At 40.3% G+C, this 897759-nt stretch overlaps 4 protein-coding genes and 3 pseudogenes across 16 annotated transcripts; 4 read left to right on the top strand and 3 right to left on the bottom strand.

Annotated features, from left to right (window-relative positions):
* The first annotated feature begins 11670 nt into the window (after positions 1-11670).
* On the top strand, positions 11671-281268 carry TSEN15 (tRNA splicing endonuclease subunit 15). Of its 8 annotated transcripts, XR_009563307.1 has the most exons (17): positions 11671-11815; positions 14010-14091; positions 14373-14508; positions 47262-47403; positions 50257-50390; positions 54159-54267; positions 105490-105636; positions 106429-106753; positions 121554-121736; positions 133302-133480; positions 142127-143092; positions 146537-146591; positions 152969-153390; positions 243313-243436; positions 248962-249031; positions 277222-277439; positions 281167-281268. XR_009563307.1 is itself a non-coding variant. In XM_030851810.2 (5 exons), the coding sequence occupies exons 1-5, from the start codon at positions 11693-11695 to the stop codon at positions 50314-50316; spliced, it is 543 nt and encodes a 180-aa protein (XP_030707670.1). In that variant the 5' UTR covers positions 11671-11692; the 3' UTR covers positions 50317-50910. The 8 variants fall into 8 exon arrangements, 2 of the variants coding, with proteins under 2 accessions (XP_030707670.1, XP_030707671.1); XR_009563299.1 differs by lacking the exons at positions 277222-277439; positions 281167-281268 and adding an exon at positions 253347-256087; XR_009563305.1 differs by lacking the exons at positions 54159-54267; positions 277222-277439; positions 281167-281268 and adding an exon at positions 253347-256087.
* A 9284-nt stretch (positions 281269-290552) lies between these two features.
* C1H1orf21 (chromosome 1 C1orf21 homolog) lies at positions 290553-522349 on the top strand. Its single transcript, XM_030873069.3, has 6 exons — positions 290553-290903; positions 368624-368842; positions 401472-401566; positions 485030-485106; positions 493003-493063; positions 512996-522349. Exons 2-6 carry the CDS (start codon positions 368749-368751, stop codon positions 513032-513034), a joined length of 366 nt encoding a protein of 121 aa, XP_030728929.1. The 5' UTR covers positions 290553-290903; positions 368624-368748; the 3' UTR covers positions 513035-522349.
* On the top strand, positions 448150-449791 carry LOC132593559 (geranylgeranyl transferase type-2 subunit beta-like; annotated as a pseudogene).
* Positions 522350-529671: 7322 nt separating the features above from the next.
* On the bottom strand, positions 529672-534188 carry LOC115861679 (serine/threonine-protein kinase PLK1 pseudogene; annotated as a pseudogene).
* A 67847-nt stretch (positions 534189-602035) lies between these two features.
* On the bottom strand, positions 602036-698630 carry EDEM3 (ER degradation enhancing alpha-mannosidase like protein 3). Of its 6 annotated transcripts, XM_060295386.2 has the most exons (22): positions 698256-698630; positions 693688-693733; positions 680497-680597; positions 679925-679964; positions 675519-675631; positions 674399-674552; positions 669595-669729; positions 666779-666884; positions 654147-654244; positions 652407-652532; positions 652120-652203; positions 650958-651041; positions 650294-650418; positions 646084-646249; positions 645677-645831; positions 644246-644402; positions 641999-642190; positions 640524-640689; positions 638257-638442; positions 636936-636983; positions 605753-606183; positions 602036-605157 (listed from the first exon to the last, which is right to left on the bottom strand). In XM_060295386.2, exons 1-21 carry the CDS (start codon positions 698414-698416, stop codon positions 605774-605776), a joined length of 2853 nt encoding a protein of 950 aa, XP_060151369.1. In that variant the 5' UTR covers positions 698417-698630; the 3' UTR covers positions 602036-605157; positions 605753-605773. The 6 variants fall into 6 exon arrangements, with proteins under 6 accessions (XP_060151369.1, XP_060151367.1, XP_060151377.1 ...); XM_060295384.1 differs by having other exon boundaries at positions 602037-606183; XM_060295394.1 differs by having other exon boundaries at positions 602037-606183; positions 636936-636980.
* A 30878-nt stretch (positions 698631-729508) lies between these two features.
* NIBAN1 (niban apoptosis regulator 1) lies at positions 729509-891242 on the bottom strand. Its single transcript, XM_030873055.3, has 14 exons — positions 891098-891242; positions 826364-826494; positions 822146-822277; positions 816329-816443; positions 811969-812136; positions 760336-760451; positions 754218-754322; positions 753756-753918; positions 747388-747575; positions 744051-744212; positions 742363-742473; positions 739896-740003; positions 735951-736062; positions 729509-734036 (listed from the first exon to the last, which is right to left on the bottom strand). The coding sequence occupies exons 1-14, from the start codon at positions 891150-891152 to the stop codon at positions 732937-732939; spliced, it is 2766 nt and encodes a 921-aa protein (XP_030728915.1). The 5' UTR covers positions 891153-891242; the 3' UTR covers positions 729509-732936.
* A 5112-nt stretch (positions 891243-896354) lies between these two features.
* On the top strand, positions 896355-896587 carry LOC132593557 (reactive oxygen species modulator 1 pseudogene; annotated as a pseudogene).
* The last annotated feature ends 1172 nt before the right edge of the window (positions 896588-897759 follow it).

The following is an 897759-nucleotide window of genomic DNA, read 5'->3' as shown; positions in this document are numbered from 1 at the left end:
AAAAGAAAAGAAAGAAAACTAAAAAAAGAAATAAAAACTCAATCAGGCATCTTCTATCCTTAAAGAATTAAAAAACAAAAAATCTTGGCTCTCTTTCTAGCAATCCCCTCTCTTGGCCAAGTCCCTTTGAAAGAGAGCTCTACACTTGCTTTCTCCACTTCTTCATTTTCCTTCTCTCCTACCACAGTGCATGTGGTTTCCCAGTTTTTTACTGAGGTTGTTCTGGCAAAGCCATAGATGACCTCAATATTGGAAGATTCAGTGAACTATCCTCAGTTCTCACCTTCCTGGATTTGTTGTGTCATCTCTCCTCCTTGGTCTCCTCTGAGTCTACTTGGGTGCAAGCCCCTTCACCGTGTACTACTCTTCTAGCCCTACATATTTTCCCAGGGTGATTGCAGCCTCCAAATCTCTGTCTCCTGCTCTAACCTCTTTGCTAACATTCATACTTTTATGTTTAATGGCCTGCAGACATTTCCTTCTGCTCCATCCTCCTACAGGAATTGCCCTCACTCTCAGTTTTGTAGGGCAGGCTGAGAGTTAAACACCTGTCAGAGGTGTCCTGACAGGCATGTACGCCAGCCACATTGGAGGCACAGACAAAGGCACAGCCACTTATGCAGGGGACATGTTGCTGGAGGGACTATTCGAAAGGTTCCATGGAGACCATCTCCATGTTGTTCTGTCTTCCTTCTTTCCCTTTCTTGGCCTGTTTCCCTCATCTTTCAAGACTAAGATCCCCACTCCAGCAAAACTTGGTTTAATGCCCTGCATTTGTAAATGCAGGGCATTAAAGCTAGGGAACCATGTTTCTGTCTTATTTCACTTCTGTTACCAAAGCTTATCCAAATCCATGTTTTTTTGAAAAATGAAATGAGGCACCAAAACTACACTGGTGTTGCGCCCTGTATGACCTCTAATGACATTTTAATGAAAATCAGCTGCACAGAGTTCTAAAATAATTACGGCCTGGTCTACAGATAAAATCAAGTTTCACAGCCATGCACCTTGAAAAACACCTATTTAAAACTTTTAGTCAATTTAGAGTGTTCATTTAGTCACTGAGGATATTGAGGGCATGATAGGGTAGGTAACAGTGGATCATTTTAAAGACGGGGGTTGAGGGGTGGGGAGCGAAGAGGGGAAGCTCCGGGAAAGTTGCATCCTCATCTTATTAACGGATTTATGCCACAAGTTCTTTAGAAATCAGTGATGCAAGTCTTGGATGATTTTCTTTCCTCATACAATCAATGTTATAAAACAGTTAATTTGTAAAAACTAATTTAAAAATAAAAGCTAACTATGCTTCAAAATATTCATCACTTATAATGCTCTTTCCATGGAAAACTTGTTGAATTGAAAGCCACGCGCATCTCCTTGTCTCTGCTGCTAACAGACTGTCCCCCATAGTTCTTGCATGCATGTTAGAAGTAAGCACTTATGCTCACCTCCCCTCTCCACACCGTGCCAGCCCAGGGAACTTCCCTCTTAGTCTTTCCCCAGGGACAAAAAAACCTCTTTGCCTCTCATTCTCAGCACAGCTGTGGCAGGGGCAGGGCCTCTGAGGTGGACAGAGGGCTTCTTGCAGGAAAGAGTCTTGAGGTGTCTGTGGCTCCAGCAGCCAAGAAGAGGAAGAAATAAATGACTTCGGGGCAGAAGTAACACTAGAAAGAGAAATGGATGCTTAGAGTTGGAGCTAAATTTTTGTCTCACATGCGTCACTTATTATATGTGTGACTTTGGAGACTTGACCTCTCTGGACATCAGTTTCTCTCTATGTAAAAACATTTTTAAATGCTTGCCTTATTTCTTCATTCCACAAACATTTATGAAATTACTAAGTGTCAATCATTTGGGTGTTGAGTGTTTGAATCCTTCTTCTCTAGAGAAAGGGGCAGAAGGTGTCCTGCCCTGGTGTCCTGCTGGGTCAGAGTTGGAGAAGGGAGTCTCTTGGATGAATCAACAGGGATAGTTTTTCCTGCACCGAAATACCTTTTTTTTTTTTACTACTTGGATCTTTTATTCCCTTTTCTTAACCTGCCTAAAATCCTACAATGTAAACATTTATCTGAATTGACAATGATGCCAATTTCAACACAAAAACACTTGAGAGAAGAATCTTAGGCAATAGTTTCTGTCATTCCTACATTTGTGTGAATTAAATCAGAGTTCGTAATCTCAGTACCTAAACTGAGGTGCACTATAAGAAGCTTTGATGAAGGGAACAGAACGGGATCCTCATTTGGAGCACGGAACCCTTTGATGACAAAGCAAATCCTGTGGATTTCTGATATGTGGGCTTGAGGCCTCCAAGTCCAAGAGGGGGAAAGGATATGGGAAGGTAGAGGGAGGAAAAGAGCCATGACCAAGGTGGAAAGGGCTAAAATTAAACTGTTCCACTTTCAAAGTTTTGTCTAAGCTCTGGCCTGCATCCAAGAACGATATAATAGTCACCATAGGAAAATGTTTTTCAATTCCAAACACGTTTACACAAATTTAAAATACATGCCTTTATCTTATTTGAAAAGACTAGATATGTTTCTTAAGTTGTATTCACTTATTTGTTTCAGGGTTTCCTCACTGCCTGCTGTGTCAAGGCACAGGTGCTGGAAATGCATGGATAATTAAGATACATCCAATGAACGAATAAATGTAATAAAGTGGTATACATCTTATGGTGGAAAAGGAAGAGAGTGAAGGTGGTTGGGAAATGCCGTATTAAAGAAATGCCTTTGAACTAAGTATTGAAAAATGAGGAGCATGTTTTATGCCAGTGGGCAGAGTGTAGGGAGAGGTTGGAAATTCAGGCAGATGGAACTATAAAAGCAAAAGAATGAGAGAACATAGCACATGAGAAATCACAATGAGTACAGCATGACTGGAGGGTAGGATAGGAAGTGGGAAGAGAGAAATCTGGAATATTACATGATTTTTATATAATTATCATATATAGACAATCATTTCTAGAAAAGCAAAAATTCAGTTAAAAATGGGAAAAAATGAGCTAAATAGCTGATGTATAGTTAACCTACATAGTGCTTTCAAATGTTCATCTGTTTTTAAAGATACTGAATGGTCACAATCATATGGCAGTTGCAGGTTTCAGGTGATTAAAGTATCAAAATCAAAATTTTAGTTTAAATATACAAATTTTCAAACTCAGTAATTTTGAATTTACATGGTTAAATATCTTATTTTAAACAGATAAAAACCATTCTATTTTCAACATATAAAAACATCTTACGAGCATATAAAAGCATTTAGTTCTTCATTTTATTATCTAAAACAATAGTTCCTAATACTTTTTAGAATGAAGACCCTTTTTCGAATATAAAGAAAAAGAAGATAAGACCTTGCACATGACAGTAGTTGTATTTTTGGTAACCACCAAAAGTACCTAATGGCATGATCTGCTCTGGCCTCAGCCACTGTGTGCAAGGAGTCTCTTGGACTACCCTGCATAGGCCATAGGGACTTTTTGACATTGCCTTTTCTCTGGGATGAGATGGGATTGATGGACAGTTGCTGGTGTTCTTCAGTGTATTTTAGTTTTCTGAATGTTCTCCTTACTGATTTACAAAAAGAGCCTGTTAATTAATTATGGCCTGGCAAAGAGAATGGAATTTCCCCTGATCTTGGCAGGTTCTAAAACATATTAACAGAATTAACACAACATTTTAAATCAACTATACTTGAATTAAAAAATACTAACAGAATGTATATTTTATTAATCATAACTGCATGTATAAAATATGAAAACAGGGCTTCCCTGGTGGCACAGTGGTTGAGAGTCCGCCTGCCGATGCAGGGGACACGGGTTCGTGCCCCGGTCTGGGAAGATCCCACATGCTGCGGAGCGGCTAGGCCTGTGAGCCATGGCCGTTGAGCCTGCGCGTCCGGAGCCTGTGCTCTGCAATGGGAGAGGCCACAACAGTGAGAGGCCCACATACCGCAAAAAAATGAAAACAGAAATTTATACGTATGAGATGTAGTGCAGATTTAATTAGTCTGTAGATAAACCTTGGTGCAGAAGTTGTTCCACAGTGGAGTAGATTACACAGTCTTTGCAAAACTCTTTTATCTGCTGGGATAACTAATAAATGAATTCAGTAAAGTTGCAGGATACAAAATTAATATGCAAAAATCAGTTGCCATTTTATACACTAAACACAAACTATCTGAAAAAGAAATAAAGAAAATAATCTAATTTACAGCAGCATCAAAAACAATAAAAAATTTAGAAATAAATTTAACCAAGAAAGTAAAAGATCTGTAAACTATAAGACATTAATGAAACAGAAGAAGACACAAATAAATGGAACTATACATCTTTATGGATTAAAAGACTTAATATTGTTAAAATGTCCATACTACTCAAAGCCATCTATAGATTCCATGCAATCCCTATCAAGTTTCCAATGGCATTTTTTATAGAAATAGAAAAAAATTCATAAAATTCATATGAAACCATAAAAGACCTTGAATAACCAAAGCAATATTGAGAAAGAACAAAGCTGGAGGCATCATACTTCCTGATTTCAAACTATATTACAAAGCTATAGTAGTCAAAGCAGTAAGGTACTGGCATTAAAAACAGACACATAGACCAATAGAGCAGAATTTAGAGCCCAGAAATATGCCAATTAACATTTGACAAGGGAGCCACAAATACTCAATGGGGAAAAGGATATTCTCTTCAATAAATGGTGTTGGGAAATCTAAATAGTATTCACATGCAAAAGAATGAACTTGGACCCTTATCTTAGACCACTTGAAAAATTAACTCAAAATGGACTTAAATGTAAGACCCCAAAATGTAAAACTTCTACAAGAGAACATAGGGGAAAAGCTCCTTGACATTTATCTTGGCAATGATTTTTTTTGGATATGACACCAAAAGCACAGGCAACAAAACAAAAAATAAACAAGTGGGACTACATCAAACTAAAAAGCCTCTACACAGCAAAAGAAATGATCAACAAGATGGAAAGGCAACCTACAGAATGGAGAAAATATTTGCAAACCATATATTTGATAAGGGGTTAATACCCAAAATAAATAAGGAATTCATGCAATGCAATAGCAAAAAAACACAGACAACAAACAAAAAACCCAACCACCAACAACAAAACCAAATAACCCTATTAAAAATGGGCAAAAAACCTGAATAGATATTTTCCCAAAGAAGATATACAATGGCCAACAGGTACATGAAAAGGTGCTCAACATCACTACTCATCAGCAAAATGCAAATCAAAACCACACTGACATATCACCTCACATCTATTAGAATGACTATTATCAAAGAGACAAGAGATAAGTGCTGGCAAGGATGTGGAGAAAAGAGAACACTTGTACACTGTTGGTGGGAATAAAAATTGGTACAGTCACTACAGAAAACAGCATGGACGTTTCTCAAACAATTTAAAATAGAACTACCATATGATCCAGCAATTTCTATATGTGTGTGTGTGTATGATGTTATATATATCAGTCATAAAAAAGAAGGAAATCCTTCCATTTGTGACAACATGGATGAAATTTGAGGGCATTATGCTAAGTGAAATAAATCAGATAGAAAAAAGGTTAATACTGTATGATCTCTTCTAGCTGGAACCTGAAAAGCCAAACTCATAGAAACAAAGAGTAGATTGGTGGCTGCTGGGGCAGGGGATGGGGTAAATGGGTGAAGGTGGTCAAAAGGTACCATCATCCAAAGAAAGAAAAAAGGTACAATCTTCCAAATCTTCCAAAGGCAATCTATAGATTCAATGCAATCCCTATTAAAATACCAATGGCATTTTTCACGAACTAGAACACATAACTTTAGAATTTGTATGGAAACACAAAAGGCCCTAAATAGCCAAAAAAACTCGAGAAAGAAAACCAGAGCTGGAGGTATCACACTCCCTGACTTCAGGCTATACTACAAAGCTACAGTAATCAAAACAGTATGGTACTGGCACAAAAAAAGACACATAGAGAGCCCAGAAATAAACCCACGCACCTATGGTCAATGTAACCTACAACGGAGAAGGCAAGAATACACAATGGAGAAAAGACAGTCTCTTCAATAAGTGGTGCTGGGAAAACTGGACAGCTACATGTAAAAGAATGAAATTAGAACATTTTCTAATTCCCCATTGGATATTCTTGCCTCCTTTCTTGTAGATTAAATTGACCATCGGTGTGTGGGTTTATTTCTTTTTTGTTGTTGTTTATTTATTTCAGGATACATTGCCTGAGGCAAAGAAAACAAAAGCAAAAATAAACAAATGGACCTGATTAAACTTAAAAGCTTTTGCATAGCAAAGGAAACCACTGACAAAGTGAAAAGACAACCTGCTGAATGGGAGAAAAGATTTGCAAATGATACGACCAATAAGGGGTTAAAATCCAAAATATATAAACAGCTTAATATAAAAGAAAAAACCAACCTGATTAAAAAATGGGCAGAAGACCTGAATAGACATCTTTCCAAAAAAGACATACAAATGGCCAATAGGCACACGAAAAGATACTCAACATTGCTAATTACCAGAGAAGTGTAAATCAAAACCACAATGAGATATCACCTTACACCTGTCAGTATGGCTATCAAAAAGTCTACAAATTACAAATATTGGCAAGGATGTGGAGAAAAGGGAACCCTAGTACACTGTTGGTGGGAATGTGAATTGGTGCAGCCACTGTGGAAAACAGTACGGAGGTTTCTCAAAAAACTAAAAACAGAACTACCATATAATGGGACAATCTCACTCCTGGATATATATCTGAAGAAAACAAAAACACTAATTCAAAAAGGTACATTCGCCCCAATGTTCATAGCAACATAATTTACAATAGCCAAGATATGGAAGCAACCTAAGCATCCATTAACAGATGAATGGATAAAGAAGATGTGGCATATATATACAATGGAATATTACTCAGCCGTATAAAAGAATAAAATTTTGCCATTTGCAACAACATGGATGGACCTAGAGGGTGTTATGCTTAGTGAAATAAACCAGACAGAGAAAGATGAATACTATATGTTATCACTTATATTTGGAATCTAAAAAATAAAACCAACAAATGAATATAACAAAACAGAAACAGACTCACAGATATAGAGAACAAAGTAGTGGTTGTCAGTGGGGAGAGGGAAGGGGGTAGGGGTACGATAGGGGTATGAGATTTAGAGATACAAACTACTATGCATGAAATAAATAAGCACAAGGACATATTGTACAGCACAGGGAAATATAGCCATTATTTTATAATAATTTTAAATGGAGTATAATGTATAAAAATATTGAATCATTATGTTGTACATCTGAAACTAATGCAAAATTGTAAATCAAGCGATACCTCAATTTAAAAAGAGTGGAAAAAAAAGAAGAAATCAGATTTTGTTTATGGTGCAATTAGGGATCCAATTTCTTTTTATACATACATGTATATGTATATGAATATATATGAATATACATGTACATATATATTATGTATATGTATACTTATATGTATTCATTGCCTCAACCCTGCATTGTGTCTGCAATGTCATCTCTGTCCATATTTGTATGACTCTCTACTTGATTCTGTCGGTTTATCTACCCCTGTAGAAATATCACATACTCTTTTTTTTTTTTTTTCCGGTACGCGGGCCTCTCACTGTTGTGGCCTCTCCCGTTGCAGAGCACAGGCTCCGGACGCGCAGGCTCAGCGGCCATGGCTCACGGGCCCAGCCGCTCCGCGGCATGTGGGATCCTCCCGGACCGGGGCACGAAGACGTGCCCCTTGCATCGGCAGGCGGACTCTCAACCACTGCGCCACCAGGGAAGCCCTCACATACTCTTAATTACGGACCTTTATAAGTTCCCTCAGTTTGTTCATCAGAAGGGTCTTGGTTATTTTGGGCCCTTTATGCCCACATTTCAGAATCAGTTTATCGAGTATTAGAAAATCCCTGTTGGGACTGTGATTGAAATTTACAGTTTATACAATTTATAGATCAGTATTATAAAGATGGCAATTTGCCCCAAACTGACCAATAAATGTTATTGAAGCTCATTAGAGAAGACCTAAATTAATGGACAGATATACTTCTCTAATGAGCTTCAATAACATTTATAATGTTCTCCATAAAGGGTTTGCTCATTTTTATTCTAGGTACCTTATTTTTGTTGGTTTTTTCCAAAGGTAAGCAGTATTTTAAAAAAATTAAATATACTATATTCTGATTTTTTAAACGGGGAATTTAGATTGCACTCTTAAATTTATGAGAAATTGGAGAGAACATATTTTGATTATTCTGAATTCTTTTCTATATGTATGAGATTCTTCATTCATGCTCATACATATGAATAGTAAAATATCATAGCATTCTAAATATTTTACTTTAAGTATCAGCATCTCACCTATTCTCCTGGAAACACAGAGAATGGGGAATTGTATGCTTTGTGTACAAAAGAAGGAACGAGATATATAAGAACATTCTTACAATCAGTGAATTAAAAGCTGATCCAGAATGCTAGCCTACATTTTTCAGCTTGAGATCATTGTCTTACACAATACTGTGTCAAAGCTTTTTCTTTTTCACACACTAAACATTCGTATCACAATTCAAAGTTCATTTTTCCTCTGAAGACTCTAACTGAATTAATGTCTCTGCCTAAACCTTACAGACTTTTTGGTAGGAATAAAATGGTCTGGTTCAGATATCAACATGGGAAATCAGTAGAGCAAGTGCCAGATTACACTGAATTTGATTTCACCCAGTATACTCAGGGGGAATTTTACTTGTTACTTACCTAGCTTTTTTCCTAACCACTTTGGTTCTCTGATATAGTGAACCATTGAAGCATTTATAAAAGGAGAAATTCTTCAGTCTATCAGAAGCTGAAACTCTAACTTGTCCTTGGTGGATTTTACTCTAGATAGTCACAACAGACATTTTGACTATACTTTAAATACTAGGTTAAGTGTTCCTAAATATTTTGTTTTCTTTCTTAACCATTTCCAATCACCAAGACTTATTTATGTTTCCATTGTTTAGTACGAATGGCAAAAGACATTTTATTTTCATTCTTCAACTCTTTATAATAGATGATGACATCAAAAGTCAGAAGCATTTAATATTTATGCTTAAATATACCATGCTTTTTCTAAGTAATAGAACTTCATCTATTTACCAAAGGATAGCATTAGCCTGTTTTTTTGTTTTTTTTTTTTTCAGTTTATGGTTCTTTCTGTATACTTTTGGGATTCCCTAACCTCCCTGCCCCATACACCTTTTTTTTTTTTTTTTTCTGAAGTTGAAAATCTTCCCTTGAAGATGTCTGAGCTTTGTTCACATAGTACCTAATTCCACTGGATCTCCTTACTGATTTATAAAATTTCCCCTTTCCTCATATGAGGAACAGAACACTCTTAAATGCTTCTATAAGTACCATCACCTGAACTGATTGGGATCTTTAGAGGTGAGAGAGAAAGATCTACTTACCTCTGATTATTTGAATTAGTGTCAGTGCTCAGTGCTTCAAGGAGCCTACTAATTTCAGTGTCATTTGCTTCTTTAGGGCTTAGCAGCTGCTTGTAGAAGCAAAGGTTAATGACTTCATTCAAATGTAATACATTCTAGGGCAATTTACGAATCTTCATGCACTTCTCCTTATATGTAATGCATTTTTAAAAATGCATTCAAGCTTTTTATCTGGTTTTAAACAGTTTGACTTCAGCATGGACTTCATTGTGTTTATTTTACTTGGTATTCATTTAGCATTTTGTACCTGCAAATTTCTTTCATCAAATCTGGGGAATTTTTAATTTCTTCCATTTTTTTCCGTCCCATTCTATTTCTTTTCTCTTTCTGGTATTTCATTTACATGTATGTTGGATTGACTGATATCATGTGGCAGGTCTCTGAGGCTCTGTTTATTTTTAAAAAATCATTTTTTTCCTTGTTCATCTTGGATGATTTCTTGGATGACTGCTCTACCTTCAATTTCGTTTAATTTTTTCCTCTGTAATTTCCATTTGGCTGTTAAATCCAACCAGTGAAATTTTTTTTATTTCTGAAACTTTAATTTTTAGGTCCAGAATTTCCATGTGATTCTTTTTTCTTTTTCTCTGATGAGATTTTTTTTTGTCTCCTGAGAGTTTCATTCACTGAAAATATGTTTTGTTTTACTTCATTGAGGATAGTTATAATAGTTACTTTAAAATCTTTATCTGTCAGTTTCAACATCTGATTCATCTCAGGGTCAGATTTTACAAAATGTGATCCACTTTCTTGATTTTCATTTGTCAGTAGTTTTGAATCATATCTTGGACTTTATGAATAATAAGTTGTGGAGGTTCTGGATTCTATTACTTTTCTATGATGAGTGTTATTTCCTTTGCATTAGCAGGTTATTTTCTTGGCTAAATTTGAACTGTAAACTCTGTTTCTTTGAGGATAACCCTAGTCTCAGTTCAGATCTTTTGTTTTTTAATTCTGTTTCAGGTGGTTCAGAATCTGTCAGAGATGTGAGCAGAGTTAGGGGATCCTCTCTCTGGCTCCTGCCCTTTTGGGATTTCTTAATTTCTTCAGCATTCAAAGTTTCCTGGCTTCACATTTTTGGTTCTCCAGAAAAGAAAAACTGGGAGTTTTCCCACATGCACCCCTGCTGCCAAAGAGCCTGCCTCCTGGACTGCACTTAGCTCCAAGCTAAACTCCAAGGAAAGGGCAACTTTCGTTTATGGTTCCTCAACTGCCCTTCTCCAAGCAAGCTTGCCCTCCCCACCAGAGTCATGCTTCTGTTCGCATTCCAGGGCATTCTGGTAGTTGCTTTTTGTATTATGTCCCATTTTTCTAGATGTTTTCTGCTGGGGGATAGTCCAGTAGGGTCTTAGTCTGTCATATTTGGAAGCAGAAGTTCTATCCCTGCCTGGTACTTTGACTCTGGAGAGTCACTTTTTGCCTTGGTTAATGCAATACCCCCTAACCAGCCCCTGCTTCCACCCTTGACCCCTAAGGTCTATTCTCAACACTTCAGGAAGAGGGATGCTGTGAAAGCGTAAGAGCAACTTCTAGCGTCCCCCCATTTCACTTTAGGGATTTAGGTAAATGCTTAAAATGTCCTACTCTGCCTGATTGAAACTCCTCGGCCTTGACTTCCACGTCACATGCTTACGCTATGCTGGTTTGCATCCTACTTTTCTGACCGCTCCTGTTTACTTTCAACAACTCGTGTTTACTCTTGCTCCTCTAATCCTGAAAGGTCGGTCCACCCTAAACATAAGGTCCTTGGCAGTCTGGTCTTTCTCCTTTCCACTTTCTTCTCTGGAGATCTTATCCACTTCCACACTTTAAGCTTACATGTCAGGGCAAAGAAGCCTTAAGTTTCCCCCACTTTCTCAGCAGAGTTGCAAACAGCGCTGACGTAAGAAGAATTAAGGGCTTCTGGACTCGGGGTATCCTTGAATCTTCTTCTCGCTAGCATCTGCCCAGATTTGAATAAGCGCAGACCGAAAGCTGAGTGCGTTTGCCCAGGTTCTAGCTATGTTTGTCTGAAGATGGGTCTGAGAGAACTGTCCTCCCAGCATCTGAGCTCTGCTGCGCCAGCGCAGCGGACGACTGGGAAGCGGAACCCAAACGCGCGCGTCTCTGCTTCTGGCCGGGCGCGGAGAGCGCAGCGCGGTGCACCACGGGCGCACCGCACAGCAGGGCATGGAGGAGAGCGGCGAGTCCCAGCCGACCGCGGGCTGCAGCGATGTGCGCCCGAGCGGCGATCGCGGCGGCGGCGCCCTCTCATGGGCCCCCGAGGACGCCTGGATGGGCACGCACCCTAAGGTCAGGAGGCGTGAGAGGAGCAGGGCGCCGGTCCAGGCCTCTACCCCAGGCGGAACCCACGGGCCGTGCTCCCCTTTGGGCCCTTGACTCCCAACCGCATGGGATCGCCGTTTACGCGCGAACCTCGCCTTAGGGGATCCTTTATGCTCACTGCTCGCTGCAGGCAACCTTGTTTTTGTTTGTTTAAATGAGTTGAACTCTTGTTCTGACACCGCCCCCTTCCCCCTCCCTCAGACAATTCTTAGCTGGAGGGAACAACATTGACTACATTGCCCCTCAAGGCCAGATAGTAACCACTCCACTAATCTGAGTTTTGCTGTCTAGGGCTCGTTCTGGGGATGGTCTCATTTAATACTCACAGTAACCAAGCAAAACAGTTTGTGGGCCATGGATAAGATGTAGTAGTCTACAATGATTAAGGTTTACGCACAATCCTCATTTGCCTGTGCTTGGCAAATTGCTGCCCTGTACCAGTCATGGCCCAAACAATGAGCGGATAGTGAATGGATATAAGGGTTTTTGTAGGAATATCAGGGACTAGATACTTTGGTCTAGTAACTTTAGTAGAATTGCAGTCTTCTGCTGGAGAGCAATATTTCATAGATAATAATCTAAAAACAGTCCAGAAAAGGAACAATTTGAAGATCTTTTCATCTTCTCTTGCTTGATTTTATCCTCCTGCTCTGATCCCCTTATTTCCCCTCAAGGTGAGAAAAACAAACACTAGCATGGAGGTGTTATTCAGTGCCGTAAAAGAACCAAAACATGGTGGTTAGGAGCATGAACTCAAAGTTAGACTGCCTGGGTTTGAATCCTGGTTCTGTCACCAGCTTTGTGATTTTTTTTTTTTTTTTTTTTGGTGCAAGCTGTTTTATCTCATTGTTTCTCAGTTTTCTCATCTGTAAAATGGGGATAAGAATAGTACTAACCTTATAGGGTTGTTACAGGATTAAATCAGTTAATATTGGTAAAGCACTTGACATATAGTAAACATTACCTAAGTGTTTAATAAGTGGAACAACAGTAACAAATTTTAAAAACTTCTTCTAGATTTCATGTTACTATTTATATTGGTTGTTTGATTTTTCAGTTCTGCATTTGTATTATTCAGTTTGAAAATTACTTAGGTCGATCCAGTAACGCAGTATCAGATTTATCATCCTCAAGCACCATTTTGATTATATTATTCCCATGCTTAGAGAATTTCCTTATGGGTAAAATTCAAACTATTAGCTTGACCATCAAGACCTTGCCACCTGGTCCCCAATTGCCTTTTCAGTGTCATTTTCAAACACGTTTAAGGTTGGAGGAGGACAGTTAATAACACCCCTCTTTTCCTGTACCTGTGCACACTTAGGAGGACTCCGATGGGGAAGTGTGACTTCAGATCTGCACCCAGGCAGGTCTGCTGGCGCCTCACTTCTGCTTTGTCCCTGCTTCCCCACCTAGTCACTGACATAGCTCGAATACCTCAGGCTTCTCTTGCAGGGGCAGGCTCCTGAAGAATGTTTGCTCAGTGCTGACCAACAAGTCTGAAAGCAGCAGCAGCTTGTTTGGTCCTTTAAAAACCAACAATTAAATAACTCCCTACTCTTGAGTGAGCAGGGGTGGGGATAGAGGCCAGGAATGGTCTTCTTGCAGACTTTCTCCACAGGCAAATAAGAGACCAGGGAAATAGAGGCTCCGACTAACATGCGCCAATAAAAGTTATATTAAAAAATGTCTCTACTCCTGGCAGATATGTTTCTTTATAGGCCCTTGAATATGTGTTGCTTATTCCCACCTTTGTGTGATTACTCACACTGTTACTCTACCTTCTCTATTTATTCAAATCATACACGACAAGTCCTTCAGGGCCCAATTTGCATCCCACTTCTGCCAGGAAACATTCACCAACCAAGCCACCTGAGTGGAGCTCCTTTGACCTGTTTCATGTTTTTTTATTCCACTCACTTGGTTTTTAGTCACTTACTGTCATGTATTTTTATTTACCTACAATTGCAGGTGTGCGTGTGTTTACCCTAACAATCCATAAGTTTTTTATTGATAGGGATCAGGGCTTAATTGCCATGTAACTCCCACTATACCTATAAGAGAGTCTTATATATTATCTATTTAATGAATAGTTGTTGATTGAAAGAAAATATTAAGAGATTCTTCCTTCTCTATTTGACAATTACATTTTGATTTTCAGTATTTAGAAATGATGGAATTAGATATAGGAGATGCCACCCAAGTGTATATAGCATTCTTGGTTTACCTGGACCTCATGGAGAGTAAGTATTTGTTTTATTATTGTTTTGTTATTAGGGCGGTGGTGGGGGGATGAGGAGTTGGGTTGGCATATAGCGTTTATACATTTGCTATTAATGTTGTCACTGTTGTGATTTCTTTATTCCTTTACATTGGGAATTACTGGGTAACAGAAAATACTAGAATGATAAGGAGACATAGCTTTATAAGTGATGTTTGCTCAGCTGAGTATTAGGTAGATGTTTGGAATTTTTATCTTTTATTTTTGATAAACATTATTGTCCATTCAATGATGCACTTTCAGGTAAGAGTTGGCATGAAGTAAACTGTGTGGGATTACCAGATCTCCAGCTCATCTGCCTTCTTGGTACTGAGATAGAAGGAGAAGGGTTACAGACTGTGGTACCTACACCCGTCAGTGCTTCCCTCAGCCATAACAGGTGGGCAGGTGATTTTGATCTTTGTTTAACAGGTTAGTCCCTTTCCTGAATAAAGTGCTAGGAATCATTAAATTAGAGGTAGTAATATGTATATAGTATTTGTATACATTTTGTAAAATTTTATATTCCACTTTTTTAGTTAACTCCAGGTCACAGCAATGTACACTTACATACAGATACAAACAGAGCATTTGTCATTTACACTTTTCCTTTGAAAATAAAATATCTTAATAGTCTGTCTAATATTGACATATCACAGATGCTTCAACAGGTTGGTTTTAATTAATGACAGAGATTCTGTAGAGACAGACATTGGAAAGTTTTGAAACAAGGAATGTGGTTGAAAATCTTGATTTTTCCCTCTCACAATGCCACACATTGTTAACATTTTCAGATAATCCGCTGTTCGATGACTGTAAAAATTTGGAGGTTTTGTTCCTTTCCTCTCAAAGCATTTGTAGAAGTAGTAATATATTTTAAAAGGAATTTGGGGGGCTTCCCTGGTGGCGCAGTGGTTGAGAGTCCGCCTGCCGATGCAGGGGACACGGGTTCGAGCCCCGGTCTGGGAAGATCCCACATGCCGCGGAGCGGCTGGGCCCGTGAGCCATGGCCGCTAAGCCTGCGTGTCCAGAGCCTATGCTCCGCAACGGGAGAGGCCACAGCAGTGAGAGGCCTGCGTACCGCAAAAAAAAAAAAGGAATTTGGGGTACAGGGATCATTGCTTTACTTTTGGTTATTTGAGGAATAAGTTAAATATGAGTATTTAACAAGTATTCATTTACTGTAAAGTATTACTGTATTTTTCATGTTCATTGGGAATTGTTTCATTTTAGATCTTTTTAACTTTATAAAAAGGCATGTAATCGTTTGAGGCTCACTTTATGTACTTAATGTCATACTGCTAACATTGATCTATTGTGTATTTTGGAGGTGGGGAGCTGCCATATAGCATTCCATCGTGTGATTGTACCACAGTTTTCACACCTACTCTCTTGATGATGGAGTGTTGCTAATGTTCAACTTCAGGGGGTAATTTCAAACTGTTTTCCAAAGTGGTTGCCTCAATTTACTTTCCCCTGCAATGTAAACAAGATCTTTGGAAGCTGTGTGGTCTCTTATATTTAGTATTCTCAGACTTTGAAATTTTTGTCAGTTGAATGGCTTATCTCATTGTGGTCTTAATTTGCAGTTCTCTGATATTGAACATTTATATATATATTTAGTATTTCCTCTCTTGAGAAATGTATTTTCATATCCTTTGCCTACTGGATTGCTTATAGTTTTCTCATTGACTTCTAGGAGTTCTTTATATATTCTTGATAATAATCCTTTGGGTTGTGTTTCTGAGCTTTAAAATCTGTCTTTCAGGTATCTTTTGATGAACACAGTTCTTAATTTGAATATAATCCTGTTTATCCATTTTCAATAATCAATATCTTTGTATCTAATTTAAGAACTATTTCCTGTCTAAAGGTCTAAGAAGTTCACCTATATTTTCCTAAGAGTTTTAAAGTTTGCTTTTTTTAATTGTATGAGAGGAAGGCTAGGAACCCTATTTTCATTTGGATAACCATTTTTCTCCACCTCCGTTTACAGAATATTCCCTCCTTTCCTTATTGTCCTACATATCATCTCTGTCATTTTCCAAAGCTCCCTCTATGCACTGATTTGTTTCTGGGCTCTCTTTATATTCCATTAGTCAATATATTTATCCTTGTGCCAATACCACATTTTCCTAATTGGTAGCTTCATAGGAAGTCCTGGTATCTGGTTAACAAGTCTCCCTTTTTGCTTTTCTTCTTTAGAAGCTGTGGCAGGCAGCCTCTAAGATGGCTTCTTATAATCCAGCCTTCTGATGGTCACACTCTTGTGTATTTCTGTTCCCTGGAGTGTGGTCTGGAGTTAGTGACTTGCTTTCAGTAAATAAAATTTGGCAAAAATGATGGAATGTTACTTCTAAGATTAGATTATAAAAGACTATGGCTATTTGGGGTCTTTTGTGTTTCCATACAAATTTGAAAATTTTTTGCTCTAGTTCTGTGAAAAATGCCATTGGTAATTTGATAGGGATTGCACTGAATCTGTAGATTGCCTTGGGTAGTATAGTCATTTTAACAATATCAATTCTTCCAATCCAAGAGCACAGTATATCATTCCTTCTGTTTGTGTCATCTTCAATTTCTTCCATCAGCATCTTACAGTTTTCAGAATACGGGTCTTCCTGACTTCAGACTATGCTACAAAGCTACAGTAATCAAAACAGTATGGTAGTGGCACAAAAACAGCTACATAGATCAATGGGACAGGATAGAAAGCCCAGAAATAAACCTACACACTTATGGTCAATTAATCTACCACAAAGGAGCCAAAAATATACAATGGAGAAAAGACAGCCTCTTCAATAAGCAGTGCTGGGGAAACTGGACAGCTATGTATAAAAGAATGAAATTAGAACATTCTTTAATACCCTATACAACAATAAACTCAAAATGGATTAAAGACCTAAATGTGAGCCTGGATACTATAAAACTCCTAGAGGAAAACATAGGCAGGACACTCTTTGACATAAATCTCAGCATTCTTTTTTTTGATCCATCTCATAGAGTAACGGAAACAAAAGCAAAAATAAGCAAATGGGACCTAATTAAACTTACAAGCTTTTGCATAGCAAAGGAAACGATAAACAAAACGAAAAGACAACTTATGAAATGGGAGAAAATATCTGCAAACATTGCGACCAACAAGGGCTTAATTTCCAAAATATACAAACAGCTCATACAGCTCAATATCCAAAAAACAAACAACCCAATCAAAAAATGGGCAGAAAACCTAAATAGACATTTCTCCAAAGAAGACATACAGATGTCCAATAGGCACATGAAAAGATGCTCAGCATCGCTAATTATTAGAGAAATGCAAGTCAAAACTACAATGAGGTACCACCTCACACTGGTCAAAATAGCCATCATCAAAAAGCCTACAAATAATAAATGCTAGAGAGGTTGTGGAGAAAAGAGAACCCTCCTACGCTGTTGGTGGGAATGTAAATTGGTGCAGCCACTATGGAGAACAGTATGGAGGTTCCTTAAAAAACTAAAAATAGAGTTGCCATATGATACAGCAATCGCACTTCTGGGTATATATCCAGAGAAAACTCTAATTCTGAAAGATAATGCACCCCAGTGTTCATAGCAGCACTATTTACAGTACCCAAGACATGGAAGCAACTTAAATGTTCATTGACAGATGAATGGATAAAGAAGATGTTATATATATGTGTGTGTGTGTGTACACACACACACACACACACACACAATGGAATATTACTCAGCCATAAAAAAGAATGAAATAATGCCATTTGCAGCAATATGGATGGACCTGCAGATTATCCTATTAAGTGAAGTAAGTCAGATAGAGATAGACAAATATCATATGATATCACTTATATGTGGAGTCTAAAAAAATGATACAAATGAACTTATTTACTAAACAAATAGACTCACAGACATAGAAAACAAACTTATGGTTACCAAAGGGGAAAGAGGGGAGGGACAAATTTGGAATTTGGGATTAACAGATATACACTACTATATGTAAAATAAACAACAGGACCTACTATATAGCACAGGACACTCACTATATTTAATATCTTGTAATAACCTATAATGGAAAAGAATCTGAAAAAGAATATATATGTCCACACATATATATTTTTTTCAGGTATACAGCAAAGTAATATATATATATATATATATATATATATATATATGGAGTAAACAACTATACTTCAAGAAAAAAAAAAGACTATGGTTTCTGTCAGGCACTCTCTCTGACTTGCTTGTTCTGAGGGAAGCCAGCTGCCCTGTGAACTGTCCTGGAGAAAGTCTGAACATAGAGGAGTAAAGGTAATTACTGATGGAGCAAGATTCTTGAGAGGTGGGGAGTGGTGGATTCAAGAGACTAGTTGAAGAGATTAATATTGAGCTAGAGGAGGAACACCTGAACCACTGAGGCTGTGGGGCAGGTAGAAAGGACAGAGGAAGACATAGGTGTATCTGAGTGGGTTTACACGCAGGGAAGAGGACAGAGCACCGTAAATTCTAACATGAAGCACTTTGATAAACACCTATTCCTTTCCTAATTCTCTGTGATAAATGCATATTGATTTAGTAGAAAGACCACTGGACCAAAGCCATAAGACCTAAGTTCTGGTCTTGACACTGACACAACATTTTCTTTGATGATTGGAGACACACCTAATTTTTCTGAGTTTCTGAGTTTCTGCGTCTTTTATTGAGGGATATAGATTATCAGTAGATAACATGTAAGATCCCTTCCAAATCAATCAAAGGAAAATAACCATAATTGGTTATTTTCATTGTGTGTATTGCATAAAATTAAATTTTTAGATTTCTATTAAATATTTTTTGTATGTGTGATTTGTTATGAGAATTGTTTTTTGATATATCAGGCTATTTATACCCTTCTTTGAGAGGCTCCTTACTCTGAGATTTTTCTATGTGTTTGAATATCAACACACAATTTTACTAGCATTATTTCCAATAATGCTTCTGTCTAAAAGACTTAATAATTCACTCCTTAAATCTCTCCCTTTGTGTCTTTTAATTACTCTAACAAATATCATCCTACCTAGTATTATTAATACATTATTTGTTTGGAGAAGGAACTACCATTTAGAGTTTACCTGAATTTAATCCTAAAAAATAAAATCAATAGCCTGTTTGAATCAAATCATTTCATAAGTCTAGAATAAATTTGTGTCCTATTTATTTCTAGTTTTTCCCAACTGGTGATTATTGCTTTTCTAGCTTTTTAAGTTTGTTTTCTTCTTCTTTTTTTTTTTTTTTATAACAAAGTGAATCAATTATACATATACATATGTTCCCATATCTCTTCCCTCTTGCATCTCCCTCCCTCCCACCCTCCCTATCCCACCCCTCCAGGTGGTCGCAAAACACCGAGCTGATCTCCCTTTGCTATGCAGCTGCTTCCTACTAGCTATCTACCTTACATTTGGTAGTGTATATATGTCCATGCCTCTCTCTCGCTTTGTCACACCTTACTCTTCTCCCTCCCCATATCCTCAAGTCCATTCTCTAGTAGGTCTAGTAGGACACAGTCTTTATTCCTATCTTACCCCTAGGTTCTTCATGACATTTTTTTTTCTTAAATTGCATATATATGTGTTAACATACAGTATTTGTCTTTCTCTTTCTGACTTACTTCACTCTGTATGACAGACTCTAGGTCTATCCACCTCATTACAAATAGCTCAATTTCATTTCTTTTTATGGTTGAGTAATATTCCATTGTATATATGTGCCACATCTTCTTTATCCATTCATCCAATGATGGACACTTAGGTTGTTTCCATCTCCGGGCTATTGTAAATAGAGCTGCAATGAACATTTTCATACATGACTCTTTTTGAATTATGGTTTTCGCAGGGTATATGCCTAGTAGTGGGATTGCTGGGTCATATGGTAGTTCTATTTTTAGTTTTTTAAGGACCCTCCATACTGTTCTCCACAGTGGCTGTATCAATTTAAATTCCCACCAACAGTGCAAGAGGGTTCCCTTTTCTCCACACCCTCTCCAGCATTTATTGTTTCTAGATTTTTTTGATGATGGCCATTCTGACTGGTGTGAGATGATATCTCATTGTAGTTTTGATTTGCATTTCTCTAATGATTAATGATGTTGAGCATTCTTTCATGTGTTTGTTGGCAGTCTGCGTATCTTCTTTGCAGAAATGTCTGTTTAGGTCTTCTGCCCATTTTTGGATTGGGTTATTTGGTTTTTTGTTATTGAGCTGCACGAGCTGCTTATAAATTTTGGAGATTAATCCTTTGTCAGTTGCTTCATTTTCAAATATTTTCTCCCATTCTGAGAGTTGTCTGTTGGTCTTGTTTATGGTTTCCTTTGCTGTGCAAAAGCTTTGAACTTTCATTAGGTCCCATTTATTTTTGTTTTTATTTCCATTTCTCTAGGAGGTGGGTCAAAAAGGATCTTGCTGTGATTTATGTCATAGAGTGTTCTGCCTACGTTTTCCTCTAAGAGTTTGATAGTTTCTGGCCTTACATTTAGGTCTTTAATCCATTTTGAGCTTATTTTGTGTATGGTGTTAGGGAGTGATCTAATCTCATCTTTTACATGTACCTATCCAGTTTTCCCAGCACCATTTATTGAAGAGGCTGTCCTTTCTCCACTGTACATTCCTGCCTCCTTTATCAAAGATAAGGTGACCATATGTGTGTGGGTTTATCTCTGGGTTTTCTATCCTCTTCCATTGATCTATCTTTCTGTTTTTGTGCCAGTACCATACTGTCTCGATTACTGTAGCTTTGTAGTATAGTCTGAAGTCACGGAGCCTGATTCCTCCAGCTCCATTTTTCGTTCTCAAGATTGCTTTGGCTATTCGGGGTCTTTTGTGTTTCCATACAAATTGTGAAATTTTTTGTTCTACTTCTGTGAAAAATGCCAGTGGTAATTTGATAGGGATTGCATTGAATCTGTAGATTGCTTTGGGTAGTAGAGTCATTTTCACAATCTTGATTCTTCCAATGCAAGAACATGGTATATCTCTCCATCTATTTGTATCATCTTTAATTTCTTTCATCATTTGTCTTATAATTTTCTGCATACACATCTTTTGTCTCCTTCGGTAGGTTTATTCCTAGATATTTTATTCTTTTTGTTGCAATGGTAAATGGGAGTGTTTTCTTGATTTCACTTTCAGATTTTTCATCATTAGTGTATAGGAATGCCAGAGATTTCTGTGCATTAATTTTGTATCCTGCTACTTTACCAAATTCATTGATTAGCTCTAGTAGTTTTCTGGTAGCACCTTTAGGATTCTCTATGTATAGTATCATGTCATCTGCAAGCAGTGACAGCTTTACTTCTTCTTTTCTAATTTGGATTCCTTTTATTTCCTTTTCTTCTCTGCTTGCTGTGGCTAAAACTTCCAAAACTATGTTGAATAAGAGTGGTGAGAGTGGGCAACCTTGTCTTGTTCCTAATCTTAGTGGAAATGCTTTCAGTTTTTCACCATTGAGGACGATGTTGGCTGTGGGTTTGTCATATATGGCCTTTATTATGTTGAGGAAAGTTCCCTCTATGCCTACATTCTGCAGGGTTTTTATCATAAATGGGTGTTGAATTTTGTCAAAAGCTTTCTCTGCTTCTATTGAGATGATCATATGGTTTTTCTCCTCCAATTTGCTAATATGGTGTATCTCGTTGATTGATTTGTGTATATTGAAGAATCCTTGCATTCCTGGAATACACCCCACTTGGTCATGGTGTATGATCCATTTAATGTGCTGTTGGATTCTGTTTGCTAGTATTTTGTTGAGGATTTTTGCATCTATGTTCATCAGTGATATTGGCCTGTAGCTTTCTTTCTTTGTGACATCCTTGTCTGGTTTTGGTATCGGGGATGGTGGCCTCCTAGAATGAGTTTGGGAGTGTTCCTCCCTCTGCTATATTTTGGAAGAGTTTGAGAAGGATAGGTGTTAGCTCTTCTCTAAATGTTTGATAGAATTCGCCTGTGAAGCCATCTGGTCCTGGGCTTTTGTTTGTTGGAAGATTTTTAATCACAGTTTCAATTTCAGTGCTTGTGATTCGTCTGTTCATCTTTTCTATTTCTTCCTGATTCAGTCTTGGCAGGTTGTGCATTTCTAAGAATTTGTCCATTTCTTCCAGGTTGTCCATTTTATTGCCATAGAGTTGCTTGTAGTAATCTCTCATGATCTTTTGTATTTTTGCAGTGTCAGTTGTTACTTCTCCTTTTTCATTTCTAATTCTATTGATTTGAGTCTTCTCCCTTTTTTTCTTGATGAGTCTGGCTAATGGTTTATCAATTTTATCTTCTCAAAGAACTAGCTTTTAGTTTTATTGATCTTTGCTATCGTTCCCTTCATTTCTTTTTCATTTATTTCTGATCTGATTTTTATGATTTCTTTCCTTCTGCTAACTTTGGGGTTTTTTTGTTGTTCTTTCTCTAATTGCTTTAGGTGCAAGGTTAGGTTGTTTATTCGAGATGTTTCCTGTTTCTTAGGGTAGGATTGTATTGCTATAAACTTCCCCCTTAGAACTGCTTTTGCTGCATCCCATAGGTTTTGGGTCGTTGTGTCTCCATTGTCATTTGTTTCTAGGTATTTTTTTATTTCCTCTTTGATTTCTTCAGTGATCACTTTGTTATTAAGTAGTGTATTGTTTAGCCTCCATGTGTTTGTATTTTTTACAGATCTTTTCCTGTAATTGATATCTAGCCTCATAGCGTTGTGGTCGGAAAAGATACTTGATACAATTTCAATTTTTTTAAATTTACCAAGGCTTGATTTGTGACTCAAGATATGATCTATCCTGGAGAATGTTCCATGAGCACTTGAGAAAAATGTGTATTCTGTTGTTTTTGGATGGAATGTCCTATAAATATCAATTAAGTCCATCTTGTTTAATGTATCATTTAAAGCTTGTGTTTCCTTATTTATTTTCATTTTGGATGATCTGTCCACTGGTGGAAGTGGGGTGTTAAAGTCCCCTACTATGAATGTGTTACTGTCGATTTCCCCTTTTATGGCTGTTAGTATTTGCCTTATGTATTGAGGTGCTCCTATGTTGGGTGCATAAATATTTACAATTGTTATATCTTCTTCTTGGATCGATCCCTTGATCATTAGGTAGTGTCCTTCTTTGTCTCTTCTAATAGTCTTTATTTTAAAGTCATTTTGTCTGATATGAGAATTGCTACTCCAGCTTTCTTTTGGTTTCCATTTGCATGAAATATCTTTTTCCATCTCCTTACTTTCAGTCTGTATGTGTCTCTAGGTTTGAAGTGGGTCTCTTGTAGACAGGAAATATATGGGTCTTGTTTTTGTATCCATTCAGCCAATCTGTGTCTTTAGGTGGGAGCATTTAGTCCATTTACATTGAAGGTAATTATCGATATGTATGTTCCTATTCCCATTTTCTTAATTGTTTTGGGTTCGTTATTGTAGGTCTTTTCCTTCTCTTGTGTTTCTTGCCTAGAGAAGTTCCTTTAGCAGTTGTTGTAAAGCTGGTTTGGTGGTGCTGAACTCTCTCAGCTTTTGCTTGTCTTAAAGGTTTTAACTTCTCCATCAAATCTGAATGAGATCCTTGCTGGGTAGAGTAATCTTGGTTGCAGGTTTTTCCCCTTCATCACTTTAAATATGTCCTGCCAGTCCCTTCTGGCTTGCAGAGTTTCTGTTGAAAGATCAGCTGTTAACCTTATGGGGATTCCCTTGTGTGTTATTTGTTGTTTTTCCCTTGTTGCTTTTAATATGTTTTCTTTGTACTTAATTTTTGACAGTTTGATTAATATGTGTCTTGGCGTTATTTCTCCTTGGATTTATCCTCTATGGGACTCTCTGTGCTTCCTGGACTTGATTAACTATTTCTTTTCCCATATTAGGGAAGTTTTCAACTATAATCTGTTCAAATAGTTTTTCAGTCCCTTTATTTTTCTCTTCTTCTTCTGGAACCCCTATAATTCGAATATTGATGCATTTAATGTTGTCCCAGAGGTCTCTAAGACTATCCTCAGTTCTTTTCATTCTTTTTTCTTTATTCTGCTCTGCAGTAGATATTTCCACTATTTTATCTTCCAGGTCACTTATCCGTTCTTCTGCCTCAGTTATTCTGCTATTGATCCCATCTAGAGTATTTTTCATTTCATTTTTTGTGTTGTTCATCGTTGTCTGTTTCATCTTTAGTTCTTCTAGGTCCTTGTTAAATGTTTCTTGCATTTTGTCTATTCTATTTTCAAGATTTTGGATCATCTTTACTATCATTATTCTGAATTCTTTTTCAGGTACACTGCCTATTTCCTCTTCATTTGTTAGGTCTGGTGGGTTTTTATCTTGCTCCTTCATCTGCTGTGTGTTTTTCTGTCTTCTCATTTTGCTTATCTTAACTGTGTTTGGGGTCTCCTTTTTGCAGGCTGCTGGTTCGTAGTTCCCGTTGTTTTTGGTGTGTGTCCCCAGTGGCTAAGGTTGGCTCAGTGGGTTGTGTAGGCTTCCTGGTGGAGGGGACTAGTGCCTGTGTTCTGGTGGATGAGGCTGGATCTTGTCTTTCTGGTGGGCAGGTCCATGTCTGGTGGTGTGTTTTGGGGTGTATGTGGACTTTTTATGGTTTTAGGCAGCCTCTCTGATAATGGGTGGGGTTGTGCTAGTTGTTTGCTAGTTGTTTGGCATAGGATGTCCAGCACTGTAGCTTGCTGGTTGTTGAGTGAAGCTGGGTGCTGGTGTTGAGATGGAGATCTCTGGGAGATTTTTGCCATTTGATATTATGTGGAGCTGGGAGATCTCTTGTGGACCAGTGTCCTGAAGTTGGCTCTCCCACCTCAGAGGCACAGCACTGACTCCTGGCTGCAGCACCAAGAGCCTTTCATCCACACGGTTCAGAATAAAATAGAGAATAAATAGAAAGAATTAGTAGAAGTAGGAAGAAAGGAAGAAAGGAGGAAAGGAGGAAAGGAAGGAAGGAAGGAAGAAAGAAAGAAAGAAAAGGAAGAAAGAAAAAGAAAGAAAGGAGGGAGGGAGGGAGGAAGCAGGGAAAGAAGGAAAGAAGAAAGAAAATAAAGTAAAATAATATAAAGTAAGATAAAATATAAAGTTATTAAAATAAAATAATAATAAGAAAAAAAATTAAAAACAAAACAAAACAAAAACCGCACGGATAGAACCCTAGGACAAATGGTGGAAGCAAAGCTTTACAGACAAAGTCTCACACAGAAGCATACACATACACACTCACAAAAAGAGGAAAAGGGGAAAAAATCATAAATCTTGCTCTCAAAGTCCACCTCCTCAATTTGGGATGATTCATTGTCTATTCATGTATTCCACAGCTGCAGGGTACATCAAGTTGATTGTGGAGCTTTAATCCGCTGCTTCTGAGGCTGCTGGGAGAGCTTTCCCTTTCTCTTCTTTGTTCTCACAGCTCCCAGGGGCTCAGCTTTGGATTTGGCCCCGCCTCTGCGTGTAGGTCGGTGGAGGGCGTCTGTTCTTCCCTCAGACAGGACGGGGTTAAAGGAGCCGCTGATTCGGGGCCTCTGGCTCACTCAGGCCGGGGGTGGGAGGGGCACGGAGTGCGGGGCGGGCCTGCGGCGGCAGAGGCCAACATGGCGTTGCACCACCCTGAGGCGCGTGTGCGTTCTCCCGGGTAAGTTCTCCCTGTATCCCAGGACCCTGGCAGTGGCGGGGTGTGGAGTGTGACCTGTGCTCGCGCAGAGGCTTCTTGGTGGCGGCAGCAGCAGCCTTAGCGTCTCATGCCCGTCTCTGTGGTCCGCGCTTTTAGCCGCGGCTCGCGCCCGTCTCTGGAGCTCCTTTAAGCAGCGCTCTTAATCCCCTCTCCTCGCGCACCAGGAAACAAAGAGGGAAGAAAAAGTCTCTTGCCTCTTCGGCAGCTCCAGACTTTTCCCCGGACTCCCTCCCGGCTATCCGTGGCGCACTAGCCCCTTCAGGCTATGTTCACGCCGCCAAGTCCAAGCCTCAACTCCCAGCCCCGCCCGCCCGGGCGGGTGAGCAGACAAGCCTCTCGGGCTGGTGAGTGCCGGTCGGCCCTGATCCTCTGTGCGGGAATCTCACCGCTTTGCCCTCCGCACCCCTGTTACCGTGGTCTCCTCCGCGGCTCCGAAGCTTTCCCACTTTGCCACCCGCAGTCTCCACCCGCGAAGGGCCTTCCTAGTGTGTGGAAAGCTTTCCTCCTTCACAGCTCTCTCCCAGAGGTGCAGGTCCCGTCCCTATCCTTTTGTCTCTGTTTATTCTTTTTTTTGCCCTACCGAGGTACGTGGGTGGGGGGGTTTCTTGTCTTTTCGGAGGTCTGAGGTCTTCTGCCAGCGTTCAGTAGGTGTTCTGTAGAAGTTGTTCCACATGTAGATGTATTTCTGGTGTATCTGTGGGGAGGAAGGTGATCTCCGTGTCTTACTCTTCCGCCATCTTCCCGGAAGCCCCGTTTTCTTCTTTAAATAGAATTAGTTGGAAGGTTAACTTAGTAATCCATTTTTATACTCCTGCATTTAATAACACAGAGGGCTTAAGTCTATGTGTTTTGTTTTTATATAAATATTCATAATTATATTATGCAGTGGAATAATAATATACAAAATAGCACAAATGAGGCCCAGTACACATTAGATTTATTATGCCTTTTATGGCATGAAATTTTCTCAACTCCAAGTATGCAAATAACCTTTTAGCAAAGATTTGTGTGTGTTTGTTTGATTTCATTCCTCAGTTTTTAACAGGAGTGATATTTTTAGGTAGTAGGCAAACTTTTATCTATTTTTACTTCTATGTGTACTTTGTATATAAAATGTTACATATCTAACAGAGATGCTGCAATTTCAGACGTTTGTTGTTAATGTAGGAATTTTCCTTCATTAATAACACAAAGAAAATTATTGACTTTGAAGCTTTGGCAGCCTTGTATAGGGAAGAAATTCATTAAGCCAAGTCCTAAAAGTATTTGGGTAGGAATTTATGAAGGTAGCTCACCTTAAAAAAAATACATTTTTTTAAAATTTAAGGGAACAAACAGCTCTTAATTTATCTGATAATAAATCACCTACGAAAATAAATAACTCTGTGTTCACTTTTGAATATCATTACTGTCAGATAATATTGCTTGGACTTTTTAGTTTAGCAAATATTTATAGACAATTATGTGTCAGGAAGTGGTCTAAGTGCTAGGAATACCGTGTTGATCAAGACAGCCTCTTTCTTTTTTTGAGGTATAATTGACAGGCAACATTATATTAGTCTCAGGTATAAAACATGATGATTTGATATATCATGTATTGGGAAATGATCACCACAATGAGTCTAGTTAACATTCATCACCATACATAGTAACAATTTTTTTCTTATGATGAGAACTCTTAAGATCTACTTTCTTAGCCACTTTCAAATATGCAGTAGTGTTATTAACTGTAATCACTATGCTGTACACTACATTCCCATGACTTATGTATTTTATAACTGGAAGTTTATACCTTTTGACTCTTTTCACCCATTTCACCCACTGCCTCTGGCACCCACCATTCTGTTCTCTGTATTTATGAATTTTGTGTGTGTGTGTGATTCCACATCTGCATGTGGTATTTAAGACATTCTGTTGAAAGTAATGTTCTAGCACTAAATGTTGGCTGGAAAATAAATTTTATTTCATTTTTTGGTAATTGTTAGATGAGATCTGGTAAAAACAGAATTGTCCTTTGTTCAGAGATTTAATTAACTGTAATTTGGGACCACCTCCACTTATTTTATTGTTAGGTAATTGAATAACAAGGGTAGTGGAGTACTGATAAGTACTTTACACTAGGTTGTGTCAGGACCCAAAAGAAGGACAGAAAAAGCCTCCTGAAAGTTGTAAGACACCATGTTTTAGTAGGACAAGTGCAAGTAGTTAAATGTGCCTGCCTGCCTAGCATGGAATCTAGTTCAGAGTAGGTGATTAATGGCATTGATTAAGGCCGCTAATGAACAAATGAATGTATAGAACTCATGAGAAAAGAAGGGAAGGATGGGAAATGAGGCTGGAAGAGTTACCTACATCATGAAGGCCATCACTGTTTTCACTTTTTTGCTGTTACAAATTGTACTGTAATGAATAGCCTTGTAAATATATCCTTGTTCTCATGTATGAGCATTTCTCTAATATAGAAACCTAGAGGTGAAATGGCTGGGACATATAGCATTTATACCTTCATCTTTACTGGTTATTACTAACTTGCTCTCCAGAAGGTTATCAGTTTATGATCCCACTGACAATATATAAGTTGCCATAGACTAGGAGAAGAGATTTACTGACATATAGCTGACAAAGATTAATTCAGAATGTGTAAATAACTTCTCTGCCTCAAGGAAAAAAACAACCCAAATGAAAAACATGGGCAAAGAATGTGAACAGGCAGTTCATAGAAAAGGAACTGAAATGCTCAAATCTATTTGTAATCAGGGAAATACAAATATAAGACGTGCTTGTTCATGTTTATCTTGATGATGCAGAAGTTTTCAGACAGTTTATGTTGTTATTGTTTGACAAAAAGAAGACATGGGGGTATCTTTGAACAGGGCTATAGCTAGCTCATAACATGCCTTGGAGCGAATTAGAAAAAGGGACTCTCTCTGGACATACAGAAAAAGTCTCTTCACCAGGATTCAAGGTTTGGCAAGCACCATAAAACAGATTTCAGACGCACTTGTACCTGGCATCCTTGTGCAAGGCACAGTCTGTACAATATACATGATTCCTTACCCCTGAAGCATGTCTGTTGAGTCCTAGGTTTCCAGAAGGAACTCTAAAAGTTGCTGGTACATGGATGGTGTTATTGAAGGGCTTTAAGCAGGGGAGTGATGCTGTAGGTTATTCCATGTGGTTATAAGAGTATTTTGCATTTGTAGAGAAGGTACAGAATTTCAAAGTACCTTCACATGTATACTCTCGTTTCATCAGCTCTAAAATCCTTAGTGGTATATAGGGTACTTGTTTTATCCTAATTTCACATATAAAAAGCTTAGATTAAAAATGTGGTTTTATTTATGCTCTACTGTTTCCAAAAGATAATAAAGGATTAAATGAGTTGCGCCAAGATCTCATAGTAGATAACAAAGTCTCATAGCTATAGTTCTTCTTACTTTGTTGGTGATTTTAAAATCTTTTACTGTAGAATAAAACCAGATACAGAAAACTACATAATATAAATGCATAGATCGAGTTACAAGGCAAACATTTTGAACACTTGTAACCCACCAAGTCAAGAAATAGAACTTTTCTAGCCATCCCAGAACCACTTGAGTGTGCCCTGTCCTAAGCATTACCTTTTCCTTTCCCGTTATTCTTACTTTTATAATAATAACTTTTATTTTGGCTATACTATTTTATGGTGTACTCATGGTACATTTCAACGTTTCCCTGTCTTCTGTATTTTCTGAAAATTGGCAACTGGAACCAGGGCCTTGATTATATTATATTAATAAGACTGTAGCTGGTGGTCTGTACTTTGGTCAGGAGGCATGTAATGTCCTTTTACTTTTTTTTTTTTTTTTTTTTTGCGGTACGCGGGCCTCTCACTGTTGTGGCCTCTCCCGTTGCGGAGCACAGGCTCCGGACGCGCAGGCTCAGTGGCCATGGCTCACGGGCCCAGCCGCTCCGCGGCATGTGGGATCTTCCCGGACCGGGGCACGAAGCCGTGTCCCCTGCATCGGCAGGCAGACTCTCAGCCACTGCGCCACCAGGGAAGCCCCTTTTACTTTTTATATACATTTTAAAATCAACTTAATTTCTACAAATAAAGCACTTCTTTATTTACATCTCAAATTTTTCCCATTAAAAAACGTTTTTGGTTATATCCTGTAAATCTCTGTTGATCTGCAGTAGAGTCCAGCAAACTCTTTCCGTAAAGCTTTAGATAGTAAATATTTTGGGATTTGCAGGCCATTTGGGCTCTATTGCAGCTCCTTAGCTCTGCGATGTTATGGTGAAAGCAGCGTTAGACAATACATAAGCAAATGGTGTGGTTTTTATAACTTTATTTACAAGAACAGAGGGCAGTCCAGATTTGGCCCATAGACCGTTGGTTTACCAACTCCTGATCTGTGGGTTTTGCCTCTATCCTTCTCTTTTCCTTACAATTTTTCTGTTAAAGAACCTGGGCTGTTTGACATGCATACTCTCCCATAATCTGGGTTTGTCAGTTACTCACGGTGCATTTCAGCGTGTCTCCCTGTCCTCTGTATTTTCTGCAAATTAGCGGCTGAAACCAGCAGCTTGATTAGATGCAATTGGATCATGTTAGTAAGACTATAGCTGGTAGTCTTTTCTTTCATCAGGCAACATATAATGTCTGGTTACCTCTCTGTGTGACCTTAGTAGCATTGATGCTTAATGCCTAGCTTTGACTGGTGGTTTTAACCTTTGTTGTCCTTGTTGTTCTGACCTATGATTCTAGTCCACTTCCCTTGAACTGCAGCACAGATACAGTAGAGCTTTGGTTCATATATTGTTCCCAGGACCTCTTAGTGCTGACTTCCCCCTTTGACTTTCACTCAAGAAAGCACAGTAGAATGGGTGTAGGTGAGAATGATGATATATTATGGGGAATATTAATTTTATATTAAAATATGACCTGCCAACTTTGATGCTTTGTTGTTAGAAACAAATTACTTTCTACACACTGCACAACCAACCTGAGCAAACCAGCCGTACATCACTGTCCTAGACTGTGTTGCTTAGCTGCTTGATTATAGTGCTTTTTTTTTTTTTTAATGCTCTTTATTCCTCAAAAACTTTAAAATGACGTTTTTATTACTAGGGAATCTGGGTAGTATACAAAGCCTGAGAGCCAGAGGAGCTGGCAGCTGCTGCGGGTGCAACTTCATGTTATCTACAAAGGGCGTATTACACATTAAGGCATGATAGCTGTCTTCTTTATTGAAGTCCCAAGTTTTGGAGTCTGTTGTTTGTAATACTGGACCACACTCTTGTCATTTACATAGTTAACTACAACTTAGTTATAAAATATTTCCCCAGTGATAACAATAAATAATCTCACTGTAGCTCTTAAAGCTACAGCAGTAGCTACCTTGCTGCTTGCCTGCTGAGCGGCAGAGTGGCATATATATTTGCAAGGCTTATGCTTTCCATTGTTTATTTTATGGTGTATATGTATTTGGTGACTCCTTAAAAGGTAACAAATCTAGACAACATTTAATGTTATATCTGCGTCAGTTTCTAAGAATGCCCAAACAGTTTTTGTATCCATTTCCTATTTATCTTCCCAGGCTTTGGACCTAGTGATTTTATGTACATAGTTTCAGGCAAGAGTACAGACAGATTCCATTACAGAGCAAATGTGTATTTGAATAGCAGTGAGTGAATGCATTACTTTGAGCAAAAGTACAGTTTATGATTGGTGTTTTCTGTAAAGCAGTTATGCATAATATTTGCTCATAGTTAAAACACTTTGGCGTATTTTTCAAGACTCAGAAGGTCTTATGTATACTGGTCCCTTGTGAAAATATTGATTTAATACTACTTGCTGATCTCCAGTGGCAGAATAGAATTGGTAAAATGCCTATATCTGATACCTAGTGGGAAAATTATGTTGATGGAGTGTGAAGTTGTTTGTGTTTCTTGAAGGGAAAGACACAGCTCCTTTTTCTCTCATCTAAAAATACTTCCTAAAGCTAATGTAAAATAATCTTTAGCTTACATTTTAAAATAGTAAGTTATGTATTCGGATGGCATACGGAAAGTACTCTAGATTGTTTCTCACTAAAGTGAATCTAAGAATCCATGTAGCAGGTTTGGTCAGTGACGGTAGAAGTATGACTACAGTTTGCCCAGACTTCGTGATGGTATAAAATCATAGTAATAAATTCACAGAGGTCAGAGAGATCTGATGAATTTAAAAATGAGACAACCAGAGGAATGCTAATGAAAGACAAGGGCCTTTTTCAGAGCTAAGGAAGCAAATGAAGTCAAATTTATGTTCACATGGCTTAATTAGCTTCTCTTTGGACCATCCTGCCATTGATATTTGTTGAGTGTCCCTAAATGTGTGAAGTATATTACAACAAAGTTAGGATAATAGTTTTACAGGCTTCTGTAATTATTAGTATTATAGGTAGTTACAAATGGGAAAATATCTTAATAAACTGACACAAGGACCCATACCAAATTGTGAGGAAAAAAAATGTTTTTCTGTTTTTTAGCTATCGGTTTTGGGGTTTTTTGTTTGTTTGTTTTCTGATAGAACTTATGTTGTCTTCCAGTTTCAATGTCAATTTAGTTTCTTCGGTAAAATATGAGAGATGTGCTGAAAACTGAAACCCCAGTTGCCATATTTTAAGCTTATCTGCTTTTATACATAAGTTTTTAAAAAAAAAACTTAGCAAAGTGTTTTCTACAATCATGAGATTCAGGGACAGTTAAGATACTGTTTTTTGAAATGCTCTATAAATCTCCTTTGTTACAAAGGACCATAGTACTTTGCTTAGTAATATCAGTGAATCATTCATCTTTTTAAACCCAACTAAATTATAAATGGCTGTCTTCTCTCAGTGCCAGAGAAGGATAGTGGACAGTTTATGTGAAGATGGAGCCTGTCTAATGACCATTTTATCCACCCCACTTCCACAAATTTGTGACATTTCTTTTGATGTGTGGTGATTGATAACCTCTCTAAAAGAGTTACCTTCAGCCAGTTTATCTGAGAGGCAATTTTTCCAAATATTCTCTTTCTTAGCATCTTCCAGTCTGAATAATACTCTAGAAATTTAGAAAAAAAAGCCTTCAACATTCCATATACCAAATTGGTCATCTGCTAGTTCAGCAGCCATAAGGCTAAAAGTCTAAGAACTTTTGTCATTTGGTTTGATCAGAACTCTTTTGGCAAGATTCTTGTACAATTTATGCTTTAAGAGAACTGAAGACAATTCATTCAGAGCCAAAGTTAGGATTTCTAGCCTGTGATTTTTTTTTTTTTTTTTTTAAAGTGAGTCCAGAAATGCTCTTGCTCATCTACCTGCTCTTACTGGTCTTTCAAAGCTCACTCTTTTTTTTTTTTTCTGCGGTACGCGGGCCTCCCACTGCTGCGGCCTCTCCCGTTGCGGAGCGCAGGCTCCGGACGCGCAGGCCCAGTGGCCACGGCTCACGGGCCCAGCCGCTCCGCGGCACGCGGGATCCTCCCTGACCAGGGCACGAACCCGCGTCCCCTGCATCGGCAGGCGGACTCCCAACCACTGCGCCACCAGGGAAGCCCTAAATACAGTTTTTAAAGACTGTAAATAGTAATTTCTCTTTTCTTAAAGGTCATGATTATTTTTAAAATATTTTATTAGCTGTTTATGTGTTATCACAGCAGTAACCCAGGTAATAAAATAGACCAACTGTTTATTTTTAAATTCATTGTACCATTGTTTTTATGGGGAGAAGAAGAAGAACTTATATTTTAAAACACTGAGATGTGTAGGAAAAATTAAAATTTTATTTATTGTTCTTATACTAAAATAATATAACTTTCAGTAAAAATACTATGAACGTATATAATTATACTTTTTCTTTAAGCATTAAATGTAATGAATATAAATGAATATTAATATAATTATAGACTATCTAGAGTCAAAGAAGCATGTTTTGGTTTGGGGGGAAAGTATAAAAAAAGTAAATTGCATATTACTCCAGCATTTTCTAGTTTGCTCATTCATTTACTAGGCATCTGTTGTGTGCTGGACTCAAGGGATCCAAAACATCACAAGATGCTCACAGTCTTTAGCTGAGACGGACAGACATTTATAGCCATCGTGATGAATGTAATGAGAGACGTGTACGAGGCACTGAGGAGGATTGCAGAGGGAGGAGATAGAACTTGGCTGGTGGTACAGGAGGTGCGGGAGGCTGAGAAAGCTTCCTGCAGGACGAGCTATTTGAAATATGTGTAGGCATTCCATGTGGAATGGAGTTGGGAATGGATGTTCCTAACAGAAGTAATAACATGAGCAAGGTATTGAGGTCTGAGAGGGCATGGAAACTGCAAATGGTTCCTTAAAACGGGGTATTAGTAATGGCAGAGGGAGGGCGTGCCTGCAACTGGTGAGAAAGCCCTGGGTTAGGGGTGTGTGTGTGTGTTGATGTGAGAGAGATGGGAATGGGAGAAGGAGGAGGGAGGGAAGGAAAGAGAGACAGAGATAGAAAATATGGAAAAAGTACCCCTTCTCCTGGTAAGCAATACATCAGGAGAGGCTGAAGGGGTTAGGGAATTCAAAGATAAGAGAAAGTTAAATCAAGTGTTTTGCCACTTTGGGAGATGCTGGTATATCCTGAAAAAAAAAAAGGGAGGAAAATTATTTGAATCAGAGTATTAGGAATTGTAATGCTTGTTTCCATTTTCTCTAAAGATACCAATTAAAATATACAAATCTGCAAGGATATAGGAAATGACCAGCAGTTAGTGCAAAACCAAATTTTAGGGATTTGAGGAGATTAAGTAACTCCCTCCATCTCTTGCTATTTCACAAGCTTCCTTTGTTGAACCTTTTCAAGTTCCTGGCCTCAAAATGTTAAAATGTTCTAGGGCTTAGGCCTAGAACTTAGGCTTTTCTCTTCTTAGGTAGCTTCATCTGGTTCCATGGTTTTAAATATCATCGATATACTGATGACTTCCAAATTTATGTCTCTTCCTCTGCCTCTTCTATGAATCTAAGACTCATATTTAACTGTCTACTTGACATCTCCACTGAGATCTAAATGGCATCTCAAATTGCCATGTCCAAAAAGAACTCTTTCTGTTTTGTAAATAAGTTCATTTGTACCATTTTTTTTTAGATTCTGCATGTAAGCCATATCATATGATATTTGTCTTTTTCTGTCTGACTTACTTCACTCAGTATGAGAATCTCTAGGTCCATCCATGTTGCTGCAAATGGCATTATTTCATTATTTTTAATGTCTGAGTAATATTCCACTGTATATATGTACCACATCTTCTTCATCTATTCACCTGTCCATGGACATTTAGGTTGCTTCCTTGTCCTGGCTATTGTAAACAGTGCTGCAATGAACATTGGAGTGCATGTATCCTTTCAGACCATCTTTTTCTCTGGATATATGCCCAGTAGTGGGATTGCAGGATCATATGGTAGCTATGTTTTTAGTTTTTTAAGAAATCTCCATACTGTTCTCCACAGTGGCTGTACCAATTTACATTTCCACCAACAGTGTCGGAGGATTCCCTTCTCTCCACACTTTCTCCAGCATTTATTGTTTGTAGATTTTTTGTTGATGGCCATTCTGACTGGTGTGAGATGTTATCTCATTGTAGTTTTGATTTTCATTTGTCTAATAATTAGTGATGTTGAACATCTTTTCATGTGCCTCTTGGCCATCTGTATGTCTTCTTTGGAGAAATGTCTATTTAGGTCTTCTGCCCATTTTTTGATCGGGTTGTTTGTTTTTATGATATTAAGCCACATGAGCTGTTTGTAAATTTTGGAGACTAATCCCTTGTTGGTCGCATCCTTTGCAAACATTTTCTCCCATTCTGTGGGTTATCTTTTCGTTTTGTGTATGGTTTCCTTTGCTGTGCAAAAGCTTTTGAGTTTAGAAGATAAACTGATGGTTACTGGGGGGAATGGGTCGGGGGGGAGCAATAGTTAGGGAGTTTGGGATTGACATGTACACACTGCTATATTTAAATTGGATAACCCACAAGGACCTACTGTATAGCACAGGGAACTCTGCTCAAAATTTTTCTTATTTTAAAAGAATTTTTGTTTTATATTGGAGTATAGTTGATTAACAATGTTGTGTTAGTTTCAGGTGTACAGCAAAGTGATTCAGTTATACATATACATGTATCTATTCTTTTTCAAATTCTTTTCCCATTGAACTCTGTTCAATATTATGTAACAACCTAAATGGGAAAAGAATTTGAAAAAGAATACTACATGTTAAAAAAAAAGAAAAAAGAATTCTGTATTTGTCCCCTAAACGGCTCCTACTTTCAGTAAATGGCAACTCTGTTCATTCTGAGGCTCAGGCCCAAAACCTTGGAGAGAGTTATCTCTCTCTATCTATCTATCTATACTTTATTTTTTAGAACAATTTTAGATTTACAGAAAAATTGAGCAGATAGTACAGAGGTTTTGCATATAAGCTTCAGTCCAGCACAGTGTTTATTAGTTGTTACTATTGTCTTGTCTTAGTATGGTACATTTGTTGCAAATAATGAACCAATATTGATATATTATTGTTAAGTAAAGTCCATAGTTTACATTAGGATTCACTCTTTTTATTGTACAATTCTATTGATTTTAACAAGTGCATAATGTCATGTATCCACCATTACACACAGAATAGATTTCCCGCCCTAAAAATCCCCTGTGCTCCATAGATTCATCCCTTTGCCCCGACCCTGAAGTGCTGGCAGCCACTGAACGTTTAACTTTCTCTGTAGTTTTACGTTTTCCAGAATGGTATATTTGAAATCATACAATATGTAACCTTTGCAGATTGTCTTCTTTCACTTAGCAATACACGTCCTGGCCACCATGGTACTGTTAGTTTTTTGAATTTTAGCTATTCTAATTCATGCATAGTAATGTCTCTTTTTTTTTTTAATTTGCGATTTCCTAATGACCTATGATGTTGAGAAGTTTTTCATATGGTTATGTGCCATCTGTGTATCTTCTTTGATGAGGTATCTGTTTGGATCCTTTGCCTATTTTTTATTTGGGCTGTTTGTTTTCTTTTTGTTGAATTTTGAGAATTCTTTATGTATTTTGGATACAAGTCCTTTATCAGATATGTGTTTCGCAAATATTTCCTCCCAGTCTGTGGCTTCTCTTTTCATTCTTTTAATAGAGTCTTTTGGGGAAGAGAAGGTTTTAATTTTAATAGAGTGCATCTTAATTATTTCTCTTACAGATCATGCTTTTGGTGTTGTATCTAAAGGCTCATCATCAAACCCAAAGTCATCTAGATTTTTTCCTATGTTGTCTTCTAAAAGTTTTATAATTTTGTGTTTTACATTTAGTTCTATGTTCCATTTTGAGTTTAATTTTTGTGAAAGATGTAAGATGTGTGTCTAGAGTCATTTTTTTGCATGTTAATGTCAGTTGTCCAGCACCATTTGTCGACAAAACAGCTTCTTCATTGAGTTGCTTTTGCTCCTTTGTCAAAGATCAGTTGACTGTATTTATGTGGGGTCAGTCCTGGGCCCTCTATTCTAATTCATTAACCTATTTGTCCATTCCTTCACCAATACCACATGGTCTTAATTACTGTAGCTTTATAGTAAGTCTTGAAGACAGGTAATGTCAGTCCTCTCACTTTGTTCTTTTCGGTATTGTGTTGGCTATTCTAGGTCTTTTGCCTTTTCATATAAACTTTAGAATCAATTTGTCAGTATCTACAAAATAACTTTCTAGGGTTTTGGTTGGGATTTTGCTTAATTTATAGATCACAGTGGGAAGAATTGTCATGTTAACAGTATTGAGCCTTCCTCTCCAGGAATATGGACTGTTTCTCCATTTATTTAGATCTCCTGTGATTTCTTTCATCAGAGTTTTATGGTTTTCCTTATACAGATGCTGTACATATTTTTGTTAGGTTTATACCTAAATACTTCACTTTTTTGATGCTAATGTAAATGGTGTTATGTTTTTCATTTGAAATTCCAATTGTTCATTGCTGGTATGTAGGAAAACATTGACTTTCATATATTAACCTTGCTATGTCTCTTATTGGTTTTAGTCTACCCAGTTCTCAGACCTCCAAATTAATTTGTTAACAAATTCTGTCAGTTCTCCCTTAAAAGTATATCCAAAATCTGACCATTTCTCACCGCTTCTGCAATACTCTGTCACTCTGGTGTAAGCTACTATTATCTCACTCTCTGTACTATTGCATCCTGAGAAGTGGGCTTCCTTTAATAACACAACATTTGTCACTACTCAATATACTATATATTGGTTATTTTTTGTTTGTTTGTTTGTTTACTCTCTTCTTCCCCCACTTCCTCCATGGAAGCAGGAACTTTGTTCTATTCGTTGCTGTTTCCCCTGTGCCTAGCCTGGTACCTGGTATTTGGGGTTAAATATGTATTTGTTGTATGAGTGAACTCACTCAGACTACTCAGTTCCTGCAACAGAGACTTGCTAAATAATATCTTAAAGACCATAAGGGTGCTACAAGCAACCTTCCAAGAGTTTCTAAAAAATTAGAATGTCTGCAAAATTCATCACTATTTCCCACACTTTACACTGTAACTCTAACTGGTATACATCTGAAGAGAGAACAATCACAGATCTGGAGAGTCACTCTGCCAATGCTATGAATAGTCTCCTTACCTTTTAGTTAAATTTGTTTTCATCCATATCTTCCCCTCCTCAACATGCCCACCCCCACTTCAACCCTTAGTTTTCCTTAGTGCCTTGGAAAAAGAACTTGTATTAATGGTGCAGTAAAGGGTTAATAGAACTGAGTTCCTTCTTTACAACATGTTTAAAGTTATGAAATCTAACTCTGAAAAGCTATATTTTTTGAATGATACTCCATTATTATTTCCCTGTAATCAAAAATATTCCTCTCTCCAAAAGTATATTCTTTATTACAAATTCATTAAATGATCATTATTTTATATGAGGCCTGAAGTCTAATAACTAGTAAAACGATTTGTCATTTGGCTTCCCTGCATATCAGGATGTGTGTCCTCATACTACCTCTGTTGGAAATCTGTTTCTGGTGAAACCCCCAATTCTGGCAGCTTCTTTCAACTGACATAGCATTTTTTTCTTACCCTCAAAAAAAGCTTGCAGTTTATTTTAGAATGGCTTCCCACTGGGGTGAATAGCCACACAGGCACTTAATTGTTCAATAAACCCCCTTGGGCTTTTAGCTGCCTTGATTTTTTAGGAGGAAGGCATCGGCATGATTGCTAAGGAGGTGGTCTGTTATTCTTGAAACTTTCTTCAGGACTGAGCCTGTGGATGAATAAGGCACCGTGGGCACCAATTTAATTTTGCATTGTGTTTCAGAGTTGCATTATTGCGTGTCGTTTCAATATATCATAATGAGGCAGATCAGGGAGTTAATGTCTTTTATTGATGAAGCTACAGTGTGTATCAGTTTGGCTACGTTGAAGAGGACAGGAGGAGATATTGCTTTCTGTGGATTGAAATTAATAATAATTTTAACCCATGATGCATTCTAGTTTGACAACATTGAGGTTAAAATTAATGTTGTCTTTAACTTTCTTGTCCTCTGTGCAAATCTCCAGAGATTACTTAGTCTCTATTGTAGGATTGTTACCCAAAAAATGAATGCTAAGGTTTATGGAAAGCATTTGAATAGCTTGGAGAAAGGGCAGTAGTCAAATAATGTTCCCTATGTGTTTGCCTCTGGCACATTCTCAAGTTAGCTTTGTTAAACTTGGGAGCCACTCTGTTTTCAGTATGCTGAGCCCCTCTCTGAACAATTACGAGAAAGAAAAACCTGTTATAAACATCAAATTCTGTTGCTGTTCATGAACAACTATGATTATTACTGATTTATCTCTTTCTTTAGATGGGATTTTTTCCCTTAAAATATAATGAACTCAGAACCTGAAATTTTTATTATTAATACATAGGTTATGTTTTACATATGTGTATTACTATCACATATGAACCATAAAGGGTTTTATTATCTAAATTATTATTTTAGATTTGTGTGATGAAACTTCTCTACAATATTTTTGCAAAGAACTGAGCTTTTAAAAAATATGCGTATAAGGAAGCTTTGTTCTGTGGTTTCTAAATTAAGATTTCAAGCTGTAAGCTTGTTAGAGGTTAAGTGAGACTATTGTATTTTAGTGATGCTTCAGTGTCCCCAGCATCTTTACAACCATGTGTCGTTTTTAAAATAGAACTTTGGAACCTGTTGTTGTTACATTGAGATTGTGCACTCTGTTGACTTAAAGGCAAAGTAAACATTTTTAGGAGTTTATTAGTATCCCATAAAGGAAACATACAGGACAGATCTCAAATGGGCAAAGATGATGGCATTACTTTAAACATATGTTAAAAATTGACTAGAAGAGATCCTGAACAAGAATCTTTGTAAGACTTCCCAAGTGTGCTTTGGGTAACAGAGGCAGATAAACTATTTTATTCTGTTATTACTGCGAGGATTCATTGGTAATTTTCCCCTACGCTACCAAGTAGGATAAACAGAGCTCTGAGAGGGGAACTTCTATTTCATTTGGACAGTGATTTCCCTCAACTCCAAAGACAATACCCCCTTTACAACTCTGAGCTAATTTTCAAATGTTAGCATTTCCCACATGGGTGTTTTGAGTAAGTCTGAAAATGTTTTGCTATTTATATCAAAGAACTCTGGAAACAAATATGAATGAGATGGAAATTTCTATCCTAAATTTTAGTATATGGTCTAGAGTTCCCACACAGTTTACATTAGGAAAACAACCATGCACACGCACACACGTATGTATGTACATTTCTGATTTAAACCACGTCCTATCTTGAGAAAAAGAAAATACGTAAAAGTTGTCTTAATAGGTTTTATTTCCCTTTCCGTCTGTGTCCCGTCTTCGTCATGCTCTGCCAGTTAGGTATATTTAAAGAAACTTATTTTTAAGTTATGTGTATTACAGTGGCTTCAGTGTTACTTTCCATCAGTGCTGTGTAATAAGGTTTCTGATTAATATTTATGGTTGCTTTATATCTTTCTAAAGTAAACCTCTGATATGAACAGTAATCTAGCCAATTGTCATACAATTCAGCATAGGTGGAAATTATTTTTTAAGGGGAAGGTAATGGTTACACTACCTTTGCAAGAATGCAAATCTGGTATAGATACTATATATAATAATACTGTATTCAGTGACTACTTGACAGTTTGCAAAGCCTTTTCATGTATGCCACCTCATTGATTCTTAAAAAAATCCTATTTGTAGACATAGAGGTATACTATCTTCAGATTACAGCACCATTTGTTAAAAAGACTTTCTCCATTGAATTGCCTTTGTCAAAAATCAACTGATCACACTTATAGCATATTAAGAAGTAATACTTATGACAATATTAACACAAAGGATGGGGCTATATTGAAGCAAGGAAATGATATCAGAGATAACAGAGACTAACTTGAAGAAATGAATAGTATCAGAAATATTAAATATGTAGGTTAATATATTTTTTATCCTTTTTCCTCTTAACTTTTTAAAAAGACATAAGATTGTATAAAGCAATAATATAACACTGTATTGAGTTTATAATATATAGGCATAATATATATGACAATGATAGCACAAAGGAGGAAGAAAGGAATGAAAGTTATACTGGAGTTTCTATATTTGTTTTAGAATTGAATTAGTATTAATCTGAGGTAAATTGTGATAAATTAAGATACTAATATATTATAGTGATCTCTAGAACCACCACTAAGAAACTCGAAAAAGTACAGTTGACCTTTGAACAATGCAGGGGTTAGAGGTGCCAGTCCTCTGCACAGTTGGAAGTCCAAGTGTAACTTTACAGTTGACTCTCTGTATCTGCAGTTCTGCATCCGCAGATTTAACCAACCAGGGATCATGTAGTACTATAGTACATATTTATTGAAAAAAATCCACATATAATTGGACCTGCATAATTCAAATCTGTGTTGTTCAGGGGTCAACACAAATTAAAATTACAATGGTACACTAGAAAACATCAATTTATTACAAAAGAAGGTGGTAAAGGAGGAACAGAGGAACAAAAAAGACATGTGATATATAGAAAACAAACAGCAAAATGGCAGATATAAATCCAACAATATCAGTATTAATTTTAAGTGTGAATGGATTAAACACTCCAGTCAAAGGACAGAAATTATAAGACTGGATGTAAAAACAAGATCCAACTACATGCTGTCTGTAAAAGAGACACTTTACATTCAGAGACAACAATTTTGGAAAAGTCTCAGCTGTTTCTTCTATACTGCTATAGTCTGAATGTATCCCCTATGTTTCATATGTTGAAATCCTAAACCCTGAGTATTAGGAGGTGGGACTTCTGGAGGTGCTTAAGCCGTGATGGTGGAGCCTTCATAAATGGAATGAGTGCCTTAAAAAAAGACCTCACATTTCAGATAGCTCTGAGAAACTGCTCCAAAGAGGTAGGGGGGAAAGGTCAGTATATATATGTGATTTTGGTGAAGGGGGAGTACCTGCAATTAAGCACACATTTTTTGCAGAAGGTTTCTGCTAGTCACGAGGAGCAGACGTCACCACAAAGGATTTTAGTGCTTTTCTAGATATGAGGAGACACAAGAATTGGGCTCATAAGATCAGCTCCTGAAAATATCTAACTATCGGAAGACCTGTTCTGCCAGTTTTTCCCAGAGCACAGGGCGCCTCATTTCTGCTCTCCACACTGAACTCCTTTCAGGGGGTGTCGAAAGTCAGCAGCTGCAGCAGCACATGACTTAATCCTTGTAGAGGGAGATGGCAAGTGCTAATGGCAATGCCAGTTTGTAGTTGACAGCGCCCACAGCCTAATACCAGAAATCTGTGAATATGTTATGGCAAAAGAGACTTTGCAGATGAGATTAAGGATCTTATGATTGGGAGATTTGCCTGGATTATCCGGGCGGGCCTTATTAAAAAAGAGAGAGAGAGAGAGACCTTACAGAGATCCCTTGCCCCTTTTACCCTGTGAGGACACAGTAAGAAGGTGCTGGCTATGAGCCACAAAGAGGACCTCCACCAGAATGAGACCATGCTGGTGCCTTGATCTGGGACTTTCCAGCCTCCAGAACCCTAAGAAATAAATATCTGTTGTTTATAAGCTGCCTGGTTCTGTGATATTTTGTTATAGCAGCCTGAACGGACTAAGACACACACCATTCTCTCCTTATTTTCCTCTGTAATTCTATTTACACATATGTTAAACTGATACTGCATCAAAGGCCTCTGATGTTTTATTTAAAGAAAAAAAATTTCTCTTTGTACTTCAGTTAAGTTTCTTGTGACCTGTTTTCAGGTTCACTAAATCCTTTCTTCTGCTGTGTCTAATCTACCATTAAGCCTAGTCTATACTTTGAAAATACATTTTTAAATTCTAGAATGTTCATTTTCTTTAGAATTTTCATTTTTTTGCTTATATTTTTCATCTTGTCACTCATTTTGTCTGTCTTTTTCCTCAATGCTATAACATTTATTGTAGTTATTTTAGAGTCTTTACTAATTCCAACATCTGTTTTTCAACAGCCTTAGTTTTCTGACAGCCATCTTGTATTGACTTTTTGCTCTTGATTATTAGATATATTTTCCTGCTTCTTCGCGTAGCTTAGAGTTTTTCACTGGATGCTGGACATTGTGTATGAAGAAAAGACTGATGTTGATAGACGGATGTCGATTCTACTCCCCGCCTCCAAAGAGCTCATCCTTTCCTCTATCTGGCAGGTAGAGTTAGTGTCTAGTTTAGTCAAATCAGAAGTCAAGAGGAATCATGGCTGAATTGCAGCTTCAGTTATCTCAGTTCTCTTCTTGGTTTCAAATGTCTTAAGAATGGGATCAGCCCTCTCTCTTCAGCAGGGCTTAGTGATTAGGGCTTACTTGCCATTTTCCAGTCCCTTCCCCAGCTTCTCATGCTGTTGCTTAAACACAGCAAAAGTGCCATGAGTGAGAGTTGGTGAACTGGAGGGATTGGTGGCTTTTAAGATTCCATTCCACCATGCCAGTTCACGTGCCATTTTTACAAGTAGTGCTTTTTTCTCCTGGTCCCAATGAAGTTGCTTGTGTGTGACTGGCTTACTCTTCCAGCCACTGTGGCCAGACTTGGCAGTTGCCCTCAGGGATGGAAATGGCCGTGTCTTGGTCTCTACCCTGGCAGGGCTCATTGCTCATTGGAATTTAGTTCCTTTAAACTTCTTTGTGTTTACCTCTCTTTTATGGCATTAAAGAAAAATGGCATATTGTTAAGCAAATCAGGTGTTTTCTCTTTATTATCATAGGAATGGTGGTCTTTTGAGCTCTTTTATATCCTCATTAGAAGTGAAAACTTCTGTGCTGACTCTTGAATAAATAGTATTGAAAAAAAAGGGAACACTGCCTTGGTGATCATATCTTACCATTTTTATTCTTAACCTTTTTTTTTTAATAAATAAATTTATTTTTATTTTTGGCTGCATTGGGTCTTCGTTGCCGTGCGCAGGCTTTCTCTAGTTGCGGTGAGCGGGAGCTACTCTTAGTTGTGGTGCGCGGGCTTCTCATTGCGGTGGCTTCTCTTGTTGCGGAGCATGGGCCCTAGGCGTGCAGGCTTCAGTAGTTGTGGCATGCGGGCTCAGTAGTTGTGGTTCGAGGGCTCTAGAGCACGGGCTCAGTAGTTGTGGCACAGGGGCTTAGTTGCTCCGTGGCATATGGGGTCTTCCCAGACCAGGGCTCAAACCCATGTCCCCTGCATTGGCAGGCAGATTCTTAACCACTGTGCCACCAGGGAAGCCCCCTTAACCTTTTTCATAATGTAGAGTAGGGGTCAGCAAACCTTTTCTTAAAGGGCTAGATAGTAAATATGTTGGGCTTTGCGGACAGAGTGGCAAAATCGAGGCTATTATGTAGGTATTTATATGACCATTCAAAAGGTACCATTTAAAGATGTAGTAAAGATTATTCTTAGCTCATGAGCCATAGAAAACAGGTCACCATAGTTTGCCAGGCCCTGGTATAGAGACAAATGATAAAACAATTTGACTGTTTTGATGAACTAAAAGCAAGCAAATATCAGATACTTTTTTTTTTTCGCGGTACGCGGGCCTCTCACTGTTGTGGCCTCTCCCGCTGCGGAGCACAGGCTCCGTACGCACAGGCTCAGCGGCCATGGCTCACGGGCCCAGCTGCTCCGCAGCATGTGGGATGCCCCCGGACCGGGGCACGAACCCATGTGCCCTGCATCGGCAGGCGGACTCTCAACCACTGTGCCACCAGGGAAGCCCCAGAAACTTTTAAGAAATTAAATTCTAAGGACTTCTTTGGTACACCATCTACCACTGTCATCTACAATAATAAGTACCAAAAATGATGATCCTGAGCTGTCAAGACACGTTTAACTTTTATTTAGTGTAATTGAATTGCATAATAAATTTTAGAAAAATGTTTATCAGAAATATTTTAAAGTTTATATGCCTGAAGAGTTAGTTGTAGCCATATGGAAACCTTCATTCAAAAAGCCTCATTCAGGGACTTCCCTGGTGGTCCAGTGGGTAAGACTTCGCTCTCCCAATGCAGGGGGCCCCAGGTTCGATCCCTGGTCGGGGAACTAGATCTCACATGCGTGCGGCAACTAAGAGTCCACATGCCGCAACTAAGACCCGGCACAGACAAAATAAATGAAGTAAATAAATAAATATTATAAGGAAAAAAAAAGCCGCATTCATTCTACCCAAGTATTCTACTATATATTGAGCATTAACAATTTTTATAAAAAAGCTTTGACCCTCAAAATGGGTACAATCCAGTGGAAAACAGACACTTAGATGTAAATATAAATACAAGGTAGTGATTGCAGTAATGTAGGTTTGCACAAGGTGCCTCTGTAGGGTTGGGGAAAGGTGGCAGGGAAGACTTCAGAGAGAATATGATGCTTTGCTGACTCTTGAAAAGGAATTAAGATTTTGTCAGGTAAACATTTTATTTATCCAGTATTACCATATTGTTGAATTGACTCTTTCAAGATCATTTTAGAAATGGTTTGACTATGAGGAAACAAACTTAGAAACTCATTCTCTCCTTATCTGATTACATACCTGTGAAATTTAAATGATAGTAGGTAAGCAGCTTTTTGTGACTGTTTTAAGAAACCAGTTATCACTCTGTAACATGTAGTGACTAAATGATGGTTTAGCAAGAACAATTTAATTTCAACTTTTCTAGAAGTTTATTGCTGTTTTAAATCACTTTTAAAATCTTGTCTCCACCACAGGTTTTTAAAAAAGCATTATAATTACTATAGGAAGAATATTTCAAAGCAGAGACTTTTCTTTTTAGATACTTTATAGATTCAGTAGCTAGTAGGTTGGGTGAAGAATCACAAGAATTTTTACTTAGGGTTGGGAGTAGAATTTAAAGGGACAAATCAGACTTTTGTTAAAGAGAATATAGTGTTGAGTTATTTATGTATTCAGTTGTAGCATGTTAATATGCTAGTAAATCTTTTTCTAATTCCTGAAAAATTGGTTACCTTCATGAAAAAACAACTGATCATTTTTTAATTTGCCTTTTTAAGAAAGCTCCTCTGGAGATTATATTTTACTGAATTATTGAATACAGGTTTTATTGAGTAGGTAATAAGGATTTTTATTTTGTGGTAAACAAAAGCTAATAGTGTTTTGAAGACCTAGATATTGGATTTAGTAGATTATTTTCCACAGCAAGCAAGGTGAAATCCTTTATAACATTGATGTTTGATATATAATTTTACAAAAAAGTTTTTTCTCTCTATATTTTTCTTTTAGCTTTTATTAAGTAACAGAATACATATTGAGAGCTGCAAAAATATCTATATTCGTATCTAATAATTCTGATACCTGGAAAGACCCAACAGAATTATTTAAAAAGAAACAACTACCTGCAGAAAGATGATTATTACAGCTTACCTTTATTAGCACCCTCCTCCTCACAAAAAACCTGAAAGAACTTTACAGCAATAGGGGAATGATTGGATAAATTATGAAGCAATAGAATATTATATAGCCATATAAAGGTTGTAATTATTAACACCAGTAGAAACATGGGGAAATGTTTATTATAATCTATTTTTAAAGAAACAAACCTGAATACCAAATTGTTCCACTGTAAGATACCAAGTTGGAAAATGGAAAAATGAGTAACCGGGATCTTTAGCTAATTTAGATGCCCTAAATACTGTTAGTGTCCCATTCTGTTGGTTCCTAAATGCAGTTTTGATTCTCTCAGGTATGATGATCAGGAGAGATGGGTGAATACAAAAGAGAAGGACTGAAAGTCAGTAGATGGCTCTTATTTGCAAGATTTTCTGTATAAGAAGACAACTTTAAATGTTTATATTTGAGCCTTCATACATTTCCTGAGTCCGCATTATGGAAATAATGTTATTGCCTACCTCTTCTCCAAGATTTTACAGTATTTGATCTTATTATTAATTGCGTGATTGTGAATGCTAAATGTGTTGTGACTTTATTTTCAGGATAAGGGAGATCTTGAAGGCATCTCGAAAATTGCAAGGTGATCCAGATTTGCCGATGTCTTTTACTTTGGCCATAGTGGAGTCTGACTCCACAATAGTCTATTACAAACTTACTGATGGATTTATGCTGCCAGATCCTCAGGTCAGTTTTGGGGCAACTATCAGTAAACATTGAAAAAAGAAGAAAGTTATGACATGATTTTAAGTGTGAATCAGTCCATTCACAGAACCATCACTTCTTTTGCAATATGAACATTCAAGGAAAAAAAAATGACTTGGTTTTTCATACCTCAGAAATGGCTATGTTCTGTTCAAAGTAACATGTTCCTAGCTGTTTTCACAAAAATAATTTGACTTCCCTACTCTACAGAAAATTTCATAGTTTCCCAGAGTACTTCATGAAGTCATGATGCATTTAATGATTTGATGAGTAACTGGGATGGAATGTAAAGGCTTATAATAGTAATAGTTCTGAGAACACTTAAACACTTCTTTAAGGAAATGTTAAATTGGTTGACATTTTGACAGGAACAATTTAATAAGTAAATGTGTTTTATATGATTTCTTTACATATATTGTTGGCATAATTGGCATAATCACATTACATGTCTTCCTAGTTTTGCTTTTAAATTACATTATCTATTGGGGAAAAGGTCCATCCTTATCTTTTTTTTTTTTTTTTTTTTATGTTGCAGAATATTTCCCTTAGAAGATGACACCTATACTTCCCGATGCTTGCTTTATTCACACAAGATTGGATTGAGACCCATCAGCCTGATTCATCTTTTATCTCAGAGATAGTCAGGGTTGACTTAGCTGGTCCCATTCCATAAGTTTTCTTTTTGAAGAATAAAACTTTCCCAGATAGAAGAATTTATTTTATTCAGAAATATAGGGTAGTTGCTCTAGAACTTTCTCATCTGGAGACAGTTTAATTATAGTTGTATACAAGTTTATGCCTAGGGTGTGTTCAGAAGGGTAGAACATTGTTGAGACTGCCACCTCTTTCCCTTACTCAACCCTCTCAGTGCCTTTTGGTCACTACAGCTAGCCTGGAATGGCATTTCAGGTACACCTTGACACCTGGAGAGTTTACTTTAGTCTGCTTTTTCATCCCCAATAGAAAGTATTCTTTCAATTGGTTTTTTCATGTTGCAATTACTGTCACTTCCCTCTTTGGTTGACTTTAAATCAAAACTAAAAATATGCTCATCCAGAGTGTAAAATTACATGTCTAGATTAATAGGGACCAGAGAATTGCTACCTACAAGAGTACTGGGTCTTTTTCTTCTGTTCTTATTACCACCACCTGTACTGTATCATAAGCTAGAAGATTATAAGAGAGATAGTAGGGGACAGTGTTAACCTTAAAAACATCTTTCTTAAGTAGACCCAGTTTTTCCACTTTTGTTAATACCTCCCAATTAAGTTGCCTAAGGTATAAACAATTATATGCACAAAGATGTTTCAAGTGACATTTTGGGGCATATAATAATCCAAATTATAAATGACTTAAAAGTTTAAGGCAAGGGTCAGCAAAATTTTTCTGGAAAAGGTCAGAAAGGAAATATTTTAGGCTTTTCAGGTCATATAGGCTTTCTCACAACTTCTCAGCTCTGCTGTTTGTAGGACAAAAATAACCATAGACAGTATCTAAATGAATGGATATGGCTGTATTCCAATAAAAGTTGTTTGCAAATACAGGGCCACAGTTTGCCAACCACTGGTCTGGGGAGATAGTCAATGAACATATATAGCTAATGAATGGTGTGTTATGTACCCATTAAAAATTAGTAATTACCGAAAAACATGAGAAAATATTTAGTAACAAAAAGCAAGATACAAAAGTATATGAATGTGTATGACTATGGCTATAAATAACACACCAAGTATATAATAAAAAGATGACAAAATAAATTACTAACTGGTTATAATAGGATGGCAGGGCAGGAAATGGATGACTTTGTCTTTCTTCAATATTTTAGTTTTTCTCTATTTGTATTACTTTTATAATAAAAATGTTTTAAAATAAAAAAGTGTCCTGAGATCTATATTAGTTATCTGTTGTTGCATACTAATATCACCACAAACTTAGCAACTTAAAATAGCACACATTTAATATCTCAAATTTGGGTCCTTTGTAAGGTTGCAGTCAAGGTGTTGGCCAGGGCTGCAGTGTCATCTGAGGCTTCACTGGGGAAAAACCTGCTTTTTCACTCATGTGGTTGATAGCAGCTTTCTGTTCTCTGTGGGCACTTGTACTGAGGACTTCAGCTTAGTGGGGTGTTGGTAAGAGGCCACCCTCTTTGCCACATGAGCCTTGCCAGCACAACTGGTTGTTTCCTCAAAGCCAGTGAGGGAGAGAGAGTCAGCAGGATGGACCTCCTAATATCATGTAATGTAGTCATGTATATCCTGTCACCTTTGCCATATTCTGTTGGTTAGGAGCAAGTCATGGCTAATTACGCTGGGAAACAACAATTACAAGAATGGAAAAATGACCAAAAGTAGGAAAATTACAAAATTGTATAAAGCATCATTCTTGATCTATAGTAGTTCCTGAACTCCTTTCCTTTGATATGTTTTGAATTTTACTTTCCTTCTTGATGGAAGGTCTTAGCAACTCCAGACTCCCTCTGCTTCCCCAGAAGGCCCAAAGATGCACCAATTCAGAACAATATGGGTTTCTGTAACCCTAGTCAGCAATTTGCAGATCTAAGGATCCTAAAACAGTTTATGATCAGTTCTTAGCATCTCTGCCATTTGATTCCTTTTGAGGGCTTTCATTACAGTGCTAGAAAAACAGTCTGCATTTTCAGAAAGAAATGTAAGGCTTAATGAATGTTAGATTGGTGTGTCAGATCTGGTGACCAGTGGGCCCCTATGTAACTACAAGACCAGAAGTGTCTTGACTGTGAAAGGAGCTTTCTTACAGAAATCTTTAAAACTAGGTCTTAATCTCACTGTATGTCCTGGGATGTCTACTCTTTTTCAGAATGTTCCCTGTGTACTTGACCGAAGTTGTTCTGTCCAAAGCCAGCCAGATACCTGCTAGTGTGAGTAATGGTCCAGGACAGTTTGGAAATGGAGATGACCCGCCTCTGTCAGTCTCATTTTAGTGAAAAATAGGTAAAGTGATTTCTTTTGCCTGATCAAGTAACTTTGTAATTGCATTTACACTTGTCTTTCTTGTTAGGCTATGGGCTCCTTAAGAACAGAACAAAGAACTGTATCTTTAAAAAATTTTTTTAATTGAAGTATAGTTGATTTGCAGTATTATATTTTATCAGTAGTTTCAGGTGTACAACATAGTGATTCAATATTTTTATAGATTATACTCCATTTAAAGTTATTACAGCATGATGGCTATATTTCCTTGTGCTGTACATGTATCCTTGTTGCATATTTATTTTACATATTTATTTTATTAATCCCCTACCCCTGTTTTGCCCCTCCCTCCTTCCCTCTCCCCACTGGTAACCACTATTCTGTTCTCTGTATCTCTGAGTCTGTTTCTGTTTTGTTATATTCACTAGTTCATTTTATTTTTTAGATTCCACATATAAGTCATAACAAACTATGTCTTTTTTTATACATCTGTGTATCCCACCACCTTCCACAAACTGGCATATACAAAGTGCTCAATAAATATTTGGTGAATGAATGAATGCTGATTGTAGACTTGTTTAATGGTTTACTTTTTGCCTGAAGGCAAACTAAAATGATCCATTTGGACACCAGAGGGCACTGCTAAATAAGCACAAAATTTTCAGACTTCAGGAATGAATTAACTTGAGAAGTGGTGCTCTTGAAAGTTTATTTTCAATCTGTGGGAAATAGCATAAATAAAAATATAAATAAGTTTTATGTGCTCATACCCCCCTCCCTTTTTCTTTCTGGCATGACTCTAAAATTACGCTGTCTACTGACATTAAATATGTGACTTGATTCATGCTTTACTCAAAATATAAATCTATATTTAAAAATCAAAGCTTGGGGCTTCCCTGGTGGCGCAGTGGTTGAGAGTCCGCCTGCCGATGCAGGGGACATGGGTTCGTGCCCCGGTCCGGGAAGATCCCACATGCCGCGGAGCGGCCCGTCCGGAACCTGTGCTCTGCAACGGGAAAGGCCACAACAGTGAGAGGCCCGCGTACCACAAAAAAATAAATAAATAAAAAATCAAAGCTTGTTTGGGGCCAGGGTGGGTGTTTTTTCCTAGATTATGGTTTTGTTCATATCCATATGCCATGATGCATTTCATTTTTTCCTTGCAAAAGCCCAATATATTAGATAAAATTTCAAGAGCAGATCACCTAGCAACAGATCCCAGCTCTGAAACACTCATTGAACTGGCGAAATCCCAGTGGTGAGAGACATAAACTGCTGCTGTTATACCTATAAACTTTTCCGTTAAAGGGAAGCCCCTCTCTAGATGGGAGCAGGGTGGGGGAAAGGGTATGCAATGATTCCTCTCTAGTGCTGCCTTTGCCTGTGTATTTTGGGGTCCCTAGTGAGTGCACCCTCTGCGCTGGGATGGCTTAGTAGAATGCTGAGTGATCTAGGTCCAATGACTCCAGACTGACTTATTTTGCTTCCTTGCCTGGGCCCCTCTAGGAGAATGTGTTCCTAAACACCACAGGTCTCTTGTGAAGAACATGAGGGTGGAGGCACTTTGGAATTCTAAGCTACAACTAGAATAGAATAATAATCTACAAAGTTCATGTAATCTGTGGTTTTTTAAAAAACTGAAACAGCTTTACACTTTTATATTCCTGGAACCAAGTGACTTAACCAAAACTTCGTGATATTTCATCTTTCTGAGCATTTTAGTTCTGAATTCCTCTCTGAGGTCACTTTTTCCATTGCAGCCCCAGCAGGAGGCCTTTCACTGCTGCAGCACAGTGGTTCCTGCCAAAGTTTATAGTTCTTCTAGACAGAAGCACTTTACTCATCTGCTGTATTTTACCTTGACTGTTCACATATGCAGAGTAGTGTCGTATTCTGAACAATCAGTACAATTTTCCCTCCTTTCAGACCAAGAGCTGTCCCATTCCTTACCACCGACACTCCAGCAGCCTAATCGGCTTAATGATCTTTGAGTAAGAATTTGCTTGGGCTAACTAAGGGAAGAGTGTGGGGAAATCACGTGACTTATTGGACAGGTCTGCTTTTAAAATGTTTAGATGATTCTGGAAGATTAAAAATCAGTTTAACTAAAATCAAACAAAGATTGGCTTTTTAGATTGCAGAGTACTAAATGGAGGTACTATTAAGGAAGTATTTAATTAAAGTTCATTAATTTATTAACATGCTAATTTATCTTCAGACATTAACTGTGCTTAGATGACTGTGGTAAGTGCTGAAGTAACAAAGGTGAATGAGATATGACCTGTGCTCTCAAGGAGCTCAGATAGCCAATTACAACTCTCCTAGCCAAACTCTAAAAGACTGTTGCCAATGTGAGTGAGGAATACCCATCATGCAGTGTATGAAGTCTGAAGTTTATGCGGTTTACTTAATGGTGAAGGGGTTCAACAACTTTTGGTAAATTAAACAATTTTCAAACAATCATTGTATGTATATTATTTGTCCCATAGGACTGAACATACAGAGAAATATTACACAGTGCACCTCTCAAAGACTTATTTTCTGGCTTAAAAGGAGAAAATCTATGTGTACAAGTTACAGAGAAATATTACACAGTGTACCTCTCAAAGACTTATTTTCTGGCTTAAAAGGAGAAAATCTATGTGTACAAGATAACTGAGAATGTTACAAGGCAGTATTACATATAAATGCTAAATGATAGTTGTAAAGCAATTTATTCACTACCAAGTACTTCAGTACTCTTTATTTTGATTCTCACAACAGAGCTTATATTATTTACTTGCTATTATTAATTTATTATGCTTATTCAGTAGGTGGAGAAATTAGGGCACCAAGTGGTTAAGCAACAGTTTCATGTAGTAGCAAGTGAGTGGGTAATGAGGACTAGAGCCAGGTCTCTTAATATCTAGCCCCCTGTTCTTTTCAGAGTCTTGTATGGTGCAGAGAAATATATTAATGTGTGTCAAACAGGCTTTGGGAAGAAAAAAATTAGCTCTACTTAGTCCTGGAGGGAGTTTTTTTTGGTTTTTGTTTTTTTTAGCGGTACGCGGGCCTCTCACTGCTGCGGCCTCTCCCGTTGCGGAGCACAGGCTCCGGATGAGCAGGCTCAGTGGCCATGGCTCATGGGCCCAGCCGCTCTGCGGCATGTGGGATCTTCCCGGACCGGGACCTGCATCGGCAGGCGGACTCTCAACCACTGCGCCACCAGGGAAGCCCATGGAGGGAGTTTTTTAGTGATTTAGGGATCAGTTACATTATCCTCTTGGACTCTTGAACAAATGTATCAAAATGTCAAGCTGTGTGCAGATAATTTGGAAAATCATATTCATAGGCAATATATTTATAAGTTTTATTCCAAAGAATAAATACGATCATCTGAATGCTGTTATGTAGGCAAACCTAAAACAATAATTAATGTTAAATGAGAAAGAGCTCAGAAAGTTTCTTTGCTTGTTGGAGCTAAATTTTGTGCTGGTACAAAGAGTAGACTCAGGGAATTTTTAAATGATGATTTCACACTCAATGAGGAAGGGTCTTACACCATAAATATCCCCCAGATATGCTTGCTATTGCTTAGAATCCTACCGTAATTCGATTTCTTAATCATGAAGCGTTGATCCAATTTAATTTGAGAAGCATTTTTGCAGGACCCCATGGAAAGGCGCAGTGCTAAGATTTGGGGGGACTACAAGCCCAAATATTTATTATTAGAGAGTCAACAGATTCAGTTGAATTGTTATATGAATTTCTAAATGTTTATTCTCAATTTCTGTACTTGCCTAATTGCAGACCAGCGATATCTTGTGGATTGACACCTGTATACAGACCACACTTTGAGTAGCCTGTGTTAGAGCTCAGATGAGAAGTGATGAGAGCCTGAAACCCAACAGTAGCCCAGGTATGTTAGGATGGGCAAGATTATGATGCTGCTGGTTTACAACCTAAGGAATTTCCCAGGTGAAATCTGCAACTGGCTCCTGTAGAGAGAGCAAGGAGAGACTGAAGAAAGAGGCAGGCCACTTCTATTGGTAGGTGGCAGTTTTAATAAGCAAGGGCACTTACATACAAGGCTTATCTTGGGCAGCCGCAAGATAAGTAGATCTCTGTACCCACCCTCCAGGATCTTAAAAGTTTATATAGAGGCCTTAACTGGATTCAGTCATGTATTCAGTCCAGATGGTCTCAACAACACATTACTATCTCAAGGCTGCATCCTTGAAAATGGCTCCCACTGTGGGAACTGTGGGCAGAGCATACGTTATAAGGACGGGGGAGGGGTGAGAAGCCTCCAATTGCCCTGGTCCAGCTCGTGGGTCAACGGGGGGTCGTGTCCTCTTGTAATCTTTTCCAACAGATTCAGTAAAAACCAGTGAATTAGTTAAACTTATGTTTATTTCTTGCTCACATTACAAGTCCTTGTACATAGACTTGGAAACTGGGAATCAGATCAACAGAACCTCCAACAGCTAGAATGTTGCTGGTTCCAATGGTCGGAAGAAGAAAGTGCTGTAGTGTCACATACAGCAATTGAATACTTCCAGGAGAAGCAGCATGTCATCCCTGCCCACATTTTTTTGGCCAAAGCGAGTCACATGGCTGGCCATGATGAACTTCAAGAAAGAGGAAGTGCAAGTCCACTGTGTTCCTGGACTGAGAAGAGGGAATAGTCAGAGAACAGCACTCCCAGATAATGAAAAGCAGAGGAAAGGTAGCAAGGAGGTAAATTTAACAACTGATTAGCTGTGGGAGCAAAGAAGGAGGGGAAGTTAAACCTCAGACTATTCCGAGTCACTTACTTATATGTGAATGGGTTTCAGGTTGCAATGGGGAGATAGTGAGAGGACTTTATAAGAGGGACACAGAGGTGGGAAAAGGGCCGACCTAGGGGCTGAGGGGCAGAGGGGAGTTTGGAAGAGAAACTTCCCCCGCTTTTATTGTCAGGTTCTAGATTTAATAGCTGAGCTCCAAAGGGAGATCTTTTATGTAGCAGGAACCCAGGATCACTGTAGACCTTACTCTTCTCTCTCTTCTGATGCACCATGGGCTGTTGCACAGACTATGTTGTCTGGTCTTTACTTCCTAAGAATGGGGGAATGGGGGGGAAGTATTTGTGCTGGTAGCGTGGGGGATTTAGTTGAACCCTGCAAGAATATTTCTGAAGGAAGCTGGTTAAATATGGATGCGTGGATGGGACTGGGTTTGTGAGGAACTGGGGGCTTTTTTCAGGGGCTGGATTATTATCTAATGAGATCACAAACCTGGGGTATTCATGTAGATCTAGGGGGCTTTCAGAGTGTGTTAGCATGGGCTAGGGAGAGAAAGTTGGGAGTAGACACCAGTCCAGGGATTCCCATCAGTCCATGCTGGCACTGGCTGAATTGAGTATCATCCCGCAGTGCTTCCATTCCACCTCAGTCACCGCTGTGTCCTGATCTCTGGCCACAAGATCTTTCAGTACTCTTTCAATACGCTCGGGCACTTAGAAAATATTTCGTTCTTTCCCTGAACTCCATGGCACGTGGGGGGAGCTTTTCAGCCATCTCGGGTCCTCTCCATCCCGATATTCTTTCGTAGCCAGACCTTCTTCTCTGCTGTCTCAGTAAAATGCTAGGTGAACGACCATAAGCGTCTGGGGTCTGTGAGGTTTCACCCGAGCCTGGAGGCAGCAGCGGGTGGCTGGGGGACGGCTGCTGGCCACAGATTCTCATCTTGAATGAGAGGATTTCCCCTGGAGTGTCTACTGTTTCTCCTCTGCAGTGGGAACTCAGCCAGAGGGGGTCAGGGCAGAGGGAATGGAGTACAGGCCTCTGCTTAGTGACCCAGTCAAGGGTCTAGCTCTTCTGCTTTTGCTCTCACGTCTCCCCGCCACCAGTTTTTTTTTCTTTTTTTCCTAGTTTTATCTTATTTTAGGAGTAGGAAAATACTATGACCATTCCCAGATCTATTTTTCTTCCAAACATATTGTTTTTGCCAAGATTTCACGTTTTGAAACTCAAAAGGCAAGAATTTTCCTCTTTTGTTCTGTAGTATAATCCCATCCCCAAAGCAGTGTGCCAAGAAAGACTGTATGGGAAGAGGTTCACAGGTAACAAGAATTACTGAGAAGGGAAAACATTTCAGTTAATACATCAAAATATTATCCTTCTACATTTGCCAACAGAAGGTGTTAATTATTGTTAACATGTATATTTATACTCACAAGAACTACATAATTTCCTTAGTGTATATCATATCTTACCAATCAGACCGTACCCTACCTATTGGCAATATAGTACTTGGCACAGGAATTCCCTGGCAGTCCAGTGGTTAGGACTCAACACTTTCACTGCTGGGGCCCAGGTTCAATCCCTGGTGGGGGAACTAAGATCCCGCAAGCCACCAGGCATGGCCAAAACAAAACAAAACAAAAACAGTACAAAAAAACACTTGGCACAGAGTAAGAGCTCAATAAACGTTTTCTTTGATCACATTCGAGTTTATAAATGGACTGCTCCTTACCCAGTCCTATCCCTGCCATTCTAGGGGATAAAACTGCCTTTCTGCCCCGTCAACTGCCTGTAGAAAGGGGAGCCCCATGTTCCATGGGCCACAAGAAAGATGCTATATGCTCTTGTAAACATGCTTATGCTGTGAGATACATTATATTTTGATCCTTTCCCTTAGTAGTTTTGAGAAATCAAGACAGAGGTTTCTAAACAAAATATATCCACTTAATATTTTTATTAATATTTATTAATATTACACATTCTTTAAAACTTAATATTACACATTCTTTCCTATGCCAAACCTGTGCATTTTTACTTATCCAACAGTTTTTGGAGGGAATGTAGACATGAAAACGTTGCTAAATTTGGAAACTCTACTTAGAAATGGCAATTCCCTACTCATAATTATTAAATTAAATTTAGGTTTAAATGAGTATAATTCACCCACTTTGGGCCTTACTGTTCCACTTCTGTAAAATGAAGGGGTTTGTGCAGACAGTCTGAGATCCATTCTGTCTTAAATGTTGGTCCACCTGTAATTGAAAGATCTTGCTGCATAAACCTTCCCTTTTCATCAACACTTTCATCACTTCTTCTCACCTCCACCACTGTATAAAAAAAAAAAAGTTCTTCCAATCATGGGCTTTGATAATCTACCATGAGAAATGTGCTAATTTGAAGTTTTGAAGCTCAGGAGGCTTGAAGGGCAGAGCTTTGACTTCAGACCATCCAGAGTGACATGGGAGAGGTAGGTAATCTCTTTGAGCCTCAGCTTCCCATCTGTAAAATGACGGACAAAATGTGTCCTTCTAGGTTGTATTTTCCTTGCATGATGAAATGACTGTGCGGGGATAAACAAAGCCTTGCACATAATGAGCTATCCGTATGCCATTCCTTTGCAGTCTCTAAGCACTTCCCATTGATGTGCAAGTTGCCACCTTAGGAGGGAATACATGTAAATCGCTGGGAGCCAGGCCTCCAAGGAATGGGCCCTAGGTGCCCACTAGGGTAGGAAGAGGATGCAGGAGGACACCAAAGATAAACTTGGCTCCTGTCAACTTTATCAGGCCTAACCCTGCTGCTGCTGCTGCTGTTGGTGATGATGATGATGGTGATAAAAGTTTTTGGTCCCATTTTGGGGAACCCTTTGAAGTCAGATAAACTGCACAAGAATAAGACAACTACTAGCTATGTAGTTGGCGGCTTACATCAAGTAAGGGAAATTTCCACTACAGGGAAGCTGTACTGGGATAATTCACTGGGATTGAAAGCAACTGAGTTAAACTTAGCTCAGCACAGCACAAAAACACATTGAAAAATTCCCTCAAAATAGAAGCTGGAATGTTCAGGGTGGGTTTAAGTCATGGGCCCTGGCATGGAGCCCTCTGTTGATGGTAGGGATTGGGCCTCTTCTTGAAGGAATGAATAAGTAAAGAAACATGATATAATAACTAACAAACTGTATTTGTAGAGCCTGCTTACATTAGTGTGGGGGACATAGGGACTTTATTTCGTTTTCCTCTGTGTCCCCAGACCTTAGAACTGTGCCTGACATATAGTGGGTGTTCCCTAAATATTTGTGGAAGGAAGTAAACAAATGAATACATCTAAAATAATGTCAAGTGGTAATAAATGTTATGAAGAAAGTAAAGCAGGGTGAGAGGATAGAATTCAACAGGAATGCAACTCTAGTTAGAGAGGTCAGGAATGGCTTTTCTCTGCAGGTGACCTTGGAACAGAGACCAGAATGCAGTGAGGGAATGAGTCTTGCAAGGATTAGTCATACAAGGACTAGCTTTGCAGGCAAAGGAAACAGCAAGTACAAATGTTTTGAGGTGAGAGCATGATGGGGTCTTAGATTTTGCATATTCAACAAGCTTTCAGGCAATGCTGATGCAGCTGGTCCGTGGACCACACTTTGAGGAGCAAAGGTTTGGTCTAGAGCCTGACCATGGAGTCTGTAGCTGATATGAGGAGGTCAAGGAACTGAGAGGCAAGGTCATTGCATGAGAAAAAGAAGATGAAAAACTGCATATGCAAGATAATATTATTATGTAAAATTATATGTGAAATGGATACTAAAAATATCAGTAATGTTTTCCTCAGTGAGGTCACATGTCAGGTGATTTAAATTCCCTTCTTTTTAGATTGTTCCAACATTTCTGTGTGTATTTATCAGAAAACTTTTTATTTCTAAAAAGTTAATTTTAAAACAGGAAATGTTTTTGGATAAGACACTGAATTCAAAATGTGTGAAAACATTTCTAATTAAAAAATTTTTTATAGACATATGGGAATCTACTGGGGTTTGTTAGAAAAAGTTTCATAGAGGGGATGGTTTTGAAGTGAATCTTGATGTCTAAGTAAGTGAAACCTAAGTTTGAGCTCTTAGCAACTTCTCTTCTCTCTTCTTTTCCTATCCTCGGGTGGAAATGTGGAGGGATTTAGGGTATGAGTGGTGTACTAGTTATCTATTGCTATGTAACAGATTATCCCAAAACTCAGCTGCTGAAAACAACAAACATTATCTCACAGTTTCTGTGGTTCAGAAATTTGAGAGCAGCTTAGCTGGGTGATTCTGGCTCATGTTTTCTCATGAAGTTACAGTGAAGACACTGGCTAGAGCTGTAGTCATCTCAAGGCTTGACTGGGGCTGAAGGATCCACTTCCAAGATGGCTCATTCACATGGCTGTTGTCAGGAGGTGTCAGTACTTTGTCATGTGGAGCTCCCCATAGGGCTGATTCATTGAATCTCTTAATGATAAGGCAGCTGGCTTCACTCAGAGTGAATCATCGCTAAGAGAGGTGGGTGGGGGAGGGGGAGAGGAGGAGGAAATTCCAACACTTTTTATGACACACTGATATTTCTGCTTTATTCTATTTATTTACTTAGTCACTAAGTCCAGTCCACACTCTAGGAGAGGGGAATTAGAGTCTACCTTTTAAAAGGAGGAGTGTCAGGGGATCTGTGCCTATATTTTAAAGCCATCACAGGAGGAATAGGGTATGATAGTTCAAGGGCATTCTAATTTTCATTTAAAGTGTGCTGTATAAGATTATAAAATACCATAGCTTGCTTTGTTAGTCACTGAGCATGCCTGGTGTTTAGCAGAGTATGAGATGGAAAACATAAAGGGTAAGAAAAACATCTAGAACATAATGCAAGCCACATATGTATGTTTAAGTTTTCTAGAAGCCACATTCATAGAGGTACAAACAAGTACAATTAATTTTAATAATATATTTTTAACCCCATATATGCAAAATATTTTTATTTCAACATGTACATATTCAATACAAAAGTTATTACTGAAACGGTTTACATTCTTTTTTCTCTCTACTAACTCTGAAATCTGGTGTATGTTTTACACTTACAGCCTCAGTTTGGACCAGCTCTGTTTCAAGTGCTCAGTAGCCATATGTGGCTTGTGGTCACCATAGTGGACAGTCAGGTCTAGAGAGCAGGCCAGGAACAGGTCATTGAGAACCTTGGGTGGAATCCATGATGCAAACAGTGGGCCCAATAAAGGGTTTAAGCTGAAGAGGAACGGGAACAGACGTCTGTTTTAGAAATCACTCTGACTATGCTATGGTTAGAACCTAGAGGGATGGAGTAGGTAGGACTGGATGTAGAGAGACTGCTAGAATATTCTGTGTAAAAGATTGAACTAGATTGGTTACACAAATGATAGAGAAGATGGCATGTAAGAAAGATAGTGCTAGGCTGTGCCCCACAGGCCTGCAAGCCCAGTACTTACCCAGCCTCAATACTGAAGAAAGAGCCCAGAGTCAGTGACGGAGACATCAGTGGTTTAATGGCTAGGGGGAACTTACATATCTGAAGCAAGGTCCTGGAGTGACACCTCCCCCTCCCCAACTGTGGCAGCAGAAGCAGGCAGGACCTCACAGCAGTCTCTGCTCCTGGTGGGAGGGGGAAGTTACCACTTATAGGGGGAATTGAGTTTGGCTCATCCGTTGCCAGGGAAACCAGCAGGTGGGCGTGCCCCTCACCACTCCTTTGACAAACTATCACAGTGGAGATAGTTCTGATCTAAAGATTAGAGCTGGCTGGGGCCAGGGCCAAGTACATAGGCATTTACTGATTAGGCTCTATGATTTAGAGGGAAGGTCAGTCAGGTGAGTAGGGTGTAGGACGGGTCAAGCAGGGGATGTACACAGAGCAAGAGAACAGCCGTCTTGGGTGGCCTGGTCATACGGATAGCAAGGAGGTGGGTTGTTCTTGGATGTGGAAAAGTAGGTGGTCAGAAAACAGAGAAGCCTAGAATGATTCCAAGGTTTATGGCTTAGGTGATTGAGAGGATACGAAAAGGAAATACTGGACACAGAACATATTTTGTTCTGGGAGGATGGCAAGGGAAGATTACAAATGTAGATTTGGAAAAGTTTTGGTTGAGGTAATTGTGGAGGACAGAGGTGGAGATAACCGTGGACAGTTGCATGGGTGGATCTCGGGCTTAGCAGAGAAAACTAACTTCAAGTAGAATCATCACAACACTTCTTCCTTCTATATAACACCACTGTGAAACACTGTAGAAAGTTCCAGTCTTCTCACTTGCTTACGGTGGAGGCAGAATAAGCTGAAGAGGAAGGAGCAGAGCCCCTCAGGATAGGCCTGGGGGGCCTGCTTTCCTGGCCCATTGACCTGGTTCCTTGGGAGCAAGAGAGATGCCACAGGAGCCACACTAAGTGGTCATCTTAGAGAGAGGCAGGAACCCCTCAGCCTCCCATTGAGGGGGAAAAGGAGAAGGAAAGTGTCTGGATAAGATATTAGAAGCTAAGAATTCCTGTCCTGGAGTGTGGTTGTTCACCTCGTATGTTGTCTCCACCTCTGACAGTACGTTTCCTGTCAGTGAAGTGTGTCCAGCCACTTCTTTTCATTGCTAGATGTGATGCTTTGATGCCAGAGTTGCAAACCAAAGTACCTACAAGGTAGACAACATGCAGGAGTGAAGTAAGTGCAGAGAGAGCGTGACACACTCGGCCAAAGGGAGCAGTTGCCTCTCACCTCCTGGAGATTTTTGTGAAGTGGCAACATGGACCTAGTTGCCAGATATTCTTATTTTTGTGTGTGTGAGTTTTTTGTGTGAAGTTTTCACACTTTTAAATGTCGGATAAATTTTATTTAAAACCCAAAAACCAAATAAAACATGTCTTCAGGCTCCAACTAGCCCATAGTCCACCAGCATTTGACATTAGTCTGAACACCTTTTTTGTGTCTATATATCACGCTTAATTGTGTTTTTCTACTTATGTTTCCTACTGTAACCACCAATTTTGTGTGGGTTGCTTTTGTGTGTTTGCTTTTTTGTTTTGATTCTCTAAGAAAAAATATAATGGGTCAGACCCTATTTGTTGATTAACCTGATTTCTGGAAACTGGACAGAACTATGTGAGGTAATGAGACCCTTCAGTCTTTTCGGAACCTGAAACAGCAGACCACACAGAAAACGGCATATTCCTCTGGCAGATTTCGGCCTCACAATTGGGGTGGGAGAGGAGTAGCCAAAATGCACTTGGCCGTGTCTTGGTGATAACTCCTCTAATAAGGTCACAGATTATTTAAAGTAGATCCTGTGTTTAATAGCGGGATGAAACATCAGAGTCATTCATGAAGGTATTAGGTCTCATGATGAAAAAACACTCTTTCCAATGCTCAAGGCTAAATATATATATATTTTTTAAGTTGAATGAAGAATGAGGTAAGAGAAAATACAAGAAGAAAACTAGTGAGGGAAAATAGGAGAGAAATACATGGGATAAAATGGACATAATATGCATTACCCATGGATATGGAGCTATATGCCTTAGATTTACAGAAGAGAAACAATGCTTCTCTTACCGTGCTCCTTATTCCTCTTCCTTCTTTCCTATCCTATGGGGCAGAGTTGCTACAGATTGGCAAGATTCTAGGACACTGCACTGTGTTTGCCAGTAGGTGCATTAAAAGATCATGGACTGGGCTTCCCTGGTGGCGCAGTGGTTGCGAGACCGCCTGCCGATGCAGGGGACGCGGGTTCGTGCCCCGGTCCGGGAGGATCCCACATGCCGCGGAGCGGCTGGGCCTGTGAGCCATGGCCGCTGAGCCTGCGCGTCCGGAGCCTGTGCTCGGCAACGGGATAGGCCACAACAGTGAGAGGCCCGCGTACCGCAAAAAAAAAAAAAAAAGATCATGGACTGTCCATTAAAAGATTGTGCACAATGTCCACAAAAAGACTTATACACATATGTTCATAGCAGCTTTATTCATAATAGCCCAAACTAGAAACAGCTTAAATGTCCATCAGTAGGTGACTGGATACTGAGCAATAAAAAGGAACAAACTACTTTTATATATTTTATATATATATAATTCATAAAACATTGTGTTGAACAAGAGAAGTCAGAGCCCAAAGAGTTCATACTGTATAATTCAATTTATGTAAAGCTCTAGAGAGGCAAATCTCATTTATAGGGACAGAAAACAGATCAGTGGTTGCTTGGTGCTTGCGGTGGGGGGCATGTAATACAAAAGAGCGTGAAGGAATTTTCAGAAGGGATGATGGAAATGATTATATCTTGATTGTTGTGGTGGTTACATGTGTGATTATAGTTTCAAAACTCGTCACACTTACACTTCAAATGGGTATATGTTATTTTATGTAAAGTATACCTCCATACACTTGATTTAAACAAAGAGGTCCTGAATAAAGATAGAGTTCTCTCTGGTGCTCTCCTGTACCTCTTTCACCTGTGCTGCAGAAACTGTCAATAGATTTAGCTCACCTTTCTGCTTCCATGTGACTTGAATGAGGGAAAAGTCAGGGCCTTCCTGCTTAGAACATGCCCAGCTAACCTTTTGCTCTTATCTTGCATCATGAAGCCTTTTCATTTGTTTGGTTTTCGGTCTTCATTTTTGGCAGGTGAGGTGTGGTAAAATCCTGAAGTTGGGTTTGGACTTACAGGGAGAAAAGGTGTTCCGTCTCTAAGCCCTCAGACTTGCTCATGTGCTCCAGCCCAGCTTACAAAGCCTCTGTGCTGGGATAAGAGCCCAACTTTAGCTGAGAATGGGACACTTACTTTCCTTTACCATTGTTCTTTGGGTATATAGCTCCCTCAGGGACGTTTCGGAGAAAGATGGCTGAGGTTTAGGACGTGATTTTGGTAATCCTAAAACACTTGGATAAATACTATCTAAACATCATAATTCTTTTTAAAATAAGTCTTCCACAGGCATACCATGCTTATTCAGGCCTCACTGCCTTTGCACATGTTGCTTCAAGCAGGAACCTCATTCTCCAGTCTTAATACCTCTCTGGGCTTGTCAGATACTTACTTTTTAAAAATCCAGCTTGGGTCATTGTCCCTAATCCTTTCCACCCCCTGGTCTCAAAGCAGATCTGTGTATTTCTTGCTACATCGTGCAAAAGAAGAGACAGGGCCTTGAGTGTCATACAAGTCTGAGTTCACATCTTGACCTGCCACTTGATCTGCCACTATATATATATAGTCACTGAGGTTTAGAGATTGATACACATATTTACGTGTTCTTTTCATTTCTGAAATGGCAATGATAATTCCTACTTTTTAGGCTGTTTTATATACTGTATGAAATAATTAAAGTACACAATTTGCAAAGTGAAGATGAATAATATATTCTAGCTATTATTATTAGACACTGGTGGCAGAAACAGCTCACAGGCTGTTCTTGCATCTGGGTGTGGACATATGGCATGGAGAAAATGGAATGTGAGTGCTGTGTGTCACTCCAGGGGCAAGGATTTTAGAAGAGGGTGTCCCTTCTCCCCTCTCTTTTCCTTTCCATTGGCTAGAAGCAGAAAACAAAGGGACCATAGGAGATGGTGGGACCACAAGATAGATGGAGCTTGGGGTCCTTAAATCACCACCTGGAAGAAAGCTGTCTGTCGCCCAGTAACACCTGCGTTGGACTGTATAAGGAAGAAACAAGCTTATTTTGTGTTGGGTCCCTGAAATTCTGGGGTTTATTTATTATAGCAGCTTGTGTTAATTACCTTAGTGAATTTAGAAATGGGCACTTTGAAGTGAGGGTGAATGTAAGAAAAACCTAAAATATGTTGCATTGACTCAGCAGTTGGATGGTGGGTGGCACAGACACTGATAGTGAAGGCTGGGAAGATGGAGACCAGTGGAAGTGATGGCAAAGCATTTGGTAAATCTGTTGTTACTGATAATTTCAAAGGCAGGCCAAGTGCCTTACAAGCCTTTTTCTCCAAGTGAGAGATAGCTTATCACTTATTGCGTTTAACAAAGTATCACAAGATAGAGAGATGCTGCTCAGGCAAGAACTGGTTTGTATGACAGCAGAAATGAAAGGGACCAGATAGAGGCCAGAAATTTGAGGCTTCACAGGACTGGAAGGGAAAACTACTTATTGGCTCAAACCAGTAGAAGATGCGACTGAAAAAAGGCTTGAACAAGAGGTGCATTTAAAAATCTCAATTTACTAGATGCCATGCTAGCTTCTATAGAGGTTATAAAATAACTAGGGACTGTTCTCTGCCCTCGAAGAGGGCAATTTACAAAAGTGCAATTTACAAAAAAGGATAAAACATTGTACAAGTGACTGTAGTGGACACAGTTAATGATTGAAATATTTGTTGCTATGAATAATGGAGGAATTACAACCCTCCTGCGGGAGCCCAGAGAAGGGGTTCTCAAGGGCGCAAGGAAGCTTGGGCCTTGTTTACCCATCAAGCCCTCAGAATCATGAATGAATGAACCTCAGTTCATCTTTCAAATTCATCTTTACCTTTTCGAGATATTAGAGTTCAAGTTTGGTCTGTGGAGTAGCAGCTGATACCTGGCGCACTGGAGGATCCTTCCAGGCAGCCCATGACTTCCCTATTGACATTCTTCCCTGACTTCACAAGTAGTTCAGGCTGAGATCTGCTCAGCTTGCCTCCTTAGGGCCTCATTTCTGTAAAGGTAGAAGAGGACCCTGCTATCCTCATCCCTCCTCAACTGCCCCGAGGCTATGAGATGGTCCAGATCTTAAAGCACTGTGTGTTTGCAGAGATTGCTTGTTTTTACTGTCTCTTGTTTTTTGTTTTTTTACATCTTTAGAGTATAATTGCTTTACAATGGTGTGTTAGTTTCTGCTGTATAACAAAGTGAATCAGTTATACATGTACATATGTCCCCATATCTCTTCCCTCTTGCGTCTCCCTCCCTCCCACCCTCCCTATCCCACCCCTCCAGGCGGTCACAAAGCACTGAGCTGATCTCCCTGTGCTATGCGGCTGCTTCCCACTAGCTATCTACCTTACATTTGGTAGTGTATACATGTCCATGCCACTCTCTTGCTTTGTCACAGCTTACCCTTCCCCCTCCCCATATCCTCAAGTCCAGTCTCTAGTAGGTCTGTGTCTTTATTCCTGTCTCTCTTGTTTTTTTAATAATCATCTTTGGGCAAAGAATAAGAACTTACAGCTTCTTAGTGTTTCCTGGCATGGGCCTAGTACATTTTTATCTTGCTTTTATTGCCTCTTTGGCTGCAGAGAGCACTTATCTAAATATAGAAAGGTACACCACTATGGAAAGGACTGGAATAAAATAACATTTTCTTTCCAATCAATTCCCTTGCATCTTCTAGTGAACACCAGGTACTGTTCTTTTGTCAGAGTGGCAAGAGTGGGCAGCAAAAAAGAAACGATATTGAATTGTGGAGCTTTCCAAAGTAGAAGTCAGTGACTGCAAGGCTTTCCGAGGTAGCGGGGCCAAGGTAGTTAGTGCTCTGGGCTGGCTCTCCTGTGACCTTGGGCGAACCACACAATGACGGTAGCAGCACACACCTGTCCTTTGGAGGAAGGGCAGTGTAGTGGAAGGGGCGCAGGCTTCAGCAGACCCAGATTGGATCTCCTGCCCAGCTCCTTATTTACGGGTGACCCTGAATAAATTACTTAAGCTCATCTATAAAATGGGTGGTACTAATAAAACCTATCTCTTAGGGCCCTTATAGGGGTTAGATGAGGTGAATATATGTAAACTATTCAACACATTTTCAAGAAATGGTAGCTATTACTTTTTGTAGGCTGGTATTTTATAGCATTAATGTTTCAAATGTGACCATATTTTCAATTTTGTTTCTGGGGAAATTATATAAGTTTATTCTTGATCATAACAAAAAGCAGCTCTTATCTACCATATGAATCAAATACAAGTCTCTAACTACCTTCATTCATTCTGGGGAGAGGGTTTCATTGCTGGAGGCAGTGCTGTGTAGTGGTTAGAGCGGGGGCTGTGGCATGAATCTTTGGGGCTCAAATCCTGGGGTGTGATCTTAAGCAAGTTGCTTAACTTCTCTGGGACACAGTCCTTTATCTGCAATTCCAAAATGAGATTTTTTATGAGCTTTAACCCACTTTGCATAAGTCTTCCTAGTTTTGTACAGAAATATTGTGATTGAGTCTAGGGGACTCCCCAAGACCCTGAGGGGGTTCTGTAATATATGTTACATGTGCCATGGTATCTTTATTAAATCTGAATTCTGAATTTCAAAACTCATCTGGCTCTAAGGATTTTGGGTAAGTGACCCATGACACACCCTCATAAGGCTGTTTTGAGCTACATTAACTTCATGTAAGCCTCTGGGAATCCTATTGGCTATTATTGTCATCCTTGGAACAATTCTTTGAGGCAGCAATTATCATCCCATTTTATAGATGAGGACAATAGGATATAGAGACATTAAGCAGCCAGATGGCTCATATGTGGTAGACCTAGAATCCAAACAAGACATTTCTGACACCAAATCCCATGCATCCTATTGAAAGATTTATTCCCAGAGCCCTGCACTTGCCCTGGTAGAATTAGTCCCAATTAAGTTTCCACTCAGAGAAGTTAGGAAACACCGTCAGCTGGGGCTGCCCTTTCCAAACATCTCCGCAGGGAGACCAGCTCTGACGTGGGCTCCCCACCCTCTTCTCATGGCCATGCAGAGGAGGGAAGAGTAGGGGTGCTGGTAAGGCTCCCCACAGGGGACTGCCAATGACACAGCATGATGAGAGAGCCTGGCCTGTACACTGTCCTGCTGCACGCCTCTGTCCATTTCTCTGATGGCCACCCTTTCTCAGTTTGCTTCCCTCTGGAAGATGACACTGAGAAAAGGGCTTCAGTGCAAGTAGTTGATTTGTGAAACACAGGAAACACCATTTGCCATTTGGCAGTGAAGAAGGGAAGGGGAAGCAGCCAATAATAGGTATATTATTATTCATTTTCTACTGCGAGTAACTGAAACTCCACAGGGAAACGTGAGGTCACAGTGTAAAACATATGCCTCAAAGTGATCCCACCCAAGGGATGAGGGAGCTGAGTTATTTATACCCCATCCCTGGAGAGTCATTGGTTGAGGGTTACTCCCAGGGACGTCCTTGGCAGACAACCAGAAGCAGCATGGCCGTCTTCATTCTGGAATATGAAGTCTGGGAGATAGGAGTGAAGCACTGACAGGGGCTGGTACACACCCTTTAGCCCAGTTCTGTGTAGTAGCAGGAATAGCCTTATTTGTGAAAAGCCCAGGATGAATGATGTCTCATCCACCGTGGGTTTGATGCCCATTGACAGACTCAACTACCCTCAAAAAATTCCCACCATACTGCCTGCTGTGGTGCCTGAAATTGTTGCCAGTCTCCAGAGGCCACCAATAAAACGTCAGGATGTTACCCAAGAGAAGGAACAAATGAGCTATGACCTTTCCTTTCCTAGCCAGACTTGCCTCAAGGGAGAGGGACTTGGATCAAAGATGTTTTAGTGGAAGAAATATCAAGAGATTTCTGATGGGGTGAGTCATCACCAGCGAAGACCCTGGATAATCAGGGGTGCCAGCTGCCAGATTGGAGGTAGACATGGAAAAGGTGGCCTCTGAGGAGAGTGGCACCAATGGGGGACCCAAAAGTGTGACTCAGAGAAGGAAGGAGCCCAAAGGGAAAATTTCCTACTTCCCAGTTGTATCCAGATCAGGGGGCCCGGAAAGGAAGACTCCCTTCACCGCTGCCGAGACTGTGAGTGCCCGGAAGATAGTGACCACATCTTCTTGTCTTAGTATTCGGAGCTCAGACACAATGACCAGTGACTCGTCTAACTAAACTCATCTTTCTTTTTTTCCCAGAAAGAAATATTTCATTTTAAAATATATTTTCTCCTTGTGCTGTGTATACCTGAGCCTATGAAACCCCTATGAATGCAGGGGAAAGCAGTATTTTGGAACCGACCCCAGTCGAGACTCTCCTGGTCTTCATGTTCACGCAGTTGAACCACCAGGCTTCTCACACACTTTACATTCTCCTTTCAGGCGGTGATCTGCTGGACGCCAAGTTCTTAATCCCTTCTTCAGTTTCTGCAGCACTGGAGGCCATGTCTGGCCTTTCCTATGGCCTAGCTTCTTGCTCTTACAGAGCCTTGAAGCGAAAGGCTCTATCCCAGTGAATTCAGTGCTTTGCTCTTGCTTCCACCTGCCAGTTCCTTTCTGACTTTTCTACTAGCAACCCTACATTCATACCAATGAGCTCTGTGTATTTCCACTTCTCCTTCTATAAAAACAAGCAACACCAACAAGTTACTTATTGGCAGTGAGACTTTGGGCAAATTACTTAACCCTCAGTTTATTTAGCAATAGAAGGTAGAGAATGCCCCTGACTTCCCAAGCTTGTGGAGAGGACTCAGTGAGGTTATTATGAACTGAATTGTGTTCCGCCAAAATTCATATGTTGAAGCTCTAAGCCCTGGTGTGACTGTATTTGGAGTTAGGCCCTATAAGGAGGTAATCAGATTAAAATGAGGTCATAGGAGGTAATCAGATTAAAATGAGGTCATAATTCAATAGGACTAATGTCCTTATAAGAAGAGGAAGAGACACAGGGATCTTTCTCTGTCTCTCCTTGTGTGCACAGAAAAAAGGCATGTGAGGACACAGTGAGAAAGTACCATCTGCAAGCCAGGAAGAGAGGCCTCACCAGAAACTAAATTTTCTGGCAGCTTGGTCTTGGACTTCTAGCTTCCAGAACTGTGAGAAAATTAATTTCTGTTATTTAAGCCCCACAGGCTGTAGATTTTGTTATGGAAGCCCTAGCAAACTAATACAGAAGTAACTCACATAAAGGGCTTTGCTGTGGCACCTGACACAAGGTGGAGAGTCATTAAGTGTAGCTATTGCTGTTACTATTGCTTCTAATAAAATACCCACCCTTCTAGGAGAGAAAGAGAATTCTAGAAATCCTGTACCAAACAGTTGCAAATCCATATTAAGCTTCCAGTGAGAAATTGAGGATGTCAGAAAGAAAGCAAACCACACTCCCTGAAATCTTCCAATCCTATTTCTGTATATAAGTCATAATGATTTGGGTCAAATAATATGAGTGCATCTTTCCTCTGAGGAACTTAATGTGCTTTTGCCAACTACTTATCCATCAGGCAAATGTCTGCATCCTGAGGCTGAGCTAAGAGAATGTCTTCGATGGCCAGGTGCCTGAGACCAGGATAGTGCACAGGGGGGCACTAATAAAATATGATAATTGCATTTGTTCCACTCTCTCTTTAGTTTAGGTTGTGCAGTCTGGAAGCAGGCCAGACTGCTCCATTTTAGGAATTGTGGGGTTGAGCTTACAGTACAAGACATATTTTCCTTCAAGTTGGCCTTGACTAATGGCTGTTCTGTCTCTTAGAAGCATAGCTAACTCTGACTCATGGACACATCAGGGAGAGGGACCTCCCAAAACTCCATTCTCTCACCAAAACTCTGAGGTTCTGGTTTCATAATGCTGTTTACATTCCTCAGGACGCCTCCACCAGGGCCCTCCAAGTAGACTTCTGGGCTTCGGACCTCCTATGGACAGATCGGGGAGGGGACAGAAGAGGCCTCTTAAGCAACTGTAATTCTTTTTGTCTTTATTTTTAATCCAAATGAATGCATTAGAGATGGTACTAAAATCTATGTGGGAAAAAAGAACCATCTGAGATCATTGGTCAGAGTTCTAAGTGGTGTGGAAAGAGAAAAAAAAAAAAGTGCTGAGTCCTGATAAATGGGAAGGGGGTTACATTGGCTAAATTGAAACCAGTTGAAGGGGTTCTTTTGTCTGGGTTTTTTTTTTTTCCCCCTCAAATTTCTCTTTAAATCAGTGTTGTCCTGCTGTCCCCAGAAACTACAAAAGACACAGATCAAATTTCTATTGTTCTTTCTTGCTACTGCCTCTCCACCGACCCTGGCTTCACCCAGAAGGGTGTTGTAGCCTATAGGATCCCTTGCCATTTATTCCTCTGTCACAGATGGATGAAGTACTCGAATATGAATCATTAAACCTACTGCTTTTTGTATCTCCCAGATGCTAAGTATTTGTTCTCTGATTCAACGTTGATTCAATGTATTCATTAAATCCAAACATTTACTCAACACTCACCATGTGCTAGGCCCTCTTGAAGGCACTGGATATGCTAAGGCAAATGAGACACAGATCCTGCCTTCAAAGAGCTCCAGTTTAGTGGGAGAGCAGAGAAATAATTACTAACACATTGTGGAAGAGGAGGACGGAGCATGGAAAAAGGCTTTGAAGAGAGTACCAAGGGATATGGAGCTCACCTTCCAGGAGGGAAGAAGAAGAGAAGCCCCTTAGTGGGAGGGCAAATGTAATGGGGAAAAAGCAGCAGCCAGCTGATTGCTTGTGAAAGAATCAATCTTTTTAATATACGGCTGAAGGCAGCTAGGGATGTCGGTGTAGACTGCAGACGGCTTTAGCTTGGGCACCAAGAAGCAGCCTCGGAAGGTGAAAGCCTGAGTGGAAGGAACTTTCTCATATTGAGCAGCACTGCGTAATCACTTGGCTCAGAATGGAAAAGAGGGAGGGAGGAAGGGAATCACCTTACATACTTGAGAAAATATCATATGAATCCATTTGCCACCATTCCATAATCCCAACCCCTCTTCCCAGGAGGAGTTGAGAGATTGGTCCACTGGAGTTTCTCTTTAACTTTCATAAGATACAACTAACAAATGCCAAATTCATTGATTCCCTTATTTCTCAGAAGACTAAGGAATGGACTGACCCTGTACCAAACCTATGAAAGTTGTTGATTTAGGAAAAGCAACGATAAGATGATGTCTTTTACTACATAGGGTGATATTAAGATGGACAAAATGAAGTATATATTATTATCTGGTTTGAACAATATAGTTAATTAGCATGTAGCTTTACGTTGGTGGCCAAAATCTGCTATAAACAAGTCGGAATGCTATTCAGATTGTGTCATTCTAAAAAAAAGGTATCCAGAAAGGTGCCCTGGCGTATACCTACACACCTGTCTATGTACTAAGTTAAAGCTCAATTTAAGGATTGCTGTAAGGATTTCACATGAATTGAGGCCAGTGGTAAAACTTGTACGATGGCCATTGGGGAGGAAGAAGAGGCAGTGGGAGCAGGAAGTCTTCCTGAGAGCACCCACACCCCTCTAGAGCTACATTCCCCTATTTTTTCTGCTTTCTTCCCATTAACTCATTGGGCTTAACTAATGGGATTTGGTTTTGACTTTATCTGCTTAACATTTTTTTACATATCTATAGACCCAGATAGTGGTGGTAAAGAAGTTGACTCAGACTTTCTCAGGCCAGACATTAGATGACTGAAATCATGTCTTATTCATCTCTGCACCCTGAGTATCCAGAGTAGGTGCTCAATATGTTCACTGTATACATTAATGGACCTCCTTGCTCCACCTAGTTCTACCACTAGAAAACCAGGTTCTTCAACAAATACTTATTAATTACCTCCTCCTTGCCAGGTGCTGTATCCGGCACTAGGTTTATAAGAGTGAGCAAAAGAGACATGACCCTGTCTTCCAGGAGCTTGTTGCCCTTAAAGAGAAACAATTAAATCTGGAATTACAAGAAATTATGATAACCTCACAGCATGGGAAGTGGGGTGTTGATGGGGTCAATAACATGGGACCACGTCTGTTGGGGAGGTGGATCAAGCAATGTTTCCTGGTATAAGTGACTCAGAGCAAGTTAGAGTTCTCAGCTCTCCTAGGATTTATAACCTATTTAGAGAAAGAAAACTGTCATACATACGAAAGTAAGAAACAGAATGATGTAAGACACTCTAAACTCAGTGTTAGGTCGTGGATTAGAGATGGTAGAAAGGGTGAGATCAGAGGGCAGAAGTAGACATGGATGTTTTCAGGAGGAAGGGGCTCTTGACTGTCCTTGAAAGATGGGTAGAGCCAGTAGAATGGAATAAGGGGAGAAAAGGCTGAGGTGAGAATTGCACACAATTGGACAGGTGAGGCCTAGATGAAAGAGAGAGGCTGAATTAGGCGAGACCTGGAAAGTCGGGAAGAAATAGAAGTACAGTAAGCACAGTCATATTGTAGTTATTATTCTTCATAATGTGATAAAAGCTACTATCTGTCAAGTTCCAGTCTGGGTTAGGTTCTAGGCAGGAAGTGTTTAACAATAGGCCTACAACCCATCCTCCCTCTTTACCGGGGGGAAGCCCATGGGAAAGACAGAAGGAAGGTAACTCAGTCAAATCTTCATGTAAGCATGCTAATGATAGACATCCAACTAAGCATACTAATGATATTTGCTAGTTGCAGGATCCTTATCTATGAAATGCTTTTATAAGGAGCTACCTGATCTGCCTGGGTTGCTCATTTGTTACAAATCTAGAACCTATGGATACGTTGAGCATGGTTTCTGGGAAAAAGTAAAGTAAATTAGGTAACTATCTGAATATAAATATGAAGGTACTTCCCAATGACTCTTTTCCGTGTAGGTGATGTGGCCGTATATATGGCTTAAAGGTTTTCTATGTTCATCTGGGCAAGAGAATATCTTGATGTGGCATAAAAGGGCCTGGGCGGCTGCATTAGTCTCAGACCACTCATTGCTTTATCTGAACCTTGCAATGACCTGTTTCACTGATGTTATTAGTAAAGCTTGACACTGGGTAAGATCTATTCTTATGAGTATGCTTTAACAATCTGATCCTTTGTGTTTTCTTAGGTACGTTACATATATTGGCTCACATCAACCCTCTAAGATGCTCAGAGGAATTAGTGAATGTGTCCAATATCACACAGTGAGGAAGTAGCAAGCTTAAAATTTAATCACAGATCTGACTCCCCAGACCTTACTCTTCCCACTGCTCTATATTTCCCCCTTTTTAAACCTGAGTAAAACAGAACAGGTCACGGGGTAGGGGTTGGGGGAGCAGTCAGGCCCTAGGGCAGCAGTCCCCAACCTTTTTGACACTGGGGACCGGTTTCATGGAAGACAATTTTTCCACGGACCGGGGTGGGTGGGGAGGGTGTTTCAGGTGGTAGTGCCAGCGATGGGGGAGCGGCAGATGAAGCTTTGCTCACTGCCCTGCCACTGACCTTCTGCTCTGCAGCCCGGTTCCTACCAGGCTGTGGCCCAGTACCGGTCTGTGGCCCAGGAGTTGAGGACTCCTGGGCCACTCCTGCCCTGGAGGACCATCAGGAAGCCCCACAAGCCCTTTGAGAACCACTTCCCCAAAGTACAGTTTTAATGAGAAAAGTCTTTCTGGCATAAGATCTGATTCATTTGAGACCCAAAAGGTAGTGTTTGTGTCACATTTTCCATGGAAGTTCATTTTCACCAGAGGCAAAACACTTACATCTCCACTGGGACTCTGCAACTCATGGAGAGTTTGTGTGCTATCAGGGGAATAATAGCACATTCCTTGAATGCTGAGAGAATAGCCCAAAGACTCTGCCCTTGATCAGATTAGATGATATGAGTTGGTGTTTCTCATTCCATTTTTAGCCTTAGAGCAAGCTGGGCCTTGTGGGAAGACTCGCTAATTCCTGATGTGTTGGATCAGCCATATTTCACATGGGCTGCAGTTTTATGAGGACATTTGTGTCATTCATTCACAGCTCTGAGTTTTGTGGGTTTTTCTTTAAACAATGCTTTGCCAAACATTAGGATCAGCTTCCTTTCGGGGAACTCAAGTTTCCCTTTTTAAAAAACTAGTGTGTGAACAATGGGAAAGGAGGTAGACCATATCATGGAGTCCACTTCTTTTTTTCTGGAGAAGTAAGTGGTTTAATTCTAGTTGCCTCAGATCAAGGAGTCTTATTCTTAGGGGACAGCTGCCTAGTGCAGCACCTTGGTTCCCGTTAAAAGCACCACAGGACATTCATAACTGGGATGTGACAGATTGCCCCATGCCTGGATCTCTTGCTCAGGGCTGCCAGCATCATTAATGGACAGATGGAGCCATCCTCCCTTCCTTGGCTGTGTCTGTTTAATCAACTTTGGAAGTAGCTATAATACCACCAGCTAATAAAAGTGCTTAATAAATACCTAAATTGCAGTACCCCCAGGAAGATGTTCATCTTGGTAGAAAAATCTGACAAAAGAGTGTCAGAATCTTTATTTCAAATCAGAGCAGACCCATGCAGACCTTGTATCTATATGTAGCAGTATGTTGAGGGGCACTTTAACTTGGGTCTTACTAAGAAAAGCAGAAAGCTTAGTTGAGAATTACTGAAACCTATGGAGCTGAGCTGAGAGAAGACAGTGGTCTGATGCAGACCTTAGGTTTGTCTTCTGGATTCCACTGACCCTCTTCTTAGGCTACACTGTTAGTATCCTGCTCTGATCTGCACTGGGTTATTGCTTTCTTGCTTCTAGACCCTTACTGTTTTCAGAGAGTTCTCAGTCTTTGTTTATACTTTTACCCAATGTTCCCTTTAAATACAACCTTTCTCAGTTACAAAGGAGAATGTTATTCTTTCCAGTGTGTGGCAAAATACTGGCTATTTACTTTGTTTACTACCAGCTTATTTGCTGATGGTCCTATGCCTTTCCAAACCCAGCACTAGCTATTCTTTTTGTCCTGCTCTTTATGTTCTTTATTTTGCCTGTCATGTAATGGAAGAAAATTATAATTTTTAAAGGGAAGAACAATCTCCAGCTGAATACGAATTTCCTGCAATGTGTTGTAGGGCTGTCTTTGTAATACCATAGTCCATTGGAATCATCTTGGCTGCAAATAAACAAATAACTAATATTAACTTAAACAAGGAGGAATCTATTTTATGAGGGTGATTAATATAGTAACAAGGTAGTAAAGATTCCATATTGACTTATCTGTCATTCTTTAGGCTTTCCCATATGGATGTAGGTTAGCCATCTAGCATTAAGCATTATGTCTTCACAAAAATATCCAAAGGAAGACAGGGAGAAAGTGCACACCATTCGAGTTTTATCTCTTTTTTAAATAGGGAGGAAAATTTTTTCCAAAATTTTACCCCCTGGCAGATTTCTCCTTAGTATCAAGGGTCAGGATAGGGTCACATGCCTATGTTCTACCTATGGTGAAGCTGGGAAAGTAACTGGCCTCTCTAGTGGAAGTGGACTTCTGTGTGTAAAGAAGAAGGAGGGGAAAAGCTGCTAGGTAGTCAACCACTGTTATGGACTGAATTCATATGTTGAAAACCTATACCCCAGTGTGAGGATATCAGAAGATGGTGTGGGGCCTTTGGGAGGTAATTAGGATTAGATGAGGTCACAAGGATGGAGCCCTCACAAATGGGATTAGTGCCCTTATGAGACTCAAGAGAGAGCTTGCTTCCTCTCTTTCTGCCATGTGAGGATACAAGGAAAAGTCTGAAACCAGAAGAGGACCCGATCACGCTGGTGCCCTGACCTCAGTCTTTCAGCCTCCAGAACTGTGGGAAATGCATTTCTGTTAGCCATCCAGTCTATGATACTCTGTTACAGCAACCTCAACAGACCAAGATGACCACAACCATCAAATACCTTTAAAGTGCAACAGCCCAGGGATGGATTATATTTAATAATTTCACACTTGCTGTCACATGGGCCACACATACAGTTAACATGGAGTCATAAAAGAAGAGACCTCACAAGTTCAATATAAACTCATCCTCTCAAAAATCTATCTAAAAATCTATCTCAATTTTTAAAAATTGTGGTAAAATGGGTATAATATAAATTTACCATTTTAACCATTTTAAGCATGCAGTTCAGTGTCATTAAGTACATTCATTGTTGTGCAGTCATCTTCTATCTCTAGAAAGACTTCATTTTCCCATACTGAAATTCTGTACCCATTAAAGAATAAATTCCCCACTTTGCCCTCCCCCAGGCAACCATCATTCTACTTTTTGCCTTTTTTAAATTTGGCTACTCTAGGTACCTTATATAAGTACAATTATGTATTTGTTCTTCAAGCTTATTTTCAAAATATCTGATAACCTCTCTGGAAATACCCTTCCTGCTTCTCCTCCTTCTCTCCTCTTCGCAAAACCCTTTCCATCCTCCAAGGCTTAATACCAAGATTTTCCAGTTGCTTCAGCCCGTGGGGATCTCTCCCTATCCTGGACTCAGAATGCTCAGAGTGCTCAACTCCCGTACTCCCTTGGCCCTTGTGTATACTGTCTCAAGCCATATCTTGCATTATTATTCTATATTACCCGTCATTTTGTGAGTAATTCTCTCCTCTCTCCAACTAGATTGTGACCTCCTAAAGGGCAGAGACTGAACGTACCTTGCTTTTCTTTTCATCCTCCACAACCTAAGCCTTCTATGCAATAGACACCCAGTAAGTACTTGTTAAATCCCCTGCTCCTCTTTAGAGAAGCTGCATAAACCAGCTGTCTAATCAACAAGCTCTCGCTTAAGCCTGATCATACTCTCTCTGGTTGAAACTTAAGTCCATTTTTTCTTATTTGATCTTCCTTGAAATGGACAGCAAACGTCCAGTGTCCTCATTAAACCTCTGTCTATACTTGAGAAAGGTTAATGCATCTTTGTTAGCTTCTGCTTTTCCAGGCTAAGCCAAGATAATAAGACAGAACCACTATATTTACACAACAGTTTTTCCTAAGAAACCCATAACATTTCCCTCACATTAAGATCAGTTCTTTTTAGTAGTTAAAAGTCAACAAAGTTTTCACAATCTGGGAAGGAATTCCTCTGTTGTAAGTCATAGTTGGGAATTCCAGAGCCTCTGGCAAGCCTTTATATTTTGCAAAAACTCCTTTATTGATCTGGTGTGATATGTACTGATACCCTGAGGATAGCACACACAGACATACACACACACACACACACACACACACACACACACACACACGCACACCTGACCCCCTTTACTCAGCCTTGATCGCAGCGATGCACATTACTGGATCATTTCTATTGATAAAATCAGAACAGGAGTTTACCAGAAAGTAATCTAAAAAACTCAAGGATTCTAATTTTGTGTACCAAAATCTTAGATGTGCAAGGGCTGGATGTGGCTTTTTCTCTGAGTATTGCTGATTAAGTGACTAGTAGAAGATTTTAGCAACTAGGATTTTCTAAGGATGAAATATTGCTCCTGTGTAATTGATACTAACAAATTTAACTGAAGTAATTCCAAGAAATGGTAATTATAGATGTATTTCCAACTCAGTTTTTCTTCCCCAGCCTATAATGAAAGAAACAGAGCTCAGGCCGCTAGGGAAAGTGAGAAGCAGCTGGGGTTGTGTACTTTTGGTGAAGACACCCAGGTTCCCATCTCAGATGACGTGTCTGCAGAGTCATGTGGAGGGGCAGATGTGAGGAAGATTAATCTGCTCGCTTAAAATATCCTGAAGTATCAAGAAAAACAATTTGAATCTCAGAATGTTTGCAAGCTAACTGAAGGTTAATTAATATCTGGTTTGTTGAAGTGGCTTGTTGAGGGGTTTCATAGAAACCATAGAAATAACAATAATGGTTGGGTGATCAGAGGGTCACCCTAGGGCACCTGGAGGGAACCTCTGTGGGATTATTTCATGAGGTTTCTCTTTGGTTTGATTGTGTTTTTAAAGGTCTGAGAAATATTAAGAAATTTTAGGCCTGCTTCAGATTGGTTTATAAAACCCTCACATAGTGGTGTACTAATGCTTAATGAAGAAATTTTATATCTTACGCACGACAGTTTTGACAGCGGTCGTAAACATGAAAGTTGGGAGGAATGGCAAGCACTCTAGCAGCACTGAGGTCATTCCCCAATCAGAAGAAAGAGCTGCCTGTGACACATGGCATTTAGAAATGAAGTATTTGATCCTTGAGTTTTGGGTAGTCACAAAGGAAGGCTCGCAGGGACAAAAAAAAATCTTCTCTAGGAAAAAAGAGCAGAAGGGATATTTAGAGCAGGTTAAAAGTATGAATGTTAAGAAAAATAACATTTTCTCTTTGAAAAGAGTAAGTAGATAGTTATGCTCTTTTTATTCCACTTTGAAGTTTGAGAACCAATGCATCCTCCCCGGGGAACTGCAGACAGGCCAGGCACTTTCATAATATTCATACATTTATTCACTTATGTATTCGTCCAATCATCATTCATTAATCATCTGTCCAAAATCATTTATTGGGGACTTATTATATTTCAGGCATTGAGGCTATGATGATGAATAAGAAGTAGCTATGGGCACACAGGACAAAGATCCCCTCGCTTATCTGGGATTGCCGGGAAGGAGTTCACAGAAAATGATACTTGACGTGGGTTTGGTAGGATGAATGAGAGTTCAGGGTAAGAGAAATAAAATCCCACTGAGAGAAGGGTATGCAGAGGACAGGGGACAGCATTAGAGCAATATGGTAGAGGACCAGGTACAGAACACGCAGGAGCAGTGATAAGGGAGAGCTGAAACTGAGACCTTAGTGCACAAAGAGGCCATTTGTCCTCCAACTCAAGGGCTAGAAGGCAGAAGTGCAGCCCATGGGCCCTCCTGCCATTTTACACACACACACACATGCACACACACACACGCACACACACACAGGAACCTCTCTATCAGTTAACCCCCTCTTGAGAGCAGAGTTGACTCTGTCTGCTGTATCCCCCAGAGCCCAGAATTCTAGGAACAACACTGTAGAGTACTTTGGTAGAGGACCCAACATTAGTTTTGAAGCGTGAGAATGACATACACACATTATCTCCAGCCTGTAAGTTCACAGAGGCAGGACTAGGTCTGACTCATGCCCTGCTTGGTCTCCTGTGAAGACCTGGCATGTATAAGGTTCTCCTTAAATATTTGCTGCATGAATAAATGAACTAAATGAATGAGGCAGAGTGGAGAATGGACTAGCACGGGAGGAGGCTACTCTCAGGCCACTTAGGAGACTGTTATAAGAATCCAGGTGAGGAATCACGGTAGGGTTGGAGAGAAAGGGCCAGAATTTAGACCAGCACTCCCCAGTAGAACTTTCTGCAATGATGGACATGTTTTATTCTGCACTGTCCGTTACACTAGCCACTAGCCACATACAGCATTGAATACTTGAAAGGTGGCCAGTGAGACTGAGGAACTGAACTTTTAATTTAAATTTAAATAGCTATATGTGGCTATTGACTACCATATTGGACAGCACAATTCTAGGGTTTCTGTGACAGAATCAAAAGAACTTTTAATAAATTGTATTTATTTATAAATTCAATCAACAAATATTCATTGACTGTTTACTAGGTTCCGGAGGAGAAAATTGGGGCCAATCTGTGGCAGTTGTGTGTGTCATGCCAAGGTGTTTCGACTTTGTAATAAAGAGTGGGAGGCTGGACAAGCTATTTTAGCAGGATTGGTCAATGAAATCTCACTGAGAGATGATAAGCTGAGAGTTGGATGATGAGAAAACTATGGGGATTAGGAAAGAAAAAACCTAAAACCCGAAACAAGAACTAGAACAATCATTGATGAAAGAAAGCAATAAGATTCAGCCTGAAGACACTTAATAATTTAGTGTACAGTTGTTGAAAACTGGGGAATACGTTCCAAAAGTTTTCTCTACCTTATCAAAGCAAAAGAAGACAAAAATGGAACATAATAACCAATTATCCTCTTTCTCAAAAAGAATATGTAAGAGGGGAGACAGGATCCTGATGGACTCTCAGCCATTTTGGTCAGGACCACCATCACTTACTGTCAGTGATGTCTGTAGTTATTCATACTGGCAAGGATATTAACCTGCAGCACCTATGGAGTTTTATGCTTGACACTGTATCCTTATCTCACCACTGTGAGGTGGGTTTTGTCAAGATCACAAAGCAGTGAGTGATAGACTCCGATTCACTGCTCCTCACTTCTTCTCTACCCTGAGGACACAATGGCTGGAGGCCATGTAGGGTAGCAGGACAAGACCATGCTGCGAGCATGGAGAATTGCTGGTCATGTTAGCCTCTAATCTGTTAGGTGAGTTTAGGTAAGTCACATAAACTCCCTGAGGTTTTGCTTCCTGTGAAGCAGAAGGGACTCCTGTTTTTTCTAACTCCCATTGCGAAGGCTTGTCAGATAATAGCTGTGAAAGTTTTTGGACAGTCAACCATAAAGTCATAACAATAGGACATTATTTTGTATTGTGATCACTATGATGATGTGGCAAGATTCTCATATGAGACATGGTAGCTGCTCTGGGGTAAAGATTCGCAGAGGAGTCAAATTCGAATGTCACATCCAGTGAGGTTGAGATTCAAAATGAATCATTTGATATGCTGACATGCCAGGGAATCAGATAATTCACAGCCAGGAAGCAGCAGGAATCATGAACGTTGTGGATCTGACTTGATTGATGTGGTGACAGATGTATTCAAAGCATCACCAGGCTCCCTAAACAGATCTCCTTCTAGGGAAGCTGATGTCTGTGGGAGGCTCCCTCCAGAGACTGCAGGCCAGGAATTGATCATAACAGATCATGAGGGAAATTTTTACAAGACTCAGGGGCTCTTCACAGTGATCTTGCTGACGTTATACTGACTCAGGCTCTGCCGTGCCTTGAACAATTACATCTCAGTCTTGGGTTTCTAAATGATGGAATACTTCCATAGCTGATCCAGGCAGCAGGACATGAAGGCAAGGCAGAAATGTCATACTTCATATAATCCCAGTAGACTGGTGGGTCTCAAACTCCAGCGAGACTAAAATCCCTTAGAAAACTTGTTCAAAGGCAGATTTCTGGGCTCCATTCCCAGGGATAGAGAGATCCCATTGGTATAGTTTGGGGCCCAGAACTGTGCATTCAAACGAACTCTTAAGTAACAATGCAGGTAATGTAAAATTAACATTTTCAGGGAAAAAATGTAGAAGAGAAGGGCCCTGAATGAGAGTTACTATGATAAAAATTAAAAATCTAATATTTATTGAGCACTTACTATGAACCAGGCACTCTTCTATACATAAATTACTATAATACCTAATATGCCATATGTAAATTAACTCCTTCCATCCTCACCATGATCCCATGAGATATACAATAATATTTCATCCTTTTTTTTTTTTTTTTTGTGGTACACGGGCCTCTCACTGTTGTGGCCTCTCCCGTTGCGGAGCACAGGCTCCGGATGCGCAGGCTCAGCGGCCATGGCTCACGGGCCTAGCCGCTCCGTGGCATGTGGGATCTTCCCGGACTGGGGCACGAACCCGTGTCCCCTGCATCGGCAGGCGGACTCTCAACCACTGCGCCACCAGGGAAGCCCTCATCCATTTTTTAAATGGAGTAACGGAGGCACAGATTGCTTAAGAAGATCCTAGCACCTGTGAGTTCATGTCTTGGTTTCACAGTAAAATGTAAAAATGTTAATATCTCAGAAGAACTTTCTAGGAAAGGGATAGATTGTTCAAATCCCACCCAGAGGGAGAGTCATTACTCCTATAGCTCTAGCAATATAGCCTGATTCTAATATTAAAATTCATGCCAGCCTGGTAACTTACAGTAGGGATGGAGCTTGGGGAAAACTGCTCACCGTAGAATCTGTTTCACAGGATCCAAACATTGAGATTGGGGACCATGAAACCCCAATAGTTACAGCTTTATTCATAGGGCCCCGGCCTCTAATGCAGAAGTTGCTCTTCTCCCAACCAACTTTCTCTTTGATAGAGTCCTGTTGAAATGCTGCAGGCCTCATACTTGCCTACCAGGTTTACAGAAGGAGGAGTTTGTAAGCCTCTACTAATTAAAGTATAATGCTAACCATCTATGGCCAGTTAGCTCATTTAATTAGAGCCTATTAAGAATAAGGGTAAACTCACTGAACCCTACATTTACTCTCTGTTACGAAAGAATTCTTTGGATTTTTTCCCTTTTCCTTGGTTAAGAAGAGCAAAGAGGCAGGAGACTTGGAAGACCCTCTTAACTGGGCGTAGTTACTGAGACAAACAGGCCAGCCCAGAGAGGAGGTAGTACTTGAATGTTTGTTTAAAAACGCTCTTTCCTGGTTTAATTATCCATGTACCATGATTTAAAGAACGTTGAAGGTGGCTGATCATTGCTTAAAATTTCGGAGCTCCAGAGTTCCAGGCCTACATTTCTAAGTGCCTGACTGCTAGAATGTTCCATTTGATTGCTCTGCCAGAATCCCTTCCTCCAAACATATCCCAAACTGAATCTATCATGTTCTCCACCAAGTCTCTCTTCTCCAGATGAAACTGTTTCTGTTCCTGATGACACTGTTCTCCCAGTCCAGGCTCAGAACCACAGCCATCTTTGAATGCACCCTCCCTAGATAGTCATCCGTGAGAGAAATTCACAAATTCTCTCTGTTCTGATTTTATTCTTCCAACACTCTCATCACTGTCAGTATCACAGTGCAGATCCCTTTTCACCTCGTGGTATCTGGACCACACTCTGGAAGCTAATGTTGTCTTCCTTTGTTCATCCTGTGGCTTCTTCCTACAGTGGCTCTGGGAAATTGAAACCATATCATTCTTGAGCTCAAAATTTCTCCATGATTTTTATTGCCTATGAAAAGGTTCTGCAACCAATTCCATTGTGTGTGTTTGGGGCGGGTGCAGGGGGCAGGGCAGGGTGGGCGTTCTACCCACACCACCAAGCAATTCTTGGACACCAGCTGGGTATCCTACAGTTCAGCTCAATTTTGACTATCTACCCAGATGGCATCAGATTCCACAAGTTAAGGGCTCAGTCCCACAAGATGTCCCTCTACTTCTGATGTCAATTGCAAGTCCAGGTTGTCACCTATATTTCTGACCAGCTGGCTATAAATCAGAGATTTCCTCAACCCTTTCCTTGGGTCTGATTAATTTTCTAGAACCGTACACAGGACTCAGGAAACCAGTTTACTCACTAGATTAAAAGTTCATCACAGGGACTTCCCTGGTGGTACAGTTGTTAAGAATCTGCCTGCCAATGCAGGGGACACGGATTCGAACCCTGGTCCGGGAAGATCCCACATGCCGCGGAGCAACTAAGCCCGTGCGCCACAACTACTGAGCCTGCACTCTAGAGCCTGCGAGCCACAATTACTGAAGCCCACACACCTAGAGCCCATGCTCCACAACAAGAGAAGCCACCGCAGTGAGAAGCCTGCGCACAGCAGCAAAGAGTAGCCCCTGCTCAATGCAACCAGAGAAAGCCGGCACACAGCAACGAAGACCCAATGCAGCCAAAAATAAATAAATTTATGTTAAAAAACCCCAAACAGTACATGGCGGGAAAATGAAGCACAAGTATTGTTTTTAATCTACATGTTGATCTGTTAAGTGACTGTGATGGTTAATTTTATGCATCAACTTGACTGGACTAACAGATGCCCAGATAACTGGTAAACTATTATTTCTTGGTGTGTCTGTGAGGGTGTTTCTGGAAGAGATTAGCATTTGAATCAGTAGGCTGAATAAGGAAGAAATAAAGAAGATTGCCCATACCACTTTGGGTGGGCATCGTCCAGTCTAGTGAGGGCCTAAATAGATCAAAAAGGTGAAGGATGGGCAAATTTGCTGTCTTTGCTTGAGTTGGTACACCATCTTCCCCTGCCCTCAGCCATCAGTGCTCCTGGACTTCAGACTCAGACCAGGACTTACACCATCAGCTGCCCTGGTCCTCAGATCTTCAGAGGTGGATTGAATTATACCACTGGCTTCCCTTCTCCAACTTGAAGATGGCAGGTAGTGGGACTTGTCCTCCATAATTGTGTGAGCCAATTCCTATAATAAATTTCCTCTTAAAGATACATATATATATATATATATTCTATTGGTTCGATGTCTCTGAAGAAATCTGACCTGGATCAAGACCCTGGTCTCCCCATTATGCTCACCTGTAGTATAATGTTGTCTTCTACCATCTGCTGGTAGCACTTCTCATCACCTACCCTCTGAGACCCCATAACCAAGCCACCATCACCTCTCTTTTTTTATTGAGGTGTAATTACATACTATAAAAGTCACCTATTGTAAATGTATAATTCAACGATTTTTAGTAGTCATTTAGTAATAGAATTGTGTAACCATCATCACAGTTTTAGAACATCTCCATCACCCCAAAACATTTCTTTGTGCCTATTTGCAGTCATTTCTGCTCCCACTTTCAATCCCTGGCCACCACTGCTCTGCTTTCTATATCTGTAGATTTGCCAAGCACTGCTCTGTTTTCTGTATCTATAGATTTGCCTTTTCTGGACACTTCATATAAATGGAATCATACAATATGTAGTGGTTTTTTGTGTGGCTTCTTTCATTTAGCATAATGTCTTTGAGGTTCATCTATGTTGTAGCATGCACTGGTAGTTTGCTCCTTTTCACTGCTGAATAGTATTTCATTGCATGGACATACCACATTTGTTTATCTTTTCATTAGTTAGTCAACATTTGGATTGTTTCAAGTTTTTTGGCTATTGTGAGTAAGTCTTCTCTGAACTTTAAGTCTTTCTGTGGACGTATGTTTGTATTTCTCTTATGTAGATATCTAGATGTGGAATTGCTGGGTTGTAAAAATATATTTAACTTTATAAGAAGCCGCCAAACTGTTTTCCAAAGTGGGTCTATCGTTTTTCATTCCCACAGGTATAAGGGTTCTAATTTCTCCACATCCTCACCAATACTTATTGTTGTCTGTCTTTTTGATTATAGCCATTCTAGTGGGGGTATAGTAATACCTCATTTTGGTTTTAAACTGCATCTCTTAATGATTTATTGATGTCAAGCATCTTTTCATGTGCTCATTAGCTCTTCTTATATTTTCTTTGGTGAAATGTCTATTCAAATATTTTGACTATTTAAAAATTGAATTGCTTGTCTTATTATTGAGTCATATGAGTTGTTTATATAATCTGGATACAAGTTCTTTATCAGACGTATGATTTACAAACCGTTTCTCCCAGTTTGTGCCTTCCCCCTTTCATTTTTCTAATGGTGCCTTTTAGAAGAGCAAAAGTCTTAATTTTTATAATGTCCAATTTATCAATTTTTTTCTTGTTTTTGATATCATATATAAGAACGCTACATCTAAATGTCACTACATTTTTTTTTCTTATGTTTTCTTCTAGAAGTCTTGTAATTTCACTTCTACATTAAGTCTATGATCCATTTTGAGTTAATTTGTGTATGGTGTGAAGTTACTATCTACATTCTTTTTATTTTCAATTTTTTTTGCATATAAGTGCCAATTGTCTCAGCCCTGTTTGTTGGAAAGACTACCTTTCCCCTATTGAATTGCCTTAGCATATTTGTCAAAAATCAGCTGACCATAAATGTGAGAGTTTGTTTCTGGACTCTCACCTCTGTTCCATTGATCTATTGATTATCCTATGCCAGTACCACATTGTCTTGCTTACTGTAGCTTTATGGTTAAGTTTGTAATTGGGCAATATAAATTCTTTTCTCTTTTTTTTCAAGACTGTTTCAGCTACTGTAGGTTCTTTGCACTTTCACATGCATTGTTGAGTAAACTTGTCAATTTCTATAAAAAATCCTGATGGCAATTTTATATGGATTGTGTTAGATCTATAGATCATTCTGGGGAGAATTGCCATCTTAATAAAATTGAGTCTTCAGTTTATGAACATGGAATGTAACTCCATTTATTTAGCAATGCTTTGTGGTTTTCAATGTACAAGCCCTATCTTGCACTTCTTTTGTTAACTTGATTCCTAAATAATTTATTCTTTTTGACGCTGTTGTGAATGGAAGTCATTTCTTAATCTTTTTTTTTTTTTTTTTTGCGGTATGCAGACCTCTCACTGTTGTGGCCTCTCCCGTTGCGGAGCACAGGCTCCGGACAGGCAGGCTCAGCGGCCATGGCTCACGGGCCCAGCCGCTCCACGACATGTGGGATCTTCCCAGACTGGGGCACGAACCCGCATCCCCTGCATTGGCAGGCGGACCCTCAACCACTCCACCACCAGGGAAGCCCCATTTCTTAATCTTGATTTTGGACTGTTCCTTGCTAACATGTAGAAATATAATTGATTTTTGTGCATTGATCCTGTACCTTGTGACCTTTCCAAATGTGTTTATTAACTCGAATATATCTTTTAATGTGAGCATTTCTCAAGATTTTCTACATACAAGATCATGTTGCCTGTGAATAAAGGCAGTTTTACTTCTTCCATTCCAATTGGTATGCTTTTAATTTTTTTCTTGCCCTATTAAACTGACTAGAACTTTGGTACAATGTTGAGTAGAAGGAGTAAGAGTAGGTATGCTTGCCATATTCCTAGTCTTAGTGGGAAAACTTTTGTCAGTGAATCCATTTGGGCGTGACTTTGTCATTGTGGGAGGATTTCAAATTACAAATCAGTTTTTACCTTACTATATATCAATTCAGATTTTCTATTTCTTCTTGAGTCAGTTTAGGTAACATGTCTTTCTAGAAATTTTTACATAAGTTGTCTAATTTGATATAAAGTAGTAGTTTATAATATTCACTTAAAATCCTTTAATTTTTTGCAAGAATGGAAAGGATTGCCCCTCTTTTTTGGAGGGGGGTGGTAATTTATGTCTCCTCTTTTTATTTCCTGGTTAGTCTAGCTAAAGATTTATCAATTTTGTTGGTCTTTTCAAGGAAACAACTTTTGGTTTCATTGATTTTTCGCTACTATTTTTCTGTTTCCTATTTCTCTGTTTTCTACTTCTCTGTTTTCTACTCTCCTCTTCATTATTTCCTTTCTCTTTCTTGTTTTGGATTTAGTCCCTCTATTACTAGTTTCTTATGGTTGATGTTTAAGTTATTGATTTAATAACTGTCTTCTGTTCTAGTGTAGACATTTATAGCTATATATTTCCCTCTAATTACTGAATTAGCTGCATCCCATAAATTTTGATATGTTGAATTTTATTTTTACTCAGCTCAAAATATTTTTTAAAATTTCCTTATGGTGTTTTTCTTTGACAAATGGTTTATTTAGAAGTGTTTTGTTTAATTTCCAAGTATTTAGTAATTCCCCCAATTTCCTTCTGTTGTTGATTTCTAATTTAATTGTATTATAGTTAGACAACACACTTTGTATGATTTTGGACCTTTTAAATTTATTGAAACTTGTTTTATAGCCTGACATATGGTCCACTCCAGACAATGTTCCATGCATGTTTGAAAAGAATGTGTATTCTGCTGTCATTGAGTGGAATGTTTTATAAATATCAGTAGGGCAAGTGTTTTTAAGTCTTCTCTATACTTGCTGACTTTCTGCCTAGCTGTTCTATCAATTTAAAGTGGAGTACTAGGATCTCCAACTGTGATTTTTGAACACTATCATCTCTTGCTAATGTTATTGTAATAGCTTAGCACTCCCTGTCCACCCTCCCTGCTTTATTTTTTTCAATAGGACTTATCATCATCTGACCTTGTATATATTTTACTTATATGTTAGAATATATAGGTCCTATTATGGCAGGGATTTTGTCATTTTTCATTGCTCCTGTAACCATAGTACCGGTAAGAGTGCCTGACACATATGTCACTCACAAATATTTGTTGGATGAATAAACTCATCACTGAACAAATGGCACCCACTATTCTCTTGGACAAGTACAAAACTCCTTACCCTACCATCTGGAGGATAACCGTGATGGATCAATACCAGTGGAATACTGAGAGGGAGTGGCCATAGGTGGAAACTCTCCCTTCTCCCTCATGTTTTTCCTTAGGGTTTCTCTCTCCTTATATTTTCTAGTCATCAGAGTAGTAGGACTTGAGGACCAGGACTGGATGTAGATCTTGAGGAACTAGGCCACTGTGTTTGATTGAGATCCAGGCTGTTTGGTGGCCTTCTCCAGGCAAAGGAATCCCCCTGGCATCAGGTGGCCCTGTGCAGCTCAGTGGGGATTAATTTCCAAGTGGAGAGGACAAGGAGGGGCTAAAACTTCACAGTAACAAACAGAGCAGCTTTCCCCTGCACCTACACTTTTTCCTCCTGAACCTGAGACAGCTAGCCATAGGGGGCTGGTCCAAGATTGGGTGTTCAAAATTCCAGCCAAACATCATTCCATCTCAGCACAATTGACACTATCTACTCAGATGTACATCTTGATGTAGCTTTGAAATTTTATGTTTATCCTGCTTTGGAGGGCTATATTATATATAACAACATCAGAAAAAATAATACCCCAGCATGTAACATTTACTGAGTCCTTGGCATATGATATCAATATTTTTCACATTTATGAAGTGTATTGGATACTTTATATATCTATATGCTTAATCAGTTAAAAATAAAAGACTGACTAATATTTTTCTTGTACTCATTAAAGTTAGGTCTAAGTCTTATAAACTGTTCTTGTGTGGTGTGCATAACCAACTAGAGCTCAGAGGAGTGGTCTGAGCTAGAGACAACAATTTGGGTATCATGTATAAATGTATGATAATTAAAGGTATAGGGATAGATCATATGCTCTGGAGAGTGATAAAAGGAGAGAGCCTAGCTCAAAACTTTGAGGAATTTAATTTTTAATGGTTGAGTAGAAGATGATGAGCCTGAAAAGGCAGAGAAGGAGCACCCAGAGAGGTCACAGGAACACTGGGAGGATGTTACACACAGGAAGGTATGTGTCAGCTGTCTGAAAGCTTGCAATTCTCATAACACACTTTGCTTTGGGGGAGTCTAACTCCTAATAAAGTACCTGTCATTTAATTAAAAATTATCATTAAGCAGGTGGTCCTGAAATTGCGCTTGACACTAGATAAATAGTTCTCATTCAGATGTACCTGCAACACTGGAAGGATGTAGATTTTTGCATTATTAAGATGTTGTGTCTTCATCAAAATTAGTTTATTCCAATTCTTGCATTCCCCCTCCGAGTGTGGCATATCCTTTCCAGTTACCCTATTATTCATCTATGGCTTTTTGGCATTCTAGTAGTAAATTTGAATATTTGATGTCAGTGAAACTTGATGATAAACACTGTACAAATAAAGTTGAATTATTATTGCAGCATTCCTGGGAATGAGGTTATTTCTTATTTTTGTGTTTAATGCTAGTGGCAGTAAATTCCCAATGAATTTTTATTGCTTTAGACTCAGCAACAAATTTATTTTGCTCATTCATACATCAAATGTATGTTAAGTGCCTACTATATGCCAGACACTGGGAGCGTTAAGACACGTCAGGCATGATTTTCAAGCTTTGGTATGCATTGGAACCACCTGGAAAACTTGTGAAAAATACATATGCCCCAATGCATATGTATTTACAAAAATGAGGTAAATACAAAATTAGGTAAATACCAAAATGAGATATTACTATACCCCCTCATATTCAGTCCAGGGTCGTTTCTGGGAATCTATATTTAACAAGCTCTCTGTGTGATTCTGGTGCACAACAAAGTTTTAGAACTATTGTTCTATGTAAAAACATTTATAGTGAAAACTTAAATATACTAAAATGTAAGAGGTGTCAGATAGAAGTATACATGGGGTAGAGTGTATATTAAATTTTATTATATTTGTATCTTCCTATAGCAGTAGACTGTACACTCAACAATATTATTGCAAATTTTCAGCTATAGTGGAATTTTTGTTTGGTCTTTAAATCCTTAGCAATATGTTTATTTTCATTAATATTGCAGAAAATTTTAATGTCCTTATAACTGATCATAAAGGTAAGAGCATGCTGTAAACATACGAATATCATTATATCCATGCATACAACTTCCTTTAGTAGGAATGAGGAAAGCATCTGGCAGTTCTTACTTAAATGCTGGAGAGCATATTCTGTGGCCATTATAGGACTGGTCCTGTTATAAATGAAAGGGTTCTTTCCTTTTCTTTTATTCCTTTGTCTACTGGGCTCTTTTGCAGCCAGTTGGTACAAACAGCATTAGAGGAGTATCAGCAGTTTCTAAAACACTCACAATAATGCAAAGTGCAAAACTCTGAGTCTTGCATTGAGGAAAATAAGCTTTCTTTTAAAGAATAATTGGTGTTTTCTTCTTAAGAGGAGGCACTCAGTTACTGTGCCATTCACAAAGAAACTTAGGCTGTGAGGGATGGATCAACTCCACTTTTATTGTAGGGAAGCTGTGATGTTCCTTGACTACAAGATTTAATAGGAAGAGATGTAGGTTAGAAGCAACTATTTAACAAGTCTGATTCAAAATTGAGTGAAAACAGCACAGGAAATTTGAAAAAAATTCTAGAATTTTTTCCAAATGTCAATTCAAAATGTCTCCTGGTCTCTTGAAATAGCTTCAAGAAGCTCAATATGGTGGCTGCTGATCCCCAAAATTCTTGATTTTCCTCTCTTTCCTGGGAACACAGGTAAACTACACGTCCGAGCCTCCTTTACATTCTCTATATGGTCATATACTAAGTTATAGCCAATGGAATATGAGTGGAAGTTATGTGTGATAGATAGATAGATAGATAGATAGATAGATAGATAGACCTCTTCTAGGCTTGACCCATAAAAACTTCCCACTGTGGTTCTCCATGCCCCTTTCTGTCTACGGGATGATGACACCCAGGCAAACTTGAAAGCCACAAATTGAAAACTGCAGGGCTTCTGTCAGCCTGGGTTCTTAAATGACTGTATGGAGCAGGGACATCCCACCCCCACTCCTCCCCATCCCAATGCCAATGGACTTTGCTTGAGAGAAAAACAACCCTTCACCCTGTTAAGGCTCTGAAGCATTGGGGTTAGTCTGTAACAGCAGTTAGCCTACTTTAATACAGGATGTAAGAATACGGGCAAGTCTGTACCATGAGACCATGCACTACCTATTATTTCTGGAGCCAGAGTCCTGAACATAGTCCCATAATTCTCCTGCAGAGGTTGCCTTTACCATAATCCCCCTGACAAAATTCTGTAGAAAAGACTCTTCTAGCTCCAGGGGGCAGTACTTAGGCTGTCAGGAGTATTCTAGTCCTGCAAGGACAGTTCAAAGCGAACATTTCTCTTGGTCAGTGGGACATGGTCCTAGCAGCACACAGAGTGTGAAATACACGGAAATTCTCACTTCAGAATTTGGAGACAACGGGATTGGATAGAAGGAAACCAGAGGCACAGCCACAATGGAGCATGACACGCATGCAGAGAACCAGAGCACAGGACCACCTGCTAGGTCCCTTAATGGCACTTGCCACAGACTGGCAGGTATTGTCATTACAATTTAAGAGAAAATCCTCCTGGCTTTTAAAAAGTTTTACTGCGTGGAAGTCAGATAGCAAATTTCACGATGTTCGAAGTCCTAGTCCTTAGGAAAAGATAGATTTGCCTTCCCTTTTAAGATAATGACCGAGCCCCTCCAGATTGTCTCCTTCCTCTCCCAGCAGCCAGCCTTTCACACACCAGCACCCTTCCCACGGTGATGGCTTTCCACTGGGTAGCTATTTATGGCATCGCCCATTCCAAATACAATCTCGGTGGATATAGGAACTACTTAAGAATTTGCAACCTGACTTTATTTTTAATTTTGGCTTGGTTTTTATCCGAAATGTTCCTCCAAGCCTTAATGCTCTTCAGCCATTTTACAATAAGTACCTCTCTCTCCTTCCTAGTCCATTAAATAAAATAGCCACCATCCAAGCAACAGTTATTCTGTACAAGGCACTGGGCATGGCCTTTACCTACATTACATTACTTAATCGTCACAGGAGAGTATTATTGTTATCCCATTTTGCATATGAAGAAACTGAGGCAGCAAAAGGTTAAATAATTTGGCCAAGCTCACATAACTAGTAAGGGGCAAAACCAGGGTTCAAACCTGAGCACTCTAGCCACAAACCTCCAACCTTAACCACTGTACTCTACTGCCTCTATTTCTATTTCAATTTTTGCTCATGGAAGACATCTCTTGAGAGAGTAGTTGATCCTTCAGAAGGAAGATAAATAATTCCAGTTCATCAGAACTTCTTCTCTGCACCTTTGTTTTTTTTTCATTCCAGCACTTGTGGAATTTGGGAACCTCTTACCATGGTACCAGTGTTCACTCTCTGAGGTACCTCCCTTCTCTAAATCTTAGCAGTTCTCTGGCATGGCGAGATCCTGGGGCTGTTGCCACAGTCTTCCGGAAAAGAGAAGCTTCTTGGCTGCAGCATGTTCTTAACGCTCAGAAGAGCTGCACTGAGGGGCCAATCTGTCGCTGTGTCTATATTTAACACCATATGCCAAGAATATTTCAAACTGCCTATTTTAGTACATGCCATTTCGTGCAAATGCGACTGCTCCACCACTACTAGTTCGTGGGAAACCAAGGGCATTGGTGGGATAGGGAGTTTCTGCTCTTTATGTTAAGTGTTGTGAGTCGGCCCTTCAGGCAACCTTCCAATGAGACAAGGGAGAGGATGGAGGGAGGGTTTTCCCAGGGTGTTAGTCCCAGGGGTCCACACTTGTAGGGGCTCAAAAGCGATCCAGGGGTGGCAGCTGCCGAGGAGGCGGGGGGGGGTTCTGGATTGGGGGAGGAAACGTAAAAAGCCCAAGGCTTTTATACAGCATCCCTGAGGCAACATGCTGGCCTTTCCCATTTCAGAGCTCCCCATTCCAGCTCCATAAATCACTGGGCAAACTCTTCCAGCCTTAACCAACCCTGTGCAGCCTTTGTGATCCATCTCAGGGAAAGACAAGGGCTCCCGTTTACAGAGGGCTTCAGTTTTCAGTGTTGGCTTGTACAAGCATCAGTTCAACTCGTCCATATGACATCCTTATGAGGGAGGTTCTAGTCTTAGTTCCACCTTACAGCCAAGGAAACTGAGGCTTGGAGAGGCTTAGGGACTTGCAGAGTTAGAATCTGAGCTCGGGCTCTCTGAAGCCAGACCATGATCTTAACTATTGTTATCATACTGACCAGTTCTAAATCCCCTACCCAATCAGTCTCTCTGCAATAGACACTGTATTTTTTGCATATTATTTCCACCTGCAGCTTATTTTCCAGAATCAATGCTTAACTGTATTTGAGAGGTTCTGACCATAGGTTTGTTATCAAGCCCCACTGTGACTGTGTTGACTTCCCTAAAAACCCCTCCCAGACTGGGCCCAGAAACAGCCCAGGGAGGTGGGGGGCTCTTGGTTTTGCCCTCAGCCTTGAGTAAGAACTGCTTGGAGGAAGCAGTTGAACAGCCTTATGAGAGCCTGCCCCAGCTGCATAGAGGTGCATAGAGATGTATGGAATTCGTCCTTGTAGATGGCAAGAGCTGCTGGAAAAGGAAATGCTACCAGGGACTGGCGTGGGGCCGGAGCTGAGAAGACTGACAGTGGAGTGCAGTTCATTAACCCAGCTGTCCTGGGTGACTTATTTCTCTTCAGAGTGGCTGAATCCAGGCAAATTCTGAACTGTTATAATAGGAAAATATCAAAATATATGTGTACTTTTTTCTAAGCACAATTCCTGAGGATGACCAATCACCCTAGGATGAAAGTTAGAAGAGGTGGTTACATGCATGCTCTGGTGTTGTAGGTTGGAAACTGAGTCCTTGGGAAGTAGAGTGAGTGGTACAGAATAGAGATTAGAAATCAGAGCTTTTAACAGACAACTCCATATCCCATCTGTTTCAGTTGTTTATTCCTATATACCAAGCCACCCTTAAACTTAGTGGCTTAAAACAAAAACAATCATTTTATTATTACCTCCCATGGATGTTGGTGGGTGGCTGTCTGGCTAGGTGGTTCTCACTGGGGTCTCTCCTTCAGTTGCAGCTGGACAGTGGTTGGGGCTGGAGTCATTTCAAAGGCTTCTTCATGTATCTGGAAGTTGGTGCTGGCTGTGAACTGGGACCTCAGCTCGGCTGTGTGTCAGGACAGCTGTACATCATCTCTCCATGGGCCTGACTGTCCCCATAGGAAGAGAGCTGTGTTCCCAGAGGGAGAGACCCAAGAGAATGAGGCAAACACTATATCACCTTTTATGATCTAGCCTTAGAAGTCACGTAGTGTCATAGCATACTCCCATTGTGGTCGCAGGCCAGGCCAGATTCAAGAGGAGAGAATATAGACACATTCCTCAAAGGAAGGAGAATCAACATTTGTAAGAGGAGCATGTGAGATGGGATATATATTGTGGTGGCCATCTTTGAAAGATACAATCATCCATACCAATGACAATGGACTAGGGAACAACTTGGATTTGGGAGAAATTGGACGAGGTACTATAGCCAGTATTAAGTGCCGAGGGCTGGAAGGGCAGTGGAGAATCAAGACTCCAAGCAATTCCTTCCTACATTCAACAAGTGTTTACTGGGTACTTATGAGGTGCCAGAAACTGGGGATACAGCAGTGACAAGAGACAAGGCTCCAGCAGCTTTCATGTAATTTAGAGTCTGGTGGGGATGCGATGAACAACTGCTCAAATAAATACGGAAGTGCCACGAGGAACTATAAAGTTGGGTAAGAAGACTAGTAATATTGGGGCAGGGTGTCTATTTTAGGTAAAGAGCTTAGGGATGACCTCTCTGAGGTGGGGACATTTGAGCAGAGACTTAAATGGACGGAGTGAAGCATGCAAACATCTGGAGGAAAGGCATTCCAGCCTGGGGAAGAGCAAGGGCAAAGTCCCTACAGAAGGATAAACTTGAGTATTCAAGGTATAACAGGAAGCCCTGTGACTAGCATTTAGGGATTAAGTTGGAGAAGGGTAGGAAATGAGGTATAAGAAGTTACCAGTAGTTGGGGCAAAATCTATCACAAAACATTGCTTTTGCTGGTGTTTGGTTCCCTCGGTGTTAGGATGGTAGAACAAATCCTCCTCATTAGAAAGTATCCATCATGAATATAGGCTTCCTGTTTTCTAAACATAAATGACCATGTTTCCATTTGGGGCAGAGCTGACTGAATACGAATGTCAGAAAACATCTCTGACATGAATGTAGAAGCATCTGGCCGCCCTCAGGGTAACTTCCCACCACTTACCACAGTCAATCTGGTCTTTGTCAGGGCATCTTCCTTTTCAGAGGGTAACTATGACAACGGAGCATGATGCTGATGCTGTGGCTGTGCAGCAGCCCTCTATTTGCACACATGATGCTGTGGGAACACAGAACTGTGAATCAGGGTAATGTCGGCCTCTCTCTTTGTAGTGAACAAGTTATCTGCTATTTGATTCAATTAATGTTTTTTTACTCACTTTGTTTTTACTATGACTCTCTCATAACAAAATGATTAACATGTCCTATAATCTGTAACGTCATTTCCCAAATTTATTTGATCAAGTTTTCTGTTGCTGCTGTAACAAATCACCACAAACTTAACAGCTCAAAAAACACAAATGTATTATCTTACAGTCTGTAGATCAGAAGTCTGATGTGGGTCTCTACAGGCTAAAATGACAGTGTCAGCAGGGCTATGTCCTTTTCTTGAGGCTCAAGGGGAAGGTCCATTTCCTTGGTCATTCTAGTTCTTGGCAGAATTGAATTCCTTGTGGTTATAGGACCAAGGTCTCCATTTTCTTGCTGGCTGAGGGCCATTCCCAGCTTCTAAAGGCTGCCCAAATTCCTTAGCTCACGGCTCCGTCCTCTATCTTCAAAGCCAGCAATAGCAGGTCGAATAACTCTCACACCTTGAATCTCTCCTCCATCTTCTTCTGTCTCATCTCTCTCTGACCACAGCCAGGGAAGATTTTTAACTTTTAAGAACTCATGTGATTAGACTGGGCCCACCTGGATAATCCAGGGTGTTCTTTCCACCTGAAGATCCATGCCCTTAGTCACATCGGCAAAGTTCCATTTACCATGTAAGGCAACACAGTCACATGTTCCATGGATTAGAGTGTGGACATCTTTGGGAGAGTCATTCCCTACCACAACCTTCATTCCCCAACCCCATTAAACTAGAGTTTAATGCAATGGAGTTTGGGAAGCCCTGTGGTAGAGGTATCCAGAGGGTTGATTCTTGACAGGAAAGAAACTATTTCTTGAGGGGCTGTTGCAACAGCCAAAGCACTGGGCGAGCACAAGACCAGGTGAGGTTGGATTCCTCCACGTGGTTGGCGCAGGGTGGGGGGGCAGAGGAATAAGGTTTCAGTGATGGGTTTAAGCTTCTTGCTTACCTCGAGTATGAATCAGGTAGATTTTTCTGATTAGGCTTGTCTGTCAAGAACTTCTGCCTCTAATGCCAGAAAGGAGAGGAAGGGACAGTTACTGCAGCAGGTGCTTTTCATGATCACCTCATATAACGGTCATGCTAACTTGTGAAGGTGAACCCTGCATTTGAAGCTACATGAGGCAGATTCATTTGGTGCCTCACTCAGTTCCCCTTTACTGGGCTGGTGCACCCGTCCACAGAGGTGGTGAACTAACAGCTCCCAGCTCCCCCCTTTCTCTAGAAATTACCCTTACAGCTGATGGGGGCTGCCTCAGCTTTGAGGTTATGCCACCGACCACCTCCTCGCTCAGCGGGCGCACGCACACACACACACACACACACACCCTCCCAACCACAAAAGTCTGGCCCTCTTGCCTCATGGTGGGGACATTTCTGTGATGCTCCAGAGTCCTCTGGGGATCAACTTCTTCCTCGCTTTACTCTTTTCCCTTCACTTTTCTGCTTCCCTTCTTCCCTTACAAGTTTTTCCTGAATAAATCACGTGTTCCCAAACCCCTACCTCTGGCAGTACTTCCACAGAGCCCAACCTAAGATGTAATAAAAAATTAATTCAAATATCGGGACCCACAAAATGGAGGCTGCCCGAGCGGTGGGGGTCCACATCACAGATCTAAATGAAAGTCAGTTCCCACTCACAAGAAATGCCTCACTGTCAAGGACACCTAACATACACCAGTCACAGTCCTCCAACTCAGCTTTAGCTGGCTCCCCTCACCCTGGAAAACAAGACCTGCTAGCCTTAATACCGGACCTGCTAGCCAATCATGCCATTTCCTTGTTGCCTCTTCTAACTCTCTATAAAACGTAGCCCTCGCTTTTTTGCAGGTTCTTGGGCTAGACTCAGACAGCGCCAAGAAAAAAACAGGAGAAAATGCTGCTATCGCCCCTGGTACCTGCCCCTTTCCGGATATGTAGTTGAATAAATCAAATGAAGTTTGATTATTTCTTTGTAGAAGTGGGGCGGGAATTATGTGTAGGATTCTAAAGACTAAGTTTATAGGAAAGGACAAGCAGTGAGAGTGGAGAATAAGTATGAATTCAATGGTCCCTCTCACTGTAAGCTCCGTGGGGGTAGGGGGCTGTGTTCATCTCATGCACACTGTATCCCTGCGCCCAGCACAGGAGCTGAAACGTGGCAGATCTGCAGCAGTAAGTGAAGGAAGTTGAGAGAAGGCAACCGGTGAGGTTTCTGTAAGTCCGGAGGTTAAGCCAGGAGAAAGTTGGGGAAAGAGGATCTGTTCTCCGTAGCACATGCTCCTCTGCACCCTTCCAAGCCCTTCTGTGATGACCTCACCTTTCCCGGGAACCTGCTCATAGTTCCCAGGAAGCTGTGGACTCAGGCCCTCACCCAGAAAGTGGCACTTCCGGTCAGCCCCTCCTCCGCCTACACCGGGATGGAGTGTCCCAGCTGCTCCTTAACCTAGGACAATGCTCCGCCCTTCAGAGATCTAGTGGACCCTTGGGTTAGACTTAAATTAGGTTTATTAATATATATATATATTTTTTTTATTTTTATTTTTGCGGTACGCGGGCCTCTCACTGTTGTGGCCTCTCCCGTTGCGGAGCACAGGCTCCGGACGCACAGGCTCAGCGGCCATGGCTCGTGGGCCCAGCCGCTCCGCGGCATGTGGGGTCTTCCCGGACCGGGGCACGAACCCGTGTCCCCTGCATCGGCAGGCGGAATCTCAACCACTGCACCACCAGGGAAGCCCTATTAATATATTATTTAAATCTGTACATCAAAAAACTAGGTAGTATTAACCCATGTTACCTTAGTGCTCATATAAGACTAAAACAAATTTATGATCTAAACACCAAAAAAGTCACAAAACCAGTAAAATGAGCATTAATAACATTAATGAAATGTGACATCATATTGTTTTCCTAAAACCAAGTCTGTATTCCCAGCACAGTGTGGTCCTAACTGTCCAAGCCCAGCTCTTTCCCAGTCAGCCCATCTGTATTATCCTGGACCAAGTGCAGGCATCCTCTCTTGCACACAGCTTTTCTCTCTTCCTACCACCTCTAAACCTACTTTTGGATAAAATGCACCCTGCTGTTTATTAGCTTCCAGCAGATGCAAACACATTTATATGTTAAGCCCACCTCTCTCTATTCCTCATTAGAGGAAAATAAATGAAGTGGCTTTACTTGGCATTAACGTGATCCCAGACACAAACTGGAGGCTGCAGTCATGCAGTGACTGTGGATTATACGTTGGATATTCAGATTATTTAGAATATGTGTGCTTATAAGAATATATATCATATTTATTATATATACATGATATATATGTATGTATACATATGCATTTATGTACATGAAATAATCGTCAAGTTTTAGTTTTAAAATAAAAAAGTAAAACATTCTCTTAGAAAATTTGTGGCCCCTTGAGGAACAACACTGTTTTAGGCATAGCCTCATCTGGAATGCTGCATCTCTGTATGTGCTATTATTTCTCCTTCTGCCATACCCGTGCATTCGGTCATGCCCAAGAAATAAAATTAATTTTCTTTACCTCCCCTGTTTGCGTATCCAATCATCATCCTTATTTATTCATCTATTCTAGAACAACCAATCAGCCACATTAAGCATGTATCATAACCACTCGAGACTTCACAAGAACTCTGCAAAGTAGATATTATTATTATTCTTGTTATGGTACCAGTTTAAAAATGAAAAATCTGGAGCTCAGTGAGTTTGAGACTTGGGTTGCATTGGAAGTAGGGCTTTGATTCAGTTCTGCCTGACCTCAGATCCCACACTCTTATTCTTCACTGTATCCCCAAGGTATTGAAAAGTGTGTGGTACATAATCAGTACTCAGCAAATATCTTTTGAATGAATACAATAACAGTGAACTGTTTCCATTGTGCCAGTTGCCTCTACTCACAGCCCCACAGGAGCTGGACTCCACTATAGACCCGACATAGACCCTGTATGTTTCTCCTTTACAGGCAGCAAGGCCCTGCAGAGTAGAAACTAAGGATCCCTACCTGGGAATCCCCATCATGCCTGGCACGTAGTAGGTGCCTAAATATTTATTAATCAGAATTGGCTCGAGCTCTTAGGTAGTCATGGCCCAGCCTGGGATCTTTCTTCAAGGTTAACTTAGAATTAGAAAAAAGACCTTGAGGAAGAGAGTGGGTTTCTGACGACTCCAGAAAGGCACCACCAGCAGCCTTGGTAAAGGAATGGGAAGCTTTGGCAACTTCCTTCTAAGGTTGGACTCCAAGCCCTACTACGTAATGAACGCAAAAGCATGTGATTCAGAGAGCAGCAGAACCATGGAGCAGCATGCCAGGTTTAGAGTCATTGAAGCAAGTGGTGTAAATGATGAAATTTAAAAGGCAGAGACCTTTTTAGAAAAAGCCAGGGTGCACAGAAGTGACAGCATTGCAAGCTGGGTGGAAATGACAAATCTTCCCCATTCCCCTTGCAGGAGGGCCTTGGAGAATGGCTTTTTAAATGCCCTTTTAAGTCGCTGAAGGAGCCGTCAGGGGGATCAGCTAAGGCTGGGAAGTTCCTCGTGATCATCTGCAGCATAACTGAGGTTCCCACATTCTTTCTGCCCCGGCTGCTCCTCGGGTCAGATAAAATGCACCGGGGGCTCACGGTTCATCTGTGTTTACATTTTCCCCTCTTTGCTGTCCTTGTTCTTCTGCTCACCCCAAATCACCAGGCTCTTGCTGCCCCTATTTCAACAGGAAACTTTCTTTCCCCCCAGACTGTTTACAGCTTCCTCTCCATGCAGTTTTCCAGCCAGTGGAAGCCTGGCCCTTACTGGTTTGCGGCGGGTTTATGGTGGGTTTGCGGTGGGCACCCACTGAGCAGCAGGCAGCTTGACCTGAGCGTGTTCTCTCCTCACCCACTTGCTTGGGGTGGGGGGGATGGACAGGGCCTCCTTGTGCTTCTGGAGGAGTCCCCAAACGTCTGATAAATTGCAGGGTGTTTTCAGTGACTGGGTACCTTTCCAGAGCTGGTGCATCTTTCCCTACCTCAATGAGATGGGTCGGAGAGGGGGAAGGAATTGACATCATGCGTAACCATCCACGCCAGACATTGGACCAGGGACCCAATGGACATTAGCTGGAATTCTCACAGCCACCTGGCAGGCTCAGTTCTGTCTTCACTCGGCAGATCAGGGACCCCAGATTCACCAGAGACACAGCTAGGGTGTCAGAGAGTCAGGACTCAATTCTAGGTCCCGGGCCCCAGAGCCCAAGCGCTTTTCACTTGAATACGCGGGAGGGACTTTGGCTTCTCCCCTGACACCCACACTCGCAGAAGGGAGCCTGCTCTCCCTCTCTCCCGACCCATCGCTGATTCATGCAGAAATTATAATAAAGTCAGGATTTGTAAAGTTTCATTCGCCAGCTCTTCTCAGGTACACTTCAGTTCAAACACAGTTTGGGTTCCTGCCAGAGTCTCCAGCATACTTCCAATTTCATGCAAAGTCACCTTTTCTGATAAGTTCATTTTGTTACATTTATGACTAAGTATGATTTCACTTTATACCATTTTAAGGCATCTCCTGTATGCAAATTCAGAAACCAGAGGAAAACTGTTTTTGTTAGATGCCATGCCCTGATTTTTGGATCAGAAAATGCATCCCCTCCCCAAGCTCTGCACCATGTCTTATCATCATCGTGGTAATCATCGTGGCTTAGTTTTCCTTTTAGCAGCATTTTTTATTTTTAAGTTCTCTGTTCCAGGCACTGGAAGAACTGTTGTGTATCCCTCATTGCAGGTGCAGCACCAGAATATCCCAGCCCCTTCTCCAAACAGATTCTTGACCACGCAGTCTCAGCCTCCCGCTCCATACTAAGAGTTAAGATGCTTTTCTCAATCCTGTAGCAGATGGAACAGCTGCTCCTGCCTGAGGATCCCCTTCCCAACCCCCGTTCCAGGGAAATGTGTGTGGTGGGGGGAACCCCAGTGGAGGATGAGGTTGCTCTGTCTTGGCACCAAAAAGAAAGTCCTGCCCTTCCCTGGTGGGCCTCCTCCAGACTGGCTACCCTCCCTCCCCAAGGATGAAGCTCCAAGTGGTACCTCCAGCCCTGCCGGAACCCACTCTTTCCAAACCACTGAGTCATTTCCCCTCAAGGACTTTCTCATTAAAACCTTCCTGTTTGCTTTAGCTCTGGAGCTCCGTTCTGAGTTACTGTTTCCTTCCCCATCCCCACTGAGCTGGAATTAATGGCCCGGCACCTTTCAGCTCTCCCTCCCTTTGCAGTTTTCCTTCCCACTCTCATCTCTTGGCTGGAGTCTCCACACTTTGTACACATTTGTGCAAAGCCCCAGAGTTTCTAAAGCTGTGAGGGAAGATATTGTTTGGAGGATAAATTGGGAAGATGAGCATCTACGAAGAGGCACCAGGGAGAAAACCCTCTGACCAAGAGCTTGTCCCAGATCCATCTGACATAGCGAGCAGAGCAGTTGGCAATAGCAACCTTTGACTAATGGCCTCTGAGCTGCTGGACCTTGAGCAGCTGCTGAATCCCCTGGAAGGCAGCTGTGGTCTCCTCAGAGCCCTGGTTAGGAGCGTTGCATGCACGTCTGAGACCTGCTGACCAGGGGATAGTTTGCTGTGTGGTCAGTAGCCACAAAGCAGGACTCCGTGGGGCAGTAGAGGCCAGAAGACATCGGCCCTTTCTGGTTCAGTGATGGAGTGATGGGAAGAGAGTACAGAAAGAGAAAAGAAATGGTCATAGTAAACAGTGCACCTTAGTTCCTCTTCTATCAGTCTTAACTTTTTAGGGAGGCTGTTCTCTGTTCCAGGCACATGGAGAACCGTTTTATATTTCTCATTTCAGGCCAAAAATATTCCGCCCCTTCTCCAAACAGATTCTTGATTGAATAGAATGTCACGGGCTGTACTAAGAACAGTGTCCTTTGTGCCCTGTATTGAGTAAAAGTTCATTGAAGCAAGTCAAGCTGAAGTTCAAAAAGTGTACGTGACAGAAGAGAAGGGCCAAAAACTCGTCTGCTGACTCAAAACCTTTTATTGTTTATTCATTCCATCACAGTGTCGTTATGAAAAGCTTTGGGGAGATTTTCCTGGGGTGATGGGTCCACCCCTCAAGTCCCATCACATTGACAATCCCCTGCCCCAGTAAGTGTGAGGCCCCCATAATCTAGTGACCGCTGATGTGGCTTTGCAGAACTCCAAAACACTGCCACTTGGAAAACCTGCTCTCAAAGTATGCTTATCGTTGCTCATCATCACCAGCTTGGTGACTTCCACAGAAGGTGAGAATTCCATGGTTTGGGTCCTGGCTCTCTTCCTGCTGATTCAGAGATCCTCCACAAGGCTCATCGGCCTTGTCTGCTGCTCGCCACGTTATTCCCTGCTCTGTGAACTTCTGCATCCTGTGCCATAAGTGATCCTTCCTTCTCTTCTCAGATTTTCAATCTCTGCATCCCTACTGACCTTTTCCAATTAGTCTACAAATTGCTTAACTCTCCATTTCCAAACAACTCTGTGTACTCTGCCTGCTTCATAAGCCCTTCCCTTTGCGTCCTCCAGGGGGCGCCACCCACACTGTATTCTGGGTACAGGAGTAGTTTCGAGGAGTTTCATTTACCCAGGATACAACCTGAATGCAACTCCTCCTCTTCCACCTCCTCGTGCAAAGATGGACACCGTTGCTTCCCTCCAGTTACTGTCCTGTGTTCTTCCTTCCTTCTAATACCATTCTTACAAGAGCCATCTCTGTTACTTGCCTTTCCACGTGCAGAAGTCTCCGAGGACTTCCTACTGTAATATCAGTGGCCTCCTTTTCATCCTCCCGCTCGCCTGTCTGTAGCGTATGATACACCTGACTTTTCCCTCCTTCTGGAAACACCCTTCTCCCCTGGCCTTCCTGCTTCTTCTGTTGTCTCCTGGCTCCTCGTCAGTCCCCGACCAGCTCTCCACCTCCAGTGTTCTCTCTGAAATCTTGATGTTTCTGAAGGCTATGTCCTCAGGCCTTTTTTTATTCTTCACAGTCCCTTCCCTGGACAGTTGCATTTACTCCCAGTTAATGATCTGAAACTTTCCATGTCAATACATCTTAATAATAACCAGTCCATATTTGATTATCTAAATCATCCCCCAAATGTCCTTTCTAGCTAGTTTGTTCAATGAGGAGCCAATTAGAGCATGTACATCACATATCCAATTTTAAGTCCTTTTTTAAAAAAGAGCAAGTATAGACATGATAGCATGCTTGTTAAACGGATTTGGCCAGTTATCTACAGAACATCCCATCTTCTGGATTTGACTAGGTGCTTCTTTGCAATATCATTTAGCTTGTTTCTCTAACCCACTTATTTTTTTATAAACTGGAAGGAAAAAGCAAAGGCATGATGATTCAATTTAAATCTTGTTACCTAGATTATGTCATAGATGTGGACTTTATATTGCATTTCATCAGAAGATACATATGTTCTGGTTGACTCACCACTGAGGATCCTAGCATTGAACCATCAATTAAGGCAAAAGGTAGTCTCATCCTTCCATTGTAGCATGATGTTTTCCCCATGTGACTAGCAAGTAAACGATGCGATGTTATTTTGGCAATATACAAATGTCCAGTGCCCCATCAGCCATATGCCTAATGCTTTCTATCACCAGTTTATACTCACTGCATAAGTCAATAATTCCATTAAGAGTTTAAAGTGATTATCAGCCAGGGTTCTTGGTAGGATATGGATGCCACACTCCAATTAATTAAAGGTTAATTAAGAACATTTTTAGGATGGAGCTATATACTGAGGTGTGGGCCATCAAGGGGTGGGTGATGAGTGCCAGGTGGGCAGCTGTTACCAGCCCTGGTCCTGAAGGGGCAGGAGAAGAAAGTGGTACTCCTGGTGCTGGGCAAGCTGCAGCCCTGGGAGGAGAGCTGCCCACCGGGAGGAGTGGCTGCTGACAGAGGAATGCAGTTATAATCCAGACCTTCACCTGGCAGGGCACTCAGATGAAATGAAACTTTTCTGACAACTTTATTTTCTGCTTCTTACCTGAAGCACAGTAGCAGGACAGGGGGTTACAGTTGAGGTGCTGGAGGCAGGTATGTCCTTTGAATAGCTGTTTCTGCACCAAGCTGACTATTGGTATTGAGAGCTATCAAGAGAAACAAAGTGGACAGCGCTCTCAGGTGGAGGTTGACCTCTGGTTGCCAAAGCACAGAGTGTATGTGGGGGGGGAGGTATCACATTTACAAAGGATAATTGTATTTGTCAGCAGGTCGGGGCCAAAGCTGTGTTGTCTCCCTGCAGGAAGCAATGAAAACAAGACGATGTTAGTCCCAGGGAAATACATCCTCACTCCTGAATAATTGTTTGTTTCAGCCCCCGGACACTTTTCATTCAAACGTGTAAATGCACAGAAGAGAGAAGTTAATGATCACTAACCTTTTACCATCTTGGGAGGAGCGACTTCTGGTGCTTAGTATCAGGAAACTTCTGAGGGAATGATTCCAGGTGCCCTTAGCTCAGGTAAGTTTCCTCAGCTTGGGAATAAAACACCCCTGCTTTCACTCACTGCAGGTTAAAAGAAATAGCACTGATAACGTGTGTCATGTCATTCAATCAAGTGTTGGAGCCTGAAGGCATGCTGGTTCTTCTGGTCCCTGGGGGAGGGTTCATTACTGAGTTCCTTCTCGCTGACAAGCGATTTGAATGTCCCCCTATTACATGGGATGCCAACAGCCTGGGGCTGAGAAAGAGAAGATTAGATTGATGGCTGCTCTATCACTTACCAACCAGGTGGCCTTGAGCGTGTTACTTGATCTCCCCAAACCAGTGTTTACATCCATAAAACAGTAATAATCATCATTCCCCTAGTTACAGGAGAAACAGCTGTCTTGAGGTAAGGTGTGTAAGAATGGATTCTAGAATCAAAAGACTGGAGCTTAAAATGTAGTTACGCTTCCTAGTGATTGTATAAAACTGGACAGTCACCTGTAAACCAGGTAAAACAGGGAAAGCAATGGAATTTTCCTCATAGATTATTTTAAAGATTAAATGCTGAAAAGCACCTAGCACAGTGCAGGCGAGGAATACGCACTCAAGGGTTCATGGTTATTAACATCAGCTGTCCCGGCTGCTGGTGCTAGGCAGGATGCCCTGGTGTGATGCCCTGTTTAACATCCTTGGGCAAAGCGGAGCCTGTGAATATGACGAGCGACCACTCCCATGGCTGTGGTACGTAATATGGCAAAAGGGAGGTCATGGGGTGGACCTGACCTAGTCAGGTTAAAAGCACAGAGCTTTCTCCGCTGGTCACAGGTGAGAAATCCTAGAAGTGGGCTCCTGCTGGCCTGGAAGAAAGTAAACATCCATGCTGTGAATAGCATGGGGACCACATGGCAAGGAATACCGATGTCCTCTGGGAGCTGAGTGTGATCCCCAGATGACAGCTAGCAAGGAAACGGGGAACGTATTCCTACGAGGTCATGAGAAACTGAATTCTGCCAACAACCCGACTGAGCTTGGAAGGGGACCCCACACCTCAGATGAGAACTCAGCCTGGCCGGTGCCCTAACTGCAGCCGTGTGATCCCCTGAGCAGGGATCCAGCAAAGCTGTGCTCAGACTTCTGATCCATGGAAAACGTAAGATAATAAGTTTGTGTTGTTTTAATCCACTTAGTTTGTGGTAATTTTTTCACAGCAATAGAAGACTAATATCCTACCTAGAGTTAATCAACACTACTGCTATTGTTCTTGCTGTGTCAGGTTCTGTTCCTAATTGCTGTCATCTGCAGCAGTACCTCGCTGCTTAAATCATGACATTGCAAGAATGGCAAGAGGTGCTTTTCTTCAACACACCCCCCTTAGACGGGAAGTATTCGCTCTGACTGTCTTCTGCTAATGGGCTGGTGATGGTCACGGGGAGGAGTGGCTTATCGACCTCTGTGGCTTTAGAAAGGCACACAAATATCATCAGAACTGAGTCTTTCCTGGAAGACTTGACTTATTATGTGAAAGTCCTTTTCTTCAGAGGCTTCCTTTTGACACTACAAGTTTCTCACCTACCAAGGCCTTCTCTGCACCATAGACCAAACGTAGCCAAATGATCTGTTGAAGAGTTTTTAGGTCCTCACTGAGCTTGCAGCATGTTGGGAAAGGCAGATATTAAACAAGTAATTGCACGAACATAGGAGTATAAACTGTATGGTGTGCCTTAAAGAATAACGAAGTATCAGAGAAACTTGAGCCTGGAGGTTCAGGGAAGGCTTTTCTTGAGGAGATGATCCTTGCCAGGAGACCAGGAGGATGAATAGGAGGTAACTCGGCCAAGGGATGATAAAGATGCTCTTCATCACAGGGAACAGCTCGTGTAAAGTCCCTGAGGCAGGAGAGGTCATGGCCAGTTTAAGAAACGGCAAGACTAGTGAAGTAGCAAGGAGAATGAGGAGAAGAGTGTGTGTGAGTCGAAGGTGGGGAGGGAGCAGAGCTAGATCTTGCAGGTCCTGTTAGGCTTTGCTAAGGATTTCAGTCTCAGTCAGGCTTTCCCTTTTAAGAGAGCACCCCAGCTGGGATGGAGGGAAGGGATCGTAGGGAGAAAGACAGATGTGAAAATACTAGTTGGGAAGCAATTGCAACTATCCAGACAGGAGTTCAGGGTGGCTGTGACAGAGATCATTATGTGGACAAGGAGAGAAGTTAGATAAAACTAATCTAATTTGGGGAGCCTTAACTTTGCCAGTTTTAAAAATTAAGAAAACGTTTTCAGTCCACCCTACCATTTTGAAGAATTCACATTCATTCACTTACTTATTTGATAAATATGTATTGTGTTATTTTTATGTGCCAGGCACTGTTCTAAGCATGGTGATATAGTAATGAATAAAACAGGCAAAAATCCCCGTTCCCAAGGAGCTTGCAAGGGATTTAGATCATAAGCAAGAAAGATAAGGAACATATAAAATATATTTGTTAGCAAAAAATGCTAAGGAGAAAGTTAAAATTAAAAGAGGGAAATAGGAAGTGTTAGAATAAGATTGTATTATATATGGCCAGACAAGATCTCACTAAGAAGATGATATTTTTTTTCCTATCTTGATTAAACTTTTTTGTAATCGAAGTATAGCTTGATTTACAATGTTGTGTTAGTTTCAGGTGTACAGTACAGTAATTCAGTTGTACATGTAGATATACATATAGATATAGATATTCTTTTCAGATTCTTTTCCCTTATAGGTTATTACAAAATTTTGAATATAGTTCCTTGTGCTATACAATAGTTCCTTGTTGGTTATCTATTTTATATATAGTAGTGTGTAAATGTTAATACCAACCTCCTAATTTATCCTTTCCCCTTTGGTAACCATAAGTTTAGAAGGTGATATCCTACACTGTTGGTGGGAATGTAAATTGGTACAACCACTATGGAGAACAGTATGGAGGTTCCTTAAAAAACTTAAAATAGAACTACCATATGATCCAGCAATCTCACTCCTGGGCATATATCCAGAGAAAACCATAATTCGAAAGGATGCATGCACCCCAATGTTCATTGCAGCACTATTTACAATAGCCAAGACATGGAAGCAACCTAAATATCTATCGACAGAGGAATGGATAAAGAAGTTGTGGTACATATATGCAATGGAATATTACTCAGCCATAAAAAAGAATGAAATAATGCCATTTGGAGCAACATGGATGGACCTAGAGATTATCATACTAAGTGAAGTAACAGAGAAAGACAAGTATCATATGATATCACTCATATGTGGATGTGGAATCTAATTTTTAAAAAAAGATACAAATGAACTTATTTACAAAACAGAAGCAGACTTATAGATATCAAAAACAAACTTATGGTTACCAAAGAGAAAATTTCAGGGGGAGGGATAAATCAGGAGCTTGGGATGAACACACGCACACTACTATATATAAGACAGATGACCAATGGGGACCTACTGTATAGCACAGGGAACTCTACCCAGTATTCTGTGATACAGGGAGATCAGCTCAGTGCTTTGTGACCACCTATAGGGGTGGAATAAGGAGGATGGGAGGGAGATGCAAGATGGAGGAGATTTGGGGATATAGGTATATGTATAGCTGATTCACTTTGTTATAAAGCAGAAACTAACACACCATTGTAAAGCAATTATACTCCAATAAAGATGTTAAAAATAAAATTAAATTAAATTTTTAAAAATATTCTGTGATAACCTATATGAGAAAAGAATCTTAAAGAGAATGACTATATGTGTATGTATAGCTGAATCACTTTGTTGTGAAACTAACACAACATTATAAATCAACTATTCTCTAATAAAATTAAAATATTAAAAGATAGAATGAAATAAAATAAAATAAAACCTTTACCCACTATTGGTCAAGAAGACAGATCATGTAAAATTTTTTAATGTAAATTGAAATTAACATTTTGATGTAAATATATGATTTCTCATAGGAAAGATAAGTATCATTCTATGAATTTTTAATTTTCATATTTGTATACATAGACATAGTGTGTGTGTTCCAAATGATGATTAAAAAGGTGTTTTTTTTTTAATGTGGATCACAATTTTAAAAATTTGAAAGCCATTGCTTTACCTCATTGAATTGTTACAAAAATGCTGCAATAAAAACATTATTCCAGTTTTGCAGATGAGGAAACTTAGACTGAAAGAAATTAACTCAACTTCCTCAGCACTGTGGAAGTAGAGAAATTAGCATTCAAATTCAAGTAAAATGAATCCAAAGTCAATACTATGTCCACTGTTTCATACTCCCCTATATTCTACAACTAAATTCTAGACTCAAATTTTAAATGCTATGATACATATGAACGTCAAATTTCTTTTGGAAGATATTGTTGATGAATTTGTCTTTGTTACCCCAGTTGAAATCATGTCAGCAAAGCAAAACTAGATTTTAAGAAAAAAAAGTTTAGAAGGTTATATTTGAGTAAAGATCTGAGGGAGGTTAGGGATTAAGATGTGCAGATATTGGGGGGGCTGGGTCAAGGAAGAGTATTCTAGTCAGAGGGAACAGCAAGTACAAAAACTCTGAGGTAGAGATGTGACTAGTCTTTTCCAGAAGGCTACTATGACTGAAAAATGTATCAGTTATCTATTCCACAATAATGCTAAGTAACAAGCTACCTCAGACCCCAGTGTTGTATCATAGTAAACACTTAGTTTTACTCATGAGTCTGAAGATCACCTGGGTGTTTCTGCTGAGCTGAGCTGAGCTTAGCAGGGCTCATTCATGCCTCTGCAGTCAGTGGCAAGCCAGCATAGCTCTGATCTTGGGCTCTCTCACATGTGTTGAGACTTGGATAAGACAACTGGGTTGACTTAGCTCTGCTCCACATACCTGTGTGTCTCTCATCCTCCAGTAAGATGATATTCTGTTCTCATGCCTAGCAGGGAGGGTGGGGAGAAAGGTGAGGAGAGAAAGAAAGAAGAGCGGGAGAGACCGTAACAGGAGGAAAGGGAGAGAGGGGATGGAGAGAAAGAGAGAGAGAAACAGGGTGGGGAGAGGGAAGAAAAGAGAGAGCGTGCATGTACACAAGACCTCTTGAGCCCTGGGCTCAGAACTGAAACAACGGTACTTCTGCCGCATTCTGTTGGCCAGAGCAATTCATAAGACCAGCTTAGTTTCAAGGGGTCGGGAACAAACTTCACTTCTTCACGGGGAGAGCCTTGAAGTCACATTGCAAAGGATGTGAAAATAGGGAGGGGTGGAAAATTAGGACCGGTTTTTGCCGTGAATCTACCACATTGAGCTGGTAGGAGATAAGGCCAGAGAGGTAATGGGAATCGAGGTGGTATAGGGCCTTGCAGACCAGTGTAAGTCTTTTGGCTTTTACTCTGAGGTGAGAAGCCATTGGAGGGGTGCCAGGAGAGGAGTAACACAGCCTGACTTGTATTTTAATGGAATCACTCAGGCTGTCAGGTTGAGAGTAGACTGAAGAAGGGAAGGAGACCAGTGTGGAGGCTACTGCAGTGAACCAGGCAAGAAACGATGGCGACTTGGCCAGGAAAGTAGTCACAGAAGTGCTGACAAGTAGTCAGGTAATGGACATAATTTGAAGGGGGAATGGCCAGGATTTGCCTACAATGCAAATGTAGGATATAGAACGAAAGAAGAAAAACAGATGACTCCAAAGCACTGGCCAGTTAGTTACTCTAGAAAAACTGTGTTGCAGTGTACTGAGATGATTAAGGTTATGGGAAGAGTAAATTTCAGAGGAAATATTTTTCAAAAATCCTTAACTGCCTGACAGTTTCTTTCAGTACCTTGAGATGCAATTAAGTTAGACCAGAAGATATGACTTCAGTCAGAGCAGCCAGGGGCTCTCCTACAGTCCTTCCCTTGACCTTAGACACTGGTTCTCACAGATCCAGAGCTGGCGGCCACTGGGACGTACTATGCTGTACAGCCTGACCAGTTGTTTACAGCCAGCATTTCTGACGTTGGTTGCGGCATCTGCTCTGATTGGTTGTAGAATCCACTCTTGTTTCACCCTCCATTTTGATTGGTTGGAGCCCAGTTTAATTTTCTTTCTCCTTGGCAGAACCAGGAGAGGTAAAATATGGGTGGAAGTGCTCTACTTTCTAAAAGGCAGGGACCGTATCTCATCCAACTTTGTACTTCCAGATGGAAGAGGGTGGATGGATTCACTTAGATTCACTCCATTCATAGCAAAAGCATCTCAGGTTTCACACTCTATTGAGGATTGACATATGATTTTTTTCTGTTAAAAAAAAAGGCACTTTGAAAGATAATCATGATTCTATGTGATCAGTATAAAGCGTCGAATACTCTGTGCAGTCTTAAAAACCCCCTACTTGGATAGGTAAGGAAAGTTACTATTGGAAGGGAGGAGTGTTTGTGTTCCTTGTCTCCCTAAGTTCCGTCTTGGCTCATGGAGGGGGCAACTGACACCAACATTTTAGTGCTGTCTTCACGGGGGCGGGGAGAAGTGCAGGAACGGGAGGTTCCACCTCTCTCCGCTCCTCATTGCTTACTCCGCCTCAGACAAAAATGGCAAATCCGATGGGTGAAAATCTGACATGTACTAAGCCACGCTTTCCTAATGGGCAGGGACTTTCGTCTGCTGAGCAAAACCAGTTCAGTGCGTTCCCTTCACCTGAGCGTTCTCTGTCCCAGGGAGCAGGCTCCGACTCTGCCACCTTGTGGTTGGAGCAGTGACGCAGCTCTGTTCCTTACCGCCGGCTGCTGAGTGAACCTGGCTTGGCTCTGCACACCCAACCCCTTTCTCAGATACACTGGCTGAGCAGATCCCAAAGTCTGGCTGTGATGGGAGTAGGAGGACTCACTCGGCCCCAGCCATGCTGCCTTGCATTCAGAATCCCTGAGCCAGTGCCCTACTCAGCTCCATTTGTGTGAGTCCCCACTGGTGATAAGTGAGGTGAGTCCTAGACCCTGAATCCTCAACATCAACAGCAAACCCAACTGAGATTCTTAAAAAACTGGAAGTTGCTCTCATGTTTATCTTCAGCATAGTCTTCCTTCCTCTCCCTTTTTTTTTTTTTTTTGCACTTCTGGAATAGTCCTTCTTTATGCCTCCATCCTTTTTTCTGAACCACATTTGAGAGAATGTGAAATTGCATGTTTATTATTGGTTTCAACTAACAGAAACACACGTGAGCTCTCTTAAAGACAAGAGATAGAGCTTATTTTATTTTTCACAAATTTATTTATTTATTTTTGGCTGCATTGGGTCTTCGTTGCTGTGCGCAGGCTTTCTCTAGTTGCGCCGAGCAGGGGCTACTCTTCGTTGTGGTGCGCGGCCTTCTCATTGCGGCGGCTTCTCTTGTTGCGGAGCACGGGCTCTAGGCTCTCAGGCTTTAGTAGTTGTGGCACACGGGCTCAGTAGTTGTGGCTTGCGGGCTGTAGAGCACAGGCTCAGTAGTTGTGGCACACGGGCTTAGTTGCTCCGCGGCATGTGGGATCTTCCTGGACCAGGGCTCGAACCCATGTCCCCTGCATTGGCAGGCAGATTCTTAACCACTGCACCACCAGAGAAGCCCCTAGAGTTTACTTTAGAGACAGGTTTATCTCCGAACCCAGGGGCAGGTAGCTAGTGTACTCTAGAAATAAACTAGAGCCAGAGCCTCAAATGCAGTCAGGACCTTCCCTCCCGTCTCTAGAGGAGGCGACCATACATTTCAGTTTCTGTAGGAACATCCTGGGTTTACTCTTTCACTCTGCCCACAATCACTGTATGTCAGTCTCGGTCCAATCAAGAGGCAGAAACCTCAAGGTGACTTAAATAGGAGAAATTTCATGTAAATATTTTAAATTTTCTGATAAAAGAGCAATTATAAGATATAAGGGAACTCTATGTGGTACCCTAAAGCTGAGGGCGAATACCCAAGGAGGAACAACAGCAAAAGAGGACTCCCTTCCCGAGGCTGGGATTGCAACCACTGGGCAGCAGAGAGGTCTGCTGATCCACCCAGTCCAGAGCTGGTCTGCAGTCACTGGGCAAGCAGGAAGCAACTCTCTGAGACATAGTGGGGTGTAGAAAAACCACATCCAGTGGCCTGACACATGGGCGTGCAGAGCGAGTACAAGTGCCATTGCAGATGGGAGGCCTGGAGCATATGGTGTCCATGTCAGGAAGCCCACAGGAAGGGGATTGTTAGGGCAGGCCAAGGCTGCAAGGACACCAAGGGACCATGACTTTGGGGCCTGTGCCAGAACTGGGTCAGAGTACCACCAGCTGATAATGGAGCTGCCAGAAACAGCAGGAGGGCCCCTTCCTCCTGCCTTCTCCCTTGAGTGACCTCTACTGAGAAAGCTTAACAAGTGCTCTTTGTAAAGGAGAAATGCTTAAAGGAATTCCATCTATCATTGCAGAGCACGCCTTGAGGGGTGAATTCGGATGTGAGTGACAATAAATTGCTAACTGGCACAAATTTCAACAGTACCCTGGTAAGAATGATTAATTCCCAGGCTTGTCAGATTCATAGAGAAGGAGAGCAGAATGGTAGTTAGCAGGGGCTAGGAGAATGGGGAAACAGAGAATTATTGTCTAATGGGTACAGAGTTTCAGTCTGGGAAGATAAAAAATTCTGGAGATGGATGGTGGTGATGGCTGTACAACAATGTGAATGTACTTAATATTAATACCACTGAATTGTTCACTCAAAAAGGGTTAAAATGGTAAGTTTTCTATTATGTATATTCTACTACAATTTTTAGAAAGATTAATTCATGGTTACTATATTCATGCCTCACTTTTGCTCCTCTCCATACATCCACTTTCTTCTTCCTTTCACTGTTTCTCAGTCCACACACTAAAAACATGGACACCAACAGCTCCTCACCTAAAACAGCTCTCCTTGTGTCAAGAAACCAGCCAGACTGAGTCTGGACTCTCACCATGTCCTCTTCCAAATTCTCCTGGAAGTTCTTCCAAAGCAGCAGCTTTGGTCCAATGCCCACTTTGGTTATTTGGGCCAGTATTATCTGCTATAGACCTGTTTTCAGAAGTGTTTATTTGTCGTTTTGGGGGTAGGATAAATGAGGAGGGAACTTTACTGACAAAACAAGAGGAATCCACTATAATCATTTAAAGACTCCCCTCCAGAGTTTTAATCAAATGGGGAAGTCAGGCAAAAGATACACACACACACACACACACACACACACTCACATCAAGAGTAAAATCAATAGGTAAAATGATGCCAGATCAGTAAAAGTTTTTTTATCCTTTCCACCTATGCTAGCAGTCTGAATTAATATTAGAGGCATATGGCAGAATAATCATAATTATTTATCAAGCTAATTAGCCATATTTAGTTTCCTAATTGGCCATAAAATGGCAGAAATCTTTATATATACAGTGAGACTTAAAAATGAATTATGGTTGTTATAGGGATTGTCATTTTTTATTTTTGTAGGCACAACTCCTTGAAATGATATATATATTCCCATCAGGTGCTTCAGAGAAGCACTGGTCTTTCTCTTGACAGACAATGTGCATTTTGGCACCAAATTATTGGATGGAAAAATACAGGCATTTTCCAAGCTCTAAACACAGAGCATGTCATCTATTCGTTTGGATTTCTTCCTAAACTATTGTCACACCAGTGGTTTTTCTAAGAAGAAATCAATCCAAATCTGTCTTTGGACTCAGAATCCAGGAAGCCTGGGTTTTATCACTGGCTTGGTCACAGATGCACTGAAAAATGCGCAAGTCACTTCCATCTTTGTCTGAATTTCTCCATCTGGCAAATGTAGATTCTGACACTCACCATCAGATAATGTTTGCAAAATGTTTGACAGTCCTTGATGGTAGACAGTATGTAATTGCAAACTGTTGCAATGTTTCTTCTGCCCTAAAAATTCTTCTCTTTTCTAGAAACTATTTTTAAATTAAAAATATCACTTTTAAAATATGGCTACCTGGCAATAACAATTCAGTTGGTAATGGAGAGTAATTTGAAAAAAAAAGAAAGTACAGGTCTTTTTCCGTGGCATACCCCAGAGGTAACAGCTTAAAATTGCTCTAACTTTAATCCTTCTGAGACCAACACCCACAATAATAATTTATTAGCCTTTTATCTTCGATGTATCAACTTCAAAGTACATCTGATGGGTCCCCTCATGAAAGATGAAGATCTTTGCTCATTTACACTTCAACAACCACTGCCAGATGTATTTCATTTTTTATTATTCTGTTACATACTTCTATAGCTTTACCCAGTACATCCCTCCATTTCTTGATCCATCAATTTCAGACGGTATCTCTTGACTTCCCTCTAAGACGAGAGATTTAATAGCCCTGTGTTCCCCTCCTCCCCTCATGGCTACCCCCAATGTCACAGCTTCAGTTCATCATATAGTTAATTTTACATTGTCAAAACTTATAGAATTTATACTTTCTTATATAATTAATTCTTCTGCATTTTGGCTGTTTATTAAGTTTAAAAATAACCAGGACTTATTTTAATTAAATGAATATTAGTCATTATTTGGTAAATTTCATTCTATTCAAATAAAAAAATATTTATTGATTACATACTCTGGGCCAGCACCATTCTAAGTGCTAGGGATAGATCAATGAAGAAAACAGACAAAGTATCCCTGCCTTCATAGAGCTTACATTTTAACGTATGTTTGGACTCATAGAAAAAGTGAAGAAATTCTATGGCATATAACCTTGCCAGTAGAAAAAGAAATGCACATACCTAAACTGGGAGGAAGAGGGAAGAAGTAGAGGAAGCAAGGTGCTGAATTTTTATAATGTATTATTGTCATATGCCTTCACTTTCTCACTAAGATAATAATCTAGAATCTGCAACACTTTAGAGGAAATTTATTTTCTTCTTGAAGCTCTTCTTTCCAGAGCCTCCTGACTTGCTAATCCAACTTGGGTTGCTAACTTTTGAGGCTTAGTTTTCAATGTCATTTTACTCCAGGAAGGGAGCGGTGTTGTTCCGTTTATTGCAGGGATTTGTTTTTGTTTTTTTCCAGATTTACTTTGTATCGAGCAGCTGAGTTTAGTCAATTGCTATTTGAATTGCTTGTTTTTCTCTTTTCTTTATCTTTCTGGAATAAATTCTCAAATCATTATTTCAAGAAGCAAAATTATGAAGATAGTAAAAAAATCAATGGTTGCCAGGAGTTGGGGGCAAGGAGGGAGGGATGAATAGGTGGAGCACAGAGGATTTTAAGGCCAGTAAAAATACTCTATGGTACTATAACGATGGATATATATTATTATACATTTGTCCAAATCCAAAGAATGTACAACACCAAGAGTGAACCATAAAGGAACTGTGGACTTTGGGTAACTGTGATGTGTCATTGTAGGGGCATCAGTTGTAACAAGTGTACCACACTGGTGCAGGATGTTGATAACGGGGGAGGCTATGGGTGGGGTTTGGAGGCATATGGAAAATTTTCGTACCTTCTTCTTAATTTTGCTCTGAACCTAAGACTGCTCAAAAAAGTCTTTCTTTAAAAATTATGCTTAACCTACTATATAAAAAATAAATTAATTAAAGTAATTTTTAAAAAAAAATTATGTTAACTGAAAAAAGCCAGTCACAAAAGACCAATATTGTATGATTCCCTTTATATGAATTATCCAGTATAAGCAAATCTATAGACAGAAAGTAGGATAGTGGTTGCCTAAGGCTGGCAGAACGGTAGGTTTAGGAGTTGATGGCTAAAGGATACAGGGTTTCTATTTGGTGATGAAAATATTACCAAATTGGTTTTGGTGATGTTCGTACAACTCAAATGTACTAAACATAACTGAACTGTACGCTTAAAAAAGTAAGATTGGATCAGGAGGCAATATTGAATAAGGTTTAAGGATATAGATTTTGAAATTAGGCTGACCTGCGTTCAAATCCTGGCTTTACTACTTACTGGTTGTGTGACTTTAATGAGGTACTACATTCTCTGTGAACTTCACTGTCCACATCTGGAAAATACAAATAAAGATATCTGACTCAAAACATACACACATACCCCATCCTCAAAGACTCTGGAAAGTGTCCTGAGGAAGCAGGACAGTGGTGGCCAAAGGCTCCCACCCCCTCCTCCGCAGCAGCTTCACCTCACTGATTGACTGCTTTGGCATGGAGGTAGCTCCTTGCTGCCATCCTTGCCTCGAGGAGGGAAGACAGATCAAATTCAGTGAGAGATCAACTAATTGTCACCCTCTCTTGGCCCTTTCTTTCCGTCTGAGTTTTATCAGTCTCAGTCCCATGTCCATAAATCCCCTCCCTCAAATTTCAAAAAGAGGGATGAAAAAGAGGAAGAAATTTAAAATCTCCATCATGATGTTATACCCAAGGTTCCAGGTTCACTGTAGACAAGGATTGGACACTTATCAAGTACAAACTCCAGACTAGGATGAATTACATCATTTGTTGTGGAAATTACAAGTGGTACTTAGTTGCTAGCTTACTTTAGCCAGACCAAGTGGATTAATCATTATAGTGTAATATAAAGTCCAGATGAAACAAAGTCAGCCTAGCAATTTTAGCTAGAAAGAGCAGTGTAAACACTTCAAAAACACCCAGGCAAAAAAATATAAACTGTGGAGAGCAGCCACTTCCAAAGCCACAGCAAACTCAGGGACCAGTTTTCCAAGAGAATGTTTTATCTCAAGCCAAGTGGACCTAATACTAAAGCCCTAAGATTAAAGCCTGTTGTATCTACCAGTCCATAGTATCAATAAAGGACCACTCATCCAAGGAAAGAGCATTCCCAACTCCTTTTTTTAGCCTACTTTACTCTGATCGAAAATGGACTCTTACAGAGAAGTCGACACGGAAGCCATGACTAATATTTGGGCAGGAAGCAGATACACCCTACCGTGGCAGTACAACACTAGAACTAGCCATCAGGGATGGTTGGTTCTTAGCAAGATGATAATGATGATATAGAGTCATGAAATTTCCAAGCTGAAGTGAAAATAAGAATATTAAACATGATGACAGTGATACAGTAATTAGAGCAAACATTCATTAAGACCTGATTATGTCCAGGAAGTATTCTAAATACTTCACATGTTTTAAATCACTGAATCCCAACCATAACCCTATAAGGTAAGTACAATAAACATTCCCATCATACAGAAGAGAAAACTGAGGGTAGAGACCAATTCTTTCTTTTGGCCCTTCTCAATACTGCGGCCAAGTGAGGTGAGGGATCTTGTATATAGTTACTGAGGTTGGTTTTATTTGCCTTCAGACTTCCTTCTTCATAAATTCTTCATCTTCTTCCTCTTTACTCCATTTCAGAGGCTCAATTACCCCTTTTATAAGTAAAGAAGACTATTTTCATGGAAAGATCCTTTATCAGCCCTTACTTGTCAAGATCACTGACATCCAAATGATGTGAGCCAAATCCAGTGTTAAATTCTCCATCTTCCTTTTGCTTGTCCCATCAGCAGGATTTGACATAATTGATCACTCTTTCCCTTCCTCCTCGGAAATCTTTTCTTCCTTTGGCTTCTGGTACACTATTCTCTCTTGAATTTCCTTCTACCTCAGTGGCTGCTACTTCACTGTCTCTTTTACTGGTTCCTTTTCTTTTCCCTGACTCTAAGCTGGAGGCTTCATCATTGGACCGCTTCTCTTCCATAACTACACTCACTCCCTTCGTGATTACTTCTAGTCATGTGGCTTTAAATATGATTCCTCAATTTATACTTGCAGTCAGGACTCTGTCCCAGAAGTCCAGACACATATTCAGTTGCCTACTTAACATCTCCACTTGGATGTCTAAGAGACATCTCAAACTTACTAGGACCAAAACCAAAGGTGTGGTTTCCCCTATCAAACCTGCTTCTCATACACTTTTCTCCACATTGGTAAATGGTAACTCCACCCTTCCAGTTGCTTAAGTCAAGAATCTTGAAGTCATCCTTGGCTCCTCTCTTTATCCCATATTCAAATGAACAAACCCTGTGTCTCTACTATCAACGATATCAATATAGTTCAATATCAATATATCTCCAGTTCTCACCATCTCCACAACTATTGTACTGGTCTGATCCAAGCCTCTACCATCTTGCCTGATTTGTTATAATGGCATCCTAACTACTCTACTCCTCCACTCCTGCCCTACTAGGGCAGCCAGAGGGCTCTTTTAAAAGTATAATGGCTTCATATGTCACTCAAAGCAATGACCAAATTTCTTCACTAGTTCATCGGCTCTGTGTGCTTTGCAAGTGTCCTGATCCCACCCAAATACCTCTCTCCTAGAACTTCTCTTATCTCACTTGTTCTTGGTTTCCTTGCTGTTCTTGAATTATGAGTCATGCCCCTACCTCAGGGTCTTTGCACATGCTATCTCTCAGTCTGGAACACTCTTACATATATGGTCGGCATCCACTCTTACTTTACTTACTTTTCACTGTGCTCAAAATCACCTTATTACAGAAGGCACCTACTATAAATAACAATCCAGAACTTCTGCATTCCTGATACCCTTTCTTTTGATTTATTGTGAGCCTTGGCAGTTATGACCACTTGATTATTATATGTTTAATTGTTTATTGTTGGTCTCACCCAATTAATTATCAGCCACATGAAGGCAGGGACTTTGGTTGTTTCGTTCACTATAATATCCCCAGCACCTCAAACAGTGCTTGACACTATTAATGAATGAATGAATGATGTTGAATCAGACTGTTACCTATCGCAGGCGTACTTGCAATTAAGATTTATCTCTCATTGCAAAAATAAATGCATCTCTCCTCTCAAGGAACTTCATGATTTAAATACAGTGAGGGTGAATGTATCCATGAAATTATCTTTTTGCGGTCTCCAACTCTGCCGTCATATGGATCTATCCTGAGTACTGTTTTCTCTAAGAATTCACTTCAAAATTAAAATGAATGATAAAAGGGTAACTGTATTGCATAAGTTTGGGCAGGGTTCTTTCAGGCATTAAAATGAGTTCATCATTATGGCCACTGGCTTGGCTTGAGTCCTTGTGCCACCTATGTGCTGTGGGAAGTCTTTTTTTTTTCCCCTCCACATCCTTTGGGGAAAAACCTGAAGAACTGAAAGTACAATGGCCACAGCTATTCTCTGAGAACAGACTTAGGACTGTGTCCCTTCCTTTGAAAAGCACACCACACATACCCACTCCCAATATAAATACAATAACCATGAGTCTGACTGCCATGGAGATCCAGCTGCATCACAGACCTCATGCCAGATGAACAGAAGGTTAAAAGAAGGAATCTGCTGAAGAGGCCAAAAGTTTGGTTTGCTTGTGGACTGTTTTTTTAACCTTTGCCCATTCAGCAACTGTTAGTAACTGTTTTGTCTCTCTCCTCACCCCACAGTATTGTGCAGGGTCAAGCTTCCATTAGAGAGCACCTGACTTATATTACCCTTCTTCTTTTTTGATGTTAATATGGTTGGGCTTGATTAGAGTAAACAGAACAGGAGATTTGAATGAGTTCCTGTTTCCAAGGAAAGGAGGATCTGTTGATGCCTCACCCATATCCCCTCCACTTACCCTGGAGGTCAACTGCCTGTGGTTCCCACACACTCTGATGAATTCCTGTGACTCTGCCTGATGGCTTTGTCTAGCTGCAGGACTAAGCTTGGCCGTGCTCTCTTATGCTCTAAGGAATGGAGTGGCCAACAGTGCTGAGGGCCGATGCCCCAGGTGCAGCACTCGGCCAATGAGGGATGGGAGTAGGTGAATAAAGTATTCAGCTTTCTATTCCTCCTACTCCTGAGGAATAGTTCTCAGGTATGTTCCATCCATTTTCTTAGAATGTCCCCAGTAGTATTAAGCCCCAGTCACCCACAATTCATTAACTCACAATTTATTGTCTTTATCCCCTTTATGACTCAATTTCTTATTCTCTCAATGTCCATCCTGTAATCACCTCCCAAGTAAATTACTTGTACTGAAATTCTTCTTTCAGATTCTGATTTTGGGGAATACAAACTGAGATAGAGGCATATTTTGTTACCTGAAATGGCTTGGGCTGAAGCTTGCTCTTGAGGAGAATAAGCACCTGGAGCTACAGTGTCTGAACTAGCAGCTGCTGCTGCCACCTAGACATTGTCACTGAGCTGTGTGAAGCTATATGGCAAGGCTGAGTCTGGTAATATATTTTATCACTTGGATAATAATAAAATTACTTGGTTAGTAAATACCAAAGAAATGATACTCATTTCTTCACTTACTTTATTGACTTAAGCATACAGGTGTAAGTTATCAATATGAATAACATAGTAATGCATGTTATCATTTGATGATCAGTTAGTTGTTTGTTATGGTTTATTATTAGTTGTCTGTAATAGTTACATTGTATGTTTGTTATGCATGTTTAAGAAATGATAATCATTTATGAATTTAATTTATTGAATTTAAAAAACATGTTTAGGAAGCTCCAGAAATGAGGAAGCTTTTCAAAAGAAACCCTCCAGAAATCTATATTAAGGTCCCTTTGAATCTTTGCTAAGTACTGACCTACACATGCACAGAGTGAAATTATACAAAGCTGTTCAAAGAATGGTAGGGAGCTGTAAGCTTGCACAGGGATGAATGTGTTCAAACTCTGATCATCCACAGTGGAGGATCATTGGGATCACCTGGGGCATTTAGTGGGGATTCCTGAGAGGTCACACCTTAGAAGTAAGTATGAAATATTCCTGGAGTAAAAACTACTTTAGCACTACTTACAAAAGCTTAAAAAGAGTTATCAAGAAGATTATTTGGGGCTTCCCTGGTGGCACAGTGGTTAAGAATCCATCTGCCAATGCAGGGGACATGGGTTCGAGCCCTGGTCCGGGAGGATCCCACATGCCCTGGAGCAACTAAGCCCGTGTGCCACAACTACTGAGCCTGAGCTCTAGAGCTCGCGAGCCACAACTACTGAAGGCCACATGCCTAGAGCCCATGCTCCGCAACAAGAGAAGCCACCACAATGAGAAGCCCACGCACCACAACGAAGAGTAGCCCCCGCTCGCCGCAACTAGAGAAAGTCCGCACACAGCAACGAAGACCCAACGCAGCCAAAAATCAACAAGTAAAACAAATTTTTTTTAAAAAAAGATTATTTTGATCTGATAGTGACTTAAGTGTCTACAAATATAAAACCCAACCCTCTTTAAAAGAACACAATGAAATCCAGACACTTAACAATGTAAGATTTACAAAGTCCAGAACCAATAAGTTTTTTTTTTAAACTAGATGTGACAAGAAAATGGAAAACGTGTCCTCTAACCAGGAGTAAAGACAATCAGTAAAAACAGATCCATAAATTACAGTGATGCCAGAAATTACAGGGTGATAGAACAGTTATTAATGTAATATTCAAGTATATAAAGAAAGACATAAACGTAGTGAGAAGAGAAATAGAACATATAAAAAAGAATCAATGAGAATGAAATTCTGGAGTGGAAAAATAAAATATTTGAAATGAATTCACTGGAGGGGATTAACAACAGATGTCACACTGCAAAAGAAAAGGCTAATGACTTTGAAGACATAGCGATAGAATCTATCCAAAAAGAAACAGAGAACAATGACTTTAAAAATAAACAAAACCTCAGTGACCTGTGAGACAATATCAAGAAGTCCAAGATGCATGTAATTGGAGTCCCAGAATAAGAAGAGTAAGAGGTAGGGAAAGCAACCATATTAGAAGACTCAAGGCTGAAACATCTCCAAATTTGATTAAAACTATAAACTCACAGATCCAGTGAGCTCAGAGAACATCAAACAAAATATCACACACACATACAAATACCCACATACAGGGTCACACAAGGCACATTATAAAGTGCTGAAAACCAGTGATTAAAAAAGAAAAATCTTAGCAGACACCAAAGAACAAAGATAGTTTATAGAGAGAAACAAATAAGAATTATTGTATACCTCTGGGCAGAAACTGTGTAAACCAGAAGAAAATGAACTAACATCTTCAAAATACTAAAAGGGCAAAAATCCATATGCAACTAATATATTCTTCAGAAATATGGTAAAAAAAATTTTCAGACAAACAAAAGCTATGACAATTCATCAGGAGATCTATATTACAAGAAATGTTTTTAAAAATCTTGCTCATAATCAATAAATTTGGTAAAGTAGCAGGATACAAAATTAATGCACAGAAATCTCTTGCATTCCTATACACTAATGATGAAAACTCTGACAGAGAAATGAAGGAAACACTCCCATTTACCATTGCAACAAAAAGAAGAAAATACCTACGAATAAAGCTACCTAAGGAGATAAAAGACCTGTATGCGGGAAACTATAAGACACTGATGAAAGAAATTAAAGATGATACAAACAGATGGAGAGATATACCATGTTCTTGGATTGGAAGAATCAACATTGTGAAAATGACTATACTACCCAAAGCAATCTACAGATTCAGTGCAATCCCTATCAAACTACCAATGGCATTTTTCACAGAACTAGAACAAAAAATTTCACAATTTGTATGGAAACACAAAAGACCCTGAATAGTGAAAGCAAACTTGAGAAAGAAAAACAGAGCTGGAGGAATCAGGCTCCCGGACTTCACACTATACTACAAAGCTACAGTAATTAAGACAGTATAGCACTGGCACAAAAACAGAAATATAGATCAATGGAACAGGATAGAAAGACCAGAGATAAACCCACGCACATATGGTCACCTTATCTTTGATAAAGGAGGCAAGAATATAAAATGGAGAAAAGACAGCCTCCTCAATAAGTGGTACTGGGAAAACTGGACAGCTACATGTAAAAGAATGAAATTAGAACACTCCCTAACACAAAAATAAACTCAAAATTGATTAAAAACCTAAATGTAAGGCCAGACACTATCAAACTCTTAGAGGAAAACATAGGTAGAACACTATATGACATAAATCACAGCAAGATCCTTTTTGACCCACCTCCTAGACAAATGGAAATAAAAACAAAAATAAACAAATGGGACCTAATGAAACTTAAAAGATTTTGCACAGCAAAGGAAACCATAAACAAGATGAAAAGACAACCCTCAGAATGGGAGAAAATATTTTCAAACAAAGCAACTGACAAAGGATTTGTCTCCAAAATATATAAGCAGCTCATGCAGCTCAATAACAAAAAAACAAATAACCCAATCCAATAATGGGCAGATCTAAATAGACATTTCTCCAAAGAAGATATACAGATTGCCAACAAACACATGAAAGGATGCTCAACATCACTAATCATTAGAGAAATGCAAATCAGAACTACAATGAGGTGCCACCTCACACCAGTTAGAACGGCCATCATCAAAAAATCTACAAACAATAAATGCTGGAGCGGGTGTGGAGAAAAGGGAACCCTCTTGCACTGTTGGTGGGAATGTAAATTGATACAACCACTATGGAGAACAGTATGGAGGATCCTTAAAAATAGGGCTTCCCTGGTGGCACAGTGGTTGAGGGTCCGCCTGCAGATGCAGGGGACGCGGGTTCGTGCCCCGGTCCGGGAGGATCCCACATGCCGCGGAGCGGCTGGGCCCGTGAGCCGTGGCCGCTGAGCCTGTGCGTCCAAAGCCTGTGCTCCGCAACGGGAGAGGCCACAACAGTGAGAGGCCCGCGTACCGCAAAAAAAAAAACAAAAAAAAACTAAAAATAGAACTACCATACGACCCAGCAATCCCACTACTGGGCATATACTGGATGTTTGAATGCTAAAACACCATGAATTAATACAAAAAAGACAGAAAGAGAGCAAGTAAGTAAATAAATAAGTGGTGGATGGGTGAATAGAAAAGAATAACAAAATTTTAAGTTTTAACCCAAACATACTGAATATTTCATTCAATGTAAATTGTCCAAATGCCTTAATTAAAAGACTCTCAGATTGAATAAAAAGCAATATCCAACTATATGCTATCTATAAGAAACCCATTTTACATATAAGGGCACAGCTAGGTTAAAGGAAAATAATAGAAGGTTTGATACAAGAAACAGAAGAAAAAATAGATAAATTGGACTTCAGCAAAATTTAAATTTTTCTGCTTCAAAGGACACCAGCATGAATGTGAAAAGACAACCCACAACATGGGACAAATATTTGCAAATTGTATATCTTATAAGGGACTTTATTGAGAATATATAAATAACTGTTACAACTAAATAATAAAAGATAAATAATCCAATTTTTAAATGATTAAAGGATCTGAATAGACATTTCTCCAAAGAAGTTACAGAAATGGCCAATAAGCACACGAAAAGATGTTCCACATCATTAGCCATCAGGGAAATGCAAATCAAAACTGCAATGAGATACCATATCACTCCCACCAGCATGGCTGGAATAAAAAAGACAGATAATAACAAGTGTTGATAAGAACACAGAGAAATTGGAACCCCCATACACTGCTGGTGGGAATGTAAAATGGTCCAGCTACTCTGGAAAACAATCTGGCAGTTCCTCAAAATGTTAGACATTGAGTTACTATATGAATCAGCAGTTCTACCCCTAGGTGTATATGCAAGAGAAATGAAAACATATATCCACACTAAAACCTGTACATAACTATTCGTAACAACATTATTTATAATAGCCAAAGTGAAAACAACTCAACTATCTATCAGCTAATGAATGGATAAGTAAAATGTGAGAAATCCATATAGTGGAAGATTATTTGGCAATCAAAGGGAATGAAATAGTGATACATGCTACAACATGAATGAACCTTTATAATATGCTAAAGGAGTCAGACACAAAAGCCTACATATTGTATTATTCCATTTGTATGAAATGTGCATAATAGGAAAATCCATAGAGACAGAAAGTAAATTAGTTGTTGCCAAGGGTTGGATGGGTAGGGAAAATGGGGGTGACTGCCAGAGGATATGTGGTTTCTTTATAAGGTGATGAAAATGCTCTAACATGGTGGGGATGGTTGCACAACTGTGACTATGCCAAAAAATACTGAATTGTACATTTTAAAATGAATTAATTGTATGGCATGTAAATTATATGTCAACAAAGCTGTTATTTAAAAAAAGAAAAATGATGGGAAAAGTTATGTCAAGCAAAAACCAATAAAAGGAAGCTGAAGCAGACTTCAGAAAAAATATTACCAGGGATAAAGTGAGACATTTTATAATGATAATGAGTCAATTTACCATGAAGATATAACAATCCTAATGCATTTGCACCTAAAAATAGAGCTCCAAAATACATGAAGCAAAAGTCAACCAAACTGAAAGAGAAATAGGAAAATCCACAAATATGGTTGGAGATTTCAAAATTTCTCAGTAATTGAGAGAGCAAGTATATAAAAATTAATAAAGATATTAAAGTCCAGAGCAACTTTGTCAATTAACTTGACCTGATCAACATTTATAGAATACTCCACCTAATAACAGTAGAATACACATTCTTTTCTAGTGCATTTGGAACATTTATTAAAATAAGCCATTTTCTGGGCCATAAAACAAATCTCAATAAAGTTAAAAAGCAAAGAAATCATACAAACCATGTTTTGTGTCCAAAATAGAATTAAATCAGAAATCACAGGAAGAAAGTATTTAGATATTGGAAAATAAAGTAAATATTTCTAAATAATCCATGGGTCAGAAAAGAAATCACAAGAGAATTTAGAAAATATTTTAAATTGAATAAAAATGAAAATACAACATGTCAAAATTTGACACAGCTAAAACACTTAGCTGTTTAGTTTGTAAATCACTCTTGGAGAAAAATTTAAAGCTTTAAAAGCTTGTATTTAAAAAGGTGAAATGGCAAAAATAAATTATTTGAGCTTTCAATGTGAAAATCTAGAAAAAGCATAGTAAATTGAAATGAGTTATGGAAAATACAAGAAAACTAGAGAAAATGAGATCAAAAGGAAGTTCCTTAAAATAATCAATAAAATTGATAAACCTCCAGCTCGATATATCACGATTAAAAAAAGGGGGGGAAAATCACAAGAGGAGACATCACTACAGATCCTTCAGATACTAAAAGGATAACAACAAAAAACTTTTTAGAAGGAAATATAAGAGAAAATCTTCATAGCCTTCAGATAATCAAAGATTTTTCAGATAGTTCAAAACATGTAAACCATAAAAGAAAAAATGATAAAGTGTACTTTATCAGAATAAAAAAAAACTTCTTTCAAAGACACGATTAAGAAAATGAAAAGGCAAGCCTCAGACAGGGAGGAAAGATTTACAATGCATATATCTGACAAAAGATTTATATCCAGAATATGTAAAGAACAAACTTTTTCAAAATCATTCAGTAGGAAGAAAATAACTTTAAAATGGAGCAAGATTTGAAGTCACTTCACACATATCAAAATGATGCAACAGTCCTCAATAAGCACATGAAAAATGCTTAACACCAATAGTAAAGAGGAAAATTAAAATTAGAGCCACAATGTGATACCACTAAAATGATCCAAAATACTGACAAGTGTTGGTGCAAATGTAGAGCAACTATAATTCTTGTACTGCTGGTGGGAAAGTAAAATGGCACAACCACGTTGGAAAGCAGTTTGGCAGTTTCATATAACTTAAATATACGCTATCACACAAACCAACAATTCTATTTCTAGATATTTCCTTAAGAGAAATGAAAACGTGATTCACAATATACAGATGTACACAATGTACACAAATTTTCATGGCAACTATATTCATAATAGCCTAAACCTAGAAACCACCCAAAATATCCATCAACAAGTGAATGTATAAACAAATTGTGATATATTTGCACAATGGAATACTACTCAGTAGCAAACAAGAATGAACTATTGATATATACAGCAGCATAGATGGTAAAGATAGTAATGAATATCAATTTTTTCATCTGAGGTATATCAGTATATATATCTGAGTGTATATATCTGAGATATATCAGTGTATATATCAGTGTATATATATCAGTATATATCTGAGATATATCAGTGTGTATATCTCAATATATACATTTTATGGAGAAATAATTGACATACATCACTGTGTAAGTTTAAGGCAGACAGCACGATGGTTTGATCTACATGTATTGTGAAATGATTACCATGATAGGTTTAGCTAACATCTATCTTCTCATATAAATACAATAAAAAGAAAAGAAAGAAAAAAATAGGAAAATATTTTTCTCCTTGTGATGAGAACACTTAGGATTTACTCTTACCAACTTTTCTATATATCACACAGCAATGTTAACTATAGTCTTCATGTTGTACGTACATCCCTAGTATTTATTTATCTTATAACTAGAAGTTTGTAACTTTTGACCACCTTCCTCCAATTCGCCATCCCCCTACTCTCTGCCTCTGGTAACTACAAGTCAGATCTCTTTTTCTATGAGTTTGGGGGTTTTGTTTGTTTGTTTTTTGGCTTTTTTTTTATTCCACATATAAGTGAGATCGTACAGTATTTGTCTTTCTCTCTCTGACTTATTTTACTTAACATAAGGCCCTCCAGGTCCATCCACATTGTCACAAATGGTAGGATTTCTTCCTTTTCATGGCTGAATAATATTCCATTGTATATATACACCACAACTTCTTTATCCATTCACCCATCAATGGACACTAGGTTTTTTCCATGTCTTGGCTATTGTAAATAATGCACAGCAGCATAGATAAATCTCAAAAACATTATTCTGAGTGAAAGAAGCAAGACACAAAAATGAACATCTGATTTCTTTTTGAAACTTGGTATATGCTTTGAATGTCTTTTAATCTACAGGTTACTTCTCCATCCCTCTGTTGAAGAATCTATGCCATCTTTTTATCTATGTCATTTGAACTGTAGTTTCCCATAATTTGGATTGCCTACCCATAGTGCAGTTCAACAAGACCCATATATTTCTGCAAATTGGAAGCTGGATCCAGGGGCTTGATCAGATTCAGGTTTGATGTATTTTGAATCAAAGGATGGCATGTTCTTTCATCAACAAACACGTAATATCTGGTTATTGTTCTTTTATGACATTAGCAAAATGGTAATATTCTAATTCTCTCATTTTACTGGCCTGAATAATTTTATAAAGAGAAGAGTCTCTTCATTTGCTATTCAGTTTTTCCAGTGGTACAGTTCTCAAAGGAAAGCAAGGATAAATGTTTGATTTTTTCCTTTTATTTAATCTGTTTTCAAGATGATTCAATTGCTTATCATCCAATTTTTAAAATATCTCTAGAAATGCATGGACTTAAAATATTTGATGGTTTCAACCCATTACAATTCTTATCCTTGTTGAAATTCAAATTGTCTTATCTTTGGAAGTAGAATACAGGAATGGAATGGAATGGAATTGAATAGAATAAAGTGGGAGCCTCTTTAAATTGGCTTCTGAGTCCTTTTGACATAACCCTAGTGGTCTTTAATAGTTTCCTTGATATCTGATATGTTGAAACATATGAAGAATATGTTATTTCTTTTAATAGGAAATGGCATTTCAAGACCACATTCTGAAGACAGTTTTTCAGGATATCACTGGTTAGTCATTGCTTCAAGGCCTTTTAAGTGGATATAATATATCTAATATATATATTAGATAGATGATAGGTAGATAAATAGATAGATACACAGATACATAGATGATAGATAAGTAAGTAGATTGATACAAAGAAAGAATATGTTGCATGTTTATGATATTTATTCTGATATTTCCAATTAAATTCAGAAACACAGGATTTGCATTTAACCTCTTCTGGATTACATCTCTATCTCCTTTCTTCCACATTGAGAATCCTTATTCTCAACAATACAAGGGAAAATACAATTAGAACATCCCACAGTTATTCATTTGCTTTATCTCATATGACACATAACAGTCACAAAAAGGCAATGCTAATACTATCACCACCAATTATTATTACTAAAAAACAGTATAAATTTTTTGCATATAGAATCCTATTTTCCCTACAATTTTTTATGCATATACATGCAACCTTTTCATATACCATCTGGGTTCATATCTGTCCTGAAGCTGATATATGGGTCTCAGTGTAAGAATGACTGCCATTCATTTAGCTCTCTTACAATCTCTCTTCATCAAGAAACAGATGTGATTAAGATACATTTTCCTGGTGCAGTCCCACTTGGATCTCTTTATTTATTATCATGCACCATTTATTGAATAAACCATCTTTTTCCCAGTGTCTCAGTGCTACCTCTATCATATATCAACTTTCCATATATGTGAGCATCTGTTTCTCAGCTCTGTTAGTCTAGTCTTATGCCAAACCCTACATGATCTTAATTACTATAGCTTTATAATAAGTATCATATCTAATAGGGCAAGTGTCTCTGGCTACAAGAAACAAATGCAAATTGTTTCCAAATAAGTAAACTTGACAAGCAAGCCCCAAAGAAATACCATAGTTAAAGTTCCATGTTCCATATACTCACCAAAATACCTCTACACACATACAAAGCATACAACTATGAATAAGATTCAAAAAAACAGCAAAACACAGAATCAGACTTATAAAGACTGATGATATTATGATTATCAGATACCAAACATACAATAAAAATAAATATGTATAAATTAATATAGAGAGAGATATAGAACTGAAAAAGGGGTTCTGGATGAATCTGTAGAAATAAAAATTATAATAGTTGAAAGTAGAATCTGGATGAATGGATTTACCATTATATTAAACACAGTTAAAGAAACAGTTATTTGGAAGGTAAAGTTGAAGAAGTTACACATAACATGAGACAGAGACAAAGCAAAGAGAAATATGAAAAAGAGATTAAGAAATATGGAAGAAAGACTTAGCAGGTCCAACATACATATAATCTGAGTTCTAAGAAGAAATGACAATTGGGGACATTCAGTGTTAAACGACATGAGTGAGTGTTTTCCAGAAGACCATCAATCTTCAGATTAAGGAAGTTCCCCAAGTGCCAAACAACAGAAGTAAAAAGAAATACATAACAGAGTGAAAAATTCAGAATAATAAAAACAAAGAGAAAGTAACAGATGCAGCCAAACAGGGAAAAGTTGGGGTGGAGTGGGTGGAGACACATCTGCAATGACTAACTGATAGGTGACTTCTCAGAAATGAGAGTGGAACTCAAAAGAATTGAAAACGAATTTTCAAAGTACTGTAAGAAAATAACTCTCAACCTAGAATTGAATATTTATTAATACAATCTATCAAAAATCAAGGCAAAACAAGACATTTTCAGACACAAACCTGAGGACTTTCTACCAACACATCTTCACATAAGGAACTTCTAATGAAGATACTTCATGTCAAAAGGAAGATTTGCAATACATGAAAATGGAAAGGATAAATACTGACTGTGTATAATGGTAAAATTAATGTCTAATGTATGAGGCTAAATATCAAGAGAGAATAACACATAACTTAGGGAGGGTGATGACTGGCATGACAGTATTCTAGTATTCTTATATGATTCAGAAGAAGATTATAATTATTAATATTGAACTCTGTTAATTATGTATGTTAAAATTTCCATGACTATCACTAAAGGAGTAGAGATAGCTATAAATGTTAGCTATTTTTATTATTATTATTGTTATTATGATTATAATTATTATATTCCAGTAGTATTATAGAAAAAAAGAGAAAGAGAGAGGGAGAAAGAGAGAGAAAGAATTCTGTAGTCAAATCAGTTTTGTTTAACCAAGTTAAATATATTTCCTGCTTGATTTCTGTTTTTTCTCAAGTAATGTGCTTTATAAATCCCTAGAGATTTAGAAGGTTTGCAGCGTTTCTTTTTATTATTTGACATCACTTTATCTCGTGGAATATCTATTAACATCTTGAGAAACTTGACATTCTGGGGAACACGTTTTAAGTTGAATCTGAATCCCCTTGGGCTTGGATTTGCCTGTTTAAGAGGGTAATATAGCCGTATAGGCTTGAAGAGAATAACAGACTAGAATAACAAGGTCAGTTTCAGAAAGACCTTAGGTTTGGGAAAATAAGACATAAGGAAGAATTGAAAATACGATTGTCCAGTGATACCAGGAAGGGTGGGACATATTGCAGTCTGTTAAATGGAAGGAAAAAAAATAAAAGCTCTGCCTAGCAAACGGGTTGCAAAGCTTCTGCTACAAGACTGTTGGAACATCTGGGAACACTGCCAAGCAATTCTAGGGAACAGACTTGGCACTGATTGTGGCCTTGTGTTCTGTATGAAAGAAAAAAGATTAATTTATTTTATGTCATAATACACTACCTAGAAGCCAAATTGCCAGTTAAAATTCTATTTGCAAGCAGGTGTAGGATTTCGATATAGCTTTCACCTAACATCATGGAATGCTGCTTCTCCATGATCAAACATGATGCAAGCTGTCTTTTCAACTACCTTTTCAGTGTTTCAAAATGTTTAGAAAAATGGCAGGTTAGTAATGTCTGTAACTATAATTGAATCTTATGTATCTGCTCTAAATGCAGCTGTTTGGTTTATACAGTGTGGAGGAAATAAATCACCACATATAGAAAGGAGTGTTTGCTCTTATCCATCCAATTAATGTTTTCCTCTAGAAGTTAACATTTTAAACGTGTCCAAGCAAAGAGATGTGTAAAAGGTATTTGATGGTTAGTTTTTCTAATTCCATGCTATTAGGAATATAGGATGTTACCTTTTTTTAAGTCCAGAATACTTTAATTGCAACTGATGTAATGCAACCCCACTGATGCTTTTTTGTAACTCTGTGTATATACTTGTTTTCTCTGAAGATTCAAAGATACCTGCAGGCATTAATCTTCACAGTTCTCATGGTGGAAGACTACAAGGGCAAGCCAGACCTGAGCTGACCTGAAAAGATTTTGATAGGCGGAAAGATGGGAGGACTTTCATCCACTTCTCCACCACTGGAATGCCCTCAGAACTTCTCTCTTTTGCTCTCCAAATCCTAGTAAGTTCAAAGTCGGCCTCCTCCATGAAGCTTCCCTTGATACCTCCGGTCCACCTTAATCTTTTTTCCTTTTTCTGAAGGAAAAGCCCATATCTCTAGTTCTCCTCAAGGTAGCACTCAGATCTTACTGCCTTGCATTGTCCCCTAATTATCAATCTGACCTTCTCTCTAAACAATGCATTTCTTTTATTTATTATTTTGTTGAAGTATAGTTGATTTACAGTGTTGTATTAATTTCTGCTGTATAGTGAAGTGATTCAGTTATATGTATATACATTCTTTTTCATAATTCTTTTCCATTATAGTTTATCACAGGATATTGAATAGTTTCTTGTGCTATACAGTAGGATCTTGTTGTTTATCCATCCTATATATACTAGTTTGCATATGTTAATCCCAAACTCCCACTCCATCCCTCCCCCACCTGCCCCTCCCCCTTGGCAACCACAAGTCTGCTCTCTATGTCTGTAAGTCTGTTTCTGTTTTGTAGATAAGTTCATCTGCATCATATTTTAGATTCCACATATAAGTGACATCATATGGTATTTGTCTTTCTCTTTTTGACTTACTTTACTTTGTATGATAATCTCTAGTTCCATTCATGTTGCTGCAAATGGCATTATTTCATTCTTTTCTGTGGCTGAGTAGTATTCCATTGTATATATGTACCACATATTCTTTATCCATCCATCTGTCAATGGACATTTAGGCTGTTTCCATGCCTTGGCTATTGTGTATAGTGCTGCTATAACATAGGGGTACATGTCTCTTTTTGAATTATAGTTTTATGTGGATATATGCTCAGGAGTGGGATTGCTGGATCATATGGCAACTCTATTTTTAGGTTTTTTGAGGAAACTCCATACTGTTTTCCATAAGGGCTGCATCAAATTACATTCCCACCAAGAGTGCAGGAGAGTTCCCTTTTCTTCACATCCTCTCCGGTATTTGTTATTTGTAGGTTTTTTAATGATGGCCATTCTGACCCATGTGAGGTGGTACTTCACTGTAGTTTTGATTTGCATTTCTCTAAGAATTCGCAATGTTAAGCATCTTTTTATGTGCCTGTTGGCCATTTGTATGTCTTCTTTGGAGAAATGTCTATTTAGGTCTTCTACCCATTTTTTGATTGGGTTGTTTGGTTTGTGTTGTTGTTGAGTTGTGTGAGCTGTTTGTATATTTTGGAAATTAAGCCCTTGTCAGTTGCATCATTTGCAAATATTTTCTCCCAGTCCATAGATTGTCTTTTCATTTTGTTTATGGTTTCCTTTGCTGTAAAGAAGCTTGTAAGTTTGATTAGGTCTATTTTTGCTTTTATTTCTATTGCCTTGGGAGACTGACCTAAGAAAACATTGGTACGATTTATGTCAGAGAATGTTTTGCCTATTAAACAAAGAGCTTCTTGAAGTCACTTCCAGGTCCTGTGTTTCCGATTCTTGCTCAGTTCAGTGATGGGTTTACAGAGGGTAGCCCATAAATACTTATTAATAAAGTGACTGATGAAAGAACCAGAGAGTTTAATTGTTTAGGAACCAATTATTCAGGCTGCTCCCTAATGGTAGGGAGGTTTGGGGTTATCGGTGGTTTGGGGATTACTTATATGTTATCATTTTTTCATCCATTTTCAAAGAGTTTAAGGAAACACTCAGAGCTCCTGAGAGCACTTATTTCTCATCTGTGCAAATGATTGGATTAGACCATAGGCAAAATAAAGGCCTTTCCCAGGTATCCCAAGCTCTTTTTGTGACAAGGATCCTCTGGGAGGGGATGGTGGAGGAGGGAGGGCAGGGCAGGAAGTGGGGCTGGAGATCCACCTCTATTTTTGTCTCCCTCTGCCCCTTAGCCACCACACCTTGCTACATTGTTTGTTCTTCCATTCCCCCTCACAGGCCCCTAAACCTTTATGTCTTAAAGGACTGCTTCAGAGATGAGGATTTGGAAACATGTGTTTAGCACTTGTAAGCTCCTCCAAGGCTTTGCAGAGTCAACAGGAGGCATTTTGATTATAGCTATTGGTTCTCAGCATACAGCACGTTGGCAGAAAATAGAGGTTAGACCCTGTCTCTTCTTGCTGCTCGAGAGGAGTCTACACAGCCAGGGCCTGGCTAAGATTGCAGGCCTGAACCAGGGAACACAGTCCTGAACCCTGGGGCTTTGGGACAGTGTGACACCTGTGTGAGAGGCCTCCTCTACACTGAACAATGAACACGGGAGGCTCCAGAACGTGATGCTGACTGAGGCAGAGGCCCACAGAGCCTCTGCCTCTGATTTATTTCTGAGGCAGCGTTTCCACAGGACTCGGGAATGATTTAGTCTCTGATCCTTAGGTGGTTTCCTTTTACATCATTTCTGCCTCTTTCGATTGTTGGCACATTTGGGGAGTTCTAGGGTCCTCAACCTTACAGGTGTGTAATTTTAATAAAACACAATTCATTAAAATCTGAGCTTACAAAATTGGTAAATTATGGGGATGGATTATTTTTTCTACCACCAAAGGGTCTTGTGATCAGAGTCCCTTTTATTAATCCATAATTCTCTTATTATATATAACACTACATTTGTGGGTTTCTTTTTCCTGATTTCAGAAGTAATCTGCGTTTCTAGCTAAAGTACACCTTGGTGATTAAAACCATGTTCTTTCATTTCAACAAGACCTAGATTTGAGACTAGGCTCTGCCACTTACTTCCTATGTGTTTGGATAAGTTTCTTATTGGCTCACAAATACAACATTAAAATTTTTGCACGTATTAAATGAGATAGCATACCTCAGGCGCTCAGGGCATAATAAGTGTTCGATATATTAGTGAGCAATTCTTAGTCTTTTTGTTATTAGAATATTTATACATAAAGGTTGGTTTACCCACATCTTATTTAAATGCAGCTTTTTTGAGACTTCCCTGGTGGTCCAGTGGGTAAGAATCTGTGCTCCCAATGCAGGGGGCCGGGGTTCAATCCCTGATCGGGGAACTAGATCCCGCACGCATGCCACAACTAAGAGTTCACATGCTGCAACTAAGAAGTCCGCAGACTGCAACTAAAAAAAAAAGGTCCCCATGCTGCAACGAAAGATCCCACTTGCTGCAGTGAAGATCCCGCATGCCACAACTAAGACCCAGCACAGCCTAAATAAATAAATTTTAAAAAAATAAATAAATGCAGCTTTTTCTGTTTCATTTAACTGTGAGATCTACCTTTATTGCTGTGACATATCTCCTTAACCATTCTGCTCATTGCCCCTCCTGACCAGTGGTTTTGGTCCTCTGGCTCTGGGAGTCCCCCAAGTGCCAGAGTCCTCCTTCGACCCACCCATCACAGAATGGAGTAGAACATGGCTTCTCCCAAATCATACTGGCTAGAGACTGAGAGTGTGAAGTTAGATGGGGCTTCTCTCTAAAATAATGCTTCTCACTGTGAGGCCCATGAACCTCTCTATCAGAATCACCTAGGAATGTTTATTAATTGCAATCCCTAGGGTCTTGTGCCAGCGCTTTCGGCTTTCGAAGTAGAATCTTTTGTGGGCTTCTGGGGTAGAACTCTGCATTTGTATTAATAATAAGCACCCAGGCTATTCTGATGCTAAATAAATAAAATTCTAGAACTGCTCCAGTGCAGTTTTCAAGCTTGCCCAATTCTAGTGGGGGGTACTTAATAGAAGTAGAGCTTCCTGAACCCCACCCCAGCGTTTCCAATAGAGGAGCCTGAGGATGTATATATATGTTTTATATTTATTTATTTATTTAGCTGCATCAGGTCTTAGTTGTGGCACTAGGGATCTTCGTTGTGGCATGCAGGATCTTTTGTTGTGGCGCACAGGCTTCTCTCTAGTTGTGGCATGCGGGCTCTAGGGCACACGGGCTCTAGGGCGCATGGGCTTAGTTGCCCATGGCACATGGGATCTTAGTTTCCAGACCAGGGAGCGAACCCGTGACCTCTGCATTGGAAGGTGGATTCTTAACCACTGGACCACCAGGCAAGTCCCAGGATGTGTATTTTTAATAAGTAGCCCCAGATGACTGTCCGGCTGGCAAGTATAGGAATGCTGCTGTAGAATGACTGGCCAGTGACGTGATTGCTGCTGGTGGTGGTGGCGACAGTAATGGGGTTGGGTGGTGATTAGGGAGGTTTGAATGATCCAGAGAGTGACTTGGGTCAAGGGCCCATCTTTAGCTCTCTAACATCCCCTTCAGGTATGAGAGTCTGTGTCCAACCATTCCCATGGTGTTTGAGAAAGCAAAGCCAAGCCAGTCTGGAGAGAGTGAATAGTGCAAAAGTGAACAGTGAAGCTCTTGGGCAGACACCAGCAATGCCAGATGAACTGCCATGGGACCCTCGGTAAAGGAAAGAGCAGCTGCTTATCGGAACAGCCGTTCCTGGTGTTCTCTTGTAGCCTGGCTGAAGTTCCTACCAATATCTTTCCCACAAATTGCCTCCGTGCTTTAAGGCTGTCTGGGTAGGTTGGTAACCCAAGTGGCCTTAGTCAAAACAATGCCCTGCCACCAGCTGCCGGCCATTTAGTGACCCGTGACTAAGCTGCACCTCCCTACGCTCCTCTGGGCCTCTGGGCCAGACTCTGCGGTCAGATTCATTCTCTCAGAGCCTATTCTGCCTTCTTAAGGGGCTCATGCTGGGTCAGAGCTTCTCCTCAGCAACCCCAGTCGTGATGACAGACTGACATGCTTTGTGCACAAGTCTTATCTGTGGCAAGTAAAACAGTAATGCTTCAATCTCATATTTTATTGACAGACGTGGCTACTGGGTTGAAAAATCTAGTTGTTGTAAAGATGTTCTCTTGGGCTACTCATCCCCTCTCCATGGTGGTCTCCTTCCTCCCAGCAAAGCTGGACAATACTTTTCTCAGTCTGCTGCCTACCCAGTGATGGGAAGGCAACCTACAATCAGATCAGGGTCTGCCCTCTCTCCGTCTTCATGGCCACATGGGTTCTGTACTTTTGTCCCCAACAACTTTGGGTGTGGGCCCAGCCCTTCGTGACAATACTGCTTTTTCCTTTCTCTTCTTGGAGTATCAGCTGTGACCTCAGAGGGTGGTAGGGCTTTGCAATGAGGACGACTCTGATACCACTGTCATCTAGCTTGTTTCATGACATTCCAGCCAGCAAACATTTAATGATGAGGGATCTTCCTGGCGAGATATTATAGTAGGCTCAGAGGGGCATCCAAGATAAATAGGATAAAGTACAAGCCAGAAAGAAATTCAGATGAAGAGAGCAGTGACATTCCAGTGGATGATACATGCAAGGGTCAACCATGCTATGAAAATATTAGAGTCAGGATATTAAGGAGAGAAATAATGTGGAAATTTTTTCATTGTGATGTATGTATTTATATCTTTATCTACAGAAATCTGAAATGTCAGGAAAAAGCAATGATAATGTGCGTTGTATTAAGTGCTGTGTTGTCAGCTCATCTAAGCCAATTTAGTCATTCACAACTGTTGGGTTCTTTTGGCAAATAATGGTGGCCTCCAATGTTAAAGGTAGAGGAAGTGTCTAGGTCTCATTCCCAAGAAACTTGCTACCAAGTGGTCCATTACAAAGAAAACAAATCCTGCAACGCACACCCAAACATTTATCAGCACACAGACACAAGGAGTCGTACAATGTGCTCTTATTGGCCCCCTGCCTTGGTTCCTCTGCTAGGCCCCCTGTAGGACAATTTCACTAGTGGCAGATACAGAAATATTATCTTGGGGGGATCAGCTAGCCATCGAGTCAGAATCCGACAGTAAATCCTCTGGTTAGAGATGGGACACAGGACCAAATGGGACTTCTAGGCTGGGGCATCACACTGAGAGGTATTAGGATGCTGAGTGGGACAGATTCATGCACAGGTGGAGATGTCTGTACCTTGCTAGTCACAATTGGACACTACTCAAATTGTCTTTGAAAATTATTTCTAACTCCGCTAAATGCTACTGAATAACCCCTTCACTGCTGATGGAGATAGAGATAATGGAAGCACTCAAAGTACTCTGGAGTGTGGACTCCTCAGTGTGACTTTTAAAATCTAACTAAGCACATCTGGACAGTTAATTCCAGGTTAGGATGTTAATCACCTACCCCTAGCATGTAGAGTAAAACCAACACACACACACACACACACACACACACACACACACACACACACACATTTATATCACAGTACTAAGCTAAAGTATTTTCCAGTAAATTTTAGACATCATCCAAGTGGACAATGTAACAAATCTTCAATTGAATTATCATAATAATCTCAACAAGAAGATTAAATGAGAATGACTAAATTCACACTTAGTGAAAAATAAATACAGCTACTTACTAGTTAATTTGAACAAGCTTATCTTAACAGACAGAAGAACAAATAATATACGCTTTATTTCTGATATTCAGCTCTAATTCCATTAAGGAAAATCACATCTGACCAAGGGAAATTACCCTGCCCTGCTTCTGTCTGGATCCTCATCCTTCGTCATCCAAGTTTGCTTATTTATTCATTGTTTTCCATCTGACAGCATTTACTGAGTCTCTGCACTATGACTGGACTGGGGTTACAAAGATGAATACAAATAGTCCCTGTCCTCCAGGAGCCCACAATCCAGTGGAGAAAGCTGACTATTAAACAGGAGCCACAAGTAGTAATTCTAAGTCACAGATTCAAGACAGCACGAATTATAACAGCCTTTTCTACGACGACATTAAATTTCTATCTTGGTCTCTCATTATGCTTATAGTGAGAAGTTTACTTCTAGCCAGTTCAGAATGATAGACAATTCGAGGTTTTCCCCTTGCCCTTCGTCCTCGGGACTACATTCAGACTCCATTGGCTCCACATCAGGGGGAGGAACACCATTGTCTAACATGTGTGGGCATCTGCTCTGGGGTCTGGGCTCACATCTGACTTTCAGTGACCAATTCATGCAGGACACACTGTACCCTCCCACTCCCCGCTGAAAGTTCCCTTCAGAGCCACCGACTCACTCCCAGCTCCTTCGGTTCCCTTCTTGGATGTGGGAAGTGAAACTCTTAGAAGCTCTCCTCCCCTATATTTAAAATGCGTAACCAACAAGGACCTGCTGTATAGCACAGGGAACTCTGCTCAATGTTAGGTGGCAGCCTGGATGGGAGGGGAGTCTGGGGGAGAATGGATACATGTGTATGTATGGCCGAGTCGCTTTGCTGTGCATCTGAAACTATCACAACATTGTTAGTTGGCTATACTCCAATATAAAACAAAAAGTTAAAGAAGAAAAAAGAAAAAACAGCTCTCCTCCCTTCCTGGGCCACCCTTACCCACCCTCAGAGTCACTCGCCAGTGGCTTACTCACTCTTGCTTCTGCTTCCTTTTTCTCTGGCGCCAGTCCATAAAATCTTCCAAATCAGAATGAACTTTGTGCTGTAAAACATTCCTGACCTAGGCTTTTGATCTTTTAAAATATTCTCCTTTAAACAATGAACGGCCAACTTGAGTCTACTTGCGGAAACTCAAAAAGCTAATATTAACTGATTTCTTGCTCTTTGAATTTTTCACTTAGTGGCCTTACTCTGAAGGGTATTGAGTAGAGACTGCCCATCTGATCTAAATGGAAGAAAGGACAGGGGTATCAGCAGAAATAGAGGCGCAGATGTAGAGACCAAACGTATGGACACCAAGGGGGGAAAGTGGCGGGGGTGGTGGGATGAATTGGGAGGTTGGGATTGACATATATACACTAATACGTATAAAATAGATAACTAATAGGAACCTGCTGTATAAAAAATAAATAAAATTCTAAAGTTCAAAAAAAAAAAGAAAATACTAGAGAAAGAAGTATAGGGTTTTTTTTCCTAAATGCTTTCTCTCTATATTGGCAATTTCGGTAGAGTGGGCTCAGTAAAGGTTTTGACCGAGTGGACCCATAGGATGTCATGAGCACACAAGAGAGGGGCACTGAAGGCTAACTGGGAGGTTCCAGGAAGGCCTTGTGGGGGAAGAAATTAGCGAAGTGGATAAGTGAGTTCAAGAGGCAGAGACAGTAGCACAACAAAGAGCTATGGCCATAACGGAGAATATGTCATATTTGGGGATCTGTAGCAATTTAGCGTGGCTGGCATAAAATTTATGGTAGGATGAGAGCCTGGTAAAATATGGGATTGAACTGGTAAACTGGGCTCAGATAATGAAAAGCCATGGAAAGACACAGAAGGATTTTTTGTAAAAGAGAGTGACATTATCAAATTTACACTGTACAGAGATCAATCTACCATTGGTGAGAATTGACTAAAAGGCAGGTAAACCAGTTAAAATGAGCTTTCAGGAACCAAGAAAGAGATTTTGAGGCCCTGATTTGATATAATGGCAAGAGAGGATGAAGAGAAAGAAGACAATGGAGACATAATTAGGAGATAGAATAGATGGGATTTAGCAATGGATTGGACATGTGTGAATAAGGAAGACGTAAGAATAATTCCCATGTTTTTAGTGGATGATGGTGTCATTCTCCACAGCAAAGAGTGTAAGGGAAAGAGCTGATGGAGGGGTGGGTGCGTGAGGTGGGAGGATGAAGAAAACACATCAGTGTCTGTGAGAGATATCCAAACAGAGTTGCCCCAGTAGGGTCAGGAGCTCAGGCAAGAACTCTGGGCTAAGGTGGGACCTGGGATTCTGTTCCACAGAGGAGGTGGCTGAAGTCCAGGGAATGAATGAAGGTCAGCGAGAGAGAATATACACACCACAAAGAGAAGAGGAGTAATTCCGGATTCTTAGAGATCACCAACATGTAACAGTCGATCCCTTTCATGTTTTTTCTCTTCTGTTTTCAAGCTGGTTTGCATCAGAATGGTAATTCTCTCATTTCAAGATTTTAATGCCAACTGCAGAGAATTCTGTGTTTCGGTTTATAATTGTTTAAAGTTCTGATTTTGAGCACAGCATCTTCAACAACTATTTTCAACCACTGTGGAGATCTGTTTGGAACATAGTTTTTCTCTGTTAAACCTATTGTGTGTGGAATGTCACAGCCCCCTGATAACTGGCACTTGGGATCTCCTACACTGGTCTGCCCTGTAGTAGTGGAGGGGGCAGGAGGGTTTTCATGGCTCCCAAACCTAAAGGTAAGAAAAAAGTCTAGATTTTGTGCTGCTAAAAAGACCTCCATCTTTTTTCAAAAGTCCTCAACTCTTATACTTTTTGTGTTACAGGATGAAGGTTCCAGGTCTGTAACAGAACATCTATTAAAGTTTTGATATCACGAAACCCCACTGATAATATTTTTATGCATAGGCATATAAGATGTTTCTGTAAAAACTGTTTTCTTAGGACAACAACAAAATCCCCAAAGTTATATAAGGTAAAAACAAAGTGATTTGATCTTGAAAGGTAAGGAAATAAAATTGCTTCGATAATTATCACTATCATGATAAAATGGTTATCATAAGACTTGAAAGTATTTTTCCATTTATCACAGCACATCTACAAGTTATTCACGGAACACCCGTGTTCCCTGGCACGCAGTATGAGAAACACTATCCTAGTGGTTTGATTGTGATGGTGCACAATACTATGCTCACCGAACGGGACCCCATTATCTTTACGTTTAAAAGGCAATTTCAGAAAAGAAGAGGGATGGCTCCAGAAAGCTGGTTAGTTCTGTCCTTCAGTCTCTACTGCCCTTGTCTTTAGCACTGTTGGGGAAAGCAGGGCTCTGGAAGTCTATAGACAGACCCTAAAAAGACTCTGCAAAATAGGAGGCAGCTGGGCAATGCTCTGGCAGCAGCTGCAGCAGTGAGAGGTGTAGGAGCAGTCATTAGACAGGCCACCCAGAGGGTAGAGCAGCCAAGCCAGTGATTGCAACCAGCTTAGTTAGCAGCAGGCGCGACCACCACATCACAGATGTGAGAGGCAGAGAAGGCTGGTGCACTGGCCTGGCCTGGCCTCATCTCCTGCTGTGCTCACACACACCAGCGGCAGCAGCCATGCTGCAGAGCTGTGTCACTGTCTCCCTCTCTAAGAACACATGAATGTGCATGATACACTGATGAAGGATATATTTTTTAAAAAGGGTAAAATCATGCTGTCCTACAAATATAAAATGAACACGTGTCAAATATTGTGTTTAATTCAGTAAACAAATGAACCAATAAGACATTACGACTGGTTTAAAGAATTCCAAGAACCATACAGAAATAGAGCATAAGGACTTCAGAAATGAATTTACTAATAGATGCAAGATGTGTCCACCCACAGGGCAATAATCAATTAATTTGCATTTCTATGGATATGAATAATTTGTATTATTATCTGTGTTTTACAATTTACAGGGTTATAAAATAGCTCAAAGGCAGGGAAAGATGGAGAGAATCCAGATGGGTGAGCTGCTTAGACTAGTTTCTAGTTCATAGTAAGTTCAATGCAAATTTTAGCTATCATTTATTATTACAATAATAGTGTATTTAGAATCAGACAGGCTTGGTTTTGAATCTCATCTCAGCCACTCACTAATTGGGTGACCTTGGGCAAGGAAATTTATCTTTCTCAGCCCAGTTTTCTTATCAGTGTGCCATTATTTTGGGACTAATGAGGAATAACTAGAATAATGTTTGTAAAATACTCCATATAGGGATTAGCACAGAGTAAACATTCAATAGTGGTCATATTATTTTTATTATTAAAATTGGCAATTTTAATAGTGCTGAAACTTCTGTTTATATAACCAGCCATTGCTGTTTTCATTACTGGTGTAATCAGCTAAAATTCCTTTCGGATATAGTTAAAGCTGTAAATCATAAATAGATAAATAAACCAACCTCAAATATTGAGTCTGGCAAAATGGTACTCATCATTTCTGTACTTATTTCCAAAGCTAATTATTGAGTAGGTCTATGTTTTTGCTTTTCTTCTCTTTTTCTCTTTTCTAAAAATTAGGCACCCTTGTCCTTAGACATGGAAGGGAGGTTGTCAATGCTCCTTACAAACAAAGCATACAGCACAGAAACTTTTATTAAGGATCATTTATGAAACAGATCACTCAGCATCATGAGTCATTTATTGTCATTTCAAGAAACTCATTGACTCAGAAAATCGTAAGACTGACCGGAAGCTTCAAGATTACCAATCCATCCATCTCTTTGTTTTAGAGATGGGAAACTATTATTCAGAGAGGTTAAGTATATTGTCCAATGCCACACAGCTAGCCATCAGCAGAGTTGGGACCAGAAGCCAAATCTTTTGATTCCTAGGTTAATTTCCTCTGAATCTGCCTAATGAGAGCTTCATCTAGTTGGCAATAGCTAAAAACAGAAGTACTAACTTTCCTCTGCATATACTGAATTGAGAAATCAAGACCCACAGAAATGTCATGCCAGCTTCCCTACAGCACTCAGGACAGATTGGAGATGCCAGAAAAGGAGATTCCACTTGACTAGAGCTCAGCAGCCATTGTCCAGGGTGGAGTGAGCGACCCACTTGTCTGCAGCGCCTCATGATTTATTAACTGCTACTGGTGCCCATAAAATATTCATCCACTCTCCTAGTCACTGCTCCACTGCATCAATAAACCATTGCTCCCCCATCTGTCTAGGTGTGCAGCTTGGGGAAGAAAAGCTTCACACAAAATGGAAAAGAGTCCTCTTTTCGTGTTTAGCTCAGAGACAGAACACCAATGCACTTCTTAGTTTTGTTTTTTTTTTTCAAAGGCAAAGTCAGGGCTGTCTTCCTGGACTCCTGGACCAGGAGAAACCCCAGCACCTAGGTGAGGAAAGGCCAAAATAGCGAGAGGGAAGGGTGAAAGCCTTCATGAGGTTGGCTTGTTGGTTGTCACGCTCCCAGTTTCAGCCTGAGTTTATTTTTGCCCATAAGCAACAGAGCAGGGCACAGGGAACCACGGCTTGCCTATCAAGGATGCTTCCCTGACCTTGAATCGGGTTCAGTGTGAAGCCTTGAATACAGCCTCCACTCTGTGATCAGAAGCACTGCTCACCAGGAGCAGAAAGGGTAAACTCTCTGCCCTACTTCCCTGCTCTCACTTCTTTGGCGGCTTCTTCATGGACTTTTTTCTGCTACCCATTGTGATTGTTCCTCTTGAGCTCTCTTCTCTTCTTACTTATGTATATTCCCCATAGGTGTTTGTATCCGCAGTCATGCAGTCTCCCTCCGTAAATATCATTCGCATACCTCTAGTCCAGATCTCTCTCCAGTTGCAGATACCTGTGTGTCCAACTGTACCATCTATCTCTACCAGATAACCCCTTGCTTCTCAAACTCTGTAGGTCCCCAACTGAACTTATCATCACCCTCCAATGCCCCTCTCACCTCCTCCACTCTCCAAGCCTGCTCTACCTCTAAATCTTATCTTTGAGAAAGGAATCTCCATCGTGTTACCTATACCTGGAGACCTGGGGGTCTGATCCTGATTCTCCCCTCTTTTTACCTCCATGTTTCAGTAATTACTGCTAATTTTTAATGTAAAACTTAGTGACTTAATGACACCTCACTCACATGGCTGGCAAGATGGTGCTGGTCATCAGCAGGGAATTCACCCAGGGAATCTGAGTTCCTCTCCATTTGGGTCTCTTCCTGAGGCTCCTTGGGCTTCCTCACAGCATGGTGGCTGGGTTCCAAGAGACAAGAAGTAGAATATACAGGTCTCTTAAGGCCTGGGCCTGAAAACTGGCAGAGTGCCACTTCTACTGTATTGTATCGGTCAAACAGAGCCCACCCAGATTCAAACATAAACCCCACCTCTTAAGGGGGAGTATCAAAGAATTCAGGGCTATCTTCAATCTATTACACTCTATTCCAATCCAACTCTTGCAGTCCTCTCCCTACTTCTGTGCATTTTTACATGCTGTCCCTTCGGTCTTGAATGCTTTTCTCACCTCGTCCTGTTTCCTGCTCTTTCTTCAAGATTCTGCTCAAGAGTTATAATATCTCCCCAAATCTTACTTAACCCTACTTCCTCCAGGGTGTAACATAACACACTATGTTAGCATTTGTTATTCTGTATTATAATTGTTTGTGTGTCTTTCCCATAAGACTGTGAGTGCTGTGAAGGCAGGGACTGTCTTATTCTTTTTTTGTGTCTCCAGAACCTGTCATGGAGCTGGGCAGAGTAAAGGACCTCAGCAAACATTTGTTGAATGGGTAAATGTTTCCTTATTTTAACCTCTCCATGGTCCTGTAAGGTGGCAGAAATTGAGTATTATTCCTGTGTAACTGCCTGACTTCCTTATCTTAGATAAAAGAAAGAAACAATCATGACGAAGAATAATGACATAACCCAAGGTCACACAGCCTTGGAAGATAATTCAGTATAGTCAATAAGAGTTCAGTTCCCCAAAGTAAGTTGAAATCATAGACCCAGAGACAAGGTCGGGAAAGCAAAGAAAGAGCCCCACCATGAATGGACTCAGTTGTCTAGCAGAAAATGCCCCTGAGGCTTCCCACTCTATTCTGTGTTTACTGGGGGCTGCAAAAGACCTCTGTCCTCTGCCAGGAAACTGAAAATGCCAAAAGAGATGGAAGATAATCTCAGAATCTGTTAAAAAAAAAAAGAGAGGGAGTGGACACCGTGCAGTGCTTTGTGCAAATAGGAAAGGTAGATTTAATGTAGATTCTCAAAATGACAGTGGGAGAATGAGAGTTTGCTAGTAATTCTCAAGTGACTCTTCAGAGCAGAGAGACACAGCTATTATCAGAAAGAGAGACTGTGTCTAGAGGCCCAAGTGTCAGGGTCAATTGGATAATTCACTGGAGTTAAAACCTCAGCTAAGATAAAACATCCCTCAAGGACATCTGACTTTCTGTGCTCTGATTTCATGCTTAACACGTCCTTTCTGTTCACTAATTTGGTTTCTTACCTATTCTTTTATTAGGAAAATATCCTGTAAGGTGTCAGACATTGAGTATTATTCCTGTGTTACTGACAGTCACTAGGAAGAAACCTTCTTTCTTGTAAATTCACACATTGGTATTGCAACTTGTAAGCCAGTTTCTTAGAAAAAATTCCCTGTATACAATGGATTTTTTTTTAAATAGCACAAATAATTTATATATACGTTCTCATTATAAGAGATTCAAACAATTGAAATAAATATACATGAAAGCCCCTTTCACCACGAGGCCCCCATCCCACTTCCAGTCTCAGAGATAATCATTGTTACAAGTCCAATATGCAGCCTTCAGTCCCTTTTCTATGCATTTATAGAGAGATATGTGCAGATTTATGTGTCCCTTTTGATTTTTATACAAATTAGATCATACTGTACATTTCCCTATTTCCCATGACTCTATCCCATGAGGATCCTTCTACATTGGTCCACAGAACTCTGTCTTCTTGTTTCGTAGGGCTGCACTTTTTCTGGAGGAGGTATTAGTCAGTGTCCTCCAGAGAAACAGAACCAATAGGATGTATATATTAGAGAGACAGAAAGAGAGAGAGAGATTTATTATAAGAAATTAGTTCATGTGATCGTGAAGGCTGGCAAGTCCCGAGATGTTCAGGGTGAGTCGCAGCTGGAGGCCCAGGAGAGTCAATGCTTTAGTTCCAGTCTGAAGGCCTACGGGCTCAAGATCCAGGAAAAGCTGATGTTTCAGTTTGAGTCCAGAGGAAGGAAAAAACCGATGTGCCAGGTGGAAGGCCATCAGGCAGGAAGAATTGTCTCTTACTAGGGGGAGGGTTAGGCTTTTTATTTTATTCAAGCCTTCAACGGATTGGATGAGGTCCACCCACATCAGGAAGGGCAACCTGCTTTATTCGGTCTACCAATTCAGATATTAGTTGTATCCAAAAACACCCTCACAGAGGCACCTAGAATAATGTTTGACCAAATATCTGTGTAACTCGTGGTCCAGTCAAATTGACACATGTAATTGACCATTACATGGAGTTATGTAATTATTCTACTTTTGATGATATTTAGATTCTTTCTTTCCCTCTTTCTTTCTTTCTTCTTTCTTTCTATTAGAAACACTACTGAAATAAAAATCTTTGATCATACATTTTGTGGCACGTGTGTGTGCGCAATTCTGTAGGGTATATTCCTAGAAGTGGAATTTCTGGAAGTGGTAGGAAGACTAATGACCTCCCCTGACAAAAATGTCTATGTCCTAATCCCTGGGACCTGTGAATATGTCAGGTTACATGGCAAAGGGAAACTAATGTTGCAGATGGAATTAAGATTCCTAATCAGCTGACTTTACAATAGGGAGATCATCCTGAGTTAGCCAAGTGGGCCTAATGCCAAGGGTCAAGGGTCCTTAAAAGTGGAAGAAGAGATCAAAAGACAGAATCAGAAAGATCACAGTGTGAGATGGACTAGCCCGAAGTTGCTGTCTTTGAAGGTGGAGGAAGAGGCTCACAAGCTGAGGAATGTGGGTGCTCTCTAAAAGCTGGAAAGGACAAGGAAACAGATTCTCCCTAGAGACTCCAGTGAGGAACGTAATCCTGCCAATACCTGGATTTTAGGTCCGTGAGACCCATGTCATTCTTCTGAACTACAGACCGTAAGATAATAAATTTGAGTTGCTTTAAGCCACTAAATTGGTAGTAATTTGAAACAGCAGCCACAGAAAACTAACATACTGGGTCCTAGGAAATACATATTTAAAAATTTGATGAATAATGAAAATGGCCTTCACCAAATATAGCATCTTCAATTGACAATTCTTTCACCAGTATAAGAGAAAGCCCATTTCCTAATACCTTCACCATCACTACATTTTATCAACCTTTTGTATTTTTAGTAATTTAATTGGGTGAAAAATTATTATTGCTTTGTTGTTGAGATTGAAGTTCTTTTTATGTGCTTACTTCCCTATTGACAGTTGGAATATTTGTCTTTCCTATTTTTAAACAAGTTTGATGATATTTTTTTCTTATTGACTCATAAGTGCTTTTTTTTAGGTATTATGACTTTTAGTCTTTTGCCTGTCCTCTATGTTCAAATGTTTTCTCCCAGTTCATCACATCTATATTAACTCCAAAAATGGTATCTTGTCCTGTAGACAAACATTTCCTTCATGACTATGGGTTTTGTGTCTTCTTTAGAAAGAAAAGATACATCTTTACTAGAAAAACTGCAGATGCCTATCTGACCCAATTAATAAACAGCTTGAGTGACTTTCAGTAAGTCCAGCACTCCCTTGAGCATTAATTTTCTTATTAAAGTAACAAACATATTCATTCAAACATTATTTACTGTGAACCACTTTATGCCATGCCTAGATGCTAGCAAGACATAAGTGAATACAACATTCAAGGAATAGACAGTCTCATGGGAGGTATGGATGATTAAACGACCATAATAATAACAACAGAGAATACATGTCCTGTGATAGAGTTTGTGCAAAATTCCATGGGAATCAGTGGGAAGAGCCCCACGTCCAGACCAGGAGGTTTTGTAGGGTTGGTCCAGGTAAGGTAGGAGAACAGGATGCTGGGCAGACAAAGGTGCGGGTACAGAGGCTTGGGAGCAAGAGAGACGACCTACCAACAGGTCACAGAATGGGGTGATGATAGTGGTGAGTTATGAGTCTGGATAGATAGGCAGAGACTGTTGCTGCCAATGTCATTCAGTTTAGCCTTTTTCCTAAGGACACTAGGAAGCCTTTGAAGTTTGAAGCAGGGGAGTGAGATATGGACCAGCATTTAATAGAGACCATTTTGGCTGTTCGGTGGAGACGGGGCTAAAAGAGAGTGTAATCAGAGGCAGGGAGGTCAATGAGGAAGGAGGCCATCGTACTAACCTAGGAAGGAGATGGCAAGAGTGAAAATAAAGTAGTGGCAGAGGAGATGCACACGCTGGACAGATTGAGAGATTTGTGTCCACCTTTTCCACCACTCATATTAGTTGTGGGTCAAGAATAACATGTCACATTTTTCCAAGTAGAAGTTCTTTATAAACTAAAAGAATCAACTTAATAATAGAACCGCAGGCAATAGAGATATTTCTGAACAGAGAAGACTTTCCAGAGAGAAATAAAAGTCACTATTTTTAAAGTGCAAAGTCATTATATATTTGGACCGTGCGTACTTTTTCCTTTGTATTTTGATTGTCTTTATGTGACTATGTTGTATAACACAAGCTCAGCCTGTCTGCCTACCCCTCTTTTTCTTTGTTGATTATCTTCCCATGGATGGGTCAGGAAAGAATAGGGCTTATTGCCCATCTTTCCTGAGATTTCTACCATTCTCAGCCCTGCTATTGGCAACCATTCACCTCACTGCCTTTCACTACCTACAGATCCTGGACCAGTGGATAAGAGTCGGCTTCCAAAGGGCCAGTGAAGGTGTGAACAAGAAAGAAAAAAATTTTTCTGATATTTTCCCATCCCTTTATTCTACATGACATCACTTCTCAAAGTGATATAGGGACTTTACACTTTATTGTGACATTAAACTAGTCAAAGGGAATTACAGTAGAAGAGCAAACCATTAAAACTATAAACTAATATTTTTACCTTGCTTTAAGGGACAAGAGCTTCCCTCCTCTCCACCCTCATCCCCAGCTCTGCTTCTGTTTCCTCTTCCCAAGCAAGTGACTGGACAACATGGGGGGACAGGACACGCCCTCTGCCAGGAGTAAAGCTTTCCTTATCACACAGTATTATTCTCTCGGCTCTCTGTTTCATTCAGAAATGGAAAAAGATATTGAACAGCATTTCCCAGGCCTACTGCTGGCTAATAGCCTCAACTGCCAATGTTTTATGAAATCCATCTCAGCCAATGTGGTGTATTAAGCAGAACCCACTGGGTTAACACTGGCCCCCTTTCCTGCTCTCTCACATTGTTGGGCTTGTCCTGCTATGTGAAGAGGCTCTGTAGGATCCAAAGCTCTGTGTCTGCCTGGCAACAGTGATGGAAAAGGAATGCCACCCTGAAGCTGCCCGTTGCGCTTTGGGGCTGACGTTTGCTGGGCCTTCCAAAGAAGGCTGAGTTTGTCGACACTGTGAGTTTGGTTATCACCCATTTTTCTAGGACAAAGGCCTGAGGCAGCTCCTAGTACCATTTAGCTGACACTAATTTCATCTATTTCTGTTTCTCATGGTGAAAAACAGAAGCTGAGTCATTGGTGCTTTGGCATGAAGATGTCCAGTCTCACCCATGAGACATCTGGCCTTATTAAATGGCAACATGTAGAGGGTGAGGAGGGAACCAACTGGAAATCCATTCAGAAACTGTAAAAATAATCATAATACATTTACACATCCTGTCTTATTTGATTCTTAAGTGAGGTAGGTATTTTTATCCTTATTTTAAAGATGAGAAAACAGGCTCAAAGACTTCAGAAACTTTCCCAAAGTCATACATCTTGGTGGGAAGAGGTATATAGATTTATGTGATTCTAGGCCTAAATGTTCCAATATTTAGGCTGGATGCCATTATATCCCTCTGCCGAGACCAAAGCATGCCATAATCCAGGAAAGTCAGTGACCAGGTCCAGGTGAGTATTGAGTTTGGTTTTGAAGATGTAGAGAAATGAGATCTTGCAAACAGGAAAGAGTGACATTTGTTTTGGGGATGGGGGTAAGAGTTTATTAAATCCTGGGCACTACATGCATCTGATTGGGAGGTAATATTGACAGTAAAGATCCTACCAAGGAGGGAGCTCCTGCATTCATCATTGTTCTCAAGGAACTTTCCTGTTTCACCTGTGATCAGGTTAGTCTCAGGCTCCAAACATGGTCACAGACTCAAGTACAATGGTCTCCAGTACCATTAGGAAGTGGGAGCTGAGGAAAGATAGGACTGAAATGGGCTGGGTGACGGAAATGTGACCTTTTGTCTTAGAGCTTGAGAGAGTAGCCAGTGTCACAACCAGGAGCATCAGCTGGGCACCATGGGGCTATTTGCAGCTTGACAGCCTCTGCTGAATTATTGATGCCCCTCACTACCTCGGGACCTCTCCCTTGTTAACAAATCGCACTCCATATGAAAATTTAAAGAGGCAAAGGAGTGCAATCTCTTGTCCTATTATTACCCTCTTCTTTTGCCATCTGAGCTCTAAGTCAATCAGCCTGATAGGCATCTCTTGGGAGATGGAACAGCTCATAGAGCCAAGCCCAGGACAAGAAAACTGAAGGCCACGAGTGAGACCGTGACCTGAGTCCCGAGTCAATTCATGGAGCCTGAGTGACGCTAAGCTGGGTGAACGCTGACTCTCTGAGTTACTGAAACACAATAGGGAAAAAAATCTGTTCCCTCCTTACTGGGATAGCAATGCCCCTGCCCCATTAGCCACATCCCTAAAATTTCCCTAAAGCAAAGGACAAAAAAATTAAGTTAAGGTTCAAATTTGGATTTTGGATGTTTTGTTTGGCTTGCAGGGTACTGTTATTTTTAAAAAATGAAAATAGTTGTCAACATTTTTTAAAGTAGGAGGTTTTACAGAAATATCCAATTTTCTGACTTCTCTTGAGAAATCGGAGGACTTGGGCTTTCATTTGCTCATTGCAGCACTTACTGGGGCTTATAGTAGCTGCTCCTTTAAGTGAAGGATTGGCTGTTTGCTTTTTCACAGTTCCTACCACTTGCTATGAGTGCTTGCACCTGTGACCCTTGGTCTCGAGAAAGATGGCGAACAAGTTTTTCTGTGTGCTGCCTCAAGTCTGCTAGTAGGACTGCCTGGAGTACCGTAATGGATCTGATCTGTTATGGTAGATTGCACTGCGGTTGGCAATTATCCACCTCCCCTTCCTTGTGAGGATTAGACATCCCTGACCATTGCCTTGTGACTCTGTGTGTGGATCATTCAAGCAGTGGTTTTAAGAGGCATCATGGATTATCACCGGCTCTCTGGCTCTTTCCCTCTGCCGTGGGAATAGCACACCTCATGATCCTTCAGCCTGGATCCCAGAAAGTGCAGCCCAGCAGCCAACTTCCAGCGTGGAGCTGAGCCACACACTGGAACAGAGCGGCAGCCAACCCTCGGCCTTCAGTAATGTGAGTGAACAATAAATGTCACTGTATGCCACTGAGAATTGGGGATTGTCTGTTACTGCAGTAGAACTGACCAATACAGCAAGACTAGGCTTACTATGAAAGGGTACTGTGATGAAAAACCAATGTTTTCCTATTTTCTGAGGAGAGAAAAATGATGGCATTAGGGAATTCTTAAACATTAATTTTAATTGTCTTTAATTTAAAAATAATTTTAGAGGATTCTGGAAAGATCACGGCAGTGGCATCAGAAGAACTGGGTTGAGTCCCTGAACCCACGTTTAATGACCATGTTATAAAAATTTTAATAATTTTCCTTTTATTATAGAGAATTATCTTTTAAAATCTTACACGTATTAAAGTTGTATTTGTAGTTAATATCATTTTGTGATAGTAAGAGGACATTACAAAATATTTGTTCTATAAAGGGTGCCTAGCATCTGATAGAGTTTTAACCACTGCCTTATTGTGAGGATCAAATGGCGTAAACTATCTGAAAATCCTTTATCAATATTGAGTGATTACAGATTCTAGTTCTTACTAGGTTTCTAGTGATGTGACGTCTTTTTCTCATTTTATTAGGAGGCAGGTCAAGCAGTACTGTCCCCATTTGACAGATGTAAATACTGACGCAGCAAGCAGGGAAGGGACTTGAGCTAGTTAAGCGGAGCTTTGAGGGAGAGCCAGTTTATCACCCCGTCTCCAGACCACCAGGAGTCTGTCCTGTGTCTTACACAGAAAGAGGGTCAACGGAGAACTTTTGAACACTTAGGCTAATACACAGATTTCTAGTCTAATGGTGTCAGTTATAATGAGATTTGGCCTGGGCTGATTTCTTGGAAATAGTCAAAACCTAATTAATGTCAAGATCTACTTCCATATCTCCCTCCTACCTCCTTTGGCCTATAGTGTTGCTTCTAATTTATACTTTCAGTTTATAATGTAAATATTCACCAGCCCCTTTCAATCCTTGATTAACCTGGTCATCCTCTGAACCATCTAGTGGTAGGCATGGTAGTTGTTTTTATTTAAGATAGTCAAGATTTAATTTGCACATGGATAATGTTAGTTTGAAAATAACGTACAAAGTTAAATACCAAGAGTTGGGATTTGTATAGTTTGGTATCATCCAGTAATTTTGGACTGTGTTTACTGTTACAACTCTAGGTCATCCTTTTGGACATCAAGGGCATTTTGACCCATTTGGGAGGCACCTCCGTGTAATGTCCCATGGGTGGCCAGAGCGCTCTGAAGGACAGGGACCTACCTAGTGCTAGCGGATACATCCCCCTTTTAGGGGATGCTGCTTTGGGGCAGAAGCTGGGTCACTGGTTAGATTTCCTCTGCTGTCAGGATCCCAGGAGTCTACTGCTGCATATTGCCCTCTGGAATCCTCAAGGATTTGGGAATGCCATGTCAGTTGCTCAGGATTTGAGGGCAGCCAGGCTATGTGGACTGGTCCTTGCTTTGGAACCATGGTACATTTTTAATGATAACTTCCATTCCCTGTGTTCCTCCCTGACTTCAAACTACTTTATGGAAAGTAGGCTTATGATGTGGCCCCACTGGGTAATAGACATCTTTCCCATTGACTTAAAATTGATTTGTTTTTTAAAAACGAGTGCACTGGATCAGAAGGAGGCAGGTCAGCAACCACCAGGTCTTGGAGATGTTTCCCAGGGGTCAAGGAGAACAGGGAAGATCTGTTGCAGATGGAAGGAGTGAGGCTAGAGGTTCTCCTCTCACACAGAAGGGAGCAGAGACCTCCAGGCTGTCTGGAGTACGCTCCAAGTCACCAAGCACACTGGCAAGCAATCTTGGCCAAGTCAAGATTGATACCAAAAGCTGCTGTTGATAGGGTCTATCCTCCAACCACCAGCCTGGGTTGATGAGTATGTTTTTAGAACATGCTTTGCTCCTTGGCTCCCTTCACAGCTCCTAACCAATGTTTTCTTATTTACTTACTTTCCATGTAATCTGCTCCTGCAGACTTGCCCTGTGTGAGAGGAGGCCCATGGGGGCTTTCACTAAGGGAAGAGAATCAGTGTGGTCTGGAAGAAAGAGCACAAGCCTATTAGAGGGCTTTTGCCCTGCCAGGGGTTTGGGGACATCTAAGCTTCCTGAAGGCTGGACGTGAGGAGGTGAGGAGGGCAGTGGAAAGGAGTCACAAAATAAACTAAGTGTACTCTGGATTCCTCCAAGGACAGTTTGTATGCCTGAGAACTTGATCTCTTCTCACTGCTTTTCTTTCACTGTCCAGTATTGCAAAAAAGCTTTGGCAAATCATGTAATTTCCCCACATGTTAGTCCTTCGTCTCTAAGGTAGGATTATAGCCCTGCTGGTCCTAAAATGGGGCCACAGCTGTTAAGGCTAACATGAGGCACCATTAAGTCAGCACCTAAAGTGATTAGAGGAAGGTGGTGAATGCAGGAGAGATTAGATGGGGGCTCTCTGGTGGTCTTGCCTACTCCTCCAGAGCTGTAGGAGCTGGAGGAAGATTGCAAACCAGGCCCACACCTCAGAGGGATTGCAATGCTGGCTGGAGGCCTCAGGAAGGAGACTGGCCCGGTCCTGCCATCTGGAATGAGCCTGTTTCCTACTGGTTTTGATATTAATGAGGTAATTATTGTGCGTGTTTATGCACCTGTGCCTCAGCCTCTCTGCATTTCTTCTCCAAGCAATGTGGTTCCCTCTGTCCTTACCTTCCTCTAGCAGGAGGGGATTGAAAGGAAGGGAGAAAAAAAGAAAGGTTTTCCTCTCTTTAATTTTGGCTTTGACTTCTGACTTTATCTCTGGTCATAATATTTATAGTTTTTTGTTTGTTTGTTTTTGGTTTTTATTTATTTGTTTTTGGCTGTGTTGGGTCTTCGTTTCTGCGCGAGAGCTTTCTCCAGTTGCGGCGAGCGGGGGCCCCTCTTCATCGTGGTGCGCGGGCCTCTCACTGTCGCAGCCTCTCTTGTCGCGGAGCACAAGCTCCAGACGACGCGCAGGCTCAGTAGTTGTGGCTCACGGGCCCAGTTGCTCCGCGGCATGTGGGATCCCCCCAGTCCAGGGATCGAACCCGTGTCCCCTGCATTGGCAGGCAGACTCTCAACCACTGCGCCACCAGGGAAGCCCTATTTATAGTTTTATTCACCATAATAGTAGCTACTAATAGTAGCTATTTAAGTTTTTGAATGTCCAGGTGAGCCCTGGCATATGGTTAGAATGGGTTAAAGGGGGTGTGCTCTGGCTATGCCTCATTATAACCCTGGAACTTTGGCCAAATGACTTAATCTTACCCATCCTCAGTTACTTCAACTAGAACAAGAGAATAATAATTAGTACCTACCTCACAGAGTTGTTATTAGGTTTCAGTGAGTCAATGTATAGCACTTAGCATGTGCCTGGCACTTCTTTAGTGCTCACTATAGTAATAGCAGTCAGAGCAAAGATGAAGTCGCTCTGGTGTCTAGAGTGATGGGTCTAGTCTATCCATTGCCTCATGGTACTTGACAAGCTAATATTGAAATATATATGGAAGATCAAAGACAAAGGATTATAAGTGGTAGTTTTGAAAAAAGAACGAAATGGGAGATTTCCCTTGCCAGAGAGCAAGACTTTTATAGTTTATAGCAATGGTGCAGATACTGGTACAGGAATAGAAGAATAGACCACTGGAATAGAGAGCAACAGAAGACCACACAAAGTGAAGATTTGATACGAGAAAGCAGGAAAAGGATGGGAAACTGGTTATCCATATGGAGAAGAATAAAAACAGATCACACACCCAAAAATCAATTCCAAGTGCATGATAAAGCTCTACATGAAAGCAAAAACGTAATACTTTTTTTTTTGAGGAAGAACCATAATTTATTCAAGCACTCTTTGTTTTGTAATTTTAATTATAACATTTATAAAAATACTGTGGTGATCATCAGTGTACCTTGATCTTTGCATAAATCTGGAATTATTTTCTTAGGATTAGTTCCTTGAAGTTTCATAGGTGGTTCTAAGCTAGCACCTGGCTTGATTCTTACTGATGGGCCACATGTGCTTAATGATAAATACCACTTTTTCTTTCTTTTTTTTAACTGAAAGGTAGTTGATTTACAATGTTCTGTTAATTTCTGCTGTACAGCAAAGTGATTCAGTTATACATAATTTTTTATTCTTTTTCATTATGGTGTATCACAGAATATTGAATATAGTTCCCTGTGCTATACAGTAAGACCTTGTTGTTTATCTATTCTATACATAATGGTTTGCATCTGCTAACCCCAAACTCCCACTCCATCCCTCTCCCACATCCCCTCCCCCTTGGCAATCACAAGTGTGTTTTCTATGTCTGTGAGTCTGTTTCTATTTCATAGATAGGTTCATTTGTGTCATATTTTAGACTCCACATATAAGTGATATCATATGGTATTTGTCTTTCTCTTTCTGACTTCACTTATTATGATAACTCCTAGGTCCACCCATGTTGCTGCAAATGGCATTATGTCAGGTTTTTTATGTCTGAGTAGTATCCCATTGTCTGTATGTACCACATCTTCTTTATTCATCTGTTGATGGACTTTTAGGTTGTTTCCATATCCTGGCTATTGTGAATAGTGCTGCTATGAACATAGCGGTGCATGTATCTTTTTAAATCATAGTTTTGTCCAGATATATGCCCAGGAGTGGGATTGCTGGATCTTATGGCAACTCCTATTTTGAGGAACCTCCATACTGCTTTCCATAGTGGCTGCACCAATTTACATTCCCACCAACAATGTAGGAGGGTTCCCTTTTCTCCATGCCCTCTCCAGCATTTGTTATTTGTAGACTTCTTAATGATGGCCATTCTGAATGGTGAGAGATGGTACCTCATTGTAGTTTTGATTTTCATTTCTTGAATAATTAGCGATGTTGAGCACCTTTTCATGTGCCTATTGACCATCCATATGTCTTCTTTGGAGAAATGTCCGTTTAGGTCTTCTGCCCATTTTCTTGATTGGGTTGTTTGTTTTTGTTGTTGTTGTTGAGTTGTATGAGCTGTTTGTGCATTTTGGAAATTAAGCCTTTTTCAGTCACATCATTTGCAAATATTTCCTCCCAGTCCGTAGGTTGTCTTTTCTTTTTGTTTATGGTTTCCTTTGCTGTACAAAAGCTGGTAAGTTTGATTAGGTCCCATTTGTTTATTTTTGCTTTTATTTCTATTGCCTTGGGTGACTTATCTAAGAAAACACTGGTACGATTTATGTCAGAGAATGTTTTGCCTATGTTCTCTTCTATGAGTTTCATGGTGTCATGTTTTACAAAAACATAATATTTTTAGAAGGAAATGTAGGGAAAGCATCTTTGACTTAAGAGCTAGGGACTGATTTCTTAGATGATAAATAAAAAATAAAAACAATATAGAAAAATAGTGACAGATTTGACTACATTAACATTAAATCTAAAACTTCTTTTTAACAAAAGACACCATAACCAAAGATTAAAGGTAAGCCCAAGACATGCAGAAAATATTGGAAACACAGATAATTGTTAAAGGCCTAGTATACAGAATTTTAAAAGAACTACAACTCAATAAGAAAAAAAAAAGAAAACAGGCAAAATGTAAGATGATAGTCATTAATTGCCAATAAACACATGAAAAGATGCTCAAGGTCCCCCCTAACAAAATACAAATTAAAACAACCAAAAGATACCATTACTCACTCATCAAGTTGACCAAAATTTTAGAAGTCTTATCATAAAAAGTGTAAGCAAGGATATGGATAGATGAAAATTCTCCCACACTGCTTTGTTACTGGTTGCAATCACTTTGAGCCAGAGACTGCACTTCTAGGCATACAATCTAATGAAACAATAAAGGTATATAACGAAATGGGAGATTTGTAGAAGAGCACTGATTACAACATTGTTAGTAACAGAATAAAATAAGAGGAAACTACCTAAATGACCATCAAGAGTGGATAGATAAGTTATGGGATAATAATACAATGAAATATTACATAAGAATTGAAATTAATAGACTAGAATTACATGCATTAACATGGATACATCTCAAAAACATAATGTGGAATGACAAAAAGCAAATTACAGAATAGGTGTTATAAGGTACCATTTATATAAAGTTTGAAAGCATATGAAACAGTGCTACCAGTTACTTATGGATTCACCCATGAGACACATATTGTGGAGAGTAATATAAAACACGAATGGGGGCTTCCGTGATGGCGCAGTGGTTGAGAGTCCGCCTGCCGATGCAGGGGACACGGGTTTGTGCCCCGGTCCGGGATGATCCCACATGCCGCGGAGCGGCTGGGCCCATGGGCCATGGCCGCTGAGCCTGCGCGTCCGGAGCCTGTGCTCCGCAACGGGAGAGGCCACAGCAGTGAGAGGCCCGCGTACTGCAAAAAAAAAAAAAAAAAAAACACGAATGGGAATGATAACCATCAAATTTATGATGATGGCTCCCTGTAGGGAAGGTTTCAATTATAGTTGTAATCTTTTATTTAAAAAAAAAAAAGAAAAGTAAAGCAAATCACTTAAAATGTTAAGATTTGATAGAGGTAGATAGTGGGCAGACAAGTGTTCATTATGTTATTTTCTCTCACTTTGTGCATCTTTACAGAATTTTGTAATCCACTGTAAAAGATTTAAAATTGGCTTTTACTTCCAACACAAAGGAAGATGAAAGTATAATGGTTTGCTGTTACAGTGCTGATGTATGACCTGCCACATCCTTCCAATGGCCTAGGACAACTATCCCTAGTACCTAGCACAGTGCCCAGGTCCAAAAGAGCATACAATAAATGAAGATGGAAAGAATGAATGGATGAATGGGCCTGTGTTTGGAAATACAGTATGCCTGGTCACACGTACGCTGTGCCCCTTCTATCATTAAATCACACTTGGAGAGTCATTTCCTCCCCATCCATCTCACTCAGCCTGAGTTGCCATCTAGTATAATAATTCAGGGGAATTACATTTAGGGACCATTTCTTGCAGGACAGCAAGGAGCTGCAATTCAGTCCTGTCTGTGCTCCGAATTCATTTTAGTGTTTTTTCGGCAGCGTGTGGTGCTCAGAAAAATGATCCTCTCTCAGAGCGGGTCACTACTGTCTTTCTCATACTATAACAATAATAATAACCAAAATAAACCCAAGGAAGTAACATCACCAGGGAGGCCTTCCTCTTTAATTAAGGCGTTCTAATGAGTCACAGTCCCACCATGCATGGGACTCAATTCTCCTTTATAAATAGAAGATTATCAATGTGGGGTGTACTTTCAAAAGAAGCCCTGCTGCTGTTTCTCCTTCATTGCCTTGTCCTGGTGCTTCAGTCTGTACATGCACATGCACACGTGTGAAATGGGTGACATCAAGAAGATCCAAACCTCTTTACTCACTCAGCCAGCTGGGAAATCTTAGATTCTTTGGGTGTCATCCAAGGAAATGTAATATGGACCAGGTAGCTTAATTGGTTGGTAAGGGTGCTAATGAAGGTAAAGTCTTAGGTTCCATCCCCCAAAGCCAGAATGATGAACTCTGTTCAACAGACACAGAGAGCATCTCAAACACTGGCAAATGTAGAGTTGTTTATGTGAGAGTAGGGCCGGACAAGGCAGGACGGCATGAATCATGGCAAATGTACCACCACCAGTGGAACTCAAAATTGACCTCACCCTGGTGAGTCTGTGGATTCCTTTTATGAGAAAAGGAGAGTACCTTACGTGGGTAAAACCAATTAGTGACGTCCTAGCTCACTTACAAATGTGGAACTGAGAAAGTGGCCTGGGCCGAGATTCCCATCTTTATTGCTAAAGAGTAGAAAATAGAGTCCTGGTCTTTCTTACTGTCATTTTTCTGAATCTGAGGATACATAATGAGGAAAAATGTGACAGACTCAAGTAAAGAGAAATTTGGGCTGAATCTCTGGGAAAAAAGTAATCATGGTAAAATCCATTAGACGGTGTAATAGTTTCCCAAGGGAAATGATGTAAACCTCATAGCTGCAGTCATTTAAATTTGATTGAACCATACATTTGTGAGCAGACCCCAGGGAACAATCCTGCATTGAAGAGGGGATGGGAAGGTGATAGGCCAGATGACCTAATAGAGCTTTTTCAACTTAATTTCTAGGGTTGTAGAATCCTAATTAAAACGAACTATATTGCCTGTTATGAACTCATTACATTAATATTCTGTAAGGTGTCTCCAAACAGGCCAAGGGGGTTTTATCCTTTTCTTCTTTCTGTGGAGCCAGAGTCCAGGAACCCCTTTAACTACATACCTGCTGCCCATGTACCGACTTCTTCCCAACAATGCTTGACAAAGCCTTTAAAAGAAATTAGAGCACATATTAGGAATTAACAGTTTCTTCAATGTAATCCAGTGGAATGAGAAGCATGCTTTAATATCCTTGAGATGAACTGTGACAATAAATATTCTTCTGGCAAATAACACAGTAGTGCTCTGGCTCTGTGATGGTAGCAGTCGTCTCCACATAAGATCCAGGACTAAAATCTGATTGCTCGCATACGGCCCTGACTTTTCCCTTTAGCTTCAACTGATGGTTGAAAGGGAATGTTGATCACTGGAGAAATCTTAGCAGAGGTCTTGCCATCAAGGACCAGCCCACTTTTCCACTAATGTTAGCCTCTCTTCCTTGACTGTCCTCTTGAAATGGACTCCAGTGAGCAAGCTCAAACAAGACCACTGGTGGGCTGGCCAGGGCTGGTCTGAGAACCATCAGTGAAGGCGCACAGGGCACTGCAGCTCCCAAAGTAGTGGCAGTTTAGGGCAAGTGGAAGAGCTAGGTGGCTCCACTGTCCATTTGGTATTTCAGGTGAATGTAGCTGCAGGATAAAAAGAAAGGGTGGTAACAGCCAGCTGGTAAGCTACTTTAACAGTCTTTTCTCATCCTGAGGATTCCCCAAAAGGTTCTTGATGAGCCACAGAATCCTACTGGCAGGGGTAGACATTGGCGTGTATCAGAGAATATCAAGCTCTACCTATTTTAAATTTATAAACTGGGCTTTAATTAGCCTTCAGGGAGTTTCCGTGGAAATTGGAGAGATCACTTTGCAACAGCACAAGGGTGCACCATCAGGTAGGCGGGAGGACTGGAAAACCCCTATTCCTTCAGGAGTCAGAGGGTGTCACCTCACTATGAAATTGTCCCTGGCTCCTTCAGGCAGATCCCAGGAGCTCCCACTTCCATTATAGTATTTCTAATACATAATTGTCAGTGTGCATAGCAAATCCTACAGGCAAGGGAGAGACTGTGTTACTTCATCTGTTTCCCCCAGAGTATAGCTCAGTTCCTGATATAGAAGGCACTTAATGAAAATTTGTTAGGTTATTGTAGTAATATCTTAGAACCTTGGTTTCTTCATTGTGAAGTGGTGTAATAATACTAACTCAAATGGCTGTTCTCAGGATTAAACGTCAGAATAAAGTACTTAGGACAATGGCCAGCACTCAGATAACATGTAGTTCATTTCCCCACATTTTTGGTGTTGGAAGGTTATTTCTGGTTCTGATAGATAACAGGCAAAAAGTATTTTTAAAGCAGCAAAGAAACCAGAATGTTGCACACTTGAATTTTGTGTTGCAGTGTTATTGGGTTTCTAGAATAAGTCAGCGTTTGTACTCCACTTAGCATGGTAGAGGTTTCTAGAATAGGTCAGCGTTTGTACTCCACTTAGCATCGTAGAGGTTGTACTCCACTTAGCATGGTAGAGGCTGTTCTCAGGATTAAACGTCAGAATAAAGTACTTAGGACAATGGCCAGCACTCAGATAACATGTAGTTCATTTCCCCACATTTTTGGTGTTGGAAGGTTATTTCTGGTTCTGATAGATAACAGGCAAAAAGTATTTTTAAAGCAGCAAAGAAACCAGAATGTTGCACACTTGAATTTTGTGTTGCAGTGTTATTGGGTTTCTAGAATAGGTCAGCGTTTGTACTCCACTTAGCATGGTAGAGCTCCAGCCCAAGTACCTGGGTATTCAATCTTCTCCTCATCATATACCATAAATAAGGGAGATTTCTGAGATATTCAGACTTATTTCTATTTTAGATATCCATGAAATAAACTTGGAGAATGAGTAAGCAACTGTCATCAGTAATAATAAAAATGACTTTTAGGAGGTGGCCCTGTTTGTTTGTTGATCATCAGAATTTCACCTTTGTTGTACCAGAATACCTCCAGGCCCTTCCTGTAAACACCCTTAGAGGCATCTTCTTCTTTGCTTTATTTCTACAAAACAAAGAGTTCCTATAGGGTGACTTGTAAAGGAGGTTTGTATAGTCAAAACGCACCAGAGTGTGATGCTGGGTTTGCAGGGCCATCCTGGGACTGCTTGGCAGGAACTCACACATAGGATAGTCTGCTTCTAACCAAAGCCAGGTTTCCACTTTCCCACCAGCTCTGAATTTCACCTCTTACATCACTGCATGCCCTGCAGCTCAGTCCTTGCAGCTGTCCTCTGATTGCTGTAGTAGGCACTGGACCCATAGGAAGCAAAGTGAAGGCTGAGAGGAGGAGGTGAACACTGCCGGAACCCAGCTGCTACTTGAAGGCATTTCCGAGGCTGATTCCCTCTAGCTCTGTTGTGAGCACAGTACCTGGCAATGGATCTGGCTCTCCACCCAGAGCCCCATGCCCGCCCTGGCCTATCATCCCTGGGTTCCCAGTTCTTCCACGGTCTCATCTCTCAGCCACGTGAAATCTGTGTTGTCCTGGAGTCAGTGAGCAACTGCCTTCTCTTTTTCCTGCTTTTACTTCCAGTTGAACTCCTGACTTTTGGTATTGAATCCTCATCAACGGAATCGCCTCCCTGAAGGGCAGAAGTGCCCCTACTCCTGCTCTGTTGCCTCAGCTGCCCTCTGCTGGCCGTCAGTGGGTACTGTGATCAACCCTTTGTCACGCCTGGCATGGAACAGGAGCTCTTTCTTTGCTCTTTCCCAATTCTCATGTTTTCTTTTCCTTCTTTTAAAAAAATGTGGTTGTACACTCAGAATTTTGCAAGTAACACTGAAACACCTCCCCTCCCCATGCTACCAATGACTGTCTCCTTATGTGCCATAAAGCATCCGCCATGGTGTCCAGCACTGGCCAGGCACTTGGTCAAGTTGGCCCTGGTGACTGGAAGGGGACATTGCTGAACGGGCTACGGAACACTGCTTGGGTGTGGGCTTTATAAACTGGAGGGTGTTATGTCAGAGCAGGGTTTCTCAAACTTGGCCTGATTGACATTTGGGGCCAGATAATTCTTTGCCGTGTGGGTCTCTCCTATGCGTTGTAGGGTGTTCAGCAGCATCGCTGGCTTCCACCCTCCAGATGCCAGTAGCCCCTGTCCCAAGTTGGTTGTCCTCCCAGACAACCAAAAACATCTTCTCCAGCCACTGCCAAACGCCCCCTGGGGAGCAACATAGTCACGGTTGGGAACCACTGCATTTGGGTGATGGAGGAGAAGGCCTGCCTTCCTCAGAAGGACTTCTAAACACAACACGTGCAGGTCTGTTCTCTGGGCCACTCAGTGCTTTGAAGTACGCCCTAACTGACTTTGGAGATTGACACTCAACTGCTGAATTGCTGTGGGGAGTGAGGTGGTCTCATGGAGAGCCTCTCTCATAAAGGCTTTAGATCCATCCTCCCGCTTCCTGCCGCCTGTCCTACTCTAGCACTCAACTCTGTCAGGCCTGAGCTCTACCTTCCGAGCCTTCCTGAGCCTTACTGCACAGTCATGTCCTCCCCTCCTGTCCCTCTCTCAGCAGCCACCTCTGGTGCTCTGGGCAGCTGCAACCTCCACCTTTCTTTCCCAGGACCTCTCCTCCATCCACTTTGTCTCTCCCGTTGATGGGCTAAAAGTCTCTTGTCTGAAGGTATTTCTCCCCATTCTACATCATTGTGAGTTTATACTCATTTGTACTCCATTACAATATTGGTTATGATCTCTTAAGAGAGAAAGGGAAGTTAACCACGTGGGGCTGACCAATCATCTTTAACCAGAAGCCATTCCTTCCACCATGATAGAGGCCCCTTGTCTGTCTCCCTGGACCTGGGCCACACCCTGGACTTACATCTGCACAGCACATACTTAGATTGTCTATCTTTTGTCAATCCTCCTGACTGGACTATAAGCTCTTTAATTCAAGCATCATGTCTTTTTCATCCTTAACATCTTCAGTGCTAAGGACAGAGGTGCTCACGATGCATAGGACGTGCTGAGCAAAAGATCACTGAATGCACGAATAACTTCAGTCTTGGAAAAAAATTCCTTAATTGAAAGTCAGAAGCAGTAGGCTTCCTTGAACTTTAAGAAAGCTGAGGACAAAAGGCTTTGAACATTTTGTACATGTGTCTCCTCAAGGAGCATATCTCTGCTTTAAGTTGTCAGAAGCTGCATTCAGCCTCTGGGATTTCCCAGAATCTTGGACTGGAAAGCTCCTGATCTTGTTTGTGATCTGCTGCATTGTACAGTGGGATGAAGTCCATTCCTCTGACATCCTAGCTGGCATGCCCTGCTGATACCGCTACAACACTAATGCTGCAGATTAATGGCATGCCCTGACACAGAGATGCCTTTTTCACAGTTGTGACTAATGGTATATTGATGGTGTCCCCTTAGACAGCCATCTATATATAAATGAAGCAGGATGAGCTAAGAGAATAAAATGCAAATATCACTTTCTTTGTGTAACAGTTCCATAATATTATCTGGGAGCCAGCCCAACTTTATGGAAATCACTCAGAAGAATCAGACAAGCTTTTCCTAGGACACTTTTATATTTGCAAAAACACCATCAGTGTCAGCTTTGATTAATATTTATTGGTGTGGATCACAGCTCATTTTATAAACTCTTCCCCAGGACTATTAACAAACTAAACTATTAACAGACTAAACTATTAACACTTACGTTATATTTGAGGAAGCAGAGGTATGAGACGTTTGGCAACTTGCTTAAGGCCAGGGGGTAAATCTTCTGTCAGGCTGAGACTGGGAGGCTCAAACCTTTAATATCCTGTTACCTCGCTGAGAAGGGCTGCTGCCCTGGGTCAGCTTTGGGGGGGTTGCCTCACCTTGGTCCACTCATCACACGAAATGAGCCACCTGGTAACTCTCCAGGACTCGCACAAGGAGCAAGCTTCTGAAATGAAGAGGAAGCCAGCTCATTTTCCTGACACATGTCACATCTCTCACTGAAGGGAGAGACCCACTGCTGCCTGGTTGTCCGTTGGGGCATGTCAGAGTCTAGATAGCGTATGAAAGATAAAAAGCTCCCTTGTCATCTGCCTTTCACTGTACAGAGAGACAGCCTGGAAAGTGCTGTGAAACACCACATCACATATTAATTAGGAGGAGCATATGTAGCATTTCTGGGCCATGTGTGTCTATGGCAGCCACACAGGAGGGAGTGAAGACGGAGCTAAACAGAGATTTGCTCAAGGTTTAAGGAGACAGATCCTAGGGTCAGATGCTGAGACTAAATCAGTAATATCATCTTGCCTGCCTTTCTGCTCCTTGCTACTCCCCTTTGCAGCCCGGCTGGGTTCCTATCCCATCAGAAGCTTCCTGGGCGGAGGTCACCTTCTTGTCCTCTGCTCCATAGCCCTGTGAGACGGGTGGGGGAGCAAGGACGCATGCGCAGAGCAGTCTGGGGGCAATGCACTCACCTGGAAATGCTGCTGAATGGTGAGACGAGTCACACCCCCGTTCCCCGCCCCCACCTCCTCCTCCCCTCTGTGGACATGGCTTTCTGTGAGTGTTCATGAGAGGAAAGTTATCCAAAGCCAGGGACAGAAGTCCGAGGCCCCATTGCTGACTGCTGCCTGCCCCTTGCTAGCTGTGTGGCCTTAGGCAAGTTCCTTAACCTCTCTGAGCCTCTGAGTCCTCCTTAAAATGAGAATGGTAATACCATCTCATCTATGATGCAGGGTCCAAGGAGATACTGAGTATTGTATAGAAAGCGTGCTCCACAAATATGAATGATGGTGACAGTGCTTTTATATCAGCTATGTCAGGTATACCCTTAAAGTCTTAAGCTGAAGTTAAGAGACACAGGACCCCTTAGGCACCCAGCTACTGTGATTATCCATAATTATCATAACTCTGAGGATTTGCTGCCCTTCTTGTATCATTATGCCCTGTCAGCTAGAAAGACTGGGATGTGCCGATCTGTGACCCCAGCAGACTTTTTTAAGCACTTACAGTGTTTTTATCACTAGGTAGACCTTGTGGAGGATAGAAGAACAGACTGAACACAATCCCTCCCCCTAGAGAATGAACAGTCTAGAAACTAGACAACAAGGCAAGAGTTGGAAATATAGCATCTTCTGGCCCAGCAGTATTCAACATTTTAGAAGCACCATGTCCTTTTCGTCACCTAAGTGTCCAGAAAGTACATTTTATATCGATCTGCAGTGCTGTCCCCTGAATATCACAAAGTCTCTCTTGTCTTCTTAACAGAGGTGCGGAACAAAAACATGCCTCAGGTTTCTCTTAGGTCAAGAGACCTCTCACCCTCTCGCTTAAGATTCTCTCTGTGGATCCTATTTCTTTCATCTTGATTTTGAATAGAACAAGTCCTTTCTCTTCCTCAGGCCCGTCGTCCGGCTGCCGGTGACAGGTCACTGACCATGGCTCTTGCGTCTCCTCCTCACCAGCCCCTGTTCCCAGCTTCTTAAGCCAGTGCGCCACAACACACGTATACTTTCCCCACTCTGCTTCAGAGGTGGCCTGGTTGTTCTCTATCCCTGTTAATAGCATTTGGCCTGCAAAAGCTGAGACCAAGAAAAGATTTACCTAACAGTTCAAGGCAACAGAGGATTTGTCATAAGGCAGCTGGTGATTAATTGCCAAATGAACTGCACAGACAGCCTCGTTGTTACAGGAGCGGAGCCTCCTTGGGTCCTTTTTGGAAGAAAGCAGAGCATGCATTATAAACAAGCATAAATGAACAAGCTGGCTGAGAGGAAAGAGGTCGGAGTGAACAGAGGAAATCTAAGGAACTTGCCTCTGAGTGGTCACTGACCAACTGTACCAGACAGGCAGTATTGGGCCATGAAAAGTTACTGCCATTTTATTTATTTCTTTTATTTTTTAATTTATTTATTGTATTTGTTTATGTTCGGCTACGTTGGGTCTTCATTGCTGCACACGGGCTTTCTCTAGTTGCAGCGAGCGGGGGCTACTCTTGCGGGGCGCAGTCTTCCCATTGTGGTGGCTTCTCTTGTTGCGGAGCACGGGCTCTAGGCACGCGGGCTTCGGTAGTTGTGGCTCGCGGGCTCTAGAGCACAGGCTCACTAGTTGTGGCGCACGGGCTTAGTTGCTCCGCAGCATGTGGGATCTTCCCGGTCCAGGGATCAAACCCGTGTCCCCTGCATTGGCAGGCGGGTTCTTAACCACTGCGCCACCAGGCAAGCCCTGCCATTTTAATAAGTCAAAACCAGTTGAATATTGATTGTTTCACATGGTTCAACTTAAACATTTTGGGGTTTGGCAAACATTTTTATGTTTACGTGAAAAGTTAATGTGGCTCTTCCTGAGGAAGAAGATAAGTCTGGAGCATATTTTTGGTATCTTATTTGGCCACTGGTACTGATGGCTAACATGTGTAGCATCCTTTCTGTGTACCGTACACACCACATGGTTTGTCTCATTTCAAACTCACGAAACCTGTGAATTAAGTAATTTTTATTCTTATTTTATATAGGAAACCGAGGCTCAGAAAAGTTCATTAACTTGACCAAAGTTATACAGTTGATAAGTGGTGGAGCTGAGACTGGGACTTGAACCCAGGACTCATCTGGTTCCAGAGTCCACATCATTAATGCAGCAGTGCTTCACAAGGATGCATCCCGCACGCTTTGCTGCCCAAACCTCAGCTGCTCAGTCAGCTCTCCTATTTATAGTCTATGTTCAAGAAACATCTTGAATCAAACTAAATACACACATTCAAAGGTTCAGTCACTGCATCTTCTTCCAAAGCACATGATTCTCACACACATATGTTTAATGCTTATGCAGACCATCTAAAACATTTCCCTTTCCCTTATGCAGTTACTGGGTATCTCTGAACCTCATTTTCTCTTCCAATAAACAAATATTTATTGAGCACATACTATGTGAAAAGGCCCATTCTTTCTGCCTCTCATGTCCTTAATCTCCTCAATTAAAAAGATACACATGCAAAATATTTATATATGTATATGTTTGTGTATATATATATCTCAACACCCACTATGTGCCGGCCTCTGCACTCTGAAGATACAGAGATGAATGAATGAGGTCTCCTGCTTTCCATGAACCCAGAGTCAAGCAGAGGAAGTAAACCATAAACCCAAGCCAGTCCCTGTCCAACAGTGTGAATTGGAGCAAAATATTGATAATAGAGAAATAGATGCAGTACATAGGGTAGGATATCGGGAGATATGATAAACTAGAGGACATCCAGGGGACTTCACAGAGAGAGCTAAGCTTGACAGCTCTACAAACCCAGGACACAGTGCCAGGCATGTAGTAGGCATGCAGTACATTTTGATAAACAGAATTACATTGGCTAAACCTAAATGTGGAGTGGAACATGACATGGAATGTGGCTTGAGAGTTTCTACAGCTCTATGGATTTTTCTCTGCTGGGCAGTGGGGATTCCTGAAGAAGTTTAAATAGAAGAGCTCAGGATCAGATTTCTGGATGTGTGGCTTGTATGCGTGACATAGAAGAAGAGGTGAAAGGTGATAAATGTGCTGAAGGACACCACTGCTTGCCAACCCAGAGCCAGAGACAGGACGGCAGAGATGCATGTCATGCAGGGGACTAAGAAATGGAGAGATTCTTTCAGGGTCACCAGACTGACCTGCTGTGCCTGGTTTTCTCTAGGACTTCTCTGCTTTCTTTCTTTATTTGAGTATTTACATTTATATCCTACTTTCTAAATTTGAAATGGTTTGCAATACAAGAAACATATATAATAAATTTTTATTTTATTTTTTAATTAAAATTTTAAAAAATTTTTATTGAAGTATAGTTAGTTTACAACACTGTGTTAGTTTCAGGTGTACAGAAAAGTGATTCCATTATATATATATTTTTTTCAGATTCTTTTCCATTATAGGTTATCACAAGGTATTGAATACAGTTCCCTGTGCTATACAGTAAATCCTTGTTGTCTGTTTTACATATAGTAACGTGTATCTGTTAATCCCATACTCCTAATTTATCCCTCCCCCTTCCCTTTCCCCTTTGGTAACCAGAAGTTTGTTTTCTATGTCTGTGGGCCTATTTCTGTTTTGTAAATAAGTTCATTTGTATTTTTTTTCAGATTCCACATACAAGTCATATCATATGGTATTTGTCTTTCTCTTTCTGACTTACTTCAGTTAGTATGATAATCTCTAGGTCCATCCATGTTGCTGCAAATGGCAATATTTCATTCTCTTTTATGGCTGAGTAGTATTCTATTGTGTGTGTGTGTGTGTGTTTATGTGTGTGTGTCTGTGTATCACATCTTCTTATAATAAATTTATTAAAATAGAAACAGATTAGGTATATATCAGAGAGCTACATTAAATATATATATCAGAAAGAGGCAGAGAGATTCTAAAACCACAGCCTAGGCCAACATCACTACTATTACTGAGTATTAAGTTCGGTTCTCAACTTCCACGCAGCCAAAGCAAAAAGTACAGCACACAGCTATTTTGTCCTCATTGCGTTTTAGGAGAGACAACCTTTTTCCTGGTACTAAATTCCGAAAGAGATTTCTCAAATTGGACCTTATTCGTGATATTAATGGCAACACTGCCTTCATATTTCATCCCTGTCTGTCCTCAAACGTTGCATCTTCTGGCTGTCCCATATGAATCTGCACCCTGCACTCAAGTGCTAAAGGAGATACAACTCTCTGATTCTGCACTGTGTCTGGACCTGCTTTCCCTTAGTTACGACTTAAGACTGTATCCTCAGTTCCTGTCAGAAATGGGTATGAACAATAACACATGAAGAATCTTTCTGTATTTACAGGAAAACTGGACACTGTCCATTGTTCATTCAACAAGTACTTACTGAGAACCCACTCTCAGCAGGACACTGTTTTAGGCAAAGATCGTGCAGTAGGGAACCACACAGGTAAAGTTCTTGCCCTGTGGAGGCTGTATATTTCTGGGAGGGCAGACAACACATAAACAAATAAATATATTTTGTCAGGTAGTGACAGGTACTGGGAAGACACATGAAGCAGGCTAAAGGGACAGCGTGTGCTCTTTTAGGGATGGCTTACTCAGGAAGCCTCCTTTACACGGCTCAGCTTTCATCCCCATGCCTTTCTATCTGACTACATCACCTTTTCCTTAGCAACAGAACACAGAGTAAACATTGCAGAACCAAATACCTTTTGCCAAGTTGACCACTAAGGATGGCAGGAAAATATTCTGCTACTATTTGAGGCAGAGGTTTTGGCCAAATTGCTCCTAACAAAAATAACCGTTCATACTAGCCTGGTCGTTTCAATGGTAAATCTAATCTGCACCTAAGCTGTTGACTCCACGCTCTTTCTGAATTCCCTTCCAAGGCGCCAGAATAGAGTCATTTATGCAGCACTCGTATGACTATGCCCTTAACATATGTTAGCTCATTGAATGAGATTCTTGGTAATCACGAAAGGAAAGCGGCAATAGAGAAGACGGTTAGAAAACTGGGTTCTGGGGCCAGACTACCTGGGTCTACACCTGAACCTCAAGAATTCTTCGCTGGTGATCTTAGGCAAGCTATTTATCCTGTCTGAGATTGGTCTTCTTGTTTGTAAGAACAGTTAATACCTCAGAAGTTTATTGTGAGAGTAAATTAGTTAATATGTGTATGACACTTAGAACATATCTGGCATATTACAATTAATAAGTGTTGACTGTTATAACTCCAATTTACAGATGAGGATATTAAGGCTCTGAGAGGTTAAGTAACTTACCTGAATTCATACAGGTAATGAGTGGCAGATTCAGAATTTAAACCTAGGTTTTTCTGACTCCAAACTCATGCTCTTCCTGTTATGACTGCCTCTGTCACCAACAATAGAAATTAAAATAATGTTTCCTATAAGAGATTTAGGTCCAAATAACAATAGCAAAACAGAATCACTCACGAGAAACTGGGGTCATGAGCTATACTGGTGAATCAGTCAATCGGCAATATTTATCAAGTGCAAAGTGGATTTTGTCTTTGCCTGATTTTTCACTTTATTCCTTAATTTGTTTGTTTGTGTAGCACTTACTGGGCTGCGGGAGATTCACAGGAACAGACGAAACGATCCCACTCTCAGTCTTGGGGAGGAAAGGGCAGAAAACATCTAGAAATGAAAAACCAGTAGCGAATATGATCAGACTCTCGAGATGGTGGGCCCAGTCACAACGGGACTGGAATGAGAAGTGAGAGCCCAGTTGGTCCAGGGTGGGACTAGTCACAAAGAGTTTGATCTAGGCCCTGCAGGAAGTGACCAACATAAATCAGCCAGGGTTCTCTGAAACAATCATGTCACATTTAAGGCCTAGTGAATGAAGGGATACTGAATAAAGTTAAGGGCAAAAACATTGGAAATTCAGTGCATGTTTTGGAGGGAAGCTTTTATGTGAAGGTGCCACATTTGTAACATGTTTTTTAATCCATCAGTGTTTTTATAAGAAGAACTCTGAATTAGAAACCCTTATGCTAAAGGATTTCTTTGGTTCAGTGACTGTATCAGTCAGGGTGAGATCAGAAAATTTTAACAGTAAATTTAGTAAAAAGAATTGTTAACCAGATATGTTGTTAACTAGGTAACTAAAAGTGTAAAAAGGAGAACTCTATAGTATCATGGAGGTAGAAACTGCAGGAAGCAGCTTCTATGCGGGGACCAGGAAAAAGGTTGGAATTATTAAAACTTAGAAGCTGGGGAGCAGGGGTCCTAGGGGCTGGGACCCAGACCTCTGAGGAGAGGGTGCTGGCCCACACTGGTGTCTCTTTGGGGACACAAGGAGGCTGGTTCCATAAGGGTTGGAGAAATTGCAAACTGGACTCAGCTGCTACTGCAGAAAAGTGAAGAAGCATGTCTGGACTGTTCCTCACAGGAATAAGAAGCAGACATGAGGCCAGCAAGCAGCAAGTCCCTTCCCTTTGGCAGAGCCTAACACGGAACTAGTTGCAATACAAACATGAACAGAATACAAGGATGAACATGGTGTCATCCCTCATCTTCAGCCTAGAAGGGAAGGGAGACGTGGAAACCAGAAAGCACAATACTGTATATGTGATACCAGACAACTGAACAGCTTTGAAGGGAGCACTGAATTAGAAATGATTACTTTCAAGGGAGCAGATAGGAAAGACTTCACAGATAATTCCTGAACTGAGCCTTTAAAGGTGAGCCAGGCAGTTCTGGTCACTCAAGAGAACATTCTACACAAGAGCAGCCTGAACAAAGACATAGGAGCGGGAAGGAGGAGGGTGCCTTCAGAGTTCATGAAAATAATTCAGCCTGGCTGGACTGTGGGATAAGAAATGAAGGATGTGGTAAGAGAGAAAGTTCACAAGGCAGGCAGGGGTCAGATCATGAAGATTTTTCTATGCCCATTGAATTGTTTGAACCCTATTCTAGAAGCAGTAAAAGATTTCAACTAGGGGAGGAACATGAACAGAACTGTGTTTGAATGACAACTCCTGATTCATCATGGAGAAGGGGTTACAGGAGAGCAAAGGAGACCAGTTAGGAGACTGTTGTAATATTCCACTTGTGCAATGGTGAGAACCTGATCGATGGCGGTAGCAGTAGGGATGCAGTGGAAGGGACAGACAGGAGAAATGCTAAGGGAGTAGAAATGAGAGAAGCAGGAACTACAGGGAGGAAACAACACAGGAGTCTGGGCTATTGGCTTAGGTCACTGGATAGATGGCTGTGCCGTTCTCCAAGATGGGAGGTTAGTAGAGGTTGCTCTATGGGTGAGGGAAGAAATAAAAAGGATAAGATCATGACTTAAATTTTGTGCACATGGACATTTCAAATGAAGAGAAGAGTTCCTTAAAAGGCAGATGAGTTGATGGTGAACTCATCTTTAATAGGATGCTACGCACAGATGACATCAACTACTGCCTTCCTAAGGAAGTGTTGCTCATAAAGGAGATGGAAACCATTCAGCGATTCCAGGAAAGATCTCCAGGATCTTTGACACTTAAGAAGATGTCGTCATCATTTCCCATATTATCACTTTTCCCTTCTGTCCACATGACGATAGTGAGGCCTGTGTTGGCAATATGTCAGGTGACCACAAAGATTGACATGTGAATGGATTTGTCCCCGTGCTTAATGCCTAATTCCTTAATGTAACTTCTGACCTGAAAGCTCCTCCTAAGCAGATGTTCAGAAAATTCTTTTAAAACTATTTTATTTTGTGCCTGAAGTAAATTCAAATCTCAGGTGATGATGCTACTGCTATTCTTAAATTCTTGGAAGGGACTGCTATTACTGCTGCTTTAGTGAGCTACTATAATTATTAAAGCCTACATTTTTCCTCTCTTCGTGTCTTCTGCATTGACATAGCAAGTATACACTAGAAGTAATTGAAAGCTAGCACTACCATAGAATTCTTTTTAAGGGTTTCTAGAAGGCCGGCACTTGGTCTCCTTTTGCTTTTCGTTCACATCATCTTCCTTTAACATTGTTGTTTGAAAGGGAGAGGAGGGAATAATTTGAGGGCACGCAGGGGGTCTGTGGATGTCCCAGAATCAGCAGGGGCCACCTCGGCTGTCTTGTCCCTCTACCTCTGTGACTTCTCTTCACACCCATCTTCATCCACCCAAGCATTCAGCACTACTCTGCAAAGCCCAGCTCAAAAGCACCTCTTCCTCCCCAGCTACTCAAGCCCGCAGCAATTCTCTGAGCTCCTGCAGCATCAGGACTGTAACTCCGATAGCCCTGAAGTGTCAATATTGAGCATGCTCGAGCATATTTCCATGGGCGTGATCCCTTTTCCTAAACAGAGTGCAAATCTCAGGAGGGCAGAGACTCAGCTACCTTTTTATGTACCCTGTGTATACATTTCTTCACTGATAGCCTTGACCTGAGTTCTCCTGGGCTAAGCCCCAGAGGTCGCCAATATTTACTTAGGGGCTCATCTCTGTCCTCTCTGCTGTTTACACTCACGCCTCCTTGTAGCAGGGCACACAGGCACTGAGTAACCTGCTTCCTTGCTTTAATCACCCCGTTTATCTCATTTATTCCTCCCCACACGTGAGCTGCTTTAAAAAATTTGCACTGTACTTATTAACTCTGCTTCCTAGTAACATAACACACACACCTCCAGGTACACACCAGTTGATAAGTGGGATACACCACAGGCTCTCAGAAGGAAATCAGCCGCCATAAAAGTTAATGTGTTTTCTCAGGGTATATGCCCAGAATTGACTTGAGGACACGGGGAGGGGGAGGGGGAAGCTGGGACGAAGTGAGAGAATGGCATGGACATATGTACACTACCAAATGTAAAATAGATAGCTGTGGGAAGCAGCCGCAGAGCACAGGGAGATCAGCTCGGTGCTTTGTGACCACCTAGAGGGGTGGGATAGGGAGGGTGGGAGGGAGACGCAAGAAAGAGGGAATATGGGGATGTATGTATATGTATAGCTGATTCACTTTGTTATACAGCAGAAACTAACACGCCATTGTAAAGCAATTATTTTTCAATTATATTTATTTATTTTTTTATACAGCACGTTCTTATTAGTCATCAGTTTTATACACATCAGTGTATACATGTCAATCCCAATCTCCCAGTTCATCACACCACCACTCCCTCACCCTGCCACTTTCCCCCCTTGGTGTCCATACGTTTGTTCTCTACATCTGTGTCTCAATTTCTGCCTTGCAAACCAGTTCATTGGTACCATTTTCTAGGTTCCATGTATATGTGTTAACATAAGATATTTGTTTTTCTCTTTCTGACTTACTTCACTCTGTATGACAGTCTCTAGATGCATCCGCATCTCTACAAATGACCCAATTTCGTTCCTTTTTATGGCTGAGTAATATTCCGTTATATATATGTACCACAGCTTCTTTATCCATTCGTCTGTCGATGGGCATTTAGGATGCTTCCATGACCTGGCTATTGTAAACAGTGCTGCAATGAACATTGGGGTGCATGTGTCTTTTTTTTTTTTTTTTTTTTTTTTGCGGTACACGGGCCTCTTACTGCTATGACCTCTCCCGTTGCAGAGCACAAGCTATGGACACACAGGCTCAGCAGCCATGGCTCACGGGCCCAGCCGCTCCGCAGCTTGTAGGATCTTCCCAGACCGGGGCATGAACCCGTGTCCCCTGCATCGGCAGGCGGACTCTCAGCCACTGCACCACGAGGGAAGCCAACATGTGTCTTTTTGAATTATGATTTTCTCTGGGTATATGCCCAGTGGTGGGATTGCTGGGTCCTATGGTAATTCTATTTGTAGTTTTTTAAGGAAGCTCCATACTGTTCTCCATAGTGGCTGTATCAATTTACATTCCCACCAACAGTGCAAGAGGGTTCCCCTTTCTCCACACCCTCTCCAGCATTTATTGTTTGTAGATTTTTTGATGATGGCCATTCTGACTAGTGTGAAGTGATAACCTCATTGTAGTTTTGATTTGCATTTCTCTAATGATTAGTGATGTTGAGCATCTTTTCATGTGTTTGTTGGCAATCTCTATGTCTCCTTTGGAGAAATGTCTATTTAGATCTGCCCATTTTTGGATTAGGTTGTTTGTTTTTTTGATATTGAGCTGCATGTGCTGCTTGTATATTTTGGAGACTAATCCTTTGTCAGTTGCTTTGTTTGCAAATATTTTCTCCCAATCTGAGTGTTATTTTTTCATCTTGTTTATGGTTTCCTTTGCTGTGCAAAAGCTTTTAAATTTCATTAGGTCCCATTTGTTTATTGTTGTTTTTATTTCCATTACTCTAGAAGGTGGATCAAAAAATATCTTGCTGTGATTTATGTCAAAGAGTGTTCTTCCTATGTTTTCCTCTAAGAGTTTTATAGTATCCAGTCTTATATTTAGGTCTCTAATCCATTTTGAGTTTATTTTGGTGTATGGTGTTAGGGAGTGTTCTAATTTCATTCTTTTACATGTAGCTGTCCAGTTTTCCCAGCACCACTTATTGAAGAGACTGTCTTTTCTCCATTGTATGTCCTTGCCTCCTTTGTCATAGATTAGTTGACCATAAGTGCGTGGGTTTATCTCTGGGCTTTCTATCTTCTTCCATTGATCTGTATTTCTGTTTTTGTGCCAGCACCATACTGCCTTGATTACTGTAGCTTTGTAGTATAGTTTGAAGTCAGGGAGTCTGATTCCTCCAACTCCGTTTTTTTCCCTCAAGACTGCTATGGGTATTCGGGGTCTTTTGTGTCTCCATACAAATTTTAATATTTTTTATTCTAGTTCTGTAAAAAGTGCCATTGGTAATTAGATAAGAATTGCATTGAATCTGTAGATTGCTTTGGGTAGTAGAGTCATTTTCACAATATTGATTCTTCCAATCCAAGAGCATGGTGTATCTCTCCATCAGTTGGTATCACCTTTAATTTCTTTCATCAGTGTCATAGTTTCTGCATACAGGTCTTTTGTCTCCTTAGGTAGGTTTATTCCTAGGTCTTTTATTCTTTTTCTTCCAATGGTAAATGGGAGTGTCTCCTTAATTTCTCTTTCAGATTTTTCACCATTAGTGTATAGGAATGCAAGAGATTTCTGTGCATTAATTTTGTATCCTGCTACTTTACCAAATTCGTTGATTAGCTCTAGTAGTTTTCTGGTGGCATCTTTAGGATTCTCTATGTATAGTATCATGTCATGTGCAAACAGTGACAGTTTTACTTCTTTTCCAATTTATATTCCTTTTATTTCTTTTTCTTCTCTGATTGCCATGGCTAGGACTTCCAAAACTATGTTGAATAATAGTGGTGAGAGTGGACATCCTTGTCTCGTTCCTGATCTTAGAGGAAATGCTTTCAGTTTTTCACCATTGAAAATGATGTTTGCTGTGGGTTTGTCATATGTGGCCTTTATTATGTTGAAGTAGTTCGCTCTATGCCCACTTTCTGGAGAGTTTTTATCATAAGTAGGTGTTGAATTTTGTCAAAAGCTTTTTCTGCATCTATTGAAATGATCATATGATTTTTTTTTTTTTTTTGCTACACGTGGGCCTCTCACTGTTGTGGCCTCTCCCGTTGTGGAGCACAGGCTCCGGACGCACAGGCTCAGCAGCCATGGCTCATGGACCCAGCTGCTCCGCAGCATGTGGGATCTTCCCGGACCGGTGCACAAACCCATGTCCCCTGCATCGGCAGGCAGGCTCTCAACCACTGCGCCACCAGGGAAGCCCGATCATATGATTTTTATTCTTCCATTTGTTAATATGGTGTATCACATTGATTGATTTTGTATATTGAAGAATCCATCCCTGGGTTACATCCCTGGGTACATCCCTGGGTACCCATCCCTGGGTACATCCCTGGGTTAAATCCCACTTGATCATGGTGTATGATCCTTTGAATGTGTTGTTGGGTTCTGTTTGCTAGTATTTTGTTGAGGATTTTTGCATCTATATCCATCAGTGATTTTAGTCTGTAATTTTCTTTTTTTGTAGTATCTTTGTCTGGTTTTGATATCAGGGTGATGATGGCCTCATAGAATGAGTTTGGGAATATTCCTTCCTCTGCAATTTTTTGGAAGAGTTTGAGAAGGATGGGTGTTAGCTCTTCTCTAAATGTTTGATAGAATTCACCTGTGAAGCCATCTGGTCCTGGACATTTGTTTGTTGGAACTTTTTTTTTTTTGCGGTACGCGGGCCTCTCACTGTTGTGGCCTCTCTCTTTGCAGAGCACAGGCTCCGGACGCACAGGCTCAGTGGCCATGGCTCATGGACCCAGCCGCTCTGCGGCATGTGGAATCCTCCTGGACCGGGGCACGAACTCGTGTCCCCTGCATCAGCACACGTACTCTCAACCACTGCACCACCAGGGAAGCCCTGTTGGAAGACTTTTAGTCACAGTTTCAATTTCATTACTTGTGATTGGTCTGTTCATATTTTCTATTTCTTCCTAGTTCAGTGTTGGAAGGTTATTATCTTTCTAAGAATTTGTCCATTTCTTCCAGTTTGTCCATTTTATTGGCATAGAGTTGCTTGTAGTAGTCTCTTAGGATGCTTTGTATTTCTGCAGTGTCTGTTGTAACTTCTTCTTTTCATTTCTAATTTTATTGATTTGAGTCCTCTCCTTCTTTTTCTTGATGAGTCTGGCTAATGGTTTATCAATTTTGTTTATCTTCTCAAAGAACCAGCTTTTAGTTTTATTGATCTTTGCTATTGTTTTCTTTGTTTCTATTTCATTTATTTCTGCTCTAATCTTTATGATTTCTTTCCTTCTGCTAACTGTGGGTTTTGTTTGTTCTTCTTTCTCTAGTTCCTTTACGTGCAAGGTTAGATTCTTTATTTGAGATTTTTCTTGTTTCTTGAGGTAGGCTTGTATAGCTATAAACTTCCCTCTTAGAACTGCTTTTGCTGCATCCCATAGGTTTTGGATCGTCGTGTTTTCATTGTCATTTGTCTCTAGGTATTTTTAAATTTCCTCTTTGATTTCTTCAGTGATCTCTTGGTTATTTACTAACGTATTGTTTAGCCTCCATGTGTTTGTGTTTTTTACCTTTTTTATCCCTGTAATTCATTTCTACTTTCATAACATTGTGGTCAGAAAAGATGCTTGATATAATTTCAGTTTTCTTAAATTTACTGAGGCTTGATTCGTGACCAAGATGTGATCTATTCTGGAGAATGTTCCATGAGCACTTGAGAAGAAAGTGTAACCTGCTGTTTTTGGATGGAATGTCCTATAAATATCAATTAAATCTATCTGGTCTATTGTGTCATTTAAAGCTTCTGTTTCCTTATTAATTTTCTGTTTGGATGATCTGTCCATTGTTGTAAGTGAGGTGTTAAAGTCCCCCTCTATTATTGTGTTACTGTCGATTTCCTCTTTTATAGCTGTTAGCAGTTGCCTTATGTATTGAGGTGCTCCTATGTTGGGGGAATATATATTTATAATTGTTATATCTTCTTCTTGGATTGATCCCTTGATCATTATGTAGTGTCCTTCCTTGTCTCTTGTAACATTCTTTATTTTAAAGTCCATGTTATCTGATATGAGTATTGCTACTCCAGCTTTCCTTCGATTTCCATTTGCATGGAATATCTTTTACCATCCCCTCACTTTCAGTCTGTATGTGTCCCTTGATCTGAAGTAGGTCTCTTGTACACAGCATGTATATAGGTCTTGTTTTTGTATCCATTCAGCAAGCCTGTGTCTTTTGGTTGGAGCATTTAATCCATTCACGTTTAAGGTAATTATTGATATGTATATTCCTATTACCACTTTCTTAATTGTTTTGGGTTTGTTTTTGTAGGTCCTTTTTTTCTCTTGTGTTTCCTACTTAGAGAAGTTCCTTTAGCATTTGTCGTAGAGCTGGTTTGGTGGTGCTGAATTCTCTTAGCTTTTGCTTGTCTGTAAAGCTTTAGATTTCTCCATCGAGTCTGAATGAGATCCTTGCTGGGTAGAGTAATCTTGGTTGTAGGTTCTTCCCTTTCATCACTTTAAATATATCATGCCACTCCCTTCTGGCTTGTAGAGTTTCTGCTGAGAAATCAGCTGTTAACCTTATGGGAGTTCCCATGTATGTCATTTGTCATTTTTCCCTTGCTGCTTTCAATAATTTTTCTTTTCTTTGATATTTGCCAATTTGATTACTATGTGTCTCAGTATGTTTCTCCTTGGGTTTATCCTGTGTGGGACTCGCTGCGCTTCCTGGACTTGGGTGGGTATTTCCTCTCCCATGTTAGGGAAGTTTTCGACTATAATCTCTTCAAATATTTTCTTGGGTCCTTTCTCTCTCTCTTCTCCTTCTGGGACCCCTATAATGCGAATGTTGTTGTGTTTAATGTTGTCCCAGAGGTCTCTTAGGCTGTCTTCATTTCTTTTCATTCTTTTTTTATTCATTCTGTTCTGCAGCAGTGAATTCCACTATTCTGTCTTCCAGGTCACTTATCCGTTCTTCTGCCTCAGTTATTCTGCTATTGATTCCTTCTAGTGTATTTTTCATTTCACTTATGGTATTGTTCATCTCTGTTTGTTTGTTCTTTAATTCTTCTAGGTCTTTGTTAAACATTTCTTGCATCTTCTCGATCTTTGCCTCCATTCTCTTTCTGAGGTCCTAGATCATCTCACTATCATTATTCTGAATTCTTTTTCTGGAAGGTTGCCTATCTCCACTTCATTTAGTTGCTTTTCTGGCGTTTTATCTTGTTCTTTCATCTGGTACATAGCCCTCTGCCTTTTCATCTTGTCTGTCTTTCTGTGAATGTGGTTTTTGTTCCACAAGCTGCAGGACTGTAGTTCTTCTTGCTTCTGCTGTCTGCCCTCTGGTGGATGAGGCTATCTAACTGTAAAGCAATTATACTCCAATAAAGATGTTTAAAAAAAAAAAAGTTAATGTGTTTCATTCATAAAGAAAAACACTCCCCACGCACAAAGGTAGCTTGGAAATTGGAGTATTCACTTTATGACCTCGTTTATTAGCGAGAATGATGCTTTGTTTGATCTCTGAAATTTGTTTAGGATCATTAGGAAAGGGCTGCTGGGTGTCCCTCACTGACACTTTATACACTAGCCTTGCACACACACCCTGGATATAAAGACTAAGGAAAACACAGTTTTTATTTCTTCTAGGCCATAATTTCTTGTCTCTAACCAGTTAGTACCTGAGTCCTCAAGTAGTTTATATGTGCAAATTTTCCAAACATCTTTGCAAGACTGTGTTAGTTTATTATCCCCACTTTGGAAAAGGGAGCATTCTTACCAATAGTAGAAAGCAACAATTTAGGATACAGTGACTCCTTAGAAAAGTCAATATCAGAACTGAGCTCTAATATTACACTACTGGATATTATTTTCCCTTTTAGGTAGCACCCTCTGCCCTGAAAAATTAGAATTATACTATCTTCTCCCTCTTGTGACCTGCTGGCTGTCAGAAATAGAATTTGAAAGAGCTGCTGAGAAAACCTGCTTGCTGAATACTGCTTCTACCTCTTCAGATGCTTTATCTCTGTCACAGAGGGTGAATGGGAGGGAAAAAAAACCCATATAACTTTTTACTTCAACTCCTCACCTCTAATGGTCACCTAGCCTCATCCCCCAAACCACCACTCTGCAGACACAAACACATGACATTGTTACCTTTGCTTCTAACTTTGGTTTTTTAGCAACAGTATGTATTGGATGAAATGCGTTTATTCCCCTCCATCCTGTATTTTAACTGGGTATTGTCTATGTGCCCGAGGATGTGGTAGGAGATCATTTTCGAATAAGGGGATAAAATTTGCACAATTAACTCTGCTAGTAAGGCCTTCTGAGCTACACCAACACCATTATCAGTTTGCAGCTATTTCATGATGAGGTCGAATTTGGTAAATCTGGGGAATGTTTGAACTTCAGAGGAGGTTAATCCAGTGGCTCTGTGTTGTCCTTGATGAGCTGCTTTTCTTGCCTTCCTCAGGTAAGCATTGTCGTAAGGCTCTTTTCTCTCATGGTGTCAACATGGTTGCTGCAGTTCCAAGCTTCAAATCCATAAAGCACACCATCCAGGAAAGAGTCCTTCTCTTTCCAAGCATTTCAACAAAGGCCACGTGGCTGTCTCTGAACCAGTGGCTGTGGCTAGGGTTATGGGCTATGCTGATCAGCTTAAGCTAAGGAGAACCCATCCCTGGCGCTGTGAGTCAGATCAGTTTCTCCTGAGGTAGTGACCTGTCCCTAGTACTCATCTCTTTTCCAATCATATCCTATCATCCGAGGCCAAGCCTTCTCATATCATACCTGGTTACTTTCTAAAAATTTCCCAGCTGAACTCAGCGATGTTTCTTCTCCATTCAGTTTATTAGGTGTTGCTCACACTTCTCTCCTATACTGTTACCTACTTTTCATCTTTACTTCCTCTTCTTTGACATGTCCTAGGGTTCTGTTTATTTTCCACTACTTTTTGCAGTAGAGATTAGACCTTCTCTCCCCTACTGGCAGGATTATTCCTCAATCTCTTTTTTTTTTCCAGCAAGTTTTCCCCAGCTACGTGCTAATCCCACCTTCCCTAGGAATCCCAAAACACACTCTTCCATCCCTACTTACCCATTAAGATGTGATGCAGAAATAAAATCATGCCAGAACCCAGACAAATGGCACCAAGAGTAGATGTCCCATATTTTAGAGTTGGATGTAAACTGTATTTATACTTCCAAAATGGCTATGTTACGTTTCTTCTACTTCATTACGTTTGCACCTAAAATTTGACCAGCCCTGGCTCAACATCTTTTCAACAAGTGAGCAAATCAACAAGAACCCAAATCTTAAGTTCCGGGACTTGAACCAGAATCATAAATCTCACAGTGAAATCTAGTCAGTAATAATGGAATGCAACTTGGGATATGTAAATTACTTTGGTATTCAAATAGCCCTCAAGAGTTGAGATGCTTATCCGTTTCTCAAGATGGAAGGTATCCTACTTAGGGTCTTAGTCTCCTCCAAGATTTGGTGATCAGATGTGAAAATCTCTGTGGTAATTGTGAATTAGATTTTGGACATTTTTCAAAACCTATTATTCTTATTATCTAGGAATTGTTCATCCACATACTTCTCTGGTTTGGGGTCACTTCAGTCAGTGAATTTTCCCTAAGAACTCTTCCCCATTATTCCAAAAGCAGTTCTCCGAAAAATCTATTTTAGACGCATAGTTAGAAATGATAGGAATCAAGGAACCCATCAAAAAGAACAGATGGTTACTTTCTGTGAGAAACAAATCCTTTAAAAACTTCTATTCAAAGAATTAACCAAGAGAGACTGACGCATCCCCAGTTGTTGCTGAGATATCTGTCAGCTGGTTCTTTGTTAACATTGATATCAAAGCTTTGGGTTCATTGTAAAAAAAAAAAAAAAAAATCTGTATTAATCCATTAAGTTACAGTGTTGTCAAAAAGGGGCTCGAATGAATACGTGAGTGGATACATGGATGGATAGGTATGCCATAAACCAAATAACCTAAAAGATTAATGATAGAATCTAGATGATGCATTTATGGGTGTTCACTGTCTATTTTCAGTTTTTCTATATGTTTGAAATTTTTTTAAATGAAATGTTGGAGAAAAACAGGGCCTTGAACAACAATGAGATGAACCAGATGAGGGTGAGGTAGTACACGGACAGACTGTTGGAAGAAGCCTACAGGCAATGGTGGGGCGTGGGAAATCTATATAAGCACAGGCATTATGGACTGGGGTTGGCAGTCACTAGGCAGAACAAGAGGAAGAAAACATCAAAGATTCCTGCGAGAAGCTATCAGAAGGCAGACAATAGATACAGCTAGTAGAGGATAAATTCCCTCCAATATACTCCTCTCGCTACTATTAAATTCCCCGTTTCTGAATGCTCAGGCAGGAGGGAAGAGAAAGCCCTGCTCCCTGTGTCAAGCGCTCTGCCTAAATTATCTCCTTTGCTTTTTGCTGTATGCATGAAAACAGGTTTTAAAGTGTTTGCTTAGTTGCTTTTTGCCTTCACAGCCTCCCTTCATCCCTTACCCACTTTCTAGGTAAAATCACAGGGATCTTCTTTGGGAAACTAATGCTCGATCACTGAATGCAGACCCGGTGCCCTATCTTATCTGGTTAAAGTTGTGGACAAGTAACATGAGCAAGTGAGGCCAGGGAAGCCCCATCTCTAGGGAATTTGAGTCTTGAGCACAGTCAACCATGAATGGAAGATGGTTGGAGCTGACAACATAGGAGCCTTGAAGAGTGCATTCATTAATTGCTGCTATCTGGATCCTTTAGAACTCTCTGGATTCCTGTCATTTTGGGCAGTGTTGTTTCTGTTGCTTGCAAACAAAGACTCTCTAACTGGCAGAGGCAATGTAATTTCCATTTCAGCAATAAGGAAACCTATGATCAGAGGGATTAAGTGTTTTGGCTCAGGTCACCATTTGATATCTGTAGCCAAGTCTCTCTCTGACTTCAAAACCTGTCTTCTTCTATACTTATTTTGCTATGCTCCCTCAAATGCTACATCTTTCCCCTTGCTTTGTTAAATATTTATTTTTTAAATTGTGGTTGGGGTTTTCAAAGTGCATCGACAATGTCCTCATATGCAAAAGCTCTTCTTAAAATGAGAGGTGGACACACGCTCGTAAAGAGGTCCTGCTGTATATTGCAATATCTTTCCATACATATTTGAAACCTACCATTACTTTTTTCTCTGTACTCTTTTTTTATTGAAGTATAGCTAATTTACAATGTTGTGTTAGTTTCAGGTGTACAGCAAAGTGATTCAGTTATACATATATATCTATTCTTTTTCAGATTCTTTTCCCTTATAGGTTATTACAAAATATTGAGTATAGTTCCCTGTGCTATACAGTAGGTCCTTGTTGTTTATCTGTTTTATGTATAGTAGTGTGTATATGTTAATCCCAAACTCCTAATTTATCCCTCCCTACTTTCCCTTTGGTAACCCTAAGTTTGTTGTCTATGTCTGTGAGTCTGTTTCTGTTTTGTAAGTAAGTTCATTTTTATCATTTTTTTTTCAGATTCCACATGTAAGTGATATCACATGATATTTGTCTTTCTCTGTCTGGCTTACTTCACTTAGTATAATAATCTCCAGGTCCATCCATGTTGCTGCAGATGGCATTATTTCATTCTTTTTTATGGCTGAGTAATATTCCACTCAGATGTGGCATATATACACCACATCTTCTTTATCCATTGGACTATCAGTGGGCACTTAGGTTGCTTCCATGTCTTGGCCATTGTAAATAGTGCTGCAATGAACATTGGAGTGCATGTATCTTTTCAAATTATGGTTTTCTCCATATATATGCCCAGGAGTGGTATTGCTGGATCATATGGTAGCTCTATTTTAAATCTCATCTTCGCCACTTACTAGCTGGGTAAGTTTGGGAAAGCTATGTGCCAATTTGTAAATGTCAATTTCTTGATCTCTAAAATGGAGTAACAATAGTCATGCATCTCATATAGTCGTGATAAAGATAAAATAAGCTAATTCATGTAAGGTGCCTGGGACATAAAAAGAGCTAAGCAATGTTAGTTACTATAATGATAATGACAATGATAATGATGATGGTATCAGTCAGGGTTCTGGCAAGGAAAAGGGAGTATTTGAAGAGAGTTAAATGAAGGGTCTATTTAGAAAAGTGGGGGCAGGGTTAAGGGTTAGGAGAAGAACCTCAGCAAGCTGTAAAGGAGGGCTACCCAACGTAGGCTGGGATCTCCAGCTATGTTTCTAAAATAGTGGGTGTGGCAGACACAGTCAAATGTAGCCTCACAAAGAGGGAGTCAGGAAAATAAATACCCTGCCCTTTTCCTCTCAGCTTACCCTCTAGTCTCTTGCCAGTGCCTCGAATGGGCCAAACCCAGCTAGAAGCCAGAGGATGAGGAAGCGTGGTTGATGTGGTCCATAGAGGTCAATGTCTCAGGACACAAAGCCGGGTGGAGAAAGGTGGAGACACGCTTCACGTGAGCATCCTTTTATCTGCGTGAAAAAACATGTGTCCCCAACACAGAGCACCCCCAGCTACCATTCATTGTAGGTGATACGAATTCAGTCAAAATCTCCCCTACACCTAAAATGTTAGCCACTACCAGTGCCTTTTATGTAAGGTAGCAGGGAAATAAAGTCGAAAAAAGAAATGATTAATATAAAACATAGCTGCACAGTCCTGCTTCTGAGGCTGGTCATGAGGACTAAGTTGATAAGCATAGCTTCCTTCATTTACCACCAACCCCATGTTCTCCAGCCCCTCTACTGGGTTGGGGGGATTATATGCAAGAAAGTTTTAAGAGAATTGGGAGGCTCAAAGTTCTTGGTCTTGCCTGTGTCTGTCGAACGTTCCCATCCCACAACCCAAGTCCTCAGCAAATCAGATTTTGATGTTGCAATTCTCAGATTCTGGATTGATCCTCACTCATATCAAACGTGCTGAAGAGGATAAGCAACGTTTTTCAAGCTGCCAGAGAGGTTTTCTACTTGGCTCTGACTGGACCTTAAAAGCTTTTAATTAGTACTTTTATCTGTGCACATTATTTAAAGCTGACAGAAAGAACCAGCTCACACCACTATCTTAATAATTACCATTGTCACCATAGCAACTAAGGACCATTGCTAATTGATCTTTCAACACCTTGCCCTCCACCTACACTGCATCCCAACCTTCGTTACTTGTAATAATTTGAATAACATACAATGGATTATACATATTTTATTTTCCTTCATCAAGAAGGTTCTATGTTCCCACCAAACATGTTAGCAATCTGTATCAGATTCCTATTGCTGCTATAACAAATTACCACAATCTTACTGGCTTAAAACAACAGATTTATTATCTTACAGCTCTGTAGGTCAGAAGTCTGATATGGGTCTCACTGGGCTAAAATCAAGGTGTCAGCAGGGCTGCATTCTTATTGGAGACTCCATGGGAGAACGTGTGTCCTTGACTTTTCCATCTCTAGAGTCTGCATGCATTCTGTGGCTCAGGGCCCCTTCCATGTTCTAAGTCAGAAATGGCTGGTCTGTCTTTCTCACATCACATCACTCTGACACTGATTCTTCTGCTTTCTTCTTCCACTTTTCAGGGCCCTCGTGATTACATTGGGCCAACTTGGATAATCCAGGATAACCTCCCTATCTTTAGGTCAGTTGATTAGCAACCTTAATTCCATCTGCAACCTTAGTTCTCTTTTGCCATATAATATAACGTATTCAAAGATTCCAGGGATTAAGGTGTGGACATCTTTGGGAAGCCATTGTTCTGCCTACTGCTCGATACAACCCCGATGTACAATCTTGGAGGTCCGTTTCCTGAGGCCATTCATAGCGATATTACTGTATCATTCTGGGTCCTCTCAGAAAACAGGTGGCATATTCTAAAGAGATGATTGGAGAACATTTAATGGAGGGACAGTTTATAAAGTTGTGGGCAGGATTAAAGAAATCAACAAAGGATGAGAAAGAACACTAAAGACAGTAACAGCAGAAAAGGGCAAAGACTGGGGGAAGCAATTACCAGAACCAGGTGAGGGCTGTGGTTTTAGGTAAAGAAAGACAGCCAGTGTCAAACCAGGGTCCAGCCGGGAAGGAACTAGGGGAATAAATACCTTGCCCTCTCTCTCCTCCCACCCTTTGATCTCCCCCCACTGGCCAGTGTTGCTAGCTGGCCAAATCTGCCCAAGCCAGAAGGCAAGGGACCTGGGTTGATGTAGCCAATAAAGTCAACATCCCAAGACACGAAGCAGCCGGAGAAGGCTAAATAACTGGCCTGCAGGGACAGACAGACTATAATGCGCATATCATTTAGTTACATAATTCTTACAAGAGTATGAATGGGACCTACTGCGCAGCAGGGCATTTGTATTTTAAAATAGCCAGCTTAGACCAAATTAAACAACAAGTGGAATTTATGGGGAAATATTTTTTTATTTTATTGAAGTACAGTTGATTTATAATGTTGTATTCATTTCTGCTGTACAGCAAAGTGAGTCAGCTATACATATATATTCTTTTTTGTATTTTTTTCCGTTATGGTTTATCACAGAATATTGAATATTGTTCCCTGTTCTGTACAGGGAACTATACTGGGTCCTTGTTGTTTATCCATTCTATATATAATGGTTTGATCTGCTAATCTCAAACTCCCAGTCCATCCCACCCACACCTCCTCTCCCCCTTGTCAACCACAAGTCTGTTCTCTGTATCGTTCATTTGTGTCATATTTTAGATTTCACATATAAGTGATATCATATGGTATTTCTGGCTTACTTCACTTAGTATGATACTCTCTAGGTCCATCCATGTTGCTCCAAATGGCATTATTTCATTCTTTTTTATGCCTGAGTAGTATTCCATTGTGTGTGTGTGTGTGTGTGTGTGTGTGTGTATCACATCTTTTTTTATAAGTTTTTTTTCAAGTTGTTTTTTCATTTACTTCTCAATGCATGAGAGCTCTTATTTTTTTTTTTTACATCTTTATTGGAGTAAGATTGCTTTACAGTGTTGTGCCAGTCTCCACTGCACAAAAAGGTGAATCACCCATATGCACACATACATCCCCACATCCCTTCCCTCCCGCATCTCCCCCCACCACCCTCCCCATCCCACCCCTCTAGGTGGCCGCAAAGCACCGAGCTGATCTCCCTGTGCTGTGCAGCCGTCTCCCGTCAGCTATCTACCTCACATTTGTAGTGTATATATGTCGATGCTACTCACTATTTACAATAGCCAGGACATGGAAGCAACCTAAGTGCCCACTGACAGATGAATGGATAAAGAAGATGTGGCACATGTATACAATGGAATATTACTCAGCCATAAAAGGAAACTAAATTGAGTTATTTGTAGTGAGGTGGATGGACCTAGAGTCTATCACACCTTCTTTATCCATTCATCTGTCAATGGACATTTAGGTTGTTTCCATGTCTTGGCTATTGTAAACAATGCTGCTATGAACATTGGGGTACATGTATCTTTTCACATTATGGTTTTGTCTGGATATATGCCTGAGAGTGGGATTGCTGGGTCATATGGCAACTCTACTTTTAGTTTTTTGAGGAACCTTCATACTGTTTTCCATAGTGGCTGCATCAATTTACATTCTATGGAGAAATGTTTTTGAGCCGCAAGGCCTAAAGCAAGTCCTATCCAGTCACACTACATAATGTGTACATCTACAACTAATAAAAATAAAGAAGTACCATATAGACATAGAAATATATGGACTTGGAAGGATTTCATTCCATCACAGTGATGACAGCAGTGATTCAAAGGGTGTAGCCATGAAGGAACCATAATTTTCCTGCCATTTCACCAGGACTTTGTAAATAAACATAATGGTGGTCATCACATTCAGAACAAAATACTAGTCTGTCAACGCATGCAAGTTATATATCGCTTTTTCATCTTGCCTTGGTTACCCCAGACACATCAAGCCATATTTTCCAATAACTGCGATGCAAGTATAGGTCCAAAAAACAGGGAATGCAAGGAAATTAATGAGTGTTTGTCAGTCACTCACATGCCACATGCATGAAAAACTTACAAACAAACCAAACAAAAAAAATACCAACTTGGCTAAATACTGCTCAGAGAAAAGAGTTTTTTTCACAGTTGAAGAGGTTTCCAGTATGAGACAGACACAGTTGTCTGTCACAGAGGAAAGAGCCTTTGGGTAAATGAGAAAATTTTTCAGGGAAAAAATGCAGAAGAAATTCTTTTTCCTTCCTCAAACCATAGAAGCCTATAAATTCCTACCTCCAGAGTGTTTAGAAGGGAAGGACCTTAGAGCAATTGCTCTTCTTATTCAAAGTGAAGTTCAGGGAAGAATTACACTTCCCAAGGCTCTGCACTGCATATACCTACAGAACAATTTCATTGGTAAAGAAATAGTGAGAGCATTTAGACATACAGTAACTGAAGTCTGGGTAATTGAAGCCAAAGTAACCTCCCGCCCTTGATTTTCTAAAAGATGTTAAGAACAATTCATGCTTATTATTCAAAAACATTTAAGCAGTACAGAAAAATATAAATTTAAAAGTAAAAGTTTTCTTCTTGTCTTTCTTTTTCTCTCTTTCCCTCCCTCTATCTCCCCCTTCCATTCTCTCTCTCTCTTTCCATATCTGTATCTATCGATAACTACCTGTATGTGTGTATACATATATGCATATATACACATAGACACACATTTTAGGAGCCCCAGTCCGGGAGGATCCCACATGCTGCGGAGTGGCTGGGCCTGTGAGCCATGGCTGCTGAGCCTGTGCATCCGGAGCCTGTGCTCCGCAATGGGAGAGGCCACAGCAGTGAGAGGCCCGCGTACCGCAAAAAAAAAAAAAAAAAAGTCTGGGTGAGACCTTGGCTAAGGACTAGGCTGTGCATGTTCCAGGTGAGATCACGCTAGGTTTACCAGAGAGTGGTTGCTATGGGGTTGAGAGGAGAAAGGAATATTAGAGATCAAGCAGTGCTGGGAAATATTAGAGGGCTGCTCCAGCCAGAGTGTAGAGACCTCATTAATACCATGGGTATCCAGCTGAGACACCAGGAAGGCCATGCTTTAGATGTAAGGACCATGCTACAGAAAGGCCTACAATAGACCCACCCTAACAAAACCTAAAAATAAGACTTAAACAGATCTGTAGGGGCAACAGAGTTTGGAAGTTGACTCTACGCAGCTTAGAGAGTTTTAGAAAACACCTAGCACTTTCCACATATCTGCCATAACAAAGCATAAAACAAGTCCATATAGATTCAAGGTGTTCAGCTAATAATTGAGCTACCTTCTGGAACAAAAATCATGCTCTTCAGAGGAATATTACAGAATCCCAAGAATCTACAATATTGCCCACAATGTCTATTATACAATTAAAAATTACTTAAAATGCAAAGAAATAGGAAAATGTAAATCATAGTTGAGGAAAAAAGTAATCAATAAAAATTGATTAAAAGATAGTTCAAATATTTGATTTGCAGACAAAGACCTAAAGCAGCAATCATAAATATTTTCAAAGATTTAAAATAAACTATGGTCTTAATAGTTTAATGAGTGATCAGTTAGGGAATCTCAACAGAAAAGTAAAAACTATTAAGAAAGATAAAAATTCTAGAACTAAAATGTACAATACCCTGAAATAAAAAGTTCACTGGAAAAGATTCATAACTGAGCGGAGATGGCAGAAGAAATAATCAGTGAACTTGAAGACATATTAACAGAAGTTATCAAATATTAAGAATATTAAGTGAAAATATTAAAGAACACTAGTCTCAGGGGTGTATAGGATAATTTAAAACAGTCTGACATATGTGTAATTGAAATCAAAGAAGAAGAAGAAAGTGAGAAAGGTGCATAAAAAATAATTTGTAGAAGTAATAGCATGAATTTTCCCAGATTTTATGATTAACATTGACTTACAGATCCCAGAAGCACAATAAATTCCAAGCAGGCAGACTATAAAGAAAACCACACTTAGACACATCACGATCAAACTACTGGGTATGATATGTGAAGAAAAAACTCCCAAATCTAACGAATAGTGTTAGAAAACAGACCATTGTTTCCCTGGGGCTGGGAGTGGTGGGAGAAGATTGAGTGGAAAGGAGTACAAGGGAACTTTCATAATAATAGAAATGCACTGATTGTAAGGGTAGTTAAATGCATTTGTCAAAACTCATCACACCACATGCATTTGTCAAAACTCACTTAAAATGTGTATATTTTATCATATGGAAATTATTTCTATGTAAATTTGACTCACAACACTGGAGGTAACACTTAACACTTCAAACACCCTAACTTGATTATTTTCTGTCTTATTTTCATGGCTTTAGTCTCTATATTTTTATTCATATAAATCTGGGTTTTGTTGCTTTCTGTAAAAGAATGAGCTAGACCACAGATGAAAATTGTCAACACTCAAATGACATATGTTATTTGCCTTTTTCTCCTTATTAAGTAGCAGATCTTAGCCTAGTCAAGTTCGCTCACACAAAATTCACCCTACTACTCTTTTTCTCCTGTCATTGAATATTGAATCTCTTAATAGAATGCCTTGGTTTCCGCATATATCCATTGGATATTATGTATATTACTGTTACTATATGTTAAAATGCAGATTAAATAAAATTTTACTTTTAAAATATTCATACATTACAAATGAATATGAAAGTGCTATAAAAACAACATGTGTTTATAATTTGCCATTTTGTTTCTCATGGAATTATTTAAAAAATTAAAATGCCAGTATTTTTAATGTGATGTAATCTTTCATCTCATTTTTTAAACATATGCTGAGAATTTTATCCAATGCAGACAAATTTAAGGTACTTCATGTGGGAGTAAAATGCTTTAAATTACTTAACAGCTATAATTGTTTGCAATTAGTTCTTCCCTTCCAAAGGAATGCTTTAGCTGTAGATGAAGGCAAATTCTGTTTGAGGTTTATGATGTAAAATTAATGATCAGTAATGTGCTAGAAAAAAACAGAAGAGATATAGTCTCAGTACACAAAACAATGGTACCAACTATGTCTGTGATGTTATTTTGGTCATTTCTACTAAATTTTTTTTGAAAAGTTGAGCCTATAGGAATTAAACAAGGTGATATAAACAGAGAAGAGCAGTACATTTGATAAAGTATCTGCTGAGGTAGAGATCTTTTATATTAAATAATACAGAGCAGGAGAAGAACGATGATAAACAATAAGGCTGACAGTAGACTGGACAGTTGTTTTTAGTCCAGGATTTGGAACCAGGCAGATAGGTTTTAAATCCTGGTTTCATTGCTTAATACCTATTTGACTTCTCTAAGTCTCAGTATCATGTTTGAAAAATAGATCTAGTAATAGCCCTTGCCTCCTAGAATTATTGTGAAAATTAAAAGAGATAATACATGCAAATTGCCTAACATAATGCATGGCACTTAGACACATTCCTTAACAGTAGACTAAAATAAAATGACCAGTATCCTTTTAATAGATTAAAGCTTGGTACAGAGTGTGGCAAAGGATTTTCTTTCTGGCTTCTACAAACTTCTAGAAAGTCAAGAGATATGGAAAAGATTTCTGTCATTGTGCTTGTCAAGCTTCAAGTAGCCCAAATGCCCCAGAGGGAATCTTATACTCTAGATTTTCTGGGATCCAACCATTTATGCTGCAGAAGGAAGCTGGAGCAAGGTGAACTTCTTCTGAATAACAGGAAAATGGTCTTTATGTGCTATGATGATGATAAGAATAGCAGCCATTTCCCTACCCAAGTTGACTATTGAACCAAAAGTGAGATAAAAATTTTATATTTTTTTCCTGAGTCCTGAAAACCCTGAGTTGAGGATTAGGGAAAGGAATAAGCTTGAGACCTGAATTTTGTCTAGATCAGTGGCATCTTCAATTAGAATGCTCTTCTAATTGTTATGTCACTACAAACTTAATGCTCACAATGTCTGCACATTTTTATTTCAGACATGAAATAATAATTTAATTATGACAGGCAATTAAAAATGGTGACTACCATTTTCTGTTCAGTAATCTAAATAGATCAGCTACTAGTAAGGAGATTGAATCAGCAATCAAAAACTTCCCAACAAACAAAACTCCAGGACCAGACCACTTTACTGGTAAATTCTACTGACTCTTCAAAGAATATATAATACCAATCCTCCTCAAACTCTTCTAAAAAATAAAAGAGGAGGGAACTCTTGCAAACTCATTTTATAAGCCCAGTATTACCTTAATACCAAAGCCACACTAGGAGGCCACAAGCAAATAAAATTACAGGCCAGTATCCCTGATGAACATAGATGCAGAATCCTCAGTGAAATATTAGCAAACTGAATTTAACCATATATTAACAGGATCACACATCATGATCAAGTGGGATTTATTCCAGGAATGCAAAGATGGTTCAACATCCACAAATCAGGCAATGTGATACACCACAGTAACAAAATGAAGGATGAAAATCATATGATCATCTCAATAGATGCAGAAAAAGCATTTGACAAATTCAACATCTGTTTATGATAAAAACTCTCAACAAAGCAGATATAGAAGGAACGTAATTCAACATAATAAAGGCCATATATGACAAGACCACAGCTAATGTCATTCTCAATGGTGAAAAGCTGAAAACTTTTCCTCTAAGATCAGGAACAAGACAAAGATGTTCTGTCCAGTCTCTCCACTTTCACTCAACATAGTATTAGAAATTCTATCCAGAGCAATTAGGCAAGAAAAAGAAATAAAAGGCATCAAAATTGGAAAGGAAGAAGTAAAACTGTCACTATTTGTAGATAACATTATATGTAGAAAACCCTAAAGATTACATCAAAGCACTCTTGAGGGGCTTCCCTGGTGGCGCAGTTGTTGAGAGTCTGCCTGCTGATGCAGGGGACACGGGTTCGTGCCCCAGTCTGGGAAGATCCCACATGCCACAGAGCGGCTGGGCCTGTGAGCCATGGCCACTGAGCCTGTGCGTCCGGAGCCTGTGCTCTGCAATGGGAGAGGCCACAACAGTGAGAGGCCCGCGTACCACACACACAAAAAAAACACTCTTGAGGATAAATGAATTCACTAAAGTTGCAGGATACAAAATCAATGTGCAAAAATCTGTTGCATTTCTATATGCAAATAATGAACTATCAGAAAGAGAAATTAAGAAAATAACTCCATTTATCATTGCATCAAAAAGAATAAAATACCTAGAAATAAATGGTTTGGTTAACAAGGAGGTGAAAGATCTGTCTATTAAAATCTACAAAACAGTAGTGAAATTGAAGAAGACACAAATAAATGAAAAGATATTACATGCTCATGGATTGGAAGAATTAATATTGTTAAAATGTCCATATAACCCAAAGCAATATACAGATTCATGCAATCCCTATCAAAATTTCAATGGCATTTTTCACAGAAATAAAACAAACAATCCCAAAATTTGTGTGAAACCATAAAAGACTCCAAATAGCCAAAACAATCTTGAGAAAGAAAAACAAACATGGAGGCATGACATGCCCTGATTTCAAACTATATTACAAAGCTATAGTAATCAACACAGTATGGTATTGGCATAAAAACAGACACATAGATCAATGGAACAGAATAGAGAGTGCAGAAATAAACCCATACATTTATGGCCAATTAATTTATGATGAAGTAGGCCAGAATATACAATGGGGAAAGAAAAGTTTCTTCAATAAATGTTGTTGGGAAAATTGGATACCACATACAAAAGTATGAAACTGGGCCACTATTTTACACTAAATACAAAAAATAATTCAAAAAAGATGAAAGACTTGAACATAAGACCTGAAACCGTAAAACTCCTTGAAGAAAAATATAGGCAGTAACCTCCTTACGTAGGTCTTGGTGATGATTTTTTTAATTTGACAGCGAAAGCAACAAAAGCAAAAATGAATGAGAGTACATTATACTACAAAGATTCTGCACAGCAATGGAAACCATCAATAAAATGAAAAGGCAACCTACTGAATGGGAGAAAATATTTCTCAATCATATATCTGATAAGTGGGTAATATTTGAAATATATAAAGAACACATACAACTCAATAGCAAAAAAATCTAATTAAAAAATAGACAGAAGATCTCAACAGATATTTTTCCAAAGAAGACATACAGATGGCCAACAGGTACATGAAAAGATGCTCTACACCATTAATCATCAGGGAAATGCAAATCAAAACCACAATGAGATATCACCTCACACCTGTTCAAATGGCTATTATCAAAAAGAAGAGAAATAACAAGTGTGGGCAAGGATGTGGAGAAAAGGGGACCTTTGTGCCCTGTTGGTGGGAATTTAAATTGGTGCAGGCACTATGACAAACAGTATGGAGGTTGCTCAAAAAATTGAAAATAGAACCACCATATGATCCAGCAATTCCACTTTGGGGTATTTATCCAAAGAAAAAGAAAACTCTAACTTGAAAAGCTATACTCACCACCATGTTCATTGCAGCATTATTTACAATAACCAAGATATGGAAACAATGTAAGTATCCATCAATGGATGAATGGATAAAGAAGATGTGGTATATATATACAATGGAATATTATTCAGCCACAAAAGTGAATGAAATCTTGCCATTTGTGACAACATGGATGACCTCAAGGGCATTATGCTAAGTGAAATACATCAGACAGAGAAAGACAAATACCATATGATCTCTCTCATATGTGAAATCAAAGAGATAGATTGCTAGATAGATAGATTAGATGATAGATACGTAGATAGATAGGTAGATAACCAAGGTCATAAATACAGACAACAGATTGGGGGGGGCTGGGGGGGGTTGGAGAAATGGGTGAACTTTTTTTTAGTTTAAATACATTGAATTTTAAAAATAAAGTAATAAATCAAGGGTAATAAAAAGAAAAATAAATAATATATTTAGTACAATGATATGAAAAAACACATACATGGAAATAAGCAACAGTGGTAATGGTAGTTACCTAGCTAAATATGAGAATCATCATAATAGACTGTCTAATATATATAACTTTATACTGTACAATGGTATGTAGAATAATAGCATTCTTTTTGTTTGTGGCTTCCCATTTATTACTATACGATTTTTTAAAACATGCATAATATATATATATATATAAATCTAGTTTAATAAATACAAAATGTATAAAGATGCAATTGAGACAATAGCAACATGAAGGAGGTGAGAAGATGCACATGTGCTGAGACTTAGTGTCCAATTTAAATTAAGTTGGAATGTGAAAAAACTGACTGCTATATTTGTGTCTCCTTAAGAAACCTGACAATTTTCTTATCCATTCTGGCATATAGTGTGTGTTTGTGAGAGAGAGAGAGTGAGACAGACAGAGATTGAGAGAGAGGGAGAGGGAGGAGGAGGGTGCAGCAGGGGAAGAGTTGAATGTGAGTCAGGCAACCTTCTGCCTCACTGAAGGGACAAAGAACCTAAAAAATGTAAAATCTACTCTTCTAGGAACTACATGTTATTAAATTGCTATGGCAACCCCTATCGCCTTAAACAATACAAGTTTAAGGCTTTTCTTTTGTTTTTAATTTTAGTTTTTTTTTTTTTTTTTATCAAAACAACACTTGTACTTGGTAAAAATCAAATAATACAGAAAAACTCACAAACACTGGTAGTTTCCCAGCCAGCTCTGGATATAGTCTCATCTCTTTTAATTGTTTCTGTACTTAGTTCTTTGGCTAGTAATTTCCACAAGTATTGTTACTATAATCATAAATATATACCCTGATTATCATTTATAGTCATCAACTCATGAGAAATGAAAATTTTTCTCACAGTAACTTCTTTGCCATCATCTTCCCAATATTTAGCACTGTATTATTTTTAATTCTTCTATTAGTTACTTTTGTAACATTAAATAATATGATTACATATTTGTTTCCATCAACCTTCTATGGGGTCATTCCAATTTGAAAAATGACCTTACCCTTCTTCTGCATACCTCCCTGGACCCTGCAGTCCACCTTCCACCAGCTATATATTATTTTTCATGGTCAAATGTTTTTTGACAATTACATGTTGTCTTAAAATTTCACCAATATTCCTGTTGTGTCCATGGATTGACTCTGAAATTTGAAAATGAAAAATTAGTGTTTACATTAGTATAGCAATGTAAATATTGTTTACTGCTTGGCCAAGTAGTATATTAGGATTACTTTTCATTTTCTATAGGTTCTGTAATTCCAGGGTTGAGCTGCTTTCAAGAGGTTGTCCCTAGCATCAAAGCCAAATAGATTTTCCTTTTTTCCACTATGTCATTTGCCTAAATCGACACCACATTTTGGTTTACTTCTTATTTCACCACACTTTTCTTACAGAGTTTTTGTTTCTCCCAGAGTCCTTTTTGCCCCCCTCTTATTTGATAGGAGGGGGCATTTCAGCCTTTTATTATATCCTCAATTATCTCGATCACATGTTTTATTCCATTGCCTCTTCCCTCCTGGTCCTGTCTTGTCTCTTCCTCCAATCAGGACTAGAGCTCTCTAGATCTGCTGCAGATATCCTGAAATTCCCATCTTGTTTTACTTGGTTGAACTGACTGTTTCTTGAATCATATATCTTCCCTTTTCTTTTTTATTCTAATTATGTTGGAGTACGTCCTCCAGTAACTAAGACAAGTTGCTTACAAATTACATTTTCTGAGTGTTTTCATGCTTTAATCTTCTCCCTTTGTTGGCCAGATAGAGAATTTTAGGATGAAAATAATTTTCTTTAACATCTTTAAAGCACCGCAACTTTTGTTTTCTAGCATCCAGCTGCTCTTTAGGAGACCAGTGACAGTCTGATTCTCATTCCATTGCACATGAACTGTTGTTTCTTTCTGAAAGCTCTGGGGATCTTCTCTTTTTAGTGTTCGGTGATTTTACGAAGAGGTATCCAGGTGTAGGTCTTTTTTAATTCATTGTGCTGAACGTGCTCAGTTTTCAGTTCTAGGAATTTCTCTTGTCTTTGTAATAGAATTTTCTTCCTTATCTCACCTCCCTTTTTCTGAAGCTCTTATTAACAGGACAATGGCTTTCTTGGATTGCTCTTCTAATGTCTCATTTTAAATTTTCATATATTTAATATTTTATATCTCTTTGACTTATTCTACATTTTGAGATATTTTCTCAACTTTAATTTTCAATCCTTCAGTTGAATGCCTAATGTCGTTAATCACATTTAATATCTGAGAGCTCTTTCTTCTTCTTTGATTGTTCCATTTTGTAGACAATCTGTGGCAACTATGGAGGTGCCCTGCTCAGATATCCCTTCAAGGAGAACCTGCTGGAAGGAGTGCAGTTGACTGAGCGCCTCCAGGTGCAGTACTGTTGGGCTCCACTGTAGCATTCAACCCGAGCCCCACTTCCTGGGAAGCTCCCAGGCAACGACTGAGCACAGTGGGAACTAGAGCCTGGGTGGTCATTCGCCCCAGTGGGCTGGCTGAGACCTTCTCAGACTGCACTGCAGTCTGGAAAGGAAGCCCTTCCTTTCCAATCCTTTTTCCTTCCCCGTCTCCTTTCAAAGTTGTTAGACCTACATCACAGACTGAAGGTTCTCTCTGTCTACTCCTGTTCCCTCCCCTGTTTATCTTTCATAGGCATTACCCCCAATACATCGTTATACTTCTTACTTTTTCTTGGCTTCTGTTTCTCTGAGGACTGAAGCTGGCAGAGCATCCTAGTCTTGCTTTATGAATATACTATCTTCTCACACCTCTCTGAATATATTTAACTTATTCTTATAATGCCCAATACATCTAACAGAGTGCATTTTACCTAGTAGGCTCAAACCACACCACAGTAAACTGAAATTAACTAGGAAAAAGCGATGCCAGCAACACATCAAAAAAAGAAGGGGGTACAATAGTATATGAAAGTATGGTTCTGTTCCATCTGCTACTCCATAAAATTTTCAGATTTCATGGCAAGGTATGCTGCTACCTCATTCAAATAATCCTCAGCAGGAATCACACAGTGCCTTGCACTTCTGCTTATCCTAGTACTTGCCCATGCCTTGTCTTGCTACCGGATTTTAGGATTGTTGAGGGCAGGGACCTTGTCTTCTCTTCAGTGGCCTGTAATAGCAACAGTAATAATTGCTGTTTGTTGTATGCTGAAGTATTTACCACCTTACCTTACCAGATATGGTGGTAAATACTTTACAGCCCTTGTTTCACTTAATCCACGCAAACAATGCAATTTTGCAAAGGGATACACTAAATCTCGGACAGGTTATATAAGTGACCCGAGTTCCCCCAGTCAGGAGGAGACACACACCTGCCCCCTGCCCCCAGGATCTTTGCTGTCAGTCACATCCATGCACTGACTCTGCCTGTGCCCAGCACATAGAGGACACTCAATAGCTTCAGCTGTACACACAAATAGGTCATCAAAACATCATTTAATGTCAGGTAATACGTCCTCGATAGACTTGTGATGGGGAAGGAATCCATGTGCAAAGCTAAGGAAGCCTCATACATTTTGAAATGATCTTCTGGGGAAGAAGTACACTGTTTATCAATATCAAATCTTGTTTCATTTGAAGTTCCGTGATCCCATGGAGCTCTAATAATGTCACTTTTTTAATCTTTGAAATACAGATGCTGATTAGAAGGCAGAACATAACAAGTCTTTTATTTTCCCTCTTCTGTCATGCAGGGCCTCTGTGGGAGGAGAGGTAATGTGTTAACATATGCAGAACACAGTCTCTTATAGAAAACCATCTCTTTACTTATCTGAGCATCTCCTCATGCCCCTGGAGAAGTAATTAAACCAAACCATTAACCTCTTCTGGAGTAGTTAATGAGTCAGTTTTCTTTATACGAAACAAAGGTTTTAGGAAAAAGAAAATGTCATTGGTCCAGAATCAGAATAAATGAGTTTATACAGAAAATATGCACAGGAGATTTGTCAGCAACTTTTTTGGTCTTTTTTCCCAATATAAAATATGAACTTTTAAAAAAAAAGTCATCCTTTTTGTTCTTGGAATTCCTTTGTGCGTCATACATAGCTCATCAAAGGTTGCTTGTCATGACAGTTACAGCTTTGCATTCTGCTGTTTATTAGAAGGTTGGGATTTGCCCAAGAATTGAATATGGGACTCCTCTCCTCCTCCTGGAGTTATGTAGTTATTTGGAGGCAAAATTGCTTTCTTTTTCCTCCTAATCTTTGTTAGCACCAGCCCATAATACCATAACATGTGTATTCACCTCCCTTAACTCATCCCTTCAGAAGTTATCAGAGATTAGCAGTCATAACCCCAGAATATGAAGTGGTGATCCCAGTCTTTAGAATTGAGCCATGACTTGGACAAGGGACTGGTACGCAAAGGATGTTTGGAAACTAAGGCTGGCTAGTGTCCGGGTACTAGTTCAGTTGTGGCCAATCTAAGGGTCCATGGACAACATATACACTAATGCTCTCTCAACTCCAGTTGCTGATGTTTCGCTTGTCTGTTTGAAGGTATCACGTCCCCTAATCTAGAGCTAATCAGGTTGCTTTTTCCCAAACCTGACAATGCCAGCAAGACTTTAAAAATTTAAAACATTTTTATGAAAGATGGAATTTATCTGAGGGACAAAGAGACAGTTGCCTAATGATCTGAAGTTCATTCATTCTATAAATATTTATCAGTTGCTCACCCCTTTTAAGGCAGTGGGCTGGATACCAGGGGTACGGTGGAATAAGACAGACCTGGTTACTGCCATCATGGGGCAACGGCAGACAGATCATCATATAAACAGACGTGAATTGGGGTTACTCTAGGTCCTACAAGGGCAAGGTCTAGGGAGCTTTGGGAATGAGTAACAGAGGGAAGCAATAGTGCTTAGGGGAGACAGGGAAATCTCTGAGAAGGTGGCATTTAGGCTGAGGGGAGCTGAGTTAGCCAGGGAAAGAGTGAGAGACAAGAAGTCTGGCCTGTGTGAAAGCCCAGAGGTGAAAAGGAACCAGAAAGTCAGTGTGTCTTCAGAGAAGCATCTGAGGTTCTTCTTCTGGGGTCCACAGGCAGTCAATGAAGAACAGAGACTTCCATGACCACAGAGAGCAAACCTCAGTTATGAACACCTGCACAATATTAAGTACACATAAATAATGAGCCACTTGCCAAGGTGCCACAGCACAGCATGGTGGTGAAACATGGACCCTCTGCCACAGACACACCTGCACTCATACCAAACAATGTGCACACGAGCTTACTCACTGCAGCCTTGTCTGTCTTAGCCAGATGGAAACAACCAGTCAGTAAGGGACTGGTTAATAAATCAAGATATGGCCACACAATGGAATAGTATGCAACTGAAAAAAAGAATGATAAACTCTCTACACACTCAAATGAAAAGATGTCCAACATTTCATATTAAGTGAAAAGGTAAGATCCAGAAAAATGTGTACCAAGTGCCACCACTTATATTTTAAAAGATAAAAAGTAAAGAATGTTCACAAGAATAAGAACACCAGCCACAGACTGGGAGAAAATCTTTGCAAAAGACATATCTGAAAAAGGACTGTTATCTAAAATATAAAGAACTAAAAAAATTCAACAATAAGAAAATGAGGAATTCAATTTAAAAATGAGCAAAAGATCTGCACAAACACATCATCAACATATATATACAGATGGCAAGTAAGCATATGAAAAGATTTTTAATGTCATATGTCAGCAGGGAATCGCAAATTAAAACAATAATTAACAGAATCGTGTAAAAAATTAAGATGTTAAAAGTACAAGAAGTAGATTTCCACAAGGAATTAGAAGTAAGATTTTGTAGTAAACATCATATTTTAAAAACGAGATATGCTGTGAATGTATTTCCTATAGGAGTTTTTTCTCTTTGCTGTTCTCCCTCAGCATCTGACTAGTAAAAACATAAATAAATAAATAAATAAATAAATAATGAGATACCACTACACACCTATTAGAATGGCCAAAATCCAAAACACTGACAACACCAAATGCTGGCAAGGATATGGAGCAATAACAATCCTCATTCATTGCTGGTGGGAATGTAAAATGGGACAGCTACTTTGGAAGATAACTTGGCAGTTTCTTTCAAAACTAAACATGCTCTTACCATATGATCCAGCAATTTCCCTCTTTGGCATTTACGCAAATGAGCTGAAAACTAATGTTCACACCAAAAACCTGCACACAAATGTTTATAGCAGCTTATCATAATTGCCAAAATTTGAAAGCAACCAAGATGTCTTTCCATAGGTGAATCTATAAATAAATTTGTGGTACATCCAGACAATGGAATATTATTCAGCACTAAAAATAAATGAGCTCTCAAGCCATGAATAGACATGGAGAAACCTTAAATGCATATAACTAAGTGAAAGAAACTGATATGAAAAGGCTGCATACCATATGATCTCAACTATATTAAATTCTAGAAAAAGGGAAACTATGGAGAAGGTAAAAATATCAGTGGTTACCAGGGGTTAGGGGAAGGGAGGAATGAATAAGCAGGGCACAGGAGATTTCTAGAGCAGTGAAATTTTGTAGGGTACTAGAATCGTGGATACATGTCATTATAGCTTTGTTCAAACCTACAGAATGTTCAACACTAAGAGTGAACCCTAATATAAACTATGGACTTTGGTTAATAATGATGTGTCAATGTTGATTCATCTGTTGCAACTACTGTACCACTGTGGTGGGGGATATTGATGATGGAGGAGGCTGTGCACGTGGGTGGACAGGGGTTATGTGGGAACTCTGTATTCTCCACTCAATTGTGTTATGAACCTAAAACTACTAAAAAAAAAAAAGGTAAGCAGAAAAATAAGCAAACAAAATACAGAGTATATTTGTGTCTGGTTGTATTTGCATGAGAAACTCTTGAAGGTACCCCCAAAACTAATAAAAGTGGTTACTTATGACGGGGGGGCATGAAACAGATGGGGATGGAGGTGGGAACAAGACCTTTTATTATACCTTCTACATTCTTTTGACTTATGTGAATGTATCATTTATTCTAGAATTAAATTATGTGGCATGGGTGCCCTAGAGCCAGCCAACCTAGGTTTGATTCCAGACTCCACCAACTGTTACTGGCCAGTGTCGTAATGTTACCTAAATTCAGCGCCTGAGTTTTCTTGTGAGCAAAAGGGGAGTTAATAATAGTTTCTACCTCACAGGAGTGTTTTGAGAATGCAATGAAGTAATTACATGTAAAGCCATGAAATCAGTGTCCAGCACATAGTAGGTGTTCAATAAATCACGATGATGCTCATGATAATGCTGCTCTCTAGAGGTATATCATTTTTCAGTTGGTATGTGTGGCTCTCTCCAGTGATTGGAATTATTGATAGATTTGTGGATGATTTTTATTTTCTTTGCTGTGCTTAAAATATTTTCCAGATTTACTATTAAGATCATGCTGGTTTAATGAAAAAAATCAATTTTTTTATAGTGATAAGAACACTTAACATGAGACCTACCCTCTAAACACATTTTTAAATGTACAATACAGTATAGTATATTATACAGCAGATCCCTAGAACTTAATTATCTTGCAAAGCTGAAACTTTATACTCATTGAATAGCAATTCCTCTTTCCCCCTACCCTCAGCTCTGGCAACCACCATTCTACTATCTGTTTCTATATGTTTGACTATTTTAGGTATCACATGTAAGTGGAATCATGCAGTATTTGTCCTTTTGTGATTGGCTTATTTCACTCATCATAATGTCCTCAAGGTACCTCCATGTTGTTGCATAGACAGAATTTCCTTCTTTTTTAAGGCTGAATAATATTTCATTGTATGTATATACCACATTTTCTTTATCCATTCATTTGTTGATGGACATTTAAGTTGTTTCCACATATTGGCTATTGTGAACAATACTGCAATGAACATGAGAGTGCAACTATTTCTTCAAGATTCTGATTTCAATTATTTTAGATAAATACTCAGAAATGGGGTTGCTGAATCATATGGTACTTTTATTTTAATTCTTTTAGGGACTTCCATACTGTTTTCCATAGTGGCTGCACCATTTCACATTCCCAACAACAACAATGTACAAGGGTTACCAGTTCTCCACATCCTCATCAACACTTGTTATCTTTAGTTTTTGTTTTGTTTTGTTGATAATAGCCATCCTGATAGGTGTGAAGTGATATCTCATTGCGGTATTAATTTGCATTTTCCTGATGATTAGTGATGTTGAGCATCTTTTCACATACCTATTGGCCACTTGTATGCCTTCTTTGGAAAAGTATCTATTCAAGTCTTTTGCTCATTTTTAAAACAGGGTTATTTTTATGCTTTTGAATGGAAGTAGTTACTTGTAAATTTTAGATCATAACCCTTTATCAGATATATGACTTGCAGATATTTTCTCCCATTCCATAGGTTGCCTTTTCACTCTGTTAATTGTTTCCTGTGCTGTTCAGAAACTTTTAATTTGATGTAATCTCACTTGACTATATTTGCTTTTATGGTTTATAAATGCAAATGCAATGTCTTGAAGTTTTCCCCTTATGTTTTCTCTGAAGAATAACAGGTTCAGGTCTTCTGCTTGTCTTTATTCCATTTTGTATGATGATAATAAGTTTCTTTAAAAAAACAAACTGAAGTCTGTTCCTTCTCAGTCTTAAACACTGCCCAACTTTCACCTCTGCCCTGCTTCTGGCCCTTCTAGATCGACTGACCCACTCATTGGCTTTTATATTCTCTAGTTTTTGAGATAATTACCCCTTCGGACTACACCCTTTTTCTTTGGTTCACTGTTGTTCGCATATAAGTCCCACTCCTGGCTTTAGGCTCCTAATTTCAGCCTTACCTCTGAGCTATAGGACTAATGTTTGCATTTGTTTACTATTTGAACCTTGATTGTACTTAAACTTGGGTATGAATCCCACCCTAGCTTTGTCCCAGGAAATCACCCCTGACAAATCACACTTTATCACAGTGGCTACACCAACCCTGACCATCCCCTACATTGGGGGAGGGGGTGGCAGGTGGGAAGTCAAGATGATTCACATTTTATGCAGAAAATATATTTATTGGCACAATAAGAGAGTTGGCATCTGGGCATGATTTCCAAACAAGTATAGAATTTATAAAAGAGTCATTTGACTTTCTAATGATAAGCATGTCTCCTTGTAAAATCACTTTACAGAAAAACAGAATGGCACAACACCAGGTTGACAGTAAAGGGAATTCTGTCAATAACGACTGGAGCTGTTCCATGCAGCATTCAAGAACTGCTTGATTCAAATAACAAATAATTTGGGCTTCCCTGGTGGCGCAGTGGTTGGGAGTCCGCCTGCCGAAGCAGGGGGCGCAGGTTGGTGCCCCGGTCCGGGAAGATCCCACATGCCGCGGAGCGGCTGGGCCTGTGAGCCATGGCCACTGAGCCTGCGCGTCCGGAGCCTGTGCTCCGCAACGGGAGAGACCGCAACAGTGAGAGGCCCTTGTACCGCAAAAAAACCCACCAAAAACAAATAATTTTTTAAAAACTACGTAAAATTATGAAGATGAAAGAGCCATAGTATTGCCTGGAGCACTAAGGAAAGAAGGGCAATGGGGGTGCATTTCCAGCCTAAGGTGCACACTGAATTTGACAACCAGAAGTAACTTGTCCTGATGCTTGGTCCTACCCAAGGTCTCTGTATTCTGTGCATTCTCTGCATTTCCAAGAGGCAGGAAAAATGAGGTGTCATTATCGTGTTTTATGTTAACTATCAAGAGGCAGAATTTGTGCACCTGGCACATGCTTAACATTCGAAATAATTCCCTTTACATTGACATAGGAAAGAGAAAAGAAAAGGTTTTTTAAAAAGTGAATATTTCTGCTAACGTGGAAACATTTATAGCCTGGCATTTCTAGCCACTAGCATGGAAATATCTACCTTTGTAACCCTCAATATCATTTTTATGCTTATAGAATTTTCTAGAGAATGCTTAACTTTAAACTGGTAATGTAATGTTCTTTTCCTACAGGTATATTTCCCCCTGGTATATGTGTAAACCCAGGCATTATAAAAGCAAATATACATTTTTATTTCTTCTCCTCCTCCTCTTCCTCCTCCTTTTTCTTCCTCATGAGTTGTAGAAAAAGCAGCAGAAAGTGTGCTTAATAGTGAAAATCGAGATCAAGAGAATGCAAAGTCACATAAATTCAGGTTTGATACTCAGCTAATGGTAGTAGTAATAATTAATCAGCAATTCCAAAGTGTTCTGTAAATGGCCCTATGTGACACTTACATGTAGGCTGGGTAGTTTGTTTTGCTTCACAGCTATGTCCTAAGGGTCCTCCATAAACAACGAGCAATATAAAAAAGCCACAAAAGAGAAGAGGAAAGGAAATAACATTTACCAAGTACTTAATATACACCAGCCCTGTGCTAGATGTATTATATACCTTAACTCTTTTATTCTCCTCAGGGCCCTATAAGAGGGCCACTAGTGTCCCAATGATGATGAAGATGTTGACAATGACCATGGTGGTGGTGATGGCTACAATTATTAAGACTTTCTTTGTGCCAGGCACTAAACTATCTTCACTGGACTGTTATTCACTTATTGAGTGCCCACACTGTGTGCCAGGTACTGTTTTAGACACTTGAGATATATCAGCGTACAAAACACACAAAAATCCTGGCTGTTGTGAAGCTATATTGGGGGGTGAGAGTGGCACTGGGGATTTCCAGGCAATATACATATATATAGGGAGCTAGAGAATATGTTAGGAGGGGAAAAGTACTTTAGAAAAATAACAGATCAGAGTACAATGGACCAAGATTTTACGTGTGGGGTTCAAATTACAATTTAAAATCAGCTGTCCGGGGCTTCCCTGGTGGCACAGTGGTTAAGAGTCCGCCTGCCGATGCAGGGGACACGGGTTCGTGCCCCGGTCTGGGAAGATCCCACATGCCGCGGAGCGGCTAGGCCCGTGAGCAATGGCCACTGAGCCTGCGCGTCTGGAGCCTGTGCTCCGCAAAGGGAGAGGCCACAGCAGTGAGAGGCCCGCGTACCGCAAAAAAAAAAAAAAAAGAAAAAAAATCAGCTGTCGGTATTAGTGTTTGTGGCAGCAGACTTTACTGAGAACGAGCACCTTCAACTTGCAGCAGTTGAAGAGGCTGGCCATATGAATAGAATAGGACTCCATGCAGAGGGAATGGCCAATGGAAAGGATGCTTGGCGTGTCCAATGAACAGCAAGGAGGCCAGTGTGTCTGGGCAGAGGAGAGCAGTACAATGGGCCAGATCCTGTAGGGCCTTGCAGGCCGGTGGGAGGAATTTGACTTCTACTATGAATGAATTGATAAATCACTGGAGAGATCTGAGCAGACAATTGACATGGTCTAAGGTATATTTTTACAGAACTGTAATAGTTCTTGTGCTGAAAATAATACTCCACCCGGCAATAGTTCTCTGAGGTTTCTAGAATTCCCATCTTACAAATTAGCTGGAGAGTGGAAAAATCAAGTAACCTTAGGTGAGTGATAGAGCCAAGACTCAAACCCAAACCAAGCATTGGCCGTCTTCCAGACCTGGGCTCATTTTATGACCACCTTGAAAGAAGAGCTTCTAGGTTCATGCCGGTTCAAGTTCATGATGACTGAAATACAGGTTTCAGGTATGGGAAGAGGTCCTCTGTCCTACCTGGCCTGGTAAATAGAAGGCAAAAAAAAAAAAAAAATTAATTCAGCCAATGACTACTGAGTTCCTATGTTTGTAGTTACCACGTGAAGGACTGGAGGTACAAACTCACCCATTAGGTAGATTATGGTCTGAAAGGAGAGAGATGGATATGAACAAATATGTGCAAAAAAGTATTATAGGGATCATGTGAAAAGAATCTATAAGCTGCAGTTTAGACCAAGATGGGAGTGGTCAGTTCTAAGACGGAGCAGGTAGGCTCTTGACAGTTGTCAAAATCCTTTCTCATATTTAATGTCTTGTATTGTTAGGTTGTCCACTGGCTCTGACTTTGGTTCAGATGGCTTAAGAAAGATGTTTCTTCTCTTGAGGTACTTTCCAGGAAAAAAGCAGATATTTTCTCATTTGAAGCTTCCTCCCTGGGTGTTGCCATTGACTAGTTTTGCGATTTCAGTCTCTTGAATTCTTCTGTCTGGGACACGTTGCAGACTGTTGGAAATCCAGAAAACAGAAGGGAACAGAAAGCTGTCTGTGCCTTTGATGTCAGCGAACTCTGCTTCATCGTGTGCGTCTGCATGTCTGTTTCATGGCGTGTGTGTTTGTGTTAATGTGTGTGTGTGCGTGCACATGCATCTCAGATTCTTGGAGAGCCCGCCAGGGCTGGGCAGCCCACCCATGGTTCTCCCCAAGGAAATTTTTTTGTTTACGAAACTTAATTGGTATCACATCACCGAGTTGGAGCGGGTGCCTCTGTTGGATAAAGCATTCATGTTCCAATTTCCTCCAAATAAACTCTTGCCTCTCTGCCACTTTTCCATCCTGCTGCCTTGGTGATTCCTTTGGACATGATTCTTCCAAAGCTCCCTTGCCAACCGTCAGAGAGGCAGTGCCGTGAAAGAGAAACAGGATGGCCTGTGGACCTCTGGTCTATGCTGGGTTAGAATTCCCAATTCTGAAATTTCTTAAACTGGCTGACACTGGGAAATCCATGTAACCCTCTTCATCTGTAACCCAGACATAAAAGTACCTACTTCATAGTGTTGTCTTAAATAAGATAACCCATGCAATGGGCCTGGCTCGTAACAAAGGCTCGATGAGTGTTAGCTAGTCGTAGGCTCACTTTAACAACATTGTCTTCCCACGGATGAACCGGTGGCAGTTCTGAGCACTGGGTCATGGCCTTGGTCAACAATAAGAACCGTCGGTCCATCTGAGGAGGACCTCCAGATGGCTGGCCACTGGCTTGACTTATATTCCTGCTGGAAGGGAAGAGGTAGAAGGTTGGGGAATCACAAGCCCCCTGCTGAGATTTCACCTCCGCTGCTTCCATCAGTAGATTCACCCCAGGGATTGTAGAGATATTTTGTGTTCCTGGAACCTTGCTCTGGGCACCATCCCAAGAGAGCTCAGTGTTTAAAACGCTGTATCCTCAGCAGTCTGGTCTCAGACCTTACAAGACAAGATAAATTGCAGCAGCAGATGGGAACCTTCCTTGGAGGGTTTCTAGGGAGGGCATGAGGAGACCATCGCCACAATCACCAACAGGCACTGACTTTGTCGACGGCAGTTTGCTGGGTGTCCAGTCCTTAGCGTCAGCTCGGTGCCGACTTACTCCCTCTTCCACTCTGTGGTCACAGTTGCTTATACCCCATCGCTCTGACATGAGACAGCGGGGACAGACACCAGCCATAAATGTCTGAGATGGCTGCTCCCTGAAAGAGTCAATCGCCGATTCATGAGCTTGAGGATGAAGCAGAATCCAAACTCCTCAGCAGAACCCACAAGTTCCACACAGACAGTGCTTTTCTGTTTTCCTAAGAGGCACCCCCAGGAAAGCAGAGTTGAGGCACCCAGAGGTGGAGGCAGGGGCCGGCAGAGGGGGCTTTCTCGGGGAGTACATCCATTCCGCAAACAAGCAGGCACCATCCCCGTAGGCACCCCCTGCAGGCTCTGGAGCTCCCAGCCTGGAGCCTGGCTTGGGGAGGAGGAGGGCAGCAGGTGAGACAGGTACGTGGGTATGAGACAATGGGATACATGCAGTGACGGTGAACAAAATGCTCAGGGAGCACAGTGGAGGGCCTTACAGGAAGGTAGCTTGGTAGGATCTAGAAAATAAACAGATTCCCCCAAGGATTTAAAACATGCTGACTCACAAACTCCTGCAAGGGCAAAGCTTAAGCATCTTGAATTTGCTTTGTATCTTAGCTGCCATGGAGTTGAAAGCATGTGAACAATGAATATGGAGGAACTGCTGCACCAGTAAATAAAAGGAGGCATTGGCTGGCAGTTGTGAGAGGTTGGGGGAGGGGTGCCCTAAATGTGGACTAACGGGCTCAGTGCTGACTAGGGATAAAGTCACCTCTCCGCCCGCCAGAATAACCTTCGCCCGTCTTCATAGGTGATTCAGGCTAAATCAATTAAACTTTGGGCACTAATCTGTCTAACCACAAAGTTGGAATTTGGCAGGTTACCTACTCCTCCAGAAGCATCTAGGAGGCCGGTATTCTTAGAAAGGTGCTTTGTGTTTCCAGAAAGAAAGATGTTTTGAACATCTGAGGTTTTATCCTTCGCAGGGTGTGCTCAGTAAGGGCATCATTACACTTGGGGAAGAAAACCAGACCCGAGACACGTGAGATGGGAGAACATGTTCCAGCATGTCAGAAATAGACCAGAGAGTCATCATCAGAAATAACCCCCAGAGCAAGCATGGCATTGGAATGGATACCTAGAATGTAGGAACACCAAAGCAATCTTCTATTTATGCTCAGGTAACATCAGACCCCTCTGGGGTCACGTGTCTAACTCCAGGAGCTTCAGTTGAGAAAGGGCGGCAGAAATTGGACAGGCTTCAGAGGACAGTTGTCAAGATGATTGAAGGGCTGGAAATAATACCTACCAGAAAGGATAAGGGAGACAGGTCTGGCACCAACTAGCTGTGCCATTTTAGACGAGTCACTTCAACTCTGAGGAGTTCCATTCCCTCTTCTATGAAATGAGAATGGTGGCCTGACTGAGCGCTCAGGACCGCCTGGGTTTCACAGTACATTTGTAGTCCAGAAAGAGAGAAAGCTAGGCAATAACTTTCTCATTCATTTTAATTATATGCCTATCTGTTACACATCTCCATCTTCTTCCTTACTGGAGACAGAATAAGAGAATAAAGGTTGAGACTATAGATTCAGATATTTTGTTGAAGTAAAAGTGATGCAGTAGAGGGCTTTTCCCAAACAGGGCAGAATTCAGAAAATTAAATAGAGCTAACCTTTGAAGTTTTTGTTTAAAATAACATTTCAGTTCTCACGTCTTCAGAAATTGTAAGCCAGCTCTCTCACATGGAGCCCTTTCCCCTTACCCAATCCATGCTGCCATGAGAGCTTCTGGTTTCCTCCGCTTGGGTGAGGTGAGATGGGAATGGTCATTTACTTGCTCCCAAAGAGATGCCAGTAATCTGTGCCTACAGATTACTTTTTTGTAGGGTACAAAATCCATGTAAAAGCGAGAGGAGAGAAGCACCTACAGGAAAGCCTCGCCCTTCCTTTAATGACGTTCCCATAGTCAGAGACTGCCTGCTACCTGCTTTCAGCACGTAGTGGAGAGGAAGCCCAAAAGGGTGACTTGCCCCTCATGGCACCAGCCTTAGAATTCTGCCCCCAGGCTCTGCTTCCTTCTCTCCAGAGGAGCCATGGATTGGGGAGCAAGAGTAGGAGACACATGGAACAATCTGAGACAGTAGCTGGAAAACTAAACTCTAGAGCCTATGGTTCCCACTCATCACTGCCTGGGGTGTGAGGGACTCAGTCTGATCCAAAGGCGCAGGGCCATGTCGCATGGAGTGTGGAGCCCAGCATCATGGTCACACTGACCTGGGTGAACACCCAGCGTCCAAGTGCTGGTAGTACTCTCGGTCAGAATGGTTCCCAGCCTGGGCTGCATTTTGCAATCAGCTGAGGCGCTTTAAAAAGAATACTGATGCCGAGGCTTCATCTGAGATGAATTAAATCAAGATCTCTTGGATTTCAGGAGGAATTTCCTTACACTATAGACTGGACCATGAACCACTATATGCTTCCACTGGCAAATGAACTTAAAACACACAGAACATCAGAAGAATCACAGAGGAATAGAAAATCCCGTTTATCATATCCTATCCCTAACATATATAACACGCCTTAAAAAATCCTCTTCTTGTGGAGATGCTATGTTTGTTACGCCTATGATAAGCATGCTTTTACTCAGTACGCTTTTATTAGCTTTGATTATCTGATGTACCTGAGGAACATCTGCCCCAACGAGTTGTCTGCAAAAAACTTGGTTGCAGGTCAGTCTTAATAGCCACTTTTTTTTTTTTATTTTTTTGCAGCACGCAGGCCTCTCACTGTTGTGGCCTCTCCCCTTGCAGAGCACAGGCTCCGGATGCGCAGGCTTAGCGGCCATGGCTCACGGGCCCAGCCTCTCCGCGGCATGTGGGATCCTCCCAGACCGGGGCACAAACCCGTGTCCCCTGCATCGGCAGGCGGACTCTCAACCACTGTGCCACCAGGGAAGCCCAATAGCCACTTTATTGCTCTTTCTCCCAACTAATGTGATTTTGTCATAGTGCCTGGCACTTAGTAGGAACTCGGTATGTTTTTGATAACTGATGGGCAATTCTTGATCTTGGCCCTGAAAATTTCAGCTCACTGGATGCTTAGATGCTATTAGGATAATTTATTCAGAACTTAGAATGATGGTAGCACTAAATCAATATTTCATATCCATAGGGGCTACTGGCTATAGTGTAGATTTACAGAATTTATTTCCATCTACAGTTTTCCTGCCCTATCTCATCTGTCAGATAAAGGGCTTCCATTTGTACTCTCACTGCAGGATATTTTCACCTTGTCTGTATATGCATCATTAAATAGTTCAAGATTAATTGCAGAAGAGATAAATAGCAATCTTTCTTGCTGTTGATGGCAAATTTCAGAGCCAGAATCTTTGATTCCCCTTAAACCTGGGTTTTTGTTGCTGTTGTTGTTATTTAACATTCCTTTGCAGCTCTCCTATAGGTGCTAGATGATGGATGGGGCAGGAGTACAATCTATCAAAGCATTCTGCTGGCATACAGATTGCAAAATCTATTATGCCAACCATCGGTACCCACTTCAAACCTCTGTTTCTCAGCCCTATTCATCTTTGTTCGAGCTTCTGTCTCTTGAAAGGCTTCGTTCACAACCACCCTCTTTGCCTCATCATCTCCTGGTCATTCTTCAAGGTACCTCCTCTCAGAAAGCCTTCCTCAGGAGGCTTTATCCTGGTAATATCTACCATTGCTCCCTATAGGACCAACCTACCACTGAATTTGAGCTCCTTGAGGACAGATATCGTGCTTATTCACTTCTGAATTCACAGCATTTAGCAGATTTTAGACATTTGATAAGTTTTTAATTAATATGTACACTCAACATATAATTGTCCAGCCATCGTCCAAAACTACAGTCTTCTAAGAAAAAACATTTTCTATCTCCTAAAAATAAAAACAAGTCACTGTTCTTTGCTACACAAGTTCCCAGGCTGGAATGGTGGTTCCTCTTTGATTCGCTTCTCTTCCCATAGCAAGTCCATCGTTTCTTTGGAATATGCCCTGTAGCCCCCGACTCGCCACATGATGCCCCCCGAGCCTCGGCCGTGACCTCCTCGCCTTCCTCGTGCAGCTCCGTTCAGTATTGCCTCCTCACTTGCCTCCCCTCTTGGTAGGTCTCTCTCACCCCCACCCAGTGTTGCAATCAGCTCTCATCTAATCTTCACAAAGGGAAAGGCTTCCTTTTGCTTTGCGCTTTGCTCAAGAACCTATGATGGCTCCCTATTTGTGTTTGTTTTTCCCTAAAATGCTTCTTTTATTCCTTGTCTGACTTCATTCAAACTACTTATCCTAAACCTATTTGCTCCTCTCCTTCTTGCACCCACCCAACATAGATCGTCCACTCCAGTTCAGTGGGTTGTTTTCCATCCCCTCCCATCGGCATGTCCAGCGCCCTCCTACTCTGCTCACTCTGACCAGCCTGCTGTGGAGCTCTGTTCAGTTCCTCACTCAGCAGGCAATGCCCTCACCTCCACTCTATGCCTGAGAGCCCACCTACCTTCAAGGCTCAACCATACCCCCTCTCTTCCAGGACACCCGCCCTCATCACTCCAGTCCCCACTCATCTCTTCTCTCCCTGGTTTCCTTTTACGTTATTAGCTGGTACCATGACTGCTTAGAGTTCCCAAAATATTACATATGTTTTAGTATCTTTTCCCCTACTTCATTTTAAGCTCTGAGATCATACATAACATTTCTTTGGTATTCTTCCCTTTGCCTGTCACAATGGATCTGGCAGACTTGTTGATGGTTATAATCTCTTAGTCATTGTGACTGATGGGAATGTTAGGAGAGGTCTGGTCGAAAGGTTATCAAACGCCAAGAAACAAACTCTGAACTTGTGTGGGGAAAATAAAGTTGGTCCATGTAGATTATTTTTTATGTAATTAAGACACATATTAGGCCAACTATTTAGATGATGCTAATAATCATCATCCTAGTAAACTGTAACCATTATTTCAATTTAATTGAGCACACATGACAGCATTTAATGAGTATGTTCCACGTGCCAGCATTGTGGTGAGGTAGAGCTAGAGGTTCCCAAAATGAATAAACTGTAGGCAGGTAATAACAACACTAGGTAGACTATGGGTAAAATTATAATAGTGGTTTAAAAAATTTTAAGCATATTTTGGTTTATAGTTTATGGAAAAACTCTTGGACTCAGGGCATTGATATAGGATGTAGGAATTTTAAAGGAAGAGGTAGAACCTCACAGGATAGTAGGGGGCTAGGGGGCTGAGGGGAAGAGTGAAGTAAGGTAAGAGTGCTAAGAGGAGCAAACTGAATGGAATTTGAAAGTGCAGGAAAACAGTTTTTAGAAAATGGTTGATTATATGCCATTTAGTTGGAGCATAAGGTATTGGGAAAAGGGAGGGAGTGGCAGAAAATCTGGAAAGGTAAAAAGTTTCATTTGTACCAGGATTTTTGGGCGTCAAGAGTTTGGACTTTTCCTATAAGAAAAAAGAAGCCATTGAAAGGTTTTGAGCAAAGTCCTGATTGCAAATTCTTGCAGAATTCTGTGGCATAATTCCCTTTATGATGTTGGAGAAGTAAAATCTTGGCCTATGGCAACCAATTTCCTTTTTGCTTGAAATGCTAGACTTGAAAGAAATATGTCACATAAAGCTGAAAACTGTCGAACATCTCAGAGAGCCAGGAGTTTGCTCTCTAATGTGTGGGATTTTGCTAAATGTATAATATTTGCATGTTTCCAGCGTTGTCATAGAAGCAAATGGCATGTTTTTGAGAATGTAGCTCTCCTGTGGTGTTTCCTGGCTAGGACAGGATGTACTTTCACTTGGAGGGTTGGATATCTGGAGCCCAAACTGGGGTCGACTTGTACCTTCCAGAGTTGAAGTGATTGGAGTTGAATGGCGGCCACCATCTGCAACACAAAACATTCTTTCAGTCTTTAGCAAGAGGGTCCCACTAGTGGAAAAGTACATCAGGGAGGCTGAAGTCAAAAGGAATTCACTTTCACTGAAAATTTCATTTGCATTTATTTATTCAGACTTAATATTTGCTGGAAGTGGAAACTTGTGTTCATTTTCTTTGGATCATTAAAATGTGCTCATCTGAGCCATAAACAAAGCCAGCCGTGCCCAGATATCAACTAGAACAACTCGATTAGTGATAATTGCATCACAGCTCCCCTGTGCATTTCACGGAAGCTCATTTGATTACAGTTACTAAAGACAATCTTGACAGATGGAGGGGATTAGACAAGTGGTTCTTAGTAGTTTCCACCCTCAGACAGATTTGACCAGGAAAGGATGCAGTCATACAACTGCTCTCCCTCAAAAGCATTTCAACACCTCAGCTAAACTGGTGGGGAGAATAGAGTAATTGTTTAATAAATTTTTAAAAGTTTATTTTAGCTATGGTTTATGGTAATACTCCTAAAATCAGGGGCTTAAGACAAGATACAAAATTTTGACAGGAAGAGGTAGGACCTTGTAGAGTATTGGGGAATGAGGAAAGAGGTGGAGTAGATTAATAATGCTTCAAGGAGCAAATTGCATGGGATTTGAAAGCATAGGATCAAGCAAGCGATTATATCTGGAGAAAATGTATTGTTATTGTCCGACTTCAAGTATGAACATTTAAACTTTAAGGAACTGGTGTTACCGATCGGAATCCCATGAATTGTATCGTGAGGGCCATTTCTCAGATAACTGATCAATGAAAATCAAATTGAAGCACTCTAATAAGGCAAGGAGAGGTGAAAGAATGGGTGAGAGGGGCTTCCCTGATGGCGCAGTGGTTGGGAGTCCGCCTGCCGATGCAGGGGACACGGGTTCGTGCCCCGGTCCGGGAGGATCCCACGTGCCGCGGAGCGGCTGGGCCCGTGAGCCATGGCCGCTGAGCCTGCGTGTCCGGAGCCTGTGCTCCGCAACGGGAGAGGCCACAACGGTGAGAGGCACGCGTACCGCAAAAAAAAGAAAAAAAAGAAAAAAAAAAGAATGGGTGAGAGACGGCCCAAGGGCACATTTTGGAGAGAACCAGCCCAAAGGGTCTGGGCGTGCAGGGCTTCTAGGAATGGAGCAATTTTGAATCTTGACTTTCAGATTCTTAGCTGTAAATGCCTCACTTTACAGCCCCTCAAGTTCAAACCTGACCTGAGACACACCCTCTTTCTGTGTGATCACCCTTCAATGGTGTGCACGTAGCAGGTGCTCAAAGATCCTTCGCTGAACACATCTGCACAGATACTTCAACCTCACACATTTAAGTGAAGCTAAACCTGAATGAAGAGAGCTCCGTGTCTGCTGAGGATCCCTGCCCTGTTTTCAAAGGACGCAAAGGCTGAATGTCTCTCTTTGTTTTGTGCATAGTAGTTATCTCTTTTTTGAACGTTGGTTTTTTCCCATGTTTTTGATAAATCTGAGTTGATTGCAAAGGTAAAATGAGAACTTCCTTTCCCCAGGGCTTCATTCATTCTTCCAAATTGAGCTGGAAAACACTATTACTAATTTTACCGACACTTGGGAGAACTTTTCCCTAATATATCGCTTCTAGGGGACACTGGCAAATTCTTAAGCCTGGGTAACCAACATGAAAGATCTGGAAAGAATCAAGTATAATGAGAATGTCTGAAAGAATTTGTTCTCTTGAGCAAACCAGCCTATTCCTAATAATTTCATTATTTTTATTAACATTATTTTTTTTTGAACTTCTAAAATAAATTTGTACCATAGCAATCTCCTCTCCTTGTGGCTTTAGAAATAATATCCACCATCTATGGAGCATTGATTGTGTTCTGGTCGTTCAGCACAGACCTCATTTGACCCTCACAGTAACCCTATGAGAAACGTGCCGGAAACTGAGGATCAGAGAAGTTAAATGACTTGGTCGCATCTACTAGGGGATGGAGAAGGGGTTTGAACTCAGGACAGAATGAAGCTAAAGCCCATTTTCCTACCCTACTGTGCTACTTCTCTAAGACCTGAGGAAACTGCTTTGTACCCCAACATGAACCGAACTCCGTTAAAAATAAGCACAGAGGCCAAAGACTTATCTCTCACAGGGTAGATTGCTTGGTGCCTCCCAGAAAATTTCAGCCTAACACCCTGAGATTAGTTAGCCTTGCATCTCTGATCCATGGAGGTCTGTTTAATTCAAGTCACATGTGGGCATTTTGACTCCAATTATAACGTCAGTTCTAAATCTGTTGGTATGTCACAGAGGCACAAGTTAAAACCCAGGAAAGAACTTGAGCTGTTACTGTTCCCAAGCAGAAACATCCTTGGAAGCTTATCTGAACAGAAGGCCTATCTGAAAACTTGGAGGATTGCCCAGCCTTGGTTTCCTGTCTAACTGCAAGTAGAGAGACCCAGACGTGGAGCCAAGAGGTTCACACTTGTGGGATCAGCGATCTAAATTTGAGGATTTGGACCAGTAAAGCCAGATGCAGCCTGCAGCCAGGACCCTGCCAGCATTACCACGCCAATGGGCCCAATGGTACGAGGAAAAACTGGCAGAAGAAGATAAGAGTTATAAATGAAGTAATAATACAACAAGGCAAATCAACCTCCCAACTGGCAGAGATGGGGAGAAAGATCCCCTCTGGATTATTTTTGTAGATTATTCTGCTATCCTTGGCATCCAAAAAGGATCTTTTGCTATCGGTGACAATGCTGGTAACTAACGTGTATTGAGCACTCGCCATGTTTGTGATACTCTACTTAGCACCTTACACATATTATTTCAATGGTGAGTGATTATAATGAAAGTGGCTGAAAAGGCAAATGTGCACCTTAAGGGTTTCTACAGAGGGTTTCCTTTTGGCACAATCTTTGCTATAAAGGAGACAACTCTGTTTTTAGAGCTGCATCACCTCAACTGCCTGCACTGTTTTCAAAATCCCAGCCCAAGGTCACCTTGAGTCAAGATGCTTCGCTGTTGCCGTGCCACGGCCATGACTGCAGGAATAACCCCATCACCTACTTTGGGAAGCAGAACCTCTGATGCACCCAAGGTCCTTTAGCAGATATTTCCAGCCACCTCCCGGTGATGCTTCCTGCTCTGGCTACACTTAACCCCACAATCAAACCATATCTCTTCCCTGCTCTACACCCTCCCTTTGCTTAGAAGAGACAGGGCAACATCTGTGAGAGAAAGGGCAACCTTTCTTCATGTGTTGTTTTCTCAGGAGGGAGGAAGATGTCCTAGATATTCCACAGAAGACTTCCTGTCTCATTGGCCAAAATACAGTCATGTACCCATTTCTAAACCCAACCTTCACAGGAATGTGACTGCCATGATTATCTTAGACCCATTGGGATCTACCCCTGGAGCTGGGGATGGGGGTGACTTCCCCAGAGTCATGTGAGCAGGGGTAGACACTGGAATAAATGGAGGTTGGGAAGGGAGAACCGAGGGGACCAGACACTGTGTAGTAACCACCAGTGTCCTACACAGGCCTCCATATTTCACAGCTGGGACTGTCCTTCCCACCTCTGCCCCAGGGAAAGTCTTACTTTCCCTCAAGTATCACCACTCCAGGGCTGAGTCCTGCTCTTCTTAAGGAAAACAAACCCGTCCCTCTTTATGTTTCCACGCCACTCTGTACCTACCTCTATTGCAGCACTTACACCCCCATCCTCCTCCTCTTCGTCCTTCTCCTTTTTACAGGTATCTTCTTTTTACACGTATTACACATATCTCTTCCAGGCGGACTAGGAGCTCTGTGATCAAAAAAACCATGTATTTGGGCTTCCCTGGTGGCGCAGTGGTTGGGAGTCCGCCTGCCGATGCAGGGGACACGGGTTCGTGCCCCGGTCCGGGAAGATCCCACATGCCGCGGAGCGGCTGGGCCCGTGAGCCACGGCCGCTGAGCCTGCGCGTCCGGAGCCTGTGCTCCGCAACAGGAGAAACCGCAACAGTGAGAGGCCCGCCTACCGCAAAAAAACAAACAAAAAAATGTATTATTCAATGTGGTATTTCCAACACCTAGCTGGAATAAAATAGGTGCTCAATAAATGTTGGCTTGAAATTATTTCTGAATTTCCTTTATGAAAGTCTATTTCATCATTACCTAGAATGTGGGGCAGGGTGCAGAGTTGATTTAAAAAGTGGGAGAGAAGAAAAGATGACTCTGCTGTTGGTTTGTTTACTTGTTTGTTTGAATTTATTTTTTTTTATTTATTTTTTTTTTGCGGTACTCGGGCCTCTCACTCAACCACTGCGCCACCAGGGAAGCCCTGTTTGAATTTATTTTTAACCTGCCTAATTCAAAAAAAAGGATGTAAGGGAGCAGGGGTGCCAGCTGTCATGTACTATGCTGAATGTCACTATGCCTGTATTCCCCATAGCACACAGGAGAGGGTGGGGTACAGCGATTCAGACCTCATCCGTCTGTATTCGAATTCAAAGACTGGCATATTTCCTAACTTGCCCAAGGCTCTGGCAGGGAAAATTCAGATCCCCAAACTCAGGTCATTCTAGTGCAGCAATAACCATCTGGGTTTTCAGCAACTTGGATGGAGCCATCTGTTTTCCCAGCCCACATAAAAATATGCACAAGAAGGGTGCAAATCAGCAAATCTACAGCTTCCAGGGGACCCAGCTGGGATGAGCCCTCCCTTTGAGGACCGCTGAAAGGTAAATCCGGCACTGGAAGACAGAGGCCAGCAGCAAGACTAAGGGGCCAAGCAAATCCAGATTCTGTCATCCCTTCTTGCCTTTGCCTAGAATAGAGCCCACCTGGCTCCCCGGCCACGTGGCCATTGTGCTTGTGCGAGGGTCACCGTGGAGCATGCTGAGAGCCCGGAAAATTACCAGCAGACTCACACAGTTCCCACCGGGCCACCAGGAACTGACCACAGAGGAGCTCCCTTCTCTGACCCTCCTGGGTCCTCTGACTGTCCAGTCAACCCTCGCGTTCTCACATAACGAGCATGGTGAGCCCAGGTGGTCGGGAACAGAGGGGCTTTTTGTGTCCTGGTCTTAGAGAAGAGACCCCCTTAGCTTTTCCCACATACCCCACTTCTGTGGCTGCGGCTTCTCCTCTCCTACCACGCCACATCACAGAAGGGAATTTAGAGCCGTCTTGGCGCCCCAGCGAAGACAGAGAGCAGTGGATTCCACACGAAAAACGGAGTAAAATGGGGGTGCTGTTAGCCAGCCACCCAGGTGCAGGCGGCTTTTGGCAGCCCAGGACCTTGGCGGTTATTTAGAAGGGCCTTTCTCATGCTTATTACAGTTAATGGTCACAGAGTTACAGATTCATCCGTAGGCAAAGAGCCAGCTCCAGAGCCCCAGGGAATTTCAGATGGATTAATAAGCAAAATGGCATGCACGTAAGGCAGCCGATTTTCTATAAGGAAATGATTTCATTATTTCTTTATTCCTCACTCCTGGATCCCATGCTTGTTACATGTTCTCCTTCACATCTTGGAAGACATCTGTCCAACAGGGCTCTGGGTCAGGGGAAATTACTGTGTTCCTTGTTTTTAATTTGGCAACACACTTCCACGATGGGACTAGTGCGTTTTTCATGACTCCTGATTCATCTCAGAAAGATGCATTTCAACCTGGCCAGCTTCTAGACTCAGTGGTATTTTGCTGTTAAACCAAAATTCTGCAGAGTGACAATGATGCAGTCTTAACAAGATAGCATGAATGGCAGCATCGCCATTTGCGTAAAGAAAGCCCATGCGCAGTTGGGAGCCAGAACAGTAGCTTAACTGACATCACACACAGAAACAGGGGATCTGTTAATTAGAGCTGGTGCTGAGCAAAAAGACACGTACTGAGCTTTGAACGTAACTTCCTCTTCCAGTTTCTTTTTCTCTGATTTTTGTGCTAAGGTCTCTATCATTACTCCTGAGAAGCAGGAATTATCTCAGAAAGTATACTGCTCTTTGGCATCAACCCCTGCTGGTTCAACTCTGTCCCACAAACCCTACTAGTCCAGTGTAGAGGGAGAGAGCTGTGTATCTGCTAAATCCCCCTCCATTGCAAATGATCAGTGCCTGGATTCATCTTTCTTTGCTGCTTGTGAATTTCCATTTCCTCTAAGCCTTCTCTCCATCACATAGCCCCAAGAAGCACAGGTTAATGAAAAAATGAAGAGCTTGACTTTATAAGTGAAACATTCTCTAAAAAAGCAGAAACTAAGTGAACTAATATCTGTGCAGGAAAAAGAAAAGTTTTTCTGAGCTGTTTAAGAGTAATGATTTAATGACCATGTTGCTACTTAAAGATATTCTTATTTTGCTCATTATTGCTATTTCCCATTTAAATTTTTCAGTGTGACTGAGGAGTCTATCATACCAAGTCCAAGCTTCTTGTATTTAAAAAATGCATGAAAATAATGCGGAAAATAATTGGGTTGCTCCCAGCACATAAACTAGTCAGGCAAGACCTGGGCAGAATAATACTTTATGGCAGTGGTTGGCTATGTGTGTTTTCTGTAGGGGCCAGAGAGTAAATATTGTATGTTTCATGGGCCATGCAGGTTCTGTTTCAACTGTTCAACTCTGCCCTTGTTAACACAGAAGCAGCCATACCCAATACATGAATAAACGAGCATGTCTGTGTTCCAATAAAACTTTATTTTTAAAAACAAACCACAGACCAGATTTGGCCCATAGGTCATAGTTTGCTGACCTCTGCTTCATAGCAAAGCCCTAATAAATTTTCTTCTTTGGCTAAACAGTGAGTGGGAGCTTGCAAAACCAAAGTTGTTCTGAGGGGATGACACATCCCCACATGAGATGGTAGCCAGCACACAATAACTGGGTTTCTTCCTTTTACTTTCTAACAATTAATAACTGACAATTTAACAGCTATTTTCAGCTTAGAAAGTACATGTTATCTACTTGAACTGCAAATTCTGTGAGGTAATATCAACATAATGCAGATTATTTATTATCTTGGACTTCCAGTTTCTGGGAATAGCAGATAGGTTATCCAGACCAATTATCCTATGGAAAACAACTGAAAATACAAAAGGCATCAACCTAAAAGCACCCAAGAGCTAACAAAGTAGGAAGCGACTACCAGACCTAAATGGAGACAAAATATTAAGCAAACACAGAAACAAATTTTGCCCTGATAACATGTGCTGATCCTGGCAAAATTGAACTTTCCTTTTGGTGACTTCATGGGGTGATAAGGACAGAAATCAAAGCCTCGGGCCTGTACAAGCTAGAAAATCTACTAAGAAATCACCACTACAGTAAACTTGAACCTCAAAGGAATAACCTCTGGGGTAAGAGAAAGCCAGAAGTGAAGCACCCTTCCTGCAAGTAAGCAGGTAGTTTTCACATCCTCAGGTAGATCTAGGACCCTCAAGCGTCAAACTTGGTTTAAGGTGATAGTTCCTCCAGACATCTTTCCGAAGAAAATATAAATCATATCTGGAAGAAGATACATGTAATTTATCCTGGGCCTTGAATTACTCCTACAAACTGTTTTCCAAGCACAAGAACCTAGCATATAGTCAAGAAAACTAGCTAACAATTAAAGCATCAGGATGTCAACTAAAAACAGATTTGCCAATACTTTAGCTATTAGAGTTATCAGAGACAGGTTAGAAAGCAAGGATATTTACTGTTTTTAAAGCAAAAAAAAAAAAAGAGCAGGCTTGATACCAGAAAACCGTAGAAATGACAGCATAAATTTTTCTTTAAAGAACCAATTGAATATCTAAAAAGGGAAAGTGAAACAACCAAAAATTTAAAACTTAATAGAAGTTTTTAATAACAGATTAGACATACTAAAAGAAAGAATCAGATATTAGTAGCCCCATATTTGAAAAAGAGGTGCCCAATATCCCACAATTAGCAAGTGTTCAACAATGATGTTTATTTTTTTGGATTGGAAGTCCCACTAACTTTTCAGTACGTGGCCAACTTTGTAGTAATACGTAGTTATATTGCTAAGGGAGAGAGGAAACCTCATCTTCTTCTCTTGCCCACCTTAAACTGTTAATTTTCAATCCAGTTTTGGAGCCCCATTCTGCCTAGTAACAACAAACTCCCCATTGGGTCACCAAAACATTGATCCCTTTGTCCTATCTAGGAATTTTGGTCTTGTGATCAAATTCACTTGGTCTGCCACAATGGAATTCAAGTTCTTACCTTTAGTTTCAGTTTGTTCTAGATAATGAAATGAATAAAGGACAGCCTGCTACCCATCAAAGGGCCCTTGTGTTTAATAATCAAACATAAACAAATTTGGTAATTGAGAAAAAAGCAATGAAAAAAGTGTTAATGTAATATTTCTTCATCTAAAATTATTTAAAAATCTATCCATGAGAGTGTTCGATCCACTGGAAGTCCCACTGCTTAGAGAGAGGGCTATGTAATCCTGTAGTCAAACTGCCCTGGACACTGCCCTTAGCCTGATGCTCCCAAGGTCCTCTGACCCCTTCTGTAACTCACTTCACTGTGGCTGAACTCTGCCCAGATACCTTCCCAGGGATCACAGAGACTTGACCAAATCAATAGGATTAAGTTTTTTGGCTTCTAATAATAGACTACAGTCCAAACGATACCCCTGTCCTAATTTTGTATTATAGTTTTCATGAATTGTAATTCTCTGTATATTTTAAGCCCCACAAAACTGTCAATATGCATTGTATTTACCATCTGTTCTACCTATTGCTCTTCGTTCCTTTTGGGATTTCTGGTATAACTTTCCTCCTGTCCAAAGAATTCCCTTTAGCATTTCTCTTAGTGTGGGTCTCCCGGTGATGAATTCTGTGTTTTTATTTGTCTAGAAAAACATTTATTTCACTTTCACATTTGAAAAATATTTTCACGGGGTAATCAATTCCCTGGTTGACATCTTTGTTTTTTCCTTTGCCCTTTGGAGACATTGTTGCATTGTCTTCTGGCTTTTATTTCTCTTTTGAGAAAATAGTTATAAGTCTGATTGATGTTCCTTTAAAGGTAATGAGTCAGTTTTCTCTGGATGTTCTTAAGACTTTGGTTTGCAGAAATTTTACAATCATGAGCCTAATTGTGAGTTCTTTTGTTCTTATCCAGCTTGGAATTAGTAGCACTTCTTTGATATCTTTCATTAGTTTTGGGGAAAAAATCTCAGCTATTATTTTTTTCATATATTGCTTCTGCACTATTATCTCTCTCCATTTCTTCTGTGACTCGTTTTATGTACGTTGGATCTTTTCTCCATGTTCTACATATCTCTTATGTGACTTTCTTCATTTTTCAACCTTTTGCTCTCCGTCCTTCAATCTGACTGTTTTAACTGATTTATCATCCAATTAACAAATCCTCCTTTGTTATGTCCAATGTATGATTAAACCTCCTATTTAGATCCTAATTTCAGTTATTACGTTCTTCAGTTGTAGAAATTCCATTGATGCTTTTATAGACTTTAATTCTTTAGTGAAATTCTCCCTCTTGACATCTATTTTTCTTGAATATATTAATCAGGTTTTTAAAAAATCTATGTCTCATAATCCTAATATCTAGGTTAACTATAGATCTGTTTCTATTGTCAGATTTTGTTTAGAATTCCGTTTCTTGGTACGTCTAGTTATATTTTATTGACTGTACAACATTGTTTATGAAAAATTGTAGATGTTCAGAATGATGTTATCTTTCTCCAAAGGAAATTTATCCTGTCCTCTGGCAGACAGCTATAGTAGCAAGCAACTTGTAGTCTCTGTTAGTCTTTACGTGCCTCTGGCATATCAACTGAGAACCTAGGGTATTTACTGGTGAAACCGAGGGTAGACATCAGTTAGATCCATTAAACTATAACTTGCTTAATAAATAATAAACTGTAAACTGCCTTCAATTTTCAAGCTCGCTGCAATTGTTTTTACAAAAACTTACATATCCTCCAAGCGTCACGCAGCCTAAACAATAAGATGTTTGCCCAAGTTGTTTTTCAAGAACTTGGAGTCAGCTGTGTCCAGTTCAAGCTCCAGCTGGTTAAGACGGGTTGGGACCACCAACCCGTCAACTGGGCATGTGTGAGTATCCGATTCATGACCTTTCGGTGTCAGAGGGACCAAAACTTCACCCTCAGAACATGCTAACACTGCCATTTCCTGAATATGCATCCCGTGAAGAAGCATGTGTCTTCGCTGTGCCTGCACAGAATGATTACCTCACCTTTTTCTTCCCTGCAATCACCTTTCCTCAGCACACCTCAGACCACCCTGCTTCTTCATCACATAAATATTCCAAGCCCCTCACCTTCAGGGAGGCAGATTTTAGGTTTGTTCTCCTGTCTCCTCACTTGGCTGCCTCGTGAAGAAACCTTTTCTCTGTTGCAAACCTCAGCATCTCAGCTTTTGGCTTGCTGCACGTCAGGCAGATGAGCCTGGTTCTGGAACATGAGAAGTCCTCCTGAGCAGACCCTGAGCTTCAGTTTTTATCTCCTCACCCTCCTGAGACTGCTCCAAACTCCTTTTTGTTTTTAACCTGCTTTCTGCTTGACTTGTACACCTTAAGAATGTGATCAATGCCTCTAGATGAACACCAGAGGATCCTCTACACCTCTCTTATCTCAGGAGATCTTGGCCTCGGGTGCCGTCTCCCCAGGTAGTCCTGAACTCCACCGTTTGTCTCCCTGGTTGCGTAAGACTGCTGAAAGCTCGGATGGATTCGCTGCCTCTTAGCCTCTACCTTCTGTCCAATTCTCAGCTTTTCCTTCTGTGCCAAAAATTGGCAAATTCCCTGAACGTGGCACAGAGAATGTTGGCCTTACCTTAGTGAGTTTCTCTCCTTCTGGGATCTTGACTCCCCGAGTCCTGGGTATTTTGGCTGCTCTTTGATGTCTTATAAAAATGTGTATTTTGTGCTTTTCTATGGACTTTCTAGGTGTTTTCAACAGGAGACTTGATCTGTTGTGAGATACTCCATTATAGTCAGAAGTAGGATAAGCTTCCTATAATAGAAACATAAAATTTTTATCTCTCTGCTTTCATCTTTCTTCTTTTGTCGGTACAAGAAAATTAGGCTCCAGATTCCTTCTCGATACATTAGAATCTTCTTCCAATACCACTTAAATGTCTTATGCCTTCATTACTTTAGGGTTAACCCTACGTTGTTGATGCTTCTGAATATGCCCAGACCTTCAATAAGAGAATGTATCTGTCACATGTTTCTTGAGATGTGGGCTTCTAGTTCAATGTCTGGGAAGACATAGTTTCCTAATCTTTGTTATCAAGCTTCATGTTAATCTCTGCTAACTTCTAAATTTCTCTAATTTAGTGAGTTTCTTCCTGTTGTGTAGAGATGGAGTTTCCTCATTTATTCTGCAAACATTTACTTGGTCCCAATTATTTCTTGGTCCTTTGTTTTTGAGCCTATACTTGCATTACAAAATGCCTCAAAAGGAGGAAAATATGAGACAATTCTATGTAAATCTGTTCAAATGCCCATTGCTATTCTCCCTTTTTTTTTGTGACTCTTTTAAAAAATACCTTTTAACTATATTTAGAATCCATCCCATAAGTCATTATTAAATCAATTAAAATATATCATTCAATAGACATTGTATTGAGCCTCATTTAAAATGCATATGTTGGAGCCATAATGGATCACTGTGTTGTCAGATATGGTGGTTCTTCATCTGTTGCTGATAAAAGTGAAACTATGTTTTGAAAAGTAAAAGCCATCTGCAGCCGCTTTGAAAGTCAATTGACATTTTGTTAATTAGCATTTATTTACAGTAGTTGAATAACAATATCAAACTACAATAAGGAATGAGCAGTTAACATTTAAAAAAAAGCTGGTGACATTAAGTTTCATCGTTTGGCATCAAGTTAAAAGCACAAATTCTCTCACTTCATCCCATCTTACCCTTCCCCCTCCCCGTGTCCTCAAGTCCATTCTCTACGTCTGCATCTTTATTCCTGTCCTGCCCCTAGGTTCGTGAGAACCGTTTTTTTGTTTGTTTGTTTTTTGCGGTACGCGGGCCTCTCACTGCTGTGGCCTCTCCCGTTGCGGAGCACAGGCTCCGGACGCGCAGGCTCAGTGGCCATGGCTCACGGGCCCAGCCTCCCCGCGGCATGCGGGATCTTCCCGGACCGGGGCACGAACCCGTGTCCCCTGAATCGGCAGGCGGGCTCTTAACCACTTGCGCCACCAGGGAAACCCTCGTTTGTTTGTTTTTTTAGATTCCATATATATGTGTTAGCATACGATATTTGTTTTTCTCTTTCTGACTTACTTTACTCTGTATGACGCACTAGGTCCTTCCACCTCACTAATAAATGGGAAGCAGCCGCATAGCACAGGGAAATCAGCTGGGTGCTTTGTGACCACCTAGAGGGGTGGGATAGGGAGGGTGGAGGGAGACGCAAGAGGGAGGGGATATGGGAATATATGTATACGTGTAGCTGATTCAGTTTGTTATACAGCAGAAATTAACACAACATTGTAAAGCAATTATACTTCAATAAAGATGTTAAAAAAAAAAAGCACAAATTCTTTCAGAGACTAAAAGGGGATTCATTGAAGTCTGTTTAAATGGAAAATAAACTAGAAAAGGGAGTGAGAGATCTCAGAGAGGTGGGGTTAAGGTGTGGCTCTTGGGTCTTAGAAGGGAACAGATGAGCAAACCACTAGTTGAGTAGCTAGTTAAGCAAAAGGGGAGAATAAGAAGTAGACGAAATTATTTCCTTATTTAGTGGCTTTTTAACACAAGCCAAATTATCACTGGAATTTTGGCAGTCAGCAGATTCCAAATGACTAGATGATCAAGTTAAGAAATCACATTTAACTCAGGTCCTGAACCGTTACCATCAACCTCTGGACATGAAGCAGTCAGGGAGTGAGGGGAAAAGAGAGGGGCTGATTTTATCAAGAACATTTTGACATATTAAAATTAGATATCAGGAAAAAAATGCCCACAGTTTTTACTTCTTGCTTGCTTTCTTCTCTCCCTATGACTCCTAGAAGTATGAAAGTCAAAACTCAAAGCAACTGGGATATTTCCATAAAAAATAACCAGTGCTATGTTACCAAATTTCCAGGTGATCTTAAGTGATGTTATCAATAAACAAAAAAATCACAATTTCACCGTAATCCATAGAGAAGGACATTTACCACTTCTGTTCATCCCCTATAATTGGCACTAATACTAAATGTTCATTGAAGAAGGAGAAAAAATAAATTATTCTGCTATTTTATCTTTTAGGAATGTTAATGCACTTTCTAACACAGAGGTCCAAAGTGTCTAAACTTTTGCATTGATATACAGGGCTGTGCCCTGCTTTTTCTTTCTTAAAAATGCTGACTTCACCTCACAATTTCAATACTCTAGTGTTATTTTCTTCCAAGAGTGCAGCAAAACAAAACATATTGCCAGTAAACAGCTAATGATTTCCATGGTTGTAAGCATGCAAACAGCTATGCATTTATGGAACTAGGTATCCATTCTCTCATATCTCTGCAGGTTTGGTATGATTTTCCAACCCAACCATGATTCCCCCTCCGTGAAATAAGATAGATAATTAGTGATCTGGGGGACTGCCTGTCAGTACTGCACAGAATCTGCAATTCTGCCTGTCTTAATGGTCATGTACAAATTAGGAATACCAATATAGCACATTTTAGCAGAAAAAAATGCATCAACTTTTCCATTCTCCAGCTCACTCCAGCCAAGTGACACTGACGGACCAGATCTGACCAGGAGTTCAAAGCTAGTTTTTCTTTTTTAACATCTTTATCGGAGTATCATTGCTTTACAATGGTGTGCTAGTTTCTGCTTTATAACAAAGTGAATCAGCTACACATATACATATATCCCCATATCTCCTCCCTCTTGCGTCTCCTTCCCACCCTCCCTATCCCACCCCTCTAGGTGGTCACAAAGCACCCAGCTGATCTCCCTGAGCTATGTGGCTGTCAAAGCTAGATTTTTAACCCACCCTCATTTATTGACAAGCAATTGATGAGAGATCATAAAGGCCAGTTACTCAGAGAATTTTCATGCCACTGAAGCCAATAATTGTAGCTTAAAAAGAAGTGGTGGCTATATATTTTAATTATTAATCTCACTTTCAGCAGATGTGCTCTGAATCTGCCCAACTACCCGTTGGCTTCAGCCAAGTGAACTGTTTCCCTTGTTATGCATGCAGAATGCTAGTAAATAAAATATTTGTCCTACAAAGTATTTCTCTTATAAATATGATTAGCTAAGATCCATCAGTTTTCCTAAAGATTTGAGACAGGGAGATGTAAAAAAAAAAAAAAATACAACCAGCCTAAAGTGTGGTATGATGACAGGGCACCATCTTATTTTCTTCATTGGATCTCCATTTGGTGTTAATATTATTCCAGTTACTCTTTCACTTCAAAGCATGGAAAGGCTTAATTTTTTTATTAAACTTTCCCCTTCCGCAGTAACTTTATTTGAGATCTAGATAGGCCTGAACCTGCCTACCCTTGTTCTCACACAGGAGAACAGTGTGAGCATCTTTTTCATGATAAGTTACCAATCATTTTATATTAAATCAAAGTGTGCCAGGCACTCTAACAGACATCATCTTCTTTAATGTAATTCAATCCTTCAATTATCTTGTAAATTAGGCATTATTATTTCCATTTTATGTGTTAGGAAACTGAGGCTCACAGAGGTTAAGAGAGGAGTTCAAAGTGACACAACTGAAAGCAGCTAACTACAATTCAAACCTCATTCCATGATGCCAGTGCCAATGCTCTATCAGAGTATTTGGCTTGCTTTATGAAGACAATCAGAAAGAGAGTTGATATTACTAAGGTGATGCCCTTATCCCTAAGTTTTTAGCACAATTTTGAGCTATACTGTCTTTTATTTGAATTGGACCTCTTCTTCTATTAAAAATCAAAACTAATGCCAAATGCTCCATTATCATTAGATATTCAGAAAAGGCTGGCTTAGGCTTCTGTTTCACCTTTTGTCAATTTAAGAATAAATTAAGCATATCTGCTCTTGAGCTTTCAAATTCAGAAGTCAAAGGAGGTAAGAAACCCAAAATGATCTCTGGAAGCTAACAGAAACTCCCTTAGCCTACCATAGATTATCCATCTCCCTTGTTTTGTTAGGGACCGTTTCTTCCTGCTTCCTCTTCCCACAGCTGAGCAGTGTTTGCTTTTTCTTAGATGTTCCTACGTATGGAGGTAGGAGTATTTCAAACTCAGTGAAAACTAGCCCTTTAAAGAAAGTACCGTGTAGAAGAGAAAGTGGGCTTTGTCACAGACAGACTCGACATCAAATTCTTTACATGATGAAGAAGAGTAGACTGTAAGAATAGGCAAGCTAGCGACCTCTGTGCCTTGGTTTCCTGATGACCTTTGCCCTACAGAGTTTTTGCTGAATGAGATGACATTAACTTAATATCTGAGATAGCAGGACCCCTTTACTGTAAAAATTACTCCATTTGCCTGTGTTAGTTCATCTCGAGGTGGCTCATTTTCTATGAAGCAATTTTCTCCACTGCTGTTCTTTCTGGCCTGGACAGGTGTTTTTATTATTATTATTGTGGTGGTGGTGGTGGTGGTGGTGATGGTGGTGATGGTGAAACACACATAACCTGAAATTTGCTATTTTAACAATTTTTAAGTCTACAGTTCAGTGGTATTTAGTACATTCACGTCGTTATACGATCACCACCATCCGCCTCCAGAACTTTTTCATCTTCCCACACTGAACCTCTGTACCCACTACACAGCAACTCCCCATTTCTTTCTCCCCTCAGCCACTGGCAGTCATCATTCTACTTTTTGTCTCTGCAAGTCTGACTACTCCTGGTACCTCATGTAAGTGGAATCTCACAGTATTCCTTATTTCCCTCAGCACAATGTCCTCAAGCTTCATTCATGGTGTAGCACGTGTGAGAATTTCCTTCCTTCTTAGGGCTGAATAATATTCCATTGTATATATGTACCACGTTCTCCTTATACATTCGTCTGGACTGATAATTTTGATCGTACGGATGCTTGGGCAGAAAAAATGTGATGGAGACCATCTTCTTTCTTTTCTGAAAAAGAGTTGGAGAGTTTGAGAAGAGAGGACCCCCCGCCCAGGAAAACTAGTGTGGGGTGGATTGCCCTCAGCGTCTCCCCCTCACTTTCTCCTCTTACTATTCAGTACTTTTTGTTTATTATCCTTTCCTGGCTCTGTATTTTTTGCATCATTTAAATAGCAACAGCCTAAATTAGGAGGATAGGATTAACGTATACACACTACTAAATATAAAAGAGATAACCAACAAGGACCTACTGCATAGCACAGGGAACAATACTCAATGTTTTGTAATAACCTATAAGGGAAAAGAGTCTGAAAAAGAATATCTATATAACTGAATCACTGTGCAGTACACCTGAAACTGACATTGTAAATCAACTATACTTCAATTTAAAAGAAAAGAGCAATCGTCTAACCCAAACCCTAAGCTCACGCTTTTATTCCGACACTAACTTAGGGAGTCACCCGTTGTGAGGACAAGGTAAATAATATTTACTGTGAGTTTAAAAGTCTTCCTGAAACAAAGCTTTGGCTATCGATGGCTCAGGATTTTTATGGCTGTGAGATTAGGAAAGAACCCGTTTTCATTCATTGGTTTCTCTGTCTCCCTTCTCTCCTTCCTCTCTATCTTTCTCTCCCTTGCCCCCTTTCATTTCCCACCTTCAAGATATTTGTTTTGCTATCATGATACATTTGAGTCTATGTTCTTTCCCTGAAATGGCTGCAAAGAAACATAGTAGTAGCCTAACTAAATAATTTTCTAGTTAAAAAGATATTCCTAAGAAATTCTCCCTTTTTTGTTCATTTCATTTTGTATCTCTAGATCTCCAAATCTTAGGAGGAAGAGAATAGTGAAATGCTAAATACCACTGAACGATGTTGTATAGTTTAATGGGAATTTGAAATAATGGAAAATCTGGTACAAATACAATCCACTTACGCCAAACTTCCAGGTTTGTCCTCAAGACATATATCTTTTTAAAGAATTGTTTCGGGCTTCCCTGGTGGTGCAGTGGTTGAGAGTCCACCTGCCAATGCAGGGGATGCGGGTTCGTGCCCCGGTCCCGGAGGATCCCACGTGCCGTGGAGCAGCTGAGCCCGTGGGCCGTGGCCGCTGAGCCTGCGCGTCCGGAGCCTGTGCTCCGCAACGGGAGAGGCCACAGCAGTGAGAGGCCCGCGTACCGCAAAAAAAAAAAAAAAAAAAAAAAAAAAGAATTGTTTCAACCCTAAACCTGCTGTAGGTAAAAAGAGCACACAGAACATCCATCTTCCTCTTTAGAAAATGCAGTGATATAAATCAATCTTAGTTTCTTGCCTTCAGAACACTGTGAAAAATCACTGTGGGAAATGCGTGTTCTTCCCAACCTAGGCAGCTCTCTAATTCTCTCTTTAAAAAAGGGAATGAGTGATTTTGATCAGAAGGTCTTTAAAGCCCAACTCCCAAAGCAAAACTTTTTATAATCAAACTGTCCCTAGAAACACGTCTACCACAAACACTGAATGGTTTGAAGCCATAAAAAGAATTGTAGAATTTTAGAGATGGAAGGATCTTGGTCCAAACCTCTAAATGGAAGCTTCTCTTCTAGTTTACAGAATGGAAGAGGTAGCGCCATAAGAGTAGGAACTGTGGCTTGTGTGACCCGTGATCGCTGTAGGATGCTAGGAGTAGGATCAGTGTATTTGGAAGGCATGAAGGTGGAGGAAAGAAAGGGAGAGAGAGGGAGGAAGGAAGGAAAGAGGGACAGGAAGGTAAATAGTATTTATTACATGTTATATACGTTATTTTGGGCCAAGAGCTTTTACTGTTTAGATTAACTAATTGAATTATCCCAGCAAACCACTAATGAAGATATTAATATCCCACACTTAGAGTTGAAGAAGTTCAAGTTCAAAGAATGTAAACTCAAGTAATTCTAGCACATTGGAGAAAGGAGGCAGTGATACAAGAGGCAGAATTCCTCTTGAAGGGGACACAGGGTGAGAGAAAGGCAGAGAGGATGTGTGTGCAGACCCACACTTATTGAATGCTTCTACCTTTGACTACAGTACTGTAATGACATCATAGCCATGCCCATGAGTTCAAAGACCCTGAATTAATACTGACTGAAATTAATTTCCTCCTTCTTTGTCAGATATGGCGAGAGAAAAGGTGATAGTAGGATTTATAATATTTTCCTTTCTACAAGTTCTAGTATACCACTAATGTCTCCGTGAACCCCTCACCAATTGCAGTGCATAGTACATTATAGAAACATAGGAGGAAATGGCCTAATGCCAATATATAATGCTAAAAAGAAGAAAAACATCACTTTGATCCAAGCAGTGTTTGTACCCCAAGGTGTGAGTTTTGGTTATTCTGATTTCAGCTCCTAGAGCAATGGGTGCTACGACCAGTTGGCCTAATAACTCATTTCAGGAGAAGAGAAAAGACCCCTGAAGCACCCTGTGTCTGATTTGTAAGCAGGCCTTTGCTGACACATTATTTAAATAAGTTAGGAAAAGTGAAGGGCTCTCAAATTCACCAGCGTCCCTGGCCTCAAGGCACACAAATCTCTTTTCAGCGTCTTACATGTAAGGTTCTGAGGCTCCAGGCAGACTTCTCTGGCAAATCGTTTAACTTCTGCGTGTCTCAGTTTCCTCCACAATAACGTGAAAAAGCGAGGCTGGTCTCTAGGGCACATGCCAGCTCCAGCTTTCTGGGCTCCTGTGATTCCCCATGTATGGAGTGTCATCTGTGTACAGAGTATTGGATTCACTCTTGAATTTTCTGTACCAGTGGAAAGATTTATACACAAATTTTCATCACCATCATAATCATCCAGTAAGTTTCAGAGAGTAGGCTAAGAATTATTTCTACTTCTATTTCTGATTCTCACTATAATCCTTAAAATAGGCATTATTACCTCCAATATACTGATGAAAAAATCGCACTAGTTCAAGAGTTATTTGATATTAGTGATGAATTTGGGGTGCTGTAGAAATGCTGTAAGATATTTTCAAAGTTGATTCGCCAAAAAAGATTTTTGTTTGTTTTCTTTGTTTTGTTTTTTGCTTAATTCTTTTTATTTAAGATTACTTCCTTAGGCTGGACATACAAGAGAATAATTGTATTTTCAAACATACAAAGATCAACTCCTCTTCAAGGCAGCAGAAATCTCACTCTATCTATCAGGTAAATTCCTGTTTGTGGAATTTAACTTTCCACAAGCAGAATGAACCACTTCTTCCTTGGTGTCCTTTCTGGACACTGAACATATTTCTGTCACAGCGCCGTAACACTTTAGTGAATTTAATCACTGCATGCCTATATATATATATATATATATATATATATATATATATATATATATATATATACACACACACACACACACATACAGGTTTATATTTCCTCTATTGGATACATCTAAACTTATTTTTCCATCAGTATTCTTTCTTAGTTTATGCCCTCAATTTGTTGAGGAGCACATCTTCAAGTAACTTCCTAAGAAAGGTACATGAGAGGTAGACTTCCAATATAGTGGTATATTTGAATATGTTTTATTATTGGACTGATCATTTGGTTGAGAATTCTGCTCTAGATTGAAAAAAAAATTTCCCTCCTACTTCAAAGACATTGATTCATTTTACTTTAGCAACACTGTTATTGTTGAAAATTTTGATGCCAATCTGGCTCTACCCATTTGTGTGTGCCCTCTCTCCTACCGCTTTGTTCCTGCCCCTGCTGCGGGAAACCTTATGACCTCACATCCAGAATTTCACACAGGTAAGTCTAAGTGTGTATCATCATCCACTAACTCTTCTTGGCATCCAGTAGGCTCTTTTTTTATAGGAAATTTGTGATTCTCTAGTGTCTCAAATGTCACCATCTGACACCCAAATGTTTTTGTCCGTAGCACATATCAATCTCTAAAATATGGAATAGTTTCCTATTTTTCCTCTTCCATCACTAGAATGTAAGCTCCAACAGAGCAGGAATTTTGGTCTTTTTTGATCACTATTGCATGCCAAGAACTGTGCCCAGCATCAAGTGGGTATTTAATAAATACTTGTTAAGTAAATCTTTGTTTCATATTTAAGAAAGGAGCAATAAAAGCCACATCTGCATATGTAGGTCTTGTCAACAGGCAGACTTCACTTTCTTTTTTAATTGTATTTTACTTTTTATACAGCAGGTTCTTATTAGTCATCCATTTTATGCACATCAGTGTATACATGTCAATCCCAGTCTCCCAATTCATCACACCACCACCACCATCCCCCCGCTTCCCCCCCTTGGTGTCCATACGTTTGTTCTCTACATCTGTGTCTCTATTTCTGCCTGGCAAACTGGTTCGTCTGTACCATTTTTCTAGATTCCACATGTATACGTTACTATACGATATTTGTTTTTCTCTTTCTGACTTGCTTCACATTCACGTTCAGATTGAGTGAATGGGCAGCTGACCATGCGGAGAGCCAACGATTACACTGGGAACTCTCAGATGAGAGACTGGAGAAGAATTTACACTAGGGTGCAAACACCAAAGTTATTTCCAGAGAGTTCATTCTGAAAAGCAATTGTGGTAAAAAATTTTATTTAGAGTATTGAATAAGTATCTTTAAAAATAACATGCTGATGAAGCAACCTACAAAGGATTAATCTCCAAAATTTACAAGCAGCTCATGCAGCTCAATAACAAGAAAACAAACAACCCAATCCAAAAATGGGCAGAAGACCTAAATAGACATTTCTCCAAAGAAGATATACAGACTGCCAACAAACACATGAAAGAATGCTCAACATCATTAATCATTAGAGAAATGCAAATCAAAACTACAATGAGATATCATCTCACACCAGTCAGAATGGCCATCATCAAAAAATCTACAAACAATAAATGCTGGAGAGGATGTGGAGAAAAGGGAACACTCTTGCACTGCTGGTGGGAATGTGAATTGGTTCAGCCACTATGGAGAACAGTATGGAGGTTCCTTAAAAAACTACAAATAGAACTACCATATGACCCAGCAATCCCACTACTGGGCATATACCCTGAGAAAACCAAAATTCAAAAAGAGTCATGTACCAAAATGTTCATTGCAGCTCTATTTACAATAGCCCAGAGATGGAAACAACCTAAGTGCCCGTCATCGGATGAATGGATAAAGAAAATGTGGCACATATATACAATGGAATATTACTCAGTCATAAAAAGAAACGAAATTGAGCTATTTGTAATGAGGTGGATAGACCTAGAGTCTGTCATACAGAGTGAAGTAAGTCAGAAAGAAAAAGACAAATACCATATGCTAACACATATATATGGAATTTAAGAAAAAAATGTCATGAAGAACCTAGGGGTAAGGCAGGAATAAAGACGCAGACCTCTTAGAGAACGGACTTGAGGTTATGGGGAGGGGGAAGGGTGAGCTGTGACAGGGCGAGAGAGAGTCATGGGCATATACACACTAACAAACGCAGTAAGGTAGATAGCTAGTGGGAAGCAGCCGCATGGCACAGGGATATTGGCTCGGTGCTTTGTGACAGCCTGGAGGGGTGGGATGGGGAGGGTGGGAGGGAGGGAGACGCAACAGGGAAGACATATGGGAACATATGTTTATGTATGACTGATTCACTTTGTTATAAAGCAGAAACTAACACACCATTGTAAAGCAATTATACCCCAATAAAGATGTTAAAAAAAATAATAATAATAAAAAAAATAAAAAATAAAAAATAACATGCTGGGGGGAGGCTGCAGGTAGAGAAAGAGAGAATAGAAATCAGAAGTAACTCCACTTAAATAGATAGTAGGATTATTGGTGATCATTTTTTATCTCTGTATTCTCCAATATTTTTCCGATTTTCTATGTATTATAGAAATATATAAAAATTAACAAACTGTGTTTGCAAGATGCTCTAGTGAGGATTATCCCTATGATTTCTGTATGATATTAACTGTTCATGTCAGTATCTATTCAGTACTTCCTCTTCATTCCAAGTTACTACCTGATTCTCTTCAGTTTTTTCCATGTCTTTTAATTCTTTAACCATTTGGAAATACCACTTTAATTTAGGCATAGGTCTATATTTGATACAGTTGTTATCATTTTTGCTACCTAGGCAACAAAGCATGATTCTGTCACTAACATCTTTTCATTTTTAGCAAAATGAAATCTTAAACTCTGTTAACAAACTTGTAAAAATCAAAGCCAAACTTAAATATATTCCTTTCTCTTAAAGAATAAAATGGGGAGTGGGGATAAGTATAAGGGACTGCATATATGACTATGTTTCTTGGTGAAAGCAGAACAAGTTTGGAAAGAGAGAGAGAAGGGTGTATGTTTCAAAATAAAAGAAAAAACGTCTGGAAATATCAACAAAATCTACTTCTAATTTCCAAAGTTTGATTAATTTCTTGAAGAGGATACTGACTACCCATATTGTACCTTAAATACACATAGACCCACATATGCTATTTTTTTTATTATGGAAGCAATGCATCTTATTATAGAAAACAAGAAGTATTAAAAATGCAAATAAAGATTCCAACTGAAATAGCCTACCCTAAATTCTAGATATAACTTCTCTTGGATGCACTTTTGAATTCTACACTTTTACTTTAAAATTATATTGTCAGGGATTTCCCTGGTGGTCCAGCGGTTAAGACTCCGCCCTTCCAATGCAGGGGGCACTGGTTCAATCCCTGGTTGGGGAACTAAGATCCCACATGCTGTGTGGCCGAAAAGAAGATAAACAAACAAATTATATTGTGAACATTTACATATAATTAAAGTTCTTCAAAACCAGAATTTTTCAGAATCATCAATATACCATAGTCTACCATTCCAATACAATTTTTGTTGAACTTATTTCCAGTTTTTGACATTATAAATAGAAAGTAAAGAATATCGCTGTGCAAAAAGCATTGTCCACATCTCTTTTTCATTTCTAATGACAGAATTCTAGAAGAATTCCTGGGCCAAGTGACCAGAGGTTTTTGGGCTCCTGAAACATACTGCCAAATACATCCCCAGGAAGATGGTAACACTAGACATTCCTTCCAGGTTACCTAACAGTATCCACCACCTGACCATCTCTCACCCTGAGTTGGCAATTAAATAGGTAAAATGATGTTTAATAAAATAGAAAACTAATAGCACAGCGAACTCTACCCAATACTCTGTAATGACCTATATGGGAAATAATCTAAAAAAAAGAATGGATATACATATATGTATAACTGATTCACTTTGCTGTATACCTGAAACTGACATAATATTGTAAATCAACTATACTCCAATAAAACTTTTTAAAATAAAATGATGTTTAGATTTGTGAGATTATCAGGAAAGTTGAACTTTCCCCTATCTTTACTGACCATTCATAATTCCTCCATAAATTACCCTTGTCTTTTTATCCATTATTTCTATGGAAGTGTCAGTAATTTTCTTACAGATTTATAAAAACTCTAGAAACAAATATTACCTCTTTGTCTATCATCAGTGGCAAACATTTTTCCAACTTTGTCATTTTATTATTTCCCATGTTATTTTTCTTTTTTGTTTAAGAAATGATAGTTTTAATAGACAGCATTTAAAACTTTGTCACCGATTCTATTGATTCTGTCCTTTGGTGAAAGTTTCTTCCTCCTGAGGGTCATTTTTATTTGCTTCTAATATTTGTGTTGTTTTATTTGCTATATACATTGTTTTATATAGACATCACTGGTATTGATTACTGTGTGTGACATATGGGATAAGGTAAGGACTTAGACTAATATTTTCCATATTCCATTTATTGACTTCCATTTATTGACATCCCTTCCTTTGTTTTGAGGTCAACTTTATAGCATCTCAAGCCATTGTACATAATAGGGAGCTTTCTTTTTTGAGGGCTAGTGTCTTTTATTGATCCATACTTATGCAAGTACCACTCTTTACCGCAGCTTTGCAATATATCTTCTATCTGGTAGGACAAGTTGCACCCTGCCTCATTAGCTTTCCTTTCCAAATTTTCATTGCTATTCTTATGTATTTATTCTTCCAGAAAAACTCCCAAAGGAAAATCCCATTGAGAATGTATTGAGTTGCATTAAACCTAAAATTTAATGTGGGTAAACTTGATATATTTATAATAGTCCACACAGACACACTCTATGGCTTCCTGTTTATTTAAGCCTTACTTTATGTTTGTCTAATTCTGTGGTATGTCAAAGGTCTGACATATCTTTTTATTAAGCTTATATTTCTGGGTGTTTTATATTCCTGTTACTATTGTAAAAGAGATTTTTCCCTCATTATATTTTCTGATTGTGTCTGGTGCGTTTGAAATCCATCGACACATATTCATTCATCTTGCTGAACTCACTGCTAATTATTTTTTAGCTGATTCTCTAGGGTTTTCTAGATATATGATGATATCATCTGCAAACAATGATAACTTTGTTCTCTTTTTTCTAGTAATCACACTTCTTATTTTTGTTCTGCTGCGACCAAAACTTATAAAATAATAATTAACTGTAGGGAGAATAGCAGACATTCTTGGTTTGTTCCTGATGTTAATGGAAATGTCTCCATTGGTATTTTTGCAATAAATTATATGAGCTGTCAGTGTAAAACATTTTTTAATGTGTTAAGGAATTATTCCTTTATTCATAAATAACAAAAATATTTTTCCCATCAGAAATGATTTTAATACTTTACTAATGCCTTTCAAAATTTAATGATCATATTTTTTTTTATTTGACCTCTCAGTATGATATAACAATAAATATTATAATATTAAACTAAACTGATAGTTTCTACTTGGTCATGGTAGATTATTCTTTTCAAATATTTCTTTTTAGTCCCAGTGGCTAGTATTTAGAATTTTTTTAAATTTAATTTAATTTTATTTATTTATTTTTGGCTGCATTGGGTCTTCGTTGCTGTGCGTGGGCTTTCTCTAGTTGCGTCGAATGGGGGCTACTCTCTTCCTTGTGGTGCGCGGGCTTCTCATTGCGGTGGCTTCTCTTATTGCGGAGCACGGGCTCTAGGCATGCAGGTTTCAGTACCTGTAGCACGAGGGCTCAGTAGTTGTGGCTCATGAGCTTACTTGCTCCGTGGCGTGTGGGATCTTCCCAGACCAGGGCTCGAACCCGTGTCCCCTGCATCGGCAGGCGGACTCTCAACCACTGCGCCACCAGGGAAGCCCTAGAATTTTTAAATATATAAGTTCTTTTCTTTTTATCCTGTCTTTGTTAGGTTTTATTATTAATAATAATAATGGCAGTTGTGATAAATTTGTAAGCTCATACCATGTTCCAAACACTACATTTTCTCCTATATTTTCTTACAACATTTACCAATGAGATACAGCATTATCTACATTTTGCAGATAAGGAACTGAGGCTAAGATCATACAGCTCGAGGGAGGAGCCTGCCTCTCCAGGCTGTGCTCCTTAGTTTTGAAGAGTTAAAAATGAGTTAGGTAGCTTTCCATGCTCTGGAATAGACTACATAGAATAGGAAAAATCTGTTCCTTGAAAGCATGAAAAGAGCGATCCATATGTGTACAGGAGGCAAAATGATGCTGTGAAAGTGCTTGGGCTTTGAAACCAGATAAATGCTGGTTTGAATTCCAGCTCTGTCCATCACTTAGCACACAATAAATAGAAACTATGGTCATTATAAAAACATCTTGTCCCTAAGCCTTCTATGACAACATTTTCATTTATGCCTGGGTCTTTTCCTAATATTTTTTTTCTATAACACCCTGTTGCCCCAAGATCATTTATTTCATCTGGATAATGAAATGTATTTTTTCATCGTCATAGGTACTACTCTCTTATGGTCTTAAAATCTCCATATCTTTTGTTATATTCCTGTTGGTCTTTGGTATTTAATTGTGTGCTCCCTTTTTGTCTCAGCTAGATTTTCTAAGTATTTGTCTGTTGTTTTTATTAAATAAACTTTTAATTTTAGAGTAGTGCAGTAAGCTGAATAAGAGCCCCACAAAGACGTCAATGTCCTAATCTCCAGAACCTGTGAATGTTATCTTATAGGGCAATCATACAACTTTGCGGATATGATTAAATTAAGGATTTTATGATGAGGAGGTTATTCTGGATTATCTGAGTGCGCCCTGTGTGATCACAGGGTTCTTAAAAGAGCGGCCCAGGAAGATCAGACAGAGGAGAAGGCAACATGACAACAGAAGGAGAGTTTGGAGTGATGCAGCCACAAGTAAATGAATGCTGGCAGTCTCTCAAAGCCAGGAAAGACAAGGAACAGAATTGCCTCTGGGGCCTCCAGAAGGAACCAACCCTGCCGGCTCCTTGATTTTAGCCCCCCTAAAACTCATTTTGGACTTCTGACCTCCAAAACTTCTTAAATTTGCATTATTTTAAGCCAATAAATCTGTGATAATTTGTTACAGTAGCAATAGGACACTAACACAAAGTTTTAGATTAACAGAAAAGTGGCAAAGATACTACAGAATTTCCATATGCCCCATCCAATTTTCCCCTATTGTTACTATCTTACGTTAGGATGGTACATTTGTCGCAATTAATGTTGATACCTTATTAACTAAAGTCCATACTTTTTTCAGATTTCTTTAGTTTTTTACTTAGTGTCCTTTTTCTGTTCCAGGAGCGCATCCAGGATACCACCTTACGTTTAGTTGTCGCGTCTCCTTTGGCTGCTCTTGGCTGTGACAGTTTCTCAGACAGACCATGTTTTGAATGACCTTGACAGTCTGAAGAATACTGATCAGGTATTATTTAGCATGCCCCTCAGTTGGGATTTAACAGCTGTTTTTCTCATGACTAGCCTGGGATTATGAGTTTTGGGGACAAGGACCACAGAGATAAAGTGCCACTCTCATCACATCATTCAAGGATACATACTGACAACATGACCCATCATTGTTGCTGTTGACCTTGATCATCTGGCTGAAGTAGTGTGTGTCAGTTTCTCTACCATAAAGTTACTCTTTTTCCTTCCTTTGTTTAGTGTTTTTAAAATAAGGAGCTTTTAAAATTTGTCAGTTCCACTGTTTTTTTGTTTTATAAGTAATTAATGTCTCCTTTATGTTGATTAATTACTTCTGTTATGCTTGTGGCTCCTTTTTTTCTTTTTCTAACTTCTTAAGTCTTAGGTTGACTTATTTTTATTCTTTTTCTAAAAATACATAAATCATTTAAGGATACATATCTCCAGTTGGCAAGGAGTTGTTTGTTTAAATGTTTAAACATTTATTATTGAATTCTATGTTTATAGCATAGTGGTAAAAGAGTAATTTTATATAACTTTTGCCTTTTCGAGCTTTGTTTTCATTCTGTTCTATTATATGATTACTTTCTGTGCTTTCTGTATTTCCATGAATACTACGAAAGAAGTTATATTTTCTGTTTGCAAGGTATAAACTAAACTCTAAATTTCGCAGTGGGTAGGGACATGTTTGTTTTGATTACCACTGAATACTCAGCTTCTCAAACAGGGCCTAATTATTTAGTGAAGTATGACTTCACTAAATAATTACTTAGTAAATGACTACAAAATTTTGACACTCTCAGTTGTGACAAACAGAAATGTCTCCAGACGTGGCCAACTGTCCCCTTGTGAACAAAATCACCGAGTGAACCACTGCTCTAAGGTGAGAAGATTGTCCACATACGAAACACAAGTGAATCTGCTCAAAAAGTATCAGAATTAATATTTGAATTCAGCAAAGTTAGCTGATAGATTAAAAATATCAATATTAAAATAAATTACATTTCTATATAGCAGTAATAAACCTTTAGAAAATGTAATTTTTAAATAAATAACATGAATGATAGCAATAAAAATTAGAAAGAATAAATCTAATAAAAGATATGCAAGGGCTTTAGGAAGAAAATTACAAAAATGTAATGAAAGATATTAAAGACATAAGAACAGAGAAATTTACAATAATCCTGTATGAGAAGATTCATTGTCATTGAGGTGTCGTTTCTTCCCAAACTGATCTATAAATGCAGTGTAATTCCAATCAGAAGCCAATAGGGAGTTTTCATGGGATTTGACAAACTGATTCTAATTGGGGAACATGGAATAAAGATAGCTAAAGCACTTTTGCAGAAAACTAATTTGGGAACCTTGCTATATCATATATCAAAGTTTACTCTAAAGCTATAGTAATCAAGAATGTAGGCGGAGCTAGGCAAATAGAACCAGGAAACAGAATAGATATTTTATTTATAGACCTGCACATATATGGAAACTTGATATATGACAGAGGAGGCTTTCAAAACAGTAGGCAAAGGATATAACATGCTGAGATAACTGACCTTATATTTTGAAAAATTATTTTTATTTGTTTATTTATTATCTGTCTTTTCCCACTGCAAAGGAAACTCCATGAGGGCAGTGATTTGATCCATTTCCTCCACAGTTGTGTTTCAATGTTGCCTTGGATAACTACTGTTCAGTTACATTGTAACTCATCAACATAAATATTTTGCTTTTGCTTTTGAGTCTTTGTGGCTTCTGGTCTCAAATATTCCCTTGTATTGTGGGAATCCCAAAGAACAAAGGGGTCCACATTTAGTTCTCCTCCACAGCTTTCTGACTGGGCACTTTATGCTACTGAGCAGTTATGCCCACCTGCGGGTCCTTTGGCCTGGCTGGCTAGAGCATGGCCGTCATCAGGCCCGCCCCGGACTGAGCCCCTAAATGGGTCAGTCACTTCTCACAGATGAAAGACATTCACAATCACACAAGGTGCCCTCATCCAGGCCCCTCTCTCCCACGTACGGGTCTAAGAGAGTTTGCCTAAGAGAACCAGGTGATATTAGTAGCTCAGGGCAAATCCATTAACCCTCCAGGAAAATTGAATAAATCTGCATGCCTCTCAGACATTATTCACTCATTTACCATGAATTTGTGAGCTTTTTTATTTGCCAGGCACTACCCAATCATTAATACTTCTGACTCCAAGAGTTCTGTTTTCTATTACAGGGTCTGAGCACCTCAGCCAGCTGACATATCAAGTTCAAGATCTAAAGCCATAAGTAGTGGCACAGGGATGTGGCAAAAGTCTTGAAATGGCTCTCTGAGCCTTTCAAGCGGACCATAAACACCTAGCATTCAAGGTTCTCCTTCATCTTGACCCAACAAACCCCCTCCGCACACTGCACACAGGCCCCTCACACTCCAATCTCTCCATCCCCTCACTACCCAGCAAACATGCCAGCATCCCTCCTGACTCTGGCTCCATGCTTCTGCTCTGGCTACCCTCTCAGTCTACAAAACCCTCCGTGTCCTCTGTGCCCATCCAAATTCTTCTTTCCTCCAGGACCCAGATGCTTTGATCAGTGTGTGCCCCATTGAATGTAGGGCACTCTGATGGCCCTGGTCCTGAGTGTGGAGGCTCGTGACCCCGCCTAGACGTCTGTCTGGGATTGCTCTTCCAGTGCCTCATGGGTTGGTCTAAAGATGATATTGAGTGAAATTCCACTCCAGGAAAGAAACCTCTGTATTTTATAGTATAGGAAACTAATGCATGGAGTGATTGAGTGACTCATTCTAGGAAACAAACTAGAAATAGGAGGTAGCTGGGCACAGTGGAAAACACTTGGTTCTCTAAAGTTAGAAACACCTGACTGTGAATCCTGCTTTGGGAATTTACTAGCTGAGTGACCCCAAGCAAATTGCTTCACCATCCTGAACCACTTTTTCTTTATGCATAAATTGGGAAGGATAATATCTTCTTTGCAAGATTGTTGTGAAGGTAAGAGATAAAGTACATAAAATACCGGACGTACGATATTTAACTGCAGGTTTCCATTCTTTCTTAATTTTATTACACTGTCTCTTTCTACAAGACCAACCTCCTTGAAAGTATGTTCTATGTTGTGTCAGTGCCCTATATGCTCCATAACACCAGCGCAGTTCAGAGCATACCGTGGGGCTCTCAGAAATACATTTTTAAGTTTAAAAAAAAAAAAAAAAGGTTGTTTTCTGAAAGAACAATATTAACTTAAATGAACAATAAGTTGAAACCTACTCTCTTGTTTTTTCCCATTCTTATTGCTCTGGTATGCTCTTATCTTTTACATATATTCCCATATGTGACAAAATATTATGTAAACAAAGAAAATGTTAATAATGAATGAGATTTATAGCCTACAAGAGAGTCGTGTTCTTGAACAGGATTTGGTTTTAATCCATGAAAAATAATGAATTATTCCCAATGTTAATTTATATTTTTGTATAAAACCCCCAGATATCAGAACTGAAAAGGTTTCCTGAACCGTGCCAGAGGGTAGCTTCTAAGTTTAGAAGTTTAGTGTGCTCTGGCACAATGCCACTTACACGGTGAGAAAAGTTCATGATTTCCCATTGTGTGAAGTCACATGTACAAAGTCCTTTTGTCCAAGTGGCCTTGTCATGTGACATCATTAAATATTTTTCACTTGGCCTTCTAATCACGTCCAAAATGTCATACCCTTAGAAGCAATTCGATGTATGAATAAATGGAAATTTGAGGTGAGGCTCAAAGGGGTCACCAGAATTATACTGTGACTAGTGAACCAAACGCAGACATCTCCAAGTTTACTTAAAACATGTACAAAGTGAGAAAAATTCAAATTAAGAGCTAAAGTCATATCAGGGTTAAGAGGTAAAAATAGCAGATGGGTCAGGTTATTGGAGGACAAAGAGTGAAGGAGGTTCTTTTGTTTGCGAATAGAGTTTGAATCAGGATGGAGTTCATAGCATTTGAGGACTTGTTCATTTTTCCAAAAGGAAACAAAAGCAAACTGATGATTTAGTAGAAAATAGAAGACAAAAGAATTGGAATTTTACTTCTCACATGACATGAATACAAACATGCAACATTTTTCTTATTTTGAAAAATCACCAAGGGTTATTTGGCAGGAATATTATTTTTAAATTTCTGCTTTAAGCTATTCATTTTTACCTTCTGAAGCAGTCTTTGTCTCTTACACCAGACGATCCCCCTATCGCTGTTAAATCACATGAACCCACAAAAGCCTGTGTCTGCTTGTTTCATTCTACAGATTCTCAATCAGCCTTCATGAATGCTTGTTTTGACACTGCGCTGTTAGCAATTCTGTGTGCACTCCCCAGGCTCCTCCTTTCCTTCAATAACAAATCTTCATTAGACTTCAATTTTTCAGCCATTTAAACCCTGACTACACATTTTAGAATATTATCTAGCTCATCTATTTGCCAAAATTATATGGTAACTTTTTCAATAAAAGATACAGTTGTTGTGACACAGCTCCACAATTTCTACATGTTAAAACAATATTCTTTTAACAACAATATTAGCACGCATTTGAAAAATTATTGGACGGGAGGAGTGTTATTTTCTTTAAGGATTTCTTGAGAAGGAGCCACATACCAAGTCTGTATTACACTCTCTAACAGAAATAAAGGAGATGAAAAGAAATTGTAAGTGGATGAGCTATTCCCCCAGTGGTGTTAATTATGGAAATGAATTCTGGGGCCCCTGATGAAAGCTTTTTTTCCCTCGCTTTCCTGCCTAGAAGGGTTAATAGAGCTAAGGCCACTTTAAGAGTTGAGCAAAGGAAACACAGCCCAGGTCTTCCACAAATCTCTAAAGGGCTTCCAATATCCAGAATCATCTAGTTCTTTGCCATTACCCAGGAGTCTCAGGGAACACTGATCTTCCTTTCATGGTGCCCTTGTGAATACTGGTCTTATTGATTTAAAACTGATGGCACTGGAATTTCTAAAGAAAGTGGTGCTCTGGATAGGGAAAGTGACACTTTTTGAAGCTGCACAAATTTCAAAGAAGACTGAGAAAACATCAGTTGACCATCTCAAAAAATGATTTTTAAGAGGTTTATGGAGATTATGGGGGGACTAGAGACCCCAGTATCTCCCACACTTGCATACACTGGCTTTTCTTCCCCTTTACATATTTCTCCTTAATAATGAACCTCCCACCTCCCTGGCAATCAGCCAAACTGAAAAAGCCTACTGCACCATACTTTGAAGAATATGTCATACTGTATTAATACAAAGTAAATTCCAGGAATCATGTACTTTTGTAGAGTTCTGCTTTCCCTAACTTTAAAGAAAATACCTTTTATTTTTCTCCTTGGATTCACTATGTGGAGCTAAGACGAATGTGATGCTTTCAATATTTGATATGTGAATTTGATATGTGAATCTAATATTTGATATGTGAATCTAATAATATGAATTTTCATTGCCCATTATAGTTTACAATGCGCTTCCTTTTATATAACATTGTTTCTCAAACAGAGCTAATCATAGATGTCATGGGGGAATAGAAGATCAAAGAATAAAGAGCATCAATTTATTTTTCCTGCTGGTAAGACATTTAAAATGTTATTTTGTATTAAAACAAATACACATCTATTTTAAGTATAATGCATAATTCACATGAATTTCTCAGATGAGACTTCAAAGACATGTCAGGACTAAAATTTGCAGCTACAAGCTTTGCCCGTGGTCTGCTAAGAGCATTAAGGGTGCTGGGTAGAAATTTGAGTAGGATAGGTAAACATTTTTCTTATTTTATTCCCCCATGCCAAAAAAATGTACAGTAAATAACATGTTTGTCCATTTACCAAACTAAACTTAGCTTAGAAAACTAAGGCTTGGAAGGTTCAGAAATTCTCCAAATCAATTTCCCACTTTCTACTTGACAGGGCTCTTTCTGGCTGCTTCTCCACGAGTGAGACCTCAGTTTACAATGGTTTCGCTGGTATGGAAGGCTGGATAATAGCCTTCTCAAAACTTCCACATCCCAATACCCAGAACCTGTGAATACATTACCTTACAATTATCTTATTTTTCTGATGAGCAAACTGTGGCATGGAAAATATTAAAAGCATGACCAAGAAACATGAATATACACTCTACAAAAGAATATTAAAGTGTCAGTGGGCATATAAAAAGATCCTCAGCACCCTGGTCATCAGAAAAATGCAAATTAAAATAATAGTAAAGTACCTACATATGCATTAGAATGGCTAAAGACAACATTAAGTGTTGACAAGGCTATTGAGCAACTGGTGCTCTCATATATTATTGATATGGGGTGTAATATGATAAAAATCACTATGAAAACATTTTCACAATTTCTTGTATGGTAAGCATATACTTAGTGACACCCAGCATTCCCACTCCTAGGAATTTACTGAAGAGAAATAAAAACATATGTCCGCACGGATATTTGTTATTTTATTATTATTAAATACACAAAACAAAAGTTCCTAGGAGCTTTTTTCACAATAACTTAGATTGGAAATAACTCATAAGTCCATCAATAGATGAGTGGACAAATTCTGGTATATCCATGTAATGGAATACTTCTGAACAATGAACAGGAATAGTGAAACACGCAAAACATGCATGAATCTCAGAAACATGCTAAGTAAAAGAAGTCAGATACAAAAGAGTACATACTGTATGATTCCATTTACTCTAGAAGAGACAAATCTAATCTATAGTGATAGGAAAGCAGATCAATGATTGCTTGGGTTGGAGGTTTCCAGGTTAACTGGAAAGCAGTACAAGGAAGCATTTTAGGGTGATGGAAATGTTCTTTATCTTGATAGTGTTGGTAGTTATACAGGTATATAAATTTGACAAAATTTGTAGAAATTAACCCTTAAAATGAGAACACTTCACTGCATATAAATTATACCTCAATAAAATTGATTTTTAAACAATTTACAGAGCCACACAGCTAAAGTCATAAGGCTTGGATTTGAAACCAGGCCGTCCAACTCTAGAGTCTGTGCTCTCACCACTAGATAATACTGCCTCTCAGGGCTATTCAGGTACCATCAACGCAAACAATTGTCCCTAACTGTGTGAATTAAAATTCCTTGACACTCCTCCCACCAAGAGATGGAGTCTAGTTCTCCTTCCTGTGAATGTGGGCTGGCCTGTGAGCACCTTGACCAATAGAGTAAAGCAGAAATGGCACTATTCCAGTTCTGAGATACCCTTTAAGAGGCTGGCAGCTTCTACATTGGTCTCTTAGAACTCTGAGATGCCTTACAAGAGGCCAAAATACCCTGCTTGAGAGCCTACATGGCTCAGAGCCCTGAAACTTCATAGAGTGGGAGAGGGCTCCAGCCGAGCCCAGCTTCCTGCCATTCTCCAAAAGACACAAAGTATATGAGTGAAAATGTCTTAGACCCTCCAGGCCAGACAACCCCTGCATGAGTACTACTGAATGACCCCACACAACATCATATGGGGCAGTAGAATTGCCCAGCTGAGCCCTGCCTGAATTCCTGACGCACAGAATCATGAGATATAACTCAGAAGCTATTGTTTTAAACATTAAGTTTTGGGTACTCTGTTGTGCAGCAGTTAACTGGAAAACTGATCGAAGGGCATTATTCCCTTTTTGTTGCTGCTGGGGGTTTTCAGTGCTTCATGGAAACCTCTCTCTCTAGCATTCCAGATGTGCTACTATAATTGTCCTACTCATAGGCTCAATAAAGGATGAACAGCTGAATTATGGAGGTCCATCATCACTTGTTACAGCAAGTCTATAAATAAAGAGAAATGTGAAATTAGAACCACCAGGACGCCCTGCTCAGCTACCGCATTAGGGCTACTGATGGTTCTTCATTGTATTTACGGTAAGGTATAGGTGATCTGTAGCACTCCTAACCCCAAAATTAAACAACTTCAAGCTTTTGTGCAGTAACTAGATACTTATATAATTGTTCTATGAAAGGTGACCTTTTCTGAAACACTGCATCATTTACTGGATACAGAGAAGCCATTGGATGCAGCAGAATGAAGATTATTTTCTGAAATATTGGGCGATGTGTGACTTCAGCCTCTGTGCTAATGCAGTATGATAAATACAAAGTACTGAGGCTTCACTCTACGGGCTTAGCTATAAAATGCCAGCTGTCCCTAAGCACCAATCACTTGCCACTCAAGAACACTCAGTGTAAAGAATAGACCTGTGCCCAAACTGGCAGAGGAGCCCTTGTGGGTACTGCAGATGCAAGAATTGTCCGGACTATGCTAATGCCATTCAGCTAAAAATGCTTCCACTTGTTATAATTTCTGAGTGTATTCTCCTGAAATCAAAGTTCTAAATTCAGTTGTTTGGTTGTGTGTGTGTGTGTGTGTGTGTCAGACTCTTTATCTACAGTCTGAAAAAACAATATTGAATGCTAATGCTTAAATGATCTGCCACTACTATTAGTAATGCCAGGTCACGTCCCTCCTGGCATAAAAGCCCCTACGAGCCACTAACTGAAAGCTACTTACCACAGCTGAAAAATTCTGACATGGTCTCCCCACTGCCAACCTCTTTCATCTGACGTTGTCTTTCCCTTCCCTGTTCTCTAGTTACAGAGGCCTTTATTAAGCACTTATTATGTGCCAGGTTCTGTGGCAAGTTCTTTAGATGTATTATCTGATTTAATATTCATAACAGCCCTGGGAAGCAGATCCTATTGCAATGTTACAGATAAACAAATTAAAACCTAGAAATTGTGTATCTTGGCCAAGGTGACATAAATATTGGGAGTTAGAGCCAGATATTTAACTCTCTATAGACTGATTCAATCCCCAAGTGTGTATCTTCCTTGAATTCAGACCATATATCAAACTGCCTTATTGATCTCGCCACTTGAATGTCTAATAGACGTCTCAAACTTAACGTGCTAAGTGATCCAACTCAGAAATTTTGTGTTGGCAAGGATGTGGAGAAAAAGGGAACCCTTGTATACTGCTGGTGGGAATGTAAATTGGTGCGGCCCCTGTGGAAAACATTATGGAGGTTCCTCAAAAAATTAAAAATAGAACTACCATATGATCCAGCAATTCCACTCCTGGGTACATACCCAGAAAAAATGAAAACACTAATTTGGAAAGATACATATTCCCCAATGTTCACAGCAGCACTATTTACAATTGTCAAGATACGGAAGCAACCCAAGTGTCCATCAACAGATGAATAGACAAGGAAGATACACACATATAATGTGTGGCATATAATGGTACACACACATATATGTACCATATAATGGTACACACATATAATGGAATATGACTCAGCCATAAAAAGAAATGAAATATTTCCATTTGAAGCAACGTGGATGGACCTAGAGAATATTATGCTTAGTGAAATAAATCAGACAAATACTATATAATATCACTTACATATGGAATCTAAAAAATAATACAAATGAATGTATATACAAGACAGAAACAGACTCACAGACATAGGAGAAAAACTTGTGATTACCAAAGGAGCGGGGAGAGGGACAAATTAGGAGTATAGAATTAACACACACAAACTACTATACATAAAATAGATAAATACAAGGATTTATTTTGTAGCACAGAGAATTACACCCAATATTTTGTAATAACCTATAATGAAATATAATCTGCAAAAAAAAACCTTATTATCACTTAGATGTACACCTGAAACCAACACAGTATTGTAAATCAACTATACTTCAATTAAAGAAAAAAGCACATGGAACAAAAAAAAGAAAAAGTGAAGTTTTGGTTTCCCCTTTTTATCCCCATCTTCCCAGCCTCAGTCAGTGGCACCACCCAGTTGCCAAAGACAAAAGCTTACGTGTCATTTTTCATTTCTCTCCTTCCCTCAACATCAACATCCAATTTCTCAGCAGCTCCTGTTAGGTTTCTATCCAAAATGTAACCTGAATCTGCCTACTTCTCTCATCTCCATTGCTACAAGCCTAATCTGAGCCATCTTCAACCTCCTACCTGAGATGAGAGTCTCCTGCCTGGCTGCCCTGCATCCTCTCATTTGGTCATCCTGCAGTGGCCATAATGGTCTCTATGAAGAGGTACCGCTCACTCCTTAAGACCCTCCCATGCTTTCTTCCCACTGCATGTAGAATGAGAGCTAAACTCCTCTCTATAGCCTCCAAAATCACTTGATCTGGCATCCCTGCCAGTTTTCAACCTCTCATTGCTTGTTATTGTCTTTTTTTGTTATTGTTGCTGCTGTTGTTTGGGAAGGGGAACTCAAAAACTGAGAGTTGTGTCAATCATACTCCTTAATACGTGGTGTATTATCATCTTTGATCAACATAGATCCCTCACTTGTTTGTTAGTTGGTTGGCTTATTTCCTTTTGTCCAAATTCCCCACTTGCACTTCCTCTTCCTAATGTGTTTCATTTTTATGTCTTACTATAAATTGTGTATTGATGTTTTGTGTACATATATTTCTAATTTATGTAAATGATACTGTGTAATAAATCACATTCTCCTTCTTTTCAAATCCAGTGCTGTGTTTTGAAGATACGTTTATGCTGCATGTTGCATGTTGCCTCTAGTCTATCTTCTCATTGCTGTATATTACTCTCTGGTCCATCCATGACTTTTTGACTATCTGTCCCCTGGGGAGTGGACACCCAGGTTAGCCTGGCTCCCACTCTGGACGACCACAAACAATAAGCATCCCATTATTGTGGACTTATGTGAGAATTGCTTTGCAATATATTTCAGAGTGGAGTGGCTGGGTAATCTTGTATATTTAATTTGAAAATATACTCCCAAATTGCTCTCCAGAAGGCTACAGCCTATGTCCCCCCCCAGCAATGCATAACAGCACCATAATCCCTGACCCAGTGTTCCTGCCAACCTAGGCATTATCCCACTTTCTGAATTTCATCACTCAAATAATGGAAAGTTTATGATAGCTAATGACTTTGAGCATCTTATATGTATCATAGCACTTTAGGTCTCCTCTTATGGAAATTGCCTGTTCATGGCCTTTGCCTATTTTTCCCACTAGGATTATGTGTTTTTCTTGCTGATTTTTGCAAAAGCTCCCTTCTAATGCTGGATATAATTCGCTGAATGATGTTAGACAATGAAAATATTTTCTCCCAAAGTATCATCTGTCTGTTAACTTTATCAATGTTATTTCTTGTTAAGTAGGAATTTTTGGCTTTGATAAAATTGAATTCACCTTTCTTTCCTTCATGATTTATGTTTCTGAATATTTTTAGGAAGTCCTTTCTCACCACCAAGATGCAGGTAATAAGGCTTTTTGTTTTTCCCTTCCAGGGCTTGCAGCTCTTTTTTCCCATTTCTTATTGCTTGGAAAAGCCCTCCAGTTTATGTTACATAGTAGCAATAATAGCATTTTTTTCTTTTTCCCAGTTTTAAAGTAACTGCATCTTCAGTTTTTCCACAAGTATAGTTTTTGTTGTGAGTTTTCAGTTAAAGTGAGTCCCTACAGTTCCTTTTCTTCTGATAGACTGACCATAAACAGGTATTGACTTATTTATGTTTTATCAAATGATTTTTCTACATCAATTGAGATTAATAATATTTTAATAAACAATTATAAATGTTTTACGTTAGTCTACTCATGTGGTGAATTATGTTGATAAACTTTTCTCATGTTAAACCATCCCTTCATTCCAGGGATAAGAAGGATAACTAATCTTTTATGTAGAGTTTGACATTTATGATCATAAGTAAAACAGACCTATCATTTTCTTATGTGTATTTTTTTTGTCTTATTCCTATCTACTTCCAAAGTCATTACACTGGCGTCACAGAATGATCTGCTCAATTCATTTCCTATGTTCTGTAAGTACTTATATAAGATAGAAATTGACTGTTCCTCCAAATGTTGCTAATACTAATGTAAAAAACCATCTGTACTTGAGATCTGAGGGGACGGTTTGTCTTTTAGACACCCTTTTAGCTAGTAGTTATTGATATTTAAGTATTAGGTACTATTGATATTTAACTGGTATATCTAAGTTATCCATTTCTTCTTGTGCCAATTTTGACATCTTGTAATTTCTTGGCATTTGTCTATTACATATAGGTTTTCAAATGCTATAATACTCTTTTCTTATTTTTTTAAATCTTTCTTGAGACTGACCTTATTTCTGCTTTTTAATTTTGATTCTTATTTGCATTCTCTCTCTTTTACCTTTTATTAAGTGAATATTTTACTGAAGTATAACATACACACAGAAAACTCTATATCATAGGTGTGTAGCCCTATGAATTTTTGTGAGGCATATATTTTGGAATAGAAATGGTGGATCAAGCATACATATGTACACAAAAACACAGGTACAAAAATTATTATAGCAGTATAATTTGTAACTGCCAAAAGTTAAAATAACCTAAATGGTCATCAATGATAGGCTAGATAAAGAAACATTAGTATGTTCACATCATGGAATACTATGCAGCAATAAAAAATATAAACCACTACCACACACAAAAACATGGAAAAATACACAAACATAATGTTGGACCAAAGAAACCAGATACAAGTGGGGATATACAATATGATCTCATTTATATAAAATTCAAAATAGGCAAAAGTAAATTCTGGTTTTGGGGGTCAGAACAATGGTTAACTTTGGGTGGTCAGGGACTGGGAGGGGCTTCAGGGAGGGATCTGGGGTGCTGATATTGTTCTATGTTGTGATCTGGGTAGTAGTCACAGACGTGTTCACTTTGTAAAAATTCTGTGAAATACATGTACTTATGATTTATGCACTTTTCTATGTATATAATATACTTTAATAAAATATTTACAAAAGAGACACCGACTGTCACAGTGGAGCAATTACAAACCCTAGGAGGAACCCACCCATGGTAAGAACGTTTCAAAAAAGCGATTTCAAGAGGTTAAAAATAAAGACTTGGCAGAGTTACAAGACAAATGCATACAAATAAGCAAACAAACAAAAGGAGTGGTAATATTAAAATTAGGCAAGGTGGAAAATAAGGTTAAAAGTACTGCACGGGATACAGATGAATATAATGTGATGGTTAAAAAGCACAATATTTATCAAGAAGTCATGATGGTCAAAAGCTTTCTTACACCTAATAAAATAGCTACATACATAAAGCAAGTCTTCTAGAACCTACTTAAAAGGCAATTAGAGGGCTTCCCTGGTGGCGCAGTGGTTGAGAGTCTGCCTGCCAATGCAGGGGATGTGGGTTCAAGCCCTGGTCCGGAAAGATCCCACATGCTACGGAGCAGCTAAGCTTGTGTGCCACAACTACTGAGCCTCTGCTCTGGAGCCCACGAGCCACAACTACTGAGCCCGTGTGCCACAACTACTGAAGCCCGCACGCCTAGAGCCCGTGCTCTGCAACAAGAGAAGCCACCCAATGAGAAGCCTGTGCACCACAACAAAGAGTAGCCCCCGCTTGACGCAACTAGAGAAAGCCTGCACACAGCAACAAAGACCCAATGCAGCCAGAATTAAAGTAAATAAATAAATAAAATAAATAATTTTTTTAAAAAATGCAGTTAGAGAGGGAGAAGTCAGCACACTTCTTTCAGAATCAGAGAATCTGGTACTCAAAGACAAGGAGAGACTGAACAGTATATCAACAAATTCAAATTAATAAATCTTTAGAATAAATTTGGAAATCTCAAGTAGAAATATACAGTCTTCATATACCATTAAATATTTACAGAAATCAATAATATAAATATCCAAAAACTGTATAAATTAAGTTTATTAATAACCCATAAAATTAAGAATAAATAATGAAATGTTGAGCCAAAGTAGAAAATATTAACTACTTGGAAAGTAAAAACATATTTTTAAATAGCCATTAGGTCAAGAAGATCTCAAAGCTAAAATGATAAACTCTATAGGAAGCAATAGAAAAGGAAAACACTTCATACATGAACTTATGGTACACAAAGATGTATTCAGAGTTAAAAAATAATAATGCATAGTCACAATGCCTTTATTATTTTAAGTAAGAAAAATAAAAGATGAAGAAAAATTTGCTGTCTATCTAGGAAATTTTAAAAGATTATTAAAACTTTTTTTTTTTTTTGCAATTTAGGAAGAGAGAATTTATAGAGAAAAAAATTGAACCTAACAAAATAAGAAACAAAATTTAGTAGAATGATTAATGAAGCCAAATGCTGGTATTTCAAAAGAACCAATAAAATACACAACCTATTGCAAACTTGATAAAGAAAATAAAAGAGAAAGTAAAAATATGAAAAATTAGGGATGAAAAAAGAGACAAATTACAATGTAAGAGAGTTTTTTAAAAATTATGAGACAGAATGATATGAAACTCCATGGCAACAAATTTGCAAATCTAGAGGAAATGGATAATTTCTCAGTAAAATAAAAATGACCAAAATTAACCCAAGAAGAAGGCATGAAAATTTTTGAATAGACCAATTACCACAGAAGACATTGGAAAGGTCAAAAAGATCTTCCACTGAAAACGTTACCTACTGGTTTCACAGCTGAAATCTATCTAACCTTTAAAGAACAGCTAGTTCCTATATCTTTTAAATGATTCCGGGCCATAGAAAAAAATACAGAGGTTCCTGATACATTTTACAAAGCCTGCACAACTTTAACACCAAAACTTTGAAGAAGAAATAGATGACTGTAATCTCACTTATGTATATAAATGCAAAAAAATCTTTTTTAAAAAAGTAAATAGAATCTAGCAGGATAACTAAAGAATAAAGCAACACAAATAGGATTTATTCAAAAAATGCAAAGGTTGTTGCACATTAGGAAGTCTATCAAAGTAATTTGTTAGAGCAAAAAGGGAAAAATTTGATCATATCAAAGACGCAAAGAAGGCATTTAATATATTCAACAATCATTCCTATAACACTCCAGGGAGGGGGTGGAACCTCCCGAAGGCCTGAGTGAGAAGCTCAGAAAATACTATCCCCCCAAAACAATAATAAAACTTAACAAAATTGTCAAAAACAATCACTTCAAACTCTAGAAATTAACCAAAGCATAAAACAAATTTAAAAGTATTATTTACTCCTGGTTACATTCCTTGTTGTGAAATCTCTTTTGTCTGATATTAATATAATCACTCCAGCATTCTTCAGATCAGTTTTTTTTTTTCTTTTCTATTTTTATTCTCTTTGTATCTTTCTATGCAATGTGGACTTCTTGTAGAAATCTCATGTCATTTACATGTAATGCAATTAGTAATATGGTTGGGTTTAAATATACCCTTTTGCTATTTGTTTTCTATCTGTTCCGTCTATCCTTTGCTCCTTTTTTCTCTCTTTCTTACATTAAAAAAAAAATTTTAGTATTCCATTTTATCCACCATTGACTTATTGATATACTTCTTTTGTAGCAGTTGCTCTACAGTTTATAACATACATCTTTCTTATCTTCTACCTTCCAATAATTTTCTAACACTTCCTACATATTTTAAGAACCTTACAACAGTATACTCCTACTTCTCCCCTCAAACACATTTTTGTCATATATTTTAGTTCTGCATATGTTATAAACCTCACAATACATGCTTATTTTCTTTAAACAGTCAATTATCTTTTAAAGAGATTTTAAACGTGAGAGAAATGTATCTCTGTTTAACCACATATTTAACATTTTCAGTGCTTTCTATTCTTTTGTGTAGATCCAAACTTCTTCTAGTATTATATTCTTCTCTCTGAAGAACTTCTTTTAACATTGTTTATAGCATAAGCCTGCAGGAAATAAATATTCTCAGTTTTTACTCACCTTTAAAAAACTTGTATTTAACTTTCATTTTTGAAAGAGAGGTTTGTAGTTTATAGAATTCTATGTTGACACTTTTTTCCTTTGACAATTTAAAAATACCACTTTATTGTCCTCTGGCTCTGACAAGAAGTCTGTTGTCTTCCTTATCTTTGTTCTTCTCTCTATATTGTGGTCCCCCAGGCCCCTGTCTGCATTTACAGTTTTCTACTTATCGACAATTTGGTCATGATGTGCCTGGGTGTGACTTTCTTTGTATTTAATCTGTGGCTCATTGGGTTTCCTATATGTGCAACTTTAGAATATTGATCAAATTTAGACATTTTTCAGCCATTACTACTTCAAATTTTTTTTTTCTCCTCCTCCATTCTAGGATTCCAATTACACAAATTTTAGACTGCTTGGTATTGCCTCACTACAGTGATGTTTTGTTCAATTTGCCCTCAGTTTTTTTTTTTCCCCTTCTGCCTTTTATTTGAAGTTATGTCTTTTTACTGTGGTGTCTAAGCTACTGTTAATCCCATTCAGTGTGGTTTTCATTTCAGGTATTGCATGGAGAAAAATAAAGTAGGGAAGGGAGATAGAAGCCAGGTGGGTATTTGAAATATGGCCATCAGGGAAAATCTTACTGATAATGTGAGATTTGAGCAAAGTCCTAAAGAAGGTGAGGTCAGGAGATTCAAGTCTTCATCATCCTCCAAAGCTTTTTCTATTATACTTTTAGCACCTTTTCCTACTTAACCTGTTCTTTTCCTTTAATACAGTAAGGATAGTTTTCCATTATCTTCTGTATGTTCCTTCTTGTCTCAGAGTCTGTTTAATTATGTTCTTTTGTACTTGTCTCTCTCCTGTCTTCTTTTCCCTTATTATTATTATTATTATTTATTTTTGTGTGTGTGTGTGTGTGTGTGTGTGTGGTACGCGGGCCTCTCACTGTTGTGGCCTCTCCCGTTGCGGAGCACAGGCTTCGGACACGCAGGCTCAGCGGCCATGGCTCACGGGCCTAGCCGCTCTGCGGCATGTGGGATCTTCCCGGACCGGGACACGAACCCGTGTCCCCTGCATCGGCAGGCGGACTCTCAACCACTGCGCCACCAGGGAAGCCCTTCCCTTATTATTGATTCCTTTTGCTGCTTCTCTTGTGGCTTCTACATCTATAATGGTTTTATTTTACTCTTTCATCCTTTCCAAAACTTTGACTACTCACTCTTCATCTCCTTTCACCTTATACTTGAATACTTTTATCTCCTCTTTAGTTTCTTACTTCTAGGAACCACATTTTTTAAATTTAATTGTGATCAGGAGGAAACATTCTGTGGCATAAGTCTTCACATGGTGAATATCCTTTACCTGATTTTTGCTTGTCATGTACTTTTTTCTTTGTGGCTGCTTTTTGGTTATTACTCAACTTTGAATGAGACCAGTTCCTCCTGGAGCAATTACTTACAAAAGCTTGTGCAGGAATGGTTCATGAACTGAATAGAGACAGAAGGCAGCTTGGGCTTAGGACTTTCTCACACTTTCCTACCATGTACGTGCCAACACTGCCTGTTCTCAAAGTTTAATGTTCTGGACCACTTTGGGGGTAAGCAGAAAGTTCACTTGTCTCCAGTATGCAATGTTTTTTATTTAAATGATGATTTAGTAATTATTGTTCCTCGTTATTTTATTATCATCAGTAGCTAAACTGATTGTCACTTATGCTTGTTCACTCATCTACCCTATCAAACTGACAGCTTATTCTTGTAGAAATGGCAGGTCAACTCAGATTATCATTCAACCCCTCATCTCTTGCCTCTCTCTGGTGTTAAGTCAGGTTTGGGATACTCCCACAACTCCACCTCCACCCTGCTAGATCTACTGATACAAGAAAGTAAATAATGGTTTGGCTCTCAGCATGGCCTATTTTGAAAAAAAGCATGTGCTTCCCAAGTCTGTCAAGGTATGTGCCCACCCTTGCTGGGTCCCATTATTTGGTCCACATATTACTATATTGACAGCTACTCCTCATAGACTGTTGTTCCCTGGCTTTGCTCCTTCCTTATTTCATATTCTTCTCTGTGGTTTGCTATTGTTCTTTTGGTATTGTTGGTTTCATCGAGCAGAGTAAAAGAGAAGCGTTGATTCAAATCTTTAATTGGAAGTCTCAACAGTTTATTTTAATGCAATTCAACTCAATAAATATTGCGTGCCGTGAGGAAAAAGGGTCTGTGTTTAATGCCAAGGAGAGTAAAAAGATAGAGGTAGAAACCCATAGCAAGCGTCTGAAAAACACAAGTAATCCCATTCTTTTGGTACACAAGTGAAAAGAAAGAAATCCACATCTATCACTATAGTGGCGATAGGACTGTTGTTTCAGCAGAAAAGTCTTTGCAACTTTGCCTTAAGCAAAATAGTCCAGTTTCTGTTCTGGGAACCCTCAGAACTATCCTAATAATAACAGTGCTTGGAATTATTAATAAATGATGCTGAACCGTCTAAATAATTATGGTAACTAATATTCAGTAGGTTTTTTGGTTGGTACTTTCAGAACCATGTGGGCCACTTAACAAAATAGAGTTTCATGAAAAAAAAGACCAAATGTAGGATAAACACTTCTCTGGAGTGGTTCCTTGCCTAGCTAGGAATGTGTGCCTAGCTAGGAGTGTGCCTGTACCCAGCAGGTTGAAAATATTGATCACTCTTCTGTGGTAATTAAGCCAAAAAAGACTTTGTGTCTCTTCAGGAGGCCAGGTAAAAAATAAATGGGATCAAGGGGCTTTGGGGACCCTGATGATGCTGCAGGCAAGGAAATGGATTTCAATACAACTAAGCAGGAAAGGGAGTTGGTGGCCACTCTTTATTCTCCTTAAATCTGGGAGTATTGGGACCAAAAATTAAACTGCAAGATTTCATGAGGTTAAATTGCTCCTCCTGTCTGCCCCAAATCATGACAAAAAGCCTTCACCTCAAAGAACTGGTAAATGACTCTCAAAGCATTTACTCATTCATTTACGCCCCCCCCCCCCCTTATCTTCCTGTCCATTCCCTTTTATCTGTCTCCTCTGTATTCACCCAGCAGCCATATTCTTCTCAGTCTCTGGGTTCTGGGAAGAAACCAATGAAGCTCTGACCTGCTATTTGTAAAACAGATCTTACAAGGTGAACAACGGGCTTTTTGTTCTGTTTCTGAGTCTTGTGGGATGTCCTACAGATGGACTAGCTATGGGAGCCCTTGAACTGGAGAGGAACCTGGGATGAAAAAGCTTAAGCCCTGCTGACCTAACATCAGCTCTTGGCTTTCAAAAATGTTAGCATAAGCCCTTGTCAAATTTGTGATAGATGGTTCTGGATTAGAAATAACTACATGTAAGTAGATTTCTAGAGAATGTATTTGATTAACACATTAGCAGTAATAACTAGATGGATCTTATTGGGAGAGATGGAAGGAAGGGAATTGACAATTATGGAGCTAAAACCTCTTATGGAACAATGGTTCTCTGAAATGTGGTCCCCAGACCAGCAGCTTCAGCATCACCTGGAAACTTGTTAGAAATGCAAATTCTCAGGCCTCTCTTCAGACCTAGTGAGTCAGAAATTTTGTGGGTGGGGCCCAACAATCTGTTTGCACAAGCCATCCATTCTGATGTACGTTAAAATTTGAGAACCAGTACACTAGGGGAAGAAAAAGAGCTCAAGGTATAGATCAATAGTTTTCAAGGTTTCACTAGCATCAGAATCACCTGGAGAGCTTATTAAAACAAGGATCAATGGACCCTACTCTAAGAGTTCCTGATTAAGTAGGGCTGGGTAGGGGGGAAGATGCTTTGCATGCTAACAAGTTCCTAGATGTTATTGTTGCAGCTGGTCCAGAGACCACACTTTGAGAACCACTGGTCTACACAAAAAAGGTGAGTAAGTGCAAGACTTCCTTGGCTCCAGGTTAAAAAAGGATTTTCTGGACTGAGGAGTTGGGGTCGGTGTGGGGTGGGAAGAGAAGTGATCACTGCACACACGTGTCAGTGATTTATACAGAGAAAGGCTCGGCCTGCTTTGGGCTCTAGGGAGGCAGCAAGGCCTTGGAAGTCAGGGGTTTAGTTTCACTCACCAAGTTTTCTGCTGTCCGTGTGTGAGAGAGATAGGAAAGTAGTAGAAAGCCAGCAGTCCAGAAAGGACCAAGGAGACAATCTTCAAAGTGACCTGCATGAACCAAGCATCAAGGACCAACCATGGTGGTGACAGGTCAGTAGACACCTACGGGGAGAAATCAGTTTGTAGAGCAGATCCCCCTCCTCAGACCCTGACTACCTAGCTCCTCCAGAAGCCTCCAGAACTCACTCATGAACTGGGGAAGAGTGGTGACATTTCCAAATGGACTTAGAGTGTCTTCACCACCACGTAGTGACAGGACCGACACCATCCCTAAAAGGGTGAAGGAAGCGGGGGTCAGGGTACAACCAAGAGAGTATATTTGAAAGGGTCCATTCTGTTAGCACCTCTCGTAGCCTCTCTGAGATACTCTCTTTTTTTGGAGTATAATTGCTTTACAATGTTGCGTTAGTTTCTGCTGTACAATAAAGTGAATCAGCTATGTGTGTACATAGAGCCCCTCCCTCTGGGAACTCCCTCCCCTCCCATCCCACCCATCTAGGCCATCACAGAGCACTGAGCTGAGCTCCCTGTGCTATACAGCAGATTCCCACTAGCTAGCTATTTTACCCATGGTAGTGTGTTTATGTCAAACCTAATCTCCCAGTTCATCCCACCCTCCCCTTCCCCCCCACGTCCTTAAAGATAGGGATTTTGAAAATTTAATTCCACTGATGCTTAGTCAACAGGAGTAAGGTGTAGCACCTAATGATAAACCCTTCAAGCTTGGACCTGAAATGACTGCCTCAGTTACCCTACCCAAGGGACGGGCCTGATGGAGGCATAAAGTAGAAATTGAGTTCTAAAACACGAAACGACTAATTACGAGGAAACAATTGGTAAAACTCAAATCGAGGGACATTCTACCAAACAGCTGGCTTATACCTTCAGATACGGACTGCATTTTAGATTTTGGAACTGTAGCAACAGTTTCCTAAATTTGAACAAAAATGAACCTGACTTTGTCTGTGGGTGTGGTAGATACAAATCTTAATTCACAGAACAGAATAGTGAAGTTCATAATTCATCACAAAGAACTTACACACCAAGAAATAGAAATTGTTTTCTTTTTTTTCATTTTTGAATTATTTTTGAGCTTTTAATAGTTGGTGGTTGATTTCCTTCTTTGGGTGGTTAGCATGCTGTTCTCAGAGTGGGGTGTGCTGGAATTGTCCAGGGCAGGTGTGGAATATCACACAGTCTTGATTTCAGTCTTTCCCAGGGCGATAAGCGCCACAGAGTTTACTGCTGACATCTGAGACAAGGAAGAGTGGCTTCTTGCAATCTCTTTCAGAGTGACCGCTCTTTGATTTCTCTCCTACTGTGATCTTTCTTGCTTCTGAATTTCTGTAGCGCTTGCAATCTGAACCCAGCACCCTAACACTTGATTTTATCCGGCCCGGTATTTTTCACCAGTTGTTTCATGTACAAATCACTCATCTCCCAACCCAGATGTAACCTTCTCAGAGGCAGGAACTGTGTCTTCCATTACTTTTGCATCCTGAATAGCATTGCACTGTACCAGACCCCTGTAAGCACGGAAGGAACAATGATCAACTTATTCACAGAATGCAGTGAAGGAATGAATAAATGAGTGGTAGTGTCCATTTTTCCTATTATTCAATTTAAAAAGCAGCTCCTCTCAGAAATATGTCTGTTGGATTTGAGAGAAGTTGAATAACAAATTATCTACTAAAAAGCTTAAGAATTCTCCATCTGCACATGACAAGTTATTATTTGATCATTAATGGTTACCTGTATATTCCTTTTAACTCCTTGTTAGAGAATTACTGCATGCCTCATTGTTTAGGGCCAATAGTGATGCATCTATAAGCTTACTCGTTGCTCATCTCAAGTGAGCTGTTGGACAAACCAGGCAAGACGGTGAAATAAGCAAAATCTAGCTCTGATGTCCCTCCTTCTTCCGGCTACTCATACTCTCCTAAAATATCCCCCTAACCCCACTCTCCCATCTTCTTCTTAACTGTCAGTCAACCAATCAATTAGCTGGTAAGAGCTACAGTATTACCCTTCTATAGGACTACTTTTCTTTTAGAACAGGAGTCCTTAAGAGCTAGCTTTTAGACTCTAAATAAATGTATCTCTAAATTGTACACTTTCATATATTGAAAAGCCAGTGGGAGAGAGATTTAGGGACCAGGTTCCTTAAATCTCTCCTTCTAGGAAGAATCCCATTTTACCTGTTCAGGAAGCCAGTGCTAGTAAGATTTATGAAAAGAAGCCCATTTCTATATGAAGTTTAGGAATGCAATTTTTTTTCATTTTACATAGCTATGGTCATGCTTTGGGGAATGGATTTGGGCTAATGATACTTACATATCACTGGTTTATAAATCAGAAAGACATTTATTAATTTGTTTATGCTTGCTTGTTATTAGAATATTCACGTATTCTGTTTAAGACATAGATGTCACATACCTGGTAGAAGTGTCAACAATTTCTCCTAGTATGCTCACAGCAGACATTGCTAATTAAGCAAGCATCCTTTCCTTCTTAACACAGTGCTCCAGGAAACCGTTGCCATTGCTCTGGACTGGTATGCAAGATAAAACCTTTCTGCCATGGCTATTCTTTCTAAAATCAAAATACCTAGGAAGTAATAATTTATCAGAATATTATTTGGTAAGAATGGAACCAGAGCAAATGACCTATTACAAAAAAAATTTAGGAAATAAAATAACACAAGTGAAAATAAATTAGAACTAAGGAATTATAGAGTAGGAAGTCAAGACGAGAGGAGGGGCATGGCTTTATGTAGTTAATGTCATTAGAACTTGATATAAATTAACTGTATTCAGAAGTTAAGAAGAAAGGAAATGAAAGAAGGGAGTAGGGAAGGGAGGGAGGGAGGGAGGATGTTTTTGGATGGATTGTCACACGAGGGATGAGTGAGTTGTTAGACAGTGTCCTTATTTCTGTGACACATGCAGCAATGAACCTCTTAAGGCTATCCCTCAGTAAATGCCAAGGGCATAAGCCATAGGCAGAATTCAAGGAAGGCAGTTTCATAGTGGGTCAAGATAATGTGTTCTAATTTGATACCCAAAAAAGAACCTAGACTACTGAGAAGTGTGGGTGGATAATCCCAAAGGGAATTTGATGGTTTTGCAGAATATTTTCTACGTTTGGGAAACTACTGCCAACCCACTATACAGTACAACTTTGCCAACCCACTATATAGTACAACTTTGCCAACCCACTATATAGTACAACTTTGCCAACCCACTACATAGTATCACTTTCTAATGATCATAATACCAAAAAATATTATCATCCTTGGGTAAGACCTGATAAAATATTACTCTTCCTTTCTCCCTTTTAAGTAATTTTTAGAGTTTGCCAGAAACTTCTGTCATTGCATTCCCTCATACCATTGCTATGCCCTATAATAAGATATTTCTGAATTAGTTATATTTTAGAAGAATTGCATCTTGCAAACATATGAAACATATTAAATTGACAATGTTTTTCTACTCCATAGAGTAGCACATACTGGTACTGTGTTCTCAAACATAGCAGTTGTAATGTCAGTCACTTCCCAATCAAGAACAGTTCCTGGTACACCTAAGTGCTCAATAAATATACATTGAATAAATAAATATCAAGGAAAAAATAGATAAATAAATATCAAGGGCCCTCTTATATTATTTTCTCCCACATGCTCTAGGTTTTGAAAGAGTTTGTCTAGTAAACAATTTGCATTTGAAAAATAATGAATTTGCATTTTCAGATCAGCATGACATAACTTTGGCCCTGTTAATTCCGATTTTTTGTGCTGTTTGATTCTTACTGAATTTCACTTACAGAGAATGAAAGACCCTTCCTGTTTTGGAACATTGCCTTCGTTTTGAATCTTCTCTCAATAATATGTGCATGATACTTACCGCATACCATAAACAAAACTAAATTCCAGAGGCAGGGGACTTCCCTGGTGGTCCAGTGGTTAAGATGCTGCGCTCCCAATTCAGGGGACCCAGATTCGATCCCCGGTCAGGGAACTAGAATCCGCATGCCACAACTAAGACCTGGCACAGCCAAATATATACTAAAAAAAAAAAAAAAAAATTCCAGAGGGATTTAAGAGGTAAATGTAGAAACTTAAAAAAAAATGTTTTGGGCTTCCCTGGTGGCGCAGTGGTTGAGAGTCCGCCTGCCGATACAGGGGACATGGGTTTGTGCCCCGGTCTGGGAAGATCCCACATGCCGCGGAGCGGCTGGGCCCGTGAGCCATGGCCGCTGAGCCTGTGCGTCCGCAACGGGAGAGGCCACAACAGTGAGAGGCCCGCGTACAGAAAAAAAAAAAAAAAAAGTTTTAATTAAAAAAACTAAAAGAAAATTTAGATGAATAGTATTTATCTTGCCCACATTTAAGAAAGGAATCTAAGCATTAAAACATTAAGAAAAAATTAGATTTTATTGTGTAAAAGTTAAACTCTTCTGCACATAAACAACCCAAAGACAAACAAAAAGTAAGACTATATTTTCATTAATATGTAAAGGTTTACTAGCCTTCATTTACAAAGCATTCATACAATCAACAAGAAAAGTAATTTCTCAATGGAAAGATTGGCAAAAGACATTGACAATTTTAAGAAGAAAAAGTAAAAATAGCTATGAAAAACATTTAAAAGTGGTCAGCACTACAGTAATACATGGAAATTAAAATGACATACTCAATCTGACCTATCACTTTAGTACAAATTCAAGGATAATAATACTTAATACTGGCAAAGGTATAGATTTTCCGGAAAGCATTTTGGCAATATGTGCCCCAAACCTTTAAAGTTCCTGGGCAAACCAGGGCAAGGTTGTATGTATGATGTTATTTTTTATCATGTTATTTACAATGGCCAAAAACTAGGAAAGAAATCTAGATATCTAAAGAGAAAGGGAATGGTTAAATTAAACCATGTCATGGGAAAAAATTTTGATGAAATTGTGAAATCATGAGAAAATTCATATGAAGTAATATTAAATGATCAGAAAGAAACCGTGTATAGATATACATACAGTGTCATTTCAGTTATCTAGAACCTATATATCTGTATATGCATAGAAACAGTTTAGAAGAAAATATACCAAAAGATTAATTCTGTGTTGTATTAATATAAGTGATTTTTTCTTCTTTGTACTTTTCCTTCATTTTCCAAAATTTTCGCCAAAGCTCATGTATTGTTCTCCCAGGTTTTATTTATTTATTTATTTTTGAGATGTTCTTTTTTTTTTTACATCTTTATTGGCGTATAATTGCTTTACAATGGTGTGTTAGTTTCTGTTTTATAACAAAGTGAATCAGTTATACATGTACATATATCCCCATATCTCTTCCCTCTTGCGTCTCCCTCCCTCCCACCCCTCCAGGCTGTCACAAAGCACCGAGCTGATCTCCCTGTGCTATGCAGCTGCTTCCCACTAGCTATCTACCTTACGTTTGGTAGTGTATATATGTCCATGCCTCTCTCTCGCTTTGTCACAGCTTACCCTTCCCCCTTCCCATTCCTCAAGTCCATTCTAGTAGGTCTGTGTCTTTATTCCTGCCTTACCATCTCCCAAGTTTTAAAAGGTACCATATGGAATAAAAAATGGAATGCCTGATCTAAATGAAAAATTCTAGAATGCTTCCCTATAACCCCTCAGCTCTTTCTAGGTGCGTACATTCTCTGGGCTCTGTTGTTCTCTGGGTTCTGGTGTTTTATGCCCTGAAGCTGTTCTCAACTTACCTCCCCAGGTGCAGGTGCACTTCAGTGATGGATGATAAAATTTCTCTAAGACTATATACCTAAGTTACTAAAAGCCAGGTCAAGCCAGATGTGTTGTTTGCAGTAAGAAAAGCAGACAGACAGTCACAAAGAGATAATCAAAGGGATCCCCGTCAGACTTCAGGAGCAAGCTTTCTGTCCCTCCCAGGAGCCTTCCTTGAATCCCGCTGGAGGGTTAGGGGTTCCTCTTCTGGCTTCTCGTGTTGTCCTGACCTGGCATCAGCATTTAATTCCTTGTACTGAGATCATCTATTCGTGTGCCCTTCTCCCCTCCCGGCCCAGGCTGAGAATTCCGTGTCGCAAATCTCTGTTTGACTCATCTCTGTAGCCTCAGAACACAGTAGTGGTCAATCAGGAAAGCATTTCTTGCCTAGTGCTTTCACCTGCACCTCGACCCTTAAAAACAAATTCAAATGATAAGTGAAAATAGTAGTTTCTTGAAACTAAGATCAGGGAACGACGTTGAATCCTGCCTGCTTCCTCAACTCCACATGGCAAATCAGACATATATAAAATTGGTGGTTTCGGATTGTTCTGGCCCAAAGCGGCTCTATGAAACCCAAGCCTTGCATCATTATCTCATGTTCACTTACAACTCTCTCCATCCAACACACTAATCATTAATTTAAATAACCCCTTCTTTTAATAACTTTGCTTGGAAATGACTGCCTAAAACCATGAACTAGAGTTGAAAGTTTCTCATTTCACTGAAATTGGACCAACATTTCCTGTTATACACTAACTGCTGTGGTCACTGGCTGTTCCTGGCCTGTTGAGCCAGGGGCCTCTTTTCTGTTAGCTGCCCAGTTGTCTCATTTGTACAGCAGAGGCCAAGGCGACAGTGTGCTCTGCGGTCTGCAGGAAGATTCTGCAAGCCAGTAAAATCCTTCCATTTGGGACTTGCCTATGCTGGAATATCAGTGCTGTCTGCTCTGCTTGCAAACCTTCCCAAGCCTTGTCCATCTGGGACACTAGAATCCTTAAAGGACCTCTACTCTGAAGTCTGGCCTGACTACTCTGGTCTCTAGGCCCTCCTCTGACTTTGTATGGGTTTCATCCCATGTCTGTTTCTCTCACTAGACTGTAAGTTCCCTGAGGGCAGGGATAATAGAGCATGTATTTTTGTAGCACAGAGCCTGAAACACAGTCAATAACAAATTGAATTGAACCACTGGGGGGAAAAATAGATGTTTTTAGTGCTTATTATATTTTTAGACTCACTCTGGGAGACATGCATTTCTAAACAGAATTCTAAGCTTTTCTAGGACACAGTGTAGTTGATAGAAATCTTTGATTCATAGTTCTATCATCTCTTAGCTTTATATACTAGTAAGTTAATATCTCTTGACCTTCAATTTCCTGAGCTATAAAATGCGAGTGATAATAATAGCATTGTTGTCGGGATAAGTGAAATTATGTCATTCTCCTAGCACATAGTAGGGGGTTAATAGTTGTTCAGCTGTTGGATGAAAGACTGTTGGATGCAACCAAGGCATAGGTGCTGAAATCACCTACAGGTGATTCAATGTATAGCCAGAGTTGGGAACCACTGGTATAAACTTGGGGGATAGGTTTTGCACCTGTAAAGTAAGCTTTAATACTAATGATATTGCCAAGGTAGCCAGTAAATTTGGGTCTCTTCCTGTTTTGAAAATTTTATGAAGGAATCTCACTGCAATCCACTGATCAAAAGATAGCTATTCATACTACATGTAAAGCACTATGTTAGGTATACTAGGAATATTTTTTAAAGTATATTAATAGGTCCCATCTACCTTTGAGTAATTTGCATATGAAAAGCAAACTTGTCCATTTCAAAGAAGCTCATAATTTCAGTTTTACAAGGAAGGACCAACTCAAGAATCACCACCCATATTTCCTTTTTCACTGGGTTTAAACCTGGTCACTGGTCGCTATTTCCTCACTCCCCTTACCACTACTACAGTGGGCTGGGTCCGTTACTCCATTATTCCACGTGGAGTAAGTTCTAGGGTGTTTCATTCTTGTTTCAAAAACACATTTTCCTATAAATATTCTGTGGAAAAGCCTTTGCACGGTTTTATAGTGGTAAGATAATTCTAGAGTGCCACATTTGACAAATGACATCAGCTAGCCTACCCTAGCCATAAACCATTTTAGAACTCTTATGCATAACTTGGCTTCAGGTCAAGGTGGTGTAATATGAACCAGCAGAATATACAGCACAGGGTGTCCTTAGCAGCCAACCTAAAGATCAGCAAAACTCATTCCTGTAAGAGAAGCTCATCTGTGAGGCAAGGTCGAGCCCAGTGTTCATCAGAGAAGGTTCGCTTAATGGAATTTCTCCTTGCCTGTAGGTACTTCTGCTTTGAAACTCTGTGGTGGTCCCTCTGGTTGCATACCTTATACCCATTCCCTCCCACCACCAATTACTGCCTTGTGTTCTTTGCTATAGGTATATCCATTTTGTTCAGGAATCAGATAGCCATATTCTTCAGGGGATGCTGGCCTCCTTTCCAGCTCCCACAGCGTCCAATCTTTTTTTTTTTTTTTAAAAAAGGGTTTCCTCATCAGCCTTTTTTTTTTACTAAATTTATTTATTTATTTTTGACTGCGTTGGGTCTTTGTTGCTGCGTGTGGGCTTCCTCTAGTTGCGGTGAGAGGAGACTACTCTTTGTTGCGGTGCACGGGCTTCTCATTGCGGTGGCTTCTCTTGTTGCGGAGCACAGGCTCTAGGTGCACGGGCTTCAGTAGCTGTGGCATGCGGGCTCAGTAGTTGTGGCTCGCGGACTCTAGAGCGCAGGCTTGGTAGTTGTGGCGCACGGGCTTAGTTGCTCCACAGCATGTGGGATCTTCCTGGGTCAGGGCTCGAACCCGTGTCCCCTGCACTGGCAGGCAGATTCTTAACCACTGTGCCACCAGGGAAGTCCCCAGGGTGCAATCTTGTCGGTTTAGATAAATTGTGGTAATTCAATTTCCTTTGCCAGTGATTGGTTTAGGAATAAGCATGTGACTCATAATTCTGGACAATTATGAGAGTAGAGGGAGCTTCTGGGAAGTTCTTGCTGTTCAAAAGGAACACAAAGGAAGATGTTTCTCATTAGGCCACTGGATATAGATTTGTGAAAATATGATGCTTAGCACTGCTGTAATTATCTTGCAACCATGAGAGAATATGTCTGGAACCAAAAGCCAACACAGTGAAAATGGTGTAATAGAAAGAGGGAAAGAATCTGTATTCCCCCATGAATTCCCCCATGAGTTCATTCCCCCATGAACTCACTGAGCTGCTGAATTAAAGACACGGATACCACCTGACCTCCATATTTCATTGTTATGTGAGATTATAAATGTCCTTCTTATCTAAGCCACTTTGGGTGGATTAGCTGTTCTTACAGCCAAACGCATCCCAACTAATACATCTGTGTTAGCCATATAAACAGATGTGGAAGAATCTTGTAGTAAGTGGTTGCTTACTCCAAAAACATGCATCTTAGTACTGGGGAATTTTCTGTTGGGAGAAAAATGTTTTTACTCATTCCTTTCTTAGTTTCTTCCCTTACAGACATAGCTTGTCTCCAACACCAGACTATGTCTCCCTAAGTACTTTACCACTGTTATTCACGAAGACCTGAGTGAGCCACTGACTTTGATATTTCATCAACATAAAACAGAATGGTAGTGCCATTTACACCAGACACAGGTACAAGGAAAGATGGGCCATAACAAGCCACTGCGGGCATTTTTTTATCTGTTGTTGTTGTTGTTGTTAACATTGACATTGAGCATTACCATAACCATCAGTCTGTCAAAACCTTCTCTACGTGTTCTACGCATAATAGATGTTCAATAAATGTTTGTTGGATGAATGCATGAATAAACTATATTTGCAAATAGCATGTCAAGAAGGATTTAGAGACTTGGAGATATTTGAGGCTCCATTTTTGAGATAGAAACCCAAATACTAACTATTCTTTTTCTGCCACATCTAGTTAAAAGCAGCGAGTGTTAAGTAGTGCCCCTCCCTTTTTAAGAATGAGGTGCCCCCTCTCTCCTCTCTTGCTCCGATTCTCGTGCTTTCTCTCTCTCTGGAAATTTCAGAATTTAAGTGATCTGATCCTGTGAATATTTTTTTAAAAGCAGATATTTTCATGTCTGCAAGCAGATCTTTCTTTGAAGCCCAAAGAATTCCATCATTGCTCATTAAGAGTTTCTGATGCATAGGGGTGTGTGTGTGTGTGTGTGTGTGTGTGTGTGTCTGTGTGCATTTTAAGAGGGCTATGCGGTCATGTCAGTTCTATAGTAATTAGTTTACTGGATGACTTAAAGGCAAGGGACTGTATATAACAGTGCTTTGAAGAAGTGTCTTTGTCAGAAATATTTCATCCAGCAGACTGACTTTGGGATCTGGGGTAAAGATTGGCTTTGTTCAACATCCAGTGTACTTTCCCCCAGGGAAGGGCAGATTTGTGACATTCAGGGTGAGCCTGGGCAAGGAAGAAAATGTCTTCCTGTTTTATTGTGGAAACTTCATCATCTGTCTCAGAGAAGTGAGTCACTTCATACTAAGATTAAATGTCTCCAGAACCAGATCCTTCTCCCTGAGAAAGGTAGAATGACCTCAAAGGAGAGAAAGGAGCATCATGCTAAGATCAGGCTTCTCTGAAGCTCCTTCTGCTTCAGAAATTAATTCCTCAGTGGATAGCGCTTCTCCAATAGTCCCATGAAGGAGGACAACGTGCTGGAGCAAAGGAAACCTGCAGGTTAAAGGTGCTTCCTGCAGTCCCTTGTCACCTGTGCGACGACACAAAAATTATTGGCTGAATCCCATTAATTAGTATTAATACTTCCACAGCAGAGTTGCTTGAATCTCAACCTAATACTTAATATTTCCTTATGAAACAGTGACTTGCTTATATGTCTGTCTCTCCCATTAAATTTTAAGTGCCTTGAAACCTGGTCCACGTTTCAAGTCATCTTTGAACTCAGTGCCTGAAATACTTACAGTAGCAGACACTCAGTAAATATTTGGAAGTGGAACTAACTCATTATGTAATAGTGAAAAGGCCCAGGCTCAATATAGTTGACAGGTATTTACTAAGCCTAGAAGAAATAAGGCAGAGACTGTAAATAGAGGTATTTTGCTTATATAATGAGAAGAGTCTGGAATTTGGAATGAGACAGGCCATGTTTCGAATCTGAGCTTTGCAACCCACTGGTTGTTCTACTTTGAGTTCATTGCTTAACCTCCCCAGCCCTCAATTTCATCCTCTGTGAAATGGGAATAATGACAAATTTTTAAATGAGCTGTTGGGAGGGATAAATGAGGTGGTGTTATGGGTTGAATTGTGACCTCCACATTCATAAGTTGAAGTCCTAACCCCCAGAGCCTCAGAATGTGACCTGATTTGGAAATAGGGTTCTTGCAGATATAATTAGTTAAGATGAGGTCATACTGAAATAGGGTGAGCCCCTAATACAACATGACTGGTGTCCTTATAAAAAGGGGAAATTTGAAGACAGACATACACTCAGGGAGAACACCATGAGAAGCAACCCTGGGAGAAGCAACCCTGTCTGAGAAAGGGAAGGAGAGCTTCACAGAGGGACTACAGTGAATTTCCATCTTGAGGGATGAGTAGAAGTTTGTTTAAGTAATATGGAAAGTGCAGATATGGGGAGCTGAGTTAAACATGACGAGTCAAGGGGGGGACTTCCTGGAGGAGGAAGTCTGAGCTGAGATTTGAAGGAAGGAGGATGGCATGGAACCCCACGGTGAAAGGAACATAGTTCAAGTACCTTATCATAGTCAGGGAGACATGTGGGAGAGGAACCTGGAGGTATTGACAGAGGTGAGGACATGAAAGGTCTTACTGGCCATGCTAAGTAGTCTAGACTTTATCCTGTTGACAGTAAATAACGTATATATATATTTTTAAAATAAATTCATTTATTTATTTTTGGCTGCGTTGGGTCTTCGTTGCTCTGTGTGGCTTTTCTCTAGTTGCAGCGAGCAGGGGCTGCTCTTCGTTGCGGTGCACGGGTTTCTCATAGCGGTGGCTTCTCTTGTTGCGGAGCACAGGCTCTAGGCGCTTGCGCTTCCGTAGTTGTGGCTCACAGGCTCTTGAGCGTAGGCTTCAGTAGTTGTGGCATGTGGGCTTAGTTGCTCCGCGGCATGTGGGATCTTCCCGGACCAGGACTCAAACCCGTGTCTCCTGCACTGGCAGGTGGATTCTTAATCACTGCGCCACCAGGGAAGCCCTGACAGTAAATAACATTTTTATTGTGGTAAAATATACATAACATAAAATTTAACGTTTTAATCATTTTTAAGTGTGCAATCCAGTGGCATTAAGTACATTCACAATGTTGTATGTACATCACCCTCATCCTTTTACAGAACTTTACACCCTCATCCCAAACAGAAACTCTTCTCATTAAACATACATTCCCCCACTTTCCCGCTCCTATCCCCAGACTCTTTTCTACTTTCAACCACTACTTTACTTTCAATCTCTATGAATTTGCCTATTCTAGGAACCTCATATAGGTGGAATCATGCAGTATTTGTCCTTTTGTGCCAGTCCACATCACATAATGTTTTCAAGGTTCACCCATTTGTAGCATGTATCAGAAGTTCATTTTTAAGCCTGAATTTTCTTCCTATCTATCTATTATCTATCTATCTGTCTATCTATCTATCTAACCATACATACATTTTGTTAATTCACTCATCTGTTGATGGCATCTGGTTTTTTTCTACCTTTTGGCTATTGTGAATAACGCTACTCTGAACATTGGTGTACAAGTATCTGTTTCAGTTCCTGATTTTAATTTGGGAGGTATATGCCTAGAAGTAAAATTGTTGGATCATATGGTAATTCTATGTTTAACTTTTTGAGGAATCATCAAACAGTTTTTCACAGCAGCTATACCATTTTACATTCTTACCAGCAATAAACAAGGATTCCAGTTTCTCCATATCCTCCCCAACACTTGTTATTTCGCGGGTTTTTTGATAGTAGCTATCCTAAAGGGTGTGAAGTTGTGTCTCATTGTGGTTTTGAGTTGCATTTCCCTAAGGACTGATGTTGAGTATCTTTTCATGTGCTTATGAGCTATTTGCCTATCACCTTTGGAGAAAAGTCTATTCAAATCCTTTGCCTTTTTAATTGTGTTGTTTGCCTTTTTTGTTGTAGGATTGTAGGAGTTCTTTATGAATTCTGGATATTAATTGCTTAGCAGATATATGATTTGCAAATATTTTCTCCCATTCCGTGCGTTGCCTTTTCACTTTTTTGATAGTGCCCTTTGATGCACCAAAGGGGACTAAATAATTTTAAGCAGAGAATTGATATTTCCCAGTTGGTATGTAAAGGGTGGATTGGAGTGGAGTGAGGTCAAAAGGCAGGGAAACAGATTAAATAGCCACACTATCCCGGCAAGACATGGTAGGTTCTGAGTTGAAACAGAGAAAAACTTGAAAGGTAGACATTTAGGAAGCAAAGGCAACAGGATTCTGGTGATAGTGTAGAGAAAAAAAGGGACAGAGGGAGGAAAAAGTGTTGGGAAACTACTTCCATATTCAGCAAGAGATGAGGAGAACCTGAAAAGGGAACATTGATGAGAGCAGAGAAGGGGCCACATTTGAGGAGATTAAGTTCCAAATGATTGGACAGGTGTGAGAAAGGGAGGAGTGATGAGTAACCCCAAGCATGGGCAATCCAGTAAAATATGACCGTAATTTACAGTTAACAACCTAAATTAAATTAGTCTCTGACACAGACTAGCCTAGATGTGTTGGTTCCTGTAGTAGCCGGGTTTACTGGAGCCTGCCCTGAATCATCCTTCCCTCACTTTCCACTAAAGTCATTTCTCCTTGTGAAAGTATCTTCTATGATTGATCACTATGACATGATTTATCAACCTCGAATCCTTTTTTGGGAGGGTATGGAATAAATAAATGTAAAAAACATAAGCCCATATTGTAATCTGGAGCTTTGTGACTTTGAATAAGGACCTAAACTCCATAAGCTTCTGTGTGCTTCCATGTTTGTTAAATATAATATAATTTATATTAATGAATATAAGTCTGTATTTTAATGGCACCTTCCCCATGCAGATGCTGTGAGGATCAAACGGAAATAATTCAGATCAAACCCTTAGCACTGGGCCTGGACACAGGAAACCTCAATACATATAAGCTGCTGCAGTCTTTGCTCTTCCACCCCCATATCCGATGGCCAAGCCCAGTTGGATCTAAAACAGCTTGAAGGCTGTGGCACAGCAGTGAGCAGTGCAGGCAAGCTGTGCAGGCCAGAGCCTCTGGCTCTTCATCCAGTGAGTATTGTGAAAGAATCACACCCTTGGAATCAGAAAATCGTGGGTTGAAATCTTGAATCTTCTGTTGACTAGCTTTATGTTAAGCTGTTCTCCTTAAGACTCAAGAGGGGGTGACAGCAGGTCAGTCCCAGTGGTGAAGGGAACACTGGTCGCTTCTCACAGAAATTTGTCACTGTGTTTTGTCTGTCTTCAGAGGCATGACATCCAGTAGAAATGGCAGCTTCTCTCACTTGGAGCCCAGATCTAGAGTTGAATCCCCTACCTATAGGAATACGGTGGTCAACCTGGATGGTACACAGGATTGCACTTCAGAATGTTTATGGTGCTGGGTAAGAGAACTAGCACATATTGTGTATCAAAGCCCACTGATCATTATCACCTATAAGGTGCATCTTCCCCCACCCTCAGGGGAAGTGACACCATGGAGAGCTCAGTCCCCAGCTTGTTGGCCACTTCTGAACCTCAGGAGTGTGGGTTACAGCCGTCTAGCTGTAACAGTGCATCACAAGGTGACTTCCTGACAGGCTATCTCTGCCAACAAAAGGTTGCAGCTGTTTCATAGCTGAGAGTGCGAAGGACTTTGAAATGACTGCATTTAAATAAGCATTTTCTGCCCCATGGGTTCAGTTAGCAATGGTTATGTCAAGCATTTAAAGGTGTTGTACCCCATCGAGCTACATTTCTACAGGGAAATGTTAAGGAAAGATGCAACTATACGTGTACAAAGAGAGATTAAGAAACCATAGTCTGAAACCACATGATTTTAATATTTCTAACACAGGCTAACCCAAGCTCTGGAGAATATGTGACACCACCCCTCCCCCTACAAAAAAAGGGCTAAATGGCAGCTTTTATGATTTTTTTGTTTAATTCTCTTAATGCGAATTAGCTTGTCCGTGTATTTTGTCTACCTTCAAAGGAGTTAAATACAGCGGAGAGTGCTAGTCACAAACACGTGTATTCCACAAGCTAGCACTGACCCATACACATTTCAAATTTGAATTAATTGCTGACATTAAAGATTGGGGAGGGCAGCAATATTCAGGGTTTCAAAACTGCTGGGAAGTTATGTTTGCTGGGTCCTCTGACAAAGCAAACGCCAAGATGGGATTAAATACGCAAAAATTTTATTAGGGAAAATGCTTCTATGAGGAAAAAATAGGGAGAAGCCCAGAGAAGGCTGGGAGGGCAAGTCTGAGCAGCAGTGAAGGAGAGAGGAAGGGAAAGTTGGGTTGAAGTGTTCTAGGCTGCCGAGCAGTCTGAGGAGGGTTCAGCAAAGAGTGGAGAGTCCTGGGGGCAAAGCTGGCTGTCAGAGGAGTCCTGTGTCTCCCAGGAATGGGTCTGCTAGTACCCCTGCTGCCCTCAGCCATTGGCTGGGCACAGACACTGGGAAGCATGACTTCTGCACAGACTCAGCCATGGGTTTCAGTGTGCAACAGCTGGGGCATTGGTCAATTGAGCTCTCTCTGGTTGGAGGTCTGCAAGTGCAGCCCAATGTCTGCCACTGAAGCCATCTCCGGGTAGACGGTATCTAACAGGCCGTTAATCAACCTAAAAAAAGGATGCCCAGAATATTCCCTGCCAGGGAGCAAAGACTTAAAATAGCCAGCCACTCCTTCCTCTCATCCTTACATCCTTAGAACACTGTCTCTTTACCTGTCCACTAAGGTCTTGTATTTGTACGACACTCCTCTGAAAACTCTAGATAAACAAATACATATATATACATATATATGAATGTATATGTGTATGTACCTAAAGAAAAAAGAGCAATCTCAAAACGTATTAATTATAGTATAAATGCTAAATGAGTTTGCAGTGAGCAGAATGGGGGTTTGAACTAAAAATCTTAAAGGTCATTTTCAGTCCCAATAGCTATACTTCTTTAATTGTTCTTAGGGAAAGATTCTTAAAGGAGTAGACTGTTTTCAATACCCTTTTTCTCTAACTATAAAAGTAAAATGTGCTCTTTGAAAAATGAAGAAATATATTTTAAAATCAATCACCCCAAATTCTATCACAGAAATCATTAACATTTTAATATTTTTCAGAGCATATGTGTATATCTTTTAACTTTTTTATGACCTTGCTAACATATAATTTGATATCCTTTTTTTATAGTATAATGTATCAAACATTTCCCCATATCATTAAAAACTCCTTAGCACGGTATGTATTAGCATACATCTCTGAATATTTCCTTATGATAAATTCCTAGAAGGCTAGTAATTGCTAAGGCAAAGGGCATGCAACCTTCTAATGCTTTTGATCTATATTGATAAATTACTTTATCAGTGGCATATAAGGGTACCTGTTTCCCTAAACCTTCCTTAACTCTAAAGACAGTATTTAAAAAAAAAAACCCTTGTCAGTTAGGGAAAAAATGGCATCATGTTTTTAATTTATTTCCTTTAAACACTAGTAATATTTAACTATTTATTTTATTAGTAATTTATAGTTCATCTTTGATGAATTATTTCTTCACATCCTTGACCAGTTTTCTATCAAATTTGTGCATTTTTATTATTGGTTTACAGGACTCTTTACATATTAATGACCTAACCATTTATCTATCAAATATATCACAAATATTACCCATGTGTCATTTACTTTTTAATTTTGTTTATGATGTTTTTCTAATGTACAATTGTTTCATGCATTCAAAACTAGTGATCTTTTCATTTATGATTTCTGCTTAGATAAGCCTTACCTATTTCAAGATTACATAAAAATTTACCTATGATTTATTTATTTTTCTACTGAAAAGAATATAAAAGTGACTTTACTTTTCACATTTAAAAATGTCAGCCATCTGGGATTTATTTTTATATATTTCTCAAGGTAAGAATCTAATTTTGTCATTTTGTAAATTGTTACCAGTTTGTTCCAACACTATTTATAGCATAATCTAGCCTTTCCCATTTATTTGAATTTTCATCTTTATTACACACAAGGATAGAATTTTTAAATTTTTGTGGGTTTAAAAAATCTCCTTTTGATTCATTTCCAGTTTTCCTGCACTGCCATCAAAGAATGTGGCCTATACATTTCTCTACTTTGGGAAATATACCAGCCTTTCTCTTTTGCTGACCACAGTGGATCTCAGCCACTGTGAACTACTGTGTGGTATTTTGAAAAGTAAATTGCTACTACTCATAAAATATTTAAATTTGTGATTGGCGTACATATGAATTAGAGTCTATTTGATATATCACCAATAATAATATCATTCTCATTCACTGGCATTACAATTGTTTTTTCCTCAGTTTTACTGACATATATAACACTGTATAAGTTTAAGGTACAGAGTGTAATGACTTGACTTACATATACTGTGAAATGATTTCCTCAATAAATTTAGTTAACATCCATCATCTCACAGAGATACCAAAAAAAAGAAAAGAAAAGAAAAGAAAAAAAATATTTTCCTTGTGATGAGAATTCCTAGGAGGCATGACAATTCTTTACAGTGGGGCAGACATGTAGGAGCAGTATGGAACCCTATCAGTTGTGGGTTCCTGCTTTTGCTCCTTACCCTGGTGTCCACGAGGCCTACTCATTATAGGGTTCCTGTTCGTGAATTTCCAGAAGGACTCTGCTTCCTATGATGCTTTCTAAAGTCTTACAGTAATTCTTCCTAGTCCCTCCAACTCAAGCTAGTATGATTAAGCTTCTATTCCTTACAATGAACAAAGCCTAACTAAAACACCACCACTTTCTTCAGCACAGGAAGAAGGGAGCAGTTTATACCCATCAGAGCAGTAACCTGACAAGGTGGACATGAAACTCAAGCATGGATCTCTAAGGAAGGCAGGCAGCCCTGGTGAGTGGGAGCCTTCTACTGGGGGGCGGAGTTTGCCTGTTGTGGGGTAGCCCACCATTGCCTGGGCTAGGCTCTCTCTCCAGTATCTCCCTTACCACCTGGCCCTGAGCACTACTGCAGTGGGATCTGACTCTGCCCTTGGCTGTTTGGTACACTTCCAAGAGGTTTGTAGGGATGATTCACTACTCCCTGGCAAGTCTAGCTCCAGCCTCTCTGCATGGGTGACAGTGAGATTCCATCACAAACTCCTTCTTCTAGTTCCTTGGGTCTTGCTTTTGCATTTAGCAGATTGAGGGTTGCCTTTATTATTCTTTCAAATGGGTCTCACTTCGTTTAAAGAAAGTATCTAACAAATATTTTTTAGATTTTTCTGGATTGTGGTAGCATCTTAATTGAGTTTCTCAGATAGTTACAGATTTCCTCCTATTTTAAAAAATTCCTTTGAAGGAGCAGGAAGGAGTTAAGCCCTTGTGCTCAATTATTATCATGAGTTGAAAATTACATTTTCCAGTTTAATTCTTTTTTTCTCTCACTTAAAACCAAAAAGTTTTAATTTTTACATAATACCTCCTTATTGAATCTGCCCAACTAATCGAGGGGAAAATGCAATGAAAGCAAATCACCTGGTAGAAATATCAGGAGATCTTTAATAGCTGTAAAGTATTATTTAACATGTAATTTGGATACTCTCAGAATAATAGGCACTGTATTCTTTGGGGGTTTTTGCTCTATTCTTTTCTCCACACATTCTTTTTTTTTTTTTTTTTTTTTTTTTTGCCGTACGCGGGCCTCTCACTGCTGTGGCCTCTCCCGTTGCGGAGCAACAGGCTCCGGACGCGCAGGCTCAGCGGCCATGGCTCACGGGCCCAGCCGCTCCGCGGCATGTGGGATCTTCCCAAACCGGGGCACGAACCCGTGTCCCCTGCATCGGCAGGCGGACTCTCAACCACTGCGCCACCAGGGAAGCCCTCTCCATACATTCTTTGTTCTCTCTCTTCTCTCCACAGTCAGTTCATATTAGGATACCTAGTGGGTGATTTTAGGAATAAATAACTCATTCATGAAACACAATTTGAGCCCCACCATTTACAAAGCTTTCAGCAAAGGGTTGTAGGAAATGTAAAGGGTAACCAGGTGCTGGCTATAGCAATTGCCATTATAAGCAAGCTTCACGAGAAGAGCACATGAAAAGGTGTTCAGCATGATTAGTCATTAGGGAAATGCAAATCAAGCCTACAATGAGGTACAACTTCACACGCACTAGGACAGCTAGAAGAAAAAAGGCAGGCAATAACAAGCGTCTGGGAAGATGTGGAGAAATTGGAACCCTCCTATTCTTTGAGGTGGTGAAAATGTTCCAGAATTACAGAGTGGTGACGGTTGCCCAGTCATGTCGATATACTGAGAACGACTGAATTGTACAATTTGCAAGACACGTATTCGACATGTATTAGTCAGAATGGGTTAAGTACTATAACAAATAAATGAAATCTCAAAGGCCTTTAAAAGAACCCTAAAACTTCAATAGGAAGTGGGGGAGGAAGAGCTCAATTCTGACAAGGGGGACTTTGGAAAGCTTCCCAGAACGAGTGACTTCTAAGCCATACCGCAGAGAACAAGTGATAATACAGTAGCCATCTACAAATAGCTAAGTGTGCCAAACATCAGCCTTTATTTCTAATTCTCTATATACATAGTATGGTCACTCTGCTGCAGATGAAGAACCTGAGGTTCAGTGGTCAAGATGCCTTCCCCACATGACAGAGCTAGTGAGTGGCAGAGAACACTGGGATCAGCTGAGAGGCAAGCTCTTGATATGTGTAGGGGTTTGAGTAGTCTACACAGAGGGACATGAGCAAGGGCACAGGGGTAGAACACAGCACAATATGGAATGGGAAACAGCAAATCAGCTGGGTAGCTGGGCCATCATCCATCCAGTTAGCGATTGGAACTGAAAATCGGCCTGGAAAGGTAAGCAGAGGCCAAATTATGGAAGGTCTTGTGTCGTGATGGAGAAGTTTAGAATTCATTCTGGACCATCAAAGAGCTGGAGGCATGTAAGCTAAATGGATCTGTGCCTTAGAGAAGGGACTCTGACAGCAACAAGGATAGTGTTCAACCAGAGGGTCTGAGGCCAAGGTGACTGACTAAGAGTCCAGCAGAGAGGGACTGAGGCCCGGACTGGGGTTGCAGAACTAAGCAAGGAGGAAAGGAGGAAAAGAATAAAGCCACCATTTCAAACTGGTGAAAGCATTTTAAATGTTCATGCTAATGTTTACCTTACATCGACACTGAGCGTTCTGAATAAGGCACAGCTGTTCATCGACAGAGGTATTTTGGACCAAGGACTGATTGAATTAAACTGAATGCTGAAGCATAGAAATGTCATCATGTCTCAAGCCTTCTAGCCACCTTTGCGCTGTAATCTCCTACCTCTGTCAATAGTCTTCTGGCTAGAAGAACCCACAGGAAGCTTCTGATTAGCCAGCAGGTGTCACGGCCTGACAGGGTTAATCCTTTTTTCTTGTTCTGGCCCCTCGCAAGTGATAAAGACCACTCTGGAGAAGACGGAAAGTGTACTGAGGCTACCTATCATCTAGCAGATTCCAGAAGATAAAATTGTTCTTTTCTGTGCCCAGTGGCCACCGTCAACGTGTAGTCTAAGCAGCAGGTCTAAGAGCAAACCCCAGCTCTGTCACTTATTAGTTGGGGTAAGCTTGGTGTTGGCCATATTACTTAACCTTGCTGTTCCTCAGATCTCGCCTCTAGAAAATGGAGATATTCCTAATAACTTTATTCCTTTATAGCATTGCAGGGGGGCTTAAATCAGTTAAAACATGTGGGGGAGATTAGAAAACTGCTTGATATACACTAACACCCAAAAACCACTTGAAACACTTGTTTTGGAATTTTTCAATTCCTTCCTTTAAGAATATGATCTGAAAAGAGTAGGTTGTTGATATCTCAATGACAGCAATATTTTCCATTAACTTGTAAAAACTTTAATTCTCCAATTATATCTCAACTGAAAATAAAAAAGAAACTAACACTTTGTAACAGAAAAATAAAATAAAATAAAAACTTTAATTCTCAATAATTGAATCTGAAATCAGTCCATAACATCAGAACCAGTATAGCTTTTGAACTGCAGTGTAATGAGAGGTAATGACTTATTAGCTTTTTTAGGGGTTCTTGGTTAATTATGGTGAGGGAAGCTGCAACTTTTTATGTTTACCTCCTCAATATTGTTTCACTTTCTGAAAGGGAGTAGGGGAAGGAGAGGGGGTTTTCAAAGAGGGAAAGTTGAGATGGAGATGAAAAATTTTTGTTTGTTTCTGTTTTTACTTTCTCTTTTTCACATACACGCCCACACTTACGCACACACACGCACACAATTTCCTTTTCTACTTTAGCCACATTCCTTTGGTTATATCACAGTTGCTGAAGTTTCTGGATGTCAATATTTCCTTTCCATTGTCACTAAGAGGAGCCCACATAGTGACTTAATAAGTTAATAGCAACCCTTACTCCTGAGGCTGTATAGAGTTCCCACTGTCTGGCTCGAGTGCTATAGGAACATCAAGGTCTTCAGTTCTCACAGAGCTTACAGTTGATTGGAGAGACAAGACCAACACGTGAAATAACAATACTATTAGCACATATAAGCTGGAAGCAAGATAGGACTCTAGTGGATACCAGTAAGAACCAATGACTTCAGCGTCTGGAGATTCATCTGTTACACCCACAGTGGTGGAGCTGTTGTGTGACCTGAGAAAAGGGGCTCCAAGCTGGAAAGCGAACTTCCGCTATGTGGAGAAGGCCATGAAACAAGGAGAGGAAGCAGACAGCCTGGGGGCGGGGGTGGGGGGTGGTGGTTGGCCGACCCCTCCCAGGTACCGGGAGTTCCCCTCCCTCTGCTCCATTCTTCTCTTTGACCTGTGGCTGAATCTCACTCCTTGGTCATGGATTCCTAACACTTCTTGCTCCAAGTGACTATGTTCCATGTTTTCATCTACTCCAATTTTGAAAATGAAATAAAGAAAATACATACCCTAAGGAGAAACCAGAGGAAGAAAAAAAAAACAGATGTAAGAATCATAATTTTCCTATCTAGAAAATCAGGTTACTCAAAGTACTTCACACACAGTTGAGAGACCAGTTAGAACCATTAGCAAGTTGTTAGCACTGACTTTAAACTCCCTGCTCTGATGTAGCCCCAACCATTCAGAAGGAGCTGTGTGGTGTCACTAGAATTAACCATTAAAAGAAAAATACAAAAACAACACTCAATCCACAACTGCTTTGGGTCCATTACCTGGGTAATGTGCATTGTGGTACCCCCAAAGAAGATTTAAACATTTAAACACACACACACACACACACACACACACACAACTATCTAGTCTCAAATCAATAGCTACTGATCTTGATGCCACCATAAAGATATGGAAGGACCCCAGTAGTATAAGTCTGTAAAATTTCAGCAAGTGAGAGCAACTATGGATTTTCCAAAGGTTCAGAAACTCAGAGGCTGGGGTTCTTCAGCCATTGTAGGAGTTAGACTGAGGTATAAAAGTGGGAGAGGTTGAAGAGAAAACATGTTTCCAACAGTTAAGAATGTGGGCTCTGGCATTTGACTGATGAAAATCAATCTTGGCCTTGTGCTAATTAACTCACCCCTCTGTGCTTCCATTTCCACATCTGCATGGGAATGATGATAATATTCATATCTCTCTGATTGCTTTGCCGGGAAGATGAAGTGAGTTAGCTCATGTACATTATGAATTACATAATACCATGCTTACCACACAGCAGACAATCAGTGTTAGCTGTTATTGCACGGAGCAAGTACAAAGAAAGCACATTTCAGAGTAGTACTTATTTTAGGATCACTTGTTTCTGAATAATCCTGCCAAAGCTACTTTTGACTTGATTATTCAGAAAAATTAACCAGATTGGAAGCTTTTTTAAAATAAATCACATAGGGCTTCCCTGGTGGCACAGTGGTTGAGAGTCCGCCTGCCGATGCAGGGGACACGGGTTCGTGCCCTGGTCTGGGAAGATCCCACATGCCGCGGAGCGGCTGGGCCCGTGAGCCATGGCCACTGAGCCTGTGTGTCCGGAGCCTGTGCTCCTCAACGGGAGAGGCCACAACAGTGAGAGGCCCGTGTACCGCAAAAAAAAAAAAAAGAAAAAAGAAAAAAGAAATCACATAAATTGAATTCATTTAAATTCATATGAGAAATTATAGGAGGCAGCAGTGTATAGATTTTACTATCTTTTATTCAATCAACCTGTACTTTCATTGGTTTCTTTTTTTACAGTCAGTGGTAAAGGGACCCTATATGTCTTAGTCAGTTTGGGCTGCTAAAACAAAATACCGCAGGCTGGGTAACTTAAACAAGATATATCTACTTCTCACAGTTCTAGAGGCTGGAAGTCTGAGATCAAAGTGCTAGCATGGTCAAGTTCTTGGTAAGGGCCCTTTTCCCGGTTTGCTTGTGTTCCGGGTGGGGAGAGGCGGAGTGGAGGAGAGCTCTCTGGGTTCTTCTTATAAGAGCACTAATCTCACCATGAGGCCTCCTGCTCCCCACCATGACCTCATCTCCCAAAGGCCTACCTCCTCCTAATACCACCAGCATCGGGGATTAAGGCTCCAACGTATGAATTCGGGGATACAAACATTCAATCCATAACGCTGTACTTAAAAGAAACATAAACAAAAATTTCAAACTTATGTGTTATAAATGGTTCTATAGAGCCAAATATTTATAAGTTAAAGCTTTAGAAATAAAAGAAAATCAGTTATGAAAGAAGTGCCTTTGAAGGTTAAAACTTAACTTTTCTGGGCAAAAGATTTTTTTTTTGAAAATTGTATTTAGAGTGTTTGAAGATACATAAGCACAGAGGGGTGAAGTAATTAGCACAGTCTAATACAAATGTATAGTAGATTGAGATTGTGCTGACCAAACAGATGTGCAGGCAACTCCTGCTGTGTGGTTTAGGGCAGGGGTCCCCAACCCCCGGTCCATGGACTGGTACCGATCCTCGGCCTGTTAGGAACAGGGCCGCACAGCAGGAGGTGAGTGGCTGGCGAGTGATTGAGGCTTCATCTGCCACTCCCCGTTGCTCCCCATTGCTTGCCTCACTGCCCAAACCCCCCCCAGAAAAACTGTCTTCCACAAAACCAGTCCCTGGTACCACAAAGGTTGAGGACCACTGGTTTAGGGTACATACCTAAGCCTCTGCAGCACCTCAGAGGCCCATCCTGTCTGCACCCCGCCTCCCACTGTACCCTTCCTACCCTCTCTTCTGCAGTCCTTACCCGAATCACCATGGTCCCACTGCCCCTGCTGTGGCTACGTGCAAGAAAATGTGTGTGCAGGGGACTTCCCTGGCGGTCCAGTGGTTAAGACTCCAAGCTTCCACTGCAGGGTTCAATCCCTGGTCTCGGAACTAAGATCCTGCATGCGCCCTGGCAAGGCCCAAAAAACAAAAAAAAGAAAGAAAATGTGTGTGTGTCATGGTTGTGGTGGTGATGGGAATCTCCACTCCCATGTCCTCCACATTTGGGGGAGAAAGGAAAGGTGCCCCAGGGATCCCAGGTAAATGAGAAATGAATGTTCACATTAAAAAAAATGTTTATCAGAGCAGTTAATTTCTACAGAAATACCAGCACCAAACAGGGTTTACTGAGAGGCAAAAAGGGCTTAAGTTCCACGACACCTTGTTCACATGAGCCTTTCCCGGGGGGCTTTTGCACTTTTAGCTTCCTTATCTGGAAAGTGGCTCCCCAAATTGTAAGTGATTCAAACCCTACAAAACCTGGATTGTTTCTGGTCAGCATTATAGGTTAATTATGGGATTCCTTTCATGGACTTTTGTGACTATCCTGAGAACCTTACTACCACATAAAATGTTGCTTCTAAGGAGTAGTTTCTAGTGAGAATTAACACAACATACCACCTGTTCTCAGCCCTGGGAAGATGTCTGGTCCCTAAACTAGGTTCTTAACAAATGTTTGCTGATTGAATAATAATGAAATAAATGAAGGGAAAATGGATATACTTGAAGCACTTACTGAGTACTTCTCTCTGGAGGGTAGGATTATGGTGATTTTTATTTCCTTCATACCTGGCTGAGTTTCTGAAATTTTTCCACAGTGAACATGTATTATTTTGAATAATTAAAAACTTGCTTTAAAAGTTCATAGTATGGATTTTGTAAACTTATACATTTATGGAGTGCTTGCTCTGTGGCCTTCTGTACTTCTGAGGTTATCAATTCAGAGGATACCTACATTGCCTTGCTCTCAAGAAATCTATGGTGCCAGTCGCTGTTCTGAGCCCTGAAAAGATAGATTACAACACAGGTCAACATTTATAGAGCTTGGTCTATTCAGGTGGTAGTGCGGGAAGGAGAGAATTGGGGAAAGAGAAAAACCTGGTTATCCTCACGCATTCTTTTATATAGAATTATATGTAAATAAACACACACACACACACATCTTAGTGATATACTTCTTTCATCTTACCATAGGAGGTTTTTAGGAGTGGCCTAAAAACCCCAGAGAAATGTTGACTACATTTGGATAAACCCAGCAGATGGATTTTCACTCCCAACTTTAAGAAGGAATGCAAAGAGAGAAAAAAAAAAAGTCTACCAAATTACCAAATCTGGGATTAAACTATATATTTGAAAGAACAGCTCATATTTATTGAGTTCTTACCATGTGTCAGGCATTATGCAAAGTTTTTTATATGCATTGCCACCTCATTTTATTTTCCTTTTATTTTGACAACATGCCTATGAGATAGGAACTAGTATCACCAATCCCATTTTACGGATGAGGGAAGGAAGGCTGAAAGAAATAACAAGTCACCTAAGGTAACAGAGATGGTGGCTGCAGTGCCTGACTGGAATCCTAATTGGCCCACCAGCCCTTCTAAACCACTCCTCTTCGGGAGGCCAGATTACAAAGAATTCTGGTTCCAAAGTGAAAAATAAACCAGAATATGGATAATTAAAAAAAAATGGAATACAAAGGAGTTTCAAAAACAATGTGATACCAGCCTTTCAAATTAAAAAAGTAAAAACACTGGAAAACCATTTTCTTTTTTCTTTTTGCTCAAAAAGGCCAACTTCCTAGACATTATGGGTGGGTTATTAACTCATTTCATTAAACTAAATTATGAATTTGCTTTTCAAGTAAGTGTCTCATCACTGTCACAGCTCCGATGTGTCCTTTCCTGTTTTCCAACTTCATCTTGGCTCAAAGTAAGAAATGATTCGGTTTGTGTGTAATCCACGGGACCCAGGGAGGATCTTTTGCCCCTTTTGTTTTCTTGGGTGTCCTCACTCTGGAGGCCTGGCATTCCTCACGTGTCTAGGGCAATGCAGGAGCAGCGAAGCGCGGGGAAGCCACACAAAAGACATCCAACCACTATCAATGTTGAAAGATCAATTCAGGGCGCACACGAAACACCCAGTATGCCCAGGAAAAGAAGAAAAAATACCTTCTCCCAGAGGGTGAGAAACTGGTTGACCTCTTGTGAGTGTCCACAAAAAACTGAGCAGGTAAAATGGTGGGCGGCGATCTTTGTGGATCCCCAATCATCCCAAACGCGCCTTGCAGGCGCGGCCTCCGCCCTTTAGTCCCAAGAGGCCGGAGAGGCAAAGAGAGGGCGCAGGGCGCGAAGTCTCAGGCGGTGTCTCCTTCCCCTCCCCAGTGCAGCTTCTGCCCAGTGGCCGACGCTTCATTCATCTTGCAGGCGCCGCGGCTCCAGGGCAGGGTAGCGGGGCAGGGGCCGGGGCTGCTGGGCAGCGCCCGCCGGTCCAGCGAAGGGAGGGGCCGCGCGGCGCGGCGAGGATGCCCGGCCTTCCCTCCCTCTGCTTCCAGCAGGCGCAGCCCCGCGGCTGGGCCCAAGGGCTGGCTTGGGTTTCCCGCAAAGCTGGGCCGCCCCGGCCTCCGAGCTGCCCCGTGGCTTCCACGCCACCGCCCGGGTGTCAGGCCCAGGACGCAGCTTTCGCACACACACGCCCGTCCTCACCCTCCTTCCCTCTCTGCAGCCCTGGCAGACCCGCTCTCCTGGTCCCTTTCTCCGGGGTGCGCGGCACCCTCGCGGCCTCCGCAGGCCGTTCCCAGGGGCGAGGCTGGGTGCTGGACGCGCGCGGGAGCCGGGCGCGGGGAGGGGCCGGCGGTGGGGGAGTGTCTGGCTGCCCCCGCCCCTCGAGTGAGTGACTGGGCGAGGAGGTCCCCTCCCTCCCTCCCCCTCCCTTTTTCCAGGTCCCCTCCCTCGCTCGCTCGCTCCCCACCAGCTCCGGCTTGCTCCCTGCCCACTCCCACGGGGACGTTCCGTGCAGCGGCCGCCGCTTCTTTCACACTTTAGTTAGGAGCCGCGCGCCGCGCTCAGATACTGAAGAGCTGGCCGCGCGCCGCCGCCTCCCGCACGCACGCACGCGGGCCGGGCTTCGGGGGTTTCGGCTCTTACTCCCGGCGTCTGGGAGGAGGGGGAGACCCGGACTCACTGTGGGGAGGAGGAGGAAGAGGAGGAGAAGGGAGGAAGAAAACAAGCGAGGAGGATCCGGGCGGGGGGCGGGAGGCTTACCACCTTCAGCCCCCCCCGCGAGCGCCCAAGGTAAGCGTGAGCCCACGCCGACCTGGGGCGGGGGGAGTTGGCGGCGCAGCCCGCCCGGGTTCCGCTCCGGGCGCGCCCGGGTGGGCTGTGAGGGAGGCCTGCGGGGTGCCTGCCGCGCGGCGGGGATGGGAGCCGCGGTCGTGGCGCTGCCGGCGCGCGCGGCCCGGGCCGGGGCTGCTGCTGCTACTGCTGCTGCTGCTGCTGCTCCTGCCGCTGCCGCCGCCGCCGCTGCCGTTGCGGGGCTGGCGGGGACGGAAGCTGGGGTTGGGGGGAGCTGCTGGGGGCGTCTGCTGGCCGGGGCGGAGGGGTTGGGATGCGGTTGGGGCTGCTGACGACTTTCGTCACATTGAGGCCTGGGTGTCTGGGATTCGACTCCCCTCCCTTCCCATCCGCACTCCCCGCCGCCCTCAGCCTTTCCTGCTCCTCTCGAGCTTTGCCTGTAGCCGCCGTACTTTGCAAGCCAGAGCTTGAAAGAAAAAGCAAAATTCAGAATTCTCTGCTAAATCTCCGAGTCTCTTCTCCCGCTCCGGCTGATTGATGTGTTTGTGTGGGTGCCGTGATCCCCGGGATTTCTGAAGTTTTGACCTTTTTGGGGTGACTTGTCTCGATGCAGCGATTTGCCCACCTCGATGTATTTATTATTCGTGCCCATGCGAGGCAGCCAGAGGGTGCCTGGTTATTGTACTGGGGAAAGATTTCACTCCCTTCTGCAGGCAGTTCGCGAAGTGCGGCCGCCGCAGCTGCCTCTGGTTTGTTGCCTGACGTCCTTCGCCGGTCTTCCACCCTGCCCCCACCCCCTCGTCGGAGGGAATTTTTTTTTTTCTACTTACTGTTTGTGTGAGAGAAGCCCATGGGCTTAGAGCCTTTCATCTCCCATTCATCCCTCTTATAAAGCTCTGAATTGTCTCAGGCACGACGGTAAAAATTGGGGTGGCTTTCTCTGCTCCAAGAGTTGCACGGTCAAGGATAAAAATATATACACATAAACACGCATTAATCCTGGGAGGTGACAAACACAGTTTGCGATAGAAGTGATTGTTTTCCAGTAGGAAGTTGACGACCTATGTATGAGGTATCTCCCATCGCATGTGAGGTAGGAAAATTGTTTTAAAATAGATAGTTGCTTATTTTGTACCGTGGCTGGAAGACGGCCCTAAGTTCAGCTATTGGAGCAAGTCTGAAAGTGATACACCCTGGTCACCCAGAACTTCACTAAAGACACATATACTCTGACTCAGACTTTGGGAGGGGGACTGACACCATACATTCCATGTAATAGTTTTTTTTTTTTTTTTTTTTTTTTAAGGAAACAGTTGGGCAGTTTGGGGAAATGACACGTTCATTACACAGACAGATCTTATGAACACTTCCTTACTTCATGGGCTGGGCTCACCTTCCACCTAATGGAATAAGCTTTCAGTTGGTAGAATTGGGATGTACCAGGATCGAAAAAAATTATGGGTAGAGTGGGCCTGGGCTACTCTAGCTTTCTTGGGGGGAGAAGGTGATGTTTCTGAAGGGTCTTTTTCAAGATGCTCAATCTGGGGGTTTCCCCCCCTTTTTCATACTTCTAGAGCTGGATTGTAGGATCAATAGAACATGCTCTGTGTTGGCTGTTTGGAAATGCCACTGATCAGGCATGGAAATTAATTTAGACTTAATTATCTATTTTTCTTTTGCTGCTTATAAAGTAGTAAGTGCCAGTGATAGGACAGCTGAGTGTATTTATCTCTGCATTAAACTAGCAGTTCACGGATCAGAAATGCAGCATTGAAATGTAACCTCCCTTAGTGTTTCCTGCTGTGCAAACTGGGTTCAGAGAACCAGCAGCTCCAGAGGGCTACTCGGAAAAGCGACAAAGACAAGCGGACTCAGCACTTGGATGAGCAGATGCCTGCGAAGGAGTGGGGTGCTTCTGTTGTCAAGCTTATCTCCATTCGGGCATTTTTCCCAAGAAAAACTGGACTTGGTTGATAGGGAGGAAAAGTTCATCCTAGAAGGATCCTGAGGTTCTAGCTTCCCTTTTCAGCTGACTCAGTTTCAGTGGTTGAGAGAGCTGATAATTTTGTTTTATTGGCTAGTAATTTACCCTTTATCCTCTCACCCCTGATCTCACTTTATCATCTAGCATGGATTTCTGGGAATTAATAGGCCACAGCTGAAGTGGTTTGAGCTTCTTGAAGAATCACAGAGTACACATCAAAAGCTTGTTCATTAATTGGCACTATTTGCTGTGACTGATGCAGAAACTCTACCCAGGAGGAAGGTGGTGTGTCCCATTGTGAATATCATTTCCAGGTTGATGGTGCCTCAGCACTGTGTTGGATTTTTGACCAGGCAAGACTTGACTGTCACATCCTGAGTGGCTTGCTCCAGGCTCCTTGTGGCCCCTTTCTTCTAGCTATTTTCTGTCAGGGAATGAGATGCCCCAGGTTGGAGAGAAAGAATCATGGTACCACCCTAGAAAAGGAGAGGGCAGGAGATTATTCACAGAGGGTCTTAAGTGTGATAAGTATCACCAGCTTCACATGAACTTATCGATAGAATTTGGAACCCTGTGAGGCACAAGCAAGTGCATTTTTGGACATCTTTGGAATTTTAGAAGCCTTGGAGCTTGGGAGAAGAAGTAAAAGCTGTGATTACTTAGGCTCTCATTAAAACATGAAAGGCAGGGGCTTCCCTGGTGGCGCAGTGGTTGAGAGTCCGCCTGCCGATGCAGGGGACACGGGTTCGTGCCTTGGTCCGGGAGGATCCCACATGCCGCGGAGCGGCTGGGCCCGTGAGCCATGGCCGCTGAGCCTGCGCGTCGCAACGGGAGAGGCCACAACAGTGAGAGGCCCGCGTACCGCAAAAAAAAAAAACAAAAAAAACAAAAAAACCCATGAAAGGCAGATTGCAATAGATCAATATATAATACTTGGAAAACTGAGAAGACAGGGATAGGGCCTGTGTGCAGGGAGAATTGTACACTGAAACTGTATTTTAAAGTTGGTGACAGTTGTGACTTTAAGAGATCGTAAATCAAGAGCTTATCTAAAGTGACATGTAAATTATATACATACATATTTTTAAAGTAGGCAATTATTTTGCTTGACTCCCTTAGTTATGAAGTTTAATTTTACAAGTTACAATTGCAACAAGAAACAACTTGACATGCTGTGGTTATGCAATCAGGGCAAGAGTGGTTGCACGTAAACTGGGCTAGGATGAACATGGAAATGAACACGCAGCAGTGTCCGCAGTCACCAGGTATTAAGAAGTCTCTTGTTTGGGCTTCCCTGGTGACGCAGTGGTTGAGAATCTGCGTGCTAATGCAGGGGACACGGGTTCGAGCCCTGGTCTGGGAGGATCCCACATGTCGCGGAGCAACTAGGCCCGTGAGCCACAAGTACTGAGCCTGCGCGTCTGGAGCCTGTGCTCCGCAACAAGAGAGGCCGTGATAGTGAGAGGCCCGCACACCGCGATGAAGAGTGGCCCTCGCTTGCCACAACTAGAGAAAGCCCTCGCACAGAAACGAAGACCCAACACAGCCAAAAATAAATAAATTAATTAAAAAAAAGAAGTCCTTTTTTTTTTTCCTTTTTAATTCATTGTGTTCCTGGAAAATGCATTTCCTAGTTTGTAGGGTAGTCACATAATGTCAAGATTGCTTTCTCTCTATACTTGTGAGAGGAGATGCAGCTGCCCCAATCTGAATGGAAACTGAGAAGATTAACTAACCGAACTAGGTAGTTAGAGGCAGACTGTTTTGCTCATCTCTGCAACCCCCATGGCGGCTTGTACACTACCTTGCACTTGGAATAACTCAATGAGTGATTGAATTGAATGGAATTAACCTAATTAGTTAAGATCTGTGATGTGTCAAAAACCTCCTTGGAAATGCATTAGATGCGGATTTCCATTTTAATAAATCAGTAGGATAGTTTATCAAGAGCTCCATATTATGCCTCAGGTCGGGTTTTTAAATGTTGAGAAGTATTGGACAGGAAAGTAAACATACCAAGCATAATGTCTTCTCAAATAGGAATTTCTTGTTAGGGTCATCTTGATTTGGAATATAGATAATATCCGTAGTTGACAAATATTTCTTCACTCCTGATTGTGACTGTGGTCTTTCTTTTTTTGTCCGAGGCATTCAGTGAATAACAATGCTTCCTATTTATAGGGTGCTTTATGGTTTTCAGAGTTCTTTCATGTACCCTTGTCTTACTTGGCATTGTACTGCAGCCATAGCACTCAGGGCTTTCCATGCTGGGGTCTCTCCCAGAAGATGCCTGCGTCACGGAGTCGGGGAGAGGTCCTGGGGAAGCTCACAGGTAGCCCCACCTCTTGGTTACTGGATTTTCTCAAGGGAGCCGTAATTGCTATTCGCTGCTGGTCCCTCTAAAATAAAACAAGCAAAGTTGAGACTTGTCTCATGCAGCGAGCACACTCAACCTGCCAGCATTCATTCTGTGGCTCTGCCCCTACATCTGTTCGCTCTCCTTGGGCTGCCTTTTACCTTGCCCCTTTGCCAAGCGTCCCTTTCATCTACCTATCCTTTCTGAAGTGTTGCCATGTTTTTCTGTCCCACAGATTTTCATCCATAGGCTCTCCTGCTTCTTCTCCCACCACCTTACTTTTGCCTGCAAGACTTGGGTTGTGTGTTTCAGAATGACGTTTTCCAGTACTTGAACCGCATCTCCAGGCCCGCTTTCCCTCTGACTCCTCCCACCTCTCTGCTCCAGTGTAGACTTTCTGCTTCCAGCCACTTCTCCTTTCTACCCTCAGGGCCCCTCTGCCTTGCCCTACTTTGCCCCCTACACCTCCCTTACTCCTTCCACCCACTTCTCTCCATCAAGCCCTCAGATCTTCCAGCACATGCCTGCCTCTGCCTGTTTCACAGGCTCACGCCACCTCAGCAGATGTGTTTAGCATTCATGAGTTGAAGTCCGCATACATGCTTTGTACCTTTAGAAGAATGGAGTTAGAACACCCCCAAGTTGGGGGATCTTTCTGCTTTTGTTTTCACTTTTGATTGCACAATATTTTTGACTTTTAAAGGCTCTTAAGCCCTTTAATCGTAGCAGAAGCACTTGCTTCTTCACTTCACTTAGCTATTACAGCCTATGTTGGATAATAGATAAAGGAATATCTAGGCGACTATTGTTATTTTTAAAGATTGGACAACATATCTTGAGAATATGGCACCATTGAAAGGCTTTCCTGTACACCCAAATCTACTTACTAATCACAGAAGTAGAATGGTTTGTTTAATTTCATCCTCAGTACCTTATTTTTTTCTCCTTTGGTTAAATAAATGTTGGTTAAATGAATGTTGGTTAAATAAACATTACTGTAATTTGAACCAAATTTTTTCTCATTTGTGGTGGTTTCTGCTCTCCATGAACATTTTATAAGCTCACTTGACACATTTCTACCAAGCAAGGATTCTTTAGCTAAGACCTAACATTGTTGCTTTCCCTTATAAATTTATAACCTTTGTTGGCCCTACCAGTAGGGTCAGTGGGAGAAAGAGGACTGCTACTGGAAAAACACAGCCTATTGACTCATTGCATACGTACTTAGATTGGTCTTTTTACAAAACGGTACTTCAGAAGCAGATCCAGCACTAGTTACGCAATATCCTGAGTGCTCCAGGGCTTTTGGAAGAAGGTGCTTTAAACGAGGACAATTGTTTTTAAGTAAGAATTCCCTTTCTTTGATGGATCTGTGTTTTATTTGAGTGCAGTGGTTTTTGCAGTAGTTTCAGCTTATTGTTACACCAGATATTAGGACGTTTTCTACCTTACTTGGTGACATGTTTTTCCCTGAGCAGGTAAAGGAGGAGAATGAGAGGTTGGTGGTCTTTGCTGGGTTGTGAGGGCATTTTTCATACCCATCATCACAGATGCCGGTGGAGTAGGTGACACCCACTCAACCATCCAGTAGATGCAGTGTGTATCATCACAGGCACAGCTAAAAGCTTCTCCCTGAACCCCACAGTTGACAAGGAGATCTACACATGTCGTTGACAGTGCAGGGGAGCTCCTATATCAACACTACAGTTTCTTTCAGGAGAGGATTGAAAGGCCAGATGTAGAGTAAGGAGATGCTGCAGGCTCAGGCTGAGGTTTGCAGAGAACTTTTCAAAGACACATAATTAATACATGCCAAGGGGTGACTTCAGCAGCTCTATCTGAAAGTTCTGCCAAAAGCAATTTTCCTAAGATAATTTTGTAACAGTTCTTACAATTAAAAGGTTATAAAGGAATAAGCTACATAATATCTAACTCTGTCTCAGGCGGGTACTATTACTATTTTGAGGAAGGAGGTGAGAATCCAGGAACCTCTTTGAGTTGTTTAACATCTACTGAAAATTCAGGTGTTCTGGTTTCTATGCCAGGAGTCCATGACAGTCTAGGTACAGCTCCCAAAACAAACGCTCTGCTTACCCTTGGTGGCCGTCCGAACACCCACCCCTGCCCGACCCTGAGCTTTCCTCCCTCAGTGGCTCCTCTTGGGGTCCAAGCCATTTCTCGAGTCTCAGTTCAAATCCCTTCTCCTTCAGGGAGCGTCTTCTCTGACCATCAGAGTGGTTTCTCCCTTGGCTTCCACGAACTCCTGCAACACTTATTTGTTGTTTATTTTATTTCATTATTAGTTTTGGTCTTCATTTATGTTTATTTGTCACCCCACCGAATTATCAGCTCTTCTGTCGTGCCCACTGGGCCTTAAGAGTATAACATGCTGAATAAGTAGCTGTTGGTTGATTGACAGCTGGTCATTGGTCTGAGGCTTAGAATTTTTCTTTGTGAAGACCTTGCTCTCATTTAAAACTCTTTAACCAAATGAGGAAGTGGAGCTTCTCAGGAATGAGAAAAGATAGTGGGAATTGTTTAATTCCTTTGTTGCCCAAGGTTAAAGCATCTAATCTCTCTTAGTCTCTTAGATAATATATTAAACAAACATTTACTTTTGTTGATGACACTTTGTGTCATCTCTGTGCCTGGCACTGGAGAGATGCTGGAGATACAGATAAGAAGGCCTGGCCCTGACTTTGTGGACTTCTCAGACAGGTGTGGGAATCGGCAAGCACATGGTATGTCGTAAACAAAGAGTCAAGGTGCTTTGGAAGTTGAGGGGAGAAAGCAGCCAACTCTGTCTAGAGGTAGGCTGACCCGGCACCCTGTCTCCCTGGGACAGTCCTGGTCTGTGCCCATTGTTCAACATAGTTATTAATGCACCCCCTTTGCCCTCAAAAGTCTCCCAGCTTGGACAATGAATTATACGATTCCCCAACATAAAGAAGTCATAGACGGCTTCACAGAGAAGGAGGTATTCTGGATGACACTCGAAAGCTGCACAAGGGCCCCCTAGGGTATTGCTGACATTTCCAAAAATACTGGGGGACCAACATTGGTTTGCTAACTGTTTTTCCTCATTTACTATGGATTCGTAGACTAATTCACAGACTGGCATTTGTGGATAAAGGGATTTGGGGGCAGATGGAAGATGAAGTAGGGCATTCCAGCAGAGGACACACGGTGATGTGGAGAAACGTGGATGTGGGCCATTGTGGCTGGAGCTGCTGCATCTTGCAGCACGATGCAAGAGAAGACTGATCAACCGTGCAAGGCTTCACAGTACATAGTTTGGACTCATTGCCCAAAATAAGAGGCATTGAGAGATTGTAAACAGGGGAGAGATAATTTGTTCAGCATATAATTTGCATGATAGATGGTTCCTTTGTGAGTGTGGGTAAAAGACTGGAGGGGAACAGAGAGTGTCCCCAGGACACCTACCACACAATTGGGGCCCAGCACATATTTGTTGAATGAATGAATGAGAGAGAGTTTTTGAATCTGTGGTAGTTGAAGCTACATGGTTTTGTATGAGATTGCCCAGGGAAAGTAAATATTATAGAAGGAAAACACTGAACCATGAGTTCCAGGGAACACCAGCTCTTATGGGCTGTGGATGGAAAGGATAGTGAAGGAGACTGAAAAGTGCAGGCTCCTCACTGAGACAAGAGAACCAGGCAGGTGGTGTCAGGAAGAGAGGACGGATCAAGAATTGGTGTGTGCTTAGAATTGGTCCATGAAGAAGTAAAATGGCATTGAAGAGTTTTTCTCAGAGTTTGTAATTCTATTATTAAATAGAAGTGGAAATATTTACCTTATGGGAGATAACAAGATATAGGTACTTAGTATTATTATTATATTCATGCTGCATGCAAAGTTTGAAGTTTTATCACTTTGTTAGTTTTATATGTCGGGATTCTGAGGTTTGCCTTATATAATTTATGCCAGTACCTGGTGCAGTAAAAACCTGAGGCCATGTTTTGGGAGGATGACGAAGTAACACAGTGTTTAATCATTGTGAATTTATGATTGTGCATAGTGATTTATAAAGGGGTTAAAACACTTGGGTGTTTACATTGCACCAGATGAGGAGCCATCCACAGTAAGGACACGTTGAGTGACAACATTGTGACAAAGGACGGCTAGTTGCAGGAGCCAGGCTGAGTAGCAATGTCATTAAAGGTTTGTGGTAGAAATAGAGACTCTTGTTGCAGAGTGAATTGTTACTTGTCCTCCGTCTCCACTGAGAGACCCTGGATGGAGATGGGGGCAGCATCATAAATGTATTGGAAAGAGTGTGGGCTTTGGATTCAGCAAATTTTATCCCTTTTCCACCACCTCCTAACTCTAGCTTCGTGATCTTGAATATCAGTGGTAATAATTGACAGTAGTAACAATAAAAGCTAACATGTATTGAGTGCTTACTCTGTACCCAGGTGCTGTGCTAAGTACCTCACGTGCATTGTCTTTAATGCTTGCGACAACCTTATGAAGAACCTACGACTGTTACCTCTACTTTATGGATAAAGAAGAACTGAGGCTTAGGGTCTCTGGGACCTTGACCAAGGTCTTGTAGCCAGCAAGTGGTAGTGCTGAGACTGGAATCCAGGCCTTCTGACTCTAAAGTCAGGCTTTTAATTATTCACTTCTGGGCAGTTGTCTTTTCGCCATTCCCGCTGCCCTTCCCACCACACACACATTCCTTTCCCCTCACCTACTGCTTCTCTTTGAAGCAGATCACAGACACTATGTCATCTTGTCTGTGTATACTAGATTATATCTCTAAATGATAGCAGCTTTTTTTCCTTTTAACATAACCACAATATCATTATCATTCCTAAAAACTTTTAACGATAATTTCTTAATATCAAGTATGCAGTCAGTAACCAAATTTTCCTGGTGGGGCCAAACATTTTTTTAATGATTTTGTTTCACACTTGAGAGATGGATCCGTCTTTCTTTTTTTTATGTTATTTTAATTTATTTTTATGTTTTTATTTTTTTGGCTGCGTTGGGTCTTCATTGCTGTGCGGGCTTTCTGTAGTTGCGGCGAGCAGGGGCTACTCCTCATTGCGGTGAGCGGGCTTCTCATTGTGGTGGCTTCTCTTGTTGCGGAGCACAGGCTCTAGGTGCGCGGGCTTCTGTAGTTGTGGTGTGTGGGCTCGGTAGTTGTGCCTTGCGGGCTTAGTTGCTCTGCAGCAGGTGGGATCTTCCCGGACCGGGGCTCGAACCCGTGTCCCCTGCATTGGCAGGTGGATTCTTAACCACCGCGCCACCAGGGAAGTCCCCGTCTTTCTTTATAGGCTTCCTTTCTCTATTTTCCCCTCTTCTTTTTCTCCCCTAGCAGTTTATTTGTTAAAGAAACAGGGATTTAATCTATAGGATTCCCTGCATTCTGTAGTTCGCTGATTGCATCTTCTTTCTTAGTGTTCTTCACTGTATTCTTCAGTTTCCAATATTTCCTGTAGTTTGATCTAGACTGGAAGCTTGATCAGGTAGTTTGGCAAGAGTACCTCATAGAAAGTGTTCTTCTGTACTTCCTCTTATATCACATCAGGAGGCCTTCTTGTTTCTTTATTTGTGAGGTTAAGACTAATTGGTGGATTTAGGTGTTGTCAGCCTGACCTTTCCATTCTAAAGCTTCCCCAGGCCCTTCAAAAACCACTTTGGCCATTGCTTAGATGTATTATTTCAGAAACAGTTGAAAAATGATGATATTCTGTCATCCCTTCTGCATTTGTTAGCTGGCGTTTTTCTATTAAGAAGAAATTTTCCACATCAATTACTTGGTTACCTCGGGATATAGGAAAATTAATGCTCAGTTTTGTTCCCTCTGTTTTAAATAATGTTCAGAATTATGAGTTGACTTTCTAACATCTTCCAAAGAAGACCAATGAGGTTTTTTTAAAAGTATCATTATGAGCTCATAGATTTTAGCACAATTCATGTGTTTATAGTCCTTTGAAGTTATTTCTTTTGAAGTTCAAATTATCTTTGGCCTGTAGGAGACTCTTTAAATTGGCTTCTGAATCATTTTGATATGACTCTCGTGGTCTTTGAGGACGTCTTTACTTTGTGGTACAACAAGGTATTTCAGGCTGATCTAGTACTTTTCCTGTTCCAGATCTTTTTATTGGTAAATGGTATTTAGATACCACAATACGGGTGTTAGTAGTTTTCATTGCCTCTGGGCTGGTCATTGTTCCTAGGTCTGTTCAAGTGGACAAAGTTAGAAAAATATATAAGTATGTATATCTAGCTACTGAGATATAGATATATACATATGTTTGTGTATGGATATGTTTTTGTATGTACATGGTGTATGTATGACATGTATATATACATATGTGCATATTGTTTCTATTTAATGTAAGCAAACATATCTCTATTTTTTCCTTTTAGAAAAAAGGTTACTATAGTTACACACTTTGCCTTTTGCACTTAATGGTGTTTTTCAGAGATCACTCAGAAGCCATATATGAACATTTCTTAGTGCCTTTTACAACTTCAGAGACTCCACTGTGTAAATAAACCAAACTTTGTTCATTTGGATATATACTATTTTCAGTCTTTTGCTCTTACGTTGTATTGGGAATGATTTGTTTTTGGTGGTGGGGTTTTATTTGCAAATCAGACATAAAGCCTGAACGGAAACATTATTTTTCCGTAGCTCAGTGGACAGCTGAATGAACAGTGCTGCAGTGAATAGCCTTGTGAATATTTATGTACGTATTCTTGCCCGTTTATCTTTAGATAGATCCCTAGAAGTGGGATTGCTGGGTCAAAGGATGAATAGATTTGCAGTTTTGTTCAATATTGCCGAAGTCCCTTCTGTGGGTGCTACACAATTTTGCATTCCCACCAGAGGTAATGAGAGTGCCTTCTTACTCCACAGTCTTACCAGTAGACATGTTGTAAAAACCTTTGGGTCATTGCCATTTAAATGATACTTCAGTGTGATTATAATTTGCATTTCTTTTATTATGAGCTAGCTTGCGTTCTTTTTCATATGTTTTGGGGCCACTTGCATTTCTTTTTCTGTGAACTGCCTTTTCATATTTTTTGCCGATTGTTATAGGATTTTAGGTCTTTTTTTCCCCTTTATTTTATGAAGCTTTTTATGTATTAGGAATATTATATACTAGGGATATTATCCCTAACATTTGACAATTTTCCCCCGGTTTATCATTTGTCTTTTTCCTCTGATTATGGTTTTTTTAGTGTAAATTGTTTTTCCTTGATTTAGTTATATCAGTCTTTTTCTTTATTGCCTCTTGGATTTGAATCAGGATGTGGAAAAACTTTTCTTCTAGACTGTAGAGCAGCACTATCCAATAAAAACATAATAGGAACCACATATGTAAATTTTTAACAGCCACAATAAAAGAAGTAGAAAGAGGTGAAATTAATAACATTTTATTGAAGCCAATATATCAAAAATATTGTTATTTCAACAAGTAATCAGCATTTTTAATTACTAATGAGATATTTTACATTTTTTATGCTAAATTTTTGAGAACTGATGTGTATTTTATTTATTTATTTTTATTTTATTTTATTTTTTTTTGCGGTACACGGGCCTCTCACTGTTGCGGCCTCTTCCGTTGCGGAGCACAGGCTCCGGACGCGCAGGCTCAGCGGCCATGGCTCACGGGCCCAGCCGCTCCGCGGCATGTGGGATCTTTCCGGACCGGGGCACGAACCCGTGTCCCCTGCATCGGCAGGCGGACTCTCAACCACTGCGCCACCAGGGAAGCCCTGATGTGTATTTTATACTTAGCACATCTCAATGTGGTCACTAAATTTTCGTTGTAAATACTTAATCTGTATTTAGACTATAAAATTTACAGTTGAAAAAGTAAATTCACATAACCAAGTTGTTCTAAGTGTACGTAAAAGTTTTCTAATAACTGAGTTGAGTGTCAGTTTTTTAATTTCAATTTAAATTATTCAAAATAAATTAAAACTTCAAATTCAGTTCCTAGCCACATTTCAGGTACTTGGTAGCCACGTATGGGTAATGACTCTCATTTTGGACAGCACAGTTATAGGATAGTCACTCATATTTTCTTTTAGCACTTGTGTGGTTTTATCAATTAACATTTAAATCTGTGACCATTGGAATTTATTTTGCTGTATGGTCTGGGGAATGGACCCAATTTTCTCTCTCTTTTTTTTTTAACATGGCTATTTGGAAATCACAAGCCACTTACTTATTAAAAAGTTCATCTTTTCCCCACTGATTTGGGATGTGCCCCTATCCTATAGTTAATTGCTATAAGTAATTAATTAGCTATATTTCTGCATTTTCTATTCTCTTCTATTGGTTTGTCACTTCATGTTCCAGTACCCTACAGTTTTAATCATAGAGGCAGTATAAATATGTTTTAACATTAAAACCATGTTGAGGTACCATTTCATACCTAGTAGATTGGTAAATGTCTGTCAACATCAAGCATTGGGCAAGAATGTGGAGCAAAGGGAATATACATACAATGGTGATGACAGTATAAATTAGTATATGATTTTTGAAAGACATTTGGAATGCCTTGTGAGATGGTCCCCTGACCCCGTTAGCCTTCAGCGTAGCAGAGCAAGGTAGCAGAGCAGATCCAAGCCTGGAGTGGGAGCAGTTTTGTCTAATAACTTCAGTTTGCCATTCTAATATTATCATTTTCTATATAAATTGGATGGTGAAAAAGGTTGGGAGGGCAGTGCCTTAGAGAAACTTACACATGTGCAAGAATGCTCATAGTAACCCTATTCATAACAGCAAAACACTGGAAACAACCTATATGTCAATCAGCAGTATACTGAATAAAGAAATTGTGGTACATTTATGATGAATAGTCGTGGGAGTAACCTACAACTGTGTGTATCCATAAGGATGAATCTCACAAGCACACGATGAGTGGAGAGGCAAGGTAGAAGAATAATACAGTGTGATTCCATTTATGTAAAATTCAAAAAAAAGTGCTAAACCAAAGCAATACATTGTTTAAGGATTGATTCATGTATGGGAAGACTAAAGAAAAGCAAGGGAACTATTATCGTAAAATGCAGGAAGATAGTAGTTACTTCTGGGGGCAAAGGGGAGGGTGTGGTTAGGAAGGGCTACACACAGAACTTCCAAGGTGCTTGTAAGGTTCTGCAGGTAGCTACATAAGCATTTTTTTAATATACATTATATTGTACATGTGTTATGTGATTATTTCATAGCAAAACAACAACAAAAATCCAGACTCAGGAGTAGGCTAACCAAAACTCAAATAATTAAATTTATGCTCAACAAAAACTTCTGTTAGATGTGAAACACTTGGCTCTTACCATGTCTCATTTAGTGACAATGACTTTTTAAGTGGCTGGAATAACAGTCGAAGACAGGTTTGCTTTTAGTGTCTCGGTCGGGCAGCAAGAAATATGTTACTGTGTGTTATACACACACAAGTGACTGTCACATCACCAGGTACAACTATGGGTAGAGGCATGGGTTCTTTGACACTGAAGCAGGTTTTTTTTTGGTACCAGGCAATTATTTTGGGTACCATTTTTGCAAAATATAATCATGGCCAGTTTTAAACTTTATTCAGAGAGAATATTTTTGAAGGGACAGCATCATAAATAGCAAACATTTATGAAGCATATGCTATACACCAGATGCAACACGTACATTAACTCATGTAATCTAGATAATAGTCCCATGTGAAGCCACACAGGGAATACATGTTGTCAGAAAGTCAACACAGGAAATACATGATGGGATTTTCATGAAAGCTTGTCTGACCCCAAATCCCATAGTTCCCAATTTATATTCCAGAATATCTTTTTAAGAACTTCAGGAACTGATCTATCCTTTGCTCAGTGGAGGCCTGTCCCAGAACGTTTGTATTTCTAGCCTTAACATTTCGGAGAAGGAAATCCCTGATTCTAGTGTGGCAGTTCTTCACAATGTCTGTGAATTTTTTTTTTTTTTTTTTTGCGGTACGCGGGCCTCTCACTGCTGTGGCCTCTCCCGTTGCGGAGCACAGGCTCCGGACGCACAGGCTCAGCGGCTATGGCGCACGGGCCCAGCCGCCCCGCGGCATGTGGGATCTTCCCAGCCCGGGGCACGAAGCCGTGTCCCCTGCATCGGCAGGCGGACTCTCAACCACTGCGCCACCAGGGAAGCCCTCTGTGAATTTTTAACATCAGTTTTAAGTTTGCTGTCTTCAATAGCATTAAGCAGTTGCTCTCTACCCCTCTGTGTGATAGGTCGGTCCTCTTATCCACTTGGTGGTCTTAAAGAATTTGATTGGCTGGGCAGTGGGAGAACTGCCAGGGTTTCTGCTGGTTTTCTGATTTGAAGCCTTTCCTAATTTTCCATCCCCAAGATTAGCCTGAACCCTAAAACCTCTCTTGACCATGCCTGTGCAAAACCTTTGCAGCCCATTTCCCCTTCTGGCATTAAGATTGTTTGCATCTCTTTCTCCAGCTTGTCAAAATTTTAAAACCTTTTTTTATTCTTGGTTCTTCAAGAATTACCTTACGTATCCCAAATTGTGATATCAACAAATGAAACGTATTCCTGGTCTTTTATCTGAGTCGTTATTTGGCATATCATTATCAGACCCAGCACTAATAATTGTTATTATGCTTTGAAGTTACATCATGTTTGGCTTCAAAGTTCCCCCATTCCTACCCCTTCTTTCCACTGGTATTTTCAGGAGAGAACACAGCTGATGAAGGGGATAGGGTGGGAAGGAGCATTCAAATGAGCATTTGGTTGCTAGGTAACCTGGCTTACTCAGGATTTGTGACTTCCTAAAGTTATGTAGAAATTAAATGCAGAGCTATTTGGAATCTCTGTCCAATGGCACATTCCTCTTTAGATTACTGTGCGTTCACTTTGGAGATGACAGTAGCTTCTAAATGTACGCAGCCTCTTTCTCTGGGGGCTATTAGACTCGCTGTTTCAAGGGAACGTATGTGGTAAAAAACATTTTTTTAATAAAAATGAGAAGGTCAGTGCACAAGTGAAGATGGTGAATCCCCATCACATCTTGTGATCTGTGGATGTGTATGTGCCTTTCTGAGCCTTAGGAGGATGGTTTTTATAATGATACTGAAGCCATCCTTGTATCTTTCTTCTATTTTCATTATATTTGAACTCGCATCAAGTTTGCTTTAGGTTTTAATGTCAAGAAATAGACTTGCCCTTTGTATAATCTCAAATGAGAGCTCTACGGTATTCTGTGTGAAGATAAAATCCCTTGCATGTGTTTTGATATTTCACTTTTTAAAAAGCATAATAGCTAAGACTAACAAAGTTAAAAAGGAATCAAATAAAATTAAATAAACTCCTATGATTAGGAAGGAAGTAAAATGAGTATAACCAGAAAATGAAATGCCTGTGAGATTTATACTGGTTTTCTAGTACTTGGTTAGATCCTATAATAATGATTTTTGAGGGCTCTTCTTTGGATCTTAGATGTCAGTTACAAAGGTGGCATTAGAGTGAGGGTGAGGGAGAAATGGCCTTGGAAGAGAATAAAAAGAGCAGTGGTGTTTATGATCAAGTGTGGTTCTTTGGAAAATAACATTTCTATTAGAACTTGTAGCAGGTTATTTGTTAAGTGGCAAAGAGGGTCAGAATTACGAGGGAAATTCGGTTCAGATAGCACTGCTTGCCCACCTAGCCTGAAGATAACCTTGTAATTTACAGAAACACATTCAGACTGTATTTTCCTGATTGCTCCTTTAAAGGACTCTTCCGGAAGGACTTGAGCCTCTCACTCTGTTACATTGTGCTTTAATGGGCCAGCTGCTTGCATGTGAAAGAGTAAGAGAAACTCTGAGAGGCTGTGGTCTAAATTTGGATGCATTCGTGAGATTAAGTGGGGTTTTTCCTCCTTTCTACACTGCCCCCCTCAGCCCCATTTCTCTATGGAATTGAGTCTTTGATGTGGAACTAACAGTGGCTGTAACATTTTACATGTCTAAAAATGAGTGCGCAAAAATTAAATAGGTACCTAAATGGTATTTCCCATAATTGAATGACTACAGCTACATTTGGTGACATTTAATATGAAAAACTCAGATAACCTCTCAGGTAAGATCTTCTTTCTAAGCTGAACAGAACTTTCCCCACGGGTCACATCCTGTGCTCTGCCTCCTCCACTTAGTGCCATGAATGCATCTGCTAAACAAACGCATGCACAGTAGTTCAGAAATCGACAAACACCGTTTTCTCTCTGAAGTAAATAAAATACATCATCTTGGGTTATTTTGATAGCTCTAATAAACCTCTTACCTTTGAAGTATATTGCCATTTTTTTTTAGGGTGGGAGGTAGGACTGGGGCATTTAAGGAAGTATACCAGGTCTCTAGCAAATCATTCATGATGCCCAATGAACATTGTATTTGATATGGCCATTTATCTTTTTTATCCAGTGTAAAGAAGTCTAAAATAAAAAGTTCTGTGTCTTCCTTGCACTGATAAGTCATGATAAGGCCGTCATGATGAAGAGGACTCAGGGTCTGGTTTTTGTACTGCATGGGCACAGGGATTCCATAGCAGACGAGCTAACGGGTATCAGGTGAGGAAAGGAGCCGTAACCTTCCATTATCAGGGTTTTAGAAACCGTCAAGTGGGCCACAAGAAGTCAGAGTTCTTGTTTTCACTTTTTACTAGACTGGCTCTACCTTTTGTTACCTACGGTCAACACAAGAAAGAGCAGTTGGAGAATTAATAACTCAGTGATATTAATACTGAGATGGGGCAGCTAAGAATGAGAAACATGTCCTAAATCGAAATCATAGCAATTCATTATTTCCTTGCTGAGTAGGTAGATAACTCGATGCACTTGGTAATACCTTAGAATTGCTCTATTAAAACTGGAAAATGTATGCTAATATTGTAACATCACAGTCAGGAATGGTTTATTTTTGTTGGTGGTAGTTTATTTCCAAATCAAACATAAAGCCTGAACTGAAACATTACTTTTCATCAACTAGACAGACAGCTGAATGAACAGAGAAGGTGAGTGAGTTTATTCTACAGCAGCAGAAGCCCTGGGTGTGGAGGGTTTGTGCTTCTTGGCAAAACCCTGCCCCCAAAGAGACTTCTGTGTCTCAACAGTGGGACCCATTGTATTGGTGAGAAAACACTACTCCACTGGGCTTTTTCTTACCTTGATTTTTAAAATTCATTATTCATTATTTTGAATCCAGCTCAACAAAGGGTTATTATTTGGGTCATTTGCTAGGGCCCGGAGCGTTGCTAAATTCAGCTGTAGGTTAAAATGTTTTGTCTATGTTAGGTATTTGTGAGGAATGAGAAATCCCTGATAAGCGCTTAGAAATAGGAATAGTCACTGAACTGCTAAATAGATAGAATGTGAAGGCACATTCCCCTGAAGGCTTTAACCATCCTTTGGGGATAGTATGACCTTTGAAAAAGCTGTTGTGGTCAGATTTCACCACCTTTTCTCTTGCATCCCAATCTGATGAAGTCTCATGCATAACAAAAATGGTGAATTGGGATCCTTTATTTAATTCTGACAATGACCCACCAGAAAATTTTAGAACAAAGTCTGTTCCTTAGTCACAGGGCTATTCTCACAGTGAACTAATGGGTTTGAATGTCAGTGTTCTTTCAGTACAAGACTACCAAGAGTTATTTCAGTTGAGAAGGTGAAATATGGGTAGTTTCCATCTATTCAGCACTTTTTTTTTCATTCTTACTCAATTTTCAAAGAAAGTTTCCATTGGTGTTTGTAGTGTAGGGATGACCTCAGGCCAGCAGTTGGGTAAACTACTTGCTGTAGTTTCTCCTTGGTCCAGGTGAGTTACAGCTGAGGGATCAGGAAGCTGCTCTCTTTGTACTTTTCAGTGAGTGGGCTCTTGTGTTGGAATTGATTCTGATCTTCAGCCTTTGAAGAAAGAAATTACCTCCCAGTATTGGGGAAGAAGTAAATGAAATGAGGTAGTAATGGAATGTATGTGGGGTGTGCAATGTGGGCTTGAGATGGGGGATGGGAGGGCTGCAGGAAATGACTGCAGATAGATTTTTCAGGTCTTCTATTGGAATAAAGGAATTCGTAATGGATTTTGGTGAATTAAAACAGAAAGAGCAAGAAAGTGACCTATAACAAAATAAAATAACTCTCTTAGTCATGAATTAACAGCTCTTTACAGACCCATTAATAACTCTCTGCAGAGTGAGGGTTTCAGTCCACCTGGCCCACCACAAATTTGTAAGCTGACTGTCTACCTAACACGTTGCCTGGTTAACTGCAGGCCTCGAGAAATACATGCGGAATTGAATTAAATGTTATGGTGACTCCAGGGGCTCTGGGTATTCATTGTTTCATTTCCCTTCTCTGTGGGTTTCTGAGTAATATTTTACTGTTCTAAACTGTACTCTCAGTTGGCTTTATTCTTATTTATGCCCTTTCTCAAGCAGCACTGCAGAGTTAGCTATCAACAAGGGGATCAAACCATTTATATAAATTTGTATAATGGAAGGGAAAGACTTATAGCAGAATAAGGATAAAGTATAAAAAATAGGCAAACTTATGAGAATTAAAAGTGATAGACTATGGTGAAGAAAGTGTAGGGACAGTAGGAAATTTATTTTTTCAATATAATAGAAATAAAGCATCTGTTCTTAAATTTTAAAATGATAAATAAATAATATGCTTCAAGATTGTTCTTTTTAAAGAATTTATTGTACTGGTCAGCAAAAGGAAAAAAAGAACTGTAATAGATAAAAGGTCTGTGAATAGTTTGTTTATCTAGGAAATATGGCTTTGGAAGCAGTGTCCTGATAATTATGCCTGTGTCCGGATAGTTAAAAATGTTTCAGGACATTAGAATTTGTCTTGGGAGGAAGGGTTATACTAAGATTAAGGATTTTTTCAGGTGGATATCTTGGATTTCATACTTTAGTCGTAACTTTTGAACATGTTGAATGATTTTGACCAAATTTGTAATAGCACAAGAAATGTCTTAGATTCAACCTGTGATTTGGTGTGCAGTGTTGAAACAACATGGAAAGCCAGTCCATTTCCAAGTGAATATATTTCCGTAAATTAAAATGAATTACAGTGATTTTTTTTTTGCGGTACGCGGGCCTCTCACTGTTGTGGCCTCTCCCGTTGCGGAGCACAGGCTCCGGACGCGCAGGCCCAGCGGCCATGGCTCACGGGCCCAGCCGCTCCGCGGCATGTGGGATCTTCCCGGACCGGGGCACGAACCCGTGTCCCCTGCATCGGCAGGTGGACTCTCAACCACTGCGCCACCAGGGAAGCCCTCTTTGTGGTTTTGACCAGTTGCAGAGCTTGTCAGTAAGTCCCTGAAGGAGTTCTGGTCAGACCTGAGTTATCAGAAGAGTATGTTTCTGAAAAACGCTCAGTAACGGGAGTCATTGAGTCTGTAGCTGGTGTTGGCTGTCTCACCGACCACGAGTTTACAGAGAAGACTGCAGGGAATCTTGGAGAGGGACGCAGGAAATGAAGTGAGAGTGTGTGTCAGCTTTGCCCTGATCCCTAGAGCCTTGTGAAGAATTCTCTCTGCCCTTGAAATATGGCCTGTGTGTATGAGTGTATGTGTGGTGGGGACATCTTCAAACCTCTTTTTTCACCTATAGTTTGACAGAGAAGTTGGAAGGAAAGAGAGGAAGGGCAAGGGAAGGTCACTCGGCCTCACATTTGAATATTTCCCAGGGAAAAAAAGGTCCCCTTGTGTGCACATTGCAGCTGCTTCCTTCTTTCTTCCAGGTAAATCCGTTGGCCATTGTGTACCTGCTTGAGTGATTATTAATAATAACCTTACACTTATGCAGACACCGGGAAATCTTTGTAATAGAATATGTGACCTGAGAGCTGCAGAGTCTGGTTGTATCTTCTCCCACTCTCCAAAAGCCTAACACTAGACCCAGAAGTTAATAGTTGCTCAATAAATGCATATTGGATTAATATGATTTTAGACTCTGGGAAAACCATCCTTGGGCTGTTTTTGGAAGAGGGAGCAAACATTACTCGGTGGAATCCTCGGAGATCGCTGGTCATGCCATAGGTATTCCTGTGGCTGTGACTAAAGCTTGACCCATGTAAACCTGAACTAACTGGAGGAGCCCTTCAGATGGAAAATTTGATTTTAGAAAGGCAAAATCACAAAGCCTAACCAAACCATGGATTTGGCAGTAAACCTTCCAATTCCATGGTCTATTTTTATTCTCTTACATATAGCTTTAGTGTGCTAGATTGACTTGCTTTTTGTTGATACTGTTCCTTTGTTAAAATCTGAGAAAACCATTTGTAAGTTTTGTGATTTAGGAAGTAAAAGTGATGCTTCTCATTACTCATTTTTTTGCTTCTTTTGGCCACTGTTCTATCATTTATGTAAAGTTTTCTTTTTACTTCTATGGAGGGAAAGCATAGCACTTTTGCCTCCATTATTTCATTTTTCAATTTTGGAGATAATTTGTTTTGTAAGTCAGAGGTGCATTTGATGAGGATCAGTACTTATTAAACAATGTGCTGGTTGTTGGATTGGCCATATGTGTGATTTTGCACTCTTGTGTTCTTTGAACTTTAATTTTCAAAATGATACGACATACATTTCTGTGGTTCTTCCTTATCTCCACCCACACCTGGCACTGTGCTAGGCATTGGAGATACAGCAGTGAGCGTGACCATCGAGTAAAGTTGTGGGACACTGGATCACAGATGGGCATGAGTGGTCTTTATGTACGTAAAGAACACTACCCAGGAATACAGCTGACAAGGATCCCCACTGTTGGCTTCACTACTAATTAGCAATGTGACCTTGAAAAATCATGAAGCCTCTTTGGACCTATTTGCCTTATAACTCATGACTGGATTGGGGTCTAGATGAGTTTCTAAATTTCATTGCACATCAGAATCACCTAGAAAGCTTATGAAAATGACAGGTCCTGGGCTTTAACAACAGATAATCTGTTGCAGTAGGTATGGGATGGAGCCCAGAAATTTTTTTGTTTTTTCATGTTCTGTTCTGATGGAAGTGGTCTGTGGGTCACACTGTCAGAAACACCTGGTGTAGATCATTGTTTTTCAAACCATGGGAGGTGCCCCATTAATGCGTCATGAAATCAATTTAGTAGATTTTGAAAAGCTTTTAAAAATGAAATAGAAGAGTGGAGAAATTATCAGAGGCATTGTAGAGCAAAGATAAATAAAATTAGAAAGCCATTATGTACATTTTTGGGTGTTTGTTACAGCAGCACCCTACTTCCAGGAATCTAGAAAACTATTAAGCCTGCTCTCTGCCAATTGATTTGACTGTGCAAATAGATTTGGAATTCATCTTATTCCTGGAGCACTAATTATTTCAAGAAGGTGAATTTATATGGAATAGGGGTTTTAATATTGACAGTACCACCCGACCTGCCCTAGGATAGAAGTGTTGATCTCACCATCGCAGGGGAAACTCCCTCAGTATCATAACAGAGTAAGTAGATCCTTCCTGAGTCTTCTCCTCATGAATATAATAAGAAGCCCTGCTCCCTTTCACTTATTGAAAACAACTTGGATAACATGGAAATAATAGTCCCAGGCCAAAAATAATGCCAGGGACAAACTCACAGCAGCAAAATCATCTTCCTTAAGAGAGGATTTACTGAAAGGAGCTCTAGATGGTTATTCCCGGAAAACTGAACATCTCTCTCTTTGGTAGTATTTGCTCAGTAAGTATCTTTTGGGTGAATGCTTTCTAGAGCCATTTCAATTCTAAGATGCTAAATAAGACTTTTCTTTATTCATTCAATCCACTTGTTCCTTGAAAGAATCATATACTTTAATTTTTTTTTCTGTCAGTGAATGATTTTAACTTATGAGAAAGATAGTGGGAAAAAAATTAAGTTTTGGGAAAATAATCAAAATGTTAAATTTGGAGGCAGTTGGCAGAAATTAATCATTTAATTTAACTTATTATATATACTCATATATGTGTGTCCGAATGGGAAACACTGTCTTCAAAGTAGCTTTGGTGATTTTGTACTAATTCCAAAGATCTTGCCACTGCTTAAAAACAAGAATATCTATCAACTAACACGATTTGAACTCTTTATTTTTTGTATTTGCCTTCAGAATCTAGTTATGATCCTCATAAGAAAACCAGTTTTATCACTTTTACGGTCACACCTCGTTTTTATGAAAAACAGTATTACTCAACATGATAACCTACCTTATTTGACAAGCGTGGCTCGGAATGCCTGTTGATTGCGTCCCAAAGACATCTTCAGAGAATGACAGTGTACTGTCACTGAGCTATTGAAATGGGAGTTCAAAACATATTTGAGCAACCCTCTTCGTCATGTCACTGGAAGAAATACTAGTTTCTAAAGGTGACCACTCCAAAAGGCTGATACTCTTAAATGTAACATTTTTGAAGCATTTGTTTTAAAACAAAACTTGGTCACGCTTACTCCATTTTGATTGACAAGTTGCCAATGATGGGTCCAAAAAGACCCAAGGAATGGTTGGAAGTTAGGCCAGTTTCACCAGTGACAGGAACCTGAATAGGCCTTGTCTGTGATTCCTTCTTTTGCTGGTGAATGCTCATATTCCGGTTCATCTGTACTCTACCTGCATGTTTGTGGCTCAGCTAAAAGAGTGGTGCTTGAACAGTAAGAGGGAAGGGTGACTGCCTAGGCAAGGCAGGGCTTGCTACAAACTAGGTGGATTACTGTCAAAGCCCTTTGCAGTGAAAAGAATTGCATATAAAGAATATGGCCTTTGCTAGCGTAAGAAAAAACAGCCAAAATTTTGAGCTGCTTCCATAGCGACAATGCTATTTTTCAAGTACAGTTAGAGCCTAAGTACTCCCCTCCCCCAAAGACATCCATGCGTCAAGACAGCTCTCAGAGTAGTTGTGGAATACTTGTGAAGGCTTTTAATTAAATTTTTTTTCCTAGGGAAGGCGTGTTTATTTTACATTACTAATAAAGTAAAAATGTCTGCAAATAAGAGACTTCAAAAATTAAGACTTAAGGATTGCCATCTTGATTAAAACAGTTTAAGCAGGCATTTTAAATTTGGGATTTTTAACAGTTATCACTAAAGGAATTCTTGGCATTTATATGTGTAACCTAATTTTAGATATTTGAGCTCACAATTTGGAATTGTCAAGTGAAAGAAAAACTTCAGTTATCCATAGGATACGTTGAAGTTTCAGACATTTCATGTGGATGAGACAATTTCCAACATCAGCGTCTGCTAGATCCTCCTTTTACTTCTGTCCCTAGTCACTGAGGTTGCCACCTCACATCTAGGGAAAGGTGAAAGCAGATATTTTCTTATGGAATGTCTGAGAAGCCACCAGGCGAATCTGTGTAGAAGGTCTAATGAACTGTGTTGGAATAAGGCCAGGTCTCGCTGGGGACAAAACATTGTCATGCTCTGTGTGTGGGAATCAGCAGAACCCTCGGTTGATCTTTCTCCCCATTCCTCCCAGTGTCTGTAGTTCAGAAGTTGGTTAAGGTGGTGACAGTAGCTTGGGGAGGACATTCCGGCCTTGTCTAACCACACAGCCTACGCTGAGCCATAGAAGTGGGTTTGGACTGCTTCCTCCTCTGCCTGAAAAGAAGCTGACCCTAACAGAAACTTTTGCTTATGGACCCTGTCTCCTTTGTGGCTTGGTGGCAACTAAGACTTTGGTCCACCACTGAGATGATTCAGAGAAAAGAGCCTCCGTTAGAGTTACTCTATTTCTGCCACTGTCTGGGGGCTGCTGGACTTAGCTGCCTGAGTTGACGTAGGTTTTGCTCTGTTGGCCTTGGGTAATGGCTCTCAACCGACTACTACCAACCTCAGAAATGGTGATCAGGAGATAATTGAACTTACAGAGTGCTTTTCTTTTGTAAATTCATTCATTCTGCAGATGGATTTTTGTCATCGTGTTTCAAAATCTGCAGGCAGTACATAGGCTGGGGTGGCTTCACGCCAGTTAGTTGAGGCTTAGTGAAGGGGTCAGTTCATCCTGGTCACACAACAAGTCTTCAGGGAGACCAGTGCTGAAGTTAGTAGGTCATGCCATCTCCCTTTCTTTTTCTGTTACTGTGGGTTTGATTGTAACAGTAACAGAATGATTTCATAGGAGTGACTGTCTTATTATAAAAGTACAGTTTCTTTCACAAAATTTTATTGCATTTTTTTTTTTAGTCCAGGTTTTCTCTGTGTAATTAACTGCACTCTGGATTCTTTCTATAACACGTCTGTGGAGTCTCTCTGTTATCTGCTGCTATTGAAGAAGTGAATCCATCTTAAAACGAAGGAGGAAGAATGGGGTGTCAGACTGTCCTGGGTCTGTAGAAAGGCCCACAGAGGCTCTCATAGCAGCATGGTCTTCGGTTACTTAATCTTTCTGAGCCTGAATTTCCTTAGGCTCTATAAGACAATAGGGAGGAACGGAATGTCTTTCTAACTGGCTTTTGGTGAAGATTAAATGAGAAAAATACATGTAAAACAAGGTATCAGGCCCATGGCAAATTCTCAATACGTGGTGCAACTAATCCAGTGTTTTCCGACTGTACTGACTCCGTCTCATGGCTTGGCTTCTGTGGGGAGATAACTGGTTACCAGCTTACCAAGCAGGAAGTACTGGATACTTCATGGAATCGTAAGCAGTAAGAGCAAGAAAAGATCTTATTCGTTCATTCTGCAAATATTTATTGAAGACCTACTACATACTAGGCTCATGAGATACATCACTGAACAACAAGGCAAATCCGTGCCCTCAAGGAGTGTTTACTTCAGCTGGGGGAAACAGACAATAAATAAGAAACAATAAATAAGTCAGTTGTGTCATTTGTTGGAACGTGATGTACCATGCAAAAAAGAAAAAAAAATAGAGCTTAAAGGCCATGTGATTTTATAATTTATTTATTTTTGGCTGCATTGGGTCTTCGTTGCTGCACATGGGCTTTCTCTAGTTGTGGCGAGCGGGGGCTACTATTTGTTGCGGTGCGTGGGCTTCTCATTGCAGTGGCTTCTCTTGTTGCGGAGCACGGGCTCTACGTGCGCGGGCTTCAGTAGTTGTGGCACGCGGGCTCAGTAGCTGTGGCTCGAGGGCTCTAGAGCGCAGGCTCAGTAGTTGTGGTGCACAGGCTTAGTTGCTTCGTGGCATGTGGGATCTTCCCGGACCAGGGCTTGAACCTTGTCCCTTGCATTGGCAGGTGGATTCTTAACCACTATGCCACCAGGGAAGCCCAGCCATGTGATTTTAAATGAATCTAATTGGAAGGGATACATTTAATCAAATATCTGAAGGTGACAGGGTTAGCCATGCAGATATTTGGGGGAAGAACATTCCAGGTGGCAGGGGTGTGGACAGCCAGTGCAGGGAGAGACCAGTGTGTCTGGAGTAGGTAGCAAAGGGAAGGGCAGGAGGTGAGGGCACAGGGGCCAGAATATGTAGTGGCCTGGAGGCCAATGGTAGGGCTTTGGTTTTACTCTGATAGGGAAGGTGAAGGGAGAGTTTTGAGGACAGGACTGACAGTATCTGACTTAGGTTCAATGGCATCACTCTGGCTGCTGCTCAGAGAGCAGTGGAGATGAAAAGCATAGATCTTGGGGGTCACCTTTAACCCCTTCATGTTAGAATAGAATTTGGATTCAGCCTTTGAATCTGGGTCTGCTGCTGCACCACCATGGGTGTCAGAGATCCCCAAGGGAAGGAAATCTTCCAAATATCCTGTTACTGCCTGAGAACCAGGCTTTAGGCTGTGCAAGAAGGGGAGAAAAATGCTGATTCCATTGTTTTACTAACAATGTGTCTTTGGGGGATAGAAAGCTGAGGCATTTTTGTAGCCTAAAATTACTTTTGGGGTGTTTGTCCACAGAGCTTTGGGTTTATAGATTGGATACTTCAGATAAGAGATGAGATTTCATTAGGTTGGCTGTGACATTTTATTAGACTTAAATTCTCTAGTTCTGGTTAGCTGTGAAGTTAGCTGACAAGAAGTTGGGGAACCAAAATACTTCAGTGCTGTTAAAAAGGGAGGTTTGTGATATCGTTTTTACCTAAAGACAGCAAGCATTGCTGAGGTAGCTAATTTTAGACTGTTAGGAGGAAAAAATAACTTAGTTTGGTAGACTTGCCTTCCTGTTAGGCCTTTTTATTTTTAACCTTGGTCAATATTCCATCCCCCCCCAGTCTTTCTCCTTTGGAGAGCCCTCAATATGTCTTATTTTGCATCAAAATGTACTTTTATCCTCCCTTTTGCTTAAACTGAAGTTGTTAAAAATAAGCTAATGCCTTAAAAAAAACCAAACCCAAAGCAAAAAAAAAAAAATTCTTCAATTTTAATTTTCTAAGTATTTTTAAGACCATGATTTTTTTTAAAATAAGGAAACTGTAATAAATAGAGATTAATCAATGCTGAGAGGCCAAGTTAATTCTTTGAAGGAGAGCTGATTATCTAATTTTGGATCTTCTTGAACTTTCTACTACTTTTCTGTTATTTTGACTATATTGTGATCACAAATCTGCCTACTCCTATAATTAGACTGAAAGAGGGAAAAGAGATGAAATTCATATTTGTCCATTTCATCCATTAACTACACAGTTTCACCATTTTTGTTGCACTTTCCCTCTGACCTGCTATTATACTTTGGTTTGATTGCATTCTTGAGGTGTTTGATCAAAAGTTGGCCATGAGGGGCTTCCCTGGTGGCACAGTGGTTGGGAGTCCGCCTGCCGATGCGGGGGACACGGGTTTGTGCCCCGGTTCGGGAAGATCCCACATGCCGCGGAGCGGCTGGGCCCGTGAGCCATGGCCGCTGAGCCTGCGCGTCCGGAGCCTGTGCTCCGCAGCGGGAGAGGCCACAGCGGTGAGAAAGTTGGCCGTGAGAAAAATAAAATTCCTTCAGTCTTTAAAATAAAACAACATTTGACATAGGCTGTCATTAGGAAATTTTTATTATGCTTCTGATAATTTTTAATATAAAATTCCTTCCTGCTTTTTTCCACCCCAGCTTACAAGGAAGCCAAGAAAGCAAATGTGACAATTTCAGATAAATGTGTATTTGAGAGAAGTTTCTTTAGTTTCAAGTTCTCCTTGTCCATTTTTTAAACTATTTAGATGGAGTCACAGTTTTAAATAATAAATCACAGTTTACCTCCCCCATCAGTGAGATATTCATGATGAGTTAGGATGATTAGGGAATCTTGTTTACAGTGGAGCTGTCTGCAGGTTGGGGGTAGTTTCTAAATTCAGCTCTGGAATGGTAATTAGTAAAACAAATATCTCTGAACTGGAGCTGAGAACATTATCTGTGGGGCTTTATAAAGTACCTGCTCCATGAATGTGAGGCATTCTGGAAGCCTTGAAGATTTCTGTTTATATGCATACATGTGTGTGCATACTTGTGTAGATGAAAGTGTATAAATACAACCGCATACATAAGACTAACCCTGACCAGAGAGGTATCAACCAAGTGCATGGGAAGGAGATCAGGGGCACATTCATCGAAGAAGTCTAATATGATGGCTTTGTTGGCTGATGGATAGGATTTCAGTGGGTCAGGGTTGTTGGAGAAGGACAGGCAGAGAAAAGAATGAGCAGTAGTGCAGCAATAAGGCGTTGTGGAATGTTGGCTGTCCCCAAAGCTGATCGTACCCTTCCCTGCTCTTATCCCTTCATTTGCCTTTCAAAGCCCAGCTCAAGCATCACCTTGTCTTAGGTGCATTCTGGAGGCAGGCTTTGTGTGAAATGGATGTGAGTACTGGCATCAGACATTTACGTGCAATGCTCTTGGTCAGTTTTGTAATAATAAGTGAAATTTATGTAACACTATATACCAGGAGGCATTTTTAATGCCTTGCATAGGTTTAGTCTTTAAACACTACAGCATCCCTCTGAGATAGGAACTACTATTCTTCCCATTTTACAGATGGGGGAACTAAGGGGCAAAAAGCGTGAGTAACTTGCTGAAGGGCACACAGCTAGAAAGTAACAGTACTGAGGGTAGAACAATGGCACTTGGACACCAGAAACTATTGTCTCAACGCTAAATGCACCGTAACCTTGCTGGGCCACAGCTTATTTATTTGTAAAGCCTTGTGATGTGATTTTCAGCACCCTTGTTTAGCATGCAGTGGGTGCTTGTTAATTGGAAATCATTGCTATAATTAGTATTTCCTGTCTTCCCAATTTGATTGAAATGTTTTTCTTTTTGTACATACCTCTCTGATAGCATTATTGCACTGCGCCATAATTGTCGATTTGTCTGTTTCACACATTGAACTGTAAGCTTCTTGAGGGCAGGACCCCTACATAGAGAACCTGTCCCCCGCTAATGGCTCAGTAAATGCTTGTTGAATGAGTAAATGGATAACATGTTTGGGCTATCATGGATGGTCTTGCTGCCCAGAAAGCAGCACTGTAGAGTGGTTCCTATCCAGGAATTTAGGGTGTGCAGTACCAGGTTTGACTCTAGCCCCTGCCATCTATTTGCTTTGTGTCTTGTGCAAATTATTTATCTTCCCTTCAGTCTCCACTTCCCTGTTTATTTAATGGGGCCAATAGAGTTGTTATAAAGATCCAGGGAAGATATTGCATATCTTGAATTTAACAGAATTCCTGGTTTCAGATAACTAATTCCTATTTTACTATTATTGAATAACTGCTGAAAGGCAGGTTCTGTGCTATTTGTTGGAGTACAGAGGTGAAGATTCCTCCCCCACACAGGAGCTTCACAGCCTCATAGAAGAGAACTGTCACCAAATGCATTATAATTGTGTGCAATAGTATACAACAATGACACGATTCAGATAAACTGTGGGGGAAAGGTGAAGAGTGGTCATTTTCTTGACGGAGGATATATCCAAGTTGGGTTTTGAAAAATGAGTAGAAGTCCTTAAGGCAAAGTCAAACGAAGCCCTCAGATATCAGGATTGTGGACCTAATTGAATAAGCAATGGGGAGCCAGTAAATTTTTTGAGTAGGAGGGTGACATCAACAGAACTGTCTTTTAGGAAGATTAATCTGACAAAAATATGTAGGATGAGTTAGTGGGGAGAAAAGTGAGGAAGTAAATATCACATAGACCTTCAGTGGAACCTCCCACACGGGATAGAAATCTATTCTGCAGCACCCCTTACAGATAGATGGTCATCCAGCTCTGCTGGAACACACCCAGCAAGGGGAAGTTCACTACCTCTTAAGGCAGCTCCTTCTTTCCTTCTATCCTCTTTCATCCCCTCCTTCCTTCCGTTCTTCCCATCCGTCCACCCACCTATTCACTCATCTACCCGCCCATCCACCCACCCACCTACCCTCCCATCTACCCATCCATCCATCCTTTCTTAAGGGTTTCCTTTGTGCCTCTTACTGGGCTAGGTGACGAGAGTGCAAGGTGAATGCAATATTGTTCTGCCGTTGAGGATCTCCAGTCTTGAATGATCACATGTCCATTACTGAATAATCAATGTCCATTATTGAATAATTTTTATTGTTGGGAAGTTCCTTTCTCCTTAGCCTAAGCCAAAAGCTGCTTGCTTTTGAGCCTCTCTCCTACTGGTCGTACTTTTCTCCTTATTTCTTCTAAAACACACTAAGTGTGCTCTTCTTTTATGTGACTGCTTTTATTATTTTAAAAACTATCATGCAGCTTCTTCTCTCTTCTTTTGGAAAATCTACTTCCTTTAAAAGGTCCTCGTAAGGCAGGATTTATAAAATTTAAGGACTTTTGGACATGAATGGGACTTTAGAAGTCAATTAGAATTTATAGCTTAACCTTCATCATTTTACAGGTAAGATCTGAGTCACAGGTTAAGTTGTGACTTGCCTAAGATCACAGAGCTAGGTAGTGGCTAAACTGGGACAAGAACTCAGGCTTTAGGTGTCCATACTTGCAAGGGTAGTGCCCTCTCAAACCTTCTCTGCTGATAACCCTTCCCAAACATTCTATAAATTTTCACTATCTCTCACAGAATGTGGAACCAGAAGTTGAGTGAGGTGTCTCAAATGTGTTCCGACCTTGAGAGAGAGCTGTAATGAGAGTTAATAAAGGCCAACATTAACAGAATGTGCCAGGCTTCGTGCCAGCCTCATTACCTGCATTTTCCCATTCAGTCTCCCAATAATCCTTACAGGATGGGTTTAGTACTTCAATTTGAAGACGGGGGAACTGCACTTAAGAGGGAAGTAATTTCCACTCCATGGCCATACAGCTCGTAAGTGCAAGCGCTGGAAATCAAAGTGAGGGCTCTCTGACTTCATGGTCATAGAAGGGCCATTATTAAATGATTTCTTAATGATATATGTATCTTAAAGAAGCTTGCATTGGCTGAAGCGTAGTATTTGTGAGCATGTGGTCACCTTGCATTTCTGAAATTTTATAAAAATTTATTGTGGTCTTTATTTTTCTTTCTATTAAATGTTGCACTGTTGGTCTTATCTGGCCTCATTGGTTAAGAGTGGAACAAGGCTCATGCATGGGGCCGGAACACTTGGCTGTGACTGCTGGCTCTATCCCATGTGGTTGGGTCAGTGGAGCGTCAGTATTCTCAGATGTCAATCACAACCAGTCCTACTGACCTCGGTGTGGATGTGAGATCAAATTAGACAGTATATGTGGAAGGGCATTGTAAACCGCAAGTTCATGCTAATCCTGATTTTTTTAGAACGTGGATTGGGGCCTGCCTTGCCCCTGGGCTCTAGCAAACTTGCTCCTCTCTGTTCTTGCAGGTTTTTCCTGCTCCCAGGAATACCTCCCTCCCTGCCCTCCTCCAACCCCTCAAAATGTTACTCAGCCCTGAAGGCCAAAGTCAAAAGCAAATTTTGGGGAAAAAAACTTCCCTCACTTCCCTGCCAGAATTAACTTTTTATTGCCAGTGTGTGTTCATACAACTTTTTCTTTTTCCTTTCTTTCTTTCTTTCTTTTTTTTCCAGCCGCACTGTGTGGCATGTGAGAATCTTAGTTCCCTGACCAGGGATCGAACCCGTGCCCCCTGCAGTGGAAGCGTGGAGTCTTAACCGCTGGACCACCAGGGAAGTCCCCATACAACTTTGTTTGTAGCATCATTATAGCCCTCATCTCAGTTGGCCTTGTATTAATATTTGTTTTGCTCAGATATCCCTACTAGCCTCCTGAGAGCTCCTTGAGAATGGAGACCTTATAGTTCTCATCTTTATGAACCTTCTCTTTCCCTGAGCCTACAAGAGAGTCAAATAGTAGTTCATAGCCATTCCTCCTAGATTTATGTACTAGCAGCTTTGCTAGTTTCCCTTCTGACCTTATTCCCATCAAGATAAAGATGTTGGAAAGGATGGATGGAGTGGAGCTAAGGAGATATTGTGGCCCTGTGTGATGAAGATCTTCCTTCAAGTTGTTGCCCAAGCTTGAATGAACTCTTGGGTTATTGTTATATAATGGTGACTCCTCAGAACAGTGCTCTTGTCAATTTGTCTGTCCTTTCAAAACTGGCCAGGATTAGTGCAGGAGCCTCCTAGCTGGTCTCCTTCCAACTTTCCCCTTCAGTTTATTCTGCACACATAGCCAGAGTGGTCTTTTAAAAAAGCCTGTCTGATCATGTTGCTCCCCTGCTGTAAGCCCTTCAGTGACATGCCTCTTTGCTCTCTGGGCAGGAATCTTCAATGGGACCTGCCTGCCCCTCATGCTTGGCCCTGTGCACTCTTCCTTATTCCAGCCCCACAAGCCTTTTTTTCAGTTCTCTGAAAGCACCCTGTATCTTCCTACCTTGGGGATTTTATGGGGGATAGAGGGAAAGGGCTCTTTTTTTCTTCTAGAAATGTTCCTCCCCATATCTTTTAATTTGCTAGTTCCTATCTTGATTCTTAGCTTAAATGTCATTCCTCAGAGAAGTGCACCCTCACGAAGCATCTGGTACTTTCCCTTAGTAACTCTGATAATTATTTGTATAATTATTTGCTTTATGCCTATCCCTCCCACAAGACTCTTAAGTTCCCTGAGGACAGGGACCTTGTGTGTCTTGTTAAGCAAGGCACACTGGGTACTTAGCACAATGCCTGACACACTGCAGGCGCTCAATAGATCACGGCTCTGTAAACAGAAGTATGAATTCATTCACTGGACTGATATTCTCCGGATTCTCCTGTGTGCAGGGGCCTTGGATCCATCAATTCACAGACCACTTAGGGGTTTCAACCAGGTAAACAAGCCACAGGAAGATGTCACCTTTGCTCACAGAGTGAGTGTACAGGCCTCTGAGAGTGGAGAGGGTGGGGTTTCCAGGTCTGCGGTGGGGCTGGCGAAGGTGTCTTGAGAAGGTTATGTTTGAGCTGAATCCAGCCCATATTTTGCCATTTTCAACTCCAGGTATCAGACTGCCACGTAGCTTGCCTAAATCTTGACACCTTAAGTGGACCAGACTTTTCCTGCTCACCAAGAACTCTGTCAAACACCGTATATAAAGTTAACTTGACGTGATACTCTTAGTGAATTATTAGTGTGTAGTGTTTGCAAAAATCTGCTAAAACTCCTTTATGGCTTGGACAGGAGTCTTTCTATGGTTTAGTTTCCTGGATCTACCCTATTTGAAAAAGAAAACCACCTCTATCTCCTTTCCTTAGTCTTTGGGGATCCCCAAAGATTTCCCTAGAGAGGCTCTGAGGTCAGGATCTTCTATGTGTCCTGGATTGCTTTTTTTTTTAAAGTTATTTGGCCTTTCACTTCTCACCAGCAGGCCCAGGGAGTTAGTTGGGGGAAAGGAACCCTGGAGTGGAGTCTGAAGGCAGGAATACTCTTCAGTTGGGCCATCTTGAACAAGTTATTTAACCTTTCTTGGCTTTGGCTTCCCATTGTTTTAAATTGCGGGGGGTGGGGGTGGTTTGAAATGAATGAACTTGGTGTCTCCCTCTGGCTCCTGGCGTTCGGAAGCTTTCCTTTCTAATACAGTGATCCTCCAGTTCCCAAATAATAGGTGCAATAGCTCTGCCTTCAGTTTGGGAAGTGTGCATCTTACCTTTTCTATCTTTCCCATCTTCTTTGCTTGGAAAAATCTCTTTGGTTGTCTTTCTTTTCTCCCCGCCTCCCCCCAGACTTCGCTCATTTTGGGCATGGCCATCCTAACATTTTTACAGGTTTGAATCATTCTTGGGCAATGACCCTTTGTCCACTTGACTCCAGGACTGGAGCAATCCATGACGTATCTAAAACAGGACCAGGTTTTCCAAGTTTACATCCTGGCTCAGCGTGTGGCCTCTGGCAAGGTACTTAGCCTCCTCTAGGTCCCAGTTTCCTAGGCTGTACAGTGAAGATGACCATTGGTCCCACCCACTTCAGCGGGTGTCGCGAGGCGTCAGTACCCTCCCGGAACACAGTACTTTACACGTGGGGAGCACTCCTTAAGAGCCATTTTCAATATTTGTGCCTCTTTTTGTGCTTCAACCATTAGAACTTTTCCCAGCAAACTTAACACTGAATTCTTTAGCTGTCCCGTAGGGCACCTCGCTGTAGAAGACTGTATAAAACTCTACAGGTAAACAGATGTGCTGCATGAAGCAGCATTTAAAATCAGGGCATTTCTGCAGCGAGCAGCTTTGAGGAGGAAGAGGATAGGAGACAAGGAGGGACCAGGAGAAATGATTCTTTTTCCAAACGTTGTGGGACCTGCTCTACGTGCTCTACCAGGTCATTGACATTAGAATAGCTTCAGATGGGAGGGAGGAAGGAGCATGGACAGGGCTGGTCATACGTCACAGTGTATCCTAATTCATAACATGTACCCATATCTTATATTAAATATCCTTTATATTTAACTGTGTGAGCATTTGATTGTTGCCTTAAAGTAATATTTTGTAGACATTTAAGCAAACATTTGCTAATTTTGGTAGTTCTAATTTCCTTTTGTGTTCTGGAGTCAGTGTTTTTCCCCCTCGTTGCAGATGTTTCTGTAGTTCGGTGAGAGCCTATGGGCCACTACCTGTGCTTGTGGTGGATGAGGTGGTCCTAGAGAGGGCAGGCAGCTGGCTCTGAGCAGACACTGGGCTGAGATCAGGTTGCCTTCCTGAAAACCCACATGCAGGGAGTGATGACATCTTTGCACCATTATTGGGGGAATTACAATCAAAGGGATTTGGTTAGGAAGATGGACTTGGGGCAGGAGCTGTGGTCATCCTGCCTTCTTCCATCACCCTGCGCTCAGGCTTCCCTACGCGTTGCTTTTCCCCACCTCACTCTCTCTCCCAACCAACACACATTTGGTCTCGGTGACTCAAGACCGTATCCACCATCACGCATTCATTCATCAGACATTCACTGAGTGCCCACCAAGTGCCAAACTCTGGGATTACACAGATGAATTCAATACCCATCCTGTCCTCAAAGAGTTCACAGTCCAGTTCTCCTCGGCTTATATCACCAGTTGTGAAAAGGGCCCTTAATAAGTTGCTGACACTGGGAAAATAAATAAATTCTGGGAGTGGAGAGGCACCGGAATCTTCTTGGCTCTCCTGTGGTTAAATATGGTGCTCACATCACTCTCCTCACTCCCACGTTGGTAATTGGTTGTAGGAAAGTTCTTTGCACTTGGGAATGACATAATTTTTTTCTTTAAAAAAAAAAAAAAAAAAGGAATCTGTGCAAGTCTCCAATTCTAAAATTCTGTAATTGTATGATTCTAAATTAAATTAGGAAAGCAGGCAGACAGTTTCTGAACGTGTTGCCATGGATGTTGTGTTGAGATGTCTGCTTAGTCACATTTGGTGCCATCTGGCATGAAAGAGTGACTGGATTTTGGTCTGAGGGCAACTCAAGGTACTTAGGGGGATCTGCTGTCCTTCCAATATTCAGTTGAAATGTCCTAGCACCTTAGCAGACCACCTGCCAGATAAAATACAGTATATTAAAACATATGAATAATTTTTTTAGTGTAAGTATATCACATGTGGAATACTTTGGGACGTACTTATACTAAAAAATGAGCTGTTGTTTATCTGAAATGCAAATTTAACTGGTGATTTTTTTTTTTTTTTTTCGGCCTAAATCTGGCAGCCCTGGCAGCATCCACCTATAATCTGTGATCTTGGGAACATTTTGGTACAGGTAATACTGCACAAAAGTATCTATCAGATAGTAAGAAAGTTTTCAGTCAGTCAAGTCTGCCTCATGTTCCACTGAATGTTCTGCACTCTCAGTCCCTCCTCACATTTTACTGTTTGTGGAGCTTTGATGAATGTTTCTCTTTCCTGCACTACTAATGAAGTGACAAACAACCATTCTAATAAAATCCTTAAAATGTCCATAAATGTAATTTATATTTCAATTAGCAGTCAGTTACTTACATTTTGAAAAATAGGCTTCTCTTGACTAAATAATATTTGGTGAAATTTCAATGCACAGTAATTTATGAGTACTTTTGGGCTTTGTTTTTCTTATCTGATAAAATAGCTCTGGAATTTACGTGAGGTCGGGACCTTTTAATTCAAGCACACGCCAGGAGCTATATCCCCAAATACCAGATTTTTCTACAGTTCATCTTTGGTTCTCATTAGCCTTGGAGTATTTATAACTATGCCCATTCATCATCCTTTCTTTTGAGATCTGGTGCCTCTGCAAGGAAGAAGGAAATTTACAGCTCTACATTCTTGCAAAATTTATAGGCTTTTGGTGAGTTAAGATATTTGGTGAAGATAAATGGAGAACATGAGAGTTTTGCAAAATCCTTAAGATTATTAGGGACTCTTCTGCTTTGCTTTTCCTGATTTTAGTGAAGGAAAAGAGAATATGGAATAATGAATTTGCTGGTTTTCATTATTGTATTTGATATCAAAAGAAAAGTTTCAGAATATATTTTTTAAACCTTAATTCAGTCATGGAATTTTGGCACTAAAGTTCAGGATCAGTGGTATCCAAGTCAGACCCAAGAGGCACATGCTTTTGTTCTCTCAAGTTTGTAGAGTGAGGAACCATATGTAGTGCTCTGTTTTTGAGCTGTCCCCAGACGTAGGTGGGTGAACTTTCTTCAGAGCCATGGATTCATCCTCACTCTGGCCATTGCTTAGGCAGGTAGATGTCTGCCACAGCCCAAGGCAGCAGTGCATGACCATCTCCTCTTGGCCTCCAGTGGTACAGCAGATATGGCAGCCCTTTGCCTGTTTGCAGGGGGAGGTGGGTTGGGGTAAGATGTGTGTGCATGGTATTCATCCTGGATCTTCCCTGCTCTGGTCCAAAGCCATAGCTGTGGAAAACCCTTTTTCTCTCTGCTCAGGCTACCAAGAGTAGTGCTGGACCAGCAGAGAGAAGGGTAGGTATGCAGAAGGCTTTCTTTCCCAATTCCCTCTTTGCAAGGGACTGAGAAAGGACTGATTTAAAATATACAGTGCATATGTGATGTCCCTTATCTTTGTAAAGTGTAGATCTGAACATACTATTAATACTTGCCTACATAGATGCTTCCAGTGGCTCCCATTACCTATGGGAAGAACTGTAAACATCTAAGGATAGCAGCATATTGGGGACCAAGGCCCAACAGGGCTATGAGGAGAAGAAAGTAGGATGTGAAGACGAGGATGATCCAACAGAAAGGGAGGTGCTGATGATGCAGGAGAAAGAGGATGATGCAAGAGAGACAGCCTTGGTCAGGTGAGAAAGGGAGGGGAGGTTGGCATTCATTAGCAGAAGGAATACTACTTGCATGGCCACCGGCCGGAAGGCAGAGTATGTGGAATAGATGCAGCGAAGTTGGTGGCGTTATCATCGGAAAGACGCCGTAATTCTCTTTTCATGGCACCTGTTTTCTTTATTATGCGTGTAATAAATATCAGCTGAGAGCAGCGGGGGAAATCTGAGATTTGAAGCAGTGGGAGTGGTCAGTGTGGAGAGTTGGCAAGTGCACAGACACAGGGAGCATAGGGGAGCGCGTGGCAAAGTTGGCTTCCCGTTAGAAATGCTCAGCGTAAGGAGAAGTCATCACTCGCGTGGTCTGAGGCAGAGTGGCATTGGAACCCACCTCCCAGGAGCCCATGACTTAGCAACACGCTTCCCTGAAGGTCAAAAAATCGATCTGATCTGTGCCATACCGCTCCGTGCCCCACTGAATTGACTTGTTAGAACACATGCTGCCCTTTCCTCCCCTTTGCCCTTCCTGGGCCTTCTCCCACTCCGTTACCCCTCTAGCTCTCCCTTGGTCGTTCATTGATCACTCAGCAGCAGGAGGCATTGGTCTGTGTGCTGGGAATTCAGCTGTGAACAAGGCAGATGAGGGCCCTGGAACAACTGTTCTAAGAAGGGGTAGCATCCATCATCAAGGAACAACAATTGCACACAATACTTTCAGATACCAAGTGCCGTAAAGTCAGTAAACTGAGACAGTGAGCTTGAGTGACTGGGGCGTGAGAGGGGAAGGAACTTCAGAAGGTCCCTCTGAGGACAGGATCTTGGAGTTGAGACCTGAAGGGCAGGAAAAAGCTGGCGGTGGTGGTGAGGGCATCTTCTGTGCCTTGTGGGGAAGAGGAGACTAGATGAAAGAGCAATCCTGTGGGAGTGAGTGTTAGCATGGGGTGAGGAAACCCTCTTGACGTTTTTGTTCAGGTGATTGTTAAAATGTTTCGATCCCATCATGGAAGAAATCTCTCGCTTCTCCCTCCTTCTCTCTTCAAAGCTCTTGTTTCAGTAAGGCAAGCAAAGAACAATAAATAAGGAAATCTTTCTCTAATAAGTTTCATCCAGACCTCCCCTTGGCTCGGTTTTTCCTCCTATCTTAACTCGGTATGTTTGATTCCTATCTTACCTGAGGCTCTTTTTCACTTTTTCTCCCTGGTGTCACACCCTGGATGGAAAGATAGCCGCAGCTGAGGGTGAAGGTGGGCTGGAAGGCTGGAGGTACCAGGTTGTCTGTGTGCTTGTTGGGTGGGACCCAGAGGAACTTAGGTTCCATTTGCAGCTATAACGTCACTATACGGACCTTTTCCAGTAGGGGAAAGGAAAACAAACCAGGAAGGCTAAAAGAGGTCGCGTTCTTAGGCACTCTCAGAATTGACTCTCCTCCTCATTTCTGACAAATATCGTAGAGAACTTAGCTTAATTCCCAACCCTGGGTTGCCCTGGAAGTCCTGAGCAGGTACCATTCCAAGAAAAAATTTCATTTGCCAATTATATTTCCCCTTCAGGGATTTGAGAGCCAGAAGGGATCTTGGAGCTTGTCTAGGTCACCCAGGGCGGTCCCTTGTTTCTCCTTCTGTGGCAGTGCTTTGTCTGGTTGACTTGGTGCAGGCAGAGCAGACTGGCCCCTCTAGTACCATAGTGCACTGCTTCCCGATCTTTTTCTACTTCACGGGACCCGTAGAAAATGATCATCTGGGCAAGGCAAATTGGGGTTCATAGACAAGGTTGCTCAAGGCTAGAGATGGGAAGGGGAGCCTGGGTTGGGGCGGATGCGCAGAGCAGGGGGTTTGTATCTTGGCACATGTAGAATCCATTGGTGGTATCTTTTTAGGAAACACTCCTGGTAGACTGTAGTCCTTTACTAGATTGCGGGCCCCTTAACAAGTAGGCTGTATTTAGTTGTTCTTGAATACTTTAGGCCCTTGAAAAGTCCTTTACAACTGGGAGAGAGCCCAGGAATATGGTTGCAACAAGGATCTCTTCGGTGAGAAATAACCACAGAGAATTCTTGCTAAGTCTCATTGATAAGTTACATCTTTGGGCTGCCTGGAGTCACACTGCTCAGGTTGGAGTTCCAGTTCTGCCACTCATTGGCTGTTCCATCCTAAGCAGATTGCTTTATCTCTCAAGGGCATTTCCTCATCTGTGCAATGAGCATAACACTATTTGGTATGTGACAGAGTCCAGACCCTACCCTAGAACTATCTGACTTAAAAGCCCTTGCTCTAAGTCACTCTTTTATTAACACAAACACATTTAGAAGACGCTGGAAAAGTCAGAGGTTGCATTTTTGGGGGAAAGATTTTGTGGGTTAGTTAAAATAGATATTGTCCAATAATGCCTGGATTTGTAAAGCAGTTGAGAGTCATCATATCAATGCATTATTGGGCATAATATTATGTTTTAGAGTTACAAAGGTGGTCAAAATAAAGATGTTCTGAAAAAGTAGGAGAAGTGAGCCTGATGATTTCTTAAGATTTTTGTGGTTGTTAACTTAGAAGAAATGAAAATAAAGTAAGAATTCAGCTTGGTTACAAATCAATTTATCTAAAGAACCCCCCCTTCCCCCCAAATAATATTAGACTTGTTTCTTGCTTCTACTTTCCCAGTTTTGATTGGGGCTGAGTCTCATGAGTGAGGGTCCACTATGCTGGATTTAAAATGGTTGTTGGGAGAGGACAGTGGGAAGTGATATCTGATTTCTCCACAATAGATATTGCTTGCTTTGGTAGAAATTAGCATGATTGAGACTTGCCTTAAGAGGAATAGCCCCAGAAACTATGTCAATTTCCTTATTTTCTTTTTTTAGTATTAGAGGAAACTGTCTAAATATTTGCCCTGAGGAAATCTGATGATTCTAAAAGCTTCTTTGAAAGAAGTTTACTAAGAAGTTGAACAAACATTCTAATATAGTAAGTTTGGGAAAACATTTCTGACACTTTAAAGGCTATAATATGAACAACAAATACACACACACACAGACATATATAAATATATATATGAAGGAGAGGGGAGTGCTTTGTAAAGTTTGTGAAGTGTATGTCCCTTAAAAGTATGTATTAAGTTATGCATTAAGCATTTATGTTTAAAAAAAAATTACCTTTCTCAATTAAAGGAGCCTGGCTGAGAGACCAGCCAGATTCTACATTTTGCAAGAAAATCAAGTCCTAGAAATGTTGCATTTCCTTTTGAATGTTGGTGCCAGAGATACATCAAAGATACCGGGGGAAAATCTTACCAAGTTCTCCCTGTAATTTGAACTGAAGGGTTCTATCTGATGTTTTTTTGTTTGGACCCAACATCCTGGGTAAACTGAAATTCCACCTACTCCCTTTGGAGAGTGTCAGGGGAGAAGTACCTCCTTAAAATTATAAGTCTTCTGATAGAAGAAAGCTGCTTCTTTTGGTTGGTGGAAATTTCCATTCCCAGGATACGTATTCATTTTTTACCTCAATGCCGCTTCCTCTTGGTTTTGTGATTGAGTTATTTTTAGTGAGTTACCATGCTTCTTCTCATTCCCTGCTTAACTATGCTGCATCTTTTACTTCTCTTTCTCCATTAATTAATTCCCTCAGTTCTTTTCTTAAACCCTTCACACACTGAGGAATATTTTAATTTTTTTATGTTCCTTTTGAAAAAGAGGGAGATATCTGGTTTGTCTAGAAATGAGGTATCAGACCTGCCCCAAACCAGGTGTTTGATTCCAGGCTTATATTTGTGTGTCTTATAACACAATTTGAATTTATTCACTCTTTTCTTAGATTGTTATTCTTACTCGACCTAAAAGACCCAATTAAAAAGTAAGAGGGCGGTAGCAGTGTTGTGAGCTGATTATGTGCCAATGCTGTGCACATTCATGACTTCATTTATGATAAGTGATATCATCCCCATTTTATAGATGAGTAGGCAGAGCTAGTTATCTTAACCACTGTGCTTATACTGTCTAGTAAAGGCACAATTCTGAGCTAGTTGGAAATTTATTTGTGTAGTTAAAGCTGCTATAAACCCAAGATAATGTTCAGTTTTTTGACTCGGTTTAGAAGCTGTTAAAGCATTTGGCAATAATAAAAGAAATGTATAGGCCCATTTTGCAATGCTTCATGTCCAGCAGGTACTGATGTTTATAGGGGTCGATAATCGTTAGTAATATTATGAGTAGATATCAGTGAATGTCACAGCCAAACTCTTGTACTCCATTCAGTTATATTGTGGTCGATGGATGGAACAGTCCTAGTAGAGGGCACCATGGATTTTTAGGTCAAATAGAATCCCAACTTTTCCCCTGCTCTTGGATGACCTTGCAAGTTACTCACCCCTTCTAACCTCAATATATTCATGTGTAAATGGGAATAATAATACCTCATATTGCTATGGTGATGATTAAATTAAATGGGAAAATGTACATAAATTGCTTAGAGCCTTGCACATAATATTCAGTATAATGGCAGTTGTGAATAATAATTGTCATAATCATACAATAGAATCTCTGAGTTGAGAAGGATCTTAGGGTCAGATGGACTTAGTACCAGTTCTCCTTCTACTAGCAGTGACGATAGCCAAGTCACTAGCCTCTGTGAGTTTCTATTTCCTCATCTGTACAACGGAGATAATATTTAACAGGGGATTATGATAAAGATTATATGAAATGTGACATCTGTAAAGTGTTTAGCACTAATTAACCCTCATAAAGGGTGATGACCTCCTTCGTTTAAGCCGCTAACCTGTGGGGACAGGGCAGCTCTAGCTACAATTGTTAGAGCTTTACTAACACTGAACCTTAGTTTCCCTGTGACATTTGCCAGTTTGGCTCTAATCCCATGATCTGATTGGGAAAGTGATTTTTGCTCTCTGGGTCATGATTTTGATTAGATCTAGAAATATTGTTAGGACCCTAAACCCACTTGCTTGATTGTTAACATTAAAACTCTTATTCTTCTGCAGTTGATCTTTATCTCCATCTTCCTGGATACATTCTGTGCTGAACAAAAATATTTGTGTACATGAAAAAGAAAAAGTTCTAAAGCAGAGGAATGTGACAGGCAGCGTATCAGTGGATTGGATCGTTGAGTGCTCTGTGTGGTTGTTGCCTGTGACTCAGAATTTAACATGGAGATCAACATTTTAAATAATTCAATGCTGAGTGTGACATTTTAATTTATTTGATCTCTGCTCCGTTCTCCCTTTCTGTCTACCTTCATATGAAGCGCTATAGTTTGAAGTCAGTTAATAACAATAGTATTATGCTGGGCTTTGAATGTGAAGAAAACATGAATAAACCAGCTAAATAAAGCATTTTCCTGAACGGAGTTCCCCTGCTTGCAGGATCTTCCCTAAGGTTTAGGTGCAAAATCCCTTAATCATATACTTAGCGTTTCTACTCCTTACGTGCAAATTTATTTGATTTCTCTGGGCTGTTCCTGTGTGCCCTGCATAAATAGCTCTGGGTGAGATTATTATGTGTAATGTTAGATCTTACCTAACCTGCTTTTCAATGTTTTGGAACTGAGAGTGCAATAGCTGTTCTGATGTGAATAGTTATCTGGTTTTAAAATCCAAAGTTGTTTTCGACACTGGATGCCAGATTTTATATTCCACCGGCTAACAAGTCTATAAATACCATGTTAACTTTCCTCCCTTCTGTCTCAGAAGGAGACTTCATCTCCAGTAGCGATCATCATGAGTATATACCCAGTGGTGGGCTCCTGGAGCCCTCAAAGCAAGATTTCCTTTATAAACACCGTACCTGTAAAAGACAATTTGACTGCTTGGTGTTTTTTCAGGAGCAATTGGGAGGATTCTTCACCCCAAGTTATTTTCCCTGCGAATTACACTGTTAGACATTTATTCCTCTGGGGTACACATCTCTCCTTCCCACCATTCATGTTTCCTTGGAGGGACAGTACTTAAGTCCCTAGTACTTGTCTATTCCATCATGACCCTTTAACTATCCCCCTTTCCCAGAGCTGCAGAAGGGATGGGTTCCCACTGGTCTGGAGTCCCTGAAATGGGGGTATCAGGCACTGAAATCCAAGCAGTGCCTGAAGTGCCTGGGTTCAACCTCCTAAAATACCTTCCATCCCAATTTGTTTAACTTGTATCCCTTCGGAGGGCTCTGCCTCCCAGTGAAGGAGTCCTGGAAAGAGATGCCAGGGCCCAGTCGGCACAGTCTCTGCAAAGGAGGATTCTGAATCTTTTACCTCCATCCATCTGTCCTCTTGCTTATCTTTATCTACTCTCAAAATGGACTGGGTTCCAGGGGTCCACTTACTAGCTGTGAGACTTTAGGGAACATTACTTTTGAACCTGATTTCCTCATGTAGAAATGAATAGGTAGTCTACATTCCTACCGTCCACCTCGCAAGGTTGTTAGGAGGAAACTAAGGATAGTGCTTCATCCAAGCGTTTGACAAACACACGATGAACACCGAGTAGTGGTTTATGCTAGTATTGTACAAAGGTGTAATATGGTTCCCTATCTGGGGAGATAAAGAGAGCACTCTTCCAAGCAGAGAAGATTCCGTCTCACCTGTCATATCCTCAGTGTGTAAACACCTAGTATGGTTACAGTATTTGTTCAGTGGTCATGTGTAGTGTGCTTTGTGCTCTAATATTATATGTGACTCCATATGGGACGATAGCAAGATGGCAGATGAGTACTACCATAGGTGCGGAAAGACCTCCCAGCAGAGATAATGTTTGAGTGAAGCCATGATGGATGAGTGAAGTTTTATGAAGAATTTAATATGTTGCCCAGGTATTTTTGCATTTCACTGTGGGCTGTCACGGGTCTCTGGACTGGCATCTGAGAAGCACTCCTTGATTTTTAACTTGTCCATTAATCCTAATAAAATAATCTCACCAATGTGTTTATAAATGTTTTGAGCAGGCTTGTTTTCAGATGAAAGTTTTCAGAATATAAAATTTTATAATGAAAAACCTCTTAATTTATATGAGGCCCTTTTTTTAACCTGATACTACTGCACTTTAAATTAAACCATGCTTTGTTTTTATTTAGGCCTGGCATTTGTTCCTAATGGCAGGGTAATTATAGTGCACAGGAACACTCAGTGAATGGGAACATACTTGCTATAGATGTTCAAATAGAATTTGTTCTTTTGAGGCAGGGACAGGAGAAAAGTCACAGACAATGAGACAGATTTTCCAGAGGGCAGGTTGACAGAATGAATGTGTCCCTCAGGGGGCATCAGTTAATGGAGATCTGTTTCTTACGGGTGCATTTTGTAAAATGAAAGTTTTGGTCCCTAGAAAAGAATGTCATGTGAGGATCATGGTGAAAATTAATTAAAAGGGTATACATAACCTTAGATCTTGCTCCGTATTACTGTTTTACTGTAATAATTACATCAGTGTTATATTATCGGCTAAATATTTCCCTTGTGGGGTTGAGGGATGTCATTATATGGACTTTGTGTTTATAAGACAAAAATAGTTACCCATATGAGTTATATGGTAGAGCTCCCTCTTCCATGCATTTTCTTGAGAGATTAATTCTTTAAGCATAGAAACTTCTAATTCTGAAAATTTTAATGATAGACTTTTTAAAAATCAGGAAACGCTTCACACTTTTCATCAAAGTAAATGCAAAATAATGTAGTCTTTTCTTCTTTATGACTTTAGGATTACTGTGATGAGTGCCAGTTATTACCTTGATGCTCTGGAGAGATGCTCAGGGCGGCTTGAAGTGGTCCGAGAGCGTGGTGCTTGATGAGTAGAGGAAGCAGTTGCTTTTTATATTTTTCTGTTTCTTTTTTCATCATCCACTGTCTTCTTTGCTGTGCTTTTTACTGTGCCTCAACCTCACCTTTTGCACTGGCTTCTGTGCCAGAGCAGATAAGCATGATTTGTCAGCTCCACCTTTTACAAAATCCTGCTTGTAGATCTCCTGTTGGAACTCAACACCCCCTTAGGAAGTATGCTTGCCAAAATATCGACCCTGAATTAATCAAACCTCTATATTCGAGTACCAATATATAGGACACAGAGGAATAAAGCGAATGTTAAATGATCTGTCAAGGATGCAATCAGCAAAATTAAACAAAACAACTTTACAAAATAAATGACCAAAGGGGTAGGGAAAAAAAAAAGAAGAAAGACATTCATAGAACCTATAGATGAAAAGAGATTCGTCAGCTAGTTACAATGTGTAGACCTTATTTGGATCTTGATTTAAACAAACTGAAAAAAATATGAGGCAATTAGGGAAAGTTGAACACTAACTGGATACTTGATTTTAAGGATTTATTAGTATTTTTTAAGATGTGATAGTGTTGGCATGATTATGTGCGTTTTTTTTTTTTTTGGTGGTACGCGGGCCAGCCTCTCACTGTTGCGGCCCCTCCCGTCGCGGAGCACAGGCTCGGGACGCGCAGGCTCAGGGCCATGGCTCACGGGCCCAGCCGCTCCGCGGCATGTGGGATCTTCTCGGACCGGGGCACGAACCCGTTTCCCCTGCAACAGCAGGCAGACTCTCAACCACTGCACCACCAGGGAAGCCCAGAACCTTTTGTTTCTTTAGATTCCGTACAGTGTTTTGATTAGGACATGCACCATCTCTCATCCGGCTATTAGACTACCATTGGAATCCTTGTTACTAACCTTCTTGCCCTCAGCCCAATCCCTTCTGTTCCCAGAAATGATGTTGCTAACACAAAAATCTGATCGTTTCACCTCTCTGTTGACATCAGTGGCTTACAAGGTCTCACAAGGCCCTTCATTATCCAGCCCCTGTCTCCCTAAGCAGCCTGATTTCCTGACACTCCTCTTCAGACATATTTAGAGCATGACATAGTTGTCAGATCTCCTGGGCTTTGCTTACATATTCACTCTGCCTGGAGGTCAACACCCCTTCCACCAGCCTACCTTACTCATCAACATGGGAAGTACGGCTTTACCCTTCAAGCTGTTAGGATAACTCCTCTCTCAGAGGCATCCCAGATGTTCCTCTTAGAGCACTTGGGAGCTGTTCAAATGCTCATTCTGCCATTTGCACAAACTACCATTAAGTGGTGTTGTTTTTAATTGCCTTGTAATTGTTTACAGGCTATAAGCTAACCCGTTATTACCTTTGTAGCATCTTTGAGACTCTAACTTTTGCCCAGTCATGAGGGCATGAGTGTTCAGTAAGTGATTGCTGATTGCATGGCCTTGGTCCCCAGAGACCTTCTTTCCTTCATGTGGGTGCCACCTTGAGCTCTTTCAAGGAGATATTGGCAGGGAGACCGCAGGGCTCCTTTTCCTCTTGGATCCCATTTCCTGAAGAGAGAGGTGTCCTGAGTGGCCACTGGGAGAGGTAGGTAGGAGACTGTTTTCCAGCACAAGTTTTTCTTTGGTGACTTGATTATTTCCCTCTCTTTCTAGGTTCCTCTGTTCTCTCCCATTTCTTTTCTCCTTTTTTAAAATTGAAGTATAGTTACTGTACAATATTATATGTTACAGGTGTACAATATAGTGATTCACAGTTTTTAAAGGTTATATACTCCTTTTATAGTTGTTATAAAATATTGGCTAGATTCCTGTTCCCTCCCATTTCCTAGTGACCCCTTTAAAATATGAGTAAAGGGTTTGAAATAAGACTACTCTCTTCCTAAACATCTTGCCTACATATACGTATTTTTTAAATGAATTAGGGTGATTGAATTTTGTTTTCAACTTATTTTGAAGTATTTTTAAAATGAATTAGGGTGATTGAATTTTATTTTCAACTTATTTTGTAGTATTTTTAGCAATGAAAATTGGAGTTTAACTATCTTACTACCCAGGAGCCACTGAACTCAATATTGATAGTGGAGCCGTTTTCCCAGAAAATTATTAATTAAGTATTCTGAGAGCAGTTTTAGTCAGAAAAGGCTTTGTCCATGATCACAACATTATCTCAAAATTAAGATCTCTATTGCTTATATTTTTATAAGCCTACATATTAGCAGCTGTGAGTTTATATCTAACTGTGTTATCTCCATATAGTTTTCCTTCAGTGTTTAGTAACCTCATCCTGCCAGGTCCATGGTGGAGAAGGCAGGATCTGCTAGCCCTTAGTCATGATAGGAAAGCAAGGCTTACACTGAATTTGGGACATCACATAAAAGTCTTTCTGTCTGGTGTGTGGGGTGTGGGTGATACAGAACACAAGATGGAGGGAGGTATCTTTATGGTAGGATCAGGGTGTGTGGTGTCTTTGATTCCAGGCGTATGAGTCACTTGTTTAGAAGACAGCACAGTGAGGTCGTAGGTGGATGCCTGGTACATTCATTGAGGGGATGGTGCACAGAGGTTGCATGCAAGTTTCGTTGCCCAGGGTTCCATCAGAGAAGCACCCCTTTACTTGATTCCCTGGGGTCATTGAAATGCAGAGCACGGCCTCCACATGGTGTGCAGGCCTCTCTGGGACCCTCCAAGCCCAATGCTCCCCAGGCAGGGTGCTCATCGCCGCCCTTTCCCGGACTCCCCCTGCGCCCAGTCAGAACTTGCTAGGTGTCTAACCAGTTAACCTGGAGCACTAAATCAGGGAAGGGTTAATGGTAGAATATGTTGTTAGCCCAACAGTATGTGCATTTTAATGGATATCAACAATGCTTTAATACAAAGAATAAGAAATCTGTGAGTTTTATGGTGACAAGCAGCAGAGGTGAGGTACCTACCTGGTAGGTTGTGGCATGCCCAAAAGGTGTACACGCGCGCACACACGCAAACACACATAGCTAGATAAAGGTTACCAACATAAACATATAACCAAATTGCCTGTCCTTTTCTTTAACTTTCCTGCTCTCTGCTGTGTCCATATCAGTATTGAACTTAATTAAATTTCATCTGGATGAAAGGCTTTATAAAGGTCAGGAAGAAAATCTAACTCATTTTTCTGTGCTAATGAGTTCTTTTATTCTTTAAAATCAGAAGTGAGGATGGAGAAAAAAGAAGTGTCAGTTGACTTCTGAATTCACTAGCATAAAAATTGCTTATTAAAGCTGTGATTTGAAAAAATGAAGGACACAAAAATAATCGCCATGCCCTTTTCTTTTTAAAATTTTTTATTTTTACCCAATTTGGGGACATTGGTTTTAATCTCAATCTGCTCATCAACAGTTGTAATATTGTGCTTTGAGGCTCTGAAAAACTCTATACACACACACACACACACTTCTCTAAAAACTTAGGCATGGGTACACAGTATGTTCAAAAACAAATGAATTAAGTTAGCAGCTGATTTTACCCCCCAAGTGAGTATCTTGCAAGCGCTGGAAGCCTCTTCTCCAAGTTCACAAAAAGGGCATTAGCAAATGATAAGCATCTGAAAGCGGAAGTTTTCCATGTTTATAAACTTCAGGAGCACATGCTCCATTGAGTGATTACATCCTTTATAAATAATTTCATTTTTAGAAATAGATGTTAATGTTAGTTTGTTACTGGAGATGAATAAAAGTGCCAGCCAATCCCCAAGTGATCTTTTGCTTTCCCTGGAAGGTGAAATATTTCGTGACATTGAAATCAGAAGTCGAAGCCGACTCCTTAAATGAAATTCCCCTCTGGGTAGTGTACAGAATGCATCTTAAACGCCTAGACGTGTGTGTGTGATACAGAAGTGTTCCTGGTGAAAATTTTATGGACTGCTTCTTGGAGGGAACTTACTTCTCATTAACAAAAGGTAGAAGGTTCGGTTGGCAGGAGTGATGGTATCACCACTGTGTCTCCTATGAAAGGCTTATCCCCTTTAGAAAGATTTTGGTTTCTAGAATCCCCAAAGCCTAGTGCAGAGCAAAATTCCCCATCTTTGCAATTGTGGTCTTACCAGTCCAAAGGGAGACGGCACTTCTCACATCATTGGTGGGGTCACCGTCGGATGTGGGTCACTGGATAATGTTGTGTTTATCAGAAGCAGCAACATTAAGGGTTGCCCCAAAGTAAGCTCTGTGGTTTTCTGCTTGGGAAATAAGGTCATACTTGCCTTGTGTATTATCAGCCTGACGCCAGCGTGGACTGGTGGCAGAAGAGGGTGTAACCACCACATGTGTTGTTTGCACGTAGCCGGGCTGTGATTTGTATTCCTTTTCACGGACCTGTTTGTGTGCCTGGTGGCTCAGAACAAACTTGGGTTGGCCTTTTTCTAGCTAAATAACACATAAGAATGTCTGTGAATCACTTTGTTTGCGGTGTCACACTAGATGGGTGGGATTGTTCGGGTTCTAAGAGGTAGGAACAAAATCTGTATCTTGCTTGTTGATTCCGCCTGTCCCCTCTTGAGCTCTCTCTGTCTTTCTTGTGACCCAGCACAGTTTTACTATAAACTGCTCTAGTTGATGAGCAATTTTGAAAGCCTTTTAAAAATTTAGTAGTTTTGCCTCACCTCTATTGTTTGTGGCTGGCCTTTCCCTGGCCTAGTGAGTGGAAAACTTTCAGTCAGAAGGAAGTATAAAGCCCTTTGCTGAGAGGATTGCTGTGTTCCAGGGACCACTGGTGTCTATTCGGCTAGGATCATTTCCCTCCTCAGTGGTAAACAAGCTGCCTCACGAGGAGCCACAGCCTGTTTCTAGAAAAATCTTAGAGCTGGGAAGCATACTATGAAATGTCTCTTAAGTGGTGAGGCCCACAGCCCACATCACTTCGGGGAGAGGATGCCAGAGTTGTGTTGTAGCCAAACTCATCTGGAAGAACTGAGCCCCATTCGGTCCTCCAGAGATTCTATGAGCAGAGGGGAGAACTCAGCTGGCACCCATGGAGCCCCAGGTAAATGCAGCATTGCCGTAAGTGCAGGTAGAGCCCAAAGCCATGCCTTTGCCTGTGCTTTGCTTTTGTTTTGCAATTCTTTCTTTGCTTTCCATAAGATTTCAAAGGAACACGTTTTTGCTAGATCCACGTTTCTCATGAAACTACTGTCTCGTTTTCCTAAAGGAGACAACCCAGTGTAAACATAGGTCTGTGTTTCAGTGTTTTGTCTTTTCCGTCTTTTGCTGAACCTACCGATGTTAATATCCCCTTTTGTTCCAAAGCCTTGACTTTCTTTGACATCGCCACGTATTTTAGTCTTTAATCTCTAAAGAAATCCCAACCCAAACTCTTTTTTTATTAGGTTATTTGTTCAGAGCTGCCGTGTTTGACTTGCTGTTCAAGAAATAGCTGTTAGTTTTATGTGTGAAACTTCAGGGATTAAGGGACAGCGAGTGCCCGATATGTTACAGCTTTTGTCTACCTCAGTTAGAGTTTAAGGAGGCTGCTCTCCAGCTTCCCCCAGAATGGGTTTTTAAATTGCAATTTTGAAAAGTCAACTCCGAAAGAGAAGAGAAGGTTATATTTAATCTTTCTTTCTGGTGGTTGGAGAGATGGATTGAAATTTCTTTCTCAACTTGAAAAACAAGAAACACAGCATTGGGACTTCCCTGGTGGCGTAGTGGTTGGGAGTCTGCCTGCCAATTGAGGGGACACGAGTTCAAGCCTTGGTCTGGGAAGATCCCACATGCTGCGGAGCAACTAAGCCCGTGCGCCACAACTACTGAGCCCGTGCACCTAGAGCCCGTGCTCCGCAACAAGAGAAGCCACCATGATGAGGAGGAGCCCACGCACTGCAAGGAAGAGTAGCCCCCGCTCGCCGCAACTAGAGGAAGCCTGTGCGCAGCAACAAAGACCCAATGCAGCCAAAAGTAAATAAATAAATTTATTAAAAAAAAAAAAAAGAAACACAGCATTGTATGAATAGAAGGCTAACATGCATCATGTGGGGACTCCGAGTGCTTTATGCTAAACATAAACCAATAGCAGCAGATCCATAAGGAAAACACTAAAAATTTCATATAGAGAGTGAATTTCTTTTGTTTTATTTACTTTTGGAAAGACCGTAAGTAGGGAATTGCGTATATTTAAAACGTAATCCTTATACAGTAATTGAAGCTGAAAATCAAAGGAAAGGCTAGGAATATTTCAAGGTTTTTTTTGGTTTTTTTTTTGCGGTACGCGGACCTCTCACTGCTGTGGCCTCTCCCGTTGCGGAGCACAGGCTCCGGACGCGCAGGCCCAGCGGCCACGGCTCACGGTCCCAGCCGCTCCGCGCCATGTGGGATCTTCCCGGAGCAGGGCACGAACCCGTGTCCCCTGCGTCGGCAGGCGGACTCTCAACCACTGCGCCACCAGGGAAGCCCTCAAGTTTTGATATTTTTGATATATTTGATACACTTCATTCAGTAAGATATGGTTGAGTAGATTAGGAACTTTGAATTTTGTATGGATAATCTATTATCAGAGTTGGTGTAAATCAAGTCAGTAATTACAGTCACAGATAAATTAGAGGTAAATTTAGTGGTAAATCCAACAGCAGTGGGCAACATCACCCATGAGTCTCAAACATATGAAAGAGACAGGATCTCTCAACATTGTCTGGTACCATGGTGTAGTTTCCCTAAATTCCTTAGAATTATAAATTACTGATCCCAAGCAAGTAACAGACTGTTCTCAGATACTGACATTCTTTGGAGGAATTAGGGGGTAGTAAATATATTTCTTTTATATAGGCTATTTTTAATAAGTTAATTATATCCTTATTTCAAAACGGTCTAGATTCTGACATTAGGGATTAGAATTTATGAAGTGTGATGGGTCGTGTATGTCTGTTATAACTATCCTGTCATCAGAATTTTGTATTCCTCCAAGTTCCACTTTGTAAAGAGCGTACAGTATTTGTAGGTTTGTCCCTAACCTGACATTTTAAAAGGCTTACGTGAGCCCTCTCCAGACTTTCGGGGCCAGTGTCACTGTACTGTCTCAAAGCTGGAAGGAGCCTTAGAGGTCACCTTCAGCCACAAATGTAAGGTGACCTGTCTTGTAATTCAGCTTGTAATTAAAACCTGTTGGAACAGTGCTTATGAAACTTCTTCGTGCGTACGAGTCACTGGGGATCTTGTTAGAATTGCAGATTCTGAGGTCTAGGGTGGAGCCTGAGATTCTGTTTTCCTAAAAGGATCCCAGGTGAATCCCAATCCTGTTGGTCCCTAGATCACAGTTTGAGAAATAAAGTCTTAGAAAGTAGCTGTGAGATAGCCAGCTTCCCTCCCCGACCCGCAAATTAGAATCAGTCTTTCTTTTCTCCCTTTCTATGTTCCTTTCTCTCTCTCTCTCGCTCTCTTTTTCGTTCTTTCTTTCTTTCTATTGAAGTATGGTTGATTTACAATATTGTGTTAGTTTCAGGTGTACAGCAAAGTGATAAGGGTATACATATACATATATATCTATGTTCTTTTTATTCATTCTCCCTATGGTGTTGTGTTTGCTCCAGTATTTTCTCTCTTTGGGGAAAGCAGTGAAAATACAACCATAAATGGTTACCTTTCTGGGGTTGCTAATATCAAGATTTACCATAATCTCTTTCACAGTGACCACTTAAAGCTCCATGTCTTTCTTGTTCCCATCAGATCTCAAGCACCTAGAATTACTCCTGGCCCATGCTGGGCCCTGAATAAATATCTACTGAAAGAGGTTATGATTACATGAATGTATAACCTTCAGATTTGGGGATATTATGAGTCTTCATTTTGGGTTCTCACTGTCAAATTTTTAATAGACCCTGGGAACACATCAGGAAGCTACGTAATTCTCTGATGTGTGTAGCGTGTATAGTTACTCAAGTTCTTTTTCCCTCTTTTACACCCTTCTGTCCCCTTTGGAGCTTTACCTTTACAGACTGAAGAAGACTCATTGTATCAGCCTTTCCTAAAATCAGAGTGTTTTCATTCTGTTCTGTTTTTCTCTGGGCTGTTTCTCCTTTCATCATGTCATTTGTGTTTAGATCAGTGGACCTGATATGCTGTATCACAAATATGGCTTGTACAAGATGAGGTCAGAGTGTAAGAAACCCTTTATGCTGAATTTCCAATAAACTTTCCAAGGATAACCAAAATAAAAAGCAGCTGCATAATTCTCTGTGTATATACTAGAGAGAGAGAGAGAGAGAGAGAGAGAGAGAGTGTGTGTGTGTGTGTGTGTGTGTGTGTGTGTATGTGTATGCATGCACTGGAACATGGTTCTTACTTGCTGTGAGTTGTCAGGTTGACACGTGATGTCTTTTCATTGCTTCCTGCTTAAGTTTAACTTCCTCTTTGATTAATCAAGTTAGGTAATTTCATTATCATAGCTAACAGCTTAAAGGCAACATGAAGAGTTCACATCTGCAATAGAAACTTGATGATCTTCAGAAAGGTTATGATATGTTTATCTTCTTTCATAGTAAAATATTCCCACTCTTCCCCTTTAGAAACAATTATGATAACACAAGCCCCAGATTTGATATTTTTCCTGCTGAAAGTCTCCGAGTGTCCACTCAGATCCCACTTTCTGCAGTCTTTCTTGAATCCGTCCAGGCATCCTTTGTTATTTGGCTTTATGCTAGCCGTATCAACCATCTCATGGTATCACAGTTTCTTACTTGCTCATCTCTTTTACTCTCTAACAATCGCTCCACTGGAGGCAAATACTTTTATCTGTATAGATATATATATGTGTCCAGGTGTGCCTAATCTAGTGCTGGCCCACAGCAGCAGTAAATGTTGACTGAAAAATTGAATGAACGGTCGCAGCATTTGGAAGGAGAGAGAAGACCAAACCAAGCGAAGTTATCTGGGGCAGCTTGGTGGAAGAGGTGATGCTGATCATTTGGTTTGATGTTATGCCTTGCCTTATAATTATGATAACATGGCCGCCAAAATGTTAGAATTGTAAATAAATGCTCCATAAGAAGATGGTGTTGTTGCGTAAAGCAGTGAGCTGCGGATATTTACAGTGTGTTCCGAATTGAGTTTCTTACTCGTAGGAGAGAACTTGTTGGGGACGTAGAAGTTACTAGAATTGCATCTGTCATCTTGAGAGGAAAATTGGCACATTCAGCAAACACTTACTGGACAAAGATGAATAACAATGGTTACCTGCTTTCAAGAAGCTTATGTTCTCCTGACATGTAGACTAACACCAAATAGACTGTAAGGAATGGATAAAGAAGATGTGGCACATGTATACAATGGAATATTACTCAGCCATAAAAAGACACGAAATTGAGCTATTTGTAGTGAGGTGGATGGTCCTAGAGACTGTCATACAGAGTGAAGTAAGTCAGAAAGAGAAAAACAAATACCGTATGCTAACACATAGATATGGAATCTTAAAAAAATATATGGTTATGAAGAACCTAGGGGCAGGACAGGAATAAAGATGCAGACATAGATAATGGACTTGAGGACATGGGGAGGGGGAAGGGTAAGCTGGGACAATGTGAGAGAGTGGCATGGACATATATACAATACCAAACGTAAAATAGAACGCTAGTGGGAAGCAGCCACATAGCACAGGGAGAGCAGCTCAGTGCTTTGTGACCCCTTGGAGGGGTGGGATAGGGAGGGTGGGAGGGAGGGAGATGCAAGAGGGAGGAGATATGGGGACATATGTATATGTATAACTGATTCACTTTGTTATAAAGCAGAAACTAACACACCATTGTAAAGCAGTTATACTCCAATAAAGATGTTAAAAAAAAATCAAAAAAAAAAAAAAAAAAAGAAAAACCGTAAGGAGCTCTGTGGTGGAGAAGCAAGCAAAGTGCTACGAGAACCCGAAGGAAAGAGACCTGGATTCCAGCTGCGGGTGGTAGAGGCGAACTAGTAGGATAGAAATATTTTTTTTTACGTAGATTCTCTCTTGCTTTCTGAAGTGGAATCAATATGCTGCAGGCAATCGGACCTCTTTGTGATCATCCACGTGAAGACTGGTTTGGGGGCTCAGTCAGCTGAAAGCCGCTGTCCCTGTGCTGCGTGGCTGGACTCTTGCATCTGCTGATAGTTCTTTTTTGTGCCTCTTTGATGGGAATCTTGCCAGCTGTCAGTGTGCTTACTTCCCCATCTTCGGTCTGATTTGTTACAGGCTGTAACAGATAAAGGGAAAGTGAGATTGCATCAGTTTTGAGTGTCCTGAGGCATTTTTATGGGGGTGAAGCTTAGTGTAAATATCATTTAGGCAGTCGTAGCCTTTTTTATCATTTAATGACGTGTAGTTCCTGATACATATTCCCTTATTTATAATGAGAGCTGTCTTGTATAAGGATCTACTAAGTGCATACATGGTAGTTGCTTTGTAGACACTGCTTCAAATGCTCAGAACTACCCTCCAAGGTAGATGGTTTTATATTCATTTTATAGAAGAGGAAACTGAAGTTTAAGAGATTAATTAACTTTCCCTGGGTCTCATAGCTGGTAAATAGTAGATCCTGTTTCTTCCCTAATCTGTCTGACTCCAAAGCGTGGGTTCTTATAAACTGCTCCATCCTGCCTCTGTAAGTGGAGTCGAGTGTCCTGTGCTAGGTGTGGGCGATACTTGGGCCCTAGGAGACTCATGGTCCTGCCCTCATGGAGCTTTGGCTGGGGGCCAAAGTATTTAAAGTGTGGCCAACTGATCTCAGTAGAAGAACTATTACTATTTTGTGGTGTTGAGTACAGATTGTTCCAGTGGCGTTTGGCCTTTTGTCCATCTTCTGCTAATATTTGCTTCTCTTTGGGAATTTAACCAAAGATTGATAGGGGGAAAAGGTTTGTTACAATCTTCTAGTCATTCATTCATCTGTGTTGGGTCCCAATGGGAAAACAGATAAAATGAATCTTCTCTAAAGGAGTTAACATATACACTGCTAGATCTAGACTATTTGAAGCAATAAAAAACTATATATTATGCTTGGCATATGTGTACTGAATGGTAAATGGATATGGTTTTGGCTCTGCTATAATTTGAAACAGCTCCAAAAGTATTTCAATTTAACATCTTCATTTATTTACACCAACTCTGGCTTTTACAACAATCTGGCTTGTTGCCAGTTATCACAAGTGATTGGAAATTTCTCATAACAGAATTAATTTTAATTCATGTCTAAATGTATGCCATAAAAAGAATTTTAAACGAATCAAATTTAGACTAATTCAGAATTTAAGGGGCCTTAAAATTTGTGTCAGGAAACAAAATGATCATAGAATGCTGGAACTTCAGAGAGAGCGAGAAATTTAACTCTTGCATAAATGAGTCTGTGGCAAATTTAAATAGGAATTAGAGTAGTATTCGTAGCTTTATCATGTGTCTCTGTTTTATAGGGAATTCTATCAAAGATTTTGCCATTCCTTGAGTAAAGTGTATGTTTTAAAAAAAAACTGCAGGGTATCTTAGTAATAATCATATTAAACATTATTTGACTGCATTTTCTGCATATCACGTTGTGTTGTATGTTATGAGATAATTTTGTTTCTGCAGGGGAACACTCACATGATAGATGACTTTTCCTATCAGCTTGTACTGTCTTCACTAGAAAGGTAGATTAGAAAGTGGTTTGGGGAGTAATTTATTTTAGTAAATAGCTTGACATTTAAGAAATTCATTACCTTAACAGAATGGGCTATATTTTTCTAACATATAAGTTGTTCCTGGGGAAGGTGAAGGGTTAGTCAGACACTTTTAAAGCTTGCTTGTAACACTTTTAGGTCAAAGAGTACAACGTGTGAAACCTGTACCCTTAGGGAATTGATGCCAGTTATAAAAATGCCTCATTTGGCCTTGTGGAATACTGAATAAACTGCACGCAGCTCTCCGTGTTTATTTCCCAGTGACTGAGTGACTTTCTTTTTTTCACTTTTTTTTTTATTGGAGTAAAATTGCTATTACAATGTTGTGTTAGTTTCTGCTGTACAATGAAGTGAAACAGCTATATGTGTACATATATCCCCCAATCCCACCCATTAGGTTGTCACAGAGCACCGAGCTGAGCTCCCTGTGCTATACAGCAGGTTCCCACTAGCTATCTGTTTTACACATGGTAGTGTATTTATGTCAGACCTAATCTCCCAGTTCATCCACCCTCCCCTTCCCCCACCCCCGCTGTGTCCATATATCCGTTCTCTACGTCTGCGTCTCTATTCCTGCATCCTACAAATAGGTTCATCTGTACCATTTTTCTAGATTCCACTTATATGCGTTAATATACGATATTTGTTTTTCTCTTTGTGGCTTACTTCACTCTGTATGGCAGGCTCTAGGTCCATCCACATCTCTACAAATGACCCAATTTCGTTCCCTTTTATGGCTGAGTGATATTCCATCGTATATATGTATCATTTATCCATTCATCTGTTGTTGGACATTTAGGTTGTTTCCATTTCCTGGCAATTGTAAATAGCGCTGCAGTGAACGTTGGGGTACATGTGTCCTTTTGAATTACGGTTTTCTCAGGGTATATGCCCAGTAGTGGGATTGCTGGGTCATATGGTAGCTCTTATTTTTAGTTTTTTAAGGAACCTCCATTACTGTTCTCCATAGTGGCTGTATCAATTTACATTCCCACCAACAGTGCAGGAGGGTTCCCTTTTCTCCACATTGCTCTCCAGCATTTACTGGTTGCAGATTTTTTGATGATGGCCATTCTGACCAGAGTGAGGTGATACCTCATTGTAGTTTTGATTTGCATTTCTCTAACAATTAGTGATGTTGAGCATCTTTTCATGAGGGTTTTATTAGTTTGTTGTGCTCTGTATTGGTTTAAGATTCCAAAGCTGCCCTGGGATTGTTACGGCCGCTGTTTATTAACATCTCCATGTTTAAGATTCATACCGTTTGGCAAACGGGTGTTGAACACCTTCTATGCAGCAGTGACTGTGCTAGGAGTTGGGGATAGATTATTATTTTCTGGGTTTTTTTGGTGAATAAGAGAGTCTGTGCTTCTGTCCCTCATGGTCTAGTTTGGGAGACAGACATGAGCAGGCAGTGTGGACGCGGTGTGGGAAGTGCCGGAAGAGCTGAGGGCACCCGGGCGGTGGGGGCAGGGAACAGAGATCACAGGAGGCTTCCTAGAAACCCGACACTTAGAGTGGAGTCTAGGGATTGAGTTGACTCTGCGAGGAAAGCAGTGGTAAAAGCTTTTGCCTCCATCCCCTTATTTTTCACTTTTCCTGTGGTGGCTTCCAGGCTCCTCCACCCTGACGGCTGCTCAGCATGTCTTTTCCTTGCACCCCATTTCTCTCCAACTCTTTCTGTTCTTCAGGACTTTTCCGTGCCGGGACTACCTGCACAGCCCTTTCCACAACCAAGAGAGCAGAGAGCGCGAGGGCGCATCCTAGAGAGAACAATGCATTTCCTCTCTGTTATGCTGGAAACCATCATTGCTTTTCTCTAGACATCTTAGCCACAGATTTCATTCACAATCATCTTGGTAGGTAGTGATAGAAACAGGTTAGGGGTGGGGGACTAGCAAGCCGTGGAGGGAAGTCACGCAGTGTGTCCCCCAGTCCAAGTGTTCACTCTGCTCCTTCAAGCAACTGCTGCCGTTGTCAGGAGAATCAGGATCCTTCATGGATGTTTACATCCCCAGTAAAACGCAGCTTCAGTAGACATTCAATAGAGATTGAGTTGCGGAGGTGCCAGCAAGAGGTAACAAGGTCAGTGATGCTGTAAATGCCATTGAATATGCTCTGATACTCTTATTGATGCTTTTCCACTAAAATCCTGTTACTCTCAAGCAGAGGAAATCAAAATGGGGTGACTACCCCTTTACCTAAGGGAGCATTTCCCCTTTCTAACCTCTCCAGCCAGGGGTGCCCTAGATCTGGATTAACTTTACTGGCGTCTAGGGTTGCGTTGTCAGTGTCTTCTGAATCATCTGCTTGAAGACCCTGGCAGATTGACAGAGCCAGCGTGTGTGAAAGGCTCCACACGTGGTAAAGTGGTATATAAGCATCAGTTGTTCTTATGTCTGTGATGCCAGCAGGGGCCCTGAATTCCCTAGCTCTCCATCACTGTTTGACATTGAGGACAAGTTTCCTTCCATATCTCCAACTCATCTCCATTTTCCCTGTCTTCTTTGTCTCCATTTTTTCTCCAGAAAATGTTGATGCCTGCCGTCATCTGAGCATCACTGCTAGGGGTAGCGTTCTCAGTATCAGCACCTTGCCCTGCTCCCATGACCCAGGAGCACCCACATCATCCATTCTGTCGGCCAGACCTCTTGCTTAGGACCTCGGAGCACCAGTCAATCAGGACTTGAACTGGGTGTTCCTTGTATGCCAGTGTGGTAGCCTTGTCCATCTACTAGACTGTCCTAATGTCAGTGGACAGGGCTTCCCCATGTCTTACATACTCTGTCTTGAGTCTTGACAGAATGTTGTTGGTGTCCAGCTTCTAATAATAGGTGGTTGAGTTGGAGGGGGGAGAAGTACCAACTGCATACTTCTTACTGGATTCAATGAGTCTAAGATTTTTGACTTTAAGCACACTGTATAGGCGGCCACCTGGTGTGGAGAGCCGTGGCAAGTTTGGGTCTCCCTGTCCTAGGGTACTGCTACCAGTAAATCCTCCTTTTCACTGCTGCTACCCAAATACCTCTTATCGGTGAGCCCGTTTCCCGCACAGCAGAGCCAGAGCCACCAGCCAGGGGTCAGCTCATGTTTAAAGAGGATGCAAGTCTAGCTGCTGCATTTCCTGTCTTACAGATTGATGATCTTTGACTGTTTTGCTGATGTCATTGTACATCTGTTTTTTGGAAGTGAGTGTAACAAGGAAGGAGAATGGTTAATCGCAAGAGCTCATTACACCATGAATGATGAAGGGTAGCCTCCTGTTTTATTTCTATTTCATTTGTTTGCTTCCTTGGGGAAAACAAATGATCGTGTCACCCTATGGGGAATTTCACTTTCTCTTTGATATACTAATAAACAGCCTCCCACATTTCATCTCTTTTTGCCACTGCTGGAGTGGTTGATTAAAAAACCACATTGTTGGGCTTCCCTGGTGGCGCAGTGGTTGAGAGTCTGCCTGCCGATGCAGGGGACACGGGTTCGTGCCCCGGTCCGGGAAGATCCCACATGCCGCGGAGCGGCTGGGCCCGTGAGCCATGGCCGCTGAGCCTGCGCGTCCGGAGCCGCAACGGGAGAGGCCACAGCTGAGAGGCCCACGTACCGCAAACAAAACAAAACAAAAAAACCACATTGTTATGCTGCTTTCCTATATCATGACCTTCACTATTGGCTAGAGAAAGGAAACCAGTGAAATATGTATATTTTTTAAGAAATGGAGGACCCTTCACTACAAATGCCTCTAGAAACCCCAGGTCCATTAAAGCGAGATGGATGAGGTGATGATAAAACCAAACTAAACAACGGGGAGGAGGGCATGAGTCTTCATTTTCTTTCTGGTAATACGTCTCAGAGATGAGAATTCAGTTTTCATTAATTTATTAGAAAAAAAATTAAAGTGTCCTTTTCTCTCCTTCTTGTCTTCAGCTAGGAGAACGTTCCTGGTAATGGAACTAAAATTCATTTTCACTAAAACGTGTGTTCAGCCTTTGGCATATAAAACCCATGTGAGGTGGGGGTTGTTAGAGGGTTCTAGATGCTGACTAACTTGGATTTTCCCAGGACCAAATCCTAACTGGCAACTCTGTGGCCTCTAGTTCCTAGTCGTGTGTGTGCTTCCTAGGTTCCTATTTATATCCCTTTATCCCCTGGCTTTTGGAGCCCAGCAAAGAGGCTCCTCTGTTCTGTGATATTTCTGTTGCTGGCCACTATCGATTTGTGATTAGCCAACCCTGATCTGAACAGTGGGTTTACAGGCCCGTGTCTTGGGGGTGTGTGGCCATTTGGTAGTTGAGGGTGTAGATTAGGAGGTCTTGACATACTGTTGCTAGCTTACTGAACCCTGAATTACTGATCCCCCAACACAGCATTTGTATTCTAAAGTTGCTATTTATGGTTGAAAGCAGCTGCTGTACACATTGCGTGGGGAGGGGGGGCGGAGTATGGTGAGATATAAAATAAATAAATAGTTAGGCACAGTCCATCAAAAACTAATTACTGTAAGGAAATGTTTATGGCCAAGTAGGAAAAAGAGATTGGTACTCCTCCCTCCTCTCCCTGCAACTCTGGAAGAATTATTTTGTTCATGTTCAGGGAGTTGTTGGGCAAGCGTTTGTAGAAAGCCATGATGTTAACTCAGTCATGAACTAGACCTTGTCATAAAAGTCAGCTGATGCAGTTGTGGGTGCTACAGCCAGCCCTCCTGATGTAGGGGTAGGGGAGTGTGTGTGTGTGTGTGTGTGTGAATCTTGGGTATATGTTTTTATTTCTTTCCTTTTTTATTCCTTTTCTGTTGTTTTCTATTCATAATTTTTTATCATATGGACAAAAGTTTCTATTTAAAAGTAACCTTTATTCAGAGAGTAATTTTACCAAATGATGGTGTAATTATACTATCACCATTTGACCTTATTAGACAGCCTCTAATAATCAGAAACTTCAACTTCACTTTTGGCAAAAGTTACTTTTTATAATTTTCGTAGTTCTCTCCTCCTGCATATCTTTGCTTTCTAGCTAACATGTCAAGTAACGAATATTTATTAATTTCCTACTTTGTGCAAAGAATTGCAGAGGATCAAAGACATCGAAAGCATGACTTGCCTTGAAAAATTTATAAGTAGACTAGGATAACAAGACAACAATATAAAACAATGGTGCAGGAGATGTCCCAAGACCATGTATATAATTACGTCCTAAATGGAGAGGTAAGAGCTGACTTCAGAGGAAAGGGGATTCCATAGGCCAGGTTCCACCGAGATGGAAAGATAACTGTGGACTTGCAGCAACATGAACAGGCGATGAATGAGCCATGTGAACACATGCTGATGAATTTAGAGAAGAGGAAGATCTGTGTGGCCTGGAGCAAGTTTTCTTAGAGATGATAAGACTTGTTCTGGACCTTGAAGGATGGGTAGAATTTGAAAACAGGCGGAGATGAATAACAGGAGGGCTTTCTATCTAAGGTGAGACCATGAGCCAGAGGCAGTTCGGGTTAGAATATGAAAGTATGTTCAGGGGTTAGTAGCTAAAGACTAGACTGGCTAGAGCAATATGCCTGTAGAAAGCTGGATGAGATTGGAGATGTGCATGGAAAGCCTTGATTTCCATGAGGAGTTCAGACTTTCTTCTGGGGGCCTTCATTCCTTATTTATTTCCTGAGCTAAGCACCGTTAGAAGCTAGGGATACAGTAGGAAGCAAGAAACTCATAATCTGTGTCTCCCAAGGAGTTTATACCCTAGACTTATGGAACCAATAGATGGGCAGTTAGGAATTAAGAATATTCTGCACTATATGAGGGCTGCGAAGGGTTCTATCAGGTATTCTGAGACCTTTGGGGAGGGACAGCTCATACCAGAATTTCAACCAGGCAGAGGTAAGGAGGGAGAACCTTCAAGGCAGAGGATAGCAGGTGCAGAGGTGGGAAGACAAAGCCAGCCTGCTGCTGGCTATTTTGAAGCGCGTTTATTGAGTTCCTACTCTGTCTAGTTGGGCCTCCAACATAGCAGGGGAGACATACAGGAGATGGTTTCTGCCCTCCAAGTACTTAGTGTCTATTTAGAGAGAGATGCCTGAGAAACACCAAATAATTGACTCTACAAGTAAGAGTTTAGGAAAGAGAGGATTGAAGGAAGGCATGAAATGGTGTGAAGTCTTCTTCCTGGAAGAGTAAAGACTTAAGCAGAAGTAGAGAGGCAGGCATGTGAGCAGAATATCGAGGGAGAAGGGTGGTCTGTGAGACCCACCTGATGAGATGAAAAGGATGCTGGTTACCTTGGAGCAGTAGCAAGAGGCAACAGTGAGTCCATGGGTCTGGGTCCTCGGGGACCCTGAGTAAGTTGCCTAAGCTCCTTAGACTTCAGTCTTCTCATACGTAAAATTAAGAACCTTGACCTCAGTGGTCCTTGAGGCCGTGTCTAGCTTGAAAGTCCAAGTATCTTGGGCTTTACCCTAGAGGCAGAGTGAGTCTTGGAGGGTTTTGGACCAGGGGAAGGACTTGACAGAATCAATGCAATAAGCATCTTAATTTGTCTTAGTTGTAGAAAATTAATGGGATAATTACTAACTTATGAGAAGTACAGTTTTTTACTAAAAATTTGAATCATGTTCTGATGTTTTTAAAACTGCCAATAGGACCATCCTGATGTCCATTGGACATTGCCTTGTGACTTTTTCCTTTCTCAAAACAGCAAAGACACAAAATCTGTGGCCTGGAAAATGCTCATGAATGGTGAGAGGTTTAAAGGGTTCAGAACACGATTTACAAATACAAAATTGAATTTGTGAATCGTAAAAATTCCTTAACATTTTCAGGGAGATCTTGGAGTTAGAAAATTTATGTCTTTTATTTTTGCAGTACCATTCCTAGGGTGGTAATGGCAGTGATGTCGTAGAGACGATATGGGCGTGACTTCCTTCCAGATATGGGAATACTAAGCAGCTTGCCAGATGTGCCTTTGTCATATCCAGGACCAAAACTGCCTCAGCCTGGACCCCGCTAGAGGTCCCACAGAGATGACAGCTGGCCAAAGGCCTTGTTAGAATAGAACGGGGTCAGACCCTAAACGTAACCCATTTCTGCCATGTCTTTCTCCAACAGAAGTGTTTACCATCAAGCCATGCATTTAGTTCTCTTTTTCAGACAAAGACTTGAAACCTTCATGTGTCAGACTGGAACTGAAGGTGGATCCTTGGAGAGTGTTAATGCCAAGAGGTGCTGGCCAGGTTGTCTGGATGCTGAGCTATGGTCTCCTGTTGGTGGGCCCCAGTCGTGTGGCTCCTGCCTGCATTGTCGGGTCCTACCAGGCTTGTCCCTCTGGTCTCTTTCTCTAAGTACCTTGTGTTGGACAAGCGGGAAGGAACACCATGTTCAGTAATTACGCTACTTCAAATGGGGAACATTTGGGCTGATTTCAAATAACTGTTTTAGAGTAGACTGCAAATTTTGGTAACATTTACAAGGTCCTAATAACTCACAACCTGTAATCCTAGATGTTCCTCAATAGCTTTTCAATGGCTGAAGATGAACGTCAAGGCCAGGGAAAAGCTTCTTACCCTCCCTTTATGTGTTTGTGGTCTCAAACCCCACTAAACATCACCGAAACCATGGTAGGTATGTGGAAAGACTGCCCAGTGCAGAGTCAGGAATGAACTCGTCAGGAGCAGAACAGCATCTGCTGGTACATTAGGGAGGAGTGGTTATTCCTCACCTGATTTTGCTTTGTCCTCCTAGGTCTGTTTTCTCTCAGCTTCTTACCGTTTGTTTTCTTTAAGTAGATGATCACACAGAATGCGTTTTTTGACTGAGCTGTACAAAATCGATGAAGTTCCCAAAAGTCCTATGCATTTCTTGAGAGCAGCATGAGAACTGAAGTGCTTTTTTTCGTTTTGTTTTTTAAAGGGACATTGATTTGTGCTACCTGAAAATGGTTATTTATACTTTCAATTTGTTTGGCCCTCTGAGGACATCGTCCTTAAAAAGTTCCTTGTCATGGAAAGCTTAGCAAAGATTTAAATTTCAGCAAAAACAAAACCAAACCCTTGATTTTTCAGATGGTTGAGTTTTAGAAGCGCGGCTCTAGACTCTAACTGACAGTCAGGACATGCACAGTCAAGGTTGGCTGACTTATCCATTTTGGAATCTCTGGTCCCTAGTGAAATGTTGAGAACTAAACAAGTTACCAAAAAATGGTTGTTGAAATAAATAAATAGCACAGTTTTCTTGGGCAGATTAGGGACAAGTATACAAGTGCCAGATGCTTCCAAGATTCCATTATACTAGTATAATATTACATATAACTCCCTTCCTATCTTTTTAGGGAGTATATACTGAACATAATTTTAAATTGTCTTTCATGGCTCAGATGACCATTTTTAACTATAGCTATTGGTGATACGCTAAAGAGGTCACTGACCACGCAGGTGACCTAGGACCTGAGGCGGAGGAGAGATAGATCCCTTCTTTTTTTTTGAATTTTATTTTCTTTTTTATACAGCAGGTCCTTATTAGTCATCCATTATATACACATCAGTGTACACATGTCAATCCCAATCGCCCAATTCATCACCTCCCCACCACTACCACTTTCCCCCATTGGTGTCCATACCTTTGTTCTCTACATCTGTGTCTCAATTTCTGCCCTGCAAACCAGTTCATCTGTACCATTTTTCTAGGTTCCACATATATGTGTTAATACATGATATTTGTTTTTCTCTTTCTGACTTACTTCACTCTGTATGACAGTCTCTAGATCCATCCACGTCTCTACAAATGACCCAATTTCATTCCTTTTTATGGCTGAGTAATATTCCATTGTATATATGTACCACATCTTCTTTATCCATTCATCTGTCGATGGGCATTTAGGTTGTTTCCATGACCTGGCTATTGTAAATAGTGCTGCAATGAACATTGGGGTGCCTGTGTCTTTTTGAATTATGGTTTTCTCTGGGTATATGCTCAGTGGTGGGATTGCTGGGTCATATGGTAATTCTATTTTTAGTTTTTTAAGGAACCTCCATTCCCACCAACAGTGCAAGAGGGTTCCCTTTTCTCCACACCCTCTCCAGCATTTGTTGTTTGGAGATTTTCTGATGATGCCCATTCTAACTGGTGTGAGGTGATACCTCATTGTAGTTTTGATTTGCATTTCTCTAATAATTAGTGATGCTGAGTAGCTTTTCATGTGAGAGCTCCCTTCTTTAAGAGCCCCCCATGTCTCTTTGTGAAAAGAGGTTTCTAAGAGAATTCATCTGCTCACCATATATTGCAGACCTACTGTGTGCCTGACCTGTGCCAGAGGAAATCTAGAGAGGAATAATTAGGACATGGTCATGACCTTGGAAATCTGTCTGGTGAAGGAGACAGACACATAAACACCTAAGAGTGGAAGATGTGAGTGGCACAGTCATCCAGGCTGTGACAAAGTGTAGGAGAGCTCACTGACCTTCGATTTGTCTGCACACAGCGGCCTCTGCCTTCACAGCCCTGGCATGTCCACACAGAGGCTGGCCTGCCCACCCCCAGTGCTGCAGAAACAGCGGCACTGCTCAGGGCTCTCTGTGCAGGAGCTGCAGTGGGGCCATGAGCCTCTCCTGCTGCAGAGCTGCTGTTTCTTGGCTTCTGTCTGTATTCGGTCCTGCCTGCTTATCTTTGGTTTAGTTCCTAAGGAGAACTAAGCTGCCACAGTTTACCTCTCATCTCTCTTTCCATCTCTTCTTTCTAGTCTCTTTTGCCTCTGCCCCTTTCTTCGTAAAGTTCATCACCATCCCATTAAGTCATGATGATGGTGATGATAATGACAGTAACTATCATGTATTGATTTTTTTTTACTAATTGCCAGGGGCTGTGCTAAGCACTTTACATATATCGTCTCATCTGCTCCCCTCAAAATTCATGCAGTCTTATCCCATCTTGTATATGACAACCCAAGGCCCTGTGAAGTCAATAACTTGCCCAAAGCCACACAACTCCTTTCCTTTACAAAATCACAAAATGCTGGAGGTAATCTTTGCATCTCTAGAATTTTTATTGTGTGTGTGTGTGTGTGTGTGTGTGTGTGCGTGTGCAACAGAGGAAGACTGAGTCCTTCACCAACAAAGTGGTTTTATCTGTTTGCTTTCTCTACGTTTTTGGGCCACTTCTAGAAATTGAGCTGTTCTGGTTGGAACTTGAAGGTTCTAGCAGGCAGAATTTCAGATGGCCAAGGCTTTCCCTTAGGGACACTCATTTCAGTGAACAGCTCTCAGTCCAGCAGGCAAGTAATGGGTTTACTCAATCACTGGGTCATTGCTGACTTCCTCTCAGACCTGGGATTGTGTGGCCTGAGGCAGAGCACTGGGAGGAAGAAAGCACTGTTAGGCCAGACTTTGCCGCAGTCTCTGATGGATGAGTTCATTTGTTTTAGAAGGGAGGGGAAAAAAGGAGGAAAGGGGTTATTGTGAGAGGAAAGAGGAATGCACGTTTATATTTTGAGAGAAACACTTTTTCTAGTGTTCGCATCTTATCAAAGTGTTACTACATTGCTTCGTTCAAAGTTTTTATAATTCTGAGGATACTAAACATACATGTACTCAAATATTAGCACCAGAAGCCACAAATAAAATAGCAGCAGGCTTTTCTTGTTTTTATACAATTCTCACGTTTGCTTCTAATGGTTAGTTTGGGTAATTTGTACCTTTTGTATCTGTTGGTCATATTTCTTTGTATCTACCACAGTAACCAGTTTAAGGCTGAGATACAAGTTTCTGCATTAAGTTTAGAGATTGAATTGAATCAGAAATGTGGACTACAGTAGCCTTGTATAAAAGTTGAGTCTTTGTAATTCAGTAAGGAAAACATCCCATGTCTTTTTTCCAGTGTGTGCATCAGACAAAGGTCAGTGGCATTCAACCCTTGTCCTTAGCACCACGAAAGTAACATCCAGATTTCCAAGGGATTAATCCAGCTGCAGTTCTGTTCTAGTTTATGTTGTTAAAGGGGATCAGCTGCTCAAGACTGACGTGACATCTGTTTCACTGTCCTCCTCCTCGGTAAATGAGGGTCTCTTACCCGAGGGTCTCTTTCCAAGGGTCTGCTAAGAGTAGCACATTTGCTGGATGTTACTACATTTCTTGTTGCATAAAATAAAGCTGAGACAAGCACTAATTTAATTAGCTTGAGATATGCTATGACTTTGAAGAACATCTCTGATCCCTATTTTCCTTGCCATGTCCATTAGTCATTGGAATTTTATTTTACTTTACTTTATTATGTTTATGATCTGTTAGCCGTTTCTGAATGCTGGCCCTTCAAAGGCAAGGAATCGTTATCTGTTCTTCACAATGCATTTCAACACACAGGTCGCCCAGGATGTCCTTCATTGGCCATTCAGGAAGGATCATGACTTATCTGCTTAGATTAGAATCAAATTGTGCTTTTTTAAGTAACTCATACTTATTCTATTTACATGTTCTAGTCATTTCTTGATTTTTATTTTTTCCTTTCCAACTGTTTTCTCTCGTTTTCTCCAGGGCCACATATGGGGGCAAACTGATTCTACCCAGTGCTCCTGAAAAGCCATGAGTCTGATAGGTAATGTCAGGCATCTGGCAGAGCAGAGTATGCACAGAACATTACCTTGCATTTTATAAGTGCTTTGCGCAGCGTTTCATAATCTACCTAGATTTTCAAAACAATCCAAAAAAAGAAGGAAAACAGCCGTTACTACTAGGATACTGACAAGGAAATCACATGGATTTGTCCCAAGTGACATGCTGAACCAGCAGCACAGCTGTCAAAAGATCCTGGTCATGGGTGTCTTGGTACAGAAGATTCCCCACTGATGCAGGTTGGCAGCTTCCCGCAAATCCCCTTGGTATTCTGAGTCTTGGAGGTGGGAAAAGAAGGAGAACTCAAAAAGTCCATGAATAGCCGCCATTGGCCTTGATCACAGAGGAGCAAATCCAGAAACGGCCTAATTCTTCTGCATAGGTTCACCCTGGTGTGGATGGGTGGCTTTAATCAAGATCTGGTATTTTCGTCTCTTGCCTTCACAGAAGTAGTGTCAGCCATGCATGAACTGTGTGAACACATATAGGTAATACAAGAATAGAGTTTTCCGCTACAGGGTAAAGGCACCAAACTCCTAAGTCCTTAGCTGAAGAACAATTATTCCACAAGCTTTTTCTATCCAGCTCTCTATAAGAAACATTTAAAAATTTTTATTTTTATCCATTAAAGGCAGAATAGAAAAGAGGAAATAAGAGAGCTAAGCCTTGTTCATTTTTTCACTTGATACACAATTGAAATCAACACCCTTGGGCCAAAACATAATAAATCTTTAGACCTCATAGGGCTTCCTGAAATATTTTGGGAAAAAAAAATTTGCAAGTATATCCTAATTGGGTAAGTGCTGAAACAAAGTTTCTAAATAAACCGAGCCTAGGTGAGAAATGGCCTTTTTATAAGTGGTAATTTCATCCTCGGCATCACTTGGACATAAGTTCAGGTAGGTCATAGAATAAAAGGAAGAGGCTCAGGGCTTCCCTGGTGGCGCAGTGGTTGAGAGTCCGCCTGCCGATGCAGGGGACACGGGTTCGTGCTCCGGTCTGGGAAGATCCCACATGCCGCAGAGCGGCTGGGCCCGTGAGCCATGGCCGCTGAGCCTGCGCGTCCGGAGCCTGTGTTCTGCAAGGGGAGAGGCCACAACACTGAGAGGCCTGCGTACTGCAAAAAAAAAAAAAAAAATTGAAAAAGGAAGAGACTCAGAGAGAGGCAGCCCAGCCTTGGTACTGAGGCAGGCATGTAACCCTTGCGACCAGGGCTCAGCATCCCCACTCCCTTTCCAGTGCTCCTTCCACTTGTCGCCTTGTCTCCTTGTCCTCATACCTCACTGCGGAGACCCAACAAAAATGTATCATCTCGCATAGGACTTACTATTGTTATGTTTCGGAGAGACACCTCTGTACAATTATTACTTGTGGAAGTGAGCGTTTTCCCATAAAGAAAACAGAAGCAGATATTCCTGTTTCTTTGGCGTTAATAGCATATTGTCAATTGTCATGCCACTAAATGAGTGTGATACGAGGAATAAATATCTTCTGTGATGCCAGCAATTGCTGGGTGATAGGAAGATTTGACTTTTCCAGAGTATCCTCACGTCAAATGTGACATCTCTTTGTGTATTATCTTTAACATGCACAATGAAATGTGAAATGGTGTTAACAGTAGCCCAAGGATACCAAAGCTTCAAGATTAGGAATCACTTTCAGGCTGTCTTTCTTCTTCCCCCCAGTGGGCTGCTGTATTAACACTCATTACAGCGAAGCAGAACAGATGGGCAAACAGACTGATTAGTTATTTATATGTATATATTTTTCTTTGTGAAGCTTAGATGTTGGCTCTTTCTTCAATAAAAGAAAGGAATTTTTAGATGTTGCCTTGTCTTGATTTCCCTTTTTAATCAAAAGAAGAAAGGGGGTACTTTGCTCCTGATCTAATAATAATGTGCCTATTATCCTTTTCTTAACTGCTGACTTCATAGCTCTCTGTACCCATTGCAATCAGAATTCGATTTTCTCCAACCCTCCAAGCTGCATGTGGTGTCTTCGTGTTCTTTCTGGCCTAGGATTTCTTTATGGAGTTTATCACTTTTAATTCATTTTTCGGAAGTGTCCTTCTTGACAAGGAAACTGTCTATAGTTTTTTTGGCTTTTCCATCCAAAATTAAAAAATACATGATTAATTGGTGGAAAGTGAAATTATCCATAATATTACATAAATAGAAATATTTTCCATAGCCTTTTTTAAGAAGGTCAGATATTGCTTTGATTTTTCTTAAAACAGATTTTGCATATTTTATTCCTTCCCAATTTTATAAAAGTAGGTTTTTTGATGAAATTATGCTTCCAGTTCAAAAAGTTAAGGTAAAGAAAAAAGCCATCCACAGTTCCATTTCTGGATATATATATTCAAAGGAAATGAAATTATTATCTTGAAGAGATATCTGCACTCCCATGTTCATTGCAGCATTATTCACAGTAGTCAAGGTATGGAAACAAGTGTCCTTCAGTGAATGAATGGATCAAGAAAATGTGAGACAACACACACACACACAGAGGAATATTATTCAGCCTGATTATGAAAGAAATCCTGCCATTCCCAACTGTATGGATGAACCTGGAAGGAATTAAGCTAAGTGAAATAAGCTAGACAGAATCTTATGTGTAGAATCTTAAAAATAAAAAAGTCAAACTTACGGAAACAGAGAGTAGAATTGTGGTTGCCAGAGGCTGGGGAGTGGGAAAAATAGGCAGAGGCTGGTAAAAGGGTACAAACTTTTAGTTATAAGATGAATAAGGTCTGAGGTATAACATGGTGACTGTAGTTGATAACACTGTATTGTATAATTGAAAGTTGCTAGAAGAATAGAACTTGTGGATGCATCAAAAAAAAAAGTAAATATGTGAAGGGATACATGTATTAATTAACTTGGTGGGAATCCTTTCACAATGTATATAGTATATTGAATCATCCTGTTGAATATAGTATATTGCAGTTTTGTCACTTATTCCTCAATAAAGCTGAAACAATAAAAAGAGACCCATCTGCACTGGAAAAAAAGAAAAAAGCCATCATAAATCCATAATCTTTTCTTATAAAAGGGCAAATGTATCACACATATATAACATGCATAAAAAAGTAATGGACTTACTTGTATACAGAAAAGAACGTCCTCAGGTTATAATGTGAAGTGTCCTGGAACAATAATTCCCCTTAGGATATCTAAAATAGTCTGCAGAGTCTTGAGGCATAGTGTAAGGAGAGGAGGGATAAACGTGCACAGTTGAAGGTTTTTTAGTCTTTTGGAAAAATTTTGAATTGGATTTACAGATGTGCTAATGTATTTTATCAAAGCAAGAAAATTATTCTATAAAGATGGCACTGTATGAGGTTAATGCATAGCATTATGAAGGGACTACAGCTTCTAATTTCATGATATAGGATAATATAGCCATATAGCCACTTGGGGAGATTTTTACACAAAGCCGTGGGCTATTAATTGGAGCCCGTGTTTTTGAGGTGCCCAGTGATCCTATCATATAGATTATTTAGTTTTAAAAAATCATCCTCAGTGGGACTTGGTATTAGAAGATTCCATCAAACATCAAAGAGATGCTTCAGTTTAATTCTCACACTGTGATCTGTGACTTCAGAAATAGCATGCTGTTAATAACAATATGTGAGAACGAGACTCAGATCTTCTTGTTGCTTTCGGTCTCTGCATGCTCATTTGCACCCTCAGTTACCTCTCTAAGTGGGCTGGTATCAGGGAGGTGAATGAATAGATGTTGTGGGAGTTGGGAGAGAAAAGCTGAGCAAAACTAATGGAAAAATGGAAGCTAAAAAATATGCTCGAATTTATGTGAAGGATAGTAGAAACTGAAGGGAAACTTGCTTGAGCAGATGATGGTGGCAGTAATTAGGGGTACATTTCTGAAGGTCTCCTCAATTTGAGGTCTCAGTTAGATTGAGGTTAATTAAGAGAATTTTCAGTAGAAATGAAACCTTGACATTACATCAGGCTATAAAAGAGATGCAGTTCAGAAGTGTTTTAATGATGTTTATTCAGCTATGTTCGGGACTCAAACTCAACCTTTCTTGACATTCCCAATCTCGAGGCTGAATCAGGTGCCTGTGGGGTGAACTACCCTGTCATCCTATATTTATCCAGCAGTTGCTGTACCACATTGTTGTGAAACTGGTCTTTCTCACGATCACCTTTCTCTGAGTGTTCATATTCTATGGGGATGGTTGGGGAGGACACTGTATCTTGTCCTGTTTATCTCTATATACCCAGTGTCTGCCAAAAACGTGTCTGTCGGTTTAGTAGTTTTCAATAAATATCTGTTGATTAAATGAATGAATGGATGGACAATTGTTTATGTGCAGAATCCAAATGACATAGTAAAAAACTTTCCCCAGTGACCAATGGTTAATTTTGAGTGTTGGAGATCCTCTGCCTCTCAGATAACTTCATAATTATCTCCTTCGAAATGGGCAAAATATTAAAATATATTTCTGTCAAGGTTGTAAAACTTGAAAACCTCACTCTTAAAATTAACTTACTGCTATGAAATACATAATGTGTGTGTTTCAAAAACAAAACCCACACCTAATTGTGATTTGGAGAGAACTCACATTGAGTGATAGAGCTTTTTTTTTTTTTTTTTTTGCAGTATGTGGGCCTCTCACTGTTGTGGCCTCTCCCGTCGCGGAGCACAGGCTCCGGACATGCAGGCTCAGTGGCCATGGCTGACGGGCCCAGCCGCTCCGCGGCATGTGGGATCTTCCCGGACGGGGGCACGAACCCGTGTCCCCTGCATCGGCAGGCGGACTCTCAACCACTGCGCCACCAGGGAAGCCCCGAGTGATAGTGCTTTTTAAAAAATATAATTAAATGAAGACTTCTCAAGTCATCACTTGAATTGGATGTGTCTAATTAGAATCGCGTCTAATCTGCTTATTAACATGCCTCTCACTTCCATGCCTGAATAATAGAGAAGTCCTTTGAAAAGGTTTTTTATGTTTTATTTTTGTTTGCCTGCTGCAGTGTGTTTGATTTTCATGTGATTTCAACTTTTTTTTAATTCAAGTAAGATTTGTTGCTACAAACAGAACTTCTAGAACAGAAGAAACAGCGCACAGTGCTTTTCGGGAATAGCAAAGAGTAATTCACGTCTTAGATTCTTACATTAACTTCTTGGGTAGATGGTGAGGCTGTCAGCGTGAAATAGGAATGAGGAACAGCAAAGGAAGAGGACGCCCAGAGAGGAGGGTTGTAAACTGTCTCTGGATTTCTACTGTCCTTCTGGATTTTGCTAGGGTTTCCCACTCTCCTTTCCTGTTTTTACTTTGTTTATTCTGAAGAGGCGGCAACAGACTGGGAGGGGAGGCGAGGTTTCCCCTCTCACTTCGGGTTGCTCTGCGGTGTACTATGTACGTGTGAGGTGGTTTTCCCACATTCCTTTTTGAAAAGTAAGGAATTCATTCTGGGAGCCCACACCTGTCACCTTACGTGGTGGTGCTGAAAGGGAACGAGGGAGATGGGCCAAGCGGCAGCAGCAACAACCCTTAGCCGCCACCTGCTTACAGAGGAGTGTTCTCCCTTCTGCCTTTAGAACTGATTCCTGTCTCCTATCCTTCTTGTCTCATATTTCAGCGCTGTTTCTTTAAAAACTGTAATAGGTCGACAGAGTGGATATCAGCACTACTAATTTAATGTCTCTCAAAGTGTGCTCAAATTTGGATCAAACGGACTTCCTACATCGTAGGAGGTTTTATAGTTTATCTTTAAAGTTGGATAAAGTTAGCAAGGCCTCCTCCAGGGCCTTCACAAGCATCAGCAGTGCAGTCCTCTTCCCTGCCCCGCCCCGACCTTGACCCCTCTGGACACACACACACACACACACACACACACACACACACATCCGCCACGCACTTCCAAGTTCCAGTGTCATAGCTCGGGCAGTTCTTCACATCTGGATGATGGTACTGTCCTTTCAGCCTGGCAAGTTTCTACCAAACGTTAAGACCCTACAGAATATCACTTCTTTTAATTCCTGCCTTTTCCCAGTCATCATTTAATCTGTTTCCTTGAATTCTACCTTGCTATAGATTCCTGTGAATCATTTATCGTGGCACTTAATACACTGTATTGTGTAGGTTAAAAAAAAAAAGTCAGCACATCTCCCCCATCTGGCCTGGGAGCTCTATAGACGAATATGAGTAGACCATCAGTGGAAATACTGTAGCTTTAATGACATTGCTGCTAACTATTATCAGAATAGTTGTGTGTGTGTTTTCCATATAGCTTTAAAAAGGGGAAAATGTGTTAACATGAGGTTACCTAATAGTGTTGAGAAACTGATAAGCATTAACTAGGAAAAAAATCATCCTTGTTTGTAAAACATTACCAACTAACCCTATACTTTCTGTTAATGATTTTATATAACCAGTGATAGAAACTAGTCTGGAGAACTATACAAAGACATGGTTAGTATTATAGCCATTGAGTTGATGTTGAAATTTGTATTTGCTTGGCTTGATGTAAGATCATTACCTGTGTTATCTAAGTTCATTTATTAGATTGATTTAGAATTATCTTTTAGTATTGGGCTAATTTGAAAATTTCCCTTTGCTGAGATTAGGTGGTTTAAATGATAGAATCTCTATGTCCATAGATGTCAATGCTCTAGGAAGGAGGGCTTAGGGGAACCAATTTTGTTGGAAGAGAAAACTTGCAGCTGCCTTTGGGTAGCACTGTTCTTGACACTGAGAAACGTCAGTTGTTCCTAAAGTGGAGAGGAGAGTGGTGGAGTATGGGTGCTGATGTGAGGGGTAAGGGCCTGTGTTACAGTGGGATGGATGGAGATGAAGGCATCGGTAGATGTTTCAAAGTGAACATCTACAAGACTGGAATGGTTTGATAAGGATGATGAAAAAATAAAATAAATAAAAATGAGCAACCTGAGCATGACACACCTTGAGAATTTGGATGGTGACCTTGAGTGGGGCAGGGGAAGGTAAATTCACTCCAGGTAACTAGGGGATTATATCCTTTGTGGTTTATCCATAAATGCGCTTGCAGCCTTTAGTAGAGGTCAAACAGAGGCATAAAGGCTCTGAAAGAGGTGGACGAGCACCTCATTTTCTTCCCTTCATATTCCTACATCTGCTCAGTCCTTAAAGCATTCAGCTAACTAAGCAGAAAATTGACAAAAAGTACATTCAAGTCCTTTCCTCCATCTCCTTCCTTCCCAAACAGTATCGCCTCAAGTAAAATAAAGTATTGAATCATTTATGGAACCCACTGGAAATGCTAGCCCATGTTCCAACCCACCTCCTCCTGGCAAAATCTGAGGAGCTAGGAAGAGCTGGCCTGTGTGCAGGACAGGATGAGGAGGTTGGAGGACTTCTCCCAGCCTCTGGAACTCGATGGATCTCATCAATGTCCTTTCCTCCCTCTGAAGCTTTTTGAGATTGCGGAACATTAGCAAACCTATATAGCCCATTAAGTTTGTGTGTGGCAAGTAGGAGTGCTCAAATATTTATTTGAATAAATAAATAGAAATTTTTTAGCTCCTGAAAAAGTCCAGCCACACCTAGAGTCTGTCATACAGAGTGAAGTAAATAAGCAAGAGAAAAACAAATACCGTATGCTAACACATATATATGGAATCTACAAAAAAAAAAAAAAGGTTCTGAAGAACCTAGGGGCAGGACAGGAATAAAGATGCAGACATAGAAAATGGACTTGAGGACATGGGGAAGGGGAAGGGGAAGCTGGGATGAAGTGAGAGAGTGGCATGGACATATATACACTACCAAACGTAAAATAGATAGATAGTGGGAAGCAGCTGCATAGCACAGGGAGATCAGCTAGGTGCTTTGTGACTACCTAGAGGGGTGGGATAGGGAGGGTGGGAGGGAGATGCAAGAGGGAGGAGATATGGGAATATATGTATATGTATAGCTGATTCACTTTGTTATAAAGCAGAAACTAACACACCATTGTAAAGCAATTATACTCCAATAAAGATGTTAAAAAAAAAAGTCCAGCCACAGAACACTCTAAGACATAAATCACAGCAAGATCCTTTTTGACCCACCTCCTAGAGGAATGGAAATAAAATCAAAAATAAACAAATGGGACCTACTGAAACAAAATCTTTTGCACAGCAAAGGAAACCATAAACAAGATGGAAAGACAACCCTCAGAATGGGAGAAAATATTTCCAAATGAAGCAACTGACAAAGGATTAATCTCCAAAATATACAAGCAGCTCATGCAGCTCAATATCAAAAAAACAAACAACCCAATCCAAAAATGGGCAGAAGACCTAAATAGACATTTCTCCAAAGTAGACATACAGATTGCCAAAAAACACATGAAAAGATGCTCAACATCACTAATCATTAGAGAAATGCAAAGCAAGACTACAATGAGGTATCACCTCACACCAGTCAGAATGGCCATCATCAAAAAATCTGCAAACAGTAAATGCTGGAGAGGGTGTGGAGAAAAGGGAACCCTCCTGCACTGTTGGTGGGAATGTAAACTGATACAGCCACTATGGAGAACAGTATGGAGGTTCCTTAAAAAACTAAAAATAGAACTACCATATGACCCAACAGTCCCACTGCTGGGCATATACCCTGAGAAAACCATAATTCAAAAAGATAGATGGGGCTTCCCTGGTGGCACAGTGGTTAAGAATCCGCCTGCCAATGCAGGGGACATAGGTTCGAGCCCTGGTCCGGGAAGATCCCACATGCCGTGGAGCAAGCAAGCCCATGCACCACAACTACTGAGCCTGCGCTCTAGAGCCCGCGAGCCACACTACTGAGCCTGCGTGCCACAACTACTGAAGCCTGCACGCCTAGAACCCGTGCTCTGCAACAAGAGAAGCCACCACGATGACAAGTCTGCACACTGCAACGAAGAATAGCCCCCACTCGCTACAACTAGAGAAAGCCCGTGCACAGCAATGAAGACCCAACGCAGCCAAAAATAAAATAAATGTATATAAAACAAACAAGTAAAAAAAAAAAAAAAAAAAGATATACCACAATCTTCATTGCAACACTATTTACAATAGCCAGCACATGGAAGCAACCTAAATGTCCATTGACAGATGAATGGATAAAGAAGATGTGGCACATACATACAATGGAATATTACTCAGCCATAAAAATGAACAAGATTGAGTTATTGTAATGAGATAGATGGACCTAGAGTCTGTCATACAGTGAAGTAAGTCAGAAAGAGAAAAACAAATGCCGTATGCTAACGCACATATATGGAATCTAAAAAAAACGGTGCTAATGAACTTAGGGGCAGGACAGGAATAAAGATGCCGACATAGAGAATGGACTTGAGGACACCGGGAGGGGGAAGGTTAAGCTGGGACAAAGTGAGAGAGTGGCATGGGCATATATACACTACCGAATGTAAAATCGATAGCTAATGGGAAGCAGCCGCATAGCACAGGGAGATCAGTTTGGTGCTTTGTGACCACCTAGAGGGGTGGGATAGGGAGGGTGGGAGGGAGACGCAAGAGGGAGGGGATATGGGGATATACATATAGCTGATTCACTTTGTCATACAGCAGAAACTAACACAACATTGTAAAGCAATTATGTTCCAATAAAGATTAAAAAAAAAAAAAGTCCAGCCACGTGTTGTGCAGGGCACAGGCCTTCTGACCTTGCTTTTCAAGTGGGGGTCAGATGAGAGTGACCCGTGCTGCATTTCCTTCTTCGGCGCCTGGTCGCACCCCAGTCCAGCGGGGTCGGGCGGGAATCACCACGGAGACTGAGACACTGGCTTCGTGTCCCATATTCTGATCTAGCGCTCTCTTCTTGCAGGTGCGCACATTTTGACCGACTCAGCAAGAAGGTGGCTTTTCCTTGTGTCTAAAGAGAAGAAAATGTCCCCGTGTCTGTAGAGATGCTTTGCAGTTCAGCCCGGCTGAAGCTGACCGAATGAGACTATGGGCTGTGCCTCTGCGAAGCATGTTGCCACTGTTCAAAATGAAGAGGAAGCCCAGAAAGGGAAGAACTACCAGAATGGAGACGTGTTTGGTGGTAAGTGCAGTTGAGTTTCATCCTTGGCCCCTCCATCCAGGCCTTTCATGTGAACAATTGCAGTGTTCCTGTGTTCTGTTTGCTGGGGGGCGGGGTGGGGTGCAGGGGTGATGGGGGTTGTGGGTAGAGGGCTGATGAGAGATGATAAAAATCAAGGCAGATCTTTTACATTGGACAGTTTTCATAATTTACACCTAGAAGACTTTGAGGAGGATCATGGAGGTTTTATGCAGAGCTCACATTTAAATCAAGCTTTGAAGAACTAGTAGGACATAAACAGGTGCACGGGACAGTGGCCACAGGGTGTCCTGGTCCAGAACTGTAGGACTGAGCACATGGAGGTACAAAAGCGGGCAAGGATTTATAATGGAGGGAATGACATATTTTTTGGAGTTTATTATAAGTTTATAAGGAATTACTCTTTCTGTGAATTAGAAATTCTCGGTTTCAAAAACACAATTACAGTGAACTTAGAAATCGTCTTTTAACCATCCTGTGATGATTCATAGTGACTTGAGACTATCTAGTAAAGAGGTCACAAACTACCAACCCATGGCCACATCTGGTTTACAAATATATTTTCTTTGGCCCCCAGAGAATTTTAAAATAAAAAAGCAAGGCGGCCTTTAAAAATCAGGATGTTTCACACAAAACCCCAAATTTCTTGAGAAGGTCTGACAACACTGATTTTCCATTTCCTTAGGCAACAGTTGGTGGAACGGGGTAGCAGTTGCCGGTTCAGTCCGAGTATGGCCTCCAGTAAACGGCTGAGCCCTCCCCGTGAACGCACATCAGGCCCAGTTCACTCACTGACGTTCCATGCCTGGCCACTTACAGCCTTTTGAGTTTGTCTAATCTTGAGTTTGTCCTTTGGAAGATCAATGATTACCCTGATGCAGGGTGGCTATGGGTTTGTACAAAATTCCAGTTAGTCCAGGCAGATGAAGCAGTTTTTGCTGAATTACTTTAACAATAATACCCAAGACTTGACATTTTCATGGTACTTTTATTCATAAAAGCACCTTTACATCTCTTATTCAGTAAAGAACCTCATTGCAATGATGTTTACATGTCAACAACTCAAGTTGCACTATTCAGTCTCTGTCAAGGAATTCTATCGCGTTTCAATCTCTAGCTTTTGATCCATTGCATTGGTTGTTTCAGTCCCCTGGGAAAGAATTGGGAACAGTGTGGAAGGGGTAATGCTCTGTTACAAGTGGACTCATGTATGTGGACGGAGGAAGATTTCATTTTGGTTTGTTTTAAGGAGATGTATTTGTTGCCTGGAACAAATTTGCTTCTAGTGGTCACTACCAATAGAAACAAGAACTGTGGAGAAGAGGGACATATGAGCATCTTAATAAAGTAGAATCCAGCTCTTTGAAACCACACCTTCTGGGAAAACAGCTAATGGGAACTAGAGTCATTACTGTTACTCGCAAACACTTAACTTTTAAGAGGAAATAATCTAATATCAGGGATTTGTTTAAATTAACTTCTGTGTGAGGTTCTGTGTCATTGTCATTTTTGTAATTAGAGCTACCACTTATGGAGCCTTCACCATATGTCAGACACCAAGAAGCATTTACATTCATTTTCATGTTAAATTTTCATAACAATCCTGTGAAATCTGTGCCATCTTAATTTTACAGATTTGGAAGCTGAGCACAGTGTGACTAACTGATCCAGAGTTACTCAGCTACTAAGCGGTAGAATCAGATGTCTCAGACTCCAAAGTCCACATTTCTTTCTCAATGTCATTTCCTGCTGCCTCCCATCCGTCAGTCATTCCTTAACGCGAAAAAGTATTCACTGGCCGGTACATGGTGTGTCAGGCCCTTTGCTAAATGCCATGGAGGATACAGAGATAAACCTTGCTTTCTAGGAGTTCGTAAGAGGATGAAGAAGTGTTATGAGGCAGAATAAGCCAAATACCAGAAAAGGAAAAGACATACACATCGTGATAAGAGTCAGAGGGTTGAGAGACTGCCTTAAAAGGTGGGATCAGAGCAGATTTCTTATAGAGGTGACAGCTGACCCTGGCCCTAAAGGACTGGAGAATCTAAACCTGTCGGATGAAGGGTGTAGGAAGGAACTAGATGAGGAAAGGCTAGACGTGATGTGACCCATATTCAAGAATTACAGGTAATCCAGTTCGAATGTAATATAAAATATAAGTGAGAGGGAACTGGGTACAAAACTAAGTTAGAGTTATTAAATTATGGAGAATGTGGAATACCAAATTACAATCTGTAGAAAGGTAACCTTAGATTTGTGAGAGCAAAAATTTAGTGATATTCAGTATATTGTATTAATATTTTGCTTGTCAATGAGACCATCTAACCATTCATTTGCTAATATGGTTACAACTTTTATAGCTAAGAAGGCGTTCTGTTGTTCTAAAGTACCATGTGTAGTTTGCAAATGTTAGCATCTAATAAAGGAGTCTTGTATTAGTCAACTATTGCTGGGTAATGGACAGCCTCAAGATCTTAGTGGCATTCAGCAATAATCATGTCTTTCTTGATCACGAGTTGCTTGGTCAGCTGGATTGGCTCTGCTCCATGTCTCTCTCAGCTTCCTCCTGGGACCAGTGAGCCAAGGTGGGGGGTATGCTCTTCTTTTGCAAAAGGGTAAAATTATAAGTGATACACATGGTGCCTCTTAAGCTTAGGCTTAGACCTGGCACACTGTCACTTGCACCCACATTTTACTAGCCAAATCAAGTCACATGAACAGGCTCAAAGACAAGGGGCAGAGAAGTCCATCTGACCACAGCACATTCATGGGAAGGGTATGGATGTAGAGAAGGGTCAAGAATTGGGGCTAATAATTCAGTCTACCCCATGCCTGCCCAGTCATTGCTGTCTGTGTGGCTCCATGCCATAAAGTGCACTCAAGGCCTCTGCCAGCTTCTCTTCATCCTCCTGGTACTCACACTGAAGTTTCATTCACTCCAGCATTCGTCATCTTGTTACTCTCTCTTACATCAGCATTTGCAGGTTTGTGGCATTGTGTTAGATAAAGCAGGAATACAGGGAGGGAGAGAGCTTCATGTACCAGTCCAGGGAGAGTTTTCCTAGCCCTACAGGGTTCTGGGAGTAGAATTGTCAGAATCCATTGTGAACGTCAGTACCAGTATCCTAGATGTTACTGAATGCTAGAGTTTGAATATGACAAGAGAAGGTCCTATCTGTTTCTCCACTTGAATTAGTTTGCAAGCAGAAGTCTACAAAATCCCAATAGAACCACAGATGGTCACAGATGAATGGTAGATCTGGCTCACTTTTAGCCATTTGATATCTTTTGTCACCCATTGTTTCAGTGATCTATTATCACATAGCAAAGGACTCCAAACTTAGCAGCACTGATTTATTATTTTCCCCAATTCTGTGGGGTGGCTAGGGTTCATCTGCTGTTTTTTTTTTTTTTTTTTTTTTGCCTGGGCTCAGCCATGCAGCTGCATTCAGCTGGGAGCTCAGCTGGGCTCGACTGACCACGATGGCTTCAGACCTCTCTCCCTCTGGGTAGTCAAATTTTCATGTGGCAGCTAGCTTCCAAGAGAGGAAGTAGAAGCTTCCAGGCCTCTTAAGACCTGGGTTTGAAAGTACAAGAATGTTATTTGTGCCGTGTTCTGTTGAGCAAAGCAAGTCACAAGACCAACCCAGAGTCAAGGGAGCACAAAGGCTCTGCATCTGTTGAGTCTGTGCCTATAGGGAGGGGAAGAACTGCTGGGAGCTGTCTTTGGAGATGGGTTACCACACCCATTGACAGAGGCAATGAGAACTCATGACTGGATTGTATTCCAACCTGGACAGTTATATTCTGCTTTCTAAATCACGCCTCTATTTTCCACCGAATAAAATGGCCTTATTCACTTGTCAAAAGCTTAATGCTTGAAAGACGTTATTACCACATGTTGTTGAAGAGTTGACCAAGTCTGTGAAAGGTGGCACATTTGGGGATAGCTCTGAAGTATATGTCTCTGAGTGTGTGTACATACACACATTCGATCCTTTTCCTAAAAGTGTTAATTTAATTTCATAGCTTCTAAGGACATGCTGGGAAGCGTTGATAAGCAGTGTGTTTTTACAAATAGTAATTTCCATTTGTATGAAGCATTTTGGTCTCTGTGATATTTTGGTTATTTAGGAGATGATGCCAAAAGCTCAGCTTCCCTCTACACCGGTGCTGAATTGAACCCAGAGACATATTTTTGGGTGAAGTAGAAAAGGATCGCTTTATTACTTTGCCAGGCAAAGGGGGACACAGCGGGCTCCTGCCTCGGAAAACTATGTGTCCCCACTTGGAGAGGATAGTGAGAAGTTTTATTGTAATGGTTCAAAGAGGGCATGATGAGCTTGTGGACATTCTTCTGATGGGTTGGTGGTGAGGTAAGTAGGAGTCAGCATCATCAACCTTCAGGTTCCAACTTGTCTGGGGTCTACATGCTTGTGGGTAGCTACCATCGTTAACTTCTCCCACCTGGAGGGGGTTTCAGTATTTGCAAAACAGCTCAAAGATGTTGTTTGTATCCCTTGATGGGGAGCCAGGACCTTGCCCCAAGGCTGCACTGTTGTTTCTCTTGACTGTTTGTTTCTCCCTGGTCTCGCATCCCCTCCCTTCCCTAATTAACAACTGTTTGAATCTGCCCACTGGGACTCAGGGAAGGTCATGGAGGCTGAACCGAAGGCTCCTTCCTATAATCAAAGAAATGGGGGAAACAGAAAGGCTTTGTGCCCAGGAGCCCCACAGGGCCCTGCTTGGTATCAGAGACCCACCACTCAAAATGTGTGGAACAGAATTGCTATAGAATATTCCACCATTGAGGATTAACTGACAAATGGGCATCTTGACTCCTAGATTTCATAGACTTCAGGAGATCATTGACAAGGAACTTTATCACAGACGTTGACCTATAGACTTTCTTTCTATTTTAAGTATAGGAGCATAAAAAGTTTCAGATCTAAAGTTGTGTCTCATTTCTGTGGCCCTTTCAGAAGTAAAAGCCGGGCCAGAAAGCGCCATCTCCAGATTGGAATTTTCCTTCCCTCAGTGGTTAGGGCAGATGTGAAAAGTGATCAGCATATCTGCTGAGGTCATTCAGAGGACAACTGAGCAGATTGCCAAGACCAGCTTGCATAAAGTAAGTGACCAACAGGCTCAAGTTATCAGGAACTAGTAAGGCAAGTTCTAAGAAAAGCCAGGTGCTTATTGGATTTCTTTCAACCATCATTCACTTAGACTATTAAAGTAGGTGCACAAAACAGATTCAGGCCTTATTAGGGAAATTTTCATATCCAACCTGAGATCATTATGTCTTCTGCTGCCCATCCCCAAGGGGGGAAACTCTTCAGTTATATTGACTTTCCTATGTGCGTGAAGGTCGCCATCATTCTTCCAGTAACGTAGACTTTAATCTTGCAGAGGCTTTAAACTTGAGGCCTTTGTCTCTCCCAGTTCCCAGACCTGTGAATCTCACTCTCTCCTAGCATCACTTTTCCTACCACCAGCATAGTTTAGGTTGTTATAAGTCCATAACCCAGAATAAGGCAGTGTCCTCTGAACTGATGCTCCATTAGCTCTCTTTGTTGTTTGTTCGCTTCTTTGCTTTTGTTTTTAACTCTCAATTTTTTTGCACCCTTGCAGATGGTAGCAAGTTTTTCTGAAGTACTCCTTTGTCGATGTTAATTCTCCTGCACTCAGTTCTTAGACAGTAAAATCCTAAATCCTTAGTGAACATTCAAGACCTCTGACTATGGCTCTTACCCTCTTACCCACCTTGGCAGCCTTGTTTCATACTCTGTCCCTCATGTTTCCCTGTTCTTCGGCCAGAGGGACAGCTCACCCTGTGACTGCTTTGTACGCCTGTGTCCTCCAGGTCAAATACACCATGACCTCTGCTTGGCATGGGCCCTTTCTCCTGCGTTCATCTCTTTAAATCCTGCTCTTTTTCCAAACTTGCATAAAGCTTTCCTAATAACTTCAGAAAGAATCTCTTTCCTGCCATCCCAGAGTATATTTTTACATACTTATGTATTTGGTTTATTTGCTTATATGTTTAATCTCATTATCTGTGTGTGTGTGTCCTTTGTCTTATGAGCTGCAAAAAGCCCCTGGAGGAAGGGACTGTTTGACCTTGAGAGGACGCAGGCTTCCAGAAGCCGGGGCCTGACCATGCCAGCTCCCCTATGATGAGGTGGCCTTGACTGACTAAGGACCAAGACGGTCCTCTTGTTTGTATGTGTCCCCTTAAGTGGAAGTGCTTAGATTATTAGAGTAAATTCTTCTGGAATGGTGGTGTATAAAAGAGCAGCAGTAAAGCTTTCTTTCACTTGGGCTCTATATTGCTGTGTGGCTTCAGTTCTGATCTGGTCCTTGGCTACATAAATTGAGAACATATAGCAGGGTGTGTGTGTGTGTGTGTGTGTGTGTGTGTGTGTGTGTGTGAGAGAGAGAGAGAGCGAGAGAGAGAGAGAGAGAGAGGGCGTTATGCCAATCTGTTACCCATCTAAAATACTATAGGGAAAAAGAATACTATAGGGACCAACTTTACAGGTTATGGTGAAGATTAAATGCGAAAATAGATTTATACAGAAATTCAAAGCAGTTGGAAGCAAAGTAATAATTCACTGTTTCTTCCTGTAATAATTTCTGGTTGTGTAAAGTGAAGATTAATTAAAGATGAATTAATCTGTGTTTGTGTTTGTGAGATAGTAGTAGAGAGCATAATGTTTAACTCTCTGCCATCCAGTACAGTAGCCACTGGCCACTTGTGACTATTAAGCATGTGAAATAAGGCTAATCCTAATTGACATGTGCTGTAATGTCACACGCGATTTTGAGGACTTACTATGTTAAAAAAGTATAAAATAGCTCACTAATTTTCTATTGATTGCATGTTGAAAGGATAATATCTTGGATATATTGAGTTAAATAAAATCTATTATCAAAATTAATTTCCCTGGTTTCTTTTTACTTATTTCATGTTGCTGCTGGAAATGTTTCAAGTACTTACATAACTCACATTATATTTCTATTGGATACTGCTAGTTTAAGTCATTAGAAGGTAGTGTTGGTGTTGACAGTTTCCTTCCCTTTCAAGTTTCAGTTTTGGAGTTTACTTATTATTGAATCGAAGAGGAGAGGGGTTCAGCTGAGGCAGCAGCCCTCATTTTGTGCTTTGACTCTCCAGGTGGGAGGTGCATGCGGCACGCAAGACCATGAGCGAGACAGAGATTGGGAGCCAGCCTGGCAGATGAGGTAGAGCAAACTCTAACTTGCTCATCTCTCAATGCTAATTAGTGGTAGTCTCTAGCTGCCTCCCCTGTAGCTTTCCTGCTGGCCTCCAGAAGCTTCTTTTGACTTCTGAAGTTATTTCCCAAAGGTCAAAGAGGACATCTTCCCCTTCCCCCCGTCCTTTTTTTTTTTTCAGTGAGTTGGTAAAGAACCTTAAAAGAGAAGTGTTTGATGGGTGTGTGATAGAGCTGGGTCCCAGTCATAAAAGCTGAAAAATATTTAAGTCAAGATGAGTGAGGAACCTGGCCCTGGGTTTAGTCTTTGCAGATTCCACAAGGTCTTGAGCTGAGCCTCAGAAAGGTCTTACAGGCTTTTAGTACACATGGGGCTAATGAAATGATAGAAGTCAGCCCACCTTGGCCCTGAGTTTCCATCTCACACTTCCGACAGGAAAGTGCTTAGGCCAGTGTCTGACTCAGAGAAGGTCTCACAGTATCTTAGTTTCGTTTTCTGCTTTTAGATCGTTCCTGGGCCATTCTGATAGGTGCTTATCACTTTGACAGGAAAGAGGAGACAGGCCCAAACCGTGAGCATGTAAGGCAGTGATTGTGAGTTCCCTCCTACCAGCTGGGTTTCTTCCAGCTTCCCCACTTCCTGTGTTGTCTTTGACAAGGAGCCTCGTCAGTGCCTGAGTTTCCTTGTCTACAGTATAGCGATGATAATGGTATCCACCACTCAGGGCTGTGTGGAGGATCAAACCACGGAAAGCACTTAGAGAGATGTCGGGTGTAATTAGCAGCTGAGCATGAGTTGTAAACAGGAGTAGCCTGGCCCAGCCTCTTCCCTTTGGCCCCTTGCCACCTCAGAACAGCCCGCACTGGAATGCCACGTGATGCAGGATTTAATCGAGCTGAGGTAGAGTCAGTCTGAATTTCTGTTTGGAAAAATTTTCTATGACAGAAAGTCTCGAAATGCACTCTACTTTATATATTTAAAGAAAGAAAAATCCAAGTGCTATTTTTCCTTCCCTTGCCAACGGTACCGTGAGCGTGTTCTTTTAATATTATATACAGAGGTAAGCCGAAAAGTAGGCCCGTCTGTTGCTTATTGCTACAAGGCAGCCTGACTGCAAGAGGAGGGACCGTCCGAGTTCTCAGATGCCATAGACGGGGACGTGCTGGCAGGGCCCTCGGTGGTGTCACTTCAGTTTTATGTCTTGAGGGTTTCCTTCAATTGCTCCCTTGCCCCTCTAGGTGCCTGGTCTTCTCTGTAGCTGCCTGGAACCCTTCCTCAGGCAGAAAATAGGACTGAATTTGGCCCTGGAGAAGGCAGCAGAGATGCTGCTGGGTGCCTCCCGGTGGCCTGGTACCATCCAGTGGAAGGCACAGGGGACTGGAGCTGTGGGCAAGGCTTGTTCTCTGCTGGGGGAAGTTCTAAAAAAGTGACTCAGCCACAAGAGAGAAGGTAGGAGGGTTTCTGTACCCATAACACTTCTCCTCAGAGTTATTTTCTCCTGAATGACGTCAAAGAATTCAGAAATTCAAAACAATGTCCTCTTCCTGGAATCCTGGCTGATGCGGCAGAAAGGACCTGTTTTGCCATCAGCACCTGCCAGGTAGCACTTACCTAGCAGCACCTACCTGGTAGCAGCCACCTGCAGTGCACACCTGGCCATACCTGTCTGGTGCTTAGACCTCATTTAGGCCCCAGCTCTCTACGGAGAAGCGCAGTACCTACCTTCTGCACCTGGAGCCTTAAACGTGGCTGTTTCCTTTGCCCCTGAATTGTTAGCTGGCATCAAAAGCACAGACTCACACTTTACAGTTTATAAGGCTTTTTCACGAGCAGTTATAATCCCCACTTGATACAAAAGGAAACTGAAGAGCCCCGCCAGTTCACTTAACTGAAAAAGTGGGACTGTGCCTAGAATTAAGGATGCAGACTCTTGAAGAAGGGTGATTCCACTCTCAGGAATAAGATATCTGTCTTTGTCATTAAATCCGAACCCACTGCCAGTGCAGGGGACTCAGGTTCGTGCCCTGGTCCGGGAAGATCCCCCACGCCGTGGAGCAACTAAGCCCGTGCACCACAACTACTGAGCTTGAGCTCTAGAGCCCGCGAGCCACAACTACTGAAGCCCGCATGCCTAGACACCTAGAGAAAGCCCACGCAGAGCAACAAAGACCCAACACAGCCAAAAATAATAAATAAATAATTAAAAAATAATACTAACCCACTTTTGCTCAAGAGTCTTTACGAAGCAATTGTTAACTGGCTGCCCGAGTTCAGCCTCAGCTTTTTTTTTTTTTTTTTTTTTTTTAACATGAGGATGTTGCAAGACTAATGTGGTAGTTAGGGCTATTTTCAGTGAACCTGAAGTTCACTCGTGGTGAATGCACAGGCCTGGAATCTGACTAATGGGTTTCAAAGCCTGTCTCGGCTACTCACTAACATGTAGTCTTGACAAATTACTAAGGTTCTCCTTGCCTCAGTTTCCCCATCTGTATAGTATGCAGAATACAGTACTAGTACTTACTGCCTTCAGAGGACTTCAATGTATCAGTGAGTGGAAAGCCCTTAGATTAGGACCTGCCACATGATATGCACTGAGTGAAGCCCATTTATTTATTTATTCATTCATTTTTAGCATTTTATAAATTTATTTATTTATATCTGGATGCATTGGGTCTTTGTTGCTGCATGCAGGCTTTCTCTAGTTGCGGTGAGCGGGGGCTACTCTTCGTTGCGGTGCACAGGCTTCTCATTGTGGTGGCTTCTCTTGTTGTGGAGCATGGGCTCTAGGCACACGGGCTTCAGTAGTTGTGGCATGCAGGCTCAGTAGTTGTGGCTCATGGGCTCTAGAGCACAGGCTCAGTAGTCGTGGCGCACAGGCTTAGTTGCTCCGCAGTATGTGGGATCTTCCCAGGCCAGGGCTCGAACCTTAGTCCCCTGAATTGGCAGGCAGATTCTTTTTTTTTTTTTAATGTATTTTTTTAAAATTTATTTTATTTTTGGCTGCGTTGGGTCTTCGTTGCTGCAAGCGGGCTTTCTCTGGTTGCAACGAGCAGGGGCTACTCTTCCTTGCCATGCTCGGGCTTCTCATTGCAGTGGCTTCTCTTGCTGCGGAGCATGGGCTTTAGGCACGTGGGCTTGAGTAGTGCTCAGTGGCCTGTGGGATCTTCCTGGACCAGGGCTCTTACCCATGTCCCCCGCATTGGCAGGCAGATTCTTAACCACTGCACCACCAGGGAAGTCTGGCAGGCAGATTCTTAACCACTGCACCACCAGGAAAATCCCAAGCCCATTTATCATCATCATCATCATCATCATCATCATCTGGCCCTAGTTTCCCTTGACTGTGCTGGGGAAAAAGCATAAGCATAACCAGTCTATTGCAGATGTGGCATTCTCCAAACTTTAAAAGTTTATTGATTGTCTACATAATACTTAGCTCTTTCTTTTGTATTTTAGAATATTTGTGTCCCTGTGATTTGTTCTTTCTCTGTTTTGATCTAGACCAGCTTATGTTCTGTGTAAAATGTGAGTGTGTATGTGTCTTTAAATCAAAAGACTAAAGTATATGAATAAGAGTGGTGAATATAATATGCCTCATCACTATAAAAGTGTGGTTTAAAAAATAGTACTAACATAGAAGTTAGCAAACATATTTTCATTTATCAAACATTAATTTGTGTGTGTGTTGTATTTTTGTATATGGTGTGATCAGCATTTTCCTAGTCTTGGGTTTATCATGTACAGTGAGGATGTTTATAGAAGGAAGGACATTTCTTTGTGAAGCACTGTGGAGAGGCCAAGAGGCAACAGACACAGATTGTCATTGGATAAATGCATTCATAGCTAACTGAAATAAAAAGATGCACCAATTAGATACTATTTCAGTTGATGTTTTATTCTTTATTCATATTCAACTCTATTTTATTCTTTAAAATATGAATCATTTTGTAGAATTTATATGAACTTATATTCATAAGTATAATATTAAAAATTGAATTTCTAACTCATCCCTTCATACTAGAGTTTTCCAGATGAATCTAAAGGTTGAACTGTAAAATATGAAACCATAAAAGTACTATAAAAAAATGAATGTTTTTATAATCTTAGGTTGCAAAATGTCTTCATAATGCCACAAAACCCAACGCCCTAAAAGAAATAGTTGACTACATAAAAGTTTTAAATCTCTGCATGGCAACAAACACACCACCCGCCATGAACTGAGTTAAAAGACAAATGTCAAAGTGAGTGAGAGTAGTATCTGTAACACAAATAGGGTTAAAATAACTAGTATAAAAAGACTAAAATCTATTTAAAAATTTCCTTAAAATCTATAAGGAAAGAACTAATAACTCCAATTGAAAAATAGATGAAATTTGTGACCAGGCAATTGAAAAAGAAAAAATTTAAAAGGCCAATAAACATACAGAAAGATATTCAACTTCTTAGCAATCAAACAAACCACACCAAAACCCAAAGCAAAACAAAGCATTTGTCAGCACTCACATTGGCGGGAATAGGCATCTGTCTCGTGCTGTAACTAGGAATGTCAAACCAGAACAATTTTTCTGGGGCACCAAATGGTAATATATAATATGTAAAATTTAAATGAGCGCAGCCTTTGCCCCAGCAGCCCCACTTCTAGGAATTTATCATAAGGAGATAATTGGACAAGCATGCAAACGGCTATGCTCAAGGGTCTTTCTCACTGATGAAACATATATGGAATGCAGCCATTAAGGATTAAGGTACTCTATTTATTGAGATGGAAAGAGGTCTATAACATGTCGGTAAAGGGTTTTACACAGCATATCTTGTTTGTAAATTTTATATGTTTAAAATATATGTAAAATTCTGTGCAAGTTCATAAAAGAAGTGTTTGGAAGACTGTTTACCAAAGCGTTAACAATGGCAGGCTCTCTATTGTGGAGGTTCAGGTGATGCTTAATGCCTTTTTTTGTATTTTCCTGTATGATTTAACTCTTTTGTGGCTAACATTTATCATTAATACAGCCATTTATTTTGATAAATATAATTTTATGTTCCCATCTTCTGAAGGCCTTCAGTTGTGCTTTCAGGGTAATGTGAACTCTATCCCACAGGAGAGAGCGCTATCACTGGGAATAGCCCCAGGGCAACAGGGATTGAACGATAGTCTTGTTTGTCCAGGTAAATAGAGTCTGATCAGTGGTGCTTGTTGGTTTCATTTAAAACCTAGCAGTTCGTTCAGTCCATGAAGTGCTTAGTAGCTCATGTGGCTTAGACAGGGTGCGAGGCACTGAGGCTATAAAGATGGATTAAATCTGGTCCCTTTCTTTTAGGAACTGATAATGATGCAACAGATGGGCATCTCAACAAAAAGTGTCAGTGTCCTATGATGATAATGCAAAAGGGTCTCTTATCTTAGGAGTAGGAAAAGACTCATAAAGAGGATGATTGCAGTTATACTCCAGTAAAGATGTTACAAAAAAAAGAGGATGATTAAGGCCTCAGCTGGGTCTCAAACGATGAAAAACAGACAAAGGAACAGAGGTGTGGCAGGAGTTTCAGGCTGAGAGACAGTGAAAAGGCTCAGAGGTACATTATGCATCAGGCATGTCAAGGGGAGACTGGGAAGCTTTACCAAACCAGTGGGGAAATAACTTTAGAAAATTTCATATTAGGGCAAGTATTTTAATATTTGGAAATTTTACACTGTAATTTTTTTTTCGAAACACCGAAAACCTCACACTGACAGTATAGGAACCATAATTATGTTACCTGGAAATTGGCCGAGCATTTATTTATTTTTTAAAATTTATTTTATTTATTTTTGGCTGCATTGGGTCTTCATTGCTGCGTGTGGTCTTTCTCTAGTTGCGGCGAGCTGGGGCTACTCTTCGTTGCCGTGCGCGGGCTTCTCATTCTAGTGGCTTCTCTTGTTGTGGAGCACGGGCTCTAGGTGCACGGGCTTAGTTGCTGCGCTGTATGTGGGATCTTCCCAGTCCAGGACTTGAACCCGTGTCCCCTGCATTGGCAAGCAGATTCTTAACCACCATGCCACCAGGGAAGCCCTGGCCGAGCATTTAGAAAACACTGGACAGATAGTGTAGGAGATTAAATAGCTTAATTCCTTAAGCTATTTAAATGATCAGCCTCACATCAGGTTAGATAATTACAGACCTTGAAATACTAATGCCAGTACATGATCTTGCATACATGTTGAGACTGTATTATCATTAAAGCATCACAGAACCAGCCAAGACAAAGTATGGTAGTGTGGTATTTGTCCCATGCAGGGATCAGAACATGACAGTTATTTATTATTGCACACTGGTGATGTCTCCAAAGTTGATTTTATATGTGTCATATGTCACGTGTCAATTCTTCACATCTGGTGAAATAAGAAAGACAAGTTATACTGCATTGAGAGGCATGTTGTAGGAAGTTGTGGCACATGAGCCCTGAATCTTTGCCCAGATTTTAAAGGGGGAGGATTGGGACAGAGTAGGAGATAGCAATAGCAGGTCCATCCCCATGGGACAGAGCAGAAGTAGGTCTAGCATTCATTCACCCACCAGGCCTTCCTGAGCTTTCAGCTGTGAAATGTTTCCAGTTGAGTAGTTTGTGATCATAAATCGGTGTCACAGTTGAATTGTGTTTCTGATGACACATTCTAAACAGTGAGGAAAATTGCTTCATCCAATTCAGTGTTCCTAAGGTAATAATCCTCATTCAGTGGCTATTGATAGACCAGTTACAAGGTTAGAATGGCTCCACTTGAACCAGTGTTTATAAACAGGCCCTGTGTGCTCGTGGGTGGTGGATACACAGGAAACAGAATCAAGTGACCTGCCTCAAAGAAGTTACCTTATTTTAGAAAAGACACCATTTATGCACGGGAAATATTCAGCAAGAAATAGAAACTTGAAAATATGTAGCAAAGTGCTACACTGAGTGTCTGTTGGCACAGAATATCCTTGGGTACCATGGGTAATGGGACAAATTAATGTAGGCCTGCATTTGGGGTAGAGAGAAGAGTGAAATGTGATGGGAAAATAAAGACATTTCCCTTCTAGAGAAAGATCTAGCCACTCTTCAGTAAATCGTTATTAGTTCATGATCATTGACTCTGAGCTCCTTGAAGATAATGCTTTTAATTTAATCATACACTGCTCTTACCTAACATAATATAATGTCCGCTATGTAAGTTATTCAATAATAATGAACTGAAATTAATGATATCTAGTATTTACCGGGGGCTGTTATGCCCACTTATAGGTGAGGGGATGGAGATGGTGAGAAGTTAAGCAACTTTCCTAAGTTTACACAGGGAATATGTTAACCTAGGGAACTCGGCTGTGTCTGGTTTCAGAACTTAAGTGAACAAATGTGTGTTTTTATGAAGGGGAAGCAAGGAAGGCATTCTGTTAGTCATAGAAAGGGATTTTAAAAAATATACAAGATACAGTTCCTCTGTTCCAGGAACTTTCAATCTAAAGGAAGAACGAAGCCGTGGATCACCTACCTCTTCCTTTCTCAGCCTGGCTGTCTGTCCGTCAAGCACTGATTGCTGGAGCCCTGATATATGTGGGGCCCTTTGGTCCTGGCCCTCACCCTGTGATCTGATGGCAGTCCTCTGGCCCAGTCCTCTCAGTGCCATCTTCACTGCCATGGATCATCCCATGACAGTGAACTTCAGGGCTCCACAGATGTGATGCGCCATGCTTCACACTGAATTTCTTTTTGTTGTTGCTGGCAAACAATCACTGAGTACTGGTAGGAAAACACCCCCTCTTATTGTACCCTGCTTCTGAGCCAGCGCCTGTTGACTAGGGTCTGGGAAACTTACATCTGAGCCAGAGTAAGGTCAAGGGCACCTCTGTTTTAGAGTCTGGGAACTCATCTGCATGTCTGGCTCTGTCTGGCTTTGCAGTTCCTTGGACCAAATGAAAACCTAAGTGTATCAAATAATTAATCTTAAACTCTCTAGACTTTGGGATAGGAAGACAGTAGAGTTTACTATAGTTGCTGCTTCATTTCCTTGTTCGGGTATTTCTGTTTGTTCGTTTCATTGTATTAAGATGCTCTGATGTTAAATGGGGAAAAACTGGTTATGAAACTCATATATATAGAATGTCATGGACTGAAAACAAGCCTCTAGGTATTTACCAGGAAAGGTGAGTGATGATTATCTCTAGGCGGTGCTTTGCACTTCTGTTGTATTTCCAAATATCTACTCCTTCTTTTCTAAAGGAAGTTTTTTGAAAAATTAAATAAATTTTATTTTCAAAAACATACTATGATGACCATTACTGTTTAAGATGAATATGCTGTTTATGAAAGAAAGAATAACCTAGAAAACTTTCTTAAAGGAGTTTATTTAGTACTTTTTATGTGCCAGACGTTATTTCAAGCATTTTGTTATTTATTAATTCGTTTAATCCTCAGAATACCTTATGAGGTAGGTTCCAATAGGAACCTATCAGCATGGTCCCCAAATCTGTACCTCCAGCCACTATGCCATGCTATTTTATCTTCAAGTCCTTTTTAACTTAAAGTTACCACCTGCATAGGTTATAAAATATGAAAAGCAATGTGGTCAAGATGCTGGCTTATTAAGAAAGTTCTGTATTTTCATATACCTGTTGCCACTGGAAGTATCAACACGTGTAGCACTTTCCCTCATTAGGAATTATTGCTGATAGCAAAGTTCTTCTGTCTCATGCTTCTCAGTGCCAACTTCACCGTGAACCATCACACTGAACTCCAGGGCTCTGAAGAAATTGCTCACTTTCCTAACTCCTGGTACACTAAACAGTTCGGTTTCATTCTGCCTGTCTTCAGCCCTGCACCCAATTGGTCACATAAGATTGAGAATAAATTGAAAGATAGGAAATAAGTATGATATAATTCCCTCTGTGAAGTTTATTTTTAGCTAATGGGCCTTGTCTTGCTGTTCATTTCATAGCATAAAGAGGAGAAGTCATGTGGGGCTTGACAGATTACTAATTCGAAATTGAGCCACCTTAATCCTTTGTGACTTGACTCTCAGTCTCTCATTTCTCACATTTTCTACTGTAAGTAATTCTTTGCAGAAGTAACTATCTTAGAGCGCACAGTGGGCTACATACGGCGTAAGGTTTTATTAAAACAAACAAAACAAATGATTGTGGCCCAGGAAGCCCAGTTTATAGAGAAGTCCTTGACTCAGTGGCTGGAGATCTTGGGTGTGGTTGGGTGCTGCTGCAGATTGGCTGCTACAAGGCGATCTCTGTCATCCTCAGTTCCACATTTTGGGAGTGAGTGTTGAACTTAGGTGGGAGAGTGTTGAGCACTCATGTTCAAAGTTTCTACTTTACCTGCTTCCCAGACTGTGGACGGTTCACAGGACTCTGTGGTCTCAGTTTCTCTCGAGCCACGGGGCCATTGGAAAGACTATATATGATACTGGTTTTTTTTTTTTGCGGTACGCGGGCCTCTCACTGTTGTGGCCTCTCCCGTTGCGGAGCACAGGCTCCGGACGCACAGGCTCAGCGGCCATTGCTCACGGGCCTAGCCGCTCCGCGGCATGTGGGATCTTCCCGGACCGGGGCACGAACCCGTGTCCCCTGCATCGGCAGGCAGACTCTCAACCACTGTGCCACCAGGGAAGCCCTATGATACTGTTTTGATGAGTTTTTTTTTAAGAAAAATGATGATGGTGGTAGTGGTCAACAAATAACAGCTTTATGGTCCCAAGTTGACCAAGTGTTGATTGCTTTATAATTGTTTTCTTCTAAAAATTTAGAGAGAATTATCCCCAATATCTTCTGTAGCTTCAAAGCATTACCACAAGTAGAAGGCAAGAAAGCTGGAAATATGGGTGTTAACTATCCCTGGTTCCATCTTGGCTGGCTGGTTGTTAGTTTATCTTTCGTGCAGCGATGCTTGAATTGGTACAGTGTAGGTGCTGGTCAGTGTGAGATTTGTATTGCTGACTTTCTGTTGTAAAGTTTTGTTAGAAGTAGTAGTGGGATATGTTAGTTCTACTTTTGAAAAGGGTAATAAAATGTATGATAGGACATAGTTTTAAACAAAATTTAGACAAAAGGGAACATTTAATTTCCCAGGTTGATGACTTTTCCCAGGTTGATGACTCTAACCTGGTCACTTTCAGAGTGTGATTTTGTTGTTGACTTAACGTAGCTATACTGTGTTGGTCCAGCCAGACTCTAAAAAAGCAAGAGAAAGTCACAACTTATAGAAAGTCAAATTCTAAAGGATAACAAAGAGATAATAGTCTTGTGGCTGTTATATTAAATATATGCATAAATAATATTCTACTAACATATAATTAACGATACAGTTTTAAACAATGAATAAAAATGGTCTTTGGTTTATAAAGGTTGCATAATTAAAGTTTTTATTGAAGTATAGTTGATTTACAATATTGTGTTAGTTTCATGTGTACAGCAAAGTGATTCAGTTATACCTATAAATATTTTTCAGATTCGTTTCTATTATAGGTTATTACAATGTATTAATTAAATTTTCTTAGATAAAAGGGCCATTGCTGGGAAAGGAAATTGGTGGAGAGAGGGACAAGTATATGCAGTTCACTTCCTTAAAGGTAATAGTCCATGCTTAAGTTATAATGTAAGTAGATATTTACATTTTCATTTAAAATATATTTTCAAAAGCTATGTGCATGGCTATTAAGAACTGAAGGTAAAAGATTAAGGGTGAAGTGAAAAAGCATGGTGCTAAAATACCAATCTGTGAAACTAATGAATTTTTTTCAGATTGTAAAACAAAGCCAAAGTGGTACAAATCTGTATTTACATTATGTTGCATTTCCATTTTGAAAACCACATTCAAGCCAAGCTAAATTGCATTTAAATTCCCTTCTAGCTACAGGCACCCATGCTTCACTGTGTAAATGTCACTGTTGATTTTGATCTATAACCAAAGAAGAAATGATCAGATTATATATGAAATAGGATTTTATTTTTAATGTTGCACCCAGCATTTTGGCCTTTATTGTGTCAGCTGTTCAACACAATATTTATTCATTAATCTTTTACTTCCCATTGCCTTCTTTCACTCCAGAAATGTCTCTTTATTTAAAAGTGTTTAGGTCTTGGGCTTCCCTGGTGACGCGGTGATTGAGAGTCCGCCTGCCGATGCAGGGGACACGGGTTCGTGCCCCGGTCTGGGAAGATCCCACATGCCGCGGAGCGGCTGGGCCCGTGAGCCATGGCTGCTGAGCCTGCACGTCTGGAGCCTGTGCTCCGCAACGGGAGAGACTGCAGCAGTGAGAGGCCCGCGCACCACAAAAAAAAAAAAAAAAAAGTGTTCAGGTCTTGAGTTTTGACCACGGCTTTCCTCCTTTGTTCCTTGCCTTGTTTCCTCTAATGCAGTTGTTCAGTTGCCAAGCATTAAAATGAAAAGCAATATGCTTTTAGCTCAGATAAAACTCTGAAAATCACAGTTATTCATTCAAGAAATATTTATTGAGCAATTGCTAGAAACTGGCTTTTACTAGGGGACGTAACAGGTAAAAAGACAATGACTGCCCTCATTTTGTTCACATCCTAGGTAGTGACCCAGGCAGTAAACAGAAAGACATATAATACACTATCGGGTGGGGATGAGCACAATGAGAAAAATAACAAACGCAAGAGACAGTGATACAGTGGCTTTTTTTTTTTTTTCTGGGCTGTGTTGGGTTTTCATTGCTGCACGTGGGCTTTCTTCAGTTGCGGTGGGCAGGGGCTACTCTTCGTTGCGGTGTGCGAGCTTCTCATTGCGTGGCTTCTCTTGTTGCGGAGCACGGACTCTAGGCACACAGACTTCAGTAGTTGTGGCATGTGGGCTCAGTAGTTGTGGCTCACGGGCTATAGAGCGCAAGCTCAGTAGTTGTGGTGCACAGGTTTAGTTGCTCCGCGACATGTGACATCTTCTTGGACCAGGGCTCGAACCTGTGTCCCCTGCATTGGCAGGCGGATTCTTAACCACTGTGCACCAGGGAAGCCCCGCGGTGGCTATTTTAGATTCATAGATCAGAGAAGGTCTGCCTGAGCAGTTGACATTGTTGAGCAGAGACCTGAAGGAAGGAGCAGGCCAGGAGAACACGCAGGAACAGTGTTTTAGGCAGAGGAACACCAGGGCCAAATCCCTGAGAGGGGGCAGCTGGTGGTTCCCAGGAAAAGTCTGAGGCCCTCAGGTGGGGAGAGTGGTGGGTGATGAACTCAGAGAGGCAGCCTGGGGTTAGACCAGGGGTCCCCACCCTCTGGGCAGCAGACCGGTACCGGGCCTCACAGCAGGAGGTGAGTGGCAGGCTAGCGAGCGAAGCTTCATCTGCCGCTCCCCCCCATCACTGCGCTGGCATTACCGCCTGCACCATACCCCCCTCCCCCCACCCCCCCAGTCCGTGGAAAAATTGTCTTCCACGAAAGCCGTCCCTGGTGCCAAAAAGGTTGGGGACCGCTGGGTTAGACTGTGTGTTGCCCCCAAGCTCAAATGTGGGCTCTGGATTCTATTCTAAATGTAATAGAAGCCAGGAGAGGGTTTTGGGAGTGGGGGAGTAATGTATTCTGACTTTGGTTTTAATGTTATGGCTTACCCTGGCTGCTGTGTAGGGAGTAGACTGTCAGACCTGGCCAAGGCCAAGTCTACCCATAGAGCTCCCTGAAGGAGACAAGTGAATCATTTCTAGGCCCTCCCCAGTTGAGGGGAGGTCAAAAGGATTTCAAGGCTTGAAACCCACGCCTAAGAGCGGGTGACATGGCTTGATCCACGGGAAACAGGTTCCTCAAACGGTGATGTCGGCTGTTTCTGGAAACTGACATGGTGGTGGTGTAAGAGGGGTGAGCTTGCAGTCCTTGCCCTTCTGGTCTGGCAGATACTTTGTACACCCAGACGTCGGGTGTACCTCTACCAGATCCTGCAGGAGCAGTGGGGAACCTTAGCACCCACTGGCCTTGATCAGGTTAAAAGCCTCTTTACACCATGTAAAAGAAACTTTGGAACATGTCCAGGTCATGCATTATACTTTAAGATCTTTGAACTCTCGAGATTTTACCTAACTCAGGCCTTTGGGTGCAAGCAGTGTCTTAGAAAGGTAGCTGAAAGAATACGGTACAGAAGATGTGCTGAGGAACTGTGGCTGTTCTGTGTCTCTGTGTGAACTGTCCTCCCAAATTCTCCTTTGGCCTGTTTGTATAGAATGGTGTGGGCCTTTCATACTTTTCTATGTGTTGAAAATGTCTGATTTAAGTCATTCAAAGGCTTAGAAGTTACAGCAGTTATTTAATTTAATTAATTTATTTTTTTTTACTATTTCCAGCTTTATTTACATGTAATTGACATAGAAGGTATAATTGAAGGTGTACAATGTGACGATTTGATGTACATATACATTGCAAAATGATTATCACAATAAGGTTAGTTAACACTTCCATCACGTCACATAATTAATTATCTTTTGCGTGTGTGTGCACATGTTGAGAACATTTAAGATCATTTCGTTAGCAACTTTCAAGTATATAATACAGTATTATTGTCTAGAGTCACCATGCTGTACATTACATCCCCAGAACTTACTCATCTTATAACTGCAAGTTTGTACTCTTTGACCAGCATCTTCTTATATTCCCTCACCCTCTAGTTGCTGGCAACCACTATTCTACTCTCTGCTTCTATGAGTTCAACTGTTTTAGATTCCATATGTAAGTGCTATACAGTATTTGTCTTTCTCTGACTTAGTTCACTTATCACAGTGCTCTCAAGGTCCATCCATATTGTCACAAGTGGCAGGATTCCTTCTTTCTCATGGCTGAATACTATTTTATTGGCTATATGTGCCACATTTTCTTTATCCATTACTGCATCAATGGACATTTAGGTTGTTTCTATACCTTGGCTCTTGTGAATAATGCTGCAGTGAGCATGGGAGTGCAGATATCTCTTCGAGATCCTGACACCATCTTTTTCGGATGTATACCCAGAAGCGGGATTGCTGGATCATATATATGGTAGTTCTCCTTTTAATTTTTTGAGGAACCTTCATACTGCTTTCCATAGTGACCGCATCAGTTTACAATCCCACCAACAGTGCAGGAGGGTCCCCTTTTCTCCAAATCCTTGCCAACACTTCTTATGTCTTTTTGATGATAGCCATTCTAACAGGTGTGAAATGATTCAGCAGTTCTTTTTTGCTACTGTACATCCCCGTTGAGGAAGCAAAATGGACCGTAGAGAACTTTCACTATCGTAATCTACATTTAAGTAGCTTACATATAGATGGTGGGTGAGGGTCACTGAAGACCACTTACCCATCAGCTCTGTGTCCTCAGGTTCGCACTGCAGAGCCTACCTCACAATTGCGATACTGCACAATTTGAATTTAACTGAACCACTCAAATGCCCTTATGAATCCTTCCTGAAAGATAAATAATAAAAAACAGCTGCCATCTCTTACAAACAAATTGAGCAGAATGTGTTACTAAAATAGTCTCGTGCAAACCGACCAGGGTGTGGAAGATGGTGTGTTCTTGTTTACTGTGCTGCTAGCCATTATAGTGTCCTCGAATATGCTGTTCCCCCCACTCACCCAGACACGTTATCCCTAAAGAGCTATTCTTTGTCGCTGTCAGAACACACTTTAGTCTCTAAGGGGAATCTAACTTGGCGATTCATGGCAACTGGAAGTGATCTTTTGTTCTATGTGAATGAATCTCTTGTGAGAAGAGGTAGAGACTTGGCAGGAGAGAGAGGAAGAGGGCGAGAGCCCTCCTCGCCCCTCATATGCACATGTGAACGAGCTCTCTCCTCGCCTTCTGGGGCCTTTCTTCATGAGACCCGCAGTGAACGTCGAGTCATGAATATTTTTTATAAGTAGGGAAGCTGTACTCTTTTATCACAAATTGTATTTTAGCTGTGCTTTTCCGTTTTAAAAATTCAGTGGCAGTGCTTGTAGCCTTGGGAATTACTTTAACTGAAAACAACTCTATCCAATTTCTTCCTATTCTTGCTAATGATTTTGCTGCCACTAAATTATTTCTAATGGCTGTAGCACCCAGAAGTGAGCTTCAGTCCAGAGGCATATTAAAAGAATCACCAAAGATCACTGAAAAGCAATTTAAATTTTTACTGAATAAAGAATCCCAGAGGCATCTCATTCATAAACCTACTTCACAATGTACTGAAATCTATTCCCGTGAATCTCTAGCTCTCTGCCACTCTGGTGACTTTTTGTCTGTCTTTCTTTGGACTACCTCCAAAATCTCCCCTCTCTAATCTTCTGCAAAACTTTCCACTCCAGCCCAATTCTTCTCATTAGCTCTGCTCTTTCTGGTGTAAATCCAGGCTGCTGCAGTTTCCCGCTAACCTCCTCACCCCATCGCCAGACTGCATCACAAAAGAGCACAAGCACGTCTGGCCTGCTGGTGAGGTGCCTTGGGAGAGGGGGAGGGGACTAGGATGCGTAAGCATCCGGAGTATTATCTGAGAATCTTTTCCTTAACAGAAATCCACTTAAGTCAGAACCCAGTTAAAGGAATTACATCAGATCAACATTAAAATGTCCTTCCTCCTTAACACACACACACACACACACACACACACACACACACACACACACACTCATTGGCCAAATTGTTCAATGTTTTGGTTTACTCTATTGCGGCCACATTAAATGGGAAGAGTTTCTGGAATGATCATAGAATTTCCTAATCCTGACCAGCCATCCCGCAAATTCATGACCCTTGATCTTGGGCAGCAGTGAAGGATTAACTGTGAATGAATCAGCAGAAATTTATTGCCAGTCCTAGAAAAGCAACTCTCATTTCAAGCCCTCTTGACAGTGGAATGACATTGGAGTTTTATTGACTTCATGTACAAAGGAAGGCATGTGAGCCGCTCTCTTAGTATCTGTTCGTAATTGCTGTTAGTGCCTTATAGTTTACCCCTAAAAAGAAAATAACTGTTTGCATTTATTTTAGATCTTATTTTATCATAATACATTTTCTAATGCCTGACTGAAAAGGTTTATCTTTATCTTAAAGGTGACTTCCATTCGGGGAGAGGATCCATATTGTGATAACATTTTCTAATAGTTCTGTAGTGGAAATCAGCAAACAAAGAGAATTTTTGTTTTTATCAGAAATTAACTTTACTACACGTTTGTGGGAAAGTCAAGTAAGAGCCTGGGATCTGAGTCAGACTGCCTGGTTCAAGGCCTGGCCCCATTCCCACCACTTACTGGATGGTATAGCTAGCTGGATGAGTGAACATTTCCTTAGGATGGAGACATTGACGGTTCTCTTCCTTAGAGCCCTGTGAGCATTAAATGGGCTGTTGTATAACAGCTTTTCTGAACTGGATCTGGGACATTTAAAGGGCTCTATAAGGGGGCTTCCCTGGTGGCGCAGTGGTTGGGAGTCCGCCTGCCGATGCAGGGGACACGGATTCGTGCCCCGGTCCGGGAGGATCCCACATGCCGCGGAGCGGCTGGGCCCGTGAGCCATGGCTGCTGGGCCTGTGCATCCGGAGCCTGTGCTCCGCAGCGGGAGAGGCCACAACAGGGAGAGGCCTGCGTACCGCAAAAAAAAAAAAAAAAAAAGGGATCTATAAACGAAAGCTCTCATCCTCCTCCTCTTCCTCCACCTCCAGTGAAGGAAGACATCCTAGATTTGTTGCTTGGTCTTAATGCTAAGATCATATATCAAAATTGTAGTGTATAACAGAAGGCTTAAAAGGAAGTTATCTTTCAGAATACAAATTTTTTGTAAAGACATTGCAATATTTACTGTATACTGTAGAATAGCTTCCGTTTTCTTCCATTAGATGCAGTGGTGGTCAAATCGCCATTGTAATGAAAAGTCTCACAACCCTTACTTTGATTGGTATATTAATTCCTAACTTAAGCAGCACAGGGATGGTATCTTCCACCGACAGAAGCTCCAGACGCCTGACAAGGGAGGCTCTGATAGTTTTCCTGATGTTACCCATGAATGTTAGTTGCTTTATAACTTTTATTTATGTCACTGTGATTTGCAAATATGTCCAAATCCTTTCTGAATCCATTCATACTTCATGCCTGTACCATTTCTCAGAGTAATTATTTCCTGTGCTTTGCAGTTTAAAAAAAGAACTGGCTTCGTGGTTAGGAGCCTGGCCCTGGATTCCAACCAACCTGGGTTAGAACCAGCACTGCCACTTGACCAGCCAATCAAGAACTAATCTCTGCAACTGGAAAATGGGTTATAATACCAGCCTCATAGGGCCGACATGAGGATTAAATCAAAGCAGGGGAGAGGACAGCTGGGCAGGCTTTCTCTTGAACGGTTATCAAGGATAAGAGGAACCGCACCAAGAATAGTAGAGAGGACTTAGCTGGCCTCCAGCTTTTCTGTGGTTGGTGGAAAACCAGCACTCCATAAGAGTCAGAGCGGGGCTCTTGAGAAGCTGGGTAAATGGCTGTCAGAGCCACCATGCATGCCCTCCCTCTCTGGGAGTGGCTCGCCACGCATTCTCTTTCTTGGTTAGGAATTATTACTGTATGATACAAAAATTAAACCCCCTCTCCATGGGAAAGCCTTGGTTGCATGTGCATTCCTAAAGGAGTCCAGGCTAGATTTGCCTCGGATTGCATGTCTTTTGTCAGAGCATGTCAGAAGATGCATGTTCCAGGGCCCTTAATGACTGGCCAGTAGTTCCCTGGTCCCTGAGTGAGCCTCAGATGAATGGAGGAGATGTGCTATCTGGCCTCTGAAATGATGCAATGATTCAGGAATGAGGCCTGCAGGTCCAGTCTTCATTATTAAGGGTGCTGTAATGAGGGAAGCTTTACCACCCTCTCATCCTTGCAGCTGTGGACACCTCTCAGCTTGTCCTCTTCGGAGGTGTGGACAAGACCCTAAGAATGCTAAGAGGCCATAGCAGCCGTGCACAAGCATCGCAACGCACTCCGTTCACCCAGAGAAGTCTATCCCCTGCCTCCACGGCACACGGCTGGGAAGTCACCAAGCCAGGTCCAGAAGAGAAAGGCCCTTTGAAGCCGGTGCTCTGTCCCTTGTGGTTCACTGCTGTCCCGCCAAAAGGGAAGGAGCTGGGATCAGGTTCAGTGGCAGCTTCTTTGCCCCTAGGATGGATCACACCCCATCCCAGCCACTCCTTGTTCTGCATGCTGTGATATCTCCCCATCACCAGTTGAAGGCATACCTGTCGGGGAGGCGGGAAACAGGTTCTGGCAGATGTCGTGTCTTAAGCTCCAGCCCCACCAGTGCCCCACCAGCTGACTCCAGGTGAAAACTCCACCCTCGTGAGACTCTTTGCGGCTGCTTTCTCTGGCTCTTGGCCAGTCTTCTCCGTGTGTTCTTCCTCACCTTCCTCACCTGACTGGTCCACCTCCACTGCTCCATGTAAGTTCCACCTTTGCTACACCTTCTTTCAGAGAGAGGGAGAAAACCTTGGATTACGGTGGTTGGGGGTCTCTCCAGAGGAGATGGTTGAGGACAGGCCAGAGGACAGAAGCTTAGCCTGTAATGGTGGCTTCAGTCTGGGCCTTGGTTGGGGAGACCGTATCCCCTCAGAATGGAGCCTGCCTCTGGTGGGATTCACATACCAGGTCTTCCTGCACTGGCCCTGGCAGCCTCTGCTCCCTACATCCCTCGAGGCCCCCTGGAATCTGCGTGTTGGCCGTACTAGACCACTTGCAGTTGTTCCTGTCTGCCATGCTCTCTCTGGTTGTTGAACTCACCGTCCCCTTGCCTAGACCTGTCCTTCCCACACACACACTAGTGTTCCTCAGCGCTCCAGTGAGATAACGTCACCTCCTCCAAGACTCTCCCCATCCTTGCTTAGGGAGGTCCCTCCCTTCTGTTCTTACTACAGTCACCCCACACATCTGCTTCATGGCTGCAGACATTCTGCACTCTATTTGCTCATTTTCTTAAATCTTCCCCTACTAGCTGTGAGCTCCTTGAGAACAGGATCTGCTTCCCTTCCCTAGGCATAACCCCAGGACTGAGTACTACGTTCTCTGGCATGCAGTAGGTGCTCAATGAATATTGCTGAAACGAAGAAGGAAAGAAACACAGAAAAGACAACAGGGGATAGCCCAGCACTTGCCTCAAAGACAGAAAGCAGCTAGATCCTTCCACCACCTCATGTCTGAATGAAAATCAAGAGGTGTTTTTGCCCAGACCTTTTGGGGCCAGAAGTATGTCCATAAATTGGTATAGTTTACAGAGAGCTCATACCACAGTCAATAGGAAAAATGCTACAACTCCAATTAGAGAAAAGAGGCAAAGGATATGAAGAGATATATCACAAAGGGCACACATGAATGATCAAAACAGGGGGAAGTATTCAGTATCACTAGTAAATTTTGAAACATCAAACTAAAATAAAAATTAGATACCATTTTCACCCTTCAATTCATTGCATATTTTTAAAAAGCATAATACCCCTTATTAGTGAGGGTGTGCTGAAATGAGTTTTACATGAGTGAAGCAAGACTATATGTTTTAGCTATCTCTGATTTTCAAATATATCCAAGCATTAGGTTTCACTAGTGAATAAGCATACAGTAGACATATGAAACTTGCCCTCTTAGTGATATTAACAGTTTTCAATTATGAGATATCATAAAGGGGGATATGTACAAATATGTACAATCTTCCTAATTCCCCTAGTGGAAACCCAGTGGCCAGGGTTTAATCTTCCACAAATATGAAGTCTGAGAACATAATTTCCCTGCTTGTTATTTTTTAACAGTTTATATTTTTAGGCCATGAGCACTTCATGTATTAGACAATCCTATTTTGAAATTAGTTTTCCTTTATTAGGTTGATTTGAGACACACTCTGAGAAAAACTGAGAGCATTTTGTGTTAAATGCACCAAAGCCTTATTTTAGAAATATTCAAAACATTTAGAACGAGCAGTTCATAATTACCCTAGAAATTGCTTAATGATAACTATTACATTGGAAAGGGCGAAATCACTTTCTGCAAGTGAGGATATAGTCATTATCGTGAAGGGACTGCCTGACTCAGAGAATTGATACTGGTCTGTGAGGTCCTTCAGCTGAGTCTCTACTTTGTGCATAAGGTTTTCCAGAGTTAGTCTGTCTTGGTGGATGTGGCGGAGTGGAATAGGGTCAGCCTACTTGTGCGGTTGGTCTAGCCTGAGGAACGTGCTCCAGGTAGCAGAAGGGTTCTCAGAGCATAAGCCTCCCCCCAAGACAGTGGTTTTCCCCGGGCACTGTCTCCCCCCTCCACCGCCCCCCCCCCCCCCGCATTGCTTATCACAGAGCCCAGCCCCTGGTAGGTTCTCAGACTCTCCTGAACCTCACCCATTCACTCTTGTGCCCTCAAGGAAGGCCGAGACTAGGAGCTGTGCCAATGGCAATAATTGAGTTAGGATATAAAGGAAGATAGAGGAACATTATTTTCTTGTAACCCTGGTTTCACTCAAATAATGATCACTTTTCTTTTTCCTGTCATAAAAGTTATTTATTGTTCTTTTAAAATTATGTTTTATTTTAATTAAAGCACTATATGCATTTAGTTAAAAAATGCTAAAGGCTTATCCTGGACAATAATATTCCCTTCTCACTTTATTTGTTAGCATAGTTAAGTCAGAATTTTCAGTTAAATTAATTTTTGATGTTTACATTATGCTTTTTGTTTTTATACCTTGATGGATTTTGTGCATTAGAAATAGTGTTCCCTGCAGAACCAGCACAGTTTTTCTAAAACAGCAGCCAACATTTATTGAGCATTTATTATGGGCTAGGCACTGTTTTAAGTGTATTCATATATTAATTCATGTGACTCTATGTGAGAGATTAGGTACTATAAATATTCCCATTTTACAAATGAAGAAACCAAGGCACAGAAAGCATGAGTAAGTTGCCCAAGGCCATATGGCTAGTCATTCAAGCTCTAGAGGCTAAGCTCTTAGCCACCGTGAATACTCACCTCTTGAAAAAAATCTCACCAAGTAAAGAAAGAAAGATCCTAGGCAAGAATTTGAAGTCGTACCAGGATTTGGGGACTTGAATTTAGTTAGCATGGGGGACAGGATGTTCAGTGGGAGAAACCCAAGGGAACTGAGTTTACACTAAAAAATAGTTTGGTCTTTTAATTGGTTTGTTTATTTATTTTTTTTGCGGTACGCGGGCCTCTCACTGTTGTGGTCTCTCCCGTTGAGGAGCACAGGCTCCAGACGCGCAGGCTCAGCGGCCATGGCTCACGGGCCCAGCCGCTCCGCGGCACGTGGGATCCTCCCGGACCGGGGCACGCACCCGTGTCCCCTGCATCGGCAGGCGGACTCTCAACCACTGCGCCACCAGGGAAGCCCTGGTTTGTTTATTTTTATAAATACTTCTTTTACCTCTTGTTCCAAGTCCTCATATTTTCCTGAGCATATAATAATAATAAGTCTACTAGAGAATCTTCACGCAAAATTTGGATGATGAAGCAATCCAGTGAAGATGCCCAGATGTTGGATTGTTTTGGTATGAGGACATTAGCGCAGAGTTTTTGAAATCGGAACAGTCCTGGGAAAGGTTCATTCTGGTACATATGTCATTGATCAGAAGAAGACTTGAGTGTGAAAGTATCAATAGATACGAATTTCACCGTTCTAGGAAAGAACTGTAAGATCCCTTCCTACGGGCTTCCCTGGTGGCGCAGTGGTTGGGAGTCCGCCTGCCGAGGCAGGGGACGCGGGTTTGTGCCCCGGTCCGGGAGGGTCCCACGTGCTGCAGAGCGGCTGGGCCCGTGAGCCATGGCCGCTAGGCCTGCGTGTCCGGAGCCTGTGCTCCGCGACGGAAGAGGCCGCAGCGGTGAGACGCCCGCGTGCGGCAAAAAAAAAAAAAAAAAAAAAAAAAAAGATCCCTTCCTACCTCAAAGAGTAGCATTTCTAGAACTCTTGCCTGTCTTCCTCCTTCCCCATCTAATATGTACTTTTATGAGAATTGTTAACCTTTTAATAGTTATGGCATTATGAACTCACTCCGGCACTCATCTTCTAATTCACTCATTTTGAAGTCAGTTCCGTTGTTTATGAATGTAACCTTGTAGCAGATCTTCCATCTGCAAAACTTGGGAGGACAGGATAGGGGCCAGTGAGTTGTTGACAATGGAAGAATTGACAGGATCCTGAAAATGGGGATGATTCCATAACATCTGAAGCAAGTCCAACCAACTGATCACCTTCTAGTTCTAAAAACCTAATTTTATATATGTATATATGAGGCACTTTACGTCAAACGTGAGGCGCAGAGATTTGGTGGGCAACAGTGTGTCTTTAGCATGATAGAGCTGCCACAGAAAGTGTAGCCCTTTCTGATGGAATCTGAGGAATAAAATGCTAAAAATATCACCACAGCAGTGCTTTTACCCCAGATCTATTTTGACTGGCACAGCCTGCAACTGTTTACATAGGGAGAAAGGGGAGCAGGTTCGAAACCGGGTGTTAGCCTACAGCTCCTGACGTGCATTTTAAGAAGCCACCTGACAAGATCAACAGGAAGAAAAGAAAAATTGTGAACAGGTGTGAGGGAGCCAGAGGAAGACAGTCTGCTCGTGGCTCCTCTTAATTAAGTTGGCAGGTTGTTCTGTTGCCGGGCGGGGCTCTCTGGCTTGTAACAGTGGCTCTGCTACTTGCAGTTGCCTCCAGTGTGTGATCTGATGAAGGGGCTAAAGTCCCACACGGATTCCCCTGTGCCCTCACCAAAAGGAAAAATGGATTTCCGTAGTGGTTGTGTCACTGCCATAACCCGAAATGCTCCATTGGTCCACACAGAGTGCCGTTCCTGACGGCTGCATCGCCATGGAAATGTGTGACACGTTGGTTGGCGAGTTGTCTGTTCCCAGATGGGCATCTTCATCCCCAGCACCAGCCTTTGAGAGACTTGACAGACCGTTTTTAAGTATTTGCTTTATACAAATTGTGGTTTATCTAAGGGTCTTGCTGGCTTTTTTGTTTCATACCACGATGGATTCTGTGCAGTGTGTTATGTAAGTAATAATGATAGGTCTGGCTTTGCAGTCGTGGCTGTTTGTTTTTCTTTTTTATCCAGTTATAGCGTGTTCCACAAAGACAGCATTGGCTAGCCAGGCGTGTTTGTTAATGACACGCTAAAACCTATCCTCTTTCTAAATTGGTGATATTATAAAAAGTCTGTATGTGGGATAACACTGCTTTGAAAGACATGTGGCCAGCAGCTTTTCTTCATTGAAGAAAAGTATTAGAAAAATATTAATAGTTTGTCTACTATTGATACTTTGAATTCAGCTGTGTTTCCTGTAGGGATAAAAAGAGAATGAAGATTGAATATCACTCAGCTGTTTAGAGAGTGTCTACTGTGGGCTGTGGCTTAGGGGTGGGAGAGGACAGCGGGCAAGGCAAGGGTGGGTCTCCTCTAGACGAAACCTTTTGCTGTGCTGCAGGCAAAGGACCGTCTTTTGGAAGGCTCTTTCAGAAGGTTCTGCTTAGGTCCTAAAATGTTATGCGTTCGCCATCTCATCATGTGAGGTTTTGTGTCCTCTAGACAAAATGATAGAGTCCACTGGAATTGTGTTTAAAACAAATAATGTATGTATGTGTGTTTATATTTAAATAACTAGAGACTCACTGTAAGTAATTAAGATCACAATTTAGATCAGTTAAATGTTAGTAATTATCCCAGTGAACCATCATTTATAAATATTAATGTTCCAAACTGAAGTTAGGGAGACCCATCTTTAGCTATTATTTTTTTCCTTTATTTTTTGTCTCTGTTTAATTGTATGGGAGGCATAATTAGGCAGTATCTTTTCTTTTTCAATTAACAAGTGCTTTTCCAACTTCTGAGTAAATAATCCTTAATTAAATGTGCCAAATTTATTAATTTTCTCTTATTTTTTCCTCTTCTGAGTACCAAATTGGAATGTGAAATTCTGTATTTTGTAATTGTGGATCAGAACCCATTGATTAACTTAATACATTTAGGACGTGGTATTCCTAAAGGACTCATTACTGTAACCTCATACCAGTCTTTCTAATTTCTTTAGAAAGAAGCAGAATCAATAACTACCTTGAATTGTCAGATGGAAAAAACAATTGGCTCAGCTGTGAACATGGAGTCTTTATTCAGATATATGCAAATGTATTACTTTCATAAGGATGATAATTTTGAGAAACATTGGAACAGCATAATTACTTGAAGAAATATTAACTGTAACAAACATCTTTGGGGGTAGCATGTTAAGGGATGGTATGAGGAAACCTGAAACTATATAGGAAATGGTATTATAAATAGTAAGGCAAGAAATTATATAAGCATATAGTCATTGTAGCAAATTAACCACAGGCAATAAGAAAATATATTGCAACTTCCTAGTGATAGACATCTGTCTATTAGGTAGCCTTTTATAGACATTATTCCATGTCATATGCTAGGCAATCATCAGTTTGTTGGTTGATGAAATTTTCTAATTCCATAATGTCTGGGATTTTTCCTACACACTGGACTAAAGGTGACTCAAAGTCACACCTGTTTTTGACCTTAGTGTGCCCAAGTCATTTCCTATTGACAGAAATCTGGTGAAAATGTCATCATTGGCATCACCAAACCTCTACCCTGGAGAGGAACTTTAATTGCAAGTTTTCCCAAGTTTGTTCTATGATGTGTTTTGATATTGGAGTTTGTTGTACTCTCTCTCTGGCTGTTGCAAAGTCCAGGTCCCGTCCATGGTCCACTATACTGTCCCGCCTTGAGTGATAGATATACCTACCAGTTAGAGCCATGTGATATTATGGCTCTTCATGTGTGTGACTTTACAGAGAGATTAAAGTCTGTATGAATCCTATGAAATCGTTGCAGACTGTTCCACATTTAATATGGGGATCACCAACAGGAAAATTTCAGTTTCCAATTGTTTATATCTATTTGTTGATCAGTTAAGCTCTTCAGTCTTACTTTGTTTTTCCAAAAGAAAGAAATTCAGGTGTGAACATACTGCATAACTTTGCTGCCACAAGCATTTTGAACGAATATTCTCAAGGAGAAAAATCTCCTTAAACCATTATGCGATATGCCCTAATGCGTATAAATTCCGAATAGGCTTTAGATATGGAATAACCTCCGTTTCTGCTGCCACCATCTGCTCTCTGTGAAAGGACCAGGCAGTGCCACTTTCATTAGCTGCCTTCGTGGTGCTGAGCTTTGCCCAGTAGACAGAGGAGAGCGCCTCATAAAAAGAGGCTGGTGAAGCTTCTTCCAGATGGTTTCAAATGAACCACATAGAAAGGCCGCAGGGAAAGGGCTCTAACAAATTATGCTGTTGGACTTTTCTTACTGACACTTTTCTCCCATTGTGAAAAAAGTTATAAAATGTCTTTTCTTTTTTGGCACTCAGATGAGTATAGGATCAAACCGGTGGAAGAGGTCAAATACATGAAAAATGGGGCAGAAGAGGAGCAAAAAATAGCAGCCAGGAACCAAGAAAACTTGGTAAGCATTGAATTTCTCGTGTAACAATGAATTTTGGTGACAGCATTATAATAAAATCCTCACTGCATGTTTAAACTGCAGCTTACACACTGGCATGAGATTTCTTGAAAATGCCGTTGCTATTTATAGCTTGCCTGGAAGCTGTACCAGTACTCCTGTATCCTGTTTGTTTCTGAACAAGCCCTTCTTTAGTCTTCATAGAGAATGTTTCAGGGGAAATGTAGCAAAATTATTAGCATTTCAGAATGGTTAAATTTAAAGGAAAAAGCATAAAGTAGGAATGAGTTTTATGGGGGTGGGGGCATTACCTTTTTTCTTTTTCTCTGCATCCTTTAACTCGTGTCCAGATCACAGTGAATGGCTAAGTTTCATTATTCTCGTAGTGTTGTTAAGGAAGTTGCCTTTCAAAGGAAAATAAGGTACTTTGAAGGCAGGTCTTTATCAAATTTGTACTTCACATTCGCGCTGTTAAGGTATTGTGGGTTTTGAGTTAACGTGAGAATTCTAATGATCTGAAACAGATAATTAGGAACCTCTTTCTCTAATACAAATCAATATACATGTTCCACCTTAATATTCCAACTCTTAAACAAACAGTAAGTTATCATATTAGCTGATTTCTTAAGAGATTACAGATTGTTAAGAATATGCATTTATTCAGTTATGTTGGAGCAGAATTGTTTTTCTCTTTTGCTTTGGGATTAATTGCTTGCTATTTTTTTCATGTTTGAGTGAATGTATTTTTAAGAAGTTTGCAATGTCATAAAATATTTTCACTTGACTTAAACTCCTTTTTCCGTTTTGTGCTTTGTTTTTCTGATTTCTGCTACAGCAGAGGGAGTCAGCAGAATATTCACCAGCGCTCATGAGTATTTAAGGCTGTCATTTTTCCATGATACACTAATGAACATAACAGTCTCACTGTTTTTCCTCTATTCTTTTCTGAACATATGATCTACAACTTGAAAAACTCAAGTATCAACAACTGAGTATTTTAGATCATTTTAAAGGAGTGAAAAATACTCTGATAAAATTTTGCTTTATAAATGGGATTTGGATTTTAAGGTATCCCTTAAGTCACAGAGGTTCATCATACCTGTGGTATATTTTAACATCAATACTTAAATCCAGAAAAGGTAGCTATGACTAAATAGTGAAGTTAATATTATCAGACTTTTTACATGAATTTTTTTTTTTGCTTTGAATAGATAAATAGAAGATCTGAGTAGTTGAAACATCAGTAGTCAGTTTTCTACTGTATTTTATTGAACACAGTTTGTCCTTGCTTGATATAATTTCATCTTAAGTTATGAATCTCATCTTTAGTAATAGTATTTCCATTGGAGGCTAAAGAGACTTTGGTGACCAGTCCGCTGGTGGCTCTTTCTTAGATGTAACTACTAGTGTCCATCTCTACTTCACATGCTTGTATCTCTGAAATCCTAAGGAAGGCAATGACTTTTATCTTACAGCTTGTGAGTTTTTCCTCAGTGTTGCTCTCATCGTATTTAGGGCCAGTACAGCGTTTTTCCTTCTCTCTCAGATTCACAGTCTATCAGTTCCTTGGTGCTAGTGTATTCTTTTTCAGCACTGTGGTCAGAATTGGTGCTACTGTTTCCATGCAGACTGAATGGAGATTCAAAAAGAGAGAAATTCTGGCCTATTTACTCATGGATTATCTATGTCAACCCTACACCCCTTTACTCTGCCAGCAAATCAGAGTCCAGGCCACCAAGAGGAGTTTTCAAGTATATGAAGACTTACAGGGAGAATGGGGACTAAATGGTTATTTTTGGTTCTGAAATTTCTAGACTGCGTTCCAAAATTAAATGATTTTCAGTTATTTGGAAGTATGTTACCTTTGTCACCTCCATTTGGGGGGATGCATAATCAAGTACTGACCATGCATACCATTTGAGAAAACAGCCTCCTAAATTTGAAGCTTACATTGGAAGGTGGATGAGATAGACTTAACAATTCTTTATTTTTACGTCCATTAAAATAATCTGAGAGTCAAGATGTTCTTATGTTTCAAAGAATGATTTTAAGATGTGGCTTGAAGTACTTTTTAAAAGATGTTTTTTTTACGCAAACTGTTGAAATTAAGAGGGTTGGCAAACATAACCAAGGCATATGGCATGATGGTGACAACCATGGGTTTTTGGAGGCAGAAACTGCCTGGATTCAGATCTCAGCTCTGCCACTTACTCATTGCAGGATCAAGTTACTTCACTTCTCTAAACCTCCTGCCCATCCACTGGGGAAAAAGACAGTGCATCATGGTGCTCTTGGGAGGATTACACGAGGTGATTGTTGTAAAACTTTGAGTGCAGTGCGTGGTACGTGATAAGCACCTAATAAGAGTTAGGCATTATCACATAAAACGAAAGGAAAGAATAATGAACATTGGAGTCAGTGTTCCTTTTCTTTTTCTTTTACGGTAATTGGTGAGAGAGATTTAAGTGAATGTTTTAGGTTAATGCCAGTGTTACATCTGTTTTGAAAAATCTTGCTCTGGAACCATGAAATTACTTAAACAAGTATGTTTTGAGTACCTGTTATGCACAAGGCCCTTACCTGGGTTGAGAGACACTGTGTACTTAAAGTCACTGTCCTTAAGGAGCTTACAGTAAAGTTGAGGGAACTGTTCAGGTCAACCAGTAGCTTACTGGGTGCCTCTGTGTACAAGGCTCTGTCCCAAACTCTGCAGATATACACAAAAATAAGGAAACCACTGACTCTTACCACAAGGCGCTTGTATTGCAGTAAACAAAGTATGTACCAAATGACTATAAATAAAGCAAGGTTAGATAAATAAAACAAGATTGATTCCAAGAAGACAACACAAAGAGCTGCCGATATCAAAGAAGGCAGATATCTTGTCTGTTGTGGCATCGGGACCTACGGGATGAAAGAGCTGGTGTTTACAGTGGGCCTCAAAGGATGGAATGAGGGAGAGTGCCCCAGGCTGAAGTAACAGAGATGGAAAACCTAACGCGTATTTAATAAAAAGCACATGGTCCTGTTTGATTGGCGAGCGGGAGGGGTCAGGAGAAGGCATCAGTAGGAGAGCAGCGGGAAATTAGAGGCAAAACGTAGATGGGGTCATACACAGAGCTTTGATGTCCAGCTGAGAGGTCCAAAATCAATTCAGTGGATTAATGGGAGCCTTTGAAGTTTTTAAGCTAGGGGTTGTCAGAATGAGATTATGATTCAGGAAAGTTTATGTGGAATCAGCAGGTGTACTATGGAGTAGGATGGGGAGCCTGGGTGGGAGCTCATTCATAATAGTTTTTGCAAGAGATAGTGAACCTGAACCAAGGTAGTGGCAGGGAGAATAGAAAAGGTTTAGCAAGATTGCAATAGAAGCAACAAGATTTGACAGCTTATTATAGGTATTAAAGGAAGACAGAGGACTCAGGAGATAATGGTAATAACAAGACTGTGACACCTGGAAAGATGACCGGTAGTGGTGAGAATAAATAGTGACCTCAGTGAAAAGGTAAAATCACTAAGAAGGCTCTGTTTGATGAGAATACAAAGTGTTCATTCATTCATTATTCATTACTCATTCTTGCCCACCCTTAAAAGATCAAATGTGGTCCACAAGAGAGGAAGTGAAGCGTCCATCACACGACAGTGTAGGAACTGCAGTAACAGAACCCCTGTACTGTCAGGGCCTTGGGCTCTGTGCTCTGGGGGATGCAGAGGAGCATAATGTAAATCTCATCACCCTAGTGGGCTCACTTTCTGGTAGCAGATAGAAGGCATGTGACCTAAATGACCCCAACTCAAGGTACATTGCGAATGCAGAGGTTGGTTTTGAGCAAGCAAAGCTTTAGGAACTTGCGGACTATCCATGCGAAGGAGTCTAGCAAAGTCCACATCTATGAGTGTGTGGCGCTTGTTACCTGGGACATGCTAGGTGTTCGGTATATTTTTGTTTGCTTGAATGTGGATGGAGGAATGTATGAATAAGAGAAGTTGGACCTCGAGGTCCAACTATTATTTTGTACCTGGTAGTTGCTCAATAGTATTGAGATGTCCAGTCACTTGGGACATCTAAATTCTATTGACCACAGTTTCTGTGGGTGGAAGAGGTTGTGCTGGTTTTCTGTGGCTGTTGATGAGTCATTTATATGTCAACCATTTACTCAGTACAAACATGTGCATTCATCCAATTTTTACCACTGTTGGACATCCATGTATTTCACTTTACTTCTCTCAGACTTTAATTCCTTCTTCAGGAAAGTAGTATAAAGTAGTAGCATTGGCTTTGGAGATTATATATAAATATATATCAATATGGATCCCGGGTTATTTCTAGCTTTATAATTTTCGTCAAATATCTGAAACTTCTGAACTTCAAGTTCCTCATCTGGAATCTGGGAATTATAAAATTATTGAAGTATTAGAAGAAAACATAGGAGAATATGTTTAGAATCTTAGCAAAGCAGGGGAGGCTTTCTTAAGACATAGAAAGCAAAAGCTATGAAGAAAGAAAAATAGTGGGACTTCCCTGGTGGCGCAGTGGTTAAGAATCCACCTGCCAATGCAGGGGACATGGGTTCGAGCCCTGGTCCAGGAAGATCCCACATGCCGCAGAGCAGCTAAGCCCATGCGCCAGAACTTCTGAGCCTGCGCTCTAGAGCCCACGAGCCACAACTCCTGAGCCCATGTGCCACTACTACTGAAGCCCACGCCCTAGAGCCCGTGCTCCACAACAAGAGAAGCCACTGCAATGAGAAACCCACGCATCGCAACGAAGAGTTGTCTCCACTCACCGCAACTAGAGAAAGCCCACACTCAGCAACGAAGACCCAATGCAGCCAAAAATAAATAAATAAATATATTTAAAAAAGAAAGAAAAATAGTTTATTTCGTTAGATCAAAATTAAGTACTTCTGCAAGACAGAATAACTACAGAAAAGTAGTTAATAGATAGGCAACATCCTGGGAGAAAATATTTATGACATAAAAGACAAAGGATTAGTACTGGGATTTCTAAAGAACACTTGTAAATAATTAAGAAAAGGCTAATCCACTAGAAAAATAGGTAAATGAAATGAACAGATGGTTCACAGTAGAGGATATTGGGTAATAAGCATATGAAAAGATGTTCCACATCACTAGTACAGTGGCTACTCTCTTACCCAACCTCCTGCGTTAGAAGACTCTCCCAAACCCCTCTGAAAGAGGCTGACTTCAGTCTAGGGTGGGCTCACAGAATGGCTGGTGGGCTACTCTCTAGAATACCTCTGTGCTTTTGCTCTCTCAGTTAAATGTGTGTTTTCCAAGCGCCAGTGCGATGGTTTCCAAACCTGCTTATACTGGATGAATGTCATTGTAATTATGTAATTTAGTTAGGTAATATATAAACCAATGAAACACAAGTGTGGAAAGAGCTGTTTTTGTGAAAATTAAATTAAATGCTTGGAAAATCTTGATGAAGCCAATTACTAAAAACTTACGGTTAAATTAGATTAAATTCTGCACTCAGATTATTTCACAAGGCTTTTACGTTCTCACTTCACTTAAGAAACCAAACCAGGGAATCTTAGATGTACATTATAAGGATGTGGTTAATGCAGAAAGTATATGTAGAGCCCCAGTCAGTGATCCCTTACTTGAGAAGCCTTGTTCCTGTGTCAAAAGATGGGAGGGGGAATGCACATCTATGTATTTTAAAATAAATAATACGCTTAATGTATATATACATTTTTTTATGTTGCCCTACTTTAACTCACTTTATCATTTAATTACCAGTCCAGATGGTGTTGCCTAACACAACGTTTATTGTAATCAGGGAAATGCATATTAAAACATGATTCCTTAGCTTGGCAAAAATTTGAAGATTGATAATATCAGATTTTGGCATGGTAATAGGAAAATATGTATTTACATACTAGTGGTACATATCTTGGAGGACAATTTAGCAGTATCTATTAAAATTTAAACATGCACTCAGCATCACCCAGCACTTCCATATCTTGATATCCACCCAAGCAGCTGCCCTTGTGAATGAGAAAGCTTGCACAAGGCTTTCACTACAGCATTGTTTCTATAAGTGAAAAATCAAAAATAACCTTCATGCTTGTCACTAGGAGAATGCTACAGCTGTAGTATACTAGACAGCAATTAAAAAGAATGAGTTAGAATTGACGAACTGTCAGGGAGAAATGCAAATTGTAGATTGGATATGTATAGTATGATACCATTTAAGGTTTTTTAATGAAACAAAACAGCAACACCCTACATGTGCTATGAGTACTCATAAATGTACAGGGATCCATAGAAAAGCCTGGATGGATGTGTCCCTAACTACTAAGAGTGGGCACCTGGGGCTTCCCTGGTGGCGCAGTGGTTGGGAGTCCGCCTGCCGATGCAGGGGGACGTGGGTTCGTGCCCGGGTCCGGGAGGATCCGGCATGCCGCAGAGCGGCTGGTCGCGTGGGCCGTGGCCGCTGGGCCTGCGCGTCTGGGGCCTGTGCTCCGCGGCGGGAGAGGCCCGCCTACCGCAAAAAAAAAAAAAAAAAAAAAAAAGAGTGGACACCTGAGTTAATGGGGGACATAAGTGTGCCATGCCGCAGTTTCCTCTTCTGCAAAATGGGGATAATAATTGAACCCACTGTAGCCGGAATTTGTGAAAATTAAAAAGATATTCCTGTAAACTCTTAGCACAGTTTCTGGCATAGAAAATGCAGATAGATGTTGGCTGTTGTCAACAGTGGAGTTAGATTGGGTGTGGTGGTTAGGGGATTTTTAATCCTTATAAAAATATTTTAAAATTTTAATTTTTTAAGGAAAATATGAGTATATTATTTGTGTGATTTAAAATTTATTTTTAAAGGGGATAATAATAAAAAAACTCCAGTAACTACTTGCATACTTGGGGATCTGTAATGTAAGTAGGATTGTCATTTTCTCATTATCTTAAATACCCTCAGGTTTTCACCATTCTCTGATATCTGATTAACAGCAGGCAAGCTCAAGGAGCTCAAGGAAGCTCAAGGATCATCCAGCTTCATTTTATGTAGGTTAATAGTTCTGCATATAAGTAATTTAAGGGTAAATTACTCCAGTCTTGGCACTATTCAGTCCCCTTCCCTCTCCAAAGACAAATAAAAGACATAGTTTTGAAGTGCTCCCTCTCACTACACGCTAAGACATTGTCATTTTTTCCTTGATTAACATTTGTCATTCTTAAGCTGTCCTCCCTTAGGAGTTAATGAATCATTTGATGCTGGTTTTTTGTTTTGGGGGGGTTTGGGGTTTGAGTTTGGGGTTTTGTATGTATTTCCTAGATTTACACGTATTATAATAGTTTTTGACTCACTATTTCCAGATATCTTTGTATAAATGAGAAGGCACTTTTCTGTCAAATGAGACGTATCATGGTTGGGTGAGCTTTTGATTTTAGTATTATCCAGAGAGTTGAAGACTGAGTTGAAACATGCTTGTCTAACTCACCAATTCCTGAGGACAATCAAGTGACAAGATAAGAAATAGAGCATTCTAATGGGCTTTAGTGGAAAAGGAGAATGAATCAAGCTCTAGGTGCACCCTCTTCCCGCCTGTTGAGTTTGTGAGAGCTCCTATACCTATCTCCGGTACATTACATTTCCAGTAAATGTCAGGACATCCAGTTGCAGAAATGAAGACTTAGAGATTAGGAGACATCTTTGATAAGAGGAAAATTTCCAGCAACCTACCAGAGCTCTCTTTGGAGCAGTGGCATTCAGCTGGTGAAAACTGGGAAGTGATTCTGACCCACGGAATGTGCTGTGGTTGAAGCAGTCCCCTGGAGGGGGGCTAATGTTCTCCAAAGCATTGGAGTGATTGACAGCCTGAAACAAACCAGAGAACAGTCTGCAATTTCACTCATTACCTGTAGGTCAGTAGGAAAGCTAAGTGCTCAAGACTACAGTCACCATATCACTCTTTCTAGAATATGCCGGTGAGGAACAAGTCATATGAATGAACATTGTAAACTTTGACTCAATAATGTTTATTATGCTAAGATATATAATTCCCGTCCAGGTATTCTCTAATGAGGAACCCTCTTAAGGGTCAATTTAAACTCTTTTTAACAGATACGACCGTGTTTACTTATCCTATGACTCTGCAGAGCAACTAATATAATAGCAAACTGACTTTTTGATTTAAAGGTTGTTCTTGGTGATCTTAGGAGTGACTGTTTATCTTTGAGTGCTCGTCTCACATGGAAGGTCAAGTAATTATTTTTGGAAACCAGATAATGCAAAAGACCATGACTTTGAATCGTCCCAGTTTCCCAAGTCATTTATACATTCCTAGCACTCTTGAGAATAAGGTAAAATAAACTGACAAGGGTAAAGCTGATATTACAGACAAAGGATCAAGCTCCTACAAAGCACCTCCTTTCCCCTCCCCTCCCTCCTTCAAGGTGCAGGTTGGATTTGAGCTCAGGCTGGGGCTGGAATGAATTGTGGAGGTGGGAAGAAGTGGGATTTGGACTTGAAGGAGTTACTTCCTGGTTTGCAGACATTCTGGTTTGGTTTGGGTTGAGGGTTCCCAAACCAAGGTGAAGATAGGGGGTGAAGATGCTCCTGAGAGCATCTGTTTTAGACAAGAGAAACCTCTTCCTAGAGCAGCTTCATAAACATCACTTTAGCCCAAGACTCATCCCCAAGATTCCCTGCTTTTAACTCAGTGGTCTCACTCTCATTTCCTGTTCTCGCATGCATAGGACATGGGCACCAGCCTCGGGTTCTTCCAGATAATTAGAGAAACAGCATCAGGATCTCAGACACGAGCTACCTGACCAGAACCGTTTAGTTTCTGGGGAGAAAAACAGCGCATGTGAGCTTTAGTTCTGGCAGCATCTTTCTCTTTTGTTGCAGCACAGATGGAACAGGAGGGAAGAATTCTGTCTCTTCACTGATCTTGGAAAACATTCTTCATCCAACTAGTATTTTTGTGTTACTTGAGCCAGGCACATTCAAGGTCTTACAGTTTCTCCTGGCACTGTGGTAGTTTATTTTAGAGTAGAACAGGAGTAGAGTTTAATTCACTAAGAAGGAGGGATTTGTTGAATCAACCCTCTAAATTTTAAGTGTTGAACAGAAGCAGAGTTCCTAATTCAGGAACAGAATGTTATGAGAATAAAAGAATACCCACAAAGTGCTTTGTAAACATAAAGTCCAACACGAATTATAGTGGTTATTGTTGTCACTAGTTAAAAGGCCACTTAGATTCGTTTCTGAGATTAGTTGCTATTTCATGGTGGAAACAAAGTTAAGGAACAGCATTCTTCTGGTTCTAAGTAAGAGTTAATACCTAGTCCCCTCGAAGAAAGACTTATATATCATCATAGCACACTTCATTCTCTCTCGGAGAAAGGGCAATATTAAAGTGTACACAGGTTCCCCCCGCTATCCGAAAGTAGTGTTACTAGGAAAGTTCCTGTAACCTGGAATGGTGCAAAGTGAAGAAGCAATTACCTTCGGACACGTCTTGCTAACGGATGCACAAAATAAATTGAGGTAAAGCACAGACACAGTTCACAGGTACAGCAGCTTCATGCCGAGATGCTGAGTGTAGTTTCTGGGGAAGGAGCCGTGGTAGTGCCACTCTCACTGCAGGGGGAATGCACTGCCTTTATAATGGCTCCTGCAGAACAAACACTGAATGCTATTTTCGCTTTTTGCCTTCTTTCCTAAAAGCAAAAATCCTCTTCACATTTCTTTCGGTTAGCGAAAACAGGTACTAATTCTTTTGTAAAAGCAAAGTGGTGTAAAGCGAACTTTGAAAAAGCAGGGGATACCTGTACCCAACAGATACAGAAATCAATGAATCGAAGGTGGTTTTTGGAGCAACTACTATAATCATCCCAAAAGCTAGGCATAGCAGAACATGACTGAAACCCTATTTCAAATAGCTTTTTCTCTTTTCCATGCTAATACACTGACACGACCTTATGCAGGTGAACACGGTGTTAGGGTCCTGGTACAGCATCTCTCTTTTTTCCCATAACTATTTTTTAAGTTGACGTATAGTTAATTTGCAATGTTGTGTTAGTTTCAGGTATACAGCAAAGTGATTGAGTTATATATGCATGTATATATATTTTTTCAGATTCTTTTCCATTATAAGTTATTATAAGATATTGAATATAGTTCCCTGTGCTATACAGTAGGTCTTTGTTGTTTATTTTATAAATAGTGGTTTGTATATGTTAATCCCAAACTCCTGATTTGTCTCTCTCCTCCCCTTTCCCCTTTGGTAACCATAAGTTTGTCTTTCATGTCTGTAAATCTATTTCTGTTTTATAAAATAAGTTCATTTGTGGAATTTAGATTCCACATATAAGTGATATCATATGATATTTGTTTTTTTCTGACTACTTCACTTAATATGGTAATCTCTAGGTCCATCCACCTTGCTGCAAATGGCATTGTTTCATTCTTTTCTATGGCTGAGTAATATTCCATTGTGTGTGTGTGGGGGGGTATACACACCACATCTTCTTTCTATCCATTCATCTGTTGAGGGACATTTAGGTTGCTTCCATGTCTTGGCTATTGTAAGCTGTGCTGCTATGAGCATTGGGGTACATGTATCTTTTTGAATTATAGTTTTCTCCGGATGCATGCCCAGGAGTGGATTGCAGGATCATGTGATAACTCTATTTTTAGTTTTTTTTACAGTATATCTCTTGAATAAATTCCTATTTCAGTGTACTCAGTTCTCACTGTCAGCTAAGTATTGTCTGGGTGCTGACGGAAAAAAAGGATTAACGAGGCACCAGTGTAACTCAGGAAACTCAAGGGGCGACAGATACGTACACAGGATGTCTCCAGTAGAGGGTCTAATGCAGTCTTTTGGGAGAATGGGAATGGAATGGTGGACCCTGATTGGGAGATCTGAGGAGATTCACAGAGAGCTAGCACTGCAGCAGGGCCTTGAACGAAAGCAGTTTGCATTGGCAAATGAGGAGGGGAAAGGGATTTCAAGCAGAAGGGGTAGTGGGAGCCAAGCACAGAGACGTGACATGAATAGTGAGTGGATGGGGAGGCTGATGGAGCACATTGTGAAGTGTTCATTGGGTAGTTAGTGTGTTTTAGCTGTTTTTTTCCAAACGAGCACATTAATTTCTGGTATACAGATAGCCACATTCTTTAGCCAGTTTACAGCTACAGAATAAATAGAACAGATCTCTGCTCATCTAATTTAAAGGTTGAGGGTGTTGATAATGACTTCCCTTTTCCCAGCATTGTTGCAAAATGTGATTGCTTTTAAATATGCCTTCCTTGGATGCAAAGTGTTTTCTAAAATTTGCTGAACATAGTAACCCTTGATCTCCTCTGCCCTGTAAAGCATAGCTTCTTATTTATCCTCCAGAACCTTCCCTGTTTAACTTTGGGAAGTACAGCAAACACAAACCTTATATTTAAAATTATACCTTATATTTAAATATTAAGGTATAAGGTATACCTTATATTTAAAATTTTGGCCTCTTCTCCAAGAGCCATACCATGATATTTAAATAGACAATGGAAAGAAGCCCTCTTCAAACCTTGATTCTGTTTGATCCACATGGTCATTTTAGATATTGGATTTATTTGTCTCGCTGTTTTAGCCTGGGTATTTTTTACCCAAGTGGCCCAGGTACAACAGTGGAGTGGGGGAAATGAGTGACAAGTGAGAGGGCCACCTAAGGCTCACCACCGATTAGAGTATCTAGAACAATAACACAGTCATGTGCCTTTTCTGCAGGTTGTTCGTATTTCTCTCTTATCTCCCCTGTGATGCTAAAAATAAAACCAAAGCATATAAGTTTCACTCATCGATTCGCAAACTCAGTGAGGTAGCTTCACCCAAAATTAATAATTTATGCCCTGGAGGTGAGAATATCAAAAACTGTGGTAATGTTTCCAAGAGTCTGGGCTTTGAGTAGTGTCTCTTCTTATAGACTTTATTTGTGAGTAATTAACACTTAGTATTAACAGAGGTATAGTACTCAACAGCCTCATGATTTGTTTCTAAAAGGTTCTTGGTAATTTTGACAATGGATTCTATACCTGTCATTCCGAAAAGATAGAAATAAATAACCAGGCATAAAAAATTCATACATCTTCTTTGAAAGGGGGGGATGTATTGTTTAGCTTGTCAACATTATAATAGATACATGAAGATGCCATTGTAACTGCCTACTTCACATTCACAATAGATCTAATTTATTTACTCTATGATAATAGGTGCCAAAGTTCCTCCTTCTTTGAAAATTAAAACAACTGATAATGACAGATATATTGTCTAAAACTTAATGAGCTGGTTTCATTTTTTTGTTCATGTCAGAGTGTGATGTTATACTGCAGATTTTCATTTACTGACAAAACATCTGCTCATAAGTAGATTATTTGAGGGCTTGCTTGATTGGAGGCAAACCTTTTTTTTTTTTTTTTAATACGTTATGGATTTGTACAGTTGAGGGCACTTAGACCAGAAACAAGACAGGAATCTAGTGACTAAAACTGGAAGATGAGGTTTAAAGGTTGGTCTCAGAAACAAGGCAGAAGAAAGACAAGTATCACATGATACCACTTATATGTGCAATCTAAAAACATGATACAAATGAAAACAGAAAAAGACTCACAGACATAGAAAACAAACTTATGGTTACCAACGGGGAAAAGGGGAGGAGGGATAAATTAGGATTTGGGATTAAAATATACACACTACTATATATAAAATAGATAAACAATTCAAGGACCTGCTGTATAGCACAGGGAACTATTAATATATTTGGTATCTTATAATAACCTATAATAGAAAAGAATCTAAAAAAGAATGTGTGTGTGTGTATATATATATATATATATACACACACACACACACACACACATATCACTGAATCACTTAGCTGTATACCTGAAACTAAGAGGTTTTATAAATTTAAAAATAAATAAAAATAGAAACAGAACAGAACGTTCCTTATTAGAAGTGGAGTCCAGGCACACTGACAGGAATCTGGGTCTCCCAAATGCTGACCAGGGTTCCATTACTTCTCCTGAGTCTGAGATAACACAGAGCCTAAAACGAATGTCAGGAAACACCAGCTGTAGACAAAGAACAGAGAATCTCTTTACAGTGAAATGCTTCACAGGCCGTGTGATGCCTTAACAGTCACAGTGCGTAAGCTCGTATCAGAGAATCCCTGCTGGCCAGGAGCTGGTGGTCTAGTGAAACAAGATAAACAACACAGAGCCATTGGATTTGGTTTACTCCTGTTACTCTCTTACTTAATTGTACGTTTTAAATTAATTTTCCCCTGATTATAAATGTACTGCTTGCTTGAATTACTTAAAAACATCCTGGGAAAATACAGAAGTGAGTAAAAAATAAATAAAATTGGTCATAAATCCCATCACAGCTGTTTATGTTTTATGCCTAAATACATAGAAATATAATCTTTTTCTGAACAGAAGTGGACCTGAATTTCTTACAGAGCTATGTATGGTATTTCTTACCATATGTCCAACAGCCATACTTCTAGGATATTGAAAAACTGTGATCCCACAAACATCTTCATGTGAGTGTTGATAGTAGCTTTATTCACAATCACCAAAAAACTGGAAGCATGTAAGATGTCCTTCACTGGTGAATGAACAAACTATATACAATGGGGTATTATTTAGTGATAAAAAGAAATGAGCTACTAAGCCATGAAAAAACATAGATGAGTCTTAAGTGTACATTGCTCACTGAAAGAATATAGTCAAAAAGGTACAATACATACGATATGATTCTATTTATATGACATCTGAAAAAGGCAAAACCATCCAGATGGTAAACAGATAAGTGGTTTCCAAAGGTTTGTGGGAAAAGGAGGGCTGAATAGGAGAAACACGGGGAATTTTTAGGGGAGTGAAACTATTCTGTATGAGACTGTAATGGTAGATACATGACACCATGCATTTGTTAAAATGCACTATGCATTTGTTAGAATGCATAGAACTTTACAACAAAGAGAGTGAATTTTAATGTTTGTAAATTAAAAAAAAAAATTTAAGAGGTCAGGGGATCCCAAGATGGAATGTAGACTGACGAAAGAATCTAACAGTATTACAAGTATATGAAATAACCTCACTGAAGAGGGTGACCTAAGTAACTTTGGAAATGATGGATGGAGACTGTAAAAGTAAAAGAAATTTTACATAAGCACTGAACTCTTTTTTGCAGTGGAGCTAAGAGTTAACAATTCTGAAAACACTGTAATTAATGAATTTGTGGATGCTGGATGGTGGAGGCAGGTTTCTCACTGTTGGAGTGAGAGGTTAGACACACACGAGAGGTGGCTAGAAGCATCCGGTGGCAGTGGTATAGAGTTGGTGATATCAGTGTGAATTAATGTTTAGCCAAATATAGATATAGATGGATACATGTAGAAATATTGATAGATATGTGTAAACACATGTGTAAACATATAGACACATGTATGGGCATGCATATATTTATATACATGTGTGTACATACGTGTGTTGACACCTGTATTTGTAGTATATGTATGCACATGTGTAGATATGCATGTACACACACACACCACTTTCTTGCTCTCTCAGCTGAGAGGACCTAGAGTCAATGACACTCCAGTAGCAACAAACATACCCAGCACCCGGATCTTGTTTCTAGTACCATTCTCCAAAAAAAGGAACCAAGACTTTTTGGACAAATGGCTGATTATAGGGCTGGGGAATATGTAAGATGATCCTAGAGTATTTTGTGGTACCCAAATTAGGAAGTGCTAACAGTATATACACACAATGATGGGGTATGTCACAGGGACACAGGAGCCAACTGAAAGAGCTCCGAGCGGTCAAAGCTGAAAGAATTGAAGCAACAAAATTAATCATACAGTATTAGATTGTGCTATAAATATGCAATAGCGCACAATGCATTTACTTTATACAAATTATAAAAATAAATACCCATGGGTCCATACTGATACACATAAATGATTGAATAAATAGAGAAGAATTGATAAATCTCCTATGCAGAATAATTCCAAATCATTTATGTATTACTCTACCCTCAAGGAGGCGGAGCGTAACTTCCCACTTCTTAAGTATGGGCTGTGCGCAGTGACTTCCTTAGAGAGAGAACATTGTGAATATGGGGCAAGAAAGGTAACATTAGAGTGGAGAAAACTGACAAACACTACCCCAGCCAGGTGATCAAAATTAACAGTGACAGTGTTAAGTTTATGTTGATAGCATGTACCCTTGTTATGATGTGATGAGAATGACCTCTGTGGTCTTCCTCCCGAACACCCATGACCTCAGTATAATCATGAGAAAAAAATTAGACAAATCCCAATTGAGGGACAGTCTACAAAATACCTGGCCAGTACTCCGCAAACCTTTCAGGGTCATCAAAACCAAAAAATAATCTGAGAAACTGTCACAGTCGAGAGGAGCCTAAGGAGACATGACAACTAAATGTAATGTAGTGTCCTGGATGTACTCCTGTAACAAGAAAAGGGCACTAAGTAAAAACTATGGAAATCTGAATATCGTTTCAATGTTTGGTTCATTAATTGTGACAAATGAACCATCCTAATCTAAGATTTTACCAGTAGAGGAAACTGGATGTAAAGGTATATGGGAACTCTTTACTATTCTCACAACTTCTCTGTAAATGTTAAACCATTCTAACTTATAAAATTTAAGTATAAAATAATGGACCTGTCCTATACACACTATGAATATACTGTTTGAATATGCCATAATTTAATACTTTATAAAACAATTTTTTTAATTTTATTTTTTTTATATAGCAGGTTTTTATTAGTTACCTGTTTTATTTATATTAGTGTATAGATGTCAATCCCAGTCTCCGAATTCATCACACCACCATCACCCCTCCCCCCACTTTCCCCCGCTGGTGTCCATATGTTTGTTCTCTGCATATATGTCTCTATTTCTGCCTTGCAAACCGGTTCATCTGTACTATTTTTCTAGATTCCAAATATATGCGTTAATATACGATATTTGTTTTTCTCTTTCTGACTTACTTCACTCTGTATGAAAGTCTCTAGGTCTATCCACGTCTCTACAAATGACTCAATTTCATTCCTTTTTATGGCTGAGTAATATTTCATGTATACATGAACCACATCTTCTTTATCCATTTGTCTGTCGATGGGCATTTAGGTCACTTCCATGACCTAACTGTTGTAAATAGTGCTGCAGTGAACATGGGGGTGCATGTATCTTTTTGAATTATGGTTTTCTCTGAGTATATGCCCAGTAGTGGGATTGCTGCATCATAGAGTAACTCTATTTTTAGTTTTTAAGGAACCTCCATACTGTACTCTATAGTGGCTGTATCAATTTACATTCCCACCAACAGTGCAAGAGGGTTCCCTTTTCTCCACACCCTCTCCAGCATTTATTGTTTGTAGATTTTCTGATGATGCCCATTCTAACCCGTGTGAGGTGATACCTCATTGTAGTTCTGATTTGCATTTCTCTAATAATTAGTGAGGTTGAGCAGCTTTTCATGTGCTACTTGGCCATCTGTGTGTCTTTTTTGGAGAAATGTCTATTTAGGTCTTCTGCCCATTTTTTGATTAGGTTGTTTGTTTTTTTAATAATGAGCTTCACGAGCTGTTTATATATTTTAGAGATTAATCCTTTGTCCATTGATTCATTAGCAAATATTTTCTCCCATTCTGAGGGTTGTCTTTTCGTCTTGTTTATGGTTTCCTTTGCTGTGCAAAAACTTTTAAGTTTCATTAGCTCCCATTTGTCTATTTTGTTTTTTATTTCCATTACTGTAGGAGGTGATTCAAAAAAGATCTTGCTGTGATTTATGTCAAAGAATGTTCTTCCTATGTTTTCCTCTAAGAGTTTTAGAGTGTCTGGTCTTACATTTAGGTCTTTAATCCAGTTTGAGTTTATTCCTGTGTATGGTGTTAGGGAGTGTTCTAATTTCATTCTTTTACATGTAACTGTCCAGTTTTCCCAGCACCACTTATTGAAGAGACTATCTTTTCTCCATTGTATATCCTTGCCTCCTTTGTCATAGATTAGTTGACCATAGGAGCGTGGGTTTATCTATGGGATTTCTATCCTGTTCCATTGATCTGTATTTCTGTTTTTGTGCCAGTACCATATTGCCTTGATTACTGCAGCTTTGTACTGTAGTCTGAAGTCTGGGAGTCTGATTCCTCCAGCTCCGTTTTTTTTCGCTCAAGATTGCTTTGGCTCTTCGGAATCTTTTTTGTCTCCATACAAATTTTAAGATTTTTTGTTTTAGTTCTGTAAAAAAAAAAATGTCATGGTAATTTGATAGGGATTGCACTGAATCTGTAGATTGCTTTGGATAGTATAGTCATTTTTACAATATTGATTCTTCCAGTCCAGGAACATGGTATAGCTTTCCATCTGGTCCTGGACTTTTGTTGGAAGATTTTTAATCAGTTTCAATTTCATTACTTGTGATTGGTCTGTTCATATTTTCTCTTTCTTCCTGGTTCAGTCGTGGAAGTTTATACCTTTATAAAAATTTGTCCATTTCTTCCAGGTTGTCCATTTTATTGGCATAGAGTTGCTTGTAGTAGCCTCTTATGATGCTTTGTATTTCTTCAGTGTCCGTTTTAACTTCTCCTTTTTCATTTCTTTTTGTTAAATTTTTTTTTTTAAATTTTTTGGCTGTGTTGGGTCTTCGTTGCTGTGTGCGGGCTTTCTCTAGTTGTGGTGAGCAGGGGCTACTCTTTGCAGTGTCCATTGTAACTTCCTTTTAATTTCTAATTTTATTCATTTGAGTCCTCTCCCTCTTTTTCTTGATGAGTCTGGCTAAAGGTTTATCAATTTTGTTCATCTTCTCAAAAAACAGCTTTTAGTTTTATTGATCTTTGCTACTGTTTTCTTTGTTTCTATTTCATTTATTTCTGTTCTGATCTTTATGATTTCTTTCCTTCTACTAACTTTGGGTTGTTTGTTCTTCTTTCTCTAGTTCCTTGAGGTGTACGGTTAGATTGTTTATTTGAGATTTTTCTTGTTTCTGAGGTAGGCTTGTATAGCTATAAACTTCCCTCTTAGAACTGCTTTTGCTGCACCCCATAGGTTTTGGATCGTGGTATTTTCATTGTCATTTGTCTCCAGGTATATTTTTGATTTCATCTTGGATTTCTTCAGTGATCTCTTGGTTATTTAGTAACGTATTGTTCAGCCTCCATGTGTTTGTGTTTTTTATGTTTTTTTCCCTGTAATTTATTTCTAATCTCATAGGGTTGTGATCAGAAAAGATGCTTGATATGATTTCAGTTTTCTTAAATATACTGAGGCTTGATTTGTGACCCAAGATGTGATCTATCCTGACCCAAGATGTGATCTATCCTGGAGAATGTTCCATGTGCATGTGAGAAGAAAGTGTAATCTGCTGTTTTCAGACAGAAGGTCCTATAAATATCAATTAAATCTCTCTGGTCTATTGTGTCACTTAAGGCTTGTGTTTCCTTATTACTTTACTGTCTGGATGATCTGTCCATTGGTGTAAGTGAGGTGGTAAAGTCCCCTATTATTATTGCATTACTGTTGATTTCCTCTTTTATAGCTGTTAGCATTTGCCTTTTGTATGGAGGAGCTCCTATTTTGTGTGCATATATATTTATAATTGTTATATGTTCTTCTTGGATTGATTCCTTGATCATTATTTAGTGTCCTTCCTTGTCTCTTGTAACATTCTTTATTTTAAAGTCTATTTTATCCGATATGAGTATAGCTACTCCAGCTTTCTTTTGATTTCCATTTGCATGGAATATCTTTTTCCATCCCCTCACTTTCAATCTGTATGTGTCCCTAGGTCTGAAGTGGGTTGCTTGTAGGCAGCATATATATGAGTCTTGTTTTTGTGTCCATTCAGCAAGCCTGTGTCTTTTGGTTGGAGCCTTTAATCCATTCACATTTAAGGTAATTATCGCTATGTATGTTCCTATTACCATTTTCTTAATTGTTTTAGGATTGTTTTTGTGGTCTTTTTCTTCTCTTGTGTTTCCTGCCTAAAGAAGTCCCTTTAGCATTTGTTGTAAAGCTGGTTTGGTGGTGCTGAATTCTCTTAACTTTTGCTTGTCTGTAAGGCTTTTGATTTCTTCATCGAATCTGAATGAGATCCTTGCCAGGTAGAGTAGTCTTGGTTGTAGCTTCTTCCCTTTTGTCACTTTAAATATATTCTGCCACTGCCTCCTGGCATGTAGAGTTTCTGCTGAGAAATCAGCTGTTAACCTTATGGGGGTGCCCTTGTATGTTATTTGTCGTTTTTCCCTTTTTGCTTTTAATAATTTTTCTTTGTCTTTAATTTTTGCTCGTTTGATTACTATGTGTCTTGGCATGTTTCTCCTTGGGTTTATTCTGCCTGGGGCTTTCTGCACTTCCTGGACTTGGGTGGCTATTTCCTTTCCCATGTTAGGGAAGTTTTCAACTATAATCGCTTCAAATATTTTCTGAGGTCCTTTCTCTCTCTTCTACTTCTGGGACCTCTATAATGTGAATGTTTGTGCATTTGTATTATGTTTAATGTTGTCCCAAAATGAATGTCTTCATTTTGTTTTCATTCTTTTTTTTTTTATTCTGTTCTGTGGCAGTGAATTCCACCATTCTGTCTTCCAGGTCACTTATCTGTTCTTCTGCCTCAGTTATTCTGCTATTGATTCCTTCTAGTGTATTTTTCATTTCAGTTATTGTATTGTTCATCTCTGTTTGTTTGTTCTTTAATTCTTCTAGGTCTTTGTTAAACATTTCTTGCATCTTCTTGATCTTTGACTGCATTCTTTTTTTGAAGTCCTGGGTCATCTTCACTATCATTATTCTGAATTCTTTTTCTGGAAAGTTGCCTAGCTCCACTTTGTTTAGTTGTTTTTCTGGGGTTGTATCTTGTTCCTTCATCATGTACATAGTCCTCTGCCTTTTCATTTTGTCTATCTTTCAGTGAATGTGGTTTTCGCTCCACAGGCTGCAGGATTGTAATTCTTCTTGTTTCTGCTATCTGCCCTCTGGTGGATGAGGCTATCTAAGAGGCTTGTGCAAGCTTCCTGATGGGAGGGACTGGTGGTGGATAGAGCTGGGTGTTGCTCTGGTGGGCAGAGCTCAGTAAAACTTTAATCCGCTTGTCTGCTGATGGTTGGGGCTGAGTTCCCTCCTTGGTGGTTGTTTGACCTGAGGTGACCCAGCTCTGGAGCCTATAGACTGTTTGGTGGGGCTAATGCGGACTCCAGGAGGCCTCACACCAAGGAGTACTTCCCAGAACTTCTGCTGCCAGGGTCCTTGTCCCCGCAGTGAGACACAGTCACCCCCCGCCTCTTCAGGAGACCCTGCAACACTAGCAGGTAGGTCTGGTTCAGTCTCCTATGGGGTCACTGCTCCTTCCGCCTGGGTCCTGATGCACCCACTACTTTGTGTGTGCGCTCCAAGAGTGGAGTCTCTGTTTCCCCTAGTCCTGTCGAAGTCCTGAAATCAAATCCCACTAGCCTTCATAGTCTCATTCTCTGGAAATCCTCCTCCCAGTGCCGGACCCCCAGGTTGCAAAGCCTGATGTGGGGCTCAGAACCTTCAGTGGGTGGACTTCTGTGGTATAAGTGTTCTCTAGTTTGTGAGTCACCCACCCAGCGGTTATGGGATTTGATTTTATTGTGATTGCTCCCCTTCTACTGTCTCATTGCGGCTTCTGCTTTGTCTTTGGATGTAGGGTATCTTTTTTTGGTGAGTTCCAGTGTCTTCCTGTCGATGATTGTTCAGCACTTACTTGTGATTCCAGTGCTCTCGTCTGAACAATTTTTCATAATACTTTGTATCTCCAGTCATTCCCTTAGCATAAATCCCTATGTGTAAGATGACTGAGACAAAGAGATTTTTTTATATATGTATTCCAAATTACCCTCTCTCCTAAAACAATCTTTTACCAACTTACCTTCCCATCACCAAAGTATGAGTGTCCATTTTTCTTGACCCTTTACCACGTGGGGAACTTTATAACTTTTAGTTGTTGCTACCCTGTATCTTTTTGTTTTGATTTGCTTTTTTTTGGTTACTAACGAGTTGACACTTTTAAAAATGTGTTTATAACTTAGAATGTAAGGTCCACAAGGATGAGATCCTATTTGTTTTATTCAGGACCTAATATTAATACTAATAATACTAATAAACATTTAATGAATAAATCATATTTCTTATGTTTCATGTTTGCTGGAATTGAACGTTTTCCTTTCATTGGACCCTAGGGGTAAAAAGGCAGGAGAAAAGAATTTGTTAATTTTATTCTTACACGTGAATATGAAACTATAAAACTGGATATCTTCATGAGGAATTCCTAAGTAATGGCCTCCTTGGATCTTATTCAGTTAAGTTGGCCCATCCTTTATTATTCTGCATTTGAGTTTTACCCAAGATCCTGGCTATTGCAATAAGAACATTGCATATGATGGGAACAATCGTGACCTTTGGGGAATCATGACATTAGGTGAAATTAATCCCAGATTAAAATCTTCTTCTAGAATCAGTCATCCACCCATCCATCTGTACCTCTTTCCAGTCAATTGGGATAAAGAACTGGGACAGCAGTATTTTTTAAACAGGTTTGAAATATTCATCAGTTATTCCAGTAGTGCTGAATTAAACATACAAATATGGTTAGGCAGCATCGCTTCCCTGACTGCTGAGAGATTTAAGTCATTCAATAGGTTTCATACTCCTGAAGAAGAGTGCCCTTACCCAGTGTTGTGCACTGAGAGAATCAAAACTTATGTGGGGCTTCCCTGGTGGTGCAGTGGTTGAGGGTCCGCCTGCCGATGCAGGGGACGCGGGTTCATGTCCCGGTCCGGGAGGATCCCGCGTGCCGCGGAGCGGCTGGGCCCGTGAGCCATGGCCGCTGAGCCTGCATGTCTGGAGCCTGTGCTCCGCGATGGGAGAGGCCCGCGTACCGCAAAAAAAACCAAAAACAAACAAACAAAAACTTATGTGATTCCCGCTAACTGAACTGAGATGAACTCTTTGAACTGGATATTATTGGTCTTACTCACTTAGTCATAGAAAATATGCTCAAAAGTTACTTCTTAAGGTATCTCTCAGTTTGGGGAGTACATTGACATTACCTGCTAACAATAACAGTATTTTCTGAGTTGGAGCAATGGTGAATTTTTTTACTCCTTAAATAGTTCTGCATCTACGTTTCTGTAGTACAGTGATATTTTACTTTGTTTTAAGGCAAAGATACATGTACCTGCAGAGATGAATGGAAAAAATAGCTTTTATTTTAAACTTAACATTAGCTATTAACACCTCCTTTGTTTTATTTTTGTATAAATTTTGGTTATTATAATAATTATTTTCATACCATTGGTTTCCATGGAAAATTAACTTCCAGTGTAACATCTTAATTTGTCATCAAATTTTCATAAAATTTATGCAGTGTACTCTTCAGTGTGGTTGGATCATAATTTTATTCCTTTGTTTCATGACATCTTTCTTTTCCATCATTTGATTTTGTGGTTTTTTTTTTAAACCAAGAAATCATATCAGCATTAAGAAAGATTGGCTTATGGTTCTGATTGTGTAAGCAGAAGCCATATCAGTGTTGTGACGTACACAGGAATTTTGTGATCAGATCATGAAATGCATCTGAAGAATCCACAAGAGAAGTTTGCTTGTGTCAACTGACCAAAAAAACAAAAAAAGTTATGGGGGCAGGGTATCTCTGGGTTGCAGGGTTATGGAAGATTCTTCTTTTTTAAAAATTCCTTTCTGTTTTCCTCCTTAATGAACATTTATTACTTTTACAACTCAGGGAAAGGAAATTATACAAAAAGCATTTAAAACACAAGGATTCACAGCAGAAGAACAAAATTCATGCTACCACAAATATTAGTTGCTTTTTTTCTGGAAATGCACATCTCTGTGAGAAGAGGGAAAAGGACCGTTCATCCAATTTCCATCTCAGTTGAGAACCAGTGGAAACGTCATTCTGCTATAGGTGGTGTGGTAGATGAATGAATGCAGCCCTATAACTTTTCAGGGCTTTGTAAACTAGGAAGGGAGAAACAATTTGTCCATGTGGACAAATTGCTTTACTTTTTAGGAATTCTTTAAAAGATCCAATGAAAGTAATGTTGTGAAACTATTCCCATTATTTAGCAAAGTGGCAATAATTTAAAATTTTTATTGTTGGAGTTAATGAAAGAAAACTTGAGTTAACCAAATTGCCCAGGGTTTAGAGTATATCGATCAAGCACCATCATTCCTTTATTCTTGCCTTGTTATTGAAAGTTTTTTGAAATATATTTTAATTGCCCTCTTTTTGTTAGTAAGTACAGGATTTTGAGTATTAGTAAATTTTTCTTTCATGATTCACTATCTTGCCCTGGCCTTAAGGTTGTTGTTAAAAACACCAAAAACTGAACAATATATCCAGAGGCTGAGGAGATTTGGCTAAATCTGTGCTAGCCTTCTGACATCCCCTAGAAAAGAGTTTATTTTTTATCTAAACATTATTTTCTCTTATACTTAACCTACAAGTATTTTTGGAGTATCCTCTGTTTCCAAAATTTTATTTTTTTACTTTAGAATCATTTAGTGCTGAATTCTCTCTTATCAACTCAGGTGGAATTTGGCAGGTAATACAAGCATAAATCAGGTTATTGGCATCCTGAAGTTGTTCAGGGACTAAACTGTGTTTGATTACTGCTTTAAAAAAATGAGAATTGTTTGGCAGCCATATGGTAAACTAACTCAAAATATATCTAATTTTGCTGTGAACGCACTGTGTTTAAGAATGTTCACATAGGTACATTTTCATAGTCTCTCAATTCTTTAAAGGAATAACCCTCAACAGGAGAATTTGCTTAGCTACCATGGCAGGGATGTATGATATTTGAATATATACCCCCAAATATCTACTCCCAGTTGCTTAAAAGAAATAGTTGCTTCACCCCATAGAAGAAAACCAGTACCACCACTGTTCTGATTATCTATTATTGTTGCATCACAAACCACTGAAAAATGTAGTGCTATAAAATAGCAAGTTATTATTATCTTGTGGTTCTGTGGAGCAACTGGGTTTAGCTAGACAGTTCCTGCTTAGGGTCCCTCACGCATTTGCACTTAGTTGTTGGCTGGGGTTGCAGTCATCCTAAGGTTCAACTGGGCTTCGTCACAGGGCTGGCAATGGATGTTGGCCATGAGGTCAGCTGGGGCCGTTGACAAGTACCTATATATGACTTTTCCACATGGCTTGGGCTTCTCACAGCATGGTGGTCTGAGGGTAATCATGCTTCTCACCAGATAACTGGCTTCCCAGAGGCAGCGGCCCTTCTTCCAATTCTATTTGTCAGGGCAGTCACAGAGCCTGCCCAGATTCAAGGGGTTGAAATTATAGGCTCTGCCTCTTGATGTGGGAGTGGCAAGGTTATATTGCGGAGCACAGAGCATGGGAGATACTATAGCAGCCGTCTTTGGGAACTGCCATCTGCTACAACCACCAGCCTGTTCAGATGTTTCCATGGGTAGGGACCACTTTATGTGAAAAGCCTTGTGGGAAATCCCACTGACTTCAGAAACCTGGATTGTGTCCTTGGATCTACTTTCTATTTTAAAAGAAAAGCTGACAGAGACACATCTACCTCATGCTTGGGTCCTGAGCAAAACACCTCTATAAGTACCAGATACCCCAAAGGCTTAAATGTATCTAGTTACATCATTCCTAAGTCTTCTCAGATATAAGATGACATCTAAACAAGCCTAAGAAAAGCAATCTTCGGCATCAAACCTAGCCAGGCTACTTTCTAACTGGATGACCTTCCTCAGACCGCATGAGCCTTGGTCTCTCATCTGTAAAGTAGGAATAACGATTTCCCCAGGTTGATTTGAGGAATTAGGTGATTTTTGTAAAACACCTAGTATGCTGCAGCACACCGTTAAGCACTTAACGAAAGATAGCTGTTTTCCTCTTACCTCTATCTTCCTGCTTTCTATGTGCTTCATATGCCCTCAAAACCAGCTCCTAGAGAGTTCCAGGCACTTCAGTGTTTACTGACTTAGGTTTTACTGTTCTGTTGAACATCATCCATAGAATTTTTTCGTGAAGTTTTCTAATTAATTTCAATTTCAGGTCTTTGAACTTATTAGTATCAAAATCAACATTAATAATTTTTTACTTTCCTAAAAACGTTTCCCATGTGGTGGCTGATGTTGGATCATTGGGTTTAAAGTGGAAGATCTCTATTTTAGTCTTAATGACTAATTTTCAAGTTTAAATTAGCTCATGTTATTGGAATTTAAGAAAGGACAAATAAAGTGAATTTATAATGGGTGTTTAACTAGAATTTGTCATCACGCATAATGAGGAAAAACTGTGTAGCTCTAGGCAGCTCTCTTGTCTCAAGAGTCTGCTAATTAGCTAAATGTTTGGCATATCTCAGTAACCCTAGTAGCCTGTATAATTAAAATTAGCTTTGAACACACAGTATCCCACATCTTGTTTTCCTTTTTGAAGGCATCTTCTTCAACTGGGAGCTTTCCAATAATAGTTCCTCAGCCCTGAACTGATCTCAGGATAAGGAGGGAACATGTCCACCAAATGAATCTTTTTATTTTGTGTGTCTTTAAAGAAGGTTCAAGTGGGAGGCATTTTTTAGAGAAAAAAATAAATCCTTTATGGGGTTAGAGTTCGCAGTGATTTCCCAATCATTGAAGAGAGCACAGAAAGAGTCAACATAGATGGACAAGTAGTTTATCCTTTTTAGTTCATTTAATTTTTTCACAAAATTTTAGGAATATCAGGAAATTGAAGATTTTTTTTAAAGTCTGGCACTGGTATAATAGAGCATGCTACAGGTTGAACTGTCTTGTCAAGACTGTAAGGAAGAAAATGTCTCAACCCCATTCATTCAATCAGTCACTCGACAAATATTCCTTAGTCAGTTACATGACAGTTACTGTCCTTGGATTTGGAGATTATGAGGAATACCCACATTTCTGTCCTTGAGGAGCTTACTGTCTAGAAGGAGAAGGTAAGCCAGTGAACATGCAGTTTCCAAGCAGCAGGCTAACAGGTCTAATGAGTAAACACATGGTACCATGCACACTGAACCCAAACTTACTACATCTGGAAGTCTTCCTCCCAGAAGAAAACCTTCTTCTATCAAGAGACATCCCTTTTATATTCTCATTTAGCTAAACTACCTTCAGCATCAAAGCTCTGTGAAAAAGAGTATTGAGAAATATGGGCTCTTGATTCTCCATCCTTTGTACATAGCATATGGTGCTTTGATGTTACAGGTGATTCTTGGGAATATCCTCTGCGCCGGAAGTGTGTGTTAATTCAGCAAGTGGTTGTTCGGTCCTTGTCATGTTCTGGGAATTGTGCTGAGAGCCAGGAATACAATGTATACCAAATTGTATAAAACATGGTCTTTGCCTTTGTGAAAGTCATAATCTGTAAGAAACAAGCTGGTAAAGAAATGTAGAAACAATATGGTACGTGGTGACTTACAAGCATAAATTTCTAACTGAAAGAGCAGCAGATAAGGGAACAGTTAACTGTGCCTCTGGAGGTCCGGGAAGGTAGGAGCCTTGAGGGATGAATAGGAGTTTTGAGGAAGACCAGGTGAGGAAAAGTAGGAGCAGAGGCCAGGGGCTTAAAAGGTCTTGGTGTCAACTCAGAACTCTCCCAGATCTGGAGTGAGGTAGGTGTGGCAAGGTTCAGGGTCTGAAAGACTGTACACCATCATAACAAAAAGGAACGAACTGTCATGTAGTGACGAAGCCTCTGAACTCCCACAGACCCATGTTCAAATCTTTGCTCTCTCGCTCACGAGCATGTTACGTAACCTCTCTGAGCCTGAATATCCTGAGGACACACTTATAGTACCTACCTAAGGGGCTGTTGTAAGGGTTATAGAAGACAATGCAAGGAAAGCACTTAGCACAACTCATTGCACATTAGCAGACACTCAGTCAATGTTAGCAGTTGCTTTTACTGCTGGATTTGATCCCCTGGACATCGGAAAGCTAGTGAAAGTTATTGTTCTCTTGCTATTGTCACTGTGGATTACTGAACCTCTTTTTGCTTCATCTTAAAATGTTGTTTTGATGATTTTAAAAGGTAATATTTGTAAAGTGCTTAGAACAGTGCCAGGATCATAGTAAGTGCTATGTAAGTGTTTATTACATAATTTAATCTGCTAAGGGATAGAAATATGGTTTCCTGATTTTATACGTGAGTAAGCTAATTTCAGGGAAGTTAAACTTCTTGCCTAAGGTAGTACAGCTAATAAAGTGCGGAACCTGTGTTTCATTTCATATTATAGCAATTGCATCTTAAAATTTGATTTAAAAAGATGTAAAGTCTGACCATCACAACACGTTTTTAAATTTTGTGAATTCTTGTCAGGTGCTTTCTGTCTTCACTCAGGTACAAGTAATAGTTGTTTTACAGAGCGGGAGTCATAGCCAGCGTGTAACTTTGCATTCCAGTTTTTTCTTAGCATCATATCATTTTCCATTTTCCTTTATAGTCATTGTGTTAAATTTTAATGGATGTGTAAAAGTACTTCAAATTGATTTTCCTTAGCTTTTATCCTGCTGTTGGGTATTAGTCTATTAGTCTAGTCTATTTCCATTATCATATAGTACCTGATGCCACTGTAAGCGTATCCCTAAATACAGCCATTTTCTTCTGTTGATTTATTTCCTTACATAAGTTTCCAGGGGTGGGATCATTGGGTTGACCATTATGAATAGTTTTATTGTTTTTGACATACATAACCTGGTGCCTTCCACCAGCAGTGAATGGAGACTGCCAATTTCAACACCGAGATAAAGGGACAGAATTGATGACCTCTCTAGCAATGAGTGTTTTATTTTTTTAAACTCTTGCTAATTTAGTTAAGAATAAAAATGATACCCCAAGGCCAGTTTATTCTTTTGCATGTTTTGATTATTTTTATTTTTTGAAATGGGTTGTCACCTAATTTGTAATGCCCTCTTTTATGCCATCTTCTCTTACCCTCTTTTTCAATGTCTAATTACTTTTTCAAGCCTCCATATATGTACCTCTTTTATCTATTTCTGATTGACTAACCCAATTTTCTGCAGCACTGATTTTAATATTTATGCAATGATGATCTTATTGCTTCTGTCATGGAGTGAGTGCATCCTGCCGTTTCTGTTTCTTTATAGGGATGTTTCTTTTTCTTTCCCTGAGAATGAATAACAGCTGTTCCCTGAAAATTTCTCGCGTGGTGTGCAAGACTTATTTCAGGGGGTTGATAATTGCTTCTAAGACTTTTCTTGTTTTTCATTTTTTTTCTGGGTACATAGCTTTCTCATTAGGGCCAGATTTTTTTTTTTCTGTTTTCTTATACTTCCTCTTCAATTTTTGGAGTGTTTACTATAAGGAAGCTAATTTTAAATTTCATTTCTACCTGTTCGGAGGTTGGGATCAGGTCTGTCAGAGGTGCTCTTTTGTTCTCCATTATCCCATTTGCTATTCAGTAAGCAGCGTTGCAATTCTAGTTGAGCCTGTAGACCAGACCATTTGAAGGGTCTCTTTTCATCTTGTTCCGGCATGTGGTTGTTGCCAATATGTATCTCCTGAAACAGGCCGATGGAGCATTTTTAAAATGTGCCGTTAGTGTGGTAGATTAAAAATAAAAATTTTCTTCTGAAGTTTTTCAGTTCTTACTCCTTGTATTTAGCTGTATATATTTGATTTATTTATGCACTCAGTTAACTTTTCAGAAAAGTTCCTGTAGGTGTTTTTACTTTTTAAAATTTATACCAGGAAATCTTTTCCTTCCCATTCTGATTTTTCGCAAAAGACAAGAATTGGGCATCAGATAATGATACAGTCGAGAGTGTGTGTGGCATAGTAGCATTGGTTTGGAGCCAGAGGAAAATGGATGTGGACCCTGATCACACTTAACTACCCGTGTGACCTTGGCAATTTAAAAAATATTTCTGAACCTCAGGTTTTTTCAACTGTAAAACAGTAAAAAATCATACCCACCTTACAAGATGGTTATGAAAATTAAATATGGAAAGCACCTAACAGGTTGCCTGGCACAGGGCAGGTTTCTAATAAATGATTGTTGCTCTTTTTAGTAGTATCATGACGTTTAAAGTGGCGAGAAAGCAGTCAGTGCTATGATGATGTAGATGCGACTGGAAGGGTAGGAAAGCTATGACTCCACATTCACAGTTAAAGGGTAGAGGTTGTTCTTATAGAGAAAATTAAACAAACCAACAAAAACCCCATTGGACCAAGAGTCATAAAAAGGAAGTTCTGCCAGTATCTCTCCCTCTGTGTTCTTGGTGAAGTGACTTCACTTTTGGGGCTGTGTCTTCATGCATAAAATGAAGGGGTCCTGCAACCATGATAGCTCCGGACTCTCAACTCTGTCCAAATTCGCTATGCTTCTTACCACTCTCCTAGGTATGAAAGTCGCCTTTTGTTTTTGCTTTTTACTGCATATCTGATCATGTTAGTGTTTAACGCCCTTCCTCCAATGGCTTTGTGTTGCTCTCAGGTTCTGACCTGAGGAGGGGTTGACCCCCCGCTGCCTCTCTGGGTTCCTCCCCACCACACACACTTTGGCCAAACTCCTTCCCACCCGGAGCCTGCAGTCCTGCAGTTCCCACCCCTGATTGCTTTCTCTCCCACTTACCCTGACCAGCTCCACCTACCCTTGTCTCAGCCCTGAGGTCCTTGCCTCAGGAAAGCATCCTCTTACTCCTCCACCATCTTTCCTTCCTCCCCACAGATTTCACTGTACCGCTTGGAACCCCGTACAGCTCTTTTGTAATGCTTACCACAATGGTAATTAAAGTTGCTTGCGTAATATTTGCTGTAGGCCACCTCTGGTTGTTAATGGCTGTTTCCCCAGTACCTCACTTACTGCCTAGCATGTTATAAGTGCTAAATAAATATTGGTAGGATGAATGAACGAATAAACGTAATCTTTAACATAATGCTAAAAGAGGCAAAGTCTTTGATTTTTAATACTTCCTGTAGATCCAAGACTTAGCCAGGTTGGGTGCGAGGGAAGAACGAATGCTTCATAAACAATTTTAAAAATAAATTGGTTAAGAATCCGCCTGCCAGTGCAGGGGACACGGGTTCGAGCCCTGCTCCGGTAAGATCCCACATGCCACGGAGCAACTAAGCCCGTGCGCCACAACTACTGAGCCTGCTCTGTAGAGCCTGCGAGCCACAACTACTGAAGCCCGCGTTCCTAGAGCCCGTCCTCCTCAACAAGAGAAGCCACCACAATGAGAAGCCCATGCACCACAACGAAGAGCAGTCCCTGCTTGCCACAACTAGAGAAAGCCCGCATGCAGCAACGAAGACCCAATGTAGCCAAAAATAAATTAATTAATTTTAGAAAAATGTGCTAACGTGATATTTGGAGCTGTTGGTTCTTTCACATTAGAAAAATGCAAAATTAATTTCTATTTCAGTCCTCAGTTCCAGTAAGAAGTGACCAGCTCTGCTATACCCTTTCAAATTGCGAAGTGAGGGGTGCTTGGTGGTGGTTCATCGTGGAGCCTTTTCTTCTGTATTTGGTGCATGTCTTGGCCTTGGAGGTGCATCTGTTCCTTTGCTGTATCCAGACCTTCCCTCAGACCATGACACCCAGACCCATGGGGACTGAATCAGTTATAGAGTGAGTACACCTGAGAATAGGTGAGATCTGTCTGGGGGAGAACCTGCCAGAGCAGTCCTGATCTCCATATTTTCTTTGAATCCCTAATACCTGCTACCTTGCCTGGTGCACAGTAACCACTCTGAAGAGGATTGTTGAGTGAAAGGTACTTGTTTCCTTTTCTTTCCCGTCTATGGATAATGACGCCTTTCATTTACATCTCATTCTATAGTTTATAGAGTGCTTTCACGGCCACCAGCTCATTGGAAGCTTGCATGCCGTGAGGAAAGTACGGCAGGTATTTTCATCTCCATTCTGAACTGATTTTAAAAAGGAAAAGAAAATATCAGAGGAGTATTCCTTGCCAACTGTTGCCTGAGAGTTACTTTGTGTTTTTTTTAGAATGAGGTGGGATTTATATTTTAATTTTATAACTGTAAACTGCCTAGAGTTAAGGGGCTGAAACTCAAAAACTCTCTGCCTTCTAATTCCTAGGGTAAAGACATCCATTGCCTCTCATGCAACTTTTCTGCTCCATAAATTTTTTGCTGCTTTCTCTCAACATAAAAGATGGGATAAAGAGACACTATTATAAATTATGATTTCTTTTACACATTTAGGGTTTTTTTTCATTTTAATGATTTAGACTCTATAGTTCAGGAACTTTTCTGTTCCTTTTATTGCCAAGTATCTATTGATTCAGCAAGCATATATTGAACATCTTCTATGTGCCAAGAACTGTACCAGATGTTTGGAGTAAAATTAGGATATGATTCCTCTCTTTGAGTTGCTCACAACTTAGCAGGGGGTGCAGATACATAAATAATTAAAATACAGGTAAACCAGTGATATTGTAGAGGTAGGAAAAACTAGGAGAGAGGCCAAGCAAAAAGATAACTTCTCAGAGAAAAAAATGGGTGGGGGGGCAGAGGGGATCACCCCAGGCAGAAAGTACAGAAGGATGGGTCCCTGATGTGGAGAATAGTCCAAGGTAGTTGTAGCAAAGAGGAGCAATGGGGGACGATAGGGCTTGAGAGGCAGGATGGGTAGACTTGAAGGTCTTATGATGGTAAAGCTCAGGCATTCTCTAGGTAACAGGGAGCACTTGATATTTTTTAAAGCAGGTATGTGACATCAGATTTTTAAAAAATAACTGATATTAACGTGTTCCCTTCTAGCAATTCTGAGTTCCAAATTAGAGATTTTGAGAGCAAGAAGTGAAGTGAAGCAAAAAGCAATGATTTGTTGTGGGAAAGTGAACCCCACTTACACTAGCTGTCATTTCTGCTAGCAGCGAAAATGACTCAGGACAGCTGTGTGGGAGATCAGAAAGAGGAGTGGATAAAATCGAACCATATGGCTTTGGCTGGTCCCCTGAGGTCTTAGTTGTGATGTTAGGACTCACTATCAGCCATCCAAACACAAGGACAACTAAGTAGAACCTAAAAGAAACTCCAAAAGTATATTCCTAAAAGTATATTCCTAAAAGTATATTCCAAAGGAGAAAAAGAATCCTCATTTTCCATAAACTATCCAAAGCTTAAACCAACAAGGTCAGATGATTTTGCTCTTTGAAACAGTTCCCAGTCATTTCGCAACTCTTTACAGCATCAGATGCTCAAACCACGTCAAACAGCATAATTCCTGTTGAGTGGCACTTTAAAACAGCAAATGAGATGTCAAAGAAATGGTGAATTGAGAACCATTTTTTTCCTCCTTTCTTATGAAAAAGTTAACTGAAAGCAACTGTGGTTCAATGGGTGGACTTCAGTTTAGGTAATTAAGTTTGTGGTTTCTTGTATGTGTACTAAAAGCTGGGTGCTTACACGATCAAAGCCAAATTCAAATTCCATCTGAAGCCTTACTATCCCTTCTCGGAAGGAAGGACAAATACAATACAACCCACTGATTGTGTTCCGGTAGACTTTGGGAAATGTATTTCGAGAATATTTTCCAAGAGTTTGACTGCTTCCTCAATCTTCAGAATTTCCCATTAGCTTTGAACCCTGGCAATCTACATTGAATTAAATAATTTCTATTAATAGGACATGTTGATTATCCTAGGAAACTTGAAGTGATGTAGTTATTAGCATTAAGTTCTATTGTTCCCTCTGCTGAATATGACATTAAATCATTAGAAAAGAAATTGTAAGAAATTTTACTCTCATGGCCATTAACATGAGAGATGAGACATTTTCCATCATTTTAATGTACAGTCTACAGAGGGGATAGCTGTATGTCCATGGACACGTCTTTTAATCTCTCTGGCCTCAGTTTCTTCATCAGAAAACAGGAGATTTGAACCAGCTGACATGGAAATAGTTGGCACTTTATTATAAACATGTATTTCTCTTACATATAGTCCTTGCATACACACTCCAGGGCTGTCACGGAAGCTTCATAGTTTCAGAGACTCAGAGTCCTTCTCTCCTGTTGCTGCGCTATGTTCTACACACAGCTTCGCATTAGCTTTTTAACCCTGGTGGTTAAAAATGCTGCCCTAGCGCCTGCCATCATGTCCACATACCAGCCAATGAGAAGAGAGAAAGGGCCAAGGGGAAGACGCATCCATTCCTTCAAAGGCGTGATCTAAAAGGCGTGATCTAGCTTCCACTCAGCCAGCTAGTCATGTGGTCACAGCTAGCTGTGAGAGGTGTGAGGTGCTGTCCTATCACGTAGTTGTCATCTATACCTCTCCATATGGGAGGAGGGGGGCAGATGTCTGAGGACAACTAACGGTCTCCTGGCATGACATTTGAGGTCCTTTCCATTTTTAAAATAAAATGATAACAAGTGATAACAAGTGATAACAAGTGCAAGTCCCAGGTCTAATTTCTCATCTGCCTGTGAAAAAAATTCAGACCATGTCTGTTTCCTGCAAGTACCTGTTTGAAAGTGCTGGTAACAGGGGAGGCAGACGGAGAAAAGCCCAGCAGAGGGTGACATTGTAAAGCCCGTGGAGAGTAGCCCGATGGAGCACATTCTCTGTGTGAAAAAAACTGATTACTTGAAAACAAAGAAACGTATTTGTTCCTCTCTATACTTCCCTTATCACTCAACAAGAAACAAATTAACTGAGACCTTAATTTCTTCGTACTACTTTCATATCCAAGTTTTGTTTCCAGTTAGAAGGGAGAATCAAGTTAGTTTCTGTTGGATACAAATTACTGATTTCCTCCTTTGCCCAGCCCAGGATATGGCTGGATAGAGCAAGGGGGCATTGTAAAGGTAGACGTGTTATGGCTGATGTTTGAATTAGCTACAGCTGCATGTTTAACCTTTAAAGGTAAAAGGATCCTGCAGAACTCCTTTTAACATTGTGTATGTTTACCACTGGGGATGTTCGCTAAATCTCCTCCTTCTGAGTCCATGGGGCACCTCTTTGCCCATGGGACCATGTGACTTGCTTTTCCTAAGGGAATATGAGTTGGAGATGATACGTGTCACATTTAAGGGAAAACCTTAAGAGCCAGTGTAGAATTCTACATATTCTATTCTGCCTGCCATGGCGACCGACAAAGTTCTTGCTTACTGGTCACTTTGCCTCTGCATCCCTGAGTGAGGACATGACATGGTGACATGGAACAGCTCCCCTGCTGACCTGTGAAGGGCATGTAGCATGAATAGAAAGTAACCTTGTTTATAAGCCACTGAGTTTGGGGGATGTTTGTTACCACAGCATAACCCCCTGGCTGATACAAATAGAAACTAAAAAATGCCCCCACCTCTGATGGGGGTGGGGGACAGTTACTACTCTATTCATGAAAGTGAAATCATTAAACAAAAACCCATTATTGTTAATAAGTGCCCAAAAAATCCAGTGTATAATGCACACATCTTTTTGTCCCTTCTAAAAGCTTTTACCCAAATACTAATAACTAGTGCTCAAATTATTAAGTCAATTTAGTTGTCTTTTCGTAGTAGTTAGTGACAATATTTTAAGTAAATTCCAATTCCTAAACTCTCATCTTAACAATTTTTAGGGTATATGATATACCAAGGTTTTAAAAGAAATTGACAGACATAGTATATATATCCTTGAGTCTGGCAGTTTTCAGTATTTTGAGTTATAGAGACTTGTAATCTAGTTTTGGAAAAAAGCTTTTTATGCTATAAAGTTCTGTTTGTAGTTCTGAGGCCCTGTACCTTGGAGCAGAAATGGTGACTTTTTGATTTGTAACCTGTGAATGGTAGTGCCATGAACAACATAAATGCCATCATACCAGTTTTTCCCCCAAATATTTAGCATTTTTTAACCATTTAAAACAAGTATCAAAGTATACTTGTAAATTTTCAGATAACTTTAAAAAATTATTTTATTTGAAAGCCAACTCCAAAAACAAATAATAATAGCTAACATTCATTGCATGTTTACTATCCACCAGGTATTCTAAGTGATTCCACAAATTATCTCTTTAAATCTTCATAACAGTCCTCTTATACGTAAGAAAATTGAGGCGCAGAAAAGCTAAGAAATTTACTGAAGCCCATGTAGTTGCCAGTGAAGGAATTGGTTTGAACCCATGTCATTTGGCCCCCGAGCCTCCCTTTATATCCACAGTGCCTCCTCTGGGGGCGGGAGTGTTGGGAATCCCCAAAGTCCTCCTGTCTATTGTTGATTTTGCCCAACTGTGTAAGTAGCAGCGCAAATGAAATATTGATTACACTTCTTTCCTAATTTCCAATTACAACCAGTATGTGATCACCACCCCCCACCTCCCAGAAATACTAGTTTTATTTGTTTGGTTTTTGTTCATTTATTTTAAGTAAAGCTCTCTAAAGGACTAACTTACAGCATCATCCTAAGTGAATATGCTTCCATTGTTATTAGAATAAGCCTTGACCTGGTGATCTGCTGTGCATCTGGCCGGCCTTTCTCATCTCAGCAGGTAGAATCATGACTTCACTTCAGTAGGTCCTAGACTAGGACATTTACAGGTGGCCTATCTGGATCTCTTCAGGTGACAGAATAAGGATATAAATCTTGTGCTCAGACCCTAGCAAAAATGATAGGAAGAAAATATCAGATCCTTAAATATTTACTTAGGGATCTCATTGTGGTCCCCTGATGACGCTGCAGATCCAGAGAGCCTAAATTGCTCAGCGCGTTCTCCAGTTAAAACTTTAAAGGCAGGGCCCTGGATTCCTTCTTTTGCGTGATAAGCATAGCAGACTTGGCAGTCCAGCTGGGAAGTGCATGGTCTTGGTTGGCTTTTTGAGAAAGGTGTACCGAGGAGTGTGTCTCCGTTTAATGATCTGGAAACCAGCGGGTGTCACAGGCTGGTGTGCAGAGTTACTGAGTCAGAACTGGCTGAGCTTGAGTGGAAAGGTGACAGCATTCCACGTGGCTTCTGGCAAGTGTGGCGTGTCCACGTGGCCAGCCATCCTTTTACAATCTCTTGTGCAGTAATTGCTGAATTTGCTAAAATTGAATGTTCTGGGGGAAAAGGAATGAGGGTGATTAATCGCCTGAACTCTGCTCTTGTTTTTGGTTTCAGGCAAATTCCTCCTCCATACAGGGTGCAGTCATCTTTAGCTTGTCAGCATGTTATTGTCACAACATGTTGGGAGGCTCATCAGCTTAGCCACTTACAGCTAGGCAAGTGATGGAGTGAAAACCCCATCCCTTCTGCATGATTTCACCTGCAGATCTCACCAGACGTAGGGATCCTGCGGTATAGTACAGCACAAGGTGATTCATATAGTAATGCTAATAGCGAATACTGTGTGCCAGGCCCAGTTCTAGACACTTTACATGCCTTAACTCATTTCTTACTAATAACAACCTACAGAGAAGATTCTTTTACTGTCTCTACTTTACGGATAAAGGAATTTTAAGTACTTAGGGAACTTGCCTGGGGTCATGCAACCAGTAAAAGTTGGACCTGGATTCACACCCAGGCAGTTTGGCTCTAGTAGCTGAAATGACCCAATCACAGTTCACAGTAGTGTTCACTAGAGGATGGTAAAGTATAGGATCAATAGTGATGCAGAGGACGGAAGGAGGTATTTTAGCAGAACATGTTACTTGTTATCAGCAGAAGGTTATAGATTTACCGGACAAGCAGGTCAGAATTCTGAGCTGCTATTGGATGAGACAGTTTCATGTAGGAGAATCTTTTATCCCCTCTATATGCAGAGTTAGTGGAGTTTTGTGGGTATAATAACAGAGAGTTGTTGCATAACAGAGAGTTATGTATAAGCCCTAGCGAGCTTATGCATAGGTAGCTCATTAGAAAATCTCTACAGAGTACGTGTGTGGATCATGTAGCAATGACGAGACAGCACTGGTGGTCTTTGTGTTTGCCTGAGGATCCAGCAGACCTTTGGGGAGAAGGAGTAATGTCCACTGTAGTGGACCCTGAGGTCCTGCAGAGCTCAGAGACTGCTGGCCTCCACGGCCACAGCATCCTTAGGGAGGAAAGAAAGAGTTGCAGTTCCATGGCCTTATCCAAAACTCTCTTAGACTGTGAACAGGGAAGAATGCTTTAAGGATGATGCTACGGAGTATGACTGGAACATTCTCCCACCCAAACCATGGAGGATTGAGAGCATGGCATCCACCTTACTGTGGGAGCTGAAGATGAGGGCTGAGGCTCACTGAAAGAGCAAAGTCCCATTGGGCAGTGGCCCAGATGCACCACTGCTGGGGAGGGAGCCCTCCCTCACCTCAGGAAGGACAGACCTGAGTGCTGACAGAGGGGGTGGTGGATGGGGAGGAATGGCTGGAGCCAGACACAGGAGCCAACAGCCTTGGCAGGAGCACCTAGGCTGACCCGGGTCAGGGCCAGCTGGGGCAGGGGCTGCCCATTAGAGGTGACTCCGGAACAGGGCAGGGCAGCAAGGAGACCTTAGTGCCCTAATACCCGCCCTGGGTTTCCCTGCCAGGAAAACTGGGAGGAGTCCTGGGGGGGTCCCAGAGCCTCTCCTGAGAGGAGGCCATGTTTTTACTCACATCCTTGGGTTTTCCTTCCTCAGACCAGTGTAGCCTGGGAAGCAACAATGATAATCAAATTAGATTGTCACGTACTTGTCATGTACTAAGTGAGAAGTCAACTGGTTGGTTTAATAACCATTCAGGGCCTTCTGAGTTGCTCATTTATGTGTTTAAAGTGATCATTTGATATAATCTGTAACCAATTTGTCTTGGTTTTTGGCTCTAGACACCTGGATATTTTGGCTCTAGACATACTGTACCAGGGAAATTCTAGCTTTCTAGAATTTCCCTGGTATAGTATGTCCACTGTATTGTTACAAGAAGTAGATTTTTTTTTTTCTAAAAAAATTTTTTATGACTTCTGGAAGTAGAAACAGATAGATGTATTTAATAATTTGGTGAAATGTCATCAGGAATATCGTTTATTTTAAAAAATAACTAAATATGTATTTGTCTTCATTATTTTGAAACTCAAAGTTTGCTGGTGGTGGAAGACCTGTAGTGATTTCAAATGCTTTTCTCTAGTAAGGAGGATTATTTTTGCTATTCTCAAGCACCACTGACTTCTAGTCCTCTGTATAGTTTTTTGTAAAAGATAAGAGGTTTTTCCAGAACCATTTATTCTTCCCAGGAATTGAAGCCAAATAAGGAAGGAGTTAGTTGAGTTCATATTTGGTTTGAGACTATTATGATGTTTCCTTTAAGTAGTTTTGGAAAATACAGATACATTTGATCCCCATCACTCACTCTATTTTTGTTTTTAAACTTCTGGTTCAGCAACATTAAAGGGAATTAATATTTGGATTTAGATCACTTCTGATTTAAGGCTGATAGCTTTAAGGTTCAAGGTCACACGTCTTGAAATCACTTAATGTTCTGTGCATTTTTGAGGAAGCAGTCAAAACGAGATGTTGACTTCTACTGCCAGACTCAAACTTCAGTGGTTATTTCCTTTATAAAATTAATCATTTAATAGAAATTTGAATGATAAGATAGTGGCTTAGAGCTTGAGGCATGGTGGCTCGCTCTGTCATTTTGTAAGAAATCATTTAGAACTCTGCAATGCACCTTTTCCTTTTCATTTCTGATGATGCGTGGTATGTGTCCAAAAAAATTTTGAAATTCAGGAAACAAAGCAACCAGATGCCATTTTTCACCCATTGATCTAGCAAAATTGCTTTAGTTTGACCATATCTGGTGCTGCTGAGGTTTGAAGAAACCAACACTCTTGTGCTTTGTTGGCGGATTATAAATTGCTACTACTCTTTGATAGACAATTTGGCAATATCTTTCAGATTTTTGAATGCATATACCTTTTTTCTAAGTAGTCCACTGCTAGGACTTTACTGTATGTGGTGTATTAGTCATCTGTTACTGCATAACGAATTACCACAAATCTTAACAGCTTAAAACAACAAACATCTATTATCTCGCACAGTTTCTGAGTTCAGGAATTGGGGGCAGTTTAGCTGTGTGGTCCTGGTTCAAGGTCTCTCATGACGTTTCCATCAAACTGTTGGCAGGGGCTACAGTCACCCCAGGGCTCGCCTGGGGCTGGAGGGTTCTTCTCCAAGCTCACTCTCCTGGTTGTTGGAGGCCTGGGTTCCTCATCACATGGGCCTCCCTACAGGCTACCTGAGTGTCTTCCTACCATGGGTGCTGGCTTCCCCCAGAACAAATGAACCAAGAGAAACAGAGCGAGCATGTGAGAGAAGCCCAAGAGGGAAGGCACAGTCTTTTATAACCTAATCTTGGAAGTGACATACCATCATTTCTGCCGTAGACTCTGGGTCACATAGACCAACACTGGTACAGTGTGGGAGGGGGCGATGCAAGGTGCGAAAACCAGGAGGTGGAGATTCTCAGGGGCCCCTTGGAGGCTGCCAACCACATGTGGCTACTTTAAAACAAACAAAAACTAGAACTGTATCACCAGCCTGAATGGTCGTCTCTATGTTACGTAAATTACAATATACATTATACTGTAGGATGTGTTGCAGGTGTTAAACAAAGGAAGAAGATCTCTGTGTAGCTATAAAAATCTTTAAAATATGCTATTAGGTAAATAAAGAATTCACGTAGAGGAAGCTTTATAGGATGATATATTTTATATGAATGTTTTAAAAGTATGTATGTGATCTGGTAGAGCATACTTTTTTTTCTAGAATGAGAAACTGTTACTGGTGATGGACCTTTCCTCTTTTTCCCTCTCTCCATTTTCCCAATGAGTAATTTTTTAAAATTTGGAATTGGGGTACGGACGTCTGCCCTAACACTGCTGTTGTCCTGCCCCTTTACCATCAGTGCCTCAGCCCTGCCCCACACTGATCTTTCTTTTCCAAGTCCCTGAGGGCTGCAGGAGTTGCTGGGCTGTGACTGTTCCTACACTGGCCCCGGCCGTTCATTTGCAGCCCGTTTTCCTGTGGCGCACGGACTGGGTGACACGTGGACACTTTCTGCCTCAGTGTCTTCAGCCAACTGGGCAAGAATTTTTGTTCGAACAAATTTTGCAAGTTCCAAGATGCCTGGTCTACCTGGAATCTCATGAATCATTGGGTTTTTGTCTCACGGAGGTTTCCTCCCAGCTGGCTATCCTGCCTTAAAACTCCTTTTCTTCGGAGGCAGGCTCTTGAGGCATGACTGGCCTGACTGCTTTCTTCTAGAAGCAGCATGTTTCTTTCTAGCCCTGGGGTGAAATGCTTCAATGAAAATTCTGCTTTCAGTTACGAACTCAGTGTTTTGGTCTGCCAGCTTCTGCTTCTTACTATCTTTCAAATCCTCATTTATTCAGTAAGAGTAAGTAAATTTGCTAGGTACTTCCATTGTGCCCAGAGTCTGCTTATTTCTTCCATTACAGCATCTCCATGGCTCTCCTTTTCATTAATTCATTCCACAAATATGCAGTTAGCCTCGAATCTATGCCAGGGCACTGTGTTAGGGACTGGAGAGAGAATCGTAAGCAAAAAGCCACGTCCCCTCCCCGAACCGACCTTACTGTTGAGTGGGAGTGACCGATACTACCGAATTAAGCATACAGATCGATGACTACAGACTGACGATAAGTGCTATGAATGAAAAGCCCAGTTGCATATGTCAAGTAGGCAGACTTGCAGAGCCAATGATAGGATATACAGTGTCTTTGTGCAAGTTAGAAAAAGCCATCCCCTCTCTGTGGACAAATTAAAAGGCAGCTCCTTCAGGTATATGCAAGCGTATAGGCACAGAGTTCGGCAACAGATGGAGCCTGTTTCTAGTTCACACAAAGGAATCATTTTTTCCAGGCGTGTGTAGCCCAGTACCAGGGCATGTGATTTGGCCAGTAGAGCAGCCTTCCCCTCGCCCACCTTTATCAGGAACCCTTATATCGAACACAGTCTGCCCAACCAAAGGGGAGCTGGCTGATCTGGAGGATTGGGTAAGGCCTAAAGGCTAAGTTAACCAGACAAAGGGGAGGGGGGCGGAGTGATGAAGAAGACAATCCAGAGCCTTCCAGGCAGAGAAAACTGCACGCTAAGGCCCCCAAAGTACAAGAGAGCCTAGGATATTCCAGGAACAGAGACTAGAGAAGGAGAGTGAGCGGAAGGGTAGGTTGAGCCGAAGCCGGAGCAGCCAGAAAAGGCCACACCACGCAGGGCAGGGTCTTCCTGGACCAGTCAGGAGGCCCAAATTGAGGATGGCCCCAAATGCCAAGCTAGGAAATTTGGACTGGAGTACCATTCTTTTATTTGCAGAGGGTCTGAATTATTCTGCCTCCTTTTTGTCTTTAAGTATAATCCTTCTTTGCTTGTATCAATTTGTGTTTATGATCCTCCTTCCTTGCCAATTAAAGGCACATAAATGCTTCTTTCTCTCCCAAAGAACTGCAAATGGCATGCATGCTCAAGGCAGGTTCTTGGGCTTGCTGCTGGGCACATGGTTTCTGAGAACCCCAAGGAGGAAATGTAAGGAAATCACGAGGAAAGTCTGTGCCTTCCCCCATGACCAGCTCCCACACACACATACACACATGCACGCAACCACAGGAATGTTCTCTGCAACGTACCAAGTCGAGAAAATAAAGCCAAATGTGTTTGTCTGTTTTACTCTGGCAGCATTTCAGGTATTTAAATTTTTAGATAACATCTTAAATTAATTTAACTTGAATATGTTAAGTGAACATATCCTATCAGTTATGAGGAGAACAATCAAAATGAATATGCTGTTCTCTAGGAACTCGGTGTGGGTGAATATCAGACATTGTTTGACATTCACGACGACCATCTGAAATATTGACCTCGGGCATCAGAATATGCAGCTGCAAGGCAGGCGAATCAGGTGATTGGAAACAGATACCTGCCCCCTGCTGCCTCCTCTGGCACCCACTCCACTGACTGCTACCCCTCGTGACCACTGCTGGAGGTTGCTACAGCCCTATGAAGGCCATTACTCTCTGCTGGGCCTCACCTCCCTCCTCCTCCCCCCTCCTCCCTCCTCCTCCACCCTCCTCCCCCTCCTCCACCCTCCTCCTCCCTCCTCCTCCTGCCCCTCCTCCTCCCCATCCTCCTCCCTCCTCCTCCCCCTCCTCCCCCATCCTCCCCCATCCTCCTCCCCCTCCCTCCTCCCTCCTTCCTCCCTCCTCTTCCATCCCCCTCCCTCCTCCCTCCTCCCCCTCCCTCCTCTTCCTCCCCTCCCTCCTCCTCCCTCCTCCCTCCTCCCTCCTCCCTCCCTCCTCCTCTTCCTCCCCCTCCCTCCTCCTCCCTCCTCCTCCCTCCTCCCTCCTCCTCCAGGTACCCTAATAAGGTGTGCTTCCCAAAGACCTGCTGACACCTCCTGGTGGTGGTACCTCAGCTGCACACGGTGAAGGAGAGAGTCGGCAGGTACCAGACACTGGTCAGGCAGGACAGTAAAGGTGCCTTTTGGAAGTGTAGTAACTCACATCTCCCATCTCCAACACACACACACTCACACACACACACACATACACACACACACACACACACACAGACACCCATGTGCACGCACAAGCCCACACTAGTCGGGAAGGCGAGGCTGGTTACATTGGCCCTGAAAGAAGTGGGCCAGCAACCTATACTGCCTGACCCTGCTTAGTGTTCTGGTGGGGACGTTCATTTGTTTGACTCACCCTCATCACAGTTTCATTGTAGGTGTCTTCGTGCTGTATACATGGAATCTACGTTGAGTACTTAACTGGTTCCTAAGGGGTCTGTAGACAGAATTCAGGAAGTCTATGACATGATTGAGGGAAACAAATTAACATCTTTATTTTCACTAACCTCTGATGAAAATTTAGATTTCTGATTAGGACAAATAGGTAGGGTACCTTCCTTTGGAGAAGGAAATAAGGTGTCTAGGAAAACAACACAGTAATTATGAACGTAGGCAACAAACCAGTAGCACTACCTGTGACTTTTCAACAATAGAAATCAGATGTTTGCGTAGTACTTTAAAGTTATTGTAGATATTATTATTTGTTAAAGTCGTTGAAATATTAATGCTCATCACTGCTTCAAAATTACCATAGTTATCAGATCCTATAGTGTATCTTCTTATTTAATACATTAATAAAGAATATATATTGCTATATCACATATTTTTTTCCTAAAAATATTTTGATAACTCTATTTTGTTATAATTTTTGTCCTTTATAACCCCATGTGTTTATTTTAGGAATCTCAGAACACAATTCCAAGAAAAGGTACATTGGCTTTACCAGACTGCCAGAGGGGTCCATGGCACAAAAAGGTTCTGAACCCCATGTGGTGGAAAGCACTTGAGCTCCAGGCTTAAATCCTGCTCAGTCCCCTAGCTGTGTAACCTTAGAATAGTAACTTCTGAGCCTCAGTTTCATTATCTGCAAAATGGTTTAATAATAGTGATGATGTAGGTAAAGTAGGTAAAAATCTCAGTTAAGGAAAGGACTTATTCTTTTCCCTCTAGTTATATACTAAAAAGTGTGAGGCCTTGTTTAGAGTACTCTGCTTTTAAATTGATAAAGTAGAATCACTAAGAAATCACTTAAAATCCTCAAATCTGTTTTCTTTGCCTTTTGTTTTCTCTCTTAACAGCAGTGTTTTAAAATATAATAAACCTGTATTTAAACATATGTATTAAATATATAAAGTCAGGGAAAGTATCATATATACTAACATTTATACCATTTTAGTTGTTGCATTTTAAAATATTTTAGTCTCTCTTTTTCTGTTAAGGAAATAACATTGGATTCCCTACCCATTCTCTGCATGTAAGATAGTATCTTTGTCGGCCTTTTTGTTTGATTGCTTTTGTGATGTGTAGAAATTCAGGAGTGGAGCAGCAGGGATGGTACTGCCAACTAGGCAGTTCTGGGACGTTCCTGGCAGGTGTTTTTTCCCTAGTCCATCACTTTTCTTTCTAATGAAAAATTTATCAGTAAAGTCCCAAAATTATTCTGTTTTATGTATTCATATAGTGCTAATTTTAGATAAGTATATACGTCACCAAAAAATCTAATTATATATAGAAAGTGCCTTTAGAATGATAGTTAAAAAGCAAAATGTAGTAGTTGCTTGGAGATGTTAATGGTTATTTTTCCTTAATGTACCAGTAACTATTGTATGTTGTTGTATAAAAACAAATGGTATAAATAGATGTTTAAGTATCAAAAAGATTTAAATATCAAGGAAAGCATTTTGTGCTAGATCAGATTGCAAGGCATGTTAACGTCTGTTTTTAAAAACCTTTTGAAAGGAAAGTACATTAATTTGTTTTAATTTTGTCGACTACCCAATTTTCTTCACCCAACTTTTTAAAAAGAGGCAAATTGTAATGCTGCCCACAGCACGTTTGCTACCTAAATCTCTCTTAGCTACCTTCTGGATTTAATCTGCAGGACCGATGAGCAGAATTTGTGGCAGTAAACCTGGCCGTCCAGAAGTCAAGTTTCTTCTAGTTTTGTGAAGATGGACTTATTGGACTTGGTTAAACCATAACTGGCTGTTGAGAGCTTGAGATAGTCTAGTCTAGTCAGTGACATGACGAAAGACCAGGACATGTATTTTTTAATGGATTTTTTCAGCTCTATTGACGTATATTTGATGTGTCTATACTTAGGTATACAAGGTGATTTAATATATGTATCCATTGTGAAATACCACAGTCAAGTTAATTAATACATCCATCACCTCACAGTTACTTTTTTTTTTGTAGTGAGAACACTTAAGAACTACTCTCTTAGCAAATTTCGAGTATACAATACTCTATTGTATAGTAGTATTCACTATAGTCGCCATGCTGAACAGTAGATCCCCAGAACTTGTTCATCTTCTGAGAGTTTGTCCCCTTGACCAACATCTCCCCATTACCGCCACCCCACAGCCCTCCACAAAAGATATATTCTGATAACCCAAATAATTCTGGACAGGGTGGCTATGAAAAATTTTAAAAGAGCAACGAAAAGGAACTTGGTATCTCAAATATCAAAATACATAGTAAATCTGCAATAATTAAAACAATGTACTGCAGGCATAAGAATCAATGCAACAGAATAAATAGCCCTGAAATACACAGAAAGACACACACACACACGCACACACACACACAAAGTTGGTGATCACTTGGAACACAGCAAACCAGTAGGGGAAGAAATGGATTATTCAGCAAACCACATACCAAAATACACTCCAGAGAAATAGAGAATTATGTGGGGTTTAAAAAAAAATTTTTTTTAATCTAGGAGAAAAAAATAGGTGACTATTTAACCAATACTGGGATGGGAACATATTTTGAAATGTAAGAGCAGTGGAAGAAACCACAAGTGAAAGAATTACTTTATTTCACCATGTTTCATTAAAGATATAATAGTTATGAGAGTGAGGGACTAAACCAAGAATACCACAAGTAAATGGAGGGTTTACTAGAAAGGGATCTTGGATTAATCCACAGGGAAGGACAGTGATTGGGCTGGGCCTTCCCAAGGCTAAGACAGAGAAGCTACTCTAGAAGGACCAGGGATCTGAGCACTGGACCCGGGCTCAGTTACACAACCAATGTCTGCTGCTTTCTGGCTAGCTGTTCCACCCTGGACCAGCTATTCCAACCAAGGCCAGCAGGAGGGAGGACCCACTGCCTTCTCTGGACAGGAGCAAGTTCTCTGAGAAGAGAATGTGAGTTGGACAGAAAAGGGCTCAGAGCAGGGCAGGGATGATGCATGCCTAATATATGCAAATTTGAAACTCCTTAGAACAAAAAATACAGCAAACGTTTAAAAGATAAATACCACCCAGTAAAAAAAAAAAAAAAGCAACAAATATTACCCCCCAAAATATTAATATCTTTAACATAGAAAGGGGTTTTGTCAGATAATAAGGATATCCTGAACAATCCAGTTTTTCAAATGGGCAGAGGACATGAATAGACAGTTTGCAAAAAAAAAAAAGAGAAGAAAAGAAAATAGTGTAGTATACATGGAAAAAGAAGATTAACCTTATTAGTAGCAAAAAAAAAAAGGGGAGCAGATTTAAGAAAACAATAAGGTACATTTTTGGCTCTAGGAAATTGACATTTTTTTATGCCTTTTTTTTTTTGGTGTTTTTAAAATCATGCTGTCAATTCTGGCAAGGGTAGAGTGGGCTAGACACTCATATCCTGCTGAGAGTGTAAATTGTTACAGCCTTTCTGGATGAAAATATTTTAAGCCATGAAAATAGGTGCTCATGTTCAAATTGATCAAATAATTCTTCGAAGAAGAAGGCTGTCAAAGATATGTATAAAGATAACTATTGTAGCATTATGTGTAATGGTAGAAATCTGGAAATAACCTAAATCCCCAATATTACCTAATGGTTACTTGATAATTTATCCATATAATGAAATAAATGAAATAGTGTAAGCCATTAAAAATCATTTGTTCAAGGAATGTTATTTACATAATTCCAATTTTGTAGATAAACAGAAGAGAGAGAGAAAAAAACAGAAACAAAGAGATGTAAAACCAACAAAGAAAATATTCCAAATTGTTAAGGCACTTGGTAGGGCAAGGTATTTATTTCCTACAATGAAAATGTTACCTCTTTTCGGTCTCAGACATGGGCACACCGCAGAAGGATGTTATTATCAAGTCAGATGCACCCGACACCCTGTTAGTGGAGAAGCATGCAGATTATATAGCATCCTGTGGCTCAGAGAAAGATGATTATGAATACTGTGTGTCTGAATATTTGAGAATGAGTGGCATCTATACTGTAATGGATCTCACGGGACAGCTACCTCGCATGAATAGAGAAGAAATTCTGACATTTATTAAGTCTTGTCAACACGAGTGTGGTGGAATAAGTGCTAGTGTTGGACATGATCCTCATCTTTTGTACACTCTTAGTGCTGTCCAGATTCTTACTCTCTATGATAGTAGTAATGTTATTGATGTAAATAAAGTTGTGGAGTATGTTCAGAGTCTACAGAAAGAAGATGGTTCTTTCACTGGAGATATTTGGGGTCCCACTAAGCAGCTGGTCTAACTGGAGTTAATGGTCTGCTGGAAGTTCCAGCATGCACTGTGCTAGTTATATCAGCGTACAGGAGTACTGGAACAGAGGGGGCCAGTCTAAAAGATAAGGGCTGAATACAGTGCAGGCAGGAGAGACCAGCTGCTTCATGGGATGTGAAAATCTACTTTTATATAATAGGGAGAAATCGACACAAGATTCTCCTTTTATGCGGTGGCAACTTTGGCTCTATTGGGGAAGCTGGATGCTATTAATGTGGAAAAGGCAATCGAGTTTGTTTTATCATGTATGAACTTTGATGGTGGATTTGGTTGCAGGCCAGGTTCTGAATCCCATGCTGGGCAGGATTCCTGGCTATTACTAGTCAGTCGCTTCGAGTAAATTCTGATTTACTTGGTTGGTGGCTTTGTGAATGACAGCTTCCATCAGGTGGACTCAATGGAAGGCCAGAGAAGTTACCAGATGTATGCTATTCTTGGTGGGTGTTGGCTTCCCTAAAGATAATTGGAAGGCTTCATTAGATTGACAGAGAGAAACTGCGCAGTTTCATTTTAGCATGTCAAGATGAAGAAACGGGAGGATTTGCGGACAGGCCAGGAGATATGGTAGATCCTCTTCATACTCTATTTGGAATTGCTGGATTGTCACTTTTGGGAGAAGAACAGATTAAACCTGTTAGCCCTGTTTTTTGCATGCCTGAAGAAATACTTCGGAGTGAATGTTCAGCCTGAACTAGTGAGCTAGATTAGACCCCTTGATGCAAAAGTTGCTTAGTGTAGTTTTACTGTTTTAACATTTCAGTATTTGAAGTGCTTAACAAACTTAATGGCTGCCATGTTAATATTTTGTACATGAATTGTGTTGATTTTAATAAATTATATAATTATACATATTGTAAATTAGAGACCTTTATTGTATCTTCAGCTTTCCGTTTTCTTCTGGAATGCTGTTATTCTGAGCGTTAATATTTTGTTTATGCTTCAATGTATTTATCTTGTTTGTCTCCATAACAGCAAACTGAGTTGAACTCTATTTAGCTGATGAAGTCTTGTGTTCTGATTTTCCCTTGATATGTTATATATAACTATAGTTAACATAAATTGGTCTTTGTCAATGAGAATGTTAACTGATAAAGAATTGATGAACCCCATAGGAATTAAAAGATGAAAAAAAATAAAGGGCTGAAATTTGGGAATATTTCAAAAAAAGAAAAGAAAATGTTACTTTGGTTATCAGAAAAACAACAGCAATGACGTATTTGATATTTGTATCAAAAGTAAGATAGACATTTTTATCATTTGGCCTAGAGAAGGGACATACCTGTTCAGGAAAGTTGTTTCCATATATTCCTGGCATATTAGTTTAAAAGGATTAAATTAGTGAATCCATCTCTAAAGATCTAGGTCCATGCCTGGTACTCATCATAGTACTTAGAAAATGTCCACTGTACATTCAGATCTCAAATCTCTATTCATACATGTGCAGAGAGCCCAAAGCCTGCTGTGTATATCTCCTTGATTCTTCATGCAATCTGGATGTGACTTTTCACAGGTACCAGGATGAAGGAAGATGTATTTTATTATTTTAGGTTAGGAAAGAACAGTTAACTTTAAAAATAAATCCAAGAGAAATAAACTAATGCCATTTTTTTTCTTGAGAATGACTGCTGGATTTCTATTAATAATCCTAGGCTCAGTAGTTATTTCACAGTCTGTCTTTAAATAAATTTTTATTTTAAAAAACTATTCATAGTTTAGAATTCACAAACATGACATCCTGCTGTTTATTCTTAAATCAGTGCCCGTTTACTGTTTGCCTGGCTCTGTGCTACACACTCTAAAGGCGCTATCTTATCCTCACAATCCTATGTTTATGGTTTTTACTCCTCTTTTCAGAAATAGAGGTTTCAAAGTCAAGTTAATAAGTGATGGCTTTGAACCTGTCTGCTTAACCGGACTATCATGCGTCATTCATTCATTCATTTATTCACTCATCCAGTGAATAAAACACATCAATTCAAGGAAGTCCGTGTAAAGCAAAGATTTTTAAACTTTATGGTCCACTTCCTTTGTATCATAATTTATAAAATAATATCTATAATAAAAATATAATAAAAGTATAATAAAAAAGTATAATAAAACTTATGAACAGTCCCTTAATCATTTCTTGTAACTTAAATTGGCCTATAATAAATTCTTTAAATTGTGATGGTTGGAAATGGACACAAAAATTGAAGCTTTTTTATTGTTTACTATTAAATTCAAAAGTGTATGTTATGTGTGTGTGTCTAAGAACAACATAAACATTTTTTCTAACTCTGGAGACTGCGACCTCTAGCTAAAGAGTAGTCTTCTCCACCAACCCCCCACTCTGTATTATCCTGTTGTATTTTCTTCTTACTACTTCTCACTACCTGACTTGATATTATCCATGTGTTTGCTCATTTGCATTGTCCCTTGCTTCACTACAATGAAAGTTCTGTTAGGGCACCAGGTTTTTGTCTTTTTTTTTTTTCCCGTACTTGCTCAGAGCTACTCGGTTCCATTTATGCAGAATCAATGAATGAATAGATGGATGAATGAATTTCTCTGCCTCCGTCTGCTATGTTGGAGCAGAGGACTCCCCCCACCCCCACCATTTTGAGGTTTCTAAGCTGTACCAGGGCTTTCCAGGAGATACCTGATGGGTGACTTTTCCCAACACTACCATGTGGCAGCACCATTCCCCCTACCCCTCACTCTGCTCTGACTTCCTGTGGAACCTGCTGCTGGAGCCCTAAACCCAGGAAGCCATGAGTGCCAGGCAAAGCCCCCATGAGCTGCTGCTGCTTCCTGCACCTACACAGCCCCTCAGGGCCCAAGCGGAGGGCACTGATGTCCACAGCCAGAGGCTGCTTCTTTCATTATGGAAGAATCCTCACCAAAGTCCACCATTTCGTGGAACTGTGCTGTGAGTCTTCTCTGCTGGTGTGGGAATGAGCGCACACACACTCACACCCACATTGCAGAGACACCTGTTACCTTTCTATCCCAAAGTTCTGGACCAGAGCCACCTTGTGCTCCTGAATTCTTTCAGGTTCTGGTGAAACCTCCCTTTCTATTTTTATCCCTAGGGCAGGGATTGGGACTAAGGGGAGAGATTATTGTGAGGCGGGGTGGGAGGCTTGACTCAATCAGAAGTCCTGAGTGAGGAAAAATTCATCACAGCTCCACTTCAACACTGAGGCATTAGCTAACAAGCCTCCGGCAGGAGAAATAACTTCCCTGCAGGCCACGTGCTACCTCCTACAGATTGTCACTGTGTGGAACGGCCCGCTGACCCTCCAGGCCATCTGGATACAATGGACCCCTGAGATGAACTCACTTTAGCCCCGGCTAGGACGGCTGCTAGAGGGAGATAAAGCTTAGCTGCTTCCTTTCTGCTTCATTTTGGACTGTACTCTAGAACGATATGTAAGAGATGGTATTTCTTATTAATAATTGCCCACTCCACTCCTTCACTCCCCAACACACACACACACACACACACACACACACACAGACATTCACAGTGTTCACCACAGTATATATTCTCACGGAGTTTTATTTGGCTTCTTGGACAAATAAACCAAGGCAGGTGAGAGCTGGATAAGCCGTGGGGTAGGTCAGCCACAGTGGTAGGATTTGAGTCTCCCGACCTAAGGAAAGGAACATGCAGTGCCTGTTGACAGGCATGACCTTGTTCCATGCATGCGTCTTGCAACTTAAAGCGTATCCAGAAACCTGTTCTAGCTTCCAGCGCAGAGAGTCACAGAGCCTCTGCTAGTAAAGGAGGCTTTGTTCTAAGAAGGCTGGTGCCTCTCGTGGATCTGGGCAGAGGGGAGGGCAGGGGCCTTCTGCCAGAGGCTAGGCCAACCCAAAGAAAGGGAATCGGGGGGCTATACCCCCTATTTATTTAAAGAAAACAAGAAAGAAGGAACCTTCCACCATCACCACCACTGTGACCACTGCTCACTATTTTTTCAGGTTTGTGTACCCATATAATGCTTTTAACCGGAAAAGGCTATTATGTTTTATTTTGAAACAATTTAGTATGTTGAAGAAGATGAAGGAAGGCAAGACAGAACCAGCCTTAGAAATCCTGGAATAGTGACACGGCCCAACAGGACCAGACCTTTCCTATGGAGAAAAACCATACTCCATGCTTTGTAAAAACATGGTCCTTACTATTAAGGAGGATGACTATAATATTAGAAAGGAAGAGATGAATGGAAGACTGTCTTGGCTTAGAAAATCTATTTCTTTTTTTTGTTCAACTGAGTCACTGTGATAAAAGTGGCCTGAGCATCACAAGATTTGCTAACCTTTTGTCATCTCCCCTCCCACTCTGTTCCCAAAAATGTTAGTGGTTTTTTTTTCTATCAGCCTTTCTCTTGCTTCAAACAGTAGCTTCTCCTCATAGACAAACATTACATCAGTTTATGAATTATCACTGATTTTTTTTTTTTTGGCATGTATATGAGCTGCCCTCTGCTCCCATCTTTGCACTATCCAATTGGAATTCTTAACCAAATGCCTTGGCCCCCTGACTCTCAAGAATGTCAGTTTGGGGGTCATGAATTGATCTATTATTGTTCTTATAGTATTGAGTTAGCCTAAGAAGCCCCATTTGCAACATCATTCCCATGCAGTTTTAATCTCCACTTAGGAAGTATTTAGATTAATTCTGGTGCTCATTGATTATATATTAGTTTGGATTATTTTAAAGTAATTTTGTTTTAACTTTAAAAAACCACCACCAGTAGCTTGGCAGTACTACCACAGAATGTTCTGAGTGAGGAACATTGTTTTCAATAACCCCACTGTGATTTGGGTCCAGCCATTCACTCATGAAGTGGGGAATGGCAGTGGAACTTCACCAACGTGCAGTTGTCCTAAAAGGACATCAGGATAAGCCCGTTTGTTAAACGAATTCAGGCATAGGTCTATATACAAAATCTAACACATGTCCTGCTTTACCCGCTTGGTTTTCGGAATGCTAAGAGCTAAGGGCCGCTGGCTGCAGTGCCCAGGTCCAGCTTTCTCAGGGCCAGGCCATTCCAGCCCATTTCCTGTCTCCTCTTCCTTCCCTTCTCACTAATTCATTAGCAGTCATTAAAGTGGAAGCTTAGCTTACAGTTTTCACCTTAGCTTTCTGTTTTCCTCTTCAGCTACCATTTCACAGCTTCCCCAACACTCACCAATAAGAAACTTTCAGCACGTGTGTCGCAGAACACAGTCCTTAACGTTCATCGATAAATGATTTCTGTGGCCCTGATTTGTGTGAATAATGACTGCTAATTTCACTCAGGCTCACCAAACATTTGATCTTGGCAAGGTGACAAGTTGTAGATTTTTTCTTTTATTTCCTGGGATAGCCACTAGGGTTTTTTTTTTTAACATCCATTTTCTATGCCAGGAATTCCAAAGTCAAAATATACAGAAGCATCTAGCAGGAAGACAGTCTGAGGTCAAGTGTAACCATCTACTACAGTACAGGGACCTCTCTCCAGTACCCCCAACACAGGGTCCTTTGGCGGCCAACTGCCACCCCTGTGAGGGGAGAAAACTCCCAATCACCAGGCTGTACACTCTGGTTGCTGGGTTGTCAGATGCTTTGTGTGAGCTGAGGCCAGGATCTTAAGCTCTCTGTTTCTTCATATGAAATGGTGACTGTAATAATAGCAGTTATTTCCTCATAGAATTGTTGAGTGTGTTAAATCAATTAACACACATAAAACCTGTGGACAGTTCCTGGCAAGAGCTAGTGCACAATCACTGCTTGTGGGTAATGCTGCCTCTGTAGGTGGAACCCTGGAGTAGCAGAGAGAGGAGGGGTGAGAGTCAGTCTGACTGGTGAGAGCTCAGACTCTGCCAGTACCTAGTTCTGTGAACATGCTTAATATTTTCTGAGCTTGGATTTCCTTCTGTGTAACATGTGGATAAGGAGTCCCTGGCACGTACTTGATGTAGCAGGCAGTCAGTCAAATGCCAAGTGCTTTAAAGGGTTAGCGAGAATTCATGTAAGTTGCCTGATACAGGGTAGACATACATTAAACAATCACGATTCGTCACATTTCCTGCTTAGTTGAAGAGGCCAAAAAAGAAGGTTCTGTTTGCTTTGCCTTAGGAGACAGTATAGCACTGTGCTTGTCACATTAGTGCCTAATAGATATTGGAGTATTTTGCTCAAAGGAGTAAATAAAGGAGAATAAAGATGAAATTGAAGAGTAATTCAGGTTTGGAGCTTCTAAGAACCGAAGAAAGGACGTGAAAGATTTTTGCAAACCTAGAAATGAAAAACCTGTTACATTAACCTATTAGAATGTATAAGATTCTCTGATGTGTATAAGCTCAGAGTTTCTAGTAATATTTCTCTTCAATGATAGCAAAGCTACACTGGTTCATGCGAGCCAAAAGAAAAGGCAGATTAGAATACTTTTAAGGAAATTCAGGCTTTTTCCTTTCAAGTATTACAGTAACCCCCCTTTCTGGAGAATCCAGCTGAAAGAGTCTTTGTTAGGTGTCTTTTCTGCAGGTAAAGGAGATCCCAGCTGGTGCAACCAACCTCTTCCCCACCATCAACTCCAGACACCCCAGACCAACAAGTCATGACCTCCAGAATCCTCAAATATAATGCTGTGATCCCTGACTCCTCTAAAAGGAGCCAGTTCCTGGCAAAGATGCCCCCGTGACATTAATTGTTCTCTTTACCTTGAATGATCTTTGATTGTAGATTAAAGAGATGGTGACTAAGGGCAGCTTTTACATTGCCTGTTTTAATGAATAAACGGGAATTATTTTTAATTAGTGCTTCAGTTGTCTGTGTAAACGATGCCCTCTGATTTGCTTAAGGGCCTTTTGAAAAACGTTCATTTCCCTAATTTTGTTAAGCATGGCTTGTTTGCAATGCTATTTTTGTTCTCTGTGAGAAATCTTTTAAGTAGAGATCATTTCCAGCCTTTGTGGACTAATCCAATTTTAGTGGAGATCATCTCGACAAGAACATTTACCATATTTAGAATACATTGCCGGGCAGTGGGTTTGCCTAGTCCAAGGGGAGTCTACCAGTGCAGAACAAGAAGGCACTTTCATGTAAGTCAGAGCTGCCTCCATCTCCCAACCCTCTGCTCTCCTCAAAGACACGAGTGCGCCCCCCAATTTCCATGGCTGCAGGGGTAGGGAGTGCAGATCCGCGGTAAACCTTGCCAGACCACCTTGAGCAGGGCTATGCTATAGGCCCTTGGTCTGATAAGATGTTACCCAGGTGACAGCACACATTCCATGACAAGATGAAGCCACAGTTTGGCATTTTGGGATGAATAGATGTGAGTTAGTTATAGGACCTAATCAGATCACTTGTCTTAGCCCCAATATCATATTCAAAATGTTTTCTCTCCTAAATTCTTGAAATTGCTCCCTGAGAAGTAACTTTTGGTTCCAAAAGTCCGATGTTGCCTATTAATAGATGTATTTTTAGGATGTTTTTAAATATAACACTTGGGTATTTCCCCCAGTTTCTTTTTTTAAAAAATCACCCTAGAATCAGTTTTCACCCACTAAAAGCCTTTTCGAGTTTTCTTTTTTTAGTCTATATTCCAGAATAGTAGCTTCAGAGTTGCCAACTGAAAAAGGACCTGTGTGTTGTGTATGCTGCTGGAAGCTATTTTCAAGCACAAACTAAATAGTTTTAAAATACTAGTACATGGAGTATCTCAGGTGGTTTTGTGTCTAGCAGGAAAAACCACTTGGCCTCAGTGCTCTAAAATCTGTCAGGTCTTCTGATCAGGAGCAGTAATTATCTTGAGAACCGAAAGGAAAAAAAATTACATTTGTCTTAGTAATTTCCAAGATGGTAAATAAATGGTCCTTTTAGCAAAAGGGTGTTAGGCTGTTCACTGCCAACTTTAAACCGCAGTGATAGAGTAATAGCTCTCCCTGAACTGTAGGAATGCTCCCATCAACGTGGGTAAACTCCGTAGGAACTAGCCCACATTTCTGTCCATACCATTTGTCCATCAGCAAGTGTTCACTGGGTTCCTTTTGCCTAGCACTGCTCTAGCAGCTGCATAAAATATCAGAACAATTCATTTACTCCATAAGGGGGAGTGATGTGCTGGAGTTAATAGATAATTGTTATTCATTCAAAAAAATTTAAACATCCACTACTAGAATTATTTTGTGTAGAACTTGGCACAAGTCTAGAATAAATAATGTTTTAGACCACAATTGAAAGTTCAGAGAAGGATATCTATCTATACATAGGCTTAATTCCTAATTGTGTGGCCTTTGGGGGTGGTTCTGCATGCTCTTTGGCCTTTTATGTGTTTAATTAACTACATCACATTTTCTATTTTAGACCTGAGCTCATGTGGCCAAAATTGTATCAGTTCAGCACAAGCACTGCTGTGCTTGCTAACCTTCCTAATCCTGTGTATTTCCTGCATCATGATTTATTTAACAAGTATTTAGCTCATTTAGCTTAATTGTGGAGCCAAGGTAGTTAGAACTAAGATTTCCTGATTTCTAGTGTTTTGGTTCCACTAATTTGATCTTGTGCTTCCTTTAGCTCACAGATTCCATTAACTACCCCAAGACACAAGTCTTTACACCATGCGTAATGCCCTAGAGACATTTCCACCTTCTTTTGGTTTAACACCTACATCTCATTATCTTTTAATTGAGTTCTTGGACATACAAATGGAAAAGAAAATAATGGGTGATTAATGCTTCGGCCATGAATAAGAGCTAACTGTACATATAAAGAATATAACTTATTTTAAAATTTCTTCTGCAGTGAAATATTGTGTTGGTTAACAGTTACCAGGCTGAGGTTAAACAGACTTTAATTAGAAATTACAAGCCCATAGCACTACTGCATGCAAATCTAAGAACACCAAATGGACGCAAACCCTAAACTTGTTCAGCAGCACCCCCTAGCATATATAATTTTAAGCTGTCAGTCTAGGAAGCAAATTCTAGTTCTCATGTCCTATCTAAAAAGTATATGTCTTTTACACATGTCTAGTTATATTGGCGCATTCTTCACATTATTCCTGAATTGAATGTCTGAAGGTAACTATAAACAGAGGGTAGTGTAATCTAGTAGAATAATTTCTTGTGCAAATATTTTCAAAATGATTTTACTTTAACTGTGACTGTCTTCTATTCATTGTCTCTGCTTTGGTTGGCTGATGTAAAGAGGTTTTTGTTTTCTTTTGGAGTCAGTCATCTAGGAAGGAGGAAAAGCATAGCTGGGGGAGGTTCCTCAAGCAGATCGTGGAAATCCACAAGGTAGACGTAGTATGTTTAATTGCCTTTGGTAAGTGTTAAGAACACAGCCTCTGGAGCCAGACTCTCTGAGTTTTGTGATCTTGGGCAGGCTACTTAACCGCTCCATGACTTAGTTTCCTCCTGTGTAAAATGGGTTAATAGTAATAGTACCTGTCTCAGGGAGCTGCCACAGTTAATACAAACACTTTGGAAACCTAGCTCCTAATGAGTGCTCAGTGATGATCGACGGTCATTGTTATCATTATTTCACCATGAATGCTTGGATGTGGTCATGATCTACAGTTTGGGCCCTGACATCAGAAAGACCTGAGTTCAAACCCTCTGAGAGTCCTTGGACAAGTTGCTGAAACTCAATTCATCACCTCTAAGTGGGCATGATAATAACAACTACTTCATAGAGTTGTCGAATTAGACAACTTATGCAAGGTGCCTACGTTAGACTAGGTAGGACAGGTGGATCATAGCTGTTACCCATTATTTCCTTCTGAAACACTGATAAAGCAACAGTTAACGAACTCTACAGAATAGCAATAATCCTCTATGACTAAGAACAGGAAAAAATACCAACATTCTGTAAGATGGAAAGCTAAGTCAGGAAACTGACTTAGCAAACCCAAGAAAGCCAGTTACACTGTAGAATGAGCAAAAGGCTCAGGAATTGCTAGCAGAGATATCTCTGGAAATGGAGGCGAAAGTGGGGCTGAAAACAAGAGGATTCATTGAAAGTCAGTGTAAAAAGCAGATTCCCAGGTCCCCTTCTACATTCCTTCCAGCCGGGCACTATTGAGGGCTAGGATGCCAAAATGAAATCAGGACTTTTAAGTGAAAGTCTGCATTCTGAATGCCAAGGTCCTTGGTTGTCTTCCCCTATCTGGCTCCCAGGGTACTGGCAAGGAGGTTTAGACTCTCCAAGATGAGATGAGATGCGCCTTCTCTGGGATCCCTACCAGCCCAAGTAAATAGATCCAAGGACGCTGCCCTTGGAGGTTATTGAGCTAAAAAGCCCTGTCATATCCCTGAAGCCCACAGTCCACATGCCAAGCCTGTGTGCACAGGACTTCCAGTCGGCGGACTAGCGTCCCACGCTTCACTGGGACAGAGAGTCAGGGATCCTAGACCACAGTCCCCCGCGGGTGCATCATAGTGGGGTGTACATGAGGCAGATCATTTGCTCGTGCCATTTAGGCCTCTTAGGTATGTTTGTTTAGGTTTTAGGATCCATTCATTGCTTCAATCCTAGCATGTTCCAAGCGTACCCCTGGATTTGTCTTCAGGTATACCTCATACCTAGCTGGCACTCAGTGACTGTCAGCTGGCATCGTTACGCATTCAGCCATCACAGGACAGAGCAAATCACCTTCCACTTGTTTCACCTACTTCCAGAATTAGAAGATATGATTTGAACATTCACCTGCTTTTATAACTCTGCCACTTGTGGAAGTTCCACAGCAGAGAGGAAGAAACCCTGGATTAAAGAACAGGTTTTTAATTCTGCCACTAATAGTATGACCTTCACGAAATCCTCTGATCTCTCTAGACCATGGTTACCACCAATCTAAAGGGGACAGATTAGACCACCTTTAGACACGGCTTCCTTGCTCCCAAATACCCCACAGTATCAGGCCAAAAAGTGTTTCAGAACAAGTCTTTGAGGCTGACCTGGTTACTTTTCAGAAGTGTACATGCATACTACTATAATTATAAAAAAATGTATCTGTAGTAATAAATAACTTTAAATCATGAAGATAAAAAGTAATAAAAAATGATCCAATATCTACCATTTCATGGGACACTAGTGCTTTATGAAAGACATTCTGTTACCCCATTTTGCAGAGAAAGTAACTGAGGCTCTAAGAATTTTTACGTACAAAATTTACAGACAGTACGTGGCACAGTCTGGATTTTGAAGATATGGCCACATCTAGAGACCCAGTTCTCCAAACCTCACCATGCACCTCTTTTCTGAACTCTGTTTCGTGCTTCCCCAGTAAGATCATTACACTCATTCTAGTTCCCTCTCAACTGCTGTCAGTTTTTAGTCTGGCTTTATTGCCTTTCCCTGGAAAGTTATATGTTTCCCCCTAAAGTTGACTGGCATTGGAATCATAAACAAATCAAGACCTACAGGCCTTTCACAAAGTTAGTTTGCTCTCGGGGCTTCCCTGGTGGCGCAGTGGTTGAGAGTTCGCCTGCCGATGCAGAGGACACGGGTTCGTGCCCCTGTCCGGGAAGATCCCACATGCCGCCAAGCGGCTAGGCCCGTGAGCCATGGCTGCTGAGCCTGCGCGTCCGGAGCCTGGGCTCCGCAACGGGAGAGGCCACAGCAGTGAGAGGCCGCGTACCGCAAAAAAAAAAAACAAAAAAAAAAAAGTTAGTTTGCTCTGAGTTCTCAAAGTCCAAGGGCATTTAAAATATTCTGCCTGTGTGTGGGACTTCCCTGGTGGTCCAGTGGTTAAGACTCCTCACTTCCACTGCAGGGGGCGCAGATTCAATCCCTGGTCATCGGGGAACTAAGATCCCACAAGCTGCACTGTGTGGCCAAAGAAAAAATGTTCTGCATGTGTGAAATAACACAATGTTAAAATTTCTGCATAGCTGAACTTCTATAGGATGTGTAGTTTCTCCCAGTGCGGCCAAACTGGCAGATTCATTGTTTTTCAGTGGATTATGTGACATACCAGTTGCCCTTTGAGATTGCAGACTATATAAACGTACAAGGAAATATTTTAACAGATCTTGGTACATAAATCTGTTTTCTGTTTAATGTTGATTTTGAAGTGTATAAAAATAAGGAGAGAACATAAAATAGATTTGATGAAGCAAACAGGAAAATCTTTTAAAGAAGTTTGGGGGCGGCTGGAGGTGAGAACTCCCTCCAAACTTGGCTGTGCATTTTTTTCAATTGGGTAAAAGATACTTAAAGTTAGCTATTTTAACTAATTTTAAGTGGACAGTTCAGTGGCATTAAATACACTCACATTTTTGTGCAACCATCACCATCATCTATTTCCAGAACTTTTTTCATCTCGCAAAACCGAAACTCTGTACCTGTTAAACGCTTAACTCCCCATTCTCCCCTCCCCCTAGCCCCTGGCAACAACCCTATGCTTTCTGTCTCCATGAATTTGACTACTCTAGTTTGCTGTGCATTTTGTAGGTCTTACGTGACATGATCAGTATTATAATTAAGAGAGTAACAGCTGACGTGTGCTGGTACCCAAAAGGTTTATGGTGAAAATATTTCAAAGGTATTTAGAGTGAAATGACGTATGTTAAGCTCTTTATCCTTCTTTGAAATAAGTAATGAACTATTTGTTTTGAAACTCCTGAGGTTCTTATAACTCAGCTTCTTAAAAGTGATGATGCCCATGTGCTCAGACAGGTGTTATCCCTTGCTCTTTTCTCCCATGGGGCCCCAACCACAATTTTAGTGAAAACTACAATAAAAGCACCATTCCTTCCTCCCTTTGGTCCCCCCAGCCCCATGCCCCCGCTCCAAAGTTCATTCCTGAGATCCTCCTGCCTTTTCAGGGCCCAGCCTCATATTCTGAGTGGGATTAATGTTGCGAAACAGTGTAGCACGCAAGTAAAGGAGGACAAATGTTCATTCATTCTTTCCTAAAACAGACCTTTATTGAACACCTACCACTGTCGCTTACTGCATGCAAGGATAGACAAGACACTAGCACTGTCTTTAAGGGGCTTACATTCTATTAGGTTGAAGCATTTAGAACTCGTGTGGTAAGAAGAGATGTGTGAACAGGTAAGCCAAGGCGCCATCACAGAAGTCTGTGCCAGCAACACTGGGAGAGGAAGTGCTTCCACCCAGAAGGGTGAGGGTGTCGTCATGGTATTTTCTTTGGCCTTTTGGCCTTTCTTCACAAGGCTGTTGCAGTATACCATGCAACTTGACTTGCTTCTGCAGCTCCTGTTCATGGTGTCCAGATAGATTTGGAGTTGTCTGGAAGACACAGAAGCAGAAGACTAGGTGGTGGTTCATTCATTTGGACAGGGAAGCAGCAGCTCCCATTGCCACTTGTCTCGCATTTCCATCCTCCTCAGTCATGGAATGCAAGTGTAAGAATTTTCTAGAGCAGGGTTGAATGTCCTATTGTACATGCATTAGCTGAATTCTGTCATTCGCCTCACATTTCGTTGGAGCTGAACTTTTCTTTAGAAGGTTAAACAGAGAGCGCTAATTCATATCCAGGTTAAAGTGTTCTCTCAGAGAAAATTCCTGAATAGACAGCTGCCTGATTTGGGGGAGGGCAAGTAGAGCTTTCTACAAGACATGATGATAGAAACGGGTCTTGCTTAGGTGGTAATTGGAGATTGGGACCCAAGGTGACAGAACAGGGAGATAGGGATGGAGAAGGATCTCACTGCCATCCGTACAGGAAGAGGTCGTATGCTGTGGAGAGGGCCATGGCATTGTCCTAAGAAAGCCAAGAATTTAGGTCCTCTTAACCCAATTTTTAAAAAGTAGCATGATGACACTCCAGTCTGGTCCATCTAAAACATTCCCCTGGATTGAGGTTTCCTCTTGACCACATATAAAGTGTATTTATTTTAGGGGGAAAATACACACACATACACACACATGCATACACACACACAGTGCTGGTAAACCAGGTCTCTGGGTGAAAAAAGTCCTGATTTATACCATTTGTGAATTTCCATAGTGTAAATACACCCACAAAGGCTGATTTCAAACCACCAGCAGTTCACTCACAGAATTCCTGAATATTTAACAGTTGGCACTCCCTAGTAAGAGCCAGCTCCAGCATACCACTGGATGTGTGTATTATGTGCGTAAATAACCATTTTCAAAAATTTAAGTTTGAGTGCCTTTGGACAGGCACTCACTGATGGCTGTTCTTACCAGTTGTACCTGCTCCCTCTGTTCCCTCTTGTTTACTCAAGGCCTCCGTCCCCTCTCATTACTTGCCTGGCCTTGACTTGCTTTGGTCTGGGAGGTGCAGATGCTGTTTCTCAGTCACGGCCGTGGGAGTATTGCCAAGGTTCTTGCCTATGTCTTTAAAATTGTATGTGCCTTCCAGGCCTGTGTCTCATCTTTAGGTATTAGAACATAAAGGGGAAGTTTGAGGTTGCGTGAGCTACTGTTACTCCCACCTTCTTTAATTCATATAGATTTGGCTTTTTTAAGAATGTGAAATACTTATTGAAAGATGTATACGTGGAGTTCTTATCCCCTTTCAGCCAATAACACTCTGACCTTGGGCAACTTATAAAATATCGGTTCACATTTGAGATTTTATGTCAGTATCCCATAAAGTCTTTAATGCAGGAAACCTTGGATTTTGGTCAAGATATCCTTTAAATCGCCTTCACGTGGTGTTTCCACAGTGCTGTGGTATATGCCAGGGTACAAACAGGGTTGTTTGTTTTGTTTTTTAAATTATCCTTCAGAAAAGGGATGCCACCTTGTATTTGAGTCACGTGGTACAGGGCTCTCTTGTTGTTGTAAACGCCAAGTTTGAGAGAGACATATTAGCCTAAAACACTTGACTTTATTAGTTAGGGATCACTTTAGATGCTTTTAGAGATCTTCTGACAGAATCAGTTTTGCTTCTAAGTGAGAAAAAAATCACTGTGTCATTGTAAACAACCTTTTAACAGTGATTTTAAAAGAACCATGCAGTAAGTGGTGAACAATGTGGCGATCACCACTCCTAAATGTTTATTTATGGCTTGGAATTAAATTTCCAAGGCAACAGCATACAAAAATTCAAAATGCATTTTATTTCAAACAAATTAGAAGTGAAGATGGAAACATTAGAAGACTCAAAAAGTTAGTGACTCTGATTGTGAAAACACCGATGTCCGATGCACCTGAAAAGTTTAAATTAATTCCTGAGATATTAGTGTGAAAAAAGTAGTATTTCTAAATTAATATGATTTTTTACACAGTATGTGATTTTAAATATATATGTGTAGCCGAATTAATAAATTATATATTACAAGAGTCACCTGAAGGTTCCAACCACATACCTAAAAGATTATAAATTTAAGCTTCCAAGACACATTTCTGAGGATATTTTATTTGGAAGAACGGAGATCACCTTGTATTTAGGCCTGTGTTGTTCATTAAAGCTCTTAAACATGTATTTTAACATATTTTTCTCCCATTGCCAGTTACCTTTTTTTCCCTAATACTCAGATAGGGAAAGATTTTCACCTAAATAAGAGGCTAAGAATGAGGGAACAAGCAAACTGGCTCTTAAGACTTATTTGTGGGACTTCCCTGGTGGTCCAGTGGTTAAGACTCTGCGCTTCCACTGCAAGGGGAGTGAGTTCGATTCCTGGTTGGGGAACTAAGATCCCGCATGCAGCACGGCCAAAAAAAAAAAAATTTTTTTTTTTAAAAGACTTATTTGCGTAGGAGGATCTAGAGAGTAAGAAGAATGGAGAAAATAGATCGAACACTCAGAAACCATTTTACATAAGGTAGACTTAGTAAACTAAGGCTTATTGCACCATTAATAAACCCTAATTTGAAAGCCTCATAATAAAAGAACCTCAGAGAGATATGAAATGACAGCAGCTGGGGACATAGGTCGCTTGTTCTTACCTTTTCTCCCCAGCTTGGTGGCAGGCTGCCGAAGGGGGCCCAGTCCCATCATGGTCCCACGTCAATAGCAAGTGCTTGGCTCTGACGTTTGATGGGAATGGACACCCAAGTTGAGGGCAAATGTGGAGAAGGATCAAAATGAGAGCTTCTCTAGAAAGCTTCCGAAAGACTGAGAAGATAAGCAAATAAAGACAGTCATGGTCAAACACACTCCTTCTTAAAGCATCTCAGGATCAATTCTATTTGTGACATTTAGAATGAAGATATTTCTAGCGGCACATTTCTCCAAAAGGGAAAAAAAAAAAAAAAAGGATGTGCTTATTACTCTTTATTGCCCTAAGTACCATATTTCAATTTTAAAGAGCTTTTTCAATCCAGATGCTAGCTGCGACCAATCATTCTTTTCCTAGCTCTGGGCTAAAAGTACGTCAATTAATGGAACAACACCAGCTTTGATTATTGACTGTCAAGTCTGTGTATAAAAATCTAGTGACTGTGTCCACACTGTAAAATAATCGTACCATGGCAGAACTAATGCTTGTAGTAGCAAGACAGCTGGGGGTACTATTGAAACAACGATTTGCCCTCATTTCCTCTGACTTCTGGTGGAAAGAGGTTACAGAAGGGTAAAGGAGAGAGTGTACGGGCTGGGAGCTAAATTTAGAATTAGCCAGGATTCATCATAGAAGTGAAGGAAGAGATAATAAATGAAAAAAAGAAATCAGTTCTTTTCCACCAATCAGAAACTTAAAACATCTGTATGCGAAAACATAAAAAGATTTTTTAAGCATACTTTAAAAAAGTCATAAAGGCCAAAACAGTGAGAGGCCTGCATACCACAAAAAACAAACCAAAAAAAGTCATAATACATGCAACAGAGAATTTCTATTGAAATTCTAAAGAAATTCATACAAAGAGTTCATAGGCAGAAGAGTAAAAGATGTTGTGGTCTCTATTGCTTCTCTTCCCCCAGCAAGCCCCCTGACTCCTGCTAAGAGATCCCACCCCACTTTCCTAGTGGTCGGCACCCAGGAAAGGCAGGCTCAGCAGTGTTTCCTTGGGATCCTTGTAACTGGAGCTAACAGGGGTCCCTCTTGCCTGTTGGGTCACAGAGTTGGAAGGATTGAATCTGGGGTTGCCATAGGGTCTTTCTTCTTTTTAATTTTTATTGGAGTATAGTTGATTTACAATGCTGTGTTAGTTTCTGCTGTAGAGCAGAGTGAATCAGGTATACATATACATATATCTACTCTTTTTAAGATTCTTTTCTCGTATAGGTCATTACAGAGTGCCATAGGGTCTTGAAAAATGAAACCAAGGTGGTAAGCAGAGATGAGAGCCAGGGAGAGAGGGAGCATTGCTTGACCACCTAGATCCCTTTCGGTCTGAGGTCAGATTCACCCCTGTGAAGTAAGCCAGTAAATTCTGGGCCTTCAGACAGGTGTTCTGTCCGTCTGTAGTACTTCTCTGCCATCCCTCTGATACAGATGTGACCCCACTCTCATCTGCCTTTGCTCCTACATGAATGTCGCTTAGGATCCACATGGATAGACTACGTGTAATAAGTAAAGGATTTATCTGAAAAATAATTGCATTCTAATATACCCATTCAGAAAGACAGCACTGTCTCCTAATTTATTCTGATTCTTTAGGACATCTAGGAACAGGCCCTCAAGCTTCCGTTTCATTCCCTTCCAGAAAAATGCACCACTGCCCAGATCATTTCTGCATTAACAGACGTGTCAGCTTTCCGTTGCTTGCCCAAAAAGATACCTTTACTTGAAATGTCAACCCACCCATTATGCATTTGTAGCAAGAAAGTAAAAGCACTTGTTTATATCCATATTTCACCCTTTTAATCAGTAACCCTAAACCTCCTTTATTTCCCATTTAGTCACCACCATTTCCTGCTGTCAGCAAAGCCAAAAATCTGGCTGTCATCTTTCACTATACTTTTCCTCTTCCATCTCCTGTATACACTCAATTAGCCTCAAGTCTTTTCTATTCTTATATTATCATTTTGCATTTGGAGTTTTTTCTCAGATATTTGCAGTTGCTTCCTGAGGGCAGGGATCTCATTGGTCTTTTCTTGTTGTTACCCTCAAAGCCTAGCAAGGTGCCTAGTACATAGTGGACACTCAGTAATTTTCTTGATAACTCTCAAATCTGTTCCCTGGTCTCTAATTCCCAGAGTAATTAGCTATCTTATCAACACTAGCATTTGGTATGCACTAGCTAGCTAGCATTTGGTATGCACTTCCTATACAACAGGCAACCCAGTGAAGTAGGTACAACTTTTATCCCCATTTCATAGGTAAGGAAACTGAAGCACAGAGGTTACATAATCTGCTCAAGGTGACACAAGTAGAAAGTGAAGAGGAAGTCTGACTGCAGAACCCATACTCTTGTTATCTGCTGTGCTGTCCCCTGTTGTCTTGCTAGCTTCTCAGAGAATCTCTTCTGACTTACAGGGACAGCTTCCTGACCAGCTCTCTGATCCCATCTTTTTTTCAATGGAGTATAGTTGATTTACAATATTATATTAGTTTCAGGTGTATGACATAGTGATTCAGTATTTTTATAGATTATACTCCATGTAAAGCTATTATAAACTATCGGCTATATTCCCTGTGCTGTACATTATACCCTTGTATCTTATTTTACACCTAGTAGTTTGTACCTCTTAATCCTCTTCCCCTATTTTCCCCCACCCCCGGAGCCCTCTCTGATTCCATCTTTGAAACACAATTCTGACGTGACAGAAGCTTCATAAACTCCTGCAGTAGTTCCACGTTATGTCAAAGGAAAATCTAAATGCCCAACATGAACCATTCACGGGTCAGCCTGTGCCCACCTCACCACCCTATCTTTCACACAGCTTCCTGGCACCCCATGCTCTCTGTGGATCTCCCGGGGTCCATACAGCTATACATGCCTGGTTCTCTTCTCTCCCTGCCAGGTATACGTTCTTCAAGACCCAGTCCTGCCTTTCCGTCTGCAGGAAGCTTCCCTGATCTCCTCCTCCGGGTTGTGTCATTGCAAGTGCTTCCACCACGCATACTTGTATCTTCTTTTTAACTTCTATTTTTTTAAATGTCTGTTCACTTCGTTTTTAGTAGGTGAAGATCATACCTTTGATTCCCTAGTACAGCCTGGCACATAGGTACCATTAAATAGTGATTTAGTGAAGAATGGGCCATTGGGTTTCTCTACTATAGTTTTCTACTAGTATTTTTTAATATATGTTTCTATCCCTGTTTGACTTTTCATTGTGAGCCATGAACCTGGGTTTTGATATTTGTTTGGCCTGAGATGACTGACTGAGTTTTGCAGATGTGACAGGCTGAATAATGACCCCCACACACACCTCCCAATTTGGCCACGCCCTAATCCCTGGAACCTGTGAATATGTTCCCCTACATGGGAAAAGGAACTTTGATAAAACTAAGGATCTTGACGTGAAGAGATTATCCTGGATTATCCCAAGGATCCTTACAAGAGGGATGCAGGAGGATAAGCATTAGAAAAAGAAGATATAAGGATGGAAGCAGAGGTCAGAGAAGAGAGATGCTAAGCTGCTGACTTTGAAAATGGATCAAGGAGCCATGAGTCAAGGTAAGCAGCCTCTAGAAGCTGGAAAGCAAATATACTCCTAGAGCCTCCAGAAGCAAGAAAGACTTGAACACCGATTTTAGACTTTTGACCTCCAAATTTATGTTTTAATCTAAAAGTCTGTGGTAATTTGTTAAGCAGCGGTAGGAAACCAATATAGATTTTGTTACCTTGAAACATGGCAGTGCTGTAATAAATACCTAAAAATGTGGAAGTGACTATGAAATTGGGTAGTGGACAGAGACTAGAAGAATTTTAAAGAGCATAATAGAAAAAGCCGAGATTGCACGGAACAGCTAGTAGAAATATGGTTATTCAAGAATCTGCTGCAGGGCTTCCCTGGTGGCGCAGTGGTTGAGAGTCCGCCTGCCGATGCAGGGGACACGGGTTCGTGCCCCGGTCCGGGAAGATCCCACATGCCATGGAGCGGCTGGGCCCGTGAGCCATGGCCACTGGGCCTGCGAGTCCGGAGCCTGTGCTCCGCAATGGGAGAGGCCACAGCAGTGAGAGGCCTGCGTACCACAAAAAAAAGAAAAGAAAAGAATCTGCTGGTGAGGGATCAGAAGGAAATAAGGAAGATGTTATTTGAAACTGGAGAAAGGGGGCCACTGTCATATACTAGCAAAAAGCTTAGCTGAATTGTGTCCTACAGCATTGTGGCAAGCAGAATTTATAAACAGTGAACTTGATTATTTAGCTAAGATTTCCAAGCAGAGTGTTCAAGTCACAGCCTAGTTTCTTCTTGCTGCTTATAGTAAAATGCAAAAGAAAAGAGATAAATTGAGGGAAGAGCTGTTCCTTAATCAAAAAGGAACCAGGACTTGATGATTTGGGAAATTCTCAGCCTACCCAGATTGCAAAAGACACTAAAGCTAAGAGATTCACTCTCTGGAAAGCATGCTCTGGAAAGAAAACCAAGAGTGTAGCTGAACAATATGTTGCTAGTTTCTGGAAAGGATTAAAAAGTCAGAGCATTTAATCACACAGATGTCTCTTTGAATAGATTAGGCATGTGATTTAGGCATGAATTCCTTCAGCCATCTTAGCAGAAGCCAGGAATAGAAATAGGATTATTCAGGAAAGATCTGTGGAGGAACATCCTGTGCTATGGAGTGAATACCCATGGCATACACAGGAGACCCATGAGGATCTCAAGGAAGTTATACCAACAGAAATACTGCTTCTCTGAACTGAAAAGAACAGAGAGAGGGTGAAATGAAAGAAGGTTGTTGCACTCCCAAACTTCTGTAGGCAGGAAACAATCTGATAAAACAACTCAGCTGCAAACGTGTGCTACCCTTCAAGAAAAAGGAAGAAAAACTACAAAGATGGAGCCACAGGCCCAGAGGGCAGAGTCTTAAACCACAGAGGATTATCCCAAGGCCTTGAAACCTGATGAAGTTCGCACAGTTGGATTTTGACATTGCTTGGGACTGATGATTCCCTTTTCCCTTCCATTTTCTTCCTTTTTGAATAGGACCACCTGTAGCTGTAACTTGATGTCTGTCCCACCACGTATTTTATGATCAGATATCTTGTTCTGAGTTCCACAGGTTCACAGATGGAAAGGAATTCTGCCCTAGGATAGATTATACCCAGAGTGTCATCCATATGTAATTTAGATCATTTAGGTAATGAGATAATTACATAATGGGACTTTTAAGCTGATGAAATTTAAGTTAGACTTGAGACTTGAGTTGATACTGTAATGGGCTGAGACTTAGGTACCTAGGGATGGAGTGAATGTATTTTGCATATGGGATGGGTGTGAATCTTTGGAGCCACGGGGAACAGTGGTAGGCTGCATAATACCTCCCCACAAAGATGTCTGCATCCTAATCCATGGAACCTATAAATATATTACCTTCATGGGAAAAGAGATTAAGGATCTTGACCTGTAAAAATTATTTTGAATTATTTGAGTAGGCCCAATATAATCACAAGGATCCTTATAAGAGTAAGGCAGGAGGGCTTCCCTGGTGGCGCAGTGGTTGAGAGTACGCCTGCCGATGCAGGGGACACGGGTTCGTGCCCCGGTCCGGGAAGATCCCACGTGCCGCGGAGCCTGCGCGTCCGGAGCCTGTGCTCCGCAACGGGAGAGGTCGCAGCAGTGAGAGGCCCGCGTACCACAAAAAAAAAAAAAAAAAAAAGAGTAAGGCAGGAGTGTCAGAGTTAGAAAAAGAAGGTGTAAGAAGCAGAGGTCATAGAGGAGAGACGATGCTTCACTGATGCTTTGAAGATGGAGGAAGGGACCGTGAGCCCAGGAATGTAGGTGAAGTCTAGGAGCTGGAAGAGGAAAGGAAACAGGTTGTTTCCTAGAGCCTCAGAAGGAAGGCAGCTCTGTGAACTGTTTTTAGACTCTTGCCCTCCAGAAATGTAAGATCATAAATTTGTGCTCTTTTAAGCCACTAAATTTGGGTTCATTTTCTATAGCAGCAATAGGAAGTTAATACACCAGGTTTTCTGGACACTGACATATTTGGAATTAAAGAGAGTTGTGGGTATGTCCAGCTAGATCAGGAAGGCTGGAGTCTGATTTGGGGCTGGCTTAGCACAGTGAATGCAAGAAAAAAGCTCATGCCTGTAGGAAAAACTGGATCATTTAAAGTTTTTGTTTTTAGCTTTGACATTTACAGTTTCTCAACTTAGGAAAACCTGCAAGATTTTGGTTTACCACAGGAAAAGGTTAGGAATTCTGCACAAATGATGGCTTTTTATTTGTTAAAATATTAAAAGCGTGATGGATGATACAGTTCTTTGTTCTAAGATTTTGTTAACTTTGATTTTGATTTTTCTGCCTATGTTTTTACCTACCAGAAAAATCTAGCATAAATCATGTTTATTTTGGGCTAGTCAGCTCTTAAATGCAATCTTTTAGGACCATAATCCATTGATAGTTGGATTCTTAAAATCTTTGGTCTTCTTATTATGGATCACAATGATTATGATTCACATTCCTATGTGTTTTGTTTTATTTGATGGGTGGAGAGGAGAAGTGAAAAATGGAAAAATCAAGAGAGGTGTAGGTGTGGGTGTCGGTGCAATTTTCCGAGTGGGGGAATAAACCACAGATTTTTGTCTCCATTCTGTCTTACTGTGTCTAGGTGGCATTTAACATAATTTATTAATGTCAGCTAACCAACTAGTTTCAGCTTTGTTTTGAAATCTAAACTCTGCATGGCATTTTGGCCCTTTCAGTAATTTCAAGAACTTTCAATAATTGTTTTCCATGTTTAGAACAAATAAGATACTTGATGGATTTACACATGAGACTGTTGAGAAAGGAAGATCACAATGGTTAATGTTAGGTAGTTCTTGATTAAGAAAATATACTTTTCAAAAAAATTAGCATTATGGTCATCATTAGGGCTATTGGTAAATATTCCAGTTCTGCTCCTTCTAATCAAAAAAGTAGGATTGTGCTTCCCTGGTGGCGCAGTGGTTGAGAGTCCGCCTGCCAGTGCAGGGGACGTGGGTTCGTGCCCCGATCTGGGAAGATCCCACATGCCGCGGAGCGCCTGGGCCCGTGAGCCATGGCCTCTGGGCCTGCACGTCCGGAGCCTGTGCTCCGCAACGGGAGAGGCCACAGCAGTGAGAGGCCTGCATACCGGAAAAAAAAAAAAAGTAGGATTGTACTTTCTCCAGTCTCTTGACTACTGTGGTCCTGTGACATGCTTTGGCTGAGTATATATGAGCACTTAACCTTGCTCAACTCTATCCTCCCCGCCCCTGCCGCGGTGATTATGAGAGCACATGTGAACACATGGCCTCCACTGGCCTGAGTCCCTGAGTGATGAGGATGAGCAGAGCTCTCCTGCCAGCCTGCACTGGACATGTAGCAGGTGTAAGACATAAACTTGTATATTATTAAACTACTGATACCAGGGGTTGTTTTTTACTGCAGCATAACCTACCCTGTCCTAACTTTTCGGCATCTTAGCCAAAAACTGAATACGGTTCTTCGAAATTAGAAAAACCTGGAAATAAATCATCTTGTGGAAAACATCCTTAACTTATAATTCTCAGTGTGATTTATAACATTATAGCTTGTTTTTTTTTATTTTTTCCACAACTGACACACACACACACTCTCTATTTTATTTTTACAAGAGATAAACTGACACCGAGCATTGTAAATGGATGACCACAACAAAAGCAACAACGACTGCAATTATCAAACACGAAACACACACATACTGTGTCATAATATTGACATTCAGTCCAGTAATCCTCCACTGTAGCAGCTCCTTTACTTTGCAGTGAAAACTGATTTGTATATCTTTTGCCTCTGAGTCCTTGTGGGATTTTTTTTTTTATTCAAACAGAAAGTCACAAATAATATAATCATCCTCATCAGTTCGCTCAGTCCCATGTAATTAATTCTTTTTTCATCTTGATCTTTTGTTAGCACTTTTATGAATTCATCAGTTTTCCGTTAGAGTTCTGAAAATGCTTACTCATTCAGTTCAGCAGTAAAATCAGTTACCAGAAACCTGTACTTGTCAGAGTCTTTTCCATGAATTCCTTGAAGATGAAACCTTTTTATAGGAACATTTTTGCAAAAGCATCAGAGTACACCTAGAACTGTCTGTAAATGACAAAAGACTTAGAAATGACCATGGTTAAACATTTGATGAAAGTTCATAATAATGCAATTGACAAGGAAATTTAGTTATTTCTAAGATATACATTTTAAAGTAATAACTAGAATTATGACTTATAACATTATACCAGAACATATAAGATTTTTAGAAATTTCATGTAATGTCTGAAACATTTATATTAACATATTTCCATACAAATAACCCAAAGAAAGTTTAGTATTAGTTGTTTTTTTGTTTCTTTGTTTTTTTATACTGCAGGTTCTTATTAGTCATCACTTTTATACACATCAGTGTATACATGTCAATCCCAATCAACCAAATCAGCACACCACCATCCCCACCCCCACCACAGTTTTCCCCCCATCGGTGTCCATACGTTTGTTCTCTACATCTGTGTCTCAACTTCTGCCCTGCAAACTGGTTCATCTGTGCCATTTTTCTAGGTTCCACATACATGCCTTAATATACGATATTTGTTTTTCTCTTTCTGACTTACTTCACTCTGTATGACAGTCTCTAGATCCCTCCACGTCTCAACAAATGACTCAATTTCATTCCTTTTTATGGCTGAGTAATATTCCATTGTATATATGTACCACAACTTCTTTATCCATTCGTCTGTCGATGGGCATTTACGTTGCTTCCATGACCTGGCTATTTTAAATAGTGCTGCAATGAACATTGGGGTGCATGTGTCTTTTTGAATTACGGTTTTCTCTGGGTATATGCCCAGTAGTGGGATTGCCAGGTCATATGGTAATTCCATTTTTAGTTCTTTAAGGAACCTCCATACTGTTCTCCATAGTGGCTGTATCAATTTACATTCCCACCAACAGTGCAAGAGGGTTCCCTTTTCTCCACACCCTCTCCAGCATTTGTTGTTTGTAGGTTTTCTGATGATGTCCAATCTAACCTGTGTGAGGTGATACCTCATTGTAGTTTTGATTCGCATTTCTCTAATAATTAGTGATGTTGAGCAGCTTTTCATGTGCTTCTTGGCCATCTGTATGTCTTCTTTGGAGAAATGTCTATTTAGGTCGTCTGCCCATTTTTGGATTGGGTTGTTTGTTTCTTTAATATTGAGCTGCATGAGCTGTTTATATATTTTGGAGATTAATCCTTTGTCCGTTCATTTGTTTGCAAATATTTTCTCCCATTCTGAGGGTTGTCTTTTCATCTAGTTTATGGTTTCCTTTGCTGTGCAAAAATTTGAAGTTTCATTAGGTCCCATTTGTTTATTTTTGGTTTTATTTCCATTACCCTAGGAGGTGGGTCAAAAAATATCTTGCTGTGATTTATGTCATAGAGTGTTCTTCCTATGTTTTCCTCTAAGAATTTTATAGTGTCTGGTCTTACATTTAGGTCTCGAATCCATTTTGAGTTTATTTTTGTGTATGGTGTTAGGGAGTGTTCTAATTTCATTCTTTTACATGTAGCTGTCCAGTTTTCCCAGCACTACTTATTGAGGAAACTGTCTTTTCTCCATTGTATATCTTTGCCTCCTTTGTCATAGATTAGTTGACCATAGGTGCATGGGTTTATCTCTGGGCTTTCTATCTTCTTCCATTGATCTATGTTTCTGTTTTTGTGCCCGTAGCATATTGTCTTGATTACTGTAGCTTTGTAGTATAGTCTGAAGTCAGGGAGTTTGATTCCTTCAGCTCCGTTTTTTTCTCTCGAGACTGCTTTGGCTATTTGGGGTCTTTTGTGTCTCCATACAAATTTTAAGATGATTTGTTCTACTTCCATAAAAAATGCCATAGGTAATTTGATAGGGATTGCATTGAATCTGTAGATTGCTTTGGGTAGTATAGTCATTTTCACTATATTGATTCTTCCAATCGAAGAACATGGTATATCTCTCCATCTGTTGGTATCATCTTTAATTTCTTTCATCAGTGTCTTATAATTTTCTGTATACGGGTATTTTGTCTCCCTAGGTAGGTTTATTCCTAGTATTTTATTCTTTTTGTTGTAGTGGTAAATGGGAGTGTTTCCATAATTTCTGTTTCAGATTTTTTCATCATTAGTGTATAGGAATGCAAGAGATTTCTGTGCATTAATTTTGTGCCCTACAACTTTACCAGATTCATTGATTAGCTCTAGTAGTTTTCTGGTGGCATTTTTAGGATTCTCTATGTATACTATCATGTCATATGCAAACAGTGACAGTTTTACTTCTTCTTTTCCAGTTTGTATTCCTTTTATTTCTTTTTCTTCTCTGATTGCTATGGGTAGGACTTCCAAAACTATGTTGAATAATAGTGGTGAGAGTGGACATCCTTGTCTCCTTCCTGATCTTAAAGGAAATGCTTTCAGTTTTTCACCATTGAGAATGATGTTTGCTGTGGGTTTGTCATATATGGCCTTTATTATGTTGAGGTAGGTTCCCTCTATGCCCACTTTCTGGAGAGTTTTTATCATAAATGGGTGTTGAATTTTGTCAAAAGCTTTCTCTGCATCTATTGAGATGATCATATGGTTTTTATTCTTCAATTTGTTAATATGGTGTATCACATTGATTGATTTGCATATATTGAAGAATCCTTGCATCCCTGGGATAAATCCCACTTGATCATGGTGTATGATCCTTTTAATCTGTTACTGGATTCTGTTTGCTAGTATTTTGTTGAGGATTTTTGCATCGATATTCATCAGTGATATTGGTCTGTAATTTTCTTTTTTTGTAGTATCTTGGTCTGGTTTTAGTATCAGGGTGATGGTGGCCTCATAGAATGAGTTAGGGAGTGTTCCCTCCTCTGCTATTTTTTGGAAGAATTTGAGAAGGATGGGTGTTAGCTCTTCTCTAAATGTTTGACAGAATTCACCTGTGAAGCCATCTGGTCCTGGACTTTTATTGTTGGAAGATTTTTAATCACAGTTTCAATTTCATTACCTGTGATTGGTCTGTTCACATTTTCTATTTCTTCCTTGTTCAGTCTTGGAAGGTTATACATTTCTAAGAATTTGTCCATTTTTTTCCACGTTGTCCATTTTACTGCCATAGAGTTGCTTGTAGTAGTGTCTTAGGATGCTTTGTATTTCTGCGGTGTCTGTTGTAACTTCTCCTTTTTCATTTCTAATTTTATTGATTTGAGTCCTCTCCCTCTTTTTCTTGATGAATCTGGCTGATGGTTTATCAATTTTGTTTATCTTCTCAAAGAACCAGCTTTTACTTTTATTGATCTTTGCTATTGTTTTCTTTGTTTCTATTTCATTTATTTCTGCTCTGATCTTTATGATTTCTTTCCTTCTGCTAACTTTGGGTTTTGTTTGTTCTTCTTTCTCTAGTTCCTTTAGGTGTAACGTTAGATTGTTATTTGAGATTTTTCTTGTTTCTCGAGGTAGGCTTATATAGCTATAAACATCCCTCTTAGAACTGCTTTTGCTGCATCCCATAGGTTTTGGATCGTCGTGTTTTCATTGTCATTTGTCTCTAGGTATTTTTCGATTTCCTCTTTGATTTCTTCAGTGATCTCTTGGTTATTTAGTAACGTATTGTTTAGCCTCCTTATGTTTGTGTTTTTCACATTTTTTCCCCTGTAATTCATTTCTAATCTCTTAGCATTGTGGTCAGAAAAGATGCTTGACATAATTTCAATTTTCTTAAATTTACTGAGGCTTGATTTGTGACCCAAGATGTGATCTATCCTGGAGAATGTTCCTTGTGCCCTTGAGAAGAAAGTGTAATCTGCTGTTTTTGGATGGAATGTTCTATAAATATCAATTAAATCTATCTGGTCTATTGTGTCATTTAAAGCTTCTGTTTCCTTATTTATTTTCATTTTGGACGATCTGTCCATTGGTGTAAGTGAGGTGCTAAAGTCCCCCACCATTACTGTGTTACTATTGATTTCCTCTTTTATAGCTGTTAGCAGTTGCCTTATGTATTGAGGTGCTCCTGTGTTGGGTGCATATATATTTATAATTGTTATATCTTCTTGGATTGATCCATTCATCATTATGTAGTGTCCTTCCTTGTCTCATGTAACATTGTTTATTTTAAAGTCTATTTTATCTGATATGAGTATAGCTACTCCAGCTTTTTTTGATTTCCATTTGCATGGAATATCTTTTTCCATCCCCTCACTTTCAGTCTGTATGTGTCCCTAGGTCTGAAATGGGTCTCTGGTAGACAGCATATATATGGGTCTTGTTTTTGTATCCAATCAGCAAGCCTGTTGGAGCGTTTAATCCATTCACGTTTAAGGTAATTATCGAAATGTATTTTCCTATGACCATTTTCTTAATTGTTTTGGGGGTTTTTTTGTAGGTCCTTTTCTTCTCTTGTGTTTCGCACTTAGAGAAGTTCCTTTAGTATTTGTTGTACAGCAGGTTTGCTGGTGCTGAATTCTCTTAGCTTTTGCTTGACTGTAAAGCTTTTGATTTCTCCATCGAATCTGAATGAGATCCTTGCTGGGTAGCGTTATCTTGGTTGTAGGTTCTTCCCTTTCATCACTTTAAGTATATCATGCCACTCCCTTCTGGCTTGTAGAGTTTCTGCTGAGAAATCAGCTGTTAACCTTATGTGAGTTCCCTTGTATGTTACTTTTTGTTTTTCCCTTGCTGCTTTCAATAATCTTTCTCTGTCTTTAATTTTTGCCAGTTTGATTACTATGTGTCTTGGCATGTTTCTCCTTGGGTTTATCCTGTATGGGGATCGCTGCGTTTCTGGACTTATGTGGCTATTCCCTTTCCCATGTTAGGGAAGTTTTCGACTATAATCTCTTCAGATATTTTCTCGGGTCCTTTCTCTCTTTCTTCTCCTTCTGGGTCCCCTATAATGTGAATGTTGTTGTGTTTAATGTTGTCCCTGAGGTCTCTTAGGCTGTCTTCATTTCTTTTCATTTGTTTTTCTTTATTCTGTTCCACAGCAGTGAATTCCACCATTCTGTCTTCCAGGTCACTTATCCGTTCTTCTGCCTCCGTTTTTCTGCTATTGATTCCTTCTAGTGTAGTTTTCATTTCAGTTATTGTATTGTTCATCTCTGTTTGTTTGTTCTTTAATTCTTCTAGGTCTTTGTTAAACATTTCTTGCATCTTCTCAGTCTTTGCCTCCATTCTTTTTCCGAGGTCCTGGATCATCTTCACTATCATTATTCTGAATTCTTTTTCTGGAAGGTTGCCTATCTCCACTTCATTTAGTTGTTTTTCTGGGGTTTTATCTTGTTCCTTCATCTGGTATGTAGCCCTCTGTCTTTTCATCTTGTCTATCTTTCTGTGAATGTAGCTTGTTTCTTTTAATTCCTGACATATTAACTTAAAGACTTGGTTCTAGGTTTGTTGGTAAACAAATCTGTTCTGAGCAATTTCTTAAAACTCTGTTTACTTTTTAAAGATTATTTTAAATGTTTTCAATCTACCTTGTGAAACAACTATGTGAAAAATACTCGATGCTTTACAACTGATTTGCTCCACTTAACATTTACTTGATATAAAATGAGGTACATGGTTATATTTTAATTTATAGAAAGAATTTCCATGAAGTTGAGACTTCCCATGCCAATTTCATCACTACTAAATAATTCTAACAAAACACTAATAATTCTAATAATCTCCATGGACAGGTAATTATAATTATGTTGACCTCACGTAATCATGATACCGGTGGGCCCAAGTCAACAGTTGCATTGTGTAGCTTGGGCCTTGCCATTGGCTAGCATCCAGAAATTCTGGTAGAATAAATGTGGCTCAGCTAATCACCATCTCTCTGAAGATAGAAGATACTATTCCTTTATATTTGAAGGAGGTGGTGTCCTACTTGTGTTAATACTACTTAGGAAATCACACAAATTTGTACAACATCAAATGAGATTGTTTTCTCAGAGAGTATATCGTATGGGACACTCCCCAGAAGCTGGAATGATTACTCATTATTTATGTTATAGCTGAACGTGTTCTTATTTTTAAATGTGTGTGTACCCCCCAAAAGTCTCCTAATTCTAGTTAAAGTATTTACCTTTTCTCGTTTTCAGGTACTTTCTGAAATGCAGTGGTTAAAATGCACACACACACAGAGTTTTGTATAGAGGAAAACCCACTGAGAGTTCGTGTTTAGTGCTTTTGTATCTTTTCTCTGTGTGGCCCCTCATTAGCAGGTTCCAGAAGCTAGTACTCCAACTCCCACTATTTTTCTCTAGGCCTCCAGCTTCCTCCATCCACCTGGCCCCTGAGATTTCTTTATAAGACAGAACTTCCTGCCGTTGGGCCCAGAAAAAAGAAAAAGAAATTCCTCCTCACACTTCCAACCCAGACCAACTCTGGGAACCTCCCAGGACCCAGACTCAGTGGGACGACACAGGCAAAGAAGTGATAGGAGGAAAGAAGCTCCTTCCTTCACCAACAGGGAGTGGGGTACTTTCTTCAACTCCCTGAATGTGTTGTGTTGCTTCCTTCAGAATTAAGGAGCTGAAGTTCAAGAGGACTTTGTAAAGAAGCTGTCAGTTTCTCTTGGAATTCTGACTTTCCCTTTAGGAAATGCCCCCCGAGATTGGAAGCAGCAGAATAAATATATTTTGGTTTGACTGTCTTCAACATGAGAGAAGCTAAGAAGAGAATGATAAGTTTACTCTAGACACTGACAAGTGTGTTCTGTTCATAAAGAAATAAAATTGCAAGCAAAGGAGAAGTTGTTTGATTTGCTGTTTAAATAAACCTGTCACTACCTGACATTAGTTTGCAAACATTTTTGAGAAATGGATGTTTTTGTCCAGCATCAGTTGAAAGCCCCTGAATGTACAGTTCAAGGGATTGCTGCTCTGAGAGACCTTGTTATTGACCCCTGAGGCAGCTCTGCAGAACCCCAGGGCTCAGTTTGAAAACTGCTCTGTGGAAGGCCAAGAGGGAGAATTCTAAGGTACAAAGGTACCTTTTCTCTGAAATAAAAGTCCTCAAACTTTTTTGAGTTAAGAGTCACCTAGGACTCTTGTTTAAAATGCAGATTCCTGGGCACAATCCCAGAATCTGACACTTAGGAGGTATTGTGTAGGGCCTTGGAATCTGTATTTTGACAAGCATCCTAGATGATTCTGATACCAATATGGATGGATCATAAAAACACAGCTCTACAAACTGCCTGCTGAGGGCCCTTTCAGTGGCTTCATCTTAATCCCGCTTGGTCCCAGTTTATTTTAGTACTTATTTTATGAGTGTCAAATGCCATTAAAATAGTTTTTTCTTGCCAAGGGAAATAATATCTTAGTTACCTCTTCCGTCATCTCCCAATTTAGTTCTCTGTTTCTATTCCTGGAGTACCCCAAATGTGGCATGGCTCTCAGCCCTCTCTGTTGGATCTGCTCCATCTGAGACTCCCATCAGTCTCATCCTTCCTCTCGCCTTTCTTGGTTTTGTTTGTTTGCTTGTTGTTTCTTTTTTTCTTTTTTTCTTTTTGCGGTATGCGGGCCTCTCACTGTCGTGGCCTCTCCCGTTGCGGAGCACAGGCTCCGGACACGCAGGCTCAGTGGCCATGGCTCACGGGCCCAGCCGCTCCGCGGCATGTGGGATCTTCCCGGCCCGGGGCACGAACCCGTGTCCCTTGCATCGGCAGGCAGACTCCCAACCACTGCGCCACCAGGGAAGCCCTGTTGTTTCTTTTTTTAAAGACAGGTCTCTTTAAACTTCTCCTTCCCCAACAAACAAACCCAAAGCAGAAGTTAATTGGTGTTTGTAAACAAATATAAAACTGACTTCTTGATGTAAATACAGCGAGCCAGTAAGCATATATATGCTCCCATGTAGCAAGGTACTAGGTGTTCTGATAGAAAGACATATAAGAACAAATCCAAATAAATAAAATTTGTAAAATAAATAAAGCCCACAATGAGACACCCACTTGAATGACTGTAATTGAAAAGACAATACCAAGTGTTGACAGGGAGGTAGAGAAACTGCAACCATCATGCACTGCTGGTGGGAATGTAAAATGACACAGCCACTTTGGAAAACAGTTTGGTGACATCTTAAATAGTCAAATATAAACTTATCATATAATCTAGCAGTTCCACTCCTTAGAGTCTACCCAAGAGAAATGAAAATGTATGTTCACACAAAGACTTGTATACAAATGTTCATAGCAGCATTATTCATAATAGCCACAAACTGGAAACAGTCCATATGTTCATCAAGTTATGCATGGATAAACAAAATACAGTATATCCATACATTGGAATATTATCTAGCAATTAAAATAAATGAAACACTGAAATATGCTGAAGTATAGATGAACCTCGAAAACATTATGCCAAGTGAAAAATGCCAGATGCAAAAGGCTATATATTGTATGATTCCATTTATGTGAATCTAGACAAAGCAAATTTGTAGAGACAGAAAGCAGATCTGTGGTGGCCGGGGCCTACAGATGAGAACAAATGGGTATGATGAAACTTTTGGGGCTGATCTAACTGTTCTAAAACTGGATTGTGGTGATAATTGCACAGCTCTATAAATTTACTAAAATCATTTAATCATACATTTATAATGGGGGAATTGTATGGAATATAGATTTTATCTCAATAAGGCAGTTAAATATTTTTTGTTAAAGCGTATGCCACAATTAAATAATTGAAAGTTCTTTTCTATGCAAAAGAAATAGAAAGGCACTATATATAATTCAGGTGTGGCCTGCAGACCCCTGGAGTTTCCTGAGATATTCTCAGGGAGTCTTCAAAGTCATTTTCCTAATAATAAAGAAGCTATTTGCCTTTTTGAAGGCAAATAGCTGTTGACATTTGTAGTGATGGTGCAAAAGCAATGGTGGGTAAAACTGCCTGTGCCTTAGCACAAATCCAGGCATTGGCACCACACCTTATTAGTAGTCATAGTAGTACTATTATTAGTAGTACTAATAGTAGTTATTAGTAGTCACCACCACCAAGCATAGTGGAAGAATATATTCTATTTTCACTTAAGAATGCCCTTGATGGGGACTTCCCTGGTGGCGCAGGGGTTAAGAATCCACCTGCCAATGCAGGGGACACGGGTTCAATCCCTGGTCCAGGAAGATGCCACGGAGTAACTAAGCCCGTGTGCCACAACTACTGAGCTTGTGCTCTACACCCCGCAAGCCACAGCTACTGAGGCCCATGCGCCACAACTACTGAGCCTGCGCTCTAGAGCCTGCGAGCCACAACTACTGAAGCCCACATGCCCTAGAGTCCGTGCTCCGCAACAAGAGAAGCCACCGCAATGAGAAGCCCGCTCACCACAACTAAAGAAAGCCCGTGGGCAGCAACGAAGACCCAACGCAACCATAAATAAATAAAATTGATTCTTAAAAAAAAGAATGTCCTTAATGAAGCAGTAGAAATTATTGAAGTTTTTAACTCTTAGATCTTAGATGCATATCTTTTTATTTTTTAATAAGATCTTTATCTCAAGGAAAAGCACTTCTGCAATTGATTGAGTTGCAAGCTGAACTTGCAGCTGTTTTTTTGTGGGACACCATCTCTACTGTAGAAAAAAAGTGCCTGGCAGACAAATTATGGATATTCAGACTTGGGTATTTGGCAAAGAGTTTCTCAAAAATGACCAAATAGAGCCCGTTACTCCAAAGAAAACAATTGTCAGTGTTTGTTGCTGGTCATAAAATTCGAATATTAAACCAAAATTAGAATTTTGGAAAACTTGTATCCACCACTATGAGCTTGACCTTTTGTCAAGACTTTTCTCGTGAGGGACTTCCCTGGCGGTCCAGTGGTTAAGACTCTGCACTTCCAATGCAGGCGGCACGGGTTCGATCCCTGGTTGGGGAACTAAGATCCCGCATGCTGCGCAGTGCAGCCAAAAATTAAAATTAAAATTAAAAAAAGGAAAGATTTTTCTCATGAGATTGATGCTGATTTTAACAAATGTGATTTTTTTCATATTGTGTAATGAAGTGTATCAAAATTTGCAGAATATAGGTAAGAGGTCTTGATACTAAAAACTTTGAGGACTACTGGCCTAGTGGCTAATAGCATGAACTCTGGGGCCATTCTGCATGGATTCAAATCCCAACGCTATTACTTATTACTTGTAGAATCCCAGTAAGTGTTTCACCTCTCCATGCCTCAGCTTCCTCATTTATAAAATGGGGAAAATAATGATACCTATCTCTGAGAGGTATGTGGGCATAAAAGTAAATTAATATATATGTACTTGTGAACGTTAAAATGAGTTGATGTATGCAACCAGTTAGAATAACGTGGTGAGTTGTTACTGATCTTGATGAGTGGTAATTTGTAAAAACAAATACATTATAAGTACAAAATAGATAGAAATCTCTATGTAATTATATATATATTTGTAACCAGGAAATCCCCAGCTGCTTCCTCCCCATCCCCCATGCCCTCACCCCCCCATCTCTGCCTCACCTTGGGTACTCTCACTTCCTGGAAGGGCACGTCTGTGCCTGATGTCCTAAAGTGTCCTCGCCATCTATTGAGTCTCTGTTTGGGGCAGTTCCTTCTTTTTTTAGCAACCACACAATGTGTTTTTAAGGAAGATTTGGTGAGACAGTATAGTTATGAAGGGTACAGTTTAATAAATTGAATAGAAACAGAATATAATTATATGTCTTTGCATTCTTAGAATTAGAAGTCTCTTTCCTGCCTTAGCAATGTTTAAAATTATGATGCATCATTTAAGTTCAAAGAGTTTAGCAAATTATGTGAATAGAGAAAAAGTATAAGGTTCTGTCACATCAAATACATCCATTTTCAGTGCTTAATCCAAGCACACATAAAGTTTAAGGGAGAAAATGACTCATTTGGAGGGAACCTACATCTTCAGCCCTGCAGAGAGACTACAGCTGAGCTATTTTTATCTATGTTTAGAAAAGTTAATTATGTGCTGACATCATTTATTTGTTCTACCAGTATTCGATGAGTGACTCCCATGGAGTGCCAGGCCCCTAGCCAGGCACTGTTGTCCCAGTTGTAAAGAAGGGATGTGGGTCCCGCCCTCCTGGACTTAGTGCATTAAAGTTTTCTAATTGTTCTCCCACTTTCTTTGTAAAAAAATAAGGTGGTTCATCTGTTGTTCACTGACTACATCAGCAGAGGGAACAGTATATATTTTATACTTTTTAAATGTTCATGAAAACATTCTCGAGTTAAGTGTGAGGTAAATAAGGTAAGCTAGACTGCAAAAGAACTGTAATGATTGTTTCTTCTCCTGGAAGATCACAAACAAAATTACTGTCTATTTTGGAGGACTGGCGTTATACAGATATGCTCATGTTTGATGGTAAATAGCAAACGACCAGGCATGTACGTCGTTGCAGTTTCACTGATTTACGTGGCTTCTGCTATCGTAGGAGAAATAATGAGCTCTTGAAAGAGCTCATTTGGGGACCATCTGTTTATGTGCCATCCCACATCGGTCTGCCTGTGGTGAGAATGGTGGGTCGGCCCACAGGACTTTTTATTCCTTACCCCTACCTACCCCAGGTCTTTAATTATTGCCACACCTCAGGTTCCTTGAGTGTATATAGTCACCTGTTAAGTAGGTTTAGAACAGTCCTTCCTTTCATTTTCGGGGGTATATTTAGAGAGCAAATTTTAGAGCACCTTAAATATTTTTTTAAAGATAATGTAAAAGCAGTAGTAGTATTGAGACAGTGTGCTTACTGATATACTTGTATTTTAAGATTTGAGAGTATTTCTTTCCTATGCGGCTGGTTTACTGGGAATAAGAAATCAGATCAGGCTAAAAGCCAAAGAAGTATTTCTGGAATACAGGCTAGTATTGATTTCATTAATTTAATTAAATTCAATCTCAATATTTATTATATATGGAAAATATTGGCTATTTTTAGTCATGTTCTTGTCCCTGTCACTGCTAGGGCCTTATGCAAACTTTACGTGTCAGTAACTGCAGTTGTCTCTCACAAATAAAATGCACAAAGTCACTTAACCTGGGCAAGCAAACAATGGCTGTGGTTGAACTACCGCTGTTCTTTTTCACTAGAATCTTCTGTTCTTTGATTCTCTTACTGTTTTCAGTAACTCCACCTAAAAATCAAATATTACTCACACGTTATTTTCTAAAAGGAGCCATAGCTCTTATAAAAGTTAATTCCTCTTTTCATGACAACGTTCCCTGTTCAAATATTCGGCAGTTCTCCTTGTACTGTGTGACATCTTTGTAAGGACTTTTGTCCTCCCCAACCTCAGAGGCTCCCAAACAAATCTAACGTTTTGTTGATGAAAATTTATGCTCTTGTTTAATTGCTGATTCTCATCTTGTCTTTTACATGTGCGTTTATGTGTTTCAGGAAAAGAGTGCCAGTTCAAATGTAAGACTTAAAACTAATAAAGAGATTCCGGGATTAGTTCATCAACCCAGAGCAAAGTAAGTTCTAGTTCCTATTTTCCTATATTGTCTTTAAAGCTAAAGATGTTTTTAGAGTGAGCTCCATTTTGCTTGCCATGTAACCAAGCCTTATGATAAAGCCTCAGTAATTGAGACAGTGTGATTTAGTCTAATGGAACAAAATAGAGAGACCCAAAACAGACCCACAATATATGACAGAGCTGACACTTCACATCAGTTAGAAGAAAATGAAGGGGAATATCTTTATAACCGTGGGGTATGGAAAAACTTTGAATAAGTCACAAAGGATGCAAATCTTAAGAAAAATGATTAATTTTTGTGAGTACATTAAAATTAAGAACTTCTGTTTATCAAAATATACTATAGGAGAGTAAAAGGCCACAAAATGATGGAATATATTTACAATACGTATAATTAACAATACTTGGGTTTCCAGAATATATCAAGTAATTCTATGAATCAATAAGTAAAAGACAGAACTCATAGAAAAGCAGGCTAAAGACGTAAACAACCACTTGACTGAAGAGGAAACATGAATAGCTAATGCATATGAAAAAATACCATTTCACACCACAAGATTGGCAAAAATTTAGAAGGCTAATGATACTAAAATGTTTACCAGAATGTAGGGATATAAACTGGTACAATTACTTTGGAAAACAACTCCACTCTCAGGTGTATACCCTAGAGAAACTCTTGTGCATGTGTGCCAGCAGGCATATTTTGAAATGTCCATAGCAGCACTGTTTACATGAGCTCTTAAAGCTCTTGAAGATATGGGACTTTCCTGGCAGTCAGTGGTTAAGACTCCACGCTTCCACTGCACAGGGCGTGGGTTCCATCCCTGGTCAGGGAACTAAGATGCTGCGTGCCTCGTGGCGGTGACATGGCCAAAAAAACAAAAAAAAAACAAAAACAAAAAAACAAAGCTCTTGGAAATAAAACCCAAATGTCCATCAGACATGTAATGGATAACAAAACTGTGGTATTTTCTTATGATGGGAATGCTACATATCAGTGAAAATGAATGACCAATAGCTACCCAGATCAAGATAGAGGAGTCTCATGAAATGTAAGGTTGTACCAGTAAGGTAAGTGGAAGTACCTGCCTATGTACAGTTTCATGCATATAAAGTGCAAAAACAGGCAGAGCTAAGCCATATATTATATATATGTACGTGGTAAAACAATAAAGGCAAGCAAGGAAATGAAGAGGCATTGAATTCAGAATAGTGGTTCTTTCTACTGGATAGAAGACAATGGGACCAGAGGTTCTATCTCTTAATCTGAGTGGTGGTTACATGCATGTTCCTTTAATTATTATTATTTGAAAATGTGCAAATAACATTTTATGTTTCCTTTTCTATGTGTTAAGTATTTCACAGTTAAAATGCTAAATTAAAATGCTAAAGAGAATAATGAGTAGTTTCTATATTGTTCTAAAACTGAGTCTACCTTGGTGATAAAATGCACTTGCGTGACTTTGAAGCTACCTGCCCTTTCTTCAAAGAAGCTGTAATCCCAGAGGCTGCAAACCTCTTTTGTGTTGTTCTGCCTAAATATGAACAAATTCCCTAGGGGTGCTGATCACACAAGTACATCTGACACAGTCACCACCATCCCCAAATAATTTTAACTAAGACATATATGTAAATCAATATCATAAGTGGAAAAACTTGTGTTCTTTGGTTCTTCCCAGGAGGTTGAGACAAAAATAACATAATCACTTTAACCTGGCTGAGTGTCTGGAACTGCTGCAGCCATGGCTACTGTGATATGGTGGTTAGGACTCTTCAAGGGGTGGTGAATGATCTCAGGGATTGAATTTTTTACTTTCAAAGAAAACTGGACATTTTAAAATCCATTTATCATTTACAGTGTCAGTATAATGGGACAACTGATTTTTTTCACCCTCAGGTAAATGTCATGCTATAATCACAACCTACCTAATCCACTTCACTTGTAATCACTTTTATCTACACTAATTTTATCTGCCTCTGAGGATAGCAGATACCTGATAACACTACCAAATCATCTTTTCGTCCAAGCCATTAGATATATGCTCCTTTTAAATGCTTCTAGAAAAAGACTCTATTGAGAATTTCTTTTTTCCTTTAAAGCAAATACTTACTTAACTTTGACACATTGAAATAGCATGCTTTGCAGACACACATGTGCTGAAGCTTTCAGAGAAGTTGATTAAATTGGCTCATGTGTTTACATTAAAATTATGAAGAAAATCCCCTGTTCTTCACACAGCATAATGCTCGTGTGTGCGTGCGTGTGTGTGTGTATTTTAAACTGTGAGTCAGATCATTGGGTTTCTGGAATTCAACTAAGAAATATTTCTGGAGGGCTAAGAGAAGGATTTTACTTTTTCTACTCATTGACATAATATAGGTTCCAGGAAATTATTCTTTATTATGCAGCTGTATAAAATAAGATGAGGCTTTTTCCCCATGAGTGGAAGGACAATCCCATACCTGATAATGGCAGATTTATTAATAATGAAGGCAGATAATGCTCACATCTTCATTTGATGCACCACGTAGAGCACATTCTTACTGACTTTGTAATCTCAGGCCAGTGACCTTATGTCTGTGAGCTTCAGTTTTCTCCAAGAAAAATGTTGGTGAAAAATCCTGTCTTATAGGGCTGGGGCTTAAATGAAATAACGTATGCCCGGTTCTTATCACAGTGTCTGACACTTGGTAAGAACACCTTAACAATTAGAAAAAACCCAAATGCCCTTTGACAGGAAATTGGATAGATGAACAACACTGTATTCACACAGTGGAATATTAGCAGTTAAAACGAATGCACTGCAACAATGCACAAAGCTGGATGGACCCTAGCAGTATAGCACTAGAACAAAGAGTAAGTCCTGCAACATTACACAGAGCATAATGCACTCTATAAAGTTAAAAAAAACTAAAATAAATCATCTGCTTTTTAAGCACATAGAGAAATAGAGTAAAGCTATGTAAAAGGAAAGCAGGGGCATGATGGTTCCCTTGAGTTGGGAGTAACACACATGGGTGGGACGTAAGTAACCTCTAGGTTCTTGTTAAGATTGCAGCTTTGTAGAGGGAACTTAAGTTCAACATATTAAAGGCCATACATGACAAACCTACAGCCAACATTGTTCTCAATGGTGAAAAACTGAAACCATTTCCTCTAAGATCAGGAACAAGACAAGGTTGCCCACACTCACCACTATTATTCAACATAGTTTTGGAAGTTTTAGCCACAGCAATCAGAGAAGAAAAAGAAATAAAAGGAATCCAAATTCGAAAAGAAGAATTAAAGCTGTCACAGTTTACAGATGACATGATACTATACATAGAGAATCCTAAAGATGCTACCAGAAAACTACTAGAGCTGATCAATGAATTTGGTAAAGTAGTAGGATACAAAATTAATGCACAGAAATCTCTTGGATTCCTATACACTAATGATGAAAAATCTGAAAGAGAAATTATGGAAACACTCCCATTTACCATTGCAACGAAAAGAATAAAATACCTAAGAATAAACCTAAGGAGACAAAAGACCTGTATGCAGAAAACTATAAGACATTGATGAAAGAAATTAAAGATGATATAAACAGATGGAGAGATATACCATGTTCTTCGATTGGAAGAATCAACATTGTGAAAATGACTATACTACCCAAAGCAATCGACAGATTCAGTGTGATCCCTATCAAACTACAAATGGCATTTTTCACAGAACTAGAACAAATAATTTCACAATTTCTATGGAAACACAAAAGACCCCGAATAGCCAAAGTAATCTTGAGAAAGAAAAACGGAGCTGGAGGAATCAGGCTCCCAGACTTCAGACTATACTACAAAGCTACAGTAATCAAGACAGTATGGTACTGGCACAAAAACAGAAATATAGATCAATGGAACAGGATAGAAAGCCCAGAGATAAACCAACACACATATGGTCACCTTATTTTTGATAAAGGAGGCAAGAATTTACAATGGGGAAAAGACAGGCTCTTCAATAAGTGGTGCTGGGAAAACTGGATAGCTACATGTAAAAGAATGAAATTAGAACACCTCCTAACACCATCCACAAAAATAAACTCAAAATGGATTAAAGACTTAAATGTAAGGCCAGACACTATCAAACTCTTAGAGGAAAACATAGGCAGAACACTCTATGACATAAATCACAGCAAGATCCTTTTTGACCCACCTCCTAGACAAATGGAAATAAAAACAAAAATAAACAAATGGGACCTAATGAAACTTCAAAGCTTTTGCACAGCAAAGGAAAACATAAACAACACGAAAAGACAACCCTCAGAATAGGAGTAAATATTTTCAAATGAAGCAACTGACAAAGGATTAATCTCCGAAATTTACAAGCAGCTCATGCAGCTCAATATCAAAAAAAAAAAAAAAAAACCCAATCCAAAAATGGGCAGAAGACCTAAACAGACATTTCTCCAAAGAACATATACAGATTGCCAACAAACAAATGAAAGGATGCTCAACATCACTAATCATTAGAGAAATGCAAATCAAAACTACAATGAGGTATCACCTCATACCAGTCAGAATGGCCATCATCAAAAAATCTACAAACAATAAATGCTGGAGAGGGTGTGGAGAAAAGGGAACCCTCTTGCACTGTTGGTGGGAATGTAAATTAATACAGCCACTATGGAGAACAGTATGGAGGTTCCTTAAAAAACTTAAAATAGAATTACCATACGACCCAGTAAACCCACTACTGGACATATACCCTGAAAAAACCATAATTCAAAAAGAGTCATGTACCACAATGTTCACTGCAGCTCTATTTACAATAGCCAGGACATGGAAGCAACCTAAGTGTCCATCGACAGATGAATGGATAAAGAAGATGTGGCACATATATACAATGGAATATTACTCAGCCATAAAAAGAAACAGAATTGAGTTATTTGCAGTGAGGTAGATGGACCTAGAGTCTGTCATACAGAGTGAAGTAAGTCAGAAAGAGAAAAACAAATACCGTATGCTAACACATATATATGGAATCTAAAAACAAAAGGTCATGAAGAACCTAGGGGCAAGACGGGAATAAAGACACAGACCTACTAGAGAATGGACTTGAGAACACAGAGAGGGGGAAGGGTAAGCTTGGACAAAATGAGAGTGGCATGGACATATATACACTACCAAAGGTAAAATAGATAGCTAGTGGGAAGCAGCCGCATAGCACAGGGAGATCAGCTCGGTGCTTTGTGACCACCTAGAGGGGTGGGATAGGGAGGGTGGGAGGGAGGGAGATGCAAGAGGGAAGAGATATGGGAACATATGTATATGTATAGCTGATTCACTTTGTTATAAAGCAGAAACTAACACATCATTGTAAAGCAATTATACTCCAATAAAGATGTTAAAAAATAAATAAAAATCGCAGCTTTGGTTTTTTGTTTTGGTTTCATGGGTGCTTATTATACTGTTATTTTTTAAAATAACTAAATAAAAGTGAGCCATGAACTACTAGCTAGGGTGTGTCCTGCTGTGAGGATTAGGATTACCCCACTGCCCTGAGGTGCAATTGAAAAGTAGTAATGATGATCATGAAGAAATAACTGTGGGGCTTCCCTTGTGGCGCAGTGGTTGAGGGTCCGCCTGCCGATGCAGGGGACGCAGGTTCGTGCCCCGGTCCGGGAGGATCCCACATGCCGCGGAGCGGCTGGGCGCGTGAGCCATGGCCGCTGAGCCTGCGCGTCCGGAGCCTGTGCTCCACAACGGGAGAGGCTACGACAGTGAGAGGCCCGCGTACCGCAAAAAAAAAAAAAAAAAAAAAAAAAGAAATAACTGTGTTTAGGCTAAGATTTGTCAGGAGTAATGGAATTTCATTTTTGCAGGTGAAGTGTTTGGGAATTAAGACCTTGCCTTCTTATACTTTCGCAGCTTAGGTGTTTATTGTTTGGAAGCTTATTTTTTTAAGTCACTTAAAATGGGAGCCGTGTATCTTTCAGCTCTAGAGCTCATTTTGTCCACCTTTCCTTCGTTTGATTACTTGTCATTAAGATTCCATAGCATCATCACCCTAGTCTCAGGAAACTGACAAGTCACAGAAAGAAGAGCCTCTGATGGCAGGGTTAACTCACAAGAGCTTTGCTGGGACCCCTGGGAGCCACAAGAATGCTCCAGGGTATAAATGGAGTATAATCTATCAAAATTTTGAGTCACTGTGTTGTACACCCGAAACTAATATAATATTGCAAATCAACTATACCTCAATAAAAAAGAAATGTTCCAGGGGAGCATTGTGTTTTCCAAGGTGGGATTTTAGTAATTAGAGAGAAATAGGAATAGCCGAAATTGTTAAGCTGTAGTAGTTAAATCCCAACATACAGGCTTTTAGAAAAGATTTTTAGATCTAATTAATCTTAGCATCAAGTATTCATACCTTTTTTTGTTTTGTTTTGTTTTGTTTTGCGGTACGCGGGCCTCTCACTGTTGTGGCCTCTCCCGTTGGGGAGCACAGACTCCAGACGTGCAGGCTCAGCGGCCGTGGCTCACGGGCCTAGCGGCTCCGCAGCACGTGGGATCCTCCTGGACCGGGGCACGAACCCGTGTCCCCTGCATCGGCAGGCGGACTCTCAACCACCGCACCACCAGTGAAGCCCTTAGTATTCATACTTTATAAACTAAATGAGAAACAATCCAATTATCGCATCCTAAATCTTGAAGAAAGACAGTAAAGCCAGCCCAGCATGCTTTTCCATCTCCTCCCCTCACTCAACAATCATCAACTTGTCCATCAGAAGGGGTTTAAGAATCAAGTTGTTACCTAGGGACTGTTTCTCACAGTGCGATGTGTACCCTCTTAGGTAAGAACTATTATTAATGCCACTGTGTTGATAGTTTCCACGTGAGAGGAGGGCATCCCTGTTTACCTAGGCGGGAGTCAGTCGATAGGGGGTAATTTACTTCATCAGAGTGAAAGTTCTGTCTCTGTCCCTATGGAAGAGATTTAGGGCTTCTCTCTGAAAGGAGCGCATGAAGAACAGCAGAGTAAGCCTCACGCTGTCTGGCTACACCATCTCTAAGACAACACACAGGTAACGAGGATCTCCGTGGTGGGCGTTTGCTCCACCTGGCAGGGTCTGCTGCACCTCCAGGGATAACAGTTTATCTGAAAGAGCTCAGTTAGTGCATCGGGATTTGAGAATACATAAGTCACCCTTCCATTCAAGACCCTTTCCCTCCTGTCCGTGAATCCTCTCTGCTCTCCTTACCTTCTTAGTTTTGTCCTCACCAACCACGTCCATCTCATTAAGTATGCCGTTAAATAGCAAAGAACAGGTAAACACACAGGGCGGGGGCTACTCAGACTTGCCTCCTCACTTACTCTCACGTTCCAGTGGATTTCAGTTCCAAAGAGGTGCATTTGCTGTCACCAGGACAGGAGATATTCAGGTCAGGTTCTCGGCTCATTTGCTGCCAGCCCACACCTATACAGTCAGCGGAATACCATGCTGATGCTGACAGCCTGTGTAAAATACACATTTTAATATAATAACTAGGATATATTTTCTTGTTATGGTTACACACAGGGTTGAAATATGCCATGTACTGCTTGCCTGTGCTTTTTGTTTTAAGTACAAGACAAAAATTGGGCACACACCTCCAAGTAACACCACTATAAATAACGTGTACGTTGAAAGGAAATTGCGTTCCTTAAATCATAGGAACTGATAGACTGTTATGAAACAATGTTTGCAGGGTTACTGTAATGACATTTATCCTTAGTGTGACTTCAGAGTACTTCCGTGGAAAAGTCTGCAAGAAATAAATGACTGCCCCGAAGTTTAGGGACTCGGCATTTTTCATCTGAGGGAGCTAGGTTTAAGAAAACACTGAAATACGCACTTACCTACTCTCTGTTTTTCAGCATGCACATCTCTGAAAGCCAGCAAGAATTCTTCAGAATGCTGGATGAAAAAATTGAAAAGGTAAGAAGTAAAATTACATGTTTCAAGGGAAATATTGCCTCATGAGTTAGAGTAACGGTATTCTGGTTTCTGTTACAAAGCTTTTCTTACAAGGGGATGGTTAGAGTTAAAACAAACGTCCACACATCACAGCGTGGCTAGGAGAATATTTAATGTATAACAGAGCTTCCCAGGATCCTGGGCTACCGCTGATCTTTCATTAAAGCGTGGAAAGTCAGGTAGAGACTGGTAAGAGCCTTTGCCTAGAAACAGAGCGTTGCTATCTATCACTGTGTATTGTCTGCACCTGGTGCCCTGCTCGGACCTCAGACTGCAAGCAGGGAGGTCCTTAGTACCTGTCTACTACATACCCAATGTTGACAAATGTTGCAACCATGTTGCAATCAATACCTTACCTCAGGGAAGTGGCCATGAGACCGGTAATATTTGCATTTTACAGATAAGGAAATTGAGGCTCATGCTTGAGTAACTTACCCAGGTTTGCAAGGCTAATAGCGGTCGTGTTGGAATTCCAGCCCACGTCTGTCTGACTCCAAAGCAGAGTCTCCAGGTTGCTTCTCTAAAACTGTGTGGTTTTTACAGTGACAGTAAGACACAAAGTTGATTCATGTGGAAATTTAACCCATACTTATGATCTCAGAGTGCCATATGAGAATTAACTGAATGAAGGGTTCAATATGGTAATCATTAAAGGCTTACGTGCTTAGAGAATTTAAATTTATCACTGCAGGGTGTGAATTTTAAATACTAAAGTTATACATCTGAGAATTATAATTTGAAAACCTTATTCTGAAGAAGAGTTAAATTCTAAATTCAGAACATATCACGACTATGGTTAAGGCATCACGGGCCAATTTTACCTTTGAAATTTTTCCACTTTAATTTTTACTTCTTTTTTTACTTTTTGTGGCCCTTGAGCATTTCTTCATGAAGTCCTAGGTTATGTGTATATCGGTCAATGGAAGATAGTGAAGGAGGTCTTAAATTCATCCGTACTTCAGTAACAGACTCCTCTCTGAGGTGGACCTCTCCTGAAAGAATCATTATATAATCTTCTAATGCACCATTAAAAGACCAGCATCTGTTACCAATGTGAAAAATAGAAATGGGTAACGAACTAAAGTAATAGTTTAATCTATAGTGTTCCTTGGCTATGCTTACATTCTCATTTGAGTATATATATATATTTTTTACTTTTAGTGAAATTTTAGCTTATGCATGACTTTTTAGATTGAAAACATCATCTTAGGAATAATTACCAGGTTTCACATATTGGTTCAAAAGCTGTTCAACTTGCCAGTAACATTTTGTTTTCAGTAAAGAGAAGCATAAAAAGCAATATTTTGTTCCTACTGTAATGGTGAATATCTTTTCTTTCTCTGGATTATTTCTCCTCCACTAGCTTTTTGGCAATAAAAATATTTGCTTAGTAGTCAGACGTAGTCTGTAAAAATTGAGACCTGAATTGTAAGTTATCTTTTTAAACAACATTTACAGACCCAGACAAGGTGTTTTAAGTGATCTAATCTCTTTCTGGTGTGTTTCCATAATTGAAATTCTACATCTTGTTACTCAAAACTGAAATTCATTGTTCCCATCTGAAATTCTACCTCCCTTCTTACTTTGCATCCAGGATGTAGACAGTGATGTGTTTAGCACAACAAAAGCAAAGTTTATAACTTGATCATTTATTGGATGAAACTTTCCTTGGACAAAGGAGCATTTGTAGATTCAGGATACAGTGTTCCCACTATATATTGAATACATTTATATTCAAAAATTAGCTCTTATATAATCTGTGATACGTGCCCAGTTACAGATTTCTAAGGGAATTTTGTATCTTCTCTGAACCAAACTTTCCTATCTCTGCTCTTACCTAAAGTTCATCCTTCTGAATTTTGTGAATATGCTATCCTATGTATCATCTAAACATTAAGCCTCCCCAAATTAAAATGTTCCTTTTTAATATATGTGTTCAGCTTAATATAGTCTTCACCATAGTTTATATAATCAAAATTGGAAGTTGGATTCTTATGAATCATTTTCCTGACTTTTTACCATTGCTAAATATTTCTTTGGTCCAACTAATATTTAGACAACCATAAATGCAATTCACATCTATTCTTTAGGTTATATAGGATTGATTTAAAAAAAAACTAAACTCAGAGCTTCATGCTGCAAATTGGAGTCATTCTGAGAGGCCTTGAGTTTTGAGATATAATCTTTCTCAGAAATGTCCAGGAATTCCTCTTTTCTTCCTTAAGTTGGCAAGAAGCAAAATTGAGTGAATCTGTAGAGATTTAAACCTGCCGTTCCTTGATTCATCCTTTGTATTTATTGAATGTCTACGGGGCATAGTTTGATTTACCTTTCAACTCTCCTCTCCATACTAAGAGAAATCTCTGTTCTGTCTCTCTCAAGATATATGCAAACGTACCATTAGTATAAGGAAACAAGGACTGCTAGGTGGTTTAATACTTACAGTGAAACTTAATGTGGACTACTCTAAATCAAAAATGATCATGGTGCTGAGCTGCAGTGTACTTTTGCACCACAGCTGGGCAAGCAGTTTTCTAAGAAGTTACTGGTGTCAAAGAAAAGCAAGTAGCAAAAATGCATTAACAAAGTATTTAGCACTTTCGATGCTAAATTATTTAGCATCGTTTAATTATTTAGCATACCAGGCATTATGCTGTGACTCGGGATAGAAAAACAGATAGGAACTAAGGGATACAGAATAAGTAGGAAAGAGTCCCTTGACTTGAGGAGCTCAGTTTTAAATGCAGATTTCTTTGAAAAGGTAATTATTTTACCAATGGAGGTGTCCTTCTTCCATCACCCCTTACACCATTATCACCGTGAGTCAGATCCTCCTGTATTGAACGTAGGTGTTTCAGGGGTCAAGTGCTGAAACTTGAGGTCCGTGAACCAGGCAGTTGGGACATCCTTGGACACTTGACACCGTTTCACTATGCTGGCGTGAAGAAAGCCAGGACACTGAGCTGCATCTGGAGATGACCACGAGAGAGATTTTTGTCAGGAGAGCAGTGAGAGTTCAAAAGAGCATCGTAAGCTCTGATCAACTTTTGCTTTTCCTTTTGGAGAGTAAAAAAATGCTGTGAAACAATGGGAGCACCTCATTTATCTTTACCTCATTCTTTTTCACTTGGATACCTAACCATTATTCCATTACAATCTATAGTTGTTGTCCCTGACAATTCACAGGCTCCTGAACTTTATGTGAAGTGGTGACATTTGCCTAATTTTACAGCTTAAAGAAAATGACAGTTTACTGCAGAGCAAGGTAATGATTTTAAACTCTCGTCTTTCACTATATTTAGAGGAGAAAGAAGAGATCTAGATGATTAAAACTTGGCCCTGTGGAGGAGTTTCTGAATATCATACCCAAAGACAGATCACATCAGATTTTAAGATATGCTTTCTATGGTATATTTGTGTACTTGTAAGAAGCAGAAAAAGTAAATACATTTTTTAAGTATCTGCATTAATACTGTCTTTCCCAGGCAAACGCAGGGATTTATATTTTGCTTTAGGAAGATGTAAGAACAGCTGACAACTGAGAAGTCTTTTGCTCTCTCAGAGAGAGCCCTGAATGTTAAAGAATGTCTCAGTGCAATGCCAGTTGCATCTGGTTAGTTTTCCTCGTGAAAAGCATCTTAAGCTCTGTTGGGTCATGGGCATTTTTTTGGAATGTTGTAAAAGTTAGAAAGACTCTCCCTATAAAAATGCACATGATATCATATACACAAAATTCTTAAGTAAAATTTTAGAGTTTTTTAACTGTCTGGAGCCTGTCCTCGGGCCCCAGGCAAAGAACCCGTGCATTTCACTTACGGGCTTTGCTCAGATCCAGGGCCCAACTATACCCATGAGCACCCACGAGTCTCGTCAGGGTCTGATCTTATCCATATGTATCTCTGACTGTAAAGAAAATTAGGAAACTAAGCACAGATAACTCCAAGAAAACCCATTCTCCTTCCTTTCATCGCTCCCTTCTCCTCTTTGAGAATAGCTCATAGTACTTCACCCCCCGAGGGTGAGCTATCAGCGTGCCACCATGACTCGCATATTCCTGTACGATTTTGAGACTCCGCCTCTGCTGACTGGAATTATTCAATGTGACCTTTTGAGGAAATGTCTTAGAAAGAGCAGCGGATGGATTTAAAATCAGCTGATTTTAATATGTTTATCTATAGACCTTTACATCTGTTGAAAAATCATTTACACTTAGAAAATGTTTGGGTTCCTGAAGTGGCCTGATTTCCTTGGCCCCAGAACTAACCTAGTTGGTGAGAAAAATGGTAAGTCTGCATTTATAAATTTATTTCAAGGGCTCCTTTTCTTAATATTATGTCAGATCAGTCTGAACTACGCTATGAATCAGTGTGTCAGAGATCCGAAGGTGTTTGCTTTTCATCTGGTAAAGAGAGTGACTTGTGTGTAATTATGAGCCGTGATTTTTGGTTCTATATATAAACTCTTCCTGAAGTAGACTGTTTAACTGCAGAGCTGCTATAGAATCGAATATAATATTTGGCACCTGCAGTTGATGATAGGTTTTACTTTCTGGTGGTGCGTTTAAAGGTCTCCTCAGTGCCGCTAGTGATGAGAAACATGGGACTGTTGTATCAGATCCTGAAGAATGTCACCTGGCCTGCTCCATGTGTACGGAGGAAGTCATAGCATGTCCCTCCCACTAGCTTGTCAATTTCCGTAACAACCAGGGCCTTCAGCACTGGCAGAGAGATGCTCTTGCTGACACATGTGTTTTGGAACTGGGCTGGGCTGCCGTTATTCCATTAAACAGCTCCTTGCTCCATGGGAAACACAGCAGGGCCTTAATTTTGCTAATAATCAAACCCTGCCTTGTGTATCCTTCCCCATCATCCCCCTGCCTTGCCTGCTCTCTCTCCTGTACGTACCTTTCCTCATTCGCTGGTCAAAGTAAAGCTGTAATTACAAGGGTAAGGCTGTGACCCAGCCCTGTTTTGTTTCTCTCCCTACCGCATAGCTTTATGCAGGTGACTTCTTAATAGTTACTATGATAACATTGGTGCAGGAGCCACTGGCGAAGTGCGTGCACACCATGGACTTTGAGGATCCTAGCGTTCCCCAGCATTCCATGTAGCTACTAGTCATAGGTCACGCAGCCAAGGAAAATAAAGGAGGCAGCAAACCTAGAAGAATGCAACACACCCAGTCTCTTCTCACTTTCTTTTTTCTGGAGGGCTTGATTTTCAGAGAATTCTTGAGGTTCTATCAGCCTGGTGCCTTAGGGAGTAGCAAAGGAGAAGAGTCCAGGTTCCAGAACAGTGGAGTACATGAATACAAATAAAAACCATGCCATTTTTATGAATGCAGTGAGGCCGACAGTGCTCTGAACTCAACAGCAACCTGGGGCACAATCGGTGAATGGTGTCATTTTGCCATGGGTGTAGTACTTGGGCAAAAGAAGGTGGCCCAAGGTACCACTCAGAGCAGAGAGACAGTGATGCTGGCTTGTGTCGTTTTTTTGTCTTGTTCCCATTCGGTTTCTCCTTCCCTTCCTCTTCCTGGGCTATCTGTTTCCCCTCCTCCCCATGGCCTTTCCACTCTTCGCGCTTAGCATCCAGGGGCATTGTTTTAGCCCTACATAGGGCCCTTGGGGACAGAGGGTACCAGCCTCTGTCACTGCTAATTTATTATTTAAGAATCTCTAAAAGAACTCGAAGCATTACATAGACGGTTCCCTAAGGATAAAAATTGGGTCTCTTTGTTTGCCTAGAACCTAGCACAGGGCCTGGGACAGAACAGAGGCTTAATAAATTTGTTGAAGGAGTGAATAGGGCACATGAGACCACTGGGCTTAGCAGAAGCAGAAGCACACGAAGGAAGGAGATGTGATGGGGCAGACTCCTGTAGCAAAGGGCTCAGCGTGATAGGAGGGGCTCTTAACAGTTAGGAGCCCCATGGCAGGTATGTAGTAGGTACAGTGCCAAGAAACAGAACTGAGAAAAGTCAAGAAAAGAGGCAGCACGGAGCAAGTGAAAGAGCCTGTGCTTCAAACCCCAGGCAAATCCGAAGACCCACTCCAGTAGTAGCTGTGTGACCTCAGGTTAATTGTTTAACCTTTCTGATCCTCAGTTTCCTCACCAAAATTTTGGATAGTAACACTAACTTGTCCGGGAAATTAAAGAAAATTCATGTAGAGTCTGTAGCAGAGTGTTTGATATGTTGTATGTGCTCTGTGATTGGTAGCTTTTATTTTGGTTGAAGTTGCCTGTATCCACATCATAAAGGCCATTTGTAGAGGAAGGATTTGGGGGAGGTGGTGACTGAAACTGAACATGCAGAACTTATCAGATTGAACCTTGCTTGAGCAAGTGCCTTCCTGTGGTATAGATGTCTCCTTGTAGAGAGAGAATTAGAACAGGATATTTTCCGGTGTACTGGCCCACCTCCCTCCTGTGTGGTATAAACATGTTAAGGAATTAGATTCGTGTGAACATTTATAGAGCCATTAAATAACCTGTACCAGCTTTTGAGCTGATGACAGAATGAGTCCATGAGTCAGTGGCCCGGGTACAGCTGAATCCCTATCTGTATTTTTGCTGTTTGGAGGGTTCATTCTTTTTTAATTCTTGTGGGTTGCTTAAAACCTGCTTTTGCAAATATTCATTAATACTAGTCTTAAAATGTTTATAACAACAACAAAAAGTTAGGAAAGGGGATCCCTAACAAGATCATTAAAGCAGTAAGATTAACTTCTTTGATTCATTTAACAAGCTTATCTGGAATGTGTTCTCTGGACGCAGAAATGAGCCAGGGCCATGGAGCTGCACCATGAGGAATTAGGAAATTGGGTCCTTGCCTTTAGGGAGCTTCTAATCTAGCAGCATAAAGTTTTCAGTTGGGAGGAACTTCAGAGAGTATCTTATCTGATTTACCCGCAACTTTCCAAACTCCCACTAAACAGAACCCTCTGTAGCAAAGAATGAGGCATGCCCCTTTATATCAATTGGGAAGGAATTATAAAACATATTATGTTTTGTACATTTCTTGAAATGTTTATTCTGATATATCTTGTTATTTGTGGGATACTTATTCCTCTCTTTGAAATTCTGTGGAGAATTCCTAGAGAAAGCATTGTTGGGGTAGACACTTCTAGATTGCCCTCATTTTAATCCCATTTTTCTAAATAGAGTCAAAAGAGGAGTACCAAATACTTTAAACTCATATTATCGAAATTGGTTGTTGGAGGTTTGGAGATGTTTAATCATATTCTGCCTCCCTTCTGGGTTCTTAACAAATTTAAAATAGACACAGAGAGTCAGGTGAGTATCATGGGTCAGTATCTATCTTATTAATAAGTCTCATAATTCCCAAACGCAGAGCTTCTAGTAAACTAAGTTTGGAATATATTTGCAATACTTAAAACATGAAAAGGATCTGTAGCCAGCATATATAAGGAAGTACTATTAATGCTAACCAATAAAAACCATCAATTAAAGTTATGAGTCTGTATCCTTGAAATTCTCTTACGTGTGTGCAATAAAGTTCACTGAAGCATACATACTGTGCTCAGTCGCAAAAAAAATTTTTAAAACCTGGAAGCAGTTTAAGCACCTAGCGCTAAAGGAATGAATAAATAAAATCCTTTATAGACCCACAGTACAGTATCATGCAGCAGTTAAAAGAAATGACCCAGGCGCATATATATATATATATATATATATATATATATATATATATATATATATATCTCCACAATTATAGATCTCAAATCATATTATTAAATGAATAGAGGAATAGAGCAGAATGATAAAAAATTGTATGACACCATACAAATTAAAAAACCATACACTGTTTTTAGATGGACATTCAACAAATATTTATTAAACACCAGTTATACATACACGTGTGCGTGCACACATTACTATAGTACGTTTTTATACGATATATTTATAAATGGCATGTATTTATATCTGTTTTATACGTAAACATTCATATAGAAGATGTATAGTTTATTTGGTATATTACGAATATTATACAGTTATTAAAGTATCAAAATGATCATACCAAACCCATGATCATTGTTGTACCTGGGGATGGGGGAAGGGGAATGGGACTGGGTTTCATTTCTTTTCATTTCTTCAGGGAGAGAGTGGCAGCTAGAAGCAGTGTTACAAAATGTTACTAGTTCTTATGCCTGTGATTGAAATGCAGTGCTTGTTACATTCATTATACTTTTCTGTATCTTTTAAATTTCTCAAAATTCAGAGAAGTCTATGGAAAGAGGAATATGTGTATGACAAAATGTCAGGTGGAAAACAAGCAGATTACACAGTGGTCACTGGCGTTGCTCACACCTTCCACTGCATCCACATATGTACAGTTTGGTGGAAGAAAACCTTCAGGAGGAACTAATACACGGGCACCAAGGCATGCTCTAAGTCACCTGAAGTTCTTCTGGGTTTTTGTTGTTGTTGTTTTGATTGACTGATTGATTGATTGATGGCTGCATTGGGTCTTCGTTGCTGGCTTTCTCTAGCTGTGGTGAGCGGGGGCTACTCTTCCTTGCAGTGCATGGGCTTCTCATTGCGGTGGCTTCTCTTGTTGTGAAGCACAGGCTCTAGGTGCGCAGGCTTCAGTAGTTGTGGCACGCAGGCTTCAGTAGTTGTGGCTCGTGGGCTCTAGAGCGCAGGCGCAGTAGTTGTGGCACCTGGGCTTAGTTAATCCGCAGCACGGGGATCTTCCTGGACCAGGGCTCGAACCCGTGTCCCCTGCATTGGCAGGCGGATTCTTAACCACTGCACTACCAGGGAAGCCCAGTGCTCCTGTTTTAATTTCATTTGAAACTGCTCCCATTTCCAAGGGCTCTGATAGTCATGGCCGCAGATGGAGTTAACCTCTATTCATTGCTGTTCTTATTGGCCAGTTGATCAAATGTGTGACAAGCCTTAATATAATCAGAGCTTCATAACTTATTAGGCTAAACAGTCCCCACAAATGCAGTTAGTTCTGTTTGCCCAGCTTCTCATATGTCCTCTGGGCCTCCCCCAGTTTTTATCCTCCCAAAGTGTTAATTCCCAGGAAATGTATTAGATTCATCAGGCCAATGGAAACCTCAGGATCCATCATGAAATCCCATGGACCCTGCTTTTCTTCCTCTTTTTAGGGTGCAGCCTGCCCACCTTAGCCATGTCCTGGAAGAGGAAGGAAGCCAAACGGACATGTTCTCCCCAACCATGGGCCCAGGACACCCACTCCTCACTGCTCTCTGGGCCTTTTCTCCCTCATATCTAGCTAGTTCACTCTTCTGTGCCTTCTGCGGGCAGGGACATCCCATCAGTAGCTGCAGTCCTCTCCCTGGCCAAATGCATGTGCTTCCCATTCTGAAAGCAAAGAAGAAGGAAAGGGAAGGTGAGTGCTGTGGTCCAGCAAACAGTGTTGCTCCTCTGTGTAGGCAGGAGGGAAAGGAACCAACTTGTCACATTCTCCCCTGTCTGGTAGGCTAGCCCATGGAGCATTAAGACGGGCAAACCCAGCATTCTCTACTCTCTCCACCTGTGACTGGGTGAGTCAGTCACCATCCATAAGGCCTCAGGGGGTTGGGAGGAGAGGGGATAAGGAGAGCCTGCTGGGTTCTCTAATCCAGCAAGAACGCTGATTCTCATCTGACTGACTGTTCTCAGTTAAAAACTATAAGGAAAGGAGGTGTGTTCTTAGTCTCCCCAAACCTCCAGCCATGTTCAAAATAAATTCTAGGGTATAAGCAATTAGTTCAGAACAAAGAGCTCTAAAGAGTTTGTCTGGAAGGCACATCTTTGTCAAGAGGCATATGGATTGAAATCCCAGGCCTGCTAAAGCCATTGTCCTGAAGGAAGTGAGTCTTAGAGGAGACCCATGAAGCTTCATGTCCTAGAGGAAGTGAATCCTAGGGGAGACCCATGAGGCTCCAGTCCACCAAGTGGGTTCTCCTGGCTTAGGGGTGAGGGGTGGTATTTAAATCTTAACTCTTATACCTGAGAATAGACTAATTTAAGACATCTCTTTGAATTAAGTCCATCAAATGACCTGGAAATCTTCTGCAAAGAATTACGCAAAATTTTATGGTGTATCTCTTTATCATTATAAGGAATCGGGTATAACAGGGAAATTTTTTTATAAGATAATATCAAGTAAAAAAAATAAAATTAAAAAATTTGTTGTCTATCATAGGATTGAAACTATATAAAAGTGACATACATACGGACAGAGATTTAAATGAAACTTGAAAACTTTCTAATTTATTAGCAAGACAGGGTTGTAAGAAAACTTTTTAATTTAATTTTGATTTTGATCGATGGTTTTTTGGTTTATAAGAACAATTTTATAAAACAATCTTTTGGAGAAGAACCCTGGCCCCATCTTGAGAGAAATGTCTCTCAAGGTGGAATTTATCTCTGCTGTGTGAGCTCTTAGGAAGAGGGCCCGAACCCGTGACAGAGTTAGCCTCTGAACCTACAGATGGTAATTGTATTTTCTGTGACAAAAGTGGGCAGAATACAGCCCATGGGCCAAATCTAGCCTGCCAGACAAGAATAGTTTTTATGTGTTTAAATGGTTGGGGGAAACAAAAGGCCAAATAATATTTTCTGACATGTGAAAAATCATGTGAAATTCCAACTTAAGGGTCCACAAATAAAGTTTTGTTGGAACACAGCCATACTCGTTCTTTTACTTTTCTCTGTGGCTGCCTTCATGCTTATAGCTAGAGCTGAGTTGCAACAGAGACCCTTTAGAATGCAAAGCCTAAATTATTTACTCTTTGGTCCTTCACAGAGAAAGTCACCAACCCTGCTCTAGGACATCGGTTCAATATGGCCCAGAGACATGGGCATCCTGCATTCTGTATCCCTGCTTTTTTTTTTTTCTTTTCTTTTTTTGGCCTTGCCATGCGGTGGCTTGTGAGATCTTAGTTCCCCGACCAGGGATCAAACCTGTGCCCTCTACATTGGAAGCACAGAGTCTTAACCACTGGACCGCCAAGGAAGTCCCATCCCTGCTTTTCCCTGTCCTCACTCCCGCTCGCCTCCTCGTGGGGAAAGGAGCATCATCGAAGTCATCTGAGTGCCAACATCAGGCAAAGCAGGACCTTGAGAAATAGGTCCCTTGAAGCTTCTAAAATATCCTTCTTAGAAGGATAGAATCAGTAGAATGAGGATTTGGGTATAATAAACACTTCATGGGAGTTGTAAAGCTGTTTAGTCAATACATTCTCTCTTGGAAATGAAAAGGCCAGTATACTAGGGTTCTTGTCACTGTGGTTGTTATCGTGGTGATCATTCCTCTACATGGTCAACAAAACAGTCAGAGGCTGTCATACCCCTACTGGTCATTACGGACGATTCCTTTTTCCAACTGAAATGATAACGCACAAGTCTAATTAGAATAAAGCTCATTAGAAACAGGCTTGGCCATTAATGCCTTGATTGATTTTTCTAATGAAATAAGCCAGGGGAGGAGACTTGAACAGCACTGCTAATTATTTTTGCTTTTCTTCGGCATTGCCTCAGAACTTGTTATAAATTGTTGTTGTGCTGTTATGAAAATGCTGCTGAAACACTCCCTGACCGAAGAGGCTCTGACACTTGCAGCCCTGAGGAAGCAGTGGAGGGCGCCTGACTCCTGGCCCACAGCCCTACAGGAGGAGGATTCAACAGCAGCCCCTGGGGGGTGTCCTTCATTTCACTTTTCCACCCTCTTCCCGCCTCCTCCTCGTCATCTTTGTTCTGGATTCTGGCTGGTGGTTCACAGATGCTCAAGCTGTGGAATGCAGCTCTCGTGCCCCTGTATTCCTGGTTCGACAGAGTTTAAATGTTCAGGCTCCCATAGAAACTTAGATCCGAGGTTGCCGCTGGATGGTGATACATGCAGGAAAAGTTTTGGGGAAAAAGATGTTAGGTGGGCAGAGAAGCAAGACGGCCCATTAAGTGTCTGTACCAAATACTGTTGGGATAATTGTGTTTCATTAATCAAGATGTTCTTTGGTGCCCAGAAAGCCAGACTGCCCCACAGTGCAGGGTAGAAGGCTACCAAAGAGGCGCGACTAAGTCAAGAAACAGACTCACTAAGCCCACAGTTAGGAAGAGAGAGGAGGAAGATGAATCATGTAAAGGAAGCAGACAGGTGGTAGGAGAATTCAAATAATGCACAGGTCAGAAACCTTTGGAGCTTCCCAGTCATCCAGAGAGGTTCAGGAGAGGAGGGGGAAGTCTTCATTTGTCAGTTAGCCTGCTGTATGATGAGTATAACAGGGCACCCTTCCAGGCAGAAATAAGCCTTATTAAAGCACACTTCTATGGGCCACGCAAGGATTCCATTGAGTGTCAAAAAGATGAAGAGGAGAGAGCAGTTCTCATGGGTTCCCTTACCCTGCTCCTCTCCACCCGGGTGCCCCTTCCCAATAAAGTCTTTTGCTTTATCAGCAAAAAAAAAAAAAAGACAAAGGGGAATAAGAGACGTGTTCTGTTCTGCCCCCTGTAGTAAGGGAAGCAAACATTTTGGCTAAAATTACTTTTAATACGTGGTGGGATGGAAGGATGACTGAGGGGAAGAGACCAATTCTCCCTAGAGCTTTCACTTGAAATTATGATGTTGAACAAGATCGTAAGACTAAGTAACCACTAAGAGAAGTCTGGGGAGGAGGGAGTATGAGAGAAGAAAGCAATATATGTGGAAATGCAGGATGTACAAGAAGGATCTGCCAGTTTCGGACACAGTGGATGACCGATCCTGTTGTTTTGTTCGTCTTTTATATGTTTTAACCATTTTTTCTTTGGGATATTAGATGGTTTTTTTCCATGCCTAATAAAAATGCTGCAATGAAAATATTTGTACACTTCTAAGAATTTTATAAAGGTATAGTTTACATGCCATAAAATTTACTTATTTTATATGTACAATTCAATGATTTTTAGTAAATTTACCAAACTGCATGACTATCACCACATTCCAGTTTTAGAACATTTTCATCACATCAGTAAGATCCCTCCTGCCAGCATACAGCCAATCCCCTTTCCCATCTCCAGCCCCAGGGAATAAATGCATATATTTTTAAAAACATATATTTGGGAGTTTATCATTAATATTGATGTCTATGATTGCTATAAGAAGGGTATGAACGTTCTTATGACTCATAATACATATTACCACATTACTTTCCAAAGCAGCCCTACCACTTTACAAGGCTGCCAGCAGTGTATGAGAGCTGCGCTTCATTGTACACTCCCAAGAATTGGGTATCGCTATTTTTAAATAATATCTAATTGTCTTCATTTGGATTTTTTTATTACTGAAGCAGACCGTTTTTCTATTTGTGTGTTTGCTGATTTTATTTGTTCTAAATGAATTTCCACTCTGTGCCCTTCCCTCTTGTTGAAATCCTCTTACATTAACTTTTTTTATTGATATGAGCTTCTCATGTAACTTGTCACTTACACATTGTATGCTGCAGGTATTTTTCCCATTGAGGTTTGCCTTTTTATTTTGTTTTATTCTTTTTCTTTTGGTATGCAAAGTTTCATTTTTACATGATGACATATGTTCATCTTTTTATTTTCTACGTGATCTTTTTTATGGCTTTGAGGCTAAGAGTTATTTCCTTCTCCAGAGCTTTGACAGAAGCTCAGTTTTATGGTCTGTTTTGTATTATTATTAAGATTTAGCACATCATTTCTCTTGGAATCTGTCATTTCTGGTGACCCTCTTTGTCAAATACTTTATTCTTACATATCTTAGGCCATATTACCAGGATATCTTATTCTGTACTGGTGATGTTTTTGACGGCTCCACTTTAAAAAGAACATGAGAAAAGTGACACACATGCAAGGGAGTAAGACCTAGGTGGAAACCTCATTATTCACAGGTAATGGACCGAAGGATGCTATCAGTCTGGGAAGACCTAGCCTCTGGTTACAAAGGCCCTGACCGTGCCATTCTGTGGGAGTTACAGAGAGGCAGGGTTTGGGCTCAGCTGTGAACAATTTCATGAGTAGCTGGAAAAGTATCTGACATGTTCCAGTCGTAAAGAGAAGGCTCCCTGCCTATAATATGGTCAGTGGAGGTCTGTTCTACATTAGATGCAAGGTAGGGGAGGAAGACCTCTGGGTCCCCTTCCAACTCCAAAATCTCAGAACTCTCTAGATACTGTTCCTCCTTTCGTTTATTCAGCAAATATTTAGTGGTCATCTAATATGTCGCCAGCACTAGTCTAAGTCCTAGGGATGCAGCAGTGCAGAAAACACTTTCAGCCCACTGGATGCATCTATTCAAGGGGGAAGACAGCCAATAAAGGAATAAAGCAATACGTTAATGATGTCAGGTAATGATAAGTAATATAAATAAAAATGAAACAGAGTAAGAAGTGCTATTGTATATAAGGAGCTCAGGGAAGACAGTGAGGTGACATTTGAGCAGAGGTCTAGAAAATGTGAAGTGATGGATGGGGTGAGGGCTGCAGGCAGGAGGAGCCAGCCAGGAAGTTGGAGGAAGGACAAGCATCCAGGCCCTGAGGTGCCAGCTTGTTTGAGGGCCTGGATGTAGATGAGTAATCCAGTGGTGGCCCAATTTCTCACATAGTCAGTTTATTAACAGTTGGATCTGTTGACCTCATTTTTCAATATCATCATAAGAGCTATAATTTATTAAGTACCATGTGCCAAGCTTTGCCAAACACCTATGTGTATTACTCCTAAGTCTCCCAACAGCACTGCAAGTTAGGTCTTACTGTCCCCATTTTACAGATGGGGAAACTGGAGCTCACTGCTTCCTCTCTGGAACTTTCATCTTGTTCTAGTCTACTCCATTGGGGAAATACTCAGTTCACAGCTGACTCTTACATGCTTGAGGTGTATGTATTAGGCCAGATGCACACACATCTACAGAGAAGTACTAGAGACTCCTGTGATAAACTCACCCCTGAAACTGGACAGCCAGCCCTAGACTATTTGCCTGCGTAAACTTGAGGAGAAGAAGTACTGTAGGCACTTTGGAGGAATAATTCCTTTATTTGAAGTCACTCTTTGATCTGTTCCTCTTTAAACTAGCAGAATTAGGACAATGTCCTTTCCTTTGCTACACCTTAATATTGCTAATTCTAAGCCTAGACATTTCAACAAACAAAAAAATCCTGACCCTAGAACCTCAGAAATGTATGAGTTGACATAAACTTCCAGTTTCCAAGAAAATAATGCAGACAGTTGAAGAGGGCATGGAAACTCTACAGAGTAGGGCTGTGGTCAGGGAAACTGGTAGGCAAAAAGCTCCTTGAGATGTTTTGAGTCTACACCAAAACACCTCTGTGGTTCTTCATACGACCCTTCCTTGTCAGCGTCCTCGTGCGTTTCCATTCTTCCCACACGTGGGGTCTCGTGGGGACCTGGCTGTCTGTAGCTTTCAGTGTGTCCTTTGCACAAGGGTGGAATTGTGTCTAACAGTCCCTAATGCTGGCTGCATACAGTGTCTTTACAAAGACTTCCATTTTGTAGTCCCTTTAAGGGGAAAGGGCATGCTTTGGACTAAGAGAATTGCTGTGTAGCTCCCAAACCCAGCTCACTCCCACTTCCTGCCGTCTGACAGCTGCAGGTTTTAAGGTTCTCTTTTTAGCATCGTTCTTTAAAAATTTCAATGAGACGTGAAGTCATATTATAGAAACAAGCTCCCTATCTGGCCCAGTAGAGCCTGTGTGCAGGTGGGGCCCTTGTGATGCTGAGATGGGGCTGCTTCAGTACGTTTTCTTGGGTTCCCCTTAAAAATGACACTGGCCACATGGGAGCTCTTACTCTCCTTGTTTTTGATTTCCAAGTTTTCTGTTCGTAAAATAATTGCTTCTCAGAGCTGCTGACAGGTGATAACAAAAATAAAACTGATTTGAATTCAGTTATCAACTCACTACAGTCATAACAAAAGAGGCAAGGATCAGCCCTGTGTTCTGGGCTTCTCTGAGGTTTGCCCACAAGTAACAGGACGCAGGACTCCTACCTACTTTGCAGGGTTGGTGTGAATAACCAATGAAATAGTGTCTGCAAAGCAGCTGATGCAATTTTCCTTCTCCTTCTCATAGTAATTATAATAATTTCAGAGGAGCAAATGCTTGAGAAATGGAAGTTGCAGTTTGGGTTGACGCAGAGCGTTTACAAGAGATTTGCCCCTCAAAAGAGGGCACTTCCTTATGGTGACAGTAAACTTGGAGGGTCTGTTTAACCCTATAACTCATTTACAGAGTTGGAGACACCGCTTTATCAGCGATTGCACCAGTTCATGTGTGTGTGTGTGTCTGTCTGTCACTGCATCCAAGTTCTTCCTTGTGGATAAGATGCCCTCTGAACCCCAACATTGGCCACCTAGGCCCTTGCTTTGATTGAGGCTTCTTAAGAAGGGAAGGGATTGAGGTGTCTGCCATAGAAGCTTTATTTGAGCACATGGGGTTCTGGCCCGTCTGGGGTGCAAGGCTGAGGTGGAAGGAAGGGCTCCCTGACACCTGGCAGAGTACAATTTGTGACGACAGTTCTCACCCGCCCAACCGCCGTAAGGAAGGTGGTCCTTATTCTCCTGCCAGGGCCTGGACAAACAGGGGGTTTAATAGCAGTAGTAGTAATAATAGCAGCAGCTAATATTTATTGACCACCTGCTAGAAACGGTATTTTTCCCATGTAATCCTGATCACAACCCTATGAAACAGAGACCATGATTCTCCCCAGGAAACCAAAGCCCGAAGATTTGCCCAGTGTCTCACAACAGTGTGTGTGTCCACATATACACTGGAGAAGTCCTCTCCTTTCCTAACGTAAACTCCATGAGCCCACCTTTCCCCTCCAGCCAGACGCTCAGAGGCCACTCGCAGGTCTACTGTCTGAGCCCCATGAGTTGCGGATACGTGGAGAGCATCATCTGATATATTTCTGATAGGTTTGGATGTGTCCTGTTGCCCACAATGGAGAATAAACTCCCAACGGTCAGGGTCCACGAGGGTCTCCTTTCTAGCTCTCCACCATGTGGCTCAGGGAGTGTCTCCTGGGTGGTCTGGGCCAAGGCAACAGCTGGCATCTGCTTGGACACTGTCACCAGGGAGGTGTCATTGGGGACACACTTCTCTTGTCAGGAAGATTGCTCACCCAGCTTCCCTACCCAGGAGACTTTTTTTTGCAGCAAGTAAAACAAGCCTGGAGATGACACCAGGCTCAAAAACTCTGCAAGGAGCAGGGATGAGAGTTGGCGATGTGATAGCAGAAGAAACCAAAATCTGCTAATTGGTGAATCATTCAAAGAGAACACGCAATCTGGGGCCGGTTAGCACGGGAATGGGCCACGCTCGTGCTTTTGCAGGCCCCGAAGACTTCTTGGTGTGGCAGCACTTTTTTATTTGTCAGACACACGTGTACACATGTGTACACACATACATGTATAAAATTATGTGCCAGGCCCGATTTAATCACTTTACTACTATTAACTCACTTAATCTTCAGCAACCACATGAAGTTGGTACTGTTGTTATCTTCGTTTTACAGATGGGGAAAGTGAGACACAGAGAGGTAACTTGATCAAAATCCCAGAGCTAGTGAGTCACAGAGCCAGGATGACTGCCCAGCCAGGTGGTACCGTCATGCATTAGAATGATGCTGAAATATTAGGAGAATGTGAGCTACTTCCAATATACAGATACTGTGACAAAGAAACATGTCATACATTTGAGAAATAGTTGTATGCGAAATTATTATTTTCTTTATGTTTTAGATACTTTTAGTAATAAGTCCCAGTTCTAAAGAAAATTTTATTTTTAAAGGAACTTTCCCCCCAGAATTGAAACATGTAGTGTGTATTTAAAAAGAAAGAAGTCGGGGCTGCCCTGGTGGCGCAGTGGTTGAGAGTCTGCCTGCCAATGCAGGGGACGTGGGTTCGTGCCCCGGTCCAGGAAGATCCCACATGCCACGGAGCAGTTGGGCCCGTGAGCCATGGCCGCTGAGCTTGCGCGTCCGGAGCCTGTGCTCCGCAACGGGAGAGGCCACAACAGTGAGAGGCCCGCGTACCGCAAAAAAAAAAAAAAAAAAAAAAAAAAAATCACGAGGAAAAAAAAGAAAGAAGTCAGCCCCCTCCCCTTCCACTGCTGCTGAGCTAGCTGTTTTTGCTCCTGCCCATAGCCATGGTCAAGCCTACTCTCCACATGTTTCTCCCGCCCTTGTCTAGGTTGTGGGGAGGCTTAGATGCCAAGCGCTTTAGACAGTCAGGACATGGCTCTGACTTCTGTTGGAAAGAAGATGTGGACTTTGATCACTCATGCAAAACCCTAAGGTATTAACATGGGATGTTTGCAGAGACCAACTCCAACTACCACCTATGCTGTCTAGTCAGAAAGTTAAAGATATGTGCATGGCATGCCAAAGATTGGATGTCGGGTAAAAGCTTTATGACTTCGGAAAACTTCTGGGCCTCTCTGGGCTTTGTTTTTCTCATCTGAGGAATGGGAGACACAACAGTACATAAGACATAGGGCTGTGGTGGCAGAATCAGCAATACTTGAAAAGTGCTAAGCACAGTACCCAACATGGAGAGAGCATTCGGCAAACTTGAGCATCGTGGGATGTTACCTGTTCACACTTGTGTGATCCAGGAGTAGAGGGCTCAGTCCAGTTGAGCCAGTATGATTGTCACTCCAGGAAATTTGAAACAACAAACAGACACAGAGACTGGAAGTCACTGGAACTAGAGCACATTAATAGCCACTCTCAGGAGGTAAGGTCCATGTTGTTCCCACATCTGTCCTTTCCAACCTTGGTTACTGAACCTTCACTTCTTTGGGATACCTTTGTATCTTTCCAATACATTCCTCTTTTTTTTTTTCTTTAAAAAAAAAAAAAAAAGAAAGTGGTCAAAGGATATAAATAGTATGAATACATGACTTTACACAAAGCCTTTATCTGTGACACAGGCAGGACAGGGACTTGTTTCCGTGCTCTCTGTGAGAGACTACAGACCAAGGAGCCATGTGCTTTGACCAAGACAGCCCGGTGATGTCAGACGTGGAGCTTAAATCCCAGGCCTAACTGTGCCTTCATAGAGTATATAACCTGCTGGAGAGAGGATGAAATGTGTTCAAAAGTAACGGCTGGATATAGTTCTTAAGCCCTCAAGTAACCTGTTTTGTTAGGGGATGGATGCATTAAAAGCATTTTTGCCTTCCTTGTGCACCCCACACATACCAAACATAGTCCTAGATATGTTATACATATTCAGTGAACCTTTGTTTTTTAATCCCTGTTTTAACTTAGAATGGATTAAGGGACTTCCCTGGTGGTCCAGTGGTTAAGACTCTGCACTTCCACTGCAGGGGGCGAGGGTTTGGTCCCTGGTCGGAGAACTAAGATCCCACATGCCACACAGTGTGGCCAAAAAAAAAAAAAAAAACCACCACATTAGGGTGGATTAAAACTAAGACATCCCTAGATTATGCCATCCTCCTCTGTAAAAGTGTAATAAGTTCTGGGCTTGGAGATATAGCTGTGGAATGTGAACAGCCCGAGCAGAAAGGGACTCCGTTCACTGTTCATTTTGGTTTCTCCTGTTCATGACAAATTGGTCTCCAGAATGGATACTCCATTTGGTAATGACTTGGTGAAAGGCTGAGTCTTTCCTGTGCCTAGTATAAGTTCTTACCAATACAAAATAAGGGCTTACTGGGGGCTTGGTAAAACTTCCATGCTATGAGGTATATACAGTTTATAAATCAGCCAGCACGTATTTATGACTTAACCTTCCTGGTGCTCAGTAGTCAATGACGGAGCCTGGCTCCTGTTGCAGGGAGACATATACTGAGAGAAAACCGATTGCAAGTAACTATCTCAAGCCTTGCTTTGGATTCTCAGTCACATCTTATTCTTTTCTTTTCCTCTCAAGGGTCGAGATTACTGTTCGGAAGAAGAAGATATCACATAGCACCAATTCTACCACTCAAACTGGGAGCTACTACTGTGTAAATAGGTTACACCCCACGTTGAAATCTTTGCAAAGGTCGGTTCTCTTCAGCGAACAGCACTATAGCAAAAGAAGATCGTTCCATATCGTATGCCCCATTAAATTACAATGTTTCTTAATGAACTTGCAAAGGAATATTGCTAAAAACAAACAAAAAAAAAACTGTTATCGAACTTTCTTTGTTGCTGCTAGTTAAAACTTGTTGCAACTTTTCACTTCTCTCAGTGTCCAGGTCTGCAGCAAAATTCTGCAATTTCACCTTAAAGATACTGTTGGTTTTACAGATGCTCTCCAACCTATTTTCTATAAGATAAGGTAGTGGTGAACTCAGATATCCAACTTCTGTCCTAGACCGGTTCCGCTTCTAAGACAAGCGCCTCCTTCCCTCTCTCCTCCTTCCCTGCCTTCCCCTGAGCAGTCCAAAGCCTTGCTTCTCACTGGCAGTGTCGCGCTTTGGAGAGGGGACGGTTGCTATGGCAAAAGCCTTGTTTCTCTGTGAAGAAGAAGTAGAGACGCTGTTGTCGATTAAAAGCATGTTGTGACATGGCTCCTGGAAGTGACATAGGAGCGAACGGCAGGTGGTTTCATTTCCTGGGTCTCTTAATCAAAGATCAAGCTTGCAGCGTCAGTTTTGCTCCGATGCAGACGGAAGTGTGATCACAATCATTTTGAATCCCTCTTGCCTACTTTTTTTTCTAAGAAAATAAACATTTTACTGTTTTTATGTTTCCTTGTCTTCTCCCATTCATCCAGCTCAGTGTTTTATGATGATCCTGGGTGCGGAAGACGAGCCCTCCTTAGCAATGACTCCTCAGTGGCTCCCTACCGTCCCATTTATAACCCACCAAGCATTCGCAGTGCTGACAGTGGTCAGAGGAGGCGAGGGGACGTCCCACGGCTTTTTAGGAGGGCCTGAAACCACCCTGTTAGCTTTCATCCTGTTAGCCAATAAACCACCCTACTTCCCTTCAAAATGGCACGTGGGCCTTGCCACTTCCTTTCTCTTACTTGCAGCACTGGATGGTGTGGTGAAAAGCGTTTGCCGACTAGAAAACATAGTACGTGGACACTGGTGATGATACTCGGAGATGCGAAAGCCAAAGCCCCGGGCAGTCGTGGGGAACATGAACTGTGGGTTTGGTAGAGTTTATTTTTCCATAATTCTATGAAGAGAATGGTCTCTTCTCAAAGACAGAAATAATATTTTTAACAAATGTTGTCACAAGTAAATAGCAATCAAAAGGAGAAAATAACTTTTGTATTTTTTTAACACGTTCGATAGCTTTGACGAGGGTTCTCTTTGTTACTTTCAGGGGAGGGCACCCTATTCAGTGCCACGCCAGCAGTCCAGGTGTGGGTTTGGCCCACAAAAAGAAACACAGCAAAAGCACTGTGTGTTTCTCTGTTTGCAGGGTTGTGGACGCGAAAGGCCTCAGCGTCAGCCACACTGCCACCCTCCGAAGGTGGGTAGTTAATACGCTCTGGGTAGTTGAGAGATCACCTGCCGCAGAGTAGAATAAGAAGCTTAGTGTGTTCTTGCTGTGAAGATGAGCCTTGACCTGAAAATCCATCCACAGAGCTGGTGGCACCAGTAACGTGTTCAGGGGGAGATTCCTTATCTCCTTTTAGACCCGGCACACACCAAAAGTGAGGGGAAGGAAACTCAGTCAGGCACTAGAGAAAATGGACTCAAACGTTAGCAACAAAAGCCCTTCCTTCTTTCAGCCGGCAGCAGCAGCTATTTGGGGGAGCAGCTGTGGTTGTTACATAAATAGAGACGCAGCCAAAATTTCAGGCTTTTTATCCAGCTTCGAGCAGAAAAAACGCAGGGAGAGTTCGAGTCGCCTAGGGTTTTATGTCCCCTCCTTTTCTATGGTTTTTGGCCAAGTGACTAAAATAGTTTTTCCCAACTGTAAACGAACTGCCAAGCCCCACCTTAAACTTGTGCGCCAGTGACTTGTTCACTGTTCCGAGGGTGACCTTTTCCCGAGATTCCTTGTTCTTATCCAGCAAGAATGAAGCAAACACTGAATGTCTTCCATTTCGCTCCTCTATTTGGTGTCTCAGATAGTGTCTTCCCAGAAAATCACCACCTTCCACGTGGAGATGAAACAGGCTCACATCATTTTTCTGACGGTCACGTTTAACATTTCGACATGATACACGTGTACACAGAACCACGTGTCTCTGGGGAATCTGATTTTTGGGGGTTTCGTGACACCTGAAGTGTTGTGCCCGTGAGCCAGTGGCTTTTCACCTGGAGTTCTGTCTCCCGGGTTTAACACGGGGTACCTCTTTGATGGGCAAAAGTGATGTCATCTGCAGACACATTCGGTACATCTAGAAACAGATCTGAGAAATGGGGTGACGGAGCCAGTTGGCGTGAAATACTTGACTATGTTAGCAACGCTCAAAACTGTCTGTTTTCCATTTGTTGGTTTTAATCATAAAATTGTCAAGGGATCTGTGTTTGTACTTTATTTTTTTATGCCTTCTGTAAAGGTCTAATGCAAAAACATTTGCCTTTTTTTTTCCCCTGTGTATCTGAACATGAAGCCCGTTGTCTCAGATACAGTGAAAGAATAATCCAGAAGCTGGTGCTCCTGCTGGCTGTCATCTCTGAGGACTCAGGGGGATGAAGGAAGGAGGGAGGGAAATGGTCTGGCGGATGGAGGTATAGAAAAAGAATGAGAAACGGGCCGAGAAGCATTTAGGACAGAGAAGGGCGATGGCTGTGCGCCCGGTGCGATTCAAAATCCAGCTGCTTTAGTGGCCAGTGGGTGGGGCAGACTGGAGGCAAGATTTACAGCTAGATTACACACGCCTTATGGGCTCTGAGTTGTAGAATTGTACAAGTTCAGCAGTATGTGCGTAGCTTTCTTTTGGTTGGCAGAGATTCAGGATCACGGAGTACTGCTGTCATAATTGAATGCGTGTTTGTTACTGGCAGAGAAGCCTGAAAGAGGCTTTTACCTCACGGTGCCTCCTAGCCCCAGGCTGGAGCGTAGGGTGGTGTTACGGTCTATTTAGGACAAAGAAGGTACAAAGTCTGGAGACAGAAAACTAGGTCGGCCCTCAGACATAGCAGCGGCCACCCACCAGCCTGCTGGGAGACAGGTCTCTCCCCGTCTGCAGTGCCCAGGGTCTGAGACGGAGCTTTGATGCCCTGATTGAGGAGCCTCGGCTCCTTAGTCCTCCGTGCTGGTGCCAGCCTCCTGCACCTCTGTGTCAGGGGCTCACCCAGGGTCAGAAGCGGCCATAGCTGCAACCTGACAGACCCCGGGAGCGGGTCCAGGGATGATGACGCCCCCCTTTCGGTCCCAGTTTGAGTTATAACTTTGTCTCCCTCACAGTCTCGTTGAGACTTATTTTCTCTTAGGGCCACACTCTCCCCATAAGCCTGCTAAGAACAGAGGTTATACCTCTTATGCAGTTTACCTCAGCAGCCTATGAGGCCCGTTGGCATATTGATTACAAGTCCTGCTTAGACACTGGGCAAGAATTTAAAAGAGCGTTTCCATGTCTGTTGGTCTTGTCAGTATCATAGGAAGAAAAATTATCAAATTCTTAATCTAGGAAAATACTGACTCTGAATCTTGGACTCCGGGACTCTGATATATTTTTTATGAAAGGCAAAACAATTGGTATCTAAGGCTCTCTCCTTCCTCCTCCCAACTCCTTCATTAAAAAAAAGGTATCAGATTGCACTCTATAATTTTACATAAAATCTGCCCTGCATGCTTTTCCCCCGGAAGACATGCTCAGAGCTTTATTTCTTTGTACGTCTCAGAAATTAAACTTTTTGCTAAGTTTTGCTTAAAACCCTAGTAGAAGAATAAGGCCTGGTTGGGGACAGGGACTATATATTTAAGGGCATAATGAAAGGGTGGCTCGAAGCAGGAACATGGCTTCTCAATGTCATGGGTGGATTACTGGACCTCCCCACCTCCACTCCCGGCACTTGTATAAAGCCGGGTGAGGCAATTGGCTTCCACCCTGCAAATATGTCCCTGCCGTAGACCTTTGGAATTTCATGGATAAGGTCTATGAATTGCCTTTTACCAATGAATGGACATGTTTTTCCAAGGGGGGAAAAATGCCCTTGACTTCAATCACCTTTTTGTATGTCTCTGGAAGAGGGTCGAAAGCTGTGGAAGAAAATGAGGATTGTGGGTAAACAGATTTACTTTTGTCACAGACCTTAGGACTCGCTCACTAGCTATGCCATGCTTTTCAGAAGACTCTTGTACCTTATCTGGGATCTAATCTAATCTTGGGGAAAGAGGAAAAGGAACTAACATTTATTTTTTAAACTCACTCTGTGTCAGATACTGTGCTAGGCATTTTTATAATTGTCTTGTCACAATAATCCTGGGAAGTGTATTTATTACCCCCGTGTTCTAAGTTGTGTATCTTAAGTGTAGAATTCATATATCCAACATAAATGGCCATGTTGAAAGAAGGAAAGATGTCACTCAAGTGTTTTCCTAATTTTTTTTATTACTACTATGCCCTTTGCAACGCGACACTGTGAAAACAACCCTTTGGGGGCATCTCCCTTTTCCAGAATCTCTCCTTGGCTCACCACCAGCTTGGTTTCCTCATGGGGAGTGTTTTACTTGGCCTTCCTATATCTGATAAGCTACACACAAACCAGGAGAGGCTAGCAGGGTGTTAGTGCCCAGAAGGGAACGGCTTTGGGATTTTAGGCGCATATCTCTTTCCTTGGAATCCTTCCCGCACGTGGAAAAGGAGGCTGGTATCTGCAGTTAGGTATCAGATGTGACCAGAACAGGCTTTTGAGTACTCTGATTTCTTTCCTGGGTCCCAAGGCTTGTTTCATCCCAGGATGCATCTTTTTAAGGTGAAAAGCCTTAACCTCCGGAGAAGTTTAGGAGAATCTGATCTCCAAAGGTGGAGGAAAGACAATGCCTGGACCATTAACTTGAAATCCTTTCTTGTGAGCTAGGGTTTGACATCTCTTTTTGATCTTTGGACTGGGGCCTCTGTATTTTCCAGGCTAGTTTAAGCATTGAAACTAGATGTGAATCTCTTTCAAGACCTTAAATGTTTTAGATAGTCAGGTAGTGACTTGGATAGGCATTTAACTAATTTGTTCCAAGGTCAGAAGAGCCCAAGAATTCCCCAGAGTTTCTCTCTTTGCTTCTAAAGGCACAACCTCTAAAGAAGATGACTCATGTCTCCATGGCAACTGGTAAAGGTGCTGCCTAGAGGGGACCCGCCTCCGCCCTCACTTACTTAGCTTGAAAGAATCAAAAGAATTTCCTGTGTCAAGGGGGTGCTATGTCCAGTTTTCTTATGAAAACCGTTGCCAAGATTCCTGCCTCTTTCTAACATGGTAGCTGTCAAATTCCTTCAAGATGATGTAGGAAATGGCTCTTATCTCTTCGAAGCCAGAGAAATTGCTTTAATTCACCAAGACTCACCCCTAAACCAAAGGCCCTATTCTAATACTGTCTTCCCTCTCTATTCTGAATTCTCCCTTCTTTCCTTTCCAGGGGTTGTTTTTAGCCCAAGGCGTTGCATCTGATTGGGTAAGACTTAGAGGCAGTAAAAAGAACACCATGAACTCAGCCAGAACTGCCTTAGGGTCCCTAGGGTTGAGAATAACTCTAGAACCTCGGAGACCCCTGGGCTTAGACCCAGAAGTGATAGAACAGCCCCTGGTTTCTGGCATTTCAGTCCAGATCTTCAGGGACTGTTCTCTCTTGACAGTCAAGTGAGCAAGGGAAGTTTCGCAGTAGATTGCAAGCCAGCTTTTCTGTATCTATTTTCCTAGAGCAGAACAAGGCAGCTGCCTTATAGGACTCTAAATTTGGATCAATTTCCTAACACACACACACCCCACAGAAAGATACATGGAGAAAAAGTATATAACTACTTTATCATTGAAGTACTTCAAGGAAGAGCTGCATTTTGCCGTATTGTAATCTCTAAGATAATGCCTAGGAAAGCATTAGTGTGATTATAATAATACCAAACTAGGAAAACCTGGTGATCACTCTCACGAAAGTTTGAATTAGACTCGAATAGGAGGATGAAGGTCTGCTGGTCGTCTGGTCTTGTGCCCTCTCTGTGCCAGGATGCCTGCCACTAGCATCTTTCACTCACCTGGGTTTTAACCTGGACTCTGGCAGCCTTTCCCAACCCCAGGCACATATAGGACCCATCCCTCAGGACACGTGCCAGGTCTCGCCATATACCCCAGCACTTCTCACACACTCTCCCACGCAGCCAGTATGTCCCTGACTGTAGCACTTCAGCAGCTCCACTGGGACACCAGCGGCTGGGGTTGGGGCCCCTTCGTCTAGGTTGGCCCAGAGGTAACATTTTTAGCATTGCCTCTTCCAGTGTCGGGGACTCACTCATTCACCAGATTATATGGAGCACCTAGTATACTCCAGGCACTGAGCTAATCCCCAGCAATACACGGTTGACCCAAGCCCAGCTCCCGCCCTCAAGGAGCCCACCGTTAGTGGGGCAGACAGTGTGGGAAGTGCACTGTAGGGAATTACTGGGTGCCGCGGGAGGCTCTCAGAGGGGCAGCCGCCCAGCTTTGGAAATCAGGGGCTTCCTAAAAGAGGGGACATCAAAGCTCAAGGTTGTCAGAGGCCTGAGGGAGAGCATTGCAAGGGGCCTTCCAGGCTGAGGGGACAGCATGGGACTCAGCCAAAGGAGGGGCAGTGTGGGTTGTCAGGGCCTGTGTGCAGAGAAGCAGCTGGCGCTAGGAGTTGAGGAGGGAGAAGAGAGGGATGTGGCCAGGGCAATCAGTGACCCAGCCCAGGGGGCATAAAGAGAGCTGTAGGTGATGCTCTGCCCCCTCTGAAGCCCACTGCCGAGGCCACCCAGAGAGGTAAGTGTGATCCCCGTCAGGACCAGAAGTCCCCTCCGTGCTGTGGAGGTACACAGTTTCTTGCCGAGATGATTTACTCCTGTGTATCCTCCACCCCTGCCCCAGCTCTTTGTCCTCTCCCCCAGAGCTGTTTGATTTCAAGAGCTTTAACCTGGGCTGGATTTAGAGACATACAGGGGACAGCTCTGGGTCATCCTGACCTCGCTGTAGAACCACCAAGGCTAAAAATACCTCTAGGGAACAGGCCAGCCTAGACCCCGGGATGAGGGTGCACCCTAAGATAAATACACGGGAAGCCGCCTAGGGCTTCCCAACTCGGGATGTGAGGTCTTCATTCATTCTACCAAAGGGCAGCCTCCCTTGCACAGCCTTTCCCCGGGTTGGGTCATACCTGGTGGCCGAGCCTCTGCTGTGTCTGCAGTGTGCACCTGTGTCCTGCCAAAGAAAGGGGAATTAAAAAACGAAAACAAAAAAGCACACATGGTTTGTGTGCACATGGAAAATACCCGCAAGCCTAGACAGCTGCCGTGAGCCTCGTGGGGACGGGGAGGCCCCTGGAGCCCCGCGCTCTTTGGGAGTGACGCAGGGAAGGCTCAGAGACAGCAGACAGAGTCTCTCTGTGCAGACAGCTCGCGGTGCCAAAGAACCTATTCAGGGCTCAGAGCATTGGGTTTCTCTTCCCTTTGCCCCCAGACAAATAATTAGAAACTTTATAAGGAGAAGAAAAAGAATTAGATGAATCAAAATACCAGCTGTGAGGCAGCATGGTTGCTAGAAACTCAAGAGAAGGCCACAATAGGTAACATAATTTCCTTGAGAAGTTGGAGGCACTGGGGGCTGAAGGCAGTTTTCCTAGCTGAGGGGCTCAGGTCTCCTGACCCCAGAGGGCCCTGAGGACGACTTGGGGCTCACCTATTGGCTCACCTATTTTGCAAGACCTCCGCACCTGCCCTCCTGGGTGCAGCCTGGCATATTCACTAGCCATCTGGACCCTTGGAAAGATTGTCGCTCAAACACCTACTCTTTTCCCAGATATTCCTCTGGCTCCTTACTGAGCAATTTCTGATTCTGTGTCTTGTGGTTCCCACGCGACTATCCCACCAGCCTAGACGTTTTCATTAGAATTCGGCCTGTAGTAATCACGATGCTGGAAACTGACAGAATATTTGGCCTCAAATACACCTACTTTAAAATGAAGGTCCTGGAAGGTCCCCTTGGTCGGGGTGTGGTCATGGAATACGGCCAGGTTTGCCTTAGGGCACCCTCTCCCCATTGTCTGCCCTGGTCCAGTTCCCTCTCCATCACCAGGAAGAGATCAAAATGCTTCCCTGCCAGGTGTCAGTGGCTGTGTATTTGCGCTTCCCAAGGGCATCTGTGTTTTATTTAGGATAAGGCGTTACATTCAAGGAAAATCTAGCAGCAGGATCAGGAGGCATCAGCTCTCATTCAGGTCTGGGAGATGATCTTGAGGCGTTGCTCTTCTGAGCACCGGCAGAGGCTTCCTCAGGTGGGCGTGGGAGCCCTGCAGGGAAGCCTGCCCAGCCCTCCACATGCACGTGAATTCTGTAAAGCCGTGGGTGCCCATCTGTTTGGACCACACGTGCCTGTCAGCAAAAACCTTGTGAGATGCATCCCCTCCCCGTATGTTTATTAAAGTATATATTCATATACTTCTGTACTAAAACATTAGGCACATTTTTTAAAGCGTACAACATAGAAATTTTTAAGGAGTAAGATACAAAATATTACAGACAGAGGTTCTGGTATTTTCACTCTGAAGCCCTGAGGGTCTGGGTGCCCCCTATATGTGCACAGCCACTTTGGACACCAACCACCTTTTCAAGAGCAAATCCTCACACCTTGATGGCATCCATCCCAAACTGCTGTGCTGGCACGTGGCCTGAAGAATAGGAAGGTCTTAAAGCAAAATCCCCAGGAGATTGTAATCTGGGAGACAGGGCAAGCAAACTCTCAAATAGCATAAACTTAAACAATTCAAAACCCCATCCGACAGGAGAGCGGACTCCCTAGGCAGTAGTGGCTGTAGGTGCTAAGAAAAGATCAGGTACACTGTACAGAGCCATGGGGTTGCTCATATTCCCTCTCTGGGTCTCCAGAAAAGGACATTTGGCAATATCCCCAGCTCTCTCATGATTGGAATTCTTTGAACCCTCAAAGTTCTTCAGTAGTACTATTATTCCCCGCAGCACCAGTGGGTCCACGTCGCTTGAATATTATTTTTGATTTGACCACCAAGATATGATGATGATTCTGTTTCATTTGAAAAGGGTCTGAGAAAGTATACAGGTCTAATTATATATATACATATTTATACATGTGTATTTTTGTTTATTGTTACATTTTGACATTGGACTTTCTATTAAATAATTTTTAACAGATGACCTGGCTTTGTTCTCTTTTGTGCCTTTCTTTCTCCCTGGATCTCAGGGAAGGGGCTGTTATAAATGTCTGCAAAAGATCTTGGGGCCTTCCTGTCCCTCTACTCTTCTGTCTTCTTCCCTACTGTGTGTACGTAAGTTCAAGTTCTGTTTTTACAGGAGATGTACTACCTCAAGCACCCACTTGGAAAGCCCCCAACCTTGTTTTCATTGCCTCCAACTTTCAGGGACAGCCCGCTCAGCTGTCCCATCAGCTTTCAGGGACTGTCCCATCAGCTTTCAGGGACAGTCCCATCAGCTTCTGCAAATTCATAAATTCATAGATTTGATGAAGTTGCAAAAAAGAGCAATGACAAAAAATGATGCCATGAGCCTCTCAAATCTCTTGTACACCCCTTTCCCCCCACCACACACACACACACACACACACACACACACACACACACACAGTCCTAGATGTGAGACCTTGGACAAGTTACTTAACCTTCCTGAACCTACTTGAAAACAATACTTTTCTCATAGGTTTGATCTGAGGAGATCCCATAGTAAATGCTCAGTAAACAACCACCCACTTCCCAAAGGCACTCATTCAGCCAGCTGACATTTGTTAATTGCACAGTGTATGCCGGGCACTGGGGTCTCCCAAGTAGGGCGTCAGGGATGTGAGGAATTAAAGAATTCCCCTCTCTCCAAAGTCAGATGCAGGGGGAGCAGTATGAAAAATGAGGTATGTGCCTTAGAGTTTCTCTCGTTCCCCACCCTCAAACTCCATGACTATCTGGCACATTCTGGACGCTGAAAACAATTGATTCTCCTACTACGCTCGCCTTCCAGGATCTACCAGAGAGAAACACACACACACTAGTCTCAAAGCATGAAGCCAAAAGCAGTTTCTCTTGGCTCTGTCTTCCCTGTAGCATCAGCCTGTTCGCCTCTGACAGGTTGTCAAACAAGGCAAAAGCCCAGGCTTCTGCCCAGAGGAAACTTGGGACCCAAGCTTGTTCTTTCGAAAACAGTAAGCCTGTTTCTCCCTGCAGAAGCTCGCTTGAAATCACAAGGCCAGCCAAGCTTGAAGGGTTTCCTAACCCCACCTCACTCCCGACTGCACCCCACACACATACACACATGCTGGTCCCCCGTAGCCCTGATTGGGAACTTTGGGAGCTTACTTTAATCTCAAGCCACAGAGAGGTCAAGCTGCAGAGAAGACTGCAGGACTGCCCCTCGTGTCCGCTCCCCGGGCTCTTGTAAGCAATGTCAGCGTCCAGTCCACTGGTCGTAGCTGGACTGAAGCCTGCACGTGGTTGCCTGGAGTTCTCTTACTTGGAAGCGGGAGTGGTGGGAAGTGACACATGAGTGATGGAGGGAAGAGGAAGACTGATTTGATAAAGGCTCATCAACAAATTGGAGGGAAATGAGTGAAACGAGACCACAAGTGCTCACACTCAGCCTGGCCCAGCAGATGGCTGTAAAGGATGGGAGCTTCTCCTCAGGGGTCTCCTGGCCACCATCACCCCTGCCACGGGCACTGCCCACCCACCATTTCCATCCTGAAAGCTCAAAGTCATCTGGTGAGGAACATGAAGTTTTAACTTACTAGCTTCACATCATGTTACCCACTCTCTGACAGAATCCAGCTTCCATTGGCCACTGCTCTTAGCCGGGTCCTCACCCTATACTACCCTGCCATGTTTATTTTCCTACTCTGGTTCCTTCTCTCCCCTCAGGAAAATTCTCCCATTTCTTCTTATTACAGAAGATTGAACTTCCTTTGAGGTCCAGTTAAAACTGCCCACTTGTATGAGACCTCGTCTTATGGCCCAAGACATGCCAATCTTTCCTGCCAAAGAACTTCCCTTCAGCAGAGGCCAGGTGTTGGTGGGGGGTAGAAGCCCTGAGAGGCCTGAGCCACAGAGAGTTGTGGTGTAAGACTAGGTCTCCAAGTGTAAGGTGAGGCCTAGAAACCGGGTCAAGTTCAAACACTAAGAGCCGAGTTGCCGGTACTGAGGAAGGGTGAGCCCATGGCAGAGCCCGGAGCAGGCGGGTAGCAGGTCTAAAAGCTGTGATGGTCATGGAGGGAGTATTCAGGGAGAGAGTGGAGTGGAGCCTCTGTGTGCAAGGAGATGCGTAAAATAAATAAGCAACGAAGAGATAATGTACAGCACAGGGAATTATACCCATTATCTTGTAATAACATAATGGAGTATAATCTGCAAAAACACTGAATCACTATGCTGTACACCTGACACCAATACAATATTGTAAATCAACTATACTTCAAAAGGAAGAGAAAGGAAGGAAGGAAAGACAGGTAGAGAAAGGAAGGGAGGGAGGGAGGAAGGAAGATGTGCGCCAAACTATACATTACAAACAATGTTGTAGCATTATTTCTAACGGAAAAACAGAATGCACTCTTAATGCCCATCAAAAAAGAGAATGGATACAGGCTTCCCTGGTGGTGCAGTGGTTGAGAGTCCGCCTGCCGATGCAGGGGACATGGGTTCGTGCCCTGGTCTGGGAAGATCCCACATGCCGTGGAGCGGCTGGGCCCGTGAGCCATGGCCGCTGAGCCTGCGCGTCCAGAGGCTGTGCTCCCTAATGGGAGAGCGGGAGAGGCCACAACAGTGAGAGGCCCGCATACCACAAAAAAAAAAAAAAAAAGAAAATGGATAAACAATAGTTTAGTTAATTTTGTATCAACATGAATAAACCTCAAAAACAGAGCAGTGAGTGGAAAACATGCAGAGGATACAGTATGATGCCCCTCATATAAAGTTTGAAAGCTTTCAAAATCATATCATATATTGTGCGCGAATGCCCTACGTGTATAATAACGTGCATAGGAAAACATACGTGGGAAAGACAAATACCAATTTCAAGAAAGGGAGGAGGGAGGGAGGACGGGAAGTGGCACAGGGGAGGGTTAACAATGTCTCAGTCTTTTAAAAAATTAACTGAAGCAGATATGGGGAAATAGGGTGTGTGTTTGGAAAATATTCCCTATACTCTTTTGTGTGTTCAAAAAAAGACCTCATGCCAGTGACCAGCTGCAGCTGGTTTAGACTCAGAGGCTACCGCCAGCCACGGATGAGACACCAAAGCTTTACAGGAAATGGACATCACTCCTCTCAGAGCTCTGGTAGCTTTGGAAATCTGTGCTTCATCTCATATATTTAGGTTCTCTTCTTTGGTTTTCCCATACAGAGGGCAGATCCCCTGAAGTCCCACAGCCCCTAGCAGTGAGCTGCGCATAGAACTGGACTGGACAAACTTTTTTTTTATTGAAGTATAGTTGATTTACAATGTCTTAATTTCTGCTGTGCAGCAACATGATTCAGTTATACATATATACATTCTTTTTCATATTCTTTTCCATTATGGTTTATCACAGGATATTGAATCTAGTTCCCTGTACCATGTAGTAGGACCTTGTTGTTTATCCATTCTGTATAAAATAGTTTGCATCTGCTAATCCCAAATTCCCAATCCATCCCTCCCCCATCTCCCTCCCCTTTGGTAACCACAAGTCTATTCTCTAGAGCTGTGAGTCTGTTTCTGTTTCGTAGATAGGTTCGTGTCGTATTTTAGATTCCACATATAAGTGATATCGTATGGTATTTCGACAGACATTTTGTGGTCTGATTTCTCTCATCATTTTCCCCCTGAATGAAACTCTATCAATCACTTCATGTAATTCCCATTTGCATAACACACCCTGTCCACATGCATCTCCCTCCAGGCTGCTCGGCCCACCTGGGGCCTCACACATGGCCCCTCAGGCTTGCCCACGACCACTTCCCACAAGGCTCAGAAACCGTGGTCTGCAGTCTAGAAAACGTTGAGGAAGAGGTTTAGCTGGTATGGAGTGAGGCTGAAGGACGAGAGAGAATCCCGCGGGCTGGAGGCAGGAACTTCCTAAGACTTAGTGAGTTGTTCAGCACAGTTCCAAACATCAGAGGAGAAATGCCTGCCAGTAGCCCTCCTTCGAACCTGGTTCCCCCAAGAGTTTTATGGCTCCAACAAATGGTGTTAACGGGATGAATGCTAGGGGTGAGTAGGGCTTGAGGATCACACACACACACAAATAAAAGAGAAGGTATCACTTGGACAAACGTCATTGGTTCATTCTAAGACAAGCTTTCATTAACGGTCGACTCTGGGGGGGGGGTCTCAACAGGGGCTTCACATTGGGTCACGTGGGGAGCTTTTCAGACCACCAGCGTCCAGACCTCAGGTCACTTAAGTCAGGGTTTCTGGGAGCGGGGCTGGGCATTTTTAAGCATCTCCCCAGGCCACTGTGAGGCACAGGGAGGGTCCCCGGGCTACTTGTCCACCTAGCATGCCACTGAGATGGGCACCAGCAAACAGAGCTGGACAGAATAAACCCTGCCCCCAGGGAGCTACAGAACAGCAGGGCGTGGGTCTGTACACACACTCCAAGGGGCTGTGAGAGCCCGGAAAAGGAAGCACTCAAAGCTGCTACCAATCTCGATGGCGAGAATGAGACAGGAAAGGCGGGGAATGTGGAGGACTCCCAGTGACACATGAAGGTGAGTCTCTCTTGTTGATGGGACAAGAGAATGAATCAACCCCTAGAAGTCGAAGAGCTCAGGCTAGGGAAAGGCCTCAAGGGTTCATCTGGTGTCCAGACACAATTTTGCTCAAGCCATTCCAAAGAAAGAGAATTTCGTGAACGCACCCATCCTGGGCAGGAGGTTTACCTCTCATCGCTGACCTCAGGCAGAAGCCTAAGCCTGCTCCTACCTTGTGGTGTTCCTCACCCAGCTGCCCTCAGCCCTCGGTACACCCCTGGCTCTGGGAGATGCCTTCAGGATAAAGCACAGCGTCTAGGGAATGAGTTCCTTCCCCGCAAATTGACAAACCTCAGGGAAGGCAGATTCCACCCCCAGAAAAGCGGGGTCCCTGGTTGCAAGGGACTGAGGGCAGTGGCTGCTCGTCCTCTCTGCAGCATCTCTCAGCTGAATAAAAAGAACAGGATTTACACACCCAGGACGTTCCGTGGGGCAGAGCTAGAGTGGGGTGATGGGTGGTGTTATAATGATTAAAATTGAGGCTGCAGTGGTTGAATGCCTGGTGAGTTTGGGAATTGCCGGCTGGGATGTTACCCAAGATATATGCATCCCCCCATGTGGGTCAGACGGGCTCACGGCTGGAATTTCAAGCACTTGCTCCAGTTGTTCCCGGAGTTCTGGTCATTGATATGCTCAGCACTTGGTCACTGACCTGACGCAGGGTTCTTGTGGTTTGCTCTCATATCTGGGACTGAGAGCCTTGAATACAACCAATACAGACAGGATCCAATAAAAAGCAGTTGTAAAGGCTGACCTGCCACCACCCTGCTTCCCAGGGCCCCAGCTGTGGGGTGAGGCTGCTGGGAGGGAGGGATGCTGGCTGGTTTCCCCACAGTCCTTTTATGTCAGCTGAAGGCTCCCCTGAACACTTCCCGTCTGCTACAAACCAAGGCTGGGGCCCACCGGGATATGAGTCTCCCATGATCAGACTGGAATACAAATGGAGTCGCCAATTTAAAGATCAGGTTAGATGGCGTGGAATGGGAGGGGCACACAAGGAGAAACTCCTTTCCAAAGCCCCGTCATTCTACATGTGAAAATTCAAGTCACTAACAAGGCTCTGTCTGTTTTCAGTTCCCACCCCCTCTTCCCAGGCCCTTGCCCAAAAAAGGAGAAAAGGAAGCTTTAAATCGTCACCCTAAATCCTCTTTTATCTTTGACATAATCTGCCAGGATTTGTGCCCCTGCCAATGCAGTAGGATTCTGGTGCCCCACGGCCCCCTTTGACTCCTGCCAGGGCCCATAAACATCTTCCCATTCCCACCCCTCCTCCCCCCAGCACACAAGTGGAAGGAAAAAGCTTGAAGATTTTTCAAAATATAAGTAAATAGAGTCATCGGGATAAGTAGGAAGACCTAGGTAAGCAAATCTCTTCACATACTGAAACTTGGTCATAGTCAGAGCTGAGTTCCCTCCCTCAAGTCCCAGATGAGATGAGCTTCTTAGCAGAAGCTGAGTCTACCAAACACTGGCAGAGTCCACATCATTGGGGGGAAGTGTGACATCAAAGCCATCAACTGGTCCCCAACTGATCCATCCTCCTAATAGTCACTGCCACATATGGAACAGAGACTAAATGTTCTCTCACATATTCTTCCAGATAACCCCTATAAAGTAAGTTCTGTTCCCTCATTTTACAGTTGGGGAAACTGAGCCTCAGAGAGATTGAGTAACTTGCCCAAGGTCATACAGCAGTATGTGGTAGAACCAGGATCAGGTCATCTGACCCAGAGGCCTGGCTTGTAACCATTCGGCCATAGTGCCACTGACATGTGTGCCTTGGGTCAGCGTGCCATGTCATCTCAGTCTGGTCATATTCTTTGCCTGGGCCACCATTGAGCCAGCTTCTCGAACTTCTTTCCAGTGTACTCTCGCCTTCCCTTCCTTCAGCTGAAACAATGTGTCTCTCCTGGACCGAATCCACGGAGTGCTCCTCACTAGCGGACATATGCTGCTGTGAGCACACGAAAGGGACCCCAGGCAGCCCTTCCCTCGCAGCACCTACCACAGGGGGTTCCTTGCTTTTCTTCCCTCCTTCCTCCCTTCCTCTCTCTCTCCCCCTCTCTGCCTTCCCAAGCTTTCGGCTAGCGTTTCCAGCTTTTCTACATGCCAGCTAGATGAGCCATCGGAGTCGGCACTGGCCATTCAAAGGAGGTCTTATAAATTCCATCCTCTTCCCCGAAGACCATTCCTGACAGACCTGTCCCCATGACAGGGTCACTGTAGCATTCTCAGGGCCCTGTCAGCTGAGAGGGTCCCACAGCTCTCAGCAGGCGACCATCTTTTGTCAAAGGCACTTTGTGAAGGACTTAATGTGTTGTCACTGACTTTGTTTACCATTGCTACATGACTTATTGGGCTAAGAGACAATGAAAGCAGGCATCCCATGTAGCCCATATAGCCACCTCTGCACAGCACCTCCAGAGCACTCAGGTCTTGCCGCTAACTGGCTGAGCCAGGTGGCCACTGAGTGCACATGACAACTAGTAGCCAATCAGCGCTCCCCGCACCTTTTTAAAACGATTCGCGCGTGTTTAATGTGTATAAAAGCCAAGAAAAAGACAGTCCTGAATTCAATAGCAGTATTCTGTACAATTCATACGGTGGGGTTGAGAGGGAAGGTGAAGAGGCCGTAGAACCTACACCCCAACATGTACAAAAATAATAGCAACTCCCACCTGCAAGGAAGACATAGCTCTATTTCCAGCCACCCGGTCGGAGTGAGGGGACATATCACAGAAAACCCAGCACAGCGGGGGCTAACCCATAGGGGCCCAAGGGGCTGGTGGGGGTGAGGACGGGCAGTAGTCCTGGGAGGGGCTGTGAGGAGGTCCTGAGGCGATTGTTGGCTGAGGGAAAGCTCAGCAGCTTGTCCACCATGGGTGGGCATAGAAGAGCTGACTTGCCAGACTCCTGGGGCGGCTGTGCTCCTCCAGGAGATTCAGGCAGTTCTTGTGGAAATCCGGCTTCTAGTCGATGTAGGTCACAGCTGCCATGCTGGGCACAGGACAAGTTTGCTGTGGTGCTGGAAGACGTTGCAGGATGCAGGGTGATGGTTCTGTGCTTGCAGAATCAGGTAGGCAGGTAGGATTGCTGGACTAGTTCATCACCTTCCCGTGGGTACCCACCTTCAGCAAGTGTTCACTCGTGTGGTTTTGGAAGTACTTGGAGAGTGATCTTCATGGAGGAGTTAGGATGGGAACTCATGGCGAGGGAGAACTCTGCACCACCATGCTCTATGAACCACAGACTGTCACCAAGGCACCAGAGGATGAGGTGAGTCCAATCATCGGAGAACACGGCTGATGCCCGAGGCTGCACTTGTCCCAATAGTCCCCCACTTGCTGACTCAGAAGAAGGGGATGCCGGAGGGATCCTCAGCCTCCTCTTGCCTCACCAGCCCCCTCTCAGAGGGCTTGGAGGCACTCACGCTATGCAGCCACTACAGCTGGTGGTGCAGTGGTTGGGGAGTGCAGTGGCACTCTCTGGTCTCCTGGACCACTGGAAAGAGTTTCCCCAGGGAGTCTTGGGCATAGAGTTCTCTAGGCCTTTATTTAGGACTGTGAGTGGCTTCCTGTTGCTGGGATCCAGGCTTCTGAGAGCGATTGAATACCTTGATGGAATGGTGGGGCAGGTAATGGGAGATGGGCTGGGATGTAGCCATAAGTAAAGAACTCGTCTTGAGCTGCTCATGAATGATCAGGTGGGCAATGCGACCTGTCTGCGGCATCTTCTGGAAGAGGGAGGTGGCCACGGGGTTGATGTGCTTGGGAATCCTGCATACATTCTTCTTGATCCAGAAGTAGGTCAGTTTTAGGCAGGAGATCTCAAAAGGTGATCTACCCACCGACAAGGTATATATCAACATGATGCACCCAACAGGCCCCCCGTCCACCAGGAAACGGTGCCCTTTCTTGCTCAGCACCTCAAGAGCTGTGTATTTAGACAGGGTTTCCTTCTTCTGCTCCCCATCATATTCACCTTTGGTTGCGGGGCCAGATCCCCTATTTTCACCTCCAGATCGTCATTCAGGAAGAGTTTGCCCAGCCTGAGGTCCCAGTGAATAACCTGGTTTGGGTGCGGGTACTGGCAGCCGAGGACCATGTGCTGCAGGTAGCAGCGGACCTCGGGCTGGGTCGCCGCCTTCCTCCGCTGGTGCGGCTCCAGGGTAATCTTCGGCAGCGGCAGCGCCCCAGCACCACCAGTATAAAGTTCGTGTCCACGTGCATCTACGACTCCGTGCTGGAGGGCGAGAGGGGAATGAATAGACATCTCCAAGGACATCTTCTCCTTCCGGTGCGGCCTGAGCAGCCGCGACTCAGGCAGGATCTTGCGGCCAAACGCCTCCTTGGCGTCCTCATCCTGTCAGAGATCTCAAAGCACTTCCCTCCCCCAGGAAGCGGCCCGGCAGGCAGCACCGCCGACCGCGCGGCTCCACTAGGACCTCCGGGATCTCTTTTGCCTGCTGGATGGCGGTCGGGGGCCCTGGGAGCCACAGCTCCAGAGATCCCGGCTTTCCCCGGTGGGCTGGTGCCCGCGCCAGCGTCTCTGCAGCGCCGCCGCGCTCGTGCTCCTGGAGTTGCTTGGCTGCATCCTGGCAGAGATTTGACACCGCTCCGCTGCTCCCCGAATCAAATGCTGCACCGGGACTGTTGCAAAACCCTCTCTTCTTTCTCTCTCTCTCTCTCTCTCTCTCTCTCGCTCGCTTTTTTTTTTTTTTATCACAACCGGGTAGGAAGAAGCGGGGCAGGGGTGGCTCAGGTACCCTGGGCGGCCCCGCCCCACGCGCAGCCTCCAGCCCCAGGACTGGGTCCTCCGGCAAAGGGGAAATGTAGGAAAGGTGGCTTTATCAGATTAAGTCTCACTAGTGCAAATGCTCAGTCTCCCAGCCTCTGTGAGCAAGGCGACCAGCCTCCTGTGTACACAGTGGTTTCCAGGCTGGTAGGTGGTGGTTTTTCCTCCAAACCCTTGGCTAGCTCGGCCTCTCACCCGAGGGCTGTGGTTTGGGGAATGTTTTGACTTGAAACATTCAGGCCCCTGGTGGTATTTGGAGTTGTGAGACCCTTCTGTGCTGAAAGGAAAAATGAATGGTCTATTTAGAGACTGCTAACAATTCCCAGTATAAAGCACGGGCAACAATTCTGCTGCTGACAGGCTGGGTTTCTCAGGGTAGTCCCTGGGGAGCTGGCTGGGCGGCAGTCACGGCCCCTACTCTGGGTAGTTCATCTGGAAGACCCCCTGCTAGGGATGGCAGTGCTTCCAGAAAGCCTCTGCCCTGGCTTTTTCTGGGCCTCTCCTCAATCGCTTTCCAGAACACGCTCCTCCTGGGGCCTGTGCTTGGGCTGTGAACGAGACCACTTTTCCTAAATCAGACGAACTTTGCTCTTGACAAAGGAGGGAAGGGTGATTATTTGGCAATGCCTTGAAACAGCTTCTCTGGGGTTGGAGTTGTGAGATGTTACCTATCACAGACATAGACAGAGTTCACCTGAAGGAGGAAACTGCCTTTCCTCTCCAGGACAAAACACACTCCCGGGTGTTTCTGTCACCAGGGCGATGCCTCTTTCCATGGCATCCTAGACTCAGAAGAGAAGGTGAGAATCACAGGCTTCGAAATCAACATCCAACCTAATGAAAAACTGAACAGTTTTCTAAAATACCAAAGCTTGTTTCAAAGCTTGACCAAATTAGGAATGGTGTTCATCTAATTTATCAAAATGAATTCCTTTATAGATACAAGTAATCCCCATCAAACTCCGGATAGGCTTTTGTGTAAAACTTCACAAACTGATTCTGAAGTTTATATAGAAATGCAGAGGATCTAGGATAGCAGAAACAATTTTGAAAAAGAAGAATGAAATTGGAAAACTAACACTACCTGATTTGAAGACTATTTTTAAGCTACAAAAATAAAGACAATATGGATTTGGACACACACACGTAGCATAGGCACACAGTATAGAAAGATAGATTAATGGAATAATATGAGTCCAGATGTGGGCCAACATGTGTATAATCAACTGATTTCAGACAAAGGTGTCAAGGTAGTTTGATGGGGTAATTTGATGCCTTTTTAATGCATTGTGTTGGTATGTGATTGGACATTCATATGCCTAAAACTAACATTGACCCTTACTTCAAACCACATACAAAAATTGACTTGAAACGGATTATAGTAGTAAATGCAAGAACTAAAATTATAAAGCTTCTGGAAGAAAAATAGAGGATAAAACTTTGTGACCTTGGATTAAATACAGATTTTTAGCTACACACACACAAAAATCATATATCATAAAAATAAAAATTGATAAATTAGATTTCATCAAAATTTTAAACTCCTGCTCTTCAAAAGATAGTGTTAAGAAAAATGAAAAGACAAGGCACAGACTGTGATAAAATACGTGTAAAACACTCAGCCAATGGGGGTGCAAAATCATACCCAGTCTGCAGTTTTTTAAAAAGTTAAGCATCCCCGTATCATAGCACCCAGCAATCCCATTCTAAGGTATTTATCCAAGAGAAAGGAAAGCATACATCCACGAAAAGACATGTACTCTTAATGTTCATAGAAGCTCTATTCATAATCACCAAAAAGTAGAAACCATTCAAATGCCCATCGATTGGCGAATGGTTTAACAAATTGTGGTATCTTTGGTATAAATTGGTAAAAAAAAAAAAAAGTTGATAAATGGATAACTACTGAAACTGATACATGTAGCTGTATGGATGAATCTCAGAAGTATTATGCTAAGTGAAAGTCAATCACAAATGACCATTTATATGACATAATGGACATAATGGAAAAGTCAAAATTGTAGAGACAGAAAGATCAGTGGTTACAAAGGGCTCGGAGAGGGGAGAAATGGCAAAGGGACATGAGGGTACTTTTTGGAGCAATAGAAGTGTTCTGTATTTTGATTGTAATGGTGGTTGCACGACTGACTATATACCTTTGTCAGAACTCCTTGAACATATATTGAACACTTTGAAAGGGTGAATTTTATGATATAGAATTATACCTCAATAAATCTAATTTTTAAAAAATGAAATCCCCAAACCAGTTTTGATTAATAGAAGCTCATGAATTTGGATCCCCCTTATCCCTATTTAGTAACAATTTATACCCACAGGAGCCAGAGTTTATACTTGCTCCAACTAAGTGGTTGTCTTAAACCTTTAGTATCCTACTAGCAGGAAAGAGGGGGGAACTCAAATTTGTAGGATGTTACCGTGTGCCTGGCAGACATCATGCTGGGCATTTGCACGTGATTTTATTTGGTTCTTGTTATGGGCTGAATTGCGTCCCCCAAAATTGATATGTGGAAGCCCTAAGCCCCAGTACCTCAGAATGTGACTATACTAGGAGATGGGGCCTTTAAAGAGGGGACTGGGTTAAAATGAGGCCATTAGGGTGGACCGTAATGCAACCTGAATGGTATCCTTATAACAAGAGGAAATTTGGACAGACAGGGAGACACCAGGGTTGCGTGGGCAGAGAGGAACGACCATGTGAAGAGGCAGCAACGGGGTGGCCATTTGCAAGGCAAAGCCTCAGGAGAATCGCAACCTGCCAACACCATGATCTCAGACTTCTCACTTCCAGAATTGTAGGAAAATTAATTTCTGTTGTTTAAGCTACCCTGGCTGTGTGTTTTGTCTTGGCAGCCCTCGTGGACTAATACAATCCTCCCAACAATCTGAGGTGAGGAAGGCAGGAGGAAAAGCTCTGTGAGTGCTGGTAGCTTGCTCAACTCCAGTGGCTGGTAGGGCAACCTGGGGAGAAACACAGAACTGACACCCAAAGCTCACCACCACCTAGATTGCAATCGTTAGGAAATCAGAGCTAGTTTCTTCTCATCCTTGAACAATCTGTACTCCTTTTTCTCAGTAAATGTTGAATTGATGTAAATAGAGTAACAAGATTTCAGGATGCAGGAGAGACCTACTTTATTTATTTTTATAAATTTATTTATTTGTTTATTTTGGGCCGCGTTGGGTCTTCGTTGTTGCGCGTGGGCTTTCTCTAGTTGCAGCAAGAGGGGGCTACTCTTCATTGCGGTGCGCGGGCTTCTCATTGCAGTGGCTTCTATTGTTGCAGAGCACAGACTCTAGGCATGCGAGCTTCAGTAGTTTCGGCATGCGGGCTCAGTAGTTGTGGCTCGCAGGCTCTAGAGCGCAGACTCAGTAGTTGTGGTGCATGGGCTTGGCTGCTGCGTGGCATGTGGGATCTTCCTGGACCACGGCTCAAACCAGTGTCTCCTGCACTGTCAGGCAGTTTCCTAACCACTGCGCCACCAGGGAAGCCCTTGTCAATGTTTTTAAATAGACAAAAGAGGGGGCAATAAACAGGAAAGGCCCGTAGTCTCTTCCTAGTACCAAGTCCCAGGGAACACATTCCAGGTGAGGAAAGGGATTCTATTTACATTTCTTTCCCTTCTACCACCAACTTATCAGCTTTAGATCATTAAAAAGTCACAGGGGGGCTTCCCTGGTGGCGCAGTGGTTGAGAGTCCGCCTGCCGATGCAGGGGACACGGGTTGGTGCCCCGGTCCGGGAAGATCCCACATGCCGCGGAGCGGCTGGGCCCGTGAGCCATGGCCGCTGAGCCTGCGCGTCCAGAGCCTGTGCTCCGCAACGGGAGAGACCACAACAGTGAGAGGCCCGCGTACCGCAAAAAAAAAAAAAAAAAGTCACAGGGCCATTGTGTTTCTATTATAGTGATCACAACTTTTTTGTTTGCAAGTGACAGAAACTTAAACTCAAGCAAAAGAACTAGCAAGTGCAGGAGCAGGTTCTTTCTATGTTTCTGTGTGTGTGTGTGTGTGTGTGTGTGTATCTATCTATCTGTCTTTATCTATCATCATTTATCTAGAGTCTGTCTATCTAGGGTTTTCTTCCTTCAAGAATAGCCTCATTTTCTCCTACTATAAATAGCTTCCTCTTTGCAGTCAAGGAAGCCTGCTTCTTTGGATCCATCCACATAAAAATCCCAGGAAAAGCCTCTGATGAATTCTGCTTGGATCACATGCCCACTCCAGACCAATCCCTGTGACTGGTGACCAACCCGGGTCAAGTGTCCTCCCATGATGAACAGCGCCTTGACTGACAGATCCAGGAAAATAAGAGAAGCGTTCTCCCAAAGGAAGAGATGCTGAGGAAAATCAAACCACGCGTCACCCCACGGCAGCCTTGCAGGTGTCCCAGGCAGCCAGGTGCCATGTGTGGGTGGACATGCTGACATCATATCCTCATTCAGCGTAGGAGAAGGTAAACTTTGCATGTGCATTTTTCATTTCTTACTGTAACCTCTTTTCTGGGTCTCAGTTTCTTCACCCGTAAAGTGTGTATGTTGGACTAAATTCACCTTTAAAAGTCCGTTGCAAATATGACCTTCTAGTACTTCTGAGATATTTACACTTAGAGTCTTGCTAACATCTGAATAATGGAAATGTCTGTTTCCTTGGTTGATTAATTCATGAGGTAGTTTTGGATATTTTAACTTTGTTGTTGTCAGTCATTAAAAAAAAAAAACTTAATCTGTTATTCTGCAAAGAAATCTAATCTTCTTCCAAAGAGCATTTTTCAATCTCATTCAGAATCTTGATTATTCAGATCATCATCTTTGAAAGAATGAGATATTTGGGGGTGAAGTACTTTAGATCCACCCCGATTTTTAATTCTTAGCCCCAAACATTTTATTATTTCTAATCTACCCTGGAAGCTGCAGGAAGGGAAATCATTGCTCCCTTAGATTATCTGGAGCCCCCTTGACCTTGGTAGAGAATAGCATTCCAGGAGGGGAGGTCTCTGAGCCTGAAACAGTGGCTGTGTTATATTTACTGAGTATCCATCATGTGCTTACGAAGTGCAAGGAAATCGAAATCACTGATGCGTCAGCGCTTCACAGTGGTGTGGGACTCTGTGCCTCTTCCAAGCCTATCCGTCTGCCCTACTCCCACCCCCACCAAACCTGGGCCAGAGCAGGACAGGTGTAGAAAAGAGGGCCCCAAAAAAGGAAAATGACTTACGGTCAAGCGCTAGATGGCAAAACTTGAAATTAAAACCCAAGTCTTCTGACTTCTCTCTAGTTCTCCTTCAACATGATCCTCCTCTGTCTCACCTTCACCTCCAGCCACATTCAGAGCCTCCTTCTCCAACACTTAAAACCAAGCCCAATCCTTCCTCACCCTCAGCTCCCAAGACCTGCTTAGTAGCGCCGCGACCCTGACCACCTGCCATGCTGGGCCTTTCAGCCTTGCCTCCCACAAACATCTTGAGTGGGCAGCATCACTTCCAGGCACCTGTTGTGTTTGCAGAGAAAGCCCTTTCCTTAACCCAAGCCTAATAATCCAAAGTCTCACTCCCCAAGGGATCTTCTAACAGCCAAGCCTTTGTTTAATTGTGGAGCCTGCCCCCACCCCGAAGTGTGTCTCGGCTCTGTCTGAGGCTCCCCATCTACAGCCCCACTCCCCTGCACACAATGGAAGACCTGTGGCTTTCTTTCACACCCCTGAGGATGTGACAGCGGATGCTGGGGCCGCCTGCCAGCCCCTGGGGCTGCAGAAGCTTCCGCTGGCTGGCTGGGGTGACAGGCAAGGTCAGCATCCAGGTCGATCCTGGACCACAGGGGCTGCCACCTGTTTGGTGTTTCCTAGATCACTGGCTCAGGGAAGGGGTGACCTGACTTCTCCCAGAACCTCCCACTCACATCCAGCAGAACCTTATTCCTCAAAGATCACAGCTTTCTTCAATGGGCTTGAGTGGCCAAAACCTGATATAGCAACAGAAACTTTCCAACTTGAGAAGAACCCCCAATTGTCCTCCCATTCATTCTTCCGAAGAGACTAGTACAAACCATAGCTAACTGTCCATTTCATAATTTATTTTTTCTTTCATAATAATATTGATTGGACTCACTAGATTCTTGGCAAATTAATGAAGCTGACATGCTTTTTCAGGACCTTCATTTTCCTCATGTCTCAAAGCCCATCATAAATGCTCCCTCATCCAGGAAGCCTCTCCTATAGTTTCTATTTTAATTCAGTTTCATAGGACATAGAACCCTCAAGGGTTTGCTACTCACCGCTGTCTCCTCCACTCAGGCCTTGCCTTGGTGACTGGTACTGCAGCTGACTCTGTTATCACTAGACTAGACTTGGACGGAAACATCCAGAAGCAGAGTTTCTAATTCTCCACTCCTCATGCAGACGCCCCCAACCCATCAGCCTTTTGAAGCCCATTCCTTCCCACAGGACATCTCTACCCTCAGTCACAGAGTACTTCGCCAAGAAACCCAGTCTGTCTTTGTCCTGCTGGCCCTGGCCTTCTGAACGTGATAACCAGATTAGTCTTAATGAAACACCGTGATGGTGCCTTGCACTGACTCAGAAGCATGCATTAGTTTTCTACTGTTCATAGAATTTTTTCAGTCGTTCATCAAGGATTTGTTGAGCACCTACTATACTAATTACTCTGCAAGACCCTGGGGATATAAAAGTGAGCAAAATATAATTGCAGTCTAGATGGGAAGACAAAAATAGGCAAGGAAAACCATAAGTATAATTGGTGCTGTGCCAGGCACACAGAATAGGAGCACCTAGGCTGGCCTAGGAAGGCTTTGTCAGGCAAGGTGGAGGTAAGACAGATAAGCTGAATAAAACCTCCCTTACCTGCGTTCTGTGTCCTTCCATCCTCCAAGCTGTCCCCTCTAAGAGTGTCTGCTCTGAGTATGCCACCCCGCCACCAACTTAAACACATTGGCCCCCCTGCCTTCCTCCTTCTTCCTCTAGTCTAAATGGTTTTTCCTGGTGTGGAACTTAAATCTACAACTAAATGGTGAATTCCAGCAGAGCAGGACAGGCAGTCTTTGAGCCAAGTTCAGCTCTATGGTCTGCAGAGGACTGGTTTAAGTGCTTGGAGTAAGTACTCTGGCAGAGATGGTCAGGGTTACAGCCAGGCGATGGTTGCCCAGCTAAAGATGACATTTCCCCACCAATCAGAGGGCATGTAAAAGTGGAACATGTAAAAGTGGAGGTGCACCGCTTCCGGGTCTGGACCTTAATGATGCTCCACGTGCTCTCCTCCATGCCCTCATCCCTCTTCTCCTGGCTGACAGCCACATGTGGCTGTGGCGCTGCCTTGATCATGACCTGCAAAAGAAATCAATATCCTGGTCCTTAAGCCGTTGTATTGTTGGCTCTGTTTGTTGGAGGCTTACCACACCTAATACAATTTCCAGCATGCCGGCTTTCTAGCTTCCACTGCAAGCATGGAAAATCTAGCAACGCTATGCCTGCAATCTTGCAGGGCCACAGTCAGCAGGCCATGAGCCCCAGCCAGGCACAGACCCCACGGTGCCCAGTGAGGCTGAGAGCTGGTGCCCCTGCCATGGCCCTTGAGCTCTTGCTTTTCTGCCCCTGTACTCTTCCCCATGAACTGCCTGATTCTCGCAGGCACATCTGCAGAAGCGTTTGCGCCTCAGAGCAGAACATGATTCAGAGAGTCCTGTGGCTGATGGTCCATTTGCCTGGCTCTTCTCTCAGGAGTTTGTCCTGTTTTAAAATGTAAACCAGTTATTTCACCCCTGTTTTAGGACCTGGATTAGACCCAATGCCTCCCCCACAACAAATATTCTGTAATAACCCCTTTATGTTCCTTAAAGTAAATTAATATTATCCACCTACGTACCATTCTAAAAATCAGTATAATGCCCTAATGGAATATAAAGGCAAAATAAAACCAAAGTCGCTTAGGAGAACATCAGATGTGTTTCAATATGTAAAGGTTTGGTGCGACTGTGTCAGGAGCCAGCAGGAAGTAGTCAGATCCTCCCGTGCGGAAATCTGACAGCTGCAGACGCAGACCGGCACAGGTATGTGGTTTTGGTAACAAATACCACAAGTGTCATTGCCATCAGGGATCTGATTCTTCCAAAAGATGAACAACTCTTGGTAAAGGCCCAAACAAAACAAAAGTCTGTCTTTCCTTGATTTTCCACAACCGTTAAAACATGAAACAAATACTCTCTATGTTGATGCGTAAAATGGAGTTCATGTTTACTCTCAGACCATTCCAAACACATCCTCTGCTGAGAATACACAGAGGGGCCCCAAGTAGTCATGCAGGGCAGGGGCAGTTCTTGGTTGGGGACACCAGCCAGAGCGTTTCAGCCTGTCCAGCATCTCTGCCCTTTCCCACTAAATGGTAAGATCATCCCAGGCCACTGTTAAGACGGCCAAATACACTCGGGCATTTCCAAAGGTCCCCTTCCAGCAATTCTTTCCCCATGAGAACCACTGCTTCAAACCCAGAAGATGCACAGAGAGGCGACGGCGATGTCGAAGCAAATATGAATCTGAATCGAGGCATCGCCTCATCTTGATTTTCTGTGACTCTCTGGACTTGGTAGGCTTGTGTTCAGCGAAGCCACGGGCGATGGTCAGAAAGGACTGTGCTGGGGCCCGCGGTGAGTGCGCTGCTTTTCCCTCTGACTTGGGAGAGGAGGAAGTGGCCGCTTTCTCCTTGCTCCCCTGGAAACGCGGCAAGACAAGCTCTCCCTCCTCGTTCCTGTGTTGAAAAAGGAGGTATAGATAAAGCCAGAGTCCGAACCTGAATGAAATTCAGTGCTCCCATCCCTCTCATCTCCTGCCTATTAATAGCCTCTTGGAACAAGTCACATTTGAGACGTTTATTCACCACCTCTGAGAACGGGTTCACCTAAAATAGTTCCCGGGCCATTTTTCTCGGCTGCTGTGATGCTGCGCAGCCCAGAGGGACACCGGTTTCTCAAAGAAATGTGCGTTCAATCCGGTTCCACCCGGGCTGAGGTGGAGCCCAGAGTCAAAACACCAATAGGCTTCTCACAAACTTAGAAAACATGGCATATGAACGCTTCATCCTCTGGACCCTTCCCCAGGCACCAGCCTCTTGGCTTCTCCTTACTGAAGAAACCCCCTACTTTCTCCTCAGGCCTTGGTGTTGTCTAAGTTCTTATATGGCTCCCGGTGGCCTTCTGGACAAGTGCTGCAGTGATTACAGATGTGTGCAATGGAGGAACAGTGACAGAGAGAAAGTGAGCAAGGTGTACTTCTCAGGACCCTCCTTGGTCCTCAGATCCAATCCCCTCTGAGCAAACGTCTCACTTTCCTCATTTCATGCCATTCCACCACCTCATTTCCTCCTCTGTCCAAAACCATCTTTAACTGTCTGATGGCGAAGGATCTGACCTGACAGGACAATTAAATATTAATACCGTGATTGAAGAGTCTGTGTGGAAATCAATTAAAAATAGGACATGTGGAGCTGAGACGTTTTCAATCTATTTTTTTCTTTCTGTCAGGAAAGCTGTGGAGCTCAGACCCCGGTGCCCTGGGGCTGGGATGGATCCCAGAGAGCATCCACACCTTCTGCCCGTTGGGTACCCGGTCACCGCCCTCCTCAGGTGGGGCAGGTGAAGGGGCTGATGTGGCCTTTCTCCTGCCAGGAAGACGAGCAGGGACTTGAGCGCAGACCACCCTCTCCATCAATCTCCTCCAGGACAAGATGCCGCCCTCTCTGGCTCCCGTCCCGTGCCAGCTTTCATCAGATGTTTGTCATTATTTGCTAGTTTTGTTTACACCTTGTTCTAGAATGTGAGGGAGTACATTAAGGGCAGGGACTGTCCTCTTCATCTTTCCACACAGATCCCCCCCAGTCCCTGGAATCTGGTGCACAACGAATAATTGTTTGTGAAAAGAATCAGGAGGGCAGAAATCTGCCACTTTGTTACTACTTCCTGTTTCCAGCGGTAAATCTGTTGAAAAACAATTAAAAGCTCAATTCTTCTACTTTCTTCCAAGTCGACTTGAGGTGGCGTATGAGTGACAATACAGCGTACTCTGAGAAAGTCCAGAACAAATGAGGATTTATTTCTGTAAAAAAGAAGAGAGGACAGCTCCTTCCAAACCCCTGACACAATGTGGTTCTTAGGTAGATGGACCCCAAAATAAATTCATCGCCAAATAAGATCAGAAAAGGCATCAAGATCCATTGCAAAATAAAGGCTCTGGGACACTCTGTGGTCAAGAAATCCACTTAACATCCTTTAAGTTGGCATTTCCCAAATTTTGTTTTGTGGAAACGTGTTAACATCCTGTAGAACCAGGCAAAGGCTGGCCCAGCAGATCTCTAAGTTCCCTTTCAGCTCAAGTATCCCATAGTTTTAGGTCTTTAAAAGGCAACAGTAGGAACAAGGAATTTGAAATCAGAACACTTAAGCTTTGATTTCAAGCACTGCCTCTCATTAACCGAAAAACCTGGGTAAAGTCAGTCTCTCAGAACCTCAGTCTTCTTATCTGTGAAATGGGGATAATGATGGTATCTGTACCATTATGCTGCTTTGAGGATCACATTAGGTAACTAATGTATGCTAAAGCAATTTATAAACTGGACATGGCAGATATATATCAGCTATTACTATTATAAATTAAGAACAAAACAGAACTAGAAGTTGAACCTGAACAATTTCTTATCACCTAGTCACCTGCTGGAAACTGGTTTCCCACAGCCCTGACTGCTCTTAATACTTCAGAGTAAAGACACATATTTTTTTAAATGGAGCAAATCCCTTGAATTCTTTCTTTTTCTTTTTCAGATCAATACTTTCAACATCATTTCAATTTAGTATTTGTGCCAGGAAAGGAAAGAAATTAAAAACAAACAATGATTTGTTCTTCTATGCAGTGACCCTCCAGTTGAGTGAGTTTGGGGCTTTTCATTCAATGCCAAATGCTGGTGGTCAAATTAAAAACAGAGTACAAGACAAAGAAGACACTGATGGAGAAGAAATTCATTGCTGAGAACCAAATTCCACTACAGCAAGTTCAATACAGACAGTCCTAAGACACAGTTCTTCAGCGGGAAAAAATTGTCCTGCTGCGTTCAGAACAGCTCTCTTCCCGGGTAGAAGGAATGTTGCTTTTTCACACCTCGTGCTGGTACCTGGTGAGAGTCATCCTGGCCCAGACAACACTTTCCTGTCTTCTGCACATAATAAATAATATAAATTTATGCCATGAAAAAAAAAATCACATCCCAAATTCTTCCACCTTGTTTGTTTATTTTCCTTCTTGGTCTTTACTCAAAACATGACTCTTGGCCAGTTCAAACCTATTTGTGCAATGTGTTTAGTTTTTAAAGAATTGTTTCTTTAATGATACAATGAAGTTGAAGGTCCAATATTGAGTCTGCATGATGCAACTTTCTAACTGATTTTTTTCTGTTTATTTTTTTTTTCTGTTTTTTCTAACTGTTTTTTTATCTGAATATTTCAGATTCTGATTGAATCACTGACTTAACATTGAAGGATATTCTCGGACAGGCTGGTTCTCAGCAGCAACTGGAATTCCTCAGAGAAAATGTTACAATTGTCAAGAAATGAAGTAGCTCTCCTCCCAGGGCAAGATGTGGCCCTGCAGGTACAAAATGATGGCATCAGGATTGGGAAAACATGGTTTCCTGCATTTTATTTGATTTATGGTATAAAATCAAAAGCACAGATTCTGCATTTCTAAAATGTTCTGGTTGATGAAATTCTGCTCATAACTTTTATTTCTTTCAATTTTATGAAAAATGTGGTGCATTAGCACAGGGAAGAAAATGTAACCTCTCAGTATTGCTGAAACCCAGGAAGGTCTCATTCAGCAGTACCTGTTTGTGTGAACTTGGACAAATCTCTCCAAAATAGAAAAGTTCCACTGGTAAACTGTTTAGAAATAAATTCTCTGAAAAAAACTGCAAAGATATTCTGCTGTTTCATCACTTGCTGATTTTCTCCCATTGAATTTCATATCCTATTTTTAAACTGTTTCACCTTAAGATGACAAAGCAGAGCTTTGAAAATACTATGGAGTCCATTATTTTAATTTGCTTATTAAAGTAACTTGTCTCTTAATTCGCATTAGATTCAAAAATCAATGCTGGTATGTATGCTTAGTCCTTTATGTTTATTTTCCAGTCAATTCTTATGATTTTATAATATAATTTTTATTTTCCCATTTTTCAAACAAGGAACCTCATTTTTTGAGAGTTTAACTCTTTAGCCCGAAGATGTGCAGTAACAACAGCCTTGGTATTGAACCCAGTGCTGTCTGATTCTACAGCCTATGGCCCCCCTCTGTACCTCATGCTGACTTTCTCACAGCTAACAATACATCAAATTCTGGAACGGAAAGGAACCTCAGAGATCATTTGCGGAAAACTCCATTTTATGTGAGGAATTGGAGCCCAGAGACATGAAATGATTTGCTCAAATTCATGTGGTTATTTACGTGATAAGAGCCTTCACTTCTCAGCACCTTCTGACTTTTCTTTCAGAATTTTTCTTGCACAGTAAGCACTCAGTGTGAGCTTTTGTTGGGATTTCCCTTCCCAAATGAAACTAGTTTTATTGTATTATATTATATACATGTATATAATATATACATATACACACACACAAATGATAAAAACAGCATTCACGCTTGAGGATCTGTTTCGACACATAACATTTCTGATGCCAAATGTGTGGGTTTTCCACACCAAGCAATTCTCCAGTTCTCTGTGGAGACCAACAAGGTATCCTCCGATTTAATTCAATTCTGACACTAACTTCCTGGAGTGAGTGCAGACCCCAGAGGTCAAGGGCTCAGTCCCACCAGACTCCCCCCATTCCACTGCTTCAAATGCTAGTCACAACTAGTAGGTCCCCAGGTGACCCGCACTTCTATCTGACGTGGCCACAAATCACGGGTTCCCATGACCCCTTCCTCCTCGGGTTTGAAAATTTGCCGGTAATAAATGGCTCTCAGAACTCAGAGAAGCAGTTTACTTACTATTACCAGTTTATTACAAGGCTATTATAAAGGATACAAATGAACATCAGATGAAGAGATACATAGGACAAGGTCTGGAAGGAGCTTCTTCTGACCCTACAGAGTTTGGGGTGTATCACCCTCCTGGCCTGTGGATGCGTCTCCAACCCAGAAGCTCTCTGAACCCCATTTTCTTTGGCCGTGCCACACGGCTTGTGGCATCTTAGTTCCCCGACCACGGGTTGAACCCGGGCCCCAGCAGTGAAAGCCAAGGCTTAACCACCGGACCGCCAGGGAATTCCCCTGGATCCCATTGTTGAGGACTTTTATGGAGGAGGTATTACTTATGCACAATTGATTAAATCATTGGCAACTGGTGATTAACTCAATTCCCAGCCCCTGTCTCCTCCTAGGAGGTTAGAGGTGAGCCAGTGATCTGTGAATCCTTCCAGCACACAGACCCTATGCCTCTGATCCTTGTGACATGTTGGAAGAGAGCTTGCTGTGTGCATCCATTCTTCATCTCCTTCCCACAGCCTTCTCCTTGGGCAAGGATTTCTCTCCAACTGTGAGCTTCTTATTCACTTACACTAATAGGTCCTTGTCACTCCAGTTGACAAGTGTCCCCATCTCCTGCACTTTAATCCTCTAATCCAGTTATTTCTGTTTTAGGAGCATAAACAAAGCTCTTCTGGTTTGCCCTTTTGGTTCCCCGTTGCTTAAGCTTCCCTATTCCTCCTTGCAGTTAAAGCAAGAGAAATCAGACCAGGATCTCAGCTCATGTTAATCCCTTTCCATTTTTGCAAAATCGACTAATGATACACGAGCCCTCAGAAGCATTTTCTTCAGGGCTCCACCACTTTGAGAAGCAGCAAAGCTTGTCTTTGTGTCGTCCCTACCAGTGGTGTGCTGCTAAAATACATACATAAGGAAAGAAACAAACAAATAACCCTGATTTGTAGCTTTTGCTGATTTCCAATTTCTGTGGTGTAAATGCTCCCCTTGTGACAGATTTCAAGCAACCAATGGTTTTATAACTTTTACCGCCAGGCTGAAAATTTCCTGAGTATTTAACAATTGGCTTTTGAGAGCATATAAGAGCTGATTCCAGCACACCACTGGCAGGGCTGCCCTCCAGTTCTCCAGGGCACTCCAGGGAATGCCCACCTTGTTCTCCTTGCATTGTCATGGACTGACACAATTCTATCATTACTGAGCACTCACCATGGCCCACACTCTCCTGGGGACATTGCATACCTGATCTCATTTAATCCTCACAAAATCAACTATCCCTAGCTCCACTTCGTATGTCATGGTTATGCTGGGAGAATATCACCCTCCATTTGGCCTGAGTGAGAAGTAAAACATGGGACACTACACCTGTTGGGCAAAGCAACACACCCCGCTCAGAAATATATTTTTTAACACAATGAGTTCTTTTAAGCATCATGTTTTTCCATTACAAAAGTAATGAGCCACTTTGTGAAGAAAATTGGAAAGCAACTATTCATTCTCATATATTTTTAGAATTATTTGGTGTCATGGTAGTGTTCATGATACATTGCATTTTAAGTGTGGGATATAGTACAGTAGCATGCAATACGATACCAATTCTATTTTTAAAAAAAAATATATATATATATATTTAAACGAAATACCAGAAAAAAAGAAAAAATGTCTTAACAGTAGTCATCTCTGAATAGTGGGAAGTAAATATTTTTCTTATTTTCTTTTTTACAGTTTCTGTATTTTCCATAATTAATGCATCAACATGTATTACAATTTTAATGAGAAAAATATAATACGTATGATCTTAATTTGGACAATATAAAAATGAAATGGGGCTTCCCTGGTGGCGCAGTGGTTGAGAGTCCGCCTGCCGATGCGGGGGACGCAGGTTCGTGCCCCGGTCCGGGAAGATACCACATGCCGCGGAGTAGCTGGGCCCGTGAGCTGTAGCCGCTGAGCCTGCGCGTCCGGAGCCTGTGCTCCGCAACAGGAGAGGCCACAGCAGTGAGAGGTGTGCGTACCGCAAAAAAAAAAAAAAAAGAAATGAATTGAGACAATTGCTCTCTTCTGTCTTGAAAATCTTTCCATTCTGATTTAAGGTAATGTTTTTGCAAGAGATTTAATTTAAAAGAAATAGCACCAATGAGCATGGGCTCTGTAGTTCTCTGCCCAGGGAGGTATCGGGGACTCTCCCTAGCCCTTAACCTTCAAGTAACTCTCCCATGTCCCTCTTTATATTATCTCTAATTTTCACAAAAACCCTGAAAGATGAATATGGTTAATCCCATGTTAGAAATGATGAAACTAAGAAACTCATTCTCCATGAGGACAGGTGTTGTCTCAAATATCATGTCGCCACAGAAAGCATCTTTGTATGGGAGGCCTAATGGTCAAGAGCATGGCCTTCCACCAGGCAGCATCAAGTTCTAGGCCTGGCACTGGTACTCTCGGGTACATCTCCATGGGCAAGATGTTGAACTAAGCTTCCGTTTCTCATAAAATAAAGATTAAAAGATAATTTCCCTTAAAGGGTTGTTGTGAGAACTAAATGACATATTGTTCAAAGCCCTTAGCACGATGGTTAGCTAGCTTAGCTACAGGCTGCCGCAGCGCTGAGGTTGGAACATGGATATATCTGGCTACAAAGTCCACAGTCTCCACTCTGCAAAACTTCTTTTCTCCAGCAGGACTCCTCTTCTCTGTGAGGGTTTTGTTTTTTTTCATCCAGGTCAGGGAACTTTGACTTGCTTCCAGCATAGCAGCCCCAACCGTCACCAGGCCCTGTTTTTGTCTATGTGAGGTAAGGTGTTTGCCGGGGACCTGGGGCTGGGGGCTGAGGGCTGGGAATTGGGGGCTGGTGGCTGGGAGCGGCCTTCTCTTCAGCCATGTGGTCTCCCAGGAACCTGGGGGCTCAGGATCCTTCTGCCTGGCAGGTGGATGGAGGACAGGACCAGCTCTCTCTGTCCCTCTAGGAACTCCTTTCTCTCTCCAGGTCGAGTCTCCTCCTTGCTGACCAAGCATCTTGAGCAGCTGGATTTCAGCTGCGTCCTTTCCTCTGGGGGAATCTCTGCCAAGCTGTCAGGACCTGAATTTCCGTGTTTACCCTTTCCCTGTTACACCTTCCTCAGGCAGGTGGCCTCGCCCGCCGGGCACCAGAAAATGTCAGAGCGCTGGCTGGGAACACGCCCTCCCGCTCCGAGCAGGCAGCTCCCATGCTCTTTAGTCTCTGGAGCAGCCCTGCCAATTAGCTTGTACTCTGCCCACATGCCCAGGGCTAGAAGGGAAGCAGGCCACGCTAAGCAAAACCAGACAATGGGCTCCCAGGACACCGAGGGCGGCGGGAGCACCTGCTGTTCTCTCCTCTGGGATGAGGTCGGGGTGGGCTTGGAGGGGGGGCTTGCAGGGAGGGGGTCCAGCTGTGCACTCGCCCCAGGAAGTTCTTCCTCCACATTCCATTTGGGGCTCCAAGGGGGCTGCCCAGAGGAAGGGGGTGGGAAGGGGATCTCTCCGGGCCCGGACGTGTTGGCGCTCACACCTGGGGGCAGTCACATTTCTGTTCAGCCAGGAAGAACGCCTTTAGAGCAGGGCTGTGGCTTCTCCATCTCTGTGTCCTGCGGGGTCCCCGAGACTGCACTGGCCACTGAAACGGTGCAGGTGGAGGGCAGTGTGTGCGATGGTTGAGGACGAGAACTGCGCGAGGGACGCGGATGTGGGCTCTCGTCCCACCTCTCTTGCTCGCCCGCCCTGTAATCTCAGCTACTTGGCTTCTCAGGCAAGGTTCCTTCCTCGAAAAAGCAGGGAGAATAAAAATGTCTACCTCACAGTGTTACTGTGAGGATGAAAAACAATGCAATGTGGGAACACTTGGCACATAGAAAGCACTCGATAAATTGTGGCCGTTTTATTTACAGAATCCATGTAGTCTCTGTTTATAGATTTACTGGACTCTCTTCCGGGATGAAGAAAAACATAAGCCTTACCAAGGTAGTATTTTATCTCCGAGGGTAACTAAAGCACCAGAAGTCAGAAGACCGAGATAAACAGGAAGATGTAATGAACATTCTCAGAGACCCCTCAGGTGTCACACACTGGGCTAGGTGGCTTACGGGTGATATCTCATTTTATATGGCAGGTAATATTTCTGAAAGATCAGGCAGCTAAAAGTCAGACAGCTTGCTGCCACATTAAAGAAACAAAAGAAATGTTCATACTGGAATGCCTGCTGTGTCAAGACACCTAATTAGAAAACAACGTCATAGTGAATAGTAGACTGGGACGTCCCTGGTGGCGCAGTGGATAAGAGTCCACCTGCCAATGCAGGGGAAACGGGTTCGAGCCCTGGTCCGGGAAGATTCCACATGCTGCGGAGCAACTAAGCCCATGCGCAAGAACTACTGAGCCTGCGCTCTAGAGCCCGCGAGCCACAATTACTGAGCCCGTGTGCCACAACTACTGATGCCTGCGTGCCTAGAGCCCACGAGTCACAACTACTGAGCCCTCGTGCTACAAGTACTGAAGCCCGCGCGCCTAGAGCCCGTGCTCCGCGACAAGAGAAGCCGCCGTAGTAAGAAGCCGGTGCACCACAATGAAGAGTAGCCCCCGCTCGCCTCAACTAGAGAAAGCTCACACTCAGCAACAAAGACCCAACGCAGCCAAAAATAAAGGAATAAATTTTTTAAAAAATTTGTTTAAAAAAAATAGTAGAGCAAGTCTCCAGCTCTGCCAGAAGAGCTAAAATAAATGTGCCAACAGGGGAGTCACAGAGTAAAGTCAATTATCATCCTGGTGATTCCGCTGATTCCACATGCACGACTCGGAGGTTTGACAGAACTAGACATGTGTTGGGTCTTGCTAAACGGTAGTGCTTCCAGACACACTTGTCATATCGCCGAGAGAATCCTGTTCCAGTCGGAGATCTTCACGTCTGTTGAACTTGTCTAATTATAAAGAAACATCATGGTAACTCAAACCACCAAAATAAAACGCTTTGACAATGACGAAGCAACAACGGGATGTTGGATTTATAGAGAGATTTTTATTTCCAGCTCATCGAGACATTTTACAAAGGAAAGGTAATCATTTCACAAAGATTATCTTCACCTTCCATATTGGGACTCAGAGACATATTCTTACAAAGACAGTGCTGGTATCATTCCTTCATTCATTCATTCCATCTCTCACTTATTTTTCCATTCATTCAACCATGTGAGTTGAGTGCCGTTTCCTAATGGGTAGAGGTAGGGTGAATAAAATGCCAAAAAAGAAATGGTACCTTCCTTTAGGAGCAAAGTCTGTTAGGGAATAACCCAGTGGCAAAGACTGGCAGTTATGCAAACAACTGTGAGCCAGGTTTATGCTAGGATGGGATGTCTGTGCTAAGAATTTTGACATTTATCGCACAGGGGATGATGGCACTATCGAAGGATCGTGGGCCTGGGTGTGAGCATTCTAGGAGCAGGTGGTATGCAGGATGGAGGAGAGGCAAGGAAGCCAGTGAGGAGGTGAGTGCAGTCACGCGTCATGGAGTCTACTCCCACTCCCTGGCTGCCTCATTATCAGTTCCCTTCTCCACCCGTGGCATCCAGGCCTTTCCTCCACCTCTTGGCTGGAACTATGTTTCCTGTGTCATGAATGAACTTCTGGCCAAAGCCCAAAAACTACTTGCCCAGTTTTAGCTTATCAGATCTCCCTACCCCACTTGTATGGTTAGCCACTAACTCTAGCTGGAGACGTTTCTCCGAGCACAGCCTCTTGCTGCTGTATCTCCTACTTCTCCCGGAGGCTGCTGCTGATGGGCAAGATTTTTCATGACTTGCCCATCCATCAACAAGGCATGGTGTTTGTAAGTCGCATCTAAAACTCTCCCTGGGAAATGTCTTGCTCGTAGTTGCAACTTCTGCAGCTAAAATCCCTCCTCTGTAGATCATCTATTAATACAGAGAATCTGAAAATGAGGACTCTCTGAGGGAACTTTTTATCACACAGGTGGTCTCAGCATGATATTATCATGAACCCATCTCTACTTATCTATCTTAAGATGATTTGGGATCAGATAAACAACATCCTCCTCCACTTTGCCCTGGTCAAGCTGTACTGGGGCCTATTGGTGCCTACCATTGAACTAGTAGATTGAGTAGTTAAGAAGAGCAGTACGCAGAAGGAGACTTTCTTTCTGAAAGTCTTTAGAGAAAGATCTAATCTTCTGGGTGACTTTTTGATGAATGAAGGTCATTTAAACATCATCTCTGGGGTTTTAAAACTACGTCTGGTCCCTCAAGAGATGTTCTGCTTCTCTCTGGTCTCCATAGTGAATTGTTGACTAAAACACGAAGGGAAGCTCCATGGGGGTTGGAACCTCACTTTGTTCATTGCTGTTTGCCTAGGACCTAGAAAAGCACCTGGTACAGACTACGGACTCATAATTAGGTGCAGAGTGTTTCATGTTTGGGGAGATGCAAGTGGTCCCCACGTGTTCCTGGTTTGTCAACACAAGGGAAATAACAATAACAAAAACTTTGGGTAAACTGTTGAGATCATGGATTAAGAGAATTTAGAAGAGGTCACTTTAGGATTTATCAGCTTCAAATCTTACGTAAACTTATTATGGCCTCCAAAAAACTTGAATCTTTGTGGGAGGCCCAGGATTTGGCAATTACAACCACGAATGAGGTAAGACCCTGGGACATAATCAACCAGGCACGAACTGGCCAAGTGTAAACACGGAAGCTTAAATCGAGACAGACACCTTTCTTCTTTCAACTCTTTGAGCTCAGCACAAATGTCTTGAAATTCGTAGATCACAGGCTCCTCTCTGGTTGGATTTTGATCGTGTCTTCTCATAGAGTTTAGTTTATTTTAAAGCCTAAAAAAAAAAAAGTAATCTTCGAATAAAGACTTTCCACCTGAGACTGTTTGTGGTCTGCTCTGCCAGGTAGGGTCCCAGGCAACCTGCTTACCAATCTGAACCTACTGGACGGTACAATGAATGGAGTTTATTCCCTTTGAATTAGTGTCCTATCCGTTTGCTAAACATGTTACCCAGATGCTGTGCTTGTTTCCTTCCTGGTGAGGGTCCGCTTGAAATTTCCAGGGCTGCTTGGCCTGATTCCAGGCCCATGGAGAACTGATAGCTTCTTGGTCCACTTGTGCAGGAATCTCTCATGAACAGTAGGTAAGATGGTCTGTTGTCCCCAGGTTGAACTTTTCTCAACCTTTCATTCTGTAGCTTGAAATCAGTTTTTGGATTTAGCTGCTTATATTCAAAATAGAAGCCTGATAACTGATTCTTATAATGAACCAGCATTTTACACCCCCTTCAGAGGTGGAGTCAGTTAAATATTGTTTCTGGAAAACACACACAATTTTCTTTTTTTAGTCAAGGAGTGGTACCAGATCGAACAATGTTATGTTTTATGCCCTTTGTTAAAAATACGTGCTGATTTATGGCCCCTTTATGATCCTGGCAAAGAATGGCTGCATTCCCACCTGCTGTTGAGAACAGAAAAGAGAGTGCTCTCTTGGGCACTGGTAATCAGGAACCAATTGTGCGGCTTCTACCTCTCTACCTTCTGGTAGAATGACTTAGCAACAATTGCTGCTAAGCCCAGATCATTTTTGGCATATGTCCTTAAAAACATAATGTATCTATTTACAACTCCAGATAGCAGGTGAGCTCATTCAATTTCCTAGAGTTTCATTTTGTTGTAGGAAAGAATCTTTGTACTCTATTACAAGTTAATCACTAAAGGGATGTTGCCTGTAAGCTTAAATTATACATAATGGCCCATCTCTGGGAACCCTGCCTCCCAGGTAATGAGCATTAAGCTAAAATACCATCATTTAGCTCACATGAAGCATCTTGACCAGGCCCACCTGTGAATGACTGCAGGCAGGAAGAAATTAACACGACCCCTCTGGAGGCTGACGGGAACCAGGAAATGTTTGGCTTTACTCCCTCCCCTTTTAGTATAAAAGAAGCCTGAATTCTGACTCAGGCAAGATGGTTCTATGGGGGCACAAGCCTACCGTCTTCTTGGTCTGCTGGCTTTCCGAATAAAGTCGCAATTCCTTGCCCTAACAACTTGCCTTTCAGTTTATTGGCATGTTGTGCGGTGAGCAGTGTGAGCTTGGACTCAGTAACAATTTTTGGTGGGCAGCTGGCCCCAGTTGGGGAATTTTGGGGTAAGGTTCTAGCAGCTGCCAGGACCACTTGTCGTGAGGACCTGCCCTTCAAAGTCGAAGAACCCCCCCTGCCCCAGAGCTTGGCAGTTGGATCAAGGAATCAACATTTAAGAACCAACAGGCTCCATACACTAGGGTAAGTCGCTCCGGTGTGTGCAGCTGGAAACTTTATTTTCTCTCTGTTTGGGGCTTTTGCTCCAGAATAAGCAAGTTTGTTTTGTATTTGAGTGGGGTACCCTGTTGGAAAGAGGGAAGGGTTGTTGGACTTTTACCTGATTTGTGAACCAGTTCATTTCTTTGGATGCTAGCATTTGTGTGTGCTGTTTGTGTTTTGTCTTGTATTCCTGTCTCAAAAAATGGGGAATATTTCAACTATCCCTAAAAAGTCCTCTGAGGCACATTTTGCATAAGTGATCTGATTACAGCCATGAATCCATGAGTGAGAAGATACTGTTTTATTGTAGGTGCTATTTTATTGTAACAATGTGTAGCCACAGTACCTGTCAGGATCTCCAGAGGGGTTTAGGCAGGATTATCTTGGGACCGTGTGCACCGTGTACTGCTACCCTTGCTGTGTTAATTACATCATTTGCAGTCTCCTGTGTCTGTGGTATACGTAAAACCCCAAGACCAAACTTGAGGGTTTATTTAGGATTTTCTGTTTTGTTCTTTGGATTGTTCATTTCAGTTTGTTTGGTACTGTTTCTCCATGTACAACCAAATCAGTTTTGTGATATTTAAAACGTTTACTGATGCCAAATGGGGGAAAGGAACAAAAAAGAAAAAACCTGTCTGTGGGACATTCCCAGGGAGAAGAGAAAAGTTCTACTTGGTTCCTAAAATCACCAAAAGCCCTAGCCCAGAATTCAGCCTGGTTGGTTGATGCCAAGGCAAAAGGGCATCCTTTTAATGGTTAGAGATGATCAATTGCTATTCATGGTTTTACAGTGGCTTTTGAATGACTCTATAGCTATTTTCTGAAGTGGGGAAGAATGACGAAGTCCTTTATATGCAAGCATTTGTGCTACTACATCAAGGAAAGTAAGGAAGGGAATGAAAGGGAGGATATGTTGCTTCAAACCTTAATTCCTCCACCTGGGCTAGCAGTCTTAGCCGCTCTGATATATCCACTCCTTCCCCCACCTTCCATTCATATCTAGGCCCAGTTCCTGACACTGGGGCTCAGGACTGCCCCTCCTTATAGGGACCAATTAGAAAATCCTGTGTTAGCTCCTGGGTTACAGGGATTTGGTCTGGTATTGCCATCTAAGACCTGACAAGGCACCCAGGTTGGGCCAGGAGCCACTCTGGGGCAGAGCAATTTCCTTTATGTTTTTATCTCATGGGAGGTTAAATGCAAATGACCAGCCGCCTGGGTTTCTCAGGCTTGTTTAATTGGGAAGATCGCAAACCTCCTTATGGGAGGATCCTCTACACCTGAAGCGCATTTGGCAGTACCCACAGCTGAACCAAATTGGGACCCCAAGGAGGGAGGAACACCACTATTAGGGCACTGCTGCTTTGTGCATCTTTGGCAGGGCTTTAAAAAGGGGAACCAAAGCAAAAGAGTTTGAACAGAATTCAAGAAATGCAGCAAAAAAACGAAGACCCCTCTGAATTTTTGGAAAAGATTTATCAGGCCTACAGACATTATACTAATGCAGATCCTGAGGCCCCTGAAAATATTAGAATGGTAAACTTTCAGGAGAAAGTTGCAAAGATTAGATGATGCATTTGGAATGAACCCTTCTCAATGGGGTAGATGTTGCTTTTAAAGTGTTCAACAGGGAACAGCGACAGAAGGAAGATGCAAAACGAAATGCCACTTCCGGGGCAGCAGCATTGGATTCCCGGGAGGTGAGTAACCCCGAGAGAGGAGTCACCATTGGGGAAGGAACAATGTGCTGCCATAAGGAGGAAGAACATGGGAAAACAGATTGCCTAGACTAAAACAACATAAGCTAAAATACCATCATTTAGCCCATATGAAACATCCTGACAAGGCCCTCCTGTGAATGACTGCAGGAAGAGAGAAATTAAACTTCCCCTCCAGAGGCTGACTGGCCAGGAAATGTTTGGCTTTACTTCCTCCCCTTTTAGTACAAAAGAAGCCTGAATTCTAGCTCAGGCAAGATGGTTCTTTGGAACACAAGTCCACCATCTTCTCAGTCTGCTGGCTTTCTGAATAAAGTCACTATGCCTTGCCCCAACAATTTATCTTGCGATTTATTGGCCTGTCATGTGGTGAGCAGTATGAGCTTGGACTTGGTAACAATTTCACAACCAATTTCTACTGGAAGGAACCATTGCCGTTTAAAACGAGATGTGTGACAGGTATGTTAGAATTTTTCTGTAGATGAGGTAAATGTTTGCTAATTAGTATTCTGAATTTTTCTTCATTGTGCTCTCTGGTGAAAAACTTGAGATTTTCCTGTGTGTGTGTGTGTGTGTTTTTTGGAAAAATCTTAATTATTTTATAAAAAGACTCTTGGTCCTGCCCACAGGATATGTCTCCCTCCATCCTTCTTCTTTCTTCCTTTCTCAAGTCTTTCAACACCGATTATGTACCAGGCACTGTGCTAGGCACACAAGACAATGGTGAACAAAAGTGGCACAGATTCCTTCCCCCTAATAATTTTACTCATGTTGAATTAAGAGTCTTATGTTCAGCTCCTTAATTTTTATCAGAAGAGTCAAGCCTTATTTCCCACTTGGCTGGTCTTGCAATCACATGGACCTGCCTTCTGCAACATAGAATCCACGTCTAACTTCATCTCATATAACTCTGCTGTTCCAAAGTGTTTCAGATCTCTACCTCTGTTACTCTTAGACCTTAAGATCTAAACATTGTCAATGGTCTCTGAACTTCCTTTAAAATAGAGGACTATTGGGAATTCCCTGGCAGTCCAGTGGTTAGGACTCTGTGCTTCCACTGCAGGGGGCACGGGTTTGATCTCAGTCAGGGAATTAAGATCCTGTAAGCTGCATGGCCAAAAAAAAAATTTTTTTTCATAAGAAAATTGATTTTGGCCAAATATGTTAAAGACTTTTTGAAGCTACTCTATTTCTATCTCAAAGTGGGTTTCTAACTGCCTCCCTGACTCTTCTTTCTCCAGAGCGCTGAGAGGACCCTGCTAAACCTAGTTGGAAAACCACTGTCCTGAGGCAGGCTGATTTACCTTGTAAAATTGCTGTGGAGCTCTGCCTCCGGGGTCTGCCCTCTAGGCTGAATGATAATTCCAGGCTGAGAATCAGTTTGGCCCTCAAGCTTATCCTGGTTGTTTTTCTGTATATTTAAAAGTGGGCTGCCTACCTTTCTCAGAATCAATGGGCAAAATCAGATTCTCATGTCCATCTGGTGTTCTGTATCATGTCACAGGCTACTGCAAAGTGATAGAAACTAGGACTCAATTTTGAAGGGAGAGGCAAGCAGTGCTGCTGTTGAAATAGGTTTGCCAATTCTTATGGTTCTGAATTTCTCATTCTCTGCAATGCTTGTTCAGGGGACCCCTCACCCCATTTAGTGTAACCGGCAGGTTCTTACTCTGTAGCCAAGAAAAAAGAAAACACTAGATAGCAGGTCAGTTCTCTGATATTTGCAGAGGATTGCAAGGTGAGTATTTTAGGAACATACTGCAGAGAATAAAAATGATATGTCTGGTCCAGTGTTTGTATTTCGGGAGAGAAAGAGGAAGAGGTGGAAAGACAGAGACAAAAAGAAAGAGAGAGAGAATAAGAGGTTTCTAATTTTAATTAGAATTCTAATTCTAATTATTCAGAATAATTTCACCATCTGCTGGAAAGAGTCCTCATGACACAAAATTCTGCAGTTTTCCTACTTCTCACACCCCCACACTGTTTCCAACTCATTGCTAGAAGAGGGTTTCTAGAGCTAGAAGAAGGTGAAAAGCTGTTAGTGGAGGAATAGTTTTATATACCACTTCCTGTGCTCCGAATCTTTCCTGGAGTTTGGGGGAAGGGAGGGCAAGGCAGTTTTGTTTTTGTTCTTAGTTTGTTTTAGAAACCTTCTTTTCCTGAATATAAAAGCAATACATCTGGCAATACCAAATGCTGGTAAGGATACAGATTCTTAGGATCTCATACACTGCTGGTGGGAATATGTATGGACTGATGCGACCACTTTGGAAAAACAGTTTGAAGTTTCACATACCCTATGACAAGCATTTCCACTCACAGGTTTATATCCAAAATGGTATACAGGGACACTGGGAAGACATGTACAGGAATAGCCATAGTACTGTTCATAACAGGAAACGTCTGGAAATAACCTAAAATACAAAAAGAACAGTAATATAGTTGCACAATAGAATATTACATAGTAATCAAAATAAATGATCTCCAGTGGCATACACGTCAATACAGATGAATTTCAGCAATATTAAGTGAATAAAGTCCTAGAAGATAATATATAACATACTACGCTCTTAAAGTTGAAGCCACCAAGATAAAAAATATATGGCTTATATAGCTTTACAAAAGCATGTATCCATATACAACTTTATTAAAAGGAAAAGAAGGGAATTATGAGATTTGGGAAAGTGGTTACCTTGAGTAAAGAAAAGTAGTGAGTGGGATAGGAGAAGATTCATACCTAGATGCAAATTTTTATTTTAGTCCTATCTTTTAGATTTAGCATTGTGTATATGAGTACTTACTACACTGTAATAAACAAGTGAATAAATAATGGCTATGCATGGACCAATGAGGAGACTGTTTACTGAATTAAGATTAACCCAATTCAGAGTGTCTCTGCATCCGAAAGAGAAACTGAAAGCTAAACTCATACATTCCTGTGAAGAATTTAGAACCTCGGCAAAGAATGGAAGAAAGACTCATCCCTAATTGTATCACTCCAGAGACAATCATTATTAACATTTTGGTATATTTCCTTTTTTTGATTGTTTCTTTTTATAATTCAGGTTCTTATTTGTCATCACTTTTATACACATCAGTGTATACATGTCAATCCCAATGGCCCAATTCATCACACCACCATCCCCACCCACCTACGGCTTTCCCCCTTGGTGTCCATACATTTTTTCTCTACATTTGTGTCTCAACTTGTGCCCTGCAAACCAGTTCATTGGTACCATTTTTCTACGTTCCACATACATGCGTTAATATACGATATTTGTTTTTCTCTTTCTGACTTACTTCACTCTGTATGACAGTCTCTAGATCCATCCACATCTCAACAAATGACTCAATTTCGTTCCTTTTTATGGCCGAGTAATATTCCATTGTATATATGTACCACATCTTCTTTATCCATTCGTGTGTCGATGGGCACTTAGGTTGCTTCCATGACCGGGCTACTGTAAATACTGATGCAATGAAAACTGGGGTGCATGTGTCTTTTTGAATTATGGTTTTCTCTGTGTATATGCCCAGTAGTGGGATTGCTGGATCATATGGTAATTCTATTTTTAGTTTTTTAATGAACCTCCATACTGTTCTCCATAGTGGCTGTATCAATTTACATTCCCACCAACAGTGCAAGAGGGTTCTCTTCACACCCTCTCCAGCATTTGTTGTTTGTATATTTTCTGATGATGCCCATTCTAACTGGTGTGAGGTGATACTTCATTGTAGTTTTGATTTGCATTTCTCTAATAATTAGTGATGATGAGAGCTTTTCATGTGCTTCTTGGCCATCTGTATGTCTTCTTTGGAGAAATGTCTATTTAGGTCATCTGCCCATTTTTGGATTGGGTTGTTTGTTTCTTTAATATTGAGCTGCATGCGCTGTTTATATATTTTGGAGATTAATCCTTTGTCCGTTCATTCGTTTGCAAATATTTTCTCCCATTCTGAGGGTTGTCTTTTCGTCTAGTTTATGGTTTCCTTTGCTGTGCAAAAATTTGAAGTTTCATTACGTCCCATTTGTTTATTTTTGTTTTTATTTCCATTACTCTAGGAGGTGGGTCAAAAAAGATCTTGCTGTGATTTATGTCATAGAGTGTTCTTCCTATGTTTTCCTCTAAGAAATTTATAGCGTCTGGTCTTACATTTAGGTCTCGAATCCATTTTGAGTTTATTTTTGTGTATGGTGTTAGGGAGTGTTCTAATTTCATTCTTTTATATGTAAATGTCCAGTTTTCCCAGCACCACTTATTGAAGAGACTGTCTTTTCTCCATTGTATATCCTTGCCTCCTTCGTCGTAGATTAGTTGACCATAGGTGCGTGGGTTTATCTCTGGGCTTTCTATCTTTTTCCGTTGATGTATGTTTCTGTTTTTGTGCCAGTAGCATATTGTCTTGATTACTGTAGCTTTGGAGTCTGAAGTCAGGAGTCTGATTCCTCCAGCTCCGCTTTTTTCCCTCAAGACTGCATTGGCTATTCGGGGTCTTTTGTGTCTCCATAAAAATTTTAAGATGATTTGTTCTAGTTCCATAAAACATGCCATTGGTAATTTGATAGGGATTGCATTGAATCTGTAGATTGCTTTGGGTAGTATAGTCATTTTCACGATGTTGATTCTTCCAATCCAAGAACATGGTATATCTCTCCATCTGTTGGTATCATCTTTAATTTCTTTCATCACTGTCTCATAGTTTTCTGCGTACAGGTCTTTTGTCTCCTTAGGTGGGTTTATTCCTAGGTATATTATTCTTTTTGTTGCAATGGTAAATGGGAGTCTTTCCATAACTTCTGTTTAAGATTTTTCATCATTAGTGTATAGGAATGCAAGAGATTTCTGTGCACTAATTTTGTATCCTGCAACTTTACCAAATTCATTGATTAGCTCTAGTAGTTTTCTGGTGGCAGTTTTAGGATTCTCTGTATAGTATCATGTCATATGCAAACAGTGATAGTTTTACTTCTTCTTTTCCAATTTATATTCCTTTTATTTCTTTTTCTTCTCTGATTACTGTGGCTAGGACTTCCAAACTATGTTGAATAATAGTGGTGAGAGTGGACGTCCTTATCTCGTTCCTGATCTTAGAGGAAATTCTTTCAGTTTTTCTTTTTTTCTTTTTTTTTATACATCTTTATTGGAGTATAATTGCTTTACAATGGTGTGTTACTTTCTGCTTTATAACAAAGTGAATCAGTTATAAATATACATATGTTCCCATATCTCTTCCCTCTTGCATCTCCCTCCCTCCCACCCTCCCTATCCCACCCCTCCAGGTGGTTACAAAGCACTGAGCTGATCTCCCTGTGCCATGCGGCTGCTTCCCACTAGCTATCTACCTTACGTTTGGTAGTGTATATATGTCCATGCCTCTCTCTCGCTTTGTCACAACTTACCCTTCCCCCTCCCCATATCCCCAGGTCCATTCTCTAGTAGGTCTGTGTCTTTATTCCTGTCTTACCCTTAGGTTCTTCATGACATTTTTTTTTAATTCCATATATATGTGTTAGCATATGGTATTTGTCTTTCTCTTTCTGACTTCACTCTGTAAGACAGACTCTAGGTCTATCCACCTCATTACAAATAGCTCAATTTCGTTTCTTTTTATGGCTGAGTAATATTCCATTGTATATATGTGCCACATCTTCTTTATCCATTCATCCGATGGTGGACACTTACATTTTTTCCATCTCTGGGCTATTGTAAATAGAGCTGCAATGAACATTTTGGTACATGACTCTTTTTGAATTATGGTTTTCTCAGGGTATATGCCCAGTAGTGGGATTGCTGGGTCATATGGTAGTTCTATTTGTAGTTTTTTAAGGAACCTCCATACTGTTCTCCACAGTGGCTGTATCAATTTACATTCCCACCAACAGTGCAAGAGGGTTCCCTTTTCTCCACACACTCTCCAGCGTTTATTGTTTCTAGATTTTTTGATGATGGCCATTCTGACTGTTGTGAGATGATATCTTATTGTAGTTTTGATTTGCATTTCTCTAATGATTAATGATGTTGAGCATTCTTTCATTCTTTTAGTTTTTCACCATTGAAAATGATGTTTGCTGTGGGTTTGTCGTATATGGCCTTTATTATGTTGAGGTAGGTTCCCTCTATGCCCACTTTCTGGAGAGTTTTTTTTTTTATCATAAATGGGTGTTGAATATTGTCAAAAGCTTTTTCTGCATCTATTGAGATGATCTTCTGGTTTTTATTCTTCAATTTGTTAATATGGTGTATCACATTGATTTGCGTATACTGAAGAATCCTTGCATCCCTGGGATAAATCCCACTTGATTGTGGTGTACGATTCTTTTAATGTGTTGTTGGATTCTGGTTGCTAGTATTTTGTTGAGGGTTTTTGAATCGATATTCTTCAGTGATATTGGTCTGTAATTTTCTTGTTTTGTAGTATCTTTGTCTGGTTTTGGTATCAGGGTGATGGTGGCCTCATAGAATGAGTTTGGGAGTGTTCCTTCCTCTGCAATTTTTTGGAAGAGTTTGAGAAGATGGGTGTTAGCTCTTCTCTAAATGTTTGATAGAACTCACCTCTGAAGCCATCTGGTCCTGGACTTTTGTTTATTGGAAGATTTTTAATAACAGTTTCAATTTCATTACTTGTGATTGGTCTGTTCATATTTTCTGTTTCTTCCTGGTTCAGTCTTGGAAGGTTATACCTTTCTAAGAATTTGTCCATTTCTTCCAGATTGTCCATTTTATTGGCATAGAGTTGCTTGTAGTAGTGTCTTAGGATGCTTTGTATTTCTGCAGTGTCTGTTGTAACTTCTCCTTTTTCATTTCTAATTTTATTGATTTGAGTCCTCTCCCTGTTTTTCTTGATGAGTCTGGCTAATGGTTTAGCAATTTTGTTTATCTTCTCAAAGAACCAGCTTTCAGTTTTATTGATCTTTGCTATTGTTTTCTTTGTTTCTATTCCATTTATTTCTGCTCTGATCTTTATGATTTCTTTCCTTCTGCTAACTTTGGGTTTTGTTTGTTCTTCTTTCTCTAGAGTCTTTAGGTGTACGGTTAGATTGTTTACTTGAGATTTTTCTTGTTTCTTGAGGTAGGCTTGTATAGCTATAAACTTCCCTCTTAGAACTGCTTTTGCTGCATCCCGTAGGTTTTGGATCGTCGTGTTTTCATTGTCATTTTTCTCTAGGTATTTTTCGATTTCCTCTTTGATTTCTTCAGCTATCTCTTGGTTATTTAGTAACCTATTGTTTAGCCTCCATGTGTTTGTGGTTTTTACGGGTTTTTTCCCTGTAATTCATTTCTAATATCATAGCATTGTGGTCATAAAATATGCTTGATATGATTTCAATCTTCTTAAATTTACTGAGGCTTGATTTGTGACCCAAGATGTGATCTATCCTGGAGAATGTTCCATGCACACTTGAGAAGAAAGTGTAATCTGCTGTTTTTGGATGGAATGCCCTATAAATATCAATTAAATCTATCTGGTCTATTGTGTCATTTAAAGCTTCTGTTTCCTTAGTTATTTTCATTTTGGATGATCTGTCCATTGGTGTAAGTGAGTTGTTACAGTCCCCCATTAGTATTGTGTTACTGTTGATTTCCTATTTTATAGCTGTTAGCAGTTGCTTTTTATGTATTGAGGTGCTCCTATGTTGGGTGCATATATATTTATAATTGTTATATCTTCTTCTTGGATTGATCCCTTGATCATTATGTAGTGTCCTTCCTTGTCTCTTATAACATTCTTTATTTTAAAGTCTATTTTATCTCCTATGAGTATAGCTACTCCAGCTTTCTTCTGATTTCCATTTGCATGGAATATCTTTTTCCATCCCCTCACTCTCGGTCTGTATGTGTTCCTAGGTCTGAAGTGGGTCTCTTGTAGACAGCATATATATGGGTCTTTCTTTTGTATCCATTCAGCAAGCCTGTGTGTTTTGGTTGGAGCATTTAATCCATTCACGTTTAAGGTAATTATCGATATGTATGTTCCTATGACCATTCTCTTAATTGTTTTGGGTTTGTTTTTGTAGGTCCTTTTCTTCTCTTGTGTTTCCCACCTAGAGAAGTTCCTTTAGCATTTGTTGTAATGCTGGTTTGGTGGTGCTGAATTCTCTTAGCTTTTGCTTATGTGTAAAACTTTTGATTTCTCCATCGAATCTGAATGAGATCCTTGCTGGGTAGAGTAAACTTGGTTGTAGTTTCTTCCCTTTCATCACTTTAAGTATATCATGCCACTCCCTTCTGGCTTGTAGATTTTCTGCTGAGAAATCAGCTGTTAACCTTACAGGAGTTCCCTTGTATATTATTTGTCATTTTTCCTTTGCTGCTTTCAATAATTTTTCTTTGTCTTTAATTTTTGCCAGTTTGATTACTATATGTCTCAGCATGTTTCTCCTGTATGGGACTCGCTGTGCTTCCTGGACTTGGGTGGCTCTTTCCTTTCCCATGTTAGGGAAGTTTTTGACTATAGTCTCTTCAAATCTTTTCTCTGGTCCTTCCTCTCTCTCTTCTCCTTCTGGGACCCCTATAATGTGAATGTTGTTGCATTTAATGTTGTCCCAGAGGTCTCTTAGGCTGTCTTCACTTCTTTTCCTTCTTTTTTCTTTATTCTGTTCCACAGCAGTGAATTCCACCATTCTGTCTTCCGGGTCACTTATCCGTTCTTCTGCCTCAGTTATTCTGCTATTGATTTCTTCTAGTGTTGTTTTCATTTCAGGTATTGTATTGTCCATCTCTGTTTGTTTGTTCTTTAATTCTTCTAGATCTTTGTTAAACATTTCTTGCATCTTCTCGATCTTTGCCTCCATTCTTTTTCTGAGGGCCTGGATCATCTTCACTATCATTATTCTGAATTCTTTTTCTGGAAGGTTGCCTATCTCCACTTCATTTAGTTGTTTTTCTGGGGTTTTATCTTGTTTCTTCATCTGGTATATAGGCCTCTGCCTTTTCTTCTTGTCTATCTTGCTGTGAATGTGTTTTCTTTCCACAGCTGCAGGATTGTAGTTCTTTTTGCATCTGCTGGTGTATTTCCTTTTGGCTACTTTTTTCTAATCCCTATTTTTGAACAAAATTGTAATCATGTTTAAACAATAATCTTATACTTTACACTTAATATTATATACATTTTCCCATGTGATAAAATAATCTGAATGTTTTTCACAGCTGAATAGTATTACATTATATGTATGCATCATAATTTAACAAATCCTTTATACACATTTATTTTGGTTCCACTTTTTTTGTTATGGGTAAAGCTGCAATAAGCAATTTGCACATAAATCTAGGTAGCTTCTCTGATTTCATTAAGACTCTTAAGAGGAAAATCAAGGTGTGAAAATTTTTTGGTTATTGTCACATGTTGATAAATTGGAGGGCACTATTTCTGTGAGAAATTGAATAAGATAGTGCACATAAACGTGCCTAATATATACATGATAGACCTTTAGTATCCGTTGGATATGAAGCTGCATATAATTACAAGGTTAGTTAGACTATATTGGAAAAGGATAAATGAATATCTTCCTCATCTACCAGGCTATGAAAATTAGAAGACTTAGTATTGTGTCTTAACTTTTAGTGGAAATACAAGTGCATGCCATGGGAGTTTATTTTTATTAACTTTATGTTGCATTAATGATAATATAATTTATATATCATGTTTATTCTTTCAAAAATGTTTTCATATACATCATCTCATTTGCTTTCCATGACAATCTTCTAAGGTATGTTAAATCACCCCCACTTTACAGATGAGGAAGTTGACACATGGGTTAGAATATTTACCCAAGATTATGAAGCTTAAAACTGAGTTCCAGGGACTTCCCTAGTGGCCCAGTGATTAAGAATCCACCTGCCAATGCAGGGGACCACAGGTTCGATCCCTGGCCCGGAAAGATCCCACATGCCACGGAGCAACTAAGCCCATGCACCACAACTACTGATCCTGCCCTCTAGAGCCCGTGAGCCACAACTACTGAAGCCTATGCACCTAGAGCCCATGCTCGGCAACAAGAGATGCCTCCGCAATGAGAAGCCCGTGCAGTGCAGTGAAGAGTAGCCTCTTCTCGCTGCAACTAGAAGAAGCCCGTGTGCAGCCAAAAATTAAAAAACAAAACAAAACTGAGTTCCAGTTTCAGCAGTGGCAGAAGGGCTTATACTGAATGACTATTCTGAAGATAACACTTATACACTATGGACAAAATATTTTACCTAGTTGTTTCAAAGGCACCAGAGAAAAACTAAAAGCAGGCAGAAACTGAAACGGAAATGTTTAAATCCAATAACCTAAGTTTCCACCTTAAGAAACTAAAAAAATAACTAAACTAAACTCAAAAGACATGGAAGAGATGAGACCAAGATAAGAACAGAAATCAAACAGAAAAAAAGCTGTGAAATTTAACAAAACCCAAAATTTGTTAATTGAAAAATTTAATAAAATTGCTAAGCCCCTAGTGAGACTGATAGAAAAAAAAAAAAGGAAACAATTTATCAATACTGAAAATGAAAGAGGGAGTATCATTACAGATTTTACAGACAGTAACAGAATAATAAGGGATTATGGTGCACAACTGTCAATAAACTCGACAACTTAAATAAAATGCACAAATTCCTTGAAAAACAACTCACCAAAACTGACAAAAGAAGAAATGGAAACTCTGAATATCCATATATCTGTTATTTTAATTGAATTTTTTATTAAAACCTTTCCACAAAAAGGATTCCAGATCCAAACGGTTTCACTAGTAAATTCTATCAAACAAACAGTGAAGGAAGACATAACACCAAACTTAAATTCTTTCCAAAATTAGAAGAGGGAATATTCCTAACTTGTTTTGAGGCCAAAATAATCCCAACACAAAAGTTTTTTAAAGACAATACAAGAAAAGAGAAAAAAGCATATCTCTCATGAATAGTGACACAAAAAGTCTTATCAAAATATTAATAAGTCAAATTCAAAAAGAAAAATACATCATTATCACATGAGGTTTATCCCTGGAATACAGGTTGGTTTAATATTCAAAAATCAATCAATGTAATTCACCATTAATAATGAGAGAAACCACATGATCATTTAAATAGCATTAAAAGCATTTGACAAAATTCAGCAACTATTCACAATACAATTCTCAGCAAATTAGAAATAGAGAGAAGTTACTCAACCTGAAAAAGGGCCTCTCTTAAAAAAAACTAACATCACATATAATAATGAAATATTGAGTACTTTATCCCTAATTTCATGAACAAGGCAGTAATGTCAACTCTCACGGCCTCTATTCAACATTGTACTGGAGATACTAGCCAGTTTTATATGGCCAAACAGTGAAATACAGTCATCAAGATTGAAAAGGGAAAAGTTGTCATTTTTTCACAGACAGCGTGAATGTTTACATAAAAATTCCTGTGGAATGTACAAAAAGTTACTAGAACTAATCGGTGAATCTAACAAGGCTCTAGGATATAAGAACAATATACAAAAATCAATCATATGTCTACATATTAGCACCAATATATAACATTAATTTTTTAAATGTAAATAAAACTTTAAGACAATTTTATATCATAAACACAAAATAGGAATCAATTTAATCAAAGAAATGCAAAAACTTTAAAAACTACAAAATATTGCTGAGAGAAATTAAAGACCTAATTAAATGGGCAGATATGCCATGTTCATAGAAAAGATGACCCAATGTTAAAAATGTCCATTTTCCCAAAATTTCATCTCTCAATTCAGTACAATCCCAATCAAAACCTCATCAGACTTGTTTTTTGAAGTGACAAGTTATTTGAAAATTTATGTGGAAACGCAAAGGACCTAATATAACCAAAACAATCTTGAAAATAAGCTGGAGGATTCACACTACCTAATTCCAACACGAACTAGAAAGCTACATTATTAAAGAGAAAGTGAAATTTGCATAATTGCCATAAGAACTTATTTAGTGTGACTGTATAAGTATTGTTTAAGGCTCATTTCTGTGCAGTCTATCATTTCTTACCTCAGGACAAAAATGACCTATCTCTATTTAAAAAACAAAACAAAAAGAGGCAGTATAGCATAATGGAGTGTTTTCCAAAATAAAACTCACATACCACTGATCTGAAGATGATTTTAAGTGGTAGACAAGTATATTTATTTTTAACAGTCATGTATTTAAAGTTTATGCATGCTTAATGTTAAGAAGAATCTTTTTCCATTAGTGATCATATAAAGTTTCCTTCTGAAATAAATTGAAGTTTTTAAAAAAGCAGATGGATTTTAGGACTAATACGGGAATGCTAACACCTCATTTCAGAATTAGGCAGAATTACCTGTCCCAGGACTGGCACAGCAGGAAAACCCAGACTTCCCTTCATCCACACACCTCTCCCCTCATAGGCTTAGACTCCTTTTACTACATAGTAGAAAGTAGACTGGGAATCATGTTTTCCATAGATAAGTTGGCTCGCAATTCAGTGATCTGGTGACATGGAGAGGCAAGACCGGTGTTACCTTAGGGAGGCTCCTCCCCATGGAAACACATGGAGTAGAAAATGTGTGCTCCCCCCGCCACACACACACACACATACTGGGCATAGACCTCCCAGCATCACCACTTTCCCCAGCATCCCTGGGCCCAGTTGTTGTCACTGAGTCTCCAGAGACTGAATTTAATGGCTGACACCACTCTCATGTGAATAGATTCCAGGTAGATCCTGCCTGGAATTCAGAGCTCCAACTCACAGAATTTAAACTATAAGTTCACCCATGGCTGCAAGAGAGGCTGCAGAAGCAAGACCGCAGCAGAGAGCTTTTATTTCTACAGCGGCAACGCCATGGTTTGTGAGATGGAGCCCACCTAACGGAGAAAATGGAGGAAGGCACGTTGGGCAGAGAAAGTCAGGACTCTATAGAGGAGAAACCAAGTCTCAGCAAAGTTTGGTGACTTGCCAAGGTCATGAAGCAAGCAAGTGGTTCTGCATTTATAACATCAAATTCTTCCTAAGCAAGTTCTGGGAACCAGAGGCTTCAGGAAGGAATTTTGGTTCTTTGATGTAAGAGGAAATTTAGGAACAAAAACAAAAAAGATGCATCTCTCATGAGCCAAGGAAAAATGATGTCCCAAGCTGAATCTATAAGGCCCAAGGTTATGCCAGGGAGATGCTTTCCCCTACCTTTTCCGGGGAGATGAGTTGTGCAAAGTCCTTTTTTGATGGTGAGATTAGAATTCCTGGGAAAGTACCTTTGTTTTTGTTTTCCTTGTAAATTTAGTGTTTTATTAGAATAATTATCTTTTTTTTTAAGTCTCTTCTTCCTCTGTTCCCATATAGCTCTTTGGCAAATTTGGGCTCTTTCTCTGGTTTTAGAGCTTGTGCAAAGAGGCCAGCACTCTGCAGCTCAGACACTCTGGCAGTGGTCATACCACCCTCTCTACATGGTGGAGGTTCTCCCCTATAATGCAGTTGCTTGGGCGGTCACCCTGTTTATCTCTGCCAGACTTATTAGGAGGCAGCCTTAGGGACTGCGTTGGAGAGCTAGTGAGCGTCCCTGCTTGGCAGGCCGGCTCCTGGGGATTCGTGGTGTAGCAACTACACTGGAAAACAAAAGCTGATGTCCCCAGTTCAAGCCTTCCCTCGTGTGTACTTTGTTTCATGCCAGGATTCAATTTATGACTTCAGTCTCCAGTCACAGGAGATCTGTATAAACAATCCAGGCCATTCCTTATTGTTTATCCTCCAAATACTTGTCTTTTGAAAGATCCTTATGATTTCAAGGAATATTTTCTGGTGTTTTTTGAGAGATTGAGATGATTAGGTCTGTTTCCATTGGTGGAATGCTCTCCCTACATCTCTGCCTGGACCAATCAGAGGTTGAAGGACATATCACTGGGCCACAGCTGCCACTAGTGATGACCAGAACTGATTAATACAGTTAGAGTTTATAGGTGGAATTCAAGGGCAGCAATCTGCTGGGAGAGAGGCTGACGCAAGGAGGGGACTTGAAAGCACATTTATTGGGGTGGCCAAAAACTTTGTTCAGGTTTTCCTGTAAGATGTTTTGAAAAACCCAAACAAACTTTTTGGCCAACCCAGTACATAGCACTTTATACATTAGCTGATGATAACTATCATGTTGAGATCCCACAGTGAGTATGGCACTGAGCTAACTGCTTTTAAACACAGCTGTTCTTTGAGATAGGTTCTATTATTATACCCACTTTACAGATGGGGAAACTGAGAGACCCAGTTCAAGGTCACATAGAGTAAGGGGTGGAGCCAGGATTCTAATCTCAGCAGTCTGGCTCCAGAGTCTATACTCAACTTCCACATCCTACATAATAAAGATTGAGAAAATCTTCCCTCCCCCAGCTCCCCTTGGTGTCACCACTAAAACCCTTCAAGATATCTCTCCTCTCCAGTATCTCTCCACCCCACCTCTACTTTACTTAGCCAGAGTGTGTTTCTTTGAGTTAACAACTCCAACTGCTAAGCCTCAGTTTTCTCATTGGTAAAATGAGAATTATAATGGTACTTGTCTCATATGGTTGTGTAAATTCTAAGCATGGGGTAAACATCCAATAAATGATCCTTGTTATTACAAGCTATTAGGAAGTTTTACAGAAAATACTGGCTTAAAATGAGATGTCTCTGGCTTCATTAGTCTAGAATTCTCCATCACTGCTTTACCAATATAGAGATAATCAGGTTGTTTATCATTCTTTCCTGCAGCTCTCTGTCTTACTCAGAATTTCAAACTTAGAAATTTCAGACTCAGCGATTCAGGTCTAAAGGGCACCGTTTTGCCATCACCGCAAAGCAAGCTTGGGCCCCCTTGGGTTTTTGAGACCAAGAGGGTCCTCCCAGCAGAGGATCTTGGTCTCACCACTTGAGCTCTGCCCACACACATGTTAATTCAGATGGATAACAGCACAAAAGAAAGTACACAGCACATTCTTTCATTAATGGGTTTATTCATCAGGAAAGGAAGAGAATAAATGCTGCCAATGAGAATAGCCAGTTTTCAGGGAATTAAAAGACATTTTAGCTTGAATGCGCTAAAAGTTTAAATGACCAGCGATAAATTGTCTAAGTTTGTAGTTTTCAAACTGTGTTCAGTGGAGCCCTGGAGTTTTGCAAAGGCACCTCAGGGGCAGAGCTGAAGTTAGTAATTATCTTACCGGCTGAATGTTAACTTGCAAAGGAATGAACATACTGAGGCTATAAAGCATGTGGAATGTCATTGAAACAGAAGAACCAGAACCTTCCTGCATCCTAAAGGCAACATCAGTCCTAGATATGTGTGACCTTGGTCAAGTCAATTCCCACCTCTGGCTTCTGTTTCTTTTCTGTCCAAGGATGAGAATCAGCGATGTGATGATCAGAAAGATCTTTTGGCTCCAAAGCTCCGAGACCACTACCTGTTCTCTTCAACGTCTACTTCCAGCAAAAAATATTTTTAGGATTATCTTTATACAACTCTCTTCAAAGCTGGTACATCACTTCTTTGACATTTCTCAGTGATTGCAAATCCTAGCTCATTCAGGATAAATGTGATTTTTGGAACTGACCAAAACAAAACCAAACAACACCACCAAAAAAACCCAAACAAAAAACCAAAACACCCCACATTCACTATTTCAGAACCAGACTGTGAAATTCATATTTTATGGCAAGACAGGAAAAATATAAACATAAAACGATTTCTCTGCCCTTTGGCCTCCTCTTTCCCCTCTGCTGTGCATTGTGTATCTGCATTATGCATTGACCAAACCTCCCCACTGGCAGAAATATCTGCTCATCCATAAAGAGCAACATTCTCCTAGCATTGACAAGAAAACTCCTTAGAAGATAACATTCCCTTCTAATCTTGTAAGGGGCCACAATGACCCAGAACCCACTACCCGCTAGATTGTGTAAACTGTCAATAATATACCATTTAATGGATAACCCTCTGTCTCAAACTTATATAACAGTGTTTTGACTTCTAATGGGCAGAACAGTTCTCTGAGTTTTCTGAGCTGTTCCTGGGTTATAATCTTCAACTTGGCTCGAATAAAATTTTACATTTCTTTCTCTTAGAATGATTAATTTTTTCATTGACAAAGTATTTCATTTAGTTCTGCACAAGTGTTTAGTGAGTACCTTTCAAGAGCCAGGTACTGGTGTAAGTGAGACAAAGGTGAATAGGCCAGACTTTTCTGTTTTCTCAAGGGGGTCCCAGTCCAGTGATGAGCTGGTGAAACACACTTGTATTAATTTCTTTTGTGGTTTATAGATGTCTCCTAGTTCTGGCCATTCTGACTAGAGAAGACAAAATGTTTAAGCCAATGATTATAGAAACGAGTAGTTGCCTTGGAAAGAGGGAGAACTCTCTCTCCTGTCTACCATTTGGAAGGGTTTCTTATAAATATCCTCTAACTCAGAGACCATAACGCCTGAATCTGTAAGCAGTGCCTTCTTCTATTCCCACCCCTTCAGTAAGTGCCAAATACCTTCAATTCCCAGATCCTTTTGCTGGCTGGCTGGTTGGCAGTAAAACATTGTTTACAAGGATCTCTAAATCAGCCTTGTTTGGCAGCCATATTACACTTGGTTCAAATGGATCATTGTACAGAGATAGGAAAGGCAACCTGTGTAATAGAAATCTGATTAACCTAGGCTCAAGTCCCAGATCCATCTAACTGGCTTTGGGGCTTTGGGCAAACCAGTTAACTTTGCTGAATTTGATTTTTCCTTATCTATAAAATGAAATTACTGACATTTCACAATGTTGCCAAATGGATAAGGAATCACCTCTATTGAGTGCCCACTATATGTTAATACCTAGTGAGGATTCAAAAAGTGGAGGTGGCATGGACATATATACACTACCAAATGTAAAACAGATAGCTAGTGGGAAGCAGCTGCACAGCACAGGGAGATCAGCTCGGTGTTTTATGACCACCTAGAGGGGTAGGATAGGGAGGGTAGAGGGAGATGCAAGAGGGAAGGGATATGGGGATATATGTATATGTATAGCTGATTCACTTTGTTATACAGCAGAAACTAACACACCATTGTAAAGCAATTATACTCCAATAAAGATGGCTAAAAAAAAAAAAGTGGCAGTTCTTTTTATTATCAGGTCTGCAAGGAGGGCATTTGTCATCACACTGCCTGTGAGAGGAAAGCTGACCTGGATCAGTTCTCTTAGTGTTGCTGGAACTTGAGGGAATCACCATTGAGCTGAGCAGAGACTTATAAAGGTATCCTAGGTGGGTATGTGACTCTGATGGGGGCTCCTGGAGATGGGGAACTCCCAGGAACAACAGAAGGAAGAAGTTGAGGTGAAGCTGAGTCAGCATTCTGGCCAGAGCAGCTGATGGAGGCAAGGTCTGAACTGGTACCTCCATGGTTGACATTAGAACTGTAGGAAGGTGAATGGATGAGGCACATTTTTCCATTGACTTACTTGATTAAGCCAATCACCTATAGTATTTGGAAAGCCACATAATCACCATCTGAGACGTTAAGCCATCAGAAAATCTCAACAGTTGGAGGAGGCCTTCAGGGTCCCTAATAGGTATAGAACTGGATATTGGCAAATGGTCCCTTGAAAATGAAGTCTTCTCTCCACCTAGACAGGTGGAGGTAAGGGTCTGCCAGCTCAGAGGTTGCAAACTGGAGGCTTTTGTTGTCACATCTGTTTTGACTTGAACACTGTTTAAAATAAGATTTCACTGGGATTTCTGGCTTTTCTCAAATGTTAGAAGGTGGAGCTACACTGAACCTACACTCTGGTGCACCAGAGGTTCACTGACACCAACTCGTTTGGGGTTTCAGGTTATTCACAGCTCCTTCCTTGAAATGATTATTTCTTGTGGTTTTTATAACACTGCTCTGTCCTCATCTTCCTCCTCCCTCTCCAACTGCTTTTCCATTCTGTTTCATACAAGCTCTTCTTCCTCTGCTAATCCTCAAATGCCGGCAGTCTCAGGGCTCTGTTTCAGATCCTCGTTTCTTTTCCCCAGTCCACATGCTTTTCTTGATAAACCTCATCTCCTCCCAGTGTTTTGAATCCCAGCTATATGATGCTACAGGCAAGGAAAACCTTAACCTTCTTCCGTTCTAGGTTCTTCGGCTGGTCTAATAATTAAATTGACATAAGACAGATTAACAGTAGAGAAAACAAATTTAATTCCTATGTACAGGAACTCACAAAAATATGAGACTCAAAGAAGTGACCAAAGTAGGCAGCTTTTATACCTTTTAGACACAGAAACAAATTTGCGAAGAATTGACGAGACAAAGTGGTTTGGGCTTGGGGTTAGCAAATTAGTGACGAAATAAAAGATTTGCTTATATAGCCTTTCTTGTCCCTAAATTGCCTGTCTTTGGCGATAAGGATGTCTTGTGCCCTCCTGGTACAGGGAGGGTAGCTTTGACATGGGAGATTTATTTCCTGCTTTCAGGAGGACAAAGGAGGGTCAGAGTGTCCTTGCACTGACTGTTTCTTAAGTGACTTTAATTCAAAATAATCAATAAGCCAAAGCAGCATATTACGGAGGTGGCATATTCTGCTCCCCTTCATTGCTGATGTCCACAGTAGCATGTGGTACAGAGGGGACTTGAATTGTGCAAAAGCACAAGATAGGAGGATTCTGGTGTGATGTTTTTCTTTTTCCCTTTCATCCTTTAACTGACCTAGACTTGTTGTTATGTTTTTTTGCGGTACACGGGCCTCTCACTGTTGTGGCCTCTCCCGTTGCGGAGCACAGGCTCCGGACATGCAGGCTCAGCGGCCATGGCTCACGGGTCCAGCCGCTCCGCGGCATGTGGGGTCTTCCCAGACCGGGACACGAACCCATGTCCGCTGCATAGGCAGGCGGACTCTCAACTACTGCGCCACCAGGGAAGCACTAGACTGTTTTTTAAAAATTTTATTTTATTGAAGTATAGTTGATTTACAATGTTGTGTTTAATTTCTGCTGTACAGCAAGGTGATTCAGTTACAGATATATGTATTTTCTTTTTCATATTCCTTTCCATTATGGTTTATCACAGGATACTGAATATAGTTCCCTGTGCCATACAATAGGAGGACCTTGTTGTTTATCCATTCTATATATCAATTGTTTGCATCTGATAATCCCAAACTCCCAATCCATCCCTTCCCCAACCCCCCCTTTCTTGGCAACCACAAGTCTGTTCTCTATGTCTGTGAGTCTGTTTCTAAGATTAGTTCATTTGTGTCGTATTTTAGATTCTACATGTAAGTGATATCCTATGGTATTTGTCTTTCTCTGTCTGACTTACTTCACTTAGTATGATAATTTCTAGATCCATCCATGTTCTTGAAAATAGCATAAATTCATTCTTTTATGTGGCTGAGTAGTACCCCATTGTGTGTGTGTATATCATTTAGGTTGTGTCCATGTCTTGGCTATTGTGAACAGTGCTGCTATGAACATAGAGGTGCACGTATAGTTTTAAATTATAGTTTTGTCTGGATATATGCCCAGGAGTGGGATTGCTGGATCATATAGCACTCTGTTTTTTCTTACAGTTGTCCACATAGATTAATTTATTATCATTAATGGACTTCATTCATTTATCATTTCCATGCTGGGGTCTGTGCTGTGGACACACAGATAAATCAGGCATCATCACTACCTTCGGAATTCACACTCTCTTGCCAGGAGTTGAGGTAGGTAGGTAGGACGTAGGGAACCAACACATACATAGTTATAGCCCAAGGTAACGGGACAGCAGCCAAAGCAGGTACGAGGCTCTCTGTTGGCCCTGGCTGGAGTGATCACAGAATCCTTCCATAAGGACAGGTGTTACACATCTGTGCATCCATTTGATTATACAGATATTCACTGAGCACGTCTCTGTGTCAGACACTGCCAAGTGCTGGGAGGGGATCTAAAGATGAATAAGAGTTGGTCCCTGCCTTCAGGATCTCACACCAGAGCAGATGTGAGTGGGAGCTGGGGAAGGGTGGGTGCACATAACTCGTCAATGTCTTTACGTGAGGCGGAGCGTGAGAGGTGGTGAGAGCAGTATGGCCGGGTGCTGTAGGGGTGCCCGCAAGGAACAGGGATTCCTCTCTGGCAATGATGGCCTCTAAGTCGATGTTTGGAGGCTTGAGTAGAATTTTCATGTGGCAGATGGGGAAGGGCTTTCTGGGTTGAGGGAACAGCCTGGGCAAAGACATGGAGGCCAGAAACTTCAGGGCACATTGAGGACTACTGGTGAGGACCAACCTTGGTCATGAGCCCATGGGTCACCTGACCATTTATGACAGCAAGTGCATGGCTGCAGCACGGACATGGGGTGGGGTCGGGGCAGCCATAGAGTGAGAGATGAGTCTAAGGAACTTGGCACTAACTAAACCGTGGGGGCCTTGAATGCCATGCCAATCTCTTGGGCTCTGTTCTGTAAACACTAGTTTTTTGGTTTTTTCTCACACACACACACACACACACACACACACACACACACACACACACTGTATTTTATTTTTACAAGGGATAAATAAACTGTCACCAAGCATTGTAAATGGATGACCACAGCAAAAGCAATGATTGCAATTACCAAACATGAAACACACTCATACTATGTCATAATGTTGACATTCAGTCCAGTAATCCTCCCCTGTAACAGCTCCTTTACTTTGCAGTGAAAATTGATTTGTATATTTTTTGCCTCTGAGTCCTTGTGGGATTTTTTTTTATTCAAACAGAAAGTCACAAAAATTAAAATCATCCTCATCAGTTCACTCAGTCCCATGTAATTAATTTTTTTCATCTTGATCTATTGTTAGCACTTTTATGAATTCATCAGTTTTCCATTAGAGTTCTGAAAATGCTTATTCATTCAGTTCAGCAGTATAGTCAGTTACCAGAAACCTGTACTTGTCAGAGTCTTTTCCATGAATTCCTTGAAGATGACACCCTTTTATAGGAACATTTTTGCAAAAGCATCAGAGTACATCCAGAACTGTCTGTAAATGACAAAAGACTTAGAAATGACCACGGTTAAACATTTGATGAAAGTTGATAATAATGCAACTGACAAGGAAATTTAGTTATTTCTGAGATACACATTTTAGAGTAATAACTAGAATTATGACTTAGAACATATAAGATTTTTAGAAATTTCATGTAATGTCTGAAACATTTATATTAACATATTTCCATATAAATAACCCAAGGAAAGTTTAGTATTAGTTGTTTTTTTTGTTTGTTTGTTTTATACTGCAGGTTCTTATTAGTCATCAATTTTATACACATCAGTGTATACATGTCAATCCCAATCGCCCAATTCAGCACACCACGATCCCCACCCCCACCGCGGTTTTCGCCCCTTGCTATTCATACGTTTCTTCTCTACATCTGTGTCTCAACTTCTGCCCTGCAAACCGGTTCATTGGTACCATTTTTCTACGTTCCACATAAATGCGTTAATATACGATATTTGTTTTTCTCTTTCTGACTTATTTCACTCTGTATGACAGTCTCTAGATCCCTCCACGTCTCAACAAATGACTCAATTTCATTCCTTTTTATGGCTGAGTAATATTCCATTGTATATATGTACCACATCTTCTTTATCCATTCGTGTGTCGATGGGCACTTAGGTTGCTTCCATGACCGGGCTATTGTAAAGAGTGCTGCAATGAACATTGGGGTGCGTGTGTCTTTTTGAATTATAGGTTTCTCTGGGTATATGCCCAGTAGTGGGATTGCTGGATCATATGGTAATTCTATTTTTAGTTTTTTAAGGAACCTCCATACTATTCTCCATAGAGGCTGTATCAATTTACATTCCCACCAACAGTGTAAGAGGGTTGCCTTTTCTCCACACCCTCTCCAGCATTTGTTGTTTGTATATTTTCTGATGATGCCCATTCTAACTGGTGTGAGGTGATACCTCACTGTAGTTTTGATTTGCATTTCTCTAATAATTAGTGATGTTGAGAGCCTTTCATGTGCTTCTTGGCCATCTGTATGTCTTCTTTGGAGAAATGTCTATTTAGGTCTTCTGCCCATTTTTGGACTGGGTTGTTTGTTTTTTCAATATTGAGCTACATGAGCTGTTTATATATTTTGGAGATTAATCCTTTGTCCATTGATTCGTTTGCGAATATTTTCTCCCATTCTGAGGGTTGTCTTTTCGTCTTGTTTATTGTTTCCTTTGCTGTGCAAAAGCTTTGAAGTTTCATTAGGTCCCATTTGTTTATTTTTGTTTTTATTTCCATTACTGTAGGAGGTGGGTCAAAAAAGATCTTGCTGTGATTTATGTCAAAGAGTGTTCTTCCTATGTTTTCCTCTAAGATTTTTATAGTGTCTGGTCTTACATTTAGGTCTCGAATCCATTTTGAGTTTATTTTTGTGTATGGTGTTAGGGAGTGTTCTAATTTCATTCTTTTATATGTAAATGTCCAGTTTTCCCAGCACCACTTATTGAAGAGACTGTCTTTTCTCCATTGTATATCTTTGCTTCCCTTGTCATAGATTAGTTGACCATAGGTGTGTGGGTTTATCTCTGGGCTTTCTATCTTGTTCCATTGATCTATGTTTCTGTTTTTGTGCCAGTAGCATATTGTCTTTCATTTTTTAATTAATTAATTAATTTATTTATTTAATTCTTTATTGGAGTATAATTGCTTTACAATGGTGTGCTAGTTTCTGCTTCATAAGAAAGTGCATCAGTCACCCACACACATATGTTCCCATATCTCTTCCCCCTCGCGTCTCCCTCCCTCCCACCCTCCCTATCCCACCCTTCTAGGTGGTCACAAAGCACTAAGCTGATCTCCCCGTGCTATGTGGCTGCTTCCCACTAGCTATCTATTTTACGTTTGGTAGTGTATATATGTCCATGCCACTCTCTCACTTTGTCACAGCTTACCCTTCCCCCTCTCCATATCCTCAAGTCCATTCTCTAGTAGGTCTGTGTCTTTATTCCTGTCTTACCCCTGGGTTCTTCATGACATTTTTTTCCTTAAATTCCATATATATGTGTTAGCATATGGTATTTGTCTTTCTCTTTCTGACTTACTTCACTCTGTATGACAGAATCTAGGTCCATCTACCTCACTACAAATAACTCAATTTCGTCTCTTTTATGGCTCAGTAATATTCCATTGTATATATGTGGCATATCTTTTTTATCCATTCATCCGATGATGAACACTTAGGTTGTTTCCATCTCCGGGCTATTGTAAATAGAGCTGCAGTGAACATTTTGGTACATGACTCTTTTTGAATTATGGTTTTCTCAGGGTATATGCCCAGTAGTGGGATTGCTGGGTCATATGGTAGCTCTATTTCTAGTTTTTTAAGGAAACTCCATAGCGTTCTCTATAGTGGCTGTACCAATTCACATTCCGACCAGCAGTGCGAGAGTGTTCCCTTTTCTCCACAACCTCTCCAGCATTTACTGTTTCTAGATTTTTTGATGATGGCCATTCTGACTGGTGTGAGATGATATCACATTGTAGTTTTGATTTGCATTTCTCTAATGATTAGTGATGTTGAGCATTCTTTCATGTGTTTGTTGGCAGTCTGTATATCTTCTTTGGAGAAATGTCTAGGTCTTCTGCCCATTTTTGGATTGGGTTGTTTGTTTTTTTGTTATTGAGCTGCATGAGCTGCTTGTAAATTTTGGAGATTAATCCTTTGTCAGTTGCTTCATTTGCAAATATATCCTCCCATTCTGAGGGTGGTCTTTTGGTCTTGTTTATGGTTTCCTTTGCTGTGCAAAAGCATTTAAATTTCATCAGGTCCCATTTGCTTATTTTTGTTTTTATTTCCATTTCTCTAGGAGGTGGGTCAAAAAGGACCTTGCTGTGATTTATGTCATAGAGTGTCCTGCCTATGTTTTCCTCTAAGAGTTTGATAGTGTCTGGCCTTACATTTAGGTCTTTAATCCATTTTGAGCTTATTTTTGTGTTTGGTGTTAGGGAGTGTTCTAATCTCATACTTCTACATGTACCTGTCCAGTTTTCCCAGCACCACTTATTGAAGAGGCTGTCCTTTCTCCACTGTACATTCCTGCCTCCTTTATCAAAGATAAGGTGACCATATGTGTGTGCGTTTATCTCTGAGCTTTCTATCCTGTTCCATTGATCTATATTTCTGTTTTTTGCCAGTACCATACTGTCTTAATTACTGTAGCTTTGTAGTATAGTCTGAAGTCAGGAAGTCTGATTCCTCCAGCTCCGTTTTTCTTTCTCAAGATTGCTTTGGCTATTCGGGGTCTTTTGTGTTTCCATACAAATTGTGAAATTTTTTGTTCTAGTTCTGTGAAAAATGCCAGTGGTAGTTTGATAGGGATTGCATTGAATCTGTAGATTGCTTTGGGTAGTAGAGTCATTTTCACAATGTTGATTCTTCCAATCCAAGAACATGGTATATCTCTCCATCTATTTGTATCATCTTTAATTTCTGTCATCAGTGTCTTATAATTTTCTAGATAAAGGTCTTTTGTCTCCTTAGGTAGGTTTATTCCTAGATATTTTATTCTTTTTGTTGCAGTGGTAAGTGGTAAATCAAATGTTCTCTTGATTTTACTTTCAGATTTTTCATCATTAGTGTATAGGAATGCCAGAGATTTCTGTGCATTAATTTTGTAACCTGCTACTTTACCAAATTTGTTGATTAGCTCTAGTAGTTTTCTTGTAGCATGTTTAGGATACTCTATGTATAGTATCATGTTGTCTGCAAACAGTGACAGCTTTACTTCTTCTTTTCCGATTTGGATTCCTTTTATTTCCTTTTCTTCTCTGATTGCTGCGGCTAAAACTTCCAAAACTATGTTGAATAATAGTGGTGAGAGTGGGCAACCTTGTCTTGTTCCTGATCTTAGTGGAAATGCTTTCAGTTTTTCACCATTGATGACGATGTTGGTTGTGGGTTTATAATATATGGCCTTTATTATGTTGAGGTAAGTTCCCTCTATGCCTACTTTCTGGAGGGTTTTTATCATAAATGGGTGTTGAATTTTGTCGAAAGCTTTCTCTGCATCTATTGAGATGACCATATGGTTTTTCTCCTTCAGTTTGTTAATATGGTGTATCACATTGATTTGTGTATATTGAAGAATCCTTACATTCGTGGAATAAACCCTACTTGATCATGGTGTATGATCCTTTTAATGTGCTGTTGGATTATGTTTGCTAGTATTTTGTTGAGGATTTTTACATCTATGTTCATCAGTGATATTGGCCTGTAGTTTTCTTTTTTTGTGACGTCTTTGTCTGGTTTTGGTATCAGGGTTATGGTGGGCTCATAGAATGAGTTTGGGAGTGTTCCTCCCTCTGCTATATTTTGGAAGAGTTTGACAAGGATAGGTGTTAGCTCTTCTCTAAATGTTTGATAGAATTCACCTGCGAAGCCATCTGGTCCTGGGCTTTTGTTTGTTGGAAGATTTTTAATCACAGTTTCACTTTCAGTGCTTGTGATTGGTCTGTTCATATTTCCTATTTCTTCCTGATTCAGTCATGGCATGTTGTGCATTTCTAAGAATTTGTTCATTTCTTCCAGGTTGTCCATTTTATTGGCATAGAGTTGCTTGTAGTAATCGCTCATGATCTTTTGTTTTCTACAGTGCCAGTTGTTACTTCTCCTTTTTCATTTCTAATTCTATTAATTTGAGTCTTCTCCTTTATTTCTTGATGACTGGCTAATGGTTTATCAATTTTGTTTATCTTCTCAAAGAACCAGCTTTTAGTTTTATTGATCTTTGCTATTGTTTCCTTCATTTTTTTTCATTTATTTCTGATCTTTATGAATTCTTCCCTTCTGCTAACTTTGGGGTTTTTTTGTTTTTCTTTCTCTAAATGCTTTAGGTGCAAGGTTAGGTTGTTTTCCAGATGTTTCCTGTTTCTTAAGGTAGGATTGTATTGCTATAAACTTCCCTCTTAGAACTGCTTTTGCTGCATCCCATAGGTTTTGGGTCGTCGTGTCTCCATTGTCATTTGTTTCTAGGTATTTTTTGATTTCCTCTTTGATTTCTTCAGTGGTCAATTCATTATTAAGTAGTGTATTGTTTAGCCTCCATGTGTTTGTATTTTTTACAGATCTTTTCCTGTAATTGATATCTAGTCTCATAGCATTGTGGTTGGAAAAGATACTTGATACAATTTCAATTTTCTTAAATTTACCAAGGCTTGATTTGTGACCCAAGATACGATCTATGCTGGAGAATGTTCCATGAGCACTTGAGAAAAATGTGTATTCTGTTGTTTTTGGATGGAATGTCCTATAAATATCAATTAAGTCCATCTTGTTTAATGTATCATTTAAAGCTTGTGTTTCCTTATTTACTTTCATTTTGGATGATGTCCATTGGTGAAAGTGGGGTGTTAAAGTCCCCTCCTGTAGTTGCGTTACTGTCGATTTCCCCTTTTATGGCTGTTAGCATTTGCCTTATGTATTGAGGTGCTCCTATGTTGGGTCATAAATATTTACAATTGTTATATCTTCTTCTTGGATTGATCCCTTGATCATTATGTAGTGTCCTTCTTTGTCTCTTCTAATAGTCTTTATTTTAAAGTCTGTTTTGTCTGATATGAGAATTGCTACTCCAGCTTTCTTTTGGTTTCCATTTGTATGGAATATCTTTTTCCATTCCCTCACTTTCAGTCTGTATGTGTCCCTAGGTCTGAAGTGAGTCACTTGTAGACAGCATATATATGGGTCTTGTTTTTGTATCCATTCAGCCAGTCTGTGTCTTTTGGTGGGAGCACTTAATCCATTTACATTTAAGGTAATTGTCAATATGTATTTTCCTATTCCCATTTTCTTAATTGTTTTGGGTTTGTTATTGTAGATCTTTTCCTTCTCTTGTGTTTCTTGCCTAGAGAAGATCCTTTAGCATTTGTTTTAAAGCTGGTTTGGTGGTGCTGAAGTCCCTCAGCTTTTGCTTGTCTGTAAAGGTTTTAATTTCTCCATCAAATCTGAATGAGAACCTAGCTGGGTAGAGTAATCTTGGCTGCAGGTTTTTCTCCTTCATCACTTTAAATATGTCCTGCCAGTCCCTTCTGGCTTGCAGAGTTTCTGCTGAAAGATCAGCTGTTAACCTTATGGAGATTCCCTTGTGTGTTATTTGTTGTTTTTCCCTTGCTGCTTTTAATATGTTTTCTTTGTATTTAACTTTTGACAGTTTGATTCATATGTGTCTTGGCGTATTTCTCCTTGGATTTCTCCTGTATGGGACTCTCTGTGCTTCCTGGACTTGATTAACTATTTTCTTTCCCATATTAAGGAAGTTTTCAACTATAATCTCTTCAAATATTTTCTCAGTCCCTATCTTTTTCTCTTCTTCTTCTGGGACCACTATAATTCGAATGTTGGTGCATTTATTGTTGTCCCAGAGGTCTCTGAGACTGTCTTCAGTTGTTTTCATTCTTTTTTCTTCATTCTGTTCTGCAGTAGATATTTCCACTATTTTATATTCCAGGTCACTTATCCGTTCTTCTCCCTCAGTTATTCTGCTATTGATCCCATCTAGAGTATTTTTAATTTCATTTATTGTGTTTTTCGTTGTTGCTTGTTTCATCTTTAGTTCTTCTAAGTCCTTGTTAAATGTTTCTTGCATTTTGTCTATTCTATTTCCAAGATTTTGGATCATCTTTACTATTATTATTCTGAATTCTTTTTCACGTAGACTGCCTATTTCCTGTTTATTTGTTAGGTCTGGTGGGTTTTTATCTTGCTCCTTCATCTGCTGTGTGTCTTTCTGTCTTCTCATTTTGCTTGTCTTAGTGTGTTTGGGGTCTCCTTTTTGCAGGCTGCAGGTTCGTAGTTCCCGTTGTGTTTGGTGTCTGTCCCCAGTGGCTAAAGTTGCTTCAGTGGGTTATGTAGGCTTCCTGGTGGAGGGGACTAGTGCCTGTGTTCTGGTGGATGAGGCTGGATCTTGTCTTTCTGATGGGCAGGTCCACGTCTGGTGGTGTGTTTTTGAGTGTCTGTGGCCTTATTATGGTTTTAGGCAGCCTCTCTGCTAATGGGTAGGGCTGTGTTCCTGTCTTGGTAGTTGTTTGGCATAGGTTGTCCAGCACTGTAGCTTGCTGGTCGTTGAGTTAAGCTGGGTGTTGGTGTTGAGATGGAGATCTCTGGGAGATTTTCACCATTTGATATTATGTGGATCTGGAAGGTCTCTTGTTGAACAGTGTCCTGAAGTTGGCTCTCCCACCTCAGAGGCACAGCACTGACTCCTGGCTGGAGCACCAAGAGCCTTTCATCCACACGGCTCAGAATAAAAGGGAGAAAACATAGAAAGAAAGAAAGAAAAGAAAGGAAAAAGAAAGAAAGGAAGGAAGGAAGAGGATAAAAGAAAATTAAAGTAAGAAAAAATAAAGTTATTAAAATAAAAAATAATTATTAAGAAAAAATATTTTTCTAAGTGAGGAAAAAAAAAAACATGGACAGATAGAACCCTAGGCCAAATGGTGAAAGCAAAGTTATACAGACAAAATCTCACACAGAAGCATACACATACACACTCACAAAAAGAGGAAAAGGGGAAAAAATAATAAATCTTGCTCCCGAAGTCCACCTCCTCATTTTGGGATGATTCATTGTCTATTCAGGTATTCCACAGTTGCAGGGTACATCAAGTTGATTGTGGAGCTTTAATCCGCTGCTTCTGAGGCTGCTGGGAGAGATTTCCCTTTCTTTTCTTTGTTCACACAGCTGCCAGGACTCAGCTTTGGATTTGGTCCCGCCTCTGCGTGTAGGGAGCCGGAGGGTGTCTCTTCTTTGCTCAGACAGGACGGGGTTAAAGGAGCCACTGATTCGGGGGCTCTGGCTCACTCAGGCCAGCGGGAGGGAGGGATTTGGATGCGGGGTGAGCCTGCGGCGGCGGAGCCCAACATGACGTTGCACCAGCCTGAGGCACGCCGTGCATTCTCCCGGGGAAGTTGTCCCTGGATCCCGGGACCCTGGCAGTGGCAGGCTGCACAGGCTCCCCGGAAGGGAGATGTGGATAGTGACCTGTGCTCGCACACAGGCTTCTTGATGGAGGCAGGAGCAGCCTTAGTGTCTCATGCCCGTCTCTGGGGCCCATGCTTTTAGCCGCGGCTCGCGCCCATCTCTGGAGCTCCTTTAAGCAGTGCTCTTAATCCCCTCTCCTCGCACACCAGGAAACAAAGAGGGAAGAAAAAGTCTCTTGCCTCTTTGGCAGGTCCAGGCTTTTCCGCGGACTCCCTCCTGGCTAGCCGTGGTGCACTAACCCCCTGCAGGCTGTGTTCAGGCAGCCAACCCCAGTCCTCTCCCTGCGCTCCAACCGAATCCTGAGCCTCAGGTCACAGCCCCTCCTGCCCTGGCGGGTGAGCAGACAATCCTCTCAGGCTGGTGAGTGCTGGTCGGCACCGATCCTCTGTGTGGGAATCTCTCCACTTTGCCCTCTGCACCCCTGTTGTGCTCTCCTCCGCGGCTGTGAAGCTTCCCCCCTCCGCCACCCACAGTCTCCACCCACGAAGGGGTTTCCTAGTGTGTGGAAACCTTTCCTCCTTCACAGCTCCCTGTCACTGTTGCAGGTCCCATCCCTATTCTTTTGTCTCTGTTAATTCTTTTTTCTTTTGCCCTACCCAGGTACGTGGGGGAGTTTCTTGCCTTTTGGGAAGTCTGAGGTCTTCTGCCAGCGTTCAGTAGGTGTTCTGTAGGAGTTGTTCCACGTGTAGACGTATTTCTGGTGTATCTGTGAGGAAGAAGGTGATCTCTGCGTCTTACTCTTCTGCCATCTTCCCCCTCTCCGTCCTTAGTCTTTTTTTCCATATTGTCTTGATTACTGTAGCTTTGTAGTATAGTCTGAAGTCAGGGAGTCTGATTCCTCCAGTTCCGTGTTTTTTCCTCAAGAATGCTTTGGCTATTTGGGGTCTTTTGTGTCTCCATACAAATTTTAAGATGATTTGTTCTGGTTCCGTAAAAAATGCCATTGGTAATCTGATAGGGATTGCATTGAATCTGTAGATTGCTTTGGGTAGTATAGTCATTTTCACTATATTGATTCTTCCAATCCAAGAATATGGTATATCTCTCCATCTGTTGGTATCATCTTTAATTTCTTTCATCAGTGTCTTATAGTTTTCTGCATACGGGTCTTTTGTCTCCCTAGGTAGGTTTATTCCTAGGTATTTTATTCTTTTTATTGTAGTGGTAAATGGGAGTGTTTCCATAATTTGTTTCAGATTTTTTCATGATTAGTGTATAGGAATGCAAGAGATTTCTGTGCATTAATTTTATATCCTGCAACTTTACCAAATTCATTGATTAGCTCTAGTAGTTTTCTTGTGGCATTTTTAGGACTCTCTATGTATAGTATCATGTCATATGCAACCAGTGACAGTTTTACTTCTTCTTTTCCAATTCGTATTCCTTTTATTTCTTTTTCTTCTCTGATTGGTATGGCTAGGACTTCCAAAATTATGTTGAATAATAGTGGTGAGAGTGGACATTCTTGTCTCCTTCCTGATCTTAAAGGAAATGCTTTCGGTTTTTCACCATTGAGAATGATGTTTGCTGTGCGTTTGTCGTATATGACCTTTTTTGTGTTGAGGTAGGTTCCCTCTATGCCCACTTTCTGGAGAGCTTTTATCATAAATGGTGTTGAATTTTGTCAAAAGCTTTTTCTGCATCTATTGAGATGATCATATGGTTTTTATTCTTCAATTTGTTAGTATGGTGTATCACGTTGATTGATTTGCATATATTGAAGAATCCTTGCATCCCTGGGATAAATCCCACTTGATCATGGTGTATGATCCTTTTAATCTGTTGTTGGATTCTGTTTGCTAGTATTTTTTTTGAGGATTTTTGCATTGATATTCATCAGTAATATTGGTCTATAATTTTTTTTTTGTAGTATCTTTGGTTTTGCTATCAGGGTGATAGTGGTCTCATAGAATGAGTTTGGGAGTGTTCCTTTATCTGCAATTTTTGGAAGAGTTTGAGAAGATGGGTGTTATCTCTTTTGTAAATGTTTGATAGAATTCACCTGTGAAGCCATCTGGTCCTGGGCGTGTGTTTGTTGGAAGATTTTTAATAACAGTTTCAATTTCATTACTGGTGATTGGTCTGTTCATATTTTCTGTTTCTTCCTGGTTCAGTCTTGGAAGGTTATACCTTTCTAAGAATTTGTCCAATTCTTCCAGGTTTTCCATTTTATTGGCATAGAGTTGCTTGTAGTAGTCTCTTAGGATGCTTTGTATTTCTATGGTGTCTGTTGTGACTTCTCCTTTTTCATTTCTAATTTTATTCATTTAAGTCCTCTCCCTCTTTTTCTTGATGAGTCTGGCTAATGGTTTATCAATTTTGTTTATCTTCTCAAAGAACCAGCTTTTAGTTTTATTGATCTTTGCTACTGTTTTCTTTGTTTCCATTTCATTTATTTCTACTCTGATCTTTATAATTTCTTTCCTTCTGCTAACTTTGGGTTTTGTTTGTTCTTCTTTCTCTAGAGTCTTTAGGTGTACGGTTAGATTGTTTACTTGAGATTTTTCTTGTTTCTTGAGGTAGGCTTGTATAGCTATAAACTTCCCTCTTAGAACTGCTTTTGCTGCATCCCATGTGTGTTGTATCATCGTGTTTTCATTGTCATTTGTGTCTAGGTATTTTTTGGTTTCCTCTTTTATTTCTTCAGTGATCCCTTGGTTATTTAGTAACGTATTGTTTAGCCTCCATGTGTCTGTGTTTTTTACTTTTTTGTGTTTTTTTCTGGTATGCGGACCTCTCACTGTTGTGACCTCTCCTGCTGCTGGTCACAGGCTCCGGACGGCATGCTCAGCGGCCATAGCTTACAGGACCTGCCGCCCCACAGCATGTGGGATCTTCCCGGACTGGGGCACAAACCCATGTCCCCTGCATCAGCAGGCAGACTCTCAACCACTGCTCCCCCAGGGAAGCCCTGTTTTTTTTTTTTTCCCTGTAATTCATTTGTAATCTCATAGTGTTGTGGTCAGAAAAGATGCTTGATATGATTTCAATTTTCTTAAATTTACTGAGGCTTGATTTGTGACCCAAGATGTGATCTATCCTGGAGAATGTTCCATGCGCACTTGAGAAGAAAGCGTAATCTGCTGTTTTTGGATGGAATGTCCTATAAATATCAATTAAATCTATCTGGTCTATTGTGTCATTTAAAGCTTCTGTTACCTTGTTTACTTTCATTTTGGATGATCTGTCCATTGGTGTAAGTGAGGTGTTAAAGTCCCCCAGTATTACTGTGTTACTACCGATTTCCTCTTTTAGAGCTGTTAGCAGTTGCCTTATGTATTGAGGTGCTCCTATGTTGGGTACATATATATTTATAATTGTTATATCTTCTTCTTGGATTGATCCCTTGATCATTATGTAGTGTCCTTCCTTGTCTTTTGTAACATTCTTTATTTTAAAGTCTATTTTATCTCATATGAATATAGCTACTCCAGCTTTCTTTTGATTTCCATTTGCATGGAATATCTTTTTCCATCCCCTCACTCTCGGTCTGTATGTGTTCCTAGGTCTGAAGTGGGTCTCTTGTAGACAGCATATATATGGGTCTTTCTTTTGTATCCATTCAGCAAGCCTGTGTGTTTTGGTTGGAGCATTTAATCCATTCACGTTTAAGGTAATTATCGATATGTATGTTCCTATGACCATTCTCTTAATTGTTTTGGGTTTGTTTTTGTAGGTCCTTTTCTTCTCTTGTGTTTCCCACCTAGAGAAGTTCCTTTAGCATTTATTGTAGAGCTGTTTTGGTGGTGCTGAATTCTCTTAGCTTTTGCTTGGCTGTAAAGCTTTTGATTTCTCCATCGAATCTGAATGGGTTCCTTGCTGGGTAGAGTAATCTTGGTTGTAGGTTCTTCCCTTTCATCACTTTAAGTGTATCATGCCACTCCCTTCTGGTTTATAGAGTTTCTGCTGAGAAATCAGCTGTTAACCTTATGGGAGTTCCCTTGTATATTATTTGTCATTTTTCTTTCGCTGCTTTCAAATATTTTTCTTTGTCTTTAATTTTTGCCAGTTTGATTACTATGTGTCTCAGCGTGTTTCACCTTGGGTTTATCCTGTATGGGACTTGCTGTGCTTCCTGGACTTGGGTGGCTATTTCCTTTCCCATGTTATGGAAGTTTTCGACTACAATCTCTTCAAATATTTTCTCGGGTCCTTTCTCTCTCTCTTCTCTTTCTGGGACCCCTATAACGCGAATGTTTTTGCATTTAATGTTGTCCTAGAGGTCTCTTAGGCTGTCTTCATTTCTTTTCATTCTTTTTCTTTAGTCTGTTCCACAGCAGCGAATTCCACTATTTTGTCTTTCAGGTCACTTATACGTTCTTCTGCCTCAATTATTCTGCTATTGATTCCTTCTAGTGTAGTTTTCAGTTATTGTACTGTTCATCTCTGTTTGTTTGTTCTTTAATTCTTCTAGGTCTTTTTAAAGAATTTCTTGCATCTTCTCGATCTCTGCCTCTATTCTATTTCCGAGGTCCTGGATCATCTTCGCTATCATTATTCTGAGTTCTTTTGCTGAAAGGTTGCCTGTCTCCATTTAGTTGTTTTTCTAGGGTTTTATCTTGTTCCTTCATCTGGTATATAGGCCTCTGTGTTTTCATCTTCTCTCTCTTTCTGTGAATGTGGTTTTTGTTCCACAGGCTGCAGTATTGTAGTTCTTCTTGTTTCTGCTGTCTGCCCTCTGGTGGATGAGGCTATCTAAGAGGCTTGTGCAAGTTTCCTGATGGGAGGGACTGGTGGTGGGTAGAGCTGGCTGCTGCTCTGGTGGGCAGAGCTCAGTAAAACTTTAATCCACTTGACTGCTGATGGGTGGGGCTGGGTTCCCTCCCTGTTGGTTGTTTGGCCTGAGGCAACCCAACACTGGAGACTACCTGGGCCCTTTGGTGGGGCTAATGACAGAATCTGGGAGGGCTCATGCCAAGTAGTACTTCCCAGAGGTTCTGCCACCAGTTCCCTGTCCCCACAGTAAGCACAGCCCTCCCTCCCACCCCCGACCTCTGCAGGAGACCATCCAACACTAGCAGGTCGGTCTGCTTCAGTCTCCCCTGGGGTCACTGCTCCTTCCCCTGTGTCCCAATGAACACACTAATTTGTGTGTGCCCTCCAAGAGTGGAATCTCTGTTTCCCCCAGTCCTGTTGAAGTCCTGCAATCAATTCCCACTAGGCTTCACAGTCTGATTCTCTAGGAATTCCTCCTCCTGTTGCCGGACTCCCAGGGTAGGAAGTCTGACGTGGGGCTCAGAACCTTCCCTCCAGGGGGTGGACTTCTGTGGTATAAGTGTTTGCCAGTCTGTGAGTCACCCACCCACCAATTATGGGATTTGATTTTACTGTGATTACGCCCCTCCTACCATCTCATTGTGGCTTCTCCTTTTTCTTTGGATGTGGGGTATCTTTTTTGGTGAGTTCCAGTGTCTTTCTGTTGATGATAGTCCAGCAGCTAGTTGTGATTCTGGTGTTCTCGCAAGAGGGAGTGAGAGCATGTCCTTCTACTCCGCCATCTTGGTTCCTCTCCTCCATATAGCACTTCCATTTTTAGTTTTTTGAGGAAACTCCACACTATTTACCATAGTGGCTGCACCAATTTGTATTCCCAGCAACAGTGTAGAAAGATTCTCTTTTCTCCACACCCTCTCCAGCATTTGTTATTTGTAGACTTTTAATGATGGCCATACTGATAGGTGTGAAGTGGTACCTCATTGTAGTTTTGATTTGCATTCCTCCAATAATTAGCGATGATGAGCATCTTTTCATGTGCCTATTGGCCATTTGTATGTCTTCTTTTGAGAAATGTCTATTTAGGGCTTCTGCCTGTTTTTTGATTGAGTTCAGTTTTTTGTTGTTGTTTTTCAGTTGTGTGTGTATATATATATATATATATGTATATGTATATTTGTAAACATCATTATTGGAGTATAATTGCTTTATAATCGTGTGTTAGTTTCTGCTAAATAACAAAGTGAATCAGTTATACATATACATATGTTCCCATATCTCTTCCCTCTTGCGTCTCCCTCCCTCCCACCCTCCATGTCCCACCCATCTAGGTGGTCACAAACCGAGCTGATCTCCCTGTGATATGCGGCTGCTTCCCACTAGCTATCTATTTTACATTTGGTAGTGTATATATGTCCATGCCTCTCTCTCACTTTGTCACAGCTTACCCTTCCCCCTCCCCATATCCTCAGGTACATTCTCTAGTAGGTCTGTGTCTTTATTCCCATCTTACCACTAGGTTCTTCGTGACTTTTTTTTCTTTTCTTAGATTCCATATATATGTGTTAGCATACGGTATTTGTTTTTCTCTTTCTGACTTACTTCACTCTGTATGACAGACTCTAAGTCCATCCACCTCACTACAAATAACTCAATTTCGTTTCTTTTTATGGCTGAGTAATATTCCACTGTATATATGTGCCACATCTTCTTTATCCATTCATCTGTTGATGGACACTTAGCTTGCTTTCATGTCCTGGCTATGTAAATAGAGCTGCAATGAACATTTTCGTACATAACTCTTTTTGAATTATGGTTTTCTCAGGATATATGCCCAGTAGTGGGATTGCTGGGTCATATGGTAATTCTATTTTTAGTTTTTTAAGGAACCTCCATACTGTTCTCCATAGTGGCTGTATCAATTTATATTCCCACCAGCAGTGCAAGAGTGTTCCCTTTTCTCCACACCCTCTCCAGCATTTATTGTTCTAAATTTTTTGATGATGGCCATTCTGACTGGTGTGAGTTGATATCTCATTGTAGTTTTGATTTGCATTTCCCTAATGATTAATGATGTTGAGCATTCTGTCATGTATTTGTTGGCAGTCTGTATATCTTCTTTGGAGAAATGTCCATTTAGGTCTTCTGCCCATTTTTGGATTGGGTTTTTTATATTTTTGATATTGAGCTGCATGAGCTCCTTATAAATTTTGGAGATTAATCCTTTGTCACTTGCTTCATTTGCAAATATTTCCTCCCATTCTGTGTGTTGTCTTTTCATCCTGTTTATGGTTTCCTTTGCTGTGCAAAAGCTTTGAAGTTTCATTAGGTCCCATTTGTTTATTTTTGATTTTGTTTCCATTTCTCTAGGAGGTGGGTCAAAAAGGATCTTGCTGAGATTTATGTCATAGAGTATTCTGCCTATGTTTTCCTCTAAGAATTTGACAGTGTCTGGCCTTACACTTAGGTTTTTAATCCATTTTGAGTTTATTTTTGTGTATGGTGCTAGGGAGTGTTCTAATTTCATACTCTCACATGTAGCTGTCCAGTTTTCCCAGCACCACTTATTGAAGATGCTGTCTTTTGTCCACTGTATATTCTTGCCTTCTTTATCAAAGATAAGGTGTTCATATGTGCATGGGTTTATCTCTGGTCTTTCTATCCTGTTCAGTTGATCTACATGTTTGTTTATGTGCCCGTACCATACTGTCTTGATACTGTAGCTTTGTAGTATAGTCTGAGGTCAGGGTGCCTGATTCCTCCAGCTCCATTTTCTTTCTCAAGATTGTTTTGCCTATTCGGGATCTTTTGTGGTTCCATACAAATTGTGAAATTATTTGTTCTAGGTCTGTGAAAAAATGCCAGTGGTAGTTTGATAGGGATTGTATTGAATCTGTAGATTGCTTTGGTAGTAGAATCATTTTCACAATATTGATTCTTCCAATCCAAGAACATGGTATATCTCTCCATCTATTTTTGTCACCTTTAATTTCTGTCATCAGTGTCTTATAATTTTCTGCATACAGGTCTTTTGTCTCCTTAGGTAGGTTTATTCTAGATATTTTATTCTTTTTGTTACAATGGTAAAAGGGAGTGCTTTCTTAATTTCACTCTCATATTTTTCATCATTAGTGTATAGGAATGCCAGAGTTTTCTGTGCATTAATTTAGTATCCTGGTACTTTACCAAATTCATTGATTAGCACTAGTAGTTTTCTGGTAGCATCTTTAGGATTCTCTATGTATAGTATCATGTCATCTGCAAACAGTGACAGCTTTACTTCTTTTCCGATTTGGATTCCTTTTATTTCTTTTTCTTCTCTGATTGCTGCAGCTAAAAATTCCAAAACTATGTTGAATAATAGTGGTGAGAGTGGGCAACCTTGTCTTGTTCCTGATCTTAGTGGAAATGGTTTCAGTTTTTCACCATTGAGGACAATGTTGGCTGTGGGTTTGTTATATACGGCCTTTATTATGTTGAGGAAATTTCCCTCTATGCCTACTTTCTGCAAGGTTTTTTATCATAAATGGGTGTTGAATTTTGTCGAAAGCTGTATCTGCATCTATTGAGATAATCATATAGTTTTTATTCTTCAATTTGTTAATATGGTGTATCACGTTGATTGATTTGCATATATTGAAGAATCCTTGCATACCTGGAATAAACCCCACTTGATCATGGTGTATGATCCTTTTAATGTGCTGTTGGATTCTGTTTGCTAGTATTTTGTTGAGGACATTTGCCTCTATGTTCATCAGTGATATTGGCCTGTAGTTTTCTTTTTTTGTGACGTCTTTGTCTGGTTTTGGTATCAGGGTTATGGTGGAATCATAGAATGAGTTTGGGAGTGTTCCTTCCTCTGCAATTTTTTGGAAGAGTTTGAGAAGGATAGGTGTTAGCTCTTCTCTAAATATTTGATAGAATTTGCCCGTGAAGCCATCTGGTCCTGGGCTTTTATTTGTTGGAAGATTTTTAATCATAGTTTCACTTTCAGTGCTTGTGATTGGTCTGTTCGTATTTTGTGTTCCTAGTTCAGTCTCGGCAGGTTGTGCATTTCTAAGAATTAGTCCATTTCTTCCAGTTTGTCCATTTTATTGGCATAGAGTTGCTTGTAGTAATTTCTCATGATCCTTTGTATTTCTGCAGTATCAGTTGTTACTTCTCCTTTTTCATTTCTAATTCTATTGATTTGAGTCTTCTCTCTTTTTTTCTTGATGAGTCTGGCTAATTGTTTATCAATTTTGTTTATCTTCTCAAAGAACCAGGTTTTAGTTTTATTGATCTTTGCTATCATTTCCTTCATTTCTTTTTCATTTATTTCTGATGTGATCTTTATGATTTCTTTCCTTCTTCCAACCTTTGGGTTTTTTTTTTTTCTTCTTTCTCTAATTGCTTTAGATGCAACATTAGGTTTGTTATTTGAGATGTTTCCTGTTTCTTAACGTAGGATTGTATTGCTATAAACTTCCCTCTTAGAACTGCTTTTGCTGCATCCCATAGGTTTTTGGTCATCATGTTTTCATTGTCATTTGTTTCTAGGTATTTTTTGATTTCCTCTGTGATTTCTTCAGTGATCTCTTGGTTATTAAGTAGTGTATTGCTTAGACTCCATGTATTTGGATTTTTTACAGATCTTTGCCTGAAATTGATATCTAGTGTCATAACATTATGGTCAGAAAAGGTACTTGATATGATTTCAATTTTCTTAAATTTACCAAGGCTTGATTTGTGACCCAAAATATGATCTATCCTGGAGAATGTTCCATGAGCACTTGAGAAAAATGTGTATTCTGTTGTTTTTGGTTGGAATGTCCTATAAAAATCAATCAAGTGCATCCAGTTTAATGTATCATTTAAAGCTTGTGTTTCCTTATTTATTTTCATTTTGGATGATCTGTCCATTGGTGAAAGTGGGGTGTTAAAAGTCCCCTACTATGATTGTGTTACTGTAGATTTACCCTTTTATCCTTGTTAGTATTTACCTTACGTATTGAGGTGCTCCTATGTTGGGTCATAAATATTTACAATTGTTTTATCTTCTTCTTGGATCGATCCCTTGATCATTATGTAGTGTCCTTCTTTGTCTCTTGTAATAGTCTTTATTTTAAAGTCTATTTTGTCTGATATGAGAATTGCTCCTCCAGCTTTCTTTTGATTTCCATTTGCATGGAATATCTTTTTCCATTCCCTCACTTTCAGTCTGTATGTGTCCCTAGGTCTGAATTGGGTCTTTTGTAGACAGCATATATACGGGTCTTGGTTTTGTATCCATTCAGCCAGTCTGTATCTTTTGGTTGGACCATTTAATCCATTTACATTTAAGGTAATTATTGATATATATGTTCCTATTACCATTTTCTTAATTGTTTTGTGTTTGTTATTGTAGGTCTTTTCCTTCTCTTGTGTTTCTTGCCTAGAGAAGTTCCTTTAGCATTTGTTTTAAAGCTGGTTTGGTGGTGCTGAAGTCCCTCAGCTTTTGCTTGTCTGTACAGGTTTTAATTTCTCCATCAAATCTGAATGAGATTCTTGCTGGGTAGAGTAATCTTGGTTTTAAGTTTTTCTCCTTCATCACTTTACATATGTCCTGCCAGTCTCTTCTGGCTTGCAGAGTTTCTGCTGAAAGATCAGCTGTTAACCTTACGGGGATTTGCTTGTGTGTTATTTGTTGTTTTTCCCTTGCTGCTTTTAATATGTTTTCTTTGTATTTAATTTTTGACAGTTTGATTAATATGTGTCTTGGCGTATTTCTCCTTGAATTTATCCTGTATGGGACTCTGTGTTTCCTGAACTTGATTAACTATTTCCTTTCCCATATTAGGGAAGTTTTCAACTATAATCTCTTCAAATATTTTCTCAGTCCCTTTCTTTTTCTCTTCTTCTTCTGGAACCCCTATAATTCGAATGTTAGTGCATTTAATGTTGTCCCAGAGGTCTCTGAGACTGTCCTCAGTTCTTTTCATTCGTTTTTCTTTTTTCTGCTCTGCAGTAGTTATTTCCACTATTTTATCTTCCAGGTCATTTATCCGTTCTTCTGCCTCAGCTATTCTGCTATTGATCCCATCTAGAGTATTTTAAATTTCATTTATTGTGTTGTTCATTGTTGCTTGTTTCATCTTTAGTTCTTCTAAGTCCTTGTTAAATGTTTCTTGCATTTTGTCTATTCTATTTCCAAGATTTTGGATCATCTTTACTATTATTATTCTGAATTCTTTTTCAGGTAGACTACCTATTTCCTGTTTATTTGTTAGGTCTGGCAAGTTTTTACCTTGTTCCTTCATCTGCTGTGTGTCTTTCTGTCTTCTCATTTTGCTTGTCTTAGTGTGTTTGGGGTCTCCTTTTTGCAGGCTGCTGGTTCGTAGTTCCCATTGTTTTTGGTGTCTGTCCACAGTGCCTAAGGTTGGTTCAGTGGGTTGTGTAGGCTTCCTGGTGGAGGGGACTAGTGCCTGTGTTCTGGTGCATGAGGCTGGATCTTGTCTTTCTGATGGGCAGGTCTATGTCTGTTAGTGTGTTTTGGGGTGTCTGTGGCCTTATTATGATTTTAGGCAGCCTTTCTGCTAATGGATGGGGCTGTGTTCCTGTCTTGGTAGTTGTTTGGCATAGGATGTCCAGCACTGTAGCTTGCTGGTCGTTGAGTGAAGCCGGGTGTTGGTTTTGAGATGGAGATCTCTGGGAGATTTTCACCATTTGATATTATGTGGAGCTGGAAGGTCTCCTGTTGAACAGTGTCCTGAAGTTGGCTCTCCCACCTCAGAGGCACAGCACTGACTCCTGGCTGGAGCACCAAGAGCCTTTCATCCACACAGCTCAGAATAAAAAGGAGGAATAATAGAAAGAAAGAAAGAGGATAAAGTAAAATAAAATCAAATAAAGTAGGATAAAATAAAATAACATTATTAAAATAAAAAATGATTATTATGAAAATATTTTCAAAGTAAAAAAAACGGACAGACCGAATCATAGGACAAATGGTGAAAGCAAAGCTATACAGACAAAATCTCACACAGAAGCATACACATACACACTCACAAAAAGAGGGAAAGGGGAAAAAATAATATATCTTGCTCACAAAGTCCACCTCCTCAATTTGGGATGATTTGTTGTCTATTCATGTATTCCACAGATGCAGGGTACATCACGTTGATTGTGGAGCTTTAATCCGCTGCTTCTGAGGCTGCTGGGAGTGATTTCCCTTTCTCTTTGTTCGCATAGCTCCCGGGGTTCAGCTTTGGATGTGGCCTCACCTCTGCGTGTAGGTCACCTGAGGACGTCTGTTCTTCACTCAGACAGGATGGGGTTAAAGGAGCTGCTGATTCAGGGGCTCTGGCTCACTCAGGCGGGGGCAGGGAGAGGTACGGAGTGCGGGGTGAGCCTTCAGCCACAGAGGCCAGCGTGACGTTGCACCAGCCTGAGGAGTGCCATGTGTTCTCCCAGGGAAGTTGTCCCTGGATCACAGGACCCTGGCAGTGGCGGGCTGTTCAAGCTCCCTGGAGGGGAGGTGTGGATAGTGACCTGTGCTCGCACACAGCCTTCTTGTTGGCAGCAGCAGCAGCCTTAGCATCTCATGCCCGTCTCTGGGGTCCGAGCTTATAGCTGCGGCTCGCTCCCGTCTCTGGAGCTCCTTTAAGCAGTGCTCTTAATCCCCTCTCCTCGTGCACCAGGAAACAAAGAGGGAAGAAAAAGTCTCTTGCCTCTTCGGCAGGTCCAGACTTTTCCCCGGACTCCCTCCCGGCTAGCCGTGGCGCACTAGCCCCCTTCAGGCTCTGTTCACGCTTCCAACCCCAGTCCTCTCCCTTTGATCCGAGCGAAGCCGGAGTCTCAGCTCCCAGCCCCCGCCCACCCTGGCGGGTGAGCAAAGCTCTCGGGCTGGTGAGTGCTGGTCGGCACCAATCCTCCGTGCGGGAATCTCTGTGCTTTGCCCTCCACACCCCTGTTGCTGCACTCTTCTCCCCAGCTCCAAAGCTCCCCCTCCGCCACCTACAGTCTCTGCCCGCAAAGGGGCTTCCTAGTGTGTGGAAACCTTTCCTCCTTCACAGCTCCCTCCCACTTGTACAGGTCCCATCCCTATTCTTTTGTCTCTGTTTTTTCTTTTTTCTTTTCTCCTACCCAGGTGCGTGGGGAGTTTCTTGCCTTTTGGGAGGTCTGAGGTCTTCTGCCAGCGTTCAGTAGGTGTTCTGTAGGAGCAGTTCCACGTGTAGATATATTTCTGATGTATCTGTGGGGAGGAAGGTGATCTCCGCATCTTACTCTTTGGCCATCTTCTCTTCCACGTCTTGTTATTGAGCTGTATGAGCTGTTTGCACATTTTGGAAATTAATCCCTTTTTGGTTGCATCATTTGAAAATTTTTTCCCATTCTGTAGGTTGTCTTTTCATTTTGTTTGTGGTTTCCTTTACTGTACAAAAGCTTGTAAGTTTGATTAGATCCCATTTGTTTACTTTTGCTTTTATTGCCTTGGGAGACTGACTTAAGAATTAATTGGTACAATTTATGTAAGTTTATATTTTGCCTATGTTCTCTTCTAGTTTTATGGTGTCATGTCTTTAAGTCCTTAAGCCATTTTGAGTTTATTTTTTGTATGGTGTGAGGGTGTATTCTAACTTCATTGATTTACATACAGCTGTCCAACTTTCCTAACACTGCTTGCTAGTGATGGACTGTCTTTTCTCCACTGTATACTCTTGCCTTCTTTGTTGAATATTAATTGACCATAGGTGAGTGGTTTATTTCTGGGCTGTCTATTCTATTACATTGATCCTTGTCTGTTTTTGTGCCGATACCATGCGGTTTTGATTACTGTAGCTTTGTAGTATTGTCTGAAGTCTGGGAAGGTTATGCCTCCAGCGTTGTTCTTTTTCCTCAGGATTTCTTTGCCAATTCTGGGTCTTTTATCATTTCATATAAATTTTAGGACTATTTGTTCTAGTTCTGTGAAAAATGTCATGGGTAATTTGATAGAGATTGCATTAAATGTGTAGATTGCTTTGGGTAATATGGCCATTTTAACAATATTAACACTTCCAATCCAAGAGCATGAGATATCTTTCCACATCTTTGAATCATATTCAGTTTCCTTTATTAATATTCTATAGTTCTCAGCATATAAGTCTTTCAACTCCTTTGACCTAGACTGTTTTTATTTTTAAGACCATAATGTTCATTTTGGAAATTTATCCAAACACAGCTAGTTATAAATAAACAGAAATTGCCTATAATCCAGAGATAACCATTATTAATATTTTGGTTATTTAAAGGAGAATTGTTTGCTATGCTGATATCCATCACTATCCTCTCACTGTAAGTTCTTTTTCTTCATGAGCTCATTATCATATTTACTTACTACTTTGTTTTCTATCTTCTTTATTATGTTTAGCCCACTGCTGCAAACCCCAGGCCCTATAATAATGACTGGGACACGGGAGGTGCTCAGTAAATTTCTGTTGAATAAATGAGTCTCTTTTTATATATAGAACAGAGCTGAGGTCATACTTTACATACAGGTCTAAATTTTTATTCATTTAGCATTATATTTCATCATGCCACTGACTAGTTTAAAACCCTTCAGTGAAGGGTTTAAAACCCTTTCTCATTACCCTTAGAGCAAAGCCTAAAATCTTTACTACATCCTGAAAGATGTTGGTCTTTGGAAAGACACACAATCCTTATCTTTGGAGCTACAGCATCTCAAATCCTCAGAATCAACATAGCCCAGCTCCAGGCTTTCCTTCCCATTTTCTCCCTTCCAGCCATGCTGGGCTCCTTATAATTTCCACCAACACACCATACCCTCTCTTGTCTTGGGGTATATTCGTTTTCTAGTGCTGCTGTAACAAAAGTACACTGGGTGGCTTAACAACAGACATTATTTTCTCACAATTCTGGAGGCTAGAAGTCCAAGACCAAGGTGTCGGTAGGGTTCATTTCTTCCAGGGCCTTTCTTCTTGGCTTATAGATGGCTGTTTTCTTCATGTCTTCACATGGTCTGTCCTCATGCGTATCTGTGTCCCAATCTCCCCGTCTTATGAGGACACCAGACACTCTAATTACCTCATTTAACCTTAATTACCTCCTTAAAGATCCTGTGTCCAAATACAGTCACAGACTGACGTATTTGGGATTAGAACTTCAACATAAGATTTTGGGGTACATGATTCAACCCATAACACAAGGCTTTGAACTAGTTGTTCCTTCTGTCTCTCCTCTTATTTGAGATCTCAGCTTAAATTTCACTTTTCAGACAACTTTTCCATGACAGCAACCAGACTAGGTCCCCACTTTATATGCTCCCATAGCATCAGTGTCATCCCCTTTTAAAACCCTTATCATGGGCTTCCCTGGTGGCACAGTGGTTGAGAGTCTGCCTGCCGATGCAGGGGACACAGGTTCGTGCCCCCGTCCGGGAAGATCCCACATGCTGCGGAGTGGCTGGGCCCGTGAGCCATGGCTGCTGAGCCTGCGCGTCCGGAGCCTGTGCTCCGCAGCGGGAGAGGCCACAACAGTGAGAGGCCCATGTACTACAAAAAACAAAAAAACAAACAAAAAAAACCACAACCCTCATCACATTTGTAATTACTTGTTCCATGTCTGCCTTTTGGATTCGACTGTAAAATACATGAGAACAAGACTTGGAACTGTGTTGAACATCACCTTCTTCCCAGAGCTTAGTTCAGTGCATGGTGAATAGGAAGGGCAATAAATCTTTGCTCAATTAATCCAAATTGAAGAGCATGCTCTTACATATTAAAAAACTTTTTATAAACATTGTTTTAATGAATGCACATTATTTTTATTGATGGGCCCTACTGTTCTTAATATTTACTCCATAGACATCTATATTATATCCAAATTTTTACTCTTATTCACAATATTAGGATGGAAATCTGTATCTGTCCCTCTATTTCCTTAGATTCCTAGTAATAGGTAAACTGAGTTAAAAGGAAATAAACCATTTTAAGGCTTTAATGTATACTGCTGAGTTGATTTCTAAAAAGATTGAACGAACTTAATACTTCTGTTAGCAGTAAAAATAAAACAAAAATAAGCATAAACTAATGAAAAGTATATGGAAAAGAGCTTGTTAAATAAAATTTTGGTGAATATTTTATTGCCCAGTTTCTCAGAAAGGAATGTAAATCTGTGTTTTGTAGGTTTGGGGGAGAATTAGATTTCTGGATCTTGAGGCATCCCTGTGTATGTATGGTGTCCGATATTTATTTTCACAACTCCCAGTGATGGAGATAATTTAATGTTCCCTTCAGTATTAGAATACACATATGGGAGGGAATAGTAAGGCGGGGGTGGGTGGGAATTCCTTCACCTTTGTGTTCGAGTCTAGCGGCCTGATTCTTCTATTTTTCAGTACCTCTAGTTCGAGTCTGGGGGTTCCTGCTCTCCAATTATCAAAGTAGAAAAAGTGGATGATTGTCCTAGAATATGTGTAGGGAAATTTCCATCAAAATAAATGCAAATAAAGTCATGTGGATTCAGTAGGTAGAGAAGTTGGTGGAAGCTGAAGTCATTCTCATCTGCATCTATTTTCTCAATGAAATGTATGTGGTGAGGTCATCACGTGAGTGACGGGAGGAGCATAGGATATTTGAAAAGAAAGGTGGTGTGAAACTGTAGTCTCAGAGTGGGAAAATAAATTAGCTAGAGAAATGTGGTTGGAATTGCAGGAAGTATTGAATCTCATTTGAGATTTGTGTTCATGATTTAAAGTCAGGCCAGTCAGCACTGGTGGTGTGATTTCATCCAGTTCCAACAGCTACTTACGTTTAGGTGAAAATCAGTGAGTAGTTGGGTTTAATAAGATTTAAAGTTTTGCCAAGTTTGTTCAAAAGAAGAAGAGACATTAATGGTGGGTAAATTGGGAAGTGAGGTCATGGGGAGGGGTGATGGATTCTGAGAAACTGGAAGAATCAGTAGATTGGAGGTCCTGAAGAACTATCCAAGTGAGTGGACAAGACTGAGTTGAAAGTAATGATTAGAGACTGAGATCACAGGGCTTAAAAATATTTACATATTTTATTATTAATATTAATGTAATAAGACAATTGGGGCTGGAATTCTCTTAGCTTAAGACCTCACGTAATAAAGGACTAATGAACAGATTAGTCCTTCTAAAGGTAGCAGCTGTCTAGGACTGCCTTGAGAACTTCATCTACTCTACAGTGGAGGAAGCTGGATGGGAGAGTGGGGAAAGGTTTAGGACAAGCTAGCTGGCAGTGTTTGTCAGACTGCCTCTTGACCCAAGGTCAATGGCTTTTCCCAGAAATTGGGAAAAGATAAAGTAGGGGCTTCTTGTGTAGGATGTGCCTCCAGTTGCTGCACAACTCCCAACACCAGCGTGGTGGTGGTGATGGTGGTGGGAGGGTAGCAGCCAGTCCCTTGGTGTTAAGTTCTTCTTCCTCTATTTAATGACTTTGGTTCTCTCCCTTAACCTGTGAGGAAGGTTTTCAATCTTTTAAGAAACCCCATCCTACTATTACATCCAAAGTATTTTTTCGTTATTACCTGCTGCTGCTATTTCTTAAGACAGTACCACTTCTTAGACAGCTGAGACTGAAACAAGGATAGAAATGCGCTCTAACACCATAGGACTTCTAAAGTTATTTCTCCCACTATCATCTGGGATGATGAGTGCATTCTTTTATGGATTAAGAGAATCACCAGGGTTCTATCAATCAGTGGCCTCCCATTGACTACTTCACTGTAAAGGATGGATAGAAACTATAGACCTCCAGGCTTATTAGGCTAAGTTAAGAGCAAGGCTTTGAGACGTATAAGCCTTCCTAGCAGGTAGATGCTGACACTTACTCGTTTCAACCCTTAAATTACTTAGCTTCTCTTAGTAGACAGACCTCTTAAAGCTTGCTTTACCCAGAAAAGAGAAGCAACCTCCCCTTTGAAATCTTCCAAGAGATACTCCTGGATCCTTTAACTCTTCCTGAAATAGCGGTGCTTTGTCCTAGAGGAATGGAGGCACGCTGAAACTGGAATTAATGCCCAGAGAACCTGAGAATGGATGCTAACATTTCTAAACTTCAATCCCAGGTGGGGAGAAAGTGGTCAGGTGGGAAGGTAGTGGCTGAGCAAAAGGTGAGCAGAAACTGAAATGGGGATGGAAGGAGGGGTGAGAAGGGCTGAGAAAGGAAGGGAGAGGGTGGCACACCGGAAGGAGCATAGGCTCTGGAAATAAACCAGGGCTCCTGTTCCATTGCCCAGGCACAAAATGTCGGACTTCACGTAAGATGCTTAGAACTTGTTCAACTCTCAGCTTGCTGATCTTAAAACAATTATCAATAAATAATAGTGATTATTATCAGATCTTTCAAGATATCTGTGTTCAGAAACCCTGAAACAGTACAGATGAAAAGCATAGTATCACAGTATCTGAAAGTGGCTGCTAAATGAAATGGTCTCACTGGAATTAACAAGAGAGGTCAGTATTACTCTTGATGACAATATTAAAAGGACAAGTGATTTTATTAAATATTAGTAAACTCAAAAAATAAACACGTTACCAATATTGACACTGTGAATTACTAACTCCACTCTGAGGGTCCTAGTTGAGTTGTGGAACTGTTCAACATATGTTTGCATGTCTATACTCTAAGTTGTCCCCCAAATTTACTCTCGTAGGGTAAAATGAAAATTAAAGGGAAGACAGTGGTGAAAAAAATGTAAAGATATCAAAGTATAAAGATATGCAAAATGATGCTAAAAATTAAAATTAAAACTAGACCAGGATATTTACATATTTTATTAATCTTTACAATCAGTCATTATAATCAAATACACAATTATATACAAGGATTATATACATTTTGCCCAGACTTTTACATCACAGTACATAGTTTCCCTTAGAAATATTGTATACATTTATCACCAAACAATAAAATCCAACAACAGTAGTGTTACAGCACCTGTTAGTACAGACATCTTTTTCATAAATTACATCATAAGAAAATATACGGCTGTAAATTGGGCTTTTAAAAATGTCTTTTATAAAATCTGAACATACAATATTTCATTCACAGAATGTTATTTTTTTCTATGTTCTGACTGAAGCCTTGTGCATAAAACGACCGGTTGGAATATTTATTAAATGCCCCCACCCCCGCCTCTACAATTATAAGCACTATTTGAATTACTGACGCTGAGCTTTCTTTATGATGAATTTGGCATGGGGTTTGGTGAGGGAACAAATGCTGGTTTTACTATTATAAGGGCTGTGAGATGGTAATTTAAATTTAAAAAATCTCGAGAGCATATTAGAGAAGTTAAAATCACAGAGTGCACAATTTTTTATTTTACCCTCTTAACACTGTGAAGAAAAAGGGAAAAGTATAATGTTAAAAAAAAATTGTTCTGAAACAACTGTATTCTTGTTGGAAGCCTATTAAAAGTTAAAAAGAAAACCTACCCAACAAAATATCCCATCCCAAACATATCTGGTAAATTACAATTCTTTCACATCTAAAACTTTATGGGAAAAGCACTGCAAATTAGGGTATATCATTTTAATGGACCTTCCTAAGCAGAAAAAACTATAACTATTTTTAGTAGGTAAACAAGTGAAGTTTTAAAACTTGAAAATACCTGAATTAAATACTTTCTCTAATATCTAACTTTTAACTTTCAGATAAAATCCTTACTTGATTCCGGGTTTGTAAACACTGTATAAATCCTTCTTAGTCAATCAATCTTATGGCTGTGGTGATCACTTCAGCTCTATCTCTATGCAGTCAACATCTAACTGAGGTAGACCAGATGTTTCTAAAATTCAGGGTTACATAGAATCCCCTGAACCTTTAGGAAGTAAATAAAATGCTATAAAAGATTTAAAAACAAAACATTTTTAAAAATGCCTAATGATGTTGAAATTTTTTAATGAAATAAAAAACTTTGTGGCAGTATGTCAATTAAGAATGGCGAGTCAATGACAATGTTGGAGTTTTGAAGCTGAACACTATACCTTCTTTTCCTAGCTAGGGAAAAATCACATATAATTCCTTCTGGGTATTAAGTATAATTTGTTAAATTTTTTTCCTTTCTTTTTTTTTAAGGATTCATTTTTCTAAACAAGCCAGCAATTTGCTTCTAAACCACAATGAATTGCAACAACTCCCCCTAATGGCCAAAGAAAGGGTAAGTGGCAGTAAGCTGGCTTTTCCTTGTATGCCACAAGATCTCTGCTGGAAATAAAATTATGTTGCTTTGATAACTTAGAAAATTTAGATTTAGACAACAATGGCTCTGAGATACAAAAAGAAAATCAAATCAATGTATATAAGGCTTCTGTAATCCAAGTCTTAAAAGGAACATCTCCTTTTCTCCAAGCCCCAGTCCTATAACTCAAGGCAAGTCAAGTAATTAAGCTTCAGCTATTTTGGCAGCTTTGAAACTAAGATGAACAAAGCACTATGTCTATCCTTCTGTATACTATATGTATTATAGTTCTATCTTCTTACACCAAATTTCACATGCAGAGAGACTAAAAATATCCATTTTGGTGTCAGGTTTAATTAAGGGCCAATAAAGGTCTGGTATACTACTCTTTTTTCCCCCCCTCAAAGTGAATTCTCTATTAGGTTTATTACTCACTGACCCAATTAAGTTTAGCTGGAATTTTTGAAAGCAGCTATTTATCCCCTTATAAAATAACATGTTTACCTGGGATCTAAGACATACTGTACATGAATATACACAACTACAATACAGCACTGCTGTTCTTTTAACAGCTCCATATACAGTTTAAGTTCATCAGTACCTCAAAAACTATGTTTTAAGAAAAAGGGTTGTTATACAATGTCATGGTACAGAAAAAAGAAATTAAGTCTCAAATATTCCTTTAGAACTGGTTCAGGTAAGTTTAAAAAAATAAATAAAATGAGTAAAGCCATGATTTCAATTACAGGGCTGTCTACAGATATCAACAACAAAGTTTTTAAAACTTAAATGTGGCCAGCACCAGACTGCCACACACACACACACACACACACACACTCAGGCAAAGGAAAAAAAATTCTCATTAAGCTATATGGCTATATGTTAGTTGCTACTGTGTGTTTTACACAGGTTACTGTAGACTAATTTTCAAGTCCATATCAAAAGGAATATTTGTTTAAACAAAAAGCAAACTTAAAAAAACCATGATTCAACAGAAAATGTGACAGACTCCTTAGGTGCAACTTTAGAAACTAGTTTCAAAGGAGGAAAATAGTAGTTACTCCAGAATTTTTAGATCACTACCACAGTTTTATCATGGCTCCCTAAGATAGAAAAATGGAACAAAATGTATTCAGCTATTGGCAACATAGGCCTTGTGGCTCAAAATGCATTCTAAACATGGGATGGAGTAAGGCTGATGGCTAGAGGTAATCACCTCCAATGAAATGAACTGGAAAAGATTTATAATTTACCCTACAAAGATATTAACTTTAAGTTCCATTTCAGAGTAGTCACAGCTTTCCTTACGGAAGGCCCAATGGCAAGTTCATATTGCAACATTATAGTTTCTCCCTTGCTCCATTTTTCAAAAGTATTAAGTAACCAATTTCCACGATATATGACCTTTTTACCTGGTCCCAATGATTAGTCTTTATGCAGAGAACTCACTGAGAAAGTACACTGGCTTCACCTTTGGTTTAAATGAAAAGGACACTGTTAAAGAGGGGAAAAAAAATCAAGTCATCTTGATCATGTTACACAATGAAGCAAGTGAAAATGATTAGCAAAGACTGTTTTCACCATGAATGTATTTGCTTCATAACCACTTAGGTCACTTTTGAGTGTTTCTGTGAAGGCAGCATAACCAGAATGCCCAAAATACTCCTATGTGTTTTCCCCAAAGAGCCTCTAACCCCAGAACCAAGAAAACCGAGAGCTTCCTTCAATTAGAAAGTTGTACAAATTCGTATTCCCCACCTCACAGTTAACCGAATTTGTTTCTTATCTACCATCTAGAGAGTGCAGAAATCTGGTTCCTAGAAACGCCCAATAATCTTTTCCTGGCCTGAGATGCAGCAGGATGGTGCAATGCTGTCACCTGAGGGGGAAACTGTGAGTTTGCATTTTTGATGGGACAGTTATAAACAAGGTCAGTTCTAACACAGCATGTTCCAGATTCCTATGATAACTAACTCTCCCAGTCAGAACGTGGTTGTTCATCACCATACTCAGAGCCTCCCATGAGAGAGCCTGCTTAGTATTAGGGTATCTATTATCCACAGTTTACCTTTTCTTTTGAAATACCTACCACCAGGTAGACTTTAGTGAGTCAGAGCTCATCCTTCTCCATCATTTCAAATGCTTCTATATCTTCATTCCAGTCTGCTAATATGGAGTCTATAGGTTGGACCTTTTTACCCCAGCTAACATTAGGATTGGAATCCTCCTCAGTTTCTGATTGTTCTTGAAGTTGGTTATCTAAATCTGTACATTCACCATCAAGACTTGTAGTCTCATGGTTTTCCGTGGGATTAGAATTCTGTTCAGAAGGAGAAATGCTTGCAGCATTGTCCGTATCTGCTGGAGACAAAGATTCTGGGTGAGAGTTTAGAGAACTTTCCTCAGGAGACTCCTGACCAACCAAATCAACCTCCTGAGAACTTGATGCAATCTGTTCAGCACTCTGATTCTGAGAATCATTTTCAGAGGATGGTTGTTCTTCATTTTCCATCTCAGGATCTGTATATGAAAGAAACAAACTTCATGCTACTTTCCCCACAAAACATGTACTATCACATTCTCAAAACCATACTGGTTTTGATAATAAAAGTTAAAGAAAATCATGTTAATGCAGAATGACTCTAATAACTAATAAGACTGCCTTCAATGGGTATTAGTAAGTGCCAAGAAATATACTAAACAATAATACTATGAAAATGCATATAAATTTGTATTATGTCTCAGATTTATTAAATATTTAAGTTCAGGAAAGCCTGCACATGAGAACATATTAAATAGAATACATTTTATTTATTTTAATTATTTATTTTAAACATCTTTATTGGAGTATAACTGCTTTACGATGTTGTTAGTTTCTGCTGTATAACAAAGTGAATCAACTATATGTATACATATATCCCCATATCCCCTCCCTCTTGCATCTCCCTTCCACCCTCCCTATCCCACCCCTCTAGGTGGTCACAAAGCACCGAGCTGATCTCCCTGTGCTATGCAGCTGCTTCCCACTAGCTATCGATTTTACATTTGGTAGTGTATACATGTCAATGCCACTCTCTCACTTTGTCTCACCTTACATTTCCCCTCCCAGTGTCCTCAAGTCCATTCTCTACAACTGCGTCTTTATAACTAGAATACATTTTAAACAGCACATGACATTGCTGTATTTTAAGATAATATTCTTTGAAAAATGAAATTCCCACTCAGTAAACCATGAAAATGCAGATAATACAAAACTTTGAATGATTCATGGATATCAATGTGATTGATCAAATACAATATTTTCATAAACACAAAACCAGTTTACAAAACTTCTATTTCATTATTGGAGATCTATGAATTCTAAGATATAATCATCAAATCCACTGGAAAGATGAAAAGCAGTTTAAACTTCTTGTAATGAATATAAAATAAAACCACTAGAGGCATTTTATTTAGGGTTCCTACAAGAAAGTGCTTAAATATTAGCGTCGACACCCACATGCTGCATTCTCAGACTGCCGTCAGTTGGTAAAGATCTCCCGAGTGTCCACCGTGTGGCAGACACTGTGCTAGGGATAAAATGAGGTGAAAACAAACATGTGACCTGCCCTTCTGAATCTTATAGTCCAGCTGGGGAAAACAACGTTTAGGAATAATCACATAATAGAAAACTCTGTGACACATGTCATGGTGTTAGGAAAGAATATGGAGATTTGAGGGCTTCCTTCAGAAAGTGATACTTAACTGTGATATAAAAGATAATAAGAGTTAATTAGTCAAAGAAGAACGGGAAGATGGACTTATTATAAAACCAGAAAAACTGAAGGAAAATACAGGCATTCAGCGAGGTAGAGGAGGGTGTGTATACATATACCCTAATTAGGTAGGATTACCTGACTAGGGAAGTTTAAGATAGTTCTTAGGTGGGGTTTGTCAGGGGGAAGGAGGGCAAGCGGGAGGAGTCCCCACACATTCTCTCAGCTGTGGAAAGGGTACATTTTAATTTGACATCAAGGCAAACTATGGTGGGGCCCAAAGAAGAGAAAGCAGTGTCTGGCTGCTTAGGGCTCATTTATGCTAGGCTACCCTAAGTTTGAGGGAGAAGGGAGAAGAACCTTCAACTTTGTTTCTAGATTGCATTAATCTAGCTTAGAAGAATAGGAAAAAGTGTAAGGTTATTTCTTCTAGTAATAAAGACTGATTTTGGCAAAAAATCACTCTAGGGTTACATGTTATATAATATTATTTTGGAAATCTAGTTAATAAAATGGAATAAGAATAGTATAGGCTCCAATCAAGATGGCAGCAGTGAAGAACGTGGAACTCACCTCCTCCCACAAATACATCAAAAATACATCTACAAATGGAACAATTCTCACAGAACACCTACTGAACACTGGCAGAAGACCTCAAACACCTGAAAGGACAAGAAAGAGCTCTACGTAACCAGGTAGGACGAAGCGGGAAAAAAAAGAGGAAGTGGGACGGGACCTATGCCCCTGGGAGGGAGCTGAAAAGAGGAAAGGTTCCTGCACCCTGGGAAGCCCCCTCAGATCAGCTGGGACAGAAAGGCAGCTTCAGAGGCGCAGAGGAGAGTGCAACAACCAGTTTGTGGCAGGCAGGAGAGAGATCCACACAGACTGCTGTACCGCTACCCTGCGCGCCCCAGCCTGAGACATGTGCCCGCTGGTACAGGCAGGGGCCGAGTGCTGATACTCAGAGTTTAGAGGACAGACCTAGGGAGAGGACTACTGTTGGACGTTCAGAGAAAGCCTGAAGGGGCTGGAGTGTGGTATGGCTACAGCCGGGGGTGTCTGCAGAAGCCCAGACCTGCCACAGAACTGAAGAGCCATTGTCAAGTGGGGCACAAAGGGAAGGGTGCCATGGCAGCCCCTTTCTCCACATGCCAGCCTCTGCCCCCACAGACTCTGGGACACTGCACACCAGCCACAGCCTCAGGGGCTCCACACTCAGCAGATTCCTGCAACCCAGCTGCCGCCTCAGGCTCCCACCTGGCCGGGCTCAGGGGTCCCAGCCACCGCCTAGGCTGGCACCTGCACCAACCACCACCTCGGCAGGCCCCAGGAGCAGACACCAGTGAGCTGCCCACGCACAGAAACAGGCCTGAAACCACAGCGGAGCCCCAGGGGCCGCGTGACTTGGATGCAGGGTTGCAATCTCTCCCTGCAGCCGTGTGAGCCGTGTATTTACACCCTCGCTGCGGGCTTTGTAAATTCAGCATCTGCAGGACATCTGAGTAGACCATAGGTGCTCCCATGCTGGGCTGGGTCTGGCCTTAGCAGCTGTGGGCTTTGCGGGCGCGTGCACATGGGGGCTGGGCTGGGCCTGGGTTTGAGCTGCCTCCATAGCTCCCACAGCAGGTCCAGGTGTGCAACTACTGCAGTCCTGGGACCCGGCTTTAGTGGATCTGTGCTGGTGGCCTTGTGAAGACAACACCTGAGGGACACCAGGGCTGACTGCCAGCATTCCCAAGGTTGAGATGGGGCTGAGGGCAGTATACTTTGTGAGCCCACACAATGGGTGACAGGTGACACAACAGAGCACACTCACTGGTGAACAGCTCTGGTAGAGGAATACTCAGTGGCTCCTCTCCCTGTGGGAACGCTCCAATCCCACCTACCTCACACTGCAGCTCAGAAACGGATCTGGGGGCTTCTACTCCAACAGCTAGGGAACAGACCCAGCCCCTGACAGGGAAGTAACAACCACAGAGCAAAAGAGGAGGCCCCGATCAATATCCAGTGCAGGCTCTGGTCACCACAACACCAGTCACACCTCCTATCAAGGGGATAACAGCCAGCATACACAGGAAAGAGGCAACAGGCATCCACACTAAAAACAGCCCTCACACCAAAAAATATTAAACCCACACAGGCTATACAGGGATGCTCCCACATAAAAAGAGCCCTCCAAGACCACATAGATAATTGTTTCTCCTAAACTCATAGAGCAAGAGAAGTATAAGTAAAATGAGGAAGCAGAGGAACCACTCCCAATTATTAAGATCAAGAGAATTCCCCTGAAAGAACAAACAATGAAACAGGCCTCTTCAGTCTAATAGACATCGAGTTCAAAAAGGAGATAAGAAGGACTATTGATAGAAATGCAGATTACTATTACTAGAAACTATAAAAAGGAACCAAGAAAAATTAGAGAACTCATTCACTGAGACAAAAGCTGAGCTAAAGGCAATGAATAGCAGAAAAAATGCAGAAGAACAAATAAGTGATCTGGAAGATAGAATAATGGAAATCACCCAGTCAGAACAACAGAAAGCCACATGAAAAATAAAATGAAAGCAATATAAGAAAGCAATATAAGAATAAATAAAGCATGCCAATGTACACTTAGTAGGGATCCCAGAAGAGAGAGAAAACAGGATTGAAGATGTCTTTGAAGAAATTATGGCTGAAAACTTCCCAAACCTAACAAAGGGAACAGATATCCAGGTACAAGAAGCACAGAGGGTCCCAAACAAGATAAACTCAAACAGACCTACACCAAGACATATTATAATAAAAATGGCAAAAGTTAAAGAAGATTCTAAAGGCAGCAAGAGAAAAAGAGTTAATTAGAAGGGAAACCCCCATAAGGCTATATATCAGTTGCTTTCTCTACAGAAATGTTGCAGGTCAGAAGGGAGTGGCAAGATACATTCAAAGTCCTAAAAGGGAAAAATGTGAAATGTAGGATACTCTGTCCAGCAAAATTATCAAATTTAAAATCAGAGAAAGAATTTCCTGGACAAGCAAAAACTAAAGGAATATAGCAATAGTAAACCTATCCTAAAGGAAACATTGAAAGGTCTTCTCTAAATAGAAAAAAAGTTAGAATCTTTACGGAAAAAAATCATAAATGGAAAGTAAATCATTTAAATAAGCCAATACACAGATTTTTAAAAATCACAATTAAAAAAAAATTTTCTGTGAAAGCAATGATAACCACAACGAACAGCAAAAGGATGAAGATGTAAAAGAGGACATCAAAATCATAAAATGTGGGGGAGGAGAGTAAGAAGATGTAGATTTATTTTTTCTAGAATGTATTTGAGCCTACATGACTACCAGTCTAAAGCAAGCAGATATAGGAAGGGGTTAATATACTTGAAAAACAGGGTAACCACAACTTAAAAACATACAATAGATACACAAAAACCAACACCAGATTTTATGAATCTATCACATACAACAGATTCATAAAACAAAAGAAAATCATCAGACCACAAAAGGAAAAATGGAAAGAAAGAGAAAGGGACAAAGAAGAAATATAAAATCAACAGGAAAACAAGGTTTAAAATGGCAATAGGAGATTTCCGGGAAGATGGCGGAAGAGTAAGACTCGGAGATCACCTTCCTCCCCACAGATACACCAGAAATACATCTACGCGTGGAACAACTCCTACAGAACACCTACTGAACGCTGGCAGAAGACCTCAGACCTCCCAAAAGGCAAGGAACCCCCACGTACCTGGTTAGGGCAAAAGAAAAAAATAAACAGAGACAAAAGGATAGGGAGGGGTCCTGCACCAGCGGGAGGGAGCTGTGAAGGAGGAAAAGTGTCCACACACTAGGAAGCCCCTTCACGGGCGGAGACTGCAGGTGGCGGAGTGGGGGAGCTTCGGATGCGGAGACTGCGGGTGGCGGAGTGGGGGACCTTCGGAGCCGCGGAGGAGAGCACAGCAACGGGTGCGGAGGGCAAAGCGGAGAGAGCCAGGAGAGGACTGACGGCGGCGTTAACACAGCCTGAGGAGGAGGACTGTTGGCGGCGTGAACACAGCCTGCAGGGCGTTAGTGCACCGCGGCTAGCCTAGCTGGGAGGGAGTCCGGGGAAAAGTCTGGATCTGCCGAAGACGCAAGAGAATTTTTCTTACCTCTTTGTTTCCTGGTGCACGAGGAGAGGGGATTAAGAACGCTGCTTAAGAGAGCTCCAGAGACGGGCGCGAGCCGCGGCTAAAAGTGCGGAGCCCAGAGACAGACATGAGATGCTAAGGCCGCTGCTGCCGCCACCAAGAAGCCTGTGTGCGAACACTGGTCACTATCCACACCCCCTTCCAGGGAGCCTGTGCAGCCCGCCACTGCCAGGGTCCCGGGATCCAGGGACAACTCCCCCGGAGAACGCATGGCGCGCCTCAGGCTAGCAACGTCACGCTGGCCTCTGCCGCCGCGGGGCAGCCCCGCACTCCGTGACCCTCCCTACCCCTGGCCTGAGTGAGCCAGAGCCTCCGAATCAGCAGCTCCTTTAACCCCGTCCTGTCTGAGCAAAGAACAGATGCCCTCCGGCAACCTACACGCACAGGCAGGGCCAAATCCAAAGCTGAGCCCCTGGGAGCTGTGAGAACAAAGAAGAGAAAGGGAAATCTCTCCCAGCAGCCTCAGAAGCAGCAGATTAAAGCTCCACAATCAACTTGATGTACCCTGCATCTGTGGAATACATGAATAGACAACGAATCATCCCAAATTAAGGAGCGGTGTGGATGAAAGGCTCTTGGTGCTGCAGCCAGGAGTTAGTGCTGTGCCTCTGAGGTGGGAGAGCCAACTTCAGGACACTGGTCCACAAGAGGCCTCCCAGCTGCACATAATATCAAACGGCGAAAATCTCCCAGAGATCTCCATCTCAACGCCAGCACCCAGCTTCACTCAATGACCAGCAAGCTACAGTGCTGGACATCCTATGCCAAACAACTAGCAAGACAGGAACACAACCCCACCCATTAGCAGAGAGGCTGCCCAAAATCATAATAAGTCTACAGACACCCCAAAACACACCACCAGACGTGGACCTGCCCACCAGAAAGACAAGATCCAGCCACATCCACCAGAACACAGGCACTAGTACCCTCCACCAGGAAGCCTACACAACCCACTGAACCAACCTTAGCCACTGGGGACAGACACAAAAAACAACAGGACCTACGAACCTTCAGCCTGCAAAAAGGAGACCCCAAACACAGTAAGATAAGCAAAATGAAAAGACAGAAAAACACACAGCAGATGAAGGAGCAAGATAAAAAACCACCAGACCTAACAAATGAAGAGGAAATAGGCAGTCTACCTGAAAAAGAATTCAGAATAATGATAGTAAAGATGATTCAAAATCTTGGAAATAGAATAGACATAATGCAAGAATCAGTTAACAAGGACCTAGAAGAACTAAAGATGAAACAAACAATGATGAACAACACAATAAATGAAATGAAAAATACTCTAGATGGGATCAATAGCAGAATAACTAAGGCAGAAGAACGGATAAGTGACCTGGAAGATAAAATAGTGGAAATAACTACTGCAGAGCAGAAAAAAGAATGAAAAGAACTGAGGACAGTCTCAGAGACCTCTGGGACAACATTAAACGTACCAACTTTCGAATTATAGGGGTTCCAGAAGAAGAGGAGAAAAAGAAAGGGACTGAGAAAATATTTGAAGAGATTATAGTTGAAAACTTCCCTAATATGGGAAAGGAAATAGTTAATCAAGTCCAGGAAGCACACAGAGTCCCATACAGGATAAATCCAAGGAGAAATACGCCAAGACATATTAATCAAACTGTCAAAAATTAAATACAAAGAAAACATATTAAAAGCAGCAAGGGAAAAACAACAAATAACACACAAGGGAATCCCCATAAGATTAACAGCTGATCTTTCAGCAGAAACTCTGCAAGCCAGAAGGGAGTGGCAGGACATATTGAAAGTGTTGAAGGAGAAAAACCTGCAACCAAGATTACTCTACCCAGCAAGGATCTCATTCAGATTTGATGGAGAAATTAAAACCTTTACAGACAAGCAAAAGCTGAGACAGTTCAGTACCACCAAACCAGCTCTACAACAACTGCTAAAGGAACTTCTCTAGGCAAGAAACACAAAAGAAGGAAAAGACCTACAATAATGAACCCATACAATTAAGAAAATGGGAATAGGAACATACATATTGATAATTACCTTAAATGTAAATGGACTAAATGCTCCCACCAAAAGACACAGATTGGCTGAATGGATACAAAAACAAGACGCATATATTTGCTGTCTACAAGAGACCCACTTCAGACCTAGAGACACATACAGACTGAAACTAAGGGGTTGGAAAAAGGTATTTCATGCAAATGGAAACCAAAAGAAAGCTGGAGTAGCAATTCTCATATCAGACAAAATAGACTTTAAAACAAAGACTATTAGAAGAGACAAAGAAGGACACTACATAATGATCAAGGGATCGATCCAAGAAGAAGATATAACAATTGTAAATATTTATGCACCCAACATAGGAGCACCTCAATACATAAGGCAAATACTGACAGCCATAAAAGGGTAAATCTACAGTAACACATTCATAGTAGGGGACTTTAACACCCCACTTTCACCAATGGACAGATCATCCAAAATGAAAATAAATAAGGAAACACAAGCTTTAAATGATGCATTAAACAAGATGGACTTAATTGATATTTATAGGACATTCCATCCAAAAACAACAGAATACACTTTTTTCTCAAGTGCTCATGGAACATTCTCCAGGAGAGATCATATCTTGGGTCACAAATCAAGCCTTGGTAAACTTAAGAAAATTGAAATTGTATCAAGTATCTTTTCCGACCACGACGCTATGAGACCAGATATCAATTACAGGAAAAGATCTGTAAAAAATACAAACACATGGAGGCTAAACAATACACTACTTAATAACGAAGTGATCACTGAAGAAATCAAAGAGGAAATCAAAAAATACCTAGAAACAAATGACAATGGAGACACGACGACTCAAAATCTATGGGATGCAGCAAAAGCAGTTCTAAGAGGGAAGTTTATAGCAATACAATCCTACCTTAAGAAACAGGAAACATCTCGAATAAACAACCTAACCTTGCACCTAAAGCAATTAGAGAAAGAAGAACAAAAAAACCCCAAAGTTAGCAGAAGGAAAGAAATCATAAAAATCAGATAAGAAATAAATGAAAAAGAAATGAAGGAAACGATAGCAAAGATCAATAAAACTAAAAGCTGGTTCTTTGAAAGGATAAACAAAATTGATAAACCATTAGCCAGGCTCATCAAGAAAAAAAGGGAGAAGACTCAAATCAATAGAATCAGAAATGAAAAAGAAGTAACAACTGACACTGCAGAAATACAAAAGATCATGAGAGATTACTACAAGCAACTCTATGCCAATAAAATGGACAACCTGGAAGAAATGAACAAATTCTTAGAAATGCACAACGTGCCAAGACTGAATCAGGAAGAAAGAGAAAATATGAACAGACCAATCACAAGCAATGAAATTGAAACTGTGATTAAAAATCTTCCAACAAGCAAAACCCCAGGACCAGATGGCTTTACAGGCAAATTCTATCAAACATTTAGAGAAGAGCTATCACCTATCCTTCTCAAACTCTTCCAAAATATAGCAGAGGGAGGAACACTCCCCAACTCATTCTACGAGGCCACCATCACCTGATACCAAAACCAGACAAGGATGTCACAAAGAAAGAAAACTACAGGCCAATATCACTGATGAACATAGATGCAAAAATCCTCAACAAAATACTAGCAAACAGAATCCAACAGCACATTAAACGGATTGTACACCATGATCAAGTGGGGTTTATTCCAGGAATGCAAGGATTCTTCAATATATGCATTTCAATCAACGTGATACACCATATTAACAGATTGAAGAAGAAAAACCATATGATCATCTCAACAGATGCAGAGAAAGCTTTTGACAAAATTCAACACCCATTTATGATAAAAACCCTGCAGAAAGTAGGCATAGAGGGAACTTTCCTCAACATAATAAAGGCCATATATGACAAACCCACAGCCAACATCGTCCTCAATGGTGAAAAACTGAAAGCATTTCCACTAAGATCAGGAACAAGACAAGGTTGCCCACTCTCACCACTCTTATTCAACATAGTTTTGGAAGTTTTAGCCACAGCAATCAGAGAAGAAAAGGAAATAAAAGGAATCCAAATCGGAAAAGAAGAGGTAAAGCTGTCACTGTTTGCAGATGACATGATACTATACATAGAGAATCCTAAAGATGCTACCAGAAAACTACTAGAGCTAATCAATGAATTTGGTACAGTAGCAGGATACAAAATTAATGCACAGAAATCTCTGGCATTCCTATACACTAAGGATGAAAAATCTGAAAGTGAAATCAAGAAAACACTCCCATTTACCGTTGCAACAAAAAGAATAAAATATCTAGGAATAAACCTACCTAAGGAGACAAAAGACTCGTATGCAGAAAATTATAAGACCCTGATGAAAGAAATTAAAGATGATACCAACAGATGGAGAGATATACCATGTTCTTGGATTGGAAGAATCAACATTGTGAAAATGACTCTACTACCCAAAGCAATCTACAGATTCAATGCAATCCCTATCAAACTACCACTGGCATTTTTCACAGAACTAGAACAAAAAATTTCACAGTTTGTATGGAAACACGAAAGACCCCAAATAGCCAAAGCAATCTTGAGAACGAAAAACGGAGCTGGAGGAATCAGGCTTCCCGACTTCAGACTATACTACAAAGCTACAGTAATCAAGACAGTATGGTACTGGCACAAAAACAGAAATACAGATCAATGGAACAGGATAGAAAGCCCAGAGATAAACTCACGCACATATGGTCACCTTATCTTTGACAAAGGAGGCAGGAATGTACAGTGGAGAAAGGACAGCCTCTTCAATAAGTGGTGCTGGGAAAACTGGACAGGGACATGTAAAAGTATGAGATTAGATCACTCCCTAACACCATACACAAAAATAAGCTCAAAATGGATTAAAGACCTAAATGTAAGGCCAGAAACTATCAAACTCTTAGAGGAAAACATAGGCAGGACACTGTATGACATAAATCACAGCAAGGTCCTTTTTGACCCACCTCCTAGAGAAATGGAAATAAAAACAAAAGTAAACAAGTGGGACCTAATGAAACTTAAAAGCTTTTGCACAGCAAAGGAAACCATAAAGAAGACCAAAAGACAACCCTCAGAATGGGAGAAAATATTTGCAAATGAAGCAACTGACAAAGGATTAATCTCCAAAATTTATAAGCAGCTCATGCAGCTCAATAACAAAAAAACAAACAACCCAATCCAAAAATGGGCAGAAGACCTAAATAGACATTTCTCCAAAGAAGATATACAGAGTGCCAACAAACACATGAAAGAATGCTCAACATCACTAATCTTTAGAGAAATGCAAATCAAAACTACAATGAGATATCATCTCACACCAGTCAGAATGGCCATCATCAAAAAATCTACAAACAATAAATGCTGGAGAGGGTGTGGAGAAAAGGGAACCCTCTTACACTGTTGGTGGGAATGTAAATTGATACAGCCACTGTGGAGAACAGTATGGAGGTTCCTTAAAAAACTACAAATAGAACTACCATATGACCCAGCAATCCCACTACTGGGCATATACCCTGAGAAAACCATAATTCAAAAAGAGTCATGTACCAAAATGTTCATTGCAGCTCTATTTACAATAGCCCAGAGATGGAAACAACCTAAGTGTCCATCATCAGATGAATGGATAAAGAAGATGTGGCACATATATACAATGGAATATTACTCAGCCATAAAAAGAAACAAAATTGAGCTATTTGTAGTGAGGTGGATAGACCTAGAGTCTGTCATACAGAGTGAAGTAAGTCAGAAAGAGAGAGACAAATACCGTATGCTAACACATATATATGGAATTTAAGAAAAAAAATGTCATGAAAAACCTAGGGGTGAAACAGGAATAAAGACACAGACTTACTAGAGAACGGACTTGAGGATATGGGGAGTGGGAAGGGTGAGCTGTGACAAAGCGAGAGAGAGGCATGGACATATATACACTACCAAACGTAAGGTAGATAGCTAGTGGGAAGCAGCCGCATAGCACAGGGAGATCAGCTTGGTGCTTTGTGACCGCCTGGAGGGGTGGGATAGGGAGGGTGGGAGGGAGGGAGATGCAAGCGGGAAGAGATATGGGAACATATGTATATATGTAACTGACTCATTTTGTTGTGAAGCTGAAACTAACATACCATTGTAAAGCAATTATACTCCAATAAAGATGTTAAAAAGAAAAATAAAATAAAATTTTTGGTGAAAATAAAATAAAATGGCAATAAATACATATCTATCAATAATTACCTTAAATGTCAATGGATCAAATGCTCCAATCAAGAGACAGAGTGGCAGATTAGATTAGAAAAACAAGGGCCTAAAATATGCTGTCTACAAGAGACCCACTTTAGAGCAAAGGACACACATAGATTGAAAATGAGCAGATGGAAAAAGATATTTCATTTAAACAGAAATGACAAGAAAGCAGGGGTCGTAATACTCTTTTATCAGGCAAAACAGACTTCAAAACAAAGGCTATAAAGAAAGATGAAGAAAGACACCATATAATGATAAAAGGATCAATACGAGGAGAGGTTATTACACTTATCAACACATATGCACCCAATATAGCACCCAAATACATAAAACAAACACTAACAGACATAAAGGGAGAAACTGATGGGAATACAATAATAGTAGGAGACTTTAACACCCCACTCACATCAATGAAAAGATCTTTGAGACAGAAAATCAATAAGGCAACAGAGATCCTAAATAATACAATAGAACAGTTAGACTTAATTGATATTTTCAGGACATTACACCCCAAAAAAGCAGAATACACATTCTTTTCAAGTGCACATGGAACATTCTCTTAAGATTGACCACATACTAGGCCACAAAACAAGCCTCAGCAAATTTAAGAGTATAAAAATTATTTCAAGCATCTTTACTGACCACAACAGCATGAAACTAGAAAACAATCACAAGAAAAGAAATGGGAAAAAATAATTACATGGAGACTAAACCACATGCTACTACAAAACCAATGGGACAATGATGAAAGAAAAATTAAAAAATACTTTGATGCATTTCCCCAGTGGTCCAGTGGTAAAGAATCTGCCTTCCAATGCAGGGGACGTGGGTTCAACTCCTGGTCAGGGAACTAAGATCCCAAATGCTGTGGGGCAACTAAGCTGGGTGCCACAACTACTGAGCCCACGGGCCTCAACTAGAGAGCCTATGTGCCACAACTACACAGCCCACACATTTTGGAGCCTGAGTGTCATAACTACAGAGAGAAAACCCACATGCCACAACTAGAGAGAAGACCACGTGCCACAACTAGAGAGAAGCCCGTTTGCTGAAATAAAGATCCCGCGTGCCTCAACTAAGACCTGACACAGCCAAAAATAAAAAATAAAATACTTTGAGGTAAATGACAATGAAAACACAACCATACAAATAACATAGGATGTAGCAAAAGCAGCTCTTAGAGGGAAGTTCATAGTGATACAGGCCTTCTTTAAGAAACAAGGAAAGTCTCAAATAAACAACCTAACCCACCACCTAAAAGAATTAGAAAAAGAACAAACAAAACCTAAAGTCAACAGAAGGAAGGAGATAATAAAGATCAGAGAGGAAATAAATAGAGATTAGAAAAAACAATAAAAAAATAATCAGGGAGGAATCAAGATGAAGGAGGAGTAGGACGTGGAGCTTACCTTCTGCCACAAATACATCAAAAACACATCTACAAGTGGAACGACTCACACAGAACATCTACTGAATGCTGGCAGAACTCAGACTTCCGAAAGGGCAAGAAAACCTCAACGTAAACAGGTGGGATGAAAGAAAAAAGAAAAAAAAAAAAGAGAGAAAGGAATCACGATGGGACTTGTGCCCCAGGGAGGGAGCTGTGAAGAAGGAGACGTTCCCCCACCCTGGGAAGTCCCCTCACCAGTGGAGAGATCAGCCTGGACAGAGGGGATGCTTTGGAGACTCAGAGGAAAGTGCAGCAACCAGTTTGCAGAAGGCAAAACAGACAGAGACCTGCACAGATGGTTGGTACCACCACCCTACGTTCCCCAGCCTGAGATGCTCATCTGCTGGTATGGACAGGGGCTAGATCCTGAAGCTCTGGCTTTGGAGGTCAGACCCAGGGAGAGGACCAAGGGTTGACTGCAGGGAGACAGCCTGAAGAGGCTGGAGTGTGGCAGCTGAGGATACACTTGGAAGAGGTCTGGACCTGACAGAGAGGCAAGGCACCATTGTTGGGGGGCACACGAGGAGAGGTACGGGACTGCCACAGGAGCTTCTTTCTGTGCGTGTGGGCTCTCAGGCAACAGGACGCCACCTACACGAGCTTCAGGTGCAGGCACAAGCCACTGCTGCCATTGTGGGCTCCAGAGATGGGCATGGGCCATTGCCACAGCTAAACAACCTGTGAGCAGGCATCAAGTGCTGCCCCAGCTGTCCCGGGAGTGTGCCAGCCACCTCCACCATTGGGAAACCTGCAAGCAGGCGCCAATCACTTTCCCTGCTGCCCCGGGACGTCGCCACTGCTGGGAGACACAGCAGTGGGTGCCAAGCACTGCCCCTGCTGTCCTGGGAGTGCAAGGGCAGCTGCTGACACTAGGCAACCCAGGAGCAGGCGCCAGTTGCTGCCCCTGCTGTTCCATGGGTGCGTGGGCCGCCGCCACAGTTAGGGGACCCACGAGCAGACTGCAAGCACTTGCCCCTGCTGTTCTGGGCACTCACAGCCCACTGCCACTGCTGGGAGTCCCACAGGTGGGCACGAATTGTGCCCCGCCGTACAGGGAATGCACACAGGCCACTGCACCTAAACATCCCATATCAAGGGGTAATGGCCAGCACACGCTTAGGAAAGAAGCAGCAAGCATCCAAACCAAAAGCACCCCTTGATTCTGGACGTGATGGTGGAGTGGAAGGACTTGAGCTCACCTCTTCTCATGAAAACGCTAAAACCACAACTAACTGCTGAACAACCATCAACAAAAGACTGGAACCTACAAAAAAAGGTACATCCAAAGACAAAGAAGCAGCTACAATGAGATGGTAGGAGGAGCTTTTGCAATATAATCAAATCTCATAGTCACTAGGTGAGCAACCCACAAAACTGGAAAATCATTATATGGCAGAGGTACTCCCACAGCAGTAAGTTCTGAGCCCCTTGTCAGGCTCCCCAGCCTGCGGGGCTGGCATTGGGAGGCGGAGCCCCCAGAGCATTTGGCTTTGAAGCCCAGCAGGACTTGAGTGCAGGTGCTCCACAGGACTGGAGGAAACAGAGATTCCACTCTTGAGGGTGTACACAAGATTTCATGTGCACTAGAACCCAGCACAAACTACTGACTCCATAGGAGCCAGAGCTAGACCTACACGAGTATCTTGGAGGGTCTACTGGGGAGGTGGGGGTTGGATGTGGCTCACTGTGGGGGCAAGGACACTGGTGGTGGAGGCTCCAAGGAATATTGGTCGGCTGAGCTCTCCTGGAGGTCACCATAATTTTCTAGAAACAAGAAAATTATGAATGGGAAAGCTCACCAGTAAAGACAAACATTAAGTAAAGGTAGGAAATCATCCACACAAAAATATGATATCAAAACCAGCAATCATGAGAAGACAGTACAAATGCAGGATACTGGAAATGCATTTGAAATTAAGAGACCAACAACTTTTAAAAAGTCTTGTGTGTAAATATATATATATAGACTCCTACATCAAAACCTCATGGGAACCGCAAACCAAAAATCTACAATATATACAAACACAAAAAAGAAAAAGCAACCCAAACATAACACTAAAGATAGTCATCAAATCACAAGAGATACACACACAAAAAAGAAAAAGCAATCCAAACATAACACTAAAGACAGTCATCAAATCACAAGAGAAGAGAGCAAAAGAGGAAGGGAAGAAAACAGACCTACAAAAACAATTCCTAAACAATTAACAAAATGGCAATAAGAACATACATATCAATAATTACCTTAAATGTAAGTGGATTAAATGCTCCAACCAAAAGACATAGACTGGCTGAAGGGATACAAAAACTAAACCCCTATATATGCTGTCTACAAGAGACCCACTTCAGATCTAGAGACACATACAGACTGAAAGGGAGGGAATGGAAACAGATATTCGCAAATGGAAATCAAAAGAAAAGTGGAGTAGCAATACTCATATCAGACAAAATAGACTTTAAAACAAAGATTATTACAAGAGACAAAGAAGGACACTATATAACAATCAAGGGATCAATCAAAAGAGAAGATGTAACAATTGTAAATATATATGCACCCAACATAGGAGCACCTCAATACGTAAGGCAAACGCTAACAGCCATAAAGGGAGAAATCAATAGTAACACAATAATAGTGGGGGCATTTAACACCCCACTTTCATCAACAGACAGATCATCCAGACAGAAAATCAAAAAGGAAACACAGGCCTTATATGACACATTAGACCAAACAGACTTGGTATTTACAGAACATTCCATCCAAAAGCAGCAGAATACACTTTCTTCTCAAGTGCACATGGAAAATTTTCCAGACTAGATCACATCATGAGCCACAAATCAATCCTCAGTAAATTTAAGAAAATTGAGATCATATCAAGCATCTTTTCAAACAGCAACACTACGAGATTAGAAATCAATTTCAAGAAAAAAACTGTAAAAAACACAAACACGTGGAGGCTAAACAATATGTTACTAAACAACCAATGGATCACTGAAGAAATCAAAGAGGAAATCAAAGAATACCAAGAGAAATGACAATGAAAACATGACAATCCAAAACCTATGGGATGCAGCAAAAACAGTTCTAAGAGGAAAGTTTATAGTAATCTTACCTCAGGAAACAAGAAAAATCTCCAAAAAGCAACCTAACCTTATACCTAAAGCAACTAGACAAAGAACAAACAAAACTAAAAGTTACAAGGAAAGAAATCATAAATATCAAAGCAGAAATAAATGAAATGGAGATGAAGAAAACAATAGAGAAGATCAATGAAACTAAAAGCTGGTTCCTTGAGAAGATAAACAAAATTGATAAACCATTAGCAAGACTCATCAAGAAAAGAAGGGAGAGGGCTCAAGTCAATAAAATAAGAAATGAAAAAGAAGTTACAATGGATACCACATAAATACAAAGGATCATAAGAGACTACTACAAGCAACTATATTCCAATAAAATGGACAACCTAGAAGAAACGGACATCATAGAAAGGTACAACCTTCCAAGACTGAACCAGGAAGAAACAGAAAATATGAACAGACCAATCACAAGTACTGAAATTGAAACTGTGATTAAAAAACTTTCAACAAACAAAAGTCCAGGACCAGATGGCTTCACAGGCTAATTCTATCAAACATTTAGAAACTGAAACTCTTCCAAAAAACTGCAGAGGAAGGAACACTCCCAAACTCATTCTATGAGGCCATCATCACCCTGATAGCAAAACCAGATAAAGATACCACAAAAAAAGATTACAGGCCAATATCACTGATGAACATAGATGCAAAAATCCTCCAAAAATACTAGCAAACTGAATCCAACAATACCTTAAAAGGATCAGACACCATGTTCAAGTGGGATTTATCCCATGGATGCAAGGATTCTTCAACATATGCAAATCAATTATTGTGATATACCACATTAACAAACTAAAGAATAAAAACCATATGATCATCTCAATAGATGCAAGAAAAGCTTTTGACAAAATATGACACGAATTTATGATAAAAACTCCAGAAAATGGGAAGAGAGGGAACCTACCTCAACGTGATAAAGGCCATATATGACAAACCCACACCTAACATCACTCTCAACAGTAAAAAGCTGAAAACATTTCCTCTAAGATCAGGAACAAGACAAGGATGTCCACTCTCACCACTTTTATTCAACATAGTTTTGGAAGTCCATAGTTTTGGCAATCAGAGAAGAAATAAAAGGAATCCAAATTGGAAAAGAAGAAGTAAAACTGTCACTGTGTGCAGATGACATGATACAATACATAGAAAATCCTAAAGAGGCTACCAGAAAACTACTAGAGCTCATCAATAAATTCAGTAAAGTTGCAGGATACAAAATTAAAACATAGAAATCTCTTGCATTCCTATACACTAACAACAAAAGATCAGAAAAAGAAATCAAGGAAACAATCCCATTTATGATCACACCAAAAAGAATAAAATACATAGGAAAAAACCTACCTAAGGAGGCAAAAGACCTGTCCTCTGAAAACTATAAGATGTTGATGAAAGAAATCAAAGATGACTCAAACAAATGGAAAAATAAACCATGTTCTCGGATTGGAAAAATTAATAGTCAAAATGACTATACTTCCTAAAGTAATCTACAGATTCAGTGCAATCCCTATCAAATTACCAGTGGCATTTTTCACAAAACTAGAACAAAAAAATTTGAAATCTGTATAGAAATACAAAAGACCCCAAATAGCCAAAGCAATCCTGAGAAGGAAAAATTGAGTTGGAGGATTCAGATTACCTGACTTCAAACTATACTACAAAGATATAGTAATCAAAATTGTACGGTACTGGCACAAAAACAGAAATACAGATCAATGGAACAGGACAGAAAGCCCAGAAATATATCCACACACCTATGGTCAATTAATCTATGACAAAGGAGGCAAGAATATACAACAGAGAAAAGACAGTCTCTTAAATAAGTGGTGTTAGGAAAACTGGACAGCTATACATAATAGAACGAAATACGAATATTCTCTAACACGACCCAAAAAAAACCCCTCAAAATGGATTAAAGACCTAAATGTAAAGCAGGATACTGTAAAACTCTTAGAGGAAAACACAGGCAGAACACTCTTTGACATAAATCGTAGCAATATCTTTTTGGATCCACCTCCTAGAGTAATGAAAATAAAAACTAAAATAAACAAATGGGATGTAATTTAACCTAAACACTTTTGCACAGCAAAGGAAACCATAAACAAAATGAAAAGACCACCCACAGAATGGGAGAAAATATTTGCAAATGATGCTACTGATAAGGGATTCATCTCCAAAATACACAACCAGCTCATGCAGCCCTATACCAAAAACCAAACAACCCAATCAAAATATGGGCAGATCTAAACAGACATTTCTCCAAAGAAGACATACAAATGGCCAACAGGCACATGAAAAGATGCTCAGCATTGCTAATTATTAGTGAAATGCAAATCAAAACTACAATGAGGTGTCACCTTACACAGGTCATAATGGCCATCATCAAAAAGTCTACAAACAATAAATGCTGGAGAGGGTGTGGAGAAAAGGGAACCCTCCTACACTACTGGTGGTGCAGCCACTATGGAGAACAGTATGGAGGTTCCTTAAAAAAACAAAAATAGAACTACCATATGATCCAGCAATCCCACTCCTGGGCATATATCTGGAGAAAACCATAATTCTAAAAGATATATGCACCCTGGGAAGACCTTCAAGATGGTGGAAGAGTAAGATGTGGAGATCACCTTCCTCCCTACAAATACATCAGAAATACATCTACACGTGGAACAACTCCTACAGAACACCTACTGAATGCTGGCAGGAGACCTCAGACCTCCCAAAAGGCAAGAAACTCCCCACGTACCTGGGTAGGGCAAAAGAAAAAACAGAGACAAAAGAATAGGGACGGGACCTGCACCAGTGGGAGGAAGCTGTGAAGGAGGAAAAGTTTCCACACACTAGGAAGGCCCTTCACTGGTGGAGACGGCGGGTGGCGGAGAGGGGTAGAAGCTTCGGAGCCACAGAGGAGAGTGCAGTAACAGGGTGCAGAGGGCAAAGCGGAGAGGGAGAGATTCCCGAGGTGCTGACCAGCACTCACCAGCCCAAGAGGCTTGTCTGCTCAACCGCCGGGGCAGGTGGGGGCTGGGAGCTGAGGCTCCGGCTTCCGAGGTCAGATTCTAGGGACAAGACCGGGGTTGGCTGCGTGAACACAGCCTGGGGGGGTGGCTAGTGTGCCACAGCTAGCTGGGAGGGAGTACGGGAAAAAGTATGCAACTGCCGAAGAGGCAAGAGACTTTTTCTTGCCTCTTTGTTTTGCAGTGCGTGAGGAGAGGGGATTAAGAGCACCGTCTAAACGAGCTACAAAGATAGGTGCAAGCCGTGGCTATCAGCAAGGACCCCAGAGATGCGCATGAGACACTAAGGCTGCTCCTGCAGCGACCAAGAAGCCTGTGTGCGAGCACAGGTCACTCTCCACACCTCGCCTCCCAGGAGCCTGTGCAGCCCGCCACTGCCAGGGTCCCAGGATCCAGGGACAACTTCCCTGGGAGAAAATATGGCGTGCCACAGGCTGGTGCAACATCACGCCGGCCTCTGCCGCCGCAGGCTCACCCTGCATTCCGTACCCCTCCCTACCCCCTGCCTGAGTGAGCCAGAGCCCCCTAATAAGCTGCTACTTTAACCCCATCCTGTCGGAGTGGGAACAGATGTCCTCAGGTGACCTATATGCAGAGGTGGGGCCAATCCAAAGCTGAACCCCAGGAGGTGTGGGAACAAAGAAGAGAAATGGAAATTTCTCCCAGCAGCCTCAGGAGCAGCAGATTAAATCTCCACAATCAACTTGGTGTACCCTGCATCTGTGGAATACCTGAATAGACAACGAATCATCCCAAATTGAGGTGGTGGACTTTGGAAGCAATGATATGTATATTTTTTTCCTTCTTCTCTTTTTGTGAGAGTGTATGTGTATGGCTTCTGTGGGTGATTTTCTCTGTATAGCTTTGCTTTTACCACTTGTCCTAGGGTTCTGGCTGTCCGTTTTTTTTAGTATAGTTTTTAGCGCTTATCATTGGTTGATTTGTTTTTTGGTTTGGTGGTTCTCTTCTTTCTTCCTTTTTTAAAATTACTTTTTAATTTGTAATAATTATTTTTTATTTTAATAACTTTATTTTATTTATTTATTCTTTCTTTTTTTTTTCTCTCCCTTTTATTCTGAGCCATGTGGATGACAGGGTCCTGGTGCACTGGCTGGTGTCAAGCCTGTGCCTCTAAGGTGGGAGAGCTGAGTTCAGGAAATTGGTCCACCAGAGACCTCCCAGCTCCATGTAATATCAAATGGTGAAAATCTCCCAGAGATCTCCATCTCAACGATAGACCCAGCTCCACTCAAGGACCAGCAAGGTACAGTGATGGACACCTTATGCCAAACAACTGGCAAGACAGGAACACAACCCCACCCACTAGCAGAAAGCCTGCCTAAAATCATTATAAGGTCACAGACACCCCAAACCACACCACCAGACGTGGACCTGCCCACCAGAAAGACAAGATGCAGCCTCATCCACCAGAACACAGGCACTTGTCCCCTCCACCAGGAAGCCTACACAACCCACTGAACCAACGTTAGCCACTGGGGACAGACACCAAAAACAATGGGAACTACGAACCTACAGCCTGCAAAACGGAGACCCCAAACACAGTAAGTTAAGCAAAATGAGAAGACAGAGAAACAGAAAGCAGACGAAGGAGCAAGGTAAAAACCCACCAGACCAAAAAAATGAAAAGGAAATAGGCAGTCTACCTGAAAAAGAATTCAGAGTAATGATAGTAAAGATGATCCAAACTCCTGGAAACAGAATGAAACATTGAACATGGATCCAGAAGAACTAAAGAGCAAACAATGATGAGCAACACAACAAATGAAATTCAAAATTCTCTAGAAAGAATCAATAGCAGAATAACTGAGGCAGAAGAACAGATAAGTGACCTGGAAGATAAAATAGTGGAAATAACTACTGCAGAGCAGAATAAAGAAAAAAGAACGAAAAGAACTGAGGACAGTCTCAGAGACCTCAGGGACAACATTAAACACACCAACATGCAAATTATAGGGGTTGCAGAAGAAGAAGAGAAAAAGGGACTGAGAAAATATTTGAAGAGATTATAGTTGAAAACTTCCCTAATATGGGAAAGGAAATAGTTACTCAAGTCCAGGAAGCACACAGAGTCCCATACAGGATAAATCCAAGGAGAAACACACCAAGACACATATTAATCAAGCCATCAAAAATTAAATACAAAGAAAAACAATTAAAAGCACAAGGGAAAAACAACAAATAACATACAAGGGAATCCCCATAGGTTAACAGGGAGTTAACAGTTTCAGCAGAAACTCAGCAAGCCAGAAGGGAGTGGCAGAACATATTTAAAGTGATGAAAGGGAAGAAACTACAACCAAGATTACTCTACCCAGCAAGGATCTCATTCAGATTCGATGGAGAAATTAAAACCTTTACAGACAAGCAAAAGCTAAGAGAATTCAGCACCACCAAACCAGCTTTACAACAAATGCTAGAGGAACTTCTCTAGGCAGGAAACACAAGAGAAGGAAAAGACCTACAATAACAAACACAAAACAATTAAGAAAATGGTAATAGGAACATATATATCAATAATTACCTTAAATGTAAATGGACTAAATGGTCCAACCAAAAGACATAGATTGGCTGAATGGATACAAAAACAAGACCGGTATATATGCTGTCTACAAGAAACCCACTTCAGACCTAGGGACACATGCAGACTGAAAGTCAGCGGATGGAAAAAGATATTCCATGCAAATGGAAATCAAAAGAAAGCTGCAGTAGCAATTCTCATATTAGACAAAATAGACTTTAAAATAAAAACTATTACAAGAGACAAAGAAGGACACTACATAATGATCAAGGGATTGATCCAAGAAGAAGATATAACAATTGTAAATATTTATACACCCAACATCGGAGCACCTCAGTACATAAGGCAAATGCTAACAGCCATAAAAGGGGAAATGGACAGTAACACAACTACAGTAGGGGACTTTAACACCCCACTTTCACCAATGGACATCATCCAAAATGAAAGTAAATAAGGAAACACAAGCTTTAAATGATACATTAAACAAGATGGACTTAATTGATATTTATAGGACATTCCATCCAAAAACAACAGAACACACTATCTTCTCAAGTGCTCATGGAACACTTTCCATGATAGGTCATATCTTGGGTCACAAATCAAGCCTTGGTAAACTTAAGAAAATTGAAATTGTATCAAGTATCCTTTCCGACCACAACGCTATGAGACTAGATATCCATTACAGGAAAAAATCTGTAAAAAATACAAACACATGGAGGCTAAACAATACACTACTTAATAACTAAGAGATCACTGAGGAAATCAAAAAATACCTAGAAAAAAATGACAATGAAAACACAACGACTCAAAACCTATGGGATGCAGCAAAAGCAGTTCTAAGAGGGAAGTTTATAGCAATACAATCCTACCTTAAGAAACAGGAAACATCTCAAATAACAAACCTAACGTTGCATCTAAAGCAATTAGAAAAGAAGAACAAAAAAACCCAAAAGTTAGCAGAAGGAAAGAAATCATAAAGATCACATCATAAATAAATGAAAAAGAAATGAAGGAAACAATAGCAAAGATCAATAAAACTATAAATTGGTTCTTTGAGAAGATAAACAAAATTGATAAACCATGAGCCAGACTCATCAAGAAAAAAAGGGAGAAGATTCAAATGAATAGAATTAGAAATGAAAAAGGAGAAGTAACAACTGACACTGCAGAAATACAAAGAATCATGAGAAATTACTACAAGCAACCCTATGCCCATAAAATGGACAACCTGGAAGAAATGGATAAATTCTTAGAAATGCACAACCTGCTGAGACTGAACCAGGAAGAAATAGAAAATATGAACAGACCAATCACAAGTACTGAAAGTGAAACTGTGATTAAAAATCTTGCAACAAAAGCCCAGGACCAGACGGCTTCACAGGTGAATTCTATCAAACATTTAGAGAAAAACTAACACCTATCCTTCTCAAACTCCTTAAAAATATAGCAGAGGGAGGAACACTCCTAAACTCATTCTATGTGGCCACCATCACCCTGATACCAAACCAGACACAGACGTCACAAAGAAAGAAAACTACAGGCCAATATCACTGATGAACATAGATGCAAAAATCCTCAACAAAATACTAGCAAAGAGAATCCAACAGCATATTAAAAGGATCATACACCATGATCAAGTGGGGTTTAGTCCAGGAATGCAAGGATTCTTCAATATACGCAAATCAATCAACGTGATACACCATATTAAGAAATTGAAGATGAAAACCTTATGATCATCTCAATAGATGCAGAGAAAGCTTTCGACAAAATTCAACACCTATTTATAATAAAAACCTTGCAGAAAGTAGGCATAGAGGGAACTTTCCTCAACATAATAAAGGCCATATATGACAAACTCACAGCCAACATCATCCTCAATGGTGAAAAACTGTAACCATTTCCACTAAGATCAGGAACAAGAATAAGGTTGCCCACTCTCACCACTCTTATTCAACATAGTTTTGGAAGTTTTAGCCGCAGCAATCAGAAGAAAAGGGAATAAAAGGAATCCAAATCGGAAAAGAAGAAGTAAAGCTGTCACTGTTTGCAGATGACATGATACTATACATAGAGAATCCTAAAGATGCTACCAGAAAACTACTAGAGCTAATCAATGAATTTGGTACAGTAGCAGGATACAAAATTAATGCACAGAAAACTCTGGCATTCCTATATACTAATGATAAAAAAATCTGAAAGTGAAATCAAGAAAACACTCCCATTTACCACTGCAACAAAAAGAATAAAATACCTAGGAATAAACCTACCTAAGGAGACAAAAGACCTGTATGCAGAAAACTATAAGACACTGATGAAAGAAATTAAAGATGATACAAATAGATGGAGAGATATACCATGTTCTTGGATTGGAAGAATCAACATTGTGAAAATGACTCTATTACCCAAAGCAATCTACAGATTCAATGCAATCCCTATCAAACTACCACTGGCATTTTTCACAGAACTAGAACAAAAAATTTCACAATTTGTATGGAAACAGAGAAGACTCTGAATAGTCAAAGCAATCTTGAGAAAGAAAAACGGAGCTGGAGGAATCAGGCTCCCTGACTTCAGAGTATACTACAAAGCTACAGTAATCAAGCCAGTATGGTACTGGCACAAAAACAGAAATATAGATCAATGAAACAGGATAGAAAGCCCAGAGATAAACCCACACACATATGGTCACCATATTTTTGATAAAGGAGGCAAGAATATAAAATGGAGATAAGACAGCCTCTTCAATACGAGGTGCTGGGAAAAGTGGTCAGCTACATGTAAAAGAATGAAATTAGAACACTCTCTAAGAGCATACACAAAAATAAACTCAGAATGGATTAACGACCTAAATGTAAGGCCAGAAACTATCAAACTCTTAGAGGAAAACATAGGCAGAACACTCTATGACATAAATCACAGCAAGATCCTTTTTGACCCACCACCTAGAGAAATGGAAATAAAAACACAAATAAACAAATGGGACCTAATGAAACTTAAATGCTTTTCCACAGCAAAGGAAACCATAAACAAGATGAAAAGACAACCCTCAGAATGGGAGAAAATATTTGCAAATGAAGCAACTGACAAAGGATTAATCTCCAAAATTTACAAGCAGCTCATGCAGCTCAATAGCAAAAAACCAAGAAACCCAATCCAAAACTGGGCAGAAGACCTAAATAGACATTTCTCCAAAGGAGATATACAGATTGCCAACAAACACATGAAAGAATGCTCAACATCACTAATCAGTAGAGAAGTGCAAATCAAAACTACAATGAGGTATCACCTCACACCAGTCAGAATGGCCATCATCAAAAAATCTACGAACAATAAATGCTGGAGGGGTGTGGAGAAAAGGGAACCCTCTTGCACTGCTGCTGGGAATGTAAAATGATATAGCCACTGTGGAGAACAGTATGGAGGTTCCTTAAAAAACTACAAATAGAACTACCATACGACCCAGTAATCCCACTACTGGGTATATATCCTGAGAAAACCATAATTCCAAAAGGGTCATGTACCACAATGTTCACTGCAGCTCTATTTGCAATACCCAGGACATGGAAGCAACCTAAGTGTCCATCGACAGATGAATGGATAAAGATGTGGCACATATATACAATGGAATATTACTCAGCCATAAAAAGAAACGAAATTGAGCTATTTGTAATGAGGTGGATAGACCTAGAGTCTGTCATACAGAGTGAAGTCAGAAAGAGAAAGACAAATACCGTATGCTAACACATATATATATGGAATTTAAGAAAAAAATGTCATTAAGAACGTAGGGGTAAGACAGGAAAAAAGACACAGATCTACTAGAGAATGGACTTGAGGATACGGGGAGGGGGAAGGGTAAGCTGTGACAAAGCGAGAGAGAGGCATGGACATGTATACACTACCAAACGTAAGGTAGATAGCTAGTCGGAAGCAGCCGCATAGCACAGGGAGATCAACTCAGTGCTTTGTGACCGCCTGGAGGGGTGGGATAGGGAGGGTGGGAGGGAGGGAGACGCAAGAGGGAAGAGATATGGGAACATATGTATATATATAACTGATTCACTTTGTTATAAAGCAGAAACTAACACACCATTGTAAAGCAATTATACTCCAATAAAGATGTAAAGGAAAAAAGAAGATGTGGCACATATATACAACGGAATATTACTCAGCCATAAAAAGAAACGAAATTGAGTTATTTGTAGTGAGGTGAATGGATCCAGAGTCTGTCATACAGAGTTATGTGAGAAAGAGAAAAACATATACTGCATGCTAACACATATATATGGAATCTAAAAAAATAAAAAGGTCATGAAGAACCTAGGGGCAAGACGGGAATAAAGACGCAGACCTACTAGAGAATGGACTTGAGGACATGGGGAGAAGGAAGGGCAAGCTGGGACTTAGTAAGAGAGTGGCATGGACATATATATACTACAAAATGTAAAATCGATAGCTAGTGGGAAGCAGCTGCATAGCACAGGGAGATCAGCTCAGTGCTTTGTGACCACCTAGACGGGTAGAATAGGGAGGGTGGGAGAGAGGGAGATGCAAGAGGGAAGAGGTATGGGGATATATGTATATGTATAGCTAATTCACTTTGTTATAAAGCAGAAACTAATACAACATTGTAATGCAATTATACTCCAATAAAGATGTTAAGAGAAAGAAAAGATATATGCACCCCAATGTTCATTGCAGCACTATTTAAAATAGCCAGGACATGGAAGCAACCTAAATGTCCATCAATAGATGAATGGATAAAGAAGATGTGGTGTACACACCATTGTAAAGCAATTATACGTCAATAAAGATGTAAAAAAAAAAAAAAGGTGTGGTGTGTGTATACACACACACACACACACACACACACACACAATGGAATATTACTCAGCCATAAAAAAGAAATAATGTCATTTGCAGCAACATGGATGGACCTAGAGATTATCACACTAAGTGAAGTAAGTCAGAGAGAGAAAGACAAATACCATATGATATCACTTAACATGTGGAATCTAAAATACGACACAAATCAACATATCTACAAAACAGAAACAGACTCTCAGACATAGAGAACAGAGTTCTGGTTGCCAAGGGAGAGGGGAGGTGGTGGAGGGAAGGACTGAGAGTTTGGGATTAACATATGCAAACTAGTATATATAGGATGCATAAAGAAACAACAAGGTCCTACTGTATAGCACAGGCAACTATATTCAATATCCTCTGATAAATGATATTGGAAAAGAATATATATATATATATATATAACTCAATCAGTTTGCTGTACAACAGACATTAACACAACATTGTAAATCAGCTATACTTCAATTTAAAAAAGTAACAGTGTAATATAGGAAAAGGAAAGATCAAGTGTATTTTCAGATTGTGTTTTATACTTAAACTCAAAGCAACTCAATTTTTAAAAACACTATCAAGATAAAAGAATTTGATAAGGAGGGTAAAAATAAGTAGGCAAATACAAATAACCAATAAAATACAAATAATGCTAATAAAATACAAATAACCCCAATAAAAGTAGAAGCTACAACACAGAATTAAATTTATTAAGAAATCTTATTGCTTAATACTATAAAATCTCAATGAAAACTTAAAACAAGATCTGATCCAATTTACAGGTAAGTGTATGTTCCTGGATGGAAAGTCAATATTTAACAAAATTTTCCTGTTTACATGTAAGGTGTGCAATTATACAATTCCAAAATGAATCCCAATTCTACTTCTTTTTCTTTTCTTTTGGGACCAGACAGAATTATTTTTAAATTCCTATGGAAGAGTATACATCACAGAGAAGTCAAGAAATTCTGAAAAGTATTAGTGACAGGAGAGTTGCCTTATCAGATAATAAAATTTATTCAAAATAGCAAACTTTTATTATTGGCACAGGAATAAACAGATTAGTGGAAAAGAAGAGCAAGTCCAAAAACAGATCGAATATATAAGAATATCTGATATATAGCAAAGTGGCAACAACCAGCTAAATAAAAATGGCAGTTGGAAAAGTACAAAAAGGAAGAAAGAATCTACCACACCATTACAAATCTTCATTCTAAGGTGCCTGCTGTCACAGTATGGAGTATCATAGTCCTAAGAGTGTAATGACTACATCATTACATTCAGGAATGGTGTATCAGAAACACAGGAAGCAAAAAGAAAAAAAAGAATGAAAAAAATCTCAAGATACCAAAAAAAAAAGAAAAGTACTAAGTTTTAATAATGAGAGGACAAAGGAACCTTGGCAAAGACTTCGAAACTGGATGTTCTACAATCATTCATTCATCCACACAACCAGCATTTACTGAAAGCAAGGAATACAGAGCTGACGCACAGGTAAAGAAGTACAATGTAATATAAATGTCAAAGTATCTGTGCAACCATATTAAGAAGATGTCCATACATTTTATTTATGAAAATAAGAGAAAAGTTCATAGAAAAGATAGCATTTAAAATACTTGGTATTTAGAATGACTGAACGTTTTTAAAGAGGAAAAGGTTGTGGGAGTGGGATAGGGATTAACAAGGCATTTCCAGAAAGACGGAAGAGATGAGCAAATGCAAAAGTGCACGAGAAAACACGCGGTGGTTGGAGAAGAGAAGCTGGGGTAGGTAAGTATTGATTCTGCTAATGTTTCAGTTGCCCCTTTCCAGGCAAAGATGCCATCTGTTTGCATACTAGATTTGTCTCCTCAGAATCAAATTCCTTCCAATAGCAATCTAAGTTCTACAGATCAACCAAAGGACAGATTCACTGCAATCAAGTTGAGTGGAGGATAATCTTAGGAAAAGTAACACTGCCACACTTAAATCTTGAGCAGTTCAAACCATGAGACCTTTCTTTTATTTCCTGTTTTCTCTGTCTGCCTCTTTACCAGACAGACACAAATATAGGAGTAGCCCTGAGAATATCTGTCTATAGCTCTTAAGGCATTGGAATTCTACACTATAAACTATAAGTATGACAATGTATTGAAATTTTTAAATGCTGATGTTTTTTTCCCCATTGAGAAATACTACTGGGAAAAGTCAATTGAATCTCAATTGTAAATTGTTTCAATTTGGATCTAAGGGTAAACAACACAGTGTCCTTTGTTTGTGGGCACAGGGTGGGAATTATTATTAAGTACCTTTACAAATTCTTGAAATTTTGGAAACGGACACATGACAGACACGATATTAACACTCCTATGGATAACTTAATTTTTAGAAGTGTGACTGGTTTGATCTGAGGAAGCAGCATTTCCACTTGATAAATTACTAATGCTTTATTTCGGAAGAAGAATGTGTAGTAAGTTATCTGGACATTTTTGCTAGCAGATAGGACTGTTGCAGATACTTCTATATTAATAGCTGGGACTTATCAGAATTAGAAGGTGGGAGTAGGGGCTTGTTCTGGGGTTTCTGTTTTCTGTCTTAATACGTGGGAAGAATGCCTCAATCAAAACTGTGTGACTTTTTAAGGGAAATACGTATCTGTGGAATGAGACTTTTAGAAAAGCCAATCTGGATGACATGTGATCGTTCGGATTTAAGGCTGCTATGATTTGGTGTACTTATATAATCCCACCTAGTACCCCTGATGGCACAATACGGCCAGATACAGAGCTAGGAGATAAAAAAAAGAGGGGCGTGGGGTGCCTTCTTAGTCTTGTTTAGTGTTTCTCAAAGTATAGCTGTGGGCAATTAACTGGGATGCTTGTTTAAAATTTCAGATTCTGATCCCCCACTTTCAGAGAGTCTGATTCAATACTCTGGAGTAGGACTCAGGAATCTACACTTTTAACTCCTACATCAGCTGATTCTGATGCAGAAGAGAAACACTGATGCATGCAGTAATGGCAAAGGACAAATTAATGATAACCACTACAGACGTTAACTTAGAGTATTTTCCTAAGTGAATAAAGCAGTTGATTTAATAAAACTATTATCATTGACTTTAGTTACACTGATAAATATTAACAATTATACTATAACTCATTGCTGATAGTTAATAATGCCGTACAGTTCTTTAAAAAGCTATACCAAAAGGGCAATTTTTCAAGACTTTTTGTCAAAATATCACTCTATAACAGAAATACAGTTCAAAAAATTGACTATCAAAACTTAAAAATATATATATATAATTTAAATAAAGCCCTTTTATTTCAAGGTCCTTAAGGGAATACTGTTACGCTGTTCAGACTTTTTTTAAACAGTAGAACTGATCTTTTTTCATAATTTTTCTCTGGTATAAGAAGCACATGCTTTACCAGTCTTCCAGTCCTCACCCCACACACTCCTACACATATACGGGTTTTTTAAACAAGTCGCTCTTTTAAATATTTTACACTGCATTCAAATAAAAAGTAATCAAAAATAACACATGCCACACAACGTCTTTGTTAGAGTGACTCTTGCATTGGTATGGACTACTGAATTCACCTATTAGATATTTCATTTATACATACATAAACTGATTTATAGATCAATAAAGAATCATGATTATGGGGGCTTCCCTGGTGGCGCAGTGGTTGAGAATCTGCCTGCCAATGCAGGGGACACGGGTTCGAGCCCTGGTCTGGGAAGATCCCACATGCCGCGGAGCAACTAAGCCCATGCACCACAACTACTGAGCCTGAGCATCTGGAGCCTGTGCTCCGCAACAAGAGAGACCGCGACAGTGAAAGGCCCGTGCACCGTGATGAAGAGTAGCTCACCGCAACTAGAGAAAAGCCCTTGCACAGAAACGAAGACCCAACACAGCCATAAATAAATAAATAAATAAAGAAGAATCATCATTATGGGACAGCTGACTAGACATGAAAATAATCTAATTACTTTAAACCAGATATTATCATGGTAGCCACTGAAATATATATATGTGCACACACGTGTGTATATACATGTATATATACACATATATATATGTAATTTAAGGCTTATTAAAGATACTTACTACTATTAATAATGTAGCTTGGAATCATTTTACCTTTTAATATTGCTGCTGAAATTCCAATGGTAGCACAAAATAGGGGGGAAAAAAGCAAAGGCATTAAAGAGTTATATGGAATAATATTTTGCCTGTGTTTGACGTGCTTAAATGCATGTATATAGGAAAGAAGATCTGAGTTGGAAAAAAGGGCTCAGAAAAAAAAAAAAACAGGCACATAGGCGGATTTAAGAAGATCAGAAATCCTTTCTACTGTTTCTATTTATACATCCTTACATACATCCTACTCACTCCACAGTCCTTAAATAGTTGACATCTCAATGAATCTCAAAGAATAAAGCAATACAAGAAGACAAAACACTAATTTGGCTAGCACTAGATTATTGCTAAACTTTTTTTTTTTTATTGTTCCACTTGGAAGATATACTGAATTGAAATGAATAAGTTTCCTACCTATCTACCAAGCAAACATCCCAACATCAACAACCCTGTGCAGATTATACAACTTTACCCATTTAAGGGGGGGTGGGAGGAGTACTGCTCTCTCTATAGGTATCTCCAGTGGATAAGAAAGACTGCTGTTATAAGCAGGATTTCAGTCTATATCTGATGGTTCACTTTCCCTCATTTCTCCTCTATTCCTAGATGTGAAACTATGAAAGAATACTAGTTAAGACCTTGCATTTATACAGCAATTTGGGTTTCAAAGAGCTTTCAAGTTACTAACAAACATTTTGGCCTAGAGAGGACTATATCATGAATTAAGGCATGCTATCTTGTTCTTCAGGCATCAGCCATGTATAACTCTTGTAACTTATAAATACCTATGTGATGAACTTGGATCTCAATGGAAAGAAGCTGCTAGATTTCTATTGCCTTCATCAAGACAGTGGTCATTTGATTATAGGTGGCCTGGTAAAACCCCACTACTATTATATTGTATACAACACCCTTCTATACAATCTCTTATTATTCCTTATTAAAAAAATAGAAGATGTAGTATCAGTGAAATTGAATGGTGAACATCTGTGGATATTAAAAATGACTCAGTGTAATCTCTTGTATTTTTATCACTGGGCAGAATTATAGCAAAAATTATAAATTACATACAAAAATATAATTCTAGAAACATTCTAACTCAGCGAACAAAGCAAAATAAACATTTTACTACCCTTTTTTCCAAAAGAAAAATATATTTTGAAACCATCTTCTAAAAAGTTTACTTCTTTTAACCAGTGAACCATAAATAATCTTTTTGTAACTCATTTTTGTTATCAAGTTAGGAAAATTAATGCTAAGCTGAATACAAATGATTTTTTACCCTTACCTCGATCTTTTGCTTTGTCAGAAAGGAGGACCTCTACCTCCTCATATTCCCGGATGGCGTCCAATATGATACTTCCTTCTTTACTGAATAAGAACAGCATGGGAATTGTGATGTCATCTGTGTCCTTTCCATCACCTGCCATCTGGAACAGAGGGGCAGTATCACTGCTGCTCCCCTCATTGTCATCTAGCCAGAAAATGAATACAGCAAACATAAAAACGTTCATCCATTAAAAAGGTCTAGCTACCAATCTTTACTGTTGTTTACCTGTTGACAGCATTAATTTTCTGCATCAAGAACCACAGAAACACTCATACTTTTGGGGCCCACTAATTCTACTCCTAGAAATCTATCCTGAGGAAATAATTCAAAAGAAGCAAAATGATCTATGCCTGAAAAAGTTTACTGGAGTGCTTTTTGTAACTGTCAACAACTGTAAACTATTATAAGTAAATTATAACGAACTACCTGAGGGAACACACAGAAAAACAAAATGTTATTATTACATAAAAAAAGTAGAACACAAAATTCTAGGATTATGACTATAAAGATTTCACATGCTTATGAAAAAGCCTAAAAATGGAAAAATTCAAAGACTTGAATTACAATGATAGAACTATGAAATTTTATTGTTGTTTAGGATTTCTTCGAATGGCATTATATTGTTTTACCAAACTACAAATTGACAGTTCTTTTTAAGATACTGTGCACAAGGAATAATTATGACTATACTGTTTTTTCCTCTGTAAGTTGAATGAAACACTATTGTTACTTTATGCCGGCTAAATAATAGGAGTACGACTGCTAAATACTGTTTTACTGGTGATGCCAGTTATGTCCAGCCCTAATCTTACATGCCAGTCTCCCTGGAGAACTTGCCCATCCCTTCACAGACGGCTTGCGTGGATAGGCCCTTCTAAGTGGAGAATACCATGTAGAACCCATCCCCTTAGCAGTAACTGACTAGACAAAGGATGGTTACCTGACCTTCAGTCTCTCTGCTGCTTGTCACTGTTACAACCACTCAACTCCACCACTGTAGCTTGAAAGTGGCTATAGATGACATGGAAACAAACTGACATGCTGTGTTCTGGAAAACTTTCATTTACAAAAACAGGCAGTGAGCTGAACCTGGCTTGCAGGCTGTAGTTTGCCAACCACTCATTTAAGTTATGAAGCAGAATTTCTCCTAATACTTACTTAGACTAATGAAATTCATGCATTCATTAAATTAACACTGGCGTGCCGATATGAGATAAGCAAATGGCATAGTAAACAATGTTTCACTGAAATAAATCCTACTGTTTTATTTTAAATCTCTTAATGTTTATTTACCCTGAGTTCAAAAAGGAAATCTATCCTAATTAGAAAGAACAAATTCAAAATGGAGTTCCCCTGGGAGACAATCTATACAGAAGAACTAACTTCACAAATAGGATGTGACCTCAGGTTTTCCAGTTCTTTCTGAATGTAAACTCATATTTACTTAAAGCATAGAAAAATTTATATTTTCCCTGATAGTCATGCCCTGCTTGTCACGATATCAGTGATTTTTCTGTGGAAAATGAAAAGGCAAACACACTGGTTGAAATACATGCGTAAAATAATTTGAAGTTTGTAATTTCAGTGGAAAAAGACCCAAGGAGATAAAAACTTGCTAGCAACTAGTGCTTATACCCATGATATGTCAGTTATTTTAGGAAATTTTATGTATACTATCTTCAAACCTTACAACCACCTAAAAGATATTTATTACCATTTTCACTGGAGCTAAAAAATACGCTATGGAATAAACAGATAAAGAAACTAAAGCTGGGCCAAGGTTACACCATGATTTTGTGGTAGAGCCAGGAACTACAACCCCACGTGTCTGACTCCACAGCTGGCACCTATGTGGAGTCATGGATACTTTCAGTGACTCCCCACTGGAGGTGGCAGGGTGTAATTCTTGCTCCTAGGGGGCTTTGGATCTCATGGGCCCATTTTTTTATCCGTGGTATTGGGTGTTTTTAGCACTCACTCCTACTGCACCTTCACACCGGACCCCAAGTACTTTTATTGGCATTAATATACAGAAACCCAAATCTAGACTTTCAAACAAGATATGAGATATATACACATTCTTAAGAGAGTTATTGGATTACCTATCCATTATGCCAGCTAGTGAAGTAAAAATAATGCCAAACTCTGATAAAAGTTTGGAAAATGAAAGGAAAAATCCTAAAAATTATGTCTTAGTCAACACAATGACATGGAGGCTTACTTACCAATAACAATGCCACCAATGGCTCCAGCATTCTGGATGTTGCGTGCCTTTTCTGCAAACATGCACTGTCCTCTTTGTATCAAAGCAATCTTTCCCATCACTGCCTCAGGGTTAGTAAGCTCTGAACAACCATTGTACGGTTTACTGCTTGCAACAAATCCTCTTGTCTGGCAGAAATAAAAGTAACTTAAGTAATCTTTTATCTTCTCCAATCACTACCTAGTCATTAAAATTCAATATCTAGAGCTTTAAGTAGACCTCACTTCTTTTCTAATGATAACATATACAATATATATTTAGCATAAATTTTTGTTTTGAACAGTTTGTATATTATAGTACCCAACCAATATTTCTACTGTGCTTTGCAGTTTATGAAGCATTTTTACGTAAATTACTAAACCAGATCTTTATAATGACTCTGAGTGAAGTAATACAGATGATATTTCCATTTTACGTATGGGAAAACGGAGATTCAGTTTACATAATTTGCTCAAAGTCACTATGTTAGTAAGTGGTAAAGTTGGAACCTCAGGCTGACTCACTACGTACCCATACCTACACTTACAAGAAGCTGGGAACCATTTTTAAACCATCACTGGTAACAGGAAAAATTTTTGAAAAGAGGGGAAAAATGGATTTAATCTACATGAATCTGCAAGCAGTTCTTCTTCCTAGAAAAATTAAATCCACCAGAGAACTGATTTTAAAGATGTGAGTGTAAAGATGTTTTAAGACCCTTCTCTCTCTTAGAAGGTAAACTCCATGAGGGCATAAATCTTCACTGGTTTTTGTAAACTTGATACATAGCAAATATCTAAAATACTACCTAGAATAAGAGTTATTGAATAAATGAATCAACTATAAACCTACATAGCTTTAAAATATACACTAGAAAAAGTTTAAATTGGGGGTAACAGAGTTCAAAGGCCACTGGCTTTAGATGATCAGAATACTTGGGTTCTGGTCTAGTGGCTAGCTTTGCTACCAGTTAGTCAGACAGTTGAACCTGTGAACTTCATTTCCTACAGTAAAACTAATAGGATAGACTAGCTTAATGGCCTTCCAAATTTGCTCAGTGGAACCTCAGTGTCTGATGCTCTCCACAGCCACTTGTCCGGAAGCACCTCTGCTTTAGCTGTTCCCTACATTAAGCCTCTGAGTTAGATTTTTGTTCAAAGAAAGGTTTCAGTAGTTAAAAAGTTTGAAAACCATTTTTAGATAAGTTAAAGGCATTGAATTAGAGAACAATATCTGAACATTTTAAGTAAAATTCTATAACCATACTGCATACATAAATTATGACTCAATATTTTCAAGATACACTTTTAATTTTAATCTACTTTAATCTGGGAGATTAAATATTTAGGTGTTTTAAATAAGTTAAAACTACTAAATTAGAAAAGAGACTAAGAAATTAGACAATACTTAAATAATACTTGAGTTCAATTTCAACAAGCATATTATAGGTGTACATACCTCTTTATGTTTAGACAGATCTAGCCCAAACTGAGCTGGACCAGCAGTTAACACTACCCGGCCAAAAAATGGGTGAGAAACAATTTGTACAGCTCGTGGAGGCAGCTGCTGCTCTTTTTGTTGTTGACTTGACAATTCAATCATCTCCTGCATAAACCTCAACCCATCTTCCGCGTCAATTGAACTAGCAGCCTAGGAAAGAAACAAATTAATTTTATCCTTTCTTTCTGGAAACTTTCAACTTTTTGATTTCTTAAATACTACTGCACTATAGTTTTCTACTCTAAAATTTATCCTATCAGTTTTGGTCTCTACCAAATGTTTATGGCCTTATTTGTTCTCAAAAATATTACTTCTGGAAATATTTTCTGAATATAACATCTGTAATTGTTATTAATGTCTCTTTCATTGTCCTATAAACCACTTTTGGTACAAATTGAGAAGTGCACTTCCACTAAATGCTCACTTTGCTTGTTCTCTCCTCTGGTTGCCCTTTTAAGAAATAAACCTCATAACTGACCCATATTCCCCACCTTCTTCGAAATTATGAACCAACAACCAGATTAAATTCAAAACATAAGTATCAGGCACCTATTACATCTCAGTACTTGACTAGGCACTAGGGACATAATCTTTTACTTTAAGAAGTTTGTATCTAGAGGAGAGAGACATGTAAAATTAGCTATGAAAAAATTTCTCGAGTGGGAAAGTGGACTAGTAACATAGACAAAGGAAGGACTGATTCTGTCAGTGTGTATCTGGGAAATATTTGGAATGATTCAAATTGAATCTTAATAGAGGAAAAGTTGAAGAGTGCCTGACTACAGGAGGAAAAGGATGAATTCCTAACACCTTATAGAAAAAGTCAATGGAACCTGACAAGGGATAGAGGATAGAGGAGAATGGAAAGGAGCTGGGAGAAAGAAATGCAAGCCCATTCTGAGATTTCTAGTTTTGGTGACTTAGAGAATGATGATAGGGTTGACTGAGATGGAGAACGAAAGGGCAGAGAGACAGACTGTAGTGGGAGCAGGGAGAGAGAACAGGTTTGGACAGATTGAGATTGAGATGCAGAAATGTATGACAGGTAGATTATAGCTGGGTTTAAAAAGTAAAGTAAAGTTGGGTTTAAGAAGTAAAGTAAAATCAGGATTACATACATGTATCACGTGTACAAAGATGACAGCAGAGCCTGTAGAAATAGATGACACTATTGAAGAAGAGTATAGTAAGAAAAACATACGATCCAGATTCTTTGGTAGTGCCTACACTGAGTCGTGCCGAGAAGAGCTGCAAAGGAATCTACAAAATATTGCACAGAGTATTTGGAAAGGTGTTGCTGGAATACCCTGGAAGCCAAGAAAGGGGTAGGTTTTAAAAAGAGGCCAGCCAATAGTTACATAAAAGTTCAATCAGAGGAGGACTAAGGGGCTACTGGCTGGCAATTATGTCACTGGTGACCCATGTGAAAGCAATGTCATCAGGGATGTCATTCCCACCGCTGGGGAGTGAGGATGAGTGAAACATAAGGAAGCAGACAGAGTCTTGTTAGGGAAGGAGGGATGACGTGGCAAGAATAGGGATGAGACAGAAACCTGAGGGGAAGGCAAAGTGAGGAGAAGGCAAGGTGGTGGGAAGGCTGAATCCGAGATTATGGGGTATCCGAATATGGTTCTACGTTGAAATTATTTCTCAAACTGTAGTTTTCTCAGAATTAATGCAGTAATAAGGTGAATAATTTAAAGCCCTCGGGTTATGAAAGCTTTTAAAGCAAAAATCAATAAAAATTTCCCAAAGAGGTATGTTATGTTTCCTAGGCATAGATAAATAAATGCATATTTTGATTTCTATAATGAATAAAAGTATTTAAATTCAGCTCTTTGGAAACTAAAATAGTATAAAATAGAGATATAAATATTAAAATGAATTATTAGCTTTTAAGATTATGTTCTAAATAAAATAGTGGAAAGACAAGCGACTGAGAAACAGAAAACTTAGATCTGAGTCCTATATTTGACCATATTAACGTAAGCAAATTACTCAACCTACTTGTGACTTGATTGATTTATACTACAAAGGGGTTGAATCAGATGGCTTTCCAAAATACTTCCAAGTCCTAAAATTCTGATACTCTGACTTTAAACCACACACTGAAGGTTTTTAAAAAGCCAAATGTCATTATCTTATTAAAGCTACTGAGACCAAAGAGGACAGAGATGGTAGCTAATTAGTACAGCAATGTCTTACTTGGATTGCATGTTGAACCAACTGGACTCTCCCATCTTTGAGGTGAATCAAACTCACCCCCATCTTCTTCAAGATTTCTAAATGCTCAGGGTTAGTGGCCATGAAATCTCTGGCTCTCAGAGGGGGTTTAGCTCCACTCCTGAAACTCTCCTCTCTGCTAAAAGTAATTATAGGCAAGGCTTAAAAAAACCCACAAGTCAGAATTGGGAAAAAAAGCATAAGGCAAACAAATTGCTAGTTTTAAACTAGTGAAAAATGGAATAACTAGAAAGAGTTACTTACCTACATATAACTTAGGTTTTTAATAAGTGGTATAGCTTTCAAATATATTTTACAGTTACAAAAGCTTGTATATTATCTATAAGGCAGTATTAATCAACAGCATTACAATTATTTGAAGGTACACAATAGGTTGGCTTAGAGATTTATTACTATTTATTTCTCCCTCAAAAATCAGATGTTGGGGCTTCCCTGGTTGCGCAGTGGTTGGGAGTCTGCCTGCCTATGCAGGGGACCGGGTTCCTCCGGTCCAGGAGGATCCCACATGCCGCGGAGCGGCTAGGCCCATGAGCCATGGCTGCTGAGCCTGCGCGTCCGGAGCCTGTGCTCCGCAGTGGGAGAGGCCACAACGGTGAGAGGCCCGCGTAACGCAAAAAAAACACAACCCCCCCCCCCAAAAAAAACAGATGTTTCTCTCAATATTTTAAAAGCAAAACAATACTTATGTCAGTGAACAATAACATTCACTTAAGAAAAATAATTTTTTAAAATTTCCTAGTAATGGTTTTTCTAATGTAACTATTTGGAAGAAAATGCACTCATTAAGGCAAAAACTTTATTCAACAACCAAGAATAAGTACCTCGTCAAAAAAGTCAAATCAAAACACTGTTATTTTTCCTATACAGAAACTACGATGAAAGGAAAAATATTTTCTACATATATAAAACGTGGAAATATTTGATGAAACTGTTGTGTAAAAATGTGCTCTGGATCTAGAGGGGTGGGATAGGGAGGGTGGGAGGGAGATGCAAGAGGGAGGAGACATGGGGATATATGTATATGTATAGCTGATTCACTTTGTTATAAAGCAGAAACTAACACACCATTGTAAAGCAATTATCCTCCAATAAAGATGTTAAAAAAAAATGTGCTGTGGAAGTTACAAACTATCATACGCTGCCATTATTACTTGGTTCATTAAACAAAAGATACACAGAAAATTTCCATAATAATAAAAAGACATTACTGCAGAATAAACTTTGCTATCTAACTTTACTCACCAATTTTTAATTTTAATCAGTGATAAGTACATACTCAACATTTTTTAAATCTAAATGAATGTCTTCTTGGCTGTTATATGTTCCTTACATTCTCTGTCATTTACTAAGAATTAATTTTGATATTAACAAATATAAAATAAGACATCTTACACTCTGATGATGCCTCTAGGACAGCTCTTGTCCACCACATTTTTCAAGGGTTCACGAATGCTCTGAGCATACAGTGGGTCATTAGGGAAGAGAATCTGAGTGTTTGGACAAGTCCAATCAAAATTACTGTCATCCAGTTCTGTATATTCTGAAGTCTAAAAATATAAAAGAATGTTATGTAAATAATTATTTTACTTTATAGTTTGTTCAAAGGAAACATTAAGTGAAATGTAAGTATACACAGGATGTAATACAAGAAAACAAAATAAGAAAACATCAAGGGTACTTCTCCTACCACACTATATTTATAGAATTCTAGTCATGGATTACTTTTTCCTTGGAAAAACAAAACAAACACACAGGAGTAAAAAAGAGAGTAAGACATTTAGTTGAAAAACATAACCTACTGTGTTTTTTTTAGAGATTCTTTGATTTGTAGTAGAGAGCCAAAGAGGTAACAGATGAGCTTCTGTTGTAAAAATGTAATCTTCTATGTCAAAAATAACGTCTTCTTTATCCGCGAATAACAGGTAAAGATATTTAAACATTTCGGCCAAGAAGAAGGAATCCATTCTAAAATAAAAGGTTACAAATAAATCTAAGAACATAAAAATATCCAAATGTCAACTATCTGAAAGCCACAGAATCAAGGTCAATAAACCTGTCTACACCAGTACAGACATCCAAAGAACTATAGAATGTATCTATCCCCTGGTGGTAATAGCCTTGACTCCAAGCATATTCCAAGGAAATGAAAAAGACCAGAAGGGCTGCCTACCACACAGGTGCACTAAATCTTGTCAATACTGCAGACAAGGTTTTTCTATGGACCTTCTGAGGGAGTTTTCCATTTCTTCTACAGGGAACCAATAGCAGGGAGGTAACACAGATGATCTTTACTACTGAGGACCATATAAGAATCTTCAATTAATATTAATTGAACTGGATAAAGTAATACGATTTTGATGCAGCCATTTAAGTGATAATCAAGAAGGCTTAAAAGTAATCATTTACAAAAAGTTACATGAAAAAAGTACAACACAAAATCACATGGACTATGATGATAACTTTGTAAACATTTAAATACCTGCCCAGTGTGACTTTACAAATGATTTAATGTTGTAACGTTTTAATAAACACTTTAAAGGAAAGCTTTTATAAAAAGTATAGGAAAAGAGCACAGTCGTTAGATGGAGTTACAATAACAAGGAATTTAATTATATGTGCTACTTCCCAAAGCATCCTAGCTTTTAGCAGTTACTAGACAGGCTGCATAGTTTCGTAACTGGCCAAGCACAATTCCTGGCACACAGCTGGCACTTGATAAATGTTTGCGAATGCAAGTTTAAACAGCATTACTAAAGAATGAACTGGAGAGGCAGCTGGACATAGCGGTAAAGAGCTGGGGCTTTGGAAATAGAAAAGAACTTCTGATGACGAGCTATGTGACCAAGGGGGATATTATAAAAGGACTGTGAGCTTCAGTTTATTCTGAAAGGACATAATAACAATACATGCCTAACAGTGGTGCAAAGACTAAATGACATACTATAACGTCAACTATTTAGCATAGCACCCGGCATGCGTATGAGCTCAAAAACAGCGCTATCATTATTTTTCCCAGACATAAATGATGTTTTATTTTGGAACAACAACTGTAATGTTTCAACACTTCTTTGAACATTTTGGATGTTAATCATTTTATAACGGATAAAATACTTCCCTGTCAATCCGCAATACACTTACGGTAATTTAACTTTTTCTGGAGGACTGACGGTTATTACCATAAGCAAATGTTAGCTTAAGAACTGTAAACTGATGTGCAAGATTTTGATTTTTGGCAAATTCCACAAGTGATTCTGAAACAGATGATTTGTAAATGTTTAGAAAAGACTAGAGACGTGGTAAGATCACTGCAGTATGAGTTGGGTAGAGCTAGCAAGTTTGGGTATCGTATCACATAATCTATTTTGTACTTTAAAACCATAAATATGTACACAAATGCAAACACACAGGCATGAAAAATGTCTGGAAGACTGTTTCTAAAACTGCCAACAGTGATTATCTTAGGATGGCAAGTAGGGAAAGTATCGTAGGGAAGATTTTCATATTTTTTTTGCCATTTAAATTCTTTAACTGATCATTTATTATAAGAAAAATACAGATATTTCTTTTTTGAAAACTGTGTGTGGGGGGCCAGGGAATGGAGACACTGGTGAGCCAGACAACAGCACTGGTAGCTCCGTAGGGGAACAAGCAACCAAATGCAAAGAGCATTACATGGAAAATTTTAAGGCATAATTATCTAAACCCCAGATCCCTGAAAACAGTAATTTAGCTAATACATTAGATGACTGAGATGAAATTTAAGCCTTCTTTTTGGTCTAGAAACGCATACACACACAAAAAAAACCCCAACAAAATGAAATTTTGCTGGGATGAGTATTAAGTTCTAAGTTTGCACTTTCAAAAAATCAATCAGTTTCTTAAGAGCAGGGTAGAGAACACCCATTTGTCAGCAAGTCATTGTCAAGTATCTGAGGTCAACTGGCCATAAGTTCACTGTCTGTTAAACGTAAGAAAGCTGCTAAAGCACATCCAAGAACGTGGTCAGACAAGGATTAGGAGTTCTCAACCTTTTGTTGGGCCAACTGCATGGGAGAGACGCAACACTACCACGAGGAACAGTGAGCAGACCCAGTGGTGATCCTCAGGTGGAGAAAGGCTGTAAGCCCACCAGCCCCTCAGAAGATGACCCGTCTTGCGCCTGGACCCAGACGGCAACAGCGCTGCTGCACCAAGTGCACCTCGGGCATCGTTAACTCTGGGCATGATGCTTCAAGGGGCACTCTGCACACTGGACTGCGCAACCGGAGTGCGGCACGGGCCGTCAGAGATCCAGAAACAGCGCCGCGGGAGGGACACTCAGCAGGAGGAAGAGGAAGGAGGCTGAATTTAGAAACACGGAACTCTGAACAGAGCAAATCATGTCTTCCTCTGTAATTCCTCCACCTGCTACGTTTCCTTCTGCTCTAGCGCTCGTCACGTGGCTGTGATTACTTCTTTACATACCTATCTTCTTCACTGACCATAAGTCACAGGCGGGCAGGGACTGATTCTAATTTATCTTTTCATCCTCTTACCCAAGTGCAGCGTCTGGCGCACAGCGGGCGATTAATTTACTGTTCCTTGAATGAGCTACCAGTAGAGCATATAGTCAAAAGCCTATCTGCCTTGATTAGAATTAACCTTACTAACTGTGTGACCTCAGGCAAGCTCCCCAACTCCCTGTGCCTTGGTTTCTTCATCTATAAAATGAAGATAATAATAGAAATTATACTTCAGAGGGTGGCTGTAAAGGATCAAATGAATTAAACATAGAAAGTGCTTAATTAGAAGAGTGCCTGAAATGTAGGAAGCAGCCAGTAAATGTTACAGATAAATACAAAAGCTATCTGCTTTCATTTCTTGCTGTTTTCTGTGTGTCTGCTTCCAGAAACCTATCCATTTCTTATCAGCTGTGGTCGGGGAAGGAGGTCCCAAGCCTAATTAACTATTATCTAAATGCTCCAAGAGAAGGACTGAGGGTCAATTCTGTGAGTAGATAATGAGTGTTGTATTTCACCTGTCCCTAGTTCCTCTGCCGGAAACTCCTTTTACTACTTTCCTTTTTCTAGTTTTCTAGTCCTGATCCTTCAGGACACAGGACGCTCAAGTGACTGTCATATCCCAATCTGCATTTCACGTCCCTTTAGTATGTTTCATAGCACATATGCAATGCTTTAAAGCCTGTTTATCTGCCTGCCCCCGTGATTCAATGATAGAAAAGACATGTCTTTTTATCTTTAATCTTCAAAACCTAGTATAACTCTGGCACATAAGACACCTCAGTAAATATTTGTGGAATGAACACTTGCTAACCAAATGAACAAACTTTAGTGTTCATTTAGAAATGTGTTGCTATGTTCTGGACAGTTAAAATAACAGAACCAAATGATCTCAGAATAAGTGGAATGTTAGTGAATATCGTATTAACCAAAGGGTGCTTTTCATATCTTGAATATTCCATGTCGACTACATCTATCCAGTATCCAATGAAATAGAAACTGCCACTGGGCCTCCCCAGCTCTCCAAATCAGCAACACAATAAGAATATACACATTAACCACGACAACAGAATAAGAATATACACATTAACCACGATATTGCTTTTGAGGAATTCTTGACTGAACAGGAATCATAATCCAGATCATTAGTCATCATCTTGATAATTTCTAACATTTTACATAATATAAAAAACTATTAACAAAGAAGAAAACTCCAACTTTCCTAAAACTCCAAAGACCAAGGTTCTGAAGTTTAACAATCATTTATTCATCTATTTAAAAATCATTTGAGCACCAACTATATGCCACGCACCATGGTAAAAACACAGACTTTTCAAACAATTTAAAATAAGCCTATTCAAGAGAGTTTAAAAAATAAGCACAATGAACTAAGGTTTGCATCTTCAAATACCCTTTGTAAAAGCATTAAGCTGATCTGAAATCTGACTCATAATATTTTGTGTTGTTTCAGAGTTACCCTGAGGAAAGGGGAGGTTAGGAATTGTTTTACCTGTCCTCATGACTTCCAGTACGAACATCCTTCATGGCAGCAAATCCGCAAGGCACTCTAGCATATTTATTTAAATTTTCAATAAGTGTTTTCCCTACTTCAAGGTAGTAAGGATCTCCTGTAGCCTATTAAAAAGGAGAATATATGTATACATATACATAGCTTACATAGTACCATATAACCATTTATTTATCAAATATTTATTGAGTACCTACCAGGTGCCAGGCATTATATCAGGCACTAGAACACATGTTACATAGAACCTAGCTCTGAAAGTAAGTCATGGATCTGCTTTATGAATTTCTTAAATACACAGCTGGAAAGCTGCACAACTGTACATCTTAGGCTTTGGATGAAATTTCTAATGCCCAGAAAGGTTGCCTGATTAAAGGAAGGCAAGAGACATGCTTTAGAAAGCAGCTCTAGAATATAAAATTTCTCTTTAAAGAAATGCTTCGTAAGTATTTTGAAAAGGCATAAAACTTAGATGTCAGTTCTTGCATCTTTCAATAACTCTATGAACTGGGTGAATAAGAACCATGATATATCCAATCATTATAATATTAAACAAGAACTTTGAAAGCCGATACTATTACTATAAGATAGTGAGTTATCCAACAGAGAACAGGAGCTAAATAGCAAAAAGAGAGTTAAATTAGCTTACTTTATACAAGAAGTAGGTACTTTCTGCAAATTCTGGCCTTAAAGGATGTTGAGCCCAATGCACCCTGAAATCTGTGGTAAATGCCTAGACAAAACAACACATAAATAGGCATAAAAATGTGATTTAAAAAAGTATGTAGTTGTAGAATATATAGTATATAAATTAGATCACAAACAAGAAAAAATAGTTAAAATATTGATAACAATTTTCATATATAAAATGAAAATTATCACTGCTTAAAATCACAATTCATTTTTGTGAAGGCTGTTATTTTTACCAATTAAATGGAATTCCTTTTTTAAATGATCACTTTGGCTTATTAGGAAGCTTAGGAAAAGCTATGACCTCATTAATGCCACTACACAGGTCCTCATTGTCTGCATAATAGTGTTCTTTTTTCTTATCTCCACTTTTTTCTCTTAATTATTAAGTCTCTCACTCTCCTATTTCTATTTTAGCATATGCTTTTTTATGAGTCTCAAATCCTCTGTGGCTTGAAACAAACACTTTAGGAAGCCTTCTAAATTGGTGAGATGCTTAGGCGATATCTCACAGAGGGTAGTCAATAAGTAGGGATAGAACAAGGCCATACACAAATTTGGAAATTTTTAATGGTACATTTCTGGAAAGTCAAAAGGTATGCTATTAAAATCTTATGGTATCAAGCTAGCAAGAATACTTATTACTAACATATAAAAACCAGGGAGAATAATTCTTAAGCAGCGTGAAGAAGAGCTAACATTTCCAAATTTCCAGGGAGCATGTGTGATCAGCAAGAGTATGTTCAATGTATACTGTTTTCATAAAATAAGCTTTAGAAAATAAAAAGTACAAAAGTCTCCCTAGCTGGTGGATAAGTGTAAAAGTTAGAATGAGACACTATGCAATGGCATGGATTAGAAAAGGTTGAGAAATACCAATTTGGGATTTTTTTTAACATTAAATTAGTAAACTATCAGCATTATCCTAAACTAGACTTCTCTTAATACACGAGGAAAAGGAAAAACATATACAATACTGTGTAAACCAAAAATATATTAAATAAGCTATTTAACCAGGAAAAATGAAAAAGAACAAACCAACCTTGAAGATGGCATTTTCTACCTTTAAATTAGCAATCTATAGTATATGTAAACTAGAATTCCAAAGATGATTTGCTTACCTCTGGTAGAAAATTATGTTTTTTAATCACCTGATACAACATTTCATGAGTTTCAATAGCAGGTCTAATATCCCCCTTTAAGACCTAGAAACCAACAATAACAACAAAATTATCCAGTAAAATATGAGTTGACTTTATCTATAATCATTATATAAACAGAAAAATGTAGATTAATACAATTTTGAAGTGTGACTCTGTTTTGGTAATTCAATTTTAGAGATCACAAATGCACTGAATTATAATCATTTTACTTTAATATTAAGAGAAATAAAAGAGGGTTTTTTTACCTGCAAACCTGGAAAAAAGGCAAGCAAAGCATCCATCCAAGTCCGAGCATTCAGCATTGGCTTGTGGATATGCACATCAAGTAGAAGAGGTGGCTGGCTTATGTACCTCATTATGGCATCGTAGTGCTAAAAAAGATCACAATATGTGTTCATGAAAGTAGATGAAAAAAGCTGTACTATTCTAAACACAGCATATCATTAAATATATGAAGAAATGAAACCCAAATTTACATATGAATAAATTTACTAAGTAACTGTTAATTAACTATGGAAATAGTTAAATTCCTTTAGATGGAAATCTTTGTAAAATATACTATATATACTCCCCTGTGTTCTTAAACTCTGATGCAGAGTACTAAAAACTATAGATAAAATGGGACCTTCTGAAGGGTATAGACCTGAACATCACTATCCTGCAGGACTGTGGCCCAAGGATGCTCTTACGTCCTCTTGAAATATAGTTACAGGCTTCTATATCACAGAATTAGATTCATTTTCTCCTTTGTCTAGGAAGTTTGCTCCCTAGGCAGCTAACATAACATTCTGGTGCTTGTCTACCTAAACTAATGAATCCCATCACTGTTGCCACTCTTACGGTCCACTACCTCTGCCTTTTATGGTCTTAAAAACTCTTTTCCCCTTCTTTTATCTTCTCCTAGATAATTCTCAGCCTTGACAACAGGTTGAGCTGTCAGAGTCAATGACTGATAAAAAAAAACCAATAAAAAAAAATCTGTCCTCATGCACCTCAAGAAAATCTTGTTATAATCTAATAAATGATATATTAAATGATATATGTAATAGTGTTTCTACAAGTATTCAGTGATGACTTATTAGGACTTTTACCAGGTTTTTCCCCTAACTCATCTATTATTTATTAACTATTATTGAGTACCTGACAGATCTTAAAGCACTGTTCTAATCAGTTCATATGCATTAGCTCATTTAATCCTCCCAATAAATAGTACTAGCATTCTCATTTTGTGGATAAGGAATAGAGGAAAATATCTAAGTTCCTTGCCCAAAGCCACAAAACCAGTGGCACAACCAGGATTTAAACCCACACAGGAGAACTCTCATACTTTTAACCACTATATTGTACTATCTCACAATAATGTGGGTGAACTCATGGGTGGGCAAAGAAATGGTAAATTATTTTGAAAAGAATGTACTGACACAGCTGATGAGTTTACTACAGTTAATTTCAATTTGCTTTAATTACAGACAAAGGCGATCAAATAGGGTTCAATAATCTCTCCCTTCTCCCCTAAAAACATGCCTGTGAGTCTGATCCACACTTAAGACTTAACAGACCTTCTTTTGAAATGAATACCCACTGGTTTGTTCAAGTCTCCAAAGCCCTGCACACGGTGTGGTCAAGGACTAGGCCAAACTTCCAAACTATTCCAAACAGAATTAGAATCCAAAGGAGAAGGCTTTGGATTTCAATAAATTCCCTTCCTTGTGTAAAAGATTAGGTAAAACTCAAATCTACATATTACTCACTGGAAAATCTTGAAAACTTCTGATAGATGAAAATAAAACGACTTTGTAATCTAGTTTTTGCAATGTACGTAGTGTTTACCCTGTCCCTGTCCAACATCATCAGGGAATACTGACCAAAAAACTACTACACATTTAAAAGTAATTTTTCAGAATGTCACTTAGATGATTGAGTTTCTATCAAAATCTGGCAAATTAAATTGGCTCTAAACTTAATACAAAATTGGAACAACTTACTGTATTAAATCTTTCCAGAAAGCTGTCATCTCCAAGCAAGACGTAGGCTTTCAACAGATATTCATAATATGAATCAATCCCTGCTCCAACTCCACTATCTATGGAAAATACATATAAATGTAATTTTTTTATTAAACAAGTCTTAAAAATTCTTCATAGAATATAGTAAAGGTACTAGTACACTAAGAATGAAAAATTAGTCTAAACATGAAATTGTTGAAAGTAAAAATTACACATTTACAGAAATATTAACTTTACTACATGAATAATAGTTCCTTTGCTGACAATAGTTTGTATGTTAAAAAAAAATCTTGCTTTGCAAAATTGGCTACAGAAGTCTTATTTTAAAGTCTTATTTAAAAGCAGAAGATACTAGTTTTAAGAATATTTTTAAAGCTTACTTTCTTAATGAGGAACTTCAAAGAGAAAGCACTAGCAGGTATTATTATACAATTACTGGATCCTTAATCAGTTAGACATCAATCTTTACAGTTATAATATATATGAAAACAACACTGCTGCTGTTTGAAGGTGACAGTTCTAATTGCTGAAGCTAGCACAACTGCTGGCTTCTTCCTCTAAGATCATCATAGAGGACCAAAGAAAGAAAATAACAAGAAGAAAACTGTTAAGAACTTGGTGCGGGATGGAGGGGGAGGGCTTTGTTCTGGAGCAGAAGCAGCCAGGCATAGCTATGGAAGGATCAAACAGTAGAAAAACTGCTGGAGTTTTGCTCCTGCCTCTCTCCTACCACTGCCTTAAGATACAAAGTCTCCTCCCATGCCTGCTACAACTCAGATCTATGCTCCAGGTAGCCTCAGGAATAAAATCAGGGCACCACAGAAGTCCTGTGTGAGGAACTGAACTCAAAAAGAGGTGGGAACTAATTTTACACATTCTCTTCCCCACCCTTTCCCCTCCAAACTCTTAAGGCTGGTGAATCACAATCTAAATTATAATTACAATTACAATCTTAGAAATCCCTATACTCAGGGCACACTCCAGGCCAATCAAATCAGAATCTCTAGGCGTCAAGGCATTGGTATTTTTAAAAACTTCTTGGAATTCATCCCTAAGATAACTGGGGCTGATAGGGATTGGAATTTGACCTCCCCACAAAGTAGGTGACAAGTGAACATGAACTTATAGGACAAAAACATTTAAGATGCATGACTTTTTGAAAAGAAGAAGAAAGTACTGGAGTAGGAGTTTATCAGAGGAAGAAAATATTAGAACAGGCAAACCAAGAATTTAAAATTAATCTAATGTGGGGACGAGGGGAAGATGGCTGAAGAGTAAGACGCGGAGATCACCTTCCTCCCCACAGATACACCACAAATACATCTACACGTGGAACAACTCCTACAGAACACCTACTGAACGCTCGCAGAAGACCTCAAACCTCCCAAAAGGGAAGAAATTCCCCACGTACCTGGGTAGGGCAAAAGAAAAAAGAATTAACAGAGACAAAAGGCCAGGGATGGGACCTGCACCAGTGGCAGGGAGCTGTGAAGGAGGAAAGGTTTCCACACACTAGGAAGCCCCTTCACGGGCAGAGACTGCGGGTGGCGAAGGGGGAAAGCTTCGACGCCGCGGAGGAGAGCACGGTAACAGGGGTGCAGAGGGCAAAGCGGAGAGATTCCCACACAGAGCATCGGTGCAGACCAGCACTCACCAGCCCGAGAGGCTTGTCTGCTCACCCGCCAGGGTGGGCGGGCTGGGAGCTGAGGCTCTGGCTTTGGAGGAGCGCAGGGAGAGGACTGGGGGTGGCGGCGTGAACACAGCCTGCAGGGAGTTAGTGCGCCACGGCTAGCCAGGAGGGAGTCCGGGGAAAAGTCTGGACCTGCCGAAGAGGCAAGAGACGTTTTCTTCCCTCTTTGTTTCCTGGTGCGCGAGGAGAGGGGATTAAGAGCGCTGCTTAAAGGAACTCCAGAGATGGGCGTGAGACGCGGCTAAAAGCGTGGACCCCAGAAACGGGTATGAGACGCTACGGCTGCTGCTGCGGCCACCAAGAAGCCTGTGTGCGAGCACAGGTCACTATCCACACCCCCCTTCTGGGGAGCCTGCGCAGCCCGCCACTGCCAGGGTCCCAGGATCCAGGGACAACTTCCCAGGGAGAACGCACGGCGCGCCTCAGGATGGTGCAACGTCATGCTGGCCTCTGCCGCCGCAGGCTCGCCCCGCACTCCGTACCCCTCCCTGCTCCCGCCTGAGTGAGCCAGAGGCCCCGAAGAAGCTGCTCCTTTAACCCCGACCTGTCTGAGTGAAGAACAGATGCCCTCCGGCGACCTACACTCAAACGTGGGGCCAAATCCAGAGCGGAGCCCATGGGAGTTGTAAGAACAAAGAAGAGAAAGGGAAATCTCTCCCAGCAGCCTCAGAAGCAGCGGATTAAAGCTCCACAATCAACTTGATGTACCCTGCATCTGCGGAATACAAGAATAGACAACGAATCATCCCAAATTGAGGAGGTGGATTTTGAGGCCAAGATTTATGATTTTTTCCCCCTTTTCCTCTTTTTGTCAGTGTGTATGTGTATGCTTCTGTGTGAGATTTTGTCTGTATAGCTTTGCTTCCACCATTTGTCACAGGGTTCTATCTGACCTTTTTCTGTTGTTGTTTTTGGGGGTTTTCTTTTTTTCTTTAAACAAAAAATTTTTCTTAATAATTATTTTTTATTTTAATAACCTTATTTTATTTAATCTTACTTTATTTTATTTTCTTTCTTTCTTTCCTTTCTGCCCTCCTTCCTTCCTCCCTCCCTCCCTCCTTTTCTTTCTTTCTTCTTTTTCTTTCTTTCTTTCTCCCTCCCTCCCTCCCTCCTTCTCTCTTTCTTCTTTTTCTCCCTTTTATTCTGAGCCGTGTGGATGCAAGGCTCTTGGTGCTGCAGCGAGGAGTCAGTGCTGTGCCTCTGAGGTGGGAGAGCCAACTTCAGGACACTGGTCCACAAGAGACCTCCCAGCTCCACATAATATCAAACGGTGAAAATCTCCCAGAGATCTCATTCTCAACACCAGCACCAGCTTCACTCAACGACCAGCAAGCTACAGTGCTGGACACCCTATGCTAAACAACTAGCAAGACAGGAACACAACCCCACCCATTAGCAGAGAGGCTGCATAAAATCATAATAAGTCCACAGACACCCCAAAACACACCAACAGACGTGGACCTGCCCACCAGAAAGACAAGATGCAGCCTCATCCACCAGAACACAGGCACTAGTCCCCTCCACCAGGAAGCCTACACAGCCCACTGAACAAACCTTACCCACTGGGGACAGACACCAAAAACAACGGGAACTACGAACCTGCAGCCTGCAAAAAGGAGACCCCAAACACACTAAGACAAGCAAAATGAGAAGACAGAAAAACACACAGCAGATGAAGAAGCAAGATAAAAACCCACCAGACCTAACAAATAAAGAGGAAATAGGCAGCCTACCTGAAAAAGAATTCAGAATAATGATAGTAAAGATGATCCAAAATCTTAGAAATAGAATAGACAAAATGCAAGAAACATTTAACAAGGACCTAGAAGAACTAAAGATGAAACAAGCAACGATGAACAACACAATAAATGAAATTTAAAAAACTCTAGATGGGATCAATAGCAGAATAACTGAGGCAGAAGAACGGATAAGTGACCAGGAAGATAAAATAGTGGAAATGACTACTGCTGAGCAGAACAAAGAAAAACGAATGAAAAGAACTGAGGACAGTCTCAGAGACCTCTGGGACAACATTAAACTCACCAACATTCGCATTTTAGGGGTTCCAGAAGAAGAAGAGAAAAAGAAAGGGACTGAGAAAATATTTGAAGAGATTATAGTTGAAAACTTCCCTAATATGGGAAAGGAAATAGTTAATCAAGTCCAGGAAGCACACAGAGTCCCATACAGGATAAATCCAAGGAGAAATACACCAAGACACATATGAATCAAACTGTCAAAAATTAAATACAAAGAAAGCATATTAAAAGCAGCAAGGGGGCTTCCCTGGTGGCGCAGTGGTTGAGAATCTGCCTGCTAATGCAGGGGACACGGGTTCAAGCCCTGGTCTGGGAAGATCCCACATACCACGGAGCAACTAGGCCCATGAGCCACAACTACTGAGGCTGCGCGTCTGGAGCCTGTGCTCCACAACAAGAGAGGCCGCAATAGTGAGAGGCCCACGCACCGCGATGAAGAGTGGCCCCCGCTTGCCACAACTAGAGAAAGCCCTCGCACAGAAACGGAGACCCAACACAGCCTTAAATAAATAAAGAAAGAAAATAAAAAATAAAAACAGCAAGGGAAAAACAACAAATAACACACAAGGGAATCCCCATAAAGTTAACAGCTGATCTTTCAGCAGAAACTCTGCAAGCCAGAAGGGACTGGCAGGACATATTGAAAGTGATGAAGGAGAAAAACGTGCAGCCAAGATTACTCTACCCAGCAAGGATCTCACTCAGATTTGATGGAGAAATTAAAACCTTTACAGACAAGCAAAAGCTGAGAGAGTGCAGCAGCACCAAACCAGCATTACAACAAATGCTAAAGGAACCTCTCTAGGCAAGAAACACAAGAGAAGGAAAAGACCTACAATAACGAACCCAAAACAATTAAGAAAATGGGAATAGGAACATACATATCGATAATTACCTCAAATGTAAATAGACTAAATGCTCCCACCTAAAGACACAGATTGGCTGAATGGATACAAAAACAAAACCCATATATATGCTGTCTACAAGAGACCCACTTCAGACCTAGAGATACATACAGACTGAAAGTAAGGGGATGGAAAAAGATATTCCATGCAAATGGAAACCAAAAGAAAGCTGGAGTAGCAATTCTCATATCAGACAAAATACACTTTACAATAAAGACTATTAGAAGAGACAAAGAAGGACACTACATAATGATCAAGGGATCGATCTAAGAAGAAGATATAACAATTGTAAATATTTATGCACCCAACATAGGAGCACCTCAACACATAAAGCAAATACTAACAGCCATAAAAGTGGAAATCGACAGTAACACATTCATAGTAGGGGACTTTAACACCCCACTTTCAACAATGGACAGATCATCCAAAATGAAAATAAAAAAGGAAACACAAGCTTTAAATGATACATTAAACAAGATGGACTTAATTGATATTTATAGGACATTCCATCCAAAAACAATAGAATACACATTTTTCTCAAGTGCTCATGGAACATTCTCCAGGATAGATCATATCTTGGGTCACAAATCAAGCCTTGGTAAATTTAAGAAAATTGAAATTGTATAAAGTATCTTTTCCAACCACAACGCTATGAGACTAGATATCAATTACAGGAAAAGACCTGTAAAAAAACAAACACATGGAGGCTAAACAATACACTGCTTAATAATGAAGTGATCACTGAAGAAATCAAAAAGGAAATAAAAAAATACCTAGAAACAAAAGACAATGGAGACACGACGACCCAAAACCTATGGGATGCAGCAAAAGCAGTTCTAAGAGGGAAGTTTATACCAATACAATCCCACCTTAAGAAACAGGAAACATCTCGAATAAACAACCTAACCTTGCACCTAAAGCAATTAGAGAAAGAAGAACAAAAAACCCCAAAGTTAGCAGAAGGAAAGAAATCACAAAAATCAGATCAGAAATAAATGAAAAAGAAATGAAGGAAACAATAGCAAAGATCAATAAAGCTAAATGCTGGTTCTTTGAGAAGATAAAGAAAATTCATAAACCATTAGCCAGACTCAGCAAGAAAAAAAGGGAGAAGACTCAAATCAATAGAATTAGAAATGAAAAAGAAGTAACAACTGACACTGCAGAAATACAAAAGATCATGAGAGATTACTACAAGCAACTCTATGCCAATAAAATGGACAACCTGGAAGAAATAGACAAATTCTTAGAAATGCACAACCTTCCAAGACTGAAACAGGAATAAATAGAAAATATGAACAGACCAATCACAAGCACTGATATTGAAACTGTGATTAAAAATCTTCCAACAAACGAAACCCCAGGACCAGATGGCTTCACAGGTGAATTCTATCAAACATTTAGAGAAGAGCTAACACCTATCCTTCTCAAACTCTTCCAAAATATAGCAGAGGGAGGAACAGTCCCAAATTCATTCTACGAGGCCACCATCACCTTGATAGCAAAACCAGACAAGGATGTCACAAAGAAAGAAAACTACAGGCCAATATCACTGATGAACACAGATGCAAAAATCCTCAACAAAATACTAGCAAACAGAATCCAACAGCACATTAAAAGGATCATATACCATGATCAAGTACGGTTTAGTCCAGGAATGCAAGGATTCTTCAATATACGCAAATCAATCAATGTGATAAACCATATTAACAAATTGAAGGAGAAAAACCATATGATCATCTCAATAGATGCAGAGAAAGCTTTTGACAAAATTCAACACCCATTTATGATAAAAACCTTGCAGAAAGTAGGCAAAGAGGGAACTTTCCTCAACATAATAAAGGCCATATATGACAAACCCACAGCCACCATCGTCCTCAATGGTGAAAAACTGAAACCATTTCCACTAAGATCAGGAACAAGACAAGGTTGCCCACTCTCACCACTCTTATTCAATATAGTTTTGAAAGTTTTAGCCACAACAATCAGAGAAGAAAAGGAAATAAAAGGAATGCAAATCGGAAAAGAAGAAGTAAAGCTGTCATTGTTTGCAGATGACATGATACTACACATAGAGAATCCTAAAGATGCTACCAGAAAACTACTAGAGCTAATCAATCAATTTGGTAAAGTTGCAGGATACAAAATTAATGCACAGAAATCTCTTGCATTCCTATACACTAATGATGAAAAATCTGAAAGTGAAATCAAGAAAACACTCCCATTTACCATTGCAACAAAAAGAATAAAATATCTAGGAATAAACCTACCTAAGGAGACAAAAGATCTGTATACAGAAAATTATAAGACACTGACGAAAGAAATTAAAGATGATACAAATAGATGGAGAGATATACCATGTTCTTGGATTGGAAGAATCAACATTGTGAAAATGAGTCTACTACCGAAAGCAATCTACAGATTCAATGCAATCCCTATCGAACTAACACTGGCATTTTTCACAGAACTAGAAAAAGAAAATTCACAATTTGTATGGAAACACAAAAGACCCTGAATAGCCAAAGCAATCCTGAGAACGAAAAACGGAGCTGGAGTAATCAGGCTCCCTGACTTCAGACTATACTACAAAGCTACAGTAATCAAGACAGTATGGTACTGGCAAAGAAACAGAAAGATAGATCAATGGAACAGGATAGAAAGCCCAGAGATAAACCCACACACATATGGTCACCTTTTCTTTGATAAAGGAGGCAGGAACGTACAGTGGAGAAAGGACAGCCTCTTCAATAAGTGGTGCTGGGAAAACTGGACAGGTACATGTCAAAGTATGAGATTAGATCACTCCCTAACACCATACACAAAAATAAGCTCAAAATGGATTAAAGACCTAAATGTAAGGCCAGACACTATCAAACTCTTACAGGAAAACACAGGCAGAACACTCTATGACATACATCACAGCAAGATCCTTTTTGACCCACCACCTAGAGAAATGGAAATAAAAACAAAAATAAACAAATGGGACCTAATGAAACTTCAAAGCTTTTGCACAGCAAAGGAAACCATAAACAAGACCAAAAGACAACCCTCACAATAGGAGAAAATATTTGCAAATGAAGCAACTGACAAAGGGGATTAATTTCCAAAATTTATAAGCAGCTCATGCAGCTCAATAACAAAAAAACAAACAACCCAATCCAAAAATGGGCAGAAGACCTAAATAGACATTTCTCCAAAGAAGGTATACAGACTGCCAACAAACACATGAAAGAATGCTCAACATCATTAATCATTAGAGAAATGCAAATCAAAACTACAATGAGATATCATCTCATACCAGTCAGAATGGCCATCATCAAAAAATCTAGAAACAATAAATGCTGGAGAGGGTGTGGAGAAAAGGGAACACTCCTGCACTGCTGGTGGGAATGTGAATTGGTACAGCCACTATGGAGAACAGTATAGAGATTCCTTAAAAAATTACAAATAGAACTATCATATGACCCAGCAATCCCACTACTGGGCATATACCCTGAGAAAACCATAATTCAGAGTCATGTAACCAGAATGTTCATTGCAGCTCTATTTACAATAGCCCGGAGATGGAAACAACCTACGTGTCCATCATTGGATGAATGGATAAAGAAGATGTGGCACATATATACAATGGAATATTACTCAGCCATAAAAAGAAACGAAATTGAGCTATTTGTAATGAGGTGGATGGACCTAGAGTCTGTCGTACAGAGTGAAATAAGTCAGGAAGAGAAAGACAAATACCGTATTCTAAGACACATATATGGAATTTAAGGGAAAAAATGTCATTAAGAACGTAGGGGTAAGACAGGAATAAAGACACAGACCTACTAGAGTGGAGTTGAGGATATGGGGAGGGAGAAGGATAAGCTGTGACAAAGTGAGAGAGTGGCATGGACATATATACACTACCAAATGTAAAATAGATAGCTAGTGGGAAGCAGCCGCATAGCACAGGGAGATCAGCTCGGTGCTTTGTGACTACCTAGAGAGGTGGGATAGGGAGTGTGGAAGGGAGGAAGATTCAAGAGGGAAGAGATATGGGAACATATGTATAAGTATAACTGATTCACTTTGTTATAAAGCAGAAACTAACACACTATTGTAAAGCAATTATACTCCAATAAAGATGTAAAAATAAATAAATAAATAAATAAAATAAAAAGAATAAAATTAGTCTAATAAACACACTAAAGAGATAGGGAAGATATCAGCAACACAAAAGGAGAAGAAAATAAATCATTAATTGAGAAGAAATTATGGAATAAAAATATAACAAAATTCCATAATAGATGCGATACATAGCATCTAGGATACAGCTGAGGAACAAATTAGCAAACTATAAGACTGCATGTAATAAAAGGAATTGCAAAAAGAGATAAATAAAAATGAAAGAGATAAAATAACTTTTAAAAAAAGATCAACTTTCAGCAATTAAAAACACCAATTTTATATTGAAAGGGCCCACAGAATACCAAAAGGAGAGATAAAGAAAATTCTACACATAAAATTATTGTGACATTTTCAGAAATTTCTCTTTGTCGTTGATATTCTTAATTTTCCAGAGAAAAAGATCATAAATAAGGGCATAAAAATCGGAATAACAGATTTTTTAACAGGATGTAAGAAAACAATACAGTTATATTTTCAAAGACTTGAAAGAAAAGAACTTGAACAGAAAATTATTTACAGCCTAACAGTCTCTCAAATATGAAAGCATAATAAAATTATTGTTAGACATGTAAGGCCTCAGAAGCTATTAAAAACTACTGAGAACAGTTTGGGATAAATACTTATATAAGAAGAGAGGCAAATCTAAGAGATGTTGCAAGAAATATACAAAGTACAGGTGACAAAACACCTTGTTAAAGTTTATTATCTTTAAAGAAAGAGGGAGGGGGCAGCACTAAGAGCAAAAGAAAAAAAAGAAAACATTCATAATCAAAAAGAACTAAATATCTATATGATATTAACATAACAGAGGATGAGGGTTTGAACAGAGGGAAACAAAAGGATGGGAGAGCATGCTAAAGTTCATGTCTCACTAGAAGGTAAATATAGCTTTCAATTAAAAACAAAAGGATTAAAAGGAAACAGAAAAGGTGAGACACACTGAAATAATAAGGTAGTATAAATAAACCCAAATATATTAAAAATACCAATAAACAAGAATGGACTAAATTTACCAATTAAAAGACAACGACTGACAAATGGATTTTTGTCAGTAAATCTGTAAAATCTATAAATTTTACAGAAGTTACACTTATGGCATGAGCCCCTGCAAAAATTGAAAGTAAAAGGACAGAAAAAGACTTATCAGGCAAATATTAAGCAAAATAAAGCCAATGTAGCTGCACTACCAACATATAAAATAGACTTTAACACAGTATTATTAGAGATGGTCACTGCATAATGATGAAAGGTTCAACTAAGAAGAGACAGCAATTTTAAATGAATGCACCCAATATATAAAGCAAAAATACAACTAAAAGGAGATACTAATAGGTCCACAAGCATTGTCAGAAATTTTATCCACCTTCTTTAATTCTTGATATGTCAAGCAAACAGAAAATCAGCAAGGACCTGCACAGCATTATTAACTGAACAAACTGACATATATAGAATTTTATTACCAAAAATTAGAAAATATATATATTTTTTCTTAAGCACAAGTGAAAGCTGACCATGTTCTAGGGCAAAAAGATAACCTTAATAAATTTCAAAGGTATAGGTATCACATAGATCATAAGTATCATATAATATCAATAATATTTTTTAAAAGCACAAGTAACCCAATAGAAAATGGACAATATATAAGAACATCCACATTAAAAAAAAAAAAGGAAACATATATAGCCAATAAATACGAAGAAGTGTTCAACATCATTGGTGATCAAAGAAATACAAATCTAACCACTATGGGAAATCATTTGTACACCCATTTGATTAGCAAAATCTTTGAGTATGACAATGCAAAGTGTTGGGAGAGGATGCTGATCCACAGGATCTCTTTTATGTTGCAGGTGAAAGTGTAAAGTGGTGAAACAACTTTAGAAAACAATTTGACATGTCTCCTGAAGTTGAACTTTAACTTATCCTATGACCTAAAAATTCTACTCCTAGATATACAGACAAAAGAAACTTTTATACATGTATAACAGAAGAAACAAAAATATTCACGGCACTAGGGTTCACAAGAGTAAAATCGTAGAAACAATCTAAATGCTCATAAATAATGGTTTATTCACACAATAAAATATTATGCAGCAGTCAAAAAAGAAAGAACTACATACAACAATGTGCAAGAATTTTAGCAATATAATTTTAAGTGAAAAGTCTCAAAATGTCTCATACGACATGATGCCGTTTTATAAGTTAAAAACAAAACAAAAAATATATTTTTAAGGAATACATATAGATGCAATAAAACTGTACTAAAAGGAAAGCAAGGGAATGATCAATACAATATCAGAATGATGGTTATTTCAGTTAGAGACAGAGGTATGAGATTACAGAGGTATGGAGAGTCAAGGACCATATGCAGAAGTAGTATGTTATCAAGTTAGTTGCTTTTATAATGGATGGTCTATCTGTGGGTGGTTACTACATTATTAAAAATGACTAAATAAAATAGGTCATGCATGGGCCAATGAGGAGAGTGAAATAAGAATTAACAAAAGAAATTATAAAATTCTGAAGCCAGGATTCAGATCAGTTTCAGGAAGGGACCATTTAGATAACACTTTGAAAAATTTTAGACAATATTGCCTCTATTAGTGAACAGAGGCAATAATTTTATTTTAATATGTTCAAATTAATATTTATATCATTTTCATTCATTTAAATATATGCAGTTATTTTTTATTTTATATATAACATAAGCCTTTAGGAAAACAGAGAAATGTGTAAATTAGACAATCAAATCTCATTAGGAATAGTCTAGTATATTTCCATTTGTCTATGCCTGTTTTATAGGGGTGTCTTATAAAGATAAAATATTTTTATATGATCTTACATCCTGTTTGTTCATAAAACATTGTAATATGCTTTGTCCCCTGATCCAATTCAATTTAAAAGCTTACTGTTTCAACACTGATGCGAAATAATTCTCAAACACTGATGTTATTCTTTACTGGTGATCACTTAGACTGTTTCCAAGTTTTACAATACTACAAATAATTTTATGTGATTAACATCTTTGGGAACAAATGATTTTCTACCTTTTATATTGTTTCCTCAGTCTAGATTCCCAAAAGTGAAATTATTAATCAAAGGAACTAACATCGTGAGCACTTACTTCATAGTAAGTGTAGCATATGCCAGGCACTGTTATAAGTTCTTTACATTAACTCATTTAATCATAATTCTAACTGATTCACTTTGATGTATAGCAGAAACTAACACAACATTGTAAATCAACTATACTCCAATAAAGATTATATAAAAACACAAACAAAAATCATAATAACTCTATGAAGTAAGTACTATTATCCTCATTTTACAGATACAGAGGCACACAGAGGTTAAATAACTTGCCCAAGATCATATGGCTTCAATTCCAACAATATGAATCCAGGGTCTATGCTCTTAGCTACCATGCTATATACTACTTCTGGAGGTAGGAAGAAAAAACGTAAGGGTTGGTGATAACATTATTAAATACAGATTTCCACTTAATTACACCTTGATATGAGATGGCTGAGGTATTCTGATCCTCTAATCTTCAAAGAAATTAGTTCTATTGTTTCATCTATAATGCTATAAGGCATGAAATAGTACACTTAGCCATCTAGATTAAGTGTGCTATTATTATTTGGCACCAAGGAAGAAAATTTGGCTACACTGGTTAAAATTCTAGCAATCTTGTTGAGAAACTATGCTTTATACTGTCATAAAGACTATTTTAACAAATAAAAATCCTTTATTTCCCAACCATTTTGAGGATGACAAGGCTTAATTTGAAAAGCTCAACTTACATACCTTTTCGTACCCAATCTCCAGTATGAATATTTATAGTCACGCCCACTAAATTACTACTTCGCTGTCTTTTCTCCCAGAGAAAATCAAGAGCTTTTCTTGCATATTCCTATAATAAAAAAAGAAAAGTATACTTGAAGAACTGCGTATCTTTGGCAAACAGGAAACAAAGAAACAAAAATCAAAGGCCCATAGTATATTTCAAGGATTAAGAAAAATTCCAAAGATACTTATAACATACATTAAATTTCCTTGCAAGTCAAAACTACTGGCTCTTTCAGCCAATTGAGTTTAGTTAAAAAGAATGACTCTAAAAATGCTATTTAGTGCCAATGATCTCACTTTGAGACCATCCTTGTTCATCTACTCTTGTAGTACAGGTCTGCATTCACACACATATATTATTAAAGTAAAAAGAACTGGCATAATTAAATTAACTTATTAAAATAATTTCTATCTTTTATTTTTTTTTATTATTATTTTTTTTTGCGGTGCGCAGGCCCAGCAGCCATGGCTCACGGGCCCAGCCGCTCCGCGGCATGCGGGGTCCTCCCAGACCGGGGCACGAACCCACATCCCCTGCATCAGCAGGCAGACTCAATTTCTATCTTTCAAATGCAAAGTAAAAATCTCCTTAGATACTCTAATTTACAAAACTGGAAGAGAATTTCAAAGTTGGTATGCCATCTTTGAAACAGAATAGACATTTCAAATCCTACATTTTAAACAGCCAGCAACTTAGTTAGTGAAGAGTAAGTAAATCAACTAGTATTCATTTGACAATACCAAAATTATAACCTTATAATAATATTTTTCTCTTCTTTTTTCATTTATTTTTGTCACTTAGACACTAAATTAAAATTATTTCTGGTCAAATTCTTGGCTTTGGATGAAAAGATGTTACAAAACAAAAGCAAAGAACATGTACAAAAGAGTTTCTAAGTTAAAATTAATTTCAGAGCATGAATCTACTCAGCATTGCAGAAGTACTTCTATAAAAGAAATCATTAAACCAATTTGTCACTCTGCAGATTGAAGAATAGGATGTAAAATAGTCTTAATTCTTGACTATTTATGCTGAATTTTTTAAACAAAGGCAGATTGCAACTTTACTTAATGGTATAATTTCAGAGCTGGAAAGTTTCATAAAGATTACATTTCCCTATTCCTATCTTATAGCTAAGGAAAGAGGCCCAGTGAAATCAAAGATTTAACAAAAGTTTAAAACCGAATAATAGGACAACTAATATGAGAATTCAGATCTCTTTATATAGCAATATATTAGACCAAAAAGTCAACAAACTTTTTTCTGACAGGGGCCAGACAGTAAATACTTCAGGCATTATGGGTCATTCAGTCACTGTCACAATTACTCAACTCTGCCACTGTAGCATAAATACAGCCATAGACAAAAATAAATAAATGAGTGTGGCTGTGTTCCAATAAAACTTTATTTACAAAACCAGGCAGTAGCTGGATTTCACCTCAGACTGTAGTTTACCAGCTCTGTATTAGCTTGAGTCTCTGTCAACTGCATTAGGTTGCTTCCCTCATAATAAATCACTGTACATTCAAGAAGTTAAAGAAAAATCACAGTTTTAAAATATAAAATAACCCAGTGAAAAAAGGTTGGGCTTTGAATTCAGAAAGGCATGGATTCTAATTCTGGTTCCACTCATTTACCCTTTAGTCAAATATCTTTGAACCTCACTTTCCTCACATGTAAATGCATCAGTATCTCAGAGTCTGTAGGTCAAATTAAATTAGAAAGTATGCAAAAATGACATTTCTGTAAATGAAGGGAAAATATCAGTCAGCAAGTTATAGAACAAAAATTAAACCAAACAAGATAAACTTGTCCTTAAGATACTTTGAACATACAACCACACAAAGACCATTTAACTTGTTTTATTTACACTCAGATCCAAGGTCTCTAGTGCTAGTATATAGTCCCTATTTCTGATTGTTCTATGTGTACCATTTGCTGAATTTTAAAAAATTCTTCTAGGCCTTCCCTGGTGGCGCAGTGGTTGAGAGTCCGCCTGCCGATGCAGGGGACACGGGTTCGTGCCCTGGCCCGGGAAGATCCCACATGCCGTGGAGCGGCTGGGCCCATGAGCCATGGCCGCTGAGCCTGTGCGTCCGGAGCCTGTGCTCCGTAACGGGAGAGGCCACAGCAGTGAGAGACCCGCGTACCGCAAAAAAAAAAAAAAAAAGAAATTCTTCTAAGTTATATGTTTTAAAAATTGGCTGTTACTATTGCACTCCAATGACATGGTTAAACAATTAGCTAAAATAAAAACTGCAAGACATAGCTAGTCCACAACAAACTATTTGGGGGATATTAAGTCTTTGGATGATGAATTATTTCCCCTTGGAGTAAACAAACTTACAGATGAGACTTAAGTGCAAAAAACAAACTCAATGAGACTTAAGTGCAAAAATTTCACTATGTTTTAGAAGATAAGTGAAGTTTTCAGAAATGAAATAGACCATCTAGAAGTCTAACAATAAAACACAGATAGTATTTCATGTAAGACATTTGTGATATCAAATTTCATATAGGTAATATGGCTAAAACATTTTGTAAGAATAAATCTAAAAATTTACTTTATAGTTCGTGAACAAAAAGCAAAGTTGTACTTAATATAACTTCTATGTTTTTCAAAATTAAAAACTATGTGCTGGAATTTAGACAAAAAGTTCACTAAAATAACAGAAATCATCCAGTTCATTATCTTAGTACTTGATCAATGAAGAAAAGCTATAAAGTTAGTTATGCCCAATACCCAGGAAATCAAAGACTATGAAAAGCAAACCTCAAATATCGTTGCTCCCGTGAATCGACTTAAAGCAGCAAACTCAAGGATCAAGGTACCTGCACAAGCTGTACAGGTATCTGTTTCAGTTCCTGTCCGAGCTTCTGGTTTTCTGATACCAAACTTTAAATTAATCTAAATACAATCAGAAGATTATCATTAGCAATTATCAAGAGATAATGACTTCTGGATAAGAAACCATTTTTCAAACAAGACTTTTAATCAAGTCATGAAAATAATTGATAAAATAACTAAACACTGAAATTTTATCTGATGATCACTGTGACCCAATTAACATCTAGGGAAGTACATTCTAAGCACATAATATTCATGGGATAAATAAGTTTTCACTTAGCTCCTTCCTCAATGATATCAAAATTCAATATCATTATAATAATTACACAGAGGAAATACCTTCTATTACAATCCTGTTCTCTGGACAGTTTGAACTAGTTAGTACCAGAATAGGAAACCATACCAGTCCTAAAAGAAATTAGGTTTAATTGAGAATTTGTGAAAAAGCAGTACTATATTAAATAGTCTTTCACAGAGAAAAACCTAATTAAGTTATAGTATATATTTAAAAGGAGATTAAAATTTTATTTACAGGTTTAAATAATTTTGAAATATAGAGTATATTACCTTGCTGATAGACTAACAAATAACACAAAGAAAACTTTTTCAGCTGGCCAAATAATACCACAATATAAACCTGGATTAACCAAAACCAACCTGACCAGAAACTAGTTCTAAGGTTTTATGTGAGTTTTAAAAATGACTATTCACAATTACAGTAGCATTTCTATCCAGCAAACACTTCTGAGTTAAACCCATTAATGCAAATGCTATCAATTATGTACTCATATCGAGGAGTATGATTGTACAAATTATCATGAGCAAAAGAAGTATTTCCTAAGCGTGTTTAAGAAAGGATGGGAAGGCAGTTATATTTTACCTGTAGTCCTCTTCTAAAAAAGTAATCTTTAAAATTTTCTTGAGAAGAATCAACATTGTGAAAATGACTCTACTACCCAAAGCAATCTACAGATTCAATGCAATCCCTATCAAACTACCACTGGCATTTTTCACAGAACTAAAACAAAATATTTCACAATTTGTATGGAAACACAAAAGACCCCGAATAGCCAAAGCAATCCTGAGAACGAAAAACGGAGCTGGAGGAATCAGGCTCCCCGACTTCAGAGTATACTATAAAGCTACAGTAATCAAGACAGTATGGTACTGGCACAAAAACAGAAAGATAGATCAATGAAACAGGATAGAAAGCCCAGAGATAAACCCACGCACATATGGTCACCTTATCTTTGATAAAGGAGGCAGGAGTGTACAGTGGAGAAAGGACAGCCTCTTCAATAAGTGGTGCTGGGAAAACTGGACAGGGACATGTCAAAGTATGAGATTAGATCACTCCCTAACACCATACACAAAAATAAGCTCAAAATGGATTAAAGACCTAAATGTAAGGCCAGACACTATCAAACTCTTACAGGAAAACATAGGCAGAACACTCTATGACATACATCACAGCAAGATCCTTTTTGACCCACCTCCTAGAGAAATGGAAATAAAAACAAAAATAAACAAATGGGACCTAATGAAACTTCAAAGCTTTTGCACAGCAAAGGAAACCATAAACAAGACCAAAAGACAACCCTCAGAATGGGAGGAAATATTTGCACATGAAGCAACAGACAGAGGATTAATTTCCAAAACTTACAAGCAGCTCATGCAGCTCAATAACAAAAAAACAAACAACCCAATCCAAAAATGGGCAGAAGACCTAAATAGACATTTCTCCAAAGAAGATATACAGATTGCCAACAAACACACGAAAGAATGCTCAACATCATTAATCATTAGGGAAATGCAAATCAAAACTACAATGAGATATCATCTCACACCAGTTAGAATGGCCATCATCAAAAAATCTAGAAACAATAAATGCTGGAGAGGGTGTGGAGAAAAGGGAACACTCCTGCACTGCTGGTGGGAATGTGAATTGGTACAGCCACTATGGAGAACAGTATGGAGGTTCCTTAAAAAACTACAAATAGAACTACCATATGACCCAGCAATCCCACTACTGGGCATATACCCTGAGAATACCATAATTCAAAAGGAGTCAGGTACGAAAATGTTCATTGCAGCTCTATTTACAATAGCCCGGAGATGGAAACAACCTAAGTGTCCATCATCGGATGAATGGATAAAGAAGATGTGGCACATATATACAATGGAATATTACTCAGCAATAAAAAGAAACGAAATTGAGCTATTTGTAGTGAGGTGGATAGACCTAGAGTCTGTCATACAGAGTGAAGTAAGTCAGAAAGAGAAAGACAAATACCGTATGCTAACACATATATATGGAATTTAAGAAAAAAAAATGTCATGAAGAACCTAGGGGTAAGACAGGAATAAAGACACAGACCTACTGGAGAACGGACTTGAGGATATGGGGAGTGGGAAGGGTGAGCTGTGACAAAGCGAGAGAGAGGCATGGACATATATACACTACCAAACGTAAGGTAGATAGCTACTGGGAAGGAGCCGCATAGCACAGGGATATCAGCTCGGTGCTCTGTGACCACATGGAGGGGTGGGATAGGGAAGGTGGGAGGGAGGAAGATTCAAGAGGGAAGAGATATGGGAAAATATGTATACGTATAAGTGATTCACTTTGTTATAAAGCAGAAACTAACACACCGTTGTAAAGCAATTATACCCCAATAAAGATGTTAAAAAAAATAAAAATAGATAAATTGAGTTTCATAAAAAAAAAATTTTCTTGATACTTCAGAGGATAAGAAAATAATACAATTTTCTTTGTTTTACTATAGTGCTCTTAGTAGCTTCCGTTTCAATTTCTTGTCTGCTTCTCATGTTATGGCAAAAGTGAAGACATGCCAGTTTCTTCAAAATTCAGTGCCTCCATTTATAACAAAAACTAAATATATTTACTAAAAGTAAATTTAATTAAATAAACATCAGATGGTTTAAAATAACTTTGCTTTCAATTTTAATATGCTAAGAAAATAAAAAGATTAACAAGTTTAAATCACACTAATAAGCAAAGAAATTTCAAATTTTAAACCACACAAGCAAAGAAATTTCAAATTAGAACATGTTTCCATTTTTTTCCTCCTTATATTCGGAAAAGAATGATAATATACAGTGTGGGCAGCAGTACGACACATGCACTTTTACACAACACAGGAAGTATAAAAGTAGAACCTTTCTGGAGAGCAACTGATCAGTAAGTACACAAAGCCTTAAAAAGCTCTCCCTGTTTTATGACTTATTATTTCCTCTTCTAGTAATTTATCCTAAGGGAGAAATAAGTTAAAAAGATGTATATAAGGATATTCAAAGAAGAGCTGTTTAAAAATATCACAAACTAGAAATTCAAATAAGAAATTTAATACTAGTCTGTTTCTTAAAAAAAATAAAAAATGGTGTTGGTCACGATCCACTAAATCAATGGGTAAACGAATGAGCTGTGACCTCTCCGTTTGAAAAGCACGCTATATCATGCTGGATCTCCAGTCAGAGATTTCTTGATGGAGGAAATGAGTCTTATTTATATTGGTAGAGAAGTTACTCCAGCAAGCCAAAAGGCATGGAAATGAAAACAAAAACAAAAACAAAAAATCCCTAGGTGCTTTGGGGAACACAAATAGATTATTCTGGCTGAAATGGGACATTCATTTCATTGGAGTATGGGGTATGAAAGAACTTCAGAAAGAAAGTCTATTGTCAAACCATAAAGAAACCTGAAAGCTAAAGGACATTCAGTGCAACAGGCAGAGTCAGTAAAATTCTGAGAGTAGTGTAATTTGATAAAAGTTATGTTTTAGTAAGATTAATTTTTTAAGTCTCTGAAGCAAAAACCAGAGAGAAAAGAGTAAAATAGGTATTTATAATAGCTTAGGAATAAAATTATATTAGTTTCAACAAGCATAGCAGCAGTAAGAAGAGAAAAAAATTAATAGAGCTTGGTAATGGCTGAGGTGTCTGGCCTGGATAAGAGGGAAAGAGTAGTAGTGTTAATAAAGAATGAAATATACCAGGAGAGCGTTCTTTCCATCTCAATGGCTTCTTTCCCTCTGCCTTAAATATACAATTTTCTTAGGGAGAAAACAACAAAACTCCCTCAACTGACTCTGCTGCCAACTCTCTTTAACTACCAACATAGAGGAAATCTCAAAATGAGATTCCACCTACTTTGAATCCTTCTTCCCCCTTTATTCTGCCACATTATATCCTTCAAGGCTCTGTTTGCACCTAATTCTCCTAATGTTTGCTGGAACATCTCCTTTTGAAACTCTCTTTTTAGGAATTTATAATACCTTACACTACTTTGTGGTTCTCCTCCTCGGTCTCCGAACAATCTCCTTTTCACTGCTCTACTTCCTCCTCATTCCTCTCTGTTCTATATTCTCTCTATACCCTCTCCTCTGGAGAGTTAACACCTACTCTTACGCTTCCATATCTCCTGCACAAATAATTCTGTGCCCAAATTCCAGTCTGGCATCTGTTTCTTCCTTCTGCAGCATAATCTATTGTGTTATGCAATGACACATAAAAGGCTTTAACTAATCTAAATTCTCACACCATTCAAATGCAAACTAACTGAAATGTCAATATAAATTTCTTATATAGCTTGAAGAATTTTTTTTCCAGCCTCAAGCAGGTGAGGAACAATGGCTGGATCACAAAAATTGATTTTTTTACAATAGTGAAGAAGGATAAAAAGACTGCCATATTTTTCAGAATTACTTACTCTTGGATAAGGAAGGCCACTGGTAGTATTGAAAGCTGGTAAAAGTTTGTAACCCAATTGCTTTGCCATTTGGAGAAGTTCATCATTGTACCACTGCATGTACTCGCCTTTTTCTTTCAGCATGATGGCCAATGAGTGTCCACCCAAAAGACCCCTAAAATCACAGAGGTGAAACATTAGCCACATTGTACAGATACTTAAACATCATCACCTAAAAAGATGTGGGTATCTTATTATCAACAATTTAGAGTACATAAGCAAAGATCACAGAAGAACTTAACTTTTTCCCTAACTCTGGCTACTCATTTTGTGGCAAACCATATTACATAGCCAGTATTAAAAAAAAATAAAAATCAGATGTTTTATCTGTTGTAAAGTGTTTGGCATTCTTAAATACCTTAAATTTTCTTAAAATAAAAAACATCCTAGAAATCATTTATCTTAACAAATTTAACAGATTTGATTTTAAGAAATTTTAAATTTAATTATAGTATCATGAAATCTCTGACTCTTAGCATAACATTAAAAAAAAAACAACTCCCCACTCTGTATTAAATGTAATAGACTAATACACTCTGTGAAAAACTACAAAGCTATTTCTTAAATTTAACTGAAGAATAGATTCACTTTTTTTGAAAAAGGAAATGAGTTACAATAACACAAAAGTAACCATTAAATATAAAACTACATGTTGAAACGTGAATTAATAAATCCTGTAATTCCTGTGTTCCAAGAATATTTCAAACTGTTTAGTTCAAAGGTAATTCTATAAATTCAGTTTCATTTGGCTTGAAGAGGTGCTGCTTAAGGTTAGTAAACTAGATAATCTGGCGAAAAACCTGCGACGTAGCTAATACTCAAATATTCAACCTATAGTCAGTCATTTTTTAACAACAAACAAAGATTGCCTTTGATTTGAGTCTACAACTATTCCCAAAGCCTGTTGCTCTCTGTGCCTCATATAATGCAGGGTCATCCCACAGCCTCTGTGTTTTATAATACCCCAACTTTTATCTTTTAAACATAAGAAATTTCTTGCTTTATTACCATCAAGAAATAAAGAGTGTACCCTTGGCTTTTCTGTTATTAAAATTAGAGCTTTAGTGTCTCACATACTTACCCAAGAACTCTGATGTTTGTTTCAAAGACTGATACAACTACATCATTATCTAAATTAACATCTCTTAAAACTTTTCTCACCGCATCTTCAAATTCTTTAGTTTTATTTAATACCTAGGAGAAGAAAATTATTGAAAACAAAGTCTTTTTTGACCAAGACATAGAGAAATACCCTCAAAATGAGCTGCTAATAGCAAGTTAATACCTTAAGACTCTAAAAAGTAACACATACAAAAAACTTTTCTCTTAAACCTATTATAAAAATGTGATACTATCGAAAACTGAAAAAAATTAAATGCTTATTTATATTGCAAGGAATCTTTATTTAGACACATTTCTTTTTTTAGACACACTGAAATATCACTAGGACTTTAAAACAATCATCATCCGAACTGTTAGCTGGTGTGTATGACCCATGACTTAGAGCTACAAGAGGTGAGCTCTACTGGGATTTGGCTTCCAAGTCAAAACAAAACAAAACAAAAACCGCCCTATTCACCAAACATCATTTAAAAAGTTGCTTAGTCTCAGAAGAAAGCACATCCTTCAACTGATCCTAAATCATAACACCACTTGCCGTCTTCACCCCATGGATGCCGCAGCCCCTAACTAAGGAGGCAGTGCAATGTTGGGGTCAAGACCAAGCCCTGATTTGAATTGTGTTTCTTACTTCTATCTCTGAGCCTATTCCTTCATCTACAAAAAGAGGGAACACCTACTCTCATAGGTTTGTTTTCCTAAATGAGGTAATGTATGTAAAGTACTTTTAGTAGAGCACCTGACTTAGTTAAGTGCTTGATATCATTACTATTATTACCATTATTACCATAAGGGTCTACAATCCTAAGTTAAGAACTCTGGATGCTTGCAATGAGCTCCATGAAGGGAGGGTGGGGGGGGGGTGGGGTGGGGGGTCACTGTCATTACACAGGTTGCTTTAATTTTTCAGTCTAAATTAAGGCTGCACAAGTAGATGTTACTTAGATCCCAGGTCCATTAAAAGTGGTTTCCCTTTACTTGACTGTTTAATCTTTTTGTTTGATAATATTTTATAGTGCTTTCTCACTTGATTTGATACTTCACTAAAAATTCTAATTTAGGTATTAAACATTCCATAAGAGCGTCTGACTAAAATTCAAGTAAAATTTAGGGTAAGCCTTGAGTAAAATATAATACAAAACCTGATTTTAAATTGAGTGCTTTCCCTTCTTAATCTCAAAGTCCTCAAATTCTGCAGCCACAAATGCAGATGCGCACAGCCCTCTATCACTTCTAGAAGGAAACAAAACTGTTCTACTCACTCCTTACACACACACCCCTTCTTAGTATCATTTTGTTCATTTTATTCTTCCAAAGTCTATCTCCCGAGAACTGTTACCAAGAATAGTACCAACGCTATTTGTTTCAAAGGAGAATAAAAATGGGAAGAGAGTTGTTTGTCCATAATTAGCTAAAAATTCATTCTAACATCTCCATTAGCTGATGAGTTTCTTAAGCACCTAGCTGATAACAAAGAACAAATTCAGGTCTCTTCCCTTCCCCCATTATCTTTAATTTGTTCAATATCTTTCTTTCTGTAGATTTCATGGCCATGTTGAATTTAGTGGTAAATTTAAAGTTTTAGTGCTTGACTTCATTACAATCAATAGAAACTAGATGGCTAGAATTATGAACAAGAGTTTAAATTGAAAGATCAAACTTGACAAGAGAAGTTCTACTTTACATATTATGGTATGACCAAAATAAAAACAATAAGGTTGCATCCTGTCCCAAGTGATATGTCCTCTAAGATTTTCAAATAAACAAACCACAAATCAAAAAATGATCACAGGGGCTTCCCTGGTGGCACAGTGGTTGAGAATCTGCCTGCTAATGCAGGGGACACGGGTTCGAGCCCTGGTCTGGGAGGATCCCACATGTCGCAGAGCAACTAGGCCCGTGAGCCACAAATACTGAGCCTGCACGTCTGGAGACTGTGCTCCGCAACAAGAGAGGCCGCGATAGTGAGAGGCCCGCGCACCGTGATGAAGAGTGGCCCCCACTTGCCACAACTAGAGAAAGCCCTTGCACAGAAACGAAGACCCAACACAGCAAAAATTAATTAATTAATAAAATCCTATACCCAACATCTAAAAAAAAGATCACAAAGTAAATTAGAAATATTAATAGTTGTATTGATAAAATGTACAAGATAACTTTCCTTCTAAACGTAGGAAACAACTTCCAAACTACTTTAATTTCTTCTACTATTTCTGTTTAAATAGGTATCTATTGATAGATATCTTAGATATCTAATCTAGGTCCTTCTGAAGTGAAAACAGGGGCCCAGAGAAGCTAAATAATTTGGTCAAGGTCACATATCAATATTAGGTGATCACTTCTTGGTACTCCCGGCTACGAGGAGTTAGAACTCAAGTTACACCAAACATTACTGAAAGTGTGGTCCATGGACCAGCAGCAACAGCACCACCAAGTGGCAACTTACTAGAAACACATGTCCTTGGGCCCCATCTTCAGTCTACTGGATCACAATCTGCATTTTATTTTAGCAAGATCCCCAGATGACTTGTAGTACACTGAAGTTTAAAAAGCACTGCATTATTACACAGTGGTTCTCAAAGTTTAGCATACGTTAGAATCATCTGGAAGCTTGTTAAAAAAACAGACTGCTGGGCCGTACTCCCAGACTTTCTGATTCAATAATGTCTGGGATGAGGCCCTACAATTTGCATGTCTAACTAGCTGCCAAGTGATGCTGATGCTGGTGGTGCTGGAATCATATTTTGAGAACCAATGTCGAAGTGGTATAACTTCAAAGCAGAATAGAACCTTTATAATAATGGCTGCTCAATTAGAGACCAATAGGTTTCTAAATATAGGAAAGTTAGGCAGCCTAGAAACACATTTTCTCCTTCATTTCTGATAAAAATTTTAAAAACACAGAGAATATCTGAGGTCCATGTTCATAAAAATCAGTAAGAGCTTACAGAGAGATGATGGAGAACCTACTGTATATAAGGATAAAGCCAAGATGACAGTATGAGAAACAAACTTAAGTCCACCTATGGTCTTTCCTAATACACAGCTACTGCTCCTCACTCACCCTACCATATCAAGATTGAGCTGATGTGCATCATCCAGCTATACCTATAAATAAATAACACCACTTAGCTTCTCCCAGGGTGGTAATTTGTGCCTCCTGGGATACTTGTTTATCTTTTTCTCTTCTATTACAGCAGAACACTATACCAAAAATAAGACCACTAAACCAAAAATAAGGTACACAATATTCTCTCTCATTCTCATAGCCATTATAACATGGTTCACACATTCCTTTAATCTCTGAAAACTGAAGTCACAACTTTCAAAACCCTGATACAGCTAAAAAGGTCTAAACAACCACGGTCTTCTTAACAAAAAAGGTCTTCTCAACCATGGCTGAATTTTATAAGCAAGAAGAAGCTTTAGAGGAATAAATAATAATGCCCAGTCCCACTCCAGGAAAATTAAATCAGAGTAACTTGGGAGAGAAGTGTATTTTTTAAAACTTCACAGGTAATATTTCCAAGGTGCTGATATAGTTGACAGTCTCTGGTTAAAAAAGAAAAAGAAAAAAGAATCACCCAGTGAAAGAAGAATGTAGAATCAATACTGGGAAGAAAAGCCAGGTTCTGAAAAATTTCTGCCACCACAAAGGTTTTTTGTCCTTTTAAAAAAATATTAATCAATACTTCAGACATTAACTCAAAGTTGAGAACTATGCCTTAAGGAAAATCCTGAAACAAGCCTAATTTTTATACCATAAATGATCTGAGAGTGAAGAACTAGAAAGATACTACCTTTAGAAATCATGACATCTGGAATTCAATCATTCCCCTCTGCCATCACAAACTGTCCCCAACTAGAATTAATTTAAATGATTTTGTATCCCATGAGGTTTAAAAGGAGTGCCAAGTAGTGATCACTTGGTGCTAAAAATCACTTCTGATAAAAAATTTAATTTTTAATGAACATAACACATAAGAATTCTAATTTAACAATTTTAGTATGATTGTGGCACGTCTTTCTGGAACAAGAATATCAAGGGCATCTTCTAGAATTACTTTCTTCCAATATCATCAACCTCCTTGTCCAAAGGGAAACAACTTTCCTGATTAAGGGGCCATCACATAAACTGACAATACTTATAAATTATTTGAGTATCTCCATGATTCTACATAATTTCACTTGACATTCACATGACGTTATCAATTCAAGAGTGTGAAAGATTTATTTAGAAGCAAAGATCAAATCATCTTAAATTCTGAAGGCTTCTATTTCAGACTTACTGTGTAACGATTATATTCGTAATACTTGAGTGCACATATTAAGAAATACATAAAATAATTCAAGAAGAATCAAACCTACCACAAGAGTGTCCAAAGAATCAATCAGTGTCAGGGAAAATCTAAGAAACAAGTATAGTAAGATATACATTAGAATTCTGAATATCTTATCCATGAATGTATAAGCAGACATATCTACATCCTACTGACTGGAAGCTTCCATTAACTAGGACTTCCATGCATCTACAGTACCATGTAACTTGTAAAACACTGAAAGAACCTGAAAAGCCTTAACATCACATTTATGTTCAGCATAACTACATATCTTTCAAAATGAATAAAAATATTCATTAGCTCTTTTAAAAGCAAATAAAAATACTAAAGCATCAACATCTTATAACACATCAGTGACTTTATATACATTCTAAAAGTTACATCCATCTTAACAAACTACTCAACTTTTCACTGATCTAAGAGGTAAACTGATTAATATTTTAAAAAAGGTAACAGAAAGGAATAAAGGAACTTAATGTAATACTTAAAGCAGTCTTTGAAATTTAACCAATCCCCAGATATACAACTGTACACTGCCTCTGAGATGTCTTAAGACTTGGGAACTCTCAGATGCCTTGCCATTCCTTTGTTAATACTCACTTTCCCAAGGCATCATCAACATCACCCCGACTTGGCTCTTGGCCTCTAACTCGACCTCTGCAGGTCAAAGGCATGAGTTCATCAGCTGGGTACGCATGTTCCTGCAAGGAAAATCTCAGTGAGTCACTAAGGAAAACAAGAGAAAGCACCCACCATTTAGAGAACACAACTTTTCACAGGTTTGTTTTTTTTTAAGTAAAATAAAAGTTAATCAAAAATTCTACTATCCTTACAGTGTATGGAACCTTAAAAGAAAAAAAAACTTTTTAGCTATAAATACAATACATGCTTGGAAAAAAAATACAGGAAAATATTTCTTTGAAAATCTGACAATCCGTTTCCCCTCCACCCAATCTCACTCCCCAGAGATAATTACTGTTACAATTGGCATTTATCCTTCCAGATTTATCCACACACACTGAAATACACGCACATATATCACTGAAAAATTTCATTTACAAATAGGTACTCATGCCATATGCATACACTGTCCTAAAATTTGTTTACTTAAATCACTATGGGGTTTTCCATGCTGGAATTTTACAGATGTATTTTATTCTTTTTAATAACTGCAAAGTGATAATTTAATATTAGTTAGTATTATTGAGTACTTATGTTCTAAGCACTGTTCTATATACTTTATTTATCACACAACCCTCTGAAACAGATTCAATTATTTCCATTTTATAGATGAGAAAACTGAGGCCCAGAAAAGTTAAGTAAGCCTATGTTATGCAACTAGCAAATGATGGATCCAGAATTCAAACCTGGCAACCTGACTCCAGAGCCTATACACTTACTTCATAGTACTTGCTCCTCATATTCTATTCCAAAGAATGAATATGCTAAAATTTATTTATTTATTCCTCTATTGATGAATGTGCAGGTTGAACTCAATTTTTCACTGTATAAAAAATGCTTCAATAAACAGCTATATGCCCATGTCTTTTGTACATATACTTGTATTTCTATGGATTAAATCCCTAAAGCCAGACCCAATGGGTCGAAGGTATGGATATTTAATTTTTGATAGCTACTATCAAACTGAAGACACCGATTTACACTCCTACAATACTCTAACATAGGAGATGATCAATAGTTTACATTTTGCCAATAGCGTGGATAAAAAATGATATCTCAAGTTTCATTATTAATGAGGATAAATATCTTTTTGTATTAGCTATTGCTATTTCTTTTTGTATTAGCTATTGCTATTTCTTTTTTTGAAATGTCTGTTTATACCCTTTGTTCATTTTCTATTTCTATTGGTTCTATTTGTTCATTTTCTATTGGTTGTCTTATTAGCCAAGAGACTCCTTATACACTGTTATACACAGTAAGCATTTTTCTCCCGTCTTTCATTTGGCTTTTAACTTTGTTTATGGTACTTTTTACTTTAAGCTTTATATATGTAGTTATATCTATTAGTCTCTTTCTTCATAGTTTCTAAATTTCAGGTATGGTTAAGAAGGCTATGTTGAGTCTCTGAAAACAGTACTCTTATAATTTTATTTTTATTATGTCTAGATATTTACTCCACCTGGAATCTAATCTTGTTTATGATGTGAAATAGGGATGTAACTGTATTTGTTCCCCCAAATAGCCAATTTCTTACATACCACCTTTTAAAATATTCATCCTTTCCTTAATTGCTTGAAATACAGCTTATTAGTTCAAAAGTGTCTACACAAACATACAGTTGTGTAGCCTCTACTTTGTTCCACAAACCTACTTCCTGCTTCAAAACCATTATCTTAATCATTCTATCTTTGCAACATGCCTTGCTACTTGGTTAAGCAGTTCACTCCCCTCAATTATTTTCTTCTAAATTTTCTTAATGACTTTTTCAAGTTTACTCTTTTGGATAACTTTAAAATTTCCTTAAAATTCCACTGAGAGTTTAATTGGAAGAGCTTAAATTGGGGAGAATTGATATCTTTACCAATTAAATCTTCCAATCTAGGAATACTACATCAATGTATTAATTCAGATCTTCTTTTATGAATTCAGTTTCCTCATATAGGTCTCACATATTTCTTAATAGGTGCTTTTTTATTGAAATAGGTTGATGTACAAAATTATGTCAGTTTCAGATGTACAACAGTGATTCAACTAATAGGCACTTTATAGTCTGGCATACTATTGAATAGATTTTTTTAATGAATGATCATGACACAGTATTTCTAGTCTAGGTGATAATGAAGCACATGCAAGAATCCTCCCTCCTGTCTACTACACACAGTGAAATGTTGTATAAATTTTTAAAATTCTTTTTAATACATAGCTGAGCTTGAGAATGAGGAAAGAAATGTTCAAGTACTAAAACTGAATAGCTGAGTGTAGAAGGTGAAGCTGCACTGACCACAACATGGGCATTAGGAATAAAAAGACAGGCCTTAGTGGGAAATATGTTAATGCCCAAAGGGTATGAGATTTGATGCTGTTGGCCCTGCATGCATGGCCATAAGCCAGTGAAGTAGGTTCTTTAAGTTGGGTAGGTGCTTCAATGAAACTGGACTAGAATATCTCCACCTACTGGTTGAGGGTCTTAACAGAAAAGGAGGGAAATAAGAAAAACCTGCTGAAGTTTGTATTTTCTTCACCAGGGGAGTGTCCCTAAAAGATTCTTCTAAAATTAATAAAATGTGACTATGAGAAACATTTAGAAGCTAGAATCACTGTATTTACATATTTCAACTTTAGACAATATTTACTGACTACTTGACAAGAATAATAGGATTAATATACTCATACCTTTCCCCAATTAAACTCAGAATTTTTATCAATTATATTATTATAGGCAGTTTTCACTTTGCATGTTTTCACTATACACTTAAAAATTGAGATCCACAATTTACTTAAATAAACTCTCAAAAACATAGTTCAAATCTCAGGTACCACTGTATTATTAAGTAATTGCACAGAATGCAAACCTTGATGCTTGTTCTTCAATCCACAGATCACTATGTAAATAATCAGTGATCAATCACACAACTCCTTTCAAAGTGGAATTAGTGACTGATCACTGTGTATCTACTGTTTAGTTCACAGACAGCAAGCATGAAGTTATGTGCCTCCTTGTCACCTAGTGATAATCCTACATGACAGTTTGACAATTTATAAAAATAAACAATCAAAAGAGGAAATTAACCAATGAGGATGGAAGTTCACAAAGAAATGAAAAGTGATAACACTGTAAGTGAAATTCAAATTGAACATAAAAGGGGTTATAGAAGAAACAGCTGACCATGGAATGTTGATACTGCTGCCATTCAAACAGTATCTAGATATGCAGCCAGAGGAATTTAGTGAAGGCCAAATTATCCACGTAGATGAAAAAACTGGTTGTGACATAAAAGGATAAAGACATTGCAGAGGAAATATTGCCTGCAGAAAACTCCCCATTAAAGGAATTCCCAGAGATATTTCATGACACAGAGGGCAAAGGATAAAATTTTTGAAGCTGATCCAAATATTGAAATTTTTATACCTTCTATACAAGGTATAGCAGAGATGTATGGTCCATATCTTGAGTTATACAATGAGAAGAAGGCAAGCAAGGCAAGCACTGTTCTAACTTAGTGAAGTTTTTGCAAAGAAATAACATTTTAAATTTCAAAGTCTCTAATATTTTGAATTATGGTATACTAAATAATAGTTTCAGCTATTTAAAAAATTTCTCTGTACATTTATATTCATCAGAAAGAAAATTTTTAATGTTTGACAAAGATTTTAAAAGGTTTATAACATTTGTATTCTGGTCTGGAACTATAATTCCCACAGTTGCTAGTGTTAGAATTCTACTTAAATGGAGTCAACACACACCATTTTTCTTTGGCTTCTCCATTCTTGAGTTTTTATTTTGATTCATCTCTTGGTTGCCTGAACTTTGTTCTCATGTAAGTTATTTTTGTTTAGTTATTTTAAAATAGTGTCATCAGTACTGTTATTTTTCTGGTCCTTCTGGGTTAGGCTGGCTCTTGCCTTATACCTGAAGAACAATCTGAATGGTTATAAAATGCCTGCAACATATGTTCTTTGCTTCAGAAATTTGAAAATACTATTCCACAACCTTCTTGTTCATTAAGTATCACCTTGGCAAAGTTTCTAAGACTAGTCTGATCTTTTGTACCTTGAAGATGACTTGTTCCTCCTATACCTGTATGTCCACATGATTCTTAATTCTTAAAATTCAGCAAAAATATTCCTGATTCCCAATGTCCAACTCTATCCTACTGCCTCTCACTAAACTCGATTATCTAGATTCCAAACTCACAGCACATTAGCAGCAGAAAAACAGAACAGAGGTCAGGAACACTAAACACATGGTGAACACAAAGGGAAAGATCAAAAATAATTTTTTTAAATTAAAGGGCTTCCCTGGTGGTGCAGTGGTTAAGAATCCGCCTGCCGATGCGGGGGACACGGGTTCGAGCCCTGGTCCAGGAAGATCCCACATGCCACGGAGCACCTAGGCCCATGTGCCACAACTGCTGAGCCTGCACTCTAGAGCCCACGTGCCTAGAGCCCGTGCTCTGCAACAAGAGAAGCCACCACAATGAGAAGCCCGCACACCACAACGAGGAACAGCCCCCACTCGCCGCAACTAGAGAAAACCTGTGCGCAGCAACAAAGACCCAATGCAGCCAAAAATAAATTAATTAAAATTTTTTTAAAATTAAAGTAGACTAAATACAAAAAGCACCGCAGACTTCAATCCTTCAGGTATTTTAAAAAGTTTTGTGCTCTACAATGATTTATTTCCTGAGGAAAGGATTCCAGGCAACAAATGTTTTGATATAATTAGAATCCACATGCAGCTACTAAATTCTGAATTCAATATTTCATAATATTAATACTATATATATATTTTTAGTATAAATTCCTAATTACTTTTACATGTGTCTTTTAGATGTCAAGTTCCTAACTACTTTTTCAGTTAATTCCAATAGGACCGTGATTTATCAGAATGCACAATGTTTTTATTGCTTTATAGTTTTGTTTTTGTTTTTAACATCTTTATTGGAGTATAATTGCTTTACAATGGTGTGTTAGTTTCTGCTTTATAACAAAGTGAATCAGTTATACATATACATATGTTCCCGTATCTCCTCCCTCTTGCGTCTCCCTCCCACCCTCCCTATCCCACCTGCTTTACAGTTTTATATCTAACACATATAAACAACACTTAGAAGTAACTCAAGATAAGTAATATTTTTTAAAACTTGCTGATATATTTTGCAAGGTACTTTGTAAGAGATCATTCAAATGTTAATCTGATTGTAAAGAGCTCTTGACTTTTTAAACCGCTGCTTATAAAACTTAATACTACTACCTTTAGGGTTTTGCAAAACACTCACAAACATACACAAACACCTTTGTCTGAAATAAACTCAAACCCGAAGCTCATCCAGGTAAGAAAAATATTAATAGCAACTGCAAACCAGAATAATCAAATAAGGGAGTTTTGAACCAGGTGTAAAAATACTTTATGTCCCTGTTTCAACATTAACGATAGAAACAAAACCACAGCCTTTTCTTTGGGTTAACCACAAAGCTAACTACAGTTGGTTTGCATAAATTCAGAGAAATGCATACATGGCACATAAACAGCTGTATTACACTTCAAACATCCTGGCTATTTGAGGTTACAGTAATGCCTTCTCTTCACAATGTATTGCCAAGACAAAGGATAAGAAATTCATACTGCTATGACTCAAAGCCAGAAAAAAAAAAACCTTTAAAAATTATCACTCAAAATAAAACTCAGGTGATAAAAGAGTCCTATATCAATTAAGTAGAACAGGTGCCTAGCTAAAAGTAAGAGAAAAAACATAAAATAAAACAAAACATAGTAGACTCTCCACATCAGATTCTAAATTTACTGCCACTTTGATATAACTCTGCTTCAAAACACTCAAATCAAAGTGGCATCCAAAACTGACTTTTTAGTAAAACCAATTCCAAAAACTAGGCAAAGGGAAGAGACTTTATTCTACTAATAAGACAAAAGTATTATTTATAATAGTGAGTTATTGAAGATATCAAATCTATTTAATTTCCCATAAAGTTACATACATTTCAAATGGTTTATTCCAGATCCTTATTGTTAAACACCTCCCTCCTTGAGGCAGGTAAAGTATTCCTTCCTAAAATAAAAACTAAATGATACTTAATAAAAGATAGATGTATCATATATTGATAGCATATGCTAATTACTGATTGAACTTGCATAATTTCTCAGTTCTCTTTTCACTCCAAGTCAAATTTTCCTTTTTCCTTTTGTTCACTATTTATACTCACTTATTAAACCATTTTTCAGGTGTTAAGGATTCCATTTATCTAAACTATTAAATTATTAATACTTCTACATTGAACATATGATCCTTGGAGGTAACATATTTTCTGGAATGTTTCTCAGCGCTGAGGAGAAATAAGTAACAAAACTGCAGTTGTCTCATAAAATTTTAAATTAATCACAACAGAGTAGAGTGTTAGCATGCTTTAAAAGTTTCTAATCAAAATACGATGAGAACAAAAGTTTCCAAATTCTTCAATATATGTTAATCAATTTGGTTTTGATCAATGATAAAGTTAATTGAACTTATGAAATAATATTATATGAAATAAATAAATGATAATAACTAATGTTATAATGAAATAAAGTCCTGTTACCAACAGATTGTTTTAGGAAGATTGTTATCAATAATGCAGAAAAAGCATTTGGCATAATTCAATAAATACCCTGTGATGATGAAAATTCTCAGCAAACTAGAAATAGAAAGGAACTTAATATAGAGCATCTATGAAAAACCTACAGCCAACATCATACTTAACAGTGAAAGGCTAACTGCTTTCTCCATAAGATTAGGAATGAGACAAGGATCTCACCACTTCTTTTCAACATAATACTGTAAGTACTAGCCACTGCTATAATAAGAAATAAAAGGCACATAGTTTGGAGGAAGGAAGAACGAAAAGTCTTTGTTTGCAGATGACATGATTGACCATGTGGGAAATCCTAAGGAATCTACCAAAAAAGCTACTAGAAATAAGTGAATTTAGCAAGGATCTAAGGTTATCAGAAAAAAGTTGTATTTCTGTATAACATGGACAATTGGAAATTAAAATTTGAAAAACTACCATTTACAATTGCATTAAAAATGTGAAATAATTATGAATAAATTTAACAAAAGATGTGCAAGACCTGTACACTGGAAAGTACAAACCATTGCTAACATTAAGAACTAAATAAATGGACAGAGACATCATATTCATGGATTGAAAGACTTGATACTGTTAAGAAGTCAATCTCTCCAAATTGATCTATAGATTTCAACATAATCCCAATCAATAGCTCAATAGGCTTTTTTTTGTAGAAACTGACAACGTGATTCTAAAATTTACATGGAAATACAAAGAACCTAAAATACTCAAAACAATTTTGAAAAAGAACAAAGCTGAAAGACTTACATTGCCTGATTTCAGGACTTAATATCACGTAACTCAAGACAGGGTGATATTGATGTACAAATAGATATTTACCAGTGGAAAAAAATACAGAGTCTACAAACAGATCCATGCATATACAGCTAATTGATTTTACAAAGGTGCCAAAGTAATTCAGTGGGGCAAGGAAATACTTTTTTCAACAAATAGTGCTGGAATAATTGGATATCCACATAGAAAAAATATATACATAAAGAAACCTTTACCTCACATCATATATACAAACATTAACTCAAAATGGGTAATAGATCTCATTGAAAAAGCTAAAATTATAAAACAGCTAGAAGAAAACAAGAAAATCTTTGTGACCCTGGGCTAGGCAAATATTTTTTTAGGTAGGCTATAAAAGAGATGAATCATAAAAGAAAAAGGATAAATTGGACTTGGTCACAATTTAAAACATTTGCACTTCAAAAGACATTAAGAAATTAAAAGGCAAAGTACAGATGGGGAGAAAATACCTGCAAAACACATATGTGATAAAGGACTGATATCCAGAAAATATATATCTCTTATGACTCAGTTATAACAGGACAAATGACCTGATTTTAAAATGGCAAGAGATCTGAACAGATGTTTAACCAAAAAAAGATTTACTAAGCACATGGAAAGATTTTCAACATCATTAGTCATCAGAAAAAAATCAAATTAAAATCACAACAAAATACCACTACACACCCACTAGAATGGCTAAAATTAAAAAGACTGAAAATACATAGTGTTGGAGAAGGTGTGGAGCAACTAAAATTCTTATAATTGCTTGTGTGGAATGCAAAATGTTACAGTCACTTTAAAAAGTTTGGCAGTTTCTTATAAAAAGTTAAACTTAACCTTCCCATATGACCTAGCAATCCCATTCCTAAGTATGAAAATGTATGTCCACATAAAAATTTGCATTCACAGGTTCACAGCAGTCTTTTAGTAATAGCCAAAGACCAGAAACAAGCTAAATATTTATCAACTGGTGAATGAATAAATAAACTGTGTTCTATCAAATCAACGAATACTACTGAGCAATAAATAGGAACTACAATACCTCCAACAACATGGACAAATCTCAAAAACAGCACGCTACAGGAAAGAATGTGAACCAAAACACTACATACATATTTTAAGATGCCACTGATATGAAATCCTAGAAAAGGGAAAACTAGTGACAAAGAGCCAATCACAATGGTTGCTAGAGGTCAGAGGTGGAGAAAAGGAACTGACTGCATAGGAGCATGAGGAAGCTTTTTGGGGTGATGGAAATGTTCTAGCTCATAAATGTGGTGGTGGTTAAACAACTATATACAACTGTCTGACTCAGAACCATGCATTTGAAATTGGAAATCTTTTTCTCTATAAATTCTACCTAAATAAATAGAAAGACCTGGTTCTATTAAAATCCTACATGGAGTATCAGAGTGTGATTTAAAAAAACAAAAACTATGAGAGGATACTAGAGAATTTCTTAAGTCATTTTGGCAGATTTTTAGGATGTTCTATAAGTAGAGGCCAAGGAACAATGGTTAATAAAAGGTAGTCCTACAATCGTCTATGCAAAAAAATGTACATACATTTATATCTTCCCTCCTCCCAACTATTAATATCACTTCTAAACTACTTTATTTACAGAAGTACTCTTTTTGATGAAGAAACTATCAAAAAGAAACATTAGGTACACAGTTTCAAAAAGGAAATATGAAAGAGTTCTAGAGATGGATTGTGATATTTACACAACAATGTGAATGTAATTAATGCCATAGGACTGTACACTTAAAACCGGTTAAAATGGTAAATTTTATGTTATGTATATTTTACCACAATAAAAAATGTTTTTAAAAAATTAGAAAAAAAATAATTCTAAGAAAACTTACATAAATCTAGAAATCCACAAGAAAGTTACATTTTAAAACAGTTCCTTTTATTTAAATGATAAAGACTGATCTCTTTCTCTGAACTGTGCACTCACAAAATCAAGCTTAAAAGTGGTTATTGGTATGATGCTACTAGTTAAAGGAAACTGTGCTTACCAACGATTTTAGAGTTTATTTATAATGTTTAGGGCTCTACCAAAGTAGTTTCTGCTTATAACAGTGAATAATTGAGTTATCTACAGTAGACAGGAAAAACATTACAAGACAAAGATCAGATCAGAGAGCTCAGATCCAAAATGGTTATTTGGTGGCCTAAATACATTTATTTTGTCATCTAAATTAATCTGCAAACAGACCTCAGTACAAATACTAAAAACATGCTAATAGAAGCCCTAAAGTAGCTGTGGTCTAAGGTATTTACCTTACTCAAGAACTGCCAAAACAAACATCTAATTTCATGCTATTTGGGGAAAAGAGAAAGCCATCTGTGCAATTCATTGTGGATAAACTGCAGTCTAATTGGGGCTAGAGATCTGTCAAGTACAGTTGTTACGATTGTCGGTACTTATGCTATTAATTGATAAAATCAGAAAATTCCTGGATGTAACACCAAGAGATGGTAGAGATGCAGTAATCTACCTAAGGCTGGCAGGGCACTGTTATTGAAAAACAGCATTAATAGAACCTGGGGAGTCATTAAAAAAAAAAAAGCTCAAAGGCTGCATGCCTAGAACAAGGCAAGAATGAGTGTGTTTGAAGAAAGTTCTATGCACAATCTGGGGAATGAGTTCTGAGTTAAAGCCTCGACAAATTTTAGGAGGGCAATTTCAATCTCAGGTAGAGAATGAATTACTAGTAGCAGTGATGGTAGCAGCAGCAGTTGGTAGCAGTAAACTCTTACACAGTGCTTCCTATTTGCTGGACACAAGTTCTAAGCACTTTAATTGTATTAACTTGTTTAATCCTTACAACAACATTGTGAGGCAGGTGAACCATTGTAGAGAGATGAAGAAATAGGTTCAGGGAGATTTGGTAACTTTCCCATTGTAACCCAGCTGGTAGGTGGCAGAGCCACCTCAGGGTGTCCTGCTTCATTTCCAGAGTTCTTGCTCTTAATCTTTGGAAAATAACAGTGTTTTCCCGGGAACCAAGAAAGTTAAAAGGAATTGCTGTAATTGTATACTAGACTGGAGAGAAATATTTTTAAAAACTAGTAAGAAATGAAAAGTTTTCAACATTTATTAAATGCCTACCATGTGCCAGGCATTTTACATTTTAGCATACTAGGCAACTGACTACACCAAAGTAAACAGAGTTATAGATCCCCAAATTTACCATTAACTTGTATTTTTAATAAAATTTACTAAATGATTTCTTTGATTTTAAAAGGCAAAGATATATCACAATAATCAAATGCAAAAAAAAAATCTGATTACACCTTCACAAGAATTCAATTCAGTTCTTTCAAAACCAAAAAACCAAAACATAAGACATTTATGTACCAGGCATGATGCTAGCTAGGCACAGGCACAGAAGATGAATTTATTAAAAATTAAAGAAAATGGTCTCTTGTTCTCAAAAATCCTAGAATCTACAATAATCCTTTGTACTTATCCCCATTTTACATAGGAAGACACTGCTCAGGGGGATTAAATGATCTGTTTAGGGTCCAAGCTAAATAGCTGAGATAGGATTTGAACTCAAACCCGTCTCACTATAAAACCTATATACACTTTTACTCTACAGCAAGCTAACAGTGTTTCTGAGTATAGGAACTAGAAAAAATTTTCAGCTGACTTTATATAACAAGTACAGGGCACCTGGTCTCTGTTTAATATTTTAGAACTGTTTCATGTTAGTTGAGAACTTGAAAAGGGGAAGTGTGAATTCTAGACTAAATCTTGGGTTACAAACCTCACATAAATTGAGTATAGCACAAGCACATTGCAAGAGTCACTCATGTTGTAAAACAGTTGAATATTTTAAAATACATATTGCAGTAGACTGCAGATGGGTGTGACTTCACTGGAAAAATGGAGAGGGGTGTTAATTCCAGGAGTTTCCAGTCTTTGGAATTGAAATCCCTCTCTTTTAGATCTTGTAGGCAGGTAGGTATAATAGAAAGTTACCCAGTTAGGGTCCAATAAATAGGAATTGGACCAGGAAGTCCTCTGAGGGCTGCCCTTGGTAGCTGCTCTGTCAGAAACCCATTTCTATAGTAGGAAAAAATGTACTGATATAACTTTCAGCTGTTTACCTAATAAGGAACAAGATGTTAAAGATACCGTGCTTTACAAAGAGAGGACCCTATTCAGAGTGAGATGTATTGAATTAATCCAGCTGTACACCACTGCATTCAACTTTGGAACGAAAAGTACGCATTTATGACATGGCTTAGGTTTGAGGGTGTATCCTGGACCCACTTGGCCGCCTTAAAACTACTAGCTTAGGTTTGTTAAATTATGCTTTGCCCGAACTGAATTAACCAGGGATAAATGATTTTGAAAGAAATGTTAAGGGAATGGCTGAGTCTTGAGAAATGAATTCAAAACTGTGTTTTCAACATGGTTAAAAATACCTGAAACTTCATCTCCATCATGTCCTAAAAACATTTAAGAACTCAGTATGTACTCTTAAAAACTGTACAGTATAAAAGGGAATAAGAATTATCAAATATAAGACATGTTTAAAAAATACAAAAATGCATAAAAGCATATGTACTTACATGTTCATAAAGATAATGTCAATATATAAAGATTTTTGGGTAACAGAAAAATAGACTCAGAATCAGTTGAAAAATTCTTAAAGCAGAATCAATTAAAGTTAGTTCTCTGCCAAATTTTTCCCAACTACATTTTATAGGCCTTAATCATAAAAGAAGATCTGCTGACATAACAAGGCTTAAGAAGTAATTCTCAGAATAATTTGATTAAACTCTTCAAAATTATTACACAAATTTACATGTAAAATTATGTCTTGAACTCTAAAATTTGCTGGCTAGTTATCTTTTAAAAATTATTAGCACTATGTTTTTGCAGTTTAAGATCATTTTATTGAGTGGCAAGAGGTGGCCAGGGCGGGGGAGCAGCTACAGATGTCCTTCCCCACCTCCTACCCCTGTACTATAGGGGGATTAAATTTTTAATTGTGGTTCAAAACATGTAACAGAAAATTTACCATCTTTAAGTGTAAGTTTAGCAGCGTTAAGTATATTCACCATGGCGCAACAGGTCTCCAGAACTTTTTCATCTTGTAAAACTGAACTTGCTACTTCATCTCAAGTGAGCACTAAGACATTTTAAAACAATATGGATCAGCATATCTAGAAAGCAAAATATATTCAAATCAAGGCATACTATGAGGATATAATTTGGACAGAAACTAGGTGACAGTTTGACTCTCTTAAGCAATTGTTTTTTTCAGAGTGAATAAAGTAATTTTGTAAATAGTTTTTTTTTTAATTAAGAGAATCATTTTCCTTAAGGCCAGAGATAACATCTTATTCATGTTTACATCCACCTTAACTATATATTTAATAAACACTGTTGATAGCATCAAAGGAAACTATTTAAATACAAAGTTTCATAATCTAATTCAATTTATTCTTACCTATTCAATAAATTGGTTCTCTAAGAACCAATATCAGGAATACTCTGTTAGCCTATGTTTGTACTATTTTTTAAAAACTTCCTTTAAAAAAATTAATAACAATTTTTTAAAGGAAATAAAACTTATTAATTCAGGTTTTAAAATTCCCAGTTGACTGTGCTCACATAATAATCAGCTCTCATAAATAGTATATAAAGATAAGCTTTCTACTTACCATGTAGTTACCGTAAGCATGATCAAACATTTCCAGTACTTGATTCCTAATTTTAAAAGAGCAGAAATGGGAAAAAGTTAAGTATATTCTATTTATTGTCTTTCAAAAAGTTAATGCTCCTTCATAAACTTATACCAATAAAAAACAAAAGAAAAATTTAGTTAGGAAGGAACATAAAAAGGGTCAGGAAATACACCTATGTTAGTAGACAAGCTTTCATGAATCACGCAGAGATGAGCCAAAGTTTTCCTATTCTAGCAATTTATGTAAAAGTCATTTTATAATATTTCCTAAGAAAACTGCTGAATGATACATGCCATGCAGAGAGAAGAAAATCTGATGATGAAAAACAATTACCTCTTAACAAGATTATTTAACATAAATGTCTTGAAAGGGGAAAATATTGAAGAGACCCCAAAGAAATAATTGTTACCATTTATTGCTTATACTATACATTCTACCAAAAGAAAGGGGTTGGTGTGTGTATTGCTATGAAATAACGATACTCTATGAAGACTCTGCCTTTCCCCTTAAATGAATAAGATCACTAATGCCTAGTTTAACACATTTCTGTTAATGTTTGTCGTATTTCCAAAAGATACATTTTATGATGTACCTTTGGCTCCTTTAAAAAACTCTGTCAAAAGTCAAATAAACAATATTCACCCCTGATACGAGAAAACTAATCCTCGAAAAGAGATCTGTGTATTTTGGCTAACTCTGTTTCTCAAAATCCCCAAAATGACTGTGTAAAATGTAAATTTCTGATCCCCACACCAGATTTACTAAGTCAAAACCTCCAAAATTGGGACCAAGGAATCAGTCTTTCAATTAAACACTCAAACTGGGGGAGTGAGGGTTATAGGAAAAACTGCAAAAAATGTTATGGCCAGGAAAGGCCAAGTCTCTCAATAATTAGCAGAAGAAAAATATTTTAGTAATCTTTTATTAATTCTTACTATTATTCCCAAAGTTCCAATCACTAATGGCAAGAATTGAAGAGAATATTAAGAGACTATTAAATATTAAAGTATATTTTTACTTTACCTCCGGTTATATTGCAATTATCATTTTAAAAATTGTAATCATGGATGATGAAATGCTGGTAATAATATAGCTAGCAGACAGAAAAGGACTTATTTCCAGATCCTGGCTATAATAACCAGCCGAATCAAGTACACTCAAACTTGTGAACTGAACAAGCTAAGTCCTGACAACTTTTTACAAATAATAATCATTTAAAAACACCTAATCATTAACAAGGTGATAAGTCACTTTGCCAAAACACTAATTCTTTATATGTTTATATGTATGATAGAATATGGATCAAGTTATCTCAGAAAATTACAGAGTATCTCAAAAAATCCTTCTAGACTTTTTTTTTATTATATTGCAGGTGATAAAGAGCTCTCAAATTAGCTAATAAACAAACAAAAAAAAGGAGCTAAATTTTCCCTTCAAGCACTGATATCAATAAATGGAATATGGAAATTCTTTTTTCCTTCCCCTGAAACAGAATACAAAATTATTGTCAAGAAGTAAATTTCTGTAACTGGTAATAGTAGTGCCTAGACACGTGTATTACAGGTAACATAAGCTTTAACTTGTGAACCCAACTTTGCAAGCATTCAAGCTTCAAGACTATGAATAAATCACGACTGCAAACAAGGACACATTATTTTCCAATCCTTACACTTATGTAGAACATGATCATCAAATTTCACAACAAATACTTCAAAGTGGAGGTATTTAATATCCAGTTGAGCTCTCTCTCTTTCCTAATTATACATATAAGTCCTAACACTCATTTAAATACAGAATGGTAGAATAATTACTATATTATACAGAGATTTTTTTTTCTATAAGGTTTTATATCTATTCAACAACTGGATAAAAATGTATTGGAAATTAGATCTATAAATCAGCTTTTTCTATAGTTACATTGCTTGCCAACATGCTACAGAAATTGAACTGTTTTATACTTCATTTTTTAAGTAAAAACATTAACAACTTTTGTAACATTTAAAAAACAAAAAATGAATTCCAGGAAGTATAAGACTACATATAACCAGGTAAATAATTCCATAAACTATAAACTGCAAGCAACCGAGCAATTGCTATTACTATTCATGATAATTTCAGTCTTTATCATCAGTTTAGTTTGGGCGGGGGGTAGGGAAAGGGATAGGCATTTTCTGTTTTTTATCATAAATCATTATTTGGATTTTCAAAAAAAATTGTACAGGTAAACCTAATAAATCATAGTTTTGTTTCCTGAAAATTCCTGGATGAGAAAGCAGTCAAGCAATGTGTATTTGTGGTTTGTAGCTATAGACTCTTATTCTACTCTTACCCTAGAGTAAGGCAATCTAAATTAACAAGCCTAAATAACTGTAACTTCACTTTCATAAATGATCTCAAAATTTGAGCTGAAATCTCAAGCCAATTTGGTTGGAGCTCTACAGTTAAAAACTTATTTTGGTCAAAAATGAGTTATCCAATGACTTTTCTTCAAACAAACATTTTTAACAAAAAAAGGAGAAAGGGGAGTCGTGATCAAATAAAAATACTTGCTGTCCTTAACAGACTTGAAGCTTCTCTCTCCAAGTCTTATAGAAGTGTAGCAGAGTGGAGTGAGCACAGGCTCTGAAGTCATACAGACCCGGGTTTGAATACTGGCTCCACCATTTACTTAGCTCTGTAACGTTGAACAAGTCAACCTTGAGTCTCAATTTCCTCATCTGCAAAATGGGGATCGCATCCACCTCATTAAGAAGTAGAGAGGATTACAGAGATAGTATATGTGAAGTGCCTGGCACAGAGTAGGGTATTCAGTAAAGCAGTTATCAGTGATACATTAAATTCACAAAGAGAAAATTTAAGACACTTATTAGAGTTTACTGGTAATTTTGTTTTGATAACTGACACTTTAAATTTTCCAACAAGTGTCTTTTATTGCTGTTTTATTTAAAAACTAAGACGGGCTTCCCTGGTGGCGCAGTGGTTGAGAGTCCGCCTGCCGATGCAGGGGACACGGGTTCGTGCCCCTGTCCGGGAAGATCCCACATGCCGCGGAGCGGCTGGGCCCGTGAGCCATGGCCGCTGAGCCTGCGCGTCCGGAGCCTGTGCTCCGCAGCGGGAGAGGCCACAACAGCGAGAGGCCCGCGTACCGCAAAAAAAAAAAAAAAAAAAAAACTAAGACAAGACTCTTGCAACAATTTAAACAATATGGAAGTCTGTATATGTCGATAAAATAAAACCTGATGGTTTGACCTCACCTCCATTGTAACTCTGGGAGGTAGTCATCTTCCCATGTTTTTCTGAGCTTAAGCAATTTCTTTTCCGTTTTTTTGTTTTTTTTTTAAACATGGGATACTACATATAGTATTCTACAGCTTACATCTTTTTGGCCTTGGGAGTATATTCTGGGTAGCCTTCCGACGACCTAACTCCTCCTTAATATCTGAATATTATTCCGTAATATGGATGCTCCAAGGAACAGCTCTGTTCTTTCAAAATGCAAATCCCTGTACACCTATCTCTACTTTAATAGTGCTTTTATTTCTGTAGGATAGATTCCCTGAGATGGGATTAATGAATCAAAGAATACATACAATTTAAATTTTAGGAGACTGTCAATAAATTACAGCAATTTACACTCCCACCAAGTTTCTTCTCACACCTCAACTATCCAGTCAGTACTCCATCCATGTATTGTGTTTTGTATTTACCAGCCTGATGGCAAAAAACCCAGCTATTTCATTGTTCTAGTCTGCATCTCTCACATTTATGAGGTTGAGTAACTTCATGTTTATTGACCATTTGCATTTCCTCTTGTGTGAATTAACTCTTCACGCCCTTTGCCCATTTTCTACTGGTTCTTGGCTTTTTCCTTATTCATTTGTGGGACCTGGTGTGTATTAGGAACACTTACTCTAAATTAAATGCTGTACATATAACGGATGATTTTATGACTTTCAAGACTGATAAAACTACTTTGAGTAAAGTGAATAGGTATATTTAATTGAGGCTTTTGAATACTACCATCAAATATTGTTCTACTATGAAAATGCAGTGCAAGGAAATGGTAAAATGTGTAAAGTTCAAGTTCCAATGAACGCCCCCTATTCCGTAACAGGTGTAAACATGATTTCCTTAACTGCTGTGAGATCAGCAACATTTCCCACCTGGGAGCTCACTTGTGCAAGAAATCTAACCACGTCTCTGATGAAAGGCAACCTCGGAACTCTCGCGCGCAGGGAAACGGTGTGTAGCCCCCTTCACGGGCCAGTGACATGGCAGCCGCGTTGACACACCGCGGCTGGCCTTAAGGAGCCTGCACGTGTCACAGACGGCCCGGGCGACACCCCGACAGTCCCGCGAGGTAGCATCGCGGGCGGCGACCCCCACTTTCCCGGACCCTGTCCACCCCGCCAGGGTTCTTTCGAGGCAACAGCCGTCCCAATCGCGACAGGAGAGGCCACTGGGCGCCCGGGTCGCAATGACAGGCACCTCGCCCGTGGTCAGCCTCACGAGGAAACCCACCCCAGGCTTCCAAGCACCCTTACCCAAGCTTCTGTTTCTCCTCCCTACTCATGGGCGAGGCCCCCGCCGTCCACACGGACGTGGCCGACACCAGGCAGAGCGCGGCCGTCGCCGCCACCAGGCTCCATGGCGCTCGCTGGGGGACCGAGTACCCAAAGCCCCGGCCGCCGCCGGCTTCGCTCATGGCCCCGCGGTTCCGCGCACGCGCAGCTGCTACGCCCGGCCGGTGGGACACATTGCCGGACGCCGGTGGCAAAGGAGCTGCGAGCCGTGTCGAGGCCGGGATGCGGAGGAACGCGAGCGGCCGCCGTCGCCGAGCTGCTTCCCGAAGCCACTGAGCCGGTCCCCAGCGCCAGCGCTGCCACCGCCCTCCGCTCTCAGCAGCCCAGAGCGCCTCCCCCAGCTTTCCGGTGTCGTAGTCTAGGAAACCACCTCCCCAAACGCTACTTCCGGGTAGGGCCCAAGACGCTGAGCCTCAAGGCCAATGGGGGCCGGATCGGAGAGGGGCTGGCCCGGGGGAAAGGAGAGAGCATTGGCTGGGAGAAGTGAGACGTGGACAAAAGGCGGGACCGGGGAGGGACCTTTCGCCTCGGCCATCCTCCGACCCGTGAACTTGAGGCCTGAAAACTACCGCTCCCAGCGTGCACTGCTTCCTCCGCGGCTCTCTCGCAATCCGACTCCACCGGGCTAAATTTCCACTCTGGGTGGGCGCGCTGCACCCTGTGACGTGTGGTCCCCCAAGGGGCTCGGGCGGTTCCTGCGATCCCTCCTCCTCCGGCTCCCTGCAGCCAGCCGCCCTACTCCGTGGGCTGCCGAGTCCCGGAGAGCCCGTCAGCTCTTTATCCCTCTTCCTACGTGTGCGTTTCGCTGAGGGCTGGCAGGATGAGGCTCAGACGGCCTCAGATCAGTGCTGCACACCTTAGGGAAAAGTAGTCCTATTGGAGTAGTCTTCTACCTTCAGGGAGATTTCAATACTGTAACAGCAAAAATGAATTGAGCCTTTGACGGCAATGTGCTGAGAGTTTTACTTGTATTCTCTCATGCACTCTTCTCAACTCTAATAGGTGAGTACCACCGCCCCCATTTTGCAAACGAGGAAACCGAGGCCAGAGAAGTTAGGTAATGAGCCTCGTCACACTGCTGGGTTAGATTCCAGCCAGCCTCTGTGACTTGGAAGCCCTTGCATGTAACCATAAGAGTGAAGGAGGGCACGGGGGGGCCTCGTACTTGATTAATAATAGTCATCTAGAAAGCTCAATGTAAGGAAGCTAGTGTGAGCTGCAAAGAAAGTTTAATGAAAATTGGTACTTGCAATTAATTTTGATGGCCGAGGGAAAATGAGGAGTAAAATCCTCTTGAAAAACCACACTGTTTTTCTTGTGTAATAATTCAGTAGGTAGGTGCGGAGTTTAGGAGCTTGGTCGTGACCTCTGTGACCACAGGAAATCACTTACTCTTACCCTCAGCAGCTCAGCTGTTCTTCCTTGATTTCTATCATCTTACATCCTCTGCTTCCCTCTCAGACCGACCATTCAGGTGACACCAATGACTCCTCTACCTTTATTACCCCTCTCTGTCTTAAAATTTTAAGGTTTTCTTTTCGTTGGTTTCTCTTTGTACCATCATATCCCTGTGGTTGATTTCTAACTCAGTGTCTGTCCTGATCTCCAGACCCACATTTCCACCTCCCCACTAGAAATTCCCTTATGTCTGGCCCAAGGGTAAGCTCAAATATAATAATGTTAACTGACTCAATATGTCAGAATCATCTTCAACTCATCCTCCTCCTTCACAGTCTATGCCCAATCACTTGACAATTACATAGATTCTACTTCTGCTATCACTACCTTTCTTTCTACTCCTGCTTCTTTTCAGTTCAAGCCTCCATTACCTCTTCCCTGAACCATCACAATAGCCTCCTAAATTATCTCCTTGCCACCCTAACTTTTCTCTACATTGCTACCAGAGTTGGCATTCAAGGACATCTACAAATCCTCTGAACATGTTATCTCCCTTCTACCCCTGCCCTGCACTCAAGTCCTATGAGAAAACTAACAGATTCTCATACTATATCCTTTCTATGCCTTTGCTGTTACCATCCCCGCTGCTGTCCCACCATCTTTGTCTGTAGAATACTCACTACCCATTAAGTCTCTGCTCAGATTCCACCTCAACAAAATCCTTCCAAAACCTTCCAGCCATTAGACATCATCCTCCCATTGTATTCTGTGTCCTTATTATTGTGTTTTTCACAGTCAGCCATGTCCACTACATTGTGACTGCATGGAGGGTAGTGACCTTACCTTATTTATATGTATGTTCCAAAACTCAGCACTGTGCCTCTCATATTACACATGCTCAATAAATGTTGGGTATACTTACCTGTTTCCTTATCCCTTCAGTTTCCGTATCTATAAAGTAGGAATAATAGTTCTTATCTACTTACATGGAGGCTGTGAAAACACATGAGGTCACTTCTGTACAATATTTCATTTTATCCTTTGTACAGACCTGCAACCCTATGTTGGTTCCATCCTGGATCCTCTTTGGCAGCTTTAATGATGAAGTTAGCTAAGTAAATAATACCTGTGAATTGTTCTTGGCTCTGGCACAGAGAACATGGCAAGCTAAAGGTCAACACGAATCATTCAGAATTTGAAAACTAGGAACAAAGAAAATAGAAAAACAGTCAGCGACCTTCAATTAATTGAAATGTGGTCAATTTTCTTTGCCTTCCTGATGTTCCAATCCTTTATAAGAAGTCAATATTGACTAGTAACTGTCACTGAGAAACAATGTTCTCAAAAAGAAAAAGTACTGGCTTTTAATGTGTAGCATTTTCTGGGATTTTTTTTTCCCTTGGCTTATTTGTTTTTAAGCTAACACTGCACTTTAAAGGTGTATAATGATAACACAGAACATATTCTTTGTTGACTTGCTAAATAATAAGCATCTTTTTCTCTCTTACTGAAATTCAATTTCTAGCCAATGGTTGAGTCCATTTTTCACTAATCTCTGCAAAACCATAAGGATAAAAGCTGTGGCCTAAAAAGCATTGCAAGTTAACGTATCTAAAGTGGAGCCTGTGGAAGTGAAATAAAAATATATTCACAAAGTGCATTTCAAAAAAGAACCCATTTAAACCCCTTACTGGAAATAATAGAAATTCTTAGCTAACTGGCAATTTGTGAACACCAGGAAAGTTTGACATTCATTATTTCAAAACCTACACACAGTATTTTAGAACTTATATACTTAGTGATAAAATGCATATAGGAAACACAACCTTCCGAGACTGAACCAGGAAGAAATAGAAAATATAAGCAGACCGATCACAAGCACTGAAATTGAAACTGTGATTAAAAATGTTCCAACAAACAAAAGCCCAGGACCAGATGGCTTCCCAGGCAAATTCTATCAAACATTTAGAGAAGAGCTAACACCTATCCTTCTCAAACTCCTCCAAAATATAGCAGAGGGAGGAACACTCCCAAACTCATTCTACAAGGCCACCATCACCCTGATACCAAAATCAAAGATGTCACAAAAAAAGAAAACTATAGGCCAATGTCTCTGATGAACATAGATGCAAAAATCCTCAACAAAATACTAGCAAACAGAATCCAACAGCACATTAAAAGGATCATACACCATGATCAAGTGGGGTTTATTCCAGGAATGCAAGGATTCGTCAATATATGCAAATCAATCAATGTGATACACCATATTAACAAACTGAAGGAGAAAAACCATATGATCATCTCAATAGATGCAGAAAAAGCTTTTGACAAAATTCAACACCCGTTTATGATAAAAACTCTCCAGAAAATAGGCATAGAGGGAACCTACCTCAACATAATAAAGGCCATATGTGACAAACCCATGGCCAACATCGTTCTCAATGGTGAAAAACAAACCATTGCCACTAACATCAGGAACAAGACAAGGTTGCCCACTCTCACCACTATTATTCAACATAGCTTTGGAAGTTTTAGCCCCAGCAATCAGAGAAGAAAAAGAAATAAAAGGAGTCCAAATCGGAAAAGAAGAAGTAAAACCGTCACTGTTTGCAGATGACATGATACTATACATAGAGAATCCTAAAGATGTTACCAGAAAACTACTAGAGCTAATCAATGAATTTGGTAGAATAGCAGGATACAAAATTAATGCACAGAAATCTCTTGCATTCCTATACACTAAAGATGAAAAATCTGAAAGAGAAATGAAGGAAACACTCCCATTTACCATTGCAACGAAAAGAAGAAAATACCTAGGAATAAACCTACCTAAGGAGACAAAAGACCTGTATGCAGAAAATTATAAGACACTGATGAAAGAAATTAAAGAAGATACAAACAGATGGAGAGATATACTATGTTCTTGGATTGGAAGAATCAACATTGTGAAAATGACTCTACTACCCAAAGCAATCTACAGATTCAGTGCAATCCCTATCAAGCTACCAATGGCATTTTTCACAGAAGTAGAACAAAAAATTTCACAAGTTGTATGGAAACACAAAAGACCCCGAATAGCCAAAACAATCTTGAGAAAGAAAATGGAGCTGGAGGAATCAGGCTCCTGGGCTTCAGACTATACTACAAAGCTACAGTAATCAAGCCAGTATGGTACTGGCACAAAAACAGAAATATAGATCAATGGAACAGGATAGAAAGGCCAGAGATAAACCCACACACATATGGTCACCTTATCTTTGATAAAGGAGGCAAGAGTATACAATGGAGAAAAGACAGCCTCTTCAATAAGTGGTGCTGGGAAAACTGGACAGCTACATGTAAAAGAATGAAATTAGAACACTCCTAACACCATACACAAAAATAAACTCCAGGGGTCTCCCTGGCGGCACAGTGGTTGAGAGTCCGCCTGCCGATGCAGGGGACACAGGTTCGTGTCCCGGTCCAGGAAGATCCCACATGCCGTGGAGCGGCTGGGCGCGTGAGCCATGGCCGCTGAGCCTGTGTGTCTGGAGCCTGTGCTCCGCAACGGGAGAGGCCACAACAGTGAGAGGCCCGCGTACTGCAAAAAAACAAACAAACAAACAAAAACTCCAAATGGATTAAAGACCTAAATGTAAGGCCAGACACTAAAATTCTAAGAGGAAAACATAGGCAGAACACCCTATGACATAAATCACAGCAAGATCCTTTTTGACCCACCTCCTAGAGAAATGGAAATAAAAATAAATAAATGGGACCTAATGAAACTTAAAAGCTTTTGCACAGCAAAGGAAACCATTAAAAAGACAAACCTCAGAATGAGAGAAAATATTTGCAAATGAAGCAACTGACAAAGGATTAACCTCCAAAATATACAAGCAGCTCATGCAGCTCAATATCAAAAAAAAACCCAATCCAAAAATGGGCAGAAGGCCTAAATAGACATTTCTCCAAAGAAGCTATACAGATTGCCAACAAACACATGAAAAGATGCTCAACATCACTTATCATTTGAGAAATGCAAATGAAAACTACAATGTATCACCTCACACTGGTCAGAATGGCCATCATCAGGAAATCTACAAACAATAAATGCTGGAGAGGGTGTGGAGAAAAGGGAACCCTCTTGCACTGTTGGTGGGAATATAACTGATGCAGCCACTATGGAGAACAGTATAGAGTTTCCTTAAAAAACTTAAAATAGAACTACCATATGACCCAGCAATCCCACTACTGGGCATATACCCTGAGAAAACCATAATTCAAAAAGAGTCACGTACCACAATGTTCATTGCAGCACTGTTTACAATAGCCAGGACATGGAAGCAAGCTAAGTGTCCATCGACAGATGAATGGATAAAGAAGGTGTGGCATATATATACAATGGGATATTACTCAGCCATAAAAAGAAAGGAAATTGAGTTCTTTGTAGTGAGGTGGATGGAGCTAGAATCTGTCATACAGAGTGAAGTAAGTCAGAAAGAGAAAAATAAATACCGTATGCTAACACAGATATATGGAATCTAAAAACAAATGATTCTTATGAACCTAGGGTCAGGACAGGAGTAAAGACACAGACATAGAGAATGGACTTGACATGGGGAGGGGGAAGGGTAAGCTGTGACAAAGTGAGAGAGTGGCATGGACATATATATATACTACCAAATGTAAAATAGATAGCTAGTGGGAAGCAGCTGCATGGCACAGGGAGATCAGCTTGGTGCTTTGCAACCACTTAGAGGGGTGGGATAGGGAGGGTGGGAGGGAGACGCAAGAGGGAGGGGATATGGGGATATACGTATGCATATAGCTGGTTCACTTTGTTGTACAGCAGAAACTAACACCACACTGTAAAGCAATTATACCCCAATAAAGATGTTTTAAAAAAATGCATATAGGAGTTAAACGAGAGACTTTGGTGTGTTATACAGGAAAAACACTGGTGGAAAGCATTAAGGAGAATAGGGATAAGGACTTTTAAAGACTATGGAAGAGATTTTAGATGCATTAAGCCCCTTAAAAATGGTAGGAAATAAGAGCCATTTATAAAAAGCCCTTTAATTGGATAAGAGTTTGTTTGCACAGCCTTGCAGCTTATGTAAATATGTATGCTCACCTGGTGTTCTCATTACTGGCTTGCCTGGGTGAATCAGGAAATAGGGAGGGGTTGAAGCCCTGGTTAGAATCAGGAAGTAGGGAGGGGTTGGAGCCCTGGTTAGAATCATATGGATTCACACACCTAAAGGAGAGTCTCCACTTTAATATTATGGCTGAGAAATTGTCCCAGGAGGCTGCGACCAGCTGTGTGAGACTGACCGATAGCAGCAGGTCCTAAATGACTTGAATTCTTTAGTATGACAGATCTAATTACTCCTAAAACTCTAGTGTAGAATTTGGGAGTGGTGATTTTGTCATTCTTCAAATTGCTTTTCCTGTTATTCGAGAATGTATGGAATTTACAAGAACATTTTTCTTCCTGAGAACTCAGTCTTGCAAACGTTAAATAAATGAAGACAGTACTTATTCTACATTTACAACCAAAGAGTACTTCATGAAAAAGGTACTCGGTGAATGTTGTGGCCTGACTCCATTATTGGCTCTCTGACTGAGGTTTCTAAATTCCAAGAAAGAGAATGGGAAATTTGAATGATTCACTGCCCCCAGAGATGTCCCCAGGGCTTTTTCCGCCTCTCAGTCAGAGTTGAGATCTTCCACATTGCTTCAGCTTTAGATTATTATCTCGCTTCTCTCAGTGGCACCTGCACCAGCTCTCTCAGGCAAGAAGATTTTTCTCCCACGGCATGTTTAAGGTTGATCTCACCCTTGTGCTTGTGTCTCTCATTCTGTAGCCATTTTTCATGTACTTCATGTATCAGAAACAACTCCAAGTCACATGGCTCTTCACAAGCAAGTGCATCTTGCCTCTGGCCCCTCTCCTAAGTCCACATTTTGTACTACCAATTTAGTTTCTACTTCACGTGTTAGTCTGGCCACAAGGTTTTAAGTCAGTACCATTCAACAACATTCTGCACAGCTTGCATTGGTAGCTTAATGGTGACTCTGAGCCAGCTCTGCTGCTTATTAGCCATGTTATCATATGCAAATTACACAACTTTTTGTGCCTTCGTTTCCTTATTTGTAAAATGGGAATAATAGTACCTACCCCTGCATTTTTTAGGAGGATTTAACTGTTTAATTGTTGTAATACCTTCATTATCGGGGTGTTGTGAAGATGTTAAGATGATGTGTGTAAAATATTTAGCACAGTCTGAAAGAGCTCAATAAATAATAGCTATTGATATTCTCATTATTATGCAGTAGAAAATTTGCCATTTTCAGAGTAGGATTCAAGGGTGCAAATGAACTATTCTTAGTCCACGGCTGAAGATTAATGGACTTTGTAATTTTAAAAAAAATTTATTTTATATTGGAGTATAGTTGATTTACAATGTTGTGTTAGTTTCAGGTGTACAGCAAAGTGATTCAGTTATACATACACACGTATCTATTCTTTTTCAGATTCTTTTCCATTATAGGTTATTACAGAGTATTGAGTAGAGTTCCGTGTGCTATACTGTAGGTCCTTGTTGATTATATATTTTATTTATAGTAGTGTGTATATGTTAATCCCAAACTCCTAATTTATCCCTCACCTCCATCTTTCCTCTTTGGTAACCATAAGTTTGTTTTCTAACGGACTCTATTATTATTTATAGAACTAGTTCTTGAACAAATATCTTCAGAGCTTTCCTATCCCGTCTTTGGGGGCTTAAACTCAATTTTAGCACCCTCTTTGGGGTCCCAGGGCACCGCATTCTAATGTCTAATTTTTTTCTGGTTTTTCTCCATGTCCCCTCACGTCACTTCCCTTTCCTTCCTATTCCTTCTCTTCATCTGACATGGATGTGTGTGTCTCACACACACACACACACACACACACACACACACACACACACATTTGTTTTGTGCCCACTGCTGAGCATTGAACTTCAAATCACATGACTTGAGTTCTCGACCTGGATCTGCCATTTACCATTCTACGCACGTCAGTTTCTCTAAGACTCAGTTTTTCATTTTGTTTTGTTTTTTCATTCCATATGGCCAACAGAGATAGGCTGAAGTTCTAGCTGTGGAATCACATTAGTGGTCAGTGGTTAAGAAGGAGCAAATAACTTGCAAATAATTTAATTATGCAAAACTGCCGGCTTATTGTTGGTAGATAGTGATAGCAACCAAAATACAGGAATCAGGATTTTGACAACCTGTTTGTTTGATCCAACAACCTCATAACCAGTTTATAATTAAACCAAGTCTTAGGCCAGTTTCTGTCATACAGACATTTGTTAAACATTTGTTTAGCAAGCAGAGACAAGTTAACATATACCACCTGTTCTGTGAGTCTGATGAAATGCCAGGTGTTGGTCCTTTTGGATTCTGTAATCATGACCTTGCATGAAAGATTCACTGGGGGCATATGAACAATATTCCAGAGCCAGGATTCTATCATCCTTTTAGTAAGCATCAAGGAATCCCTTCATCCCCCACACCATTTCTAATGGTCCAGCTTTTTACAACTTGTTCATGCCAGGGTGGGAGTACCTCTAAAATATTTTAGCTAGTCCGTATATCTTGGAAATCACAAATTCTATCAATGAGAGACTATTTCTAACATTCATTATGATGACTAACCATTAATTTCAACAATGAAAATTCATTTTTGACATTTGTTATATTAAATAAAATGATCTTTGATGTTAATAGAGATAAGATGGAGAAATGTACTTGTAGTACCCACCTCTACAGGGAGTCTCCCTGATGAGATCTCTGGCTGCCATCCAGGAGCGGGGATTTGTGATGGGGCAGCTGACTGCACCTCAAGTGCAATTTAATCCATTCATAATATCATACTGCCTATGGTAAAGAATTTTAGATATACAGGCAGACATCATTATGATAATATTTACAAAGGATATATAGTACGCCAGGTACATGCCCCTGCCCTGACCACATGAGAATTATTATCCTTGTTTTACTGATGTAGAAAATGAAGTTCAGAGAGGTTATATCACTTTGCACAGGTCAAAAGCAGGGAAATGGTACAGTCAAGATTTGGATATAAGTCCAGACCATTTCTACCATATTAGGATGACCCTAAATTCTGGGTTGCCTGTGACAGTCTTGATTTACAATATTATCCTATCCGATTAGTGCCCCCTTTCATTTTCAAAACTGTCCCAGTTTAAATAATAACATATAATCATCCAAACTATATTACATGGCCTTCAAAATCTAGGGATCTCCATTCCCCAACTATATCAGATTCTCTCAGATGTATGAACACACCAAGCAAGTGCGCCTGGCCTGGCTTTTTCTTGCCCCATCAGGCTATTTTGAATAAAAGGGAGAAAAAACAGTATAATTAGGTGGCACAAATTCAGGAAAAGAAAATCTTGCTAACAGGAAATATAAGTCTCCTCCTTTATTAAGAAAGATGTAATAATGAGTCACCAAGAAATTGGACAGACTGAAGTAACTGATTATAAAATGCGATGAAAATTATGGGGAAAAGAATAAGACCATTATTGAAGTTAAGCTATATTTTCAACCGTGTTTGCCCAAGAACATTCATATTGATTAAATTCGGTGTCTGTTTTGTCTGTTTCCATTTATCCTTACTAAAAGAGAAAAAAATTGCACCCAATTTTTACCACCTTAGGTATAATATAAAAATCATACCTTTGGTTACAAACTTTCAGTTATAAAATCAATGTCATGGGGATGTAATGTACAACATGACTGTAGTTAATAATACTGTAATCCATATTTGAAAGTTGCTAAGGGAGTGATCTTAAAAGTTCTCATCACAAGGAAAAATTTTGTAACTGTGGTGACAGATGTTAACTAGACTTATTGTGGTGGTCATTTTGCAATATATACAAATATTGAAGCATTACATTGTCACTTGAAACTAATGCTATGTGTCAGTTATACCTCAAAACACACACGCGCGCGCGCGCATGCGCGCGCGCGCACACATCTTCGGTATAGAATTAGATTTACCTCAGTTGTGGGAACTAGAAAGCACTTCTCTAGGATTCCTTGAAAATTGTCTCAGAGCATTCCTTCTCTAAGCAATACTAAAATTCCTTACCCTGCCATGACCTTTTCTTACAAGATAAATACAGCCATCTGTGGATGTATATGGGTTGAGAAATGCTGGCCTTTGCTCATCAGTGGGTTCCCCATGGCAGAGACACATCACCACGTGATCCCATAGTGAGCGGGCCTCCAGAACTGAGAAGCGCTCTTGTGTGAGGCAAAGGCAGCCCTCTGTCACTCATCATCCCATGACTGGGTTGACTATCAGAGGCTATTGTTTCAGTGTTTCTAATGGTTCCCTCTCTGAAGTGTACTATTCTTTGTAGCTTCTGCACTAAGGTTAAGCTGCAGCCACACCCTCTTCCCACCTCTGATATTGCCTGAAGTCTTGCCAACAGTGGGCTGGCAGCAATGGCAGATTGAGAACATTCTAGAAGGCCAACAAGACCAACTAGACAACTTGGGATTCACTGATTAATTCTTTGCATTGTGCCCTTGGTTAGATCCAGCCTCTTTCTTTAAATTCTAGGAAGCTTTTTGGGGTAAAGGGTGGGGAAGATGGGAGAAGGGAAGGGAACAACCACACAGTAAAATCTGTTACCTTGGTCTTGGAGGGGAAATGAGTCTTTTTTTTTTTTTTTGAGTCTTTTGAGTAGGGAATGCTAAAAACGATAGAACATGGTTTGTGTGAAATTTACACCTATTTGATTGATAATAAAATGTGTTTCAACTCTTACCTACATCTTAAAAATACCCACTAGGCATTTGTGGTGTCATGGTCAAGGCGGAGGTCCTGGGAGTGTTTCGAGCTTGGAAGATAGGACAGATCTTGTCTATATCATATTTCCAAAGAAGAAAATCTCATTCTTTCCTAATCTAATAACGTGATCGTGATCCCCCCCTTTCTTCTTGTTGGGATTGTAAGAAAATGATGGCTAGTGTCTAATGAATTTGAACACCATTCTGTGTGCATTGTGTGTATACATTATTTTTTGTCCTTTTAACAATTCTGTGAAGTAAGTACTATTACGATTCTCATTTTCCAGATGAGGAAAGTGAGACACCAAGAGGCCCTCAGCCTCCCAGCCACTGAATGGCAAAGCCAGGTTTCAAAGGCACGCAGTCTGGCCCTGGAGGCGGCGTTCAACCAGCCAATTCCTTGCTTCATGACAAACTTTCTAAAATGGGTTAGCATGTTCCCCGCTGCCTTAAAGTACTAAAACAAACATCTGTAACTTGCTTAATTGTTCCACATGCAGCTGTCATATTGGAAAACATGACAAACTTTATAACACCAATTGTAACACAATTTCCTTGACTTATAGGACATTTGATATTATCTTTAAATGGGTTTTTGACATTGAAAAACATTCATTGACTCAATATTTTCTGTTCGCCTTCCAGATATAAGACACAAAATTGGGTAAGCACAGAGTCTTTGGGCAGAGCGGTGCCGGGTGGGGCCTGTCTAAGAGAGATAAGAGATGCCCACAAAGCATTATAAAATGAAACAGAAAATAAGTGCTATCAGAGAAGGGCAAATAAAGAGCTAAGGGAGTTCAGGGAGGCAAAGCTGCCCAATCTAATGATCTTAAACTCCAAAGAGTGTCCCATTTCCTTGAGTATCCATTGTCATAGCTGCTATGTGCAAACTATGATGAAATCTGTGAAAGTATCATAATAAGGACCTAAAGAAGCTGTTAGTAATTTAGCATTTCTTGGTCATGAGGTAAGATTAATTGGATTTAAGTAAATAATATTTATCTCATTTGAAATACTGAGATTACTCTTTTCTGACAAACCATACTCCTCATTTCCTTGAAAATATTGTTAAAGTCTTGGGCTTCCCTGGTGGCGCAGTGGTTGAGAGTCCGCCTGCCGATGCAGGGGACACGGGTTCGAGCCCTGGTCTGGGAAGATCCCACATTGCCGCGGAGCAACTAAGCCCGTGCGCCACGGCTACTGAGCCTGCGCGTCTGGAGGCTGTGCTCCGCAACGGGAGAGGCCGCGACAGTAAGAGACCCGCGCACCGCGATGAAGAGTGGCCCCCGCTCGCCGTAACTAGAGAAAGCCCTCGCACAGAAACGAAGACCCAACACAGCCAAAAATAAATTAATTAATTAATTAAAAAAAATATTGTTAAAGTCTAATCCTTAATGAAGTCAGTGCCTCGCCCTAATAGGTGCTTAATAAATACATATTCATTTGGTTGAAGACTTTGCTTAATTAAGCCAGCCTTTAGCACTCATTTGTACAGTTGAACATGTCTCATTATATCATGCTCAATAGTTATCCTTTGTTGTCTTCATCATGCTTGATCCATCTTTCCATTCTTTTAGTCATTTGACAAACTCTTTTTCAGAGGTAGTAATCAGGGTTGATGCTTTTATTTCTTTACAACTTGAGCAATTTATTGGATGGTGGTGCCACTCACCAAAACGGAAACCATAGGATGGGGGCAATTGGGGAGAGAGTGACAGATGGTAAGTTCAAATGGGACATGCTGAGTTTGAGTTTAAGGTACCTATTTGACATCCAAGTGAAGGAATGCATTAAGAAGCTGGATGTCTGGGTCTGGAGAGAGCCCATCTAAATATAAAAGATTTGAGAGTCATCAAGCACCATAGGTAGTAGTTCAAGCCATGGAAAAGTAGTTCTTCACCTGAGGGGTAAGGACCCACAGGGAGTCACTAGGTGCTTCAGGATGTCCATGTAATCCTAAAATTATATGCAACAAGCCCTCCCCACAGGACATATGTCATCACATTCTCCAAGGAATTTGTGACTCCAAAAAGGCTAAGAATGAAGGGTGAAAAGAAAAGGTTCAGGAAGAAACAGCAGTGATCTCCAACATTTAAGAAGTGGAAGAACAGCAAAGAAAAGATCATAATATTTGGAAAGAGTCACAGAAGTCAAAGGATGAGAAAGTTTCATGGAGGGAGTGGTCAATAGTGTCCCACGTGGCAGAAAGTTCAAATGAGATAAGGACAGAAAGGTCCTTATCTTTCTTGCCACTTCCCTCAGGAGTGTTCTGTACGCAGTGGATACTCAGTAAATGTTGACAGAAAAATTATATCCATTAAATCATTTGAGAGGGGTGAAAGAAAAATTAATAGAGTGATATGCCAATGGCAGGTTTAATTAGGTTTGCTGTCACATTAACACACGAAACATATAAGAACTTAGACAGTTAAGACCTTATGAGGCCACTTTATAAAGTCTCTTCTAAGTGGTGAACTGACTCAATCTCCCAAATAACTAGAGCCAGCTCCAGTTGGCTCTAAAGCTGTTTAGTACACAGCCCCTTCTATGACGTGAATGAAAAGACAGTGTCTCTGTATACTTCATTGTTCCTCCTGCTATACTACAGTGCCTGAAAAACTGATTATTCTGGAAGCAAGTGCACGTCGACTGGATTATGTCACCTGGGAGGTGGGCTACAAACATTAGCTGGCTAAAATGTTTGCAGAAATACCATTAACCCACTACTATTGTGGATTGTTAGCTTGAGATTAACATCCTGACTTTTTATTTGCAACCCTTTTAAGTTTATAAAGATTTCATAAACACTGTATAGTATTATTTAATACTAAGAGTCGCCCACCACCCCCCTAAGCAAGTAGTCATAGAAGCCTTTCTTATAAGCTAAAAGAAAAAAAAAGTCCCTATGTCTTTTAAGCATGTAGTCTCATATAGTATAAAGATGGTTAAAAATAATAGACAAGGGCTTCCCTGGTTGCACAGTGTTTAAGAATCTGCCTGCCAATGCAGGGGACACAGGTTCGAGCCCTGGTGCGGGAAGATCCCACATGCCGCGGAACAACCAAGCCCGTGTGCCACAACTACTGAGCCTGTGCTCTAGAGCCCGCATGCCACAACTACTGTAGCCCGCGCACCTAAAGCCCGTGCTCCACAACAAGAGAAGCCACCGGAATGAGAAGCCCGCGCACCACAAAGAAGAGTAGCGCCCGCTCGCCGCAACTAGAGTAAACCCGTACGCAGGAACAAAGACCCAACAAAGCCAAAAATAAATAAATTAAATAAATTAATCTAAAAATAGACAAAAGTTTTGAACATAGTTCAAATGATAGTGGTGCTGATGGTAAACCCTTTTATTAATTATGATATAAGCCAAGGGACTGCAAGAAAGAGATGCCAGATACAGTGATTTATACAAGATAGAAAGTTGTTTCTCTCCCAGGTAATATTCAGAAGCAGATGCGTGATTCAGGCCTGATAGACAATTCTACTCCACGAAGTCATTCAGGATGAATGACTCAGGATGCTATTCTGTCCCCTGGTAGGCATCTCAACAGTAGAAACTGGTTCACCAGCATCATATAAACCTTCCAGCTCCCCTGAAGGGAGAGAGAGAGAGGAGGGCAAGCAGTTTCCTTCATAAAGGAATGTGACCAGGAAGGTGCACACACAACCTAGGCTCACATCTCATCGGAAAGGAGTTATTCAATTGGTCACACAGAGCTGCAAGGAAGGCTGAGATTTTTAGCCTCTAACTGAGCAGCCATGTGCCAAGCTTAAACTCAGGAGATTCTGTTACTGGACAGGAAAAGAGGATAACAAATATTGGGAGACACTTGGCAGTCTGTGCCAAACTCTTGCTTTGGTGTTCTTACAGTCATGATTATACTTACAGATGCAAGTGTGAGGTTTTTTGTTTGTTTGTTTGTTTTTGCTGTACGCAGGCCTCTCACTGCTGTGTCCTCTCCCGTTGCGGAGCACAGGCTCCGGACGTGCAGGCTCAGCGGCCATGGCTCACGGGCCCAGCTGCTCCGCGGCATGTGGGATCTTCCCGGCCCGGGGCACGAACCCGTGTCCCCTGCATCGGCAGGCGGACTCTCAACCACTACGCCACCAGGGAAGCCCCAAGTATGAGTTTTTTTTGTTTTTGTTTTTGTTTTTGTTTTTGTTTTGCGGTACGCGGGCCTCTCACCGTTGTGGCCTCTCCCGCTGCGGAGCACAGGCTCCGGACGCGCAAGCTCAGAGGCCATGGCTCAGGGGCCCAGCCGCTCCGCGGCATGCGGGATCCTCCCGGACCGGGGCACGAACCCGCGTCCCCTGCATCGGCAGGCGGACTCTCAACCACTGCGCCACCAGGGAAGCCCCCAAGTATGAGTTTTTTAGATTAAAAACTAAAATAGGATAACTCTGGAAAATCCTGTTTTACTTTTAATTTTGCTTATTATATATAGTTTATCTGTCAAATCCCCAAATACTGTAAATAAATAATAGAGTCTCCTGGGAGAGGTGTTAAAAAACATTATTTTGACTGAAACTTGGAGAAAGTTTGGTTACAGAGGTAGCCCAGCTTATCTTTATTACTTTCCTTATCCTGTCTCATGTGTATAAGATGCATAGAGACGGTGTGTTACTAGAAATACTGCGAGACAGCTTCCCTTGAGAGTACTTAAATCCCGTGGGGAGAAGAGACAGCTAGTAAACAGTAAAAGCTATATTATCAGTAATTGCAGTCGCTCCTGGAATAAAAGAATTAAATATAGTAGGATTAACATAAAAGTACTAGAGGGCTATTATTTACTGTTTCACTTTTGGAGGGTGGATCCTGTTGGAAGTTGATAAGAAAACTTAGTGGTTTGCCAAGTTATTTACTTTACTTAATATTAGGTTTTCGTAAGAAAGCGGGGAAATTAGGAGAATAGTCACCCAAGTAAGTGTGAATCAGAAGTGTTTTCCCAACACTTGCATTCTTCCAGTATTCCAGGAAACCTAGATTTTAGAACCATTTTAATGCATTTATGAAGTTTTTTCCAACTCCCAGAAATCTGATTTGTGATTTCATTAACAGCAAATTCAAGAACTGTGCTATTCAACATGGTAGCCAGTAGCCACGTGTGGCTGTCGAGCACTTGAAATGTGGTTAGTCCATAAATGTAAATATCTACTGGATTTCAAAGACCTGTTGTGAAAGAATAATGTAGACGATCTGATGATTTTTTAATATCGATTCCATGTTTAAGTAATACTATTTTAAATCCATCAGGTTAAATCAAATATATTATGAACACTAATTTGATCTGTCTTTGCACTTTTTTAATGTGACCACTAGAAGAATCTTAATTATATTATGATTTCATACCATATTTCTATTGAACAGGGCTGATTTAGAAGCTACATCAGGGAGAGGATAGACAATCTCTTTTTCCAGGCTTGAACTGATCTAGTCTAGGGCACATTGTCTTCATTCAAAGGTTATAGAGTTTTAAACCAACAGCCTCTCCACCCTATACTCTCTCATTCCCCAAATCAACGGAAGGACACTGATAATGTACCCCAGAGTCATTGGCCTCGGGTTGAAAAATTTCTAATGGTGGCTGCTTTCCTATTCTGCATGATGATCCTTTCTGTTTATGGACAATTCTATCAGAAACCCTTTCTTCACAGTGGGAAGAATATTGGCTCTCTGTAATTTCAACTTCTTCTAAGACTTTCTCCTTTCGCATAATTAAAATAAATCTTATCCTTCTTGCCATGTGAGTCTTACCATTTGATTTAGCTTAAAAAGTGTGAGGTACTGTATAAGTAACTGTAAACAGTATCATGCCCCCTTCATCTGCCCCAGCTCAAGTTGACTCCACCCCAGAGCAAACAGAGCAATTCCTGTTCCCTTTACTTGTTTGACACATTCTCATTTGTTAATGGAAGTTCTTTTATCAGAATATTCAATCTCTATAGATACAACTTTGTGGAGAAAAGCAAGAGTCGTTATAAGATAAAAATATTCACTAATGAACTGACCTCTAAAAATGTTAGCCTGCACTAACTTCAGTTTAACACTGGTGTCTCTAGGACACAATAGTTTCTTCCAAAAGGAGTGATTTAAATACCAAAGGATTGAGAAGCACCAGGGGAAAACTGATGAAGCCCTTTCAAAGAATGATTTTTTATGATGGTGTAGCAAAATTCATATGATGTGAATTGTCTCTCATACAATCAAACAATTTTTCTGTCAGGAAAATTTTTTTACAAACAAAAAACAGCACCATACTTGTGTGATAGGTTGAAAAACATGGCCCAAATGTTAGATTAGTTAATGAATTAGTAAATATCTAGGAATGTAAATTTTATATCCTGGAAAATAGGATACTGTATTTTCTTGAAATTCTACTACATTTTCTTCCTCCATTCTGCATCCTTTATTTTTGAGAAGAAAAATACCAAATCATTACCCTTTCATCCCTTCCCTTTTGCCACCCTCTTGATGTTTTTAAGTACCATATGGTACCTTATAAGGTCTTTGTAGTGGTATGAATGGTGGCCCCCAAGAGATATGTTCATATCCTCACCCCTGCAACCTGTGAATGTGAGCTTATTTGGATAAAAGGGTCTTTGCAGATGTAATTAAATTAAGGATCTGTGGATTATCTTTGGTGGGTCCTAAAGCCAATGATAAGCATCCTTAAAAGAAACAGAGGAGAAGACACAGAGGAGAAGGCCAGGTAAAAACTGAAGCAGAGATTGGAGTTGGGTGGTCACAAGCCAAAGAACACCTGGAGCTACCAGAAGCTGGAAGAGGCAAGGGAGGCTTTGCCCCTAGAGCCTTCAGAAGGGGCACTGCCTTGCGGACACCTTGATTTCCAACTTCTGGCTTCCAGAACTGTGAGAAAATAAGTTTCTTTTGCTTTAAGCCACCAAGTTTGTGGAAACTGTGATGGCAGCCCTAGGACACTAGTATAGCCTTGCTTGTGATAAAAAGCCTTAACTTGTAAACTAGCTGAGGAGGGGGGAAGGAAATAGTCAACTTTCAACCTTCACTTTCGGCCCAGGTAGCCATTATACTTTTATTGGTATCAAGGTTGGATTGAAGGTATAACATGTCAAATTACTCAGCCCTAATCATACTAATTACTGAATAATAATCATTACTCATAATCCCTACTCTGCCATTATCTTGATAATTTAAGCAAGTTATTTACTTTTTTATTTTTTGTGGTAGGCGGGCTTCTCACTGTTGTGGCCTCTCCCGTTGCAGAGCACAGGCTCCGGACGCACAGGCTCAGCGGCCATGGCTCACGGGCCCAGCCGCTCCGCGGCATGTGGGATCCTCCCAGACCGGGGCACGAACCCATGTCCCCTGCATCAGCAGGCGGACTCTCAACCACTGCGCCACCAGGGAAGCCCCTAAGCAAGTTATTTTATCTCTTTAGGTCTATGTTTGCCTCTCCCTAAAATTCAAGGAGTAAATTAGATCAGAACATCCCAAACTGCTATCTTGAGGAATTCTCTTTTGAAGGATATAAACGGGTATACCCCACAATACCCTTACCCAGAGCCAGGGACTGGGGGTGGGTAGTGTTCTGTGTTCAAATAAATATAGGAAGCTCTGGGCCAGATGTCTGCTATGTCACCTTACCCCTTGGCTATCGCTGATTTCGATACTACGGCAACTAAGCAAACTGGGCCCAGAAATCATAGTCTTTGCTGGTTCCTAGAAATGTGGATAAATAAACTCAGGGGCCATTAGTTAGTCACAGTCTTACCTATGTACAGAAAAGTGGAGAAAGCTACTCTGCAGATAGATGATAATGGAACAGATGAGCAGAGAGGCAAAAATGGGAGATCAGGTAGCCTCAGAGATGGGAAAAATGGAGAAATTATCTCCTGATGGATTTGGGGTACTTTAGTTCCAGCAAGATACTTCTATAACCATAAAATCAACTCTCGTCATTTTTCCTACATAATTTGAGTAGGATTTTGTTACTTGCATCCAAAATAGCATTTACTGAGACAGGAAGGTTAGCATTTGGTAACTAACATCTTATTGGTGCATCTAAAATACTACAGAGAGAAAAAGTACTGCAAAACGAATCCTAGCTGAAGGCCTAAGGATGGGAATTAAAGTTCCAAATAAAGAGAAGAAAGGAAATTTTGCATACTTCACAATTAACTTTATCACTTACATTTTAGCACTAATTTAGTCAGCAAAAGTTCTAGCATAAAATTTAATGCATAATCCCTGTTCTCGGGGATTTTACTATAATGCTACTGATTCCAAACTAATATTAATCCCAATAGTCTCAGGTACAGCTGTGTGTAATTGATAAAGCGTCACCAGTTTTAATTAAGTGGAATAAGGTTACTGCTTCCATGATAGCCATTGTATAACTAGAAGTGAAAAAAAAATTCATTTAAAGGAGTGTCCCTACAAATTTTATAGGTTTACTAAATTTTAAAGAGATTATCTTTTTCATGTAGAAGTATTTAAAATGCTTTGTGTCCTGAAGTAACTGGGGGCAAGACGGGAATAAAGACACAGACCTGGGCTTCCCTGGTGGCGCAGTGGTTGAGGGTCCGCCTGCCGGTGCAGGGGATATGGGTTCGTGCCCCGGTCCGGGAGGATCCCACATGCCACGGAGCGGCTGGGCCCGTGGGCCATGGCCGCTGGGCCTGTGCGTCCGGGGCCTGTGCGTCCGGAGCCTGTGCTCCGCAACGGGAGAAGCCACAGCAGTGAGAGGCCTGCGTACCGCAAAAAAAAAAAAAAAAGACACAGACCTACTAGAGCATGGACTTGAGGATATGGGGAGGGGGAAGGGTAAGCTGTGACAGTCAGAGAGTGGCATGGACATATATACACTACCAAACGTAAAATAGATAGCTAGTGAGAAGCAGCCGCATAGCACAGGGAGATCAGCTAGGTGGTTTGTGACCACCTAGAGGGGTGGGATAGGGAGGGTGGGAGGGAGGGAGACGCAAGAGGGAAGAGATATGGGAACACATGTATATGTATAACTGATTCACTTTGTTATAAAGCAGAAACTAACACACCATTGTAAAGCAATTATACTCCAATAAAGATGTTAAAAAAAATGCTTTGTGTCCATGTGTTTAATGTCATCCCTTTAATGGAGTCTAGCAACTTTATCTTCAGGCATTTTTTACCCACCGAGGGAAAATTCCCATCTGTGGTTTTGATCTAGAAACCCTTATTTTTCAAAGAATCAGAAAGGACACGGTTATACACCAAAGGATATTCGGATGAAAAATTTAAAACTCAGCAATTTTTTCAGACTTCAAGTGACCATATGTTGTGTTTTTCATAGCATGTCACATTGTGCTTTAATGAGTGTGACCTCTTTCGTATTTGCAATTCCTTAAGGCATAACAAGCAAGCGGTAATGGGCTTAAATAAATTGTCTTTCATGTAAAACCTCTTGGGGGATCCCTCAGTAATACACGGCTAAAAATAGAACCTAGGAGGTCCTAACTTCCCACGGGACGGTCTGTCAGATCTTGCACGCCGAGGCGCCTGGCTCTTCATGGTGGGAAGAAAGTGCTGGCAAGGTGGTCTGGCAGATGCCGGGGCATCACCTTAGGGATCCTGATGAAGAAACTTTGCATCAAGATCAGAACTTCAGGGCTTCCCTGGTGGCGCATTGGTTGAGAGTCCGCCTGCCGATGCAGGGGACGCGGGTTCGTACCCTGGTCCAGGAAGATCCCACATGCCGCGGAGCGGCTGGGCCCGTGAGCCATGGCCGCTGAGCCTGCGCGTCCGGAGCCTGTGCTTCGCAACGGGAGAGGCCACAACAGTGAGAGGCCCGCGTACAGCAAAAAAAAAAAAAAAAAATCAGAACTTCAAAAGAAGCAGCGGATACCTTCAGAACAGTACTCATCAAATGGTTATTGTGAGGCCAATTTTAACTTGGCAAAGGTTTCCAGTGACTATCTCCCTTTTGTTGATATATCATTCCCAGTTATGGGAGTCAACGGGCTTAAGACTAGAAGTAAATGCACCCAAAGAATCCCTTAATTTATGGGATTCTAGGAAAACAGGACATTTTTGCTGAATTTAAATTCAAATTTCAGATATTTTGAAACATTCATGTTTTTCTGATTTTTGACAGTAAGACATCTTCATTTTGGAACGTGGAAGGGGAGAAGGGAGGCGGCTGCAAAAGACAATAAGAACCATTTAAAATCTCGCCAGCCCAAGCCACTGTTTCCATTTCAGCAAATTTTCTTCCAGGCTTTTTTGACTATACATATATATTTAACTTCCTTGTGATTTTTTTTATTTTAAACTCAAAACCATGGCTAAGCCTCTCCTACATTGTTGCAAACTCTTTATAAATGATTCTTTTCAAGGATGGTACACCTAGATATATTGAAAATAAAATAGCTCAGCAGAAAGATTTAAATGGTTCTTCTCGGTGTTCTGAAGTTCAATGCAGCTATGAGTTTGGAAACCTATAGGTGAAGACAGCTCTTTCTCCTCTCTCTTCTTCCTGCAGTTTAAATGGAGACTCGGAATCCATTTTATTAGAAGAGTGATGTAGGCTGTACCTTGTTGTAGAGCTTCTTGCCAAGGATGAGGACATTCACCTCCTACACGTGCTCATGGTGTGGAAGTCATTGCCAGGCACATGTCACGTTTCTCCATGATGGTCTAAGCCACCATATCCATGAGGTAGTCTGAGCTCATGTTAGTAAGGCTCTGGTTGTAAGCATAATTTTTAATGATTGTTCTATCACTCGAGGTTCTTGGTTGCAAACAACACTCTAGCTAATTAAATTAATTAATTTAAAGTTTACATCAATGTAAATATGTTAATCTCTTGGAGGGCCCAAGAACCGGCTTGAGGAATATACAGCTCAAATTAGAGCACCAGGATGCTTCAGGAATTTAACTGCACCACTGACTTTGGAGTTCGAACGCTGTTGCTAGCCCCTCTGTCACTGCCCCTCTGAGAGCTGGATATCTCTCTGCTAAAACCTACCACCCTCAGCAGAATGGATCGTTTTCATGGACACCTCTTTTTTTTTACCACTGTTTTGAATTGAAGTTTTGAAAGAGTGAATCTGACTAGAGGAACATACAACACATAACCATGCCCTAGCTGCGAGGGAAAGTGGAAAAACAAGTTGGTGACTTCAAAGTTAGGAACAGAGAAATTTTGCCCATATGTAAAGGCTCTTCATAAGCTACTGGGCAGAGAAAAAGTATAACAAAACTCAAAACTACTGTGTAACGCTTTATTGTATAAATGTTTCATAATATATTTAATAATTACTTTATTGTTGAAAACTTGGGCCACTTAAAACATATTTTTAGTCATGTTTATTGATGTATAATTTACATACTACTAAAATCTGCCCTTTTCAGTACACAGTTTTATGAGTATTGATAAATGCATAAAGCCATGGAGCAACCACTGTAATCAAGATATAGAATAGTCCCATCACCCTCCAAAATCCCCTCACATGCCACTCCATAGTCAGTCCCTCCCACGACCCCACCTGCAGGTAACCGATAACCTATTTTTATCCCTATAGTTTTTCCTGTCCCAGATTGTAATATAAAAGGAATCATACAGTATGTATCCTTTTTTTACTCTGCCTAATTATGTTGAGACTCATCCATGTTATTGTAATATGTCAGTAGAGCATTCCTTTTCATTGTTGAGTAGTAGTCTTATATGCATGTACCAGTTTATTCATTCATTCACCAGCTGAAGAACATTTGGGTTTTCCAGTTTTTGACAATTATTAATACAGCAACTATAGACATTGGCATACAGGTTTTTGTGTGAACAAGAGTTTTTATTTCTCTTCAGTAAACACCTAGGAATTGAATTACTGGGTCATATCGTAAGGGTATATTTAACTTTTTTTTTTTTTTTTTTTGCGGCACGCGGGCCTCTCACTGTTGTGGCCTCTCCCGTTGCGGAGCACAGGCTCCGGACGCACAGGCTCCGGACGCACAGGCTCAGCGGCCATGGCTCACAGGCCCAGCCGCTCTGCAGCATGTGGGATCTTCCTGGACCGGGGCACGAACCCGCGTCCCCTGCATCGGCAGGCGGACTCTCAACCACTGCGCCACCAGGGAAGCCCCAGGGTATGTTTAACTTTGCAAGAACCTGCCGAACTGTTTTCTAAAGTGGACATCTCTCTCTTTTTTGCATTCCCTCCAGCAGTGTATGAGAGTTCTAGCTGCATCCTTCCCGGCACTCAGCCTTGTTTTCATTTTAGCTATGCTAATATGTGTTAAAAATAATACTGATGCTAATCTTTGATGAAATTCCAGGACAGAAAATAAATACAACATGGGAACCCCAGTGAAAAGTCATTCTCTTTTCCTTCCCTTGCTCCCCTTTGCTCAACTCTTCTTGCTCCCCGTTAACTTTTCTTATAAAATTTCGTCTCCTTGGGGACAGAAAGGGAAATATGAAGTAGACACCAGTAGAGTTAGGTGAATTAGTAGTAGCTGGTTACCTGGCCAACCCCAAAAATGTTTCACATGAGAGAAGCTACTTAGGAAAGAGCCAGAAGACCTGTCTTGTACCATATTTTTATTTATCAAAAACCCTTAGAATTTTAAAGGACAGACACCCTTGCACGTGGAAGAGAAAAAATAAAAGCCACCTGGAAGTCCAAAAATCAGTGTCTATATATGAACTTTCCCCCTTGAGCCTGTTATAACTTTAGATATTCTTTTAATTTCTCTAGCTTCTAGATTTGTCCTTTGTATTGAATCTGCTCATCTAGGTTGTGATTTGGCTCAGTTCCTGGCTTCTGCGCCATTATTTGTCCACTGCCCTTACCCCCTTGAACAACACCTAGTACCACAATCACTAACTCCCCTGGCTTCAGACCTGCTAGTGTCAGCATTTAGACACTTGTTATTGGCTTCAGACCCAGCCATTATCTTCCAGTTTCCACCCAGCCCTTGCCTGAATGCTTGGGACTTGACATTATTGATAACTTGGATGGAAACACCAAAATAAATCAAATTTATGGATGCCATAATGCCAGGAGGATAGCTAATATGTTGGATGACAGAATTAGGACAAAGAATATTTCATTGTTTGGAATAAAGAACTGAAACTAATAAGGTGAATTGTAGCTGGATGAGGTTCTGAACTTAGTTTTAAAACTCAGCTGCACAAGCATGAGATGGGAAGTCATGAATTAGTTCTGCCACATATGGAAATAACATAAGGTTTAAGCAGACCACTTTCATGTGAGTCACTGGAGTGCTGAAGTAAATGGGACTGCCAAAAATAACTGAGTGTGGGCTGAAGCTTCATTACCAGACACAGAGTGAATTGGTCAAAGTGGACATGATCTCACTTTATGCCACCAGTCAGACCATGCTTGGAATATCAGGTTCAGTTTTGGGTCACACACTCTAAGACAGTAAGACAGACAAAGACAAACTGAAATGCATCCACCTTCACCTCCCATTACAGTCTGGTTTCTCTCTTACCGAGGCACTGGTGAATTTTTCGTGAGCCAGTGGACACATTTCATGCCTTATCCTATTTGACCTCGCTGCAGTATTTGACACATGGACCACTCCTTCCTCCCTCAAGTTGTCTTCTCCTCTGGTTGCTTGTCATTATACCCTTTTACTTTTTTTTTTTTGCGGTACGCTGGCCTCTCACTGTTGTGGCCTCTCCCGCTGCAGAGCACAGGCTCCGGACGCGCAGGCTCAGCGGCCATGGCTCACGGGCCCAGCCGCTCCGCGGCATGTGGGATCTTCCCGGCCCGGGGCACGAACCCGTGTCCCCTGCATCGGCAGGAGGACTCTCAACCACTGCGCCACCACTGCACCACCAGGGAAGCCCCCTTTTACTTTTTTTTAACCACTTATCTGACCGTTACATTTTCTCCTTCTGCTCTACAAATATGGAAGTTCTCTAAGTTTCCTAGCCCACTTTTCTTCTATAAATTCTCCAAGGGAGATCCTATCATTTCTGTAGCTTCAATTACCAAATATATGCCACTGACTAATTCTGGGGACTATTTCCCCCAGATCCCTATTTCTAGCCCTGATTTTTTTTGAACTCTTGTTCTATATACCCTCATTTTTTTTTTTTGGTGAAAAATTTTGATCAGTAAATGCCCAGAAGTCAACAAAAGGTCTCTAAGGAGAAAGATAAAATGTTAAAAGGAGATAGACTTCCAAAAGTAGGACAAATCTAGTGGAGATTATTTGCAATCTGGGACCCCTTCTAGATATTTAACCACTGAGGCACTTGCTTCGCCTGATTCACGTTCTGGGCAGAGATGCTTCTTGCAGGAATGGGTTCATCATGGCCTTCTCTAAGCTGCGGTCAGAAGTGGAGTGGGAACGTGGACGAGCCCCACCTTTAGAAATAAGTAGTGGGCTGACAATTAACCAGGCTTCCTTTTACCTTCTCAAAAGGACTCAAAAATGGTCGACGTGGGAACTTAAATCTACGGACTTAACTTTTTTGTAATTTTTAGAGTTTTTATTTTTATTTCATGTATCTTCCCACAGTGCTTGAAAGCAAACACTTTACCATAAAAAAATGCTCTTTGCTTCCCTTTGAAGATAACAAGGAAGGGAGGAAGTGACAAAATTGTGCCTTACTGGACTGGGCTAGGGGAGAGAACATTTCCGAGAGAAGGCGTTTTGGCTATGAGGTGGAGGCTATTGAGGGAGAAGGGAGTTTTGAGAAGCCAGCTTCAAAGAAGAAAGGAAAACACAAAGAACTAGTTTGTAATTGAGCTGTAAAAAGACTCAACAAAGGAAGTCAAAGCCGTGATTACATAAAAAGAGACAAATTGGGGGATATTTAGTCTGGAAAAGGGATCTCAGTTGTTTGGAGATGTTTGAAATCTGTCAGGAGGAAAAGAGCTTAGATCGCTGTGTATTTCCCTGATGGACAAAATCGGACCCATGGGATGGAAATTATAGTTAAGGACGGTGGCAGAGGAGGAGCAGAGCATGACAGTAACATTTCTGCTCTCCAAACATCAGAGCTGTCTGAAAACAAAATGATCTCCTTTGGGAGATAGTGAGTTCCCCATCCCAGAGGATGACCAACTAGCAGGAGGTTTTTTAAAGGGTAAATGCAAGCACTGTGGAAGCATTTGCCCTCGATGAACATTAGGGTATCTTCCAACCTTGAGAGTCTATGATTCTATGAATATATTGAATATCTAGGCATGCAGGGAAAACTCCCTCTCTTCTAAAAGTTATGAGTCAAAACATATTAGAAATCATTAAAAATTTCTTGGTGATACATGATGAAGTGCCAAACGTTGTCAGCATAAAAGCTGAAGGAATTCTGAGAAAAAAAGGCTTGAAATGATGCAGGAAGCAGAATGTGAGTCCTGATGCAGTCCTTGGTGCTGGACAGACAAGAAAAGACATTCTTGGTGAGATGACATACTTCAAGATGTAAAGGAAAATTATTGTAAGCCCCAAAACCTTTTATTCAGCTTTCATTAAAATTTTAAAAGAAACCATGGGTCACTAGGTACAATAATATTCTAGCAAGAAAGCTGGAAGTGCAAAATCTGATACAAGTGCTTTTAAAATGTTATATCTTGGGGATCATATTTAAACAGGAAAAGGAGAGGGATTAGGAATATTTACAAATCAGTTACCTTAGAGTTACAAAGAATATAGAGTACTAACGAGGTAGGATAAACTTTTAAGTAAGATTTATCCTTACTTAACTGCTTTGTGGCAGGAAATAAGAGTTTCTAGCTGGTTTAAAATTTGGGTTTACTTTTGTTTTATTTTCCTTTTGAGAAGGGAAAAGAACTTTCCTTCAGAAGTGGGTGTGTGTTTATAATTATCCCCCAAGGACTGTAACCTTCCCTGAAGACTACCATTATTTGCTATAGAAAACTGCATCTATTATGGGCATGTTTGTTGTAGAGAATGGTGCTTGTTTATATGAAGTTAGATACTGTTTGTCACCGGTCCAATTTTCTCACTCTCCTGAGATAATTAACATGTTGATCATGACCAATGACCTTGTTATAATTAATCTAAGCAATATATAAAGTATATATTGCTAAGATGGGGGGATCTCTTTTAGACCTTTCTTCTTACAAGGTTTGTAAGTTTAAAAAATACTTTTAAATAGAAGACTCATTTTCCAAACCAATGCAAAAATCAAGATTCTTTGATAGATCAACGGATTAAGGTTGAGAATGATTGTGTTTTGTTCACCTAATGGAGAGTGGGGCTACAGCAGCACATAGACATTGGGGAAGGATGTGAGAGGGACCAACGTTCTGTGTGAGTGTTCATAGTTAGTATTCTACGGAGGCAAGAGTACCGTTTTAGAATCAAACAGAAGTCATCTGAATCCTGGTGAGGCAGGCTGACTGCACTGATGCCCCAGTTAATGGCTCCCCTGAACTCTTGCCCAATGCAGTGTGTGACTTTGCAGCTCTTCCATCCCTGAATCTCGCCCAGCCTTGTGACTTGCTTTGGCCAATAGAATGTGGCAGAAGTGATGTTGCACCAGTTCTGAGCCCAGGTCTCAAGAAGCTTTTTGCCTCTCTCTCTCTCTTTCCTTCTCTCCCTCTCTTTTCCTGGCTTCTGCAACAGGAATGCGCCTGAACCAGCCTGCTGAAAGATGAGAGACCACACGGAGTAGAGCCCAGTTGCCCAGCAATGGATAGGCTCCACCAACATACAGCCAGTCACCTCCAACACATGTTGAGAGAGCCAGCCAGGATGAGAAGAGCCGTCTACCTGGTGTTTGACCCATAGACTTCTGAGCAATAATAAATGCTCACTGCTTTAATCCACTGAGTTTTGGAGTGGTTTCATTTTGTAGAGATTGCTAAATTATACACCTGGTTCAACTAGTTACTAGCTGTGTAACCTTCAGAAGTTGCTTAACTTCTTTGAGGCTCCTTTTATTCATTGTGCTTAAATGCACATTATCTCTTTTAATCCTGACAATAACCTTGTGATTGGGTGCTATTATTCCCATTTCACAAACAAACTAATTCTTATAAAGGTTAAGTGGTTAGCCCAAGTTCACACAATACGTTGACAGCCATACAATTTTCTCATAGAGGACTTCAAAGCAAGTAAACCAAGTTTATAAGCAAACTTTGTGAAGAATTCTAAATTGTAATCTGAAAGGCAGAAAGGCTCATGAATATTAAGAGTATTTCCTTACATGGAATAATTGAACATCTCAGTGCAGAAAAGATAACCCTCAAACTGAAGGTAGTGCTGGCAGGGGCTGATTGTTTTGTTCCCAGGGCCTGGCAGAGTCCATGGCACATTAGCAGATATCGATAAATATTATTTGAAAAAAATTAATCCATGAATGAATCCTGACAGTACACGGAAAACATCATTTACTCTAAAATCTGAATCAAAAATTTAAGGTTCAAAACTTGAAGCGTCCAGCAGACAGAAATGAAAATACCTTCATTTTCCCTCACATGATCCCTCTCAAACTGTGCAGAAAAAACTGTCCCCCACATGATTCAGGCAGGAGCACAAAGGAGGGTGAGGCAGGGAGTGGAGGTGTTGAAGTCTTACTAGGAGACGTCAGCTCTTAGCTTCAAAATCATCCCAATGCCTTGTAGAAATTCTCCAACACATAAACCCACTTTCCTACCCCAACAGTTACACTTGGAATTGCTAATACAAAGAGAGCTCTCACTACTACATATGCATACCCCTTTGTGTAGAGACCAGAGGGGGGGAAAACACAACTGGATCTGCAGAAGGTCTGGAAGAGCTTCCACAGAGAACTCAAGGTTCCTGGGAAAAGTGTGTAGAGACTAGTAGATAGCAATCTCGATAAAAATTTTCTTCAGGGTTATCTGTAGGCAGCTGGATTTTGGATTTTAGCTCATGACAGAGAAGAAATAAAAGAGGCAAGAAACAAAGGGCAAACGTTAATAGGTTCAACAATCAAACCTGCAATTTCTTGAGTAGAGTCCTCAGTTGCCACTTCTGCTGCCAGAACCCTTCTTCCTCTTCTTGCAGAACCACCATTTTCTTCCCAGATTTCCCAGCTGGACTGAATTCCCCCAAATCAGGGACCACATCTTCTTCCCTGTTCCTTGGCCATCCTCAAGAAGAGGGCTTGCTAGAAGGAAGATGCTGTCCATTAATTCTCAGGCATTTGCTCCTGCTTCACAGATTTGGATGCCATTCAATGGTAAACTTCTTAAACTTTTTGCATTGTTGACCTCATAGGAACCTCAGGAAAACCCAGTGGAGGCTACTTTCCTGAAAACTAGGAGGTGGTTCATAGTAGCTAGCTTGATTTGGGGGCAACTTGGCTCTGATGCTCCCTCACAAGAGGGATGGGTGTGCAAAAACCCATGATCAAGTCCCATCACTAAAACAGAACTATCTAAGTAGACTGAGGGTGGGTAAACTTCCCAGCATCACAGATCCTTATTATGTGCTAAGGGATCACCAGCTATATCTCCACTTGTCTCTTACATCTGGGATTGGGGATATTTATTCATTTATTCAACACTTCTTGAGCACTTGCTATATGCAGGGACCTATGCTGTGCTAACGATTCAAAGACTAAAGGCAGGGTCCCTGCCCCAAGGCACAGGACAGGTATATGGCTGCAGCAGTGAGAGGAGATGAGCAGAAGTGAGCACGTACATTTGGCTGACGGTTCAGCAAAGTGTTATTGGGGGTGGGAGCGGGATGGGGAAACTGGCCTGACTTGTACTGACTCTTACAGGAGAAGTAGTGGGAACTGGCCGGGTGGGGAAGGGAGGGACAGATATTCTTGACAAAGGGGAGGCTGTGGCAGAGGTTGAGAGGTGTTCAACCAGGAGGGGCTCGAAGCTTGTGCGGAGAGAAAAGCTGTAGTCGACCTTCCCCGGGACCTCCGTCAGTTCCATCCTAGCCACACCAGATAAACATAGAAGAAAACACATGCAGGGCTTCCCTGGTGGCGCAGCGGTTGAGAGTCTGCCTGCCGATGCAGGGGACGCGGGTTCGTGCCCCGGTCCGGGAAGATCCCATATGCCGCGGAGCGGCTGGGCCCGTGAACCATGGCCGCTGAGCCTGCGCGTCCGGAGCGCAACCGGAGAGACCACAACAGTGAGAGGCCCGCTTACCGCAAAAAACAAACAAACAAACAAAAAACATGCAAAAGTGCTTTCAAATTCCCCCCCGCCCCAATTCCAATCTGATTATTGGCCCTAAATAGAAGTTCTGGAGGAGCCGCCCTGAGACTGATGCTTGCGTACCGGAATCTGGGTTTGGACGGAGGAGTGGGAGTGGTGAAGCTTGTGCTACACAGTGTCCCCATCACCACCAGACATGATTTCTCCAGTTCTTCTTCCTCTCTTGCCTGAAGCTGTTGGTGTAGATAAAGTTAAAGCTGAGATCATAGACAACGCTTATGCCAGATAAGGAAGCAACCACCCACTCTGAGCTCTCCCTGGCCGTGTCCACCCTGAGAATTCGAGGTTACTGATACAGGGATCATGTCCACCGTGCTCACCTCTGTTTCTCCAGCACTCACTAGAGCGCCTGCAGACACAATCGTTGTTTTTTGGATGAATGAATTTATGGATGAATGAGCAACTGTGGATATTGGTGAGTAAATATTGTTTTAATTATAATTATAGAAAGAATAAATATTTTGCTCAGTGTTGCCCATTGAAAACAAATTTGTTTGAACAGCAGTTCAATTACATCAAGAATAATTGCCCATTGCTGTATTATAGACGTAATCCAATTCCTAGAGAAATTAGCACATGCATTTTAAAAGCATAATTACAACTGACATTAAGTGACTTCCCTGTGGCTTCTTTCCTGATGACAGAAAAGTAAAAAGTTCCATAATACAGCAACAGTGACTCACCTTTCTGTCTCTGAGGACTCTTCCTCCCAGCTCAAGTATGACATATGCTTAAAACACGAAACCAGCCCCATTCCAAATAAATATGACATTGGACACTTCTTCAAGGACAAACATTTTATTGCAATATAGGCACTTGGCAGGGTAAATATGTCGTTACAAAGTGTTTTAAGTTTATATGCTTTCTACAGTGACCAGAAAAATCAATCCACAGTGTAGATTTCTTTGCTGAGGTTGCAGACTTCAGAAGGCAAATCGTAAAACCCATTTGTTTATGGTAAAGTAAGAAGCCAACTCCATGTAGCCAACTTTTTTACCTGGTGAAATTGTATTATTTAGTCAGTGATGTTCTTCTCTTCCCCAAATTAAAATTGCTATGTAGCATACATCACTTATCGTTTTTTATAAAGAAATAAAATCACTTGTCTGAGAGAACTGTGGAACCCTTTGAAATCACTGGCTCCAATCTGAGGGTTACAAAACCAGACTTGAGAATCTCTGTAATAAAATGTAGAAGATCGAGCCTGAAGACCTGTAGTTCTTCACACTCAGCCTCTTTATAAAGCTTTTGGACAAACTGGAATCTTATCCTTGTGGTCTCTAAAATACGTTTTTTTTTTTGAAAAGAGAGTTTACTCTGCATAATGCAAAGCACTACTGCCTTTAAGCTGCAAAGGAAAAAAATGACAAGCTAATTATTTTTCAAGGAAAATCTTCTTTCTTTGTGAAAAGTCAATAGTAACATAACTAAAGTCATGGAATTTTTGCTGAAGACCATGTCTTGAGGTTTTATGCATTTCAAATGATTTGCCCATAAGAGAGATCCCCAGAGCAGCCTGCAGAGGCTTTTTGAGCTGCTCATTTAAATCACAATAACCTTGCTCCAACCTGGAAACCATTGAAGCAATACAGATAAATCTGTATTAAAAGCAAGACAAACTTATGGTAATATGAAGCTATTCCACTCAACATGTTAAAAACAGATAAGGAAATTTTAATGCACTTCAATTTCCTGTTCCATCTTCAAATGGAACAATCATCGGACTTAATCTAGTGGACTTGTCTTTTGTGAAATATGTACAGAAAAATTCCTTGTGTTCTCAGCTACGTCCTTCTACTTGGTGTCTGGTCTACGGATGGGTAAAGGGAGGGCACTGATTGGGCACTGATTGATATTCATCCATCCAATGAAGTGACAGGTACTCTCATTTAGGGTTGGAAAAATCTCTTAGCTTTCCAAGGTGTGCCAAAAGCCCCGAAGTGAGCAAAGGGAGGAAGCTGGGAAGCTCCGGTGTGGGCTCAGCCTGGGCCCTGACCTCCTCGCTTCCTTGTCACAATGCTCCCGGAGAGAAGGGCAGTCCTGGGCGAGGCTGGGTACTGCTCCTTTGGCTCCTGGCCTTAATGGGCAGCACATCGGACCATCTGGCCACCTGCCCCTTGGACTTTGGACTTGATTTAAGAGAAGACTCCCCAAGGGCAGAAAGCCCAAGTAAAAACATCTCCTTGCCTGACAGCAAGCCCCAAATAGCCCCGGCACAGCGGTGTGGTGAGTGATCAGTTCTCACATTTCCTGAGCACCGGGACACAAGCAGTTCCTTGTTAGGCACTAGGGATATTCAAGTGACTTGAGAAGGCAGGGAGCCATTATTCAAGGCTGTGTGTGCAGGAAGTACACAGGATGACTAAACCCTAGTGTCTGTCCTTGAAGGAAGGAGCCCCTGGAGAGACAGGAAGTAAACATAATTGTAATATTCTAAGCCAAACGCAAGGACATGAGTGAGCACGGGCACTGCGGGGACCAGGGGAGGAGTGACATCCACCTTCTTTACCTACAATGAGATCCTTCACAAACTGAGGATCTAAACACTGTAAAAGGAGTTGAAACAATTCAATGTGAGAGTATACTGATCCTGATTATTCTTCATCCCTTATGACCTAGAAATCCAAGCAATTCTTCATGGAGAGGTGGAGAGGGAGACATTTTAATTCCTGGTTAAATGGTCAAACTATGGGACAAATTCTTTAAAAAACTGATATAAACTACTTGCTGATGATGACCAAAACAAGCTCTTAGGAGAGTATGTTGGGATCTAATATTAAAATTTGTGGAAGGAAACTTCAAGATGTGGAACTGGGACTAAAGCCTTCAGGAAATAATCTGGTATTTTTCTGAAGGACAAGAGGACACATCTTTTTAATCTTTTACAAGTAAGTCCATTCCACCTTTAACATTAACAGGTAAAGGTCAAGATCCATTTAGAGGACGTATTTCCGTCTATTTCCATTACAGTGTAAGCTCTGGGGGAAAGGAGCAGAGTCATTTTCACCACAGTATCCCAGCACCTGGGACATAACAACTTGCTGAACAACTGAACAAATAATTTCCATTTCTGGTAACATCTTTGGAACTTAATGATCTATAGCTTGGTTTTTCTCTCCCTCTCTCTCTTCCTTTCTCGTTCCCTTTTCTTTCCCTCTTTTCTTCTTTCTTTCTTTTTTAATTCACTGTATTCACTTCATTCCCTCCTGAGAATAAACCAGGACTGTTTCCATGGAAAGACAGAAAGTTGTCATATTTTTTCTTTTAGATTAAGTTCCTTTGGGCCTTTTAATTTATACTAGACAAGCACCTTATCTTTTCATTTTTTTCTTTCTTTCTTGCGTCCTTTTGTTGTTGTTGTTGTGACTGTGCCTAACACAGCATGTGGCCTAGAATAGCTGTTCAAATGATGTCTGTTTAATTGGTAGGCTTTATGCTCGACAATTCAGCTAAGCTCTTTCTCTGCACAGTCTAAGGCTAATTTGGAACGCTTTCAGGCGTAAACATGCCCAGGAAATTTCCTTGTCTCATCTGATTTTCTCCAAAAAGTGATTAATTTGTAAGAATTAACAAGATTAATTAGTAAGAAATTGATAGCACAATTAGGAAGAGGCCCAGACAGCTGCACAGACCACAACCTTCCTCCGTTTCTGCTCCCCATCTCAGCTTCCCCTGAGATGTCTCAGGCTCTGTGGGGCTGCACACAGCAGGGGGGACTGACGTTCACCACCTCCCTTTCTTGCAGCCTGAATGTGGACTAATGCTGAGTCCTTAAGAGACCGTGAGGCTGGTATAGTAAGCAGACGGCGAAGCTGCGTTTACGGTATGCCTTTGCATTCTTACAAAACATTTAGAAGCCTTGAAGTGCATTAGAGGAGAATGTGCAGAGCGCTCCGACTGTCTTCTCCACAGCGACCTCCCTCCCGGGACACCCTCAGCTGCCTCTCACCCCACACACTCCGTTACCTTTGTAATTCCTGTCAAAATGCTAAAGCAGTAATTCATGGCAGAACAGTTCCACTGCACAAAGGGTTGCCTCAGCGCTCATGCTCTACGCGCATTCCCTCTAGCTTCATTACACAAATTAAGGAAGCACTTCATAATTTTTTTTCTTTCTGTTCTGGTAACAACTTGCAGGCAACCCCGAAGTGTATCCTTGAGCTGTAGCCTTTCGGCTGAGTTTGTTCAAAGAAAGACTTTTGGCAAATTGTCCCTTTCACTCCTCCGAGGGCCGCTCTGGGGGATCTTCTCTCTGTGAATCTAGGCTATCGGCGTCTGCGTCACTCTCAACCACCCACTGACACTCGTGAACGCGGGTGGCCTTACTCTTCTTTGCCTCCACGCTAGCGGTAGCCTGGGCTGTGCTGTGACTCCCTCCCACCGCCTCTTCCTGCAGAGAAACCTGGCTCTCACCGGGGCTGACGGGGTCACAACTTAACTTGCAACCTTCTTGGGGCATAGCCTCAGCCTCCACAGCGCACCTGGGCCCTCCTCCCTCAAGGGCGTCCAGTCCGGAGGACCCGGCCGTGAGCTCCCTCTCCGTGGGCTCCCCGGCCTCCGCTGGCTCCTCTAAGGGGCCTGGGCCCCTGGCGCCCTCGCTGAGCCCCCCGCAGGCTGGCTGAGCCTCTGGAGACGCCCCCAACTCTACCCCACCAGCCTCAGCCTCGGGAGAGGGAGGATGGACCTCCCTCTCACTGACTTCACTTTCTTCGCTGTTGACCTGACTAGAGGCAGTTGCTTGATCGGTCTCTGTGTAGATTTGGGTCATTTCCTCTTCTTTTTCAATTTCTTGGGGAACAAGGGTCTCCTTACTTGTATCTTTTTCAATCTCAGGCGCGGCAGATTCCCCTGGTACTTCAGTGGTCACCATCAACAAATTTCTGAGCTCTTTCAAGGAGCCCAAGGAGGAGGTGGGTTCTGGCTTTTCCTGGGTGGGTTCTTGGCCCTCATGAGTCTCTCCAAACTCCAGCTCTGACGAGTGTTTGCCCAGGGCTCCTGCTCTGTCTTCTGCAGCCACCGGATTCACAACAGGGTCATCTGTGCTTGAAATGATGACCTGCCCGTCCCCATCTGGGGGCGGGCTGGGCATAGGGACCCCCGGCTGTTTTTTTTCCCCTGACTCCTGGAATACCTCGTTACTCAGGATCTCACTATCTGGAACTTCCGGCAGAATGGCCGAGGCTCTCCTGGCAGGGCTGGCCTGGTTTGACCCTGCAGGAGTTTTTAGATCAGTTAAGCTGGACACGCTTTCACTGGGCAAGGCCATGTTGTCTTCAAATAAATTGTGTTTCTTCAGGATAGCAGCTTCCTTTATCACTGAGGGATACCAGAAAACAAAACATAATGTTAATACTCTGCCCTGGCCAACCTGGATTTTCTGATTTTTATCCAGAAGCCAAACTCCCCTCTCAGCTTTTCTGGCCATCAAAATTTCCCAATTTCAAGTTCCAGCTTACATTCACCCTCTTCCAGGTAGTCTTCCCTGATGACCAGAGCCTACAAACGCGTGCCAAACCCTGAACCTCTGTAATGTTCCTTCATTCATTCCTTCACTCATTTACTTCTTCAGACAGCACACATGGACTGGACATCAACTATGGGACAGACTCTGAGAATCCAAGGATGAATAAAGTATGGCCTTGGCTTTCAAGGAGCTCAAGTCTATAACAGCATGATCTGTAGCACCCATGGAGGCCCCCATCACATTTCATTAGCTGCTAGTATGTGGGGCTCCAGTTTGCCTACTTTGACTGAACTCCTTTAGGGCAGAACAGGCCTTAACTTTCTCTGCTTTTACTCAAAGTCCAGTCCTGAAAGTGTAATGGGTCCTCAGTACTGAGCATGCAGAGAGCTCTGTTGACCTGCAGTGTCCAAACTGAAGGCCTATGTACCTCTAACTCAGCCCTAGAGGCCTTGAGAGGAGTAAAATCAACAGTAACAACCAGCAGCTGACATTTCTGACAACCAGCCTCCACCTCTGGCTGTGCAGGTTGCACAGTGCCCAGTGATCTCACACCCAAGGGGATGCCATTCACATCAGGGACAGCATAGATGTGGGTATTCAGCGTAGTAATTTTCCAGCAGGCAGCAGTAGCATGTCCTGCTTGAACCAAATCAGTATGTCACGACAATTTTTTGACAGAGAGCAGTCAGGTGTCTGGCGGAAGGGAGCCTTTTTCTAATTTGCCCAAAGGTGCTATGGTGGGCTACCTGTGGCCTTGACTGAGCCCTTCCTTTGTGCAGATACTGTGCTGACGTCTTTTTTTTTTTTTTTTTTTTTTGCGGTACGCGGGCCTCTCACTGCTGTGGCCTCTCCCACTGCGGAGCACAGGCTCCAGACGCACAGGCTCAGCGGCCATGGCTCACAGGCCCAGCCGCTCCGCGGCCTGTGGGATCTTCCCGGCCCGGGGCACGAACCCGCGTCCCCTGCATCGGCAGGCGGACTCTCAACCACTGCGCCACCAGGGAAGCACTGTGCTGACATCGTTATACTCCTTATCTCACTGGATGAGCTACTTGGACCTGGGGCTGATGCTTGGTCAGCTTTCTGTGTGGAGGGGCTTTGGTGATGCTCTTTGTGGAGACCAGATATGTTTCAGGCCTATAGTTTTAGGGATGGCCCTCTCCAGCCTATTTATATCCAAGTTTTCCTATCTACACTCCTATCCCAAACAAGGACTGATTCCATGGGACACTGGGTGCTAGAGTCTTAACAAGACCCACAGAGGACGGAGTCATCGCCCAGTGTCTTTCTGTCCAGCTGAGCGGAGGTGAGGAATGTGCTGAGAGAGCAGAGCAGCTGGGAAGCCCTGCTACTGAATCACCCCCTCCAGGCTCGGGAGGGGTTGTGAGCCTGTGGCTAAGAAGAGCCCTTTTTCCTCTGTTCTGTCTGCAACAGCTGGAGGAAGATAGCTGTTCAGGAGACACCCTGGGTTTAATGTCTCTAAGCCTTAGTTTTCTCATCTGAAAAATGAAGCTTAAAAATCTCCTCTCATGAGTCCTTATCTGGATTGAAAGAGAAATAATACCTAATGGGCCAGTGGAGTCAAATCATATGACTGCTCAGGGGACGTCCCTTCTGTCCCTGTTCTCTGTCTCCCCAGCTCCTCCTGTCCATTTCCTCTTCCCCTTTCATTCCTGTTGATAAAACCTAGCTGGCCTCCCAGGGTCCACTCAGGGGTACTCCCCTCTATCTAGAGCTTTCTCCAGCACCAGGGAAACCTTCCTTACCTTTCAGAGTTTCGTCAAGGAGGATCTGATGTAAAATCTCCTCGTAGACGTTTTCAACATGGATCATATTGGTGTGATCTGCAAAGATGAACTGCTCGTATTTCTGAAGCTCCTGTAGAGGAAGAGATAAGAAGACGAAGGGGACAAAGCATGAGATGCCAGTTCTCAGAGGAGCTATGGAAAGGACGGCTGTCACTTGTGGTCCCCCCTTGGAGTGTGATGCCTTGGTCATTCCCCTTCCCTTTCCGCAGGCACCATTCCCTGTACTGGGGACATGCTCTATGCCCTTCGAGGGGGCAGACGCCAGAGATTCTGATCATCTCAAGGCCTTGTCAGTGGGTCTGGGGCCCTCCTTGTTTTCATCATAACCAAAACATTTCCTCCCTCTTCTGCTTCTGCTATTTTTTTAAATGCCAAAAGTACTTTACTAAGGTATAAGTTATACCCAGAAAAATGCACACATTTTAAAAGTACAGCTCAATGATTTTAAATGTATAAATATACTCATGTAACCATAACCCAGATCAAGACAGAAAACACTTCCATCACCCTCATACCCTTTTCTAGTCCACACTCCTCCCACCCCAAGAGATAAGCACTGATCTTGTGTCTATCACAAAGATTAGTTTTTCTTGTTCTTTAAAATTATATAAATGGAATCCTGTATTCTTTTTTTGTGTGTTTTTTTTGAGATTCATCCATGTTTCCACATGTGGCAGTAGCTCATTCCTTTTTATTGGTAAATGGCACTCATATGGGTAAACTAAAATTGTTTATCTATTCTCCTATTGATGGATATTGACTTATGAACATAACTGCTATGAATATTCTTGTGCATGATTTTGTGGATTTAGGACTTATTTATCTTGAGTGTACACCTAGAAGTGAGATTGCTGGGTCCTAGAGTAGAGGTATGTTTAACTCTCTTAGGATGGGACCCCTTTTCAGGTTTGGAGAATCTCTAGTCAAAGACTCTTCAGAAATGTTCTCCTCTTTCCCTCCAACTGGCCCTGGAACTCACTGATTCCATCTAAGGCAATCCAGGCATCATGCAAAATCCTTTAACACTTCCTGCTTTCCAAGAGTTTCCACATGGCTTGCCTGTTATTGGTATGAGGTCAAGTCGTGGATCAAAATGAACTAAATCATATCCTAGTGATTAACTCAGTAATCCTTGCACCTGATGGTGCTGGAGGAGGGCTCCTGACATCTGGTTCTCAGAGAGCCAGGGACTTAGCAGTGGGATTCAATGCCTTTTGCCTGGAGGGAGAAGATTTACAGCAGGTGATCAGAAGCCACCACATTCAGACAACTCTCAGTGCTAGGACTTGGGGTTCTGTAGCCCAGGACCAGATCACAGTGGGTAATAATGGGACCCCTTTATACCCACCCTAGGGAAAGCCACAGGACTGAAGAGACATGAGCTTCCATGATCTCAAGAGGGTCTGTGGGACAGGACAGACACACAGAAAAGTGCCACATGGGAAGAGCATTGCCCAGGAACTGGACACTGCCCTGGACTAGCTGTGGGACCCTAGGCAAGCCAGGTCACTGCTCTGCGCCTCTCTCTACCTCTGCAAAATGAGGGGCACAGGCTCACGTCTGCAACACCTTTCATCTCCCCATGTGGTCTTCCGCTCCTTAGTCCCCTGACTGTTATTCATCCCTCAGGACTGGGCGAAAACACGACTCTGGGAAGTCCTCTCTGCCCCCATAGGCAGAGTTGGGCACCCTCCTCTGAACTCTGCAATCACTCTTCCCCACAAGGCTTCTGCTGTGCTCATCACAAAGTCCACCGTGTACCTGTCTCTGTCTCCGGCCTCTAGGCTGTGAACCCCAGGACAGCAGGGACACTGTCCTGGCACAGCGCCTGGATCGTATTGGATACATATTTTATATATGTTTGCTGAATAAATAAACAGTAGACCTTTAAACTTTCAACCAGCTAAATAATCCTGCAGAGAGGAATCATTTCTAGGGGAACTTATTGTGATGCGTACAACTTTACAAAACAGGTCTTCTATACTGAATTGATCAAACTGTGACATACATTGAATTCCCTGGATCCACTAAATTGGAATCCCTGAGGGTGGGTCTGGGAGAATCAGAATTTAAAAAAGAATCTCCCCAGGCAATTCTAAGGTGCAGCTTGGGTTGAGTACCGCAGATCTTGGAAGCTGTGACTTAAAGAACCAAGGGAAACACACTTCAGTTAAAAATAAAGAATTCTTCTCTGAAGCAGATGCTCCCCTAATTTATTTATTCTGTAAATCCAGATGTTTTTAAATTTCTTGACCCTGATACAATATCCTTCATTACTGAAAACGCTGGGCCTTTCTCTTGAAACCAGTCTCTCTTGATTAAAAATCACAAGAGCCTCTTACAGATTGGGTACAACTCTGCGGATTCCTGGAAAAAGGGGAGCAGACTGGAAGGGGACTGCCCTCATGGGAGGGTGTGGCTCCAAGGCCCCCAGATGGCCTTTGGAATTGGAAAAGAAAGCTCGGCAGAACATCTGCGTGCAGACATGTCCAAGGTGCACTGAGTCATCCTTTGGATGGCTGGACTGTTCTATCCAACAGGCAAGAGACAATCATATAGACAGGTTCTTTACTGCCCTGATTTGATCAGATCCTTTTCTATGAAAGAAATATACCCTCAGAAAGGAGTGCCAGGTACTAGAAATGCCCAGGGTTTTCTGAAGAAAAACAGCATTTACAGAATATAAAAATGACCAAAGAAATTTCCGCAGTAAAATAACTCACGCAAAGGATTTTAATGTTCCAATGCTTGGAGACTCTCTAAGTTGCCAAAAAGCCCTTTTTAAATTCTAAAAAGCTCTTTATCGTTTGTGCCAAGAGGGAGCCGGCCTTGCAAATGTCCCAGCTCATAGATCATGTAGCAGTAGTAGAGGCAGTAGTAAATACCATTTTCTGAGTACATACCATGTTATCAGTGAGTGGGATCAAGGTTCACACTCTGGCGGTTCCCAGCTCTGTGACTTTGGGCCCATTCCTTAGCCCCTCAGGCTTCCTCATTTGTGCAATGAGGATATAAATAGTACCTCCTCATAGGGTTGTCATGAGTGTCATGGAGACAACCCATACAAAGTGCCAAGCACATGCAAGCACGTATCAAATGTTCACTGTATCACCCCAGCCTTCTCAGTCTTAAGAAGGATACTGCAAAGTATTATAATCTCCATTTTCTTGACGAAATCTAGGCCAAGAGAGAGGAAAAGTGATCTGCCCGAGGCCCCAGAGCTCATACACAGAGGAGCTGGGACTTGAACCCAGGTCTTGACCCAGCCTCCACAGTTGGCTCATCCATGACCCTGCTCTACAGACTAAGTCACATCTTCACAATCATGGCTGTCACTGGTTGCCTAGTGTCCGTGGCAGCTTTAAATGGTTTCAGTTTCATTGATTTCAGTAAGCATACGTTACTGGATTTAACAGAACAAATAGCCTTCTGTAATCGTGTTACTTAAGGTCTCTTCGTGGATGTAGAGGTCAAGTTTCAGAGGACACGTTGGACCTGTGAGTCACACCATAATGAGGAACCCCTGGTATCCTCAGGCATTCTGTGGCAACCCTTAACGTGGCTCAAACTCTGATCATTACCCTTTGAGATTCTGTCTTGTCCAAGGGTCAGCAAATCCAGCCAGCTGCTTGTTTTTGTAAATAAAGTATTATAGGAACACAGACTGCCCGTTTGTTTATGTATCACCTATGGCTGCTTCAGTGCTACAACAGCAGAACTGAGTGATTGCAACAGAAACAGTATGGCCGGGAAGCCTAAAATATTTACTATCTGACTATTTATTGGAAAAGTTTGTTGACCCCTCCCTGGTCAAATACTGTGTGTAAGCACATCATGACCAAAAAAAATTGCTTGAACTTCATAGGCAACGACAGCAGGCTCTGGAGTAACCCATCCCCTTACTGGTTTGCACACGGACGCCAGTGCCTTCTGCACGGTGGGAAGTGTGATTTGAACCAGCGCCTCTTGAAATATCCTCTTCCGGATGGTGCTGCTGTCATAATCATATTGCTGTCAATACAGAGACAGAAACATAGGCTAAATAGCAACATTACAATCTGTTCACTTTTGCTTCAACAAAAAACTCAGCTACTCACTTCGTCTCCCTTTCCCCCCTTAATTTCTGAGGACCCTTGTGGTGTTCCAAGGTTTCAGAGATCTTTCTGTGCAATTCTCTCACACTCTAAGTAAAGGTTATGACTGATAATGACCCATCTTACCCTCCCCTCTTACACATGTGGAAACTGAAGTAAGATAAAAAAAAAGAGTGACTTCTGTGTTAGAAAGTTGAAGACAGAACTGGGGGATGAGTTATTATTTCACCACCCCTGTCCTGAGTTGGTCCATGGGAGTCATGATCATCTCCTTCCTTCACTCTACATCCTGAAAGCAGGATTGGTAGGTTGTAACGATTTCCACAAGGAAAGAGAGCATCTGGCTCACAGCTACATTAACACCATGGCATGTTAACCAAAGAGTGCAGTATCTGGAACTGGAAAGATGATGATTCACTCTGTTCTACATGGAACATCCATATCCAGAGACCAGGGTTTGGTTTTATGTGTTGCTTTAAAGTGGGGAAGGCACAGACAAACTGGAGCATAGTCACAGGCATGTAAGCAGAATGGTCAGGCCAAATAAAGAATGGTTAGGGCTTCCCTGGTGGCGCAGTGGTTGAGAGTCCGCCTGCCGATGCAGGGGACACGGGTTCGTGCCCCGGTCCGGAGGATCCCACATGCCACGGAGCGGCTGGGCCCGTGGGCCATGGCCGCTGAGCCTGCGTGTCTGGAGCCTGTGCTCCGCAACGGGAGAGGCCACAATAGTGAGAGGCCCGCGTACCGCAAAAAAAAAAAAAAAAAAAAGAATGGTTAAAGAGATTTATACTGGAGATAATAACTTGGGGCAAAATCATAGCTCTATTCAAACAACCAAAGGCTACCATGTGGAAGAAGGACATGAGCAAAGAGGGTAGAACTAGAATTACCAGTGGTGAGAACTTTGGCTTAGCATTAGGAAGTATGTTCTTGTAGATAAAAGTGTCCAGGAAAGAGATGGACTGTCCTGAGAGGTAAAAATTGTGTTGATGTGGCAGGTGGCATTGACATTGGGACTATCTTTTCTTTCTCAATGGCAGGTTCATTATTTTGTGTGTTACCGTGACAAATATTGCTTTTAATCTCAATGATTTGGTTGCCAGAGTTTCCTACTGCCTGCGAGGCATTAAGATCAGGTCTGAAATTCAGGGACCACCTCCTGGGCTCTGTGAGACTTTGATCTTCTGTTCCAAAGCCCTGCTTAGGGAAAGTAGGTAATAAAAAATTAGTGGACTAGGCTTAGGGATAGTTTTAGCTCTAAGCTCACCACGGACTAGCCTGTTGAGCTTACGTAAGTCACGTGATATCTTAGGAGGTCAGTTTCCTTATCTCTACAATGGAGACATATTCCAGTGATCTCACAAGTTCTTGTGAGGATCAAATGAAACAAGTTTTTAAAAAAATTTATCTTGGCTGTGTTGGGTCTTTGTTGTTGCGCGCGGGCTTTCTGTAGTTGCAGCGAACGGGGCTACTCTTCCTTGTGGTGCGTGGGCTTCTCATTGCAGTGACTTCTCTTGTTGCAGAGCACGGGCTCTAGGTGCACGGGCTTCAGCAGTTGTAGCACGTGGGCTCAGTAGTTATGGCTCATGGGCTCTAGAGCACAGGCTCAGTAGTTGCGGTGCAGGGGTTTAGTTGCTCCGCAGCATGTGGGATCTTCCTGGGCCAAGGATCAAACCTGTGTCCCCTGCGTTGGCAGGTGGATTCTTAACCACTGTGCCACCTGGGAAGTCCAGGTTGTTTTTAAAGAAGCTTAAAGATATGACCTATATATGTAAGTTCCTATTATTACAGCCATTTTAATATACACTTACGCATGAAGCACATTTAAAACAATTTCATAAAGCAGGTATCATGATGGTGAATTTAAATAGGTTTTACTACACTGTAAACTCCTCGAAGAAAGAGGGTGTGCCTTGCCTATTTTTATATTCCATGCAATACCTATCACAATCCTTTGCTTATAGTGGATAGCCAATAAATATCAAGTCCACTTGCTATGCAAGTAAGCCTGGACACGTCACTTCTGGCTGAGGAAGTGACAATGATGCTGAGGACCTGTGGTCCCTAAAGTAGCCACTAGATGGCAGAATAGGCATGAAAGTCGTGGAGGAACTGCTGCTAGGTGATAGTCACGGGTGTCTCAGGGAGGAAAGAGAAGGGGAAAGATTTTTAAAAGGCGAGGCAAGTGAAACAGAGAACTTGGTATTTTCCACTTAACAAAACAAATGGGTCACATTCTTGCTTCATGCTTCCCACAAACGAGAGAACAATTTTACCTTTAAGACTCGGAGCTTAACCTTCTCAATGGCGACTGTGGTTTTGGAGGCCTCTCCTTGGAGATGTGGGGAAAGCAACTGCTCAAAAGTGAATACCGCATTCTCCATTAGCTAGAAACCAAAACCAACACAGAAACAGACCGCAGTTACAGGCTGGGATCACTACCCTCTCCAAGTCTACATCAACTTGGAGAGAAGGAGACGATGGCCACCAAGGATGGTCACTACCCTGTGGACGACCCAGGGCAACAGGTCCTCATCCCACTACATGGATAGTGAAATGCATAGGCCCATGGCCACAGTGGCATCAGTAAGAGGCTGGGAAGCACACACACACATACCTATGCATGTATGTACACATGTATGTATCTTTTCTTCTCATCTCTTCTCCTTCCACCCTTAACTGGGAAACCCAAGACTGTGGGGTTGAGGATATCATCATTTTCTGTGGTCATCCCCTTCCCGTGTTCTCTGGTGCCTGTGGTCAGGGCTTAATGAAATGAGGTGGCCCTTTAGTTCTGCACCTCCACTTTCAGATGGATGTAAACCATGCCAGCACATCTCTCGCTCCATTTTCCAGCCTCCCACCCTAATTCTCTTCCTTTCTCTGCCAGGCTGGGAAGGGAGGCAGGGTCAGAGCTCAGTGGAGACCGTGGCTGACATGCTCGTGGGTTAGGGAACGGAAGTAGTTCAGATTTCTTATTCTCTGCACTTGTGCCTGTACCTGTTTCACCAGGGTCCAGTACTATCAAAGGGACTTCAGTCAAACCGTTGACCAATTTTGTTCCTTGTCTGTCTTTAATCCCTCACAACTCAGAGGTTAGATAATAAAGTGTGCCACTTAATCCTGCCTATAACTTTTAAGAAGAAAAATCTCCTTTCTTCCCCAAGCCTGTGATCCGAAAGCATCCAACACAATACCTTTCTCTCAGCACTTTCAACGCTGCAGTGAATTTACCTAAGAATCTGTCTCACTATCAGCTCCCCAGAGTGGAATCTGCCACAGTGTCCAACCCACAGGAAGCTCCCTTTGAACATTTGTGAAGTAGAATTGTGCTCTTAACGGCTTCAATGATCCACCCTTCCTTCATTTAGAAAGCATTAGAATATGGAACGAGTTTGAGCTATTCACTCCTGCCCTGGAGAAAAAGTTCCTTGTGGAGAAAAAAAGGAACCTATCAAGGAGATCCAAGAAATCCAAATTTAAAGCTCTGATTGACTGATTGATTGATTTACTTTTAACTAGGTTAGGGAATTGATTCAAGCCACTGGTTCTCCATCCTGGTTGCATATTAAAAGCAGTAGGGATGGGAGTGGAAGAAATTTTTTTTTAATTACCAAAAAGATAATATCAAAATCACTTGGAGTGTGGCCTAGACATCAGTATTTCTTAAAAGCTCCCAGATGATTCTAACCTGCAGCCAACATTAATAGCACTGATTTGACAAATCAAGTAATTATCAATTAATGCTACTTTATTTCCCTGAGATATCTCTTCTTTCTGATGCTCATCAACATGGAAGAAAGATGAGCCAGCTGGAAGAGCACAAAATATGTCCTCAGTCAACATGGTGACTAAAGAAATGGGCCTCATTTCCCTGAGCTACAGTAGTACACCTGTCTCATTTGCCGCACTCGTTTCTCTGCTCCCCCATCCTCATCCACGTGGATGAACTCACCGCCCCTACCTCTTGCATGTAGTTCTGCGTCCTCTGGACCACCAGATCGATGTGGGGGAATCTGAAGCGGCTCTTGAGATCCTGCAGGTGCTCCTGAAGCAGGTTGACTTTACTATAACAAGGTTCCATCTTCACGGAATCCAATGGAAGATTCATAAGCCGGTCTAGATGCTGCATTTTGGTGAAGGGAAAAATTACACACCTTCAGACTTAGTAACTATATTACACGACTATTACATATTACATAAATTCTAAACAATCACACATGTTATTAGACTGAATCACTTCTCAGATCACTATATCTGTGACATCTTCATTGTCTTATTTCCGTTCTTGGATGGGTTCCTAGGGCAGCTCTATTGCTACGATAGAGATTGGTAGAAGAACCAACTGGACGATGGAAGCTCCCAGGGCTGCGTTCAGTGGGGCTCAGTCTTGTCAAGCTCTTGATGGACTCCAAGTACCCACTACCAGAGCTCAAGAGTTCAGGAAGGCTCTTTGGCCCATGGAACTGCTGTGGGCTCACAAGCCTCCACAGCCTTCTTTAATGAGTGACATCCCTCTCAGAAAATCCCAGGGAGTTCAGGATGCCCCCTGGACTCTAAGAGTAAAGCCAGAGTCCCCACAGTTCTCTGAGGCTCTGTCAGTGCCCAAGGGCTTCCCTCTGCTAGTGGATGGGGAGGTGGGTGAGATAGGAAGAGGCCTAGCCTAGAAGAGGTATCCAGTTTTAAAACCTGAGGTCCCCCCTCCTCTAGTTTGTACACGTGATAACTTGATCGATGAGGCCATATGACTTCCAGCAAGAGGACAGCAACTGACCTCATCCACTAAGGACCTCAAGTATTATCAACAGTCTTACACTATGAGTGTTTTTGCCAACAGAATGCATCTTATTTTCCAAGCTTATTTAAAAGTAATTTAAAAAATTGAATATTGGAGATCTAGAATAAACAGGAGGGTGGGTAGAGAAAGAGAAGACAGAAAGAAAGGTGCTGAAAATGGAGGCCTACGGAGAACTGGGGAGTAACACAGTAACAGGGTGATTGTGAATAATACAGGATGTGCTGTCTGAGTTTCAGGTCACAGAAAAGAGATAAATCTAGAGTTCTAGATTTCTCTAAACAAGAATTTAACAAGGGGACTTCCCTGGTGGCTCAGTGGTTAAAAATACGCCTGCCAATGCAGGGGACACGCCACGACTACTAAGCCTGCGTTCTAGAGCCTGCGAACCACAACTACTGAGCTTGCATGCCACAACTACTGAAGCCCATGCGCCTAGAGCCCGTGCTCTGCAACTAAGAGTAGCCCCTGCTCACCGCAACTAGAGAAAGCCCACGTGCAGCAATGAAGACCCAACACAGCCAAAATTAAATATTAATTAATTAATTAAAAAGATACAGAAACTTGGTTATTTATAAGAAAAAAAAAGAATTTAACAAGGGCTCACTTTCATTGTGCTTGTAAAAGGAAAATATTACTCCCTTTAAGAAGTGAGTTCTGGGGCTTCCCTGGTGGCACAGTGGTTGGGAGTCTGCCTGCCGATGCAGGGGACACGGGTTTGTGCTCCGGTCTGGGAAGATCCCACATGCTGCGGAGCGGCTGGACCCGTGAGCCATGGCCGCTGGGCCTGTGCATCCGGAGCCTGTGCTCTGTGACAGGGGAGGCCACAACAGTGAGAGGCCCGCGTACCGCAAAAAAAAAAAAAAAAAGTGAGTTCTGGAGAACCTCACTGAAGTAGAATTAATGACCAAAAGCATGCTGTCAAACTTGCCCCTTGACATATAATTTGTAATGTAAATATCATTAAACAGACAGGAGAGGAAAAATCAATCGGTTACCACTTTGCTCCTGTAAGATTGGCAGAAGTTAAACAAGTGATTCCCTAATGCTGACGGGAATATAAAGGAGAAAGTCCTCTGCCATGTACAATTGGTAGAATTGTAAAATTTTAATTCTTTTTTGGGGAAGCAAATGGAAACATCAGTTAACATGAGAAATATTCCTATCTTCCAACCTAGCAATCCTGTCCTAGGCATCTATCCCATAGAAATAAAAGCATCAAAGTAAATGAATATATATAACAAGATTATTTATTGCAGCTTTGTTCATGGTGCTAGCAACATTTGGATGATTGAATAAATCATGGTGTATTCATACATGAAATATTATGCGGTTATTACAAAAAATGATTTAGAGCTAGAACAGTTAACTTAAAAATTGTTTCATGAGGTATTTTTGAATGAGAAAACTGAAAAGCAGAGCAGTACATATAATATAATCCCATTTTTCTAAGAGTAAACTACCTAAAAAAACATCACCTACAAAATGTGTGTGTTTTATAGGCTATATGAGCATGGAGAAAAGCACAGAATAGCATATGCTAAGTTGTTAACACTAGTTGCTTGAGTGGAAGGAGGGGATATGGGGGGAGGTGGGAGAGTAAAGTTAAGTTCAAAAAAAGGCTACAATAAGAAACCTCAAAATATTTACAGATGATCTTGTTTATATACAATTTTGTGTACGTATGCATTAAAAAAAAAAAGAAAGGGAAAGAAACAGAGGTGTCTGGTTTTATCCACTGACTTGTAGGGATGTCTATCGTGATATGGCAAGTGTAAAACAAAGCTGCCCAGTTATGTCTGTCAGTGATTCTCAAATTTTAGGATACATCAGGTCCTCTGGAGGTCTTGTTAAAACAGACTGCTGGGCCCTACCCCAGAGTTTCTGATCTGGTAAGTCATCAGTGGGGCAGCCGTATGATGATGATGATGCTGGTCCAAGGACCATACTTTGAGAAACACTGGTTTTTATCATGAGTCCATACTTTTGGAAGCAGACAAACCAACAAACAGAATTTATATAAATGAGGATATACGTGTATATATTTGTATGAACAAGGGAGAAGCAGGTGAAAACACATACTAAGCTATTGATATTAGTTAATTCAGGGAGTTGGAAGTGGAGAGGGCTTAGGAGTTGGGGGTGGACTAAAATCAGGTGGACTAAAATCAGGTGGGTGATTCATTTTGCCTTTATGTAAGTATTTTTGTATATTGTTCACCTTATACAAGCATGTTATTATTTTTGCAACTTGAAAACCATTAATAAAGGAAAGCAGGTAGATAGATGGATGAATGGATGAATGAATAATGTGTTTGAATGAATCGCAGAAAGGCTAGATGAATAGATGGAAGGGGAGCTGAATGGAAGGAAGGAAAGAAGGAAGGAAGGGAGAGAGGGAGGGAGGGAGAGAGGGAGGAAAGAATGAATGAATGCAGATAAAGACCCACAAAAAGGCAGTCCCAGGCAGACAATTCACACTCCACTCCCTGGCTTCGTATCCTACCTCCTTTAGCTGGGCACTGTCTTTGGTGGTCTGAAAGTTCTGGTTAAGTTCATCCACTTCTTTTTCAAAGAGTGAGCGTACTTCACTGAATCCTGAGCTCACCGGTCCCATGAGCTCCTCCAGAATGGATGCCAGGAATGGTTGCACACTCTCTGCACAACTTCTCTCTGCTGGCTGAGCCACCATCGCTGAGGTAGGAAATAGTCAGAAAACTGTGAGTGATGGCAGAATTGGATTCAGAGGCACTGGAGCGGGGCCAGGCTGGACAGTGCCCCACAGAGCCCTTTAACAGCCAAGGCAAGCTCAAATGGGCAAGACAGACCAACACAGTGAGTCCTGTGCCAGCACTCACTAGAATGGAAAACCATCAAAGAGAATCTCTCTTTGAGAATTGGAACAAGGAGAATCTCTCCCCTCCCCAAGATTACCTCTCCCCTGGGATGAAATGCATTTTTCTGCTTGGTCCCTATGAATATATAATGCCTATTACAAAAAAAAAGAAAATGCCAAGGACCCATGTATTTCCTATCAATCATCATCATTATAAATTCGTAGTTTGTCTTCTAAAAACACAATTTATTAAGTTTTAATTCATTTTTCTAAGCGTTAACCAGTCGATATAATTCAATTCCCCTCCCCGCTTCTCCAGGGCCTTTTTAAAAGCTCAAGTACCATCTTTTTGTGGGGCAAATGGAAACAAATTCTAACTGGTTTGCCACCCCGCCTCCCATCCCCACCCCCAATTTTAAAACACACGCTATTTTTTCTGATAATCAAGGATGACATGCTTAGTGACAGAAACATAAAGAGTACAGAAAATCATAAAGAGGGATTAAAAAAAAATGTAACCATATTCTTACTTCCCAGAGGAAATACTGCCGTTTGATTAATTGACTTATTTATTTATTTATTTATTTTTTCAACATCTTTATTGGAGTATAATTGCTTTACAATGGTGTGTTTCTGCTTTATAACAAACTGAATCAGTTATGCATATACGTATGTTCCCATATCTCTTCCCTCCTGCATCTCCCTCCCTCCCACCTTCCCTATCCCACCCCTCTAGGTGGTCACAAAGCACCGAGCTGATCTCCCCGTGCTATGTGGCTGCTTCCCACTAGCTATCTATTTTACCTTTGGTAGTGTATATATGTCCATGCCACTCTCTCACTTTGTCACAGCTTACCCTTCCCCCTCCCCATATCCTCAAGTCCATTCTCTAGTAGGTCTGTGTCTTTATTCCCATCTTGTCTCTAGGTTCTTCAAGACATTTTTTGTTCTTAGATTACATATATATGTGTTAGCATACGGTATTTGTCTTTCTCTTTCTGACTTACTTCACTCTGTATGACAGACTCTAGGTCCATCCACCTCACTACAAATAACTCAATTTCCTTTCTTTTTATGGCTGAGTAATATTCCATTGTATATATGTGCCACATCTTCTTTATCCATTCATCTGTTGATGGACACTTAGCTTGCTTCCATGTCCTGGCTATTGTAAATAGAGCTGCAATGAACATTTTGGTACATGACTCTTTTTGAATTATGGTTTTCTCAGGGTATATGCCCAGTAGTGGGATTGCTGGGTCATATGGTAGTTCTATTTTTAGTTTTTTAAGGAACCTCCATACTGTTCTCCATAGTGGCTGTACCAATTCACATTCCCACTAGCAGTGTAAGAGGGTTCCCTTTTCTCCACACCCTCTCCAGCATTTATTGCTTCTAGATTTTTTGATGATGGCCATTCTGACCGGTGTGAGATGATATCTCATTGTAGTTTTGATCTGCATTTCTCTAATGATTAATGATGTGGAGCATTCTTTCATGTGTTTGTTGGCACTCTGTATATCTTCTTTGGAGAAATGTCTATTTAGGTCTTCTGCCCATTTTTGGATTGGGTTGTTTGTTTTTTTTGTTATTGCACTGCATGAGCTGCTTGTAAATTTTGGAAATTTACCCTTTGTCAGTTGCTTCATTTGCAAATATTTTCTCCCATTCTGAGGGTTGTCTTTTGGTCTTGTTTATGGTTTCCTTTGCTGTGCAAAAGCTTTGAAGTTTCATTAGGTCCCATTTGTTTATTTTTGTTTTTATTTCCATTTCTCTAGGAGGTGGGTCAAAAAGAGAAGCGTAGTAAAGATCCCGATTCAGTAAGTCTGGATACGACATGGAAATCTGCATTTATTTTTAAGTGCTAAGGTGATTCTCATGATTAACCAGGTTTAGAAGCAGCAATGCAGTAAAGGAAGTTTGAGTTGGAAGAGGCTTGAGCTCACTCTGTGGATGGAAGTCTAGCTTTGCGGAACTCTTTAAGTCACCTAACCTCATACAGGATCAAAGAAGTACAAACTCATCTCAGTGTCCAGGCCCTCATTTTACAGATGTGAAAAAGGGGGCCTGGAGATGTTAGCTGATTAAACCAAGGTCACACCCTAATTTTCAGATCCAGAATTATAATTCAAATATATTTGTTTATTTTTATTGGCAAATAACTTGCTTATGGTGAGACAAATGGCCACATTCTTATTTCAATTTGCAGAAATATTTCACACAGTTACAGAGGGTCAGACTGCCTCTTACTCTGAGAATCCGAGATGACCAATACTATTGATACTATGAGTAACTCACAAATATTTGATATAAAATATTAACCAGGTCATACAATTACTAGGGAAAAACCCCTTTCTATTGTATGATTCAAATATGAAACAATCTATGACTCCTAAAAATAACTTACTTGATACCAAAATGCAAAATCGTTTGCCAGGAAGATAAATGAATTATTTATAAATTAACTCTGAGAGAAGAACTATTTGAAAAGTGTCTAATTGAAATTTCAGAATAATCACGAACACGGGTAATATACATAAAAGATTTAGCAACTGGCTGATGTCCGCTGCTGCATGGGGGCAGAGAGAGGCACAGGGAGGGGTCATGGAAGGCCATGCTCCTCTCTGCTTGATCCCCCCTTGCCTATGTACCACCATGTGCTCCAGCCCCCTCTCTGTGCCTTTATTCAGTGTTCCTTTCACCTGTGCCTTCCTTCCTCCACCTCTGCTTGTAAACATCCTACTCACCTCTTCAAGGCCAAGTTTTTTTTTTTTTTTTTTTTTTGCTGGTACACAGGCCTCTCACTGTTGTGGCCTCTCCCGTTGCGGAACACAGGCTCCGGATGCGCAGGCCCAGCGGCCACGGCTCACAGGCCCAGCCGCTCTGCGGCATGTGGGATCCTCCCGGACCAGGGCACGAACCTGTGTCCCCTGCATCGGCAGGCGGACTCTCAACCACTGTGCCACCAGGGAAGCCCTCAAGGCCAAGTTTAAATTTCACCTACTCAGGACAGCCTAATGCCCGGAACCACCACACAGCTTCCTGAACTATGGTCTGCTGGTGTTTCCTTAATGATTGAATAAATTTTACATCCCACACAGGTATGCTCTGCTATTTTTCAAGGATGCAGAGATGCTGCTGTAATGATTCATGTGTTGTGACACATTAATTCAAGAGCCATACATTAATTCAGTTGAGCAGAGTGATTAAGAGAGAAAATGCTGGGGCTGGGGGCTGGGTTTGTTCTGACTGTCACACTCTACCTTTGGAATCTCAGGCAAATTACTTAATCTCTACCTCAGTTTTCTCATCTGTAAAATGGGGATCATAAGAGTAATTACTCTGAGGGTTATGGTGAGGATTAAATGAGTTCACTGTGTTCAAAGTGCTCAGAACCCTATGTGACCCTCTGGAAGTACTCAGTAACTGTTAGCTTTTACTATACCTGTTAGCATTACCATTCTTTCCCATCAACTGACACTAAAACAGTACTCTTATTGTGAGGAGCCCACATGGTTTTTTGAAGTCGAAATGGTTCCTGCTTAGGAACCGCTGTGCTCTCCGTTCTTGTCTCTTTTATGGCATTTATAATATTTTTCCTTCTCTTTCAGTATCTGTGACATGCTTTTTATCCTCTTCTACTTGTAAAATCATGTCTTCTTCTTTGACTCTTCAAAGACCTTGTATTCAGCAGGAGCAGAATAAATGCTTATTAAATGAGTCGGTATTTGTGGGGCAGAACTTAAGCCAGTTGCTTCACTCTCAAGAGTCATATGGGAAGAAATGGAGAGATTGCTACTTTAATACTCCCAAAGTTTTTTTCTTGAAATCCAAAGTCCTTTATCAATGCAGGCTGATGTGCAGTTGCTTGTTTTAAAGGGAGAGAACCAGAGGCCTGGTTACAATGTGTTTCTGATATTCCGTTTTAAAAAGACCTGATCACGATTTCCTTTCAAGGCTTCCTTTAGGAAACAAACACTAGTCCAGGGCAGAATATTTTTCCATTTTATGTGAAATACACTGGAGCCACAGAGATTTAGGCAAGAGAGAAAGAGAGACCGGTTTAATTCAGGCCATGAGAATGGCCACTGTTAGGCTCAGCTCAGCTCCAGACAAACAGAATGTATCCGGGCACAGGAGTTGGGTGTTGGCAGTTTTAAGCTGTATAAAGCATTTCAATATACAGTCAACTCTAGATCTGTTGAGCTAATAAAGGAATAAGAGATCTGGATAATAGGAAACAGAAAACACTCTGAAGTTAATTTATTTCTGGCTTTAGAAGGCATCACCTGAACAGATAAACAACAGATTCAGACACACACTCCTTTGCTCTAGTTATGCCTCCTCCAACCTCCTCTCAGGAGGACCTGTTAGAAGAGCCTGGAGCGAGCTGGGCTGCAGTATGAACAGGGCCTGAAGTGCAGAGGATGACCCACCAAGCAGAAAATCCCATTAGGTTCTAAGTCTCTTGAGCACAGGAACTGGGTCTTCCCTGTTCACTGCTAAAGCTCCATCGCCTTGCTCAGAAAGCACTTAGTGACTATATTTTGAATGAACGAGTGAGTGAATAATTTGAAAACTGACTATCTAAGAAGATTGCTGATAAACCATCGCAGATGAGCCGGCGTGCTTCCCCTCTGAAATGATGTTCAGTGTGGTGTGCTTTTTGGGATGTAGGAATGCAGAACCATAGAATTTTATCCTGTAGGATTCCTCAGAGGTCATCTAAGTTCTCTTGTGTGGAAACATGCACACTTCTTTCTTTCAAGGGCCAGATACTGAACATTGTCAGCTTTGCCGTCCCTAAGGTCTCCGTTCCAACAACTCAACGGTGCCTTTGTAGCATGAAAGCAGCCTCAGCCAATACACAAACGAGTGGGCACAGCTGTCTTCCAAGAAAATGCTATTTACAAAAATGGGCGGCAGGCCAGCTTTGGCCCAAGGGCGAGTTTGCTGACCCCAATCTCATAGGCCCTCCCATGTGATTTCAGAGGAGGACACTCAGGCACATAGAAGTCGAGTGACCTCCCTGAGCACACAGGACCATCTACCATTAGAGCTGGGACTATAGACGGTTCCCTACTTAGGATGGTTTGACTTAACGATTTTTCAAGTTTACAGTGGTGTGAAAGCAATAGGCGTTCAGCAGAAACTGTACCTCAAATTTTGAATTTTGATCTTTTCTGGGGCTACTGATAAGCAGTAAGATTCTCTCTCATGATGCTGGGCAGTGTCAGCAGCCGCAATTCCCCATCAGCCACCGCATCATGAGGGTAAACAACCGATACACTGACAACCATTCTGTACCCAGACAACCTTCTGTTTTTCATCTTTGGTACAGTATTCAATAAATTAAGTGAGATATTCAACACTTTATTATAAAAGAGACTTTGTGTTAGATGATTTTTCCCAACTGTAGGCTAATATAAGTGTTCTGAGCGTGTTTAAGGGAACTATGCTAAGCTATGGTATTTGGTAGGTTAGATGTACTAAACGCATTTTCAACTTACGATGGGTTTATTGGCATGTAACCCCATCATAAGTGGAGGAAGATCTGTAGGATCCAGATTTATTGACTCTAAGCCCAAAGTTTTTTTCTTGTTAAAGGAAAATCCATTATTCACTGATTCAAATATTCACTGTGAGTCTGCATATACCAGGCATGGTACTAGGCACTGGGAATACCTGAGTGAACCAGGGCAGCATGGCCCTGCTCTTCGAGAGCTTACAGCAGGGAGAGGGCAGGAGCAGAGCCATTACAATTTGGTATGAGAAGTGCTACAACGGGAGAGGTGCAGGATCAGGATACACAGGCACCACTACAAGGCAAGCAGCAACGTTTCCTCCACCCTGTGTCCTTGACGTTTCCATGCGGAGGCCCTTCAGAGCACCACCAGTACACTCCTATTTCAAGTGTTATCATCTCCTTCCAGGTCCCTCGTGTAATTCTCCTCTAAAACTAGGAATTCTCACTATGTGATGGAGCCTTAGATACACAGCTTATCTAGTTTGTAGGAGCATGGATTATCTCCACTGACCTTTGATCTTTCCAATTAAGAAGTTCTTTGAGTTCACAATCTGATCCATGTCTGAACGGATGGTGCCTTCCAGGCCTTTTGTCAGAGCCCTGCATTCCTCCTTCAGTGCACTTAACCCTTCTGAAACTTGATGCCGAACCAGGTTGTAGGCCTCTTCGAGGAGCTGCAACAGAGAACAACACAGAAATTGGGGCTCTGTCGTGCGTCAGCACCTGAGGGAGTCAAGTAGAGGCGGGTGGGTTAATCGCAGACAATCGCAACATAAACAAAACTGCACACACATTCTAATTTGTCTTTCAAAGTTTGAGTCTGTTTGGGTTAGTCCTCGTGTAAGTGAGACTGAGCAGACTGGGCAGTTCTCCACCCAGGGAAGGAATTACGTATTTAAAAAAAAACTAAAAAGAGAAGGGAAAGGCATGTTCATTTTGAGTAGCACAGCTGCAGGGCAAAATCATCGCTTACACCGAACCAGGCCCTCTTTCTGTCGTTCTTCTTCCCCTTCATTTTAGGCAGGATGTCTGTCTGAAGGGTTGGCATGAGCTCCTCCATCACCAGGTTACTCAGGATCTGTCAAGAGGAGGAGAGCCTCAGAGCTGGTTTAGTCGGTGACGCCTAAATCTCAGCATCAGGCTAACTGAAGGTGTCATGACCGGCCAACCCCGTCCTGGCTACATAAGATTGTCCTGCGCTACGTGAAATCTGTTAGGTTAATAGTTTAACTCTGGGTCTGAGGCCACAGAAATCTCTAGGAAGACAATCCTAGATGGTAAACGTTCTTAAATATCTGCAAGGAACAGTCACGCCTGTTGACATTTTCCCATTGGAAAGGACAAATTCCTCAATTCAAACTTCTACTAGTCAAACTAGAAGAATCTAGCCCGTTTAGGATAAGAGGGGGAACTTCCATTATAGATAAGGGTATCCTTAGCAAAATTGTGAAGGGGGTCAGGCTTGGTTTTGGTGGCTTGAGTTCTTGTCTGTATCCCCTGAGACCGTCGTTTCCCCTGGAGCTTTCTTGGGATCTAAGTGTCTTCATGCTCTTTGTCTCTACTGCACCCTGAATCCCACCTCCATCTTCTTTAAAGTTTAGAAAAAGAAGGGGATAACAAATACTTTGGAACAACTGGACATTGGTGGGATGAGTAGAATATGGGCGAGGCTTGTCTACAGTTTTCAGGGTGTTTTTAAAAAAATATTGCTCCCAAGTCTTTCCTAAAATGCTGAGGTGAAGCAGCATTTTTGAGGAGTTTAAGAGGAACTTGACATGTGCAAACTCCATAGAAATCAGCAAGTCCAAACATTAGGTTCAAGTACATCATCAATAATTCATGAACCTCATCTTGCCCAGTGGAGCAAATTCTTGTTTGGAACACATCTGCCCAAGAGTGATGGAAGTGTTGGCATGGGGAGAGTGAGCTGAGAGAGTAAGGACACTGAAGCCAGAACTTCAAATCAATGGGAAATATTGTCTTAGTTTAAAAGTATTAAATTCAAGAATCATAATAATTGTCCAAATTTATTCTTTTGCAGAGATTGGCTTGAATCTGATCATGAGTGTGAAAGGGATTTGAAAGATGAAAATGTTATACCGTCCAAAGAAAAAGAACATTCCATCTGGGTGGGCTTATAGTTTTCTTTTAGTCTTTCCCATACAATGCTCCAAGAAATTTGGTTCTATTTTATAACTTAAGGGATTGGAAAGGAAATATGTCTGGAAAAAAAAGGAGGGGGATGGGAGTGCGTTGAAAGCAGGGGGAGGGGGTTGGTGATGAGGGAATAGCTCTGGGGCAGGCAGAGGCCAACTCTGTCTCATCCCAACAGCTCTTCTTCCTGTAAACTTCAGCCCCACCACATCCTGACCTTGTGAGGATCCTCACCTGCCCAGGATCTGCTCTGAGATTCCTTACCTTGGTCAGCCCTCCATGAGCAGGGTCCAAAACCCTGGGGCTATCGGAAAGAAAGTAGCTAATCTCGTAAAACCAATCATACTAATGAAGGAGTTTCCCCAATCTTCCCTCTTCAGAATAGAATCCACTGAGTTTTACCATAAGGAACCTAAAGATATCTCTCGTGCTTTAAAAAGGGGGGTGGGGGGTGGGGGGTGTAAATTTAATTGCTGGGATTTAACTGGGAGATTTTAAAATTCCACCACACATGTACGAAACCAAACCCGGCATTAGGTTGATCGAAACCAAGAAACGCAGGCCCGCTCCCTGAAGGCCATACCACCTGTTACCTTCCAGATGCTGCAGCTGCGAGGAAGGTGTGAGGCCCAGAGAGACTGCCCTCCTTCCTGAGGCTGGCCCCATGGTCTGATCAGGCTGTTGGCCTTGTGCCCTTTGTGTTACTCAGCAACCATGGGTGAAAGAATCCATTTAAATGGGTCACATTCAAGGTCATTAGACAAAAGACAACCTGTGGACAAGGCCTAAAAAAATGTGGATAGTCTTCTGGTCTTGAAACCACCCTGATCTGTGGGAATTTTGAACTGTTCTCTTGGCCCATCTGGTTAATTTAAAGGCAAATAATAAGTATACCACATAGTTTGTGCTTACATTTTACAAAATGCTTTCCCTCATGACTTCATTTGATACATTTTTTATTAAGCAGAAAATATATTGATGCTTTTACTGGTGTACAAATATTTTCACCTTAATAGTCTGTCAGGCAAGTTATTCTAAGATATTTGCTTTGCCTAGACACTTGCCTAAAATAACCATCACCACGAGGGCATGCCATACTAGCTGTGTGAGTCATTACTATGAAGATAATACTGTAACAATGCTGAAAATCTTCTGAATACAGTCCACTAGGATAGAAGGGGTTAGGACAATGTTATGATTAAGTTCTTAGCAGACATGAAAAAAATGCAAATAAATTCAGTGCTTTAAACAAAAGATGTCATATTCTCAAACTCAGTTATGCTATGCCCTTTTCTTTAACTACTTGGTAGCTTCTTTGGGGCGCTGACCTCTTTTTTCTGTGGGTCGTAGGACAGACACCTTTTCAGCTCCATGTGCGAGTGGTTACAGTGAAGCTTACCCTCACCAGGCCCCACACAGTAAAGTCTTGAAAGTTATTTCCTTTTACCAGCTTCTTAAAGGATCGCCTGACATGGCTCAAAATGCGTATCTGTCACAGACTGGCTTTGTGACTCGGGCCAACTTCTCCGGATGTTCTTTCTCTCGCCTGGAGGGTACCGGACAAATCATCCTGAAATGCCTTTCCAGTGCTCACACCTGATGAGTCTGTGATTTCACCAAAGAAACTTAGATTCCTGGGGGAGCAACACTTCATATTGGGTCACTTGATAACTCCAGATTTTACTGATTTCTTCTCTGGTTTTTGTTTTGTTTTGTTTTCCCCTTTAAGGTATTTTTTTTATACAGCAAAATTAACACCTTCCTGTGACTGCTTTGTGCTAATGCTTTATGATGTCCATATATGAACAGACCCACATATGTACCCGCACACACTGCTAAGGCTGCCTTGTTCTCTGGATGTTTCTAGGTATGTCTTGCCTCACCACGATGGCAAGGGATGAGTCATTTCATTCTTTTACACTTTAGAGCAATTCACACCTATCAGCCCAAACTAAAGAGCAGAAAGTCAACAAAAGAAAACAAACTCAATACTTAACTCCCAGAAAGGACTTAGTACCTGCTTTCAATGCAATCGTGAAGGAATGTGAGCTGATGTGAGATTTCAAATGAAAGAAAAAATCAAGTACTCTGGCTAAACTCAAGGAGCTAAATAACTGTTTAACTTGGTATAGTCCCATGGTTGATGTTGATCTTTCACTGAACCAGAAGCCATCATTTGCTTTGCCATTTATCCACTTAGCATGTGACCAAAACAATCAGCTCCACAAGGCAAGGATCATGCTGCCTTGTCCATCTCTGGTTCAAGAGCACCCAGCATAGTGCCTGGAATATAGCAGCTCAATAAATAATTGTTGAATGAATAAAACTGAGCAAGTCACTTAATCGCTCTATTCTTCCCTCAGTTTTCTCATTTACAAAATGGAAATAATAACTGCTCTACATATCTCATGAGATTGATAAAATGAACAGAGTTAGGATTTGAACATAAAAAGTACCATACAATGGCATTTTAATACTGGTATATCTATTAAATATGCATGTTTATATAACAGGCCAATCAATGGCAAGTGGTTCAGCCTCCCCTATGCTTTCGTTTTTCTTTTTGGCATAAGTATGGCTAGTCATTAATCCTCTCAGATGTATAAATGGATGTGCTTCCTCCAAATATCAGAAACCAAGAATTGATTAAAGTTCTTGAGTAAGTCTCAGGATGGGAAATAAATGAGTTTAGAATCCACCAAAAAAAAAAAAAAGAAAAAGAAAATAAACAAACGGGACCTAATGAAACTTAAAAGCTTTTGCACAGCAAAGGAAACCATAAACAAGACCAAAAGACAACCCTCAGAATGGGAGAAAATATTTGCAGACAAAGCAACTGACAAAGGATTAATCTCCAAAATTTACAAGCAGCTCATGCAGTTCAGTATCAAAAAAACAAACAACCCAATCCAAAAATGGGCAGAAGACTTAAATAGACATTTCTCCAAAGAAGACATACAGATTGCCAACAAACACATGAAAGGATGCTCAACATCACTAATCATTAGAGAAATGCAAATCAAAACAATGAGGTATCATCTCACACCGATCAGAATGGCCATGATCAAAATATCTACAAATAAATGCTGGAGAGTGTGTGGAGAAAAGGGAATCCTCTTGCACTGCTGGTGGGAAATGTAAATTGATACAGCCACTATGGAGAACAGTATGGAGGTTCCTTAAAAAACTAAAAATAGAACTACCATACCACCCAGCAATCCCACTACTGGGCATATACCCTGAGAAAACCATAATTCAAAAAGAGTCACGTACCACAATGTTCATTGCAGCTCTATTTACAATAGCCAGGACATGGAAGCAACCTAAGTGTCCATTGACAGATGAATGGATAAAGAAGGTGTGGCACATATATACAATGGAATATTACTCAGCCATAAAAAGAAATGGAATTGAGTTATTTGCAGTGAGGTGGATGGACCTAGAGTCTGTCATACAGAGTCAAGTAAGTCAGAAAGAGAAAAACAAATACCGTATGCTAACACATATATATGGAATCTAAAAAAAAAAAAAGGTTCTGAAGAACCTAGAGGCAGGATGGGAATAAAGACGCAGACCTACTAGAGAATGGACTTGAGGACATGGGGAGGGGGAAGGGTAAGCTGGGACGAAGTGAGAGAGTGGTATGGACATATATACACTACCAAACGTAAAGTAGGTAGCTAGTGGGAAGCAGCCGCATAGCACAGGGAGATCAGCTCGGTGCTTTGTGACCACCTAGAGGGGTGGGATAGGGAGGGTGGGAGGGAGACGCAAGAGGGAGGAGATATGGGGACATATGTATATGTATAACTGATTCACTTTGTTATAAAGTAGAAACTAAGACACCATTGTAGAGCAGTTATACTCCAATAAAGATGTTAAAAAAAGAAAAAGGAAGAAGAAGGGGGAGAAGGAGGAGGAGAAGATTCTGAGTCATATGGTAAAACAGTAAAGAACAGCCCACTACCATGAGAAAATGATTTTGGCTTTAGATGTTTAATGACCATACAAAGGCAAGACACCATCTGGCATCTTCCAAATATTGTTCCCTAATAACAAATTTCACACTTGCTATTCTGGGATATGAGGGGAAATTAAAGAATAGCATTCTTGGACCCTGTATGCCTTTAATTAAATAATGCCCATACCCAGCCTCCTCTTCCTGGCTGAATCAGCTGTGTGATTGGTGTCCTTATGGAGGATGAGGTCACATCATGAAATACAGTCTCCTTGGAGATTGTAACAAAGTGCCTGGTACCAAACCAACCGAGACACTTAGCCTATGACTGACATTTAATCAGAGTCTTGGGAAATTATACTGGACCACAGGGAATAGAGTACCAGAAAAGGTAAATGAAACATATAGAAAACTACCTAATGCTTTCAAAATTTGTTTCCTTTAATTATTTCCTTTAGAAATCATTCCATAGATAAAGACAGCTATTGGCCAAATACTTTTCCAACAACATCTCATTTAATTCTCACAACCCTGCAACACAAACACTGTCATTCCTATTTTTTTCAGAGGAGTAACCTGAGACTAAAAGCGGTTAAATAAGGTTGGCAGGCTTTAACCCAAGTCTTCTGACCTAAAGCCCCACCACACACCTTGCACTATGCCACACTGCTCACATTTGCTTCTAGTCTGGAAGCATGAGGTCATTTGAGAGAATATGCATTTTCCAGAAAGAAACTGGAAGTAGCTCTTCCATTGCAGTTGCAGTATTTTGGGCTGCCCTATTTAGTGTCTGGTCTGGAGGTCTTTAGAGAAGGTGTCCAATAGTTTGCTGACCAAACGCTTCTAGACAATGAGAGAAATGGCCTTTGGAACCACATCCTCCATGCTTGCAACTTTTTAAATTTGCTTATTTATTATGACCCTGACCTCCTACCACTCAGATGGAGAATAGGATCCAAAAGTCTGAGCCCCATGTTACCTGGACTTCATCTCCAGTGATCATTTCCCACGAGCCATAGTGTCCCTTCTCCTGTCGGAAGAATTGCACAGCTTCTAAAAAGGCTTGGACTTCAAATGTCGTCTGCTTCATGTAATCTAAAAGAAAGAGGCAAGGGCATTTAGCAAACAAAACCACTTTATTTTACATTTTTCCATGGTTCAGAGACCCAGCATTACCTGAATATTACAAGGGATAGAATTATGAGACACAAAAAAGTTAAGCAAGTACTGAATTCCAAATTCATTTGCAGGTGTATATCACATGACTTGCTCACTCTACCAGCTGATTAATTCTATCAGTTACTAGACATGCTGGTTATGACCAGAGCAAATCTATCCCCCTTTATCTCTCTTGTATTTCCCTCAGACACCCAGGCACTTAGTGGCTTTATGCCACCAACTATAACACCTCAGTAAGGCAGACTATTCCTCAAAGTGCCTCATGTACCCAAGGTATCCCCTCCCAGTTTCCCAAATAAAATTCCAATTTCTCTGTGACCTGATATCAACTTTCTGTCAAAAGGACATCAATATAATAGGCTGATTTATACAAATGAAGGATAATAATTGCTAACACATATAGCAAGATACTGTTCTTCTAAGCATGTTACATACTTCATTGAAACCTCACAGAAACGTCTGAGGTGAGTATTATCATCTCCAGCTTGTAGATGAGGAGACTATAGCACAGGAAGCACAGAAAGGTGAATTAATTGCCAAAGGTCATATACCAATAAGGGTATGAACTCAGATAGTTTGACCCAAGAGCCTGCTTCTAAGCACTACACTATACTACCTCACATACTGGTTTTTTGATTTGCCTTTCCAAACATATTGGATTTTAAAAGGTGTTGTATCTGAGAGGTAATATCCTACCACGAAGGAATGGATACCTAATGGTATAGGATTTTTTTTTTTTTTTTTGCAGTACGTGGGCCTCTCACTGTCGTGGCCCCTCCCGTTGTGGAGCACAGGCTCCGGACGCGCAGGCTCAGCGGCCATGGCTCATGGGCCCAGCCGCTCCGCGGCATGTGGGATCTTCCTGGACCAGGGAAAGAACCCACGTCCCTTGCATCGGCAGGCAGACTCTCAACCACTGTGCCACCAGGGAAGCCCGGTATAGGATTTTGAAGTGTGCTAAATGGCCTTCCTGGAATTCCACAAATCATACCGTGCATGCAAATATCTTCATTTCTGCAATGGACTGAATGCTTGTGTCTCCTAAAATTCATATGTTGAAACCCTAATCCCCAATGTAATGATATTTGGAGATGGAGGCTTTGGGAGGTAATTAGGTCATGAAGGTACAGCCCTCACGTTGGACTTAAGCCCTTATAAGAAAAGGCTCGCTCTCTTGCTCTCTCTCTCTCCTCTCTCTCTGTCTCTGTCCAGACACTGGATCTGACACTGCCTTGATCTTGGACTTCCAAGACTATGGTATTTTTGTTAGAGCAGCCCAAACTGACCAAGAGAATTTTCATCACATAAAACTAGCTCATGGAGGATACAGTGATAACCGAATTATAGAAATATTAGCAGGAAAGTGAATTTTAGAAATAATCTAATCTAACAATAAAGAAATCAAATCTTAGAAAATGGAAATAAAGTAGGCAAAGTGAAATGACTGAAAGGGTCAAGTCTCCTGCCTCCTGCTTCTCCCCCAGTAGGACACAAAGTTCTCTTGCTAATAGCATATGATCTGTATTAATAGGGCAATATTAGATAGGTCAGTTGAAGGCAGCTGATTCACTGGTGGGGGGGACCTTCAGAGCTTTAAGCCAGTGGGATTGCTCAGTCAAGGACTCAATGGTTGATTCGGGGACTGAGCAGAACTAAAAGAGGATCAATCTGCTCTAAAAGGGGACAATCAATTCATGGATTGTAGATGACTCTTTTGAGATTGGCTTACTAGGTCATAAACCTCAGGAACTTGGAAAAGAGAAAATACAAGGAATAGCCTCTATATGAGTACAAGCAGGGCTTCCCTGGTGGCGCAGTGGTTGAGAGTCCGCCTGCTGATGCAGGGGACACGGGTTCGTGCCCCAGTCCGGGAAGATCCCACATGCTGCGGAGCGGCTGGGCCCGTGAGCAGTGGCCGCTGGGCCTGCGCGTCTGGAGCCTGTGCTCCGCAACGGGAGAGGCCACAACAGTGAGAGGCCGCGGCAGTGAGAGGCCTGTGTACCACAAAAAAAAAAAAAAAAAAAAACTAAATCAGAAAAAGGGCATGTCCCAAGAATCAGGTTTTCAAATTGAAGTGTTTTCTTCCTTGCCATTTATTTATTTATTTATTTGGTTTGGCAATTGATTTAGTGTTTAATCTTAGAGGTTTGGAAAACACAAGTTAAGGTCTTGGTATAAAATTGACAACAAGGGGGCTGTGATATGGGGCTCAGTACACTGGGAGGAACTATACCAATTGAGATGGAAACTGTAATTACTACATTGAGATTCAAAACTGACTCATGTGCTCTTATTTTTAACAGCTGTTTTCATTTCCAGCCTAAGGAAACAAAGAGATGGAAGAAAATGTGGTACTTAGATGGAGTGAGTATTGCCAGACCCATAAGCCTGGGAATGAGGTTTAAGTTCTTCAAGTCCTTACAAGAAGCATCAATTTACTTCTTTCTCCCCTAGCTGACCTCAGTAACCGGAGGAGGTATCTGAAATCATGGCCATACCATCTATATCTATATACATATATATGTAAAGAAAACTATGACACTCCCCCTGATGGCTGCTTTTTCAAAGACCTTTGGAGAAAATAACTGAAGAAATGAGATTTGGAGGCAATGATGTGGGAGCCAGAGAGAAGTCAAGGAAGAAGTCGAAGAGCTAGAACGCAGCAGTGGTGCAGGATGAGGCATGTTAATATAGGCAGAGAAGAAAAGTATTAGCAATCAAATGGACCACAAAGGAAATTATAGTCTTTGAACAGCAGTAATGAAGTTTAAAAAAATAAGGGCATGAATCTCCATTCTGGACTCTACCATTAAGCCAGACTTACACTGGATTTTAACTACTCTTTTTCCTTATGGTAAAAAGGACCTAATCACTGATTTCATCATTAGATTTTTAGATTATAAACGGATTAAAGTAATTTATATAAAACTTTTAGAACACTATCTGTCACGTAATAAGTTGCTTTCTGGATATTGGTTCTCATGATTATAAACAAAGTCCAATAGAAACTGCCAGATCATTAAGGAAATAAAGACAAAGGTTTGCTTTGTAAAGGACAGAACTACAATGCAATGCTCATATGATCTTCACTTCTTCTAAGCTGTTTGCCAAGGCATTGCTGAACTCAGCCAGAATGTACAGGTGTTTGAAAGAAACCAGATTTTCAGTTATTTAATCTACTTCCTGCCACAGATCCCATGGGAACAAATTCTGGGCTCATAATCACCCATGCTCCTGCCAACAAGAACTTGAGAGTTAGTTCCATGGCCCCCAGAATCAACAATGGGTTTTGGTCTTTCGGCCCTCTCCTGCAAGCTGACTTAGAAAAATGGCAGGCATCAGCTCAGACTCTACTTTTCCAACGTGCTGTAGTCATGAGGATGCTCAAGGAGACAGACGTGCTGGGGAGAACTCAGGCATCATTAAATCCAGCTCCTTCAATTTACGGATGAGGAAACTGGAAGAAGAAATGGTTAATTTCTTAGCTGAAGGTCACACAGCTGGTCAGAATCAGAGCCAAGAGTTGAAAAAGTGGCTCTGGCATGTCATAAGCAGCCTTGGCATTCATGCTTACTTAAATCATAGACTACGAGAGTTAGAACTGATCTCAAAGGTCACCCACCCCAAGCTCTTTTCAATGCTGGGAGACTTCAGAATCCCTGAGACACTCGTCCAGGCTTAGCTTGAATATTTCCAGTGACAGGAGGCTCACAATTTAATGAAATAGTCTTTTTTGTCACTGAACTGCTGTAATTATTCGAAAAATTTTCCTTCTGTTGAGCCAAAATCTGTTTCCATGAACTCTCATTAATCCTGCTTCTGCCTTTCAGAGCAAAATAGACAAGTTTACTCTTCTTCCATATGGTAACTAAAAGATAGCTGAGTCTCCTTATCTTCCTGCAATCATTCTTTAAACAATATAGTTTGGGGATTTTTAAAAACTTGGCCCTCCTCTTTCCTTCCTTCCCTTAGTGACCAATTTGAATCTGTCAATATCTTTCTTAAATTTGGACCTAGACTGAATACAACACAAAGAGTATTGTCTAACTGGTGCAAATATTGTAAAATGGAAAGATTACTTTCCTTTTTCTGGTCCCTAACCTCTTTTTTAATCAACCATAGCAAGCTGTTGGCTCATACATTTCCTGTAGTCCAATAAAATCCCTACAACTTTTTCATAAAAAACCCTTGTCAATCTAAGCCTTTTCTAACCTATACTTCTGCTTTTGATTTTGAAGTGCAGGCTTTAACATTACCCCTGTTAAAGTACAACTTACCGTGATCAGTTCAGTGCCCTAGAGCCTGCCAAAATCATTAAAAAATTGTAATTCTGTCCCCAGACTCCCTTTTTTACCTCGGTATCATACGAAAATTTGGTGGGCTTAACCTTCTGTGTTTCTATCCAACTCACTGACAAAAACATTCATCAGATCAAAGGTGAGGACAGAGCCCTGGGAAACTCTAAACATTTTAGGAGACATGTGGGAGACACATCTTGGCCATTCACTCAACAATCACATCCTCGGGACCAAGACATGTCTATTTTCCTTAGTCCCTCCCTAGTTCTCATCTGTGCAGCTGCATGGAAAACTCATATTTGGGAGACATGATTAAGGACTTTTGCAAGGGAAAGAGAGCTTCTCTAGGCCCCTTGGGGACAATTATTCAGGGGGCCAGCCAGAGAGAAATCGTTTTTGTTTTTTTTCCACTTATACGGATTTACTGCATGTCTGAGTCAACTGAAACGCCAAAGCTCCAAGGCCTATGTAGTCATCCTGGATTTTAACTCTGGCTGCTGTGTCGGGACTCCCTGACTCGGGCTGGGTTTGGAAGCTGCCTTGTTATTTTATTTTATTGGTAAACGGTGCCAAGCCATGTTAGCTGATCTGCCTGGTGATTTGTGAAAGTTATGTAACAGCATTACTCACTACACTGCTATGGGGTTCATCTCACTAATGTATGCTTCCAAACTGTCTTCAGCTTCAGGTCATATGTCGTCTTTTTTTTTAGGAGACCTGCAGCAAGGCTGTTTGTCCTAGTTTCTCTTCCAGAGCACAGAAGCAGCCCTGGGGAAAGTAACCAACACTTACTGAATACTATCATGGAGTATGAACCATAAGAGTTGTTTACACACACTATCTCATATAATCCTTCCAATAATCCCATTAGGTAGGAATTCATATTCCCACTTTAAGGCTGACAAAGAAACTGAGTTTCAGAAAGGTTAACTAATCCATTTAAGCTAGTATATGGACAAGCAAGGCCTATTTGCTTCCAATGTCCTGTTATGACACTCTATGGTTTTATCTTTTTAACTTTTTATTTTGAGATAATCGTAGATTCACATTTTTATAAGAAATAATACAGAGATATCCAATATATCCTCACCCAGTTTTCCCTAATGGAAATATCTTGCAAAAGCTATAGTACAATATCACAAGCAGGAAATTGACACTGATTCATTCTAGCCACCTTATTCAGATTTCATCAGTTTTACATGCACAGGTGTGGTGTGTGTGTGTGTGTGTGTGTGTGTGTGTGTGTTGTGGTTTAACTTTAAAATTATTTTATTTTTTTATATCTTTATTGGAATATAACTGCTTTACAATGTGGTGTTAGTTTCTGCTGTACAACAAAGTGAATCAGCTATAGGTATACATATATCCCCATATCCTTCCCTCTTGAGCCTCCCTCCCACCCTCCCTATCCCACCCCTCTAGGTCGTCACAAAGCACCGAGTTGATCTCCCTGTGCTATGCAGTAGCTTCCCACTAGCCATCCATTTTATAAAGTTATTTTAAATTTTATTTCCTTCTCAAAGTTTAGAATCATATAATTCTAGAATTTGACTATATCACAGGGATCATTTAGTCCAAACCACTCATTTAATTAGTGAGCAGATTGAGGGCAAGATAGAATGTGATATGCATTATTAAAAACAAAACAAAAGAAAAAACCCTCTCATTGGAATTAAAAATGAATGATGTCTGTTCTAATGAAATGGTAATAAAAGTTTTTATTTTTATTAAAAAACTTATTTATTCATGACCAACTTAAGCCAATATTTATTACCAAATTGTAAATAATAACTCTTATGAGAACTAGCCCCAGGTTTACTTAGAAGTCCCTGAATAGTATTCTGTAAACTGCCAGACGAAAATATTCATCTACTGGCCAAACCATGTCTGTGTTAGTGAGCACAGACCTACCAGGAAGAGAAGAGGAATAAGCCAAGAAAGAATGTACACCTCCTGAAGATCCAGGGACCCCAGAATGAATTATAATGGTGTTACTCTAGTTGAACATACAAAGATACGAGAACTCACTCTGAGGATATAAAAGACTTCTTAAATAAATGGAAAAAAGGTGTTTCTATTGTTTTGATAGAATGTTTTAACCACGCAGAAAAACTGTATGCCTCATATAGCTAAAAGTGGTATATCTCATGAATTTTTGACTTGTCAATAAATATTAAAAGGCTGTTTGTTAACACAGAAAATGAAGTGGGAATTACTAAAACAAGTGAAGACAAACTAACCTCATTTCCTTTAAATAAATTACATTGGTAGGGCTTCCCTGGTGGCGCAGTGGTTGGGAGTCCGCCTGCCGACGCAGGGGACATGGGTTCGTGCCCCGGTCCGGGAAGATCCCACATGCCGCGGAGCGGCTGGGCCCGTGAGCCATGGCCGCTGAGCCTGCGCGTGGGAGCCTGTGCTCCGCAATGGGAGAGGCCACAGCAGTGAGAGGCCCGCATACCACAAAACAAAACAAAACAAACAAACAAACAAAAAACGAATTACATTGGTAGAATAGCTGCCATTGACTTTGGAGACATCCTGTATCTAGATTTTAGCAAGACAAATATTAGAGTTGTGCATAATTTTGACTGACACACTGAAGAAATTTAGGTTAGTTGATAATGCAAACGAACATAATGAAGTAGGTAAACAGCCTAAATGATGGGTGCTGGTTAAAGGGCTGATGTTACTGACATCTTAGAGGAAAACATTTTCAATTACTTGGAAAAGGTAATATATAGACAGACAGACAGATAGAGATAGATAGGTAACCAGGGTTTCACTTAACTGTGAGCTCAGTACAAGTCAGTGGTGTGATACAGTCGTACATAAAGCAGGTGAGGTTGGACCACAGGAATGTGGAATATACCAAAGACAATGACATTTATAGATAGATCCTGAGATAGACCACTCTGAGCTTATCATTATATACTTCCAGCTCATGCTGAGCAACAGAATATTTTACAAAAAGTTTAAAAACAAAGAAAAAAAGGTGGAGTATTCTGAAGAAGACCAAGTAAATGAGGAATCTCACAGCCTTGGAAAGAAAAAACCTAGAGGGAAGAATTCTTTATCTGTGTGAAGATCTGCAATGTAAAAGAGGACTGGATTTGTTCCTTGTAGATTCCAGATACTAGAGTCAGGATAGCATGGTCCGAAGTAGAGTGTGGCAGATTTTGACTCAATATTTTCACTCAAAATTTCTAACATTTAGATTTATCTTAGAGTGAAATAGGCTCCAATAAGTTGTCAAAAGTTCCCCTGCAAGAGGAAGTGCTCCATCAGGGCTGAGTTACCTTGTAGAAGGTGTACGGACTTGCTTAAATCTCTCTATTATACACTATCATGACATTGTGTACCTCCTCACCATAGTACTTAGAACAATTATAATTTCATAGTTGTTAGTATAATCATTTTAATATGCCTTTTCCCTAGACTGTAAGCTCTAGGAAGACAGGAGACTGCTGTTCGCATTCATCACTGCATCCTCAATCCCTGGTCTAGTGTCTGGCACATAAGATAGAAAGAGAAAGAGGGAAAAGAAATGAGGGAAGGAAGGAGGAAAGAAAGAGAGGAAGGGAGAAAGGGAGGAAGGGAGGGATTCAAATACTAGAGAGAGGGCTGGATTAAATCTCCTTATAAATTTCCTTCTAAACTGAGATTAACAAAACCCAGGCATGGCGAATGAATCACATTCTCTTCATGAGTCTTTTCCCTACTGTTGTAAAGAATTTCTGAAGGAAATGGATGTCCTCATCCCAATGCTTCTCAGACTTTGGCGAGCATCAGAATCCCCTGCAGGGCTTGCTGAAGCAGACTGTTGGGCCCCACCCCAGCGTCTCTGATTCAGCAGGTCTGAACTAGGGCCCAAGAATGTGCATTTCTAACAAGCTCTCCAAGTGATTCTGCTGCAGGTGGTTTACAGGCCAGATTTTGAGAAAACAAATTACAGAGAAGAAAGAGATACAGTAGAAGACCGTGGCTCTTCAATGCTTAGGGTCTTAATGAGGGCTTTCCCTCATTATCAGGTTAAGAAATGTCTCCTCTGCCAACTGCTCACCTATTTAACACAAATGAACCCTTCTACTTACTCAAAGTGATGTATAAAAATAGTACTATGACGAAGATTTATCAGCAGTATGTGGATAAGGAGCCACTTTAGGCAGGTTCAAAAGGACATCATCTCATGCAACTAGAACTCTACCCGTGGAAGGGAACTCCCACTCACTTCAGAGTCAATCATTGTCTGGACATAAATCCTCAGATGCAACCCTAGTTAAACCTCATTTTCCCTTTTTTGGTACTCAGTGGATATGTGGACTATATTTTCTGTGGCAGCCTTCTTTTCTTCAGCATATATTATCTCACTTTCTTTATCTTAATTTTTTTCAAAGTCTCAAAGAGATAGAAATGACCTATGCTCTCATCTCTTCCAAAGGTAAGGATGGTGTAATCGAACTCCTGGTAAGGAAGGAGGAAATAGTTTATTCTTTCCAAATATCGTGAAGATACTCTGTGCCCTGAAGCTAGGTTCATTGAATATGTCTTCCGTGGCCCTGAAAGAATTTGTCTATCACCCTATGTATCTAAGACACCTGGGCAGAGTCAGGCCAAGAGAACAATGACACAATCAGTCATTTCCTATCTGCCCAGGACAAACATATATGGCTTTACATGGGTGAGATTTATATTCTAAGACAGTGAGTGCAGAACTGTTTCCCAATCCTCTAATAACTATTTGTGGAGATGATGCTGAAATGCCTCAGGAGGAAAAAGTAATTACACCCAAAAACCTAAGCAAAACAAATGAAGACTATCTAATTTACTCTTTAAAATGTGAATTTTTAAAGAGTTCCCTATGTCATGTTTATAGGCCGTTGTGGCAGTGCCCACAGTCGGGTAATCTTTCAGCTCAGACCATGGAAACTGGGTCAGGTGCCTCCCACTGAAATTGTGGGGAGTTGTGTGGCTTACTCCCTGCAGGCAAAAACTTAACCACACAACCTGGACACAATTTAAAGCAAGCCTGAGTGTTCAAATGCATAGGGAAGATGCTCCTCTAGCCACAGACTTTTCTTCCATTTTTGATGACACTGTCTCTTATTCCTGGAAATAACTGTTTACACATGGGTCTTGGTATAATTTGTCACTGCAGAACACAAAAATATTAGGGAAATTCTTCCTGGCTGATTCTCTGGATGACCTTAATATTGTGAGTTCAGAACACCTTGCCTAGTCTGTGGAAGCATGCTTCCACAAGTAAAGGAAGAGGTTTACATTAGGGAACAAGTCACTGGTGCTAACTGGCATCACTTCACCATATCCTAGCCTGACACACCCACAGAGTGTCCTGCTGTCTGATGATGTATCTGGGGATTTCTCACTCATCATCATCATTTATCATCACCAGTGATTAATAATAGCATTCACCTTGCACTTGTCAGAAGATTTTACAGTTTACATCTCATTTGATTCTCACAGCAATCTCATGATACAGGTAAGCCAGATGTAATCATTCCCAGGTAGAAAATGGAAAGAAGTGAAAATCAAAGAAGTTTAAGTCATTCCCCAAGGTCAGATGAATACATAACTCCTTTTATCAGGTCATCAAATGAAAGTTAAAATAATCGGCAGAAAGAAAATTTCTACTCCCATACAGACTCAATATCAAAAAGGACCTAACCTTACTTAAAACTTCTAACTACAACAGAAGTTGTAACTACTTTTATCTAGGATAAAATATCTTAGTTTCCTATATTATTTATAACAGTTTTCCAAAGACCTAAAAAATTAAGTTGACCCATGCTCCATTCCCTTCCTAAGTAGGTACGGCAGCCACAGACTCCTGGAACCCATTATCCTGCCCTGATTAAGAAAGTGATGAGCCTAGTTAATCCACGGCCTCCTCCTTAGGTTTGGGGGGTCACTATATAGTTTAGTCCTCAGATTCTTAGGGACCAGATCACTTTATAAAAACTAGGAACTTCATGGGCTTCCCTGGTGGCGCAGTGGTTGAGAGTCCGCCTGCCGATGCAGGGGACACGGGTTTGTGCCCCGGTCCGGGAAGATCCCACAGGCCGCGGAGCGGCTGGGCCCATGAGCCATGGCCGCTGAACCTGCGCGTCCCGAGCCTGTGCTCCTTAAAGGGAGAGGCCACAGCAGTGAGAGGCCCGCGTACCGCAAAAACCAAACAAACAAACTAGGAACTTCAGCAGTCATGTACCAATAAAAACAGTGTCCACATTCCTGACCTATTACAAGAAGGGGCAGTGCTGCCAACAGAGTTCTTTTTAATTTCTGGGTTAGCTGAGCCTATTATATGTACCAATTTTGCAAAATCGTTTTAAGCCAAAAGACACTTTGAAAGCATCTTGCTATTGGGGAGGCTGAAGGCCTGACTCTACAGCAGCATATACTGTGCCACTAAATGATCCACTGAATGTACTTTATAGGGTAAGTATGTGTTTTATCATGAAAACTCTTAAGCATTCACAATGATTTTCAGTAAAGTCCAAGGAGCATCTTGTTTAATAAGTTGGTTAACAACAAGTTTGAGCAAAACATGATCAGATTACTGAACGGAATATTATGCAGTCACTAAAATAACAATTATGATGACTTAGACAAACTGTGGAAAAACAGTTTGGGGAAATTTTTCATTGCAAAATCCAGGTTATAAAAATTACACATACATCCTGATTAAACAATGTAAAATACGTACCCATAGGAGCCTTGACTGGGAGGGAATGCATAGGAAATGGGAAATGAGTTATGGGGACTTTGTATTTGTGACTCAAACTTTATGAGATGTATTATGATCCTTAGGAAGATTCGTGATGACCTAATGACTTTTTTTGTTTTGTTTTGTTTTCTTTTCTTTTACCAATCCTCTCATGACCATGAACAATATTTGCCCCTCCAGAGTCAAAACAGTCCCGTGGCGGTTTGTCTCTTAAATCCTCAGAGCACCAGCAGTTGCCACATCGTGGCACGTTCCATGATCCCCAACATTCAGGGTCCATAGTGAAGTGTTTGTCAATTAACTGATGTGAGTGGAACAGCCTTTCTCTCCCTCAGGACAGGTGGGACCCAAGCCTTGTTCCCCATGCAGTCCATTAAGCAGTTTCCAGTGTGATTTCAACTGAAGAGGTCATGCGTTTTGTCCTCTCCTTAACCATACTGTTTAGTGTGGTTCACTCAGAATAGGTCTCTGCTGACTCCTTCAAGTGTTTCTCTTCACAAATGGAGGGCAAACCCTTACATCTTGGAGCCCTTTGAGCTTGTCACAAATATCCTTTGAAGTATTCCTATCCTCAGCTTACCATGAAAATTGAACAGGGTCACAGGATGACATCATGTCCTTGAGGACAAGGATGGTCGTATTCATCACTGTATCCTTAGGCCATAGAACAGTGCCTGGCACCAAATGTTCTTTTGAATAGACCAATGAACAAAGAAATGAATGACTCAATAATTCAGAGGCAGCATAGAATAGTGAGGACAACCGTCTACAGGCAATAAAAACTGGGTGCTATTTCTACTTCTGCCACTTCGGCTGTGGGACTTGAGGTGAGTTAATTTGCTACTTTGGGCCTAATTCATCTCACTTGAAATGAGAGGCTGTCAGGTCTCCGTTTTCGGCTATGAAATAGTGTAATCCTATGATAAACTGCAAGTACAGTTGGTTTATCAACACCTGGCTAGTACTTTCCATGACAGTGTTCCAACTTGGGGATATAAAGTTCCAGCTGCAGGACCACTTCATCCTTTACTTCACACTAAACTTTCTCTCTCTCTCGCAAATAATGTGTCTTTCTCTGAGCTGCAGAAAGTAATCAGTGTGGCTATTAGAAAATATTAACTTACAGATGTGGCTTTCATTACATATTCTATTGGCTAGCGCTGATCTAAATTTCTTGGCCCTCCCCTTTCCCCTTTCATTAACCTAAATAACAGTTCAGTTTGTGGTTATTATCACTGGGCTCCCCACCTGGGCTATTTAATTAATTATGCTAATAAAATGGTGAAAATACTTGTTTGCCATTTCATGGTCTATGACAAGATTATAGTAAACCTGATTTGTCTTATGTAGAATATTAAATCATGGACTTAAGTCATATGGGCTTGGTCTCTAAAATACCCTTATTTTTTTCTTGAAAAAGTAGAATCTGCCTGATATCTTAACTTTTAACGAAAGCATCTTGATTTACAAAATCTTCCAGTTCTCCAGGAACACCATCATATTAGTTTGGATGTTTATTTAAGCGTAAACTATAAGATCATTAAAAGACTCTAACTCAGCCAGAAACTTCTCTTTTATAAAATGCTGCAGAATAGAACATATTATATCCTTTATCCAAATCAGAACTATCAGGTGGGATATAGGTCGGTTCTTAATTATCTTTGTTGACTAAGGAAAGCGATGACAATGATAATTCTTTAAACTTTGTTTGCTTCTGTTTTTTTTTTTTTTTTTTTTTGCGGTACGCGGGCCTCTCACTGCTGTGGCCTCTCCCGTTGCGGAGCACAGGCTCCGGACGCGCAGGCTCAGCGGCCATGGCTCACGGGCCCAGCCGCTCCGCGGCATGTGGGATCTTCCCGGACCGGGGCACAAGCCCGTGTCCCCTACATCGGCAGGCGGACTCTCAACCACTGCGCCACCAGGGAAGCCCTGCTTCTGTATTTTGTGTCTACATTTTAATTCAGAAGAGTCTGATGTCCCAGTGATTCACCCTCTATTAAAACAAAGAACAAAGTTGCCTGATGGGGAACCAATTTGTGCTCGGCTCTTCCTCCTTCCTTACTTTAAGTGATGGCGTCTGAGACCGATGCTGGTTGAAAAGACTCCCTTCCTTTTCCTTCTTTTTTTTGCTCCTTCTCCAGCTCCACCACCCCTACATGTGCACTCACATGTATGCACACATGTGTACACACACCCAGAAACAAATCTTTCCCTGGGCTGCGTGAAGTAATCAATACTGGCTCTAAAGGCTTCCCCCAGGATAACAGAAGGGAAAGTGGGAGGGCAGACTCTAGACCAGCGCTGCCCAGTAGAAATATAATGAAAGCCACATACGCGATTTTAAATTTTATAGTAGCCACATCATAATAGTAAAAAGAAAGTTAAGATTAATAATATATTTTATTTAAACCAATATATCCAAAATATGTAAGCAATAAAAATTATTAATGAGATAGTTTACATTCTTTCTTTTTTTTTTTTTTACTAAGTTTTCGAAATCTGGTGAGTGTTTTACACTTTCAGCACATTTCATCTCGGACTATCCACGTTTCAAGTGATCAGTAGCCACAGGCGGCTAGTGGCCACCATGTTAGACTGCACAGCTCTGAATGTTCATGGTTTAAGTTCTATTGTTTATCTGAGTGGGGGCAGAGGAAGGAGACAATAAAAGAGGGCACGCCACTGCACGCCTGAACGGTATTCAAGCAGCATGATTGCAAAGGAGATGTATTCAGATGTATTCCTACTCTAAATCAATAAACAAGGAAGAAACCTGACTTTATCTCTAATTCATTGTTACACACATAGCACAGTTCATCTACTAGAATAACCCTAGGAGTACAATAATGCACGAAAATAAGAAAGAAGATGACTTGCAACAAGTCCTTATATGGATTAAGGTTAGAGTTGAAGACCCTTGACAATTACATCTCACTCATAAGCCCTGCCCCATGGGCAGTGAGGAATCCTTACGGCTTTAACTTTGAGGGCTCTCTAACAACAATGCCGTATCATAATAGTTCTGCTTAGTGTGGCTAACCACCAACGGACATATCAGATGAGATCATTTCCAAACAGGATACAGCCTTACAACAATCTGCTATATTTGTAGCAGCAAATTGTTCACCCCTCTCTTATGTTCCACCGAAAAGAAAAAAAACAGCTAAAATGCTTGATGGATTTAGGTGCCTCCTGTTCCTACTGTAGACAATCTCAGTAGTTGCTATAGACTTGAAATACATGATGTAATCAACTCATTCCATGGAACTATTTGGAAGAATTGGCCTGATGATCTAATTCTCTTATGGTAAAACAGAAAAAGAGGAAATAAAAAGAAAACCTCAACTCCTGTGTTGGAAGTATCAAAGCTTCTGAATGCATGAGAGAAACAGAGAGAGAGAACGTGCACGCACATCTCTTACCTTGATGTGTTAGTTATAAGCAAATACCTCTTGAGTATTCACAGCTCTTAATGGTATTTTTACTACTAAGGAAGACATGATGGAATCATAGAACTAGAATGGACTTTTAATGTCTAGTTCATTTCTCTACGAGTAGGGTAGCATTTATTTATTTAATAACTGAAATACCACATAAATTATTCCAGACCTATGATCATTATTCATAATAGTAAAAGCTAATACTTATTAAGTAGTACATTCCATGTGTGGGTTTACAAATCAAAATTAATCAAGTTTAAGTCATTCAGAAGACATTCTCTCAGTCTTTCCATACATCAAATTTTAGAACACAAGAGTTCTCGTTCTCAGGCAGTTCTCCCTTGTGGGGGACCTACATTTCTCATGTTACAATTGAGAACATTTCTGCAAGTAGCATCTTCAATGGAGTTAGAAACACCATTGGAAAATCATTATTGTGTCTTCCCAGACCTTTTCTTTCAAGCTGAGTAATACAAGTATCTCTAAGATTCCTTACAGTTTTTATTTTTCAACCCCGTACTTGCAGTTTTGAATCTCCTCTGATAGCACTCTACAACTCCACATTTCTTAAGTTTTAGGCTGGACGTAGTTCTTCCTATTTAACTTAATATTAACATAACCTTATTTAATATAACCTTATTATATTTAATATAACCTTATCTTATACTGCAGCCTGCCCTGACCCCTTCACTTCCAGCACCCTTAAACCCCCTTAATCTCCCCTACTATTTTTCCATAGCACTTATTACCTTTTATCATATTTCATAATTTGCTCATTTACTATATTTATGGTTTATTTGCTGTCTCCCCCATCAGCTCCTAACTAGAATATAAGTGCACAAGAACAGGGATCTTTGTTTTGCTCATTGCTGTACCTGAGTTCCTAGAATAGTCCCTGGCACGTAGTATATGCTCAATAAATATAGACCTGATCAATGTAAATTCACAGTTTCTAATTAAGTTAATGTAGAAGTATTCATCTAGACACATGTTTCTAGCTGAATTGTAAGTATATCGGGCAAGACACAATTAAATGTCTAATTTAAAATAAATGTTTATTTTATTACAATAGAGAAGAAAACTGGGTTATACTGGAAGTATTCATTCTTTAAAAAGTTTGTTACTCTTCAGTAGCAAGGATTGGGAGCACTGATTATTTCTGTTTTATTCCCATATTTTTCTAATTATGAACACTAAGTCCACAAATCTAGAATATTCAGAGTTATGTTCACTCACTTCTCAATTTAAATATAGGTATCAAATATTAAATCTATTTTAGGCTCCTAACACCTTTACCTGTATTATAAGTTAGACCTCATAATTTTAGATTAAAAAATATTGTGCCTACATGCTATCTGGAGAAAACAGATCCAACTTCCATCTTTTAAACAGCAATTTTATTGATGTGGGTTTATTTTTGATCCCCATTTTATCCCCAATGCTTTTTATGGTGACTAAAATATAGTAGGGGGAAATCTTAAATTATTATTTTTTTTTTGTAAAAAACGAAAAATAATTCTGGCAAACTAGGAAAAATTTGACGAAAGACATTTGGGGGAAAAGCAACAAATACGGTGTATTCTAAAAAATTTTAAAGTAGGGAAAAAGTGATAACTGATTGATGTAGAACTGAGAAAAATCATATTTCAGCCAGAATCATTGCACCTATGGCCTAATCCCTATCATATATTCACTCACTCACCAAACACCGGTTGAACATGTTCTATGTATGAGTCACTGTGAAGAATTCTCTGAATAGAAGGGAAAAAGACTTGGTTCATAGGCATGAAGTTTAGTGTAGGAAATAACGATAAATCCACCATCTCTTCACCATTGTATCCCCAGCACCCCAAACAACCACAGGGCAGATGTTCAATTTGGTAAAAGTAGTACAAAGAATGGCCAATTATCCATAAGACAATAAAGGGTGTAATAAATGCTATCAGAGAGAGCAAAGGGCCACGGGAGTTAAGAAGGGAAAGGAGTCTCTGGTTTGGGATGGGAACGTTTTTCTGGAACAGGGAGCTAAGTGGACAAGGATAGGTTGAATTGTGGGTGTTCAAGGCAAACGGAGGGGCATGATCTAAAGCAAAAAGGCAAACCACACAGAGCACACATGAGCTGTCCTCACCAAACAGCATTTCCTGTTTTCAAATATCTGAGCTATGAAATCTTCAAACCTACCTGCAGAAAGGGTTTTTAATTTATATTAAGTGCAGATATAAAATTATGTGTATGAGGCACCGTGCAAAGGACTGAGGACAGAGACTGGCACTTGTGGCTTCTCTACAGCTGCTAGTAGCTTTCCTTCCTCTCCTTCACTCAGTGTCCTAACTGCAGCCTTGAGCTTACTTGGCAGGAAAAGCGCACATTACAGGCATACCTTGGAGATACTGCAGTTCGGTTCCAGACCGCTACAATAAAGCAAATATCCCAATAAAGGGAGTCCCATGAATTTTTTGGTTTCCCAGTGCATATAAAAGTTATGTTTACATTATACTGTAGTCTATTAAGTGTGCAGTAACATTATGTCTAAAAAACAATGTATATACCTTGATTAAAAAATATCTTATTGCTAAGAAATCCTAACCATCATCTGAGCCTTCAGTGAGTCATAATCTTTTTGCAATAGTAACAACAATGATCACTGATCACAGATCACCATAACAATAATAATAATTAAAAAGCTTGAAATATTGCAAGACTTGCCCAAATAGGACACAGAGACATGAAGTGAGCAAATGCTGCTGGAAAAATGGCGCCAACAGACTTGCTTGATGAGAAATAGCCACAAGCCTTCTATGTGTAAAAAACGCAGTATGTGCAAAGTGCAATAAAGCAAAAGCACAACCAAACAAGGTTTGGCTGTACAACACTCTAGTGTATCCCCATTAGTGTGAGTCTGGTCTTTAAAGAGTTTTTATAATCCTCCACTGAATATGACATGTAATAAGTTAATACTTTCTAAAGTAATTTATAAATTAATGCAATTGCAATTGGAATTCCAGCAGGCATTAGGGGATACTTAGCTACAATGAGTGTGAATTCATAAAAAAGACTATATGCCTAAAGTAGTCAAGGAAAGTATAACATGAATGAATTGTAAGGGGAAACTTCTCTTATCAGATATAAGAACATACAACAAAAATCTACCGTAATAGAATCAAAATCACATTAACATGGGAATAAGTAGATCAACAAAAAATAAAAGAGAATATTTAGATAACCTAAAGATTATATATATAATGTTATATGGCAAAGATAGTAGCTTATTCAATTATTCAGTGGGGAAGGTTAGATTTAATAAATGGTGCTGGCACAACTGGTTATCCACTAATTTACATATATACAAGTGATTTTCAGGAAGACTAGAGATTTAAATATTAAAAATAAAGCAATATAAAAACTTCAAGAAAAATCAAGGGAAATTACATAATAAGCTAGGGGTAGGGGAAATATTAACAAAGGCAGAAAATCCAAAAGCCATAAAACAAAAGATAGACACATTTGACTGTATAAAAATGAGACATCTTTGCATGGCAAAATATATCATAATTAAAGGTTAATGACAATATGATTAAATTGCTCCCAAATTCCTATATAGGTCCTTGATGTATTACATCTAATCTGAAAATATCTTGTTTACATTTATTTCTCAGTTTTTCCTTCTTTAAAACTTGTAACTCCTTTGAGAGAATGTGGGTGACAAAATATGTTAACTGTATTATCAGTGCTAATAAATTAGATTTTTTCACTTTTCTCTGGATTATCTGGGGGGGGGGGGTTCCATTCCAGACACATGTGTGTCTCCTATTGTAATCATAGTTTGTAACTGTAAACTGACATGTTCCTTTTGGTGTCTGTAATCCTGGTTCATTTAAGAACGATTACTATTAAAAAAAAAAAAAGAAAGATTACTATTACAGAAAGTGTAAAATTTTCTCAAAAACTTTCCCTATGCCTCTGTAGAGAAAAACATCTTTAAATAAATGTGAAATATTCGCATTTTTGAAATATGGGTGGCAAAAACCCCAATATGATTGGCTAATGACAACAGATAAACGATGAATTTGAGAAAAATGTTTTTAATGAAGAGATAGAAAAGAGTTACTATCTGCAGATGAATGGATAAAGAAGATGTGGCACATATATGCAATGGAATATTACTCAGCCATAAAAAGGAACGAAACTGAGTTATTTGTAGTGAGGTGGATGGACCTAGAGACTGTCATTCAGAGTGAAGTAAGTCAGAAAGAGAAAAACAAATACCGTATGCTAACACATATATATGGAATCTAAAAAAAATAATAATAAAACAAATGGTCATGAAGAACCTAGGGGCAGGACAGGAATAAATATGCAGATGTAGAGAATGGACTTGAGGATATGGGGAGGGGGAAGGGTTAGCTGGGATGAAGTGAGAGAGTGGCATGGACATATATATACAACCAAATGTAAAATAGGTAGCTAGTGGGAAGCAGCCGCATAGCACAGGGAGATCAGCTCGGTGCTTTGTGACCACCTAGAGGGGTGGGATAGGGAGGGTGGGAGGCAGGGAGACGCAAGAGGGAAGAGATATGGGAACATATGTATATGTATAACTGATTCACTTTGTTATAAAGCAGAAACTAACACACCATTGTAAAGCAATTATACTCCAATAAAGATGTTAAAAAAAATGGTTATTATCTGAATTTTCACAGAGCTCTTACAAGAAAATAACCAAAATAGGGAGTGGGGATAGAGAACAAAAGAATGAATGGATGAATGAAAATGGTCAAAGAACATCGATGGACAATTCACATAAAAGTAAATTCACAAGGCCAATAAATACTGGATAAGATGCTTAGACTCACTGGTGGTCAAAGAAAGGGCACTCTAAGTATCAAGGAGATTCACTCCCCCCGCCCCCATCAGCTTGTCACAGCAGAAAAAAGAGCAAAAAGGCCTATTAGTGACAGGAATGCAGAAACAAGAGTGCTCTCATATGCTGTAGAAATGTGAAATTTTACAATTCATCAGAAAATTAATCTGGCAACATCTACTAAATTAAAAATACATTTACCATTAAATTTAGTAATTCTACTTCCTTTTCACTGCCTCAGAGGAAAAAGAACATGAGGATACATGCACAAGGATATCTATTTCATCATGAATCGTAGTGGTAAAGCAGGAAGCAAAGTTAAGGCTGTCAATAAGAGAATGGTTGAATAATGTAGGACACAAACCATGAAATATTATTATATGGCCACTAACTAATGAGTCATAACTATGCCAATTGACTTGGATACATTTCCATGAGGTCCTATTGAGTAAGAAAAAAAAAATGCAGAAAAGTATGTATCACATACTTTTAATACAGTCTTATTAAAAAAAAACAGTGACCACAAAAACCCCCTATAATGTATGTATGTATATGGAGAAAAATATGGAAAGATACATATAAGGTTTTTAATATTGTTTACAGAGAAATGAAGAGAATAGGAAGGAGAGAGCAAACAAAAAAGCCTAGAATTTATGATATCCAATTTATGCATTTATATAAACTTATATATGTCTTTTATATATATATATAGATGGATAGATAGATGAGAGAATTTTAAATAAAATAAAACAAAAAGGAGGAAACATTTGTCTCAAAAAAATCACGTAGTTCACTAAAGCCCTCTGCTGCCTGCAAATTGGTCCTCCTCCCACCCACGTTTATCAATGCTGCTTTTCCTCCATGTGATCCTGGGTAAGGCACCCAGCCTCCCTGTGTCCTTATCTATCAAATGATGGCGGTGGAGCACATGATTTCAAGGTTCTCTCCAGCTTTGGCATCATCATCTGATGCCTCTGAAAACACAAATCTATGTTTGTATTTCCCAGGTAACCATGCAGCCTACAGAAAGGGTCAGAAAGCAGAAGCAGACTATACCCCACTACCTGATTTCTGTTTTAACCGTTCTCTTTTTAAAAAGTTTTCTTGACTAGGTAATCAGGCCAATGTTTATTTTCATGTTGCTGTGAAACCATCACCACGGTGTGCAAGCAGGCTCACTTGCTGTACATTGCTGATGTGCTTTGCAGGGTTCACTGAATTTCTGTTGGATGACTTCTGGCCACCAAATAAGCATTTTAAGGGAAGCGCTGGGTGCCAGTTTCATGAACAGCATGGTGAGAACTCCATCGCTCAGCAGGGAACTGAGGCCTGGAACTGGAGGAGGGACAGCTGAGCAGAGTGCGTGCGAGGCAATCAGCTTTCACTGTTGTCACCCCAACACCTCACGGTTCTTCAGATGATAATCAATCAGCACCCACGTGCTCGGCACATCAGAGTCATAGGAAACTGGAACCAAAGCTGGAAATTTAGGGCAGAATGGGCTAGGGTGAGATGGCGGTGGGAGGAGTGGACATCAGAACAGGGACTATAGACAACAAATAGAGAGAGAGAGAGAGAGAGAGAGAGAAAGACAATAAGAAAAGGTTACAAGAATTGGCCCTCTCTTGAATAGCTGAAAATAAACCCAAGAACTGTTGTGATGGGAGGGGTTGGACTTAAAGCTATAGGGTTAACACAGGCTGGAGTTGTAGACTGAGGAAGCAGTAAGGAGGAAGACATGCCTCGATGGGCATTCACAGATACGCAAAGCTGCAGGCAGTTGGGAATACGCAGTGAAGTTCAGTAAGAAGCACACACCCCCTAAATATAGCACTGGGAGAGGGAGACGTGGCAAAACCCTCAAATTTCCAGAGTTTAAAAAAAATTTAATTTTGTGAACATGCTAAAAGTTTCAAAATATTATAACATCAATTTCAATCATTGCAAAATTGTGACTTAGATGTCATCTCTTTTATTTATCCTCAGACATCATGAAAAAAATGTGTTTATTAGAATAGAAAATAAAAGAAAAACTGTGAATACTGTTTATGGGATGACATTACAAACACTGACATGTCATTTTATGAAAATGTTTTTGTATCTTAAAAATAATTATAATGTATGATATGTATTCAGCATTTACTGTATGTCAGTCATTGTACTAAGTACTCTTTTGCATTATTATCTCACGGAATTTTCACAGTAACTACATGAGGTCAGCACTATAAGTACTTCTCTCTTACTGATGAGAAAAGCGAAGAATAATAAGGGTAAATAACACAGCACATAAGTGAAGCTCCTAAGTGGTAAAGCCAGTATTTGAATTCAAAATAATCTGATTCCATGTAAAGCTCACATCACCATGCCATAACACTCTCCACAAATAGAAAATCCACTTGAATTATGCAATGTCAAGTTTCAGAGAAAGCTTTTTTGCTTAAAGCCTACTTCATGAAGAGACATATGCCATCACGTCCAAAAAAAAATGGTGCCCACAAACATTTCAGTCATGCAAAGTCTATGGCCCACATTGTCTGAAAATGCATGGGTCAAACTAAATATCATAGCTCTTATTTTCAAGTATTTTCTAGACCAGGGGTCAACAAGCTTTTTCTGTAAAAGGCAAAATAGTAAATGTTTTAGGCTTTGAAGGCCATATCGTCTCGGTCACAACTACTCAATGCTACCATAGTATTGCGAAAGCAGCCACAGGATACCTAGGTGAACAGTGTGGCTGTGTTTTACACAAAAACAGGTGGCGGCCAAATCTGTCCCATAGACCATAGTTTGCCAACTCTTGCTTTAGACCACACGTTCTTCAAGGCTAACTTGCCATGTTACTCCTTCAGAGAATCTTTCCCTTGAACCAACCTAAATCAAGCCCTCTATTAAAATGTTTGGGTGCATCTTTTACACACACATCTCGATTTGTAATTCTTTTCTTTATTATTACTAGTTTGTAACCTCTAAGAAGGCGGGGGTCATATCTGTTCTGTATACCATTGGAGTCCCAGAACCTAGCAAGTGCTCAAAATAAAAAAGGTGCTCAGTGAGTATCTGTTGGCAGAAGGAAGGGAGGGAGAAAGAGGGAAGGAGGAAGGAAGGGAGGGAGGGAGGGAGGAAGGACGATGGCAGCTTCTCATACTTAACGTGCTTCTGCGTTCTGGAGTGGAATGAGTGTGCTTCAGAAAGCCACCTTCCCCTGCACCACTCTGACTAGCACTGCGCAGTCTTTTTTTTTTTTTGCCGTACGCGGGCCTCTCACTGTTGTGGCCCCTCCCGTTGCCGAGCACAGGCTCCGGACGCACATGCTCAGCGGCCATGGCTCACGGGCCTAGCCGCTCCGCGGCATGTGGGATCCTCCCAGACCGGGGCACGAACCCGTGCCCTCCACATCAGCAGGCGGACTCTCAACCTCTGCGCCACCAGGGAAGCCCCTGATCCTTCTTCTTTGTGACAGAAGATAGTTGAAGATTTTTTTCCTCTCCTCAATCATTGTGAGGCCACATACCCAGTTTTCTCATCACACAACCTGGTTTCCTGACCTCGTACTATTCATCACTTCTCTGAACACACTCCAATACGTTGCAGCAGCAAGAACACAGATCTATGCATGAATCAGGCTGAGCTATTTAATAATCTTGTGACCTTAAACAAATTGCTTTGTTTTCCATGAGTCTCAGTTTCTTCATCTGCAAAATGGGGCTAAAAATGAAGTCTCCTTAGTATTGTCATGGGGACTGAAAGACCATATATCAAGCACCCAGTACATTGTCTGGCCTGGCTGACATTATTCCACTAAAGCTTTATGGAGAGGATAGGGGTTCAGAAACCACTTCAATGTGAGAGAAAAGTCTGTGCAGGTGAAGAAATGTTCTTTGTGTTCTTCTTTTGTTAAGTTACTTATTCAAAAGTGACTCTACCAATTACAATTACCAATGTAACTGTAAAGGATTATATGTAAAATGACCACCAATGTACAAAAGTAATTTTTTTAAACAAAAAGAAGGAATATTTAATGGGGCACAACCAGCAAAACAATTAATTTAATAGCACAGTGCAACAAATTTCACTTTGCTTGGCCAGTCTTAGTAGTCAAGTAAGATAGATTTTCATGAATTACCCAAATAATAAGCTAAAAGTACTATTCTATACCAAGAAAAAAGACTAAACAGGAATCACAGGAAGTGATAAGGAACATGAGGAAAAGTTGCAAAGCTGATGCACCTTTGGAGAAATGGAAAATAATCAGATGATTCATAGTCAAGTGGATAGTCAAGGAAGAAAGCTGAGTCTTCCAAGGAAATTGCCTTTGCTGTTAACACAAATAAAATGTACCTTCCTCCCAACACTCTGGATAGCTTTAATAGCTACTTATCATTTTCAGACACTTCTTCAAATAATGACCTCCTCCCTAAGGTCATTCATTCAGTTAAAAAAAAAAAAAGAAAATGTGTGCATGATTATTATACCCCAGGCCTGGGGCTAGCGCTGAAATGCAATAGTAGATGGGCACTGGCCCAGCCTCCAGGAGCTTCTAATTTTGGGTAAGTAAGGCAAGTAAGCAGTCAGTGATGATATAATGTAGTTAGTACTGGGAGGAAAGAAAGATGGACAGACTGGAAGAAGGGCTTTCATCTAGCCCTTATAAATTAAGGAAGGCTTTCCAGGGGAAATAGCACATAAGCTCAGGCCTTCAGAAAATGAAACTAAGGAATCCCAAGTGAGCTACTAGCCCAGGATTTATTCCTTAGGCAGAAAGAAGCAAAGGCAGTGAAAATAGTGTTGTAATTCTAGGATATATTCTTTGGAGGAAAATTAAGAAGACAAGAAATATAATTTCAAGATTATAATGTGTAACAGTCCATTTATTTCCAATTGCTAGCTCCCTATTATAATATTTCAATTTCAAATCTGCTCCTTTCTCTTCAGTTATGAAATTCACACTTCTAGGAACATCTTAATTAGACCATAAGTGACTTAGATTCCTAACCTGGTAAAAGGAAAATTGTTTGAATAGTGTAGTACCATGTTCAGTTAAAATCACCAAATATGGAATTAGAAATCAGAAGAGGAACCAGAAATGGAGAAACTTTAGACCACCTTCTCTATCCAATGGCAACTTACTCATCTATGCTGGGAATTTCCCTATACTTCATCATGACCAAAGCCAACTATAAATGTCAATCAACCTATCACAAAATTAATGATATTCAAGATATTTAGAACCTTCTGGCAGTCCTAAGAAGGTTTTGTTTGCAAGGTAGCTATAGAAGAAATAATGGAAGTTTTGCACTTGTTTCAGCCAACAAGAATTCAATTTCTTTTCCATTTTAATGTTGCTCATTGACCAGCACAAATGCAGGTAAATTGATTTATTTTAAAGTCAAACACTAAATATGATGACCTGCATCTGCACAAAAGATACACAGTGCAGCACCTGTACTAAGGCTGCGACATCAGTGAGGCCAACCAGAAAGCTGGGATGTAGCCCCCATTACACACGGCACACACACATACTCACACACACACACATTCTCACACACACACACATTCACTCACACACACACATTCACTCACACACACACACACACACACACACACAGAGACTACACATATCAAAAGTGGCCCAGCTGTAATACTGAATGCGCTTAATGAATGGCCTTGTTGCAAAATGTTGTGGTTTCTGACTAGGGTACATAGTGCCAGGAAGTACGGCTCACTCTGTCTATGTTAAGCTTCTGCTGACAAGAAGTGCTAGACGGATGCAAACTACCTATGTTCTCGGCAAGAGTGACTCATTACAATTGCCAAAAGGAGTCTACAGCTTTGTGGAAAGGCTTTTGGTGCTCAAAACTTGAAAATATCTAATTTGATGTCTTAACGAGTGGAGAAAAACAGAAGAGGGGAGACCTTCAGCTACCATCCTCCTCACAAGGAAGTGAAGAAGGAAAGGACAATGGCTTAGGTGTCTTATAGAAGCGCATTTGGGCTGATTCGCCACGTTCTCGGGAACCAAACCACTTCAAGTTGGGCAGGAGTGGCCTTGAAATGAGATGGAATGAGGTAAAATGATGTTCCTGGTCGACTTTCCAATTCTGTTATTCCACCTATCCTTGACAGTCAGAAGAAAATAATTCCAAAACTCTCCACTATTGATTGAATGGGCTAGCCTTACAATGGAGCCTTGCTTATAAGCAGCAGCTGTATGTTTTTGGTTTGTTTCCTCCCACCAGCATCTAAGACAATGTTCTGGATATGATAGGCACTTAATAAGGTTTTTTGTTCCAATTTTTGACTACCTCCTCACTTAAGGTGTCCTTTATCCCTAGCATATATGCACAAAACTAGAAGAAAATTGGTTACACCAGTCCAGGCATTTGGGCAGTCCTCTACCTTGTATGGAAAGCTAGGGAAGGAACCGAGAAGTACAAATGAAGAGAAGTCTCAGTTCTTTTCTTAGTTGGTACTTGCATAGCTCATGCCCTGATCTCCCACAGGAAAGGGAACTTGGTAGGGAGTGGCTTGGTCAAAAATGCTCCTCCCTGACTTCCTTCTCTTTCACTCCCTTTCTAAGCCCCTTAAAATAGGAATGTCCCACTAACAGGCAGATGGTGGTCACTTGAAGCATAATTTGTGGTCTCCAAAAGAAAACACTAAAAACATATCAGGTCAAGTCAGGACTTCCCTTCAGCAAAAGCCAATATAGGAATCCAGCTGGCACAAGAAAATGCTGAAAGGAAAAAAATATATAAAGGCTAAGTACTTAAAACATAAGGAGATGGTAACACAGAAGTACCATGAATTTTCATTTTCACCCCTGCACTATACCCCACAAAATTATTCTCAGCTGTATATTTGCATAAGCCAAGAAAATCCTGACTTTGGAAGAGCATTTTTATAGTACACAGTTTACCATGGGAACACCCATCTGGGTTAGGACACAACTTCATGCTTAAAAGCAGAGAAAACACTGAACTTCTGTATCTCAATTGCCACCTGAATTTCAACAGATGGACAGAAGCTCACTTCCCTCTTGGATAGATATTAGGAAATTAACCACGCTAGTATGGTGCAGTGAGAAGTGACTAACCTCAAATCATCTGGGCCTGAATAAGGAACTGGACTAGATCTTTAAAATAGCAGCTAGTCAAATAAAGAGCACACAATAGGTGCTTAATAAGTACGTGCTCACTGAGAAGCCACAGTGGTACAGAGAGATAGAGCGGGGACTTTGGAGTCAGACTGCCTGGGTTTAAAATCTTGTACTAATTACTAGCTGTCTTCCTGGCTGCCTCAGAATCCTCATCTATAAAATGGAGATGTGATGATAATGGTGTCTACCTTACAGGACTCTTGTGAGGGTTAAAAGAGTTAATACAGTGGTTTTCCAAGTCTGGTCACCACACCAGGAATATCAGCGATACCCAAGAACATAGGAGAAATGCAAATTCTTAGGACCTAAGAATTTGCAAATTCTTAGGACCCAATTCTTAGACCTACTGATTCATGAACTTTGGAGGTGGGGCCCAGCAATCCGGGCTTTAACAGGCCTTCCAGGGGATTCTGATGACACCAAAGTTGGAGAATCACTGAATTTATGCCTGTAAGCAAACAGCACAGTTCCCTTTGTTCCCAAGCTCACGGGAGCATTCAGGGAGCCCTCAAGACCATTAACATTTAAAGGCAACAACGAGGCTAACTCAAGTTTTCAAAACCCAAGTTTCCTCTCCTCTTGTGAGAGGTGCCTTCCCTCTACCCGGAGGAAGGAACTTCCTTACCCCCAAAACAGGGGGACACCAAGAAGAATCTGAACAAACAGACCATGCTAAGGTTCCCCCAGTTTACTGAACTTAGCTCATATCTTTTCATGACTTTCCACTCTTCATCACACTTAAAAACACTCAGGTTTAACCGTTTCTTCAGGTCTTCATTTCCTTACGAAGGTTCCCATGTCATCTAAAACTTATATTAAATAAATCTATAAGCTTTTCTCCTGTTAATCTGTCTTTGCCAGTCTAATATTCAGAGCAAGCCAGGGACCCTAAGAGGGTGGAGAAAAGCTTTTTCTCCCATACAGTAGTTAGAAGAAGAAGACACAGGCAGAAGGGGAAAGAGTCCATCTTTTAAAGGAGATCGTCCATACACACACACTCAAGGTACAACTTGGCAGAGGGAGCTTTCACGTAAAATTGGATAATTCAGTAGAAAAGAAAAAGGCTCACATTGGAAATGTAAAACTCAGTAAGTAAATAAAATACATCCCAGTTTTACTTGCTGTTAGATTTAAGATAATTCTCAAAAAGGAAATTCTATGAAGTTGTAGTACCCTAACTGAAATATTATAAATGGTTCAATTTTATCACATAATTGCTAAGCACATTGTGGCCCTTCTCTGCTTTTTAACTATTAATTGAATGTCACTTCAAACACTGATTTCATATTATAAAAATCCTAACTATCAGGAATGTAATTTAAGAAAAACAAAAATTAAGTTGCTTAAAGCAAAATATCTTACATTTTAGAGGAGACCCTAGGCAGTAACCATCCTCTAACTTTGAAGTGATGCTGGTTTAGAATACAGATTTCTGGGCTCCACTCCTCAGAGATTCTCATTTAGTAGGTGTGGGGTCAAGCCAGGGAATCTGAAATTTTAAGTATCTTCACCTCCACCCTGATCCCACACCAGGTCATTCAGGGACAAGTGGTTCACAGACCACATTTTGAAAAACATGGCTAAAAATCCTTGTCTACAGATAACCCTAAACAAATAAGAGCTTCAGATTAAGCAGTTTTCAGAGCTGAGACTTAACCCTTTATACACAGGAAAGGTTTGAACTATTTTTAATGGAAAGCTTTGTAAGATGTAGTCCACATTTTTCTATCATCTTACCCATAGCATATAGGGTATAATTTAATCTTGATGACAGAAGACTTTATGATTATTGTCATGGCTGACATGTGCTACAGTTGCAGACAGCATTCAACAGAGGGGACCAAAACACTGATTCCTAAAGTGGCCCTAGAACTTGAAAATGTTCTATATGTCAGCTTTAGCTTTTAAGTCTTTTCCCCAAGGGCAAGGAGGCAAATGTACAGCTGCAGAACCTCAAGAGCAATACAACACGGTTGCAAAATGAATGGGGGCTTACAAGATGGAAGTGGCCTTTGTAAAACTGCTATTAGTGGCAATTAACTTTTGAACACTGTTCAAATTTTATCTGTTGGTATCCAACAATATGGTAGGCTCTCCACGTTAACCAATCCTCTAACTGAAAATAAAAATATGTTGGATAAATTACACTGTAAGTAATATTTTTAAATGCCTCAATGAGCTGGCAATAAAGTAAGTCATCTGTTATGGGTTGCATTGTGTTCCCCCAAAATTCATATGTTGAAGGTCTGACCTCCAATATTTTAAAAAGTGACCTTGTTTAGAAAGAAGGTCCTTGTAGAAGAAATTAGTTAAGATGAAGCCATTCTGGGGTTGGTTGAGCCCTAATACAATGATGTCCTTATAAAAAGGGGAAATGTGGACACAGACGGGCACATAGGGAGAATGCTTTGTGACGATAAAGGCAGAGATAGAAGGGATGCTTCCATAAGCCAGGAGAGAAGCCTGGAATGGATCCTTCCCTCACAACCCTCAGAAGGAACCAACCTTTCCAACATATTCTTGCCTCCAGAATGATAAGACAAGAAATTTTTGGTGTTTTAAGCCACTTAGTCAGTGATACTCTGTTACATCAGCCTTAGCAAATGGATACAAAACCCAAAAACAGTCCTAGGAAACTAATATAAAACACCAAAATGTAAGCCAAGCCTTGAAGCCACTTTTAGAAAAGTAAAGGCATTATTAGACCCAATGCCGTTACTATCTTTAAGCTAATAACCTTTAGCTACTCTTTTCATAGCCTCCCAGGATGCTGAGGACCACAAACAAAGTCCCAATCTGTCACTGGCAAAACCTACTGGGGTCCCCAGTAAACTAAGATGGAATCTAAGTGATAAGGTCTAACCTCTTCCTTTGTGCTTAGTCTAGTTTCACTTGCCTATAGGGGGCCAGGTGCAGACGCCTCGTGCCTAACACATCGGATTAGAGCTCCCAGTGAAGGACTGCTGCCACGTGCAGAAGCCCTGCACGCCATACTGCAATTCGAGACGGTGGTGGCAGGCCGTGGGTAGAGATGCTCTGCCTGGAACTTCAGTCTGGCACACCACGTGCAACATGCCTGTGCTGCCAACTGGCAAGAACTCTGCCCCCTCCCTCCGCAGACAGGACCCTCTAAAGCAACCCCGCCAAGGGCCTGCCCAGGAAAGCGTGAGTTGTAGAGCACAAGTGTCTCCATTCTTTGATCAAAGAATAAAGCTTTCCTTTGCTTCTGAACCAAAATCAATCTCATTCTATTGGCACAAGCGACACCAAGCAGGAGGACCCTTGTCGGGGCCCAACACAAGAGGGTTGGCAACAAATCCATATAAGGTACTAAATTAAACTGCAGAAACCACCTGCATACAAATGGTCTTAGACCATGACACGGAAAATTACCTGTCTCGAAACCTTGGCACTGAGTGAAGGAGATACATATGTCTCATGAGAACGCATATTCATAAGCCTGTGCCCACAGGCTTTATGGCCTAAATTCACATGAGGTGAGTGGCCCAAATATCTAGCAGTGCCCTCAAGCATCTGGTAAGAAGTAACACAAATCCTCTCTAGAGGAATTCACCTTCAATTGGCCTCAGTGTGATATGAGCTTATCATAAAAAATCACAAAGTACACAAGTTAATAAGGTGCCATGAGCAAGAATGAAGAGAAATAAGAGACAGCAGAATACAGCCCATAAAGATCTCAGACGTTGGAATTAGCAACCACAGGATACAAAATATATTAAGTTTAACATGTTTAAAAATAAAAGAAGGAATTGAAAATGTGAGTGAACAGAAAGAGACAATTTTAAGACGATTCAGGTTAGAAAAAAAATCAAACTAGAAATAAAATATATAAAAATTAAAACTCAATAGATGTGTTTAAAAGCAGATTAAATACAGTTGAGAATAGAGATCTGTAGAAACTGCTTAGGAAAAAATAATATGGAAAATCTTAAATAAAAGGTTAAGGGAATAAGAACATATAATATATATCTAATCAGACTCCCCAAAGGAGAAGAGACAGAGAATGAGGGAGAAGAAGAGATAATGGCAAAGAGTTTTCCAAAATTGATTAAATAATAACCCACAGATAACTTCAAGCAGTATAAATAAATAGGAAATCACAGCTAAGACACATTCTTGTGAATTTGCAGAATACCAAAGACAAAGAGATGTTTAAAAAAAAATAAGAGAGAGGCTTCCCTGGTGACGCAGTGGTTGAGAATCTGCCTGCTAATGCAGGGGACACAGGTTCGAGCCCTGGTCTGGGAGGATCCCACATGCCGTGGAGCAACTAGGCCCGTGAGCCACAACTACTGAGCCTGTGCATCTGGAGCCTGTACTCCACAACAAGAGAGGCCGCGATAGTGAGAGGCCCACGCACCGCAATTAAGAGTGGCCCCCGCTTGCCACAACTAGAGAAAGCCCTCACATAGAAACGAAGACCCACACAGCAAAAAATAAAAATAAAATAAATTAATAAACTCCTACCCCCAAAATCTTTTTTTTAACATCTTTATTGGATTATAATTGCTTTACAATGGTGTGTTAGTTTCTGCTTTATAACAAAGTGAATCAGTTATACATATACATATGTTCCCATATCTCTTCCCTCTTGCATCTCCCTCCCTCCCACCCTCCCTATCCCACCCTTCTACGTGGTCACAAAGCACCGAGCTGATCTCCCTGTGCTATGCGGCTGCTTCCCACTAGCTATCTATTTTACGTTTGGTAGTGTATATATGTCCATGCCATTCTCTCACTTTGTCACAGCTTACCCTTCCCCCTCCCCATATCCTCAAGTCCATTCTCTAGTAGGTCTGTGTCTTTATTCCTGTCTTACCCCTAGGTTCTTCATGACATTTTTTTTTCTTAAATTCCATATATATGTTAGCATACAGTATTTGTCTTTCTCTTTCTGACTGACTTCACTCTGTATGACAGACTCTAGGTCCATCCACCTCATTACAAATAGCTCAATTTCATTTCTTTTTATGGCTGAGTAATATTCCATTGTATATATGTGCCACATCTTCTTTATCCATTCATCCAATGATGGACACTTAGGTTGTTTCCATCTCCGGGCTATTGTAAATAGTGCTGCAATGAACATTTTGGTACATGGCTCTTTTTGAATTTTGGTTTTCTCAGGGTATATGCTCAGTAGTGGGATTGCTGGGTCATATGGTAGTTCCATTTGTAGTTTTTTAAGGAACCTCCATACTGTTCTCCATAGTGGCTGTACCAATTCACATTCCCACCAGCAGTGCAAGAGCATTCCCTTTTCTCCACACCCTCTCCAGCATTTATTATTTCTAGATTTTTTGATGATGGCCATTCTGACTGGTGTGAGATGATATCTCATTGTAGTTTTGATTTGCATTTCTCTAATGATTAATGATGTTGAGCATCCTTTCATGTGTTAGTTGGCAATCTGTATATCTTCTTTGGAGAAAAGTCTATTTAGGTCTTCTGCCCATTTTTGGATTGGGTTGTTTTTTTCTTATTGAGCTTCATGAGCTGCCTGTAAATTTTGGAGAGAAAGCCATTGCACAGAAACGAAGACCCAACACAGCAAAAAATAAAAATAAAATAAAATAAATTAATAAACTCCTACCCCCAACATCTTAAAAAAAATAAAAATAAAAAATAAGAGAGAAAGGGATCAAATTACTCTCGAAAGAACAGCAATTAAGCTGATAGCAAATTTCTCGACTTAAGTGACAGAAGCCAGAAGACAGTGGAATGAAATATTTGATGTGGTGGTAGAAACATAACTGCCACCCGAGAATTTCATATGTAGTGAAAATATCTTTTAAGAATAAGGATGAGATAAAGACATTTTCTGATAAACAAAATCTAAGAACGTGTGATCCTAAAGTAAATTCTACAGGGTATACTTGAGGAAGAAAGAAAATGCTCCCAGATGGAAGGTCTGAGATGTAAGAAGGAATCATGAACAAAGAGTGGTAAAGTTGTGGCAAACATTAAAAGTGTATAACGCAGTAACAGTAATACACTGGAAGGTTAAGATAAAAAGATACAATTAAAATTCAAGCCAACAATAGCCTGCCTATCAGTGGGGGGCAGGGAGGGTTAGTGTTAATGGAGTTAAAATGTTTTAAGTTCTCTGTATTTTTTGAGAGAAAATTAAGGATACTGGTTAATTTTTGACTTTGAGAAGTTAAGTTATGCAGGCTAACAAAATATAAGTGGAATATACACATATCTATTGTAGAGCGATAATAATCCAGAAGAAGGCAAGAATGTAGAGAAAAGGCAACGGGGGATGTATAGAAAATACAAAATAAGATGGTAGGTCTATGTGAATAATTATAGTAGATGTAAATGGACTGAATGCTCCATTTAAAAGATTGCTGTTTTTACTAACTAGATATTCCATACAAGCCCTAAAGAAAAAGAAAGTTAGTGTAGCTACATCAATATGAGACAAAATAAACTTGACGGCAAAAAGCATGATGGTAAAATGGGTCATTTCATAATGATAAAAGGTTCAATTCACTAGGAAGATAAAACAATGTCAAATATGTATTCATCTAGTTATATATATATATGTTACAAAATATGTAACAAAATATAATTCAACTGTTAATAGAAATGAAAAGAATCTACCATCATAGTGGCAAATTTTAACATACCTCTCCTAGTAACTGATAAACTTAGCATAATAAAAGATAATTAGTAAAAATACAGAAGATTTGAATGACACAATTGACACACTTTAGCTAACGGGTGTATGTAACTGTTGAATATATATTCTTTTCAATTACCTATGGAGCTTTTATAAAAATCGACCACATACAGGGCCATAAAGTAAGGTGCAACAAATTTTAAAGGATTATATCATATAGACTATATTTTCTGTTCAAAATGCAGTTAAACTAGAAATCAATAACAAATATACAATATATATTTGGAAATTATGAAACATAATTCTAAGTAACTCATAAGTCAAAGAAGAAGAAATAATGGAAATCAGAAAATATTTAAATCTTAATGATAATGAAAAATACTGCCTATCCAAATTTGTGGGATTTAGTTAAAACAATATGTAGAGGGAAATTCATAGCATTTAAATGCTTATGTCAGGGTAGAAGGGCTGGTGATTAATGAATATATTATAATAGTTTCTACTGTTGCAAGACGAATTACACCAAAAGCTAATGGTGTAGAGCAACAATAAATATCTATCCTCTCTCATAGTTTTTGTGGGTCAGGATTTCAAAAGCATGGCTATGTGGTTCTGGCTTGAGGTGTCTCGTGAGGTTGCAGTCACATCATCTGAAGGCTTGAATGAAACAGAAGCATCCACTTCCAAGGTTGTTAGCTGGCAAGCGGGTGTTGGCTGTTGGCAGGGAGGCCTCAGTTTCTCTCCACGTGGCCCTTCACAGAGGGCTGCTTGTGTGTTCTCACTAGATGGTGGCTAGGTTCTCCCAAGTGGGTGATCCAAAAGAGAAAAAGCCAGGCAGAAGCTGTTCTTTTTGTGACCTATTCTTGGAAGCCACATACCATCATTTTTGCCACATTCTATTTGTGAGAAGTGAGTCACTAAGTCTTGTTCACAAGAGGAGGGAAATCAGGTCCTTTTTTTTTTTTTTTTTTTTAAGGAAAGGGTGTCAAAGCATTTTAAAACAATCACAATGAGCTGAGCACCTATTCATTGTAGAGGTGAGAAAAAAACTCTAGCAAAATAAGCCCAAGGAAACAGAAGAAAGGCAATTTTAAATGACAACATTAGAAATTAACAAAATAGAAAACAGATACACAATAATCTGCAAAGTCCAAAATTGGTTTTTTGAAAAAGTTGACAAAACTGACAAACTTCTAGTGAGACTGAACAAGAAAAAAAGAGAGGAGGTACAAATAAACAACATGAGAAATAAGGAAGGAACAAGTACAGATGCTACAGAGAATAACGGGGGCACTGTGAGTATATTCTTTAAAAACAAGAGGATGTTATACATAACTTTATGCCACTAATTTTTTAAAATCATAAACAAAATGGATACATTTCTAGAAAACTGTAACCTACTAAAACAGACTTAAGAAACAGAAAAACTGAATAATCCTATAACAATTTAAAAATCTGTCAGTAGTTTAAAATCTTCCCTCAAAAAGCATGCTAAATTAAGAAGGTCTTACAGGCAAGCTCTACCAAATGGAAAATACACTAGTAATTCTAGTCTTAAACAAACTATTCCAGATTATATAAAAGGGAAAAGAAGAGGTAGGAACACTCTCTAACTCCTTTTCCGAAGCAAGAATAACCTTGATAGCAAAATCTAAAAATGTCATTGCAAAATAGGAAAATTACAGGTCAAACACACGATGTGAACATTCCTTAAGACGTTAGCAAATCAAATCAAAAGTAAATTTCTATAAACAAGCAGCAAACAGAAAGTGTTCACAGCAGCACTGCTAATAATAAATAATGGAAACAGCCCAAATGCCTATCAACAGTAAAATAGATACTAGGAATTATAGCATATTAACATAATGGAATGTATTCAGCAATGAAAATCAATGAAATACAGCTACAAGCAATAACACGGGTGAATCACTGGAATATAATATTGAAAAACAGAAGCCATGAAAGAAGATGTCATAAAATTCCATAGGATTAAGTCTAAGAACATGCAAAATGATTAAACACATGTGATAAAACTACAAAATCCAGGATGGTGCTCTCTCAAAGGGAAAAGAAGTTAATAGGATCAGGGAGAGGCACATAAGAAATAACAGAGGTAACAGTAATGTTCTTTATATCTTCTGTAAGCTTCCTAAGCTTTCTTTTATAGCTACTCAATATTTAATTTAAAAATCCCAAAACAACTAACAGAATGAACAATAGCTCCTAGTATGGTCTCTTCCATCTCATATGCTCTAAATTTCTTTACAGCATAGGAAGGAGTACTGTAGTTCACCATTCTATAACAATAGGTGAGAATTTTCTCCAAGCTCTCCTGAATGTTGATTTTTAAAAGAAATTTGGAATACATGCCAAACAGAACTCTTTCATAATGTTGATTATCTAGCCACATATTAAAACAACCATACCATTTGCTCTGTCATTTTAATAAGTGTGTTTCAGTCTTAACCATATTCCAGCTACAAGTAAAAAAACTGGAAAGCTATTCAAGCTTTCAGTCATAATAATGTCAAAAACTGTCCTGTGGTTTTTGAATTCACCCAATCCAAATGGCACAGACAAAAAATTTTTGCTTGAATTCACTTTAACTCTCTGGCTGTTTAATCTTTTCTATTATTGTTCCAATTTGTCACCCTTAACTACCATAATAACACAATTTTTAGACCTTTATACCAAAATAACTACTTGATTCCTTGAAAGTGGAGGGGGAAGATGGGCAGGAATTCATGGTTTCACTGAAACTATAGCGTGTGTTTGACAGGCCAAAAGAAATATTCAAGAGTAGTTCCATGGCAACATAGCTTTAGACAACAAATGAACCAAAGACTATATATGAACTGGTGGTGATAAATGCTAAATGGCTGAGAGGAGCAGTTCTATTTTTTCTGGTCTCTGATGGAGACCTGTTCTTTCAGGTCCAACTCTTAGACTGTTTTTTTTTTTTTTTATTATTTATTTATGCTGTGTTGGGTCGTCTTTTATGTGTGTGGGCTTTCTCTAATTGCGGCAAGTGGGGCCACTCCTCATCGCGGTGCGCGGGCCTCTCACTATCACGGCCTCTCTTGTTGCGGAGCACAGGCTCCAGACGCGCAGGCTCAGTAATTGTGGCTCACGGGGCTAGTTGCTCCGCAGCATGTGGGATCCTCCCAGACCAGGGCTTGAACCCGTGTCCCCTGCATTGGCAGGCAGATTCTCAACCACTGCGCCACCAGGGAAGCCCCTTAGACTGTTTTGAGAGCTTCAAGTAATTTAAGTAAATCCAAAAGTATAAACACTATGAATAAAACATGTTTAGACCTATTATTTCAGCTTTATTGAGGTATAATTGACATAAAATTACAAGACGTTTAAAATGTACATCGTGGTGATTTCATCTATGTGTACACTGTAAAAGGATTCCACCCATCTCGTTAATTAACACATCCATCACCTTACGTATTTATCCTTTTTGGGGGAGGTAAAAACATTTAAGTTCCACTTTTTCAGCAAATTTCAATTATACAATACAGTGTTATCACTACAGTCGCCACGTTTTTTGTTAGATCCTCAGACCTTATTCATCTTATAGCTGAAACTCTGTACCCTGTTACCAACCTCTCCTTATTTCCCCCACCCCCAGCCCTGGCAACCACTTTTCTGCTCTGTTTCTAGCATTCGAACTTTTTTTTTTTTTTTAAGATTTCACATATAAGTGATTCTATGCATTATTTGTCTTCCTCTGCCTGGCTTATTTTAGATTAATTACATTTAAAAAGTATTCCAACCCATGTCCTCAAAAGCTGTATAATCTTCCTTTACAAATCAGAGTTTTTATTTAAATTGTATAAAAACCATATATGGTTGGCATTTTTTTTTCTTATTAGTCATCCATTTTATACACATCAGTGTATACATGTCAATCCCAATCTCCCAATTCATCACACTACAAGGCCCCCTGCTGCTTACCCGCCTTGGTGTCCATACGTTTGTTCTCTACATCTGTGTCTCAATTTCTGCCTTGCAAACTGGTTCATCTGTACCATTTTTCTAGGTTCCACATATATGTGTTAATATACGATATTTGTTTTTCTTTCTGACTTACTTCACTCTGTATGACAGTCTCTAGATCCATCCAAGTCTCAACAAATGACCCAATTTTGTTCCTTTTTATGGATGAGTAATATTCCATTGTATATATGTAACACATCTTCTTTAACCATTCGTCTGTTGATGGGCATTTAGGTTGCTTCCATGGCCTGGCTATTGTAAATAGTGCTGCAATGAACACTGGGGTGCATGTGTCTTTTTGAATTATGGTTTTCTCTGGGTATATGCCCAGTAGTGGGATTGCTGGGTCATATGGTAATTCTATTTTTAGATTTTTAAGGAACCTCCATACTGTTCTCCATAGTGGCTGTAGCAATTTACATTCCCACCAACAGTGCAAGAGGGTTCCCTTTTCTCCACACCCTCTTCAGCATTTGCTGTTTGTAGATTTTCTGATGATGCCCATTCTTACTGGTGTGAGGTGATACCTCATTGTAGTTTTGATTTGCATTTCTCTAATGATTAGTGATGTTGAGCATCCTTTCAAGCGTTTGTTGGCAATCTGTATATCTCCTTTGGAGAAATGTCTATTTAGGTCTTCTGCCCATTTTTGGACTGGGTTGTTTGTTTTTTTAATATTGAGCTGCATGAGCTGTTTATATATTTTGGAGATTAATCCTTTGTCTGTTGATTCGTTTGCAAATATTTTCTCCCATTCTGAGGGTTGTCTTTTCATCTTGTTTATGGTTTCCTTTGCTGTGCAAAAGCTTTGAAGTGTCATTAAGTCCCATTTGTTTATTTTTGTTTTTATTTCCATTACTCTAGGAGGTGGATCAAAAAATATCTTGCTGTGATTTATGTCATAGAGTGTTTTTCCTATGTTTTCCTCTAAGAGTTTTATAGTGTTCAGTCTAACGTTTAGGTCTCTAATCCATTTTGAGTTTACTTCTGTGTATGGTGTTAGGGAATGTTCTAATTTCATTCTTTTACATGGAGCCATCCAGTTTTCCCAGCACCACTTATTGAAGAGACTGTCTTTTCTCCATTGTACATACTTGCCTCCTTTGTCATAGATTAGTTGATGATAGCTCAGTGGGTTTATCTCTAGGCTTTCTATCTTGTTCCATTGATTTATGTTTCTGTTTTTGTGCCCGTACCATATTGTCTTGATTACTGTAGCTTTGTAGTATAGTCTGAAGTCAGGGAGTCTGATTACTCCAGCTCTGTTTTTTTCCCTCAAGACGGCTTTGGCTATTCAGGGTCTTCTGTGTCTCCATACAAATTTTAAGATTTTTCATTCTAGTTCTGTAAAAAATGCCATTGGTAATTTGATAGGGATTGCATTGAATCTGTAGATTGCTTTGGGTAGTAGAGTCATTTTCACAATGTTGATTCTTCCAATCCAAGAACATGGTATATCTCTCCATTTGTTGGTATTATCTTTAATTTCTTTCATCAGTGTCTTATAGTTTTCTGCATTCAGGTTTTTGTCTCCCTAGGTAGATTTATTCCGAGGTATTTTATTCTTTTTGTTGCAGTGGTAAACGGGAGTGTTTCCTTAATTTCTCTTTCACATTTTTCATCATTAGTGTATAGGAATGCAAGAGATTTCTGTGCATTAATTTTGTATCCTGCAACTTTACCAAATTCATTGATTAGCTCTAGTAGTTTTCTGGTGGCATCTTTAGGATTCTCTATGTATAGTATCATGTCATCTGCAAACAGCGACAGTTTTACTTCTTCTTTTCCAATTTGTATTCTTTTATTTCTTTTTCTTCTCTGATTGCTGTGGCTAGGACTTCCAAAACTATGTTGAATAATAGTGGTGAAAGTGGACATCCTTGTCTTTTTCCTGATCTTAGAGGAAATACTTTCTGTTTTTCACCATTGAGAATGATGTTTGCTGTGGGTCTGTCATATATGGCCTTTATTATGTTGAGGTAGGTTCCGTCTATGCCCACTCTATGTAGAGTTTTTATCATAAATGGGTGTTGAATTTTGTCAAAAGCTTTTTCTGCATCTATTGACATGATCATATGATTTTTCTTCTTCAATTTGTTAATATGGTGTACCACATTGATTGATTTGCATATATTGAAGAGTCCTTGAAACCTGGGATAAATCCCTCTTGATCATGGTGTATGATTCTTTTAATGTGTTGTTGGATTCTGTTTGCTAGTATTTTGTGGAGGATTTTTGCATCTATATTCATCAGTGATATTGGTCTGTAATTTTCTTGTTTTGTAGTATCTTTGTCTGGTTTTGGTATCAGGGTGATGGTGGCCTCATAGAATGAGTTTGGGAGTGTTCCTTCCTCTGCAATTTTTTGGAAGAGTTTGAGAAGGATGTGTGTTAGCTCTTCTCTAAATGTTTCATACAATACAGCTGTGAAGCCATATGGTCCTGGACTTTTGTTTGTTGGAACATTTTTAATCACAGTTTCAATTTCATTACTTGTGATTGGTCTGTTCATATTTTCTATTTCTTCCTGGTTCAGGCTTGGAAGGTTATACCTTTCTAAAAATTTGTCCATTTCTTCCAGGTTGTTCATTTTATTGGCCTAGAGTTGCTTGTAGTAATCTCTTAGGATGCTTTGTATTTCTGCACTGTCTCTTGTAACTTCTCCTTTTTCATTTCTAATTTTATTTATTTGAGTCCTCTCCCTCTTTTTCTTCGTGAGTCTGGCTAATGGTTTATCAATTTTGTTTACCTTCTCAAAGAATCAGCTTTTAGTTTTACTGATCTTTGCTATTGTTTTCTCTGTTTCTATTTCATTTATTTCTGCTCTGATGTTTGATTTCTTTCCTTCTGCTAACTTTGGGTTTTGTTTGTTCTTCTTTCTCTAGTTCCTTTAGGTGTAAGGTTAATTTGTTTATTTGAGATTTTTCTTGTTTCTCGAGGTAGGCTTGTATAGTTATAAACTTCCCTCTTAGAACTGCTTTTGCTGCATCCCACAGGTTTTGGATCATCATGTTCTCATTGTCATTTGTCTCTAGGTATTTTCTGATTTCCTCTTTGATTTCTTCAGTGATCTCTTGGTTATTTAGTAACGTATTGTTTAGCCTCCATTCGTTTGTGTTTTTTACGTTTTTTTCCCTGTAATTGATTTCTTATCTCATAGCGTTGTGGTCAGAAAAGATGCTGGATATGATGTCAATTTTCTTAAATTTACTGAGGCTTTATTTGTGATCCAAGATGTGATCTATCCTGGAGAATGTTCCATGCGCACTTGAGAAGAAAGCGTAATCTGCTGTTTTTGGATGGAATGTCCTATAAATATCAATTAAATCTATCTGGTCTATTGTGTAATTTAAAGCTTCTGTTTCCTTATTTATTTTCATTTTGGATGATCTGTCCATTGGTGTAAGTGAGGTGTTAAAGTCCCCCACTATTACTGTATTACTGTCGATTTCCTCCTTTATAGCTGTTAGCAGTTGCCTTATGTATTGAGGTGCTCCTATGTTGGGTGCATATATATTTATAATTGTTATATCTTTTTCTTGGATTGATCCTTTGATCATTAGTTTCCTTCCTTGTCTCTTGTAACATTCTTTATTTTAAAGTCTATTTTATCTGATATGAGTATTGCCACTCCAGCTTTCTTTTGATTTCCAATTGCATGGAATATCTTTTTCCATCCCCTCACGTTCAGTCTCTATGTGTCCCTAGGTCTGAAGTGGGTGTCTTGTAGACAGCATACATATGGGTCTTGTTTTTGTATCCATTCAGCAAGCCTGTGTTTTTTGGTTGGAGCACTTAATCCATTCACGTTTAAGGTAATTATCGATATGTATGTTCCTATGACCATTTTCTTAATTGTTTTGGGTTTGTTTTTGTAGGTCCTTTTCTTCTCTTCTGTTTCCCACTTAGAGAAGTTCTTTTAGCATTTGTTGTAGGGCTGATTTGGTGGTGCAGAATTCTCTTAGCTTTTGCTTGTCTGTAAAGCTTTTGATCTCTCCATGGAATCTGAATGAGATCTTTGCCGGATAGAGTAATCTTGGTTATAGGTTCTTCCCTTTCATCACTTTAAGTATATCATGCCACTTCCTTCTGGCTTGTAGAGTTTCTGCTGAGAAATCAGCTGTTAACCTTATGGGAGTTCCCTTGTATATTATTTGTTGTTTTTCCCTTGCTGCTTTCAATAATTTTTCTTTGTCTTTAATTTTTGCCAATTTGATTATTATGTGTCTCGGTGTGTTTCTCCTTGGGTTTATCCTGTATGGGACTCTCTGCGCTTCCTGGACTTGGGTGGCTATTTCCTTTGCCATGTTAGGGAAGTTTTCAACTATAACCTCTTCAAATATTTTCTTGGGTCCCTTCTCTCTCTCTTCTCCTTCTGGGACCCCTATAATGTGAATGTTGTTGCGTTTAATATTATCCCAGAGGTCCCTCAGGCTGTCTTCATTTCTTTTCATCCTTTTTTCTTTATTTTGTTTTGCAGCAGTGAATTCCACCATTCTGTCTTCCAGGTCACTTATCCGTTCTTCTGCCTCAGTTATCATGCTATTGATTCCTTCTGTGTAGTTTCATTTCAGTTATTGTATTGTTCATCTCTTTTTGTTCTTTAATTCTTCTAGGTCTTTGTTAAACATTTCTTGCATCTTCTTGATCTTTGCCTCCATTCTTTTTCTGAGGTCTTGGATCATCTTCACTATCATTATCCTGAATTCTTTTGCTGGAAGATTGCCTATCTCCACTTCATTTAGTTGCTTTTCTGGGGTTTTATCTTGTTCCTTCCTCTGGCACGTAGCCCTCTGCCTTTTCATCTTGTCTATCTTTCTGTGAATGTGGTTTTTGTTCCACAGGCTGCAGGACTGTAGTTCTTCTTGCTTCTGCTGTCTGTCCTCTGGTGGATGAGGCTATCTAAGAGGCTTGTGCAAGTTTCCTGATGGGAGGGACTGGTGGTGGGTAGAGCTGGCTGTTGCTCTGGTGGGCAGAGCTCAGTAAAACTTTAATCCTCTCGACTGCTAATGGGTGGGGCTGGGTTCCCTCCCTGTTGGTTGTTTGGCCTGAGGCAACCCAACACTGGAGACTACCTGGGCTCTTTGGTGGGGCTAATGGTGGACTCTGGGAGGGCTCACGCCAAGGAGTACTTCCCAGAACTTCTGCTGCCAGTGTCCTTGTCCCCATGGTGAGCCACAGCCACCCCCACCTCTGCAGGAGACACTCCAACACTAGCAGGTAGGTCTGGTTCAGTCTCCCCTGAGGCCACTGCTCCTTCCCTTGGGTCCTGGTGCACACACTAGTTTGTGTGTGCCCTCCAAGAGTGGAGTCTCTTTTTTCCCCAGTCCTGTTGAAGTCCTGCAATCAAATCCCACTAGCCTTCAAAGTCTGATTCTCTAGGAATTCCTCCTCCCATTGCCGGACCCCCAGGTTGGGAAGCCTGACGTGGGGCTCATAAACTTCACTCCAGTGGGTGGACTTCTGTGTTATAAGTGTTCTCCAGTCTGTGAGTCACCCACCCAGCAGTTATGGGATTTGATTTTACTGTGATTGTGCCCCTCCTACTGTCTCATTGTGGCTTCTCCTTTATCTTTGGATGTGGGGTATGTTTTTTGGTGAGTTCCAGTGTCTCACTGTCGATGACTGTCCAGTAGCTAGCTATTATTCTGGTGTTCTCACAAGAGGGAGTGAGAGCACATCCTTCTACTCTGCCATCTTGGTTCAGGTCCTATATGATGGTTTGCATTTTATACTACACAAAATTTAACCATTAAACAGCTACATTACCAAATATTTGTTTCCCTGAACATATCTGAACTAAAAAATATAGTCATGTTTAGCTGGTGGACAAAATACCAAGTTATCAGATGTTGCTACTTATGAAAAAAACAGACATATCCCAGGTCTCAGATGACCTCCAATGAATGGTACAGGTTTGCTTCACTTTAGATCATGCAAACGTATCACAAGAGTAACTTGATTTAATAGTAATGTGCTTTAATTGACCAAAAGACGAAAAATTCTTTTAAGAAGTAATGTTGAAAAGACAACATGGTAATGTATAACTGAAACAGAAGTCAAGGACTAGGTGTCAGGACAACTGGTCCTCTACCACTGACTAGCTGGGACCTTGGGCAAGTAAGTTACTATCTGAGCCTTATCATAAATAAACTCTGAGGAGATAGAGTAGGCAATCACTAAGATCTCTTCCAAATTTAGAGTTTTATGAACAGTAAAAAAGGGTCAGAAAGGGGAAAATGATAACTTCCTAAGAAAAAACGGCATATTCATATACGTCACATATTTATAATGTGTCGAGTATTACCTATGTGAGGCAAGGAGTATACACTAAACTCAAAGAGAGACTAATCTCCAAGCAGAGAGAATCCTTTTAAAAATGTTTGTTTGGGACAGTTTATGAAAACTAGAAATTGGTATGTAGTTATTTATTAAACAGTAATTAGCGAACATTTTTGTTTACAATGCATAGAGGTTTTAATGCATTGAAACAAACGTACACTATGAAATACCTTTTATAAGTAAAAGCATTCAAATAGATATTTACAAAAATTGTATTTGTTTATCTATGTCCAGTCAAACATCGTTCATTTGCAGTAAAGTGTCCAAAAGAGCCCAAGTACTCTTAGCATTTTGTAATTCATAGATATGTGTGTATATAAATAAGTATGTGCCATAAATTCAGAAGTATGTTTTCATATATTACAAAAGGAAATTCATTGAATATTTTCAGTTAAAATTTATTGATGCCCACGTCAGACACTTAGTCCCTCAAGTAATACACTTGTTTCATGAATGGTAATGGGTGTTCAAATAAACACACCAAAAAGGATTTGCTCTAGCTAATTTGAATCATACGACTCTTTTCTGTTTTTTTTTTTTTTACTTCATTTATTTATTTATTTTTTGGCTGCGTTGGGTCTTTGTTGCTGAGTGTGGGCTTCCTCTAGTTGTGGCGAGTGGGGGCTACTCTTCGTTGTGGTGCGTGGGCTTCTCATTGTGGTGGTTTCTCTTGTTGTGGAGCATGGGCTCTAGGCACGCAGGCTTCAGTAGTTGTGGCACGCGGGCTCAGTAGTTGTGGCACACAGGCTTCAGCAGTGGTGGCACATGGGCTTAGCTACTCTGCGGCATGTGGAATCTTCCCAGACCAGGGCTTGAACCCGTGTCCCCTGCATTGGCAGGTAGATTCTTAACCACTGTGCCACCAGGGAAGTCTGACACTTTTCTGTTTTAAAATTCAATTTAGGGGCTTCCCTGCTGGCGCAGTGGTTAAGAATCTGCCTGCCAGTTCAGGGGACACGGGTTCAAGCGCTGATCCGGGAAGATCCCACATGCCGCAGAGCAACTACGCCCGTGTGCCACAACTACTGAGCCTGAGCTCTAGAGCCCATGTGCCACAACTACGGAAGCCCACACGCCTAGAGTCTGTGCTCCGCAACAAGAGAAGCCACCAAAATGAGAAGCCTGCACACTGCAACGAAGAGTAACCCCGCTCACCACAACCAGAGAAAAGCCCGTGTGCAGCAAAGAAGACCCAACACAGCCAAAGATAAAATAAATTTATTTATTTAAAAATAAATAAATAAAATTCTATTAAATTCAGCATCATTAATTGAACACCTAAAACATGTAAGTGTCAAAATCCAATCTAATAAAGGTATTTGATTTGACATGGGATTTCTGGGATAAGAGCTCAAGGCATACAACCCTGACAGCAACCAATTCCAAAGTTTAACCGTCTATTATAGCTCCACATTCAGCCTAACTCACTCCATCACATGCACCCTTGAATAACATAAATGTCATAGGCGATTGAACTAGTCCAAGTTAAAGCAGAAGTTTGCAAAGTGTCTTTACATGATTGTGTTCTCTTCATGAAGAAAGATGTGTTTTTTTTAATAGTATCTTTTCCAGTGCACGTGCCCTTATGCTTCCCAGATGTTCTACTGTGCCCTATTTCTTAGTGTTCATGATGATGGGAACCACTGGCGTTTGTTCAGTGGCAGTCCTGACTGTCCTTCAAGCTAGCACAGTACTGCTGAACAAAACGTGCCATCATTCCACCTTCCTTCCAGAATCACCGTCTTCTGATGATGGCTGCCTGACATGTGATTCCCTTATTCCTCAAATACTTTATGCTTTGTATTGACAATTCTTTCACTTACTCATGCCAGTGTGTTTATGAATTAGGCCAAACCACATTTGTAACTGTCATCTCTAAAATCACACTTCAATTCTGAAATCAGCTTTACTTTGGTACTAAGTTATTAATTCATTAGTGTCTTTGAACCATTTTATGAAACATAAGATATATGTCTGAGCACTGCAAAGGGACACAAAAGATGATACAAGATTCTCCTTCAGGGATTTGCAATAGAGTTGGAGAAATAGGACAACTAGACATGAAAATGAATAATGTAAGGCAGATTGTGGTGAGCATCCAATCAGTGGAACAGATAATAGGCACTAATGAAGTTAGCCCTGTGGCCTTCATGGCGGGGGTCAGACTGAAGCTTGTTCTTAAGGAAATAAGAGAGAATTCGAATAGGTGAGGAGTGGGTGTTTCAGGTGTATGAGAAGGCCAAAAATGTCTAGGTAAAACTTTCATTAAAAGCAGGTGGGTGGAGCTTCCCTGGTGGCGCAGTGGTTGAGAGTCCGCCTGCCGATGCAGGGGACGCGGGTTCGTGCCCCGATCCGGGAAGATCCCACATGCCGCGGAGCGGCTGGGCCTGTGAGCCATGGCCGCTGAGCCTGCGCGTCCGGAGCCTGTGCTCCACAACGGGAGAGGCCACAACAGTGAGAGGCCCACGTACCACAAAAAAAAAAAAAAAAAAAAAAAAAAGCAGGTGGGTGGGGTCGGGTAGCAAGGTTGGGGGGAGAGGAGGCTTGTACTTGAGAATAGTAGGAAATCAGGCACACAATAGCCAGTCTCTTTGGAATTTTCATCTTTTTGAAAATGGCAGTGCCACTGAATGATTTTAATCAAAAATTGTGTTTAAATATGATTTATCTGACTGTCACACATGGAAGAAGGTGGCAGTAACTGGGAAAAGTAAGATCAACTAAAAGCCTCTGGGAATGTTTTTTATGAGTCCCAAAACAGACTGGTAGCAATGAACTTGAAATAAAATACAGAAGAGACACTGGCATTTGAGTATTATCTCTTGAAGAGGGTGAGTCAGAGACCCTGATTTACTGAATTTCACAGACTTTGTATTCCTAAGGAACATGTTGTTTAGATACTCAACAGTAAAATCATAGGCCCATGTCGTGAGTGAAGTTAGTATTTAACACAAAGTCACCAACATATTTTATATTAATGCTTACAGATTTTGGATACAAACATCTTTAATCTACTTCAACACACATGCCCCATGCTTCTCCCACGTGGGCATATTTGCAACTATACATGAGGATGGAGGGTGGACATGTTTACAGAGCCTGTACCAGATGCCAGGCCCTCAGCCAACTCCATGAGCACAGACAGGTTGCTGACTTCCCATCTGTCTCTACTCTAGATTGTGCTCCAGCTCTCCAGCCTCGTCCAGGCATCTGTCTATGAGACGCGCTCGCCTGGATGTCCCTAGACTTCTCCAGCTCAACATCTGTAACACTGAACACGTCGTTTCCTTTCCCTGGAGGCTGCTCCTCTCCACACAAGGTTCCCATCTCAAAGAATGGCAGAAACCTGGGGCTCTTCCTTGGGTTCTCCCACTGCCTCACTCCGCACATGATCTATCCTTAAGTTCTATTGATTCTACTTCCTGGATATCTCTCTTATTCAGCCACCTCTTGCCATTTCCATTGTCACCTCTTCGGTGCAAGCTACCGCCATCTGTAGCCTGCCAAAGCTTCCTAAGTGGACTCCTGGCATCCCAGCGGCTACCCTCCCATCCACTGCCCACACAGCAGCCAGTACGTGTGACCTTTCTAAAATGAAAATACGTTGGAGTTGCTTATCTGCTTAAAGCCCTTTAATGGTTTCTTATTGATGCTAGAGTAAAGGGCAAACTCCCTAATATGCTCCACAAAGCCCTTTACAGTTTGGCTCCTGCCCATCTCTCCATGCTTGCTTGGCACCTCTCTCCTCTCTAAGCCCCAGCCACATGAAATTCGTTCAGTTCCTCTAACAGTCCATGCTCTGACTCTCTTCCTGGCCCCAACATATGCTATTTTTCCTGCCAGGAACACTTTTTCCCCTTCCTGAAAATTCTTATGCCAAGAAATGGTTATCCTGAGCTGGAAGGACAGATTCACATTGATAATGATCATTATTCCACATTGCATGTATACAGTCTTCTATATGTGTTAATAGTTTTAGCTATATCCCTGTAACTACAAGAACCATATTTTGCAAACTACAGTTCTGAATAGGACTGGATTTTGGACAATAGGACTGTCTTAGAATATTTTGGCTTTATTAAGTCCCATTTTTTGTAGAAGTGGACGTTCCAGAACCCTGGACTTCTCCCATCAGGGACAAGGGGCTGCAGTAAGATTCCAAAAGGACAGAAGACAGCAGCTGCTCTAGGTACATGTCACTTGATGGGGTTGAGGGCAGGCTGCCCCAAGTTGTGCTACTCTAGCATGAGGATTATTTTGAGCTGAAAACAATCAAAGCCCAAAAGACTCAGGAAGAGCCTCTGAACTTCCCCTTTACTGCCTAAAAGAATTTAAGGTAGGAGGACTGTCCCAGGGAGAAGCTATCACCATAGATAACTGTAATAAAGTATTGAAATTAGGAGTGGTAGACAGGGAGGAGCCTAAGCAAAGCTGTTTGATCAGAGTCCTCTCTGTGTCCCACTGTCTTTGGATGGCCCAGCGAACATTAACTCTTCCTATCTTCCTGTGAATTATCTTACTTTCCCTCAAGGAAAAAAAAGCCTCAGACCCCCAGCTCTTTCTCCTTAGTCCAGAATATATATAAACCTCATCTTGCCTTGCTGTCTTTGAAATTCTTCATACTTAAGTGAATTCCCCATCTGCATGTAATAAATTTGATTTTTCTCCGTTAACCTGCCTTGTGTCATTTTAATTGCCAGCCCAAAGAACCAAGGTGGGGAAGGGGAAATTTCCCCTCTCCCTCACACAGTGGGCTTGATATTTAGTCCAGTATGTTGCTGAAGATTAATCTTGTGGAGTTTTCTTATGCCTGCTCAGTGAAGGGGTGCCCAAAACAACACACACACACACATACACACACACACACACACACACACACGCACCCCTCTATGGCCCTTATGAGTGTAAATCATCTTTGAGGCACCCAGAGGAAGATCTGTCACTTGAAGGAAGGAGGAGCAGAGAGCCCTCTACTTGCCTTTACCTACCTCAGGATATAGCCTTATTGTCCAAGAGCAGGGTGTAATTAAGCCCTTTGTCGGGGTTAAATAGGAAAAAAAGCATTTCATAAGGAGGAACAGGAGAAGTGGTTCCAGGTTCAGAATGAATGGACATGGGTACCTAGACCGATTTGAACCCAGAACTCCCGGGGCAAGTGGCCTGGGCTGTGTGGTGGGATTTGAGCACCTGGGAACCCCAAGTAACAGAAATCGTTGGCAGAACTTACCATGAAGGCAACGAGATGATCTTCCCTGAAAGATCCCTTCAGGGCATTATGCTAAGTGAACTAAGTCAGACAGAGAAAAACAAATACTGTATGATCTCACTTATATGTGGAATCGTAAAACAACGGACTCACAGAAACAGAGAACAGATTGGTCGTTGCCAGAGGAGGTGGGGGGAGGTTGGGTTAAAGGGGTCAAACTTCCAGTTATAGGATAAATTAAGACACAGGTTGTAATGTACAGCATGGTGACTATCGTTAACAATACTGTACTGTATATGAAAAGTTGCTAAGAGAGTAGAGATCAAAAGATCTCATCGCAAGAAAAACTTTTGTTAACTACGTGAGGTGATAGGTGTTAACTAAACTTATTGTGCTGATCACTTTGCAATGATCATACATTAAACCATTATGTTGTACACCTTAAACTAATACAATGTTATATGTCAATGATATCTTAATAAAAGTGGGAAAAAAAGATCCTGAGGACTTGTGAATGGACAGATCAATAGCGGCCCAGCATCAGCTGCTAGAATATCTTGGACCTAGTTGTCAACGGCGGCGCATGCTGGCCTGAGAGCCAATGGGGCAATGACAAAGGCATACAGCCCTGGCTCTGGTCGCCTGGGGATGGAACTCAGCAGCCTCTCCAAAGCCCCCTCAGGGTTTCTGGCCCTTATCACAGCACTCATTTTATACCTATTTCTAAACTCTTTTGGTTATTATGGAAACAATAATGGTTAACTGGGAGTTTGTGAAATCTCTTACTGGTTTAGTCAAGATCCCACAATGAGTAACAGGCAGAGATTGAAACCAAAAAGAAAAAAAAAAAAAGTGTGACACAGTAAAGATGGGTGGTACATTGTGCCGTCAAAAACAAAGAAATAGAGGCGAGAAGGGAGAGACCCATGAGCTCATTGGCCCATGACAGTCAAAGACAGTTCCCTACAATGTTTTGATGGTCTCTGGTTCTGACTGGAGCCACTGGAAGCTATGCCAAATCACGTTAAGTCTGCATAAAGTGAGGTTTCTGGACAGAGGAATGTGACACAGAACAAGGGCAATGTGACTAGACCCCATTATCTCAGTGCCTTTGATAACATACTGGAAAGCAGAGTGGGGTTGTGAATCGACTGAAATCTTCCATAAATGGACTCTAAATACAGGCTACATAACTTCCAAAAACTCCCCAGAGAAACTCCTATTATGGACACGGAAGGGGGAATGAAGCCAGTCCCATCTGGCTGGGTGGAGAACATTCTCTGCTTAGTGAAACTTCATGGTTCTTGTGCTTAGTGCCAAATGCATGTTCATACTAGACAAAGGCCCTGCACACAGAGGTGTAAGTGTACTAGTTAGACGGTGCAGGCAGTGCTGGGGAATTCTTTGTCTCTAAAACATCAAAACCACAAAGTAAGATATTAATAAGGTTATCATTTTTGTAAAGTCCCTAATGAGTTATGAGCCAATATTATGATGAACGTTGGTCAGGGTTTTGCTAGAGCAAAATAGAGTGACATTATCTTTTTCCATTAGCCTTCTGTCATTACACAAGCTAAAATCAAGAACAGACTGAGATGCATCACTAGTGACTTTTGCTCCGTGGCACTGACCCTCTCAGGGAAACCTCAGAACTTTAAAGTAAACGTACAATGAAATTATTAGGAAATACAGTAAAGGCACAGATGGATGAGGTGACTCAACTCAAATGTCACCTGCCCAGAAAGGCCTCCCCTGACGAGCCTTCTCCCTTCTTCCCTACATAGTAACCTCTTGTTACTCTGTAACACATAACTTTGATAACTATCAAGTTATCTTGTGAATTTGTACGTGTGTTTGCCCCTCTTTCCTGTTTGAATGTAGACCCCAAAGAGGGGAACTTTGCATGGTTCATTACTCTGTTCCTAATACCTTTATAGGTTGGCACAGAGTAAATCCTCAATAACATTTGACTGGCTACCTTTCCAACTGCCAAGTAACAAAGAGCTCAATTATCTGTACCTGAAGGTTTTGCAGAGTCCAGAAAAACCAGCATTCACATCAATTTATCAAAAACATCACATACTGGAAAGAGAAATCTTTTTTATTATGGACCCAGTAGTAATGAAATCGGTACGTAGAGGCAACAGGGTCTGAAGCAATGCAACTCCAAGTGTGGTCTACAGACTAACATCATCAGCATCCGTTGGCAGTTTGTTAGAAAACCAAAATCAGGGCCCCAGTATCAGTATATCTGAAGGTGGACCCCAAAAAAAATCTGTTTAGCAAGTTTTCCAAGCGATTCTCATGTACCCTAAAGTTTTGAGTAACTTCTTCAGAAATAAAGGTGAAAATAAACAAGAAATGTCAAAAGGACTAGGATTTTGCCAGGGACAACTGGTACATTCTTGCTGTCACTGAGATTTTTAAAAATCAGGAAAAAGGAAGAGGAGGAATTATACTCAAAATTATATGCATGAATACAGTGCTCTGTCTACATGTGCCATCAGATACCTACTCCACGTCCTGTTGCGCTGAGGCTTCCCTGCCCTGACTAAACAACCAGCAAGCTGGCCTCGCTCTTTGCGTACAAAACCCTCATTTCGTTCGATTTCCCTCTCCTTCCAGAGGCAGCACCATCTGCAGCTCTTTCTTGGAATCATTCTAACAGACGACTGACCAGAACAACTGAGAAAAGGCAGCCCAAGTGGGAACCAGAGGGCAGCCGTGCTACCGTGATTCAGATGTCTGATGCAGTCACTCAGGAGAGCACTGAACTTCCTCTGGTCAGCGGCATGCTGGAAGCAGAAGTAGCCATGTCTGAGGAATGGCTGCCACAGGTACACCGGGAATTCCTTGGGCAGGACCACAAAGGGCTGCGTGTTCTCCTTCTCACTGGACGCTGAAGAAACATGGAAAACACAAAGATGTTTTAAAACATGTATCTCTCATTTAAAATATTTATTTCAGGCTGTGAAGGTTTATTTCCGGCTGGGGGGCAGCCAATGCGATGGAAAGGTGGTGTGAGATGTCTTCACAGGGTGGGGGAAAAGAAGAGTTCAGCTTCACCTGTCTCACTCTAGCAGGTGGCCTCACCTCCTATCCACAGGGACAACCAAGGTCGTCAGACATAATCTATCTCAACTTCCTCACCAGGCATGACCCACAAAAAGAGCTCACTCCTCCCTACCGGTCCTCGGCAGTTGATGTGTCTACCTGTCAGGCACTCACCCTACTCTCCCCCAGGCTCCCATCCCACCAGGTCTGCTCTCTGCCCTGCACTCTCTCCCGCCTCCTTGTCACTGCTACACTAGCATTTGCTGCTTTGATGCCATCAACCCCTATTCTCACCCTAGTCTTGTTCCTGCTCCACCAGTCCCAAAACCAAATTGCCTGTTACTAATGTCATCCTGACTGCCAGCCTATGGCTTCTTCATTACCCACCCTTTCAACCCGATTGGAAACATCTGTTGCTGTCAATTACCCCTTCTTTTGAAAACATTCTCTTGACTTCCAGGGGCACCTCTCTCCTCAGTGTCCTTCATGCTTTTTAAAAATTGTTTCCCCTTTTCAGCTTTATTGGTTCCTCTGCCCCTTCTCTCCATCTCCCTCTTTAAGTGTTGGTATTTACCCTGTTCTGTGCTGGTTTCTGCTCCATTCTCATCTCTGCTCTCCTGAGGTGTCATCATTCTTCCCATGACTTTGCATATTGCTTCTGCAATTCATATTTCCTTTTCCTCCTTCCTTTCCACCATGCTTTTGCATAGAAAACTCTCATTCGTCCTTCAAAAGTCAGTTCAAAAGCCACCTCCTCTGGGGTGCCTTTGTTGGCACCAGAGACAGAGTTGGGTGCGCCCTACCTTGTTCTCCCAAAATAATGTAATGATCTGTTTTCGTGTCTGGTACCCACATTCAGAGTGAGAGACATAAAGTGAGATAAGCCTCCCCAGCCAAATAATTTTCCCTGGGAAGCAGAACCACTGCCCCGGAGCTCCTAGAGGATGGAGGCTTCATCTTACTTATCTTTGTATGCTCAGCCCATAGCAGAGCCATGGGACCTAGTAGATGTTCTACTACGGTTTGTTGAATGAATAAATGTGCTGTGTTGTCCTAGGAAATTTTAAAAGCCTTAAACAATGGGACTTTCACCTCTTCCCTCAAAATCAATTCCAAGAAACTGACGTTAACCCCTTATCATTCAGATCCCCTGTCTAAACTTTATTCCCCTCCGTGCATTCCAATTCTATGATACTGCACTAGGATAAATGAGCCCCAGCTTAGTTCCAGAGTCACGGAAAACAAGCAGAAGAAAAAATTAGTTCTGTGCTCTCAGCCTACATAATGGGCACAATCTCAAGGAAAGCAAGGGAAGAGGGACCCAGTAAGAGGCAACTGAAAGCACTGGGCATAGCAAGAAATGGATCATAACCCTAAGGAAGGCTCCGGAACTGAGTCTTGCTACTGGCAAATGAATAAATCAAGATTGGCTTAGATAAAGAATAGATTTCCTGGGGCATACATTGGAATTCTGTTTCTGAAAGTAACAGAGTCAAATGCACTGGGAGCACAAACTTCGGCCCACCAGTCCCTAGCAAAATGCCTGGCACATGATAACATAAGAATGAATCGACACATGAAAGACAACAAATGAATAAATGCTTGAATGCTGTAGTAGAGACCTCTTAGTTGTAACACATCTCTATTCTCTCCTCTTTCTCAGTAACAAAACCCCTGATTTTTAGTTTAGCAAGTGCCTGCATACAATAAAGACTACATTTCCAGCCTCCATTGCGGTTTCGTGTGTCACAGCCACTATGTTTTGGCCAATGAAATGTAAGTGGCAGTGAGACTTCCTAGAAGCATCCTTAAGGAGAGGGAATGTGCCGGCCTCCTCATCTTTTCTCCTTCCTCTTGTCTGGAATGAGAAAGCCATGGCTGGAGTTCCAGCAGCCACCTCGGACTATGTAAATCTGGGCCACAACCCAGAGATAAAGGGGCAGAACGCTAAAAAGAGTCCCTGACCTTTATGGAACTGCCACACCAGCCTGTACTGGTAATATCCAAATATTTTTAGCAAGAAAATAAAAACATATGTATTTACTTTGAGATTTTTGTTGTGTGCAACAAAAGTAGATTCTAGCTAATAAAATGCCAAACAAGTGAATCATTTTAGCAAAACATGGGACCATTTTTGAACATCATCTTAGCACACTACTGTGTAAAGAAGACCTATATTGATAAACCTCCAGTGCTTTACCTCTAGTGAGGTTAATTTCTCCCATCTTTATTGTGCCTTTATTCTTTCCAATAAAATTAGAATCACACTGCTGTTAACAGTGTGATTCCTGCTAACATAGTTTTGTGAAAACACTCTCCTTGCCCTTTCCAAGATGTCACAATTTTGTACAAACAATTAAAAGCAACATTCACCACTTACATTTAAAAAAGCCTTAGGAAGCCCCATAAAATTCATTCCTATTAGCCTCTTGTTATCATTCATTTAACATTTTACAACAATTTTCCAGATACCGTTAGTCTGCATTTTTTCTGAGTTGAGTATAAGGATAACACAAATGATCTACTGTAGAATATTCTATTTTTAAAACTGAGAAGGGCACAACATACAATTTAAAAAGTCTTTGAAATGTCCAGTCTGAAGCACTGGGCCAAATGGCACTAGTCACACAGGCCTTGTGTTTTTTATTCCTTTTCATTCCTTCTGATATATTTCATCAATAAATCAATAAACGTATTGTCAGTTCTGACTGATTTCATTGGAAAGTTCTTTTGAAGTGGTTCTAAAGAGTCAACGTATTGGCATCCCCATTTCTAAGTGGCAGCTCCAAAGCCAAGATAACATGTAAGTAGATGTTAAAATACAATAATATGTATAGTGTACATAAAGTGTTGTTTTAGCTTGAATTACTTAGTAAGAGTTTGTTAATCTAGGTTTATGGTTCATGTACTAATCCTATAACAGTGTCATTAAAAACACTAAGCATTCTGCACTGAAATAACAATTGATAAAATAATTTTATATTTTCTCCATAAATTCCAGTGAAATGATTATACCTATTAATAAGAACCAGGGTTCTCGCCAAGAAACTAAGTAATTACTGTGCAGTGTGATTTACACAAAGCCAGATGGTGTTATTACATTATCCACAGTTCGTGAATCTCTATGAAACGCTCTATTTCGTCTGAATATTATCCATCACACTCTCTACATGGAAAAAGTGAAATGAATGAGAATCAAAGTATGTTAGAGCTGGTAATATCCTTCTAGATGTTCAATTTCAAGGTGAAACAGAAATCAGAGAGGTTCAGCAACAGCTAGGGAAAATGCTTGATAAGCGTCACCGATAGAACTAGATAAAAATCCAGCCTTCAAATTCTCAGTTCAATGCTCTTTCCACGGCAGCATTCAGCTATTATTAAAGATATGCTAATTAATGCAATGCTTTTTTACACAGTAGCTATGAGTTACTGTAATGCTTGTTAAAACCATTTTGTTGATTTAGGATATTTTATTGCATAGCATCCTAAAATTAGAAAAATAATATTCTCTGACAGGTCTTACTGAAAGATGGGATTATACATTTCACAGACTGGGCCCTACATATTTATTTCTGCTGTCTTGTGTAAAGCTTGCAAGATATTCCAAAGCTTCAAGATGCCTGACCAATGGTATATTTTCCATGTGCTAGGAGCACAGTGACTGACTTGTGTATTACCAAATATGATTTAAAGTAACAGAATTGTTACAATGTTTACCTGAATTAGAGAAATTATATCTTCCATTTGCCTATGGAGAATGTGTGTCTAGCCCAGGGTTTCTCAACCTTGGCAACTACTGATATTTAATGCCAGATAATTCTTCATTGTCAGGGGTGGTTTAGCGAGCATCACTGGCCTCTACCCACTAAATGCCTGTAGCATGATCCTCCCAAGTTGTGACAACCAAAAATGTCTCCAGACACAGCCAACTGTCCCTGAAGAGTGAAATCATCACCCCTCCCCTTGAGAAGCACTGATCTAGCTAAACAAAACATGTTTAGGAATTTTGTCTTGGGAAGGAATGTTCAGCAACTCACCAATGGGGTCTGGGAAATGCCGATCAGATAATAAACCGTATTCATCTTCTGAGGTTAACACCTTGCCACCAGCTGGAAGAATTCGGCTTTTAGGGGGAGCTCCTCTCTGATAGGCCTGGGAAAGGAAAGGCATAAGTGAGTGGATTTTTTCCTCATTTGGATTTTTGGAAAATATCAGGAATATTAGAAATAGACAAATATACTCAGAGATAGAAATTCCCACACTATGTCAACGAGTAAGAGCCATTTATTCAAAAAAGGCTTCCAACTGGAAGCCTCTGTCAGAGACAGCATCAGGACTTGCTGCTCCAGGACCAAAAGGAAGAAAGGCTATTACACTTTCCACTGGCTATGTTATAGCTGCAGTGATGTGTCAGGGAAGGTCACATGACCTGAGCATGTCCAATCAGAGTGAGAGTTAGGGTTTGTCCCAGGGCCAGCGAGAACAGCTCTTATAGATTCCACTGGCTATATCCTGGCTGCAGTGATTGGGTCAGGGTCAGTCACATGACCTGATTCAATCCAATCAGAGTGAGCTTCAGGCCTTGCAAGAGGGGCTGACAGGAAAGCCTCAGCTCTGCGAGGAGGTGAGGACAGGACACCACCACCATCTTGTTACTGTGGAGGACTGTGAAGGAGCCTGACAGTGGAGATTGTGGCCTGTTAGGGAAGTCAGGCTGAATGAAGGCAAAGCTCTGAGATGGAAGAAAGAACAAACTGAGTTCTGATATCACTGGAGCTGTGGATCCAAATGTGCCTGAAACCGGACCTGTGCTGTGGAGATTTCAAGTCAGAAGCCACCAATCCGAGCCCCTTTTTCTTTTTTTTATCTTAAGAAAAATTTTTTTTTGTTGAAGTAGAGTTGATTTACAAAGTTGTGCTAGTTTCAGATGTACAGCAAAGTGATTCAGTTACATATATATATATATTCTTTTTCAGATTCTTTTCCATCATAGGTTATTATAAGATACTGAATACAGTTCCCTGTGCTATACAGTAGGTCCTCGTTGATTATCTATTTTATGTATAGTAGTGTGTATCTGTTAATCTCAAACTCCTAATTTATCCGTCCCTTCCCCTTTCCCCCTTTGGTAACCATAAGTTTGTTTTCTATGTCTGTGAGTCTATTTCTGTTTTGTAAATATGTTCATTTGTATCATTTTTTTTAGATTCCTCATAAGTGATACTGTATATTTATCTTACTTTAACTTACTTCACTGAGTATGATAATCTCTAGGTCCATCCATGTTGCTGCAAATGGCATTACCTCATTCTTTTTTATGGCTGAGTAATATTCCATTGTATATATACACCACATCTTCTTTATCCATTCATGTCATGGACATTTAGGTTGCTTTCGTGTCCTGGCTATTTAAATAGTGCTGCTACGAACACTGGGGTGCATGTATCTTTTCAAATTAGAGATTCTCTGGATATGTGCCCAGGAGTGGGATTACTGGATCATATGGTAACTTTATTTTTAGTTTTGTAAGGAACCTCCATACTGTTCTCCATAGCGGCTGCACCAATTTACATTCCCACCAACAGCGCAAGAGGGTTCCCTTTTCTCCACACCCTCTCCAGCATTTATAATTTATAGACTTTTTGATGATGGCCATTCTGACTGGTGTGAGGTGATACCTCATTGTAGATTTGATTTGCATTTCTCTAATAATAAGCAATGCTGAGCATCTTTTCATGTGCCTTTTGGCCACCTGCATGTCTTCTTTGGAGAAATGTCTATTTAGATATTTTGCCCATATTTTGATTGGGTTTTTTTTTCTTTTTTTGATATTGAGCTATATGAGCTGTTTGTATATTTTGGAAATTAATCCCTTGTCAGTTGCATCATTTGCAAATATTTTCTCCCACTCTACAGGTTGGTTTTTCGTTTTGCTTATGGTTTCCTTTGCTGTGCAAAAGCTTATAAATTTGATTCAGTCCCACTTGTTTATTTTTGCTTTTGTTTCTATTGCCTTGAGAGACTGACCTAAGAAAACATTGGTATGATCTATGTCAGAGAATGTTTTGCCTATTTTCTCTTCTAGGAGTTTTACGGTGTTAAGTCTTATAATTAAGTCTTTAAGCCATTTTGAGTTTATTTTTATATATGGTGTGAGGGTGTGTTCTAACTTCATTGATTTAAATGCCGCTATCCAATTTCCCCATCACCACTTGCTGAAGAGAATAACTTTTCTCCATTGTATATTCTTGCCTCCTTTGTCGAAGATTAATTGACTGTAGGTGTGTGGGTTTATTTCTGGGCTCTCTATTCTATTCCATTGATCCATATGTCTGTTTTTGTGCCAATATCACGCTGTTTTGATTAATGTAGCTTTTTTTTTTTCTGGCTGTGATCATGTGACCAGCTCTAGACTAGACCAATCACTTCAGTCAGGGTAGAGCTTTACTTGACCCCCATGTGGGTCACAGCCCCTCCTGGCCCCAAGGGTGAAGAAAATGTTTTGCGTCCTTGCTACTTGTGGGTAGTACTTTAATACTTTTGTGTGACGGTCACAAGATGGTAAGTCAGAGTCCCTAATCTCAGGGAGATTCACTGTAGATATGTTTCTCAAAGGGGGTGAAACATAATCTCAGTAACTTCAGAAATTCTGCACCACACTTATCATTTCAGATGCTAGCGCCTGAAACATTCTAATAACCAAAAGGCTGATGACGCATACAGACATTTACCACACAAAATGCTTGGAGACTAATGACAAATGAGACTGTGGGACATGTAACTTCAATTATGGTTGCCAAGGATTTTTACCAGAAACATAAAAATGTAACCATGATAAAATATACCACCACTTTGCCCTCAGGCGTGAGACTGTTTTGCAGTAAAATGATCTGGGATGGAAGTGTGATACCAAGACATGACATCAGAACAAATTCCGGCCAGCACACAAAAAGCTCTGCTGTTTGAGAAATGTAAAAGGGGTGCAGAGCATCGCTAAAGCAGTGAAGCAGTTGGTTAAACAGATATACTCACATGGACATGCAGATAAGATAAAATGTAAGTATGTGCATCTGATGGGAGGGCATAAGTCAAGGGAAAATTTTGAGACTAACAAGCTAAAAGCAAGTTGAGAACTGAAACCACGAAACTGTGGGACCCAAAATCTGTAGTGTACTCGCGAATAACTAAAATAATGTTGATCAGGGCCATAAAATCAGAGTAAACGCACATTCTGCAAGTAGCAAGCCTCATTCTGCATCAATAAGATAGTGACTAAGAAACCCAAACAAAACAAACTCTTGTATACCTAAGAAGATTGTTTTCATTCTTGTAAGAACTACTAATCAAGTGCCCAAGCACATCAGGACCCAGAGCAGAAGAGAGAAGAATCCAAAATGGTGTGATTTTGAGAAAGTCTAGGAACAGGTTGATTCAGATTGGCCTCAAATGTGAATTGTGTTATCTGTGAAAACAGGCCTAATCTAGGCTTTAATAAACATTATATATTATATTATTTAATCCTCAAAACAGCATTGTGGGGCTTCCCTGGTGGCGCAGTGGTTGAGAGTCCGCCTGCCGATGCAGGGGACATGGGTTCGTGCCCCGGTCCGGGAGGATTCCACGTGCCGCGGAGCGGCTGGGCCCGCGAGCCAGGGCCGCTGAGCCTGTGCGTCCGGAGCCTGTGCTCCGCAACGGGAGAGGCCACAGCAGTGAGAGGCCCGCGTACCGCAAAAAAACCCCAAAAAAACCCCAGCATTGTGAATCAGACATTATCTCCATTTTATAAACGAGAAAAATGAAGCTCAGAGAGGTTAAATAACTTGCCAATGACCCAGTGGTGAGTAGGTGACAAATCCAGGATTCATACCTGGGTTTGTCCAGCCCCAGCGCAAGTGTATAGGAAGTAGGAAGTGAGAATGAGAATGCTCATTTTTTTCCTCCTCCATTACCAGCCAAAACTGGATTCTCAATAAAAGAATAGGCAGTTTATAGATAGAAACTTAATGTATAACTCTTAGGTATAATTTTTTTTAAAAACCTTCTGTAATTAAAAAGCAGGATATCATTAAAACTTTAAGGAATTATGGCACACTGCATGGGCATTTTTCTTCCAAGTGTAAAAAAAAAATTGGTTATTACCAAATTCAGTAACTATATCTTAACAATCGGAACAAGTTCACCTGAAAATGATGAGCAAAGTAAAGAAAGCAAAATAGTGCATAAATTGCAAGTTGAGGGAGCAAGCGTAAAAAAATGAAAAGGGGAAAAAAACCACCAAAATTTGATTTAAAATGAAACTTCCATTAGTGCCGAATGTGGTGAAAACCTTAATAAGTACAAGAGTGAGTTCTATGAGTGTTTCCTCCACATTAGTTAGTTGTCATGCTGACAACTGCTCTATATTGGGCTCTGCCAGCACTTGGCCATATGCTAAGGGGTTCAATGCATTCATGTCTTTAATCCTCACAACAACATTGTGATGAAGGAATCATGCTCACCATTTTACAGATGAGAAAACTGAGGCTCAAGGAGATTTATAACTTATGCAAGGACACACATCTGGTAACTGGTAAAGGTGTGATTCAAAGTGCATAATATTAACCATTAGGCTACACTGCCTCTTCTCAAGCTTCCCTGAGAGGACAGTATAACGGGCCGTATGAAATCTAAAGTGATTTGTTATTATTATCATTATTTGTACTGTATTGATCATTTGCTTCAGCGAGCAAATCAAATGTTGACTAAAATCCTAAAATAGATCAAGCAGAGAAGATACTGGCTTAACAAATGTTGAAAAGAATAAGACTACCCAAGAAAGCACTCGAGTACTGCCTGGTAGGTGGTATAATAAGTTTGTATTATATTTTATTTCTATTTTCCATCAAAAATTGGAAGGAGACACATTATCTGTCAGCCTGAAGCCTCTTCCTAAAGGTTTAGCATCAGGGGTAATTACTCAGAGTATCTGCAGAGGATGTCCTGACTAGTTTTGAACTTAGAGTGAAGAGTGCAGAGTTTTAAATATGTTACTAACTTTAACCCATAAATAGTAACTATTCATTTCAAAGGGAGCTTGAGAATCTATGTAGACTGAATATGTGTACAGTATGAGACCTGGAAGGAATCAGTGGGATCATTCAGCCTCACACTCTAGTTTAATGGAGGCCTGACCTCAACTTTAGTTTTCCAAATTCTCTGTCCAATGTTCTTTCATTTACACCACATTACCTCCCTTGATGGGGAAAGAAATGGGAACCAATAAAAACTAAGGTCCTCTCAGGTGCTAGGCACTGTACATATGCTATCTCATCTCTCCACATTTTACAGACAAGGGAAAAAATGAGATAACCAGGAAAAAGCTAGTGAAAAAAATTCATACGTAGAAGTGAAATAAAGTAAGTGAAAAGTTCTGAATTTTTAGGAACCCATGCAAATCCAGTCACAATCTTAATAAATAATTCCTCTGCCAGAGGAGGCTTAAGAGTGGGAAGACATGGAGACACAGAGCAGAGAGGGAGAGATATCAGGGAGGTGACTAAGACAGGCCTCGAGGCCCAGTGATCATAGGAAAGGCTCCCGCACTGGCCACTCAGTATAACCTTCTATCTTTACACTCACTTGCAATTACTTGTTCAAAGTCTACGTTGCCCACTAGACTGCAAGCACCTGTCTAATCTACAGTGATATGCCTAGAACCTACTATAACCCACAATAAATATCTGTTGACTGAAATGAATACCTGAATCTGTTAGTGCTCACTGAATCAGTCAGTCTCAAAGGAGAGGGCTTATCAGTCAACCCAGCCAACATTTAAGAAAATTGCAAGAATCAGTGGTAACAAGGAAATGTCTTACCTCTTTGTTCTCATAGCTTTCCACAGCAAAGTCATTTTTAACCACAACATATCTCTCCTTCCATTTCTTTATGTCCTCAGCAAACTGTGATAGCTCTGCTTCATACAAAACAGTTCCAGGCTCCAATGGTGGCTTAAAGAAGATGAATGCAATTAACTGTCACAACAAAAGATAGCATATCATGCTACCACTGAGTCTATTCACAGTATTTCAAGGAATATTTTCAGAAACTATCTTGTGCTGAGATCCTGGGGCAATTGTTGCTTCCCCCCACCTCCCTACACATTTCCCTTTCCTACTTCTCCTGACCAAATGCAAATATTTGTCTTATTGATATTTTTGTGATTTGCATTCCCTTCATTATCCTACAAGAACAGAAGCATATGCTAGAAGGGATTATAGTAGCAAGGTTATGCCTTGCATACCTGTGGCACTTAATAAATCCTTGGTAAACTCTGTGGAAGAGAGGGAGTGAGGCAGTTAACTGTAAGTTGTGGACATCTATCCCAACACCCTGAATATACCTCAGGGTTAATTAAAACAGGGGAGTTAACAGGCTGTTCCCCTCTTTGTCAACCTTCAGGGGCTGCCTCAAGAGTCAGTGTTCAGTGGTTTCCCCAGATCCAAAGGTCTGGGAACCAAGGCTAAAAACACTTAACCCACCTTTGTGCTCTTCAAGGAGACTCTGTTTACTCTCTAATTAAAGAACAAGCAGGCAAGCCAGCAAACCTTCATTCTACCTCTTCCACTTAAAGGTCTAGGGATTTCTCGTTCATAACCCCGGCTAAAAGCCAAGTCATCACTGATTTCTCTCTTCTATTATTTGTGCTGTAGGGAAGTCTCTGTTAGATACCTAGTTAGGTCTTCTGTTGGGCTAACCGTGTAAGGGGTAATTCCCATCCTACCTCATGTATTATCTCAAAATATAGGAATGGGCCTCCTGTCTTTCACGTGTCACTGACTTTACACTGATGTTATTCAAACACTATAGTGCCTTTAAAACAATATTGTAAACCAACTATACTTCAATAAAAAAAAGCCATAGTCCCTTTAGAAACTCATGCCTCCCCTTTCAAGCAAAATTTACATGAACCATACAGAGAAGAGTGATATGCTAATCTTTTTAAGAATCTGCTAAGGGTTGAAATAAATAAATAGCTTTATAAATTCCAGGGCTTAATATTGAGGCAGATAATGAGGCGCTCTCCTATATGGACTCATTAACACGTAAAAGAGGACCTCACTCTCCTCTTAAAATGAGACTGCAACCATATATAAGCTGAACTTTATAGTTCTTAGGTACAGCATTTCTTAAACCTGGGCCACTTTTTTTCTTTTATTTATTTATTTATTTATATTTATTTATTTATTTATTTATGGCTACATTGGGTCTTCATTGCTGTGCACGGGCTTTCTCTAGTTGCGGCGAGCAGGGGGGACAAGCGGGGACTACTCTTCGTTGCAGTGTGCGGGCTTCTCACTGCGGGGCACAGGCTCTAGGTGCACAGGCGTCAGTAGTTGTGGAATGTGGGCTTCCGTAGTTGTGGCTGACGGGCCCTAGAGCACAGGCTCAGTAGTTGTGGCGCACGGGCTTAGTTGCTCCGCGGCATGTGGGATGTTCCCGGACCAGGGCTCGAATCCATGTCCCCTGCATTGGCAGGCAGATTCTCAACCACTGCGCCACCAGGGAAGCCCAAACCTGGGCCACTTAGATCAACTGATACGCTTGTTAAAAATGCCGCCTCACCAACCATCCAGATAGTGGAGACTTGGTCAAACTGTGTCCCTGAGCAAGGACCCTGTGGAGCAGAGCAGCCCTCTGCAATCTACGCAGTGGACACGTAGGGCATGTAATATGAGGGGAAAACAAACTACTGTTTTTAAGCCAGTGAGATTTTGCTATTGTCTTTTTACCATACCATTTATTACTGTATCCTGATCGGTTTAATCTTATTAATTTAAGTCCTTCATTATATTGAGTATTTTTTATTGTGGTAAAATACACATGAACACAGGATGCTTTTCCATTTATTTATGTGTTGTTTAATTTCTTTCAGCAACATTTTGTTTTCAGTGTACAATTCTTTCATCTACATGGTTAAGTGTATCCCTAAGTATTGTATTCTTTTTTTCCTTATGTTATTTTTTATTGTGGTAAAATAAATACACATGGCACAAAGTTTACCGTTTTAACCATTTTTAAGTGTACAGTCCAGTGGCATTAATTATATTCACAGTGTTGTGCAACCATCACCACTATCTATCTCCAGACCTTTTTATCACCACAAACTGAAATTCTGTGCCAATTAAATAATAACCCTCTATTTCCCTCACCCCCACTCCCTTGTTACTACTATTCTACTTTTTGTCTATATGAATTTGACTACTCTGGGAAATTCATGTAACAGGAGTTGTACAATATTTGTCAAAAAAAATGCAGCCTCACCCTAGACTTATATACTATATACTATACTATACTGATACTGTATCAGAATCTCTGGGGGTACAGACCAGAGGTTGCATTTTTATCAAACTCCCCAAATTTTGTCAATCACTGTTTTATGGGGATGACAATTAGTTATCCCTACAAAGCCACGCTGCTGAATCTATTGGTCAACTTTCAGCAATACCTGACCTACTTATCACTCCCTCTTTCTTGAAACCCCTTCTTTACTTGACTCTGGCACATTGCACTTTCCTGATTTTTTTTTTCCTACTCCACAGGCTATTTTTCTGTCAGTCCATCTTGCTGAATCTTTCTCCTTTTTCTGATCTCCAAATGTTGGAGGGGCCAGGACTTGGTCACGGAAGCTCTCCTTTTCTCTGTTTATACTTTCCCTTGATTATGTCCCATGACTTTAATACCAGTTATGAGCTAAGAACTCCCAAATTTCTATTCCCTAGCCTCAACCTCTCCACTGAGCTCCAAATCAGAGCATTCAACGACCTAGTCAGTATTTCCATGGGTGTATGTGAAATAAGTATCTTAAACATAATGTGGCCAAAAGTGAAATGATTCCCATCCACTTCTGACTCTTCTGAGTAAAAGACAAGTCCATCTGCTTATTTGTTCAAGCTAAAAGCCAAGTCATCACTGATTTCTCTCTTCTTCTATTATCTCATACCCAACCCATCAACAAGTTCTGTCAGCTCTGACTTGGACTCTTCTCACAACTGTTTCCATCACCACCCTAGTCCAATTGGCCATCGTCCTTCTCTTGGACTGCTACAGTGTCTTCCTTGCCAGTTTCCAGTTTCTTCTCATGTCCCTCCCCATAGTCTATTCTCTATAGAAAGGCCAGAAAGATCACTTAAAATTATAAGTCACTCTGTATTCAATACCCTCCAATAACTTCCCATCACACTTAAAAACCTTTATTGTGGTCTATGGGCCTACATGATCTGGTCCCTATTTGTCACTCTGCATTCCTTTTTCAGCTCTCCTCCCTTGCTTATATGGCTCTCAGCACACTAGCCTTCCTGCTATGCTTCTGACTGCTGCAAGGTCTTTGCACTTCTGTTCCATGTGCCTGGAACACTCTTCCCACAGATATTCACACAGCCTACTCTCTTATTTCACTCTAGTTTCTTCTCAGATGTCATCTCCACAGAAGGCTTCACTGACCACCTTCTCTGAAATGAGACTCCTGCTTTATTTTACTTTGTAGCATTTCTTATAACCTGATGTTCATTTGTTTATTGTCTGTTTTCTATTTGAATATTAACAGGAAAGCAGAGAATTTGTCTTGTTCTCAAGTTCTTAGACTAGGGCCTGGCACATAGTGTCAATAAATATTTTTTTAGGTTGTGGATAATTATTATAATGGAGCAAAGGAGAGAGAATAAGTTACAGGTTTAGAAGACAAAATCACATTTGATCAATGACCAAAATAAAAACACCCATAGTATGAGGCACTGAAATTATGACTTTTTTTTTTACTGTACTTCACCACAGCAAGTCAGATTTCTGACGTCAAAGCATCAATGTGGCAAAAACATAGTAAAACTGAAATCGTGTTCGTTTTCTTTTTATGTGGATTACACCATCAACAAGAAATCATATGTTCTAACTTCCAGGCAAATAGTTTTCTGAGCATGAAATGACTGGAGAACAGATTTTTTAAACTGTCATTCAAATTATTGTTTATTTCAGAAATATTATGGGTTATAAACCATTCCTCAGTGGGAGAAATATGGAAACCAAATTCCATGGGTTACCTTGGTCTTCAAAAATTGTGATGTTAAATCTCTTTGCTGTTCTACTTCACTGCGTACATAATTGCAGAAAGCCACAGAGTACTGGCGACTGTAGTAGGGACTGAAGTTTTTGATAGCAGCCTCAGTTTTCCCTGGAAAAATATGAAAATGAGAATTTACAAATGTAGCATCTGTCTCCATAATTCTATATATACCCCTCTAGGCTCCCCAACACCTCTGCTTCCTAGGGATTTGTTATTAGCCCACATGCCCTGAGGACTTTGATACCTGCTGCCATGACTTCCTCCCCCTCTGGCATCGTCCTGAGAGACTTGGAGGTCCTTAAGGACCATCTATTCAGTAACCAACTTTCTTCATTTTACATTAACAACCCATTGCCATGACCATAAACTCAACCATCCTCCTAGTTCTTCTACAGCCACCATTCTACCTCACCCTGTTCTCCACTTCAACTTGCTCTTCATTATCTTCTACCTCCAGTCATTCAACTTCTCCTACACAGCAATACAACAATAATCCCAGGGTTCACCATTTCAACTCTGCACACACATCACTCCATTTGTCTTCAGATCCTAAGGCTCCACTTCTAGTCCTGCTGATCCACAGCCCTGGATAAAATCAACAAACTGTTTCTTCTAGTTCTGCTCCTACGTTTTTGGTTTTAAAATTTTTTTGTTTTATTTTATTTATTTATTTATTTTTTGGCTGGGTTGGGTCTTGTTGCTGCATGTGGGCTTTCTCTAGTTGTGGCAAGCTGGGGCTACTCTTCGGTGCGGTGCGTGGGCTTCTCATTGCAGTGGCTTCCATTGTTGCGGAGCATGGGCTCTAGGTGCACAAGCTTCAGTAGTTGTGGCACGAGGGCTCAGTAGTTGTGGCTTGCGAGCTCTAGAACACAGGCTAAGTAGTTGTGGCGCACAGGCTTAGTTGCTCCATAGCATGTGGGATCTTCCTGGACCAGGGCTCAAACCTGTGTCCCCTGCAATGGCAGGCGGATTCTTAACCACTGCACCACCAGGGAAGTCCCTAAAATTTTTTATGATTCAGAGAATGATATAACTACCATGGGGTAGAGGTAAAAACTTTGGATTAAGAGTCTCAAGACCTAAATTCTGGTCCCAATTCTAGAGGACAGAGAAGTGAACCAGCTGTATGACCTCAGTTGTCACTCATTCTCTCTAGGCTCCAGCATCCTAACTGTAAAGGAAGATGCTCACTAGTCCACACTTTTCTTGGAATCTACGTGACAGTGAAATATAACCATGCAAGTACAGCTGCCTCACAACTGTGACCAGCAACTACAATATGACCTCTTAGCACCAGAAGAAAATAAATCTGAGGAATAATCATGTGGGAGGAGCTTGAGGACTCGAGATGGAGGGAGAGGGAGAGTCAGGCACTGGAATACTCTTGAGCTTTTCCAACCTGTGCTTAACTTTAGAAAGTAGGGAAATTGCAAAGGCAGGAAAGGAGAAGGAGAAATAGGGGAGAAAGGGCAAACAGGCATTCTGAAGCAGATGAGAAATTCGCACAATATTTCAAGGACTTGCCACAGAGTACACAAATAAATACAGGTCACACTGACTGTGCTTACAAGCTGTTAGTCCTTGGAATAAGATATTAGTTTGAGAAAAAATAAACCTGATATAACATTCCAAAATATTTTAAAATACTCTCATGTGAACTTGGCATAATTTTTGTTTTCAAATTTGATATTATAGTCAACAGAGAAATATTAAAATATAAGGACATAGCTACTTATAGCTCTGTATGGTTTTGTTTTTTTTTCGCGGTACGCGGGCCTCTCACTGTTGCGGCCTCTCCCGTTGTGGAGCACAGGCTCCGGACGCGCAGGCTCAGCGGCCATGGCTCACAGGCCCAGCCGCTCCGCGGCATGTGGGATCTTCCCAGACTGGGGCACAAACCCGCGTCCCCTGCATCGGCAGGCAGACTCTCAACCACTGCGCCACCAGGGAAGCCCTGTATGTTATATTTTATACTTATATTTATTTATAGCTGTTTAGAGCTATTACACATGTAAAATTTCAAAAATAAGTGAAGGGTTCTAACCACATAGATCAAGATACTCAATATGAGAAACTTGAATCCATAGCTGCCGACTTCTATGCCTATGGAATCATTGCCCCAAACACCCACAGTGTATAAATACTCTCTATAAGGAAAATCCTTCTTTAGTTTAGGCGTTTAGATCTCATAATACATATGAGGCAAAGGGGAATTCTTGCTTATTCCCTCAATAAAATGACATTTTCTGGTTGCATTTGATACTCACTAATAATAGGTTCTGTAGAAATGCAAATAAAAGTTCCTATAATTTGAATCAGGTATACTTTTGCTTGCTTTGTGAGTTTATGGTATTACTATTAATCAGTATTTGCATAATACTTTAATATACTCAGGCTTTATGTGTCTAATTGGTTATTATTTTTTTTAGCTTTTATACAGTGCATAAGGAATAAAATTCTATACACTTGTCTATAATTTTCTTGTATAGGCGTGGGACATCTTTGAGAATCCCCACAATGAGAATGGTCTCACCTCACTGAAACATATAAATGATTAACAAAATTTGCCCTTAAGATCCAAGTAACCACTATTTAGTCGCAGGAGAGCAGCCAGTTAATTTCTGATTAATTTTTGCACTCTTGCAAGCAATTGGATCTAAATAAAAGGAGGTGGATGTCATTTTATGATGAGCTCTACAAAGCCTTGAAACCTGACATCCTGCCACATCACCAAGCCCCCTCAAGGATGCCCTGCTTATACTGAGATGCTACAATGCCACCACCCCCTCCCAATGTATGAGAAAAATGTTTCTGTGATTTGAATATCTGCATATACTATCAGCACAGCATCCACCAGGGAGCGTTTATAAAAAAGAGATTACAGCTTCCTAAGGGAATTAACCTAAAGACTGGTTCAAAATGTAAATAAAACAGCTAACAACATCACAAGTTCTAAGAGGAAAAGAACCTAAAGCAATTCCCAAAATGTATCTAGATTTTAGATCAAGCTGATCTAAACCCAAATAAAGGAATGCCCAGTGTAGGGATCTTGACAATTTGAGAAAAGCCTGGTGTTGGGGCAAAATACCACTGTAGTTAGGAGGACGGACTCTGGAGTCACACAGACATGGGCTGACTCTAAAGAGTCCCATCTCTGCTACTTACTAGTAGTGGGACTTCACACCAGTTACTTTCCCTCATATAAAATGAAGCCAACAAGAGTAGCAATCTCATGGATTAAGATGTTATATCATTCAATCATAAAAAAGAAAGAAATACTGCCATTAGCAGCAACATGGCTGGAACTGGAGAGTATTATTCTTAGTGAAATGTCAGGCTGACAAATACTGTATGATATCACTTATATGTGGAATCTAAAAAGTAATACAAATGAATGTATATGCAAAACAGAAAGACTCACAGATATAGAAAACAAACTTGTGGTTACCAAAGGGGAGAGGGAAGGGGGAAGGACAAATGAGGGGTATGGTAATAACAGATACAAACTACTATATATACAATAGATAAGCAACAAGGATATACTGTACAGAAGAGGGAATTATACCCCTTATCTTATAATAACCTATAATGGAATATAATCTGCAAAAATATTGAATCACTTTGCTGTACACCTAAAACTAACACAATATTGTAAATCAACTATACTTCAATTAGAAAAAAAGAGTAGCAATCTCATAGTGCTGTCTTTTTTTTTTTTTTTTTTTTTTTTGCGGTACGCGGGCCTCTCACTGTTGTGGCCTCTCCCGTTGCGGAGCACAGGCTCCGTCCGGATGCGCAGGCTCGGCGGCCGTGGCTCACGGGCCCAGTCGTTCCGCGGCATGTGGGATCTTCCCGGACTGTGGCACGAACCCGTGTCCCCTGCATCGGCAGGCGGACTCTCAACCACTGCGCCACCAGGGGAGCCCTCATAGTGCTGTCTTAATTACATGAAACAGCACAGTAAAATAAAAGTGCTCAGCACTGCATTTGGCACATAGAAAGTTTTTGGTAATCCCTAGTAATTAAATTGATGATGAAACACCCAAGCCAACCACCCAGGGAAGGTCCTTAAACTAAACTGAGGAATCAAGGAGAAGCCAAAAGCAAGTTGTCTATTGTAACTCTTTAACTGGGGCCATCCTGCCCTGCTGCATACAGAACAGCCGTCCTACTCACTGCAAGCTCAAGACAAACATAACCTACATTTTCACAGATGTTTTAGGAATGCTAACCAGCACGTAAGAGGCCCTCAGTGCAACCTGACTTAAAACCAACTAAATCAAACATTAGCCTTAATGAGTCAAAGTGAAAAGCGAGTTAGTAGCTGTGTTACATTGAGCTCCTCTCTCCGAGCCTCAATTTTTTTATACTGAAGTATAGTTGATTTATAGTGTTGTGTTAATTACTGCTGTACAGCAAAGTGATTCAGTTATACATATATATACATTTTTTTTTATATTTTCCATTATGGTTTATCATAAGAGATTGAACATAGTTCTCTGTGCCATACAGTAGGAACTTGCTGCTTAATCATTCCACATATAAAAGCCTACATCTGCTAACCCCAACCTCCCACTCCATCCCTCCCCTAATCCCCTCCCCCTTGGTAACCATCAGCCTGTTCTCTATGTCTGTGATTCTCTTTCTGTTTCACAGATAAGTTCATTTGTGCCATATTTTAGATTCCACCTGTAAGTGATATCTGTGGTATTTGTCTTTCTCCGTCTGACTTATTTCACTTAGTATGATAATCTCTAGTTGCATCCATGTTGCTGTTGCTGCAAATAGCATTATTTCATTCTTTTTTATGGTGGAGTAATATTCCACTGTCTATATGTACCACATCTTCTTTATCCATTCATCTGTCAATGGACATTTAGGTTGTTTCCATGTCTTGGCTATTGTGAATAGTGCTGCTATGAACATAAGGGTGCATGCATCTTTCTGAATTATAGTTTTGTCCAGATATATGCCCAGGAGTGGGATTGCTGGATCATATGGTAATTCCATTATTAGTTTTCTGAGGAGCCTCCACACCGTTTTCCACAGTGGCTGCACCAACTTATATTCCCACCAACAGTGTAGAGGGTCCCCTTTTCTCCACACCCTCTCCAGCATTTGTTAATTGTAGACTTTTTGATGATGGCCATTCTGACTGGTGTGAAGTGATACCTCATTGTGGTTTTGATTGCATTTCTCTAATAATTAGTGGTGTTGAGCATCTTTTCATGTGCCTATTGGCCATCTGTATGTCTTCTTTGGAGAAATGTCTATTTAGATCTTCTGCCCATTTTTGGATAGGGTTGCTTCATTTTTTTGTTGTTGAGTTGTATGAGCTGTTTGTATATTTTGGAAATTAATCCCTTGTCAGTTGCATCATTTGCTAATATTTTCTCCCATTCTGTAGGTTGTCTTTTTGTTTTGTTTATGGTTTCCTTTGCTGTGCAAAAGCTTGTAAGTTTGATTAGGTCCCATTTATTTATTTTTGTTTTTATTTCTATTGCCTTTGGAGACTGACCTAAGAAAACATTGGTACTATTTATGTCAGGGAATGTTTTGTCTATGTTATCTTCTAGGAGTTTTATGGTGTCATGTCTTATGTTTAAGTCTCAAAGTCATTTTGAGTTTATATTTGTTTATAGTGAGGAGAGGGTGTGTTCTAACTTCACTGATTTAAATGTGGCTGCCCAATTTTCCCAACACCACTTGCTGAGGAGATGGTCTTTTCTCCATTGTATATTCTTGCCTCCTTTGTCGAAGAATAATTGACCATAGGTGTGTGGGTTTATTTCTGGGCTCTCTATACTGTCCCATTGATCTATATGTCTGTTTTTGTGCCAGTACCATGCTGTTTTGATTACTGTAGCTTTGTAGTATTGTCTGAAGTTTGGGAGGGTTATGCCTCCTGCTTTGTTCTTTTTTTTTCAGGATTGCTTTGGCAATTCCAGGTCTTTTATGGTTTCATATGGATTTTAGGATTATCTGTTCTAGCTCTGCGAAAAATGTCTGAGCCTTAATTTTGTCACCTGTAAAATGGGGATTATAAGACACCCACTTTCATAGCGTTTTGTGAAGATTCAATAGGATATTCTACAGGTTAAAAAGTACCTATAGCAGTGTCAGACACTTTAGTTACTCAATAAATTTTGACTATTATTACTATTATTTAATATTCCACCATGACAGCATTCAAATAAGTGGATCATCCCACAGGCACCACACAAAATAACTTCAACTTAAACCAGCTTGTTTCCACAGCTTCCAAGATGCTTGAGTATTGAATTGCCACTATTTAGTATAATATTCCCTTTCCTAAATTGTCTGTAAAACACAGTGCCAGGTCTTTCTCTAAAAGGAAGTTACTCAATAATATAAAGACTAGAGCCACAAAGGGCTTCTTCTGCATTTTCTTACCCAAGTATTTTTGGCACAGGCATATTTCTTCTAATCCTACTCAATTACTGCAGCATACTATGCTGGGTGTGGTGCTGCTACCATTTACTTGACCAGGCTGCTCTCAACACCCTTCAGGGTGATCATCACTAATGTTAAAAGAAGCCTCCATGACAGGTCTGTCTGCAACACTTAGCTTCAGTTCAACTCTGTAAAAATAAGAAAAGTATCTTCTGGACCTCTTAAAACCATTTGAATTCATACAGACTCCAAAACTCAGCACTATTATTTGATTCCTTTTCCCTCGCTCCCATATTCAGTCATCAGGTATTGTCACTTCTACAATATTTCTTGAATCCATCTTCTTTTCCCCATCCCAACCCCCATGCCTTCTATCAAGTCTTTATTATCTTGAAACAACACTGTAAAAGTCTCTTAATCTGCCCTATCTCAGAAACACAGCGGAGCAACTATGCAAAACAAAACATAGCAAACAAACCAGAAAAACCTTTCTAGCTCTCAGTTCTAAAAGAGGAACAAAAAAGTCAAAGCCAGAGTGGGAGGGGGCAGTGCCACTGCTGATACATAAATCCTGGAGGATTATGGGAGAAAGACAAAGCTTGGTCTGTGTTGCAAAGGCAGATTCTAGAAAGTGGCCAGAGCGAGTCCAGAGTTGATGGAGCAGAACAGGACAGGCTGAATCCTATCTGGCCACCATGGTTCCACTCAAGAGAAAGCTGACACGAATTATCAAGGCCCAGATGTTAGACTGGGGAACTGGCCTTCAGAACCAAGTCTTGCCATTAATGCTCCCAGGAAACTCTTTTGAAATACCTCATAGTCGTAGAACCATAATCCTCTGCATCCCGGCCCGACAAGTTTCATTTGACATGTTGTTGCAAGATCACATTAATTCCTTTGTAAAAACCTTCAACGTTCCCCACTGCCTAGAAAAGTAACCACTTAGCCTGACACCAAAGGCCCTGTGATCTGGCTCCCACTATCTTTTATTTCTCACCTCTCTACTCAGACTAACCCTCCTCGTCCCCTGTACATGGCCATGATTTCTCCCTCCTTTAAAGTCCAGGTGGCAATCCCAACCCAAGAAGAAGACTTTGGGGCTCTCCCCAGCTGGAAACACTCAGCTTCTTTTGTATTCTCCCAAAACTGCACCACTTTTGCTACAGCTGTTTAAATATAGCTTATCTCTCCTCCAGGGGTATAGTGTATTTATGTACTCAGCAAATATTTGTTGAATGAATGAGAAAATGGCTAAGTAAATATTTAAGAGTAAAGCAAAGTACAGTGCATCACAATCATGAAACCCATGCTAGTACCCCAAGAAAGGAGAAAGGTCCAGTTCTCAGCCTGACTATTTATTAGTAAAACTATGCACTCTCACAGCACAATTCTTTTGTTTAAAAAAAAATCTGACTCTCACAGGTTAACTCCGTTTAAGCTTTTAGATGAATTTTGTCCCTGAAATGATAGGTGGGGAATTATTTACAAACAAAAGCTTTTCTTGGTTTGTTTGTTTTTCTTGACCAGTTTGTAGACATGGGAAATATATAAGGGCCTAGGTAAAACTTATATAAAGTCTGAAGAACCTGACAGATTTGTATATTTCTCATTCTAGAAGGTTGTTTGTCAATATTCCAGTCCTTCAGTAACTTATCTCAATTCTACACTTTATCAATAGTTTTCTTCCTTGAAAGATACTGTTTCTAGTGGATTATTCCTAGTTCCTTCATTATGGTATATTAAAAAATCTTCTCCAAAATATTCAGATTCTATGCTGTTTCAATCACTTTTAGAAATGTAGCTCATAAGTACAGCAAGATATAAAAAATCCAAGCACTATTTTTGCTATATATCCTTGTCTTTTTTCAATTATTTTTTAAATAGTTGAGATTATTACATTTTGTATCCAATTTTATTTACTTCACACTTCACCTTTGGTGTTTCCTATGATACTACAAAAAACAAAAAATTACATTTTTCAGATGTTACATTTCCATTGTTACTATGAAGGAGAAAAATACAGAAATTAAAAAAAAAATAGGTTCCTTTTAACGAAGTGGCTGTTTCCTGAAAACTGAGGGAAATTCACACATGAGAAGAGGGTTAACTAGGCCTTTGGCACACTATCCTTTTTTTTTTTTAACATCTTAATTGGAGTATAATTGCTTTACGATGTTGTGTTAGTTTCTGCTTTATAACAAAGTGAATCAGCTATACATATACATATATCCCCATATCTCCTCCCTCTTGCATATCCCTCCCACCCTCCCTATCCCACCCCTCTAGGTGGTCACAAAGCACCAAGCTGATCTCCCTGTGCTATGTGACTGCTTCCCACTAGCTATCTATTTTACATTTGGTACCGTGTATATGTCCATGCCACTCTCGCACTTCGTCCCAGCTTACCCTGCCCCCTCCCCGTGTCCTCAAGTCCATTCTCTACATCTGCATCTTTATTCCTGTCCTGCCCCTAGGTTCATCAGAACCACTTTTTTTTAGATTCCATATATATGTGTTAGCATACGGTACTTGTTTTTCTGTTTCTGACTTACTTCACTCTGTATGACAGACTCAAGGTCCATCCTGGCACAATATCTTAAAACCTTTCTAGGTTTCAGGTGACGATTCATTCGGGAGAATGACAGAAGTAGCTCTGAAAATAAAATATTTTTAATATTTATAAAAGTATAATAATATCCACTATTGTTTATTTTCCCCAGAGTTTCTCAGATTATAAAAGTTTAAAAGTCCTGATGAGTTATAACATCAGCTTTAGTTTCAGGTTTCTAAGCACCATCACTTTGCACCTTAGGGTGGAGATATCAGAAATCCCAATTCACAATACAAAGGTGCAAAAATGTAATTACACAAAATACTGCCCAAGGGCTCTCTCTTTCTTCTAGTAAATGCCTTAGAGAATGGGGATAAATTGGATTCTCCATAATTGAACTAAATGATGTTTTATTTTTTAAAGCACATTTATTATTGGTGCTTGAGTGACAGGTTTTCTTAACAGACTCTACTACAAAAATTCTTCATGGGCAGCACTGATGCCAGCAGGTCCCTGTATCCTAGCTGGCAGAAACTCCACTTTGAGTTAAAAATGAGACATATAAACCAACTAAAGTTCTCTGTGATTTACTTCAGATATTAATCCACAGAAGAGAAGCACACACTTATGCTCCCAAGAGCTTCTATTTAATATATCAGAGTCATGCCAGGACCCTACCCGGACTCAGAAAGCATCTGGATAGAAAGCAGATATACTTAGGAACAAAGAATAAAACAGTTTCCTTGTTTCCAAAACTTACACTCATAGAAATCCTAAACTCTGAGTGTACTTGCCCTTGGACTGTTAGAGACCCTCATTTTTTTCCAATCCCTATTCTAAAAGCAGGCGCATTATCTTTAATATAGCCACAAAGCTTAGCCCATTAAGGCATTCAGGGAGTCCACATGTACTTACAGATGCTACGTAAGGGGCCAGGCACCAGCTCCAGTTGGTGAGGCAGAAGCAAAAATGGTGTTTTCTACAAATGATCAAATGATCACAGCCACTGAAATGAACTAAGGTTCCCATCTGCACTACATATTTACTAGAACGATACTTTGACAGGTTAATATAAGAGAAATGGGAGGAGCTATCTATGGGGGGAAAAACACACTACCACATTATATTACAATCCTCACTACGTTGACTCTAAGGAAAAATAAAAATCCTACTGTGGTCAGCTATTCAAGAGAACAGATTTTTAGAACTTGTAGGACCTTAAGTCTGGTTTCCTCTTTTTTAGGGGAAGAAACCAACTGCAGTGTTAGAAAAATACATATGCCTGTACTTTTATGCACACATTTTTCTTTAGCCATAATTAGATGGAAGCTAACTTTAAATTTTCTTCCATTTCATTTGGGAAAAGTGCTTGGAAATTTTCAAGATTATTTTGCCATTACTTCACAGCATGCCTCCAATTTCCTCATGACACATTTGATGAGAATAAATCATGTTTATTTTGCTACTTCTCTAAATTGTCTAATTTCCCCTAAGGAAGTTGCTGATTGGCTGTCTTTTTTTATCTTTAAAAAAAGGAGAGGGAAGAGTGTGAAAAAGAAAATTAAACCAATCTGATACAGCTACTTTTTCAGAAAGCATCACAAGAACTATGAATTTAGGAAGAATACTAATATTTTGCCCATTAAACAATCTTTTTTGGTTTTGAAGAAAATATAAAACTGAAATGCAGAAACTGAAAAAATGAAATCCCCTTTGCTCTTTTTGAGTCTAATTATGGTTATTAAAGTTTTTGCACATATTTTATCAGAGGCTCTCAGATTATTCCAAAATCCTGAAGATAATCTTTGCTTTGAGATTGCAGCCATGCAAATGAATACAACATGCACATTAATAGAAGTCAGGCCATATTTAAATGAAGCAACAAGCTTAGGAATGTTACTAAGTGATTCTCCTTCCAACATAATAGGTTCTCTGGTGTCTCCTTCAGATTCTCTTTTATTTTCCTAACTATGCCCTTTCTTTTTTCTTATTTTATTCCACTTTTCTTCTTTCTGCACAGAAGTATGTTTGTCTGAAATGCTTTCTGTTACAGTTTTTACTTCTTCTCTTCAAGAATTTATGCTATTGGGCTTCCCTGGTGGCGCAGTGGTTGAGAGTCTGCCTGCCGATGCAGGGGACACGGGTTCGTGCCCCGGTCCGGGAAGATCCCACATGCCGCGGAGCGGCTGGGCCCGTGAGCCATGGCCGCTGAGCTTGCACTCCGCAACGGGAGAGGCCACAACAGTGAGAGGCCCACGTACGGCAAAAAAAAAAAAAAGAATTTATGCTATTAATGCAAAAAAAAAAAAAAGAAAAAATTCAAGAAAACTATGTTTGGGACCCAGATACGCTTGTGCTTTGTTAGTCTGGGGAGACAGGTAACAATAAGAAGGAGTGGACTTTGCTGTAAAATGAAAGGTAGCATTGCTAGGTTTGGGAAAGTCCAGGAAAACTTCATGAACTAGTCAACATTTCTGCAGGCCAGCTAACTTTCTGAAACCATTTACAAGGCAGATAAAGTACTCATTAGGGAAAATTATTTTAGCATGATCTAACTTATCCTCACACAAATTTCAGAACTGCCAAAATGGTTCTGACCCCTGTCCACTTGATTCAGTCAGGCACTGAGTCCTCTGAATACAATTTTCTTGATGATAACTCAAACACCTTCAACTTTGCTTTTTTTGACAACCTAATGACAGCCAGCCAGTATATCAGTTAATCACTAAATTTAAAAATTCTTGAGTAATGTACGCTAGTGAAAAATTAACTAAAAGCTATTGTATGTGATGCTCTAAAAACAGAAACAGAAAAACCCCACCAAAAACCCCACCAGTACTATCTAAATAGTACCAGGTTATTTAAAGTCACACATTTTTACTGTGGGAATTGCTCTTCTATAAAGTGAATTCGCATGGCGCTTAATAGATGTGCTAGGACCTCATACGATTAGCTCTGCTTGGAGTCCAAGCCTCACAGGTAATTCATTTACTCTAAACTAGCATTATATGCACCAAGGGGGTTAAATATGAAGTAGAACTGTAAATAACTGAGACTACCTTCCACAATAGCCGTACAAAAGCAACTTGAGTCCATCTGGACAGTAGCACAGACATGCCAATGCCAGTCACATTCCAATTTCCATATATTGATGAAAAGACCAAAGATTACAGACTTCTAGAGCTGGATGGGATCATAAGGGTCATTTCCAACCTTTTCCTATTTTCAGAACAAGAAATTAATTGGCCCATGGTCACAAAACTAGTTAGTAATAGAACATTTATGAAAATTTTTAAAGATCATTATCAATGTTTTTAACAAAGTTTTTCTCTCTACTAAGACTAAATGATTTTTATGGAGGAATTCAAGCATTCCCTTTTTATTAATGGAGGAATGTAAGTACTCTTTCGTAATAAAAACCACATTGTCAAGAAGGCTTGTGAAATCATCTTAAATTTAGGTAGAAAGATGTTGTTATGTTTAATCTTATGTGTCCACTTTAGTGGGCCATGGGATGCCCAGATATATGCTCAAACATTATTCAGGAGGGTGTCTTTGAGGGTGTTTCTGGATGAGGTTAGTATCTGAATAGGTAAACTGAGTAATGAATATTGTCCTCCCCAATGTGGGTGGACCTTATCCAATCAGTTAAAGGCCTAAATAGAACAAAAAGGCTGCGTAAGAGGGAATTACTCCTGCCTGACGTTTGAGCTGGGACATTTGTCTTTGCTGGCCCCTGGACTTAAGACTGAAACAGCTCCTCCTGGATCTCTAGGCTGCCAGCTTTCAAACTGGAGCTACAACATCAGCTCTTCTGGGTGTCCACTTTGCTGCCCTCAGATCTTGGGACTCATTAGTCTCCAGAATTGTGTGAGTCGATTCCTTATTTAAAACATCTCTCCTTCTCTCTCTCTCTCTCACCCTAATACAGATATAATCAATTGAAATACATTATTGAATCCTCACAAAAGTCTCAATTTATTTCATTAAATGTATATTAAATTGTTGGGTCAACAAGTTAAAAGTAATGAAAATGTCTAGGGCTTCAATGTAATGAGCTCTAAATTTTTCAGTAGAATCTGCAAGCCAGTGTGTTTCAGAATACTCTCTGAAACACATGGAATCTGTATTTAAAACATTCCACTAAGTGATTTATGAAGGACAGTAAAAGCATTTGGCTCAGCTTCATCCAATTGGCAGAGGTTGCCAGCAAGAAGGCAGAGACCCAGCAAAGCTCTGGGTACAGGGGGAACAAGCTGACCTTATCTGAGTACCCCTTAATCTCATTAAGGTGTTCCAATTAAGTGGTATCACTGTCTCAATTAAAGCTGCAGTCTCTATTGGCTAATGCCATAGAACTCCCTGGGAAATACACTAATTAGGTAGATTTTCTTATCTGCTGATTAAGAATCTGTTTTTTGAAAAAAAAAAAGAATCTGTTTTGCACCAAATCAAGGTTGAAACTTACTATGGACCAACCCCATCATCTGTAGGATATTCGAAATGTCTTTAACAAAGTTCCTCTCATCTCTTCTCTATATTCTACTTTATCTGAGACAAGAGATGAGGTATGTTGAATCACAGACCACTAATAACAAGGGTTTTGTATATGTGTATATTTCAATTATGAACCATTTCAACATAATGAACAATAAAGTGAGTAACATATATTCCCACTATCCATCTAAATAAATTTTACCATTACACCATATTTACCTCAAAAAAATTTTAAACAAAACACTACAGCTAGAGCAAAACAAATGCCGTATGCTAAGACATATATGTGCAATCTAAAAAAAAGTTCTGATGAACCTAGTGGCAGGGCAGGGACAAAGATGCAGACATAGAGGATGGACTTGAGGACATGGGGGTTGGGGGGGAGAGTAAGCTGGGACGAAGTGAGAGAGTAGCACTGACATATATACTCTACCAAATGTAAAATAGCTAGTGGGAAGCAGCCGCATAGCACAGGGAGATCAGCTCGGTGCTTTGTGACCACCTAGAGGTGTGGGATAGGGAGGGTGAGAGGGAGACGCAAGAGGGAGAGGATATGGGGATATATGTATACATATAGCTGATTCACTTTGTTATACAGCAGAAACTAACACACCATTATAAAGCAATTATACTCCAATAAAGATGTAAAATAAAAAGAGCATCAAGGATTGCCAGCAGCCACCAGAAGCTACAAAATGGCAAGGAAGGATTCTTCCCCAGAGCCTTCAAAGATCATAGCCCTACTGACACCTTGACTTTGGACTTCTAGCCTTCAGAACTGTAAGAGAATAAATTTCTGCTGTTGTATGACAAAAAAAAAGAAGAAAGAAAAGGCAGGAGAGTCATAAAGTGCTTCCAGTAAAAGTAGAACATATGTCCAAGTACCTTATTAATTAACCAGAGTAGAGAAATTGGGTATTATCTATAGAGGGATATAAAATGAAGTGAAGGCATTTCTTTCTAACTCTTAAGACAGGGCATATTTGACCATATTTCCATGTTGATGAGAAAGATCCACAATGAGAATGCCTGCAAATACATCCTTGCAACAGTAGTACACATTTTTCACAGTCTATGAAACATATATTTCAGTGTCTTCAGTGAAATAAATGAAAAAAATTTAAGAGGTAAAAAGGGGTATGCTGGGCTTCCCTGGTGGCGCAGTGGTTGAGAGTCCGCCTGCCAATGCAGGGGACATGGGTTTGTGCCCCGGTCCGGGAAGATCCCACATGCCTCGGAGCGGCTAGGCCCGTGAGCCATGGCCGCTGAGCCTGCGCGTCCGGAGCCTGTGCTCGCAACGGGAGAGGCCACAGCAGTGAGAGGCCCGCGTACCGCAAAAAAAAAAAAAAAAAGGGGGGGGGGCTATGCTAATGACCTTACTTTGCAATTACTTCATTGCCCATGCATCTGAAAATATATGTAGATCTTTTAGCCATTTACTTTATCTCAAATTATCTGAGTCCTTTGATTTACACAGTAGGATCAGAGAATTTTTACTCCTGATTTTGATTGCAGTCTTTCAAACAAAGAATTGGCGTTTTTTAACAAAGTGGCTCTTTGCCTTTTCGTTATTTTAAGTATGTATAGATGTACTTGAGGAGAAATAAGAGTGTATATAATTTTGTGTGGTCAAATTTATAAATCAGTCATACTGTGTTCTCTCAAAAAAATACTAGGATCAGGGATTTATAAACTGAATTTTAATTGAATACCTAATACACAGTAAATGCTATAATGAATACACTTGATAATTTAAGCAACTTTACCTATAGTTTTTATTTATCTTTTTGAAATTTGGTACAGTTGTCAAAATATTACATCTTGAAATAAATCAGTAACCCTGAAAAACAAACAAACAAACAAACCCTACAGCTACATTTTTAGCCCCCTTTACCCTGCCTCACAACACTACTAGGCACCACTATACTCAAAGTGATGTTTATTCCTTTAAGGCATTTTAGACTCTTACAAACATGCGTACGTATCCATATGAAACTAATAGCATTGTTATGCATATTTTCAAACTTGATTCTACCTGTCGTTCTGCAGCTTTTCTTCACCCATATTATGGCAGATAGATAGACATCATATGTCATATACATATATATAAGGTATTTAATTCTAGCTTATTCATTTTAACTGCTATCTATACTTCTAACATATACTACAATGTACCTCCTTGTTGATGGACCTCTCACTTGTTTCCTCTTGCTTTGCTCTTATAATCAATGCTGGTGTGAATATTTACGGTGCAAATACACAAGAGTCTCTCTAGCGTTGAGTGTAGAATTCTGGAGCAAAATGTGAGCATCTTTACCTGACTTGGTATTGCCAAATTTCTCTCCAAAGTGACTGTGGAATTCATATCCCACCAGCTGAGTACAAGAGTTTCCTCCTCGCACGTCATTAGAAACTCTAGGTATTGTCCCACTACACATCTTTGTCTATTTTGATATGTGAAAAAATGGTGCTTTAATTTACATTTATCAGATTACTAGTGAGTTGAGCATCTTTTCATACATTTATTGGTCATTCAGGTTTCTTATTCTGTGAATTCACACCCTCTCTCCATATGTATTCTTACTGATGTGCAGGCATTGTTTATCAATTTTAGGTGTGAATCCTTCTCAGATATAAACATTGCAGTTGTTTTTTCCCAGTCTGTGGCTTGCCTTTTCCCATTGATTATAGTGTTGAACAAAAGTTTTAAAGTTTAATGAAGTCAAATTTAACTATCCTGTCCTCTCTGGTTTGTAATTTTAGGGTCTGGTTTAAGAAATCCTTCCTTACTATTTTCTTTGTAAGGATGTTTTCCTATATTTTCTTCTAAAAGTGCTTTAGCATTAAGCTTTTACAAACTGGAATTAATTTTTGTGTAGAATATGATTTAGGAATCCATACTTTTTCCTACAGATAACTAATTATTCCAGCACTATTTATTGAATAGTCCACATTTCTCCCAATATGTATAACCACAAATGATATGTATCAAGCTCCCATACATATCATGGGCTGTTTTTGCACCCTCTACTCTGATCCATTTGTCTATTGTCTATCTCTGTATCATTAGGCTAAAGAGTAATTGCATTTTACACTTGCAATTGCCTTTCCAATTCAATCCGATAAATAATTAGCTCCTTTTATGCTTAAGGTCCTTCCCAGGTACTACAACTGTTAAAGCCAAGTAAGAGTCCATGAGGTCAAGGAGCAGACAGCCTAGAAAAGAGAAATAAGTTGTATTCAAGTGACTATGACATAAGGAAGACTATGAGAAGCATTAAAAGAAAAGCACCAAAAACATGGTTTCTGCCTTCATAAAGGAGGGATGTTTGACTGGACCATTTAAGAGTTTTTAGGTTTTTGGTGAGTGGAGTGGAGACGATGAGATTATCGGCTATGAACTTTGCACTCCCTTTGACATTATATGGAGTTCTAGGGCTTCTACTGTTGTACAACTAGATATCTCCCAAAATGAGATCCTTGAGCCTGGAGTGCCCCATAGAAGGGATCCTTGTTCTACCCTCCTAACTGCAGAATGTATGACAGCCAGGTGCTTATGAGAGTGTGTAGGAAGAGCTAAAATAATGTTCAAAGAAGTATACGAGCGCTAAGAAAATAATAATAGTTAGCATCCTAAACCCTTTATGTTATTAACTTATCTAATATACCTATTTTACAGATGAGAATATTAAAGCAGAGAAGAAATGCTTATAGTTTGGACAAAAGTAGAAATTGAATTGTTTTGAATCTTGCACATCTCAGAAATAGCAGAATTCTGAGGATCAAAGGAACAATTCATGTGGAACCTGGCAAAGTGCCTGGTACATTATAAGCCCTCAATAATTAGTAGCAAATATTTGAAAAAGTGCCATTAAAAAAATTGTGAAATGGCCCTTCTAGTCCCTATTGAGAATCACTGACCTTGAATGATTTCTTTTTTATCTTTCATTCATTTTATTTTTAATTGTGTTTATTTTATTACATAGGTAATATTCATACAGTTCAAAAATAAAAGTAATATAAAAAGATATACTTTGAGATATCTTCCTCCCACCCCATCCTTGTCCATTCCATTTCCACCTGTCTCTTAAATGCAATCACTTTTATTAGTTTCTTATATATCTTTCCTGTGTGTGTGTGTCTGTGTGTGTGTGTATATATTCTGATTTTTACCTATGTATTATGCAAAGGTTAGCATATTTATACACTGCTTTGAAACTTGCTTTTTCATTTAACAGCATATCCTGAAGACTTTTCAATATCAATACACAGAAAGTGTCCTCATTCCTTTTTTTAACTTTTGCATGGTATTCCATGATATGGATAAACCAGTTATTTAATTTGATGATTCTTGAAGTGTGGGCCCTAGACCAGCCTTATCAACATCACTTAGAAACTTGTTAGACATGCAAATTCTCAGGCCCAGCCTCAGACCTACTGAATCAGAAACTCAAGGGGTGAGGCCCAGCAAACTGTGTTTCAGCAAGTCCTACAAGTGATTCTGATACACAGTGAAGTTTAGAACCATCGGTCTATTCAGTCCTCTACTGATGGATACTTGGACAGTTTCCTCTGTCTAGTGTAAGCAATGTGGTAATGAATCATCTTATATGTGTCTTTTGTACCTGTGCAAGAATGTACATTAAAATGTACACTGTACAGTCTCACAAAAGAAGAGTGGTAAATGGTAGGTATATGTAACTAACACTGTTTTTATACTTCCTTATTACAATTTAGGTGCATCCATTTCTTTTCTATACATTGCAGATTCTTGTAGGCCAGCCTGGAAACCAAACAGTTATAAGTTGTTTCTACAGGAAAAGGCCTTCCTAAATCCAAATCACTGACTTATAATTGAAACATTTGGAGTACATGAAGGACTATCTAGATATGAGAAGAGAAACCGTTACTTCCACTTTGCAAAAGGGAAACACTTTAAAAGGAGGTTCTCTCTTGAACAAGATGAACTTCTGTGGTTGACTGAATGTAGATCAGAGGTGGACGCCTCCTGTGGATGCAAACTTGACTTACTGTGTAATCAGATCAGTGGCTGTCATCTGTCCGCAGTCCCCCAAATAGGTCACCATTTGAGGTTAACACCAAGCACTCAGAGGGCTCATTTGGTTTCAGAACTAAGGCCCTAAATGAGAGACTTCTGGGGTTTCAGATACAGCTGAAGAAAGCTGGCTCAGTCTCAGCACTGAGCAGATCCTCAAGCCTTTCCCTTGGGCGGATTCTCCTGAACAAGGCTGGACTTACAGTGGCCAAAAATTCTGTTTCAGAGAGGTGTGCATCCAAATACCCATTAAGATGGTTCCACCACTTATTCATTATATGACCATAGGCAAGTTACTTTATCTCTAGGGCAGTGTCATTTAATAGAAATTTCTGCTACGATGAAGATGTCCTACATCTGTTCTACGTAGTATGGTAGCTACTAGTCACATGAGACTACTGATTATTTGAAATGTGGCTAGTGTGACTGAGAAACTGAGTAATATTTCAGTTACCTATAGTTACCTTTAATTTGAATAACCATGGCTAGTGGCTACCAAGAGTACTGCAGCTCTAGAAAATCTTCATGTCTTCATTTCAAAATGGGGATTAAAAACCACCCATCTCAGTGTTTTCCTTCATCTTTCTGCTCATAAGATTCTCCTAGGCTGCCTGATTAAAACAACAACAAACAAACAGAAAATTCCATTTCCTACATCAGACCTACTGAATTGGAATGTACTCAAGAAAGGCTAGAGATCCTGTACCTTCAATATCTTCTTCCAGTTGATTCTTATGATCAGACGAGTTTGGTATTTAATAATAGCATTATAATGAAGAGTAGATATGGATGCCTGCACAGTACACATCCCAGAGAGAGAAGAATCTGGTTCTGGAGAAGTCAGTTTGTTGTATAAACACATGTGCTCACTAATATCTAAAGTACTGAAGGGGATCAGAATATGCAACAAAAAAATATGCTACTTTGACATAAGGATTATTTTGAGCTGAAAGCAGTTAAGAAGCAGCAAACACAGAAAGAGCTCTTTTCCCTTCCCCTATCCATCTAAAAGCAGGACATAAATTTCCCTTTGTGAATGTGTTCCCCTTCGCATCTCCCATACAAGAGGGAGAAAACAACCATTAACACTGGAGAAAGAAAGTTAGCACCAAAATGGGTCTGTACAAACAAACCTTACTAAGATAAACCTTGGGACTTCCCTGGTGGCGCAGTGGTTAAGAATCTGCCTGCCAATGCAGGGAACACGGGTTCAAGCCCTGGTCTGGGAAGATCCCACATGCCGTGGAGCAACCAAGCCCATGCACCACAACTACTGAGCCTCCACTCTAGAGCCCACATGGCTCAACTATTGAAGCTGGCGCACCACAACGAAGAGGGCAATGAGAAGCCCGCGCACTGCAACGAAGAGTAGCCCCTGCTCGCTGCAACTAGAGAAAACCCGTGTCCAGCAACAAAGATCCAACGTAGCCAAAGAGAAAAAAATTTATAAAAAATAAAATAAACCTTAACTTTCATTATTTTCCCCCATATATTTACCTTCCCACAATTTACTGCCCTAGAAGCCCAAATCCCTTTTCCTTTGTCTTGTCACTTCTCCACAAATTTATCACCCTTTGTTAAGGTGGTATAAAAGCCCCAAATTCTAACTACCCAACTGATACTCAATACTGAGTTGAATATATGTGAATTGCACACTTAAATAAACTATTTTTTCTCCTGTTATTGTCTCTTGTCAGTTTAAATCATAGGCCCCAGCCACCGAATTTAAGAGGGTAGAGGAAAGTTGCTGCTTTTTTCTTCCTCCCCTACAGCACCCAATTCAAAGCTCTCTGGCATATGGTAAGACAGTGTAGTACTTCTGGGGGTGGGGGATATTCCAGAAGGCTGAGGGCACTTTATCAGTTTTCCTTTGTTTGTTGTAATGGAAAGGAATAGAATAATATAAGCAATGAATCTCTTAATGGTAGCTTTAAGGCTGGATGATCTTGACGCTATTGGATGGAGTAAATTATTTTGGAAATTTGGTGAAGGAAGTTGGAATGGGGAGGTAAGAGAAAACTAATATGTAATTATACCACCAAGATAATTTGAAAAACAGATGTAAAAGAGGGATGGGGATAGAGAAAAGTTGAAAGAAAAATCTTTTAGAGCAAAAAGTCTCTTTAATGTCAAAGTTGTTAACTTCATGAAATAGAAAAAAGAAGGATCTCAGTAGGATTAAAGGATGGCTTTTTGTCAAATAGCCTGCATTCTAGTCCATTCCTAAATTTGTTGCTGTTTCAATGAATATATTACATAACCACCAAAGGGAATTCTGAAATTTCAATATAGTTCCAGAAATCTGTGAACATTCCCATTTTGCAGATGTGGAATTCATCTGCTCATTTACTTTCCTTAAGGGAACATAATGACATTCTTTCAGAGTACTTGAAGCTCTCCTAATAAAAGATACAAACAGTACCAGAAAGTTTGTTATTTGTAGAAGAAACATCATAAGCTAATAAATGTGTCTATTATTGCTCTGTGGGCTCTTCTCACAGAGACTCTTCTCACAGAGTCTCACAGAGACTCTCTTCTCACAGAGACTGATCTGGAATAGTATAAATAGATACCATTGGGTCTGCTTTATAGTAGATATACAGAAACAGGAATAAAAGATGGTAATTTGGGGAAGAAGAAAGCTGCAATGAGGTAAATAAATATATATGTGTAAAGCTAAAAGAAGCTCAGGTTGGGAACTTCACTTGAATTTCCATTTTAAATTTCACTTTAATTGTAACATGTAAATTATAATGTTAGGCTAAACTGCAAATTTTGACTTTTACTACTACAGTAGATGGGAGATAACCTAGCTATGAGCAAAAATGTAAAAGAATTCATTAATTCTTCTTTATCCCTTTTAAATAATGATTTATGTTAAAAAACCAAATAAATTATATATAATTTGGTCTCAAGCTTTAAAATGAGGCATTTTTAAAAGTAAAATATTTAATTTCCAAGATAAGATTGGAGGTTGTTTGTTCCATCTAATATAATAACAAAATATTAATATTTTATATTATAATAACAAAAATAAATATTTTTAGTGAATGAATGAACTGGCTAAGTATGAAAACACTACTCTTTTGCCCACAACATCCTCTCTTCCTTCTTCCTCATATTCTCTTTCTTTCTCTCTCTGTCTCTCTCTCTTTCTTCATTTAAACCTAATATTCTACTATTCACCCCTTAGGCCCTTGCCTGTCCTGATTCTCCCAACCAACCCCTAGAATGCCTCCAAGCTTAACTTCCTGCACTACCTATCTTAGCACTCTGGGATACCATGATTTACCCTTTAATACCACAGTCAGGAACACCTTTTATTTTCTTACCCCTAACTATCTACAAAATCTGCCACATCAGTTTCTAGCCCTGGATCAACTCCTCTGCCCGCTTTCTCCAGCTGCTTCTTGCAGCCTTCCCAGCAGTACAGAAGACATCACAAAGCCGTGCATTTGGCTCCACTACAAACAAATGAGCTCCAGTCTGGGCTGGACGCATCACTATTCAGCAAACCTTTTCTCATCCTTGGTGACTGCCTCTTCCACTCGCCACAGCAGCTATTGCATCTTCATCAGTATCCTCACTCCCTCCTCCAATTTCCCTTTACTCTCAGACTTCCTTTTTTTAAGAAAATAGAGATAACAAGTGTCACTTCTCTCATATCCACTTCCAAGTTCATCTCATTGTCAAATATACTTTCCTCCTTCCTGCCTGTCTCAAAGGAAGACATCCCAACTTCTTCCTCCAAACTCTTACCCCATCAACTATGTCCTTTTTCTTGCATTGTCATTATCTTCCTCTCCACTGGTTTTTATCTCTAAGCCCACAAATGTGCTCACGTCCTGAAACAAAAACAAACCAAAGCAAAAAATCCACTTCCAAATCCTTCACCTCCTATCTACTTCTTAATCAGCCACTTTCCCCCTTAGAAACACAACCCCAAACCACAGACTATACACCTTGATGACTCACCCATGTACGTCTATCATCCCACCCTCTCCTGAACACTCTCATATATTTCCAACTGTCTCCTCCTAAAGACTCCACATGGATGTCCTTAGAGGCACTTCAAACTTGCTTCCTATGTCACTTAACAGATCCACCATTACCTGGGTGCCTGTAGTAGAAATCTCAGTCATCCTTTCCTCCTTTCGGTGCTACAGACACCAAATCCTTCCCAATTGACCTCAGGAATCGCTCCCAATTGCAGCCCTGCTACCAATGATTGTTCAGACCCTCATCTCCTGCAAGAACAATTCCTGGGCTCCTATCTTGTCTCCTCCCTCTGACCTCTCCCTTTTCAAATCTGTTTTTCACACCACCAATAAAGGTAACGTCATGAAAAGTGCTGATCAGACCCCTCCCCTGGTAAGAACTATCTTGGGCTCTTCAGGCCTTTCTCAAGTTGTCCCCAGCCCTCCTCTCCAGGCTCTCCTCTATCCACAGAGCACAGTGTGCACTGGCTACGCCACGTTCCCCACTGCTGTTGAGCATGTGCATCTCTGACCTTTGGCTCTACCGTTTGCTCTTCTTTTTCTTTTTTTTACATCTTTATTGGAGTATAATTTCTTTACAATGGTGTGCTAGTTTCTGCTTTATAACAAAGTGAATCAGTTACACATATACATATGTCCCCATATCTCTTCCCTCTTGCATCTCCCTCCCTCCCACCCTCCCTATCCCACCCCTCCAGGTGGTCACAAAGCACCGAGCTGATCTCCCTGTGCTATGCGCTGCCTCCCACTAGCTATCTATCTTACACTTGGTAGTGTATATACGTTCGCTCTTCTTGGAACCCGTAGGTCCAAACTCCTATTCATCTTCAAAGTCAAATTGAAAACCTACCCTGAAGCTTCTCATGACTTTCCTTCATGCACCACCTCAGTCAGAATTAATTGCGCCCTTTTGTATATTTACAACCCAAATTGAACCCCCAGTTTTCCCCTTTCCACTGTAGTGTACTGTAGTGTAGTTAATTGTTTACATCCCCTCTTTCGCCAGCACAACAGCTCAGTGAAAACTCCTGAGAGCCTAGAGAGGTTAGTACCAGGCATGTAGTATGCCTCGATAAATATCTGAGGAATGGATATTGTAGATATCAGCTCTATTTTGAATGCATTTTCTGCCCATCCTCCCAACATCCGTCACCACAGGACTAAGGAAAAAGCAAGTAGAAAATTAATTTGGGAAACAAATGGAACATTTGCACCAACATTTAAATTTGTAAGTATCTCTAGAATTCTTTAGAAAGCTCCATTCCAAAACTGTTCTGTTTCTTGCATACTGTGGAGGAAGCCTTCATTTAAATAATAATTTGTCAGAAAGAGTCATTCTAAAGCAATATGCTTAGCTATGCAAGGATTTAGTACGAGACAAATTGCAAACAAACAAAATCAGTAATCTTAAGTGTTTAGGTAGCTGGTACAAACTGGACTGTCGTGACCTCCTGACGAATCAGGCTGATCTGCTCCCCACAGCCTGGGGCTCCAGAAGAGGAGCTCACAGAGGCAGCATTTTATTCCTTTTCTCCAAATCTGATCTGAGGTTTACTGTTCTACTGGGAACAAATCATCAAAGCTACACATTTACAAAGAAAGTTGTGAGGTAGAAATTTAGATTAAGACCATGCTGAGGTGGCACAAAAATACTTAGCTGATTTAATCCCATTCAGCATGAAGTGCGGGGCAATCAAGTTTAAACAGTGTGAATATTTGAAATTCACTTCTTATTGGAAAAAACCCCCAAATTTATGCTGGAAATAATTTTAAAAGAGAGACCTTTAAGAAGAAAAGAAGTGAGCTCCTCTGTCATCTGTTCTGCTGTTTTCCATGAAAGGTTTCTATGGTGCTTTGGACTTGTCTATATTTGGGTAATGGCAACAGGTGAGGCATAAAGAGCAGCTGCATATTGACTCCCTGGGGGAGAGGGAAATTCTGCAAACATCCTAGGTAATGAGTATAAAACATATCTCTACACACAATGCCTTCTATGAGTCACAGGCTCTTTAAAAATCTCCAGATAAACAAACAAATAAAACAAACACTAAACAATAACCACAAAAAAAAAAATTAACCAAACATACTCAAAAATAATTTTAAGATTGAAGGAATTTCCCTTAGGAGGGAAAGAGATGAAAGTCTTCTCTCAGTTACCCAGGGCTAGAAAAAAATATCTATATATATTTGTTATTAAGGCTTTAAATAAATAACACCTGCCAACCAAAGCCAGGGAAATGAATGCACAGGAAATGAGGCAAACTTTAAAGAGGAAGTGGTTTTGAGCTGTCAACTGGAGTGGATTAAGGAGTAGGAAACCCACAAGGTGTGTAAAAGTGGTAAATCGAGGACCTCATCTTAAAAGAGAAACTCAAAGCCCAAGGCTAGATTATCACAAAGATGAATAATACAACATATTAGACTTTTACGGCTATTTGAAGAGACTATAAGAAGAAAATCAAGAGACATCAAGAAGATAGAAGGTGTATTATATATAAAACCTTCTAAGTTTGCCATTAAAATCTATGTAAATCATCAAATCATTAAAAATCTAAAGGAAACATTTTAAAAGTAGAATAAGAACACCTCTTTTTTATTATATAATTCTCCAGGATTATTTAAAATTCAGTAGTCTGAACTTAGATATCTTAATGTTATAAAACTTGGTAGTTTATCTGCTGCTTTAAAGTTATAATATAAAAGTTGAAGCAAATAAAAATTTTCTTCCATTGAAAAGCAGTGTATTTCCCTATCTAATTATGCATAATAAAGTATAAGAAAGTGGTACTGTCGGGGAAGTAAAGTATGGTATATTTTAAATTGAAAGCAACCACTGAAAATATATTTGTGAAAGGGTACTAACATTTAAAATGCATGTCATAAAAGTAAGCAACAATAACGAAATAGAGAGAGAGTTCACAGAGAAGTAAACAAATGAAACAAAAACAAACAAAGAAACCCAGCTGGACAGAGGGGAAAAAAAGACTGAAAGAAACTACAAAAATGATAACAGTGATTATTGAATAATAAACTCATGGATGAGTTTTTTCCATCTATTTATATAAAGCGCTATGCTTGGTCGGTATATTTTATTTTTAAATGGGTAAGAAAGAAAACTTTCTCCAGAGAAAAAGTACAAAGTAATAACCTGCTTAGTTAATGTCTAAAAAACCAGATTAGAGAGCACACAATTGCCCCAATAAAACCATTACATATTATTAAATTAGTATTTGAAAATCAAAGTAAATGGGTGTCCCATTAACTGACAAAGCATGGCATAATCAATTCAATCACTTTAAGAGTTAATCAATAGTAATCTCTCAAACAGCATCGATTCTGCCATCATTTTCAAGAATATTTATACAGTTGAAATAAGGGATTGATTTGGCTAAGCTATGATGCTGTGCTGTGGTTATTTTAAGCATGTAGTCCCAATTTTAAAGAACAAGTAATTACATAATAATAGCAATTTTAACTGCTTCTTCTATATTACAGTTTTAACACATGATTCTTTCAAAATATATTAAATGTTCATTATATGCACATAATTATAGTAAGTGAATTGATAGGAGTAGAAGGAATGATTCTCCCCACTTTCTACCCTTTTTACCTTCCTCATTCTTTTTACATTTCTGTGAGGCACACCCACCACCCACTCCCTCATCCCCATCCCATTCTACCTCCAGACATACAAATGATTATAATGTCACTGGGGAGAGAACTCAAACATACTGGGAAGTATAAGCTTGTAAAATACAATGACACTAAATCATTTTTCTTAATAGTTTCATTACATTTGACTTCTAATTAAAATAATAATTTCTGTTGCCATCTATGACCTTGGTGTTATAGTTTATCCATAGAAACTCCTTTCCTTGGAATTCCAGCCAGTCCTTTTCTAATTCCCAAAATACTTAATTTTTTTGGTCAGCATTTTTTAAGTATAATTTACATACCATAAAAGTTACCAATTTTATGCTTTGTGACCACCTAGAGGGGTGGGTTAGGGAGGGTGGGAGGGAGACGCAAGAGGGGGAGGATATGGGGATATATGTATACATATAGCTGATTCACTTTGCTATACAGCAGAAATGAACACAACACTGTAAAGCAATTATACTCCAATAAAGATGTTTAGGTCTTCCCTGGTGGCGCAGTGGTTGAGAGCCCGCCTGCCGATGCATGGGACACAGGTTCGTGCCCCGGCCCGGGAAGATCCCACATGCCGCGGAGCGGCTGGGCCCGTGAGCCATGGCCGCTGAGCCTGCGCGTCCGGAGCCTGTGCTCCGCAACGGGAGAGACCGCAACAGTAAGAGGCCCGCGTACCGCAAAAAAAAAAAAAATGTTTTAAAAAAAAAGCTACCAATTTTAAGAGTACAATTCAATGAGTTTTGACAAATGTTTATAATCGTACAACTATCACATGATCACGATGTAAAATATTTTTATCGTCCCCAAAGACTCAAATAAAAAAAAATTCAGGCTATCCATCTAACAAATAATAACATTTAGTCCCATTTAAATGTTGTAGTACTCTAAAATCATAATTTTAAATGATTCCAAACAGTGTTGTCCTTTGACTTTCTGAGATTTAGTAAGTCTGCTTTCTAAAAGTTTGAAAAGAAGGTCTATGCCACTTAACAACTTACTAGAAGATTTCTTTTCAAGAAGAAGAAGAAATATTAAGTTTTAAAGCACTCATTTAGTTTTTAAGAAATCTCACTGATTTAAGAATTTCCTTCTGAAAGTATGTCTTTTTCTCCACCAAACAGATTTTACACTTAAATTTACATTTGGGGGTTTTTCTTAATACAAAAAAAGCCAATGCTGGCTAATTGTATCAGCTCCATTAATGCTTAGTCAAAAATGTTAAAGTGTACTGGATGGATTAGATTGTCATGAAATGTGAATAGGAATAAGATTTGTCTAACTTTTACTGAACATTGTGCTTGGTGCTTTAAACATTATCACATGTCATCACTTAACCAGCCATAATACCACACCCAGCAGGTTACAGCACAAGCAACCCTCCAGAGATAGTAATAGGCATAAGATCAAAAACAGGAATCAAGAACCCCTCCACCCCAAGGGAACATCCAAAGGATCAGTATATCCAGCTCCAAGCTGCAGTTGTCCTCTTCATGCTTCAGTGACCTTGGCTGCCAGAAACCAAAGCCACTACTGTGTTTTCCTTACACATTGTCTCTCACAGACTTTACAGGACTATCCGGTTTACTGGGCTTTTCTTTATCCTCTTTCACAACTTCCTACTCAGCGACTATTTTATCAGTAAGAGACTGGAGAAAAATGGATAGGGTAAAACTCAAACCTATTTATCTTTCAAATAATCAGCAATGAAATAAAAGTCTTCGGAGATTAAACTCCAGGTAGACTACTGAGAGGAAAGTTTGAAATCTGCTCAATTCAAAGTGAAGGCTGCTAAAACACATGTATCTATCAACCTTCAGCCTGGAAGACAGAGAGACTGACAGTCTGATTTCTTTTGGCAGATTTCCCACATATCTATCTGTGGGGCACACTCCTTAGTACAGAGATGGCCTGAAATGAGCATGCTCAGAATAGTAAGAATGAAACTGACCCAAGAAGAGCAAATTATATGATTTCAACACACGCTTTCCTGTGTGTATATGAAAAGATATGCTTTCGTAAATAAGGAATCATCAAGAAGTAATTCAGACAAGAAGTAAGTCAGACAGAAGCACAAAATCATCCATTCAATAACTCCTAACAAGTGCATATTATGGGTGGAAGGGAGTAAGGGCAAGTATGCCTATGATGACTCTACGTAAACATACAACCACCAACTTGGGAAGGAGGGTTCAGGAGTATGGATGCTCAGTGCTTTGGCCTCCCTCCTGCAAGAGCCTTTCGTAAGATGACTGCAGTCACAGATTTACATTATGGTTTTAGGACACGTGTTAGTACATTTCAAGAAACCAGAACCACAAAGGGCTGTGGCTCAACTAATTTAGTCTTTAGCGGTAGAGGCAATACTTCAGTAAGAGGTAGATTGGTCCCTGGCACGTTTTAAAGTAAGTGTATTTCATTGCTCCTAAAATGCACAGTTTCTTCATATTTTAACATCTCTAAATTGGGACTGTGTTTTATAATCAATGGGGCCTTATAATTGCCTTCCACGAAGTTGCTATCATGGCACGATTGCATGTACACAAACTTGGTCATAGCTGTTCACACTGCTGTCACTTTAACTGAGCTTTGTTTATAGTTAGCATTAACTTTAATTGGCATTTTTATATGTCTTTAAAAGATTATACTGATTTGACATCAAAACAAAAAATCATTGTACAAATAGGCATGGAAATGGAGTTGCAGGATAAATTTTAAGTTAATGGAACAAATATTTACCTTTGGAGAAATGACCATAATTCCTTATTTTGTTGTGAAGCAACAATCAATTTTTAAATGAGATTTAAACAGTCAGTAGAGGAATTTGAGTTGCATGTTGTTACAATGATACAGGCAAAGGACTGTCCACCTAATGCCAAGCTATACAACTGAGAGCAGGTGGAAATGCCAAATATCTCAGAAGAGATGCAAGAAATGTCCAAGCAATGATAATCCAATACGGCCAAATCATGTATAGTGCAGGATGATCGTTAAACATAATTGGCAGCACTTTTTTTTCATAAAATAGTTGTGCGCTCACAATTGAGATCATACACAAAGCAGTGAGATACTATAGTTAGATTTGGCTTCAGTACCCTCTCCATGGTTCTCCCCTTCTTCAGGTACCTCAATACACTCCCAGCTGTTCCTGCACATTAGTATTACCCCTCTGGGAGATACTAATATTTGAAACATAATATCTAATTATGAAATAAGTTATGGACACAGATGGCTAAAGCTATAAACTGTATTGCATTATTCCTTGAAACAATCTAGAATACATGGAAAATCATAGGTTCAAATATATTTGATTCCGTTATTGGTGGTTCTAAGCAGAGTGCCAATTCAACCCAACATGATGAATTCTTCCCTTTTGTATGTTTGGCTTCTTTGACTTGAATTTATGATTTTCTAAAAAGCTTGAAAGTTATTAATGTTTAGCACAGGATTTAAGAAAGACAAAGTCTGGGCATAATCAAAGAAAAACTTAACTGCCTCTCTATTCCTTTTTAGTACCAGTCTCTTTATATCTGTTTTCTTTGGCATATAGAAAAATTTTCCCTTTATCCCTACTAAGGACTACCTACAACCCTGCCAACAAAAAATAGAAACACAACAGATGATCATTATAATGGTAAACTTTCAATAACCCAGAAAGCATGACCAGAAAAAAAAATCCCTCCCCCCAAATTTGACTGAAGACATTGAAATTAAAAAGTAACCAGACTGAATTAAGTACAAACTTCCCTCTCTAACACTGGAAACCCTTTAAATACCCATATAAATTCCCAGCTTGCATTTTACTCTTACTTCTGCTACTTCCCTACACTCCCATCAAACTAGACCATTATTCTGCCAACAAGACTTGCACCTTCCCATGTCCATGCTGTGCCCTCTGTCTAGAATGCCCTTTCTTCAAGTCCAACTCAACCCTCCAGAAATCCTACCCATCCTTCAAAATCCATTCATTCAATATATATTAAGCACAGTCTAAGCGTAGCACACTAAGGATTAAAAAAAAAGTAATTTGGAAGGTTCCTGTCCTGAGGAGCCACCGGTCTGACTTATATTAAATGCTACATCATCCACAGAGCCCTTCTGGATCCACTCAACCACCTGTGATCTCTTCTTCCTTTAACTTCTCTTCTCTAGTATTATTTCAATTTAACAATCTCTTACTGATCTCCTATTCTATACCAGAGATAATACTGGGCACTTGCACATGCATTTACATCATTTAATCCATATAACAGCCTAACTAAATAGTGTTACCACAGACCCACTGGTCATATGAAAAAAACTGATGCTCATAAATTCACATTCATGGCAAGTGTCCTATTAGGGGCCAGAAGCAGATCCTACTGACTTTTGTATCTGGCGCTATTTCCATCAATATTTCAGCAGCATTCACTTGATCTTATTATTTGCATAGTCATCTTACTTTCTCTATTACAATGACATCTTAAAACAACAATTGAATCTTACTCATTCTAATGTGTAACTTGACCCTATATGAAATATCTGACTTATCGTAGGTGCTCAATATCTGTTTACAAGGAAAATTGTGTCCCAGGTATTCTGGTGAATGCCAATGATGGTTCATAATGATGCAAAGATGAGGGTCTTAGGCCAACTGATCTCCTTGACATTGTGAGAAGTGGGGACGTACCAAATCCTTATCAGAAGTTGGAATGAGAGAAAAGATGAGGGTTGTGAAGAATCTCAGAGTGTATGTGGGAAAATCACTGGTTCACAAAAGGGAAAATATGTTGACCTGATTAAGACTGGAAGGTCTAAAGTAAGTAACATACTAGAAAAAGTATTAAAAGAAAGAAATGTGAACAAGAGAAGAAAGTTTGTGAGAATTCAGACTGGCTTCATCAAGCTGTGTTCACAGATGCTGAGTAAAATGTAGATCCTGGGGACCAAAGAAAGGCTAGTTGAATAAATGTCAAAGTCTGAATCCAGGGACACCAAATTAGTCAAGAGCTAAGGGTTTTTTAAGCTTTGACTAGGATTTGAGACCCAGAAAGAAAAACAATCCTCCTTCTCTAGGAACTTAAGTAGCTGAGAGACATCTTAAGTTACTCCGAGAGCTCAACTTGAGTCAGGAGGTAGAAGCAGCTACACAGTGAGAAAGAGCTACAGGCTCATGGTTGAAAGCAAATGTAGGTAGACTAGGGAGAGGCTGACAGGATTTTAGAGCTGGAAGGGACCATAACTGCTATCTAATCAAAACTATTCTTATGATAGACACAAAAACGAGAAAGTTGAGTCTAAAGGTTTACACTTATGCTAAACTAAGTAACATGAGCTTGCCCACTTATAACTGACCTCATCTAAATATAGCTGTGCTCCCACATTCCATCACCAGGCAGTGAAAGCCATATGCACCCAGAAGGAATGCATATATGCCTTGCCTGAACTGTGATGGATACTGGGATCAGAGGATCACGAGACAGAAAAGAATTACTGGAGAGCTCACAAAATCCAGCAGTATAGTTCTGGAGGCAGACACTTTCCATTTTTGATCTCCTGGAAAGTGAAAGTATAACACTTTCCAAGGGAAGTGGGATGGAGAGCCATCCAAAGGAGCTCTCTGTTGGGACTTCCCTGGTGGTCCAGTGGCTAAGACTCCGTGCTTCCACTGCAGGGAGTGTGGTTTCAATCCCTGATTAGGGAATTAAGATCCCACATGCCATGTGGTGTGACCAAAAAAAAAAAAAGGAGCTCTCTATTTATGGAATTTCATGTTTATCACACTCCCAGATTGCTGCTTCCCAGTGTATACTAATTTCCTATGGCTGCTGTAAAAAATTACTACGAACTTAAAATAACAGAAACTTATTCTTTGCTTAAAATAACAGAAACTCATTCTCTCATAGTTCTAGAGGCCAGAAGTCTAAAATCGGTAGCATTGGGGCAAAATCAAGATGCAGCAGGCTCCCCTCCCTCTGGCAGAGTCATACTCCCTCCAGAGGCTCTAGGGGAGAATTTGTTCCTTGCCTCTACCAGCTTCTGGTAGCTGCCAGCATTCCTTGGTTTGTGGCTGCATCACTCAAAACTCTGCCTCAGTCTCCACATTGCCTTCGTGTGCATGTGTATGTGTGTGTGTGTGTGTCTAATCTCCCTCTGCCTTTCTCTTGTAAGGATACATGTGATTGCATTTAATCACCTCGTCTCAAGATAATTAATCACATCTGCAAAGACCCTTATTTTAAATAATTTAACATTACAGATTTCAGGAGTCAGGCCCTGATATCTTCTCTGAGGGACATTCTTCAGTCTACTACACCATGTTAACAAAAGTCACTCTCACTGTTAACATAAAAATATTTTCAAATAAAGAGACTGATGGTCTCATATGAAGCCACACTACAAGACTCCATCCTGTTTCTATTTCTCCTATGCCCCTTTGTTACTTGCACATTTCTTTGTAAGAATTAATTATAAGTTCATCTAAGGAAGCATGTTAGGCAGTATAAACATTCAAAAAATCTAACAAAATTACCTAGGTATTCATCCCTGACTTCTTTTAGCAGCTGATTTTTAAATCCGTCTTAAGATGGTTCTGGAGATTGCACAACCCTTCTGTTGTCCTCCAATAACACTTCTACTCTAGAAAATGGCCCTCATTAGTTTTCCCCTTCTTCTGCTTCCCCATACCACCATACAGAAGAGATCAAGTTATATTTTCCTTCACAGATAGTTAAAATTTATATATGGTTTGCATGTTGTTTGTTTCATTCATTACCTCAGTAAATATTCTTAACTTCCTACCATGATCCAGACACTGTGCTAATCCTTGCAGATACAAAGATGAAAGGCGGGCTGGTGTCCCCAGTGAATGTAGCAGATATGGAGAATTGCCAACACAGTAAACGTGATGAATGCCAGAATGAAAGTAAATACAGGTACCAGGGGAAGCTACAGCAGTGAAGCAACACATTGCAGAAAGAGCTCAGGTTCTTGAAACAGAAAGAACTGGATTCAAATCCCAGCTTACCACTTACTGCCTTACTCTGGGACCTTAGGCAAATTACTTAAGCTCTTTGAGCCTCACTTTTCTTACCTGTAAGATGGAAACAAAGACTACTCACTTTAAACAACTATCATGAGAACTAAATAGTATAATATATATAAGGCAAGGTGCAAGGAGCATCTAAGTGGCCTGAGGGAACTGGGGAAGCTTGACAGAGACATAAGGCTTAAACTGAAACTCAACATGCACGTAAAGGTTTGTCGGGCCAGTTCAGGCAAAGACTAAAATCTCAAGGTAATTAGAAAGAAGGTTACAAGGTGAGGCTGGAGAGGCGGGCAGGAGTCAGTCATGAGGTTTACAAAGGGCCACTGGAGACCTTCTAAGGGGGAAGTGACACGCTCAGATTTATGCAGACGTGTCAAGGATGGTTTGGGGTACACACAAAAATGAGAGTTGGGAAGATCAGTTACAATTTGGTGTAATAATCCTGGCAAAAGTTCATAAAGGCTTGAAGTTGGGCAGTGACATGGAAGAGGATAAGAGAGGCGGAATATTAAAGACACTTTGGTGGTAGAATTTACTATTTAGTGGGGGATTGTCCGTGACAGGTAACAGAGAGTAAGGAGATCAGGATGGCTCCAAGATTCTCAAGTGACATCTGCATATCTGTGTTTTTCTATGTTTTCTTTCTAGTAAAATCAAACGAAATCTTTCTTTTTGAATCAAAGAAGAAATTCAAACTGAGATGTAAATACAAAAATATGTTGAACATACTTTCCAGCTTTCAAGTGGTTGTTGTGACAGCATGAAGCCACTATAAATGTATTTTTAAATCCCATTAAGCTTTCTTTTCAGAAATTAATTATTCTGATGGAATTCTTTTCCTTTCTTTTCTTTTTTCTTATTAGTCATCCATTTTATACACATCAGTGTATACATGTCAATCCCAATCGCCCAATTCATCACACCACCACCACCACCCCTGCCGCTTTCCCTGCTAGGTGTCCATACGTTTGTTCTCTACATCTGTGTCTCAATTTCTGCCCTGCAAACCGGTTCATCTGATGGAATTCTTAAGTTAAAGCATTCTCTTCACTAATGGGAATTATAGAGTGCTGAGAGGCTGTAGATACCAAATGTAAATACAATATTAAAGGTAGAATTTTAGAGTTCACCCTAGTAATCATGACCAACATCCCATGGACGGCAGATAAACTGTAACTTTAAAAGTTAGCTTCAGCAGCTAAATCAAGTTACATTGTAGGTTACATTATCAAACATCCACTGGCTAATTTACTCCTGAACTAAACTGATTACCATTACATCTGGCAAGGATTATGGATTATTTTTGCTTTCCCAGTAATTTTACTTTTCTTGCCCTGATTAACATTCACTCAGTATTCAGTAAATGTGTATTGGGTTGCTATTACATGCAACCCCACAAGAAGCCACAGAATTATATAGAAGAACACAATTTGGTGCCAAGGTAGAGGTGAGATGCAGCATGTTCTGTACAAGGCAGAATGCACCGGGCACCACGTAAGTGCCGTAAACAAGGCTCTGAGAGTTCAAAGGAGAGTTACACTTTCAGGGCAAATAACTGAAGGCAGAGACGAAGAGAGAAAAACTCTCAGGCAGAGAGAATCACAGAAACAAATAGGCAGAAGGTAATAAGCCCAAGGTTTCTCCCCTATTCTTTCAGTTCCTCCAATAGAGCTTGTTCCTTCCCACTGAGGCTACTTTGGCTAAAATGCCTTCCTTCCTTCCTTTCTCCTTCTGCTGATCTCATTTCAAATGTTACTTCCTCTAGGAAGCCTTCTCTGACAATTTTAGGTAGAATTTAAAGTTTCCTTTTTAACTCACAAGGCCCCTCCAAACACAGTTTAAATGCAGGTATAAGGTATTATTTGAGAATGACTGCCTGATTTTAAGTCCCTCACTTTTGCCACTTGACATTCAAAGGACTTTGGGCAAATTACTCAATCTTTCTGTGCTTTGATTTCCTCATGTATGAAATGGAGATACCTATATTATCGGTTAGGATTACACGGGGTAAGTCATGTCAAGGGCTTAGCACCAAACCTACAAAGGTCAATGCTCAATAAGTGCTTTATCACATACTTAAAACTGTCTCTGACACTAGACTGTAAACCTCTGATGGGTAGGGATATATCCTATTTGTCTTTGTAGTTCCAGACTCTTGCACAGCACTTGGAAAATGCTGAATAAATTAAAATTTTCAGTGACCAATACCTGATTCTGGGAGTGTCTCGAGAAGATCTTGAGGAGAAAATATCAAACAAGTAGATAGTGATTCAGAATTAGCACTCAAAAGAAAATCATCTACATTGATGTGTAGATTTGAGTTATATACACAGTAGTGATATCAAAAGGTGGAATACAAAGAGAGATACAAAAAGAGAGATACAAAAAGAGAGACAGAGCCTAGAATAATCTCACATTTTCCAGTTTGGAGAAGAAAGAAAAAACAGGGATGGTGCAAGAAGGGAACTGACTAGGGAAAGAGGAAAACCATAGGACAGCCTTGCTCATGGAAACCAAGTTGAAAAAGAGATTCAAATGAAAGCAATTATCTCAACAGTGGGGAACAGGAAAAGGAAGGCAAAAAAAAAATGGATTTCATGAATAGAGGTCACTGATAATATGAAAGTAGTAGTTTTAGTAGACAAGGGAAGGTGGGAAGAGGAATATAGGGTGATAAGAAGTGAGAGTGAGAGAAAGCAATGAATACAAAATTCTACTCTTGAAAAAAGGTTGGTGGTGAAGGAAAAGAGAGCTATGCGATGGCAGCTCAAGGGATAACAACGCAAAAGGTCAAAGGAAGGATTTCCTGGTGGTGAAGGTGTAGGTGGTGATTATGGTGTGTGTGAGATAGAAAAGACTTTAGCCGGTTTCCAAGATCAGAAGAAGAAACCAGGGAGGAGGGAAAGGCTCCGGACAGAGAGGAAGAGGGAATGGATGAGGAGGTCAGGTCCTAGGCTAACTTGAGATTAAAAGGAGACTCCTCTTGCCCTGAAAAAGGACAGTGTGGGTAAGTGGCCATTCAGAGACCATTATGACAAGACAGCCCAGAAGCCAAAGCCCCTGGATTTTACTAGAACAGCTCTTTCTGGTGCTGGCCCAACAGAACTGTAGCTGGACCTCAGAGACTAAACAAGAATTCCCACATTCACTGTAGGACACCTGGTTTTGAAGATATCAGCAATTGTGAATGGTAGCAAGGAAGCAAATTTACTTTTGCAGACCTGGGAGTGACTTGGAACTTTGAAAGTTCCTCAAATCGCGTAATACCACAGACTACCCCCATACCACTTTTAAGCAGCAAGAAGCTTAAAAATATGGGAAAGAAAACAATTTATAATGTATTCCTTTAAAATACTTTTCTGATGAAAGCACAGTGATAGGTATACAGGATCCTAATTAGTATAAATTTGGTATACCCTAATTTATTTTAGCAGAGGGCAAGCAAGAGGACTACTATTGTCCTATTGTCCTAAGACCATGTGACAGTAATACGGTTCATATTAACTTACTATTACAGCAGGCATTTGGCAAGAAAGTTAAGCAAAATACTTGTACAATATTTTTTTACCTTGTCCTCATTAGTTCTGTGAGTAAAAATGCTCAGGCACATTCTGCATTCTAATAGACAAAATAGATAATCTTTGTAAAAATGTGAGAAGGCTCTTTCTATTTCTGACCGGAAAATAAGTGAAATCATCAACATTTTGTCACTTACTCTGCTTGAGATGCGTCGAATGGGTTACTTCCTACATCTCCTGGCTGCCTACATAGATACGACTGAAAAGGCACTGCACCCCCTTCAGTCTACCCTTTCTGTGTCCCAATTATTTCCTGGTTCACATTATGGAAAATGTGATAAACATTTTGTTGACTCTGGACATCACTTAGAACAATACCCAAACCACTCTGGGATTTGGCAAACAGAAGAAGGAAAAGGAAAAAGGAGAATTTAAAGGAGAGAAGATATTGAGGCAAGTAAACTAAAGCCCACTGAAGCTCTTCGGCATTCCTTTCCCTCTCAATGCCAACAAGTCTTGTTCTAGATTATGAAAGTTAAACCTATAAAATGTCAACACTTTTATTTAAAGAATCTGGGAGAGATTCCATGGACCTCCTGAATTCAGATGGGGGTGGGGACATAATACATATATCTTACAATACTAGTTACTTTACTGTGGTTACTTAAAAGCAATTAGAAGTGCTTCCCTATGTCCCATGCTAAATGATATCATAGATTTGTGTCTGTTGTCATGTTCCTGCAACATTCTCAGAGATGCATCTATAATTTGGCTTAAGGTCTGCTGCTGGGAGATGAAGGAGACTATATTTGCCCTAATTTGTAGCAAATCTTCAGCCATTCATTTTGCAGCTCTCCGACCTCCTCACTCCTAATTCAGATCTTGTCTTCCCAATTCTATTTAAGAAAGAGGTTGTGTAAAGATATTAGTCTCACCATGAATTGTGTCTCTAGGACCTAAAAAGGTGTACAATAGTGTAAGTGATGATAGCCAAGTCTGTAATTAAAGTGTTTGAGGTTACAGCTAGGTTTATGGGGTCGGTTGCTCAAACAGGGAAGTGCAGAGGGTGTGTGAGTCTCTGATAAGAAGGATGTTCATAGTTCTCAGGAGAAGGGGGAACTTTTGAAGTTTTTAACTTAAATTTTCAATAGGGAAGGATACAAAGACAGCTGAAATACAAGGATGTTAAAATAGAGGACCAATCTTGACTCAACTTCCCACAGCTCGCAGCCCAATAACAGAAACTATATTAAGACAATGCATAGTACCTACAAGGCCTGAAGTTTACAAAAACAAATTAACTGGTACAATTTAAAGTCTCCTGAGGTCCCTGAGTTATCCTTGATTCAAATACACAAAAATTATTGATCTGTAGAATAATTTCTCAGGGAGCCTATAGAGTTCATAATGAAAGCTGGGTAGGCCAAGAAATACAACAGTAAACTATCAGAAAGAGAACATAGTAACCACTGTATCTTTGCACTTCCTGTGTGCATTAAAGTTACGCTTTTTAAAGTCCATTTGGCTGTTTTCAGCTTTAAAAAGGAGATGCATTTTGCAGGTTATAAAATACAACAACACTCAGCTTTAAAGAAAATCTGTAGCACAGGAGGAAATAGACAGGAGCCTTGAATTTTATCACCTCTTGGAAGAAATCTTTACAAATAAATTTAATGGGTAAACTTTAATCTCAGACATACGTGCAGTAAAAATATGTTTAAAAGTGCCATTTTTAAAAGAATCACATTTCTCCTGGATGCTCTCCAGGGATATGCTTGACTAACTGTCCACATGTAGAACCAAGGCAATGACTGGTGGGGACAGTCTCTCATACTCAAGCTCTGTAACTCTGTGCACTAACAAAACAGCCAGCCCCCGTGATGTGTCACATCAAATATGAGAAGGCACCTCCATGTGACTTGAAAATCAGTGATGTTTTAGAAAAATCCTCAACCCAAAACAAGAAAAAGAAACGTGAAGATAAGAACATCAAGGAGAATGTGACCTGTTTCGTTTATTTTCGAGAGAAAGTGATACTTTTTATTGTAATCTAACATGTCTAGAAAAATGGTTAAGCTTTTTGGGTCACAGGCCCATTTAACAGTATGCTGAAAGTTTTGGATACCAGAAAAAGGTATATAGCACAAAGTTATGCCACTTTAAATTCTCTGGCTCCAAGTCAAGACATTTTGATTTAGATGTCTGAGAAGAATCCTTCTGAAGCTAGCATCACTAATATTCTCAGTTACAAAATTAGACCAGAATGAGTTCTGTGGGAAGCCTGCATTGGCCAACAAATGGAAAAATAATGGGCTTGTCCTGAAAGAGAAAAGGAAAAGAGGAGATTACATCTAAATTTTATTAATATTTTAGCTCAGACTTAAATTCAATATTTAAAATGGTGACTCTCTGGAATTAATGTAGGCCCCAGACCACTGCAACTTGAATATAATACCAATGCATCAAAGCCATTTCTTAGAGAGAAAATTCTATTTTCTTAATGGAAACAGAAAGGTTGTAGCTGAAGTTGGTTAATGAAGCTAGCAAATGTTACTGCTGAATGACACAGAAAAAAACATCCATACTGTTTAGAAGTTGACCACATATCCTGAGGTTTGAATATTTGCAACCTGCTAAGAAAATGCAATGTAGCAAGTCAAAACCAATAACCCAGCAACTGCAAATTACTGTTCAAAAGTGGATTCCAAAATCTTTGCTCATATAGTTAGTGGGCTCTTTATGAATTAATTAACTTAAAAAATCTTTATTAAGCGCTAAATTATCTAGCACACTATGTTAAACAATGCAGGTGATACAAAAGAGTACAGTTCACTGTGGAAGATGATGCTCCAAATGAAAGCTCAGCATTTGAAACTTACCACAAAAAGGAAGGGAGGGAGGGTAGGATGAAATTCCAAAAAGAAATATGGAAAAAACATTTATTACATTTATCTCTATCACATTGTATAGCAACTTCTATATAGTTACCTCTACAGCCACTGCTGATTTCTGTCTTTGTGTATGTGCAGCACCGAGTCACATCCAGAAGATACCCAAGCACCACTAGAATAAAGAAACCTGCTACCCGCCCTGGGAGGAAAAGGGTGGGTGATGATTATCACTCTTTGTTGGGGGTATTAAAGGCTCTGTGCAGACAAGATAAAGTCAATCTTGCTTGCCGTCCATCTTTCTGGTGACTAGTTCTGGAATATAATAGTCTACTGAAACATACTAAGCCCCATTAACCCAGGATTCAGTCCTTGGATCTTCATGGGAATGAATGCTTGAAGACAGAGAGAACATCATCGTCATCTAAGAAGTCCCAGGCTGGAGACTAAAAGACCCAAGAGTACAAGTGGGATTCTCACACGTCTTCCTTTCAATGGTTAGGACTTTGGAAAAGTGAGAATATTAAGGAAGTGAACTTACTAGGAAGAGGTGTTTAGCAAACAGGATGTCATTTTCTGTTTGATGACTTTATGTAGTACAATGATGGACTTTGGGTAGGGCTGGAGTACCTCTCATGAGGACATGGAAGAAAGTCTTGGAGACTATTAGGTGGTCTTTAAATTGAATATGGAAGAAAAAAAGAAAGCAATATTCATGCAAAATCATGAAACCAGTTGCCAGAAATGTCTGCAGTCTTGCCATGGGAAAATGACGAATAGTTCAGGAGGAGCCATGAGACTCCTATAAGAAAACAATAGGGAAAAGTTCCCAAAATGACACTCTCAAGGGTCTCATAGTTGTTGTATGGGACCAGAACAGAGCATGGGAATTGGAGAGTAAGATGGTAAATACAATCTCATAATAATTACTAGGAGTTGGTAGCATTCCAAAGAAATATCTGTAAGGAAGGGTGCTAAAGAAATATCACTTATCATCTGTGTGAAAATCCATGAACCTAGGCGGTAAGGGTGATGAAAAAGCATTTGAATGAGGATTAAATGAGAGGAAAAGATATCATCTTGTTGATGAAATCCATATTAACAGACTATCTGGCCAAATGGAAGAAATGGATGATGTGTTCCTAATTTAGTTTACAGTGCTGGCACAGAGGTAAAAAAGAGTTGTGATGGGAAACTTCAACTACCCAAACATTTGACTGGAGACTAAACTGAAAACAGAATGTCTGACAAGTTACTGCCTGTACTGGATAGCAACTTTATTTTTCTATAAAGAGAAGCAGTAACCAGGGGAATTGCTACTTGAATCTTATTCTAAACAACAAAGATATCAGCTAGTGAAGTAAAATAAAGAAAGTTGGGTGAAGGCAATGATGCCATTGTATCACATGTAAAGTCCCCTTAACCATCCTTCACTCACCCAAGGCTTTTCACTCTCTTCATAAAACACACTTGTTGATTCACAGAATCCCAGGGCTCAGGTTTGACAGACTACCCTCTAGTACCTCCACTTCACCTGCCAAGCTGTGTGCTTATCAAACATCTGTTGTGTTTCCTTCCAAACCTATTCATGCCAGTTGTACTGGCTATTGTGGACAAGTAATTTAAATTAAATATTACACAAACTGATTAAATATTAGTACAAAAAGAAAATAATTGTTGTTAACTAAGTTAAATGTTTGGGAAAGTTTTGATAGAGTTCTAATGAGAATTGTTGTTAAATTAGGTGTAAAGCAATTCAACAGTAAACATTGTTTGAAAACCTAAAAACCACAAAAAATGGACCTAGATGGATTTTGTGATCAGATTTCTTTACAAGATCTTACCCAACTCAAAGGAACTCAAAATTGAAGATTATAAAAATTATAAATGATACAGAAATTATAGATGATAAAAAATTACTGATGATACAAAAAAAACTTTTGCCCTATGTCAAAGATTGGGGAATGAATATATTTGTTTCATTAATATATTTTTAAGTTAAAATACAATATTCAAAGTACATGTATCTTGTTACAATTTTCTATTTTAACTGTTTTTGATAATAGTTCCACTCCATTCCAACAGCAACATATAAAAGGCATTCTTGATAGCCAGGTAGAGGGTGGTTGAAAATATGATGATAAAACCTGGACTTCTGTAAAGCAGACTTCAAAAGAAACAGAACCAAGACTTTGGGGCAAGAGACCCTGAAAGAGGGTTGAGTGGCACCTACGTGCCCACATAGTCTGTAATTCTGTCTATACAATCACAGATAGTGATTCCACCAAGGGAAATGATAGGCGTTCCTACATAGTCTATCATGACCTCTGATTTAGACAGCCTAGGATAAGAAAATAGGTAGATTGAGACCTATAATTTATAAGAACAACAAAAAGGGTTCTTTTAGTTATGTTAGGAACAAAAGGAATATCAGGAAGAGATAAGCCCGACGTCTGGCACCAAGGCAGTGATGTTGCTGGAATAACAAAGAGAAACAACTGCTCCACTATTATTTTTGTCCTAGTCTTCTCTTCCAAGAAGAATGATTTTGGGACTTAAAATAGTAGACTAAATATGGTAAGAGAAAAAGAAAGCCCAAGATTGTTAAAGAGATTTAAAGTGAGCAGTGGAACACTATAAAGTAACTACAATCCAGTGTACTGAGAAAATTCACAATTAAGATTGCTAAACTGTTGGAACTTCCCTGGCGGTCCAGTGGTTAAGATTCTGTCCTTCCACTGCAGGGGGCATGGGTTCGATGAAGATCCTGCATGCTAAGTGGTGCAGCCAAAAACAAAAAAAAACCAAAAACAAACAAAAAAAGATTGTTAGGGCTTCCCTGGTGGCGCAGTGGTTGAGAGTCCGCCTGCCGATGCAGGGGATGCAGGTTCGTGCCCTGGTTCGGGAAGATCCCACATGCCGCGGAACGACTGGGCTCGTGAGCTGTGGCCGCTGAGCCTGCGTGTCCGAAGCCTGTGCTCCGCAATGGGAGAGGCCACAACAGTGAGAGGCCCACATACCGCAAAAAAAAAAAAAAAAAAAAAAAAAGATTGTTAAACTGTTGCAGACCAGTAGAGGTGCTGGAAGAGTTGAATGGATAAATGTAGATCTGATTCTCAAAAAATGAAAAGAGGAAGCATGAATGCAGACTTTGCAATCTACAGGACTTTGAGCTTAATTTTAAAACAAAGCTAATAGAGTCAATATTAATGGGATAGTTTGAAATTTCAAAATTAAAAAATAGATCATAAATAGTATCTGTTGCAAACTAAAAGCAACTATCAAATTTATTAGGGAAATAATAGAAGCACTTCTTTTAAAAAGCAGGATCAAAACCAGAATGACTGCTATGGGGGAGGGGGGCTCATTCTCTCCGTTCTTCATATTTTTATAAAAGGGAATCTTGTACAACAGAAAGGAGAAATAGCCTACAGATGAGTTTAGAGTCCAAGACAAAGAAATGCATTGTTTCTCCTGCCCTGCTTTCTACTGGAGCAACTGACATGCAGTCAAAACTTTTGAGATCTTTGTAAAAATGCGGCAGCTCTTGGAATTAAATGAGTTTAAGAAAATTTATACAGGCAAAATAAATTAGCAATAGCAAATGATGCTATGAAGTTAGGTGCTGTAGTAAAAAGAGGTCTGGCTTTAGATACAGAAGGACAAATACTGTATTATTCCACTTCAGTGAGGTACCTAGAATGGGCAATTCATAGACAGAAAGTAGAATAAAGGTTATTATTTAATGGGCACAGAGTTTGCATTGGGAATGATGAAAAAGTTTTGGGTATGTAGATAGGGGTGATAGTTACACAACATTGTGAATGTACTTAATGCCACTGAATTGTACACTTACAAATGTTTACAATGATAAATATTGTATTATGTATACTTTACCAAAATAAAAAAATAAAAGATGTCTGGCTTTGACCACACAGACCTGGGTTTGAATCCTAGGTTCTTACAGATTGAGAGCTCCCTTCTTTTTGTTTTTTTTCTTATCAAAGTATAGTCGATTTACAATATTATATGTTTCAGGTGTACAACATAGTGATTCAATATTTTTATATATTATAGTCCATTTAAAGTTATTAAAAAATAATGAATAGGACTTCCCTGGTGGCGCAGTGGTTGAGAGTCCACCTGCCGATGCAGGGGACGCAGGTTCGTGCCCCGGTCCGGGAAGATCCCACATGCTGTGGAGCAACTAAGTGTGTGCCACAACTACTGATCCTGCACTCTACATCCCACGAGCCACAACTACTGAGCCCATGTGCCACAACTACTGAAGCCCATGTGCCTAGAGCCTGTGCTCCGCAACGAGAAGCCACCACAACGAGAAGCCCATGCACTGCAACGAAGAGTAGCCCCCTCTCACCGCAACTAGAGAAAGCTCGCATGCAGCAACAAAGACCCAACACAGCCAAAAATAAATAAATAAACTTATTTAAAAAAAATAATGAATATATTTCTTTGTGCTATAATATATCCCTTCTTATATACACAGGAGCCTGACTGCTGACCAAAGGCCAAAGACCAGGGAGAACTGGCTGGGGCTGGGCAAAGGAGGTGGCAGAGGGCCTGACCCAGGAGCTAAGTGTGAGCCAAGAGGCAGAGGGTGGAAACTAGGAAGAATTCAGTCCTAGCACAATTCACTAACAAAATAATAATCCAAATACGCATAGATTGGCTTTAGGAGATAATGAGTCTCCTGTTACTGGAGGTATTGAAAGCTCCTCGCAGCCTTTTAGGGGCATTCAAGCATAAGATGACCTTTAATAACTTTTAAATTCCCTTCCAAAGGGGTAGCAGGTGATGTTTATTCCTTTACCATAATCTCCTTAAACTATGGGACATATACAGTGATGCGCCCAAATAATGGTGAAGTGGAAAAATAATGGGGATGGAAAAAGAGCTCTCAGATTATTTGGTTATTCAACCTACTCCTGGATAAGTACAATCAAGATATTCAAGAATATGCAGCAAGAAGAAAATATCCTTAAAAATAAGAATTGCCAAATACAATGGTCACTATTAAATATGCCTATGGAATTTTTTTTCAAGAGATACTTAGGTATACACGGTGCTTAGAAAGGTGCTTAGATTCCGATACATTTCTGTCTGAAAAAGGTCTGGAGATTCAGTTAACTCCAGTTCAATGCAATTATTTATTCATTTATTCATTTCATTCAATAACTAAGTTTTGAGGACAGATACCATGGAATACAAAGGGGGTAGGAAAATGCATAAGTAAAATTTCTCCTCCCAAGAGCTCGGATTACTTACTGCCAGAAATTCAGTGTGGGTGATACATTGTACATCTATTATGCCTTTTGTTTTAAAGCTATAATTTAAAATTTTTTCACACTCTTTGACACCCAAGCAGTACTTCTAAGAGAATAATCAGAGATGCACATAAATATTAATGCATTAGGATGCTCACTAAAAATTTATTTTTAATAATAAAAATATGAAAATGACATGTCCCACAGAGGAGAATGGTTAAATAAATTACAGGATATAATTTACAGAAGCTGATATCATCCACAGCCAATAAAACATGCTTTAGAAGAACATTTGGTGATAAGAGAATTGTTTGTGGCATAATGTGGAGTAGCAGTAGACAGACTTGCATGCGAAATACGATCCACAGAGATGGCACACTGCACTTCTCTCTCAAAATGAAGCAGTTATTAATTTTGTGATAATGCTGTCCTTCAGAGTAACTATGAAAACTGAACTAGGATGATGCTAAGGGGCATGAATTGCACCTATTCAAGTGTAAAATCACAAGTTAGAATTTAAGTCTCAGTTCGTAATCTGGAAATTGGGGATGATAATATTTGTAGGAAATTATGTATAACTGAGTTTGGGTCCCTGCTCTGACACAGACCAGCCACATATACGGCTCTAGCACCACCAGGCAGACAGCAACCATCACCATCACTACTGCCATCATCATTATTGAGTGGAGGCCAAAAAAGAAGCAATAAAGAGAGAATTCAATGGAGTGTTTATTTAAAACAACTCAATCAAGACAATGATTTTTTTTTGCAGTTTAGTTTTATTTTTGGCTGCATTGGGTCTTCGTTGCTGTGCGCAGGCTGTCTCTAGTTGCGGACAGTGGGGGCTACTCTTTGTTGCGGTGCGTGGGCTTCTCATTGCGGTGGCTTCTCTTGTTGCAGAGCATGGGCTCTAGGCGCACGGGCTTCAGTAGTCGTGGCACACGGACTCAGTAGTTGTGGCTCGCAGGCTCTAGAGCGCAGGCTCAGTAGTTGTGGTGCACGGGCTTAGTTGCTCTGTGGCATGTGGGATCTTCCTGCACCAGGGCTCGAACCTGTGTCCCCTGCATTGGCAGGCAGATTCTTAACCACTGCGCCACTAGGTAAGTCCCCAAGAGAATGATTTTTATATCTGCTTTATCTCCAAAATAGTTTTTTAAAATCAAGGGTTATAGGGGAGTGATCAAGGTTACCAGTGAAGAGGAATCTTCATTAATTTAGAAGTTGATGGTCTCATGATTGACCACCTATTAGCTTGATGCTGAACAAGAAATCTGAGCCTGTTGGTGAAAAGGTGCACAATTTTTTTTTCAGGTCATCCAGCACTGTTTAGCCTCGTAAGACGAAATTTGCAAAAGATAACTGAGTAATAAGAAAGAGTAATGTAATTTATTCCCCACTGTAATTTACTCCACATTCTTAAGAAGGCAGGCCATGGACACACTGCCTTTTCGCTCCATCATTCTCCTGATATATACTAGGGGCCATTAACCTAGGTAAGAAGATGAATTACTAGAGATGATTATGTATGCCTTCAGCAGCTCACGAAACGTACCCGAGAACAATAAAGATATCTGATGACCTGTCAGGGAGATGCTTATGGAAATGAGAACATCATGATTACACTTCTGCTTGTTCATCTAAAGGCTATCATGATATATAGATGGAAAAATTTCACTTGCTCAGTAGCATCACAAATAAGAAGCTGGTTTCAGATTAGGATATGCTAGAAAGGAAAATTCATGACCAAATTCCTAGTTCAGCAGTAAAAGAGGACAATAATGAACATAAGTCAGCATCCAAGCTTATTTCCTTTGAAAGCAATAATTTCATTAGATGACAGTTCTTACTGCTCTTCTGAAATTATAGAATTTGGCACTAAAATTATTTGTAATCTCGGAAGTAAAATATATTATAAATATATGTATCATCAGCATCTTTCTGCTCTTAAATAATAAATGATATTTCTGACTGGAATTCAACAACCTTCAAGGTATCCATGAGAATTAAGACAAAAAGAGGACGAGGCAACTGATATCAAGCCATACAGCAAACTCCTTTTGGGAGCAGGAACTCAATTAGGTTATTCTGAAGCCCAGCCTCTTCCTGTCATGGCAATACAGTGACACTGTTAAGAGCAGGGCCTTGGCTTCAGAGGGAATTCCATCCACTAAATAACACACATGTGACCTTAACCACAGACATAATCTCTCTGGGCCTCAGTCTTACCATCTGCAAAATAAGCATGATAATAGTACCTTCTCAGAAAGTTATTGTGAGGATTCAAATGAGATAATGTGTATAAGTTCTTAACATAGTGCCTGGCAGGTAATTAAAGGCTTACAAAACAGAAACAGAGTCACAGACGTAGAAAACAAACTTATGGTTACCAGGAGGTTAAGGCGGGGGAGGGATAAATTAGGAGATTGGGATTGACATATACACACTACTATATATAAAATAGGTAACTAATAAGGACCTACTGTAGAGCGCAGGGAACCCTACTCAGTACTCTGTAATGACCTATATGGGAAAAGAATCTAAAAAAGAGTGGATATATGCATATGTATAACTGATTCACTTTGCTGTACACCTGAAACTGACACAACATTGTAAATCAACTATACTCCAATAAAAATCTTAAAACAAACAAACAAAACAACATTTATTATTAGAGGAGACATTCATTGTCTATCTGATATCTCCACTTGGATCTCAAACGTAGCATGTCCAAAAATGAACTCTTCACTCTCAAATGTGTTTCCCTCAGTCTCCCCTGTTTCAGTAAGTTGCAACTCCATTCTTTATGTTGCTCAGGTCAGAAATCTTGGAGGTGTCCTTGAAGCCACTTTTTTTTTTTCCTCCTATACCACAGACCTCATCAGCAAATCCTAGCAGGTCTACCTTCAAAATGTATTTATAACGCAACTACTACTCACTACCTCCAGCTACCCCCTAGTCCAAGCCTTCCCTAACCTGGATCACAGATCTAGCTTCCTAACTAACCTCCAGCTTTCTCCCTTTTCCCTCTTACAGTCTGTTCTCTACACAGGAGTCAGAGAAATCAGATTATTTCACCCTTCTGCTCAAAACTCCCCATGGTGTCTCTTCTCATTCAGAGTAAAAGCCCAAGTCCTTACAGTAGCCTGCAAGTCCCTCTGTGATGTTGCCCCACCTACCCCCTGCCCTCCATCTTCCATTAGCACTCATTGCTCATTCCTCTCTAACCACACTGGCTTCCCTGCTGTTCCTAAGGCAGGATAAGCTCCCTTCCAAATTCAAAGCTTTCGAACTTGCTTTTCCCTCTGCCCAGGATGTATCTCCCCCAGATATTCCTGTATCCCACTCTAGCACTTCATTCAAATGTCAGAGAGGGCTTCCCTGGCCCCTTCTCTGAAGTAGCAGCCCTCATCACACCCTCCTCTTCTCTGTTCTTACGTTTCTTCAAAATACTCATTACCACATATCATCTTATTATTTGTTTATTTTTCCCCACCAATACCTCCATGATAAATTCCCTCAAGAGCAGTTTAGTGTGTTTTGTTCATCTCAGTTCATGAAACAGGGCACATTCTCTTTGATGACTAAAAGGAAAGATACACAGTGAATGCCTCACCAGAAGAAATAGGTCTGTTCCATGCCATTTTATAAATTCATCCTAAGTAAGATGCTTTAGTGAGACTTAATCAATAATATGACTTGTTTCACTAATAGGAAAACTGGGGCCTAAAGACAAGCCCAAAGTCACATGGTAAGTGTTAGAACCAGGACTCAAACAAGTTCTTCTGCACCAAGTGTCATGCACTTGTCCCTAAAGTCCATGCTTTCTATTGAGTATGGCACATGCCGTAGTCTCAACTCCATGAATTATAGAAAATGGGCATCGGTTCAGTTCTGGTTCTAACTGGCTGACTAAGGATTTTAAGGGAAAAAATTTTATATGCTGTACAGTTTATTTAAAACCTTTTACTTTGGTTTTGGAATAAATAAGATAAACTATTATAAATGATAAAACAGCTAAGAGTTGAGAGTCTAAGTCCCTAAGAGTGTTAAGTATTTTGCAAGGATCAGAGCAGTGAATCCTTACAGCCTCCATCTGGGGCAGTACCATGATCCCCATTTTACCACTGAAGAAATGAAGGTCAGAGGAGGTTAGGTAACTTTAAAAGCTTGCACAGCTAGAAAGTGATGGGCCAGAACCTGAACTAGTAGTCTGCCTGCAGAGCCAATGTTCTGTTGAATCACAAAAGCTGCAGAGGTAACATGTCTGATGAAAGTTTTATAAGGATTTATCTGCTCTGTAAGTTCATTTTATTTTGTCCACTTTCCTGAAAAATGGAACAGATACATATTATAAATACCATTTTGAAAATTTTTATTAAACTTAAACGTCTTACACTCATTTGCAAAATATATCATTTCTCCTTTTAATTCACAATGCAAAGTTGAAAAAATATCCCTAGAGAAGCAATGAGTTTGGCTCTCAACACATCTCAAGACGTCAAATATTTTCATAGAAACCGTACAGAGACACTAAGAGTTTGTGCTCTCTTTCTCAGACATTCGTTGACGTCAATAACTGTGATGATCTGAAATAAGCAAAGTAGTTATGGTATGCCTCAAGAGTTTCTCATGAAAGTGCTACAGAACAATACTGAAGAGAGGAAGTGCCAAGACATGAAACATGTTGGTAAGTGGGTCACCAGGTTGTCATGGGGCAAGAGGCATTCCTTATGGCTCTTCTAGAACTTACAATTCTAGGGACCACTGAAAATGCCGAGAAATGCAAGTTTAGAGACATCCCAGAGTCTAGGTGACACATAATACTTTCCAAAGAGTGCTGAGTAAGGGAACTATTTATTTCAATTGCAACAGCAAATTATATGATTCAAGAAGCACTTACATTTTCTTAAATTCCTAAAAGGGGAAAAAATGATTTACTGGCAATGCATCATTTAAGGTAAGGGTTTTTTGGTCTAAACTCTTATCTTAAATATTATTTAAATACACAATGGCCCAAATGTGATCCTATGAAAATTGGTGCATCATAGAGGGAGAAGGAGCTGGAGGAAGGAAAAAACCCGGGGGAAGGAATACTCTGGAACAAAAAGGTCAGCAAAGACTTAAGACATCCTCTCAAATCTGGCTATAGAATCCACAGTGGGAGCCAAGAAGAGAAAATGGGAGAAAAGAAAATGAAGCCCACCATTTAGTTCTTTTAATTGCTCTCCACTGTGCTCCCTCCTGGCTGGAAGAAAGGGGTGATCATGTTAAGTACTAGGGTTCCAAATGTTTCCATTCCTTTAAGACAAAATCCAGAAGAGATGAGAATAGTGTAGCATTTCTTTACGAGCTTAAACATTCAACAGAGGGAAATACGGGAGGAAGAATGATCTCAGGGCTTCTTTTATACGGGATCATGAGGGAGGAAGTCAAGTACAAGCCAGTCTGTCTGCCCACCTGTGCCTGCAATTCTTCAGTAGCAAGAGGAAGCTGTACTTAAGTTTTAAACCTGGGGCTGAACAAGACATCAGATTGAAAGAAGAAACTTGCCATTTTCAGGATTTTATGTATAACTATGAATTAGAGTATATTCTGGTATGGACTGGAAACTTAAAGTTAGAGATTTTTGGTTTGGTTTGGTTTGACTGAAATACCATGGACTATGAAAAGAGCTCTGTCCCAGAAGTGAGGGGACCTGAGTTCCAGTCCCACATCTGCCATTACTAGCTATGCAGATAGGAGCAACTCAGGCTCTCAGATCACAATAAAGTGATTGGGTTAGATGTTTACCTCTAAGGTCCCTTGCAGTTCTGTGAATCTTTATTCAAGAGTAGGAGCCTAAAAGAATTATGTGAGCCATAAACATGAGTCTCAAATGTAATCTGAAGTTTTCTAGTAGCAGATTAAAATTTTTAAATGGATTGGATTAATTTTACTTTATATTTAATGTATTTTATTTATATATGTATTTAACCCAGAAGGACCAAAATAGTATCACTTCAATATGTAATTGCTATTAAATAATATTACTAAGATATTTTACATTCTTTCCTTTGTACTAAGTCTTCAAAACCTGATGTGTATTTTGTACTTGCATCATATCTTTATTTGGACTAGCCATATCTCAAGTACTCAATAGTCAAGTTTAGAGGGCTTGAGCTTTTCTTACCTAAAGATAAAGATATAGCTTATCTTCAAAGTGAAATTACATTTAAAGTAGAAAAGCTATTCATTAAAATGTTAGGGTCAACATATTGAAGAGATGCAAGGGAAGATGTGATCAACAAAGGGATTGGACTTTTGATGGTAATTGCCAAATGGAAAGATACAGAAGGAAGCTGTGTCATGTGGAAATTCAAGGGTTAGACAGAAATGATGTATGCCACCTCCAGGCCTGATAAAATGTTTGCACCTAATTCACCACTGTCCCTCTTCTCTTATCTAGACATATGCAGGTGTTCCATTAAGATCTATGTGGCGATAAGAATAATGGAGCCACCAGATCAGGGGTTTCTAATCTGGGGTCTATGGATGTTTATGGAATCTTCAGATAGAATTCAGGGAGTCCAAAAATTGAATGAGGGTAAATAACAACTTTATTTTTATTAACTTTCAACTCAAAGTCAGCATTTCCTTCAATTATGAATGTAAGCAAACCACAGTAGAATTTAACAGTACTTGTGACCTCATCCTCAACAGAGATCACAGATGTCTTCTTAGCACATTTCATTAACTGAATATCATACAATAGCACTTCATCAAAGTGACAGCAGTTATTAGACCCACCACGAGACCTTGTCATTGACTGCATTAATAAAGAAGCACATATATTATTATGTCACAGATTTTTAATGTATTTCGATATCTGTATTTCAATAAAATTGGTTTCTTTTGTAAGCCTGTGTACTTTTTTAAATTTAAAACTATTATTCTGAGAAGGGGTCCCTAGGTTTCACCAGACTACCAAAGGCTCCATGGCACAATGCACTAGAGGGAAAGACTCTGGGTCCTTGAATGACCCCAACCCCCTTCTCTATCCCACACCAAATCACACTGGGTTGTGTAATGAGTGAGAAATAAATCATTATCATGTCAAGCCACGGAGATCTGAGGAATGTTAGTTTCAGCAGTTAGCCCACTCTAATGTACAACTGAAATGTGGCTGCAGGCCAATGCCAACTGGTTACAACTGTGACCAGATTCCATACACTGAAGAGACAGGCACTGGCAGTTACAAGCTGGTAAACTGGGTCTCAAAAAAAAAAGAAAAGGACCCCCCCCATGGATTATTTATTTATTTAGTTTTGGCTGCTTGGGTGTTCATTGCTGCGCGCAGGCTTCCTCTAGTTGCGGCGAGTGGGGGTTATTCTTTGTTGCGGTGCGCAGGCTTCTCATTGCAGGGGCTTCTCTTGTTGCAGAGCACGGGCTCTAGGCACACGGGCTTCAGTAGTTGTGGTGCATGGGCTTAGCTGCTCCACGGCATGTGGGCTCTTCCTGGACCAGGGCTCAAACCCGTGTCCCCTGCATTGGCAGGCAGATTCTTAACCACTGCGCCACCAGGAAAGCCCCCCCATGGCTGATTTTAAACTACCAATATGATGTCACTGAACTCTGAATTAGGAAGGATGCCCAGCCAGCGTGAGTTGACTCCTGGGACATCACTGGGACTACTCTCCCTATGACATTTCCTAGAAGGGCGTCTTGCTATTACCCTCCCCTGGTTGGAGGGGAGAGGTGTGTGCAGAATCTTGAGAATAGTTGTTTAAAGGCTCCTATTTAAATCATCATATCTGACTTTTTCATGATGAATAAATAAAGCAGAATACCCTAGATGCAGTAATTTGTACATTCAACAAGCTGTTGAAAAGAATCTAATTAGTACTAATTACAATATTAGAGTGTCCCAACAAATTATAATGCCATTGCTTCTGTAGAGGCATTGTGTTTAAACACTCTGAAACATCAATTAGTCTACAGAACAAATGTGGGAGATAGGTATTATTCAGCAGTGTCTGAAAGCCAATTATTTACTCTGGGAAAGCCTCATGCTGTTCCTGATAGTAAAAAAAAAAATTGATTATCATAATAGTAGGATTGGGAAATTCCAGAATTATATGACCTTCATTTCTGACCTTCCTTTATTTCACTGGGCATTACTGCTGTCCCCATTTTACATATGAGAAACTGAACGCTGCCAGTTGACAGATCCAAAATCTTCAGAGAATCCAGCTTCAGATTCAGCAAGTCCTCAGGAGATTATCACGCCTATTTTTCAAATTTGAAAGCTCCATTTATGAGTCTTTTGTGCCTTACTTCCCAAATATATTTTCTTTTACAATGAAGAAGTTGTTTAAAGGCACAATTTTATTAGAGTTAATTTAAAGTGACCTACTATGCCTGCTTTCACCTATTTGTAAATTCCCTACTATGTTTTGCTAACATTTAGACAAATTTTACTTTCTGGATTAAGCTATTTATAATCTCATCCACTAAAAATATTCACTTCAAAAAATAGTCAAATCATTTGGGGTTAAGATATGGAATCAAGGGTTTAGTAAACGTTTCAAGGGATAAATTACTGGCTTATCTCATTTAAAGTTAATAAGTGACTGTTCAAATCTTATTAAGCTGACGCTCCTTTCCATCAGAAAGGAGTTATGTGGACAAGAAAAAGCTATGTGGACAAGATTTGTAATTTCTGGAAGAACATTTGATATTCCATTGGTTATCCTTTGAGAAATTTGCTTGCCTGGAACATAGTAGGCACGCAATAAATATTAGTGTTTAATGTTGTTATTATTATTATCATTCCTCAGACCAGAAGTTATCATTTTTAGTTAAGAATTGACATCCCAGTTGATATGCACAGGTCTTAGTTATGCTCTAAAATTATCTGCTTTAAATTTAAATAGTACAATTTAAATTCCTCTACTTTAGAGAATGGACCATATTTATAAAAACTGTCTTAACATCCTTGTCTGCTAATTTCATCATGTCTGTAATTCCTAAATCCATTCTATTGATGGATTTTTTTCCTTTGAGTTATGAATATTTTCCTGCTTCTTCATTTGCCTGGTAATCTTAGATCAGATTCTGGGTATTGTGAATTTTACATTGTTGAACGTATATTTTATTGTATTCTTATAAAGAATGTTGGACTTTGTTCAGGCATGCAGTTAAGTTACTTAGGATCAGTCTGATCCTTTTGAGGTTTGCTTTTTACATTTTTTATTAGACAGGTCCAGACCAGTGTTAACGTCTAGTGCTAATTTCTGTTCACTACTACAATGCCCTATGTAATAGAAGGTCTTTCTGTTTCATTTTGTTGTTGTTGTTGTTGTTGTTTTAAGGTCTTTCTGTTTTGGATGATGGGAATGTAAACTATTCCCAGTCCTGGATGAGTGCCAGGAATTGACTCTATAAAACCAGATACACATGATCTTCTATTCTAGAAAATGGTCTTGTATTATTTTTTTGCTAATTTTCTCCTCTTGATTTTCTTTTTTTTTTTTTTTTTTTGCGGTACGCGGGCCTCTCTCTGTTGTGGCCTCTCCCGTTGCAGAGCATAGGCTCCAGACGCGCAGGCTCAGCAGCCATGGCTCACGGGCCCAGCCACTCCGCGGCATGTGCGATCTTCCCGGACCGGGGCATGAACCCGTGTCCCCTGAATCGGCAGGCGGACTCCCAACCACTGCGCCACCAGGGAAGCCCTCCTCTTCATTTTCTTTGTTCTCTATTTCCTAGGACTTCTGTGAGTCAGATATTGAAATTTTTGGATTGACCCTTGGATTTTTTTTATTATTGCCTCTTCTATTTTCCATATTTAGATGTTTTTGTTCTATTTTCTCCAAGATTTTCTCAAGTTTGTTTTCCAGAGCAACGATTGGATTTTTAAATTTCTTGATCATTAGATTTTTAATTTCCAAGAGATATCTCTTATTCTATTATTGTCATTTCTTCATTGCATCCTGAACTTGTTTTCCAAACTCAATACTTCTCTCATTTTTTAGGATATTCACTATAGTTAAATTTTTTTTCTCCTTTCATTCATTTATTAAGCAAATATTTATTGGTAACAAACCATATACCAGACACTGATCTCTCAATACAAAGACCCTGCTTTTGTGGAGGTGAAAGTGCTGATAGGCAGGCAATAAAAAACTGACAAATAAATATATTTTATGTCTGTTAGTAATAAGTGCTATGAGGAATCCCCTCCATCAAAAACCTTTCCCTCGTGCTCACTACATTCCACCCATACCACCCTTTCTTCAATTCCTTCAGGTTCCTTCTCCTCTTCCCTTTCTATACACTGTTCTCTCTACTCCAAATATTCTTCCCCATCCTCCTGAGCACTATATCTTAAGTATATCTCATCTCCATGCTCTATCATTACCATCAGTTTTCTGTCTCAATACCCTTTTTACTCCGTTCGTAACATTTATCAAAACTCGTAATGTTGCTTACTCACCATTTAATAGCCATTCATGCTTCTTCCTTGCCAAGTGAGCCTTATTTTGTTCAGGTGTCCCTATAGCCATGTGCTTCAGTGAGGATAGGGCCCAGCCCCAGGCAGGGGTGAATCTGGATTAGTCTAACCAAATCATGATAATTCCATACTCTTGCCAGTAATAACTTAGGAAGGAATGTGTGACCCTGTTCTGATCAGTGGGATATAAAGGCAAGTCTGCTTGTAAGGCATCTGGAGAAGGTTTGTTCTTATAAAGAGACTCACAGAATAGACAGTCCTCTTCTCGACCTCTGGGACATTGCTTTACTGAAGAACGTGATATCTTTTGCTACTCTAGTCATCTTTCAACCATAGGAGAGCTAGCCCACAGAGAGTAGAAAGACAGAAATAAGCTGACCTTTGATGATATCGCTGAGCCACTAAATTAGTCCTACCTTCATGTTTCTTTACGTTCCCATGAGCTCTACTTGAGAAAGCTACTAGATAATGAGCTTCAAACACCAATGAGACATCAACATAAGGACTGATGTCTTCAGTAATACTTACTTGGAAAACAAAGAGTAAATGAGAAAAAAAGAATATAATATAATGGTTATATGCCCTGACATAGTAAAATCATAAAATAAAATTGGGGGAGAATTGGGATAGCATATACAAAAATTTTGTTACTAATTCTTAAATCAGCTTGTTCAACATTTTTCTACAATCATAATTGATGGTGGTAGTATTCACATTATTCTCTGAAATAGTTGTATATATTAAGTGGGATAACATAGATAACAATTTGAGGATATTTAATTCTACCATCTATTGTGCCTTTGAGAACCAAGAAAAAGGAGATAAAAATATAATGTAGGAGATATACCTTTTTTTTCACAGTTCTGTCCACTAAAAAGGTCCAGAAACAACGGCCAACCCAGTCATAGCAATGAGCCTCTCTAGGCCCAAACTGTCTTCTTGAATACCATTTTCCACTAAAAGAAACCAGGGATTCTTATAGATATTGCTTATTCCAAGTATGGAATAGGAAATAAATGTGATGAACCAAGAACATCTTGACTTACTGGAAGGCAAGGAAGCTATCAAATACTATTAGGGTAATTTCAAAAGGACTCAGGAGCCAACTTGAAGAGGCTTTCATTGCCAATGATGGGAAATTTGGGCTTCAACAAGGATAAGAATTACAACGGAATGCATAAGTTTACAATGATATTTTTTAAGTTAATTGATCACCTTCAGGGGATGACAGGAAACCAACAAATTATCTTGAAAACTGGTAAATAAAATGAAAGGGTAAAGTTTTTATCCTGCCTTTCCTATATGAAGTATCGTATGAGGCAACCAAATAGTAAATAAGGAAAGTATCACTCTATAAAACTATTCCAGCTAATAAGTGAAAACAAAGTGACATAATTAGAATATCACCATTCTTCAATCCCAGTGAATTAATGTATCCTGGCAATGAGCATCAATAACCGCTAACATCACAAAAAGAGACAACCAAATGTTAGGTGCCTCCAAATGAAGAACACAGCACCACCTATAGCCTTGACAAAAGTATGAATCCTCAGTCTGATCACATCTCACTATCTCTGTCGATTTGTAGGAAGTACAGGAGAAATGCGTGGAACTGCACCATGAAAAAATTCCAGACTGTGGAAAACCCTACATGTCCAAGAGCCCAGATCTGTCAACAGATCATTTGCAAGTAAAAGTCAGAGACGTAAGGGAAACCTGTAGTTTAAAAGAAACTTAAAAAGATATCTTTATAATGGGCAAGACTAAACTATAGTGTTTAAAAATGCATTGTTGGGTGATAAAACTATAGGAAGTATAAGAAAGTCATTACTATAAAATCTAGGATGAGTAATGTGGTCATCTGTTACACTGGCAGCCCCTAACGAAACACAGCTCATAGTATTCATGACTTTGTGGAGTCCTCTCCTCTTGCATCTGAACTGGCCCTGAGACTTGCTTTAACCAATAGAATGTGGCAGAGTAATACTGTGCTGTCCTAAGGCTAAGCCATAAGAAGCTGTGGCAGCGTCTAGAAGCTTTTGCATTCTTGCAAACCCTGACCTAGCATTTTAAAAGTTCAGGACCCTACTGGAAAGACCATGTAGAAAGTCCACCTGGAGAGACAGCTTACCCAAGTTCAGACCAGCCACCAGCCAATCTGCCAGCTGAATGGACTCACAGGACTGACTACTAGGAAATAAGTAGAATCACCCAGTGGAATCCGAGGCAGATAGCAGAACTGCGAGGAAATAAATAGTTCTTTTAGGAGCCAGTATCTTCAGGGGTAGTTTTTTTTGGAGAGACAAAGGGGTCTAAGATTGGGATGGGGTACATGGAGGCTTCTGGGATGGCTAGTAAAGTTCCTTCCATTTCTTGACCTGGGTGGTGGCTACAGGACATTTGCCTTGTAATGATGCACTAAGCTATGCATTTGTTTTGCATGGTTTTGAAGCCTATGTTTTATTTTTAAATAAAAGAAAAAAAAATCCACATGGTTTGGCATAGAAACTTTTACTCTTTTTCCAAAATTCCTTCAGACTATGGACTTTTTAAAAAGCACTTCAAGCCTCCTAGTAAAAAAACTATTGATTTATTCTGATCCTATCTACAGCAATATCCAAACAACATCAAGCATAGAAGTATAAACTTCTTTGGGTCTTAGACCTTGCAATTTGCAAAACTGAATTAATTTCTTTCATATATCTAAATCTTTTCTTCTCTCCTGTAAGTGAGAAAAAACATGTAGTACCAAAAAAAAAAAAAAAAGAGGTACTTTTATAAGCTGGCCTGCAATTTCTTATTGGCAGCAACTTGCTAGTCTCTTTTTAAAATGAATTTTCCAGTTTCACAGGAGAAAATCTGTATCGCATTTGGGATTGTGTGTGTGTGTGTGTGTGTGTGTGTGTGTGTTTTAGTTTGGAACTGTTAGAATTTCAGCCCTCATGTCATATGTTTTACTAAAGTGCTTTTAACAGACTGTGGCAGATGAATTGTGCTTTTTTATTCTTTTGTCTTCCTTTTCATTATTATCCTCACCTCTGACTTCATTTTTCATTTCACAAGGCAAACTGCTGTATGTACCTTTTTCCTTAAAATGGTGTTAGTTAGCTTCACTGATCAAAAATATTAAAATTTCTGATTAGGAGATTAAAATTCACTGTCATAATGCACGTTGCATATTTTGTAAAACTTTCACAGTACATTTATTTTAATTAAATTAGAAACTACTGTCACAAATCCTGCTCCTCCTGTTGTACTTTTTACCTGGGAACCCAGTTCAGATCTTTCCAGAGAACAACAGAGTAAAACCATAATCAGCTCAGTAGTCCACAGCAAAACTAAATAAAAATCACTATTGTCATTCTAGGAGTTACTATTACTAAAGCACCCGTGATGAAGTGATCCTCTTGTAGCCAACGTCGATAGGCAAAAAAAAAAAGTGTTTCATCAAAACCAGATCTTGATTTAGCATCTGACTCTATGCGTTCATCAGAACATGAATTGGGACCAAAGAGGGAAGATCACTCTTTCTTCCAAAAGCACGGGAGAAAATATTGATTTGTCTCAGCCTAGGGTCTTTATTTTTGATGAATCTAAGAACCTCAATTCACATTGAATTCCCAAAGTCTTGATTTCCATTCGCAAAGACTAAAGGTAGTAGAAAGTAATAATTGCCACCAGAAATTCCTAATCAGCAATAGCTTTCCTAATGCAAAACTCCTGCCAGCTGCACTAGTAGACTGTCATTTCTTAAATTAAAACATAATGGGATCAATATATCTTTGTGCATTATTTACACAGGGCCCTCTCCTTCTTCTTTTCTCCCGTCTCTGCTCTTCCCACCTGAGGCACTGCAATTCCTCACTTCTTAGGAGAACCCATTTATTTCTACAAATTAGGAACTGAGACAAACACTAATGGGATAATTCTTACCCACTTCCTACTTTCTTTGGATTAATTTTTCTTGAGGGGGACCTAATAAGGCAGCACTTAGTGTACTGGCTAGAATGCTTTGGGCCATAAATAACAGAAGAAAATTATATTAGTTAGGATAAGTTTGACTGTGGATAACAGTAATAGCACAGATAACACTGGCTTAAGTAAGATAGAAGTTTATTTCTCCCTTATTATGGTCCAGAGCTAAGTAGTCCAAAGCTGGTATGTAAGTTCTACTACATGAAGTCCTCAGGAACCTAGGCTCCTTTGTCCACTTATTCCACTTTGCATGAATTCCTTCTTAAAGGACAAGCCATCGTCCAAGATGGCTGCTCCAGTCACTTTCGCAATCTAGCCAGCAGTATGGAGGACAGGACAAAGAAAGGCACACCCTTTCCCTTTAAGGTCACTTTCTGGGGACTGCATACAGCACTTCTACCTACATCCCATTAGCCAAAACTCAGTTACATGACCCTATCTAGTTGCAAAGGAGACTGGGAAATATCTTTATTCTAGGAGTTCATGTGGCCAGCTAACATTTGGAAGTTCTATTATTTTAAAAAGCAAGAGAGAATTATATTAGGGGATAACTAGCAGTCTCTACCAGCCCAGCTCAAAGAGGACTTAGTATCTATCATAACAAGATGTACTCAAGAGTAGGGCAGGCAATCAGTGAGGTTTGCTGGGCTCCAGCTTCTCCTCTCTGAGACTGCCTCAGCCTGGCACTGCTCCAGGTGTTGCCTATGTCTTAAGCTAGTGCCCCTCCTGCTCATCAAGATAAAAACAGCAGTTCCAGGCATCACATTTCAGATGCAACAAAATCCAAAAGGAGAGAATACATCTCTTCCCTTTGTCTCCTTTTGAAAAGGGAAGAAAGTTTTCTTAGAAGCAGCCAGCAAAGTTCCCTTCAAGCTTCAATGGGCAGGGACTTCCCTGTTGGCGCAGTGGTTAAGAATCCACCTGCCAATGCAGGGGACACTGGCTCGATCCCTGGTCCGGGAAGATCCCACATGCCGCAGAGCAACTAAGCCCGCGTGCCACAACTACTGAAGCCCACACGCCTAGAGCCCGTGCTCACAACAAGAGAAGCCACCACAATGAGAAGCCCACGCACCACAACGCAACTAGAAAGAAGCCCACACGCAGCAACGAAGACCCAACACAGCCAAAAAAAAAAGCTTCAGTGGCCAGATTTCATCACAATCCCATGCCTTGTATACAGCTGACCCTTGAACATCAGCGGGGAGATGGGTGTGAGAGGCGCCCCCCCTCTGCACAGTTGGCCCTCCATATATGCGTTCCTCAATAACTGCAGTTCCTCCATATCTGTGGCTCCACATGCCCAGATTCAACCAACTGGGGATCATATAGTACTGCAGAATTTACTATTGAAAAAACCCTGCATATAAGTGGACCCATGCAGTTCAAATCCATGTTGTTCAAGGGTCAACTGCAATCACTGACAAGAACACACCACCATGATAGGCATGGACCAACTAGCACCCGTCTCTCAGAAGATAAGTGGGGCTAGCCTCTCTGAAACAGAGGGCTGCCCTAACAAAACTGGGGCTCTGTTATGAAAGAAGAATGGGGAAACGATGCTGGGTTGGCATCTTATAGTGTCTACCACACTCTGTATCCTAAAGTTCCATTACAATATACAGTTGACCCTTGAACAACATATGGGTTTGAACTCCGTGGGTCCACTTACTTTTTGTCAATAGTAAATACTACAGCACTACATGATCCACAGTTGGTTGAATCCGTGGATGTGGATCCGTGGACAGCAAGGAACCGCAGTTACGGAGGGCCTACTATAAGTATACACAGATTTTCGACAGTACAGAGGGTCAGCACCCCTAACCCCCATATTGTTCAAGGGTCAACTGTACTTTTACTAGAGATAAATTGAACTCTGAGCTTACATCAGACCAGTTCTTTTGCCCATCTCCTACCAACAAATCACAGCTGAAGAACAAGCAAATGTGTGGACTAATAACTACGCATCTAGGGTGAGGAGACTGCAAACTCCCTATCTTCCATTCACCTGGTCTAGGGAGACTTTACTCCAGACACTATCATCAGCCTAAATTTCACATACAGCCACCTAAGTTAACCCTTATGGTATAAATATGAGAAAATTCCTCTGAGAGGAATACATGTTGTTTTTAAGCTGAAATTCATTTCTTCCTTTATAAGCATCAGATCACTGATGAGTATTTCAGAGGAAGCCGCTTTACAGGTGAGGTGTGGCTGACAATGTGATAGTCAGTCTAGGAGAAGAACAGTTTTCTTGACTGCTATTTGCTGCTACCAGGCCTAGAGGTGTCCTCCAGCATCCCCCAGCCCACCCCAAGAACCCAAGTATCCCTCAGTTCTCAGCCGCAGCATTGATTTTCCAGTACTTTTCCGACCCTCCACAGGACATATGTGAGAGAGTTTTCAAGTTTGTTTTCTTTTGATTCATCAACAATTCAATGGTAATTTTTTAAAGGAAATAAAATTATTGCTTTAACAGGAAAACGCTGTGTTTTTTGACGCTGTAGTTCACTTTTAGGCATACCAAAAGTTTAAAAGGAAAAAAACACAGGGCAGGAAAAGAGAAAAGTGCCCTAAATTGACCACTGATGCCTGGATTTTATGAGCTTTCTTTCTCATTAAAGCAAGATCCTTTTAGGTCACTGCTAAATGCATTCCTGACGGCTAACAGATGACACTACCCATGTGATTACAAGCTGGTCTTTAGTATTGTTTATTAATAGCAACATCTCATCAAGGGAAGTTACTGAAAGACTTCTAGACACATCCCCAAAATGTATTCTTTTGTTAAGAAACATGAGCGCGGTACTAATTTTCAAAACTAACATCTTTAGAAATGAAGTAACTCCTTTAACACTTCTGGTGCCCCTTTACCTAGAGCTTTACCAAATCTTAAGAAATAATGTACTTTCAAAATATCCATGGGACAAAGATCACTAATAATACAAAGTTTTGAGGCACACAAACCAAGTGGCAGCTATTGAATGATTTGGCCAAAAGTAAGTGCTGATACAGAATCATTAGCCTACTAGCAATACAGCTGCTCATAACACGTACAAGATTAAGTTAGCAAAATTCACTCCAAATGTATTGACTAGTTATTCTCCATGTTGGCAAAGTTTATAAAGCTTGAAAGAAAGTTATTTTCTCAGCTACAGGAGATTTCGAATCTATAATATTTCACTGGCGGCTACTTTATGAGAAAGGTTATAAAATCATGCTTAAACTTTACTGTCATACTTTCAATTGTTCTGCTCACAATTAAATCAAAGCTTGAGAATATTTGTGGGCTAACGGATGGGCAAAGCAGTGAAGACAGGGTTATGGTTTTTTTCAGGGATCTGGGGCTTCAAAACCATCAGGAAATCACAGCCTCATGAACTTCTTTTGCTCATGCACTAACAATTCACAACACCATGCATTTTTCCAGTGCTCTTTTCTCTTTTTGGCAAGACTAGTATTCTCAAATGAGGCAACTTCTCATTTTCTCTGGAGGTATTCTAACTTTAACTCTTCTCTTCCCTCCACCCCTACATACCTTGAAAGTGCCCTCCCAAAGAAATAATGAGGAGATATAACTGAACAAGACTAGAGGATATAATGACTGTCACACAATCTGCTTATAGTTTTATGCATTCAGAATACATTTATTACAAGTCCTTCCTGTGTACTAGCTAGCTCATATTTTTGTAGGTCATAATTTAATTTCAGAATGAAAAAGGTAACACATTTTCTTATCACGTGAGTACAATGCTTGCGTCTGCAGCAACATCCATGATAACCATGAAGTCTTCTTCAAGCAAGTTAACCCCCTCACATTGCGGGACTTCCACTGATTACCGTAGAGGCCATGCTGCAACTTGATGTTTCTATGCTTTTCAGTGAAACCAAGTTTTATAAAATAAATGCCATAAACATATTTTGCTAATAATTAAATGCAAGCCCCTTCTCACAACGTTCTAGTACATTGTTCTTTCAGTCCCCTAACCATTGGTGTAAATAACAAGCATGTAGCCAAATTTGTAAGATTAAGGCAGACTTGGTTTAGCTCTTTTTCTCATATAAACAAATCATCCATCTTTTCCCCATTTTAAATAAACAACAGCAAAGGGATACTTGACCAAGTTTTATTCCCTGACAGTAGAGGTTGTTGATGATCTTCTACCTCTCAAAGCACCAGAGCAGAAGTCTGGAAAATCAGTTAAATTGCTCTCAAGTGCCCTAATTTGATATCCTTTTTAAATGGTTTTAAATGTTGTGACTGAAAGCAAATTTGGAATAAAGACACTAAATAAATGCTTTCCTCTTAGGAAATGGTTCAGGGGCCAGAAAAAGGTACCAGAAAGACCTTTTTTTTGCAGAATTAGGGTAAAACCTAGAGTATAATACCTAGTTTAGCAGGTATTTCTAAAGCCAGAAAAACTAAATTCACAAGATAACCAACTGTTAGGTAGTGGTTGTCGGCAAGGTTTGTGGGGGAGGGAAGAGAAAGAGGCCAGTTACACCCAGGAGATAAAGAATCATGATTTCCTGCAGTTGCAGCTCAGTTTGGGTTTTTTCTTCTGCCTCACACTCTTTACTGTATCACTATATTCCAGAAAGGCTCTCGAATGAGTTTCTCCCCATAAACAATTTTAGCAACTGTTACCCAATATGCCAGTGTTCCTCTTTCGGTTTTCCCCAACCTCTCACCTCCGGGAAGAGAAGGGAACCGCACAACCTGGGGGCCTGATGACATTGTCCTTTCTGCCTCTGATGAAATCATCCCACAAGTGACACTATGAAGCTCAAGTAAAGCTGTGGCCGACGCTGCGTCTTACAAAACCAGGCCAGGGAAATTCTGCCTTATATGCCGGGAATCCCCAGGGGAATCTCTAGAAGCGAGGGGACATCCCCACTGTTCTCTCTGCGGCAAGTTCAGAAAGAGCTCAGAACTGAGTCCAATGCCAGGTACAGGACGGCGAGGTGTTGCTGGGCGGGGGGCGGGATGTGCAGAACAGACAACGAAGCGGCCCGAGTGGAGGCAGCTGGGTGGTCCTCCTCTCCACAACCTTCACCTGCGTCTCCCAACCGCCCGGCGGCGCTTCCCTAAGCACCCCCAACCCCTTCGCCCTGGCTGCCCCGCACCCCACCCGGGCCAGGGCGCGCAGGCCGAGCTGCCGTCCGGTTGCGGGAACCCTGGCTGAGCGTCCCGTGCGCCCCTGTCATCCCCGCGCACGCCGGTGGAGAGCGGGTCGTGTCGGGCAGGGGCGCTGCGGACGCCGGTCGGGTCGCCCCCTCTGGGGCCAGTGCCCGGGGGCCCAGCCTGGCGCAAGGCTCCGGGCGGACGGGCGTCGCGCTCCCGGGAAGCCCCCGGCGGGCGTACCTCGGATGTAGGCGCACTTGCCCTCGTCCAACTGACTGGAGGCCGAGCCGCCCATGGCGACGGTGCGGGAGAACGCTGAACGCCGCGGCTGCCCGACCCAGTCCCTGGGCGGGAGGGACTGACACTCCCGTCGGCGCCCGCTGCCCGCTCCTGGAAGTTGATGAGACGGAGATCTGAGCTCTGCAATTAAAGGGCAAACTTCCTCCAAGAGGCGCGGCCTTCTCGGGCGCCTCCTACGGGTCCGCGCCCTCTGAGGATCTGTGGGCTGGCCCGGGGCTGTCTTCCCGCCTTCGTTTCACTGGGAAGCTCCGAGGGGATGTCTGGTCTGGAAGGACTACTTCCCGCTTCTTCTCTTCTCTGGCTTCTTATTTTCACCTTGGGGTAAGAGGACAATTTCCCTAGTGACTGGAAACCTCTGTGAGCTGGAACCTTCCCCCTCACATTTCACGAGGTGGAGTTCCAGAGCTCCTTGCTTTGCACGCCCTCCTCTCCGGTACGGAAGCAACAGTTCTTCTCAAGCATAACCTAAGAACTTGTTAGAAACGCAAAATCTCGGCACCTTTCCTCTCTACCGCTCTACACACACGCACGCGCACACACACACACACACACACACACACACACACACGGCGCCCCAATTAGAAACTCTGGGAGTGGAGCCCAGCAATCTGTTTTCACAGGCACTCCAGGTAATTCTGATGCCTGTTGACGTTTGAGAACCAGTGGTAAACTGTCCCTTCCTGCAGCCAAGAAGTTGGACCAAGGAGGGAGTGGGGGATGAAGGGAAAAAAAGAGGGAAATGGAAAAAGCTAGGGAGAACCGAAGGCTGGGCCTTGATCAGAGTCTGCTCTTAACATGTTTAGGTTCGGTTCCTCCCCTCCGCAAACTAGAAATAGTTCATTAGAAAGTGCACTTGTTCTTTTCCCACAAGCACTGTTTAGCTTGGCAGCTTCTCCCGAACAAGAACCAGCTTGGTAGAAGGGTCACCACTTATTTCTTCCTATTCTTAGCAGTCAGATTTTAGTGATTCCTGTTGACTTAACCTCCAAGGTCAAATGGTCTGTTCACACAAGAACCAGGCCTGTGGAGGACTTTGAAGGCTTTTCCCTCCAAGGTTAATTATCTAGCGTTTTAGCACAAAGATTTCTCATACCTCACACCCAGTCTCTCACACCTTACGTTCCAATCCATCAGTAAATCCTTTCAAATCTACTTTCAAAATACAGCCAATATCCAACCATTTCTCATCCCCTCCACTGCTATCAATCCCATCATTTCTCACCTGGATGATTACAATAGCCTCCTAACTGGTCTCCCTCCTTCAGAGAAAAAAACACAAAGTCTGTCACAGACACTCGGCTCTGCCCTCATCTATCACACACTCTCCCTCCCCCTTGCTCTCTCTATTCCAGCCCTACTGGCCTTTTTGCCTCTTCTAGGACACACCAAGCTCAGGGCCTTTTTTGCACATGCTCTTTCTTCACCTAGATTTCTCTTCCCTCAGGTAATTCACATGGCTTACTCTCCAACTCTGTCACTTCATTCATAGCTCTACTTAAATGCTAACACCTCCGAGAGGCTTTTATTAACCCCCTATTTAAACACCAGCCTTCATCTCTCTGCCTCTTACCCTTTCTTATTTCTATTCATATCACCTAGCATCATCTGACATATATTTCATTGTCTGTCTCTCCCCACTGAGATGGAAACTCCATGAGGTCAGGGATTGTCTTTGTTGATACTGTTGTTTCTTGGGATTTTTAAAAAATTATTTGTTTTCTTTTTTATTATTTTTTTTTCTTTAAGGACAGGGATTTTATGTTCTCTGATATACCTTAAAAGCCTAGAACACCACCTAGCACATAGTAGGTGCTCAGTGGACGGCTACTGAATAAGTGAATGCGTGAAATATAAAATGTAAGAATCTGCAGTCAATGAAAGCTGTGATCTCAGTGAATAAAGAGCATTTCCAGATAACTATTCAATGATTTAAACAATTCAATGTTCAACTCTTTTCTCAATATTCTAGTTGGCTCTATTAAGTATATTTTCTCAGAGTAGTAATTCCTTTCATTATATAAATTGCTATAATTATGCCTCAGAATACTGTTATTGTTATTAAATAAAACTAGTTTGGATCTCCTGCCAGAGTATAGTTTTAGCTTGTCTTAGCTCTTTAGCTCTTATTTGGGAATACACTGAGAAAAGGCTGATTATACTGATCTATCATTCTTTGCTCATTTGTAGCATTCACAGAATGAACAAAGTACAAGGAAGGACTTTGTATGGTGTAGTTATTAACAAGCTTTGTAACCAGACAGTTCCAGCTTGGAATCCTAACCTAATAGATTACTTAATAGCCATGTGACCTGGTCAAGTTTCTTAACTTACCTGTCTTAGTCTCCTTATCTGTTAAATGGAGCTAATAACACTTACCTCATAGTATAGTCAAAATTAAATTTGATTGGGTCTGTGAAGCACTTAACATATTCCGAGGAACATAATAAGTGTTCAGTAAATGGAAACTAGGATTGTTATTATCAGAAGGACAGAGTGGTCAAAGAGGCAATTTTCTAGAGAAAGTGTATTTTAATTGGACCTTGAAAATCACTGATGTTACATTAAGCAAGAACTTCTGCTCCCTTTTTTCCCCGAATAAAGCTCTTTTTCCCCAATAGGTTTACAGGAAAAATTAAGGAATTCATTATTTTAGTGATAGTATTTAATATTTGCAAATCCTATGTGGGAATCATTTTATTAATCACACACTAAAATGAGTCTCCAAGCAGTTCAATAACTTTATGAACCAGATTCAACTTCGTATGATTCAAATCAGCTAGTTTAGAAAATTTCCTTTACAATGTTAGTTTTTGTATCGCATCAGTGTTTTGGGTCTTAAAATACTCTTGAGACCATTTCTTTCAGGTAAGTTTCACATACTAAAATGATTACCTTTTTTTAACATCTTAATTGAAATATAATTCGCCCATTTAAATTACCTTTTTTTGAAGGAACAAATTAGTTTAATAGACATTTAGCACATTGAAAATGTGACTGTGTTTTGGGATTCCCTTGCATGTCATAGAACTTTGAACCCCTTGTTTGCCATGTTCTCATTTGAGTTAGTGACATCTGTCTGTTTGGGAATTTAACTGCCTGCAGAGCAGGGACAATCTCAAACTGTGCACTTCCCCAAGTACCTTGTACTGCCCTGTAATATCCGAGTATAAGCTCTGTAATTACTTGATTGACTGGTAATCACAAACAGTAGGTCACATCAGCTGTCTAATTTAATCTTCACAAAAACCCACTGAGGTAGGCACTATTATTATCACCATTTTACAGGTAAGGAAACCAAGATTAAGAAGTTTAAGGAATTTATCGAGGTCACCCATCACCTGGGCTTACCTGACTCCAGAGTTCATCCTCTTAACCACGATACTGCTTCTTTTATTTTGAATCTTGCTTTTGTTTATTTACATAAGTAACCAGGTTTTACTATAGAAAAATTAGACACTACTGATAAACAAAAAGAAAAAACCTGGAAAATTCACCCAAATCCCGACATCAATATCTTTAGATAACCCCAATTACCAGTTTGATGTAGATTCCTACAAATTTACATACAAATGTATATGCAATTATAATTTATAATTATATATACATTTATTTATAATTATTTATCAAAATGAAATGATATTCTATATGTATTCTATAATCTGTATCATAATTTTTCATCTGGAATATTTCCATCTAAATATTTAGATATAGGTCCATGATAGTTCATTGTATAAATGTAAATTAATTCACCTATCTACTAGCAATGGATGCATACCTATTTCCCTACTCCTCAATCACATTGGACTTTGGCATATCTTTTATTATTTATTATTTTCATTATTCCTTTTAATATTTGGCAATTTGGGGAGTTGAAATTGGTATAACGTTCTATTGTTTAATTTTGAAATTCTTAACGAGAAGGTTAATTAGTTTTTCCATGTATTTTCTGGCCATATGTGTTCCTTTCTGAATTGGCTATTGTTATACTTTTCCACTTTCCTATTGATTTCTTATTCTTATTGATTTGTAAGAGCTTTATATATATTAAAGACATTTACCTGTTTAACACACACGGCAAATTAAACACATTAGGCTTATTAAAACATATTTCCTTATGTTCTTTATTGAATAATCTTCTTTGAAGATTGTGCTAAACATAGGCAAATTGTAAAATCAATTTAATTTGTCTCTGACCCTCTCCCATCTTTACTTTACACTCTCTTCCCCTCTCCTCTTTGTACAACTTCTAAAGAAGGCCTAATCTTAATATCTGTTATAGGTTGTTGTACAAAATAGGGTTAACTATTGAAAGTCATTTTATGAACTGTTTTTGTTTTTTTTTTAAATAAAGCTCCTTCACTTACTAACAAGATTGTTGCAATACTCTAATATGTTCTGTCTTTTTCAGGGGTAAAAGCTTTAGAAATCCTCATTCTGATACTGACTTGCCACATGACTTGGGGAAATAAAGTTTGTAAGCTTTATATTTCTTTTCTTCAACTGGGTATCTGAAAATTAAATGATATCATATATGTAATGAACTTATTACATTTGAATATGTCTAGCACATATTTAGCACTCTCTAAATGTAGCATGTAGTAAGAGGTAATAAATGAACAGGTGTTTTGCTGTTTGGTTATTAATTGCTTTTATTAACATATCAATGTTAGTTCTTTTTATTCTTGTGCTTATTATAGTACCTTTAATTTGTGACCAGCAAATCACTCTCTCCAGGAGGCAGGACATTAGGATCAATTTTGAAAGGGAAATAAATGTGCCCATTATGTTTTAATTGTATATTTGAAAGACACAAAAACCTGTTTTTGTAATACAAACTGTAGAAAATTAACTGGATAAAATCTTTTCTAGAAAGAATATGTAGAAGATGGAATCCAACTTCTCATCAGTGATTCTTGAGGGGAAGTTTCAGAAGCTCCAAGAATGTGTGGAATTTTTATTAGAAAAATATTTTGTTTTAATTGCGAAACATTACTTTTGCTCAACCTGCTTTTCAAATATGAATCATCACAATTTTATGTAGACCTCCAGCATTGTGCAAGACCTTAGACATAGCGTAGAAACCGATAAAGGCTTAAAACTAAGGATGACAAACTCTAGACCCATTGGGGTAGTTAGATGTGTATGGACCAATCTTCAAATCTGACAAAGACCAAAAGTGACCAAGGCCACAAGCGAGATGCTGGTGGCCTTGAGTCCCTATGCACAGTTCCAGCCAAGCTGCTTCCACCTCGTGAAGATGGGTTTTGTGATGGGTTGCACCGCGGGCATGGCGGCGGGGGAGCTCCTCAGCATCTTTTCCTGTCTCAGGATCGGAATACGGGGTCGGGGTCTGATGGGCGGTGTCAGGAAAACCATGATGCACAGCGCGGCACCTTTGGCACATTCATGGTCATCGGGATGGACATCTGATGCTAATCAGGGCAGTGGTTGCCCACTACATCCACCCCCTCACATCAGTCCCAGTCCGTGTACCATAATAAAACAAGTCTTTGATTTAAGAAAAAAATTTGACGAAGACCAGACCAGCAAAGTTGCCCTTGTGAAATCTATAACCATATTATTGCCATAGATAAACAGATTATAGGGTTCTTCTGAAGGCAGGACTCTAAACTACCTTGTACTTGGACAAGTTAGTTGTTAGTTTAGTACTAGTGCACAAAGAAAAGAGTGCCACCTGCTGGACCACCAATGATACTCCCTCCCGGGCCAGGGCTACATGGCAAGGAAGACAGACACTCTGATCCAAATCAAATTCATATGCTTGCCTTTAAATTAGTTTAACAGACATTTGGCATTATTCAGCTGTTCCTTATAAGCTTCTTTTGCTCAGCTGAAAAATGAATTGTTCTTCCAGAATAGACTTTTCCTGTCGAATTTATTTGAGGAGCTAATTCAATTTTATATTTCAAGATTATACTTACTGCTTATAACACATGAATTGTAATCCATTTTGTAAAGGACTGTCTCTTGAATTTTTCCTCTTGCAGTCTCAGTTCACTCTTTTCTTTACAATGCAAGTCACCAATATATTAATTCCCCTAGTCATGTATCAATAGTTGTGAAAAGTAATATGCCAGGGCTCTGACTTCTATTCTGGCATGCTTGAATGGGGAGATGGGAGGAAGTATTGGCAAGGAACCCCAGGGGGATGCAGGAACAGTGGGACTGGTCCATCAAGGTGGGGATGGATATTATATCACTGATATTGTTTAGAATTTCTGTACATGATGATAAAAAAATACAAGCTGACTTAGTTTTATTATTTCTTTTCTGTTCTCTACCATGTATCTCTTATTGCCTGAACCAAGGACAGACCACTCTCACAGCATCTTCCCAATACACCGCCAAATATTTGCACTCACAAATAGTGTGAGGAGAAGGGCAGAGATGTCCAGATTTCTATGCCTTGTGTATGAAAGAATGTATCCTTCTATATTGGCATGATTTAGTGAACCTGATTAAAACTGTCTTTATCCACACTGCCTTAAGTCCTTTTCTTATTCTGACATTGTACCAATTATCAGTTCATTTATTGATAAGTTGCAAATGATAAAGCTATCATTTTAAATACCTTAAGGTGA

This window comes from Globicephala melas, chromosome 1, assembly GCF_963455315.2.
Source record: "Globicephala melas chromosome 1, mGloMel1.2, whole genome shotgun sequence".
Taxonomy (NCBI): domain Eukaryota; kingdom Metazoa; phylum Chordata; class Mammalia; order Artiodactyla; family Delphinidae; genus Globicephala; species Globicephala melas.
Note: the sequence above shows the minus strand (reverse complement) of the source record. Positions and strands in the feature narration are given on the sequence as shown.

Coding starts and splice junctions, on each gene's coding strand:
- C1H1orf21 (XM_030873069.3), top strand. CDS start 368,749: ATGGGCTGTGCCTCTGCGAAGCATGTTGCCACTGTTCAAAATGAAGAG. Junction 401,567..485,029: donor CCAGGAACCAAGAAAACTTG/GTAAGCATTGAA, acceptor TATGTGTTTCAG/GAAAAGAGTGCCAGTTCAAA. Junction 485,107..493,002: donor GTTCATCAACCCAGAGCAAA/GTAAGTTCTAGT, acceptor TCTGTTTTTCAG/CATGCACATCTCTGAAAGCC.
- NIBAN1 (XM_030873055.3), bottom strand. CDS start 891,152: ATGGGCGGCTCGGCCTCCAGTCAGTTGGACGAGGGCAAGTGCGCCTAC. Junction 754,323..760,335: donor TCACTGGAGATGAAGTCCAG/GTAACATGGGGC, acceptor TCCTCTTGACAG/ATCCTGAGTAACCTGGTGAT. Junction 740,004..742,362: donor TTAAGCTCCGAGTCTTAAAG/GTAAAATTGTTC, acceptor CTGTATTGACAG/CAATATGATTATGACAGCAG.
- TSEN15 (XM_030851810.2), top strand. CDS start 11,693: ATGGAGGAGAGCGGCGAGTCCCAGCCGACCGCGGGCTGCAGCGATGTG. Junction 11,816..14,009: donor GGATGGGCACGCACCCTAAG/GTCAGGAGGCGT, acceptor TTTGATTTTCAG/TATTTAGAAATGATGGAATT. Junction 14,509..47,261: donor GCTTCCCTCAGCCATAACAG/GTGGGCAGGTGA, acceptor CTTTATTTTCAG/GATAAGGGAGATCTTGAAGG.
- EDEM3 (XM_060295386.2), bottom strand. CDS start 698,416: ATGAGCGAAGCCGGCGGCGGCCGGGGCTTTGGGTACTCGGTCCCCCAG. Junction 652,533..654,146: donor TTCTGGAAAGATTTAATACA/GTAAGTTGTTCC, acceptor GATCTTTTTTAG/CACTACGATGCCATAATGAG. Junction 642,191..644,245: donor TGGTTCAACATGCAATCCAA/GTAAGACATTGC, acceptor TTTCTTTCCTAG/GCTGCTAGTTCAATTGACGC.